Genomic DNA, 991681 nt, shown 5'->3' on the forward strand with positions numbered 1-991681 from the left:
ACACAGAGCTTCATGCTCTCTGTCCTTGCAATTGGGACATGTCACCCTCTTGGCACATCATCAATGTGTTCACCAACTAAGAAGCTCATCCAAGAAGCCCCAGCATCCAGAGATTCTATTAGGGTTTAATTCCATGAACCACTGGCCATGTACTTGAATTCAATCTCCAGCCCTCTTCCCCATTCTGGAATCCAGGAGTCAGGAAGCCATGGCTCAGAGCCCCAACCCTTTAATCACAGGGTTGGTATTTCTGGTGTGACTAGCCCCAATCCTAAGTCATCTCATTAGCATAAATTCAGGTGTGGTCCAGGAGCCCCCCATGAATAATGAAGACAAGTTTATCACTCAGGAATTTCCAAGGATTTAGAGGTTATCTCCCAGGAAGAGGAACAAAGATCAGACAAATTATTTATTCTACAAAAATCCCAAAGAACACCAGTTCTTCACATGATTCTCAGAACAAATTTCCCCCAAAAGCAAGAATTGTATGGATTTTCCCCCAAGGAAAAATAAATGAATTATTGGGAAGATAATGTTGGACTAAAGGTCAGTATGAAGAAAGGCAGTTAACAGAATAAAAAATAATGATGTTAATGAGAAGGAAAGATTACAACCACAAATCTGAAAAGAAATGATCAATTAAAAGGTGCAAGTCCTTGGGCGGGTGGCACCACAGACCATCTGCAAGAGTGCAGCCAAGTACAGTGTCATCTTTTATTGCTATTTAAAGACCTACAGGTTGGGATATCAATCTTGGTGGACCATCACTCCTTGAACCAAATGTTGGGCTTAGACTTACCAATGGATGGGGCACTCCACTTAGGAGAGAAGAAATCCACCTGACATCTACCAGGCAGCCACTATTATTGGTTGTAGGCTTGCATCAGACCTGGTGGTGCATTTCTGAAAGACTGAGAAAACAAGATGTGATGCGAGTCTTCTGAAATGCAGTCCCATGGGCAAAAGAAAGAATTAGAAGCTTGTTAAGAAACACATTACCATCTGGAAAGAAGTACCAGACATATATCTGTGAGAAATTGGTGTCTTCTGGGAAACACTGAGGTGCCAGCAGCTGACAGGGAAAGATAAAATAATGATCACTGTATTCTTCCTGCCAACTTGGGAGATCTTCTTGATGAAGAAAGATAAGAGGTAAAAATGTCAGGCATGCAGGCCTTCACTTTCTTCAAAGTGAGAAGTTTGTAAAATAACCCTGAGTACAAGTGAGTTTTTTCCATGCTCATTTCACAACAAGTATGTAAAATTCTACACAAAAAGGAATATATAATTTTCCTAAAGTCTGAGTTCTTGATTGTGTCTGCCTCATACATTCTTCACTAAATATTAATTGCTTCCAAATGTCTGGACATTTGGTATCTGTAGATAATTGTCTTTTTCAAAAAGAAATAAAAAACAGAAAACCTTCCTTTCTCTAAGGGAAGAGGAAAAACACTATTGTTAAAACGTTTAACAAATACATCAATATTTCATCCATTCTAAGATCCACATTTTCACAATTTTACGTCTCTGAAATTGGGTGCATCTTACAATTGGCAGCCTTTTTTTGTGACACATGAAAGAAGAGCGCATCTATAGTACCTTAAATTGAATGAAATGTGAGCAATTGCTTAAAATAATGTTGCTAGACAAAGTGTTTAAAGTTTAAAGAAACCCACTGTCCTGAAGAACTTAAGTACTCTTCAGGAATACGACAGGAATTAGGTATCCAAATTCTGGAATTGTTAGAGGACACTAAGAACTGCTTCAGTCATGTGAATCTATCACTTTGAGATATCATATGTTTCTCCTTCAATCTCTTAAAGTAGTAAATAATATTTATAGGGATTTCATTTTAACAGGAATCCATATTTGTATTCCTGGAATAAACTCAACGTAATCATGATGTATGGTTGATTTTACAGACTACTAGATTCAGTTTTTTCTAATAGTTTATATAGAAATGTTGAATTTCACAATAGAGATGTGTCTATAATTTTTAATAATTATATACATTTCTATAAATTCTATAAATTTCTATAAATTTGGAATTGCCTGATCACTAGATTTTGCTGAAACATTGGTTCTGCTATCTGGTTTTACTGCTTTGCTTTAGTTTTGTTTTGTCTGGAGGGGGAGAGAAAGAGTTTAACTACCAATTCACTGTCTCTCATAGTTCCAGGACTCTTTAGGTTATCTATTTCTTCCCAAGTCACTTTTGGTTATATATATAATATATATATATAAAAAATATACATTTTTATATATATATAATATACATATTATATACATATATATTCTCATATATAATATATATTATATATAGTCTCATATATATTATATATATTCTCATATATATAATATATATATACTCATATATTCCTATGTTTTATACACACACACATGAATTTGTATATTCTACCTTAGTTTTAAAAATCTATTGTCATAATATGCCAGACATGGTGGTTCATACCTGTAATCCTAGCACTTTGGGAGGCCGAGGCAGGAAATTGCTTGATCCCAGGAATTTGAGACCAGCCTGGACAACATGGTGAAAACCCACCTCTATAAAAAATAAAATCATTAGCTGGGCATGGTAGTGTGGGCCTGCAGTCCCAGCTAATTGGGAGGCTGAGGCAGGAGACTCGCTTAAGCCCAAGGGGTCCAGGCTGCAGTGAGCCATGATCATGCCACTGTGCTCCAGACTGGGCAACAGAGCTAGACCCTGTCTCAAAAAAAAATTATTGCCATAATATTTATAACATTCTTTCATTATACTTTTTATCTCTACTGCAACTGTAGTTATGACCATCTAATTTTGAACCATACTTTTTATCTTTTCTTTTTTTTCTTTAAAAATATTGTTAGATGGTTTTCAAAAAATTTTTATCTTTGTTGATCTACTTTAGGGTATCTTTGTTTTCTGTATTATTGCTTTCTGCTCTTATTAATATTAATTCTCTTTTCTTTCCTTTTTCTTTTTTTTTTTTTGAGATGGAGTTTCACTCTTGTTGCCCAGGCTGGAGTGCAATGGCCCGATCTCAGCTCACTGAAACCTCCGCCTCCTGGGTTCAAGCGACTCTCTTGCCTCAGCCTCCCAAGTAGCTGGGATTTACAGGCCTCAGCCACCATGCCCAGCTAATTGGCATTTTTAGTAGAGATGGGGTTTTACCATGTGGGTCAGGTTGGTCTCGAAATCCTGACCTGAAGTGATCCACCTGCCTCAGCCTCCAAAAGTGATGGGATTACAGGTGTGAGCCACCGCACCTGGCCAGTTCTTAATTAAAATTCCTATGTGTTTATTCTTTTATTCTTTTCTTAACTTCTTACATTTAATTAAAATGGATTCTCAGCTTGTTAATCCTCAGCTCCTTATCTTTTATAACCTATTTGAAGCTATAAAATTCTCCTAAGTACAGATCTGGTTATATTTCATGTCTTAATATAGATCCTTTTCATAATTATGCACATCTAATTGTTTTTTAATATCCTTACTCATTTATTCTCTGATCCATGAGCTATTGAAAGGTGCATTTTTCAAATGTCCAAATGTATGGAGTGATTTTAATTATCCTTTTAATACTAATTTCTACTGCAGGTGTGTTGTGGTAAGAGAACACATTCTGTGAGGATCTATTTTTTGAAATGTGTCATGACTTACTTCATGGTCTAGGATGTAATCAACATTCACAAATGTTTCATTTGCTTTTGAAAAGAACGTGGATTCTCTAACTGTTTGGTCCAGGTTTATAATATGTGGCCAAAGGTGTTGCTCAAATCTCTTTATCCTGACTGATTTTCTGTGCTTGACCATCAGCTACCAAAAAAGGTCTAGGAAACAGTCCTCGCCACCCTACTGTGGATGCATCCACCTCCCCTTATGGTTCTCAGCTCATTCTTGGACCAAGGAATGGAAAGCTGTTGGCCTCCAGGGATCAGTAGCTACATCTTGCGGTTTCCGGCCTCCTTTCCTTGAGAGGCTTCCCTACCTTTACACATAGAAAATGAAAACATACCACCAAAATCAAAATAAACAAAAACCAGAAAGCAACTCTTTAGAAAGACTCCAGTGGCCCTAATGTTGCCACTACCTGACAGTCAGCACGGATTAGCCGGCCTCATGAGAGATGATAAGGAATGGAGATTTTCTGAGTAAAAGGCTCGGAATTCAGATCAGAGTCAGAATAACAAATGAGCTTTTCAAAAGACAGCTGCCCAAACCAAACAAGGAATTTTTCACTTGTTTACAAAGTGTGGAGAGAAATATGGGCCTCCCATTGGTCTTTCCACGAGACAGTCACACACACATCACCTCCTCATCATCACCATCATTAGTATAATTTATAAAAATTGAAAAGACCGGAAATAAAATTGATCCTGGAGAAATAACAACCAACAGAATTCACTTTAAATGCAAAGGAGCAACAAAATTTATTGACTGAATTAAACACAACAGTAAAATGGCAGTGTTGTAGTTTCATTTTCAGATGTTTGAATGGAACAAGAAAAGTGCTATTAGCCCAAGCTTCTTACATTCATTAAAAGAGTGACTATCAAAAACAGCAACATGCACAATGGTACATATGCACAAAATGGAATTATATCAACAAATATACAAAATACCCAAAATAAAATATTTACAGGTTTAAAAATATAAACATTGATTCCTCTATCCCATTAAGCCATTGGAGTGGAGAAAGGAGGAAAGACCCTATTGCTATTTAGAATCCCTTTTTAAAACAAGTTTTTAAAACATAGAATTAGTTCTAGGAGACAATTTTTGATGTTTTTCAGGGGTTTAACATTCTATTATAAAAATAACATCTATAAACCTACTAATAGTTTTCCTCCTGTGCACAAAAATAATACTGCCAAAACCTGTCCTCAAAGACATGCCTGACTTTCAGGAAAGCTAATTATGGAAATGGAGTTTCTCGTTTGGGTTATCTTTGTTACTATTTTCAAATAACCAGCAACTCCCTATATTACACTGAGATACTTTATATAAATAACGTGGGCGAAACCTGAAGTTCACAATGAGCCTGCTAGGTAGCTGGTGTCAAGTACAAATGATAGGAATTGACTTTGCCAACAACATCAAAAGCATTTTCCCTGATATTCCTGATAGACCTACCACTATCAGATCCTCCATATTCAATAAGATTTATCCTGGAAGCAATGAAAATGTTAAATACTACTTTGCTAGAGTTTCTCCTCCTTTATTTAGAAATAAATGTGTAGTGGGGACCAATGGTTGTAATGTAGATATTTGAGAAGGTTCATTGATTCCTTCAGGCCACCTGGAGCCATTTCAAGGCAAGTGAACAAGCATTTTCTGCATGTCTACTCCATGCCCCTATGCTATTGAACCAGATATTTTTAGTATTTCTGCTTTAGTTTGTTAAATGATTCAGGTCTGAGAGTATCTGAGAAGGTATAGTATGTCTCAAGTAACCAGAAACCTAAGCCATATCTTATTTAAAACATATCTTCTCACATAGAGCAAAAGTTATTCTACTCGATTATTGAAGCATTTCCAAAATTACCCATTTTACCAATACCTACCTTACATGGTTCTTGTGAACAGTAAAGATAACAATGTAAAAAAAAGCACACAGCATCCTCTCTGGCAACATAGTAAACATACAGGATATGTTAGTAGAATTCAATATAAAATACTCATCTTCATGGTGGCTGACTTATTGAAGGTGTTCAATAGCTATTAGTTGAATGAGTTAATGAATCAGAAAATGTAGGACAGGATTCAGTGGTTGTAGACACAACATAGGACGGACAGCTTTTAAAGGAGCCAGGTGCTTATTTCTGAAGTTCAGAATTGCATGGAGGCAAGGGACAACTCATACAGCTGTCATTTAAACAAACACAGATAACAAGTTGGCAAAGATGTGGAGAAACTGGAACCCTTGTGCACCATTGGTAAGTATGTAAACAGATGCAACCACTGTGGAAAGCAGCACAGAAGTTTCTCAAAAAATTAAAAATAATTCTGTGTTTAATTAGAATTACCATATAAATGACCCAGTCATTCCACTTCTGGGTATTTATTCAAAAAAACTGAAATCAGGATCTTAAAGAGATATTTTCACTCCCTCGTTCGTTGTAGCATTACTCATAATAGCCAAGGTGTGGAAATAATCTAAACGTCTGTCAGTGGATGAAAGGGTTTTTAAAAATGCAGCATATACATATAAGGAAATATTATTCAGCCTGAAAAAAGAAGGAAATCCTGCCATAAGCAACAACATGGCTAAACTTGGGGGTCGTTATGCTCAATGAAATAAGCCAGTCACAGAAGGACAAATAGTGCGCATTTCCACTTCTATAAGGGATCTAAAATAGCCAGACTCACAGAAGCAGAGAGTAGAATGATGGCTGCCAGGGGCTGATGGGGGAAGAAATGAGGAGCTGCTGTTCAATGGGCACAGAGTTTCAGTTACGCAGGATGCATAGGTGAGAGAGATTTGCTGTACAACACTGTGGCTATAGTTAACAATACTGTATTGTGTACTTAAAAATTAAAGAAGGTAACCCGGGCGTGGTGGCTCATGCCTGTAATCCCAACACTTTGGAGGTAGAGGTGGGCAGATCACTTGAGGTCAGGAGTTTGAGACCAGCCTGGCCAACATGGTGAAACCCTGTCTCTACTAAAAATACAAAAACTAACGGGCATGGTGGTGCACGCCTGTAGTCTCAGCTACTTGGGAGGCTGAGGCAGGAGAATCATTTGAACCTGGGAGGTGGAGTTTATAGTGAGCCGAGATCAAGCCACTGCACTCCAGCCTGGGTGACAGAGTAAGACTCCATCTCAAAAAAAAAAAAAAATTAAACAGAGTAGATCTCATATTCAATATTCTTACTGCAATTAAAACACACACACCTATGCATAGATCACCCAGAACCCACCAAGATGGCTTAAGGTAGGAATAAAAACAAATGAAACAAATATGCTTTGAATGAATGATACCCTATCAGGGAGGAAGTATCGCCATGACAACAGAAGAGATTTCTGTCTGTACTTCCCACATTAATCCTAAGAGAAGAGGATCCTTCCAAGGGAAGGCCAATGTTTGCCTACTCAGCATAGCACAGTGGCAGGGTTCCCTGTATATGATTGTGAGCACCATCATCTCAGACACAAAACTAATTTTCAGCTGCGTGGACATGAGTTAGCTCTTTCTATTAGAAGTGAGCTGACAATGACACTAAGCAGTACTTAGCTCTCTATTACTGAAAATCACTAAAGAGTTTATATCCCTGTCCTAGAGACTAGGGGAAAAGAGAGAGAGACAGACAGACAGAGATGGAAAGGGATAGAAAAAAAAGGATGAATTAAAGCTGTCATACTGGGGAGATAATATTATCTACCCCATATGGCTGTTAAGAGGACTAAGTAATTATTTCTAAATCTCCTAGCGGTGCCTGACACATAGTAAGTATTCAACAAATGTTAACCATTGTTATATTTACTATTTTTTTAGAGGCATTTGTGTGGCTTAATTCATAGTGCCCTTCCTCAACTTCACACCACTTTGCTTCACCCCACAAACTATAAGCAACAAATGCAAATACCAAAAAAAAGTAAAATAACATTGTTTTGTGTTTTTAATGAATATTAAGAAAATCCAATTACAGCACAGCTTAGGTGTGAGCTCCAAACTGAATGGGTTTTATTAAGTATTAGATACAGTGTATGCCCCATAAATATGTGTTGCATTGAATTAAAGTAAATATCCATCCTAAAAAGGTGCCCAGTTTCAGTTCTGGAGGCTTCATGACTATTTTCATCTTTCCTTTTGCAGTTTGAGAAGGAACTCCTTTCCATAATCACGAAACTATCATTCTGAATCACCTCTTAAAAACATCATCTGCAGTGACATAATAACATTCTAGAAGTGGCTATTGTTGCAACAATCTGTCTCCTTAAACCTTATCACAGTGCAAGGCTTTTGAGAAGCAATGCATGACAGCCACCGGGAAATCTTCAGAGCAAGATGAGGTCTCACAATCAATGGCCGCCTGTGAGGAGCCACACTCACACGCTGCACTGACAATGTCACAGCTCGCTTCTGCCTGTGAACTACACCCTTGCCTTTTGCTTCCCCACACAGGCTCTGTAAGACACTCGTCTACCATACTACCCCTTTGGTCCCAAACTGCTTCATAAACATTTTTGTGTGTAATGAATTGAAATTTTCTAAGGCTGAGTTTACACAAATTAGAACTGTTCTTTTCCTTGCTCTGCCTGGAGGAGGGAAAAGGGAAACTGGGTTAGGTGAAGTATTTGGGGTTTTCCTCTTATTTCACTCAGATACTTTAAACCAGCTTTCCTCAGTGATGAGACGAGGCAATTGTGATGGTTTTTCCTTATGTTTAACAGCAAAAACTTCTTGAATTAATTTCTTAACAATGAAGGGGAGCAAAGCATATGTGAATGTACTGGAACAGGTCTCAGTAGAAGCCCAGCATCAGGGGAGCCAAATCCATATATTTGTAATTCAGGAGAAAAATTCAGATAACTAACAGCAGGGAATGCATTCCGCCATGCGGACGGAGCCAACATGCTAGCGTCATGTGAAGTGTCCCGTCACTGCTGTCTGAGGGCACTTAGGAGACATGAGCTGCCTGAGTGGATCTCTTCACACCAAGCTAACAGTCAAGAGTCGCCTTTAAAATTAATCTGACAAAGGCGTAAATAATGAAAACTCTTAGAAAATTCAAAGAAATCTCAACACCTGACATAGTCTTTTTACCCGGATAATTGTGTAAGCAAAGGGCTATTTGCATACTGTTTAACTGCAAATACTTGAAGACTACCTCTGAGATGAAGAAATAAATCCTTTAAACACGGTGAGTTATTACCTTCATAGATATTAAACCCTTTGTATTTAAATAAGCAGATAATTTGTGGAAAATGTATCTAAAGGAAGTCCTTTGTATTCTATATTCCATTGTTGTTATTAGATAAAATAAAATGTATCTAGAGGAAGTCCTTTGTATTCTATATTCTATTGTTGTTTTTAGATAAAATAATAAAAATCTATTTCCTCTTGTGATTATTTAAAATGCTGTAGTAAAATTTCTCCCAATTGGTGCTAATGGCAGGATAAATGCATCAACCACCATCTGTACTAAAGCAGAGTGTTTCAAATAACAGTGTATGTGTAATATAGACATTCAAGTCAGGCTGTCTTTGTGCAGAGCTATTAAACCAACAGATAAATTTTCGCCCAACAATTGATTTGACTTTTTCCTGTCTAATTTGGGCAGCTTTTCAACTAAAGGAAGTCAATCAACCAAGTATCTTAGAATATACATACATAGGAAAGATATAATTAGCCTCTATCCAATCCTTCCCTTAAAAAGTCAGCAAATATGGGCCTGAATAATCTTCACAAGGTCATTAGATATAATGTATTAATAAAAATTGGAATGTAAATCTAGGAAAATTCTTGAAAAAACAATCTCCATGAACACAAATGAGAGAAAGTAGCCCTTGGCACAAGAAAGCAACTATGATCCCTTTTCTATGGTTGGAAAAAGTTGAGAATCTACTCTTCCTGCCACTCCAGGGATTTCCCATCAAGCGATTGAGGCTGTTTAATTCATTGCCCAAATCCTTTATTTGATTGGTGTAGGTGCAATTCTTAAAAAATAAGGTAAAAAAAAAAGTGGAAAATATAAATTTAAAAAGAAAATATTTTATATCTTTTATAACTGGTTAATTGACAGGTCAGTGGAAACTAAGATAAACTTTGCTCACGTGTTCCTTTTCTTATAAAGAGGAGACACAGCATAACGGTGTAAATGGAGGACTAAGTCCTAAAATTATGAAAGCAAAAACTTTTCTTCTACTGCTTAAGAAATAGATTGCCTTTACTATTACAATATTCTCATAAGTTTTTCAGGTATTCTTAACTTTCCTGTACAATTGAACAAATGAACCAACATAACTTTGCCATGGATTCATGCAAAGGAGAATATAACCCTTGCAGGAAAATGTACAACAAGGAAATCAAGATCCTTTGTTTTACAGCTAGGAATAAAATTTATATTTTCTCCATTCACTAGGGGAAGATGAATGTATTTTGAGCCTAAATAGTACCAGCGGCATGAAATCAAATGTAAATCCCTTGTTTAATACAGAAATAATTTCAAAAATAATTTCCAGATCTAGAGTAGATGTCTTTTGTCTGTTAGTCTGTACACAGTTGAGTGCATGAGCACGTGAGTGTGAGATGCTTATATGAATTCTTGGTAGTGTGTTCAGAATGCTTAAGGCTATGACTGCATATAGGGCCTCATTTACACACATAAAGAAATTAAATATTAAAAGATTACTTTGAAATAACATCATGGATCTGAGACAATGCAATAAAAGCCAGTCATATGACTAATGAAGAAATTCAGCAAACCTCTCCTAATTGAATCACTGCAAATTTAAAATGGGGAATGGCCTACTTTCTGCTACTGGCTCAATTTGCTTTCCTTTGATGTCCATTTATTTTGTTACTTTCTTCATATTATTAAAATAGGTTTTCATATATTTAACTTGCCTTGTTCTTTCATTTATGAAACAGAAAACAAACTTAAAAAGCATGTAATAACAGTTCATTACTAATGCAATCTCTCTGGAAATGAGACTTATACAGAAGTGTTCATGGCATTTACATATGTGCAGTTTCACGTGAATATGCATAATCTTCCTGGTATGATGAATCACCTCCTAGTAGAAGCTCTGGTCTTTTGATTAAATACACTGAAGTGTATTTCAAAAAGGATATTAATTTCATCATTAGACACTAATAGCATTCTAGGAACTGCTTCAGTTTATCATTCAAACTAGGCATATAATAACCCTTTCTGAAATAAATGTTTCATCTGAAATATTAGAAAACATACATAGAAGCAAACCACTTTTCAAAAAAAACTTGGCATAAAGTGTTTACAATACATAAGCTTGCCAGTGTCATATTCTGAACACACTTGTCTTCGTCATAAGTCTATAAAGCAAAAGGCAAATGATGTGAAGAACTGTATCTTTCTATTGTTTTTCTTTATGTGTTCCTCATTTTGCACTCACTATATTGAGGAAAGGTTGGATCTGAAATTTTACAATCAAGGTAAAAAAAAAATCTGAAAACAGGGTTTGGGGTGAGAAACAGACTCTTACCCAAAACAAGGCAGAGCCATTCCTCTGGGACACCAGCACAATAGATTTTTTTTTTTTTTTGAGAACCAGAGAACCCACATAAAACAAAATCAGAATCGCTTCCCATTACAGTACATAACAGAACATCAATGGCTTGGGGACCGTCATCATGTCTAGCTATAAGACCAGATTTTATATTCTAGATATAGAATTATCTAGAATAATTCTATTGAATTGACTGAATACAAAATGTTAACAGCTGGATAAACGGTAAAATATGCATTATCTTCACATGAGAAGCATAAATGCTTAAATATTGTATCTATTGGCATTTAATAAAATCTTTCCCTGATCCTGATTTCTGCACTGGGTGGGGGAAGAAACAAACAAAAGCAAAAGCAAAAGCCTGCTCTCCTGAGCCTTTTATATCTCCCCAAACAAATGATTGAAACCAACCAAACCAAAACTCGCCTTTATTTTCCTAGTGTTAGATCCTTATCAATTTGCATATCTAACAACTGAACGTAGGGAAGTTTTCTGCCAATAAGTGGTCCCCTCTGCTCATCAGGTAAATACCTGGCTCTTTCAGCTTTGGAGGTATTTTCCACACAGTGATACAGCAAAGGGTTTTGTTTTTGTTTTTGTTTTTTTTTAACTGGAAAGGAAATAGGAAAGAAGGGAAGGAAGGAAATGTGTCTTGGAAGAGGAGATCTCCTCTGGTTCTTCAGCGGTTCCTTCAGGCCTCTGGACACTGGCTTATCCCAATATCCAGGCATGACTCTTACTTAGGTTTGGCTAAGTACTGTTTTCTGCAAAGGCAAGTAAAGGTGACTTCCAAGTGTTCAGTATATTAAAGAAAAAGGAAGAAAAACTTAAAGGTAAAAAAGAAAAAAGTGCTTGAAAATAATTCTCAGGGACTTATCTTGACAGGAGAATCCCCAGTGTAGCATCCCTCTTTCTGGTGTTATCCTGTCCCTGCTCAGGGCACAAAGACCTCCTGGGTCCACGCTCTGGAGCAGGGCGGGGGACGGGTGGTGTCCTAAAAGACTTTCTTTAGGAAAAGCAAAACTTACTTTAGTGGTTTCCAGGGAAAAGTTGTATTCCTTGACATGTGGCCCATCCACCTTGGCCTGGAAGACCTCACAACTTTTTGGCACTGTCGTGGCAGGCCGTTGCCCTGATGGTGGTCCCAGCCAAGCCCCGGTTGCTGACTCTGCGGACCAGCACTTTGGAAACCGGGATTTTTGTTCTGGGCATCTCACTCCTGGAGGGTTGCTGGTGCACCACGGGATGGCTAGATGGAAGGTTGGTCAGGTGCTTGATGCTAATAGGGATCTTAGAGTCCTTCAGCAAGCTGCCTGGTGTTCGCAGTGGACAGGTGATGGTGCCTGGAGATACGGGCTTTAACCGGGACAGGGAGGACGTCTCCTCGTTGTCCTTCCCTCCAGGAAGGGTTGCTGGACTTCCGTCCGGGTCAGCATAGAGATCATAGAGCGCGTCCCCGCTGTAGCTATCCCGGGGGATGCCCGCCTTCTTCCCGCTGCTCAAGCTGTCTTCCTCTGGGCCTGGCGTGGTGGAGTCCCAGTAGCCCTCGTCGCTGTTGGGGACGCCTTCCTGCTGCTCCTTCTCCGGGTGCTTGGGCTCCTCCTTAGGATGGGGCTCGATGGGAATCCGGTTGAGCCTCCTGCGTTTGACCAAGGACGCGTCCTTGGCCGCTTCCACACACCTGGTGTCTTTGGGAGTCTCGGGCACCACCTTGGTTTCCAGCGCAGCTGCCACCTTAGCCGCGCCCTCCTGGGGCTCGGGTCCCTGCTCCTCGGTCTGGGAGAGCATGTCCCAGAACTCCTGTAGATAGGTGTCATCCACCTCGTCCGGGCTGGCCATCTCTTCCCCGCCTCCTTGGTAGGCCACCACGCCGGGGTTCTTTTTAGACAGAGCCGGCTTGCCTGGCCCGGGGACATGCTTGTCACAGCTGGGACCTGCCTCTTCCTCTTGGTCTGCAATAATATCTCCACAGCCTGTAAGAGAGTCAAAGCTTTTCAGTGAAGTCACGTCAGAAAACATCAAACAAATACGATCTGCCGACGGGTCTGAGGGTGGATCGACAGAGGCAGGGTCTGGGGCGGCGGGCGCCCGGCCGCTGCCGCCTTCGGAGTCGACAAGGGGGACCGTCTTTACGGGAACGGCCCCCGTCCTGGAAGCGTCCTCTGCCGTGCGGACCTCCCCGGGCCCCGGCTCGGGGGGTGCCCGGGGCTTCTCGGCGCGCCGATGCCCCGCGGCGTCCTCTCCCCGGGCGCCGGTGTCGCCGGGGTGCGCGAGGCCCTCGGCCTCTCGGCAGCTCCGCGCTGGGGCGCGGTCGGCGGGGGCGGGCACCTCCTCTCCCCCTGCGGGCTCACCTGCTGGGTCTCGCGGGGCGTCCTGGCTGGGCTCCTCCGGCTCGCGCGCGGCTCTGGGCGTCTCCTCCTTGACGCACTCCAGGCTGGCGGTGAGCGAGCCGGGCAGGATCAGGCCGCCCCCGGGCGCGCGCCCCTCCGCGGCCTCCGCCTTGGCCCGCTTGTCTTTCCTGTGCCAGCGCATGCCGCTGAACAGCCCCCGCAGCCCCCGCTTTTGTTTGCCGGCGGCCTTGCTCGCGTCCGCAGGCTCTCCCTTGCCGTTTTCCGAGCGCCCGTTCTTCTTCAGCAGCGAGAAGAAGCTGTGCGACTTGGCCACCGAGCTGCTGGCGAGGGAGCCCCCGCCGGGCCCGGCGGCTCTGGGGGGCCCCAGGTTCGGCCGCCCCCCGCCGCCCCCGCCGCTGTCGCCCCCGCCGCGCGGCTCCTCCTTCCTGCCGCTCTCCAGCACCAGCACCTCGGCAAGTCCGTCGTGGGTCCTGCTCCTCACCAGCCCCGTCGGACCCGAGCTTTTCCCGTCCCCTTTGTTTTTGACCCCAAAAATGCTGGGCATGGTGCCACCCGATTTCCTCTTCTTGAATAATTTGAAGGCAGCTTTATTAATCTTCCCCGACGGCGGCTCGGCGGCCGGCGTTTCGGCGGCACAGTCACAATGCAAGTCCATGTCTGCCGCGAGGGTCCCGGCCCCGGCCTCCGCCTTCCTCCTGCAGACCCCCACGGACGCGCCAGCTCCGCCGCGCTCGCTGACAGCCCCACCGCCGCCGCGGCTCCGGCTCGTCTCCATGGAAACCGCGCGGGATAAGCCGCTTTCGTCAGCAGTGGGCTCGCGCCAGGCCACTGTCACCCGTATTCTAAATCAACCTGAGCCGCGCTCGCCGCCGCCGCTGCAAAAGAAACACACATAAAAGACCATCTTCCCTCCCGCAAGGGCTTATATAATACCCTAACCCACTTCCATCCGACTTGGCTCGGCGCTGCATGGCGTTTTTGTGGCAGGAGCAGGCAATACAGCCGCGAGCTGATTGCAGAAATTCGAGTCGTAATTATGGAATTCAAATTCCCTCAACTCTCACCCACCTTCCGATTCCTTCTCTAGACTCGCTCTTCACGGGAGCGCAACCATGGATCACGAAATGCCTCTAAAAACGACAACGCAATTCAACCCACCACAAAATGCTTGTTTTTCTTATCCTCTCTCCTAGACTCCATGCATCTTCATGCCTTTCCCAAGCCCTTCATGTCTGTCCTTAGCATTGGTGCACTAAGCCCAGCAGGCAGGAAGCATGTCTGCCTACATCCATGTCTTGTCCAGAGCTGAGCACACGCTAGGTCCATGCTGTGTGGCTGTCATTGTGGTTATGGTTCTTGTGACAAAAGTACACGCCACCACTCAATCAGTCTATCAGCAGCCCAGCAATGCAAGCACAACAGCTCCCCGGGGTGGAGTTTGCCTGCACCTTTGGGACAACCATGACTTTTATCCCAGACTCCAGCCACCACGGGATGAAGTCACAGATGCTGCGGCCCAGCCCACATCTGATAACAATAGACAAGCTGACCGAGAACACAGGCTGGGAATCTCAGACCCACTCCACAGGTGGGCCTTCGAGTCCGGGTTCTGCCCTCTCCTTTCCCACTCAGCAGGACAGTGGCATTATGCCTGTCACTGCTGTACCACTCCCCTCCCCCATACCACCAGGGCTGACTTGCAGTCCCCTTCCCCAATGTACAGAGCAGGAAAAGCTTGGCAGGGGTCCCTGTGTGTCCAGGGATCTCTGCAGACATTCCTACCTGCCTGGTCTGGGGAGAGGGAAAACCTTTTTTCTGGGAACAGCTCAGTCTAGGGATCTGTTCTGTGTTCTGATTTAAAAAGTGACTGCTAATATTCTAGTCTTGACATCTGATTTCATAATCCCAGCTGAGTGCTTTTTAGCAAAAAGAAGAAATTTGGAGAAGCATATACATATATTAATATAACATGTATATATAGTATATATTATTTAATCATTTGATTATTTATTAAATATCATTTAAGAATATATGTAATAATTACATATACACACAAACAGTAGTCTTTTCCGTACTCATTTTTTATATGCTCTTTGCATTATGCCAAGAAATTCCAATCCCCATCCACATAAGTTGGCGTTTTATAAATGACGTATGTTGGCCATTGCAGCTTCTGTTGTTATGAGATACAGCTGGTTTAAATTTAGACCTTGGAGTTATTAGTTGTATTATTTCCTTTTTTTGTTTATTTTTCTCAAGAACACTGTTTTGTAAAACGAAGAAATCAATGAGTTCAGGTTCAGGAGAGGTTGTCACTTCCAGACTCTAATCCCATCAACTCTTTCTTACTATTAATGAGCATCTCTCCTGGTACAGGAAGTAAGGTGAGGCCAGAGAGAGGCTTTCCCGGATTCTAATTGACTGCTTGAAGTGATGAATCAGTCCTCAGTGCTTTCTGGGGAGACCATGTGTAAGGAACTGTAAAGAGAAACCCATTTGTTACGTCTTTACAACCTTTTGAAGAACAATAGAAAGTCTCTCAATTTTACACACATACACACACACACACACAAACACACACACACCCATACAGTTGCTTAGATTTGTGGGTTACTATGTAGCTCTGTCAGTTTGGAAGAGTTTGTGACTGGGATCAAGGAAAAGTAAGTCGCCTATTAAAAAATCTCCCTTTCTCCATTGGGAGAAAGTGGTCTGCTTATTCACCCATCAGGACAGGTCAAATGTGACTCTAATTTACATGAGAATCTTTGGGCCTCCTGGGAGAAATCTGATAGAGGACTTTGGGATGGATATCATTCTTTTGGGACATCAGCACTAAACAAAGAGAAAGAGACAAAGTTGTCTTCAGCCTGCGGAAGGTGCCCTCACTGTGAGTTACTGGCCCTGAGATAGAAGAAAGCAGGGACCCCTGGGACAATCTGAAGGCACTGGGCATGGGAGCTGTAGAGGCTGCGGTGTGAGTGAGGATCCTCCAGCGTCCTACTCAAAGTCCTTGTTACAGAGACAGTGGGAAAAAAGAGGGTGAAGTCAGCTGAAAGGCCCCAAAAGCCAGACAGGTAAGGAGAGACTGTGTAGGGGAGAGAGATGAGGCGCAGGATGGTCCAATGGTTTGATGGTTAGAGCCAGGTTATGAATCATCACAAAGACTGAGCCATACCTTATATTAAACTTCACAGTCAAGAGTGGAGAAAGCAAAATGGTGATTTTTTTCCCCTGAAAGACAGAACATGACAGTGAAGATAATTTTACCGTAAGCACTCCCATTTTTGTTTATAGTTTCTTCTTTCATTCTTTTCCCCCATCCTGCCCCAGCTTGGGAGTGAACAGAAAATTAGAGTAGAAAGGAATAGAGAACAGGACCGAGGGGAAACATTTCAGGGAAAAGCCATTCCAAAACAATAAGACGTATCACAAATGCAAACAGCAAGTGGATTTTGCTGGAAGACATGTGTGGGCTTTTCTTTGTTGGCACCAGGAAGTATTTGTCGTTTTGTTGAGGCTTTGTTCTCTAGGTAGTGAGCTTCTCTGGAGGATGGTACTCAAAAGGAAAAAAAAAACAAGAGAAACACAAGAAGAACCATTTGAGAACTTAACGTCGTCATCATCATCATCACATCATCATCACATCATCATTTCCTTTTTTAGGGTGCCTTCAAAGCAGTCCAGCCCTTTGCCCAAAGCTTACTGGGTGGAATTTCTTTCTTTCTCTTTCTTTATTCTCTTTTCTTTTTCTTTCTTTCCTTTTCTTTCCTTTCTTTCTCTTTCTTTCTCCTCTCCTTTCCTTTCTCCTTTACTTTCCTTCCTCCTTTCCTTTCCTTCCTTTCCTTCCTTCCCTTCCTTCCCTTCTTCTCCCTCCCTCCCTCGCTCCCACCCTCCCTTCCTCCCTCCCTCCCTCCCTTCCTTCTCTTCCTTCCTTCCTTCCTTCCTTCCTTCCTTCCTTCTTTCTTTTTTCCCAGAGTCTTGCTGTGTCACCCAGACTGGAGTGCAGTGGCGTGATCTTGGGGCTCACTGCAGCCTCCGCCTGCCAGGCTTAAGCAATTCTCCTGCTTCTGCCTCGCCTGTAACTGGGATCACAGGTGTACGCCAACAAACCCAGCTAACTTTTTTTTTTTTTTAAGTAGAAACAGGGTTTCACCATGTTTGCCAAGCTGGTCTCAAATTCCTGACCTCAAGTGATCTGCCCGTCTCGGCCTCCTGAAGTGCTGGGATTACAAGCATAAGCCACCGCACCCAGCACTGGGTGGAATTTTCTATCCTAGGTGAGCCACTGAGGAGCTTCCCTTTGAGCTGCTGTGTGGCTGCTGCTAAGGGACTTCTCATATGTCATAGCATTTCTGCTTAAGGAGGTTGCTAGCTTTACCTTAAACTTGCTGTGGGTCTTTAAAGGGATAATGGTTCATCAATACGGTTTGGAAATAATACCTGAGCTGAGACTACCACCTCCCATCCGCAGACCACTTGGCCAGCTCCTGACCTCACCCCAGGCTGAAATGTCTACCTCCCTGCTCATGTCCATTCCCACCTGGGATTATCCTCCAAGGTGGACTTGAGAAGCTGTGCTGCCAGTGAGAACCCCCAAATGTCCAGCCCAAGTTCCTCTTTATAAGATGAACAGAAAAAAGCTCAGAGCCACTGGTCTTAAAGTCCCCTGCTGTCCACTCTCTTCCTGTATCTGAGGCCTGTCCTTGCCCTCCGTGGGCTTCATGGAAGCTGACACCACAATGTGAAGTGCACAGGTGCCAGGAGAGAAATGTGTGGACGCTCCTTGCAGAAAGCCTGGCCCCAGATGCAATGCTGCCGGCATGTTCCCGTGACCCCCTTGCCTGGGAAGCTGAGGCTGGAGGCTAGGATGAGCAGCATGAGGGCTACAGGTCTGAGAATACTAGGCCCTGAGCTAAATTGAAGTTCTTGTGTTTTCTTTAGCATATTTTGATTCCTGATTTCCCCAAACATCAGCTTTCACTATGAGTTAATAGCTGTTCTGGATATATGCTTATTAAGAGGATAAATTTATTTCTTATTAGTAATATGCGATCGAAAAGCCCACTGCAACTCATGATTTTCCACATTAACCCTGGTGCACAGTCAAGGCTGCTAGGAGAAAAAGCCCATCCCAGGAGGAGCTACAACCCCACGTAGCCTGCAGAGTAAAGGAGCAGCTCAGAGGGGAGGTGTTCCAAGTTCATAGGACATTACCTTTGCCCACCTCCCATGGGTTTGTACCTGGATTCTAGGCAAGGGGAGTGCCACAGAAGACCAAAAAAGGCAAAATGAGCTTTTCCCTGTAATGCTGGTAGGCACCAAGGGGGCACAGGCCATGTGGCAGCTGACAGCACTGGTATTTGGGCAGTTTCCATGTCCCCTCCCAGGCTTCCGGTTGTTTAATCTTTGGAATCCATTAGCTTCGAGACACATTTTTCCAATCTCTGCCTCGGTCTGAGGCAGAGATGTTATGTTCCCTCTGCGTGCCTGTCTGTGTCTCTTCACCTCTTCTTAGAGTGACACTAGTCACATTGATTAAAGGCCCACCCTACTCCAGTATGACCTCATCTTAACTTACACCTTGGTTACATTTGCAAAGACCCCATTTCCAAATAAGGTCACATTCACAGGGACCTGGGGTTACGACTCCAGCAGATCTTTTGGAAGACACAATTCAACCTACAACAAACGACATCACCAGCAACGGTGACAGCATCCGCCTCACCTTCAGTCCTTCAACGCAGCCGCCAGGACCCTTGGCACAGACAAGACTGTCCTTGGGCTCAGTCATGAGTGGGTTCAAACTGGGCATGAGCTTCTTCAGCAGGTGTAGGCCTTCAGCAGAGTTCGGGGTCACTGATGGCACTTCTGGGGTTGCCAGCAGTGTGGGACAGTACCACTGCCAGCCAGAGGAAGCAAGAAGGAAAACAGTGTTGACCAAGAAGGGTAGATCTTGGCGTACACACGTGACACCCTGGGGTCTCTCAGGATTTTCTAGGAGGAAACTAAGATGGGTATCAAAGTTCCCATGTAGTGGACAGGGTAGAACAAGAGGACTACTGTTGCTCTTCCTGTTCTCTAGTCCCTGCATGGAAGCCAGAATGGCCTGGGAAACATGTCACACCATAACTGCTCCTCCCAATAATTCCCTTTTCTCTGGCTCTGCCATTTAGCTAGAGCTACTCTTAGAAAACATTGTATCTCAGATTGCACAGGGGGTGGGATTTCTTCAGCTGTTGGCACCAAGGTGGGTGCAGCGCAGCCAAAAACAGGGCAGAATGAGGTCAGATAGCAGAGGGTGCATGGACTGGATGCCAGGGCTTTGGGCATGGATAGATGCCCTGTTAGAGAGCAGCCAAATAAACAGTGGGAATCATCTAACCAGCAGGGATGCAAACCAGAACCAGAGCCCAAGATGAGGGCCCTCTGTTGTTAATGAGGAGGCCAGGCTCAGAGATTCGAGACTGGGAAGCTGCAGGGGGGCTGCAGAAATGATCTGCACCACAGTGGGACACCGATAGGAAGCCCAAGTCCCTGCCCCTTGGGTGTACTTTTGCTCGTCTTAAAGAAACGCTACTCTGCATCTGCTTCTTGACACAAAGCTGGCCTCACACTCAGGCCTTGGTCCAGCCCACCCAGCACGTACACACAGCATGAACCACCCTGTGTAGCTAAGGTAGGCCTTCTGCCCGGGTTTCTCATTGCCCCCAATCTCCAGCCATATGAGCAAGCTGCTTTCTGCCATGGCATCCCCACATCACAACTGTGCGACCCTTCTGAATCATGGCCCCTTTTCCCAGCTACTTCCACTTCTATCAAAAAGACATGGGAACATTCTCTTGCTTTCTCATGCCGCTCCAGGTCTGCCCCTGCCCCTTATCTTAAGATCCCCTCCACTGGCCCTGCCATGGCAGCACTGAGGACATACACGAGCGTTTCAGAGAGTAGCAGGGTCCTCTCTACTCTCAGGTCCCTAAGCTCATGAGGGGAGGGGTGTCTTATCCCCACTCCTTAGGAGCTAATCTGGATGGAGGGTGCAGGGAGCAGAGCCCCTTCCTAAAGACCCTCAGCAGGCTGTTGCATTCTTTCTGTGGAGCAGTTTCACGGTGCACAGGTATCAATCCCAGGGGAGGACTCTAAACACTTCACCGGTAACTATGCACCAGTAGCAATCCACTTGCACAAGTGCAGTGAGACAGAGAACTCACACAGCAAGTTAAGTGAAGCAATCTTCCAAGGCTCAGTAGTTCTGCCCAGGCCCCTTGGAGCCCATTTGCATGTGCCCTATGTCGCACCACAGCTGAGGGACCGTGAAAGCACACTCTGCCTTAGGTTTTATGGCCAGGGGACCCAGGGATCGCTGGGATAAAGTATTGCAGGACATCCTGTTCTAGGGGTGATGGGAACAGAGCCCAGGCTATCCCAGCCAATTCCTCCTTTTCTCAGGATGTTGCATTCCCAGCACATTCTACAGTTATTCTGAGAACCACAGGCAAGTAATGGGGGAAGAGCTGGTTATCCAAGGCCATCTGGGGACTTGTCCTGCACTTTCCTCCAACTTCTTTTCTTCCATTTCCTAAAGTCTTGGGATCTTAACTCGTCTAGATAGCAGACAAAACCACATTCAGAGCAATTACATATTTGTTTAAACTTATCGCTTAGGTCAAGATCTCGGCTCCTGAAGTTCAAATGACCGTAGCTTTAGCAAACGAAAAAACCTTTTTTTCCCAAAGATATAATGGACTTCAAAAGCATATTTTGAACTCTGAAAGCTGAGTCTTACCATTTTTTCTGTATCTTTGCCTACCTATTCCAGTTTAATTGCTCAGCCCTGCCCCATCCCTAACCTCCTACAAACAATACACAAATATACTTGCTCTCGCAGTCTATGCTCCAACAATTTTGAGCATGTTTCCTGAATATGTTATTGTCCTCTTGCTTTTCTAAACATTGCAGCTATCATCTGAGATGCTGTTACCCCCTCTGTGCAGCTAATGAATTCCTATGCATTTCTCATGTAAGACTGGGACCCCAGATCCTCTGTTTCCATCAGAGGCCCAGCATATTCCCATGATACATCACAAAAATGCTCAGGCCAATTTCTATACAGTGTCAATCATCATGGTGCCCCAGGGCTGACTTCCCATAAGTTGGCTCTGACTTTTACCGAAAGAGGGCTATGATGAGAGTGAGAAGTACAGTTCTTCCCCTCTGTGACAGGCACATCAGCCAACCAGCAGAGCTGCACTTGAGTGGCTCAATCATCTCAATCAGAGGCGGATGACTCCTTTTCTTGGGTCATGACCTCCTTTCCCCCTTTGAGTCACATGGCAGGGTGGGTTACTTCCCTTGGTAGTCAAATATGCTACTTAAGATCGTGCTAGTTTGTGTAGCAAATAGATCCCAAAATAAAACAGGTCAACTCAATAGAGGTCTATTCTTACTCACTGTTTTAGTCCATTTGGGCATCCATAACAAAATACCATAGATTGAATGCCTTATAAAGAATAGAAATTTATTTCTCACTGTTCTGGAGGCTGAAAAGTCCAAGGTCAAGGGCACCAGCAAGTTAGCTATCTGGTGAGGGCTTGCTTTATGGTTCACAGATGGTGCCTTCTACCTGTGTCATCACATAGTAGAAGGGGGAATGAGCTCCCTTGGCCCTATTTTATAAAAGCACTAATCCCATTCATGAAGGCATCACCCTTGTGACTTAATCCTTTCCCCAAAAACCTCACCTCCTGATACCACCACCTGGGAGGTTAAGATTTCAACATATGAATTTGGGGAGGGCACAAACATTCAGATCATAGCACTCATCTATAAGTCAAATATTGAAACCGGAAGGGTGAGTCTCTTCCATGTGATCATTCAGGGCCCCAGGCTTCACTTCTCTGTGTCCTCACTGTGTGGTTGTTGCTATCTGCATTTAGCTGGAGGAAGGAGAAAGAGAGATCCCAGAAGAAGTACATCCATTTCTAAGAAGCTTGACTCCGACATGCAACAAATCACTTCCTCTCACTTCTGTGGGTGACATCTAGTCACATGGCCACATCTGGCTACTAGAGAGTGGGAAATATGGTCTAACCATGTGCCTGGCCACATTCCTATTACTACAGAAGGAGAGAACAGATTAGAGCAGGCAGCTGGCAGAATGTGCTACAAATCAACCTACTGAGTAGCTGTGCTGGGGAAAGGAAGCGTTCCGTCTCCCTAGTGGGTTCACTTTCCTCCACGCTTTCCCCTCCCGCAAGACAGTGCATTCCCTCTCAAGACCTCCCTGTACCAATCTCTATCGCCTGCTCCCAGCTCTCTCCCTACCCTTCAGCCCTCCCTTAGGGGAATGTATTTTTTGGTTAAAGCAAACACGTCTAGAAAATGTTTGAAATAAACTAGATTAAAAACCTGATTGTGGTTATTCCCACCTCCAGGGTAGCTTAGAAAGGACCCCCATGGTGTCCATTCCATTCCGTGAGCATTTATAGAGTCTGTCCCGTGTGCTGGGTGCTACCATGAATAAATCATAATGCCTGCCCTGCACGGTGACCAGGAGGCTCGTCAGTGTGAGACTTGGTTTGGTGTGAACTCTCCAGCTCATCAGGCCAACAGTACCATTGTTCCATCCCGGGTTGTAGGTCAGTGTGATCAGCAGCTTGGGTGTTAGTTTTTTCTTCTTCTTCTTTGAAAAAAAAAAAAAATCTATGTTTTCCTCCATGATGGTTAATCCTCAAATAGTCAGGCTTACTTCTGTCCCGGATCCTAACCACCTACCAGGTTTTCTTCGTGGGTTTTAGGTTAAGTCCCTGATCCGGTTTCATGAAGCTTTCATTGATGTTTCATTTGCTATCCACCACAGCAAGGTTACTTTTTTCAAAAGACAGAAATCTCAGCAGATGTATTCATTCTGGGATGTTTCCTGGACTCACACCAGTGAGCTCATTAGCCCAGGCTAACTATGGGCCTTTGGGGGCTTTTTCTGTTCTTTCCTTTTTTTTTTTTTTTTTTTCAGTTTGTAGCAAAAAGCAGGATCATGTGATTTGCGCATAGCAGCTCTCCTTCCTGTGTGTTCAGTGAGCAGTGACTGAAATTCCCCCCAAGAAGGAGGGCTGTGCTTTCTAAACATGCATCCTTCTTAGCAGTGTCTGCTTTTGTTTAGTGTAAGACTGAAGCTGAAACAGGAAATTTCTAGGTCAGCTATACTTCACTCTAATAAAAGAAAAGTCTAGCCAAAAAGAACAGCAAAACTATGGCCTGGGCTTTTTGGAGTGTCTTGTCTGATTACCCAATTATTACAGCTCAGATTAGGAAGGGATTAACCCCTGAGGTTGGACAGATGGAGAACACTATTAAAATACCCCATGTGGGGTTTCGGAGTGAGTAGCAAAGTAACCACCTGTCCCTGTTTCTTGGGTCAGTCTGCCCTCATTTAGAGTCTGAAGATCACTGTCTTTGATGTCCGAGTGTGGAGAAACTGAATAGCACAGGAAGCAAGCTGGGGCCCCACCCCTGTCTGGCCCAGAAGCACTGCTCTCCTGAGTCTCTGTCCCTATCTGGAGCCCTGCCCTAGACTGACCTGGTAAGAAATATTCAGCTGAATTACAAGTGATTTTAGGGTTGTTATTGCCCAGGGCCCTTGGGAACAGTCTGGGGACACTTTATGAGACTGTCACAGGCAGAAAGATTTCCATTTCAGACCTCCCTATTCCTTTGTGAACTATTGAAGAAATCGGTACCTCTCCTTTCTTGAACCTCTGCATTTCAGGGGCTACATTGGGGCTGTTTTGTTTTAAGTGTTCTCAGAAGCTGCAGAGGAGTGAAGTGAGATCTGTGTCTTTGTGCCTTTTCGCCCCTGCATTGGGGAGGTTGGGACAGTCCCTCTCTGGGAAGGGAGGCAGAGTGGCTTTGCCTCATGTTCCAGCTTTGAATTCGCAGGCAGGAAGGTAGTATAAGCAGTCCATTCAATAATTAATAAGCCACTTAGGTCTGCTTCAAGTCCTTTATCTTACAGATAAAGGATGTGTTCAGGAACATTAATGGTTGATGAGAAAACATTATGCCAAATAAAATATGCTGGGTAATCTTGAAATTGTCATGATTTAGCTGGGTGAGTACTTCTTTCTTATATATCTAACTTAAGTCAATTCGAGAAAAGCCTATTGAGCACATAGAATGCCTACCTCATCCCCAGCACCACGGAAACATAGAATCTCAAGGTCAGCAGGGTCCTCAATCCCAAAATTGTATAAGCAGCCAGCCAGTCACGATTGGAATGCTTCCAGGGAAAGCACTTCACTGCATCCAGAGGCAGTTTACTCCATGTCCTGACAATCCCACTAGAGTTTTCTCTTTAGAGCTGATTTTTTTTTTTAATCTTCACAGCTTCTTCCCTTAGTTCTAGTTATACTCCTGTATTGAGCAGCTTTTATAGGCCAGATGCAGTTTCAGGTGATTTTCATGCATTCAGTCATTTAACCCCACAGTCATCACATGAGGTGGGGTCTCCCATTTTACAGATCAGGCAACTGGCACAAAGAAATTAAGTGATTTGCTCAAGATCAGTAACTACTGAGTGGCAAAGCACTCTGTCTCCATTAGTATACCTTCTTCTTTTCTTTTTCTTTTTTTTTTTTTTTGAGATTGTGTCTCACTCTGTCGCCCCAGCTGGAGTGCAGTGGTGTGATCTCAGCTCACTGTAGCCTCTGCCTTCCAGGTTCAAGTGATTCTCATGCCTCGGCCTCCTGAGTAGCTGGGATTACACATGCATGTCACCACACCTTGCTAATTTTTTAATTTTTAGTAGAGATGGGGTTTCACCATATTGGCCAAGCTGGTCTTGAACTCCTGGCCTCAAGTGATCTGCACTCCTCAGCCTCCCAAAGTGCTGAGATTACAGGTGTGAGCCATTGCACCCAGCCTCATAATATATCTTCTTAATCACTGTTTTGATTGTCTACTACTGAGTAACATACTACTCCAAAACTTAATGGCTTTAAATGGTAATCATTTTATTTGCTCACAATTCTGTGGGTCAGATATTTTGTCAGGGCTAAGCTGGGCGAATCTTCTGCTCCACACGGCATCAACTGAGGTCTTTCATGGATTGCAGTATGATGGCCACTAGGACCAGGATGTCCAGGATGGTGTCACTCACACATCTGTCAAGGACAGTTGGGAGGTTCCATGTGGCTCACACCAAAGAACTAGCTTGGGCTTCTTTTCTTGAGAGTTGGACCCCCAAAAGCAAGCATTTTAATCAGAAAAGGTGAATACTGCATATCTGTTCAGACCTAGCCTCAGACGTTATACACATTACATTCACATATTTATTCTGTCAGTCAAAATAAGTCACAGAGCCAGACCAGATTCAAGCAGAGGGTAATTAAGTTCTGCCTCTTTATTGGAGAACAAAAAAGAGCATGTCAGGTGGCATATATTATTGCATCCATGTGCAGAAACTCCAAGAACCAGAAAATTCAACACCATACTGCCCCTCTAGAAAACTAATTCATGCATACACAAAATGACATCTCTCTAGGTATTTGAAACTAGCTATCAAGTATCTCCAAGTCTCCTGCTCTTCAAGCTGCTTCTTTCTTCAAGTGTTTCTTATAAAATGTGGAATGGTACTGTCCCTCTCTTCTGATGTGTTGCAGAACTAAATGTCATACTCCAAGGTATGTCTGGCCTGGTGAGAACAGAAGGCCCATCATCTCCTGTCTTTAAATATGGAGATTGAATCAACAGGAATTCTTGACCAACATATAGAAATTCTGTTACTTGAAACTCTGATGCCCCCCCACCCTGTAATTGTGCAATTGCTTTGAAAGACCAAAGTTAAATTATATTTTATGAAATTTGGCCTAGCAGTCTTACTCATTGATTTCATCTTCCACTGCAGTCATGGTCCACTCAGCTTTCAGTCAAACCTGCATTTGACTCATGACTTCTCTCCTCCTTCCACAACTTCTTCAAAGTCATCGATAAAACTATTGGCCTGTTCAGATACAAGAAGGAGCTCTGAGGAACATCATGGAAAACCTCTCTCCATATTAAAATCCAGACACTGATCTGCAACCTGTGCAAACTGATAAGGCAGAGTTGTTCAGATTATTCTGGATCCACCAACTTGTCTGGGCACACATTTTTACTTCTTGACTCAGGAGCCAAAAGAACCATCACCAGCACGGTGCTCACCCATGATCTTGGCAGCAAAAGAAATTAGGTCAGTCTGGATGTGTCTTGGTTTGTTTTAGAGACAGGGTCTCACTCTGTCACCCAGGCTGAAGTGCAATGGCAAGATCATAGTTCACTGCAGCCTTCAACTCCTGAAGTCAAGTGATCCTCCTGCCTCAGCTTCCCAGGTAGCAGGGACTATAGGCATGCAATACCATGCCTAGCTAATTTTTTAATTTGTGTTTTTGTACAGACAGAGTCTCGCTATGTTGCCCAGGCTGACCTCAAACTCCTGGGCTCAAGTCATCCTCCTGCCTCAGCCTCCCAAAGTGTTGGGATTACAGACGTGAGGCACTGTGTCTGGCCAGGATGTTCTTACTGAGGCCCTGCTGACTCCTGGCAATCACAGCTTCCCTTCTCAAATAATTTCTTTAACACTCCATGCTGGAATCTCACCCCACTTCATGCCCTTTCTGCTTCAACACTGTTCACCCATTTGCAGCTTTCTATTCTCCAGAGTTCTCCAGAGATAACCTCACTGATGCAGGCACCAAATCGGTTATAACAGCAGGATCTTAGAACCTGATCCTTTCATGAATCTGGGTCAGGAGACATGAAATCAGAGCAGCAAGGGCTGCTCACTCTTTAAGAAACATGGGCTTCTGCTCCCCTTCACTATTTATTTTACAATAAGCAAAAGAAAGCGTCAAGAGTCTACCTTCAAGCTGCTTACAGCATAGCTCAAGGAGGAGGTATACATGCTAATAGTCAGAATATGAAACAAAATAAAATCACTCACTGCCTGGGTGCAGGGAACATGAGACATTATAGGGTTTATAAGACACATTATTTACACTTGGGCAGGTCACAAAAGGCTTCATGGAGGCAGTGGCGTATGGAGTAGATTCTAAATAGCAGGTAGGTGATGGCGAAGATGCAGAGAAATGGCTCTCATACCACTGCCTGTAAATCTGGAAATTCATAGACATTCTTCAAAATGACCAGGTATTAATTTAAAATGCTTGTGCCTTTCAACCTTGTGATTTCAAAGTTCAAGTAAATAATCTGAACATAAACTTAGTCAAAGTGTTAGTTAAATGATATTGCTGTTTAATGGAACACAGAGCAACCACCAAGACTTTGTGAACATCAACCTGATGCCAGCTGAGGGACCAGAGGGGCCCTCCCTGTAGTCTCTCAGATGTCTGATTAATATGCCCTGATTCTCCCTTCCACAATTTATGAAATGCAAATCTTTCCCATTAACTTTGTAGATTACCAAGAGCTTATTTTCAAGTGCTTTTTTCTGGCTATGCCCTGCCCAGGGCTGCTTTAATTCAGCTCCTATTTTCCTCGAGTATTTCATGATTTGGGTGATTGGCCATGGTTGTGCGGCTCCTGGACGGGGCAGGGATTGCACAGTCCGGCTCTGTCTCTCACTCACTCTTGCTTCCTTTACGCCCTGGAGCAACTGACAAATGATTCCCCATGCTCCTCCTCAGAGCTTTTTTTCTTTAAAAAGGCAAGTTTTCCCCTAAAAGGAATTCTCATATCAGTTGCTAATAATATACATTTCCCCTCTCATTATTGTATGAAGAATTTTTTCATGACATGGGAAAATGCTTATGATAACATTTCTCCCCACTCCCTTCGGAGCAAGGAAAAAGCAACACACAATCTTGAAACTACACCCAGGATAGTGTCAACCATGTAAAACAATATGCAACAAGGGAAATTTAATCAACAGTAGCAGTGGCCAGCTCTGGATTAGGACGCTGGGTGATTTGTATTCTTCTATATGAATCTGCTGTCTTTACCAAGTCTTCAAAGATAACGCATATTTGGAGCCCAGGTGCCTGGGAAAATGGAAATTTTACTGTTCGGAAAAACTTAAAAAAATCAAAAAGCAGGGAGCAGCCAGTGTGGGAAAGACAGCTGCGGTTTCCTTTTCCCTCCAGGCGCAGGTGGCGCACCTGCCAATGGGTGCTCCTGCCCTCCCTACCCTGCGCTGGTAACTACCACCTCAAAGTGGAAACTGGACAGTTCAAACGTTTGTAAAAGGCAGATCTCGGCGTTCTGACTTCTCCTCGTCCTGTTGGTAGACTGCCTCTGTGACATGCCGGCAGGATTTCTATAAGGGCACAGAAGGCACCAGGAGGGTGGGTGAGGACTCTGTGGCCTGCGAGTGCGCACCTGGTGCACGTGCTGGTTTTGGGCCGCCCTACAGATTCCTAACTCACCTTCAGCAATGACCTGCACCGTGAACCACACTTTCCAATACAGATGGTTCCCCTTTTGGCAGACTAGCAAAACTCGGGGGGCTACCCACAGAAAGTGCTCATCTTGCTACCTCTGTTAAACATTTAGCTTCTGACTAATCAATCCGAAACCATCACCCCACTGCAGCCTTTCTGCAGCGGACACACGTGAATTCATGAAGACCGGGAAGGGCTCCTAATATTTCCATCTGAAGCGGTATCTCTGAAATTTCATAGACATGTGGTCACGCACACATCTTTCCAAGGTCTCAGAAGCACAACGGCTATTCACAGCTCCTCTGAGAACAGAGAAGGGGCTTGCAGGTGGGTTGTACTTGAATAAGCTTCTTTCTTCCCTTCCTCCCTCCAACAACATGAAGCACCAGAATAACTCCCTGTTACTAATGTGCGAGAAGTTTCTTGCAGGTGGTCCATGCGACACTATTCTTTCATTGCAATTCCTTCCTTCCTCCCTTCCTTCTTTCCTTCCTTCCTCCCTTCCTCCCTCCCTCCCTCTCTTTCTTTCTTTCTTTCTTTTTTTATTTTGGACAGAGTCTTGCTCTGTCGCCCAGGCTGGAGTGCAGTGGCACAATCTCGGCTCACTGCAAGCTACGCGTCCCGGGTTCACACCATTCTCCTGCCTCAGCCTCCCGAGTACCTGGGGCTACAGGCACCCACCATCACGCCTGACTAATTTTTTTTTTTGTATTTTTAGTAGAGATGGGGTTTCATTGTGTTAGCCAGGATGGTCTCGATCTCCTGACCTCATGATCCGCCTGCCTCAGACTCCCAAAGTCCTGGGATTACAGGCGTGAGCCACCGCGCCCGGCCCCCTCTTTTCTTTCTATCTCTCTCTTTCTTTTTTTTCTTTTTTTTTTTTAACTGGGTCTTGCTCTGTTGCCCAGACTGGAGTGCAATGGTGCGATCTCGTCTCACTGCAACCTCCGCCTCCTGAGTTCAAGCGGTTCTCCTGCCTCAGCCTCCCGAGTAGCTGGGATTACAGGCACCTGCCACCACACCCAGTTAATTTTTGTATTTTTAGTAGAGACGGGGTTTTGCCATGTTGGCCATGCTGGTCTCAAACTCTTGACCTCAGGCGATCGGCCTGCTTCGGCCTCCCAAAGTGCTGGGATTACAGGTGTGAGCCATGGCGCCTGGCCTGTATGCTGACAATTTCTTCTCACACCTGTGAAAATGATGTTTGTCATTCTAACTAAACAGAATTTTTCTCATGCCCTTGTGAAGCATTGTATTCACATTGAGTACAAGCCTCTGGTCCTCTCACTTCGTACACAGATGGCTGGAGACAACAGGCACCCCAGTGCATGTTTCCCTGTCTCCCACTCTCTGCTCTCAGGCAGGAACGAAGCCCGAGGAAACCAGGCAAGAATTCTCTGTCCTTAAAGAGACAGGAAAGTTCTGCTGGAAGGAAAGGGCCATGGCTCCATTTAGACCTGCAGCCTGCCCTGCGGGGGAGTGGGGAGAAGGCAGGACCGGAGAGTGTGGAAGGGATTAGTGGCTAGGGTGGAAGAGGGCGTGAGAGAAAGAACTGGCTGTCTAGTAGATTCCAAACCAAAGCAGGACCCAGACATGCAGGGATCCCCATCTCCTTTCTGATTCTTCCCACAGGAACACGCTCCAGCTGGAACCCAGGTACCAGCAGCTTAGGTGGTTTGGGAAATACTTGAGCTTCTCCACCAGCATCCCAAAGCAGCCCTGACTTTTATACCCTCTAAATGTATAATGACATTGTGCATTTGGTGTACAAATACAGCATCGAAACAATTCTTCTAGTTATCTTTTCTTATAAGGTTAGGACTCTGAGCCTTTTCTCTACAGAAATTCTAGAAGGTTCTAAACATGGGCTGGTGAGAACTAGCTTACGTTTGAAGAATCTCACCTGGCTGCCATGTGGAGATTGGATCTAGGGGCAAGGTGGCATGGGGAGGCCAATTAGGAAGGTTCCTGGTGGTTTGGGCTAAGGTGGTAGCAACAGAGACAGCAAGAGGTGGTGGTGGTGACGTGTGTTAACAGACCACATTCTCAGACATCATCGTCAGTGACATTAAACATGATGTTAACATTAAACACGATGTTGATAGAGCCACTTATATAGTTGGATGTGACAGCTGTGATAACTACATCTGCATCTAGTCAATCATATTCAAAGTTATTTACTGAGCTCAGGAAAGCAAAATAAGACACAAGCCCTATCCTCAAGTAGCTTACAGAATCTAGGACAGAAATTTTGCCTATGACCAGGTGAAACAAGTGCCATTTGAAAGGCACAATTCAGTGGGATTCAGACCCTCCAAACGAGGACAATGACTCCTGACAGGGGTAACCAGGGGTGCTTCCCTGGTGTGGGTGAGAAAATGTGGAGAGGAGGCCTTCCTAACATAGCAGAGGCCTATGGGGTGGGACAGGAATGGCTGGGGATAGGGAAGCATGCAGCGTCCTCAAAAGGTGTGAATGCTGATTCGAGCTGGAGGGTACAATTCACAAAGGAGTCGTTTTTGGGAGGGGAAGCTTGAAGGTAGATTAAGATTAGTTTAAGGAAGGCTGTAAATGCTAAATTAAAGGGTTTATTCTGTGGGCAGAGGGAAATATTGAAGTTTTGGGGCAGGTGGGAGTTTATCATCGTCTGTAGGCAGGCAGATTACAGGGGGCAAACCGGGACATGAGCATGGAGTTCAGTCGCCCATCTGCTGCTAGACAGGAAGAAAGAGTAAATTCTAGAAACATTGTGGGCACAGAGCCACATTGTAATTACCTGGCTGAATGTGAAGGGTGAACAGAGGAGAGAAAAGAGAACTGAAGGATGCTGAAGTTTAATGACTAGGGGAGTTGGGAGTTGCTGTTCATTTCTCTCAGATTGAATTTCAGGTACATCTGGCACAGGAGGGTCAAGGTGGCCAGCACGCACATGGAGATGCACAGCTAACACTGGGGAAAAGAAGACTGGAATAATTCTCTGAGCCTTCTCCTTAGAGGCAGTAGTCAAAGCAATGGGAGTGCATGCAATTGACGAGAAAAAATAATGAAGAACCAGAGAGGAGGAAAGGAAAGGGGATAAAGGAATCATCTTGTAGAAAACCCACAGCTAAGGGTCAAGAAGGAGAAGGTTAAGCAGGGGAGTGATCAAGAGGTTGGTTGATAGCTCTGCTCTGTAGACCTTTAATTTGTTTGGAACTTGGTGCCACCCTGATATCGTAGCTGGCTTGCTAACGTTCCAAATGACCTCCAGCTTGCTTATCTCTATTTTTCTGGACATTATGATGCCCCAGTAACAGAATACTGTTGCTGAGAAAGATCTTTTACAAAATCTCTGCTGTACAACTAGAGCTGTTCATTTTAGGTTTTTTTTTTTTTTTTTTTTAATCAGACCATAGTTCTGCATTGTGAGTCTTTCAGATCTCTATAAATAGTATTTGTCTTCCTGGCTGAGGATCTCAAAGACATTCAACAATATTTGAATCTTAGGCTGGAGGACATTTTGGTATTCTTTAGTCAGGAATAGCACACTTCCTTTCATGAATAGCAGCTTTTAGGGATTAATGTACCTCATTAATCATGAGGTACAAATAAAGAGGCCCTCACCTGGTAAATAATCCACCATGTATGCATTGTGTACAGAACACAATGACTCTTGACCTCAGCCTGGCTTCCTGTGTAGAAGAGTATGGTAGAATCTCAGAGGAGAGAGGGACGGAGAGAAAGAACCCCAGCTCAGATCATACGCATGATTCAGACTGCAAAGCAGGACGGCTTCATGGCATGTGGCATCAGTTGCGCCAGGCCCATGCTGGGCTAATGCCCCACTGGTGAGTTTTGAAATTCTTAATACTTTTTGAACAAGGAGCCCTGAATTTTTATTTTCACTGGGCACTGCATATGATCTAGTCAGTCCTGCTGCAGAGCTTAACATATGTCTGAATAATAACAGAAGAGGTCAATGGGGTCTCTCTTGGAAATAATGTTTGAAGTGGCTCTATAGGTCCTGCAAGCTGGGACTGCAGGATGTGGTCCCATGGGCTTCCCTGACGATGGCTAACTGAGGCCAGCCTGGGAGGAGCAAGTGCTCTGCAGACCACGGCGTTGGGAGCTCTACCTTTGAGGCTAGTGTCTGGGCAACAGCTGCTCACCCTGCATGGCCAAAGAATTTAGCTGCAAAAATCTAATTTGGAACTCCCTAATTAAACTAATGAAGTCAGAGCATTTTAATCTGTTCTTGGTGCAGCCCTATGTCTAATCCCAGAATAAATAGATAATTGTGACTTTGTGGCATATGTGTGCTGAGAAAAAATAATGTGTGCTGGTTGTTTTTTGTTTTTCTTTTTCTTTTCTTTTTTTTTTTTTTTTGGTGATATGTAAGCCAGGCAACATCTTTATAGCCTTTTTTAAAAGCTTGGGAAAGGAACTGATTTTCCTTAGCCAAATGCAATGTTTAAAATAAAGTGAAATTGTAGTGCTTTTACAATCAATCACACTTCTATTTCACCATCCTTTACTGACTGCCGTAAACAAGTCATGCCCAATAGTTCCTACCCTTGAAAGATCCTATTTGATCCTCAAATTTTTCTTGCTTTAAAGAACACTCATGAATAATAAATGCTACCACACAGATGTCGCCTAAAGAGGCTGAGGTTGGGGAAGTGCAGAGCGAGTCTTGTCTCCCTCCTTTAGCCTTGCATTCTACAAATGAGGAAACCTCACTGGTTAGCCTTCAAACTATATCATGTTATTTCCCTGAGACACATACATCTTCATAATGTTGGAAAAGCCTATAAAATCCAAAAGCTAAAGGGTCATTCTGTTTAATCCTTCCATTTTTCTTCCCATCAAGAGTGTTCTTTATTAAATACTTCTACTTCTTTTTCAAATAACTGAAATGAAGTCACTCTTACCCCCTTTGGAGTTTATTGATTTATTTACCAAATCTTTTACGTATTAATCCAACTATTAGGCTACTTTTTTTTTTTTTTTTGATGGAGTCTCGCTCTGTCGCCCAGCCTGGAGATTGTGCTCAATCTCTGCTCACTGCAACCTCCGCCCCCTAGGTTCAAGCAATTCTCATGCCTCACCCTCCCGAGTAGCTGGGTTACAGGCATGCACCACCATACCCGGCAGTTTTTTGCGATTTTAGTAGAGATGGGGTTTCACCACGTTGGCCAGGCTGGTCTTGAACTCCTGACCTCAAGTGATCCGCTGGCCTTGGCCTCTCAAAGTGCTGGGATTAGAGGTGTGAGCCACTGCACCCCGCCCTCAGATTCTTTTATGCAGGAGAAATCTCTGTCCTACAGCCTCTCACTTTACCTCTAGCTCAGCTAAGTACTAAATGCAAGGTTTTCATTTCAGAGCGACCACCGAGAGTGCATGGACAGTCAGCACACTCCACCTCTACTAGCGGAAAGGAGTAACTTCTCAAGTGAATGGTGAACACCTATTTATCATGCCCAAGGCTGGCTGCTCCAGCCAGGGGACACAAAAATCAGCAAAATACAGACCCTACTTAAAGAGGACATATGGACATTTTACAAATTTTCTTGAGAGTAAATTTGTAATTTACAAATTTTCTTGAGAGTAAATTTGTAATTTACAAATTTCCTTGATAAGATGTGACCAACCATCTCAATTTGCTGAAACGGAGGGATTTCCCAAGATATGGGACTTTCAGCTTCAAAATCAGGAAAGTTCTTGGCAAACCAGGAGGAGTTGGTTATTCTACTAATTAAAAAGTAAATAGCATTACTGTGTATGTGGAAAAGAAGATACAGTACACAGGGACAGGCATGGTGGCTCACACCTGTAATATCGGTGCTTTGGGAGGCTGAGGCAGGAGGGTCACTTGAGTGAGACTCTGTCTCTAAACAAAGAAAGAAAGAAAATACAGCACACACAGCCCTGTTTGTGGGGCCTCTGTCTGAGCAAACACGTGGCTTTTGTGGACTTTTCTATGTGCACCCCACGAACATGGAGGCAGAATGAGTTACATGGTTCGGTAACATGCTCAAGATGCATACCTTGAGCTCTGAGTCCCTAAGACTAGGGTGAATAAGGTGAATAAGGACCAACTCAGGGAAAGGTAGTCTCTGCAGGAGACCTTCCAGAAGCCCTGTGGGTGGGGAGGAGAAGAGAGCTGCCCACATGAGAGACAGTGCTTTGGGAGGACCCCCCCAGGAGCACCCTTTGACTCTTCTCCCTTCTCTCTCTTGCTGGACTCCCCACCACCATCCCGTAATACTTGACTCCCAAGCGTCACCCCACAACACTTGACTACCCCAACAGCAGGCAGCAGGGGCCACGGCTCTGCTTGGACCCCACTCCAGCCTCCCCTGCCACTCTGGGCTCCTCCTGCTGGTGATCCCAGCAGCAATGTCCTCCCTATACGCTGCTGTCTCTTGCCCGGGCCATTGGATAAAGCTCAACAGGACAGACATGCCGGAGAAAGCAAATTTTATCCCAAGACAAACACTACAGTCTCTCTTCAGAGAAGCCTTTGAAGGTGGAGAACATTATGGTGGTTGGAACTGGAGGTTTTCATGACCTGTGAAGAAATGCTGGGAAACTGGAAGAACAGAGAGACAAACAGCTCCTCTTTCCTTTTGTCTTTATTTTGATATTTGTTCTTGAACAGTCCCTTGTTTATTATCCTGTGGTGTGTATTCTGTCCCCATGATGATGCCTTCCGCAGAGCCAAAATGTGAAATGAGACTCATTGTCCACCGCAGATGTGCTGCTGGAGGCTGGCGGGGCAGTGGTGAGGCAGGGAGACGTGTCAGCTGAGCCCGTGACAAAGAGATGCTCTGTGTGTTGTTTACCACGACCTTCACGAGAGTCCAGATGGGGAGCTGTACACTCAAGGTCTGAAATCCACAACAAGGGAGATTCTAGGCAGAGAAGAGGAGAACGCAGTTGAGCTTGGAGAGATGAACTGGGTTGGAGTTCAAAGAGAGACATAGTACTTCACCGTGGGCAGGGTCATTTGCTGAGCTGAGAACAAGTGCTTGTTCTTGGGCAGTTAACACATAACAACGTCTTCTGGAGACAACAGATGCTTGAATCTTATTACTACTTGAGCTGATTTAAGATTTATATTAGCTTGGTTTAAGTGTGTCACTAGAATAACATTTTTTACTTCCATATTAATTTTGAGGTTGAACTGGGAACAATTGCGAAAACAAGCATGAAATTAATTTCTTTATAATCTCTCAGTAGTCATATGACATCAATATCAGTAGAGCTCATATTGAAGTACTATTTGACTCAAAAACAATTGTATGTCAGGCACTATGTTAATCTTAGAGAATTAACATAGGGATCTCCTAGTAAAATAAGCACTCTATTTAATTTTATTCCTTATTTAGTTGTCTGCATTCCTGACTCAGCTGAAAATTTCACAGGAATAGGGATCAAATCTGTCTGTATCCTTTATGCTTTGCACGGTGCCCAGCTAGCATATAGTAGCCACTCAATAAATACTTGTTCAATGTATGAATATATGAATGGACATAGTTCATATGAGGCATGATCTCTGCCTTTAAATTGTGCAATCTCATAAAGAAAACAAATATAATCTTTAAAAAATCCATACAAAACAGAGTGAATTAATTGACAAACAGATAACCACATTCATTCATTTATTCGGTCAACAAATATTTATAGCCAGGTGAGTTGGCTCACACCTGTAATCCCAGGACTTTGGGAGGCCGACATGGGCAGAGCGCTTGAGCTCAGGATTTCAAGACCAGCCTGGGAAACATGGCAAAACCCCATCTCTACAAAAACATACAAAAATTGGCCAGGCATGATGATGCACACCTGTAGTCCCAGCTACTCCACAGGCATATGAAAAGATACTCCACATCATATGTCATCAAGGAAATGCAAATTAAAACAATGGTGAGATGCCACTACATATTTATTAGAATGGCTAAAATCCAGAATACTGACAACACTAAATGCTGACAAGGATGTGGAGCAACAGGAACTCTCATTCATTGCTGTGGGAATGCAAAATGGTACAGCCAGGTTGGGAGACAATTGGACAGTTTCTTACAAGACTAAACATGTTCTTACCATGCAATCCAGCAATTGTAGTTCTTAGTATTTACCCAATGCATTAAAAGCAATACATTTATGTCCACACAAAAACTTGCACACAAATGTTTATGGAAGCTCTATTCATAACTGCTAAAACTTGGAAGCAACCAAGGTGTCCTTCAGTAAGTGAATGGACAAGTAAATTGTGGTCCCTCCAGATAATGGAATATTATTCAGGATTAAAAAGAAATGAACTAAACTATCAAGCCATGAAAAAACATGGAGGAACCTTAAATGCATATTACTAAGTGAAAGAAGCCAACCTGAAAAAGCTGCATAATGTATGATTTCCAACTATATGATACTTTGGAACAGTCACAACTATGAAAAAATAAAAAAATGGGAGGAGGAAGGAATGAATAGGTAGAGCCCAGGATTGGTAAGACAGTGAAACTACTCTGTATGGTACTATAATGGTGGGTACATGTCACTGTACATTTGTCCAGCCCCATAGAATGTTCAATACCAAGGGTGAACTAATGTCAACTATAGACTCTAGGGGATAATGATGTGTCCTTGTAGGCTCATCGGTGGTAACAAATGTACCATTTTCTTGTGGGATGTTGATAGTAAGGGGAGGTTTGTGGGGGTGGGGCGGCAGGAGGTATATGGGAACTCTCTGTACCTTCAACTCAATTTTGCTGGTGACCCTAAAGCTACTCTAAAAAAATAGTTTACTAAAAATGTATAATGAGGAAAGGAAAAGATTAATAAGTCTGATTATATAAAAATTAATAATTTATATTCAGTAAATATTACCATAAATGAAATGAAAAGTATAACACTTTAAAATACGTTTACATTTTAAACATTTAAAAATAGAAACACATTAAAACATAATATGTTGAAATTATAATATTATAACATTTATTTTCACTGTTCCAAATGTAATCTCCCTAATCCCACAACATTTGCTTCAACACAAACAACTTTTCCCCAAACCATCAACATCAACTGGTCTTTGTGTCCACATAGAGAGGGCTGCTAAGAAACTCAGCAGGATTCAGATCTCATTCATGTTGTTCTCTGGATCCTGAAGGAAGAGCACCTCTCCCCTGTGGTAGCCCGAGCATCCGTTGGTTTTCCTGTCCTGGCTGGAAGGGCCTGTTACAAAGTGCTTCCTTTGGTTATGGCATTAGTGAGCTTTCTGGGCATTTTTTCGTTTTTGATTCAGGGCAGGTATTGCTTCTCACTGTAGGCAGCTAATAACTTCACTTGTTTCCCACCTGCCTTCATCACTCTGAGTTTAACCTCTTACTGATGGGAAGAAAGTAGCCGGTCAGGAAGCCCAGGCTGCCCGTGAGGAGGGTACATCACTGGCTGTGGTTTCATGTGACTCTGACAATAACCAGACCTGGGTTTACTTTCCTCCTGTTTTTGTTTGTTTGTTTGTTTTTAAGATGGAATCTTGCTCTCTCTCCCAGGCTGGAGTGCAGTGGTGTGATCTCTGCAGATCACCACAACCTCCGCCTCCCAGGTTCAAGTGATTCTCCTAACTCAGCCTCCTGAGTAGCTGGGATTACAGGCGTGCGCCACCACACCCAGCTAATTTTTGTATTTTTAGTAGAGACGGGGTTTTGCCATGTTGGCCAGGCTGGTCTTGAACTCCTGACCTCAGGTGATCCACCTCGGCCTCCCAAAGTGCTGGGATTATAGGCGTGAGCCACCATGCCTTGCCCTGAGTTCTCTATACCTGGGCTCCAGGTTGCTAAAGTCATCACACTAGGAGCATGAAGTTCAATCAGAACACCTTTGTTTTCATCCTTTCCTAGTTCATCAAAACTTCCTGCTACCACTACTCGGAGGCCCACGAGGATCGAGGGGCTGGGCTCTCATTTCAGATGTTCTTCCAGGTTTCTACCAACGCCATTCCTCCAGGTTTCCACCAACACCATTCCTTCTGCATGCTCCCCGCGTGGTAAACTGTCCTCCATCAGAGCTCTGAGAGCCACAACTCCAGGGATGCCTTCCAAGCCCCAAGGCAGAAAAGTTATGGCCCAAAGTCTGCAGCCAGCTATGACTGCAGGGATTCTCTCCAGCACCCAGAAACTTTTGTGCCACCAAGTTGCTCTGTTTCTCTAATCATTAGACTCTTTTGCATTCTTTGCACAGTTCCCATCAAAGTAAGTCACGAGTGGGTCACTTCTTTGTATCAAATCTTGGTTTTCCTTTGTCTTCTGAGAGCAGAATGTTTTCCTGGATAAATTGTTTTCATCTTGCCACTCTATGTGTATGTGTTTCAGTGACCTATTGCTGAATAACAAATCACCGTGAAACAGTGACTCAAAATAACACTTCGTGATTTCCCATGGTTCTGTGACCTGCATGGGTGGCTCTTCCTGGGTGTCCCCATGCATTGCTCACACCAGTGTGTCTGTCTTGGGCCTGGGCTGGCCAGAAGGACCATGAAGGTGTCTCGCACATCTGAGGGCTGGGTGCTGGCTGTACACTGAAGATCGTGGGTTCGCTCCCCACCCCAGGTCCCACTGTCCCCGTGTAGTGTCTCATCTTCCAGGGTCCCCCATGTCGCTGCTGTCTCCAGGAGAACAGTCTGGGTTTCCTTACACCATGGCGGCTGGGTAACACGAGCACGAACGTGAAGCTTCCAGGCTTTCCCAAGAACTGGCACAGTGATTCTGCATTCTATCAGCCAAGTGAGTCACGAGGCCAGTGCAGATTCAAGGGGAGGGGAAGTCGCCTGTACCTCTCAGTGATAGAAGTGGCAAAGAATCCTTAATCCACCACAGTTCCGCCCTCAAACTCATTCACCCAAGGTGAAGAGTAAACAAAATGATCGCCTTTCTGGTGTCATGCGCTTCTTCACCAGATGTTCCTCGTGTCTCCTCAAGTGCTTGCATTCAGGCTGGGGGCAGCTTTCAGGAGCCCTGAGTGAAGTTCACCAAACAGACCTTTGCAGAGCCCAACACAGAAGCATGTTAGTTAGCAGTGAACAAACAACTCGACTTCTTCCTGCCTCCACTGCTTCTTCAGGTGACTGGCAATTCCCCCTGACTTAGGCACCAGGTTTGTTTCCAGCTCAGAATGTCTTTGAGTCAGAGAAGCACTGCTGCGGTGTTTGTCACCCGTGTTCCAGCTGCTTCAGTAGACCTGTGCGATGGAGATCAACTCTGTGGCTGCCTCCTCTCATGCTGAGGAAGGCCTTGGGATGGTGCATTTTATGTGTCAAGGTGGCCAGGCCACCGGATATTTAGTCAAACACCAGTTTTGATGTTGCTATGAAGGCATTTTTAGATGTGATTTACAGTTAATCAGTAGACTTGAGTAAAACAGATGCCCCTTCCCTAATGGGGTTGGGCCTCATTCAGTCTGTTAAAGGAGTAAAAAATGGAGGCCTCCTGAAGAAAAGGGAATGCTGCCTCCAGACTGCCCCTGGACTTGAGCTACATCAACTCTTGCCTGGGTCTCCTGCCCCATGAAATTTGGACTTCCCAATCCCCACAATCACATGAGCCAATTTCTTTTTATGTGGGTGGGGATGGGGGTTGTGGAAAAGGGTCTTGCTCTGTCTCCCAAGCTGGAATGCAGTGGCACAATCACAGCACACTGCAGCCTCCACCTCCCAGGTTCAAGCAACAATCCTCCCTCCTCAGCCTCCTGAGTAGCTGGGACTACAGATGCGTGCCACCACACCAGCGAATTTTTGCATTTTTTTCATAGAGACAGGGTTTTGTCATGTTTCCCAGGCTGGTCTCAAACTCCTGGGCTCAAGCAATCCACCTGCCTCAGCCTCTTGAAGTGCTGGAATTATAAGCGTGAGCCACTGCACCCAGCCCAATTTCTTAAAATATATCCCTCTCTCTATTTACACCCATCCTGTCAGTGTAGGGTGCTTCAGATATGTGTGGCTCTGTTTCTCTGGAGAACCCTAATTAATGCGGGCCTTGCAGTGCCCTCCAGGTGGGAGAACAGGGTGGGCAGGAGGCTCACGGAGCTGAAGTTGGAGACATGGCCCCAAGTGGTCCTCCCTAAGCTCCACCAGAGGCAGGAGTAAAAACAGACCTGGCAAGAAACAGCACCGATGTAGAGAAAGGTCCAATGCACATCCTGAGTGAGGGGCTGAGGGAGCTGGAGGGACAGAGGGCCTGGACCCTGCTGAGGTCCTGCCCTGAGCATGCACCCTCTGCCTCCCATCCAATGTGCTCAGAGGATCTGTTCAGCAGAGAAAAATTGTGTGAGTAGAGAGAGCATAGTTTGTTTGGCATCTAGGCTCTTTTTTTATTAATAATATTTATTCACCACGAAGTGCCAGGCGTTCTGAAAGACTACCATGTATCAGTGAGCTTCTGCTGCAGTAGTGATTCATAACCAACAACCCCAAATCTCAGTGGGCGGGAACCAAAAACAGTTCTCCCTCACAGACACACGTCTTCCCTCATGGCCATGCTCCTTTCTATTTCATTCTCTACATGGAAATATTCCTGGCTCTCATAACTACTTTGCATACCTGATGTGCTCTCCTAGGAAAGGCTGGGAATTTGGCTTCATCTTGTCATCTGAAGCCCTGTGTCTCCCCAGTTGTAGGTCACTTGACCAGCTATTTCAGCAGCAGCACATGAAGAAGTGGATAAAATCACCACCAAACCTCTGAGTGAGGCCAGACACGTGCCATTTCTCCTTTTTCTTTCATTGCCGGGTGCAATCATGTGTTCAGTATTCCAAAGAGTTGGCTGCTAACTCACACATTTTCAGCGCAATAGTAGCAGTTCCTATGCTGGGTTCATATGTGATTACTGCAATTACTATTAATAATAGCCCACACATCATCAGAATGCTTGACGTGCTCTCAGTATGACCCCCAGCCTGCAGTGTGGGGTATGCTGCTTCAGAGCAGTGTTTGTGCCCATGCATGTGTATCTACACATCCGCACATGTGCACAGTGAACCCTTGTTCAGCTGTGAGATGGCTTGTGCCAGTCCCCATCTGGCCATCCTTTTTGAACCCTCCATCCTCTGGGTAATTTCCGGTACCCAGGCATTCCCTGGTGTTCTGGCAGGGTGGGTCTCTGCTCTGGGCTTCAGAGATGACAACTATCACGACTACCACCGCTGGGTGAATATGTGTTAGACGAAGATCCTTACACGTGAACTCTCTTACTTCATTCTCATCATAGTCCACTGAGGTAGGTGTTGCTATTCCCATTTACAAATGAGAAAACCTGAGGCTAGAAATGGTGATTCACTTGCCCAGAGCTAGACGTGAGTTAGGGCAGGTCACAAGACTTTCATCAGCCTCAGAAAACAGAAGTCTTTCCATTCACTTTAGTACAGTCTCATTTCTGTAATTAAAAATGTCCAATTTCATGTTATAGTTGAATCTCCAACTTAATTTAAAGGGAAATGCTTCTCCAGACAGATTTGGTCTGTAAGTACCAATTTCCACTAAAAGAAACCAGGGCTCCTTGGAGAAATGATTGGTGTCAGAGTTGGAGCAGAAAATGTACGAGATGAGCCTAAGATTTCTTGATCCTGAAGGCAAGGACATAATTAGACCACATCTTCAAAACAACACAGGACCCAGCCTGAGGGTGCATCAGCTCACCAAAGAGGAAAATCTGACCACCATAAAAAGAAAGATGGTGGCAATCAAATATAGGAAAAACTCATGGGCTTATAGTAACACTAAATCAATCAAACAAGCAAAAATACCAAACTTAGCTCCCTTTGGAGGCTGCTGTGGCACCTACACATTATTCTGAAAATCGGTCTATAACGGAGAAGAATCCAGCATTATTCTGCTGTTTTGTTTGTTTGTTTGTTTTTGAGACAGTCTCGCTCTGTCGCCCAGGCTGGAGTGCAGTGGCACCATCTCAGCTCACTGCAACCTCTGCCTCCTGGGTTCAAGTGATTCTCCTGCCTCAGGCTCCTGAGCAGCTGGAACTACAGGCGCCTGCCACCACACCTGGCTGATTTTTGTATTTTTAGTAAAGACGGGGTTTCAACATATTGGCCAGGCTGATCTGGAACTCCTGACCTCAAGTGATCTGCCTGCCTCAGCCTCCCAAAGTGCTGGGATTCCATGTATGAACCACCACGCCCGGCCCTATTCTGCTTTTCATATACAGACTGCATTTCAGAGTAACCAAACAGTCAATAGGGGAAAATTCTGCTTAATAGAAGAACCCACCTAATTGATAGCAAAGTAATTACATTGTTAGAAAATCACAATTTTGCAACCCCCAAAAGAGATAGTGGAGCTTCGCGGCAATCATTAGTGGCTGCTAAAATCCATCAGGAGAAAAGCGAGGTGCTAAGAGGCCTATCCCATGAATGAAAGGCAAGGGTCCTGTTTAGACCCTGATTTGAAGAAACCTGCTGAAAAATTCATTTCTGAGTCCAGCAGGGAAATTGAACGTGGACTGCCTATTAGATATTAGATATTACAGGAATAGTATTAGTTCGGCTGGGTGTGATAATGTTATTGTGGTTATGTTTTTTTTTTAATATCTTTATCTGTTAGAGACATATACTGAAGTACATACCAGTAAAGTGATGCAATGTCTGGGATTTGCTTTAAAACACTCTAGGAAAAACAGTGTCAGGGCAGAATAGATAAAACGTAAAAGGCGGAATACTGATAATTGTTGAGAGTAGGGGATGAGTGAATGGGGGTTCATTCCTGTAGTCTTTTTGTATATATGTGAAAACCTTCATAATTTAAAAAACTTTTTATAATGTTAAAGCTTCTCACAGCTTGCTGCTTCTTTGGGCTGGAAGGTGTAGAGGGAAAAGAGGGGTTCCCATTTCTCCCTAAGCTTTCCATCTCTTCTTTGCCCAGTGTTCCAAAGGAAAAGTAAGGACAGGAACTTCCTCACCCAACAGGTGCCTTTGTGATCAAAGGTTGGTGTTTTCTGGGCCTGGGAGAGGTCATAGCTCCTTTTCCTTCAGGGTTGGGTGGATTTTACTTTATTTTGTGGAGACTCTCCTTTGTTGGGGCTCTCCCACCCACAGGTCTCTTAGCATGGGCATCAGCTCCTCTGGCTGGCCACTGGTTATCTCCCCCTCCCCACCCCACAGCCCCACGCATTTGGGTTTCCAGCCTGGCCTTCTCAGATGACGGCCATTTACAATGGCTTTGGGTGGGTTCCCTCTTCCATGGGGACCACACCTCATCCTAGCCCAATGGCTCAGCAATGGGATTGACTTCTGAGTCCCCTCATTTGTTTCCTTTCCAAATCATCTCCTGAGAGATACAAATAGGGACACTTGACTGGGGTGGCATCTGGGGTCAAAAGTGGGGACAACAGCAGATCCTGTCACCTTCTGGGGACTGGTGCCATTTCTTGGCTAAGGTTGTCAGTAGAGGAATCCATCCACCCTCCTATCCACCCTTCCTCTCAGTCTTGTGTGCAGCAGGCTTCCCCAGGCTAAATCCACCACTGTGGGCCTGTCCCAGGAGGTCCAGAGGTATGTTGGTGTCTGCTACATCAGTCAGGGAGCTTTTGGCAGCAAGTAACAGAACACGTGACTAAGAGTGGCTAAAGCAAGGGGGGTTGTTATTCCATATACTAAGTACAGAAGAAGACAGTTCCATATTGATCCAGTGATTTGATGGTATCCAGGCTCTGTGTCAGCTTCTCTGCTATCTCTGTATTTTTCCCTCTTGGTCACAAGATGGCTGCCACAGTTCCAAGCGTCACATCCTCACACGACAATATGCCAAGGCAGGAAGGAAAGGGTAAATCCTCTTCATGGAACTCTATTTTCAACAGAATGGAAAACCTTTCACCAAATTCCCCAACAGACTTTACATCTCATTGGCCAGAATGGGGCCCCATATCCCCACTCCCCACTGCTCCAACCCAATCCCTCTCTAAGGGGACTGGGATTCTCATGGTGGGTTTAGACTCATCATGATTTTTCCTGTGGAACTGCTTCCATCTTCCCTTAGTCAACCTATTCCAGAACAGAATTGGGAGTTTGTTAGGAAGGGAAAGGGGGGGACTGGCTGTTGGTGAGCCACCACACTGTCACCACAGGCACCAAAGACAAACACCACCTACTTCCACCTCGTAGCGCTGCCCAAGGCAAGTTCTAAGACCGCATTCACCAGTCTTTCTGAGTTGAAACCAGTCACGCACGTGATTGCGGTGACAGGAACGAAGCTGAGTTCTCCAGTGTGAGGAGGTTTGTTCTTGCCTCCTGTGCCCTCACGTGCCAAACAAGCTGAATGAAGAGTGGGAAACAGGCCCGGTGCTACTCCAGGACATGAGATCTGGAGCTGCAGGGTGGGGCTCCAGCAGTGCCCCCTCACTGGGCAACACTGCCAGCCTGGCTTTGCTTGTGCCTCAACTTCCCCAGATGGAAGCCTGGGTCTGCTGAGCCAGGGAGGCGGGAATGGATGGAGTCGGGGCAGGGGAAAGTGTAGGGGGTTGTGGCACTCAGCAAAGGACCAATATGGCTGTGACACAACAACAAAACACAAACAGCCTTTAGCGTACTTACAGGGAGCAGTGGGGAGGTAAGGTGAAAATCCACCAGAACAGTGCGAGCGAGGGGTGTAGGAGCCTACAGCACCTGCAGATGCGGCTGCCAGGAAGCCCTGAGGAGCGGACTCAGAGGGCAATGAGATGAGAGTTGAATCCAGAAGGAAGGGAGAGAAAATGGTGAGTGGAGGTAGAGAGGGTGGCGAGGGATGGCAGAATGGGGAGGGGAAAAGGGTCCTTTCCTCTGGGTTTGCAGGTTCAGTCTTAGAGGCTGGACTTGTCTTTGTTTTCTTCTGAAAGGAAGTTAGTTAGGGGGAGCTGATGTCCACGTTAAGAGGCCTGTGGTGGGAGAGCCCCAACGAAGGAGCGTCTCTAAACTAGTTGGTTTCTGACGATCACTGAAGCAGGTTATAGTGTGGCTTGTTTTCATTAGTTTGAATATCCATGCTCTGGGATCGGGGGTGAATTTAACTTTCACCACTGTCACACATGAATCAGATCCTCCTCTTGGGGAGTTTGAATGTGAAATACAGAGTTAGAAAATAGGGGCAGTAAAGTGGAAGGGAAGGCAGGAGCAGAGCCCTGGAGGCCCCGCAGCCTGGGAAAGCATCGAGGCGAAGAAGCAGCGGCCACAGGATCCCTGGAGAAATAAGTCATGCCCGGGTGGAGAGGGAGTGCCAGCACCAGAGAGGGGAGCGGCGCTGAGACACAGAAGGGACATCAGTGCTCCTGCTGCCCCGGGAACCACACAGCCCCGTCCCTAGAGCTGCTGTGCACTCAGAATGAGAAAGCTTCCCCTCTATCCTCCTGACCCCTGCCAGGTGACACATTCCTCATTTCTTTATTTCCTCACATGTCCCTTTAATAAACCCTCCTTACTTAAAGTAACCAGATAAGCACCTTTCTTTGGCTCTAAAAGAGCTCATTAAGATCATCATCCTGTACTTGCTTCTCCATTTTGATTCTGAATCAATAAGAACATTTTTCCCATGGTGAAATATATTCCAGCTTTCTATGCATGAATGTTGTAATTGCTGTGGCTTTGGTATGCATGGATAGTGCGTGTGTGTGGACAAAAAACAAATTCAGTAGTTTATTCACTCACCACACATGTTTTTAACATGCACACCAGGTGCCAGGTGATGAGGCTCCGGAGGTGAAGAAGATGGTATTAAAACGTTATGATTCTATCTAGAATATTTTACACCTCAGAAAAGAGTGTAGAAAAACTGAAACCAAGGACAAAGGAACTATGGAGGAAGAAAGATTTAAAAGACGTTCACTGGCTTAAGGAAGAAGAAAAGAGAAAGGACCACAAGCCTATCCATCTCTGCGGGGGACAGGAAAGCAATGAAGGTCCATCCATATGTGCACAGCACATGTCCCTCAGTGCCACTTGGTCCTCTCCATGGTGGTGGCTGTCCTCGGGGGCAATGTGAAAAGTCTCCTGCCAGCACCCCTGATGCAGAGCCCCCTCCACCCTGGTGCTTCCATCATCCGAGTCTCTGTCCACCTGGGGGTCTAAGGCAGCAGCCGCAAGTGCGGCACCGGCATCGGGGATGCTGCCTGCATGCTGGACAACAGCAGCTAGATGCGTGGCTTTTAAGATTGAAAAGATAGGCCAGGCGCGATGGCTCACACCTATAATTCCTGCACTTTGGGAGACTGAGGCAGGTGGTCAGGAGTTCAAGACCAGCCTGGCCAACATGATGAATCCCTGCCTCTACTAAAAATACAAAAATTAGTCGGATATGGTGGCATGCAGCTGTAATCCTCAGGAGGATGAGGAAGGAGAATCGCTTGAACCTGGGAGGTGGAGGTTGCAGTGAGCTGAGATTGCACCACTGCACTCCAGCCTGGACAACAAGAGTGAAACTCTGTCTCCACAAAAAAAAAAAAAAAAAATTGAGAAACAATAAAGGTGTATGTGTCCAAGTGTGACTATTAACAGCGCTGTAAATTATGTATCTGAAAGAGCCATATAGATATGTGTGCTTTTGCATGCCAGAGTTTCAGAGGTCATCCAAGGAAAGGAAAAGAATGAGACTTCTGTGTCAGACACCAGATCTGTGCTAGACGAGAGAGCACGGAAGCACCTGCGGCTTACATTTAGAACAACAGAGGAGTTGGGCAGGGGGGATGGTACAGCAGCTCATTGGCTGCCTGATTCAAGGCCAAAATCAAAGGCTGGATGCCTTTGCACTTCACTTGCATGGTTTTCTTTTTTAAAAGTGGCATCACGTGGAAATTTGTGCACTCTCTCAGAATCCTTCCAACCTGCTGTGAGAAATGTGTGCTAAGTGCACTTTTAAAAAGGAGTCAAGAATGATTTTTCTTACTGCAGTAGTTTGACTTCACACTCGAATAATGATTTTATGCTCACCTTGACTGTTTTCATGTCATCACTGCCTGGACTCACACACCGCATGGGAACTGCTCAAAGACAGTAGCAGCCACTGAGTAGTTTGGGAAATGCTTCATTCCACATCACCCTCAATGACCCTGCTCTTACTTAGTACAAGTGAGAACCATCACCGCTGGCTTGAACCCACCCATGAAGAAACACGGGCTCAGGAGGGGAAGCACCTGGTAAGAAACAGAGCCTTGACTTTCAACTAACAAGCCATGGGCCTTCAAAGAAATTAACCTAATAATCTGAATAAAATATATTAAAGCAAAAAAGTAAAGTTTTTGGATAAAGACTGTGGATTTTTTTGACTCTTCATACTAACACAATTCTCATCCCTCCGGCTGAGTTCACCTGACCCGAGACTGCATAGCTCTGCTTCACTTCTTCCAGGAGCGCACAACACCTGTGAGGCTGAGTGACTCAAGGAGTGACTAGGAGATTGGCCCAGTCCTGTTTGCTCATGTATGTTATGTATTGACACCGAGGACACTTCTTTCTGTCAGATGGAAAGAGTCGTTGATTTGCAGGAACAAGAGCCCCCTTCTCCTCCCTGGCCATGCTACCTCATGCCCATGAGTACTCCACAGTCTCCAGCCAGAGGCACGTCTCACTCGGGGGTTGTCCAGTTATCTGGATAGCAAATAGAGAAAAAAAAACCACCCATCACCCACAAAACAGATCTTCCAACTGCTGCTTTTAGAAAAGCTCTTTGGACCCTTTTCACAAGATAGCGCTGAGGGTGAAGAAGGAAGCTCCTGCCCCTCCTAAAGCCAAAGCAAAGGCTCTGAAGGCCAAGAAGGCAGTGCAGAAAGGCATCCACAGCCAGAAGAAGAAGGAGAAGGAGAAGAAGAACCATACACTGGTCCAAGACACTGCAACTCTGGAGGCAGCCAAAATATCCTTGGAAGAGCACCCCCAGGAGAAACAAGCTTGACTACTATGCCATCACCAAGTTTCTGCTGACCACTAAGTCCACCATGAAGATAGAAGACAACAATACACTGGTGTTCATTGTGGATGTTAAAGCCAACAAACACCAGATCAAATAGGCTGTGAAGAAGCTCTATGACATTGATGTGGCCAAGGTCAACACCCTGATTCGGCCTGATGGAGAGAAGAAGACATATGTTCCACTGGCTCCTGAGGACCATGCTTTGGATGGTCAACAAAATTTGGATCATCTCAACTGAGTCCTGCTGGCTAATTATATATATGTATATCTTTACACCAGAAAAAAAATTTTTTTTAAGAAAAATTTAAAAAATTTTTTAAAAAAGCTCTTACAGGCCAGCTGTGGTGGCTCACGCACTTTGGGAGGTCAAGGCGGGTGGATCACCTGAGATCAGGAGTTTGAGACCAGTCTCACTAACATGGTGAAACCCCATCTCTACTAAAAATACAAAGATTAGCCTGGTGTGATGGTGTGTGCCTGTAATCCCAGCTACTCCGGAGGCTGAGGCAGGAGAATCGCTTGAACCGGGGAATCAGAGGTTGCAGTGAGCCAAGATGGCACTGCCGCACTCCAGCCTGGGTGACAGAGTGTGACTCCATCTCAATTAATCAATCAATCAATCAATTAATAAATCAGCTCTTACATTTGCCTGGTTGAAGCTGTGGCTACATCACCACCTGCTATGCTTGGCACAGTTCTTGGCCCCCAGGAGGGACTCAGTAAGTGTTTGTTGAGTGAGCGATTCACACTGCATGGCCTCTGTCCTTCTGCACATGGTTGTCCCAGCTCACTTACCTGCACTGCCCCTCTAAGTGAGACCCCTTGTGCAGGACCCGTGCAGGATAGATGTCTCAGCACCTGGGGCCGGAATCGCAGGGAGCATGGAGGTCCTACAGGATGGGCCAAGCTTCCAGAGCTGGTGTGGATAGCAGGAGCTCTATAGAGACCACATCAGCATCTCCTCTTCTATTTCTACTTTTAGAATAAAGGAAGTCACTCTCCTGCTTAAAACCTTCCAGGAATTTCCCCTTTTTCTTAGGGTGATCAAATCTGAACTCCTTAACCCGGTCTACCTACCCCTGGCGACATGGCTCTTTTCGCTCTGTCCTAACTCACCTCCCGCCACTGTCCCCTTCGTCCACTGGGCTCTGGCCACCTGGCTCCCAAGTGCCACCTGCTCACTTGCTGCCTCAGGCTCAGCCTACTCCAGCTCTGCTCCCACCTCATCTGTCCTTCACAGCACTCTCTCCATTGGAAACAGATGCTCACTGATGTAAGCCTCTCCCTTCAGACCATGAGCTCCATGAGGCAGAACCTCATCCGTCTTGCTCATCATCATCCCTCTGAGAGGCAAAGCAGCAAAAGCCAAGCCAAGCTTGCTCATTCCAGCAGAATTTCACAAAGCCCCTGACTCTGTGACGACATACAGCAGCTCTCCGAAAAGATGCTTTGAAGACAAAACAGGATAGAGCACGTGGCTCCCTATGTCTCTTGCCAGAGTCACTATATTCCTTAAAAGATAAATGACCCTAGAGTCCTTGCCTTTTCCTACACAAAATGTCTGATGGGGTTAGGGATTATTCCTCTGTAATCTATAACCAGATGTGCTCTTATACCCAAACCTTGATGTGATTGTGTCAGTGTAACATCTGTGCAAGTTTGATGTGATTTTTGCACATGCAAAAAGTGAGCTGGGACCTGTATATAAGCTGTAGGCTGAAATATTGTGGTGGAGCAGTCTGACAGAACCTCTCTAAAGGGCTGCTTCTGGGCTCTAGGCTCCAGTCAGTAAGATTTTTTGGTGTATGTTGTTTTTTTTTAATATTTTGTAGAGGTGGGGTCTTGCTATGTTGCCCAGGCTAGTCTTGAACTCCTGGGCTCAAGTGATCCTCCTGCCTCAGCCTCCCAAAGTGCTGGGATTACAGATGTAAGCCACCATGCTTGGCCTAACACCTTTGTTTTTTGGTTTTGGGTTTTTTGGGGGGTGGTTTTGAGATAGGGTTTCACTCTGTCACCCAGGCTGGAGTGCAGTGGCACAATCACAGCTCACTGCACCCTTGAACTCCTGGGCTCAAGCAATCCTCCCACCTCGGCCTCCTGAGTAGCTGGGACTACAGGCATGCACCACCATGCCCAGATAATTTTTGTATTTTTTGTAGAGTTGCGGTTTCACCATATTGCCCAGGCTGATTTCAATCTCCTGGCCTCAAAGGATCCACCTGCTTTGGCCTCCCAAAGTGTTGGGATTACAGGCTTGAGCCACCACACCTGGCCTCAGCCTAAGATCTTTGAATAACACTAACTTTAATTCTTTAAAAGCTTGACTTTTTTTCATCAATTGGCCCCCAGTAACATTTCCTGTCACAGTGCAGATAAGCAATGAATACTGGAAGGAAGGGAAGGAAGAAGGTGGCGGGGTTGGGGGGCAAGGAAGGAGGGAAGAGGAGAAGGGATGGGAGGCAAAGACAGGGGGAGACGCTTCTCACTCTAAGAAGGCCCGTCCTTCCTACCCATGGACTTACAGGTTTCACAGGGAGAGGCAGGGAGGAATTAATGAATAGCCTCCAACAGACGATTCATTTCATTACATCCCATGCTCTGCAAAGAAACAGTCATTTTAGGAACTTTTCTCGCTAAATTATATTGGTTTTACAGTATTAACTGCATTTTAATATTAGTCTGTTTCATTAAAGATAAATGCTCTCAAAAGCTTCCCACGGGAAAAATACCCTGGCCCAGATAGCACTGTGTTAAGCCTCTTAAATAAGCCATTTCTATAAAATCACCAATTCCCTCATTCTGAGCATAATGATGTAGGCTTTCTGACAGAAATTAAAAATCAGGCCTGTTGTCACTGGGTTTTTCTAGGTTTCATTAAGAGGCCACCCCTCACATGGACTGGTAAGGGGCATTTTCCAAAACTCCTGGTTTCGCGGAGAAGGTAAAGTCTAACATCAGTGCTTAGTACTCAAGGAGCCCTCGCCCTGTGCCAGCACTGGGAGAAGCAGGGCATGACTGGGTGAAGCTCTGGTTTGATCCACGTTCTGTTGTCCAACGAGTGGCCTCAGGTGGGGACTTCCCTTCCTCTGTAAAGTGAGGACTATGATACTACCCATCTCAGGCAGTGACAAGGATTAAGGGTCAGGATGCATGCTGAGTGGCCCATGAAAAAGCCTCTGAAGGCCGGGCGTGGTGATTCACATCTGTAATCCCAGCACTCTGGGAGGCTGAGGTGGGCGGATCACTTGAGGTCAGGAGTTCGAGACCAGCCTGGCCAACAGGGTGAAACCCTGTCTCTAGCTAAAAAAAAAAAAAAAAAAAAAAAAAAAAAATACAAAAAATACAAAAAATTAGCTGTGTGTGGTGGCAGGTGCCTGTAATCCCAGATACTGGGGAGGCTGAGGCAGGAGAATCCCTTGAACCCGGGAGGTGGAGGTTGTAGTGAGCCAAGATCACGCCACTGCACTCCAGCCTGTGTGACAGAGCGAGACTCTGTCCCGGAAGAGAAAAAAAAAAAAGCGTTTGATACAAGTTGACTGTCATCATTCAACAAACCATCCAAGTGCATCCTCACAAGAAATGGACAATGGATGTGCAGGTGTGAGTGTCGTATGCACGTGTTTATTTGCTGCTGTACGATTCTCATTGTGCAGAGAAGGAGACTGAGGTTTAGGGGAGCAATGCTAAAAGACAACTGTGGGAAGTCATCTGACAATGTCAGGTCCTGGGACAAAGGCAGGATTTTCACCCATGGGCCCGTCCTTCCATCCCATGCTGTCCCTCAGGTCTGGGTCTGGAAGGAGAAGAGAAGACAGCCACAGCTGTGTGTCCCTGCACCAGGATTACCTTAACCCGTGCAGAGACAGGTGAGATGCCAGAAGCTGCCACCAGCCAGTCTCCCCCACGACCCAGCGGTGCTTTTCTCTCTCCAGAAACGGGCACCAGACAAGGCAGCGGGGTCCACATTTTTGCACTGGTTTGAGGGCTGTGCGACTTTGGGAATGTCCCCTCATCTTTTTCATCTTCAGATTCCTTAACTGCGAAATGAGAAAAACACATCCTGCTACACATAATCTAAAGGCTTATGGTGAAAATAGAATGGGATGATAAATGGTCCCCTTCTTTATACGTTTTGAAGGATTCCACACATTAAGTCTTTGGGCTTTGAGGTTTTTGGTCCAGCAGTCTCTCTGTGGTAACAGAAGCACAGGCAGCCCTGGCTGCTGTGTAGTGGCCCCAGGACCTTGGTCCAAGTCCTTGGAACCTCTCAGACTCTCCTTCCCCCTTTGTAACTGGACAGTAAGCACGCCCCCTCCCTGGGGTATTGCAAGGGTTAAATGAGAAGGATTGCGAGGACCTCTGTAAACTGTAAAACTCTACCCAAAGGTGAGATGTCATTACTCCCTCTTTAGGGGCAAGGTCTGTTTTTCTCCCCTGTATGGCACTGTCATTGCCTTACTGTGTGACCCTAGGGCAGGAGGGAAAAATTAGACCTATCCAAAGGTTTCATGTCATTTCCTTTCTTTTCTTTTTTTTTTTGTTTTTGTTTTTGTTTTTAGAGACAGGATCTGACCCTGTCTTTCAAGCTGGAGTGCAATGGCATGATTATAGCTCACCGTAGCCTTGAACTCCTGGGCTCAAGCAATCCTCCTGCCTCAGCCTCCCAATGTGCTGGGATTACAGGCCTGAGCCACAGCGCCCAGCCTCATGTTATTTTAAAATTCCATTTCAGACTCCCTCTCTTCCGTGCACAGTACTGATGCTGATGAATGCAGAGTGGAAGCTAGTGTTCCTGACCACAGCCGCTCCCAATAGAGCCCGCCCAGGGCTGCTCGTAGGCTTTCCGAATGCACGGGCACTTTGTGATCACAGTCACAGAGCTCTGACTTCCTGAGAGCAATTTCAGAAGGAAAATGTATGACTGATAAAATATTTCTGGAATACAGATTCTGCAAATCTTGATTAAAAATAATATTTAGGAAATATTCCAGGCTTTTGGTTGAAATTGAAACATGAGGGTCATAAATATCTCATCGAGCTCATTAGGCAGGCCGCGGTCCTCGTGCCGTAGGTCTCAAGCTCTGGGCTTCATTCATCACATGACTCTGTGATTATCCTGAAACCAGCAGTGAGTCCCTTTGTGGGAGTGATGATTAAAGAGACATTTATAACTAGGAAGTTTAAAAGCCCATCTATGCTGCTGACATGTGAAGAAATGCTGGGTGTGTGCAAACTTAGAAAGTGGTGTTTGGACTCCCCCAGTAGCTGTGGCACGGGGTAGAAACTATATTTGGAAAATGGACGGTGTTGTAGCAGGGTGGGTCCCACACTTACCCCTTCCCCCAAATAAGCAGAGAGACAGGCCTCCGCTTTCGCCACACCTGAGCTGCTGCTTCTGAAGAACCGTTCACACTGCAGGGAGAGAGGTGAGGGCAAAATTTACCTGTGTTCAGTGAATTCAGCCTGACAGAATCATGTCGGTGTCACCTTTAGGATACGCTCAGTCTTGTAAGGTAAAATGCTGGGTCTTTTGGAAACGTCTCCCCTCTTCCTGCTCTTCTCCGAGACGGAGGTTGATGGTGGCTGATGACAGCCTGTGGAGTTGGGGGACTCATCTCTCCTGGTGTCTTCCAGAGAGCCCCTGGTGGTGACTGCAGAGTGGCTGATTGATTGGGGCCAATCCCAGATTTGCTGAGGAACAATGGGGCCTATCTGGATTTGGGAGGGGAGAGAACGTGCCAGCACCCTCCACAGAGGCCTTGTTATGCCTCCGAACTAGGTTTCCGCCATCTGTGGGTTCTCCCCAGGTTATGAGTGCATGCTGGGTTCCCCGCACACCACCACCGAGGGACCAGCCCTGGAAAAGGAGCTGCCAGGCAGTAGCCTCACACCACACCATAAGGGATCACATTGGGACTATGGATAACTACAAAGATGCCTTCAAAGAAAATGCATCTGTTTCTCAGCAACCACCGTGGGGAGGCTGACATTAGAACAGGTGGCATCTATGGCAGTGCCACAGGGAGACAAGCAATGGGTGTGGGGTAGCCCTGGCCCTGACCCCTTTCACTCACAGAGGTGAGCAATGGATTTACTGTCAAAAGGACACACTGAAGTGAAGATCTCAGATCCCCGCTCCTAGTACTGTCAGCAGGCAGTGTGAAGACTCGTAACCTTCACTCAAGTCCTCACAGGGTCAGAGAGCCAGCGGCCAGCTCCTGCAGCAATTCCTGCAACAGGGACAGCAGCAGTCAAGGAAAGCTCATGCCTCCTCTGCCATACTTGCTGGCCACCTCCCTCCTAGCCTCTGGTCATCTCTTGCTGCATAATGACAAGGACTCCTTCCTTGACCAAACTTCAATCAGCTCCTCTGAGCCCTCTTTCATCTAGCCCTCACCCTGGGTCCCCGTCCTTGGCCTCTGAGCCTAGTTTCAGCAAAGAATCCTACCATGTTCCTCTTAGTAATTTTCTGTCTACCCTGCTGTTGGCTACAAATCCCCACTTGTCCCTGTTGTGTGTGGAGCCGAGTTCAATCTCCCTCCCCTACTGCAGTAGTCTTGACTCCTTGCTATAGTTTGGATGTTTGTCCCCCAAACTTCATGTTGCAATTTGATTCCCAATGTTGGAGGTGGGGCCTAATGAGAGGAGTCGGGGTCACGGGGACAGATCCCTCATGAACGTCTTGGTGCCGTCCTCAAGGTGATGAGTGAGTTCTCATTCTATTAGCTCCCACGAGAGCTGTTGTTTAAAAAAAGCCTGGCACCTCCCTCCCTCACCCCCTCCCTTGCCATGTGATCTCTGTACACACCACTGCCCTTCATCTTCCACCATGAGTGGAAGTCACCGAAGGCACTCAACAGATGCCCAATCTTCCAGCCAGCAGGACCACGGGCCAAAAAAAAAAAAAAACCTTTTTTTTTTTTTAAATAAATTACTCAGTCTCAGGTATTCCTTTATAGCAAGTTTGTCCAACCTGCAGCCTGCAGGCTGCATGAGGCCCAGGACAGCTTTGAATGTGACCCAACACAAATTTGTAAACTTTCTTAAAACATAATGAGATTTATGCACAGATTTATTTTTTTTTAGCTCATCAGCTATCGTTAGTGTTAGTGAATTTTATGTGTGGCCCAAGACAATTTTTCTTCTTCCAGTGTGGCCGAGGGAAAGCCAAAAGATTGGGCACCCCTGCTTTATAGCAACACAAAACAGACTGAGACACCCCTGTTCCAATAGTCTTGAATAAACTCTTCCTTGCCATTTTTAACAAGTTCAGAATAATTCCTCTTTAACAGTTCTAATACTACCCCAAAACTTCGTTGCTAGAAACCACCATTTGGTTTTGCTCACAGTGTGGGAGGGGCATGGGAGAAGTCTGTCTGGGACCCATGAGGAGTCAGCTGGGAGCTGGGGCTGAGCAGCCACTTCCACGATGGCATCTTCACTCCCATGTCTGGCACCTGGGGCCTTCCTGGCCTCTCCCTCTCTTCCTGGCAGCTCATCCTCCAGGGCTTCACAGTGTGGCCTCTCCAACCTGGTGAGTGCAGGCATTCCTGAGACATCTTGCATGGGGTGGCTGCTGACATTCCTGAGTGAGTGTCCTAGCAGGGCCTGGAGAAGCTGCAGAGCTGGAAATCCCACATGTCATTTCTGTCACATGCTAGTGGCCAACCAAGTCTCTGAGGATGGCTCAGAGTCGGGGGGAGGGAGGAACAGACTCCACCCCCAAAGGGGAGGTGGCTTGCATGTCCAGGGAGGGGAGGAATTGATGGTGGCTTCTTAGAGACAAGCTACCCATCTACTGTCACCTGCTCCGGGTTTCGCTGCTCTCAAAACAGGACACCCAGCTGGTCACGGTGGCTCACACCTGTAATCCCAGCACTTTGGGAGGCCAAGGTGAGGTGAGTTCAGGAGTTCAACACCAGCCTTGCCAATATGGTGAAACCCTGACTCTACTAAAAATACAAAAATTAGCCAGGCGTGGTGGCATGCACCTGTAGTCCCAGCTACTTGGGAGGTTGAGACAAGAGAATCGCTTGAACCCAAGAGGTGGAGGCTGCAGTGAGCCACAGATCATGCCACTGCACTCCAGCCTGGGTGACAGAATGAGACTCCTTTTCAAAATAAATAAATATTAAAATAAAATTAAAACAAGACACCCCGAGGAACTAACCCTGGGGCCACTGGCTTCTCTCTGACATTCCAAACTTCACAGTCACTTTATATTTTTTAATAGTAGATGAGTTTCCAACCTGAAATAGTTCCAGTGGTCAAAGCTCAAGCAATTTGAGCAACAAAGTAAATAACATCATATTCATTTATAATCCAAACTATAAAATAAAAATATGTGAGTTCTTATGAGGCAGGAGAATAGGGCATTCAAAAGCAAAAGAACAGCAGGCACAGCCAGTTCTAGGCAAGATTGGTCAGCATCCAGGCCACATCCTCACTCCTGGGATAACAAGACAGAAATTTCCACTTCAGCTTCTGATTGACCGTGGGTCATTTCCACTTCAGCCTCTGATTGGTTGCGGGCCAATCCTCCATAGGGTGTAACTGATTGGAGGCCTCCAAATGGCACCGAGGAGTGTTACCAAATTCTTTTAGCCTAATAAAAACCCTAAACATTGCAATTGGTGGGGGAGCTCTTGAGCTGCTTTCTCAAGCTCACTCCCACTCTGTGGAGTAAACTTTCCCTTCAATAAATCTGTGCTTTCACTACTCCGTTCTTTTGTTGCTTTGTTTGTGCTTTTTGTTCAATTCTTTGTTCAACACGCCAAGAACCTGGATGACTCACAGTCAAGACCTTCCATCTGGTAACAATGACAGATAAAATGAATAAACGAATAAGTGGAGGAGACGAGACAACCATCCCATATAAAAGAATTCCAAATAATGTATATGGATACTCCCCCATCAAAAAGTAGACTTTAAATCCCCACCCCCTTAAGTGTGGGCTGCACTTACTTTTGCTTCCAAAGACTAGAGGATGGAAGGAGGGAATAAGTAACTCAACAACAGAGAAACCTGACAAACACTATTCAGCCGGGTGATCAAGGTCAACAGCAACAGTGATATGTCATTTTGATAGTATGTGCCCTTGATAGGATGTGATGAGAATGGCACTTAACCTCTGTGGTCTTCCTGCCAAGAACACATAGCCCCAGTCCAATTGTGGGAAAACCATTAGACACATCCCAATAGAGGGACGGTCTACAAAATACCTGACCAGGACTCCCCAAAACTGTCAAGGTCATGAAAAACAAGGAAAACCTGAGAAATTGTCACAGACCAAAGGAAGTTAAGGAAACATGATGCCTGGATGGGATCCTGGAACAGAAAAAAATGGTAAGGAAAAACTGATGAAATCTGAATAAAGCACACAGTTTAGTCAATAAGAATGGACGAATATCAGGCCGGGCGCAGTGGCTCACACCTGTAATCCCAGAACTTTGGGAGGCCAAGGCGGGCAGATCACGAGGTCGGGAGATTGAGATCATCCTGGCCAACATGGTGAAACCCCATCTCTACTAAAAATACAAAAAATTAGCCGGGTGTGGTGGCAGGCGCCTGTAGTTCCAGCTACTCAGGAGGCTGAGGTAGGAGAATGGCGTGAACCTGGGAGGTGGAGCTTGCAGTGAGCAGAGATTGTGCCACTGCACTCCAGCCTGGGCAACAGAGCGAGACTCTGTCTCAAAAAAAAAAAAAAAAAAAAGAATGGACGAATATCAGTTCTTTAGTTGTGACAAATGTGCCATAGTAACAGCAGGGAAAACAGCATGGAGTACAGTCAGCCCTCTATATCCGCGGGTTCTGCATCCATGAGTTTAACCAGCTGCCAATCAAAACACTCTGAAAAAATTAAAAAGTAATGATATAACAACATAAAATAGTACAAAATTTTAAAAATACAGTAAAACAACTATTTACATAACACTTACATTGTATAAGATTTTATAAGTAATCCAGAGATGATTTAAAGTATATGGAAGGATGGCTCATGCCTGTAATCCTAGCCCTTTGGGAGGCCAAGGCGAGTGGATCACCTGAGGTCAAGAGTTTGAGACAAGCCTGACCAACATGGTGAAACCTCATTTCTACTAAAAAATACAAAAATTAGCTGCACGTGGTGGCACACGCCTGTAATCCCAGCTACTCAGGAAGCTGAGGCAGGAGAAGCGCTTGAACCCAGGAGGCAGAGGTTGCAGTGAGCCGAGATGGCGCCACTGCACTCCAGCCTGGGCAACAGAGCAAAAAAACCTGTCTCAAAATAATAATAATAATAAAATAAAATAAAGTACACAGAAGGATGTGTGTAGGTCATATGCAAGTTCTACGCCATTTTGTATCAGAGACTTGAGCATCCACAGATTTCATATTGGTTGGGTGTCCTGGAACCAGTCCCCTGTGGATACTGAGGGGTGATTGTATATGGAATTCTCTGAGCTACCTTTGCAACTCTTTTGTAAATCTAAGACTACTCTAAAACTAAAGAGCTCATCTAAAAAGTCAGATAAGTCTAAGTCAAAACAATCTTAAGTCATTAATATGAGACTAAGGAATAGAAAACCAGGGGAAAAAGGTCTAAGCCTCACAACACCTGGAGCCTTACTTAAAACAGCAGTTAAGAGGACACAAATGGAATCAAAAGAGATAATGACTGTACTAAATTGTAATTACCTCAGATTTGGGATTTAGAATTTTGAAATTATCAGTGACGGTAAATGGAGTCATTAATTATAAAAGATAAACTAGACTGTGATTCAATTTAAATTTGGAATTTCAAATTTTGCTCTCCTTTCTTCTGCGTCATCCCGATTGGATACATCTCTGAACTGTAAATTGCATTTTCAATGACAGCAAAGACGTTTGAGTCAGAATGTCCTCCTCCTAAGTGATGACTATATTCATGAAAGGGTGATGAGGCAATGCAGTCATCTCTGTGCATTCTAGCTGCCTGATGACGCTTAACCAACCACCAGAAGCAACTTCTAGGTGAGGGGAGGCCGCAGGGATTTAAAGTTTTAGAGTGTTAACTCCAAAAGTGCTGGTATGGATGCCAGTGACACCAGGGCAGCAGCAGCATTTTCCCACAGCTGTTTCTCAGTGGAGATGCTACTTGGACGCTCACTTGGCCATGGCAACGGGCTGTCAGCTTCCAATCAAGCTGCCATTTGAGTGGCAGCTCAGTGGGAAACCCAGATGAGCACAATGAGGCCCCGCTCCTCAAGGCCGACTCCCTAATAAACGTAGCTCTTTTCCCAGGCTAAGGGTGCTGTGAAAATGCCCCTTATTTCCTGCATCCCACTGTGTCAGTTCCCATCTCTGTCTTTTTCAATGAGCCAGCATTCATACATGAGAAGTGGTAATAGCATGGTTTTGAGAGTGCATTTGATTTTGTCTTCCTAAGAAAGGACTCACGCGGAGGACAAAGGCTCCCTTCGTCACATTCTAGTGAAGTGCTTGAGAGGGAGGCGGGCAGAGAGAAGGTTACATATGTGGTGAGGGGGTTCGATTTTATTCCAAGTGCACTGGGAAGGCATTGGAAGGTGCAACCATTCAAGGAAAGTGTGTTCTGGGGAATTTAAGAGATCTGCCTGGAACTGGGGGCAAGTTTAGTGGCTCTGCCATGACCCTCGTTCATTTTAATGACGTGGTAGAAAATTGGGATCGAAAGAAACAATTCCCTGAAGTTTCGGTCTCTTGAAAGGATTTCCCCTACAAGCAGCTGTTTTCAGGGGATCCCACAATAAGATGGAATCAGGTTTTAATTTGAAAAGGAGCTCCTGGAACCCTACGCCATCAGGTAGCATTTTTTAATTCATACACTAATGAATATTTCTTCACCACTAGCAATGTGCCAGGCACTGTCCTGGGTACCAGGATTCATAGTAAGCAAGACTTGGCCCCTGCCCTTAAGTCACGTACAGCTCAGGGCTAGAGAGAGGCAGTAAAGAGGAACTGGCCTAGGAAAGACCAGCTGTGGTTTCATCAGGCTTTCGTAAGTTTGCCCAACTCATGCCAAGTTTAAACATCTGAAAAAATGGTTCCCAGATTGTCTCTGGGATTGAGACCCAGCAGCTCTTTATGTTTGACGCCTCCTTCAATCATCTGTAAAGTGTGCGTGTGATTTAAGAACAACTTTTTCTGTTGACATTAATGAAATTACCAAGGTCAACAGTCATCCATTCAGATGCCTGAAAAGCCGGGACATTGACAAGGTTGAATTTGGGGGCCTCACATTCATCTTTCCATATCCTTCCCACTCTCCTTAGAATTCTAAAATCTTTTATTCTCTCTCCTCATTCCCTCCTCTCAGGAAAGAATCTAAAACTTACCCACATTGATATTTAAGGAATTGATGAAGCTCAAAGCATGTTTTAGGGGGACAAAGTTGCTTTCTTTGCTTTTAGCATAAGCTTCACTAAATTCCACTGTAGATGGTTACTATATGTTGAACAAAAGAATAAATGAATACAGTTAAGCAAAGAAATTAAAATAAAAAATAAAATAGGCTGGGCACAGTGGCTCATATCTGTAATCCCAGCACTTTCAGAGGCAGAGGCAGGAGGATCACTTGAGCCCAGGAGACCAGCCTGAACAACACAGTGAGACCTCGTCTCTACAAAACAAATTAAAAAATTAGCCAGACTTGGTGGCATACACCTATAGTCCTAGCTACCCAGGAAGCTGAGGCAGGAGGATCAGCTGGGTCCAGGAGGTCAAGGCTGTAGTGAGCTATAATCATGCCACTGCACTCCAGCCCAGGCAACAGAACAAGACCCTGTCTCACAAAAAAACAAAAAACAAACAAACAAATAAGATGTGTTGGCCAGAGCAAAAGGGGAAGTAGAGTTAGGCAGTAGCATTCCACTACGCCAAATGAATTCATTAAGCAATCAATAGCAAAAACAAAGAAAGGATACTATAATAGAAAAAAATGTAGAGATGACGTGCCCCCAGAAACAGGAATCATCTGCCCCAAGAGAAGATAGTTAGCAACCTGATCCCCACACACATGTACTCACTATACTGTCAACCCTTCACTCATTTTGCCAAGACTGGAAAAGGTGTATCATGACCTGAAGCCAGCAGCAGCCCTCAGGCTATCTGATGTCTAAAGCTACTGGGCCAGAAGCTGACCCCACTGACAGAAGCCCTCTCTTTTTAACTGGGAGGGATGGAAAGTGTGATGTGAAGCAACGGAATTTTGCATCCTATGTGTGTGTTGCTCCTTCCTGGGAAGCAGAGGCCTCTGATCTGCAAGGTCCACTACTGTAAAGGTAAGGACTATTAAACTCAGTCTCCCTGATAACTCTGCTCAGAGAGAGGGCGCTACCTCACTCCACTTTCTTCTTCCATTCCAATTCCACTGCCTCGTGTATGCGTTTCCTTCCAGTAATCAATAAATTGTTGATTTCTTTTTCTAAAAGGAACACTTAAAGGTCTTAAATTATTCAACTTGTACCAACTGATATCGACTCTGTAGGTAATTCTTTTCTCAAGCTACCCTTTAAACAGCATGAAGACTCTGTGTTGTATGTTTGTTATCCCTCTACACACACACACACACACACACACACCCCTACCTTATCTAAGTGACTCTTTTACCTTTAAGATGAATTTTAAGTGGAGTTGCTTCCTCAGCCCTCCCAACTTCTCTGTGTATTGTGTGATAAACCTTCCAGAGGAAGGAAGAAGACAAAACCACAATTTTTTCTTAATGAAGGAGGCTGTGATTACACTTCTGAATTATGACAGACTGTTTTAGACCAAGGAAAGAATGCAGCAGGTTGCTGGCTGGGACAGAAGCAAGCTAACAATTTTTAGGTATTTATCTTGCATTCAGGCCAGACACAGCGGCTCATGCCTGTAACCTCAGCACTTTGGGAAGCCAAGGCAGGTGGATCACCTGAGGTCAGGAGTTCAAGACCAGCCTGGCCAACGTGGTGAAAGTCCGTCTCTACTAAAAATTAGTCAAGTGTGGTGGTATGCCTATAATCCCAGCTACTCCGGAGGCTGAGGCAGGAGAATCCCTTGAACCCGGGAGGCAGAGGTTGCAGTGTGACGAGATTGCACCGCTGCACTCCAGCATGGGCAACGAGAGTGAAACTCCGTCCCAAAAAAAAAAACCAAAACTTGCATTCAGCCACTTTGCTGATTCTGTATCAAACGAAATGCTTTCCCAGTAGATTATCTGGTGCTTTTTAGGTAGACAACAATATTGCCTGTGACTTTTTTCTACTTTTAAATAATTAGACCTCTTATTTCCGTTTGATATCTAATTGCATTGCCCAGAAAATCCCGGAAATGATAAGTACTAATAGTGATGGCAGATATTCTTGGGTTTTCTTTTCAATTTTATAGGAAATGTTTCTGAGTTTCACCTTTATTACTTTAGATATTGTTTCATAAAGTCACATATTTTATCCCAAAAGTGCATCCTCATCATTCCTCATCATCACACACTTTCCTACTTATACTGTCAAAAATGTCTAAATGTAGAATTACACTCTAGATTTCTCTGCAGTACAGGAAGCCAGAAAACAGAGCAAATCAAGGCAAGGGAAATTTCCTAATCTTTCAGCATCTCTGTGAAATTAATAAACTATCCTACATGTGGTTCTGGACTTGAAAAGGTTTTCAAGTAAATTACTTCTTGTTCTTGGTCCCTTTAAGCCTCAATCCCAGTTTTCAAATGTGAAATGCCTTTCAAACATAAAAGGGCAAAAAGGGATAGTATAAAATGATATATTCAAGGAATAGTTTTTTTTTATTTTAATTTATTTGAGATAGGATCTCACTCTGTTACTCAGGCTGGAGTGCAGTGGCATGATCATAGCTCACTGTAGCCTCAAGTCCTGGATCCTCCTGCCACTGCCTCCTGAGTAGCTAAAACCGCAAGTGTGAGCCACCATGCCTGGCTTGTTTTTTTTTCTTTGTAGAGATGGGGGTCTCACTATATTGTCCGGGCTGGTCTCAAATTCCTGCTTTAAGCGATCCTCCCATCTCGGCCTCCCAAAGTGCTGGGATTACAGGTGTGAGCCACCACACCTGGCCACAAGGAACAAGTTTTAAAGAATTGGATGGCTTTATCACCTCACAGCAGACAGTTTGAAATGACAATTGCTAGGACTTCTGGTGCTATTAGCAGAATAGTAACTAAAACGTATATGTCATTTTTATTCCAGACAGGAAGCATTGAGGTAGTTACTAGTGAATGACAGTAAATTATACCAGATGCCAAGTAAATTTTAACAGCCTTGTAGCTGCACATCTCATATTCACATATTCATCAATATGTTAATCTTTAGCTATATAACTCAAGGTTTGAATACAACACCACATAAAAAGAAAATTACAAAGGTATCTGCAAAACAACATTTGGCTCTTGAGACAAAAATTCAGTTTGATCAATAAATTATTCTCTATCTACCCAAGAGAAATAAACCATATATCCACACAAATACTTGTATGTGAATGTTCACAGCAGCATTATTCATAACCCAAAACTAGAAATGATCCAAATGCACTTGACCTGGTGAATGGCTAAAATGTGGTCCATTCAGACAATGGAATATTATTCAGCAATAGAAAGAAATGAACTACTGATAGATGTACAACAAGGATGAATCTCAAAAATATGCCGAATAAGCCAGATGCAAAAGGTCACACTTCGCATTACCCTCCTTATATGAAATGTCTAGACAATAAAAATTTATTTATAGAGAAAACAGATCAGTGATTACCTGGAGCTGGGGCTGCTAGGAGGGAAAGACTGCAAAAGAGCATGAGGGATCTTTCTGGGGTGATGGATGGTAAGGCTCTGGGGGGGATTTTGGTGATGGTTGCACAACTTGTGGATTTGCTAAAAAACATTGAACTGTACACTTAAAATAAGTGAATTTTATAATATGTAAACAATAACTCAGCCAAGTATGGTGGCTCATACCTGTAATCTCAACACCTTGGGAAGCCAAGGTGGGAGGATCAGACATTTGAGCCCAAGAATTCGAGACCAGCCTGGGCAACATAGCAAGACCCCATCTCTACAGGAAACTTTAAAAAATTAATTAGTTGGGCATGGTGGCACATGCCTGTGGTAATTTGCTACTGTTTTATGTAAGACTTCACATCTATGTTAAAAGGTGAGTCTGGTCTACAGTTTTCTGTTTTGGAATTTTGTGGAAATAAATCTTTATTGAATTTTTAAAGTTTATTTTTATGGGTCTGTTCAAGTTCCTATTTTGTCCAGTTAATAAAGATTTTTCTATTTATAAGCACTTAAAAGCATTTACTATGAGATATAATCTTTTAAAACTGCATACTTAATGATCCCTTCCTTCATTCGACAAATGTTGATTGCTTGCATTTGACTTTATAGATTTAATTCGTAGTAAGGTGTCTGCCACATCACATTTTAAGGATTTAATCACTGTGGCTGGAGCTGATTTTGCTGCTGGTAACACAGTTGTGAACACGACTGGAAAAATCCTGGAAACCACAGATGAAGTCAACAAATGGATTACAGACGGTGGAGGTGGGCAGGTGTGGCTGCCTGGCATGAGCTGGTCAGAGACAGGGTCTCCAGGAAGACAAGGAGCTGCGATTTCAAGGGCGGGAGGCTTGCCAAGGCCAGGGGCCAGCATGCCTTGGCTGGGAGAGTAGCAAGTACAAGGCTCTGAAGCCAGAACAAGCTTGATAGGTTAAGGAACAGAAGCAAGGGCAGAAAGAAAAGGTAGGCAATGATAAAGGAGGCCAGAGAGGTAGGCACAGGTGAAATCAGAGGCCTCCAGGCCATCGTGAGGAGCTTGCATATACTCTAAGGGCAACGGCCATACACCGGAGGATTTTATGTGGACAGTGACATGATCCAGCGTATGCTATATGGTCAGTCGGGCTGTTACATGGAGTTGGGGCAGTGTCTTAGTCTGTTTTATTTTCACTGCTAAAAAATACCTTAGATTGGGTCATTGGTAAACAACAGAAATTTATTGTTTACGGTTCTGGAGGCTGAGAAATCAAAATCAAGGCACCAGGAGATTCAGGGTCTGGTGAGGGCTCATTCCTCCTAGATGGTGCCTTCTGGTCCTCACATGGGAAGGGGCAAGGGAGCGCCCCTCAGCCCCGTGGTGTTATGAGATGTATAGTGCAGAGTATATGTGTAGGCATTCCTCCACGGTTCCTCACTCCTAACTCCCAGAGCCTTTGTGTATTAGTCTGTTCTCCTGCTGCTAATAAAGATACCTGAGAGTGCGTAATTTATAAAGGAAAGAGGTTTAATGGACTCACAGTTCCACATGGATGGGGAGGCCTCACAATCATGGAGGAAGGCAAATGAGGAGCAAAGTCACATCTTAACGTGGCGGCAGGCAAGAGAACGTGTGCAGGAGAACTCCCATTTATAAAACCATCAGATCCGTAAGACCTATTCACTATCACGAGACCAGCAGGGAAAGACACCCATTCCATGATTCAATTATCTCCACCTGGCCCCACCCTTGACACATGGGGATTATTACAATTGAAGGTGAGATTTGGGTGGGGACACAACCAAACCATTATCACCTTGTTATAGTCTTTTGTAATAATGCTGGGCGTGTTGGGCCTCGGGACAGCCCTGATCTTCTCCTGCCCTCCTGTCGCCTGCCCCAAGGCAGAACACCAGTCTTCTCCTGCCTTTCTGATTGCAGGTTTTAAGACCTTCCCCCAAGTGGGTCCCATCTCATGTCCTCGGGGAAAGGAATGCTTTCATAAAAACCCAGTAGGACTGGGCTCAGGTGCTTCCAGATGACTGAAAACGTGGAGGTTGATGGAAGCTCGGAACCCCTTCCCCCATACCTTGCCCTATGCATCTCTTCATCTGTATCCTGTGTACTATCCTTTATAATAAACCAACAAGTAAGTGTTTCCCTGAGTCGTGTGAGCTGCTGCAGCAAATTAATCAAACCCAAACAGGGGGTTGTAGGAACCCTAACTTGAAGATGTCTGGTCAGAAGTTCTGGAGGTCCAGACTTGCAGCTGGTGTCAGGGCATATGAGGGGAATCTTGGGGACTGTGGGATCCAGTTCCCAATGCCAGGGAGCCCCCAGCCTGTGGGATCTGACACTGTTTCCGGGTAGTGTTGGAACTGAATTGGAGGACACCCAGCTGGTGTCTGCTGCTTCGTGTCAGGGGGAAAAAACCCACACATTTGGTCACAGAAGTCTTCTGCGTTGACTCTCGTGGTGATGGGAGAGTAGAGGAAAAATGCAGTCAGAGGGACTTTTTCCCTGAAACAAGCCTCTTATAAGTACCCTAATCCCATGCATTTGGGCGCAGCCCTCATGACTTAATTACTTCCCAAAGGCCTCACTACCATAGCAGGTATTAGTTTCCAAGATAGGAATTTAGGGGAAGAGCAACATTCAGGCTGGGAAGAAGAGTAGTTAGCAGCTGGGAGACTAGTTGGGGGTTCTGTGGATGCCCAGGAGAGAGTTGAAGGTGTTGCCACATTATTTTTCTCTTTTGTTTCATTTGTCTTTTTCATCCTTAAGTAGATATTCTGAAGGTCTGCCTACTTGATTACTTTTTGTCTAAGAAACCACTCTCAGGTTTACTGACCTTTTTGATGTTCTCTTTTTAATAATTCATTAACAGTGTTTTTTATCTTTGCTTTATTTTTTTGTTGTTGTTGTTTTTACTCATTTCTGCTTCTTAAGCTTAGTTCATCTGTTTGTTGCTTTCTTTAAAGACAAAAACAGGCTGGGCGTGGCACCTGTAATACCAGCACTTTGGGAGGCCGAGGCGGGCCAGGAGTTCGAGACTAGCCTGGCCAACATGGTGAAACCCCATCTCCATACACAAAAAATTAGCCGGGCATCATGGCACCTGCCTGTAATCCCAGCTACACAGGAGGCTGAGGCAGGAGAATTGCTTGAACCCAGGAATTGGAGGTTGCAGTGAGCCGAGATCGTGCCACTGCACTCCAGCCTGGGCAACAGAGTGAGACTCCATCTAAAAAAAGAAAACACACACACACACACATACACACACACACACATTTGTTGATTTCAATATATCCTATAAATCTGATAGGTAGCAAAACCTTAGTTTCACCAGACATTGCCGGTTTGGGCACTAATGGCCTTGCATCAGTGACCCAAATTTCACTGGGTCAAGGTCCCACATGGACAGCTGTCATCTTTTTTAACCCTCTTAAGTTTGAGGAACTCCCCACCATATACAGTGGAATCTACCTACCATATTTTAAATGAATAGCCCCGATACTTTTCCCAGCTCCTTTTGTGCTAAGACATGGGTCCTAGACCCTAAATTACAATCCAAGGACAGGAAGAGCTGGTGGCTGTGCAGAGCCCTCCTGGGATGCAGGTAGCCAGGGCCACAGCCACATACTATGATGGAGGAGCTTGTGGCATCTGGAAGCCAACAGCATAAAATGTTCCATGAAAGAGGGATGATCAAACACACATCAAATGTCTTAAATGAACCGGAGAAAGGGAGCAATGAAAACTGGCCACTGGCTGTGGAGACCATGGGGAGTGGAATCAGGGGCCGCACTTTCTGATGGTGTCTGTGTTCTCTGTGAGCAGGGAAGGAAGCGGCGCGAAGGGATGTTGGAGGCTGGAGGAGAGAAGGTGTGTGGGCATCCACAGAAGGGGATCAGTACTGAGTAAGGTTGGCACTTTTTTGAGATTTCTTGAACATATGCAAATTTCCAAACATTGAAAAATTTCTGTAGCAGCAAGTCCCCATAACGTGTGCACTTGTTTCAGAGGACGCAAGAGTAAAAGCCAGACCAACTGTACTCTAGAGCCAATGCTAGGGGTAGAACCTCCAGGCAGCTGGAAAGATGTATCAGGTCCCCAGAGTCTGTGGAGGGAATTACAGGATTGCTCCTGGAGACCCTGAGTGGGCAACAAGGGCTGAGTGGCTGGTGGCTCAGCGGGAACCTTGTGCTCCTCACAGTCCTAAGCCCTCTTCTATGTGGTCTTTCTTCCATGAGGAAAATTGGACTTAAAATGTTTGGATTTCACTGATGTAGATCTCCAATAAATGTTTTTTTTTTTCCACTTTAATAGATCCTGGTAATTGCAAAAATCTAGTGGAGGTTATTTCTTGCACTCACTCCTGCTTTGACTGAATAATATGTCTCCTTCCCCAGATGAGGACACGCTTTAAATGTGCTCCATCAGAGGCCTCTACTTTCCGCTGTGGTTTAAATGCTTATCTTTGAATGTGCTCCTAGTCTATGAGTGAATTGGAATAAGAATATAAATATTTGAAATGGCTAAAAGCAGACTTCCCCTGTCGAAACAACTGCAGTTTACCTCGAAAAGTGAATTCCACAGAACTTAAGGGGCTTCCCATTCAGGCTTACACCCCAGACAACACTTTGAGCCTAATCTTTGGGCTTTCTAATTACTGACTTCCTCTTGTTTTTTAATTTTAATTTAATTTTTTTTTAAATTTTTTTGAGATGTAGTCTCGCTCTGTCACTCAGGCTGGAGTGCAGTGGTGTGATTTCGGCTCACTGCAACCTCTGCCTCCCATTCTCAAGCAATTCTTGTGCTTCAGCCTTCTGAGTAGCTGGGATTACAGGCACACACCGCCACACCCGACTAATTTTTGTATTTTTTGTAGAAACGGGGTTTCACTGTGTTGCCCAAGCTGGTCTCAAACTCCTGAGCTCAAGCAGTCTGCCCGTCTTGGCCCAAAGTGCTGGGATTACAGGCATGAGCCATGACTTTCAATTTTAAAAGAGTAAGAGATTCTCCACATGTGTTCCCTACAATGTTAAGTCTCTGTGGCAGACAAGGAGTTGTAAATGGAACTTACAAAGATGCAATCAAAATTATAAATTGTAAATTTAATTATAAGTATACAATCTTATAAAATTATAAAACTAAATTATGCATTAAATTATAAATTGAGTCCATATATTGAATGCTACAAAATTATAAATTGAATGCCAAGTATTACAATCCTATATTAAAGGGTTTTTACCCTATTCCTATTTACAAAAGGATATTTGACTACCTGACTTTCACTTATTCTCATGCCAATGTTAAACATAAATCTTACACCTGTGAAGATATAGACACAAGGAGTCCATATTCTAAGAGTGAAATACTGATTTGATTGTGGATGTGACGCTACACCACCGAGCAAGGATGTTTTCACTGGCTGCAGTTAAACTCCGGAATAGGACCGTAAGAGAATCCTCTAAATAGCTCATTCCTATTTTCCGAGCACACTAGTAAAACCACTGTGGAGAACAACTGAACGTTCTATACATCAGCCTTTGACCATAAATAAATAGGAGATGATAGAAACAGATAAGAACAAAGTCCAAGGTTCTTTGGGTGCTTATTGTCTTTCACCACGTGTTGCATTTCGCATGACACATCCGCTGCTTTCCAAACCTTTCCCCTGATTACACTTTGAATGAGTGTAATCCCAAGGCAGGTGGCTCCAGGGGGCCGCCCAGGGTCAACACTCCCCGTCCCACCTGGTGGACGCTCATGAGCAACAGCTGCCAAGTTGGCAGGTTGTTTTCTCTGGTTGGAGGCCACTGAGTGACTGGCAGGTTGCTGGGCCTCGTGTGGCTGCAGGGAGGGGTCAGGAAGGGGATGGAGTGCCAGGGGAACACGGCCACAGAGTGACCTTCCACATTCCTCCACACGAACATGCTGACGCCACGGGAGGCCTCACTGAACGCAGGCCTGGGGGCCGAGTACTTGGTCCGGGCAGGGGGTTCCTGGCAGGGGCTCACACCTCCTCGCCCCCTCCTCAGCCAAGGTGGCTTGGGCCCAGAGAAGGGGGGGTTGGAGAGGAGCAGAAGGCCAGGCCTCAAGTTTTGTTTTTTTTGTTTGTTTTGTTTTTTGTTTTTGAAATGTAGTTTGACTCTTGTCACCCAGGCTGGAGTGCAGTGGCACGATCTCAGTGGCCTTCATACCTGGCTAATTTTTTGTATTTTTACTGGAGGTGGGTTTTTGCCATGTTGGCCAGGCTGGTCTTGACCTCCCGTCCTCAGGTGATCCACCCACCTCGGCCTCCCAAAATGGGATTACAGGCATGAGCCACCGCTCCCAACTTCATTCATTTTTACTTGAAAAACTCCGTTAAGCATTTTTTTAAGGTAGACCTAGTGGTCCTGAATGCCCTCAGCTTTGTTTGTCGAGGAAACACATTATTTTTTCTTTCTTTCTGAAGGACAGCTTTGTCAGACATAGTATTAGTTGCTGGCAGTTTTTTTCTTTCAGCACTTTGAATGTATTATTCGATTCTGTCCTGACCTGCAAAGTTTCTTTAACTTTTGACTATTTGATTATATTGTGACTTGGTGAGTATCTATTTGGTTTGAACCTCTTTAGGAATCTTTAAGCTTCGTGGATTTAGATGTCTAAATCTTTCCCATGATTTAGGCAGTTTTCAGCCATTCTTTAAATAAGCTTTCTTTTCCTTTCTCTACTTTCCTTCTCAAACTCCCATAACCTGACAATGGTTTGCCTAATGGTGTCTTGTTGGCTTTCTTTTCTCTGTCTCTTTTTTTTTCTTTTTTTTTTTTTTTGAGACAGAGTCGTGCTCTGTCACCCAGGCTGGAGTGCAATGTGTGGTCTCGGCTCACATTGCACTCCAACCTCCGCCTCCTGGGTTCAAGCGATTCTCCTGCCTCAGCCTCCCAAGTAGCTGGGACTACAGGTGTGTGCCACCACACCTGGCTAATTTTTGTATTTTTAGTAGAGATGGGGTTTTGTCATGTTGGCCAGGCTGGTCTTGAACTCCTGACCTCTTAATCTGCCTGCCTTGGCCTCCCAAAGTGTTGGGATTACAGGCTTGAGCCACCATGCCCAGCCTTCTTTTCTCTTTTTTATTCTTTTTTTCTTTGTCCTCTGACTGGATAATTTCAGAAGATCTATATTCAAGTTTACAGATTCTCTCTCCTGTTGAAGTTTACTATTGTGTTTTATCACCCAGTCTGGTCTTGAACTCCTGGGCTCAAGCGGTCCTCCCACCTTGGCCTCCCAAAGTGCTGAGTTTACAAGCATGAGCCACTGCATCCAGTCAGTCCCAGCACTTTGGGAAGCTGAGGTGGGAGGATCACTTGAGCTCAGGAGTTTGAGACCAGCCTGGGCAACATACTGAGAACTTGTCTCTATATTAAAAAAAAAAAAAAGTCTTTGGGAGGCCAAAGCGGGAGGATCACCTGAGGTCAGGAGTTCGAGACCAGCCTGGCCAACATGGCAAAACCCCATCTCTACTAAAAATACAAAAATTAGCCAGGTGTGGTGGCACACACCTGTAGTGGTGGTGCATGCCTGTAGTCCCAGGAAATAAAATTTTCTTTGCTTAGAAAAGCACAACCACTTATGTAGAAAACCTAAAGGAATCTATTAAAAAGCTACTAGAATGTATAGGTGAGTAAAGCTACTAGAATTTATTGGTATTTGAGAAAAGATGGGAAAAACTTGTGTTGGTAGAGGGGCTTCAAGATGGCTGACTAGATGCATCTGGTACTTGTCTCTTCTATGGAGGAGAAACGAAATAGCAAATAGGTAATCATAACTCAAACAGATTATTTAAGAGAGAACACTGGCATTCTACAGAGAAGTGCTGGGAAGCACTGAAAGCATGGAAGGAGAGGTCAGCCAGGTAGCCTGCTTAGCTGGGATTGGCTGGGGAAAGGGTAAGAGAGAGCCCTCAGTGGTCCAGATTCCTTTCACGGACTCCTACAATCCTTGCCACTGGAGAGTCCCTCTACCCTTGCAGGCCCTGAGATTAACATAGGGAGCTTCCTGGAAGCTGCAAATGACAATTCAATGAGAGAGCCCAGGCTGAGTCCCACAAATCCCTGAGTCCTGAGCAGCTGCAGCACGGTGCCTTTTTGAGAGCCCAGCTCTCATCAAGCTATGTTTTAACCTAGGGCCTCAAACCCCTGCATCTTCATATCCCTGGAGCCACATTGACATTCCCTTCCTGCAACTGCTGCCACCGGGGCTTAGGCGGGAGCCACTGGTTGTTATCCTGACTCCCCAGCTGAAGGGCAGCCATGCATTTTCATGTGCCCTGAGGACAAACTCCACTGCCTGCAGCAGCTGCCACTGTAGGCTACAGAGGGGCCGAAATATGAGCAAAGCATGCCCTGCCAGCTGCCTGCCTATAGCTGCTCCCACTGAAAACAATGCACCTCTCCTCAGTAGCAAGGCTGCAGCACACCCATTGCTGCTCCCACCAGAGCATTCTTCTGAAGGCCAGGGAATCACCCCACCTCTGCCTACCACAGCCAGCGCATGCACACATCACCAGGGGGCCTAAGGATGGGCCCACTCAGCCCAGCTCTGCCGCTGCCCTACACACAGTACAAGGGCATGCCATTTAGGCCTCTGAGAATTGCTCAGCCCAGTCCAACACTGTTGGCAACTGAACATTTTTCCAGGGTCTGAGGTCAGGCCCACCCAAACTACCACTACAACCACAGCTTGCACCCACCCACATGTGTCACCTGCAGGCCTGAGAATCGACCTGCCCAGCCTATTGCAGCCACTGACAACAACAGCACTGACAGCTTGGGTCCCAGAGCATTGTTCCACTACTGCAACTGCCATCACTCACACCATGCCTACTACTGAGGGCTCAAGAATCTACGCACCTGCCCACCCCATTGCTGCCATTTCTGGAACTCACACAGGCTATCTGGAGGCCCCAAAACTGACCTGCTTAGATCTGCTAAAACCAGTGTCAGTGTATGCCAACCTGGGACAGAAGGACAGGCATACTCAGCTCACTGATGCCGCCACTGGTGCCTCAAGACTAGACTTCGTGGCATCCCAAAACTTCGCCACAGCCTCCATTAACAACACCATCCTGAGCCACCAAGGAAATCACAGACACCACTGACACTATTTATAGCCAAAGAAATCATGCAGAGATTGCAATACTGCACACACCCAGAATATCACAGCCAAAGTGCCCTACCCATCCAATACCATAGGTACACCTTTAGGAAAAAATTCTCCCCTATAAAAGCAAATTCAGGCCGGGCATGGTGGCTCACGCCTATAATCCCAGCACTTTGGGAGGCCCAGGCGGGCGGATCACGAGGTCAGGAGATCAAGACCATCCTGGCTAACACAGTGAAACCCTGTCTCTACTGAAAATACAAAAAAATTACCTGGGCATGGTGGCGAGTGCCTATAGTCCCAGCACTCCAGCCTGGTCAACAGAGTGAGACTCCATCTCAAAAAAAAAAAAAAAAAAAGAAAAAAGAAATAGAAGAAGCAACTGTCACCACCAGAGGCATAGATATTAACATAAGGACATACAAAACATGAAAAAAAGCAAATATGACACCTCCAAAGGAACACATTAATTCTTCAGCAACAGATCCCAATCAAAAAAAATTTTTGAAATCCTGGTAAAATGACTCAAAATATTGATATTAAAGAAGCTCCAGTGAGATAGAAGAGAATACTGAAAAGAGATACCAAAAAAATCAGAAACACAATTATGTATATGAATGAGAAAGTAACCATTAAAAAGAACCAAATGGAAATTCTGGAACTAGAACTGAAGAATTTATTGAATGAAATACAAAATATATTTGAAATATTCAGCAATAGACTAGATGCAGCTGAAGGAAGAATCTTTGAACTTGAAGGTCTTTTGAAATAACCCAGTGAGACAAAAATAAAGTGAAAAGAATGGGCAAGCCTATATGACATATGGGACACCATAAAATGACCACATTTTTGAATTTTCAGTGTCCCTCCCAGAAGGTGAAGAGGAGACAAAGGGTTAGAAAACCTATTTAACAAAATAACAAATGAAAACTTCCCAAGTCCAGCAACAGGTTCAGACATCCAGATACAGGAACTTCGGAGATCCCCAGATAGATTTAATTTAAAAAAGATCTTCTCCATGGCGTATTATAGTCCAACTGTGAAAAGCCAAAGACAAAGAATTCTAAAACCAACAAGAGAAAAGTATCTAGTCATTTATAAAGGAACACCAATCAGACTAACAGAGATTTTCTCAGCAGAAACCTCATAGGCCAGGAGAGAATGGGATAATATATTCAAAGAGCTGAAGGAAAAAGAAAGTCAGCCAAGGATATTATATCTAGCAAAGTTATGTTTCATAAATAAAGAAGAAAAACAAGTATTTTCCACACAAGCAAAAACTGAAAGCATTCATCACCACTAGACCAGTCTTACAAGAAATGCTTAAGGGAGTCCTATGCTGGGAACCAAAAAATGATATCTACTCTCATGAAAACACAAAAATATAAAAACCACTGATTCAGCAAATACTTAAATAAGGAAAAGACTCAAATGTTACCACTACAGAAAACCACCAAAATGCAATGATAAGGAGTAAGAGAGAAAGAAAGGAGCAAAGGATATACACAACAACCAGAAATCAATTAATAAAATGATAAGAATAAGTCCTCACATATCAACAATAACATTGAATATAAACTTACCGCTTAAAAGATATAGACTGTGAGTGGATAAGGGAAAAAAGGCTCAACATAGAATAAACTAATCTCACCTATAAAGACACATAGACTGAAAGAAAAGGGATGAAAAAAGACATTCCATGAAAATGGAAATCAAAAGTGAGCAGGAGTAGCTATACTTATGTCAGAATAGAAGAAAGGCTTTAAGTCAAAAACAGTAAAAACAGACAAAGAAGGTCATTATATAATGATAAAGAAATTAATTCCGCAAGAGAACATAATAATTCTAAACATATATGCACCTAACACTAGAGCACCCAGATGTATAAAGCAAATATTATTAGATTTAATGGGAGAGACAGATTCCAATACAATAATTGGTGGGAAATTCAATACTCTAAGCATTAGACAGTTGATCTAGAATGTTAACAGAGGAACACTGTATTTAAACTGCACATAGGACCAAATGGACCTAACAGATATTTACAGAACATTTCATCTGACAGTTACGGAATAAACATTCTTCTCATCAGCACATGAAACATTCTCCAGAAGAGAGCATATGTTAGGACACAAAGCAAGTCTCAACAAATTAAAAAAATTGAAATCATATTGTTTCTTCTCAGACCACAATAAAATAAAACTAGAAATCAATAACAAGAGGAACTAGGGAAACTGTACAAATACACACAAATTAAACAACACACTCCTGGATAACCACTGGGCCAAGGAAGAAGTTAAGAATAAAAGCAAAAATTTTATGAGACAAATGAAAATGGAAACACAACATACTAAAATGTATGGCATACAGCAAAAGCAGTGCTAAGAGGGAACTCTATAGCAATAAATACCTACATAAAAAAACTAGAAATATTTCAAATAAACAATCTAACAATGCACCTCAAGGAACTAGAAAAGCAAGAACAAATGAAACCGAAAATTAGTAGAAGAAAATAAATAATAAAGAAAAGAAGAATTAAATGAAAGAGACTAAAAAATAATAGAAGGGATCAGCAAAATGAAAAGTTGATGTTTTAAAAGAGAAATAAAATTGATAAACTACTGAATAGATTAACCAAGAAAAAAGAGAAAAGATCCAAATAAACAAAATTAAAATGAAAAGGGAGACATTAAAATTGATCCCACAAAAATAAAAAATTTTATTGAATATCATTATGAACAAGTATACATTAACAAACATGAAAATTTAGGGAGAAGGGATAAATTCCTGGACACATAAACCTACCAAGTTTGAATCAGGAATAACTAGAAAACCTGAACAGATCAATAATGAGTAATGAAATAGAGTCAATAATAAAAACTCTCCCAAAAATGAAAGTCCATGAATGAATGGCTTTACTGCCAAATTCTATCAAACATCCAAAGAAGAGCTAACACCAGTTCTTTTCTATTCCAAAAATTGAAGAAATGTGACTTCTCCCTAAGTCATTCTGTGAAGCCAGCATTACTCTGATACCAAAACCAGACAAAAAAAAAAGGAACCCACAGACCAATATCCCTGATGAACATAGATGCGAAAATCCTCAACAAAATAGTAGCAAATTGAATCCAATATATCCCAAGAATAGAAGGGTGGTTCCACATATGCAATTCAATAAATGTAATACATCACATCAACAGAATGAAGGACAAAAACCATATGATCATCTCCACTGATGCTGAAAAAGCATCGATGTTGTATAGAATTCAACATCTATTCATAATAAAAACCCTCAACAGACTAGGCATAGAAGGAATATATCTCAATGTAATAAACGCCATATATGACAGACCCACAGCCAATATTATACTGAATCGGGAAAAGATGAAAGCCTTTCCTGTAAGACATATAACAAGGCAAGGGTGTCCACTTTTATCACTCTTATTTAACATTGTACTGGATGTCTTAGCCAGACCAATCAGGCGAGAGAAAGAAATAAAAGGCATCCAAATTGGAAAAGAGAAAGTCGATTGTCCCTCTTTGCTGATACCATATTATATCCAGAAAAACCTAAAAACTAAACCAAAATACTTTGATCTCATAAATAAATTCAGTATAGGCCGGGCATGGTGGTTCATGCCTGTAATCCCAGCACTTTGGGATCTGCCCGAGGCGGGCACATCACAAGGTCAGGAGTTCAAGACCAGCCTGGCTAACACGGTGAACCCCATTTCTACTAAAAATACAAAAAATTAGCCAGGCATGGTGGCGGGCTCCTGTAATCCCAACTACTCAGGAGGCTGAGGCAGGAGAATCGCTTGAACCCAGGAGGTGGGGGTTGGAGTGAGCTGAGATCACGCCATTGCACTCCAGCCTGGGCAACAAGAGTAAAAACAGTGTCTCAAAAAATTAAATAAATAAATAAATTCAGTATAGTTGCAGGATACAAAATCAATGTAAGAATATCAGTAGTGTTTGTATATACTAGTAACAAACTAGCTGAAAAAGAAATCCAGAGAACAATCCCATTTACAAGTGCTACCAAAAACAAAACAAAACAAAACAACAACAAAAAAACACAAAACAAAAAAACGTACCTAGGAATAAATTTAACCGAGAAGATGAAAGATTTCAGCAAAGAAAACTACAAGACACTGATGAATGAAATTTAAAAGGGAACAGACAAATGGAAATACATTCTACGTGCATGGATTACAAGAATTAATATCATTGAAATCACCATACTGCCTTAAGCAATCTACAAATTCAGTGCAATCTCTATCAAAATGCCAATGACATTTTTCACAAAAATAGAAAAAACTATCCTAAATATTGTATAAAACCAAAATAGAACTGAAATAGCTTTATTTAAGTAATCTTAAGTAAAGAGGGCAGGGCCAGGTGTGGTGGCTCACACTTGTAATCCCAGCACTTTTGGAGTCCGAGGCAGGCAGACCATGAGGTCAGCAGTTTCAGACCAGCCTGACTAACATGGTAAAACCCTGTCTCTACTAAAAACACAAAAATTAGCCAGGCATCGTGGCATGTGCCCGTAATCCCAGCTACTCTGGAGGGTGAGGCAGAATTGCTTAAACCCAGAGGCCGGAGGTTGCAGTGAGCTGAGATGGCACCACTACACTCCAGCCTGGGTGACAGAACAAGACTCTGTCTCAAAAAGAAAAAAATTAAAAGGAGGGCAAAGCTGGAAGCATCACACCACCTGACTTAAAAATATATTACAAGGCTATAGAAACCAAAAAAGCATGGTATTGGTATAAAAACAGACACATTGACCAATGGATAGAGAATAGAGAATCCAGAAATAAACCCATATATTTATAGACAACTGATTTTTGACAAAGGCACCAAGAATATACATTGGGGGTAAAAAGTCAACCTCTTCAATAAAAGGTGCTGGAAAAATTGGATATCTGCATAAACCTAGACCCTTAACTCTCACCATATATAAAAATAAACTTATCATGGATTAAAGACTTAAACATAAGACCTGAAACTATAAAATTACTAACAGAAAACATAGGGAAAACACTTCAGGATGTTGGCCTTGGCAAAGATATTATGGCTAAAATCTCAAAAGCAAAAACAAAAAAATTGATAAATACGACTACATTAAACTGAAAAGTTTCTGCAAATGAAACAATCAGCAGAATGAAGAGACAACATGTTGAGTTGGAGAAAATATTTCCAAACTATTCATCCACCAAAGGACAGATATCCAGAATACACAAAGAACTCAAACAACTCAACAGTAAAAATAACAAATAATCCCATTAAAAAGTGGGCAAAGGACATGGATAGACAGTTTTCAAAAGAAGACATACAAATGTCCACTAGGTTTATGAAAAAATGTTAAATTTCACTAATCATCAGGGAAATGCAAATCAAAACCACAATGAGATATCATCTTATCCAAGTTAGAATGACTATTATTAAAAAGACAAAAAAAAAAAGATACTGGCCGGGATGTATAGAAAAGGGAACTCTTATACACTGTTAGTGGTACATAAATTAATACAGGCACTATATAAAACAGTACAGAGATGTCTAAAAAAACTAAAAGTAGAACTACCATACAATCGAGTAATCCCACTACTGGGAATTTATTCAAAGGAAAATAAATCAGTATATCAAAGGAATACCTGAACCTTCATGTTTATTGCAGCACTATTCACAATAGCCACGGTATGGAATCACCCTAAGTACCCGTCAGTGAATGAACAGATAAAGAAAATGTGGTATATATACACAGTGGAATGCTATTCAACCATAAAAAGAATGAAATCTTGTCATTTACAGCAACATAAATGGCACTGAAAGTCATTTTGTTAAATGAAATAAGGTAGGCACAGAAAGACAAATATTACATGTTCTCACTCAGACATGGGAGTTTAAAAAATTGACCTTATGGAGCTAGAGAGCAAAACAATAAATACCAAATACCAAAGGCTGTGAAGGGTGTGTGGGTGGGAGCAGGGATAAAGAGAGGTTGAACAATGGGTACAAATACGTAGTTAGATAGAAGGTATAAGCTCTAATGTTCAATAGCAAAGTAGGGTGACTGTAGTTGTCAACAATGTATTTTGTATTTCAAAGTAGCTTGAAGAGAGAACTTGAAATGTTCCCAAAATAGAAATGATACATACTCAAGGTGATGGATACCCCAAATACCTTGAATGGATCATTACACATTTTAGGCATGCAACAAAGTATCACATGTACCCCATAACTATGTAAAATATTTTGTATCAATAAAAAAACTTGTACTGATAGTTATAAAACACTGCCAAAAGAAATTATAGGGGACCTAAATAAATGGCTAGATATACCAATCCTTCTCAATATATTAATTCTCCTGAAATTGATGTGTAGATTCAATGCAATCTGAAAAAAAATCCTAGCACACTTCTTCATATATATAGATAAGCTGATTCTAACATTAATGTGGATATGCAAAAGTTCTGGAAAAGCCAAAAAAATACTTCAAAGAGATAAAACAAAGTAGGGGACTAACACTACCTCATTTCAAGACTTAGTTTTTAAAAATGTGAACATAAAAATGTGTGATATTCTTGCAAAGATAGACAATTCAACCAATGGGACAGAAGAGTCCAGAAATAGACCCATAGATTTTTACAAAGGTGCAAATTGCAAGGTGCCAGGTGCAAGTTTTAAGTAGAAAAAAGGTCATTTTTAAAAACTAATTATGCTAAAACAGTTTGATATTTATACATAACAAAAATAGCTTTAATCTATTTGCACTAACAAAAATTACTCAAAATTGACTGTAGACCTAAATGTAATCTAAAAATGTAAAATTTTTTGAAGAGAACATAACAGGAAAATTTTGTGACCTTCATGTAGGCCAAGCTTTTTTAAATACACCATAAAAAAAGAAGTTGATAAATTGGCCTTAATCAAAATTAAAAACATCTGAATTTTGAAATCAACTTTTAAGAGAAAGAAAAGGCTAGCTACCAATCGAAAGAACACATTGCAAATCACATAGCTGAAACGGACTTGTATTCAGAATGTATAAAGAACCCCTGAAGTCAATAATAAAACAACAAAACAAAAAAAGTAAACATGGACAAAAGATGTGAATGGACACTTCAATGAAGAAAGTATATCGAAGGCAAAGTAAGCACATGTAAAGATACTCAACACTGTTAATTGCTTAAAAATGCAAAGTAAAACTAGAGTCAGTTATCTCTCGACGTTCCTAATCTACTGGCTAAAGTTGAAAAGTCTGATATCCCAAGAGTTGGCAAGGATGTAGAATAACTAGAACAGTGCTGATGAGAATATAAAATGGTACAACTTTGTAAAAAAAGAGTTGGGCTGTTTCTTAAATAGTCAAACATATATCTGGCATATTATTCATTCATTTTACTCCTAGATATTTACCCCAAAGTAATGAAAGCATATTGTATTAGTCTCCTATAGCTTCCATATCAAATCACCACAAACCTGGTGGCTTAAAGCAACAAACATTTATTCTTTCACAGTTCAGAGACTAGAAAATCAAGTTAAAGGTGTCAACAGGATGAGCTTCTTCTGAGGGCTGTGATGCACTGCTCTGTGCATCTCTCCTAGCTTTTGGTGGCTGCAGCATTTCTTGGCTTATAGATGCCTCACTCCAAACTCTGACTCTTATCTTCACATGGCCTTCTGCTCACTCAGACTGTGTCTTTCAAATCTTCCTCTCTTCTCTCTTATAAGAATATCAGTCTTTGGATTTATGGCCCACCCTAAATCCAGGATGATCTCTTCTCAAGATCCCTAACTTAATTACATCTGCGAAAATCCAATTTCCAAATAAGGTCACATTCACATTTGTTTGGAGGCTAATACTTAGATATATCTTTTTGGGGAACAATATTCACTCACCCCACTATACCTACGTTCCTACAAAAACTTTCACAAAAATATTCATAGCAACTTTATCTGCAATAGCCAAAACCTGATAAAACCCAACTGTTTATCATCAGGTGAGTGAATAAATAACTTCCATTCCTTATAATGAAATATTTCTCAGCAACAAAATAAAATGAACTATCTCTACACACAAGAACCTGTATGAATCTCAAAATAATTATGCTAAGTATAAGAAGGCAGACAAAAAGGAAAACGTACTGTACTGTTGATTCTACTTAAATAAAATTCTGAAAAATGTAAACTAGCCTTTAGTCATAGAAAACAGGTAGATCAGTGGTTTTCTGGGGATGAGAGTTGGAAACTATGGGAGGGAAGTTACAAAGGGACATTAGGAAACTTTTCCAGTGATAGAAATGTTCATTATCTTGATTGTGGTGATACTTTATGGATATATATGTATGCCAAAACTTATAAAATTGTTTACTTTGCATAAGTGCATTTTAATTATGCTTCAATAAAATTAAAAAACAACACTTCTTCATACATCTTATTATGCTCTTTTAATCATCAGTGATCGTTCCTGGAAATAATATTGAGTCACCCTTGCACTCCGCAATTTATTCCCTGCCTTTTTCTTCCCTTCTATGTGCCATGGGAGACTGTTATAGACTGCAACACCTGGAATCCCTTGCTCTCCGGTTTCCAATTTGTGTCAGCCAATGGCAGGTACCAGCAAGAGAATAAAGGACACATGGGTGGGGGCATAGTGGTCAGAACATTTATCATTCCATGTTTCTACATAGTTCTGGAAGTGCCTGTGTGCTTCTATGGCCACATATGATGTAAGGTACCCCTCTTGGAAATCTAGCTCTGACCAGGCTCCTGCAGACCATGTCCTTCCCTAATAAAGGGAAAAGAGTTTCCTGTTATTCCCAGATCTTATGTACTTCACCGTCACTTGATGGTCCTCTCAAATCTCCCCACACATCTCTGAACAGTGCCTTTATTTAACTGTCTGTAGTTAATTACTACTCTCTCTCTCACACACACACACACATACACACACACACACCTCCTAAGGTGAAACAAAATATTTTCAGTGATAATACTTATAATAATGAAAATATTATCTGCTCAGATTTTCCATGGAGATAGAATTTTAAATTATTAGGTAGATCTGTTTCAATTCTCCCTACTTTATATTCTTGTTTCTGGACCAGAAGTCAGCAAACTATGGCCCACAGGCCAAATGCTGGTGCACCACTCTTTTTCATAAGGAAAGTTTTATGGGAACATAAAGTTGTATTGGAATATAGCCACACCAATTTGTTTATGGCAGTTTTTGCACTAAATGGCAAAGGTGGGTAGTTACTACAGAGACCATATGGCTCATGAAAGCATAAAATACTATTTGGCCTTTTAGAGAAAAAGTCTGTTGATCTAGCTCAGTGGCTGCAAATGAGTAATGGATGAGGTCCATGATTGTACCTTTCCAAAGAACAGAGCTATTGCCATCTTTAGACAAATAACTGGTAGAAGCTTTGAAGTAAAAGTTTGTATTTACCTTCAATCAATTTCTTAGGCAGAATTATTTTCCACATTGTCACCATAAATAGAAAAGAAGTAATATAATTCTCTCACTTTGTTCAGATAAAACTCTCTGGAATCAGGTTGTTTCCTCATTTATTTCTTATTCTGTGCTACGTTATATCAAAAATGTGTGTTGGTTTCTTGTAAAAAGGCACAGTAGATTAAAGAGGCTCATAGTGTTTAAAACCTTGAACATAACCAACTATAAATATTTGGTTCCTATTTACACAAAATTAAGTGCCAACTGTTGTAGAAAGCATAGGAAGAACTAAGATGAAGAGTATTTTGGCTACAATGACATTTCTGTTTTGGAAAAATCTCTTTAATGAGTATGTCAATTCATATATTTAATACATTACTTTAATAAATCTTATACTAGTGATAAGCAAAAGCCTTTCAAAACCATTAATTTATATATACTGAGTTTTCATTACAAGTCAGTACATCATTATAATATATAGAAGTGCTTTGAAAACAAAACTATAAACCCAAATCCTATCATCAATAGGTTTGAGAAAAAGGGGAAAGAATCTGAATAATTCCAGTGTTCAAATTGTAACCTTTTCCTCTATGATCTAGTTTTTCCCTATAAAAACACCAAATACAGAAACATTACTCCTGTAACTGATAAGATTCCCTGTTTATCACTTAAGAGGGCATTAGTTTTACTGTCACATTCTTGGAAAAAACATTAACAAATTTCATTATTTCAGAGGTGTTACTTTTTAAAATATGTTTGCTAAAGGCTTTTTGTGATGAGGGCTACTTAAAAAAACAAATAACAACAAAATACGTACTTCCTTATTATACCTATAAGGTGTGAGCCACTGCATCTGGCCCTTGTTCCATCTTTATGGCTTCTAAAACATCTTCTGAACACTTAGAACTTGCAGCCCTTATTGTTACAGTGCTCTGAGTGTGTGTGTGTGTGTGTGTGTGTGTGTTTCCTACTTGGCTTCCAGAAACCCAGCTCCTAAAGAGAAGTCCCCCAGCCCCTTCTGCTGCCAGCTGTTCTCTGCTGCGGGCCTGTCTTCATCAGGTGTTCCATTGACAGATGCTGCTTTTCTCCTCTCAGACCACCAGGGATGGCTCTACTGTTGCATCCACTGGAGATCAGTTGAAGTTGGTCTGGATCTCACAAATGGAGTCCGTTTGCCACCGTGTCTATGAAGGATTCTGGCTGCTGCTTTCACCAGTTTTCAGCACCACTGAAACACTTTGTTTCCTAATTAAGCTGTTTCCAGGTCTTTCCTGTCTCACAATGGAAAATGACCTCTGGGCCATCCCTAGGAAAAAACATGTGTTACCACTGAGGTTTTTCCTGCATCAGACTGCATTAACCTCAAGAGCTCATGCTTGGATCATCATCCTTTTAAGGCAACTAAAATTCAAGTTCATTAACTATCCCATTCTATTCTGGCTCATTCTGCAGTTGGTCAACCTTGTTCTTTCTTAGAGCAGATACCCTCACCTCTTTCCTTGTGACCATGGGTATTGAGGGGAAGTTCTCTACAGATGGAATCTTTCTTTAGCATTATTTAGTGGGTTTGTATTCTCTTGTAAGTCTTTTTATCCCCTCTCCATTAAAAAGCAGCTTGAGCTATGTGTACGTGGTGAATTCATCACAGTGTTCTGGCAGGATTTCCAAATACAGGGAAAGGTGATTATAAAACAATTCATTATGTGATAAACTTGGATAGACCGCCCACAGACACATTTTTGATTGTCAATGCTAATTGGGACAAGAAAGAACATGGGTAATTGAAATTCTCTGCTATCCCACAAATGCTATTTTAGTTGCTCTGGTGGCTTTTTAATGTGTCAGTTTAGCTTGGTTGAATTACATTTCCCAAAATTACCTTTCCTATTGGTTTTTGGTTGGGATGGGCCACAAAACAGATTCTTCCAGGAGATTTGCGGGGAGCAAGGAAAGTTGCAGCCATTGTGTAGCTCACACACCTCGTCACTCATCTCCTGGCTCACCTTGTTCGCATGAGGCAGGGGTCAGGCCTGCAACTGCTCCACCCTCCCAAGCCTGCCTCAGCTTCTCCCACTCCTGGGTATGTGTTGAGCTCTTGGATGGTGTTGGTTACTGCAAGACGTTCAAGGTCACCATCAAGCTCAGATGCAGCAAGAACTGAAAAAGACTTCGGTCCATTTTTGTGGGCTCCAGCTCAGCTCCTGATTGTGGTTTCACGTTGCTCTTCCTCTTTTTTTTTTTTTTTTTTTTTTTTGAGACAGAGTCTTGCTCCGTCACCCAGGTGGGAGTGCAGTGGTGCTATCTCTGCTCACTGCAACCTCCGCCTCCCAGGTTCAAGTGATTCTCCTGCTTCAGCCTCCTGAGTAGCTGGGATTACAGGCATCTGCCACCATGCCCGGCTAATTTTTACATTTTTAGTAGAGATGGGTTTCACCATCTTGGCCAGGCTGGTCTTGAACACCTGACCTCATGATACACCTGCCTCAGCCTCCCAAAGTGCTGGGATTAGGCGTGAGCCACTGTGCCTGGCCTGCTCTCTTTTAATATCCATCTTTCCTTTCTGATATATTAATAGTTTGTATACTTGTCCCACCCAAATCTGATGTTGCATTGTAATCCCCAGTGTTAGAGGTAGGGCCCGGTGGGAGGTGACTGAATCATGGGGGTAGAATTCTCATGAATGGTTTAGCACCATCCCCTTGGTGCTGTTCTCACAGTAGTGAGTTCTTGCAAAATCTAGTTAAAAGTGTGTGGCACCTCCCCCCATCCTCTTGCTCCTACTTTCACCATGCAACATGCAAGCTCCTGCTTCGTCTGCCATGACTGTAAGCTTCCCGAGGCCTCCCCAGAAGCTGATACTGCAGCTATGTTTCCTGTACAGCCTACAGAAGCGTGAACCATTTAAACGTCTTTTCTTTATAAATTACCCAGTCTCAGGTATTTCTTTACAGCAATGCAAGAACAGCCTAACACACTTCTCAACTGCCCACCCTATAGACGTCAACTTCCCTCAGACACAAAAACAGCTTTTCAGAGATGACTTAACCAGCTCCCACAATTGCTTAAGGTTAAATACCTCTGTCAACCTAAATAACAGAGAGAAGCTCTCTAAAAGATATTTATTTGGGAATAAAGCACTGCAGTGGAAATATGCATGCAGCAGTAAACTATGTTGGTATTCAGGGCAGTTAAAGGAAGACAAAGATTTTTAAAGGAAAAAATAAGGAGGATTACATAATTATTTTTGAAATAATTATCCTGGGCTACAAAGAACAACAGCAAGGGTGATGCCAGTCCGAGAGTGTATAGGCAGTCGCTGGGCAGATGTCCTTGCAGGAGTATTTTTTATGTAAGGTTGTGACAGCCTTTGTGCTAAGTTGTAGTTTTTATTGCTTTTGGTGGTCGTTTCTGTTAGCAGGCATGTAAGCATGAGAATCCTCTTCATGTCTTTCCCTGGCTCTATTTGTCAAGGTTATCTTAACATAAGTGACTCCATTTCAATGCTGACAAATTACATACCTCCAACAAAACCCTGTATATATCTATTTCTATCTCTATTATCTCTGTCCCTACCATCTCTATCTCTATTTTCATTTCATCTCTATATTTCTTTTTCTATCTCTCATCTCTGTTTCTCTCGTCTATCATTTCTCTATCTCTAACACCTGTATCTATATCTCTATTTCTATCCTCTGTAAAATCTCCTAATGCTTCTGCTTCTGGTTGACCTTGACTGATACAGTTGCTATGGTCAAATGACTCCCAACCAAGTAAGAAGAAAGGTTTTGAGGAGGTGAAGCAAATGTCCATATTCTGGAGTCTCTGGAGAAGAGGAAGGGGCCTTGCTAGGTGGAGCAATGCTGACTCCACTTTCCTAAGCTTGGGCTGGACTTTCACTTCCTGGTTCACAGGCTGCTGGTAAGATTTGTCTCTTTTTTTTTTTTTTTTTTTTTTTTTGAGACAGTCTCCCTCTGTTGCCAGGCTGGAGTGCAGTGGTGCCTTCCGTGACGTGAAGGCTTCCGTGACGTCACAAGAGCGCGCCTTCCGTGACGTCACAAGGGCGCGCCTTCGCCGACACCATAGAGGTGGGCCTTTGGCGACGTCAGAGGCGCGGGTGTTCGGCTACGTCACTGGGGCGCTACGGTGCCTGGAGCTGGGCAGTCTTCTCGTCAGAGTGGGGACTGTTAAGAGCGACCTCCCCGCCTGGTCCTGTGTGTTGCCGGCTGAAGAAGGGTAGGTGAAAAATTCAGACCCAGCACAGTGTTTATGTTGGTCAAAAATAGAAAACTATGTCTGGCGCGGCCGAGGTGGGAGGACCCTTCAGGCCAAGAGCAGCCTAGCAACATGGCGCAACCCCATCTCTGTAGTCCTACCTCAGCCCCCCAGCTACTTGAACCCAAAGGTTCAAGGCTCCAGTGAGCTATGATCCCACCACAGCATTCCAGCCTGCGAGATTGAGGTAAACCCTGTCTAAAAAAATTAAAAAACTATGCAAGTGTGCAACAGGGAGGGACTGCTAAATAAAACATGAGGCTGGCTGGGCCCTACTGTAATCCCAGCACTTTGGGAGGCCGAGGCGGGAGGATGGATGGCTTGGGCTCAGGAGTTCGAGACCAGCCTGGGCAACATGACGAAACCCCGTCTCTACAAAAGATACAAAAATTAGCCGGGCGCGGTGTGCACCTGGCCTAATTTTTGTATTTTTTTTCTAGAGATGGGGTGGGGGGGGGGCCTCACTATGTTGCCCGGGCCAGTTTCGAACTCCTGAGTTGAAGCGATCTTCTCACCTTGGCCATCAGAGTTGTCGGAATTACAGGCATGAGGGACAGCGCCCCACCTGGGTTAGGCTACTTAATAACATAAGAAAGTGCTCCGCCAGGCTCAGTGGCTGACACCTGTAATCCCAACACTTTGGGAGGCCGAGGCGGGTGGATCACCTGAGGTCAGGAGTTGGAGACCAGCCTGGCCATGGTGAAACCCAGTCTCTACAAAAAATACAAAAATTAGCCGGCCGTGGTGGCGCATGCCTGTAGTCCCAGCTACTTGGGAGGCTGATAAAGGAGAATTACTTGAACCCGGGAGGCGGAGGTTGCATTGGGCCGAGATCGCACCACTGCACCCCAGCCTGGGCGACACAGCGACTCCAAAGTTTGACACCAGCCTGGGCAATGTAGTGACACCCTGTCTCTACAAAACAAACAAACAAAAACCCAGGCATAACTGTGTCCGCCTGTGGCCCTAGCTAGTTAGGAGGCTGAGGCAGGAGGATCACTTGAGGCCAGGAGCTCAAGGCTGCAGTGAGCTATGATAATCCCACTGCTTCCCATCCTGAGCAATAGAATGAAAGCATGTCTCTAGATAGCTAGCTAGCTAGCTAGATAATTGATACGTAGTTTTGTATCAACTTTTTTCCCTAGATTTGAGCATGTTTTTCTAAAGTAGCATTCAACACATCAGCATTTTACAGTGTTATTATTTGTTAATATGATTATGTTTTTCTGAAATACAGTGTCCTTTACAAAAGCAGTTTTGTCTTTCAAAGCACATAGATAAGGCCCTCAAGTGAATTTGTCTGATGTTGGCGACCTTGGTACCATTTTGTCCACTTGATTGGAAAAGCCAGTCAATAATCTCAGGTCACTGTTGGCCTTAGAAGAAGAGCCCAAAGGCAACAAGCAAAGGCGCTGGTGTCCAGTCGCCTTCTAGAAGCATTTTCACTTTCCCTTAAGGTTTCCCTTGATGAACATAGAAGTACTGTATGTAGAATTGACCCAGTGCTGCCCTGGCAACTTTGTATATTAGCCCAAATTTACATTTCTTACCTTTATGAGAGGCACCCTGGTAGGCTAGTGGAGTTACACACAAAGTCTGATCTCAGCTGTACTGTCCAGAGATGCAACACAGTCCAATAAAATAACATTCTCTGAGCCCGTTTCTTTAGCTGTGAAAGAAGAATAACATACCCATCTAAAAAGGCAGCTTATTGTATTTGATTGGTCTTTTATTTTCTGTGAAACTGTGTTTAACACAGTATTTTCATTTGTATGCTACATTTGTGTTGTGTTTTTGGTTTTAGTTTTGTTTTTGAAATGGAGTCTTTTTTTTAGTGGTTTTTTGTTTTGTTTTGTTTTGTTTTTGAGATGGAGTCTTTCTTTTGTCACCCAGGCTAGAGTGCAGTGGCGTGATCTCTGCTCACTGCAACCTCCACCTCCCAGGTTCAAGTGATTCTCCTGCCTCAGCCTCCTGAGAAGCTGGGATTACAGGTGCCCACCACCACGCCTAGCTAATTTTTAAAATATATTTTTAGTAGAGATGGGGTTACAACATGTTGCCCAGGCTGGTCTCAAACTACTGACGTCAAGTGATCCACCTGCCTTGGCTTCCCAAAGTGCTGGGATTATAGGCATGAGCCACAGCGCCTGGCTTATTTTAAAATAAGGGTTTCTTGGCTAGGCATGGTGGCTCACACCTGTAATCCCAGCACTTTGGGAGGCCAAGGTCAGTGGATCACCTGAGGTCAGGAGTTCGAGACCAGCTTGACCAATATGGAGAAACCCTGTCTCAACTGAAAATACAAAATTAGCCAGGCGTGGTGGTGCATGCCTGTAATCCCAGCTACTCAGGAGGCTGAGGAAGGAGAATTGCTTGAACCCAGGGAGCGGAGGTTGCAGTGAGCTGAGATCGCACCATTGCACTCCAGCCTGGGCAACAAGCAAAACTCTGTCTCAAAATAAAAAAAAGATTTCTTAAAATGTTATTTTCAGTATTTTATAGATGATGTGTAAGCAGCAATCTTAATAGGATGTTACCCGACACTTTGCGAGACTGGCAGCTGATTTGATCCAGATGTCTCTAATTCTTTTTTCTTTTTCTGTTTCTGTTTTTTTTTTTTTGACAGAGCCTTGCTCCGTCCCCCATAATGGAGTGCAGTGGCACGATCTTGGCTCACTGCAACCTCCACCTCCTGGGTTCAAGCGATTCTCCTGCCTCAGGCTCCCGAGTAGCTGGGATTACAGGCGCGCGCCACCATGCCCAGCTAATTTTTTGTATTTTTGGTAGAGACAGCGTTTCACCATGTTGGCCAGGCTGGTCTTGAACTCCTGACCTTAGGTGATCTGCCTGCCTCGGCTTCCCAAAGTGTTAGGATTACAGGCGTCAGCCACTGTGCCTGGCCCAGATGTCTCTAATTCTAACATGAGATGTATTGCAGGATCATAGCAGAGTGAGTTGCTGATGTATCCAGAAGGAAACGAGCATGGAACTCTCACGACAGCTGTCCTGAGAAGTGTGTGTGTGCTGTGCTTGAATATCTCACTGCTCATTTATACACAGGCTTTCTGGTGACTGAGTTAACAGTATCTGTTTCATAAATAATGTAGCCCTCTTTCTTTCTTTCTCTCTCTCTCTCTTTTTTTTTTTTTTTTTTTTTTTTGAGACAGGGTCTTGCTCTGCTACCCAGGCTGGAGTGCAATGGTGCAGTCTCGGCTCACCGCAACTTCAGCCTCCTGGGTTCAAGCAATTCTCCTGCCTCAGCCTCCCAAGTAGCTGGGATTACAGGCATGCACCACCACGCCTGGCTAATTTTTTCTTTTTTTTTTTTTTTTGAGACGGAGTTTCGCTGTTGTTGCCCAGGCTGGAGTGCAATGGCACAATCTCGGCTCACCACAATCTTTGCCTTTTGGGTTCAAGGGATTCTCCTGCCTCAGCCTCCCGAGTAGCTGGGATTATAGGCATGTGCCACCACACCCGGCTAATGTTGTAGTTTTAGTAGAGACGGGGTTTCTCTATGTTGGTTAGGCTGGTCTCAAACTCCTGACCTCAGGTGATCTACCCGCCTCGGCCTCTCAAAGTGCTGGGATCACAGGCATGAGCCATCACTCCTGGCCTAATTTTTGTATTTTTAGTAGAGAGAGGGTTTCACTCTGTTGGCCAGGCTGGTCTCGAATTCCTGACCTCAAGTTATCTGCCTGCCTCGGCCTCCCAAACTGTTGGAATTACAGGCGTGAACCACCATGCCTGGCCAGCTCTATTTCTTTAAGCCTACATGTTTTGCACTTGTTAAAAGTATTTGAACATACAATTACTCAGCTTCCCTTGTTTACATGTGAATTTTGTATAATCTTAAATATTTTTTCCAATCTAAGCTTCATTTTATCCCGTTTCTTCTATATTTGTATAACTTTAGGCGGCTATCTTCATTGAAAGTTTTTCCTCAAAAGCCTTAAGATAGAACATAGTTCTTGGCAGCAATTTGAAAGTTATTTGAGGAGAAGGGGAGACTTACAATGATGATTCAAATGAAGGAAACTAAAAAGTAATGAAGCAAGGCAGAGGAAAAAGCAGTATTCACTTGAGCACATCCCAAAAGAATAACATTTCAAATGTAACTAGAAAAAAGTATGCTGAAGTTCGCAATACAGAAATAATTATTAGTAAGATAGCTTTAAAGCCCTGCTCAGCTTTTGAATGTTGGGAATTGACCCAGAGGTGGCTGTAACCTAAGATGGTTCCTTCAGTAATGACCATTTTTTCTTTTTCAAGATGATGATTATTCCCCACCTTCTAAGAGACAAAGACCAACGAGCCACCACAGCCACCAATCCCAGAACCCGCCAATGCTGGGGAATGGAAAATGAGGGAGTTCAACTCTGGTAAGTTCTCAGCGAAATCCATGACCTTTTCCTTTATCTTCTGGACTCTCAATGTGACTGATGAAAGTTACCACATGCTCTGCAGGGGGAAATGGCTTAGCATGTGTTACTACATCTTAATCACATCTTTGTAAAGCCAGGAGCATTTTACAAGTCACGTTACAGACATCGTTTAAACATAGTCTGTATTTACCAAAGTGTAGGATGTTGTATCATCTCATATTAATTAGTTAGTTGGCTCAAAATTAGTGCTAATGACTTAGTAATTCAGTGATTTCTGTTAGCTTTAAAACCTTTATTTCAGAACTATTTCACCTCTTGGTTTTCATTTTTGCTGTGTGTCACTGCCTGCCGGCTGCTAATTTATTAACTCCCAGTGAATCATGTGTCCTGTGAAGGGACTGAATATTAGTGGCAATTTATGTTGATGATTTGTATTTTGAATAAATAGTTTGAATACATAGAACATTAAGCTTGTATACATTTTGAAAATAGTATTTTAATATTCTACTGTGTCATAGTTACAATGATTGGATATATATTGAATTTATATGTACTTTAAGTTGTTATATGTTTATGGTCTTTAGCATTCTAACGTGCAATTGTATATCTGTTAAGTCTTTTTTTTTTTCAAGATTAGACTGATTTATTGAGGCATCTGTTTGATGCCACATTAAGTGGCCCAGGCTTTGTGTAGAGGTTGAGGTTAAAGCAGGAAGAAGGGTGGTGAGAGGCGGGGTACCAGGATTAGGTTGGAATACCTGGGGGTGCTCTGAGGCTCCCCAAGTTTCCCTGGTCTTGGCCGGCTGTGCTGCTGGCCTGGGCATCTGATGGGCCTGCAAGGGTGGTCCAGGGGCTAGGGCAGGGACTTTGGAGTCACGCCGTTGGCTTTGAATCCAGACTCCTACACTTGGTAGCTGTGAACTCTCCATGCCTCAGGGACCTGCAGAACTGAGCTCTGTCTGAGCCAGGTTCCATCCAGGCACTGCGGATCCATCCAGAGGGGCACTGCCTCAGGTTGCTCGCTATTCACTGCCTTCTCAAGCAGACCCTTGTCTCCTTCTAGGCCCTCACAATCCAGTGGAGGAGACGAAACTCATCTGCCTCTGTCCCTCTGGGCACGCCTCATGCCAGGTGCATCTGTGGACAGGGGCCATGCTCCTGGGCTTCCAAAGTTGGAGAAAGCTGCCAGGCTCTGGTGGGTACATCACAGCAGCTGCTGCCCTCTGAACACAGTGACAAAAGAACACTCTGGGCCTGGAGCCCTGGTCTGGGGCATTGGACAAGGCTGTTGCACTTCTCTGATCCCATTTCCCCATCTGGAAAGTGCGCTGATTGTATCTCCCTGTGGGCACTGAGGGCTCAGTGTTAGTTTGAGAGCCAGCATCTGGGGTTTGGGCTGTAATTCCCCGTCAGCCCCATAGCTGCGGGGAACCAGGGACTTTGTTGGGATTATCCTAGGCATCAGTTTAGCTTCCTGCCCCTGGCTTGGGCTCAGCACCTGAAGTAGTCTAGGGGGTAGGTGGTCCTGGTGGGGGCTGGGGCTTTTACCCAGACCGAGGTCACACCCAGAGCCAGAAGTCTTGGTGCCTGCTCTGGGCAAAGGTGCAAGCCTGTGCGACAAGAGCGAAACTCTGTCTCCAAAACAAAAACAAAAAACCTTGCATGATTTCAAGGGGCTCACGCCTCCCTGAGGGCCTGGTAATTGGCTGGCTCTGGCCTGCATCTGGCCCCGAGGGTGTAGGTAACACCCCACCTTACCTGGTTTCTTCCTGCCAGGGCCAATCTTCAGACCTCAGGACTTTGCAGCCTATCCCACCTCCCCTCTGGCCAGCCTTGAGCCCTTGTGGGTCCAGCACTTTTTCCAGGCTGTCTCCTGGTTGTCCTTCTGCCTCGAGGCCTGGCTCATGCTGCTCCCCCTCCCACTCTCCAAGACCCACAAGGACCACTCCACACCCAGCTCAGCCCCATCCCCTCAGATAGTCCTTTCTCTTTCCTCAGGTGGCCAGGTGCATATCTTGGTGTGAGGACCTTCACTGTATCTGGGAATGCCTACTGGTTACCTTGATAACAGAGAACAAGGCATTTACCTGATATGAGTGTCTTGGTTCACTGTCTACATGGCTAGGGAGGGAGTCAATAATAGGCTTTTCACTTGCTGCAAGGGCCAGTTCTCCTAGCCCCATGGCTGTAGGGATGGAGGACGCTGCAGGAGATGCACCGCTCACTTCCCAGCTGAGGACTGTGGGTCATCTCAGGGCGATTTCACAGTCCCCACATGCCCCACCCCCTCAGCTCTGCAAATACCAAGCAGTGCAGCCTGCCTAGGGGATGATGGGCTCGAGAGTGCCCAGGTAGTGCCCAGAGTGCCCTTGGCAGGCCCCTCACCTAGCTGCTTCCACAGCTCTGTAGCAAGAGTTCTAACCTTTTTTGACCGTGAAGCCTGCTGAGAATAAGAGCTGTGGACTGTTTTCCCAGAAAGGCATGTACATGCTCTCCACACAAAACCTTTCATCGTGGCCAAGCACAGTGGCTCATGTAATCCCAGAACTTTGGGAGGCGGAGCCAGTCAGATCACCTGAGGTCAGGAGTTCAAGACCAGCCTGCCCAACATGGCGAAACCCTGTCTCTACTAAAAATACAAAAAATTAGCCAGGCGTGGTGGCAGCCACCTGTAATCCCAGCTACTCTGGAGGCTGAGGCAGGAGAATCACTTGAACCTGGGAGGCGCAGGTTGTAGTGTGGTGAGATCACGCCACTGCACTCCAGCCTGGGGGAACAGGAGCGAAACTCTGTCTCAAAAAACAAAACAAAACAAAACCTTGCATCCTTTCAGGGGGCTCACACCTCCCTAAGGGCCCAGTAATTAAACCCTTTGGGCCTGAGGGTGAGAAACTTTGTCTCAGTTCTTCCCCGAGTGATCAGCCCAGGGGTAAGGAAGGAGAAGCCAGAAAGCAGGACCCATGAGAAGGGCCCCCTCCTGGAGTTTGAGGCCCACTCCCTCCTGCCCCTGCCTCTCCTCTGTCCAGGACTCCTCCCTGCTCTGCCCCACTCCTGGGGCCATAACCATGGGGAGCTGTGGTTTTCTACAGGCCCCTGGGCACAAAGTGGGCAGGCTCACCTGGAGGCGATCAGAGTAACATGGCAGGAAGTGAGGGGGAAAGCCGCCCTGGAACTGCGCCTCTCTGCCCCCTGACGTCACTGGCGTGCACTCCTCCCTCCCCTCACTCAGGCAGTGGCATGAGTTCCATGTGAGCGCTGTCCTGCTCCCTCTGCTGCCTCTTTTTTTTCTTGGGGCTGCCATAACACTTTCCCTTCCCCAGCCGTGCCAACCTGGTGGGACATTGGGCTGCCCTCTCACAGGGTCCTGGGGACAGGCCCATCCTTTATCATACCCACAGAGAGACCCTTTTTTTCTTCAGGACCTGGGGAGCAGCCAGGTTCCATGAGTTAAATGCAGATCTGAACCAAGCTGGGATTGGGGTACACACTCTCCTCTACTGAAAAGTAGCTAGGGATTCCAACTAGGTGAGAAGGAGAGTGGGGCAGAGCCAGACCAGACAAGGACTGATCACCTGGAAAAAGCCTGCCATCAAAGGTCTTGGCAAATGCTGGGTGCAGTGGCTCACTCCTGTAATCCCAGCACTTTGCGGGGCTGAGACAGGTGGACTACTTGAGGCAAGGAGTTCGAGTCCAGCCTGGGCAACATGGCAAAACCCCATCTCTACTAGAAATACAAAAATTAGCTAGGCATGCTACACTCCTGTAATCCCAGCTACTCAGGAGACTGAGGCAGGAGAATCACTTGAACTGGGGAGGCAGAGGTCGAAGTGAGCCGAGATTGTGCCCCTGCACTCCAGTCTGGGAGACAGAGTGAAACTGGCCTCAAAAAAAAAAAGAATATGGCCTTGGCAGAGAGGGGCCAGCCCAGCAGTGCCTTCCCTTGGGTTTCTCCTGGGTAGGCCTCTGCCATGAGGAGGTGCTTCCTTCTGCCTGTCCATGGCCCACAGCAATGGAATGTCTGCTTCTGGGGGTTGGGTGGGAGACTGCTGGCAGAACTGGAAACCTTCAGGTGGGGTTTTTTTGTTTTGTTTTGTTTTCGAGATGGAGCGTCGCTCTGTCACCCAGGCTGGAGTGCAGTGGTGGAATCTCAGTTCACTGCAACCTCCGCCCCCCGGGGTTCAAACAATTCTCCTGTCTCAGCCTCCTGAGTAGCTGAGAATACAGGCATGTGCCACCATGCCCAGCTAGTTTTTGTATTTTTTGTATAGCTGGCATTTCACCATGTTGGCTGGGCTGGTCTTGAACTCCTGACCTCAAGTGATCCACCCACCTCGGCCTCCCAAAGTGCTGGGATTACAGGCATGAGCCACTGAGCCCAGCCCCTTCAGGGGGGTTTTGAGGCTTCACTACAGTACTAGTTTCCTGTGGCTGCTGCAACAAATTGCCACACACTTAGTGACTTAAAACAACCAAAATGTATTCCCTTACAGGTCTGAAGGCCAGAATTCTGCAGTAAGTCCTACTGAGTCAAGGTGGGAGCAGGGTCGGTGGCTTCCGAGGCTCTGCGGGAGAATCCGTTTCCTGGCCATAGAGGTGGCCTGCACTCCTCAGCTTGTGCTGCCCGTCTCGAATGACTGGAGTTTCCTGCTTCTGTCACTACACCTCCCACCCTCTCCATCACCTGCTCTGCTCTTACAAGCATCCGAGTGAGTACATCAACCCCAAAAGCCAAAGACCCTTAACTTCATTATATCTGCAAAGCCCCTTTTGCCATATAAGGTCATGTTCACCAGTTCCCGGGATTAGGATATGGGCATCTTGGGGGCATCAGCCTGCTACAGCTAGGCTGCAAAACTGTTACACCCTCCTGGTGTTTCAATGATTGGGAGAAAAAGGGTTGGCGTTTTTTGCTTGGGGGTCCCTCTTAAACTTGTATCTGTAAGGTCGGGGGTCCCTCTTAATCTTGTGTTTTTGTTTTTGTTTTTTTGAGGTGGAGTCTTGCTCTGTCATCTAGGCTGGCAGTGGCGTGATCTTGGCTCACTGCAATGTCTGCCTCCTGGGTTCAGGTGATTCTCCTGCCTCAGCCTCCTGAGTAGCTGGGACTACAGGCACCCGCCACCATGCCCTGCTGTTTTGTATTTTTGGTAGGGATGGGGTGGGGGTGGGGCTAGGGAGGGGGGTTTTGGCTATGTTGCCCTGAGCTCAAAGCAATCCGCCTGCCTCTGCTGCCAAAGTGCTGGGATTACAGGCCTGCACCACTGCACCCGGCTGCTGTAAAGTCTTATTTCACACAGGTGAGACATGTTTTAGGAAGTTTGCTAAAAGACCCCTGGAGGCCACCTCATTGTGACCTCCCTGTTATTGTGTTTAATTTGATTGAACTTTTCTGCCCTCCTGCTTTTCAGCTTCTCTAATAGTCTCCCATTAAACGTATTCTAAGAACCACCAAAAAGGGGAAATTTTTTCTTGAAAGCAGTAAAATGATATGGACTGTTAGAATGTAAAATATATGAAATAAGTCATTATACATTAGTGCTGCTCTGACATAGGGACGTATTATTGAGAAGCAACTTTTGCTTGATTTTCAGAGAAATGGAATAATCGTATCGCTGATCTACGTAAACAAATTGAAGAATTGTCTGAAAGAAAATATGGTATGTCTAAACTGGAAAAGTCCTGTAATCTTATGTTCATGGGCGTTTACACAATGGAGTTACTGTTCATCATGGGGGTACCGTGGACAAGCCCAGGGCTGCCGGCAAGTCATGCCATCTTTACACGTTTCTCCTTGTAAGGTGCTTTGTAGTGTCTACACACTTTGTTTCTAGATTGCTGCAAAGCTGAGGAAAAGTTGTATTTCTTTAGTTATTAGTTAGCATTTCTTTTAAACTTTCAGTATGGAGATTGGAAATTTATTTACATATTTGTTGCAAAGCCCTGGATCTTAGGGATTTCATTGAATTCTTTATTTATTTTTTTTGAGACGGAGCCTCACTCTGACACCCAGGCTGGAGTGCAGTGGCACGATCTCGGCTCACTGCAACCTCCGCCTCCCGGGTTCAAGCAGTTCTCTGCCTCAGCCTCCCGAGCAGCTAGGATTACAGGCACCAGCCACCACGCCTGGCTGATTTTTGTATTTTTAGTAGAGACGGGGTTTCATGATCTTGGCTAGGCTGGTCTTGAACTGCTGACCTCCTGATCCACTCACCTCAGCCTCCCAAAGTGCTGGGATTACAGGTGTGAGCCGCCATGCCTGGCCAAATATTATTTTTTTAAATGAATTGTTTCTCTTAGTCTGCTTTGTTAAATTTGGAATTCATCTGGGCGCGGTGGCTCATACCTGTAATCCCAGCACTTTGGGAGGCCAAGGCAGGCAGATATCTAGGTCGGGAGTTCGAGACCAGCCTGACCAACATGGAGAAACCCCGTCTCTACTAAAAATACAAAGTTAGACGGGTGTGGTGGCTCATGTCTGTAATCCCAGCTATTCGGGAGGCCAAGGCAGGAGAATCGCTTGAACCCAGGAGGCAGAGGTTGTGGTGAGCCGAGGTTGCACCATTGCACTCTAGCCTGGGCAAAAAGAGCAAAACTCCATCTCAAAATAAATAAATAAATAAAATGTTCAGTACTCACCAAGGTGCCCCTGTTGTCTCTACTTTTATCTTGATGCATCACTGAATTGATGTTAGATTTCAAATTCATCATTGCCCTTATACTATTCTATCCTGAAGCCACCTTTATATAGTGATGAAAGAAATTAGCGATCTGTTATTATCCTCTCTCTGTTGGTATACATCAAATGCTCACCTAAAAAGAGCAACAACCAGTGGAAAACACATGATGTTTTTATTTGGGTGACTATTTACTTGTAACCTACTAGCAAACTATAAAATTGTATGATATGCAGAATTTTAACTGAATTGCTTTAAGTGAACATTTAAACATGATAATATTGATGGTATTTATGTTAATATACTTAAAATGAACATTTTTCTTCATCATGAGTAATATAACCTACTCCTCAATGAAAACCTAGCATTAAATTTGCTAATGAATTCAATAACATTTCCATAATATTTTTAGTTACATGCTTCAGGTTCTCTTCGTGTTTCTCCCACTTTTTAATAGCTTATGCCTTTTTTGCCTTTGGTTTTTTTTGGTTCATTTTAAAGCAAAAATCTCACAACATGTGATATCTGGAAACACTGTAACCTAGTGGTAAGACCATAGGCCCTGGGGACACAGGCTGGCCACGTCTCTTCTCCTGTCTGAGCTTTAGTATCCTCTTTTGTGGTCATGAGAACTGAAGATCTGTCCCGAAGATTTGATAAGATAGTAAAGTGCTTCACATAATACCAGACATATAAATACACAGTAAATTCTTCCTCCTTATATTTTTATTGATTGAGTGATTGAGACAGAATCTTGCTCTCTTGCCCAGGCTGGAATGCAGTGGCGTGATCATGGTTTCTGCAACCTCCACCTCCTGGGTTCAGGCAATTCTCCTGCCTCAGCCTCCCGAGTAGCTGGGATTACAGGTGCCTGCCACCATGCCCAGCTAATTATTGTACTTTTAGTACAGACGGGGTTTTGCCATGTTGGCCAGGCTGGTCTCAAACTCCAGACTTCAGGTGATTTGCCTGCCTTAGCTTCCCAAAGTGCTGGGATTACAAGCATGAGCCACCATGCCCAGCCTGATGCCAGGAGTTTTAGACTAGCCTGGGCAACCTAGCAAGACCTTGTCTCTACAGAATATTTAAAAATTAGCCAAATGTGGTGGTGCCTGTGTATAGTCTCTCTCCCTCTCTCTTATTTTTTTCTTTCTAACTTTTTGTGACATGGTCTGGCTCTGTCACCCAGGCTGAAGTGCAGTGGTGTGATCATGGGTCACTGCAGCCTGAAACTCCTGGGATCAAGTGATCAATCCTCCCACCTCATCCTACCAAGTAGTAGGGACCACAGGTGTATGCCACCCAGGTCTTGCTATGTTGCCCAGGCTGGTCTTGAGCTCCTGTCCTCAAGCAATCCTCTCACCTTGGCCCCCCACAGTGCAAGGATTACAGGTATGAGCCAACATGCCTGGCCCCTACCCTGCCTATTGAGAACCAAAAGAAGGATCCAAATTCTCCTTAGCTCAACTCGAGCCATTTCCTGATTGCTTCATCAGCAAGGAGCTGGTTATTGGGCTGTTCAGGCCTCCCAAGCAGCACAGAAATGAGGTGAAGGAGTTTTCCTGCTGCTCCACTCTGTAAGGAGTTGGAGGGTGATGTTTACTCATTTGCAGAGAGAGATGCCTTGTAGGCACCTCAGGATGGAGAGGACCCTGATTCCAATGTCCTTTTTTTCTTTAGAAACAGGACCTTGCCCTGTCACTCAGGATGGAGTTCAGTGGTCCTATCATGGCTCATTATAGCCTCAAACTCCCAGGCTCAAGCAATCCTACCATGTCAGCCTTCCCAGTAGCTGGGACCTACAGGTAAGCATTGTGACACTCAGTGAATTTTGTTTTTTATTTTGTTGTAGAGATGGGACCTCAGTATGTTGCCACGGCTGACCTTGAACTCCTGCACTCAAGGGATTTTCCTGCCCTGGCCTCCCAAAGTATTGGTATTACAGGCATGAGCCATTGTGCCCACCGTCTCTGGTTCTTAACCTTCTGCCTCCCTCTTCCAGTTTTAAAGAATGCTTGTAATTACATGGGCTCTCCTAGATACTCCAGGATAATCTTGTTTTAAGGTCAGCTGATGAGCAACATTAATTTTATCTGCACTCTTAATTCCCCCTTCCTATGTAATTGTGCTGTGTAACATAGGACATGAGCAATTGGTGGCGGTGGGGGTTATTACTTTGGCCACCACAGTAACTATTTTATGCCAGGTACTCAGCTAAGCACTGGTGAATTAAGCATGAATAACACACACTCCCTAATCTCCATCCATTCATGGGAGGAGCACCTCACCTGCCATGCTCCTGAGAATCTCGGGAGTCAGAGAAGTCTTCTATGAGGAGGTGATGCCAAAGCGGACAAGTGACAGAGGAGTCAAAGCTAGCTAGGAAGAGAGTAGAGGTTTAAGGGGAAGCATATTATAAGCAGAGGATATTACCCACTTCAGAGACTCCCAGAGGAGAAAGAGTGTGCGTTGAAGGGGCAGATGAGGCTCAGTTGGACTCCATAGCAGATGAAACGGAGAGGGGCAAGCAGTGAGGCTGCCTTGCAAGGCAGGGCAGAGCAGGGGCTGTTAAGGAGTTTGGACTTAATCCCTGAGGCAAGGAGAAGTGATGTAAATGGGGGAGTAACATGATGAGATTCATTTACAGACATGGCTCAGGCTGCTGTAGAGAAGGCACCAGGGAGAGCAGATGGCTCAATGGGTGTGCAGGAGACCTCTCACTGAGTTTAGGGAGAGGTTTTTAAAACAGAAGAAGTTTGAGTAATTTAAATGATGATGGGAAGGAGCTAAAAGTGGGGGATAGGTTAAAGATACAGGAAAGTGGGAGGAAGAACTGACAAGTGAGGTTCCAGAGAGGGCAGGAGAAGAGGAGATTCCCATAGGGGGATTAACACTTTCTTTTCTTTTTTCTTTCTAAGACAGGGTCTCACTCTGTCGCCCAGGCTGGAGTGCAGTGGCACAATCTTGGCTCACTGTAGTGTAGACTTCCCAGGCTCAAGGGATTTCTCCCACCCCAGACTCCCAAGTAGCTGGAACTATGGGTGTGCACCACCACCACACCTGGCTAATGTTTCTTTTTTTGGTAGACACAGAGTCTCACTATTTAGCACTGATTGGTCTCCAACTCCTTGCCTCAAGCGATCCTCCTGCCTAGGCTTCCCAAATTGCTGGGATTACAGGCATGAGCCACAATGCCTGGCCTCTGCTAGTTCCGTATTCTCTAGAGTTGTCTTTACTTTGTGCTAGTGTGTCCCTCATTGTGCTGATCCTCTGTAAAAATTAATACCTTTTTTTTTTTCGAGATGGAGTTTCACTCTTGTTGCCCAGGCTGGAGTGCAATGGCGCTATCTCAGCTCAGCGCAACCTCCACCTGCCGGGTTCAGGCGATTCTCCTGCCTCAGCCTCCCGAGAAGTGGGGATTACAGGCATGTGCCACCATGCCCAGCTAATTTTGTATTTTTAGTAGAGATGGGGTTTCTCCATGCTGGTCAGGCTGGTCTCGAACTCCTGACCTCAGGTGATTTGTCTGCCTTGGCCTCCCAAAGTGCTGGGATTACAGGCATGAGCCATTGTGCCTGGCCAAAATTAATACTTTTTATATTAAATTTACATATATATATATATACGTTTTTTCTTTTTGATACCGGGTCTCACACTGTCACCCAGGCTGGAGTACAGTGGCACAACCTCTGCTCACTGCAGCCTCCACCTGCCAGGCTCAAGCAATTCTCCTGCCTCAGCCTCCCGAGTAGCTGGGATTACAGGTAAGTGCCACCACACCCAGCTGATTTTTGTGTTTTTTGTAGAGACGAGGTTTCACCATGTTTCTCAGGCTGTTCTCAAACTCCTGAGCTCAAAGCAGTCCGCCCACCTTGGCCTCCCAAAGTGCTGGGATTACAGGTGTGAGCCATCTTGCTCATTCTAGTTTAAACTTTTGAGTGGTTTTGTCTCCTGATTGGACTCCTACAAATACAGAATTGATGCTAGGAAGGGTACCAGGAGATAGACGCACACAGATGGGATTTGGGAATAGGTTTGGTTATCCAAGGAGCAGTGCTGAGCTCCTTGCTAATGGGATATGGGATGCTGGTGATTTCCAGGAAGTGACCTCACAATGACTCAAGCTACTACATACTGTTGATTGTGAAATGCCAGTTGAAGCATATGTCCTGCGAGCTTAGGGGTGCTACAAGTTGACCACTGCAGCAGTAAAGATGACTCTGAAGAATGGCATGGGATGGATCCTTTCAAATGCACTTGAGCAGCGGTCTCCAACCACAGGGCCACAGAGCTGGAGGTGAACAGCAGGCGAGTGAAGGGAAACTTCATCTGTATTTCTAGCCCCTCCCATCGTTTGCATGACCACCTGAGCTCCATGTCCTGTCAGATCAGCAGCAGCATTAGATTCTCATGGGAGCACAAACTCTGTTGTGAAGTGTGCATGCGAGGGATCTAGGTTGTGTACTCCTTATGAGAATCTAATGCCTGATATTCTGTTACTGTCTCCCATCACCCCAGATGGACAGTCTAGTTGCAGGAAAACAAGCTCAGAGATCCCACTGAGTCTACGTTATAGTGAGTTGTAGAATCATTTCATTATATATTACTATGTAGTGATAATAGAAATAAAGTGCACAATATATGTAATGCACTTGAATCATCCTGAAATTATTCCCTCACTCCCAGTCTGTGGAAAAATTGTCTTCCACACATTCACTCTGTTTTTTGGTAGAGGCAGGGTCTTAATATATTGCCCAGGCTGATCTCAAACTCCTGGCCTCAAGTAATATACCTCTCTCAGCCTCCCAAAGTGCTGAGATTACAGGCATAAGCCACCACCCTCAACCAAGACTTTCTTAAACCAAATAAAAATTAAGTGAGATTACTTGAGCCCAGGTGGTCAAGGCTGCAGTGAGCCTGATTGCACCACGACTCCAGCCTAGGTGACAGAATGAGACTGTCTCAAAAAATAAAATAAAATAAAATAAAATAAAATAAAATAAAATAAAATAAAATAAAATACAAATTAACCCTTTATGACATTCCCAGTAACTTTCCCTCCTAAGTGTTCCCCACAAGTCTTTGAATTCTGTTTAATTTTCACATAACATTTAAGACATTTAAGAACTTATGTCTGCCTGTGTCATCCCTTTATGTCAAAAGATGTCTTTTTGTCACTTCCAGCTGGATCTACCATGAAAGACTTCTGAATCCAGGAAGAGAGACTGACTGGGCAACATGTTATTCAGGTACAAAAAGATTTGGACTGTAACTTAAAAATGATCAAATAATAGTGCATGCATCAAGTGCAATGGGAAGCTCTTCTGGAGAATGAGAGAAGCTTCCAGTTAAGGTGACATTGAAGCCAAGTCCTGAAAGATGAGGAAGAGTTGTATGGGAGTGGGGAGGGAAGGAGGAGGTGGAGGGATGGGGAATGGGCTGGGATGGGATAGCGCAAACTGCCCGGGAAGGGAAACCAGCACTGTACAGATCTGAACAACGAAGATGGCATATTTTGTTCGGGGAATGGTGAATTAAGTGTGGCAGGAATGCTTTGTAGACACAGTAATTTGCTTGTATGGAATTTTGCCTGAGAGACCTCATTGCAGTTTCTGATTTCTTGATGTCATCATCCATCACTGTCCTTGTCAAATAGTTTAGAATAGGTATAATGATCACAATAACCCCAAGCGTAATATTTTGTTAATTCTCACAGAATCACAGGTAGGTGCCACAGTTATCCCCATTTTATGAATGGAGTGATGAAGCCTTAGGAATAATGAATGATTTGCCCAAGCTCACCTGGATATTAAGACTGAGTCAAATGTTGGGTTTGGTCTGACTTTAATGTTTGCTTTGTTCATGAGCACCACATATTGCCTCTCCTATGCAGTTAAGCAGGTAGGTGACAGAAAAGCCCATGTTTGTCTCTACTCACACACTTCCGACTGAATGTATGTATGGAGTTTCTACACCAAATTCTTCAGTGCTCTGGATATTAACTGGGTATCCCATGACTTTATTCTGACACTACCTGGAGTTAGCACAGACCCCACAAGTTAGGGGCTCAGTCACATGAGGCCATCCTCATCTCAGATGCCAATGGCAAGTCCTAAGTTGTCACCATACTTTTGACCAACCTGTTACCAATTGGGGGTTCCCATAACTGTCTTCTTGGGTTTAATAATTTGCTAGAACAGTTTACGGAACTCAGAAAAACAGTTTATTTTCTTTTTTTCTGAGAGAGAGGGTCTTCTTTTGTTGCCCAGGCTGGTGTGCAATGGTGTAGTCATAGGTCATTGGAGCCTTGATTGTCTGGGCTCCAGTGGTTCTCCCACCTCAGCCTCCCTAGTAGCTGAGACTACATGCCTGCACCACCACATCTGGCTAGTTTCTTTTATTTTTTGTATAGATGGGGTCTTGTTGTGTTGGCCAGGCTGGCCACAAATTCCTGGTCTCAAGTGATCCTCCCACCTCAGCCTCTGAAAGTGCTGGGATTACAGATGTGAGCCACCACATCTGGCCAGTTCATTTCTTATTACTGGTTCATTGTGAAGGATACATCTCAGAAACAGTCAATGAAAGAGACGTGCATGCTGGATGCAGTGGCTCATGCCTGTAATCTCAGCACTTTGGGAGGCCAAGGTGGGAGGATCACTTAAACTCAAGAGTTTGAGACCAGCCTGGGCAACATGGTGAAAACCTGTCTCTATAAAAAATTAAAAAATAATAATAATAACCGGTGTGGTGGTGTGCACCTAGAGTTCCTACTACTAGGGAAGCTGAGATGAGAGGATACCTTGAGCTGGGGACTGGGGAGGCTTAGGTTACAGTAAGCTGAGATTGTGCCACTGCACTCTAGCTTGGACAAAAGAGCCTGATCCTGTCTCAAACAAAAGAAAGATACCCAGGGCAAGTTAAGTTCGGAGGGGCACAGAGCTCCCATGCCCTCTGTTGAACATGCGACCCTCCCAGCATCTCCTGTGTCCAGCAACCCTGAAAGCTCTGCAAACCCCATTCAGGGTGTTTATGGAGGCTTTATTATGCAAGCATGATTGATAAAATCTTTGGCTGTTGGTGATTAAGTCAGTCTCCAGCCCCTCTTCCTCCTGGAGTTCAGTGCATGAGGCTGAAAGTTCCAAGCCTCTTATCATGTGGTTGCATGGTTATCAGCCCTCCTCTTGAAGAAATTTAGGAGCTTGCTGTCACCCAGTCATCTCAACAACATCCCCAAATGCATTCTTACCATGCTGGAGATCCCAAAGTTCTTAGAGGCTCTTGTGTTAGAAACCTGGGACCAAGACCAAATATTAAAACGAAAGATGTTCCTGTCACATCTATCACTGAGGTCTTTGTAAGAGCTTTAGAAGCTCTGTGCCACGAACCAGGGACAGAGATTAAATATATATTTCTTTTCTTTTTTTTGAGACAGAATCTCCTGTGTCATCCAGGCTGGAGTGCAGTGATGTGATCATAGCTCACTATAGCTTTGGCCTCCTGAGATCAAGCAATCCTCCCATCTCAACCTCCCAAGTAGCTAGGACTACACATGCATGTCACCCATGCCCAGCTCATTTTTGTAGAGTCAGAGTTTCGCCATGGTGGCCAGGTTGGCCATGTTGGCCAGATGGGGTCTTCTTTTGTTGCCCAGGCTGGCCACAAGTTCCTGGGCTCAAGTGATCCTCCCACCTCGTCCTTGTAGAGATGAGATTTAGTTATGTTGTCCAGGCTGATCTCAAACTCCTGGGCTAAATCGATTGTCTCACCTCAGCCTCTCAAGTAGCTGGGACTACAGGTGCATACCACCATGTCGGGCTAATATTTATTTTTATTTTTTTCTAGAGGTGGGATGTCTCACTGTGTTTTTCATGCTAGTTTCAAACTTCGGGCCTCAAGTGTTCCTCCTGCCTTGACCTCCCAAAGTGTTGGGATTCTGGGTGGGAGCCACCATGCCCAGCAATCACAAGGGTCTTTATAAAAGAAAGAGAGTAGGAGATTCAGAATTGGAGCAGGAGAGGTGGTGATGAAAGCAGAGGTAAGAGAGGGAGATTTGAAGATGCTTCACCTCTGGCTTTGAAGATGGAGTCAGGGGCCATGATCCAAGGAATGGGGGTGGCTTCTAGAAGCTGGAAAAGCCAAGGGAACATATTAGAGTCTCCAGAAGGAATGCAGCCCTGCTGACACCTTGACTTTAGCTTTAATAGACCTAGTTTGGGTTTCTGGCCCCTAGAACTGTAAGGTGGTAGATTTGTGGTGTTTTAAGCTACTAAATGTAGGAAACTGCAAACTATGTTGCAGCAGCAGGAAGAAATGAACATGAAGCCAGGCATGATGCCCTCGGGTGTTGAGTTACATCCCACACATGAAGGTCCCTGTCCTCGTGAAGCGTACGCTTGACTTTTGCTGTTTAAAAGTCTCTTTCTGCAGTAGTACTGAAATTGATGGGAACGGTGAGAAGGAGAGGGCACGCTGAAGCCAGTGTCTGCTCGGCCCACCTGGTCCTCGCCTAACTAGCAGCATCTGCTCTAGAGCCTTCCATCTGATGGCTGACCCTCATCGTTCCATCTTTGCCTCCTTAGTGAGGCTCCCCATTGCCACCCCAGGCACCCACAGCCTTCCCCTCCTCCTAAGCCCTATTGCCCTTACTGTTTCTCACAGCACACATAGGTTTGCACTGTACAATAGAAATCACTTCGACTGATGAGAGTTTATTGACTGTCTCTCCCTGGAAGCTTCCATAGAGACTCCTCAGTCTTCCTTGTCCTACCTCCATCTCATCTGTTCCCTTGGGTGTCATGCTCAGTTCTTTTCAGTAATGACTTAGTGCCTGCTATCGGTCAGACGCTGAGGATACAACGATGAGATAAGCCTTGGTCCCCATCCTCAGGGAGCTTATAATGTGTCAGAGGAGGCAGGCATGTAAGCATTTTCACGGCTCAGTCCTCTGCTATGAGCTATGTTCAAGAAGTATATGGGTTTACTTGAATTCCTAGGAGATCACAAGCAGACCACTCAGCCCTGACTTCAGCCTACAGAAGACCTCTTGTTGACCACAAATTCAAGGATTCATTGGCCTAAGATGATATTGAAGGATGAGTAAGAGGTTAGCTAAAAAGAGGGACAAGGGGTATAGTAGAACATGGGTTACAATGGCAGAGCCAGTCAACCCTCCCCACTCCCAGGTAGGTGTCCTCTTGACCCAAGCATATATGGTCCTTGGTGGCTGCACCTCTTGATGACTACCCAGAGCCCCTGGAACAAAACCCGAGCCCCTCACCTGCACACCTGCCCCTCCTTCCTGTGTGTCCTGCTCTCTGGGGTGATGGAGGCATTTCTGTCTTTACCATGAACGCTTTTCTCAGGAAGACAAAATTAAATAATAAAGCCATGATAATATGATTTGTAATGAGCAAATGTTCTAATGTTTAAAAGGGAAGAAGATGGTGATAGGCAACTAAACAGTGAGGCAGGGGAAAGAGGGGCACTGCCATGGCGCTCTCATTGCACCTGACTCTTTCCCAAAAGGTCTGGGAAAAGAGTTCCATGCAACTGACATGAGATAATATTTGTATTTTCATGAGTCACAAAACTGCCAGAAACAGACCTGTTTTCTGAGCTACAGACCCCTGAACCCAGCTTCCTACTAACCATCTCCCCCTGCCTTTCCACAGTGCCTTCAATCCTTCCGATGAAAAGCAGAACCCATAATCTCCCACACATATAACCGACCCCTGCAGCTTTATTTCTCAATTTGGTTAATGACACTGTGGTCCCAGCTGGCAATCCAAGAGATAGCAGAAATGCCTATTTCTGCTGCACCCTCACGTTGAACTGTTCCTCAAGACCTTTTGATTCTCCCCACTACAACTGTCCCTACTCCTTCCCCTACTTGACATCCCGGCATGCAGTGTTTGCTGTTTTATCACTGCCTGAGCAATTGCAAAAGCTTCATCATTGGAACCTGTTGTCTCATGCTGGATCCCCGCTCTCCTCCTTTCCCTAAAGCAGAGCTTTGCTAGAACCTGTGAGCAGGTAGCCGACCTGGGAACTACTCAAAGAGGCAGGAATGAAGGAGCCCAATGAATAATGGGAGGAGCAAAACCAACATAAACATGAATTACTGAGATCACCTCTGTAGGCAACTGGGGCTCGGTGCCACCACTTGGGCACATGCAGGTTGCTTCTCTGAATGGACCAGGAGAAGCATGTGGCCACTGGCTCCATCCCTCCCTGTGTGAGGGAATCCCCTGAAAGGGTTAAATCTCCTGCACTTTGGAGCTGGGTGGTTCTGAGCTGGGCACAACCTACCTGGAGTCAGCGGCTCTGGAGAATACCTAGAGCAGGGTGCAGAAGGTGTGAGGTGTACTCTTGGGAAAAAAGCTTTAGTGCCAGGTGCATCCAAGCCACAGGAAAGTGCTCACTGCCCCGAGTGAGGTGAGGGGGTGTGGCGCAAGGCTCCAGAGGCATCTGACACCCGATAACCCAAATCTGCCCTCATTCCAAAAGGTCTTTCTAAAGTATGTCTGATTATGTAACCTCCTGCTTAAAAACCTCCAGCTCCCAGAGGCTTACAGCGCAGCACCTGCTCCCAGTAGAATACAGTCTGCACCGTCTGGCCACCGCCACCTTCTGACCTTGTCTCCCATCTACCTATCCCCACCAACACATCAGAGCACCTGCAGCACCCTGGACTAGTCATGATTTTGTTGACTAGTTGAGATGTAGTCTTGCTCTTGTTGCCCAGGCTGGAGTGCTGTGGCGCGATCTCGGCTCACTGCAACCTCTGCCTCCTGGGTTTAAGTGATTCCCTGCCTCAGTCTCCCAGGTAGCTGGGACTACAGGTGCCCACCACCACACCCAGCTAATTTTTGTATTTTTAGTAGAGACGGGGGTTTCACCATATTGGCCAGGCTAGTCTTGAGCTCCTGACCTCTGGTGATCCACCCACCTTGGCCTCCCAAAGTGCTGGGATTACAGGCATGAGCCACAGCCTGGCCTCATTCCTTTGTTTTTGTTAATCTCTTTATCTTGAATGTTCCTCCTCTTCCACCTGGTGAATTCCTACTTATCACCTAAAACTCAACCCAACTACCATTTCTCCTGTAGAGCGCTCCTGACTCCTACCACATGCCCCTATCTGGTCTACAGAGAGGGAAAGCAAAAGCATCCCTCTCGTTCCTAAACCTGACATCACAGGCCATGTCACAGGTGGAATGGTGTAGCCGGTCTGTCCATTTTCTTGTATTACATGCTGCCTCTCTCCCCACTATCTTATGAGACCCTTCAGGGCAGAAACTCTTCTGTCTTATTTTCGCATTTTCAGTGCCTTAAACAATGTTTGACCCATAAGTCACTCACAAAATGTTTCTTGAAGAGCAACATGAATTAGTCACATATAATGAACTAGCCACTTTGCAAAGTATTTAATGCATGTGTCACTTAACCACATGGAGGAACCAAAAATTTGTCCTAATAAAGTACACCTGAAATACCAACACGTGGTTAGGCAAAGGGGTTAAACGAACAGAGTCAGATGTAAACAGCTGAGAGTTCCGTTCCTCTACCACTTACTCATCTTCACCATATGGAGAAGCTTCCTCTCTTTTATTTTTATATTTATCCTTTAAAATATAGTCCTGGGGCCAGGCACGGTGGCTCATGCCTGTAATCCCAGCACTTTGGGAGGCCAAGGTGGGCAGAACACGAGGTCAGGAGGTCGAGACCATCCTGGCTAACATGGTGAAACCCCGTCTCTACTAAAAATACAAAAAATTAGCCGGGCGTGGTGGTGGGCACCTGTGGTCCCAGCTACTTGGGAGGCTGAGGCAGGAGAATGGCGTGAACCCGGGAGGCAGAGCTTGCAGTGAGCCAAGATTGCGCCACTGCACTCCAGCCTGGGTGACAGAGCGAGACTCCATCTCAAAAAAATGAAATAAAATAAAGTCCTGGAAGAGCAACTGCTGTACATTTATTAGTTCAAGTCAAAATCCCCAGGGACTTGAAAATGGACACTAAATCAGAGGATCTGGAGTGAAATGCCTTGAGAAAGGGTAAGTGGAGAAATGAATGGCCCTTGCGGAGTGAGAAACCGAGTTAAAGCAGTGGGAACAGTCAGAGAAAACAGCCACAAACACTACATCTCCCAGAGACGAAAGCACTTCCCTAGTAGCTGCACAGGAAGGAGGAGCATGAAACATTTATTACTATTGCACTTTTTCAGAAAGCATTTGGCAAAGAGCCACCTGGCCTGACTCCTGGAGGTGCAGCCCTAGTCCCCCCATCCCAGCCCCACTGCCAGGAGGTGCTGCAGAGCACAGAGGCCCTCTAAGTGGGGTCTCTCCAGTGGCAGAAGGCTCTTAGCCATATTGGATGCATCCCATTATGATCTTGCATTCTATCTAGCATTAACGTTCAAATTGTAAAATCCTAACTCGCTTCTAACTCTGCAATGCACTCAAATATTTAGAATAAATCGAGGTGCTGCAGAGCACAGAGGCCCTCTAAGTGGGGTCTCTCCAGTGGCAGAAGGCTCTTAGCCATATTGGATGCATCCCATTATGATCTTGCATTCTATCTAGCATTAACGTTCAAATTGTAAAATCCTAACTCGCTTCTAACTCTGCAATGCACTCAAATATTTAGAATAAATATTTGCCTCACATTAGGAGAAAGGAAAGAGAAAGCCTATTAAAAGAAAAAAGGCCAGGTGCAGTGGCTCACACCTGTAATCCCAGCATTTTGGGAGGCAGAGGTAGGCGGATCACCTGAGGTCGGGAGTTCGAGACCAGCCCGGCCAGCATGGCAAAACCCCATCTGTACTAAAAATACAAAATTAGCCAGGCATATAATCCCAGCTACTTGGGAGGCTGAGGCAGGAGAATCGCTTGAACCCGGGAGGTGGAGGTTGCAGTTAGCCGAGATCGCACTACTGCACTCCAGCCTGGGCAACAAGAGTGAAACTCTGCTTCAAAATAAAATAAAGAAAAAGAAGAAAAAAAAAAGAGAAATTCTAGCAAATGGAAAAGTCACAGGCTATTTGAAATTTAAAAGTATAATTCTTGGTAGGTAGCAATATTTTAACATGGTTCCTTTAAATTTCTTCTCAACTCAATCCGAAATTTGAAAAAAATAACCCTCAAAAGTTTGGACCTGTATATCCATCCATCCACCCATCTATTCAATCAATAAGGATTTCCTGAGCACCAACGGGATGGCAAGCACTGTGCTTAAGTGTTGAGGATAAAAAGAGGACAACACTTTCTTGCCACTAAAAGAAAGCCTTATAGTCCAGAACAAGAAATGAGACATTTTTCCTTTTCCATGTCCAGTCCCTAGGATATCTTTAATATATTCTCTTTTTCCAATTCTTTTTTTTTTGGTTGGGGGGACAGGGTCTTGCTCTTTCACCCAGTCTGGAGTGCAGTGGAGAGATCATGGCTCACTGTAGCCTTGACCTCCTAGGCTCAAACGATCTTCCCAATTCAGCCTCCCGAGAAGCTGGGACTACAAATGCATGGCACCACACCTAAATTTTTGTAGAGATGGAATCTCATTATGTTGCTCAGGCTGGTGTTGAACTCCTGGGCTCAAGCAATCCTCCCACCTCAACTTCCCAAAGTGCTGGGATTACACTCTTGAGCCACCATGCCCAGCCCTACTTCAGTTATTTTATTAGAAAAGTTATAAAGATAAAAATGTAGTCTGCATTCATGGTCTCTACTTACTCATGTCCCCCGTTAAACTATAAAGCTTCTACTGCCTAATGTCGGCCTCTAATCCCTACTGAAACTGCTCTTGCTAAATGAAAATGACAGGGACAATTTCTACTCTTTAAATGACCTCTAGGTGGCACTGGACATAGTTAATAATTTTCTCAATCAAACTTCCTCCCTGGATCCTGTCTCTCTTTGGTTTTCCAGTGCTCTCTCTTTTGCTGTTTTTTCTTAAGGTCTGCCCAGTTTTGAGGGATTCCTTCTCAGATCTCTTATCTTATTCTAAGAACTGAAAAATTTTATGCATGCCCATGGCTTAATTCTGCACTATAATCTGGTGGCTTCCAGATTTCCCTCTCTAATTGACATCTCTTCCCTTAACACCAGCCCCATATTCCAATTTGTATAAATAGCTCCACTTGGATGTCTCAGAGACATCTCCATGTAATACCCCTAAAACCTAAGCCTCTTTCTCACATACCTGATTCTTCTATTCCCTTCCTAGATGAATGGCAGCCCCATCTATCCCAGTCAGCCTGTGAAAAACCTGGAAGTCACCACTGCTTTATATCCACGCTCATACCTAGGCCCTCTAAATTCAGTCTGACCTTGTATCACTCTTGCGTAAAACCAAAGCTCCAAACTGCCTCTCCATCTTCCTCAATATGACATCCAACACAGCTCTTACTACTGTCTAGTCACATTTTCATTATGATCATATTTTAAAATATGTTGCTCACCACCAAAAGCCATGATGTCCCTTATTTACCTCTCTATATATTCTAACTGGATAACTTTACCCTTCCTACCTGGCTAGAGCCTACACATTCATCCAAAGCCTACTCCTATATGCAAACAGGTCAAAAGGAAGTCTTTGATGACCCCTCCCCAAGCTAGACTTCTTTATGCTATAAGAGCAGTAATTTACAGCAGCAAAACTTGTAAACTTGCAGCAAAACTAAGTAAACTTGTTTACTTAGTAAACAAGTAATGTTTACTAAGGGCTAACCTGTCACACTGGTTCTTAAATGTGTATAAACATCCCCTGGGAGCCTATGAAAATACTGGTCTCCAGGGCCCAGTCTGATGCTCAGCTCATCTGATCTGGGACTGAGCTCAAGAGTCTACATTTTTAACAAGGTACTCTAAGTGATGCTGACACAGTTGGTCAGGGAACTAGATTCTGAGAAACACTGAACTACCGGCTCTCCTCTAATCCACTCACTATGTTGCTACCAAATTAATATTCATAAAATAGCTTTTGTATTAAAACATCAAGTACTTGGCAGCAAGCCTGATTGTGTGCTTCACACATACCTGTCAACTAACTTCAATTCAGTGAGGTTGATATTCTCTACAAAGAAACAGAAGATTACAGGGGTTAACTTGCTCAAACTCTCATTCCTATTGATAGGATTTAAACTTGAGCCTCATTTCAGCTTACCATACCTTGGGTCATTCTCTGTTATAAAAAATGAATGACCAAAAGTTTCACTGGTACCTCCCTGACAGTCGATGGACTCAAATCCTTGGGTTGGATTCGAAGGCCCTGAGTCTTCCCCTCCTTACTTAACTCCCCATACTCCCCACATGAATGCCTCTGATAATTTTCTTAGCAACACTCCCTTTCCTCTTATATTTTAAATCTCTCTTCTCCATTGCATCCCTCTCTAACTGCCAGATACTTGGATCTTCCTTAAATTAAATCACAACATCTTAGAACTGTAAAGGAACATGGCAAACAATGCCTTCATGTAACGGGTGAGGGAATGAGGCCCTGTGCGGAGGTGCCTTTCCCAGATCCCATTGCAGAGCTGGAACTAGGTCCTGGTTCTCCTGGTCCTTGGGCCAGCACTTTCTCCACAAAAAACACCACCTCCCTTCATTTATTCCAAAAACTACACCTTCCTCTTGTGTGAAGGAGCTTTATGGAGTGATGGAAATGTTCTAAAATGGGATTGAAGTGACAGCTGCAAAACTCTCTATTTACTAAAAATCACTGAATTGTACATTTAAAATGGGTGAATATTAAAGTATGTAAATTATATCTCAATAAAGCTGTTAGAAAATAAAATCTTGCCCTTGGAGAATGAACTACACAATTAGTCAGAAGCAGGCTCCAGCACACAGCAGACAGTGGTGCATCATAGTTATCAGCCTACTGCTTGTCCTCAAGTTAAGGTCCCTGTCCTTCCTTAATATTTTTTTGAGACGGAGTTTCGCTTTTGTTGCCCAGGCTGGAATGCAATGGTGCAATCTTGGCTCATGGCAACCTCCGCCTCCGCCTCCCAGATTAAGCCATTCTCCTGCCTCAACCTCCCAAGTAGCTGGGACTACAGACGCCCACCACCACGCCCGGCCAATTTTTGTATTTTTAGTAGAGATGGGGTTTCACCATGTTGGCCAGGCTGGTCTTGAACTCCTGGCCCCAGGTGATCCACCTACCTCAGCCTCCCAAAGTGCTGGGATTACAGGTGTGAGCTACCACGCCCGGCCCCTGTCCTTCCTTTCATAGCAGCCATCTTACCTGCTAACACTGGAAGGTAAGCTTCCCGGGGACACGGGCTTTTGTATTTGGTCCTCTTCTCTGTCCCCAGTTTCTATAATAATACCTGGCATGTGGTAGGCAAATCAAATATTTGTCAAGTGAATGAATTTAAAAACATGCAAACCTCTTTTTCATCACTCGACCACATCGAACCTGGCTTGTTTTTCGAGGGAGGGGATGGCCAACCTGTCCAAAGTTCACAGATGCTTGGGGCAGAGCAGGGACCGGCCAGGCTCCAGGGTCTGTGTTCTAACCACTGCCCTGTGCTGCCTCCCATGAGCATTGAACACACATTAGCTGGGAGTGCCAGCAAATCTGCAAGTAGTGAGATTACCTAGGTCCTAAGAGATGGCCACGTTGGTCAGTATCATTTCATTTAAGAGAGAGCTGGGTGAATTGTTTTTAATGAAGATTAAGAAGGGTTTTGGAATAGCAAGGCTAAGTGTGAATACAGATTGCTGGCTGCGTAATGTGAGCACGTTACCTAAGTGCTGAGTTGGCTTCTTCACAAAAATGAGGAAAAGACCACTGTCCTTGCAGGGTTACTGTGAATAGTATACCAAACAATGTCTGTAATGTACCCAGCACCCTACTTGGCATGCACTAGGCACTCAATAAATGCCAAATGACTGAAAGAAATTGGGGGGAGTTGGGGGCAACGTGGAAAAAGAATCATAGGAAAGGAGAGTAAGGAGATAATATGAGTAAGACAAGGTGGCTCATGCCTGTAATCCCAGCACTTTGGGAGGCTGAGGCGGGCGGATCATGAGGTCAGGAGATCGAGACCATCCTGGCTAACATGATGAAATCCCGTCTCTACTAAAAGTACAAAAAAATTAGCCAGGTGTGGTGACACACGCCTGTAGTCCCAGCTACGCAGGAGGCTGAGGCAGGAGAATCGCTTGAACCTGGAAGATGGAAGTTGCAGTGAGTCGAGATTGCACCACTGCACTCCAGCCTGGGCGACAGAGCGAGACTCCATCTCAAAACAAAACAAACAAACAAACACAAAAACAGAAGAGGCAGAAAGAGGGACTCAGTAACATCTATGTAAATTTTAAACACACACACACATACACACTTGCAGGACAAGCATCTCAATACATTAAATAGACGTTCTGCGGGGAGAGGAATTCGAGTGAGCTGAAGGGGAATACAGAACGAGGCCGGGGCTTGTATGAGCAGAGGTTGCTGATGCTGAGCCCTGAGACCTGAGATACCCAGTCCCACAGGCCTCTCTGTTTCTCTCTCTCACACACACACCTCCCCCAGACTTACGCAAGGACAAGCAAAGAAGGAAAAGGGCACCCTCTCTGCCCACTCAACTTTTGTTCCCAAACTCTCTGATGTTTTGTTTCGCTATCTACCAGCTGCTCAAAAAATCTACCTTCTGCTGGCTCCAGTGAGCCCCAAATCCTCCACGATTCCCCTAGGCCCTCCCTTGCCACAACGCCTTTGCCACCAGTCCTCCTTCCCCTCCTCAAATGCCAAGATTGCTTGTCAAGGCCTTATTTCTTGACAATCTGCCCAATGTCTGCTGTTTCTAGCGAATACATTATTAGATAAAGACTTTGGAATTTACATCTTCCTGGAGGAACTGTCTTGTATACAAGCATGCAGTTGGATCAGTTAAAAACAGGGCAGAGGAGCTGACAATTTCTTCTGTCAAGCTTTTGAAACTAAGTTGAGGAACAGCAACACCCTCTGATAATAATGTCTGGTGATCTGGTAATTTGAATAAGAGCTTCTCACTCACCCAGTTTCACACACATGTGTTCTATTCAACATCTCCAATTTCATTTCTTTTATGATATTCCATGTTTGCTTTCAGATAGCTTGGCTAGAGTGCACCTGAAATTTCTCATATATTGTATATGATCCTTGTGTGTTTAATTTTCATATTTTTGACAACCATATCAACAGAGCAATTTAAGATGAGCAAAAGGATGATGGTTCAGTTAATAAATCTGAGAAATGTTTTTCTTCCTTCTTCCTTGCCGAAGTGGTCAGCTTTTCATGATGGCCACCCTTCCTCTAGTTTACAAACCTATATTCTGCCAACGTTAAGGAATAGCTGAATGAAAGCCAGAAAAGACGTTTCAAGAAAAGAAGGATACTGATGCAAAAATCATCAACCAGAATACTAGCAAATTGAATTCAATAGCACATTAAAAGGATTATATACCATGACCAAGTGGGATTTATTCCTGAAATGCAAGAGTGGTTCACATATGAAAGTCAATCAGTGTAATACACCACATTAAAAGAAAGAAGGAAAAAGCCTCACGTGATCATCTTGGTGCAGAAAAAGCACATGACCAAATTCACACATTTTCACAGTAAAGTAACACTCAACAAACTAGGAATAGAAGAAAAGTACCTCAACATAACAGAGGCCATACGGCATATGAAAACCCCACAGCTAACACCATACTCAAGGGTGCAAGACTAAAACCTTTTCCTCTAAGATCAAGAAGAAGATAAGGATGCCAGCTTTCACCACTTTTATTCAATACAGTACTTGAAGTTCTAGTCAGAACAATTAGCCCAGGCACAATGGCTCATGCCTAGAATCCCAGGACTTTGGGAGGTCAAGGCAGGAGGGTTACTTGAGTCCAGGAGTTTGAGACCAGCCTGGGCAACATAGTGAGACAAATTAAAAAAAAAAAAAAGTAGCTGAGCATGGTGGCGCCTGCCTATAGTTCCAGCTACTCAGGAGGCTGAGGTGGGAGAATCACCTGAGCCCTGGAGGTCAAGGCTGCAGTGAGCTGAGGTCACGCCACTGCTCTCCTGCCTGGGCACTGGAGTGAAACTGTCTCAATAATAATAATAATTATTATTATTATTCCATTAAAATAGTATCAAAAGAATACTTATAAATAACCAATGAGACTAAACACTTGTACACTGAAAACTATAAAATATTGCTAAAAGAAATTAAAGATGGCACAAATAAATGAGACGGCATCCCATGTTCACAGACTGGAAGACAATATTGTTAATTTGTCAATACTACCCCAAGCAATTTACGGATTCCACATAATAACTATCAAAATCCCATGGTATTTTTTGCAGAAATAGAAAAACCTATGGAAGAATACATATTCATCATCTCATAGGACCGTGAATAGCCAAAACGATCTTGAAAAGGAATAAAATTAGAAGACTTACACTTTGATTTCAAAACTTACTACAAATCTACAATAATCAAACAGTGTCGGCTGGCAGGGTAAATCATGCCTGTAATCCCAGCACTTTGGGTAGCTGAGGCTGGAGGATTGCTTGAAACCAGGAGTTAGAGACCAGCCTTGGCAACATAGTGAGACCATGTCTCTACTAAATAAATAAATAAGCTTATTTATTTATTTAAATACAGTGTAGTACTGGCATAAGGGCAGACATACAGACCAATGGAATAACATAAAGAGCTCAGAAATAAACCCTCACATATGTGGTCAACTGAGTTTCAACAAAGGTGCCAAGACCATTCAATGGAGGAAAGGATGGTCTTTTCAACAAATGTCACCAGGAAAACTGGCTCTCTATATGCAAAAGAATAAAGTTTGACCCTTACCTAACACTGTATACAAAAATTAACTCAAAGTGAATCAAAGACCTAAATGTAAGACATAAAAATATAAAATTCTTAGAATACAGGGCAAAAGCTCTGCAAAATTGGATTTGATAGTGATTTCTTGAAATGACACCAAAAGCACATGCAACAAAAGAAAAAATAGGACTTTATCAAGAGTAAAAACTTCTGTGCATCAAGTGACACTGTAAATAGAGTGAAAAAACAACCCACAGACTGGGAGAAAATATTTGCGAGTCATATATCTAAAGGGATTAATGTCCAGAATATATAAAGTATTTCTATAACTCAACAAAAAGCCCAATTAAAAAATGAACAAAGGACTTGAGTAGACATTTCTCTAAAGAAGATATATACAGGCCGGGCATGGTGGCTCACGCCTGTAATCCCAACATTTTGGGAGGCTGAGGCAGATGGATCACCTGAGATCAGGAGTTCAGGACGTGCCTGGCCAACATGATGAAACCCTGTCTCTACTAAAAATACAAACATTAGCCAGGCATGGTGGTGTACATCTGTAATCCCAGCTACTCAGGAGGCTGAGGCAGGAGAATCACCTGAACCCAGGAGGTGGAGGTTGCAGTGATCCAAGATCGCATTGCTGCACTCCAGCCTGGGCAACAAGAGCAAGACTCCATCTCAAAAGAAAAAAACAAAGAAGATATATACAAATGGCCAATAAGCACATGAAAGGATGCTCAATGTCACTAATCATTACAGAAATGCAAATAACAATCACAATGAGATACCACTTCATACCCTAATAATCATTAGGATGGTTATCATAAAAATAAAGTGGAAAACAACAAGTGTTGGCAAGGATGTGAGAAACTGGAACCCTTTGGCATTGTTGGTAAGAATGTAAAACAGCCGCTATGGAAAAGTTTGTTCTTCAAAAAATTAAACATAGAATTATCATAGAATCTAGTAATTCACTTCTGAGTATATATCAAAAAGAATTAAAATTCTTATTCACTTCTTGTTGAGACTTGAAGACTTATACTCCAATGTTCCACACCGGTATTATTCACAATGGCTAAAAAGTAGAAATAATCCAAGTGTCCATTAACTGATGACAGGATAAACAAAACATGGTCTATACATAGAGTGGAATATTATTCAGCCAGAAAAAATGTATGAAATTTGGATACATGCTAATCCATGGATAAATCCTGAAAACATGCTAAGTGAAACACACCAGACAGAAATGGACATATACTGTATTCTACTTATATGAAGCAACTAGAATAGTCAAATTCATAGAGACAGACAGTGGAATGATGGTACCAGGGGCTGGATTGAGGGTGGGGTGATGAGGAATTACTGTTTCATGGGTACACAGTTTTTGTTTGGGATGATGAAAAGTGGATGAGGTAATAGTTGTACAACATCGTGAATGTACTTAATGCCACTGAATTAATTATACATTTAAAAATTGTTAAAGTGTTAAGTTGGTGTTATGTATATTTTACCACAATAGTAATGAACAAAAGAATACTTGAGGGGATTGGGTTCCCACAGGATAAGTGGCAGCTACCCAAATTAGAATTTCCACATCCACCAAAACAACCATACAGATCAACAGGGAGGACAAACTAGATTGCCCCTGGCATACACTTGCAACATTATTAAGAGTCAGAGAATTTTATAAATTTCAATTTAAATATGACTGCAGAAATAAAGGCCTGAGACCAGTAGATCCACCGTCTATACCAGAGTGGACAATCAGGTAAAGAATGCATAGAAGACAGTACAATGAGGTTTTGCTGGTGATGGATCAGTAAATGTCAACTAGAGCTCATTCCCAGAAGGAAAGGATCTCTCTCTCAGTAAAAACATTGACACCATGTCTGAAAACTGGGGAGTCAAAGGAAAGGGCAGTCTTGAGAAAACATTAGTTCTAAAAGGATATCTTTGAAAAGAATATCTTGGAAGGGTAGAGGTAACGGAAGAGAAGAAAACGGCTAAAGATAAACATCCTCCTGAGACAAGATGATATAAACAAGTTGAGACAGACAACAAAGGCACCCTTTATTAAGGACACTGTACTTCACTATAGCAATGAAAGAGGAAGCTCTTGAACTAAGAAAACTGTTAAGACATGCAAACTCTTCCATTCTTCTACATAGGATTGTCTGTTATCACTGGTCCAGGCAAATCCAACACAAATACTAATGAACAGAAAATGAAAAACAAACAAGCATTCATGTGAAGTTATTAATTAAAAAAATTATACATAAAACTTTTCAATAGATGAAACCCAAAAGAGAAAGATTACAGGCACAGGCAAATGGTAACAAAACTAAAAGATGGTTTAAAATATACGTAAAAATGCAAGTACTGATGAGATAAGCAACCACTTATCACAAATACAAAAACTCGAATAAAAATGGAGGAAAAAAGTGAAACAAGAACTACTGAACTTAAATAAGCTAAAGCAAAAGGAAAATATTTCAGAAATAAAAATTAAATTTTGTTTGCAAAGGGAAATATGAATAACTGAACATACAATAAGAAACATAAAGGAAAGAAATTAAAAGTGCCCAAAAATTAAATAGAAATTAACAAAAGATGGTAACAGGATCAGAAAGTAATACGTATAGAAGATAAACAAGATCTAATACGCATACAATTTGAGTTCCCAAAAAAGGAAAGAAAAACAGTGTTTAAAACTCATTCAAGAAAACTGCCTAAATACAAGCAGACTTGAATCTACATGATGGTATACCTGGAAAACTGACTTAGAGGAGTCAAGACATAATCTTGCAAAACTATTGACTTTAAAAAGAAAAAAAAAACCCACTGGACTTTAAGGCAAAAAACCAAGTCACTTACGAGGGAAAGAAATCAGGTTGGCTTCAGACTTCATGACAATATACAAAACAAGAAAATAATGGAACAACGTTTTCAGGAAAACCTAAGAAAGAAGTGTGAGCATGGTCATATGAAAATGGCTTTGTTCTTAGAGGACACACACTTTAAATATTTAAGGAACATAGGGCATCATATCATAGCATCTTACTCTCAGAGGGATTCAGGAAAAAATGTCCCTTCTGTACTTGCCAATTTTTCAGTGTGGCTGGATTGTTTCAAAATAAAAAGAATAGCAAAGAAAACCCTGAGAAAGAAGAGTGATGAGGCAGAGCTAGCTCTACCATGTAGCCTAGATAAATACAACTGGATGGGTTTGGCACATCAATACAGATACACACGCTGCAGAACAGAATCAAGAACTACATAAAAGTGACATCTGAAATCACTGACAAGATGAACTTACTAATAAATGATTCAAACAACCAGGTAGCCATTTGGGAAACAGATAAATTTGGATCCATACATCTTTCTATATATCAGAACGAATTCCAAATGGATCAATCAAATGTAAAAACATAGAACCCTTTAAATATTGAGAACATGAGTGAATCCTTTATAACCTAGTATTAGAGCAGTCTAATTATGATTCAAAACAAGAAGTAATATAAGACTAATACAATTCTACCTCCTAAATGTCAAACTCTTCTACAAGGCAAAAAACATAAGCAGCAAATGACAAACTGGGAGATTATTATTTGCAGGTCTGTTTTCCAATATCTCAGGCTCACCTTGTACTCTCCCTTCAGTTTTGGAATCAACCATTTGTCCAAGAAAACTTTTGTTCCTTTGCACATTATATCACAAAATATAAAAAGCTCCCTAAAATATAAAAAGCTCTTAATAACTACCTATTTTTTTAGAAAAAAATAGGCAAAAGACACGAATAATTCACAGAAAAAGTGCAAATGATCTTAACTACATGAAAAAAATGAAAAAAAAATTGATGCCTTGTCCATCGATGCTATCTTTACCATGCTCAAAACTTACAGACTATAATCCTATGTAGAAGAATGAAGAGTATGCATGTCTTTTTTTTTTTTTTCTTTTTTTTTTTTTATTATACTTTAAGTTTTAGGGTACATGTGCACATTGTGCAGGTTAGTTACATATGTATACATGTGCCATGCTGGTGCGCTGCACCCACTAACTCGTCATCTAGCATTAGGTATATCTCCCGATGCTATCCCTCCCCCCTCCCCCCACCCCACAACAGTCCCCAGAGTGTGATATTCCCCTTCCTGTGTCTATGTGATCCCATTGTTCAATTCCCACCTATGAGTGAGAATATGCGGTGTTTGGTTTTTTGTTCTTGCGATAGTTTACTGAGAATGATGGTTTCCAATTTCATCCATGTCCCTACAAAGGACATGAACTCATCATTTTTTATGGCTGCATAGTATTCCATGGTGTATATGTGCCACATTTTCTTAATCCAGTCTATCATTGTTGGACATTTGGGTTGGTTCCAAGTCTTTGCTATTGTGAATAATGCCGCAATAAACATACGTGTGCATGTGTCTTTATAGCAGCATGATTTATAGTCCTTTGGGTATATACCCAGTAATGGGATGGCTGGGTCAAATGGTATTTCTAGTTCTAGATCCCTGAGGAATCGCCACACTGACTTCCACAATGGTTGAACTAGTTTACAGTCCCACCAACAGTGTAAAAGTGTTCCTATTTCTCCACATCCTCTCCAGCACCTGTTGTTTCCTGACTTTTTAATGATTGCCATTCTAACTGGTGTGAGATGATGTCTCATAGTGGTTTTGATTTGCATTTCTCTGATGGCCAGTGATGATGAGCATTTTTTCATGTGTTTTTTGGCTGCATAAATGTCTTCTTTTGAGAAGTGTCTGTTCATGTCCTTTGCCCACTTTTTGATGGGGTTGTTTGTTTTTTTCTTGTAAATTTGTTTGAGTTCATTGTAGATTCTGGATATTAGCCCTTTGTCAGATGAGTAGGTTGCGAAAATTTTCTCCCATGTTGTAGGTTGCCTGTTCACTCTGATGGTAGTTTCTTTTGCTGTGCAGAAGCTGTTTAGTTTAATTAGATCCCATTTGTCAATTTTGTCTTTTGTTGCCATTGCTTTTGGTGTTTTGGACATGAAGTCCTTGCCCACGCCTACGTCCTGAATGGTAATGCCTAGGTTTTCTTCTAGGGTTTTTATGGTTTTAGGTCTAACGTTTAAATCTTTAATCCATCTTGAATTGATTTTTGTATAAGGTGTAAGGAAGGGATCCAGTTTCAGCTTTCTACATATGGCTAGCCAGTTTTCCCAGCACCATTTATTAAATAGGGAATCCTTTCCCCATTGCTTGTTTTTCTCAGGTTTGTCAAAGATGAGATAGTTGTAGGTATGTGGCGTTATTTCTGAGGGCTCTGTTCTGTTCCATTGATCTATATCTCTGTTTTGGTACCAGTACCATGCTGTTTTTGTTACTGTAGCCTTGTAGTATAGCTTGAAGTCAGGTAGTGTGATGCCTCCAGCTTTGTTCTTTTGGCTTAGGATTGACTTGGCAATGCGGGCTCTTTTTTGGTTCCATATGAACTTTAAAGTAGTTTTTTCCAATTCTGTGAAGAAAGTCATTGGTAGCTTGATGGGGATGGCATTGAATCTGTAAATTACCTTGGGCAGTATGGCCATTTTCACGATATTGATTCTTCCTACCCATGAGCATGGAATGTTCTTCCATTTGTTTGTATCCTCTTTTATTTCCTTGAGCAGTGGTTTGTAGTTCTCCTTGAAGAGGTCCTTCACATCCCTTGTAAGTTGGATTCCTAGGTATTTTATTCTCTTTGAAGCAATTGTGAATGGGAGTTCACTCATGATTTGGCTCTCTGTTTGTCTGTTGTTGGTGTATAAGAATGCTTGTGATTTTTGTACATTGATTTTGTATCCTGAGACTTTGCTGAAGTTGCTTATCAGCTTAAGGAGATTTTGGGCTGAGACAATGGGGTTTTCTAGATAAACAATCATGTCGTCTGCAAACAGGGACAATTTGACTTCCTCTTTTCCTAATTGAATACCCTTTATTTCCTTCTCCTGCCTGATTGCCCTGGCCAGAACTTCCAACACTATGTTGAATAGGAGCGGTGAGAGAGGGCATCCCTGTCTTGTGCCAGTTTTCAAAGGGAATGCTTCCAGTTTTTGCCCATTCAGTATGATATTGGCTGTGGGTTTGTCATAGATAGCTCTTATTATTTTGAAATACGTCCCATCAATACCTAATTTATTGAGAGTTTTTAGCATGAAGGGTTGTTGAATTTTGTCAAAGGCTTTTTCTGCATCTATTGAGATAATCATGTGGTTTTTGTCTTTGGCTCTGTTTATATGCTGGATTACATTTATTGATTTGTGTATATTGAACCAGCCTTGCATCCCAGGGATGAAGCCCACTTGATCATGGTGGATAAGCTTTTTGATGTGCTGCTGGATTCGGTTTGCCAGTATTTTATTGAGGATTTTTGCATCAATGTTCATCAAGGATATTGGTCTAAAATTCTCTTTTTTGGTTGTGTCTCTGCCCGGCTTTGGTATCAGAATGATGCTGGCCTCATAAAATGAGTTAGGGAGGATTCCCTCTTTTTCTATTGATTGGAATAGTTTCAGAAGGAATGGTACCAGTTCCTCCTTGTACCTCTGGTAGAATTCGGCTGTGAATCCATCTGGTCCTGGACTCTTTTTGGTTGGTAAACTATTGATTATTGCCACAATTTCAGCTCCTGTTATTGGTCTATTCAGAGATTCAACTTCTTCCTGGTTTAGTCTTGGGAGAGTGTATGTGTCGAGGAATGTATCCATTTCTTCTAGATTTTCTAGTTTATTTGCTTAGAGGTGTTCGTAGTATTCTCTGATGGTAGTTTGTATTTCTGTGGGATCGGTGGTGATATCCCCTTTATCATTTTTTATTGTGTCTATTTGATTCTTCTCTCTTTTTTTCTTTATTAGTCTTGCTAGCGGTCTATCAATTTTGTTGATCCTTTCAAAAAACCAGCTCCTGGATTCATTGATTTTTTGAAGGGTTTTTTGTGTCTCTATTTCCTTCAGTTTTGCTCTGATTTTAGTTATTTCTTGCCTTCTGCTAGCTTTTGAATGTGTTTGCTCTTGCTTTTCTAGTTCTTTTAATTGTGATGTTAGGGTGTCAATTTTGGATCTTTCCTGCTTTCTCTTGTGGGCATTTAGTGCTATAAATTTCCCTCTACACACTGCTTTGAATGCATCCCAGAGATTCTGGTATGTTGTGTCTTTGTTCTCGTTGGTTTCAAAGAACATCTTTATTTCTGCCTTCATTTCGTTATGTACCCAGTAGTCATTCAGGAGCAGGTTGTTCAGTTTCCATGTAGTTGAGCGGCTTTGAGTGAGATTTTTAATCCTGAGTTCTAGTTTGATTGCACTGTGGTCTGAGAGATAGTTTGTTATAATTTCTGTTCTTTTACATTTGCTGAGGAGAGCTTTACTTCCAAGTATGTGGTCAATTTTGGAATAGGTGTGGTGTGGTCCTGAAAAAAATGTATATTCTGTTGATTTGGGGTGGAGAGTTCTGTAGATGTCTATTAGGTCCGCTTGGTGCAGAGCTGAGTTCAATTCCTGGGTATCCTTGTTGACTTTCTGTCTCGTTGATCTGTCTAATGTTGACAGTGGGATGTTAAAGTCTCCCATTATTAATGTGTGGGAGTCTAAGTCTCTTTGTAGGTCACTCAGGACTTGCTTTATGAATCTGGGTGCTCCTGTATTGGGTGCATATATATTTAGGATAGTTAGCTCCTCTTGTTGAATTGATCCCTTTACCATTATGTAATGGCCTTCTTTGTCTCTTTTGATCTTTGTTGGTTTAAAGTCTGTTTTGTCAGAGACTAGGATTGCAACCCCTGCCTTTTTTTGTTTTCCATTTGCTTGGTAGATCTTCCTCCATCCTTTTATTTTGAGCCTATGTGTGTCTCTGCACGTGAGATGGGTTTCCTGAATACAGCACACTGATGGGTCTTGACTCTTTATCCAACTTGCCAGTCTGTGTCTTTTAATTGGAGAATTTAGTCCATTTACATTTAAAGTTAATATTGTTATGTGTGAATTTGATCCTGTCATTATGATGTTAGCTGGTGATTTTGCTCATTAGTTGATGCAGTTTCTTCCTAGTCTCGATGGTCTTTACATTTTGGCATGATTTTGCAGCGGCTGGTACCGGTTGTTCCTTTCCATGTTTAGCGCTTCCTTCAGGAGCTCTTTTAGGGCAGGCCTGGTGGTGACAAAATCTCTCAGCATTTGCTTGTCTGTAAAGTATTTTATTCCTCCTTCACTTATGAAGCTTAGTTTGGCTGGATATGAAATTCTGGGTTGAAAATTCTTTTCTTTAAGAATGTTGAATATTGGCCCCCACTCTCTTCTGGCTTGTAGGGTTTCTGCCGAGAAATCCGCTGTTAGTCTGATGGGCTTCCCTTTGAGGGTAACCCGACCTTTCTCTCTGGCTGCCCTTAACATTTTTTCCTTCATTTCAACTTTGGTGAATCTGACAATTATGTGTCTTGGAGTTGCTCTTCTCGAGGAGTATCTTTGTGGCGTTCTCTGTATTTCCTGAATCTGAATGTTGGCCTGCCTTGCTAGATTGGGGAAGTTCTCCTGGATAATATCCTGCAGTGTTTTCCAACTTGGTTCCATTCTCCGCATCACTTTCAGCTACACCAATCAGACGTAGATTTGGTCTTTTCACATAGTCCCATATTTCTTGGAGGCTTTGCTCATTTCTTTTTATTCTTTTTTCTCTAGACTTCCCTTCTCGCTTCATTTCATTCATTTCATCTTCCATTGCTGATACCCTTTCTTCCAGTTGATCGCATCGGCTCCTGAGACTTCTGCATTCTTCACGTAGTTCTCGAGCCTTGGTTTTCAGCTCCATCAGCTCCTTTAAGCACTTCTCTGTATTGGTTATTCTAGTTATACATTCGTCTAAATTTTTTTCAAAGTTTTCAACTTCTTTGCCTTTGGTTTGAATGTCCTCCCGTAGCTCAGAGTAATTTGATCGTCTGAAGCCTTCTTCTCTCAGCTCGTCAAAATCATTCTCCATCCAGCTTTGTTCCATTGCTGGTGAGGGACTGCGTTCCTTTGGAGGAGGAGAGGTGCTCTGCGTTTTAGAGTTTCCAGTTTTTCTGTTCTGTTTTTTCCCCATCTTTGTGGTTTTATCTACTTTTGGCCTTTGATGATGGTGATGTACAGATGGGTTTTCACTGTGGATGTCCTTTCTGTTTGTTAGTTTTCCTTCTAACAGACAGGACCCTCAGCTGCAGGTCTGTTGGAATACCCTGCTGTGTGAGGTGTCAGTGTGCCCCTGCTGGGGGGTGCCTCCCAGTTAGGCTGCTCGGGGGTCAGGGGTCAGGGACCCACTTGAGGAGGCAGTCTGCCCGTTCTCAGATCTCCAGCTGCGTGCTGGGAGAACCACTGCTCTCTTCAAAGCTGTCAGACAGGGACATTTAAGTCTGCAGAGGTTACTGCTGTCTTTTTGTTTGTCTGTGCCCTGCCCCCAGAGGTGGAGCCTACAGAGGCAGGCAAGCCTCCTTGAGCTGTGGTGGGCTCCACCCAGTTCGAGCTTCCCGGCTGCTTTGTTTACCTAAGCAAGCCTGGGCAATGGCGGGCGCCCCTCCCCCAGCCTCGCTGCCGCCTTGCAGTTTGATCTCAGACTGCTGTGCTAGCAATCAGCGAGATTCCGTGGGCGTAGGACCCTCCAAGTCAGGTGTGGGATATAGTCTCGTGGTGCGCCGTTTTTTAAGCCGGTCTGAAAAGCGCAATATTCGGGTGGGAGTGACCCGATTTTCCAGGTGCGTCCGTCACCCCTTTCTTTGACTCGGAAAGGGAACTCCCTGACCCCTTGCGCTTCCCAGGTGAGGCAATGCCTCGCCCTGCTTCGGCTCGCGCACGGTGCGCGCACCCACTGGCCTGCGCCCACTGTCTGGCACTCCCTAGTGAGATGAACCCGGTACCTCAGATGGAAATGCAGAAATCACCCGTCTTCTGCGTCGCTTACGCTGGGAGCTGTAGACCGGAGCTGTTCCTATTCGGCCATCTTGGCTCCTCCCCCCAAGAGTATGCGTGTCTTAACAGTTGTCTTAGTTCAAGAGTTTCCTCTTTCGTTGCTATAATGAAGTACAGTATCTTTAATAAAGGGTGCCTTTGTTGTCTGTCTCCTGACTTGTTTATACTGGCTTGTCTCAGGAGGGTGTTTACTTACATATGGTGGCTCATGCCTGTTATCCCAGCACTTTGGGAGGCTGAGGAGGGCAGATCACTTAAGGTCAGGAGTTCAAGACCAGCCTGGCCAACATGGTGAGATGAGACCTCATCTCTACAAAAAATACAAAAATCGCTGGGCATGCTGGTGTGTGTGTCCCTGTGGTCCCAGCTACTCAGGAGGCTGAGGCATGAATCGCTTGAAACCTGGAGGTGGGGATTGCAGTGAGCTGAGATTATGCCACTGCACTCCAGCCTGGGCAACAGAGTGAGACTCTATCAAGTAAATAAATAAGAATTCCCCACTTTGGGAGGCCGAGGCAGGCGGATCACTTGAGATTAGGAGTTCAAGACCAGCCTAATCAACACGGTGAAACCCTGTCTCTACTAAAAATATAAAAAATTAGCCAGGCGTGGTGGCAGGCGCCTGTAATCCCAGCTACTTGGGAGGCTGAGGCAGGAGAATCACTTGAACCAGGGAGGCAGAGGTTGCAGTGAGCCGAGATGGCACCACTGCACTCCAGCCTGGGTGATCCAGCGAGACTTGTCTCAAAAAATAAAAATAAAAATAAAAAATCCCTTCATCTTTACTCCATTCCCTGAGCTACTTCTACTCTGGCTGACCTGTTTAAAACATCCTCAACAAAAATACCCTCTTCTCAGCCAGTCATTTTCTTCCTCATATTTACAACCAGATCTGTCTTTGGAGAAACATTTCACCTCGAATGTTTGACTCACTGGACCCTGCTGTTTCTGGAGGTTGTTCCTTCTGGTGGGTTCCTGGTCTCGCTGACTTCATGAAGGAAGTCAACTTCGCAGTGAGTGTTACAGCTCTTAAAGGTGGCAGGAACCCAAAGAGTGAGCAGCAGCAAGATTTATTGTGAAGAGCAAAAGAACAAACCTTCCACAAGGTTGAAGGGAACCAGAGTGGGTTACTGCTACTGGCTGGGGGGGTTTGGGGTGGGGGGTGATCAGCTTTTAATCCCTAATTTGTCTGTGCCCATGTCCTGCTGACTGGCCCATTTTACAGAGTGCTGATTGGTCCATCTTACAGAGTGCTGATTGGCCCATTTTACAGAGTTCTGATTGGTGTGTTTTTACACAGCACTGATGGGTGCATTTTACAAACCTCTAGCTAGCTACAGAGTGCTAATTGGTGCGTTTTACAGTCCTCTTGGAGACAGAAAAGTTCTCCAAGTCCCCACTTGACCCAGAAGTCCAGCTGGCTTCACCTCTCACTGCTTTCCAGTGTATGTGTACTCACTGGACCCAGCACTTCTTTTAAAAATGCCAGCAAGGCCAGGCGTGGTGGCTCACACCTGTAATCCCAGCATGTTGGGAGGCTGAGGTAGGGGATCACGAGGTCAGGAGATTGAGACCATCCTGGCCAACATGATGGTGAAACCCCGTCTCTACTAAAATACAAAAAATTAGCCAGGCATGGTGGCACGTGCCTGTAGTCCTAGCTACTCAGGAGGCTGAGGCAGGGGAATTACTTGAACCCGGGAGGCAGAGGTTGCAGTGAGCCGAGATTGCGCCACTGCACTTCAGCCTGGCAACACAGCAAGACTCTGTCTCAAACAAACAAACAAACAAATGCAGGCAAGTAAGTGTAAAAAGTTAAAACAAAATTAGAGAATCAGCATTTTGTAACACCAAAGAAATAACTGATTTGGGCAAGTATAATTAATGGATAGGTTGTTAAGGAAAGGGATATTCAATTTGATGCCAAAATATCACCCCATAGAGCGTTTGCTGAGTTCAAAGGGAAAAAATGTATCTTTACAATGAAAAGATAACCAAGTGATTAAATTTAGCATCACTAACAATGGAACCACCTGGCATTATATCCTCCCGCAGTAATTCAATATTAAGTACACAGCATCTTTCCTGAAATGCTAACTCTGAATTTCATCTAGTACCTACTTGACAGCAGGTACAGTAGACAGAGGAACAAGTTAAATTACACCACGAAGAAACAATCAGACAAAAGCAGAAAGTGGGAAAACTACAACTGGTCTGGTGCAAAAGGTCAATGCAGAGGGGAAGAGGTGACCGGATGTTCAACACAGAGACTGATGAGCTATAACCAAATGCAATGCACAAACCTCAGCTGGATACTGACGCAAAATAGCAGGACAAAGGCCATTTGGGAACTAATGGAAAAACAGAACTTTGTACAAATGGTTTCATCCCTCAGGAGGGGCACGGTTACACCACAGTTAACAAAGAGCCCAAAATCTCAGTGGCTTAAAACAAAGGTTTATTTCTCACTCCCACTTGTATCACAATGTTTCAGAAGTGTGATGCTCCCTAGCCTGTTGCTCTTTCTACAAGAGTAATTCTGAGGTGGGGCGTGGTGGCTCACGCCTGTAATCCCAGCACTTTGGGAGGCCAAAGCCGGTGGATCACCTGAAGTCAGGAGTTTGAGACCACCCTAACATGGAGAAACCCCGTCTCTACTAAAACAACAAAATTAGCCTGGTGTGGTGGTGTATGCCTGTTATCCCAGCTACTCCGGAGGCTGAGGCAGGAGAATCACTTGAACCCAGAGGCGGAGGTTGTGGTGAGACAAGATTGTGCCACTTTAACTCTGTCCTGGGAAACAAGAGTGAAACTCCGTCTCAAAAAAAAAAAAAAATAATAATAATAATTCTGCATCCCTTTAAGAACAAACAAGATGTTTACTGACCATGATGGGTGGTTTACAGCAGTGTTTCTCAAAGTATGATTCCCCAACCATTTGCATCACAATATCCAAAATATTGCTGAGTGCAAACAATTTATTGGTATGCAAATGATTTTAACTCCAGAGTCCCAACCCCTAACTACTGAATCAGAAACCGAACACCAGGGCTATAGAGTCTACTACTAGCTTCTGAAAGTTCCTTTCAGTTATGCAGGCCACTTTTTATAAAAGTTGCCATTTAAATGGATATTTTACTTTCCTAGAAATAACTAGAGTAGCACAAATACTGTTTATTAAAATGTCAAGGTTTCATGTTTACATTTTCTTATATCAAGTACAATGGTATATATACTCTTTTTTTGAGATAATTATTCTAGATTCCAGGCTTTCTTCTAGATGTAAGTTCCTAAAGCTTATAGTTTACATTGATATCTAGACATATATCTTAAACAGTCTCCAAATTTTCTTTAATTAATCAAAGTATGTTAATGTCACTTGGAATTCTACATGGAAAAGCCAACAAAATAACTAAAACTTGACTAATGAAGATCAGCGTCACTAATAAAAGTCTGCAACTGTAGTATTAGGTTGGTGCAAAAGCAATTGCGGTTTTTGTCATCACTTTCAATGGCAAAAGCCCCAATTACTTTTGCAGCAACTATATAGTTTTATAAATGATCAGCATTTAATCCAACTTAGCATGTCAACTGGAAATTTTTCAATATTTTAAAGCTGACCTTCTGCAAAAAATGTTTCAAAACAGGCTTGACTGACACCACCTCCCTGCTCTGCTACCTGACCAAATAAATTGAATTTGTTTTAAAAGAGTTCCCTTCATCTTTACTCAAGATTCCCTGAGCTACTTCTAGCCTAGCTGACCTTTTCAAAACACCCTCAATAAAATTATCCTCTTGTCAGCCAGTTATTTTCTTCCTCATATTTATATCCAGATCTGCCTTTGGAGAGACATTTCACCTCGAATGTTTGTACTCAATGGACCCTGCCTTCCATCAAGTTGGCAAGGGCACAAAAAAATAGTGATTGTAACATAAGCAAGTGACAGGAACAAAATGAAAACTTAATGACATTATTACCTACATCTGATGGGCCTTTTAGCCCACTATACCTATTTTAAATATTCTGGAAATTATTTTTGTATGAAACAGGTATTATTTATCAACAAACTTTTGGAAAATAAACTCCTCAAACCTTATGCTGTGATGTTAATGTAATGGGCAAGTCTACTTGCCTAGGTGAGAAGAAAAAAACAACTACAACTTGATTCCATTTGTTTTATCCAGAAGAAAAACATTCAAAGTAAAATGTGAACATTTAATTACCTTTAAATAATATATGAAATAATTTACATGCTATACACTTCCAAACACACTGAACATAAATCCAACTTTATAAGACATATACACAGTCTGCTTTTGCCAACATATACCCTGTAGGTCACTTAAGATGTAACTGATTTCTCAGTCCACCTGTGAGCATATAAACACACAAATATATGTCTGAAGTTGAAGATTAAGATAATAAACCAGAGTTGAATACAAGAAGTCAGCCACAGAAGATTCTAAAACCACAATCAGTGACTGGAACACCAAGGCACAAAAACTTCCCTTTGTAGTCACAGAGATTAAGTTTCCATTCCCAGTGCTTAAACATGGAAGCAGGATTGGTTAATCACATACTATATTTTATAGTGCATTTCTGTTGCTGTTTAAAAAGGAATATTTTTTAAATTACATAATGTATTACAGAAAAGCATTGGAAAAATAAACAGGGTAAGATAAGCTCTCATACAATAAAGTTTTTTTTGGTCTGAAAAAGATGTTTATATTCAAAACTAATATAATAGAGGTGTAACAGAAAGTAGCATGAGGAACACTATGCAAATTGCCTAATACTCGAATTGTACTTCATGCCACCATGTTATTTAAATTTTCAATTTTAAAGCCAGTTGGGTGATATTGCTAATTCCAAGTGATAGTTTTGGGGTTTTTATGTTTTGTTTCTTGTTTTTTGGTAATTTAAAGATATGTACTAGTACACAGAATAAACAGTAAATATAACATGGCAAAATGAAATCTTTCCCAGAGTTTATGTTGCTTTTGTTAAACAGTAACTTTGTACTAGAATCTCTTTTTTTTCTATATTTAACAAGAAGAAAAATAATGCTCCACATAGAAATGACTTCAAAATTCATGCAACCATGCACAACCTAAACTATCTGTACTTCCCTTTTTTATTTACCCAAAAGTTTTTGAGTAAACTGAAAGTTAGATACTCCAGGAACAGCAACTCATTGAGCAATAAGGCAGTTTAAAAATACACATATACATGTACTATTCATTGTTTCTAAGAACAGTTTTAGAGCTTTAGCTCTTTAAACTTACACAGTTGTGAAAGAAATAAAGCCAACCACAAAATAAGAATCAATGGAATGCAGTAATCCATACATAAAAGACAGTCAAATGTGCTTATACGTATTCAAGAAATCAATATTGTCTAAGCTGTAAATAATAAATTATCAAATGTAGCACTAAACAAATTATGATCAGAATAAACCTTCAGTTTCATTAATTTTGAATACAAAAGTGGGGCAGGCTAAACGTGAACAGTGTACTTCTACAAGTGTTTATATAGAAGTATTGTAGCATGCAACCCCAGCAGTAATGAGAGCACAATTCTTTACAAACAAAACAAGGCTGACCAGAAGAAAAACAAAACAAAAAATCTTGTTGTAGGCTGTAAAACTTAAGGGTAAAGAATCCACTGGGAATTTAAGGCTTTCTTAGAAATATTTTTCATGGCACTTTAACATTAAATATCACTAAAAGGCAAAATATGTAAATATTCATAGTTACAAAGCTACATAATTGAAAGTACATGCCATATCATTTATTAAGAAACTATGTTGTCAAATTTTGTTTTCTTGAAGTTAAATTGTACTTAAGGAAGGTTATTTATGTTTGGCTGAATTAACATAAATCATAAATGTCAATTCACTAGTGTACAGTGCAAATTGTGTTTTGAGTAAATACATCAAATACCACTCATTTATTACAGAACTGAATGTCATTGCTTGCTGGAAATGCAATTAAAATGACTTATTTCTCTCACAAGGGCAGTTATTATCCTTCCTTCAACTATTAGCCTACTGTTAAACCCTAAAATTGTTATTAGACAAATTCCTTTTGGTTATGCTTACAGACAATCCTCACAATAATCCTTTTCTTGTACTGCAATCATTGCAGAAAAAACTCTATGAGTCTAACAAGTCATTCTTGCCACACCATACTCTAAGCTGACCACAGCAGGTTCTGATTTAGAAAACTCTTCTGCATATTCACTATAACGATTATCTGCCGGGCTGCTGCCCTCTATAGTTCGAAGAGCATCATTTACGGGTAGCAGAGTCTGCTCTTTAAAACACAGGGAAGTTTTGAGGTTAGGTGATTCCGGATGAACTGAATGTAACAATTCCTTGGTGAGGATGCCATCTGTTTGCTTATTTTTGCGTTGTTTAATTTTCTAGAACAAACACAAATTTGAAAAGAAAATTACTAATTGCATAAACCACAATATGTTACATGAAAAAAGAAAACATGCTTTTGCAAAATATGTTCTCTGTATGTATAATGCAAAACTAAATCTCAAAAAATTAGAAACATTTAATGCATATGACATGGTTGAAAATCCTAATTGTGTACAATTTTTTGCTGTGGAAAATTGTTAGTTTTTATATTTATTAAACAAACAATCCAGCAAGACTTGACTGCAGGCGATCACTAGGCTTCCACACTTAAAATGGACATATATTACCTAGAAAGCATAACAGGTAAACATTTATAATAAAAGAAATGTGTATGAAACATTCACCCTGAAAACACAACAAACAAACTTGTGTAGCTAAAGGGCTCACTGATTATAAAGAGTTTTTCTTACATGGTTTTCCTACAGTGGTTTGTTAGGTAAAAATAACAGACTTTAAACACAACAGAACTTTATTTTTTTAACAGAAGAGTTTTAAAGTGTCCTGTGGCAGAGTATCATGCTCTCCAAATTCTTGGACTGTCCCGATAATCTTGTATTACCTATTATCCTGGATTTGCCTCTCTTGACCATATCCTTCTACAATTTACTCAAGCAGTCATTACCTCTTTATCTAAAAGATGACTAAGGGAGACTCCTGCCTGAGAGGTAGATGAGACAGTCTTACTGTTATAACTGTCTAGGATTTAAAAAATATATATATACTTACTGATCCTTTTTGCTTATATAGGATGGCAGAAAAAAGATTATAGGAAAGTCTTAGGGTAGAGAGGGATTTGTTAAACAAGACACACACAGAAAGCATAAAACATTGACCAATTTGACATGAAAATTCAAAACATCTATATATAGCATACCATAAATAAAGTGGAAAAGACAATAGGCTGGACAAAACCATTTGTAATATATATAACTAACAAAGAATTAGTGCCTGGCATATAAACAACTCTTACAAATCAATAAGAAAAAGGCAAATATGCCAACAGAAAAATGAGCAAAGGTTTGAACAGTCCATTCACAGAAAAGGAAAACCAAATGGCCAACAAATATGGAAAGTCATTTAACTTCATTTGTAATCATGGAAGTCCAAAACTGAAAACAATTTAAATATTCATCCATAGCTGAATGGATAGACTGTGATATATTCATATAATATAAAGTTATATAGTAGTTACTAATAAAACGATGAATAAAAGCTACATGTATCAACATGGATAAATGTCAAAACACTGTTGAGCAAAATGAAGCACATAAACAGTATGGTAACTTTTATATAGTTTTAAAACATCAGTTTCTTAAGCAGAGTGAAGGGTATATTGGCCTATACATTGTCTGTTTCCCTTTACAACTCATACAAACATTATAGATAGTCTTTGGTATTTTTTCAATACACAATAAAAATATTTCAAGTCAAGAAAAACAGTATTATAAATTGTGATACATGGGTGAAGACTGGGTAAGAGTATAGAGGGTCTTCAAATAGATCTACGTTCTATTTCTTTTTTTTGTTTGTTTTTGTTTTGAGATGGAGTCTCGCTCTGACACCCAGGCTGGAGTGCAGTGGCATGATCTTGGCTCACTGCAACCTCCGCCTCCCAGGTTCAAGCAATTCTCCTGCTTCAGCCTCCCAAGTAGCTGGGATTACAGGCATGCGCCACCATGCCCGGATACTTTTTTGTTATTTTCTTAGTAGAGATGGGGTTTCACTGTGCTGACCAGGCTGGTCTCAAACTCTCCTGACCTGGTGATCCACCCGCCTCGGCCTCCCAAAGTGCTGGGATTACAGGCGTGAGCCACTGCGCCCGGCCTATGTTTTATTTCTTAAAACAAGAACAAGAAAGATCTGAGGCATATATAGTAAATGTTAAAATCCCACAAAAGCTAGCTGGTGGGTACACAGATAGTTATTGTGTTTATCTATACATTATGCTATATACTTCCGGTATTTTAATGTATTTTAATATACAAAGAAAGTGATTCGAACTAACGTATTCAATCAAAGTAGGGTTGACCTGATTTTGAAGAAACTGCTTACTTCAGAAGTTTATGTGCTGATTTACACCAACAATACAAATATTAGTCTAATCGTAAACTAATTTCACATTCCAAATATATTAGATACTTCAGAATACTTACAGATTCTAGGTCTTTAATATCTTTCTCTAATTGTTTATTTTGCTCATTCGTATTCATAATTATATTAAATACAGACTGCCTAGGATGCAGTGTTCGATCAAATTGATGGTACATGTTCCTCCAAAACCTTTATGACAAAAAAAAGTTTCAATAAATTGTGTTTGAGAAAATTCAAGTATAAATACTTCAATGATGTCAACTTACTTAAAATTGAAAGATACTGTATTTGGCTCCAAAACTGTAAATCTGTGAGATTCGGAACTGTAGAGAGGATTTAAGTACTTCTTTTGGTCTTCCAAAAGAAATGGCCACAGGGAATAAGTCTTCTCCTTCAACCTTAATGTAATGAGAAAAACACAGAGATCTTTCCTATAGATGCAAAGTAGTAATGGTAATATTCATTTTTATAAATCAGGTGATGGCTTCCGAAGCAGATTTAAATTTTAGTTTTTTCTTCTATTCACAGTCTAACCTTGTCTTAGAATTCTGTATTATCTCTATTCTCCTTTTTCATTCATAATTAGGTAATAAAGTCATGTTTCTTGAACACAACACAGGTATAACATTTTCTCTCACAACCATATATTTTAAGGGATTCCTCTGAACTCACACAATTTCAAAAACTTGGTCTCTGTTCCACCTACTTCAGATCACCACAAACATACACATAGAACAAGACACTAATGCATCTTTCTGTCTGGCCTTCTCTTAACCCCACGTCTGGGCTGTAGCGGTGAGTATCATAGGGCAGGAGCACACGTAAGTGTAAGTGGGTACAAAAAGGGAACAGGCAAAATCAGGATGTTATGCAAGAATTTTAAAAGCCAATTATTTTGCAAATCTAAGAGTAGCTGGGCAAAGGTAAGAATGGTTTTAGATTGGACATTTACCAAGTAAATATAATGTAGGTATCCAGGGGGAAAGTGGAAAATCTCCTGATTTTTCCATAACTCCTAAGATGACCCATAGGTGTGTCTTGGAGAAAAACTACTAGGAAATATCTACTTTTACTTCCATCTTTCCATTTTTGAGAATGTTTGGCACTAATTAAGAATAGTTTTTCCTAAAATAGCTCTGTACTCCAGGAAAAGAGTTACCTCTGTGCTCCAAATTATAATAAACTATTTTGAATCACTGTAACATACAGCTAAAGTCTCAATGTTCTTTGATTGTTCATCTCCACCATTCTCTATTCACTTTTTATTCCCTTTACGCATTTTTAGAATTTTCCACATGCTCTCAGTTCTGCTGTTAACTCTGTTGGGAGTGTGAGCATGTGGCTATCTTCAAATACTACCAGATTTAGCTTCCTTACTATGTCCCTTGGATGTTCAAAAGTCTGTTAAGTGCTCTTTATTGCCTACTGTAAGAGGCAATAAAGAAATCCAAACTCAGAAGCCCAACCTAAAACAATATACATAGGACCTCTAAGACCTACTCCAGAGATCTTCCTTACAACAAAATTTAGGCAAAAAACCCTATCCCCGAAGACTGGTCAGGAAATAACATGAACTAGGGTCAAGTAGTGTCTCAGGGCTTTTCTGAGACCCTACTCAAGGACGGACACGCTGCAGCCAACATAGCTAGATTTATTTTTCCCAAAGAACTGTCTGTTTAGAAATGTGGGGAGAGCTATAAGGCTCCATCCTATCTTAAAACAAACCAACAGTTTAAAATATTTTACACTTTAAAACTAGCGACTGATACATTCTGGGAAATTAAACAGCATAAGGATTTCTCTGTTCTAAAATATATAAATGCAGACTGACTAAAAAGAAGCATGAGGAGACTTTCCAGGGTGTTGACAACATTTCATATTCTGGGTGCTGGTTACATAGGTGTGTGAGTTTGGTAAGATTTACTGAGCTTCACACTTAACGCTGTATGTACTTTTCTGTATGTATGCTACACTTCAAAACACATTTTATAATGTGCTTTTACTATTAGCTGAAAGGTGGGGGAATATTAGAAGGGTACTCAGCTTTAGAAATACAAAAAATAAAATCTTTACAATAAACTTTCAAATTGTCAAGATATTTTATTAAGTTTCAAACATGATTTTTGTTAGACCTCGGCTAAGTAGGGGGAAAAGGAGACTCTTTTAATTGAATCATCTTACTTGAGCTCTTCTCTTTCCTTCTGACAATTTCCAAGGAAGTTTCCAAACTGGCATGAATGAATATGCTCATGGATCTGAAGAAGAAATGCTTCACTGAATTCAAAGGCTTGTGGAAACTGTTCGGTCAAATGCCACACACATTCCAAGAACTGAGTAAACACTGGTGAGACTTCCTTTGGGTCACCATCCAACTGGCCACACCTAACCCCACAGAAAGTACAAGCTTTTAAAAACACCTCTGAAAGAGTCCATTGTTCAGGTATTGTTAATCTTAAACATACAAAAATATTCCTAAAGCACTGTTACATTAGCACGCAAAACTAGAATTTTTATTGAAACCATTTATGAGTTTTTAAACCACAGCTTTAAAGGATCTGTTACCATCTCTAAATAAAATGCAGCCCAAAAGGAAGGTAATAAAGTCATGAAAATTAACAAGCGTACTAGAATTGAAAGAAATTACAGAAAAAAATTAAATGTCTTTACGTAAAATACAGTAAAAACCATGACACTCTTACCTCCCATCACGCATGTGAGTTCATAAGGAACAGAAACATTCTGGCATTCTAAACTTGGTTTACTAATTTTATAAAATATATGACTGTGTAACTGTGACTCACCTCTCTGAAAATTTATGTCCAAAAGAGATCCAATCCTTTTCTATTAAAACCTTAATGAGAAAAAGTAAAATTCACTTTCTGACTACTTTCAATTATTTTGTTTAGGCTGGATTAAATCTTATTAGTTTAAAAACAGTATTTACTGTACACGTTTAACTTATAAACAAAACAGCACAAAAAACCACAGGCAAAAGAATGCCAAAACCTTGATTCGAGGTGGGGTTAAAGAAGAATAAAAATGCATAAAAAGAAATAGAGTAGTTTCGTGACTTAAATTATTTCCGTTGAATTTATTACAAGTGAAAAGTACATGTTATAAAGCAGTATTACATTTAAGTTTTTGTATGTATGAAGATGATATATCATAGGAAAAAGGCTAGAAAAATGTAAACCAAAACTGCTAACAAAGGATAACTCTAGGTGGTAGACTGAGGTGGATATTTTAAAACTTTTGGCTTACTTGTACATTTTTTATATTATTTATATACTACTTTTTTGAAGAAAAAAAAACTAATGATAAAAACACCAATTATTGTAATCAAATCATCTTACTTGAGTTCATGTTCAAATCCAAGTGTTAACATCTATCCTCTTGAATGGACTGACTTTATGTTTTCCTTGCCACAGCTTCTCTACTTACCCACTCCACTGTAAACACATATTTTTCAGTCTAATCTAAACACATATCTGTAGTATTTAGTACACTTTATCACTTCACTATACAGTCACCAAGCACATTCTTTTCATAGTGTCAAAACTGCTGGTTTTAGCTTCTCTGATTTTGTCTCAAGCCTCTGCTTTCCGCAGAAGGCTATACACTGATGTGGCTCAGGATGTAGTCGCTGGAGCTCAGGCACAGGCTCCAATCCCAGCTTCACCACTTTGTGTGACCTTGGCCAAGTGACCTTTTGGCTGGAGCCACAGATTTTATTCTGGTCTCTCTGCCATTCTTCTACAAAACCATGTTTAAAGCATAACTCAATATCTTTCTCACTAAATGTATTCTTTGGCTTATCTCAGTGAAGAGCCAGAGAGCAGCACCATCCATCCTGGCACCTAATTCAGAAACTTGGAAATCATCCCAGAGGAAGACTCCTCTCTTCTATCCCACATCCAATCCATGATCAATTCTTCCTGACTCTACTTTCTTTTTTTTTGAGACAGAGTCTCACTCTGTTGCCCAGGCTGGAGTGCAGTGGCGCAATCTTGGCTCACTACAACCTCCGCCTCCTGGGTTCAAGTGATTCTTCTGCCTCAGCCTCCTGAGTAGCTGGGATTATAGGTGCACATCACCATGCCCGGCTAATTTTTGTATTTTTAGCAGAGACAGGGTATCACCATATTGGCCAGGCTAGTCTCGAATTCCTGACCTCATGATCCACCCACCTTGGCCTCCCAAAGTGCTGGGATTACAGGCGTGAGCCACTGTGCCCAGCCACTGACTACTCTCTAAACATCCCTGGAACCCATCACCTCCCCCTTCACTTGTGTGTTACTATTTTAGTTTGGTAAAATTAAAAACTTTTGTCTCATAAGTTATCATAATAGTGTCTACACTGGCCTCCTAGCCTCCATTCCCACTCCCTTTGGCCTTCAAGATACCAAGCCACCTTTTTAAAAAGCACATCTAATCAAGTTACTGTTTGCTTGTTTAAAACTCTTTAATAGCTCCCATTATCCAAAGAGGGGAAAGCCCCATTCCAGCCTTCTCTTTCTCAGGCCCTGACCCCACTCTATTCCTCTGCCTCCAAGCCCCCTATTCTAATACTCACTCTGAACTCCATCCATCACACATTACCTGCAGTCACCCAAAGAGGTTATGCTTTGGTTTACACTGTTCCTATTGCCTGGGAAGCTCTCACATCATCCCCATTTATTACATGATTTCATTTGGATGTCTAACAAATAATTAAAGCCAAACATGGCAAAGAAAATATTCCTTATCGTACACTCTCAAGGTAAGCTGAGCATTATTTTCTTATTAGCAGCACTCCCACTTGGCCTGTCCCAGAGTCAGTATGTTAGCAGCAAAAAATAGCGGTGCTGAAAAGGGACTGGTGATTTTAAATCTTCCTTTAAGATGGCACTGTATTTAATAATTCTAAACTAATGAAAATTTTCTAACATCTCTTCATTTAATTTACCATGAGTTAAGATGTAAATTTTGAAAACATAAGTTAATCTGCGCACACGTTTAAAAGCAAGCAAATAAAAATCTGATCATACCTTTAAAAGCAAAGAAACAAAAAAAAGGAACTAGGTCTTTATCTTCACAAAAGAGAAAATCTATTCAACTAGAAATTTTATCTTCAGATATAAAACATGCCTAATATGTTATTACACTTACTAATGCAGGTGTTTTAAATAGAAGGTTTCCTTCAGAATTTAATTTTAAGTACTCTTATTTGTGCATTATTACATTATTTACATTTGTTAGATAAAAATGAGGGAGAAAATACTGAATATTTCCATTGCAACATTTTAGGAAAAAAAATTATTTAAACCTAAAGCTTATTGTCAGTGTTAGCACAAATGGAAATAAGTCTAATTCAAGGTTTCTCAACCTCGACGATACTGACATTACAGGCCAGATCAGTCTTTGCTGTGAGGCTGACCCCCCAGCAAAAATTTTGTGCATTATAAAATGTTTAGTTAGCAATATCCCTGGCCACTCCCACGGATGCCAGTCTCATCATTTCCTTTAGTGCAAAACTGTCTCCAACATTGCCCAATGTCCTCTGGAGGAACATAAAATTACTCCTACTTAAGAACCATTGGTCTAACCAAATAAATCCTTACCATGAATCCTTTGATTGTCCTGTAGTAGGAATCCAATAAAAGAGAACCCAGGGAACAAACCTGGGAAGTCCTATCCCAACCATCGGAACAATGCACCAACACACTTGCATTTTCAACTGTTATTGCCTGAAAAGAAAGATCACATACATTCTAGCGTACTTTAAGGTAAACCAATAAGTTCTACTTGAAAACCATACTAGCAGGTATTGTGTTACAAGAAAGTGCTATGCCTGCAATGATAATGTCACAGCATAATTTCCAAAATACACAACAAAATACGGTAACAACAAAAACACAAGCAAACAAACAAAAAAACAAAGAAAAAATGCCGCTTCAAAGTATTTAGGTGCATCTTTTTAAGTTTCTACATTAAGTGCTACATGATATTTTTAAGGCTGAAAATAAAGTGAAGCTCATTAAAGAGGTAAAAAATAATAAAAGTTATCTGATGAATAGATACCAGCCCCCAACAGAATACATCTACTCCTTCCCAATCATTATAGACCCCAAGACCAAATATGAAAGATAAAGTATTACTTTGGCCAAGAAGATTGCAGCATCCATAACAGCTTTGATATGGCGAAGCCATCCCGAGCTCTCCAAACCAGAGTAGAAATCATTGACAGAAAGCCCTTTAGTGCCATTGACTAAAAGAGGTATAAAAATATTTCAATTAGAATATGGCTAGAGTTTCTGCATTTCTTTTTTCAAGATCTCCCTAGATAAGTGAATGAAGAAAGAAGACAAAATAAATAGGCAAGACTCTATAAATGAAAAGATACTATTAAAAGCTCAATAACTGATTCTTGGATATATTTTTCTATTATTCTTACAAAAATGTTCCAATCTGTTTAAAAACATTGTAGCACAAGCATCTAACTAAAAATAATCTTATATTTTAATTTTTTAAATTCTATACTATGACTGGAATATTTAAATGAACATTACTATAAATTAATATTTATTGTACTGACTACTCAAGAATATCTATCTAATAACAATTTTTTTGCAAAACCATTAGAATTGTACTAATACAGCAGCCACTAACCAAATACGGCTACTAAACATTTGAAATATGGCTTGTCCAAACTCAGATGTGTAGTAAGTGTAAAATACACGCCTGATTTCTAAGAGTTGATGAAAAGAAAAATATCTCATTACTGATTTTTTTATATTGACTACATGTTAAAATAATGTTTATAATATATTAAGTAAGGATATTATTAAAATTAATTTCACTTGTTTCTTTTTACTTTTTAAAATGTGACCACTGGAAAATTCTAAATTACATGTGACTAGCATTAGATTTCTTTTGGACAAGGGTGTCTAAAAAAGTAAGCAATAATATACCTTCCAATAATTTCTGAAGGCTGGACCTCATGACATGAATATTTTCAATTCCAACAAACTGAAATCTAATATTGGAATAGTTGTCTTCATTTTCATAACCTTTTCCAGCTGCTCTGTTGGCCATTGCATTCAGCTAAAATTAAAAGTTTTAGAAATTTAGAGACAAATTACTTTTTTAATTTACCAAAATGTCATGAAAATATTAAATAAGCAGTATTTTAGCTAGGAGGCAGTTTACAGGAACTCATCAAAATTGAATAAGCTACCATTCATCTTTTAGTAAGTAAAAATGCCACATTATTAAATAGTAATGAAGGAGATAATAAAGTAATACGATTGCTATATAATGGAAAGGTCAAAGTTCCCATAAGTTCATGAAACCAATTCATTTATGTTTTTAGTCAGTTTCCATATGTTTGTAATATTTTAAAATTAAAAAGAAAGAAATGTCTCCTATCTAATTTCTAAATGATTCAGTTGAGCAGAGCTGGCTGGGGGACTTTTCTTTTACAGAATGAACCTATGAGTTTACTTCAGAACAAGCCTAGAGCATTGATCATCTTGAGAGCCACAGGGACCTGAAAATCAGATCTGAAATATGCTTCAGATTACTTGAGGGAGATTATATGAGAGATTATTGGAGGCCCATACATCATATAATATGGCATATAATTGGCTATCCTGATACATCTCTGAGAATTGGGCCAAAAATAAACTGGTCTCCAGGAAAAAACAGATTGCTCATATGCCCATGGTCTTTAGCTATTAGATCAAAATGTTGTCAGCGGTCCCTTAGGATTTGTCATGCTTAATTCTTCCAGGCTAGGATGTCATATAGTATGTTAACACAATTTATTAAAAATTCTTATGAACGTGGATAAAACGAAGCCTAAATTAGAAGAAAAGGAGCTCTTCATTTTGTGGATTGGACCTCAGTTTGGTAACAAGTACAGTTAAATTGTATCCTACTGACTCACTAATTATTCGGTACCTAAAGTAAAATCTACAGTTAGATGTTTAAAAATGCTTCCACATTATTACTACTTGAGTTACATTTAACTAGTAAAACAATCAAAGAATGATATATTTTCTGTGAAGAAGATAATTATACAAATAAGAGCTATGAGGTCCTGAAAAACAAATCACTGTATCAGACCTCATCTTCAAAAAGTCTCATATTACAATCGCCTTTTATATCTAATATTATCAAAAAAGTGTTCCAGAATTTTTCTTATGAGATATCACCAACACTCTCAACTCCTAATAAAGTCTTTTATTTTTAATAAAAGATTATCAAGTTATCAATTTCTATTTTTAAATAATTATTATTATTTTTTTTTTGTCGCCCAGTCTGGAGTGCAATGGCACAATCTCGGCTCACTGCAACCTCTGCCTCCTGGGTTCAAGCAATTCTCCCGCCTCAGCCTCCCAAGTAGCTGGGATTACAGGTGCCTGCCATTGCACCCAGCTAATTTTTTGTATTTTTAGTAGAGACGGGGTTTTGCCATGTTGGCCAGGCTGGTCTCGAACTCCTGACCTCAGGTGATCCACCCACCTTAGCCTTCCAAAGTGCTGGGATTACAGGTGTGAGCCACCATGTCCAGCCAGATAATTCTTTTTTTTTTTTTTTTTTTTGAGACGGAGTTTCACTCTTGTTGCCCAGGCTGGAGTGCCATGGCGTGATCTCGGCTCACCACAACCTCCGCCTCCCAGGTTCAAGTGATTCTCCTGCCTCAGCCTCCCGAGTAGCTGGGATTACAGGCATTCACCACCATGCCCGGCTAATTATGTATTTTTAGTACAGAGTTTCTCCATGTTGGTCAGGCTGGTCTCAAACTCCTGACCTCAGGTGATCCACCCGCCGTGGCCTCCCAAAGTGCAATTTACTCAAATTAATCTCTTCTTCTGGTTTCTAAATTATCTTCTGTGAAATTGCATAATGATGAGAATCACTTCTAAAATAGTGACCATTCCTTTCACAAAGCTGCCTAAAAAACCACTTGTGTTCTATATTGCTCACTCGCTTTTTCTCATTGCTTTCTCTTATTTTCTCATCATTCCGGATTTTTGAAGAAATCCTCACTATAATTCTGCCAATGTCCTTTTGTGTAGCCCACCAGCTCTGCATGCGACGCTATAACAAAAATTAAAAGTAACGTTAGCTATTACCACTGAGGATTTTAATTATTTTAGTTTCAGGATCCTATATGAATTGGTTGTTTTAACTATGTTAATAAAAAGAAGAAGGGACTCTGAAATTTGTCCCAATGATAAAAATTTGGCCCCATAGCACACAAGATGCCTAAGATAACCCAAATTCCTGTTCACTATTTAAAATTCTCTAGTTCAATATTTCCTAAGTTAACTGTTTTCCTTATTTTCTTGAAAATTTCAAGCTAAAATCCATTATTTTAGCATAAAAATGTTTTGCCCATTGAAAATTCTTCAAAAAAGAATAATAAGAATTTAGGCTGGGCGCAGTGGCTCATGCCTGTAATCCCAACACTTTGGGAGGCCAACTGAGGTGGGTGGATCACTTGAGGCCTGGAGTTCAAGACCAGCCTGGTCAACATGGTGAAACCCCATCTCTACTAAAAATACAAAAAATTAGCCAGGCATGGTGGTACGTGCCTGTAATACCAGCTACTCAGGAGGCTGAAGCAGGAGAATTGCTTGAACTGGGAGGCAGAGGTTGCAGTGAGCCGAGATCACACCACTGCACTCCATGGTGACAGAGTGCAACTCTGTCTTAAAAAAAAAAAAAAGAATAGTAACAATTTATTTTTCATAACACACATTTTATTATTTCTTCACAATAACATAAGACTTATATACTAGCAAGAGTTCTCAATATACAATTCAGCTTTCCTGAATTTATATATATCAGAAGATATAAGAAATCACCATGAGTTACTCAGAAATTGGTTTTCTAAATTGGTATCCTTTAAATAAAGATTGATTTCCTTAGTATCATTAGCCTTAGTTAATTTAAAACTAGGATTCAGATATTTTAAATATGGGCAAGTTTATTAACTCTCATTAAGTAAAGTAATAAAAATAATTAAACTAGCAGACTGTACTGTATTTAAAATACATACTTTTGGCCTGGTATCCATGACGTACATATAGCGATTGACTGGATTGGCTTTACTAATGGCTTGAAGCAAATGTTCATCCTCCAGGCACCTGGCACTGAATCCAGAGAGTGGTTGACTACATCGACAAATGGCAGCCTATTTTTTAAAGGACAGAAAAGAGATTATGCAAAGATCTCTAAAATGTGTCTTTAAAAATGCTTACAAGAAAAAAAAAGCCAAAAGTGTTAAAATCAAATATGACAATTAGGAGGCATTAATTTTAAGATCCTCTTTGAATTAAATACTATTTCAATATTTTGACATTCCTAAGTTTTCCCAATATTCTCTTCTCATAAGAAAACTAAATACCTCCTTATCTAGTTTGATGAAGAAACCTGGGTCCTAAGAAATAACACCCAGTCAATTCTCTGTTAAGTAACCTACTGTTATCTTCATTCTGCGCTCCATTTAGATTACAGGATCCTTCCAACTGAAGTTCAAGTAAAAGATTAGTCAATAAAAATAGAACAAGAATTTTTAAGTAGCAACATTGGAACTTTTACTTTCTAAAGGCTTTAAGATCTCTAATTAGAAATCGGCAATCTTAATATAAAATGAGAAAAAAGACCTTCAATTCAAATTTGAGTTAAAATACAGTCAATCGAATAGAGCAAGAATTATCTATAAGTAGTGAGTGCTTGGATTCATTATTTACTGTTTTTTGTTTGGCTGGTTGGTTTTTGAGACAAGGTCTTGCTCTGTCGCCCAGATTGGAATGCAGTGGCGTGATCACAGCTCATTGCAGCCTTGACCTCCTGGGCTCAAGCAATCCTTCCAACTCAGCCTCCAGAGTAGCTGGGACTACAGGAACACACCACCACGCCTGACTAATTTTTGTATTTTTTGTTAAGATGGGTTTTTGCCATGTTGCCCAGGCTGGTTGTCAACTCCTGGGCTCAAGCGATCTGCCCACCTCACCTCCCAGCATGCTGGGATTATAGGCATAAGCCATCATGCCCAGCCTACTATTGTTTAAAGTCCTAAAAAAAGATTTAAAAGATTTAGATCCATATACTTTTTCTCCAATGGAAAACAAAAATATATGCAAATTCACACAATTGCATATTTTAAACTCACAAAATAAAACCACAAAAATATGATAAAACAGTAGAAAATGAACATTGCGTTATTAAATTCTTTTCAGACCTACTTTCTGATTTGTTAAGTTGTTCACAGAATAACTATTTTCAGCCCAACTTTCCAATAAACAATGTTTACAAATATGGCTGTGTCAAGAGAGGCAATAACCATTTAACCTCTCTGTGATTTAGTTGTGAAAAGCAGATTAGAAACTTCTGTCTAAACCCTTACCCCTTTGCCTCTGCTCCTTCCCAAAATCCAAGTCAGGTTCGAATAAAGAAAGTTAAAATGCATAAAACCACAGGGACAAAGAGAATAGGAAAAAAGACATAGAGATGTCAATAAAATTTGGGGAGATGATAGCTGACTAGCAAGTGATAACCAATTTTACAGGACAAAGAAAGCTGCTAACTCCCTTAAGTCAATAAGAAGCAAGGTATTTTGTGCAGCAAAATCTCAAAAGGCTCAAAACCTCTGAAGGCTTGAGCAGGTATTTAACTGAAAAAAAGGAGAACTGCTTGAATGCCTGTACGAGAACTAGCTAAGACCACCAGATTCTCCCTTACCTTGAAGACAAAGTTTATTCCATGATAAGGATGAACCTGAAGACTCTATAGACAATAGACACAGCTATGGGCAGGGGTGAAGCCCTATACTCACAAAGACTAGGAGCATTAAGTAAAGTCTACATAACAAAATGTGAAATCCTGACATCACTCTTCTCACCCTTGGATCATGGCCAGACTTACTATACACATTGGGACCAAAATTGGAGGTTTGTTCTTTAAGGAAACCAACTTATACAACAGAAAGAATCCCAAAGCCAGGCACGGTGGCTCACAATTGCAATCCCAGCACTTTGGGAGGCCGAGGCCCGGTGGATCACCTGAGGTCAGGAGTTCGAGACCATCCTGGCCAAATGGTGAAACCCAATCTCTACTAAAAATATAAAAATTAGCCAGGCATGGTGGCACATGCCTGTAATCCCAGCTACTCGGGAGTCTGAGGCAGGAGAATCACTGGAAGCCAGGAGGCGGAGGTTGCAGTGAGCCGAGATTGTGCCACTGCACTCCAGCCTGGGAAACGAAGCGAGACCTTGTCTCAAAAAAGAAAAAAGAAAACAAAGAAAGAATCCCAAGATACAAACCATTCCTGCATACAAACTTCAAAACAGCTTGAATATGAGAACTCAGCCAAGAAACAGGTATTTGAAAGACATGAAAGACAAAAACACTAAATAAACAGAAAAAAATGGAACTCTGAGCAAACAATAACTAATGTGGGAAGCATGAGAATTATTTTTTTAAATCTTTAACATCCTCAAAGAACTAAAACATCACATCCAAGAATAGAAAACTATCTTAAAAAATTTCAGAAAATAGGAAAAGCTCTCAGATATTAAAAACACCACAGCAAAAAAGGGATCTAAGACACAGACTGGAGATGAGGTTGAGGAAATCTTCCAGAAAATACAAAAAAAAATGAAAAATAAAGGAGAAAGTTTTTAAAAAAAAGTAGAAGTTTATTCTACAAAGCCCAATTGTCAACTAACAAATAAAAAGGACAAAGAAAATTAATAGAACAGAGGAAATTATCAAAGAAATAGAGAAGCAAATTCCCAAAATTGAGACCTGAGTTTCTGGATGAGATTTAAAAAGACATTACTGTGAAATTTCAGAACAAGCAGGGCGCAGTGGCTCATGCCTGTAATCTTAGCACTTTGGGAGGCCGAGGCGGGTGGATCACTTGACGTCAGGAGTTCAAGACCAGACTGGCCAACATGGTAAAACCCTGTCTCTACTAGAAATACAAAAATCGGCTGGGCGTGGTGGCAGGCGCCTGTAGTCCCAGCTACTCAGGAGGCTGGGGCAGGAGAATCGCTTGAACCCGGGAGGTGGAGGTTGCAGTGAGCCGAGATCACGCCATTGAACTCCAGCCTGGGCAACAAGAGAAACTCCATCTCAAAAAAAAAAAAAAGAAAAAGAAAAAGAAATTTCAGAACACTAGGGAAAAAGAAGATTCTAAAAGTTCTCAGAGAAAACAAAATCAGGTCCCAAAGGACTGGGAGTCAGAAATGGCATAGAATTCCTCAACTTACTTGCTGTGAGACAAGGAAGTAATTTACCCTCTTTGAACATCAGTTTCCCCACTTGAAAGTTACGGGTAATTAGTAAAGCCTACCTTACAAAGTTAGGAAGACATACATGTAAACCATTTAACATACAGTACCTCTTGGCCTTCTATTAGTAGGCTACAAAGGTAAGTTTTACTAATATAAGCAACCCTTATTACAGCATCTCACTATAAAGATGCATCCTCCACTGTTTCATGTTGCAAAATCCTTTTGATTTGAGCTTACTGTTAAAATGGGACCCTGAAATGCCCTTGGTTCTCTCCCTTGTCTCAGCGGTTGTCTTATCAAAACTATCTGGTTTTCCCAAATACAAGCAGAATCAAAAGAGAACCACAGGAAAGAAAGAGGATCCTATCTGTTAACTAATTCCATTATTTTCAAGTCACTGCTGGAAGGAAGGGAGGGTCAAGAAAAGATGACAAGAAGTATGAAAATTTCTGTATTTGAGTAGTTTTGTTTTAAATTTGCAAAAATGTAATTAAACAAAAAGCCAGTGCTTCTCCATTAGCAATCTTTTAATGTAAAAAATAGTGTTCTTGATCCAGGCACAGTGGCTCACACCTGTAATCCCAGTATTTTGGGGGGTTAAGGCAGGTGGATCACTTGAGGTCAGGAGTTCAAGACCAGCCTGGTCAACATGGCAAAACCTCGTCTCTACTAAAATTAGCCAGGCATGGTGGCACGCGCCTGCAGTCCCAGGTGCTCGGGAGGCTGAGGCACAAGAATTGCTTGAACTGAGAGGTGGAGGTTGCAGTGAACCAAGATGGTGCCACTGCACTCCAGCTTCGGCAACAGAGCAAGACCCTATCTCAAAAAAAAAAAAAGTGTTATTTTAGATACTTAAACCTGAAGATGAGTTATACTTTATTTCTAAAATCAAAAGAAAAGCATCCTACCTCCTTATCTTGATGATAGTAGGAAAGAACTGGGAATCTTCCCTTGCTCCGGAACTTGGAACTACCAACAATTATTGGTTTGCTTGCTATCCGGGGAACATAAAGTTCTCTGGGGTAAGTTTCACAAATCTGTAAATATCAAACAAAACATAACCATTGTACTCTTAGTTCAAAACCACTTTAAAAACCTTTAAACCTTATTAAATGCAAGAACAGCACATTTCAGTACACAGACAACTTGCTACGCTGACACTCTCTAACCCTCTGGTACTAACACTTTCTGAATTTCTCCAAAACGTTGTTAAGGTACCTTGTAGTCCCGGTTGGCATCAGACAACTGCCAGTGTGAATTTGGCACTCCCATCCTCTTATATTCCTCAGCGAGATCAATGAGCTGCCAGCCTTGTAGTCGTTCTGAGTCATTTTGTTTGGGATTATAAGAAAATGCATAGAGATCTTCATATTTTGCTATAGAATACAAAATTTTAAATGTTAACTGCAATTTATAAGACTTATACACTACAAATAAATGTAATTTTTCAGTTTTCTTCCTTCATTTTTCTCTTTACAATCTTCAAAGAGATCGCTAATACCTGAATACATTTGATGTTCAGTATGCAAATGATTATACCTAAAAAGCACACATATCAATCTGAGATTGGATTTGTCATCAACAAAAGTAAAGCTAATAAATACAGTTAGAATAGTTAGACTTACATGTTAAATCCTCTATTGCAGTATTTTTCTTAAAAGTAAAATTATAAAGACACTAATAGACATTTCTTACTAATCACTTTCCCAAATGAGATGTAAAATAGACTAATGTTATAATGAGAAGCTAGAGACAGATACAGAACATGAAACTGCATTATACATCCCTATAGGACACTGTTGACTAAAAATGGCAACTGTTGCACAGAGCTCTTGGGGTGCTTCAGAATCATCCTTACTATAAACTCTGGCTTAATTTGAGACAATAGGATGTTACAGGCTGATGTGCTCAGAGAGAAGAATGAACAAAGACCTGCTCTGAGACCACTCTTGGAGGCAGCAATCCAGATTGCTCAACCAAAATCCAGTCCGACATATAATTCAAGTCATGTTTGGGGAAGGAAGTCACCAGATCCACAGGGCATAAGTAGCGATAAGATTCTTCTTTAGTGGCTCATGCCTGCAATCCCAACACTTTGGGAGGCCGAGGACGGTGGATCACAAGGTCAGGAGTTCAAGACCAGCCTGGCCAAGATGGTGAAACCCCGTCTCTACTAAAAATACAAAAATTAGCCGGGTGTGGTGGTGGCTGCCTGTAATCCCAGCTACTCAGGAAGCTGAGGCAGGGAACTGTTTGAACCTGGGAGGCGGAGGTTGCAGTGAGCTGAGATTGTGCCACTGCACTCCAGTCTGGGTGAGAGAGTAAGATTCCATCTCAAAAAAAAAAAAAAAAAAGGTTCTTCTTTAGGACAGCTATCCCTCTCAACCTTACTTCTACTAAAATAAAATTCACCCTCTCTTGTTTCTCTGCTTATCTTCTGTATCTCCCACTCAAATCTATTAAATATTTTAGTCCCACTGCCACCAAAGGACCTTGACCTTCCTTTTATCATTCCATAATATCAACTTCCAAGTCATTCTCTTTGATTGTGAAATACCCACTTAAAAAATACGTTGTGCTACTTGCCATCAATAGACTTAAAAGATTAATATAAACCTGTGGTTTTATAAGTCTCTACTATAAATGCTTTACTTTTTCCTTACCATTACCCCTTCTGATTACACCATTCTTATATCAGATCAATAGTTTCTAATTACTTTCAGGCCAATATGGGGGAGATAGAGTACACAAGAACCTGACTGTCAGAGTAAAAAAGGATAAAATAACAATAATAAAACATTAAATAAAGTATCTTAGATAACCCATCTCAAATTGAGCATGTAAGCTTTGGTCTCTAAGAACAATACCTTGTTTTGACAGTTGTAGCAAAGAGTTGTAAATATCATGGCAATCTCTTTCTCTGGGAACAATGAAATGCACAGTTCTGAAGTTCTTGCACTGTATCACAAGGGGGCATCCAGAAGTAGTCAAAGCAAGTTTCTCTACTGAGGCAATATGGTGGTGTAATATCTACAGCATGAAAAAACATCCAGGTCATCAACATGGAAAGCACTAAATATTCTCTTCTAGAATGCATAAGTTTAAGAATGTCTTCCTCAAAAAAAGTTGCAAATGTTACATACTCACTCAAACTTCACGTTTTTAAAATGACTGAATGCCCAAGTCAGAAATATGGGTGTCACTCTGATCCCTCCTCCATCACTCCACATACTCAAGACATTATCAGACCTTGGGAACTGCATCTCCTACATGTTTCTGTAACCCATCCACTTCTCTCTATCTCTACTGTCACATCCGTAGTTGTAATGTCCCCACTGTTTCTCACCTGAACTACTATAAACAAACAGCCTCCTAAATGCTCTCTCCATACCTACCCTTGACCCTCTGATCCATTTTCCACAACACAGTAGGGAACACTGAAAAGCAGACTAAAAAAAGGAAGGGAATCTAGTCATTTCCAGTCCCTCTCCCGATCACTGACTATGTTCTAGTGACAACAGCCTTCTTTTGGCTCCTCAAATGCACCGAGCTCCTTTACACATGGTCAGATGCTCCATCTAAGAACTTCTAGACACATTTCTGATCTTTGCTCAAAACTCATAATATCACCAAAAGCGTAGCCTGACATGCCCCACAACACTTTCCAAGTAAGTTAGGCCCCCTCCCTTTTCTTCCTGCAGATCAAGCTATACTTTTCCTTCATAGTGATGGCCACTGCGAGGATGCCAGCTGCAGTGGGGGAGGTGCAGTCAGGGTTGCACGCTCTGCAGAGCAGGCAAGACCTGGGAACAGGTGATCCCAGTGGAAGCCCCATACCCTACCGAGTTGGCAGGGCAGGAGCCACACTCCCGGGCACAGCTGCAGCAGCCCAGCCATGGCTCTGGACCCAGGCATCCCTGTGCTCTTGGGGGCCTAGGAAACCCCCTCCCCTTGCAGGTTCAGAAGTGCCTGCTACCACTCCCTGGCCTCTCCCAAATCCCATTGCCTGTTCTGTGGTAGAGCAAAGTTGTGGACATGTCCCAACAGCCGAGCCCAGATACTGTCGTGATCTAGCTGGGTGTGCATGTGCTTGGGGCGGTACTGACACACCAGCCCCTAGCTGCCTTGGCCCCTCTGGAAACTGCTTCTGAGGCTGAAACTTTGGGTGCCCATGAGCACAGGAGGAGGCTGAGGACCTTGGGGGTGGCATAGTGCAGAGTTGATCAACATTACATCTCCAGCACCTAACACAGTACCTGGAACATTATAATTGCCCTCCTCAAATCAAAAAGCTTGCAAATGTTATATATCACACACTTCAACTTTAATTTTTTAAATGTGAATGCCCAAGCTAGAAATATGGATGTCATCCCTGATACCGCCTTTATCACAATAAGAGTTTACTAAATGAATGAATAAAAAGTCCTACTATAAACTCAATACTTGATGGTATTTTAAACATATGCTTATCGCTCTCACCTACTACCAATAATATTTTGTTTGCTACTAAAAATGCCTACTTTTTCTTAATACCACTCCTATTAAAATATTTATAGAAAACTTTTCTGGAGAATAAAAGATCATAGGCTCCTAATCATGCAAGAGATCCATTAATCCCAAATTAATCTAAAAATTCAACATAAATTTCAGTTTAAAAATTCCAATCTGCTTTGTTTTGTAGTGAGGGATGATTATTTATATAATACACATATATTATGTAATTATTACATTATATGTTAATATTAATTATACATCTTAAATCTAAAGTTCACCTGCAAAATTAAATGCATTTAAATAATCAAGAAAAGCTTGAAAAACAATGAGAGAAGCAGTTGTCAATGGAAATTAAAACTACATAGAGAACAAATAATTAACACACACACACACACACACACACACATATATATAGCCCTTACGGCTAAGATTTAGCACCATTATCACTTATATTAATGTGCCTGTGACAAGTTACTAAAAATGATCTAATAATAACATTTAAACAGAGAATAAGGAATCAAAGCTATCTGTAATATTACAAGTTGAGAACCCTTTATCCAAAATGTTTGGGACTAGAAGTATTTCAAATTTTGGATTTTTAAAGATTTTGGTATATTTGCATTATACTTATCAATTGACATCCCTAATCTGAAAATCTGAAATCTGAAATGCTCCAATGAGCATTTCCTTTGAACATCATGTCAGTGCTGAATTTTTGGATTGGGGATATTCAACCTGTACATCACTGTTCTGATTTTAATTATAAAAACCCAAAAGTATTTGCAGGAAGAAAATGATGAAGAAACCTGGTCCTACCACTAACTAGTTATGTGATTTTGAAAACATAATCAACTGTAAAGTGAGAAAAAGGATATAAGGTTGATACGGCCCCTTCTGGATGTAAAATGTTCATTTCTATGGCTCTAGTATATTCAACAAACTTCATTTAGGGCAAACATAAGGGAATATACTGATAAGAAAGCATTTAAAAGACAACAATAGGAGAGTAGAGAATAACACAGATATCTTTTTGTTGCCCCTCAAACTACATTCCCAGCAGCTGAGGGAATAGCTATACGGGAAGCCTTCATTTATATCTCTACGAGATGGATAACAGAGAAAATACTGAAGCAACTGGACAAAGGAGGGGTAGATGGAGTGGATGATAATATGACTAATTATTTCGGAAGGTACTGCTAGGTAAAATTCCTGGCAATTCTTGGACAAACACTGGATGAAGAAGGGATCCAGTGCCTCTAGGGAATACAACTTCTCCAAGATCAGTATCTCAAGTGAGTTTCCTTAACAGCTGATATAGAATCATATATAAATTGGTTAGCCTTCTTGGGGAAATCAGAAGAGTACAATCAAAGAGAGAAAGAGAAGAGAACAGTATGACAGTAATGTGCAGTACAGGGGTGTACCACAGAGCAACATGAATCTCTGGACTGGGAGGCATAATTGACCTCTAATCTTGATTCAACTGCTTAGAAAAATAGTATGAGCAGCTATGATTTACTGCCACTACTATGTTTTAGGCACAGATGTTTTTCATATTTTCTTTCATCTAAGACTCACAAAAGCCCTACATGATGACTGATGCTATATACCCATTTTATGTGGGTGCTATGCTCGAAAGTTACATACTTTTTGGCAGACACTGTTGGTCTGCCATTCCTCCCCACCTTCCTTACTTGCAACATCCTTTTCCCTCAAGAGATAAAAAATACTAGGATCTGCATTCTCTGCCTCCTTTTCAGGTAGGAGTAGCCAAGTGTCCGGATTTTCAAACAATCAGATGTTAGGGAAAGTTAGCTGGGGGCCTTCTGAGAGAGCTTCGCCTCCCTGATAAGCGATGGGGCTACTGAGGAAAGCCTACCCACCTCTCCTGCTTTGCAAGGTTTGGCACCATGTTCAGTCAGGTATTCATTTACTTACAGCCAAAAGCACCCTGACATAGTCACCCAAGCAGTGAACAGCAGAGCTGACATTTGAACCCAAAGCTACCTGACAACACAGCCTACATGAGCTCCTTTTACTACTCTACACTGCCTGTGTAACAATGAGTGAATTGCCACTTGCCTGAGCTTCAGCTTCTTCATCTATAAAGTGGAGGTTCTAAAAGTTGGCAGAGCTAGTGGCACAGAAACATGCCCAAGTCTCTTCCTCTCAGGCACAGAGACACAAGCCCCATATTCTAACCACCTTTCCTACTTCTTTTTCTGCTTAGCACTTATCACTATGTATTTTACTTATCTACCTATTTATTGGTGATGTTATCCATATCTCTCAGCACTAGAATGTTGGCTCCATGAGGATAGAATTTGTACCTGTTATTATTGGCTATTGTTTCCAAAATATCTAGAATAGTGATATGAAACACACTGTATATGCTCAATAAATGTGTGCTAAATGAATTCTAAAACAGAAAAGGAAGAACAGAGTCCAAAATAGCCATGGCAATTTTGAAGAACAAGTTGGGAGGGTATGCTCTACTTGATATCAAAATTTATTTAAAAGCTATAGTCAATAAAACAGTGTGGTACAGTGTAGTAAGTATACCAAACGAATAGAAAAGAAAACTCAAAAGCAGAGCCTCACATACATGGAAGATGTTTTTATGAGAGAGCTGGTACTAAAGACGAATGGAATGAAACAGTCAATAAATGGCGCCAATCGTCTATATGAAAAAATAAAAATGAATCCCTAGTCACATCATACACCAAAATATTTCCCAGATGTATTAACAACTTACAGGATCAAACTTAAGCTTTTAGAAGAAAATATAGAAGAACCTTTATGACTTTGACATAGGAAAGGATTTAAGTCACAACAGAGCACAAACAATAAAAGAAAAAAATGAAAAATCTATAACATTAAAAATATAAACTTTAACTGAAAGACATATAAAATAAAAGAGAAGACAAGCCACACACTGGGAAAAGCTATCTATGACACACACATCTGACAAAGCATTATAACCTAGAACTCTTTATTTCTTTTCTTGAATAATACTTTTTTTTTTAATTCAGTGGGTACATGTGCAGGTTTGTAATATGAATATACTGAATGATTCTGAGGTTTGAGCTTTGACTGAACCCATAGCCCAGATAGTGAACACAGTACCCAAGAGGTAGTTTTTCAACCCTTGTTCCTCTACTTCCCTCCCTCCCACCTCTATTAGTCTATTAATGTCTATTGTTCCCAACTTTGTGCTCGTATGTACCCAATGTTAAGCTCCCACTTATAAGTGAGAACATGCAGTATATGGTTTTTTGTTTGTGTTAATTCACTTAGAATAATGGCTTCCACCTGCATCTATGTTGCTGTAAAGGCCATGATTTTGTTCTCTTTTTATGGCTGTGGTGAATATGCACCACTTTTTCTTTATCCAATCCACTGCTAATGGGCACCTAGGTTGATTCCATGTCTTTGCTATTGTGAACAGTGCTGCAACAAACATGCAAATGCCCGCATCTTTTGGGTTTATTTATTTTCCTTTGAGTATATATCCAGTAAAAGGATTGCTGGGTTGAATGGTAATTCTATTTGTAGCCCAGAACTTTTATAAAATCAATAAAAGACAAACAACCCAATAAAAAAAGAAAAGGAAACTCTTTCCTTTTTCTTTATCTGAAAAGGGTAAATTCTTTACAATCAGCTCATTAACATTACAATTGGACATCTACTAGATAGGCAAAAAATTGTAAATTGACAATATCAGTGTTGTTGAGGATGTACAACATTGTGTAATACACTACTGAGAATAAATTGGAACAACAATTTTGAACAGGTGACATACTTAGTAAGGTTATATATGCACTTATTCAAGACCCAATAATTTTACTCCCAGACAAATATCCCAGAGAAACTCTGGCAAATATACAGAAAGAAACATATACATATGTCTCATATAAATACACAAAATGTTGTTTACATGTATATGTACATTGCAACATTTATACTAGCAAAAAAAATAAGTACCCTAATTAAAATTTGTATAAAAACACTGTGGAATATACCAAACAATCCATTTGATCTGTTAATGTGTACATATTTTTTAGATTTTTAAAAATTAAAAGGAACAATAGGTTTTTTGGTTTTTTTTTGAGACAGAGTCTCACACTGTCACCCAGGCTGGAGTGCAATGGCGTGATCTCGGCTCACTGCAACCTCCGCCTCTCAAGTTCAAGCAATTCTCCTGCCTCACCCTCCCAAGTAGCTGGGATTACAGGCACCCACCGCCATGCCCCGCTAATTTTTTGTATTTTTAGTAGAGATGGGGTTTCACTATGTTGGCCAGGCTGGTCTTGAACTGCTGACCTCGTGATCCACCCACCTCGGCCTCCCAAAGTGGTGGGATTACAGGCGTGAGCCACCGCATCCGGCCTAGGAACAGGTATTTCATAATTATTTATGGAGATAAGAGTGTGGTATTTTATAGAATTCCATGTTACATATTCTATAACTGACTTATTAGAAGGGAGGGCAGGAGTGATCTGGAGACCAAAAAATATTTTGGTTGAGATAGGTAACCAATGATTAAAAATTGTGTTATACACATTCAAAATAAAACATGACAGACCAAGTCCATTATTATTATGATAAATAGTACAGCTGCGGTCCTCCTTACCCAGGTTTCTTTTTGATGAGAGTCGATAAATAATAGATGCGTAGCTGTAAGATACAGTGTTCCTGTTAATGACTTGTTGCTGGTACTGAATCGGTCAAGTAATTTTACTTGTTCGACCTAAAAGAAAAAAAGATATTATTTCTCATTTCAAAAGTAGTATAAATTATTTTTCTGTTAGCCCAGGACTTACATGCACCATTCTCAATTTTTTCTTCCTCCTGTCGAAAATCATAAGATCTTATTTAATACTTACTGTTAAATTCCATATATCCTTTTGGGGAATGTATAAGCCACAAATAACATAGAGATTATTTACAGTTACAAATGTAACCAATAGAGAACCACATTGTAAAAAACAGTAACACTTATACTGAGGGTAGCAAGAAACAGGGGTACAGTACAAATAAGCAAAAAACATTTTTCATACCCAAGAGTCAACATTTTTATCTAAAGTTGGAAAATCAAAAAATAAATATATTATTATCTAGTTTTAGAGTAAACTACCAGAAAAATTAAATCAGGAAACATTTAAATGGTTGCCAACTCCAACTTAGTCTCTATATTCTCTTCACTATCCCACACCAGGGCAATGATTGTTTTTTGTCCACCTCTGGGCTTTTACTCACACTGTTCTCTGTTTCTGAAATGGTCTCTTCTGCTTAGCTAAGTGGCAAGCACTCTTCAAGACTCACTAACATCCTGCCTCCTAACATTAATCCTTATTAGAAAATCAGTTCATTACTTATGTTTTGGCTTTGTATTCCTCTGCAACTCTGAATTCCCTGGCATAGATTATGTCCTATGCTGCTTTGGCCTCCTCTAGTGCCTGAGCTGATAAGGCACATAGTATGTCTTTATGAATACTAGTAGACAGACAGACAGACACACACACACACACACACACACACACACACACACACACACACAAGATGTTGCTGCTGGCGTGGAGAGTGGGACTAGGGCTAACCAGGAATGAGCAGGAGGCTACTGCTGGGAATCTTTGTGTTATTCATCCTTATGTAAAAAAGTAAAATAACCACTACCAACCTAAAAAATGTTAATTTGGGCCAGGCACGGTGGCTCACGCCTGCAATCCCAGCACTTTGGGAGGCCAACACGGGTGCATCACCTAAGGGCAGGAGTTCAAGACCAGCCTGGCCAACATGATGAAACCTCTACTAAAAATATAAAAATCAGCTGGACATGGTGGCACATGTCTGTAATCCCAGCTACTTGGGAGGCTGAGGCAGGAGAAATGCTTGAACCCGGAAGGTGGAGGTTGCAGTGAGCCAAGATTGTGCCACTGCACTCCAGCCTGGGCAATAGAGTGAGATTCCATCTCAAAAAAACAAACAAACAAACAAACAAAAGTTAATTTATGTGTACCAGCAGGTTGCAGTTTTTTAAATTGTTTATATCTTCAAAATCATCTAGATAGCTAAACACTAGCTCATTAATTCTACAATTTTCTCCCATATATTAATATATTTCATTACCGCCGGGTGTGGTGGCTCACGCCTGTAATCCCAGCACTTTGGGAGGCTAAGGCAGGCGAATCATGAGGTCAGGAGTTCAAGACCAGCCTGCCCAACATGGTGAAACCCCGTCTCTATCAAAAATACAAAAAATTAGCTAGGTGTAGTGGCGGGCGCCTATAATCCTAGCTACTTGGGAGGCTGAGGCAGGAGAATCACTTGAATCTGGGGGTCAGAGGTTGCGGTGAGCCAAGATTGCACCACCGCACTCCCGCCTGGGCAACAAGAGCAAAACTCCGTCTCAAAAAAGAAGAAGGGAGGGGAGGGGAGAGGAGAGGAAGGCTTTCTACTTAAAAACCTGAATAAAGATTTCTCTTAGAGGTCAACATTTATTTCACTGTTTAGGACTATTTCTCCCTTAAATAAAAATCTAGCTTCATTTTACAACACACTGCAAATCCAAACTTAAACACCTTTTAAGACAAATGGGATCAACTACTGTTTACTCCTCTTCATTGTGCGTGACTTGGCTGGAAAGGGCACTGTGGCCAACCACCACTGAGCAATTATTGCAATATAGATCTCACCTGTCTTTTTGGGTGGAGACACAGAGCCAAACCATATCATTTCCTAAGCTATTAAAACAAAGTTTTTAAGGCTCTAACAAGAAGACAGTTGATGAATATATATGGAAATAAAGGTTACCATAAAGTATCAACACTGCTCAAGCAAATAATTTGTGTCCACATCATTCAGTAGTTTCAAATAGCTTCTCAGAAAAAATTAAAAAGTCTACTGGCAAGTAGTTTAAAAGTGGGGAGGGGCTGATTTTATTACTATTTAAATAGGAAGTTTGCTTTAAAAAGAAATCCATGTGAAATTTTAAATTTGTGGGGTTTTTGAAGATCATAAATATTCCTGGTTGTGCTCCAATTATAAACCTCAAATTGTAACTTCTCTATGAGGCACAAGTATCTACAAAGCTTCTATACATGCAAAACAATCACACCGCTTTTCATTTGGATTTTATTCCTCTTCTGTCCATCCCCTGTTCACTATTACTCTTCCTCAGGGGTCCATTCTCTATAGGAATCTTACCTACTGTCATTATGTTAGCCTACATGTTAATGACTCCCAAAACTGTATGTCCAGCTCTGCTGTCTCCTGAGTTCACACTGTCTGCTACACAGATAATATTTCCTGACATACTAGTGAGGTCTCACTATGTGCCTAGTGCTGTGATAAGTGCTTACCATACATTATTTCTTTTAATTTTCACAACTCCTGTGTAGTATGTACTAGTACTGTCCCCACAGAAACTGGGACTTGGTGAGGTTGGTTAGTCATCTCAAAGTCATACAGCTAGAAGCAGCTAGTGGTATAGCTTAGTCATAAACCTATGTGATCTGATTCCCAAGCCAAAACACCTTCCCACTATGCTATACTGCCTCCACTTAGATGTGTTTGAGCCATGTTATACATACTGAACACAAAACTGATTTCCCCTCTCACCCCTCACAAATACATTTCTAATTCTGTATTTTGGATGTGAGTTAATGTTACTCCTCCATCCTTATCAAGTCACCCACACTGGAAATCCGTGAATGATCCTATGACTTCTTCTCAACTCCCAACATTCAATCAATCACCAATTCCTACCATTTTTATCACCTAAATATTTTTCAATCTGCCCCTTTCACCACTATTAAAGTAATTCCTAAATTATAATGAAAGCCTCTGTTCATGTATCTGTCTTTTCCACTAAAGACTAACATAGCCCAGGGCAAAGACTGTCTTTCATTTATGCATGAATATCTCCTAACAGCTAGTAAAGTGTCTGACACAATAAATGTTTGTTGAACTAAGATGAACGGCCACAGAAAAATTATTCCCCCAGGTGAAAACCAGAAGGTGTGCCCAATTTACCAGTGATCCCTTTTGTTGAAATCATTTGATTTATTAAATAAGATTCTTCTTTATCCCATTATACTTTTCCTCATCTCTCTGTTATCTTTTCCCTACACAGTGGGTGAACAGTAGGTATTCATTCAGTAATTCTTGAATAAACCAGCAACAAACTAAAAGCGAATAGAAAACTACTAGTAGAACACATAGGTATAGTTCAGTTTTTGGTTTTGGGTTTTTTTTCTGTGTGTAGTACATGTCTGGACTTTCAATCCTCTAACCCCACTCCATCATTCAATTAGAATAAAATCACTCCTCTAGAACTGTATAGTTCTTTCTGGCTGGGTCTCTTATCAAGGTGGGAAATTTGTGGTGAAAACGCTCTTTCCAACACTCTAAGCCTATTTCCTGACTCCCCCTAGTTTTATATGCAAAATAATCTGAAATTCTCTTTGTTAGATCTTTAATTTTGGTCAGCTATACACAATTCAAATCCTAGCTGTTCATATGAATCACCTCTAAAACTTTGCAAAAGTACAAATCCAAAGCCTCACCCCAACTTCACTCAGTTATCTGAGGAGACGGAGACTAAGAATCCGTATTTTTCATAAGTTCACCTGCTTATCTTATGCAACTGACATTTCTTCTAACTTTAACTCCAAATTAATTCCTCTGACTCTTAACACACATGAGGCTAGCTTCCTTCTCCACCTTTAGGCTCTTTTGCCAAATATTTACAGCCTCAGCTTATCTATTTCTCCCACTTTTTAAAGGAGCTTATTACAACTTTGATCCTTTAAAATGCACAACTGCTACCGGGTGTGGTGGCTCACGCCTGTAATCTCAGCACTTTGGGAGGCAGAGGTAAGGCAATCACTCAAGCCCAAGAGTTTGAGACCAGCCTGGCCAACATGGCGAAACCCTGCTTTACTAAACATATAAAAATTAGCAGCCGGGCACAGCTTGCAATCCCAGCACTTTGGGAGGCCAAGGTGGGTGGATCACCTCAGGTCAGGAGTTCAAAACCAGCCTGGCCAACATGGTGAAACCCTGTCTCTACTAAAAATACAAAAATTAGCTGGGCAGGTACCTGTAATCCCAGCTACTCAGGAGGCTGAGGCAGGAGAATCGCTTGAACCCAGGAGGTGGAGGTTGCAGTGAGCCGAAATTGCATCACTGCACTCCAGCCTGGGCACAAGAGCAAGACTCTGTAAAAAAAAAAAAAAAAAAAAAAAAAAAAAATTAGCTGGGCATGGTGATGCACACCTGTAATCCCAGCTACTTAGGAGGCTGAGGCATGAGAATCACTTGAACCCTGGAGGCAGAGGTTGCACAGAGCAGAGCTGCACAGAGCAGAGGCTGAGTCATTGCACTCCAGCTTGAGTGACAGAGCGAGACTCTGTCATAAAATAAAATAAAACAGATGCACAACTCCATTACATGCACACACACACTCAAACACACATACATCTTTGAAGAACATGTAGATAAATATATACTATCAGGAAAGAGTTTACTAATTCACTCAATAAAAATGTACTGGCTATCAACTAAGGGCCAATCTATCTGTATCTCATTTCTTTATCTCTAAAATAAGGACAATAATCTCTTTTCAGAAAGCTACTGAAAGGTTGGATAATAAATGTCAGGTACTGATATGGTTTGGCTCTGTGTCCCCGTCCAAATTTCATCTTGGATTGTAATCCCCATGTGTGCAGGAAGTGACCTGGTGGGAAGTGATTGGATCATGGGGGTGGTTTCCCCCGTGCTGTTCTCTCTTCACAGTGAGTCCTCATGAATTCTAATGGTTTTAAAGTGGGACACTTTCCCCCTTTGCTCTCTCTCTCTCCTGCTACCATGAGAAGACGTGTCTTGCTTCCCTTCACCTTCCACCAAGATTGTAAGTTTCCTGAGGCCTCTCCAGCCATGTGGAACTTGAGTCAATTAAACCTCTTTCCTCTATAAATTACCCAGTCTTGAGTTGTTCTTTATAGCATTGTGAAAATGGACTAATACAGGTACTTTATTTGCCTAATAAATATAAGCAATAATATTTGTGCTCAAGTAAATATTTGCAAAACTACTGTAGTTAGTAATCTAGTCAAGTAGGTAGAGCCCTGACAGTCCTCTATGTCAAGCTACTGTCCAGATAAGTTCAAATGGAGAAAGGAAGAAGGATGCATATGGAGTTTAAAAGGCAAATTCCATATTTTAAGGTGCTCCATAGTTGGAAAAAACTACTGTAAATGATGAAAGCACAGATCAGCAAAATGTTCTTCACTAATGGGAATAGAGAAAATACAAAATTCTCAACAGAGGAAATATAACATTTATGTCTCAATAGCAGAGGCATAACATTTTATCTGATGAAAAAAAAAACCCATATGTTAAGGTACAAAATCTGTGCTGTAGATTTAAAAAGATACAGAGGTTTTTAAGCACAGTAGTCCATTAGGAAATATGGCTTGTAAGATCATTCCAGTGTGAATGTGGAGAAAATGCTGAGTTGATTAAGGGCAACCAGGAAAGAAGCTAATGAAGCCATCCAAGTGACTGGCTGATATAATTAGGGCCTGGAGTAAGCTGTGACAGAGAGGAAGTCCATCTTGAGATAATAACAAAACTGATAATGGAAGGAAGAGAGGAGGAAAAACAGAGATTCCTTAAGGGTTTTAAGCTTGTTACACTGGTTGCCATTCACTAAGATAAAGTAGTACGGAGAAGAAAATGTCTGAAAGAAAGGAATGTCTTTAATATAATAAACTGAGGACTATCTTAGCATATACCAACTTATATTCAAATCTATATAACAGAAAATCATTACATACAACTGCTTCAATAGGGTAATCTCCATATGAATGTGACAGATCGTGAAATTAATCTGAAATCATTCCACAACATTTATTTAGTATTTACACTATAGTTCTCAAGAAAATAAGAGAATTTCTGAGAAAATACACTGATTATTTTGCTCTTTGTGGCAAATCCCACCCCTCACCCCTAAGGAGGGGAAATCAAATGTTTTTCTTTGCTAAAATCATTGGCATACAAATTTCAAACCACAGACTTAGTCAACTTCTAAAAACCAACTGCTTCTTTATATTTCCCCCTTTCAGCAAGGAACTAAAAGTATTTTACAGATGTTGCTACAGATTTTCCCCAGTCTGTTCTTGGAAATGTGTTAAGTCAGATGTTTAGGAAGCAACTACAATTCTTTCCAGTCACTAACACTGAAGTACTAAGAAACTATTAGGATCCTTAAATTATAGGTATCATCACAGCCAAAAAGTAAATGAAAAAAAAAGAAAAAAAGACTTTGGGAAAAGAAAGAACAAACGAAAAACGAAAATGTGGCAAGGAGAAAGGAATTGGAAGATGTCACTTTGGTGAGGAATGGTAAATGCCAACACACATTACTTTAAGGACTATTTAGTTGAATTGTTGCCAACTATGGGCCTGCACTAAAAGGTACCCTAATGGTCCACGCAGAAAGTTCAAATTTCAGCCAATTATAAAATTAGAACTGGAAAACACAGAGAACCCCACACATACAGAATCACACTCAGAAAATGTGGGGGCCACTACAGGTGTAGTAGCTTACGCTTGTAATCCCAACACGTTGGGAGGCCGAGGCAGGAGGATTGCTTGAGACCAGGAGTCTGAGAACCAGTCTGAGCAACACAGTGACACCCTCATCTCTACAGAAAAAGAAAATTATTTTCTAATTAGCCAGGCATGGTGGCATGCTCCTGTAGACCCAGCTACTTGGGAGGTAAAGGCAGGAGGATCGTTTGAGCCCAGGAGGTAGAGGCTGCAATGAGTTATGATCATACCACTGCACTCCAGCCTAGGTGACAGAGCAAGATCTTGTTGGAAAGGAAAGGAGAAAGACAGGAGAAAGGACAAAGAAGAAAGGAGAAAGGAAAGGGGAAAGAGAAAAGAGGAAAGGAAAAGAAAAGGAAAAGGAAGGAAAGAAAGAGAAAAGAAAAAAAAGAAGAAAAGATTCCAAATGAAAAACACAGGGAGTCACACAAACAGAATCACATTCAGAAAATTCAGACACCTCTTTATCCCCGAGGAAAAAGTGGCCTCTGGGACAGGAAGGGACCAATGGCCTTCTTCAGACTTCTGTGACCAACAGTTGTACTTATTCTACAACTACATAACAATAGACACTGTGACTACTGAAGCAGAAAGTGCACCATCACTGTTCCTCTGGCTTGTCGCACTCCTTCCCTATAGCCAGGCACTCATCTAGGACTCTCAGAATCATTTCACACTGACATCCTGCCAAGAATTAGCTTTCAAAAAGAAAGCACATCAAGTTGTGTGCAGGAAGTGGAGGGCAGAGATTATGTTTTCTGTTCATGTACGCCAATTTCTAGAACAGTGTCTGGCTGCATAAATTATCAAATGAAACAGTCATGGACCTCAAGAGGGGAGACAGTAACCTCAGATCGTAAATCCAGTGGGCACTTTTCAGTTTTTTCTTACTTTGCTTATTCCATCAGTGGCTTCCTATCTCACTCAAAAAAAGCAAAGATTTTACAGTGGTCTTCAAGACTACAGTAACTTGCCCCTGTCCCCCAACTTTAACCTTCTACTGTGCTCTCCTTCACTCACCCTGCTCAAGCTGTCTTGCTCGTTCTTAGCAACCAGGCATGCCCTCAAAGGGTTTTTGCCCCTGTTGTTCCTTTTGTTGGGACTCTCCCCACCATCCCCCATGTGGGGATGGCTTACTCCCTCACCAGTTTCAGGTTTATACTCAAGAGTCACCTTCTCTGTAAGAGCTTCCCTAACCACTCAATTTAGAGCAGTCCTCCCTTAAGCCCCCTCCTCAACCCCCATACTCTTCAGAGCCCTGGCTTGCTTTATTTTTATCCATAGCATTTACCACCATCTAACATACTATACATTGAACTTAATTGTGTTTATTGTTACCTCTTCTCCAACTAGGTAAGTTATAAAGGCAGGAGTTTTTGTCTGAACCTAGAACAGTGCCTGGCCCAAGGAGGAGGAAGCAGCCAGAGGATGGAGCAGAGAAGGAAATTAGAACACAGAAGATTGTCCCCTTCCCATCTGTGCTTCACCTCTTCCAAATGCATCCGGCTTCTTCTCCTCTGCTTGCCCGCCCTCTTCTTTTTTCTTTCTTTTTTTTTTTTTTTTTTGAGACAGAGTGTTGCTCTGTGACCCAGGCTGGATGCCATGGTGTGATCTCAGCTCACTGCAATCTCCATCTCCTGGGTTCAAGTGATTATCATGCCTCAGTCACCCAAGTAGCTGGGATTACAGGTGCCCGCCACCATGCCCAGCTAATTTTTTGTATTTTTAGTAAGACAGGGTTTCACCATGTTGGCCAGGCTGGTCTCAAACTCCTGACCTCAAGTGATCCTCCTGCCTCGACCTCCCAAAATGCTAGGATTACAGGTGTGAACCACCATGCCCGGCCTGCTTGTCCCTTTTTAAGTGTTTAGACTTTTCTCCACAGAGTCTCAACATATTCTCCTTGCATAAACTCATTCACAATAGAAATTTCAATGATTTACCTAAACACAAACAACTCCCTCCCAAATCTACTCAAGGCCAGACCTTTTCCCTCAAACTAGATCCTCACGTTGAGCTAGCTACTAGAAAAAATCTGACCACCTAAGCTTCTTCTATCCACCCCTCCTCTCTGTTCTTACTCACACTGCCCCAACTGACTAATCAAATCTCTTGATTAGATTATCATTCTGTGAGGCAAGAGAGTGTGGTTAAGAGAATAGGCTTGCTATCAGAAAGACCTACATTCAAGTTCCCACCGCCACCTCTTCTTTGGTAGAACTAACTGTGTGAGCCAGGACAAGTTATTTTATTTATTCTCTCAGGGTTTCAGTTTCCTCACCTGTAAAATGGGATAGTATTAGTGAAAATCAAAACAGCACTTTACTTGGAAAAAAGCATTCAGGTGCTCCTCAAAACCTATTGGCTCTTATTTCAAAGACAATTTAAATAATATCAGTTTCTCCTTATTCTTGATCCATTCTTATTTTTATATCTCCTTTCTTCTTTCAGAGGGAAGGTATATTTGTATACATACATAGATGATCTCACATTCTAATGACAAAAAGAGGGAGCAAGCTAAAGAACAAGTTAGGCATAACTTTTGGAATAACTCAATTTGGGCCTTAGTAGGATCAGATTTTTATGGGACATTCCATTTGATTACAAACGCTAGCAATCAGTCTTTCATTTATAGCTTAAAAAAGGTTCTTCCATTCCATTCAGTAAAGTTCCATTCACAGGTAAGACAACATCATTTGACATCAATATATAATGTCAGCCAAAGTACTGGCAGGGAAAGGAGAAAGACTGCATAAAGAACTGTCTCTGCATATTTCTCATTGTTTCTTGGCAGGACTATGTCATTATGGCAAGATGAGAGCTCAAAGCGATAGGTAGTAGCTACATGATTCATAAGTGTACCTTGGAAATGCTCTTTCAGAAATCCAGATTCAGGGACTTGGCATCTTTGATGCTATACAGTTAGTAAACCAAATGTGACCAAAACAGAATGATATATATGTTCATTAGTATTCAGCTAAAATACTTAATCGGATAAATCTCTGGTTAGCAAGCAATAATGATCCTAAATATTATTTAAAAACAATACCGCATAAATATTATTTATTTATGACAAAAAGAGGTTTGGGGGGGAAGCTCTTAGAATTATCATCAGCATTTATTTCTGAATTAATACTAATGCACATTTAACAATTAGATTAAAACTAGAGAGGCACTGGAAAGAGCATACATAGTCTTTGGAGTTAAACACACCTTAGTTTAAATACTAATTCTATCTCTTGTGAGCTAATTGAGCAGCTTACTTAAATTCTCTAAGCCTATTTCCTCCTCACCTATAAATGGAGATAACACTACCCAACTGACAGGGTTATTTAAGAGATCAGTGATGATAATGTATAAATTAACATATTTATACAATTGTACATATTATAAAGTAATAATATTGTATAATTGGCTATATTGACATATAGTTGCTCAATAAATGGTAATTATTACTTTTCAAATAGAGCTGACTGAACAACAAAAATCACTAAATAGTCATAAAGGACACTCTACGGTCAATTTTGATCCTAATGACTAAACTACATAGAGGTCAAAACAGCTAATAAATCTAAAACAATCCACTTTTGGTTTTTAAATACTTACACTTATTTTTGCAGCAAACTAACTAAATCCAGGTGAAGGCTATGCATAATGGAAACAAAAGTTTGGCTATGTTCAAACCAATCTTTTAAAAGTAAGTTATTTTCCCAATACATTAATAATTTAATAAAATGTTACAGTCCCCACAACAATTAACAGAATGTACCCTGAGGTCCACCTCTATCTTGCTGTTATATACCCAGTGTCAATACAGTGTCTGGCACATACTAGGTACCTAGCAAATATTTACTTGCGGTCTACATACACTCACTTAATATTACTCCAGAGTAGTGATCCAATACTAGAAAAACAACCCAAAGTAATAAAGGAGCATATTTGAAAAGTAGTTTTAATAGAAAATTCATCAGAAATTTCTTAGTCTCTAAAAAGGCCTTATTAAACCACTAGCATGGGACCACTGTGTAAAGATAAGTCAAAATCAGAGCATTACTTGAAGAAAAGTTCATCAGTTGGTAGATAAGGAGGAATATCAGACAAAATGAAAGTCACCAGTGACAACTTTCAAAGAGCTAATAAGAGGGGCTACAACTCTACAAATAAAAACAAAGATATATATTCATAATAAATTGAATGAGGAAAGATTTAAAATAACCAAGGGATCCTAAATATTTTCCAAGTCTGTTCACTCTTATCATCCACCTAAGAATAGGATTTGCTCTAGTTGATCAGATTCAGTTTACTTTTACTGATTTTTTATTCTTTTCCGCCCCCCCCCCCCAATTATGTCACCCAGGCTGGAGTGCAATGGCGCAATCTTGGCTCACTGCGACCTCCACTTCGTGGGCTCAAGCCATCCTCCCATCTCAGCCTCCCGAGTAGCTGGGACTACAGGTACAGACCACCCCATCCGGCTTTTTTTTTTTTTTTTTTTGAGACTGAGTCTCGCTCTATTGCGCCCAGACTGGAGTGCAGTGGTGCCATCTTGGCTCACTGCAATCTCCACTTCCCCGGTTGAAGCAATTCTCCTGCCTCAGCCTCTGAGTAACTGGGATTACAGGCGCCTGCCACCATGCCCGGCTAATTTTTGTATTTTTGGTAGAGATGGGGTTTTGCCAGGTTGTCCAGGCTGGTCTCGAACTCCTTACCTCAAGTGATCCACCCACCTCGGCCTCCCAAAGTGCTGGGATTACAGGCGTGAGCCACCGTGCCCAGCCTTTTACTGGTTTTCGATTGTGTGCTATGCACCGTAGAAAGCATACGAAAAATAGAGGAGGTTCGAACTGATCCAGAAGGAAGTCACGTGCACTTAGCTACTACATAATACATATCTGGAACCAATACAAGAACCTGATCCAATGTCCACTCTAGTCCTCTTTTCCTCTGTGCACCTTCTACGAGTTTGGTTATAGACTTAAGCACCCTTCCATTTTCAAAATTTAAGTGCCCACAACTTGACTTCTCAAGTTATTTTATCTTTCTTCTCTTAAAAAAAAATGTTAAGGGGTTAGTTTTCAGCATCTTCAATTTTACTAGATACGGTATGCACAATGTTAAAGACAAGCTCCAATAAAAATTCATGTGTACCTTTAAAAGGTTTGTGAAACATTTAAAAAAATTTTAAAAACACAAATTCTTCTTGGAACAATGAAGATAACGAACATCTGTGGTTCCCTAAATGAGCCGTAATTTTAAGATGGGCAGCAACTAAAGGGCTTCAGCTTTGCCAAAACGTGAAGAGGCTGCCTTGCAGTGGGCTCGCAGTGATTTTAAAATGTTATTTTTCTCGTCTCGATTTATGTTTTTCTCCCTCAAAGTTAAACTTAAATGTCGTTGGAAACGTAATTTGGTAACATTCTGATGTCATTTCCTTCCGTTTTTAAATTTGTAACGAAATAAAAATATTTGTTCGTTCTCAAAATGAAGGTCTTCCACACACAAAAATTAAGCATGGAGTGCGATAAGGTCAATCGAATAAAGCTGCATCCGACCTTTTAAAATATGGAATAACATTTTTCCCTTCTCCAGAACTCCTGACTACTGACACAGGACAATGCCTGAAGTGTGAAGCACAGACACGGAAACACCGGATGCGAAAGACTGGAGACCGAGACAGCAAAGGGAGGTGGAGCGGAGTGCTGATCTCGGCTCCTCCAAAACTCGTATTGTGAATCTGTGACACGGGACAATGAAATGTGAGCAAGGACAAGCTTACACAGCATCATAATGTTAATTTGAAGACGGTTTTCCGGTTGATGAGGCAACGAAAGGCTGAAAGACTCCAAAGTTAAAGGAGCCCCAATTTTGCCCGAGAAAACGTAGAGCTAGGAGGGCGGTGACCAGTTTTCCCAGACTTATCCCTACGCACTCCGAGATGCTGAAAGTGGGACCCCTGCTCCTGTAGGTACAGGAGGCCTCTGCACCCCGCTTGGCCCAAGCTAACCCTGCCCTCCAAGACCAGGCCTGGCCAGACCCTCCCGCCCCGGGCCGGATCTCCGCCGGGCCGGCCCCCAGCCCCAGTCAGGCCAGCAGAGCCTTCGTCTCCTCCTGCCTCAGCCGGGTCAGAGCAGGGCCCCTGAAGACTGGCGATCCCGCGCCCGACTACCTTGGTCGTCCGGATATGCTCCATCGCAAGGAGACGTCAGCCGGCAGCCGGTCTCACAGGCGTACCATACGGCTAGAGAAACAGGGCGGTGACAGCGACAGAGAGCAAGCGGGAACTCCCTCCGCCAGCCAGCGCCGCGGGTCTGTCTGCCGGCCCCGGTAGCGTCAACGGCGCAGGCGCAGCCGGTGAGCGCCGTCTCCTAGAAACACTTCCCCAAACCCCGTGGCCTCCCAGGGGACTCGGGGCAGGCAGGCAGAGCGTCTGTGGACCGAGAGCGGCTTGCTGGTTCGTCCCGGACAGCGGCGGAGCCCACAGCGCCCCCTGCTGGAGGAGGCCGATACTGCTCACCACCCCACCCGAGGCGGCCTTTGTCATCCCGCCGAGCGGACGCGCGGGGCGGTCAGGGGAGGAAGACTGCGTGAGAATGGATCCCGAGTAAAGGGTTCTTGTGGGGTGAGGGCAACACTGGAGGATGTTCTGAAGTCCATCGCCATACCAATGGACAGCACCAAATTTAATTTGAGCTGCAGTTCTACTCATAAGAATGTATTCTAAGGAAATAATCAGATTTGGAGTTATTATTCTAAGGAAATAACCAAATAAGGAAACCAGCCTTATTTGAAACAATCAATTCTCCAATCCTACGGATTCCTTATTCGTACCTCAATTTCACACGATGTTAGCACCAGCATCCATTAAAACTCATCCTGTAGAGGGATATCACATAACGAAAATGTTAATGCTGCATTAATGAGTGAAGAAAAAACTGACTATGGAACAATAAGTTCAATGTAGCCGTGCTCTGTAATTTTTATTTATGTAAACAAAAAGTTTACATTTCTAGGTGAGGGTTACAGGTAATTTTTGTTAGAACACGTCTAATATGATACTTCTCAGCCTGGAGTGAGTTTTCTCCCCGGGGGACATTTGGTAACATCTGGAGATATTTTTGGTTGTCTCAAATGGTGGTGGTGGTGGTGGGGGTGGCGGCGGGGGGCAACTGGTGGGTGGAGGCCAAGTCGCAAGTCGGCTGCTGAACACCCTACTAGGCACCAGACCAACCCCCCAACTACAGGGAATTATCCGGCCCAGAGATGACAACAGTGCAGAAGTTGAGAAACCCTGCTCTATGCCAGGCGCGGTGGTTCACGCCTGTAATCCCAGCACTTTGGGAGGCTGAGGCGGGCGGATCACTTGAGGTCAGGAGTTCGAGTCCGAGAAACTCTGCTCTACGTTTTGTAAGTATTCTGTACTAAGCCGGTTAAGGTTTGTAATCTTCATCTTTCATACCGTGATTGGTGTTAGAAAAGCCTAACATCTAAATTTTCTTTTATAATTAAAAATTTTGTTTCACTTATTTGTTTCATTTTGTTCAAGTTGTCTTGGTTTGTTTTGTTTTGAGTACCTACGATGTTTCAGACAGATTGCCAAAGCAATGGAGATGGTTATTAAACACAACAGCCTTTGCGGTGGAGTTGCTGACTCCTCTAAGCTAAATATGTAATAAGAGTTACATTAAACCACCTAGAAACAAACCTTAGTACAGTATCACATCCACCCCCTTCCCCCGAAAAAAACCCCACAAATTCTGCTCAGAAAAAAAAAAATAATATATATATATATACATATATATATATATAGAGAGAGAGAAAAGTAATGTAGGTCTTTACTGAGGATTGCTTTTTGAGAAAACAGAAAGAGGTGAATTGTATAGCATACAGCAAGACTTTCTTAACAAAACTTTTTATATCATTTTCCTCCCAATTTACATCTTCCTCCTTCCCCATTCCCCTACAGATCATCCTCCCTCTTCTCATCTCCTCACTTCCTGTGTCCTCTCTTTACCAATTCTCACGGAGAGGCAATCATAATGATGTCAGGTGACCAAATGTACTGAGTGCTTTATGGGTATTCTGAGGAAAATGCTATTGCTTTCCTTATTTTAGAGATGAGACAAGCGAGACACAATGAAGTGAAGTAACTTGCCCAATATCACATAGCAGATAAAGCCAAGATCCATGTTATAAAGCCAGACAGGCTGACTTCAGAGTCTGTATTCTTAACAACTGTTTTACATTGATTTGCTTCTCAAAATCCATATTAAAGTTCTATTTATGTTAATATGATAGGCTAGAAAATTACCTAGCTTTACAGAAAGAAAGTAAAATAACAGACAAAATATTAAATGACGTTTCTTTGACTCTTGAGTTGAATACTCTTGCACTAGATAGAATATTCCTTACGGTTAAATCTGGCAGTTACTCAGTTCCATTATCTTTCCTGGAGACATCTCTTTAGAGGTCTCCAGATGCTTCTAGGAGCCTTTTCTCCTTTTGCTCCAGTTTGCACTTGTGTTCTCTGAGCCTACTGAATGGATATTATCCTGGGACTCTCCTCACCATGGGCCTGAGAAATGTGTTGGTTACTTGTGCTGAATTTTTAGATCCTGTGGTTTATCTTTCTTGATTTACTTACTTGCATTGTTTTATTTTGATGTAGTATATTCTGTATTAACTTCCTGAGAAAGGGTGAATGGAGCATAAATCCTTGATGGGAAGTTTGGCTAGGTCTAGAATTCTGTAATTTTGATTAGGATTTTGAAAGCTCCCAGAGACATATCCTGACTTTCAATGCAGTTGTTCAGAAATCCGATGGCATTCCGATTTCCCTTTAGGTGTCGCTTCTACTTTCTCAGGATGCTTTTTGGATCCCTTTATCTCCAATGATCTAAAATTTCAACATAATAAACCTTAGCTTTCTTGTTTATTTTTCTGCCCAGTGTTTTGAGCTCTGTAATCTGAAAACATAAGTCCTTCAATTCTGGGACATTTTCTTGTATTATTTCTGTAATAATTACTGTTTCGTTCTTTTTCCTTCTTCCTTTTTCTTTCTTCCCTTTAAAATTTTTTTTTATTCTTCTCACCTGTCTTCTCTCCCTCATCTTTCTTCTTTCCTATTTCCCTCCTGTCCTTTCTCCTTTCTTTTTATTTTGTTTTATTTTTATTTATTTATTTTTGAGACAGGGTCTCACTGTGTCACTGAGGTTGGAGTGCAGTGGCATGATCTCGGCTCACTACAGCCTCAACCTCTCAAGTTCAAGCAATCTTCCCACCTCAACCTCCTGAGTAACTGGGACTACAGGTGTGCACCACCAAGCCTGGCTAATTTTTGTATTTTTTGTAGAGATGGGTTTTTTCCATGTTGCCCATGCTGGTCTCAAACTCTCGGGCTCAAGTGATCTGCCTGCCTCAGCCTCCCAAAGTGCTGGAATTACAGATGTGAGCCACTGTGCCCAGCCCCTTTCTTTTTTCAGTAGAAATTCCTGGTCTGACTTCCTAATTTTACTATTCTTTCACTCCTATTTTTTTAAGAATTTACCTTTCTAATCTGCTCTCTAGGAAATTCTTAATACTTCATTGTTTCTAATATTTTTAGAATACTCCATTATTTCTAATATTTTTAATTGCTGCAATTATATATATGTATATGTGTGTATGTATGTGTATATATACACATATACATGCACATACATATATAATTGTAGACAAACCTTGTGCTCAGATCTTGGATTCTTCTTTTTTTTCCTTTTTTGTCTACTGAGCACAAGGTTTGCCTCCCAAAGTGCTGGGATTACAGGCATGAGCCACTGTGCCTGGCTTATATTTTTAATTTCTAAGTGTTTTCACTTTAAATAGACTTTATTTTTATTTATTTATTTTTTTTTTTAGAGATGAGGTCTCGCTATATTGCCCAGGCTGGAATGCAGTGGCTGTTCATAGGTGTGATCATAGTGCACTACAGCCTCAAACTCCTGGGCTCAAGCAACCTTCCTGTCTCAGCCTTCTGAGTAGCTGGGAATACAGGTATGCTATACCACAAGATGCTCCAGGCTCATCTTGCATCTTTCCGACCCCAGCCCTAGAATCATCCATTTCCCCAAGGAGCCCTGGTTCCTTTTATTGGAAAATGTTATTAGAATCCAAGATCTGTTCTGAACCCAAGATGACCTAACTGGAAAAAAAAAGAATCCAAAATCTGAGCACAAGGTTTGTCTACTAGAATGTTATTGTTTCTAAGTGAAGAGATCTTTTTGGTTACATACATTTTCCTATTTTTCTTTGTTTTTCAGTTTGTTCATGTATTTGTTTTCTAGCCTCCTGCTCTGATACATGTAAGAGCTCATCTCTCCTAGGTGAATAATAGTTTTCATTTATTTATATATTTCTTGTAATTTTTGCTTCCTGAACCCTATTCCTTTTAGGTTCTCTCTACGTTTGCTGTTTTGGTCTCTGACTTTGATGTCAGAAGCGATCCTCCAATATCTAATCATCTTTAATGGTCCTTTCCAGCAATAAAATGCTGATTGGAAACTTACTCTTTATAGGAGAATTTGCCTATTGTTAAGCTTCATTATTGAATGATGGGGTAGGGGCTTGGTACTTTTGTTGGGGGTCCCTACATCATTATTTGAAGACCCTGTGCATGTGAAGGGCACAGGGAGCTCTGGGAACAGATGTCCTGTTAGCAGCAGTAGCTGAGTAGAAGCCCCAGTCAGGTACCATATATAGGATCCAGACGATCCAGGCCATCTGCTTCTCTGTTGCCAGCTCTCCCCTTGGTGATTACTGCAAGGAACAAAGAGACCCATTTCCCCTCAATACAAGGGGTGGGAAATGAAGAGACATTGGAAAGAGAAGAGGTTCATTCACTAATATTTGTTTTATTGTTAGTAATATTTATAAAGCACACGATCCAGTTTCAGAGGATTCAATATGCACCTGTGTTCCTACATTCCTATCCTTCCCTTTAAAAATGTTGACATACAATAAAATTCATCAGATTAAGCATTTTCTGCTGCCTGATCTCATCAATTATGCCAAGAGCACACTTAATACTGTTACAATTCAACTGAGTAGTCCACTGCAACTTACAAACTCATCTGAAGGAAGATAATCAGGAAGAGATTTGTTTTTAGGGTTAGTTAGACTGGTGAATATCAAAATACCAGTGTAATCATTGACCACAAGAAAGCAGATGGGAATGAAAGTCAGCATGTTCTCTTCCTATAAAGCTTGGGCGGAGGTCACATTACAGTTGAGAAGATTGCTTAGTTAGCATGAATTCAGAGCAGGGGAAACTAGCTGCATGATAGGAGAGGCTGTTGCCATTCAGCAAAGGTCTTGATGCATCAGTCAGCCCATCAGGATGTACCAACCACAAGAAAAGGCAGGAGGGGCTCTGGGCCAGGCAGGCCTCTGGAGGCAGCCCTGAAGATTCATTATTTGAGGGAAATATTAGATTTCCCTAAACTAGGCCTCATTATTGAACAATCCTCCCTCTAAGGGCCCTATTCTGTCTTTAGATATGCCATTTCATCTGCTAGGTTCATATCAAGATGTGGTATAGAAGCTATGCTGTCTTTTTAAGGAGACATATCTGTAACTTAATTTTGTTTTAATGTATATATTTATAATTTCCTTTATCATCCAACTTCTAGGAGACATCAGGTTTTTTCTTACATGTGCCTACAAAAACAACTTAAAATAGTGACATGACTAATAATTGATGATTTTAATAAAATATCATTTTCTTAATTGACTTTGCAATTAAAGACGGAGTTTTTTTGCACAAAAAGTTGAAAGTTAAAATTCACAAAAAGCATCAAAGAAACTATTATTACGGTTTGAAATAATGAGGAATCAGATTTTTTTTTTTTTTTTTTGAGACAGAGTCTCACTCTGCTGCCCAGGCTGGAGTGCAGTGGCGCCATCTCAGCTCACTGTAAGCTCTGCCCCCTGGGTTCAAGCCTCAGTCTCCTGAGTAGCTGGGACTACAGGTGTGCGTTACCACACCCAACTAATTTTGTATTTTTTAGTGGAGACGGGGTTTCGCCATGTTGGCCGGGCTGGTCTCGTACTCCTGTACTCAAGTGATCTGCCCACCTCGGCCTCCCAAAGTGCTAGGATTACAGGCATGAGCCACCATGTAATCAGAGTTTTCTGCATTTGTTTCTCTGTAATGTTTAATGCTTATTTTTACACTACTAAAAAAAAAATGAAAAGTGCCCCTATAAAAGGCACAAGAGATATTTGATATTTTGGTTATTATGTAAGAAAATATTTTACATTTAACAATAAAATATTGGTACTTTTTTTGGGGGGGGGAGGCTTAAACAACAGAAATTTATTGTCTTGCAATTTTTTTTTTTTTTTACTTTAAGTTCTGGGATACATGTGCAGAATGTGCAGGTTTGTTACATATGTATTAATGTGGTATGGTGATTCGCTGTACCTATCAACTCATCATCTAGGTTGTTCTGTTGTTGTTGTTGTTGTTGTTGTTGTTGTTTTGAGATGGAGTCTTGCTCTGTTGCCCTGGCTGGAATGCAGTGCACGATGATCTCGACTCACTGCAACCTCTGCCTCCTGGGTTCAAGCGATTCTCCTGCCTCAGCCTCCTGAGTAGCTGGGACTACAGGCACGTGCCACCACGCCCAGCTAATTTTTTGTATTTTTAGTAGAGACGGGGTTTCACCTTGTTAGCCAGGATGGTCTTGATCTCCTGACCTCGTGACCCGCCTGCCTCGGCCTCCCAAAGTGCTGGGATTATAGGCGTGAGCCACCACACCCTGCCGGCCCATCTAGATTTTAAGCCTTGCATGCATTAGGTATTTGTTCTAATGCTCTCCCTCCCCTTGCCCCCTAACCCCTGACAGGCCCCAGTGTATGATGTTCCCCTCCCCGTGTCCATGTGTTCTCATTGTTCAACTCCCACTTATGAGTGAGAACATGTGGTATTTGTTTTGCGGCTCCTGTGTGTTTGCTGAGAATGATGGCTTCCAGCTTCATTCATGTCCCTGCAAAGGACATGAACTCATTCTTTTTTATGGCTGCATAGTATTCCATGGTGTATATGTGCCACATTTTCTTTATCCAGTCTATCATTGATGGGCATTTGGGTTGGTTCCAAGTCTTTTGCTATTGTAAATAGTGGATGCTTTTATAATTATGTTTACTGTTTACCAGCGAATGGAATATTATAAAAGCAATCACAATTCCTAATCTTGGTGCTTCTTAAGTAAGCATAAATTGTTAAAAGAGCAAGAATATTTCACTTGATTTCATTTCTTGGCTTTTATTTCTAGGAGTTTTATGGAAGAAGGTGAAGTCTATGATTAGAATTCTCTGTGAAATCAAAGATATCTGAATTCAGATCTCATTTCTGCCACTTTCTAGCTGTGAATTTAGTCAAATTATTTAACTTCTCTAACTCTTGATGTCCTTATCTGTAAATAGTGGTACTTATCATTATGTTATCCATTGAGTTATTTGTACAGGTTAATGAAATAATGAACAGAAGTACTTAGCATAGTAGCTGGCCTCGGTAAGTGCTCAATAGCTGGATATAGCGGCCTTTGCCTATAGTCCCAGCTACTCAGGAGGCTAAGGCAGGAGCAATCAGAGCTCACTCAGCTCACTTGAGCCCAGCAGTTCGAGGCTGCAGTGAGCTATGATTGCACTATTGCACTCCAGCCTAGGTGACAGAGGAAGACCCCCATCTCTAAAAATAATAATAATAAATAAATGCTCAATAAATAATAGTTGTGTGTATGTACATGTTAAGCAGAATAAATCCTAGAGTTCCCAGAAATATCTAGATACCTGTCGATCCTCATTCTAGATCTTCACCATGAAGTTCAGAAATGTGCTTGGATCAGGCTGTGTTCATTTGGGGAGACTGAACTTGTCTCAGGATGAAATTTGTCTGAATGCACTGTATACTGTATTCAAGTGATCACATTATGTATTCTGCACCTCTGCAATTGAGGAGGTACACCTGGCCCAAGGAAGTGCACATGTCCAGGTTATACTCATGCTGGGCTGGAGGAAGACATACTAGTATTATGTTTCCATAAGGTTGGTGTGATGCTTACTCTTTCAGGATCTAGTGGTTCAGAGACTTGCTCCTCATTCTGTCTTTAAAAAGGTTACTAGCCATTTTTTTTTCTAAGTGTCCTTCTCTCTAAATCCTTTAGATAAGTAAACCTTGATGATTTAGCCAAGTGGTATCTGAGTCTGTGTTTTTGCACTTGCTATTGACATTGGCTGACACAGTGGTTAGTCATGCTCTAGTCTACATGACCACTTTATTGAACACTGGGTTCTGTGGGGTGCGAGCAGACAGTATCTTTCTTTTGCTCCACCGCTACCCTTCAAGCCTGCTTTGTTGGCTGTCTCTTCACCTCTCCTCAATAGGAGCTTGAGCTGATCCTGGAGAAGTACCTGTTTCTCTCATATTTTAGAGTAACCTGACATATATACTTCAAAATGTATCCAGTTCAAAGCTTCTCCTTTTCCCTATACCACCCAGGTTTGATGACAGTGGGATGGAGGTGGGACGGGGTAGGAGAATCTGTTTTGACCGTCTTGGCCCACTTTCTTCCTCCTTGCTGTCTAGCTCCTATTTTGGCTCCCCGAGCATCAGGTCTTACTTGACAAAACCTTTTATAATCTGGCATCACTGATTTGTGTGCAGCAGATGCCTGAATGCCTCCTCTTTCTCCCTTGGACAACTCAGTCAATTACTTAACCCTTCATCCAACCTCTGGGGCTTGCAGAATGCCTTAATTCCCTGAAGTAGGTGCAGCTCTCTCTAGTTCATTTCTTACAAGCTGACTCTTGGTTTCTGATATACACAAGGCTTGGCTACTCCTGTTTTTCTGGATTCCCTTGAAACTTGTCTGTGTCTGTACAATAACTCTGTGTTCCCACACCTCCACCATATATGCACACACTAATGCTTGAACTACCTTGAGAGAGTTCCTATTCTTAGCAATAAAAGAGGTCTAATTAGATTATGGGGAAACTGCTCAGAGCAAAGGGAATTGGGCAGGCTTAGGGAACTTTTATCCATGAGATGGAAAAGACATGAATATACTCCTGCTTCATGGAGGTGAACATCTGTCTAGTGACCAGAATATGTGTATCCGTCAAGCACAATGACTTGTTTCCATGAAAGGTGGGAGCAATAAGTGCAGATATATTGTTCCTCTTTGGCTGCCATTTTTTTTGAGACTACATGTTGACCACTGACTTTCTGTTGGCGTGTTTCAAGGCAATTACATAATAGGTTGTTCGTGGCATTTTTATTGTTATATTCCAGCCCTATATATATTATTGACTTTTGTCAATCTTGGATATTTCCTAGGTTTCCTCAGTAACGCATGTAAAATTCATCTTTTGGGGTGAACTCCTACTAAAAAGGTATACTACATTTAGTTAAGAATAATAAAGATTCAGCTCTAATGGACTAAATAACATACAAATAGACTTTTCTCTCATTTAAAAGAAATCTGAAGGTAGGTAGTATAGGGCTGGCATGGTGCCTCTACAGTATACCATCACGGACCTAAGCTCATACTATTTTTTTGTGATACCCTCCTTTGCATATGACTTCCATTCTTAAAGTCACTCATGGACCAAGATGGCTATTGGAGATCCAGCCATTGTGTCTAAGTTCCAGGTAGTAGGAAGAAAGGAGAAGAAAGTCAAAACAGATGTATGCCAGCTATCTGTCCCCAAGAAAATGAGTGATTCTGGAAGTCTCATCTCATGTTTCCTACCCACCTCTACCTATAAAGGAAGCTGGAGACATATAGTTGTTTATCTGGTTAGTTTGCCATTTTGGAGAAAACTGAGGTTTTAAGGAAGAAGGAAGGAAAGAATAAATATTGGTGGCCAGATGATAGCGTCCATCATTTATCTTATGTTGACATTGCTTAGTTTCTCTTCTCAGCCTTCCTTATTCACTAAAGTTGTCAAGTCATAAAAGCAACTTTTTCAGGTCCCATCTCTGCCAATAGGAAGGGTGTATTTCAAAATAAATGACTATAGTTTGAATTACATACATTTAGCTTTATGGATAACTCCTTACATTTATTTTTCTCATTTATTGGGTGATGAGTGAAAAAATTCATCAGGAAATAGACAATTACTGTTCTGACCGGTGATTGGGAACGTTTGTTTTAGCTTTAAGCTTTTCCCCCTTAACTTTTTAGTTTGAAAATTTCAAACCTACAGAAAAGTTGTAAAATTATTACAATGAACACCCATATACCTTGTTTTGACAGTCATCCTATAATTTGCATTATTGATTTATCTCTCTATATACATTTGGTTGTTGTTGTTGTTGAATCACTTGAGAACTTAATGAATTTTTAAAGTGGAAGGACACTACTCAAATATTTAAAACCCTAAAATATTTAAGACCTTTTCTGAGAATAATTTTCAAGATAAAGACTGTGATTGAAGGCAAATGGTTACATGTAATTTCTAAAAGATAACCTCTCTTCTGGATATTTCAGAGGACCAGAACTGGAGATATTACAGACTCCTTTCAACAGACTTCAGATTCCCACTTCCTTTCTGTCTTAGAACCTCTGCTGAGAGAGGTTCTCAAATGGTTATCCTGATCTGAGCACCCCCACCAAAGCAAACCTATTTTAGATATATTAATGCAAACACAAATTAGAAGTTTTAGCCTGGGCAACACGGCGAAAACCCATCTTTACAAATAAACAAATTAGCCGGGCATGGTGGTGGACACCTTTATGTAGTCCGAGCTACGCGGGTGGCTGAGGTGGGAGGATCGCTTGAGCCAGACATGCAGAGGTTGCAGTGAGCCAAGATGGTGCCACTGCACTCCAGCCTGGGCACAGAGCCAGACCCTGTCTCAAAAAGGAAGAAAAAAAAAATTTTTTTTACAGTGCTATTTCTGTTTGGATAATTCAGTTTGATTATGACATTAACAATGTCATCATCCTGCTGACAAATCAGCAAAAGATGCAGTTCTCTAACAGAATGCTTACAATATAAGAAGCAAGGGAAGACAAAATGGCCTACTCTAGAATTTGGAATCTGAAGCACTTGCTTCATCCCTGGAAGCAGCAATTCACATAGAACTGACACATAGGTTCAAGTCCTCTAATGTTAAAAAGCGTAATATTTAGAAGATCCTTTGGGATAGGATTTGTTACTCTACTTAGACTAGGTCAGGAAGGTTAAGCCAGATTCCAGGGCTCCATGGTTCTGCTCGGTTGCAGATAGGATTCAGACTTATGTATGCGTAATGCTCAGTTACTGCTATTTTACTGTTTTCCATTCACTAACCAAACCATTGAGCTTATTGAAAACTGCTTTCTTTGGAGTTTCATTTCTGTAGAATGTAAGGATGTAATTTCTTTCTTCACTAATAGGACAAGCGGCACAAGGTATATGAGATGAGAAGGGGTCTCCGAGATCTAGTCTTATACTTAGTGCATCTAGTGGTAGATTGCAATACTGCTCAGCAAATATTCCAGATTTTGTCTCTGCAGTGCTCCTCCTTGAGTGATTTGGGGATTTATTACTGTAGTATAACTTAAAATATTCTGCCAGATACAAGGCAAGAAATGCTACACTAAAATTTTGATAAAACAAAGTTGAAAGGATAGTTTGCTTGTTAATTGGAATGGCTTCCCCCAAAACCCAAACTTTAATCTAAGTCAGATTTCCTTTATTTCTTTTATAAACGTTCAGCTTCAAAACAGTTATAGATGTGGCTGGGCACGGTGGCTTACGCCTGTAATCCCAGTACTTTGGGAGGCCGAGGCAGGCAGATCACAAGGTCAGGAGATTGAGACCATCCTGGCCAACATGGTGAAACTCCGTCTCTACTAAAAATACAAAAATTAGCTAGGCATGGTGGCGCATGCCTGTCGTCTCATCTACTTAGGAGGCTGAGGCAGAAGACTCGCTTGAACCAGGGAGTCGGAGGTTGCAGTGAGCCAGGATCTAGCCAGTGCACTCCAGCCTGGTGACAGAGTGAGACTCCATCCAAAAAAAAAAAAAAGTTACAGATTTACAGAATTATTATATTGTGTGCTCATATTCCTCACACCCAGTTTCCCCTATTAGGAAATTAGTCCCTATGATATTTTTACATGTTCTTTCTTTCCTGTGAATATTACAAGTCTTGTTCATTGTTATACATTTCTTAAGTGCCAGCCATTTTGCTATTACTAATCGTAGGTTGGTATTCTTCAATAGTTTTGGAAAGAAAACAAGAGAAAATAAAAAGACATAGGGAGTGCCTTTCTATCTTCCCATAAAAATCATGTGGATCTTTTTTCTTTTCAGTCAAAAGGAAGTCTCCTAGACTTTATGTGAACAATCCTCTTACTGACCACCCTATAGCCATCACTGAAAATAGCTTTCTCTATATCACCGAAGCTTTAAAACTCACAACAATCTTTTATTTTTGCCTCCTGTTCGATAACTATGAAGTTTTTATTTATATCTTAATCCAAATATATCCCTTTTTTCTTTTTTATCTTTCCCATTATGACCTCCATGACGTTTAAAATGTTATGGCCGGGCACGGTGGCTTACACCTGTAATCCCAGCACTTTGGGAGGCTGAGTTGGGCAGATCGCTTGAGGCCAGGAGTTCGAGACCAGCCTGGCCAACATGGTGAAAACCCATCTCTACTGAAAAATACAGAAATTAACCGGGCATGGTGGCGTGCGCCTGTGATCCCAGTTACTTGGGAGGCTGAGGAAGGAGAATCGCTTGAACTCAGGAGACGGAGGTTGCAGTGAGCCGAGATGGCGCCACTGTATTCCAGCCTGGGCAACAGAGCGAGACTCTGTCTCAAAATTAAGTAAAATATAAATTAAATTTAAAAAACAAAATAAAATGTACGTTTCTTTTTAATTATACAAACACAGAGGTGGTGTATTAGTCTGCTTGGCTGATATAACAAAATACCATAGACTGAGGTGGCTATAACAACAGACATTTACTTCTCTCAATTCTGGAGGCTAAGTCCCAGATAAAGATGGGGCAGTTTGGGTTCCAGGTGAAAGCCCCTTCTTGCTCTGTCCTCACATGGCACACAGAGGAGAACAAGCTCTTCGTTGTTTTTTCTCATAAGGGCACTAATCTCGCCATGGGGGACCCACCAAGGTGACCTCATCTAAATTGAATTACCTCCCAAAGGCTCCATCTCCAAATACCAACATATTGGGGTGGGGTAGGGCTTTAACATATGGATTGGGGGAGGAGGGAAATAGTTCAGTCCACAGCTGGTGGCAATGCCCAAGCTCAACGCAAGATTAAAGTACTGAATTAGGGAGAGCTGTGAGATGAGGTTAGAAAGACTAATCATACGGAGGTCATCAAGTGCCAAACTAAAGAGCCATTGGGCTTTTTAGATCAAAACTCCGGGGGTTGCTTATGGGATGGATTTTGTTAGAGATCACGAGTAGGAAAACCATTTGGGAGAGTAATATAACAATCCCTGAGGGAAAAATAAAAACTAACACTATGATGACAACCCTCGAATGCACCACCACCAGGAAGCCTTTCCTGATGCTTCGCCAGAGAGGTTCTCTTTAAACGCGAATTTTTCTTGAGTTACCCTAGAAATGTAAGTTACACCTCACATTTCGCCTTCTCTCGTACATGTTGTTGTGCCTTTCCTAATCCTTCCACTTTGTAGTTCCTCCAGCACCGGATGTGTCCGAGCGCCCTTCTGGCGGAGCCACACGCGCTCGGCCCAAGGTTCCGCCCTCCAGCATCAAGATGCACGGACAGTATTTGTGGACTTGACCGCATCCCAGGAAATCCAGCGGGCCTGGCCACTTCTGGGCGCCAGGACCACAGCCGGCCACCCCACGGACGCCTGGGACGCTCTTCTGGGCCCCCTTCGGGGCTGGGCGTCGGGCTCGCAACAACTGCGACCAACTGGCTCCGCGAGGCCTGGGGCGCAGGGGTGGGGCTCACGTCGTGGGACGGTTGCATGGATTATTTTCGATTGATTTCCGAACCTTCAGGAAGCAGACACGCTCCCCTTCCTTCTTAGGGATGGGGCGGCAGCCAACGAAAGCCCGAAGCCGCCTCCTTTTCTGTGTGGGGAGCTTGGAGATGCTCAGGAGGGACCTCCCCGATTCTGCGATTCTGAGCATCATTTTTGGCAGGAGGCTAGATAGAAGTAGTAATTGACATTCATCACCCTAAAGTGCGGATTATGTCAGTACAGATGCTACGACAGAAGAACTAAAAAATGACAGAAATGGTTTTATTGTTTTTAAACTCTGGGAGCCTACTCCTTTAAGAGATTAGGCTGTGCGCCGATTCCCGCCTGGTCCCAGCGTGCCTTGCGCGGCTTGCCGTCGCAGACTCACGTACCCGGGCTCCTTGCGCGACGGTTACACTTCCGGCGGGCTACGTGCGCGCGGCGAGCGCCGGGCGTACTTTTGCGTGGTTGCTCCACCCCCTCAGCCTTGCCTTCGCCGCCGTTGGGGCTGGAAGTTCCCGCCAGGTCCGTGCCGGGCGAGAGAGATGCTGCCCGGCCCGCCTCGGCTTTGAGGCGAGAGAAGTGTCCCAGACCCACTTCGCCTTGCTGACGGCGTCGAGCCCTGGCCAGACATGTCCACAGGGTTCTCCTTCGGGTCCGGGACTCTGGGCTCCACCACCGTGGCCGCCGGCGGGACCAGCACAGGCGGCGGTTTCTCCTTCGGAACGGGAGCGTCTAGGTAACCGCACTTTCTCGCCTTCCTGGGCCGGATTCACCCCCACCCCCACCCCCGCAAAGCCCCCTTGGTGTCCCCATCCTCTCTCTTCCCGCTGGCTTCCTTCCCAGTGGGGCTGGAGAGAAGCACTTAATCTAGCCGCCCGGCGTCGTAGGCCTCTCGCCGCGGTACCCGGGCCCAGCGCGGCCTGGTGAAGTGGAGGGCGGGATGGGTTCTGTGCTGTGAGGTTTCCAGAATCCATGTATAGTTCAGGCATTGTTTGGACCTAATGGGATCTTGACTGCGTGGAAGGGCCTTGGGGTCTACCCCGGAGCTTTAGCGATGTGTCAGTCTTAGGCATAGAATGAACATTGAATGAATGAATGAAATTACAGCATACTGTGGAGTTTTATGATAGATAATTCCGATTTCATTGCAGCATTTGCGGTTTTGGATATGACGGTGTTTTAATAACTTTGTGGTTTTTAACCAGCTTTTCAAGCTTTTGTGCCACATGGGACCTTATCTGTTTTTGTTAAAAAAAAAAAAAAAAAAACACTTTTTTACAGTGTTTATTAGTGGTAATTTTCTGCAGTATGTGCAGATTAGTATATCTGATGCAAGAATGTTGTGTTGTAATAACTCAATTTGTCTTTTACTTAAATTACAAAACGTAGGTGGCATGTTCCTTGTTTTTGTGCAACCCATTAGTTCAGGTGGCGACAAAAACATAACTATCCAGAAAGAAACAAAGTGGTGAGACATTTTAATGAGAGATTTAACCTTTAGAACTCAATTTTTTTTTTAAGATAAAGGTGGAGGGGTTCATAAAGTTAAGGAGTGTGCACACTATCAGCGAGATACTTCCTGAAGCTTAAAAGATGTGGCTGTAGATTTAAAAGGCAAATACTTAAGCATGACCTGCAGTTTAAAAAGGGAGGGAGGAGGAACCACGGACTACACAGTCAATTCAGAAATTTGAATTTTCACCCATACCTCCGTTATTCTTACTCTACTCGCTCAACAACAGGTCCTGATAATGTTACTTCTGCCATTTCTCTTTGTCTTTATTTCCAGTTCCACAACCCTGCTCAGGCTATTGTCATTCGTGGAACAAATATTTATTGGACAGATTCCCATGTGCAAGGCTCTGTTTTAGGTATTAAGAGTCTTGCTCTCTTGATCCTTACATTCTTATGAAGATAATTTTGATTCTTGTCAGATTTTTAACCAGCTGTCTTTCTTGTTTTAGATGAAAACTACTCCAATCAACTTCTTCAATCTGTTGTGCCACATTGTAGCCAGAGTAATTGAAAAACAAAATTCCCATTGCTCTCTCTTTAATCGTTACCCGCCATCGTTAGAATGAAGTTTAAAAAAGAAAAAAAAACTTAACCATAGTCTGCAAGGTCCACTTCTGCTGGAACCTCTGGGGACTCATCTTGAGTCCATCTTTTTATTTTAGCTATCCAGACCCACTGTTAAAAACAAACACACAACTACCACCCTAAATAACTGAAATAAAGTTTCAGAGAAAGATACCCTTACTTCATGGGATGCACTTTGATATTTTCTATTTCTTTTTTTTTTTTAATGTTGCTTATGACTTGATGAATTAATTTTTATATTTCTCTCATGGTCCTGATCTTAGAAAGCCTGTCCTAGCAACATGGCCTTTTGTCTTTTCAGGTGGGCTTTGCCAGCCCCTTCCTTGCAAATATCAAATGGTCTCTTCCCCAGAGAGGCCTTTTCTGACCTGTCAGTCTAGGGGAGATTTCCGTTCTCCTAGTACTCTTAGAGTGCTGATCACAATTGTAATCAGTTTGTTATATTTATTGTTAACTTGTTTGTTGTCAGATCTCAGCACTAGAATAATTAATATGTATGTCTCTCACTGACTAGAAACTGCCTGAGGGCAAGGTCTGAGTCTAATTTACCACCTCATTGTCAGTCCCAAGGACAGTGCCTGGCATAGAAAAAGGGCTTTAATAACAATTTGAATGACTGAGCAAATGAGTTATTGTAATAAGCTATAAAAAATTACCCAAGTTTTAGAGAGGCTTGGATAAATTAATGAAAGAGGAGACTGTCCGACATAAATTTGTTAGAGTGCTGGTTGGGAGGCCTGACAGCCCCTAGTGCCACCTAGTGATTTGATGTCTTGAGGTTGGTCATTTTAGGGGAGTTCTCACATCTGGAAAAGGAGTATAATATATTACCTGAGTTGATGAGTGAGATGAAGTATTTAAATATTTAGCATCAAGTCTGGCACTTGCTAAGTGCTCAGTAAATCTTAGCTATTATGTTAGCTACCAAGTCTGCATTAGGGCAAGCTGGGCAAGTTAAAATAACATTCCAGATGTGATTGAGTCAAGTTGGCTTTTCTACAGTACATCCTATCAAGTCCTTGGCAGATAACATTGGTTTGAGGCAATAATTGGTCAAGTCTAGGGTAGCTTTTGTTTTTCTTGAATTTAGTAAATTTCACTGCCACCAAAATTTCTCTCTTGCTTTTGTGGTAGAGAAAAATTTCATTTTGATGTGTTTCTTTGGCAGTATTTTCAACTTTCATTATGTAATACTTCATAATGTCTTCAGTTATGTTGTCAAGACATTGTGTATATATATATATATATATATATATATTTTTTTTTTTTTTTTTTTTTTTTTAAAGACAGTCTCACTCTTGTTACCCAGCCTGGAGTGCAATGGCGTGATCTTGGCTCATTGCAACCTCCACCTTACGGGTTCAAGCAATTCTCCTGCCTCAGCCTCCCAAATAGCTGGGATTACAGGCACGCTACCACACCCGGCTAAATTTTTTTTTTTTTTTTTTTTTTTTTTTTTTTTGTATTTTTAGTAGAGATGGGGTTTCACCATGTTGGCCAGGCTGGTCTCAAACTCCTGACTTCAGGTGATCCATCCACCTCGGCATCCCAAGGTGCTGGGATTACAGGCGTGAGCCACCACACCCAGCCACCAGTAATGTTTTAGTATCCCCCAAATACTCATTTACCCTACTCCACATTATACACACAACAGTGTCAAAATAACAATACGATCAGACTACTACCAGCTAAGCTAAATGTTTTGGCATATATGCCCCTTTTATGGTTGTACTACCTATGTTGTCTGGATATAGCCATTACATACTATATTCTTTTGCTTGTAGCGCTCACTTAGGTTTCTGTGTGTGTGATCTCACTTAGTTTTGATTGTAGCAATATGTTGTTAAAAATACCTTTTAAATTAAGACTAAATGTTTAAAGATCTGTGGGTTTTTTTTTTTTTTTTTTGAGACAGGGCCTCGCCCTGTCTCCCAGGCTGGAATGCAGTGGCGCAATCTCAGCCCGCTACAACCTCCACCTCCTGGGCTAAAGTGATCTTTCCACCTCAGCTTCCTGAGTAGCTGGGATTACGTTCAGGTGTGCATCGGCACGCCTGGCTAATTTTTGTTTTTTGGAAGTTTTTTGTTGTTGTTTTTTTGGTAGAGAGAGTTTCACCATGTGGCCCAGGCTGGGCTCAAGCTTCTGGGCTCAAGCAGTCTGCCTACCTCAACCTCCCAAAGTGCTGGCATTACAGGTGTGAGCCACCCGGCCTGGTCAAGATCTGTGTTTTAATTGTTAGCGAGAGCTTACCGCCCTGCTTTGTCTCCTGCCTCGCCTTCATATGCCCAAGGTGCACACAAACACATTTTAAAAATCAGTACTTCTCCTTTTACCTACTCAGTATGGATGGCACATCTCAAGTTCTACCCTTAATAAGCTCCTCCACCTCCATTCCCCTCACAGTGATTAGCTCTTTGCCTCAAACTTCTGCAGTATCTCTTTGCCATCGTTTGGTACTTGATTATAATCTGCCTTATAGTAATTCTAAACTTACTGAAGGTGTGTACATTTCTACTGCTTGAATTATCTCCTGCTTGAGTATTTCTTTTCCTCCTTGTCCCCCAGTGTTTGCAAAAATTTGAGTGGCTTCTTAAGCTGATTATGAAATTGAAGACACCCGGACCCAAGTAACTTGGAGAACTCTTCTGGCTTGGAGTACAGTTATTTGTGTTGTTTATCCCCCTGGTAAACGGCATGTTCCTTGACTAGGGGACATCTTTCTGCTCCCTTGCTATTCCTGGCATAACGCCTTGTACATAATATGTTTAGTTAAATTTATAAGTATCCCTAATGATAACAGTCATAACAACATTTATTGAAGTTAATTCATTCTGTGCTCTGAACCCTTATATTTAAAAAAAAATTTTGCTGGCCGGGTGCGGTGGCTCACGCCTGTAATCCCAGCACTTTGGGAGGCCGAGGCAGGTGGATCACGAGGTCAGGAGATTGAGACCATCCTGGCTAACATGGTGAAACCCTGTCTCTAGTAAAAATACAAAAAATTAGCTGGGTGTGGTAGCAGGCACCTATAGTCTTGAGCTACTCCGGAGGCTGAGGTAGGAGAATGGTGTGAACCCGGGAGGCGGAGCTTGCGGAGTGCCACTGCACTCCAGCCTGGGCAACAGAGTGAGACTCTGTCTCAAAAAAAAAAAAAAAAAAAAAATGCGAAGTGGGTACTGTTAATTCCTATTTTGCAGATGAGGAAATAGAGGCTCAGAAAGGTTAAGTAATGGCACACAAGTACCAGAACATGGGGGGATTGGTACTGGAACCCAGCCACACTACTGCTGCCACGGCTTTTGAGACTTTAAAAATGACATTGGGTTCTCCCACGGTGATTATTCTTTATGGAAGGGCAGCAAAGGAAATAATAAATATGTAGGATAAAGAGAATTCGCCATTATGCTGTATAGTCTCCCTTAAATCTCCTACATAATTTTTGAAGTGTCAACTTGTCAAAATTTGCTTATTTTCACAGTTTGTGTTCCCACCTTTTCATAGCAAATCTGAACCCCTGAGTCTTGATAAGAGTAGTTGAAAAGTTGTGAAGTTTGTTCACTTTCACTTGTTTTTATCAGCTGTTCTTTTTTTAAGCTTTGCAGCGTGCTCTGAAGAGTTTCTGTTAATGAATACATGATCCTGAGACAGGGTGATTTTGCTTTGCGTTTAACTTTTGCCAGGAAATGTCCCCACTAGTTTTTCTATGCTTTTTTTGGTGGTAAAATACCTAACTCTATGCTCTCCCCAACACCACATTGCCCCATGAATGTGGTAATGTAGCAATAAAAAGCTAGTGAAGATAACTTAAAATAACTTTTCTATGACCATTTAAAAATATGCTAGGTTTCAAAAATTGGTGAAAGCAGAATAATTGTGATCCCTACTTATGATTACCTTGAGATCTGGAATCCTTATTGCTGTAGACTGCTTTTCTTGAAATCTGGTATTGTATTTTTTTTTTTTTTTTTTTGAGAGGGAGTCTCGCTCTGTCACTCAAACTGGAGTGCAGTGACACTATCTCGGCTGACTGCGACCTGCCTCCCGGGTTCTAGCAATTCTCCTGCCTCAGCCTCCTGAGTAGCTGGAATTACAGGCGTGTGCCACCACCATGCCTGGCTAATTTTTGTATTTTTGGAAGAGACGAGGTTTCACCCTGTTGGTCAGGCTGGTCTCGAACTCCTGACCTTGTGATCCACCTGCCTCGGCCTCCCAAAGTGCTGGAATTACAGGCGTGAGCCACCACACCCAGCCTGAAATCTGGTATTGTATTTTTTAAGACTACTTTTACATGTGGATTTATTTTTAAGGAAGAACAGAAACATATTTGAACTTGGTGGGTTAAAGGTAAATTTATTTTTCTTTTTGGGTCCTATGACAATGTATTAGATATGTTACGTGAATGAAATTATCTTGAAGAGTTAATTTTTATTTTTCTTAAGTAAATATTGGCTCTAGTAGACTTCCTTTTGTGCATGTGATTTTTGTTTTGTTTTTGTTTCTTTAAATAAGCAACACTTCTGTGGGGCTCAATTTTGGAAATCTTGGAAGTACTTCAACTCCAGCAACTACATCTGCTCCTTCAAGTGGTTTTGGAACCGGGCTCTTTGGATCTAAACCTGCCACTGGGTTCACTCTAGGAGGAACAAATACAGGTGAGGAGGATCTGATCACATTGTCCGAGAGTAGGCTTGGGATATTCTTTCCTAAATTGTGTCCTGTATCTCTCTTTACAAGGATCATCACTGGTAGTAGACCTTAAAAAATGGTAAATGCTAAGATGAAAAGAAATGCAAGGAATTGGAATTAAGGGCTAGTGATAGGCCCAATCATTGACTGTCATCTACTCTGATATAAGGAAGGAAAACATACAAATATTAATTTAAATTTTTGGATTATATAATGTAGTGTTTTTCCTTAGTGGAGATTGTTGTTTAAGCCAGCTTTATCAATTTGGAACATTAACATACATGAGATAATCAGCACCCTTACTGTAACATAATTTCTATTTTTTTTCTTTTTTTAGATACACAGTCTTGCTCTGTTGTCTAGGCTGGAGTGCAGTGGCATGATCATGGCTCACTGTAGCCTCGCAGCCTCTCGGGCCCAAGTGATCCTCCCACCTCAGCCTCCTGAGTAGATGGGACCACACGTGTGTACCACCACGCCTGGCTAATTTTTTTTTTTTTTTTTTTTTTTACTTTTTTACTTTTTGTAGAGAAGAGGCCTCCTCCTGGTCTTAAATTCCTGAGGTCAGGTGATCCTCCTGCTTTGGCCTCTCAGAGTGCTGGGATTATAGGCCTGAGTTACCATGCCTGGTCTATAATTTACGTTCCTAAGAGATGTTTTACATTTTTGTATTATTAAAACAATAAGTGGGAAAAGGGCAATAGGTAAAGGACTTGAAGGTTTCAAAACAATAGAAAGTTTTTGTTTTTAGTACAGCTGGAAAAATAATGTTTCACTGGAGCTGACCATTTAAAAAGTTTGGTTCTTTATTTACCCCTTATTTTCTACCCTTAGAGCCTCTTGGTCATTCTTACTACTTTTTGCGTTGATCTTCCAGCTTTGAGTGCAGCACATTTCACAGCCACATCTAGAAAATGGAAGAACTACAGGAATAAATATGAGCAGATTAGTCAGTGAGCTGCTTGAGACAGCTCAGTATAGCATTTTGTTTGGAGTTGCTTTTTTTGGTCTTGCTTAATTTTGTTATAAGCAATAGTTATTTGCATTTTATAAATTTTATTCCTTAATCAAATTATGTATGGCTTATAATATGAAAACCAGTGCTATGGGAAAAATGCGTGATTAGTGGCAGATACTATGATATGTATTGTTCTAATTAGAAGTGTTGTCACTCCCTGAGGGTGATTTTAAGTCTTTCCCTTATGACAGGTAAACCTAAAGAATGTCATCTTCATTGATGATTAAATTTTATTTTTCTTTTTGTCCCCAGGAATAGCAACAACTATAACTACAGGATTAACTCTGGGTAAGAATTTTTGAGGAAAGATCCCAGCTCTGTGGTCTTCTAATAATTTTAATAAATTGAGTGATCTTTCTACTCTTTTCTCTTCTAATATTTCACAGAGCTGGGGTATAGAAAAAAGTGTGTATCACAGATGGTGACTTATCGGAGAACCTTTCAGTATTTGAGTAGTGAAAAAAAGGAATGACTTCGTAGAGTACTTTTATAATTCAGAAAAGTATTTTAAATGCAGAAATTGTTTTTAATGTGGAAGTTTATTTCATATTACTTTTTTAGTCATTTGACTCCAGTTAGTGGAAAAAACACCAAACTTTAAGCCAGAAATTTTGGAATTAAGCCTCTAAAATACTTGTGAGGCCTTAGGTAAGTTTGGGGGCTTTTAGTTATCTATAAAATTGAGGGTATTGAACTAATATCCAAAGACATAATACTTTCTGTAGTGTTAACGCTAAAGGGAATGTGAATAACTAGGGTTTCAGCCAGCTTTCAACCTGGATGGCAGTAAACAATGTGAAAGGAAAGGAAAAGGAAATGAAAGAACATTCAGAAGCTCTTAAATTGAATTTTAAGTTAAAGGAAAGGAAAAGGAAATGAAAGAACATTCAGAAGCTCTTAAATTGAGTTTTAAGTTAAGGATTGGCAGACTTTCTTCATTTGGATGCTACACCTGTTATTAACAGAAAACAACACATCTGTTTATCAGCAAAGTTTTGGACTGGATTAGCTGCAAAGACAAGCAAGTGAATCTTCTTGTTTTCTTTTTTGCTTTTTTTTCCCCCCATCAGACAGGTTCTTCCTCTGTTGCCCAGGCTGGAGTGCAGTGGCACCATCACAGCTCACTGCAACCTCAAACTCTTGGGCTCAAGCGATCTTCTCTGGGGTTCCCAAGTAGCTAGGACTACAGGCACATACCACAACCCTTGGCTAATTTTTTTTTTTTTTTTTTTTTTTTTTTTAGAGACGGAATTTTGCTCTTGTTGCCCAGGCTGGAGTGCAATGGTGCAATCTTGGTTCACCGCAACTTCCGCCTCCTGGGTTCAAGTGATTCTCCTGCCTCAGCTTCCTGAGTAGCTGGGATTACAGGCATGTGCCACCACGCCTGGCTAATTTTGTATTTTTAGTAGAGATGGGGTTTCTCCATGTTGGTCAGGCTGGTCTCGAACTCCCAACCTCAGGTGATCCACCCGCCTTGGCCTCCCGAAGTGCTGGGATTACAGGCGTGAGCCACTGTGCCTGGCCTTTTTTTTTTTTTTTTTTTTTTTTTTGGTAGAGACAAGGTCTCAGTATGTTGCCTAGGCTGGTCATGGACTCCTAGCCTCAAGCCATGTGCCCTCTTTGGCCTCACAAAGTGCTGGGATTACAGGCTTGAGCCACACCAAGCCTGAGTCTTGTTTTCTGAGGTTGTAACCCCGTACGTGATTTCAAAGCACTGCACTCTGGCAGGAACTTCTAGTTGTGATCAGGGCAATCCAGAAGCATAGTTTCTGGCTTCTTTTCTCTCAGTGATTTCAGGTTAAGTCATGCAGGTCATTCATACATTTCTTTATTTAATATTGTTTGAGCAGTTACTACTTCCTAACCATGCAGCCTTGTGTATACATAATGCCTTGAACATTGAATATTGTGGCACTGCTGGTGAGGATGGTCCTTGATGATGACATTGGGAACTGCTAAGGGTTGGAGCAAGACAGTCAGTCTGTTGTGAGGTGAAAGGGATAGGCAGGTATATTAACATGTTCTTGTATAATCTGATAAATATCCTAAAAGATGTGGAGGCACCATGAAAGGCAGAGGAAGAAAACAGTATGGTTTACTTTATGGGCAGGAAGCATTTCAGAGAGAGGAGTGGCAAGTGCAAAGGCCCAGTCATAAAAGCGTTCTGGGAAATATGAAGTATTTTGGTTTTGGAGCTTAGAAATCAGAGGTGGAAATGGTGGGCAGAGTTGAGAATTGAGGAGCAGGTTGGGACCAGATAGGAAAGGGAGGTATATGTCATGCGTTTAGACTCTATTTTAAAGACAATCTAGAGCTAATAGGAACCTTAAATTGGGCAGAATCACCAGGATATTTGTGGGGGTTTTTTGTTTGTGTTTTTTTTGTTTTTGTTTTTTATGAGACGGAGTTTTGGTCTTGTTGCACAGGCTGGAGTGCAATGGTGTGATCTCAGCTCACCACAACCTCTGCCTCCCAGGTTCAAACAATTCTCCTGTCTCAGCCTCCCGAGTAGCTGGGATTACAGGCATGCGCCACCATGCCCAGCTAATTTTGTATTTTTAGTAGAAACGGGGTTTCACCATGTTGGCCAGGCTTGTCTCGAACTCCTGACCTAAGGTGATCTGCCAACCTCGGCTTCCCAAAGTGCTGGGATTACAGACGTGAGCCACTGCACCTGGCTTTTTTTTTTTTTTTTTTTTTAAGGTAACCGAGATAATTTTAAGAACAGATTAGAGGTTAGAAGAGACTGATACCAGAGAAATAAATGCTGTTGTAGTAGTTCTTAAGAGAGATATGGCCTAAGCTAAGGTTTTTAAGGATGCTTGTAGTACAGGATATTTCTGAAGTAGGATCGACAGGATTTGTAACTAATGGAGTACAGGAGAAGGAAAGGATGTCAAGGATGACTGGTTTCTGGCTTGAGCAATTGAACTGAGCAAGGTTGGAGATATAGCAAAAAATGTTTGTGGTGAGATATGTAGTAGGCCAAAGGGACATCAAGATAGAACTAGACAATGAGGACTTAGGTGAATGTCAGTTTAGACTTAATCACCTGTAGGAGAAATGATGAAAGTGGGTGAGTCATTGAGGAAGTAAGGAGGTAGGAATGGAACTCTGGGAAGTGTCAGTTAAGACATGAACAGAGGAAAGAGAGCTACAGAAAAAAAGGACTGAAAAGGAATAGGGAGACAGCTGGGGGCTGACAGAGACACAAGGGCCAGAAGAAAGGAATAGAGAATGGTTATTGATAGAGTATTAGAGAGGAGGGACCATTTTTCTGCTGAGAGGGAAAGGAGGAGGATAAATGCTGCATTAGAGGTAAATCTAGGAGTAGAATAAAAATTGATATGTTACATCGATTGGATTTTCTTTTCTGTTTTTTTATTTTTTGAGACAGAGTCTCACTCTTGTCTCCCAGGCTGGAGTGCAGTGGCATGATTTCAGCTCACTGCAACCTCCCCCTCCCAGGTTCAAGTGACTCTCGTACCTCAGCCTCCCGAGTAGCTGGGGTTACAATTGTGCACCGCCACATTCAGCTAATTTTTGTATTTTAGCTGGAGGCAGGGTTTCACCATGTTGGCCAGGCTGGTCTTGAACTCCTGACCTCAAGCAATCTGCCCATCTTGGCCTCCCAAAGTTTTGGGATCACAGGCGTGAGCCACTGTACCTGGCCATTCTTTTGTTTTTCTTAAAGAGCCATCTTTTTTGTGTTCACCATGGTTTAGTCTCAACTTTTACATATTTTCTCTCACAGATACACCCTTCTTCTATTGGCAAAAGGTAGTATCATGAACTTTTAGGGATCCTTATTGAAACCAGTATAATAGAACACTTACAGGTAAAGTAGGATTTTTGTTTGTTTGTTTATTTATTTATTTATTTAAATAGGAACGCCAGCCACTACATCTGCAGCTACAACAGGCTTCAGTTTAGGATTCAATAAACCTGCAGCATCTGCCACACCATTTGCTCTACCTATTACCTCTACCTCAGCTAGCGGTCTGACTCTTTCGTCTGCTCTGACATCAACTCCAGCAGGTGAGGCAGAATGAAAAACCGTTGCATTTAATGGTTAAATTTCAATTTTGTCTGGTTAGAGAACATAGTCACCTTACTACAGAAATTATTGATTTATAAAGAAGAAAATTCAGCTTTGAGCATTGAAGCAGGAGAGGCTGTCTTGGGAGATAGTCCCTATTTAGAGAGCAAAGCAGGGGAGAGGGCTAGAGAGGTAAAATGTAAAGCTGTTAATATTGACTTTGTTTTCAAGGAGGCATTTAGTGACAGGGGAAGACAAAGACTTGGCATAAATCTTGCCTGGCTTATGATTCATTTAATATGAAGGTGAAGTTGGTGGCCTGGGTTGAAGACAATATTGCTATCTAGAATCAGTTACCTGGTACCATTCTAATACTCCTCAAAGCCCTTATTTCTGTCACAGATTTTTGCTTTGAAGCTGCTATTTCTCTTTGTTCTTAAGTATGTAATTTTTAGCAAGTAGTTCTTCCAAAGAGCCAATTTTATCATGGATGTCAGTTTTTAAAAACATCGTATTTGTATTTTTCTATGGTGCTGTTAAATAAGTTGCCTTTTGAAAGCTTACTATCTCTCTTTTTATAGCATCCACAGGATTTACTCTAAATAATTTGGGTGGGACAACAGCCACAACTACAACTGCATCAACAGGCCTCTCTTTAGGGGGAGCCTTAGCTGGTTTGGGAGGTTCACTTTTCCAGAGTGCAAACACAGGAACATCAGGTAATTGATGGTATTTATTCTCCAGAATAGTAAATATTTATATTTAAATGTACTTATTTTTATTTTAGTACTTTGAGCAGGTCACTTTTTAATCTGCATATTTTCCTTTAAATATGAAAACTAAATTATAAAATGATGGTTTTCATACATAATTGGATGTATTAGCCGTATTTTATTTATTTATTTATTTATTTTGAGATGGAGTCTTGCTCTGTCACCCAGGCTGGAGTGCAGTGGCGTGATCTTGGTTCACTGTAACCTCCACCTCCAGGGTTCAAGAGAGATTCTCCTGCCTCAGCCTCCTGAGTAGCTGGGATTACAGGTGTGTGCCAGCACACCTGGCTTATTTTTGTATTTTTAGTAGAGATGAGGGGGTTCACCATGTTGGCCAAGCTGGGCTCAAACTTCTGACCTCAAGTGATCCGGCTGCCTTGGCCTCCCAAAGTGCTGAGATTACAGGCGTAAGCCACCGCACCCAGCCTATTAGCCATATTTTAGAAATACATTTTCCTCTTTCTCAATATTGACTAACCAGATAAGGAAACAAAGAAGAGCCTGTTTAAGGAGTCAGTAAACTGATCTAGAGATAACATCTCTTCTAAAAAGAACAAAAATTGTATCAGCTCAGGAGTGCATGGTCTTATAGAAGTATAGATTTATTAGGCTGGACACGGTGGCTCACACCTGTAATCCCAGCACTTTGGGAGGCCAAGGCAGGTGGGTCATCTGAGGTCAGGAGTTCGAGACCAGCCTGACCAACATGGTGAAACCCCATCTCTACTAAAAATACAAAATTAGCTGGGCATGGTGATGCATGCCTGTAATCCAAGCTGTTTGGGAGGCTGAGGCAGGACAATCACTTGAACCTGGGAGGCAGAGGTTGCAGTGAGCCGAGATCATGCCGTTGCACTCCAGCCTGGGCAACAAGAGCGAAACTCCATCTCAAAAACAATAATAACAATAAAAAAGAAATACAGATTTATCAACACAAGATTCTTGAAATTTTGCGCTTGACTGACAAGTATACGTTAATGACTTATGATTAACCGTAGTCTGGTCCTTTTTATTCCTTTTGTCAGTGAGGGAAGATGTAAATAAACACATGAATTCTAATACTTTTTTTTAAGTTTTGTGAAACGAACTTGGGAGTATGAAATTATATTCAATACATGTTATATTCAAATCTTATAAATTCACACTAGATTATCTTAAAAGTATGTAGTTCCAAAGTGTGTTTGGAAGACAAGATGTATTCACCTGAAAATACACCAACTGAAACTGCTTTTGTAGAGAGGGTTTAAAAGCCCTCTGTAACAAAACCCCTTTATAACAAATAAAGATTGAGTGCCTACATACTGAATTGATATATGTTCTGGCCCTCGTAATAATGAAAAATCGCATCATCCAAACTGCATATACCATCGAATTCAAGAAAGGTTATCAGTCTTTGGCCAAAACATCTCCAGGCTTGTTTCTTGTTATTTGCCTAAATCAAATATGAAGAAAATCTAGGATCCAACTTTAAAAGCATTAGAGTCCTTTGATCAGTAAGGGGAAATTGTTGTAGCCTTTCGATGGAATTTATGAGTTATGTTTTATTTATAGGACTTGGACAGAATGCTTTAGGGTTGACTTTGGGAACTACAGCAGCTACTTCAACTGCAGGCAATGAAGGCCTTGGTGGTATAGATTTCAGTAGCTCCTCAGATAAAAAGAGTAAGTAATGCTGTTGTAACTATGTTTTAACAGTTCTGTTGAGGGAATGTCTAGGTTGCTCGAAATTCCTTTGTGTGGAAGATTAGCAGTTATATATTTAGTAGTAACAGTTTTTACTTTTAAATTTATTTGTATTAATATTTCACAAATTTTGTGTGTGTTGTTCATTTAAGGTTTTATTTTTGTAGATAACAGATTTGTATATGCATATGTCTTATGTAGCTATCTTAATGTGTATACGAATATGTATTTTTTAATAGGGATCATGATACATATGCAGTATTGTTTTGTAGTCTGTTCTTATCTAACATCAGAAGCATTTGTCTGTCAGTAACTCTTTTTAAATATTTTAATGCTGCTTAATATCAGTTTTATGGATGGATAAGTTAGTCAACCATTGTTCTCTTGTTAGATGTTTATTTCCAGATGTTTTACTCTGGGAAGTAAAACACTGGGCATTTATCTAAAAAGGCAACATAGTATAGTAATTTAAGAGTGTCTGCTCTGGAGTGGAATTGCCCGGGTTCAGATCCTGGCTCAACTGCTTATAAGCTCTCTGACCTTATTGAAGTTACTTATATTATGTGCTTTGGTTTTTCCTTATCTGTTAAATGGTTTGAGGGTTACTATTTGTAAAACCCTAGCAGAGCCGGACATGTAGGTGTCTCCTTTTATTATCAATGCTTGTTTATATTTTTGGTTATTTCTTAGGGAAAATACCTGGAAATTGGATCATTGGCTTAAAGAGAGGGATATTTTGGAGACTCTTAGTGTATAGTTTGTGAAATCGCTTTCCCAGAAAGAGTTTACCAGTTTACCCCCTAACCAGTATGAAAATACCTTTCTTGCTGTGCCCTTGCCACGTTGAATCTTGGTTTTAAAAATTTGCTAATCCAAATTCATTTTGAAAATGTTTTCATTGTTTTTTGTGTTACTTTGTTTTGCACCATCTCTTCTGCTTCTGATGAAAGCATGTTTCACTAGAATATATACCATATATACTAGGGTATATATATACATATTGAACTTCTCTGAAGAAAGATAAATGGATGAAGCTGTGAAATAGTATCTGTGTATCTATATGACTTTTTTTAAAAAACTGGACACAGGTTTTATTATAAGGAGATACTATTCTAGGGTGAATTACTATTTTAAAGTTGGTAAAACCTTTTTAAACTTTTACAAAGTTTAGATTTCTCTTTCAATGAAAATTGACAAATTTCTAAACAAAGTTTGTTTTTACTTAGTTTTCTCTGTAGCAACTCCATAATTAGGAAAGCAGCCTTAGCAGCTTATTTGTTTACTCAAGTGGAATAGCTTTGTACCACTTTTATTACTTTTATTTTAAGCATGAGAGTACTTCTCTATTATAATTGTTTTTAGGCTCAAAGAGCAGGCTAAGGCAGAAGAGTAAGATAAATAAATGTAAGAAATTAATCTCCCCTCCTCTGCCCCTCCCCACATCTTCCTGCTTTCATAGTGTACCTAAGATAGAGTTGAGCAAGGAGAATATATAGAATAAATGAAATAAATGTCTTAGATATGACATTAAATTTTATAAATATTTATGTACACACAAACATGTATATAAATAACTTGGGTATGTTTCTACTATGGATCTCTGATTACTACATCCCAGTTCCCTTTTATCTATTGCTTATATCAAGGGATTCTTTTTTTTTAATCCAAATGATTTGTGTGTTTCTAGTAGCTGTACCAGTTAGCTTGGGCCCTGCAGTACCAGTGTGGGATTTAACCAGATAGAGAGTAGCAATAAACAGCATTCAGTGAAGAGGGGACAGCGTCAAGTGAGACTAGAGATGAGAAGGACCTTGACCCTTTTGAGGAAATGATAGAAGGCCAGATTAGCCATAGAGCAGAAAGATGAGGTTCCAGAAGTCATGGAGTCCTTATTTGCCATGTTGAGTTTTGTCATTATATTAATACCTCAGGCAATTTGGGTCTATTAAAGGGATTTGATGAGATTTGTATTTTAAGGTTAAGAGCGTTCTGACAGCCATATGGAAAATAGCATTCAGGAAGGCAAGAATTGTCATGGAGAGCTGTTAGGAAGCTTTTGTAGAGCTCCACGTGTATTACTGAGGCAAAGCTAGGTAGATTAATTGGGGGTCCATGGTAATCAGGGATCCGTGGTAGAAACAGGCTCAAGTTTTTTTTATATACATGTTTGTGTGTACGTATTTACAAAATATAATAAAATGTCATATCAAAGAAATAATATGCTAGTCAATTTAAAAGTTGGTGAATTATTTGGAGAAACATAAAATTAAATCCTTATTTTTATTTCCATGTCTCATAAAATCTAGGACATCTATAGAAGATAGGTGGCAATTTTAGAGATACTAAATATGAAAGAAAAAAATCTTAATAAAATACAAAACATGGAAACATAAATTACAGTTGGATGAAAGAGGTAAAAAAGTAAAACCCCATGTGCAGAGGTAAAAGGTAAATGAGGAAAGTAAAATGCTTGATTTTTTTTTTTTTTTTTTTTTGGATACAGTGTCTTGCTGTGTCATGCAGGTTGGAATGCAGTGGTGTGATCTTACCTCACTGCAACCTCCACCTCCCTGGCTCAAGTGATTGTCCTACCTTAACCTCCTAAGTAGCTGGGACCACAAGTACGTAGCACCACTCCTAGCTAATTTTTAAAAAATTTTTTGGCCAGGCACGGTGGCTCACGCCTGTAATCCCAGCACTTTGGGAGGCCGGGGCAGGTGGATCATGAGGTCAGGAGATCAAGACCAGCCTGGCCAAGATGGTAAAACCCCGTCTCTACTAAAAATGCAAAAACTAGCCGGGCACGGTGGCAGGCACCTGTAATCCCAGCTACTTGGGAAGCTGAGGCAGGAGAATTGCTTGAACCTGGGCAGCAGAGGTTGCAGTGAGCTGAGATCACGCCACTGCACTCCAGCCTGGGCACTAGAGTGAGACTCCGTCTCAGAAATAAAAAAAAAATTTGTAGCCACAGGGTTTTGCCCTGTTGCCCAGGCTGGTGTCCAATTCCTGGGTTCAAGCAGTCTGCCCAAAATGCTTGATTTTTAGGTGCTTATTTTTTCACATTTTAACATCTCTGAAATGAGATACATCTTACAAGAGTCTAATATTAGAAATACATATGAAATTATGTAAATGAGACAAATAATATACTTAATGTTGAAATAGCTCTTAGAAATATATAAGAAAAATACCGTAAGAAAAGTGTGCAAATCACAAGTAAGCAGTTCATGAAAGGAGAAATATACTTGTGTCATGAGGATTTGAAGAAAATGGTTTTCTTCACCAAATATAAACTAAGAATTATTATGAAGTGGCATTTTTCACCTACATAACTGGCAAGGTTTTTTATAAAATATGTCCGTTGTTGTGAGGGTGTGATAAGGTATTCATGGCAGATGGGAAGATAAATTGTGATAGTTGTTTTAAGGGATTGTCAGATTGGAGAAGTTCAGGTAATCTGGCATAGTATTCTGTACTGATAGGGCCTTAAAAAGTGTCAGGTAAAGTTATCAGGAGTTAAACTGGTAGGCAACAACATAAGTTTTCCATACAGGATATTTTTCACGGAAGATGGTTGAGAAAGGGAAATTCTTGCCCTTGAAAGTATATGTACATCTGCCATATATCTGCTTATGTGTACAGATGTCTTCATAAAATGCTTTGCTTCTGAGTTCATGACGAGTCATGACATCACATGATGTTTATGAGGCAAGCAAAGAAATGCTTAACAGTTTATATTTATACTTTAATTTGTGTTAATTTAAAGCTTGTATTTGGAGTATGTTGTTCAATTACCAATTTTTTTTACGTGAAGCTTCTTGAATTTTCTAGGTGATAAAACGGGAACAAGACCAGAGTAAGTTTACAAATTTACCCTTAAGGCATTTTAATTGAAGAGTTTAACTTATTAAATTGTAGGCAGATGGTATAATTGAAAGTAAATATCATGTACATTTAGGAGAAAAAACTTTTTTTATAATGGTATTCGTTAAAAGTAAAATAATAGACGTATGTTCTGGTAAGATAATGAAAGGTCAAATCTTTAGTTTTTAGTCATTAAGAAAATTTAAAACTATTTCTGGAAAGGTGTTTGGTATTTCTCTAATATAAATAAATACAAATATGTGTGTTTATTTCTTTAGTCTGTTAAATATTGAACAACTCATGGAACTTTACTTTTGGAGCATTTAAAAAATATATGAATTATTGTGCCAGTCCCGTTTTATGTCCTGGTGTTTTCAGTGAAGAGAATAGCCTCCATATACATCATATATATGTTTGAAGATGGTCATTCTTCTTATTACCAATTGTATTTTCTCACATGATTTGTACTATATTAAATAAAGCATTCATAAATAAATGACAAATTCACTCCTTACAAACATCCTGTGTATATTTTAGCTTACTATTTAAATGAAGAAGATTAGAGAAACTAAGATCTGCATAAGGGTTATGAAATCTAACTCACGATTCCATTGTGGCATGCCAAATGTCACTTGTTGTTGTTCTCATTAAATATTTATTATTCCTGTAAGCTCTGCCTAGGTCTTATTTTTTCATTCTAATGCATGTTGAAGAACTAACTGAAGTTATTTTTCAAAAGTATTTTGAGCATCTCGTTGTGAGAAGTTTTGTAGACTTTCTTTAATGAATACATTAATATTTTGGAATGGAATAAATTGTCAGTCAGAATCTTTAAGCCAGAGGGAACTTAGTTTAACATCTCACCCAATTTGCAGTATTCTCTGATTTTTTTGTTAGACATTTAGTCAAATGCTTTTAAGTATGTTTTTAATAGATGCCAGTCTTCTTAGATAAGAAATCTTCATGTCAGATGAATTGTTAAAATTATTTTATAGATTATTTACAATAAATTTATGTTTTTTATAAAGAGCTTTGAAATCATCCAGAGAAGCCATACGTGCTTTTTTGCTATATTTTCTTGTGTCTTAATACTCTAATACTCTGTTAAAACTCAGCTGTCAACTTTTTAAAATCTCAATGACCTTAATACATGTTTTGCATTTTTCTTAGGGATAGTAAAGCTCTGAAGGATGAAAATCTACCTCCTGTCATCTGCCAGGATGTTGAAAATCTCCAGTAAGTGTCAAATATAATTAGATAAATAACACTTGAAGAATTCTAGAATACTTCTTAAGGGGAGCATCTCTTCCTCCTAAAATCGCATCCTAGAGGAGCATCTCTTAACTAGGGTTAAAATGTTAATGCTTTTAGAAATCAGAAAAAAAGCAGAACAACAGGAATTAAAATTGTATAACTTCCATTCTGTAAAAAAGTGTGAACTATAGATGAATTTTTAGTTTTGTATTTTAAAACACTTGGACTGTTTTAAGTATATATATATTTTTTGTAGGAAACCGAAGATACATTTTTTAAAACTCAGTTTTAAATATATTTTTTAGGAAATTTGTGAAGGAGCAGAAACAAGTTCAAGAAGAAATTAGTAGAATGTCTTCAAAAGCAATGCTTAAGGTACAAGAAGATATTAAAGCTCTGAAGCAGCTCCTGTCGTTGGCTGCCAATGGAATACAGAGAAACACTCTCAACATTGACAAATTGAAAATAGAAACTGCTCAGGTATACCAACTTATGGCCATTTTACCGTAGGGTTTTTTTGTTTTGTTTTTTCCAAAATGGAAATAAGGTGTTTTGTTTTGTTTTGTTTTTAATTATAAAATTTGATACATGCATACCGGTAGAAAACCAGATAACTCATATACTTTAATAATGAGTTTTTATTAAGCGTTGTCTGTATACAAGACAGTATCCTAAGCAATTTATATCTGTTAAAACCATTAAGTATTTCTGAAAAGACCCAACAAGGTAGGAATTATTATCCCCATTATATAAATAAGAAAAAAGCACAGAGCTTTGTTAGTAAGTTGAAGGGCCTGGATTCAGACCCTGGTAATCCAACTCCAGAGTTTATGCTGTTAACTAACTAGGTTTCATAAGTGTGGTTGCTGGCTAAATTGGCCTATTATATAAGAGGAAACATAGCTAGTCAGAAAATAATGTTTTTTAACTGTCGGTTTTTAAATAAAAATTATATCATGCTGTGTGGATATTAAATTTGATGACTTGCAAGTCGTGGTTAAATCTTAGTTAATAAAAATAGTAGGCCGGCCCTGGTGGCCCAATCCTATAATCCCAGCACTTTTGGAAGCCAGGGCAGGTAAATCACCTGATGTCAGGAGTTCGAGACCAGTCTGACCAACATGCTGAAATCCCGTCTCTACTAAAAATACAATAATTAGCCAGGCGTGGTGGCGCATGCCTGTAATCCCAGCTATTCCGGAGGCTGAGGCAGGAGAATCGCTTGAACCTGGGAGGCGGAGGTTGCAGTGAGCCAAGATTGCACCATTGTACTCCAGCCTGGGCAACAAGAGCAAAACTCCGTCTCAAAAAAATACAAATAAAAATAAATAGTAATGTGGCTAATGTTGTCTGTCACTAATGTCTACTTGTTTTTCCTCCTTATGGTGTAATATACAATACATATTAAATATATGTCGTTCTTTTCTACCTCAGTGGGAAAGGATGACGATAGGTGATTTATTTGTGTTGTAGTTATCATAATTACAGAATATACTTGATCTCATCATAGCAGTCTAGAAATCTTTCCGTGAAGTTGTCCCTGATCTGTTAATGAACTTCATGTGAGATACGCCTTTTTGCTGTGGATTTATCAGAGGGCTGTGATCTTCACAAACGAAGTGGTAGTATTTTAAGTAAAATTTTTAAAGGTGCTTTTGGGTCTTTAAGTCCACTATTGGAGAATATCTTGTAATCTTTTTAATAATGATGTGTTACTAAAAGAGCTGCTCTAAACTGTAATGGCTAAAGGGATTTCAAAGACTTTATTGTCTGTCCTCAGACTTCCTGGTCTCTTAACACATTTATTTGGTTAAATATGAATGTAATACAGGTTGAGCATCCCTAATCCAAAATCTGAAATGTTGCAAAATCCAACACTTTTTGAGTGCTAACATGATGCCACAGGTGGAAAATTCCACACCTGAACTCACGGGATAGGTTACAGTTAAAACTCATTTCATGTACAAAATTATTAAAATTGTATACAGTTACTTTCAGGCTATGTGTATAAGAAACACAAATGAATTTTGTGTTTAAATTTGGGTTCTATCCCCTATCCCCAAGGTGCCTGATTTTATGTATGCAGATATTCCAGAATCAGAAAAATTCTGAAATCCAAAACACTTCTGGTCCCAAGCTTTTTGAATATGGGATACTCAACCTGTATTGCCCCATGTTTCCTTTCCACTTACTCTTCCTAATCATCACCTATGTCCTTTCTAGGGAATAGAAGGAGTTAATTATGTTTTTATACTGGAGAATGTTTAGACTGTGATTAAACATCACATGAAATTATGTGAAATATTTGAAATTATATATAAGTTATTTAGAAAACATAATTAGAGCAAAATAATGGAGGAGGCAAACTCGAAAGAAAGAAGTGAATGCTGTAATGGGACCCATTTTAACTCGAAAACTGAATGATTGCATTCACCGCTGTTTGTGGAGTAGCTGTCATATAATGGGCACATTAATAGTCTTTTAGAGATAAAAAGACAACTCCAAAGGTACTAAAAGTCTAGTAGGGTGAATGAAATAATAAAAGATTGAGAAGAGCATAAAGGTGGCAAAGGAATAAGAGGTTGGGAGTCAAAGTTTCCTTAAGGAAGAATCATCTGAGCTGAATTTCAGGAATTTTATAGTTAATGCATGCTGGGCTTAATACCTAGGTGATGAGTTGATAGGTGCAGCAAACCACCATGGCACACGTTTACCTATGTAACAAACCTGCACATCTACCCTGGAACTTAAAAAATAAAATTAAACTTTAAAAAAAAGTTTTTTATTTCATGCTCACCAGGTCAAAGGGGAAGAAGAAAAAGAGAAAAAAAAATAAACATTTTTGAAGAAATTTGATCTAAGATTGCTCTAATGTCTAGTAGCTAGGAACTAATACTCTACTAAGAGTCTAGTGAATTACCAATTGAAAAAAATGTTCTGAATCCTCTATAAAGTATCAATCTTATTTAACCCTAAAACCTTTTCTTCAAAGAAAGCCTTTCTGGGAAATATAAGCAGTTCTGCAGTTAGAACTGATGCAGACCAGATTCTTACGGAAGACAAAGTCTTTTATATACTTCATTTTTAATAAGTAACTTGAGTTTAAATTAAAATAGGATGGTTCTTCTTTTGGGGTAAGTGGGGGCCGCATGGTTTATTGAAGTTAAATTACTGAGTTCAGCTCTCCAGTCATTCAACTAACATTTTTAAAAGATCTGTTATGTGCCAGGTGCTTCAGCAGGCATTAGGGATCAAGACTTAGACTAGGGAGAGAGTTAAATCCATCAGGTGATATGATCCAGGTACAAGGGTTTTGTAGGGGCACAGAGGCCTCAAGTGGGCATTTTTATCATCTGTCCAGTGTAGAATACCTTTACATTGAGTCTTGAAAAAGAGGAAAGTATCATGAACGAGGGTATGGGCATGTCTGAAGATCTACAAGCAGTTTAGTGTTAGGAGAGTCTGGGCCTGGCTAGAGTCAGTGCTTAGAGAGGTAGCAGGGGTCAGAGTCTTGAATCATCTACACATGTATTTGTACTGGAGTGGGGTGGGATGGAAGCCTGAGTTGAGTGAAAAGGATGTAGAAAAAACAGTCATCAGCTTAGCAGCTTGGCAGTTTAATGAGGAAGAGATGTTGCTACAGGGAATATAAAGTTAAAGTAACTCTTTGTGAAATAAAGAATACTTAAATAGAGGTCGAAAATATAGTGAAATGATAGGAATGTGGAATGTAAGGGGGTAAACAATACTAATCTTGAAAAAGCATTGGCTGGAATTGTAGAAAGCAATATAAGAATGGTTGAGTGTGTAAGCTTTAAAAGATCCAGTTCTTCGGTCTTCTAGCAGCATGATATTGGGCAAGTTACTTAATGGCTTTGTAAATCCATTTCTTCATCTATAAAAAGAGAAACATTCCCTACATTGTAATGTTGTCCTTGAGAAGTAACTTTTAGCATAGTGTTTGGTACATAGCAAGCACCCAAATGTTAATTGTGCCTGCCTCAGCCTCAACATTATTATTGCCACCTGCCTTTTTAAAAAAAAAAAAAAAGTATTTTCTGCGTTTATATTAATGATTTTAAGTAGTAGTATAATCTTTACGCTGTAAATGAATTCACTTCGTGAATCCTACAGAAATCTATAGTTTTAAAAATAGATCTACAGCTCTTTATAAGTTTGTTAAAACTGTAATTTGTCTGCTCTTGAAAGGTTTTAGCAACTTGTGAAGCAGCTTCATCCATAATATGTTCTTATAGCATGAACCTCCAAGGTATTGTTTGAAGTTTCAGTCCAGAGACTGAATATTTTTTTTCGTATGGTATTTTTAACATAACTCTTAACTGGCTTTTTTTTTAAATCCTCTGGTATATTAGGAGTTAAAGAATGCTGAAATAGCTTTAAGAACCCAGAAGACACCACCTGGACTTCAACATGAATATGCAGCTCCTGCTGAGTAAGTTGCTGGATTTTTAAAACAAATGTTTCTCACTTTCAGAAAGCAGAACAGTAATAATAGTATACAAACTAAATATTTTTAGTATACTATGTGGAAAGGCTGAGCCAATAAGCACTTTACATGGATTTTAAATTTCGTAATAACCCTAAAAAGGTTTATCTCCATTAACACCATTTGACTGCAGGGTAAGTGAAGGCTAAGATCTGAGCTTTTCACCACTATTATGCATTTATACTTCATATACATATTACTTACAGAGTCTACTCCATTTTATTAAATTTTACTGGTAATGGAAAATTACCATTATTCATTTAAATAGGTAATACGTGTTCTGGAAGAAAAATTAGAAAATATACATAAGTAGAAGAAAAAACCAACCTGTAATCACATCACTCAGCTTGTATATACATTTGGCTTTCATACATGTAAAATATATCTTGTCTGTTTATGTCCTTCCATGTTGATGAAGATAATAATAACTGATGTTTACCAAATGCTTACTATTTCCCATGCAGTGTGCTTAGGACTATACATGCTTTACCTTCATATTTCACAAGATCTCTGTAGCTGTTGTTATTCCAGTTTTAGCGATAAAGAGACTGAGGTATGCAAAAGTGAGTTGAGTGGTGCAGGTCTGTTTGATTCCTGGTCCCTCACAATTAATTAATTAACTTGTAGAGATGCCATTTCACAGTGTTGCCTAGGCTGGTCCTAGGCTAAAGTGATTCTCCTGCCTCAGACTCCTAAAGTGCTGGGATTACAGATGTGAGCCACCACGCCTGGCCCCTTACTTATTTTATTCTTTTAGTTTTTTATTATAATTTTGGTCTACAGAAAAGTTTCAAGATGAGAACTAAAAATTCCTGTATGCCTTTCATTCCAATTTCCTACATATTAACATTTTTACCATATTTTTGTTCCTCACATTCTATGTGTGTATATACATTTCTCCCCCAAACAGTTTGGGTTATTTGCAGAAATAATGTTCACTATGCTGAAGTACTTCAGTGGATATTTCTTAAAAATAAGGATATTCTTATACTTAACAGTTCTCAAAATCAGGAAATTCATAATGCCCATGATATTCGTCTTACTCAGATTGGCATGAGATGTGCTTCCTCACTGGACTTCCTCACTGGACTTCCTCTACTATTTTATCCCTCTGTCTTGTACTTAATACTGCCATCAGAGCTAATTTTGCAAAATGCATTCATGGTTGCCCATTTTTTACTGAAAGACATTCAGATTCCTTTGTATACTATTCAAGATACCTTCTTTTTTTTTTTTTTTATCTATCTAGCACTCTCTGTGGGTAAATTTATTAGAAAAGTAGCAATAATTACATGTGCTTTCTATAGTATACTATGGTGTTCTCAGATTATAAATTTCATTGATAAAATGACTATAAATTCTTAATTCTGAAATCTGGTTGGTAGACGTTTCTACTTTATTTTAAATTTATTTTAACCTTACAGAAAACTTCCAAAATAGTAGTACAGAGAATTTATTTATATCGCTTCCCTTGCTTCCCCTAATGTTAACTTATAACTATAGTATAATTACCAAGAGCAGGAAACTAAAATTGTTACAATATTATTAACTAAACTACTAAACTTACTGAAATTCAACCAGTTTTTCCACTAATGTACTTCTGTTTCAGCATCCTATTTGGGATTCACAGTGCATTTGTAATTTCTCCTTAATATCTTCCAGTCACAGTTATTCAGTCCTTCCTTTCCTTGGATAACCTTGATACTTTTGAAGACTATTAAATTATTGCAGAATATTCCTTAATTTGGATTTGTCACTCCAAATTAAAAAAAATTTGATCTGACTTTTTAAATATTTTTTAAAGCTACTTCAGAATCTTGGTTCAGCAATTTGAGGTACAGCTTCAGCAGTACAGGCAGCAGATTGAAGAACTAGAAAACCATCTTGCCACTCAAGCAAATAATTCACATATAACCCCTCAAGGTAACATGCTTACTGTGGTAATTTTTTTTGAACTTTTGTTTGTAGGAGATAGATGTGGTTATATAATAGGTATTTTGGATAACTACTGGTAGCCCCTTTAAGAAAATTTCCTTAAAAGTCATTTACTACTCCTTTATTCCCTATAAATATAATATGCTTTATTATATGAATTGTTACTGTGGTAACAAGGACAGAAATCTTAGGGCCTTCCCCCCAGATTTCTTTTGTAGACATTCTTCTCTCAGTCTGCTACTCTGTATGTTCTCTGGCCATGAGAACGTTGATAGAGTTTTTTTCTCCTACACGTTAACTGTGTCAAAAATTGGACTCAAATAGAAAAATAAAATGGATTGTGCTATATATATGTATATATTTGGGTGATAATGTAATTTTCTTTTATAGATTTGTCAATGGCTATGCAGAAAATTTATCAAACATTTGTAGCTTTGGCGGCACAACTTCAGTCTATTCATGAAAATGTAAAGGTAAGTTTTCATTGCCCATTTATCTACCTGGATATGTAGACCCAAGTATTTGTTCATCTGGGGACAAATGTGTCCATGCTTGATACAGAAATAGCTAAAATTACATATAAGTGAAAAGATGAAAACTACTCTAATCCATAACATACCCAGACATAACGATTGATAATACCTGTTCTTTTAAGAAAGATCCAAGTACCCTGTAGTCTGTTATTATAACTTTTTTTAAGCAGTGCATTGTGAATAACTTTCTATGTTAATACACATATTTCCTGAATATCATTTTTAATAGTTAACGTGGGAGTTTGTTGTATGGTTGTACATTGTTTAACCCATTTTCTGTTGGATATTTAGGTGGTTTCTATTTCTTTACTACTATAAATAGCACTATAGAAAATAGGCATTCTTAGTCAGGCACAGTGGCTTACACCTGTAATCCCAGCACTTTGGGAGGCCGAGGCAGGCGAATCACAAGGTCAGGAGTTCAAGACCAGCCTGGCCAATATGGTGAAACCCCGTCTCTACTAAAATTACAAAAATTAGCTGGGTATGGTGGCGGGCACTTGTAGTCCCAGCTACCTGGGAGGCTGAGGCAGGAGAATCGCTTGAACCCAGGAGGTGGAGGTTGCAGTGAGCCGAGATCACACCACTGCACTCCAGCCTGGGCAACAGAGCAAGATTCCATCTCAAAAAAAAAGAAAATAAGCATTCTTAGTAGCAAATGATTTTGTACTACCTTAATTTTATCTGTTTTAAGTGTTTATTGGCCACTGCATTAAAAACCGGCTTACAGCATTTCTCCCTTTTAAATACAGGGAACTGTTTGTGTTTATTAAATAATGTAAATAAAATGATTTATCACTGAATATTTAGACTGACTCTCGCTTTTTTTTTTTTTTTTTTTGAGACGGACTCTTGCTCTGTCGCCCAGGCTGGAGTTCAGTGGCATGATCTTGGTTCACTGCAACCTCCACCTCCTGGGTTCAAGTGATTCTCATGCCTCAGCCTCCTGAATAGCTGGGACTACAGGCACGTGTCACTACGCCTGGCTAATTTTTTGTATTTTTAGTAGAGACAGGGTTTTGCCATGTTGCAGGCTGGTCTCGAACTACTAAATTCAGGCAATCCTCCCTCCTCGGCCTCCCAAAGTGCTAGGATTTACGGGCATGAGCCACTGCACCCAGACTGAATAATTTGACTCTCATATAATAATGTTAGTTTTAAAAATGTATTTAAGTGAAATGTTCAAGGTAAGTACATCTTTTCTAACTAACTGAGCAAATGTAATTAAACTCTTTAATCTTGGAGTGTATGTGGTCCAAAATACCTTTAAAATTCAAGCGGCGAAACCTGAGTCTAGATAAATTATCAACTGTGTAGAATAGAGTTTAATTGGAATTATCAACATTTTCATTTTTATTTTGATTTCATGCATAGTAACAGAATTTTTTTAGGTAAACCATTTAAATTACACCATTTTTGAAATGGTAGTGCACTTTAGACCTTTTGCTTTAGTAGATTTAAAACTGTAACCCAAATCTTTAAATTTTGTTCTAAAGGAGGAATTTTATCAGATTTAAAAAAATTCTATTAGTCTATAATAAATGTTACTTTAATTTTTTAATAAAATTAATGTATGGCACTTTGAAGTCCGTTGCACAGAATTCTTTTCCTTAATTTTTATTATGAAATCTTTCAAATATACACAAAAGTAGGCTATCATTATACTGAATGCCCAGGTATGACTACCTAATTGCAACCATTATCAAAACCCTGCTGAACTTGTTTTATCAATGCTCCACAGAAGATGCTTTTTTCCCCCCCACGAAGTATTTCAGAGCAAATGCCAGGTGTAAACGTACATTTTTTTTAGCAGCACTGTCTCCTCTCTGGTTTGGAAAATATATCATTTTTGGTAATATGACCATAAAACAGTGAGACCAAGACCACATAAAACTGCCCTAGATCACGTCAAATAAACGTTGTAGACATGAAATTTTGACCTACTCTTTAAGCAACCCAAGAACGAAAGGATATTCCCAAGAACCAAAGAATATTTTATAATCAGATTTGGTATGTTGCCATTATTTTTAGCTTAGTTTAGTGAGCAAACTAAGCTCTAGGTTTCTTTATTTCTTGTAGAAATCTCACAAGACATTTTTTTGTTCGTTTTGTTTTTCATTAGGTAATCTGTTGAAACAGGCGTTAACTATTCTATCCAGCCAGGCCTCAGGAACATTAACACATTTGGAAGTTTTAGGAATTTGTTTTATAGATCATGGCTGATGTCAAGGTTTTTGTTTGTTTGTTTTATTATTTTGTTTTGTTTTGTTGAGACGGGCTTGCTCTGTTGCCGATGCTAGAGTGCAGTGGCGTAATCATGACTCATTGTAGTCTCAATCTCCTGGGCCCAAGCGATCCTCCCGCCTCAGGCTCAGCCTCTTGAGTAGCTAGGACTACAGGCATGCACCACCACACCTAGCTAATTTTTTAACTTTTTGTAGAGAGGGGCACTTGCTGTGTTGTCCAGGCTGATCTTAACTCCTGGCCTCAAGGAGTCCTCCTGCCTAGACCTCCCTAAGGGCTGGGATTATAGGTGGGAGCCACCGTGGCCAGGCTGTTTCTTTTAACTAATGGTCTTGGTCTTAAGTTTCTAAGGTGGATCATTATTTTCCATTATCTGAAGTAGAACTAAAATTTATGGGATACTGATGCTTGCCCAGGACAAGGAAGGGTGGATTTGCAAGAGATCGGTAGTGCTTGTTTTTCTTACATCATATGTCTTGATTCTGGCTTTGTATCTTCCCCAATATCCAGTTCTTGGCAGGCCCCCTTTTTTAATACATCATAAATGTAGCAAAGTTTGGAATTGGAACATCAAACACTGACATCCACACAAAAAGGGCGATGATAGCTTTTAAATACTATAAACAACAGTAAGATTTTTAAGTGCTGTATTTGTTATAATCAGAACCTAATGTTTACTAATTTCTGCTAAGAGATGTAAGAAATATGAAAAATCTGTGTCTCTTCAAAAAGTGGTTAAAAACCTATCTAAATTAGGCTAAATCTTCAATGAAAGCATAAAATAATTCTAAAGTGAAACAGAATTGTTGCTGTTGATGGCCTTAATCAAGGCAGATGCTGCATTGGGTAAAAGCAGCTCACTTTATGAACTTGGGAATTTTTCTTACTCTGGAGTTACAAACACTTTTTTTCTTTGAGGCGGGTGGTTGGGGTCATAACTTTAACATGAATCAAGTCTCATTGTACAATGGTCAAATAATAGCAATAAAGTAGAAGCCCTCATCATACCCTCCAACCACTGCTGAGGTGCAACACCTTATTTTAGCATGTGTTACCCAGGCCTTCTAAAAAATGTATTTAAAAGTATATATATTTAGTGCTGACTTTTTTTTCTTTCTTTTTTTTAAAAACTGTTTTAATCAAAAGGCTATGAAAAGGTTGGACATTTGAGGGGAAAGTTTCTTGAAAAACTGGAATATTTATTTTTAAATTCTTTTCATCCATCCATCTGTACATTGATGGAGTATTTAAATATTACTCTGTCTAAAAGCTTAGCTGATTTATTTTAAACAAGGCCTCACAAAGACAGTATTTTAGGAAGCATATTGTAAAGATAGGGAGTAAACTATTCAAGGGAGCAGTAGAACTCTTGAACTCATCACTTCCTACACCAAAGTGCATTATTAGCACTCTAATTTGCAGTTTGGATTGAATGTATAATATTAGGAGTGTCTTTGGTAACTTATGGTTATATTCATCCACGTATTAACCATAGTCAATGTGAAACTTCATTTAGCCGTTTTGTTTATTTTTTATTCTTTTAGGTTCTGAAAGAACAGTACCTTGGCTACAGGAAAATGTTCTTGGGAGATGCTGTTGATGTGTTTGAAACAAGGCGAGCAGAAGCCAAGAAGTGGCAGAACACACCCAGAGTTACTACTGGACCCACTCCTTTCAGCACCATGCCAAACGCAGCAGCCGTTGCCATGGCTGCAACACTTACACAGCAGCAACAGCCTGCTACAGGTCTGAACACATTCAAGTTATAGCTTCTTACTGTTCCAATGCAGAACATTTATGTGCGTTTTTATAAGTCTTCCATTTGTGTGAGCACTGAAGAAATTTCTATGAGTAGCTGTTCCAATACAATCTAAAATTGTGATGGACACAATTATAAACATACCTGATAAAAAAGGCAGGGTAGTCTTAGCAATAATTATACATCAATTAGATATTGAATATTGTGAATCTACTTAATGTTATTTGCTGTATTGCTATAAATGCCCTTTAGAACATGGTGTTTCACTAGTGAATTACATTTAAGAATAACATTAGATTCTGAAATCATGATTGTACCATTTATTGTTTTAAAGTCAGAGATCATCCATCCATTCTTTGAATTTTTCATATATGATACTGATAGATGGTGCATTCTCATTTTCCTCATACATAGTGATTACAAAGTACCCACATTCAGGATGAAGTATGCTTTTATTGACTGAAGGTATGTTGAAGATCTGTAGGCTTGTTTGTATGTATGTTGACTGTAAACAGAATACAAGCCCTCTAAACCAAATTTTGAAGACGATACATGCTAGAATTGTACCTTTCCAAGGTGAACAGAACAGCAAGAGCAGGAAAAAGATGTTTTGAGATGTGGATTGCACATTAAGGAGCAACTGGGAAGTTGAACAGATGAAAATAATTGGTGACATGGAAAGCAGATTGTTTTATTCCTTGGTTTAGTTACACTTCTAATTAGAGAAACATTTTTTGTGGTCATTCTACAGTGTTTTATTTGGTCCTGTGTCTTTTGGAGGTTAATAGTTATCTTAATCCTGCTATCCCTTTTGTCAGGTTTGAAGCTTGACATGGAAAAATAGTCTTAATTGATATTGATTTTTTTATTTTAATCATTCATAAATTTCTTAGTAATGCTTATTATTCAATAGCATGTGTCTTTCTGAGAGTTCCATATAGTCCAGTAGTACATTATAATACACACAAAAAAATTAATACATATTTAGATTGCATTCAAGCTACCTATACTAGGGAAGCATTCTCTGGTTTTCACTATTGGCAGTTTAAAAAATTGTTCTTCACATTTGGAGATGACAGAATTGACTTGCCATAAGTAAAGGATTGATGATAGATTTATGCCAAATCCTCCATATCCCGTGGCTGGACCCATGTGAATAGTGGCTCGCATGAGCACTGTCTGGTAGCTCTCTAGCTGGCTGGAGTATAGGATTGCATTGTTAAGTTATGGAGGGAAAAAGTCATTATGGGATTGATTCCTTTGAGGATTGATATTTCTTCTTAAAAGGACTCAATCCCATAATTATGACTATCAGCTCTCATGATTACTTAACCAGTTAATCAAACCAACCATAGTACTAGTTTACTTTTTAGAGCCAGTATTAATCTTAAAGTAGATAAGTGTAGATTTGGTTAAGTGTTCTTTAAACATAGTGAATTTCCATTCTATTAAATAGAACTTGAGAAATGTCAGTTATATAAAAAGTTATGTTGTACATGAATATATTCTATGATAAACACCTAAACTTGAAGCAAAATCTCCTGTCAAGGGTTTGTGTGTGTGTGTGTAACTTTCTTATCTATAGACTATTATTTTGAGAAATTCATAGGTTTTCACTTATACATTTTGAGCTCGTGGACATGGGGCGATGTGTGTTCATTCTCTAAATGAGTGCCTACTATGTGCTGGGCTCGAGGAATACAAAGGTAGACAATATAGATTTGGTCTTTGCCCTCTGTGGTGGTTGACAGTGTTAGCTTAATCTGGAGTATTCTTGAGGAGCCTTTTGCTCATAGGCTTTAATTTTGTCTGTGACTTTTGCCAGGCTTTGGGGAAATTGACTGCCTTCACTCTTCCCTGAAACTTTGAAGTCCACATAAGGGCTTTCTAATCAGATGGCAGAAATTATAATTTATTAACCTAAACAACCTTACAGTGTTTTCGCTTTGAATTGTATGAATTCTTAGAACTGAGAAGCTAAACAACAGTGATAACAATTTTACATTATCTTTTCTTTCTCCTTTTGTTTCTCTAAAGGTCTCCCAGGCCTTCCCAGTCAAAATTTTCGTTATTTTTAGTCATGTCACCATGATGTGAGATTTCTGAGCTCTGTTAGATACATTTAGAAATGTCCCTATTTATCGAATGGTGTTTTGTACCCCATAAGTTATCCCTTATGCCCTGTGACTTCTGTGAAATCTTTGTTTTTAAGTGCCAGTAACAAATTTTAGACCATCTAGATGAAGGTAGAGAGAGCTTATGCATTGTTTTTATACATCACTGTTGATCTCTACAAGATTTGAGTTATCAGAAGGGTTTTGCTTTTATTTGCATATGAAATTTTTATTAACATGAATATGGGCACAGAGCAAATAGCTTCTTAGACTGCTGCCTTCTGAAGGTGGCTTCTGTATCTTTCTCAGAGGAGGAGGAATAGACTTAAACGACTTCTTTGTCCTCCTTCCATTTTTTTTTTTAATGAAAAAGTATACTAGGGCTTAGGCATGTGTGATTTACAGTTATTTGTTCTGAAGGCTGCAGAGAATTGAAAATCCAGCAGGCTATTTGTGTATGAAATCATGAGCATCGATACGTGGATAACGTAGTTTCATGTTGGCAGAACTTGACACTTGTCTGTAAGTGCTTCCCAAGCCTCCTGAAAAACTGAAGACATTTACAGTAGGCTTTTCAGTATAATTTTAATTTAGGATAGGTTTTTTAGCAATGTACCTGGGATTGAGTTTTGCTATTGTGTTTTGACACTTTAAGAGTTCTTGATGTTTACATAATAAGACTTTCTTATGTGACTTAGCTGCTGTTTTAAGGAGAGCCAAGATGTTTTGTTAGGAATTCCTACTTTTTAGCTTAGTGTAGGTTTGGACATTTAAGGTGTAGTGTTAAATAGGAAACATTAAGTATTTCATCTTAGTTTCTTGTGGTTTTGTGATTTTGTTGTATTTAATAACCAAAGGAACATTCCCCATTAAATCAGTGAGAGTAAAATTTTTCAAACTGGGGAAAACGCATTTTAGGTTTTTTAAAGAAAAATTATTTTAAAATGTGACTTAGAAATAACCATACTAATTACATTAGGCATTTGGGGTGATCATGGAAAATTATAAAATATTTTTAGCACTTTAGTCCTTTTTCTGTTAATGCAGTTTTACTTTTAAGAAAGTAAAATTTATTCTGGAAAATATGAATTACAGTGCTAAACCTGGTTTTGTTGTGTGTGAATATATTATATGGTAACTTTTGTAAAATGTTACTCTACATGAAGATTTCACTTTGGCCAGTCATTGGTATATATCACTACAAACTTAATTTTATTTATGGAAATAACCTCTCATTGGATGACTATTCAAATTTCAAAGCAGACTTCTTGAATTGTTTACGTAACTTTTGCCTGAAGGATTTAGACTGCTTTCTAATAGTGAAACTAATATATATGGTGGCCAGAGTGTAATATATGCTAATACTTTGGCATGGGAGATATTTATCATGAGTTTTTACTATTAAAAATGTTATACATTTGCCTACGAGTTTTATAAATGATGTTGCCTTCAGAATTTGTGTGAAGGTACAAAACTAAAAATATCATGTATCTGATGTGCAATGGAAAGTCTTGTCATCATTAAATATGAGTTCTTGATTATATTCTGAATATTGATGATTAGAAAAATCTTATGTTCTGTTGCTCTTAACAACAGACCCACACACAACAAAAAGCATATTTGAGTAACTCTTATGACTTACAAGGCTGAGGGCTGTGGTGTGCATTATTCTTTAGGGTCTTCCACCAGCAGTGCCTCCTATTAACCTGTGACAAACAAGTCTCTCAATGTTAAAGAACTGGACGTGTGTTTTTTATGTTTTTTGTTAGGAATCAGAAAGTATAATAATATGCTTGGTTTCTTTTTCCTATAGTAACATTTTACAAAAGAGCTGCTAGGCAGGTATTTTATTCTCAAAGTGATCTCAAACTGGATGTAAAAATTTTAATTATTTTTTTAATAGTAGTATAAGAATTCTGGCTGCTATTAGTTATTGTTTGTTTTCTGGGTTAGAAGCTATTCGAAAAGTCCAGTTTCTGTCCCAGTGTAGCAAAATGTAGTTCCTCGGTTGTTTTTCTTTAAATGCTTTATAATTTTACACTACCTTTTTAATATACAAACCTCATTCTTCATTGGATAACTTGAAGGCTTTGATTTCTTTAAAAATTTAAATTTTAGTGTGTATATTACTTTGACAGTTCCCTCATCTTTGAGATGCACTGATCACTGTGCTTGAAAAAGACAATACTGAAGATTGTACTATGAAGTTTATTGAATAATTTTCATAAATTATTTATCCAAATGAGAGATTTTTAGATTTTGTATTCTGCTTAGTTTTAAAAAAAAATAGTAGTTTAAAAGAGAGGCTAGTAAGTTTGATGCTATTCTTGCCAAACAAACTCAGCCAAAATCTTTAAAGTAACAAGTGGGAAAAGGATGACTAATCGTTCTGCTTCTGAGTACATTTTCCAAAACGTTGGAAAGAAACTTCTGAATTGAAATCTTGAATGTATTGAATCTGTCAAGGTACACAGCGGTGCCTTTGTAAATGTTCATTACTTTATTTAATCAGGTGATAAGTGGTGTAATGTAGCAGAGCTTAAGAATAGAACTCAATTATCACTTTTTGTGAACAAGTTGGAATTGTCATGTTACTGTGTAATTGATTTGCTTTACAATGAACAATAAATTTAATAAAATAAAACATTGTCTTGTTTTTTATCTACTTATTGTATATATCATTTATATTTCATATGAGAAATCATGCCTAGTTTTTTGGGTACTTACTCTTATGAAATAACATGATAGTTTTGCCATGTTAGTGTCAGTCTCTCTTGATCAATTGAGACTTGACTCTAACACTAAGGAGCTCGATTAAAAAAAGTAAAAACCATTTACTGATTATACCAACTAGTTTTATCAGAAAACAAGTGAGGAGATCTAAAATAATTCTAGAAGTAAGTCTAAAGGAACGATAATTTATGATACATTAAAGATTTCAAATTATTTAGTAGATTAAACTAACGTCTTTCATTGCGGTAAGCCTCTTTTCATTGTCTAGTTCTGAACAGGTTAATTTTTTTAAAATCTTTTTTTAATTTTTAGATAGATAAATCAGTTTGGATAGATAAGTTAGACTCGAGAGACATCCTGAAAACTAAGTTTTAACAAATGGAATCAGTTAAAAGTAATCACTGTTCATTTTAAAAATAATTTCATAAAGAATCTTTAATCTTGAAAGAGTAAGGCAAATTTGTTTTTTTTCCCCCCCCCATTTTTTTTTTTTTTATACCAGGGCCACAGCCATCTCTGGGAGTTAGTTTTGGAACGCCATTCGGCTCAGGTATTGGCACTGGCTTGCAATCAAGTGGCTTAGGTTCTTCAAACCTTGGAGGTACACTTTAACTTTTCTAATATTTCATTGAACTATTATATATTTGAATTGATACTAGCCTGTAAAAAAAAATTTCTAAGAGAATCTCCTGCTATTTTGGAAGTTAAGGTTCCATCTGGCAAAAACGATTCTCAAACATAATTATTGCTTTCTAATATTAGATTTAGAACTTAAAGAATCATTCCATCTTCTGTGAATAGCAAATATAAAGTATTAAAATTAAGTGGTAGGCATGTTCATGTTTTCAAAGCAATATGCTGACACATGAACTTGAGAATTCTTTAGTTTTAATCATCTTAATTAAAAATCTTAAAATTAATAGTCTTAATGTTAGTTTGGAGTCTGAGCTACTTCTGGATGATATACATTCTCCTAATCAGTATCTTCTTTTTTCTGAAAATGAGTACTTAGGGAAATTATTATGAATTGAACAGCTCAACTCATGTCCATTTCTAAGCACATTTGGCAAATTTGCCTATATACATACTTGTTTACATAAGCAATTAAGCTTATTTTAATACTTTCATAAGGTTAGTAAGGTAAGTCCTCTGCAAAAACATCATGCTAAATACAAATGCATTCACAATTCTTTGATATGGATAACTGAAAGTTGGTTGTATTTTCACAGGCACATTATAATGTAATGAATAAGTTGCCCTTATTTCCACTAAAATATAAGACGGGAGACCTATAAGCTATTACGGTTGTTTAATATAGACTCTGTTCTAAATTAGGAATTATTAGAATCTGGCAGATAGCATAATTCCTATAATCTATAATTAATTTGCCATCACATTTCTTATTGTTACAGGCAATGATACTGTCACACTCAGTATTTTAGATAAGCTATTGCAAAATAACCGAAAAAGAATTTGAACTTTATTTGTAGAGCACCTGTCTCTTAGGAGAGTGGAAACTAGTCTTCAAGTACTTAGAATGTCATGAACTTTGTCTGATGAAAAATACTTCTTTTTTTAAATGATGAAGATAGTATTGTTAAGAGAAAAACCATGATCTTCTCACCACCAATTTTTCACTGTTAAACTGGCTGGTAGTATGGCAGGAATCTACTGTTACTGAGTAGATTTAAAGTGCTTGATTATGTAGTTATGCAGAGTTTTTCAGCGGTTCAGATTCTTAATTAAAAATGTTTTGGGAAAGAGCAGAGTAAAATAACCTTGTAGTATTTAGTGTTTACATTGTAGTGCATGTCATGCTTATTAATGTATTTAGTCCTTTTTTTGTGAAATGAAATACCCCTAAAGTGGAAATGGTTATAACTGACTAAAATCATACTTGAATGGTGGGTAAAATTTTCTAGCACATTTAGAAGAGAAAATACTAATTTCTTTTTTATGGCCTTGTTCTTTAAAAATTGATGGGTCACAAACAGTCTAAATAGATACAAACGTTTTATTTCAGAATTAGTCTAGTGCTTCTAAAAGTCTCATGCAAAGGAGTAAGCAGATTTCCTTAATAAGGCCATGTTTTTCAGCACTGTATCTGTTAGACCTCTGATGATTTTCGGTTGTACTTGTCCATATCCTTTAACCTGTGTTTTATGTGCCATTGTATATTTTTCTATTACCCTTCCACTAGGATTTGGAACTAGCTCTGGTTTTGGATGCAGCACCACAGGGGCCTCCACATTTGGATTTGGAACAACAAATAAACCCTCAGGAAGTCTTAGTGCAGGTTTGTGTGTTTCTGCCTGGATTTCAGGCAAATTTAAAGGTGTAAATTATTTAATTTAAAAGTATGTGTTGTTATTTCCAGTAACCCAAGAAGTTCCCTCCCTGATTCAGTTTTTACTCCCTGGATGAAGTGTGCAAGCCTAACTAATCATTTTACTTTATCTCTCTCATAAACTAAAGGGCAGGTTTGTAAAATACTTCTAACAAGACTTCTTAGTTTGATTTAATAATTAATTACATCTTCTAACTCAGAGATTCATTTGAACTCTAGTGACTAACTTCATGGTTAAATAATTTTCTTCATTATTACAAAAAGGAACCCATCATTGTGAAAGTTTAAGGTTTTTGTCATAATTCATCCTGGAGAATGATTTCTATTCCAGGGTCCCTCTGGTTTTAAGAATACCACAGTCTTACAAATGATTATTAATTTAGTTTCTTGTTCATTTTTGAAATAGGTATAATTTTTTGACTCTTCTTATGAAAAATTCCAAATTTCATCTACTTTTGCATTTATATTGGTAAATATGGCTTGTTTTAATGTGCAGTGCTTAGGGACAAATACCATATCTAATGTAATGACATAATACTGTGAAAGATGTGTTAAATTTAGAGAATTTGAAGGAATTAAGTAGCGTTTAAAATCAGCAGTTCCAGTGGAGGAAGATAATAATAGGATTCCATGTTATCAGGATTATAATTGAAATATTGTATTAGTTAACTAGGCAGTAGTAGTACTAGATCTTAATTTTGCAAAAGCTCTTATAAAATCAAAACAGTAAGTACTGCTCTTTTGTTTGTTCATTGTCTTGAACATTGTGGGTTGAAGCTTTCCTGGAGGACTTGGGATTGCAAGGGTAGGTCCAGATATGTGAATGTCTCTCTTCTACATGTTGATAAAATGTTTTTGGTGGGTCTAAGGAGGAAGGCACCTTGACATATTTAATTAACAGGAAAGTTTCTGGCAACTTGAAGTTTCTATAGATTTTAGTAATTTGTGCTAAGGTTTCTCTTTTGGCCTGCATCACTACACTCTCTTTCAGGGTGCCGCTTAAGTTGTTAGCTAAATTATTTTCCTGTTAAAATTTCATGTTAGAAATTTAGGGCTTTAATATATTTGCTATTCTTACAGATTATGTATTCTTTTAGATAGAAATTTACTGCTCCTCCCTGTTTTTATATTTGTTTTTGGAATTCAACTTCTGATATGAATATTTTTTTCCCTAAACATAAGGCTTTGGCAGCTCAAGTACATCTGGGTTTAACTTCAGCAATCCTGGCATCACGGCATCAGCTGGTTTGACTTTTGGGGTGTCCAATCCTGCCTCTGCAGGTTTTGGAACAGGAGGACAACTCCTTCAGTTGAAGAAACCTCCAGCTGGAAACAAAAGAGGAAAAAGATAAACATGGGTTGATGTGTTGAGAGAATCCATAGCAGCACCGTTCATTCTATGAGTCTATTTTTCTAATGATGCAGTAATTAAATTGCATCCCAGGAGATTTATAAAGTTTTGATATTTTTCCCTACTCTGGAATTTGAACTTTCTTCATGTTTGCCATACTGAACATCTTTTTTCTTGTGAATTTAAAGTCCAGTTGTGTTTTCTTTTTAATTTGATTCTCAGTGTAAGAAATGTTCTGATTACATCACTGATTGGTAATGGTTAGAAACCATTAACCTAAAACTTACTATTTAACCTAGTGTTTTTGTTGATGAGGTTTACATTATGTGAATACATGCACATTTGTTTCTTATACAGGTGGTTTGAACTCTAGGGCCTATACTAGAATCAATTTGTTCCTTGTTAAAGGCCTTTTGAATTATACTGCAGGGCATCTTGTGAATATGTATGTAAATATATACAGAATAATACACACAGTTGTGTGTGCATATAAAATACATATTTACGCCAGGCGTGGTGGCTCACGCCTGTAATCCCAGCACTTTGGGAGGCCGAGGCAGGCGGATCACCTGAGGTCAGGAGTTTGAGACCAGCCTGACATGGTGAAACCCCATCTCTACGAAAAATACAAAAATTAGCTGGGCATAGTGGCGGGTACCTATAATCCCAGCTACTCGGGAGGCTGAGGCACGAGAATCACTTGAAGCCGGGAGGTGGAGGTTGCAGTGAGCCGAGATCGCACCACTGCTCTCCAGCCTGGGCAACAAGAGCAAAACTCCGTCTCAAAAAAGATGAAAATAAAATAAAATATATATTTACAGGCCTACAACTTTTGCCTCAGACTGTTCCCCTTTTCTAAGGGTATTCAAGTTTTCACCTTTTAAGCTTCATATCCTCAGTGCTTGTAGAATGATGAGCTAGAGGTACCAGGTCATTGCAGTTGTTTGCTTAAAGACTTACAGAAATGGTTACTGGCGTAAATACTTGGCCAACTCAACTTTATTGCCCCTGGTCTTTTCCATTTTTGTTTCCACCTTAACCTATAGCAGCTCCTCCAAATGAGGAATGCTGTAAGACTCATCAAACAGATTTTAACCATTTTATTATCCTGTGTGTCCTTACATTGCTTCTGTGAGATGTTTTTTTCTTATCTGAGATGAACTTTCAGGAGCCTATTTGAACTCCAGACTGGTGTTCTGGGGCAAAGAGCTATTAGCCAAACTGATTCTATGCAGGTGAAGGATGCACTAAAGTTCTCACTTTAGTGAGAACTTTTCTAGCTATTCCAGTACAGAGTTCTTTCTTATAGGGCTATTGATATTGACACCAAATGGAGTGGCTTCTCAGCCTCTTAATGTCTTAGGTAAGTGCTTAATTTGGAATAGAGAAACCAGTATATTTTAAAAAAGAAAAATATTCTTTGTAGCAACTGTAAATTCTCCCATTATAACAGTGAACAGAGCTCCAGGTAATAACGCATAGGCATGTCAGGTTGCATCTGTATATTTGACTACATTAGTATTAGTGACATCAGGTGGATATAAAAGAAAACCCTTGGAAAGAGAACTGCCTTAGCCATGATTTCGTTAGTAGACCTATTTATGATTCAATTGCAGTTTTCAGATAGGATGTGAACATGGAATTTCATTGAAAATAGTTTAATTTTTTATATAAAAGGTTTTGTATATAATGTGTGTCAGTGACTATTTTCAAAATCATTTTCATCAAGACACCTTTTTTCTAAAATAGGCATTGCATACACATATGCACACGTATGTGCGTGTGCCACACATATTTTTTGTATAATGTTGGGTTTGATTATAAAAGTGTTGTCAAATGTTTTATTTATCTGCATATAGCAGTGGTTGGCTTTTTTGAATTGAAATTTTTGCGCATTGATGCATTGAAATAAGGAAAATTATTTATCTCTGAGCACTAAACTTATTTTTGCATATTTCTGTAATATTGCAGTTCCCAGATCCAGATCATGGGAAGTTAGGGAAAATGTGTGATTTTGTGTTTTGAATTACTGTCAGAATTACATACACAATTACAACAAACTTTTTTTAAAAGACATTTCATTGTACTGCAAAAATCTGAATATTTATATTTCTTGTTTTTTTCTTTATATATTTTGCATTTTAATATGTTGAGCCACTGGAAATTTGTAACAGATTAATTTGTTATAGGAGTTTAAATGTGTTGTCATTGTCTCCATTGTCTTTGTCCAGAGCCCATTATTATGGAAACAATAAAATTTATTGTGTCAGTTGCTTTGATTCTTTATAGGTGTCAGTAGCTGTTCTTAATATGTAATTTTTCTTATTATTGCTCTTTTAGTCTCCGGTTGGGTTTTAGTATATTCCCTTCATTGGTTTATACATCTTGCTCTTTTTTAAACAGAAGGGTGAACATAAGATAGTAAATTATTTCTCACTTGCTTTTGTCTTCTCAAAATGACAAAAACAGTGAACATTTTTAGTTATAAAGAATAATATTGAGTAAAAAAGGAAAAATCCCTTTGAACTTTTGGGCCCTAATTCCCTTCCATTTCCTAGTGTGCAGTCTAATGGTTTGATATGTATCCTTGTAGACCCTTTTAAATATGTCTTAAAAGAATATATAAATGTTACTTCTCTTTTCTTTTTCTTTTATATTCTCTCTGATTTTTTATCACATTTTATTCTCTTGGATCCCTCTTTACTTTTTTAACAAATAGGTTAAAAAGTTTGTGTTCTGGACTTGTTCTTTTTCCCTTCTATTGGTATATCATCAGCATCTTTCTGTGTCTATATAGATTTACTTTTTACATACTGTCCCATAGAATGGGTGTACAATGATCTGTTCCAACTATTGTATGGTTTTTTTAGGAAATGTAATTTTTAAAAATTTTTTTTATTTCCATAGATTATTGGTGAACAGGTGGTATTTGGTTGCATGAGTAAGTTCTTTAGTGGTAATTTGTGAGATTTTGGTACACCCATCACCTGAGCAGTATGCACTGACCCAGTTTGTAGCCTTTTATCCCTCACCCTCTTCCCACCCCTTCCCCTCTTAAGTTCCCATAGTCCATTGTATCATTCTTAATGCCTTTGTATCCTCATAGCTTAGCTCCCACTTAGAGAACATAGGATGTTTGGTTTTCCATTCCTGAGGTTTTTTTTAAAATTTTTATTTATTTATTTAAATTTATTATTATACTTTAAGTTTTAGGGTACATGTGCACAATGTGCAGGTTAGTTACATATGTATACATGTGCAGTTTCTTCTCAGAGTAATAGTCTCCAATCCCATCCAGGCTGCAAATGCCATTAATTCATTCCTTTTTTTTTTTTTGAGGTGGAGTTTCACTCTTGTCGCCCAGGCTGATGCCATCTCGGCTCACTGCAGCCTCTGCCTCCTGGGTTCAAGCAGTTCTCCCTCAGCCTCCCGAGTAGCTGGGATTGCAGGCATGATTACGCCTGGCTAATTTTTGTATTTTTAGTAGAGATTTTAGTAGAGATGTATTTTACCATGTTGGCCAGCCTGGTCTCAAACTCCTGACCTCAGGTGATCTGCCCGCCTCGGCCTCCCAAAGTGCTGAGATTATAGGCGTGAGCTACCATGCCCAGCCAATTCATCCATTCCTTTTTAGTGGCTGTGTAGTATTCCACATATATATTTTATATATACACACACAACACACACACACACACACCAACTATTCTCTGTTATGGATGGTTAGGTTCATTTGACTATTTCAGTTTCTTCGGGGTTGATTCTGGAAATAAATTGCTGAAAAGTCATATAAATTGTGTGTTTTAATGTCACATTGCCTTCCCAAAATGCTATACAAATATATACTCCTACCAGCATGTATATCCATTTCCTAGTATTCTTTGTGATCCCAGTTAATTGTAATCCTAATTGTAAGTCTTTGTGAGGTCAACCTTTTTAATATGTATCAGCTATTTGTATGTTAATGTAATTGCTTATTATATCCTTTGACAATTTTTATACCAAATTAGGGTTTTTTCTTAATGATTTGTAGGACCTCTGTGGATAATAGGTATTAATATTTTTCCTGAGAGATATGTCTAGTCAGCTGTGTTCAGAATCCCGCCTTGACCATGTGTGATCTTAAGCAAGTTATGTAACTTCTAGACTTCAGCTTCATCCTCCAGAAAATAAGGATGATATACATGGGTGGTTATATTAATAATATAATCTAAAGCATTTGGATAGTGTAACCCCTGACACCTAAGAAGCATTAGGTCTTCCTGCACCAATACCCCACTGCCTTAATCATTGTAGCCGGATGCTTTATTTTTATACCTGATAGGAAGCTGCTTTGTCTTAGCCTTTTTGTTTGTTTTTGTGTGGGGAGGCTATTCTAGGACACTTAGTCTTTAAGATGAACTTTAGTGTCTATTTTATTGAGTTTGATTTTTCTTTAAAAATTCTGAGATTTTTATTGGATTTACACAAAATATGTCCTGGGGGAAATTGACAACAATAAGCACAGCATGATATATGCATCTGTTGGGTCTTTTGTTCTTTTAGCAAAGTTTTTATTAGATTCTTGTTTGATTATTTTTACTAACCATCTTGATTTGAATTGAGTGCAAATTTTTATCCTGTAGTAGGTATGAGGTCATTAACATTATTACAACCAGTTATTTCCTGTCCTTTCTGATGATGATGTAGTAAATCTGAGTTAATGTCCTACCTTTTCTGTGAATAAGGCTGACTTTGCCACACTTTTTGAAGCACACACCAAGACAGGCTTATTCAGTCACAGGATTCTGGGCCTTGCTCACATGAGCCAGTGTCCTGGGAAGTCTGAGTTGGCATACCTAACTTAAATCTCATGCACAAAGTCCTCTTTGCCTCTTACATCACATCCCTATTTATTGGGTGCATGGTCTGTCCTGGGTACCACTCGGCATTTTATATACTTGACCATGTTTAGTCTGAATATTAACTGTGTAAAGCAGAAATACCCAATTTATAGATGAAGGAACTGAGGCTAAGGTTAAGCAACTTACTTGAGGTCGCATAGCTAAGTCATAGGGCTGGGTTTTAAACCCAGACCTGTTTAATTCCAAAGCACAATATTTTACTGCCTGTCTCTGATCAAGGATTAGCGTGCTGATTTTCATGACTAACTGAAAGGCACTGAAGGTAATGTGATTACACAGTTCATATGGGGGAAACTACAAGTATGTGATAGATTAGATCAGGGCAAAGTAAAGTAAGTACCTAGGTCTATGTGATTTAAAAGGAGAGGGAATACTATCTGTGGTGTAAAGAGCGTTATAAAGAAGCAAGAGCTGGACTTGTGCAGTCCATCTTTGACCTTTTCTTGCTGGTTCCCTATGAAGAGGTTTATGGAGAAAAGCATCATCCCAGCAACTGGATGATGGGGGCGGTGGGGGGGTCTGTCCACCTTGGAAAAGGTAAGCAGAGCCATTTTGACTATTTGAATTTTAGGAACTGTCAAAGAGAAGTTTAACAAGAAAACCCTTCCTGGAAGGCTTGTATGACTCCCCTGTGACTCAAAAGAGCACCACATGCTCAGACCAAGTGAGACTTGCTGGTACAGATCAACTGGCCCTTTAAAAAGCTCAAGAGAACCAGGGAGACAGGCAAGAATGAGAGGCCGCAACATACATAGGAGAGAGTAGGGATTAATGGAAAAATTGATTGTGGCCCAGAATGGTTTTTGCCTTTTTCCCATTCATTCAGTAGAATGCGTTTGTTTTTTCTACCTAGTCTATTGCGTTTGTTTTTTCTACCTAGTCTATTTGTCAGCTAATGGAAACAAAAAACCTACCAGGCTTACAAAGGTTTCATTGCTGACAAGTGTGCTGCAGAATTAACTTGGGGAGAACTCCTTTCTTGTCATCACCACCCCTCTTTTAATCCCCTGGGAAGCAAGTCAGTTTAATTCAGTAAACATTCCTTAATAATTTGTGTGATCCACTGCTGGGAATTTAGGAATATAAATACATATGGGTAGGATATTGTCTATACTCAGTAGCTAACAGTGCTAAGCAGGGGCCAGGATCTACTCTTATGAGCTGCCATACGTTAACTCATTTAGTCCTCAATCCTGTGAGCTGGGTAGTGTTGTTCCTTTTTTTTTACAGGTGAGAAAACAGGCACAGTGGTTAAATAATATCACCACTCAACTAGCAAGCGAATGGGCCAGAATTCAAACCCAGGCAGTCTATGTAGAGTCTATGTAGGCTTTTAACTTTACATAAATTAATGATATAAAGTGGGCTTTCTTAAGTTAAAGGGATACAAGAAGGCCAGGCGTGGTGCTCATGCCTGTAATCCCAGCACTTTGGGAGGCTGAGGTGGGCAGATCACCTGAGGTCGGGAGTTGAAGACCAACCTGACCAACATGGAGAAACCCTGTCTCTACTAAAAATACAAAAATTAGCCAGGTGTGGTGGCACATGCCTATAATCTCAGCTACTCGGGAGGCTGAGGCAGGAGAATCGCTTGAACCCAGGAGGCGGAGGTTGCAGTGAGCAGAGATTGCGCCATTGCACTCCAGCCTGGGCAACAAGAGCAAAACTCCATCTCAAAAAAAAAAAAAAAAAAAAGATACAAGAAAAATTCTCGAGTATATGAGATTAATTTGGCCTGAGGGAATCAAGAAAATAGGTGGCTTTGAGGAATAAATATGAATATGGTTTATATTTTATGAAGTGTTTACAAGTTTAAAGAACCATGTATTTAAAATGTTAAATTTGAACAACATAAAGGGGTTCAAAATAAAAAGCAACTAACACTTCACCCTCCAGAGGAGGTTTGTATGTATCCCTTATCTCAAATGCTTGGGACAAGAAGTATTTCAGATTTTAGAATATTTTCATATACATAATGACATCTTGGGGATGGGATCCAAGTTTAAACATGAAATTCATTTATGTTTTTTATACACATAGCATGAGGGTAATATTATACAATATTTTAAATAATTTTTTGTGTGAAATATAGTATTGACTGACCCTTCACATGAGGTCAGATGTGGAATTTTCCATTTGTGGCTTCATGTTGGCACTCAAGTTTCAGATTTTGAAGCATTTCAAGTTAGGGATTCTCAACCTGTATTTGCATTCCAGCTCATGGGCAGAAGGAATGAGTGAAGAGAATACCTTTCCTTTCAGGAGTATGAGCCAGCAGTTGCATACTTCTGCTTATACCACATTGGCCAGCACCTAGTCACATAGCTGCAAGTAGGTCTGGGGAATGTCTTTTGCTAGGTGTCCTGCACTCAGCTAAAACCAGCACTGGTAAGGAAGAAGGGGAGAATTTACCTGGGGTACAATAAGTAAATCTCCACAGGCTGCTGGGCCTCGGCTTGCCTCCTGAGCAGGGTTATAACCTCGATGTCTTTGTTAGCAACCACAAGTCTCAGTGCTCCAACATTTTCACACTTTCACTTCATTTTTGGCTTCCAAGGATTTACTTTTTGGCTAATTCAGCTATGCATCTAAAAGATGTTTTTAAAAATTGCCCTCATTATTTTCAGGTGTTTTGTAGTGGGGCTGTGTTTTAAGAGTCTACTCCATATACAGCTAACAGAAGGCCATAATGGAGCTTGTTTTTGTAGATGTTTTTATAGGTGCATTAATAAAAATTCTTTCAAATCATTGTTTACATCTTCTCAATTAGCCAAACAAGGATCGATCTAAAGAGCAATACTCTTGTTTTAGTAACTTAGCCAAAGGCAATAATGTGCTGAGCATTTACTCCTTCTGGTGTCGAGAATTTCTACTCCTCTATACCATGTTTTACTTGCAGTTGATTTAGAACGAGAAATTCTTCCTTTTTAAATCCTGATAATAAACATATTTTGTGGACATCTATTATAATCCAACAAGGGAGTGTCTGGCAAGTCGTTCTCCCTTGGTTGAGAAGCAGTGCAGTCTGCACTGTCCACAGTGGTAACCACTGGCCATGTGTGGTAGGTGTGATTGAGGAACTGAACTTTTAACTTTAATTTTTATCTATTTAAATTTAAAAACTGACACACCATTCAAATATTGGGCAACATTTAAGTGTGTTTGGAAAAACTTGAGTATATGAGTCTACATTGTCAATTGTAAAATTTATAAAATTTAAATGCAAATTAAATTTCAAAGGAAATTTAGCATTCAAATTGAAAATTCTTTAGGTATAAAATTCACACTGGATTTTGAACAGTATGAAAAATGCCAAATATTTTGTTAATGATTTTGTATTGATGACATGTTGAAATATATTAAGTCTATTTCAAAATGTTTGTTTCCTTGTTTTAATGTGGTTAGTATAAAATGTATTATTATTATTTTGAGATAGGAGGGTCTTGTTACATTGCCTAGGCTGGTCTTGAACTCCTGGGATAAGTAATCTTTCCACCTTAGCCTCCCAAGTAGCTAGGATTACAGGCACACACCATCACACCTGGCTAGTATAAAATTTAAAGTTATATATGTGGCTCGCATTATATTTCTGTTAGACTATGCTGCTTTAGACGGTGCAGACCGTGGTTCTGGGACCAAATATGGCTTATATGTCTAAAAGAGAAATAAATTACAGATAATTTAATTTGCTTCTTTTTGCCTCATATCAATTGTTAAAGCACTTTCCTACTTGGTATCCCTGCTTTCTTTGTCTACCCTTGTTCATCATCAGAGCTCCTACAGTTATCTTCACAAACAGGGTCATGTCAAGCCGATACTCATTGGTGCTCTTTATTTCAAACTCTTTCGTAACATACAAAGCCCCTCATAGTCTGGCCTCTACTTTTACCAGTCCCTTCTGACACTTTCCCACACCAAGACCATTCCCGAACGCTATGCTCTTTCACACCAGGGGCTGTTTCTTTTGTCTGGAGTAACTGTTAGCCCTTCAGCATCATCTTTCCTCATCCTTCTCTAACTCCCCCCGACAAAGTTAGTTTGTACCTCTTCACTCTGGTTAATACAGGCTTCTAATACAGGCTTACCAAGTTATATTTTTATTATTTGGTGGTATCTTTGTCTCCCATATTAGGCTGCATAATCCCAGGACAGGAGCCCTGTCTTAGTTTGGGTTTATTTTTGCTTACGGTCTAACCAGATTCTATTAATGTTTATTAATTAAATAATGCAGTGGGAAAAGGGTTACTTCAGTGACCCTCCCTGCTGATCTTTCTCCATATAGGCCTTGGAACCATGCTACTAGGGTTAGAATCTCAGCTTTATCACTTGGTAGCTCTAGTTAGGCAAGTTATTTAACATCTTTGTGCCTCATTAGTAAAATGAAGATAAGAATCCATCTTATAGGTTGACTGTGAAGATTAAAATGGGTTAGCTTATGTAAGGTGCTTAAATATATTCCTGGTGTAAGCTAAGATGCAATAAATATTAACTATTGTCATAATACAGTCTAAACAATTTTTCTCTTTCAGGCAACAAATCACAGGTTTTAACTGAATTTCGAAAACCCAGTGTTACAGAAACCAATGAAATAGGAAGAAAAATACAGTTCTGAGCAGTCCTTGAATCAACAAATATCTACCTTTAAGGAATTTCTAATTCTCATTTTGTAAATCCCATTATTCAAGAAAAGCACATTAAGCTTAGAGTAGGTTTGATCAAGATGTTTAGAATTAAGGAAATAAAACTTGCGTTTGGTGTTTAAGGACAATCTAATGGCTCATATACCAGATCCTCGGAGTATTTAGAGGAACTGGGAAGCAGACCACTAATTCAATGTATAGAAGGCACTGGTGGAAAACTCACAGAGTAGGAAAAGTCGGTGCAAAATAAAATTTACCAGGTATAGTGAATTAAATACTTCTAAGTTCCAATTATGCAACTCACTCTTTTTTTAAAAAAAAACCACATTTTATTGAGATATAATTCACATACCATTACAGTTCACCCATTTGAAGTAAAATTCAGTAGTTTTTAGTGTATTCACAAAGTTGTACAATATTATCACAATCTAGTTTTACTTAAAAAAAATTTTTTTTCGGATTGCCTGAGCTCAGAAGTTCGAAACCAGCCTGGGCAACATGGCAAAACCCCGACTCTACTAAAAATACAAAAATTCGCCAGGCATGGTGGCAGCACCTGTAATCCCAGGTACGCAGGAGGCTGAGGCACAAGAATCGCTTGAATTTGGCGGCGGAGGTTGCAGTGGGTCGAGACTGCACCGCTGCCTCGAGCTTGGGTGATAGAGCGAGACTGTCTCAAAAAAAAAAATTTTTTTTTAGAGATAGTCTCTGTCACCCAGGCTGGAGTGCAGTGGGGTGATTATAGCTCACTGCAGCCTGCATCTCCTGGGCTCAAGCAGTCCTTCTGCATCTGCCTCCCAAGTAGCTGGAACTATAGGCATGTGCCACCATACCTGGTTAATTTTTTTTTTTTTTTGAGATAGGGTCTCTCTGTGTTGCCCAGGCTGGTCTCGAACTCCTGGCCTCTAATGATCATCCCACTTTGGCCTCCCAAGGGGCTGGCATTACAGGCATGAGCCACTATGCCCAGCCACAGTCTAGTTTTAGAACATTTTTTTCACCACCCTCCCGACCCCCCAAAAAAAGAACCCATAAGGACATTTTCTCACTCCTTATTCCACCCTAAGTCCTAGGTAATCATTACTCTCTGCCTCTCTAGCCTGTTCTGGATTCGTTTATATAAATGTGACCTTCTTTCACTTCTTTTTTTCATCTTCTTTCACTTCACATAATGTTTTCAAGGGCCATCCATGTTGTAGCATATATGAATAGTACTTCATTCCTTTCTATTGTCAAATAATTTTGTTTTGTTTGGCTTTTTTTTTTGGAGATGGAGTCTCACTCTGTCACCCAGGCTGGAGCGCAACAGCATGATCTCGGCTCACTGCAATCTCCGCCTCATGGGTTCACGCCATTCTTCTGCCTCAGCCTCCCAAGTAGCTGGGACTACAGGTGCCTGCCACCACGCTTGGCTAATTTTTTGTATTTTAGTAGAGACAGGGTTTCACCTCATTGCGCAGGCTGGTCTCAAACTCCTGAGCTCAGGCAATCCACCCGCCTCAGCCTCCCAAAGTGCTAGGATTACAGGCATGAGCCACCACGCCTGTCAAATAATATTTGATTGTGTGGGTATAACACATTTTATTTATCCATGCAACAGCCGATGAACATCTGTTTCCATTTTTTGGCTATTGAGTATTACTGCTGTGAATATGCATGGACAGATTTTTGTGTCAATGCATGATTCCAATTATCTTGGGGTATATACCTAGAGGCAGAGCTGCTAAGTCATATGGTAACTCTATATTTAATATTTTGAGGAACTGCCAAACTTTTCCAAAGTTGCTGCACCATTTTACATTCTTACCCCCAATGTATGAGGGTTCCATATCCTTTATTGTCTGTCTTTTTTACTAATAGCCATCCCAGTGAGCATGAAGTAGTATCTCATTGTGCTTTTGATTTGCATTTCCCTAATGACTAATGTTGAACATCTTTATTCACATACTTATTGTCCATTTGCATCTTATGCAACTCATTCTTATGTATATACCATTTCTGTGTTCATCCAATTAGCCAACAAATATTTGTGAGCAACTATTATGTGTCACACATTTTTTAAAGTGTTGGAATAGGTAAGTGCACACATCAAACAAAAATTCCAGGCCAGGTGCAGTGGCTCACGCATGTAATCCCTGCACTTTGGGAGGCCCAGGCTGGAGGATCACTTGAACTCAGGAGTTCAAGACCAGCCTGGGCAACATGGTGAAAGCCTGTCTCTACAAAAAATATAAAAATAAGCCGGGAGTGTTGGCGCCCACCTGTAGTCCCAGCTACTCAGGAAGGTGATGTGGGAAGATCGCTTGAGTCTAGGAATTCGAGGCTGCAGTGAGTCAAGATCACACTCCTACACTTCAGCCTGGGTGACAAAGTGAGACCCTGTGTAAAACAAAACAAAACAAACAAACAAAATCCAGCCCTCTAGTTGGGGAACATTCAACTAGAACATATATTCTAGTTGGGGGACATAGGCAATATATAAGATAAATAAGTTAAATATGTAGGCTGTTAGGGGGTGATAGTACTATGGAAAGAAAAAAAGTAGAGAAGGATAGAGACTGCCGGGGGTGAAGCTTGAAATTTTAAATAAAGCAGCTAGAGAAAGTCTTGCTGAGAAAATGGTGACTGAGTAAAGACACATGGCCGTAAGGGAGGAAGCCATGCAGAGATAAGGAGAAAAGAGGCCCAGAAAATAGCACTTGAGAACAGAGAGATGAAATGTCATCAGATTGCATAGAGCCTTGTGGGCTTTGATAAGGACTTTGGCTTTCACTGTGAGATCCTGTTTTTGGAGGATTTGTATGGAGAGGTAACATCTGGCCCCATCTTAACAGGATGTTGGAGGTGCGTGTATGTGCATGTGTGTGAGGGGGTACTGGTTGCCACAATGACTGGGGACCAGGGATGCTAAACAGTTTGCAACAGAGAACGATCTTCCACAAACTGTGAATTTAGAAGCCAAGCTGGGAAACACCACAGCAAGAAAGAATGAGGACATGAGTTGAGAGGCTATTCCTGCAATTCAGGTGAGAAGTGAGGGTGATTTTGTTGCCAGAAAAGGGGTCTTGATCCAGACCCCAAGAAAGGATTCTTGGATCTCGTGCAGGAAAGAAGTCAAGGTGAGTTGCAGAGTGCAGTGAGAAGAGATAGTTTATTGAAAGCTACTCAGATACAGAGTAGGGTATCCTCAGAAGGCAAGAGGAGGAACGTGCCATCTTTGTATTAAACTTTTCTTATATAAGGGTCTTATCTATGTAAAAGCTAAGCTAAGTTATGTCTATGTGTGGGTGGACTGACAGCATGACAAAATTTATACTTTGTTGATTTAAAGAAAGTTATTTTTGGCATTTTAGTGCATGAGTACATCAATACATGGCTACATCTTAAAAGCATATATTGTTATGCGATATTGGGACATCTGGACATTCTGCTGTCATGGTCGTTTGTCCTTGCAGGCATTCCTAAATTGCTTCCTTAGCTGTAAACATCTTTTTTTTCTTTTTTTTTGAGACGGAGTCTTGCTCTGTCACCCAGGCTGGAGTGCAGTGGCATGATCTCAGCTCACTGCAACCTTTGCCTCCTGGGTTCAAGCAATTCTCTTGCCTCAGCCTCCTGAGCAACTGGGATTACAGGCACTTGCCACCATGCCCAGCTAGTTTTTATATTTTTAGTAGAGACAGGATTTCACCATGTTGGCCAGGCTGGTCTCAAACTCCTGACCTCCGGTGATCTACCTGCCTGGGCCTTCCAAAGTGCTGGGATTACAGGCGTGACCCACCGTGCCCAGCCTTTAGCTGTAAACATCTTATGATCATGGGTCGTCACTGGCAAAGGAGTGTGCCTTGCTGGCTTTAAGATGGAGTTGATTTCAAAATGGTGTCATCCTGGCTCTCCTATGCTCCTGTTTCCCTAACAATTTGGAGCAGGCTGGGGCAGTGTGGAGGATGACTGGATATATTCTGAAGTTGGAGTTGAGAGTACTAGCTGACAGATGGAATGTAGGGTGAGAATAAGAATCAGAGAAGACTTTGAGGATTTTGGTCTGAGTGTTGGGAAAAGTGGAGTTGGCATTAATTGAAAAGGGTAAGACTGGAGGAGGAATAGGTGGGGAAAGGGCTGCAGAATCACACGTGCAGTCTGAGACATTTGAAGTTTGAGATGTCTTTAGACATACAAGTGGGCATGAGGAGCAGACAGCTGGAAACACAAGTCCAGTTTAGAAGAGAGGCCTGAGGGGTGATATGAATGTGGGAATCTCATCAGGTCAGATGATCAACAGATGAGTGACTTAGAAAAGAGATAAGGTCTGGGGCTTCCCAACATGAAGAAGTCGGAGTAGTGAGCAGGAAGCAGCAGGGAGGCTCTGCATGTCCATGAGATAGGAGAAAGGAGTGAACTGTCAAGGATGGGAATCTCTGGTTGCCTTGAGAAGTGTGGGTGAGTGGAGCACTAAGGAGGACAGCCCGACTGGAGTGGGGTCCTAGGAGCGTGGGGGGAGTCCCGATCTGGCTATTATGGTCTATTCCTCCAGTAGGCAATCCTTTCTGCTGATTACAGATATATACTCTGGATAAAACACAAAAAAGCTACTTGAGGATTTTGAATAGTATGTAACAGAAGGCAGACTGTGGAAGGGAGTCAAAACTTAGAGAACTTCATGGGGCTATTTCCCATTATCTTTTTCTGTTCTTTGGGGTGTTTTTTTTTTTAATATTTTGTGTTTTATTTTTTGTTTTTGTTTTTTTCCCCCTCAATGCTTTGCCCCAGGGGCAGGCTTCAGTGGCTGATCAGTGCAATTCAGGTGGCTAAAACTCCAGTAGAAACTTCTCAGTCAGGGCCAGGCACGGTGGCTCACGGCTGTAATCCTAGCACTTTGCACTTTGGGAGGGTGAGGTGGGAGGATTGCTGGAGCCCAGGAGTCCAAGACCAGCTGGGCAAAATGGCGAAACCCTGTCTCTATAAAAAAATTAAAAATTAACTGGGCATGGTGGTGCATGCCTGTAGTCCCAGCTACTTGCAAGGTTGGGGTGAAAGGATTCCTTGAAACCAGGAGGTCAAGGCTGCAGTGAGCCATGATCGTGCCACTGCACACCAGCCTGGAAGACAGAGGGAGACCTTGCCTCACACACATGCACAAAATAAAATAAAATAAATTCAGTCTTTCTGACTACAGGAAGTCGGGCAAAAGAGCCCCTGTAGACTAGAGAGAGCGTATGTGTGGTAGGGGGGACTTGAGACAAGAAAAAGCCAGAGAAGGGAATTCCATAATCTCAGATAAACCCCAAACCACGCATGTGCAGGGCAGACCCAAACCAGGTGAGCAAATGCTTAAAGAACTGAACTGAGGCTTGAATCACTGAAGGCAAAACAGAACTTATGGTCTGAATTTAACCAGGGTGATTGTATGATAGAACAAAACATCAGCATTCTCTAAGGGATTAGAATAGAATCCAGAGTTTATATGACATAGCATGGACAGTGTTCCCAGGACGTAGTACAAAATTTACCACCTACAGAGAACCAAAAAAATGTGACCCATCCCCAAGACAAAAGACAACCCTGAGATGCTCAATGAATTGAGGAAAAAAAAACAAAAAACAAACCCCCCCCCCCCACACACACATGCACACAAAACCAACCCAGGAAATCTCAGTGGAGAAATAAAAACTACAATAAAGAACCAAATGAATATCTTAGAACTGAAAACTATGGTATCTGTAATAAAAATTTACTGTAGAGGCCAGGCACGGTGGCTCACACCTGTAATCCCAGCACTTGGGAGACTGAGGTGGGCGGATCACCTGAGGTCAGGAGTTCGAGACCAGCCTGGCCAACATGGTGAAACCCCGTCTCTACTAAAAATACAAAAATTAGCCGAGTGTGGTAGCGGGCACCTGTAATCCCAGCTACTCAGGAGGCTGAGGCAGGAGAATCGCTTGAAGCAGGGAGGTGGAGGTTGCAGTGAGCCAAGATCAAGCCATTGCACTCCAGGCTGGGTGACAAGAGCAAGACTCCATCTCAAAATAAATAAATAAATAATAAATAAAAATTACTGTAGAAATCAATAACAATGAAAATGATAGAAGAGTCAGTGAACTTGAAGATCGATTAAAATGATCAAATCTGAACTGAGAGAAAAATGATTGAAAGAATGAATATGAGCGCTCCTGCTGCAGAGCCAGCCGTGCCAAATAATGTCTCTATGATACTCGAGAACTTTCATTTTTTTCCAGGCTCGTTCGGATTTGGGGTGGTTTTTGGTTTTGTTCCCCTCCCCAACTCTTCCCCTCACCTTTTTTTTTTTAAATTTTTTTACTGGTGTTATATCTTCGATTCTCCTTCAGCCCTCCCCGTTCTCATTTTTCTTGATCAACATCTTTCTTTGCTTCTGTCCCCTTCTCTCACCATGTCTCTTAGCTCCCCTCCAACCTGGGGGGCAGTGGTGTGGAGAAGCCTCAGGCCTGAGATTCCATCTGCTCTCCTTCCTGGAGCCCAGAGTGGGGCAGGAGAAGGGGGTGGCATCTTCAGCTCCTCAGCACTGAGGAAGAATGAGGCTCTTCTCATTTCACCCCTCCCTTTCTCCCCTGCCCCCAGGACTGGGCCACTTCTGGGTGGGGCAGTGGGTAACGGATGGGCTCACACTGAAAATGTAAGAACTACAAACAAAATTTCTATTAAATCAAGTTTTGTGTCTCCAGAAAAAAAAAAAAAGAAAGAATGAATATAGTTTTAGGGACCTGTGGTATAATATCAAAAAAATTTAACATCTGTGTAATAAGAACACCAGTGTTAGAGTTAAAGAGTGGGCCAAAGACAACATTTAAAGACATACTAGCCAGAAACTGTCTAAATTTGGTGAAAGGCATACATGTACAGATTCAAAAGGATCACCAAACTCTAAGCAGAACAAGTTTAAAGACATCATGCCCAGACATAATCAAACTGTATAAGACCAAAGATAAAGAAAAATTCGAACTCACTGTAGAAAAATGACCAATTGCACGTGAAGGAAAACTATTTGAATAATCATGGATTTCACATTAGAAACCATGAAAGACAGTGGATCAACATCTTTAAAGTGCTAAAAGAAAAAAACTGTCAATCCAGGGTTCTATATCTAGTGAAAATATACTTTTAGGAATGAAAATGAATAGAAACATTGTCAGATAAAGGAAAACAAATCATTTGTCTCTAGGAGACCTCTATAAGAAATGCTAAAGGGGTTTCTTGAGGTTGAAAGAAAATGATACAAGATGGAAATTTGGATCCTATTAAGTTCTTTAAAACACATATGACTATTTAAAACCTAAATTATGACATTGTTAGGCAGGGTTTTCAAGGTACGTTGATACAATACTTATGATAACTCCTGACATAAAGAGTATTTGGCAGAGAGGAAAGGGACCTCCACAGTTGCAAGGTTTTAAAGGTTTATGAACCCTAAATAGATTTGAAAGTTTAAGTATGTATATTGTAATGCCTAGAGCAATTACCACCACCAATAAATATACAAAGAGAGACAGCCAAAAGGTCAATAGAGGCTGGGCATGGTGGCTCTCACCTGTAATACCAGCACTTTAGGAGGCCGAGGCGGGCGGATCACTTGAGGTCAGGAGTTTGAGATCAGCCTGGCCAACATGGTGAAACCCTGTCTCTTCTAAAAATACAAAATTAGCCCGACCTGTGGCACACACCTGTAATCCAGCTACTCAGGAGGCTGAGGCAGGAGAATCGCTTGAACCCAGGAGGCAGAGGTTGCAGTGAGCCAAGATTGTGCCACTGCACGCCAGCCTGGGCGACAGAGTGAGACTCTGTCTCAAAAAAAAAAAAAAAAAAAAAAAAAAGGGGACGAATCTGAAGAAAGAGCAGAGATGTAGTAACGAAAGTGCAGAGTTCATGGGCACAGATGCTAGAAGGTGGGAGATGGGCGGGTGGAAGCTTGTGAAAGCTAATAGTGGCGATGCAAGTGGAGATAAGGAAGTCTGAAGAGAGAGAAGACATAAAATAGTTACCCCGGCGCAGCAGTAGAGTGAAGAAGTTAGCTTGCCAAGCAATGCCCAGACGTGCTCTTGAGGTTGGCAGTCATGAATTCAATGAGCTGGGCTTTTTTTTTTTTTTTTTTTTTTTTGAGATGGAGTCTCATTCTGTTGCCCAGGCTGGAGTGCAGTGGCGCGATCTCAGCTCACTGCAAGCTCCACCTCCCGGGTTCACGCCATTCTCCTGCCTCAGCTTCCCAAGTAGCTGGGACTACAGGCGCCCACCACCACGCCCAGCTAATTTTGTATTTTTAGTAGAGACAGGGTTTCACCGTGTTAGCTAGGATGGTCTCGATCTCCTGACCTCGTGATCCGCCTGTCTCGCTCGGCCTCCCAAACTGCTGGGATTACAGACGTGAGTCACCGCGCCCGGCCGAGCTGGGCACTTTTCATCTCCACTTTGAGATGTGAAGATTTCAGCATGTAAATGGAAGAGACTCAGATTAAATCAGGTTTCAGTTTTTGCCAAACAGAAACAATGAAGCCGGTGAAGGACAAGTGTTTGGGAGATGATGGCATTCAAACTGGGTGAGGGGGGAAAATGCAGAATCGAAGGACAATGGACTAGTTGTAGAATCAGTGGGCTTTAGGTCTCATAGGGTTGGAAGGATCACTGGATTTGATATTAGAAAAAATGTGCTGGAAAGATAGAAGCTGTTAGTAGAACGTGATGATTAGTAGAGTGTAATGATTGAAAATGAGGTTGGGAGAGAGGCTTTCCAGTTACTGATCATGACAATGTCCAGAGCTGTGTTTTCCAAAACAATAGCCACTGGCCTTGTGTGGCTATTTGAATTTAGATTAATGAAAAGTAAATCAAATGAAAATTTCATTTCCTCAGTCACACTAGCCACATTTTTTGTTTGTTTTTTAGACGGAGTTTTGCTCTTGTTGCCCAGGTTGGAGTGCAATGGAGTGATCTCAGCTCACCAAAACCTCCTCCTCCCGGGTTCAAGTGATTCTCCTGCTTCAGCTTCCTGAGTATCTGGGATTACAGGCATGAGCCACCAAGCCCAGCTAATTTTTATATTTTTGGTAGAGATAGGGCTTCACCATGTTGGCCAGGCTGGTCTCGAACTCGTGACTTCAGGTGATCCACCTGCCCCAGCCTCCCAAAGTGCTGGGATTACAGGCGTGAGCCACTGCGCCTGGCATAGCTGTTCCTTTTACTGCATGCGTAGGAATCTCCCAGAAAGTTGATATTGCAGACATGAAGGGAATGGGTACTATTCTAAGAGGAAGATCCCACAAATGTTATCACAGCAAAACTGGAAAGAATCTAGAATGTGAAATACCATGCGGTGGAAATCGTTGGATCAAAGAAGGTATTTGTCAGGAGAATTAATGTGCAATTTAAGTATATTAAGTCCTGTAATTAACTGAGATAACTTCCAGGAAAGTGAAGAGAAACAATGGGGGAAAAAAAACGAAAGTGAAAAAACAGAAACAACAGGGTTCATCCTACTTCACCCCAGAAAAATCTGTTAATGAAGGCCCAAGGTAAAGAGTCTAAACTGCCAGAATTGACTCTATAAATTTATGTCGGACTGGTACAAAAGACATGAAGACTGTTCTATGAAAAAATATAAAATATCAGAGCATATCACATATAGTAAGAGCAAGTATTGTTTTGTTAAACTGATTTTACTTGTAAGCATGTTGGCACACTGGGTTGGGATATAAAATGTGTTTCTTATTATGGTGATGGTCAAAAGGTTTACAGACACTCCTTCAGAATATGTGAGTATGCAAATGTTCAAAGTCTTTTACGTTGTGAATTTACGCTCCCACCTGCAGCGTTTGAGAAGCCCCGTTCTACATCTCCACTAGCCTTAGTGAAGAGAAATTCCTTTATTTTTGCTAGTCTAATTGGTATTAAATGGAATCTCCCAGTGGTTTAAATTTTTAGCTCCTAAATGACTAATAAGGTTTAAGGAAGGAGACCACCCCTCATACTGTCTTATGCCCAATTTCTGCCTCCAAAGAAAGAAGAAGTAAAAACTAAAAGGCAGAAATGAAATCCACAAGCAGACAGCCCGGCACCACACCTGGGCCTGGTAGTTAAAGATCGACCCCTGACCTAATCGGTTATGTTATCTATAGATTACAGACATTGTATAGAAAAGCACTGCGAAAATCCCTGTCCTGTTCTGCTCCAATCTAATTACCAGTGCACGCAGCCCCCAGTCACGTTACCCCTTGCTTGCTCAATCGATCATGACCCTCTCATGCGGACCCCCTTAGAGTCCTGAGCCCTTAAAAGGGACAGGAATTGCTCACTCGGGGAGCTCTGTTGTTGGAGACATGAGTCTTGAGGAAGCTCCTGGCTGAATAAAGCCCTTCCTTCTTTAACTCGGTGTCTGAAGGGTTTTGTCTGAGGCTTGTCCTGCTACAGCTTGAGAATATTTTCATATGCTTATGGACCTGTTCACGTTTCTTTTCTGTTAAATATCTGTGATATGTTTTGCCCATTTTTTTATTGCATTATCTTTTTCTTATTAACTCAAAAATGTCAGCTGTTCATCCTTTGTTGGTTAACTATCTTACGCATATTTAATCCCAGTTTATGGCTTGTTTTTTCTATCTTTTGTGTCTTTTGATGAGCAGAAATTCTTAGTTTTAATGCTGTTGAACTTACTCATTTTTTCCTTTATGGCTTGTGTTATGTTTGTTTATTTTAAAAAATCTTTCTTTACTTAGAAGTTATAAAGGTATTATTCTCAAAAAAGAAAAAAGAAAGAAAATAAACAACCCAATTCTTGGGAGATGGGGAGCGAAACAAAAGTTATTTTCCATATTACACTATGATAGTTTTACTCTTTCCAACTGAAATTGACTCAGTTGGAAACTGACTCGTGTGTATGATGTGAGAAATCTGGTTTCATTTTTATTTATTTATTTATTTTTTGAGAGAGAGTTTCACTCTTGTTGCCCAGGCTGGAGTGCAATTGCATGATCTCGGCTCACTGCAACCTCTGCCTCCTGGGTTAGAGCGATTCTCCTGCCTCAGCCTCCCAAGTTGCTGGGCATACAGGCGTGGGCCACCATGCCTGGCTGATTTTGTATTTTTAGTAGAGATGGGGTTTCATCATGTTAGTCAGGCTGGTCTTGAACTCCTGACCTCAAGTGACCCACCCACCTCAGTCTCCCAAAGTGCTGGGATTACAGGTGCCAGCCACTGTGCCAGGCCAATTTTATTTTTTTTTCACATGGAAACTGAACACTATTTGTTGAAAAATCTGTTTTTTCCATACTGCTCTAAGTATGACCTGTGTTATAGACCAAGTTTCATGTATGTGTGCATCCTTTTCTGTCTATTCTGCTCTATTGGTCTGTTTCTCTCAGCATTGAAACCACACTTAATTACTATAGAGTCTTAATTACCAACTTCTCTAACTTTATAATGAATCTAGTAGGTTAAGTTCTTCTACTCTGTTCATTTTAAGAGTGTCTTGTCTATTCTTGGCCTTTGGCTTTGCTTTTCAAAGTTGAGAATTTGCTTTTTAAGTACATGGAAATTCCCATTAGTTTTCCATTTCATTATGTAATCCAAAAAGTGACTGAGGCAGATCTCAATTGATTAGAGGTTTATTTTGCAAAGGGTGACACCATGTCTGGGAGAAAGAAACGCAAGTTACAGTGGGATCTGAATGACCTGTGGTTTTTCCAAAGAGCATTTTGGGAACTTATTCCAGTCAATAGAAAAAGAGGGAACCCTCCCTAACTCATTTTGTGAGGCCAGCATCATCCTGATACCAAAGCCTGGCAGAGACACAACAAAAAAAAGAGAATTTTAGACCAATATCCCTGATGAACATCGATGCAAAAATCCTCAATAAAATACTGGCAAACCGAATCCAGCAGCACATCAAAAAGCTTATCTACCACGATCAAGTGGGCTTCATCCCTGGGATGCAAGGCTGGTTCAACATATGCAAATCAATAAATGTAATCCATCATATAAACAGAACCAATGACAAAAACAACATGATTCTCTCAATAGATGCAGGAAAGGCCTTTGACGAAATTCAACAGCCCTTCATGATAAAAACTTTCAATAAATTAGGTATTGATAGGACGTATCTCAAAATAATAAGAGCTATTTATGACAAAGCCACAGCCGATATCATACTGAATGGACAAAAACTGGAAGCATTGCCCTTGAAAACTGGCACAAGACAGGGATGCCCTCTCTCACCACTCCTATTCAACATAGTGTTGGAAGTTCTGGCCAGGGCAATCAGGCAGGAGAAAGAAATAAAGGGTATTCAATTAGGAAAAGAGGAAGTCAAATTGTCCCTGTTTGCAGATGACGTTATTGTATATTTAGAAAACCCCATCATCTCAGCCCAAAATCTCCTTAAGCTGATAAGCAACTTCAGCAAAGTCTCAGGATACAAAATCAATGTGCAAAAATCACAAGCATTCCTATACACCAATAACAGACAAACAGAGAGCCAAATCATGAGTGAACTCCCATTCGTAATTGCTTCAAAGAGAATAAAATACCTAGGAATCCAACTTACAAGGGATGTGAAGGACCTCTTCAAGGAGAACTACAAACCACTGCTCAAGGAAATAAAAGAGGATACAAATAAATGGAAGAACATTCCATGCTCATGGATAGGAAGAATCAATATGAAAATAGCCATATTGCCCAAGGTAATTTATAGATTCAATGCCATCCCCATCAAGCTACCAATGACTTTCTTTACAGAATTGGAAAAAACTACTTTAAAGTTCATATGGAACCAAAAAAGAGCCCACATTGCCAAGACAATCCTAAGCCAAAAGAACAAAGCTGGAGGCATCATGCTACCTGACTTCAAACTATACTACAAGGCTACAGTAACCAAAACAGCATGGTACTGGTACCAAAACAGAGATATAGACCAATGGAACAGAACAGAGCCCTCAGAAATAATACCACACTTATACAGCCATCTGATCTTTGACAAACCTGACAAAAACAAGAAATGGGGAAAAGATTCCCTATTTAATAAACGCTGCTGGGAAAACTGGCTAGCCATATGTAGAAAGCTGAAACTGGATTCCTTCCTTACACCTTATACAAAAATTAATTCAAGATGGATTAAAGACTTAAATGTTAGACCAAAAATCATAAAAATCCTAGAAGAAAACATAGGCATTACCATTCAGGACATAGGCATGGGCAAGGACTTCATGTCTAAAACACCAAAAGCAAAGGCAACAAAACCCAAAATTGACAAATGGGATCTAAGTAAACTAAAGAGCTTCTGCACAGCAAAAGAAACTATCATCAGAGTGAACAGGCAACCTACAGAATGGGAGAAAATTTTTGCAATCTACCCATCTGACAAAGGGCTAATATCCAGAATCTACAAAGAACTTAAACAAATTTATAAGAAAAACTCAAACAACCCCATCAAAAAGTGGGCAAAGGATATGAACACATACTTCTCAAAAGAAGACATTTATGCAGCCAACAGACACATGAAAAAATGCTCATCATCACTGGCCATCAGAGAAAGGCAAATCAAAACCACAATGAGATACCATCTCACACCAGTTAGAATGGCAATCATTAAAAAGTCAGGAAACAACAGGTGCTGGAGAGAATGTGGAGAAACAGGAACGCTTTTACACTGTTGGTGGGACTGTAAACTAGTTCAACCATGGTGGAAGTCAGTGTGGCGATTCCTCAAGGATCTAGAACTAGAAATACCATTTGACCCAGCAATCCCATTACTGGGTATATACCCAAAGGATTATAAATCATGCTGCTATAAAGACACATGCACACGTATGTTTATTGCGGCATATTCACAACAGCAAAGACTTGGAACCAACCCAAATGTCCAACAATGATAGACTGGATTAAGAAAATGTGGCACATATACACCATGGAATAGTATGCAGCCATAAAAAAGATGAGTTCATGTCCTTTGTAGGGACATGGATGAAGCTGGAAATCAGCATTCTCAGCAAACTATCAGTAGGTCAAAAAACCAAACACCGCATATTCTCACTCATAGGTGGGAATTGAACAATGAGAACACTTGGACACAGGGCAGGGAACATCACACACTGTGGCCTGTCATGGGATGGGGTGAGGGGGGAGGGATAGCATTAGGAGATATACCTAATGTAAATGACGAGTTAATGGGTGCAGCGCACCAACATGGCACATGTATACATATGTAACAAACCTGCACGTTGTGCACATGTACCCTTAACTTGAAGTACAATAAAACAAACAATAAAATAAAATAAAATAAAAAAGTTAAAACAAAAAACAAAAAAATTGAATAGAAACATAATTGAATTTCAGAATTTGTATTCAGTAATTTTGCTAAACCCTTATTAATTCTAATAATTTATCTCTATGTGTTTTATAGATTTGTCCTTTGACAATTATATCACTTGAAAATAACAAGTTTTGGGCCTCACATGGTGGCTCATGCCTGTAATCCCAGCACTTTGGGAGGCTGAGGCGGGCAGATCACGAGGTCAGGAGTTTGAGACCAGCCTAACCAACATGGTGAAACCCCATCTCTACTAAAAATACAAAAATTAGCTGTGCATGGCGGTGTGCACCTGTAATCCCAGCTACTTGAGGGACTGAGGTGGGAGCATTGCCTGAACCCAGGAGGCGGAGGTTGTGGTGAGCTGAGATTGTGCCATTGCACTCCAGCCTGGGCAATAAGAGCAAAACTCTGTCTCAAAAAAAAAAAAAAAAAAACAAAACCGGTTTTGTTTCTTCCTTTCTCAACCTTTTATCTTTTATTTGGTTTTATCCTCTTACTTTCCTGGCTGAGTGCTTTGGTACAATGTTGAATAGAAGTGGTAATAATAGCCCATGTCCTTGTCATTTTCCTGATCTTACAGGAAATACTCTCAGAATGTCACTAATAAGGGTTATATATATATATATATATACACACACACACACACACACACACATATACACATATATATATATATATAAATATATTTGTTGTTGTTGTTGTGGTTGGGATGGAGTCTTGCTCTGTTGCCAGGCTGGAGTGCAGTGGCATCATCTCAACTCACTGAAACCTCTACAGGCGTGCGCCACCATGCCCAGCTAAGTTTTTTTTTGTATTTTAGTAGAGACGGGGTTTCGCCATGTTGGCCAGGATGGTCTTGAACTCCTGACCTCGTGATCCGCCTGCCTCAGCCTCCTAAAGTGCTGGGATTACAGGCGTGAGCCACCACGCCTGGCCAGTAAGAGTTATATTTTTAAATATTCTCTTTATGTACTTGAGGCAGTTTTCTTGTATTCCTAGTTTGCCAAATACATTTTTTTTAAACATGAAAATGTTGTGACTTTCTTGCTTCTCAAGCAACCATTGAGATAAGTTTCTCCTTTATTCCATTAATGTGGTAAATTGCATGAATTTATTTTCTGTTAAACTACCCTTGCATTCTTAGGACAAGCCCAAATTGGTCATAATGTATTTCCTTTTTTATAAGCTACCTTCTTTCATTCTCTCTTTCTCCCCAGGTCCCACCAGCGTTTTATCTATTCTATTAGTCTTTTCAAATAGTAAACTTTAGACCTTGTTGATTCTCTGTATTGTGTCTTTTCTTCTTATTTCATTGATTTCTGTTCTCATATTTAGTATCTTCTGTCTGCTTTGGGTTTAATCTATTGCCCTTTTTCTAATTTCTAAGAATGCACATTTAGCTAATAATTGTATTAAATTTCTTTTTTCTAATATAAAGATGAGGTTTTAAAATTTACCTCCTTGTATCAATTGAGCATTAGGCCACAAGTTTGATATCTTATATTTATAAATGCTTACTTCTAAGTATTTCTTAATTTTTAGCCTGATTTTTTTGATTCATGAGTTATTTAGAAGGGGTTATTTAGAGTTATTTCCCAACCATGTTCTTTAAAATACATGTATTTATTTTGTTATTGGTTTCTTTCCCCCCCAAATCTCTTTTATTGGGGGGAACTCGGGCGTCCTCACTGCACGGCTTGTTCATTGGCACTGCTTCCCGAGTCCTGGGGCTTCATCACGTCGGGCAGCTCAGGCGGGCTGGAAAACGGCTCGATGCACAGGGTCTCAAAGCTGTCGTCTGCCCGGAAGGCCAGCCCCACTGTGGCTGGGGTCTGTGGCCGTGCTGTTTGGCTGGTGAAGCCACACTCACCCAGTGTCTTGCCATCATCCAAGAGTTGGTCGTCCTAGCACAGCCACTGCTCGTCAGGCAGCAGCTTGAGGATGGCCTCAACGATGCGCTTCAGCTCGAACACCGCGCTGGACTCCCTGGCGTCCGTGAAGATGCTGGTCTTGTGGCGCCAGATGGTGAGGAACACGTCCATCCCGGCGGCTGCCTCTCCCCTCGATGAGCTCGCGCGGCCGCGCTTGTTACTGATTTCTAACTTAAATTGTTCTAGAATATGTTTCAAATATTACTTTAATGTTTTTGAGGCTTATTTTATGATTTAGCACTTGTTCCTTTTTTTTTTATTTTTGAGACGGAGTCTTGCTCTGTCGCCCAGGCTGGAGTGCAGTGGTGCCATCTTGGCTCACTGTAACCTCCGCCTCCTGGTTTCAAGTGATTCTCTTGTCTCAGCCTCCCGAGTAACTGGGATTTTACAGGTGCCTGCCACCACACCTGGCTAATTTTTGTATTTTTAATAGAGACGGAGTTTTGCCGTGTTGGCCAGGCTGGTTTTGAACTTCTGACCTCAGGTGATCCACCTGCCTTGGCCTCCCAGAGTGCTAGGATTTCAGGCGTGAGCCACCTCGCCTGGCCTCCTTCTAGAAGCTTTAGGTGCTTAGCTTTTTACATTTAAGTTTATGATTGATTTTTAGTTAATTATGGTGTGTGGTTAAGGGATCAAAGCTTTTTTTTTTTCCTACATGGGTATAAACTGTTACGGCACCATTTATTGAAAAGGCTATCTTTTCTCTATTGAATGGCCTTAGTGCCTTTGTCAAAATTAGTTAACCATACATGTGTGGATCTATTTTTGGACTCTATTCTGTTTCAATGATCTATTTGTCTATTCATATGCCTACAACACTGTTTGATTGGTAATGGTATCATAGGAAGGCTTTAAATCAAGTAGCATTGAGTCCTTCAATGTTGTTCTTTGGGAATCCAAATGCCTTGTTTTCAGTGTGGAGGTCTTATACCTCTTTCATTAATTTTTCCATAAATAGTATGTGATTATGGTGCAATTATAAACAAATTTTATTAAAATTGAAATGCTCCTTGCCAGCTTTTTGATAAATCATATTTCTAGAAACGGCTACAATGTTTCCAGCTCTCACATTCTTCCAGAATCTTGTCATTGTCCCATCAAGAGATGGAGTCTATTTCCTTTCCCCTTGGCCTGACCAGGCCTTTGTGACGGCCTTAACAAACAAGTGGTGGGGGAGATGCTGCGTGATTTTCAAGGCTAGGTTAGACTATGTGATACAGCTTCCGCCTGGCACTGTCTCTTGGGATGTCCACCCTTGGGATGTGAGGCAGCCCAGGCAGAAAGGCCACAGGTAGGTATACCAGCTGACCACCTGACAGCCCCAGCTAAGGTTCCAGCTCTCAGCCAGCATCAAATGCCAGACATGATGTTAATGAATTAGTGAAATAATTTTGGGGGAGGGGGTCTGGGGCAACTGCCTCTTTTGTTGTTAGGAAGACAGAGATTCAGAGTTCTAAACAGTTCTTCCAAGTCTCGTTTGGGACATTGCTCTCTAAAAACAATGTGTAAAATGAGAAGAATTATGAGAAGAGTTAAGAGTCATCAAAATGGATTTACAGAATGCCTAATAAGAACCTCATAAAAGAATAAAGATTTCCGGCCAGGCTCAGTGGCTCATGCCTGTAATCCCAGCACTTTGGGAGGCCGAGGTGGGTGGATCACGAGGTCAAGAGATTGAGACCATCCTGGCCAACATGGTGAAACCCTGTCTCTGCTAAAAATACAAAAATTAGCCGGGCGTGGTGGCACGTGCCTGTAGTCCCAGCTACTCAGGGGGCTGAGGCAGGAGAATTGCTTGAACCCAGGAGGCGGAGATTGCAGTGAGCCGAGATCGCGCCACTGCACTCCAGCCTGGGTGACAGAGCGAGGCTCCATCTCAAAAAAAAAAGAAGACGAAGAAGAAAGATTTCCATTAAATCATCTCCCTTCCCGGATCCTTTGCCCAATGCTGTCAGGGTGTCTCTTTTAGTTGTTAGTTTTTAGATAATAATCAAGAGAGAGGAAAGAGATCCTATGAAGATACTGGTCTGCGGACAGAGGGAAAGGAAAGGGATTGGGGTGAGTACACAAGTGGCTTTCAACAGGCCTATACTGCTTTGTTTCCTAAACAGGGGAACAGGTACAAGGATGATTGGTACATGCTTATGTATAATTTTTAACATGCTACTTATATGCCATTTTCTTTTTAAAGTGTTTATGTAGACAGATGCGGTAGCTCATGTCTGTAATCCCAGCACTTGGGGAAGGTGAGGCAGGAGGATGGTTTGAGTTCAGGAATTTGAGACCAGCCTGGGCAACATGGTGAAATCCTCTCTCTACAAAAAATACAAAAAGTAGCTGGGTGTGGTGGCACGTGCCTGTGGTCCCAGCTATTTGGGAGGCTAATGGAGGAGAATTGCTTGAGCCTAGGAGGTTGAGGCTTCAGTGAGCCATGTTCACACCAGTATACTCCATCCTGGGCAAAAGGGTGAGACTCTGTCTCAAATAAAAAAGTGATAAAATGTTTACACATATATACATATATGTATACAGATATAAAAGATATAGACACACACATAAGCATTTTAAAAAGGAAATGGGACTTTTTTAGTTTGAGGAAAAGAAGGGCTTAAGAGATGGCTTGAAGTCTTCGTTTGTATAAAAGAACTTCTTGAGAAGGATGCCAACTGACTGTTTTCTAGGACCATGAAGACTAAAAAGGAAGGATAGGCTTAAGTTAAAATAGTAGAAATTTAAGATGTTCAGAGGACAAACTGCTTCAAAACACTAGTTCTTGAACACTGGAGTGGGCTGCCAAGAGAAGCGATCTGGCCTCCTTCCTTGGGAATCACCAGGAAAGGCAGAGGCAGCCTCTGTGCCGTCACAGCACTGGAGGGTCGGATCCTCTCCTGGGAGATCGGTCTGTCTTGGCTCAACTTATTGCATAAGGAGAGGGGCACACAGAATAATGAGAGGATGATGACAGCTGCCTTTCAGGGAAAGAAAAAGAATTCTCCCTTTCCCTTCACTTCCTCCTCCAGGAGGAAAGGGCTGCTCTGGCTTAGTTAAGTTCAATGACACTCATCGTCCCACAGTGCTAGGGACTTGGTGTGGCTCCTACTGGGGGCTGCAGGCTGCCTTTCTACCTGTCTTGTGAACGCGTAGGGTCGTGGCTCTAAGAATTGAGGCAAACTCTCTTTGTTGAGGAGTTCTTGCTTTCACAGACAGAGCACATTTCCCTGACTGTCCTGGTTGCGGTGCCTTTTGCATTTGCTGTTTCTCCTCACAGGCTTCTTTATCTCCTTTGGTTCTAATCTAGGCTGCCTCTGGCAAGGGTGAAAGGATGTCTCCAAGCCAAGCCTGGGTCACAGGGTGATCCACATCGGCACCGGATTCTAAGCATAATAATAAATACTGTCCATTTGCTAGCTTTTGTCCTTTGTGCCTATATTTCCCTTGAAGACCTCAGAGATGGGATTTAGGTCGGACTCTGGCCAATGCCAACCTACTAATCTCCCCAACATCCCAAGAGGCAGTCAGATCAAGGGAATTAACCAAGACATCAAGGAGACAACACAGGTTGCTGTGAAATATTCACCTACTGCTCCTTGCAGTCTATGTATGCTGTGATCTTCAAGGTGCGCCAACCAAGCTATATTTCACACACCTACAAAGTTGTCAGGGCAGTTTGGTTATTGGAAGATAAACATAGAAAGAGAAGCAATAACTCCGTTTCATGATGGGGCTGCACAAAGTCAGGGTGGGACATTTGGTCACTCTTCAGTGATCAAGGCAAATATTCTATATAAAACATACTCTGCTTCTTAAAAATTAAAAATAACCTTTATCTACTCTTTCTATTCCCACCTAAGTCAGAGCAAAAAAACCCAAAATGTTTTCTATTTATCTTGAAGTTTGGGGATTGAAAAAAAACACATTTTCCTTTTAAGTTCTTTTCAATTCTGGTTAGGTCCTCAAGGTGTTATCATAGACAGAAGATTTACTGAAGCATAGTGACAAGTTTTTGACAAATCCAGTCCTAGGATTAGCCCCAGCTTTAAGATTTATCCTCAGCAGCAATGAAGATCCACTGAGAAAACCTCTCCCACTCTGAAGCTTAGCTCAACAATTTAGAAAATTTTATTTTTCTTCATCTTCCTGATAAAGATTCATTTCTTATCAGAAAAATTTTTTGAGGGCCCAGAAGAGAAAGGTAAAGAATCCTACCTGAAGCTACATTTAGTGTAGATTCTTGCCAGCCTGCAGTTTTCAGTGTAAGTTGCCTGTCCCTTTTGGATGTTGTTTTTTGTTTTGTTTTGTTTTGTTTTTGGTGGAGTCTTACTCTGGCACCCAGGCTGGAGTGCAGTGGCATGATTTCCGCTCACTGCAACCTCCACCTCCTGGGTTCAAGCGATTCTCCTGCCTCAGCCTCCCGAGTAGCTGGGACCACAGGCGCCTGCCACCACACCCGGCGAATTTTTTTTGTATTTTTAGTAGAGACGGGGTTTCACCGCGTTAGCCAGGATGGTCTCCATCTCCTGACCTCATGATCTGACCGCCTTTGCCTCCCAAAGTGCTGGGATTACAGGCGTGAGCCACCGCGCGCGGCCTGGATGTTTGTTCTTAAGAAAATTAGAAGCAGAGGCCGGGGGTGGTGGCTCACGCTTGTAATCCCAGCACTTTGGGAGGCCGAGGCAGGTGGATCGCCTGAGGTCAGGAGTTTGAGACCAGCTTGGCCAACTTAGTGAAACCCCGTCTCTACTAAAAATACAAAAATTAGCTGGGCGTGGTGGCGGGCGCCTGTAATCCCAGCTACTCGGGAGGCTGAGACACAAGAATCACTTGAACCCGGGCGACGGAGGTTGCAGTGGGCCGAGATAGCGCCATTGCACTCCAGCCTGGGCAACAAGAGCAAAACTCTGTCAAAAAAAAAAAAAAAAAAAAAAAAAAGTAAAAGAAAATAAAATCAGACGCAGAGGCCAGGCAGGAGGAGCTCAGGCCGCATTGCTGTCTTTGCTAGCACAGATTCTTTTTGCTGAACTCTGTACTACTCCTTGTCAGTCCCTAATGTTAATTTAGGTTAAAAGAAATGTAATGATCGCATCAGTAAAAGCAAGGTCAGACTTTCACCTGAACAGTTTTATTTTTGTTTTGCTCCGTTTTTACTCCGAGGTCAGAATGTCATCAGGCACAATAAAGATAGCTTTTTATCTTCATGGGATTGTGCCCAGAAAGACCAAGCACAGTCTAAACGTTACGCGATAAGAAAAAACAAAAAATAGATCAAGTGACCTTGGAAAAGTCACCTTACCTCTCGATGGTTTTGTTTTATGAAAGAAGGTGTGTGTGTGTGTCGATGGGTCTGTGTGTGTGTGTGTGCGTGCGGGGGGTGGGGGGGTTGCTGCTAAGGTTCCCTAGGGCTACCTGCAGCTTTAATATGCGTAGTTAGAATGTCAGGCAGGTTGTGGAGAGTGGGGGGGCTGGAGACCCCCGACTTCTCTGAGTGCCAAGCCACACATCAGACACTTTGGAAATAACCCTTCCACGAAGTCGCTACACAGATCCCACCAGGCTGGGCACGGAAGAACAGAAACTGCGAAAAGAAAGGGACAGGATGAGTCCTGGGGGATCACAGCGCCTCCACTTGCACAGCACAAGTGACAGGCAGGTAAATAGGGAGCAGACAGGCAAATAGGTAGCAGACAGGCAGAGACTCCGAGTCCCCCAGGTGCACCCCTCTCCTGGAAGAGCCCCAGAAAGCACAGGCCCAATCTCCCACCCCGCCAAGCCCTCCCCATCGCCTTCCCCGACACCTAAAAGCCCCGGTCCTGCGTAATATTGCGGATCCCTCCCAGCCTCCCGTCCGCTCCTCCTCCCGCGGGGCTCCCTCCGCTCAGGGCCGGTCCCCCGCCCCCTCGCCGCAGCCCGGGCCAGCGGGGCCCGCCGCGGTGGCGTTCGCGGGTGCTGCCGCATTGGCCGCTGCGGCACGGACGGCGCAGCCTCGGGCGCGGCCCGGCACAGGCGCCGGCAGTCCCCGCCAGCTAGCAGCCCGGCGAGGCGCTGGCCCACCCATGGCCCTCGGGCCGCGGCCCCTGCGCCCAGCCCTGCGCGTAGCCTCCGTCTCTCGCCCGGGGCCGCCGAGCCCCCGACACGGGCGAGATGCTGAACGGCGCAGGCCTGGACAAAGCTCTTAAGATGTCCCTGCCGCGGAGGTCGAAGATCCGCTCGTCCGTGGGTGAGCTGGGAGGGGCGCGGCGAGGGAGGGTGGGCCCGGGGCGGGGGCGGCGCGGGGCGCGCCTGCGGTTATGCGACACTGCCCTGCCAGCGCCCCGCTCCCCTCCCTGGGCTCCCTGCGCTCTCTGGGCTGCAGGATCCGCCGACGCGGCGCGCTGGCCGCACGGGGCTGGGCGTCGCTGCACCTGCGGGGCCAAAAGGCCCCAGGCCCGGGCGAGGTGAGCGGCGGGCGTCAGAGACCCCCGGCTCGTCCCTGTACAGATGTGTGTGTGTGTGTGCGGGCGCGCGTGTGTGTGTGTGTGTGCGCGCGCCCTGTGCGCGTGCCCGTGCGCCCCTACGCGCGGATGCGGCTCAGGGATGCGACCTAGGCGGCAGTCCCCGCGGTGGTGGGCACGGTTTGGCGGCGCAGAGAAGATGCAGCCTTCCCTGCCGGCGGCCGGCACCGCGGTGCTGCAGAGCTCAAAAGCAGAGGGGGAAAAAGGCACCCGAAGGGTCCCTCGAGTGATTCTCACCACTTGGAGCCCCGGGTCCTCGCGCGCTCACAGCGGCGACGTACTGGCTCATAACCATCCGTGCATACAACCATCTGGAGACGAACACACACACGCACACGCGCGCGCACACACACAGGTACACACACACGTACACACGCACGCGTGCACACATACCCTGCCTCAGGCGCCTGGGTGTTGGAACTCGAAACCTAAAGCCAAAAACGCATGTACCATACCCGACCACTCACACTGTTAGAGGCCTGCGTTCTATGATTATAGAACACATTTAGAAACTATGATGTCGTGGAGCCGGATGTTATGTGGCTATGACACTTGATAGGGTTACCTAGACCATTAGTTAGTGCAGACGTAAAGAGGAGCCCCAAAAATGATTTCTTACCGTTTCAGGACTGCGGCAAGTTTGCAGGTAGATCTTTGACATGAGGAAGGTAGAGGGTGTACAGTTTGGAGCTGGGGTCACTTGTCTTCGTGCTTTTTTGTTTTGAGAAAATAGGCACATAAAAATAAGCGATTTTAGTATTTCTGTAGTTGAGTAACGTGAGAGGGAAGCAAGCTTATCAGGTAATTTAAGCCAATGTTTGTTAAACTTGGGTAAAGTCAGAACACTTTCACATTCATTTTGAGGAGAATCCCAGCCTGAAGGGGTCACGGGGTGCAGGGTCAAGACTAAATAGCAAGGAAGAGCTGTGGCAGAGAGACAGTGGGAGGGCGCAGTCATACAGGTGTGAGAATTTCCCAAGGTGGAGGCAGCCTGAGGAGACCTGGGGACACCCTCTGTACCTTTGCAGGTGGGGCCAAAGGCATTTGCTTATGATTTGGATGTGGGGCTTCAGTACAAGAAAAGAATCAAAGATGGCCCCAAGGGTTTTGGTCTGAGACACCGGAAGAATGCACCCCTTGCTGAGATGGGGAAACTGCGGAGGACCAGGGTTCTCTTTTGCGTTAAGGGAGGGTGTGAAGAATTTGGTCTGAAATGCCTACCATAGAGCCAAGAGGAGATGATTAGTAGAGAGCTGGATTTATGAGTCTGGGGCTCCGGGGAGTGTGCAAGGCCAGACATAGAGATTCAAGAGTCGTCGGCAGGACCGGGCTCCAAGAGTGTATGCCCTGCAGCTGCTCAGAGTCTGGCTCTTAGAAGAGTCAGCACTTGCTTGGATGTTCTGCCCAATGTTGCTGTCTTGAAAGTCTTAATTTTTGAACAAAGGGCCCCCCTTTGCATTTTACACGGGCCCCTAAGAATTATGTGATCAGCTGTCAATGTGTACAGATGTGACTTAGAAAAGAGAGGTCCTTGGATAGAGTCCTGGGCACTCTAACATTTTGAGGTTAGGGAGATGAGGGTCAACAGAAGGGGCCTGAGAGGATGGCCAGGGAGGTCCCCGGAAACCCGGAGGGGGTGCTCTGAAACTCAGTGTGGAGATGTTCAGGAAGGGGTGGGGTGTACCTGTGCCCAGTGCTGCTGAGCTCAATAAAGATGAGGCTGGAGAACTGTCATGTAAGTGGAGGTCAATGGTGATCTTGAAAAGAGCTGTTAACATATCATTATGGGGAAGAACGCCTAATAGAGCAGGTGTAAGAGTAACAGGACAGGAACTGGAAACAGCAAGTCCGGAAAACTCTTTTGAGTGAATATTGCAGAAAAGGCAGGGGGAGAAGCAGATCGAGTGGTAGCTGGAGGAAAATGTGAGTTCAAGAGAGGTCGCTTTGTTTTGAGACTGTCCTACAGTCTGACGGCATGAACATCAACGCAGGAAGCTTTTAGGGAGCAGGGGGGAAGGCAGTGATCTGAGAGTAACCATGAGAAGCAGGGTCCTCCTGGCAGAGCAGTTAAGGCAAGAAGTTTCAGGAATAGTCAGAGGGGTTGGGTTGTGAGGGATCTTGCTGATGATAGGCTGAAAGTTCCAGGAGACAGAGTGGAGGCTCTGAGATGGGGCCTGTTTAGGGTATTTGCATAATGTATGGAGAAGAAAGAGGATCTGCATAGTGTGGGCTCCTGGGGACACTGATGGAAACAGGGGCAGAGGGCCTGACACTCGTGTACTCCCATAAAAATACTAAACAAAGATGTGTGATTTTTAATGAAGTCTGCTACTTCTCATTTGTAAAAAATAAACTAATGATGAAAGGATTGCAGATCACAGTCAGCTTCAAGAGTATATGCTGAGCTGTATACTATTTTTAAAAATAATTCTGGAATATTTTCTTGTCTGAGCCATCTTTGACTCTTATCTTATTCTGCATATTCAATTGCACTTTGATCAGTTTTAGCTTTCCCCAAATATCTACTTGGTGCCAGTGTGTCTCATTTTACCAAATGATGAAAATCCAAAGATTTGTGACCATGGGGGGATCCTCTTGCCCGTATAGTGCTTACAGTCTGCTCAGGGTGGAGCCCCTTGGAATGGAAACAAAGTCAGTGACAAATATATATCAGTGCCTTCTATGTGCCCGGCATGGTTCTAGGTGCTAGAGACAGAGCAGGGAACACAGCAGTGTGTCTCACAGAGCTTATGGTCTAGGCAGTGACTACAGTGCACGTGGGAAGAGCTCTCAACTCTCTTCTCTCACCTTGACCCAGATGAGTAAGGAAATTAAGGGTGTGCATGTGAATATGGGTGTCGGGGGTTGTGGGAGGGGAGGAGTGGGGACAGAAAGGAAGGAAGTTGTTTTCTGTGGACGACAGCATCAGTGCTGTCTATGGCAGAAGCTCTTCCCTATCTTACCGCATTTCTGGACTTAGTGAAAGAACAGGCAGGCAGGAAGTGCACAGACCAAATGCAGAACCTAGAGGACTACAATTTTTTTTTTTTTTTTTTTTTTGAGCCTGTTGTCAGGCTGGAGTGCAGTGGTGTGATCTCGGCTCACTGCAACCTCCGCCTCCCGGGTTCAAGCAATTCTGCTGCCTCAGCCTCCCAAGTAGCTGGGATTACAGGCTCCCGCCACCACACCCAGCTAATTTTTGTATTTTTAGTAGAGACGGGGTTTCACCATGTTGGCCAGGATTGTCTCGATCTCTTGACCTCGTGATCCACCCACCTTGACCTCCCAAAGTGCTGGGATTACAGGCATGAGCCACCGTTTGGACCAGGACTACAAACCTTCTAGAAACTGCCCCTGGAGCCCTCCTCTAAATTCCACACCCAACTCACCCTGCCCTCTGCTGGTCATCAAAGGTATTTTTTAATGTGTGTTTTCTGTGTTTGCCAGAACAACCTGCCCCAAGTTTCAAGGAGGAGAATCAGGGCAGCTGAAAATACGAGCCGTGCTAATGTGAGAATGTAATAGCTGGAGATATCACAGAGATGGTCTGATCCCTTCACTTTACAAATGAAAAAAAAATTCGGAGAAATTCCTTACTTGCTGCTTAATTTCCGTCAGGACAAGCTAATTAGCAAGTCCAGTGTAGTTCTTATCATTGCCCACCTGCCTAGTTCAATATCAGATCTAAATGCAACAGAATATGCTCATTGATTCTATATGATTTTCTCTTCCTTGTTAAGAAATAAAGATAATAATCTAATTTCTCCTGCTTCCATTTCCTATACTACCCTTTGTGTGCTCAGTAATTACAGATTTTACCGAACTCTGTCATGGGTAGCTTTTGGACTTGGTCTAATGGTCTAGATTCTGTTTGGAAGTTTCTTAAGGACAGTATATCTAGGGGTTAAAACCCCAGAATTTCGGGTTAAAGAGAATTGAATTCAGGTTTTAACACTGTCATTTCTACCTATATGGCATTCAAAAGATTCATTTACTTCTGTTACAGATAAAGATAAAAATAAGAGTTTGCACTTCATGGGTGGTTGGTAGTGGCCTGTGGGTATGTGCATATAAGTGCATGCATTAACTGACACATTATCAAGATGATATCGACAACATGTTAGATTTCTCCCATGCTTTCCATCGTCATCTAAGGCAAAGTCCTCCATCTAGGTATTTATCCTATGTAATAGAAGAATTGGCAACAACTTTTGTTATTATTTTCCTTTCTAAATCTAATGATGGAGGCCTAACTAGGAGAGGACCGCATAGTCATCACAGGAGAATTTAAATGTTCTTTTAATGTCATTATCCAGGTCTAAATGGTTGCAGAAATAAGCACTTACTCACCAGGAGCTCTGATTCTGGACAGAGTGTTCATCCTGTAGTGGCTCTGAAGGTCATCACCTTCTGTTGAAAGGAGTCCTGACTACAAGGCCGTCTTCTACCCCACAGGTGGCCAATAAGCACCTCTGCGGATGCCTTCCGTTGTCCAATAATTGATTTTACATTTACAATGGATGTGTTATCTTAAACCCTCCTCAGAGGTGCCAGCTAGACAAATGGAATATTTTACAGTTATTTTCGAAAAAGTTTTTAAGCATTTATGAGACGAAGTGTATACAGTGCCTCTAAAGAAGGGTCTCTATTCTTCCTCCTTGGATCTTTACATTTACTAAATATAACTTCTGGTCAATACCACACTGGATACAAGATGTTATTTACATCCACTTAGGCTGGGAAAAGTGCTCAGCACAAATGTTAACAACCATTAAGAAGGGCTAAAAATAAAAGTGATCTCACTTCCATGCCTTGGGAGTTTCTCCCCATCATCATCAAGGGCAAACACAGAAACAGGACCTACTCCAGGACAGGAGAGAGCCCTTCCAGGAATAGAGTAAGGAGTGGGGACCTGTCACACCCCAGTGGCTGCCTGGGTCTGCCTGCATAGATCTGTCGTAAAAGTACCTGGATGGGCTGGGCACAGTGGCTCATGTCTGCAATCCCAGTACTTTGGGAGGCCGAGGCGAGATGGGTGGATCATATGAGGTCAGGAGTTCAAGACCAGCCTGGCCAACATAGTGAAACCCTAAAAGTACAAAAATTAATTAGCCAAGTGGTAGTGGTGCATGCCTGTAATCCCTGTAACTCGGCAGGCTGAGGCAGGAGAATGACTTGAGTCTGTGAGGGGGAGGTTGTGGTGAGCCAAGATTGCACCATTGCACTCCAGTCTGGGCAACAGAGTGAGACTCTCTCTCTCTAACAAAACAAAACAAAGCAAAACAAAACAAAACAGTACTTGAATGGCCAAGCCTGGTGGCTCACGTGTGTAATCTCAGCACTTTGGGAGGCCCAGGTGGGAGGTTCACTTGAGGCCAGGAGTTCGAGACCAGCCTGTACAACATAGTGAGACCCCATCTCTACAAAAAAATTATAAATAGCCAGGCATTGTGGCACATGCCTGTAGTCCCAGCTACTTGAGAGGCTGAGGCAGAAGGATTGCTTGAGCCCAGGAATTTGAGGCTGCAATGAGCTACTGCACCAGTGCATTCCAGCCTGGACAAAAGAGTGAGACCCTTCCTCTAAAGAAAAAAAAAAGAGCACATGAATGATGCTGGTCACTCCCCAGCTGTGGTGGGGGAGGGTTACTGGGCCCAATATTACCATAGATACATGTGTGCTTGTTTATGTGAATAGGTCTCTTGCTCTGACGGTTCATTTCTTCCCTCCCTTACTGCCCCTGTAAAGCTTATCATATAATATTTCATGCTAAAAAGTGATCTAATCCTCATTAACTCTGTTTTTTCCCCCAGAGTTTTGCATTTTTTTTTGTAATCATTAGTTTATAAATACTGCCCATTTTGCTTTCCATCACAATCATTCCCAGGTGAGTGTAGAAAAAGCTGCATTCAGGAATATGGTAAAATATTACAGGAAGATTTATGCCATTTTGATTGGTTTGTTTCAGGTTGCCTGAATTTTTAATACCCCTTTCTTGTCACAGAGAAGAGAACTTTGTTATTTTTGGCTTTCGCTGGAGTTCTCACTTCAGAGTTGGTTAGTATGAGTTTCTGCTTTCCAAGCTGACATGTTTTTTTCTTTTTAGCATCTGTTCCATATACAGGGTGAATAGCTACAGGGTTCCAAAACTGCGAGTGAAGCACCTCCTCCACATATTCTTCACTAGCCTGCATAACTGACAGCACTTGGCTGTCTCCGGCCCTGCTGTCCTAGCTACTCTGCAGCTCTGCCCACCTGATACTGCGCCACTGATGGCAGGCAGTGCTGTTGGGAAGAGAGCAAAGGAAGTGAGTCTGGTGGTGTGAGAATAAAGATAATAAAGGTAATTACTAATACGCCTTTAGTGTTTTTCGCATATTTTTCTTACTGATCCTCACACCATCCCTCTGAGAAATATATTATTATTGCCTCCCATTTAAAAATTCTATATACATATTTGTATACTTTTCTTTTTAAATAAAGGCAGGAGAGAAGAAATACTCCAGATAAGAGAAATATTTTTTTCTTTTCTCCTCTTTTGCAGAGAATGTTAAGGCAGGCTCATTAATTTTGATTCAGAGGTTTTGCATTCAGAAGTAAGTGTTCCTGTCTTGTGTAATCTTTTGCCAAATCATCAGCAATGTACATTTCACACATTGCAGGGAAGCATTTGGGTGCTCCTCCTCCCTTTTCTATCTCTAGAGATACTGTGTAAGCCAAATGCAGCACCGAGGATCCCAGGATTACTGTAAATATTTTAAGCACATTATGGAGACTGATTATATAGGAAACTAGGGTAAGCAAACTACTCCATGGAGTGAGTGAGTACTTCTCTATACTGACATTTGGAATCTCATTCCAGATATTTAGTTCAGACAGTTGCTTTTTTCCCGGTCATGATATGTTAATATCAGGGAGCAGTTCATTCATATTCAAAGGAGAGAACAGTGGCCTGGCTGATAATATATTTGGTTACTGCACCATGGGATCAGGCCTCTTATCAGCTATTTTTAGTCACATAATGATTATCCTTATTTAAGTCTCTTCCATTTTCTTTTTGTTGTCTTTATTCTAACGCATTGAGGAAACATAACGTTGGTTTTAAAACTGCAGAATTTTTGTTTTTAACCCTCAGTAGTTACTGTATATGCAGCAAACTAAGTGATCTTCTGGGACTCGGCGGAGCGGGCCCTGCTAAGCGTGTAAGATAGTGTGCCGTTTCTGCTACGTCCCCTGCCCCAGCGTGCCGTGTCCCCAGGTTACTCTGCTGTCCATTTGTGCTGGAGAGAATAATAGAAATAAACAGTCTTTCTGGGTCCACTCTAAGTTCATTTTCCTGTTGCCCCTTCCTGAAGCTTGGAAATACATTTATTCAACTCGATTGAACTCTTCTACTGTCTGATTTTCTGGTGTTAGAGTTTGGGCAAATTTTCTGGAAGGGAAGATGCCAGCGTGGGCAGGCAACTGAGAAGGGTTCTTGGGTAAGAATAAACTGGGCTGGATGCAAACACAGGGATGAGTGAAGATTGTAAATGAAATGCACAGTTAGGGGCTGTTCCAGTACTCCAGGTGTAAAATAATGAGGCCTGAACCCATGCAGCATCAGAGAGACGTGCAAGTGATGATGGAAAACAGCTGGGTTGCAATCAAGCCATACAAATGGAAACCAGGGAGATGAGAGATGAGGGAGGAGCTCTCCCTGGTCTTGGGCAAGTAGAATTGTTGAGCTTGTAGCTTGCTTGTCTAATATTTGTCCTTTAGAGAGCCCAAGATACTTTGTACAGAGTAGACAATACTTTGTAGAGTCAGATTATTGAAGTTGAAGGTGACTTTACAGATCTTTGCCGCGCAGTAGAGTGGCCACTAGCTGCATGTGGCTGAAGAAATGGTGAGTCATGATTGAGCTGGGCTGTAACGGCAAAATGTGCACTGGATTTCTGAGACTTAGTATGAAAAAGGAAAATAAAACAGTTCATTCATAATGTTTTCTGTTTATTATATATCGAAATAATATTTTGGATATGTGAGATTAAATAAAATATATTATGAAAATTATTTTATGTATCTCTTTGTACTTTTTTAGTGCAGCTGCTAGAAAGTTTAAAATTGTATATGTGGTCTGCATTATATTTCTATTGGTGAACAAATTATAGATCATCTAGTCCAAATATTTTAATTGATTATTTATGGAATTGCAGACTTGCAGAAATAAAATTATCTGACAGTCAACCCCCCCCATTGCTACACAGGGAAACCAAGGTCATGAAAAGTGAAGTTCCAGGGACTTGTCTGGTCTTCCAAGGGTAGTACCAGTGTGAAAGAACTAAAGCCACGTCTTTGGATTCCCCAAGTATTAAAAAAAATTTGTTTTTCTTCCCTGCCCCCTCCCTCCAGCATTTTTTTCAGGGTTATTTATCTTCCTCTTGAGTCAATATCTCCCTCGGGCACACTCTAAGATATCCACCTTCAGTTAATTTTGAAAATGAACTGGGTCATGGCACTAGGAAATATCATTATATTTCTTTGAACCTAATCTCTAATAGAATCTGGTTGCTTGCATCTTTTAGTATGGTCTGATATTATCAGTCAGTATTTATGGAGAGGATCTTCAACACACTCACGATTTATGATTAATCTCACTTTTGACTGCATGATAAATCTTAGTGTCCTACACAACAACCTTCTTGGAGACCAGTGGGCGTCTCAGCAGCAATGTTTTTCTTCTCAGAGACCAGTCATTGATAGGAGTCGAGCACCTTTTAAAGCAATACATTTAAAAATGTGTTTCTGCTACTGCACATTTTCTCCATAACACATTACTTTCTCAAATAAGCATGTCGGAAAAATGGAGGAAGTAAATACAAAAGAGAAGTCTGAATAGATAATGTTCAAATACCATTAGGTTGTGAGTGGCTCTGAGTCCTGCCAGGAAGACAAAGGTAGGTTTTATTACCAGGGGATGCTGCTGGACTTCTAAAATTGTTCAAGACTTTGAGTTTTTAGGCATTTCTTTTAAACTACATTGATGAAATTGTGGACTGTGGTAATAAACACAGTGATGGCAACCAAGATAATACTATATGATGATTAGTTGTCTGATAACTTGTATCAGTGTGTGGTTACTTTGATTTCACTCATAATTTGTGAGTCCATATGATGAGAGCTGTGTTGTCTGCAGTCTGTGATATTTTTCAGTGGAGATCTTGGCCTTCTACGCGTGGGTATAGAGTGTGGCTGAAGAGCCCCAGGGTAGGAGAGCTAGTCCAGAGTTCTGAGACCACCCGCCAGGCTCTTCTATGCAGGATGAGATGTTGACAAGATATTACAGGGCAATGTCGGCAGTGTTGTGCAGAGGAAGTGGGGATGCCGTCTGTGTAAACACTGTGATGATGTCTGTGTTAACACTATGAATTCAGCACCATAGTGTCACACCAGGATGTCACACTGTGTCACACCGTGACAGTGTATAATGGCATGTATCCCCCCCATTGTGGTATCATACAGAAGAGTTTCACTGCCCTAAAAATCCCCTGTGCTCCAGCTGTTCATCCCATCCTTCCTCTCTAACCTCCAGCAACCACTGATCTTTTTACTGTCTCCATAGTTAGTTTTGCTCTTTACACAATGTCATGTAGTTAGCATCATATAGCATGAAGCCTTTTCAGATTGGCTTCTTTTACTTAGCAATATGCATTTAACATTCCCCCATGTCATTTCATGGCTTGATAGCTCATTTCTTTTTATCCTTGAATAATACTCCATTGCCTATCTGTACCACAGTGTATCAATTCACCTACTGAAGAACATCTTGGGTGCTTTCACTTTTTTGAAATTATAAATAAAGCTGCTATAAATACTTCTGTGCAGGTTTTTGTGTGGACATAAGTTTTCACGTCTTTTGGGAAAATTCCAAGGAGTGTGATTGCTGGTTCGTATGCTAAGAGTATGTTTAGTTTTGGAAGAAATTGCCAGATTGTCTTCCAAAGTGGCTGTACCGTTTTGCAACCCCACCAGCAATGAATGAGAGTTCCTATTGCTCCACGTCCTCACCAGCATTTGGTGCTTTCAGTGTTTTGAATTTTAGCCATTTGATAGATGTGTAGTGGTGTCTCGTTATTTAAATTTGTGATTTTCTTATGACATGTGACGTTGAGCATCTTTCCATATGTAATTGCCATCTGTATATCTTCTTTGGTGAAACATCTGTTTAGATCTTTTGTCCTTTTTTTTTTTTGAGACAGAGTCTCGCTGTGTCGCCCAGGCTGGAGTGCAGTGGCACGATCTCAGCTCACTGCAAGCTCCGCCTCCCGGGTTCACGCCATTCTCCTGCCTCAGCCTCCTGAGTAGCTGGGACTACAGGTGCCCGCCACCATGCCCAGCTAATTTTTTGTATTTTTAGTAGAGACGGGGTTTCATCGTGTTAGCCAGGATGGTCTCAATCTCCTGACTTCGTGATCTGCCCACCTTGGCCTCCCAAAGTGCTGGGATTACGGGTGTGAGCCACCACACCCAGCCTTTTCTTTTTGAGACAGAGTCTCGCTTTGTTGCCAGGCTGGAGTTCAGTGGCACGATCTCAGCTCACTACAACCTCCTCCTCCCGGGTTCAAGAGATTCTCCTGCCTCAGCCTCCCAAGTAGCTGGGACTACAGGCGTGCACCACCATGCCCAGCTAATATTTGTATTTTTAGTAGAGACGGGGTTACACCATGTTGGCCAGGATGGTCTCAATCTCCTGACCTTGTGATCCACCCGCCTCGGCCTCCCAAAGTGCTGGGATTACAGGCGTGTGCCTTTTGTCCATTTTTTAATTGGGTTGTTTGTTTTCCTAGTTTTGAGTTTGAAGAGTTCTTTGTATATTTTGGATGCCAGTCCTTTATAAAAAAATCAGAAACATGTTTTCCAAATATCCTCTCCCAGTCCATGGCTTGTCTTTCATTCTCTTAACAGTGTCTTTTGCGGGGTGAAGTTTTAACTTTAGCAAAATCCAACTTATCAATATGTTCTTTCATGAATTATACTTCTGGCGTTTCAAGATTTTTTGATAATATTTTTGCTTACCTTTTTGAAATTATACATTTAAATTTATTCTTTTAGAGGGTATACTTAAATTATGAATATAGTATTTACTTACTTTGTCCCTAACAATGGCTAGAGTTAATTAGTATATATATCATTTTCCTCTCCATAGTGACCCTCTCCAAACAAAAAGAAGGCAAAAACTTTGGCACAGTTTTATTCCCTACCCCTGACTCTCCCCTATTTTCTTTCTTGTCACAGTCACCTGAGTTGGTTCCAGAGAGTAATTATTTTTCTCCAGGTAACAGGTATGTGTGACTTTCTTTACTCAGCTGTGCTTCCTTGGGTTTTATTCCTGTTGCTGGAGTAGATCCCCAGGGATCTTTTAGGGAGCATCTGTGAGTGGCCATCTGTCTTATTTTTTTCATGTCCCTAAAAATGCTTTCATGTCATCTTCACAAGTAAGTGACAGTTTTGCTGTCTAAGGAATTCTAGATTCAAAATTCTTTTTCTCTGGCACACTGCTTTATTATCTTGCTCCTACCCAGATTTGCTGATGAGCATAGACATCAGTCTGGTTCTTGTTCCTTTGCAGCTTAGCTATGTTTTTAGTTTTGATTAGTTTTTAATGATATCTCTATCTTTGATGTTCTGAAATTTCAATACGATGGTTTAAGTATTCCTTTTATTCCATTGGTTGTCTGGTCAACACTGGAAAGATCTTGCAATCTGACACTGGGTCTTTCTTTTTTGGGGAGAAGTCCTCTTGTCTCATGTCTTCAAGTGTGGCCTTCCGTGCATTCTCCCTTTTCTGGTGGCAACTCTAGAATTAGACTGCGCTTGCCACTTCTGTCTTTGCTCCCAGCTTTCTTAATTTTCCTTAAATCTCTTTGTGCCCCATTTTTGAAGAATTCTTGTCTTTGTCTTCTTGTTTGGTAATTCGCTCTTTGGCTTTGTTTGGCGTTGTTTTGTTTTTATCCTTTCCAGTTCATAGTATCTATCAAGTTTTTATTTCAACAATTATATTTTTTATTGGAAAGATCTCTAACTGACTCTTTTTTCATAACAGCCTAGTATTGCTTCATGTATTGAATATGCACCCATTTCCTGGAGGTTCTGAATTATACTTATTTAAAAATCTTTTTCTGATTGTTTTATTATTTAAGTTCTGTTTGCCTCCTCTTTTTCTTGGTGTTCATGAATCTTAAATGCCTTATGATTCCAGAGCCCCCATCCCAGTTTTTTGGCAGTTGGGAGCCCCAGGAGGAGGCAGTGAAAAGCTGCAGGGCTGTGTGACACTGCCTTGAGCAAGTGCAGGGATGGGTGGGACATGCCCCGGGTTGGGCTGCACCAGTGGCGGCTTTGCTGAGCTATATTGCTCAATGTTTCTTCCACATAAGCAGCTCCATGTTCCATAAACAGCGGGGAAGCCCTCTCCAAAGGGCTTTAGTTAGTCTTTTGATTTTCAGAGGGCCAGTGTTTTAGTGATTTAACCCTTAACCCAGTGTCGTTAGGGACCACATTAGCCATGCAAGGAGTTTATATTGCTCTTTCCTTTCTTTTGCTGAAATGCCTGCATGCTGGTGGAGGAGGGAAGCCAACTGAGCTGTGCTATTTCATGTGACTTGTGCTGCAGTTTATGCTGAATTCAGCACACTTTGTTTAGGCAAGGTTATAGTCCAGATGAGTCCAGTCAGACCTGCTTTTACATTTTGATCCTGGCACTTACTAGCTGGGTATCTTTGGGGAAGTTACCTAATTCACTCAGCCTCACTTTCCTCCTCTATAAAATGTCAGTAGTAATACCTCCTTCACTGAATTACTGAGACTTAAACAAGATAACATATATAAAGCACTTCACACTATCTGAAACTTACTAAGTATTACCTATTCATATAAAATTAATAATTAAAAAAGACATTGTTATTATTTTTAGAATAATATACCAGGGGCATAGAGAGCTGAACCTCTTCCATTTTATTTTGTCTATAACTGGATTGGTAACTTCTCTTCATATAATTCGAATTTCATGTGGATACAATGCCTTTGGACAGTTTAATGATCCCCCTGGTGGGCTTAAGTTTTTATGTTTTTATTTGAGATGAAGTCTTGCTCTGTTTCCAGGCTGGAGTGCAGTGGTGCAATCAGGGCTCACTGCAGCCTTGACATCCCAGGTTCAAGCAATCCTCTCACCTTAGCCTCCTGAGTAGCTGGGACTACAGGTACACACCACTATGCCCAGCTAATTTTTAAAATTTTTGGTAGAGATGAGGTCTCCCTGTGTTGCCCAGACTTGGGCTTAAATTTTTTTTTTTTTAATAGACAATTTTGCTCTGTTGCCCAGGCTGGAGTGCAGTGGTTTGACCTTAGCGGTACACTGCAACCTCTGCCTCCCGGGTTGTAGCGATTCTCCTGCCTCAGGCTCCCAAGTAGCTGGGATTACAGGCATGAGCCACCACGCCTGGCTAATTTTTGTATTTTTAGTAGAGATGGGGTTTCACCATGTTGGCCAGGCTGGTCTCGAACTCCTGGCCTTAAGTAATCCACCCACCTCGGCCTCCCAAAGTGCTGGGATTACAGGTGTGAGCCACCTCTCCTGGCCGGGCTTAATTTTCAAAGAGCATTATAAAAGTCTGCTCACATCAGTGAGTGCATGGGAGAATTCAGTTGTTCCTGAGAAACAAAACCAGTTTTCTTTGTGATGATGGTGCTTCGTTAAACTTAGAGGAACTCAGTCATTATGTAGAGTCCTATTAACCAACCTCTCCACCCCTACCCTGGTCACTGATGGGAATATCGACGCAGGCTGAGGTGGCACCCATTCAAACTTGCACTTCAGCGAACTATGCTAAGCCATGTGGTAGTCTGAAGATTAATAGTGATGAATGGTTCTTCCCTTGGAATCCAAATAGCCATTTCCTCTTCTCTCTAAGAATGAAAGCTATGACCCCCACATTAATTCCAGATTCTGAAACAATTTATTGGTGGCGTTTTTTTCTCTGCCTTGATTTCCCTACAGAACATATCTTCTGGGGACCTCTTGTCAGTGGATCCTGTCAATACAGGATTCTTGGTGTTCAACTACTTATTAAAAAAACACAGGCCGGGCGCGGTGGCTCACGCCTGTAATCCCAGCACCTCTGGGAGGCTGAGGTGGGCGGATCACAAGGTCAGGAGATCGAGACCAATCTGGCTAACACGGTGAAACCCCGTCTCTACTAAAAATACAAAAAAGTAGCCGGGTGTGGTGGCGGGCGCCTGTAGTCCCAGCTACTCGGGAGTCTGAGGCAGGAGAATGGCGTGAACCCGGGAGGCGGAGCTTGCAGTGAGACGAGATCGCGCCACGGCACTCCAGCCTGGGCGACAGAGCGAGACTCCATCTCAAAAAAAAAAAAAAAAACAAAAAAACTCTTTACTAGTGTTTTCAGTTATTTTATGGTGAGGGCTGTTTTGGTTGAGATATTGTTGTGTTACCTTATTTAGTGTCAGAATTAAGAAAGGAAAGGAGGGAAGGAGAGAAAGAAGGAGGAAGGAAAGAAGGAAGGGATAAAGGAAGTGAAAAGAAGAAAGCTGGCTCCTGGGGGACAAGTCAAGGACACTTCAGCACAGTTCCCAGTTCCTGTGGTCAGGAGAGCTTGTCTCGGTGTAGCAGGACAAGCCGCAGACAAAACCCCTCAGACACTGAGTTAAAGAAGGAAGGGCTTTATTCAGCCGGGAGCTTTGGCAAGACTCACGTCTCTAACAACCGAGCTCCCCAAGTGAGCAATTCCTGTCCCTTTTAAGGGCTCAGGACTCTAAGGGGGTCCGTGTGAGAGGACCGTGATCGATTGAGCAAGCAGGGAGTACATGACTGGGGGCTGCGTGCACTGGTAATTAGATTGGAGCAGAACAGGACAGGGATTTTCGCAGTGCTTCTCTATACAATGTCTGGAATCTATAGACAACATAACCGATTAGGTCAGGGGTCGATCTTTAACTACCAGGCCCAGGTGTGGCGCCGGGCTGTCTGCTTGTGGATTTCATTTCTGCCTTTTAGTTTTTACTTCTTTCTTTGGAGGCAGAAATTGGGCATAAGACAATGTGAGGAGTGGTCTCCTCCCTTATCAGGAGGGAGCTGAACACAGGAGCAGTGACACGGCCAGCAATGGGCAGGAGGAGAAGTTGGGGTGAGGGCAGGTGTGCATGAAACACAGGCTGAAGGAAATGATGTCTCCACCTGTTTGATGGAAAACAGATTCACCAGGGAAGAGAAAGCCAATGGGAATCCAATGAAAGGGTCTTGGGCCAAGCTCAGTGATGTGGAAGAAATGCAGCTCTGCAGCAGGGGGATTCAGTGAGCACAGGACCAACTGCCTGCACCCAATAGGAGACTCATCACAATTAAATTACCTGTTATAAGGCTGTGATAAGACAAACAAGAACTTGGTCAAGATGGTGGCACTCAGTGAAATTTGGGGGAAGCCAAGGCTGGAAGTAGCCACTGTTTTACTTCCAGGAATTGAAAATAGGCAAGTTTGGAAATAGGAAACCCTAGCATTTTAGATGTAAGGAGAATCAAATAGAAATTGTTGGGTTTTTGTAATATTAAAGTAGAACATGACTTTGTTGAATATAATAATTATTTCTGTCAAATTTTCCCCCGTAAAATACTGAAACTCTGGGCTTAATGAGGCCAGTAATTGTCAGCCAAGGAAATAAGACAACAGGCTGAAAAAAGGCAGCATCAGCACTGGCACAGTCCAAGCACTTTCTGGGAGGTGTGCTAAACTGGTCTAGGGTTACTTGGAAATCTTCAGCCTTTTCTGTTAGTCAGGGACAAATGAACTAGAGCACCGAGGGTGAAATATACGAGTGATTGACTTAGACACCCTGAGAGGCGTTGAGAAAAGTTGTGTTTGGTAATTAATGGAGAAATGCATTTGTGAGCCTGTTTATCAAATTCAACTTTGGATTGAAGAAGTACACCGAGTAGCTTCACTTAGCTGCTTTTTACTCAAATCAACAAATATTTGTTGAACATCTTTTGTGTCTAATGTGTCAGTCAGTGACCTGGATTCATAGTTGTGGATGAGGGATGCATAATACTCCATAGTTCCCGTTTCCAAGGCGTTTACCATCTGGCTGGGGAGAGAAGACCTGGACATGTAAAAAGGAAACAATGAAAAGTAAGCAATGTCCAAGGCAATACTAGAAGAGATGCTCACAAGGCATAATTAATTGCTAAAGGAGTTGTGAGGATAAATGAACACTTGAAGCAGAGAGTGGTCCTGGTCAATTTTTAAGAAGAGGACACAAGTTAGGTTTCAATTTTTTGCCTTTTGTTTTGTTTTGTTTTGAGACGGAGTCTTGCTCTGTCACCCAGGCTGTAGTGCAGTGGTGCGATCTCAGCTGACTGCAACTTCCACTTTCCAGGTTCAAACGATTCTCCTACCTCAGCCTTCTCAGTAGCTGGGATTACAGGCATGTGCCATAACGCCCAGCTAATTTTTGTATTTTTAGTACAGATGAGGTTTCACCATCTTGGCCAGGCTGGTCTTGAACTCCTGACCTCAAGTGATCCACCCACCTCGGCCTCCCAAAGTGCTGGGATTACAGGCATGAGCCACCGTGCCCAGCCCATTTTTTTGGCTTTTTAAAAGTCAAGGTTATTAAGATATAATTTACACACAGTGAAATGTGCCCTTTTGAGGTGTATAGTATGCATGGTGTATGGGTGTGTAATGTGGCTTGATGACTTTGACAAATACACAGCTGTGTACAGTCAAGATAGGGATTTTCCATCACCCCTAAAGTTCTCCCCTGTCCCTTTGTACTCAGTTCCCTTCCCCTCTCCCAGCCCCTATTAACCGCTGATCTGATTTCTGACTCTGTAGTTTTGTCTTTCCCAGAATGTAATACAAATGGAATCAAACAGTGTGCAGTCTTCTTTGTCTGGCTTCTTTCACTTACATACTGCTTTTAAGATTCATCTGGCCAGGTGCAGTGGCTCACGCCTGTAATCCCAGCATTTTGGGAGGCCAAGCTGGGTGGATCATTTGAGGTCAGGAGTTCGAGACCAGCCAGGCCATCATGGTGAAATCCTGTCTCTACTAAAAATACAAAACTTAGCTGGGTGTGGTGGTACACACCTGTAATCCCAGCTACTCAGGGAGACAGGAGAATAGCTTGAACCAGGGAGGCAGAGGTTGCAGTGAGCCGAGATCACGCCACTGCACTCCAGCCTGGGCAACAGAGCAAGACTCCGTCTCAAAAAAAAAAAAAAATTCATCTATGTTGCCACATGTCTCAGTGGTTTCATTCCTTAGGATTACTGAGTCGTGTTCTATTATTATAGGGATGGACTGCAGTTTGTTCATTAGTTCCCCTGCTTCTTTGAGCTAAGTTTCAAAGGACAGTAGATTTAAATGGTCAGGAGAGAGGGGAAATGGGATAATTGGAGGTAAAATGGCATAAGGCAGAACAGAATGAGTCACTGAGGTGTATCCTGCTTCTGGGAAGAATCAGTAAATCAGAGAAGACGACTCCTGGATATGAGGCTTCATCTGCATTTTTATTATAAATGAATCCAGCTCAAGCCTTATCTCCTCCTTCATACTTCAACCTGCAGTAATTTCTCCCTACTCTGAATTTCTATTCATGTGTCCATTCTTCACCCATCTATTCATCTGTCCATCCATCCATCATTGATCCACCCATTCTTTCATCATCTATTTTATTTGTCCTTCATTTAACGACCTTTGTTTCAGGTCACCAACGTGCCAGGCACTGACTCACGAACAGGTTAAACAAGTTAAAAATCATAATCCCTTTCCCCAAGAAATTCTTAGGAATCTACTGGGGGAAACAGCAAGAAAGGTGAAGCTAATAACAGTAACTGTATACTGCTTTACATCATTGTTTTACTCTCCATGTGTGTCCTTGGGGGCAGGAAGCTCACCTTGCCATCTACTTCAGTGCCTTGAATATCATAAGAGTTCAACAAGTACAAAAAATAGCTAAAGCTGCAGCATTGTAGCTTAGTTTTGGCCTTTGGAAAAGAAAGAAACTTACATGTATGGATGCTGACGTTTTTGCCCTTCCAGGAGGCCATACAGAGGCCGTACAGAAGGAAGGCCACAGTGGGAACTCTTGAACAGGCTGTCTTGAGTGGATGGAGGGTTCAGGGAAAATCTCAGCATGCAACAGTTACATTTTCCTCATCAAGAATATGCGGTTGAAAAAAATGATTTGGAAAATGCCAACAGGCATCTATCACACTTTGATATAAATGCATGCATATAAAAGTCAAACTATCAGATTCCATTGCACAGGTGGATGGGCAAAGGCAGCCAGTTTGTTGCTGGGTCTGCTTGTTTAGTGCTGAGCTGGAGCAATGTGATAGTGCAGTGAGCTCAGCCCACCCTGGTCAACAGAAGCTCTCCGGGGCTGACCTCACACGCAGCAATAGTGAGCACCACCCCTCAAGTGCCTGATACACTAGTCAGAAGAACTTTCTGTTTCTTTGGTGCATACTGTACCTTTCCTTTGCACATCAGCACATGTCTGTGAAAATAATTTAAAATCTAAGCTGTTGAAACTTTAAATTATTTTGAGCTTTAAGGGAATGTGATTATGGGACCCGAGTCATGTGACAGGCAGTTGTAACCTAGGAGCTGTAACCTTAGTTTCTCTGATCATAGATTGGCCTTCTTCCTTACCTATATTGTTTTGTAAAATGTTGTAAATGACTAAACAGTCCCATGGAAGACCTCTTCCCTCTCCACTGTTGATCTTCATTGTAAAATTAACTTCCCTCTTTGCTCCCTCACACAGATTTCATGAGTATCACACAGTCTAAGATGGAATGTTAAATATATTCTTTTAAATTAGAAAAGAAATAAAAAGCCTTTCAGAAAAGAAAACAAACTGTAACTAATTAAATTATTGTAACTCACAAACTAGCCTTTTATAAAAAAATTTTGTAATCCTGTTAAATTTCTTTGTTTTCTTCTTACAAAAACAAGACCTTAACTTTGAACTTCAGAGCAGTGACCCCATTTCTCTGGAGCATGTGTTTCTAGGATGCCAATTTACAACTTTTTGCTTGAATAAACTTTTAAAAACTGGATTCTAAGCTGGGCGTGGTGGCTCATACCTGTAGTTCCAGTGACTTGGGAGGCTGAGGCAGGAGGATTGTTTCAGGCCAGGAGTTTGAGACCAGACTGGGCAAAACAATGAAGCCTCATCTTTACAAAAAAAAAACAAAAAACAAAAATGAACTGGATTCTGATCCTTTTGATTATTTCAGGTTGACATGTCCCTCCAAACCCAAATGTCCCCTTTTCCCTGGGACCCTTCATGGCTGATAAAGATTGATAAGCTTTTCTTTCCCTGAGCCATATTGACACTTTATCTGTACCACTTTTTAGTTCATGGATACTTTTTTTTAGCCTTCTCAAATTTATTTACATACTTTTTTTTTTTTTTTAAGACAGAGTCTTGCTCTGTCACCCAGGCTGGAGTACAGTGGCATGATCATAACTCACTGCAGCCTCAACTTCCTAAGTTCAAAAAATCCTCTTGCTTCAGTCTCCTGAGTATCTGGGGCTACAGGCACGTGCCACCATGCTTGGCTAATTATCTTTTATTTTTTGTAGCGATGGATCTCACTATGTTGCCCAGGCTAATTTCAAACTCCTGGCTGAGTACTGGGATTACCGGTGTAAGCCACCTCACCCAACCTATTTACATACTTTTTTTGTTGTTGTTTTTTGAGACGGGGTCTCACTCTGTCACCCAGGCTGGAGTGCAGTGGTGCAATCTCAGCTCACTGCAACCTCTGCCTCCTGGGTTCAAGTGACTCTCCTGCCTCAGCCTCCAGAGTAGCTGGGATTACAGGCATGTACCACCATGCCCAGCTAACTTTTGTGTTTTTAGTAGAGATGGGGTTTCACCATGTTGGCCAGGCTGGTCTTGAACTCTTAACCTCAGGTGATCTGCCTGCCTTGGCCTCCTAAAGTGCTGGGATTACAGGCATGAGCCACTGTGCCCAGCCCCTATTTATATACTTTTTGACTCCTCTATATAACTTTCAGCATCTTAAGAATCTGAGGTTCATTTTATGTTGTGCATGCCTTGACTATAATACATGCTCAGTACACATTTATTGACAATCTGACATAAGACAGTGGGGTTAGCTGGGAAGGGTCCAGAGTTCTGCATCAAGTAGACTGAGGTTGAATCTTGAACATTGATCATGGGATCTTGGGAAAACTATGAAACTTATCCAAGACTCAGTGTAGTAACCTATAAAACAGGAATATTATCTTAGGATCAATGAGAGGAACTGCAAACTGCCTAGCTTTTGATAGTTATTCTATAAGTACTGTTTTATTGTCCTGGTTGTTTTAAAAAAATGAAGTGAATGATCACTGTAACTGTCATCACCTTGTAAGTGCATCTTTAAAGCAGGTTGTAAAGATTCTGATGGATGGTTTCAGTATTTTAGGTGGAGTTTACAGCCTGTAGATGAGCTTGGCTTGTTCTCTATAGTGTGATTAGACATGTCTGCCTGTTCTGGCCATTGGTAGGCTGAGAGTCTAGTGGAAGGAGAGCTCATTACTGGCTAGCGGTGATGCAGGGAAGTTGGATTCAGGCAGGCATCAACAAAGATGTTGCTCAGGATAATTCATTAAGACATAAACTTGCTTTGTGTAATTTTTGGTATCTGTGTTTTACTTAACAATAGAAAACAAAATAAAAGAAGCAAACTGAAAACCAAGACAAAATAAAACTCCAAGTCTAACTAGGATGTGGCAGGCTGAATCCAGGCTGTGCCCCTGAGCCTGAGGGGCAACCAATCAGAAGAGGAAGATAAAGACAAAGCAGGAGGCGGCAGAGACCAATTGCTGGCTGGGTTGATGACATAGGTCAGATCTAGGCTTGCCAGGCCTGTGAAGGGGACCATAATATGTCACCCTGAAATATGCCTTTTGGACTAAGGGTTATTTTGAGTTGAAGGCAATTAAGAAACATCAGATGCAGAAAGAAAAAAAAAAGGCTTACTGTCCTTCCCCTATCTGGCTAAAAACAGAACATAAATTTCCATTTGTAAAAGTGTCTCCCTCTCCCATACCAGAAAAAGCACAATAACTCTTCGTCACCTGAGATGACTAGAGTCTTATCAGCCCAGAGCACTGAGTGGAGCCTGCATGACAAGCCTTACTAAAGCAGCCTTATCTTCCATTAATTTCCCCACATATTTACCCTCCCACAATTTATTGCCCTTAGAAGCCTTCCCTTTTCCTTTGTCTTGTCACAGCTTCACAATTTATCATTCTTTGTTGAAGTAGTATGTAAGCTCTCTAGCCTATGTACTTCTTTGGGACTCTCTCTATATACATACAAAGACTCTATGTCTTCCTAAAACTATGACCGTCAAATAAAATTTGCATGTCTTTTCTTCTCTTCATTTGTCTTTTGTCAGTTTGATTAGCAGGGCCCTCGCTCCTGAACCTAGGATGGTAGAGGGGCAGGGTTTTCCACCCACTATTGGCATTCTTCTGGTCATCCCTCAGTAGGCTGCTGGTCCATCTGCAATGTGTACACTTAGTTACCAAAGCCAGAGATCTTGTCTTGGGCCTGAGGGGGCTTCTGTCTTTTTTAAAAAGGCCTTGAGACTCTGCTTGTCATCCTCACCTTCAGTTCTGTGGCTTGTAGGGGTCAAGGGAAAGCTTTCCCTTCGCCCTCTGAAAGTTTGCTGAAAAAATCTACTCAAAAAAGGCAGATTACTTGGAGAAAAGGCATACACATTTATTAACGTATACGTGGGAACCTTCAGAATAAAGACCAAAAGATAAAGGAAAATTGTCCATTTTTATGCTTAGGTTTAACAAAGCATGGACAGCCAGGAAGAGAGATGATCGGACAGAAAAGGTGCAATCATAGCTCACTGCAGCCTTGAACTCCTGGGCTCAAACGATCCTCCCAGCTCAGTCTATTGAGTAGCTAGAACTACAGGCATGTGCCACCATGCTTGGCTAATTTTTGAATTTTTTTGTAGAGATGGGGTCTTGCTATGTTGCTCAGGGGTGTCTCAAACCCCTGGCCTCAAGTGATCGCCCTGCCTCAGTCTTCAAAAGTGCTAGAATTACAGGCACGAGCCACTGTGTCTGGCTGATCCAATTTTTCTTTCTTTTTTTTTTTGACGGAGTCTCACTCTGTCCCCAGGCTGGAGTGCAGTGGCGCAATCTCAGCTCACTGCTACCTCCGTCTCCTGGGTTCAAGAGCTTTCCCTGCCTCAGCTTCCTGAGTAGCTGGGACTACAGGTATGCATCACCATGCCCAGCTAATTTTTTTATTTTTAGTAAAGAGGGGGTTTCACCATGTTGGCCAGGATGGTCTTGATCTCCTGACCTCGTGGTCCGCCCGCCTTGGCCTCCCAAAGTGCTGAGATTACAGGTGTGAGCCACCACGCCCAGCCCTGATCCAATGTTAATAGACTGAGTGGGGAAACCCAGCAAGGCCTGCCTGTCTGGATTCTTCTCCGCCTCTTGGAGCAGCCTATCTTCCTTCTTGGTGTGGAGTGGGATCCTCTCTGCAATGAGGAACTTAGGGCCTACAGTCAAACAAGGTAGGTCAGATAACTTTCTTATGGCCAGTTTTTACACAGAAAGAGGAAAAGTTAGAGTGCTTTTTTTAGGTTTTATGGCTGGCCTTGGGGAAAAGGGGTTCTAGTTTCTATGACCTGCCTTGAGGAAGAGGGATTCTAGTTTTTATGGCTAGCCTGGGGGATAATGGGACTGAGATACAATAGGGCAAAAGAAGGTCAGAGAGAAACTTCTGCTTCTGAGGCCTTGATTTTAGGGTATTGTTTTCTCAGTCCCAGCCGGCTTCTGTCCTGGCTCTTACCTCTAGGAACATGGCCTAATTTGCCCTTGACCCCGGGTAGCCTGCAATCATGAGGGTGCTCTTGGGTGCATTATTATCTTCATGTTCCCAATCTTTGCTCTCACGAACTCTATTTTGGGGCTGGAAATTTCATGTTTTTAACACTGACTCTTAGTTGTGGGCGAGCGCCTGCCACTAGCAAGTATGCATTTCCTTTCCTTTCTACTTTCAGGCTTTTCAGACACATCTATTGCGGGGAGGACTCTAAAAACTTTGCCAATATATGCAATGTTATCAATCCACTGGCATGACTGTGGTGAGATAGAACACTCACACAGCAAGCTTTCAGCAAAGCAGCTTTATTACTCACAGATAGGCAGCAAGAGATGGTAGAAGCCTGGGCCCATGGCGGGCCAGTCCCTCACGGTTCAGGAAAGCTGCCCAAGGCAGATGGAGTCTTGTCTTTGACACCAAAGGCGTGCCGCTTGGTGGGGGTGGGGGTGGCTGGTTTTGCTGGGTTAAATAAAGCCTTGCTGGACATCCTGTTCTAGGAAGATGGGAACAGAGCGTAGGCTGTTCTGGTCAGTGCCTCCTTATCGCAGGTTGTTGCATTCCCAGCACATTCTCCAGTTGTCCTTAGGAACTACCAGTGAGGAGGGGAAGAGCTGGGTCTCCAAGGCCATCCAGACAGTTGTCCTATAGCACCTTAGAAAAAGGCTTGTCTCCTTCTTATAGGACCTGGTGAAAGTCCACATGAATTATCAAAACCATCAATATACTGATAGTTTTCTATCAAGTCATAAAACACCAGCCTCTATGAACAAGTGGTTGAAATCCTGTGACGCTCAGGTCCCTTTCAGCCCGCCTACTCTGCTGCTGCTGGCCCATGACCGCAACTTCCTAATAAGGCGTGGAGGGGTCCTCTCTGCTCCTCACCCACCTTGACTCAGTGCACAGTCACACTCCAGGATGGGCCGCTTGCAATATGGGTCCATTTCTGGGGACCCATTTTTCTCTTCATTGGGAAACCCTGAGAATTTTCCTTTATTATTAGTCGTTATGCTTTGTTGAGGAAAAAAGCCAGACTCTGTAAAATATTTGAAAAGGTTTATTCTGAGCCAAATGTGAGGATCATGACCTGTGACAGCCTCATCAGGTCCTGAGAATATGTGCCCAAGGTGGCTGGGTTACTGCTTGATTTTATGCATTTTAGGGAGCTAGAAGTTATAGGCAAAGGCATAAACCAATACATATAAGGTGTACATTGGTTTGGCCAAGAAAACTGGGACATCTCAAAGTGGGGGCTTCCAAGTCATAGGTGGATTCAAAGATTTCCTGATTGGCAATTGGTTGAAAGAGTTAAGCTTCGCCTGAATTGTTGAAGGCAGCAGGAAGAAATGCATGGGTTAAGATAAGGGGGATTGTGGAAGCCAAGGTCCTGTTATGTAGATGAAGCCTCCAGGTAGCAGCCTTAGGGAGAATAGATGGTAAATGTCTCTTATCAGAACTTAAAATGTGTCAGACTCTTAGTTAATCTCTTGGATCAGGAAAAGACCTGGAAATGGAAGGAGATTCCTTACAGAATGTAAATTTTCCCCACATGAGATGACTTTGCAGGGCCATTCCAAAATATGTCAAAAAAATATATTTTGGGGTAAATACTTTGATTACCTTTAGAGCCTGTTATCTGTCATGTGATGCTACAGCAGAGCAGACTGGAGTTGGGGTCTTATTGCTACAAAGAGTCTATTTTTTCAGTCTTCAGATCTCTACTTTAATGTTAATGATGGTCAATTGTGCCTAAACATCAAAAGAGAGAATGTATAATGAGGTATGTCTGACCCCGTCCTTCCTATCATGGCCTGAGCTAGTTTTTCAGTACTTCGTTGGAATCCCCTTGGCTGGGAGGGGATCCATTCAGTCGGTTGGGGAGCTTATAATTTTATTTTGGGGTTACAGCTTTCATATGTTCAATTACCCAGTTGTGATCACTGTGGGCCATCTGGTGCATGGGGACAGCCGTTGCTCCCTCTGGCTCACTGCTGTGTCCCTAGTGCTAGATATACAGTAGATGTTAATAAACATTGTTGACTACATGCCCTGTACTAAAACTTCTGGAAACACAAATTTGAATGAGACTTAGTCCCTGTCCTTGAGGAACTCGGGAGGGGAGGAAGGTGTCTGCAGAATTATTTCCAATACAACATGATAAGCTCTGTTAAGAGCTATCAGTGAGGTTGAGAAGTGGCAGGAAAGAGAAGAGCATCCTTCTCACCAGGTATGAGGGTGACCAAGAAAGACTTCATGAGAGAAAAGAGTGCTGTCTGCCGTAAAATGTTCATCCATAACTGAAGTAATGCATATGAAAAAAAAATACAGGTGGCAGACATTATAAATTTCAGGCTCTGTACATATGTATAATAAGATATTTTTACTACTATTACCCTTTTCCTCTACTTGAAAATTTGTGGCAGTTTACAACAGTGATCACGAAATGCCAATCTGTGGACTGGCAGAGGCACGATCCCAGAAGGCAGGACTGGGTATCTAATCTGCATGTGTAACCAGCTCTCAGGAGGATGTGATATACCACCCAGTGTGGGGACTGCTAGGTATGGCAGTGGTTCTTACACTGAAGCATGCACTGGAGTCACTTGGAGGCTTATTAACATGCAGGTGGCTGTTTCCCACCCTCAGAAGTTCTGATTCAGGAAGTCTGGGATGGGACCAAGAATTCGCATTTCTCACAAATTCTCAGGGGATGCTGCTGCTACTGTTGCTGGTCTGTGGCACACTTTGAGAATCACTGGTGTATAATAAGATCCTGATTTCTTAGTGGTTCTTCTTTTTCTTCTCCTTCCTCTTCCTCCTTCTCCTCTTCTTCCTCCTCCTCTTCTGCTTCCTCTTCTTCTTCTTTCTTCTTCTCCTTCCTACTCTTCCTCTTCTTCTCTTTCTTCCCCCTCCTCCTCCATCTTCTTCCTCTTCCTCTTCCTCCTCCTCCTCCCCTTATTCTTCTCCTCCTTCTTCTTCTCCTCCTTTTTCTTCTTCCTTTTCTCCTTCTCTTTCTCCTTTTTCCTTTTCTGCTTTCTTCTTCCTTTTTTGAGACAGGATCTTGCTCTTTCAGCCAGGCTGGAGTGCAGTGGTGCCATCAGAGCTCACTGCAGCCTTGAACTCTTGAGCTTAAGCCATCCTCCCACCTCAGCCTCCCAAGTAGCTGGGTCTACAGGCACACACTGCCACGCCCAGCTAATTTTTAATTTTTCTGTAGAGATAGGGTCTTCCTATGTTGCCCAGGATAGTGTGTGAACTCCTGGGCTCAAGAGATCCTCCCACATCAGCCTCCCAAAGTGGCTGGGATGAGAGGTGTGAGCCACCACACCTGGTTTCTTGGTGCTTCTGAGGAACACAGCATTCCACATAAATGACTTATCTGGATAACTAAAGTTTATCTCTCCAAATGCCAAATCTTTGTTTCTGTAGGTCATATTAAAAGAACATTTACTGAAATAAATTTTCCACTTCTTTGCTTTCTTTTTTTCTTTTATTGATACATAATATTTTACATATTTATGGGGTACATGCGAGTGTTTGTTACCTGCGTAGAATGTGTGATGATCAAGTCAGGGCATTTGGGTTCTTCAACACCTTGAATGTTTGTCATTTCTATGTGTTAGTATCATTTCAAGTCCTCTCTAGTTATATTGTTGCTAACACTTCTTTGCTTTCTTAACCAGAGGATTCTGAACACCATTGAATCCTTTCCTGATGACTCCGGATTATTCTAATGCACATCCATTATGGTTCTGCACATTAATACATAGGGTGGGTATTTAAACCATTTGACACCAGACAGCATGAGGTCACACCAGTGAACACAGACTCTTGCTGTAACGGTGCAGAAAGGTTCTTGGGCCTCCTATTCTGTGGCAGTTACTGGCTTACGGGAAGGCCTTGAGGGTTGTGGGAAAGGGTCTGAGAAGGCCGGCATTGTGGGACCACAGAAGGCCTTGGGACAGTGGCTATTTATCACTATGTGGAAGCATTTTGATATTTCAGCAACAGGAAGGATGTATTATGCATGTCAGCCCTGAATACACATTTGTTCTGTGACTGCCCACTTAACAGGAAGTTTTTGTCTAGTGTTTCTTTATTACCAAGTCCTGGGGAATCATTTATAGCTAACTTCTTCTCTTCATTCATAGAATAACTGCCAGGCACTCTGGGTTTAGAGGAAAATGAACCAGATGTGTAGTGAGTGTGCGGCACAGCTCGGAAGTGAGACACGGTCCTTAACTCCTCCGAGACGCAGCACTCTCAGTAAAATTTGAATACGTTCTTTTCCTTCCAGTATTGCAGAATAGTGAGGATAAAAGTGAAAGAGGATGCAAAAGCCCTTTAAAATGTGCCATTTAAAATGAGTATTGGGCAAATGAAAAGGATTGTTATGATTTTTACTGAAAGTGTTAAAAAGAAGTGGCATTTCTTAAATATTTTCAAACTGAAATAGTATACTGTAACAAATGCTGATATCAATCGAGTTATAAATTGAATCTGAAAAAAGAGCTAGCAGCAAGATTACTAATAAATGTTTGTTCTCGGGCTGTGGTAAGAAGGCTCTTGTTTCCTTTAAGTGGCAGCCAAAAGCTTTTTTTCTCTGAAAATAACCATTTTTCATTATTATTCTCCTGCTTCAAGCTGTTCTTTTTTTTAGCAATGAATACAATCAGGCTAGGTTGTGAGTGACAGAAATAAGTGCTTGTTGGTTCAGGAGGGAAAAAGCAGTAGATGTGTCCAGTATTCATGGGGTGCACATTCCAAGACACCCAGTAGGTACCGGAAACCTCGGATGGTACCGAAATCTATAAACACTATGCTTTTTCCTGCACATACATACCTATGATAAAGTTTAATTTATAAATTAGGCACAGTAAGAGATTAATAACAACAATAATAAAATAGAACAATGATAATAATATACCAACATCACTACTGTTGTGCTTTGGGGCTATTATTATTTAGAGAAAAGGTTTCACTCTGTTGCCCAGGCTGGAGTGCAGTGGCATGATCATAGCTCTCTATAGCCTTGAACTCCTGGGCCCAAACGATCCTCCCTCCTCAGCCTCCCAAAATACAGAATATGGACATGAGCCACTGCACCCAGCCTGGGGCCATTAGTAAGACAAATAAGGGCTACTTGAATCCTAGCACTGTGATACCACGACAGTCAATCCGCCAAGAAGACTCCTAAGTGACTAAATGGGCTGGCTGGGAGCATCCTTATCGTGAATTCGCTGGATAAGGGGATGATTCACACCCTAGGTGGGAAGGAGCAGGATGGTGTGAGATTTCATCATGCCACTCAGAACAGCATGCAGTTTAAAACGTATGAGTTGTTTATTTCTGGAATTTTTCATTTAATATTTTCAGGCCATGGTTGACTGCAAGGAACTGAAACTGCAGAAAGCAAAACGGTGGGTCAAGGCGGCTCTTGTATATGAGAGCAAGGTGTCAGACACAAACAGGCTTCATGGACACCTGGCCCTGCGTGTGTTAGGGTATGAGTGTCTTTCTGCATGGATGAAAGGACAGGATGATTTTAAAGGTCCTTTAAAAATAGCATCGTTTCTTTTCTTCTGTGCTGGTGTGCCCTGGCACTGGCTCCTGGGTCAGCACCAAATCAAACATATGATTTATTGGTTCAATCTAATTCTTTCTTTGCCTGTTCAGCAGGGTATAGCTGAGTCAGACTGGGCTCCAGTGAAAAAGCCCCTCATGGAAATATGGTTGCTATAGTTTGAATGTTTGTGTCCCCAGTGCAACAGTATTAAGAGGTGGGGTATTTAGGAGATAGATTTGGCCCTGAGGGCTCCGCCTTTGAGAATGGGATTAATGCCCTTATGAAAGGGCTGAGGAAGCAAGTTTGTCCTGTCTTAGTCTGGTTGGGCTGCTATAATGAAATACCTTAGACTAAGTAATTCATAAGTAATAGAAATTTATTTCCCACAGTTCTGGAGGCTAGGAAGTCCCAGATCAAGGCACAGCCAGATTCAGTTTCCAATGAGGTCCCTGTGTCTGCTTCAAAGATGGTTCCTCCTTGCCATGTCATCACATGCAAGAGACAGAAAGGAAAATAGGATGGACTCATTCCCTGAATCCCTTTTATAAGGGCACCAGTCCTCTCCATGAGAACAGAGACCTCATGACCTAACCATCTCCTATAGGCCCCACCTTTTAATACTGCTGCATTGGGGATTACATTTCAATACGAATTGTGGAGGGGACACAAACATTCCAACCACAGCACCTCTTTTTGCCTTTCCACCATGAGAGGACACGGCAAACAAGGCACCATCTTGGAAGCAGAGAGCAGCCCTCACCAGACACTGAATCTGCAGGTGCCTTGATCTTGATCTTCCCTGCCTCCATTACTGTGAGACCTAGGTTTCTATTTATAAATTACCCAGCCTGTGGTATTTTGTTACAGCGGGAGGAAGAGACTAAGACAAAGGTCCCAGATGGGTTTGCCTGGGAAAATGGTTGTTCCCAGGCCAGTCCAGCTTAGTTTATAATATTGAGTTAAATCAGGCTTGGAAAGTACAGCAATGTACTGTGCTAGAGAAAAGTACAGAAAATTCTTTAAAAAGAGAATTCAAGTTGAGTTGTGGATCCTATCTCCAGCTTCACTGGGACCTCACTGAATGACCTCGAATACATTTTCAATTCCTCTGCATCCAGACTTTTCATTCTAGGACAGCTTTCTAGATCAGGAGATTAGGTGGTTGCCTCTATCTGTGTGGCAGCCATACTTCTTCCAGAACACAATAGGAACATATGGTCTTGAAATATTTTTTCTAACATATATTTATTTTGAATGGAATGTTGCCTGGCCTGCCAACTTAATTCCTTTGTCCCTCATTGCAGCTATGGCACTTGGAGATCAGTGGTTTAAAAGAGTAGATGACTCGAAGTTGGGACTGTCCATGAAAATCCAATGCAGATAGTTGCTATAATCAATACAAAAATTATCGGTTTGCTTTATTTATCCCAGGTAAGATAAATCCTAGAAGTATGAAGGAGGGAGGGGGCTGCAGGAAGGGATCCATGCATTCATTCACTCATCCATCCATTTGAATGTTTATTGAATACCTGTTCTATGCCAGACACCGTGTTAAGTGCTGAGGATGTACTGGTGCATTAGGTATAATCCTTGCTCTCATGGAACTTATGGCTCAGTGGGAGACATGGGCTGATTGGTAAGTGCTTCAGCAGGGAAAGTAGAGGAAGCACATAGGAAAATCACCCAGACACGGAGGCCAGAGCAGGCTTCCTGAGGGGAGTGGTCTTAAGACTGAAGCCTCAGTTATGCAGATAAGGAAGCTGGGGGTGGCAAGCATGACCAAAGCCAAGGTGACCAGAAGCCTGGAGATGTGTGAGAGCTAGGAGGAGAGCTGGAAGCATCCACCTGGCTGGCATTTGTGGAGCGAGGCAGAATTGACTAAAAGCTCAGCCTGGTTAAAGGATTTGAACTTCACCTGCAGGGTGGTGAAGATCCTTTGGAGGATATGACCGTGCCACAGTGAGATTCACACTTGAGGATTTTGGCCCTGGTTCACTGTGGAGAGTGGCTTGGAGAGTGGTCATAGTGAGGAAAGCATTCGAGGAGAGGAATAAGTGGGGGAACACCCAGGGGAGTGGCAGTGAGGGTGGTGGGCAGTGGATGTGCATCTGAGAAACTTGATCCATGTGGAAAGGAGGGAGAAAGAGGAGGCGAGCGTGCTGCTCAGATTTCTGGTTTGCGCAACTGGGTGGGTGCAGAACGCGGGAGGAAGAGCAGGGTTGTGTAGGGATAATCATTTTTCTTTTTTGGCTGTGCTGATTGAGGTGTCTGTGTGGGGGAGGGCAGGTGTCCAGCAGGCAGCTGGATCTGAGGGTGTGGTGCTGGAAGGTGAGAGACTGGAGAGTCATCAATGGGCACTTGTGGGAACTGATGTTCTAGTGATGGAGGAGTAGCCCTGGGAACAGGGGAGGCGAGGAAAATGTGCCCTGACCAGAATTCGGTGAAACCTCAACATCTAAGGGACAAGCAGAGAGAGGAAGAGAAAGCTAGAAATGCCACTGAGAAGTGGCCAGAGCGCTGGGGGAAAGCAGAAGAGGGTGGTCTCTCGGAAGCACAGGGATGGCCGAATTTCAAGTCGAGTGTGCTCAGCAGGGCCAAACGCTGCCGGGCTGGTCAGATGAAGGCTGGCAAAGGGTGTTTGGGTTCAGCAGCAAGAGGCTGTTGGAGACCTTGATGAGAGTAGCTCCCTGGAAGGCTCAGGACAGAGGCCTGATTACAGTGCAGAAGGAGAAGAGGAGGGAAGGCGCAGATGCGAAAGTGTAGACAGCACTTTCCAAAAGCTCAGCTTCAAGGGGAGGGATGGGAAGAGGCTGCTGAAAAGTTGATCCGAGTCCAGCAAATGGAGTCCTGAAGAGAAATGGGATCTACCGCATATGATGAGTCATGGATGCCCTTATGTATCCAGTTAAATTAGAATGCACAGACATTTAGCATTAAAGCCCATCTCCCTTCATTCATTTTTTTCTGGGAGTCCCCCAGGTCTTCTTTCTGAGTATGGCCCACGTATCTCAGCCTCCCAGCAGGTGTATCCTCCCTTGCTTCGGACCTCTCTCCTTGGGGCACTCCCAGCGTGCTCTCTTGAGACCCTAAAGAGCTTATGCAGGACCGGCTCCCTGGGCAGCGAGGTACTGCCCAAACTTGTAACCTGCCTCTCCAGGAGAGTTTGACAAACCAACAAATAAAGCTCATTCAGGGCCACACCTTCTGGATCATGAGTTTTGAAAAAATGGACAAAATCCTAGATATCACGTATTAGAAACAAAGTGTTAAGATATAGCATTATATACACTATTGTGCTATGTTTTTAGGCTAGACAGTGCCTTGCACTTCAAAGTGCACGTCCTAGGCAGGAACATTCTGGGGGAAATGGAAAAAGCGAGTTATCCGTAGGCACACAGCCTTCTCTGCTTCCCCTTTAACTCTTTTTTTATTCTCCCACTCCTGTCTTCTCTCAACCTAGCTTCTGGCATGTTGAGTCATTCATCCATTCACTCATTCATTTATTCATTCATCAAAAATATTTTGAGGACTCACCTTCCAGGACATGATTGGCACTAAGAACTCAAAGATGGGTAAATCAAGAGTTTTGCCTGATAGGGGCAATATGACCTGTTCCAGTGGTCAGGTCTATGCAAACTTACCCCCAGATTCTGAGGAAGCAGAGACGCTGAAGAAAGAGGTTGACGTATACAGTTTCTCAGAAAGAAACATTTAATAGGGACTTACGAACAGGAGCCATGCCTCTGTTTCAGGTGGCAGAGAGATGGTGGAATCCCGGTGCTATTATCCTTCAAATCCAGGGCTTACAGACTATAGGGGACTGGTGGTTCAGAAGGGAGGTGTAGACAATTGAAGTATGATAACATAAGGTTGCTTTGACCTAAGGGCAAGATTTATGGTAAGTACCTGCTCTTACAGCAGAAACAATAGGTAAACTGGAAATCTTAGAGGCCTTCCCTGAACAGGAGTTAATCAAAAGCCAACATGGTAGGTTAGCTCCCAAGGTGGAGGTGGAGTTGCTTTTGCTTCCACATGGCCAATGCTCTCATAGGACTGTGCATACACTACAGTGAGAGCCCAACAGAGGGCACTCATATATCTGCCTGGGAATGCAGAAAGGACAAGGAAGGCTCACAGAGGAGGTGACATCTGAGTCTAGCCTGGAGTTGGCTTTCTCCAGGTGGCTGGCATGGAGACCATGTTTGGGGTTGGAATCTCCTGCCTCATCTCCCTCCTGGGGATCCACCTCACTTCCGGAAGGCCAGCTCTTGAGTAGGGATTGCTGAACCAGTTTTGTTACTCTTCCCAGAAAATATGTTATCTCTTCCAGGTCAGATACTTATATTTCACAAACCGTTGTATAGCTAATGCCTCAGCTCAAGCGGTGGCTTTCATGTGGGCCACTTTCTTAGGCTGGCAGATGGCCATGTCTCTCAGATCGTCAGGCCACCAAGGTAGCGTCCCCTCTCCATTGGCTCCAGCCTGTTACCACTGCTTCCAGATTCTGGAGACAGCAACAGCATTGCTGAGAAAGGACACTTACCTGGCAGTGGTGATTTTAAGGGCCACTTAAAGATACCATGATTGGGTTGAATTAAGAACCGCAGAAGAGACTGCCTAGATCTCAGATGTTGTGATGATATTCTCAGGGTCCACCCAAGGTTTCATGAAAGAAAAGATTCTATCATTAAATCTAATCAAACTAGGAAAACTGCTGATAAGTACCAAGGCCTGCAAGCCAAGGAGGAAAGCTGTGCAGTTTGGGGGAGGCAAGACAGACGAATTCTTAAAGCTTCATCATTTGGCTTCTTTCCCAGCCTGTACCCAGAATCTTGAGGAAGAAAAAGGCTAATTGAATTTTTGCTCCTTATGAAGACCCTTCCTCACTAGTAAAAGTTAAAACCCAGCACACAAGGAAGCAATTTTAAAAAACCAAACTCTTCCAACTGTATGTATTTTGGAAAGTGCAATTTGCATCAGTTGTGGTAATACTGAAACATAATCTAAATGAGAAACTCATATCCCAAATATTCAGTGAAGTCAGTAAAGAGTAAGAAAAAATGCTATCTTCCCACTACCTATAATTTCCCTCCATATTGAGGCCTAGGGAAGTGGTTATGAGCTTGACAAGTAGGGATTATTTGATTTTGAGGAGGATTATAAAAGAGCTTTATGAGGAAAATGATGAGCAGCTATTAAGAGACTGCACATGAGGAAACAATGGAAAGACCTAGAAGAAAGTGGATTAAGACTGAAGAGGATATTTGAGGGGTTAAGAAAGACTTCCTCCCTGGGTTTTGCTGGGGAGATCTACATGGGTTTCCAAAGGCGATTGCAGTCTGTCTTTCTGTAAGTTGAATAAATCAGCAAACATGCCTTGGTTGGCATCACATCAGTTCTGTGGGAGATACCAGGGAGCATAAGACATGAACTCCCACCTACGGGAGGCAAGGGGAGGGACAGCATTAGGACAAATACATAATGCATGCGGGGCTTAAAACCTAGATGACGGGTTGGTCAGTGCAGCAAACCACCATGGCACATGTATACCTATGTAACAAACCTGCACATTCTGCACATGTATCCTGGAACTTAAAGTAAAAAAATATATATATATATTTGACATTTAAAAAAAAAATGTGGCTGGGTGTGGTGGCTCATGCCTGTAATCCCAGCACTTTGGGAGGCCAAGGCAGGCAGATGACGAGGTCAGGAGACCAAGACAATCCTGGCCAACGTGGTGAAACCCTGTCTCTACTAAAATACAGAAAATTAACCGGGCATGGTGGCTCACGCCTGTAGTCCTAGCTACTTGGGAGGCTGAGGCAGGGGGTTTGCTTGAACCCAGGAGGCGGAGGTTGCAGGGAGCCGAGATTGTGCCACTGCACTCCAGCCTGGTGACAGAGCAAGACTCCGTCTCAAAAAAAAAAAAGCTTGTGCAGGATCCCAGGTGAGTTGGCCCTGCCCTTCTGGGTTCCCACAGACAGGATGTGAGCAGTGAAGACTCGTACGCAGTTCACTATGGCAGGCTCATGCACACTGATGTGTTAATCTTGTTGAAAGATACTTTTCTTCTGTCTTCTGTCAGTGGATGTTTATTCGGTAACTAGGTTTTAATATAATGAGGTAAAAATTTGCAAAGTATTGTAGTAATGTCTTATTAATGAGTTCTATTTATAGGTGATCTACACTAAGCCCTTACCTTAAACTCTACTTTCCCAAAATAATCTTGGCCTTATTTTAAAAGACTGTTTATAGTTAGAGACTCCTCAGATCTCTAATGCTTTGGGACCACTTTCTTGGTTCCTTGCTCAGCTAGTTCAAGGAAACTAATTTTACATCCAATAATTTTAATTTCTGATTGTAGATGCAGAACAATGTTATGATCCTCTTGGAATGCTGCAAAAGGAGCAACTTAAATACGCAAATAATGAGCTTTCTGCAAACATGCAAAGAATTATAATAATACTTAGAGAAATAAAGCATTGTTGTGATGCTTGATTTTAGTACCTTCAATTATAGTTTGCAAATTCATAGGTCATTTCATGGAATTGTTATTTGAATATCTTTCTTCTTTATTTTTCTGTGCTAGTATGCCCTTTTCTATTTTGATCTTTCTGTAAAGCCCTCTTTTTTTGCAAACAACAATTTCTGAAAATAACACTATTGGCGAGACCAGCAGGCCTGCTTTCATCTCTTCTCAGCCCTGGTACATGCTGTCTACTGAAGTATTGACTTAAAGTCTGCAGGCTCAGTAATAATGTCTATTGTGTCTATTTACGGAAAATGAATTTTCTAGGCCTCATTTCCTTTCAGGGAGAAAGGGAATAATTATGGACATTTATATATCACCCTAAGCATAATTGTGTTGAAGCAGGAAAAATAGAAAACAAAAAGACAAGATCCTGGACATCCAGGGCTCAAGATCTAAGATGTAATATTCCAAATATCATAGCAAATAGCCAAGCCAAAATATGAAAGACATGGCAAAACAGGTAACTTGGAAGAGTACATGGCAAAAGTGATTCAAAAGAATGATAATATCTTCTTTCACATTCTTGTATGGATTCATCATGAGCTTCAGACAGAGCAAAAACACTGTATCAGGCACCATGAAGCTTAGTCAAGTGTGGTACCTCCCCAGAGAGGATAACTAGGGAAAATATTGAGAATTTTTAAAAAGTTGATGTACATCAATGAAACAGGAGATACAGCCTTGCAATCAGGAAGGATCACCTGCCTTTCAAGTTTTGCCAGTAGAGGTAATAGAATTTTTGTATTGCAATGACACCTAATTTTGTACTGCAATGACACCATAATTACTTTTATGGCAGGTAGTCGTGGTTAGGGTATAGTCTGACTCCCATCAGCCGTTAGAAAAATGTAGATATCAGAAATGAGATGAAATGATATTAACTCTCCAATGACATTGCACTCACAGTTATGTGTGCTGCCTTCCAGTATTGGCTGCTTTTTAATGTGTGTATGTGTATATAAATATGTATGTGTATGTATTTGTATACACAAATATACATATTTTTGTATGTGATGTATTCAGAAAATAATTCTCCTAATGGTTTCAGCCATTAGGAGAATGATTTTCTGAATACATGACATACAACGTGTGCTCAGCCTTCTGCACAGCTCTTGCTGTAGTGGTTTGGTTTACCACATAAACCCCATTAGCGTCTCCCATCAGCCATGGCACTTACAAGTGTAAAAGAATTTATGTAGACAGTCCGTAGTGGTTTTTATTCCCCTTATGGTAAAGTGTTCTCCCTCCAGTTTCTGATTATTGAATTCATGTTTGTCTTCAAGACCTTCGTCAAATGCTGTTTGTTCTGGGAAGCTTTTCACCTTTTGTTCTGTCAGAATGAATTTAACATTTCCTCAAAGCCCCAGTGGCATCTATTCCTACACAGAAGTTAATTCACTTGCTTCTGCTGTCATTACATACCTGCTTCTCCCACTGGATTTTAAGTTATTTGAACTCAATGACCATATCTTATTCTTATTTGTAATCTCAGTGCACAACACTGTGTATGGTGCATGTCAATTCATTCTAAACAAAGTAAAAGGATTAGTACCTTGTACAGCAGATCTTATTAAATCAACACAGTTTTTCAGTACTCCTGTGAGCAAGGCCCTGCATAAGGGTCAGGTGTTCTGCTAAGCTTTGCAGTAAGGGCTGGAAGAACGTGCACAGAAGGCTTCCTCATCCATAAATGGGATGGTCTGAAGATCAAGTCACTTGTATGTTCAGTGTCCAATGTGAGATAGGTGCTCAGTCTACAGTAACCATAGCTGTCACTTGGGAATTTCTCTGTTGGCTGTTGACTGAGCCAACATCATCCCTGGAATTTCACTTTGAGAGTTTCTCTGAACTGATTCTACTCCCTTCTAGGCCTGCAGCCTGCTTCCAAGTTTTCACAACCACTCCTTTAACCATTTTCCTTTGTTCTTGCTATCAAAACCTTCATATAACCAATCCTGTTATGTTCATCCGGTTTTTCTGCTCTGTTTTTAACATCTCTGTTCCCCTACTGACTGTACTCCAGGAGTTCTGGGCTCTTAATCTCTCAGGTAGATCCTTCCCTTTTCCTTTCTCCTGGAAGCAATTCATTATGACAATATTAGCAAAAGATGATGGTTTATTTATAATGTTGTCAAACTTATAAAATTTTTACAATCTTCTTTTAAAACTAGCTCTATACTAGGGATATACCATACTATTCATAAGTTTTAAGGAGGGTGATCTCTTTTGCAAAGACTAAAGGTTTTTCCCCTGCTGCAGCTCCTGCTTTGTCCTACTCAGCCAGAAGGAGAATATCAGGTGTGTTTCCACATGGTTGCTGGTTCCTGAGAGGTGGCTAGTACTGTGAGAGGAGACCTGGATGAAGAGGGAGAATCTAATGTTTGCTTCGTGGCTCCCAACTTATCAGGTTACATGAGTTTTCACAAATCACTTAGCTTTCTCAGAGCCTTAATTTTCTAATACATAAAGCAGGAATAATAGTCCCTGCCAATCTCAGAGAGTTGTCTATCTTGTCAGCAAAAATGTTTTATATTGTTGTTAGGAGACTGAGCAGACTGGCTTAACAAATTAAGCATAGCCATATAATGAGGTGCCATAGCTCTGTAGTTCACTGCTCTGGGAAGATGCTCAGAATGTATTGTTTTAAAAAAATACTGCATAATTCCATTTTATGTTAAAAAGTGCATGTTTATTTGTGTACACATATATACACATACATATTTATATATACATACATGCATTAAAAAGTGGCTGATACTGGAAGGCAGCACACATAACTGTGAGTGCAATGTGATTGGAGAGTTAATATCATTTCATCTCATTTCTGATATCTACATTTCTCTAAGTGGTAGGATTCTGGGTGACTTTTACCTTTTCTTTTGCAGTATTGAAAATAAATTAATAAAAATAACTTTAAATCTTCCTGCCCAAACTCTTCTCCTCCTAAAACTATCTAAATAAAAATGCAGTTTTTGTCTGCCTGTAATTCTGTCTCTTCCTGCGTCAGACCCGTACAGATTTCTTTTTAGCTGTAAAGATTTGTAGGGAATGTTGACAATAGTCTGGATGAAAATACAGACTACTTTGTAAACAGAAAGTTCCTTTGGCAGGGGGTGGTGGGTCCCCCTCTCAGAGACAGGCAGACATCCTCCAGGAGGGGGACAGGTATAGGCTGGGTTGAGCTGCTTGGATCATGTAAATGAACAACTCTATATAGGGATGCTTCAGTGGCAGAAGTACCAGGGAGTTATTTAATGATGGGCAGCAGTTTATCTAATGATTCCTGCAGGATACCTAGGATGCCATAAAGCAGTATTCAAGAGTGAGAAGTTGCTTATTCTATAAGGTCTACAGCTTAAGCCACCATATTTGGGGACTGGAGGCTAAAGGGATTTATCTTCCAAGCAATAACTTTGTTTCTGATGGAGGGCACGCATCTGATTGTTTGGAGATCATCTGTCTTCTATAGCCACAGGCTATGCTCAAACTATATTAGATGCTAAAGTAATCCAGTTAAGGAAAGCAGAGCTCAAAACACCTACTATCCACAGAACCACTGGCCAGGTGGCTGCCGAAGGACTTATAAGAAGGGCCTTCAGGCTTCTTGGAAGACTTCTTTGGGAGCAAAAGGTGGAGAACATCTCCCCTTAGGCCTCGTGCATCTAGTTATAATGGTAAGAAGGAGGTAGGGGCCTAGGAAATGGGGGAATCATAGATTCATCACAGAGCAGCAAAGCCAACTGGTCACCCACCAGCCTGTTCCTTCTCTGACCCCACAGTGTCCAGGTAGGACCTACATGAGCATACCCCAGTAATACCAAATGGATCAATTTTTTTTTTTTGGGATGGAGTCTTGCTCTGTTGTCCAGGCTGGAGTGCAGTGGCACGATCTTGGCTCACTGCAACCTCTGCCTCCCAGGTTCAAGCAATTCTGCCTCAGCCTCCTGAGTAGCTGGGAATACAGGTGTGCGCCACCACACCTGGATAATTTTTGTATTTTTAGTGGAGACGGGGTTTCACCATATTGGCCAGGCTGGTCTTGAACTTCTTACCTCAAGTGATCCACCCACCTCGATCTCCCAAAGTGCTGGGATTACAGGCGTGAGCCACCGTGCTGGCCCTAAAGGGATCAGTTTGTAAACTCAGTAAACCAAAACAAAAATCTAGCTTTGTGCTTGATTTTTTGGTGCAGTACTGCAATAGAAGTAATTCTTCTAGTAGTTTTGGTGAGACTATCTTTTATACTTGTAGTCAGGCTTTTTTTTTTTTTTTTACTTTTTCTTTGTTTGTTTTTTTTTTTTTTTTTTGAGATGGAGTTTCACTCCTGTCACCTTGGCTGGAGTGCATTGGCACGGTCTTGACTCACTGCAACCTCCACCTCCCAGGTTCAAGCGATTCTCCTGCCTCAGCCTCCCGGGTAGCTGGGATTACAGGCGCCCACCCCCACACCTAGCTAATTGTTGTATTTCTAGTAGAGATGGGGTTTTGCCATGTTGGCCAGGCTGGTCTTGAACTCCTGGCCTCAGGTGATCTGCCCGCCTTGGCCTCCCAAAGTGTTATTTTTCCAAAGACTTACAACCTTAGTTGATAATGTGATAATCTAAGTTAAAATCTAAGTGAGCTTAGTTGCTATTTCTGATTCTGATTCATCGTTAAGTGTAGTGTGGAGTTCAAGCCATTCTGTTTTTTCCTTTTTAATGGGAATCTAGAGGCCAGAAGGGTAAGTTACCAGCGATTTAGAGGCCAAGGAGGTGCAGGACAAAGGTCTTCTTCCCTGGAGTCTGTCTTCCATCGCTGGCCAAAGACCTTGTCATCATTTCAGGAGGACTCTTTATTCCCTTAAAAACTGGTCTATTTTATTCTTTAACAATCCCCTGTTTTTTTATTTCTTTGATGACTGAGGAGGTTTATCATTTTTCCATGGATTGACTGAAAATCTTTAATAGTTGGTGGCTCTTTTCCTGCCTTCATGAAGGCAGCAGAGTGAGCATGAGGCGTGGTCAGTATCTGCCATGTGGGGTGATGATGATCAGAGAGTAGAACCATGGAGGAACCTTGGTGATCACTAAGCCTGACTTTCACTCCCAGATTACGAAACCGGGACCCACAGAGACCAGATGACTTGTCAATAACTAGAACTGTGATTACAACCTGGCACTTGACTCCGTGACTATCTTATCACAAGGGCTGCGGTGTTTTTTTTTTGTTTGTTTGTTTGTTTTGTTTTTTTTTTGAGTTGGAGTCTCACTCTGTCGCCCAGGCTGGAGTGCAATGATGCAATCTCAGCTCACTGCGATCTCTGCCTCCCGGGTTCAAGCGATTTTCCTGCCCCAGCCTCCCGAGCAGCCGGGATTACAAGCATGTGCCACCACACTTGGCTAATTTTTTGTATTTTTAGTAGAGATAGGGTTTCACCATATTGACCAGGCTGGTCTTGAACTCCTGACCTCAGGTGATACTCCCTCCTTGGCCTCCCAATGTGCCGGGATTACAGGTCTGAGCCACTGCGCCCAGCCCGGCTGTGTTTCTTAAACAGAAGTACCCATCATAATAAACTATATAAGTAAAAGTAAATTTTAGGAGATTAAATTGGCTGTTCTCAACTACAGGACCTGGTCTGGAACATCATACTAACCAGTCCCTGGAAGTACTTTATGTGTATGTCACTTTCCCACAAGTTGAGTGCCTTCATCTATTCAACTAAGGCTTCTTAAATATTAATAATCCCACTCATAGTATTAATTCCAAACTGCAAAGTCTCAGAAGCACACATGATGCTGAATTTCATTGCCCAAGTTGTGGTTAATTACCTAATGTATACTTCATTCTGAGAGAATTGCCCTTCATTGCTATTTGCTTATTTTCCCTTCTTTTGTGCTCACCCCATAACCCAGCTATTATTCATCTCTTCATTAGTTCCTGTCCCATGCTTGTGGCACGGGGTCATGCAGAGCAGGTGCTGGGTAAATACTTTACCAGGGGAGCACACACATTGCCCATTTGCCAGAGAAGAAGCAAAAGAGCATGGTGCTTTTGCTCAGGGAGATGGTATAGAGAGATGGTTTTGGAGAAAAGTGGCGCTGAAAGCCAACTGAGACTGTGACAGCTATGAGAGTTTCTAAGCTTTTGCGTTAGAATAACATTTTCACCACTACAGATCCAATAGCACAGAATGTTATTCACTGTCACGTTTGCCTATGAACATGGTTGGATGTCTTGTGGGTGTATTACAGTTAGCATATCCTCCTCCCCATGTACTCTCCATGCATGCAGTATGTGGCCCCAAATCTTGGGGCAATGCTTGACTGCCCTTTCTCTCACCTAGTTTTTCAGCAAATCCTGCTGCCTCTGCCTTTGAAACAGGTCCCCAGTAGAACCACTTCCCACCATCTGTACAACTAAGGCCCTGTGCCAAGCCACTGTCATCACTCAACTGGAGTCTGCACTGATCCTCTACCCTGCTCTCTTCCTCAACCGTTTATTCTCTAGCCTACAGCAGATTGAGCCTTTGAAGATTTCATCAGATCAAATGACACTCCCACTTGAATCGCAAAGTGGCTTTTTTAGTTTTATGTAGACATAAACCAGAGCTCAACAGGGTAAATGCTCTATGTGGTCCAGCTCTTGAGCCCTAACTGACATCCTGAGTCTCTTCCTCTTGACTTGCACACGCGCACACTGGCTTCCTGCTGTTCTTCAAAAGCAGTGAGCACATCCCTGTCTCGGTTCTGTCATTGGGTTTGTTTCCTCATCTCAATCAACTATCCGATCAAATGTCACCTCTTCAGAAATGCCTACTTGGCCTCCACATCTAAAGGTGGTCTCCTTAGTCACTTGGTCCCTCTCTATCCGCCTATCTTTTTTTTTCTGAGACAGGATCTTGCTCTGCCACCCAGGCTGGAGTGTAGAGGCCAATTGTAGCTCACTGCAGCCTCAAACTCCTGGGCTCAAGGGATCCTCCTGCTTCAGCCTCTCAAGTAGTTGAGACCACAGGTGTTCACCACCACTCTGGCTATTTTTAAAATTTTTTGTAGAGATGGGGTCTCACTATGTTGCCTGGGCTCGTCTCAAACTTCCAGCCTCAAGAAGTCCTCCTGCCTTGGACTCCCAAAGTGTTGGGATAGCAGGCATGAGCCACTACACCTGGCCTCTTTTTCTTTGTTGAATACGTTATGCATTCATTCATTTATCATGTGCCCACCTCCACCCACCCCCTAGACTGCAGCCTCCATGAGACAGGCGTTGGGTTTGGTTCACTGTTTCTACTATAGAAAATAAACATTTGTTGAATGAATTACTGAGATTATCTGAGAACTGTATTTCAGTGATTAAAATTCCTGTTAAAACCCATAAAACTGAAAGGGCATTGGCAGCCTGCTGATGGCAAGACACTAGGGCTTGTCCTGTCATTGCCATTGGACTTGTTTGTGTTGCTGTTCCCCTGCTCCCACCCCTACCCTCATTTAAAATAAAATGTTATCAATAGATTTCACTTGAAAGTCTCTTGGAAGACTCCAGGATTAGTCCTGGCACCAGGTTAGAAGATGAGAGCCCTAGATTATGTGTTTTCAGAGCAAGTGCAGACAGTTTGCATTGATTCTGGACAGCATTAATGTCTGCATATTTATCTCCTTTACACAGATTCAAGAACCCGTATTACTCTCCCACCCAGTCCTCTCAAAATGGAAAAATTCCAAAGCCCTCAGGAAACATTAGCTGTAATTTGTTGTGTCACATGACTTACAAATTGCCCAGGAGAAGCATAAATTGTCAATACTACTTCCAGAAGGATTAACTTTATTAATATTTATGATTAGCCTCTGAATGGTATCGTTCAGCTTTTTGACTTTCTTTTATTCATGGGAGATACACAAAGCAACTTCTTTTCAGGTTGAAAATACTGAGGCATATACAAAGTAAAGATATTTGAATGGAGCAATAAGCCAAGCCATATTTTGTGCTTATGATTTGTGTTTCTTCATGAGTGATGTACAGTCTTGAGCACTTTTGCTGCTTGGAATTGCCATGTGGTTGAAAACCTGGGCTATCTCGGAGGGTGGTTTAGAACGCTGGATTCCAGATCAAGTAAAGCCATTTATCAGAACTTTAATTATGAAGTATTGAGGTATTGAGTTTCTTTCACTTGCTTGTCATCTTTGCATCCTGAGACCTTCTTTTGTCCCCAGTTTCCCATTAATTCTTGGCCATTTATGGAGACAGGTGTGGTTTAGTTTCCCCCAGTTTAGGCTGAGCCAGGTGTTTCATTCCTCTTCAGCCTGTTGGTGTAACTGAGTCCCCACCTTCTACAAAGAAGGATCCTAACTACCCAGGAATGTTTGCTCTTATTTGACTTCATTTCTCCCATTTCCCCAAATGCCTGGCTTCTAAGTCCTGCCTTTTTGGTCTGGGCTTGACACCGGCCAGTTTCTTTACCATTTTGGCTTCCGTCTTCTTCATCCATAGATGAGATAGTTGTATTGGACAACCTGTAAGTCTATTCATTTATGAGCTGATATTTATGGACTGTCGTCTCAGATGCTGGATAAGTTTTCATCGATTCATGGACCCATACTCTAATTTGTTTCAGAAAGAATTTAAGACAGCTGGATAATCTTTTACTTCATTAGCTTACAAAGCACTTTAGCATGTATTACACCATTTGATTATCCTAATAGTCCTGTGAGGCAGGTGAAAGTCTGGTATTATTAACTTCATGGTACAGATGGGATTAAAGCCTCTTTAACACTCCAAATTTGATAATTCTGTAGCCCAATTGTTCAATTTAGACTTGTTAGGATAATTATTCTAGCTCAGTGATTCTGAAACTTCGGTGCGTAGGACTGGAAGTTTGTTTACAGTAGAGATTTCTGACTCACTGTATTTGGGGTGGAGCCCAGGAATCTGCATTTCTCATAAGCAATAGCACAATTCTGATCAGGAGGCTGCTGGCTGTGCCTCTGTGCTTACACAGTGCCTGCCTCAGCAGGGATGTTCACCAAATGTTCATTGATTTAACTTATGCATAGCAAATCTCAAGTCAGTATTAAAACCTTTAAGCATAAACAGATGTACAGTGGACACAATATGCAGTCAGTTTTACTGTGGAATCAGTTGATTGGCACTCAAGTGTCTGAAAGTAAAATTAACTGGTGCTCTGTGTACCATGATCCCAGGACTCCTTGTTAATGCCGTAAGCTTCAGATTTTACCTCTTACATTTCTCATACCCATATGTCCAATAAACTCTCATTTCCCCCTGTTAACAGACTCTCTCAACCCGCCTTTTCCTTCAGTGGCTTGCTTCAGGAAGCCCATTAATTCTTGCGTTAGCAATTAGGGAACCAAGGTCTCCCTGACCAGGACATAGCTCCCAATGAATACATACCCTCAGATGCGGAATAATGGGACTCTGTATCAAAAGATCCCCACTGTCCTGTAATAATGCCCTTAACATTTGCGTGGAACTAGGAAAGGCTCTGTGTTAAAGCAGCATCAGCTGATGTTTTCTTGCAGTCTTTTAAAGTCTATGGATAAATGGCAGTACCCTATAGAAGGTAACAAATAGGGTTTTAAGTCTTGCAGTGCCAGACCTTCACTGAGAAACTGTGGTCTCCTTGGGGACAAGGCTACTCTGCCTCCTCTAGATCTAGTACCGTACCATGTTAAAGGATATTTTTTTTTTCCAAAAAGTTAAATCATAACTCTCATAGACATAGCGTTAAAGAGAGAACTGGGAAGATGTTACAATTGATTCCAGGCAGAATGCAAAAAGCAGATGCATTTGTAGATCAAAAAGAATGAAATGAATGTGCAAATAGAGGCCGAACTGGCATCTTCCACAGTATGGTGGGAGCAATGAGCTGAGCTCCCACCTGACAGCATTTCCATGTCTACAGACAAGGATGATTTTGTATCACCTTCCGAGATCCACAATTCGCAGAGCTCAGACAATGAAATGCTAGAATCAAATATCGCAGAAGGGTGTGAGTTCAACAGTTCATCATTTTCTATTGAAGCACCAATTTTCCTTGCCTTGACTGTATGTACTTGTGTTTAACAGTCAGTTTGTAAGAGGGAATTCATCCTAAGTTGGGCTGCTCTGAGATTTCTCATCTGGGTCTTTGTGTCAAAAACAGAACCACATCCTCTAATGAAGGGATTCTTAAGGTAGTGTGCTGGAAGAGTGGAAAAAAAGGAAGAGAAGGGAGGGGGAAGAAGGATGTGTCAGAATCATCTTAGAACCAGGGCCATGTGTGTGCATGTGTGTGTGTGTCTGCGTGCATGTGTGTGCACACATGTGTTTAGGAAAAGCTCCACATACCCTTGCTGAGATATGTGACTGCTCTGAAGTTTTAGGTTCCCATCGTCATCATTTAGTGCAGTGACTCCAGGCACTTGGCCCTGGAAACTTTAGTTCTAGTCTTGGTCAGTGACTTGCACCCTTGGGGCTTTGGTCCAATCACTTAACTCCAAATACCCTCACCTAAAACATGGAGAAATACTGATGTTGCTATTGTAGGGGAGTAGAATCTACTTTCTTTTCCTCCCCCATCACTAGGCTCATGGCTGAGGCCCCCAACTGTTACAAAAGGCAGATTAATAAGAGAAAAGCATACACGTTTCATGTAAGTTTTCTGTGACCTGGGAACTTTCAGGAGTGAAGACCCAAAGAAACAAGGAAATATATTTTTATGCTGTTTTAGCATTTTTTATGCTATTTTTAGGCCATTTTGACTAACGCCCAACGCACTTACTCACTGGGCAGCTGGAGTTTCCAGGAACAGAAGAAGTGCCATGATGCAAACAGGGAAGAGCCCCTGAAAACCAGCAGTGAGGTTTTTATTTGTTCTCATCAACCGTAATGTTTTAGTACGAGTGTTGATTCTGTGCAGGTGTCTAAAGAATTGATATAATATCTTGCTTCAGGGAATTTATATCAAATTGGAAATATAAGATTAACGATTAGGAAACAGCAAGTGTGAGAGTGAAATATAATCAAGGGCTATGAAGTGGTGCAATGTGAATAGATGATCATCGCTTTAGGTGGTCAGGAAAGAGCGCTCTGCAAAGAACCCTGGCCCTTAATTTATATTTTCTGACAATGCACATGCAGGCAGTTGTGGCTCTGATTCTGCTGACAATGGAAAGGAACAGAGAATTGAGGCAGGTGGATGAATAGTTCTAGAAAGGAATACGATACATACTTCAAGGAAAAATGTATATACTGATGGTGGGTACATTATCTTCCCAGAGCTCCAGGCGCTTTTATTGAAGGGTTTCTGTGTAAAATCAGTCACAGACTCAGCGTTCAGACTTAATATTGGGAGCATCTCAGATTTTGATTTCATTTTGAAAGATAGGGAGAGGGCCCAAAGGGAGTCCTCCTTGTCCTTTCAGGCTTCTTTCTTTCTGTAATTTACAAATTCTTCATTTGTATTTTTTTTAAAAACCACTTGAAAAGAACCATTTTAGAATGAATTGGCCAGAAGAAGGTTGATACAGACAGGAAGGTGGCACAGCGGGGCTCCGTGGCCATCAAAGACAAGGATGAAGTGGGACCAGGTGGCCAGGAGTAGTTTTGGCTAGAGCAGACTCAAGGCTTTGGAAGAGGCTGTGCCTCCCTGGTTAGCATTTTAAAAACTGTTCTCTGGGAAATGTGACATCCTTGAGCTTATTACATTGAACAATAGACAGGCTTTTAGATGCAATTTGGTGACTACAAAATAAAATTTTTGGTGATAATTGAAATGAGCTTCATATTTGATTTGTAAAGTTCAATGCTCTCAATAGCTAATGCATGCAGGGCTTAATACCTAGGTGATCGGCTGATCTGTGCAGCAAAACATCATGGCATATGTTTACCTATGTAACAAGCCTGCACATCCTGCACATGTGTCACAGAACTTAAAAAAGAAAAGAGTTCAATGCTCTCATTCGCATGGTCACAGATAGTTACCTATAAATATTTCCGGAATATTGATGGTAGGAATCGATATCCATGCAGGCAACTTGAACACAAGAAGCTCAGTTTCATTTGAAGACTCTGTTCTGTTCTTAGTAAGCTCAAGCATTAAATGACAAATTTAAGGTTTAACTGGTGTGGCTATAAACAGCTCTGTACAAACCTCTACCTACTTTAAAAAATTACTTCCATGGGATGTCTTCCTGAGGTTATTTTACTTCAACCATGCCTTCCCTTTATTTCTAAAGCTTTGATTGAGGTTCTAAGACTGCACATGAAATACTTAGGATTTTGTGTGTTGTGTAAAGTGTGATATAATTCTAGATCAACAGAGAGCTCACATTCTTTAGAAATATTACTAATCACTTTGACATAGAAAGCACAGATTAAAAATCATTTCGCATAGAGGATTCCCATAGTGGTCCTAGCATTGCAGTGGATAACCAGATACTTACTTAGGAGTACATTTTGTTTTCTACGTCCTTCCAGAGCTCCATTCTTTACTATGTGTGAGACACAGAAACTGTCCTTTTCACATTTTTAAATGTGTTTCTCTAAAACTTGTAGTCTCTCCTCTTTTAAATTTTTTTTAGAGTCAGGTTCTCTCTCTGTTGCCCAGGCTCAAGTGCAGTGGCATGATCATAGCTCACTGTAGCCTCAAACTTCTGGACTTAAATCATCCTCCCACCTCAGCCCCCCAAGTAGCTAGGACTACAGGCCCGTGCCACTGCACCTGGGTATTTTTAAAATTTTTTGTAGAGACAGGGTCTCATTGTGTTGCCCAGGCTGATCTTGAGCTCCAGGGCTCAAGTGATTCTCCTGCCTCAGCCTCCCAAGGACTGGGATTACAGGGGTGAACCACCGTGCCTGGCCCTTTTCTCCTTTTAAAAGAGAAGTAAACTATATGGAAACTTGAAAATTACACAAGCAACTATTAGTTTTTACTTGTACAGGACTGGAAGTAGACACTAGAGAAAAGAAAACAAGCATGGAGTTTGATCTGTATAGCCTGCAGTGGCTCTACGTGGTGCCAAGCAAATTGCTGCAGATGAAGCAACCGTGTGTATGTATTTGATGCCAAATTCCGTGGCTTGGCAGGACTGATAAAGGCAACATCAGATGAAAGTTCCCTTTGAGGATGTTTCCATTTCTTTCCTTTTTTTGCTTCTCTTAAATTCATCAGCATTTTTCCATATCATGCAGTACCTAGAACAGATCTGCTCGTTACATCCTCCCTACCTCAGTCCCACCAGTTATGAAATGGTGATAAGAAACAATGCTTGAAAGTGATGAAAAGAGGTGTAGGGCTCAAACCCTGAGCTCTGGTTTTCAGAAAAGACAAAGCAGTATCATTGCCCCCTCTTTTTTTTCTGGCTTGTTCCTATAGTATTGTTTAAACAGACAAAAACACTTATGAATCGAGAGTAATAATATAAATAATTTCTTAAGGACTTAGTAAATACATACAGAGGCATTTTTGAAAGCAAGTATGATTGATCTTAGTAATATATTTTGGCACAAGCATTTGCTTAATAGACTAAGAAGTGTTTATTTTTAAAGCATTGACCTGTTTGTAAGGCTTCATGTCAGGCCAAATGTGAGGTTTGAGAGCACACACTTGGAAGGCTCCACTGGCTCTATTTAGAGATTTTTAAAAGGTCCCCATTAGACCAATGAGTTAAAATCCCCGTTGTCATTGTAGTCTTCTGTCAATAAACATCCTTGCCTTCCCTGTTTTGCTCTTAGTACAGCCTTTTAAAAAATTACCAAAAGATACTTGCATATATTGTCATAAGAAACTCCCATTACTATTCATGCTTTTAATAAAACAATGAACTTGACCTTCACACGAGTCAACCTACATAACACACACAGAGAGGCTCTTTACAAGGAAGGATGTTTATTTGGAAATAGGCATTGCAATGGGAATGTACATGCCATAGTGAAAACTGTGGCGTATTCAGAGAGGTAAAGGGAAACCAAAGTTTTTAAAGGAAAAAATGAGGAGGATTACATAATTGTTTGAAATAGTTATCCTTGGCTACAAAGATCAGTAACAAGAGTGCTACCTGTCTGAGGTTGCACAGGCTGTTGCTGGGGCAAATGTCCTTACAAAAGTATTATTTTGTGTCAGGTTTTGATAGCTTTGTGCATGGTTGTGGTTTTTGCAGTTTTTGGTAATCGTTTTTGTTATCAGGCATACATGAATGACAGCCCTCTCTTCATGGCCTTCCTTGGCTCTATTTGTCAGGATTATCTTAACATTAGTGACTCCATTTTGGTTCTGACAACTTTCACGTGTCTTCTTTCACTGCTCCACCCCCACCATGGCATCATGACGGAAGGCATCAACTTCCACCCTCTGACTCTTGGACAGATGGGCACTGGCATCACTTGAGCTTCACTTTCAGTGTTCTTTGTAGGCCTTTTTACCCACACATAGCCTTCCTTCCTTTTTTAAAAAAATTAATTAGATCAGATTAAACATTATTAGCAACTTTCTTTTTCTCTTAATGTATCTTTGATAGCTTTCCTTATTTGTATATGTCTACCCTATCTTAAAGCAGTATAATATATCTCATAGTGTGTGTGTACCAAGGCAATGACATGAATCTGCATTAATAAACTTTTAGGATGTCTGGCTTTTACAAAGCTTGCTGAGTGATCCTTGGCCATGTGCATTTTTGTGTACATTTTCGAATATTTTTGTATGATAGAATTCTAAGGGTGGAATCGGGTTTTGAATTTTGTAGTACACTTCCATGTGATTTTTTTCTAAAAGCTGTACCAGTCTATATTTATATGACAATCTACGAGAGTACCCATTTCCACTTAGACAAAGCAGCAATGAATATCATCAGTCTTTTTAGGTTGTGCAATCTAAAGGATGTCAAATGAGTTTTTAATTCTTATAATTTGTGTATTACGGACTACTATTAAGTTGAGCATCTTTTTATAAGTTCTTGGTCAATTTTATTAGTTGGAGATCAGATGTTTGGCATAGATCTTTCCTTACAACAATATAATTTAAGGTCTACCAGGGACTAGTAAGCGCTTGGGATTTAGAGATTAAGGAGGTTAAATGTCTCCCTTTAAGGAATCTACAAGCCAGTGAACAGCAGTGAGGTGTGTACAAATAATTCTAACAATGTGAGTTGTGTCCACTGACAGCGTGGGCAAAGTTTAAAGAGGGATGTGAGGATGAGGGTTTCAGAGGGTCAGGTTTGAGCCAGGTTGGAAGATTTCTCCAGGTGGCAGATGGGGAGGGCCATCAACAATGTGAAATTGTCGGCACACGGTGTCTTAGAAAGGCAAGTTGTCCTGCAGGGCTTGGTGTGGGAAATGGAGCTGGGAAGGGGATCGTGGACCTTCTGTGACATGCTCAGGAGAAGAAACCTCTTCTGTGGGCCCAGCAGAGGGTCTGGGAATCCTGTTCTCACTGCATAAACTGCTTATTATTATCTGTTATAAATATGTGTTGACTGAAGGTAATGATTCCATGTTTCCACTCACCTGCTTGGCCCAATATCCATTCTTCCCGTTCTTGTGTCCTTTCTTCTATGGCAGATCATTCTAACACATGGCAATGTTGTTTCAGCCTTAGATTCTCTGTAATCACATCATCAACACAGGTGGGTTGGCGTTCCAGCCACCTTCCAATATAGGAGGAAGTTAATTGGTGATTCCCTTCTTCTCTCCTCTGAGTACTGCTCATGATCTCTGCAGGGACCTCTGAGCAGGATGTCTCGGTCATAGGCATATATTTAAGTCTAACTGCTGTTACGCTTAATAGAAAGTGGCTTGTAAAACACATTAAAATATTTACAGGGTTCCTTTGAAACATAGTGATAAAACACTCCGCCAAACTTCTTTTTGGAAACAAGTTCACTTAAGCCATTCAATAAAGATGGCTTGGCCAGGCGCGGTGGCTCATGCCTATAATCCCAGCATTTTGGGAAGCCCAGGTGGGCAGATCACCTGAGGTCAGGAGTTCAAGACCAGCCTGGCCAACATGGTAAAACCCCATCTCTACTAAAAATACAAAAATTAGCCAGGCGTGGTGGTGGGCGCCTGTAGTTCCAGCTACTTGGGAGGGTGAGGCAGGAGAACTGCTTGAACCCAGGAGGCAGAGGTTGTAGTGAGCCAAGATTACACCATTACACTCCAGCCTGGGTGACAAGAGCAAAACTTGGTCTCAAATAAATAAATATGGCTTGATTTATGTCATTAAAGATGTTTCCTGCAAGTTTTCCTGATAGATCATGTGCATTTCAGTGATGACAGTGGAGATTCATTTTGTTTTCTAGCTACTAGTGGTTTTTAAAGAGGTAACGACATGGCACATCACTTAAAAATGAAGAAATTGGCTGAAGTACACACCCTGAAATATATACTCTGTGTGTAAGTCTCAGCAGATAGGCTACCCTCTTTTCTTATACTATCATTAGAGCACTTGGGTTCCGTTACTGCTGTGTTTTGTATATACATTTTGCTTTTTACAGTGCCTCCAACTACTGCTCAAGATCAATTTGCTCCTATTTTTAATGCTAGAAGCTCCCCCAGGAACCCCCAATACCTGAAAAAAATTAACTAGGAAACACATCAGCTTCTAGTACTGGATCTCTAGTACTTGCAAGATGTCATAAATTTGAAATCATACAGTATGCAGCCTTTTCAGATTGGCTTCTTTCTTTTTTTTTTTTTTTTTTTTTTTGAGATGGAGTCTCTCTGTGTCACCCAGGCTGGAGTGCAGTGGCACAATCTCGGCTCACTGCAACCTCCACCTCCTGAGTTCGCACCATTCTCCTGCCTCAGTCTCCCAAGTAGCTGGGACTACAGGTGCCCACCACCACGCCCGGCTAATTTTTTGTATGTTTTTAGTAGAGACGGGGTTTCACTGTGTTAGCCAGGATGGTCTCGATCTCCTGACCTTGTGATCCACCCGCCTCCGCCTCCCAGAGTGCTGGGATTACAAGCGTGAGCCACTGCGCCCGGCCAGATTGGCTTCTTTCCCTTAGCACTATGCATTTAAGGATCCTCTGTGTCTTTTCATAGCTTGATAGCTCGGTCTTTTTACTGTGGACTAGTACTTCTTTGTCTGAATGGATGACAGTTTGTTTATCCACTCACCTACTGGAGGATATCTTGCAAGAAGCAACACCATGAAGACTGTAGAAAGATCATTGGTTGCCAGGGGTTGGGGGAGGGAGAGATGAATGAGTGGAGCATTGTGTTAGGCTATTCTGGTGTTGCTATAAAGAAACACCTGAGACTGGGTAATTTATAGATAGAAGAGGTTTAACTGGCTCACAGATCCGCACACAGTACTGGAAGCATGGTGCCAGCATCTGCTTCTGGTGAGGCCTCAGGGAGCTGTGACTTATGGCAGAAGGAGGAGCAGGAGCTTGCCCATCACATGACAAGAGTAGGAGCAAGAGACAGAGTGGTGGGGGAGGTGCCACACACTTTTAAACAACTAGTTTCACATGAACTCACTCATTAGCATGAGGGCAGCACCAAGCTTTGAGGGAGCCGCACCCCTAGACCCAAATACTTCCCACCAGGCCCCACCTCCAACACTGGGGATTGTATTTCAACATGAGATTTGAGGGGACAAATATCCAAACTATATGAAGCATGGAGGATTTTGAGAGCAGTAGAACTACTCTGTGTGATACCATTATGGTGGCTACAAGTCATTATACACTTGTCCAGACCATAGCCTGTACAACACAGAGTGAACCCTAATGCCAACTGTGGACTTTAGTTAATAATGTATCAGGGCCGGGCATGGTGGCTCATGCCTGTAATCCCAGTACTTTGGGAGGCTGACACGGGTGGATCACCTGAGGTCAGGAGTTTGAGACCAGTCTGGTCAATATGGTGAAGCCCTGTCTCTACCAAAAATATAAAAAAAATTAGCTGGGCACGATAACACATGCCTGTAATCCCAGCTACTCGGGAGGCTGAGAGAGGAGAATCGACTGAATCTGGGAGGCAGAGGTTTCAATGAGCTGAGATCACTCCACTGCACTCCAGCCTGGGTGACAGAGTCAGACTCCCTCTAGGAAAATAATAATAATAACAATAATAATATATCAGTATCAGTTCATCACTTGTAACAAATGTAAAACACCAGCGCAAGATGTTAATAAAGGGGGAAAGCCAGAGGGGGTGTGAGGGAGTATTTGGGAACTCTCTACACCAGGGGTTCCCCCAACATAGGAACCAGGCTGCAGAGCAGGAGGTGAGCAGTGGGCGAGCTAGCAAGTGAAGCCTTATCTGTATTTACAGCCGCTCCCCATAGCTCCCCATTACTGCCTGAGCTCCGCCTCCTGTCAGATCAGCGGCAGCATTAGACTGTGCATGTGAGGGATCTAGGTTGTGTGCACCTTATGAAAATCTAATGCCTGATGATCTGTCACTGTCTCCCATCACCCCCAGATGGGACCATCTAGTTGCAGGAAAACAAGCTCAAGGCTCCCACTGATTCTACATTACGGTTATTTGCATAATTAATTCATTATATATCACAATGTAATAATAATAGAATAAGGTGCACAATAACTGTAATGTGCTTGAATCATCCTGAAACTATCCCTCCATCCCCGGGTCATGGGAAAATTGTCCCATGAAACTGGTCCCTGGTGCCAAAAAGGTTGGCAACCACTCTACATTAACTGCTCATTTTCCTGGGAGCCTAAAACTTCTCTAAAAAAAACAAACAAACGGCTGAGTGCAGTGGCATGCCTGTAATCCCAGAACTTTGGGAGGCCGAGGCAGGTGGAACATGAGGTCAAGAGATCGAGACCATGTTGGCCAACATGGTGAAACCCCATCTCTGCTAAAAATAGGAAAATTAGTTGGGCGTGGTGATGGGCACCTGTAGTCCCAGCAACTTGGGAGACTGAGGCAGGAGAATTGTTTGAACCTGAGAGGCAGAGGTTGCAGTGAGCCGAGATCGAGCCACTGCACTCCAGCCTGGTGACAGAGTGAGTCTCTGTCTCAGAAAAAAAAGAAAAAGCAAGTTGGCCGGGTGCGGTGGCTCATGCCTGTAATCCCAGCACTTGAGGGGTGGAGGAGAGCAGATCACTTCAGCCTAGTCCTTGGCAGCATGGCAAAACCCCATCTCTACAAAAATTACAAAAATTAGCCAGGCATGGTGATGTGCGCCTGTAGTCCCAGCTACTCAGCAGGCTTAGGTGGAAGGATCGCTTGAACCTGGGAGGTTGAGCCTGCAGTCAGCTGTGATGGTACCACTGCACTTCAGCCTGGGTGACAGAGTAAGACCCTGTCTCAAAAAAAAAAGTCTGTTAATTAACAAAATTAAAACTTAAAAAAAAGAAGTGGGCACATTTAACTGGTCCTGTGACAAAAATATTTATGAAGCATGCCTCAGTTTCCAATCTTCACCTCCTACAGAGTTCTGCACACTTGGTGCCACCATTACAACACCGACCACTACTTCTTGGTGTTAACTTGTTCTTTCAGTAAATGCGAATGGAGCACCGAATGCTAGATGTGCTGGGTTCGAGGATGAGCCATAGTGTCTACTCCCTGAGATCTTAGTCTATTGTGGGAAACAGACTTATGAACAGATGAATGGCACTTAAACCCCTGGGTGTGATATTTAAAGATATGAACAAAGTGCTGTGGGACCACAGGGAACACCGTCTCACCCTCCCTGCAGGAGTCAAGAGGAGCCTCTGAGAGGAGGACATGTCTGACCTAGGTGTGTTTTAAGTGTGAGGAGGTGGCAAGGTGTGTGTTTGTTGGGGCAATGCTCGCAAGTATAACAAACCCCCAAATATATAATGGCTCAAACACGTCAGCCTTACATGTTGCTCATAGAATGGCTCAGCAGGCAGCCCCCTCGCAAGCAGGATTTGGGACCCCAGGGTCCTTCCAATGTTGCCTCATTTCTATGCATCAGCTGGAGAAAAAGGGAGAGAAGTGGAGGCAGCACAGAGGCGTGATGGCCTCTGTCCAGCCTGGACATGTGTCACTTCTGCTCAAGTCCCCTTAGCAAGAGCTCACAGCACGACCCCAGAATAGGTCTGGGAAATGCCCCCAGCTAGGCAGCTGGTGACACTGCTGTAAGCCATGGAAAGGGAGGCTGAAGGTTTTTAAGAGACAGTGAGTGCTCCCTGCCATACCAGGGGAAGTAGGGAGTTAAGTCTAAGGAAATAATCTGGTGGCCGGGCACCGTGGCTCATGCCTGTAATCCCAGCACTTTGGGAGGCCGAGGCGGTTGGATCACCTGAGGTCACGTGTTCGAGACCAGGCTGGCCAACATAGTGAAACCTCGTCTCTACTAAAAATACAAAAAAATTAGCCCGGTGTGGTGGCGGGTATCTGCAATCTTAGCAACTCGGGAGGCTGAGGCAGGAGAATTGCTGGAACCTGGGAGGTGGAGGTTGCAGTGTGCAGAGATTGAGCCATTGCACTCCAGCCTGGGCCCATAACAGTGTGACTCCGTCTTAAAAAAAAAAAGAAAAAAAAAGAAGTAATCTTGCATGTTCACTCTTTGGAAGGACCCTCCCAATTCTGGGCGATTTACCCCATTCTCCCCAAGAAGGAAAATGGTCAGCTGGATGACTGGGTGGGTGGTGTGGGATAGTTCTTCATGCTGCAGTCATTTGTACCCTTGAATGTTTCCCTTTCAAGTTTACTAATTATTAAAGAAATGAGTCACCTTAATAGACTGCCACATAACGTGTGGGAAACCCGGTGGTTCCGCAGGCACTGGGTACCAGTGGGGAGATACACATTCCTCACAAGCTTGGGTGAAATTGTTATTTCAGGAGGCAGGAGATGCCCCTTTGAGCCTGGCTGCGAAAGGCCTTGTCTGATGCGCTGAGGCATTTAGGCTTCCTCGTGTGGGCCAGGAGGAGGCTACAGCATTGGGCAGGGAGCACTCTCCAGGGCTTGGAGCCAGGGGTAAGGCATTGGTGACAGGGAAGTGGCCTGGGCAGGAGTCAGCAGGGTGCAGTGGTCCAGGCTGGGAGGATGAGGTTCTGGAGGAGAGGGATGGCTGTGGGGATTTTGAGGAGGGGTTGGGCTTTTAGACAGTTTGGCAGTGAAACAAGGAAGGTTTACGAGCCAGTTATCACAGAGGGAGAAAATCAGTCATGGCTCTGATGTTTGGGTTTTGAGCCCTTAGATAAATAGTGGATTTTCAGAAAGGTAAACAATTCCATTCCAGTTTTAGAGAGCTGGAGAAGCAGTCAGGACCTCCAGGTGGAGGTGTCTAGTAAGCAGCTATAAATGTGGGCTCGGGTCCATGAGAGAGGTCCAGGCCCCAGCCTACCTCAGAAAAGGAGGCTGTGACCTTGGGCGGATGTGCAGCCTGACACGGGGGCTGAAATGCAACTGTGGGGGGGTCTCCGGTAAGGGATGGACATGGGGGGGCCCGTGTGGAGGGGCAGGAAGGAAACAACCACAGTGTGAATTCCTAGAAGCCCAAATAGGGATTGCTGCAAGAATGGGGGATGCCAAATGCTGCAGGAGTTTTGTAGGAGCGGGAGTGGTTGTGCACGGCTGGATTTGGCAAAGACTTGTCATTGACCTCGGCAGAGCAATTTCAGAAGATGGTAGCAGAAGGCCACTGTAGTCGACTGAGGAGTGAATAATGATCAGACTAGAGGACAGTTTGAGATGTTTTGAGACGCAAATGAGGGGATAGGTTTTTGTTGTTGTTGTTTGTTTTTGTTTTTGTTTTTTGAGACATAGTCTCGCTCTGTTGCCCAGACTGGAGTGAAGTGGCGAAATCTCGGCTCACTGTAGCCTCCGCCTCCCAGGTTCAAGTGATTTTCCTACCTCAGCCTCCTGAGTAGCTGGGATTACAGGCGCCCACCACCATGCCCAGCAAATTTTTGTATTTTTAGTAGAGACAGGGTTTCACCATGTTGGTAAGGCTGGTCTCAAACTCCTGACCTTAGACGATCCACCCGCCTCGGCCTCCCAAAGTGCTGGGATTATAGGCATGTGCCACCACACCCTGCCAAGGTAGTTTATAGTGGTCTCTTAAGCATGATTATAACTCAAGGGAAGAAACTGGTTAATATTGTCACTCCTTGTTTAAGTGGCTATTCCTTCCTAAAACACACACACGCACACACACACACACACATATATATACACACACACACATAATGAGTGTGTGTATATGGTCTGTCTTCTGGTTATTTTGATAACGTAGCCTTTGAATGGATTAGAAAAACTCAACATTGTTAAGTACACATTTCTCTAAACAGATTTTATTTTATTTATTTATTTATTTTTTTGAGACTGAGTTTCACTTTTGTTGCCCAGGCTAGAGTGCAATGGCGTGATCTCGGCTCACCGCAACCTCCGCCTCCCAGATTCAAGTGATTCTCCTGCCTCAGCCTCCCGAGTAGCTGGGATTAGAGGCATGCGCCACCATGCCTGGCTAATTTTATATTTTTTAGTAGAGACGGGGTTTCTCCATGTTGGTCAGGCTGGTCTCGAACTCCCGACCTCAAGTGGTCCACTCGCCTCAGTCTCCCAAAGTGCTGGGATTACAGGCGTGAGCCACCACACCCGGCTTCTCTAAACAGATTTTAATTGATGAATTCTAATAGTAACTTTTACTTCGGCGGCGTGGGGGAATCTCATACAATTATGATGGAATGGGAATTGATTTTCTTTCCCCCGAGCTCTGGAAAACAATTTGAGATTATCCAATTCTAGCACTAGCTTGATTTCTTCTAACTAAGCAACCTTATTTTTTAATGTGAAAAAATTAATACAAGTTGCTTCTTTGTAAAGTGTGGGCTTGTATTATTTTTTAAAGCTTACCTCTTGATTAAAATATAAGCTACATACAGAAAATTATAGGAATTAATTTTTTTGTTTACTGAGCTATAAATTACATACATTAAATTCATTTTAGTATATTCACAAAGTTGTGCAGCCATCACAATTATCTAATTCCAGAACATTTTCCTCACCCCTCAAAATAACCCCATACCTGTTAACAGTCACTCCCTTTCTCCCTGTCTCCCAGCTCCTAAAAATCACTAATCAACTCTCTGTCTCTAAGGATTTACCTATTCTGGGTATCTCCTTTAAATTGAGTCATATGGTGTGTGGCCTTTGTGTTTGGTTTCTTTTACTTAGTACAATATTTTCAGGGTCATCTGTGTAGTAGCTTGAATTAGAACCTTATTCTTTTATTTACTGCTGAATAATATTCCATTTTACAGATATCCCACATTTTGTTTATCCATGCATCAATTAATGACCATAATTGCTTTTTAATGTTTTCATTTTAAAGATCTGGGGCTTGATTTGTGCATGAAGAACGCTATGGTAGCCAGTATGAGCCCACCTCGCTCAGCATAGGAGCCAGGGCAGAGACAGCACTGGGGAGTTTGCCAGTTTACCTCGGAGGTCCTTGTGTGTCCACGTGTTTGGGTGCTCATGGCCAGAAGACAACTTTTGTGCCTCATCTACAGTGCTCCCCTAGGGAATAGGATGTCTCTGGGGACCCTGGCATAGAACAGAAACCCCAGCCACTGCATGTCAGGTGACATTCTTTCCTTGGGGATCTTTAGATTTGCATAAACACAGAGTGAGCGTTTTCTTCTGGTGTGAACCCTGACTTCTTTAGTTTGGGGGCTTTGATGGTTTCTACCAAAATCCTAGGGATGTGCTTGTGGGCTGGTGAGAGGGCTCAGAGCTCCTAGGCAGGGGCACCCCAGTTTTATGATGTTCCATGAATTGCTGCAAGCCTCTAGCCTGCTCATTTTCTTCCTGTCATTTTTTTTTTCTGCAGATGATACAACCATGTTTACAACTATGTTTACACTTCTCAAAGGCAAGCTGTCCCAGAAAAAACTCCCTTAGGATGCATAACTAGGTGAACTCCTGGATGTTTACATGTTCTTAAGTGGTAGATGTTCTTTCACGGAGCCTGGCTGTTTTTTTTCAATGTATGCGTTTTATTTCTACTAGAACAGAGTTCATGAGAGGGTCAGTTTGTGACCTGTGCTTTCTGGCACATGTGTTGTCTAAAGAGACACAGCCACACATGGGGTTTTCTTGGCTCTGTGTGGAATGGGGAGTAGTTAGCTTCAGTGAGGCTCCTTATGTACTTTTCCACAGTTTGGAGAAATCTGAGTTAGTCTGCAGAATGGCTTCTATTTCTTTTAAATCTGATCTGTGGGAGCTGAGTTGTTGCAAGGTCTGTCTGCATTCCTAAGCCTTGGCACTCTGTCTTTCCAGGATCACAGGTCAAAGGCATTTTCCCATAGGTTTCTTCCTGGATGAGTAGGGGATGGGAAAGGAGAGAAGGAAGTGTTATGGACTGTCTCTGAAAATCGCAGTTGTGTCCTGAAATTCATTTCAGGTCTGTTCTTCTTTTCCTTTTGTTTCGTTTTGTTTTTGAGACGGGCTTTCTTTCTGTCTCCCAGGCTGGAGTGCAGTGGTGTGATCATAGCTCACTGCAGCCTTGAATTCCTGGGCTCAACTGATCTTCTCACCTCAGCTTCCCAAGTAGCTAGGACTACAGGCGTGTGCCACCACTCATGGCTAATTTCTGTATTTTCTGTAGAGATGGGGGTCTTGCTTTGTTGCTGAGGCTGGTCTTGAACTTCTGGGCTCAAGCAATCCTCCTGCCTGAGCCTCCCAAAGTGTTGGGATTGCAGGTGTGAGTCATGGATCCTGACCTCAGGTCTGTTTTTCAAGTGCTGTTTGTATACATGGAAGTGAGTGCACATACTTCATTCTTGTGTTTCAGATGAAATGCTTAGTTCCGCACACAACTGTCCTGCATTAGAAATCACATGCTTCTGTTCACAGTAGCAAAGTCATAGAACCAACCTAAGTGCCCATCAACGGTTGACTGGAAAAGGAAATGTGGTATTTATACACCATGGAATACTATACAGCCATAAAACAGAATGAAATCATGTCCTTTGCAGCAACATGGATGGAGCTGGAAACCATTATCCTAAGCAAACTAACTCAGAAACAGAAAATATTGCGTGTTCTCACTGACAAGCGGGAGCTGAACGGTGGGTACACATGGACATAAAGATGGAAATAATAGATTCTGGGGGCTCCAAAAGCGTGGGAGTGCTGAGGCTTGAGAGATTACCTGTCAAGTACAATGTTTACTATTTGGGTAATGGGTATACTAGAAACCCAGTCCCCACCAGGATGCAATATACCCATGTAACAGACAAGCACATGTACCCGAATGTAAAAAAGAAGAAATCTCGCGCTTGTTGGGAGCAGAAGGGGAATATTGGTCATCCCCTCTGTGGTGCAAGGAATTCTTCAGAGATGGTTAGCACTGAGGCTCTTGGTGCCTGTAGGTTGCATTCAGGACACTGACCCACAGTTTGTCATTTATTCAGGACTCATACCTGGGCTCCCTGCCTAAGGTGTGATGAGAAGCATGAGCCTCTTTTTCTTATCCACTTTTTTTCTTTTCTTTCTTTCTTTTTTTTTTTTTTTGAGACAATGTCTCTCTGTGTTGCACAGGTTGGAGTGCAAAGGTGTTATCTTGGCTCACTGCAACCTCTGCCTCCTGGGTTCAAGTGTTTCTCGTGCCTCAGCCATCCGAGTAGCTGGGATTACAGGCGTGTGTCACCACACCTGGCTAATTTTTGTATTTTTAGTAGAGGTAGGGTTTTGCCATGTTGGCCAGTCTGGTCTCGAACTCCTGGCCTCAAGTGATCCACCTGCTTCGGCCTTCCAAAGTGCTGGGATTACAGGCATGAGCCACTGTGCCTGGCCCCACTTTCTTTTCAAGCACAGTAGCTGCCCCATCACAGAATTAAAATACGATTCTTTTTTATTTTCCCCTGTGTTCCTCAGCACCCAGCCCCATGCATTCTATTGATGACTTGTCTCTCACTCTTTTTTCATTTTTGCACCACATGCTATAAGAGGTATGAAGTGCAAATAGGCTTGCTGCATACTTGGTATTTTCTCCAGCATGCACGTGTTCTATTGGTATGGACATATCACTGCATTACTGACGCAAGTAAGGCTTGTGTAGCATTTCACATCTCATCTTGTCTCATCCCTGGATGATGATGGCGTTAATGAGAAAGAAACCACGGAAGTGCTTCTTGCCCTCTGCTCTTCTTGGGATCTATGCATCCGTTCTGTGCTGGGGCACCTTGAGTTCTTATGTGTTCATCTGCTGGAGACTGATAGAAAACAGCAGAAGCCTTCGGAACTCTAGGAGTTCCTGGGCATAGGAAATCTTTTTTTTTTTTTTTTGAGATGGAATTTTGCTTTTTTGCCCAGGCCGGCGGGCAGTGGCATGATCTCGGCTCACTGCAACCTCCACCTCCCGGTTTCAAGCGATTCTCCTGCCTCAACCTCCCAAGTAGCTGGGATTACAGGCACCCACCACCATACCTGGCTAATTTTTGTATTTTTAGTAGAGACAGGGTTTCACCATGTTGGTCAGGCTGGTCTCGAACTCCTAACTTCGTGATCCGCCTGCCTCAGCCTCCCAAAGTCCTGAGATTACAGGCGTGAGCCACCGCGCCCGGCTGGAAATCTTTAATTATACAATCAATTAAATGATGTGGGCTATATCTGCAGGGAGAGAAAGCCAGTAAAGCTTAAGTTTTGTTTTTATCAACATAATCTTCGTAGGTTCTTTCTTCTGGAATCATCTAGCCTCAAGCGCAGTGTAGTACTTGTCAGGTGTAAATGTCACTGGAATTGATGGCATAAGTTACTTCTTGTTTTTTTGTTGGGTTTTACCTGTTGTTCTTTTTCTTTTCTTTCTTTTTTTTTTTTTTTGCCTTATTTGCACAGTTAATGGATCTTGTGGTTTTTTTCTCCACTGAGATATACACTTATTGTATTATATTGATTTATGTCCCTGCTCTTCTTCAAGAGGCCTGCATAAGGAAAATATAATGTAGACTATTAATTTTAGAAGCAATCATGGAACAAGAATCTTATTTATGCTTCCGCTAAATTTTATTTTAAACTGTAGACTAAAATGATCTTATGAAAAATGTTGCACAGTTAAGAAAAAGCAGCATGTGTGTGTGTGTGTGAGTGTGTGTGTGTGTGAGTGTGTGTATGTGTGTGTGTCTTTCAGACTAAATTTAAGCCACCGACAATCTTTTTATTGGGTTATAGCCATAAAGCTTCATCTTTTTTTTTTTGGCTTGTTAATAGATTTTACTTTTATTTTTTATTTTAAAAAATAATTTCAACTTTTATTTTAGACTCAGGGGGTACATGTGCAGGTCTGTCACATGGGAACAGTGTGTGAAGCTGAGGTTTGGGGTATGAATGATCCTGTTACCCAGACAGTGAGCACAGCACCCAGTAGACAGTCCCTCAGCCCCTACCCCATCCCCCGTCCCCCATCCAGCAGTCCCAGTATCCATTGCTCCCATCTTTATGTCCACGTGTACTCAATGTTTAGCTCTCCCTTATAAATGAGGAGGTATGGTAATTGGTTTTCTGTTCCTGGTTAATTCACTTCAGATAAGAGCCTCCAGCTGCATCCATGCTGCTGTAAAGGACATTATCTCATTCTTTTTTATGGCTATGTAGTATTCCATGGTGTATATGTATCACATTTTCTTTATCCAGGCCACCATTGATGGGCATTTAGGTTGATTCCATGTCTTTGCTGTTGTAAATAGTACTGTGATGAACATAAGCGTGTGTCTGTTTGGTAGAATGATTTATTTTCCTTGGGGTATATACTCACTAATGGGATCGTTGAGTTGAATGGTAGTTCTGTTTTAAGCTCTTTGAGAAATCTCCAAACTGCTTTCCATAGTGGCTGAACTAATTTACATTCCCACCAGCAGTGTGTAAGCAACCCCCTTTTTCTGTAGCCTTGCCAACGTCTGTTGTTTTACGACTTTTTTTTTTTTTTAAACAGAGTCTCACTCCGTCACCTAGGCTGGAGTCCAGTGGCACAATCACAGTTCCACTGCAGCCTTGGCCTCCCAGGGTTAGGTGATCTTCCCACCTCAGCCTCCTGAGTAGCTGGGACTACAGGTGCCCACCACCATGCCCAGCTAATTTTTGTATTTTTTGTAGAGATGAGGTTTCACCATGTTGCCCAGGCTGGTCTTTAATTCCTAAGCTCAAGTGACCCACCAGCCTCAGCTTCCCAAAGTACTGGAATTATAGGAGTGAGCCACCATGCCCAGCTGTTTTTTGACTCTTTAGTAATAGCCATTCTGACTGGTGTAAGATGGTATCTTATTGTGGTTTTGATTTGCATTTATCTGATGATTAGTGATAATGAGCATTTTTTCATATGCTTGTTGGCTGCTTATATGTCTTCTTTTGAGAAGTTTCTGATCATGTTCTTTGCCCACTTTTTAATGAGGTTATTTGGAATACTTCATCTTAGCACCAGAGCTTTCAAAGATGCCTTAAGTCAAATTCCAAGATGACTTGGAAAGTGTGCCCATAACCTTCTCAATCAGATTCAGAATTAATCAATTGATGGATTCGGAACAAGGTTTTCATGGTCTTGACATTGCTACTTTAATAGAAACCCTAATGTTTACATATTTTGCTCCCTCCTCCTCCAGGGATATGTTCTTGCTAGGAAATCTGATGACTTTTCAACAGATCAAAGCTCTTATATAAAGTCAGTTTTCAAAGCTTTTGAAGTTGTGTTAGGTTCAGGAAATCAGTGTAAATAAAATCAATACGACTATTTTAAAATAAAGCTTTTCCGTGTATTGCTGGAGATTGTATTTAGCATTTCTAAAAGATTCCTGATGGTAGCACCTTACCATCAAACAGAATTAAAGAGTCATGTATCTTTTAGAGTCAGTATTACAAATGGATTTTAAAGAAAATATGTTAAGGGAAGCTCCTGCTTTATCTGAAGTCTAAAGAATAGGTAGGGAGAAAGGGTGAGAGCATGTATACGCTGCTTTGAGAAGGAGTCAGACAAGTTTTAAACAAATTGATATCCTGGAATCTTTATAATACCCAAAAGGATTCTTTGCCACTGGACAACCTCCAATTTAGATATAATACTATATGTTGATGATTAGATAAGGCAGCCTTATTTATTAAGGCTTTAGAAAACAACCTTTAGAAAACAACCCTTTCCCTTTTAGTCTTTTTCTAATTACAAACTATGTTCATAATTATTTTTATTGTGTTTGTATTGTTTTAAAGTCTTAAATCAGTGAATGTCCTTAGGGCATTCTGTGACCTTTAGTAGATTTTTAATTGTGAGATAGTTCAACCATGAGGGCAGATGAGAAATGAGGAAGGGTCTAGGTAGGAGGTTGACAAGCCAGAGATGTCCAGTGAATGTCAGAGAGGAGCCTACCTCTAAAAACCGCCTTCTCTTATTTTCAAAAAAGCTTTAAAATATATTATCAACCATTCATGATGATTTCCATAGAAAGATTTTCACTTTCTACAAATGATCAAAGACAGTAAGAGATGAATTAGAAAATGTAATCTCTGCTGGGCACCATGGCTCACTCTTGCAATCCCAGCACTTTGAGAGGCCAAGGAGGGAGGATTGCTTGAGGCCAGGAGTTTAGATGAGCCTCAGCAACAGAGACCTGCATTTCTACAAAAAAATACAAAAATTAGCTTGGCATGGTGGTGTGCACCTGTAGTCCTAGCTACTCTGGAGGCTGAGGTGGGCGGTTCACTTGAGCCCAGGATTTGGAGGCTACAACGAGCTATGGTTGCACCAGTGCACCCCAGCTTGGGCAACAGAGCAAGATCCTGTCTCCAAAAGAAAAGAAAAGAAAAGAAAAAAAAGAGAGAGATAAGAAAAGAAGAAAAGAAAAGAGAAAGAAAAGAACATACAATCCCCATCTCCCAGCTTTGAACAAAGTTTCTTAGTAAATTCAGCCTAGTTGGCTGGGTTTTTATTTCTATGTTACTTGTTTTATTTCATTTCACTTTAGACCTTTTTATGGAAGAATTTTTTACCCCATATGCCTATGTGACACAGTATGTCATAAATGAAAATAAATGAGAACACAAAGGATAAGAGAAAATAGGAGTAAAGGACAGGAAGACAAAATCAGAGGTCAGAGAGAATATATTTGGCTCAGACCCTTTAAGAATTCAAGGTGGAAAGGAGGCATGATCCCTCACGAGAATTAGTGTCCATTAGAGGAGATGAATTCTGCTCCAGTGACATCGAGCTATTTCTGATACTGAGCCCAGTATTGAACTTCTCCCTTAGGAATCCAAAAAGGTGCTGTGATACAGGACCACATCCCCCACAACATCCCTGAAGAAAACCTAGTGACAGCCTGCCTGGGGTGTGCCACAGGACCTGGCAAGGGCAGTTCGGGGTAATTCCTACCAGTGTTTCAACTCAGGGGCTGTCAGCCAGGCTGGTGGCCTTGGTGCCTGCAGGGTGTCCCTAATAGGGAAGCACCTGAAATCTTCCCGGGAGGCAGGAAATCCTTCAGGATCAAAAAAAGGACATCATGGAGCTTTGCTCACCCTCCTGTAGATCTCCATAAATGTCTTTCTATGAGGGCTCCAGACTCTATTAGGGCATTTTAAATGAAAAAAAAAGTCTGTTATATTGCCATCATGTTCAAGGATAATGTATGTCGTTGCCTTTGCACACTTGCTTGCTGCTTGTCAGACTTTTAAAGCTTTCTACCACTTGTTTTGTTGGTTTTAACTAGACACATTTGCCACATATGGTTTTGTTAATCATACTGAGTTGGGGGACTTATATATGTTTTCTATGTAAATGTTAACCAAGGCCAGGCACAGCGGCTCATGCCTGTAATCCCAGTGCTCTGAGAGGCCAAGGGCAGGAGGATCACTTGAACCCAGAAGTTTGAGATCAGCCTGGGAAACATTGTGAGACTTTGTCTAATTTTTTCAAAAATTAGCCGGTCATGATGGTGTGCACCTGTAGTCCCCAGCTACTTGGGACACTGAGGCAGGAGGATTGCTTGGGCCCAGGAGTTTGTGGTTATGGTAAGCTATGATTGTGCCACTGCACTCCAGCCTGGGCAGTAGAGCAAAACCCTGTCTATAAAAAAAAATTAAAAGTTAACCAAAAGTTATCATATTGAGAGGTCATTGCAGTCTATGGAGTTTGAGTATTAAAATCCAAAGGTCATTTTATGAGAGAAGGTTAACAAGGGAGAAGTTCTGTGGGGTGCATGTGCCATCCATCTGTCCTTCTTCTTATGTGATCTGGAGGGGGTGCTAGTGTTGGCGTAACTTAATTCTGCATGAAGATGCAGGTCAGCAGAAAGAGCTCTACACAGATGCTGGGGAAGCCTGGCTCTCGGAGGTGGTTCTCCCCAGTAATTTTCTCACAGGCTCTAGGAATGAATCATCTGGTGTTACTGGGAAAGTAAGCAAGCCAAGGAGAGGTCCCATTAGTTTAGAAATTGTGCTGTCAGGATATAACACTGAGTGTTTCTTCCTTCCCCTTTCTTCCTTCCCCTTTTTCCTTTGCTAATTTGGTAGGTGAAAGTCCCTCCCTGCCATTAGACATTGCTCCCCCTCGTCCTGTATAACTCTCTACCATCCATCCTACGTTACTTGTACTCAAGAACTATGCCAGGTGAACTAGAACAGGACAGTCGCAGGGCATAACATAATTCCCCCAGATTATCACAGGATCAGCCTTCAGATCTCTTAATACTTAGAAACGTCACTGCTGCTTTGTCTTCATGTAAAGGGTGTAAAGGACCGAACACCATGCCTCTCACCCACGGCTGGAGAAGATATTGCTCCATAGGTAATAGACACGTCCGCAAAGTTTTATAAAATGTATAGATGCAGTCTACACAAGGCATGGGTGAAAGAGGACAATATGGCAAGCAGTGATTTTTTTGAGCAGATGGTTACCTATAGCTAACAATTTTTCAATCCGATGCCTTCTAGGTATGGATTATAGGTCATATAGCTTAGAATAAAGCAAAAACAGCCTAGATGATTATTTATGGAGTTCTTTTTCAGTTTGTAAATGTTAGCCAGATATATTTTTCAATACGTTGAGACCCTTGACGTAGCTTTTTGCATTCAAATTATTTAGATGAATACTTAAAAGGATTAAATGATATGTAGATAGCAGGAAATCCAGCAATTATATGTGAAAATGGTCTAATAGTATTCTGTGGTCTTGGAATAGGTTCTCTGCCTCAGGAGTCATCAAAAGGAAAACTATAAACTCCTGATTGGGGATCAGGATGTTTCTGTTACTTTAAAATTATTTTTCTCTCCCCTAGTTTGTTTTCTGGCTATTTATTTCAGTTTAAATACCACGCTTAATTTTTGTTAGGTATTTAATTTGCTCTTACAGCTTAGAACAGTGATGAAATGGCTGCTAAAGTATAGAAATCCAAAGAACATAAATGGAATTCTGAATTTCTGGACAACTTCTTGTACTTGGTGAAAGTCATAACTGATGAAAATTCTAGTTAGGAGAAAACTCTAAAGCACTGTGTGTCAAGAGGTATTGCTTTTGGCAATTGAATGCTTTTGTCCCAACCTTACCATAGGAACAACAATGTCACAGACTTGAGCACAGAAGAACTGACAGTGATTTATATCAAATCCATGTCATGAGAGGAAGGTTTGAGGAAGTCAGTGCGGCGTGGACTGTGAAATACTTGACCGTTCTGGGCTTCTCCTGGCCTCTCAATTCATTCATTTATCAACCTACCTATAACTTAAGGCTCAGGTTTTTGCACTCTAGATACAAATTATGATTCTTTTAGATATACTTTTTATAAACATTGTTGTATTTCCAGGAAAATTGCCATAGTAAACAAACACCCAACCCTACAACATCCTGCTTGGCATATGTACTTTTACAATTACACTGTTTGCCTTTTCCTCAAATTTTTATTGCAGTAAAATACACATAACATAGAATTTACTATCTCATCATTTTTAGGTATACAGTTCAGTGGGCTGAAGTACATTCCCATTGTTGTGTAACTATCACCACCATCCACCTCCAGGACTTTTTTCATCTGTAAAACTAAAACTCTGTGCCCATTTAACACCAGCTCTCCATTCCTGTCTTCTCCCAGCCCTTGCCAACCAGAATTCCACTTTCTGTCTCTAAGATTTTGACTATTGTAAGTACCTCTTATAAGTGGAATCACTTTTTGCTTATTTCACTTAGCACGATGTCCTCCAGCTTCATCCATGTGGAAGCACGTGTCAGAATTTCCTTTCCTTTAAGGCTGAATAATGTTTCATTGTATGTATAGACCACATTTTGCTTATCCATTTATCCACGGATAAGCAAACCAACTTGGGTTGCTTCCACGTTGTAGCTGCTGTGAATAGTGCTGCTATAAACATGGGTGTACAAATATATCTTTGAACCCTGCTTTCAATTCTTTTGGGTACATATATACTCAGAAGTGAAATTGCTGGATCAGATGGTAACTCTACTTTTAATTTTTTAAGGAACTGCCATACTGTTTTCCGTAGCAGCTGCACCGTTTTATATTCCCACCAACAGTGCTCAAAGGTTCCACTCTTACCACATCCTCCACAACACTTGTTATTTTCTGTTTGTTTTTCTTTTTGACAGAGTCTTGCTCTGTCACCCACGTTGAAGTGCAGTGGTGCAATTATAGCTCGCTGCAGCCTCAAACTCCTGGGCTCATGTGATCTACCTGCCTCAGCCTCCTGAGTAGCTGGGACTATGGGTGCACACCACCATGCCTGCCTAATTAAAATAATTTTTTTGTAGAGATAAGAGGAGTCTTGCTATGTTGTCCAGGCTGTTCTTGAACTTCTAGGCTCAAGTGATCCTCCAGCCTCAGCGTCCCAAAGTGCTGCGGGTGTGAGGTGGTATCTCATTGTACTTTTGATTTGCATTTCCCTGATTATTAGTTCATGTTGAGCATCTTTTCATGTGCTTTTTGGCCATTTACTTGCATATCTTCTTTGGAAAAATGTCTATGCAAGTCCTTTGGCCATTTTAAAATCTACTGTGAAATATTTGACCATTCAAGTATTGTGACAGAGCAAGACTCTGTCAATTTGTTGTTGTTGTTATTACTTTTTAGGAGTTCTCTGTATAGTCTAGATACTAATCCTTTATCAGATGTGGGATTTGCAAATATTTTCTCTCATTCTGTGGTTGCCTTTTTCCTCTGTTTATAGTATTAATAGATGCACAATTTTTTGAACTTTGATGAAGTCCAATTTGTCTATTTTTCTTTTGTTGACTGTGCCTTTTGTATCATATCTAAGAAATCATTGCCAAATTCAATAGACTGTTTTTTTACGGTTTAATTTCATCCTTATAACTGTGAGATGGATTATTTTTCTTGTTGTGCCATTATATATAGCAAATGAAACCTACCGAATAAAAGTTGAGTTTGAAGTGATAGCAACCTATAGTGATTAATCTTAACTTCAGATGGAATTTTCTATTTACTTTAACATGAAAAGTTTCCTAGGAAGAAGTATTGCCATCTCCTTGAGATATGGTGAAGGGTAAACGTGAGCTTTGTTGGATTTTCCTCCCTTGAGTGCTTCATAAATAATAGAAACTCTGTCTGACAAAGTAAAAAAGAAAGAAGGATAGTAAGTTAATTTTAGATGAAGGTAATATGGAAGGTGAGACAACTGCTGTTCTAAGTATGTAATGTGAGTGGATCATACTTCACAATGATCAAATAGAAATGCAATTTTAAAAAACAAACTACACATGGAATGTGTTATACACGCCTATCATGATTCAAGTTAAACAGCCATTTACATGGGCAATGCTGAGATTGTAGTCTACATTCCCTATCCCCATTCCCTTTTGGGATTTTTTGTTCTTTACTTTTCTCTTTATAAAATACTGCATAAATTATTTGTTTATTTTGTTTATTGTCTCTCTTTCCTCCCTAAAACATAGGCTACATGAGGGCACGGAATTATATCTGTTTTGTTCCTTGTTGTAGCTCTCATGCCTAGAAGGGTGCCTGGCACCCAGTAGGTGATCAGCAAATATCCATTGAGTGATAGAATATTATAAGTAAAATAAGCCACTTAAATGATAAATGCATTTGGCATATTTTATTTTTAAATATCTTTTATTTTTGAGATTTAGCATAAAGTATATAAATATAAGGTATATACCTGAATGAATTTTTATATACCTGTGACTAACACCCAAATAAAAATATAGCCTAGTTCCATTTACCCCTTCTAGGTTAGATCTTCTAGATCTCTCTTGCTCCTTCCCAGACAATCCCCTTCCTGCCAAGTGCAATCACTGTTCTGATTTTTCTCATCCATAGATTAGTTTGCCTTTGAATGTCATATAAATGGAATTGTACAATATGCACTTTTTTGGTCTGACTTCTTTTGGTCGGCAGATTCAGTCTGTGAGATCAGTGGTGTGTGGTATTCTGCTGTGTGATTGATCCCCACCTGTTTATCCATTCCCCTGCTGATGGACATGTAGGTTGCTTCCTTTTTTTTTCTGCTAATGTGAATAAAGTTCTTGTATGAATTTTTGTGGACGTAACTTTTAATTTACCTTGGATAAAATACCTAGAAGTAGAATTAACTCAATCATAAGGTAGATGTATACTTAACTCTTAGAAACTGCCAAAAGAGTTTTCTAAAGTGGCTGAACTAATTTACATTCTCTCCAGCATCTGTTGCACATTCTGGAGAATGTGAGGAGTTGCTCTTCTTTTTAAGCCATACTTATGGGTATGCAGTGATATCTCCTTATAGTTTCAATTTGCATTCCTCTAATGAGTAATGATATCAAGCATCTTTTTTTTTTTTTTTTTTTTTTTTTTTTGAGACAGAGTCTCACTATGTCGCCCAGGCTGGAGTGCAATGGTGTGATCTCAGCTCACTGCAACATCTGCCTCCTGGGTTCAAGCAATTCTCCTGTCTCAGCCTCCAGAATAGCTTGGATTACAGGCACCTGCCACCAGAACTGGCTAATTTTTGTATTTTTAGTAAAGATGGGGTTTCACCATATTGGTCAGGCTGGTCTCAAACTCAGATGATCCACCTGCCTCGGCCTCCCAAAGTGCTGGGATTATAGGTGTGAGCCACCACACCCGGCCCTGAGCATCTTTTCATGTGTTTATTGGCCATTTGGGTATCTTCTTGTGAATAACATGTTGAAGCCTTTTGCACATTTGCTTTTCACATTCTTTATTGTTTTACATGCGTTCTTTATTTTGGATGCAAGCATCAGATACATGTATTGCAAATATCTTTTTCCAGCCTGTGATTTCCCTATTCCTCTTACTAATACCTTTCAATAAACAGAAGTTTTTGATTTTAATGAAGTCAAATGTATCAAATTTTCTTTCTTTATTGCTTTTGCATTGTGTTTAAGAAAACTTTGCCTCCCTTGGAATGATTTCAAAGGCATTAATACAGTTAGCTCAATTAAAATAGGTTGAATTAGATGCTTTTATTTGAAAGAATAAAAGCATTAAGTTTAAACAACTTTGAAATCTAAACCCCTCCTGTGGTACCTAAGCTCCTGGTAGCACCTGGCGTTCTCTTTGGAAATTACTTGCAGCCTTGTCTCCTTTATCCCTGCCCTGGAGGATCGGTGAAGGACAGCAGCTGTCTCATTCATCTTTGTTTTCAGGCACTACAATATTCCTAGCACAAAGTAGCCAGTGGTTTTATTGACTGCATTCAGGAATGCTGACTTTACTCAAATATTGATTTTTTTAAAAAATTTTAGCCAAAATATACCTCTTTATGTCCTGATGTAAACTCTTACTATGCTTCTTAAATAGAGACTATGTGAGAAAAATACCATTTGAATTTTACAGAGGAGGACTCATTGGCGTCAAATAATGATTAAGATTCCTGTAGACGGTGGCTGGGTGTGGGGAGGAGACTTTGGGCAGAATAGGAGTAAATGCATGCACGGGCTTGGTGGATTAGCGAAGACCAAGAAGTGTGATGGGGTGAGATTGATGCCTGCAGATGAGAACCCAGTGGTGGTCATCCAATGAGGGTACAAGACAGGCAGTGATGAGGAGCTTGAAGGCTGACTTCCTTCCCAGCGCTACTACTTACTGGGAACCTGGACCGGTTGATCAACTAATCAGATTCCTACCTAGGAAATGAAGTTTATGTGTACACCATGGGATTGCTGTAAATGATAGCATGCGTGGAGTGCGCCTGAGAGAAACAGAGAGACAGAGAGAGATATGGGATGTGGAATTATCTATAGAGTGCCGTAAGTGCTCTGAATGTCAGTGATGGTCTTCCTGAGACTTCAGTTTCACCCTTGGGCTGTCCTATCAGTCTCTGCTCCCCTGGCTGTCCGTCCAGGCCTGCCATCATTGTCTCCTGCCCACCGCCAATTCAGAGAAAGACCAGCTGTGCTATTTCTGAATGCATGGCTCATAACTCTAATGGTGCTTGGAATGCCACAGAGAATGTATATTTATGTATACCACTTATCTTTCACCTAGCCCCCTCTTCCCCAAATGAGCGCAGAATTTGTTTTAAATCTCTTCATGTATCTGCTCCTCATACTGCTGCCTGCCCCTCCCTCACCCTCAAATGAGAAGATTAGTTTACTGTCATAGGCATTCAAATATGCTGAGTAAGTTAATTTATAACTTGTGTAACTGATCAGGACAAATGCTTCTGCCTAGGGTTCCAAAGCCTGGAACCACGCCCGCAGTACATTGAGTTTTTTGTTCATTCCATTATCTTTTTTGGAACTAAATCACTTTGCCAACCCCAGATCTTCTTCTAATGAGACTGCGGTACTGAATCATTTGGTATTTTTATGAAGTTTCTCGTTGAATGAAATATTTATTGTGAGAAGAACATTACAAATCCAAAGTTTATCTAAAATAAATCTGGCTACAGCTGAACAAAATATTTTTTGCTAAGCAGAAAAGAATAATAAAAATTTCCCCTAAATGTCATACAGAAGCCTTAGAGGTTTATATAAGAGAACTTTGATTTTTATAAACCTAGGATTTTGTTTTGTTTTGTTTTGTTGAGGCAAGGTCTTGCTCTGTCATCCAGGCTGGAGTGCAATGGCGCAACCATGGCTCACTGCACCGTTGACCTCCCATGCTCAAGCAATCCTCCCACCTCAGCCTCCCAAAGTGTTGGGATTACAGGCGTGAACCACCACACCTGGCCTTAAACCTAGTTCTAAAGAACAATAAAACAATTAGAACATTCCTAATTGTGTTAAATGTTAACTTCAAATTGCTTTTTAGACTAAGCAAACAAACTAAAATTTTCATCTTTGTTCTAAATAATATCTTTCCTTCTCAGTAAAATAGCAGAGATATTTAGGTTTTGACAAATAAATAATTTTTGGGGGGTTAACCTGGAGTTTGCACACTAGATCATCTCGCCTTAATTGTTAAGTAAAAACTTTTTTCTTTTTTTAATCGATACATAATTGTACATATTTATGGGGTACATGTTATTTTGATATATGCACACAATGGGTAATGAACAAATCAGGGTAATTAACATATCTATCACCTCAAACATTTATCATTTCTCTGTGTTGGTGAGATGGGAGAGTTCCCTTGACCCCCTTGTGGGACTTGTGATGGGGGTGGCTCATTTACTTGGCTGCCATGCTGAAGCCCCTTGTGGAATGGGAAGCTCACAGGGAGCAGGTGCAGGAGCTGGGGTGAGTGCCTTTGGGCACCAGTAGGAACAAATCCAGTACCAGCCATGGCAGTGTCTAGGGGTTGTCTGCAACCTCTGGAGCACCAGAGGGCGTGTGTTACAATCAGTGCTCTTTTAGCATTTGCTGTCCACAGATGGCTAAGTGTTAAATCAGCTCAGTGGAGGGTCAGGGTGACAGCCTTATACCCTGCCATTTCAGTACATGGGTCCTTGTCCAGTGTCCAGGAAGAATCAGGTCACATGGACTCGAAGGATGGTGAATGCAGAGATTTTACTGAGCAGTGGAAGTGGCTTTCAGTGGGATGGGGAGCTGGAGAGGGGATGGAGTGGGAAGATAATTTTCCCCTGGAGAGGGAAGAAGTCCTCTCAGACTATCCCTAGCCAAACATCTCTCCAACCATAGTCTTTGATGTCCAGCTGCCTCTCAATGTTCAGATGCTTCTTTTCTTGCCTTCTCTGCCATGCTGTTTTGTTCCTCTACCAGTGGATCTTGGGGACTTTATGGGTACAGGATGGGGCATGGTGTGCCAAAAGGTGACATTTGGGCTGGAAAACGGGGATGTGAAGCCCTCATTTAGGGCCATGGGTCCAGGCTTGAGGGTGGAACCCTTGCCAGGGACTCTGTCCTTTTCTACCTAGTATTCCCCTGCTTCCTGTCCATATTATTGGGAACCTTCAAAATATGCTCTTCTAGCTATTTTGAAATATACAATAAATTATTGTTAACTATAGTCACCCTATTGTGCTGTCAAACACTAGAGCTCATTTTAATGGAACATTTCAGAGGGAAACTTAAAGCTTAGTTTTTGTTTGAAGAGTTTTGACTAATATTTAGAGTAAAATTAATTTTGTAATTTAAAAATACACATAAAGTCAACAGAAAAAAACTGAGGGAGATACACTTAAGGAAAATAAATCACTCTGAATAAGCCTAGATCATTCTGATATTTAACCTGCCCAAATAACCTTTTTGTAAAAGTGGGGGAAATGGTGTCATATTTTATAACATGTTTTATTTGTCTATGGTCTCATGAATATTTTCCAAGTTTATTACATATTCTTTTGTAACATTGTAAATAGCTGCATAGTAGTCTCATGAAGACAGAGGATAATTTAATAAGGTTCTTTTTATTTTATTTATTTTTTTGAGACAGAGTCTCACTCTGTTACCCAGGCTGGAGTGCAGTGGCATGATCTTGGCTCACTGCCACCTCTGCCTCCCAGGTTCAAGTGACTGTCCTTTCTCAGCCTCCTGAGTAGCTGGGAATACAGGCACCTGCCACCAGCCCTGGCTAATTTTTGTATTTTTTTAATGTTTATTTTTAGTAGAGAAGGGATTTCACCATGTTAGTCAGGCTGGTCTCAAATTCCTGACCTCAGGTGATCCACCTGCTTCGGCCTCCCAAAGTGCTGAGATTACAGGCGTGAGCCACCGTGCCCAGCCAATAAAGTTCTTAAAGTTCTTAGTAATTTCTGACTTTTTGCTATTATAAAAAATACTGCCAAAAAAAATCCTCATGATTTCCCTAAGATAAATCTATTTAGAAAGATCTTTTCAAAGAACCAATTCTGACTTTAATTTTCTTGTTTGCTCCTTTTCTTATTGGCTTCCCTTCTCATCTTTCTGTCTTTTTGCTCTCCTTTGAGTTTATAATTTGTTCTTCTTTTTCTAGTTTTTGAAGAAAGCATCTTTATTTTAGACCTTTCTATTTTTCTAATGTAAGCATTTAAGCTATAGATTTCTAAGTTATATCACACAAATTTTGATATTTATTTTTATTCAGTTCGAAATATTTCCTGATTTTTAAAAATCCTCTTTGTTTACCCTACAGTTTAGAAATGTGTTGTTTAGTTTTCAAAGTACGGAGATTCCCCAGAGAGCTTTCTACTATTGATTTGTGATTGTGGTTAGAGGCCATATGTTATTTCAATTCCTTTAAATGTGCTGAGACTTGTTGTACGCTATAGATTGTGGTGCATTTTGTGGAGGGGTCCATGTGCATCTTCACTTGTGGGATGGAGTGTTCCCTAAGTGTCAGCTGTGTCCAGGGGCTTCAGAGTCTTGCTCACATCTTGTGTATCACTATTTATTTTCTTTCTCCGTGTTGTATCAATTACTGAGAGAGAAGTATTGACGTCTCCAAGTATAATTGCGGGTTTTTCTATTTCAACTTGCAGATCTATTAGTTTTCCATTATATATCTGTTATTAAATAAATAAATGCTTAGGATTATCAATTCCTATGGGTGAGTTGACCCCTTTATCATGATGAAATGTGCTTTTTTGCCCTTGTAATATTTCTGTTTTTTTAAACTTTTATTTTAAATTCAGGGGTACAAGTGCAGGTTTGCTACATAGGTAAACTTGTGTTATGGGAGTTTGTTGTACAAATTATTTTATCACCCAGGTATTAAGCCTAGTACCCATCAGCTATTTTTCCTGATCCTGTCTCTCCTCCCACCCTCCACCCTCCTAAAGGCCCCAGTGTGTGCTGTTCCTCTCTGTGTCCATGTGTTCTCATCATTTAGCTCCCACTTATAAGTGAGAACATGCGGTATTTGGTTTTCTGTTCCTGTGTTAGTTTGCTAAGGATAATGGCCTCAAGCTCTATCCATGTTCCTGCAAAAGACATGATCTAATTTTTTTGTGGTGCATAGTATTTCATGGTATATATGTACCACATTTTCTTTATCCATTCTACTATTGATTAACATTTAGGTTGATTCCATATCTTTACTATTGTGAACAGTGCTGCAATGAACATGCGTGCATGTGTCTTTATAATAAAATGATATAAATTCCTTTGGGTATATACCCAGTAATGGGATTTCTGGGTTGAATGGTATTTCTGTCTTTAGATCTTTGAGGAATCACCACACTGGCTTCCACAATGGCTGAACTAATTTACACTTCAACCAGAAGTGTATAAGTGTTCCTTTTTCTCCACAACTTCGCAAGGATCTGTTATTTTTTTACTTTTTACCAAGAGCCATTCTGACTGGTCTTTGTGTGTGTGTGTGTGTGTGTGTGTGTGTGTGACAGAGTCTCGCTCTGTTGCCCAGGCTGGAGTGCAGTGGCATGATCTCGGCTCACTGCAAGCTCCGCCTCCCGGGTTCATGCCATTCTCCTGCCTCAGCCTCCCGAGTAGCTGGGACTACAGGCGCCCACCACCATGCCTGGCTAATTTTTTGTATTTTTAATAGACACGGGTTTTCACCGTGTTAGCCAGGATGGTCTCAATCTCCTGACCTCGTAATCTGCCCACCTTGGCCTCCCAAAGTGCTAGGATTACAGGCTTGAGCCACCGCTCCCAGCCCTGACTGGTCTTAAACCCCTGGGCTCAAGTGATCCTCCTGCCTCAGCCTCCCAAAGTGCTGAGATTATAGGTTTGAGCCACTGTGCTGGGCCTTGATGTGTTTTTTAAAAATATTTTGTTTGGTGATCATTGAGCTTCTGGACCTTTGACTTTATGGTTTTCAGCAAATTTGGAAATATTTTTCTGCATTGCTTCTCAGATATTTATGTCCTTTTCCTCTCTAACCCCTTTTTCCCTTGGGACTCCAATTATGTAATGCATGAGACCCCCATGAGGTTGTCTCATAGGTCACCGATGCTCTGTTACTGTTTTTCTTCTTGTGCTTCTTTTTGGAGAGTTTCTATTGCTGTCTTCAAATTCATGCATCCTCCCCTTTGCAGTGCCTAATCTGCTATTAATCCCACCTAGTGTCGTTTTCATTTCAGGTGCTCTAGTTTCCATTACAAATTCAATTCAGCAAGACTGCAAGGTTTTTGTTTGAGTTCCCTTCTCACTGTACTTTGGCTCAGAAATCATTTTCAGCTAGAAAGAGAGTGCGATCCTAGCGCTCATTTTGTATGTTTCTCTTCTCTTGGGGATTGCTTTTCTATCCTGCCTATTGTTTGATATCAGAAAATAGTTGTTTCCTATCCCTTTTCCTGTTTTCTAGTTGTTAGAGTGGAATGGCTAGTCTATACCTCCTTACACCCTCATGGTCAGAAACAGAAATCTAATTAGTATTTACTTTGTCGATTTGTGTGGTAAGATCATGTCATTTTAATTTCTATTTCCTTGGTAATTGATTTGCAATTTTTTTTGTCTTTTAAGTTAGCTTAGACTTCGTAGGTTCACCACAGTACGGGTTGAGGGAGTCAGTTGCTTGGATGTCACCTAACATGGAGTTTTGTTTTGTTTTGTTTTACAATAGTGAAAAGTCACCCCAGACCAAAACCACAGGTGTCCCACTGGGTTCAGTTTTCAGAATCTCAATGTAGAGTTTAAAAGGGGAAAAGGTATCCTTTCCTAAAAGCAAATATACATTCATGGTTTTTTTTTTCTTTTTTTGAGACAGAGTCTCACTCTTTTGCCCAGGCTGGAGTGCAGTGGCGCGATCTCGGCTCACTGCAACCTCCGCCTCCTGGGTTCACGCCATTCTCCTGCCTCAGCCTCCCAAGTAGCTGGGATTACAGGCGCCTGCCACCACACCTGGTTATTTTTTGTATTTTTAGTAGAGACGGGGTTTTACCATGTTAGCCAGGATGGTCTCAATCTCCTGACCTCGTGATCCACCCGCCTCAGCCTCCCAAAGTGCTGGGATTACAGGTGTGAGCCACCGTGCCTGGCCTAACCTTCATGAGTTTAAAAAAGTCCACAGGTTTGAGTGAGAGAACTTGGAGAGCGGGAAGGTCACAACCCAGCTCAGATGGTGGACGCAGGGAATGGAAAAGTGGGTGACCACCCACATTCCCCTCTGGCATCGTCCCACCACCACGGGCCGAGCGCACACCGAGCGGAGGTCATGTCCTATTCCTTAGGTGCAACAGGGTTGAAGGATTCTCAGTCTCTTCTTCACCAAAATACTTCTTTTTGTATTTAGATGCTTTCCTCTCCTTGTAACATTATGACTGTTTTTTATTTCCACTTGACTGTGATATTTTTGTGTAAGTCAAATATCAATATAGTTTTCTTGAGAAAAGCGCTATTAAAGATTGATACCCCATTTCAGGCTGTTTTAAGTATACATTAGTAATTCACTGGCTATAAAAGCACTTATAGACACAGATGTATTTAAGATACATCATTGTATGTTATATTAGACATTTTATATTTCTGGGAAGATCTCAAATATTTAAAACAGTAAATATATTTTTTAGCTTCATCAATAGGTACTGAATTAAGTAGGTAAGGTTGAGGCTTGAAAATGCAACTTTAAACTTTTGAAATTAAATGTTTAACTTTTAAAAACATAATAGGAAACTTTTGAATTAAAAATAACTTAGGGTAGGCTGGGAGGATTGCTCACATCTGTAATCCCAGCACTTTGGGAGGCTGAGGCAGGAGGATCACTTGAGGCCAGGTGTTTGAGACCAGCCTGGGCAACATGGGGAAACCTTGTCTCTACTAAAAATACAAAAATTAGCCGTGCATGGTGGTGGGCGCCGGTAATTCCAGCTACTCGGGAGGCTGAGGCAGGAGAATCGCTTGAACCCAGGAGGTGGAGGTTGCAGTAGCAGAGATCACGCCACTGCACTCCAGCCTGGGTGACAGAGTGAGACTCTGTCCTTAAAAAACAAAAAATAGTGTTATATGAACGTTTCTTTTCTTTTTGAAACGGAGTTTTCGCTCTTGTTGACCAGGCTGGAGTGCAATGGTATGATCTCGGCTCACTGCAACCTCCACCTCCTGGGTTCAAATGATTCTCCTGCCTCAGCCTCCCGAGTAGCTGGGATTACAGGCGCCTGCCACCACGCCCAGCTCATTTTTGTATTTTTAGTAAAGAGGGGTTTCCTTACGTTGGCCAGACTGGTCTCGAACTCCTGACCTCAAGTGATCCATCTGCCTCAGCCTCCCAAAGTACTGGGAGAACTTTTCTTAATGACTCAAGATGGTAAGTGTGAATGCCAGGGATTACATTGTGTCTAAGCAGGGCTATCTTCATGGCTGGGGTTTTAGGGCTTATGGCTTTGGGATTTGGTTGTGCGCTTTTATTCTTCTGTGCTAGTTCTTGCCTGAGTTGTCATTTCTGACTAGTGACTAGTGTGCCTGCCTGTAGCCATTTATTTTCCTCTATTTGTCCCTAATCCGAGGTGGGGTTGTATCTAGCCTATTAATCTTATTAGAAACAAATGTAAACTAAATATGTGCTTTGCTTCTAAAGAAAGACTAAAGTTCTATAAGAAAAGTGTTTTGATTTTGTGAAGAACTTTCTGAAATGAACTAAATTTCTTGACAGGGTTTTTGATTCCTAAGTCCCAGGAGGTTGGGAAAAGTTTGCCAGAGGGCTAAGAAATAGGCAGGTGAGGTGTTAATACTTAGCTTTAGGGTACAGTGAATTTGGGTACAGATCTGTGTTTTTTGATAGATTTTCCTGAAGCTGGTATTGAAATTCTGTTTCCTTGTTTAGATACAAGCTATGGGTTTCACTGATGAATGGGGAGGGCTGTGGCGGGAGGAAAGGAACTGGTTTGGTAGTTGGCAGCAAAGAAATAGATGAGCGGTAGGATGGTTAGTCATAATGAGGTTGCGACTGCTAAACTGGCACTGTGGAATGTGTCACTCTGGAGTGAACTGCATGGTCTCTTGGCACTGTGGAGCATGTCACTCAGGGGTGAACTGCGTGGTCTCTTTGCGTTTGGCTCCCTGTGTTGTTTGTGGCTGGGCTGTCTCTTGGCAGATGTGATGTGTACTTTACTTGCTTTGCCATCGGCATGCCTGTCATCAACCCACCATCTAGCAGTTGCTCAAGTGCTGTTGTCATTATTCAAATCAAACTAGAAACTGTCTTTTCATGAGTGTGAACATGTCAGCTGGAGCTAGAGGAGAAGCATCAACTCAGGTCCTCTGCCGAGCAGACAGAGATGGAGTTAGGAGTAAGAGAGGTTTACTGGGGACAACCTCTCTGAACAAGGAAGATGGGGAGGGGGTGGGATTGGGGCCAGAAAGCCTTCATGTGGTGATGTTGATCGGATGGCTATGACAGAAACGAGAGAAGCAAGCAGAGCTGGGCAGGGCAGGTCTCAGACCGCACTGCCCATCCGATGGGACCCTTGCATACTGGGTTGGCAGTGTAGAGCCAGTGGCCCAGTTGCCTTCTTAACAATGGCTTTGGCCGGGCGCGGTGGCTCACGCCTGTAATCCCAGCACTTTGGGAGGCCGAGGTGGGTGAATCACGAGGTCATGAGATCGAGACCAGCCTGACCAACGTGGTGAAACCCTGTCTCTACTAAAAATACAAAAATTAGCCAGGCGTGGTGGCACACACCTGTAATCCCAGCTACTCGGGAGGCTGAGGCAGGAGAATCGCTTGAACCCAGGAGGCGGAGGTTGCAGTGAGCCGAGATCACGCCACTGTACTCCAGCCTGGCCGACAGAGTGAGACTCCGTCTCAAAAAACAAAAACAAACAAAACAATGGCTTTAACTACTTGTAGAATTTTAAGAGATACTCTGGTCTTAGGAGCATCACATTTACTGATCTTCTGTTAGAATGGCTGGTGTTTCGCATTTTATGAGTAAATCCATTTTGTCTGTTGTTTGCATGGAGTTCCGTTTCAGAGGGTGTTCCTAAACTCTGGAGGGATATAATCCCTTGATTACTGCTTCTCCCCCTCGCTGTCCCCCACAGCAATGTCTCCTGATACAGGGGTGTGGCCCAGCCTCTGACTGTCAGCACAGAAAAAGGGAGCTCTGGACCTAATACGAGATTCCTTGATTGTGGCCCTCCTTGCTGCTAGTGCGTTGGCAGTGTATGTAGAGTCGAGTGTGCCATAGACACTCAGCTATGATTCAAGATTGTGTGTCAGACATTAGTGAGAGCTTGGCACCGTTCCATCAGGGTTCTGTAATACTTGGCTCATTTGTAAGTAGTGCCTTTGGCAGAATGGTGAGCTCTGCCCAGGAGCAGCACAATGCTTTTACTACTTAGGCCTATAATACCTTATCTTCATGGAATTGTGGATCATAAGGATATCATACTGTACAGGTAGTATATTTGGTTGTATTAACTTATACATTTCATTTCGTAGCTCATTGATATTAAAAGCCTTTCATTCAAGGGGGGAGCTAATAATTTATATAGCTAGAAATTCAATCAATTCAGGAAGAGTGCCAAGAATGCCAGGCCTCTTGTCTTTCCTATCCCTGCCAAGCAGTCACCTGCCAGACTCCGTTCGTTCATTCCTTTAATCTGCTTTTGAGGTCAGTTGCTGCCCCCTTGGCATCCCAGACCCTCTGACTTACAATTAGAGACCCTTCCTTTGTGGGAACACCTTACCTGATTTGTATCTGTTATAACACATCTTATTCTACTTTCTTGTAATTTTGTACAAGTTTCCACTACTAGATCATTTTGGCTTGTTATAGTTGGTCTATCAAAATAGTTTTTCCATTCTCTACTCTTTGCCCCCCTCTTCAGAGAAGTGTCGTGCAGGGAAGCAGAGCTAGGAAGGTTTTTCTTTCTTGTGTGTCTATCTGGCTATGGGGTGGAGGAGAGCACAAACTCAAAGGAGGGGGCACTCTGGGAAGTCCAGACCATAGCTGTTCATGTTGCAGCATATGTGCTCATGGCTTTGTCTAACTGCACGGGATGTTCTTCTCCATCTTTACCCTTTGCTTTGGAAGCTTTTAGATGAATCCCAGTTGCTGACTTTACAGTAAAAGGCATCTTAAATCTCTCCAACCAATCACCCTTTTCCCCAGCTGGAAGTACTCGTCTTTCTCTTAGACTCTGAACGTCCATAGCTCTCACTGTCTCCGCTTCTTCCACTCTCACAGGTGCTAATAATGGTAATATCAGTAGGGCACAGTCCACACTTACACAAGTGGACATCTTGTTAACTGGGAAGGCAGACACATAAGCAGAATAATTCTAATGTGGAAAATGCACAGACTGGACCGCTGCACATGGTTACACTGGTCGTGTGAGACTGAGAAATGTGCTTTCTGGAATTGCTGTCTGCCCACCTGTGCCTGGGGGCCCTATGCATAGAGGAGGGGAATCTAACCCAACCCAAGAGTGTGTGACGAGGGAAGACATCTCAGAGGAGAGAAAGCCTGGGCTGTGTCCTAAGGGGTGAGTAGTAGGCAGGCAGAGAACCAGCGGAGAGGAAGGAAGTCCAGGTGAAAGGAAACACTCCACATTCGAAGCTGTCTTAGTTATTTCCACATTGGTCTGTTTCCTCTCCAGACTACAAGTGCTTTGAAGGCAGGGAGAGGGTTTTTTAACTTCTGCGTTATGCACACAGAATGCCCAGAATTTATGGTGATGGAATGACTTCCTGTCTGCTTTAGCCTTTTTGCCTGCCTCCTTGACTTACTGAATTCTTATACATGTTCCTATCTTAAACACGGGTGCCCAATCTTTTGGCTTCCCTGGGCCACATTGGAAGGAGAAGGACTGTCTTGGGCCACCCATAAAATACACTAACACTAACGGCAGCTGATGAGCTAAAAAAAGAAAACAATCCCCCAAAAACTCATCATGTTTTAAGAAAGTTTACAAATTTGTGTAGGGCCACGTTCAAAGCCGTTCTGGGCTGCATGTGGCTTGTGGGCCACAAGTTGGACAAGCTTGCTGTAGAATACGTTAATCTTTAGTATTTGGGACTTGGCCTTTCCTGGCTTAAGGACCCAGTACCATCACTGCTACCACCGCTAAAGCCTGTGAGTCTGGAATGGCTACTGGGATTTCTTTTTAATGCATAGACTCTAGGAGTATACTTTTATTTTTAACAACTCCACAAAACCTAATAAAGATAAAAGATTCAGTTAGTCAACAGATATTTTATTGTCTATTTCAGGAAACTCTTTGAAATGCCACTCTCATTTATATAAAGGTCAGATAGATGATTTATGTAGGTAAAAGGTCGTATCGATGATCATATAGATAAGGATCATATTAATGATTCTTATAGTAACAAACAAAAAAAATGCACCTGTGGGCATTTAGCTGGTTGCTTAATTACTCCTTGCCCCATTTTTATTATCTCTAAAAAATTATCTCTAAAAATAAGCATGCTCCTCACATGATTGTTATGAGGATTGGATGGATTTACACATACAGAATGCTTAGAACAGTGGTAGGCTCAACAATAGTTGTGCTTTTTATCACACTCGTCTATGGCACCTTAGTGACATGGCAAAGACAACAAATCGACCTGGCAACCCTGAGTCGGTTGTGGAGGCCTTGGATTCAGATGATTGCATATGCATCTCTTTGGCAGTGCTCTTGCTTTTTAAAGATTTTCTCATATTTTAAACTTTGTCACTTCTGTGTCTGAGAAGAAAACGTGATACACAAAATGTCAACTCAACAAGAGAGTCGGGAAAAGCCATCCTACTGGGGAAGTCTATTTTGTGTCAGTGGAGTTGGGAACCAAACTGAGTGAGCTGGCCTCTGTAGTGACTTGCTCAAATCTGACTGCATGTATTTAGTGGGTTAAGACTGCTGATGGAAGTAGAGCATTGGGTTCATATGACCAGTGATTGTAAGCAAACAGGACAGGCTGATCGGCATGAGAAACTGGGGCAATAGTTGAAGCAAATGAATGTGTTTTTCCCTTGTACTTGACTGTTGACTTCCGTCTGCTTGGAGCCTCCACCTCCCCAAGAAAGATTAGAAGGAATGTCAAGAGAAACATCAAGACGTGTTCATCGTATGTCTTTCAAAAATAGCAGGATTAGGCAAGCCAGCCTTTTGTTTACGAGGAGACTTTGTAGACTAATTCTTCTTTGTAATACATACAATACTTAATTGTATATATTAATCTGCATTATATAGTTATATTATAAATATCTCACACTTACAAGAGTTGGATGGCTTGACTCTCAACATTTTCCACATTAAAGAAGAGATACCTAAGCAGGTTTTTTGTTTTTGAGATGAGGGTCTTGCTGTGTTGCCCATGCTGGCCTTAAACTCTTGGGCTCAAGCAGTCCTCCTGCCTCAGCGTCCTGAGTAGCTGGAATTTACAGGTGCACTCGCCATGCCCTGCAGAAGCCGCATGTGTTGGGGCGCACCTGCAATTCCAGCCACTGTAATTTTAAGGAGTGTTTGGAATCCAGAAGAATGGCATGAGGGAAGTGCATTAAAACACTTGCCTGTTTTTGATTTCCAGAAGGTGGAGTGGAAGGCAGGAGGAGGAAAGAAAGCAATGTAATGAGATACACCTTGATGTTTCTCTCCCTGGGGAAAGTTTTCCCAGTCGGAGAGATGAGGTGTGTGGGATCAGTGAGGATAATACTGAGGAGCAACAGGGAGGTCCCGTTTTCTTGAACTGCCTACTTGTGCTTCCCATGTGGTCTGGGAGCTAATCTGAAAGCTCCTGGGGCCTCTCTGGGACCTGGCTTGGTAGGGTTGTGGAATGAGGCTGACAGAAGGTGGCAGAGAGAGCACAGCAGGTGCTGTAGTCTCTGCAGAGGGAGCCCAGGTGAGGCAGAGCCATCTAGGGAACACAGATGCCCTTTGACAAAGCCAAGCCAGACCAGTCACAGACATAATCCAAATGCCAGCAAGGGGACCAGGGATGTCATTCTGCAGTCCAGAGGAGGCAGAAGGCATTTATGTGTAAGGATCCCAACTATTCCCCACGCCCCCATCTCTACCCTCCATGGATCCAGCACCATTTTCAAGAGAGAAGCCAGAGGAGGATGAAGTGATTTGGGAGCTAAAGCGTCCTTATTCAAGGAAGACTGAATACCACTTACTTAAACTTTTCACATTGGACTGAGCTACCAACAAAACTGGACATATCCATTTTTTCCCAGCTTTCTATACAGGATGATGCCTTAGGAGGTGGGTCAGATTAGTTGCAGACTAAATTTAAAGAATTGCATTTTTCTCTGTCCACTTAAGACAGAATGCGAAATTTTGTGTTCACTTGATTCACTCGTCAAACATGTTTACTGAATGCCTTCTGCATCCTATTTCCTGGGGATGCAGGTGATGAAGATGAGCATGGGCCTTGCCCTCCTGGAGCTCCTAGAGAATGTTGGAAGACAGAAAATGAACACACACATTTTATGGAGTGGTATGTGCCATGCAAGAAATAATGTGTGGTGTTAGGGAATAAGTGAGAAGGGGAATGCTGTAGCTAGGGCATGGTCACAAAGTGCTTCTGTGGGGAAGTGACATTTAAGCTGATGCCTGAGTGACAGGAAGAAGTTAGTTAGCAAAGACTAGGGAATGACATTCTAGGTGAAGGAAAAGCAAGTACCAGGTCTCTGGAGAAGGAACAGAGCTGATGTCTTGAGGAAAGAAGGTCATCATGGGTGGGGTTCAGGAGCAGCAGGAGAGGGGTCACTGATGTCACTGGGGAGGTAGGCTGGCTATGGGGTTGGTTAGGGTGAAGCCATGAGCCTTTGGCCAAGCTGTGTGGGTCTTCAAAATGCTTAGGACAAGGTTGGATGCAGTGGCTCACGCCTGTAATCCCAGCACTTTGGGAGGTCGAGGTGGGCGGATCACCTGAGGTCAGGAGTTCAATACTAGTCTGGCCAATACGGTGAAACCCCGTCTCTACAAAAATACAAAAATTAGCCGGGCATGATGGTGGGTGCCTATAATCCCAGCTACTTGGGAGGCTGAGGTGGGAGAACTGCTTGAATCTGGGAGGCAGAGGTTGCAGTGAGCCGAGATTGCGCCATTGCACTCCAGCCTGGGCAACAGGGTGAGACTCCGTCTCAAACAAACAAAAACAAACAAACAAGCAAACAAAATATGCTTAGGCAAACCACAGCTTCAAAGAAAACCGCCCCTCTCCTAGGTTAGCTGTTCAAAGATGGTGTTCATGCATATTGAATCAGCAATGAGATTTTAAAGCTGGTGTCCCTAACTTGGGCCAGTGTTGGGGTCCTAGGAGCAATGGAGAATGTCTATCCTAGCAACAGAGGAAGTTGCTAAGGAGAAGTAACTGGACTTGTATTTTTAAAACTCAACCAATCCAACCCATATGAAAAATTACTCTGAGTTGAGTGTTTGAAACATAGCTTTTCTTTTTTGTTGTTGTTTTTGGTTTTAGATATGAAATACATTTCCTTAAAAGCACATTTGTCTTCATTTAATTTACAGGATAAATTTAATACATCTAAGGTATAAAATGGGTTTTGAGGAACAGAAGCCCAGTGTATATTGCTGTACTTATTGGAAACAAGGCTTCAAATTACAGTGGCTCAACTTTCACCCACTGTGCTGGAGCCAACTAGGTTGTAAATAAAGTATCACCAGCACGTGTCCCTGCTCACATGCAATTACACCTGCAATGCTCTGCTTTTTCTCTGCACAGCCAAATCATAATCATTCTTATAAGCCTATTTCAAATGGCTTCCTGAATGAAATCGCCCTGTTTCTTTGGCCCCCATTGAGACTGGCAGCCATCTTTGTGCTTTGAATTTCCACATTTCTTGCTCTCTGTTGCTGTAAAAATGGAAGCTTATGCCCCTCTCCCTACCCACTACTTCACAAAATGCCTTCTATCTAGGAGGTGCTCAATAACTGAATGCATTCCACACCCAACAATATTTTAAATCATAAAGAATCCATGGCCTGTTACTTCTCTTTTCATCTTCTCTGATCTGAAACAAAGAAAGAAACCAACAAGTATTTGCAGTAGTAAGAAATCCTGACCCATCAGTGTCGCTTTCCCTTTGTGTTTATTTCTTTTGAATTCTTGGGTAGAAGTGGATTGCAGATGCTAAATTTGGAGAGATGCGGTTTGTGCAAAGGAGGGTCTTGAAAAGGCCTTCGAAATGTGTCTGCCAAGGCTAAAATAATCACATTTTGCATTTGCACAGCATTTTCATTGTGTCTGTTTGATTAGGAGAAATAATCAGCCCAGTGCTTCCCCAGTGGCTGAACTGCTTTTGATGTGCCTGTGTTCTGAGGGATTATAAAACATCTTTGTAAATATGGGGTAGAGGCCATAGTTGAACTTGAAACTCTTTTGAGGAGCGGAATGTATGTGTATATGCATGCACACGTGCCTCATGTTACGAAGGCTTTGTAATGACTGCACTATTTTCCTAGAGATTTTTCTGGGGGCAAAGAGAAAACTACCCTTACATACTTTTCAAGTACCTAGAACATTAGAAAAAAGACATAACCAACTTCTTAACTCATGTAATAACAGTTTGAATACCTATGTTTACCAGGAAATTTCAGCTAATAGAAATTTAAGTGATTATTTCCTTGAGATGGGAGTTGGGATATAATCAGGTTGTGAATTGCAAAAGAACTTCATTTATATAAGGGCTCAGCAAACCATGGCCTGTAAAGTAAGACTGGTTTTTACGTTTTTAAAGATGTGTGAGGAAGAAGAAGAAGGAGAAGAAGAAGAAGCAGGAAGAGAAGGAGGAGGAAGAAGGAGACTATGAGATAGAGACCATATGTGGCCACAAAGCCTAAAATATTCACCAACTGACACTTTACAGAAAAATTTGCCAACCCTTGATTTATGTAATCGATTTCTATTTTGCAGATGAGGAAACCAAGGCTCAGATGGTAGCCTGCTTACCTAAGCTCACAAGAAGCAGCCTGTTCTATTAAAGGAGAATCGGATTCAAGTTTCTGCAGATCTGGCTTCTAATCATATCTTTCATTTGAGCTAATATGGTTTTGTGACTGATAATAAGGTTTCCCTTTTGGCTCTATCATTCTAGAGTTCACAGAGAAATGTGTGCAATGCAGTTCTAACACCAACTACCTGGAGTGAGGTCAGACTTTACAGGTTAAGGGCACAGTCCTCTAGATGATTGTCCATGCTTCAACGACCAGCTGCAGGCTGTGGGCTTCCCAGACCACTTGCACATCTGACCAACTGGCTACACATTCAGGGTTTCCTACTACTCCTCAAAGAACTCAGAAAAAATGCTACACTTATGGTTACAGTTTTATTACAAAGGGTACAAGTCAGGACCAGCCAATTAGAGACGCAGAGGTTGAGATCCGGGAGGGTCCTGAACATGAAGCTTCTGTGTCTTCAAGATGTGTCACTTCCTGGCATATTGATGTGAATCACCAACCTGGGAGGCTCCCCTGAGTTTCAGTGTCCACAAGTTTTTATTGGGGTTTCATTATGTGGGATTATTAATTGGATCATTGGTCACATGAATTCAACCTCCATCCCCCTTTCCCCTCCCCAGAGGTTAGAAGGTCAGGCTGAATCACCCGGCTGAAACCCCCAACCCTCTAACCACATGATTGGCCTTTCTGGGATGGCTGGACCCCATTCTTAAACCATCTAGCAACCCACCATGAGTCATCATCTTAGCAGGAACTCAGGTGTGCACAGAGGGGCCCACCATGAATAGCAAAGATACTCCTATCACTGCGAAATTCCAGGGATTTAGAGGCTCCCTTACAGGAACTGAAGACAAAGACCAGACATATTATTGCACAACAGTGTCCAAGCCGGGTCTGACTCCACCTTGACTTTTCATTCTGTGCGTAAGGAGCACAGTTACAGACTGACTGACGTGGGACGGCCTGTGTGACTGGCGTTGGGAGGAAGACGAGGGTGGCCTGTGTGACTGGCGTTGGGAGGATGATGAGGGTGGCCTGTGTGACTGGCGTTGGGAGGATGATGAGGGTGGCCTGTGTGACTGGCGTTGGGAGGATGATGAGGGTGGCCTGTGTGGCTGGTGTAGGAAGGAAGATGAAGGTATTTCTTTCTGAAGTTTTTTTTTTTTTTTTTTGAGATAATGAAACTTTTTTGCCAGGGAAATAACCTAGACATGTCTCAAGCACCTTTTGGAGTTTTAAACATTTTGAATTAAGTTAGGGTGAAAATACTGCAGTTTGGAGTGAAGGATTTTGTTTCTGTGTTACTTAAGGCAATGAAACAGTAATAATTTGCCCTTATGCTAACTCTTCTTTCATGTTTAATCCCTTATTTGAAGTTCTTAACTCCCTGACCTATTTAGTTTATGCTTTTATGTATGTTACATAAAAGTTATCATAAATAAACTAATATATACATACATATTATTATAATATTTAATATATTGGAACAAATTTCAAAAACCTGTCAGCATTTTTCATTTTCTTCCTCAAAACCATCTCCGTGGAATTTGTTTATGTAATGGATAGAAATTAGGTGTTGTCCTCACTTTTACCTGCTCACCTGACAATGTAAGGTCCATCATTGTCCTTGCTTCCTCGCCAGTGACTTCCACATTCTTATTGCCACACACACATTCCAAGTAAGTGAAACGATGAGGAATTTGAGTCATTCAATAAAATGAAAAACATGACCAATCATGTGGTTAGAGGGTTGAAAATATGAAAATATATGTTTTGTACAATGAAGTGAACAAAGTGCATGGAGGAGACATCAACCAGAGAGCTAGAGCTGGTGGAAGGTGAGCTGCTGAGTGAGTGTCCCTCCCCTTCCACCCCCTCATGCTTCTGTGGGTCACTGGTGTATCTACTGTAACTGATCTGCTCTCCTCTGCCCTTCCCTGTTCTTCATCTGTCCTCTTATTGCTGGTCTCTGGTGGGCATTCTCTACCATCTCTCTTGATTTCCTAACATTCTGTTCTTTCTCCAACCCCGGGCAGAAACTCTGAAGGCAGGAGGAGGAGGACAGGGGTGCTTATCTCATTAGTCTTGCACTTCCCACCCACTTTGGGGCTTCATCAAAACCTACTGGCCCAGATGTTGCTGTGAAGACTTTCCTCTGCCAGATTCAGCCTCCTGGGTCTGGCTTGTAGCATTTAACAGCATCTGTGCTAGATTATCTAAAATCCTGGGCACCTGGTGGTGATCTACAGGTGAATAGGAATTTGTCCCTCCTCTTTAACCCTTCTTGCTTTTCCATCTTATAGGGAAAAACAGGTTCTCTGCATACTGCTTTACCACACTAGTTAAGATACGTGGTTATGAGAAGTTTATAGAATGATCAAGTGGTGGCTCATGGAACCCAAACCCCCTAATGCAGCTGGGATCTCGGAGAGGACTGGACCTAGGACCGAAAAAACTGCTGCCTCATCTCTATCTAAAAAAAAAAAAAAAAAAAAAAAAAAAAAATTCCTTTCTCTGTCTCCTGGTCCACTCAGAGGGTAGAAGACGGCCATCTAGAGACCTGGTGTGTATATGTTAATAGGTCAGCCATATGCAGAAATGGTCCCTACTAGTTCCCATGTCAAAGTTCCCAGAAGAGAGACCCTTGGTGGCCCAATTTGGACCAAGTAACCATCCCTGGTCCAAAGAGCTGTAACAAGTAGATGGTATTGCACGGTATGACCCAGCTGATGGGCTCCCTGGCTTGTATGAGGAAAGAGGTCTGGTTCAAGGGAGACAGAGAAGGGAGCAGCTGGTTCAGCAGCTGGGCAGGTACCTAAAAGTCATCTACTACATTAGCCTCTTATGTATTCATTTGACATATTCTTTCAGACTGTCTACTGTGCTAGGCATGATCCAGGGCACTCTATCCAGGGATAGAGCTATGAACAAGATGAAGTCTCTGCCCTCACGGCCTTGACCTTCCACTCTCTTGTCTGCATTTCCACTTTGCAGGGTGCGGGCAAATTTAGTGCTTTTCTCTTTGCTTACTCTTGTTCTCTCAGTTCTTTCCCTTCCCTTTGGTTTCTTTCTCAACTAATAGATATTTATTGAACTCCCACTCTCTGCTGACACAGCACCTGTTTAAATGGTGGAGGTGTAAGCATATACTCATTTTATGTGGTAGTATTTGCAAAATGCATTAACTCAGAATTATCTCATGAAACCTTAGTCATAATGTGCTTTGCTGTAGATGGTATAATGTTTCCTTAGGCAATATGTTTTCCACAAATTTTTTTTTGAAAATTTTTTTTTCTAATACAGGATGAGGTTGAGATGAGGCCACTGAGGTAGAAAAAATTTATCTGAATCTTAGGGACAGGTGCGGGGTGGTATAACTATTTCTACCTAGGAAAAAATCCCAAGGTTTTCCCTGTTGTGGTATAGAAAGCTGTGTTGGCCTGAAGCATGCTAGGTAGGTAAGTGGGAGATATTATTCCACTTCATTCTGTCATCACTATTTACTCGTGTCAATAATTTTTTTCACTCCAATATTTGTTATCCAACATCTAAATTCTTGTTTGGAAAAGTTATTGTTCCTGTTATTTATCAGTGATTTTTTTTTTTTTGTCCCAGTCTTCTTCAAACCTCAGTGGTCTCATGTTTCTTCGTTTCCTGGTGCACACATTTAAACCTCACCTCCCCAGAAATCTTGCAGAGTTTTCTTTCTTTCTTTCTTTCTTTTTTTGGTAGAGATGAGGTCTTGCTATGTTGCCTAGGCTGGACTCGAACTCCTGGGCTCAAGGCATCCTCCCAACTTGGCCTCCCAAAGTGTTGGGATTACAGGCATGAGCCACCGTGCCCAGCTCAGGGTTTTCTTTTCAGATGTTTCTCATGTCCATCCTTTTATCCCAACCTCCATTTAATTCATGCTTTTATCATCTTGCTTCTAGATTGTAGAATTAATTTCCTACCTGGTCCACTTATCTAAAAATTCTCCTTTTCTGCTGTTCCCCCTTTGCCATCACTGCCAGATGCTCTTCTCTCTTGCTCAGAAACTTCCTGTGGCCTCCTGTGACCTTCAGGATGAAGTTCAAGCTTCTTTGCTTGGCATTGAGTCATCCACAGTCTGGTCACAGGCTATTTTTTTGGTGAACTTTTTTTCTACTTTTTCCCAATTTGGACCCTCAGGGTTGATTTGTTTTTTTTAGTTGGCCCTGATACAATTTTGTCTGCTTGGGCCTTTGCTTAAGCTCTTCTTGCCCTTGCCCACAATGCCCTTCCCTTTCCTACAATGCCCTTCCCTTTCCTAATCCACACCTCACCCACATTGCCAGGCTCTTCTGTCTGTACTCAGAATCTATTCCACCACCTGCCCTCCCAGCACAAAGAGGCTGCTGACCTCTGAGCCTCCTTAGCACCTTTGGGCCCACTCTTAGTCACACACTGGTAAGTAACCATGGTTACACCTTCATGCCTTAATTGAGGGAACATTTTCAAGGGCAGGAACCTGATCTTTTGTTTTTGTGTTCTCAGCGGCATCTAACAAGTGATCCTGACTGGGTGCTCATCAGCATCACTTAGTGAGCTTTAGAAACAAAACACAGTAACCACAGAATCTGAGAGGGCAGGGCCCGGGAACTAATACATTGTGAAAGCTGCATTGGTAATACTAATGCACAGGGGAACTGAGAGCCGCTAGGTGAGCAATGAACCACTCTGACCACGCACTGTTCAGTGAACCCAGCCTGTCCCTACTGTCCTGGAGCTTGGGCTCCTGGGTGCAGTGAGACAGAGCATCCATAAATAAAATCAGGTAATGATGATATCTGGTACTGTGGAGGGTTACCAGTACCTCCACTAAGGCAGGGTTAGTGGGCAGAGAGAAAAGCAGTACTTCCATATAGGCTAGCTTCAAAAATATTCTCCATCTGTCTTACATCAGCAAATGCTCCAACACCTGGCCTTCCCTGATTGAAGTCCGGGAGCCCCAGCTGGTGGGCCAGACAGTCTGGAAGAAGGGATTCTTGCTCTCTGCTGCCGCTTGTTGATGAGTAGACGACCAAGCAGTGTCCCATGGAGCCAGAAAGACCCCAGAGAGTGGGAGGTTGGAGGGAAGGAGATGAGGGATCCTGTCTGAGTGAGGAATAGCCAGGGTGCTGTGGGCACACGCAAAAAGCAAGAGGAAAACTGGAGTGTGCCTGGCCTGTGACCAGGGACCTGGCTTGAGCCCCGGAGCCTGCACCCACTAGGCGTCCCCATCTAGGTGAAGGGAGAAGCCTTAGCCCACTTCAGACTTAACTCTTACTTAATATTCGGAATAATACGTCAGCTTTCAGTAAACGAGTTTACATTTCGCTTGTCCCTTTCTTAGGATAAGGATTATCATCCTTCTAATCACTTTAAAAAGATGATGTAGCCAAAACTTTCTCTTTAAAAGTGTTTCTCTATGACAGTGAAAAGTATTCTTTGTAACAGGGAAGTGAAGGTTTACTTGCGTAAGATGTCAGTTTTTTTTTTTTTTTTTTTTTTTTTGAGACGAGTCTCGCCGTCGCCCAGGCTGGAGTGCAGTGGTGCGATCTCAGCTCACTGCAGGCTCCGCCCCCCGGGCTTCACGCCATTTTCCTGCCTCAGCCTCCCGCGTAGCTGGGCCTACAGGCGCTCCACCTTGCCCGGCTACTTTTTTGTATTTTTAGTAGAGACGGGGTTTCACCGTGTTAGCGGGATGGTCTCGATCTCCTGACCTCGTGATCTGCCCGCTTCGGCCTCCCAAAGTGCTGGGATTACAGGCGTGAGCCACCGTGCCCGGCCAAGATGTCAGTTTTTTAATGGTGTGCAACGTCCGTTTCTTTGATAGTTGGAAAGCATGGCAGGTATTAGATGGCGAATGTATATTTAAGAAAGACAAGATAAGTCTTCATCTGTAGAGTATTAATTTTTCTGTGATCCTTTATCTCAGACGCCTCTCCTCTGAAGGTCACTTCTCAAGCTGGGCAGCCCCTTCTAACAAGGGATGCTGCCTTGGAGTTGGAGATGAGGTTAAGATCTATGTGCGGGTACCAGTTTCAGTAATAACTGGATCCTTCTCTAGGTCTAGGCTGGAACGTCTCAAGTGAAGGTTATTGGGGGGCAGGGGTTTGGGTCCACCCAAAAAGGCTTGACCCATAGGACTGAAATCAAATCTTGAGCTAGGCTGGCTTGCCACGTAACCACAGAAACAGTAATTTAAGCAATAAAATGAAAGCTCGCGCGCTGGTCCAGAGCTGGGGTTGGGACAGCTACTGCACTCAGGTCTCCAGGTGCATGTAGGGAGAAGAGCAGCGGATCCCTTGCAGACAATGGTGGGAGCGAGCTCTTCACCCTGGGGTCTGGGAAGCCCATTTTTAGCGTCCAGAGGTGTGCTTTCGCCATCTCCTTCTGCGGTGGCTGCTTGCAGGGCGCATTCCCATTGCTGCTGTCTCTCTTCCTAAGGAAGATCAAAGGATCCCAGAAAACCCAGTTCCAGAGCTCAGTTCCCGGGACTAGAGGGTACGCTCGGCCAGATGGCTGGGAGTGCCGCTGGCCTTGGCGCCCCCGCCGTCCCCGCGCAGTCGCCCTCCCCGGCCCGGCAAGCAGCTTGGGCGTCCAGCCCGGCCCGGTCCCTGCAGGGAGGGAGCGCAGGAACTGGGGGCGGCTCTCCCGGGGCGGGGCTCGCTCCACAAGCGCCGGGGGCCGCGCGGGGCGTGGGCGTGGGCGTGGGCGGGGCCGGGGGCGGGGCCGGCCGTGGCTGCGGCGGCAGAGGCGGCGGCGTCTCCAGGGGGAGCCAAGGTACATAGGCGGCGCCCGCCTCACCCGAGCATCCTTCCCCGCCGGTGGCCGCCCGCCCGCGGCCCGCGCTCGCAGCCTCCCGCCTGGCGGTTGACTTCTTTGTGTCGTATTCTCTGCCTGCGCCCTGTCTCTGCAGGACCTGTTCGTTCTTCTTTGGGCTATAAGAAGGCAGAGGATGAGATGTCCCGGGCCACGTCTGTTGGAGACCAGCTGGAGGCACCCGCCCGCACCATTTACCTCAACCAACCGCATCTCAACAAATTCCGCGACAACCAGATCAGGTAGGAGAAGGCGGCCGGCTCGCGCGGAAGGCGGTGGAGTCACAGCTGGGAAGGGGCTCGTCCTCCTGCGCGGGGCTTGGCCGCGCACCTGGCCGGCCCCCATCCATCTCCCCCAGAGCCTTCCCCCGCCCCCTCCCCACCCCACTAGCCCGCGGTGCAGCCCCGCGCTTCCAGTAGGGTCATGCGAATGCAGCCCTCACCGTCGTCTCCTGCGCATCCGTTCTGCGCCCAGCCTGCCTCTGAGCCCTGAGAAGTTTTCACTCTAATGTCACCGACAAAAATGAGGTCTCTGCTCTTTTCATCCCTGGGCTTCCTTCCCGGAACCCCCTTCTAGCCTTGTTTTAAGCCAGTTGATAGCCCACTTTAGCAATTTTTAGACCATACTATGGACGTGCTTCATAAGGGAATCCCACAAGTCACAAGGACTCACATTCAGTTCTCAGTGGTCCATGACAATTGTTAAGAGGTCTTCATTTGCTGGGAAACTTTGCCCAGAGTTACCAGAAAGATGGACAGAAGCTAGCGTTTAAATGTCTACTTTTGCTGGCCGCTATGTCACACACCCTGGCTATAGCAGCTTAGTGAATCTTCATAACCTCTTGAAGCAGGCCAGGAGACTGGAATATAAAGATGCTAAATAATGTACCTATAGTCATACAGCTCCTAAATGGCAGGGCTGGAAATTGAACCCAGCCCATCTGACTACTAAGGATAAATTTTTTTCTGCTGTGCAAAGCTAGTTCTTTATCACGGGTGTTCGTACATTTTCAAATTTCATTAAACTTTCAGGCTTAAACAACTTTGTATCTGGGAGAGACTTCAGAGGATGTAGTTCTGTGAGCTGCTCAGAACACCATGCTTGGGTGTAGAGAAGTTCAGTGATTTATCAGGTTACACATAGATTATTGACAAACCTGAGTTCCAATCCAGTGTTCTTTTTTGGAAGACAAAAACTTTGTTGTTATATGTTTAAGTATTCCACTACTGCACTAACACTTGTACAAATGACTTAGCCTGACATCTTTATTTAGAAAGGTCAGGCAGTTGGACATTATTGGGGTAGAATAATGGTGCATATTATATGGAGGTGGAATTTTCACTTATTAAAGGAGTGTTAGATTATGCAGCTTTATTTTGGGTTTTAAGAATGACAGTTGGGCATATTTTATACTTAAAAGTGTAACTTAGAAGAATAGCTGAGTCCCCATTTCAGAATGTGTGGGCTTCGTTTAAGATACAGAGCATCAGTCACAGTGAGTTACCACTTCACAAACTAGGGTGGCTCCAATCAAAAAGACAAATTACAAGTACTGGCAATGATTTAGAGAACTTGGTATCCTCATGCATTGCTGATGGGGATGAAAAACGATGGAGCTGCTTTGGAAAACAGTAAAAATGATGGAGCTGCTTTGGAAAACAGTTTGGTAGTTCTTCAAAAGGTTCAATGTAAAGTTACCATATGACCTAGCCATTCTACTCCTGGGTATATCTGCCTGAGAGAAATGAAAACCTACGTCCACACAAAAACTCGTACACATATATTTCACAGCAGCATTATTGTGAATAGCCCAAAAGTAGAAATAATCTAAATGTCCATCAGCTGATGGATGAATAAATAAGATGAAGTATATCCATACAGTGGAATATTATTGGGCCATAAAAAGGAATGAAATATTGACACATTGTACAACATGGATGAGACTTGAAAGCATTATGCTAAGTGGAAGAAGCCAGTCACAAAAGGCCTCATAGTACATGATTCCATTTATATGAAGTATCCAGAAGAGGCAAATTTATAGAGTTATGAGGTAAATTAGTGGTTCCTGGGGCTGGGGAAGAGAGAAAAGGTTGGGGGGAAATGGGGAATGACTGTGAATGTGGATGGGGTTTCATTTTGGGGTGATGGTTGCACAACTCTGTGAATTTACCTAAACCATTTGGAATCCTGCACTGCTCATGTAGTTCCATTTCTTCACACCTTCTCATATGTGTTTCTATTGAATTGCTTTCAAAAAGATGATTTTCTAAAAGATATATACTGTATAAGGATATGGGATTTGAAGAGCTACTTTTCTTTTTAAACTTTAGTGTGTTTTCAAGTTGTATTTTTGCTTAATTTCTATTAATTCCTTTAATTTTGTTATCCATTTGTGCATGCTTAAGGCTGGGAGAAAAAAAAATAGAGGCCTTTGTTTTTCTCTAAATTCTTTTGTTTTAATGGAAGGTAAAGTTTTTTTTTTTTTTTGGAGACGGAGTCTTGCTCTGTCCCCCAGGCTGGAGTGCAGTGGTATGATCTTGGCTCACTGCAACCTCCGCCTCCTGGGTTCAAGTGATTCTCCTGCTTCAGCCTCCCAGGTAGCTGGGATTACAGGCGCCTGCCCAGCTAATTTTTGTATTTTTAGTAGAGACGGGGCTTCGCCATGTTGGCCAGGCTGGTCTTAAACTACTGACCTCAGAGGATCCACCTGCCTCAGCCTCCCAAAGTGCTGGAATTACAGGCGTGAGCCACCACGCCCAGCTGGAAGGTAAAGATTTTTAAGAGCACTGATAATGGAGCTTCACTACCTGTTCTGTAATCAAGACTGAAAGCTGACCCAGACTGATTGTATTATTAGTCAGAGGGATTCCGAGTAGCTGCCTGCTGTGCAGTTTCATCTGTACTGTTTCGAGAGAGGCAGAGTAAGTTGGGGATGTACAGTGGGTTGGTGAGGAATAAAGTAGGCAGTTACCAACTATTGTATTTAAAGCTTTATGTAAGTATATAATTGAATTAGTTGAAATATATTAAAATTCATATAATTTCTGAGTTCATGGCTTATACTGTGAGCGTAAGTTTCCGCATGCACTGGATAGGGTCTAAGAAATTAAAATGTGGTCCTTGATGTTCTTTAAAATGGCCTTTGAGTATTTGGTTCGCCTTGACTCTGTGTTTAAATAGGAATTACTAATGGTTATCAGTGACTTGTAGTTCATTAAAAAATTGGTTATAGGCCAGATGCAGTGGCTAACACCTGTAATCCCAGCACTTTGGGAGGCCAAGGTGGGTGGATCACTTGAAGCCAGGAGTTTGAGACCAGCCTGGCCAACATGGCAAAACCCCATCTCTACCAAAAATACAAAAATTAGCCAGGCGTGGTGGTGCTTGCCTGTAGTCCCAGCTACTCGAGAGACTGAGGCACAAGAATCGCTTGAATCCAGGAGGCAGAGATTGCAATGAGCCCAAATCACACCACTGCACTCTAGCCTGGGTGACAGAGCAAGACTCCGTCTCAAAGAAAAAAAAAAATTGATTATAAAGCTTCTTAGCATTATGGTTTAAGGATTTTAGAAAACGTCGAGCCATGTTATTTTAGCACTTTAATGTTACTGAACTCAAGTTTTATGATAATATTGATTTTTAAAAATAAGGCCTTTTATCTTGGCCATGAATGTTTGCTAAAAGTTAGTGAAGCTATTCAAAGGAATATTTTTATAAAAGGATAAATAATTTGTTTTTTAATATAATTTTTCTGGAGAAAAGGTTAATGGTTTTCTTAGAGGCAGGGCATAGAGAGTTTATCCCAGTTCCTTTGCCCCTAAATTGAGCTTTTTGAAAAGAAGGGACCACATGGGATAGATGAGGCTCAGGCCTGTCTGCTGACTCAGGGCTAACTTACCTTGTTGTACTCCTTGGCAGGCCTGTCCTCTCTGGAACAGAGTTCTCTCCCCTACTTTCCTCAACCCTAAGCCGGTTTTGGTTTGAAACCCTCTGGATCATAGCAGTTGCTCTGCGCTTGCCTTTCTGGGAAGCTGGCGTTTGACTAGGAATTGGAGTTTGATACAGAGGAAGGGAGGGCAGCAAGGGGCGGCATGCTGTCATTCAGGACAGGAATTCTATGGGCCAAGGTTACTGGAATGGAATTGATGTGACTGAAGAAAGAGGGTGGGTCTGGGGAAATGCCTAGAAAGCAGGAGTGAGGTCCCCTCTGAGGTCCATTGTGGCCTCAGCACCCGCAGGGGTATGCACTACATGAGAACTCCAAATTCTGGCCAATTCCTTGAATTTTTGGGAGGGACTGTGCTATGTATATAGATGTCTCGCCAAACCTTGTTCTCATTCTTGGCACTGAAAATACCACCAGTGTTTGATCTGAAATCTGTGGTAGGTTTATTAAGTTTTTCATTATTGAAGCCAGTGCATTCAGATTATCATAATGATGGATAATTATGAAGTAGTCTTTTTCTACTAGGGATTGATTTTCTAGGACCTTAACTATGAGAACAATAACTTTCTTCATCCTCTAGAAATGAATAGTAATTAATGGGATTCAATGTTTATATACATATGTAAGATTATGTATGTGTCCACCTAACAAGATCTCCTTTTTCTGAAGTGTACAATCATATCTCCTTTCAAATGTTTTAAAGGTTTTAGTGCACAATTCAGCCATCTGAAGTATACAATTCAGTGATTTTTAATATATTCATAGAGTTGTGCAATTATCATCACAGTCAATTTTGGAATATTTTCATCACCTCCAAAAGAAATGTTATACTCTAGCTATCATCTCCCATCCCTTCCTCCCCCCACACCTAAGGAACCACAAATTTACTTTATATTTCTGTAGATTTCCCTGTACTGGACATTTTGTATAAATAGCCTCATATCCTTTTAAGTTAAATATTAAATGCTTACAAAAGCTCACTATTTAGAGGAAACTGGTGGTGAATTTTTAATTTTATATATCTAAATTTTCAAGAATGTTTAAAGTTAAAATGTTTTTTTCCCCCAGAAAAATCTTGAAATAATGTGCTGATCAAAGGAATGAGCAATACTTACGTCATCACTATCAGACATATGTAATCTTTCTATGTGATTATCAGCATGCCATTTGAAATAGTGAATTTCAAAGCCATAAGGCAGTTTTCTTCAATATTTGAAATGAGGTCTTCAAAGCTAGTTAGGAATGTTTATAGTTACTCAGTTTTGAATGACTCATTCATTTCAGGTGGGCGTTTTAGCTAGCAAAAACTTCATTACAGTGGTAACTCGAGCTTTGTCAAGTTACTGCATTTCTTCAGGTTGGTTTGCCTTAAAGGAAAATTACTTCATATAAATTTTTGGTAAATTTTTGTTGGCTTTGCCAAGGTTAATTTTAAATAGAATATTACTTTTACAGGGCCAGGCGCAGTGGCTCACGCCTATAATCCCAGCACTTTGGGAGGCCGAGGTGGGCAGATCACGAGGTCAGGAGATTGAGACCATCCTGGCTAACATGGTGAAACCCCGTCTCTACTAAAAATACAAAAAAATTAGCTGGGCGTGGTGGTGGGTGCCTGTAGTCCCAGCTACTTGGGAGGCTGAGGCAGGAGAATGGTGTGAACCTGGGAGGCAGAGCTTGTAGTGAGCAGAGATCACACCACTGCACTCCAGCCTGGGCGACAGAGCGAGACTCTGTCTCAAAAAAAAAAAAAAAAAGAATATTACCTTTACAGAAAAAGGAATTGAGCACTGTATGCTAGGTTGGTACAGTATCATTGTTTATAATATTAATGCTGAGATCCTAATTTTTTTTTTAAACTTGTTTTTTGGTTGTTTTGTTTTAACTTATATTTTAGGTTCGGGATATGTGTGCAGGTTTGTTATATAGGTAAACTCATGTCATAGGGGTTTGTTGTACAGATTATTTCATCACCCAGATACTAAGCCTAGTACTCAGTAGTTATTATTATTATTATCATCTGAGACGGAATCTCATTCTGTCGCCCAGGCTGGAGTGCAGTGGTGCAATCTCGGCTCACTGCAACCTCTGCCTCCTGGGTTCGAGCCTCAGCCTCCTGAGTAGCTAGGATTACAAGCATGTGCCACCATGCCTGGCTAATTTTTGTATTTTTAGTAGAGATGGAGTTTCACCATGTTTGTCAGGCTGGTCTCAAACTCCTGACCTCAGGTGATCCACCCGCCTTGGCCTCCCAAAGTGCTGGGATTACAGGTGTGAGCCACTGTGCCCGGCCTCAATAGTTATTTTTTCTGCACCTCCTCCTTCTCCCACCCTCCACCCTCAAGTAGGCCTCAGTGTCTGTTGTTTCCTTCTTTGTGTCCATGAGTTCTCATCATTTAGCTCCCTCTTGTAAGTGAGAATATGCGGTATTTGATTTTCTGTTCCTGTGTTAGTATGCTATGGATAATGGTCTCCCCCTTATTCCACATTCCTGCCAAAGACATGATCTCATTCTTTTTTATGGCTGCATAGTGTTCCATAGTGTATATGTACATTTTCTTTATCCAGTCAGTTGTTGATGGACATTTAGGTTGATTCCATGTCATTGCTATTGTGAATAGTGCTTCAGTGAGCATTCGAGTCCACGTGCCTTTATGGTAGTAGGACTTATGTTCCTCTTGGTGTATACCCAGTAATGGGATTGCTGAGTTGAATGGTAGTTCGGTTATTAGCTCTTTGAAAAACTTCCAAACTGCTTTTCACAATAGTTGAACTAATTTACACTTTCACCAACAGTGTATAAGCGTTCCCTTTTCTCTGCAACCTCACCAGCGTATGTTATATTTTGGCTTTTTAAATAGCCATTCTGGTGGTGTGAGATGGTACTCATTGTGGTTTTGATTTGCGTTTCTCTAATGATCGGTGATAGTGAGCATTTTTTTCATATGTTTGTTGGTGGCATGTGTGTCTTCTTTAGAAAAGTGTCTGTTCATATCTTTTGTCCACTTTTTAATGCGGTTGTTAGTATTTTGTTCTTATAAATTTGTTTCAGTTCCTTATAGGTGCTGGATATTAGACCTTTGTCAGATGCATAGTTTGCATATATTTTCTCCCATTCTGCAGGTTGTCTGTTCACTCTGTTGATAGTTTATTTTGCTGTGCAGAAGCCCTTAAGTTTAATTAGATGGGATCATAATTCTAAAAGAATATTTTTGTCTTAAGGAGTAAAAAGAACAAAATAATCTTCAGTAACCAATTTGTCCATGAATAGTGGGGAGAGATTATATATGTGGTACTAGATCCAATGTCATTGAGTACTGTGAGGATGAAGAATTCTCCTCTAAATGTTTTAATGCTACAGAATTTATGTAGGATCTGGTCTTAATGCACAAGCTGCTTACAATTTAGCAAAGAAGCAATACCAGCATCCTAGTTAGAATCATAACTTTTTTTTTTTTGAGATGGAGTCTCACTCTATTGGCCAGGCTAGAGTGCAGTGGCGCGAACTCCACTCATTGCAAACCTCTTCCTCCTGGGTTCAAGCGATTCTCCTGCCCCTCAGACTCTCAAGTAGCTGCGATTACAGGCACCCGCCACCACAGCCAGCTAATTTTTGAATTTTTGGTAGAGAACGGGGTTTCACCACGTGGGCCAGGCTGGTCTTGAACTCCTGAACTCAAGTGATCCATCTGCCCTGGCCTCCCAAAGTGCTGGGATTACAGGCATGAGCCATGACGCCTGGCAGAATCATAACTTTTTTGGTTTATGTAAAGATCATTATCTTAAAAACCAAGGTTATGTAATCTCTGATTTGAGACTGCTGTCTTTATAAAGTTTGGCAAAGGTAAAAGTATTCCTTATCAAGAGTAATTGCTGATGTTGAAAACAGTCTCAAGATTTTCCTTCTGGGTATGCTGCTTTTTGTTTAGAAGCGGATAGACTTGGTTTATTTCCAAGCCAGGGACTGTATTTTCTGAACGTGAATGGCACAACAATCCTGAGTTCTTATTTTCGATGTACCAGCAGCAATTAATGCCATAGAAGAGTCTTGTAATGAGAACTGTTATCAGCTTTACACCCCTGGACAAGTCTTTTGAGGAATCCTGCAGACGAAAATATTGGAACTGGGGGAGCTTTGGCATAGTACATTCCAGGTAACCATTGAATGTGTGAGCTTTCTTGAAGAGTATTTTTAGAAACAGAAAAGCCTGTCAGCATTGGGCCAGTTTTATATTTGGTGTTTCTAAGGAAACAGCAAATGTCTAAGAGGACAGACTTTCATGGTGATTTCTTTATCAAGTTGACCCCTGTGTGGGTGGATAATGGAGCCCAGTTTGAATTTGACCAAAAAAAATCTGTGCCATTCCCACTGTTTAAAATAGGTAAAAGCATTTGCTTTGAGAATTTTGGTCAGTAATTTATTTCCCCTCTCTCCTCTTCCCAAATTCTGTTAACTCTTATTGTCTGCTGTGAACTTGGAAGCATTTATGATTCTTTGATTAAAAAGAATTAAGCATCAGGATTTGTGAGACAAATTAAAATTCAACCAGAATTGGAAGAGACCCAAGACGTGACAAGTAAGTACTGTGTGGGTCTCTGAATTGGATTCTGGAACAGAAAAGATACATTGGTGGAAAAACTGGTGAATCTTGAATAAAGTCTGTAATTGGATTAGCATTGTGCCAGTGTTACTTTCTTAGTTTTGATAATTGTGCTACGGTGATGTAAGATGCTAACATTGTGGGGAAACTGGACGAAGGATAGATGTCAACTCTATTATTTTTGCAACTCTTCTATAAGTATACAATTTTCAGCCAGGTGTGGTGGCTCACACCTGTAATCCCAGCACTTTGGGAGGCAGAGCCAGGCAGATCACCTGAGGTCAGGAGTTCAAGACCAGCCTGGTGAACATGGTGAAACCCCGTCTCTACTAAAAATACAAAAATTAGCCAGGCGCGGTGGCGGGTGCCTATAATTCCATCTACTCAGGAGGCTGAGGCTGGAGAATCGCTTGAACCCAGGAGGTAGAGGTTGCAGTCAGCAGAGATCGCACCATTGCACTCCAGCCTGGGTGATGAGAGTTAAACTCTGTCTCAAAAAAGAAAAAAGTATACTATTTTCTCAAAATTAAACAAATCTTAAAATCAACTAGAAGTATCTGAGAGAATAGGAACGAAATGCTAAACTCTTGTTTTTCTGTTGAATATTTTAGTAAATGTTTGGATCTTTAATTGGAAACATACATGATTTTGAAGGGAGGATGGTCAGAAGAAAAAAGGACCAATATCTTCATATGTTTGTTGTGATGAGTAGATGGGAAAACCCTTGCTCTCGGGGCATCAAAGAACATTCCCTATGCTCACAAACAGCACCAAGGGTTTGTTTGCATAATGTCTGATCTAGTTGCTTAAGTTGAAAAAGTAGGTAGCAAAGTAGACTGCTCTGTTTCTGCTCAGTTTAGTCATGTGATCTTCTGTGTCGTTATCCAGAAAGTTGCATCTAAGTGTTTGTTCTACTACTTATAGCTGAGTCACTCAACAGACAGCAAAAGCTTACTCAGAAATGCTAATCAGCAACCCTTTCAAGAGGGACAATGCTTAGACAGAACAAAAGGAGAGGTCTGACCATTGTGGGGATGTAGGGATGTTTAACAAAGAAATTTCCTGAAATCCATGAGGTTGGGTTTGGTCATTCAAATGCTGACCCATTCTTTTCTCTTAAATGAAAGCCAGCTTTTCAAAACTGAAATCATAGGTTTTTAGCCTTTACTATTTTATATTAGATGTCATTAAAAATGATTTGGGGTTGAGTTTGGGATGGTGTTAGTCACTCTGATGGATTATTCTATGTATCTTCAGTCTACGTATAACATATACCATACGAAAGGCTTTTGGAGAGTGTTGGCAGGTTTCAGCTTAGAAAAGACTTCAGCTTGAGAGTGGACCTAACTCTCATGTAAGTTCTCTGTCTATATCAGTGGTCTCCAAAACTTTTTCATTGGATGTCCCATTTGTAACACTTTTTTTTTTTTTCTTTTTGGAGTCTTGCTGTGTCACCAGGCTGGAGGGCAGTGGCGTGATCTCGGCTCACTGCAACCTCCGCCTCCTGGGTTCAAGTGATTCCTCTGCCTCAGCCTCCCAAGTAGCTGGGACTACAGGCGCGTGCCACCATGCCTGGCTAATTTTTTGTATTTTAGTAGAGACGGGGTTTCACCATTTTGGCCAGGATGGTATCGATCTCCTGACCCCATGATCTGCCCTCCTCGGCCTCCCAAAGTGCTGGGATTACAGGCATGAGCCACCACACCCGGCCCATAAAATTTTTTAGCATGAACCTTTGATATGTATATTTAAAACATTGGTATACATGTGCTATCATTGTTAGTTATTATCTGAAGACCCAGTACGTATTTACCAAGATTCTCCGTTAAGGATTATGGATGTAAGTACATATTGTTCACAGTCTTCTCTATTATTTTGAATGCTTTTGGCCGATTTGTGAGATTTGATTAAATTACCCTAATGTTTAACCTAGTAAAATGGTTTTAAAGAGCTTTTACTAGGAATGTAAGTGTCAATTCTGCTGCTTTTTATTTTCTTGTAATTGCATTATTAATAAGTATAATTTCCAATTTGTGGTTTTGTTGTATGATTCTTAAACCATTTGTTCTTTTGGGAGGGTTAATTTAGTTTAAATTGGATAAAGTGATCCATGACTCCACCTAGCTGAGACCTGGAAATTGAAATGTGTAGTGGTTAGGAGAGAGACAGACAGGGAGGGTACCACTGTTATCCCTGTATTAGCTCAGGCTGCCATAGCAAAATACACAGACTGGGGGGCGTAAGCAGGTGTTCGTCTTCTTATAGTTCTAGAGGCTGGAAGTCCAAGATCAGGGTGCCAGCATGATCTGGTTCTGGTGCGGGCTCTCTCCTGGGTTGCAGATAGCTGCCTTCTTGCCATGTCCTCCCAGAACAGAGAGAGTGAGCAAGAGCAAGAGCGAGAGTGAGGGAGAGACAGAGTGAGAGCTCTCTGTCTCTAATAAGGGCACTAATCCCATCTTGAGGGTCCCACCCTCATGACCTCATCTAATCCTAATTATCTCCAAAAGGGCCCAACAGTAGCATCCCATCACATTGGGGGTTAGGGCTTCAACATGAATTTTAGGAAGGACACAGTTCAGTCCATAGCACCGCCCACCCTTCCCATTAAGGAGGTTCCTCTCCAGCCACATTACATAGAATTACGTTGGGACACCAGTGTCAGTGCATTTAATAAATGTTCCTGAAGCTTATTTTTTGGAGGTATATATAAATATAAGCTCTGATAGCATCTTCCCAAACCCCAGTTGGAAGCCACCTGCTTTAGATTCAGTTGATTAGGGCCCGCCTTAGAGGAAAACCATCTGGTCAGACCCAGTCTGACTTTTACTTTAGGCCCCAGGAACTCTGAGACTGATCATAAGTCTTGTTCCTTAAGTACCATTCATAATCCTACATTTGGTATATGTGAGGTAAGCATTGCAGTCCCTCTCTGTCAAGAACTGGGGGTGCATGGTTAGTGGCAGCACTGCAGGGGTGGGAAAGTAGAAGGACGGGGCAAAGCTGCTAGTAGAGACCAATGAGCTGGGCCTGAAAGATGAGTACGAGTCAGCCTGGAAACTTGGGTGGGGCTTGGTGGGGAGGGCAGGCCAGACATGGGGAACCCCATGTACAGAGGTGCAGAAGAGTGTAACGGCCAGGTGTGTGTCTTTCCAGAAAATATGTGGAAGAAGAAGGTGATGTGGTTTGGCTCTGGGTCCCTACCCAAATCTCATCTTGAATTGTAGCTCCCATAATTCCCATATGTTGTGGGAGGGACCTGGCGGGAAATGATTGAATCATGGGGGCGGTTTCCCCCACACTGTTCTCATGGTAGTGAATAAATCTTATGAGAGCTGATGGTTTTATCAGGGGTTTCCACTTTTGCATCTTCCTCATTCTCTCTTTGCCTGCTGCCGTCCATATAAGACGGGACTTGCTCCTCCTTGCCTTCCACCATGATTGTGAGGCTTCCCCAGCCATGTGGAACTGTAATTCCAATTAAACCTCTTTCTTTTGTAAATTGCCCAGTGTGGGGCATGTCTTCATCAGCAGCGTGAAAACGGACTAATACAGAAGGGATGATGGAGAAAGTGCTGTGAAAGGCCAGGCTACTGGAGACAGGCTGCTATAGCCAAGAAAAGCTTTTATGAGCCAAGTGACAAAGTGATAGATAGTACTTGGGTTTGATGTGCACAGCCACCTGCTCTGCATTTAGAATAAGCACATGAGGCTGCTGTCATTGCCCAGGAAGAGATGCAGGGCTATACTGCTGCAGGAGAAGAGAAGCACTTGGGATAGTTAGCAGTGGGGCCGTAAGTGGACAGAGCACTAGGCAAGTGTGATTTCCAGGTTCCAGTGTTAGTGACGGAGAAGGTGTTGATGCTGTTTCTTGTGTTTCTGAGTTTTGTTTTGAACTATTTTGAACTGTGGATTGGGGCAAGGTGATTGACCTCAGAATAGCAGAAAGCCCCTTTCACCCCAGTATAAGACCACCCCAGGGGAGCAGAGATACACATGTAGGGGGTGATCTCTGTTGGTTGCGTCATGAAGGAGCTCCTTCTTCCGGCAAGGTGGGGGCAGCACTGGCTCTCTTGGAGAGACACCAAACTTTTGACAGATCTTTCCCTACCTCTAGATCTGTTTGGTTTCAAGATACTCCAATTAATAAACTGGAAGTAGAATAATGTCATAGCTTATAGCATGATGAGAATTAGATGAGAACAGCTGGGCACAGTGGCTCATGCCTGTAATCCCAGCACTTTGGGAGGCCAAGGCAGGAAGATTGTTTGAGGCCAGGAGTTTGAAACCAGCCTGGGCAACATAGTGAGACCCTGTGTCTACAAGAAAAAAATAATTAGATGAGAATGTACCTGTTTGAGGCTGCACTGTGTAAGAGCTCACAGACTCACACAGAGTTGCTCATTGACACCAGTTATCTGGTTATTATGAATGTTGTTCTTCTTTGCCACTCATTTTGCTCTCTAATTCTTTGATAACCAAAACAATCAATTATAAGCTGTAACTCGGGGAAAAAGGAAGTGGACTTGCGTATTACTCTGCCCAAGAGTTACACATTGCCAAGGGGAGAAATATGCAGGCTGAAGAATCACAAGGTAGGTTTTGGGCATTAGGGTCTTTTGTACATATATGTTTTCTAGCCTGTAACTGCTAGGAACAAGCAGGCTGGACTGCGAGCATAAGATGAGTCTAAAATGTGTTTGAGAGTGTGCATGTGTGGATTGGTGTTAAATCAAGAAACTGGCTTCTCCTTTTGGTGTCGTGAAAGAACACAGTTGCATATAAATTCACATTAAATTCACTGACACCTCGTCCTGCAAACAAACACCAAGATTCTTTATGATAGAATGGTTAAAACCTTAAACTTGGTCCACATGTATGACTAGAGTTGTATTGAATTGTGACTATAAAGTCTGCATCTGTATCTTTCTACCCTCCCTCCTTTTTTCCCTTCCATCTTGTTTGGGACCATCAACTTTTTGGCTCTGTGGGGCTCTGCTTTGAATATCTCTGAGGAACTTGGCACTGTGCATAATATGGAAACTGAATACTTAACTGTAGATTCAATGATATAAAGGAATATTATTTATTAATTTTTTTAAAAAAATTTTTTCTTTTTTTGAGACAGAGTCTCGCTGTTGCCCAGGCTGGAGTGCAGTGGCGTGATCTTGGCTTACTGCAACATCCCACTCCCGGATTCAGGTGATTCTCCTGCCTCAGCTTCCTGTGTAGCTGGGACTACAGGCGTTCACCAGCAGGCCCGGCTAATTTTTTTGTATTTTTAGTAGAGATGGAATTTCACTATGTTGGCCAGGCTAGCCTCGAACTCCTGACCTCAAGTGATCCGCCTGCCTCAGCCTCCCAAATTGTTGGTATTACAGGCGTGAGCGACCGCAACCGGCAGGAATATTCTTTAAATTATTGAATAAAAAATATGACACTTTTGTTTTTATTCCAGTGAAAGGTGGAAGTTTTGAAAGTATTGCTGTCTAGCATATGAAACATGTTACCAAGCTCTGACAGTTTAAAAATAGAGCTCTTTATTTTAAAACAGTAAGGCCATTTGCTGAATAGTATCACAATTATTTCTCTAGTACTCAGCTTTGTTAAAACTGCCTCGTAGTCATTTTTTTTTTTTTTTGAGACGGAGTCTCGCTCTGTCGCCCAGGCTGGAGTGCAGTGGTGTGATCTCGGCTCACTGCAAGCTCCGCCTCCCGGGTTCACGCCATTCTCCTGCCTCAGCCTCCCGAGTAGCTGGGACTACAGGCGCCTGCCACTGCGCCCGGCTAATTTTTTGTATTTTTAGTAGAGATGGGGTTTCACCGTGGTCTCGATCTCCTGACCTCGTGATCCGCCCACCTCGGCCTCCCAAAGTGCTGGGATTACAGGCGTGAGCCACCGCGCCCGGCCTCGTAGTCATTTTTTAATGTTACCTTTACAAATTAGAATTCATTAACCATTCTAACATTGATGTACCAGAGTAAATTGAATAATTTCACATAATGACGATGCCGTGGTAAGGCAGAAACATGAACTTCTCTCAGTATCACTGTTTTGACTGTCAGCTGTCATGCAGTTTCAACACTACACCTATTTCAACAAAGTTTTGTTCACTGTATAAGATTAGACATAGCAGAGGAAGTAATTTTAAGCACAGGATAGTGCGTGTGTGTGTGTATGTTGGGGAGGTACCACCATTATTCTCTGTACATGGGTCAGTCATATTTGTAAGCCAAACAATGTGGACATTGGAAAGTCAAAAAACTCCAAGACAGAAAACAACATAAGGGAAGATTTCTTTTCATACTTTTACCAACCTCCTTCCACTGCTTTATCTAAATGTGTACACACATAGGCACATGCCATATCTTTTAACGCTTATAATTCACTGGGCCTACACATGAACATCTGTCTTCCTGGGGGACACACCATTTCACCTGGAAAACCATTCTAGTCCACAGTGAGCTGGTGTTGAAAGTTCTTCCTCTGCATCGAGGCTTCCTGTGAGTCCCAGATGATGGTTCTAGACTGTGGCTGATACACAAGTGGCAGTCGACCCATAACAACTGCAAACATGTTTAATTACTATAACAAAACGTTAATTCTCACATTATATTTGAGTTAGTATTGGACTGTCAGGAATTTAGTAGTTCTCTTAATGTTTAGTTTGATAGTCACAGACCCATTTATAGAGATTCAGGGCTGTCCCAGGGAGCATATGTGGCCTCTTCATATGTTGTTGGGTGTTCTATCACATCGTTGGGAAAGAGTGAGTTTTCTTATTTCACCAATTGACAACATTGCTCCTATACTCAACAAAAATTTAAATGAGGGTTGGAAAAGCTTTCAATTTTTTGCCCCTAAAATTGTACCCCCAAACTCCAATACTCCATATTAGTATGTATGAACTCTGAGGCAACGCTGAGAAAGCTGGAGACTATCTGTTACTTGCTGACAGTCTTTTCCTGTGTCTAGTTCACTTTCTGAGGTCCTTCTGTGTCTAGTTTTATGGTCCCTTTGCTAGTATTTTGTATGGATGGTTGATGGGTGCAATGTGCAATGCAGTATTCCAAATATTTTTTTTATCATGTGTCATGCACTTAAGTAGACAAGAAGCTATTTTCAATTCAGTGCTGGTGTTTGCCATAGAGTTAAATATGTTTTTTATAGAAATCAACCTGTGATATTTATAAAGATTTTAGAAGAGTAGATTATAAGAAAGTTAACTGACTTGGATTTTAAGCCATAGTACTTTTTATATAAATAGTTTAAAGATATTGATTTAGCATTCTTCACAGCCAAGTATGTTTTCTTATATATCCTGAAGATAAATTTATTATGTGCCATTTTTTTGAACTATTGTGTTAAGGGACATGATGAATTTTGATATTTTGAGATACTACCATTAGAAAAAAATGAAGGGCGTCTGAATATGTAGCCCTTTAAAAGAAACTTATGTGCTGCTTACTGTTTGAAATACATTGAATATTTTAAAATTAGGACAGCATCAACATGGCTCCACATATACCCGTGGAACAATTGTTACAACAAATAGAGGCTGGACATGGTAGCTCACACCTGTAATCCCAGCACTTTGGGAGGCCGAGGCAGGTGCTTCGCCTGAGCTCAGGAGTTTGAGACCAGCGTGGGGCAACATGGCGAAACCCCATCTCTATCAAAAGTACAAAAAATTAGCTGAGCATGGTGATGCACGCCTGTGGTCCCAGCTACTTGGGAAGCTGAGGTGGAGGATCGCTTGAGCCTGGGGGGTGGAGGTTAAAGTGAGCTGAGATTGCAGCACTGCACTCCAGCCTGGGTGACGGAGCAAAACCCTGTCTCAATTAAAAATATTAATAGTAATAATATAACAAATAGAGCTGTGGTTGAGTTCTGCAGAAGTGATGAGCTAAGATGTATTATCTGCTTAGTAAGTCTTGAAAGACAGTCTGTAAAAAGGTGAATTGTTTGTAAAACCTTTTTGCCAAGGTTTATGTTCTCCATAAAATTCTCAAATACAGTTTTGCAGAGTCTTTGCAGAATGATGTCAGTGCTAGTATTTACTTTTGCTTTCCAGTTCTCGTTCGTGGCATTTTTGTATTCCACAGGCTGTCATGTACCTCTCATTTCCTGTTTTGTGCATATAAAGGTAACTTGGTTGGCGAATCCATGATATATAGATCAGGTATTTTATTTTTAGCCTTACATTGCATAAGAAAAATCTAGGTTCATTTCGTCTGGGGCAGGCTCTGATTTCTGTTTGTAGCCAGCACTCCCGGTGATTTTGCTGAAGGTGGTCCTCATTTGTTGTCACCCTCATGCAACAATGTATAGTTCATAGGAATTTTTTGAAGATTAAATGAGTTAATATGCATGAGGCACTTTAAACAGCACCTCACTGAGTGCTTTATATATTTTGCTGTTGCTGTAGTTGCATTTTAGATAGTGTGTTTGACAATAACTCTCCCATCAATTTTGGAATGTACCACTTGGGTTTTACAAAAAAAACCAGGTTTTGACTTGCATTAGTAGAGATTAAAAGGTAAGGTGCATATCGAATAGGATGAATGTGTTTCAGGAACAAACTAGAAATGTTTTCTTTTTGCACTAACCTGATTTTGAAGATTAATTCTAGTTTGCCTGAGGTTATCGTGGAGAACTTTAAATTATTAAACATGTAATGGAAAAAACTTGCAGTGTAATCTTTCTGTCTTTCTTTTTTTTTTTTTTGTAATAGCCTGAGTGGGAGGGTAATTAGCTATAGTATAAGGAACAAAACATAACAAGTACATGAGTCTTGGCTCTACCAGGGACCAACTGAATGACCTTAGGTCAAGTCCATGATTTCGCTGAGCCTGACTTTCCTTGTTTGTTTGATGGAAACACACTTCCCTAGAAAGCATGTTGGGAAGCTAAATGAGATTTCAGATGCAAAAATGCCTAGGACACAGTACAGTGGCCGTGGATATCGTATATCCCTTCCTGTTTGACAGGTTGGGTAGGCTTGTTGCTCTTTTTTCTTTCTTTTTTCTCTTTATTGTGGTAAAATACACATAACATGAAATTTATCTTCTTTATTATATTTAAGTATATGATTCAGTAGTGTTAAGGATAGTCACACTGGTGTGCAACCAATCTCCAGAAAGCTTTTCATCTTGCAAAACTGAAACTCTGTCCCTGTTAAACAACTCCCTGTTCTTCCTCCCCGTGCCCCTGGCAGTCACCATTCTACTTTCTGTCCCTGTGTATTTGACTTCTCCAGGTCCCTCATGTAATAGTCTTATTGCTCGTTGATATAGTAATTACAACTTTACCATTACAAGGAGTCTTGCCTGGGCATGGTGGCTCATGCCTGTAATCCCAGCACTTTGGGAAGCTGAGGTGGGAGGATTGCTTGAGCTCAGGAGTTTGAGACCAGGGCAACATGGCAAAACCCTTTTTTATGAAAAATACAAAAATTAGCCAGGTGTGGTGGCATGCGCCTGTAGTCCCAGCTACTTGGGAGGTGGAGGTTGCAGTGAGCCAAAATCATGCCACTGCACTCCAGCCTGGGCATCAGAGCCATACCCGTCTCAAGAAGAAGAAGAAAACCAAAAGCAGTCTTAGTACTCTATCACACGGTCATTTTTGGTGGTGTTTTTGTCCTTTTTCTATGCTTTATCTCATGTCTTGCTGTGTACCACAGTAAGCACCACTTTTTAAAAAATAGGTATAAACGATTAAAGGAAATTCAGATGACTCCTCCACCCCCCACCCCCCATTTTTGCTGTCTGGTTGACTTTACCATTTGCATCTTTCCCTGACAACCCTGGCTAGGTTGGGATACACCAGGACCAGGGTACAGAGTCACAGTGCCCAGGAGGATGCTTGGTGGGGTGGGTATAGATTTTAAACCAGATCTGCTTTTTTGTTGAGTGGATCATTTTCATGGCACTGGTGCTGATTCAGTCTCTCGTGTCTCCACCTGTGACAGAGTTTCCCTTTCACCTTCCCGATTGCTGGTGGTTATCATTCTAAAACAGCCAAGGCACGGTGATTCTCCCTGTTGAGGGACCATCGCTGCTTCTCTTTTGTCTCCAGTAAGATACACAAGGCCACTCTCGTTCTATTCCCGGCTTACCGCACCATCTCCCCAGGCTCCTCTTCCTGTGTCTGGCTGCAGCCTTTAATCACGGCACTTTCCCTGGAACACTGTCTCCTAACCTACTCAAGTTAGTCCTCCTGGAGGGCCCTGTTTTTCAGGCTCAGGTCGCATTTCTGTAAGCAAGCATTTTCTTCCTCGTCCTGCATCTCCATCGTTTGCAGGCGGAGGCAGCCCCTCTGTGCCGCAGCGTTTCTCAGACTCTTTTGCTCTGGAACTTAGCATGCTGCACCGCATCTATTTTTATCCATCTCTGACTCTCCTGCTCTGCTGTGTCATCCTTGATGACAAAGTCTGTCTGTTTCCCCTCGCATCCTCCCCAGCACGACGCACAGTTCCTGCCAATGGGAAGTGGAAAACCTTTGCTGAAGGACTGCGCTCTGCAAGCGAAGGTCAGAATTGAACAGAAAATGAGAATTGGCTTAATGTGTTGTTCTCAGATATCCCTTCACACTTAATTGCTTATTGAACAAAGTAGAACCCCCATGGTGATGTGCAGTTACTTATGCCTCGGAAATTGATGTATTGTGTAGTGTTGATGTTGTACTTTCATATATAAACTACTCCTAAAAGGGGGCTGCCGAGGTAAATGCTTTTAATGCCAATTTCTTCAGACTTGGCAGATGGATGTCTACCCTCAAATGGAGGTACATTTGGGATTTAATGTGACAGCTGGCATCCTTAGTCATTTATGTTGGTCAAGGTTTAAAATTTGTGTGTTCAACAATTTTTTTTCTGGTAGCCGGTGTATACTGTCTTGGTGCTTGGTGTTGCAGCGCATTGGTGGAAAATCGAGGGCTCTGCCTGCAAGGTTACTCCTTAGCTTTTCGGGTATATTTGAGTAAGGGAAGTGTAGTAGAGAACACACATGTTGAATGATCCATTTCCATGGCTAAGTTCGTGGCGCCTTTTTCCTCCCTGCTCTCTGGCTCATGCCCTTAGCCTCTTAAAGAAGAGTTACGGGAGAGAAACTCCGAGCAGCCTCCTGGCCTGTTTTTCCTGAGCCGTAAGGTGGGTGCTTCACTCTTCACAGGGCTAGCCCCGTATAGCTTTAATTCCCACAGCACTTTCCTTAGAAGCTCTCCTCGTGGAGCACAGCACGGACGGGCCAGGAGCCGGGGCTCCCCCGCCTGAGGCTGCAGTCCTCTAGGAGCCTCAGATGTGAGGCAGAGCCAGTCCCAGCTGGCATCTCCATGGCACAGATGAGGAAACACACCAGAAAGAGTTACATAACTTGCCTGAGTTCCTACAGTCGGTGAGCATCACAGGCTGTGTGGGATGCATTAGGGAGTGATCTGCCTGAGGTGCAGACAATAAGAAGGTCCACACAATAAAACCCACTAAAAGTCCATCTGCTTTTAATCTTCCCCATGTACCAGCAGTAACATTCTCCTCCCTGCAAAAGCCTTCTTTTGGACTAAATTCTAAATAATTGCCGTGACTACTAATTAGTTTTTTTGTTTTGTTTTTTGTTTGTTTGTTTGTTTGTTTTTTTGGAGAGGAGGTCTTACTCTGTGGGCCAGGCTGGAGTGCAGTGGTACAATCATACTTCATTACAGCCTCAAATTCTGCCACCTCAACCTCGCAAGTAGCTGGGAATATAGGCACACATCACCATGCGTGACTAATTAAAGAAAAAATTTAGAGGGTCTTGATGAGTTGCTGTGTTGCCCAGGCTGGTCTCAAACTCCTGCCCCTAAGTGATCCTCCCACCTCAGCCTCCCAAGTTGCTGGGATTACAGTCACAAGCCTGGCTACTTTTAAAGATGTCACATATGTATATAGCAGATATAGTGTGTATATATATAAAATATACACACATATATTCTTCAATGTAGCACATATTTATTTTATTTACTTTTTCTTTTTTTTGAAGTGCTGTTGGACTTGATTTATTTCTTTTAAGTAACCATTACATTCTACATGGAAATTCATTAGGAGCATTCCCAGTTAACTCTCTGTCTCCAGTGCCCACAACCAACTGAACAGTACGTGTGCATTTTGAGAGCAAGGTCCTAAGAGTTAGGACAGGTCTGGAGTTCCCTTTGGACGCAGTGCTCTCCAGGAGCCCCATGGTGCTACATATTCTGGAGTTAGTTAGTTTATGTACTTATTTATGATTATTTTGTAGAGATGGGGGTCTTGCTATGTTGCCCAGGCTGGTCTTGAACTCCTGGCCTCAAGTGATCCTTCCAGCAGAGACTCTCAAAGTGCCGGGATTACAAGTGTGAGTCACCATGCCCGATGCCTGAGTTTACATAGTAGCTATGAAATAGTGACAGTACAGCATTTATAAACACTAAGAAAGTAGAACTTGATTTACTTCGATTCTGTCATTTTATGTGACCACGTGGGGGTTTTTACATCTAACATTTAAGATAGCAAAACAGAATATGAACTGCAGGGTATGATATTTTGTTTGGTAAGCTCACATTTTAGTTTGGTAAATTTTTCCTAGATTCTTACAATTGAAATTCATTCGTAATTATTCATTGTTTTAAAATTGAAGACCAAGTCAAGAAAAGAAAATGTGACATTAGTGGTGTGATTTAGTAGGTGTTTATACCTTTGATAGAACATTGGTTTTGTTAAATTTCACTTATTAGTTACTTGCCAATTAATGACATAAATATTGTATCAGTCTGTAACCAAAGGATCAAAATTCAAGTTGTTACATAGATAGAAATAAAAACCATTGAATAAATACTTGTGCTTTTTTCTCTTTTTTTGGACTATAAAAATTTTTATTATTTTATTTACTGGCATGATTAGATGCAGTTTTATTTTTTTTTGTTTTTGAGACGGAGTCTCACTCTGTTGTCCAGGCTGGAGTGTCATGGTGTGATTTCGGCTCACTACAACCTTTGTCTCCTGGGTTCAAGCGATTCTCCTGCCTCAGCCTCCCAAGTAACTGGGTTTACAGGCACCTGCCACCATGCCCGGCTAATTTTTGTATTTTTGTAGAGATGGGGTTTCACCATGTTGGCCAGGCTGGTCTTGAACTCCTGACTTCAGGTGATCCACCCACGTCAGCCTCCCAGAGTGCTGGGATTACAGGCATGAGTCACCGTGCCTGGCCTAGATGCAAGTTTAATAAAGACTATTTTTGCTGTTTGTTTCTTTTTTGGTCAATTTTATGTTCTTTATGGTTATCACTGAAAGAAATTTTGCCACATAGAGAAGGGGGCTGCTTACAAAAAAAATTCTCTTGGTGTGAAACACACTGAGGACATCACCACCCTCAGCCATCATCACAAGATGCCCAGCCTTGACCCAGTCTGGACCCTCCCACTGTTTCTAACCTTTGAGTGCAGCTCCTCCCACCCCGTGTAGTCGTGTTTCTGTAGATGTAGCACTGCGTCTTACAAGCCCTCAGTTTCCTACTGTGTGAAGGGAAGGGCTTTAATGAGAGTTTTCAAGGTTTCCCTCAGTTCTGAAATCCTGTGGTTGAACGGACCCTAAGCTGTGCTCTGATCGTGGTGGGGAAAGTGTTTCCATTACCTGTTGGCTCGTTATTACAGTGACTGCAGCCCCTGCCGTTTGGAGTGTCTGAGGCAGGTGGGGCCCAGTTTCCTTTGGCAAAAGAAGAAACTGGCAAGACATGGAGGTGGTCCAAGGATGTGGGGTCCGTTCCCTGTTGCTTTAGTGCCTGCACGAGGAGTGAGGGACCTATTCCAGGTTTCCCTTTGTGCTTGGAAGGAAGATGTATTCTCCATAGGCTCCAAAATTCATTTGTTTAGACATTTTAATTACATTTTTTGAATCTGTATTTTTAGCCTGTCCAATTAGTCAGTTTGATAATAGCATCAATCTCCTGTTACAGCTTTCTTGGTCCATTTGCTTGTGAATTTTGTTTTACATGTTTTCATGTAAAACATAATTTACATTTTGAGTAAAATTTAATTTTATGTAAAATAAAGTGTACCACACTGGTGGTAATGTGGCTGTAATTTTTACTCTGGCCTTATGCTCATTAATTATTTCTGTCTTAAACTTGGTGATGATGTTACTATTTTAGCCTTTCCTTTCTTTTTGCTCATGTTTGTGTTATATGACTACTCATAACTTTGTTTTTAATTTTTTGAAGTTACATAAGAAAATCCCCACAGAGATCCTTTTTCATTTGATGGGGGCGCTTAAACCATTTGTTGGTGTAACTTTTTGGTAGGGCATTTTTTGTTTTATGCTTTTTATTTTTGCTTCCTTGGTGTTTTCTCAACTCTTTGGCTTGGTTGAGAAAGCTCATTGTGGGATTACTAAACATATGCGGGAACCAGAAGTGAAGACATCAGTTGTCATCACGTTGATCTTGCAGAGTCTGTGGACGTTCAGGTAGGTGTATCCAGAGAAGTTAAATATGCTGGTCTAGACAGAGCTTGTGGTAGACATCCAAGCTGGGGGTGAATTTGATAACCATTTGATGAGTACGCTGGTGCTAATTTCAGCCATACATGGAAAAGATGGTTCAGTGCATTGAATAAAGACCAAAGGCAGAAAACCTCAGGGATGATCTCTGTTTCAGGGTCAGGAAAAGGAGTGTGGAGGGGAGGTGGCACAGGAGCCCTGGGAGGTGTAGGGGCTAACCAGGAAAGGAGGGCTGCCAGTAGGTGAGCTCAGGTGCAATGTTTATTGATTTGGGCAAGAAGAAGAGAGACTTCTTTATCAATAGGGTGGAAAGAGCTTTGGGAGTCGGTTTGTGTGTGTGGGTGTCAAGGTGAATCACGTCCACTCTAAAGCTTCAGTTTACTCCATGAAATGGGGAGGAGGCAGAGTGCTCAAAGTGAAGGGGCTGGGGTAGGGTGGAGAGTTTGAGGAGAGAGGACCGTTGGAACAGCCAGGGTGGTGCATGGGGCAGGGAGCTGTCCAAGGTCTGTGGCACCGAGAACCTAGGTGACATCAGAAAACACATGTGGGTCAATGTCTGTTAAGGGACCCACTTAGAATTGCTGTGTTGAATAATGTACTTCCGTTTCTTAATCCTTTGGTGATTAAAAAAATTACAAGGAAAAGATCAGTCTGGGTCTGCTGCATTTAATTGTGTGTATAGTAGATGTAATCTCCAAGGCGGGCGGTGGGGGTAGTTGGAGGGATCGCTTTGACCTTTCTGCCACTGCAGAGACTCCTGCTGCCAATATTGAAACAATCATAAATATCTTATTAGGTTTCCTGGGAACAAAGCCATGCTGCAAAGGGTATGAAAGCCTGTTTGGCAGGGATGAAGGTAGGAAGGATTATATGAAAAGAGAGGAGACTGTGGGGACACAGCCCGCTTTTCTGTTTGTTTGCCTGCTTGTTTGTTTTTATGAGGGGCAGGCTCTGTGGTATCTGCATCTATATTTTAGAAGCGCTTTGCTGTTGTTCTGATATTCACAGGGCCTTCATCTGTGTTTAAAAAACTGAAAACATAAGGATAAAAACTGATTTGAAGCTTCTGACATTTTTATAATTGTTTTCAAACACAGTTAACAGCATCTTCCCTTTTACTGTTTTGGACACCTTCTGTCTGAATCCTTCTAGCTGTGAGCGAATTCGACTTTGTAATGATTTCTTTTTTCACGGTGATGTCAGCAAAATCACACAGACCTAGGGGTCTAGCCCGGAGCTTTGCAATGTCCTTCTAGTTGCCTAGAGGCCCTCTGCTGGCTAGCAGCCCTTGGGTGACAGCTTGCTTTCTTTTCACATCTCTTGCCTCTCAAATCTGTTTAAGATTCTGCTTCTTAAACTGTCTGAATTAGGTGTCTCCGCAGATTTCCCTGTGGCCAGCTACCTCCCAAACCAAACACCTATGTAAGCCCACCTTGGTTGTTGTTCCTGAGCACGTTGAGGACATTTGGGCAAACACAACAAGAACAGGAAGTCGACAACGTTCCAGTTATAACCTCCTGCTGCTGCCCTTCCAGGGTGGGGCTGGGCTTCTTCCAACCCACTTTACCACCTGTCTTTGTTCAGGAAAGGCCAGAGTGTGCCATTGCCTTGGAAATGGCCTGTGTAAGAGGCTGAGAAGGGGTTTGAATGAGTCCAAGAAGCAGCAGGATTGGATCTGGAAGGGTTGATGAGGACTGGGTGAGGTGTTGTGGGGTTGTGAGTCTTGTGTGGAGGAGAGCTGGAAAGCACAGATGGAGGTGGAAGGACACTTCCTTACCTTTTCTCTGCTCTCTCTTCCCACCTATCTGGTTTTTTGGTTGTATTTTTGCTTTTTAAGAGACAGAGTCTTGTTCTGTTACCCAGGCTGGAGTGCAGTGGCGCGATCATAGCTCATTGCAGGCTCCAACTCCTGGCTTCAAGCCCTCCTCCTGCTTCAGCCTCCCAAGAAGCTGGGACCACAGGCATGCACCATGCATGCCTTCCTTTTTTTTTTTTTTTTTTTTTAAGAGATGGGGTCTCACTATGTTGCTCAGTCTGGTCTCGAACTCCTGACTTCAGGAGATCCTCTTGCCTTGGCCTCTGAAAGTGCTGGGATTACAGACATGAGCCACTGCTCTAGACCCCTGTCTGTTTTTATAGCTTAAAGTCACTTTTGTACTTCCCATGGCTGTGTTCTGACAGTTTCATACTGTGTATACCTTGATCTGAGCTGTACACCTCAAGCTGCTTGGTTTGAATATATTTCATCTTTCTGGATTAAAACCCTTTGAACAAAGAGAACAGGATTCTTGCTCATCTTTATACAGGCAGCACTAACTGAGCAGTTTGTCCACCAGAACTCTCATCACCGGGGCTCATGCACATTCAGGCTGTGTGCTCCAACACTAGATGTTCCCCGTGAAACACCCGAGGGTAACCTGGCTGTATTGTCTGACTTCTTTGAAAGGTGCTGTCCTGTGGAAGGAGTGAGGGTGTGGGCTTTCTTTGCTTGACTATTTTATCAAGTTTAATTGTAGGAAGCCATTCCTACAATTGATGACTTTATGTAATTATGTAATTAAAATGAATCATTGTTGAAGAGGAGACTGAGTGGGTAAAAAAGGATTGGGAGCATCTTGGCACATGGAAGCAGCTCTGGGGAAACTGAGAGTCTCACACCCCTGGCTCATGTGCCACCTCCAGCTTGGATGTTAGACCACCTGATCATTTTCCTATTGCATCTGGCTTATTTTGAACCCCTGCATGAAATCTACATTGAAGAGGAGAGAATACTTTTTTTCTTTTCACATTATAGTTAATTGCTGAAAGAAACAGTTTAGGAAATCTGAAAAAAATAAATAGTGACTTAATCTAAATGGACCTCGATTTCCTCACTGGCAAAAAGGAGTGGATATTTGAAGGCTAAATAAATGATGCAAAAAAACAAAATACATGTGAACAAACACATGATGAGCATGGTGCCCAGAACACTTCGGGTTTTCAGGAAATGTTGTTTTCCTTATCATCAGTAAATTGGAAGGTAACAGAGCTTGATGATTATCAGGTGCTCTGATCTCTAATAGCCCAGGATTTTAAAAAAAAGTCCTATTTACTTAGAGGAACAATTTGTTTTCTTAGAGAGGCACAGGTGGAGTTGACCTTTGTATGCAGGTCACATTTTGGATTAATGCATTGCTGTGCTTTTGTACTAGAGTATTTAATATTCTTATTAAAATATCAGGAGGAAATGGGAAATCTCAGTATTATAATCTGCTTGCATGGGTTGATGTGTTAATTCAGCGCTTTGGATGTAAAGCTGCTCTGGGCACGGCTTATGTTTGGCTGGCACAGTGCTGAAGTGTTGAGACCACCGTGCTAATGAGACCAAGGTGCAGGATGTGACTCCCTCGGCAGGTTGCGGGGCCCTCAGAGGACCAGTCACCTCCTGCAGGTGTGTGTTCTTCATGTGAGCAGGTGGCGGGGTGTCCACAATACGTGATGTATCATGATCAACACAGGTTAATCACCTGATTTGAGAAATTCTTTGAAGTTTGAGGTGGGCCATTAGTAGTATCAAAAACAGAAGGAATATTATGTGTGATTGAAGTCGTGAAAGGAGCTATTGTTTCTGTGAAATTTGTAGGCTTCATATTTTACTCTAACACATTTTAGACTGAGTTAAACACAGAGTAGTTTTTAGGTTTAATTTAACCATTCAAAAGAATGGTTAGTTTTAGGACTGATTGCCTATTAAATTCCTGACGATTAAGGGAAATCAAAAGTTTAATAGCTGAATGAAAATTGAGTTTGCACTATCTAATTTGGTTTAGATAATACTTTTTCAGATTTCAGGGGAAAATAAAGGTTGTTTTAATGTACGAATGCACATGAATGTTTATTTGATTCTGCAGTGTTAGTTTATTTTTCCATTAATGGGAGAATTTGAAGGTGTGTTAAGCCAACCTAAGCAAATATCTATCATTTAGACCACTGCTTTTTCCTAGTCTATCTCCCCTCTTGAAAATAACTATTTAAAAATAGGATTTTCAGCTGGGCGCGGTGGCTCACGCCTGTAATCCCAGCCAGCACTTTGGGAGGCCGAGGCGGGCGGATCACGAGGTCAGGAGATCGAGACCATCTGGCTAACACGGTGAAACCCTGTCTCTACTAAAAATAAAAAATAAAAAAAAAAATTAGCCGGGTGTGGGGGCGGGCACCTGTAGTCCCAGCTACTTGGGAGGCTGAGGCAGGAGAATGGCATGAACCCGGGAGGCAGAGGTTGCAGTGAGCCGAGATCGCGCCACTGCACTCCAGCCTGGGCAACCGAGAGAGATTCCGTCTCAAAAAAAAAAAAAAAATAATAATAATAAAAGCAAGATTTTCATTGTCTGGTACTTGCTCATTATAATTGTTGCCTGTTTCACCTGATCCATATGCTGTATACCCATACATGTGGACACACGTGCTCCGGATATGAGTTGAAAATTTTGGGCACCCAATACGGGGCAGGTGTCATGCTCATTGTTAGGATTTAATGGTCAATAGGGTGAGACTTGCAGTGCTGGAGAGATAAACAGGTGCTCATACTATGAATGATGCATATTTGTGAGGAAAACATCAGTATCAAGGCAGCAAATACAGCAGCAATATTTGTGTGCCTGCTTGGATTTTCAGATAGTGGACTCTCACTAATAGAATTTGATATTTCACCTTTAAAATTTCTCATCATAGAAATAAATCAGTAAGCTCTGCCTTATAAAGGGACTCGAGTCCTTCCATGATCACCCATTCTACAGAATGCTTGTTTACATATGCACATCTATTTCTGGTTATCATTAATTCTCCAATGATACTGCAGATTCAGTCTCTCAGACATGGAGTCTACCTTTGTCTTGTTACTGATGATGTGCTTAACAGGTAAGCTGATCTTTTTGGTCATAGAATTGGCCAATGTGGATAATCCTGTTAATACCCTACCTCAGCCAAGCTCAGAGGATGATATTAGATAGCATGAATCTAGTCTGAAAAGTTTTTCTAACACCCTGCAGATGTGTTCAAGTCAAAATTGAAGATAGGGGTTTAAATAATATTAGGAAGAGCTAACATTTGTTGAGAACATACTATATCCCCGATGCCATTATAAACATTTTATTTCTGTTAACTCAGTGTTTGACTTCCATTTTGCAGATGATGAAAGTGAGGCATGGACTGATTAAATAACAAGCCTGTGGCTCATGGCAGACCCAGGAGTGCAGTGGCAGAGCTCATGCTTTTAGCCACTGTGCTTCACCTTCGGTGGCAGGATACTGAGTCCTGTACCCAGAGACTGTTTATATACAGAGTAGTGCTAATGTGTTGTTCTAATCAGTACATAGGAGGAAATGGACACTTTGGTTAAGGAAAGTAAAACTGAGATTCCTTATATTTGACAATAAAATAGAATCTCCATGTGGCAGGGGATAACTGCCCCCAAGATCCATTCTCTATCCTGCGCCAATTGTTGCCCTGTATTCTGGCCTAATTACCTGTTAGTACTCCCTCAGGCCAACTATGGGCCCAGACCCTAGTGTATAGTAACCCTCACTAAATTGAGTGCGGCATTTAAGGAAGACTTGGCAAAGGTGAATGTGTTACTCACAGAAACAAACCTAGAGGGAGATGAGTCTTGAGTGTGACTTGCAGGTGGAGCTATATATAAGACCCTACTTCACAAATAATGCCTAGTTCTGAATCTGTATCCGGTGGAATGTTTCAGAACATGAGACTTGGAGCCAGACACACTTGGCCCTGATAACACAGACACCTTGGTGAACCATGTGTTGTCATGTTTGGGGGGTTGAATCTTGGTTTAGCTATTGCCTAGCTATGTGAGCCTGGGCCAATCAGCACCTTCTTTGAGAGCGTTTCCACCTCTGTAAGTTGGTGCTCATCCAGCAGATTTGTTTAAAGGTCAATTGCCTGACATATATTAATTACCAGGTTGGATGCCAATAATTTCTCGTTGGGGACATCATATTCTATTCATTCAGGAATGGTATGGCTATTATTTCAAACTCTGCCAAAGACACGTACTGGTTCTCCTCTCCAGTGTACTATTTTATTTAATATTTGTGGAGTACTTACCTGAGCTGGTTCAGTTAGGAAAACAGACAGTAAACACAAGAACTAGATAACTTCAGATTATAATAAGGGCTGTTAAAATAAACAGGAGACATAAGGAAAAGTTGGGATAGGGTGGGGGAAGACCAACGGGCAACTCACTGTGGAAGTGATGATTGTGTTAAGGTGTGAGAAACGGGAGGTAGAGCAGAGTGGGAGGAAGATACCAGGCAGAGAAGACAGCAAGGGCAGAGGACAGCTATGCTACCCTCTAGTCCTAGGGTAGCACAGCTGAAACTCCCCAAACATGACAACCCCATGGTTCACCAAGGCGTGTGTGTCATGGGGGAAGAGTAGATTATTTCCTCATAAATCTTTCATTTTATAGTTATCAAAGTGCCCTCCATAAATGTATTGCCTGCTCCCTTCTTATCTTGAAGTATGGTACAGATCACTAAGATTCCTGTTTCCCTGGACTTGGAAGGAAGGCACAATAGGGTGGGCGAGGTGCCACACAAGTTATTAGAAACTGCTGGGGAGAGAGGGCTCTTGTTTGCCCTAGAGAATTCAAGTGAACTCAATTATGTTATTGTAGAGCTTTTCTGAAGGTGTAATTGAAATATTCAGGTGTAACATCATAGGATATGCAGGTAAGATTTGTCTCATTAAAATAACACCTTTAAACTTACTAAAGGTTTTAAATGTCTTAGTCAATTAAAACAATGCATTGGTGTTACACTGCAGACAGGGATTATCTCCCTAATATTGTGTGGAGTGCTCATACAGTGTTAGAGAAATGAACTAAAGTGAAATGAAATTAAAGCAGAATATAAAGACCATGAGAGTAATAACAGTGGTAACTTGAGGCCCAATATATAATTTTTTCTTTTGAGACAGGGTCTCACTCTGTTGCCCAGTCTGGAGTGCAGTGGTGCGATCTTGGCTTACCGCAACCTCCACGGCTCAGGTGATCCTCCCACCTCAGCCTCCTGAGTAGCTGGGACCACAGGCATGCATCACCACACTTGACTAACTTTTTTTGTCCTTTTTGTAGAGGTGGGGTTTTGCCACATTGCACCAGCTGTTCTCAAACTCCTGGACTCAAGTGATCCACCTGCCCTAGCCTCTCGAAGTGCTGGGATTACAGGTGTGAGCCACCTGGCACCAATATATATAATTTTAAGTTAAAACTTTTTTGTGTATTTTTACATTTTTGAGGCATGTAAATATATTCCCTGTGCATTTTTTTATTTTTACGCCTTATGTATTTTTTCACTTTTGAAAAACTAAACTTGAATGCCTATCTTCTTCAACCCATGTTTGTATTTCTTTGACATACTTGACTCCTACTCGATGATGTGATACTATTTTAGAAGTATGGTTGGGCAGAAAGGGGGAGGCATGAAAGAGATGCAGAAGTCATGTCTTTAAAAATGTACCTGGGATTCGTTTTAATCGAGTATGGTAAGACCTGCAGACACAGAAAGGAGCATCATCAAGAAGTTTGTACTCACAGTTCCCTAGAAACAGGAGGCTGGCACACCACCCAGGGCTGCACATAGAAGCTCCAGGTGGCTTAGGAAGCATGGACAGTGGCCTTCCCTGTGGTTTCCATGAGAAGGGCAAGGCGGGATGAGCAGGTTTAGAATTGGCTGGTATGGATAATTTCAGTGAGCTCTGGACATAAGGGCTGCTCTGGTTGTCTGGCATCTGGTTCTGGAATGGTCAGGGCAGGCTTGATGAGTGAGAGTTTCTTAAGGGAGGCAGCTGGGAGGCACAGCACAGACTGGATTGTTTGATTTGCATGTGAAAGACATATTCCCTGGCAAGTTGTTTGCTATTTCTAGGAATTAGCCCTAGAAGGGGCAATCCCCTCCCAGGGTCAGTGAAGCCCCAGGGGCCAGAGCGTTAGGGTACAGAAAATAAGAAAACATAGTTATTACACTATAATATGTTATGGGAAGTCTTCTGTTATTTATAATCAAATGGAGACAAGACACACATCCATGGTTAACTTGTAATGGAAGGTAGCATAAAGCTCAATGCTGAAGGGCGAGGTCATTTTCCCAGACTTCAGGGAAGGGAGCGTTTGTCCCCTGGGGCTCTGAGGAGATGTCTTAGTGGATGGTAGAACAGTCCAGATTTTCCAGAAAAGAGTAGGACTAGAAGAAAGGAGGGTGAGTTCAGGACACAGAAAGACATGCGTGTCTGAAGCAGAGGTTTGCACTGGAGGGGGAGCAACCATTGGAAAGACATGCGTGGAAGCAAATGTTGAACCCTTTAATTACAGGCTGGGGAGCTCAAGAGAGGCATTGTGAATTTATTAACAATGCAAGTTCAGATCCCATACCATGGCTTCGCTTCCTAACTCTGTTAGTTAGAAAGCAACCCTCTGAAGTAGTGTCAAGTGCCTCAAAAATAAATTCTCAAATGCTGGCTATGATTTGGATCACGGGGTGTTTTTAAACATTCTGTGTGGCATGTCAGACAGCAGTCATGTGTCATTGTGGATAGATTCAGGCAATTAGGAGGTGTGATGTGGTGAGGATTTCCAATAAGCCATGATGGCACTGGCAATGAAAAAGGAGAAATAAACGGGAGCTATTTGGCTACATAGTTTAATTCAGATAAATCCTCATTGAGCCTCATTATAACCTCATCATCATGTCATTGGGAAAATGAATTTACTGTCAAGTATTGAAGCTTAGAATGCTGCCAGTGGGTGTGTGTTCGTTTTTCTGTGGAGGGTGTCCCTTATTGTCATCTAATTCCCACAGGGGACTAGAACCCAATGAAAGTGATTCAGAGTCTGGGGTAGGGCAGACAGGAGTGTGAAGCATGCCTCTGTCACTTGCTTTTTGGGTGATACAGGGCAAGTTCACTTTTTAAGCTGCTAATAGTAAGCTACAAATAGTAACTGCTATGATAATATTCAGAAGAACAGTGGTAGCGGGTGGATCCTCTACCTAGAACGATGAATTCACTCCTACTTGTCCTTTGGACTCAGATGTGACTGTGTGTGCGTGTCGTATCACCTGCTTGTTATGGCTGTCGTACTTGGCACTGCACGATGTCGTGGCCTGTGTGCCATGCTCTAGACTCACACACCTGGAGGCTGGCATTGTGTGGGTTCTGGTTTCTAGTACAATCGTGTGTAGGTATAGTGGGTGTTTCATGGATGTTGTTTTGCTATGCATTTTAAGAGGCATCGTCAAACCTGAGTGGTGGTTTTGTTTATTAGCTTGAGAAGAGACCAGTTGGGGAAGACTTGACCGAACTTTTGCGCATTGAGAGCTGTCCAGGGGAGAGTGCTGTCATGGAGGTGTCCAAGCGGGGGCAGAATGTCCAGGACTAGGCGGGTGGGATCAGTGTGCTGCCTGGGTGGAAACGCCTCTCTGATATTGGGTCTAGAAGAGACACGAGCTGCCACCTGGCTTCACGCCTCACCCCTCACTGTATAGTTCAAACAGGGACTTACACAAAGTTGTGTGATGAGTTGGTGACTGCTGGTTGCCCTGTGCAGCATCGAGACCGAGTCCAAGGCTCCTTCTGTGGAAATGGGTACTGGTTGAGAAGAAATCAATGACATGCGCAAACAGAGTAGCCTATTAGAGAGCCGAATGAAAAGGGAAGTAACCCTACTGTTCGTGAGGTTGGAAAGGGTGGTCGGCATGCTGACAAGTAATGACGCCATGAAGCAGTGTTCATACAGAACTTTCCAGCTGCAGGAGTTGTGCTGAGATGGGAATTTGCGTTCTAGGTGAGACGCTTGGCACTGGTGCTACCCTTGGGCATTTGGAGGATCCAAATCCACAAGAACTCAGCCTCCATTTGCACATGGGGCCAGGACAAGACCTTATGTGCTCAGTAGAAAGAAATAACTCCCTCTTGGAAGGAGTAAGATGTTGGAAAAATAATTAAACACTCTGTATATTTTCTCTTGTGGATCTTTCAGAGTTTGATTAGGTGCCATACACTCTGATGCTGAAAAGGATAGTCATACAGCCAATTGTGAAGAAAATTAAGGTCCTCGGGTTAAAAAAACAAGCCACAGGATAAAGCCTGAATCCTTAGTGGCAAGTTTGGTGTGGCATGTGATTCTGAGCCTGTTGCCGGCATTTGGTAGGTAGAGGCATAAAGATGTGTGTGCGCACACACTGGGTGCAAGATAGCAGCTCAGAGCCAAACAAGGTGTGTAGATCTTTAAAAAAAACTTCTCTAGTAGGATTTGGAGATTGTCCTTTGCTAATTGTTATCCAAATGTTTACAAGCACTGTGAAGTAACATTCTATGTCTGAACTCCTCGAGCTGCAAGAGATGATTCTGTCATGCACACGGGTATGCAATGCACTGGAGAGCATGTTGGAAGGAATCCAGTGGGGGATTGCAGTCCACTACCCTCTGCCTCATTCCAGTGGAAAGTTGCTCTTTGGTATTTTTGTGCTCCACTACCCTGCTACCTCAGTCCGGTTTTGCATTGAATACCGTCAGTATTCAGTATTGTCTGTATAAATGGTATGAGGATTAGATATTATATTGGTAGAATTATTTGTGGATTGGTAATTGGTATAGGATTTTGAAGAGATAGAACTGATTGGTATTCTATTATTTTAAAATCCTTTTTCATCTAACATCTATTTCGTATGTTTTTTTCAGAAGTTGTGGTTAGAAGATTATTTATTGAGAATAATTTTTAAAAATCTTTCCTTTCCTTTTTTTTTTTTTTTAAAGTATACAGTGCTCAGACAGAGTCACTTTATAGTGTGATGGGAAAGGTCACATGTAATGATCTATGGTCCTTTTGCTAGTAAGTGCATGCCCCTAAACCAGGCTATTGTTCTCATTACTTCTAAATCTTTGCTTGGGTCAGCGGGCTTGAGGCCATCGGACGCTATTAACTTCGGTTTGTATTCTCAGAATTATATTTTTTTAGTGAGAATTTACAGTTATTGTTTAGTTGTTGTGGAAATTACTGCTCTTACCCATCTTCCTCTTTCTTATGTGAGATATCTTGATAGCAATCACTTTACCAAAAATAGTGTATGTGTTGGTTTTAGAATTATTGGATTGAATGGGTCTGAAATTGCTTTGACTCCAGTCTCAAGTTTGCTGATGATAAAACTTCTATTAGATTTGTTAAGTAGGATTTGTTTTTTCGGGGGGTGGGGTGGTGGTCACAACTCATTGGAAATGCCTGTTAATCAGTCTCTCTCTCTCTCTCTCTCTCTCAAGAGATCTATTGACATATACCCTTTATTCTTCCAGTGTCTTTTCTCAAAACCACATAAACCCCCTTGATTTATTTTTCCTTTTATAAGACCATTATTTTCTTTCTTGCTTTTCATATAACCTTAATGTCTGATACTAGTTTTAAAGTCTGATTAGTAAAATCATTTTGTGTTTTACAACTGTTATACGTGTTAAAGTCACCTTCACACGTATAATTTAACCTCATAGACTTCTTAAAACACAACCTGATGTAAGTGCCTTCACTTTTTACCACATCCTCAGCCCTTTATATTTTTTGTTCTCAGTGTATCTGACCTAGAGACTCTATCTCTCTAGAGATATTATAGTTCCGAATCTGTATCCAGAAAGACGTACACATCCCTGTTTCGCTCCGCAGGTCTGGACATTACCAGCAGAGCCTGCTCACTTATTTCCCTTTCAAAACTGTTGCCAGCTGGCTAGCATGTTGATGGCTCTACATGACTTAACAATAATACAATAATAATTGTATATTATTATTATATACAATATATGCTATATCATATTCTATGATAATATCAAATATCATTAACAAGGTAATATTAATATCCTACATATTCTTGCCTTCCTTTATATTCTCCTATACAGGCATTCTTTCTTCCTCTAGAATTATAAATTAACTGCAACTTCACAAGACCCGCGATAGAGAAAGGAAAGTGATGGCCTCCACTGCAGAGTGTAGAGCTAGAGGTGTGGAAAGGTCAAGCAGCTTCTCCAAGCTAATGCTGGGATTACAAACCAGCTTTCTGTGTCCCCGACCAGGCTTTGGTTATTCTGAGGAAATTGGATCTAACAAGTGTTTGGTTACAGCTTCCTATAAAGGACAGTTACGTTTAGCTTTGTTGAAAATCCAATTTTATATTTCTCCTAGATAATACCGAATGATGAGAGAGCTCTTCCGCTCTCCATGCTGAAAGTTGTTGATTTTCTAATTGAGCAGGGCTCATTTGAGGGGAGCTGACAGATTTTTAGCTCCTGATTCTAGGTCATTCATTTCTATGGATGCTATAATGGGTACATGCTTTTTTTGTCATGCCTCAGACACAAACCATTAATATTTCTGCTCTTTCCTATTTATGTAAGGTATAGAATAGTCCCAGTTTGACTCCCTTACAAGGGTGGATTGGGGCCAAATGTACCATCTGGCCGATCTCCCGTATGGAAACCAGGAGGCCATGTCTTGGACATTTGCGTATTTCAGAAAAAGTCATCAAGGCAGATATTGCCCACCAATTTTGTTCCAGATGTACCCAGTTGGAAACCCTTGAAACCAGAAACATTCATGAGATAGAGTTCTGGCCAATGAGACGGGAGCTGAGGGCATCTGATGAAGCCCCACTTCCCGGATCGAGGTGCCCACTTCTCTGTTTCTCCTCATGTGGAACACGGCTGTGGATCTGAAGGGGAGCAGCATCTGTGACACTGTGACACTATAATCCCAAAGTGCTGGGATTATAGGTGTGAGCCACCATGCCTGGCCTGAAGGTTATTTTACACAATATTTTAAATAATTTTGTACCTGAAACAAAGTTTGTGTACACTGAACCATCAGAAAGCAGAGGTGTCATGTCAGTGCTCAAAAAGGTTTGGATTTTAGAGCATTTCAAATTTCAGATTTTCGGATTAGGGATATTTAAACTGTGTGTGTATATATATACAGTACAGTATATATATATATATCTCTTATTTTACATATAAAACTTATAAATAGGAAACTAAATATGTGTGTGTATATCTGTATATCTGTGTATCTCTATATAAATTTTGGTAAGGGATAATACTGTGTAGAGGGAGATATTACCTTACCAAGAGTCAGAACATGTATAAAACTACTGTAAATCAATTGGTTGGGAATTGACATAGAACTAAATACATGCCAATATACTGAAGAGTGATATCTCAGTGAAGTGGAGTGGGTAATTGTGCTGGTACCATTCTTCGTGTGTGTGTGTGTGTGTGTGTGTGTGTGTGTGTGTGTTTTGTTGTTGTTGTTTTGAGAAGGAGTTTTGTTCTGTCACCCAGGCTGGAGTGTAGTGGTGCGATCTTGGCTCACTGCAGCCTCTGCCTCCCAGGTTCTAGCGATTCTCCTGCTCCAGCCTCCTGGGTAGCTGGGATTACAGGCATGTGCCACCATGCCTGGCTAATTTTTGTATTTTTAGTAGAGACAGGGTTTCACCATGTTGGCCAGGCTGGTCACGAACTCCTGACCTCAGGTGATCCTCCCTCCTTGGCCTCCCAAAGTGCTAGGATTACAGGTGTCAGCCACTGCGCCTGGCTGTGCTGGTACCATTTTTAAATAAGTGGCTATGTGTCAGGATGAAGACAGAACTGAACTCTATCCTTTATCATATGTGAAAATAAATTCTGATTGCAGAAATTAAAGACTGACATAAAAAAGTCAGTAAAGACAATCTTAGCCATTACATATATAATGAGGTTGGTGAAGAACTTCTTAATACTAAACCAAGGTGCTATAAATATTTTGGAACATTTCCAATGTCCAGTACCTCTTTGTATGTCAAAGGTGCCATTAAAAACTTGATATACAAATGAGTAGTCTAGAAAACTACTAAATGTAAACTACATAATATAAAATAGAGTTAACAGACAATTCCAAGAGGCTTTGCAAAGGGACACTGGAAAGATCAACAAACCAGTAGGAAAATGGGCAAAGTATATGAGGAGATGATATGGCTCACAAATGTATGAAAATATATTTAACTTGATTAACAGTCAAGGAAATGCAAATTAATGTGACAGTGATGTCTTACTTGACATAAGACAGTACTGTAAAAAAAAAACTGTTAATATGTGTTGCTGGCAGGAATATGCATGCAAATAATACACCAACACATTGCTGGTAGGAATGTGAAGTTTGAAAATCCTTTTAGCATGTTGTCTACTATATATTAAAATTTATGCTCCTCTAGGAACAGAAACAAGACATTAGGTAGGAACTTAGGAAATCTGAATGCAGTGCGGACTTTAGTTTAATTTTTAACAACCACGTGACCCTTAGACTCATTAATTCCACTTCAGGCAATCGACCTCCTAGAATTAAACTCACCAGTATTCATGGACATATGAACATGGGTCTTTATTGTGACGTGTCTCATAGCGTACAAAGCCTGGAAATAAAGTAAATGCTCATCATAAAAGAATGGCTGAATAAATTATGGAATATTATATCACCATTAAAAAGGATGAATTAGAATTATACAATTGACTTGCAAGGATTTTGCAATATTATTGAGAAAGAAAAAAATTCAGAAAATGGCATAATGTCTCATACTTGTGGAACTTTGGCAACCCTCTGATTGTGTGTGAATATGTGTGTTGAGACATCTATGTAAGATTGTATAAACTTGGAGAAAAGATGGAAACGTATATAGGTTGTTATTAAAATAACCATGTGTAAATCACTTACATATTTGTATTAGATGATGCATATATCCACAGAAGCAGATTTTCTGGGAGCTAATGGTATTTACGCTTCAGAATGTCTGCCCCAGGGCCCCAGGGGGGACCTTACCAATGTAGACATGGCCAATTATTTTTGCATAATTTAATAGACTTGAGCCTCGCTTGGGGTAAGAACACAGTGTCTTTTCACCCAAACTTCCCCCTTCTCATCCTTCTTCTGTTAGGAGGCATGTTTTGGGGACCTGGGTAAGGGAAAGTTGAGTTACAAATAACATTTCATTGGGTTTAGAGTTGTATTTACATGGTGTGCAGTCACTTTTGTGAACAGGTAAATTTTTAGCTCTGCCAGCATAGAAATAAGGACCAGAAATATTCTTCCTGGCCACCTCTGCATCTGAGGTTATGATATGGTGTAGCATTTCTAGAAGTATCAAAATATCAGTGTGGCATATTATGCTTGAAGTATGTGAGTCATATTGGAGAGACAGTGTTTGAAATGTGTGGAGCCAGAAGCTAGATTTTAAGTTTCACTTACAAAGGAAATTTCATGGCAATTCCTCTAAATTTGACAACCATCATAAAAATTTACATGACATATATTGATAAGTTGTGGAGCTGAAAGAAGCTTTACCAAAAGATCAATTAAAAATAATTGATCAATTATTGCTAGAGGAAAAATGAATTATCTGTTCTTTCTATACAAACTATTTACAAAATTTTCTAAGAAACTACCCACACAAATAAAATTAAAAATATGGAGGGGAAAGCATTATGGACTATTAATATTAATATTATAGTATTTAATAAAAATAGTATGTTTTCTGGATAACGTGATGTATTTTTCAGCCTTCATGAGTGTGTAATATGTTGTTTTTTTCATTATAAGTAAACTTCACTTCTGTGCCCAATTTTGTTTTCGTAATACTGTATTTTTCTTAAAGCAAGATTCCCAAATTGTATACATGTTGTGAACAAATTGCATCCAGTCCCCATAAAATTTAATATTCTCCTTCTGTGATTTCTGGGTAAACTAATGAGTAAATTAAATGAAAAGCTGACTAAACATTTTAGAATTACTTAGGAATGAATACCAGTACTTTGTGTTTTTATTTTAAATGGATATAAGTGAATATGCAAGAACCAAATGCAATAAGGCTATTACAGTTCTTCCTTAAACATCGGTTCTCTGAGGATTCTTATTAGATAATTGATGAAGAACTTGAACTTCATCTGGCGCACGCCCCAAATGTTGTTTACTTTGCAGAAAACACTGCTATGCTGGCTGGCCAGTAGAGGGCACTGTGCTGTTGGTCTGAGTTGTACAATGAGCGTTCAACCTGCAAGGCGTGGAGAGGTGGTTAAGATAATAAATATTTTATGTGACCAGCCTAGAGCTCACAGTACAAGACAAGAAATTTCTTTCTCTCTCTGACTCCCTGCCTTTGTCTGTTCCCGTCTCTCTGTCTCTAACACACACACACACACACACACACACACACACACAGAGTGTTGAAATAAATGGATGGATTACAGATTGTACACTTTGGGTAGACATGAATAGAGAAAATCTTGTTAGAGAAGATGACCCCTTGGGCTATTGGCTCAGAAAAGGAGAAGGATGTGGTTTGATGAAAAGAAGAAAGAAAGATGTTCTAGGAATTTGGCAGAGGATGAAAGGAAGCAAGAGAACTTAATAAGAGCAAATACGTGTTAGAATAAAGTGATTTCCATTTAAAGGGGAAGAACTGGACTCTTCGATTTCCCTGTGGGGTGAGTTTTAGGGTAAAGACTCCTGTGCTGAAAGCCAGGCTGCTCATCTCAAAGGAGTACATACAAATGTTGCACTCTGAGTGCTGTACTCATGTTTGTTTCTTGTTAGACTCTTATGGGGCAGATGACAGTTTCCCCTTCTTTTATCCATGATCTAGGTGTCAACTGCTGCTGGCAAAAGGAAGTGATAGTGGGGAGTGATATCAGATATGAGTAGTTACTAGCTCTTTCGTGGTGGAAGCAGTATAGAAACAAACTGGGTCTTTAGTCTGATTTCATGTTCTAAAAAAAAGCTCCTTATGTATGACCAGTCCTAAACTTAGCTAAAATAATCAGCTGTCCCTTGACAGTTATATCTGGATACTACTTTTTTATATTAAAGTATTATTAAAACAACACATGTAGGTAGTTAAAAGTTGAAAGAGTTTAGAAGTGCTTATCATGAAAATCAATAATCTCCTGCCCTCTCTCCCATCCCAGTCCTGTTCCACCAAAGGCAACCACTTTGAACTCTTTGTGTTTTTAATTCTTTGGAGGTTTCTACCATATTTCAAAATTAAGTTTAGAAATGTGGTTTTCTCTACATTGTGAAATACAGTTTAGAAATGATCTCTCTGAACTCTCTTATAGATGCAGATTTCAGTTAATTACCTCAGGTCCAAGTAGTGAGGCAGTGTATCATGTTTGCCTCTTTTCTAGTATAACTTGCTTTTCCTGCCTTGTTCTTCTCCTTAAACAATTTTTTTTGCATTTTAATTTTTATCTTTTCCATCAGATCAATACACATTTATATTATATAACCTCTCTATATATTTTGAAATAAATATCCCAGAATAATCTCTTGGTTTTACCCCTTCCCCTCCACACCTCGCCATCTTCTTGCCAGATAAACTGGCTGCCCTGTAGATGTGTTGCTGTAAAGTGGTCATCCCAGAGCTTTCTCACTGCTTTCTTGAGTTGTATTCCCTGATATTTAGACACTGTCAGGGAGTGGGGTGGGGGGTTGCTTTCTTGATTACTGTTTTGTATTGTTGAAGAACATCTTGCAGTAAGAGGCTTCCTAGAAAAGCTTATGTGAAAAGTAGATTTGAGTGTCTGATAGCTTGGCTGGGTATAGAAATCTAAAGTGTCAGTTTAGTGGTCTGTGTTGCTATTAAGAGGCTCAATTTCATCTTGATTTTTTTTCTCTTTGTAAATAGGCTCTTTTTAATATCTTTATGGTTTAGAAATAGCATTCTATAATGAAAAATATTTAGTATTCTATAATGAAAAATTTTGGTATGTGTCTCATTGTTTTGGGTACTTCGTGTACCCTTTCAATCAGAAATCTTTGTTCTTAGAGTTCCAGCAACTTCTTCTGTATAACTTGTTAATATTATCTTTCTCTGGTTTCTGTGGAACTCTTAATAGTTGGATGTTGGTCTTTTATTTGTACTATTAAGTCTCTTTTATTTTGCATCTTTTTTTTGGTTTTACTTTTTGGAAAATTTGCTTAGCTTTATTTTTCACTTCCTTTTTTGCAATATTTTAGTTAGGCTAGCATACTTCCAATTGCCAATAGCCATTTTATTCTGTTTCCTTTTTAGAAATACCATCTTATTCTTGTTTCATGTGAATGTGTTATCATCTTATGACTCTGAGGATATTAGAATTAGCATTACTCCAAACTCTAAAATATTCTTTTAAAGTTTGCTGTACTGTTTCCTTAGGTCTCCCCTTTCTTCTGTATTCATTTAAAATCTCTTTTTCGTGGTGGAGGCTTTCTACACATATTTGGTAATTTTTCAAAGAGGAAGCGTAGCAGGATGATGGGGTGCTCTGTGAGTGCAGGCCAGATAGCAAGACTCACTTTTCGGTGAAGGACTTTTAGACATGAGTGTATGAGGTTTGTATGGGTGCCCTGGGAATACTCCTGGCTGTGGGTGTAGCAGCCTGGCTGTGTAAGACTTTGGTGTAACCAGAAGAAGGGGGCTTGTGAGAGAGGAACCATGTTTCTTTTATGAAGTCTTTTGCTTTGAACTCTTTATAGTTTATCTTGTGGGGTTCCTCCAGATTCCTAGCCCTGATTTCCTGTGTGAGCTCCTCTGTGTATGGACTTCAAATACCTCCCTTTGCTTTCTATGCTTGCCACAGACCCTTTTCCATCATTGGTGTCTCATGAGTCTCCTGAGCTCTGCAGGCTGAAACTGTTCCCCTCCTGTCCACAGGCTCCCCTGTCTCCAATGCACTGGGCTTGTGCCTGCCTCTGCCCTGCCTAATATATGATTGTGATAGTAAAGTTAATGTGTCAACTCGACAGGGCTATGGGGTACCCAGGCATCCGGTTGAACGTTATTCTGAGTGTCTGCGAGGGGATTTCTGGATGAGGTTAGCATCTGTATCAGTAGAGTGAGGAAAGCAGGTGGCCTCCCTAGTGTGGGCAGCCCCATCAAACAGTTGAAGCCCTGACCAGAACAACCCTCTGCCAAGTAAGAGGGAGCTCCTCCTGCCTGACAATCTTCAAACTGGCACGTTAGCTTTTCCTGCCTTCAGAGCTACTGAAACAATGGTTATTCCTGAGTTTCCAACCCGCCGGCCTTTGGACTGGAACCATACCATTGGCCCTCTTGCCCATTCCCACTGCTGGTGTTGGGGTTTGCCAGACTCCATAGTTGTGTGAGCCAATTCCTTATCATAAATCTCTATATGTCACCTAGTGGCTCTGTTTCTTTGACACAATGACACTCTTATTACAACTGCATTATTATTTTAAAAATGGATTGACATATTTTCTGAGATACCATTTGTGAAGCTAGAGCCCGTTCTTCCTGCCTCGCAGGCCAGGGCCCTTGCTTAGGCGGCAGCCCCTCTTGTGGGCTTCTCTCTCCCTGCAGCTCATACTCAGAAGGCGTCTTGGAGGCATGTTCAACTTGTCTGGCGAAAGCAGAAAGAAGTCTATTTTAGAAAAAAGACAACCCCACATCTTAGCTAATGATTCCATTCCTAGTTGTGTGTGTGTGTTTTAAACTGACTGCATATTTTTACATTCCTTTCTAGTATGGTAGTGGTGTCCCTGTAGGCAGAAGTGGTAAATGTGTTTCCATTTTACAATTGTCAGTCTGAAGCTAGGCAGCCTTTAGATCGGGTCTTTACTGCTGTTAGAATCCTGCACATAACAGACCTATTTAACTCATGTCTCTATGTTGGATTTCAGTTAGACACCTGCAGGGATGGGTCCACTTTATGAAACTGTGAGCTGTACACTTTGGTTTTGTGCACTTTGCTATATATGCATGATAAACATAGAAATGTCAGTTAGAATTAAACACTTGAATAAAGTTTGACAATTATGTGAGAAATCCAGAAAGATAGAATAATATAGCTTGCCCCAGATTTTTAACTCTACAACATGAGGGACGGATAGATATGGCTTTCTACCCAGACCTAAATTAAACATTTGTGTTTTCCATACTAGAAATCTCTGTGTACCAATCATCTCAGCTCCCGATGTTCTCCCAGCTTGACCACTTCGGTTTAGCTTTCCATCCAGATCTTGTTTGATGTTGTAGTTCCTGAACCCTGTCTCCTTGGGAAGTGTCTTTTCTGACACGGTATGTCCTCCCCGAGATCCAGTGCCCCCTTGACTGAGGGCAAAGGCGTTTGGGACCTGAAAAGGATGGGTTTAGGCCCTTGCATTTGGATAACTCGATCTCAGAGTGGCTGCTGCTCCTTACTTGGTTCGTAGCATGCCAACACTTAGGACAGCCTTAAATCTTTCCTTGTAGTAGGGATTATTTCCCTCTGTTTGGAAAGAATATACTGAATTCTGAATGAAAGACCAAATGTGGTATACTTAAATGCAATATGTTTTAGTGTTAGAGTTTCACACACTGACCTCTTGCGTTTCTTTTGGGGCAGTGGCTGCATGGGGCCTGAATTGTAATGATTCCTGTACTTGTTGAGGCCAGATATTTTTATAACAAATAGTTGTTGTTTCTTTTAATTGAAAATTGAGAAGAATCTCATTAAAAATGATCCTTCCCTTGCAGTGCAAAATTAAATAAATCTCACAACTCATTTTTTTTTTGTTTTTATACCATGAAGTTCACATTTTTTCTTTCTTTCTTTCTTTTTTTTTTTGAGACGGAGTTTCACTCTCTCACCCAGGCTGGAGTGCAGTGGAGCAATCTCAGCTCACTGCAACCTCCACTTTCTGGGTTCAAGCGATTCTCCTGCCTCAGCCTTCCAGGTAGCTGGGATTACAGGTGCCTGCCACCATGCTTGGCTAATTTTTGTATTTTTAATAGAGACAGGGTTTCACCATGTTGGTCAGGCTGGCCTCGAACTCCTGACCTCAAGCAATCCACCCACCTCGCCCTCCCAAAGTGCTGGGATTACAGGCATGAGCCACCGTGGCTGGTCACATTTTTTTTTTTTTTTTTAATATAAAGCACCTGGTCATGCTCACTTTGGCAGCACATAGACTACACTTGGAATGATACAGAGAAGGTTAAGATGATCCCTGCACAAGGATGACACACACATTCATGAAGTGTTCTATGTTTTTAAAGCTAAAAAAAAAAGAAAGAATAAATCACTTGGGTAAAACCTGCTTTTCAATATTGTCACTTTTAATGATATTAGCCATAAATATCTGATGTCTTGCATTTGGAATTGGTTATCTAAGAGCTGCTCTCACTAGAAGATCTTCCTGGCAGCATGCTCAGTGGTCAAAATGTTATCTTCTTCTCAGCTCATGTTTCCATGCAGGTGTTGAGATAAAGTGTTTCATGTCCATAGTTATTTGTTGAATAATGCATTGAGTAATAGAACAGATTTGGAAATCTGATAGGAGCAGGACAGTCACACTATTTAATAGGAATTATAGGTAGACTCTAATTTATGAACTTACCTTCAAAGGTGTATTGTAAATTGATTGGTCAGCAGTCAACTTCCATTTCACTCCTTGGATGTGTTTTGTGACAGATAGTCTAAAAGAGCCTCTGTGAGCCGTAATAAAGGACTATACAGAGTTATAGCACTAATACCTCTCCTGGTCCAATTACTGCATTCTGGGAACAGGCTATGAGATAAAGCAGTATCTGACACCCCTTTTTCCTGCTGTAGACTAAGAATTAGGAACGTGTTGAAAATATAAATGGCAGTGTTTTAAAATGAACTTAATGACCTTTTATTTGTAACCGGTGAGATTTCAGTAGTTTAGCATTAATAAAATGAAGTGAAAATTTCTTGTAAGGTGCTCATATGTTACCATTGACAGGCTCTATTTATCAGTGGGAATTCTTGGATTTAAGGTTATTTCCAGAATACAATTTGGGAGGGATGGTGGCAAAGCCTACGGAATTGATGCCAGATGTGGAAGGCGATGGGCTTTGCCATCCATTGGAATGTCCTCTGGGGTGGCTCCCAGGTATGCAGTGATGTCCATCAAGAGAAGTGGCAGAGGGTCACTGGGAAGGGCTTTTGCATTTGGTGGTGTTGCTCTTGTTCTTTCCCTTGATTGGTTGAATGCACTGCTAAGGAATCATTGAATTAAACTGCTTAATGTTTAGTGTTATCATCTTCTCCTCAACTACCAATCGTCTAGAACTCCTTGCTGAGTGACCATTTGGGAGGAGGAAGGTGAATGATATCCTATCGGGAGCCTGCTAGGATGGAAGGCTTCCAGGACATGGTCATGGAATGCTGGCCCTGTTCACAAAGTCAGCTTCTGGTGGGGACGCTTAAAGCCTCCTTTATTCTTTCAGTAAATATTGAACGCTTACTGTATGTTGGGAAGATATAAGAAATTTGTTTTTCCATGGAATGCAGTAGAATAAGGCAATTGTTTTTGACTGTCTTTACACCTTAACATGGATTGACTGTTTCCATTTTGGTGATGCGTGTTAAGCTTTAGCTTAATTTCTGTGTTTCTGGAGGCTTGCTTGAAGGGGAAGTTACACTTTGAGCAGCTACTGAACTTTGCGTCTTTTAGATCGGTCTCTGGAGGACAGCTGTCAACTTCAGTTTTTCTCGTAGCTGGAAAATCAGACTCTGGTATTGTCTGTGGGTTCTTGCTTTCTGCTGCATTTCTGGAGGTCAGACTCCTGTGGTGCCTTGTGATTTGTGAGGATCAGGTAGACCCAGACCCATATTTTGCCAGACCCTATTTTCTAATGGATTCTTTCCTGTATGCACCTAATTATGAGTTATGGAGTGAAGCGTGTCCAACATACATGTAACAAGATCCACCCCATGAGTCGGGCTCCTCAGAGCAGGGTTTGCGGATAGATATTATTGTCAGGTTTTGTCCTCTCCTGGGAAGCCTCCAGATCTTCCCATCTCCCAAAAGGAAAAAGGCCAGTGTGTCAACATGAGTGACAAGGCCAATGCGTTGGCCCTTTGCCATGTTCATTTCAGTTCTCTTCATACTTCTCTACCTCCGTTTGCCCAAATTGGGCTCTTTACTGTCCCTCCTACAGGTGGAGCAATGGGAGCTCTCCCACCTTGGCGTTTCTGCACTTGCTGACCCCTCCCTCTGCAAAGCTCTTCCCCTGTGTGTCCATGAGACTTGCTCCTGCTCCTTCACCTCCTTCAGGGCCTAGTTCACAGGTCACCTTCTCAGTGAAACCTTCCCTCGCCACTCTGTTGAAAATAATCCTTCTCCCATCCCCAGCCAGTGTACCCTTCTGTATCCTCCTTCCCTGATCTGTTTTCCCCTGCAGTATTCATCACCATCTATGCTGGTATGTGTTCTATTTTTTTTTTAATCTCGTTTCTCCTCTAGAGTGCAATTTCCTTGAGGGTGTGCGTTTTTGACCACTTGGTTCCCTTCAGTATCTCCAGGGGCTGGCACACTGCCCTAGTACATAATTAGGGCTGAGGAAGTATCTATTGCACATGATGGATGGATGGATTTTTGATAAATCCCGGTCATCTTCATGTCACCCAGTTTCAGGAAACACTGGCCTCATGTTTTTAGGGAGACTGAGTGAATCATAGAGAAATATTCCTGTTTGCTCCTGGTCACTTTTCTCCAGCACCCAAACTCTAAGGTCTTGGGTTTCCATGCAGCTAAAGCCCCTCCTTGCTGTGACTAGCCAGGAGGACAGTGATGCTGGCACATGCATTTCGTCACACGAGTAGGAATGTCTTTAGGGGAGGGGTGGCTTATTTACTTGGGTGAATAAACTATCCTGTTGGGAAGTTCTGTCATTCACCCATTTACCCCTGGAGATGTTTTTCCCCTGGCAGAGTGAATGGTAAAACATCTCCCATCTTATTACATTTTTTAAAAGTTGCTACATAATAGTTGTATTAACACATATTTTAAAGGTACATGTAATAATTTGATACATTCATATAATGTGTAAAGATCAAATCAAGGTAATTGGGATATCCAATGCCTTAAATCTCTTCTAGATATTTTGACGTGTACAACAGATTATTGTAAACTATAGTCACCCTGCTGATCTTTAAAATACCAGCTCTTATTTTCTCTACCTAACTGTGTATTTGTACCCATTAATCAACCTCTCTTCACCTCTTCCTCCGTGCTACCCCTCCTAGCCTCTGGTAACCACCAGTCTGCCCTCTCTCTTCATGAGATCCACTTTTCTGGCTCTCACATGTGAGTGAGAACATGTGATATTTGTCTTTTTATGCCTGGCTTATTTCACTTAATATAATGACCTCCAGTTCCATTTATGTTGCTGCAAATGACAGGATCTCATTCATTTTTTGTGGCTGAATAAGTACTCCATTGTGTATATATGTCACATTTTCTTTATCCATTCATTCACTGATGGCCACTTAGGTTGATTCTATATTTTGGCTACTGTAAATATTCTGAATAGTGCTGCAATAAATATGACAGTGCAGACAGATATCTCTTTGACATATTGATTTTCTTTCTTTTGGCTCTATAGCCAGCAGTGAAATTGCTGGATTATATGGCATTCCTATTTTGATTTTTTTTTCTTTTTGAGACGGAGTCTTGCTCTGTCTCCCAGGTTGGAGTGCAGTGGCACGATCTCGGCTCACTGCAAGCTCTGCTTCTCAGGTTCCACACCATTCTCCTGCCTCAGCCTCCCAAATAGCTGGGACTACAGGTGCCCGCCACCACACCCGGCTAATTTTTTGTATATATATATATATTTTTAGTAGAGAGGAGGTTTCACCATGTTAGCCAGGATGGTCTCGATCTCCTGACCTCGTGATCTGCCCGCCTCGGCCTCCCAAAGTGTTGGGATTAACTGTGCCGGCCCTATTTTTAATTTTTTGAGGAACCTCCATGCTGTTTTCTATACTGGCTGTACCAATTTACTTTCCCACCATCAGTGTACAAGGGTTCTGCTTTTTGCATATCCTTGCCAGCATTCAATCTTCCCTGTCTTTTTTATAATAGCCATTTACACTGCAGTGAGATGATATCTCATTATGGTTTTGATTTGCATTTTTCTGAGAATTAGTTATGTTGAGCATTTTCCTGTTGGCCATTTGTATGTCTCTTCTGTGAAATGTCTATTCAGATCTTTTATGCATTTTTAAAACATATTATTTTATCTATTTATTTATTTTCGCTGTTGAGTTGTTTGAGCTCCTTATTATATTCTGGTTATATTCTCCTTATATATCCCTTGTCAGATGGATAGCTTGTAAGTATTTTCTCCCATTCTCTGGGTTGTCTCTTTATTGATGTTTTCTTCATTCTGCAGGAGGTTTTTAGCTTGATGTAACCTTATTTGTCTATTCTTGCTTTGGTTGCCTATGCTTTTGAGGTCTTATACAAAAAAATCTTTGTCTAGACCAATGTCCTGGAGTATTTCCCCAATGTTTTTTTTTAGTAATTCTCAGTTTCAGGTCTTAGATTTGAGCCTTTAATCTATTTTTATTTGATTTTTGTATAATGAGAGATAGGGGTCTAGATTTCTTCTTTGATATGTAATTACCAGTTTTCCCAGCATCATTTATTGAAGAAACTGTCCTTTCCCCACTGTATGTTCTTAGTGCCTTTGTTAAAATGAATTGACTATAAATGCATGGCTTTATATCTGGGTTCTCTCTATTTCTCTTTTTTTAAGAGATGGGGTCTCACAATGTTGCTGGTCTCAAACTCCAGGCTTCGAGTGGTTCTCCCACCTTGGCCTCCCAATGGCTTCTCTGTTCTGTTCCATTGGTCTATGTGTCTATTTTTATGCCAGTACCATGCTGATTTGGTTACTACAGCTTTGTAGTATGTTTTGAAGTCAGGTAGTGTAATGCCTCCAGCTTTGTTCTTTTTGCTCTGGATTGCTTTGGCTATTCAAGATTTGTGGTTCCATATAAACTTTAGAATTGTGTTATTCTGTTTCTGTGAAGAATATCATTGGTATTTTTATAGGGATTATATTGAATCTGTCATTTGCTTTGGGTAGTGTTGTCACTTGAATAATATTCTAATCCATGAGCATGGAATATCTTTCCATTCTTTGGTGTCCTCTTCAATTTATTTCATCAGTGTATTAATAGTTTTTCTTATATAGATCTTTCACTTCTCTGGTGAAATTGATTCCTAGGTATTTTATGTTCTTTGTAGCTATTGTAAATGAGATTGTTTTCTTGATTTCTTTTTTCAGATTGTTTGCTGTTGGCATATAGAAATGCTACTGATTTTTGTATGTTGATTTTGTATCCTGCAACTCACAATCATGTCCTTTGTGAACAAGGCTAATTTGACTTTTTCCTTTCCAGTTTGGATGCCCTTTATTTATTTCTCTTGCCTAATTTCTCTGTCCAGGACTTCCAATACTATGTTTAATAACAGTGGTGAAAGTGGGCATCCTTATCATGTTCCAGATCTTAGAGGAAAGGCTTTCAATTTTTCCCAGTTGAGTATGATGTTGGTTGTGGGTTTCTCATGTATGGCCATTATTATTTTGAAGTATGTTCCTTCTATATCTAGTTTGTTGAGGATCTTTATCATAAAGAGATACTGAATTTTGTCAAATACTTTTTTCAGCATCTACTAAAATGATCACATGGTTTTTGTTCTTGGTTCTGTTAATGTCATATATCACATTTATAGATTTGCATATGTTGAACCATCCTTACATCCCTGAGAAGAATTCCACTTGATCATGGTGAATGATGTTTTTAATATGTTGGTGAATTCATTTTGCTAGTATTTGGTTAAGAATTTTTGCATCTACTGGCCGGGCATGGTGGCTCATGCCTGTAATCCCAGCACTTTGGGAGGCCAAGTTGGGTGAATCACTTGAGGTTAGGAGTTCAAGACCAGCTTGGCCAACATGGTGAAACCCCATCTCTACTAAAAATACAAAGAGATAGCCAGGCGTAGTGGCACATGCCTGTAATCCCAGTTACTCTGGAGGCTGAGGCTACCTTGAACCCAGGAGGCGCAGGTTGTGGTGAGCTGAGATCACACTACTGCCGTCCAGCCTGGGCAACAGGGCTAGACTCTGTCTCAAAAAAAAAAAAAAAAAAAGAATTTTTTCATCTATGTTCATCAGTGATATTGGCCTATAATTTTCTTGCCTGGTTTTATTATCAGGGTAATGCTGGCCTCATAGAATGAGTTTGGAAGTATTCCATGATCTTCAATTTTTTTTCAAGGCTTTAGGATAACTTTTTTTTTTTTTTTGAGTCAGAGTTTCACTCTCATTGCCCAGGCTGGAGTGCAGTGCCGCAATCTTGGCTCACTGCAACCTTGACTTCTGGGGCTTAGATCCTCCCACCTCAGCGACGTCCTGAGTAGCTAAGACTTCAGGCACACACCACCTTGCCTGGCTAGGTATTAGTTCTTCTTTAAATGTTTCATAGAAATCAGCAGTGAAACCATCTGGTCCTGGACTCTTCTTTAATGGGAGGCTTCTTATTATGGCTTTGATTTAGTTACTTGTTATTGATTGGTTGAGGTTTTCTGTCTCTTTATGGTTCAGTCTTGGTAGGTTTTATGTGCCCGAGAATTTATTCATCTCTTCTTGGTTTCCGATTTGTTGGTGCATAATTGTTCATAGTAGTCTCTAATGATTTTTTTGTGTGTGTGTATTTCTGTGGTCTCAGTTTTTATGTTGCGTTTTCATTTCTGGTTTTATTTGAGTCTTCTCTTTTCTTCCTAGTCTAGCTAAGGGTTTGTCAATTTTGCTTATCTTTTCAAAAATTCAAGTTTTTGTTTCATTGATCTTTTGTACTTTTTTTAGTCTCAATTTTATTTCTGCTCTTACCTTTATTATTTCTTCTACTAATTTTGGGTTTCATTTGTTCTTGTTTTTCTAATCTCAAGGTACTTTATTAAGTTGTTTATTTGAAGTCTTTCTCCTTTTTTGATGTAGGTGTTTATTACTGCAAACTTCCCCTCTTACCATTGCTTTTGCTGTATCCCATAGATTTTAGTATGTTATATTTCCATATCCATTTGTTTCAAGAAATTTAAAATTTTCCTTCTTAATTTCTTCATTGACCTATCAGTTGTTGAGGAACATGTTATTTAATTTCCATGGGTTTGTGTAGTTTCCAGGGTTCTTATTGTTATTGATTTCTAGTTTATTTCATTGTGGTCAGAAAAAAATAGTTGATATGATTTCTAACTTTTTGAATGTGCTGGGACTTGATTTATAGCCTAAGATATGGTCTATTCTAAAGAATGTTCTGTGTACCAATGAAAAGAAAATGCATTCTGCAGCAGTTGGGTGAAATATTCTGTAAATGTGAGTTAGTCTTGTTTTGTCTAGTATACAATTTAACTCCAGTGTTCCTTTGCTGATTTTCTGTCTAGATGATCTGTCCATTACTGACAGTGGGAAGCTGAGGTCCCCTACTACTATTGTATTGCAGTCTATCTCTTGCTTTAGATATATTAATGTTTGCTTTATATTTTTGGGTGCTCTGGTGTTGAGTGCATAGATATTTATAATTGCCTTTATCATTATAAAAATGACCTTCTTTGTCTTTGACTTGTAGTCCGTTTTGTGTAGTATAAGAACAGGTAATCCTACTATTTTTTGGTTTTCACTTGCATGGAATATCTTTTTCCATCTCTTTCATTCTATGTGTGTCTATATAGGTAGTATCGGTTTCTTGTAGGCAGCATATAGCTGAGTCTTGTTTCTTTATCCATTCAGCTATATATATCTTTTAATTAGAGAATTAAGTTCATTTACATGCAGTGTTATCATTGATAAGTAAGGACTTACTACTGCCATTTTTCTGCTTGTTTTCTCATTGTTTGATAACTTCCTTCCTTCCTTCCTTCCTTCCTTCCTTCCTTCCTTCCTTCCTTCCTTCCTTCCTTCTTTCAGTCCTTCTTTTCTTTTTTCCATCTTCCTTTGTGGTTAAGTGATTTTCTCAGGTAATAGGTTTTAATTTGTTGCTTTTTATTTTTAGTGTATCTATTATAGGTTTTTGCACTGTGGTCATCACAAGGCTTGCAGAAACATCTTGTAGTTATAACAAGTTATTTTTAAAGAGATGACAACTTAACTTAGATCACAGAAAGGAACAAAAACAATAAACTAAAAAAACCTCTGTGTTTTAACTCCATCTCCCCTACATATTGATTTTTTTGTTACCTCAATTTGGATATATTTATACTGCCTATTTCTTAGCAGGTTGCTGTATGTGTTTTCTTTTTTGATAGATTTGTCTTTTGGGCTTCATACTAGAGTTATGAGTGGATTGCACACCACAATTACAGTATTAGAGTATTCTGGGTATGTCTATATGCTTAATTTTACTAGTGGGTTTTATACCTTCAAATGTTTTCTATTTGCATGTTAGTGTTTTTTTTTCTTTCAAATTGAAGAACCTCCTTTAGTATATCTTGTAAGATGGATCTGGTGATGGTAAATTCTCTCAGCTTTTGTTTTTCTGGGAAAGCCTTTATTTCTCCTTCATAGTTGAGGGACAGCTTTGCTGGATACAGTATTCTTGGATGGAAATTTTTTTTCTTTTAGCACTTTGAAAATTTTGTTCCACTCCCTTCTGGCCTGTTTGGTTTCCATTGATAAGTCTGTTGCCAGATGAATTGGAGGTTCTTTATACGTTATTTGCTTCTTTTCTGTTGCTACTTTTAAGATCCTCTTTGTCCTTGATCTTTCAGAATGTGATTATTACATGCCTTGGGGAAGTCTTATTTGGGTCAGATCTGTTTGTTGTTCTCTGACATTCCTGTACCTGGATGTTTATCTCTTTCTCAAGTTTTGGAAAGTTTTCTGTTATTTTTTTGAGTAAGCTTTTTACTCCTTGCTCTTGTTTAACTCCCTCTTAAACACCAGTGATTCTTAGACTTTGTCTTTTGAGGTAATTTCCTTTATCTTGTTGACAATCTTTGTTCCTTTTTATTCTTTTTTCTTCTCTGTGTATTTTCAAATTGCCTGTCTTTGAGCTCATTTATTCTTACTTCTGCTTGATTCATTCTCCTACTGACAGCCTCTAATGAGTTTTTCAGTTCCTCAAATACATTTCTCAGTTTGAAGATTTCCGTTTGTTTTTATTATTATTTCAATCTCTTCATGAAATTTCTCTGATACATTTTTGAGTTGCTTTTCTGTGTTATCTTGAAAATCACCGAGTTCCCTTAAAACTGCTATTTTGAATTCTTGTTCAGAGAGCTCACATATCACCATCTTGTTAGGGTTAGTCACTGGATCCTTGCTTCGTTTGTTCAGGGAAGTCATGGTTTCCTGTTTGCTGCTGTCACTTGTGAATGTATGTGTATATGTTTGCATTGGAGAATTAGTTAGTTATTCCAGTCTTCTCTGTCTGGATTCTTTTGCTTTTTATTGGATATATTTGCTTAAGAGATTCATTGTAATTTACCTGTTGAATTTCTTTCTTTTCCCATTAGGTCACTGCCTCATTTTCAGCATTAGATAGTGCCTTAAGCCCAGGTTTGTCTCCACTCTAATAAACAATTGGAGCACTGCCCATCCCAAATGGAAATGGTGCCAAAGGGGATAGCCTAGCAGTGTGGGAAGGTGAATTAGGGGTTTGTGCTCAGGGGACCTGTGGGATGAACCTCCTACAGCAAGGTGCTGCTAAGCAGACACTCCAATTTGGTATCTCGTTGGCCAACTTATAGAGCAAAGTTTCCAGAGTTGGGGATAGTAGTCCTGCCTCCTTACTTTGTCTCTGGCTGTCCCCAGGGATATTTCTTCCTTCAAGCACTCCCCATGCTTCCTGTGAGTTGAGGTAGGAACAGGTATCCTGCCAGGGAACTCAAGATGATGGGGAAGCTGCCCGTCACCTTGATTTTCCTTTTTCCAGTGTTAAACTGAGAGTTGGGGGAGATTTTCCACATGCTTGGTGCTGGCAGATTGGGGAGAGGGATGTCTTGGCTGTGGATGTCCCCTTCTCTTACCATCTACTTGGAGCTTTTTTACTTCTCTGTGGCACTGAGAACTGTCTCATCCTCATATTCTAGTTTTGGGATATTTGTGGTGATAACCTCAGTGCTGTAAATTTGGTTTTTGTTTTCTGTGTGGGGAATGAAGCCAGCTTGCTTCCATGCCACCATTTTGGAACCAGAAACCTCATTGTATTACACCTTATAGTGCTCTGCTGAATTAAATTCAAATAGGAAGTTTGAACAAATTTACCTCCTCAGCAATTATCCTAAATCCCTGCTACTCAAAGTGTGGTCATTGTACCAGTAGCATTGAACTCACCTGGGAACTTGTTAGAAATGTGGAATCTCAGGCCCACCCCAGACCTACTGAATCAGAATCTGCATTTTAATAAGCTCTCCAGGAGACTGGTGTGTTCGAGAAGTACTGTCCTGCAATATTCTGGTAGACTCATTTTGATAGGTGCTGCCTTTAGCTGTTTGTAGTGTTATATCTTTAATTCTGTAACATGACAGCTAATGGCTATATTTTTTGGCAATTATTTTAATGCCACACAATAACCTTTTCCTGGATGAATGTTAATTTCTCTGAATTATTGATCATGCTTACTCTATCTCAGGATGCAAGCATTTGGGCTCGTTTTTCTAGTTCTAGTAGAGTAAAAGTCAGTATGCATTTCCCTCTCCACTTCTACCCTCTTATATTTCATTTCTTGCCACAAGCAAGATTCCTTTCCTCCTCAACTCTCCATCTTTATGGTTCTCAGGGATATGTAGGTCCTTAAGCACAGTCAGCATTTTGCTCAAGTGGAAAATATTCATATATAGCTGGGGTAATGTGCCAACTGTGTGCATGTGTATCTGGTTTATACAGATGGAATCTCAGGTTCAAATGTTATAATCAAGCTATCTTGCAAGATAGTTTCTACACTCTTATTTTACAGTATGTGAACTTTCTTTTTGTTTTTTTGCTGACAGATGTTGATTGCTTTATTTCAGTGGTCAGGATTGCTGTAGAGGTATGCATGATATGCCATTTGATTTTGTCCACTAAGCCATAGTTAAGAAGACTTTGTATTGTGAGCTATCACATACATGAGTTTTGTGTATTTCCCTACTTTTTAATGAGCTTAATGTCAGCTGTTGATTCTGGCCAAATTTCACAGTGACATCCTGTTATGCCACAGGGCCACTTAAACAAGGAGGAGATCCATGTCAGCAAATTTCTAGCTAATTCAGGAATAGTCTTTCAAGTTACATATTGTTTAAGTTTTGACTCTTTAAAAAGTGGTCTTCATATAACATCACATACATTTTTAGCACATTAGGTAGAAGTTGCTAAAAATGATTTTGTCTTTAAGGATAACTCTGATCACTGTATTGTGAAATGCGAGGCCATTGTACCATGGGGCATGATTTTCTCTGAGGCAGTGGCAGATGGGACTATTGGCAGTGGGACTATTTCTTGTTCCATCAAATGACCTCTGGCTGCTATATTTTTGAGTAGTCCACTTTGGTTTTACTCTGTTGTTCCAGGCTTGGTTGCTGTCCAGTCTTACAGTAGTGTACCTTGCTTCTGGTGTATTCTGTCTCCTGAGCCCTTCGCCCTTCTATTGGGGTGCTTCTAATTTGTTGTAAATTAAAAACCTGCTAGATAATCTTTTTTTTATTTATTATACTTTAAGTTCTAGGGTACATGTGCACAATGTGCAGGTTTGTTACATATGCATACATGTGCCATGTTGGTGTGCTGCACCCATTAACTCATCATTTATATTAGGTGTATCTCCTAATGCTATCCATCCCCCCTTCCCCCCACCCCACAATAGGCCCCAGTGTGTGATGTTCCCCTTCCTGTGTCCATGTGTTCTCATTGTTCAATTCCCTCCTATGAGTGAGAACATGTGGTGTTTGGTTTTCTGTCCTTGTGATAGTTTGCTCAGAATGATGAAAACCTGCTGGATAATCTTGCTAGAATATATTATAATTAAGAATAGGCTCAGAGTGATGTCTTCAGAGGGTGAGCTAGGAATCATTTAGGTACTTTTATGGTGCAAACTTGAATAAAATGTGTGAGCAGCCACAGCTGGTTTGGTTCATTTTGCCTTTGGGTTATTTCACTGTTCACTCACTATCTGCTATGTGCTAGAAACATATGGAATTGAAGTAAACATTCTTGTCGTTCCCATAATCTGTTCTGAGGATAGATAAAATACTAAGCAAAGCATTATGCCTATATGATACAGGTGTAAACACTGTACTGTAGGCTTGCATGAGGAGTGTCATTATAAATTTGACCAGACTTACTGAAAGATGTAAGATTGGGTGGAAGGAAGGATACTTTGGTCATGGAGAGACAGGTAGGGTGTAAGGGAGAGGATGTCCTAGGTGGAAGCAAAAGTGTGAGCAAACATGATCAAATAAAGGGTGTGTGGAAGGAATGGAATTTATTTGGGTGTGGTTGAAGCATGAAACATCTGTGGTGGTTACCCAGAGGGGAACATCGAATTGTTATTCACACGCCTGCTGTTCATAGCATATAGCTCCTAGAAGGTGGGTAGATGTCTCTGCTTATGTTGTGTGAAAATTAAAGAGGCACATGTATATCTTCCAGTGTAGAAAACAAAGACCACATTGGAAGATTTTCTCATCAGGGGCACCATTTTACAAACTAAAGCTCTTTAGGAGAAGATACACAGCAATTTCCTTGTCTTGAGTTCTGAAACACTTTTTTTAAACCATTTGTAAAACTTTCTAAACTTCTTGTCCTGTTCTTGTGTTTTAGAGTTTACATCTATAACTGATAGTATTATTTTTCTTTGCACTTACAGTACGGCCAAGTACAGCGTGTTGACATTTCTACCTCGATTCTTGTATGAGCAGATTAGAAGAGCTGCTAATGCCTTCTTTCTCTTCATTGCCTTATTACAGGTAATGGTTTTTTAACAGTTCCTTGGAATTCACTTAATTACATGTAAAATGAGATTTTGCTAAAGGTTCCTTAACTGCTAAAGTGTTATAATCTTGGAATATAGTTTGTTTCCCTCCTCCAGTCATTGTTTGATAAAGTGAACAAGCCTGACTTTGTATACAGGGAGATTTCTTTTGGTATGGCCTTAAGGATGATTGCAGTGACTGAAAGAGGCATTGAAAAGTGGCCTTAGGGCCATACTTTTAAGCCTTTTTCTGTTCCAAACACATAACCAATGTTGGATAAAATTTTAAAAAATATGTAAAATACATAGCTAGTTTTTAAAGTAAGGTAATTATTTTTGAGTAACAGAAATGGAACAGAACTGCAAAAGTGTGAAACGTGCGTGACTGCCATAATTTTCTGTTCATGGAGAGGATTTTTAATGTGCCAACTTCCTACTTGTGGTCTCTTATCTTCCAGCAAATTCCAGATGTATCTCCAACAGGAAGATATACCACCCTGGTGCCATTGATCATTATTTTAACAATTGCAGGCATCAAAGAGATTGTAGAAGATTTTGTAAGTTTTTGCTTTTGGATAATAAAATCATTGTAGGCAGTAGATAATAACTTATGTGTTGCCTCGGGTGATATATTTAAGGCAGGAAATTGGGCTATAGCTTAACCAGCCTCTTTAGACACCTGATGGTATTTTTAGGGGGAGGTAATGTATACTCAGAGTGTCCTAAATACCTGTACAGTGACACTAAACAGTTCAAACTTTGTTTTCAAATATTAGGTCTCTGGAGCCCCATTGATTTTTGTCACTGATGTTCCTTATAGCCTGCTTTAGAGCTTGCTAATTTGGGCAGCAAATGAAGGATTGCTGTGTTGTCTAGGATGGCAGCATTGTCTCGCTCTGCCTGAGGCAATTTTACAAGAATCTTCTCCCCTCACAATCATCCTAGTGTACCTCCAAGTTCATTGGCTGCAGCAACTATATTCCTTTTCCCTCTCTTTCTTGCTCTGTCTCCCCCTATATATTTGTGTGTGTGTGTGTGTGTGTATATATATGTATATGTGTATGTATATATATATATATATGTTTGCATGTGCTGTCTCTCTGTCTCTGGATCTTCCTCTCCTTCCTTACATACACACACACCTTGCTTTCACAAACATATATGCATCTTTCTGGGAATAGGTATGTAAATAAATATAATACAGGTTAAGCATCCCTAAATCCAAAAACCCCAAATCTGAAATGCTTCAAAATCCAAAACTTTTGCATGCCGACATGATGCCACAAGTGGAAAACTCCACACCTGACCTCATGTGATGGCTGCACAAAATTATTATAAACACTGTATGAAGTTACCTTCAGGTTATGTGCATAAAGTGAATATGAAACATAAATAAATTTCATGTTTAGACTTGGGTCCCATCCCGGAGACACATCATTGGGTATACGCAAATACTCCAGGATCCAAAACAATCTGAAATATGAAACACTTCTGGTCCCGAGCATGTCAGATAGGGGATCTTCAACCTGTACACATCGAAGCAAAGTTACTTTATCAATAAAATGAAGTTGGCTGTTTGTTGCTGGGTTTATCACACTGAATAATCATTTCAGTCTGATCTAAAGCAAGGAGTGAAAAGTTTTGTACTTCCAAGTGCTAGAACCAAAATAAAATAATTGAAACTAGAGGAGACCACTTCTAAACTTAGGGAGTGCTGATAGATCACAAAATTGTCTAACTGAATTTTACAGCATGAGCATTATTGGCATTTAGTTTCCTTGTCCCCTGTAATTTCCTGATTGTTTTGTTTGCTATTTCAATTATTCATGTGGAACTTTTGAATGTTAGAACTATTTTTTTTCTTTCTGTAACAGAAGCGACACAAGGCAGACAATGCAGTTAACAAAAAGAAAACAATAGGTAAGATCCCAGGCTGAAGGACTTTTTCCACTGGAAAACTTAAGAATAAGGCCTGCATTTAAGGAATTTTAAATAAGTAGTTAATGGTATTGAGATAAATTGGGAAGGTGATCTATAAAATACTTTAAAGAAATAGTAAAATAACAAACAAACTGAACATAATTTTAGTCCTGATAATTAAGTTTAAACAGCATTTGTGTATTTTAGAATGTTAGAAAAGGTTGTAATTTTCAGGAACTAGACAGTTTTTATGTCCATAAAAAGTCTAAGCGTTCATGTCCTTCATTTATAATCTCTCCTTACTTCCCTCTTCTACTTTTTATTGTTTTATTTCTACAACATCAATTTTTTGTTTGTTTGTTTCATTTTTTGAGACAGGGTCTCACTCCTGTTGCCCAGGCTGGACTACAGTGGCATGATCATGGCTCACTGTAGCTTTGACCTCCCAGGCTCAGGTGATCCTCCCACCTCAGCCTCTTGAGTAGCTGGGACTACAGGCAAGCACCACCACCCCCGACTAATTTTTGTATTTTTGGTAGAGATGGGTTTCACCCTGTTGCCCAGGCTAGTCTCAAACTTCTGGGCTCAAGCAATCTGCCTGCCTTGGCTTCCTAAAGTGTTAGGATTACAGGTATGAGCCACTGCGCCCAGCTGTTCAGTTTTTTTTAAATTGTGGAACAGCAGGCTTTTTTTTTTCTTCTGGGCTGAAAATAAGTAGATTTAACTTACATACATACATAAACATTTATGTGTATGCATTAGTGTATATATGTTACAGAGGTACATGCCATACGTTGGTGTTCCATTTTGAGGGTGGGGGTGCTGATGTTATGCCATCATGGCTAAAGATAGGGTATGTTAGAATTAATAAATGGAATTCTAAAAGAAAGCTTTTGGATTTTAGGAAGCTGATTCAATTTAACACCAGTATTAACCAATATTTTATTTTTCTCTTTTTCAGTGTTAAGAAATGGTATGTGGCATACCATTATGTGGAAAGAGGTAAAAACTAATTTTAAAGATGTACCAGTACTATTGGTTTGAAGACGTGTAATGAATTGCTGGTCTTGACTGCAGTATAAAGTTTGTGTTAGACATAGTAGAGTTTTCCATGAGGTCTGCTGAGACCCGATGCATGTTTACTCTGTCCCTTGCACCTTCTAGTAAGGGCCCAATGTGTCACTTCAAGCTATGAACTTCATCACTCCTGAGTGACATTTCTGAAATCTCAAAGTATTTTCTAGTTTCTAAATCCAACTTGAGAAATATTTTCCCTGGTCCTCTGTTGTCTTAACCTAAGTTAAAGTTTATTTTTGTTTTTAGCATTTGTGATTCTCACTTTAAACATTTTTGGGTGGAAAGGTCATTAACTACAGAGTGGTGGAAAGGGGGCAAGAAACCACCCCGTTTCTGTTCTAGCACAGCAGTTAGCTGTTCTTAATAATAGCAAGGAAAGCTTTGCTTCCACGTCCCTGGAAGTATGAGGTTTAGAGGGTTGAAGAATGGTGTGGTTTTTTGGTTGTTTATGGTGATGAGTAGAAAATTTAGAAGAAATCTGCCATACCATCTAGGTATTTTATATCTGATAAAATTAGCTTTTTAAATGAGTGTTTTAGCTGGACCTTCTTAATGGACACAAGATGTGTTGGGGGATGACTCTCATTAGTCCAGCATTCAAAGCCGATTAACATGATTTCAAAAGAAAACAGCTTTTTAGAAGGGTAACTTGAAGTGGTTCTTCTTGCTAAATAAACATTTAGTAAACAATGTTTTTAAATGCCTCTTACAGTCTTTTATATCTGAAAAATGCCCGTGATATGGTAACTGCAGCATTTGCTTTAGTTTTCATTTTACTTTACTTTGTTTTAGGAGAATCCGCCACCCTTTAAAGAAATTTATCCTTTATAGTGTTTTACAGTAACACCTTAACCTGTGCTGCAATCTTGAAGTCGTATGCTGCAAACATTCATCAACCTCACGTTTGGAAAGGTCATGGTTCTTGGTCAGGAGGTTGGGAATTCTTGACTCAAAGTGGGAGAGATGCTCCCAATGCTGAAGGAATTCAAGGGTTCTCCCAGCACTGGGAAATTGCCCCTCTATTTCTCTAGGGTTCCTCTTGTTACTCCCTCCCCAGAAAGGTATCAGTATCAGCTAGAGTGAAGAATGATTTGGATTCAGAGGGCCTGACATTACTTGAAACAGCAGAAAATGGAGTGATGGTCTCTGATTGATGGTCTTCTGTGGTCCAGGAGCTGACGGCTTTGCAGACTCCTAAAACTCATGACTGTTTCCATTGTTCATTTGGGAGAAAAACAACCATAACAAAGAAACACCAGTTACGTACTGTACCACATGCAGTTTTATTTCCATTTAAAATGTATTTACTTGGTTTATTTCAGTGGAGCTCCTGGCATGTGCCAGAGATTGTACTAGGCATGGGAAGAATGAAGCTCAGCGCTTCCCTTAAGGAGTTTCAAACTTCAGTGGGCATCCCAGTCACTGTCCACAGGGCTGCTGGAACCCAGATGGCTGGGCCCACTCCCAGGCTATCTGATTCACTGGGTCTCGGGTGGGGCCCTAGAATTTGCACATTTAAACAAATTACTAGTTGAGGCTGATGCCGATGGTGTAGGGAGCACACTCAAGAACCACCGGTGTCCTGGGAGACAGAGGCAACTAACCTAACGCAGTGCAGTTGCTGAGCTCTGTGTAGGAGAAAGCTTCCACTTTGGGAAGAGCTGGGAGGGGCCACCTACCTAGACCCAGTGGTTCAGATCAGGAAAGTCTGCCCTCCAGAGATGCTCTAGTGCGCTCTTGAAGGGTGAATCAGGGGTAACTAGCTGCAGAACTGTGAGTAGTTCAATGTGAGGATGAGAATACAGGAGAGGGCAGAGGTGTCAGGCAAGGGGAAGCTGGCTATCCTTAAGGTCCCCAAAATGATAATAATCTAATCTGAAGTGCTGAAGCTCAGATCTGCTGTCCCCTGGGCTGTAGCTGAGTCACTGGTGAGCGCCAAGAGGCAGCTCTCAGGTGGATCTCAGTGGCTTTGATTGACTTCGAGAGGGTCTTTCAGCTACTTCCTCAAAATTAAGAGACTTGAGGAACTCTCTGAGGCTAGAGTGGATTCAGGGATCTGGAGGGTTTCTGTTGCCAGTGTACTAATTCTTTGAGGGAGTATTGCACACACAAGGAACAGTCATGTAAGAACATTAAAACCATTTCCAGGCTGGGCATGCTCACGCCTGCAATCCCAGCACTTTGGGAGGCTGAGGTGGCTGGATCACTTTAGCTCAGGAGCTCAAGATCAGCCTGGGCAACATGGTCAAACCCTATCTCTACAAAAAAATACAAAAATCAGCTGGGCATGGTGGTGCGTGTCTGTAATCCCAGCTACTCAGGAGGATGAGGTGGGGGGATCACTTGAGCATGGGAGGTGGAGGTTGCAGTGAGCCTTGATCGCGCCACTGCACTCTAGCCTGGGTGACAGAGCGAGACCCTGTCTCAAAAACAGAAAACAAACAAGCAAAAAAAATATTTTTTTTCAAGCAAAATCCAAGTAAGTCATTTCTTATGTACACAAAACTTCTTAGTACTTGGTTACTGGGATATGAATGTTTCTTTATTTAGAGAGTAAAGATGAGAGAAAGCCATAATTTCTCTTGTCCTCCCACTTTGAATTTAAAAAAATCCACTGCCTTTTTCCATTTGAAAACATGACAAATTTTCTTGTCTAGTGGTTTTTTCTTTACTAATTACTTCTTCTGATTTTTATATGTAATTAAACTATTCATATGAAATAGTTTTAATTTAATTTTATTCTTTTTAGACGGAGTCTCGCTCTGTTGCTCAGGCTGGAGTGCAGTGGTGCCATCTTGGCTCACTGCAACCTCTGCCTCCTGGGTTCAAGCGATTCTCCTGCCTCAGCCTCCCAAGTAGCTGGGACTACAGGTGCCCACCACCATGCCCGTTTAATTTTTTTTTTTTTTTTAGTGAGATGGGGGTTTCACCATGTTAGCCAGGCTGGTCTTAAACTTCTGACCTCAAGTGATCTGCCTGCTTCGGCCTCCCAAATTGTTGGGATTATAGGCGTGAGCCACTGTGCCTGGCCAAAATATTTTTTACTTTTAAAAAACACTTTCAATTCACATAACATCCATTGCTTTTGTACTGGTGGTTGTTAAAACAGCTTTGTGGCATTTTCCCCAGACACTTTAATAAACAACTTAAAGCACCAATAGGATACCTTTCAGTAAATTTGCCTTTTTCCCAACAGAAAATTAAACATGGGCACCTGCTAGCTTGTAAGATCTGGCAGTTTTTCACAAGTATCGTTATCACTTGAAATTCCTGGTTTCTAAGAGAATAGTAACATGGCTAGAATAGGAAATAGAAAGCATAAATGCCCACTTTGAGCTTTGCAATTATTACTGTACTAGTAATGCTCTTCTGGTATCGTCAGAGAATTCTAATGTCCTTGACCTTCACACTCATGATGTCCTTTCAGTTATGCTCCCACTGATGGAGACTGACATTTATATGGACCTGTTTTATGCCAGGTGCCGTGTATACTTCCTTAGTCACTGCATTCACCTTACAAGGCCGGTGGCACTGTTTTCCTGTTTCAGACATGACACGCTGGGGCGCTGGGAGGCGAAGCAGCTTGCGGAGATCACAAAGCTAGCACACGGCTATAAAGCTAGGATTGGAGTTAGGCTTGCCTGATTTGAAAGCCCCCGTTCTCTCCACCCTAGTGCTTTCTGCGATGTTACTGAAAGGATTTGTAGACACTTCGCCATGGTACCATTTTGGAGACTACAGCCCTTTTCCTTGGCTTGAGATCTTCTGTCTAGTGGAGTCTGTTCCCCAAGGTGGTCTCTGACTTTGGCCGTGATCCTTTTTCTGGGAATTTCTTGAGGCTGTACAAATCTTCTCCATTTTATGTGGTATATTTCCAGGGGGACTTTCAGGTGCACTTTTCATGGGTGAATTTACTGTTGCCTTTTAATCAGAGCATTGGCCTTCCGTGCAGCTTGCCCAGTTTTGAATCCTGGTTCTAACACTCAGTGGCTGTATTACTGTGATCAAGTTATTTTGTTTTCTGCACCTCAATTTGTAAAACAGAGAAAAATTTATGTGTGTTAACTTAGTTGATCCTTGTAGTCACTCTATGAAATATGTGCCTTTATCCTCATTATATAGATGAGGAAACTGAGGCACACAGAGTTTACATAACTTGTTCATCGTTACACAGCTTGTCAGGGGTGCAGTGGGGATTGAGCCCAGGCTTTAGGCTGGCTCTGGTGGTGTGTGCGTGACCGTTCTACCCTACTGTGTACAGCTATGGAAATGCTCAAGTATTTGTAAATGGATGCATAATTGTAAGAAAACGAGATCTTTATAGCTGTTCTGACTTAGCCCTTTTCTCCCTCTCCGTTTCCTTTTTTATTAAACATCATTGCAAAAAAAGGCAACATTACCAGTGTCTGCATGGAAACACTTTCCTTTTGTTCTTGTCAAGGAAAATAATTTGGGCTTCTCCATCTTTAACTTCATGGCTTAGTTATATAATAATTTTTTCTTCAAATATTTAACCACCTTTCTCACCATGTGTGTTTTGTTTCTTTTCTTTCATGCCGCTCTGTCCTCATCCCTGTCTCTCTAGGTGGCAGTGGGAGACATTGTGAAGGTCGTCAATGGGCAGTATCTTCCAGCAGATGTGGTCCTGCTGTCGTCCAGGTTAGCTGTGCTAGTAGGCACCTTTTTTGCAATAAATGTTAAGAACAATAAAATATTAAGCAGCGCCTGGGGCAGTCTTGAGCAGCCTGTTCCCTTCTACCATCCTCTCTCTGTCCCCTTCTTCCATTTCTTGTCATTTCCCTTCTCCTGCCGTGACCCTTGGTTTCTTTCTCACATTCATTCCTTTGTGCTTTTTCTGAACTCTTTTATGTGTGTTGACTCCACTTAGTCTCCTGGCTATTTTGGGATTTTTTCTTATTTATAGGGGCACTGAGTCAAGAGCAGTGGAGTGGTCCATTCATTAATGTCAGGTTGCAGCATATCTGAGATTTCAGAATCTGTTTCCTGATGGGCCCTGCCAGCAGTCTGTCCTGCAGAACCCAGTGCTGCACACTGATAGCTGTTCAAGAACCATGGGTGTTTTCTCAGCGTAATCATGACCAGCAGATGGTGTTTGCTCTTCATCCATCCATGTTTTGCCCCTTTTCTGTCCAAGTATCATTTTCATATTCTCTAGGTAGTTTTATTCTAGGGAGGAATCATCACTCAGTGCAGTTCTTGACTTTTTTTGGGCTTGGTGCATGAAAGTACATAGCTAGGAAAGAAAGCCAAAATTAGGGCAAGAATTGACATCTATTCTTGAATTCAAGATTAAATTGTGTGACGTTAGGACTATAACTTCCTATATTTATACACTGTTGGGAATCATAGATACGCATGCTGTTTGCATTTTCTTTGATTGCAGACAGCGTTTCTTGTATTGAAGTTAGTCACTCATTGGATTTTAAGCCTAAGCATTAATTTTCTGCTTGAGATAATAGATTTAAAAATAGGACTCCAGGCCTATGGAGGGGGAAAAAGAACCAATAACACAGGGCAGGATTTATGTTTGTCCATATTGATTGACAACAAAGAAACCCTTAGAAATATTAAAATATTGATCACTTGATAGTTCGGGCTTTAAGTCTTTAAGTCTTGGCTGTGACCCTAGAAAATTTAGTGTGTGTGTGTGTGTGTGTGTGTGTGTGTGTGTGTGTGTGTGTGTTTTGTTTTGTTTTGGAGACAAGGTCTTACTCTGTCACCCAGGCTGGAGTGCAGTGGCTCAATCATAGCTCACTGTAAGTTCAAACTCCTGGGCTCAAATGATCCTCCCATCTCAGCCTCCTGAGTAGCTGGGACCACAGGTGCATGCCACCGTGCCTGGCTAATTTTTAAAAATTTTTTTGTAGAGGATAATTTTAAAAAATTGTTTGTAGATGTTGCCCAAGCTTGTTCTGGAACTCCTGCCTCAAGCAATCCTCCCGCCTTGGCATCTCAAAGTGCTGGGGTTACAAGCATGAGCCACAGTGCCCAGCCAGTTTTTTTTTTTTTAAACTTGGTCTTAATACCAGATTGCTTTAGCTGACATCATGTTTCCAGCATGCTCATTATTAGTGTTTGAGTGTGTGCTGTGTGCCGAACAACCTGTTGAAGAGGTTGTCCCACTTAATCTTCCCAATAACCCTGGATAGCCTTCTTTTGTACATGACAAGATTGAGATACGGAGAGACTAAACAATTTGCCAAGGCTATATAGCCCATAAAGGTAGTGCTAGGGGATTTTTACCTTAACTAGTGGTTTTTTAATTGGAAGAGTCAAGGGGTGGTTAATCGCTAACTGTGTGAACCTAGCTAAACTCAAAGATTAGAAATAGGATTATAATATCTGTTATGCTTATTTTTATTCTTCGAGTTTCCTGTCTTTAATGCTAGGTGTTTTGATTAAAAAGTTGGCCTTGAGACTGTAAAAATGGCAGAGAATTAAAGCCTTGCCAAGCCTGTGCCTCGATCCTTCAACTCCTCTGGCTGTTGTTTTCTTCAAAAAATGTGTGTTTCTACTGGCCATGCCTTGGGCAGCCTTTTTGGTCAGGCCCAGCCCCAGACTTGAAGGATTGCCTGAACCCAGTGGTTGGGTCTGAGTGGGGACATCACATGTTTCCCTTTCTCTTTCATCTTCAGTTCATTCCTGTCTTCTTGAGGCTCAGCAGTCATTATGTGGGGCTTACAAAGGCAGATCATCTGGGCAAATGACTCTCTACTGGTACTGAGTCCCAAAGATGAGTGTGTGTTTCCTTTTTCATGCATTACTCCTACTATCGTGGTTATTTATAACAATTTATTTTGAAGGGCCAATCAGCAGACACAGATTCCATAATAGAGATTTTCTAAACTGTGAATTTGTGGAAAGGACCTTATGAAACTTGGCTCTTTTTTTCTCTCTCCTTAGTGAACCTCAGGCAATGTGTTATGTTGAAACAGCTAATCTGGATGGGGAGACGAACCTTAAAATACGTCAGGTAAAGTCACCTCTGATGACTTGTGTTGTTATGGTAGACACAACTGCAAATGTGGTCCCCACATATCTTTTTCTAGAGAAATAAAATATTCAGCCACAAAGGGTTATGCCTTATCCATAATGGAATCTATGGGAAGAATATGCCATTTATGATGAGGGAGAATGTGTCTCGAAAAAGTAGGCTGCATCAAACTCTAGGTCATGCAGGGTGCCAGGCCTTCATATAGCGTCTTATTGAGCTCTCTGCCTGTGATGCTGGAGAGAGGGGACATCTCGGTGAAGCTGAGTGGCTGGGAAGGACACAGCTTAGTGGACAAATGGAGCAGAAAAGCTCCAGGTACCCCAGTTTACATCATTGTTGTAATAAAGATTCTAATCCTAGAGGGTGATATAATTAGATACAAAACTTCCATGCCTTAAAGAAAACTATTCTTACCATATATTTTAATTCTAGGATGAAGAATAGTCTTTTTTGGTTCTTTTTTTTTTTGAGATGGAGCCTTGCTCTGTTGCCCAGGCTGGAGTGCAGTGATGCGACCTCGGCTTACTACAACCTCTGCCTCCCGGGTTCAAGCGATTCTCCCACCTTAGCCTCCTGAGTAGCTGGGACTACAGGTGCATGCTACTACACCTGGCTTAATTTTTATATTTTTTTAGTAGAGATGGGGTTTCACCATGTTGGCCAGGCTGGTCTTGAACTCCTGAACTCAAGTGATCTGCTTGCTTTGGCCTCCCAAAGTGCTGGGATTACAGGCGTGAGATACTGCACCCAGCCAAGAATGAAGAATGGTCTTTAACATATAAAAATTTTAAGCACTTTGAAGCTTAAAAAACTTTTGCTGCTTAAAGTTGAATTCAGCAATTCTATCCATATATCTTTCTTTTCTACTGTAGATATTTGCTTTAGACTTTTTTTTTTCCATTTAAAGAACAGTTACAGCCTGGGCAACATAGCAAGACCCTATCTCTACAAAAAACTTAAAAAACAGCTGGGCATGATGGCACATACCTGTAGTCCCAGCTACTTAGGAGGCTGAGGTGGGAGGATCACTTGAGCTCAGGATTTTGAGCCTTCAGTGAACCATGATTGCACCACTGCCCTCCAGCCTGGAGGACAGAGTGAGACCCTGTCTCTTAAAGAAAAAGTGAAGAGTGCTAGATAATGTAAAATATTGGAGGGCTACTCTATTCTATCTTTATGACCAGTGTTAGAGTACAGCTAGTAGATTATGCTTGCTGTAAGGTGCTGGGGTATGTTAATTATTACTTATGCACGGATGTTTCTAGTACAGTGGTGGAATCTTAACTTTCAGCTTCATTACATTCTTTTGCCACTTTCGCATTAGATCGTTGTGGCAAAAGCTACTGGAAAAGTCTGCCTTGAGGGGCTGACAGTTTGACTTGTTAGCCCCCCAAATTATTGCACTGGAGATGCCTTATTTTTGCTTTTGATTAACCATAGGGATGCTGAATGGTGTCCCTAAGCACAGAAGATTGTGTTTGACTTCCTCTTTTGGTTTAATCTTTTAGGGTTTGAGTCACACTGCTGACATGCAAACACGTGAAGTTCTGATGAAGTTATCTGGAACTATAGAGTGTGAAGGGCCCAACCGCCACCTCTATGACTTCACTGGAAACTTGAACTTAGATGGGAAAAGGTATTATATGCCTTTTCTTCATTGTCTTTTAAACTATGTGACTAAGAATTACTGGAGCTTTGGAAAATATGTTTGTTTCCTAGTTTTGTAATATTTTAAAACAGTGAGATTTCATACCCTTTCAATTAATTTAAAGCCTTCCTTAGATTTAAGAAAAAAACCCTGAGCCCAAGGGCCTCAGATGAGGCTCAAAGCATGTGGCATATTCTTTCTGTGCCTACTCTCTGCCAGGCAGGAGAAATGGTTTTAGCTGCATAAAATTGTCCAGAAAAGCAGAGGAGAGTTATCTGAGGGGTATACAAGCTAATACACTTGTTACAGAAATGTGTGTGTGTGTATTTTTTTTTTTTTTTTTTTGCTAACCACCTTCTAAGGAGCATTCATTTGTTTTTAAAAAGTTCAGTGAAATGAACACTTATTCTTCCTTTAGAATATTCAGTGCCCTTCTGTCTATATTCTGTTATCTTTGTTCTTCTGGCATTTGTCATGTTGTTCTGGAGTTGTCTTTTGTTCTGATGTTGGAGAGCAGTTTCTACCTTCTGGCCATGTTTGTCTTGAGCCTCTTGCCAATGCCCCTTCCAACCCTGTAACCCAGCCTCTTGCAACGTCCTTTATATTTTGACGACCCAAGGCTTGGAAGGACCCATAGGAATCAACCCAAATTATTATAAATATGACAACTAAGTGTGACTGCTTCTTGGTTTCATTTAGCATGCATAGCTATACTATGGGCTCCCCATTTTGAGTTTCTAAATTGTCACTCAGGTCTTTATTTACTCATTAAGTCATCCTTAAAAAAATTGATATGATAGGTTGCTGCTTTTTAAAATTTTACTCCTTCCTAATAGTCTGTAAAATACACTAGATTTATTTTACAAATAACAATAATAATAATACTTCCAATAATAATACTTAACTACAAATGAGTAAGCTTCGGTTGTTATTTTAGCAACTTCCTTTCTGGGTATTGAGTTTCATAACAGGATCATGAGAGATATAATTACCTGCAACATTTTATAGAAAAAGCATTTTTTTTCTGTAGTGATGAATGTAAAATAAAGCTTTCTGTGGGTCCTTTTGGGGTAGATTAAGCCAATGGTAACCTTTGTTGTCTGTGTTTCTCAGTGAAGGAGTTCAAATTGGAGGAAAGGGAACATTTGATTTATTGTGGGTTCATGTTTAAGGGAAAAACTCATGCTTATTTTCCAGACTATCATTAAATATCATTGTTGTTTTTTATTTTTAGCCTTGTTGCCCTTGGGCCTGACCAGATCTTATTAAGAGGTACACAGCTTAGAAATACTCAGTGGGTCTTTGGCATAGTTGTTTATACTGGACACGACACCAAACTCATGCAGGTAAAACATTTCTATGCTGATTTCAGTCTTTTTTTTCTTTCTACTTTTATTGACTAGAAGGTGGAAAATGCAGATGTTGCATTTAGGAAGTTCAAGTTTGTCTATGAACCTAAATTTGGAAAGAACTGCCTTTATTTTAGTTTCTTAGGTAGCTTTTTCTAGATTTCTGTTCTCTTATCTGATATTTGTTACCGTATGCCTGAACTACAAATGGTCTTTGTTTTCTGGATTAGGGGAACAATCAATTCTAACTTATTTTATCTTCTGGACTTAAGCGGGAATTAGTTCTAACTTTTAAATTTCTCTTTCTACTTCTCCTCTTTATCCCATTAATTAGGATTTTATAGCAAATTGTCTTATTTAACTGAACTTTAGAGACTTTAAAATCAGTTATTTTTGAACCGTTTAGTTTTCATAGACCGAAGAAAAAAATGAAGTTAAAATGATTTTGCTCTTTTTCCCTGTTAATGTTTTTTAAAAAACTGTTTGTGAATTTATAGGTCACATTGCTATTATGATGTATTTTGCCAGACAGCTTTTGAAATTCTACAGAAATCAGTGTCCCTGTATGTCATTTCTTACATTTGTTTGGTATCACTTGGCATCTTTTTTTTGCTAATGGTGGCTATTAATGAGAATTGGCTTTTCAGCTTGTCTGTTCTTTTGTATAACTTCTAAAATGCACATTTGGCTGTATTTCTTGATTTAAAAATATTTAGTGACCACATACCAAGTCTAGTGCTAGACCATATGGGTGCAATAGTGAAAGGCCCAGGCTTATCCTCGGGGAGCCAGTTGGGCTAAGGAGTAATATAGAATGACAAAGTAGAGAGAGAGATACTGGAATGTGTGTCATTACTAAGTGCTGTCAGTGTGTATAGGAGGGTCATTCAACCTAGGCTGGAAGCCAGTGGACTACATGCTAAGAATGATTCCCGTGGCAGAAGCACATTTTAGATATTGAGCTAGGGAAGGGAGACTGTTGTGTTGGTCTCCTCTTTGAGGTCAAATGATAGTCAGATGAAAGAGGTAAGTATTAGAGGAGATGAAGCAGTAGACGTTGGTGGCCACCCCAGCTAGTAAACACATTGGAGACAGGGAGGAGAGATGGGATTAGAAGGGTTGAGAGACTCCCTGAAGTTGAAGAGGATTATTGGAGTTGCTGAGTGACAGGCTGATCAGTGGGTAGAATCTTGTCTTTGTATTTCTGGGGTAGAGAGTTTCTAGCATGGGAGACCTGGGAGTGACTCGTGTGAGTAGGAAGACAAAGGCAGAGCTGTTGAAGGCCATTCAATGTTGACAAGTAAGGAACTGAGAGACTAAGGCATTTGATGGGCCAGCGCTGTGATTTTGAAGATGTGATAATGGTGAAGCTGGGCCAGAAAGGAATGCCATGAGCCAGTTGTCAAGTCTTCTGTGAGTGACAGGGAGCAACTGAGAGGTCAGTGGCCTGGCTACGGGGGAGGGGCAGAAGGTAGTGTAGCCAAATGGTGTAAATTTTATGAGTGAGTTTTTGTTTGTTTGTTTGTTTGTTTTTTAACATGGCATCCAAGGAATAAAGGTCCAGAAGTATTACCAGGTCTTGAATATGCATCCAGTAATGCTACCTTCAGAGGACAAAGGATGCAGATGTCTACTGGCGCACCGTCTGCTTGGGGGTACTCAAGGGAGGCGTGTCTTTGACTGTGTGAGGCAAGGAGGAGAGAGCTCTTGAGGGAGTGGGAGTACAGAGGGAAGTTCAGGAGCTGGAAGGGTAGGGACCCAGGTGCAGTGGCCTGTTGCAGAGCTTGTGTGTTGAAGCAAGGCGGGAGGGCTCCACGGCAGCTAGAAAAATGAAGAGTTGGTGAATGCTGAGAGGCAGCTCTTGGGTGGATCAGGATTATTTAGTGTATCTGAGGTGTGCCTGATCCATCCCCACTGCTAGGTCCTTATCCATTCACAAGGGCTGACTGGAATGCTTTAAGTTTATTGTTTCTGAGCGGCCTGCATATGAAGACTTGATGAATAGTTTAGTGCTGTAGCCATGCAAGAACTCAGGAGGCTGAGATGGGTGGCTCATTGGGACCAGGAGTTTGAGACCAGCCTGGGTGACATAGTGAGACCCCATTTCAAAAAAAAAATAGTTTAATACCCTGCCACCTAGAAAGTATCCTTTAACTCCCATAGTGCAGTGTCAGTAACCCTTGCTGAATGCTTTGGGAGCTCCACTAACCACAAATCAGTACTTCTGGCTTTTGTTTGTTTGTTTGTTTTTTGAGACAGGGTCTGGCTTTGCCACCTAGGCTGGAGTGTGGTGGTGCGATCTTGGCTCACTGCAACCTCGGCCTCCCAGGCTCAAGCCATCCTCCCACCTCAGCCTCCTGAGTAGCTGGGACTGTAGGCACACACCACCATGCCCGGCTAATTTTTGTATTTTTTGTAGAGACGGGATTTCACCATGTTGCCCAGGCTGGTCTTGAACTTCTGAACTGAAGCGATCCACCCACCTTGGCTTCCCAAAGTGTTGAGATTACAGGCATAAGCCACAGTTCCCAGCCTACTTCTGTTTTTTATGATGAAGTGGCAGACAGATCATGGGTAGCTAGCTCACATTTGGTCAAGGCCCCAAAGCTAGTTTTAATATTGTGCATATTATAAATTTAAGCACTTTCCAATATTTCTTATACACTGGGTGTTTTTTTTTTTTTTTTTACAGATTGTAATATTGGTTTTCTAGAGCATACATTGGTAATACAGCTTTTGCTCTAGAAAACCAATATTATATGAGTTAATTAAACTATCTTTTAAAACACTCCAGTCTTCTCTTCAGTGAGTAAGGCATGCACTGAGTTTGCATTTTGTGAGTGTGAGAGGCACTTTTCCTTGCCCCTAGGTGTGAGAAACCTCTTTGCAAGGCTTCTTGCATGTTGACTGCTCATGTATAGAATGATGGAAAACCCCAGAAACATCTGTGCTAGACCTGCTGTGCCTTTAGGGCTGAAACAACAGGTAAAAATAATGAGCTTTCAAAAGGAATATAACACACATAGCTGGAAGCCATCCTGTTTGTGAAATAACATTGTTTGTCTGTGCTTGTGCTACTTGACCACAGAGAGGAAACTCAATTGCTGTCGGGTTCTTCTACCTTTTTTTTTTTTTTTTGAAGTCTCTCACCTCAATGCCTTTTGCCCTTCAAGTTTCCTTCAGTTCATGTTTAGTTTACTTACATGTAGAAATATTTATGTCTATAATTTCTATTAGTTGATTTAATGGGAAAAAGAGCGATTATCACACTAATTACAGCGAACATAATTACAACAAATCATGCACTATTTTGAGTGATGCACATATATCAACTCATTTATTTCTCACAATGGCTAGGCAGTATGTGCTCATTTTACAGATGAGGAGGCTTGCAGCATAGAGTCTCCTAGTAACCCAAGCTTACAAAACTAGTAGGATTCAAACACAGGCAGTCTGGCCGGGTGCAGTGGCTCATGCCTGCAATCCCAGCACTTTGGGAGGCCGAGGCGGGTGGATCACTTGAGGTCAGGAGTTCGAGACCAGCCTGGCCAACATGGTGAAACCCCATCTCTACTAAAAATACAAAAATTAGCTGGGCATGGTGGTGCATGCCTGTAATCCCAGCTACTCAGGAGGCTGAGGGAGGAGAATTGCCTGAACCCAGGAGGCAGAGGTTGCAGCGAGCCAAGATTGTGCTGCTGCCCTCCAGCCTGGGTGACAGAGCCAGGCTCCATCTCAAAATAAATAAATAAATAAATAAATAAAAATAAAAAATAAACAAAATAAACAAAACACAAGCAGTCAAACTCCAGAGTCAATGTAACCCAGGGGTCCCCAAGCCCCAAGCCACAGACTGGTACCAGTCTGTGGCTGTGAAGAACCAGGCCCTACAGCAGGAGGAGAGTGGCAAGCAAGCTAGTGAAGCTTCATCTGTATTTACAACAGCTCCCCATCCCTCACATTACTGCCTGAGCTCTGCCTCCTGTCAATCAGCGGTGGCATTAGATTCTCATAGGAGCGTGAACTCTGTTGTGAACTATGCATACAAGGGATCTAGGTTGCTCATTCCTTATGAGAATCTAATGCCCAGTGATCTGTCACTGTCTCCCATCACCCGCAGATGGGACTGTCTAGTTGCAGGAAGACAAGCTCAGGGCTCCCACTGATTCTACATTATGGTGAGTTGTATAGTTATTTCACTACACACTACAATGTAAGAGTAATAGAATTAAAGTGCACAATAAATGTAATGCACTTGAGTCACCCCAAAACCATCCCCACCCAAGTCTGTGGAAAAATTGTCTTCCACGAAACCGGTACCTGGTGCCAAAAAGGTTGGGGACAGCTTTTCTAACTAGAATTCAATGGCCTGTTTTCTCAGGAGGGAATAAAATATCTAAGATACAGGTCTGATTTCAGCTTTTCAAAATCTGACATTTTGACCTGTTTCTATTTATAAGTCCGTTACACTGAAGTAGCTGGGTTCTTTAAGAATTTTATGGAAGAATTTATAATACTTGTAGGAATTTATCATTAAAAGCTCATCATTGGGCCAGGTGTGGTGGCTCACACCTGTAATCCTAGCACATTGGGAGGCGGAGGTGGGCAGATTGCCTGACCTCAGGAGTTCAAGACCACCCTGGGCAACATGGTGAGACTCCTGTCTCTGCTAAAAATACAAAAAATTAGCTGGGCGTGGTGGTGTGCACCTGTGGTTCCAGCTACTGTGGAGGCTGAGGCACAAGAATCGCTTGAACCTGGGAGGCGGAGGTTGCAGTGAGCCATGATCACGCCACTGCACTCCAGCCCAGGTGACAGAGTGAGACTCTGTCTCCAAAAAACAAACAAACAAACAAACAAAACAAAAGAAAACTCATCATTGATCATTGCAAGTAAAAATGTTCAGGGGGTGGGAGTCAGTAGGCCAAGGTTGGCTTTCCACAAAGTGCACATGTTGAAGCTTCAAGTTTTGGGATTGTTCCTCTTCTGTTAGATGAAAGATAAAGTTTTCTAATCCTCCTAAGTGGCCAGAATTCAGCCACTGAAAAAGATAAGAAGTCAATAATAAATGGGGTATAGAAATGAGGTTTATGATCATTTTTTTCCTGCCTGTACATTTAGTGAATATTTATTAAGAATGATGAGATCATGCTTAGTTTTTAAGAGTTAGGATGACCAGTCCGGGACCTGGCCTGCTGGCCCTTACGATGAGGCCAGACCTGGATTTGTCGTCTCAGTTGACCTTGATACAGTATTTGATTGATGATAAGTTGGCCTTTACTAATGGATTTCCATTTAGACTCCTGAGGATTTTTAAGTCCGTAAAGGATGAATAATTTAGACAAATAAAGTAAAAGGGAAAAAAATAGAAATAAAGGAAAAAGCTGCTGTGTTGTTTAGATATTTAAAGGACTTAGCTTTTCAAAATCACCAGTATAATCCCCCAACTCCTCTGCCCCCAAAGAAAACTGTGGTGAGATAGTATTTTTGGTTTGCCAATAGAATTCAAATAACAATTTCAGTGATGTGGTATAAATTTTTCTTGGAGCTTAGGAGTGAATTGCCTCATGTTTTCATCTCAGTTTTATTTTCACATTGTGACTTTATTTGTATTCTTATCTTTGGAGACATTTTCATCTTAGCTCATTTAATGATCAGATCAATGGAGACTAGTGAAGGAGAATGCTGACTTAAGTTTGGCACAAGGTACCATTTTTATGGTTAGTGCCTTACAAACTCTCAGATTATCCAAACTTGGCAAATCGGTGTTGTCTCTTAAAAGTCCGGGCCCGGCCGGGCACGGTGGCTCATGCCTGTAATCCCACCACTTTGGGAGGCCAAGACGGGCAGATGACGAGGTCAGGAGATTGAGACCATCCTGGCTAACATGGTGAAACCCCATTTCTACTAAAAATACAAAAAAATTAGTCGGGCATGGTGGCTCACACTTGTAATCCCAGCTACTCGGGAGGTTGAGGCAGGAGAATCACTTGAACCGGGGAGGCAGAGGTTGCAGTGAGCCGAGATTGCGCCACTGCACTCCAGCCTGGGCAACACGGTGAGACTCTGTCTCAAAAAAAAAAAAAAAAAAAAAAAAAAAAGCCTGGGCCCATGATTCATGGAAGGAGACCTGCAGGCTGACACTCCTGTGCGAGCCTCTCCCTGTCCAATTCCTGACTTCTGATTTAAGTCAGGAATTATTTCACCTCCAGGAATGGATTATAAATAAGTCCCCTGTGGCTTTCCTCTCTTCAGTGTCTTCTTCCCCAACCTGCTGTTATTACGGTACTGGTTTCCTCTGGCTGCTGTGACAGATTTCCACAGTTTTAGTGACTTAAAAAAACATGAGTTATTGTGCTGCAGTTCTATAGGTGAGAAGTCTACTATGAGTAGTAGACTCCCTATGCTAAAACCCGAGTTGTTGGCTGCTCTTTTCTGCAGGCTTCAGAGGGGACTCTCTCTGATCATTTCTCTGTCTCCACCTCTCCCTCTGAGCACAATTTGGAAAGGTTCTCCCTTTTGATGACCCTTGTGGTTAGATTGGGTCCACTTGGGTAATCCAGAATAATCTCTCCCTGTCTCACAGTTGTTAATTTAATTTAATCCCATCCACAAAGTCCCTTTTGCTGTATAAAATAGCACACTCAGGTCAGGCATGGTGGCTCACGCCTGTAATCCCAGCACTTTGGGAGGCCGAGGAGGGTGGATCACCTGAGGTCAGGAGTTCGAGACCAGCCTGGCCAACATGGTGAAACCCCATCTCTACTAAAAACACAAAAAATTAGCTGGGCGTGATGGTGGGCACCTGTAGTCCCAGCTACTTGGGAGGTGAGGCACAAGAATTGCTTGAACCCGGGAGGCGGAGGTTGCAGTGAGCTGAGGTCACACCACTGGACTCCAGCCTGGGTGAGAGAGTGAGACTCCATCTCAAAAAATAAAATAAAATAACATACTCACAGTGCCCCACAAGTAGGATGTGGGCATTACTGGTGGAGGGGGGGGTGGTCATTAGTTTGCCCACCATAAGTACCTTCAGATATTTTTTAATAAAATGACTTCAGGTGCATAACTGTCTTGCTCAAACAGTTGTGTTGACTTTCCCATGGCTGAGAGGATCTAGTCCCAAATGTTCCACCTGAACTGGAGTGATTCTTGAATCTAGCTTTAATGAATCTTTCTATACTCTCCTGCCAACACTGGCCTCAGCTCCACCTGGGCTGGTTTCCCCCCAGCGGTGAGAAGGCAGGTGCTAAGCCTGTGATAAGGTTGCCGTTCTCCTTCCGTTTCTCCTTTGCTGTCTCCATGATTCAGGATGCCACTCAGCTTTCTCTTGCCCAGGCCCTTCCTGACTCTTCTTGGTCCTGCTTCTTGTTCACAGTTCTCTAAGTGAACTTTTTGTCCATCCACTTATTTTGAAACCCATTGATGTTCTGTTTTGCATTATTGATATGTATGTGTTCGTGTATGTCTCTTTTATTCCTCAAATTCTGAGCTCCGGGAGGAAAAATATGTGCTTTAGAAATATCTCTGTGTATTTATTGCAGAGCTGTGCTATTATCGTGAAGGTCTTCTCTAGATTTTTATGGTATGGAATGTCTAAGTTTCTCTTGAATTACTAGTGTTCTGATTTCTTTGAAACTGGACTATATTTAGAACCTGTTGTGTTCTAAGATAAGGAAAGTGACAATTATATGCTAAGATATAATCATAAGAAGTACAGAATGAATCATGTAATGTTGGAATGTGTTCTTTAAACTGGTAGAGTATGTTGTCTTTCTTCATTACTTAAAACTAGCTATTGATTCAGGAGCATGGTACACTTTTGAGTTGCATTGATTATTTGGCAAAAAAATAGTCTTTTACTTGTTGGTTGTTAAATATGGTTGTTTTACCTCCTTTCCCCCAACCCCTTGCCCCAAATCTGTTCTGTGACCCTTACTGACTTTCAATGCTGTTGTGTAGAATTCAACCAAAGCGCCTCTCAAGAGATCAAATGTTGAGAAGGTGACTAACGTGCAGATCCTGGTGTTGTTTGGCATCCTCTTGGTCATGGCCTTGGTGAGCTCAGCGGGGGCCCTGTACTGGAACAGGTCTCATGGTGAAAAGAACTGGTACATCAAGAAGATGGGTAAGTGTCGGGGTGGGTTGCTTGTTCCAGTGGAAGAAAACCATTTTTGAGATGTTCTTGCAGCCATGGTTGAAGTGTGGTGTCCCTGCCGTCCTTCTGTTTCCTTTGGTTACTGTACATAATGCCAGCCTTTCAAGGAGAATTGAGATTAGGATCATGTGATGAAACGAAGATGGGCACATTTGGGAATTGTTTTATACTCAAATGGTTATTTTTAAATTCTGTGTTAAAGTATTTTCTTAGTGGTTGCCCTAGGAATTACAATGTATTTCCCAATGTATCCAAATCTACTTTTGATTAATACTAACAATTCTAGTCAAACACAGAAATGTCACTCCAGCGTACCTCCATTTCCTCTCCTGCTTGGTGCTGTCATTGTTATATTCCATTTATCTGTGTTGTCAACTCCAAAATACAGTGTTATAATAATTTGTGTCTCTTAAAGAAGCTAAAGGAAAAAAGAAAAAAAGTATATTGATAGTGTTTTTTTGTTGTTGTTGTTGTTGTTGTTGTTGTTGTTGTTGTTTTGAGACGGAGTCTTGCTCTGTCGCCCAGGCTGGAGTGCAGTGGTGTGATCTCGGCTCACTGCACCCTCCACCTCCTGGGTTCAAGCAATTCTCCTGCCTCAGCCTCCTGAGTAGCTGGGACTACAGGTATGTGCTAACATGCCTGGCTAATTTTTGTATATTTAGTAGAGATGGGGTTTCACCATGTTGGACAGGCTAGCCTCGAACTCCTGACCTCAGGCAATCTACCCGCCTTGGCCTCCCGAAGTGCTGGGATTACAGGCGTGAGTCACCACGCCCGGCCAGTGTTGTTTTATATTAACATATTTACTTACCATTTCCAGGTCTCGCTCTTCATTTCTTCCTTTGGATTTAACAGCTGGTGTCATTTCTTTGCTTCATGTATCTTCATTCGCTCCTCACTCCTTTGCACTGTCATATATATTACATCTGTATATAAGTTCAACGATGCAATTTTATGATGCTTTTAGCAATTGCTTTTTTAAAATTGAGAATATATAATTATACTATCTTTTATAAATCCTATAGAATTATCATTACTAATGTCCTTCGTTTATGTGGATTTTAATTACTGTCTGGTATTTCTTTCATCCTGGAGAACTTCTTTAGCATTTCTTGTATTTGTAATTGTCAGGTAGATATTTGTTTATACCTTAGGGATATTTGTAACTATTGGAACTTAGAGATCCTATTTAGAAACTCCTTAATTCTACAGGAGAACAGGAGAGCAAAGTAATATGTCAGGAAGAAAAGCAACCAGCAGGAAAAGTGGAAGGGTTGGTAGTGAGTAGGAAGTGAAGCGATTGTGGAAAGGTAAAATTACTGGCCAGCATATGCCTGCTCCCCCTGTGCCTTCCCAGCTCCTTGTCTTTCCATCACAGCCACGCTTCAAAACTCTAAATCGGAATCAGACTACCACCATTTGATGTAATTTCCTGGGAAAAAACCTAATAACTATCGTTTGGAGCCGTTACAAATTCTCAGTCTCCCTCCAATCCTAGCCTTCTGCTATCTTTATTCTCATTCTAGTTCCCTTCACAGCTTTAATATCAGTTAAACCCTGTTGCAGCCTTCTCCTTAAGCCTCTTGATAAGTTAAGAAGATCTCACTTCTTTACCCTTCAAGCAGAAGATCATGGCTGTCAAGGAAAGAACTTTCCCTTTGATACCCCCAGACCTTGTCCCCCTCTCCCTCCCCCATCCTCTGTTCCTCCTGGAGCTGATGCTGCCTCTGCTGTGGACTCCATCCCCTAGGGTCCTGTTCCATCCTTAAGGAACTTGTTCCCTCCAGATATCCCTTCTCTTATCTTTAGTTGGGCTCAAGCCTTCTCTCTCTTTGTCTGCTTCTCTTGTTTACACTTTTGTCCATCTTTCCAGCTCTTTGGAGTATCCCCAATATACATGTACCTTAGTGAGCTTGTAGGTGTTCCTTACAACCATTTCAAAGGCCTGTCTTCTTTTCTACATTCTTTCAAGTTTGCTTCTTTTCTCTGTTCTTCAAAACTTGAAACTAGCATTTCTTCTTCTGGATGGCCTTCAGTGACCATGCCTTCCCATTAGAAAGCCTTCTGTGTTGGTTCCCGCTACGTCCTGTGAGCCTCTCTTTAGCGGATGCATCCTGCTGTGCAGTTGCATTGTGGGGCCTGTGTGTCTCCTACAGAAAGCAGCCTTTGAACTCATGGTTCCTGACATGCAGGAGGTGCTCAATAACTATTTTAACATGAATCTCTAAATGAGCCAATAGACTTTGGTTGTGAACACCTTTCAGATACTCTGGTTTCCTTCCACAGACACCACCTCAGATAATTTTGGATACAACCTGCTGACGTTCATCATCTTATACAACAATCTTATTCCCATCAGTCTGTTGGTGACTCTTGAGGTTGTGAAGTATACTCAAGCCCTTTTCATAAACTGGGTGAGTATTAAAGCAGAGTTGAATCACTATTTTCCAATGCTATTTCAGAGCCTTTGGCATTTAATTGAGCGCTCAAAAAAGAAGAACTATATTCATTTACCATTAGGTCCAGGGGCTTAAACTGGCCATACAAAGAACTGGCCAGGGATCACCAGTGTGGGTGTTTTTGGGGAATGGAAGGGCAGTGGTACCTATTCAAGGGGTTGTTGTGAGGATTGGTCAGAGAATGGGGTGGAATGCTGAGCCAGTGCCTGTCATCTGGCTGCACCTGCTATTCACGCTTTTAACATCTAATTAGGGCTGAAGAAGAGGCCTCTTGGGTGTGTTTACTATAGTGGTCACTCGCATATCAAAATTCACTGTGATAGTCAACTTGGATTTGATTGTAAGGGTGGAGATAAGATATTTAAAGGACTGCCATGGCTCTTAAGCAGTGGACTTCAGCAGCCGGTATTTGTAGACCAGGGACTTTGATGTGCATTTTTATATGATCTTCACAGCAATCCCGTCAGCAAGGTCAGAATCGTGAGTTAGTCTAGGTTGTGAAATGATTATTTTGAAATCAAATCATATCTATATAAATATAAATCATATGTGTGTGTGTGTGTGTGTGTGTGTGTATGTATATGTTTCTTTTTTAGATGAAGTCTTGTGCTGTCGCCCAGGCTGGAGTAAAGTGGTGTGATCTCAGCTCACTGCAACTTCCATCTCTTGGGTTCAAGAGATTCTCATGCGTCAGCCTCCCTGAGTAGCTGGGATTACAGACATGCACCACCATGCCTGGCTAATTTTTGTATTTTGAGTAAAGACAGGGTTTCACCATGTTGGCCAGGCTGGTCTCGAACTCCTGACTTCAAGTGATCTGGCCACTTCGGCCTCCCAAAGTGGTGGGATTACGGGCGTGAGCCACTGCGCCAAGCCAAAATCAGCATTTCTATTAAAATAAAAGGGTTTTAAATTACCCATTCTTAGCTTCTTTTCTGTGTTAATCTGAATGAAGAATTAATGGTATATATTTTCTGAAATCCTGTCTCTTGTTCTCTCTCTCTCTCAGGACACAGATATGTATTATATAGGAAATGACACCCCTGCCATGGCCAGGACATCAAACCTTAATGAAGAGCTTGGGCAGGTGAAAAAGCCTCTGGGAACTTTAGGAATGGTGACATGAGCATGAGGGAACATGAGTGTTAGCAGAAGAACCATGGAAAGATTTTGCAAAAATACTTCTCCATGAACATGGCTAGAACATCTGAAGAGCTATATAATACTTTTGAATGTGCCAGTAAATATAAGCATTACTCAGTTTTGTCTTGCTTTTTGAGACACAGCTATGTCGTATCACCCAGAAGTAACCAGAAAAAAAAAAGAAGTAATATAAAAATGCAGTGCAACATCATTTGGGACCCTTAAAAAAGTATTATCAGAAGCAAATGACAGGGAAAACGATGGCTAAGATACTTAGATATTGAGTAACCCTACAAAACGTGTGGGGGCCAATTTAAAGGACATGCATTTCTCACATGTTCCGAATTTTGTCTCTGGAATATTCTAGGGAACAGTATCTTTTCCACCTTTACCCCTGAACTCCTCTTGCCTTTACTAAGTTGGGCTTTGCATTATGTCTGTGTCTGACATTGACATTCCTGTAAGGAATAACCTCTTTTTAAATGTTTAATTTAATTTAATTTAATTTTTCAACATTTATTTTAGATTCAGGGGGTACACGTGCAGGTCTGTTATGTGGGTATATTATGTGGTGCTGAGGTTTGGAGTATGAACGATCCCATCACTCATGTACCTGAGCATAGTACCCAACAGTTCTTCAACGCTTTTCCCCAACCCCATCTAGTAGTCCCCAGTGTCTCTTGTTCCCATATTTATGTCCTTGAGTATGCAATGTTTAGCTCCCACTTAATAAGTGAGAATATGCGGTATTTGGCTTTCTGTTCTTGCATTAATTGTCTTAAGATAATGGCCTCCAGCTCCATGCATGTTGCTGCAAAGAACATGATTTCATTTTTTTTCTGGCTGTGTATTCCATGGTGTATATGTACCACATTTTCTTTATCCAATCCACTGTTGATGGGCATCTAGGTTGAGTCCATGTCTTTGCTATTGTGAATAGTGCTGTGATAAAGATGCTGCATGTCTTTTTGTTAGAACCATTTGTGTTCTTTTGGATATATACCCAGTAATGGGATTGCTAGGTCAAATGGTAGTTCTGTATTAAGTTCTTTGAGAAATCTTCATACTGCTTTCCACAGTGGCTGAACTAATTTATACTCCCACCAATAGTGGATAAGTGTTCCCTTTTCTGTGCAGCATTGCCAGCATCTGTTGTTTTTTGACTTTTTAATGATAACCATTCTGACTGGTGTGAGATGGTATCTCATTGTGGTTTTGATTTGCACTCCTCTGATGATTAGTGATGTGGAGCATTGTTTCATATGCTTTTTGGCCACTTGCATGTTTCTTTGGAGAATGTCTGTTCATGTCTTTTGCTAATTTTTTTAATGGGGTTGTTTGGTTTTTGCTTGTTCAGTTGTTTAAGTTGCTTATAGATTCTGGATATTAGACCTTTGTCGGATGTATAATTTGCAAATATTTTCTCCCATTTTGTAGGTTGTCTGTTTACTCTGTTGGTAGTTTCTTTTGTTGTCCAGAAGCTCTTTAGTTTAATTAGGTCCTACTTGTGGATTTTTGAGGACTAACCTCTTTTGAATGCCTTTTGCCATTAAAGATTTTGATATCATTTCATACACCCTATTCAAACCCACCAGGAACCCTAAGGGGAGGGTGCTGTATCTTCATTTTATAGAGAAGGAAAGGAGTAACTTATCGAAGGACACCTGGTTATTCAGTGTCAGATTGGGGACTTCGGGTTGTCTGTCGAGATCTGGCCGTCCCAAGCTTCCCTGCCTGGTGAAGGAATGTTACCATGTTGCATCTCCCCTGCTCCTCATTATCCCTCTGTGAAAATGCAGGTGACACGGCTCATTGATCTGAGGGTTAGAATAACTCCCTTATGGAGGTAGGCTTGCTTTCTTCGTTTTTCTTTCCTCGAGGATAGAGTGAATTCTGTGATGGTTTGTGTATCATTTTTGAGTTTATTGCCAGAAAACTGAGGTTCGAATTTGTAGACTAAAATAGACCTTTGTAGACAAAAAAAAGCAAGTGATTGTGTTTCTTTGACATAATTTTCCAAACCTACTTAGAGTTAATTTTTGTCTTTATCTTTCCTTAAATTGTGTATATTCATGTAAGTGCTCTAAATTCTTAGTATAACAGGATGGATTGTTATTACAGAGAATGTCCTTGGCACAGAGCACAAATCCTCCCATTGCCTTTGGGGCTCTGGTCACAAAGGGCTGAATACAGCACCCAGAGCAGGCCTTGGACCTTGGGCTGTCAATCCTCATTTTTTTTTTCTTTTTTTTTGGCTTATGTTCTCTCATTCTAGAATGGCTTTGTCATTTCCTTTATCTGTTGGTAAAATCCTTCTCCTGTAAGAATCAGTGAGCTCTTGGTGCATATCAGGCTAAATTTGCCTTCTCGTTGAACTCTTCTCCAGTTTTCCGGGCTTGGTTAGTCTGTCTTCTTTGTTCCCATAACAGTCTTCCAAACATAAATACAGTAAAATAAGGGGTATGAGTGATGTAGTGTCCATTTCTCTCTGGAGACTTTGTGAGGGCGCGGGTGTGCCCTATACAGGTCTTTGGTTGCCTTTGTTAGTTTAGCACAGTGTGCAGTATATAATTGCTTGCAGCTGTCATTGAACTGGACCTGAATAATTTAAGGATTGAAAGTGTTCCAGAAGTACCCATGGATGCTTCAATAGTTCATCCTAATTGAGGATATGGGGAAAGTTTGCATGGGGAAGAAATTTTGAGTTGGAACTTTAAGGATAAGTTAAAATTTAGTAGGCAAAGTGATAGCAAATCTTAATAAGCCCTTATTATAAAATGTTCATTAAAAAAATTTTTTTTTGAGATGAAGTTTCACTCTTGTCACTCAGGCTGGATTGCAATGGTGCGATCTCGGCTCACTGCAACCTCTGCCTCCTGGGTTCAAGCGATTCTTCTGCCTCAACCTCCTGAGTAGCTGGGATTGCAGGCACCTGCCACCATGCCTGGCTAATTTGTTTTGTATTTTTAGTTGATGTTTTGCCATGTTGGCCAGGCTGGTCTCAAACTCCTGACCTCAGGTGATCCACCCGCCTTGGCCTTCCAAAGTGCTGGGATTACAGGTGTGAGCCTCTACACCTGGCCTTTAGTTTTTTTATATGATATTTTAATTTTCTTAAAAATGCAGAAAGAATCCTGCTTACTTAAAGGCAGATTCTACTAAATTTTCCATACCCCTAGACTTACTGCGTGTAAAAACTTGTTTAAAGTATAAATTAGCCCTAGGGTACGAATATTATGTTTAGATGTAGTATTTGACTTCTTTAGGAGCTTTAATAACTTGAAGTCCCTTTGATTGTTTTCAAAAAACTTCCCAGTGTATGTTTATATTGTATCATTAAGAAAAATTACTGAGTAAGCAATTCATGTAATCAGTCCCTCTTCTATACAACAGTAAAACACTGCTTCCCTAGACCAGTTCTCTGGGATATCTGGAAGGTATCTAGCACTCAGCAAGTCCTGACGCCTTTTTGGAAGACCACTGAGAAACTGGAGTTTCCTCTGGAGGCAATTCTGTTAATTACTCTCCCTCACTAATCCATGACATAATTTCTCAAATGTTACGTGTAGAATGATGGTGCATATCATTCAGTAGCACATCATTCAGTCAGAGCTCTTATTGCAACTCCCTCTGCATATTTCGGTACACTTTGATTATATAATTAGTTATGGAAGAAGGTTTGTAAGGGGTCTAAACATTAAAATATTAATATATTTTTTGTTACTAATTTGCTTGCTTTAGGGAAATCTACCCGTTTCATACAGGTTTTGAAAAATATAGAAGGAAAGACTTCATTTGTTGATCTTTGCATCTCAATACTTCCTGATGTATATTTCTTTTATTCTTTGATTTAGGTGAAATATCTCTTTTCTGACAAGACTGGAACGCTTACATGCAATATCATGAACTTTAAGAAGTGCAGCATTGCCGGAGTAACCTATGGGTCAGTGTGTTTATCATTTACTGAAAATTTACTTGTATTCTTTCAAGAAAATAAGTTTATTTTTAGCTACTTAGTCAAATATCTTGACTTTCTGATGTTTTGAAAGGATAAAGTAGTTACTATGGAATGTGTTTATAACTGAATGGATCCCAAATTAAACTCTGAACAGTTAAAACATGGTTTATTTCTGACTGGGCGCAGTGGCTCACACCTGTAATCCCAGCACTTTGGGAGGCTGAGGCAGGTGGATTGCCTCAGGTTGGGAGTTGGAGATCAGCCTGGCTAACATGATGAAACCCTGTCACTACTAAAAATACAAAATTAGCTGGGCATTGTGGCATGTGCCTGTAATCCCAGCTACTCAGGAGGCTGAGGCAGGAGAATCGCTTGAACTTGGGAGGCAGAGGTTGCAGTGAGCCGGAATTGCCCCACTGCACTCCAGCCTGGGTGACAGAGTGAGACTGTCTCAAAAACAAAAACAAAAACAAAAAAACAGCAACAAAAAAAGTGGTTTATTTCTGCAAATATTAACTTGGTAAGAAGTCCCTGAGAATCTGTAAGTTTGTATATCTAATCTAAGAATTAGATCAGTTTTGATCAGAATGTCTGTCTTTTGATCACAGTTTTGTGACCACTCTGTTTTCCATTTCTCTGGCAGTCACTTCCCAGAATTGGCAAGAGAGCCGTCTTCAGATGACTTCTGGTAAGTAGACTCTAGCACTTCTTGACACTTTAGTGGAAAAGCTTTTGGAGTAATTATTTATTATTATTTATTTACGTTTTTAGAGACAGCCTCACTGTATTGCACAGGATTGAGTGCAGTGATACAGTCATAGCTCACTGTAGTCACGAACTCCTGGATTCAAGTGATCCTCCTGCCTCAGCCTTCTGAGTAACTAAAACTACAGGCATGCAGCACCATGCCTGACTAATTTTTTAATTTTTTGTAGAGATGAGGTCTCACTATGTTGCCCAGGCTGGTCTCAAACTCCTAGCCTCAAGCTATCCTCCCGCTGTGTCTTCCCAATGTGCCAGGATTACAGGTGTGAGAAACCAGGCTCGCCCTGGAGTAATTTTATTAGCATTTCTCACCTGCCTATTTTTGTATGTAAATAAAAGTTGCATATATGTTGTTTTGAAAGAAAACCAGATAAAATTTAAGGATGAACATGGCTTTAAAAGTCCAGGGATACTATAGGACTTTTAACAAAAAAATTGATTGCCCTTGGTTCAGTGTTTCCCACTCACTCCCTATTCCCTGGAGGCAGCCAACCTCAGCGCTTTTGCTTTTTTAAAAATTTTATTTTTATATTTCAAAATAATGTTTATATTAGTTTTTAAGTTAAAAACATTTAGGCCAGGTGTGGTGGCTCACACTTGTAATCCCAGCACTTTGGGAGGCCAAGGCAGGCAGATCACTGGATGTCAGGAGTTCGAGACCAGCCTGGCCAACATGGTGAAACCCTGTCTCTACTAAAAATACAAAAATTAGCTGGGTGTGGTGGCGGGCGCCTGTAATCTCAGCTACTCGGGAGGCTGAGGCAGGAGAATCAGTTGAACCCAGGGGGCAGAGGTTGCAGTGAGCCGAGATGGCGCCACTGCATTCCAGCCTGAGTGACAGAGTGAGACTCTGTCTCAAAAAAAAAAAAAAAAAGACGAAGAAATTAAAAACATTTAGACATTGTTTGACTTTTTACCATGGAAGGTGAGAGTTTATCTCCTACTCTTGCTCCACCCCCTTTGGAAGCATTTCAGATTTTCTGTACCTCCTTAGGCATATGTCATTTCAACCATGAAGCTTCGGGCAGGTTTTTAAATTTTTTCCTTTTTTTTTTTTTTTGAGACGGAGTCTTGCTCTGTTGCCCAGGCTGGTGTGCAGTGGCGTCATCTTGGCTCACTGCAAGCTCTGCCTCCCGGGTTCATACCACTCTCCTGCCTCAGCCTCCCGAGTAGTTGGGACTACAGGCGCCCACCACCACACCCAGCTAATTTTTTGTATTTTTAGTAGAGTGGGGTTTCACCGTGTTAGCCAGGATGGTCTTGATCTCCTGACCTCGTGATCTGCCTGTCTCGGCCTCCCAAAGTGAATTTTTTCCATTGTTTTGGACATTCAGTGGACCACCAGTGGGCCATTTCTGTCTCTGAATTTCCTCTTCTTGATTCTCAGAAGTGTCTTTGTATTATTTCTGTGATAATTTTCCTCCTCTCCAGCTTCCCTGTTCCCTCTGCATCTCTTGATAGTCAGATATTGAATCTCTTGGGTTGATCCTCCAATTTTGTTATCGTTCTGTCTCATTTTCCATAGATTTTTTTGTTTTACTTCCTGGTATTTTTTTTCATCTTGATCTTCTATCCTTTGTCATGAGTTTTCTGTATGATCTCACTTTCAGTTTTTGAAAGCATTCCCCTAACTTTGCTTTTGCATTCCGTGTTTTCTCTGCCCTCCTCTCCCACCCTCCCTACTGCCCACCCCTGGTGTTTTGATTTATTTTCTATAGGCTTTCTTCAAAAACCTGGTGATCATTAGCTGTGTGCTCATATATTTTCATTTATTTTTGTGTAAAATATGTGTAACATAATATTTATCATTTGACTCTTTTAAATGTACAATTCAGTTGCACTAAATAGATTCATAATGTTTTGCAGCCATCTGCACCATTCATTTCTAGAACTTTTTCATCTGAAACCCTATCTATTAAACAAAAATTCTTCATTGCTGCCTGCCTCCAGACCCTAGTAACCACCATTCTGTTTTCTGTCTCTATGATTTTGCCTGTTCTAGGTACCTCATGCAAGTGAAATTGTACAGTATTTGTGTTTTTGTGTTTGGCGTATTTCCCTTAGCATGTCTTCAGGGTTCATCCATGTTGTAGAATGTGTCAGAATCGTCTCCCTTTGGAAGGCTGAGTAATATGCGATTGCATGTATATGCCACATTTTGTTTATCCCATCATCTGTTCATGGGCATTTGTGTTGCTTCCACCTTTTGGCTACTGTGAATAACACTGCTGTGAACATCGACATACAGGTATCTGTTTCAGTCTCCGCTTTCCATTCTTGGGGGTATATTCCTAAATATGGAATTACTGGGTCGTATGGTAATTCTGTGTTTGACTTTTTGAGGAAAAACCGTGCTATTTTCCATAGCAGAGCCACCATTTGACATTCCTGCCAGCAATGCACAAGGGTTTCACTTTCTCCACGTCCTTGCCAACACTTGTGATTTTTCAGGTTTTGTTTGTTTTATAATAGCCATCCTAACGGGTATGAAGTGGTACCTTATCATAGTTTTGATTTCTGTTTCCCTTATAAATGGTGATGCTGTCTGTCTGCACGTGTTTTAAAGCTTATACACAAGAAACGTGACTGCTAGGGCTGTGTGTGGAGTGGGACCACTGTGGTTGATGACTGATTACCTGCCTGGAGAATGGTCAGCCAGGACCCACTATTGTATTAAGGGATCCCTAGATGTCAGTGTCTATGGGTCTTTCTTGTCAGCTGTTCAGCTTTCTTTTCATAAAAAGAACTTTCTAGTTTTCTGCCAAGGGCTATAAATTTGGTCCAACTGTTTTGGAAGCTGTGTGGAGGCAGTGGGCCAGTGATTGTACCTTTCAGCTTATATAGAATTTCACTTAAAACCCTGTTTTGGGAGGATGCCCTAGCCTATCCACATGTGTGCCTGTGTGCCCGGTGTGCCTGGGCTCAGGACTACTCTGGTTTAATTTCTGTAAAAGATAAGCATTTTTTTTTTCTGGCTGTGGAAGTTTCAGTTGTCTGGCTGCATGGGATGTGAGGATTCTTGAAGGCTGAATGTTCCTCAAGTGGATGTGGAAGCTGTGCTGTCTTCCTCCTTCCCTGTACCTCACAGGTGCCTTGTGCTGCCATTTGTTCCACCTTCCCAGCACACTGTTGAGGGCATCAGCTTGCATTTTAGGTGCTCCCCCTTGCAAGCTGTTGGTTACTGTTTTCTGTGCTGATACGTATTTCAAGTTAAGACTAACATACACTCTGCTGTCATGTCTTCTTTCATTGTCTTTGTCTTGACAACGTTGAAGTTTCAAGAGGAGGCCAGGTGCGGTGGCTCACGCCTGTAATCCCAGCACTTTGGGAGGCCAAGGCAGGTGGATCACCTGAGGTCAGGAGTTTGAGACCAGCCTGACCGACATGGCAAAACCCTGTCTCTACTAAAAATACAAAATTAGCCAGGTGTGATGGTAGCCATCTGTAATCCCAGCTACTTGGGAGGCTGAGGCAGGAGGATTGCTTGAACATGCGAGGCGGAGGTTGCAGTGAGCCGAGATCACACCATTGCACTCCAGCCTGGGCAACAAGGGTGAAATTTCATCTCAAAAAAAAAAAAAAATTTCAGGAGGGAGTGGAGATAAATGAATATATAGTTGATTCTTCACATTTTCTTCAGTGTGATAGCTCACAGCCATCATATTGTTTCCTTTCTTGTAATTATTTGTTGTCTTCCCTCTCCTACATATGAGCTCTGGCCACAAATGATTGCATGTATACAGTGCAATATTTACTCTTGTTTTATTTGCTGTGAGCAGACAGTCTTGGAAGTTTTCTCTGGTGGAAGTGACTCAGGGGCCAACTGAAATGACAGCCATAGTCTTGATCCCTGGCTTCTGTTTCTTCTCCTTGTAACTATTGTTCCTTGTAACTGTTGTTCTTTACAATAACTTGTAAAGTATTTTATTTATAGTAAACTCCAGGATTAATTGTTTTGAGGTTTAAAATAATAATACAGAATTCCAAGTCTTTAAAAGTTTAATGTGAATCCCTACAGGACTTTAGGTATGGTTCTTCTTGAAGGCAGATTCTTTCCAGGTTTGGGTTAGCTTAACAGAAACTTTTAAATTGAATAAATTTTCTCTGTTCTCTCTTACAGTCGGTTGCCTCCTCCCTGTAGTGATTCCTGTGACTTTGATGACCCCAGGCTGTTGAAGAACATTGAGGATCGCCATGTAAGTGCTCTGTTTTACTTCGAAGACAGCAAACAGCTTATGGTACAACTTTCTTTTATATATGCATGTAGTATTTTGCAAGTTGCAGTTTTAGAGCATGGGAAAGGTCTCGACTTGATGATGTGAGTCCTTCTGAGAAGTGATCTTAGACAAATGCTTTGTGGTGAACGCTATGCATAAATTAGTGTATTTAAATACTTGGTGATTTTGTAAAGTAGCACACCAAGATCAAGACGAGTTTTACCACATAATTCTGTAACAGTTCCAATTGCTGTTGCTTTGTAAGATTTCTGCAGTACTATTTTGTCACAGTTGTGAATCTAAGAGGCCAAGTGTAATTGCATATCCTTTGACTAGGATACTTTAGGAAACAAAAGTAAGATATATATAATAACAGGTGGCATTTATTGCATTCTACTGTGTGCCAGGCAACTAACATATATTTCTTTCAACACTTTAGTCAACATTTCAATCACATCTGGGAGGTGACAAGGAAGTTAAATAAAAGATTAAATTGGCGAGTAGTTACCTAGCGCATAAATGTAGAAATGAGCCTTAAACCTCAGTCTGTTAGATTTTTAACTATGACATCACACCACTTCAAATCAGTATTAACTGCAGAATGACATCAATTCACTGTTATTTTATTCGTTATTTATTTATTTTTAATTTTTCTATAAGGGAAAAATTGTATTGAGGAACAGGTGGTATTTGGTTACATGAGTAAGTTCTTTAGTGGTGATTTGTGAGATTTTGTGAGATTGTGGTGCACCCATCACCTGAGCAGTATACACTGCACCATATTTGTAGTATTTTATCCCTTGCCTCCCTCCCACCCTTCCCCCAAAGTCCCCAAAGTCCATTGTATCATTCTTATGCCTTTGCGTCCTCATAGTTTAGCTCCCACATTTCAGTGAGAACATACGATGTTTGGTTTTCCATTCCTGAGTTACTTCACTTAGAATAATAGTCTCCAATCTCATCCAGGTCATTGCAAATGCTGTTAATTCATTCATTTTTATGGCCACGTGGTATTCCATCATCTCTCTCTTTATATGTATGTATATGTGTATATATTATATATGTATATATTACAGTTTCTTTATCCACTCATTGATTGATGGGCATTTGGGTTGGTTCCACAATTCACAGTTGTGAATTGTACTGCTATAAACATGTGTGTGCAAGTATTTTTTCCTCTGGGTAGATACCTAGTAGTGGGATTGCTGGATCAAATGGTAGTTCTACTTTTAGTTCTGTAAAGAATCTCTGCACGGTTTTCCATAGTGGCTGTTCTAGTTTACACTCCCACCAGCAGTGTAGAAGTGTTTCCTGATCACCGCATCCATGCCAACATCTACTGTTTTTGATTTTTTGGTTATGGCCATTCTTGCAGGAATAAGGTGGTATTGCATTGTGGTTTTGATTCGCATTTCCCTGATCATCAGTGATGTTGAGCATTTTGTCATATGTTTGTTGGCCATTTGTATATCTTCTTTTAAGAATTGTCTATTCACTTTCTTAGCCCACTTTTTGATGAGATTGTTTGTTTTTTTCTTACTGATTTGTTTGAGTTCGTTGTAGTTTCTGCATATTAGTCCTTTGTCAGATGCATAGATTGTGAAGATTTTCTCCCACTCTGTGGGTTGTCTGTTTACTCTGCTGACTGTTCCTTTTGCTGTGCAAAAGCTCTTTAGTTTAATTAGGTCCCAGCTGTTTATCTTTGTTTTTATTGCATTATTTTTTGTTGCATTTGCTTTTGGGTTCTTGGTCATGAAATCCTTGCCTAAGCCAATGTCTAGAAGGGTAATTCACTGTTATTTTAAAGGCTACTCTGAAAAATGCCAACTTAGAAAATTATTCAATGATCAAAGCATTTCACAACTAGTTAAGTCAGTATAAATTAGATGTAATATGATTAATTATTTTTCTTTTTTTTTTTTTTTTTTGAGACGGAGTCTCGCTCTGTCGCCCAGGCTGGAGTGCAGTGGCGCGATCTCGGCTCACTGCAAGCTCCGCCTCCTGGGTTCTCGCCATTCTCCTGCCTCAGCCTCCCGAGTAGCTGGGACTACAGGCGCCCGCCACCACGCCCGGCTAATTTTTAGTATTTTTAGTAGAGACGGGGTTTCACCGTGTTAGCCAGGATGGTCTCGATCTCCTGACCTCGTGATCCACCCGCCTCGGCCTCCCAAAGTGCTGGGATTACAGGCGTGAGCCACCGTGCCCAGCCGATTAATTTTTTTTCTGAAAAAATTTCTAGATTTAAAATTAAGTCAACATGAGCAAAATTAAAACTTTATCTTTCAAAATTTCCAAAATTTTAAGAGACAGATATATTTAAAACTTTTTCTAAGTTTTCATGAGGAAATCTTACTTTTCTCTATTGAAGTTAGTGCCCATTTGTTGCTAGCGCTTCTGAAATGTGAGTGTATAAGGCTCGCATACCCACGGGCTGTGATGCTGCTATTCCGACTCAGTTCTTGGTGATGCTGATGAAGTGGTCCAAGCCCACAGAGGATGCTGCTGGAGTCTGTGTTCTGTTTCAGTCACAGACAGCTACAGAATCCTTTCTTGGATTCTGATTTTAGAGGTAGATCCAGCTACTAGGCTAAAGGTTCTCCAAGCAGAAAAGTGGCGCCTCTGAAGAATCATCTCTGCAGGAAGGTGGTTTTAATCAAAGATGTCAAAGAAACAAGTGTACTTTGAGCACTCGAGAGGAAAGAAGTGTTTTCAAATAGTATTCAGGTTGAGGGTAACCACAAAGGTGGGCAACTGAATATGTCTGTTCAAGTTAGGATGGTGAATGGAAAAGGAGAAAGTGGCAGGGTGACATAGGAGCTCCGGAGACTGCTCTTGGTCCAGTTTCACGAGCTTGCTTTCCTAGATCAATGAGGAGAAAGTAGCAAAGGAAATAAGATGAGCACCGTGTATGGAACATCACAGAATTCCAGTAATGGGCTAGGAATAGCAGCAAACTATTGGATCCCCATTTACATCAGAGACTCATTTATTTATTCACTCATTTCGCAATCTATTTAAGGACATCATTTATATGAAATACCTTGCTCTTGGTACTAGGGGAAGAGATGAATAAAAAACACTCAAAGGATTCCTGTTCACTGGGGAAGCAGACATGTGAAATTCTTAGAAGCCAGTGTATGCTTTTGCAGGACAGGTAAGGTGCAACTCCCTGAGGAGGTGATTTTGGTTTGTGTAGACAGAGAGGAATCCCATTCTCTTTGGTGACTGTCATGGCTACCATAACTGTTGACATGTGAGCAGTGTATTTGCACTGACATAAAGGTGGGATGCCATAGAAACCCAGTGGCCTGGGGCAAATCCTTACTTGGAGAAGAGCTTCTCTGGGGACCCCCTACATGCTACTGGGATCCTAGTGTTTGAAAGATTTCAAAGCTTTGTTCAGTTCATTTCTGACTCTCACAGGTGTTCTTTCCAAAGCTGGCTCGGGACTGGTGTTTGGGGTCCCTGTGATGTTTTGGGGTTTTGACTGTTCATCCCACACTCTTCTTGAGCCTGTCCTCTGTTGATGTTTGAATGGAGATCTGAGCACAGCTGATACCTCTCCCATTGCCTTCCCCTACCCACTGCTTTTTCCTGACTCCTCCTTGGTGGCCATGGTGAATGGAAAGAACTTTAGGAAAAAATCCCACTGTTTATATAAGTTAGTGATCTTTCTTCTTCTTTCCTTTCCCCCTCATCGTCTGCCCTCCTGAGCCAAATTTCTTTTTAGTTTAGTGGGAAAGCCATTCAGAGTAGGGACAGGTGCAACCCCTGTGAAAAGGAAGCCCTGCTGCGGGGACATTGTGATGACCATCCAAACACAGAGACTTCAAGGGCATTTTAATCTGGATACTCATAGTTTCAGTACAAGCATAATGAGGAATTGATCGATTGGTTCGAGAATTTATTTTCTAATTTTTAGTAAAAGCCTCCTAGCCTATGTGTACCATTTTTAAGCTTTCTTGGATCCTTGAGGCCTTCTGAGGTACTCTTCATCTTAGCTACTATGTTAACTAAACTCTTCGACATTTAACATCTAGCTGCACTACAATAATGAAGACCATAGAATAGGCTCCAATATTTTTCTTTGGGGAGATGTGGGATTGAATTAAATGTACCCATTGGAGGTTTTTAAGCAGTTTAAACACAGGGCCTATTAGATTACTTGTTCATTTTGCCAAAATGTGTTTGTGGAGAGGGAAGAAGTATTTGAGGATTTGCGGCTGCGCATGCCCCACATTCTCATCTAAATTGTCTTGGGACTATTGACTAAAATTAAAGCATTTGGTCCAAGAAAGCCCTTACTTTCCTCCCAAGGGAATACTTCCATTTGCTACAGAATTTTCTTTTTTTCCTATGTCATCATTTCAAATTTTCTGGTTCCTTTAGGACTGTGTTAAGCTTTGTGTGGGCTGATAGCCAAGATGGAATTTGGCTCTTAGAGAATCAACCTATGAGAAATTTCGGAGGACAATTTATGCAACCCCCTGCTTACATTGCTAACCAGTGTGTGGGATAAATTTTCAAAGGTTCACCAAGGAAGAAGATATAACTTTCTGTTGAATCATTATGCCTAAGATTTCTGAGCTTGAGTCTTCAAGAAGAAATCACTTATATATGTATATGATTTGGATAATTTGTAGCTGCAATTTTGCTTGCAAAACAATTTTAAACATGTATCATTTTCTGCTATTTTAAATTCACCGAATAAATAGAAAGTATTCATTTCTAGATATATGGCATTTTGTACATATTGTAAGCTGTTAACAAGGAAAAATATAGTATCATTCTGTTTCTATGAGGTACATACAATAGGCAAATTCATAGATACAGAAAACAAAATAGAGGTTACTGGGGGATAGAGAGAAGAGAGAATGGAGAGTTATTGTTTAATGGGTATAGAGTTTCTGCTGGGGAAGATGAAGTTTTGTGTATAGATAGTGGTGATGGCTGTGTAGCATTGTTGAATGTATTTAAAATGCCACAGAATTTTATACTTACAAATGGTTAAATGATAGATATTACATGTATAGTTTACCACAATACAAATTTTTAACATCTAAGAAGATACACACACACATATATACACACGTGAATATAAGCATCCATAGGCTTCAGATTAATTTTGTCTCTTCTCCCTAATTTATTATAGAATGCAATAGGAAGAAAACCAATGATAGGTTAATTTTATTTTAGGATTTAAAAAAATCTTCATGGATTTTGTCTGGCTTACCATTTGAGGTAGAAGGCTCTATTTGTGTGTGCAATTCTTTATAACTCTTAGAAAATATCTCACTACTAGGTTTACTTATTTGTAAAATCTAAGACACTTTTTATGTTGTTTCATTACGGGACAAGGTTATGTTCAGGATTGGAAAGTTCTCAGGTACAGGGGAAGGCAATCTTGAATTGAGGCTAAATTCTCACATAAAGTACTTTTGGGGAAAATTTCTTACCATTTTTGCAATGCAGGCCTTGAGGAATGTGTAAATTCCTTAAGCTCATGACTTTACTGAACTATAATTTAAGGTGCCTTTTCTCTTCATGATAAGAAGTAGCCATGTGAATAGCTGTGATTTGCTTCCATAAAATTCTGCTTAAGTCACATTCACAAGACAGAGAAGAAACTAAAAATATTCTTGTGGAAGTCGTCATTCATTTATGACTAAAAAAACAGAAAACTCCATAAAAAGAGGAAACACATAGCTGCTTCCTTCACATGAAGATATAAATGTATCTCAATTTTATAGCCAGTTGCCTATTTAAAAGGGATGCAGTAGAACACTGACATTAAAATAACCCCAGGACAAGGAAGCTTGCTTATCACCCCTGCCTTGAATGTAATTCTGGAAGTGCTAGCTCCTGCAGACAGGTGAACATTGAAAGTTTATATATTGGGAGGAAAAGGGAAAACTTCTCATTTGTGGGTGATATAATTGTCTGCTTTGAAAACCTAGGATAGTCAACTGCAATTCAGAGAACTAGTAGGAGCTCAGTGACAATTGGATATTAACTTACAAAAATCAATGTTTCTACTTACATCCCAACAAGAAACTACTGTAAAATGTAATGGAAATAAGATTCCATTCATAATATAAAAGGCAATAGATAAAATGCCTTACACAGTACTTCATGTATAGTGGTCACTGAAATAATTTTTGAGCAAATAAAATAATTAATAGACATGTGCCAGGTCTTATATTTAGAATATTTAGAAGCTTTTAATACATAGGAAGACACACTTTTCTTAGATGGGAAGACAGCATTATTTTCCCACTAGTTATAAATGTGCTGTAATCCCAATAAAAAATTATATATTTTTTTCCCAGAGAGAATAAGAGAATTTTATTAAATACATATCCAGGGCAATTCTGGTTTTCGTTGCTGTTTAATATTAATGAGCAAGGGATGCACTGCTTTACAGGTGTTGAGAGATTATAAACTTAAAGAATAGACACTGTATAGAACAGATGTCGGGGCGGGGAATGGGAGCCTGGAGATGGGAGCATCTTCTGTTTATGGGGCCTGAGGTACAGCAGTGAGGGAGGCAGAACACACGCTTCCGGAGGATCTTGCGAGAGTGAGGCAGCAGCACGTGGGTGAAACAGAAGCACGGGGAGGCGGAAGCAGAGGGGCAAGTGGAAGCACGTGGTGAAGTGCAAGCATGTGGGGAGGCGGAAGCACGTGGGCAAATGGAAGCATGTGGTCAAGGCCGAGGCTCCTGGGGAGGCAGGGTGTGCGGAGGTACAGGAAGGCTCTTTGGTCTTTTCTCTCCCCATCTCTTGAGCTAAAGCGCAGGAGCTGCATTCCAAGAGAAACCCAGGGATTAGTGCGCGTCAGGAGAACCGGCTTGGGGACTCCAGACCAGAGCGGTAGGAGGGGGATCCGAGGTCCATATTAAGGACCTCTACCCTGTCCTACAGGGAGCAGTAGTATGACTGGATGTTAGTTGGGGATCTGCTTGTATGAGCCCTGGTGCCTGTTGAAGGTGTTGTATCTGACACTAATCCCGCCTCACGTTTGCAGCCCACAGCCCCTTGCATTCAGGAGTTCCTCACCCTTCTGGCCGTGTGCCACACGGTTGTTCCTGAGAAGGATGGAGATAACATCATCTACCAGGCCTCTTCCCCAGGTGAGGGCTCTGGCCGGATGCGCCCTGCTGGCCCCTTCTCAGGAGACCTGGGTGTTGCAGTTATTCTTGGAGGTGTTGCCGTGTAGTCCGTCCCACAGACCCGGCTGTCTGCTGTTGGCCTCACCCTGTGGCCAGGCTGTGGCTACAGGTGCAAAGCCGTAAAGAGCCCGGAATGGGCTCTCCTGACTCTCGTAACTCTTTTTTAACAGCAAAGGGAGGACCCCGGTTATGTTGCATCTCCCAGCAGAGGTGATTGGGCTTGACAGAGCTCTGAAGAAAGAACAGAGCTGGCTTCTTCTTCATCCTCCCCACCTCATAGATTTTCCGCCTGCTGGGGAAGCTGTGCATGGGGGTACTCTTTACCCACTTCCTGAGGCTTGGGAATCCCACAGCACAACTAAAATACTGCCTTGCTCAGAGGAGATGTTTGGTGGGAGTCATGGGACTATTACTTAGGTTCATTGGAGAGAACTTGATCCCAAGCGAGAATAGCAGGAATAGAAATCATTCTTGTCCTGGTGAATTAGCATAGATCCAAGCCTCCCATCTAACAGGAGTGCTCATTTCAGAACCCTGGTGGTAGGAAAAGCAAGTGCTTCTCTATCCCGAGTCTTTACTATTGTGCAGATAACACCAGGCCTCCTTCAGTAGAGTGGATTTTGTTAATGTGAAAAGTGACACTAAACAGAATTCTGTCACTACCAGTGATATGTCAATGTTTCACCAACTCCCACTTGACAGATGAAGCTGCTTTGGTGAAAGGAGCTAAAAAGCTGGGCTTTGTCTTCACAGCCAGAACACCATTCTCAGTCATCATAGAAGCGGTGAGTAACATGCGTGTGCACATTTCAGGTCACCTGCTTTTGTGAAGATTGTGCGTGTGAAATGGCATGTCTATTGTAAATATGATAGCTAAATTTCTCTTTCGGTGAAAAATTAAGACTCGTGAAAAACTGGAGTTAATGTGATTATATTAGCTTGTTCGAGTTGTTTTGCATTGCAGTATTGTTTTGCCCTTAAAGATGCTTTTCCACATGTCTTTCATACACTGATGTGAAATTATTTGTAGCAAAGAACTTCACAAATCTACTCTTTGTTCTATAATAATTGGGAAAATAACTTAGCGGCCCACTTGTCTTTGAGGGCAGGTTCCACATCTCTTTGTAGCCTCAGAGCCTAAGAGTTCTTACTCAGTGAAGCCTCACAGTCCACTGGGCTTCAGTCTCTTCAGCTGGGAGAGGAGTCAGCGTTAAGATCTCTCTCTCTCTCTCTCTTTTTTTTTGAGACAAGGTCTCACTCTGTTGCCCAGGCTAGAGTGCAGTGGTGCAATCTCGGCTCACTGCAACCTCTGCTTCCCAGGTTCCTGCCTCAGCCTCCGGAGTAGCTGGGACTGACTACAGGCACGTGCCACCACGCCTGACTAATTTTTGTATTTTTAGTAGAGACGAGGTTTTGCCATGTTGGCCAGGCTGATCTCAAATTCCTGACCTCAAGTGGTCCACCCGCCTTGGCCTCCCAAAGTGCTGGGATTACAGGCGTGAGCCACTGTGCCCGGCTTTGATCTCTTTTATCTATATGAGGGATCCCCCCTGCAACTGGAGTCAAGGGGTTTACATGTTTTCTGATTTTTTTCTGAGTTTCCTTACCTACAGGCCAAAGGGAGAAATTTAGTGATAGGAAAATAATTATATCAAATAGGAGGTCAAATACAGACCCTTGGAATGACCAACAGGGGAAAATGATGGTTATGACTGGTGAGGCAGTGGTGTTTTTCATGATGACCAGTTAGAAGGGCTGTTTTATTGTTGTCTGCATTGATGATAAGGGTCTGGGGCTAGTCCCTGCCATCCCTTGCCTTTCCCTACTCCTCCATTTGGGGAAGACACAGGGATTATAGTTTTTGGCTTTATGGATGCATCCTTAAATCCATAGACCTTTAATGCATTTGAAATTCACTTCCAAATGGTATAATAACTTCATATGATTCCTGACTTGGGAGTACTATAGTAAGTTTTTTCTTTTAGTTATATGCAAAACCTATAAAATATCTTATCTTATACAAAGTACCCATTTATTGGCATCTTCAGTTTCTTATGGAGTACAGAGATGAGATCATGTGATCATATTGACTTTTACTATGCTTATTTTAGTCAACAAAGGGAATTTAGCTTAGGGAAATGTACGATCATTAAAAGTGGAATGAAGTACTGATTGAATATAGAATTTCCCGTACAGAAGCTTTTTTAAAAATGAGGTCTTTTTCCCCCCTTCAGTTGGAGGAGAATTTTAATCTGAACTATAGGATTTTCAGTTGTGTGGGTGCCGCCGCATGTCTCTGCATTGCAAAAATGGAGGTTGGGGGTTGGGGGGCTTGGATCATAGGTGAGAGAGACAGAAGAGAACAGGCGCTTCCACTTCACTCACAATACTAGATAAATGTGGAACCTAGAGAGCCTATTGGTGTCGTCCTCCTGGTGTTATATGCTGCATTGACACCTCTTTGTTACCTCATTAAAGTTTTAAGGTCATATTTCTGGGGGTCACAAAAGACTGCCTGATTAGTTAGGACTCGTAGATAACAATAATTAAAAGAATCCTATTCAACCATTCATCAAACCACCAATTCTCAAATTATAGGTTTTGTATATAAGTAAAAGAAAAAACTTACTGCAGTACTACCAAGTCAGGAACAAATTCTCAAATTCCTACATATTTACATGAAGTGTCCTCGCCAATAGTCAGAACAGCCACATCCATGGGCTGCATGTGGACGTGGTTGGTATAACTGTGAGAGAGGGGGTGGCTCCTGGGAGTGGCAGCCCTGGTGCTGGGTGGCGGTAGTAGCACTGGGTGTCTTCTGGATGGGGATATGATGGAAAGTTAGGACAGGCTGTAGAGAAAGGGAACTCGGAACTCGTGGATCCAGAGAGGTGAATAAAGATTGATGAAGGCTGGATGAAGTGGATCATTAGTTGTTTTGTAGGATGCAAAGAGAAGGAGTGGAGAGTTGTGGGTGTGAATGAAGATAATGATTCCGTCATATACTTGGTAATTTGAATGTGTTACTTCATTGATTACTTCTCTGAGCCCTAAGAGACGAGTGCTTTTGCCATGCATAAGAAAGTCACACACTTAGAGGCAGAAACTGGATTCAAACGCACATGTATTGGGTGCCAAAGGCCACGTTCTTTCCACTGTGAAGTGTTGGGGAAATGGAAAGATTAGATTAAAAACCTGAAAATAGCATGCGCACCATCTGGAATTTTTAGTTGGAAAGAATTGTGAATATTGACATTCTAACTTGAAAGAACCCAAAGAAAAAGAGCGTTTGATTGATTGCTCTGAGACCAGGTACAGATTCACCATCTCTTATCTGCAAATTCGAAACCCAAATGCCTTTGAATTCCAAAAGATTTTTCCTAAATTTGGTGAATAGTTATTTGGCAGCAAAACCTAATCAGAACTGACATGAAGCTGTTTATGATCTTTATGAATCTCATTTCCTGATATGCATACATTTTGCTGTAGAAAGCGGATGTGTTGTGTACCAGCATGTTACCCCAGACCCTGCTGGGGACATTATGATAGATGGTCTAGAATATGTCTATATAATTTGTAAAATCCTGAATTCGGAAGCATAACTGGGCCAAAGGTTTCTGACGGACCTGTGCAGCTGGTGTCCTCTATCTCCATCTCTTGGAAGTGCCTGCACCAGCCAACTGTTAGCACTGAAGAAACATGAGAAGCTTCCACCAGAAGAGGGAGCTCTGACCCCACCAGACTTGTGAGAAAACAGTACATGTTGCAAAGGGCTAGAAGGTGGGAAGAGAGAGAGAGAGCATATGTCTGTTTATGCTTGGGAGACGATTGCTTTGAGATTTTAATGCTTTGCACCTCGGTTAAGAGCCTATTTTTCTTCCTTTAGATGGGACAGGAACAAACATTCGGAATCCTTAATGTCCTGGAATTTTCTAGGTATGTTTCTCTTTCATACGTTTGAAATAAAATAATTATATTTATTTACCAAGTTCATCAGAGTGTTTACATGATTGTATGGTATGATTCAATATATTACTTAAGTATTAAATATAATAAATGTATCTCCATAAACTCTTTTCTTCTTGGAATTTGTGACTTTCATTAAAGAAAGTGAAGTAGGTTATTTTTCTTTGTTTTATTCAAGAGAAATGCTCTACTTCCATGTCCTCCTTTTTCTTTAGATTTCCAGAGCCTGATGTTCTTGCATCAGCAGCTGCAGACATGTCTGAATAGTTTGGAGCATGTGATGGGGGCATTATTTTCATTGGCGTTTCCCAAGTCCCATGAGGTCATTCCTCTTGCTCCATTTGAGCACTCCTCTGGAGATCTGAGAAACTGACAGATGATGACAGATGAGATCAGTTCATCCCATTAGAGGCTGGGTCCACGTAGGGAAGTTTTCCTGGACTTATTCGGAAGCATTCTTCCCCAGTACAATTTTAAAAAGTTAGACCCAGGAATATTTGTTGGACTTTTTTGTTCACGTAGAACATTCATAGTTGGTTATAAGGAAACATATCTTAATTTTTTGTTTCTTTGCCTCTTTTTAACATGGAATTGTCAGTACTAAAGCAAAGTTCTGTTGCTATCTCAAAGGCATCTTTTCCTATTATTAAAGTTAGGTGGATTTTTGAATAACCTTTGTTAAACAGTGTTATAAAGCTCTGTCTGCTTTATAAACTATTTTTAATAAGGATTAGTTTTTTATCTTTGTGAAGGAAATACTTTCCAGCCCTAGTCTTTAGTTTTAGGATTGCAGGCATCGACTTGGAACCATGGGGAGGGGAGGAGGGATGGCTGATTACGGTGGTGGCTCATGTAGGAAGTGGTGGCAGTGTTCCTGCGTGTGGAGGTGAGCAACATGCTAGGCATCTCTCCAAACTGTGTGCTTCATCTTTTATTGGAAACTGTGCAGTGCCCCGTGATTACATTAACTGGGACCAGCAGTTATTGGACAGGCAAGGAGGAGGAGAAAAGGGAGTTAGATAAAAACAGGTGAATATGGATAGAGACACAAGGATGTATTAAAATGTATATATGGGAGAATAAGAAAGAACAGAAAGATAATTTGTGTTTACAGTGGTGAGTCTATTTCTTTTTCATGGACTCATCTCTTTCCCAGTGCCACTTAATCTTGATAATACTCCCTCGAAGTAGTTGCTTTACACATTGAGAAACTGAAACACGGGTTTCAAGAACTGCTAGGAGTGCCCACCTCTAAGATAGTTGAGAGAGAATGCAAATCCAGGTCAGCTAGAGCACTATAGGTTAGGATGTGGGAATTTACCCAGAGCTGAAGAGAGACTCTCCCCCACTCTTAGAGACTTATAGTCCATTGGGAACCACCACACTGAAAGGCCACAGAGATGGGTGGTCTAGGGCCCTCTGTAGTTGGAGTGTGCTTCAGGAGGATGAAATGTTGGCAAAGGAGGATCAGAATGTGTAGAAGAGGAGAATGGTGAGTCCCGTGTGTGCTCGAAGCCTGGTGGTGGTGCATGGGAGGGTTGGTGGGAGATGAGGTGAGGCTGCACAGGTGGACGGAGAGCAGTAAGAAGAATTCATAGGTGGTGGAGACTCACTGAGGGCTTGGTGGGTGAGGATGGGCCATGAGGAAAGACGTGTGAGGAAGTGTAGATGCTGCGGTGAGGGGAGAGAGAGTTCCTTGGTGCTAAATCGGGAGTGTTCTGTGGGTTCGTGATTTCTTTCTACTCCATTTAAAAGATGACACAGGGAGGAATTTCTGAGTTAAGTGGATCTATACTGAGTCTCCCACTTTCCTACCTACTGGGCAAGTTACTTGATAGCTTAGAGGTGGAAAATAAAGAATATTTTTAGAGAGTAGAGTCAGAAGTCAATCAGATGTGGACTGTCAGTGCTGGAATTCTCCTTTTCTGTTTTTCCTACTGCAAATAGCGGTCCTAGTCTATTTTCATGGCAGGGAAAGAAATAGGCTTATGTTCATTAGATGTAAATAAAAAGAGTAGGAGATACACAGTTAGGTCCTACTTTGAAGAAAAAGGCAGGGAAAGATAGACCTTGTTCATTTTTAGGAACCCCCGACCCCCTTTTGTTTTGATTGGTGTTCAGCTGTGGGATATGCATCCTGTAAACAGACCAATGATGACTTTTTTTTTTCACTCTCCCAGTGACAGAAAAAGAATGTCTGTAATTGTTCGAACTCCTTCAGGACGACTTCGGCTTTACTGTAAAGGGGCTGTAAGTACCGGAGAAGCGTTGTGCGTAGCGGAGTTCTTGGCAGCTTTGTTAATCTGCCGCTTTTCCTAACTGCTTTCCTCATCATTCCCTGATTGTTTGTCCAGAGTTGAAAGACTGTTTCAGGTAGGCTGTGAAGTTGACTTAGTAGTAAAAGCCCACTGAAGATAATGGTGGTTCAGGGCAGTGTGGCAAAGATGGTCAGTGAAAAGCTTACTGAAATCGTTGGTTTCAGAAACAGTGACTCCATGTGTCATGCAAAATCCTTGAATGTGAATTCTTATTCCAGTTTTACCAGCATTGTGCTTTGACTTTGGGAAGATAAAGTAATTTGTGTTGACCTATGATAATCTTGAGTATTCTGATATATATTGGTTCTCTAGCACCTCTTCTTCTCAATTGTTATGTTTTTTTTTTCATACATTATAGAGAGACGTGTTTTAGGTACAAAGGCAATGTCCATGTGTAGCTGCATTATTACTGCCCCTTTTAGTCAGTTTCCTAGGTCAGGCTTTTTGTCCTGTATACCTTCTAGTAACCAAATCTAAATGGTTTATCTCAAAGGAAAGATGTTATTGCTTATGAGTCTTACTTATAGAACTAGATCCTGTTAAATTGTAGTCTTATGTATCGAGGGAAAGAATTATTAAACTTATTTTATTTGACTATGTCAAGAATACAGAGCTCACCTAGGATTAATTAGTGGTTGACAGTATTACTAATCTTTACCAGTTGTGGCAAGAAGGGTGGTTTTATTTGAGTACACGATGACTAGAGCTTTTTACAAATGAAGGAATGCATGGGAATTCTAAAGGCATTATATTTGGACTCGCTAAAGAATTCTGTGTTTATGGTAAAATGACTTGAATTAAGCTCATCTAGGTTTTGTTCTCATATGATATATTTTTAAAACTTTTTGTTTATTCATTTGCCATTGTGTTCTAAGTACCACATCGAGTACAACAGGTGTCAGTGTGAGGTGGTAGAGAGAGGAGGGCTGTCAGTATAGAAGAGGTACATACGAAAATGTTGCAAAGGTGTATTGTATTTTTATAGGATTTAATTCTCTCCAAAACCAAACTCAGTTTAAAAAAATTTTTGTAATAGCCTAGAACTATGCAATTTGTAATACATTTGATGGATTATCTGTGGGATCTGGTCCCCCAACCCTTCTTGTCAGTCATGGAAATAGTCATAGGCAGATGAGCTGTGCACCTGTGTGTTTCTTGGCAGAACTGAGTTCAGCTCCCAGTGGGTTGTGCCCTCTGTGCTTAGGAGCTCCTCCCGTATTGGGAGGCAGGGTTGTACTTGAGTAATTTGGGATGTGCATTTTACCCTTTCCCCTTCTGCACAAACGCCTGATAAACTTTGGGATATGAGTTTTGCAAATTTTGGTGAATATAGGCCCCCATGTATTCCAATGATTCTCCTGTATTTCTGGTTCTCCCTAGCATATTTTTGTTTGGCTTTTAAGATAACAGATTTTGGTTTTGTTGGACACATTCATACCCAATTTGTTTTCCAGAGCTCATGCCTGAGCCCAGCCAAATGCTAAATTCCTACTTACCCACTCGGGTATTCTCATGCATGTTAGATAAACAGAAACAAAGCCGTGCTTAGTATGCTGGCTGGAAGGTTTAGTGAAGGCTTTGCCAGTCACAATGTTTCCCTATTTTATAGGATAATGTGATTTTTGAGAGACTTTCAAAAGACTCAAAATATATGGAGGAAACATTATGCCATCTGGAATACTTTGCCACGGAAGGTAAGTGGAATTTGGAAATGCTGTTTTTGGCCATTGGAGCTGTACTTTCAAGCATGTTGTCTTGATTTCCAGGAGCACATTCTTCCAGTGCCTGCCCCATCCCCTCCTGTGCCCATGGCAGTGACAAGATGCATAGCCAAATCCAACCTCATTTACCTGTGGATGCCTCTGTCACTCATCAGCAGTGGTGCAGAGGGAGAGGCAGGCCAACGCACAACGTGTAGAATCACCTTTAGTTACTAGTCCCTTTCTCAGAAGACTCATATGGTTATTTTCCTGTCCCTCTCTTGGTGTCCTTATGTCACTGGCTTATCCATGACTTAAGGAAATAATAATTCATGGAACCCATAGTGAGCAGGAGAGGAGTTCTCTGGAAGGCTATAAACAACACTGATGTCAGGTGTTCCTGCTAGCGAATGTCATGATAGCTGGAGCCACACTCAAGTGCTAACTGCTGCTTTCTGGCCTCTGGCTCTGCGTGAGCACACGCTCACACACACGCATGGGTGTGGCTGCCTGAAAGCCTGGATCTTTCATGGGATAGCATGTGGGGCCTTTCCTTGCTGTCTTGAAACACACTTCCCACCTCCTCTGCTTGCTGAAACCTGTCTACTGCACGTGGATCATGCACAGCTCTCGAACCTCTCTGCCATGGAGAATTCACTCTTCTGACTTCTCGCGCACTCTCAGCCTTACGGAAGAGGTAGTTTATGTTAGAATACAGGAGAGCTGTTTTTAAAGGGCCCTTGGTAGATGTGGGAGTGTTGAATTAGAGTGACCTAAAGCACAGAGTCTCTTCAATTTTTGGGGGCATGCTGATGGAAAAGGGAGCGCAGGCTGTCCCCTAGGAGGTCACGCGTTCTGCCTGCCTCCATTCACCAGTGGCTGTCTTGCAGGCTTGCGGACTCTCTGTGTGGCTTATGCTGATCTCTCTGAGAATGAGTATGAGGAGTGGCTGAAAGTCTATCAGGAAGCCAGCACCATATTGAAGGACAGAGCTCAACGGTTGGAAGAGTGTTACGAGATCATTGAGAAGGTAACCGCACACAATACAGTCTTTTCAGCTCCATGAAGGACTTAACCACCTATTTCACAAAGTCTTTGAACAGGAATCTTTTTACTATGTAGGGATGTTCTCTTTTCTTGTGTCTTAATGAACCGTTAGCTCTGAATCATTTTCTTTGCTTTAAGAAGCACTTAATTTTCGTGGTCTTTCTGAAAGCTCTAGCCACCCTCAGCTAAACATTAATGATAGCTTAAGAAATATCAGGTCAAAAACAGCATCAGCGACTTTCTGGGTTTGCTTAAGATTAGGCTTAATGAGATTAACTCACGCTGTTGAGTTACAGGAGCAATCAGAATGCTGTGGAGGCTGGTTAGATGTTGTACATGCTAAGCTTTCTCACACTAACTTATTCTAATGATATTTAAACTTTGCCGTTGCTACTCCACATTGCCTACTTTGATTTTGTTGTTGTTGTTATTCTTTTCAGTTTATCCTAAGGCTTTAGCTCACTTTCAATTTATTGGTTTCCTTCAAGTGTGGGAGCTGGGTTTCAGCTTTTTCTGTCTCATGTTGGCAGCCATAGGGCCATCCAATTTCCAGTTTCTATAACTTTTTCTTTTTAAATATAGAGACAGGGTTTCCGTCTGTTACCCAGGACCCAGGCCAGAATGTAATGGTGCAGCCATAGGTCACTGCAGCCTCAAACTCCTGGGTTCAAGCTAACCTCCTACTTCAGCCTTCTGAGTAGCTGGGACTACAGTTTCATGCTACCATGACTGGCTAAGTTTCATATTTTTTGTAGAGATGAGGTCTTGCTATGTTTCCCAGGCTGGTCTCAAACTCCTGGGCTCAAGCAGTCCTCATGCCTTGGCCTCCCAAATCCCAAAGTACTGGGATTACAGGTGTGAGCCACCATGTCTGGCCCAGTTTCCATAACTTTGAAACCATCACTTATTTACTGTTTTCATTCCTTTGTTGGTTTAAAAAAATTCTCCTCTGCTTTTTTATACTCAGTTTTTTTGTTTAAGTTTTATATTCAGTTATTTATATTCAGTCATTTTAATGTACTGAATTAAAATGAACTGAATAAAACTGAATTCAGGTGTTTATTTCCCCTGTTTTACTGGAAATAGCCAAAATTATTTTTAGAATTAGAAAAAGGTGATTAAATAGGTGATGTGCCTGTGGTGGATGCTCAAGAGTTGGATCTTCCCACAGTCTGTGACCAAGTAGAGGTACTATGTCCTGGAGAGACTTGGGATGTGAGTACATGGAGCAGGCCGTTTGTACAGTCTCTGGAATTTGCCCGACCAGCAGGCACAGCGTGGGCAGCTGGAGGGAACCAAACATCCACACCCATCCTCAGCGTGAGCTGATCTGCCCTGGGCCTTTAAGAGGACCAAAAGGGGCAACATTTTATAGCTACCCTCAATCTTAAGATGCTTGGATTTTTTTTCTCTCATTGTTAAATCCTTAGCACCACAGGTCTCTTACTCCTATTTTGCCAGGTAAGCGTATTATCTAGAATTAGTTCTCCTCCTTTGTTAAATGTGACATAATATGCTACTCATTAGTGGACTGAGAGGAAGGGCTCAGGTACTGTCAGTGTCCTCGGGATAACCTGCCCATCTGCTCTGCTGCCAGATGGCTTCTATTCTAACAAGCCCCTGTATCAAGAAATCAGTGATGAGTACTGGGCTGCCTGTGTGTGTAGAGTGAGTCCACCATTGCAAGGCATTTGGAAATGCCATCCATCCAGATGCCATCTGTAGACACAAGTATAAAATAGAGGAAATAGAACAACTGTCTCAGAACCGTTTGATTGCCTTTCTTTGTCAGAATTTGTTAGTGCTGTTCTTAAGTATGTGCCAATCTTTAACTGAGGATATTTTTTCAATCTAGAATTTGCTGCTACTTGGAGCCACAGCCATAGAAGATCGCCTTCAAGCAGGAGTTCCAGAAACCATCGCAACTCTGTTGAAGGCAGAAATTAAAATATGGGTGTTGACAGGAGACAAACAAGAAACTGCGATTAATATAGGTAATGATTTTTACAAATAATTTCCTGATGCTGGGTTTTGTATTTGTTTTTCAAGTATCTTGTAAATGTGTCTAAATGTTTCTCAAATTCATTGACAGATGATGTTTTATAGGAATCTTCATTCACAAGGCTAAGGAAAATTGACCCAAATCAAATGAAGATGCCTTCATGCCTGTTACAAACATTAAAACTATCATAGTTCCTGGAAAAGAATTAGACACACTTACATAGGGCATAGAATTCAAGATTTGACAGCTTTGATTTTCTTATTGCTTTCTTCACAAAATTTTAGTCTGAGACTAAGAGAGCATGTTTTTACTAGGTTTAAATATGCGTTATTATTTTATGTAATTATAACCATTTTAATGGTTTTGCCCATTAATGGGCTTTTCTAAGAGCCTTGCGTCTTTCCCTTCCCAGCTTGTTGACAACTTCCTTGACTGCAGAGCATCACAGAGATGAAAACTGAAGAAAAGGAATTTAAGTCAGGATAACTCTGCCGTTGTTAAAGGAGCACGTTTTAAGTTTGAAAAGGAGTTGAAGCTACTCATTTTTAAAAAATCTGATCTTGATTATTTGAAATATTTAAACACTATCTGGTACTTTGATCAGCATTATGGTGTAACAAGACCTGGTGCATATGTGGTAAAATGAACACATAAGGACTGCATAACTTAGAATAGCTTGCTAGAAGTAGACTCTTTCTATATCTGTTTCTATGTCAGTGCTCTGTGTTTTAGGAAGAAACCTGCTAGAGCCTTTGTGTTTAAGTGACTGTAGTCCTCTTCAGAGTAGTATTCTTGGAATATTCTCAACATAATCCAGGGGTGTCCCTTTCCTGAAAACCTTATCTTTGAATCAGCTTTGTCTCTCATGTAACCTCAGTTGTAAATAATACCTGCCTTCTTGGATAAATTTGATTTAAAAAAATAGACAAAAGCCATGTAATCATTTCTTGTCAGGGATATAGCTAATTAAATGGAAGTTGGGCTCCCAAACAACTGAAGTTAAGCTCACAAGAGAGTGACATAGGATTCATAAACAGTCCCTGAAGAATCAGCCATAGACTTTGTCCCTGGATTTGTGCTGGTTGTCATTCAGATGCATGGTTTTGGAGAACAGTAGGATGGTATTTGAGTGCAGAATCATCACTGCTACTAGAAAATACAAACCCAAGCTTACAGCCCTTTGATGATGTGTCAGTAGCACTTTTACAAATGAAGAATAACACATTTGCTTTTTGTATACTATATTTCTGTATAAGTATATACATTGACCCTTTATGTGTTATTTTTCATATAAGTTTGGCCTAAAACACCTGCTATGGATCTGCGGCCCCTGTTGTTTGCATGCTAAGTTGACTGTTACCCTGAAATACTTACCTAAAATTTAGGTGATATGTTTTCCACCATATTAGAGCAATGTGAAAAAAGTGGATAACCCCTCAAGTTAAAATTGAGCTGTAAAGTGGTAACCTTTCTTAGTTTTCCAGATCTTGAGCGTTCCCGCTGGCCTAATAACCTATGCGTGTCACTGGCCCTAGACTGAACTACCTTCAGTGTGTTCTTGGATGTGCCCTGGCTGGAAAAGCACCACAGCTCCCTCTCACTGCCTCTCATTCACACCGCCCCACCCCTGGGAGCACACGCAGCCCTTTTTTGTGTGTGTTCATTTTATTATACCTGAGCCTATCTAGCTAAGTTTGGGATAAACACAAGAGAAAGCAAAGTGCTGAAAATCAACCCAGAAAACACAAATGGATTATTACTCAAAAATGAAAGTTTTACTTGTATGCGATGAGGCTGCTCTGAGCCTTATGAGATAATTGATACCTGTCCGAACAATTTTTTAAAAATAACGATTGTATTATTTTGTGCTTTTTTTCTAAGTGGGTGTAGTAACGTGTAGTGCTCATGCCAGAACCGCTCACATCATTTGCTATCTCTTATTTGATCTTTCTTAGCAAGTACTGTCCAAGACCGCTAGAAGATGATACTTTATAAGCTGAGGACTTTTTGTCAAAGTCTTATGTTTATCTTGGAGGCTTTCTCTACTCACATTTTATCTAGTGTATCAGTCAGATTCAAACACATCTTGGGTGTTACTTAAGTAAGCTTCTAACAGCTAGAGAATTGATTTCTTTGAGAGAGCTATGTCTAAATTGTTTCTTCACTTCACCTTTGGAACTGAAGCTTGTAGCCTTGGGTGACGCCGAGAATTTAAATGTCGTCTTATGATTTAAATTATCTGTCAAGCCTACAAATGATGCAGAAGGCTCAGGAAAGCATATACATCCGGACATTTTATTAGACTTATCAGTGTCAGACCGCAGGCGGCAGCTGTCAGCAGCATGAGGTCATGCTCTAGATACAGAGTGGGTTTCTAAGCCTGTTTTCTAGTCATATAGCCCTCATACCCCCGGTAGTATGAACCATTATGGACCTGTCTCCCATAATACTTTACATTTTCATGCATCCTGTGTGGATTTTAAGGTATCCAGAGGATATTTGGGAAGATCAAGTATCTAGCAGTTCTCCTTCTAGATGAAAAAAGGGAAACAGAGCAAGTAAATGGAGTGTCTGGCAAGTGCCAGGCACTATACTAGGAGTGTTTTCTGAAAACTCTTTTTTTAATATTTACATATGAACATTCTTATAGCTCGAGGAGGAAATTCTACATTTCCCAGGGCCATACCCTACTTAATGACCAAACTGGTACTAGGTCTCAGGGCTCTTGACTTCTGGTGTGGGGCTTATTTAGAGGGATTCACATAGCTTTTGCAAAAAATGCTTTCTGAAATTTGATTTAGGAGACCACGGAGAATGGTACTACATTTCATCCATTCTAAGGTGCACATTGTTTTTACATTTTAATGTCTCTGAAATGGGGATGTCTTATAGTTGTTGACTCTTAGCTTTTAATTGTCAGCATTATCTTAGTGGTATGTACCATAAGAGTTCATCTTTAGATTTGGTGACATTAATTATCTTTGGTGTTTGGGGGTGTTGGCTCTTTTTAGAGTTTGGTTTTTTAAAATATATATATCTATCTCGTAGTTTGAGAATTTATTTTTAAAGTTTAACTTTTTATTCATACCTTAGAAAAAAAATACACAGTCAAATCAAGTTCCAAGACATATGTGTCTCCTGTGAGCCAGTGAATTTTATGTAGATAGACAGTCATCTTGTGTATAGGTTTTAGTAGTTTGAAATTGGCATGTTGCCAGAATCCTGCAACACTGTGCTTGAATTTATGCTAACTAGCTGTGTTTTGAGGAGTTGGCGATTTTCTCTTTTAGCTTAAAAATTTGGCATCAGCTGGTCTAAAGTGAAATTTCAGACGTAGCCCTTGTGAATTTCGTAGTGGTCATTTCCTTATTACCACCGGATAAAACATCTATTAAATAGTTATGCAATAGATGTGGAGTTTTCGCAGTCTGTAATTTTTTTTTAATGGATGTAGGATGAGTGAGAACAAAATCCTAGTGTGTATTCCATTTTAAAGTAATTAAGTTGGCATTAGCTTTCCTCTTAAACCATTTCTGAATCGAAATTTAAAGTCTTTCCCCCACCCTCCCTGCACTTTGTTACCCATCATTTGATACTTTTACAACCATTTCTTATGGTCTTAGAGGTTTATTTTTTAAATTTTAATACATTTTATTGTGTATAAGGTAAACGATATGATGTTATGAGATACATATAGATTATCTTTGAAGTTTAATTTTAGGAAGTGACTCAATATGTCACTTGCCTCTCCTGTAATTGCCTGTACATTTTCTTGTTCATTAAAAGGAAGACGAGTTGCCATTCTCAGGTGAAGCTGGGCTGTGAGGGTGACAACACTGGTGATGTTCTCAATCTTATGGCTGTTTTTCACGGAAGACTCAGTCCTGTATTTCTTGATTACCTGCAGCTAACATTGCCAGGTGCTCCACTATAAGCTTGGGCAACTTACATTCCACACTTGGGGCATGAGTTAATTATGAGACAAATCAGAGAATGAAACAGATGAGGAAGTACCAATTGTGCAGTGTAGATGTTAATCATGACTGGCTTTTGTGATAGTTACTAGCAAATGTTATCTATTATGTGCCAGATACTGCACTAAGTCCTTTACAGATGTTTTATATTTAATTCCCTTGGAGAATTTAAAAGGCGTTATCCCCTTTTAAAGATAAAACTGAGGCACAGAGAGATGAAGTAACTTAGCCTAGGTCACACAGATGTGAGAAAGCTGAAAATCTGAGCACTTAACCACAACACACAGTGTTCATTTCTCAGAAGGAACAATATGAGTTGTAAAGGACCAGGGAAGTCTTCCTGGATGAGAGGAGTTTAAAACTTGAGCCTTCAGAGTTTGTTTAAAACAAAAATGACTGAGAATAGAATGGGTCAGGATGTCCCAACTTGGGGAGAAGCCGTGAGGTGAGGTTGAGGGAGCATGTTCTTCTGTGTGGCGAGGGTTCCTGAGAAGGGCCTGAAGGGTCTCAAGGGAGAGGTGCCCAGGCGTGTGCTCCACGGACAAGGCCTCAGCTCCCTGGTTCTTTGGATGATGAGGGGCTCTGGACGGGCTCTCTTTGATCCCACCTGGGATAGCCTAAAAGACCGTCTTTTGTCATGCATTCTTGTTGTCTGCCAGTGTTTTTCATACAGGCAAACACTGACTGCCCAGATTCTCTGTAAAGCTATTGAGAACCGGTAACATGCTCACTGCGGGTTGGTACCATGTTGAATCCTGTGATGGGTAGCTTGGTGGATGTGATCTCAGGATATATGGTGTGGAAGGATACATTGTTCCTGACTTTTTCAAAAATGTCTCCAGAGAAATCTGGATTTGATATCAAAACCAGTGTTCTCCTTTTTTAAGGAGGAAACAGGTTGAGAGAGCTGAGAGATTTGGTTTAGTAATATTTTCTAGTGTGAAGCATTATCTTGTATTAAAATCAAGTCCTGGCGTAAGTACCATAGACTATATAATATTTTGATTTCTTTGAATGTTGATTATATTCAGGTAGTAGAAAGACTAAACCCTTTTGTAGTATACTGTTAATTTCAACTATAGTAAAAAATGAAATCCCAGAGGTTCTCCTCTCAGTCATTTTATGGCCGTCTTGTTAGATTGCGAGATTAAAGAAGTAGACCTCAATTTACAAGTGTGGATTGACATTCTATACCTGGCTCTTCTCCAAGAGTTGATCTCATTTTATCCAAAAACATTAGAAATCAAGCACACCAAATGTGGATTGACACAATTTAATTTGCTACATTAGTTAAGCCACAATTAACTGGGTTAAACTTCCCTGGTCTGTCTAGTGCGAGTGCTCCAACTGATAATTCTCTAAACAAAATCTCACTTCCGTATCCAAACTAAAAACAGCAACAACAAAACCCTTAACCTGTTTCTTCTCAGAAGCCTTTAGTTTTGTATATTTAAATTCATGAAAGTGTCAGTAGTTTTTTTTTTTGTCTCCCCCTGCCATGGCTAGAAAAAAAAAGACTGAGTTTTTCCATAATATCTTTGTGTAGCTTCAGTTGTCAAATGGCATTTTGCTTAAATTTTAAAATATAAAATAAAGCAGCAAGCGAGGGCTTAAAAATTACAGCCAGCTTCTGCAGCTGTTGTTGAAGTAAAAAACTACCAGTAAATCCTTTTGCATTAGTTACACTAAATTTGTAACAGTCTATATTGCATGAAGTTGCTGGAAGTCTCTGGGGATGAAGAAAGAATAAATCTAACATAGAGGGAAATGATTAAAGTTGCAATATCCCTCTTTGCAAGTGAAAAGAAAATGTAGACCTCCCTTCTGGACCTAATCTAAGGACTTATAGGAAGGAAGAATGCATTTGTAAAATTTTAATGGGAAACAAAGAGTTTGATTATTCTAGTCCTACCAGGCAGAGCTTTTAATGGCATTTTGAGAGGGTCTCACTTTTATCCATCACTGTTGTTAAAATACAGACTTGAACTAGTTTATAAATGTATAGAAAATTGCTTCTTGTTCCCCCCTCCTTTTTTTTGTTTTAGAGATGTAACAGGTATTTGCCCATGTGGTATTGTGATTTAAAATTATTCAGTTTGTTTTGGCTTTAAAAACAATATGAGTTTGTTTTAACAAGAGAAATAATCTGATTCCCTTGAGATAACTGTTGTTAACAGCCTTGCCTATGTCTTTTTCATATTGCCTTAAAAAATTAACATTTGGATGAAAAGCCATAATTTTGCACTTTAAAATTTGATCTTGGAGGTGCTTTACAAAATGTTCTACATGGCGGTCCTTAGGAAGGATGTACTTTCTGAAATACACAAACGAATTTTTTTTACTGTTTCCTTCAACCCCTTCATTCCCCCAAAAACCCACAACATGGTTTTTCTTGGTCTTAATTTTTGTCTATCTTGAATTTCATTTTGTACCTGTTAGGAGGATTTCTCAGGGATGAAAAGGGAACCTGCTAGTAGGTCTGAGCATATAAATGCAGCAGTTCTGCTCCTTGTCCCTTAGGTAAATGCCGTCTTCTTTGCTAGCCACGTGTAGCATCTGTGAGAAGGATGTCTTCTTCCCTGTCCTGTGAGGAGAATCCTTACTCCTCCCCCTGGCTGTAGGAACAGTACTGGCCAAGCCCTCCCTTGAGATTGTCACCTGCTTAGTTGAAGGCTGTTGATTGATTTCCCTTTTCTATAATCCTTAATCCATTATCTTAAGGTGCTGAGACAAAACTAGTTGTGGGGGCCAATTTTCTGTGGAGAAGGATTTTTTTCTTGCCTTTTCTCAATGAGAGAGATTGAGTTGGGCGTTGTTGGAAAGCACAAGTCGTCGCTAACCCCCCAAGGCACTGAGAGGATGGCAAGGTGATCTGAGAGACAGGCCAGTGCCCTGGCGGACACCTCTGGTCTTGGAGTTGCGAGAGCCCTCTCCTTGCCACCGAGGGTGTGGATTGGAGGGGAGGCATCCTGAGAGGCGCTCGGCTTGGTCCATGACTGCTCACCCAGGGCGAAGTATGAGTAGGAAACAGCCCAGGGCTTCCTAGAAAATAGTTCTCCTGCTGAGAGGGAAAGAGAAAATACTATCTCGCTTAACCCATAGAGATAACTTTACTGAAAAATGAGAAGGAAATTGTTAAGAACTAGGAGTACTTTCGTTCCAAATAAGCCTTTAAAAAAAAAAAAAGCCTTTTTAAAATAACATCCAAAGACAGATTTTTTTGAAATGTGGATTACTTTAAATTTTTCACAGGAAAAGTGACTCCCTCAGTGTATTCCTTTGAAACCTGTTGTGAGAATCAGCTGCTGTCTTAAAGGAAGGGAGGGAGCTAGCTATCCCAGTGGGTGTGTGTGTGCTGATTTAGGGGCACCATTGGGGTCCACTGCCTTGCTGAAGTGTTCACTGTTACTTTAGACAATCCAAGGCTTATCTTAGTGTTATACAAGGATAACAGAGATAAAGAAAAATCCACTAAAAATTGGGAAGTATTTATTTTAGCCTTTAGTTATAAAGACGTTCCCAACTAGTTCTATTCAATCTGTCTACAAGAATCAAAATCAACTTACTTTTCCTACTCCTCACTGTTACCCTATTCCTCTGTGCGAGCCAATAGGCTTAAAGTGGCAGATATAACCAAGGAGGTTGAATTTAAGGAGCTCACAGAAGGAAAGAGAAATTCACATGTTGTCTCTTCCTCCACTTCAGGGTATTCCTGCCGATTGGTATCGCAGAATATGGCCCTTATCCTATTGAAGGAGGACTCTTTGGATGTAAGTAGTTTTTCAAAGTTGTATTTGCTTTGCTATAACAGTATTAAACTCTTTGTTTCTACTATCATTGATAATCGGGGATCATGTTTTGCTAAAAAACAGTTATGAAAAAACTGTGTTTATTTTCTGTTTATATTTATATTTAAGAATGGATGTCAGAAAGCCTTATCTTTAAACATCAGAACAGTAAGCTTAGAATATTGCCTCATGATAATACTTTTATTCATCTAGAATTGTGCATTTAAAATGGGATAGTTTTAATCTGATTTAGCTTTAATCATTAAGTATGAAATATTAGTGGAACCTATTATGACCTACATTAAATGGTGATGGTTAATTTCACTATAAGTTACTAAGGAGACATGTATGATTTTCTTTCTAGCACAAACGTTAGAATAAAACTAATATTCAAGTGTTAAGCATTGTTTAAATTTATATAGTGAGGCCAGGTGCAGTGGCTCATGCCTGTAATCCCAGCATTTTGGGAGGCGGAGGCAGAAGGATCGCTTTAACCAAGGAGTTCCAGACCAGCCTAAGCAACACAGCAGGACCTCATCTCTACAAAAAATGGAAAAATGGGCCAGGCGTGGTGGCATATGCCTGTAGTCCCAGCTGCTTGGGAGGCTGAGGCTGGAGAATTGATTGAGCCTGGGATGTGGATGCTGCAGTGAGCCATGATCGTGCCACTGCTTTCCAACCTGGGTGACAGAGTGAGACTCTGTCTTGAAATAATAATAATACATTCATATAGTAATAGGTTACATGTATACTTAATTCTCTGATGTCCCAATGCTGCCGCATGAACCCACCCCATCATGGCATAAAGCCACTGAACAGACCAGCAGTGGGAGCTGATTTGAGGGTCACCAGCAACCTGTGAAGTGGTTTGATATGAAAATATGAGCTGAACAATGAGATTCCACTTGTCAGAACTTTTAACAAGGGCTTTGTTACTGGCAGGCACCCATAGCACCCTTTCAGGCAGTATATTTAATATTTATATTTAGCCAATGCCGGGGCAGATGGCACGGTTAAGTACTCTTTTAAAGGGAGGCAATAAAGTACAGAGGTTTCTATACTTGCAAATTGAGAGGGCCATAACTCCTATCGTGAACACCAGGATACTCTCTACCCCTTCATGAGACCAAGGGCAGGAGGCAGGGGGAGAGTCCGTAGTTCTGTATGTTTCCAAGGCACCACTGGCAAGAGACCACCCTCTGGCGTGAGTGCTTCAGAATTCATCTCGGTACACCTCCTATCCTTGTTCATGTTAGTGCCTGCAGGCAGCCCAGAGTCCCAGGTCATACCTCATCTCCTGGAGTCTAATTCTCACATGCTCTGAGGAAATCTCTCCTCTACCCAAGTGTTTCAGTGTTCCCCCTCTCACACGTCTTTATTTTTCTCCATGGAACCTCTCATCATTGGAAATACTATGTGTGTGTGTGTGTGTGTGTAAATTGTTGTGAAATACATCATTTAAGTGTACAGTTCAGTGGCATTAAGTATATTCATATTGTTGTGTAACCATCACCACTATCCATCCACAGAACTCTTTTCATCTTCCCAAATCAAAATTCTGTGCCCCTTTAAACAACTACTCTCCATTCCCACACCTACCTCATCCCCTGGCAATCATTCTACTTTGTGTCTCTATGAATTTCACAGCTGTAAGTACCTCGTATAAGTTCAATCATATAGTATTTGTGATTTTTATGACTAGCTCATTTCATGTAACATAATGTCTTCAAGGTTCATCCATATCGTACCATGTGTCAGAATTTCGCTCCTTTTTAAGGCTGATTAATATTCCATTGCATGCCTATACTACATTTTGTTGATTCATTAATCCATCAGTGGACAGTTGAGTAGCTTATAACTTTTTTTTTTTTTTTTTTTTGAGACGAAGTCTCACTCTGTTGCCAGGTTGGAGTGCTGTGCCAAATTAGGCTCACCGCAACCACCAATTCCTTGGTTCAAGCGATTCACCTGCCTCAGCCTCCTGAGTAGCTGGGATTACAGGCATGCGCCACCATGCCTGGCTAATTTTTGTATTTTTAGTAGAGACGGAGTTTCACCATGTTGGCCAGGATGGTCTCAATCCAACTTTTGACTATTGTGAATAGTGCTGCTATAAATGTGGATATACAAATATCTTTTTGGGATCCTGCTTCTAATTTTTGGGGACATATACCCAGAAGTGGAGTTGCTGAATCATATGGTAATTTTACATTTCACTTTTTGAGGAACAGCCATACTGTTTTTTCACAGCAGCTGCATCATTTTATATGGTTTGTGATTTTTCCATATTCTTGCCAACACTGGTTTTTTTTTTTTTAATAGTAGCCGCTCTAATGGGTTTGAGAGTGGTATCTCGTTGGAGTTTTGATTTGTATTTCCCTAATTATTAGTGACAATGGACATCTTTACATGTGCCTTTTGGTCATTTGTATATCTTCTATGGAGAAATGTCTATTCAATCCTTTGCCCATTTTTTAATCAGGTTTTTTTTTCAGTGTTATGACATAATTTGTATTTTTTTCTACCTCCCTTTAGTCCCTTAGACTGTAAGGTCCATGGTTAAAAACCTGATTAAAAAAACTGGGCATCTCCACCTTCAAGACCTTGCTTTGCACATATTATGCACTCAGTAAATGTTTGAATGAATGAACAAGCTTAAGATAATTTTCTAGTCATCAATAAGAATTTCTACTTAAAAGTCATGCTGATGAGATAGTGGCTACAGTAGCCATGAGGGGCTGAGTACAAGTTGATGTTACTAAGAAATAGAAAATGAGTAAGCCAAAACAGCACATCGGTGGACAGGAGAGCAGAGTGCTCCTGCAGAAAGGCTCCTAGAACCCTTGGATGTGTGCACATACCTTATGAACACACCCACAGTGTCTGTACTTGAGGCTTCCTTTTTTTCTGATGATTTTCTGGTTCAAAGGTATCTCTAACCTTGAAAAAAGCCTCCTTTTTCTGGAGGTAACTCAGAAATGAGCCTCTGTTTTCCCCTTATATCAGATGTTTTCTGGAGTCCAAGAGATGGACTTTAACTCTACATACACATTGAGACTTCTGGTTTACCTAGACCAAAGAGTGGTTTGTGACACCAAACTGAGAAGGGTTTTATGGGTGTTTTCCTGACTTGCCTTGGTTTAACCTCCTAAGAATGATTCTTTCTTAACTAATTTTGAACTTCATCTTTTAGTATAATGACTGTAATGTATTCAGTATCTACTGAGCAGAGGTGCACTTTCTATGTACTGTTTTTGTTCATTATTCAAAAGGACACTCCATATTTCTGACTAGTGTCTACTGAGGAAGATTCTACTCCTTCCTTGCCTTCTCCTCCCTCTCATGCTTTAGTTGGGTTAAAACCATTCCTCTTCTCATTAAAATCGTATTTGGTGGTGGGGAGGGGGATAAAAGCAGCATCCTAGCGCAATAAATTAGATATACAGTAGAGCTTTGGTGGAGCTCCCAGGTTGAGTTTTTAAGTCTCAGGGCTCTAATAATAATGCAGACAGGACAGGGACACAGAAGATGGCCCAACAATTAGAAGCATTTGGCCTGGCTTCTCTTTATTTCATCTGTCATGTAAGTGTGAGGGGATCCACACCTGGCCCCCATCAGTTTCATCAGACCAGTAAGTATGGCCAGGTTCGGACTCCAAATGCTGTAAACAATTAGGATTTATCTCTGTGTTTTGAGTTTGTCATATGCTGCCAAAATAACTTCTAAGCTCCATAATATAGATGAGATCAGTGGTCTTTGAACAAGGCGGAGTGATGGTGTGCACCCCAGGGGGACACTAGATGATATATTAAAATGCTGGAAAAAAAGTTGTGATTTCCTATTTTTTCAGTTAAAAAAGTACTGAGAGATTAGCTTTATTGATAATACATAAGGATTGCCACTGGCATCCTCAATTTTTTTTCCTGGCACACTGACCAGAAATCGGTCTGAGAGGAATGGGTAGGAGGAGGGAGGCATGGCGTTTCAAGTGAGAAAGGTTGTTACTGAGACTCTCACTCTTTGATTTGCTTTTAGCCAATTGTGAAATATTGCCATTCATGTGTATTGGTTAAATGGACTTGTGGACTAGAGTTAGTTTTCATTAAAATGACTCTCACAGATGCTGACTTAATAGAATTCCTGTTTGAAAAAAAAGTGAATTGAGGATAACAGCATTGTAAGCAGAAGCTGCAATAATTTGCTTTGCTCAATGTATGTGCTAGTTCCAGCTCTTCTCAGCTACTTTATAGTTAAAACAGTGATCTGATCTGACAGACACAGCAAATTTCAAAATTATTCACAAGATTATTATAATTAACCATAAACTTTGTCCTAAATGTATGTGGTATCTTGAAATATTAGCTGTGGTAACATGAAATTGTAGGAATTAATGAGATTTCATAAACTAAGAATCTTGAGTAAGAGAATAAAAATCTACAACTTTACCAGCAATTTATTTTTTAAAGAATGTAGTAATCTAATCATTTACTCTAAAATTTCACAAAATCTACTGCAAATTCGTGAATGATAAATGTCTTTGATATTTGTTAGTAAAGGACAAAAAGTGCTGAGTTACTTGGAGAGCATTTGGTTTTCCTGCTGCAATAATATAGAGAATGCAGTGTAGCAATAATTAAGTTGAATATGGGTGGAAGACCTATACAAAACCTTGCCAGGATTTATATGTGTGTGTGTGTATTTAAAAAATTTTTTATTTCTATAGGTTATTGGTGAACAGGTGGTATTTGGTTTACATGAGTCAGTTCTTTAGCGGTGACTTGTGAGATTTTGGTGCACCCATCACCCAAGCAGTATATACTGAACCCGATTTGTAGCCTTTTATCCCTTCCCACCCTTTCCCCCAAGTCCCCAAAGTCCATCGTGTCATTCTTATGCCTTTGCATCCTCCTAGCTTAGCTCTCACATATGAGTGAGCACATACGATGTTTGGTTTTCCATTCCTGAGTTACTTCACTTGGAATAATAGCTCCAATCTCATCCAGGTCACTGTGGGAATGTAAACTAGTACAACCACTATGGAAAACAGTGTGGAGTGTCCTTAAAGAACTAAAAGTAGAACTACCATTTGATCCAGGAATCCCAGTACTGGGTATCTACCCAGAGGAAAAGGAGTCATTATACAAAAAAGATACTTGCACACACATGTTTATAGCAGCACAATTCACAGCTGCAAAAACCTGGAACCAACCCAAATGCCCATCAAACAACGAGTAGATAAAGAAACTGTGGTGTGTGCGTGTATATATATATACATGTATGTGTATATATATATATATATATAAAATGGAATACTACTCAGCCATAAAAAGGAATGAATTAATGGCATTTGCCAAGGTTTCTAAGAAACAAGTAATTAAACAAATTATGAAACCTAAGAGATTTACTACATATTTGGATAAAAGTGTAGTTTCTAACGTGTTTCAACTTATGGAATAAACCAAAGGTTATTGTTTTTGAGAGGCCATCAAAAGAAAGATGTACTGGCAAAGATGTGTTTGCTCAGAGCAAAGCATTAATTCTTTAACACAAAAGGTTTTATGAAATAAGTGTGTATAGTCACTGATGGAATGGCTACTGTGGAATGAAAATGGAATCAGATAAAATTCATTAATGATGCCTGCGGCAGAGGCTACATTTTCCAGCCTCTCTGTGGATGGGTGTGGCCATAAGATTAAATTCTCACTGGTGGAATGTGAGCAGAAGTGAGGTGTGACCTTGTGCATTACCCATCGAGAAGGAAATCTCTTGCCCTGGTTCCTCAGCCCTTCCCATTTTGCTGGCTGGAAATGGTATAAGGCTGGAGCTACTCTGGGGGCTGTTTATTGGCAACATCAGAGTTGCTCCCCTCAATTGGGCCCCTGGATGACTTTGGGAAACAGAATCTGCAGATTCCCTCTGGAATGTTTTTCTGAGAAAAGGTTATATATTTTGAACTGTTGCATAGGTGGTAGTCTCTTTGTTTATCCTCACCCTACTAATCGTACAGAACCTGATATTAAAAGTAGGGTCAATACATGGTGCTCCAGCATGACACAGTGCAGGGCTGTCCTCAGAGAGAGAGGAGGAGGGTCTGATGCTGCTGGCCAAGGAGAGCTAACAGGATTTGAAGGTCAAGGGATTTGGATTCATTCAAACCAATACATGTGTCCTCATTCAGGTTCTTAAGGTCCCACTCTTTCCCATCAGTGCCCTAACTTTCATGAAAGAGACCTGGTTAGTCTATGACTACAACGTTCATTGAATTCTACAACCCACAGAATTAACTTTTTAGGCTGCATATGTCGGGCTGCTATGAGAGAAGAGGTTCTCTTAGTCTGTCATAGAGACTCTCTTGTCTTCTGACTTTGTCTTGACCTCTGATTTTGCAATTTTCATTCTTTAAGCTTCCCAGTGCAGTGAGAAGTGGCTGACCTATCCTTAATCTTGTATTATTTCTGCTCTAATGGTATATTTCAGTAGCTGCTTGATCTGCCACAGACTTGGCTTTAATAGGCAGTTGTTACAAATTGATCACAGGTAATGATTTTAAATCGGCTCTATTGAGATATAGTTTACATACCTACAATTAAATGTACCAATTTTAAGTGTACATGGTGATATATTTTGACAAATGTATATAAGCATGTAATCACCACCCGATTTAAAATATTGAGCATTTACATGATCTCAAAAAGTTCCAGCCCTCCATATCCCCAGGCAACCACGCGGACCTTCTTTCTGACACAATGGATTTATTGTGCTTGCTTAGAATTTCATATGAAGACTGTCTTTTTGTCTGGCTTCTTTCATTCAACACAATTATTTTGATATTCATCCATGTTGCTGTGTGTATCATCTGTTCATTCCTTTTTTTGCTGGGTATTTCATTTTATGGATATTCCACAATTTGTTTATTCGTTCACCTGTTACAGGACATTTTCATTATTTTCAGTTTGAGGTTATTATGAATAAAGCTGCTATAAGGGTTTTGTTCTGTGCAAGTTTTGGTGAACATCTGTTTTTGTTATTCCTGGGTAAATACCTAGGAGTAAAATTCTTAGATTAGAGGGAAGATATATGTTTAGCTTTATAAGAAATTGCCAAACAATTTCCATTTTACACTCCTGCTAGTATTACCTGCGAGTTTTCATTTTTGCATATCTTCACCAGTATTTGGTACTGTCAGTCATTTTAATTTTAGCCATTCTAGTGGGTGTGTATTATTGACAATATCTCATTGTGACTTTAAGTTATATTTCCCTGATGACTAATCATGTTGGTTTTCTTGTGCTTATTGGTCATTTAAAAATCTTCCTTTGTTGAAGTCTCTGTCAAACTTTTGCCCATTTAAAAAAACATGTTATATGCTTTTTAAAATTACTGAATTCTAAGAGTTTTCTGAATATATAATTTGGATATAAACCCTGTTTCATAGATGTCTGTTGCAAATTTTTTTTACCAATCTTTGTCTTGCCTATCCATTTTCTTACCAGTGTTAGGGAAAATAGACCCTAGGCTGGCCTCCAATAATTCCTGCCTCCTGGTGTCTACACCTTTGCCTAATTCCCTCCCCTTGAGTGTGTGTGGAACCTGTGACTTGATTTTAACCAGTAGAGTATGGCCAAGGTAATGGAATGTCACTCCCTTGCATGATATAAGAGTCCATCTCAGCAGATTGGAGTGAGAGACTTTTCTCCATTGATGGCTTTAATAAGTAAGTGGCTATGTTGTGAGAAGGCCTATGGAGAGGGCCATGTGGCAAGAAATTGCAGACAGCCTCTAGTAGCTGAGAGTGGCCAAGCCTACAGCCAGCAAGAAAATGGAGACCTCAGTCCGACAATCACAAAGAGATGAATCCTGCCAACAACCTGAGGAAGGCTGGAAACAGGCACTTCTCCAGTCAGGCCTTGAGGTGAGACACCAGCTTAGCCAACACCTTGATTACAGCCTCATGAGGTCCTAAGCAGCAGATTTAGCTAAGCTGTGCATGGATTTCTTATGAGAAATTGAGATGATAAATGTGTGTGGTATTCTACGTTGCTAAATTTCTGTTAATATGTTTCATAACAATAGAAAAGCAGTATAAACACCTTTTGAAGAGCCAGAAGTTTTTTTTTTTTTTTTTTAATTTTGTTGAAGTCAAAATTTCTTTCTCATTTTCTTCTTCTTTTGCTATGATTAGAGCTTTGGTGCTCTCTAAGAAATATGTACTTACTCTAGGACTGGGAAGAGTGCCTCCTGTGTTTACTTCCAGGAGTTTTGTAGTTTTAGCTTGTAAGTTTAAGTCTGTGATCCATTATTGTGCATGGTATGAGGTAAGGATTGAGGTCCAGTTTATATCCCGTATAGATATCTAGTGTTTACAGCATCATTTGTGAAAAATACTATTACTTCGTCATTGAAATACCTGTGCTTTTGTTGGAAACCGATTGAGCATATATGTGACTCTTTTCCTCGACCCTCTAATTTATTGCGTTTGTGTATGTATCCCTCTTTGTGCCCAATTCCACATTGTCTTCAATATGATAACTTTATAACAAGTCTTGAGATCCTCAAACTTCATTTTTTTTAAAGACTGTTTTGGTCGTTTCAGGACCTTTGCATTTCTGTATACACTTTAGAAATCAGGCTGTAGATTCCTCCAGAAAGCCTATTGGGATTTTTATGGAGATTTCCCCACAATTTGTGTGTGGATTTAATGCAGTTTGACACTTTAATGGGATTGATATTTGCATTCTATGAACGTGGGATATCTCTCATTTACTTAGGTCTTTAAAATTACTCTCAGCAGTATTTTGTAGTTTTCAGTGTACAGGACTTGTGCATGTCAAATTTGCTTTTTCTGATTATAGTGGCTCCTTTTGATTCTTCCATTTCTCTTCATTATATTTATGCATTCCTTTTAATCCTTTAATATTGTTATGATAGCTCATTTAAATTCCTCCTCTGCTAATTCCACTTCTTTGTCATTTATGGGTCTGTTTCTATTTGCTTACTTCTTTTGTTTGTTATAGGTCATATTTTTCTGTTATTTTGCATGTCTAGTAATTTTTTTATTGTATGATGGTTATTGTTAATATTTTGTGATTCAGTGTCTAGATTCTGTTGTTTTCTTTTAAAGAATATTGTGTTTTGGCAGGCAGTTACTTGTGAGTTTATAGTTTACTCTAGAACTACTGCAGCTTTCCTACCAAGTTACAACCCATTGGTGCTGCTGCCTAAGACCCCAGGTGTTCCCTGTGGTTTTTCCACTGTCAGTGCTGGAACTTAAGTATCTTCCAATCATGCATGAGCCCTGGGAATTTTTTTTTTTTATCTTACAGCACTGATAGTTGTTCTTTTTTCATATATATGAGAAAAAATATATGTATCTATTTTAGGGTTTTCTTTCCCCAAATTTCATGTCATGTCCCTGTACATGTGCATAAATTAGCATTTGCTTAAACAGCCAAGGGGACCCTTACAGATGCTTGAGCTCTTTCTCTGTGCAGTTCCTTCTCTCCCGTATGCTGCTTTGCAGCTCCTAGCCACCCAGCATTCTCTAACATTCTTTGTCTCCTCATAGCAGTGAGAACATCATCCTCTGGGTTCCTCTTCCCTGAATCACAATTTGGGAAGTACCTCTGGTTAGAAAGCTTCAGCTGTCATCGGCTCACCTGATGAACTTCTCTTCTTCTGAGGATTGTCTTCCTGTGTTGCCTGTTATCCAGTGTCTGAAAACAGTGCGTTTCATACACTTTCCCAGTTTTCTGGCTGTTTATAAATCTTGTATACTAGTTACTTTATCACGCCTAGAGGCAAAATGTAAGTAATCACTCTGCCTCTGTCTTTGATAAATATTAATTTCCAGTTTAAAGACCTGTATCACTTGGGTTTTTCTTTTGTAATAATTTGTTGCCCCTAGTGTGTGGCCAGTTATCTCTGATTTTGAGAATTCCAGAGAAACTTAGCTGGATCAGGAGAAAAGACCAGAATAGTGCATCTGTTTCACCTCTGGGTTCCAGGGACGAGGCAGGATGATGACTGCAATGGCAAGGAAAGCCATTGAATGATCATTTCAGTAGCTATTTTGGTCCTACTTGCCATGGACAGCTAATATCTTTTTTCCACTGATGATTAGGTCATCAGTGCCTTCAAACCCAAGCAAAAGAAATAATTAATGCCAGTTTTTCACCTTTGGAATATTTCTTAGAACCACTTCTGATACCAACTATAGGAACAGTCAGAGTTCCATGCAGGAAATGGTGACCGTCAAGTTCTGCTCAGGAGATAAAAAACCACATCTGGTCTCTGAACAGAGTGGTTTCAATGTTAAGAATTGTTAATTAAGTTATGGAGTTTGCTAACTAGGTAACTAAGAGTACAGTAAGAAAACTCTAGGGCAGGGATTGGCAAAGTACAACCCTCAGGAGAAATCTGACCCAACATCTCTTCCGCAAATAAAGTTTCATTGAACACAGACATCCCCAAGGCTAGGTTAAAGAAGTGATTGTCAAGGGAATTGTGAGCAGACAAGAGGCAAACAAGAAGGAGCACATTTCTTTCTTTGTCTCCAGCTTTGGAGTCTCTCATTCCTTCTCTGCCCGTCTCCTACTGGCAGGGCCTAGAGCCACCTGTGAGTGAGGAGTATGGTTGGTAGTTCCTATTCCAGTAGCATAGGCTGAACACAGAAGGGAGCCTGGACAGTGAGAGATGTTAACAGCTGGCACAGAAATGAATTTCAAGTGTAAAGACTTAAAATAGGAAATTAGGTGCTTGTGAAATTATTGGGAAAGCGGAAGGAACAGAAGCCAGCGAGCCCTAGAGAGGCTTCAGGTCCATGCCCCTGCAGCTTTGTTCCCGGAGTCAGAGCACTGTTGCTTGTACCCAGGAGACCTCAGGGAGCCACTGCCGACGTCCCGGCATCCTTACACCCATGAAGCCAGGTCGAGATGGTAGAATGTGGTCTCTTCATGCTCTGTCTCCTCTCTGTCTTCCCAATCTTAAGCAAATGCATCTTGTTGATAGAATTCATGCAGCATCTTGGTAAGAAAGGAGTCTAAGAAATATGGCTTTAAGCCTTCCAGTCTCTGAAATACAGGGAAGAACATGGAAGAAGACAGAAATAAATACTGAAGCCAGCAAATAATATCTAGCACCAGCTCACCTGTAGGCAGGAAGTAGGCATCAGGAGGACACGGGATACCACAAGATTGCACAGATGTGGTCTATTCCATAAAAGTCAGACCTTTAACATTCAGTCGATTCTTTATGGTACTTTGCAGTGACAGGTAGAGTGACCATGAACATCTCGTGGACCACACAGAAGTTGACTATTTTGTTTCTGTTGTTATTCTCATGACAAAGAACAGTTGTCCAGGTTAAAGGTGATGAAGGATGGCATAAGGGTCAAGACAACATCTGGGGCGCTAACAGGGTGAAACTCCTGCTTTCTGTACTTAGAAAAGTCTTTGCCCCATGGTAAATTCTCATAGTAAGTCATAGTTAACTATTTTCAACTTTTCTTTTAGAAAAGTCCAGTTTTCCAATTTGATCTTTTCTCTGATGACAGGTGGTTCGTGGTAAGCGATCTACACGTGTATAATATGCACAGGCATAATGTCATCATTTGTTGCTTTAAGATGAATATGATGTTTTCATGTGGGATATGATGAAGGTTTTTTTGGGTTTAGAGAGACCACTTTGAAAAGATATGTTTAGAAATAATTAAATTGTTTGTTTTGTTTTGTTTTGTTGTTTGTGTTGTTTTTTGAGATGGAGTCTCATTCTGTCGCCCATGCTGGCGCCATCTCAGCTCACTACAACCTCCGCCTCCTGGGTTCAAGTGATTCTCCTGCCTCAGCCTCTCAAGTAGGTGGGACTACAGGCACGCTACAGGCACGCACCACCAGGCCCGGCTAATTTTTGTGTTTTTAGTAGAGACAGGGTTTCACCATGTTGGCCAGTTGCTGTCAAACTGAACTCAAGTGATCCACCCACCTTGGCCTCCCAAAGTGCTAGGATTACAGGCGTGAGCCACTGCGCCCGGCCAGAAATGCTTGTATTGTTAACGTGATTTTTTATTACACAAAATGTGGGTCACATATTTTAACCAGAATACTAAGCAGCCTCTCCAGTAACAAAAGCTCATGGTCCGTTGAGTGCTTTTTCATGAGTGCCTAGCACTTTATATAAATTATCTCTCTTAACCCTCTTAGCAACTCTGTAAGATCATGAAATATTCTTTTTTCAAAGTTATTGCTAAAATTTTTGATAGAAACTTTCTATTTTTTTTTCCTACCATCTACTAAAAAATTCCTGATACTCTTGCCTACTTGGTAAGATTACTTTGTAATTAAACTTGCTTATCAACATTTTTTGTGTGTGTGAAGGTAGTAAGATTGTGGTATACTAGAAATGTTGCTTGAACAATTTTTTTCTAATTTGTTTTTAGGTATGTCCAATTAATAATTCTTTTAATCCTTTGAAGGCACTTGCATTTTAAGGTCAGAGAGACAATTATAAAACATTCTTTCTTAGGGTTCTGTAGTAAGTGTTATTGAGGAACGTCAGCAGGATGAGGAAACAGGGCTGGCCGGGAGGGGAGAAGCTGCTGTGTTGTGTAGGTGGTTAAGGAAATGCTCTCTAATGAGATGACTTTGGAGCCGACTTGCTGGGAGGGAACCATGGGGCTGTCTGGACAGGAGATGGCACCTCCCACTTTGCCTGGAGCAGTCTCAATTTGCACCTGTTTTCCTGGCATAGATTTAAGACTCCCCTTTTTACTCCCAAAGTGCCTTGGTTTGGAGGGTAAAATTGTATGATCACCCTGTATCTGGAGGAATTGTGCTTCAGGCAGATGGTCCAGCAAATGCAGAGGCAAAGGCCGATGCTCCCCATTGCATTTGAGCAGTGTGTGGCTGGAGGGGAGAGTGAAGAGGGAGCCAGAGAGACAGCATGAACTCATCCTGTAGCAGTGTAGAGCATTGTTAGGAGATTCTGAGTGAAATGGGTGTCATTGGAATCTGAGAAGAGTGACATGATCTGATTTACCTTTTAAAAGGATATCTGGGCCAGGCACAGTGTCTTACGCCTGTAATCCCAGCACTTTGGGAGGCAGAGGTGGACAGATCATGAGGTCAGGAGTTCAAGACCAGCCTGGCCAATATGGTGAAACCCCGTCTCAACTAAAAATACAAAAGAATTAGCCAGGCATGGCGTGGTGTGCCTGTAGTCCCAACTACTTGGGAGGCTGAGGCAAAAGAATTGCTTGAACATGGGAGGTGAAGGTTGCCATGAGCCGAGATCGTGCCACTGCACTCCAGCCTGGGCAACAGAGTGAGACTCCATCTCTAAATAAATAAATAAATAAGTAAAAGGGTATCTGTTCTTCTTTGTGTCTCTGTGTATTTGACTCCTCTAGGTCCCTCATGTAATAGTCTTATTGCTCTTTGACTTAGTAATGAATACTCTACCATGAAAAGGAGTCTTGGCCAGGCACAGTGGCTCACACCTGTAATCCCAGCAGTTTGGGAGGCCAGAGTGGTTGGGTCGCTTGAGCCCAGGAGTTCAAGACCAGCTTGGGCAACATGGTGAAACCCTGTATCTACAAAAAATACAAAAAAAATTTAGCCGGTATGGTGGTGCTTGCCTGTAGTCTCAGCTACTTGGGAGGCTGAGGTGGGAGGATGGCTTTAGCCCAGATGGCAGAGGCTGCAGTGAGTCCAGCCTGGGTGACAGAATGAGACTCTGTCTCAAAAAAATAAAATAAAATAAAATAAAAAAATTTAAAAAAGAGTATCTGGCTGCTGGAGTGAACAGAGACTAAAGCTGAAGGGAGGCAAAGGCATGGAGGCAGGAGCCCACCTAGTAGCTGGGGATGCTGATCCAGGCAGAAGATGATGGGGGTGTTGGAGTGGAGGTTGTGGTATTGGTGATGGGAGGTGGTGAGATTCTGGGCATATAGTATTTTGAGAGTAAAGCTGACAGGGTTTGCTGATGTATTGGATGTGGGATAGAAGAAGGATAAGACCCGAGGGGTTTGGATCTGAGCAATTGGAAGGATCAGGTTGCCATTTCTGAGAAGAGGAAGACCATAGGAGAAGCAGGTATGGTGGGGGAATAAGGAATCTTTTTTGGGCATTTTAAGGTTGAGATAACTCTTAGATATCCTTAGGGCAGTTGAATATGTGTGTCTGGGAAATCAGGGGAAAGGTCTGTTATGGAGAAAAATACTGAGTAGTAGTCTGTGTAGTGCTTTCAATTCTGTGAGGCTGAATCAGGTCACCAGGATTGATAAGAGATAGCAAATCTCAAGAATTCAGCTCTTGTGGGTGGTGGGGTGGGGGGTACTTCATTGTTTAAAAGTTTGAGAGAGGAGAGGCAGCAAAGGAGATCAAGAAAATATGGCCATTGAGGTAAGTAGAGAAGCAAGAGGGTTTGGCATTTTGGAAACCAACTAGAACAAAGTCTTTCAAGAAGAAGGGAAGGAACTGCTGTATTAAATGCTGCTAATGGGTTCAGTGAAATGAGGTCTGAGAAATAATTATCGGATTTAGCAGTGTGGAGGTCATGGGTGACCTTGTCAGGAGCTGTCTGGTGCATTATGGAGATGAATGCTTGATTGGAGTGAGTGCAAGGAATTGGATGGAGAACAACTGGAGAAAACAAAAGAAGTTTACAGTGAGTTTTGCTGAAACGTCTTGTAGGTCTTAGGTTAGCATGGTAATGGATTTCCCTATCATGATGAGCAAATTAATGGGTAACTTTATTTTTCCTAAATGTGTAGTAAACTATGATTTTTAAAGTAATTCAACCAATAAAATGAATATTCTTTCTTTTAACATTTCCTCTGTTTAATTGAAAGTGGTAGATATTTGTATTAATGGTCTTGAAATAGTTATTTGAATCAGTCAGAACTTTAAACTTAATGTACCAAGCTCTTTATAATCTAAGAATCTTACTTTTGTTTATGCTTTTCACAAAACAAAGGTGGATAGTATTAGTATTCCTGTATTCTACTGTAGCTACCTAACAAATCATTCCCATCCAATGGGTTTGTTTTTGATAGATAGTCCATGTTTGTGAAATCTAGCTTTTGGAAGGGGTGGAACTCAAAAGTCCTTGTCCGTCTTTTGTGCTAATGGTACTCTTGAAAGCCCCAACTCACAGAGAGAGACAGGCATGCATCATCTGTCAGGGAGCCTGACAACTCTTGACTTACCACTGTTGGCTTTCTAAGTGAAGAAAATCAGTAATTACATGGTGCGTCATAAAGGTATATCATGAAAAATGTTTAATGTCAACAGCGATGATGGTTCTTAGGCTGAGATAACAACCTACTTTGTTGTGACAATGGAGTCTCAGGGTATTGTAAGAGAAAAATTATTATATGAAAGGCTAACATCTGTCAAGTTCCTTCATCAGTGAACTTTATTCTGTGGTCAAATTTCTAAGCATTGTTCTTCCTATATAAGGTAACTTATGTAGACCTGGACATGTTTTATTTGGAATGACTTCCATGATGTGTCTAAGACAGAACCTTTGATGTAGTTCACTTGATTAACGGGATTATAGCCATCAAGCTTTGTTCTGAGGATAATTTAGGTTTTCTGGCAATCTAAAAGTTTTAAACCTCATTTGCCCACATTTAAAGTTACCCAATTCATTTAATGTTGAAAAATATATATTAATGAGGAAAAAGAAAAATGAAAAATGTTCTCTGGGTAGACTTCCATTACCCAGAGAACTGTAATAAGTAGAAGTATATAGTTTATATAAATTTTTGTCTCTTTTAATTCACTAATAATACAATAACCTTGTGTGTATGTAGTGTATATACATATATGCCTGTGTGTATATTGGTAGCCATTTTTTAAAAAATGCAACTACTCACAATAGATATTCATGTTAACCTAGTTTTTTCTCTCGTAGCTGAGATTGTATCTCTAGATCAACTAATATGTGGCTGCAGCCCGGTTTTAGAGAACTATGTAGATAACATTTTGTATATTTCTGTGATTTATTTAACCCTTCTCTTACTTTTGGACATTGAGGTTGTTTCTAACCTTTAATGTCTAGGAAAAGATCTCATGTTGTTTTCTACTGTTCATTTTGTTAGAATAAATTCCTAGAAGGCTCCTAGGTCAAGAGAAATATGCCTTCTTGAGTGGAGGTAATCTATATTCACACACACTTAACACACGTATGTACATATAAATCCATATACTCCTTCTTGCCCTCCAAGTAAATTCTGCCAGTTTAATTGTAATTTATTTACTAGGGAATGAAAAGAGCTTACCACAGTTCTGTACGGGTAATATAAATGTTGGAAATGTTGGTATTTTCTCAGTGTTGTTTGTGGAATTAAAATCCTCTGAAATGAGGTTGCATTTAATATGTTCTAAATTTGAGGCTATCATAGCAAAAATGATATCTTAATAGATGGCTGCATAGCTCATAACCTGAAACACTGATGAACTTTCCATTTACATAGCTGTCTCCTGCCTTTCCTATTTGATGTGCCATAGGAGGTGAACCATGAAAGGTAGTAGCTGTTGCTGACACTGCTTCTGTTTGAATGATTATTTTCTTTTAAATTTTCCAATCTTAATTGTACAATTTAAGAACATGTTGAAGAATGATTCATTGGCAGGTAAAAACTAAAGCCTACTCTATAAGTTGGAACATGGTTATTATTTCTTAGAGATTAGCTCTCTACTCTGCTTTCAATAGGGAAGTTCTTGACTTATTAAATTGCCAGTCTCCTTCATCCAGCTGAATGGTCTAGTTCTTCTACTTAAATTTAAATTATAAGCCTACTGGAAAGTATTTTTGTCCAACTGAGCATATTCATTTCGTTATTCAGGTACTTTTGCCCCTTATTACCAGGAAATTAAATGTAAAAATAGTGTGAAACAAAATGATTGGTATACTTAAACACCCCCAGACACCCATCCACCCACACATTTTCTATAGAGGGTTAATGAGAAGTGAAAATGTTTTTCTGTACTATCCATTGTAATAGTTGCTAGTCACATGTGGTTATTAATCACTTGAAACATAACTAGTTTGGTTGAGGAACTATCAATTTTAAGTAATTTAAATTTTAATAGCCACATGTGACTAGTGGCTACTGTACAAGGCAGCAGAGTGTAGATAATTTTCAAGGGTCCCCGACCCCCAGGGCACGAAACAGTACTGGTCCATGGCCTGTTAGGAACTGGGCCACACAGCAGGAGGTGAGTGGCCGGGGAGCTCCCATTTACCACGTGAGCTCCACCTCCTGTCAGATCAGCAGTGGCATTAGATTCTCACAGGAATGGGAACCCTATTGTAAACTGGGCATGTGAGGGATCTAGGTTACATGCTCCTTATGAAAATTTAACTGATGCCCGATGATGATCTGAGGTGGAACAGTTTCATCTTGAAACCATCCCCCACAACCTGTGTTAAAATTATCTTCCACAAAACCGGTCCCTGGTGCCAAAACAGTTGGGGACTGCTGCCCTAGGACAAGGGCTGGCCAGCTCTGGCGAGTGCGACAAATCCAGCTCACCACTTGTTTTTATATATAAAGTTTTACTGAAACACAGCCATGCACACTGATGTACTGTCAATGATCACTTTAATGCTACAAAGGCAGAGTTGAGTACAGATGCCCCTCGACTCATATTGGGTTTACTTCTGGGTAAACCCATTGTAAGTTATAAGTCGAAAATAACATTTAATACTCTGATAAACCGATTGTTAAGTCAAAAAATCATAAGTTAAACCATCAAAGTCAGTGACCATCTGTAGTTGCAACACAAACCGCATGGCCCACAAATCGTAGCATATTTACTATCTGGTTCTTTACCAAAAGTTTAGTGACTCCCTGCCCTGTGTAATCAGATGGAAACTGACTCAATTCCAGTTCCATTGTCTGCTGTAGCTATATTTCTGAAACAGTGTTTTTAAAAATGTTAACAAGCATTTTTGGGAGAATTGGATCTATGGCTAATTTGAGAAGATGCAGAGTTGTAAATAATGAAGTAGATTCATCTACTACACTTTTTACACAATCTTTAATCCTCTTTTTTCACTATAAATCATGCAGAGGTTTATTATATAGAATATTTTGTTAACCAAATTTATTTGACCAGTGATTTTCTTTTTTGGTAACTCTTGTTATAAGGGACACAGACGTAGAAATTGTGCTTTTTAAAAATAGTGAGTTTTCCTCTTAATAGATGATAGTAAAATAAGAAGTATGTGAAAGAGAATCCTCAGAGTAGGACAAAGGAGAAATGGATTGAATTAGTCTATTTTGTGTTGCTATAAAGGGAATACCTGTGCTTGGGTAATTTATAAGCCAAAGAGGCTTGTTTGGCTTATGGTTCTGGGACTATACAAGAAGCATGGCACCAGCATCAACTTGGCTTTTGGTGAAGGCTTTTGTGCTGTGTAAAAACCTGTAGATAAGGTCAAAGAGGGAACAGGTATGCCAAGAGTGCCTGAACCCCACAATGGGGAGCAAATCTCCACATGAGATTTGGGGTGACAAAGCATATCCAAACCATAGCGTGCATATTTAATTTCTGGGTTTCATTAAAGCAACAGATATTTGAGTACTTTTAATAGGTCAGGCAGTTTGCCCAGGTTGTAGACATAGGATTACATGACAGTATGTTCTCTACTCTCAAGTTTCTGTTTGTGCTGTTAGAAATTTGAGCAGTCATCATTAAATCTCAGCTATACATTTAAGTTCTGTTTGTGACAGTTGCCACAAAGGAAACGTCTAAGGTGCTAAGTATATATGGTTAGGAAAAAGCTTGCAAACTTTTTCTGTAAAGGACTAGATAGTAAATATTTTAGGCTTTGCGTGCCATATGCTGTAGGTGTCACCTATTCAATTCTCCTGTTGTAATTAGTAAAGCAGCTGCAGATGACACATAAACACACATCACACAGACAAATATGTCAGTGTGATTATGCCATACATACATCTATATCTGTCTGCATCTGCATACTTCTCAAGCACTTTTCCAGAATGACCATACAAATCATAAAGTGTTAACAGAATTTTGGAGAACTGATTTTCATGCAGCTCATGTTCTGTGAGTGCTATGCCCTTGCCCAAGACCTTCAAAAAGGTCATCATACAAATCTTATATTCTTGGAAAATTAAAAACCTATACTTACAAATCCGGTGTCAAAGAGGAAATCACATTGGAAATTAGGAAATACTTAGAACTGAATGATTAAAAAATACTTTTGCATCAAATTCATGGGATATGAATATCCCAAAGAGAGAAATTTTTGTAGCCTTACTGATTAGAATACAAAATAAAAAAGACTTAAAATGAACAAGCTATACATGCAATTTAAAATGTTAATAAAAGAGCAAGAGAAGATCAACAAAACCAATAGTAAGATTCTTCAAAAAAAACTAATGAGATAGGCAACAAGCAAGTTGATGAAGGAAAAAAAGCAAAAAGATAAAAATAAACAATTTTAGGAATGAGGAAAGAGAAGTCACAGGTAGAGCAGTGAGTAGAATAACATGAGAGTACAATGAAGAACTAATTTGAAGCCTAGATGGAATGGCCAATTACCTAGGAAAAATCCATTGTATTCAAAATCAGGCTTGAATAAATAGAAAATGTGAATAGATTTGCAACTATTAAAGGAGTGGCCTCATTACGTACAATTTCTCTTAAAGAGAGAACACCAAATACCCATGTGATGCCTAGAGTGTAGTTTTGACAAGCATTAAAAGAATAAAGGATTCCAAATATATATATATTTGGGATTCAAATATATATATATATAGGATTCAAATATATATATATATATTTGGATTCAAATATATATATATATATTTGGATTCAAATATATATATATATATTTGGATTCAAATATATATATATATATTTATATTTATATTTGAATAATGACTTATTTTCCTCTGGGTAGATACCCAGTAGTGGGATTACTGGATCAAATGGTAGATCTCCTTTTAGTTCTTTAAGGAATCTCCACACCATTTTCCATAGTGGTTGTACTAGTTTACATTCTCGCCAGCAGTGTAAAAGTGTTCTCTTCACTGCATCCACACCAACACCTATTTTTTTTTTTATTATGGCCATTCTTGCAGGAGTAAGGTGGTATCCCATTGTGGTTTTGATTTGCATTTCTCTGATCATTAGTGATATTGAGCATTTTTTCATGTTTGTTGGCCGTTTGTATTTCTTCTTTTGAGAATTGTCTATCCATGTCCTTAGCCCACTTTTTGATAGGATTGTTTTCTTATTGCTGATTTGTTTGAGTTCCTTGCAGATTCTGGATATTAGTCCTTTATTGGATGTATAGATTGCAAAGATTTTCTCCCATTCTGTGGGTTATGTGTTTACTCTGCTAATTGTTTCTTCTGCTGTGCAGAAGCTTTTTTGTGTAATTGAATCCCATCTATTTATCTTTGTTTTTGTTGCATTTGCTTTTGGGTTCTTGGTTACGAAGTCTTTGCCTAAGGCAGTGTCTACAGGGGTTTTTCCAATGTTATCTTCTGGAATTTTTATGGTTTCAGGTCTTACATTTAAGTCTTTGATCCATCTTGAGTTGATTTTTGTATAAGGTGACAGATAAGGATCTGGTTTCATTCTTCTACATGTGGCTTGCCAATTATCCCAGCATCATTTGTTGCAAAGGGTGTCCATTTCCCACTTTATGTTTTTCTTTGCTTTGTCGAGGATCAGTTGGCTGTAAGTATTTGGCTTTATTTCTGGGTTCTGTATTCTGTTTCATTGGTCTATGTGCCTATTTTTATATCAGTACCATGCTGTTTTGGTGACTATAGCCTTATAGTATAGTTTGAAGTCAGGTAATGTGATGCCTCCAGATTTGCTGTTTTTGCTTAGTCTTGCTTTGGCTATGCGGGCTCTATTTTGGTTCCATGTGAATTTTAGGACTTTTTTTTTCTAGTCCTGTAAGGAATGATGGTGCATTTTTATGGGAATTGCATTGAATTTGTAGATTGCTTTGGCAGGGTGGTCATTTCCATTCGTGGGATGTATTTCCGTTTGTGTTGTTTACGATTTCTTTCAGCAGTGTTTTGTATTTGGGATGTATTTCCATTTGTTTGTGTTGTTTATAATTTCTTTTAGCAGTGTTTATATTTTTCCTTGTAGAGGTCTTTCACTTCCTTGGTTAGGTATATTCCTTTTTTTGTTTTGTTTTTTTTGCAGCTATTGTAGAAGGGGTTGAGTTCTTGATTTGATTCTCACCTTAGTCACTGTTGGTGTATAGAAGAACTACTGATTTCTGTACATTAATTTTGTATCCTGAAACTTTGCTGAAATCATTTGTCAGTTCTAGGGGCTTTTTTGGATGAGTCTTTAGGGTTTTCTAGGTATATGATCATATCATCAGCAAACAGTGACAGTTTGACTTCCTCTTTACTGATTTGGATGCCCTTTACTTCTTTCTCTTGTCTGATTGCTCTGGCTAGGACTTCCAGTACTATGTTGAATAGAAGTGGTGAAAGTGGGCATTCTTGTCTTGTTCCAGTTCTCAGGGGGAATGCTTTCAACTTTTCTCCATTTGGTATAATATTTTTGACTGTGGGTTTGTCACAGATGACTTTACATTGAGGTATGTCCCTTGTATGCCGATTTTGCTGAGGGTTTTAATCATAAAGGGATGGTGGATTTTGTCAAAGACTTTTTCTGCATCTATTTAGATGATCATGTGATTTTTGTTTTTAATTCTGTTTATGTGGTGTATCACATTTATTAACTTCCATATGTAAAATCATCCCTGCGTTCCTGGTATGAAACCCACTTGATAAAGGTGTGTTAACTTTTTAATATGCTGTTGGATTTGGTTAGCTAGCATTTTGTTAAGGATGTTTGCATCTATGTTCATCAGGGATATTGTTCCGTAGTTTTCTCTTTTTGTTATGTCCTTTCCTCATTTTGGTATTAGGGTGACACTGGCTTTATAGAATGATTTAGGGAGGATTCTCTATCTTGTGGAATTGTGTCAATAGGATTGGTACCAATGCTTTGAATGTCTAATAGAATTCAGCTGTGAATATATCTGGTCCTGGGCTTATTTTTTGTTGGCAATTTTTAAAATTACCATTTTAATGTCACTGCTTGTTATTGGTCTTTTCACGGTTTCTATTTATTCCTGGTTTAATCTAGGAGGGTTGGATTTTTCCAGTAATTTATCCATCTCCTCTAAGTTTTCCAGTTTATACATGTAAAGGTGTTCATAGTAGCCTTGAATGATCTTTTGTATTTCTGTGGTATCAGTTGTAATAACTCCCGTTTCATTTCTAATTGAACTTATTTGGAAATTCTCTCTTCTTTTCTTGGTTAGTCTTGAGAATGGTCTATCAATTTTATTTATCTTTTCAAAGAACCAGGTTTTCATTTCATTTATCTTTTTTTTTTTAATTATACTTTAAGTTTTAGGGTACATGTGCACATTGTGCAGGTTAGTTACATATGTATACATGTGCCATGCTGGTGCGCTGCACCCACTAACTCGTCGTCTAGCATTAGGTATATCTCCCGATGCTATCCCTTCCCCCTCCCCCCACCCCACAACAGTCCCCAGAGTGTGATATTCCCCTTCCTGTGTCCATGTGATCTCATTGTTCAATTCCCACCTATGAGTGAGAATATGCGGTGTTTGGTTTTTTGTTCTTGCGATAGTTTACTGGGAATGATGATTTCCAATTTCGTCCATGTCCCTACAAAGGACATGAACTCATCATTTTTTATGGCTGCATAGTATTCCATGGTGTATATGTGCCACATTTTCTTAATCCAGTCTATCATTGTTGGACATTTGGGTTGGTTCCAAGTCTTTGCTATTGTGAATAATGCCGCAATAAACATATGTGTGCATGTGTCCATTTCATTTATCTTTTCTATTTTTTGTTTCAATTTTATTTAGTTATGCTCTGATCTTGGTTATTTCTTTTTTTCTGCTGGGTTTGGGTTTGGTTTGTTCTTGTTTCTCTGGTTCCTTGGGTTGTGAGCTTAGATGGTCTATTTGTGCTCTTTCAGACGTTTTGATGTAGGCATTTAATGCTATGAACTTTCCTCTTAGCACTGCCTTTGTTGTATCCCAGAGGTTTTGATAGGTTGTACCACTGTTATTATTCAGTTCAAATAATTTTTAAATTTTTCTCTTGATTTCATTGTTGACCCAATGATCATTCAGTAGCAGGTTATTTAATTTCCTTATATTTGTTTGGTTTTGAGGGTTCCTTTTGAAGTTGACTTCCAATTTTATTCCAGTGTGGTCTGAGAGAGTACTTGATATAGTTTCAGTTTTCTTAAATTTACTGATACTTGTTTTGTGGCCTATCATATGGTCTAGCTTGGAGAATGTTCCAAGTGCTGATGAATAGAATTTATATCCTGCAGTTGTTGGGTAGAATGTTTTGTAAATAAGTGTTAAGTCCATTTGTTCTGGGGTATAGTTTAAGTACATTGTTTCTTTGTTGAATTTCTGTCTTGATGATCTGTCTAATGCTGTCAGTGGAGTATTGAAGTCCCCACTATTATTGTGTTGCCATCTATCTCATTTCTTAGGTCTAGTAGTAATTGTTTTATAAATTTGGGAGCTCCAGTGTTAGGTGCATATATATTTAGGATTGTGATATTTTCCTGTTGGACAATCCCTTTTATCATTATATAATGTTCCTCTTTGTCTTTTTAAACTGCGATTGCTTTAAAGTTTGTTTGGTCTGATGTAAGAATAGCTACTTCTGCATGCTTTTGGTGTCTGTTTTTTTCCACCCCTTTACCTTAAGTTCATGTGAGTCCTTGCATGTTAGGGGAGTCTCTTAAAGACAGCAGATACTTGGTTGGTGAATTCTTATCCATTCTGCCATTCTGTTTATTTTAGGTGGAGCATATATGCCATTTACATTCAACGTTAGCATTGAGATGTAAGGTACTATTCTATTCATCATGCTATTTGTTACCTGAATACCTTATTTTATTGTGTTACTGTTTAATAGGTCCTATGAGATTCAGGCTTTAAGGAGGTTCTATTTTGTTGTATTTTGAGGATTTGTTTTAAGATTTAGAGCTTCTTTTAGAAGTTCTTGGCTGGGCATGGTGGCTCACTCCTGTAATCCCAGCACTTTGGAAGACCAAGGCGGGCAGATCACGAGGTCAAGAGATCAAGACCATCCTGGCCAACATGGTGAAACCTTGTCTCTACTAAAAATACAAAAATTAGCTTGGTGTGGTGGTGTGCACCTGTAGTCCCAGCTACTTGGGAGGCTGAGGCAGGAAAATTGCTTGAACCTGGGAGGCGGAGGTTGCCGTGAGCCGAGATTGTGCCACTGTACTCCAGCCTGGAGACAGAGCAAGACTCCATCTCAAAAAAACAAAACAAAAAAACAAACAAACACCAAAAAAGAAGTTCTTGTAGTGCTGGATTGGTAGTGGCAAATTCTCTCAGCATTTTTTTGTCTGAAAAAGACTATCTTTCCTTCATTTATGAAGCTTAGTTTCTCTGGATACAAAATTATTGACTGATAATTGTCTTGTTTAAGGAGCTAAAGATAGGACCCCAATCTCTTTTAGAGATTGAAGTTCTTTTGTCTACTTGTTCAATTCTGTTGCTGAGACATTCCAGTGTGTTTTGTATTTCTTTAAGTGTGTCTTTCATTTCCAGAGGTTGTGATTGTAGAGTTTCTGCTGAGAAATCTGCTGTTAATCTGATAGGGTTTCCTTCATAGGTTACCTGATGCTTTTGCCTCACAGCTCTTAAGATTATTTTCTTTGTCTTGACTTTAGATAACCTGATGACTGTGTACCTAGGCGATGATCTTTTTCAGTGAATTTCCCAGGTGTTCATTGAGCTTCCTGTAGTCTAGATCTCTAGCAAGGCCGGAGAAGTTTTCCTCAATTATTCCCTCAAATACGTTTTCTAAAGTTTCAGATTTTTCTTCTTCTTTGGGTACACCGATTATTCTTAGGTTTGGTCGTTTAACATAATACAAAACTTCCTGGAGGCTTTGTTCATTTTTTTGTATTGTTGGATTGTGTTAATTTGAAAGCTTTGTCTTCAAGCTCTGAAGTTCTTTTGTCTACTTGTTCAATTTTGTTGCTGAGATGTTCCAGTGTATTTTGTATTTCTTTAAGTGTGTCCTTCATTTTTAGAGGTTGTGATTTTTTTTATTTATGTTGTCTATTTCTCTGGGGATTTTTCTGTCCATATCCTGTAACATTTTCAAAATTTCTTTAAGTTGGTATTCACCTTTCTCTGGTGCCTCCTTGAGTAGCTTAATAAGCAACCTTCTGAAGGTTGAGAGATTTTTTTCTTGGTTTGGATCCATTGCTATGAGCTAGTGTGATCTTTTGGAGGTGTTAAAGGACATAGTTTTGTCATATTACCTGAACTGTTTTTCTGGTTCCTTCTCATGTGGGCACATTATGTCAGAGGGAAGATCTGGGGCTCAAGGGCTGCTGTTCAGATTCTTTTGTCCCATGGGGTGTTCTCTTGATGTGGTGCTCTCCTCCTTTTCCTAGGCATGGGGCTTCCTGAGACCTGAACTGCAGTTATTGTTATTTCTCTTCTGGATCTAGCCACCCAGCAGAGCGGCCTGGCTCCAGGCTGCCACTGGGGAATGTCTACAAAGAGTCCTGTGATGTGGACCGTCTACAGGTCTCTCAGCCATGGATACCAGCACCTGCTTTGTTGGAGGTAGCAAAGGAGTGAAGTGGACTCTGTGAGGGTACTTGGTTGTATTTTTGTTTAGTGCACTTGTTGGCCTCCAGCCAGGAGGTGGCACTTTCAAGAGACCATCGGCTTTGGTAGTATAGGAGGATACAAGCTTGCCCTAGGGTCACCTGGATAAGTATGGGGGTTTCTCAGGCAGTGGGCAGGGCCATAGAGCTCCGAAGAGATTATGTCCTTTGTCTTCGAGCTCCGAAGAGATTATGTCCTTTGTCTTCGGCTACCAGGGTGGGTAGAGAAAGACCATCAGGTGAGGGCAGGGTTAGGTGTGTCTGAGCTCAGACTGTCCTTGGGCAGGGCTTGCTTTGGCTGCTGTGGTGGATGGAGATGTGGTTTCCAGGCCAGTGGAGTTATCTTCCCAGGGGGATTATGGCTGCCTCTGCTATGTCATGCAGGTCACCAGGGAAGTTGGGGAATGCTGGCAGTTACAGGCTTCACCTAGCTCAGCTCCCATGAAGCCCGAAAGGCTGGTCTCATTCCTACCATATGTCCCCCAAATGGCACTAAGTTTATTTCCAGGCAGTGGGTGAGCAGGGCTGAGAACTTGCCCCAGGCCACCAGCCTATCGCTGAGAGGATTTTCAGGTTCCACACTTTCCCACCTGCCATGGCTTCTGTGCTCCTGTCTGCACTCCTGATTCAACCCTTCCTCCGGGTTCTGTCCAGGAAACTTCAGGTTCACTTGAAATTATTACAAATTCAGCTGGAGGTCTTTTCCCTGTGGTCTTTCCCTGATTCCACTGGTAGCCCTCCCCAAGGATTCCTGAGACAAAACCAGAAATGTGTTCTCTGGGGACTGAGAGATCCTACAGGACTCTTCCCACTTCTTCTTGTACCTGTGTTTTTCGCTCAGCTCTCTAAATTTGTCTCAGCTCCAGGTAAGGTCAAATCCTCTTCTCATAATCTGGACCTTCAGGTTCCCCTGTGGTTCAGGGGCAGACAATTCCCCTTTCACATTTTCACACTTTGGGCACTCACAGTTTTTTAGCTGTCTCCTGAAGCTCACAGCAGTAATCCACTCTCTTCCAAGGGTCTGTGGATTCTCTCGACTCTCCTGGTATATTCCTGTGGTAGTTCTTGGAGCAAAAGTTCACAATATGAGTCTCCACATGCTGCTTTGTTTGTCCAAGTGGGAACTGCAAGTTAGTCCTGCCTCCTGTCTGTGATTTTCTCCTATACCCCAGTTATCTTATTAGATGCAGACCAAAAAACCCCCAAATAATTAGCATTCGTTTATCATTGACCACCCCCAACAACACACTTTCAATGCTGGAATTGAACTTTCTGAAACTGATAAGGTACATCTACCAAACCCATGCCACCCAACATTCTTCCAGTCCTTCTTCCTAGATGCATGAACACGAATCTTTTCCTTATTTCTATCCTTTAGTGACCACTTAATTTTCTTTTCTTTTCTTTATTTCTTTTTTTTTTTTTTTTTTTTTTTTTTGAGACAGAGTGTTGCTGTTGTCACCCAGTCTGGAGTGCAGTGGCACCATCTCGGCTCACTGCAACCTCCGCCTCCTGGGTTCAAGTGATTTTCCTGCCTCAGCCTCCCAAGTAACTGGGATTACAGGCACCCGCCACCATGCACAGATAATTTTGTTATTTTTAGTAGAAATGGGGTTTCACCATGTTGGCCAGGCTAGTCTCGAACTCCTGACCTCAGGCAATCCACCCGCCTCGGCCTCCCAAAGTGCTGGGATTATAGGCGTGAACCATGACCACTTAATTTTCAAGAGTAATATGTGGTACCGCTTAGCTCATCAGATTCTCCAAGTCCCTAATAATTTCCTATTTGGGAGCTGGAGAGGAGATGATACTTCTAGGATGCTTGAATTTCAGGAACATTCATTTTCTTTTTCTGAGTCATGAGCACCAGGGTTCACCCTAAAATATTAGCCAGATCTCATAGGCTGAATTAGGTCACAGGGTACAAAGTGTTGTGCAGACTGGTGCATGTGGCTCCCACTGAATATAATAACAGCCCTTTGACACATGTGGCAGCTGCTGCCAGAGCCTCCAGCCAGGATCTGGGCTAGAGGGTGGTACATGTATAATTTAAGTAATAACATAAAGATTAAATATGTAATTGGAAATGATTTCATAGAATAAAACTGAAGCCTGGTTTATCTTGAAAAGGAAATTATTGCAGACATGTAAATAGCTTACTGTAAAGTTTAATTACAGTTTTAGTAGCAGACAAGACTCAATTGATAAATCTCCACAAGGAGAGTCAAGTAGGACTGAAAATCTCACTGCACTTGCATGAAAACAACAAAAGCTAAAATGCCAAACCGAATGCAAGCTTTGTTCATTTCCTCAAAGTTAATTGTTTTGACTATAATCATACAGTTATTATTTAATGGCCATACACAATTTCTTTATCATTTTCTAAGAGATTAATTTGAAGGTCTTTTTCTTGTTATTTATGTGGAATTTACAGGAAAGTCAGATATTAGATTGTAGTTTTAGGGGGTGATTATTTTTATAACTCAATTTATTTAAATGTTAGGTTTTGTCATGTCGTTGAATCCATGAGTTATCATCAGTATTCATTATTTCAGTTCCCTCTGAGAAACGAGAGGATAGTTTTGTGAGTAGAAAATGATTTGAAGAGTTTGGCAGAATAAAACTGAAAACTGATTCATCTGACAAAACTCTTTTAAGTTCGGTACAGAAACAAGGACTAGATACTTGCCTCACTAACTCCATTCTTAGTGTTCCCTTGACTTTGCTGTTTATTGTGTTTTTTTGTTAGAATTTCTTGAATTTATTAATTTTTGTTACAGTTCCATCATGAAACTTACTGAATTATGTAGATTTAAATTGTTTTCCATGGTATTTCTTTATTAATGTAGAATTTGAAAAATTCACGCAGTTCTGGGGAGACTATTTTAACTTATACCCTCTCCTCCTTCCTTTTTCATCTGAGCTTCCTCTCATCAATCTTAATATTTACACCTAAAATCTTATGAGTTGAGACAATATAGAAATTAATTATTGATCTGTAAATTATGTGAAAGTTCCCAGCATAGAAGCATTTTATATATATTAAATCAGTGTTAGAATTCATGGCTAGGTACCCGTAGTGTAAAATTGTATTTAGGAGCTGAAAGACCGTGAGTGTGAATGGATGTTTAGGTGGCAATTGGAAAGATTTCCCAGTATTCTGAAGAACATAAGCTATTTGACCTATTTGACATAAGTCTTATGCTTCCTTTTACTTAGATTTCTGGTTTTGCTTTCTTTTGGTACATGTTATACCTGATACTGTTCTACAGCGGTCTTCAGTAATTTTTTAAATCTTGAAATAGAATGGAAAGATTGAGAGTGACCTGCTGAGGTAACTGGACCAGAACAGGTTAGGAGCACGTGTTTATAAACGCGAGGGAGGGTCTGAGTAGGAGGACCTGAGGAATATATAGGGCAGCGTGGAAAGGGAAGACATGGAAATGATATTGATACAGCTGGTTGTTCATGCCGGGTGTTGTCACTGCCCCGAGACTGCCTCATTGCCATGAGGAAAGATTTGTCATTTTTGGGAAGAAGGTGTGGAGCGGCTGGGAGGCAGCACACAATAGCCCTCCTGTGGGTAGGATGTTGGCTAGCCTTGGGTTTACCTCAGTGAAGACCCATGTTTAGGATGCTTGAAAACATCTTATTAGCAACTTTGTCTGTTTTAAGCTCTGGAGCAGTGAAGAATTCTATCAATGGCAGTAAACTTTTTTTTTTTTTTTTAAGAAGGAAACCCAATTATGTCCCTCCATTAAAGTTCTAATAGTTAGACTTTTTTTTTTTTTTTTTTTTCCCAGCAAGATCCCTATGTAGCGTAGGGAGATTTCATGCTACTGGGAGCAAGATGATGCTTAGTAGTAGTTGATGCCTTAAGACTTTGCAGGGTCACATAGAATAGCATAGTCCTGGGCTACATCCAACATGCATTTCAATCAGTTCTTGGATGGTGGAAAAGGGCTTGCTCAATCCGCTTCTTAGCATTGAAATGAAAGAACTCCCAATTCTCAGACTGGCAATGATGTGATTAAAAACTTGAACTTGGGTTTCTGTTTTCCAGTCGTGGTAGGCTACGTTACCCTGACCACTTCTCCTGCTGAAACTAAGTAAGATTGTTGAATAAAATAGTTAAAAATACATTTTTTTTTCTAGCATTGAAGAAAGGAGAGTAAGGGATTCTCGGTAAACTGAAGGAGAGCAGGAACTCAGAGAGGCGAGAAGGGCCTTGGATGCAGAAGCACCTTGTGTGGAGGCTTTTCAGGGAGCAGAGGACAGGGTCTATAGTTTAGGGAGCTTCCTCCCATTAAGCTGGGGGCCTTGCAGGGGCACACCTGCAGGGTAAGGTGACAGAAGACAGCCAGGTTTCCTGAGGATTTGAATTCTGGGTTCTCCTTACTCATATGGTCTCAGGACCCTCAGACTCTACATTTCTCAAAAGCCAGTGCAGCTCCTCTTCATAGGAGGGCACTTTTATTCTGTATGCTGTTAATTCACTTTCAAAAAATCATAAAGCACAAGAAAGAAGACATCTCCAGCTATTAGCACGAAAAGACACTATAAATAAACTACAAAAATTGAAGATATTCGAATAACCAGATATAGAATATAAAACAACCATGCTATGTTAAAAAAACAGACAGTAACCCTAGGGATATCTGTGGAGACCAGCAAACTATAAAGTGTAGCACAGCAGATGTGAGAAATGAGTACATAGAACTTCTGGAGATGAAAAATATCACAACAAATTAAAAATTCTAAAGAAAGTTTGAATAGTATATTAGGTAATACTCTAAGAAGAATTAGGGAAGTAGTAGGTAAATAAGAAATTATCTAGAACAGAGGTCAACAAACCTTTTTCTGTAAAGGATCTGCTAGTGAATATTTTTGGTTTTGTGGACCACATATGGTCTTTATTGCATAGCCTTTCCTATTTTAATTTTGTTTTTACAGACCTTTAAAGATGTGAAAACCGTTCTTAGATTACAGGCCATGGGATATATTTGGCCCACGGGCCGTAGTTTACTGACCTCAATCTATATATACAAAGAAGAGAGGAGTCACGAGAAAACCCAGAAGGGCAGTTGAGGCATACAGAGTAGAATGAGGAAGTTTACCGAGCTTGATCAGCCTAAAGGCAAGAGAAAAAATAGGGCAGAGTAAATATTTGAGGAAATAATAGCTAGGGATTTTCTGAAGGTGCTAAAAAGATACTAATCTATAGATTCAGAAAGTCCAGTAAGTCCTAACAAGGATCAGTAAATACATTCTCTCCACGATTCATCATAGTGAAACTTCAGGACAGCAGACACTAAGAGAAGGTGGGGAGTTGGGGATGGGTACAGCATTGCTTCCTCAGAGAGAGAGGTGACCTCTCACCAGCAACAGAGGGGCCAGAACACAGCTGAATGCCATTTTCAATGCTGAAAGAAAATACCTGCCAACCCAGAGCTTTATAGGCAGAAAAATCTTTGAAGAATGGGGTTAAAATCAAAACACTCACAAAAGTTAAGAGCTGAGAGTTTGCTACCAGCCAACCCATACTAAAGGAAATTTTAAAGGTTGCATGTTGTACGGAAAAAAATATTCTTGGGTGGAAGATCTAAGCTGTTCAAAGTATAAAAAGCAAAGAAAGTGGGAAATCAGTGATAAAACTTAGATTAGTATTGAATATATGGAACAGCATCTTGAGGGGTTTTAAAAATATTGACTTGAAATATAATACAATTGCCTGTGTAAATTGAGAAGAGTGTGAAATAGATATGTTTAAAAATCCTCATGTTACCTTGGAAAATAATTTTCAAGCACAGTTTTATAGTTGATAGAAATATGAAATTAAGACAAAATTCTTTACATTTTAAGTCGAATAATTGAACAAAATGTTAGAAATAGGCACAATGCAGCTTGCTGCTTGATTCCTGTAATCAAGGGGAAGTGGAGATCAATGAACTAATGGTGACATTTCACTGCTTTTTAGTAAAATTGTATGAAGCCACAGAGAAAGGGAAGGAGAGACTTAAATAATAAGAAAAACCTCAACAGATATGTGATGCTTATGATGGGAAGTTCTTTTGAGAGAAGTGGAGTAGTGGGTGGTTGGGCCTAGGAGTGGGAGTGGAAGGATTATTGATGTTGTCGTTGGGCCTCCATGGTATCACTCCCATGCTGTTGGATTTATTGGTCTAAGTGTCTTCCTCACTAGACTCTGCGTTCCCAGGGAAGTCATCTTATCCTAGGTACCTTTGTGTCTGGCTCTTCACCAGTGCAGAAGAAGGTACCTTGAAATGTGTTAAAAAATGTTAAAAAATGTTTACTTAGTAACTAGGAAAGATGCTCCTAATGTAACTTGTTTTGTGAACAAATACGTATGAAATCTACATAAGTGTGTTAAGTGTCAGATTTCATCATCTCTGGGCTGAGTGTTGGTGGAAACATTAGAGGATAAATTAGCTATGAGATATGTTCTGTTTCTGATTTAATCTTTTCGTTTTTCTCTTTTTGTTTTTCTCAACCTTTTCTGCTACTTAGTGCTTTCTTGCCTCTGTCTCAGATTTTTATGAGCCAAATATTCTTATATTCTATAATCTGTGTTCTTCCCAACCAGAGGTGTTATCTGCAGAGACTTTTTTTTATCAGACTGAAATCTGTCCTGCCTTTTTAGAATGAGCTCATTTTTCTTCACTCCAGCTAATGCTGACATTGACCAAATCCAGTCCTGATTAAGTAAGCTTCCATCACCAAGAAAACTGGAAAAAAGGTAGGAATCATAAGACAGCGGATTCCCATCCAGTGCTTGTAGCTCTGTTATCCTCTTTAGAAGTATCTGAGGGTTAACAAAATTGGAAATTGTAGAGGAAACAAATTTGCACTGAATTTAGACCTAATTTACCTGAAAATGGGATTCCTTTAAAATCCACAGTGAGCCCACAGTTTTGTCCTGTGACTGAGATTCAGTCACACTTTGACCATGTGTTTATTTCATAAATTAAGCCTTCAGGCCAGGCATGGTGGCTCACACCTGTAGTCCCAGCACTTTGGGAAGCTGAGGTGGGTGGATCACCTGAGGTCAGGAGTTTGAGACCAGCCTGGCCAACATGGTGAAACCCCATCTCTACTAAAAAACAGACAGTACTAAAAAACATCTCTGCTAAAAACATAAAACACTACCTGGGCATGGTGGTGCGCACCTGTAATCCCAGCTACTTGGGAGGCTGAGGCAGGAGAATTGCTTGAACCCGGGAGGTGGAGGTTGCAGTGAGCCGAGATGGCACCATTGCACTCCAGCTTAGGCAACAGAGCAAGACTCTGTCTCAAAAAAAAAAAAAAAAAAAAAAAATTAAGCCTTCAAGGAATGTATATGCCAAGTTGGAGATGTGTCAATAGAGCTAAGCAGATTTTTGGTAACTGCCAAATTAGTTTCTTATGGAGAGGGGAAACAAAGAAATGGAAATAGTAACAATAAGATAAGCAACAGTGAGAGGAATGATGAGGAGCAGAAGGAAGGAGAAGGCTACCACCTGAAAGTGGGAAAGTTGAGATCTGAAATTATTATATTTTGAAACCTAGAAAAGTAATGAATCTCATTCTGTCCTCTCTTCTCTGCCCTCCCATACTTTGGGAAATGGTGAAATAATCTGAAACAGAAATGTTTATACAGGGTGAGCATCCCCAATCCAAAAATCCAAAATCCGAAATGCCCCAAAACCTGAAACTTTTTAAGTGCTGACAGGAGGCCACAAATAGAAAATTCCACATCTGACCTCATGTGACAGGTCACAGTCAAAATGCAGGCACACAACACACAGTTTCTTCAGCATCTCCAGGGGAATAAAAGACCCTCTTAGCTCCCTTTAGCTGATACTTGGGTCCCATATCCAATATATCTCATAATGTATATGCAAATATTCCAAAATTCAGAAAAATCCCAAATCTGCAACCCTCTGGTCCCAAGCATTTCAGATAAGGGATACTCAACATGTAGTACTTATTGTAGGGTTATTTCAGATGTGCTGTCATATTAGTTAAAGTGAAAAATTGATTTGCAAAGTTCTGATCATTTTAGAATTGGTGTTTAAGTCCAGTAGAAATCTTCATAGTTAAATATATTTAATATTTTGTTATAAATTAAGTAATGAGCAACTGAATTTTAAAGAATATATTCTTAGAGGCACCCTCACTTCAAAAGAAATTGAATTTCAACAAAATGCCAGGACTGGCCAGGCACAGTAGCTCATGCCTGTAATCTCAGCACTTTGGGAGGCCAAGGTGGGAGGATTGCTTGAGGCCAGGAGTTCAAGACCACCTGGGCAACATAGGGAGACTTTGTCATTACTAAAAATAAAATAAAAATTTTAAAAAACTAGCTGGGTATGGTGATGTGAGCCTGTAGTACCAGCTACTTGGGAGACTGAGGTGGAAGGATCACTTGAGCCCAGGAGTTTGAGGTTGTAGTGAGCTATGATCATGCCATGCATTCCAGCCTGGGCAACAGAGTGAGACTTAGTCTCTACACTAGCAACAACAAAAAGCCAGGACTATGATTTTTTTTTTTTCAAAAGTTCTTCTCAGTGTCAGCTCAGAAGTGATAAAAGTTTCCCCACCTTTCTTTGTGTGTTTTTTATTAAGAAGAAAAGATTTGAAAGGTAAATAGAAAAATTTTGTAAATTCACCAAATCACCAAATACGTGTTTTGCAACATAGTAGTTTTTCTAATTTATCAGTCTCATTTTCTAATTCTATCCTTATGACCAATATCTCTGCCTTTGCTCTGGATTTATCACCTTCATGGACTTTTGGACATGGGAGAATTTTATCCTGATGGAAGTAAAACTGCACGGACTTCTCTTGTGTTATAGAAATATGTGTGTGTGTGTGTGTGTATATGTGTATATATACACATGCATATAGAGATATATATGCATATCTAGATATGCATAAATGCATAAATTATGCATGGATTATAAATGCATAAATTATGCATAGATATATGCATATACCTATATATATGCATATATCTATAATGCATGTATGTATGTGTGTGCATATATATACATGCATAAATATAAATATACATATATCTATATTGTGTGTGTGTGTGTGAGAATGGAGTGCCATCCTTCCCCTTCCTGGGCTGTAAGCTTGTTTGTTAGTTAAGACTTTGTGGTAGAAACTGGTGTATTCATCTTTAAAATATTTTGCACATTGGTGGTGCTTAAACGGCTTACTGAATTGGACTCTCCAAGAGGGGTATTTCTTAATAGAAAACTGTCTTGCTTTATTTGTTTTCGTTTACACTTAACTAGTTGACATAACCCTCAGGACAAGGACTGTGGGCATTTCTTTCCTTGCTGGTCTTACAAGCTACTGATATATGGCATTTATGACTTTGGAAGAGACGGTGGGTTAAATCAAGGGGCCAGGGTTCCTTCATCACCTAAGGACTTGTGGTTTATAAATACAGAAGAGGAAAAGGAGACAAATGAAATTACAGAAATGGCCTCAGCTTGATTGAGTTATAACCTTCACTGTCTAATTTTTATAACTCTAGGCAAGTACTCTACCTTTTTTATTTCACTTCAATGTAATTGATATTTTGCTAAGTTGTTAGGTGGCCCAGTTAACCTTAACAAGATACTTAATGTTAACTAGTTTTCTGAATATTTTCAATGGTGCCTCTATTAGAGAGTATTGTATGTAGGTGAACAATGTACTTCCCAAGCACAAATTACAGTATTTCCTCAAATTATATGTTCTAAAGGCAATTGAGGTATGTATGTAATTATGTGTTAATCAAGTTAGTGATTTGCTATTAATTGGGTAAGTACAAGTTGTGTGAATTACACTTGCACAGGGGTGGTCTTGTCTCTGAGCTGCTTTCAGAAAAATAGTTCACCCAAGTAAAGTGATTAGTACAATTTTCCTGATGACCAATCCTCTTAAGTTTTTCATTTCTATTTCAGCTCCTGTAAGTTTAACAAGATTATCATTTTAAAAGAAATTCCTTCCATCTGCAGATGTGTGTTGCTTCTGATATATTTGAATCAGCTGAAATCTAAAAGTTTTTTACATAGGAATTATCTCTGAAGATATAAAATGGTCTTATTTTTCCTTAATGGTGTTAGGAAAACCTAATAGCAACAATGGATTGTGCATGATCAATTTTATGTAGTCACATTTTGGGGGAGCTTTAAGCAAGAATAGGCAACAAGAAAATGTGCATTTAGTGTTGGAAGGGATGAGAGATTAGTTGTGGATCTGAGGATTATTCTTGCCTCAACAAGTGGAGAATTGGAGATACTCTTCATGAGGAGTGACACTCAAGTTTGAGCCCCATAATCAAGAGACAGGAGAAATGTTAATAAGAGAAAACCTTTTATTTTGTCAGATCCCTTTTCGAGGAAGAACAAATGCAGTTTTTGAAAACATTAAGCATTTAGAAAAGGGTGCAGAAATGTAGTAGGACAAAATGTGCCTTAAAACATACAGCCTCTTTATGTCCAAAGCTTCCACACAACGTGAAGTAATTGTCTGAAATTACAAGTGCTACTATAGTGATTGAACTCTAGCTGCTAACTGAGCCTTCAGGTTTAAAAATACACAGGCCTCAGCAATTCAAAGATTATTAAATTACACCTTCTTGTGGGAACCAACATCAATGTGTTTGAGCAGTGAGTAGTGAAGGTCTTTGGGGAGGCAGGGGCAGAGGGTGTCTCATTACAGCGTTTGCCACTGCAGATCTCTTGAGGGTTGTTGCTTTTTCTCAAGACGAAAGATTTTGCTAACACTTCATTCCACAGAATGTTGAAAAAAGTGGAGCTCTCTTGCATCACATGACTGTTACTGCAAGTTTTGTGTTGATCTCTGAATAACTAGAAATTTCAAAAATTTACTTATGGACCAAAAGGCATAATTGGTGTATAACTCAATTATTTTTATTTAATCCTCACAACAGCCTATGATGTGAATGGCTGTGTTCCCATTTTATGGATGAATATGTTAGGCTCAGAAGTGACCTGTCAAAGGTCACACAACTAAGTAGAATTGCTGAGACTGCATCTACTGGCTCTGAAGTTTGTTTGTTTTTTTAAACTGTGTCTTAGCCATCTGATGTTTCTAAGGTTATACAGTCAAAATTGAATCAATGTGACTGTAATGTACCTTTCCAAAAAAGAAGATGAATACTGGATACTCACTGAACACAAGTGGTTTATTCTTTCGTTCAGCAAATTTATTGTGCACCTTTTGGGTGCTAACCACAATTTTAGGCAGCTGGGAATACACGATTAGAAAGGATTTAGAAGATTCCTTGCTGTCTTGGTCAATTTTCTGTTGCTATAACAAAATGCCACAGATTGGGGTAACTTACAAAGAAAAGTTTATTTAGCTAATGGTTCTGGAGGCTGGGAAGTCCAAGAGCATGGTGCTGACATCTAGTGAGGGCCTTCTTGCTGCATCATAACACAGGAGAGGGCACCATATTGCAAGAGCACAAGAGCATGTGTGTCAGCTCAGGTTTCTGTACATCTTCTTTTAAAGTCACCAGTACCATTGTAGGGGTCCCACCCTGATGGCCTTGTCTAATCCTAATTACCTCCTGAAGGCTCCATGTCCAATCAGCATATGAATTTGGGGGTTAAGTTTTAAATGAATGAAATTTGGGGAACATATTTACATGATAGAAGTTCCTTAAATAGAACTCAGAGCTCAACTGTGGGAAGGTAGACGAATGAATAAGATAGCATAAGTACATTGAAAGATAAGTAAGAGGATGATGTGTTAAGGAGTGGTTTGGGGAGTAAAGAAGTCACCCTTAGTGTATTAGTCTGTTTTCACACTGCGGATAAAGACATACCTGAGACTCGGTAATTTATAAAGAAAAAGAGGTTTAATGGACTCACAGTCCCATATGGCTGGGGAGGCTTCACAGTCAAGGCAGAGGGTGAAGGAAGAACAAAGGCATGTCTTACATGGCAGCAGGCAAAGAGAGAATGAGAGCCAAGCAAAAGGGGTCTCCCCTTAGAAAACCATCAGATCTCGTGATACTTATTCACTACCACAAAAGCAGTATGGGGGAAACTGCCCCTATGGTTTAATTATCTCCCACCAGTCCCTCCCACAACACATGGGAATTATGGGAGCCACAGTTCAAGATGAGAGCTCGGTGGGAATACAGCCGAACCATATCACTTAGATAGGGTGGTAAAGAGAGTCCTCAGTGAGGAGCTATTTCTGGCCTGAGACTCCAGGAGAATGAGATGGGACCAGGGGTGGATATGCCAGACAGAGGAAATAGCAAATGCAAATCCGCCAAGGTGGTACAGTGGCAGAATACATAGGAGGTGGTGTGGCAGAGCCTCAGGAGCAAAATGAGCCCAGTGAGGTCAAGAAGCAGACAAGGAAAGACCATGCCATGCAGGGCCCTGTAGAACATGGAAGGAAGCAGGATTATTCTAGATGCAATGTGACCCCATTGACAGGGCTGTGGATTGAATTATGTTCCCCCAAAATTTATATGTTGAAGCGCTAACCCCCAGTGTGGCTGTATTTGGAGTAAGGAAGCAATTATGGTTAAATGAAATCATAAGGGTAGAGCCCTAATCTGATAAGATTAGTGTCCTTAGAAGAGAAACACCCGATCTCTCTCTCCACCATCTCAACGCCATGTGAGAACACGGTGAGAAGGTGGCTGTCTGTGAGCCAGGAGGAGAGCTTTTATCAGTAACAGAATTGGCTGACACCTTGATCTTTGACTTCTAGCCGCCATAACTTTGAGAAATAAATGCCTGTTGTTTAAGCCACCCAGTCTGTGGCATTTTGTTATGGCAGCCTGAGCAGACCGAGATGGAACTGAAAGTATTGTCATTAACTGAGATGGAGCTATCTGGAGGAAATGCATCATTTGGTGAGGCCACTCTGGCTGGATATTAGTCCTCAGTGTTCTGAAACACATTCTTCCCTGTTGGATTCTGACATAAATGTAGTTGATGATGCCAACTCTCACCATCAAGGCTCATAAGTGCTATGAGCCAGATGCAAGGGTTTTACTTAGCAATGAAAATTTTACCTGTCAGGTGAACTGAGTCTATGGCTTGGGCTGACATAAAGAAGCCATGATCACATTGCGAAGCCATGTTATCCATATTGCATGGTGAACTGGGACTCCAGATAGAAGGGCACTTCATTCTCCCACTTTACTGTTTAATGGTGTCAGATGTGTGGCTATCGTTCCACAAAGCCTGACTGGACACTCCTAGGCCACCCTCCCTCTTGCTGACTTAGAAACCCATGCTGTCTGCCTCTAACCATCTTTATAGTCTTTCATTTTAGACCTTTTTCTGACCCACATTAATTCCTTCAGTCAAGTTACAGTTGAGGTCCATTGGGTCTGGGAGCCATTCATTCTCTTTAAGATAACATCACACAGCTTTGCTTTACCCTTTATGTTAATTAATCCTGCTGTATGTCCCGATTGTGGAATGTCTCTCCAAGCCCACAGCCATTACTCTGAGCTTCTCTTTCTGTAGTCCACACCTGTAAATGCACTTACGTTTTCATACTTCCTTGCCTTTTATTCATTCTCATCTCTTTGCCTGAGTATTCTTTCCTCTCTTCTTAACTCAGGACAACACTGCCTGTATTAGTCTTCTAGGCTGCTATGACAAAATACCACAAACTGGGTAGTTTAAATAGCAGAAACTTGTCATCTCACAGTCTGGAGGCTCAAAGTCCAAAATCAAGGTTTCTGCAGGATCAGTCTCCTCTGATGGTTGAGGGGAGTCTGCTCCAGGCTTCTCCTCCAGCTTCTGAGTGCTCAGGCGTCACCTTCCCTCTGTATATGACTGTGTACACATTGTCGCTTTATAGGACACCAGTCATGATAGATTAGGGCCCACACTGAAGATTTCATCTTAACTTGATTACCTGTGCAAAGACTCTGTCTTCAGGTAAGGTCACAGGCTGAGAGTACTGGGGGTTAGGACTCCAACATACGTTTTATTGTGGGACATTATTTAACCCATAACATTGACCCTTCTTTCCTCCATGAGGGGGAACATCACATCACCAGCATCCTAAGCCCTTGTTTGATAACTTGGTGATCATCACTCTTCCAGGGGAGCATAATTGGTCACCTATGAGACTAATAGGTCTGTTGGCCACTGTCCTTGTAACTCTTCTGTCATGTTTATTCTCTGACTTGCCTGTCACCCTCACTAGACCATAGTCTCCTTGAGGACAGGGATCAAACCAGCATTGTACCCTGCTCCTGGGCACATAGAAAGTATTCGTAGACAGAACACACGGGCAGTCTCAAGTAAACATATTGGCTGTTGATTGTTGTAACCTCTTCAGTCTAAGAATAATTTGGCTCAATAAAAAAATTTTTAGAAGAAGCAATAGAATAGCAAATCATATCATTGAAAAGCATAGAGGTTTAAAATATTTTTAAAATTAAGACTAGTTAACACACTATAATGAAGGCACAGTTACATTAAGTCTATTTTCTTGGTATGAAAGATGAAAAAATTAATGATTTTCCTTTTAATCAGCCGTTTAATCTTGTAGATCGTCTTCATAAATTTCTTCCAATCACCATTAGTAATACTCTTTCCTTTTTGAAATAATAGCTCAAAATATAAATTTCTTTATTTTATTTGCTATTTAAAGAGCTGCCAAGTATTTGCATTAGGTGAGATGGTGCATATGATCTGCAGCAGTTTGCTGTAGCTTTCGGGAGGCTATTTGAAGGAATAGCTTAAGCTATGTGGCAAGGCCCATCAGAATGTCATCTTTCATTCTTTCTCTTTGCTCTGTGGTCACCCGCGCTCTTCCACCCTCTGCCTTTTTACTGTGTTAGATCAGCGTCGCTTCTGTTTTCCAGCATGAAACCCCTGACCTCAAGTGAAGAAATACTGGTTTAACATATACGGTGTAAATTGTTCTGCTTTCTATAAACTTTATACTAATATTTTTATTATTTTGATATTTGAGAGGGAAAGAGTAATATAATATTGCAGTTCATATGGCAGCCACAGTTTAATTTTATGGCAAAGTCAACGACTTTAGAGTTGCTGAAGTATTTATAGTACTGAAAGCTTTGTGTTGGCAATTTCTTTCAAAGGAAGCAATTCTTATTATTATATCATAGACATGCACACCACTCTCATGCTGTTTAAGACACCTTCCCCCCCCCACCCCCCCACCACCACCACCAAACAGGGAACTGGGAGGGAAAACCAGGCCTCAAATTTTGTGTGCTTGCTTCTAATGTTTTATTTCTAAGTGAATTGAGACCATATGGTCACATAAACCCAAAGCTAGGTGGTACAGGGATTTAAGTTTGTGGCCTTGAAGTGATTCTAGTTTTGCTTTCAATTAGTGGAAAATAATGCATTCATAGAACAATTTATAACTCACACAGACCCATTCGTGAAAAGCCCACTCCAGATACTGTTGCGTGTGTCCAGAAGTGGCAGCGTTGATCTCCATAGAGATGACTAATCAGTTGAGACTGAGCCCTTTCCCTTTTCCATGCGACAGCATTTATTTGTTGTGACACTAATTTCATCATGTCAGTTTTCCCTGCCAGTGTGCCCCAGCCCTAATCCTCATTTCACATGCATCACTGTTCTCCCCTCATTGAAACTTGGCTTGAGGCTAACAATATTAAGTGGCGGAACTGTGGTTTGCTAAACACAGCTAGCTGATGCTCATGTACTCCTATGAATAGAAAGATCTTCCGAATATTTCCTTGAGGGAATGGTTCTACAGGAAATCTTGAGACAGCCCTTATGTTGATACATGTAAAATATGCTTCTCAATAATACATGTTGGTGATAATCAGATAAATGGAGTGTTGACTGCGAACCTGAGCAATGTGCCTGGCTAATGAATAAGATGTTTATTTTCTGTTACTACTCTGGACATACCAAAGGCAACTGCATCATCTATTGAAAAAAAAAATCCTTAGGGTCCGCTTTCTCATCCTTCATTTTAATTTACAAGAGCAGTAACTACTTCTGGGACTGACTGGAGTATTTTCTGGGGATTAAGTCTGGTTCAAAGGCCTTTGGCTGTGCCGGAGGCCATAGGTTTCAGAGTGAAATAACTGCCTGGGTGTCTGTATTGTCATAGCTTAATTACAGTATTTGCATCTTGAGTTGTTGACTGTGGGTTTTCTAAGACTTTGAGAGTGCTAAGTGTGATTTGCTTTTCAGTTTCTGACCCAGCAAGCAAATCCCAGGCAATGTTAAATAAGAAAAAACATACCTGTGGTTTTTGCAGGGAGAAAAACTCATCTTCAAAATTGACAGCATCACTGTCCAACAGGACTTTCTGCAGTGATGGTGAGGCTCATCTGTGCTCTGTTCAGCACCTCCACTCACGTGTGGCTAGTGCAACCGAGGAAATGAATTTTAAATTTTATTTCATTTTAATTTATATGTAATTAGGCACATGCAGCCAGTAGCTACCATATTGGATGGTGTAGATGGAGAATATCTTTGAAGACCAAATACAGTTCTTCCTGATGATTTATAGTAAATTTAATGTACTTAGTTCTACTCCAGATATTTTTGATATTTTTGGTCTTAAGTTGATTTGAGGATTTTTTGAAGTCATGTAAACTTTATGAAACATCATTTTGTCAAGTGCTGGATAATGATTATATTTACTCTAAAAGAAGATGCTTGCTGCTTATGTGTGAAGAGAGTAATTTGGTGACCTCCTACTTCATTCACAAGCTGGAGGGGACAAATACTCTACCTATACTAGGCACTGTACTTTCTCAGTGGGTTGCTCATATACCTTTAGTGACCCATGGAATATCATTACAATGTTTTGCAGGGGTATTTTCAAAATGCCACCACCACCAACATATAGGCATGGTGCCCTCCATTTCTTGCAGCTTTACATAGACTGAGATACAGGAAAAGCTAAAGTGTTTTGCGTAGTCTCACTGAGTACAATACTTCTGACACCAGAAATGTGGGGAGTTTTCCCAACATACCAAACCAAGCAGTTTTCTAGCAGCAAACACCAACTGGGTGTCCTACAATTTAACTCAGTTGGAGTTGGATCCCACAGATTAAGGGCTCAGCCCCACAAGGCTCTCCCCCACCTTAGAATCCAATCGCAAGCCCCACCCCCTGACACCCCCTCATGGTTGGATTAATTTACTAGAGTAGCTCACAAAACTCAGGGAAACACTTTACTTACATTTTCATATTTATCATAAAGGATGTTATGGATGAACAGCCAGATAGAGAGATGCATAGGTCAAGTATGGGAAGAGGCTCAGAGCCTCCCTGCCCTCCTCAGGAACCTGCATGTGTTCAGCAACCTGAAAGCTCCTGAATGCTGATTTTTGGGGCTTTTATGGAGGCTTTACCACGTAGGCATGACTGATTAACTCACTGGCCATTGGTGATTCACTCAGCCTTCAGCCCCTCCCCTCCCTGGAGGCTGAGGGGTGGGGCTGGAAGTCCCAACTCTCTAATCCTGCCTCGGTCTTTCCTGTTTCACCCTGAAGCTACCTAGGGAAACCAAGGGGGTAGGGTGACCTAGGGGTCACTGGTAGCCATTTCATTAACATGCGAAAGACATCACTCTTGAGATTCCAAAGGTGTTTGGGACTCTGTGCCAGGTAACAGGGATGAAGAGCAAATACATATTTCACAATATCACACACATTACAGACCCCCCTGACTTTTGCTCTAATGTTTCTATCCTTCACCTCATGCTACCTTTCACCTGATTGGCTTCCGCTGGCCTTGCGTTAAATCCCTGCAGGTGTAGCTCACTGGGTAGGATGGGCCTTAGGTAAAGACAGAATCCTGAGCTGCTCTGTGGGCCAGTCCCCTGGGAGTACCTTTAATTTGGTAGAGATTCAGAGGAAGATTGACAGTCTGCGTCTTCTGTGATGAGGGTGCCTTTTACTCCTCCAGCTTAGCTGGGAAGCTGCCCTCTTCCGTGGGAGAAGTTGTGCTCTGCTCACCCCTCTGAGCTTTTCCTCACTTTCCCAGCAAGGAGATTCTAGAAGTTACTCTCAGAGTCACAGTCTGTTTGCCACCGATAGTTTGGCTATGCTTTTATGCCTAAGTGACAAACTGTAAGTTTTTACTTTTAAGTAAAACTCCTGAGTCACGGAAGCATGTTTAGTATCTAAGAATGTTTGATTCTCAAAGTATTGAAAAGAAGATTCTGCTCACTTGTTCAGCCTCTACTTGATCCCTATTAGCAAAGAAAGATGCAGTTAGATTTCTCTTGAGCTTGGCGATATCCTTTATAATAACCTTTAGAGATCCGTTCTATTAATGAGGCATGATATTGTTACTCCAATTGTGCACACCAGCTGGGGGACCTCCCTTTCAGAATGGCATGTAAAGAAATTCCTTCCCTCCTGGAGGCTTCATTATATACTCTACACGCAGTGCTCGGCAGTCTGCTTTTAGGTGAGTCACTGTATAGTATGATTTCTCAGACTTCAAGGGCAGATAATACACATCACGAGCCTCAGAACAGCTTACTTTTCAGCCTTACCTTCCTTTACAGAGAGAGAGATAAAGAGAGCAAGAGAGTGCATGGGAATACGAGCGAGATCACCTCTTTGTCTTTTTAGAAATCCTGTACGTGGGCATTAAAATTAATTTAGAGTTTCTTATTATGTCCTTTCAATAATAGCAACAAAATAATTATAATGACAACAATGAAGTAGCCACCTTGTGTCATTTTGTCTTTGGCTAAGTCTTGAATTCCAGTAATTTAGGTGTGAGATAAGTTGGATGTAAATAACATTATTTAAATCAAGATCATAGGGAGGCTGGACGTGGTCGCTCACGCTTGTAATCCTAGCACTTTGAGAGTCTGAGGTGGGTGGATCACTCGAGCCCAGGAGTTCAAGACCAGCCTGGGAAACATGGTGAAACCTTGTCTCTGCAAACATTGTGAAAATTAGCCAGGCATAGTGGAATGTGCCTGTAGTTTCAGATACTCTGGAGGCTAAGGTGGGAGAATGGCTTGAGCCTGGAAGGTTGAGGCTGCAGTGAGGCAAGATCGTGACACTGTACTCCAGCCTGAGCAACGGAGTGAGACCCTGTCTCAAAAAAAAAAGATCATACGGAAATCAGACTGCTTCACAAACATTCTTTTGTTGTTGATGGAAAAACCAATTGACTATTAAGAGTGATAGAGACAAACAAACTTTAATGCTGTATCTAAATATCTGAAAACTTCATCAGGAAATGTATGAATTTAAAGCAGATAAACTCAGTCAAGCTTGACACAGACACTAGCAGTCTCTACTTCCGGTTAACAGCTCTTTCAGGAGACAGCATCTCAAAATGAGTTGTCAGAAAATCTGCCTGATTTTCTCGAGGGACCGAAGCTGCAATTGGGAATTGAGCTCCTGATGGAGTAGGCATCAAATAAATTGGACCCATGAATATCAATAATTTCTTAAAAGTAAATACTCAGTAATTCTAAATACTAGCCTTTAAAATGGTGACATTATGCTCTAACTGCAGTAAGTCCTGTTAGGGCGCTGTTATTAGTCCCATAAAGTGCTCATTCAGAAATAAAATTCTAACATGTCAAAAATTGAACCCAAAACTAAGCTATAAAAAATTTTTAAGTGTAATGAGTAACAGTTTGTCTTAAGCCTTTTAAATTATGACTTACATGATCTCCTAAGGCCCCCTTGGAAGTTTGAACTGATGAAGTTTTCTTATAAATGGATCTTCACCAAAGAGTGGAATTGAAAATAAGTCCATGTATCTTCGTTTGGCTCTGCCATTGTCTCATGCAGTTGTGTTTTGTTTATTTTAGTTTTTGAAATTAAAAATGACTGAAAGACCTGTACCAAGCATTTCTTTCACTTGCCTTCTCTAAATCTGTTCAAGTTTATTCAGAATTATAATTTTAACTCTTTGATATCTGATCAAGCAGAGGACTCCCACATTAGGGAGTTAACGACTGTGAAGGCTTAAACTTATGGACACTTACCATAGTGTTTAGCAATTGTTTAGAAACCGTAAGAACAATTACTAGATCATTAGCAAGCACTTTTTTTTTGGATGGGGGAGAAGCTGCAAAATATCTCCTGAAATTGCTCTTAGGGATGTTCCCTCTAATTTTAAAAAGTAAAGGGGAAAAATGAATTTGCATTCACTGGTGTGTGCTGTTTCAGTGTCAGCACCATGAGTTAGGATTGTATTGTGTGTCAGAACTTTGCTCTGTGCTGGGGATGTAAAACCAAAATCACCATGCTCATGGCTTCTGTCTCATGAAGCATGACCCGTGTAACATTTTAAAAGAGACAATTCATAAACACACTTAGAGAGCATTGTAGAAATAAAGGAGAATGTGAGAAGGAGTGTGCTAAGATTGGGGAAGGTTAAACTTGAACAGTGACTTGGGGAGAAAGCACTTGGGGAAAACGAGGTATGTGAAGCCATTCCTTAACAGAAATAGCCATAGTTTGGGGAGTGTTCTACTAAATATTTGTACTGCAGGCTGTGTAAATGAATGTCCCATGTGAAGAGGTAATTGTGGCGGAGATCGAGGATGTGACGTCTCGAGACTCCCCTTTTGGAGATTCTCAAATCTCAGAACCATATTAACATCTCTGAGACATCCTTCTGCCAGGAAACCTGTTTAAATCCGTTTATTGCAGGATTTTCCAAACTCAATTGAGCATGGAGTCCTTGTAATACTTCATGGAATGATTTCTGTTAAATGGTTCAGGAAATGCTGTCTGTTGGAGGCATCAGACAGACTGGAAAGCCTGGCTGAGGTCAGGCGTAGGAGGCCCTATAGGCCATGCTCAAGTTTTGAAGATTTCCTCTGTGCAAAAATTTTAGTGTCCTCACATCCCCTATCAGAAATGGAACTGCTATAATTATACTGAGCCTCTCTGCTTTGGAAAGACATAAAAGGAAAAGCTGGACCTTTGTCCTCAAGGGGCTCAGAGATTAATGAGAAGACAGAAATGCAAACTATTGTGATACATAGCATAATTATTTTAAATGGAGCTTTTGCAAAATGCTTTCTACAAGGACAGTGCACCCCCTCCTGTTCTGCGGGGATTCACTAAAGCTTCAAGTCCAGATTTGCATGCCTGGAGGATGGACAAGGAAAGATGGATGAGTATGGGGGGAAGAGGTGGGGGACGTAGTGGTGCCAGGATCAAGGACTGATGGAAGTCCACAGTGAAGGCCGTGGGAGTTGGTGAGAAAGAGGTAGAAGGTGAAACTGGCAGGATTTGGGGAGTGGATTTTGAGGATAGGAAGGAATATCTCAGAATTATGAAAGCTTTTGTCTCAAACAACTTAGTGTCAAATACATTCCCTGTAGCAGGGCCTTTTTTTCTAACCCCCTGCTGTGTTTCTGTCTAGACTCTTGCTCAGCACAGTAGACATTAAGAAATATGAGTTGACAGATTGTTATATTTTATAATGTACAAAATCCTATGCTACTAAGTTTTAACAGCTACTTTTAGTTAAGTGTTCTATATGCATGGGGTATCCTCGAGATAGAATCCTAATCCTGTGATGAGGATTGTCATTGATTCCATCAAATCACATATAGGTTTGTAAATTCTTGCTTTAGGAATTGCTGTCTTTAATCTGCCCTGCGTTCTTAGTATTCCTGAAAATATCATCTTATTATTATTATTTTCTAAATCTAATATCAATGGGCACAAAACAGATATGACAATCCATGAAGCATAAACAAACATGAACCTGACATCCAGCTAGGAGATTCCTTTTTGTTCCACCTGATCTTCCCCTACCACAATCTTGCCTTCACTCCTGTTCTGAATTTTGTGTTTATTATTCCCTAGTTTTTAGAAGCAGTTTCTCCCATATGTGTATGGGAGAAAAACATATGTGTATGTTTTTCTAAACAACTTTTGGTTTAGTTTTGCTTGTTTTTGAACTTTAAAGAATATTGTGGCTGGGTGCGGTACCTCATGCCTGTGATCCCAATACTTTGGGAGACCAAGGCAGGATGATTGCTGGAGCCCAGGAGTTTGAGACCAGCCTGGGCAACATAGTGAGTCATCATCTCTATGAAAAATAAATGTAGCCAGACACAGTGGTGCATACCTGTAGTCTCAGCTACTCAAGAGGTTGAGGCTGGAGGATTGCTTAAGATTGGGAGGTTGACACTGCAATGAGTTGAGATTGCACCACTATTGCACTCTGGCCTGGGTGACAGAGCAAGACCCTGTCTCAAAAAAAAAAAAAAAAAAAAAGATTCAAAACAAATGGCTGCACTTGAAAGCACAGATTGAGTCTATAGCTTCCAGCGTGAGCGATGCAGAAGATGGGTGATATCTGCATTTCCAACTGAGGTACTGGGTTCATCTCACTGGGGCTAGTTGGACAGTGGGTGCAGGACAGTGGGTACAGCCCAACGAGCATGAGCTGAAGCAGGGCAAGGCATCACCTCACCCAGGAAGCACAAGGGGTCAGGGAATTCCCTTTCCTAGCCAAGGGAAGCTGTAACAGATGGCACCTGGAAAATTGGGTCACTCCCATCCTAATACTGCACTTTTCCAATGGTCTTAGCAAATGGCACACAAGGAGATTATATCCCATGCCTGGCTCAGAGGGTCCCACGCCCACGGAGCCTCGCTCATTGCTAGCACAGCAGTCTGAGATCGAATTGCAAGACGGCAGCAAGCTTGGGGTAGGGCGCCTGCCATTGACGAGGCTTGAGTAGGTAAACAAAGCGGCTGGGAAGCTCGAACTGTGTGGAGCCTATCGCAGCACAAGGAGGCCTGGCTGCCTCTGTAGACGCCAACTCTGGGGGCAGGGCATAGCCAAACAAAAGGCAGCGGAAACCTCTGCAGACTTAAATGTCCCTCTCTGACAGCTTTGAAGAAAGTAGTGGTTCTCCAGGCATGGAGTTTGAGATCTGAGAATGGACAGACTACCTCTTCAAGTGGGTCCTTGACCCCCGAGTAGCCTAACTGGGAGGCACCCCCCAGTAGGGGCAGACTGACACCTCACACGGCCGGGTACCCCTCTGAGATGAAGCTTCCAGAGGAATGATCAGACAGCAACATTTGCTGTTCAGCAGTATTCACTGTTCTACAGCCTCTGCTGCCAATACCCAGGCAAACATGGTCTGGAGTGGACCTCCAGCAAACTCCAACAGACGTGCAGCTGAGGGTCCTGACTGTTAGAAGGAAAACTAACAAACAGAAAGGACATCCACACCAAAACCCCATCTGTATGTCACCATCATCAAAGACCAAAGATAGATAAAACCACAAAGATGGGAAAAAAACAGAGCAGAAAAGCTGAAAATTCTAAAAATCAGAGCGCCTCTCCCCCTCCAAAGGAACGCAGCTCCTCGCCAGCAACGGAACAAAGCTGGATGGAGAATGACTTTGACGAGTTGAGAGAAGAAGGCTTCAGACGATCAAACTTCGCCAAGCTAAAGGAGGAAGTTTGAACCCATTGCAAAGAAGCTAAAAACCTTGAAAAAAGATTAGATGAATGGCTAAGTAGAATAACCAGTGTAGAGAAGTCCTTAAATGACCTGATAGAGCTGAAAACTATGGCACGAGAACTATGTGACGAATGCACAAGCTTCAGTAGCCGATTTGATCAACTGGAAGAAAGGGTCTCAGTGATTGAAGATCAAATGAATGAAATGAAGAGAGAAGAGAAGTTTAGAGAAAAATGAGTAAAAAGAAACTATCAGAGCTTCCAAGAAATATGGGACTATGTGAAAAGACCAAATCTACATTGATTGGTGTACCTGAAAGTGATGGGGAGAATGGAACCAAGTTGGAAAACACTCTGCAGGATGTTATCCTGGAAAACTTCCCCAACCTAGCAAGGCAGGCCAACATTCAAATTCAGGAAATACAGAGAATCCCACAAAGATACTCCTCCAGAAGAGCAACCCCAAGACACATAATTGTCAGATTCACCAAAGCTGAAATGAAGGAAAAAATGTTAAGGGCAGCCAGAGAGAATGGTCGGGTTACCCACAAAGGGAAACCCATCAGACTAACAGCGGATCTCTTGGCAGAAACTCTACAAACCAGAAGAGAGTGGGGGCCAATATTCAACATTCTTAAAGAAAAGAATTTTCAACCCAGAATTTCATATCCAGCCAAACCAACCTTCATAAGTGAAGGAGAAATAAAATCCTTTACACACAAGCAAATGCTGAGAGATTTTGTCACCACCAAGCCTGCCCTACAAGAGCTCCTGAAGGAAGCACTAAACATGGAAAGGAACAACCAGTACTAGCCACTGCAAAAACATGCCAAATTGTAAAGACCATCGATGCTAGGAAGAAACTGCATCAACTGGCAAGCAAAATAACCAGCTAACATTATAATGACAGGATCAAATTCACACATAACAATATTAACCTTAAATGTAAATGGGCTAAATGCTCCAATTAAAAGACACAGACTGGCAAATTGGATTAAGAGTCAAGACCCATCAGTGTGCTGTATTCAGGAGACCCATATCACATGCAGAGACACAGCTAGGCTCAAAATAAAGGGATAGAGGAAGATCTACCAAGTGAATGGAAAACAAGAAAAGGCAGGGGTTGCAATCCTAGTCTCTCATAAAACAGACTTTAAATCAACGAAGATCAAAAGAGACAAAGAAGGCCATTACATAATGGGAAAGGGATCAATTCAACAAGAAGAGCTAACTATCCTAAATATATATGCACCCAATATAGGAGCACCCAGATTCATAAAGCAAGTCCTTAGAGAACTACAAAGAGACTCAGACTCCCACACAATAATAGTGGGAGACTTTAATACCCCACTGTCAACATTAGACAGATCAATGAGACAGAAAGTTAACAAGGATATCCAGGAATTGAACTCAGCTGTGCACCAAGTGGACCTAATAGACATCTACAGAACTCTCCACCCCAAATCAACAGAATATACATTATTCTTAGCACCACATTACACTTATTCCAAAATTGACCACATAGTTGGAAGTAAAGCACTCCTCAGCAAATATAAAAGAACAGAAATTATAACAAACTCTCTCTCAGACCACAGTGCAATCAAACTAGAACTCAGGATTAGGAAACTCATTCAAAACTGCTAAACTACATGGAAACTGAACAACCTGCTTCTGAATGACTACTGGGTGCATAATGAAATGAAGGCAGGAATAAAGATGTTCTTTGAAACCAATGAGAACAAAGACAAAACATACCAGAACCTCTGGGACACATTTAAAGCAGTGTGTAGAGGGAAATTTATAGCACTAAATGCCCACAAGAGAAAGCAGGAAAGATCTAAAATTGACACCCTAACATCACAATTAAAAGAACTAGAGAAACAAGAGCAAACACATTCAAAAGCTAGCATAAGGCAAGAAATAACTAAGATCAGAGCTAAACTGAAGGAAATAGAGACACAAAAAACCCTTCAAAAAATCAGTGAATCCAGGAGCTGGTTTTTTGAAAAGATCAACAAAATTGATAGACTGCTAGCAAGACTAATAAAGAAGAAAAGAGAGAAGAATCAAATAGACACAATAAAAAATGATAAAGGGGATATCACCACCAATCCCACAGAAATACAAACTACCATCAGAGAATACTATAAACACCTCTATGAAAATAAACTAGAAAGTCTAGAAGAAATGGATAAATTCCTCGACACATACACCCTCCGAAGACTAAACCAGGAAGAAGTTGAATCCCTGAATAGACCAATAACAGGCTCTGAAATTGAGGCAATAATTAATAGCCTACTAACCAAAAAAAGTCCAGGACCAGATGGATTCACAGCCGAATTCTACCAGAGGTACAAGGAGGATCTGGTACCATTCCTTCTGAAATGATTCCAATCAATGGAAAAAGGGGGAATCCTCCCTAATTCATTTTATGAGGCCAGCATCATCCTGATACCAAAGCCTGGCAGAGACACAACAAAAAAAGAATTTTAGACCAATATCTCTGATGAACATCAATGCAAAAATCCTCAATAAAATACTGGCAAACCAAATTTAGCAGCACCTGAAAAAGCTTATCCACCATGATCAAGTGGGCTTCATCCCTGGGATGCAAGGCTGGTTCAACATATGCAAATCAATAAATGTAATCCAGCATATAAACAGAACCAAAGACAAAAACCACATGATGATCTCAACAGATGCAGAAAAAGTTGACAAAAGTCAGCAACCCTTGTTGCTAACAACTCTCAATAAATTAGGTATTGATGGGATGTATCTCAAAATAGTAAGAGCTGTTTATGACAAACCCACAGCCAATATCATACTGAATGGGCAAAAACTGGAAGCATTCCCTTTGAAAACTGGCACAAGACAGGGATGCCCTCTCTCAGCACTCCTATTCAACATAGTGTTGGAAGTTCTGGCCAGGGCAGTCAGTCAGGAGAAAGAAATAAAGGATATTTAATTAGGAAAAGAGGAAGTCAAATTTCCCCTGTTTGCAGATGACGTGATTGTATATTTAGAAAACCCCATCATTTCAGCCCAAAATCTCCTTAAGCTGATAAGCAACTTCAGTAAAGTCTCAGGATACAAAATCAATGTGCAAAAATCACAAGCATTCTTATAAACCAATAACAGACGAACAGAGAGCCAAATCATGAGTGAACTCCCATTCACAATTGGTTCAAAGAGAATAAAATACCTAGGAATCCAAGTTAAGGGATATGAAGGACCTCTTCAAGGAGAACTACAAACCACTGCTCAATGAAGTAAAAGAGGATACAAACAAATGGAAGAACATTCCATGCTCATGGATAGGAAGAATCAATATCGTGAAAATGGCCATATTGCCCAAGGTAATCTATAGATTCAATGCCATCCTCATCAAGCTACCAATGACTTTCTTCACAGAATTGGAAAAAACTACTTTAAAGTTCATATGGAACCAAAAAAGAGCCTGCATTGCCAAGTCAATCCTAAGCCAAAAGAACAAAGCTGGAGGCGTCACGCTACCTGACTTCAAACTATACTACAGGGCTACAGTAACCAAAACAGCATGGTACTGGTACCAAAACAGAGATATAGACCAATGGAACAGAACAGAGCCCTGAGAAATAATACCACACCTCTACAACCATCTGATCTTTGACAAACCTGACAGAAACAAGAAATGGGGAAAGGATTCCCTATTTAATAAATGGTGCTGGGAAAACTGGCTAGCCATATGTGGAAAGCTGAAACTGGATCCTTTCCTTACACCTTATAGAAAAATTAATTCAAGATGGATTAAAGACTTAAATGTTAGACCTAAAACCATAAAAACCCTAGAAGAAAACCTAGGCAATACCATTCAGGACATAGGCATGGGCAAGGACTTCATGTCTAAAACACCAAAAGCAATGGCAACAAAAGCCAAAATTGACTAATGGGATCTAATTAAACTAAAGAGCTTCTGCCAGCAAAAGAAACTACCATCAGAGTGAACAGGCAACCTACAGAATGGGAGAAAATTTTTGCAATCTACTCATCTGACGAAGAGCTAATATCCAGAATCTACAAAGAACTCAAACAAATTTACAAGAAAAAAACCCCATCACAAAGTGGGCGAAGGCTATGAACAGACACTTCTCGAAAGAAGACCTTTATGCAGCCAACAGACACATAAAAAATGCTCATAATCACTGGCCATCAGAGAAATGCAAATCAAAACCACAATGAGATACCATCTCACACCAGTTAGAATGGTGATTGTTAAAAAGTCAGGAAACAGCAGGTGCTGGACAGGATGTGGAGAAATAGGAAGACTTTTACACTGTTGTTGGTACTGTAAACTAGTTCAACCGTTGTGGAAGACCATTTGACTATTTGACTCAGCCATCCCATTACTGGGTATATACCCAAAGGATTTTAAATCCTGCTGCTATAAAAACACATGCACATGTATGTTTATTGCGGCACTATTCACAATAGCAAATACTTGGGACCAGTCAAAATGTCCATCAGTGATAGACTGGATTAAGAAAATGTGGCACATGCACACCATGGAATACTATGCAGCCATAAAAAAGGGTGAGTTCATGTCCTTTGTAGGGACATGGATGAAGCTGGAAACCATTATTCTCAGCAAACTATCGCAAGGACAAAAAACCAAACACTGCATGTACTCACTCATAGGTGGGAATTGAACAATGAGAACACTTGGACACAGGAAGGGGAACATCACACACCGGGGCCTGCTGTGGGATGGAGGGAGGGGAGAGGGATAGCATTAGGAGATATACCTAATGTAAATGACGAGTTAATGGGCGCAGCACACCAACATGGGACATGTATACATATGTAACAAACCTGCATGTTGTGCACATGTACCCTAGAACTTAAAGTATAATAATAATTAAAAAAAGAATATTGTGATCCTCTGGTTTTTCCTGAAAAAATGTATCCATGTTTTAATACAGGTATAGTTCCTCTTCACTGCTGTGTATTGTTACATCATAGCATCATGTTTTCGTCCTTTCTTCTGTTGATGGACATTTGGGTTGCTTGCAGTTTTTTGTTGTTATGACAGTGTCTTTGTGAACATTCTTGTATATAACCCCTGCTGTGTGAAGCTTTTTCTACCATTTATATATGGTAAGAGATAGGGTCCAGTTTCATCCTTCTGTGTATGGACATCCAGTTTTCACAGCACTGTTTATTAAAGAGACTGTCCTTTTCCCTATGTGTATTCTTGGCACTAGCATTGAAATCAATTGACCGTATATGTGAGTTCATTTTTGGGCCTTCTATTGGTGAGTCTTTTTTTGTGTGAGTATCATGTTGTTTTAATTACTATCACTTTATAGTATCGTTTGAAGTTAGGTAGTGTGATACCTCCCACTGTGTTCTTTTTCTTCATGATTGCTTTTGTTTTATTTTGTTTTGTTTTGTTTCAGTTCCAGATGAATTTTAGGATTGTTTTTTCTATTTTCATGAAAAATGACATTGAAATCTTGATAGGTATTATATTGACTCTTTAGCATGCCTTGTGTAGCATGGACAATTTAACAATATTAATTCTTCCTGTCTATGTACATTGTTTTTTTCATTTATTTGCATCTTTTTCCATTTCTTTCTTTAACATTTTATAGTTTTCAGTGTACATGTCTTTCACCTCCTTAGTTCAATTTATTCCTATTTTATTTTATTTGTAGCTATTGTAAATGGGATTTTTCTCTTGATTTCTTTTTCAGAATGTTCATTGTTAGTGTATAGAAATCTTCCTGATTTTTGTTAGTTGACTTTAGATTTTGCAACTTTGTTGTATTTATTAGTTCTGAGTTTTTTGGTGGAATCTTTAGGGTTTTCTCTATATAAGATCATGTTGTCAGCAGTGATTGTTTCATTTTGTACTTTCCAATTTGGATGCCTTTTATTTCTTTCTCTTGCAGAATTGCTCTGGCAAGGACTTCCAATGCTGTATTCAATAGACATGTTGGATTTTTGTCAGATGCTTTTCCTGCATCTAATGAGATCATATAGTTTTTGTCCTTCATTCTGTTAATATAGTGTATCACATTTATTGATTTCCATATGTTGAACTATCCTTGCATCCCAGGGATAAATGCCACTTCATCATGGTGAATGATTCTTTTGATGTGGTGGCAAATTCAATTTGCTATTTTATTGAGGATTTTTGCGTCTGTGTTCATCAAGGATATTGGCTTGCAGTATTTTTTTTCTTGTGATGTCCATGTTTGGTTTTTGCATCAGAGTAATACTGGCTTCATAAAAGGATCCCTTCCTCTTTTATTTTTTTTGAAGGAGTGTCTAAAAAATTCGTGTCAGTTCTTCATTACAGCGTTTGGTACAATTAAACAATGGAGCCATCTAGCCTTGGGATTTTCTTTAATAGAAGACTTCTTATTACTGATTCAATCTCCTCACTTGTTAGTGGTCTATTTAGATTTTCTATTTTTCATGATTCAGTCCTAATAAGTTGTATATATGTAGAAATTTATCCACTTATTCTAGGTTATCCATTTTTGGGGAATATAATTTGTTCATAATGTTCTCTTATGGTCCTTTGGATTTCTGTGCTGTTAGTTGTAATATTGCCTCTTTCATTGCTGATTTTATTTATTTTGAGTCGTATTTTGGGTTATCTCTCTAGTCTAGCTAAAGGTTTGTCAATTTTGTTTGTCTTTTAAAAAATCCAACTCTTAGTTTTGTTGATCTTTTGTACTATTTTTCTAGTCTTTATTTTATTTATTTCTGCTCTGTATTAGTCCGTTTTCATGCTGTTGATAAAGCACACCCAAGATTGGGAAGTAAAAGAGGCTTATTTGGACTTACAGTTCCTCATGGCTGGGGAGGCCTCAGAACCATTGTGCGATGTGAAAGGCATTTCTTACATGGCTGCAGCAAGAAAAAAATGAAGAAGAAGCAAAAGCAGAAATCCCCGGTAAATGCATCAGATCTTGTGAGACTATTCAGTATCACCAGAATAGCACAGGAAAGACTGGCCCCCGTGATTCAATTACCTCCCCCTGGGTCCCTCCCACAACATGTGGGAATCCTGGGAGATACAATTCAAGATGAGATTTGGGTGGGGACACAACCAAACCATATCATGCTCTGATCTTTATTATTTCTTTCCTTTCACTCACAGTGAGCTTAGTTTGTTCTTCTTTTTCTGTTTCCTTGAGGCATAATATTAAGTTGTTTCTCTGAGATCATTCTTCTTTCTTAGCATAGGCATTTATTGCTGTAAACTTTCCTCTTGCAACTGTTTTTGCTGCATCCCATGAGCTTTGGTATGTTGTGTTTCCTTTTTTCTTTGTTTCAATATATTTTTAAATTTTCCTGTAATTTATTTATTGATCCGTTGGTTGTTCCGAAGGATGTTTAATTTTTATGTATTTGTGAATTTTTGTTTTGAAATTTCTCCTGTTACTGAATTCTAGTTTCATACCATTGTAGTCAGAAAAGGTGCTTGGTATGATTTCAGTTTTATTAAGTTTTCTAAGACTTGTCTTGTGGCCTTTCATATGATCTGTCTTGGTGAATGCTTCATATGTGCTTGAGAAGAATGTGTACTCTGTTGTTGTTGGATGGAATGTTCCATATCTGTCTGTTAAGTCCATTAGGTTTAAAGTGTTGTTTAAGTCCAGTGTTCCCTTATTAATTTCCTGTCTTGATGACCTATTATTGAAAGTGGAGTATTGAAGTCCCCTGCTGTTATTGTATTGGAATCTATCTCTCACTTCAGATTCTTTAATATTTGCATTATATATTTAGGGGCTCCAATGCTGGGTGCGTGTATATTTACAATTGATATATCCTCTTGATGAATTGAACCCATTGTTACTATATAATGTCCTTCTTTGTCTCTTTTTCTAGTTTTTTACTTATAAAGTCTGTTTTGTCTGATTTAAGTATAGCTACCTCTGCTCTTCTTTGCTTTCCATTTGAGTGAAATATCTTTTTCTATCTCTTCACTTTCAGTCTATATGCACCCTTGAAAATGAGATGAATGTTGTGTAGGCATTATATAGTTTAGCCTTTAAAAAAAGCATTTAGAGCTGGGCAAGGTGGCTCACGCCTGTAATCCCAGCACTTTGGAAGGCCGAGGCAGGTGGATCACCAGGCGAGGTCAGGAGTTCAAGATGAGCCTGGCCAAGATGGTGAAACCCCATCTCTACTAAAAATACAAAAAAATTAGCCAGGTGTGATGGTGGGCGCCTGTAATCCCAGCTACTTGGGAGGCTGAGGCAGAGAATTGCTTGAACCCGGAAGGTGGAGGTTGCAGTGAGCCAAGATCGTGCCTCTGTACTCCAGCCTGGGCAACAGAGTGAGACTCCATCTCAAAAAAAAAAAAAAAAAAAACCACACAAAAGAATCATTTAGTCACTCTGTCTTTTTATTAGGGAATTTAATCAATTTACTGAATGTAATTATTGATAGATAGGCAAGGACTTAGTATTTTGTCAGTTTTATTCTGGTTGTTTTAAGATACTTTGTTCCTTTTTTCCATTCTTGCAGCCTTCCTCTGTGGTTTGATCGTTTTCTGTAATGACGTGCTTTGAATCCTTTCTATTTTTCTTTGTCTACTATAGATTTTTGCTTTGTAGTTACTATAAGCTTCACATGGAGCATATTATACTTCTGTCAGTCTATTTCAAGCTGATAAAAACTCAATTTTGATTACATGCAACAACACTACACTTCTCTTTCCCCCATTTTATGTTTTTAATGTCAAAATTTGTCATTTTGTAATATGTATTCCTTCATAATTTATTTTAGCTATAGTTGTTATTAATAGTTTTGTCTTTTAACCCTTGTACAAGGAATAAAGTTGCCTTATGCACTGCCATTACAGTCTTAGAGTATTCTGAATATAGCTCTGTATTACTTATACCATTAACTATTATGTTATTAATTCACAGCCTTTTGTTTCAGCTTAAAAAATTCCCTTTAGCAATTTCTGTAAAGCAGACCTAATGATGATAAACTTCCTTAGTTTTTGTTTGTCTGGAAAAGTTTCTGTTTCTGCCTCATTTTGGAAAGACAGCTTTGCTATGTAAAATATCTTTGGTTGGCAGGTTTTTTCCCCCTTCACTTTGAATATATCATCCCACTCTTAGTCTGCTGGATTTCTGCTAATAAATTTGCCAAGATAGTCATATTGGGACCCCTTTGTATGTAATGTATTTCTTATCTCTTGCTGTTCTTAGAATTTCTTCTTTGTCTTTGATTTAGATAGTTTGATTATTATGTGTGTTAGTGAATGCCTCTTTGGGTTGAAGTTGATTAGAAACCTCTCTGTTTCCTGTACTTGGATATTGGCACTTTCCCCCCAGTAAGAAAAGTTTTCAGCCATTCTTTCTTTTTTAGATGGAGTTTCACTCTTGTTGCCCAGGCTGGAGTGCAATGGCGTGGTCTCGGCTGACTGCAACCTCTGCCTTCTGGGTTCAAGTGATTCTCCTGCCTCAGCCTCCCAAGTAGCTGGGATTACAGGTGCCCACCACCATGCCCAGCTAAATTTTTTTGTATTTTTAGTAGAGATGGGGTTTCACCATGTTGGCCAGGCTGGTCTAAAACTCCTGACCTCAGGTGGTTTGCCCACCTTGGCCTCCCAAAGTGCTGGGATTACAGACATGAGCCACTGCACCCGGCCCATTATTTCTTTAAATATGCTTTCTGGCCCTTTTTCTCTTTCTTCTCCTTTTGACTTGCTATTATGCGTAGGCCAGGTCTCTCGATGATATCCCATAATTTTCATAGTCTTTCTTTATTCTTTTTTCTTTTTATTTCTCTAATTGGATAATTTCAAAGTTCTGTCTTTGAGCTCATTTATTCTTTTCTCAGATTAATTGAGCCTGGTGTTGAAACTTTCTATTGCATTTTCCAGTTCAGATATTGCTTCTTCATTTCTGTGATTTCTTTCTTTTACAAAAAATTGTTTCCATTTCTTTGTCAGTCTTGCCATTTGGATTGATTCCAGGACCCTCCTCTCCCCCATGTATACCAAAATCTGCAGATGCTTAAGTCTCTTCTATAAAATGGTGTAGTAGGCTGGGTGTGGTGACTCATGCCAGTGATCCTAGAACTTTGGGAGGTCGAGGCAGGTGGATCACAAGGTCAAGAGATCGAGACTATCCTGGCCAACATAGTGAAACCCTGTCTTTACTAAAAATACAAAGATTAGCTGGGTGTGGTGGTGTGCACCTGTAGTCTCAACTACTTGGGAGGCTGAGGCAAGAGAATTGCTTGGACCTGGGAGGCAGAGGTTGCAGTGAGCCTAGATCACGTCACTGCACTCCAGCCTGGCAACAGAGTGATATTCCATCTCAAAACCAAAACAAAACAAAACAAAAATGGAATAGTTTTTGTATAAAGCCTATGCACATCCTCCCATAGACTTTAAATAATCTCTAGATTACATGTAATACGTAATGCAATGAAAATGCTATGTAAATACTTGTTATATTGTATTTTTAAGTTTGTATCATTTTTTATTGTTGTGGGTTTTGTATTGTTTCTTTCTGAATATTCTTGATCTGCTGTTGGTTGAATCCACAGATGTGGAACCCATGAATATGGCGGGCTGACTATTATGACTGTATTCTTGCAGTTCATGGAATTTCTTTAAGAGGATTTTTCTAAATTTTTTGTCATCATTTTATTGATCTCCCTTTCATTAGGGTCAATTTTTGGAGCTTTGTCAGTTTCTTTTGGAGATGTCATGATTTCTTCCTGAGTCCATGTAATCCTTGTGTCCTTGCATTGGTGTTTGTGTATTTGAGATAACAACCTTTTCCAGCTTTCACAGGCATTCTTTGGAACAGACCTTTATTATGTAGTCTAACCTGCAATTCTGGTTGGGCTAGCTGGTAACAGCCTTGGGCAGGCAGAGCTTATTTTGGAGCTCTCTAAATGTCTGGGGTGCTGCCTTTACCTTGAATTCACATGGGGCAGCTGGCTGGACTGAGCTTCACAATCAGGCTGAGCTGCTGGATGGGCACTACAGTAGCCTCAGATCAGGCCAGGGTGTGTTCTCTGCTCAAGTGGTACCACTATTTGAGTTCTGCAGTTGGCCAGGGTTGTGGGAGGGGCCTCAAAGTTAAGTGGAGACACTGAGATGGACAAGACCAGATGCTATGCACAATAGAAATGCATGGTTGAAGTTTTCCTTCCTGCCTATATGGGGCCTTAGGGTGAGTTAAGTGTTGAGGTTAAGTGCTGTGTAAACTTTCCCTCTGCTGTCCCTGCTCTTCAATGAAGTTTGCTGCATTGGTTGTCTCCCTGCCTGGCTAGGGTCTTGGGGTAAGCTTTGAGGTCACACCAGGTGTTGTTAGACTCCCAGGTGTGGCACAACTAGCTTTCCATTTTGCTGCAATTCCCTGTGGTGGTGGTTGTCCTCCATGGGCAGGGCCCTCAGGTAGAGTCCAAGGCTGGTCCTGGATTGTGCCTGTCTAGGAATTCAAGCCAGGTAGCACTTTCCACCTCTTCCAGGAGTGATCAGCTCAGCTTTGCCTGTGAGCTACCTGTTAGCTGGTACCTCTAATCAGGTACCTCTGCTGCCAGGTACACAAAGCTACCACCCAGATCTGTACACTCATTGCTTTGTTTCCACCTGACCCCAGGTGGTCTAGTTGTGCTGTATTCCGCTGTGTTCCCTTTGAGGTGAGACCAGAGTGGACTTCCTAAGAAGCATCTTGGAATGCTAGGGAAGCTGGATATTTGCTTTTGGGTTGTCTTTTCCCTCTGTAGAAACCATGGTTTTTGGGAAATCCCGTCTGTGTGGCCCTGGGCCAACTTGAGGGATGGGGTGGGGCAATGTTGTCAAAGTGAGATAGTTTCTCTCACCCTTTCCATGCGGCTTTTATTCCATGCTGTGGACCACACAAGTGACTCTGACTTATTCCTAACTTGGGGCGTTTTCACCAAGGCGTTCTTGTCTGTAGATAGTTGCTAGTTGAACTTTTTGTGGGGTAGGGGGCTAGTGAAACCTGTGACCTCCTATCCCACCATCTTGCTGATGTCTGAATTCTCTTTGTACATTAGTTTTGTAATCTAGGAACTCTGAACTCTCTTATTAATTCTAATATGTAGATTATTCTGGATTTTTAAATGTAAACAAAAATACCACTTCTGAATAACAGTTTTGATATACCCTTCCAGTTTTTATGGTCTATTTCTTTTTCTCGACCTATCTAGCTTACTAGAACCTCCACTGCAAAATAGAAGTAGTGTCGGGGCCAAATAGAAGTAGCGTTAAGGGTACTTTAGCTTTTTTTCCAGTTTGAATTCTACTAATGTTTTACATTTAAGGATGATGCTTATTGTAGACTTTCTGTAAGTACTGTTTATCAGGTTATTATGAACATCGTTTCGAATGTATCAACTAATTTTCCTGTATTTATTGACATGATCTTATGGTTTTTCTTTTTTAATCTTTTGATTTGTGAACTACATTCAATAATTTCCCAATGTGAAACTAATCTAGCTTTCCTGGAAATAGCCAACTTGGTCATGATGTGTTACTTTTTAAAATACATTATTTGATTTTGTTTTAGGTATTTGTTTAAAATTTTATATCCATATTTGAATGTAATTTGCCTATAGTGTTCATTTTTCTGCATTGTCCTTATTGGATTATGGTACCATAGTTACATTATCCATAATAATGAGTTAGGGAAGCTTTCCCTCTTTATCTCCTTTGACTTAGTTTATGTAAAGCTGAAATTATTTCTTCCTTGAATGCTTGATAGAACTCACTTGAAATTTTCTTTGTGAGAAAATTTAAACTACTAAGTCAACTTCTTTAATTATTATAAGATTATTCGGCCAGGCGTGGTTGCTCAAACCTGTAATCCCAGCATTTTGGGAGGCCAAAATGGGTGGATCATGAGGTCAAGAGATCGAGACCATCCTGGCCAACATGGTGAAAACCCATCTCTACTAAAAATACAAAAATTAGCTGGTTGTGGTGGCGTATGCCTGTAGTCCCAGCTACTCGGGAGGCTGAGGAAGGAGAATCACTTGAACTCGGGAGGCAGAGATTGCAGTGAATCAAGATCACGCCACTGCACTCCAGCCTGGCGACAGAGTGAGACTGTTTCAAAAAAAAAAAAATTATTCATACATTCTCATTTCTTAGAAGTCAGGTTGTTATAGTAAGCTTTTTTTTCTGCAGATTTATTTTATTAAATTTTCAAATTTATTGGCCTAAAGTTGTTCACACCTATCATCTTTTTTATTTGTGACTATAGCATCTCTCAGTTTTATTCAAGTTATATATTTCAGATTTTATTTATTAGAGAAATGTGATCAGGGGAGTTTATTAGATTTTTCAAAGGACAACCTTTTGGCTTTGTTCAACAGACATTTTAGGTCTGTGAATTATACCTGTTAATTTTGCTCTTATCTATTGTGGTATTAGTATTTTTCTTGTCAGTGTCTTCTAAAGTATGTCTTTATATATTTAAGGTATTCATTATTTAACTGATATCCTGGTTATAAATAATTATCTCTGTTTTTCTTTAATTTTGATTTTAGTCAATTTTTTGTTTATAATTTTATTACTTTTGTACTTAGAATCATCCTTTATTTAGAAATGAAAGATTAAAAAAATTTTTTTAACATTAGTTTTATTTGTATCTCTAACTGTAATCAAACTATGTCTCTGATCTGGAATTTTATTCCGACCTATGATGTTAAGACTTCAAATCTATGGTTGAAAATTCCAGCTTTATGATAGAATCACCTGAAGTTCTTTTTAGAGACATTTGCCCAGTTCCCTTCAGTTCCCTTCCGCACTCACTAAATGTAGGGGTGGGATGGGGTGGTAAAATCTCAGAATATTTAAAAAATATATATCACAGACAGTTCTTGATGCACAATCAGGTTTGGAAACCACTGATTTAAATATATTTATTTTCCAAATAGCTACCTGATTGTTCCAGCGCCATTCATTGAGCAAGCTTTTTCCTTATTACTGGTTTGGGATTCCTCCTTTACCGTGTGTGTTAAACTCCGGAGTATGCTGGGGGTTGTTCTGTGGCTCATTGGTTCTATTAGCAGTCTTGTACCAGCATCACAGACTTAGTGATTCAAACTTTATGACATATTTTAATGTTTATTAATGCTAGACCTCCCTCTTCCTTATTCTTATTTTTTAAAACGTATCTCATCTTTCTCCTCAAAAAATTTAGGATATTTTTCATTTAAACATGTTATTCAGAACAAGGTTGGTTGTATGTGATCATCTTTTCCATGTCATTTCCACTGCTTTGTTGTTAAGATTATTTCTTCTGTGTGTAAACTTGTGTTGTTACATAATTATTTTCTTTGAGTTTGTGAGAAATACGTAATTTCCTTGATTTTCTAACTGGCTATTATTGGTGCATAGGAAAGTTCCTGATTTTCTTTCAGTAGAGTTTTCAAAGCGCACTCTGCCTTTTGGCTCTGCCGAGATTCTTTCAGTTCCTGGATTGTGTCTCTTGTCCTTGCACTGGCTGTGCCATTCTTCTTTTTATTTGGAATGTTCTCCATCACTGCCCACACTTCCACCTGTACCTAATGATTTCTTAAGCTTTAGATTTCTGCTGAATCATCCCTTCCCCAGGATGTTCCTTCAGACTTTTCACTAGGTCATGGCCTCCTGCTGTGTACTTCATCACAATCTACATCTTCTGTTACAGTGCTCTGTTTCAGTGCAATCACTCTTCCCTGCTGGATTGTAAACGTCTTCAGGTCCAGGAAGGTTTTTTGTTTTGTTTAAGTCTTTAAACCATCTGAGTTAATTTTTGTATATGGTGTAAGGAAGGGATCCAGTTTCAATCTTTTGCATATGGCTAGCCAGTTATCCCAGCACCGTTTATTGAATAGGGAGTCCTTTCCAGACTGGATAAAGGTGGTACATATACACCATGGGATACTATGCAGTCATAAAAAAGAATGAGACCATGTCCTTCGCAGGAACATGGGTGGAGCCGGAGTCATTAGCCTTAGCAAACTAATGTAGGAACAGAAAACCAAATACCACATGTTCTCATTTATAAGGAGGAGATAAAGGATGAGAACACATGGACACATAGAGGGGAACAACAGACACTGGGGCTTATTGGAGGGTGGAGAGTGAGAGGAAGGACAGGATCAGAAAATATAACTAATGGGTACTAGGCTTAACACCTAGGTGATTAAATAATATGTATAAGAAACCCCCATGACTCAAGTTTACCTATATATATCAAACCTGCCCATGTAATCCTGAACTTTAAAATAAAAGTTAAATTAAAAACAAGATTTTTGTTTTTGTTTTTGCTGTTGTCTCCTTAATCAGGAGAGCAGACCGCACACAATGGGTATTTAATAAATTGCTTAAATGAATGCATGAATGCTTACTTCAGCAACATAACTTTGGCAATGTGGAGATTGTGGTGGAATAGGAGAGAAGATGTAGAGAAGCCAAATGAAATCTGTTCCAACTTTTCAGGCAGAGGAGGATAAGCGTATGAGCTAAGGTAGACTTACTCAGGATAGAGGGTAAGGGTTAGCTTTCAGAGTGAAGAGGTGTGATTGGCATCAATTAGGTGCTGACTGGATGCTGGCGAGAGAGAGAGAACCAGGTGAATGGGATACCTCTGGAGGAGCTGGCCTTGGGAAGAAAGGTGAGGGAAAGGTGGGGACATTTGCTTTCCTCCCTGTACACCGTGAAGGTAAGGCATGAGGGAGAATGCCCCTCCGAAACTGTTGTTTTGCCTCAAAATCCAACAAAGTTCTTTTTAGGTTTGAAAAGAAAGCAGTTCTTTTTTGCTCATTCATAGAATACCTTTCAGTGAGTTGCTTCTAAGGACGGTAGCAGAGTTTTTGTTGTCATTGTTTTGTTTTATTTTTTGGTTTTTAGACAGGGTCTCACTCTGTTACCCAGGCTGGAGTGCAGTGGCACGATAAGGGCTCAGTGCAGCCTAGACTTCCTGGGCTCAGGTGATCCTTCCACCTCAGCCTCCCGAGTGGCTGGGACCACAGATGTGTGCCATATGCCTGACTAATATTTGTAATTTTTATGGAGATGGGATTTCATCGTGTTGCCCAGATAGTTTTAAACTCCTGGGCTCAAATGATCTGCCCGCCTTGGCCTCCTCCCAAAGTGCTAGGATTACAGACGTGAGCCACTGTGCCCTGCCCTTGGTAGAGTTTTGAAGACAGTTGTTATGATGTTAAGTCATTGCACTGAGTCACTAGGCCATCCTTTGGCTTTACAGGACATAAAATATGGGAGTTTCATCACCAGACAGTGGGCGGTACTGGGTTTCCTATTGGGTGGACAGTCCTGCTAGTGGGAGAGTTCTGTCCTTAGTCTGTGCCCTTGGACTGTAGATATAGACATAGAAGCTCATCTCCCTTTATTTCGCCTTTCTGCCTTCATTGTCACTGGGGAGACAGTCCCCCCAAGTCTTACTGTGTGTGACACTGTGCAGGTGGTACATAGAAATGCCCATCAGTGATACTTGTTTTGATGCTGCTGTGATCCTGAGAATTTTCCCACTTATAGGTGCTCTCTTTGGGATATCTGTTGGCATTCAACTGTTTTCAACAGAAGTCTCCAAAATTGGTACTCATCCAGGGTTATGTTAACTGCCCAGTGTACCAAAGGGTGATGTGGACAGGTGGAAAAAGACTGGGTTAATCTCTTAGTGAGACTAAGTGTTTTTTACAAGTGGTTGGTTGTCTGAGGGTTAGAAGACTTAGAAGAGTTTTACATTCTACATTGAGGAAGTAGGCACTCACTCATGGTGGGTGGTCTGATGTCCTTGTTTCTTCAGTGGAGTTCTTTTTTCTTTTTTTTTTTTTTCAAGACAGAGTCTCACTCTGTCACCCAGGCTGAGTGCAATGGCACAATGTCAGCTCACTGCAACCTCCGCCTCCTGGGTTCAAGCAATCCTCCTGCCTTAGCTTCTCAAGTAGCTGGGATTACAGGCATCCGCCACCATGCCTGGCTAATTTTTGTATTTTTAGTAGAGACGGGGTTTTGCCATGTTGGCCAGGCTGGTCTCGAACTCTGACCTCAGGTGATCCACCCACCTCGGCCTCCCAAAGTTTTGGGATTACAGGCGTGAGCCACCACACCCAGCCATCAGTGGAGCTCTTAATGTCATTTAGAACATTATTATTGTTGCAGTTGAACTTGAGATGGTAGGAAATAGTGAAGTTCTGCAGTTGTTGAAACAAGATGCTCCCTCAACTGTGCTGTTCCCCACAGTAGAGAGGTAAGACACTCCAGAGGAGTTGATGGTCGAGCAGCTATCCGATGCCTCTAACCGGGAATAGTCTCACAGATTCCTTACTGACCTTAAGCATCAGTAGTTTGCTTCCCAAGCTTGTGGCCCCAAACTAAATCTCTTTAAAAAAAAAAAAAAGCAAAAAACCCCAAAGTACATGATTAGATCTTGCAATACAATTATTGACAATGTATTTTCTGTAGTTTAAATGAACCACTTATAAAACTTTAGTGAATGGGATACATACCTTATGTGGTTTTAGAAATATTCGTGTGCAAATGGGCAGAATGAATTGGAGTTCAGGTCACTTTGCCAACTTGTGAGATGTCACTAGATTTCAATGTATGTAAATAAACAAGCTTGTCTTTCCAAATACAACTGCACTTGTTATTTCCAAGAGTCTTTCAACAAATGGTTTAGGAATTCACAGGCAGGGTCCCAGTGCCTGGTTGAATCTGACTCCTCCTGTGTAACCTTGGACCCATCGCTGAAACCCTATGCCTTCGTGTCCTTTTTGTAAAATATGGACACCATCAGTACTCAGGAACACCATGAGGACCAAATAGGTTTACACATGTAAATGCATGGAGAACAGTAGCTGACAGTGCTCAAGTGCTCACATTAGCAAAATTAAGTGATTCCCTAGTGAATCACACTATTACTTAAAGTTGGATTTTTTTTTTTTTTTGAAATGGAGTCTTACTCTGTTGCCCAGGCTGGAGTGCAGTGGCATGATCTCAGCTCACTGCAACCTCCGCCTCCTGGGTTCAAGTGATTCTTCTGCCTCAGCCTCCCAAGTAGCTGGGATTACAGGCGTGTGCCACGATGCCTGGCTAATTTTTGTATTTTTAATAGAGACAAAGTTTGACCATGTTGGCCAGGCTGGTCTTGAACTCCTGACCTCAGATCTGCCCACCTCGGCCTCCCAAAGTGCTGGGATTACAGGCATGAGCCACCACACCCAGCCTAAGTTTGATTTTTTAAAAACTTAAAAGTCCCAATGGATTCAGATCATTGAGATTTGTAACCTATTATTAAGATATATTTTCTGGCTGGGCATGGGAGGCAGAGGTTGCAGTGAGCTGAGATCGTGCCACTGCACTCCAGCCTGAGCAACAGAGTGAGACTCTGTCTCAAAAAAAAAAAAAAAAAAAGATATATTTTCTTCAGCTGGGTGTGGTGGCTCACACCTGTAATTCCAGCATTTTGGGAGTCCGAGGTGGGTGGATCACTTGAGGCCAGGAGTTCAAAACTAGCCTGGGTAACATGGTGAAACCCTGTCTGTACTAAAATTACAAAAATTAGCTGGGCATGGTGGTGCATGTCTGTAATCCTAGCTACTCCAGAGGCTGAGGAAGGACAATCGCTTGAACCCAGGAGATGAAGGTTGCCGTGAGCCAAGATTGCACCACTGCACTCCAGCCTGGGTGACAGATCGAAACTCTGTCTCAAAAAAAAAAAAAAAAAAAGACAGATAGTTTTCTTCATTAATTCGGGATATATATTGTCCAGGGGAGTTGGGAAAAAGCCTAGACTTAAGACCTAACACACTGGCTTTATAACTCCAGAAAGCCACATGAAATGAGTTTGGTCTTCAGGTCAGGAAACCAAAGTGCAAAATAAGAGGAGGAGCTGTCTGTATCCTCTTATGCCTTGTCTAGAGGTGTGTAGGAGGCTGAGAATGGTTTAGTGAGCACATTGCTATACATCAGTGATCTCTTCCCTCCTGTCTCAGATACTGACTCTGTGCCCCGGGGTCCCTCTCCGTGAAGCCGGAGTTACACGCTCAGATGCCTGGAGGGGTGAGACAGCAACATAAATGTCTTTCATGGGCCAGATGGGAACCGTCACCAGCAGCAGAGCACGTTCAGCCACTACTCATTGCCAAGCAGTTGTTTCCTGTAGGAATTCAGGCCCAGTGTTCCAGAACTCCTGATTTTTCAAGAAGAGACAGAAATCTGTACTACGTAGCCCAAATAAATCTTGGATTAGATGCTGGCTGCAACCACACTAGTTTGCAATTTTTGTAATGGGAAGAAAATATTTATGATCTATGTAACACACAAATGTTGGTGTTAAACAGATACTTTTATCTAGAATCTTTGGGTAAAATGAAGTCTGATGACCTTGTTAAAACATATTATGTAATGCTTGACTTTGGTCATTCAGGAAATACCTACTGTGTGCGTTAACACGTAATTTAGTACGTATTTTCTCTTTAAAATGAGCAGTTGCTACAAATGAAACCTGGCCGAGAAGTAGCAGATTGTCATTCTGCAAAATATTTGGGAGACCTGTCTTTTGCCTTTTAGGTTTTGTTAGTTTGATGGAGGTAACGTTACTTTTGGTTCTTCCATTGTATTTAATTGACAGTATCATCTTCTAAAGAATTTCAGTTTTACAGATTGGAGTAGTGAACTCAGGGAAGCATTAAAAACTAGTAGAAAGATTTGAGTAGATTGGGCAACTTGGCACCAAGGCCACTGGTAGGGACGTGCACACTCTTTTCTTAATAACTTAGAGGTGATGAACTCCTGAATGATTGCCTCAGCTAACAGTTATTTGGCTGTCACTAAAAATTATCTAAGTTGTATTACTTGAAAACTTAGAATTTAAAAGTGTTACCATAGAGGCAGATGTGCCTCTAGAATTACCTGTGTCCAGACCACCAAAAATGACCAGACATTCCCCTTGCTTCATATGAGTGACTGCTACTTCTTGACTTTTTAAAGAGTTAGCTTTGGCCAGGCACGGTGGCTCACACCGGTAATCCCAGCACTTTGGGAGGTCGAGGCAGGCAGATCACCTGAGATCAGGAGTTCGAGACCAGCCTGGCCAATATGGTGAAACCCCCGTCTCTACTAAAAATACAAAAATTAGCCGAGGGTGGTGGTGTGCACCTGTAATCCCAGCTACTTGGGAGGCTGAGGCAGGAGAATCACTTGAACCTGAGAGGCAGAGGTTGCAGTGAGCAGAGATCACACCATTGCACTCCAGCCTGGATGACAAGAGTGAAACTCCGTCTCAAAAAATAATAAAAGAGTTAGCTTCACTTTGTTTGCTTTTCCTATCTTCCAGATAAAATTATCAAGAGATTCAGTCACAGATTTGCCTCTGCTTTCAGACACTGCAAAATCCAGAGCAAAACCATACTTCTCTGAACTTTCCCCAAAATCATCTAACAAGTGCCCAAATTCCCTCCTACAGCTCTTTTGCTCAGAGCCACCCCATAGTTTCCCACCTGCTGGCTCCCTGATTACAAAGAGTCAATAAACTCAACCTGGTACTACTGTAGTCTGCTCCTGGTGAGCTGTGGATGAAGGGTATTGCTACCTAGGTAAGATTTGATGATATTATTACACCATTATTTACTTGTTGGCATTTGTGAAATATTAAAGGTAGCAGGGCCTATCATAGGAGGAAAGGAAGGTTGATGGTAAAAATGGAATGATCTATTTCAGCGAAAGCTGCCTAACAAATCATCTCCCTCAGAAGGTTATGTATGTGCAAGCTCTTCACTCCCTGGAAGAGCCAGTGAGTCACTCCAGGCAGTCTTGCAGACGGTCGTTTGATTCGAGTTACAGATAGTAGGAGGTGACCCTTTGAAACCTATTTAGAAAAAGTTCCCTCTAAAAGCTATCGATTGTGCTGATTATGATCATAGCAGGTTTCAACCTGCTGTCCAAGTCTGGAATTTTAGACAAGTTAAGATCAACAAGCACTCTGCGATCGAGTTTCATTTAATTAGAGTTTGCTGCCAAGTCAGGTTTTGAGGCCAACTGCATGCCAGGCGCCTTTCAATGGTTGTCTGTCTGAGCTGGGGGAACCTTGGAGGATGCTCTGCCCTTTCTCCAGTATTAACCTTAGACCAAATCCCAGGGGCTTGCCCTGAGATAAGCTATCTCTACACCACTGGAAAGAGAATGCTTTGCTGCTAATGCATGAAGGCAGAGCAAAGACGTAAGGCAAATAAGTGGGAAATCCAGTTCGGTAGGCTTTTCCCAAAAGCTAGAGAAAAGCGTTCGTAGTCCTTTATCAGGATGGTGGGGGAAAAAGAAAAAGTAAGCTGACTTTTATTTTTTCAAGTCACTTTCCTAAGAAACTTGTAAGGACCTCTCTAAGGCACTGCTATCTGTCTTTGTAGGGCAAGCATGAAGCTTTCCCTTGCCAGCTTTATGATGTCATTGAATTAATAATACTGTAAAGGCTAGATCAGAAGTCAATTTGGCAGCTGTGCCTTTAGGGAAATTTTTGGGAGAGTGACCTTCCATTTCTAATAAGTGTGTTATTACATTTAGAATTAAATTACTAAGAGCCAAGCTACCCTCTTGAATTTGCTATTAGCCATTTTTTCCCTTTTATTTTTAATGAACTAGAACAAGTTGAAGCCAGTTGTTTCTATTAGTAATAGTACACAGTAAGAAAGGAACAAAAAATCTTTTACTATCAGGCCCTTTATGTTGGACAAGTTTAGCTCTTCTAAATGTCAGAATTTGTGAAAGACTTCTACAAAGTCTATTTCTTTTTTCTTAATTTGGGTAGAGTGGGAGAAGCCAGTGGGTTCCTTTCACCAATTTTATATTTGAATGCCTCCTCATGTGTGAGTTTTCTTCCTTGAAGTGAGAAAGATCATCTTCATTTAAACGTTTGTGTGATTCTGAAATTCATGTGGAATATAAATGGGCCCCAAAGTCCAATGGTATATTCTGTAACAATGCACCTACAGAGTATTTAACCCATCAACCACTAGAGCCCAATTTAAAACACCAGTCCTTAAGGCAGGGTGGTACCAGGGCTGATGTAAATGAATAGACACCCAGAGGGCAGTTGAGAAATAGCTAGCAAGCAAGTTGAATCAATTTTAATATCAAATCACACTCTCAAATAAGACAGAAGAACTTTTTACGAATGATGTTGGCAGAGAGAGATGGCAGTTTGGAGCCAAAATTTAAATCCCACACTGTAAACCTAAAACAAACATAAAAGGGTGCTCCAGGTTAACTAAAGATGACAAATTATTGAATTGTGGAAAACATAGAAGGAAAAAAAAAAGAGAGTATGTTCAGATATGAAGCAATAAACCAAGTCACAAAGCTGGAAATACTCCCTCATTAAACAAGACCTCTTTAAGAGCAGGGGCTGTCACAACAACTTGGTAATATTCCACACATTTGCTAAGGTAAATTCAACAATACTATACGTGGAAATGCTGCTACTGGGGATCCCGGTTACCCCAAAAGGGACTCTTTCCTGTTTGGCTTCATGACGACAATACATAAAACCAAAAGTGAGTGCCAAGCAGTGCAGACTTTATTCAATGGTCATGGAATGGAGAAGTGGGTGCGTAGCTTGCATATCAACATCTCAGCTCTTGAGAACTGGGAAGTTACAGATATAGGGGATTCTTCATTTTAATAAGCCTGTAATGATGGCCCATTTGTGTCTGTGTTCACACGTGGGTCTCTGAGAGACAGAGACAGAGTTCACTACATGTGGGTATGGTATTTAGATTCCTCTACTGGAATGCAGGTTCCTTGAAGCTCAAGGATATTGTGATGCACAGGTGCTCTGACCCAGGAACACAGCCTGGCCTGCCTATCAGATACGGACCACAGGAACCATCTGTTCTACTACTCTTCCACACCCAAAAATCTGCCACTGCCTAGGCTACCCCTACCAAGTCTAGGTGTGTACATTAGCTTAAAATAATTCGTGGTATTATTAAAGGTCAAAATTATTTTTCTCTTTGTACCTTTATTGATTCTGCTGATATTCATCCATTTGCTTATTGACTGGTGTTTTCACTGTGGTAGAGCCACACAATTTTTGTTTTTGATTGTCATTGCTTATATAGATTTTTGAGAGGAACCTAAGATTGTTTTTTTCTTTCTTGCTCATTAACTTGTAATATCTCAAATATATACTTAATAAAGTAAAAATTGACTTAAGTAAAGGGTGAGAAAAAGATTATGAACTTAAGAAGGATTAAAACCAATTTGCATAGCTCTGGAGAGACTGTCTTTCCTTGTATTACTTGGGGAAAGCAAAAATTAAAAGAGATGAGATCTATTATCTGAATCATGGATAGTGTGACCTACCCACAGTACCTACTTTTTAACCTTCCAGTGGGCGTTGAAATCTGATTCAGCACATTCTTGGAGAGTGATGAGTAAATTTGTTGTTATATAAAGATTTTTCAAAAATAAGCATCAGATTCAAACATGAGAAAAAAGGATGAGATGTTAATTTAAGTGATTATGGGAAGCTGTGATTTATACACATGAAATCATTCATTTGGAGATGGGTAGTAAGAACAATGAGGATCTTAGGGACTGAGTATCTGTTTCCTAGGACACTAGAGGCAGCATTAGGTAGTGATTAACTTAAGAATTCTGAAATGTGATTGCCTAGATTTGAATCCTGGTTCTAGTCCTTTCTAGCTCTCTGACCAGGAGCAAATTACCTAAGCTGTCTCTGCCTGGACCTTCCCATCTGTAAAATGGTGTTAATAATAACATCTACCTCATAGCATTATTGTGAGGATAAAAGTGAGTTAATATATGCAGATTTCTAGAAGAGTACATAGCATATGGTAAGCGCTGTTATACACATTTACTCTCATTACTTGCCATGATGAGTGTGCAGAGGTTAACCAGGAGACAAAGGAAGCTCACACCCCAGTTGTTTTGGGGGCTACATTCTTGGCGATGTTTTATCATTGCCCCTGATAGTTTCCCCATTTTTAAGAAAAAAGAATTCATAGGCTTAGCATGTGGTTGATTTAAGCCTAACTTTTGACTGATTCTATATGGGATTCTGACTCTCTGATTAACTTTGATGTTCTAACTTTACCTAGCGAATATTTTTTTTCTTTATTTTATCAAACAGGGAAGAGGTCTTTTGATTTTTGGATTATTTGGTATAATGTTATATTCTTGAAATCATCCTGTGACTGTCAAAAACCTGACAGTAAATGAACAGTGAGCCACTGCAGACAGAAACAATTATTCAGGGAAACATAAATTCATAATCACTGGGCCTAAAATGAATTAGTGAGTAATCCAATCTGGGGGTGAGAAATGAGCCCTTGGCAACATTGTCTTTGGGCTACAGATGGTCCTTGAAACACTATTAGCCGGTGGATCTGAGCACCTGAAAGGTTTAAGGAAGCCTGGGTCTGTGCTGAAGGTGTCTTTGGGTAAACTGTCATATTTGCATGCAGCATCCTTTTAGAATATCAATAAGATCTTTATATGCATGTATTATCTCATTTCCAAGCACCCTGTCAGTAAATGGATGGGTGGCATCAGCCCGAATGCAAAGGAAAGGGGTTCATCTGGAGCTGAAATAGCAGAAAGGGAGCAGGAGATGGATATTTGATGGCTGCCCTTCCCTGTGCATTGTGTGAATGCCACTAGGTGATCATCTCAGGGCACCTGCACAGGCATCTGAAATGCAGTGTAGAGGCTCTGCTTGGCAGATTTGAGGACATTAAGGCTCAGATAAGATGACTATCTTGGCCAAGATCACATACGTGGGACATGGCAGAGCCAGGATTCAAATTCAATTTTGAATATTGCCAAAGCCAATGCAGCACCTGAATGCATAGGTTTAATAAAATTCAGCCTAATCCTTCTGAAAGTTAATTCAATGCAGGAGTGACTTTAGCATCAATATTAATTTAATTTTCTTTCTTATAAGTTATTTCAAGTTTGCTGTTTCCCTACAGTTTGAATTGAACTTTTTCTTCGATTGCTGGGCAAATCTCATTTATGAGTTTGCAGATGGGAGAGGTATTCTTTGAGTCAGTTTTGCAATTAAAATGAACTAGAGTACAAATGTCTCAATTTAACCTTGACACCTGATGTAATATTCACACGGCCTCATCATCTATCATCTTTTGTGTGCCACTGAGGTGCATTGGGCCACTGGCTTTTATCCCATGATCTGTAGAGTTGCATCCGACATTATCTGTTTCAAGGATCGCAGGCCAGCTACTTTTTCTGAACTAGAATTCTCTTTGTTCTAGACCTGTTATTTGGGTGATATATAGAGATGAAGCAATCTTCGACCTGATTACTGTCTGGCTATAGAACTTTATTGTATCCCATAGTATACAGGACTGCTTTGAGTTTTGCCTCTATTCTAGCCATTTGCTGAGAAGAAAGACATTTGTGGAGGTCTCCTCAATAGGAATTTTTATTAACCATAAGTGATTTAAAACCATTGTCAAACCTGTAACTTTTAAGAGTTACTGTGACAGAATGAGGGGAAAATATTCTGAAGTTTAATTAGAAACTATAGAAATTAGACGGCCAGGCACGGTGGCTCACGCCTGTAATCCCAGCACTTTGGGAGGCCGAGGTGGGGGGATTGCTTGAACTCAGTAGTTTGAGACCAGCCTGGGCAACATGATGGAACCCCGTCTCTACAAAAAATACAAAAATTAGGCTAGTGTGGTGGCAGGCGCCTGTAATCCCAGCTCCTCGGGAGCCTGAGGTGGGAGGATGGCCTGAGTCTAGGAGGGCAACAGAGCCAGACCTTGTCTCACAAAAACAAACAAACAAAAACTGAAGAAATTAGAAGATGAATAATGGCTGTGGTAATTTACTTTCTTGTAAGTAAAGGTCTTTACCTACTTTACAAGAAAGATCTTTACTTACAATAAAATAAGTTACCTGTAAATGGCCTTAAATATTGATTAGGTTGTAAGAGAGAATATGAAATTAGATAAAATGTAGCAATATTTGATGTCATCATTTCCTTCCTCACCCACGCCTCTTCTGGAGTGGGCAGTTGGTCACATGATCTTGCCCCTCTTCAGCGATTGCACTGTGGCTGTTACTGTCAGGAGATGCCCGTTTGTAGGTCTGCTGGTAGAAGTCTGAGATAGACTGGCTCAGAGACAAGCTGTACCAGTAAGAACGCCCTAAGAAACTGTTCAAGCCAGAGAGAGCAGTTGCCAGCGGGCAGTGGTTACTGGAGCTGGAATGCCAGATGAAGTCTGATGGGTTTGGCTCTGATGGGTCTTGTGCATCCAAAACCAGGTAGCCAGAAGGAGCCAGTTGATCAAGCAGATATAGAAAGATCCCCAGAGAGAAGCAGAGGTATCATCCAAGAGATGTGAAAGATTTTTCCACATCCCAATTGCTACCTGGATTCCTGAGACTTGGTTTTCATTTTCTTCTGTGAATCTAGGGACCATATACCTTTTTCCTTGCGGTAACATGGGACATAACTGATTTTCTTGAATGCGAGAGAGCTTTAACTAACAGAAGATTGACACTTAAGACAAAATGAAATATTGCAAATAGTCAAGAAGATCTACACTTGGGTCCAGAATGTTATAGAATTAAGAAAATAATTTTCTGTGGCATCAGAGATTGAAAAAAAAAGCCGTCGAGACCAGGAGCAGTGTGGCTGTGAATCCTTCCGGAGCCCAGATGTACAAGGCAGCAGAAGCAACAAAGGCTGTGGCCAGCAACAAAGGCAGAGTCCCCGGTAGGCGGAGGTCCCCGTGCACAGTGTGGTGCAGCAGTGAACCCGAGGTTTTCCTTCACAGGGCAGGGGAACTATTTCCTAATAAGCATTGGCATTCAGGTTAGTAACCAGTTGATAGGATTATATCAACCTGTCTCTAAGTCAAAACAGATTATTCAGCTTTTTTGAGTGATATTTTAGAATACATAGGTCAAAGGTGGGCATGGTGGCACACACCTGTAGTCCCAGCTACTTGGGAGGCTGAGGAGGGAGGCGTGCTTGAGCTCAGGAGTTCAAGTCAGCCTGGGTAACATAGGGAGATCCTGTCTCTAAAAATAAATATCAAAAAAGAACATGTAGATCAGAATTTGGATGACTTTTTTTTCCTCAGGTGCAGAGATGGTAGGGGCATACTTTCAATTGCTGGTACATGACTTTCTTTCTGGTCTCCTTAGCAATATGTGTGAAATGTGGCCAAGGATATGGGACTTGTGTGGAAGAGTACTAATATGTGTTTGTACAGTTGTGCCTGTGCCATATAAGAGCCTCATCCAAATAAGTCTGTACCTCTGTCTTAAATTCCAGAAACCATGGATGCATGTAACAAGCATATTGGATAGGTTCTGTAACCCAGAGCTTATTTGTTTTTATTATTATTATTATTTTAGAGATGGGGGTCTTACTATGTTGCTCAGGCTGGACTTGAACTCCTGGGCAAAAGGAATCCTCCTGCCTCAGCCTCCTGGGTAGCTGGGACTACAGATGCACACCACCACTCCTGTCTCAGAGCTTGATTTTTAAGCCTTATATATATTTATAATAAAATATGTTCATAATATATTTTATAAAATGAATATATAAATATATATTTATAAAATATATATAAGGCTTAAAATTTTAACGTTAAGAATGCTGTTTCTCTTTTTTAGTTTCTACTGGCCAATGGAAAGAACATCAACGGATTGCAGGCCAAATTTATAAAATGTTTACCCAGGACAATGCTGGTTTACTTTCATGTATTCAAGTATTGTCATTGTATAATTTAGGTATTTATACTCCCTGGGAAGGTGTTTCTTGGAACATTTTAATTATTGAATCTTAAGAATATTAGTTTTTATTAATTCATCATTTATTTGTTTATTTTTGTTTTTTATTTTTTTGAGACCTAGTCTTGCTCTGTCACCCAGGCTGGATTGCAGTGGCACAATCTTGGCTCACTGCAACCTATACTTCCCAGTTCAAGTGATTCTTCTGCCTCAGCCTCCCAAGTAGCTGGGACTACAGGCACCTGCCACAATGCCCGGCTAATTTTTTTTTGTGTGTATGTGTATGTATGTGTATATATATATATATATTAGTAGAGATGATGTTTCACCAAGTTGGCCAGGCTGGTCTTAAACTCCTGACCTCAGGTGATCCACCCACCTCAGGCTCCCAAAGTGCTGGGATAACAGGCGTGAGTCACCACGCCCGGCCAGAATATTAGTTTTTAAATGAATGATTCCAAGCTAAGTTTTGCTATTGGAAATATAGGAGTTAATTATGACAATTATCATTTGATGTTGTGGGGGCTAAATGTGGGTATTTTTGGTGTTTTTCATTTTTTTGTTACATATGTTAAACTCTGAGTCTTTTGACAACACCAAAAGGCATTATGACAACTGTATATACATTTAACTTTGCTTTCAGGGAGACTAGTTCAAGGTAGTAAAACCTCAAAATGGATTTGCAACTGAATTAAGATTTTCTGAGTAGAGATAAGGCTGAGATAGCCAAAACTACTTCTGCTATCTCTTTAGAAAAAGTACTTTTATTCAGTCTGTTCTTAAAAGAAATAAGTGTGGTTGTTTTCTTTTTTACCATAAGCAGAATGAAAACAAAATTAGAAGTCATTACTTTTTTTTCCCCCAGCTTACTTTTTGTTATGGAGGTAAAAATTACGTAACATAAAACTAACCATTAAAAGTGAACAATTCAGTATATTTAGTACATTCATGTTTTGCAACCACCACCTCTATCTAGTTCCAAAACATTTTCATTACCCCCAAATTAAAATCCTGTACCCATTAAACAGTAACTCAACTCTTTCTCCTCAAAATCACCAGTCTGTTTTCTGTCTCTATGGATTTACCCACTCTGATTATTTCATGTAAATGGAATCATACAGTGTGTGCTGTGGTTTAGATATGGTTTGTTTGCCTCCACTGACACACATGTTGAAATTTGATCCCCAGCATGGCAGTATTGGGAAGTGGAGCCTACTGGAAGGTGTTTGGGTTACGGGAGTGGATCCTTCATGAATGTCTTGGTACTGTTCTCCCAGTAGTGAGTGAGTTCTCATTTTTAGGAGAATGGATTAATTTTCATGAGAAAGGATTAGTTCTCACAGGAGTCAGTTGTTAACTCCCTTAAGACATCCTTTGCATTTCCCTCTTTTTGCACATATCTGTTTCCACTTTGACCTTCTTTCCCACTCTCCATCTCATGTTGTGATGCAGCATGAAAGCCCTTGTCAGATGCCAGGGACATGTCCTTGAACTCCTCAGTCTGCGAAACTGTGGCCTAGATAAGCCTCTTTTTTTTTTTTTTTTTAATAAATTACCCAGTCTTAGATATTCTTTAATAGCGATACAAAATGGACTGAGACAATATATGTAACCTTTTATGCCTGGCTGCTTTCACTTAACATCTAATACTGCTTTCTTTTGTGTTTGATTTTTTTTTCTAGTGTACCTTTTTGATTCCCTTCTCACTGCTTTTTCTGTATACTTTTTAGTTATTTTCTTACTGATTTACCATGAGTATTACAATTAATATTGTAAGTTTATAGCATTCTAGTTTGAAATGGTGCCAGTGTAGCTTCAATAGCATATAAGAACTGTGCTGCTGTATAGCTCTGTTCCCCCTTTATGTTATTTTTACTAATTTTATCTTTGTATATTGTATTAATATAGATTTATAGTTATTGTTTTGTGCACGAGTCTTTTAAATCACCTGGGAAAAAGAAGTGGTACAACCCCAAAATACGTAAATAATGAATTTTATGTTTACCTATGGTTACCTTTACCTGTGATTGTTATTTCTTCATATAGCTTTGAGTTCCTATGAAATGTCCTTTCCTCTCAGCCTGAAGTATTTCTCTTTAGCATGTCTTATAGGGCAGGCCTAGCTCCTTTAGCTACTGTATATCTAGGAATGTCTTCATTTCTCCTTTATTTTAGTAATTTTGCCAAGCATAGAATTTTTGGTTAAGTTTTTTTTTCTTTCAGCTTTTTAAATATTTTACCCCATTGTGTTCTGGGCTCCATGGTTTCTGATGAGAAATTGGCAGTTGATTTTATTAAGGATTGCTTGTATATAATAAGTTGCCTCTTTCTTACTGTTTTCAAGATTCTCTCTTTTGTTATTGGCTTTTGACGATTTGAGTATAGTATGTCTCAACATAGATCTCTTTGAGTTTATCCTACTTGGAGTTTGTTGAGCTTTGTGGATATGTAGATTCATGTCTTTCATCAAATTTGGGAGTTTTCAGTTATAATTTATTCAGATATTCTTTCTGCCTCTTTATCTCTCTGTTTTTCTTTTGGAACTCCCATTTGCATGTGTTGGTATGCTTGATAGTATACCACAGGTCTCTAAGGCTCTGCTTGTTTTTCTTCTTTTTTCTTTCTACTTCTCAGTATAATTTAACAGTATATAAAATATGCATAGGAGTATCTTCACATTTGCTGAGTCTTTCTTCTGCCTGCTCACTTCTGCTATTGAACCCCTTTAGTGAATTTTTTACTTCAGTTAAACTTTTCTATTTAAGAATTTCTGTTTGATTCCTTTTTATAATTTCTATCTCTTTACTGATATTAGCTATTTGCTTATACATTGCTTTCTTTATTTCCTCTACTTTTTTTGTCCATGTTTCCATTTCCATTTAAGGCAGTTAATTTAAAGTCGTTGTCTAGTAAGCCCAGTGTTTGAGCTTCTTGGGGAATAGTTTCTGTCAATTTATTTTTTTCCTATGAATGGGACATACTTTTTTGTTTTTTGGTATGCCTTGTAATTTTTTTTTTTTTGAAAACTAGTTGTTTTGAATATGGTATCCCTGGAAATCAGATTCTCTCCCCTAACCAGGGTCTATTATTGTTGACTCTTGAGGGCTGCCATCTGTTTAGTGATTTTTCCAAAGGTTGCATTCTTTACTGTGTATCATTACTGAAGCGTCTGTTCTGTTGACATATGGTTACTGATATTTCCATTTTGTTATCTCACTGGTCAGACAGTTACGTGACAGAGGATTTCCTTAAATGTCTGGAACCAAAAAGAAAAGACAAAAACAAAACACCAAACATTTTTCTAGTCTTTGCAGCTTAGTTCTGACCTAAGTCATTCCCTCAATGCTAAACCAGGTCACCCATGACTCTGCCTTAGCCTTCACCTCCTGCTGTGCAGAACCCACAGATCCACTAGTGGGGCAAACCTATGGTCCTCTCAGGTCTTCTCCAAGCATGTGGCAGTCCTAGGCATGGATTTTTCACCCTAGCTTCCACAGCATATACATTTTTTATTCCCTCTAGAAACTTCCTTCTTAGCCTCTGCCTTCCCTGCTTTTTGATCTGTCCCTTACTAGTTTTTATTCCCTCTAGAAACTTCCTTCTTAGCCTCCACCTTCCCTGCTTTTTGGTCTGTCTGTTGCTTCCCCATCCATTGTCCCAGGCATAGGTAGTGTGTGTCTTTACATCTTTCAACAGATGCCAATGCTGCCTGAAATGCCACTGCAGCCCAAGGGAGCAGGAATGAAACAAGTGTCAGCCTCTGTGCAGCCCCTCGGGGAACCGCCAGGCAGGTCAAAATACATACCTGCAGTATTTTAAGAATAGGGTTTACTTTAGCTCCCTGATACCAGCAAGCCACACTAGGAGGGCAGGCCACCATCCCCATGGCTGCCCCATGGTGCTGGGGTTAGAGCATGGTGGGCAAGTGAGAGAAAAGACCCCAGTGCTTTCTTACTCAAATCCAGCTGCCTTTTTCTTCATTCGGCATATTCCTTACTATCATAGGTTTTTAATTAACTCCTAGAGTTCTGAAAAAGCTGGTTGTGTTAGTATTTGTTAGCTTACTCATTATTTTAGTTCAGGGACCACTTGTTTAAGTGCCCTACTCCACCATTTTGTATGATGTGATTTGGTAGTTCCTTCTGAAGGAAGATAGTCCCACTGCATAGAAATCTAAGTATGAATATTTTCAATGAAACATGCTGTTATTCAGGCAGCCTTTTCTGCCTGAGGTTATTGAATCAGACGTTCTGCAGTCTCTTGCCCTGGTGTTGAGCCCTGGGAGCTGGATGGAGTCTGAGGTGGGTTGTTCTCATCCTCTTCCCTCTTGCTGCAGGTTCCCTCTCTGAATTTCCTGGCACAATGCCCTGCTGTCTTAAATGTTTACCAATATTTGCTAAAAAATTGATTATTTCAGTTTAGCTATATAAGGTGAAAATGGTTTCCCATTTTCAGAAGACTGGTTTACCACCTTTTGGCTGGCACACCTGTATAGCTAACATAAATGTGATTTAAAATTTAAATGAATTTGCAGAGCCTGAAAGAGCCTCTTCTTTGACTACCCAGGAGAAAAACAGGTAGCAACACTTTATGTCTTAGATGATGTTCCTCCTGATGCCTTAATTAGAAACTTGTAGATTTACTTGCAGTCCAGCTATGTGCTCATTTGCACAGTTTAGTCTAAAGGCTTTACCTAGATTCACAACTTGATTGTTGTCCAACTCACACTGGGCCACTAACACTGCAAGCTTGACCTATATGTGAAATCATGGAGCTGGTTCCTCATCAATTTCATGACTGAAAAGTTTGTTTACTTCCTTTCTTCTTGTTGGCAGTTCTGTTAAGTGTCTTGCTTCAGCTGTGTCTGCAGCCTCTGGACAGGTATAGTGGAGCAGTGTTGCGGGAAGTCAGGGACCCCAAACGGAGGGACCGGCTGAAGCCATGGCAGAAGAACATGGATTGTGAAAATTTCATGGACATTTATTAGTTCCCGAAATTAATACTTTTATAGTTTCTTATGCCTGTCTTTATTGCGATCTCTAAACATAAATTGTTAAGATTTCATGGACACTTACCACTTCCCCAATCAATACCCTTGTGATTTCCTATGCCTGTCTTTACTTTAATCTCTCAATCCTGTCAGCTGAGGAGGATGTATGTCACCTCAGGACCCTGTAATAATTGCATTAACTGCACAAATTGTACAGCATGTGTGTTTGAGCAGTATGAAATGTGGGCACCTTAAAAAAAAGAACAGGATAATAGCAATTGTTCAGGGAATAAGAGAGATAACCTTAAACTCTGACTGCTGGTGAGCTGGGCGGAACAGAGCCATATTTCTCTTCTTTCAAAAGCAAATGGGAGAAATATCGCTGAATTCTTTTTCTCAGCATGGAACATCCCTGAGAAAGAGAATGCGCACCTGGAGGTAGGTCTCTAAACTGGCTCCCCTGGGTGTGGTCATCTCTTATGGTCGAGACTGCAGAGGTGAGATAGACTCCAGTCTCCCATAGCGCTCCCAGGCGTATTAGGAAGAGGAAATTCCCACCTAATAAATTTTGGTCAGACCGGTTGATCTCAAAACCTGTCTCCTGATAAGATGTTATCAATGACAATGGTGGCCAAAACTTCATTAGCAATTTTAATTTTGCCTCGGTCCTGTGGTCCTGTGATCTCGCCCTGCCTCCACTTGCCTTGTGATATTCTATTACCTTGTAAAGTACTTGATGTCTGTGACCCACACCTATTCGCACACTCCCTCCCCTTTTGAAACTTCCTAATAAAAACTTGCTGGTTTTTGCAGCTTGTGGGGTATCGCGGGACCTACCGACATGTGATGTCTCCCCCGGATGCCCGGCTTTAAAGTTTCTTTCTTTTGTACTCTGTCCCTTTATTTCTCAAGCTGGCCAACACTTAAGGAAAATAGAAAAGAACCTACGTGAATATTGGGGCAGGTTCCCCGATAGAGCAGCATACTATTTTGCTCAGTGGGGGACACTGTAGGCCATAGAGTCCATCTTGGATGGGTATCAACTTGAAGTTAGTGTCTGCCTGCCTGCCTGTCTCTCATATGTTTGTTTGGGGGGCCTATCTGTATATACTTTTGTCTTATTTGAAGATTCCAGTTTTTTTCATAGAGAGGCAGTAAAAGATGTCCAAGGATGTTCTGACTCCCTTTCAACTTATCCTTGTAAGGCACCATAGAGAAGGTATCTTAGGTCTTTTGTTTTTTCAGACTGTGGTATCATCAGCTTTTCTCCAAAGTGCTGGCTGCCTCTCACAACATCACTGCAGTGTGTTGTCTTGCTGGCAGAGTCTTTCCATTTCTCTTTGGGGTGGGAATGGAGGAAGGAAGATATTCTTTTCTAGCACATTTGGCAAGGGGAGTTCAATTCAAAACTCTAAGGAACTGGTTTTTCAAATCTGTGCCACCTTTGTTCTTTTTTTAAAAAAAGGACATTTAATATTTCTCAAGTGCAAACTTCTCATTCTGGCTGCTATTTATTTTCTTCATTCTCTAAATTTATTCTGTCAGCGTTTCTGAAGCTGCCTCTGCTGGTTGCCAGGCAGTGGCTTTACTCCTTTTGGAGTAAAGATGAATCTGACCCCAGGGTAGGATCAAAATCTGTACCAGTAGGCCCCAGTTCTGGCTTTCTGAGCTAATATAGTCAATCTAATTTCCCTTGCATGTGATAGCTATTAAAACATTTTAAGACTGTGAACATGCTTATTTGAGACCGGAAGAGACTGGGTCACAGAGGAAGAAGGAGGCAATTACAGAGTGGGAGTGGGCAGGCTTCGGTGGTTTGGAGACTTTGGGAGACATGAATAATATAAGGGATTGGTGGAAAAGAGGGAGGGAGCAGGGTAGAGACAAGAACCTTTGGTCAGCTTGTATTTTTTAGGGTCAGTATTCTCTGGCAATAATCTCTCCAGCTTCTTTGGAACGAAAACATGAATAGTGTATTAGATTAAAAATCACAGGACTCCCAGGCCAGCATTGATTCTCCATTCAACCCTGCCTCTTTCCTACCATGATGGACAAGGCAAGGAGATGAGGGACAGAATGCTTTCTCCTCCGCCTCTCACTGTTCCTGTGATTTTCAGATTGTACTATTAGCAGAGTTCTGCAGACACTATAACAGCGAATACTGATGATCTTCTATAAATGTATGTGGAATTCTATTTGATGATTCTTGTTTAACCCCACAGAGATTATGGATAGGATACAAGAAGATTACCCATGATGTGGCAAATGAGACCAGTTGGGATAGCTACAAAGCAGAGACTGTATACTGCACAGGAAATTGATTCTCCTAACTCTCCTCCTGTCATGTATGATACCAATGTAATTATAGAAATAGAAGTCAAACATATTTTAACAAATGTGGTACTGGAAAATCATACAGCCCTACTGGCTAATTTTCCTTGATTTCATGATGTTTTACAAATTGGTATTTATTGCTCCCTGTCTACGCTGACTCGTTTCTCTACTAAGCTTGCTTTTTCCTACCCCAGACACAGATCTGATCATAATCTTCCATATATCCCACCCAAACAGCTATTGGTGAGTAGGAAAAATGGTTTAGGCTGATAAAGAATGATTCACGGCAATGGAAAGAAAGCCAGCCACTGAAGTAACTTATAAAATGAGTCCAGTAATTCAGATGTATTTATAATTTTATTTGCCTGTGTGGTCCTAGTTAGACTTGGCTCTGCACAGGGAAAGGAGGGGAAAAAGAAACAGTTTTAGGGGAAAAAGTGAAAGATGGTACAAAAATTTGGTGAAAATTACATAGTCCATATGCCGCTTTGTCATCATTAAGCTAATGTTTTCAACAAGCTGTTTTTTGTGGTTCAGCAGAGGAAACTCGGCAGTGTGATTGCAGTCATGGAATCCTACCTGGCTTTGATTCCAACATGGCTACATCCTGCCATAAACGGAGACTTCGGGAAGGTCTAGGAAATATTGTGGTGTTAGTGTCTTTAATTAAAAGCCAACCACTCAAGGTTGTCTGGCCCAAAGTAACGTTTCCACACTTAGAGAAGCCACCCAACCTCTGTCCCTGTTTAGGCTAGTGTGAACAAATTCACCCTGGCCATGTTGTCTTCCCAGAACTCGTATGAGGGTCCAGATGTGTCCCCCCCGAAAACTAAATCTATAAGGACCTTTGGCTCTTTTAGCTGCTTTATTTTTTGTTTTCAACCATGTATGAAAGTGAGTGTGCAAAATAGGCTTTTCAATAAATTATGCATCCTTAAATAATATATCGTTTCCATTCCAGTTAGCTTTAGGCCCCCAAACCAGATCATTAGGTCTCTGGAATTGGCTGAGGCAAGCTGGCTTTTATGTCTCTGATGCCTCTTGGCCCATCCTTTTCACCAAGAGAGTATTAGAATGGATTCACTGCAAGGGCTGCAGGGAAGTGGTGTATTTAGTGCTTTGCAGTGCCTGCCACAGACTTGAGTGTCAAATTCCTCCTTTCTCTAAAGAGCATAAAATTCCCATCAGACTTGGAGAGCTAAATGCAATTGAAACATTGAGGGGAAGAGTGTTCCTTGGCACATTTTTCCCACCCGGAGATCCTCAACAGTACATTTCCTCCTGTGTAGTGACTATTAGGAGTGCAAAACCTGAATACTTTCTCAAAATTAGAATGACCACAATAGTAAATAGGACAGAATGGGAGTGGTATTGAAGTAAGAATTTGCTTATAGGATTAAACCAAATCCAAATTATTTCTCACTCGCCTTCAAAAGATAATTTTGAGCTTTTGAAGATACCAGATTTGCTGGTTGTGCTACTGAGTAGTTTGAAAGCAAATTTCAGTCACCAAAAGGACGTAAGTCTAGAAGGACCCTTTACTTCTTTCTATTGTCTGTTTTAATGGGTGCATTCTGGAACCAAATGCGAGTCATCCTGTTTTATCTTTTTCCCTTTGCCCCTAAGTTTCAGTTGCTTGTCTGAGTGTACAGCTAGATTGTTTGCCTTTTGTAAAGGTGAGCATATGAAGCAGACATGGTGGAGCCTTGGGGCCCTAGTAGTGCAGAATTTTTGGAATGGCAGCAATGTTACCTCTATAGTGTCAGCTTTGTTCTTTGGATTTGCATTGCATGACCCGTAATACCAGGTGGAGGAAACCATGTTGAATTTCTCTGGGGGCCACTGCTCAGCAGTTGTCAATCTTTAAGTGCTTAAAAATGTCTAGCATTCTTCCTTTCCAGAGGGCATCCTGTGTTTACACATTTACGCCGTCAAAATCAAGCCTAGTGGATAGAGGAGTTGTAGAACAGGGCAGACAGAATCAAATCAGGCCTGGTGTAGTGGTGTACCTTGGGAAATACCTCCAGTTGTTTTCAGACACTTGCAAATATGTGTAAATAATAAGTTTTATCAGATAGCTTTTTATTTTAATATTTTGGGAAATGGGATAACACAACCTTTTCTTGTGAATATCTTTTGTTCTTTTAATAGAATGTGAAATGATTACACTCTAAGTAGCAAGACAAGAATATCACGTAAACATGTTCTGGAAGATCTGGGCTTTAATTTTGTTGTGATTAGTGTATTTCAGAGAGTGAACATGTTTGGAAGAGTATTGAAAATACTCTCCTGGGTTGTGCCGGTGTTCATGGGTTGGACAAGCTCACCTTTGACAGGCAGGCTTGGATGCTGCTGATGGAGTTACAGAGAGGGCTTTGCATGTGAAAAAAATGACATTTTAAGTTGAAATGCCATAATTAATCATTTCCCCCTTTGATTCATGTTATAGAAACCAAATTAACATAATTAAATTATGTATATTTTTACAATCATATATTAATAGAAATGAAAAATACTCAAGGTGTTGGAGACCCCAAATATCCTGACTTGATCATTATTCTATACATGTCAAAAATACTTACATGTAACCCATAAGTGTGTAAAATATTGTATCTTAATAAAAGAAAAAAAATTGTATATGTATATTTTAAGAATCAGTAGTGCCTTGAAGGATAAATATTCTAATAGGTAGGCAGTGGTTAACTGCAAATGATCTGATTGGTGGTCTGCATCCGAAAATTGGAATTTCAAATTAGAGAATATGTTTCTGACTTGACATCATAAGCATAGATGTCTTTAAAATGCTTTTAATATTCACAGGCATTTGGGGAAGAATGAGCTAGATTCGTTTTTCCCTCATCTAGCTTAGATATTTCTACATTTGCTATCCTCAGTACATCATATCTCAGTAGCTCTTCCCCCGGCTTGAGTTGTCCTGGAAAGGTGCAGACCTCGTGAGAGGTGGAGGATGGCAGGGAAATAACCAGGTCATCTCAGGGGTCTGCAGAAGGGTAACATCTAATTGAGTTCTGAGACCACATGTGAACTCTGCCTCAGGACATTGCAGCCCTTGTCCTGGCCACACACTTTATTGCATGTGAGTGCCCCACACTACCCAACCAGCTCAACCAGCTTCACCCTGCCTCATGAGAAAGCTCTTATTTTACCTGTGCCAAAGTAAAAAAGGTTGAAGTTTGCCAAGTGGAAAGGAAAAGACAGACAACATATTAAGTGATTTTTTAAAAAAAATTTTTATATATTCCTTCTGGAAACTGTTTTTGTGTTTGACTTGATGAAAGTATACATGTATACTTGTATACATGTTGTAGAAAACTATAACAGAGAATACAGGCCAGTATTCTCTGTAGTCGATTAAAATCTCTTATTGGCAGAGTTATTCAATAGGGAACTCCCAATTTGACAAGTTAAAACTCCTAAACAAAAAGGTGTCTTATGTTTTGTAGTCTTGTTCTTTTGAAGGGATTTAGGAAACCTCTAACTTCTTTTTTTTGTTTTTCTTTTCCTAGTGCCTTTGTTATTGGGAAGAGGAATTTTTATTTTCTTTTCCAGAGGAAGGGAAATCTCTGGGCCAGATCATTGCCTGGGACAGGATTCTCTTGCTAAATGCCCTGCACACCATCTTCCATCCTACTGCAGCAGACTCACCTTTTAAAAACTCTTCTATTGTGGCATCAGCTTAGTCCAGAAGTCTGCTGCCCACTATGGTCTCTGCTAGCCACATGGGGCTGTTTAAACTCAAATTAATTAATGTTAAATAAAATCAAGCTTTTAGTTCCTCAGATGCACTCACCACATTTCAAGTGTTCAGTAGGCACCTGTGGACAGTCCAGAACATTTCGAGCATCATAGAAAGTTTTATTGGACAACACTGATTAGACCCATAATGGTTTTCAATTTCTTTAAGACTTTAAATGTGAACTCTTTAGCCTGGCCTGTAAACCTGCCCAAATTTTGCCATCTGTACAGATTGAATATAATTTACCAGAGGGAGAATGCAGAAGGTAGTCAAGAAAATCCACGTTGGTATAACTCATGTGAGACCCGGGTGGTGGTGGAGAGACATTTCATTCCCTTCTGAAGAAGGCATGGCACTTGGACAGACAGGAGGTAGTCCAGGTAGCTCTGGGATAATGTGTGAACATGAAGATTAATTTGAGGAGTATAGAAGATCTTGATCTTGGTGAAGGGTCAGGTGAATAGAGGACAACAGGAGAGAGATAGGTGGCCTGTATTCTCTGTTATAGTTTTCTATAGGGGACTGTCTTCTCATGGTCTTCAGCCTGTGTTTGAATTCAAACATTTCAGTCTCCTTTGTCCTCAAAAAGAACATGCAGGAGTGGATTCACTCATGGCAAAGCAGATGGGAACAGGGGTGTTAGTGAATAGTGTGGACTTTGGACTTTAAGGAATGATGATGAGAGTTAGTGGTCCACAGATTCTGGAAGGAGCACTGTGGTGATCTGGTGCGAATGAGAGGGGGTGGGGGATATTACAGAGGGTTATGGGGCAAGTAATACCTTTACAGAAAGTCAAATTTTAATGATGGAAAGAATGCAGGAATATAAGAACTTTAAGATGAACAGAACATGACTCATGATAGCTCAGACGACCCAGAAGATAGAGTGGATAAGTAATAGAGTTGCAGGTGGTTCTTGATGACAAGAACTTGGCCTTCAACTCTGTGTCCCTAGCACCTGTCAAGGCACTTGATGATTAATGGATTCTGTTAAACACTTGTTGCCTCTGTGGGGAAGGCTGGGCTCACCAAGCTAGTAGTTGTGGAGTATGGGGGAAAACAGAGTTCTGTGTCTCAGGCGGTAGTTTCAGCAACAAGTGAAGAAGGCAGATGATAGGCTGGGGAGAAGGGTAGAGGCATTTAGTGACAGGCTGGCAGCAGGTGGAGGATGTGGCCGGGAGTACTGCTGAGTTTATAGGATTAAAAGGCCCCACTGGAGAGCTGCTGAGTTGATTGAATTCCCTAGACCCCAGATGCCAAGGTAAATGCCACTGGGGCAGCTCTGGCACTTTTCAATAGTGCTGCCTGTGGCCCTGAGAGTGTGCCAGCAGGTGGGGTTCTTCTGAGGCAGGAGGGCAGGACTGGTGGAGTCAAGCAGAGGGAGCCAGCTCTGCAACACAGCTCCTGGGTGGCAGCTTGCCTTCCAGCACACGTGTTATGCAGCAGAGACCTGGTAAAGCCTTGTTGTTTGGAAAGACAACTTTGGCAGCAGGATAGCTGGAAAGCCCTACCTTGGAAATTAGTCCTGGGGTTGAATTGTAGCTGTGCCACTCACTTGCTCCGTGACCTTGGGCAAGTCAGTTCACCTCTAAGGCTGTTGGCTTCCTCATAAAATGAGGAGAATAATTCTTAATCTCCCTATCACTGGAGGCTGCTTTGTGGAGGGAAGTGATGTATGTGAAAGCATGCAGTAAGCTGTAACATGCTACAAAAATGCAAATTATTTATAAGTTGGGTTTCAGGGGCAAAGAAAGACAACTCAGTGAAGATGTCTTTACAGTAATCACTGTGAGTTAATGACAACGTGAATCAAGAATATGATAATGGAAAAATTAGGGAGACAACAGAAATAAAGGCTTCTAGTAAGAATTTTAAAATTACACTTGGAAACCAGGTAAGCAATGGGAGGAAGGCAATAGGATGAAGGAGAATGAAGGCTAGTAAAAGATAGTAGGATTCTGGGTTTGAATGGTTGAGAGAATGGTGGCAGCATTAACCTAGAGGCAGAAAGAGGGAAATACTGGAAATCAAGATGATAGGCTTTGTTTTGGACTTATTAAATTCTCTGTACTACTGGAACATCCTGATAAAAAATGGTAACAGGACATTCTGGTTGTAAGCACAGAGAAAAAATTGAGACTTGAGTTTGGAATCCAGCCACCAGAAGCAGTGTTTGAGGTTTTGCAACAGAATGTTATCACCCAGGCAGCCATGTAGCATTAGAAGAAGGCCAGGGATAAACTTTGGGGCAGATAATGCGATTTGACTTCCTTGGGTGTTAGTTAGGTCTTCCTCAAGGTAAGCGTAGTTTTCTTACTGCTTGTATGGTGGCCATGACACTTATGACTGTCAGCACTACATGTTTATGTGTTCATATTTTTCACATACTTTCAATTCTTGGAGTTTAGGGATTGTATTAATCTTGTATACCATAGACACCTGAACATAAGCTAAATGTCTACTAGCACACAGTAAAGATTTGAATATGTTATTTTGAAATAATGAATCAGTGCCCTGAAACAAAGGTGGTCATTGTTAAGGATGATCTGGAGAGGCCTGGGTGAAGGATACCACCCTGGGCCCATTCCAGCTTAGTGACATGAAGAGACCAGTTGATATTGTCAGTGTCTTTCTCCTTTGATGCTCTGTAGATTGAGTTGAGGACATAGATTGTTGATTGCAGATTAGGAAAAATAGGAGGTCAAGGGGATTAAGACAGCATCAGTTTTCATGAAGTTCAAGGTGGTTGGAGAGGGGGGTTAAGCTGAGGAATACCAGTCTAGAGTGATTCACAGTAGCTTCTAGAACAAAACACTTTTGCAAAACAAGACGGGTGGAATTAAAGTGGGGGCAGAAATTGAGCAGGAGAGAAATTTCATGCTCTACGTTCTTGGGTGTGACTGTGCTAATTGTGTGGCTTTTGTGGGTTGGATCACATCCTTGAAAAGATACGTTGAGTTGTTGAGTCCTAAACCCCCCTGCACAGTATCTTAGAATGTGACCTGATTTGGAAATGGAATCATGGCAGATTAGTTAAGATGAGTTCATAAGTTGAGGCTTTCATGCAATGATTGATGTTCTTCTGAAAGAAGAGATGCACACATATAGGGAGATCACCATGCGATGATGGAAGCTGAGATGGAAGTTAGCTGCAGCTGTGTACTAAGGAATTGGCAGCCAGTCACCAGAAGTGGGGAAGAGACTAGGAAAAGATCCTTCCTACAGGTTTCAGAGGGAGTGTGGCTACCTTGAATTCAGATTTCTAGCCCCAGGAGCTGTGAGAGAGTACTTTTCTGTTGTTTTAAGCCACCCAGTTCATGGTACTTGGTTGTTGCAGCCCTGGGAAACTGACACCATGGCTCAAGGGAAGCAGAAACGAAGGTCATGGAGACCAGGGTGGTAGAATCATGGATGCAATGCTGAAAATTTGGAGAACAACATGGAGAGATAGAGTGAAGAAAACAGAAGGGGAATGTTCTGGAGTGTTCTGTAGCCTTCATAGCTAACTGCTCTTGTCATCCTAAGGCTCCTTGTACATCAGTCTCTTTGAAAGCAAAGTGAGAGACTTTTGCCATTGCCATCAAGGTGCCCTCTACAACCATGTTTGTATTTATCTCAGCGGCCCAGGCTTGTCAGTTCCTGGCATTTGGGTTTAGGTTGTACTTGGTGTGGGCGCTTGGTTTCTTTTAGAGATATTGTAAAAGGGACACTGTATATTTAAATAGCATGGAAGACTTCAGGTTGAATTGGGTCAAGGTGCTTCCCACTCCCTGCACAAAAGAATTCTAATTGCAGACAACTCAATCAAACAATACAACTCAGTATATTTTTCTGAAGAGAGGGAAACAATTGGAATTGAAGTGACTAATTCCTTTTGCAAGGTCCTCTAGGAAAACTAGAAATTCCAGAATGGCTTTCTGGAGAAAAGTCTTTGAAGGGTTTGGGGAACTGTTTAGAAAAAAGAAAGCAAAGAAAAATCTGGGTTCAAGGAAACAGACTTGACAATATTGAGGTTGTAGGGAGTGTCCAGATACCCGGCATGCTTGACTGTCTCTCCCTCTCCCATGACTCCAGTTTGGATATGATGAAAATGAATGTTTTTAATTTGTTAGCCTGGAGCTTCTCCTGCATTGGAAAGTGATTTTGGGATTAATGCTAACGTTTTAGGAGATTTTTCCCATATTGAGTGTAAAATTAAATGTTTGCGTACCCCATAGTGTTTACTTTAATTTTTCCACACTCTTCAGGAGTTGGCAGGTATATAATTCTGGGTGATAGCATGTGCTGTGTGTACTCTCCAGTCCTGACGCTGCAGGGTTAGGGCATTGGTGCCTTTTGTTCAGTCCATGCAGGGAAACGTGCAGGCAGGGAGCTGGTCCGAGACGTCTCCAGGCAGATTACAGGAATGGCTGCTCCCACAATAACAAAAAATGGCTCCTGGTGGAAAAAGAAAAATAGAGGTAGTGTGAACTTGTGGACAGGTTTGTTTCCTCCTTCTTAGATATGAGTATTTAATTTTTCTCTTTTTAGCTCCCTCTCTCTACCAAAACAAAACAGACAACTCTTTGAAAACACCTCCAAATGATTTATGTGCCAAAGATGTGTGAAAATGATCATCTTAAATGTTGTTGGGGGTGGGAAACAACCCTCAGTGGTTTGTTCCATTCTTATCTGTCCTTGAAAATAGTTGAGAACAAACGAAGACTTGGGACTGACTGCCTTGGATGTGGTCTGGTTTGCCCTGTAACTGACAAGAGTGATGGGTCCCCGTCGAGTGACGGCATTGGACTAGAACCCAGGCTGAGAGAGCACCATGGTCCTTGGCTGATGCACTGAAGAAAAACGCGTCAGATAGAAACAAAATTACTGTGTATCCATTTCTGTGCATAACTATAGTGGAAGAAAAGCAAAATTAAAAAAAAAAAACAAAACACCAAAAACCCCGTGATCACCATTCTCTGTAATTCAGACTCTTTTTTGTAGTAAGAAGTGCCATGCAGCTTTCATGAAGTTGCTGGTATCTGTTAGCCGCACTCCATTGCCATGGCCCATCTTCTCGACCTTCCACTCTTATTGTGGGTTTCCCTGTTAATCGGATCGTGCCTCCCCCCTCCTCTGCAAACACCTTATAGTTTTGAGAGATGATAATCAGGCACAAAATCCTTCCCCTGAGTCTGAGTCTGGGACTCCAGTCACCTTCCAGCCTGAGAGGCTGGAGCAGCCTGGCACGCTCCCCGGCAGCTGTTTTTCTTAGTTGGTGCATTGCTTTAATTGGCCACAGTTCTCCTCATCTGTCATGAAGACTCTTAAAGCTCATACGAGAGTAATTTTCTCCACCTCCTTTATTGCGAGTTTTCTCTTGACGGGGCACACCACTGACTCTCTGGAAGGCTTCTCTGCTCGCTTTCTCCAGAAAGCCGTTATTTGCTGAGTTTCTGCAGGCTGGCCGATTGAGTTACAGCCCGAAGAATGTTGAACCTGGTTCTCAGCTGCAGGATGTCTTTCCCCAAAGTTCTTGTACTGCTAGGCCTACCCTGAGGATTCACATATGTGTATTGGTTTACAACATTAAAGCATCCCCTGAAATCCCCACCCCGCCTGCCCCAGGTGGGTAGATTACTTTTAGGACTATGAAGTAGTGCTCTCACAGGGGTTGGAGCTCAGGGTTGGCCTGCAGTATAAGCCAGTTCCCTTCTGGCTGGTTTCACATACATTTATGGCCTTCTTTTACACCTAATAGGCTTGCTTTGGGTTTTCAGGAAAAAATTCTTCATGCAATTAGGGAGAGATTCTGTGATCATTTACTATAAAAGGTTGAAAGCTTTAATAATGTAAAACATAAAACAACCCCGGAAAGTAAGCATTAATTGGATCTCTAAGTATTGCATTTGATAAGATATACATAGAGAGTGAAAGATCATAAACAGAAAAATGACTTGCTGATATTACAATTTGAGGTTATTTTAGTAATGGTGTATAGGATGAAATAGACCAGGAAACAACTTGGAAGGAGGGGCCTCACATTAGCACATTGCCCTTAGACATTAAGCCTGTCGCAGCTGCAACATCCAAGGTGAGGTGGTGGTTGAGACTGTAGTGAGCGATTTGTATGCAGTTCCTACATCACCACTGTCCCTGTGGACTGCAATTGGTCCTCTTGCTTGTTAGTGTTCTAGACACATAAGTTTCTTAAAATGCGTGATTTCATAGCAGAGTCTTATAATTCTACTAGATTTTGTGTGTAGTTTTATATGTGTGGACTAATACTTCTGTGGGTTTCAGTCTACACATTTATATTTTATTCTTGTCATTAGAGTTCTGAAATGATGGTTGGCATGAATGAATTCTCATCTCAACTGAAGTGCCAGGATGCCCTTGCTTTCCTCTAACCAGTAGGGAGAGGTAGGAGCCATGTGGAATTACAAATGGTGGCTTCTGTGAAAGCCTGTTCAAGTGTTGTTCAGAGTTTCAACAACAACAAGAAAATGCTATCCAAACCATCATTTCCTTTTTTTTTTTTTATTATGAGTCTCTAGTCATTCTTGATTTTGTGGCAAATTGATGGTCAAGAAGGCCAAGTTTAGCCTGCAGTGGTGTTTTGTTTGGACTGCACTGTGAATATCGTTAGGTGGGGGCAGGCACTTTCCAGTTGGCCACAGTCCTCACTATTCCTAATGTCCTGGCATATCTTTTTTACCTGCCTGGTGCCCTTGGGTCATTTATTTGCATGGTACAGAAACACAAAGTACATTTTCATATTTCTTCCTTAAAGAGAATCAAATAGTAAAGCAGATTTCTATTCGATTTCTATTTTTATTTGTTTCTCCAACTGTCTTAAGACTGTGATATAAAATGAACAATGAGATGCTTAAAAGGTTTGAGAGGAAACAAAATTTCTAACGAATAAGATATAATAAAAAGGCTTCAGCCCATGATAATATTATTAACCAGCCAGTTAGCCCCTGAGTGTGTGACATTGATCTTATTGACTGCGCTTAGCAGAGTGGGAAGTTTGTATGTTTCAGGTTTACTGTGTGAACAGTCCTAGTAGTGAATGATTCTGGTTTAACCTTTTTCAGTCTTACTGGAAATATTTTTGCTCCTGCGTTTCGTTTATTCCTCAAACGTTGCTAAATTAACTCAGGCCTTGGAAAGCCCTGAATAGTCATCTCCATTTCACATACTTCTCTTATTTTTTCAATTGGAAGTGTTGATCTCAAGACAAGCTGAAGGCTGAGCCTGGTTGCATCGATCTGATTGATTCTGCCGTGTGCTCTGCTCGGCCTCCATGGAAAGACCATATCGAGTTCGTCCACTGTTGTGAATGAAAATAATCAGTTGGTGAAAGCACAAAATTAGAAACCTCTTGGTATATTTATTTCTGTGTCTCAAGAATTCTGATTTAAAGCAGACTTTATTCCAAGTAATGTGAACAGTAGGTCGTTCAGGAGTCTCGGATGAATCAATGTTTTCTTCCCTCCTCTCCAAGAAAATCTATTTAAAGCAAAGGTCAAATCTGTGCTGGATTTAGAACCTATTAAATGTAAGTCTGGAAAACAGAGCCACTTCTCTTTTTTGTGTTCTCCACATAGTTTCAAGCACTGGGGACACTCTGGTCTTCTGCAAATCATCATTTCCCACGTATTCCTGGTGTTTGTAACTTTCCTTTTGTTCCAGAGGATGGAGTGTAACCTGTAGTGTATATACTGAGTGAATTTGAGCTCTTTTGAGTCTTGGGCTTATTACATTTAGAAATAATTTAAACCTTGAAAGTTGTCTTGGAAGAGTTTATTAGGCTTTGAATTATACCTGAGAAGAATGTATTAATGTATAGATTAATCAACTCATTTAAATAACCTGCTTAAAAATTGACTCCTCCTGCTTGTGGTCCCTCCCCAACCCCTCCTATCCTGTCACCCTCTGGCCTCCTCCATCTCTATGAAGGCTGATAAGCCATAGTTGGATGTGACAGCCTTAGACACAGCCGCTGCCCAGGCCTCACACTCAGTTACCGAGCCCAGTCCCCTTTGCTTCTGTAAAGGCTTCAGTCCTGCTGCTCCCTCCGTCCAGGCCGATTAGATATATGGGTGTTGGCATAGTCTCTGAACTGGACTCCCTGTTTCCCATCTTTACCTTTTTTATGTCATTCTTCCATTCGGTGAAGATTTGAATATACTCTGCAAGCCAGGCTGTGCCCTCGGCCCTGAATATACAACTGTGAAAGAGTCAGCCAGGAAATCCTGGCCCCTGCAGCTGATTCTCTAGTGGGGAGGGTGGACAGTGAGCAAAATGTGTCAGTAAAAGATGTAGAAGACGGACATGGTACATGCCCCAAGGGAAATAAAGGAGGAACGGGAAATAAGGAGTTTGCATGGGGAAGTGTAATTTTAAATGGGGGCATTCAGGAGGGCCTCCCTAAGAAGCCACATTGAGGTGGGGTGAGCTGCATGGAAATCTGGGAGAATGGATGCAAGGGAGCAGCAGGTCAGCCTATTAGAAGAAAAGCAGAAAGCTAGTTGGGGCTCTGGCACCAGATGAGGTCAGAGGGGTGCTGGGCCTCGCTGGCCATCAGAAGGCACTTGGTTCTTATTCAGATGGAGACCAGAAGCTTTGGAGGACTTTGAATGCAGTGACAGGACCTGCCTTCCATGGTAACAGGGTTTCTTTGCTGGGTGGAGGCCCAGGGACAGTTCAGGAGGCTGCTCTGATGGTCCAGGTGAGGGAGGGTGACCCTAGCAGTGGCCAGGTGAGATATGGTCAGGGTCTAGATGCATTTCAGAGGCACAGGTGGCATTGTTTGCTGATTGACTGAATATATGGGGTATGACAGAAAGGAAGAAGAATGATTCTGATATTCTTGGTGTGAGTACCTGGAAGCATGGAGCTGTCCTGGACTGAAAGAGAAAGAAGTGATCACTGCTGTGTTTCTCTGGGTGGTGTTCCATAACTATTCCATGCAGGGCCATGCAGGCTTGGGAGGGAGGGGACCAGGAACTCAGTTTGGGGCATGCTATATTTGGGATGCCTGATTGGACTACTGTTTGGGATGAGTTTTGTCCTGTTGGAAATCACAGAGAATAGGGCTCACGAGGAGCGGATGCGTCACGGGCCTGTGGGGCAGGAACATGATGCAGTGCTCCAAGGAGACCTCTGTCTCCAAACCAGAAACTTATAGCTGCCTTGGTCATCTTTATTCCGACTTTTAGTGGGGAGGTGGGTCCAGAGGAAAAAAACAAGCGGTACATGCTCAATGACAGTGACACTCAGTATCCCAGTATCAGGGAGGCAGTAGACACTGGGAAGCACCTGGCCAAGAGCATGTGTGTTTATTTCTCAGGGGTAACAAGTTCAGTGGGAACATGGGCTCAGAACTCCCAGACGCTGTAATGTTTCAAGAGAAGCTAGATAACAGAGTTTTCTTGTGGAATCTCTTGGCTTTTAAATTTTGGCTTAAAAATATTTCCTTTAATGGGATTAACAGTTAACCTCTTGTCAACCTACTGGTTGTATTTCCTGGCCACTCAAATTCACCATCAGGACCTTTTGTGCACTGAAGTACAAACTGGTCTACTTCCACCCTCAGGTAAGTCTCAGTCTTCTTGACTGCAGCTCTGAATGCCCAGGATTCTGATGGAATCCTGCTTCCTAAACCCTGCTTGGTTTTCATCCACGGCTCTTAACAGCTCATGACACCATGTTCTGTTTTTATTTGTGTAGTGTCTGTCCCCTCACTAATGTGTAAGCCCATTGAGAGCTGGGCCTTTGGAGTTTTGTGCACAGCTGTGTTCCTATAGTCGATGTTTCATGACTGCTTACTGACTGTATGAATGGCCCACCAAGCTAACGTCTCAAATACTTTCCAAAATGTCATCAGAAGGCCCTTGTCACGGCCCCAAAGAAGAAGGGAGTCGTGGAGCAGAGGAGAGCACATGGCCCACAGCGGCCGTGAGCAGAGTGCTCTGGCCGGGGTCAGGAGTTCAGGAGGCAGCAGATAGTCCCCAAACAAGGGGTGGCAAGCATTTCTTCAGCACCTGCTGTTTGCTAGGTGATTGGTTTGTTTGCTTTTTTCACCCAGGGGGAGCGGTAAGGAAATGACCCAGGTGATCTCTTTTTCCATTCTTCAGCCAACATTGATTGAAAGGTTATATGATCCACAAAGAGCAAGTGACAGCTGCCGGATGTTCATTTGAAATTTACAGATGCTAATGGGGGCATAGTGGTGGAAGTGCCTCTCATCAGGCTGTCCAGGCACAGCAGTGTCCCTAGAGAGCAGCTCTCGGTGTTCCAGGGCCTAGAGAAGCTTCCTGATCCCCCACCATCCCAACAGGCCTTCCCACTGCCATCGAGGGGAGCAGTAGGCAGCTCTTAAACCAAAGAGCCAGCTCTCTCTCCATGGCGTTGATATTCAGCGACTTCTGATCTGCGGTCACTTGGTCCCCACCCCTCCCCAGTTCCTTGCTTGTTGCTTTCTTAGAGATTGGCTCCTTTTTCTGCTGGCCACATGCCTATTACTTATTCCCATTTCCTCTCTGGTCCTCTCACCATTCACCGAGCACTGTTTATTCTTTTTAGTAAATACACTTCTTGGTTTTGTCTGTTATCACAGGCAGAGGTGATACCACAGGCAGAGGTTAGGCTCCCAGCATTCTAAGCCTCCTTAACTGGCTGGGTCCTTGTTCCAATCCATCTTCCATACTGTTGGTGGGTGATCTACAAATAAAAATTCAAGTATGTTATTTCTATCCATACAAACCTTCACAAGCTCCCTGTAGACTCTGGGATGAAGTCCAAGTGCTTCCTCCCAGCCTGCCAGAGTCCCCACCCTCCAACACCTTCCTGACGCGAGACTGTGGCTCACCATACTTTACAGGCCTGGGATACTCACTGCCCCAACAGCCAGACATGCGGTGATCTTTGGCTGTTTTCATGCTGTTGTGTGGCTGTTCCGTGCTGTTGTGTCGCTGTTTCATTCTGAAACTCTTGGGCCTCTAGGATCCTGTGCACATTATAGGCCTTTCCTGCCTAAGAGTTAATTACAGGATTTTGTTTCTTGCTCTATATGTCAGTGTTAACATCTGTCTCCATGACCTTCCCTCCTTGCCAGTCTGTGTAAAATAAAGAATGGTGAGGAGAGCCCCAACCTGCCCCAAAGCCCACCCTCATGCACCCTAGTTGGTTACGGGTTCTACACAGCTGGAAGCCTTTCGGCCAGGTGTGTGTGTCAGGGAGAAGATGAGACTTCTTCCTCACTGTATCTGCAGTGCTGAGGCCACCGTGGAAATGACATGTTTTCTACATTTTTTGCTTATTTTTTTCATTTACTGATTTTTAAAGTTTATGTATAACAGAGTGCGCCACTGCCATTACCAACTGGAGACTCTCATGTAGAAAGTATTTCCAATTTTAAATGTGGTAACGGTGTCCTATGTGAGCATGAGATATTTTCCTGATATAGCAGAGGATTTGTAGACAGCTGTTCTTTTCTCTCATATAACTCTCTCTGTACTCCCCAGCGCCTGCTGATTCAGGGAGCCCTAAGAAGGTGCTACTGGCAGGGCTTTCAAGAACCACGCCCTGTGGGCTAACCTGCAGCCTGGGAGCCTGTGGGGGACAGCCCAGCTTCAGCCCTTTCTGTCTGGTGCCTTTGCTGCAGCAGGTTCCAAATGTGAGCCTGTGCTCCCATTTTCGTCCTGTGGCTATGATCTTCACTGCCAGTTTGCACAGCCTGCAGCTGCCACACATGCATTTAGAATATTTTTAAATGATCTTCCTTCACTATTTCTCTTTCAGAAATTTGTCACTGTTTTCATTTGCTGTTTGCACAAGACTAAATACAGCCTGGGCACATTATAATTTTTCTAAGAGTCAAAGGGTCTTTAGAGACAGTAAGTGCGGTGGCTGTGTCTTCAAAATATTGAAGTTTTAAGTTTAAATCTCCAAGAGTCAGGAAGTTAAATAATTAAGTTGAGATTACCATGTTCATTTTCTTATACAGTGTCTGTGAGGTTTGCTTTAAAAGTTTTAGCACGTCTTTTAAGAAACTGGTTTTGTCTTAAAGCAGATAAGTAGTTCAAAAATTGTAATGACTGTACCGCTTATGTGCTGCTTATGCTGACAGAACATATATTAACATTTGTCACTGTAAGCCAAATAAAGATCTTAATGAGATTAATAACCCTTTATCTTCCTTTGGTAAAATTTACCTGATATACTTAATCACATAGTTCATTAAAAACGCTCTCTGTAAACTTAAGTTGTCTAGAAAATAATTTATCCGGTAGTTTCATTTTTCATTTGTAAATGTAATCTCCATTGTGCTCAGTTTGGGCCCTTTATAATTTTTCCAGTTATCAAGGGGACTTTAGAAATAGTAAGCAGAATAGCTATATCATTATTTGTTAAAGTTAAAAATGTTAATCCCCAAAGGTCGGGCAATGAAGCTAAGGTTATTATGTTCATAGTAAAACTATTCCTAGTTGGAGTGATGATATTAAATGTGGCATTGATTCATTGTGTCCCTCAAGTACACAGTTACTTCTAGAGATCCACTCTAGGCAAATGGTGTGACAAGCAACTGTTCCGTGGGATTATGGAGGTCATTTTATACATAGCTGAGTGGTGGCTTGCAAATGCTGATTTCACATTCTTCTTGTAGGAAGATCACACTTTGAAATAATTTTCTTTTAGGAAAAAGAAACATCTATTTTGAGGAGAATTCCATGTTTTAAAAAATTACAAAAAGAATCCACAGTCAAGTAGTAAATGCTTCTTAAAACATATACATTATTTTTGAGAGATTTAACAGCATTCAAGAATCTGTTTGTTTAGCATATAAAAGGATTCCTGGTACTACAATAAAAATCTAGTTTGGGGGAAAAATAAATTAAGCGTATTAGGATTGCTATTTAATATCTTTTGAGAAATGAAAACAGTAAATATTTTCAGAGTTTTTTTTTTTTAACCTCAATGATTTGAGCCCTGTCACAACTGTTAGTCAAATTTTCTTTCGGTAAATAGTAGTAATTAATAGTGTTCAAACTTTCTGGGCTCTGGAGCCTGAGTGCATAAATAGTCTCTTTCTTACAAATGATACTTGATCATTAACAGCATGGCCAGTTTTCTCTTATGCATCTCACTTCCTAAATTTGTCCTCTAACACTGCATGGGATGCTTTCTCAGGAAAACGTGGGTTTTTAAGAAATTTGTGACTTTTTTTTTTTTGAAAGGAAGAAACTAAAATTAGAGTATCTCAGCTACCCTACAAGAGAGCTTCTTAGACAAGGCAAGCCCATGCACACAGTGTGTCCCTGGTGTTCTTGAATGATCCCACGGTGTGTGTCTTGAAATCTCAGCAAACAGAAATTCAGTTCATTCATTAAGCATTAAAAGGTCTTCAACACACCATTGGTTATTTGGGAAATGCAAATTAAAACTACTAAATCTAATACTACGCACCCACTGGAAGGCTAAAATTAAGGAGACTGAGCATGCAGGTGTTTGTGAGCATGAAGAATAGTGGCAGAGCTCACCTGTGAGCTCACCTGGGAACCCACAGTGACTCAGGCACTTTGGAAAACAGTCTTACAGTTTCTGGAAGGTTAAACATGCACTTGCTCTGTGTGTGCCTGTATGTGTGGTATGACTGGGTGACTCCAATCTTGGGTTTCTACCCAAGAGAAATATAAATGTAAGTCTACACAGAGACCAGTCACACAGATTCATAGAAGAATTATTCATAATATCCTCAAAGTGGAAACAATCCAAATGTCCAATAATGGGTGAACACCTAAACAAATTGTGCTGTGTTCATACATTGGAATACTGCTTGGCAACAGAAATAATAAACTATTGACATGTGCATTAATATTAGATGAATCTGAAAGCATCAGGCTAAGTGAATAGGCCAAACAGAAGAGACTGCAAACTATGATTCTGTTTATATAACATTCTAGAAGAGGCCAAACTGTAGTAAAAAGAGGTAGATGAAAGGTCAGCAGGGCCTGGAGTGAGGGAAGGGACTTGTCTGCAGCATGGAAGGAGGGAACTTTGGGGATGATGAAAGTGTTCTGTATCTTGATTGTGGCCGGGGTTACCTGACTCTGTACCTTTGGCAAAACTTGTTGAATCGTATGCTTAAAATGGGTCAGCTTTATTGTATGTCATTTAATAAAGCTGATTAACAAAAGAGTATTTCTGTAGAGGCTTACATGCTAGTGTGAATGTGTGAATTCAATAAATTGGGTTGGCTTATTCTGAGAAGGATAAAAGTTTTTTGTTTTTCATTTTTTGGAAATAGAAACATTTTGTGGGAGGTAGGGATGGCCAGTGTAGAGAAATATGTCATGGGGTGAATGGGAAAAGATAACCTGAGGGTACCAGACTGGCACCTGGGTGCTTGCAGGTGAGAAGCCAAACATCTCTTGAAAATGTTTGCTTAATGCCTGTGAGATATCATCCTGTCTTCCTCTGAATTATTAGTATTATAGGTAGTCCTTGAAATGTTATATATTTAACAGAAATTTCTCTTATCTACTTATGGACTTTAAATTTAGGGATATTCCTAGATTGGAACAAAGCAATATTCAGAGCAAAAAGGTACAAGCTTTACCTGCCGCCAGCAGCTGCCAGAGTGCAGGCCTTATGTAATTACTTCAGCTTCAGCCTTGGCAGCTTTTGTTAGCCCAAAGTGGATTTGCTATATTTGTGCTTTGAATTTTACCGTTTACACTCATTAAGTTCTATAAATACAAAAGCATGGAGAGCGTTAGTGCTGTCAAGAAAGAGGTGTGATTATGTTGGAAATGAACATGATAGTAAAAAGAATATGAAAGTGGCAGGGAAATGGTGACTGCAGCTGCACTGGGTGTGGGAGGCTGGGCAGGGAACGATCTGAAGAATGGGGGAGGGCGATGGTGAGAAAAGACCCAGCTGATGGTCGACAGGGGACAGGAGAAAGAGATTCATGGAGGGGAAGAAAAAGCATTGAATGTGTGGGATAAAGAAAGAGCATTGTCATTAGCTACTCACTAGCCCAATTAATGCAGGAGAAGGGAGTCTGCTCTGGAACTCGAAGGCTAAGCATGGTGTGGTTGAAGTGCTGCTAGTGAAACCTGAACCATCTGCTTTGGGCATGGTCAGCTCTGAGCCCACTGGAATTTGCAGGACATCAAAGTGAGGGCTGCAGCAGCTGCTGCTCCATGGCATCTAGGAAATCCCTCGTGACCCTGCCGAGCTGACGAAGGAAGAGGGCTCCTGCCTGTGCAGATTTCAGTGGTGCTGGAACCATTCAGTTTTGAAGAGAGACTCGTGCCATCTGCAAATTGGTAGAAATGTATCCAGGTTCTAGAAGTTTTCATCTCTCCTGGCTTGTTTATTAACTCCAAAGTGATTAACAGTGGAACCACCTTTTGGATCCTGTGTACTCCTAGGTTGAGCAGGGCTGCACTTCCACTGTCTTTCAGGGTTCACCAGATGAACCTCTGAGGATCCTCTATGAATCGGCAGATACACAACATCTCCTGAGATTATAAGGTGGTACTGTCTGTGGTGATTACATAATTTTAATTTATAAACTGGGAATGCAAAGGCCATGCTGACCTTGCTAAGAAACATGAAGTTCACAGGAGAACAAAACTGGGAAAAAAGGTAGGGGACAGTCGTCAGTAGCAGTCACTCACTTTCGACATTAAATTATGTGTTTGTTTAATTGTGAAGGAAAATACAATTGTAGAACATGCACCAAAAGCTAGAAATATACAGTTTAATATTAACACCTAAAAGCAAAATACTAATTAAAGATTTTGGAATATTTTTTATCTTTCTGGGTATGAAACCTCCAGCCCTGACTTTTGATGCCCCTTATAACAGCTAAGTCCATTGTAACTTTCAGTAATTGGCTTTTTATTAAAATAAGAGACTGTAGTATAAATTTTAGCAAGTGGACTAAATAGGCATTAACAGGCCCTGGGATCCAACCATAATTTGTAACATCGTTCCTCTGGGAAAATGGATTCTAAGTGCCCAATAACTACCTTACAAATAGACTCTCGAATCATAGTCCATTTGAGAATAAGGAACTGTTTGTGATAGTAATACCTTCGATTGGCTCGCTTGAGAACTGCACAGAAGGGACCTATATTCCACCACATGTGTGTGGTGAACCCAGCTCGTCTGGGTTTGATCAAAGATTATTGCCGAGTGGGCATGGAAAGTGCAGGAATTAAACTCAAAGTAGAGGCTGGAGACACGTCCAGGGTGGCGTTAGAAGGATGGACCTGGAGAGCTCTTAGTGGTAGGAAAAGGATTTCAATCCCAGAGGCAAAGGAGTGTATCTGAGCAGATGAAGGGCAGGGAGAAGAGAATGGAAGAGTAAGGAGGATTGAGATTGAGAACCAGCCATTTTCAAGCAAAATATAACTCAAAGTGTACCAGTAAGGCTGAATAGCCCACCAAGAGGTCAGAGAGAGACATCCCTCAGATCTCTCTGTCTCTCTCTCTCTCTGTCTTTTATTTATTTATTTTTATTTTATTTATTTATTTTGTCTGTCACCCAGGTTGGAGTGCAGTGGCACGATCTTGGCTCACTGCAACCTCTGCCTCCCAGGTACAAGTGATTCTCCCACCTCAGCCTCCCAAGTAGTTGGAAATACAAGGGTGTGCCACCATACTTTTCTAATTTTGGGGTTTTTGTTGTTGTTGTTTGGAGATGGAATCTTGCTCTGTTGCCCAGTTGGAATGCAGTGGCACGATCTTGACTCACTGCAACCTCCACCTCCTGGGTTCAAGTAATTCTCCTGCCTCAGCCTCCCAAGTGGCTGGGATTAGAGACGTGCACCACCACGCACATCTAATTTTTTTGTATTTTTTGTATTTTTAGTAGAGACTGGGTTTTACCACATTGGCCAAGCTAGTCCCTCTCCTCCTCCTGCCGAGGAAGAAGAACCATGTATTGGCATCCAGTCTATCCTCATGTGTGCTGCAGAAATAACCCTAACTGGAGAAAGCTGCCTTCCTAAGATGAGCATCTATGTCTCCATTTATGCTGTGCCCTCTTACAAAAAGCCACAGGCAATGGGCTCCACATTTCAGAGATTTTTATTCATCACTCTTTCCCTCCTTGGATCCATGCATAAGTCCAGTGGGGAGGCCCATGGAACTTGGCACTGAGCTAGACTGGGCCTCTACTGTAGCATCTGGATGCTCTCCCTGGGCCAAATCTGTGTACCTTGTTTCATCTCTTTGGTGATGTGCTTCTCAAGAGGTTTTTCTGTCCTTCATACACTGACCCCCGGCAGGCACCCCTCTAGAATTTCCCAGACTTACCTGAATTTCCTGGTGAACACACCCAGGCTGCCAAGCTGGCATTTCCCCAGGTCAGGGTAATTTTTTTCTCTCTACCCAAATTCTAAAGGGCAGGCTGTTGTTTTAGATAAGGAAGGCATAGATGTTTTCAGGATGCTTGTTTGAGATTCAGAATTACAAAGCTAATTGACAATAAAAAGTATAAAGTTTATTTATTTTAGAGACAGGCTGTTGCTGGACTGCAGTGGCATGATTATAGCTCACCAAAGCCTCCAGTTCCTGGGTTCAAGCGATCTTTGCACCTCACCCTTCTGAGTAGCTGGGACTACAGGCATGCACCATCATGCCTGGCCAATTTTGTGCCTATATGTCCCTTTTTTTCTAGTAACAGAGTCTCACTCTGTTGTTTAGGCTGGTCTTGAACTCCTGGCCTCAGGTGATCCTCCCTCTTTGGCAAAAGTGCTGGGATTACAGGCATGAGTCGCCATGCCTGGCTTCTTTGTTTTTAATAAAAGTCCATTTAACTTTTATGCATAGAACATTATTCTATTAATGTTTCATCTATTGCAGGCATACCTCAGAGATATTGCAGATTTGGGACCAGTCCATAGCAATAGAGCAAATACTGTAATAAAGCAAGTCACACTATCTTTTTTTTTTTGTTTGGTTTTCCAGTGCGTGTAAAAGTTATGTTTACACTGTACTGTAGTCTATTAAGTGTGCAACAGCATCACGTCTTTTAAAAACCCAATGTGTGTGCCTTAATTTAAAAATACTTTTTACTAAAATATGCTAACAATCGCCTAAGCCTTCAGCAAGTCATAATCTTTTTGTTGGTGGAGGGTCTTGCCATGACATTGATGGCTGCTGGCTGATCAAGGTGTTGGTTGCTGAAGGTTGGGGTGGTTTTGGCAATTTCTCAAAATAAGACAACAATAAAGTTTGCTGCATCTGTTGACTCTACTTTTCACAAAAGATTTATCCATGGCATGTGATGCTGTTTGATAGCATTTACCCACAGTAGAACTTCCTTCAAAATTGGAATCAATTATCCCAGACACTGCTGCTGCTTTATCAACTAAGTTTATGTCATGTTCTAAATCCTTTGTTGTCATTTCAAGAATGTTCATGGCATGTTCACCAGGAGTAGATTCCACCTCAAGAAACCACTTTCTTTGCCCATCCATAAGAAGCAACTCCTCGTTTATTCAAGTTTGATCATGAGATTGCAGCACATTGTCGCATCTTCAGGCTTCACTTCTAATTCTAGTTCTCCCGTTGCTTCTACCACATTTTCAGTTACTTCCTCCACTGAAGTCTCAAACTTTTCAAAGTTATGCATGAGGGTTGAAATCAACTTCTTCCAAACTCCTCTTCATGTTGATCTTTTGACCTCCTCCCATGAATCATAGGTGTTCTTCGTGACATCTAAAATGGTGAATCCTTGCTGAGAGGTTTTCAATTTACTTTGCCCAGACCCATCAGAGGAATTACTATCTATGGTAGTATGAAATCTATTTCTTAAATAATAAGACTTAAACTCTAAGTGACTCCTTGATCCATGGGCTGCAGAATGGATATTAGATAAACATGCATGAAAACAACATTCATTCATCAACGATGTCTCCATCAGAGCTTTGGGTGGCCCAGTGCATTGTTAGTGAGCAGTAATATTTTGAAAGGAGTCTTTTGTTCTGAGCAGTAGGTCTTAACAGTGGGCTTAATGTTTGGTAAACCATTCTATAAACAGATGTGGTGTTAGCCAGGCTTTGTTTTTCCATTTCTGAGAATTGATTTAGCATAAATTTTCAGAAAGGTAAATGAGCATTGGCTTCAACTTCAAGTCACCAACTTCATTAGCCTCTAACAAGAGTCAGCCTATCCTTTGACACTTTAAAGCTTGGGATTGACTTCTCCTCTCTAGCTATGAAAATCCTAGATGGCATCTTCTTCTAATAGAAGGCTATTTCATCTACATTGAAAATCTGTTATTCAGTGAAGCCACCTTCATCAATTATCTTAGCTAGACCTTCTGGCGAACTTGCTGCAGCTTCCTTGTCAGCGCTTACTGCCTCACCTGGCACTTTTATGTTATGGAGACAGCTCCTTTTTTAAACCTCATAAACCAATCTCTGCTAAGCCTCAGACTTAACACAGCTTCCTCACCTCTCTCAGCCTTCACAGAATTGAAAAGAGTTAGGGTCTTGCTCTGGATTAGGCTTTGATTTAAGGGAATGTTGTGGTTCCAGACCACTTTCTCCATATCAGCAATAAGGCTGTTTTGCTTTCTTATCATTTGTGTGTTCACTGGAGTAGCTCTTTTAATTTCCTTCAAGAACTTTTCCTATGCATTCACAACTTGGCTAACTGGTGCAAGAGGCCTAGCTTTTGGCCTATCTTCTTTTGACATGGTGTACCAAAACAATTTCAACAGTAACATCAAAAGTCACTGATGACAGATTACTGTAACAGATACAATCATGAGAAAGAAGTTTAAAATATTGCAAGAATTACCAAAATGTGACACAGAGGCACGAAGTGAGCCTATGCTGTTGGATAAATGGTGCTGATCGACTTGCTTGACTCAGGGTTGCTACGAATCTTCAATTTGTAAGAAATGCAATTGTCTTTGAAGCACAATAAATTGAAGCACAATAAAATGAGGTGTGCCTGTATTACATCAACAAAGAAGGCATTGCTAATGATGGCATGTATTCACTGCCTGAACTAGAAGAGATGTGTATTTTCCTTGATAGGGAAAATTCTTTTGTTGTTGTTGTTGTTGTTGTTTTTGAGACGGAGCGTCACTCTGTCACCCAAGCTGGAATGCAGTGGTGCAATCTCGGCTCACTGCGACCTCCACCTCCCAGGTTCAATCGATTCTCCTGCCTCAGACTCCTGAGTAGCTGGGATTACAGGTGCGTGCCACCACAGCCCGAATAATTTTTGTATTTTTAGTACAGATGGGTTTTCGTCGTGTTTGCCAGGCTAGTCTTGAATTCTTGACCTCAAGTGATCCACCTGCCTCGGCCTCCCAGAGTGCTGGGATTATAGGCGTGAGCCACTGCACCTGGCCCAGATAGGGGAAATTCTTGATGAATAAATAGTAAGAGGAAGAAGAATGGGTTTTACTGAGTGTTTGCTGTATGCCAAGCCCCGTGCCAAATAATTTACATTGATCAGTTTATTTGTTCATAAGAAAAGTGCTATGAAGTTTTTAGCTCCTTTTTACACATGAGAAAATGGCAATTTAAAGAGGCTAAGTGTCTTGCTGAAGGTCACAGAGGTAACAAGTAGAGAGCTTGGACTAGAACCCAGGTCATCTGACCACAATGCAGGGCTCTAGACTACATCTTTCTTAAATAAATCTTTATGAAATTGTCAAAAGTCACTTGTTGAGAATAAACACTGAACAATAAGACAGTTTTCTGGAACCTGTTTCTCACTTTTTAATAGTAGCTGATCCTCAATTTTACTAGAGGTAGAAGGATTCTTGTTAATTAAACATATTTCTTTAAGATTGCAATTTACCTTATCATATAATAAATTACATATGAATGTTACTTAATAGTCATCTTCCAGACAGAATAATTTCAGCAGAATTCTGTGCTTCCTGATTAACTTAAACCATATTTTTTATGAGCCCAAAATTACATTCTTATATTTGAGTGAGATATCCTGTTCGTAGTCATAAATTCACTGTGAAAACAAGAACGTCTGGTTTTTTTTTAAAGAAACAGGGTCTCACTGTGTTGTCCAGTCTGGAGTGGTGTGTTCAGTGTTCACTACAGCCTCAACTTTCCAGGATCAAGTGATCCTCCCACCTCAGCCTCCAGAGTAGCTGGGACTACAGACATGCAGCAGACATGCACCACCATGCCTGGATAATTTTTTAATTTTCTTGTAAAGATGGGATTTCTCTGTGTTACTGAGGCTGGTCTTGAGCTCCTGGGTTCAAGCAGTCCCTCCTGTCTCGGCCTCCTAAAGTGCTGGGATTACAGGCATGAACCACCGTGCCCAGCCCACTTTTTTTTTTTAAATCTAAAAAATGTTATTGTGCTTTAATTCCATGTGATAATGGACATTACACCAAGATGCTTTTAAGGCTGGTAGTAGTGTTTTGGTAGGTGTTGGCAGTTTAACTTGATTAGATACTTTCTATAACATGGGAAAAATGATCAGCTTATTTCTTATGCTGGCAATGCATGGAGAGAATGGTTTAATCTGGAGATCTCAGCAGGATTCAAAATTAATATTTTGTCATATTTTTATATCTCTCGATATCTTTTGGATGCTTTACAGATTATCTTATGCAAACTGAGAAATGTTAGTGTTTGCCATTCAAGTTCCAATAATGCTATCTTTCCCCAAAAAGCACATTTGTTTATATGGAGTTTTCTATTCTAGGGGCACCAAGAATAATGTGTATGTAGTGTAAAGAAGTGGATTATTGTAAATTTCTAACAGATCTCACTATGAAGATGTTTGCACCCATAAAACAGACCCAGAGGGCATTCCATTGAAATTTTAATGTATAAATGTGCAAAGCTGAACTGTTAGTATATTTATATTCGAATGGGTGTGTTCTCATTTCAAGAAACTTAATTTTGAATTCTATTTTGTTTTTGATATTAAACACACAAAAAAATGTGATTTTCCCCTATACTCTTGTTTCAGGCCACAAGGGCAGCCATTACTCAGCACTGCACTGACCTTGGGAATTTGCTGGGCAAGGAAAATGATGTGGCCCTCATCATCGATGGCCACACCCTGAAGTACGCGCTCTCCTTCGAAGTCCGGAGGAGTTTCCTGGATTTGGCACTCTCGTGCAAAGCGGTCATATGCTGCAGGTAGGAATGTGCAGGCTGTGCACAGTTCGCACTCTGCTGTGTCTGTATCCCGTGTTTATACAAAAGAAAGGGATGCATGGGAATTCTAGGTTTAAAGTTTTGTATCTAAAAAAGGCAAAACAAAAATACAAATTTATTTTTAACTGTTGGTGCACAGATTTTGCAGAGGCAGTTAGTGGTTTTTACATTTTCGTTTTGTTTATTGTCTTCTGAGAAGTTAAAAAGAGTAAGAACCAGGGCTTCCAGTCACATTCACCATGGGGGATAAATTGGAAAAACACTGCCTCAAGCCCCTTTGAGAAATTACTGGGGTCTAACCTACTGCACATGTCTGAGCTCAACTTCCAAGATGTGTGGGGCTTTGATGCTTCTTTTCTGGCGTTTGTTGGGGTATTTCTTTTCAGTTAAGGAGGAGCTTTGGTCGGGTTCATGTGATAGCAATTTTTGTGGTAAAATCTAACCAGAAATCTTTGTAGGTTCTTCCCTTCCTGGGAAGGTTTTTTTTTTTCAGTTGGCAGTGGTGGGGGATTGTTATATTCCATTGGCTGCTGGCTATGTGGAGGTCTAGTTCTGATAGAAATTTGAAAGTCAGACAGAATTATAAAGACAATAAACCACTAGAAAGATGAGTGGTCACCAAAGGTCACAGAGAGCTGGAGGGGCCGGCTAGTGGAGCATCAGCAGTGGAAAGGCATGTCAGTTTTATGCCTATGGTCACAGGATATTCAGGGACCATGGGGATGAGGACAAATTCAAATGTGTTTGAAACAATGAGTGACAAGTCTGTTGTACCTTTAAGTCAGGAAACCTGGTGCAGCTGTGGGGGACCTGGTGCAGGGAGCAGTGGCCAGAGCACCTTGAAATACACTGCTTCTGGGTTTTATGATGGCCTCCTTCTCTTTTCCTCGAATAGCTTGATTGTGATACAATTCACGTACTATACAGTTCACCTATTGAAAGCAATTCATTGCCTTTGAGTATGTTCACAAAATTATGTAACCATCATCACAACCAATTTTAGAATATTTTCATCACCCCGTAAAGAAACTCCTGTATCCATTATCAGTTAATCCCATCTTCCTGCACGCCTTCACCCCCATCCCAAACAACCAATCATCTACTCACTTGTCTCTCTAATTAGCCTGTTCTTTTTCTGACTTCTCTCCATCCCTGTTGTTGCATGTGTCAGTACTTCCTTCTTTTTATGGCTGAGTAATATTCCATTGTTTAGATGTACCACGTTTATCCATTTCTCAATGTATGAGAATTTGGGTTTTTTACACTTTTTGACTGTATTGTGTAATGCTACTGTGAAGATTGATGTACAAGCTTCTGTTTGGACATAGGTTTTCGATTCCCCTAGGTACGTACCTAGAAATGGAGTTGCTGGGTCATGCAGTAACTCCATGTTTAACCTTTTGAGGAACTGCGAGATGGTTTTCCAAAGTGGCTGCACCATTTCTGTTCCCACTGGCAATGTGTGATTGTTTCAGTTTCTCCATATCCATGCTAACACTTGTCGCTAGCTATCTTTTTGATTAGTTAGGATGTGAAGTGGTATCGCATTGTTGTTTTGGTTTGAATTTTTCTGTTGATTAATGATGTTGATCGTTTCTTCATGTGTTTATTGGCCATCTGTATATCTTCTTTGGAGAAATGTCTATTCAAATCCTTTGCCCATTTTTAAGTTGGATTATCTTTTTATTATTGAGGTATAAGGGTTCTTTAGCTACTCTGGATACAAGTATCTCATCAGATAGATGATTTGCAGTTTTTCCCCTTTTAGGTTACCTTTTCACTTTCCTGATAGTATTACTTGCAGCAAAATTATTTTGACAAAGTCCAGTTTATCTATCTTTTTCTTTTGTGCTTTTGGTGTCATAGCTAATGAGCTCTCTTTTTAAAGTAGCTGATCCTGTGCTTTCTTTCCTGGGTTCTATTTGAGCAGTTTAGATTAGGGCTATGCAAATGGAAAGCAGAATGGAAAGAATGGTGGGGAAATACTTTTATTCATAAATTTCCCTTTGTTTCTACATTGTAAAGCTGCTGAGTAGGTGGGTACCTGATTTTATGAATTTCTCCACACTGGAGGTTGTTACTGCTCTACCTCAGAGCTGTGAGTCATGGGAGTCAGCCACTTCTGCCTGCCACTGCCCTGTTGATCAAGGGGTCATCCCCCTGACTCGCTGGTGGACAAAAACAAGTAACAACGTGGAAAAGTCTGGTAAACTGTAACCCAGTGCAAACACACTAAAACCTTATAAGTTTTTAAGAGGGAAATCAAAATGAGTCCGTTGGATTCTCAGGGGAGATCCAGGAATGCCTATAAGGGTTTACAGGAACATGTTCTTTTCTTGCCAGGTGCTTGATACTAAAACACACACACACACACACACACACACACACACACACACACACTTTTTTCTCCTTCTTGCTGTGACTGCTTCACAGTGCTTTGTGTGTCTCATAGGCCATATACTTGAAGACTTCTCAGGGGAGTTCAAACTGGAATTGGCACAGAAAGAGGAAATTTCAAATTAAATACTGTTACAGTCTACAAAATGGAAGCATTAATTGAAAAAGGGAATTTAGGATAGTGCTTCATTTTCCTGCTCTTGGAGACATTTCTTGGCTGATCTCATACTTAAGATTTTAAAAAAATCAACATGTACTTAAAAAAAAGAAAAAAGCACTTGTACACTTCAGATGTACTTACTATTCACTGAAAATTTAAACTTAAGCTAAATTTAATATGTGGCTTCAAACATAAAGTTGACCTTAATTTTCACTTTTCATCTTCAAAATGTAATAGTTGTGAGAGTTACCTATTTCTCTAATAATGAAAAAAGGAATTTTTTTCAGAAAATAACTGTTCTATGAAATCATGAAGCATGTTCCTATCAATATTGATTCAGAGATTGGTGATGTTGTATAGAAATAAATACCTTTAAACTAAAACAGTATTTTAGGCAGCAAAAAGAAGGGAATGCAAGAATTTATTAAATATTTTGCTGAAATTAGAATCAAACAATTTGCTAATTATGCATTTCTGTACCCAAATATTTTCCATATGGTTAAAATCCTAGAGAGGGCATATATAGTCAGTACTCCAGTACAGTTTACTTTGTATCTGGCAGGGGTGTTGCCATGTAATTAGTTGAAGTGTAAACTGGTCCAGTCCAAGGTTTTTATTGTGGGCTTGCAAGTATTGTGACATTTACATTGCAAATTCCTAGTGTCATGGATGAATGAGAGGAGACATGGCCTTTGGTGTATAAGTGCAAATAGTGAATAAGAGACTACGTTATTGTATTTGCCTCTATTCCTTTGCATCTCACATACATCCCAATTCCTTGAAACCCAGCCCTTAGTGAAGAAAGCATAGCTGGGTCTCCATCTGGCCACATGCAGCAGACTCCCTTTTGTTCTTGATTTTCAGATCCTTTCAGCATCTGGTGTTGCGGGCTCTTCCCTTGAGGGGTTCTCTTTTTCTTCTGTGGCACCTTTCTGTTCTCCTTAAGTTATCTGTCTCCTTTATGGGCTTTCTGGCTGCCTGTGAAGTGTTGTTTTCCCAAGGTTTTACCTCTGGTCCTATCGTATTCCCACTCCACATCTCCCGGTGTGCCTTCCATTTAATGTGTCGGATGGCCTCATTCATCTTATACATTAGTGACTTCTCACAACACCAGCTTCATATGGAATCATCTGGAGAACTTTTTTGTTGTTGTTTTTGTTTGTTTGTTTTGAGACAGAGACTCTCTCTGTCGCCAGGCTGGAGTGCAGTGGCGCTATCTCAGCCCACTGCAACCTCTACCTCCCAGGTTCAAGCAATTCTTCTGCCTCGGCCTCCCGAATAGCTGGGACTACAGGCGCACACCACTACGCCCAGCTAATTTTTGTGTTTTTAGTAGAGACAGGATTTCACCATGTTGGCCAGGATGGTCTCGATCTCTTGACCTTGTGATCTGCCCACCTCGGCCTCCCAAAGTGCTGGGATTACAGGCATGAGCCACTGCACCCAGCTGAGAACTTTTTAAAAACATATTTTCCTCGAAAAGCTAAATCTGGAAAGTACCATATGACCCAGAAATTGCACTCTTAGGTAGGTATACACCCAAAAGAATTAAAAACAGGCACTCAGACAAATATTTGTATGTGCATGTCCATAATGTTCATAGCAGCACTGCCCACAGTAGCCTCAAATTAAGAAACAACCCACATGTGAATCCATACGGTGGAATATTATTGAGCCATAAAAAAATAAAGTAGTGACATGTGCTACAATGTGGATGCAGCTTGAAAACAGGCTGAATGAAAGAAGCCAGTCACAAAAGACCACATATTATATGATTTCATTCCTATAATATACTCAGAATAGGCAAATCTACAGAGCCAGGAAGCAGGCCAGTGGTTGCCAGCGGTTGGGAGGAGGAAGAATGGCCAGTGACTGCTCAGTGGGCATGGGATTTCCTTTTGAGGATGATGAAGTGTTTTGGAACAGGCTACAGGGGACAATTGTACAACATTGTGACCATACTAAATTCCACTCAATTGAAAATGGTCAATTTTATCTTATGTGATTTCTACCTCAGTAAAATATAAATAAATGAATAAAAGAATTCATCCATTTAAATGAAATGTTTGTTGAATTAAAAAACTGATATGTTTGAATGAAAGTTCACTCATTTAAATGAAATGTTTGTTGATTATAAAAAATGAATCCTTTGAGCAGAAGTTTTGTTAGTTTAAATGAAATGTTTGTGGAAAGAAAAACAAAGAGTCTGATTCCCAGGCCCTTCTTCAGAGCAATAAAATCAGAACTCTAGAAATTCTACAAACTCCCCGTGGCACCTGTCTTCTCCTTAGTTACCTGTTGATTCTAAACAGCAGTCAGGGTTGAGAAGACAACTTCTGCCATCTGCTTGTCCAGCATGGCCCCTCACTTCAGCTCCAGATTCTGTACATCCAACCGCATCTAGGACTTTTTTTTTTTTTTTTTTTTTTTTTGAGGCAGTCTTGCTTTGTCACCTAGTCTGGAGTACAGTGCCATGAACACAAACACAGCTCACTGCAGCCTTGACCTCCTGGGTTCAAGCGATCCTCCTGTTCAGTCTCCCAAATAGCTGGGACTAGCATGCCACTATGCCTGGCTAATTTTAAAAAATTTTTTATAGAGATGGAGGCTTGCTATGTTGCCCAGGCTGCTCTCAAACTCCTGGGCTCAAGTGATCCTCCTGCTTCCTCCTCCCAAAGTGCTGAGATTACAGGCATGAGCCACAGTGCCAGGGCCTTTTGACAGCATTAGCAAGCATGGTTTTATATCTAGGGGACCTTTAGAGAGATTAAACCATATAAGCACATTATTAAATTGAGGTCAGACATTAAAATCTCTTAATTTGTTTATCCTTTTCAGTATTGCATTTAGTTTTATAAATAAGGAAATAAAGGCCTCAGAAAAATTATATCATGTTGTCTGTGGTCTCAGCTAGGAGTGGAAGAGATAGCATTTTTTGTTCTATCTGAATAATATCAGGGCCTATGCTCTTAAGTCACACAGTTGGCTGTGTCAGCTAATTCATTGTCACACGTTTATTACTGATAATGCAGTTTTGCACGAAAGTTTTGCTTTTCACATATTTTTCAACTGTCTTTTATGTTTAGACTTATTCAAGAAATCAACATAAAGTCTTGTAGGATTTGTCATTCTCCAAAGGGGTAAAAGTTATGTGGAAAATGTGTAAACCATTTTCAATATGTTCAAGAAAGAGTTATCTGTTCTTTCTTCCCCCTTTCTCATTTTCCCTTTTTCTTTGAAGGTCTTTATTTTTGTCCAAATGGAGATAAATTCTCTAGCACAGACTACCAGGGCAGAGGACTTTGACCTCTTGAGAACACTCAGAAATCTTTAAAGTGACTGTCTCGTCAGGAAAAGAGTCATGAAAGAATCATCAGTGACCCCCTGTGAGGACGTTAGTGATGGCCCCATCAGAGTCCCCAGCAAATACAGGTGACATGGGGGCTGCTGGGCACTGCCTCATTAGCAGATGTGATTTACAGCTTCACGTCTCTGGGCATGAGATGGAGTGGAAGGAAAACACCGCGGCAGGGATTTCCACGGGATGTGCAAATTAAGGGTTTCCAAAGGCATCATTTATTTTCTCTGATATGTTTAGACTTCTGTCTTTCAGGATAGATTCAGAGATAAACATGTATAAGCCTGCTGTGATATCATAGATTTGAAAACAGGAGAGAGAAAAAGGCCAAGTGGACGCACTGAATGTTTAAAAAGACTTCTTGGGTTTATTTTTCTAACTGTAAGAGTGATTTATATTTTTTGTAAAAAAATTAGAAAATACAGACAAACAAGAAGAAAGAAAATGGCATTCACAATCCCCCCAACTAGGGATTAGCACTGTTGACCATTGGTTGTGAAGTCTTGATCTCCTTCTGTGAAAACACTTTTCATTGGACGAAGGGTTACACCTTTTACAATATGCAAAGTTAAAGGTTATACACAGTTTCTATGTCAAATTTGTTTTTTAAAAGCATAATGGTGTTCTGTTATATGAAAACACAGCAATTAATTTATTCCTAATTGATGGATAGTCAGGTTAACAATGTTTTTTACATGAATAGTTGCAAAGACACTTGATGTCCATAAAACAATAATGGATTCAAGGATAAGCAACATAGAAACTTGCAAAAGGGCTTGTAGCCTTAGACTCAGAAAGTAAGATGAATTGGCTTAGAGTCAGAGAGAGATGACTAGTAGCTTAGTCCCTGCTGGGACAAACATATTCTCCTCTGTTTAGTAAGCATAATATGGATTCCAAGCCCCAGTTTGGGGTTTGTTAGCCTCACTAAGAAAAGGGAGCAGTTTAGAGGTTATTTTGTGAAAGTATATATATGTATACATGTATATATATACTGTCCAACATTTTAACACACTGGCAGTGTATCATTCCCAATGTCAGGTCAGTCTTCCAGCCTATCCTAAGCTTATCACTCACTTAGCCTGCATTAAAAAACCTGGTGGACATCTGTCTTAACTTTAGACTACTTAATGTAGAAAATAACTGGCTCTTCTGATTTGGTTCCTTCCCCAGCTTAGTTTTACCTTAATGAGGCATGATGGATAATAGGAAATCAGAACATTATGCATTTTGTGTGTGGTATCCTTCAGCCTGTGAACTACACACAGAATTATGTCAAAACAGAGTTCAGATGCAGTAATTAGAATTGTACCACCAATTGTGTTTTAGTTGGCCTCCATATTGGTAGGGATCCAATTGTACACTTGCACAAATAAAACTTTTCTTTAGTTTCATTCATGATGTGATTTCTCAGCATCATGAACGTTTAGTTATAAGCCAGCTTCCTACTTTGACATCCTATTCCAGAGAGCATTATTAACCTGTCGAGGCTGTAAGTCTATCCTTGGGCTGTTTGACTGTGGCTTAGTATATATTTGCCCATTTGTTGATTGCATGCAATTAAGGTAGAATTCACTTTTAGACAGGTTTTTTTAAATTTAGCTCTAACATGAATGCTATTATTTGAATGATTACAGCAATTTTATTTGGTTCTAAATGGCTTCATTGTTATTTTATTAAGGGTGAGAGCGCTCAGATGCAGTAGTTCTTCAGCACCATCTTGGAAAAAAAATTTCTCAAAGCCCAAAGCTTAAACACTGTTTTTCCACCCACAGATCTTACCATAATTTCTCTAGAATAAAACTAGACTGATGCAGATTTTGTAGTATATTAAAAATAGCTCACGTGAATCATTGTAGAGGCCAGAATATGTAGAGATTTGAGTATTAATCTAAAGTAGGAAAAGGAAACCATTTCTAAATAATTATTTACAGCTTAGAAAAAAAACAAGCTTTTTGAAATTAAAGCTAATTTTGATGATAGCACATTTAGAAATGGAAGGCAATTCTCATCTTAAATACCTATTGCAGCAAATAATTTATATGAATTACTCTATAAGATCAACTTCTAACTGTTAAGGATTTCTGACATTTTGATTCCCCTCTAACTGAAAGTTGTATATCATCACTATCTGGGTGTTACTATTTCAGGTGAGAAATTTTTTAAAAAGTAGCGTATCAACTTTGTTTCTTATGTCCTGGACTAATAAAACAATTTGGTGGGGAGCAATATAGTACATGTGATAAAAATGTGGACAGATATTTAGTATAAGATTGAAAATACAGGAAGCTCTTCTGTATGTCAGCTATGAGCAACTGAGTGAATAGACATGGATAACATGTTGAGAATACTTGCCAAGGGGCATTTAATAATGAGGGTTGATCTATAATAATATGCTGTGTAATTGGGAACACGTCTCTTCGGAGATTTTTTTTGGCTTATAAAATTATTACCATATCATTTTGCTTATATAATAGACCTACTTTTCCTAATGGTTCTGAAACCTGATTTACATGGCACAAGTTCCCCTCCACTGAGTACCTTCACACTAGTGTTTGTTTGCAGAAGCTCAGATGCAAACTGAACAGTGGGAGTAATGAAGCCCTTTCCTCTTTTGGCAGTAGTCTAAGAATTATGGTGATAGGGTCTGTGTGATCTCCCATCCATCCGCTCTGCAGCTTTCAACACATGGGGACCCTTGTGAGACATCAGAAGAGCTCACAGACACATGACTTTTCAAGACTTTTCCTGTGTTTCTTTTTTTCCTTTCCCCTTTTTCATGAATGATTACTTCATCAGTGCATGTCATTTTTGACAATACTGCTTGCCAAATGAAACAGGGTGATACGAGGTCACACTGTGGCCTAAAATTCTGAAGTAGAAGCTCATAATATTTGGCATCTTTCCTACTAGAAAAACAAACCAGAAAAAAAAATCAAGAACAGAGCTTAATTAAACATGTGGAATATGTCATGAATATTTATGTCCCCAAGTCTTGCCTTGTGATGGTATTTGTACTTAAAGTGCTTTTTCTCCTCTTTCCTGTGAAATCGTTCAGAATGTGTTTCATTAATACAAGAACGTGTCATGTTAACTTTCATTAGGAAAAAATTTCACTTCTGACAACACTGACACCTTTCTTATTGAAAGTATGCAAAATAGCTCTTATGTTAATTGGTCCCAAAGAAAATTATGTTATCCATTTTCCTGTCTATACATCTGACACTTTCCCTCGTCTATCACCTCCTGAATTATCAATGCTTTCCCTTGCCTGATTTTGACAGCCAGTATTCTGCTTATGACTTTAAAAACCATAAAAAAACTCCATCCTGGGAGCTTTACTGTCCTCCAGTTTGAATAGGAAGCACCAAGATTACAGTCAGCAAGGTGTAGCCACATCTACTACTACGCCACATCTAGACTGCAGTTTCTCTATTTTAAGCCTCTCCCATTGTTTCTTACTCTTTGAACTTTAGAGACGAAACAAATGACAGAGGAATGTTTATACTTTTTTAGTATTTAGCCTTATTTAGGGTCACAAGTAAATTTTGTCAGCAGGAGCTAGGTCAGACTGACAGAGCTAACTAAAGTTGCCAAATTTTGGGAGCCTGTGCTTGGTTTGAGTTTTATGATTGGTGCTGTCTGCGCCTTATGACCATTGTCATCTGCAGAGCTTCGCTGGGTCAGCAGAGTCTGAGAGGGTCTGTTGAATGATTTGGTTTCTGTTGTTTCTTGTTAACCAGTTAACTGAGCTCTGTGAGAGTCCCAGGGCTGAATTGTCGCCGGTGGTTTAGTTTCTGACAGGCCTGTAAGTGAGAGAGGCAGACAGACAGAGAGACAGACAGACACCGCCTCCCCAACCGTCCCATCAAATTCTTGACACCTGGGTCATCTGAGCAAAACAGAGCATGCATTTTTTTCTCTTACTAAGTAAGTATTCATAGTGGCGTCCTTTCACCACTTGGACACACCAATCATTAAAGACCAAAGTAAATACACCAAGTTGAAGATAATCCTTTCACAAATATACAAGTGCCAAGTTAAAACTGCCTGTCAATCATTTGTGCATTTTTCCTTACTCTTGTTTGTTTTAATGGATGGGTGTTGTATGAAGATATTAGAGCTTGAGAAATTAGGATTCTTGTGTTATCACAATTATTTTGCCTCTTTACAGATAATTGAACCTTAAGTTCTTAATTTCTCTATATAAAATCATGATGAATAGATACTGATTTTTTTTTCTGAAACAGAATAACAATAGTAGGGAATATATGTTTCTATGTAGATACATGAACACATGACTATACATTTAAGCTCAATGTTTTCAAACCATGATGCTTCACATTGAGAAATGAATTTTGAATTATCAAATATGGGAACAAGTTTAACAATAATACAGAAGCAGATTAAGTCTTTTTTTAAGGGAAAAAAGTAAATGTTGAATGATATTAGTTTAATGACACTTAGATCTGAATTTATAATCCTGTGTACCTATAACTGTAGTATCAGCCTATGCCAATATAAACCTAGTTATAATACTTAAAAATAATGAATAATGAATGCAATTAAGGGCTGATACCAACATTTCATGAAGTTTTGAAATAATTATAATTAGAGATGTTAAAGAAATAAAGTAGGATCTTTCTGTGGTCATATTTGTGTTTCCTTTATTTGAAATCTGCTGCCAAGAGTCTTCAGGATAACTCATCGCTGGGTGTCTTGCATTTCTACATTTCTACTTCAGAATGTCTCAAGCTCAAGATTTCTTTGGTTTAGTTTCATATGTGTTTAGATAATGTTGTGGAGAAGGAGGAGACTTTTATTTTTTTTAATTTTTAATTTTAAAGTATGGATAAGTACTAATTGTACATATTTATGGGATAAATGTGATGTTTTGATACAGGCATACAATATGTAATGATCAGATCAGGGTAATTGGGGCGTTATCACCTCAAGCATTTATCTTTTCTTGAGTGTTAGGAACATTCCAACTCCACTGTTTTAATTATTTTGAAATATACAATAAATTATTGTTAACTATAGGTGTCCTGTTGTGCTACTGAGCATCAGATCTTATTCCTTTTATCTTACTGTATGTTTGTACCCATTAGCCAACCCCTCTGTATCTCCCCTCCTCACCACTGTTCCCAACCTCTGGTACCCAGCATTCTACTTAGGAGAGGACTTTTAGACATCTTATAGGTCTCTGTAAGATCTATTTTGTATTTGATCCTAATATTTTTTCGAAACAGGCTTTTATTAGTGTGGTTGAACAGGTAACCACACTTCTTGTCAGGCCAGCTCCCAGGACGGGCCAGGCTGTTCACTGTGACCCAACTTGAGGGAGTACCTATTGTTTAAGGTTGTTGGGTGAACACAAATGGCACAACCTTTGCCTGCCTAGAGGGCTCAATCTGGTGGGAAGGCCAGTCTGGTTATGACAAATGGTAACACAGTCACAGCATGAGGTGCTATGAAAGCTGAATCTTGGGAGATGACACAGCCTAGTAAACTCCAAGGGATGAGTGTGTGGTGGGAAATCCTAATGCCATCAAGATGCTAGCACTCGAGCTATCGTGATGTCCAGACCCTCTGCAAACACTAGCATCTACTACTCCTGAGAATCCTGAAAATGAAGAGGAAAGTTATTGCTCTTATTTTATAGGTTAGCGAACTGAGGCATAGACTAACAAAGATATATCCTGAGGTCCTCTAGGTATTTCTTTGTTTTCTGAGTCAGAGTCTCACTCTGTCGCCCAGGCTGGAGTGCTGTGGTGCGAACTCAGCTCACTGCAACCTCCACCTCCCAGGTCAAGTAATTCTCCTGCCTCAGCCTCCCTAGTAGCTGGGATTACAGGGGCATGCCACCACACCCAGCTAATTTTTGTATATTTAGTAGAGACAGGGTTTCACCATGTTGATGAGGCTGGTCACGAACTCCTGACCTCAAGATACCAGCCCTCCTCGGCCTCCCAGAGTGCTGGGATTACAGGCATGAGCTACCGCGCCTGGTCAGTCCTGTAGGTATTAATGAATAGTTTCAGGGTTTGAACTCTGGAGTCCATGCTGAGAGACTATTCTAAAGATAATGGTGTGGAATTAAAGTATTTTGAGCAGAGTAACAGAGCTAGATCACAGGCTGGGCATGGTGACTCATTTCTGTAATCCCAGCATTTTGGGAGGATGAGGTGAAAAAGTTGTGTGAGGCCAGGAATTCTAAACCAGCCTGGGCAACACAGTGAGACCACATCTCTATATTTAAAAAAACAAATTTTTTTTTAAAGCAAACAGAGCCTTAGGAGAACGCAACACTATGGAGGTCAAGTTAGAGTTCATATGCAAGGTAGAGGCCTGTGTAATACTTCAATTTAGCACACGTTAGACTTCCACTAGGGTCGCAAGTCTCTGGCACATAGTAGGTGTTAGAAAGAAAAGTTGGACTGAATTTCCAGATTCTCTGGAATGGACTATGATCCAGATTTATATTCATTTAAGAGTTAGAATCTGTAATTCTTAGTGACTGACTGAATGAATGTACTTGGGGATGGTGAGATGGGGTAGAGATGAAGCACTGCTGTAAGAGAGCCCATTTCAGAGGGGGTCCTGGAGGAGGAGTTCATTTCCAGCATTGTGAGATGTTTAGAATTACCACCAGCTGCTGGGTGTTCAGTTCTGGTGCAGGTAGGATTCTGCCAAGCCCATATTCTCCCAGTTACAGGCTATCAATCTATCTGAAGCTAGAAAAAAAATGCCTCCTTATTTATTTATTTTGTATCTAGCATTTACAGAATGCCCATTTCTGGTTAGTCACCATAGTGTACAGGGCTATAGGATGAAAAGGAGAGAGAAACTATGAGTCAAGGATACAGTCTCACTCCTGTATCAAGTTACTTTGCTTCAACCAGATGTATTTATTAGACTGCTCTTTGACTTTCGGCTTAATGAGTCAGGGGTGTCCACAGAGTTCCCCGTTAGAAAGGAATTCTTCTACCTATCTCTCAGTCTGCACAGGACCATGAGGGTCTTCATCTTCCAGGTGTGGAGGTGGCTTATGTCAGTTTAGTGCTGCTGCCCACTAGCAACCCTGGAGCCTGGAAGATGAGCCTTGTAGGAAATACCTCTTTCTAGGTGCACACTCAGGACTACGAGAAATGTTGAGGAAGGTGAAGGATTCTCCCATAACTCAGTCCTCCTGGGCAGGTGACTGGCGGGGCCAGACTTTGAGCATCCTTGCTGAATAATAATCCTGTTCGGTATGAAATCCATGTGCTACTGAGAGCAGGGTAATCCTGTGGATTTGCTGAAACCATAAGGGACTACATGATACATAAAAAGGATATCAGTGATTCCACGAGTGTGTAACACGAGACAAAAGACGTAATAAAAGCCAACCTAATACTAAGCTTAGATTTCCGTACTGCTCAGGCTATGTATTAAAAATTCTTACTGTAGAATTTTTAATCAACTGAAGTTTTCTAGTAAACTGAATTTGTGTATGTTAAAAGGGTCGGAAAGTCGGGTAGGGATGATGGGTGGGGAGAATTGCTTGAGTAAGAGATAGTAGCCTTAAGAATATTTCCTTGCAAAATATACCTGGGAATTCTTCATGTTTAAAACTATGTGATTCCAGCAAAGATAAGTTATTTCATTTGATAAAAGCAAAAGTAAGAATTATCCTCATGGAACTAAAACCCTGTTATATTTAGTTTACTATACCATGTCTTCCATTAAAACTATCCTGAAATTAACTTGATTTATCTTGTCTCAGTTTAAGTTTAGCAATTTAATCCTTAAAAATGTAGATAGTGCTCATTGTATAGAATTCTCCCCTTTCCCAAAATGATGTATGCTTCTCTTTTACTAAATTCTCAACTTTGTTAGCCCACTCCATATTTCAGTCTTGCTGTAAGTTTTAGAAAGCAGAAATCGCATCTTCTATTTCTAACTTGAAAGGCATTTTTTACAATTCTGTGTAACAAATGTCATCGTTCCCACTACCTCTGTTTTTTTCTGATAGGGCTAAGAGGCAAGTTTTATTGATTTAGAATTTTTCACCAGTTTATATGCATTATACTCTTCAAACTTGCTTTTATGTGTGCATGAAAGGATATTGATTTAGAACAAATTTATATTAGCCCACTTTTCAAAACCCTGCAGCTAATCAGCATTATTTTTGGTGCTACAGCTTTCATGTAAACGTTCTGCAGGAAAAAACCAGAAAGCTCTCATTGCCATGTACCGAGATTCTCAGTCAGGAGTCTAGAAAAGTCTGTCTTGAATCTAGTAGTTAGTGATTCATAAGTTTTTGTTGTTTATAACTTAGTACTTTTTTCTGAGGCGATTCCAGCCAATTCACAAGTCTCCTAAGGATTATTTCAAATGCAGGTCACTTTGTGTTCTTGCGATGACTTTGAAATCCATCTGTGTGTGTGCTGAATGAATATTGAGCATATGTGTCACAAATATGTTTCCTGACAAACAACGTGCCATGTTCTGGGTCCTGGGGAGCTAGCAGCTACCGTGGTGGACAAGATCAGCACAGCCCAGCACAACCCCTGCCTCTGTGAGACTCAGGGCCTGGGAGAAGAGCTGGCCAGTAAAAATTACGTAGACTGTACAGTTATGAATTAGATGCTTGGTCTCTTGTATTTCAGCAATTAGATGCCTGTGATCTTAGGTACGTTGAATTCTTAAATTTAATAGCTTCTCTAATGCTGTAGGCTGATATAGATTTCTGTGGCTATCCTTAAATATCAGCTTTGATTAACCCAGAGTTTGGTGTTCAAAAAGAAGCTGTATCCCTCTGCTAAAAGAAAGAAAGGAAGGAAGGAAGAAAACCTTCTGGTGACCTCTCAGAATTAAATTTAAAAACCTAGTGGGATGCTGCTTCTCCCTTGCTTTCTGTGTCCCGGCCACATTGGACTCCTTTCTGTTCCTTTGGCTCTCGAAGCAGGCTTTGCCCCAGGACTATAACAGGATTTTGCCCCAGTGACACATGGCAATCTCACCTGATTCAGGTCTTTGCTCAAATGTCACCCTCTCAGCTCAAGGCACGGTACCTTGAGTACTCTGGCTCTGTTAGTGCCACTTTCCATAGCTTTATTTTGCTTGATAGCATTTACTACTACCTGACATACTATTATACTTTTGCCTAATTATTGATAATCTGTCTCCACCCAACAGAATGTTTGTTTCATTAGAGCAGAGATTGTGTCTCTTTAGCCTTCTCTTCCATCCTCAGCACTGGAAATGACACGAGACACGTAATGAACACTCAATAAATATTGGTGAATGAATGAATGATGTGATAGGCTAACCAAACCTTCACTTTCTTGGAGGCAGCCTACTTCCTTCTCATGACAGTTGCTGAAGTTATGCTGAGAACAGTGGTGATTGTAACTATGGAAAATGTTTAGGATGTCAGGGTCAACTTTTTTCTCCTTTGGTTATTTGTCCAATGCAGGGCACCTGCTTAGCTACTTTTATCTCCATGTTGTTGGCTATCTACTTGTAGGAAATTGACACCCATGTAAGAGAATGCAAAAGTCTCTTGGAGGAACCAAGGAGCCTTATGTATCCAAGTTAGTGTGTACTGAGTGCAGGGTGCTCTTAAGATCTCTGCTTGGACACTAGAAATAGAAAAAAATATGTATGAAGAAGTTTGGATAAATGCTTCATTTGAAAGTTATATACCTTAGTATTTGCTTTCCCATTCTCATGCCACTTATGACGGGTGAAGCTGGCTTCATTGACAGCTAATACTGTTGAAGTCTATTGTAAAATCAGTTCATTAGGTTAGTGTCTATTGAGCAACTACTATGTGTATGTGTTGTGTTGGGAGTAGTGCAAGATGAGGCTGGAGGAGAAAACTGGGGCCGAATCACCCAGGTCTGCAAGTCTCATTGGAACTTGGACTTGCTCCTCAGTGCAATGTGAAACCTTTGAAAAATTTTAGCAAAGGAATGATGTGGTCAGATTTGTATTTTTAAAATAACAGCTTTATTGAAATATTAGCATACCATGTAATTCACACATTTGAAGTATACAATTCAATCAAATTAGTATACTCATACAGCAGTATAACTATCACTACTACATTCCATTTTAGAACATTTCATCATCCCCAAAAAGAAACCCTGTACCAATTAGTCATTCCCAATGTCTCTCCAGTTCCCCAGCCCAAGGCAACCACTTATTTACTTTCTGTCCTATGGATTTACCTGTTCTGGACATTGCTTTGCAACTGGCTTTTCCCACTTACTGTCAAGTCTTCAAAGGGTCATTCATGTCGTAGCATTTCAATTCTTTTTATTGCCAAAAAATATTTCATTGTATAGATATATCACATGTAGTTTATTCATCACTTGGTGGATAGTTAGGTTGTTTTTACTTCTTGGCTACTATGAATTATACTTCTATAAACATTCATCTACAAGTTTTTGTGTGGACATATGTTTTCATTTCTCTTGGGTATATACCTAGGAGTGGAATTGCCGGGGTATATGGTCACTCTATGGTTAACCTTCTAAAACAGAACTGCCAGACTGTTTTTCAAAGTGGCTACACCACTTTACATTTCATACATTACACCCCATACATTTCCACTAGCAATGTGTGAGGGTCCCAGTTCCACCACGTCCTTGCCAAAACTTACCTTTTTTAAGTCATAGCCATCCTAGTGGGTATAAAGTGGTATTTCACTGTGGTTTTGATTTGCATTTCCCTGATGATTAAAGATGTTGAACAACTTTTCATGTGTTTGTTAGCTACAAATAACCAGAATATCTTCCTTGGGAAATATCTGTTCAAATCCTTTGCCCGTTTTTAAATTGGGTTGCTTGTCTTTTATCACTGAGTTGTAGCAATTCTTTATATAGTCTTAATGTCAGTATCTTATCAGATACATGATTTGCAAGAAATTTTTTCTAATTCATTGGGCTGTCTTTTCACTTGATGGTATTGTTTGTAGCACAAAAATTTTAAATTTTGATGAAGCCCAGTTTATCTACTCTTTTTTGTTGTTGCTTATGGGGTCATATCTAAGAAGCCATTGTCTAATCTGAGGTCATGAAGATTTACTCCTATGTTTTCCCTTACAAGTTTTATAGCTTGGCTCTTACCTGTAGTCTTTCATCTCCTTTTAGTTAGTTTTTGTGTATGTTACAAGGTAAAGGTCCAGTTTCATGCTTTTGCACATGGATATTCAGTTTTTCCAGCACCATTTGTTGAAAAGACAGTCCTTTCCTTTTTGAGTGGTCTTGGCCAGATGTATATTTTTAAAAGATCACTGTCAGCAGGGTGTGAAGGGTTTAAAGGAGGAGCGATGAGAATAGAAGTGGGGAGATCAATTTGAAAAATATTTATGTAGCTCTTATTACGTGTTAAACATTGTTCCAGGCACTGGAACTATGATCATAAACAAGTCAGACATAGCCCTGGCCTCATGGAGCTTACATTCTGGCACTGAGGATGAGGGATACAAACCTAACAGGAAAGAGGAAAAAAAAGCAAATGCAGTGATGACAAGTTGTGAGAGAAGAAACAGTGATGTGCAGTGTATAAGTTATAGGACTATTGAATATATAAAGCATGAATTGCTTATTTAGTTTTTTCCTTTAATTTCACAGGGCCAAACATGCCGACTCAGAGGCAGGTTGGCTAGAGTGGAGTTAGGAAAATACTCTTTCTGGAAAGAGAGGCGACTTTAATCATTGCTGCCTATACATGCCACTATCACCAGTGAGTCTTCACTTAATGTGCATATCCACCTGCTGGCAGCATTGCCAGAGTGGCTGTCTGAAAGAATGGCTGCTCGTTCATTCGTTCATTCATTCATCAGATTGTGGTAGCATGGATTACAGAGGTGAAGAGAAATGAAGAGACTGAGGGTGGTCTAGATGTAAAATTGGGAGGATTTGTAGTCACATATGAAAGGTAATAGTGAGGAAGAAGGAGCTATTGAGAATGGGATCAGGGATTTGGGATTTTGGTAGTTATGATAGCCATTGAGTGCTGAGAATGGGTTAGGCTCTCTATTGAGCTCTGTCCAGGCATTATTCCATATGATCCTGAAAAAATTAAAAAAAAAACAAAACACCAAGGTAGGCACTACCACTACCAGCAGCAGCAGACAAAACCAAAGCTTAGGGGAGGTCAAGTCACTTACCCTAGATCACAAAACTATGAAACTGGATAAGTGGTGGTGCCATGTGCTACTTTAATGTACTACTTTTACTTTGTTGAGCTCTTCTTTTCAAAAAGCATCTAAAGACTGAATGAAGAAATATACAACAATTCTAACTAAATGTTTAATGAAGAAATTTTGAAGGGAAAAAATAGACCAAAACCACTTTCTTATAATCTCACCGACTGTGTATAATGAATGGCTGTCCTTTGGTGGATATGTTTCCTTTTCGAGAGATCAACCCTCATCTGAATGCCTCCCTCAGTATAGCTGCTGCTGGTCTTGTAGTATGTGCTTGGCTGTGCAATTCCTGTGGTCTGGCATGTACCTAATGCACACAGATTGGATTGAAGATTGAAGTTAACCTCGCTTATCGATGGCATTTTAATTTCCTTCCTCTTACTATATTATGTGTTTTTTATGATAGTTCTTTAAAGTCCAGGCTTATAAGGAAAAGGAAACAATCTCCTATGCAAGTCCCCAGGGTTTCGGTGAAGCAGATGGCAGGAAGGGTCTGGGCATGGTGTGTGTTGCCTGTTTCTAAATTATGTCCCGTGCACCCCAGCATTTATTCCCTTGATGTTGGCACTGGGCAGGTGATCAGATTTTAATTTGTGTGGCATGGTGGCCTTTTAGAGTAGGATAATAACATTGGGAAAATTGGGTTAAGATCAATTTGTCATTTATTTTGTCGTAATAAAATAGAGTAAATCTTTCAAAACAGATTTACATAAGTTCCTTGAATTGGAGGAAGCCTCAAATCTAAAACTTCATTAAGCAACATCTTAATATCACAGAGACTCGGGGTCAGAAAAAATTTAAATGACATATAAATTAGTAGAGTTTTTCGTTTGCTATTCATTTTTTTTCCCTTTTTATTGCCCTGGTATTCTGAGTCTCTTGGTTCATTCTTACGTGTGTATCATTTTGGTTTGGGTTATGAGTGCTCACTGGCATACTGGTATACAACACTGAGAGCCAGTAGGCTGTTATTTTGCTGCCATTCTATTGTGTCTAGAGAAATATCCAGGGAGAGGGTTGTTTGTTTTTACTTGATGAGGTGCAGAAGTTGGGACTGTACTGAAAAACAGAATGCTAAAGAGCCAGCTCCAATCTAGGAAACATCCGCCAAGAGCACCCCCTGAGACAGAGTGAATCACAGAAAGGAAATTAGATTTTTTTAGCCCCAAATAAGAAAGATTAAAACACCAGTAAATTGTTTTACATTGATTTTACTAAGGTTAGTTAGAAGTAAAGGCTTACAAACATGTACTGTTTATTTAGTGACAGATGAAACTTAGAGGCGTTTCTTCTGTTGTAATTGGTTGGCTCTTTGCATTGATTAGAGCTAGGTAGACAAGTTGGTACAAAAATGGCAGGAGTGGAAGGGAATGGGCCCCTGTTGATGTGTAAGAACATACGTGTGCATGTGGGGACACCAGTGGCGTTTTCTGCATGTTTCAGGGTTTCAGAAGACTTACCTTGTTGTGCCCCTCTAAATTAGACCTACTGTGAAAAACTTACAGGTCAGTTTCTGGGAGTGCTTTTCTTCCTGGACTTTCCCAGGTGAGCACTTAGATCCTGTGAATCCATCTCCGTGTCGGAAACTTCCGTGATCCGGCTCTATGCTTTAATTTTGAATGTCTTGCTATTTCATTTCTTTGAAAATAAAGCAGTTCCACAACATTACAGCCCTGTGCTGTCTACTCATTCTCCTTTGGGGATTGCTTGTTTTAATTGATTGATTCACAGAGGAGAAAGAAAAATAAACAATTTGTTGCTTTGGCAAGATTGGTTTTTCTAAAGATGCTACAGTCTTGCTGGGTCTATGTGGCAGTTAGTAAGAGAAGCTGGCTTAGCAGTTCTGAGGCTGACATGAACATTGCTTCTTAAATTGAAAGGTTGGGTGAGTGGATGGGTGGATGGGTGGATGGATGGATGGATGGATGGATGGATGATGGAGATAGATAAGATAGATAGATACTTGCAGCAAGCATTCCCAGAACATTTGTTACTTACCTCACTAAAATTAAGCTGTTGTTATTTTGAGATGATATGGCAGATAAGGTAGATTCAATCATTTAACATCCATTCCAATCTCCAGTCTGTGTCTTTTCCTGTCCTGCTGACACTAGAAAGCTGAAAAATCATCCCCTGGCAGCAAGGGTTCTGAAAATGACTAGCCTGTCAGAGTCACTTATGTAAGACTTGAACACAGAGCAGAACTAAGGGTAGAAGGATGGTGTGGTCCAGACATCAGCTTGCTGGCCTGACTGGCAGGCGAGCTGTGCCTAGAGCTGGCATCGCTGTGGGGCCCCCATGGTGGCCCCTGTAGCCCATGCTTGGAGGCAATGTAAGGATGGGGCTCTGGTGGGGCCTCTGGTGGCTCTTGTGTCCTGTGCTTGGAGACAGTGGTATGAGGACAGGTTTCCTCATGTAGCATCCCCTCTGTGCTGGTGTCTGGGTCTTGGGGGTCATCCTGGAGGCACAGCTCAGAGGCTATTCTTCTAGCCTCTCTCCTGATTTTATAAGCTCCGAATTCTTGTATAAAGTTACCTTCTAGTTAAAATACCCAGCATGATTTCTGTTATCTGCACATGACCTCCGATAAATGTATACTTTTTTTTTTTTTTTTTTTGAGAAGGAATCTCACTCTGTCGCCCAGGCTGGACTGCAGTGGTGCAATCTCGGCTCACTGCAAGCTCCGCCTCCCAGGTTCATGCCATTCTCCTGCCTCAGCCTGTAGCTGAGACTACAGGTGCCCACCACCATGCCAGGCTAATTTTTTATATTTTTAGTAGAGACGGGGTTTCGCCATGTTCACCAGGATGGTCTCGATCTCCTGACCTTGTGATCCGCCTGCCTTGGCCTCCCAAAGTGCTGGGATTACAGGCATGAGCCACCACGCCTCGCCACATGACCTCTGATAAATGTATACTTCTATGGGACAAGTTTTCAGAGTTGGCAAAGAAAATAGGTTCATCTTTATGGACCTTGGGATCTCCGTGTGAAACTCTCACCTTCCCTCAGGTCATCCACTCATCTCACACGTGGCCTCTTCCCTTACACAGGAAGGCAACTCTGGGACATTTGCTGATGATGGCTCATCGTGCCCACCCCTCAGGTGTGAAACCTCAGAACCATGTGCATTTCTCCTCCTCCTCGTCCCCTTTAACCATTCTCCAGTACTTACTTCCTGATGCTTGCTTCTTTTGAGTCTAACTTTTCATTCAGCCTTCAGCAATCCCTGTGCTACGACAGCCTCTGCTAAGAACTTCATGCAACTTGTCTTATTATAGCCTCATAAAAACCCTGTGGGAGGAAGGTTAGATGCCATGTCCCAAGGCTGAACGTAGTGCTGGACTGGGCAGAGAGGCCCCAGCTCTGACTGGTCTGAGCTGTGGGAGCTTTAGTTTTGTTTTTGTTTTTGTTTTTTGTTTTTTCTGAGATAGAATCTTACTCTGTCATCCAGGCTGGAGTGCAGTGATGCAATCTGTGCCTTGAACTCCTAGGCTCAAGCGATCCTCCCACCTCAGCCTCCCGAATAGCTGGGGCTGCAGGCTCGTGCCACCACAAATGGCTCATTATTATTATTATTATTATTATTATTATTATTATTATTTGGTAGGGATAGGGGTCTTGCTGTGTTTCTCAGGTTGGTCTCAAACTCCTGACTTCAAATGAGCTTTTTTTTTTTTTCAATAACAGTTTTGTTGAGTTACAGTCCATATACTAAATAACTCAGCCACTTAGATGTACAGTTCAGTGGTTTTTAATATAGTTACAGATATGAACAGCCATCATCACACTAAATTAAGGAACATTTTCATCACCTGTAGGAGAAAGCTTGTGTTTGTCTGTTTTTGCTTTGGTTGCCTGACTCTAAGGTCTTACTCAAAAATCTTTGCCCAGACCAGTGTCCTCAAGCATTTCCCCAATGTTTTCTTCCAGCAGTTTCACAGCTTCAGGTTTAACATTTACATCTTTAATCCATTTTGACTTGAATGCTGAGAGATAGGCCCAAGTATGTACAGCTGTTATGTATCAGGTTTTTAAAACAGGTAACCTGGTACACTTGAACAGCCCTAGCCCCCTGCCCTAAGCAGCCACTTACCTACTTCCCATTTCTATAGATTTGCTTATTCTTCCCATTTCATGTAAAAGGAATCATACATCATGCAGTCTTGCGTGTGTCTGTCTTCTTCCACTTACGACAGTGTTTTCAAGGTTCATCCACATCCATGTATGTGTGCTTCATTCCGTTGTATGACTGAATAATATTCCATTGTATGGATATACCACATTTTGTTTATCCATTCATCAGTTGATGGACATTTAGGCTATTTTCACCTTTTATTGGCTATGATAAATAATGCTGCTATGAACATGCATGTACAAGTTTTTGCAAGGATATGTGTTTTCATTTTTTCCTGGGTATATGCCCAGGAGTGAAATTGCTGGCTGAATGGTAACTGTATGTTTAACCTCTTGAGGAACCATGAAACTGTTTTCCCCAGTGGCTGCCTTATTTTACACTCTCACCAGCAGTGTGGAAAGGTTCTAATTCCTCTACATCCTTGCCGATGCTGGTATGTGACTTTTTGATATTATGTGATGTCATGTGACTTCTCGCTTATAGCCATCCTAGTGGGTATGCAGTGGTATCTCAGTGTGGGAGCCATGGCTCTGAACCCCCTTGCAGTAATACCCTCTGCTCCTTAGTAGCCTCCTCAGTTCAATTTCCCCTTCTTCCTTGATGGCAGTAGCTGATCCCTTTTGTTTCCAGGGCCTTCGTCAATAGATTGCTACCAAAGAGGGTTACTAAAGTACTGTTTGGTCCCAAGACTTCCTTGAACAAGGCCATCAGGAGGTTCCCCATTCCCTGTAGGGTGCTGCCTGCATTTTGCTGGGGTTACAGGTACCCCATTATTGGCCTCAGCCTTGCATTCTGCTTTTCTCTCAGGCAGACTTTCTGACCAATGAGACTGGTATATGTTTTGCATCCTGTACATGCTATGTATTTTGACACTTCTCTTTCTTGATCCCCTTTCTACCCATATCATCCAGAAGGGACTTTGGTGCTGCTACAGAATTTATTATTAGTAACACACACTTGGCACTAATTCATTGCTGTATGTTAGTTAATTGTCTATTTTGACTTTTGTCTGTATGTACCAAAAATGCATATAACTTATAAAAGCCACAATAAAATAAGTATTTTTTTCTTATTCCCTGGCTAAGACACTCAGTCTTTTCAAGATCCCCATGTACCTAAGATCATATCCTCCTTTCTGTCCCACAAAGGTAACTAATTTTATTAATTTTATCATTCACTTGCGTTTCTTCATAGTTTCTATAATGAATCAAATTGCTTATTTGCTCCATAATCAAATATATGAAATTTGAATGGAATTGTTGTCTATTATTTTCTGCATGATGGGTTATTTTGTTCAAGGTTACTTGAGTTTACTCCGTGTTAATTCCTGTAGCTGGAGTGTATTCATTCTCCCTGCTACATAAAGTTCCATTGTATGAATTTTACCTCAACTTACTTTATTATTCTCCTGGTGATAGACATTTGGCTTCTTGCCAGATTTCGACTGTTACATATGATGTGGCTACAAAAATAGTAAATGCCTTGGGCAAATTTGTTTTTGGACATAATACTTGGGAGTAGAATTGCTTAGTAGTGGGGAGTGTGCATTTTTAACTTCACTAAATAATGCAAACTTATATTCTTAAGTGAATTACCAGGAGTTTATAAAAGTTTCCTTAGATCTACATTCTTGCCAAGACTTGTATTTTCAATTTATTTTAATCTTTACCAGCCTCGTGAATATTAAATGCTATCTCCTTTCTCTAACTTTATACTTTTCTTCTTGTTAAGGAGATGACATTCCTTATCTTTAGCAATGTGTTTTTGCCTTAGAGGCTCTTACTTGATATTCAGTTGGCTACAGTGAGTTTCTTGTAGTTAGAATTTGCCTGGCAGATCTTTTACATCCTTTTACTTTTGGTTTTTCTGTATCGATTTTAAACATCATCTGGCCGGCTTTTGTTTGTTTTCTGTTTTTAACTGCATTGAAGCTGGATAATTCAGTTCATTTGCACAGAGGCTGTAGCGATGGTTAGCTGTTGTTTGGGGTAGGTGAAAAATGGGAGAGAGGAGTTTGCTTGCAGCCATTGTTCTGGGCAGCATTCCAGTCCAAGATGGCGCCAGGATTTCTCACCCTCTGGGGCACTCCCTCCACGTAACCCCCGAGACTGCAACTGGAATGAGTTTTACTTCCATGACAAGCTGACTTTAGGAAAGGGAGATTATCTGAGCAGGCCTGACCTATCACATGAGCCGTTTAAATCTGGGTGGAGAGAACAGAGATAGGGGAAGTCAGGGAGATTTCAAATAGGAGTAGGATTTGATGGGCCGTGGCTGGTTTGAAGATGGAGGAGAATGCGTGGCCAGGAAGTAGGTAACCTCTAGGTGCTGGGAGTGGCCCCCAAATGGCATCTAGCATGAAAATGGGGCCCTCAGTCCTACAGCTCTAAGGAACTGAATTCTGTCACAGCCATGTGAGTTTGGAAGAGGATCTCGAGCTCCAGATGAGAACACAGCCTGGCTGATACCTTGATTTTACACTTGGGAGACCCTGAGAAGAAAACCAGTTATAATTTGTCATGCAGCAATAGAAAACTAATGCATTCATGTGGCATCTGGGAGGGCTCTGTGCCCATGATCAGGAACTTCCAGAAGGTAATTGGGCATAAATACCCAGCACTCCAGAGAAAGATTCAGCCTGGGGATGGATTCACCATAGCTGTCACTAACAAGCGGTAGAAATGGGATGTGTGGGTGAGGTCAGTCAGAGAGAGTGAACAGGCAGGGAGAGGCTGAACAGGGAAGCCTGGACAACATTTCCCAATGTTGAATTGTGAATGATAGCCTGAGGGCCTGAAAATTGATAGCTGAAGGCACTGTGAGTTATAAAAACTGTAAGTTTTATCTCCTTGATGAGTTATAACTCCCTTATGAGCTGAGAGCCCATTATATACTGACTGTTTTCAAAAATACCCAGTGGCCTCATCTGATATTATTTCTCCATTTTAAAAATTCACATTGACTTCTTTGGGCTCCACAGCACGTGCAGGCTGCTGTCTAGTCCTTGGGTCATTTCCTGGGAGTAAGGAAGAGAAATAAATCCCTTCCAGTAGGAATATCTTATGGTAGGCATGGAAAAGTAGAAGAAAATGAGGTATCTGTTTTTATGATGTCCTAGGCCCATTGACCACAGCTTGGGCCCACAAAGGGTGTAGACAATTGAGTGAGAACAATCAGTATAAAGTCTAGATTAATTTTATCCTATACCAGTTCAGGAAACCATTGCCTCTTCTGGTTTCTAGGTGTCTTCAATAAAAAAGAGTTCTCAGAGTAAACAAGTGATTGAAATACTATGTGTCAGACCTTCTGCTAGGACCTGTAGAGTAAATGTCACCCTAGATAGGCAGATTTCCTGTCCTCCCAGAGTCTGTCATCTTTCAGGAAGTGTAGCCTTTAAACAAGCACTCTGAAGAAGCTGTGATAAATGCTGGGTTCTCCATTATTGTCATCTCTGAAGGCCATTGGTAACCTGGAGGAATATTCTCCCACTAACAGGAGAAAGCACAGGATCAAAAAGAAAAACTTCCCTTTATTCTTCCAGTTTCTCTTAATCATTTTGCCTTTTACTTCCTGTCCTCTGTGAGCACGTGTCTGTACTGTTAAGTACAAATGGACCCAGAGGTTTCAGGCAAAGCCTGAGTGAGGCGCTGCATGCCTGTCTTGCAGGTCAGGGCTAGGAATGGTGACAGGGCTAGGAACTGACCATTGCTCCATTAAAGTGGACCAAAATGGAATCTGAGTCCTTTTCAGCCCCTAGGTTCAGTCTGTGCTGACTCTGACCCTCTGAGATGACTATTCCCAAACCTGAGGGACTGAAGATCAGCATCAAGGACAACAGACAGGGGTGCTGGGGTGCAGATGTAAGTGAGCTGGGTCTTCTGGAGCGCTGGTCACTGCATGCTGTGGGTATAAAATGGCTGTCTAGTGGAGGCAGCCAGGCTGCTGGGAATGACTCCAGGTAGACCAGACACATGATTCTCCTGTGCCTTCAACCCGATGCTGTCGAGTGGCGTGCCTTAGCTGTGGACATTCTGACCCTGCCTTGTTGAATGCTTTTTGTATTTTTGCTCAGAGAGAGAAATCAGAGTGATTTCTTTTTTGTCTAGTAGATCAGTCTTGTAGCTTTTAAGGCAGCTCTCCATAAGGAACACAAAAGATCAGTCTGATAGCTAGATGTCACATGCTGTGGCAAAACACTCCTACCAGCATACACTCATTCTGTACTAGGAACTATAGTAGGAGTTTTATTTGTGTTATTTATTTCATTCACATGGCAACACCATTTTCCTGGTAAGATGACTGAAGCTCAGAAAGGATAGGTAACTCAAATACCATTGCTAAATATGTTTACCTTTAGTATGTAGATAGACACGCATTCAGAAGAAAACGAAGGTGAAATGTTTTGGACCTGTTTGTTTCTAATGCATCAGTGGTGTTTATTATTTAAAGAAATTCTTTAAAGAGAATGATTTTGTAAAGAGGATAATTTTCTAATTTGTGTCAAGCAGGTTGTAATGTTTTGTACAAGTACCTGAACTAGGGTACCCTTGCTGAGAAGGTAGTAAAGTGTGGCTATAGCTACATGTAAATGTAACTCAATGTGTCAGGTGTCCCTGTAACTAAAGGCGCAAAAGTGTGAAAAGAATGGCGGGTGAAGGGCACCTGGACGGTGGGCATGTTCGTTTCCTGTTGCCACTGCAACAGATTACCACAAAGGTAGTGGCTTAAAACAACAGTAAGTTATTCTCTTAGGTTCTGTGGGCTCCGGGGAGAATGTGTCCTTGCCTTTTCAGCTCCTAGTAGATGCTGGATTCTGATGGCTTTTTAAAAATGATAAATTCCTCGGCTTGTGGCCCCTTCTCTCATTTTCAAAATGTATCTCTTCATTCTCTGCTTCTGTTGTCACATTGCTTTCTCCAATCCTGCAGTGAAATCTCTCTCTCTCTGTGGACACTTGGAATTCCATTTAGCACCCACCCAATCTCAGATCGTCTCCCCACTTCAAGATCCTTTACTATACCTGCACATTTCCTTTTTGCCACCTAAAGTAACATTTATAGGTTTCAGGGATTGGGGTGTGGACATCTTTGGGGGCTGTTATTCAGCCTACTACAGTTGCCTTGAAAGGATATAGGAATTATCAATTCCAGGGAGTCCTTTTCATAGCAAGAGTGCTAGATTTTTGAGGGTCTGGAGGTAAAAGACCCTGCAATAGGGCAGGAATACTGGGAGGAAGCCTCCACGGGGAAAAGAGAACCACCCCAAGGAGAAGGAGGTGCAGTGGGCAGTTACATACATGTGTACATTTCAGCCTCATTTTTCGTTGTCTTGATTTTCCGTGTAGTACCTGGTGTCTTTAATATCATATCCCCGTCCTTCTCCATCAGGGGTACATGCATGCACGTGATGTAGAGCTGGGGTAAGCAAGCCGCAGAGCAAACCTGGCACATCTCAGGGTGTGTTTTTTCTCAGATCTCAGAAAATAGCATTTATATGTAAATTAACCTAACTATGGTGTGATGGAGAAACCATGAAACGATAAATAATCAAGCTTAACCTTTATGTGACAAACTTTGGTAGTCTTGGAAATATTTTTGAATATATTGGAACATTACAGAAGAAGTTTAGAGCGTTTTTTGGGGGTGTTTGGTTTCACAAAACATTAGGTACCACAAAATGCTGTGGCCAACCAGGAAAGTGATTTTGGCAACGTTACTATTTGTGTTCTCTTTTGTCAACGCCAAGGGAGCCGCCCCATGCCAGAGCTGTATTTGCATTACTGAAAAGCAAATATCTCAGGCCTTTGGACAACACGATACACTCTCACATGCCCTGGAGACTCTGCTTGTGAGATGATTGGAAATGCTCATGGCTGAAGTCAGCCATTATCCGGAATAAACTTTCCCAGAGGGAGTTTTTCAGAAACACACCAGGGACCAGTAATAAAACATAAACTATAAAATGTCCTCTAGCAACCAAAACACATGGGATGTTTTTCTATATAATATTTCACATTAAACGTAATTGTAGATTAACTTTTATAGAGAAAATATTTTTTCAAGCCAGATATGCTTAAATCCTTTCATTTCCTCAAGTGTGACAAAGCACTGGGAATATACTCCCCTTTGTAATTTCCTACCGATTTGCCCTAGTTATGAATGGAACATTAACTCTGCGAAATCTACATATGGAAAACGACCCCAGATGAAAATCTTAAACTGGCCATATCCCTAACTCTGGAGTCCAAGCCCTGTGCTCTGGTCCTGGCACTGTGGCTCACCAGGTAGTCACGTGACCCTACTCACCTGTGCAAATGCCCCCACGCTTCTCAGATCCCAAGCTCAAGGGGGCGTTGAGGATCAGGTCACCCACAAGTTCCCTTCCTGCCCTCAGCTTGCACGTGGCTCATCTGTCAAGGAACCACATACTGTGTCAGATTTTGTTAAAGTAAAAACTGGTTTTTATAGTCTTTATAAAATGTAAAAACTTGGAATAAATGTAACAATATCTAAATTCCTGGTGTGAATGAACAGCAGCTGTAGTGACAAAGGGAACAGGTCTTGAAGTGAAACCTGCCTTGAAGTGGACTTCTGCCTCTGCCACTTACCAGCTTTAGTCCTTGATGAAGAAATTGGCTGGAATCAGGAGTTTTCTCATGGGTGAAGTGAGGATACCTCATGGAGAAGTCTGTGCAAAAGTAAGGTTCTCAGCACAATACCCGGCTAATAATATTACCTGCTTAGAGAGTGGGGGTAACAGCAGCTGCAATGTCATGTCTGCTGTTTTAGCTACACCAAGCTCCATCCACATCTTGAGTTGATGCCGTGAATAAAGGTCATATTACTTTTCAGTATTACTGGGGATATTTGATCCATGTGATGGGCAGATAAAATGTCTCTGTCTTAGAGAAAAAATGGACTTTTTAGGTAGCCAGCATTGCAGTGTACTATTGTTAGCAAACATTTGAGATGGCTTCTAAAAACCGTGCAAGTGAAACACCCCAGGTTTTGAGAAGGGGGGAGCACCGTGTCCCAGGTCACAGGGCTGTCTGTGAACAGAATTCACCTGTATCCCCTATCTCATTCTGTTTTACCCCTGCAGACTTTTGATTAGACATCTTCATTGCATCCTGAGTGACGGGAAAATTTGTAATTAGCAAATGCATCTGCATATAGAAGTGTGTGCCTGAAACTGCTGTGCTTTTAGTTCTCATATGCGTGCTCCTTGGAAAGTGACTGTTAGTAACATTAACTCTGAAAACCCTGTTTTTCAGATTGCAGACGTAACTTCTTTCCAGGTCCTATTAAATGGAGATTTTCCTCTTGCATTCTTAAAAACTCAGAGCTAACCTTGGAGTGGTGTCTCTTTCTCTCCGCCTCTCTCTCCCTTTTTCCTTCTCTCCTTCCTCCTCCACTGTTTTTTTCCCACCCTCCCCCTCTCTCCTTTCTTGTGCAAGATTTCAGTCAGTTTACTGAATTGCCTTTACATGGCTATGACCTTGAATTGCTTCTGTTAGTTCCCCTGTGCTCTTCCACATTTTTTCATTTTAGGACTACAGGCTAAGCATACTTAGTTATTACCTTGTAATACACAATCAAGATAACCTGGCCTTGGTTTCTGTGACTGTATCTCAGCCTCCCTGTCCTCTGTCTCGCAGAGAACTAGGGAAGGATGGAAAGTGACTAAAGGTATGGAATGCCTGAGGCATGGCCAGGCCAGGTACTGTGGCAGATACTTTTGTATGTTGTCTCATTTAACCCTGATTCATACCTTTTAGGACAGGTCATGATATTCCCATTTAACTGCGCTTTAAAGAAGTTGAATGTCCACTGGGTCACACTTGGAGGGTTTAAGATCTGGATTTGGGTCTGAGTCCAACCACGATGTCATTTATATGGACTGTGTCGCGACACGCGTGTCTTTTTCCTGGTTTGGTGTTGTTATTCCCCTGGCAAGGTGTGCATGAAGTCAGTCCTGCCCTACACCTGTTGGCTTGTTTTGTTTGACTTTTGTTTACACTCCTTTTTAAGATGACTTTGTTAAACTGAAAAAAAAAAAGCTGAAGTGTTGATCAGGTAGCAGATTTGCAGGAGACCTAGGTACTCATCACTCTAGCACTTCCTAAACTGTAGTTAAAGAAACATTGTTCAGGATGCTAAGGGTAACGTGGGGGAAAAAAATAGCTCTCTGTGCAAATAAATTTGTATAATTGTTAAATGGGATTGCTTTCCCTCTGAGTCTTTAATCTGATAATGTGCATTCTGCCAGAAGGGAACGTAGTATACTGCACCTCCCCAGCTTGTTTTTGTTCACATCTAACTTAATTTATTAGAAAGCAGCCTGGCGCAGTTGTGCGTGCCTGTAATCACAGGACTTTGGAGGCCGAGGTGGGCAGATTGCTTGAACCCAGGAGTTTGAGACCAGCGTGAACAATATGGTGTAACCCCATCTCTACAAAAAATACAAAAAATTAACCGGGCGTGGTGCTGTGTGCCTGTGGTTCCAGCTACTCTGGAGGCTGAGTTGGGAGGATTGCCTGAACTCAGGTGGTTGAGGCTGCAAGTGAGCCGTGATCATGCCACTGCACTCCCACCTGAGTGACAGAGTGAGACCCTGTCTCAACAACAACAACAACAAAATTATTAGAAAGCAAAAGTCTCTTTAAGACAGGTATGTCTTCAACTCTATCAAGTTGGCTTTTGTTTTGAAGAACAAAAGGGAATCATGGCTTGGCAGTTTCAGCTATGTGTGGGGACTACCTTCTATTACACTGGTCCTGCTTTTACCTCTGGTGTCTAAAATGTAATAAATATGTGAACTAGGGCTCATAGGGTAGCTTCAACTCTGCTTAGAGTTTATAGCTTCAAGTGGCATGATATCTGTCACACTCACAAGTAGTATCCATTGCTGATTTCTCTTTGTGGTTGAGCTTCTTTATTTTATTCTATATTCTTACTTTATAATTTTTCATGTATAATAGGCCAAATGTGATTGCCATAAAGAAGGCCAAATGTAGAATCCATGCCCAGTTAGCTTATTCTGGAAAAGCTTACTATGTAAGCTGGGATTTGAGGAGTTCTTAGATTTTTATTATTGTTTGATTTTTTTAAAGGAAGGAATAGGCCAGGCATGAGTGGCTCACACCTGTAATCCCAGCACTTTGGGAGGCCAAGGCAGGAGAATTACTTGAGACCAGGAGTTGGAGACCAGCCTGGGAAACAAAGTGAGACCTGTCTCTACAAAAACTCAAAAAATTAGCCAGGTTGGCGGCGCATACCTGTGGTCCCAGCCGCACGAGAGACTGAGACAGGAGGATCACTTGAACCTGGGTTGTCGAAGCTGTAGTGAGCCATGTTCCTCCCACTACACTCCAGCCAGGTTGCAAAAAAGAAAGAGAGGGGAAGAAAAGAAAAGAAAGGAGAAAGAAAGAGAGAGAGAGGGAAAGGGAAAAGAAAAGAGAGAGAGAGAGAGAAATAAAAGAAAGAAGGAAGGAAAGAAAGAAAAGACCGGAAGGAGAGAGAAAGAGAAAGAAGAAAGAAGGAAAGAGAGAGAGAGAGAGAGGAAGGAAGGAAGGAAGCGGGAGGAAGAAAAAGAAAGAAAGAGAGAGAGAAAGAAAGAAAAGACCGGAAGGAGAGAGAAAGAGAGAAGGGGAAAGAAGAAAGAAGGAAAGAGAGAGAGAAAGGAAGGAAGGAAGAGGGAGGAAGAAAAAGGAAGAAAGAGAAAGAAAGAAAGAGAGGTGGGAATAAAGATAAGGATTAAAGCCATAACAATTAAAATATTGACCAATTGAACTCTCATGCCTGCTATTTTTTCAAGTCTCTTCCCAAACACTTTTGGCCAAAGAATGCTTTTTATTTGGGGTAAATGTTGTCCAGCCTTAAATTCTCATTTTTCTGGGTAAGGGTACTAAATCCTAGAGTGCTGATATACGATATTTAGGCCTCACCCCATTGGTAAGTGGAATGTGCCTGTTGATGTAATCAAATTCACAGAATGTGGAATATAACACCCTCTTGGTTAAAACAATAAGCAGAGGGATTTCTGGCAGAATCCAACGAACACTCGCAGAAATGAAGCACATGAGGTGACGAATACAAATGGGTCACTTAGAACTGGGAAAATCCATTGTAACAGGGCACAGAACTTGTTCTTTTTAAGCAAGAGTCTTGTGAACATCCACATTTATTTCATTCATATTGAAGGTCTTCGAAAGCTTAAGCTCTGAAAATGGAAGTGGTTGATTTGAAGATGATAAATGGAAACTGGGAAATTAGACTGCTTCCATAGGTGGGCAGTGTGTCCTCTTTTTCAGGACTCTGGGGTCCCTGAATTGCGAGTTTTCCCTCACAGCCTCTCCACATTCTCTTGTGCTGTTCACCTCCCACCCACTGCTCTGTCTTCCCTGTGTTAGTGAAAAATCAAGCTTTTCCCTCCCTAGCCCAGAGAGCTGAGCTTTTCCCTACTTTACTACTGTGTTTAGGAAAAGGAGGCAGCTTTTTCCTAAAAAGCAGTGTTTAGAAGTTGGAGGCACGTATGATGCTTTCTGGGCTGTTATCTCCAATATCCTTGCTAGATGAGCAGCCTCGCATGTTGGGAAAGAATCTGTACCAGAATTCGGAATATGGGGCTTGTGGCCACATAGCAATGAGGTCACTGACCAGCTACAATCCCTGGAGCAAACCATTCACACTGCAGGCCTCTGTTTCCTGCTGGTGAAATTCGAGGAAGGGGCCATGTGAGCTCCAAGCTATGATTTGTTGTTGTTCTGAAATTCTATGTATTATTTAAATTATAAGACCTCAGATAAATAAATGAAACATCTCCTGAATTTATTTTTAATATGTAATTCATGGCCAAGAATATTAACTGATGAAGTGAATCATTTGAAGAAGGAGTTTGTAATTTTTCTGTGGGATTGTATTTCACCAGAAGTGCTTCAGTTCCATTGAGTCCTGTGTGATGTACTTCAGCTTGTCTGTGAGCTGAGCTGGTCTAACACACTAAGTGATAACAGAATGGATTCTGTGTTTTATGAGTCAATCAGCCAGATCTCAAAGGGATAACAATTATGAAAAAAATATATAATTTATCCCAGTAAAAGAACTAGCCTATTGCTGAAAAAAAGTTGTACCCTGTATTATTGCTTTTTTTTTTTTGTCCCACAGGTGTGAATAAACCTGGAAAGCATAAACATTTGGAAGTTATTGAAATTTATTGAAAATATAGTACAAAACTCCCACCCTTCCTTTGTTTCCACCCAAAATGTAGAATTATTATAGTTGGCTGCAGTTTTTCTTATATCTCAGTGGTGTAATTTTCCCACAAGTAAGAAAACTGAATGGGTAGTATCTAAGAATAAGAAGCTATTAAATAGCAATTTTACATGCCTTTATGATGAAATACTACAGAAGATGGGAACTGTGTGTCGTGAAGTCATGGAAGTCTTCAGTGACTAATAAGGAAATAATCTGGCTGACAGCAGGTGTTCTGATTAACAGAGAAGTTATTTCATAGCATAATAAAGAATGGCATGAAGAATTATATTGTCAAAAAAACCTAACCAGATTTTTTTTGAGCAAAGAGGGGTATTTCCACCCCCGACCGCCCACTGTAAGAATAAGGGACGCTTATTGTAGGATTGGAAAACAGTGAAGGAAATAGAAACCGCTAATGGTATCACTCTCCTAAGGGGACTACTGTTATTTCCTCTTAGGCACTTTGTGTTCGCATATACATACGCAGGCATGCCCATACCTGTGTGTGCATGCGTGCTTCGTTTTTCATGGTGTGCTCTGTGTACATTTTTTGCAAGGTCCAATAGGGCATAAATGACAAAAAGATACTGGGAACCTCTGTCATTAGCACTCTAAAGTTGTATTCTTTCCACCAAGAACCTTTGCCTTTTAATTTTAGTCATTTATAATTTATTCTGCTCTTCATGCTTTGTCGGCCCTCTCACATACTGGATTTTAATAGTTTTTCCAAAGCAGATGGTATACAGAAGTTGAAAACATTGTATCACTTAATCTATTTTATACATGGGCCCATATTAAAAAGCAAAAAAAGTCATTCATGGTCTCAAGAAGTATCTTGAGAATTCATCAGTTCCATCTCCTTTCCTCAAATACAACTGCTCAGATCCTCTTAAACTAAGGACCTCCTGAACACAAAATTTTAAACCACAAATAGTGTTTAACACCCTTTGATGTCAGCAACTTTTTTCTTCTGCCTAACTTCAGTACCTTATGGCACAGCTTAACCCCATTTCCTTTTGATTTTTGTTCATTGGCGATGAGGAACAGCTGGTTACCTCTTTTGTAAAAATGACCTTTTCCCAATATACAAACAAGATCAAATTACCCTTTAACTTTCTCTTCATGTTACATTTCTTCTTTTCATCCTTCTCTTTTACCATGAAAAGCTTGCTATGCCCACCACATAGTGCCCAGCATATGGTCTGCATTCAATAAATGCCTATTCGACTGAATAAACTTCAGTATTCATTGTTAATTGCTGTGTAAACGAAGCATCACCCTCCTTCCTAATTACCTTCTCCCATTCCACCCGCATTCCTGTACTGGTCAGTGCTACTGGGAAAGGCCCTGTGTCCAGCTGGGAGTAGGAGCTAGGCCATTGCTGAGACAGCACTTGCAAAGGCCATTTGCAAGAACTTGATCACATCCTTACTTTTCCCATCTTCAGTTTATGTCTGGAGGATAGGAAGTAAGTAGTGAACTGAACACAGAACAGTAGGTAACAGGTTTATCTCTTTTCAACTGATATAGTACTTTATAGTTTACAGTGCCTTTAATGTCTTAGCAAGCAAGCATTTATTGAGTGCCTACTGTGTGCTACCCAGTGGGCAAGTGCTAGAGCTTCAAGGTTGCTTAAAGCAACGCTTGCCTTTAGGGAGCAACAGCCTAGTAGAGGGCCTGGAATGTAACAAAAAATCATGACACATTGTGATAAGGTTTCCTTTCTTTTTGAGATGGAGTTTCACTCTTGTTGCCTAGGCTGGAGTGCAGTGGTGCAATTTCAGCTCACTGCAACCCCCGGCCCCCAGATTCAAGTGATTCTCCTGCCTCAGCCTCCTAAGTAGCTGAGATTACAGGTGCACATCACCACACCTGGCTAATTTTTATATTTTTAGTAGAGACGGGGTTTCACCATGTTGGTCAGGCTGGTCTTGAACTCCTGACCTCGAGTGATCCACCTGCCTCGGCCTCCCAAAGTGCTGGGATTACAGGCGTGAGCTACCATGCCTGGCCGTGATAAGGTGTCTAATAGAGGTGAGACCAAGGCACAATGGTGGCAGAAAGGAACAAGCGATCAGTTCTATCTGATGGTCAGGTGAAACTCCAGAAAAGGTGGTTGACTTGGTCTGTAGCACGGTACCTGAAATGTAATTTATTTAATATGGTTCCATTCCCCTGTCTTGAAGGTGGATACTGGTCTTCTGTTTTGGAAATCTTATTGCAGGTTGCTGGCTGGCTAAAGTATTGAATGGCAAGGAAGAAATGATTTTAGATGTAGCTGAAGAGCTAGAGGTCATATCTTCGAGGACACTGAAGGAGAAATAAGGGTTGGAAGTTTTTTGTTTTTGTTTTGAGACAGGGTCTTGCTTTGTTACCCAGGCTGGAATGCAGTGGTATGATCATAGCTCACTGCAGCCTTGACCTCCTGGGCTCGTGCGATTGTTCCACTTCAGCCTCTCAATTAGATGGGACCACAGGAGAGCACCACCACGCCTGGCTAATTTTTTAAACTTTTTGTAGAGACAAGGTCTCACCATGTTGCCCAGACTGGTCTCGAACTCATGGGCTCAAGTGATCTTCCTACCTCCGCCTCCCAAATTGCTGGGATTATAGGCATGAACCTCCACACCGGCAAGGGTTGGAAATTCTTATGTTAGAAAAAAAAAACTGACAGCAGGAGGAGGATGAATGAGAGGAAGGTAAGTCAGGAGGATAAGGGAAACAGGAGGCTTTTTGTATAGTCGTGCACCATATGATGACATTTTGGTCAATAACAGAACATATCAACCATGGTGGTCCCATACGATTATAATGGAGCTGGAAAATTCCTTTCACTTGGTGACGTCGTAGCTGTTGTAATGTCGTAGTGCAAATACTTTATTTTTCATAAATTTAGGGTAGCCTAAGTGTATAGTATTTATAAAGTCTACAGTAGGTACAGTAATATCCTAGGTCTTCAGATTCACTCACTACTCACTGACTCACCCAGAGCAACGTCTAGTCCTGCAAGCTCTGTTTATGGTAAGTGCTCTATACGCGACTACTATTTTTATCTTTTATATCATATTTTTACCATACATTTTCTATGTTGAAATGTGCTTAGATACACAAATACTTATCATTGTGTTACAATTGCCTACCATATTCAGTACAGTAGCATGTTGTACACATTTGTAGCCTAGGAGCAATAGGCTGTACCATATAGCCTAGGTGTGTAGGAGGTTATACCATCTGGCTTTGTGTAAGTGCATTTTATGACGTTTGCACAATGACAGATTTCTCAGATTGCATCCCCTTCATTACGTGATGCATGACTACATTCCAAGGGTGAAAAGATGGCAGCTCGAGAAAAGGCCGGAGAGGCAGTGGGTTAAGATAAGGAAAAATTTAGAAAGTAGGAGGAAGATTGAACTTACTTTGTTACAAATTTATGTGGTCACAGAAGGCACTGCTGCAATGAACCCTGTGTTCCTGGGTAGGAATCATGTATTAACTGAACGCGACATGAGGTTGAAATGATTATTTGTAAACTGTTGACTGTCAGATGTTTCAGAGGGGCCTGTGAGGTATAGAGGTTGGCATGATTCGTTGGAGACATAAATACAAGTGTGACTTTGGACACAAGTCTGAATGAAGGGTCAGTGTAACTTTTCTGTAAAGGATCATTTCATAAATATTTTAGGCTTTGTGGTCTCTCTGCATCTGAATTCTGCTATTGCTGCACAGAAGTTCCCATGGACAGTACATGAATGAATGAATGTGGCTGTGTTCCAATAAAACTTTATTTACAGAAATGGGCTGGATTTGACCCGGGGCAATAGTTTTTTGATCCCTGGTCTAGATGATTATCAACAGGCGGGCTCTAGTTGATCATGGGAGTGTGTGAGGGGGTGTCCTGTGCGAATATGTCCAGACAGGCACCCCAGGGAATATAACCAGCGATTGTAGAGTACAACAAACCAGCAAAGAAAAATGAGATAACTATCGATTGGGGAAAGACTAAAGTGGGAGAGTTTTCAGTGTTAGGGAGGGTGCATGTGTTGAAGTCAACTGTCACAGACATAACCTGAGTGCAGAGATGATAACCCACAGTGCTTGTGGGATTTGTGTGTTAGGAGGCGAGTTTTAGTGGAGGGTGGGGCAGAAGGAATTTTAAGAGTGAACAAGAGGCAAGAAGTGAAGACAGGCGTTCTAGGCCGTGTTTCCTGTGTGTTGTCCCATTCAGAGATCATAACTCTGCAAGGGAAGAAGGCAGCTATATTTACTCCACTTTTAAATATGAGGAAACGGGTCCTCAGGAAGTTAAGTGAATAGCTCAAGCCTGAGCCAAAACTCACACTCAGGTGTTTGCACCTTATGTTTGTGTTATTTTATTTTATTTTTTACTTTAGCCACCTGGACCCCAGTTAATTCTCTTGGTGATTCTATAAAATTTCAAGTTAAGCAAACCCTTTCTGGTTTGACCAAGAAGAGTCACCTGTTGGTTTACTGATCCCCAGTTGAGTTCACAGGTAAAAGCCACCCTTATAGAAGAATCCAAAACAGACTCTGTTTTTGCAAATTATCGCTTTCTTTTCTGTGTGTGTGAGACAGGGTCACACTCTATCACCCAGGCTGGAGTGCAGTGGCACGATCATGGCTCACTGGAGCCTTGACTTCCAGGCTCAAGCAGTCCTCCTACCTCAGCCTTCCGAGTAGCTGGGACCACAGGCAAATGCCACCACACCTGGCTTTTTTATTTTTATTTTATTATTTTATTTTATGTTTTTGAGACGGAGTCTTGCTCTGTCGCCCAGGCTGGAGTGCAGTGGCGCGATCTCAGTTCACTGCAAGCTCCACCTCCCGGGTTCATCCCATTCTTCTGCCTCAGCCTCCCGAGTAGCTGGGACTTCAGGCACCTGGCCACCATGCCTGACTAATTTTTTTGTATTTTTAGCAGAGACGGGGTTTCACCGTGTTAGCCAGGATGGTCTGGATCTCCTGACCTCGTGATCCGCCCCTCTCGGCCTCCCAAAGTGCTGGGATTACAGGCGTGAGCCATCACGCCCAGCCAAACTATCACTTTCAGTTACAGAGATCAGACAACATTTTGTGTAAATATGATGCCTCTTTCTGAGTCTGAAGACTGTGTCGTACATTAGGCACACGGCTTGGTTAATCTCTGCCTCACTTCCTGGTTGCAGAAGTGCTATTTTCATCTTATCAGTGAGAAACTCCTTTCAGAGTGCAAGATGCTGTCCAGAGTAAGTAGGGGGCTGGGATTTAAACTCCAATGTCCCAGAGGCTTCTCACAGGTAGAGTAACTGTAACATAAACTGATGGCAAATTCTGGAACGCAGATATGACACTCCCTCTTGTCTCTTGTTTTGATCACATTGTCTCTGCTTTTTTTCTTTTTGTGCCCCCCTCCTCCCCACACACACACTTCTGGTAGTTGCTGTAGTTGAATCTTTAAGAAGGTTGCAGGGGTGTGGAATTTTGTTACATCCTGTCTTCTCATTCTGAGGTCTACCACCATGGCTGGGCATGTGAACCCAGCCAGTGGTAAATGATAAAAATATGCTGTGATTGGAAGGAGGTGGAGAGCGAGCAGGGAACACAGGAAGCAGAGAGGGATTTGTGGTGAAGGGTGGGAAGGGGCCTGGGCCTGGAGGGCCCCACCAATGTGTCTGTGTACCCTAAACACTTCTGTTTTCAGCTGGCTTGCTTCTGCTCACAGTTTCTCAATTTACATATGTAAGAACTGCAGGCAAAATGACTGGAATCAAGGGCACATGCCACTTGGATCCTTGCCAGCTTTTATTTCAGGCTGACAACTCTTTGGATGTAATACAAGATTTATAGTTGTTTGTTTCTTCTAATGAGGTGGCAAGGTAAATCTGCATCTGTTACAGCTGTTTGGCACAGGATATATTGATTTATTTTCTAAAAGAAACATGAAAACATAAAAATTTCAAGGTCTAAAAATAGTGTACATTATTGTGATGGTAACTGAACTTATCAGAAGTCAACTTATCCTTGTTGACTTACCCTTGTTACGTAAGTCCAACTTATCTTGTTGATGAGTGTGGGTGGGAGGCACGACTGAGAGATACATTGACAGTGAAGTTGAGTAAAAGCTCTTCCATTTCTCTTGAACTTCTGGAGCAGGAGAGTCACATCATGGGATTTGAGCAGGGGAAGAAAATCTTCTGGTGTTTCTCTCAAGTGTCTGTACAACCCGACCTCATCCAGAGCCTGAACTGGAGTGTCAGCCTTCCATGGCACTTGCTAACGCAGGGCCCAGGGCACCTTGGCGATGCCTTTAGGGAGGTTCCAGGAGGAGCTGCTGTCTGCTCATCAGGGGCTTTGAGTGTATCTCACGTATCATAAGTGGAGCTTGTTCACCTCATGCTCTTCTTTGAATGGGAAATTCTGTTCTCTATCATTAAACTATGCGGAATAGAAACAGTGTGGAGCAGAAAGGTTTAAAGAGGGAAACCTATGGATTTTTAACTTGCTTATGTATAACTAAGTCAACTGAGAGAAGAGAGCAGTCTTAATATAACGTAGAGGGAGGTTTTCTCTTTTTATTTTTTTAGCAGAAATTTTTTAGCCTGTTCTATTGCAAAATAAATTCAACTTGTCTTGGAGAAGAGCCACACAGATGGAAAATAGTGGAAAGACAGTTAAAAAAAAGCTTAACATAAATGGCAAGGTAACCACTTGTAGCTTTATGTTATGAGGATTAGTATGATGTATCCTATTTTATTTAAAGAGGAATAAACTTAAACTTCATGTTGATGAAGTTGGCAGGTGATCCTGAATCAGGGGAGATATCAAAAATCTGGAAGGACAGAAATATTATAATTATGCCTTCAGGAGATTAAAAGTATAGGCAGGAAATAACAAAATGAGATACAGCTTGGAAAATGCACACTAATGCAGCTGGGAAAAAATAATGTAAAATGCAGAACCTAAGTGAACAGAAGAAATGTGCACCAAAATGCCAAAGGCAAGCAATATTTGGACGTATACATTGCACTACAGTCCACCACAGTGGGCTGACCATTAGGGGCCACCTACATTGCTCATCCTCAATAGAGAAAGAGAAAGAGGGCTGGGCGCGGTGGCTCACGCCTGTAATCCCAGCACTTTGGGAGGCTGAGACGGGCGGATCACGAGGTCAGGAGATCGAGACCATCCTGGTTAACACGGTGAAACCCCATCTCTATTCCAAATACAAAAAATTAGCCAGGCGTGGTGGCGGGCGCCTGTAGTCCCAGCTTCTCGGGAGGCTGAGGCAGAAGAATGGCATGAACCCGGGAGGTGGAGCTTGCAGTGAACTGAGATCGCGCCACTGCACTCTAGCCTGGGCGACAGAGCAAGACTCTAGCTCAAAAAAAAAAAAGAGAGAGAAAGAGGTGATTATTTTTGCAGAAGGATGAACAGCAGTGTTTATTTTTCATTTCCAAAATTTCACCATTTAAGAGATAAGGAGATGGTAAGTCAGTCATTGGCAGAAAGCGACATAACAACAGGGAGTGTGGGACTCTATGACAGTAGGAATGATGAATGTCTGAACTGAGACAATGTAGCAGGGTAAGTGGAAATAGTGGACTGAAATGAAATTTAGGAGGGAAAATCAACAGAGTGAAGATCCAACAAGGAGGAAGGAGAAGTTGAAGATGATTCTATGTAGCTTCATGGCTTTATGGAGTGCATGGCCATTGTCACTACCCACGAGAGGGATTATAGGTGGAAATGCAGATTTGGCATGAAAGATAATGAATTCCATATTGGTTGAGTTGCTTAAATTGGTTGGAGCTTAAAGGATGTTCAGCTGTAGGAGTTCCTAGCATGTAAATAAATATTAAGGTCTGACTGGGTTAGTGTGTCAGCTAATTTGAAGTGTTGATGAGTGATAGGAAATTTCACATAATTATGTTGTGGAGACCTTTAGCGTGTTATCTCAAAAGGCTGAAAAATGTGAGAACCTCAGACAACTTGGTGAGCCAATGGAAGCCAATCATTTAAACAGGCGTCTTTACATAAGACTCTGCTTATTCAACTTTCTTAAATATGGCTACGGTATTATAGATAAAGCTATGTGAGTAACCAGACATTTAAAAACACATATTGTTTTTAAGAACTACATAAGAAAATAAGTATTTTTCAGAAAGTGTATGAGTTCTCAAATTTAGTTTTATCGGAAAAATCTTTGTTTGAGAAAATTAATTTAAAAATCATCACCAATTCTCAAAAATCATGGAAATTTTGATGAGCACTGGATATAAGTCCTGCATTCTAAGGAAGCTAAGTTGGAAGTCAGATTGTTGCCTCATTTCTTAAGACATCGGGACTGATGATCTCCCTGGATAGTAATTAGCTGTTAATGAGCACAGTACCCAGACTAGAAGTGTCCCTAAAATAGCTGAAACATACACTCAAGCAAAATTTTAGTTGTTTGTTTGTTTGTGTTTACACAGGGTCTTGCTCTGCTGCCCAGGCTGCAGTGCAATGGCATGATTATGGCTCACTGCAGCCCCAACCTCCCTGGGCTCAAGTAACCCTCCCACCTCAGCCTCCTGAATAGCTGGGTATATAGGTGCACACCACCACATCCAGCTAATTTTTAGTTTTTTTTTTGTAGAGGCAGGGTCTCACTGTGTTGTCCAGGCTGATCTGGACAAGCAGTCCTCCCACCTCAGCCTCCCAAGGTGCTGAGATTACAGGCATGAGCCACCGTATCTGGCCAACATTTTAGATCTTAATTGAAAACTTAGGAAAGTTGAATTATTGATCTTCAACTAAAACACAACCTTCACAAAATGAGGGCTCAACATCACAGAATTTGGGGGAAGGGTGCTGGACCCAGAAAATTGGGTTCTGGGGCAGTATCTGCCCCTTTTAGATGCATGAGCTTTACAAGGCTCTTGAGATACCTGAGCCTGAGTCTATAATGCCTGAGGGCAGGTGCCACTCCTCCCTTTGACATCTTCGTTGTAGAGTTTCAGGAGGTGCAAATGTTCGTTGATGAAAATTCCAGCAACCTTCCTTACAGGTACAGTCATGCATTACTTAATGATGGGGATACATTCTGAGATATTCGTCATCAGGCAATTTTATCATTGTGTGAACATCATAGAGCATACACACACAAACCTAGATGAGATAGCCTACTACACACCTGGACTGTACGGAATAGCCTGTTGCTCCTAGGCTACAAACCTATACCACGTTACTGTTCTGAATACTGTAGGTGATTGCAACACAGTGGTAAGTATTTGTGTACTAAACACATCCTAAACATAGAAAAGGCACAGTAAAAATACAGCATTATAATCTTATAGGGCCACTGTCGTATATGCAAAAACATCGTTATGGGGCACATGACTGTATTTGTAAAAGTCAAATGCCTTCATGTGCATATGAGGCATATGAGATAATATACATATATAAAGTAAATTGTTAATGTAGGCAAAGACCATGTGTCTCAGACAACAAATGAGGGGTACACATGTGTTTCATCATAAAGAAGTTTTACTACAAGTTAGGGGCTAACTAGAAACTGAGGCTGTGTGCTTCTCAAAATGTTTTCTACTTCCTCCCCCTCATTATTAAAGTGTCTCAGTTATTGTCATTGTTTGTATTTAATTTTCAGAAGGGAGATAAATAGTATTCAGTCATTCCTAAACATATTTGACTTAATTAATCCCCCCCACACACCCCACTCCACTTTTCTCTCTCTCTCTGTCTTTTTTTTTTTTATGGTAAATCTTTTGGATCACTTGTTCTGAAGGATATGAGCTGGGAACTCATGACCAGAGATTCTAGAAAAGATGGAGGAAGCAGTGTTTGGGAAATGACCTTTGGCAGTGTAAGAGAAGTTTGTCACCCCTTCGAGTCTGGAGCATATGGGATGTGGGAGGGTGTATAGAACAGACAAGTTTGGTGGAGGTGCTCTTATAGCACAGCCCTTTCTGGGGGAGCCAGCTTCCAATTTGGAAGGGAGGGGATTTATTGAAGAGGTGAAAGGTATATGGGTGTTATAAGTTGTATTGTGTCCGCCCAAAATTCTTATGTCGAAGTCCTAACCTACGAGTACCTCAGCATGTGAGCTTGTTTAAAACTACGGTCATTTCAGATGTATCGAGATGAGGTCATTAGGGTGGACCTCATCTTAATACACCTTTATAAGGACTGGTGTGTCCTTATAAAGAGGAGAAATTTGGACACAGGCACACAGGAAGAACGTCATGTGAAGATGAAGGCAGAGGTTGTGCGGTGCTTCTGCCAAGGAACGCCATGGAATGCTGAAGATGGCAGCAACCACCAGAGGCCGAAAGATGTCTGGAGCAGATTCTTTTTCTCAGACTTCAGAAGGAGTCTACTCTGCCAACGCCTTGATCTACACCTCCGGCTTTCAGAGCTGTGACAATAAATTTCTGGTGTGGAAGCCATCCAGTTTATGGTGCTTGGTTACAGAAGCCCCAGGAAACTAATACAAGGGGAGATGTTAGCATGGAGAATTCCAGCAGAATTCTAGCAGAGGGGTGGATGGTCTAGTAAAGAGAAAGCGAGGAAATCGTGAGAATTGTTCCGTTTGTGGGTGGTCGCAAAAGTATGGGAGCAGAGCTGCACTTCTGCATGTGGATTTGCCGGCCACATGTTTCATTTGTAATGGTAGATGTAGCATCAGGTTCTGGCATGTGTGGGACAGGAAACGCCTGAAGAAATTTTAGACAAATGTGTCCTGAGATGTCCAGCAGCACCACTGAAAGAGTACCACAGTGATTTGTTCTAGAGCTTTCAACAAGTTGATCAGTTTCATCCACTTCACCTGTTGCTGGGTTTTTCTTAACCTTAGCAAGAACACTAATTAGTTATGAAAACCTATATTGATGAATGAGGTGAAGGCGGTGAGGAACATGCATACTCTCCGTTAGCCATTGATTCATTCATTAGTGGACTGCTCTGGGAAAGAGTATTTCAGATTATAAGAAAAGCTCCAAAATGTTGTAGGATGTCAGTTAATCCTATGACTACATCTACTACTTATGAAAGAAGTATGTACTGTCATTTGGAACAGTATAAATGTTTAAAGTCATTAACTATCTTATATTGTGGGTCTGGTTTAGTAATTTTTACAAACTGACATCTTCCAGTGTGTGCCTTGATCTTGTAGGAGGGAAGATATTGAAATTCAGCGTGAATTTTCTTAGGCAATTGCCCGATTCTTTTTCATTTTTCTGTTTATAAACCAATTTGAGTGCAGTGGATTTTACTTACTTAAACCTGAAACTGTATGCAGCATATCTTTTCTTCTTTGGCGGCTGCTTCACTGCTGTTGAAATCAGCTCTCGTGCCTGCACATGGCATCTGGCTCACTCACCACCCCCCCGTGTGTATGTGCGCCCCTCTCTGTGAGCCGGTGGCTCAGCCGCCCACAAATGCAAGTCTGTGGGTCAGAGATGGTACTGAGAAATGGAAAACTGCGTGTGTTTGCACATTTCATTTAGACTGTACTTCCCTCAGTCCTTTCAAAAGAACTAAAACGGGGGGAGGGGAGAACTTAATTTTTATACAGATTGTTCTGTATTTTCACAATGAGATCATTTCAGTTACATCAGTGATAAAAATAATTAGGAAGTAATAGTGGGCTGATAATTAGATTGGGAGCAACAAGATGGTGTTATTGATCCTAGCCCAGCTGTGTCCTTATTATGAGATGTTGGTTAGAATTCTCAATAGCCACTGGGGTGATAGGAACCTGCCTCAGACAGTGTTTGTAATAAAAACTTGCTACAAGGCATGTTGTGAAATTAAAATGCATTCATCTAGAGAGAAATCCTGGAGTTTCTTATTGTTGCTAATTAGAAACAGGTTGTATTTTCAGAGGAAAGGACCTTAAATGTATTTTCCGAGAATGTTTTTACGGTTGCATGACATGACTTGGGGAGTACATAGGGGAGCACTAGAGCAGGGGCCCAGTTTTTCTTTTCTTTTCTTTTCTTTTTTGAGATGGAGTCTCTTGCTCTGTCACCCAGGCTGGAGTGCAGTGGCGCCATCTTGGCTCACTACAACCTCCGCCTCCCAGGTTCAAGCCATTCTCCTGCTTCAGCCTCCTGAGTAGCTGGGACTACAGGCGCCTGCCACCACGCCCAGCTAATTTTTTTGTATTTTTAGTAGAGACGGGGTTTTGCCCTGTTGGCCAGGCTAGTCTCAAACTCCTGACCTCAAGTGATCCGCCCGCCTCGGCCTCCCAAAGTACTGGGATTACAGGTGTGAGCCACTGTGTGGGGCCTGGCTTTTCTGACTCGGCTTAGGAATTTGGAGGATGTGGCTGGGGTGCTCATGGCATAGAACTCAGCTTGCTACTTGTTTTCCTGAAGCTGACATGACAAGCCCCATGCGTTATGCCGTGAGCGTTTGATGTCAATGGGAAGTGGCGTGCTCAGTGACAGGAGCCAGCCTAGACTATAAAGTCAACTTACAATGAACTTATCTTTATTTATGTCCTGTTTTGGTTCCAACGACTGGACATGGACATTTGATTTGGCATCATTTTCAGTATTATCTCATTAGGACTCTTGGAATATTTCATTTGCTTGGTCTACATCTATCTAGGCTCTGGACTATGTATCCACTCTGTGATCAAACTTGGAATTTTCCTGATGCCTGGGGATGGGCTGGAGTGTTTACAAGTGGAGTAAATATGAATTCAGCCAAGATATAATTGATACAAAGAGAGGGTAGTATTTAAGGATTGAGATGACACTTGTATGAATGAAATAAAGGCCAGGATTGGTTTCTAATGCCAATAGAACTTTGATTGCTTATTCTTTAAGTAAGATTACCTTTAAGCAAGCAAACAAAAACCACCTGAGTTTTTTGAATCATCCTCTAGTTCAGTTTCTTAGGAATGCAGTGCCAAAAATGGTATTTCAGTAAAAGAGAAACTGTGTCAGGATACATCACTCTGAATGTGACAGCATGCTAGGCAGGAGGCTGACTACATCCTATCATGTTGATGGTTTGTATTGTTTTCACCACACTCCAGATGCCTGGAGCTGTGGGCTGACTTCTCGTTGATCTGCAGTGAGCCTCTGTAAAAATGTTCTTTAATACCCAAGAGATACCCTGTTGCAAATAATACTTTTCAGAAAAGTCTTTAAAATTCAGGTAAAGGCAATTCATTCATATGAGTTGTTTCTCCAGCTGAAATTGGCATTCTCAATGATGTTCTCAATGAACTGATGATAAAGCCAACTCAAGACCTCCCACCCCCAAAAACTCCCAAACGCCCAAAACTGTCGTGAAAAGAAGGAAGTCTTGTTCATGGCTCTCAGGATGTCTGTAGGAATTTGCACACTGACATGAACTTAAAGCAGGACAGATGGATGGCAAGGGCTGTGCATCTCATTGGATATTTAACTTGGGAAATGAGAACAGTGAGTCTAGCACGTAGGCAAATAAAGTTCTGCAGAATGAAGCTGATTAAAGAATTTGAATTTGAACCTGGAAGGACTTCTGTGGTCCTTTCTATGTATGTAATGGTGTTTTTGTAGGTAAATATTTGAGGTTACTCTGTATAGTAGGTTCAAATGTTTGTGAAATTGCCTTAGAGTTAGAAAACAATTAACCCAGGTTGAGTCTATTATGTTTCCTGCTCATTTGTGGGAAAGCTGGTGATCCCACACTGAAAGGAAACTGGACCAGCACCTTCTCTTCCCTGGACGGACGTTATTCATGCCCCAGCAGCAATAACAATGCCTCGTCTCAAGAGCTAAAAATCTGTTGATTCCAGCTGAAGTGTTTAGAGAAAAGTGCATTGAAGACTGAACCATATAAACAGGTCAGAGTGAAAGCCAATTTTTATAACCAGAGTCAAAATCAGTGTGGAATAATTCATAGGTCATTCTTAATTTTATGTTAAACATTGTGGTAGATTATCTCCATCTTTTTGGCCCGTGCTTTCAAAATATCCCCATGATCAAAGCTTCTTAGATAGGATATGTTTCCCTCCATTGTGGGGAAACACAGAGCCTATGGTCGTTCTGTCCTGCGAGCCTCTGCTTCCTCTGCAAAGTGAGAGCTCCTTTTCCTTGTGTTTCCTGACCTCATCCAAGGGTTTTTAAATTATTTTCTAAGGGAGGGTGTCACTGTCTTTGGAAAGATCTAAAATAGCAAATTTTTGTTTTCCTGTATACATATAAGAAAACTGGAAGGAGGGATCAGTAGAAACTTAGGTCTACCTCAGCTACAATTCATTTATTTATTCAGTAGCAATAATAGAGGATTCGTGCCTGTTAGAGCCATAGCGCTTGAGCAGGCAAACAGGCCTCATCTGCCGTGCTCCTTGGGCTCTCATCTTCATAAGGAGGACAGTATTGTGGGAAGGTTAGTAGAGAAGTCAGTTTTCAGTGTCGCATTTCCAAATTTTTGTGGTCTTTCCACATAAGAGTTTGAAAATATAAAGGGCTTCAATTCGAACTGTTTGGCAGATGTAGCAAAAGGTATCCTGTGGGTCCTTTTATTCATGTTTGTTTCATGTCTTCCACATACCTGATAACTCTTGCAGAACAGTACGTGCTGGAGTGGAGGAGGTAAGCTCAGTCAAGGAGGAGGAGTTAGACACGTGGAGGTGTGCTAAGTAGACCAAAAGCTCTGCAAGGGGTTTAGCATCGCCTGGGGATACAATGCGTGGGGAGGGGTTTGTTTAGGGAAGAATTTCAGGATGTCAGGATGTGTGCTTTATAGATACAATTTCATTTAATCTTTAAAATCCCCCAAAATATGGATGAGCTCCATTTTACAGATTAGGACAGAGTTGCAGTGAGTAGCCCAAAGACATGCGAACACATTGACTAAAGTAACATTGAATTACCAAGAAATGTTCTTCAGGGATATAAAATGCACCAAGTTTGACTTTCCTAAGCTGACGTTTTTAGCTGGCTTTGTTCAGATATTTTTCTACAAGTATATAAGTTTTGTTTTATTACAAAGACATTTATTGGGTTTTAAAAAATTCATTCAACCAATCATTCAGAAAATCTATAAGGGTTAACTACTGACATTTGTAGTTCATTCTGATTTAGGAATCACAGTATGGTTTAAATTCCAATTTGAGAAAAAAATTACTAAGTAGAGATATATTTGTATCATCATATTTGTTTAAGCTCTGGGTTTCCAAAACAGTGTATATAGGTAGTATTGGACATTGTGAATGGGCTAGTTTAAATTAAGAACAATTTCACTCATAGCAGAAAAATTATTATTCGATGAAAGGAGATGATAGGATTTTTCCCCCATGCTGTTTCATGTTGAAGATATTTCAGCAAATTGGTCAGAGTTCTGCCAAAGTATTTTGAATGTTCTTTAGAAGTGTTTGGAATGACCTGATTTTTCTCCTCAGGACACATCTGAATTTTCTTAGGCTTTTGGAACTCTTTTTTTGTTTTAAATGTTACATAAGCTCTTTGGTTCGAGCATTGAATGAAATGTTATGACATTTAAGGGGAAAAAATTTTATAAGCATTAATCAATGTAAGATATTTGTTGCTTTTTCATTCGACCCCATCCAGCTTTCATCCTGACGTACACCATACTGGAGGCACGGCTCCTTGTTTAGTTGTTTAGTGCAGAACGCGGTTTGATCTCTTTCTTGTGCTTTCAGTACTGGTAAATTAATCAAAAGAAGTTACTGCTCTGCTGGGCATTAGCATGGGTTTAGATGTTTCTGCTTCAGGGCCTGTTCATCAACTAAAATGCTTTTAAGCCCCAAATGGAGAGTAAACAGCGTTGCTGCGGCCACTTTGAGGTGAGCCATTACTTGTGACCCGCTTACATTTGGGAAGGGGCCTGTTTGTATTAGCAGTTATTCTGGTTTGGGTTATAGCATTTTCAAAATGTTTTTTCTCCTTTTTATTTTAGTGTTTTTAGTATTTGTAAAGAGTGCCCCCCATCACCACCATGTATATACACATCGGCATTTCAATAACAGTATGTGGAGATTAAAATCAGTGGACATTTCTATGAAGTTTGAAAGGTGAAATGTGTATCTTCACCATGGCTTGTAGTGAGAGGACAGTGAAATTATAATGCCAATTGAGATAGCAGATAGCAGAATAGTTTTGACTAACATGAAATTGTGGATCCTTAGGTTGTTTTTCTGTCTTCTGTGAAATAAAAGTTGACACTTTCTAACTCTTGGCAGCAGGTGGGCCAGGCATTTGGGAGGCACTGCAGACGCTGAAGAGAACAGACCTTTGCCTTGCAGGAATCAGTCCTTCCAGGAAGACAGGCCTGGAAATGGTGATTTCTGGGCATGGGCTGAGTATTCTGATGGGAAGAGAGTGGAGGAGGGGGAAGTGAAGCTGGCAGAGGGGAAGGAGGGCCTGACGGAGATGGGAGAAGCATCAGAGGACCCCGCCAGGAAGGAGACGACACTGGAGGTGGTCTTCAGGATAGAGCTGAAGTTAGCTGAGGGGAGTCCAGATGCGAGGGAGTTTGCGGTGCAGGTTTTGTCTGGAGAAAAGCAGAGCAGTGGGAATGTGGGTGAGGAGGGGGTGTAGGCAGCAGGGAATCATGACGCAGGCATTGTCACATCGATGTCAGAGCAGGAGGCTGTGCTAGGTGGGGGCAGTCAGGAAGCCCCTTGAGTGAGCAGCTACAGAGCTTAGGCTGTTCCTGGGGCAAGGGAGATGGGAGAAATTTAAGAAAGAGTGGGACAGCTTTGCCTTAGGAGCAGACCAAGGCTGCGGTGTAGACAGGCAGCAGCCAACTCATGTTCCTTCCGATTTTCTTTAAAACTGGAAAGGAAGTTAAAATGGGACATTCTGGTCACTATAGAGTAGAATGAATGACTGATGATAACTGTCACATTGTCTCTTTAGTTTCTAATTGTTGACATCTAAGTTTGTTTTTAAAATAATTATTTGCCAGGCATGGTGGCACGTACCACTAGTCCTGGCTACTTAGGAGGCTGAGATGGGGGATTGCTTCAGCCCAGGGGTTTGAGTCCAGCCTGGGCAACATAGCAAGACCACATCTCTAAAAAATAAAACAAAACAAAACAAAAAAATGAAGAAGAAGAATTATTTGCATGTATGTGAGCTCCTGTTTGTATATGAAACAACCAAGTTCATCTTTAGAAATCATCTGATTGTCTCAATATTTATTTACTCATTTGTGTCCCTCTAAAGCCACAGTAAGGAGAACTTTGGTGAAGTCCTCCCTGAAGGGTCACTGGTCCAGTTCGTGTGGAAGACAGGCCGGTGTCCAGAAAGCAGCTCCTGACCCAGGCAGAGCAGGCTGCATTTCTCAGAGTAGTCGCTAGACTTTTCAGGAGACCAAATAAAATAGTACACACCTGTGTGTAGAGTTACCAAAGCCAGGAACATGGGCCCTAACTGTGGGCAGTTTCCCTCTGCTAGTGCCCCCTCTTCCTTGGTTACTCTCATCTGTCTCTAGTTTTGGGCCATACACTGTGCCCACCCCCACACTGAAGCAGCCTCCCTCCCCACAGCTTTCCCCCCGATTCTGACTCCCACCTGCTTCCATGTTGCTCTGCCCGGCTCCCATTCCGAAGGCCGGTGGTTTCAGCCCACCTTTGGGAGCACCGTAGATACTTTCAGTTCAGCAGGGCCCTTCTCCCCACCACGTGATGGGATTCTAGAAATGAGTGTGTTCGAGTAATAGGGAGGAAGTGTGGGGAGCCTGGGGGCCCTGTCGGCAGGTACCTCATATGTGTAGTTTTGGCATCGAGTTTATACGAGCACATGGACATCAAAAAGCTTGCGAAGAAAAGTCTTCTTCTGCTTGATGTATACAAAACTTCTGTTTTGAAAGAGTTGCTTGGGGAAAAAAAAAGAAATCTTTTTGGAATTACACGTATAGTTCACTAAAGTATTCCTAGTGACAACATAGCCATGTTTAAAGCCTGAGATTGTGTTGTTCTCTGTCCAGGGTCCAACAGGGAACTGAAATCTTGGAGGTTTTCAGCACCACAGTGTATCAGAGCACTCACAGAGAGCTTGGGAGCCTCAACGACAAAGGCGCCCATGGGCTCACAGCTAGTACTGCTGTCTTTGGTGGACAAAGGCTCCATTTTCCTGATAAAATTTAGCTTACTGTGCAAACGTGATTTATTTGGTGGGTTTCCTGATTCTCCTACAAGGAGATTCTCTGTGGTTATTTGAAAGTAACTAAGTCAGCCTCCCATACCTTGGCTTACTTTGAATTCAACCTTGTCAACAGATGCCCTGAGGGCCCCAGACTGTAATAAGCAGCTCTGCTACAGTGCCTACCAGAAGGGTAAAGGCACAGTGCAAAGAAATGGCAACATCTTGTTTTCTAGGACTTCTTCAAATACCTTGTACTTGGAAAGTTATGACGGAAATATCCTGTAATGTAGCATCACTGAAATGGCTTCATTTTAGGCAAGGATTGTAAAGCTTTAAAATTGAGTGAAACCTTGAAGTGTTTTTATTATTTATTTATTTTATTTTATGATTTTTTTTTTCTTTTAAGAGACAGGGTCTCACTCTATCACCCGAGCACAGTCATGGCTCACTACAGCCTCCAACTCCTGGATTCAAGCGATCTTCCTGCCTCAGCCTCCTGAGTAGCTGGGACTACAGGCGTGATTGCCATGACTGGCTGATTTTAAAATTTTCTGTAGAGACAAGTTCTCGCTATGTTGCCCAGGCTGGTCTGAACTTTTGGGCTCAAGCAGTCCTCCCATCTAAGCCCAGGAGTTTGGCCTCCCAACGTGCTGGGATTAAGCCTGGCCTGAATTGTATTTACACTGCTTTTAGTAACTTATTTGCTTTTTCTTTAGAAAAGTAATCTATGTTAATGATATAAGCAGAAATAATAAAATGAAGGAATAATACACCCAAATCAGAGATAACCACTTTCTAAATCATTTTCTCCTGAAGTTTTATCATTGCATGTATATGTATGTATACATCTAGTATGTGTCTAAAATTGGATGCTACTGTTACATGTACTGTTGTAATTTGCTTTCTTCATTCAACAATAGGTAGTGAGGGCCAGGCGCAGTGGCTCAGGCTCATGCCTATAATCCCAGCACTTTGGGGGGCCAAGGCAGGAGAGTACCAATGGTCATATATATTGGTGCAGTCCTACGTAAAGGCAATCTGAATACAAATTTTACATGTGCATAACTTCTGAATAGGCAGCTTGGCTATTTATCCTAAGAAATTTATCCTAAGAGGCCAGGCGCAGTGGCTCATGCCTGTAATCCGAACACTTTGGGAGGCTGTGGCAGGTGGATCACTTGGGGTCAGGAGTTCAAGACCAGCCTGGCCAATGTGGTGAAACCCCATCTCTACTACAAATACAAAAATTAGCCAGGAGTGGTGGCATGCCCCTGTAGTCCTAGCTACTTGGGGGACTGAGGCAGGAGAATCGCTTGAACCCGGGAAAAGGCTGCAGTGAGCCGAGATCATACTCTTGCACTCCAGCCAGGGCGACAGAGTGAGACTCTAAAAAAAAAGAAAGAAATTTATCTTAAGAAAGTAAATGGATAAATAGACAAGGTCATAGGCACAGTCACTTGCTTATTGTTCATCAGCAGGTCCTTGAGAGTGCAGTAGATGTAAAATGTATTGTTCTGGAAGAGTGGACATATGCTGACTGCATGGTTTTTTGTTTTGTTTTGTGTTTAGAGACAGGGTCTCACTATGTTGCCCAGGCTGGAGTGCAGTGGCGGTGCAAGCATAGCTCAATGCAGCCTCTAACTCCTGGCCAGTGCTTGTTTGCCCACACATCAGCATTATGTGATATTAGTCTACTTTGTTGTTGCCAAACTCTGTTCAAAGTGTTTCCTCTACCTCAGATTCTTTTTGGCTGGTTTTAGTTCAGCATCTCTATCCACGGTCTCAGAACTAGCTCAGGGCAAGGCTCCTCTGATTTTTCTTTCTAACTCTCCTCCTTCCCTTTCCTTGCCACCCTCTAGCGTGTCTTTGAGCTATGTGTGATAGCAGGTTTTACTGGGGTGATTTATAAATAGGTCATCTCTCCCCTCTTGGAGTGTGGAGTACTGGGGGGCACCACCAGCGCTGGCTGCTGTGGGGTCTTTGTGCCTTCCCTCGGTCTCCTTCAGCAAGCTGGGCCCTTAAGCTCTTGTGCCAAGAGAAGGGACAGACAGGGCAGAGTGGAGGAGTGGGCATGGGGTGCTGCTGATCAGAGAAAGGGTAGCCTGGTGGCCAACAGCACGTCCAAGAACACTGTATGAGCAAAAGTGGCAGAGAAATCCGGGAAGTGGGAGCTCACAAACCAAGTGCTAACACTTACAGGGTGTGGTTCCACAGCTGCCCTTTGGCTCGACCCACAATCCTTTATACAGCCATTTCTAGCTTATTTCCAGCCCCCAGCTCAGTGCTGACTCATGTAATGTTGGCCAGACGCTCTGGCTTGTGTGGTTATTGGCGTCCTCTCCCTTTGTTTCATACAGTCCTCTGTTTGCCTTTCTACAGAGTACAGCAATGCATAGCTGCAAATTTGAGAATCTCATTCTAGTGAGGTAGGTCAGTCCACAAATACTCTCTGAGTGCCAGCTCCATGCCAGCTATTGAGATGAACACCACCAGGGCTATGCTGGGAAAACAGCAAACATGGTGCTGGTATTGCAGGGAGATCACAGAGGGAAAATTATCCTCAACCTGGAGGGATGGCTTCTTAGCTCAATGATGTCCTTTCCCAGCTTCTCTCTTGGAGATATTTTGTCTTTGGAACTGGCAGCCACATGACAGCCATGTGTTACTCCCTGACTGTGGAAGAGTCTCAGTATCCTGAGTGCTTGGGGTGCACCAAAAAGACAAACACCACTTATGTCAAAACGCAGCCCCCAGAGTTAAGGAAAAGTCTGTTTCTATCACTAACATAGCATCTGGAAGAAATAGAAAATGGCTATTTCCTAATTACTGTTAAAGTGTATTAAGCCAACATCCATGTATGCTTTTCTTCTCCTTCATTCACTGAAGGACTTTCAAAGAAATTGCACCCCTTGCACTTAGCATGGTGTCTGTGTGACTTAGTCAATGAGCCGTTAGGCACTGCAGATACCGTTTGTTCAGTCAAGATGGATAGCCCTGCCTTATCACTGCGTAACGCCTTGGAGGCCATAGGCTATCTCTGCACATCTCCCTTAATTGCCTGGTGTATTTATGTGGGTTGACTAGTTTGTTGCCATCTGCATAGCTGGGTTGTTTAATATATTTTTCTTTGTTCTGCTAATGACCTGAGCTTCATTACATGCTGATAAAGAATCCTAAAATGTACATAGAAAACTGACAAAGAATGAACTGGCCCTGGCCCTGAACAGAACAGGCATGCCACTATGCCGGCTGCCCAGACTCAGCAGTTGTCGTTACAGGAAGGAATGGCTTTCTGTTTGCATTTTAGGAAAACTTCACCTTTTAAACATTTTAAATGGAAAAAAAAGTATGTGATTTTTTTTTTTTTTTGAGGTTTTACTGATATGAGCTACAAATAGCTTCTTGGAAGCCAGTCAGAACTCTCTTTTCAATAATGTTGAAACATTTTCCTTTGACTGGAAATTAATACCTTCAACTTAGAAGAACTCTAGTTAGAAGTTTATAGCACAAATATAGCCCCATGTAACTAAGGGAATCTTGGAGAATTTTCTGATGTCAAAAAACAGAGCGGTGTTAGCTCATTTTAAAAAATTGTTCTAGTCAAATATAAAGCAAAAAATCCCATTTTTAATTTAATTTTTATAATATTTAAGAATCATTTCAGAGATAAAGTACTTCTGTTTTTTAATATAGCAAAAGACAGATTATTGTGATAGAGAATAATTATATAAATTAGGATTTTAGGCTAAGAAAAATGGTCTTCTGTTGGAGTGGATGGTTGTGGTTTTCACTTGTTAGTTGTCTGGTGTTATTTTACATAGGCTTTTTCAAAATTTGTTTTATGTCAATTTCTGTCAATTTTCTTAGTGAAACACTGTTTCTAGACTTCCACTTATACTAATTGCACCTTGATTGGATTATTTGCTGATTTGGTTTTTGGGCTTTTTGTTGTTGTTGGAGATAAGAGTAAGAGGAAAAAGTACTTCCAGCACGTGAATGGAAAAGAATCACTTTGCTGTGTTTGACGTTGCTTGAGGAGACAATGTTTGTGACAGTTGCACGTATTCGTATGTTTGTAATTTATTCTTCTGAACAGCTGATACTGTTTTAGGGCATCAGGTCAGGTTGAGCTAAATGTACAGTTCTAATCAGTCAAGACAAATGATGGTACTATCACAATTCCATCTCCGGAGGCAGGCCCTCTCCACTGTAGCTCTCAGCTTCACCCAGGGACAAAGCTACAGAAAGGGAGGCATACTGACCCTGCCAAAGTTCCTTCTTCATTCCTGATTCATTCCATCTCCAAACCCACCTGTGTCCTGTGGCCCTCCTACTGCTTATCAAAACTCTTCCCATTATTGCTGCAATCTGATTCACATAGGCAAAATTGGCAGTAGCCATTGTGTGCAAAGCATTCTGTTGAATGTAGGGGCAATTTAAAAATGAAGACATAATCTTTTCCCTGTAGGAACTTACAATCTTATTTGTGTTATTCATATTCAGTGAGTAATAATTTTAGTGTGAATATGTAATATAATATAATAGGTTGATATATAAAGAAACCCCAGGCCGAGCACGGTGGCTCATGCCTGTAATCCCAGCACTTTGAGAGGCTGAGGTGGGCAAATCATGAGGTCAGGAGTTTGAGACCAGCCTGGCCAACATGGTGAAACCCCCTCTCTACTAAAAATACAAAAAAATTAGCTGGGCGTGGTGGCGGGCGCATATAATCCCAGCTACTTGGGAGGCTGAGGTAGGAGAATCGATTGAACCTGGGAGGTGGAGGTTGCAGGCAGCTGAGATCACGCCACTGCACTCCAACCCCAGATGACAGTGCAAGACCCTGTCTCAAAAAAATACCCATATAGAATTTGACACATAGACAGTGGACTTGAAGGGAAGCGAGATAAATTCAAACAGGGACACGTCAGCCAAGACTTTCTTCTCTTCTTGTTTCTCTTCCCACCTCTGTCCTGAAGACCTTGAGAGGCCTTAAAGCCAGGAGCTGAGAGGGGAAGGGCACTCCCAGCCAGGACTAGCTCTCAGCCTGGATGGTGTCCTCACAGAGGCAGGGGATGGTGCTCCAGGATAGCATGCAGCAGCAGCACCTACTCCAGGTGTAGCAGCCAGGATAGGTTTTTTCACCTTTCATCCATCTTTATCATTTATTCGGTTTTCATGGTTATCTTGTGAAGCAGATGGCAATGGCGGTGTCCCCATATTATAAGCAGAAAACTGTGAATTGGAGGATTAGGTAACTGTTGGATTCTTTTTTTTTTTTTTTTTTTTTTGAGACAGGTTCTTGCTCTTTCGTCCAGGCTGGAGTGAAGTGGTGTGGTTGTAGCTCCTCTGCTGGATTCTTACAGTGTTGGGAGTGGAAGCTGTGGTACCTGTGTTCTGTCTCCCACCCACGGCCCAGTTGCTCAGCAGAATTATGTGAAAGCTTCCAAATGTGTCTTTTGAAGAAATCAAAGAATGTAACAGAGTGGGTGAGGGTGTGGAGCCTGGAGCAAGAAGACACTTGCTTGTGTTTAGTCTTGTCTTGGCCACTTGTTAGGTTGTGACCTCGGGTATACTGTGTCAATCTTTCTGAGCTGGGTTTTCTCACCTGTAAAATGGAGAGAATAACAGCACCAATTTTGCAGAGTTGTGCTTAGGATTAAAGCAGCCAGTGCGTGGAAAGCACTTAGCCCAGTTACTGATGATCAAATGGTATGTGCCAAATCAGCACTTGCTGCTGCCCTATCATTATTGTTACTGAATCCCATATTTTTATTTTCAACTTAAAAGCATAGGCTTTGGCTTAAGGAACATTAGAAATCCTCCTCATTGGTCTCTTCACAGAGGAGGAAAAAGAGGACCAGGGAGGGGGTCTGTCTGGTTAAGAAGAGGCAGGGAGCCCCTGTACAGCCCATCCCTTGAATCCTGCTCACTCAGTGCATTCGTTCCCCACCCTTCCCCCTCATTAATTTGTTCACACATTGCCAACGCCTGAGTTCTTTTCTCCTTCCCCACAGCATACACTAAACCTCTAGGGAGACAATACACCTACTCTCCAGGAGATGGAGTGGTGGGAGGAGGGAGGAATTTTCCAAATAGCCCACAGGATCATAAAGGCTTTTCCTCACATGTTGGTTTTTATCACCTCGGACCATTGGTCACAGAATCTGGTCTGGACCTTGTGCCACCGTGGGAGGATGGCCATAGGAGAAAAGGAAAAAGCATCGCTCCCTGTGGCTCCAGTGGACACACGCGTGCTTTCCTCACCTTTCTATCACCAGAGCCCCAAGACCTAGCATGCACTTGCCACTGTGCCCTGGAAGCTGAGTCACTCTCATCTAAGTGGATGGCAGGTCGTTTTGTTACATGGTTTGGGGAAAAGATTACAACACCAAAGTTGTCACTACTTTAAATTCTATCCATGTGCCAGTTCAGTGTAACAATATACTGTGTGTGTGTGTGTGTGTGTGCACACGCACTTAGAAGAGAGGGTGTTCTCCACCAGGCTGCTTGCTACTCCACTGCCTTAACCTCTCTCTCTGTCACACTCAGTCGCAGTTGGGTTGATGACTCCCATATTCGGCTGAGAAGTGAGTGTAATTGTAAGGCACAGGCATGATATTTCAAGACTTTTACAGCATGAGAAGCCAAATCCTTTTCTCAGTTAGCTGAGAGCCCCTGTTATATGTGTTCCTGACCCCCAAACCCCTCATTTCTCAAGTTTCATGGCTGGAACTTTCTTCATTCTCAACTCTCCCTTTGGTACCCTCCCAATCCAGGCGGTTGTGTGTCTGGCTCACTCTGGCCTTTATCTCCTTTCTGAGCTCAGTGACTAGCTCTGTTCTGAAGGCACAGGGTCCTGCTGGCTCCATGCTGCAGCTTCCAGCCCAGGTGAGTGAGGCAGGTGTTGGAGGTATTGACCCCACCCATGAAGCCACCACAATGCCATACTTGATGTTTAGGTTGCCACTGTTAACCTCCAAAATGAGGTAACCTGATAAACATGGCTGTCCTCATGTTAATTTACTCTTTACTGAATAGCTTACCAGGTGGAGTCAAAAGTTGGGATTTGGCTTCTCTGAACAGGGGATGTAATAAACTCATAGCCTTAATCTTTCACCCCTTTTGATCAAAAACTGCAAGATGATCATTACATTTCATATGATAAGTGTGTCCTTGAACATGAAATGGAAACAATTGAGGAGGAGAAAGAAAAAAGAGCTGTGTTTTAAGGCCAAAAAACCATTGCAGAAACATGGGCAATTAAACAAATATTTGTTTGTTACCTATTGTGTGTGATGCTAAAGGTCTAAAGAGGAGTAAAACAAGTCCCTAACACCAAGTAGCTTGTAGCCTAATTATGGAGACAGAAGCACATAGCCAACCACATTTCAGATCAGACTTTGTCCAAGGAAGTGCTATTATGATGGTATTAATCAATTAGAAAAGCAAGTTGCAAAATAACCTTTACATTAGATTATGTCAACTACTATTATAATTAGTTACAAAAATGTGTTTCTTCTATGGATACACAATGTCTTGGGGCTCATGTCCTCTCTATAGGCAGGCCCCCATGTACCTATATTCATCCACCTGCCACCACCACCACATCTATCTGAAATCCGTTTGTCCATCTTTTCTCTGCCATTCACCAGGACATTAGCAGACATATAGAATCACTGGAAGTTGTTTTCATGTTCCATTTTTGGAATGGTAGAATGCCACTCCTGTTTTTTTAAAACAGTTTTACACATATAACCATGAAAAAGTAAAGCATTATTATTTCCCGCTATTGAGATCTAGAATAAGTGGCTTGTTAAACAGTCTTTGGGTTTTAGAAGGTGTGTATGCTACTTGGAAGAAAGAGCTTTGTGTAAATTACCTCCTTTCCCACCCAAGAAATTCCACTTCCAAATTAAGAAAGAGAGAGAAAGAGAGAGAGAAAGGAAAGAAGGAAGGGGGGAGAGAAAGAGAAAGAGGAAGAGAGAGGTATTAATCTGCAAACTACCTGCCTGAGTGTGAAGCACACATGGTGTTGGCCATTGCTGTCCCTGTGGCTCTGGGGTCTCTTAATTGCTTGGATTAGGACTGAGGTGAAGGTCAGAACTGGATAGCCTACCCACTATTTCCAGAGTGCAGGAAGTTACAGTTTGGTGTAGATATGGGATTGGTAATCAGATCACCTTTTGTTCTGTGCACAGGTGATGGGTGAAGGGCAGACCTAATTAAAACCATCCAATATATTAAGCATCTCCGTTGTCATTAATTTTCAGCTGTGCATGAGCTCGCGATGCCTCGTCCTGCAGGAGTTACAAGTTTCCTCTGAAATGTCAAAACTCAAACACTTCTCAGCTTTCCTCTCAGTTCTGATTCCTATTCCCACCTTCCCCACAGCAGAGGTCAGGCACACTATTTTGAAATACTAGTAAAATGTGCAGTGGGGAACAATACATGTATGTTAACTTTGAGGAAGCCAGACGCTCCTGAGAGGGTCTTGGGGGCCTTAATAAAGCATTTCAAGGAAGCAGAGTATCAAATTAATGCTTTTTGTGCTAAAAACATTAAGGTATTTAGATGTGTTATTCTAATCCCTGTTTCAGCATGGGAACAGAAGGATCTAATATCTTTTATTTAAATCCCAGCCTTCCTAGACTGCTCCATTCTTTTCAGTCTAGTACAGGAAGAGACAGACTATAACCGGTTGATTTCAGTGACTATAAAACTGTATATAATTCACAACATACAACCCATTCAACTTTTACATGAAATGCGCTTGCCCAGATCTTAATACATTCCACATCATTTAGTAGAGATGTCAGGTTTTCAGAAGCTAGACTCCTGTCAGAATGCCACTTTAATTGTTCTGTTTTTGTGGACATGTGATAAAATTGTCACAGACGCAAGTACCGATGCATAAATTCTGAACCCCCAAGCAAAGTATCCTTATTTCAAAGTGAGCCCTTTCTCAGTTGTGGAGTAAACCGATCTTGAGCAGACAGGGTGTCCTCCTGTTTTTCTGAGAGCCCCTCTGCAATTCTCAGCTGCAGAGGCAGCATTTATGGCTCGAGTACAGGATCGAGTTTTAAGGGTTTTGTTCAGTTAATAAAGAATATCAAGTTGCCCTCACCACTAACAACTGTAGGATAGCTGATCTGTAACTCCTGTTTCAAAGAAGACGATGCTCATAGGACGTTGAAGCAGTCACAAGTCATCATGTAGTAATTAAGATCAGTAAAATATATGTAGAGAGAGATGGCCATATATATGCCTCATGTCTAAATCAATTGTTACGGCTTCTTCCCTTTAAAAATTTTTGGTTTTCAAGGACATTATTAGAGCCTGAAATCAGAATTTAGATGCCATATAAAGGTATCTTCAGGTAAACAGAATAGCTAGTCTTAAAATTCTTTATATTTCAGGACTTAACATCCAACGTAAGAGGTGCAGTACACTTTAAGACACTAGCAAGATTTTTTTCAAGGTCTTTTAAAAGGACTTGTAGAAGAACCAGGACTATATTTTGTGTGTATATGTTGGGAGGTGCATATAACACTGAAATAATTAAAATTAAACTTCCTATCATTATTAAATATTGAAAATGAGTTAAATGAACCCTTTACACAACAAGGAAATTATTAGTAAACGTTAATGTATTTTTGCAGTAGCATATTAACATACATAATATTTTCTAAAAGCTCTCTCTTTATTTGTGGAGTGTGAAGAAGAGCTCAAATTCTGTTTTTGAAAGTTGAGTTATAAAGAATCTCTTTTGGAATATGGAAACATTTAACCTTAGTATTTTTGAAAAATGATACTTATACCCTGTTAAATAATTTTTGTACTTATACAATGCTGTGGAAATTTCAAGCTTTCCACAATTTAATATATGCTCAAATATATGTGTTAAATTCCTAAAATTACCATGGAATTGCAGCACTAAGATAAAAAGCAAGATGCTTGCACAGCTGCCTGCCTCTCCCCTCGCCTTTGCAGAGACTCCTGGTGTTGTGACCTTAGCACCTGTTCAATTGCAGTGTCACTGAAAGGAAAGGACCTATGCCTGGTATTGCCAAAATATGGTGGATGTTATCAAAACATGCATGTTTCAGCCATACCAAAATAATACCGTCAGTACATCTGGGCTCTTACATTACTTGTTCAACAAATCCTGGAGCGTGTTGACCTGTATTTCTCAAGAGTGGCTGGATAGCATCAGGGTTCGTCATTATGTCATGCATGTTTTATCACCAATAATGAGATATACGTTTGTCATATTAGTCAGTCAGCGAGTTAAATCCTTATTCTACTGGGCACTGTGTTAAATAGTCATTTGTAGTGCAAAGATATTACAGAGGCAATCTATTGTGGTGGAATCTGATTCTAGGCTTAAATCATTGCACAAAGAGCAAATAGGTGGTTGAGCTAAGCTGGACAAAGTGATGCACACCTGTGGCCTCAGCTGCTTGGGAGGCTGAGGCAGGAGGATCGCTTGAGACCAGGAGTTCAAGACCAGCATGGGCAACATAAGGAGATCCTGTCTCAAAAAAAGTATATATATATAAAATATAATATATATTAGCACAGTATATATATATACACACACATATGATAAGGTATATATACCTTACATATTATTTATTAAATATAAATAATTTATTTGGATGATTTGTATCATGCAGCACCAAGACTACTTGTAAACGTCTGGTAAGCTGGTATTTATTAGGCCCTCAAAGTGCTTTTGTGAGGTGTTATGCAGGGGCTGGGGGTGAGCTTTTAATAGTTGAAGCATTATGATCTAAAGAGGCCAGGAAAAAAAACTAAGCTTAGGTGTTAGCTTTTCCCAGGAGAGCCCTTTGTAAGGACAAAGATTGTTCTCAGCCATGTGTCATTAAAAGCTGTCACAAGGCTGGGTGTGGTGGCTCATGCCTGTAATCTCAGCACTTTGGGAGGTCGAGGCAGGCGGATCACCTGAGGTCAGAAGTTCAAGACCAGACTGGCCAACATGGCAAAACTCTGTCTCTATGAAAAATACAAAAGAAAAAAATTAGCTGGGTGTGGAGGTGCATGCATGTAATCCCAGCTACTTGGGAGGCTGAGGCAAGAGAATTGCTTGAACCTGGGAGGCGGAGGTTGCAGTGAGCCAAGATCGTTCCATTGCACTCCAGCCTGGGTGATGGAGTGAGACTCTGTCTCAAAAAAAAAAAAAAAAAAAAAAAAAAAAAAAAGCTGTCCCAGAAGGCCTGGAATGTTCTTAAGGATATTTGTAGAAAATAGAATCAAGACCACTAGCATGTTGGTCAGGAAGTTTGCAAACGATATCTGTCTCTTGAATCACAGGACAAGTGGGCTGTTTTTATCTGCTTTCCATGAGTGATGCATTTAGATCTCACAGAGGTGGCCAGTCATTTATGTATTCCTTTCATCCTCTCCATCTGTGAGTAGGCTTTCAGAACTGCACACTAATAGCCTGCTCCTAGGTCTGTTGTTTATATGAAAGTTAAGATAGTTTTGTTTAAATAGAACTGTATTTTTTTTCTATTACACTTAATTATGGGTGGAGATGTAACTAGTCTTGGAATCATGATTTTGGTAGTTAGTCACCATTTATTGAATGTCTGCTGTACAAATCTTAAATTAGACATTTGGAGAAGGGTGAGGAAAGGGAGGGATAGAAAAGAAATGAAAGATGTCATCTCTGTCCTTGTGAAGGTTAGAGAGAAAAACATATTCCCCCAGGATGGATATAACGAATTATGTTGAATAGTTTATGGAAAGAAATGTACTGATTAAATAATTTTTTAAAAAGTCAATTCTTAAAACTTTTATGTCACCTGTCTGCTCTTTCATGATGCAGCTGATGGCGTTAGGGAAAGAATGTTAACTCAAGTCACATGACATTTTGTAGGAAATCCCCTCTTTTATATTCAGATGTGGTTTTGAAATGTTTAAGGATTCCGAGAAATGCTTCCATGGGAGGGGCTCCATAACACCTTCATCTCTAGAGGAAATACTGGCATAGGATTTCCAGAATTTTTTGCTGCAAAAGCAACCAAAGCTAGAAACGCTCATCCCTGAAAGTCTGTGCCTGTGGCTCATTTAACAATGGGGTGCACGTAGTCACTCTGAAACCCATTCGCTCATGGATTGTTCTTTTCTCTGTCAGCACTCACCTTGCTTTTCAAAATACGTCCCACCTTAGACCCAACCCTTGTGAGGCTGCCTCTTGGTCAAACACTGCATTCTTTGAAATAAAAACTGAACTGCTCTCACCTTTCTTTCGTTGTTGCATCTCTCTAAGGCACACTCTCTTGCAGCTTCCTCAGTTACAGCTCCTCACCATGTGTAAGTTTTTATAGTGAGGGAGCTTTTATAGTGAGGGAGCACTTACATCTACCTTAGAACTATTGAGTGATTGAGTTGAAATTTTCTTTCTTTGTGCCTCTAGATAAGCTAACCCACAGGTACCTATTGGGCTCGCCTGAATGCACCGCCATTCCTGCCACTATCCTTTCCCACTACTGCCCTCCCAACCCCAAATTCTATATCTGCCACTGTGCTCCAGGGGCCATTCCAAGCTGCCCAAATTATCTACTTTTAGAATTTGGGGCTACAATGAAATACACCAAAATCTGGGGCCATGAGATTAAGTTTTGAGGGAGCTGCACAGTTTGGGTCCGAGCACAGATGTTCCAGAAGGGAACGACTGTCCAGAAGGCCTGGACACCTGGGTTGTGTCCAGCACAAATGTACTAAATGCATCTGAAGAAAGAACACAGTAGACAGAAGGGATGTGGTCAGCCATGGAGGCATTTAATAGATAGGATTGGTTAATTAATTTTAGGTTTTAGACTCAAATATCACATGTTTGTATATCTATCTAATTAAGCTATGAGATTTTTAAAGGTACTGAAGTTTTTGACTGACTGCCATGAAAAAGAAGATGTTATATTTTATTTAAATAACTATTTCAATAAGAAAATCCTTTTCATAGGATAGTATTTTCAACAGGAAAATGAACACTTTTCCAAATGAAATCTTCTGATATATTGGAGCGCTTTATTTTATAGTTAAATATTATGTATTTTAGGCTTGGTATTGATAAGTTGGTTTCTGTGTCATTACAAAAAACAACTTATGAAGTCTTGTATGCTGTATTTCAGTTAGTTTTTGCCCCTACCACCTTCTTATTTGAGACACTCAGATTAAAAGAATATTTTTAATGAAATACCAATAAAATGTATACTTTCTGGGTTTCTGTTTAAAAGCAAAGAAGAAAAACCTACATATGCAAAACTTTAAGAAAGGGGATAAGATTCAGTGTTTCTTGTAATTGTTAACTGTCACTACGGAAATTTTGTATATATCTTATGCTATGGAAATTCAAGCTTAGCTAGAAAACATTTTTACTAGAAAGAACTTGTGGTATTGTCTAGGCCAGTGCTGGTGACTTGAGTATGGTCCAGAGACAAGCAGCAGCAGCAGCAGCCGGGAGCTTGTTAGAAATGCACATTCACAGGCCCAGCCCAGGCTTTCTGATCAGAGGCTGTACCTTGGCAATCCCTCTGGGTGATTCTGATGCTCACTTAAAGTTGGAAACTCATTGATCTAGGACAGTAGTTTTCGAACTTCCTTTTAGTCATAAGGACTGCTACATGTAATAAAGATGTTTTCAAATCCAGATAGTGAAAGAATTTTGTGAGTCTGGTTAATTAATAAGTGTTTTGGGTCTCTAGGGGGTTCCTGGGTGGAGTTCCTCGTAACCCCTCTGGCTCAAGTAAGCTCAGTGTACAAATCTACAATCGAGATCCAGCCCCTCTTTGACAACCAGGCAGGTAAGGTCAGAGGAGGTAAAGAATCTGCTTAGGTTTGTTCAGATGATATTGCAAGATCAGAATCAGAAACTCTGAGAGCAGGGTTTATGTATATCAGATAAATTAGTGTATGATCACTAGTTCTATAAAAGCAGTTAGCCAAGGTTTCACTAAAGTGTTATATTTGAAATAACGTTAGAGAGCTAGTTTTTAAATTTCAGGGACATGTGTCCCATAAAATGAGATACTCCAGGAACTGATTTTTGTAAGTCTCAAAAGAAAAACTTATTTTTCATTTTAGAATCTATTATGTTATCCAAAAAAGCAGATAGAATACTTCTCCAGTCAACTGAATGCTTTTGGTTTATATTTCTATTCATAATACACCAAAATAGGATTAAAGAAGTGCCCCCAAGCACCTAGCTTGGCTCAGCTGTGGTCTGGAGTTTTTATTTTATAGGTTGAATTATTATATGTTGGGAATACTTATTAAGTGTGGCATGTGATTCCAGGTCACAAGTTAAGATTAAGAAACAGCCAGCTTGTGCTTCCTGGCAACTTGGTATACTAAAATACTGCATATGGCTAAAGTGGAGTGGTGCCTCTTCATTTCTGTAGAAATTAGCTGTTGGACATCTGTTTTGAACCCCTAGTGTGTGCTAGAATTATGTTTTCTCAAGGCATTACAGCTGAGGGCATAATACATCCTTGATGAGAATTTCATGCTCCTAAAATACTACCGTATGACTTGCTTTATATACCCTGGTCAGGTTTTCTCCTTATTTTTGCTTTTTGGGAAAGGCAGCTGTTGGATGTTCATAGATTGTACTTTAAGCCATTGGAATCCTCACTTGACTTACTTGAGATCAAATCCCAGAGTGGCAAGCCCAGTGAGTCTATTTGACTTGCTCCTCATTTCCCATTGGTTGGCCTATCGCTAACCTCCCTAACAAAAAACCAACAACTTTAACCTCAAAGAAAACCCGGGTCTGTTTAGGTCCTTTCCTGTTCCACTCCTGAGATTTTCCGACCCCTGCAGTGTGAAGTGGCCAAGCCTTTGCCTGTGGGCTTCCTTTCTCTCCAGACCACCTTGAATTTGCTGATGAAGAGGCCAGCTTTCTTGATCAGTTGGGTGACATATGGACTTAAGGAGGAGTCGCAGCCTCAGGCCTGCTGAGTCCTGTTTCAGTTCCTGTTTTACGCTGTCTTGTGATACTTTCATGGATGCATAAGAGGAGTTGCAGATTAAGTGATGGCCTCCTTAGTGAGGTTCCACCTCAGTGAATGAATGACTTTAATTAAAGAGTGATTAATATAATCATAAGAATCCAGACTCTAGATCCACTATGTCCTCAGTGTCTCAGCAATTCCTTTGCACAGCCCTTAGACCAAAAGGAAAACTTAAGTTTCTAATTATTAAGTAGGTAAAGTCAAATAATTTAAGAAGTATTTATGACCCAACAACTTAGCAGACATTTGAAACAATAATGTCATTGAAAGACATACATTGAAAGAAATAGTCCTTATTTCCTCCATCGTTAAATAATCATTACTGTTGACAATGGCATGTGGTGATGTGCCTGTTTGCCTGTTGAGCGCTGCACGACTTCTCGAACTTTAGGGTAAGCATAGCTGCTGCCTTGCTCATTTCCTATTCCACATTGATTTTCACAAGGCATTTGCTTTTTATCATCACCGCCACGAGAGCTCAGCTTCACAAAGACATATCATGAAAAGGGATGCAGTGTGATTTATTGTTGAAACTGTGAGCTACTTCCAGCGAGTATTTTGCACTGTTACCTGAGAGACATTGCTATATTTCCCTCAAAAATTAAAAAAATTTCTGCTGCAGCAGCCCCAGGGCACCTGCACACCCAGATGGGAACCACAAGTCTGATGGCATGCATTTCTCAGAGGTGTCCAGTCTTGTTTTGTTTTTCCAACAGTTAAGATGTTTCACATAATCCTATGCTAGGTGGAGTATGAGATGCAATTGTTTTGTACTTGCTAGTCAACACAGTGGTTTCACATTAATACATCACAACCATCCCATGAGGTGGCTGGTTCTCATTTTCCTGATCCCACTCATGAAAAGCAGGGGCTCATGGACTTCCTTTCCCTGCTTAAATGGTCAATGTGTGGTGCACAGGAAAATGTCATACTCAGGCCTTTAACTGTGGCTCCCAGGTTGTTTTCTCCAACTATATTTGATCTGTGGTTCTGTGGAGTTTCAAAACAAAATGGGAAGTCACTTTTGTGTAGCCAATTGCAGTTGTGGACTGCCTCTGCCAAAAAGATCAGCCCTTGACTTTAAGTAGCAGTTGCACAAACTAGGCGGGAATAGATACAGCTTAATATCCCTTCATGTTAAAATTGCTTATGTGGAGTTGACTAGAGGCTTCATTGATAAGCAGTGTTAAAGCTCCAGTAACTTTCTTTTAGGCCACATTAAAGTGAATCTGGCATCTGCTACAAGGGAGATGGTGATTCTGTTCTATTCTGCTCTCAGTTGCCTAAAAGATTATACTTGGAGGCTATCTTTTAAGTTGTGAAGCATGCCTATTAAATAATGGTTGAAGAACCTGAGAATATTTAGCAAGCAGCAACAGAGCTTTGGGAGGAAGGATGTGATAGCTGTTTTTATATTTCAGCCTTCCATATATTTGTAAGAGAAGTTAGACTTTTCCTATTTAGCCCCAAATGACAGAGTTAGTACTCTTAAGTATGCTCAGTAACAACAAAAAAGTAATAATAATTTGCAGTGGTCGCACCTACTCCAGGAGGCATCGAATTGCTGCCATTGCAAACCCTTGTGAAAATGCTAAAAGGGATATCAGATTGTGCAACCCAGCTCCTAAAGTCCTTTCATTATGTTTTTCTAACTTTCTAATTTTTATCTTTGTCACTGAGCAAAGGCTTTTTACATGGTTCTACATTCAGTTTGCTGTCTCGCCAAATGCATTTCTTTCTCAAGTTGGTAGAATGAGATGTCAGGTAGCACTTCAATTTTCTGTTTGGAACAGGTATCTTTGTGGGTAGAGACCATCTAGGAGCTGCTGAAGTTCTTACTGGGCAAATCTTTGAGTGTCCATTCTAGCTGATGCGTGAAGTCCATATGTGGGCGTGGCCAGTAGACTTCTGTGAAATCCAGAAAAATCTTTTACTTTGTGTTTATTCTGTGTGTGTGGCGGCGTGGCGGGCGGGGGGGGGTGGGGGGGGGGGTGGGCAAGTGCTGTTTAAGTGATCCAAAAGCTTACCTGTAAATTCCGCAAATCAAGCATCAGCTTACCAATTCAGAATGTAGAGTCACTCAGTCCTGAGATGCTAGTCTTTGCTTCGTGTTGCTGTGTTTTGTGGTCTACACTCTGAATAAGCACTTCATTATCATGAATACCCCTCTGCTTTAGACCCCACAGATTTATACTGGCTCCTCTTCCCAGACGACTTGAGGACTTAGGAAAGCTTGGCCGCCATCTTGGATTCCTTGTGGAAAGAACCCTTCCTATGCAGGGGCTGATCTTCTCGCCCCCTTTAGGGCTGTGCTTCTGCACGGCTCAACAAGGGGAGACTTCCACTCCCTGACTCCCATCCTAGATCCTCTGCCTTGGCTGCCCTTCAAACACAGCTTCATTTTCTGGGGCGGATGTAGAGAAGTCTTTTTTCTTTGCTCTTACCCTAGCCTTCTTTCTGCACTTTATCATGCCCTGCCGATTTCCTTTCCCTTCTTTAAAAGCAGATTTTACAGAAAATTCCCTTGCCAGCCCTAGGTTGTATATGATGTACCATAAAGCAAAAGGAGGTCTGTGCTGGTTTTCTGATGTATTGGAAAGACATTTCCGAAGACCCCTGTAACTAGACTGACTTCCTTTATCATTCAGCAGGGCACACGTACCCCCGAGGAGTTTGTGCAGATGCCTCCCACTGAGCAGAGTGATTACAAATAGGCTGTGTTTTAAGTTAGTTTTCTGTTGTATATTTCATCTGAGAAGTTGGCAAATACTTGAAAGCCACAAGCTACTGTTTTCTGAAAGCTTCTTTGCACATGAGCATAAAATGGATGTATTGAATTTGGAGATCGTCCAGTAACTGTCCTTTTAATGCAGCGGAATGTAGATTACAGCTGTTTCCTCTGGAAAGACATGCATAGTTCTGATTTCCCTCTCTTTTCTCACAGAGTGTCTCCTCTGCAGAAGTCTGAGATAGTGGATGTGGTGAAGAAGCGGGTGAAGGCCATCACCCTCGCCATCGGAGACGGCGCCAACGATGTCGGGATGATCCAGACAGCCCACGTGGGTGTGGGAATCAGTGGGAATGAAGGCATGCAGGCCACCAACAACTCGGATTACGCCATCGCACAGGTCAGCAGCTTGGGCGTCCAGCTGCCCTGTCCTGTTGAGAGATGATAGCTGGGCATGAGGACCTGGCGTTTAACCTTCAGTGCAGCCCCAAACCTCTGCCACCCCTCTTGAGGTTGCTGTCTAGATGAAACCCCGGGGATATTTGGAATTCTCTGTAGTTGTGATCTTGTGCAGTTTGGAGGCCCTGTCCTGCTGATTGGATTTCTCTGGCCAGCTATGGGGTTGGCCAAGCTGCTCTGTGATCCAGGCAAGGTGCTGCTCCTGGCAGATAGGTCTCTGATCTTGCTAATAATAACCTCTCACCCTCAGCTTCTGCATCTGCTGCGTTGCTTTTTCTGCTGCATTGCCTGCTGAAGCACAGCTGTGCTCATGACAGCCTTTCTCTATAATCCTGTTCCAGTCTCACTCCTCCCAAAGGTGCTGGGACACCCCCTGGCTAGGCGCTTAAGGTCATTGCCTTCTCTGTAGTTATGAGAGGGGTGCTGTCCAGGACCACCCCTGTGAGGTGAATTGCCAAGAGCACAAGCTGGGTTTGGGCCATAATGACCCCATGGTCAGTAGCAAACAGCCTCCTGCAGTTAGGCCAAGTTCAGTCCAGCAGAGGCTGATCTGAGCCTCGCATGCCAGGGCTCCTGATGTGCTGTACTGCACTGGTGGCCTGAGGGTGAAAGAAAGGTCCACTCCGTAATGACAGCCCAAAGGTGAAGGAAGAGAGCCAATTTCCTAACCCGTAGGGGGCATATCTGAGACCACCTTTGCAAAATTATGACTGAGACAGTGGAAGAGATCTAACTTAACCGACTCCATCTTGCTTCTAACCTCCAAGCTGTCCTTGTTCATTTCTGGGCGTAAGCTGAACTAACTTTGAGAGAAACTCAGTTTATAGTTTATAGTTTAAACAAAGACGGTAACAGCCCTTTCCCAAAGCAGACCTCCTTGCCTGGGGACTAGACTAACATTAGCCACAAGATTTGAAATATGGCTTAGGAGTCATGCAGCTGGAGGCTACAAGATTCTGACCCTCTTAAACTGCTCCTGAGATCAGTGCTTGAGATATTTTGCAGACCCTGCACTTGATGGATCAGCTGGCACCACTCAGATCAAACTGGCTCATCTAATCTTGTGGCTCCCCACCACCCAGGAACTGACTGAGCTCAAGAAGACAGCTTTGACTCCCTGTGATTTCTTCCCTGACTAATCAGCATTCCTGGCTCACTGGCTACCCCCACCCACCAAGTTATCCTTAAAAACTCTGCTCCCCAAATGCTTGGGGAGACTGATTTGAGTAATAATAAAACTCCAGTCTCCCTCACAGCCGGCTCTGCATGAATTACTCTTTTTCTATTGCAGTTCTTCTGTCTTGATGAATCGGCTCTGTCTAGGCAGCGGGCAAGGTGAACCCCTTGGGCGGTTACATATCTAGATGATTTGGCCTGCTGGATCACCCAGAAAACCTAGACATCACAGCGAATGCAGGGCCCGTCCCTCTGTCTCCAGATTGCGATACATCATGAATAGATGCCTGCTCATCGGCTGGGTAGCAGGAATTCCCTTGTGTTTCTACGGTGTTGAGGTGTTTGAAGAATGTGTTCACCTTAATCACGTGAACACAAGGAAAAATGGCTATACACCCCTTCAACCTGAAATCAGGGGCTGCATATAAAATGTGAAGGAGCTTCCTATAGCCCCAGGGCTTCAGGCCAGTCCTTTGCAGTTCTGGGGCTCCACCTCTCCAAAGCGGGGGCTCTGTGTTAGATCACCTCTCAGGTTTCTTCTCAGCTCACAGTTCTGCAGATGCAGGGAGGAATTACAAAATTCTCCTGGCTCTGAAAAGTGCATGCAATCAATCTTCTTCCTTTGCTGATTTCAAATAAATCCTCAAAATAATTTCTGAAGTAGGTAAGAGAAGGAATCTTGACTTTATAGGTGGGAAAACTGGGGTTCCTTCGTATCAGGTGACTTACATCAGGTCCAAGCAAGCAAGCATCTTGGGGTCAGAAAACAACGGACCTGAGTGTGAACTTGGGGGCCGGCCCCACACACACCTGCCTGTTTACTTTCCTGAGTCAAATGCTTTGAGGCCTGTGGGACTCGCACTTCCTGTAGTCTGTCAGCAACTATAGATGTTATATACCCCAGCATTATTAAATACTTCAGTTATAACATCATATGGCTGGAAGGGATCTTAAGAGGTTTCCTAGGAGTTCCAGGCAAATATTTGTCTGTCTTTTTCTTTAAAATGTCTAGGGAAGGGAGATCCCATGACCTGCTTTATTGGAACTGCATAGGAATAGGATGTGTTATCCAGAGCAATTGCTCTCTTCAAATTAAAAGTGTCAAAGAAGGGTGGAGCAGGGAGTGAGGCTTTAAAACGCCATTGGGGGTTTTCTTGCCCCTCCAGCATCATAGTCACCTCTGCCAAAGGAACTGATGCAGCCCACATGTTTCTGTGCACCCTCATTTCTCCTGTCCATGGTCCTATTGCCGATTAGGTGGGGATGCTGTTACTTCAGCGCAGGTTCCTGCTAACCTCATAACCTTTGCACCAACCAACATGCTGCCTCTACCTTAATCACCATGCCAGAAAAGCCACAGCTTGATGAATTTCTTTGCCTCTCTTGAAATGGTAAACATCTCTGGTTGTTTATCACCTTGGGCTTTATCTGTTCATTTTAATGTGGATGCATTTTTTTTATTACGCTTCGGAGGAAGTACCCTCAGGGTTATTATACTCAGAAAGAAAAAAATGTTAGCTCAAAGACTTACCTTGGGAAAGTTACGAAGCGGGCAAAGCTCTGGTTCTATTTCTTCCCTGCCTACCTCGTGCTTTTATGCACATGGGCAGCCCAAGACCGAGCGCCGTCCTTTTTCAGCTGCCTTGTCCTGAGCAACCTTGCTGCCGTCGCTGCGTCATGGTGCTCCCCTAGCCCTTGGCTTTCCATTCTCCGCGGGAGAATCATTCCTGCCCCCTGCCTTCCTAATGTTTTCAGAACGACCTCATGACGACAGCATTTTGATTTAGAATATACATTTTTTTTTCCTGAAAACAAATCACTGTAGTGCTCAAGTTGAGGCATTCAGGATGACTCAAGCAGATGTTTTCTCTGCCCATTGAAGTTTAACATCAGGGCGTCCCGGTCAAATACAAACTTCCTTTTTATTTGTTTAGCTAGTTATTTTATGATTTCCCATTCCCCTTTGGAATCCTTAATGAGCCTTTATGGGGAGTTTTATTTTTCCAGTGCACCTACTTCTGCCACTTCGAAGCGATGATTTAGATTCCAAATGCGTGGTGAGCCCCGCGCTTTCTCCTCACCTCCTGGAAGAACACGCTGAGCTGGGACTCCACCTAGGATGGAGTCCTTTCTTTAGTGCTAATGGAGATTATTATGCAGTTTCCTCCTGAAAATTTTTTGTTTAAGTATTGTGTTTTCAGTCTGGTCATTTCTTTTCTATTGAGAGTTACATTTAATTAATTAATTAATTAATTAATTAATTTTTTATTCAGAGTTTCACTCTTGTTGCCCAGGATGGAGTGCAGTGGCTGGATCTCGGCTCACTGCAGCCTCCGCCTCCGCCTCCTGGGTTCAAGTGATTGTCCTGCCTCAGCCTCCTGAGTAGCTGGGATTACACGCACCCAACACCACGTCTGACTACTTTTTGGATTTTTAGCAGAGACGGCGTTTCACCACGTTGGCCAGACTGGTCTTGAACTCCTGGCCTCAGGTGATCTGCCCGCCTTGGCCTCCCAAAGTGCTGGGATTATAGGTGTGAGCCACTGTGCCCAGCCGAGAGTTACATTTAATTTCCAAAGTCATCTGAAATTAATAAGAAGTATATAACTGCAAAAGAATTTCTAATGTTCTGGGGCATTCTCAATACAGCCTGCTTGTCTCTCCTAGTAGTGTAATAGGGTTCAAGCTTGTGGACTTACTGACACTCTGACTTAGAACAGGAGGCATTAAGGTTTTCATGCAAGGGAACCAAGAGGGAACTCGAATCCAGTGTAAGGCATATCAAATGTGTAGAAACGTGATGTAAACAGGGTTGCAGCTGACAGCACATTTATGCCAGAGCAGGACACCACGCACCAGACCAGAGAAACTCGTTTCCCTCCCTCCAGTGCAAGGTTTACACTTTTTGGGACCTTTATGAAATGGCACACAGAAGGCAAAGCCAGGCTAAGGGGTGGCTGAGGAGATACGATCTGAGTGGTGTCCAGAGACCCCCTCCCCCAGTGAGGATTCCTGAATGTTACTGGATTATCTATGGCTCCAACTCAAACCACAGGAGCCATCACATCACTCCCAGCTTGGGACCCACCAGCAGCCCCTGACTGCATAGCACTCTGGCCAGAGGGGCTCTGTACTGGTTGGAGGCAAAAAAGGAGAAGACAAAATGGGTCAAGAAGTGGAGGCAAAGTGTGTGTGTGTCTTAGTATATCTATGTGTACATGTGTATTTGTATGAGTATCTATGTATGTGTGTCTGTGTGTATGTGTGTCTCTGTGTATCTCTGTCCTGTGTGCCACTATCTCTGTGTCTAGGTGTGTGTGTCTGCCTGTATGTGTCTGTTTATCTGTGCCTGTTATGTGTCTCTGTGTATCTATGTGTGTACATCCGTGTGTGTCTATATGTGTGTGTAACTTTTTAACCTACGCAGTTGTTAGTGGAAGTAGTGTATGTGCACCCGTGTGTACCTTTCTTTTAAACAAGACTGTATTGTGTGAGTGTCCCTGTCCCTTGCTCTTTTTGTCACTGAAAAAATCTGTGTTTACTTAGAGATATCTGACTTCCACTGTACTTTTCTTTCAGTTTAGTAGCTCACCTTTGTTTAATAATTAATCCCTATTGCAGCACTATTCATAATAGCAAAGACATGGAATCAACCCAAATGTCCATCCGTGCTAGACTGGATAAAGAAAATGCAATACACATACACCATGGAATACTATGCAGCCATAAAAAGGAATGAGATCATGTCCTTTGCAGAGACTTGGATGGAGCTGGAAACCATTATCCTCAGCAAACTAACACAGGAACAGAAAACCAAACACCACATGTCCTCACTTATAAGTGGGAGGTGAACAATGAGAACACATGGACACAGGGAGGGGAACACCACACACTGGGGCCTGTTGGGGAGGCAGGGGGAGGGAGGGCATCAGATTAAATACTAATGCATCCAGACCTTGAAACCTAGGTGACGGGTTGATAACTGCAGCAAACCATCATGGCAAATGTTTACCTATGTAATCAACCTGCACATCCTGCGCATGTATCCTGGAACTTAAAATTCAGTTACAAAAAAGCATTTGTTTAAATAGAATTTCATAAGAATAACAATTAGGAGTCCAGCAGTATGTTTAGGGAAAATAATAATAATGTAGTTTCAAGAAGGATTTTACTTGTTCTCACTGGGCCTGAAAGCTCTGTCTTCAGAGAATGGTTTTCTGAGATTCCTGCGGAATCTGGTTTCCTCTACCTACATTATCTGACTTCTGTTCATAAGGACATTCTGTTTGTGACTTTTATTCCTCAGTGATGGGCTCTTCTGAACTTTGTAATTTTCCTTTTTCAGTTTTCCTACTTAGAGAAGCTTCTGTTGGTTCATGGAGCCTGGAGCTACAACCGGGTGACCAAGTGCATCTTGTACTGCTTCTATAAGAACGTGGTCCTGTATATTATTGAGGTAAGAAGGGGTATTTTTTTTCCTTGAAGAGAAAGTTCTTTTAGAGGATATCTTGAGGTATTTAAAGTCATTTCAAGGCAGGATTTTGTTCATGTAAAATTAAAAGATGCTGCTGTGACTTTCTACAGCCTGGGTCACATGTAAGCTCCCGTGAAGCTGGGCTCGCCATTCTGGTCTAGATCCTCATGCTGGATGACCAAAGCGGGCTTCTGCAGCCTTTCTTACCTACCCGGACATGCCTTCCTCCTAGCTCTCCTCCTGTGTTCCTCTTTGCCGTGCCTCTTCTTCTGTGTCCTTGGCTGGGGTAGAATCTTGCTAATACTCACAGCCCTTCCACAGGGGTCAGATCCTATCAGCAGAGGCCTACACCTTGCCAGGTGATCGCTGAGGTGTTGCTGGAATGAACAAGGGGGCCTGATTTCTGCCTTATTTCTCACAGACTCTGCAAGTTTCCTAGCATCCATTCACTGCTTCTGGGATACTTGGACACTGGTACTTACGTGGGAAGGGTGTGGGAGTGAGGGGATAGTGGGGAGTAAAACAGCAAGGTCATTGACAATATTGCAGTGAGTTCATATTCTGTTGTCAGACAATTTTCCAAGATGCTGATTCAGTTACCAGTAAAACAAACGTGCTTGCTAGAGGGGTGGGCCCAGGAAGAAATGGAAAAGTCACTTCATGTTTGCTATTAGTGGGATTACAGCCCTGCTATAAAGGGGGTGGCTTTTGAGGCCATCATGACTAATCGTTTCCAACTATGTTTGTATATGGAGGAAGGCAATGTTAATTATGGTGTTTTAATGCTTCATTCTACTATGGGTTATTTTATATCTGATTTCTTGACTCTTAGTAAAAATAATAAGCAAGGAAGAAATTAACTTTTTCTGATGTAAGCTCTGACAATACTGGGTTCAAATAACTATTAATAACAAGTGCCTTGCTAAGGTAGCTGTAACTAACTACTTCTTTACCCGGTTGTCCAATCTTTCCTACTCAATCATTCAGGTCAAACATATAAGTTCATGTCACACATCTGGTAACTAAACTACTAAAGAGTGATTTCCCCAAGTTGTGCAGGTTGTTCACGGCCCAAGACAACCGGGCCAAAAGAGTAAATGAAGCAGAAACATAACCTGTGCTACTTCATTCATCTCTTCAGCTGCCCGGAGCCCAACTGGAAACAGCAATGCATTTTTCTAAGTTGCACAAGGGCCAGCCTATTCGCCAAGACATGTGCATTTGCAGAGAGGATGCCTCTTCTAGTTCACACAAAAGCCCCTTGTGGGCTGGGGAGCAGCCCTGATTCTTAAGGAATGTTCCAAGCAATCAAAAGGGATCTGGTTAAAGTCCTGAAACTGACCCGTTCTTCCTAATTTGAATCTTCTGTGGGAGGTGCCCTGTCTGCTTAAGTGTATTTCCCTAGGAAGAAAATACACAGCAGAGGCTTGAGAGATTTGGTGATATAATTGACGTTTTATTCAGTATAGTGAGGTTAAAGTCAATAATTTAAAAAATTATTCACCATTTGTCTGCTGGTCTTGTGCTGTAATATTCAACTCAGTTCACTCTGGGTGAGAACTTGTAGATATTGGTGTAAGAACTTTAGTGGTTTCTCTCTTCTCTTATTTTTACAATTCCCTTTTGGCACTTAAAGGTGCTTGTCCCCCTCCTGCTCCTACATTTTTCTGTGTCTGTGGTAGGAGTCACTCCTCAACGTCACTCAAGGTCATGGACGATAGTGTAAAGAGGTATCGTAGGGTCATGGACCATCGTGTAAAGGGGTATTAGAATCTCCGTTTCTTCGTGCTACCCCAGGCTTCCCAGCATTTTGTGCTCCTGTAGCTGCTGGCTTTCACGGTTTCTTAATAATCTCGTTTTCTTCACAATCAGCAAATTAGAGATAGTCTAGACTTCTTATCAAGACATTCTGCGTGGAGCTCCCAATCTTTCACTTTTCAGATCGTCCCCTAGGGCCCCTTCTTAGTCATTTACACCTACTATCTTGCTGGTGTTTTTTTTTTACTTCAAGTGGGCTGAGTCTGAGAAGAGTGCGATTTTAGTCTGCCTGAAAAATTCTATTTGGAAGGAGGCCCTGAAAGTGCCACATGCGTGCCTCAAATTAATATATTTCAATTGTAGCTGAGCAGCAGTTGTTAAATGGTCTTTTGTAAACAGTCTTTTAAACATTCTTTATAAAGTTAAAGAAAATGTTAAAGTCTCCACCACTCCATGCCCAATTTTCTATTTAGTATTTCTCGGGGATATTAATTTGAAAACCAAGAAAGCAAAATCCTTGACCGAGCCCATATGGTTAGAGCACTGACTCAGGCAGAGCCTACCTACCACTGCCAAATTACTTCTTTGGCATCAACATGCACTTCAAATATAGTTTTAAAAATAGGAAAGTACTACTTACTTGCATGCAATTTTAGTGTGTTGTGAACTGTAAGATCAAAGATTATTGTAAGTTGATTTGCTTATTTGCAAAGAATGCTTTTTTTGTTCTAAAGGTAACCCTTATAATTAATTACTTAAGTAAGAATAAATTAAATACATTACTTATTTATCTTAAATGGTTTTCTTGTAACTCAAGGAGCGATTCTTTACAATAGCCAATATGTTGTCATCTCAGATGCCCTCTAAGATACATAACTACTAATCACTTAAAAATGTAGTCTAAAGGCAATTTGGCAAATTAAAAAAAAATACACATGTGTGCATGCACACACACATTTTATGGCCTTAGCCATTATTATGAGGATCATTATAGGACTTGAATTGCCCATAAAGATTGTAGGGAAGAACTGTAAGCCTGTGATGTAATGCAGTCTACTCACTTGGCATACTAACCTATAAAAGTGGATTTTTCTGTATAAGGAACACATGGATGTATTCATGTTGCTATATGGAACACTAACTGAAAGTTCCCTCCACTCTCGCCCCCAAACCTCCTTCCATATTATCTGTCCTGACCTTTTTCTCTGTAGGTATGGAGATATTTATGTATACAAACAAATCAAGGATTTTAGATAAATGTCATCATGCTGTGCAGAGCCTTCTGCAACTCATTTCACCTGACAGTGCATTCTGGAGACCATTCCCAGTTACTATGTATAGACCCAGGGCATGCCATTTCACAGGGGGGTTTCCTGCAATCTATTCAGCCATTCCCTGCACTGATAAACATTCCACTTCTCTCCAGTTTCAACCCCCAAAAGCCTTGTGGAATAACAGCTTTCTCCCTAGCTCATAAATATTCCACCCAAATGATATTGATCTAATTAGACCATTTTTACCACAGTTCCTTGAACATAACACATGCTTACGTATTTTTATTTATACAACAATAAGTTATTTGTTGCTGACAAATCTTAATTAATGCTTGTTGAGTGTGCCACATAAAATTCAAGCCAAAATAACTATTGGTTTGAGGGATTTAAAAAATAGGAACAAAATTATGTAATACATGGTTTCATGTTAGCCCTATTAATAGGTAAAACTGAAAATACTACAACCTGTGCCTCCATCCTCCCTGCAGCTGCCTTAATTTAGTACTGTTTTCCTGGTTGATTACAAAAACCGCTAGTTTCACTTCCTTGACCATCTCCACTGTAGCTAGGATACGATTTCTGAAACATACGTCTGATCAATTCCAGTGTCTGGCACAATGTCTGGAATGGAGGTGCTTGAAAATGCTGGCAATGAAAGAGTGATGAATGCTGCTGCTTCCTGCAGCCCCTTCCCAGGCTCCCTTTGCCTTCTGATGAAATGCCCATCTCAGTCCCGTCACCTGCCCCTCTGCGATCTGGGTTCCAACTGTCACCAGCCTCCTCTGCCACTGTATCCTCCTTACTTTATTTGTAATCAGTGTTACTCAAGTATGATTGATGTACAGCAAGATACACACTTTTTAAGTGTTCCGTTCTATGAATTAAAACTGGGTTTTCATCATTAGAAACACACTGAGGATTTTGTGTGTCTCCCATAGACGGTGACCAGAATGTCTCAGAGAGCTCTGGAGACAGACAGATGGTGGTGATGGTTGCACAAGGCTGGGCACTGGAACTGCAGTGCAAGTGTGAACATGGGACCATACACTTAAAAATGGCTACGGTGGCAGACTTTGTTATCTATATTGTACAACCATTTTAAGATGCTAAAAAAAAAAGAGAAAAATGTCACAAACACTTGGCTGCTTTCATCGCCTTGAGAGAGACAAAAATGTATAAGGACAGATTGTATGCTTTGGCGAGCTTGTTGAAGGTTTGAAAAACAAATTTTACCCGTAGTTTTGTTTTGCATTAAACTAATTAAATGCTATGTTTCATGGTCGTGGCCAGATGGACCATATTTCTCAGAAGGTAAAATCCTGTTGTTGTCTAGAATGCTCAGAGCTTCAGAGCCTTGCAGGGCAGCCAGCTGGGAGTGGGGTTGCGGTGGGCGGGGCAGGGGGGCGGTGTGTATTCCCTGTGTGTCTGCACTGGGGGTGGGAATGGGATGAAATTAGCAAAAGCAAGGAGATAGAGCAGGGTAAAGATATGTGAGTGACCAGGGAAGGGCATCTGAATGGCTCAGTCGGAGTAGTATTGCCATTAGAAGCTGGGATTCCTTTTTTTTTCTTCTCTTTTTGCAATAGTCAAATTACATAGTAAATGTGATTTAGGAAAATTTGTCTATCAATATGTAGGGCAGATGGCAAGCAGAGAACTTACATGTAATTTTGTAGTTTTAAGCCTGGGGCATAAATCATGCCATTATGTAACTATCTCTCCATGTAATTTATAAGCAGAAAGCAGAGACTGATTTTTAAAACTCTTTGATGTTGACAATGGGAGGAATTTGCCTTAAATGTAAAGATTAGGGGTAAAGAGGTTAGGAAAGGATTCCTATAAATTTTTGAAGTCTTGACTGACCTCTGTGTGGTATCTCTTAAGGAGAGGGATTGAGTAAGTTCTTTAAAGCTCCTACACTATTTAACAAACTATGAGTTAGTTGTTCAGGGTTTTCTTAATAGAGTACAGTTTCAAAGCACAGCAGCATCAGCATTTTAAGCATGTATTAGGTGGCATATGCATTTGTTTGTGGACTTTCTGAACCTCTGGGAAAAGGTTATTTGGAATAGATAACATTTTTAGTGGCCATAAAATTCAAATAGAAAAATAATAGGGACATTACTTGAACTTAACCTATATTTCGAAAAATTATCATAGGGATCTCTTGTAAACTTTGGTATAACATAAGGAAGATATGCCAAATTATTTTTGAAATAGAGATGAGTCTGAAATCATAATGGTGATTAGTTGGTGGTTCCTAATACAAAGAATAACCATAACATATGTATATTGATGTGAAAAAGTGGATATTATATACAGCTTGGAGTCTACTTATTTTTGGCAACACATACAAGAAATTTTAGTGTTTTCTTGGGGGTGATTAAACTGATAGGGGATAAAGGCCAGGAAATGAGATGCATATTTAGCATGAAGGTCTGGAAATACTATCACTGAAATAGAAATAGATATTCTAAGACCACAGCAATTTGGGGACCAAATGAAACTGAACCGCAGAATTTAGTTGACAGCTGTTTAAAAATTTGTCAATATCTGACAAGCCTAAAACAAGCAAACAAACCTTTATTATACTGCAGCAGAGGTTCTCAACCTTTCTGGCACCAGACACTGGTTTCAGGGAAGACAATTTTTCCACAGAGGGCATGGCTTTGGGATGATTCAAGCACAATACATTTATCATTAGATCCTCATAAGGAGCGTGCAAACTAGATCCCTTGCATGCGCGTTTTACAATAGGGTTCATACTCCTGTGAGAATCTAATGCTGCCACTGATCTGGCAGGAGGTGGAGCTTAGGCAGTAATGCCCGCTAGCCCTCCGCTCACCTCCTGCTATGTGGTCGGGTTTGCAACAGCCACCGACCAGCACCAGTGCCGTCTGTGGCCCAGGGGTTGGGGACCCCTGTACTACAGGATATGAGAAAAGGCCTTACTGGTATTTTGTTTTCTGTGTCTTCGAATTCTCACGCCTGTAATCCCAGTACTTTGGGAGGCCGAGGTGGGTGGATCACGAGGTCAGGAGATCGAGACCATCCTGGCTAACATGGTGAAACCCTGTCTCTACTAAAAAAATACAAAAAATTAGCTGGGCATGGTGGCAGGCGCCTGTAGTCCCAGCTACTCGGGAGGCTGAGGCAGGAGAATGACGTGAACCTGGGAGGCGGAACTTGCAGTGAGCGGAAGCCGAGATCGTGCCACTGCACTCCAGCCTGGGTGACAGAGCGAGACTGCGTCTCAAAAAAAAAAAAAAAAAAGTGAAATGAATTATGGTTCATGTATAAATTGCCATTCTAATCCAAAACGTTTTCAGTAGATGAATACTTTGATTTTTTAAAATTGTTTTGCAAACATATATTTCCTTTTGCTGTTTTACAGGTTTATTTTTTTCTGTTGGACCTGTGAGAGATTTTGTTTTATCATCAATTTTTTATTATTGTTTGAAAATAATCATTATTTTTCAAACTTTTTTTGGTTTGTTTTTTGAGATGGAGTCTCACTCTGTCACCCAGGCTGGAATGCAGTAGTGCAGTGTTGGCTCACTGCAACCTCCGCCTTCCAGGTTCAAGCGATTCTCCTACCTCAGCCTCCCAAGTAACTGGGATTACAGGAGTGCACCACCACACTCAGCTAATATTTTTGTATTTTTAGTAGAGACAAGTTTTCACCGTGTTGGACAGGCTGGTCTCAAACTCCTGACCTCAAATGATCCACCCGCCTCGGCCTCCTGAGCTGTTGAGATTACAGGCGTGACCCCTTTGCCCGACCTTCAAACATTGTTAGAAAAAAATCATATCTAAATTGCCCCTTCTTTCCATTATTATGTCATTAGCTTCTTGTTTGGGGAGCCTTAATTAAATATGTTAATGCACGGAGATGCTATGCACTTGGTCAACCCTATTACAAATTGGTATCTATGACCTACTAGTAACCCATGCTTCATTATAAATGATAAAAGAAGTCACTGGCTTTGGGCTGGATTTCATTTTAAATGTTAGAATCAACAGAGAGTAGATGTTTTAAACCATGATCAAAATTTCATCCAGTGACTTTTCCCCTCTTGCATATAATGCATGACTTAACTATACCTCAAAACAATGTGTTTCATTTGGGGGACACAAGAAATTTCATTACACGGTAAAAGATAAAATCCTAATAGCTAACCTTTCCTCTTCTGTCCTGTGCATCTGCCTTGGCAGAGGTAGCTTTATGTTTCCTGTTACAGCTTTTATTTGAAGGAATAGATTGGCAGCTATGAGTGCGGTGTTAAAATGTTAATAAGTAAAAGGCAAATTTAAAAATATCATTGACATATGGACCTTTCTGTAAAGGCTGTGGCTTCATCAAGTATGGAACCATCCATTTTCTATTAAAAGCTTTAATAAGTGTTGACCACCTACTCCAAGGCAGGCAGAATGCTGAGACTGAGGTACTGGGACATGCTGCACAGAGTTCCCCATCTAGTACGGGTTGGGGAAGAGGTGAGTACAGTCATCCCTTAGTATCCACAGGGTGCTGGTTCCAGGATACACCCTCCCCACCTTCAGATGCCAAAATTTGTGGATACTCAAGTCCCTTATATAAAATAGTGTAGTATTTGCATATAATCTATGCACATCCTCTTGTATACTTTACATCATCTATAAATTACTTAAATACCTAATGCATTGTAAATGCTGTGTAAATAGTTGTTACACTGTATCAGTTTTGTTTTGTTTTGTTTTGTTTTTTTGAGATGGAGTTTCACTCTTGTTGCCAGGCTGGAGTGCAATGGCGCGATCTCGACTCACTGCAAGCTCCGCCTCCCGGGTTCACTTGATTCTCTTGCCTCAGCCTCCCGAGTAGCTGGGATTACAGGCACGTGCCACCACACCTGGCTAATTTTTTGTATTTTTAGGAGAGACGGGGTTTCACCATGTTGGCCAGGCTGGTCTCGAACTCCTGACCTCAGGTGATCCACATGCCTTAGCCTCCCAAAGTGCTGGGATTACAGGCGTTAGCCACCTCGCCTGGCCCAGTTTTTAAATGTGTACTATTTTTTATTCTTGTATTGATATTTTTACTGTTTTTCTTTCCTGAATATTTTTTTTTCTGTGGTTGGTTGAATCTGTGGAGACGGAGAGCCTGGCTGTACAGCGTAAGTGCTCTGATGGCTGTGTGCACAAAGACCTCTGCATGCACAGGCCTGGTGCCAACCCCATCCCAAGAGCATCTGGGCTTACAGTCCGTGATTACCTGGGTGGTCCCTATCTTGTGCTGATAATTGTTGAGTAATAACTGCAACTGTAATATGTTGGTGGGAAAACTACTTAGAGAAGTTTCCCATTGGACAGTTGAAAAATGGGAATTAACTAGAAATGTAAACATTCTGAATTCTGCTTTCCTTGCCTCATGCATGCTCATTCTCCAAGTCAAGAACTCTTGGGTCATGGGGACAAGAGGAACAGGACAGTCCCTCCTCTTGGAATCAAATAGAGAATGCAGATAAGAATTCCCACAATTATAATATGGCGTGGTGGGGCTGGCTTAGAGGAAGACAGCTTGCAATGAGAACTGTTAGAAGTGGTGCTTTACAGGCGTGGTAGGGTAAGGGCCTCAGGATCCCAGGATGAAACGAGTTAAGACCTGAAGGATGAGTAGCAGCTGATCAGGTGAAGGGGTGGGAGGAGAGGGTCAGGGAATGTGCTAAAGAGAGCCCAGCACCTGCCTTTCCCATCCATGTTCTCTGTCTGTTCCAGCTCTGTGATAAATGTCAGCAATTAGCCCAGCCCTTAGTACCTAACAGAGAAGAAATGCATTATGCTGCGGTTTTATATTTCAGTCGGAAGATGGCTGGAGAACTAGTTAAACACGTGCCTAGGAATGTTCTCTGAAAGGCCAGCTGGTTGCTGCTGGTTGACAGAGCTGGGAGTTTATTGGCAAAAGGTGGAGAGGGGGTGAGAGGACAGGGAGGAGGTAGGTGTTAAGCCAGAGAAATACTAGCAGTCTGGAGGGATTCCCTACAAGATACACAATCACTTTGAACTTTATAAAAATAGACTCTTACTGCCCTTTCCATGTGACAATCTATGCTTTTTTAATGATGTTTTTGCAGCTGCCCTACCTAAAAGGATCGTTATAAAGATCCAGCACTAAAAAAATGTTTTTAGGCATTGATGGTTTAAAAATGGAGTCTTTGGAACTCTATAAAATGTTTTAATCTCCTTGGAATAAAAAAAAAAATGCAAGTCCAGAAACAGAGCCCATGCAAAGAACTTCCAGGGCTCACGTGAACTTTGAGAGGTCAGCCCTGTGCTGGAGCTGTGCTTCATAGCCCGGATGCACTCTCCCACCCTACCAGTTACTGTGGCAGAAGTGATGAGAATCCAGCCCACTTCACCTCACGAATTCCAATTTGCTTCCCTTCCTTAAAGGCCTCTTGCATTCAGAGACAGCACCCACATAGTTTAGTACTGATTGCAGGCAAGGGGTGAATGTTACTTTTATTTTTCCAAATTGGTTATGACTTCCCTAAGGGCAAATAGTCCATTGCCTACATTTCAGTAGAGGCACACACGTAAGAATCTTTTGGACATTTTGGTTTTTGGGTTTTGTTTGGTTTTTTAGAATATAAGAGAAGATTACCTAAGTAGCATACTATTTGTATTTCCTTTTAGGAAATGCTTTTCTTATCCAACTGAAATCTTTCCCGGTATAATTTTCATGCAGAGAACTATACCCTTCAAGTACTAGAAGATACATTTCTTTTTTTTTTTCTTTTGTTTGAGAAGGAGTCTCGCTCTGTCACCCAGGCTGGAGTGCAATGGCGTGATCTCAGCTCACTGCAACCTCTGCCTCCTGGGTTCAAGCGATTCTCCTGCCTCAGCCTCCTGAGTGGCTGGGATTACAGGTGCATGCCACCACGCCCGGCTAATTTTTGTTTTTTAGTAGAGATGGGGTTTCACCATGTTGGTCAGGCTGGTCTCAAACTCCTAGCCTCATGATCTGCCTGCCTCGGCCTCCCAAAGTGCTGGGATTACAGGCATGAGCCACATGTGGCCTACATTTCTATTATATTGTGTTTAACCCTATCTTTTGAAAGAATAAAGAATAATTTTGGCTGGGTGTGGTGGCTCATGCCTGTAATCCCAGCACTTTGGGAGGCTGAGGTGGGCAGATCACCTGAGGTCAGGAGTTCAAGACCAGCCTGGCCAACATGGTGAAACCCTGTCTGTACTAAAAATACAAAAAGTTAACCGGACAAGGGGGCACACACCTGTAATCTCAGCTACTCGGGAGGCTGAGGCAGGAGAATCACTTGAACCCATGAGGCAGAGGCTGCAATAAGCTGAGAGTGAGACTCCTTCTCAAAAAAAAAAAATAATAATAATTTTGATTGAATTCTTGAAACACATTTCTACCTTAATAGAACTTCTATTTTGGCTGAAATTCTCAAAGAGACTTTCATTCTTATGTAGTTGACTTTACCAATTAGGTTTTTCCTTGCTAAGTTTTCTTTCCGTTTTAGTTTGTGTTGCTCTCATTTTTTTCTTTCTGTTCTTTCTTTTGCCAGTAGAGACATGGTTGTCTAAAACTTTTGAAATCAGATTTCGTTTAAGTTTTAGAACTACTTCTGTGACAATGTCTGAGCACAGAACCACTGATCGTGCCTTTCTATTCATTTTTCTCTCTGTATACCCAAATAGCACCATTCTAACTGGATTTCAGTAATAACTGCTTTAGGGTGATAGAAAGCCCAAGATCAAGAATGGAGACTTCATGTATAGGCTGTAGAAAAATCAGTGGGCCAACAGAAAGAGCACCTTCTGTAGCAAATGAGGGAGAAGATAAAGGAAGGCGGTCACGGGAATTCATGACGTATCACTGCCATGATGGAAAATGATCCTCATGTTTGACAATCATACATTTGCTTGTAGAGGATCAAGAGCAGGATATGTTCCCTTCTGCTCCTTTTCTCTAAGCTGGTCAGCCTTAGGTGTGAGATGTAGATTTTGACCCTCGGTTTTAAAACACCCTTATGTATGCAAGTAAAATGTAATTATTTATGAGAATGCAATTCGTCATTCTTTTTCTTGGACTTGGGAGTTTGTTGCCTTTTACCTTTAGTTGAAATAGCTTCTATTTAAAAGTATCACATCAGGAAACTCATCTCTCTTCTGGTAAATGTCTGTACTTTTAGGTGGTAAATAATCTCCATTGCGTTCTAACGATACATCTGAGCTGCGATATTGGTTTTCCAGCAGATGTCCTAAGAGTTTAGAATGCCCTTCACTTCTCAGTTCCAATGTCCTGGCAGATCAAGTGGACTATTTAAAGATGGATCAAGAATAGGAGTGATATACACACCTTCTTGCCTGGTTTTTCAAACAGAGAGAAGGCAAAGTAGATTCATCCTATTAAATACTACATGTGCCTCAAGAGCATGTCAGTGAAATATTGATCAAAATATTGTCCTCTTTTACCCAGGAATTATAGGATGAAGTTTATTTTTATTCGTTTGATTAAACTGCATGTTGTTTTAATAATCTTTTTTGTCAGTCCCTTGCCCATTTGAAAGTTGCTTTTCTTAACGTAAACTGTTAACTAGAAGCTTTTACTTCCCTGTTAGTTCCACCTTAGAGGTTGCCTTTATTCTACTGAAAGTGCTTATTAGTATAGTATATTATTTTATTTTTTAAAAATAAGGTATAATTTACATGGAGTAAAATTAACCCTTTTTAATGCACAACTCTATGATTTTTTTTTTTTTTTTTTTTTTTTGAGACAGAGTTTCACTCTGGTTGCCCAGGCTGGAGTGCAGTGATGGATCTCAGCTCACTGCAACCTCTGCCTCCTGGGTTGAAGCGATTCTCCTGCCTCAGCCTCCCCAATAGCTGGGATTACAGGTGTCCACCACCATACCCGGCTAATTTTTTAAAAAATTATCTTTAGTAGAAACGGGGTTTTGCCGTTTTGGCTAGGCTTGTCTCAAACTCTTGGCCTCAAGTGATCCACCTGCCTTGGCCTCCCAAAGTGCTGGGATTACAGGCATGAGCCACCGTCCCCAGCCATAGTACTATGACTCCTGACAAACACATAAACCAGTGCCATCACCAGGAAGTGGGCTTGCTTCCTACTACACCCGGATAAGAACAGTATGACACTGGCTCCAAAAATTCCCCAGTCTCCTCTGTAGTTAACCCCTGTCCGCCTCAGGAGACTCAGTTCCTGGCAATAGCTGGTCTGTTTTCTGACCTATAGTTTTGCATTTCTCAGAATGCTGTATGAATGGAATTGTACAGTATTATGACCCTCTGATTCCAATTTCTTCTACTCAGTATAATGCATCTGAGATTCATCCATGTCGTTGGATCAGTAATTTATTGCTTTTATTGCTGAGTGGTATTCCATTGCGTCGGTGTTTCACAGTTTATTCATTCACCTGTTGAAGGACATTTGGGCCGTTTCCTAATTTTGGTGATTATGAATAATGCCTCTGTACACACTCATTTTAGGTTTTAGTGTAAAGGTAGTTTCCATTTTACTTGGCAAATACCTTAAAAAATGGGGATCAGTTTCATTTCCTTATTCAGCGTTGCTGCATGGACTTATTTGCCTCTCCTCCTCACTTTGGTTACATGTGGGAAAAGTCAAGCAAAAACTTGGCCCAGGGGCCTCTGGTTCCATAACACCATTGGCCGGGCCTCTCTGCCTCAGGGCCTCTCCGGCATAGGTTTCCCATGGTTGGGGAGTCCTGGAAGTCCAGCTTTGGGGTCTGGGAACCTGGGAACCAGGGAACCAGGGATCAGGAAGTCTCTGGACTCCAGGGACTATATCATAGTTTAAAGAAGGGCTTGAGTAAAATGTGACCAGAATAGCATTGACAGTAATCAAGCAAGACGACGGTAGAAGATGGAGGAGTTGGCCTGGTGACCAATGCCTGCCAGCCCTTTCTGCGCAGAAGAAATGCCAGGACCCACAGACATGGCTTTCCCTGAAACCACTCCTCTGTTGGTGGTCTCACTGGTGCCTGCCGCTAGCAGAGAGCAGCATGGTTACAGGTGAGTCCCTGCACCCAGGCCAGCTGTGGGACAGAGTTTCCAGCTCAAGCCGTGCAAACTTGGCTGCACCTCCTGACCCATCTCAGCCTCATTATCCTTTTCTGTAAAGTGAGGAAAATAGAAGTACATACATCAAAAAGTTTATGAGGGCGAAGTAAAATCATACAGGACAACCTTTAGCAAAGTGCCGACCACAGAGTGAGCCTTCCTCTTTGCCATTTGCAGTATTTTAAGGTATTTAACATCGATAGACCATACAATTATGGCATTGTTAAGAGCTGGAAGCTCTTCTAGTCTGTTGTCCCCCAACCACAGGGTTTTCCTATATGAGTTTACTTCATCCCCACAAACCTTCTGATGCATGTCCTTCTGTTTTCCTCACTTTATAGAAGAGGACACTGAGGCCGAGAGGGGTTAGAAGGTGTGCCCACGTTTGCATGGCTTGAGCTAGAAGCCCTGTCTTCCAGGTGGCCTGGCTGCAACCCTCCTAATCCAGAATCTTCCCCACAACAGCATGGCAGTCACTGATGCTCTCCTGGAAACCTTCTGGGGAAGGGGCTAAGTCTTCCCTTGCTCTACCTTAAAGACAGCTCTACCTTAAACATGGCTCTTATATATTGCATGAGCTAGAAGCCCTGTCTTCCAGGTGGCCTGGCTGCAACCCTCCTAATCCAGAATCTTCCCCACAACAGCATGGCAGTCACTGATGCTCTCCTGGAAACCTTCTGGGGAAGGGGCTAAGTCTTCCCTTGCTCTACCTTAAAGACAGCTCTACCTTAAACATGGCTCTTATATATTGCAACTATATATCATTACCATAGAGCAAAATCACCATGATTACATCTGTTAGATTAACTCTTGAGTGGGCTTGCTTCCTGTTTGTGCATTCAGAATAATTGGTGCGCTAAGAATCAATTGTATTTCAGCAGTGTGGTCACCAGTTTACAACTGAGAAATCATTCTCTGCACATCATCTGTGGCCTCATCTTCTCCCCTGACCCAAATTGGTATTTATAGATTTCATTAATTAGCCTAGAATCCCAGAAGCTCAGATGCTTTGCTTGAGTTACATGAAGAGCAGGTAAATAAAACATGAAAACTGATGTACTTGTTTCTTTAAAACTCATGCCCCAAGGTGTTGAGAAACTCAGATTCTAAACAGAAATAGTGAACGCTGGTTGAATTGAGAATGGATGTGTGTTCCATGGTATTTCAAAATCATGGACATATAGATCTTTTAAATGACAATAATGTTAACTGTGTCAATGCTTGGAAATAATGGAATTATGCTTGGAATTAAGTTAAAATTCAGTATAAAATAATAGCATATGCAATCACTACAATTTGTAAAATATTAAGGATCAGAAGACAAAACACAATAATGTAATTAACTTGTTTCGAATTTTGTAAAATGATTTTATTGCAAAGTTAGTTAAAAATAAATCTCTAGTGTTTAAACAAAACAAAACCAAAAAACCCCACTACTGATAAACAACCTCAGCAAAGTCTCAGGATATAAATTCATTGTACAAAAATCACTAGCATTCCTATACACCAACAACAGTCAAGTCAAGAGTCAAATCAGGAAAACAATGTCATTCACAAATGCCACAAAAAGAATTAAGTACTTAGGTAACTAGGAGGTGAAAGGCCTCTACAGTGAGAAATACAAAACGCTGCTCAAAAAAATCAGAGATGACACAAACAAATGGAAAAACATTCCATGTTCATGGATAGGAAGAATCAGTAAAATGGCCATAGTGCCCAAAGCAATTTATAGATTCTATGCTATTCCTGTCAAACAACAAGTGACATTCTTCATAGTACTAGAAAAAACTTTTAAAATTCATAGGAAACAAAAAGAAATGAGCCCCAATAGCCAAGGCAATCCTAAGCAAAAAGAGCGAAGCTGGATGCATCAGTGTTACCTGACTTCAAACTATGCTGCAGGGGTACAGTAACCCAAACAGCATGGTACTGGTACAAAAACAGGCACAAAGACCAAGGGAAGAGAATAGAGAGCCCAGAAATAGGACCACGTACCTACAACCATCTGATCTTCAACAAAGCTGGCAAAAGAAATGGGGAAAGGACTCACTATTCTATAAATGGTGCTGGGATAACTGGTTAGTCATATGCAGAAGATTGAAACTGTACCATTCCTTACATCATATACAAAAATCAACTCAAGATGGATTAAAGATTTAAATGTAAAACCCAAAGCTATAAAAACCCTGAAAGATAACCCAGGCAATACCATTCTGGACATAGGAATGGGTAAAGATTTCATGATGAAGATGGCAAAAGCAATTGCAACAAAAGCAAAAATTGACAAATGGGATCTAACTAAACTAAAGACCTCTGCACAGCAAAAGAACCTATCTACAGAGTAAATAGACAACCTACGGAACAGGAAAAAATGTTTGCAAACTATATAGCTCCAAAGGTCTAATATCCAGCATCTATAAGGAACTTAGACAAATTTACAGGAAAAAAAGGACAACCCCATTAAAAAGTGGGTAGGCTGGGCGCAGTGGCTCATGCTTGTAATTCCAGCACTTTGGGAGGCAGGCAGATTGCTTGAGCCCAGGAGTTTGAGATCAGCCTGGGAAACGTGGCAAAACCCTGTCTCTATAGAAAAAAAAAAAGTACAAAAATTAGCTGGGCATGGTGGTGCATGCCCATAGTCCCAGCTACTTGGGAGGCTGAGGTGGGAGGATCGCTTGAGCCTGAGAGGTTGAGGTGTGGTGAGCTGTGATTGCAACATTGTACTCCAGCCTGGGCAACAAAGTGAGACCTTGTCTCAAAAAAAAAAAAAAAAAGTAAGCAAAGAACATAAACAGACACTTTTCAAAAGAAGACATACACAGTGGCCAACAAGCATACAAAATAAAGCTCAACATCACAGATCATTAGAGAAATGAAAAATCAAAATGACAGTGAAGTACCATCTGACACCAGTCAGAATGGCTATTATTAAAAAGTCAAAAAATAACAGGTGTTGATGAGGTGGTGGAGAAAAAGGAATGCTTATACACTGTTGGTGGGAGTGTAATTAGTTCAACCATTGTGGAAAAAGAGTGTGATGATTTCCCAAAGACCTAAAAACAGAGCCACCATTTGGCCAACCAATCCCATTACTGGGTATATACCCAAAGGAATATAAATCATTCTGTTATAAAGACATATGCATGCATATGTTCATTGCAGCATAATTCACAATAGCAAAGGCATGGAATCAACCCAAATGCCCATCAATGATAGACTGGATAAAGAAAATGTGGTACATATACACCATGGGATACTATGCAGCCATAAAGAGAACGAGATCATGTCCTTTGCAAGACCATGGATGGAGCTGGAGGCCATTATCGTTGGCAAACTAACATAGGAACAGAAAACCAAATACCACATGTTCTCAGTTAGTGGGAGCTAAATGATAAGAACATACAGACACAAAGAAGGGAATAACACACACTGGGGCCTATTGGAGGGTGGAGGATGGGAGTAGGGAGAGGATCAGGAAAAATAACTAATGGGTTCTAGGCTTAATACCTGGGTGATGACATAATCTGTACAACAAACCACCATGACACAAGTTTACCTACGTAACAAACCTGCACATGTACCCCTGCACTTAAACACACACACACACACACACACACACACACACACACACACACACACACACACAAACTCCAGCTACTCCTACTAAGCAGTCCACTCTGCCTGGAAGTTGCTGGAAGGACTCCATGTGAAAGTGGTTTCTCTCCTCCCAGAACATGATTTTGCTGGTTTCTTTCAAAGCCTATTCATCATCCTCCCTTCAGGACACTCTTAAAATTTGCCTTCTGTGGAGCTCTTTACCATAAGAACAAGCAACAGTGACATATTCCAGCCCATTAGTGTTAATATTTGTTGATCCGAAGATGGAAAATACATTTTACTAGACCCTTGTTTTCTTCTTGTTGCTGAGTATATTTTCAATCTATAAAGCTTAGATAAATTTTGTATATGCTCACCTTTTTTGTGGGAGACTTGCAAGAGAAACCTACCCTAAAAGCTAACCTAGCCACCTTCTATTTGCAGAAATAAAGCAAAAATCATTTTAGTGTTGATTTTGATGTACCAGAACCTAAATTGCTTAAATTAAAAACTTTTTAGAGCAGTGCGTAGAATTCTATTTGTGTCCGTGAGTATGGCTAATAACTCCATTTTAAGAACCAGAAAAGGAAATAAAATAAGTTAACCATCTCCCTTGAGCTGCAAGAGTTGCTAATCAAAAACTTCATGTAAACAATGTACCAATATCAGACTCTGGTTATGATCTGTATACATTTAGTGTGCAATTCAAGTATAAAGGCTTTCATTTTTTGGCAGCCCAGATGCAAACAGTAAAATAATCCTGCTTATTTCCTCTCAGCAGCAGGTTTTGTCATCCATATGTAACTGACCGAACAGTGTTTAGCCACAAACAGAAAACACTTTCTACAGGTGGTTAGTTGTCTTTAATATGTCTCATCAAGCCTATCTGTGTGCTTCTGTGTGGGCTGCTGTGTTCTTCGAGGCCTAGGTCAAGTGCCTTGGCCAGTTAGTGGTTAGATAATTAATAGAGACTCACTAAGTATGTATTATTTACTGACTACCACTTTCCTGATTGCTTTGAAACTAATGAAATGAACAAAAAATGTAATTATGGTCCTTGAGGGAATTTATGATCTAGTTAGAAGGATTAGGAAATACTTTGGGCCCAGACACAGTGGCTCACACCTGTAATCCCAGCTCTTTGAGAGGCTGAGGCAGGAGGATTGCTTCAGCCTAGGAGTTCAAGCGCAGTGTTGGCAACAAAGTGAGACCTCATCTCTACAAAAACTAAAAGAAAGAAAAAAAATAGCCGGGGGTGGTGGTATGGGCATGTAGTCCTAGCTAGCTCCTTGGGAGGCTGAGGCAGGAGGATTGATTAAGCTCGTGAGGTCGATGCTGCAGTGAGCTATGATCACACCACAACAATGAGACCCTGTCTCAGAAAAAACAAAAGAAAAAGAGAGAGAGAGAGAGAAAGAAGAAAGGAAGGAAAGAAGGAAGGAAGGAGACGGGAGGAGAGGAGAGGAGAGGAGAGATAGGGGAGAGAGGGGAGGGCAGGAGAGAAGAGAGGAGAAGAGAGGAAAAGAGAGGAGAAGAGAAGAGAAGAGCAAAACTTTGGAATTGTTTCATAGGAGTGGTACCTTTTCCCACACTGACTGTAAAAAGTTCAGAGAAACAAAGGGATTTTCACAGCAGTGCCTGCAACTCCAACATCTGCCTTGTGACTTTCAATTTTGAGTTAATATTTGAAACTGTCTTCATTGCCTGCATAAAGTGATCAAGTGACCATCAGTACAAAGACTTTTTCACATACCCGTTTTAATTGCTCTGGAGAATGCCTGATTCTCTGAGTTATTCCCTAGAGGTTTTCAGAGTAAATTACAAGATTACTACATAGACTTTATATTAAGTCGGGTCACCCCAAATATTTTATGAAAACCTGCCCAGCCATTTCTACATGACATGGTAACAAGCATAGAGATGAAAATTTTATTTATCTAGATTAGGCAAAATTCTTCTATATGCTATGTTTAATGCCATGGGTTGTCTGTATGTTATCTTTATATTGTGCAAATGTGTGTATGTGTATTATACACACATGAATGTAGAAGTACATATGTGTGCACATATATGTATATAATTGTATGTACACAAGTACATACATACAAATACTACATGTACTATCAGGCTTTCTCAGGAGAGACTTAGTGTTTTTTTTATCTTTACTGGAAAAAACTTGTTGCTAATAGCAAAGACATTTTGTGTTAGCCATTAACGAGATAGCAGAAAAATCCTTTGCTATCTAATATGTCATGGTGAAGGCCACTGGTATGAGCTTATGTTGAAATTCAGGATTTTTCTGATGTCATGAGTGTACTCAAGTGACCACATTTTGAATCTTTTTACTTTTAAAAACAATTCCCCACCCCAGTTCTTTAGCTGAGATTGTCATTTGAAGACGTGTGCCCTGTTCATCCAGTTGCACATGACCAGAAGGCCCTGGAGAAAGGTTTAAGCCATTTTGAAGAGCACAGACATGGGGGAGAAGGAGGTAATCGTCATCAATACATCATCCCTACCTCTTTCAAACTTCTGTATATATTTCGTACTTGGTTGGTTTGTTTTTGAGATGGGGAGAAGACAGAGGGAGGACAGAGGCTCTCAAGGAGTTTGTGAGTTTAGAGCTGGCCTGATGGCCATGAGCAGCATGTTTTCCATCTTGAAGAAAGAAGAGGTGGGAATTCAGAATGGTGCAGCTGCCTTGGTAAAACCTCACGGTGGCTTTATTTCTACTTACCAAATACTAGAAACAACCTATATGTCCCTTGACTGAGAAGTGGATAACTGTGCAGTACACCTATGCAGTGGAATATTACTCAGCAACAAAAAGGAGCAATACACAGAATACAGTGCTTTGCTGTGCAAATGCATTGTGCTACATGAAAGAACCCAGACTCAAAAATGACACCCTTTCGTATGATTTTGTATAAATGCATGATTCCACTTATTTGACATTCTGAAAAAGACAAAAACTGTGGGGACCAAAATTAGATCTGTGGTTTCCAGGGTCTTTGGGTGGAGGAAAAGGGTGGCTACAAAGGAGCACAAAGGGTTTGGGAGAGTGGCAGAAATACTCGGTGTCTTGATTATGGTGGTTACACAAGGGTGCACAGTTATCAAAACTCACAACTGTACATTAAAAAGGATGAATAATTATTGTATGCAAACTATATCTAAAAATAAATAAGAAACAGATATATATATTCCAGTAATTGCTTCTTGGTATTTGAATCAGGCCAAGGATAACATCTATCAGAAAGGTCTTTTATTGATATTGAAATTCTGCCCCAACGCATTCCCTCTCCTACACACACACACACACACACACACACACACACACACCTTCTCTCTCTCTCTCTCTGCCTGCCCCCACCATCTCATATTTTCTTGTAATCATTTTTATGGGATTTATAGGATGTCCAGCTCATGCACAAGTGTCAGCCTCTTGTTTGTAATCTCGGTAGCTCAGCCTCCCGAGAGTGATCCATCCATCCATGACTGAGTTTTGATTCAAGAAACAGGACTGTGATCAAGATATTGATTCTATACCTTATAAACCAGGGAACAGTTGAAAAAAAACTAAATCTTAGTCTCCTTTAAGACTGGAAAAGTTGTACTTTATATATGCATATGTGAATAGTAGCAGGGAATTTTCTTGCATTCAATTTTCTCATTCCTGAGAGGTTAGATGGTTCAAATGTGCTGGGGCAGGGAGGGATTTTCACTGGGCTGTCAGAGCTTCATATCCCTCACTATTTTTGAGTTTTAAGAAGATATTTAAAATGCTTATATTTCTATACATTACATTAACTTTTAAATATGAATATTATAGTAAATAATAAATCGTAATTCACAAATGCAAAGACCTTCTGTGCCCATGTTTAGCATATTTGGTCGATTTCTTTTCCATGGCACTCAATGACAGCTGAAGAAATTTCTTTAGGATGACAGATTGTCAGCACATTGACATAGATTGTTTTAGATGTATATTTTTAGTGGGAATGAATGAAATTTAAGTGAGCTTTTCTCAGAAATATAGTAATAAGGAGAAGAGTTGCTATTTCATGTGTCAAGCTTACAGGACTTTTTTCCCCCTCTTTGGGTTATAGTCAACCTAATTAGCAATTATTAACAAGTATCTTACAAAATAAAAAGAAAATTTGGAATTTGCTGAAAGCATCCTAACATCCACTAGAATAGCGCTATTGATAAGTAGTAAAGAAATTTATCTCAAATCTCCCTTGCCCAAGATAGAGAAAAATTAATTAAGAATACTCTAGAATTTTTTTCTGGTCCTTTATTGCACTTCATTACTTAATTAGTCCTTAGAGAGAAGAACCATCAAAACTTGGTAGGTGGTGACAGCATTTTTTTACATTTATCTGTGAGATGGAACTAGAATATGGAGTTCACAGGACAGCATTTCACTAACATATCTTTTTTTTTTTTTTTTTTTAAAGACAGAGTCTTGCTCTGTCACCCAGGCTGGAGTGCAGTGGCATGATCTCGGCTCACTGCAACCTCCACCTCCCAGGTTCAAGCAATTCTCCTGCCTCTGCCTCCCTAGTAGCTGAGATTACAAGCACCTGCCACCATACCCAGCTAATTTTTGTATTTATAGTAGAGACAGGGTTTCTTCATGTTGGCCAAGCTGGTCTCAAACTCTGACCTCAGGTGATCTGCCTACTTTGGCCTCCGAAAGTGCTGGGATTACAGGCACGAGCCACCGCGCCCGGCCCATAACTAGTTTTAAAACTATGATCACTTCATAGAATCCTGGTTTCTTCAGAAAACTACTTTATCAGGATGAAGGGCTAATTGTGTGGTTATGACCTAGTTACTGCTGGAAGTGCTGGAAATCATTCAATAAGAAGGCAGGTGTGTGTTGTTTACTACCTCCAAACATTTGGGACCCTCTCTTCACTGCATAGGGGCCGTGAGTACTGGAGTTCCGAAAGGAGAGTGGGACACACATGAAACCCGTTTTAATGAAGGAATGTCCAAGCTGGTTCCCCAGATGCTGAAATTAGATGGGGACCTACTGGGGAAGAGCCATTTCCAAACAGGAGAGAACAGGCCTAGCTTCCTAAAGGACTGTCTCAGATCTTCAGCACTAGCCCAGAGGGAAGTATTTCTCCACACTCACTTGAAATGGCCACTGTGCTACACAGAGCCCTTATCTGGATTCCTTTTAAACTGCAAAGATTTTAAAGGAGAGATCTTTATGCTTTTTTAAATTCCAGGTGTATTACTCATTAAATATGGACATTGTAGCCAAGAACAGTGTAGTTCCCATGGTAGTGGACCATATTATATTTTATTTAGTTCTTCTATATTACTTGGTTTTTTTTAAATCTGTGTTTGGCTATTTAAAAGTTTATACTTTGATCAAATGAATAATATCTAGTATTTGATAGCACAACCAGGTGACTATAGTCAACAGTAATTTATTGTACATTTAAAAATAACTAAAACAGCCAGGCGCCATGGCTCATGCCTATAATCCCAACACTTTGGGAGGCCGAGGCGGACAGATCACCTGAGGTCAGGAGTTTGAGACCAGCCTGGCCAACATGGTGAAACCCCATCTCTACTAAAAATACAAAAATTAGCTGGGCATGGTGGCACACACCTGTAATCCCAGCTGCTCAGGAGGCTGAGGCAGGAGAATCGCTTGAACCCAGGAGACAGAGGTTGCAGTGAGCCAAGATCGCACCATTGCACTCCAGCCCGGGTGACAAGAGCAAAACTCCATCTCAAAAAATAAATAAATAACTAAAACAGTAGAATTGGGTTGTGTATAACACAAAGAAAGGATAAATTCTTGAGGTGATGGATACACTATTTACCCTGAGGTAAAATACCTATTTCAAAATATCTCATGTACCCCATAAATATATACACCTAATATGTATCCACGAAAACTAAAAATTTAAAATTTTATTAAAAAGTAAAATAATAATTTACATTTTGGTAATTGGTTATAGTACGTTCTTAAGAGAAACAAATAAAACTTTACATTAACTATTTGGACTTGAAGGAAACGATTTCATCTGCAGCTATATAGACTGTTAAGGCCCGTGTTCCCACTTTTTTAGGAATTTGATGGAGAGGTTGTCTTACTACCATAGGTTTTATTTGGTTTAGGTTTTCTTTTCTATAGTATTTTTACATTTTAAAGGGCCCATATTGTTCATTTAATGGGATGACTGTTAATGGGTGGAGTCTCCCAGGGCCGATTAGCTGTTTGAATGCAAGTTTATTACTCATAATGGCACTTTTTTTAAGTGTTAAAGTTTTGGTAAACATTTCATCTGAATTCATAAAATTAAAAGTGTTGATATTTCATTATAACTGAAGGGAGAAATTGTATAGAATTAGCAGTTGATTCCGTTTGGACTGTGAATAATTATCTATGGGAAGGGTATCCTGATTAAATCTGACCTATTTAAGAGATAAGTGAATCTTAAATGCTTAATTTACAAAAGTTTGATCTATATCCAATGGGAATGAATCTCTTTTTGTATTCCATGATTAATTTTTTTTCAAGAATTCCTTAACTCCCATGTTATTTTCCCTGTTTAATTTTGCAGAGGCTATGACTTCCTCAATGCAAGGTTCCTTCACCCTTGAGAATCTCCTGGTTACTAATGGCCACCATGTGTCACATAATGAGCTTCCAGACTGAAATCAGACCAAGTTTGTTTCATTTGCACTATAAGAAATGGTAGTTATTCTTCTGTGAAGACATATATAGAATGAGCAGTGATGCATATAACTGAAAATCCCTCAGGGAAGCATTTGTTATTTGTGAAAAGTGTCATCTGGTTCTCTAAGAACTTCCTCAGCTTTTTCTGTTTGTTTAGGGGAGGGCACAGGAACATGATGGCATGGTGTTACATTTGGTGATTTGGTGCACACAACTGTCTGTGGTCATGCACTTTGATGTAACTCTTGTCCAACTGGCCTATCCAAAGTACAGATGTATCTTCTTATAGATGGCTTTTAAAAAAAAGTAAAAAGCCCATCCTCAATAGATAAAAGCTATTGCAAACAATTTTAAATGCTTAATAAGAAAATAATTTCAAATTGCTGTGCATTGACAGTATTTGAAGGAGGTGGGGGTGTTATAAGGGATAGTTTTTAGAAAGAAAGAGCTGAGAGACATGAATTTTGCAGTGCAGAGAACATGAGCTTTAGATTCAAGCTCCAGTTGAATGATCTTTCTGTACTTCAGAGCCATAATTATAAAATAAGATTTAGTTGACCTCTCCAGGTAGTAGTGGCAGTTAAATGATGCAGGGGGGGCAAAGCTTTACCTCTATCCTCTTAGGTTCCTGGCTGGGCCTGAGAATTAAATGGACATGACAAATTAAGCCAGGCACAGTAAACCCAGCTACTAGGGAGGCTGAGGCAGGAGGATTGCTTGAGGCCAGGAGTTTGAGACCAGCCTGGGCAACATAGTGAGACCCCCATCTCTAAGAAAAAAAAAATTGACAGAACAAATTAACAGGAGAAAAGCATACCAATTTATTTAATATAAGTTTTATGTGGCACGGGAGCCCTCAAAGGAAAATAAATATTAAAAAAAAAACACAGAGTCAGTTATTTTTATATATTGAATTGGACAAACAAAGATAAGTTGTAAAATGCGATAAGGCCAGCAGGCTTGGCCTAGGGTAGGTAATTATTGGAGAAGGAACTAGGATGATAAGGGTTAGTTAACAACCTTTGTGCAGATTTCCCTTGGATTCAACCTTCTATCCTTGATGATAAGAATGCTACTTTCCTTTTGGGGTAGGAAGGACGTCTTTCACATGGGAGTTTCACCTCCTGCCTTTAAGAAACAGAACGAGGGTCACAGTGATCTTCTTGTGCCTGCTGTTTTTTAAGTTCCCTTAAATCAAAACAGTCAATATGCCAGAACATCATATTTTTAACTCCTTTGGTGGCATGAATATGGAGCTCCTACCTGAGTCTAAACACATGCAGCCGCTTCCCAGACACGGAGTCATTGCCATAGATGATTATGTGGGATCTGACAGAAGTTTGTCACTTGAAAATAATTTCACACAAGTCTTCCACGTTGGAGGGCAGCTGTGGGCTGCAGAAGAGCCTGGAGAGAGTAGTCCCTGTGGCCTTGCCTCCGTCCCTGAGTGTATTTAGATAAACAAGGACCTTTCCCCTGAACATTTGTCTGCATGGATTTTTAAGGACTCCCTTCTCTGGAAGCTGCCCTCAAAGCATTTCAAGTGCTCTTGCTGATGGCAGATGAAGCTGCCGTAAAGCAGGGGGATGTGATTGAGCAAAAAATCTTTTCTCTTTCAACCCAGGAGAGCAAAATAGTAACTCTACTTCATGAAAACAAAATTGGCTCTTTCCAATAGAGCACTCAGATCTTCAGGAAAATGTAGCATATTTCCTAACGAAGGTTAAAGGTGAATGAAATCTTTGCTGGGGGCTCCATATATTCTACCATAATCATAATAACAACAGCAGCTCACATTTATTGGGCCTTTTAATGTACCATCCATTGCTTTAAGTGTTTTACACATACTGTATTCACTTATTTAATGTCCACCAACTCCTAAGTCCCTCTTAGATGATCTTCATTTTACGTGAGGAAGCCAAGGCACCCAGAGGTGCGATGTAACTTGTCCACACTCAAACAGCAGCAAAGCTGGCATTTAAACCAGACATGCTGATTTTGGAACACTAACGGCATATGCTGCATCTATAATGAGTAAAAATCTATAACAGGTAAAAATGTACAATGGAGAATGGTGGGAACCAGTACCAGGAACCTGTGCAGACCTGGTCAGAGCAGGAAAGGAAATAAACAGTTACATGATTATAAAACAACAAATTGGATAATAAGATCAGTCCTGAAAAGTCAACCAAAAGATGCTCACGCCAGACATTATTGCACAGTATCTTGAATCAGGCCCAGATATCTAAAATAAGCCTCTTTCCAGTGATTTTTCAAGAATCTTGCATATTATATAGGGTGCAGCAACTCATTTTGACTTTAAAGGAGTTGTGTGGCAGGCTCCTGGACACCTGGAGGCACTATATGAATTTCTGCCTAAAAATTCATCCATAGGAAGGAGATTTGCTGAACTGAGAAAGTGAACATTTCACAAGAAGTACATATGTCTCCATGCTAAGAAGTAACTCCCTGGCCGATCGCTGTCATGCTGAGTGTTTCCATCTCCAAGCCCTGCTGCAGCCTGCCTCCTTGTCTCCACCCATGCCTGGAAAACCTAACCCTCATAAAAGTCTCATTAAACAACAGTGAGAATAACTGTAAGGTGTTACTGGAGAGATGGTTTTGGCAGCCAAAAAGGGCTTGAGATCCTAAGATCCACCTTAAAAGTGTTCTGTTGCCCAGTTCTGTATTAATTCTGAGCAGAGGCAGCAGAAAGCATCTTTCAGGGTCGAGAATTTCTGAGATCTTGACCGTCAGGAAAGCGATGCTTCCAGGCAGCCATGGAAACTGAAATCCGAGCCCTAATCTTGCTCAGAGCTGCTGAGGTCTGTTTGTAGGAAAACATCGGGTTATTGTCTGAATAACATACATCCAAGTTACAACGGGAAAAGAAATCTGCCTTATGGAAAGAGAATGAACATTTGCTGGGTAGAGTTTATGCCTGCCTAGATGCTCCACCTCCAGGCTCTGGGTACTCTACTAGGGAGTGCAGTCTGCACTCCCTCTTCTGGGATGGCTGCAGAGCCCAGGGCATCTCTCTCTAAGGCTTTCAACAAGTCTTATGGGCTGTCTAGACTTGCTGTCTTGGAATGAGTTAGTGCTCTGACCTGAGGAAAATTCCCCATGTTTCTCAGTGTCAAGCCAAAATCTCTAGGGCTTCAGTATTGCCCCACAGTTCTGGCCCGCTGGCCAAACACATAACTCTTTTTGCAGCTCATACAGGTAAACGTGAGCCGGTGCTGCTCTTACAACCTGCCTCCCACATCCCTGTCTGTGGGTGGCTCTCTCCTGAAGATGGTACTTCTCCAGAAGTTTCCAAATGATCAGAGAGGAACTGCTTCTGGGTACTCCTCGTTCTCCTTCTTCTTCTTGCCAGAGGCCTTGAATTTGCTATTGAGAGATTTGGCAATATACTTTGAAACGTGAAGATAATGAAGTTGTTGGGTGTGAACAAAAGTTACTTGACTATTTAAATATTAAAAATATGATATACATGGTGTATTAGTCCATTCTCACACTGCGAATAAAGAACTGCCTGAGACTGGGTAACTTATAAAGGAAAGAGGTTTAATTGACTCATGGTTCTGCATGGCTGGGGAGGCCTCAGGAAACTTACAGTCATGGTGGAAGGGGAAGCATACATGTCCTTCTTCACATGGCAGCATCAAGGAGAAGTGCAGAGCAAAGTGGGGGCAGAAAGCCACTTATAAAACCATCAGATCTCGTGAGAACTCTCTCATTATCACGAGAATAGCATGTAGGTATCTGCCCCCATGATTCAATTACCTCCCACGGGGTCCCTCCCATGACACGTGAGGATTATGGGAACTACAATTCAAGATGAGATTTGGGTGAGGACACAGCCAAACCATATCACATGGTAACCTATGTTAGAGATTCGTTGTATGAATAGCAGAACTTTAAAAAGTTTTGCCTTGCAGAAAACAGTTCCTATTATTGTTGCAAATAAGTATACATCATCTTAGAACTTGTCTTTACAAATATGAACAATGAGTAATGGCAGGGAAACAAGTGGTTAAGATTCAGTGATTGAGGCTCAGTTTCTATACTGGCAACTCCATGGAGAGCTTGAAGACCAGCAGCTACATTCCCTGTCTTGATCATCCGGGGGTAGGAAAAGCATTGAAAGATGGGATGACTAATGCCTGCTAAATGCTGGCCAACTTTAAAAAAAATTGACTTTAGTATTATGAGATATGAATGGTATGTTTTAATTAGGAAATACAGTAATCCTAGGTGAGCTTCATTTCTTACACAAAATATAGGAAGATGATACATGTTCATTGTGCTTGAGAACTTTTTCTCAAATTCAATGCAGAAAGGCAGTCTGTGAGGCAGTAGGAAATGCAGCTGCTGGAATTCTGTTATCAGTATGTGTATCAGTTCTGATTGAGTTGTAAAATAGAAGCCTGATGTGCTGGATATTAATTTAGCAATAGATAAGTCTGAAAATAGACTTACCTTCAATTTCACCATAAAAGTCAACCTCCCACCTAACACATTGAAACTCCTGTGGTTGTGAAAGAAGAAAAAGGAAGTTCCACTTCCCTTTCATTCCATGAGCCCCTTCAGTGGTTACTGCCTCACTAGAGGTGCAAGTTACTAGAACCGCAGAATATAAACTGTTACATAAAATGATGAAATATGCGCACAGAAAATGAGGGAGCTTTTTAAAATAAAAACTAATTTGTATGCTTTGGAAAGACTCAAAGGTGAGTTTGTTTTTTTTTTAAGCTAATTAGATATGGGTAAGACAACTGTGAAAAACTGGAGAATTTTTTTTTAAAGGCGTGAAGGATGTACACTCAAATTGCCTTATAATTTTTCCTTTACTTAAAACCCTGAAACCGGACATTTTCTAACTGAAATCACATTGACACTCTGTAGTATCTATGTGTGATGGAGAATATGGAGCCAGGAGAGCAGTTCTTGGATACAGAACCACATTTTGGTTGAATGACTTTATATTTATGTATTCGTAGTTAAATGCAATATGTATGTGGTCAGGTTTCATGGCTTTTTCAAGTGACTGACTACAGGTCTTAAGTAAGTCGGATGACAGGATTGTACCAGATGTGAAAAACGAGTTTAATATAAACTCATCAATTTGTTGAAACTGAATATCAAAATGAGAACCTCAGTGTTTGGGGAACAGTTAAATCTACAACATAGTAATTTAGTAGAGGTTCATGGAGTCAATTTAAGGAATATCCCATGATATATAAAAATATATACGTATATTATTAAATTGTATATTTGTAAAGATGTGGCCCAGATATAAACTTTATTTACCTCCAGCCATATAATAAGTAAATATCACACAGATTAGTTGTGCAATCCAACTCTTGTGCGTGTGCACAGATCAGCCTCTGGACCAAAATGCCACATCCCTCTTCCCCATATGTTAGTATTGAAGTTCTGCCAATCCTTCAAAAACTGACTCAGATGTTACCATTACCTGAAGGCTTTCCTAAGTTCTCCACATCAAACTGTGGTTCACTTAGCCAAACCTGTTTGTTGTTAATACGTTGGAATATTACCTGCCGTTTCCTGTAGCTAGAAGTGGTGCTTAGTACTATGGTTTTCGGAATCACAGTACTGAAGAGGCATCTGAGAACTGTGTACGTGTTTGCACACAGTGCTCAATCTCTAGCTTTTCTAAAACGCCATCTCTGGCACATTTGCTTAACTTATTTTAAAGAGTGCACACTGAAGTAGTATGACAAGCAGCACAAGACCTTCTGTTTTCTGTGTCGGAAGAAATAACAAGTGATTATACACAGCAAGGACAAAGAGATGAGTTTTTAGAGAAAAAAGCACATTAGCAATAATATTCCACTGGCGAAGTCACTACCTATGCATATCATATATTGTATACATTGGCAAAGCATTTTGTTTCAACTTTGCCTTTTCGTTTTTTCCAGTATGTATAAAATGCTTGTCTTAATTAATAGTCATTTTCTGCTGGGGATGGGGTAAGGAATGGCCGTTTTAATGATATTAATGTACAGTGGATTCTTGGCTGTGAAGGAGTGTTACCAAATATTACAGCTTGTATTAAAAGTGTAAAGATAGAAATAAGTGGTGCCTGTTTAAAAAGCTATAAGATTTAGAAGCCTCTCCGCTCTGACAGGGATGGTAAAGCTAATTTTAATTCTGAAATGCAACTTCCATGTGTTTTACAGTTTAATTTTCTATAATTTTAACCAATTTTGTATAATGAGTTTTGTAGCTTTATAAGTATATTAATCTATCAATTAAATAGAGAAAAACAATTGTTTCTACACGTATAGGACTAGAATGTGTGGCTAGTTTCTCTCTTATTGGTACCTCCACACAGTGGAGCTTTCTGTAAACACATTCTAAATATAGAAGTGTCTTTAAAGATGAGCTTTTCCTCTTTTTCTGTTAAGACAGAGCTTCCTTTGGGCTGGCATTTTGTTTACTCTGAAGGGGCTCCTCCAGGAGAGACACTCTGAACCCCGTGCATTCTGGGTGCCAAGCTGCCGCAGGCTGGTTTGGGGACTTCTCAACTTAGTGCGCAGAAAAATGAATTCTGTGAACTTAAAATCAGAGTCTCTGCCCAAGGGGACTTCTAGCATCAAGAAAAGGTAGAAGCTAGCTGAGGTTTAAGAGGTTTGTGTAGGAGAAAAATGAGGCGTTAAACGGTTAAACACTGCCAGCAGATTTTTAGCATTGTTTAATAGTTTGAAATTATAGAGGTCTTAGGTCCAAAATGTAACAGTTATCCAACTCACTGACATTAAAAATTCAGTTGCCAGCTTCTGTTTTCTTGGTCATTAATTTTCAGTCTATGTATTTTAGGTGCTTTGCTAAGGGTTTTGTTAAAATAACTTTTCTTGTTTGCATTCTCATTTCCTACAAATTCAGACTTTGCTTTAGAATCCAACAGATGGATACTTGGAGTTAGCTTATTTTTTCCTTCTACCCTTATTTTTTTCCTTCTACCTTTTATTTAATGAGGAGGCCAGGTGTGGTGGCTCACATCTGTAACCCCAGCACTTTGGGAGGCTGGGGTGGACATATCACTTGAGCCTAGGAGTTCGATATCAGCCTGCGCAACATGGCAAAAATCTATCTCTATAAAAAAATACAAAAATACAAAATTAGCCAGGCATGGTGGTGCACACCTGTATTCCTAGCTACTTGGGAAGCTAAGATCAGAGGATCACCTGAGCCCAGGGTGATCAAGGCTACTGTGAGCCAAGATCATGCCACTGTACTCCAGCCTGGGCAACAGTGTAAGACCCTCTCAAAAAAAAAGAAAAAGAGTAACAAGGTAAGATATCTTTTGTCTGGTTACAATAAAAGCTGTAGTATGTATAATTTACTCAAAAGCAGAGCTTGCTTTGGAAATCTCTACATGCTTGAAATTTAAAGCAGTGCATATATAGTCTCCATATGTATTCCATACTGTAAACCATGATGATGTTCCAGGGTTTGAGTCTGAGTGTTTATAAAATGGCACATGGCACTTAATTTTGAAACTGTGGAAATATTTAAATTACTGACTTGATGAAGGCTATAGATCAATGTAAGAACTTATTAGTTCTCACATTGATTTGGATGCATTCAAAGATGCTAAATGATTGCCAATATAGCTTTTTTTTTCTGGACTGTTTAATTCATGGTAGGTATATCCAGTATGTATAAGAAAGTAAAAAAAATGCAAACACTTTAATCTCAAATAACAGTATATGCAGTGCTCTAATATAATATCTTCTACTCTGAAGGGCAGGTCATAAGAGCAGGCTCCTGGTGATGAGATGGGAGATCTTTCTTCATTTGTTGGAAGATCAACTTTATTTCATGCCCTAGAAATGCTTGCTTTACAAAGAAACATACGTAGGGCAGCATGTATCCTGAGGTTTCCAAAAGAGAAAAGATTTGTTCACAGGGGTACGTTGAGGAGGCGGGAGAACAGCTCTCAAATCCACCTCCCTGCCGATAAGACTTAGGAATATTTTTGGGTTAGGAAGTAACAGGTTCATTTGTGCAAGCGTATTTGGGGTTCTTGGCACTTCATATGACATATATACAGAAGATGGCAGCTTTAGCATGATCTGTGGGTGGAGTTTTTTGGCCCTCTGGCTTCAAAAGGCCACCTCTCAGGCATTTGCGCAGGCCCACTTGAAGGGTTGGTGGTCTCAGCTGGTTTGAACTGAACAGCAGCTGGCCCAAGTTGCTGAAAAACAGCTGAAGCCAACATTACCAGGAATGTCATCTGTAATGCAGCCAGTAATGGTTAAGTTTCAGTGTTCTGTGGCAAGGCCTTCAACTTCATGGAAAAGGGACAAAAATAACATAAAGCAAGTGGCCAAAAGCAAGCAGAGCAGGCAGCTGTGATCAGATTAACCTCTTGGTTTCACTGCTATGAACATCTGTATACAGGTTTTTTGTATAGAAATAGGTATTCAGTTCTCTTCAATACCTAGAAGTGGAATTGGTGAGTCATAATGATAACGCTATCTTTAACATTTTGGGGAACTGTTGAACTGTTTTCTGAAGTGGCTTCATCATTTTACATTCTTACCAGCAATGTGCTAGGTTCCAGTTTCTCCATATCCTCACCAGCACTTGTATTGTCTGTCTTTTTTTACTATAACCATTCTGATGGGTTTGAAGTGGTATGCCATTGTGGTTTTGGTTTCCATTTCCATGATGAGTAAGGATGTTAAACATCTTTTCATGTGGTTATTAGCCGTTTATATATCATCTTTGGAGCAATGTCTATTCAGACTCTTTGCCCATTTTTGGATTGGGTTGTCTTTTTATTGTTGGGCTATAAGTGTTCTTTATGTAATCTATATACAAATGCCAAATCCTATATGAGATATATGATTTGTAAATATTTTATCCCATTCTGTAGGTTGTCTTTTCACCTTCTTTATAGTTTTTTTTTTTTTGCAGCACAAATGTTTGTAATTTTGATAAAGTCTAATTTATCTGTTTTTTCTTTTGTCCCTTATGCTTTTGGTGTCTTATCTAAAAAAATACTGCCTAGCCCAAGGTCAAAAAACTTTACTCCATTTTCTTGTAGGAATTCTATAGGTTCAGCTCTTAAACTTACGACTGTTATTTATTTTGAGTTATTGTTTGTTAATGGTGTGAGGTAGTTGTCCAACTTCATTCTTTTGCATGTTGATATATAGTTGTACCAGTACCATTTACTGAAAAGACTATTCTTTTTCCTATTGAATTGTCTTGGTAACTTGTTGAAAATCAATTGACTAAAACAGAGAGGATTTATTCCTGGACTCTCAGTTCTATCCCATTTATTTATACGTCTATCTGCAAAATTATTTTAATAAAAACAAATAGTGAGCACATTAATCCAGTGTGAGTAATTCATGGATCCATTACTAAATCTTTGTGAAAAATAGAGAATGGAAAAGTATCTTTAATCCTGTTACTGTAAATGTTTTGCTGTATTTCCCTTGAGTGAGACTTAGACCATTTAACTCCTTTACAACAGCTATTCCTACCTGTTTCTTTTTTTAACTCACTCTGCTCATGTTACTTCTTTTCCTGTGCACTCGAGAAGCCAGAAGTAACACCGCAAAGCACAATAACCCCTAAAATCACTTGTCTGTCTCACACACACAGGAAGAAAGGAATAAAGGGTAAATTTCCTTTTAATATTTTATGTTTTATTGTTCTCTTTTTCTACAGTAAGCTACTCATTTACTGCATCTGATACTGAGGCTCTACAGCAGCCATGCACTTTAGTCTGTCTCTTAAGACACTTTTAGAGATATTTTCATCAGTGGTTTAAATCACAAGTTGCCTTAATTTAAAGACAAGAAAGAGAGCATTCTGAACAAAACATAAACATTTTTTAGCCCAAGTTCAAACTGGCTTTTTTGCTCCACAGGACTTTTTTTTTTTTTTGGGACAGGGTCTTGCTGTGTCACCCAGGCTGGATTGCAGTGCCACAGTCATAGCTCACTGAAGCTTTGACCTCTTGGGCTCAAGTGATTCTCCCACTTCAACTTTCTAGGTAGCTGGGACTACAGGCATGCACTACCATGTCCAACTAAATGTTTAAATTTTTTGTAGAGGCCAGGCATGGTGGCTCACTCTTGTAATCCCAGCACTTTGGGAGGCCGAGGAAGGCAGATCACTTGAGGTCAGGAGTCTGAGACCAGCCTGGGCAACGTGGTGAAATCCCATCTCTACTAAAAATACAAAAATTTGCTGGGCAATGGTGGTGCATGCCTGTAATCCCAACTATTCGGGAGGCTGAGGCAGGAGAATCACTTGAACTGGGGCGGCAGAGGTTGCAGTGAGCCGATATCATGCCACTGCACTCCAGCCTGGGTGACAGAGCAAGACTCCATCTCAAAAAAAAAAAAAATTTTTTTTTGTAGAGTTGTCTCACTATGTCACCCAAGCTGTTCTCAAACTCCTGGGCTCAACCTCCCACCTCAGTCTCCCAAAGTGCTGGGATTACAGGCTTGAGGTACTGTGCCTGGCCCCCACAAAGACTTTTTATACCTGAACTACCTATTTAAAGTATATTTCTTCTTAAAATTTTTTTTAATCTTTCAGATACACTTTAATACCCATGTCTTAACTTTTACAAACCACTGTAACTTTATAAACAGAGATTACTTGAGAAGCAAACTGGCAATCCATATTTTCAGAGAGCTGAGAGGTTTTCCACAGAGCTGAAAGAGAACTAAGGAATACAAATCTCAGAAGGAAGAATTGTGTCCTACCTAAGAGGTAGGCATGAAGAACACATGCACTTTTTGCAAACTGTGCTGTTGAAATTTACATGCTACATCTTCAGTTGTCTGACTTGGACAATGACACTGCTTGTATATGAAATAATATTAGCTTAAAATTATTAAACAGTGAAATACTGCTTTTAAAAATGAGGTGTCTTCAAAGATGGGAACAACAGACACAGGGGCCTCTGAAATGGGAGAGGGAGAGGCCGCAGGTTAGAAAAACTACCTATTAGGTACTTGTGTTCACTATTTGGGTGACATGATCAATGGAAGCCCAAACCTCAGCATCTTGCAGTATACCCATGTAGCAAACCTGTACATGTACCCCCTGAATCTGAAATAAAACAAAGAATAAAAATGAAGTGTCTTATCTAAAATGAAAATCTATATTGCTTTGCCCTTTCAAACTTAACATGTCCAAAAGAGAGCTGTTGATTCTTTCATCTCAACACTCGTTCTTCCTGCTTTGTCTTCCCCTGCCCTGTCCTTTCCCCTCCCTTTGTGATCCTCCCCTGCCCTGTCCTTTCCCCTCCCGTTGTGATCCACCCCTGCTGAGCTTCCCACCTTTTGGCACCACGCTCATAATTCCTTATTATGCTCCAGCTGTATTGCCCTCTTTACTGATCTGAACAGGTGACACTTTTCTTCCTCTAGCTGCTTTGCTCCCAAATGTTCTGTTCCCTTTTGAAAGATTGGTGGGTCTCTCCTCTAGCTCACAACACCCTGTGTTCTTCAGAGCTCTGATGTTCTTATTTGTATGTTTCCTTCTGTATTACTTGTGTCCTCACTGGTCCATAGGTGCCTTGGAGACAAGGATCCTATCTGTCTTTCCCCCTCAATCTCCAGCTCCTGGAGTAGAGCCTAGTCCATAGTTGGTGCTCCATAAATATGCGTTCAATAAATGATCAAGCAGGAGTGAGTTATAACCAGAGGTCAAAACCCTGGGGCATCAGAGAAGACATGCATATGTGTCAAGCCATAATTAATGTGTTGCCCCAGAGAGGACCATGTCAACTGTCTACTTCCTGGGGAGCTGGCTTCTGGCAGCTTCAACCATCTAAATGCAGTCAAGGAGAAAGTTGCATCAGTTCCATTTGTTTTTGTTTTTCCATTGGATTTTGAACCCCAGGAGAACAGTTGCCATAACAGCTTTCCTTCAGCTTTTGGTAGTCTCTAACCTCCATTCAATATTGACTACTGTGGGAAAAGCACTCTCTCTGAACGAGGCTTCTTACTGTTTCTGAATTTACCCATACTTCTAATCTTATTGCTAACTAATTTGTACAGAAGTCTGTTTCTTTAGATAGTAAGTTAAAGATGAGAATTTGAATGGAGACTGCTGATCTCGCTATAGGCCCGTGCAGCCAGCTCCTGGCCACCTCTCAAGGCTCAGCTGAAGTGGCCTTTCCTCGGGGAACCCTCCTTCAGGTCCTTGGCGCATTTTACTGTCTTTAATAAATAGCACTGACTCCATTTGGGATGAAAAAAGCAAATATGCAGTCTGTTATTGGGCTCAGCCCCAATTTAAACATCTTGAGGGCAGAGAACATCTGTCTTTTTTTTTTAAGAAAAAAAAAAAAAACTACTCTATCTCCAAAACCTGATATATACTCAATATTTAATAAAAATAAATTGAATTAATTAATCCTTTCCAAACTTACAGATATTTCTGATTGATAGATCCATTGTCCAGCAACAATAATATATGACTATGTCTATCTTAGTAAATAAATTTCTAAAAAGCTCAAATACTGGGACATGAATGGCTCACTGAGAGCAATAGGGTGTGGAGAAAGAGAGAGAGGGAGCGAGCAGAGGGAGCTGGATGTACACTGCAGTTGCAATCAGTCACTTGTGTCCTGAGTAGACTATTTGAGTTTTTGAACGGTTATTGGTGTAATTATGTCTATCCCATCAAATTGTTGATGAACTTTCCGGTTTTTTTTGGAAAATAAATATTAAAGGCTACAATTCTGATTATGTTTATATTTCGTTTCATTTTGTTTTCAGCTTACCCTGTGAATTTCGTCCATGATGTTATGGTATCTTAAGGGATGAATCTAATACAGAATTATGCACAATTTTTGTCATTTGCCTCCCTTAAAAGAAAAAAAAATTGTCCATGACTATACTAAAAGATCCTGTCATCTTAACTAAGAGGCAGCTGTTTCCCTGGAGTTTTTTCCCTCTTAACTATATCAGCTATACTGAGTGGGATGTAATCACATGATTTAAAATTGATAATTAGTGTGTGAAAGGCACTTGGCAATGAAATACATAGCAATATCAGTGACATAATTTTGGCAGCAGAAAAATGCTAAATATAATCCAAATGTCAATGTAGAAATGAAAACAGTACTAGCTAGTCAATGATTTATATAATGTCTTGGGAAAATGAAGTCAATTGCATCAAATTTTAAATCAAAATAAATTATACTTTATTTAAAATTATAGAAGCTGGAGGCGTAGTATACTTGTGTGTTATGTGTATGTATATACAGTGTATGGATATATTTAATATCATTAAAAATGATTATTCTTGCCCCGGTTGTACTTCTCTTCTAGTCATAAACCCTAAAGAGAAGCTCTTTAGATTTTTCTTCTAGGGCAAGGCGCAATGGCTCACACGTTTAATCACAGCACTTTGGGAGGCTTGAAGTGGGTGGATTGTCTGAGCCCAGGAATTTGAGACAAGCCTAGGAACATGATGCAACTCCATCTTTACAAAACAAAACAAAACACACAAAAATTAGCCAGGCGTGGTGGCATGTTCCTATAGTCCCAGCTACTCAGATAGCTGAAGCAGGAGGATCACTTGAGCCCAGGAAGTTGAAGTTGCAGTAAGCAATGATTGTGCCACTGCACTCCAGCCTGGGTGACAGAGCAAGACCCTATCTCAAAGAAAACCCAATTGTTTCTTCTGGAAGTTGTCTTCATATCTCTGAATATGTGTGCCTATTTTGCAATATGCTAAATTTGGTTCATTTTAGACATTATCTTTTGACTTCCTGTTTCAACAGGTGAGGATTTCCCTCTCTACATTACAGCTTTGCCTCCTCTCCTTCTCCCTTCCCACATAGTTACATCTCTAATTTTAATTAATTCAGGGATCCATGATAACCTCTTTAAATTATGTAAATAATGTTCATTGTAGGGCTAAAAAGTATGATTATTTTTTCTTTCTTGTTCAGGTTTCAGTTTTCTCTGTAGTTTCTAGTGGCCTTTCTTTTTGTCTTTTACCCTAACTGCATCCTACATTTGTTTAATACTCTCCAGATGTTCCATTATAGTATGTTTGTCTGAGTCTCTTGTCCCCCTTCCCCTTCCTTCTGAAGCACCCTCTCCTCCAGTCCCTATCTGGACTTCTTGCTCTCTAGGCTCTGCTTGCTGCTGGACTTCACTTCTCTTTGATGCTCTCCAGGAGGGCACCATTTCCTGGATTCCTTGTTTTCCTTATTCTTAGTTTCCTCACTCACATTCCTGAAGTATATGTATCAATAGATTCTTACTGTTACATCAGCAGTATATTTCTGAGACATTGGATAGCCACAATATCTTTATTCTTTGATTATATTTGATTGGTAGATTAGCTGGGTATAAAATTCTAGGCTGAAATTCTTTTTCTGTCAGAATGCTATGTGTTGTTTAGCTTACTTCTGGTTGATTGGAAACTCAATGCAATTTTGATTCTCCATCTTTGGCATTTAGATTCTATTTTCTCTTTATGTTTAGTGTTCTGAAATTTACAAAGATATGTGTTTTTGTGGATATCCTTTTCTTAATGCGCTTTCAATCTAAAGACTGGTTTCCTTTAGTCTGGGAAATTTTCTTCTATTATTTTTTGGTAATATCCTCCTTTGCATTTTCTACATTCTGTCTCTCTACAACTTAGTCATATATTTAACCTTCTGGGTTTACATTCTAATCTTATCCTTTTACTGTCTTGGATATTTCCGTGACTTATCTTCTAGGTCCTCTATTGAGGATTGGGTTTTTATACTCTCTTTTTAATTTTCAAGTGCTTTTTTATGTCTTTTTTTCCCTACAAGCATTCTGATCTTAGTTTACAGATGTAATATCTTCTCCTATCTCTTTGAGGATATGAAATAAAATTTATTTAATGTTTTGTTTTGTTCTCTCATTCATCTCTGTTTTCTCTGTGTTCTTTCTTGTGAAAACTTCTCTTAAAAGCCCCAATGGGTGTGTTCAGTCTTTCTTTAATTAGCTCTTTTATTTCTTAATTACATCATTTAACATCCATCTAGTAATGCAAATATTGAAATACTGAATGGCTAATACATTTCAGATGCTAGTAAAAGTAACATATGTTCACAGTAATTTGACCCTGTGATAAAATGTGAGAGTTTTTTTCATGGCTCATCTCTTTTATTTTCCTTTCCTGGAAGAATTTCCAGAAAACAATAGAATTTCTGTTGTTATGGAAACAGTAGAGAACAAACTTGTTAGCAAATGTAGATAATGAAAAGCACTATCCATCTCCTTTAAATTCTGTTGTGGAAAGGGATTTTACACTGTGCAAATACAAAGAATATTGTATTTTAACTATATATTTATTCATACTTGGATGATAATTAAGAGGACCTTCCATGGAATTAGCTGTGGATTTCTTTTCCAGGTGTTCATGATTGTGTCATATATTCAGGTTAAATCAGACATTAGCCTATTTAGTGAAATTCTAATGTATACAAGCATCTGCAGCAATAAAATATATTTTGAGGATTTTACTCCTCATAAAACACATTCCATGCTGTAATTATTTCCTTCAGCAGTTGCTGATTCCCTATCTATATTAGTATTCTTAGGCTTTCCAGCAGGATTGAAAAATATTTCTGCTGATTGTTCAGCTACTGTTCTGAAGTCATAAAAGTACACTTACAATAGACAACTTGCTATATCAATGCCTTAAAATTATTTTCAATAAATTATGGTATTTTCTGAATATTAATAATGCCATAATTAAGCATAAACAATAAAATGACCATGATAGTAGCTTGATTGCTAGGAATTTTTTAAGGCAATATTGCTTGTTCCTTCTGAAAATAAAAGCTGAGAGCAAAGAGAAAGGGGAAGGAGAAAGGAACAAGTATTCAAGAATGGTTTTCCACGTGAAACTGTGAGCTGAACGCACCAGCATCATCCACCTGCAGCTTTCTGGGGCCTGGGAGGGACACATGGTGCTGACTGAGAGGTGGGGCTCCTGGTGCTGTCTCCCATTTCTGTCCTTGCAGGGGTCTTAGTGCTAAGCCTTTTGCAGCAGCTCCTAGTGTGGGCCCTTGAGGAAGCTGCCACTTCTGAGTGCCAGAAACTGATAGCCGGGATTGTGGGGTCTAACAGCTGGGATGAAGGGCCAAGGAGGAGAGTGCTTTTACCATGGGCGGCACAGGTTGGGCTTTGTTTGTCTCATGTCATTTTTGATCTGTTGGACAGACAGGGCTATTGAGCCAGCTTGACCTCTTCTGTAACCTCTTCCCCACTGCCATTCTCAGCAGTGGCTCTGGAGGAGGTCATGCTTCCTGATTGTGGCCAGTCATGTCTGATGAAGTCTCTGTCCCAGAATAAATACTTACTTAGGGTTAAAATACAGGAGCCATAAACTTTAGGTACCACTTATGAAATGTATTTCAAAGTCCCTTTTCTTTGCTTCTGTCCTTGCCCTTGACCTTTAAGTGTTGCTGTCGCCCAGAGGCCCACCATGGATTTCCTCTTGCCTCCTTACATAAGTTCCCTTGCTGGAGACTTCTACTGCTGTGGTTATAGCATATTTGCCAATGTTACAAACATTTTTCTTATCAGAAACTCTCCCCTGAGCATCAGCCTTGTGCTGTGGATTTTTTCCTGGAGAGCCCACAGGTACTGCGCCTTAACCATGCCCCCAAAATACATTCTTCTACCACTTGGCGCTCTCCCTCCCGAGCTTCACCTTTGGTTGTGTTTGTTGCCATCTCTCCTGTCTCCTATCAGAAAATGCCTGGAGTCATTCTTTGCTGCCACCCTATATCAGGTCCATCAACCGGGACCTCTCAGGATCTTTCTTCAAGACTAATCCCAACTGGTCTCAAACTCCTGGCCTCAAGTGATCCTCTTGTCTCAGCCTCCCAAGTAGCTGGGATTAAAGGCATGTGCCACTGTTCCTGGCCCATCTGGGATTCCTGCCTCTCCTGACACTCCAGCCTGCTCCTAAACATTTCTGTTTAGGTAATTAACAATTACCTAACAAGTAATTAACAAATACTTTCACAAGTCAGTGGTTAGGTTAGACTTACAAAAACTGTCAGTGAATCATGCTACCCCCCACCCCACTACCTTGATGTAGTTGCCCTGTGTTCCCAGTTGCTTTGAGAAAGCAGATTCAAGAGCAGAAAGCATTCCTAAGGACAGATGAACTTTCCACGAGAGTCCATTCGTAGTGGTCCACTTCCGTGGTACTCTGGGCCCTCCCTCCCCACCTCCCTCTCCAGAGCCCACATTTCCCAGTTTACAAAAGGAAGGAATACATCTCACCTCTTCAAGTCTTACTGTGGTGTATGCATCATGATACAAAAAAATCTTAGGGATACAAACCAATGAGACAACATTTAGTGGAAAAAAAAAGAAAAGACTGCCTATGTTTATTACACCTGGACCCTGACAGGACATTTATCTTCTGTCATGGAGTTGAGACAGTATCTATTCAGCTGTACAACCCACCCTCCCACCGTACACAATGGTCAGCGATACCTTGCTCCTGAGCAAAAGTCCAAAGAAACTGCCAGTGAGAAACATGGGAGGCAGCTGCCTCTGATATCGTGGAGACACCAAGGTCATGGCCAGACTGTTCATCAGATCCATCTGTGTCTATGAGTGGAAGCTCAGAAGCAAAAGAGTCATCATGGCATGTTTATTAACATGTGCATTGTAGTTGAAATATGAAATCAGAGTCTTTTTTTCTGATTTAACTGATTGGTTAGAAAGTGAAGACAGAGGTGTTGTCAGAGTGTGGCAAAAATTTTCCAAAACTTGAATGAGCTAAATCTGCAACTGTAGGGTTTGAAAGAGCACTTAAGGCATGTGACACAGTGACTGTGATATGTTGGAGAGAACCTTTTTCACAAAGAATACAATGTGAGCAAGCTTAGCCCTGTGTGATAAGAGAAAACTATTTTATCAAATGGCAATGAGGTAGCAAGAGGCTATTGCAAATGAAACAATTTTACTTTCCTCAAACTTTGCTGAGTGTATTGAGTGAAAAAAGATAAATCTAAATGAGACCATAGCAGGGATAATTCAAGGTCATTTGAAACTTCTTGATATACCTCTAGATATACTTCTCAGAAGTTAAGAAAGTAAATGATTCTTGTGACTAATTAACAACTATTTTCACCAGTCAGTGGTTTCTGTTTCTTTGCTTTTTAGAAAATTTAGAAAATGACCTAATCACGATGTCAGCAGATAGAAGATTTCAAATAACTTTGCAATACAGCACCATATTACTTTTGGCATATGGTTCAGAAGAAATCTAAAGTATTGATGGCTCTTGCTGTAATGAAGCTTTACATTCTTTTTAATGTGTGAACTATTAATAGATTTCTCAGGACTGAGATCTATAGAAATGAGCAATAGGAATAGAAATTAAAACAAAATTAAGTAAGATTTCCATTTACCATTTCTGTGAAGTATAACAAGTGATCAATAAAATAAACAAAACTACATTAAATTATGGTAAAACTATGTGTCAAGTAGAATGGAAAACGAGTTCAAGGTAGAAGGAATGATACAAAATTTTTGACTGTTCAAGAAATGCTTGTTTCTATTCACACTAGCAAAGACACGGAATCAACCCAAATGCCCATCAATGATAGAATGCTAAAGAAAATGTGGTACATATACACCATAGAATACTGTGCAGCCATAGAAAGGAATGCGATCATGTCCTTTGCAGGGACATGGGTGGAGCTGGAAGCCATTACCCTCAGCAAACTAACGCAGAAACAGAAGACCAAACACCGCATGGGGAGCAGAACAATGTGAACACGTAGACACAGGGAGGGGAACACCACACACTGGGGCCTGTGGGGGTTGGGGAGGGAGAGCATCAGGAAAAATAGCTAAGGCACGCTGGACTTAATGCCTAGGTAATGGGTTGACAGGTGCAGCAAACCACCATAGCACATGTTTACCTATGTAACAAACCTGCACATCCTGCACATGTACCCCAGAACTTAAAATAAAATTTAAAAAAAAAGAAAGTTGCCTAAGTATACAGCTAAGAGTAGGAGAGCCAGGATGTTAGCCAGTTGGTCTGACTCCAGAGTAAGGTCTTAAGGGCACTGCAAAGACATCAAGGAGTTCACAGTCCAGTGGGAGAGACAGGCAAGCCAGCCAGGATGATGATATATGATATGATATGATATGATATATGATGGTATGATATGATATGAGGTGATATGATGTGATATGATATGGTGATATGATCTGATGATATGATATATGATATGGTATGATATATGATATGGTATGATATAAGATGATACCGTATATGATAGGATATGATGATACGATATAATATGGCCTGTGATGAGGCTGTGGGAACAGAGAAAGGACACTGAATGGAATCTTGTGGAGGTGGGGAGATCATAGAAGCATTTCCAGAATTGAGGTTCTAGCCATGTGTCCCCCAGTACCCTGTGATGGTTAATGTTATATGAACTTTACTGAGCCATTGGATGCCCAGGTATTTGGTCAACATTATTCTGGGTGTTTCTGTGAGGATGCTTTTGGATGAGCTTAACATCTAAATAGGGAGACTGAGGACAGCGGATTTCCCTCCCTAATGTGGGTGGGCCTCATCCCATCAGCTGAGGGCCTGAAGAGAGCAGAAGACTGACCCTCCTGTGAGTAAAAGTCCTCCTGCCTGGCTGCCTTCAAACTGGTACATCAGCTTTTTTTCCCTGCCTTCAGACTGGAACTGAAACATCAGCTTTTCCTGGGTCTCCAGCTTATAGACCCCCTCTGCAGATCTTGGGACCTGCCCACCTTTCTAATTGTGTGAATCAATTCCTTATAATGAATCTCTTCATGTGCTCACACACACACACACACACACACACACACTCATTAAGTGCTTGTTAATGTCTTTTTAAAAGTGGGTTGTGATGAATATCTGTGGTATTTAGAATCCATTAGCCACATTAAAAAGTGATGTAAATTTATTTTATAGTTTTAATATTTATAATATGCCAGAAATTATATCTTTTACAACTATTTATCCTTATCATTAAAAATTTTAGATGTTACCTAAACGCAAATATGTAGAGATTGCATTGAGTCTGTAGACTCAAAATCCCAGTGACATTTTTTGCAAAAACAGGAAAACCTATTCTAAGCTTCATATGGAAGCCCAGTGGATCCCCAAATAGCCAGAACAATCTGTTTGGAGGACTCAACATTTCCTGATTTCAGAACTTACTACAGAGCTACAGTAGTCAAAACAGTGTGTGTTACCATAAAGACAGATACGTAGACCCAATGGAATAGAATAGACAGCCCAGAAGTAAACCCTGGAATATATAATTAAATGATTTTCAACAAGAGTGCCGAGAGCATTCAATTAAAAAAAAAAAAAAGTCCTTTCAACAAATGAGGCTAGGAAAACTGGATATCCAGATGCAAAATAATGAAGTTGGACCCCTTACTTAACACCATATGAAAAAGATAATTCAGGACAGACGCAGTGGCTCACACCTGTAATTCCAGCACTTTGGGAGGCCAGGGCAGGTGGATCACTTGAGCCAAGGAATTTGCGACCAGCCTGGGCAACGTGGTGAAATCCCATCTCTACCAAATAAAAATACAAAAATTAGCCAGTTGTAGTGGGGCATTCCTGTAGTCCCAGCTACTCATGGGGATGACGGGGGTGCTGAGGTGGGAGGATCACCTGAGTCCTGGGGAGGCTGAGGCTGCAGTGGGCCGTGATTACACCACTGCATTCCAGCCTGGGCGGCAGAGTGAGACCTTGTTTCAAAAAAATAAATAAATAAATAACTCCAAATGAATCAAAGACCTAAACGTAAGACCTAAAACAATAAAACTCTTAGAAGAAGACATAAGGGGACAGTTTCATGACATTGAATTTGGCAATGTTTACTTGAACACCAAAAATATAGGCAACAACAACAAAAAATAGATAAATTGGACTTCATCAAAATTAAACATTTTTGCCCTTCAGAAGATTCTATCAACAGAGTGAAAAGGCAGCCTATGGAATGGGAGAAAATATTTGCAAATCATATATCCGATAAGAGATTAATATCCAAAATATCTGAAGAACTCCTAAACACAACAGCAAAAAACCAATTCAAAAATGGGCAAAAGACTTGAGTAGACATTTCTCCAAAGAAGATATGCAAATATCCAATAAGCAATGAAAAGGTGCTCAACATCACTGATGATTAAGGAAATGTAATTCAATGCTACACTGAGATACCACTTCATACCCATTAGGATGTCTATTATCAATAGAAAACAAAAAAGAGTTACAGAGTATGTAGATAAGTTGAAACTCTTGTGCATTGCTGCTGGGAAAGTAAAATGGTTTAGCCACTTGAAAGATAGTATTGCTGTACCTCCAAGATATTAAACATAGAATTACTATATGATCCAGCAATTCTACTTCTGGGTATATATCCCAAAGAATTGAAAGCAAGGACTGAACACATGTTTTTATACCACTGTTCATAGCAGCATTATTCACAGTAGCCAAAAAGTGGAAACAACCCAAATGTCCATGTATGGGTGAATGAATAAACAAAGTATGCTATATACATACAATGGCATATTATTTAGCCTTAAAAAGAATGAAGTCCTCATACATGCTACAACATGGATGAATAAAACTTTATGTTAAGAAATATAAGCTACACAGACAAGGACAAATATTGCATGATTTCATAGAGGCAAAACAGGGACTGTGGGAAGAGGAGAGTTGCTTAATACTCATTAATATAGAGTTTAATGGTTTAATTAATACCATTAATACAGAATTTCAGTTTGGAGTGATGAAAAAGTCCTGGAGATGGATGATGGTGATGGGTACACATCAAGGTAAATGTTTTTAATACCACTGAACTGCACACTTGAAAATGGTTAAAATGGTAAATTTTATGTTCTGTATATTTTACCATACCAAAAAGGACGTAAAACATACTGAGATAGTTTTTGAGATTTGTAGATACATGGATCTTTAGATTTCTCTTAGGGAATGTGTGCACAGCTGCTCATGTATTTGGAGAATTCATGTCTAGTGTCCTTCACGGTCTGAATCCAGCCCTCTTCTCTCACTTCATTTTCCTTGTTCCAGCCACCTGGCAGCTCACACCTGCTAGGCTTTTGTACAAGTTGTTCTCTCTACTTTCACTGCCCCTTCTCCCCACACCCAGTTGCTGAATGGAATCTGATACTTCAAGACCCAGCCCAAGTGGCCACCACATTTGGAAAAGTTGTGCTCACTCCTCCAGACGGAACCTGTTTCTTTCTCTCCTGTGTTCCCAAAGAACTTTTCTGCACCTCAGATACGTCCCATGCCTGTCCCCAAACAGAGTGAATTGTTGGACAGAGATGGTGTCTCACCTTTGCAACTCCTACCCATAGCACAGAGCAAAACTTGAAGCAGGGCCTTAGTAAACAGTTCAGTAACTGAATTTTTAAAATATATATATGTGATTCTTTCCTTATAACCCTCCGCTGGGAGAGTAGACAGACCTTTCGCTCTACTTTCCAAAACCAGAAAATGAGACACAAAGCAAGTTCACATCTTGCCCAGGCCACAGGCTCACTGTGGCTGATGGGAATAGAGGGATAGCATCAGAATTCTCTTCTGATGATCCTAGTCTGTGCAGCCAGGCACTAAATCTTACTGTCAATAAGTTAAGGGTGTGACTTTATTGGTTATAAAACACATGTTCTCAAATATTTTCCATAGATCCTGTCCATAAATGAAGTGATCTTATACATATTTATGCTACCCCTTCCATAATAAACCCCCTGCCACTGTTCCAACACCAGGAGGTTGGAAACAGCTGTGTCATTAATGAACGACAGCAGATCCTAACCAGTGACCTCCAGATGAAAGGCTCATTATTTCCTTACTGGTCTCAAGAGCTATTCAGTCCCCTAGCAAGCCAGCTCAGAATTTGGACTGAACAGTCTAAGCCTTGAACTATAAAAAAAATTTACAAAGTCCTTGACACAATTTGGAGCGATTATGTTCTATTGTGCCAAGAATTTCTTATTAAAAATCAATTTAATTGTGCATACCCCATCTGGTCGGTATTACGGTCTTTTATGGGGGGGAAACATGATTTTGTGTTTACCTGATGTTCCATAGAGTAAGCATGTAGTTTTGCAGAAACAGAGACATTTTATAACGCTGAGAAATGAGTAATTAAAGAAAATTTTTAAATGTTTACCAGACTTCTTTTTACTAACTTTTGTGACTTTGAGCTATAAGATTCAACTTTCTTGCATTAGTTGGGATTTTAACGGAAAAGAAAATGCCAAAGTAAAAAATGTATGTGTGTACATCATCTGCTACATTTATTTCCATGTAATAATTTCTTTTTTTTTTTTTTTTTTTGAGACGGAGTCTGGCTCTGTCGCCCAGGCTGGAGTGCAGTGGCGCAATCTCAGCTCACTGCAAGCTCCGCCTCCCAGGTTCACGCCATTCTCCTGCCTCAGCCTCCCGAGTAGCTGGGACTACAGGCGCCCGCCACCACGCCCGGCTAATTTTTTGTATTTTTAGTAGAGACGGGGTTTCACCATGTTAGCCAGGATGGTCTCGATCTCCTGACCTCGTGATCCGCCCGCCTCGGCCTCCCAAAGTGCTGGGATTACAGGCGTGAGCCACCGCGCCCGGCCTCCATGTAATAATTTCTGTTTTATACTCTCGAGATTAAAATTCAAGTCCTTTTATTCTTTTTTCTTTTTCTTTTTTTTTGTTTTGTTTTTTGTTTTTGGGATATGATGTCATGGAGTCTGTGCACGATCATGGCTCACTGCAGCCTCAACCTCTCTGGCTCAAGCAACCTTCCCACCTCAGGCTCCTAGGTAACTGGGACTACAGGCATGTGCCACCATGTCCAGCTAATTTTTGAAAAAATTTTTGTAGAGACAGGGTCTCACTCTGTTGCCCAGGCTGATCTCAAACTCCTGGGCTCAAGCAGTCCTGCTGCCTCAGCCTCCCAAAGTGCTGGGATTATAGGCAGGAGCCACTGTACCCAGCCTCAAGTCCTTTTAAACATAACCTAGATTTCCCATTAGTATTTAATTTGTGTTATTTTTATTCAAGGAATTTGGATAATGAAAGATGAGAAGATTACTTCTGATTGTCTGCTAGGTCAGTCTCAACCATATTAGCAAAAGATTGCAATATTTTCACTCAAAATATTGCCAGATAATATTTTAAACTGGAGTGGTTGCATTTTGTTGTACAAAATGGGGAAGATTTTTAAAGCTTGCTTTTCAAACAGCTTATACCCTAATCTTAAAAGGATCCCTTGGCACTCAAGGAAAAAGATCTGGATAATTCATAAATTTTTTGGTGTGCTTATGTGCTTATAGTTGTTAAGTGTTTTGTTCAAGTGACAATCTTAAAGTATCAGTAATATAATAAGTTAGTAGCCATAAATACTGATTTGATTCTGAATTGCCTTAACTTAAATGTTTTAAAAATTACTTTTAAATAAGTAGGATTGACTGCTAGTCACTGCAGTCTACTAAACACCTATTTGATATGAGCCATAATATCTTTCATCTTCTCTGTGCCCCGATTTCCTCATTTGTGAAATGGAATAACACCTTTTGTTAGGATTGTTGAGATATTTAAATTAGATAATTCATCTAGAGTATTGCAAGGTTCTTGGAACTGAGTAAGCAATAAATACACTTTAGCCTGTATCATCATCAAAAATAACAGAAATGACAGTTCTGCAGTGTGTGGTTTTCTCATTTAAAATGCTCTTTTAGTGAGCTTTCCTCTTTAACATCAAGTATTAATATTCTGCGTATATCCATTTATTGAGCACCTACTGTGTGCCCACCTGTGTGCTAGATCCTAGGTGTACGATATTGAGTGGAATCAATATAATCTCTGAGCACATGGGGTAGCCAGATAACAATACAATAAAAATTACAGAATGTGGCAAGCTCGAAGAGAAAAATGAGTGTGGTGTGGTGATAAAGACAAGCAAGTTCTCTTCTTCTACGTGATTCTTTGAAGTTGAAGTGATGCTTGTTTGTTACACTGATAATAAAAATGTATAAGGAAAAAATAACTTGCCCTCTTCTGGCTCCATGTCTGCTCAGGAATCAATAGAAACAGTTTGGTCAACCTTTCATACTTTTCTTTGCACTCATGCAAATGTATGTAAACATACAGCATTTTTGTTGTGGTTTTTACAAAAAAAAAAATGGATTCTGTGCATTGCTCTGTAACTTTGTTGGTTTGCCTTGAAAAGTCCTTAGAAGTGTTATTAGTATGTGATGTTTGCTGCTGGCATTTTACCTGCCCAAGACTCAGTCAGCAATAGAAAACTCTCCAAAGATTTTATAGATGAGGCCCTGTCATTATCACGGTATCCTCTCTGGTCTCCATTTAATTCTGGCCACTCCTTCCCATAATTTATTGAACAGAAAAAGATTCTCTAGGGTGTCTTACTACTACTACTGTTATTATTATTCCTGTCAACCTTTGCTCTATAATAGCATTTCTGATCTTTTTCCCTTGATTTCCTGCCTACTTACCTATTTATTTATTTTGCCTTTTCCTTTGTCAATCTCATGCTGTTTCTTGGGCATTATTTCATTTCCATACTTATAAATTTAACATTTTTAAAAGATAGGTGTTTCTAATTCATAGATTTGCTGCAATCACCCCCTACTAAAGAACTTCAGGGTTTTTTTTTTTTTTTTTTTTGTCTGTGCTTTCTAGTTTGTTTTCTGCTACCAACAATACTGCAAAACAAGATGGGTTTTTATATACTGGTGCTTTCATTTATGAGAAGTGGATTTCCAGAAATAGAATTTCTAGACAAAGTATATGTTTATATTTTATCTTACTACATATGGCCAGATCAAATTTCAAAAAAAACCTGAAGCATTTTGACATTTAAACAGATATCTTTGGTGCCAGTTTATCAGCCCAGACCTGATATGCAAATTAGTAGATCGTGATGTTATTGCCACTTCAGTAAGAAACCATATGTTAATTTACCTCATTATTCTCCATAGGGTACTTTTTCACTTCAATCCTCTACCAGGGATCCTGAAAGAGCAGAGTAAATAGAAGAACAGGTCATCCCTTTTCCACATTAAGTATTCGTCTGTTAAGTGTCGGCTGTTAGCTGAAAGCCTGAGAGTGGCGGCAGGTACAACCCGCCGAGGTTGGACGATGGCAGCGGGACGTCCAGACAGGAGCCTGTGCAATTAGCCAAGACGGTTACTGTGTTTTTGGCAGTCAGGCAGCAGTTAAAGCAAAGAAGGGTCTTTTTTTCCAAGAAGGAAAAGCCATTTAATAAGTTTGGGTCAGTTTGCTCATAACAACACTACATTTGAGGACCAAAAACCCCAGGAGCTTGGCAAGCCAGCAGTGCTTGGCAAGTCTTCCTACCAGCTCACCAAGTCTGAGGCCATCCTTCAGGGATCTGGCTCTCTGGGCTTTGACTGTATTCATTTAACAGCATTCCTAGTTAACAAGAAACTAAAGGCAGAGGAATCTTTTTCCCATTAATCCAAGAGTAAAATGTAGTGGCTATAAGCAAGCCACCATCCAAGTAACTGCACGTCAAATGGGGGACGGACAGTCTGTTTGTATTGAAGGCTCTGCGTTTAGTGTACACAGCTGGGAACTTGTGGCCCACCAAAAATGACATTTATGTTTAGGAATTGGGTGGTGCTGTCTTTTTGGTGTATGAATTAACATTTGTATATGACTTACTAGTGTGAAAGTCTGATTTTATAATGTGTCAGAGAGCCATCGTTTACCTGTCTCATGAATAAATAAAATAAAAACTAAGTACATTTGTATAAATATTTAAAAATACACACCTTCTCATAATTTTCCCATTTCACCTATGGAAACCTTGCCAAAATGAAATCAAATTTGAGCGTTTCAATGTAAGAGAAAACCAGCTCATGGATTTTAAAATTAAGAAGTGGATTTTTTTTGTTTGTTTTGTTTATGTTGGCTTTGGGTTTTTTTTTTCTCTACCAAGTAAATAGTTTCGATGAAATAAACAGGTCCAATCATCTAATGATGGATTATTTGAATGCAGATTGAAATTGAATTGAAAATGTTGAGAATGAGCTTGTTTATGCTTCTCAAAAAGCTGCAGCACCTGCAACTGATAAAAAGTAGTACAAACATATCAAAAGTCTTTGAAGAAACATGTGGCCAATCCAGTGCCAACTTGGACAGAATCAGAACACTGGCTGCTTAGAGGAAATATCCCAACATTCAGCTAATCAACAATGTTAAATGAAATGAAGAATGAAACTTTTTACATGACTCAGTATTGCTTGGAACAATGTTAATGTCAACAAGGTCAGTTCATGGAAGGAGATGCTAGATTTCTTAAGATTTTTACCCCCTCGTATGTTTTCAACAGCTTGTGTGTCTTGATTATACCGAATTCACTCAGTCTTTGAAATAATTTCTCATTAATAATTTATAAAGTTATGTGTTTGTTTTCAGGATCCAAATTTGTGAAGGTAGCAGATTCATATCCAGTTATATGAATCTGTTATTCCTTTTTATTCGAAAAAGAGTAAAGCTTTCTAAACCCAAGCCCCCATACATATAAGCAGAATCATGGCTTCATGCAACCAGCCACGTTATTATTTTGTTTGTAACAAACATCTGTTAGAAACAAGATTTCTAAGTTTTGTATCAGGTTGACCAAATAAACTTATTTCTTTAGTCTAGGGTTTCTCAACAGTGGCATTATTGACATTTTGGACTATATGATTTTTTGCTGTAGAGAGCTCTTCTGGGCCTTGTAGGATGTTTAGCAGCAGCATCTTTGGCCCACTCAATGCCAGTAGGCTCCTCCCCCAAGGTGTGACAATAAAAAAAATTTCCAGATACTGTCAAATGTCTCCTCAGAGGCAAAATCACCCCTAGCTGAGAATTACTGCTAGAAACAGCTATATAAATAAAACATGAATGTGTTAAACAAGTCTCCCTCTTTCCCCCAGAGAACACTTCTACCACCTAAAGATGATGAATATTAATGATCTCTTATGTTTCCCAGAAAGTTGCCATGCATATATGAGTATGTACATCTGTTCTGCACAGTCATGGCTATTCAATACTATCCTTATTTTTTCATTTTTAATGTATCTGTGAGATTCTTATATTGCAGCGCATGGGGACTTATATTTAAAATTAAATCTTTTTAAAATTACTTAGAGTTCATTACAGGATGAGCCATAATTTCTTTAACCAGCTATCAATATACATGCAGGCTCTAGTTCTTTGTTTTCCATATATAAGGGTGTGGCATTGTTTTCCAAATAATGCCATACCATTATATTTTTGTGTTGAATATTATGTGATTAGAGCTATAAGGTATAATTTAGAGTATGTCCCTACAGGTGGAATCACTTGTTCAAACGAAAACTAAATTAAACATATTTATAGACAATGCTATCTCACCAGCTGGGTATTACAGTGTTGTTTCCCCAGTTTACCAAACTTTTATATTTTTACCCATCTGATAAGAAAAAAAGTTATATCCATTTGTGTACATGTTTAATAAAAATGAGATTTCCCGTGTTTCTAAGCCTTTTCTTCCCCCTGTGATCACACTCCATATACTCTTTGCCCATTTTTCTAGCAGCTTGTAGGGTGTTTTCTGTCTGATTTGTAAGAACTTTTTATATATTGAAGAAATTGGGCCTTTGTTTTCATAGATATTCCAAATATGTGTGTACTATTTATTTAATATCAGTTTTCTTTCAACTTTGTTAATATTTGTATTTATAGAAATTAGTTAGTTTCAAATTTGTCCCTCATTTCTAAGTTTAATGTCTTACAGGAGTCATGTTTCACATAGAGCAAAATAATGGTTTTCATGTTTTCTTCCAATGCTTTCAGAGTTTTGTTTTTTGTGCTTAAATATTCAAGGCATCTGAAATTCATTTGAGTATATAGAGACTGAAATACTACATATTCTTTTCCAAATACTATGGTAATTTATCATGTGATAAGGGATATTTCAAACAAGTGGGATAAAGATGACTTATTAAACAAATGCTGTTGACATAATTGCTGATATTTAGGTGCAAAATAATAAAGCTGGGTCCGTACTTGGTGCCTGCAAGGAACCAACAGAAGGCCACTGTGGCTGACTGGAGGAGATGCAGTGTTGTCAGAAAGATAGGTGGGGGCCTGATTGTGTTGGGCTTTGTAAATCCAAGCTAAGAATTTGATCTTTTTTGAATAGAGTGTCTTTTTCATGTTCATTTGGCATGTTTCTCTTATATGTAGCATGTATTTTGGATTTTATTTTTTTATCCATCTGAACTTTTATTGTATGTTGGGCTTTGTAAATCCAAGCTAAGGAACTGATCTTTTTTGAATAGTGTCTTTTTCATGTTCATTTGACATGTTTCTCTTATATGTAGCATACATTTTGGATTTTATCTTTTTACCCACCTGAGCTTGTATTTTTTATTATTAATATAACACACGTGTTTAATATTACATCTGTCATCACATTTTGTGTTACTTTTCAGCTTTTGATGTTTCCTTGGTTTCTATCTTTTACTAAAATTCCTATCACACTTTATTTCCCTAAGGACTTGTAAACATCTTTTACTCTCTTTTGGTATTGTGTACTGCTAGAGAGAAGTAGGAAGACTTCTTGATTTTTTTCTCTTTGTTACTTTTTCTGTCTGAATATACTGAAGAATTGATCCTATAAAATCTTAAAACTCATTAATTTCTATAGCAGGACATGTGTGGGTATTGATCTTTCTGTGTCTGTTGCTTGTTTTGTTTCCTAGGATGAAGGATCCCCTCTCTACTGGCTGGTTAGGGTACTTCAGAAAATTTTCTTCTGTTATATCTTTGAACATTTTTTTAACTTCTATTTTCCTCTTTTTTTAAAATACATCTTTTTGGGAATTTTTTCTTATCTTTAAAGTCTTCTGACCTTTGCTGAGAATTGTTTTCTCAAGCTTTACTACCTATCTCTACGTGTGGTTTCAGCAGTGTCAGTTCTTTTTTTTGAGGCAGAGTCTCGCTCTGTCACCCAGGCTGGGGTGCAGTGGTGCAATCTTGGCTCTATGCAACCTCCACCTCCCAGGTTCAAGTGATTCTTCTGCCTCAGCCTTTTGAGGAGCTGGGATTACAGGTGTGCACCACCACGCCTGGCTAATGTTTGTATTTTTAGTAGAGATGGGTTTTCACCATGTTGGACCAGGCTGGTCTCAAACTCCTGACCTTAGGTGATCCACCCTCCTTGGCCTCCCAAAGTGCTGGGATTACAGACATGAGTCACTGCGCCCTGCTAGCAGTGTCAATTCTGGCTTTCGTTTCTCTTTAGGGTAGCTTCAGTTTGTAACATTGACCTCTTCCTATTTGTCTCTTTCTTTGCTATATTAGACATCTTATTGTAACTTTCGTTGCAAAGAAAATTCACTTTTTCATTAGCTCTCTTAGTCTCACCAAGAATGTTTGAGATTTTCTTCTGCCGTGTGGCTTGTTCTCCTGGAAAGATTATTTCATGTGCGTTTGTCATATCCTCTTATTTTTTTCTATAATATTTTTGGAAGATGTCTAGGGGAAAGGGGATTCCAAGTTGTCTTGGAGCACTTCCTGCTCTGGTCTCCTATCACTTTGCAATCATAAGCACCTCCCTTGCTGTTGTTTCTTTCCCTTAGGAGAGGAGGCCTGTATGCCCTAGAGAAAATTTCTGTGTGTTATAGGTTTCTCTTGGATGATTCTGCGTTTTTTTTCTTTTCAGTTCACCTTGAAACTTACTTGATCAGTGTCTGCCAAGTTGATTGTCATTTATATTTTCTATACTGCCCTGCTGTCTTCCCTGCTTGATTCCTGAAAAAAAGGAGGGAAAAAAGCATATTGCCCTTCAGCTTTAATTTGCCTGCTGTGTTGAATCCATCCAGGATTCAACCTCTGCCTCTGCTTGCCCTGACCTCTATATTTTATCTATTTTATCCTCTAAATTAGAGTTGGTTTGGCTATTTCTTCCGTTGTTTCACCTATTTCTTTGAAAACTTTTTTTACTTGGTTTAATCTGTAGATTCGGTCTGCTGTGGGCATTCTCTCTTGATTTGGTCTAATCTGATCATATTTGTTTGCATCTATTGTATATCATTTGTAGTTTTAATTAAAGCTACTCATAGTTTCATTGTGTATGTGTTTGCTTTTTTTTTTTTTTTTTTTTTTGAGACAGGGTCTCACTCCACAGCCCAGGTTGGAGTGCAGTCGCATGGTCAGAGCTCACTGCTGCTGCCCACCTTTTAGGCTCAAGGAATCCTCCTGCCTTAGCCTCCCGAGTAGCTGGGACTACAGAGGTGTGCATCACCACACCCAGCTAACTTTTTATTTTTTGTAGAGATGGGGTCTCACTATGTTGCCCAGGCTGGTCATGAACTCCTGGACTCAAGCAGTTCTCTCCCCCTGGCCTCCCAAAGTGCTTGGATTACAGGCATAAGTCACTATGCCCAGGCTCTTTTCTATTTTTATTTGTTTTTTCTATTTTTAGTTGATAACAAGACAACATGTTAACTGGATTTTGCAATAAAATAAAATACCCACTAGATATCTTTTTGGTCAATTGTTTGAATAGGAGAACTCAGAATTATGGCACAGTCTTGGGAAAATTAACTTAAAACCCTTGAAACAGTTTACTAATGTGTTTGAATCTGATGTGGATCCAGGCTGTCATTGCACTAAAAGTGTGGTTGAAGTATTGACTGCCAAGACCTCCAGTGGTAGGGAGAGAGTGGGGTTGAAATTGTGGTTTTAGGGATGGCTATTATTTTAATAAATGTTGTAGGAATTTTCCAAGCACAGAACACAGCTTGAATCTCTGGTTCTTAGTTCTTCACCAATATTTCTTCACCGAGAATAGCCAGACCTCTTGGAAGGGTAGTTGAAATTGAGTGACTAGGAGAGAGAGCATCAGATTCTACAAAGAATGGTGATAACAGAGGATGGAGGGAATTGGGGTGATGGTCAAAGGGTACAAAGTCTCGGACAGGAGGAATAAGTTGTTTGGGGTTTTTTGAGATCTATTGTGCAGTGTGGTGAATATAATTAATAGTGCATTGTACATTTCAAAGTTGCTAAGAGTAAATTTCAAATATTCTCACCCCCTCAAAATAAGTATTTGAGGTGATAGATATGTTAGTTAGAATGACTTAATTATTCTACACTGAACTTGGAAACTTTAATATCACTTTGTACCCCATAAATACATACAGTTATAAAGGGTCAATTTACAATAAAATAAAAAGTTTTAAAGGAAAAAGAAATTAAGAGTGAATAGAAGTGTGGAAGGATTTTTGAAAGTCAGCAAGTTTATCTTGGATTTAGGAGGGAGCCCTAGTAGTTTTTTGAACAGGGTAATGACAAGGTGAAAGCTGTATTTAAGGAAAACTTCATCTAGCACTTGATTTGGCATTTAATTTGATCTCACGGGGACTTGGTGAGTACCTGTTTGTACCAAGTATCATACTGGATACAATAGTGCACAGAGCAGCATGGGGAACAATTCCTGCTTCAAGAAACGTAGTCTGGTGGAGTCAAGAAACTGATTTTGAAAAATCTGCCTCAGTAAAATTTCAGTACCAGAGTTGACCTCAACTCTGGTTGTCATGGTGTCTGTTCTATGTTGCCAGTTAGGTTCTACCACAGCAGTGGTCTCTGTCTGTGATGATGTGACACAGATAACGTTGATTCTATGATTTGTATGGGACACTCTAAAGTCTGCCCTCAATCATTGGAATCACATCTCATATAAATGTAGCTGAATATTCAGCAGCAACTTTTTGAATTCCATATTTTCATGTTTGCTTCCTTCTAAGTCAGGTTTCTGTCCTCCCGGTGGCTCAGCCCTCTTCTACCCCAGTCCTGCTGCCTCCGTGTATTCAGATTACATCTGGATGATCTTTCCTTTTCTGACAGTGTTTTTTGTTTTTTTTTGTTTGTTTGTTTGGTTTGGTTTTTATTTTCTTGAGATGAAATCTTGCTCTTGTCGCCCAGGCTGGAGTGCAGTGGCACTATCTTGGCTCACTGCAACCTCCACCTCCCAGGTTCAAGCGATTCTCCTGCCTCAGACCCCCCCGAGTAGCTGGGATTACAGGCGCGTGCCACCACACCCCGCTAATTTTTGTATTTTCAGTAGAGATGGGGTTTCACCACGTTGGCCAGGCTGGTCTCAAACTCCTGTCCTCAGGTGATCCGCCAACCTCGGCTTCCCAGAGTGCTGGGATTACAGGCATGAGCCACCACGCCCGGTCTCTGACAGTGTTTTATCCCTTGTCATGTACACTAATTATATCCTGGCACTTGGCTCTGTAGTTGTTTTTATATCAGTCTTGCCTAATCGGTTAGAATCATAGACTACTTGAAGGCATGAATAGCAGTCCACATTTTATCTATTTATTTATACATCTCTCATTACTTCAAAAAACGATTTGAGCATGTTTCTTTTATATGATTGTGTTTTGACCTTGGTCAAGGTGGTAGACATCTGATTAAGGAGGGTCAATAATTTATGAACTCAGAACACACAGAACAGAGGACTTTTTGTTGTTGTTTTTAATTTATGATTTATATCTCTTTGAAAGTCCGGCAAAGACACATCGTATTTCTCAAATCAACTTTAGAGAAAAACAAGAATGTGAAGCTGAGACTCCTTCAGTCAATGAGAAAGTTTTGATACCAAACCTATTAAATGCAAATTAAATCTATTTTTCTATGAACATGTGCATATTATCTCTGAAAGTAGATGTATGCCTTAAATATAAATTTTCCTTACAATATGGATTTCTGTGATATCGGGAATCTATGTTTTATAAGGAACAACTGCTGCAGTCCCTGTGGCTCATGATTCCTTAGCAGCTGTGTCCAGCTGGTGGTCCACATTCCCGCTACTTCTTCAGTGAATGGAAACATTTAGGTCAATATTGATATAAAACTTCATGAGCTTTCTTCTCTTTCAGCTTTGGTTCGCCTTTGTTAATGGATTTTCTGGGCAGATTTTATTTGAACGTTGGTGCATCGGCCTGTACAATGTGGTAAGCATTCTTCATCTCTATCTGATAGCATGCAGAACTTAGAACTTCAGTGACATTCCTTCACTGTTTATGTCTGGGAAGTGTATCTGAGTCAATCATCTGTATACTTAGCAGGCAGCACAAATACATCTTTGGGCCCTTTGTTGCTGTGAAACATCCTGCAGAAGCCCAAACTCTCCACACATGGTTTCAATCATAGCAGATCATTCTTGAATAACCCCATGAAATTATTAACCCATATATCTTGATAATAGACCCTTGTTACCCCCTTACTACATGCCTGTGCAACACTTTCGTGTTTTTAGCTCAAGTACAAATTTCTGAACTACATCTAAACTCATTCCACTTCATTATTTTTGTTCTGAATTCTTAAACATAGATACAAATATACAGTGTGTGATCTGGTGTCCATTCTGTCCTTCCTGAAAGGGTATCTGTCCTTGTGGAAGAACATTTTCTTCTGCAGTTAGAGCTAAAATAATGAATTCTGACTTCCAGCTACTGTGGAGGATGGTAATCAGCTCATCTGGTATTTTTTATGATTTTCAAGTTCCTTTTTTATTACTTTTTATAACTATGATGAATTCAGAAGCTAGAAATAAACATAAACTGTAGCTAAAATGGCTCAGTAGCTGCTTAGCTTTCTTGCTTTTTGTTTCACTGGCAGGAAGAACTAAGGGGCTTGTAGAGCACTCTAGAGACCCTAGAATGGCCCATTTTTTGAGTTGTTCTCTCACTTGCCTTCAATCCTAACTCTGCTCTGTGGGAATTTACATTCTGAAGCAGCCATCATAAATAAATGTAGATGGAAGTTACCAGACATACAATAATAAAACCTATGGTGCTATAAATCCACTGGTGGCTAGGTATTTAAGTCTTCCATGCTTTCACCCCCCTTTATTGAATAACCTCAGTGCTGGGTGCTGATGTAAAATGCTGAATGCAGTAGTTTGCCCTGGCCCTGTGTAGCTTGCAGGTTAAGAGGGTCAAATGTGTGGATTCAGACACCTCCAAGGAGGACTGGGTCCAGATCTTGAGTTGAAATTGTGTTGGTGAGTCAGTAACTGTGTTAACTTGCTGCAAAGTACACTAGCGCATTTCCTCCTGATACTGATGCCCTAAAAGACAAAGATTAGGAGTGGTAAGAACAGGACAGAATTGATGTCCATTCCGCTCCTGTGCTAAAAAAGCTACTCTGACTACCTACCCATGGATGGGGGCTCCAGGGCCTCCCCTTTGTGTACTAAGGGGAGATCACAGATTGCTAACTCTGTACCTCCTGAAACTATTTTGAGTAGGTTAAAGCTATGCAACCATTTGGGGGAAATATGCAGAATGCTCCACGATTATTCAGTGCTTGAAAGGGTCAGGTATCAATGGAGCTGACACTTCACACAAACACATGCCACATCCCTATTTTAGAAACAAAATGCTGAGACCTAGGAGAGATTTTGTTGTAGAGCCAAGGACAGGTGTGTATATATATATATATATATATATATATATATATATATATCTCACCTGCTTGTAGTATGAGTGGATTTTAGCCTGATTTCTATGCTCAGGGCACGAGGGCTGGATTCTTTTCTTAGCTCCATGCAGTCTTGGCCAATTCAAATTAATCCAACAGATTTTATTGAGTGCCTACTACAGATAAGATGCTGACAGGCTAGAGGGCAGTGTTGGTCAAAATAAGGCCCACAGACCATTTGCAGGAGAATAACTAGGGTTTATTTGAAAAATGCAGATTCCTGAGCCCCACCCCAGATTAACAAAGAGTATCTCAGACATATTGCAGTTTTTGCCAATTTTTTTTTTTTTGAGACTGGGTCTTGTTCTGTCACCCAGGCTGGAGTGCAGTGGTGCCATCACTACTCACTGTATCCTTGACCTCCCTGGCTCAAGCAATCCTCCCACCTCAGCCTCCTTAGTAGCTGGGACCATGGGCAAATGCCACCACAGCCAGCTAATTAAAAAAAAATTTTTTGTGGAAACGGGGTCTCGCTATGTTGCCCAGATTGGTCTCAAACTCCTGGGCTCAAGCAATCCTCCCACCTCGGCCTCCCAAAGTGGTAGGATTATAGTCATGAGCCGCAAACTTTTCTAGTTATTGTTATGCACGACCCTAGGGTTGAGATTATATTTTATGCAGTTTTTCTGTCCCCTAAACTATAGAGAGAGTACACTGTGATAGAAAAGTGTATTTCAAGGTGAAAGGGCCTAGGTTACCACAGAGTCCACAGTGCAGGCATTGAAGTGGGCTGCCAGTGAGTGCTGGCAGTCAGGATGGAATGGTCAAGGATCTGCCAAGTGAACTCCAATGTGCCACTGGGCTCTGGACTTGCTCATACTGGAGGGGCCAAACCTTTTGGGAACATGGAGATTTGCCCCCATGAAAATTGTTTTGGTGACATTTGTATAAAATAAATAGAAATTTAGAGAAAATTTACAAAAAAGGTACAAAGAAGTACTATTTACCCTTCACCCAAATTGAACAGTAATTAGCATTTCCCCCAGTTGCATTCTCTTTCTCCATACTTGTACGTATGCACACGTGCCTACACTCATGCACACACTAGTGAATGCATTTATTTCTGACCCAGTGGAGTATTACAAACATCATGTCCCTTTCCTGCTTGACACTTTAGTCAATAGTAGCAAGAGCTTCCTCTTATACAACCAAAGTATAATGATCAAATCTGAAACATTTAACATGGATTTAATACTATTATCTAATTCATCTTAATCCATATTCCAGTTTTGCTATTCTTGCTCCAATAATGCCCTATTTAGCATTTTTTCCAGTCCAGGATCATTCTAGAGACTGCCTGTAAGAGAACATTTGTGATGCGGAAGGCATTTGCTAGTGATCCTCCTCCTCTGGGCTGGGTTCTCCCCTGTCATTTTCTTCATGCAGTATTTCTCTCCTGCTTTTTCTTCTAAATGTACTCTTTGTTTGATTCCGCAAGTCAGCTAAAGTAGCAAGTTGTTGTTCCTCAAACTAATTTTCTTTTCTTTTTTTTTTTTTTTTTTTAAGATGGAGTCTAGCTCTGTTGCCCAGGCTGGAGTGCAGTGGTGCAATCTCAGCTCACTGCAAGCTCCACCTCCCGGGTTCATGCCATTCTTCTGCCTCAGCCTCCCAAGTATCTGGGACTACAGTCGCCCGCCACCGCGCCTGGCTAATTTTTTGTATTTTTAGTAGAGATGAGGTTTCACTGTGTTAGCCAGGATGGTCTCAATCTCCTGACCTCGTGTTCCACCCACCTTGGCCTCCCAAAGTGCTGGGATTACAGGCATGAGCCACCACACTCAGCCTCTCAAACTAATTTTCATAACAAGTTAATAGCATTAAAACAGACTTGAGGCCGGGCGTGTTGGCTCACACCTATAATCCCAGCACTTTGGGAGGCCGAAGCAGGTGGATCACCTGAGGTCAAGAGTTTGAGAACAGCCTGGCCAACATGGTGAAACCTCATCCCTACTAAAAGTACAAACATTAGCTGGGCGTGACGGTGTGCACCTGTAATCCCAGCTACTTGGGAGGCTGAGACAGGAGAATTGCTTGAACCCAGGAGGCGGAGGTTGCAGTAAGCTGAGATCACACCACTGCACTCTAGCCTGGGCAACAGAGCAAGACTCTGTCTCAAAAACAACAATAACAACAAGAAACAGGCTTTTCCTAAGTAATGAATGAATGCTGTCCCAGAAGATTTTCATTATATCCATAGTCAAATTTCTTTCTTTCTTTCTTTCTTTTTTTTTTTTTGAGACAGAGTTTCACTCCTGTTGCCCAGGCTGGAGTGCAATGGTGCAATCTTGGCTCACTGCAACCTCTGCCTCCCAGGTTCAAGTGATTCTCCTGCCTCAGCCTCCCGAGTAGCCAGGATTACAGGCGCGCACCACCACACCTGCCAAATTTTTTGTATTTTTAATAGAGACGGGGTTTCACCATGACCAGGCTGGTCTTGAACTCCTGACCTCAGGTGATCTGCCTGCCTCGGCCTCCCAGAGTGCTGGGATTACAGGTGTGAGCCACTGTGCCTGACTCATTTTGTTTTGTGGGTAGAATGAGACTAAAAATACCACGAAGGACCAATGCTGCTAGGATCAAATGGATTTCAGCTAAATTTTATGTCTTTTATAATGCAGAGAGCACTCTAGTATTATTTGACCTCTTGCAGAAAATGAATCCTGTTGTCAAGCCAGCATCGTTTGAGGAAGAAAACTGTAGGCCAGTCTCATTTATAAACATACATACAAAAATTCTACATAAAATATTGGCAAATGGAGTCCAATAATATATTAAAAGAAAAAGTATGTGACAAAGTAAGATTTATTTTAGGGATACAGGAGGCTTGAAATTAAATATCTTTCTAAATATCACTATATCAATAAAATAAGAAAAACATGATCCCATCAGCAGATGCTACAAAAAATGTTTGAAGCAATTCAGCTGCCATTCCCAAAATAAGAACTCTAAATAAAATAGAAATAGAAAAAAGCCATTTAACCAGAATTCAGACCATTTACAGAAACCAGTAGCGTTCTGCCCAAAATGGTAAAATTCTGAAATGGTTTCATTTAAAATAAGAAATTAATCAAGATGCCTGCCATCACTGTATAATTCATTGTTTTCATATTTTCGGCAACTGCAAAGAAGATTACAAATATTGGGAAAACAGTGAACAATTTCTGTACTTATACACATATGCTCACAGAAATATGGTAATGTAAATATGTTCATATATGATTGTATATCTAGAAAACAAAAAAAAACCAGTAGATAAATACTCGAATTATAAGAGAATTTGATAAAGTGACCAGATAAATGATAAATATATTTTTAAAATCAATAGCCTTTTTCTAGCCTAGCAATAAACAGCTTTTTTTTTTCTCTAGCAGTGGACACCTAGAAATGGAAAGGAAGTACAAATTCTTTCAAAAAAGCAATTAAAATTATACATTGCATAGGAAAAATGTTTACAGTACCTACATTTTTAAAAGTCTTATTGAACAAATGGAAAAGCATACTATTTTCTTGTATGGGAAGACTTAGTATCATAAAAGTTTCAACTCTTCTAAAATTAATATAAATATATATGATTCCACATAGACTCAATCCCAACAGGTGAATGTTTTAGGAGGAAAGGGGGAAGTTGTATAAAGTTATATTAAAATATAGATGGAATTTACACATATCTGAGAATAAATATGTAAAGCATGCTCAAAAAAAGATCATAAAAGTAGACTTATTTTTACTAAATATCAGACTATACTATGAAGCCACCATAACCAAATCACTGTTATTGACAAATAAGTTGGAGATTCTAGAACTACATTCCCATTCTAGAGTCTAGATGTGTAATACATGAAAATTTGATTAGCCTTAAAGGTGATCTTTCAATGTAGTGGGGAAAGTTTGGCCTCATTAATTATGTTATCACAATTGGCTCTTTATCTGGAAAAAAATGGACTCCTATATAGAAAAATTAATTCCAGATATATTAAAGACTTAAATGTGGAAAATAAAATAGTAAAATCCTACAAGACACTCCTGGAAACATGTACTTTTCATGGAAGAGTAACTTCTGTAGCCACAATTGGACATGCAGAAGCATTTCTTGGCCATTTAAATATTAAAAGCTTTTATATGGCAAAAGAACCCATTTAAAAAACCAATAGACAAAGAGTGCATTTGCATGAAATTTCATAATATAAAGACAGGGTTGATATCTGTTCTACTCAAAGAACTCTTTAAAAAGAGGATAAGCCATGGATAGAAAGTAGACAAAAGACATGAGTAGACATTTCACAGAACTGCAAATGCAGATAGCCAGCAAATGTATGAAAACATGCTCAAACTCACTGGTAGTTGGGGAAATGCAGCTTTTTAAAGTAAGAAGTAGACAAAAGACATGAGTAGACATTTCACAGAACTGCAAATCCAGATAACCAACAATTGTATGAAAACGTGCTCAAACTCACTGGTAGTTGGGGAAATGCAGCTTTTTAAAGTAAGAAGTAACATGTTTAATTTTTAAGACTGGAGAACATTAAAAGACCAATGTAACAACCATTGCTGATATGGAAATAGCGAAAAATCTATGATTTTCTTTTGCAATGGGAGAGGAAAATGCTTTCAAAATCCTTTGAAAGGCAGAATCTAGTAAAATTAAAAATGCATGTATCCTTTTAACTCTCCTGCTGGGCCTTCTTCCCATAGAGATAAAAGAAAAAGCCTGTATGTTATAATATAGTATAGATATGTATCACATAATGTTTGTGGTAACAAAGAACTGGAAAGAAAATGAATGTCTGTCAGTGGGTGAATGGCTAAAAAAAATGGCACATCCATACTATGAATTATTATGTGACCATTAAAAGACTGCATTAGCATCAAACCCAAGGGACTTGGGGGGCTTTCTGTAATGTATTGTTTAGCAAGAAAAGCATGATGAAGAAAAATGTGTATAAAGTATAATGTCTACTTTTTTGGTTGGCAGGAGACGGGGTCTCACTCTGTGGCCCAGGCTGGAATGCAGTGGTGCAATCATAGCTCACTGCAGCCTCAACCTCCTGGGCCGGAGCAGCCCTTTCACCTCAGCTTCCCAAGTAGCTGGGACTACAGGCACACACTCTCTTGGTGTGTTCTGTGAAATTGAGACAGGGTCTTGGTGTGTTGCACAAGCTGGTCTCGAACTCCTGTCTTGGCCTCCCAAAGTGCTAGGATTGCAGGCAGGAGCTACATGACTGGCCAGTGTCAACGTTTTATGAAACAAATTATGATCCCTAACGTGTGTATGTGTGTGTGTAGTATGGTTTAGGCAGAGTGGAAAATATGTAGGCATGCTGGGCTTCATTATAGCATGGTGATGAAGGGCAGGGGAGAATCTGAAGATGGGTAGAAGGAGAAGCTCAAGTTTAAAAAAAGAAAAAGACTGCCACATAAACAGCAGGCGTGACATCACATGTACACATGGATGCAGAGCAATGGAGGTGAGAGTATGTACTAAGAAAGTGTGCATGGCTCCTGGCTTCTGGTAGAAGCTCTGTCCAGCTATAAAACGACAATTTTTGTTGTTGTGAGGAAAGTGAGTGCGACAAGTCCCCTGTGGATTTCTCCTTGAAGTCTTTGTAGCACATTGAAATCCCAGGGCTGCTTTCCATTCTGCTGTGGACTGAAGGAAGAGTGTGAGAGTTTTACTGACTCTACTCACCACACATCTGATTGCCTGCTCCCAATAGACTTGGGAACAGCTTCCTCTGGCCATATACTCCATCTCCAAATAGCTAGTGTGAGTTCAGAATTCTCGTACAGACACACGTCCAATTCCCACAGGCCTGAGAGCTTGCTGGGTTTGTGGGTGGGGATTTGAGGGACGCTCAGCAGCAAGTGACCCAGGCTCTGTGAACCATTCCCAGAACCAAGCAGGAGAAGGACCCTCAGGGCCAACATGTCCTGAGTTAAAATGACATGTTTCTTCCAAGCACCTTCTTCAGCTCCTGCTTGATTTTTCTAATATACAAATGTGAGTACAGGTGAAAGTCACACGTCTTGCAAGGCACCATCTGCCCAAGAACTCATTGTCACTGGAGATTGTTTGGTCTGGTCTCCTTCCTATCCTTGCCTTACACCACACCCTCAGCCAGCCACCATCCTGTGTATCTTAGAAGGTTCCTCGTCCAAAGACAAAATTACAACAATTTAAAGATCGAATTGGCTTTTATTAGCCATTCTGGAATTGGGTAACATCTCATTCCATGAAACAGAATGAGTGCTCCGATGAGCTGAGCAGAGGAGGCCAGCTTTATAGGCAGAAAGGGGCTAAGGAAACAGAAGTAGAACAAAAAGTGATTGGTTGTTTCAAAGTGGCTTTCTTTACAGAGTTCAAACAGGGGACTTCCGTATCATGCTGCCTCAGGTAAACTGGGCCCTTTCTGGTGCCCAGGTAAACTGGTTGCTGTGAATCTCCTGTTTTTTGTTTGTTTGTTTGTTTGTTTGTTTTTGGAAAACTGGCCTGTTTCAAAGTTTAGTTTGATGACACAGCTCTTAGCACAAGTAACTCCATTTTGGTTTGGTCAGGTCTGCTGGGGCTGAGTGCAGGAGCTCAGTCCAAACAGTGGCCTCCTATAAACGTTGTTCAACACCTCCAAACAGGCATGCTGATGTCTCAGAGCTTTGTAAGGGGTGCATCTCTCATGGGACTCCTTCCTCGCCCACATCCCTGTCATCTTGCCAAATCGTGTTGGTCTAATACCTTGCAGGTCAGATACTCTTTGGTGCAAGAATCCTTTGGTGACTCTCCCTTCTCCTTCTGCGTCCTCCCCTAACAGGTATTAATAGTTTTGCAGAGCTCTGCGTTTTGTATATTTATCTCTATACCTGTTGCCCCACTGCCCTCCCCCACTTTTGCAGTAGATGGCGTTCCTGGAGGTCCTAATTCCTTTCCTTCTTTCTTCTGTTTGTAAGTCTCTCCATTCCTGGTGCTTACCACAGTATCTAGCCCATAATTCATTTATAGTAAACGTCTGTTGAATGAATAAATGGATGAAGTACATTATGCTTCCTGAAATTTGAGTATAATGTCAGGGTGGAAAGTTGTAAATTTTACGTCAGCTAGCGTGAGCAGAAAACAAAGCAACACTTCAGACAGCTAAATGTGGCATGATTCCACATCAGTCTTCGTTTTACAAAGGAAGGTAGTTGCTAATTTAACAAGAAATCTTGGCTAATCAGATAATGTATGATGTTTTTAGTGTTCAGTGTATTCATTTGATAGTGATTAACGTAAAAATGGTCTTTCATTTATTTCCTTTGTTTGGAGGGTGTCTGGGGATCTGTGACTCATGGAGTCTCAGGTTTGGACTTGACTGGAAGTGAAGTCATCATTTGGTAGAAGGGAACAATGAAGCCGTGTGGATCGGAAGGGCTGCTTTTAATGGCTCATTGTTCTCCCTGCAGATTTTCACCGCTTTGCCGCCCTTCACTCTGGGAATCTTCGAGAGGTCTTGCACTCAGGAGAGCATGCTCAGGTTTCCCCAGCTCTACAAAATCACCCAGAATGGCGAAGGCTTCAACACAAAGGTAAACAGAGTGTGATCTCAGAACTGTCACCTCAGAAAGGCGTGGCTGTTTGATTCTAGTCATCTGCCTGGGAGATAGTTGAAGCTTGAGAAAGAACATTTGAGAAGTGCTGAGAACATGATCCACTCACCCCACCACCACACACACACACACACACACACACACACACACACACACGCCACAAGCCCAGTGAATTCAAGACGCCTTCTCAGGCGACAGGTCCATGCTGTGTGGGCTGCAACCTCCAGTCCCAACTTGCTGACTCCTTCCCGCTTCTCCCCGTCAGCCCCTGACATCAGTGTGGGCAGCAGCTCCCACAGCCCAGGTTCAGGATCCGCTGTCAGAGATCCCCCTTGCGCAGTCCTGCAGCCCCATGTGGATGCCTGACGGCAGCTTACCTAGCTGTTGCTGGGTTTGTCATTTGAAATAAAATGTGTCTTTAGCTAGTGGGTGAAATTGACTAGATATGAACTCAGGGATCACATGAGTTGCGGGGGATTTGGTTTTGTTTTTCTGGACCAGAGAATCAGAAAGGAACCAAAAAAAAAAAAAAAGAAAGAAAGATATAGGTGATCCTGACAAACCCACGCCAAAGCTGGGTGGGGTGTTAAAGGAGTCGTGCCGTCTCAGACAGCAGAGGGGTCTGCCACACAGATGCCATTTGCGGCTGAACATGGCAGAGTGCTTGGGTGACCCCATCCAAAGAAAAGAGAGATGTGTGCCTGGGCACAGAGGGGCGAGATGTGAGCATGGCTGCACAGCCTTGTTTCTGCCTCTGGTCTTTGCGCAGGGGGGATTCAGAAGTTTAGACAGAGGTCTGTTGCACAGTTCACCTCCTGTGCTGTGTGCTGGTGGCGGTCATGATTTGCGTGCATGGTTCCTGGGCCGTCAGTGAGAAGGACACAGGGAGTCACCTCTCCAGGCCTCAAGGAGAGAACAGTCTCCCAGGGCCTTTCTTCTGAGCCAGTTGTTCCTGACGTCCCTTACGGCTGCTTTTTTCTGGGGAGGCTCACTAGTTACATCCGAGGCAGGGAAGAAACAGAAGGGCTCCTTATTGGTTCTACTGTCTCCCACATCCAAAGAGACCCGAGGGACTCATTTTACCAATCCTTGTTGACTGTGATTCCGTTAATGGGAAAATATGACCCATTTTCACTGCATTATTTACATAAATCCATTTTCTACAGAATTTGAATTCAAAGGCCATTTGAGGTGGGAAGTAAGTAAGAGCTGAGAATGCACGGAAACTTATCTGCAGGCACTTTGAAGAATTTTTTCTTTTTCTTTTTTTTTTTTTAGGTAGAGAGGTCAGAGATGGTGCAAAATGAACATTTAAAGCCGGGGAAAATTCCATTGTCTTATAATAACATTTTTCACTATTTTCTGTTGTCTTACCACTACTTAGGCTCAAACTATATGATAATTTCCAGGGACAACTTGTAGATGTTTAAATAAATTTAATCTGGCTTTAATAGTTAATAACTCGAGGGGGGCAGCCAAGATGGCCGAATAGGAATAGCTCCGGTCTACAGCTCCCAGCATGAGCAACGCAGAAGACGGGTGATTTCTAATAGTTAATAACTCTGTCATCACGGTGGTTAAAACAATGACTGCGATGTATTAGTGAAACTAAAGTTTAGAATAAACTAAACCTTGTGTTCTTTTTTCTGACCTTTAAACATTAAAATAAAGAGAATTTTCAAATATGCATATTATCTAAAATCCCAAAAATAAAAGAAGTTGAGTGAGAGGGATTTGAAGTAGTAAAACAAAAGAGTGAGAATGCCATGTAAAAAGTTACAAGTGGAATGTTTTCGGTGCTTTTAAGACATCTCATCTGCCCCGACACAGTTTAATTGTTAAGAAGAGACACAGTTTTAGTCTCTTCTTAACAATTTTGACCTAGTACCCTTTTTCTGGATGTTTGTAAAATGGTGTTGTCTCTCTTACAATGCTAAAGAAAACTGATCAGAGTGAATTTTTCGCATGTGGGTAGATTGTGTTGGTCTGCATACATGTGAGTAGATATTTAGGTCTTTGTAACTAAAGTAATATGATCTGGTGATAATCCAGTCATTTGTATGTGAAAATTAAATAATCGATTTGGGTGGGTTTTGTTTTTTTTCCAATTCAAGAATAATATGCTACTCCTGGAACCGTGCAGCGCGTGGCCAGGATCCTTCACAATGTGGCGTTTGTTGAGAGTTTCACAGAGGTCAAGCGTTTTGGGCAGCTCCTGACTCCCTTGGTTTGTTTTTCCTTAGGTTTTCTGGGGTCACTGCATCAACGCCTTGGTCCACTCCCTCATCCTCTTCTGGTTTCCCATGAAAGCTCTGGAGCATGGTAAGGGCTGTGTGATTTCACCTGTCAGCAAGGAGCTTTGCAGCCGCTCTGCTGCCTGTGTGTTCACAATTTTTTTTTTCCAGTTCTGCGGAACGAGAGATCACAGGAACACATTTTAGAGGAAAAACATACCTAAAGCATAATGAGAGCTAGTCCCAGGTTTATAGCTGTTAGGTTTCAGCAGTTCTGGCCTTGAGAACCCATTTTCTTTCCAGTTGACTGGATAGTTTGAGTACTAGGAATACTCAACTCAGTTTTAAAAACTATTTGAGTCAGAGATCTTCAAGGAAAGCCCTGTACTGCAATGAAATGTTGATGCTTTTTGTCCGTGGTTTGAAATTCTCTGTTAATTACTTTGACTTTTATTTCTGAGCCTCCCCTACCCATATGCAGAATAACTCAAATCTTATAAGATTTGAATCTTATTCCTAGCTTTCTGAAAGAGTGTCCTGTCCTTGATGTACGCCTTTTGAAATTAGAGTTTGAGAACTAATTCTCCAGATTGGTGTTTGTCTTTACAGCTAGAAGAGGATGTCTGAGAACTGTGGCAGACTCGGTGTTTTTTCACACTTCTTAATACATCCAGAACGTGGCCTCCTAAAGAGACATATTTTTATTCTCAGAAAATAAAAATGTATCATGAGAATGCTACTCTTTCATCCCTCTCAAATAGTAATAATCCCCCTGGGAAAAATTACTCCAAATGTTGACTAGACAAGGCCCTTTATTGTTCAAAGAACCAAAGAATATAAAGTTTCCAAGCGTCTTTGTTTCTGTGTCAGTGAGTTTTATGCTTCAAACAGGAATGATTCATCCTCACTGATATTCTTTAACCTATTAAATACTGACAGAGAAAATGCATGCACTGCCATTTTCTTATGCCACGTGATATAGTCTTTCAATTTTATCAGAACTCCTTTTCCTTCGAGGGTTCCTAAGTCTTTAACTCAGAGAATACAATTTTATGCTTTCTAGCCCCACCCCAAAAAAGAGCATTCTAGTGAAATCATTTTCTTTTAACTTGAAACCCTTCTTGTGATTCATCTTTACTCAGTGGATTTAATTTATTTTAAAATGGTTTTGTAAATAACAGTGTGTACGTATAAGAGTTTGGGATGTGATTTTGTTTCAGAGGCTGTGATATTTTGGTGACAGACTCAGCCATCATTGTAGTAGGAAGGATTAGTGATGGGAAATGGTATGTCTGATGAGCATAAGAGAAATGTGAGCAATTATCCTCCATACCTGAGCCCAGGCTTTGGTACTTAAGAAGAGTCTGCAAATAGCATGAACTAGCCACAAGTACTTTCTGAAGACCCCTTACCACTTCTTATCTAGACATCTTCCTATGTTCCTAACTGAGAATTGCTTGCCTTTTGACTCTCAGAAGCTTTACAAGATGGTCATTTACTTACCTGCTTCAAAAGGAACTAATGTGGCCGTTCTGCAGTGGAGACAATGGTTTTCTAATCCTGGAATTATGATCATATACTTTCAGTTGGTGCCTTGTGGTTTGTGGTGAAATTGCTATCGTTTACCCAGATTCCATTATGTAAGTCCGTTCATTCACCTAACATGGTCAGTGTTTAAAAGAATGTAGACTCCCAGCAGTTGCTAACTTACCTAAGAGACAGCACCAAATGAATTTTAAATTAGTTTTGCTATCCTTATCTAATTCCTCCAAATTTGGCAAATTACCTGGCAGCCAGCCAATAGGATGCTTTTTTCCTCTTTTTATTATCACCATTATCATCAATGTCATTATTTCATTGTATTTATTGAGCCTTCGGCATAGGGGTTTTCTTTGAGTTGTGCTGCAAACGATAATCTATTGAGTGAAACTGTGTAAAGTGAAGTAAATTGCAAATATTATGTGTATCAGAACAACAGAGGGACATTGGTGTTCTTGGTCATTAGTTGACTTCCCCTAACAAATTGAATATTTTAGAATTAATTTCTAAATTCTAACTGTTAGTACAGAGAAAAAAATCATTATATTATTGCTCATTAACCTTATTCCTGTTATGTTCAAGACACTGTGGTAGATTCTAAGGGTGACAGTAGAGATATCAATGTCAGTCTCACCTTCAAAGAGTTTGTAGTATGGAAAGGGAGATTAGATTTTGTCTTAGTCCATTTTGTGCTGCTATAAGAGTACCATAGACTGGGTAATTTATAGTGAACAGAAGTGTATTTGGCTCATGATTCTGGAGGCTGGGAAGTCCCAGGTCAGGGAGCTGGCTTCTTGTTAGGACCTACTTGATGTGTCATCCCATGGTGGAAGGATATGGGGTAGAGAGAGAAGGAAGGAACCCATGCCAGTGACAACAGCATTAATGCATTCATGAGGGTGACGCCCCCATGACCCAAACACCTCCTATCAGGCCACAGCTCCCAGCACCACTGCATTGGAGATCAAACTTTCAACACATGAGCTTTGCGGGCTGCATTCAAACCAGAGCAGATTTGCAAATGAATAACTCCAGTACAAGGTAAAAAATAGCTGTTTCAAGTAAACCATAGACAAAATGCTATTAGATATCAGAGGACTGAGAGATGCCTTTCATTTGGAGTTATTAATAGCTTCCTAGGGGAGGTAATATTTAAGTTTAGCCATGAAATCCAGCAGAAGGAAGAATCAAGCAAAGTGGGGAAATCAGGACAGGAGTGGAAAACTGAGCAGCTGAAGGGTGAAAGATGGGGAAATTTAGGAAGGCAGATAAAAGCTGAATTACAGAGGGCTTTGAATATGAGGTTAAGAAACTGGGATGTGGCTGGGCGTGGTGTCTCACGCCTATAATCCCAAAACTTTGGGAGGCAGAGGTGGGTGGATCACCTGACATCAGTTCGAGACCAGCCTGGCCAACATGGTAAAACCCCGTCTCTACTAAAAGTACTAAAATTAGCTGGGTGTGGTGGCAGGCACCTATAATCCCAGCTACATGGGAGGCTGAGGCAGCAGAATCGCTTGAACCCGGGAGGTGGAGGTTGCAGTGAGCCAAGATCGCGCCACTGCACTCCAGCCTGGGCAAAAAAGCAAAACTCTGTCAAAAAAAAAAAAAAGAAAGAAAGAAAAAGAAAAGAAAAGGAAAGAAGGAAGGAAGGAAGGGAGGGAAAGGAGGGAGGAAGGAAGGAAGGGAGGAAGGAAGGTTGAAAGGAAAGAAGGAGGGAAGGAGAAGAAAGAAGGAAAGAAACTGGGACTTAACTGTTTAGGCATTGAAGGGTCAGTGTAGAATTTAGATCTAGAATTTTATGATCAGGGCAATTTGGGAAAATAAACCTGTCATGTCTTGTAAGGTGAGCGGTAGAAAGAAAACTACTGGCAGAGATTTCAGGGGACAGCTCAGGGAGGGTTAAACCCAGGAATGGGATAGTGTTTGGAGAGGGTGTTTTGAAAGGAGCTTCTTTGTTTGCTGAGATTGTGGTGTATCTACAAGGTAAGAGGCTCTCTGAGGGCACAGTGAATATAGATATCAGCAAGCCAGGCACTGCCTCTCCTGCCCTCTGGAGGCTTCTCTCTTGAAAGAGGAGTAGGGGGTGGTCACGTGGGACAAGGGAGATGTGGGGCATGGTTGGGAGAAGGAACATTCCTGGCCAGGACCTTGCAGGTGCGCAGGACCTGAGCTGCTGAGGCCATGGGAAGTGTTTTAGTGGGACTGGGGGTGCCTGGACTCTGAACTCTGTCAGCCTCTGGTGAGAGGCTCGGGACACTGGGCATTCCTGCCCCGGACTGGAAAAAACAGTAACCTCCTACTGTAATCTGACTGCTCATACCCCGCCCCCCCCAATTCATATGTCAAAACCTCAAACTGTAAGGTGATGGTATACAGCATAGGGCCTCTGGGAGGTGATTAGGTCATGAGGGCGGATCTCTCAAGAATGGGATTAGTGTACCTATAAAAAGGACCCTAGAGAGCTCATTTGCCCCTTCCACTATGTGGGAATGTAGCTAGAAGACATCACCTATGAGGAATGGACCCTCACCTGACACCGCAACTGCCACTTCCTTGATCTTGGACTTCGCAGGCTCCAGAACTATAAGAAATGAATTTCCAGGGGCTATAATCCATGCAGTTTATAGTATTTTGTTATAGTCAGCCGAAAGAACTAAGACACTGCCTCTCCTCCTTTCCCTATCCTTCTGGAAGTATCAATCAAAACACATCTCTACATATTTCTAGCATCCCCCTTGCAGTGGACAATCACACCTAGTCAAGACGACTACAGCATAGAGAGGAGGTAGGGGCTGGAAAAGGGAACAAATACTTGAGAGAGGATCTGATCACTAACACCTGGCGGCGGGAGGGGGGTACTTTTTCTCAGGGCAGGGTTGGAGGTAGGAGAGTTTTGTGATGAGATTTGCCTGTAAAGAAGATTAAGACTGCTCAGTAGAGAAACACATAGGATCTGGCAAGAGTATGCCAGAACCATGCGGTTGCACAGGACCTGAGCCACTGAGGCCATGGGAATTATTTTAGTGGGACTGGGGATGGCAGGGATTTTTTTGGTAGGGATGGGAGTGGCAGGGATAAAGACTGTAAGCACCAGAGGACCAGGATATATCAGCTGACTGGAGGACTTGTTTATGTGTGCTGATTTGCTGTCCTGAGTACAAGTGAATTCTTATTACACTTTTTTTTTTGAGACAGAGTCTCATTCCGTCTCCCAGGCTGGAGTGCAGGGGCGCGATCTCGGCTCACTGAAATCTCCACCTCCCATGTTCAAGTGATTCTCCTGCCTCAGCCTCCTGAGTAGCTGGAATTACAGGCTCATGCCACCACGCCCGGCTAATTTTTGTATTTTTAGTAGAGATGGGGTTTCACCCTGTTGGCCAGGCTGGTCTCGAACTCCTGACCTCATGATCTGCCCACCTCAGCTTCCCAAAGTGCTGGGATTACAGGCGTGAGCCAATGCGCCTGGCCTTATTACACTCTTAATTGTCATTTAGGAGAATGTATATCCTCCCCACCCCCAAAGAGGCATAGGAACATGGCACCAATTTGAGACAAACTAGGGCACTGTCAAAGCTGGGGGCCCTTGGTCTAACAGAGGGGTGTCTTCAGGCCTCTTCCCTCCCCCAAGAGCTGCCTGAAGCCATCCCTCAGATGGCCACCCACACCCAGAGCCCCAGAGGAGTTTTGTTTGACCGGGGGCTGAAGTCCCTAGAGTAGTTTCATTTCCCACTTGATACCGTATGGATGATGTCACAAAGACAGGAGGTTTTACTAGAAAATTCTGCCTCCACCATCTATGGAGAGAACCTCAGGTATATATCAACAGTGTTCACTTTGGGCAAGGCAACAGAAGCACACTTCTTCTTGGGAAGAAATATTTTGAGAAGGTATATCGTTCATTCCCTAGAATGCCTCCAAGAATTTTGCTTTGCTTATTTTCATGTGGTTTTGGAGAGACTTTTCAAAGCACTCCTTTGCTGATGGAGTTTGTGATGATTCATTTCAAATTTCAAAATAAATTTTTCCACTCAAGCAATTCAGTAAATCAGATTTCTTCCAACCATCACAGCCATACACTTACTGCCATGGTCTGCCTGCAGCTCCTCGCCTTTGATCTGGAAAGCGATGCTAGGTTAGACCTAGGATGTCACCTTCACAGGGACCCAAGTCCATCAGGAGCCCTGGTGTCAGCCCACACCCGGGTTTCCTGTTGGCATGTCCAGTCGGCAGAGTTGAGCAACCCTCCTTGAAGTGTAATGTGGTTATTGGCAAAATAATACAAAATCGGTCTTGATTTTAAAAAAGGAAGTATTCAGATGTTTCTTGATGAAATTTAAGAGGGAGGTGATGGGAAAGAGACTATGCTTAACAAAAGAAAAGAGCTCCTAAAAACTTTTGTTCTTGATTCCCCAGAGTCCACACCGTAGAAACTGCTCCCTCACCGTTTAAGGAGAATACCATACGGATTCTTATGTATGGGTACTAATTAAGCAACTGGGCCTTTCGACATTTTTGGAGAAGTCTATTTTATAATTTTTAATAAATTTGCTCCTGTAAGATCAGCCATGTTTTGTATACTGAAATAGTAGTGCACGTGTATAAAATAAAAGTGTGACTCTCTTTGCCCCTGGCATTGTTGGGTCATATTAGTTTAAACTATTTCTGACCCTTACTTTATTACTGAAAACTTGAGTGTTTCATACCATATAAATCCTGAGGCTTGCGTTGTTTCACATGAAGCTAAATTTGGGCAAGATTGCCAGTGTTCTCTGAGACTGCAACTTCTTAAACTCAATTATTCACTCATTTTTGTAAAAAGATAAAAGAGTGGCTGGGCACGGTGGCTCATGCCTGTAATCCCAGCACTTTGGGAGGCCGAGGCAGGCAGATCACCTGAGGTCAGGAGTTCAAGACCAGCCTGACCAACATGATGAAACCCCATCTCTACTAAAAATACAAAAATTGGCCGGGCTTGGTGGTGCATGCCTGTAACCCCAGCTACTTGGGAGGCTGAGGCAGGAGAATTGCTTGAACTGGGAGGCAGAGGTTGCAGTGAGCCGAGATCGTGCCATTGCACTCCAGCCTGGCTGACAAGAGCGAAACTCAGTCCCAAAACAAACAAAAAAAAAGATAAAAGAATATGTTCTCTATGCCAGGCTCCTCCTGTGTTCTGGGGACACAGTAGTGCGTATAATAGAGGAGTTCCCGCCCTCATGGAACTGACACCTAGAGAAGGCAGGATTTGAACAGGAAATGTTAGCAAAGCAGAAGGTCAAGTTCAGATGGGATGTCTTCCAGGGAAAACTAACCTGGGCTGAGCTTTAGGGACTGCTTCCTGGAGGATGTGGCAGCAGAGTTGAAGGATGAGTCGGAATGAGGTAGGAGAAGAGGAGAGAGGAAAGAGTTTCAGGTTGCGGGAATAGAATAGTTTCAAGAGAAAGATGACATGAAGCAGTTGGGGGGAGATATTGCGGGGCAGATTGTGAGACACAGATTGCCTTGGGATGGTGAGAGTGGAGATAGAGAAGTCAGACCTTTCCAGGCCTTTTGGAATAAATGAGCCTTTTGGAGTATAAGTGTAATAAGGCCATTGGCAGGTTTTAAGCAGGGAGCTGTGCAGTCTGATTTATTGTAATGTAACCACACAGGCCAGGATAATGATTGGAGTCCTGTTCCTGGGCTGTTGCTGATCTAATGTAGCAATCATGGCACTTGAGAAAAGTGGATGATGGGTTGGAGGCAAAGCTAGAAGGACTCAGTATTGCATTAATTAATAATCCCCTTCTCCACCTTGTTGCACAATGTCCTAAACCCGCCAGGAGAATGTGCTAATGCAGTCATGAAGGGCAACAAAATACTATATTTTACAGTAAGGTATGTGAAACAATACACTGACATTTTGTTCCCCCATAAAAGTCACCAACAGTGCTATGTGCAGCATGGAAACGATCTAAAATAAATTTAAAAGATTCAGAGACAAGCATTAAATGCTAAATGGGAGAGGAAAAGAGGGTAGTAACTCCATGTGGCCTCTGCCATCTGGGAAGACCTGCAGGGAGGACAGAGTGTGGTGGAAGTTCATAAAATCCTGAAGTTAGTGGAACTTGCTCCCTAAGACCTAGAAACACAGAACATTCTGGGAGTCTTTCAGATTTGTACAAATGAAACTACAGCTCATAAATCTGCATAACTGGTTACTAACCCGATCATAGTACATTGAAAATATAAACAGGTTTCCAAATTCAAATGCAAGATTTTTGTTTCTGTTTTGTTTTAAACCGCAGTTATGAACTGCGGTAAAGCTCTGACTTTAGCTGTTTTCCTGTATTGTGACAGTGCACCTCACACATCCTGAAACCCAGAATTGGGCTGGAAGGGCCATTGTTTTCATTCAGTTAAATATTTCTTATGTTTCAATGTCTCTTTTAATAAACTCTGTGTTGCGCGTATTTTAGACAGTTGAATTTGGTGTAATGTTGTAAGAAGTGTGAGCCAGAGTTCCTAGATTTCACCCTTAGCAGGAAGTTGAATCAAGATGGATTAGCCAGGGAATCTCAGGGGCTTAACCCAGTAAAGAGTTATTTCTCACCCATGTCCCTATCCAGTGGAGAAGTGCATTGTTCGTGGGTGTGTTGAGTATGTTTTTCTTATTTTCCATATTCCCGATGCACTGGCATTAGGGACCTTGATTCCGGAGACACTGTCCTCCCAGGGCTAGCTAATTCCTGAAGATAGCAAATGCCTCCCCTGCCTGCATGCCTTTGACATACAAATCAACCAAGCCCGAGCCCACACCCCCAGCCACCTCCTTTATCAAACTCTCACCCACTGAGCAGGTGTTCCCTTTGCTCAACAGCACCCCGGGGCCAGGTACCCAGCAACTAGGGACCATCCTTACAGCCCCGAGCCTGCCAGAATTACTCCCATTATACAATCCTAAGTGTCCTCAGTCAGCATACCTACCCTGCCTCACCTGTTCCTCCCTGTAATAACCCCAGTAGAGGCCTGGGCCATGCTCAGCGTCTCTCCAACCTCCTGAGCTCCGTGGCGCTACCTGGCGTGGCCTTGCCAGGCATGCTGTGCCTCCTGCTTCTAGCATCTGTGAGTATGAACTTCTGCCTCCATGACAATCATTCCATGTCTGCCTGTCTTACCGTATCTGTTAAAACTAAGCCCGCTTCATTTCAACACAGTGAGGCTCCATGGAGTACACCCTCAGCCTCAACACTGGGAGGGGAGAGGCAAGATGGTTTGCAGGGCAAGGATCATTTGCTCTTACCCACATCTGGCAGGAAGAGATCCATCAGTTCTGCCCATATCTGATTGGCAAGAACTAGTCACAGGGCCTAGCACGGCATGGGGTGCTGGGGGATATCACTTAGTTGTGTACCCAGGAGTAAGAAACACGTGTGGCCTCACTGGGTGACTGCCTGGGCCTTGGCAATCAAGTTTACTTTGCGTCATTTTTACTTCCTTTTTCAGATTTATTTTTAGTAAACAAAAGTGAAAAAAGAGAAAGATTGAAATTTGAGTTTCACGTCCTTAACTTTATCCAGCAGAAATGGCAATAGAGGAGAAAATCCAGCAATAGGCTTATATAACCAGGAGCTTCACCCGGCAGCGCTGGTTGTGAATGTAATTGTAATCACTAACACTTGTATAAACCCTGCTTTTTATAAAGCAACCTCCGATACTTTATACTACGTTTTACGGGGAGGAAAAAATAAATTTTCTCTTCATGAATTCATAGTGTCGGAGGCAGAAAGCATAATTTTAATTCTAGTTCAGGCACTATAGGCATAGCAGGTTAACTTCTGAAAGTTTGTAATTTAGCGTCCTGGAAGTTGGAATATATCTTCACTCTTGATGTAAATCTAGAAGTTGCTAGTTGGGATGGGGTGTGCTTCCTCTGAGCCACTGGAGTCTTGAGAGGCCCAGAGAGTAAGGTGGGGGCGGGGGCTGGCCCAGTTAATGTTCTGGAATCCCGGCTGCTTTGAAACAGTGCTGCTGGAAGCTCCTGAAGGGAAAGGAGGAGAGAGGAAAAGCAGGAGAAACTTGGTGTCTGCTCTTGGACAAAAATGTGTTGGCAGATGTCTTGGTGTTGAGGGAATGGTGCCACCTCTACCTCAGTTCTCCCTCCTGAGCCCTGCGTGAGTGTGATGCCTGCATTGTTCAGTTCAGGTGTTCCACTGATTCTGACTAAATCAAAAGTATACATGTAAATCCAGCCCATCTGTTTTCATGATTGTTAAACGCCATCTCTTCTGACCACTATGTTATAACATTGTCTTGAAATTTTGCCTTTGTCAGAGCCATTTCTGAATACATTTTGTGGTTTAGCTGGATGATGATGTAATGTTTTTAATGAGCATTTAATTGAAATGGTATCTTTATAAAATGGCATCAACCTAGCTCTTTGGAATATTCTGAAATAAGTTCCTTGATCATTTTGTCTGTTTAGAAAATGAGACATGCTTTTCTTATAAATTGTGGCTTTTCCCACAAATATTTTCTTTTTTTTTTTTTTTTTTTTTTTTGAGAGGGAGTCTCGCTCTTCCGCCCAGGCTGGACTGCAGTGGCACTATCTCGGCTCACTGCAAGCTCCGCCTCCCGGGTTCACGCCATTCTCCTGCCTCAGCCTCCGAGTAGCTGGGACTACAGGCGCCCGCCACCACGCCCGGCTAATTTTTTCTATTTTTAGTAGAGACGGGGTTTCACCGTGTCAGCCAGGATGGTCTGGATCTCCCCCACAAATATTTTCAAAGAGATTTTTGCAGACAACATTTTCGGGCCGTTACTACTAATGTTGGAGAGCTCATGTGGTTTTGTCCCAGATGTTCACAGTAGGCTGGTTTAGTGACTATGTTTCCAGACCTAATTTGGCTAATCTTATGTTGGTTATGTCTGTTCCTGAACCCCAACCAGATTTGATGACTGATAGGAGTCTGGAAGAACAGGCTCACCTGCTGCCTTGGGTCAGGGGATCCTGGAGCCACACATAACACTGAATTGTCTCTAAGAGAGCATCTGGGACTGTGTTTCTGTCTCTCTCATTTTATGACACTTTTCATGCATGCCATAAGCACCATCATTATATTAGGTTTGTATCACATGCAATCACAGATCATTCTAAATGTGACTTCGTATTTTATCAAACCAAGCACATGGAGAACTTGTGTTACCTTTTCTGTTGTTGTTGTTGTTTACCCTGTAGAAATTGTCCTCTGGATTTCTGAGATGGGTAATGCCCTCCTCTCTCATCTCAGCCCTCACCAATGGTGGACCTGATCCTGAATTTGCAAAAGGCAAACTGATCTCAGTCTAGTGCCAGTAAATGCCAGCCCCACTGATGCGATGGGGAGGCGGAGCCTTCTTAGCTTTCTCCTTGCCCTTTAGGCCTTTGTGTACCAATGATGGGTGTCTGCGAAGAAGAGCTTGGCTCTTGGAGAACACAGGTTTGGTGAGATCACATCTCTCCATATGCACTTTGGATGAATTTCTTTATTTATAGAGACTTTTTTGGAGCCTATACATTTGACCCCTGCTGACCTCACCGCTGTAGCCCCACCCCCACCTCATCAGCTCCCCTTTCCACCTCCGCGCCCAATACAGGCTGGTTTTCTTTTTGCCTGAAATGTTCTTCCCCCTCTCAACTGACCCCCACCCCAAATATCCATCTCTGCCCCCCATACTACTTTCTCTGAAATTATGCTCTTACCATGGTTTGCACAGACGGTGGATAAATACTGTTCCAAAGGCTGGCTTGGGGAACCCAACTATTCCAGGTTTGGGGTTTTGTCCCCCTTTGAAAAAATTCACTTGAGATTTTAAATATCTGACTAAAATGAAAACAGGAAAGACTCTCAGAGTGGTAGAATTGTAACAGAGCTGTTAAGATTTCACTCAGTGGGAAGGAATATTTTGTCAGCAACTTGCTTTAGGAATAAACTGGACAATCGAATGGGGCTTTTCCAGCCTGCATTAACAGCAAGCTGTAGCTTGGAAACACCTGCATGACAAACACTTTCTTAGGACTTCTTTTCTCCAGGAGTAGCTTATTGGCAGGTTTTAACAAGAAACGACACCCACAGGTGTTTGCCTCTAAAACAGTTGAAACAGAACCATCTAGTCCCCAGGGTTTCCCTACAGGGTGTGCAGGGTGATGACTGTGACTTGTTTGAAGGATACTATCTTTTCAGAGGCTCTTGGCAAGTCCCAGAATCTCACCTTGGTTTGGGAGTTTCTCCTCCAAGGGAATAAACTATTTCCAGATGGTGTTAGCTTTGCCTAGGGAAGGAAGTACTCTTTCCTAGGCTGAAAACTAAAATGTAATGCTGAGTTACCTCTCCAAAACAAGGAACTGAAATATTAGGCTTAGCCCATCTTCATTAAAGTTTAATGCTCAAATTACCTTATGTGTTAACATTTTATTGAATGCCAGTAGCATTCACTATCATGACAAGTTAGAAATTAATGCGTTGTCGGCCGGATGCCCTGGCTCACGCCTGTAATCCCAGCACTTTGGGAGGCCAAGGCGGGCAGATCACCTGAGGTCAAGACTTCAAGACCAGCCTGGCCAACTTGGTGAAACCCCCGTCTCTGCTAAAAATACAAAAGTTAGCCAGGCATGGTTGTGGGCACCTGTAATCCCAGCTACCCGGGAGGCTGAGGCAGGAGAATCGCTTGAACCCAGGAGGCAGAGTTTGCAGCAAGCTGAGATCGCGCCACTGCACTCCAGCCTGGGTGACAGAGTGTGACTCTGTCTCAAAAAAAAAAAAAAAAAAAATTCATTGTCAAACTCTAGAAGCTACATTTAGAAAACATCCTTTAGATTTCTCTGTTTCTGCTGTTATGCCAAATTGCCAGCCTCTGGTACATAGTCTTAAGGGTTCCCCTCCATGCAGGTGTTCTCTTCATAGGTTAACATTCAGTCCTGAATGATCCAAGAGTTTGTCTCATGTAAAGGCCATCCAGCTTCATGAATTGCATTGCTCTGTGCGAATGCCTCATGCTATTTATTTTATTTTCTTTTAAAAATGTTTTTTCTTTTTTAGAGACAAGGTCTCACTCTGTCACCCAGGCTGGAGTGCAGTGGCACAATCATAACCTCAAACTCTTGGGCTCAAGCAACCGTCCTGCCTCAGTTTCCTGAGTAGCTGGGATAACAGGCACACACCACCATGCCTGGCTTCTTCATATTGGTTCTCTCTCCTGATTGCGTAGAGGACTGTATCTGACCCCATTGTCTCCTCCTCAGTCTGACGGGAGAGATAAGAACTCTCTCTGTTAGACATTCTGTCTTCAGTGTATGTTCTCTGTATTTACTCCACCTCCTCCTTTTTCTTCCCTCTGAGGCAGTGGTTCTCAACCAGGATTGATTTTTGCCTCCCAGGGGACATTTGGCAATGTCTGCAGTTATATTTGGTTGTCACAACTAGGATGGGTGCTACTGGCATCTAGCGGGTGGAAGCCAGAGATGCTACCAAGCAGTCTGCGATGCACAGGTCAGCCCCTAGACAAAGAATTATATGGCCCAAAATGTCCGTAGTGCCAAATTTAATAAACTCTGGGCTAATGAAATGTCCACACCAACTCAGAATAAAAGGTCAGATCTCCAGGCGTTCCTGGCACTCCCGGAGTTGTTCACTTTCTGTGCTTCCTTATGTGGTGTAAAATTTGTGTCATATGAGTCTAATTTTCTGTCCACCGCAGTTCTCTACTGGATATTTCCTTTCCATTAGGTGTCAGTATTTCAAATGAGTACTTCTTAGTCTAATTATTTTTTTCTTTGAAATTATCTCCTGTCATTCTTAGGAGTCCATTTTTCTAACTCAGTTAATTAGTACAAACTCTCGTTTACAAAATTTACAGTTTCTTGGCCGGGTGCAGTGGTGCGTGCCTGTAATCCCAGCACTTTGGGAGGCCGAGGCAGGTGGATCACCTGAGGTCAGGAGTTCGCGGCCAGCCTGACTCACATGGTAAAGGCTGAGACAGGAGAATTGCTTGTACCTGGGAGGCAGAGGTTGCAGTGAGCCAAGATCATGCTATTGCACTCCAGCCTGGGCAACAAGAGAGAAACTCAGTCTCAGAAAAAAAAAAATTTACAGTTTCTTACTAACCATGTTACCTTGAACATATTTGACTTCTCTTTGCTGCACCAAGTTCCTCATGTGAAATATGCACGTAATTATACTATTTCATGTAGTTGCTAAAGTATTAAAGGAGCTAATATGTGTAAAGTGCTTAGAACTGTGCCTGTCATACAGTAAAGTGCTTATATAAGATATTTTTTAAACATAGAATTTCTTGGTCAGGTGCGGTGGCTGTAATTCCAGCACTTTGGGGGGCTGAGACAGGTGGATCACTTGAGGTCAGGAGTTCGAGACCAGCCTGGCCAATATGGTGAAACCCCGCCTCTACTAAAAATACCTCAAAAATTAACCGGGTATAGTGATGCACACCTGTAGTCCCAGCTACTCGGGAGGCTGAGGAAGGAGAATTGCTTGAACTCAGAAGGTGGAGGCTGCAGTGAGCTGAGATTGTGCCACTGCACTCCAGCCTGGTGACAGAGCAAGACTCTATCTAAAAAAAAAAAAAAAAAAATATATATATATATATATATATATATAAAATTTCTTATAATGTCTAAATTTTTGTTTATTGTGTGTATATCCATAAAATATGAAACATGTTCTATGTCCTCCCTGTTAAACAAATACTTTGTATGTTTTAGTCCCTGACTCAACCAGATTGGAAATATTGGTATTAGAAGAAAATTCAAAAAGTTGTCAAACCATAGCTACAAATTTTGATTTTCAGCTTAGTCTCCCATGCCTGCTAACCCTTTTGTCTGGTCAGAGTTTTCTCTAGGGCCCCTTAGGGCTAATGTAGGTGGGACTTCAAGCACATAGATCATTGCTCTTCTCAATTCAGATGGATTCATGAGCAGGTGGGTTGAGATGGAGATGAGGAAAGACATCCTAAGCTATGTTGAGGAGGGAGAAGATCTGAGACTCAAGTTTCTGCTGTTAAATCCATGGGGCTGATTTAGCAGCTAAGAATACAGGCCTTAGCCTTTTAGAGTTCCCTATCTGATAGAAGCCTTAGAGATAACTCAGTTGTCATCATTTGCATCTGGTATAAAAATCTCCATTTTATGGGTGGAGAATTGAGACTCAAAACCTAAACTTTTAAAAAATGAAATAATGGCAGAGCTGGAACAGAGAGCAGGGCTGTTATTGGGTTTTATAACTCTCATTACTGGGACTGTCTCCACTAACCCTAGTTCCCTTCTCTCCACCTCATGTTTTCTTTGTTTTGTAATATGGTCATGTTTCATTGCTGTCTGTTCTTCCTCTTGTGAACTTAAAATATGAATCATTTGGTACCAAGTTTTCATATGTCTTCCGGTATTCATATGACCAGAACCAGTCTTCTCCATCCCAAACACCGCTGTTTACCTACATACTCCAGCCAAAAACTTTCTTGATTCCTCACATTATTTTCTACCCTACATCCAAATCATAAGAAAATTTTGTTTGTTTGTTTTTATAAGAGACAGGGTCTTGCTCTGTCACCCAGGCTGGAGTGCAGTGGTGTGATCATAGCTCACTGCAGCTTCAACTTCCTGGGCTTAAGGAATCCTCCCACACAGCTGGAACTACAGGCATGCACCAGCATACCTGGCTAGTTTTAAAAAAATTTGTTCATAGAGATAGGGTTACCCAGGCTGGTCTCAAACTCCTGGGCTCAAGCAGTCCTCCTGCCTCAGCCTCCTAAGTGCTGGGATTGCAGGTGTGGGCCACTGTGCCTGGCCAAATGCTGTCATTTCCACCTTCAAAATATTTCCAAGTGGCTTCTGTCCAAGCCACTCTGGGCCTGCATTGTTCAATAGCACTTTCTGTGAGGATGGAAATGTTCTGTATCTGTACTGCCCAATACAGTAGCCATTAGCCGCATGTGGCTATTGTGAATTTAAAATGACCGAGGAACTGAAGTTTTTATAGCAGCTTTATTGAGCTATAACTTATATACCATCTAATTCATTGAAAGTATGCAATTCTATGGTTTTTAACATATTCACAGAGTTGTACAGCCATCATCACAATACATTATAGAACACTTTTGTCACCCCCAAAAGAAACCCTATATTCATTAAGAATCACTCCTGGCCGGGCATGGTGGCTCACGCCTGTAATCCCAGCACTTTGGGAGGCTAAGGCAGGTGGTCACCTGAGGTCAGGAGTTCGAGACCAGCCTGACCAACATGGTGAAACCCCGTCTCGACTAAAAATACAAAAATCAGCTGGGTGTGGTGGCGCATGCCTGTAATCGCAGCTACTTGGGAGGCTGAAGCAAGAGAATCGCTTGAACCCAGGAGGCAGAGATTGCAGTGAGCAGAGATCAAGCCATTGCACTCCAGCCTGGGCGACAGAGTGAGACTCCATCTCAAAAAAAAAAAAAAAAAGAGTCACTCCCCATTTCTCCCAAGCACCTCCAGTACCTGGAAACCACTGATCTACTGTCTGTCTCTGTAGATGTGCCGATTTCTGGACATTCCATAGAGATGGAATATGTGGCCTTTGGTGTCTGGCTTCTTCACTTAGCATAAGGTTTTCAAGGTTCATCCATGTTGTAGCATGTATCAGTACTTCATTCCTTTTTATTGCCTAATAATGGTGTTCTATCATATCGATATACCACATTTTACCATTTCACAGTGGATGGACATTTGGGTTATAAATAGGCTATTGTGAATAATGAATAATGCTATTCATTATTTTAAGCTATTATGAATAATTATAATAATGGTGCTATAGCTTTTAAGTACAAGGCTTTGTGGGTTTCATTCATATGTTTTCATTTCTCTTAGATATGTACCTAGGAGTACAATGGCTAGGTCACATGGTAACTGTACATAACGCTCTGAGGAACTGCCTCACAGTTTTCCAGGGTTTGCACCGTTTTACTTTCCCACCAGCAGTGTATGAAAGATCTAATTTCTCCACATCTTGTTATTGTCTGTTTTTTTGTAGGCACCCCGGTGGGTGTTAAGTGGTATCTCATTGCAGTTTTGATTTTATATTTCTTTGATGGCTAATGATGTCGTGCTGTTCTTCATGCACTTACTGGCCATTTTGATATCTTCTTTGCAAAACTGTCTATTCAGATCCTTTGCCTATTTTTAAATTTTTTGGGTGGCCTTTTTACTGTTGAGTTGTAAGAGCTCTTTGTGCATTTTGGATACAGGTTTCAGATACATAATTTGCAAGTACTTTTTTCCATTTTTCAGGTTGTCTTTTTACTTTCCTAGTGTTGTCCTTTGAAGCACAAGAGTTTCTAATTTTGAAGAAGTCCAGTTCGTCTACATTTTTCTTTCCTCACTGTGCTTTTGGTACCATATCTAAGAAACCATTGCCAGATCCAAGGTCATAAAGATTCATCGCTATGTTTTATCATAAGAGTTTTATAGTTTTACAACTCAAAAACAAAAAGTCAAATACTGCATGGTCTCACTTATAAGTGGTAGCTAAGTAACGTGTACACATGGACATGGAGTGTGGCATGATAGACACTGGAGACTCAGAAGGGTGAGAGGGTGGGAAGGGAAAGGGTGTTGAGAAATTCTTTAATAGATACAATGCACATTGTTCAGGTGATGGAGACACTAAAAGCCTAGACTTCACTCCCATATATTCATGTAACAAAATTGCACTTGCACCCCTTAAATTTACATCAATTAAAAATGATTTTATAGTTTTGTTTCTATGATCCATTTTTAAAATTTTTTATTATGTTAAAAACATCATCTTTTCCATTTTAACATTTTAAGCATACAATTCAGAGACATTAATTACAGAATGTTATGTAACCATCACCACTATGTTTTTCCAAAAATTTTCATCACCCCAAACTGAAACTCTGTGCTCATTAAGCAAAATAACTCCTCCTTCTCCCCTTCCTCCCCAGCCCCAGGTAGGAATGAAGTTTGTATTGTATTTTATTTTAATTAATTTAAATGTAAACAACTAAATGTAGTTGGTGATTACCATATTGGGCTGCACAGTTATAACACGACTAGTATCATCCTCTTAGATAGACTGCTACAATCATTTCTAAGCTGGCTTTGCATTTATTATTATCCCATTTATGGTTATCTATGGTCCATTCTCCCATAAAAGCTGGACTATTCCTTTAAGAATGTAACTTATTCCATTTCATTCCCGGCTCTGAATCTTCCAGTGGTTACCTATTACAATTAACAAAGAAATCCAAGCTCTTTGCTGTGGTCCACATTTGTCTGCCCCTCTGACTGTCTGCATTCTCCTTTTCCTTCTCCCAGTGCCTGCAGCCCCACTGGTCTTTGTAATGATCCTTGAGCTCATCAAGTGCTGTCTGCATTCAGACTCTGCACAGTTTCTCTCCTCTGTCTGGAACACTCACCCTGTAGATCCTCATTTAACTCTCTCCCTCGTACCATTCAGATCTGCTCAAATGTCACCTCCTCAGAAAGATTGTTCCAGAGATCCCTATCTAAAATAGCAATGCTATTACTCTACCTTATAGCTCCTGTGTTTTATTCTTATTTTTTATTAAGACAGGGTCTTACACTGTCACCCAGGCTGGAGTGCACTGTTGCAGTCATGGCTCACTGCAGCCTCAAACTCCGGAGCTCAAGCAATCCTCCCACCGCAAGCCTCCCAAGTAGCTGGGACCACAGGCGAGCACCACCACACTTGGCTAATATGTTTCTTTTCTTTTCTTTTTTTTTCTTTTTTTTTTCTTTTTTTTTTTTTGAGGCAGAGTCTTGCTCTGTTGCCCAGGCTGGAGTGCAGTGGCATGATCACTCACTGCAACCTTCACCTCCCAGGTTCAAGTGATTCTCCTGCCTCAGCCTCCTGAGTACCTGGCAATTCAGGCAGGTGCCACCACGCCCAGTTAATTTTTGTATTTTTAGTAGAGACAGGGTTTCACCACATTGGCCAGGCTGGTCTTGAACTCCTGACCTCAGGTGATCCACCCGCCTCGGCCTTCCAAAGTGCTGGGATTACAGGTGTGAGCCACCGCACCCATCAGCTAATGTATTTCTTCATAGCACTTATTACACCTGACATTTTATCGTGTATCTGTTTAAGGTTTTATGTCCTGTCTCCTCACTAGACCGCAAGCTGTATAAAAACAGGGACCTTCTCTTCCCAGTTTTCATAATAGTGCCTGGCATAAAATAGGCTGTGAGTAAATATTTGTTGAGTACATAAAAGAAGAATCGTATTCATTTCAAGGCTATAATCTATGTTAGAATCAAAGAGATGGTCTCCATACTAAACTGAAGTATTTCTTCATTGAGGCAGGCATTTAAAAGTGTTGCACCTGTTAGTAAAACAGTCTTAAGGCCAGTTCCTGAAAAGTGAACTCCTACAGTTTTGAGTAACTATTTGCTAATACATCAGCATGTTGCCTTCTTGGGATTAATTCAGCCTTTCTTTTACTCTTTTAACTTGCTCCCTTCCTTCCCTTTTAATGAAGTCATGCCTAAGCTCCAGTCTGTCCTTGTCCCCTCTCCCCTAAGCTTTGAGACCGTTCCTTTTTAAGTCAGTGGCCATGTCTCGCCCCGTTCTCCTGATATAACTCTTACTTTACCCAGCAGCAGGGCCTCCGTTTAGTGCAGCCCGTGATGTTGCTTTCCTGGTTCATCTTCCCTTATCCACAGATTTACCTGGCTGGAATCAGGAGACTGTGTGTGCCCAGGGGCTGGATTCAGAGACCCATGCTTCCGCAATTCCACTTATGACTCCATCATTATGCTGTTTTAGGAAAATAAATAGATATTGATTCTCTAATAAGAGTGGGATTGTTCAACAAGCATTGGGGAAATCTGCGAGCCCAGATATGTATGTATAGCAGCTACTGGTTGGAAATTTGAACACAAGCATCCTTATCTACCCAGCCTGCGGGCCACAGACCAGAACTGAGTATAAAAGAAGAATAAAACCAAATGCCACATGTTGTCTCTTATAAGTCAGAACTCAACATTGAGTACACATGAACATAAAGAAGAGGACAATAGATGCCGGAGAACTTGACAAGAGAGGGAGAGAGGAAAGGCTTGAAAAACTACCCATTGCGATGCCAGGCACGGTGGCTCACGCCTGTAATCCCAGCACTTTGGGAGGCTGAGGCGGGTGGATCATGAGGTCAGGAGTTCGAGACCAGCCTGGTTAAGATGGTAAAACCCTGTCTCTACTAAAAATACAAAAATTAGCCAGGCATGGTGGCGGGCACCTGTAATCCCAGCTACTTGGGAGGCTGAGGCAGAGAATTGCTTGAATCCAGGAGGCGGAGGTTGCAGTGACCCGAGATTGTACCACTGCATTCCAGCCTGGGCAACAGACCGAGACTCTGTCTCAAAAACAAAACAAAACAAAACAAAAACAAAAAAAACACTACCCATTGGGTACTATGCTTACTACCTGGGTGTCAGAGTCATTTGTACTCCAGACCTCAGCATCACACAGTATACCTTTGTAACAAACCTGCGCGTGTACCCCAAAATCTAAAACAAAAGTTGGGAGAAGTTGAAAGAAATAAGAATAAAGGAAGGTTGGCAGTGTCATCCAAGGAAACTAAGCCTGATATTAAAATAGGCTCTGACCACTCAGGATAAAAAACAGACTTCTCTGTGCAGGTGTAGCGGAGATGATGAAACAACTCTATTAGCATTCTGCCATAGTGGTTGTTATAGACATTGTCATAGCCATCCTTGAAAAGAAAAAAAAAAAGGAAAATATAGGAAAACTGAGGCTTAAAATCCATCTTGTATTTTCTGAACTTCTGTCATTGGAGTGCTTGCATTCCCCCAGGTGATAGACTCCGGAAGCTCATACAGTTGCAAATGAGAACATGAGTAATAAATACCCCCAAAATTCTTTCCAAGTTCAGTCATTATTAATTGATTTAATATGCATGTAGTTATTTTTTTATTGGTCCATAATTCCAATTTAGCAAAATGTAAAGATGAATCATAAAGAACACCTGGAAAAAGCCCCAACATTGATGGCACTTAATAAAGATAGATGAGTATGTTCTTATTCCTTTTTTTAAAACAAACTGGACAAAGATAAATTTTAATGTTTACAAAAATGTAAATTTCAGTGCAGATCAAGCGTTTGGTTGGTTGGTTGGTTGGAAGCTTGACTTTATTTGCTTCATTTGGAGAGAATATAAGATGAAAAAGTTCATCATTAGAAAGAGAAGTAAGCATTAGAGTCACAGGATGGGATTTTGAAATACTCTGTGAGTTGATTGATGTTCCTAAAGTTCCCTGTTTAATGCTCTGAGTTAAATAGGTGGCCATGCTCAGCTCCTTGGATGTTAATAGTAACTTCTTTGCTTTTCAGATACTGTGTTGACAAGTGGTCATGCTACCGACTATTTATTTGTTGGAAATATTGTTTACACAGTAAGTTTATCTCTGTTTATTAAGCCATTCTTAAACAGCTTATGTGTGGCTTGTACTTCTCTAAACCCTTAAAAAGGGCCTTCCTCATTATTATTATTTATTTCAAATCTTCAAAATGTATTTTATGTATCCTTCAAAGTTCAGAATGGTTGTGAAATGCTTACATCATCGTTTCTGAAGGTTATGCCGAGTCAAGGTTTCTGGGCAGGTGGTTAACAGATTTCCCCATTCTTCAAATAACCATTTTACACCTACCTGCAAAGGAAAACAACACTCAGGAAGGTGGTATCTCCCAGGCTAAGAAAAGGGCAAAACTATTATTTATGAGAAAGACTGTTACTAGAATGAAAGCTCTTCTGGAAGTGAATCTGCCTGTATGTCCCCTGAAAATAACCCTTAGAGAATTAGCTACTGACATGGCTGGTGCTTTCAAACCGGAGCTGCCCTGGGGAAGCTAGTTCTGGAGTGGAGAGATGGGATTTCTCACGGAAAGTGAAAATAACTCATTGAGAATAATGTGTTTCCAAACTGTTTTTTATTTTCACAGTATGTTGTTGTTACTGTTTGTCTGAAAGCTGGTTTGGAGACCACAGCTTGGACTAAAGTAAGTTTTCTCTAGAATTGTTTCTCTGTTCAGTATAGATATTTTTCATGCTAGGATTTCTTTTTAAGCGTTGGGGAAACAATAAGCAATATCTGGCTATCTTCTTTCAGATTTTCTGTGTAAAAATTGTGGTTTGATCTTGATCAGGGTAAATTTGCAATCCAAAGTCTCTTGGTGATTCATTTGCTTGGCACATAATACAGCTCTAAGCTATTAACAGTCATCTCACTTCAAATGTGTTTGCTCATTGTAAAAACAAAAACCATATTATACACACACATATATGGAAAATATAGAAGGACAAAAAACATTTAATGTCCATAATTTTACCACCAAGAGACAGTCACTGTTAATGCTTTCCTGTGGAACCTTTCAGACTTCATTCTATGTCTGCATGTGTGTGTATTTTTTAATAAGATGATGCATTATAAAACATAGGACTTTGTAATCCCTTTTAATTTAAATATATATTAGGCACATTTTCTGTGACTTAAAATACAAGTCAACAAAGTTATTGTTCTTGATTAAAGAGTATTATGTTTTACAGATGTCCCACCATTTACTTCATCACTCTCTTATTTTAGACATTTTGGTTATTTCCAGCATTTAAAGATTATAACTAAAGCTTCATGTGTATGTCTCATAGTGTCATGACCTGGCTGCTGTTTAAATGCTCTGCTAAGAAAAATGGGGATGGGGTGGAAGGTCAGTGAGGAATCAGGGAATCCCCTAAGAGACAGTGGCAATTAATCCGGGTCAGAGGTGATGACGACTTCGCTTACAATGTTAGAGGAGGAGGTAGTGAGAAGTGGTCGGAGTCTGGATTCATTTTATCTTTCTAAAAGCTAACAGAGCTTGCACATGGATTAGATTGTGGGGTGTGAAGAGAGAAAGAAGTCAAGGATCATCACATTAAGAGGACAAAGAAGAAAAAATGAACAACTCAGTAGATGCCTAAAGGGGCATTGTTAAGAGGCAATATCCATTTCAGATTTAAAAATAAAAAACTCTTGGCTAAAGATGGAACAATCAAAGTCTTGAAATGATAAATAAAAACTTCTTATTTATTTTGTCTGTTCAGCCACTCTGTTACCAGATTAATGAGTCCTTGTTGTATACAGCCGCAGGTTGGAGCAAACACTTGCTATGAACTGAGAGGGGCCCGCTGTTACTATGGGAGAAATCTTAGAGTAAGGTCACCTGTGACAGCAAAAGCACCTTCACCTTCAGGGTACTTTGGGGCCATTCATTACTTGAATTCATTGTTAAAAATTCTGAGACACGGGAATTAGAAAGATTGAACTTCCCATTAACTGGTGAGTCATCAAAGGCTTTCCATAAGGAAAGGTAGCTTGGATGCAAGGATTCTGCAGCAAGTGGAGTTGGGGTGAATCTGCCAGGCTGGTCGAGAAACCTGTCTGAGTGTCTGTTTCCCTCTGCAGTTCAGTCATCTGGCTGTCTGGGGAAGCATGCTGATCTGGCTGGTGTTTTTTGGCATCTACTCAACCATCTGGCCCACCATTCCCATTGCTCCAGATATGAGAGGACAGGTAAGTACTCCTGATTGGGAGTGTGTCTTCTGTGTCTTGTGACAGCAATGTTTCTCCATGGGCGGGTGAGCAGGCACTGCATGTCTTACAACCACGATGAGCTTCAGGAGAGGCTGGTCCTACCTGCTTCCATCAGAATCTATCAGGAGATAAACCAAACCAAAGCACCTGGAAGAGGTCATCCAGTCCACAGAAAAGGCATTTGAAGTTTCAAGTATTATGAAAACTGTCAACTTAAATCCTCCGGCTTATTGGCATGCCCACATTTCCATAATAAATTATGTGTTAATTACACACAGTACCAATATGTACAGTTGGAAAACTGGAGCTATTTTGAATGGTTCCTAATCCATTGATTATGTCGATTACAGTTTTGATGTTGTACTCTGGTTTGTTGTTATACTCTGCTGGGTCACCTGTGACAGATGAATCTAACAGCTCTATGAACCAGATCATTGATAAACCAGAATCTCTCATTGTTCATCTCTTTGAACTAGAGAGGCTGAGATTAAAGACCTTTACACTCATTTGAATGTTTTTTATTTTTTCCTTCATATTATCTTTGTCCGGTGCATAAGATTGAGCCATCAACAGTGACAAACTGTATCCTAGAATCCCACAGTATCGGGTGTGGAGAGGAATGAGCTGACAGTCCTCTGGTACACACCTCCTCAGTTTACCAAGGAAGCTGTGCAGGCCCAGGTCTCCAAGCCCACCCCACAGACCCCACCCTGGGGTTGCCCACATCCAGCACTGCCCTTAAACCCCAAGAGGCTGCTGGGCCCTGCACTTTAAGGACCTCTGCTCTGGCCTTCTGTGGCTGGGTGTGTTCCTCGGCAAGGAGTGAAAAGCTATGATGCACAGAGTCCATCTTCCCACTTGTAATCTATTCTCTGGGCTCCCAGGACCCCTTGTTTCCTTCCCAAACAGCCAAAAGCCTCCTGCCCAGGCCTGCCTGGTCCTCTCTCCATATCCAGGCCAGTGTGCACACTGGGCCAAAGGGGCAGCTGTTTGCAAGGGTGTGCACTGAGTAGATGATGTTTGCACCGATGTTCCCGCCCACATTTGCAGGATGCTTGTGCAGGGGCACAGAACCCAGGGTGGGATGGGAACTGTGGGTTAGGCTTTCATTGGTGTTCCTGCCCCAGGATACATACTTTAGGGACAGGCCTGTTCATGGCACACCTGGCTGCTATCTCTGCCTTACTTACTCTGTAGAAATGAACAAAACCTCCTGGGTCTATCCAAGTCTGGACCATGTCTAGCAGCTGTTTCTCGTGAGATAGCCCAGGGTAGCATTACTTGCCATTTCACCTGATAGCTCTGTCAGCTAATAGCCCAGGTCATCTGAGACCTCCACTGAGTGTGGGTGCTGAGCAGGACGGACCTGTCCTATAGGAGTGGGCTTGCATGTCCTCTCGTGCATCTTTGCTTTCTGTAAGGAAAGAGGACAAACATATAACATGCTTTTCAGTTTTTTTCCAAATCCAGACAGTAGAGGAAATTAGAGGGCGTTCAGTGAACCCAGAAGATTGTTGTGTAGCAAAATCAGCATTTTCCAACAAAGATATTTTGTGTTTAAATAAATCAGTTCTATTTTAAAGCAATGTGATTGATCCCCACGAAAAGCAAACCAAGAAAAGTATCCACTACAAGACAACGATCCATTGGTAAGGCATTGGTGCTTGGAATATCTGCTTTGTGTTCTCTTCCTTCTGGTTCAGGATGGATCTGCTGTGATGAATATTTCATTTGGGGAATTTTGTGGTGATGGACAATAGATGGGGCCTCAGCCAATGGCCATAGACAGTGTTCTAAATTAGAGAGTGACAGCTGACAGGACGGGGTCGCTTGGCATGTGACTGACAGACAAAGCCCATTCCTTTGAAAGCCCCTTCTGAGTCCTAGACAGAGAGCTGTGCCAGGGAACCACATGTACTTCAGTAACTCCAAATGTGCGTGAATTAGGCTGCTTGCCAACTCTCACTCCCATCGAGATACCGACTTTCCAACTGCAGAAGGACCAGGCTGATCATGCAGCTACTAAGGTGCCGACATTTTCACTGTACCAGTCACATAAGCATGATGGTCTGTATGGTTATAAGGCTCAGATTAATGGTGACATTCACATATTTAAGGACTCTTCCAGCAGAAATTTAGTGAGTTGTTTCTACCATCTGAAAGCAAAGAAGTGATCATATTCAACCACATTGCATTTTTCTGTAAAAGCTTATTTTTCTTTAAAACATGTCATTTTAATCACTTTATTGGTTGGTTCCCATGAAGCAGATGATAATGATGTAAAATAGATGATAGCTGGGTGAAACTGAGGTTTTCATTAAGCAGTACATGAGAGGATTAATGTGGTTCTCTAGTGGCCGGACTTCCGAGTAGGTACTCTGCTGTCTGAGTCTAAAGAACTGTGTATCATCTCTAGTCTTCCTCCAGGGCAGGGGGCTCCTGAGTGGGTAAAGGGGGCCAGGAAATGTGTAACTTTAGTGTCACAGCCAACTTTTACACTGTTTCACCTGCAGTCTGCCTCTCTGTATTTTGACTCAGCGCTTTGTTCATTCTTTGAAAAACGGCAGGGAAGTATTACAAAACATTTTTTTAAACACTTTTGAAGGATTGCTTGGGTGGATAGTGGCTTACACTAGCCTGAAGTCTCAGAAAGCCTTCCTCCTGGCTCAGGAGGACTTATATGCTGTCATAAAAAAGGGGAACTGGGTTCAGGTGTAGTCAGTAAAAGGAATTGGCTCTTTTGGGGAATTACTAAAAACATGCCCACACCCTGTTCATTCCTGGGGGTTTAGGTTGGTAACTGCTTAGGAGTAAAGGGTATTCTAGGAAAAGGCCACTTTTTAAAATGACTGTTTGCAAAATGCTTCTAGTGATTTTTATAAACCACTTTTTATAGTTCACTAAACAGTAGGTTTTTGGCAAGTGAACCTGGTTATGTGAAGTTCTAGAATTAAACTAGTGCCTAATAGCAAACGGCATTTCTCACTCAGAAGCCAGAAAGACATTTGACACACAAAACATTCTGTCTATTCATAACATCTTCAGCCATTGAAAAGATGCATTGTTTCTGCCGGGGGTTTCCTAAACTAATTTGATTAAATATTTCTTTGTCTTGTCCATTATGTTTGGAGTTTTTCTCACGGGGGAGAATATGGGTTTTCCCTTGAGGGCAAACGAAAGGAAGGGCTATAGAATTGAATTATTCTACACTATCAAAGAGTCTTTATCTTCCCTAAATCACCTCATGATATGGTGTGTGAAACCCAGCCAGACAACATGTCAGGAAGTCCCAGTGGAAGTTTCTGAAATCAAAGAAGTCATCTGCATCCTTCCCCTCCTGAAAATACGCCACATTTGTGGGATTTTAAGGGGCATCCTGTTTTTCCGTTTTTCTCTTTTGAAGCTTGGATTTATAGTAATAAAAACTTAGGTTGTGTCTATCCTGGGGAATGCGAGTCCTCAGCTATGGAAAATACGTGATGATGTTTTTTTCCGTGGGGGATCAGGTGTTTTTCTTTTCCCCAGTAGAATAACCATGAGATAGAATGGGTCCCCAAAGCAAATACTTGAAAATGGAAAATGACAAAATCCCTTAGCTCACCACCTTCCCCAAAGTTGCCTGCTGAAGTAGAACTTTGCATTGGAAAGAGGAGGGAAACTTGATCCTAGACCAGGTCAGGAAATGTGTTTCTGTTTTCTTCATGCATTTCCCAGCACTTCTGACTTTAGTAGTGCTGGAGGGAATGCCATCTTACTTGACCTCTGTTCAAAAGTCCGGAGACGGCTCTGTTCATGCCCCAGCTATGATAGTTACGTAACCATTGGCAAATCATTTTACTTGCATTAATCTCCTAATCAGCAAAGTCAGAATAATGCCACCCACCCTAATTACTTTAGAGGATTGTGATGAAGATATAATAGGCTAACCTGTGGGAAATCTAAAACATGGATGCTCTTCTTTTTCCTGGAGTGATGAATTGTTTTTGAACCTTCATCAATAAGAATATTGCTGTGATTTAAACTCCAAATTCTTTTAGCTGAAGAATTTGAACATTTTGTAGGTTCTAAATGGGATGTTTTTCAGTAAGGTCTATTGACCACCTGCATCCAAATCATCTGGGTTGCTTGTCAAAATGACAACCCCCACCCCCCAAAAATATGTGCAGGCAATCACATACACACACAGAGACACACAATGCACACACACACAGAGACACACACACAGACACACATATACACAGACACACATAGTGAATTACAAACTCTGGGTGTGGAGCCCCAGCATGTGAGCTTCAGTAAATCTCCAGGTGATTCTTCCTTTTAAAGTGTGAGAACCACTGCTTTAAAATACCTAAAATATGACTCTATTAGAATGTTTTAGCTCCTGCTGGGTGTTACAGGAGAAGATGGTACACTGAAGATACAGCTGAGTGATTGCTCATGTTAAGTGGTTATGTAGGACGCCAGCTGGTGACGGTGACTGCCGTAAGGGCAGCTAGCTTTCAAAGTAGGGAATTACACCACAAGACATGAAATTGTTAACCATGGAAAAATTCTCCTCACTAACTTTTGCTGCTTTTCCTTTAAAGTTCTTTTCATTGCTAGTAAGAGAAGGGAGAAAACCTTTTGACTTCAAAGCATACAATCTGCAACTCTGCCTGCAGTGACAAGCTCCTGACTCCAGCCAGTTTCTGGACTGGGACAGGCTTTTTTTTTTTTTTTCATTCTAAATACAGGAATGGGTTTCCTCTTGAGTTTTATGTACACACTTGTGTACACACAATGCAAATCCCAGTAGACTGTAAGTAAACAGAGGGAGGAATGGTTCTGTCATCAGTGAATCAGTGATTAATTCCTCATCTTCTCCAATCCCCTGGATTTGTAGCAGGCCTAGGTATGTTCCATGTGAAATTTGCAAAGACTGATGTTTGTTTCCCAGTTGTATGTGCTCTAGGAGGTAAGCTGAGAAGTTGGGGTGATGTCAAGTAGGTGGCCATCTTTGCTCAGCTACCATTCCAGGATGTCTGTGGAGGATGGGAGCTTGACGGTAGGAACCCACCGGAGGGTCAGGAGAGGACTTATTTTCAGGTTAAGGTCTGTGGTGTGGGGCATGTTTGGTTGTCCCACATCCATCCTCCTTCACCCTTTCCTAAGGGTGCCTAGTGTGTATTCACTGATGTGCTGTGACTTCCACCCCTAAGTCCAGGTGAAAGCTTCATCCCATCCCCCCTGCCACAGTGAGCAGGTCAGGAAGGCTGAAGGAGACACAGGGAGACACTTGCTGGGGGCTTCCAGGATAGCAGTGAGTTTGCTCCTAAAACAAATCCATGAAAGAGCTGGCTTTCCCATCTGAACCATGTGGGTGCTGCTGTGATGCTGGGAATGGGTCAGCCACAGGAGGAAAACCACCCTCAGAATCCTACTATAGCCTGAAAGATAGACTAGGAAGACAAAAAGACAAACAAAAACAAAAGTGTCTTTTTTTTATTGTTTTATTATTTTTTATTTGACAAGTAAAGGACTCCAAAAGTCTCTATGCGATTGTTGAGACACTGTATGAAGCCAGCCTCGAAGCCCATCCCAGGTGGGGTGCTCAGTGAGAATTTCCTGTGTGCTGCCCGGCCTTGTGGGTAGCCCCGGCCAAGGAATCCTCTCTTCACCCAAGTGCGGGTGTTGGGATGTTCCCTTAGCTTCCTCAGCCAAGGAAATAAACGCTTGTTAAAAAAAAAGCTTAGGACTTTAGCATATTTAAACTGTTTTATTATACTCAAAGTTACAGATTGGTTTAAGGAGCTGGTAAAAATTACTTTAGCATTGCAATTATTAGTTTTTTAGATAACATTCCAGAAAACACTGAATGAGCATATCTTAAGGTTACTGGAATTAATCTTTAATGCAATATTGAATAGACTCGGTCCAGTTTTCCTCAAGTATCGTATTTTAGAAACCCGTGGCATGGCTGGTGAGGAGCGGTCAGCCTCGTCAAGGAGGAAGTCCTATCAGCAGAGACTCGCCTTTCCGTTTGGAATAACATCGTGACATCTTTTTGTACAGTTTTCTTGAGTATTGAAATTGGCCCAATTATTCATTGAAGTCCAATTCACATTCTGGCTTTTCAACTCATACATTTTGTGGAATAGTGAGACTCGTTTGCAAGAAGTAACACACTGTGTTTCTGGATGACATTCTCATCTGAATGCAAAGCACAATGAGCAAAGTTAAGACAGTACCGACTTCCTGGCTTCTGCTGCACCTGTGACTGTTGTCGCCTGCACCCCAGGGTCCCCCGTCCGTGTGCATTTCCTTCCTAGAAGGCTCCCAACACCAGTCCCTTTCTGAGGCAATCCCTAGAACCAAAAACAAAACTATAGAAACAACAACAAAAGCACTTTGGGAGGCCCGGGTGGGCGGATCACAAGTTCAGGAGATAGAGACCACCCTGGCTAACACAGTGAAACCCCATCTCTACTACAAATAGAAAAAATTAGCCGGGCATGGTGGCAGGCGCCTGTAGTCCCAGCTACTCGGGAGGCTGAGGCAGGAGAATGGCGTGAACCCAGGAGGCGGAGCTTGCAGTGAGCCGAGATCGCACCACTGCACTCCAGCCTGGGCGACACAGCGAGACTCTGTCTCAAAAAAAAAAAAAAAAAAAAAAAAAAAAAAAAACCTTTTAATTGGTAATAAAAAAAATCAGAAACATTCAGTTGAGCAGTGCTAGCTAAGTGAGTTCTCACAGCCTGTAAATATTTGGGTTCTAAAATCAGAAAACTCAGGCGTCCATCAGACAACAGTTCTGTCAGAATTGGCTTTTGTCATGGTTACACATAATGCCAACTTGTTTTTGTTTTTCTCCTCCTGGTTAAAAACAAAGGAGAAAGTATTTTTTTTTTTTAAGTTGGAAGCTCCTTAAAGTGGTTTCAGATTCTTTCTACAGGCGGTGATGGGAACAGAACTCCCATTATCCTAATTGCCTCTGGATTCTCTGGAATCCTCCTGGATTAAAGTGACCCGAATCCGATTTCTTTCCTATTTAGTGCAAATTGTAACTGTGAAAGTAGGATTTGAACTAAATTAAGCTAATGCCTAAGACATTTATGAAGCTAATTCTATTGTCTGTAATATCCATACTTGGCGTTATTTCTGAGCTTGTTTTTCAGGTATATGAAGGAGATAATATCTATCTTAGGATTTAATAGGGAAATTAAGGAAAATAAGACATGTCAGTAACAGTAGGTAATGTTTATTGAACAATTGAAATGAGAAAAGTTCTCTTGTCCCCCTGGCAGGGCGTGTGAGAGGGGTGTGGCTCGCTTCTTCAGCGCCCCGCTGCTCAAACCTCTAGGGGAGCATACAGATGGGCAGGCTATGGGGTTCTGACCCCACGGCAGTGTCTAGGGGTGAATGTTTACAGCTCCTGAACCCCGGTGGGCATGTGTTACAGGGTACTCTTTCAGTTTAGCTGTCCGTAGGCAGCTTGTGTAAACCAGCTGAATTAGACCCTCTACTTTGTCACAAGGACAGAGGGCTTTGTGTATCCCGGGTTCTTGCCTTGGTGTACCGGAAGAATCGGATCACACGTGGGCTTGGAGAATGAGTGCAAGGTGTTATTGAGTGGAAGTAGCTCTCAGCAGATGGGGGAGCCAGAAGAGAGATGACTTTTCCCTGGAGTTGAGCCACTTGACAGCCCGGCTGTCCTCCAATTGTTCCGGCCAAACTCTGTGTCATTCTGGCGATAGGTGGCCTGACGGCGCGCGGGTGCCTGTCCTCTAGACATCTGGCTTCCCAGTGTTCCTCTGCTGATGTGTTCCTCTCAACGTCCAGCCACCTCTGCGTCTGCTGGCTAGGGTCTCGATTTTTTTATAGGCACAGGATAGGGGCGTGGCAGGTCAGGGTGGTCTTGGGAAATGCAACATTTGGGCAGGAAAATACAAATGCCTGTCTTCACCTAGGTCCCTGGACACAGGCCTGGGGGTGGAGCCCTAGCCAGGGACCATGCCCTTCCCCCATTCTGTATCATTTAAAGGGACCACTCCCTTCCCTTCCCAGCACTTCCCTTCCATATCACAATTACTACATATCAGACAAAACATATTCATGAAAATATGTTTAATATATGCAGTTACATGTGTAATGAAGTAAGCATCAGCTCATTCAGTAATCTGCAACCACATGAGGAAACTGAGGCTTAGAGAGAAAGGATCAGTCTCTTGACCAGGCAGGGAGTGGAGTGGCTGGGATTCTTCTGGAGTCGGTTGGACTCCAGGCTGGGTCTTCTCACTTTGTGACTATGGAAAGCAGCTACAGTGATGATGAACCAGGTGTTTGAGAAATATTGCTCAATTCTCCTTAACGTTTTGCTTTTAATAAATTTTATCTGAAGTGACTTACCCTGCAATGCAATAGAATTTTTAAAATATGAATGTTGAGTTAGAAGGAATAAGCAGACTTTGTGTTTGAGCTGCAATCTTCTGTCCACGAGCCCAATCTTTTTTAAAGTAAAGCAGGTTTCAAACAACAGGATTTATTTTTTACGTTCATTATAGAAAGCCCTCATTTTTTTAGTCCTTGTCCTCCCTTCCCCCGTATACAATTTCCTCCATTTTGGCAGTTTATTTTCTTTTTGGCCTCTCATTTCAAGGATGCTGTGTGTTAATTAGAGGCCCCGCGGCTTTGATTGTGAGTGGGTTTTTTTTTTTTTCTTCAGAGGTTTTGTTGTGGTGTTGGCATTTGTCATTCATTCTGATGTTAATTTTTAAAATATCTGTCAGCAAATTAAAGTACACATTACATGCTGATTTTGTTTGTTTGTAATATTTATGCTCAGTGGTCACAGTGTACGTCTGATGTGGTTTTGAACTTTTCCTTTCTTGAAACATGTGGAAGTGTGTATGTGGGCCACTCTTATTAAGAGTCTGCACAGGGGTTTTCTTCTCCAACATCTGCAGAGGGAGGTGGCCTTGTCTGATGACTGGAGATTATCATCATTACAGTTCCCCCACCCAGAGATGGCAGGGATCTTCAGGTTTATCCTATTTAAAAGGTATAAAAGTGCCAGAGAAAGGCCACCAAGTCTGGTTATGCAAGAAAACATGACCACGGTAGGTTAGAGAAGAGAGAAAAGAGAAGCATAGCATGCTATTAGGCATGTACCAAGAAGTTTCTGTTTCATATAAATGATGATGCAAAAGCTATTGTGGACAGCATCTGAGAGGCCCAAAATACTGAACAGACTTAAAGTAGGGGAGATTTTCAGTGACTATTGCTTACATCATCAGTATAACATATCGAAGCATCCACTGAGTAAATTGGATGCTTTCTGAACTTTGATTAGCCAGCTGTCATAAGTGTTGGCATTCCTTTGGCTAAAGACAGGAAAGAGAAATCTAGGTCGCTTATGTCTGTGCTTGTATGTATACTTCGATTTGCAATACTTTTTTATTGATTGAAACCTGATTTCAATGCAGGATGGAAACTGAAAGACAGGCATATTTAAATGTGCACAGTGCTTTCTACTGTGCTCTGAAGACAAACCCTATCCACTTTGCTCAGCAGGAGCAAAGACATCTCTCATGCAGGGTACAGTGACATATTGCCATCTTCCGCCTGCCCTGCGTCCATTCCCCTCACCCCTCGCCCTCTTTCGGAATGCGCATTCAAATGGTGCTGCTTCTGCCTCTTTGCCACCTCTAGGGTCTGGATCTGTGACCCAAACTGGTCAGCCGGGTCCTCTGCCTCACTGACCATGGCAGTTGATTCAGGAATGCACATGGTGCCCCAGGCTGGAGTATCACTTAGAGACAGTTCAAGGATTTTTTACAGAAACTAATTGGGGGATGGAGCTCTTTTGCTGCTGGGTCTCTTATAGGAGGATGGTGTCAGCCTGGAGCGGCTAGGACCCCCTGCAGAAGGTGGCTGGCTGAGGATGAATTGAGCACAGAAGAAGGGTGCACTGAGAGCCATCAGCATTGAGCACACCCCTGGATCCAGCTGTGCCTGAAGCTAGAGCCATCTCTGACCTGTTAGATATTGTCGTTCTATAGCAGAAGCACAGTTGGTTCCATTTTCCTACCATGCATCTACCAAGTTGGAGTAGGAAGGGACTTTGTCTACTTTTTGTAGACTTCAGTATGTCCTTCCCCCAGCTTCTTTGCCCAAGGAAAAGAAGACAGCGTTGGGTAGAAGCGAATTGTTTGAAATAGAGAGGGAAGGAAATAGGAGCTTTTCTAAGCGAGGCCTCTTTCTCTTGGCAGCCAACAATTCTAACTGGCTTAGAGTCCAATAGTCCTGAGCAGTGCTGTCCAATAGAAATATAATGGGAGACTTATGTATAATTTTACATTTTCTAGTGGCCCCATTAAAAGACCAAAAAGAAATTCATTTTATTGATATATTTTATTTAGCTCAACATTTCCAAAATATTATCACTTTGAGATGTAGCCAACATAAAAAGAAGTTGTTAGTGAAATAGTTTGTGTTCCTTTTTCTTTTTTGTGCTAAATCTCTGAAGTCCAGTGTGTGTGTTGTAACTACTGCACTTCTTAAGCCAGGCTAGACGTATTTCAAGTACTCAGTAGCATCTGGCCAGTGGCTGCTGTGTTGGACAGCACAGCTCTTGACCAACACAGATCTGGAAATGCAGATTCACTCCCCAAAGCTAAATTTAGTGCAGGCAAGATCAAGATGTAGGAAACTCAGCCTCAGCCCAGATCCTCCAGGTTCCTCCCACACACTTGGGGTGTGCACTGCCTGACTTCTATTTTAGTCACTCATCATTGAAAGGGTTTTGGCTCTTAGACAAGACTTTCCCTAAAAATAAAACTTGAGGACAACTGAGCTCTTAATCTATGGGCGTATTAATTGCTTTAAGTGGAGTTTATAAATCAAGATTTATAAAGTGTGGATCTGACTCAAGTCATTTTTCCACAGTGTTGGCTAATCATTTTCTCCTGAATGTTGGAAGGAAGAGGTCACGACCCAGGACTTGGGTCATATTTATGTCACACTGCAACCAGCTGAGCAAAAAGAATCTGTGCCACTGAAAATAGGTTAGGTCTGTTTCTTCTAAATGGTTCCTTTATTGTGTAAGTGACAATTTCTAAGCAAGATTATTATTTAATGTCTAAGATTGTGGGAACCTCTCACCTTTGTGTCCTTTTTGAGTTTCAGTCCTCTCCCCTCTTATTATGATGAATCCAGGCTCTGTTACTTTTACCCCCTAAGTATCTCTTTTTTTTTTTTTTTTTTTTTTTGAGATGGAGTCTCGCTCTGTCACCCAGGCTGGAGTGCAGTGGCGCAGTCTCAGCTCACTGCAAGCTCCGCCTCCCAGGTTCACACCATTCTCCTGCCTCAGCTTCCCGAGTAGCTGGGACTACAGGCGCCCACCACCATGCCTGGCCAATTTTTTGTATATTTAGTTTCACCGTGTTAGCCAGGATGGTCTTGATCTCCTGACCTCATGATCCACCCCCATTGGCCTCCCAAAGCGCTGGGATTACAGGCGTGAGCCACTGCACCCAGCCATTACCCCATAAGTATCTCTTAAATATATCTGTTTCCACCCAGTTTCATCCCATCCAGTTAGTTTGCGCAGCATCATTTCTTGTGTGGACAATTGCAGTAGCCTCATGACTAGTTCTTAGCATCTGATCTGCCTGGACCCATTCCTCTACCGGAGCCAGAGTGATCTTGCCAAATGTAAGTCTGATGTCATTGTTCCCTGGCTTCCTGTTGCCCTCAGGATAAAGCCTGGGGACATTTACCTGGCCCCTGAGGCCCTGTGAGGCCTACCACTGCTCCTTTTATGCTCTCCCTCACCTCATCCACACTGGTGGCTTCCCACTTCCTGGTGTGAGGAGCGAGCTCCTACAGGGCGTTTGTGCCTGCTCCTCTCACTTCCTGACTGCACTGGTCTCTGCCTCCTACCAAGTTAATGCTTACACGATGTTTAGATCTCAGATGCTTGATCACTTCCCAGGGGAAGCCTTTCCTCACATCCTGGACCTGCGTGCTCCTATTGTATGTTCTCTTAACACAGTTTACCTTTCGCTTGTTGTATAATACTCACCACAACTAAAACTCTACATACTAATGTATGAGGTGTCATCTCACACCCATTGGGATGGCCACTCTTAGAAACACAAGAACAGAAAACAGAAAATAAGTAGTTGGTGAGGACGTGGAGAGATCGAAACGCTTGTGACCTGTCGATGGGAGTGCAAAATGGTGCAGCTAATATGGAAAACAGCACGGAGGTGGCTCAAGAAATTAAAAATAGAACTACCATATAATTTGGTTACCCCACTTCTGGGTGTATACCCAAAAGAATTGAAAACATGGCCTCAAAAAGATAATTGCACACTCATATTTATAACAGCGTTATTCAGAACAGGAGGTAGACACAATTCAAATGCCCGGTAGAAGATAAATGGATGAACAAAATACAATATATACACACAATGGGATGTTATTCAACCTCACAAAAGAAGGAAATCCTGTCACCATTCTACAACATGGTTAAAGTTGAGGACATTATGTAAAGTGAAATATTCTAACATGGTTAATTAAGAATTGAGGACATTATGCAAAGTGAATAAGCCAGTCACAAAAGGCAAATACTCTATGGTTCCACTTCTATACAGTGAGTACTCGTAGAGACAGGAAGTGCCATGGCAGTTGCCGGGGCTGGGGGAGGGGAAATGAAGAGCTGCTGTTTAATAGACACAGAGTTGCAGTTTTGCCACATGAAAACGTTTTAGAGAGCCGTTGCACAACAGTGTGACTTCAGTTAACCATGCTGAACTTTCTTTAAAATGGCTAAGATAGTAAATCTTACGTTTTTATCACAATTTTAAAAATATACGTTTGTGTGATTTACTGATTCATATCAGCTTCTCTCTGTAAACTGGAAGCTCTGTGAGTGAAGTGAATATTCTCAAATATATCCTTAGTACCTAGTACCCATCTTTTTTTGGTATTCAGTAAATATTTAAATGAAGGAATTCATAACATTGAACAACCTCTCGTGTACAATTGGGGGGGTCTGTAGTTGGCTCTGTGCAGTTAGTGCCTGGTATCTGTTTGCTGCATTAACACAAACAGATGCCAAATATTTCAGCATTTATACAATTATAATTGTATAAATTACACACAGGATCTGCACCTAAGAAGTGATTAATAGATTAATGAATTTAGCATTTTTCTTAAGAGAAGTGTGTGCAAAAAGTCAGTACCACAAACCATATTTTTTTTTCACCCAAAGAATGATAGACACTTCCATTTAAAATTTCAGCCCAACTGTTTTAGCCACATGGGTGATGTCTGTGGCATGATATTCATTGATATTGGCGTTTGGAAACAGTTAATAGTCACGCTTAATTACTTCATGGAAAATGTTTTGGAGATGATATTAAAGGAGAGGCATAAATGAAATTAAGATGGCTATTTTTGAGCACCTAATTCCAGGAAGTACTATGCTAATCATTCTCCAATCGTTTTATGATAAGAGATTAAAACTGAGGAAGACAGTGGGCCACAGATGGCACTAGCAGAAGTTTATGTACCCTAAACCAACACATGGTTGGGCAGCATTGTCATTATGATGTTCAAGGGACTGCCATTTCCAAAGTCATAAATATAAGTGTGTAGTTGGAGACAGGTTTTGGTTGAGAAAAATGTAATGCATAGATAGCAGCCAGCCTCCAACAAATCTGGGATGATTTCACGGAAGAAATGGAACTTCTCTGGGGCGTTGTTCCTCAGCAGATTGGGGGGTGGGTGCTCCAAGGCCTGCTGCCTTGGAAGAGGCTGAAAGGGAAGGGTGGATCTGGCCCTGCCAGCTCAGTTGAGGCGTAGGATTTCAGTGGCAAGTAAAGCTGTATTACAAGAGAAGAAAAAGTTTAGGATTTGGAAAGTCTATCCCCAGCACAGCATCTTAATTAAAGGAAAGAGTAAGGAAAAGCAGAGAGTAAAGTGGCTGTGAGTGCAGTAAAGAAGCAGAACCGGGGAAAGGAGAGCGAGGGAGAAAACAGTGATTGATAATGGGAGGACGAGGAGCCTGACTGTGATGGGGAAGGCCAGGTGGAGCCATGAAACCTGGAAGGAGAAGCTTTAAAAATTTCACCGCAGGAAATTACAGGCCTGTTGAGAAACTTTACTACGTATGGCATCAAAACAGAGTAAGACTGACCATGAAAAAAGATCCTTTAACATAGTAACTTGGAATTTTGCCTTTTTACGATTAATGTGGGAAAAGTAATTCTTAGAAATAAAAGGAAATGGAGGGAATATCAACATATGAATTTTATTTTGTGCTCTTTTTCTGAATGCTAAATCGTTTAAAATGAATCCTTAATAAGAAAAAGGAAAAAGCCTTTGTCTGGAATGTAAAGAAAGAAAGAATTTTTCCACTATTCAAATAGAATTAAATATTGCATTGGGGCATTATAATAGTTTTCTATAATATAAACTAATTGATTCTAAGTGAGATTTTAAAATCTAAGATGAGCATGATTTTGGAAAATAGCTCATTATTGCTGAAATTGTTTCGAACAGGAAATATAAAATCAAGAAGCAACTTTAAATAATTAACAAACTTGTCTACTTGGGGATTTATTTTTATTTTAAAAAAAAAAACTAATCCTTTTTTCCCCTCAATGTTTTCAGTGGTTCAAACTTAGTGGAATAAACCTAATGAAGTAACATTCTCATACATGATATGAAAGTAAATTTGATTCAAGCTTTTATGTAGTTCTTCTGACATAGGTCATCTTAGTGACAGATTGCCACCTACCAGATGCCATTTTAGGCCACTTTCTCCCCCAAAAACTTTTTTTAAAAAGGAAAGTAATTGTCTTTATTCTTCAGTATCACTATGCTAGAGTTAGGAGTTGTCCAGAAAGTTACAGTTTGGGTCCAGATGGTCTACAGAGCTCACCTCTTCGTTTTTAAAAATTCGATAGGGTGAAATGAGCTTCCAACACTTAAAGCTCCAATCATGGAACATCTGACTCATAAAGCGATGTTTGAAGCTGTATTTTTTGTGACTTCTCCATGTTGTTTTACTTTGTTTCATTGAGTTGTTTATATTCATTCGTGTTGTATGTCTCTTGCCTTCTTTAAGTTAGTTCTTAGTTGTCTTTCCTTTTGATGTCCTTGGCACTGACCTGGTCCTCCCCCCGACCCCGCAATTCTGTTTCCAGTTCAGTAGTAGTTACTTAAGGGTGTCTCCTCCCATGTTCCTTACAGCAAGTGCCTTTCTAAACTTTCATACTAGCCATGTGGCATAAGTGTCTGTTTAGTTTATCTTTCCCAATTTTTGCCTAGAGACTCCTCTTAAGCTGTTTACTGCCAAAATCACCATTGCAGTTAATTCTAAAGCCATTGTATAAGCCCCCAAGCCCTTCAGACATGTCAAGGAAAGTAGCTGTGTTCATTAAGGACAATACTTAGTGCTTTCAATTGCTGACAAAGGGAAAATGCTGCATTTCCAGCGACTTCCTAACAGCGTCACCTGTGTATACAGAGAACCCTCAAAGACCTGATATGTGTATGTCAGACTCAGAAGATTGCCCAAGAAAATAACTAGTTTGCTAAATGGATTGTAAACAAAATGTTATCACTTTAACCACTCACTTCCACTCAGCTCTGGAGAAGAATGGGGGTTCACTTACGCCCTTTAGATGAGAAACTTTTTGAGGACAGCATATTCTGTAGCGTGAAGAGGACAACTCGGGAAATGTCTAAGGAATGGACGACAAGAAGGAGGGGAGGGCCAGAAGAGAAACCACAGGAGCTCCCTTCTCAGTCACCGCCAGTTAGGCTCCTTCAGACAACCCTGTGACTTGCTGTATAAGGTATATTGAAACAAATGAACCTAAATCATTTTGAGTAATTCCATGTCATCCACACACATTGGCCTCCCAGTGTTACAGGAAAGAGGTCCCGATCCAGACCCAAGAGAGGGTTCTTGGATCTTGCACAAGAAGGAATTCAGGGCGAGTCCATAGAGTAAAGTGAAAGCAAGTTTTTTAAGAAAGTAGAGGAATAAAAGAATGACTATTCCATAGGCAGAGCAGCCCCAAGGGCTGCTGGTTGCCCATTTTTATGGTTATTTCTTGAGTATATGCTAAACAAGGGGTGGATTATTCATGCCTCCCCTTTTTAGACCACATAGAGTAACTTCCTGACGTTGCCATGGCATTTGTAAACTATCGTGCTGGTGGGAGTGTAGCAGTGAGAATGAACAGAGGTCGCACCTGTCACCATCTTGGTTTGGTGGGTTTTGGCTGGCTTCTTTATTGCAACCTGTTTTATCAGCAAGGTCTTTATGACCTGTATTTTGTGCCAACCTTGTATCTCATGCTGTGACTTAGAATGCCTTAATTGTCTGGGAATGCAAGCCCAGTAGGTCTCAGCTTCATTTTACCCAGCCCCTATTCAAGATGGAGTTGCTGTGGTTCAAACGCCTCTGACAACCAGTACCTCAGGCTCTCAACTGTCTGAAGCACAGTTCCTGCCTTCCCATCGCCCCAGCACCTTCCACTCACTCTGTCTCCACTCACGTCCATCATCACTTCCCCAGGCACAGGAGCTTAAAACCATCAGCCGCCTTCCCACTCTCTCTCCTTCATCCCTCACATCCAGAGCAGGGTCATGAGTGTTCACTCCTGCAGCTGTGTCGTTTGTGTGTCCCAGCATTTATAGTATCCTACCACCGGTCTCCTTGCAGATCACCATGCGATTTGCTCCCAGAGGGCACAAGCCATGTGCACACATACTTAGTCTATGGGGCATGTGGACGGGGCAGGAGAGCAGAGGGCATTTGGCTCTGAGGACAAGAATTTAAGTCAACTCAAAGAATCAGGACTTTGGGTATCTTCTTTTGTTGTGGTTTATTCCCACAAAAGCATATCTTAAACTCTCATTCTCTGCTAGTGTCTCTTTTTGAGAAATGCTTTATCGAGCACCTGGGACAATATCTCCAGTGGTGTCACTAATTGAAGGTGGCTACTGAGAGGGAGAGCAGGAGGCTCTCTTGGCCACTGGCCTTGACCTTATAAGTTCAGGGCTGTAACCTAAACATGCTAAACTTTATTAAATATGCCAGCCAGGATCTTTGGTTACAATGAAGGAAAAAAATGGACTTTACTTAATAAACAGAAAAAGAATGCATAGACGGTTATCATGCAATCCATAGAATATATGAAAAAGCTGAAGAACCAGGCTCAGAAAGCTGGTAGAAGCCAAGGAGGCTACTTCGGACCACCTGATCAAGACCCAACCCTAGCACTGCCACCACTGGATGTGCCCCTCTGCTGGCGATGGATTCTGGACTCCACCCTCCAAGTAATCTTTGAGGTGCCCAGTGCTGGCAGGTGCATCTGATGGACAAGCCCAGGTCTCCCACTGTGCACCAGCTGTTTCCTTTCTGCAGTGGTTCTTCAAGCAGATTTATGCAAACAGCCCCAAATGTGTTTTAGGACGGTCCTGGCGATACCCAAATTCTCCTGCAAATAATAGGAGGAAAATGTCTTTTTCATTTGGCTTCCATAGGGAAAGAGTTAGGAGGAAAATCCTAGACTTTTTCTTGAATATCTTCTCCCAGTGAGAAGACACATTTGCCTAACTCAACAGATAATTGATTAAGTTTAAGAAATTAAACTTTTTAAAAAATTCAGTAATGCACACAGACAAAGCAAGAGTTTTCCCCGTGAGAAAACTTAAATAAGGCAGACCTGAGCTTGATACACTTTAAAAAGGTAGGTGGTGAAGAAGAGGTGGCCTCCTAGACAAAACCACAGCGGCGTAGGCCTGTCCATGGAGTGGCCTGTCCATGGGGTACTGTTTTGGGCACAGTGACAGCAAGGAATAATCAGTTATCAGATAATCCTAAAATCAGAAATTGACTACATGTAATCATACATAATTCGTCAGTGTCTAAAGCAATTTGAATAACAATTTTCCTTTCCCTCACGCTTCCAAGAAAATCCAACGGCTAATCCATAGATGGCTATCTCTTGGCAAACTTTGCTTTTTGTGAAGTAGCCACATGTCCCATCAGATTAAAAAGTGTAATTTCTTTGTTTTCACAGGATACTGTCCAGTCAGGAACAACAAAAAAAAAAAAAAAAAGGAAGAGGGGAAAAATGTGATTAGTGTTATGTCATTTTATTAATGAAGGCACTGGTAGTTTCACACTTAAGTAAATCAATTATTACAAGCAAGGAAAGTTGCTCTCCAGCCATAATCCTGACCGGCCTCAGGGGTATTGAAAGGTTCCAGATGACTTTTGTTTTTGCAGCAGAATTTAGGCATTGTGAGCTTCTTTCTAGAACACAGGTCAGTTCATATAAATCTGCGGGAAGAACCTTTACAATAAGGAAATGGTATTGATAAGCTACCATTTTTCCATTCCCAGGAGCTACTATTTATTGTTACAAGTTATGTTCCCCTAAATGAAAAAGGCAACCTCACCTATCCCTTCATGCCCCCAAAGCTATTCAGCATAAGTTAATCTTTTCAACAGAAGCAGCCAACTTTTCTAGCAAAGGAATTTACAGTCTTTGTGGTTTGGGTAAAAAGGTGGCTCATTTTACCAGTTTCTTGATGAAATATGTTTCATGATAAATTCAATCTTTCCTCAGAAAAATTCCCCAAATCTACTTTTCTGTGCAAAATTCAGCATGAAAGCCTTTCTGTGTTGAAGCAGCCAAAGATTGAGTTTGTGTAGACCTGGGCAAACAGTTTCGGGTCCAAGGTTAAGGATATTTATTGCTGGAGGTATTACATGTATTCGTATCCAGGAAGAACAAAATTCAACACCTTGACACTGGTTTTCAGATATATTAATTTACTTTCTTTTGTTTGGGGGGCATTTTTTTTTCTCCCTGCCCTCTTTTTAATCCTTTTCCACACTTGGTAGAATGTGGAAGGATTTTTGCCAGGGGTAACTAGCAAAGCTATACAATGTGTTAATACACAGGAGATCTGCTGGTTTCTTGTACAGACTTCAGAGAAAGCTGCTTGCACTCTGACTTTGGCATAACATGCAGGAAATTCCTCATTGGTCTGCCCAATGCAATAAACAGACCTCCTGCATCTAACCACATCCATGCTGAAGTTTCTCATGTGGGGTTGCTTTTGCTTTTTCTGTAAAAGTTAAGGGTCCCAGCATTCCCATTCCACACTTTCTTTAGCTCCTTGGCTTTGGAATTTCTGTAGGACTGTGCTTGAGGGTTAATAGGACTTGTGGTTTTATTTTTTAATGTTCTTTATGTATACAAAAAGGATAGACTAGGTAAACACATCCTCCATGGAGAGAGAGAGAGAGAAAGAGAGAGAGAGAGAATAGATGTTCTTGATATACCTTACAGCTTGATCAGAAAGCCAGAAGTCACCATTTGCCTGTGGGTACTCTTTAGGGACATTGCTTGCTCTATTCACTGCAGGTGTTTCCCTCAGTAACCCCTGCTACTCAAAGTGTGGTCCCCAAGGCAGCAACATCAGCCTCATCAGAGGGCTTGTAGAAATGCTGAGTCTCAGGCCCCAGCCCAGAACTACTGGACTAGAGTCTACATTTTAACTAAGCCCCAGGTAATTCAAAGAACCTAAAAGGCAGAGAGGTCCTGGGTGATACGCCATGCCATCAGAGTGCCTGAGTCCATTTCAGTAAGGACGCCATGGGAGGGTGTGAGGGGAAAGCAGGCTGACCACTGGGGCAAAGAGAAAAAAGAGCCTGGAAGGACTCGCCTGAGTTAAATTATGCTCATTAATTCAATTTGAGGCAGGAATGTGTGTAAATAAACGCTGGCAGCTGCAGCAGCTCTGTTTCCTGCAGGGCTCAGGCAGGAATGCAGGGGCCATTGGACGTAAAAACCTGACTCGGCATTGGGTGGATATATCTGCAACCACGAGATAATGACGGAAAAGATGGTATTATCATTATCGTATTAGGAAAGTCTTAATGCAGAGTTAAGTGCCAAACCAAGTGGAACTGGAGAGGCTGTGTTAGCATAGATAAAATCTTCATTATTTGAAAAGATTAAGCTTACTTGACTGCTCCCTCTTCTATTTTTTTAAGTCAATACAGATCGGATTTCCAGGGGGTTACAATGAGTAGGACAGCGCCATGGTCAGATGCAGCCTGTCAGTGTTTCCAAGTAAATAACCTGTTCGCATCCACTTTTTCTCATACAAAAAAGACTAAGTTCGTGAGAAACAGGAAAGAGAAAATTGAATTATGTAGATTAAGAACAACTCCATTGTACCATAAACCTGTGATATGTTTATTGTTTAATTTTTGGCTCACTGTGTGTTCATTCATTGTTTTGAGGGCTAGGCAGTGATCACCAGTTAGCCAATTAATGTTTGTTAAACCCCATGCGGCATGCTGGGCAAAGACACTCGCTCACTTAACCGTTGGAAGATGGCTCTTGTTTGTACTGTCATTTTTAGAAGCTCATTGAATATTATGAATTCTAAAGAGATGTCTGTTTTGCAGCTTAAAAATTAGCCACAAATCCCAAGTGTCTACTCACTGATGGAGTGGTGCTATAAATGAAGAGAGTTGTGTTCTTCTTAAACTGGGCATGTTGTCCTTAAAGCCCCTGTGCGTGAGATGATGATGATGATGATGATGGTGATGGTGATGATGGTGATGGTGATGATGATGGCAGCAGCTACCCACAAGCTGGGCACTTTATTCAAGCTATATATATTTAATTCACACTGTACCTATTCTCTGTGAGAAACCGAAACCAAGTCCTAGTGAAGTTAACAGCCCTGCTTAAGATCACACAGCCAGGAGTGGGGCTGGGCTCTGACCTCAGGCTGTCTCCAGGGCTTCTAACAGCAGCCATTCACCCTCAGCTCCCCTGCTGTCTTACTCTCTAGCTCTCCCTCTCCAGTGTGTGGCATGCTTTCTCTGCACTCTCAGAGCTTGCTGCATACTCTTATGAAAAAATACAAATTAGCCGGGTGTGGTGGTGGGTGCCTATAATTCCAGTACTCAGGAGGCTGAGGCAGGAGAATTGCTTGAACCCAGGAGGCGGAGGTTGCACTGAACCGAAATTGCACCTTGCACTCCAGCCTGGGCAACAAGAGTGAAACTCCATCTCAAAAAAAAGAAAAAAAGGAGAAAATACTTGTGTTATGATTACAAACTGAGGTGTGTGCAAGTCTCTCACCCACTGGACTGTCAGGAGTTTTAGAGACGGGACTGGCATGGAATAAGCCCTAGGTTCACAGCAATTCCTTCCTCCTTCATGCGGACAGGCCCGTGTCTTCACTCCTGTGCCTTGCACTGGTCCTGTGAGATGACTAGAGAGACAGTCTGGCATTGCCAACATGTAGTGGACATCTGGAGAAGAGTGGAGAACGCTTGTCCCCTGGCTTCTCCCAGCTTCTTCTCACAGCCAGAGAAAGCCCTCCCCTATCAGCCACTGCAGGTAAAACCAGAGAAAACCTCACCAGCTCCCAGTCTGCTGCACTGCCTGAAGCATGTGTGGATGTTGATGTGGCCTGCGTGTGCAAGTCAGGGTCATGCAGAAAAACCTTGCAAGTTCCTGAGACCTTGAGCGACCTTCTTGGTGGAGACACTGCTTTTACCTTAGGAGAGGTGATTTAAAATCTGGCTGAGAATGACAGGAAGCAGAGCAAGGAGTATGGGTCTCTGGTTATTTTATCCCTTTTGTGCACATGGCCTTTTCCCTTCAGGAGAAATGGAGTTCAGGGGGCCAGAAAGATGAGAAATGGGGTTCTTCAGACTTATCTGTCTAGGCCACCCTCAGTGTTACTCCCTTGTACCGACATGGTGGGAGAATGGTTAATGGAAGGACAGTGGGGCCTTTCACTCCTGCCTCCTGAACCTCCACCTTCGGGAGGGTCAGTGGCCCTTAGCAAACCAGGACAAGTTGAAGTTACATGGGTCTCTGTTCCCTTCTCCATCACAGCAGCTTTGGGAAGGATTCAACAAGTTTATGTCAGTCCTTGGGGATTGGGGATGGTGGCTGCACAGTGTTGGAGGAAGGAAATCATGTCGGGACCTCATTCCCTGCCACTCACCACCCACACGCCCCACTCCCAAATATTCAAGGGCCAATTTATTTGTGGATAAAGCAGATCCCCCGCTTCTGCTCCCACTTCTTGCGGGTGCCTTCTAGCTTCCTTTGCTCATTAGCAGGCTCTTAGAAGGCAGGCTGCAGAAGGAGGCAAGAGATCACTCCAAAATCAGAAATGCTTTGGCTGGCACTTCCCAGCAGCTTCCTTGGGAAGATAGAGGATGTTGTGATCGCCTGGGCTGGGACAGTGATGAGCTTTCTCTCTCCTGATCCTCTGTCAGATGCAGGCAGTCCCCGCTGCTCTGAGCTCTTCAACTGTTACTCTAACCTTGGCCTGAGACTCTCCTAAGCATACTTTGAAAAGTAAAATTCGTAAGAATGGGGCCCAAACATGAGAGCACCCGGGTGAACAGAATTTGATTTCATTGCCCCTGCGGCTTCTCCTGCCCCACTCAGGCGCTTGCCTTCCTCCCACGAGCCATCCCAGATCCCTGGGGCCCTTCTGCATCACCTCTGACGAGTCCACTCTTGTCCCCTCTCCTGGCCTCTGCCGACTGTTGACTCTGCAGGGAACACAGGAACTCTCTACAGAGATGTAAGGGGCTTGATGCTGTGCCCTTGCCTGCATGGCCTTCCTGTTACTTTGTGGCGGGGCCCACTATCCTGAGCTGGCCTCCATGTCCTGGTCTGCCCAGGGCTTGCTTCCTCTCTCCAGCCTGAGAGTCAGTCTCCTTTCTCTGCTTGCTTTTTTTTTTGAGATGGAGTCTTGCTCTTGTCACCCAGGCTGGAGTGCAGCGATGCGATCTTATCTCACTGCAACCTCCGCCTCCTGGGTTCAAGCAATTCTCTTGCCTCAGCACCCCAAGTAGCTGGGACTACAGGTGCCCACCAGCATGCCCGGCTAATTTTTGTATCATTAGTAGACATGGCGTTTCACCATGTTGGCCAGGCTGGTCTCGAACTCCTGACCTCAGGTGATCCACCTGCCTCGGCCTCCCAAAGTGCTGGGATTACAGGCATGAGCCACCGCGCCAAGCCCGCTTGCCTCTTTTCTCTGATGTCTCCTTTCCTGACCCTGGCCCTCTCTCCTTCTGTTGGGGTGGCTGGCATGCTTCTTACAGAGGCCATCGTAAAGGCTGGGGAGGAGGGCTGGAGCCTGCTGGGGTAATAGTGCCTGTCCTGCCCAGCTCATCTGCAGAGCCCCCAGGGTTGGAGACTGCAGCAGTCTCAGCACATCAGTCCCGAACCAGAGAAATCGCAGTGTCCTGCTGTTTCTCATTATGCTGTTTTCTTCCTATTTATTCTATGGTCTTGTTTCTCTTAGAATTAAACAATCAGAAACTGATATGAGGGGAATTCAATCAGAGCAGGGTATTTGTGGAGCCGGGGCATTTCTCCTCTTTGACACAGCCACATGGCTTGTTTTCATGCATTACTCCTTAATAATGTGTTTATTTATCTAGACTCACACGATTCTCTCTTGCCCTGGGTAATCCACTATTAACCGTTAATAACCAGGATCCCTAGTGAAGGAAGGGATTTTTCAAAGAAAAGCAAAGGGAATTGCAGGTTTGAAATTCTAGAGAGAATTTCAGTGGGGGTGAGAATACACCCTCACTGAAGAGAATGTGGGAAAATAACTGAGAGTGGTCTTCAAGAGGCAGATGTTGTACTTCTGCTGATGCTCCACTGTATTCAAGTTGCATTTTGTTTGAAAGAAGCTTTTCCTCCAAGAATATTACAGTAGTTAGTTCTGAAATTGACAAGCAATGTTATATCACGTCTTGGATAAAGTATATATATTTATGTATCTGTAACTAATCAATACTGACATTAAGCTTTCCAAATTACTTAATAGGGCACCTGTCCCTCCCAAAAGAAAAGTTGGAATGTCGGGGTGGCGATGGTGGAATAGCGTATTTGTTGCTGGGATGAGGTCATAAAGCTAACTTAGCTCTTGTTCTGAAAGAGTCTCAGTGTGGAAACGGTGGCACTTGCCCTGGCTGGGTTTGACTGTGTGAGTTTTGTGTTTTGTAATTAGAAGGGAGGTGTGCCTCTGCTTTATGGACAATGCCTGGCAAATGCTGCCCTCCCTATTTTTGTCGCATCTGCAAGTGTGGTATGCATCTTGTAAACAGGTCACTAATTCCAGGCTAGGGGCTGGAAGGCAGCTATAATCTCACTCACGTGGTTTCACCCGCTCCATGTGCGCTGGATGCCGACAGCACGAGGGGAAGCCTCTGAGAGCGCGGCTTCCTGGGGCAGAGCATCTCCCAGGCCCACTCCATGGAAATCTCTTTCAAGTGGCAGCCCAGAGCCTCTTTGTGCCATCTGATAGCTGTTCCATAGCGTATAGGAAAAACAGCTGAGACTCAGGGCCTTCTCCAGAGGGAGCGCCAGAGATTACTGCCAGGAGAGTGGGAAATGGTGAGAAAAACATGAGGTGGCTTCCAATCTGCAAGCCCTGAGTACTACATAGGCTTTATTTACATGGTATTGCTGGTTGCTCATTGTAGGGTCAAATTTATGAAGAAAGGGGTAATCAGCTCAGGCACATTGACAACAGCTGGTCTGCTAGCCGACCCAGAACACTTTTCCATATACCAGCCAACGATGCATAATGTCTAAGTAGGCTCTATAAACATCCATGCTGTGTGACTCATTTGTGTAAAGTTCCAGAGCTTGCAAAACTAATTTATGGTGTTGGAGGTCAGGAGCGTGGGTATGCCTGGGTGGAACAGAGGATGAGTAAGAAATGGAAGAGGTGTGAGGAGGCTTCTGCTAAGTGTCTGGGGTTTTTTCAAATCTAAGTTCTGTCCATGGGTATTCATTTTGTGAAAATGGAAAGTCACTTGAGATGCACACATGTGATCTGTGCACTTTATGTATGAATATTCTACTTCTATAAAAAGTTTACACTAAAGGTATGACATCAGATCATAAGGAAAAACTTCCTTCCTCAGTCCAACTCTTTTTTTTTTTTTAAGACAGAGTTTTGCTGTTGTTGCCCAGACTGAAGTGCAGTGGCGCGATCTTGGCTCACTGAAACCTCTGCCCCCTGGGTTCAAGCAATTCTCTTGCCTCAGCCTTTCAAGTAGCTGGGATTACAGGCGTCGGCCACCATGCCCGGCTAATTTTTGTATTTTTAGTAGAGACGGGTTTCACCATCTTGGCCAGGCTGGTCTTGAACTCCTGACCTCGTGATCTTCCCGCCTCGGCCTCCCAAAGTGCTGGGATTACAGGCGTGAGCCACAGCGCCAGGCCCCTCAGTCCAACTTTTATTATTAATAAATTCAGACAAGAGAGGAAAGGAAGACAACAAATGTTAATACTATGTGTCTTCTACATGCAGGCCCTGAGCCAGGAGCTTTCTTTACATCCACCCTGTGAGCCGTGTAGCTTTTAATCACTTCTTATTAAGTTTTGATTTGTCTATTGAGGATTCTCAGTTTGTTTGTGTGTTTTTTTTTAGCTTGATTCTTTTAACAGACCAATGATCATATCAATATGTTTTTGAATCTCAATGGAATACTTTTGAATAAATGCTTCTGTGGGCTGCTTATCCAATGAATAATCTAGAAATTTATTTCAGCACACTAACATGGATATCACCACCATTTGAGTGACTTTTGAGGTCGTGGAAGTTGATGGCACTGCCCATGGAGAGTAGGCAAGGAGGCAGAAAGGAAAGAACCCAGACCTCCCCCCTCCCCGCCCCCAGAGAACACTGGCATTTGCAGGACGAATAAACAGCCTTCTGTTTAACAAGGGTAGCACAGCACAGGCCAGCTAGACAGAGGTTCATGATTGCTCTGTAAGGATGCTTGGATAATTCAATCTTGTTTTCACTTTATAAAAGTGAAATAGCTTTGGGCTGTTGTGAAATTCTCTGTCTGAAATTTTAGGTTAGGACCCAAACAATAACCTGATGTGAATTTAGTAGCACTGCACTTGTCCTCCTTAAACAACTTTATCTAAAAGATGCCTATAAATATTTTGTATAAAACTTCCGGAATTGGCTGATAAGGGGACTTTCCTTTTTCTTCTGCGTCAAGTTCAGAAAAAGCTAAGAGCAAAAAAGGAAGCAACCAAATATGGGCAGTATGCAGTAACTAATGAAGTGAGTGATGTGGCTTGGAATATACAATGTGCTAAAATGTTTTACCGCTGGGTTCAACCCAGTTAGTATATAGAAGTTTGTAGAGTTCAGCCGGGTGTGGTGGCTCACACCTGTAATCCCAGCATTTTGGGAGGCCAAGGTGGGCTGTCAACTGAGGTCAGGAGTTAGAGACCAGACTGACCAACATGGAGAAACCCCATCTCTACTAAAAATTCAAAATTAGCCAAGCGTGGTGGCGCATGCCTGTAATTCCAGCTACTCAGGAGGCTGAGGCGGGAGAATCGTTTGAACCTGGGAGGCGGAGGTTGTGATGAGTCAAGATCGCACCATTGCACTCCAGCCTGGGCGACAAGATGGAAACTCTTGTCTCAAGAAATAAAACTGTAGAGTTCATGGGGTCATTTGTATAGAAGGAAATTTTATTGAAATCACTAGTTTTTTTTCTTTTATGTATGTGAAAATACTATTTCTGAAGTTCTCTTCGTCACCTAAATATGGCATTTTTTTCCTACAATCTGTCAACGACTATGCCAAGAAGCAAACAATGTGAGTTCTACTACATAAGAGAAACTTCCTTTATACATTCTCCACAAAAGATTTCAATGTTATTTCGTATACCATCTTCAGACAGTAATTTATTTGTTTTACTGTTTTTGCTGTTGTTGCTTCAGGCCTGATCATTTTCCCCATTTCCTAATAGGAACCAATTTCCTGTTAATTGCTATTAAATTTGTTTGCTCATCCTTTGTCATATATATATATATATATATATATATATATATAATTTAAATGATTTTTAAAAAATAATATATGGTCAAAAATCCTTGTATTGAAAGGATTGAAAATCCCCTAGGTGAAGGATTGTATTAATACTTTTTGTCTAAATCACCTTCTTTTTTATCTATTTCTGAGCTATAGAACTCTTGAAGAAATAATTTCACTGTTCTTAAGAAAAACTCAGAGATGTGGTTTGGTCATAACCCTATTCACACTCGCTTGAGGCCCATTGGTGGATTAATGCTCTCCTTAAGAAGCATGATTATCTGAGGCTTGGTATAGGTTTTCAGGCACCTTAGCTCTTTTCCTGTTAGATGTCAGTATCATGGATGCATCCTCCTTCCCCAGTGCATGACCACTCCTTGGCCTTCACGGTGGTCAGTCTCCAGCAGCACTTACCTCCTGCCCATTTGTTCCTTCTAGAAATTCTTTCTGTTTTTTGCTTCTGAAGCATAATTCCTTCCTAGCTCCCTTGACTGTGACTTTGCCACTATTTCATTGCTTCATTCTCCTCCATGGCCCATTCCTTAAATGTAATTGATCTGAAGGTTTTTTTTCCTCAGATACTTTTTTAAATTTTTTAACACTTTTTAAACTTTAAAAACAAATTTGGCTGGGCGCGGTGGTTCACGCCTGTAATCCCAGCACTTTGGAAGGCCAACGCAGGCAGATCACGAGGTTAGGAGATCGAGACCATCCTGACATGGTGAAACCCTGTCTCTAATAAAAATACAAAAAATTAGCCAGGCGTGGTGGCACGTGCCTGTAATCCCAGCTGCTCGGGAGGCTGAGGTAGGAGAATCACTTGAACCTGGGAGGCGGAGGTTGCAGTGAGCCGAGATCGCTCCACTGCCCTCCAGCCTGGGTGACAGTGCGAGACTCTGTCTCAAAAAAAAAAGAAAAGAAAAAAATGTTTATCTTCTCTCTAGGTTACGTTATATATACCAAGGTTTCAATTCCAGCTGAAAACTAACAGCTTCCAAATATATATCTTTAGCACAACACTTTATAGTTGCTTACAACTCAGTTTCCTTTGAAAGTGGAGACAGATCTTTTTCATCTTTTGTATCTCTTTAAATACCTAACAGAATGCCTGGTACACAAATATTAGATAGAAGAAAAATGTACATCAGTTAAAAGTTCTTAACTTCTATATCAATTTTAGAATTGTATTCTAATGAAATATATTGTACTAGAAGATGTACTGGAAGCATGAATGTGGATATTTCCTTCCCTGATACGTATTTGTACTTCTGTCTTCATGACCAGCAGACCAGCCTCACAATTGGTCCATTTGTAACTAAAGTCTCTATCAGACAGAAGTGCATACTGGGGTTTTAGATGACATTTTACACAATAATTGTTTTCTTCATTTTTCTGGGACAGACTGATTTTGAGCATAAGTCTGTGTAGTAGAAATACGAAAATATTTGGGAATTCTTTTTTCTTTAGTGGGAGCCTTTTATTGCTAGAAATGAATATCCCATAGAGCTAAAGAAAGACCTATGAAATTTAGCTTTTAAAAACAAAGCTGTGTTTAAGTTCTTTGGAAACAGAAGGTATTGCTTAAAAATGACAAGGCAGATGTTATGAAATTTATTTTAAAGCATTACTCTCAGGTTAAGTCATGTTTGCCAAGTTACAACCTAGAACACGTTTTTACAACTCAGCAGTGCTCTGAAATTGAGGGTCTGTGATGATAAAAGGGTACTCATGTTGTGCAGTGGACCACGAGTGCTCTGTCAAGCTGTGGGTGAGGAAATGAACCTCACATCACCTTAGAAGAGTCCAGCACCTCTTCCTGAGTTGACTGAGTGAAGCCAAAGTAAAGTTGAAAATGCAAGCTACATTGTCCCTAAGATTTACTTTTGTTTTAATAGATGCTGTGTGTTGCTCTCACTCAGTTTTGGAGTTATCTGTGGGTTTTCTTCAGTGTGTATTTGATGTTTCTTTAGGGCAAAGTTACGCCACTCGAAAACGATCGTGTTGAAAGTGTGTCATATTCAGAATGGGATAGAAATCAGGTTGCTTGTTAGACCTGAGCCTTTTGTTTTGTTTTGTTTTGTTTTGTTTTGTTTTGTTTTGTTTTGTTTTGTTTTGTTTTGTTTGAGACAGAGTCTCGCTCTGTCGCCCAGGCTGGAGTGCAATGGTGCGATCTCGGCTCACTGCAACCTCCACCTCCCAGGTTCAAGCAATTCTCCCACCTCAGCCTCCCAAGCAGCTGGGATTACAGGCACCCACCATCAGGCCCGCCTGATTTTTGTATTTTTGGTGGAGACGGGGTTTCGCCAGGTTGACCAGGTCTCGAACTCCCTGACCTCAGGTGATCTGCCTACCTTGGCCTCCCAAAGTGCTGGGATTACAGGTGCGAGCCACTGTGCCGAGCCAGATCTGAGCCATTTGATCCCTGCCTTCATCCCTATTAATTGATAATTTATCTATTCATTAGAGGGCTCTGTGAGGTGGGTTCTGACTGATGTTGGAGGGGATGCACTATAATTCCTGCCTCTGCATTTAAGCATATGAGCGTTTCACCAGGGATGTCCAAACTGTCCCACTTTGGCTAAAGGACAAAAAGCAGGCCAAACAAGATTTTCTTTTGTCTGACACAATTAAAAAAAATATTGCAAGGTAAAATATTTAACAGAATGATTGTACTGGGCTGGTAGTGTGTGTGTGTGTGTGTGTGGTTTGCTTGATTTTGAGGCTTCATGGTCTTTTAAAAAGATGGAGATGTATGACCTTCAAAGCCTTTTTCTCATTTTTTTTTTTTTTTTTTTTTTTGGTGATGGAGTCTGGCTCTGTTGCCCAGACTGGAGTGCAGGGGCGCCATCTTGGCTCACTGCAAGCTCCACCTCCCATTCTCCTGCCTCAGCCTCTCGAGTAGCTGGGACTACAGGCGCCTGGCCACCACACCTGGCTAATCTTTTGTACTTTTTTAGTAGAGGTGGGGTTTCACTGTGTTAGCCAGGATGGTCTCGATCTCCTGACCTCATGATCCGCCCGCCTCAGCCTCCAAAATGCTGGGATTACAGGCGTGAGCCACTGCGCCTGGCACCTTTTTCTCATTTTTATTAGTAGGTAGTGTCAGCTTGGGTTCTTACTGTGCACAGCCTATCTTGGCACAGGGTGGCATCTCTTTAGTTATGAGACATTCAATTTGGCTTTGTGGGTGGAATTTACTTGATGCCTATGAAAAAGGCAATGGAAACAACAAATGGAAACATTTCTCTCTCTCTCTGTCTCTCTGTCTCTCTTTCTCTGTCTCTGTCTCTCTCTCTCTCTCTCTCTCTCCTTCCACCTGTGTTATACAGATGTACTGGGAATGAAAAATAAGTCAAAAGGCAATGGAAACAACAAATGGAAACACCTCTCTCTCTCTCTCTCTCTCTCCTTCCACCTGTGTTATACAGATGTACTGGGAATGAAAAATAAGTCAAAAGGCAATGGAAACAACAAATGGAAACACCTCTCTCTCTCTCTCTCTCTCTCTCTCTCTCTCTCTCTCTCTCTCTCTCTCTCTCTCTCTCTCTCTCCCTCTCCCTCCCTCCCTCTCTCCTTCCCCTTTCTTCCACCTGTGTCACGCAGGTGTACTGGGACACAGCATACAGTGCAATGCTCTCCTTTGTGCCTGGGAGATGCTCCCTCCATCCCCCTCCTCTGCCATAGCCTATTTGATGATGTCTGTGACTGTGTGGGGCCACAGTTTGGGTCTCAACTTTGTGTGAAGCACAGACTTTTTTTTTAGTCTGTTTTTATTTTTTCGCATCAAAATGAGGACCAAATATTTGATGACTCCTGATAGAAAATATTCTTCAAAGAATACCCAGGGCTGAAAACATTAAAAGTTAGCACAAAGTGTTAAGTGGTTGGTAATATTAGTATTAGATAGGCTCAGGTTTGGGACTGTTTCTATCAAACATAGGACATATCAATCAAATGTTGTTGTAGCGTAAGTCCAGAGAAGTTTTTTTTTCTTTTAGAAAATTTTCTTTTTTTAATTATTATTATACTTTTAAGTTTTAGGGTACATATGCACAACGTGCAGGTTTGTTACATATGTATACATGTGCCATGTTGGTGTGCTGCACCCATTAACTTGTCATTTAGCATTAGGTATATCTCCTAATGCTATCCCTCCCCCCTCCCCCCACCCCACAACAGTCCCCAGAGTGTGATGTTCCCCTTCCTGTGTCCATGTGTTCTCATTGTTCAATTCCCACCTATGAGTGAGAACATGCGGTGTTTGGTTTTTTGTCCTTGTGGTAGTTTGCTGAGAATGATGGTTTCCAGCTTCATCCATGTCCCCACAAAGGACATGAACTCATCATTTTTTATGGCTGCATAGTATTCCATGGTGTATATGTGCCACATTTTCTTAATCCAGTCTATCATTGTGGGACATTTGGGTTGGTTCCAAGTCTTTGCTATTGTGAATAGTGCCGCAATAAACATACGTGTGCATGTGTCTTTATAGCAGCATGGTTTATAATCCTTTGGGTATATACCCAGTAATGGGATGGCTGGGTCAAATGGTATTTCTAGTTCTAGATCCCTGAGGAATCGCCACACCAACTTCCACAATGGTTGAACTAGTTTACGGTCCCACCAACAGTGTAAAAGCGTTCCTATTTCTCCATATCCTCTCCAGCACCTGTTGTTTCCTGACTTTTGAATGATCGCCATTCTAACTGGGGTGAGATGGTATCTCATTGTGGTTTTGATTTGCATTTCTCTGATGGCCAGTGCTGATGAGCATTTTTTCATGTGTTTTTTGGCTGCATAAATGTCTTCTTTTGAGAAGTGTCTGTTCATATCCTTTGCCCACTTTTTGATGGGGTTGTTTGTTTTTTTCTTGTAAATTTGTTTGAGTTCATTGTAGATTCTGGATGAGTATGTTGCAAAAAGTTTCTCCCATTCTGTAGGATGCCTGTTCACTCTGATGGTGGTTTCTTTTGCTGTGCAGAAGCTCTTTAGTTTAATTAGATCCCATTTGTCAATTTTGGCTTTTGTTGCCATTGCTTTTGGTGTTTTAGACATGAAGTCCTTGCCCATGCCTATGTCCTGAATGGTAATGCCTAGGTTTTCTTCTAGGGTTTTTATGGTTTTAGGTCTAACATGTAAGTCTTTAATCCATCTTGAATTAATTTTTGTATAAGTGTAATGAAGGGATCCAGTTTCAGCTTTCTACATATGGCTAGCCAGTTTTCCCAGCACCATTTATTAAATAGGGAATCCTTTCCCCATTTCTTCTTTTTGTCAGGTTTGTCAAAGATCAGACAGTTGTAGATATGTGGCATTATTTCTGAGGGCTCTGTTCTGTTCCATTGGTCTATATTTCTGTTTTGGTACCAGTACCATTGCTGTTTTGGTTACTGTAGCCTTGTAGTATAGTTTGAAGTCAGGTAGCATGATGCCTCTAGCTTTGTTCTTTTGGCTTAGGATTGACTTGGCAATATGGGCTCTTTTTTGGTTCCATATGAACTTTAAAGTAGTTTTTTCCAATTATGTGAAGAAAGTCATGGTAGCTTGATGGGGATGACATTGAATCTATAAATTACCTTGGGTAGTATGGCCATTTTCACGATACTGATTCTTCCTACCCATGAGCATGGAATGTTCTTCCATTTCTTTGTATCCTCTTTTATTTCCTTGAGCAGTGGTTTGTAGTTCTCCTTGAAGAGGTCCTTCACATCCCTTGTAAGTTGGATTCCTAGGTATTTTATTCTCTTTGAAGCAATTATGAATGGGAGTTCACTCATGATTTGGCTCTCTGTTTGTCTGTTATTGGTGTATAAGAATGCTTGTGATTTTTGCACATTGATTTTGTATCCTGAGACTTTGCTGAAGTTGCTTATCAGCTTAAGGAGATTTTGGGCTGAGACGATGGGGTTTTCTAGATACACAATCATGTCATCTGCAAACAGGGAGAATTTGACTTCCTCTTTTCCTAATTGAATGCCCTTTATTCCCTTCTCCTGCCTGATTGCCCTGGCCAGAACTTCCAACACTATGTTGAATAGGAGTGGTGAGAGACGGCATCCCTGTCTTGTGCCAGTTTTCAAAAAGAATGCTTCCAGTTCTTGTCCATTCAGTATGATATTGGCTGGGGGTTTGTCATAGATAGCTCTTATTATTTTGAGATACGTCCCATCAATACCTAATTTATTGAGAGTTTTTAGCATGAAGGTTGTTGAATTTTGTCAAAGGCCTTTTCTGCATCTATTGAGATAATCATGTGGTTTTTGTCTTTGGTTCTGTTTATATGCTGGATTATGTTTATTGATTTTTGTATGTTGAACCAGCCTTGCATCCCAGGAATGAAGCCCACTTGATCATGGTGGATAAGCTTTTTGATGTGTTGCTGGATTCAGTTTGCCAGTATTTTATTGAGGATTTTTGCATCAATGTTCATCAAGGATATTGGTCTAAAATTCTCTTTTTTGGTTGTGTCTCTGCCCGGCTTTGGTATCAGGATGATGCTGGCCTCATAAAATGAGTTAGGGAGGATTCCCTCTTTTTCTATTGATTGGAATAGTTTCAGAAGGAATGGTACCAGCTCCTCCTTGTACCTCTGGTAGAATTCGGCTGTGAATCCATCTGGTACTGGACTTTTTTTGGTTGGTAAGCTGTTAATTATTGCCTCAATTTCAGAGCCTGTTATTGGTCTATTCAGAGATTCAACTTCTTCCTGGTTTAGTCTTGGGAGAGTGTATGTGTCAAGGAATTTATCCATTTCTTCTAGATTTTCTAGTTTATTTGCATAGAGGTGTTTATAGTATTCTCTGATGGTAGTTTGTATTTCTGTGGGATCGGTGGTGATATCCCCTTTGTCATTTTTTATTGCATCTATTTGATTCTTCTCTCTCTTCTTTATTAGTCTAGCTAGCGGTCTATTAATTTTCTTGATCTTTTCAAAAAACCAGCTCCTGGATTCATTAATTTTTTGAAGGGTTTTTTGTGTGTCTATTTCCTTCAGTTCTGCTCTGATCTTAGTTATTTCTTGCCTTCTGCTAGCTTTTGAATGTGTTTGCCTTGCTTCTCTAGTTCTTTTAATTGTGATGTTAGGGTGTCAATTTTAGATCTTTCCTGCTTTCTCTTGTGGGCATTTAGTGCTATAAATTTCCCTCTACACACTACTTTGAATGTGTCCCAGAGATTCTGGTATGCTGTGTCTTTGTTCTCGTTGGTTTCAAAGAACATCTTTATTTCTGCCTTCATTTCGTTATGCACCCAGTAGTCATTCAGGAGCAGGTTGTTCAGTTTCCATGTAGTTGAGCGGTTTTGAGTGAGTTTCTTAATACTGAGTTCTAGTTTGATTGCACTGTGGTCTGAGAGACAGTTTGTTATAATTTCTGTTCTTTTACATTTGCTGAGGAGTGCTTTACTTCCAACTATGTGTTCAATTTTGGAATAAGTGTAATGTGGTGCTGAGAATAATGTATATTCTGTTGATTTGGGGTGGAGAGTTCTGTAGATGTCTATTAGGTCCGCTTGGTGCAGAGCTGAGTTCAATTCCTGGATATCCTTGTTAACTTTCTGTCTCGTTGATCTGTCTAATGTTGACAGTGGGGTGTTAAAGTCTCCCATTATTATTGTGTGGGAGTCTAAGTCTCTTTGTATGTCACTAAGGACTTGCTTTATGAATCTGGGTGCTCCTGTATTGGGTGCATATATATTTAGGATAGTTATTTCTTCTGGTTGAATTGATCCCTTTACCCTTATGTAATGGCCTTCTTTGTCTCTTTTGATCTTTGTTGGTTTAAAGTCTGTTTTATCACAGACTAGGATTGCAACCTCTGCCTTTTTTTGTTTTCCATTTGCTTGGTAGATCTTTATCCATCCCTTTATTTTGAGCCTATGTGTGTCTCTGCACGTGAGATGGATTTCCTGAATACAGCGCACTGATGGGTCTTGACTCTTTATCCAATTTGCCAGTCTGTGCCTTTTAATTGGAGCATTTAGCCCATTTACATTTAAGGTTAGTATTGTTATGTGTGAATTTGATCCTGTCATTATGATGTTAGCTGCTTATTTTGCTCGTTAGTTGATGCAGTTTCTTCCTAGCCTTGATGGTCTTTACAGTTTGGTATGTTTTTGCAGTGGCTGGTACTGGTTGTTCCTTTCCATGTTTAGTGCTTCCTTCAGGAGCTCTTTTAGGGCAGGCCTGGTGTAACAAAAATCTCTCAGCATTTGCTTGTCTGTAAAGTATTTTATTTCTCCTTCACTTACGAAGCTTAGTTTGGCTGGATATGAAATTCTGGGTTGAAAATTCTTTTCTTTAAGAATGTTGAATATTGGCCCCCACTCTCTTCTGGCTTGTAGAGTTTCTGCCGAGAGATCAGCTGTTAGCCTGATGGGCTTCCCTTTGTGGGTAACCTGACCTTTCTCCCTGGCTGCCCTTAACATTTTTTCCTTCATTTCAACTTTGGTGAATGTGACAATTATGTGTCTTGAAGTTGCTCTTCTCAAGGAGTATCTTTGTTGTGTTCTCTGTATTTCCTGAATTTGAATGTTGGCCTGCCTTGCTAGATTTGGGGAAGTTCTCCTGGATAATATCCTGCAGAGTGTTTTCCAACTTGGTGCCATTCTCCCCGTCACTTTCAGGTACACCAATTAGACGTAGATTTGGTCTTTTCACATAGTCCCATATTTCTTGGAGGCTTTGTTCGTTTCTTTTTATTCTTTTTTCTCTAAACTTCTCTTCACGCTTCATTTCGTTCATTTCATCTTCCATTGCTGATACCCTTTCCTCCAGTTGATCGCATCGGTTACTGAGGCTTGTGCATTTGTCGCGTAGTTTTTGTGCCATGGTTTTCAGCTCCATCAGCTCCTTCAAGGACTTCTCTGCATTGATTATTTTAGTTATCCATTCGTCTAATTTTTTTTCAAAGTTTTTAACTTCTTTGCCATTGGTTCGAACTTCCTCCTTTAGCTCGGAGAAGTTTGATCTTCTGAAGCCTTCCTCTCTCAACTCGTCAAAGTCATTCTCTGTCCAGTTTTGTTCTGTTGCTGGTGAGGAGCTGCATTCCTTTGGAGGAGGAGAGGTGCTCTGATTTTTAGAGTTTCCAGTTTTTCTGCTCTGTTTTTTCCCCATCTTTTGGTTTTATCTACCTTTGGTCTTTGATGATGGTGACGTACAGATGGGTTTTTGGTGTGGATATCCTTTCTGTTTGTTAGTTTTCCTTCTAACAGTCAGGATCCTCAGCTGCAGGTCTGTTGGAATTTACTGGAGGTCCACTCCAGACCCTGTTTGCCTAGGTATCAGCAGTGGTGGCTGCAGAACAGTGGATATTGGTGAACTGCTAATGCTGCTGTCTGATCGTTCTTCTGGAAGTTTTGTCTCAGAGGAGTACCCAGCCGTGTGAGGTGTCAGTCCGCCCCTACTGGGGGGTGCCTCTCAGTTAGGCTACTCAGGGGTCAGGGACCCACTTGAGGAGGTGGTCTGCCTGTTCTCAGATCTCAAGCTGCGTGCTCGGAGAACCACTCCTCTCTTCAAAGCTGTCAGACGGGGACATTTAAGTCTGCAGAGGTTATTGCTGTCTTTTGTTTGTCTGTGCCCTGCCCCCAGAGGTGGAGCCTACAGAGGCAGGCAGGCCTCCTTGAGCTCTGGTGGGCTCCACCCAGTTCCAACTTCCCAGCTGGCCACTTTGTTTACCTACTCAAGCCTGAGCAATGGTGGGCGCCCCTCCGCCAGCCTCACTGCCACCTTGCAGTTTGATCTCAGACTGCTGTACTAGCAATGAACGAGGCTCCGTGGGCATAGGACCCTCCAAGCTAGGTGCCGGATATAATCTCCTGGTGTGCCATTTGTGAAGCCCATTGGAAAAGCGCAGTATTAGGGTGGGAGTGACCCGATTTTCCAGGTGCTGTTTGTCACCCCTTTCTTTGACTAGGAAAGGGAATTCCCTGACCCCTTGTGCTTTCCGGGTGAGGTGATGCTTTGCCCTGCTTCAGCTCACGCATGGTGCACTGCACCCACTGTCTTGCACCCACTGTCCAGCAGTCCCCTGTGGGATGAACCCGGTACCTCAGTTGGAAATGCAGAAATCACCCGTCTTCTGTGTCACTCACTCTGGGAACTGTAGACTGGAGCTGTTCCTATTCAGCCATCTTGGCTGCACCCCAAGTCCAGAGAAGCTTATTGCTGGCGAGCATGGAAACATGCATGCATGGGTTCCTGTCTGAGTGCTGGAGCTCTGTAGAGCAAGGGCAGCTTGGGATGGCCTGCCAGTATGCCCTGGCAATTCTGTGTTACAGGTGCTGTCCTTTCTGCTCCCTGTGGTGTGACATGCCACAACTCATTTAACCCCCTGCCTGGGTATGTCTGACAAATTGAGAATATAGAACCTGATTTATCTAGAGTTTTGCCAGATAATGCATACAGATGTCTGGTATACTCTCCTGAAAATATACTATGGTTATACAGAGAATTACAATAGCAAGTGACTGGGTACTTCCTGCAGATGGCGGGGATAATGGAGGCCTCCCAGGAGGGCCACTGTCTTGACTGAGATTGAGATCTGAGTGAGGAGCAGAGCCAGTGGTGTCCGAACCAGGGGAGGCAAAGCTGAGCCGAGGACACAGAGCATGGTGTGTTCTGAGGACAGGGCCAAAGTCAGACAGGCAGGAAGGAAGGGGTTGGTGCAGGGGAGGGTGCAGGAAGAAGAGCAGAGGGGAGCATGGTAGCCAGACCACGGAGGTCTTTGTAAAGGACAGAGCAAGAAACTTGATTTTCCTGCAGATGGGATGGAGAGTCTTTGGAGAGCTTTAACAGGAAAATGACATGCTCTGATGTCTATTTCCAAAGCTGACCCTGCCTCTCTATGGGGAAAAAATAGATGGTACAGGGGAAAGAGTGGAGGCAGGGAGTCCAGCTGGGTGATGGGGACTTGGAGTTGGGAGTCAGGTGGACATGAGGCACACAGGTGTGTTTGAGGATGCTGGGACCTGCCCAGGGACTGGAGTAGAAGCTGTCAACTGAAGAATAACCAGGATCATGCATTTGGAAGAGCTTTATTTCTCATAAAGGGTTATAGCCTGCAGGCTGGCCATTCCTCCTGCTGGGAGGCAGAGCTGAGAGGGAGGGAGGATAAGACAGGAATTTATGCTGAAATTTCTGGGTGGCTGGAAATACATATTTAATGAGCTATAGGAGGAGTCATGAATATTTATGAGAGGAGAAACATGTACAGGCACAATTGAGTTCCATGCCTCTTCATGGATCACATGTTAAAAAAATGGCAGTGTTAGCATGATCTGAGGTGGAGTTTTCAGCCCTCTGACATGAAAAGGTGCAGTGGAGGACACCAGAACCTCACTGCATCCTCCGAGAGTTGGCCAAAACGTGTCCCAAGGTGGTGGTCAGTGTTTACGAAGGGATGTGTTGTGAGACTGGTGAGCTGTCACGTGGAAGAAGTGAAGAGGGAGGGGCATCTGGTCGCAGCTTCAGATGATTGGCTAAGGTGATAAAGGAATGAGTTGTCCATTTCTCGTTTTCCAGAGCTGATTTCTGCTTACTCCTTAGAAAGAGTTTTGGCTAAAGGTTAATAAGGAAGGGGCACACTGAGGCGTGTTCAACCTTATGTCTGATGTGGTCAAAAACTCCGTTTTTAAGGTTTCTCCAAGGTCTCCTTGGCCAAGAGGGGGTCTGTTCAGTTGCTTGGGGGCTTAAGATTTTATTTTTATTTCTCAAAGGCCTGGGAGAGAGAAGTGTCCAAGGCACCTGCTAGAGTTTTACCTAAGCAAGGGGGTGGGAAGGTATTAGAGCTGTTGACTAAGATGGAAAACACTGGGAGAGGAGGGGCTTGTGGAGAAACCACACCTCCATTCTAGCCATGTCCATTGCGAATGCAGGTGACACATGGAAGCAGCAGGAACACCCCTGAGCATCTTCATGGAGTTTGGATCGAGATGGAAGAAAAGCCCATGCGTTGTCTAAGGCTGCCTCATCTCAGAAGCCAATGGGCGGTGTAATTAGTGCTGAAAGGTGGGCTGGGGGATGACTGCATTGCTCTAGCGAGGAAGGAGGAGCAGGGAGCTGAAGGGAGACAGGTGGAGGAGGCCAAGCAACTGGCTAAGCCCATGAGGGCTAAGGGAGGCCTAAAATGTGGGACATTGGAGAGGAAATGTTCTGGAAGCTTCTACAGGCAAACTGCATTGTACTGGAAGGGGCCGATGAATAGTGCTGGGTCAAGGGTTTTTAAGTGGAATTGAGAGTAAGGGAAGCAGAAAGGTGGTTTGAAGAGGCGAAAAAAGGAAAATGGACTGAACCGAAAGGGCCTTGAGAGTGTTATGGGATTGGAGAACTTTTCTTAAATAATTTAGGAGCTCCAATAGAATTTATGTTTATGTGAAAGAAAAAAAAACACACATGTTACTTAGAATTGGGAAGATTTATGCACCCATGTCTAGGAATTAAATTTTATATGAATTCATATATTATATATTATATATACGTAATTTAAATTGTGATTTTTAAGAAGAAATCAAATCAACTAGTAAGGGCAAAATAAAAATTTTAATTATCTATTTATTTTTCCATTATTTTTATACACAAATCTTAGAAGCAGGAACAGAGTAGTTTCAAAGGCCAGTTTCTGAAAGGAGTAAATAGACATGCTTAAAATTGGCGCTGATAACACAGAAACTACTATGAATGGCTGAGGTTTCAAAGTTAGATTAGATTTCACTCTAGATCGTATTTGCTAAGCTAGTAAAGCCGTGTAGGCTTGTTCTAGCCTGTTGGCTGGGAAACTATCTCTAAACAGGATATGGTGATTATTTGTGAATGATTATTACTCATTCTGACAATAGATCTTCACTGCATGCCCAAGGGGACATCCCCTTTTAAACATGCGTATAAAGATGACTCAAGTAAGAATATCATATGTACAGCGTATCAATATTAGCTGACCTACCAAATCTGAAAATGCTTAAGTAAAGATAATACACAATAATTTAGTTATATTAAGCTATATTTGGGATCCATTAAGTAGCCTCATAGTTATAGAAAAGGATAACAAAAAATTTTTTTTGGCAATCTAGTGGAATAGGGGTATGGGGTTTAAAAAGGACAATGAAAAAGTTCACTGAGCAGGAAAGGAATGGAAGATTGCTCAACAGATCTACAGGAAACCATTCCCCCGCCATCACCTCTGCATTTCAAAAAGCAAATGCAATTCCGGTCAGAAGACATTATCTGACTTCGGAGTGATATGCTTATAATCTATCTGTGTGTGTTTTTTTAACTCTCACAGTGAAGCTTCAATTATATCTTCTTAACCCCTTCCCAAAGCCTTGGGAAACACTGGACATTTTTCTATATAAGCAGATTGGGTTATTTGTTCAAATGACGGGTGTTTTTGAACTAGGACATCTAGCCTCTATCCATAGGAAACCCCATATCTGGTGGGCAAAGAATAGAGTATAAATATTATGTATCTGATATTTACACTTTGGGCCATGAGTGTTTGAAACAGTTATATCTATTCATGTGAAATTTCTGTCCACATTATAGCAACAACATCAGTTTAAAAAAAAAAACAAAAAAGAATTCCCCAAGACTGTCCACTCTGCATGTGTGTATGCACGTGTGTGTGCATGTGCAGGCATTTTGCACCATGCTGCAAAACAGCTCCTCTTCCTACATTTGCCCTTGACTGTTGATCTCCCAAGACTCAGGTCTTCATTCTCCTCTGCACGTTCCTGTGCTTTCAACCCCTGTCTTATAGTGACCCCAATTCTATGTGTTCAGCCCAGACCTCTTCCTGAACCTCAGGCCCACGCTGGTTGAGTGAATTTCCAGTTTTCAGTAGGACATTTCCTCCTAAATGTCTGTGGTCTTTCGGTCCCTGAAAATCAACTGTCAAACTATTAACTGACTTTATACATCCTCAGCATGCACACACACACACACACACACACATACGTAAATGCACATGGCAGGGGTTGGGGCACAAAGTAGATAAAAACTCCTGTCTCGAATCACTTGAACCCGGGAGGCGGAGGTTGCAGTGAGCCGAGACCGTGCCATTGCACTCTAGCCTCGGCAAGAAGAACGAAACTCCGTCTCAAAAACAAAACAAAACGAAACAAAACAAAAAAAATTCCGGTCTCCTGCCATAGCTGCTGTCTTGGTTTCAGGTTACTCATACCAGGAACGCAGAGACTTATTCTTGACTTTTCTCTCTCCCACAGTCTCCATATGCAAACAGCCCCCAGATATGGCTGCTTTAACCCTGCCATTGCATTTGAATCTTTCCTTTCCTTCCTGCTGCCCCTCCACCACAGATCCTGCTAGGTCTGACTGCCATGGCTCTCTTCCTTCCCTTCACCTCAATCTCACATGTCACTTCCCACTAACCCCACCTGGTCTCCCATCCTCCATCCTGTCCCCTCTAAGTCTGTTCTTCATTGGAATGATCCTTTCAGAACCTGAATCACTCATGTCATTCATTCCTCTGTTCAGAAACTTGCAGTGTGTTCTGGCCTCATTAAGAGAGTAAGTCTAAGTGCTTGCAATGATCCAGACCATTGATGATTATCCCTGCCACTGCTGTCCTCGCTCATTGCTCTCTGCCACAGTGGTCTCGTTATTCAACATCCCTGGGTAGATTTTGTCTTTAGGTTCTGAACTTGCTGTTCCCTTTGCCCTCAGCCCTCTCGAGGGGTCACTCAGATCCTCAGCACTGCCCTCCTCAGTGGACCGACATCGACACCTTACCCTGTTTCCAAGTCACTTTTCACCTCCGGACACACTGTGGGATTTACTTATTTCTTTGGCTTGTTTTCCCACACACATTCACACAATGTATAAGCTCTATGAGGCTGCAGTTTTTGTCTGTTCTGCAGTTGATTTCTCAGCTTCTAACAGGAAGTAAATAAGTAGTTTTTAAGTAAATGAAAGTGAATCTTCTGGGGAGCATTTAAAAAAAAACACTGTTGTACAAACTCTGCAGATTGAGGATCCCTTATCCACAATACTTGGAATCAGAGGTGTTTCGGATTTTGATTTTTTTAGATTTTTGAATATTTGCATTGGACTTACCAGTTGATCATCCCTGGTCTGAAAACCTGAGATCCAAAGTGCTCTAGCACGCATTTCCTCTGAGCGTCATAGGACACTCAAAAAGTTTTGGGTTTTGAAGCATTTCAGATTTCACATTTTTGGATTCGTGATGCTCAACCTATACCTTGGACCTGTCAAATCAGAAACCTTGGGGAGTTTGATCCAAGAGATGATACTTTTTCAAGGCTCCCCGGTAATCCACTGCCCAGCTCAGGCTGAGCGCCATTGCTGCCAGACAGATTTCCTAAACCGTGGACATCATCCCACCTTCATGCCCTTCGACATTCTCCGTTTCCTCGTAGAATCATGGCCAGACTCAAAGTGACAGTCACAAACCCGCACCCGTTGCCCCAGGGGCCTTTTGGCCTCGTGTCCTGCCACTCACCATGCGCCTCTTCCTGCCTGCCGGAAGCGCCGTTGTCTTCCCTTGGGTGTGATGCTGCCTTGTGCCCTCCCTTGCCTTTGCCTGTGCTGTTGCTCTGCTGAAAATACTTTCTTTCCATTCTCTGATGGGTGAGTTGCTCAAGGACAAAGTTTGGATTCAAATGTCAGTGTTATAGTTTTCCCTAATGCTCTCTCTTTTTCCTCACACCTCCCCCCGGTAATTAATGGTTGCTTATATAACACATTGTGTGTCATATCCATATCCTACACCATTGGAGTTCCTCATTCTCTCATCAGACTCTAAGCACCTGAAGGATAAGAACATTTCATTGATTTATCCTCAACATTCAGCGAATTATCACATATAGTTCTTTTACCCTCAGTGTCTGCCAAATTTCCAAATATCATTGTTTAGTGTGCCAAAACAAAAGTTCTGTTATTGATGTGAGGTATCTCTTTATCAAGTCTTCCTGAGTATTCAGTAGTCAGATACCTGCATGCGCATGGCTGTAAGCATGTGTACGCCCCCCCTACCCACCGCCCCGAGGAGAAGAGTGTGTGCCCAGCCTGGGCCCTTGGTCCTGAAGGGAGAGCACGTCACCCATCGTCATGTTATTATCCATTAACGTGACATTGTATCTTCTCTCTACCCAGAGACATCACCCATCTTCTCCTCATTCCTGAAGACCTAACTTTAGCCTCTACTACTCTCTCTTTCCGCAGATAACCTCCTTAGGTACTTTACTTAAAAAAAAATTTTTTTAAGGGAGGCTTTCTAAGTGACATCTCTTATACACTCATTTCTAAAACGATAAGTTTTTCTCTTCCTCTCCGAATTTAGCTTCCTATTATCCTGATCTATCACTTCTTAACGGACACTGATTCTGCTCTAAGCCTCTTTCACTTATTTTTATATGCTCTCTCTCTCTCTCTCTCTCTTACTTCCCTGTTGGTCTTTCAATTTTCTGGTTTCTCCTAGCATTAAATAAAAACAAGAGCAGTAGCCGCCCTGCCTTGTATCCCGTGCTATCCCTGTGCTCCCTCCTCCACAGTTTCGCCATCAGCGGTTGGTGCGTGTTGAGTTTCTGTTCACACCTCCGGCCCCTCTCCATGCCCTCCGCAGGCTGCTGCCATCTGGGTTTCTCTGGAAGTGCAGAGGCCACAGGTTGCAATCTACACTCCAGCCTCGGTGCCTGTCTCTGCCCTGGTTCTCCTCTGCCAGCTGACCTCTTGCCTTCTGATTCCCAGAAGGACAGGGCATTGGTTCCTGTGATTTTCCACTCTCCTGGGGCCCCTTCCTGCCTCTAGAGTGGCCATGCCCATCTCAGCCCTTCCTCGCCCTGAGGGCTATCAAACCATAAATGAGAGAACTTGCCAGAAAGCCTGAGGCCACGGAAACATTCCACACACTGTGTTTTCCTTCCCAAGTCTTGGTTATTTCCTCTTTGTTCTTTGTCTATACTCCTCAAGCAAACCTCTTTCTTGAAATATTACACTTCTCCCAACTCTCTCTGCAGTTTTTATTCTAGCACCAGTCTATATTTGCCTGCGTGATGAGGCCTTACCTTAAACTTTACATGTCTAAAACACATCTTTTGTCTTCCTCATCCTTTTTAAAATAAGTCCTTCCAGATTTCTCTCTTTTTGTCATTCATCTTCTGACTCTAGTGCCCCAAGTCTCTGATCATCTCTGTATTCCTCCCCCTTTATTTGCCCTTCATGGCCAGCCAGTCTTTGCATCCTTTCACTACCCGGCCCCCCCACCCCACCCAATCCTAGCATAAACTTTCATATCCTGTATTACTTCCTGTCTTCAATCTCTTCTTTTGTATTACAGCTACAAACTTGACCTTTCTGAAAGCCTGTTTTCATTGTGTCACTCTGCTCAGAATCTGCAGTGATGCCGTTATTTCTCTTCCAGGATTACGTAACTCTACCCAGTCTTCAAGGGTTTCCACAGCATGCCCCACCTTAGCAATTCCCAGCACCCCGAGGCCTGAGCAGCGGTGGGGTCTCCTGTCTCCTCTCCTCTCTGCCTTTTGATGAATTCTCTTGTTCTTCCTGTATGAAATGCTCCCCCACCTTCTCTCTCCCCCTCTTGCCATATATCCCCTTTCTTCCTCTTCTTGTTCTTCTGTGAGTACATCTGTCACAGGCCCTTGGTTTTCTGTCACTGCTTCTACTTAACTATTGAGATGACAGAATGAGAGCCTTCAGATGGGAAATCCTGGTTTCCAATGTTGCTTAAAGTCTTACCACTTTATTAAGCAAGCCTAAAGCTCAGTGGCAGAGTCCCTGAGTAAGCCATGTCTTCGTCTCTTTCTCCCTGGTGATCAACTCTGTACTTGGAGCATGGATCCTTAATAAGTATGTTTTGTTAATGAACAGTCAAACAGATAGAAAAGATTCACGAAACTGTTTATTGTATTCCAACAAATGATAGCTTTGAAAAGGAGCTAACCTGGCCAGGCACGGTAGCTCATGCCTGTAATCCCAGCACTTTGGGAGGCTGAGGCGGGCGGATCACTTGAGGTCAGGAGTTTGAGACCAGCCTGGTCAACATGGTGAAACCCCGTCTCTACCAAAAATGCAAAAAACTAGCCGGCGTGGTAGTGCACACCTGTAGTCCCAGCTACTCCGGAGGCTGAGGCAGCAGAATCACTTGAACCTGGGAGGCAGAGGCTGCGGTGAGTAACCACTGTGCTACCCTTGTGGAGATGGCGCCACTGCACTCCAGCCTGGGCGACAGAGCGAGACTCCATGTGGAGATCACGCCACTGCACTCCAGCTTGGGCAACAAAGCAAGACTCCATGTGGAGATCATGCCAATGCACTCCAGCCTGGCAGGAGAGCGAGACTCCATCTCAAAAATAAATAATAAAATAAAATAAAATAAAATAAAAGGAGCTAAGTTAAAGTTGAATGCTCAGTTGGATAATCATTTACTAATAATTGATAGGAGCTTGGCCTCTGGTGAGTTTCTAGATGACAGTGGTCTTAGACCTGTCTCTATCCCTTGCTGTTTTCATTCATACAGTAAAGAGGTTTATTGACTGAGCCACTCAACAACCATTTCGTAATATCTACGATGGGGATACGTTGATCTTTAAGGGTCCTTTCAACTGTAAAACAGCGTTGATGACATTTTCTGAAGACAAACAAACACTCAAAAACCTTACTTCTTAACAGGCCTGTTGAAGATTTTCTTTTTCCCATCTTTGCCATCACAGGCTTTCTTTACACTCCCTCCACTCCACCCCTGCTTTTTCTTGTCCTAACTTTATGTCTACACGAAGGCTAGGCCCTTGTGCTTTTAGCTGCCAAACACCGTATACTCTTAAATAAAAACAGTAGAATTTGAGTAAAAAGAGATTTTCTTAGAGTTCTGTGATGGACCAAAGCATGAAATGATAGAGCCAACTCTACGAGGAAATAGGAAATAGGACCTTGAAGGTTCTTTTCAGAGTTAAACTGTCCTGTTGGATTGCTTGTTCATTTTAAGACTTTGACTTATTTCAGATATTTTTTTCAGATAAAAGTTTGGTGATGACAAATGAACTCTACAGTCTGGCATCTACCCTAGCAGACTATCAAAATTAAAATAATTAATATAACATTCGTCATTTGAGATAAATACCTTAGAAATCTCATTTAAAGATAGTCATGTAACGCCCCATGGTTTTCTACCTAGGCGTGCTTTCTTTGCTCCTATGTCTGTGGGGCAGTTTTCTAATGCAGTGGTGTCAGTAGTTACTGTAAGTCAGCAGTCATTGTGTGCAGCTCTAGTCGGAGCACTTTAGGTCTGTGATAACAGTGACTTAGGTGTGTTGAACATAGTTTCACCCTTCAAGTTGTCTTGTCCAGCTGGGATTACAGAGGAAATGAGAATTTCCTAATTAGTCAGTTAGACTGATCTTGGATACTTTCATCTTTGCAACGTCTTGTCTTACAAGAAAGTAATGAAGCCGAGATTGTTCTTCCTATTTAGAATAGACCAGGGTGTCCACAAGGCCTCAGGTCCTTCCAAGGTGTCTTGTAACTGCATTCCACAACAGCTGTTCTGTTTTAAGGCTCAGTGCACTCCACAAATTCCAGACGCCCCATGGCTGCTACAGTTGCTGAATGGTGACTTCAAGCTTCACTTGGTTCAAGCCTCAAGGGGGCTGAGCCAAAGCTGGCATGACTTACTCTTCAGCAACAAATTCCAAATAGAGAAAACATTTCAAATACCAACTGACTGCTGCTTTCTTCAAAAGAAACTGCCTTCAGAGGAGAAGCTCTTCCCTGTGCTCATGATCCTGGTCCATGACTTCCACAGCATTTTCATTTCCCAGCCCTTCTGTGGTGGGGACAGTTGATCTAGTGATTGTGAATAATTTTAGTGTGCAATGCTTAACTTTTACAAAACAAGCCAACAAAGCTGAAAATATTATTTGGATGATAAGAGGAGCAAACAACCTTAAGGAATATTTTTAAAGTGTGGATTTAAATTGAATCGTAATATTAAATTTTTAGGTTTGGTACCATGTACCTTGAACTTCAAGGATTGTTATTTACCAGTAATATCTACATATTAAATCTTTATTTAAACCTGATATCAGGAGGAGGAGGGTGGGGAGAGGATGGTCAATGGGTACAGAATTCCAATTAGAAAGGAACAGTAAATGCTGGTGTTCTATTGCAAAGTAGAGTGACATACTAGTCCCCCAAAATGATCTTAGTACCTGCTACTCTAGTCAACAAGGTATTATATATCTCAAAATACCTAGAGGAAAGGATTTTGTACGTTCCCACCTCAAATAAATGATAAAATATTTGCAGTGATGAATGTGCTCATTAGACTTATTTGATAACTACACAATGTAAATATGTATCAAAACATCACATCGTACCCCATAAATATGTATAATTATGTTTCAATTAAAAATAACTTTTTAAAAAGCTGATATATTTTAGCTGAGTGTGAAAGCTCTGCAAATACAGTAGAGTTGTTGATTAATTTTTCGTATTATTATGCATTTTAGGTTGGTGCAAAAGTCAACCGCAATTACTTTTATACCAACCTAAAATACATAATACAATATTTACTTCCTTGAAAAGGAAATCCTTAATGCACATTTAAATTATGAGTTCCCAGAATAATGTGGCTGGTAAAATAATACATTTTAACCATTTTTAAGTGTACAATTCAATGGCATTAAGAACATTTATAATGTTTTGCAACCATCACCACCATCCATTTCCAGAACCTTTTCATCTTCCCAAACAGATCCCATTACACAGTAATTCCCCACAGGAATTCCCGCCGCCCTCCCCCAACTCAGATGGTTATATCCACTGTTCTACTTCCTGTCTCTATGAATTTACCTATTCTAGGAACCCCATACAGGTGCAATCATACAATATTTTCCTTTGTGTCTGGCTCATTTCACTGACTGTGTTTTCTAGGTTCATTATGTTGTAGCAGGTGTGCAATTTCCATTCCTTTTTCAAGCTGAATAATGCTCCGTCTTGTATTGGCCTATTTTGCCTGTCCCGTCATCTGCTGCGGGATGGTGGTGGTGTTCGCGCCTGTGGCTTTTGTGAAGAATACCACAGTGAAAAGGGATGCACAAGTTTCTGTTTTTGCATTGATTCATTTTGAAATGTGCCTCACTCTTTTTCCTATAATAGGTAATACTTTTTGACAAGAAATATTAAATATTTTTCCAAAAGTGGTGCAGAATTGGCATTTTTGCTGTTTTCATAATGGAATAATACTTGAATGGGTATAGGCCCTTATTGGAAGTTCTGGGTTCTAGGTTGGCTGGTTACAGATTTGTGTAAGTCCTCATGCCTCACTGTAAATACCATCTTCCCACAGTAGTGAGCCCATTCACGGCACCTGTAAATGATTAAGTCAATGTAAAGAGAAGACTCATTATCCCTCTTTAGATAAGGCCAGGAGATTTGTGACAGAGGTTTTTGCAAGTTCTGTGCAGAACTGCAGTATGGTCGAAGCTGAGCTGTTACCTTATCAGCCGTGTGTGTGAGCCCTGCAGGTGTTACGTGGACAGCAGTAGAGAGAAGTCAACAGATTGGATTTTTTTTCTTAATTTCTGTATTGGAAAAACATGGGACAACGGGTGTCTCCTATATTTAATTTGTGCTTAGATGTCTACTAGAACCTGATGAAAGTGTTTTTTGTTTTCCAGTTAGGAAAACACGCTGTTTCGCTCACAAGGTTGAATGAAGATGGTGGTCTTTGCGCAATATCCATGTATTAATACATTAATAACAATTGAGCTTATAATAAAGAATTGTGCCCTTTCAAATTATCTGAACTGTCTGCTGTATGTCACATTTTACCTTTTTAGAGAAGTGCTAATTCATGTTAAGTCCGCCTGAGAGATTTGTTTAATGAGCAGATTAAATGGATGATTATCCCTCTCTTAATTTTTTTTTTTTTTTTTTTAAGGAAGGGCTTCTTGTGATGCTCCTCTGTTATTTGGCGCAGGAACACAGAGGGGTCTTTTTAAAATTACCCCTGCAGGGTCACCAGGACCCAAGCTGTTTGCTTCATTAAACCCTGGTGGCTTCTTTAGAGCCAGCCCCTCCAAACAGCCCTGACACAATTGTATCTAAATTAGCATCTGACTGACCCCCTTTCTCTCCTCTTTTCAAGCCCCTGCTGACAGGGATTGGCAAAAGATGTTAATTGGTTGGGCCTGGCTTGGAACAATAGACTTGCCAAGATGACAAAAGAACTAATGTTTCTTTCAATATGCATCCAGATTCACATAAGTACCTCTTTTAATTCCTGGGAATTATTGTAATGCCTGGTCAATGGGATAATTGACCCTCAGCAGCTAGCTCTTACTCCATAATACAGCATGGCACAGGCCTATCAGAGTAGCAGGTACTAGGGTGATTTGCGGGGGACTAAAAAGAGATTTTCTCAGCCAGCGTTCTGTGATGTACCAAGGCAGCCCAGTGGGAGTCCCAGAGAGGGGACTAATTTGAGCTTAACAGGGGGAAAATGTGCTAAGAGCCACTAAAACTTACCCTCAGAATCATAAAGGAGTTGCATAAAGGAATGAGTTAGGAGTTTGAAAGAAGTGAGTTAGTAGCTTGGCAGCTTTGAACTCATATGGTCAAGGATAGGACATGGGTCCAACAACTCTAGACAGGTAGAGACATTGCAAAATGTTGACTTCCACACATGAAAACACAAGGTTTATTTCCAGCACATACCTTTGCTGCTCGTTTTATAGAAGAGGCATTTCCAGTTCAGATGTTAGGCTAAATGAGCCCCCAAACCTTTTCTTATCTCACTCTTTACTATCCCAACTTGCTAGAAATCTTACAGGTTGTTTTGCCTGGTACTGAGGCTCTAGAATTTGTTTTAAAAAATTAACTGTGGAGAAAAGGGAACCCCTGTACACTGTAATTTGGAATGTGAATTAATACAACCATTATGGAAAACTATATGGAGGTTCCTTAAAAAAAATAACTAGAATTGTCATATGATCCAACAATCCCACTTCTGGGCATTTACCCAAAAGATTTCAAATCAGTATGTCAAAAAGATGTTTACACTCCCAAATTAATTGCAGCACTATTCACAATAGCAGAGTTATGGAATCAACCTAAGTGTCAATCAATGGATGAATGGATAAAGAAAATGTGAGACACACACACACACACACACACACACACACACACACACACACACATTGGAATACTCTTCAGCCTTAAAAAAGAGATTTTGTCATTTGCAAAAATATGGTTGGAATTGGAAAACATTATGCTAAGTGAAATAAGCCAAGTACAGAAAGACAGGTGCTGCATGTTGTCACTTACATGTGAAATCTAAAACAATCAAACTGAAAGATGCAGGGAGTAGAATGGAGGTTATCAGAGGCTGGGGATGGGGGATGGAGAGATGATGGTCAGAGGGTACAGAGCCTCAGTGAGACAGGAGGAATATGTTTTTTTCTTTGAGATATATTATACAGAGTAGTGAATATAGCAAATAATAATGTATCATACACTTAAAAATCACTAAAAGTAAATTTCAAAAGTTCTCTCCACAAAAAGATACATATTTGATGTGAGGGATATATTAATTTGCTTGATTTAATTATTCCACATTGTATTCGTGAGTCATGGCATCACTTTGCACCCAAAAATACATGTAACTTGAATCTGTGAATTTACAACCTAAATTTTTTTTTAATTAACTGTGTAAGTATGGTATGGTATGCACTACAGAGTAGTCTTACTTTGAGGTTTGGGTTGTAATTCCAATCAAGGTTAATGTTTAAAACTAGCTGTCTCCGACCTCCATTACGGTAACAATTGGCACTACGTGGTGCTGAGTGGGAGCTTCATTTTGTGGTTATGACAGCCCAATCTGAGAAGGAGGTGTTTGTGGAAGCACTAAATGCAGCAGTGCGTTGGTCAACTGAGTAGCCTTTGAGGTCAGATAGCCCTGCGTCTCCCTCCCAACTTGTCACCTCTGTGACTTTTAGCAAGTTACTATGATCCCTACATGTAGGTTCCTGCTTTCAAAAAGGGATAAAGAGTTAAAAATAGCAATTTTCTAAAGAATCGCAGAGCAAAGTGAGCTGATCTCATGTTATTCCATACAGTGCCAGATATATAGTAGTACTGGATAGGCCATCTGTTGTCATCATTGCCCCAAGATCGCATAGCCAGGAAGGAATAGAGAGGCAATTCACACAGACCGCTGTTTGACTCTGAAGCCTACACTGTTTCAGGATGCTGCGTTGGCAGTTCATTCCTAAAATTTAAGGGAAAATATCCAAACACCTCAAAAATGGTGAAAAAATAGAAATGCTTGTTTCCATCTTTTAAAAGAGCAAGTGAGAAAAAAATATATCCATTAAATATAACAAAATTCAGATACATCATTCTGACCTTCTTTGCCAGAAAATTATTTTCCTTTCATAAAACTATAATATACTTTTTTCTAGTGAATGTCTGCCATGGAAGGAGAGCATTTAAGCAAGATATTGATTGTTAGTTCTCAAGTTTATTAGTTTCTCACAAAGAAAAAGGTCTGATTTATACACCAGAGCGTGGGGTGCATGCCACTGCCTGAAGCTGGTGTAGAGCATCCTTTAGGCTTCAAGTGTCTCAATCAGAAATCATGTTGTGTTTGTTCAGATGCTTGATCTGGCGAATAAGTTCAGTCTTTAGAAATTAAGTTATCTTAGGTTAATGTGAATCAAATTTAAAAAATGGTGAAAAGCAGCATTTTTTGAGGTGATTTGAGTTAGGAAATTAATGTAGTGTACAAAGTCTTTCTGAGCTTCTCTGTGAGCAGCTCTGGTTTTTATCCCAGAAAGTGGATCCTTTAGCAGGAGGGCTTCTAGCTGACCACGGAAGTCAAAGTTCTAGTCCAGCTTCATTACTAAGCAGCTCTGAGCCCGTGGGTGGTTTTGTCCATCACTCCAGGATGTTTGTACCCTGAGCAGTAAAATGAAGGGACAGAACCAGGTGACCTCATATGACTCCTCAGCATTAGACCAAAAGACACTCTCGTCATCATCTCACTTGATGTTTGTGCCATTAGATACTTACGGCTACCTCTGCTTCCTGAAACTCTTCTTTGTGGACATCCAAATTATTTCTTGCCTAGTTCCCTCTTATCCATCTCTTTCCGTCTCATTTGCCAGTTCTTCCTTCCCTGGCTTCCATTTAAGTGTGTTTTTCCTTAGAGTTCAGCCCTTCCTGGATTTCCTGTGTTTTCCTATGGTATCACTTCCATTCCCATGACAATCTGCAATGTGTATGTGTGTATTAAATATTAATATAAATATCAAATATAAATATCCAGCCCTTACCTCTTTCTTAAGTGCCAGACTTGGCTTTTCTAGGAACCTCTCCCACTTTACACCTGTGTGTTTACTTGGCCACCTAAACATCAACATACTTGAAAATAAAATCTATTTTCTACAACCTGTGTACTGATGAGCACCCTTATCCATCTCAATGCTCAGAAGTGGAATGTGGAAGGTTTTTTTATGCTCTTACTATTCCCTAACCTACACATCCATCTGTTTCCATCCCTCCTCTCCCTCACCAGTATGTCTTCAAATCCACATTCTCAGTGCTGATGTACTGGTGTGGCCCTGTCATCGTCTGCTCAACTACAGCAGTTACTCCAAACCATAATCCCCTTCACGCCATGCTTTACCTTATGGTACACCCCTGTCACTGCACAGACACTTGTTAAGGGTCACAGCTACCTACAGAGCAAACCCCAGTCTCCTTAGAGGGGCTTCGCAGTGCTCCCCCATGGGGCTTCTGTCTGCCCACCTCAGCCACCCTTTCTTTAACTCCACCTCTTGACTCCAAGGCTGGAACCAAGCCATGGCTTACACATGCCGCGCATCCCTTTGTGGAACGCCCTTCTTCCCCCTTCCCGACCTGTTAGGATTTGGCTCACCTTTCAAGCACCAAACTCTCATCATATGTTAAGGTTTTGCCATGAAAGGTGTTACTGCCTGTGTGGAATCTTCTCCAAACTTCCCAGCAGAATTCATCTCTTTCTGTGCCGACCCACAGCTCTTAAGCATTTCTGTTCTAAAGTGCTTCTGTTCTAAAATTATGTTGCACTCTACCAGTGCATTGGTCCATTTATCATAATGTTGAAACAAAAACATGAAACATTTCTGTGAAATTCTTCTTTATAGAAATCATAGAATTTGTGTAATTATGTACTTAAACCCACGCTAGTGGAGCATCTGTCATACCGTGTTACCATCAACGGGTTGTGTATCAGTCAGGGTGTAACTGGGGACAGAGAAGCCAGGCTAATTATTTAAAAGATTGTCATTTAATTAAAGGAATTCATTGCAGATGTCATAGAGGGGGCTGAGAGAGAACCTGGGGGTGAACAACAGCAGAAAATTGCCACCACCCTGTGATGAAAGGACCAAGACAAGAAGCAATAAATATACCAAAGCTCAGTAGCTGGGTTGCTGTGCTCATTAGCTCAGGAGCTGGAGCCCTAGTGGGCCGGTCCAGCAGGGGCGGGAGCAATAAGTGAATCATGGCCAATTTTGGAAACCTCCAGGCACAGGGGGAGAAGTCCTGGCTTCTCCCTTCTTCTCTAATCTCTTGCCAGCGCTTCCCACTGGGAGGACCCAGTTGGAAGGTGCTAGAAAATGCAGCCTGCATGAGTTGGCCCCTGCAGGGGTGAGGCAGAACTGACTCCAGTCCTAGAGACCCAGCACAGACCCAGGCTGTATCTGTCTCCCTCATGTGTTTTCTTAAACACAAGAACCTCATCTTACTTGCTTTTGCAACTGCAGTGCCTAGCACCAAGTAAGGTTTAATAAGTATTTAGTGAATTGCAATGAACTCTAAGGTTTCCTTCCAAGACTAAAATTATGTTGTTCTCTACCAGTGCGTTGGTCCATTTATCATAATGTTGAAACAAAAACATGATACATTTACCAAGAAATTTTTCTTTTTTTCTATCGTAGAGTTTGTGTAATTATTTACTTAAACCCATGCGTTAGTTCAGTCTCAATCCTATTCCTTTATTAACATGAAGCCAGTGCTATTTATCAGCTCTTGGTTGGTTCTGAAAACACTTTCCACCAACTGTGCGTCAGATTAAATACAGGGAGGGAAATGGAGACATTGATTTAATAAACACTAACAATGTGACAGAAAGGGAAAAAATTATGTTGCAGACAATTTTCACATAACTCATCCTAAATATGCCTTTGAACAGGCTCCTGCTGGTCTGTGGCCAGGCCCTCTGCGCCACTCAGCACAAACCTTCTGCAGTACAGCCCACAAGGCCGTGGGCACAGCACACCGGGTCTGAGCCAGAGAACTGTGTCGACGGTACCAGCCTTCCTTTTTAAACTGTCTTGCATTCCCTTGGTGGGGACATTCCAAAGAAGACAGACAGTCCCCGCAGCAGGTGCATGTGGTGCTGGTGTTCAGCTGCGTGCATTTTCACAGGTTGCTGTCTTGCAGGCGAGTCAACCTTTAGCCTCACCCTTCTGTCACCAGCCTGCTGCAGAATCCTGTCGATTGCACTGATCAGACATAAAGTTATCACGTCGGCTGTGCCATGGGATCCAATGTTTGATGTACGTGGTCCAGCGAGGTTGGAGGAAATCTTAGAAAACACCCCAAGTTCTTTGTTTCCAAATGAGGAAATCGAAGCCCAGAAAAGGGTGACTTTTTGTAGCTTTTGGCCTGTAATTCATGTCACTCCTAACTCATCATCATTTTTGTTTTGCTGCACAAGCTCTGGAAGTTGTTTTAAACCTTAACTCTGAACAGAGTATTACACTGTGGTTGTTGTATTTGTGAATCAGTTTGCTTCTCTTCTTTCTGCCTCGTCTTATCTCTATTTGTTTTTTTCTATATACCTCTTCTTATTACCTTGAGACTTGAACTCAAAAATCACATGTTGGGCACTTGCTGAGTCCTAGATAATATCCAGGGTCCATATAACTTGGGGTTTTCTTCTGGCACCAACATCCTTATCATCAGTCCAATTGCTCTCACTTCAAAGTCCTTAAATCTTGCACTTATTTTCACTTCTTAGTGCATTAACAGATTGTACACAACTCAGAAGGATTGTCTCTAGCCGCCCATGCCTGGTAGTAACCTTTGTTCATGTCAGTAGAATTTTAGAGTCTTTGTCTTTGAAGTCATCCTACAATCCAGCTCCTGGCCAGGGCAGGGGTCTCTTCTGTCCTAGATATCTTCATGGATACAGTTAGCAAAGTTGATGCCAAATGTTAAGCATAATGAGATTAGCCTGGTTTTCTTCCTTCCCTTGTCTTCCCTTCCCTTCCTTCTTTTTCTCCCCCCATTTAAAGACTTTCTAAATCGGCAGAGAACCAGTTTTAACTTACTCTGCAGCTGAAATTACCAGATGCAAAGTCAAGGCAAATATACAGTAGTAGTTGTTTTGCATTGATTATATCTGCTCCTCATAGTAACCCTGAAGGGGTTTTTATAGTCTGCATCTTACGAAGAAATTGAGAAAGAGAGAGAAGAGGTAATCTACCCAGTGTCACAGAGATGTTAAGCTGCAAAGCCAGGCTATAGTCTTGGGCCTCATGGATTTCGTACCTGCCCATTACAGTGTGTAACTCACTCTACTGCGTTAGGAAGTACAGCATCAGCTGGTGGCTATAACAATTACAATTCATACAAATAAGTGTAATTTCAAGACCAATCACTCATTAATGTTGACATAAATAATTTACTAGAAAATTCTATTTTGGTGAAGTTTTAAAATAGCATGGCTTTCACTGTGCTAATAAATATTTAAAGAAAGATGTATTTGTTTTTTCCCAGCAAGTATAAGAATAATTTCTTCAAAATTCGATGTATTATTTTAAAAGTTAATAGATGTATCACAGCCATGGACTGCAGAAGTTGTAAAACCTTATTTAATTCTAAAATTTCTTAAATATCGGAGAATACATTTTTGTTCTTTGAATATTGGAAGCCCCAAAAGATAGTTGACCATGAAGAAGAAGATGAGGGAAATATGAGAAGGCAGATGTTTGAAGAGAATAATTATCTGTAGAGGGACATATGTTTTTAGATTCAATGAATTCATCACTTGTAAAGTGGAAATCCTGGCCAAACCACATAAATGGATTTGAGCTGACTGCCAGATAAGGAGCATTTCAGAAATAAAAGGGCAATGGTGCATCTTGAAGGATAGGCTTCCAAAAGCATTCTGATAAAAATAAAATGCCTCGAGATGCTCAAGGTTCCTGGGTGATAGATAGGAGCTTTTCCTGGGAAAAGCATCAGTTATTAAAATAGGAAGGAGGGAAATTTGTAACAAGAAATGAAGAGGCCAAAGTGTGATAGTTGTTGATTGGGCTGCATATGCTTTCAACTATGTGATAGTCCAGTTACAAGGTTACTTGTTGATGGTGGCTCCGTTGTTGCCCAAAGAGCCAGATCCATGATTAAACAAGAAAAAAGCCAACATTGTATATTAACATCCAACAGTGAAAAACCAATATCTGTTACCCAGGACACCAAAGGGAACCCCTCAGTCCAAAGGGGCTCTTAATTTGGAAGGGAATAAGCAGCAGTTTATGTTATAATATATTATAATTGCTTATGTTAAAGATAATTTGTCCTAGTTTGTGAAAGCCCCCCCCCCCCACAACAATAAATTTTCTATGAATTGCACAGGTCAACACATAGAAAATTTGGATGCAGTGAAACCAAGGATAAGATGATTTGGTGTTTGATTGGCACTTGTCTCCCATCCCTCCCAGCAGCCGATCCTGGTTATTTCATTTAATTTTGGACCCCACTTGTAACATGATGTTAGAGGACTGCTGTATTGGTTACTGTGATTATTTTAAATAACTTATTATGTATTCCTCATAAAAATTATTAAAGGATGCAAATTGCACCCTGGGGGTTGGTATTCAAATGGGAGCTAAACAGCAAGAAAAGGTAGTTTAAAATACTATTCCTCATAGGCAGAGATACAACACATATGATCCCCAAAAGTAGATATGAGCAACTGTGTTGCATGAAAACCATAGATAATGAATTCTCTTTTTTAAACCTGAACTAAGTAATACCTGGAAAGTAAGTGAAATTCACATGTAAAGGAATGTATATTTTTCCAGATATGAAGCTACCCACCCTTTAATATGTTCTTTTCCAAAAGTATACATTGTCCTTTTTACTCAAAATGTTCAGGTAAGCCCACAGTTAAGACTCAGACCTGAGGGAAGACAACATCAGTTCATCTGGGGAAAATATAGACAAGGCCTCCGCTAAAGCATCCAGCATATGGCAGATGTCAGCCAGGGATAGCCACTTACAACATTTAGGATTGGTGTGATTCTTATCTGAGCGTACCCTCTCCTTTATAACTGTATTCAGATCTCCACATCTGAGAGATTGGAGGGATTTGGGTTTTGCATTTTTGGTTTCGGGATGTGAAAGAATGTATATCTTTCTGCTGAGGAGGGCTGTCTGAGCTCTGAGTTTGTAGAAGGTGCTGCGAGGTGGGCTGCGGGAGCCTCAGGATTCTCTACCCCTCCTCCAGCTCCTGCCCTAAGAGACTACAGTGTCACTTTAAGGGAAGTTTACCCTCCCTCAACCCACTTCCCTGCTTCCAGGTCAGCCCTTACCTGTCAGAGCCCATCACTGCCCCTCATACTCTGAAACTAGTCTCACCTGAGTCGGCAGCTGGCTTTTAATTCCAATTCCAAAGATTTTCTGTATCTTTCTTATAGACCTCTCTGTACTTTTGTCAGTTTTGGGAGATTTTCTTGAGACAGAGTCTTTCTCTGTTGCTCAGGCTGGAGTGCAGTGGTGCTGTCATAGCTCACTATAACCTCGATCATAGCTCCCATAACCTTGAACTCCCACGCTCAGGCAATGCCCCCACCTCAGCCTCCCAAGTAGCTGGGACCACAGACATGTACTACAAGGCCTGGCTAATTTTTCAACTGTTTATACAAACAGGGGTCTCGCTATGTCGCCCAGGCTGGTCTCGAACTTCTGGGCTCAAGCAATCCTCCCACCTCAGCCTCCCAAAGTGCCAGGACTACAGGTGTGAACCACTGCGACCAGCCTTGTTTTGTCTTGAACTCACTTCCTTTGGTTCTTTAAAACCCTTCTTCAGATTCTTTTTGTGCTCCAGCTAGCCCAACTCCTTCTCGGCCTTTTCCCTCTTCTGTAACTTACAGGTTTGGGTTCTACACCTCAGCATTGAGCCCGTAGATACTGGCTCATTCTTCCTGAATGGTCCTTGTACTCTTCTGGCTTCCATTCAGACCTGCATGTGTATGACATCCAAATCTAAATCTCTGAAAAGTTAGGTCACCCTTCCTAGTGCTGGACTCAGTGACCCAGTGCCCTCCAGATGTATCAATCTACACACATTATTAACACACACACACACACATCCTAAGCTCGGCACTTGTGAAAAAGATGTCTTTGTGTTCCCCTGCCCACTTCCTCCTCTGTCTATGTTTCTGCCTTAGTAAATGGCTCCACCATCCACCAGCTCACAGAGCCAAAAGCCAAAGTCCTCCCTCTTACCAGACTCATCAGTCACCAGGCCTGGTAATTTGCCAAGTCTGCTTGCAGGCTACCCTGCCCAGCCTCACAAGAACCTCACGGTCTCTGGCCAGAATGCCCATGGAGGCCCATCCTGCAGCTTCTGGTGCTCTTAGGCTCCCATGCCCTTCCTCTGCCTTTGACAGACTCCTTTTCCTAAATACTGTCAACATTTCTTTATTTTGCTTTTACTTATTTATGATCTGAGAAAAACTGCTCGCATCCAGAGGGCAGGCTGGGCCTGCCTGTAATCCCAGCACTTGGGAGGCTGAGGCAGGTGAATCGCTTGAGCCCAGGAGTTCGAGACCAGCCTGGTGAAAACCTGTCTCTACTAAAAATACAAAAAAATTAGCCAGGTGTGGTGGTGCTCGCCTATAGTTCTGGCTACTCGGGAGGCTGAGGTGGGAGAATCTCCTGAGCCTGGGAGGTCAAGGCTGCAGTGAGCCAAGATCATGCCACTGCACTCCAGCTTGGGCAACAGGGTGAGATTCTGTCTCAAAACATAAACCACAAAACAAAACAAAAGCAGAGGGCAGAAACTGTATCTTCCTTCCTTGTAGCCTGAGAAGCCATACAGTCCTCTTTTCCTCACTCCCATTGCGTTGTAAAAGCAATGACTCAGGAATGAGATCTTAGCAAAATTTAACAGCGAGGCTAAAAGACTTTTCCTACAAAACAGTATGCTAATATTAGAGTACATATCATGGACTCTTTTTCCTCAAATTATCTGAAAAATTATCAGACATCAGAAAAACTGAGTTGAGGCCAGGCACGGTGGCTCACACCTGTAATCCCAGCAATTCGGGAGGCTGAGGCGGGTGGATCACGAGGTCAGAAGTTCAAGACCAGCCTGGCCAGGTTGGTGAAACCCTGTCTCTGCTAAAAATACAAAAAAAAAAAAAAAAAAATAGCCAGGTGTGGTGGCGGGCACCTGTAGTCCTAGATACTTGGGAGGGTGAGGCAGGAAAATTGCTTGAACCTGGGAGGCGGAGGTTGCAGTGAGCCAAGATTGCGCCATTGCACTCCAGCCTGGCAACAGAGCTAGACTCTGTCTCAAAAAAAAAAAAAAGAAAAAAAAAACTGAGTTGAAGTTCATATTTTGTTCTACGTGTAATTTGTTTACTTGTGAAATCTTGTACTGGCATGAAAGACGTAGGTCTAAAGCTGCATATGCTATTTTGATTGATTAGGTGATATGTTGTAGAACCGTATAATATTTATGGTTTGAAGTATAGTTTATGGTATTTATTTGATTGAATGTGTATTAAAGTGAAAAGTATATTGAAATATTAATATAGTTCTAAACCAGATTAAGTAAATAACGTATTGAGGTAGTGAATCTTTTTCGTTCTATAGTTTATTTGTTAGATTTTTGTAAAACCATTGTTAGATTTTGTAAAACCATTTGTTAGATCTTGTAAAACCATTGGCACTTCTGTGAAGTTTGGGAAATAAGAATTAACTACATTTTTGGGGTTTTAGAATAGAGCAGGAAAATTCTGGTGTTAATGACTGCCTATAACCTCAATATAGAAGAATAAGGACGTGGAATTGTACCACATCATCAATAAAAGTTCTCCTTACCCTAAAATTCTACAGGTGGGCCCATCATCCTAATCAGTAACACGCAATTTCAAAAAATCTCTGTGGTCAGTTTATTATGCTTGTTAAGAGTTTTTCTTCTAAAGTAACATACAGAATTTGGACGATATGAGTGAGTCTGAGCAGGGCCCCAGGTGGATTTATAGGTGTTTAGAATAAAAGGATGCTTTTACATAAATCAGTACAATTAGTTTTATTATTGCAACCTTGTTTTAGGCATTTATGTTAGCTGGTGACAAGATGATGAAATCTTCAGATCCTGATGTTTCAGTGAACCACAAATAGAAGGAAGTTGACAACTATCACACTATGGAATTGCAACAATTTGCAGAGATGACAGAAAGGGACATCTGTTTCCAGTCAGTGGGCAGGGAGTTGGTTTCCCATAGGCAGCTGCCTGCACCTTCTGTAGAAGGCCACCAAGTGCTCAGAGGTTATACATACGCATTCCCGGAGCTCTTTGGAGAGCACAAGGCAGGAGGGTCAGTGACGTTCTCGCATTCTTTTTCTGGCCGGCCATTAGAATTAGTGGGCCACATCTAATACGTCCACACGGGTCCAGATATCCTACACAGGGGTGTGGGTTCCCAAAGAAGGGGGTATCAGTAGGCCCTACACATTTGTTGCTCATCTGTTTGCATCTCAGGCAACTGTGAGCTGGCTGGGCTTCCTGACTGTGACAGACAGAAATTCTAATCCTCGTAGCCTCATTCCTGCAATTGTACCCAGACCCTTGCCTGCTAGGAAGCCCAGGAGATGCCTTCTCTTACAGGGAACCAGTCTTGGTCCCTGCGCCATGTTGATCCAGACCTGATGTGGACTCTTTTCCGTTGATTTTCAATGTGAAGGGAAAGGGACAAGTGGGGTTAAATAGAACCCCACAGGGTGGCCAGCACCCTGTTTACTTTAGAAAGCAAAGGAACAACCTAGAAACACATGTCTTAGTAGGAACACAAATTAAGAAATAGTGGCCCTCCTCACACCAGAAAAGGATTGCAATTATCATATTTAGCCTAACAATACCAGTCAAGTTTCCCATTCCCAGATCCACCAGTGTAGCCCTGCCAAGAGCAGCAGCAATTTACTTGCCAGTTCATGAAGTCTTTCTAAAATTGTATTTTATTAAAGTCTTTTATTTCACTTTCAGCGAACATTTATTATTTGCCTCCTACAAGCCAGCACACCGCAAGACATTTGGGACAGAAAGGGTAAGCTGCAGTCCACAGCTGTAGAGGGCCAGGCTAAGTGCTAAGAGCCTGAAACGCACAAGTTGTGAAATCCTTATCTGCTTTTTCCTACCACCTTTTTCAACTTAAGAAAAATGACGCTATTAATATTGATGTCCAGCAGGCCAACATTTCTTTTTGTAAATTGTCAAGACTGAAGTTAACAGTGAACAAGTCCAGATCCCATCCTGCCATGTAGATCCAGTGTAGCCTGGGGATAATTCAACCCTTAGCCTCCATTTTTTTTTTTCTGTAAAATAGGCATGATCATAAGTCCCTCTGTCCCCTAGAAGACATCAAAATAATAAAAAAATGGACATGAAAGATGTCCATTATTCTCATAAAAGATGCTACCTAGATCCAGGGTAGGAATATTTTATGATGGCTTTGATCTTCATCTTTCTGTAGACATGGGGTTTAACAATTTAAATTCTTTCTGGCTTTATTTTTCTAAGATTGCCACATAGGTAGATTATGTAATCCTAGCATCTTCTGTGTGGTTGTTCTCTGGCTGTATAAAACATTGCAGGAAAATGATAGTATAGTTACAGTGTCTGGTTTGTTAAATGATGGACTTTCATCATTATCAAAGGATAATTCTTTTCCAAATAGCTGAGATGGATGGGGAAACCAGTACTAGCCAGGAAGCTACCCTTCAGCCTGCTTCCCCCGTCTGCGAAAGAACCGAATGGATGGATGATGTCCTACAGCACAGTCCCTCCTCCTTCCACGTTGTCTGCTGTGCCTCTCCCACTCAGAACAGAGTCACTAAAGGCTTAACAAGAACAATTAATGCGGTGGACACAGACCTGACCTCCTGTAGATATCTGGATTCATTTCCTAGGGCTGTTGGTAGAAAATGCCACAGACCGGGCTGCTTTAACCATAGAAATGATTGCCTTGCATTTCTGGAGGCTGGAAGTCGAAGATCAAGGTGTTGACAGGGTTGGTTCTCTCTCAGAGCAGTGAGAGAAAATCTGTTCCAGGTCTCTCCTAACTTCTGTTTTTTTGGCAATCTTCTGCATTCCTTGGCTTATAGAAGCATCACCCTGATTTTTCCTTTCCTCTTCACGTGCGGGCCTTCCTGTATGTGTGTCTGTGTCCAAATTTGCCCTTTTTATAAGGACATGAGTCATACTGGATTAGGGCTCACCCTATTTACCTCATTTCAACCTAATTGTATCTGCAATGACCCTATTTCCAAATAAGGTCATATTCAGAGATACTAAGGGCTAGGGCTTCAACATTTGATTGGGGGGGGGGAATACTTAATGTATAATGATATTTTTTTCATTGAGGTATGATATGGTTTGGCTGTGTCCCCACCCAAATCTCATCTTGAATTGTAGTTCCCATAATCCCCATATGTCATGGGAGGACCCGGTGGGAGGTAATTGAATCATGGGGGTAGGTTTTTCCCATGCTGTTCTCATAATAGTGAATAAGTCTCACAATATCTGATGGTTTTAAAAAGGGCAGCTCCCCTGCACACATTGTCTTGCCTGCTGCCATGTAAGACATGCCTTTGCTCCTCCTTTGCCTTCTGCCATGATTGTGAGGCTCCTCAGCCATGTATAACTGTGAGTCCGTTAAACCTCTTTTTCTTTATAGATTAACCAGTCTCAGATACGTCTTTATTAGCAGCATGAGAACAGACTAATGCTGGGTGTTCTGGGTTCCTTCTGTATAAAATTCTCAGTAATAACTAACCAGATAAAAGACTGAATTGCCTTTTTCTTTTTTTTAATTAGTGATGTGGTACTTTTATTCCCTGAAAAAAATCCTCTCTCAGCTGAGTTTGTGAAGTCACAATGACTTTCAGGTGCTTACTGTTTTTATTCAGACTAAAAAAATTATTAGGTGGGGGCTGGGCGCTGTGGCTCAATGCCTGTAATCCCAGCACTTTGGGAGGCCAAGGCAGGCAGATCACAAGGTCAGGAGATCGAGACCATCCTGGCTAACATGGTGAAACCCCGTCTCTACTAAAAATACAAAAAAGTAGCCGGGTGTGGTGGCAGGCGCCTGTAGTCCCAGCTACTCAGGAGGCTGAGGCAGGAGAATGGCGTGAGCTCTGGAAGGCAGAGCTTGCAGTGAGTTGAGATCGCGCCACTACACTCCAGCCTGGGCGACAGAGTGAGTCTCTGTCTCAAAAAAAAAAAAAAAAAAACAAAATTGTAGATGGGTCTCCTTCTTGACAGGCATTGAACTAGTTGCTGAGAATGTAATGAAATGCTTGGCCATTGTCCTCAAAGAACTAGTAAAGGGAACAAACATGTAAAATATGTTTTATGTAATGATTGAAATATATACACAGAACAAAAAAATTAACTTGGCTAAAGTTGTCAATCTTTTTTTTTTTTTTTTGAGATGGAGTTTGCTCTTGTTGCCCAGGCAGGAGTGCAATGGCATGATCTTGGCTAACTGCAACCTCCACCTCTCAGGTTCAAGCATTTCTCCTGTCTCAGCCTCCCAAGTAGCTGGGACTACAGGTGCGCCACCATGCCTGGCTAATTTTTGTATTTTTAGTAGAGACGAGGTTTCTCCATATTGGCCAGGCTGGTCTTGAACTCCTGACCTCAGGTGATTCACCTGCCTCGGCCTCCCAAAGTGCCAGGATTACAGGCATGAGCCACTGCACCCAGTCAGTTCTCAATTTTCATAGTAAATTTCCATAATTAAATTGTCTTAAATGTGGATCTGAGTGTATTTTTATGCTGTTTAAAACCCTTCAATAAGCTTCAACTTGACATTATGAAATAGTCCATGATTCCTAACAAGACTTAAAGACTCTCCTCAATCTAACTCGTTTCCATGGCAACTTTCCCTTGTACTCTGTGCTCCACCATGGTAGCTCCTGGAATGTTCCTGGCCCTCTCCAGCATCTGGGGCCTTGCCTATACCTAGAGCAGGGTCATCTATTTTTCCCATTCCATGGCCCCTCCCCTGTCACCAAATCGACTCCTACACATCTTTCAGGCATCCAGGGTCTTTCCTGATCACTCTCCACTCCTCCCCTACCTACCATCAACTCCCAGAGCACTGACTGTAACTTTTATCCCATTTATCATTCATTTAATATCTTTGTTTTCCAATACATGGACGGGGACTCTGGGGAGCAGGAACTGGGTCTTCCTTATAGTCCATGGTATCTGCTGCATGGAATACTGTGTCTGGCATGTAATAGGTGTTCAATGGCTGTTTTGCTAAATGAATGAATGAAACATGCAACAGATCATGGGGATTTGGGGATCATGTCCCCAAAATAAGCTTAAAATTTGAAAATAAAAATAAATGATTTATTACCAGTCACAAAAAACTTAAATTTTAAATTATCGTAGGCTAGGCATAGTGATTCACGCCTGTAATCTCAGCACTTTGGGAGGCCAAGGCTGGAGGATCATGTGAGGCCAGGAGTTTGAGACCAGCCTGGGCAATATAGCAAGAGCCCATCTCTACAGAAATTCTACAATTTTTTAAAATTTTAAATTATTGCAGAGCTCTCAGAAATGTTTGAAAGCATGAACAAATGGATTGAAAATGACTTGGTAGTGACTTCTATTGGTGCCCAGAGAGCCCTGAGAGGGCCACAGGCAGATAAGCAAGGCACTTTCCCTGCATCCTGCTGTGCCTCCCGCTCCTTCTCCTTGCCACTCTCTCCCGTGTGATTGTTTTGTGTTTGATTTCCCTCCTACCCAGTCTTCATTCATTCACCTTCTTCCCTTTCCTGTAGCTCACATGCATGGTTTGTCCTGATACGAGCACACAAACACTAGCTGGATATTGCCCTCCGTGCTGCACGGCAGGTCCCTGTGCCCCGGAGCCCCACTCCTCCTCGGCTGCTCCACACACTGGAAACTGCGTCTGACAGAAAGATTAAACATCTGCATTTTATCACCTTTGTTGAACAAAAGTCCATGGCTTCTTCATTTCAGGAGTGAGTTCAGTGTTTGGTTTTTTTCTTTGAAAATAAATCAGGTTTGACTTTTGGGGGCCCCCAAATGATTCCCAATCTCAAAATAGGCTGGTAGCTGCCTGTGTCAGAATTCTGAGCTTTTCTGGGTCATAATGCCAGTTAGCATTTCTCAAACCATGGCACTGCTTTTGGGCCAGCAGAGTCCGAAAAGAAATAATAGGATGTATGTTGTAGTTAGATGAGTTCATGCTGAGAAATACGTGTCTCCACACACAGAGATTTAAAAGGCCTGAATATTCATACGGTCTTATCAAAGCTACTCACTGGTTATTAGTTCTTCATAGCAAGTGAAAGATATGTAAATCCTCAGAGGTTCATGGTATATCCAGGCTGAATAAATCTGAACCTTAAAAAAGAATTGGCGCATTGAATTTTTCGTAGATGTTCATCCATCTCTGCTGTTCACTCTTATAACAAGGTGTTTCTTTCTCAGGCTGCTGTCCTGCCTAGAGTATGGCAAAAGCCCAGATGAAATTGCGATTGCTTTGTCTCCAAACTGTATTTGATTTAGCTTTATGTTGATACCATTTATCTTCTTTTGCTTCAAACATTTTACATTGCCGAAGATGGCTTTGAAAGCAGAACACCCACATTTGGTATCACTGCATTCATTTCTCTTATGTTTTGGCTTCAATTCAGTGCTTTTAATATTCATGAAGGTTGAAAAAATAAACATCCTAGACTATTTCCTCTGAATGGAAATGCTATGGTTTCAAACCCTAGAGAAAACAACTGGTAAGTTCTACAAACCCACATCTTCTCCCCGTCAGTTGGAAAGTGGCCCCAGCTTGGCAGAAGTCACAGCCCCCTTGACACTCTGGGGCTTTCCAGAGCAGATGGCCAGGGGGCCTGTGTTAGGGAAGAGGAGAGAGTCAGCAGACATGAATATTTAAAGACTCCCTTTGGAATCATAGATACTAGAACCTTTTCAGTTGATTCAGAATTATATTATTTCTGTCACGAAGAATATAGAGGAATCATTTATTCTGTTGACTTCTCTGTGTTCAAATGAACATCATTGAAATTTTTTCTTAGTCCTCTCTCCTTCATTTACATTGAGCCTGTATTGATTTTCATCCTCTCTAAAATTAGCTCAGCCGGTCCCTTCTATATAGAGAAGAATTCCTATGGAATATCAGAGCAGGGAATAGAGAGCAAGAACTCCACGCAAATTCGAAAGCCAACCTTTAAAGAGAAAGAAAATGATTACTCTAAATAATTAAAAGAAAACTGATACTCAGAAGTGGTGTTTCAATAATAGAACAGTTGTAGGATTCCTGTGCCGTGGTAACTCCGTGGATTACCCATCTTGTTGACATTCCGTCACTATTGTCCAAGATGACATTCCCAGACTCACCAGCTCTGTTCTTCCCTCCCTTGCGTTCAGAGGGTGGTCCCATGCCTCAGGCTGATGGCTGCACTGTTTCATAAGTGGCAGTGAAAGTTCTCCCTTGTTCTTGCACAGTACAAGGTGAGCCTCCCTAATGTGAAAATCCCAAATCTGAAGTGCCCCCAAATTGGAAACGTTCTGAGACCCAACAGGATGCCACGGGTGGACAATTCGACCCCTGAGCTCATGTGCTGAGTCGCAGTCAAAACACAGATGCCTCTCTTTTTCAAAACTTCTCTGTATCATCTATCTTCTCTGTCTTTTTTGGGAATCCCTGCAATTTTTCTATGTGCTTAAGGCTAACAACCTCTTCCCGAGGTTATGTTCTGCATCTCTGTGGCTGACTCACAAGCCGCTAACAACCTCTTTCATTCCTACCACTTCCCACTGAGGATGCTGAAGAGACAAATATGGGCATCCCCAGCCTCCATCGTAAATGTGCGTGGCCATGTGAGCCAGAGTGGGCCGGAGAGCACCAGGGAAGTCACCGGGCGTCCAGCACGCAGGCAGAGCTGGTGGGGGCTGCCTTCTCTCCCTTCCCTGAAGGCAGATGGGATGCCCGTTGCCATAGTGACCATCCTGGAATGGTGAGGCTGCAAGCAAGAGGAAAGGTGGCCCACATGAGGGTGGCAGTGCTAAAGCACTGAAAGGCCTGGGCACTTGAGAGCACCAAGAAGGCAGATACATCCTTCAGAATTACATTGGGTCACAAATCAACCACTGTTTGTTTGAGCCACTGTTTGCCGAATTTTTAGTTACGTACAAACACAACCTGATGCTCCCCTCCATACTACCCCTGAACAAAATGAAGATTTTAAAAAAACGTTGCCAGGGGCCGGGCTCAGTGGCTCATGCCAGTAATCCCAGTGCTTTGGGAGGCCAAGATGGGAGGATCCCTTGAGCCCAGGAATTTGAGACCAGCCTGGCAACACAGTGAGATCTTGTCTCTACAAAAAATAAAAAATTAGATGTGGTGGCGCTGTACCTCGACAATGGCTGGAGCCCATGAGTTTGAGGTTGCAGTGAGCTGTGATCATGCCAGTGCACTCAAACCTGGGCAACAGAGCGAGACCCTGTCTCTAAAAAAACCCCAAAATCCAAACCTTGCCTAATCCTGTGACTACTTGTACATTTTTAATTCCCCTATCCCCATGGGCTTTTCCCTAATGTCACTGAACTTCCCTAACGTGAACTCCCAAAATGCTTTAAATGACTGTGCTCTGTTGCTCCACGGTTCTCTCCAGCTTGGAGGTAGGGCAGCCCCATGTGCTCCTGTGCCACCCCACGTGCCTTTGCTCCTTGCACAACACGGGGCTTTTCTCTCATGGGTCATGAGGGTCTTTCTAGTCTCTGAGACCCATAGGTCTCTGCCAGTCTGCCTCTTAGCCTGCCTGCAGCATTTAATGCCGTTCTCCTCTCCCTCCACACTGACACTCTCCCCTCACTTCTGCACTGCACCTGGAATGATCTTTTAACAACGTGAATCAAACCGTGTTCCTTCTCTCTTTCAAACCCTTTAATGATGTAGAATTATACTTAGAACGCAGATACCTGCTAACAAGTCCCAGTCTGGCCTGGCCCTGTCCTGTTAGCTTCCCCGTAAAGCACTGTCTGCCCACCTCTGCCCCCATCCCCCACCCCGCCCAGTTCCTCCTGTGCATTAGGCCTTGCACTCAGGGCCTTTGTGTGGGCTATTGCCTCTGTGTGCAGCTCCCCAAACTCTCTTGCCAATTTCTGCACCTTTTGGGGGACTCAGCTCAAATACTACCTCTTGAGGGAATCCCTAAGCCCTCTCTGCAATGGCACCAAAATGCTTTCTTTCATTGCCATTTGTGACAAGAATGTTAATTGTGTTATTTGTTTCATGTTAACATGTTTCCCCTTCCCCAGAATGTGAGCATCTTCAGATGAGGAACCTTATGTGGTTTTTTTTTCGTCATTGTGTGCCCAGAAACTGGCTCAGTGTCTCACACATAACATGGGCTCAAAAGTATTTTTTGGTTGGATAACAAATGAAGGCTCAGTGCCATCTCACTGTCTGTCAGATAGAATCTCAGCCACCCAGCTGCCGTGCATGGGCCTTAGGGTCTGGCTGCAGCCGACCTGTCACGCCTCCTCCGCATCCCCCACATGGGAGGAACTACTCAGCCTTGCCACCGGCGTTCCTTTCGTCCTGCTGGTCCTGCATCTCCAGCTCCCTCCTGTTGCCATTTTAATATGAAAACTGCACCCACTTTGACAAGACCAGTTCATGACACATTTTGGATTTGTCCCCAACCAGAAGTGACCTCTGCCTCCCTTGTTCTTCCACAGTACAGGGTGAGCCTCCCTAATGTGAAAATCCAAAATCTGAAGTGCCCCCAGATCAGAAACTTTCTGAGACCTGACAGGACACCACAGGTGGACAATTCCACACCTGGGCTGATGTGCTGAGTCGCAGCCAAAACACAGATGCATAGAACACGGTTCATTCAACCTCCCTCAGGGAAAAAGAAAATCACCTTCGGATTATGTCTGTGAGGTATATATGAAATGTCAATGAATTTCGTGTTTAGATCTGGGTCCTATCTCCAGGATACCTCATGATGTATATGCAATTATTCCAAAATTCAAGAAAATCTGAGCTCCAAAATACTTCTGGCCCCAAGCTTTTCGATTAAGGGATATTCAACCTGTATATTGCTTTATCTTCATTATGGCTCCTGTCCTATGCTAAGCAGTTCGAATGTAAGATGCCACAGAAGTGACTGTTCCCCATGGGCTCTGGTGTCATCCCCCACCCCCCTCGACTGATGAGTGCAGAACCTTGTTTGACAGGCACGCTGGATAAGCAGTGGGCTGTGTTGGTGGGTGCTCTGCCCGTTGTGAGGCTGAGAGCACTGAACAGTCTGCAATACCTGAACCAAATGGAAGTAAATTAGAAGCAGCTTGAGTTGGGGGAAGAATCTTGAAGCCCGTGGACAACCTTGAAGAGAGCCTTCATCACAGTGTGAAGTGGCATCCAAGACAGGGAAAAGCCAGGGCCGGGTGCGGTGGCTCACACCTGTAATCCCAGCACTTTGGGAGGCCGAGGTGGGCGTTTCACCTGAAGTCAGGAGTTCGAGACCAGCCTGGCCACCATGGAGAAACCCCGTCTCTACTAAAAATACAAAAATTAACTGGGTGTGGTGGCGGGTGCCTGTAATCTCAGCTACTTGGGAGGCTGAGGCAGGAGAATCACTTGAACCAGGGAGGTGTAGGTTGCAGTGAGCCGAGATCACGCCATTGGACTCCAGCCTGGGTGACAAGAGTGAAACTCCATCTCAAAAAAAAAAAAAAAAAAAAAAAAAAAAAAAAAAAAAAGAAAGAAAGAAAGGGGAAAGCTGGAGAGTTGAGGTTTAGGGACCTGTTATAAACTTACCCACACAGTGATGGATGCTCCCCGTACAGTAGAAAAAACGTAGCACGGAAGCACGTCAGCTTAGCTGGCTGAGCAGATGTTGTGCTGAATGTGGGTCTCAGAGGGGAACAGAAAGGAAAAAGGCCTCTGGTGTGGTCCTCAGAAAACAGCGCCTACCTCCAGTCTCGGGATTGGCCAGAGAAGAAATGCCAGGGAGCATTTTGCTTGGGGATTCCTTGGTGTCTGTTTCGTCGCAGCTTCCCGCAAGAAAGAACCCTTTTCATCACTTGAGTAACCATTGCCCCCTCCCCACAAAGGAAAATAAACAGGAAAATTTCCCTCTGGGATGGCTCTCGAGCATCAGCTGTAGCTGCTGTAGCAAAAGATCAAACCCAAATACTTGCACCTTGTGGTCATTGGCATCAAAGGCTGCAGGTTTTCTTTCCACCTAATTTTAATATGCTTGTGAGCCTTGGGAGGCTTAATTAAAACTGCAGGGGAGCCAAAGTAAGCACACAAAGGAACTGTTTTGATGCTTCAAAAACCCAAGCAAACAGAATCTGGATTATTCAATTAGGTATGCTTATGGGATTTGTCCTGGGTGTTTTGATTGCTCAAAGCCTGCTGGGGAAGTCAGTTATGAGTTTTAGACCTGAAAGGAACCATAGTTAATGCCCCCCAAATTTCACTTTTCATCTTCTTAGTTAGGCTTCCCGTTACCAGTGCATTGTTGTGAGCTGTGCATGAACTTTTTTTTTTTTTTTTTTTTGAGACGGAGTCTCACTCTGTCACCCAGGCTGGGGTGCAGTGGCATGATCTCGGCTCACTGCAACCTCCGCCTCCCAGGTTCAAGTGATTCTCCCACCTCAGCCTCCCCAGTAGCTGGGAGTACAGGTGCATGCCACCACACCTCGCTAATTTTTGTATATTTTGGTAGGGACAGGGCTTTGCCATGTTGGCCAGGCTGGTCTCAAACTCCTGATCTCAGGTGATCCGTCCACCTTGGCCTCCCAAAGTAATCCCCAAAGGGATTACAGGCATGAGCCACTGCACCTGCCCTGTGTGTGGATTTTTACTCCAACTTCTGTTTCCTCAGCTGCTTCTTCTACAGATGCCAGATAACATGGCAGGGCCAGCCCAGTTTCCCATCTTAATTTTCTGCCTTGCTTGGCAGGGATGTTCTTGGATTCCCTTCCTATTTTCCCTGATGGTTTTGGCTATGCAGGATAGCCTGGCAGTTCTGAGCACAGGATCTCTAAGCTAGACCGCTTCTGTCTGCTTGGCCCCAGACATATCACCTAATCTCTTTATGCCTCTTAATACCATCTGCAAAATGAAATTCAAGATCACAGGGTTTCCTCTGTTAATTCAGTTTCTTTTTTTTCTTTTTAAATTCATGTTAAAGTGCTTAGCACAATGCCTGGCTCAGGATGAGTGTTGAGTAAATGACAGCAGTGATCATGATTACACTGGGACGTAGGTAGGTGCCTATCAGTCAGGTGTAGCCAGTGGATATGGGAAGACTGGGAGGGTGCACACCTAGGCCTTCCCAAGGGCATGGGGGTAGACCCAGCTTCAATGCTGCACTCAAGCCCAGTCTAAGGCAGCCTCAAAGGCCACGTGACAGATACTCACACAAGCTGAAGTTGGTGGAGTGTCTGTCCACGGGACTGGCTTACCCAGAGTACATTTCAAGTGACAAGGACTCTTGCAGTGAGCTTGGCTGCAGCTAGTTTGTCATTACATCATGAAACTCTCCCTCTGAAAATGGAACTCAGAGTCCAACCCACAGAGGAATTTATTGCCAAGATCACAGCCACAGCAAGACCTGGAGGCAGGCAGCTCTGTCTCTTGGGGCTGAGTCAGTCTGGGCTGATGGTGAGTAGTACCATGCAGGCCCCTCCTAGAATGTATACTTGTAGCTAACCAGCTCCAAATAAACTCATATGCAAAGGCCTAGGAGGAAAACTACCCAAGAGAAAAGGTTTACCTGATGCTAACTTAAGAATCCAAATGAAAATACTCAGTGTCAGTTGCTAACAGTTTATGAAGTGGTGTTACCTGTGCTGGGCCTTAACTTCTTTTCCAGATGTTTCTACCCCAACAAAGCAGCCTGTATAGGATTTCTAGTATGTACGGGTAGGCTGTGTAGAAAACAGCTTCCCTTTCATTGTCTCTAGTGAATCCATTAGGTAAGTGTCTGCCTGTGACAGAGCAGCCACTGAGAATACAGGGATGTAGAGAACGTGTACCTCACACTAGGAGGCTGTCAGTCTAGTGACGAAGTGAGTACACATAGGCATGGCATTGAGCTGATACAGATCACAAGGCACAGTGGCAGGAACATGCTCTGCAGGGTCTGCAGCCTTGATTCCAATGGTGGCTTTTACCTCCGGTCAGCAGTGTGACCTTAGGAAGATTATTTGACATTTCTAAACAAACCATCCTCATCTACCAAATGAAGGATAACGCTCTTGTGGTAAGGCCACCGTATGTATTAAATGAAGGGAAGGCCAGTGACCAGCACAGTGCCTGACAAATGGTCATCATACAACAAATGGTGGCTATAGAACTGTTACCATCATAGAGGAACACGGGAGGGAGCAGACCGTTCTACCTGGAGAAGCTCAGGCAATGTTCTTTCAGCTGTGTCTTGAAGGAGGAAGAGGAATTCTAAAGGCCAGAACAGTGGTGGAGGGGCACTGCCAGCTGAGTGAAGACGGGAAAAGACAAAGAAAAAAAGAACGTTGAGGATTTGAAGAAATTCATACAGTTCGGTGTGGCTGAAGTGCAGGCTGCTGGTGACTAAGGGCTAGGAGCTGGGTCCTGAATGAAGGGGCAAGACCAGGAGTGGACTCAGATACCATTCTGGAGAGTTCGATTTGCCAACTTTAGCAAGAATGTGCCAAAAATCCCAGCTACTGTTACTAAGTGCTAAGGATGCTACTAAGCTAAGCTATATATATATGTAAAACATTGGATGTCCAGCAAACACCCTACAAGGATGACACTCTGTTTTACAAATGAGTAAACTCAGGCTTATGGAAATTAAGTTACTTAATCATTAAACTCACCCTATTAAATTATGGTGGATTGGGCAGCTGCCTCCCTGAAGGATATGTTGTCTGAGTTGATATTTCATGTAAATTCTGTTGTCTTGTTTTTCGGATTCATAATCACTCATTGTTATTCTACCTTGGTACAGCAAGCAAATAAACTCTCCACCATTGTCAGACTTGAATGAGTTTAGTCAACTTCCCCTGCTGGGTAGTTGATTAGATAGAAGGAGAAGTGGCTCACTATTATAGTGTAATTTTCTGATACAAAGATTCATTTTTACTTGGTGTCAGTCCATTTGCATTGCTGTAAAGGAATACCTGAGGCTGGATAGTTTATAAAGAAAAGAGGTATTTTGGCTCACAGTTGTGCACTCTGAACAAGAAGCATGGTACCAGCATCTGCTCCTGGTGAGGGCCTCAGAAAGCTTCCAGTAATGGTTGAAGGCAAAGGGGGAGCTGGTATATCACATGCAAGAGAGAGAACAAGGGGTAGGGGAAGCGTCACACTCTTTTAAGCAACGAGATCTCATGCAAACTCCTTACCATGGAGAGGGCACCAAGCCATTAGTGAGGGATCTGCCCCCACGGTCCAAACACCTCCCATGAGGCCCCACCTTCAACGTGGGGGATCACATCTCAACATGAGATATGGCGGAGGCAAACATCCAAACTATATCACTCCCCAAATAAATCAAGCATTATATTAAAAACTGCACACTATATTTTAATTTTTCATGATAGATATTAGGCTTGAGTTGCAGGTAAAATGAGACATTTGGTGGAGGTTAAGCCTAAGGATTTCATAAAATTTTGAATGTCACCATAAACAAGATTCAAACTAACTTTAGATGAATCATCCTCAGTCAAAAGATGGGAAAGTAGGTGTTAGCATCAGCCTTAGAAATGGGGTATGTCATACATCAAGTACCCAGAGTCCTATAATCTGAATTCCTGCTGTCACTCCCACCCCTCAAAGTACCCAACTCACATTGATTTGGGATGAGTTCTAAATAGGTGTTTCCTCTGTGTTGCAAATAGTTTGAACTGGAGCCTCGCATACGTCTGGCATGTTCATCCAGACCCAGCTGATGCTCATGAGCGTGTTTGCTCATCTGACGGCCAGTCCTTGCTGATTCCCACGTTGGTCAGCACTGGACACAGAACAGATGTTGGGGATTATAGGGAAGGATTCGGGAGGCCATGGGCCTGAGTGTCTGCGGAAGTCATTCATTGTGGAGATGCAGACAGGCCCTGCAGAGTCTTCAGTGAGAAGTTCGATTAAATAAGCCTCAGTGGGCCTGCGTATCAGGACGCAAAACAAATGTTTTCCAGGTATCCCTTAATTGAAAGAAAAATAATAAATCATCATCTTCAAGTCAGGCTGAATGAGGAACGGAAATAATCCCAATCCCACAAGTTTTCATCTGACTTCTAATCTAGGAGTTCATTAGTGGGATCATGGCACATAAGCATCCGAGTAGAATCCTCTGATTAATTAATTCCATGAGGAATCATCGGAAGACAGTTTGCAGAGCAGAGGGAGGCTGACTGCCCCCGTGGGAAAACTCTTTTAAGGTTGGGCCTAATTTTCCCCAATACGACACAGGACTCTTTCTTCCTGGTCTGTTCTGGTTGTCCTGGAGTTTCTTTGTCAAGCTCCTCCACTGATGGTATTGTCTACACCTCAGCTCACCGTCCAAGACACTCTCAGAGGTCTGAGGCGTGGAACTCTGTGGGCTATGACAGGGTTTTACTTTTTGCTGAACCACCCACCTACAGCCCTCCGCTTATTGAAGCAGCAGAAAGCTCACCAGAGGTGGCTTCTTGTTTCCTTCAGTGTTTCCAAGTTACTCTGTAGACTTAGTGAACCTAAGCTTTGCACTCCTCATAGCTGTGTATGAGTCTTTTTCTGTGATAAGCATAGAAATGTTTCATCTCAGGAGAAAGCAAGTTGGTAATAAGGAAAACAAAGCAACTGACAATAGTTGATTAATATTTTTTAAAGAAAAGGGGGTAAAGGACACATACAACTGTATGTCATTGACATTAAATGCCATACAAAAACGCAAGTAAAACTATAAGGGAAAACAAAATGTACCCTTGTAGTAAATATTCTGTGAACCAAAATCTCAAGTGCAGTCATAGAAGTCATTCACTCAACTTGTGTGGCATTTTATTTTTTTTGCTTTGTCTTTCTATTCTTTCTTTCCTTTTTTTTTTTTTTTTTGAACAGCCCAAAGTAACTCCATTGGTTGTGTTTTTGGAAAAATGAAAGAAAAGGCTAATTATTGTCCTTTGCTTTTCTTGCTCTGAAAAACAGCTTCCATTCTCCACAATTAATGGAGAAATATAGGAAGACAGTTCTATATAAGCAAAAGAAATACCTCGGGGCCTTTAACAATTAAAAGGAACAAAGACAGCCGGGAGCGGTGGCTCACACCTGTAATCCCAGCACTTTGGGAGGCTGAGGCTGGCGGATCACGAGGTCAGGAAATCAAGACCATCCTGGCTAACACGGTGAAACCCTGTCTCTACTAAAAATACAAAAAATTAGCCAGGCATGGTGGCAGGCGCCTGTAGTCCTAGCTACTTGGGAGGCTGAGGCAGGAGAATGGCATGAACCCGGGAGGCGGAGCTTGTAGTGAGCCGAGATGGCACCACTGCACTCCAGCCTGGGGGACAGAGCGAGACTCCGTCTCAAAAAAAAAAAAAAAAAAGAACAAAGACATAGGAAAGGAGGTCTAGATGATTTTTATGAAGAGTATATATCAAATATTATTTATATATTAATCCAGCTTTAAGATGGGAAAATGCCATAAACGTAGGAAGTTCTCCATAGAAGAATCAGTCAAAAGTATTCCTGTTTGCTCAAGTCTAAGAATTCTGAAACTAGGGAAACTGTATTGAAAAGGTAAATTGAAATATATTGGAATGGGAAATGTAGCTGAAGTGTTTCCATTAGGGTACAATGAGAAAAACTGGATCTGTTTTAATGTAAATTTTCAACAGTGACCTGGTTAAAAAAAAAAAAAGTTGAAGTACATTAATTAAATTTACAGAGCCAGAAAAGGTGAAGGCCCAGGAGGTTAAACATAGAAAATACAGATGGACTGAAAGAGATGAGAGGAAACGGACAGACTTTTACAGCATGATATTCAGCTTGGAAATATGCAGGAGAATACGACGGGGAATACCAGCCAAAAGTCAGATAGCTAGTTTAAAGAAAAAGTTAATAAAACGTTGAAGTCTGAAAAACTGTACAGACCAAAGCCAGGAAATTACAAAGTTATGGATCCCGCAGTAACTGTAAATTAACCCCATTGCACATATGTAGTATTTCACATTACTGTCTGTGGTGTTAACTTTCACGCCTAAACATGCATGTGTGTGTTTGTTTCACCTGAATTATGGTTGTAAAGGGAACAAAGGTGCTAACAGGACACGGAATGCATTGCCAGCTCCTTTCATGGGTCACCCAGGAGCCTCTAGGCCCAAGCTGCTCATCCACCGTGGAATAGAGCAAGCAGGGAGACATGCTTTGATTCAAAGAGTGTTCTCCAGAGGGGCTAGGAAGAGACACCTGTTTCTTGACAATTATTAAGGAAGTTGTGAGTGTCGTGGGTAGATGGAAGGATGTCTGCAACACGTTCCAGAGACAATGCATTGGATTTCTATCATCCCTTCTCCTTTCCTTTTTTTTTTTTTTTTTGAAATGAAGTCTCACTCTATCCCCCAGGCTGGAGTGCAAAAGCTTGATCTTGGCTCACTGCAACCTCTGCCTGCCTGGTTCAAGCGATTCTCTTGCCTCAGCCTCCCTAGTAGCTGGGATTGCAGGCACGCACCACCACGCCCGGCTAATTTTTGTATTTTTAGTAGAGATGTGGTTTCGCCATGTTGGCCAAGCTGGTCTTGAACTCCTGACCTCAGGTGATCCATCCGCCTTGGCCTCCCAAAGTGCTGGGATTGTAGGCGTGAGCCACCACGCCAGGCCTTCTCCTTTCCTTTGATTGCCTCATGGGAACTACTCTCTCTTTCACCAGCGTGCTCCTTTTACCCCCATTTTTTGCCTCCATACCACAGTTTGTCCTCTACATACCCCTTTGTCTTGGAGGGCTCATTCCAGGTGCTAAGAGGCAGTGCTTTCCTTTTAGAGCTTCCAATCTGTGGATCTGGTTATTTGCCCGTTTTGGTTGATTTTTGTAAACATTTTTTAGTCAACTTACATGGTGTGCTTTCCAACACATCTCTCACTTCAGGCACAGGACCAGGACGGAGGAGTCCGCAGCCTCCGTGAATCATTGCTCAGGCCTCTCTTCTGGTTCATGTGTCTGCTTCTAGCGTCTTCCACCTTTTCTCATCACAGCAATGTGGTGGTTTGCCACTCTTCTTCCTGACTTTCGCCATATTGGGGATGTTTGTGCCAATGTGGAGACTCCTCTGTTACCATGTCTTCATACTCTTTTGACTTCCCTGGCTCCTGGGAGGTCCATGTCCACAATTCGTTCCCATCCCTTGGCAGGGCTGCCCCTCCACAACCTGGAATCTGTGTCACCCTCAAGATCTTAGCATCTGATTCCCTGACTCACAGCCATCCCTGGTTCGGCTGCCTCCTGCCACTGTCCCCACTGAAACTGCTCTGAACTTTCACTGCCATTGCCAACCTCTCTGCCTTGCAGTTGACGTCCACTCCTACCAGTTCTCCCAGCCTTCGCCTTTCTTCTTCCAGTGGGGCTCCAAAACCACTTATGTAGGTGGGACATTTCTTCTTGTCCTTAACTCCCCTGCCCTTCTTGGTTCTGGGTTTCTGCCCTGTCGTCCCCACCATCTGCTTGACTCCTTGCGCTCAGGCTGCTCCACGTTTGGCGAAACGTGAAAGGATGTGGATCCTGCCCTCAGTCCTCGAGTGGCGCTGGCAGGCGGGCTGTCCTTTGCTGACTTCCCGTGCCTGTCACAGCAGCTTCCAGGGGCTGGACTCCCCTGCTCTTCACGCCGAACTTGACTCCGCCTTCTGCTCACCACAGAGAGTGAGGCCCCTTCCCGGCAGCTCTTCAGCGTCCTCCTCGCCACCCTGGAAGCCTCTTCCCAGAGTCCTCTGCTGATGCTGATGCCTCCCACCTCCGAGTTAAGACCTGGCCTTGGCCTTCAGAGCTGCCGCTTTCAACTCCACTCCTGAAGCCGTTCCTCTCCTCATCCCGGGGCCTCCCTGCACCACTTTCCCTCTTGAGGTTTTACATTTCAAGACTTTCTCCCTCCTGCCCACTTCCTGCTGCCTTCCCGTCCTCTGGGCAGGCCCCACCGGCCTTTCCTCCACACTGACTCATGCATATTACCGCCCCCGGTTCCCCTCCCTCACTGTCCTCCCAGAATTTCCTTCACCTTCACAGCACAGGTCCCACTGATGAGGACCTCATGGAGGGCTGGCTGTTCTTCTTCCTCCACCTCCTAGCATAGCTGTCACCCAGGTTCTGGTCACAAGCCTTTGCCCACCGTGTGCTCCTTTCCTCTGTGATCACATGCATCTCCATGGGTTCACCCCTCAGCAGGTGCAGGCGGCCCCGCCCCACAGAGGACTAGCCTGACCTCTGAGACAGGCTGAGAGCTTGGGCTCTAGGGCCTTGTTGGATGCTGGCTCTGCCACGATCCTGGCCAAGCTCCGTGACCCATCGTGCCTGAGTGACCTCACCTGTGAGAGGAGAATCAACAGCAACGTGGGTTGTCAGGAGGGTGAGCTGAGCTGATTCACAGAGAGGGCTGGGCACGGGCCATGGTGTGCGGTAGCAGAGTCCACGTGGCTCTTTCCTCGCTGTCACAGCCGCCCTCCTCCGGCCACATGGATCCATCTTTGTGGGGCAGTCCACACCCACAATTCCTCAGCCTTTCTCCAGATCGAGAACTTTCTGACTCCTCCAGGAAGGGAGATCCACGGAGCCTCAGAGCCGCTAGTTCCACCTCCCCCGAGTACTGCTCCTGCTTCTCCGGGGGACACTTCCCCCTCCCATCTGGCTCTTGCTTGACTTGTCCCCTCCACTACTTCAGGGGCCTCCTCCTATGCCTCCCAGATCCTGTCTGCCCTTCAGTTGCTCTCATAGCTGGTGCCTTGGTGACTGTTCCCTGTTTGAAATGATCCCATGGCTTTCTGTTGTGTCCTGAAGGAAATCTGAGCTCCTCAGTTCAGCAGCCCTCTTTCCTCACAGGCTTCCCTCCCCCCGTGCATGCCCTAAACCCAAGCACACTGTTCTCCTGCAGGAAGCACTTCTGTAGGAGGCAGGGTGTCTGGCCGTCTTCTGGCTGCAATGCTCTTCTTACCTGCGCTGAAATGGATCCTCAATGAACCCCACACAGGCGTCTCTTCCAGAACCCGTGTGACTCTGCTCTGCCCTAGAAGTATCTCCTCACCCGTCCCATCCTGACCAATTGCTGCTTGAGGACAACCACTGTCCCTCTTGTTCCCCATACAGTCCTGGCAGCAGCACACACTGAATCCAACTGTGGTGACTTCATGCCTGTGTCCATTCTTTAAACCAGCATCTCAGGCCTCACACCAAGCACCAGGGCAGAGAGTGGAATGTATCAAAATTGTGGCAAATTTTGCACCAAGAGACAAAAGTCCAGGAATTAAATAAGTGGCCTATTCAAATATTAACATGCCATTTGCTTCATATCTTTTTGAAAATAAATAAAATGCTGACCACATTATATGAGTCTCCTTCGTTGTCCTCCCAGTCTCACTCCCCTTGAGATAGAAATGCTCTCATTACTTTACTGTTGACTGTTTTCATGCATGTATTCTGCGTGCATAAACCTATAGAAAATATTAACAATACACAGTGCTAATCATGCAGGGTTTTGAAACTTTAAATAGATTGTATTACATGAACTCTTCCTCAACACTGGGTTTAAAAAAGAACAACTGTTTTTGAAGTTTATCATAGTGATATAATTGTAGAACATTCCTTTTAATGCTGTTTTCCATTATATAAATTTGCCAAATTTTTTTTATTCTCCCATTGATAAACATTTGAGTTTCCTTTTTTTCCCTACAGTTGCCAGAAATGCTATAGTGAACACTCCTGAACATATCTATTTGTGGACATGAATGAATTTCCCAAGAGGGCATAATCTGGAATGGAATGCACATTGCAAATTTCTCAGTCTGTGGCTTTTCTTTAACTTTGTTTATGGTGTCTTTTAGTACAAAAGTTTTCCATTGTTAATGTAGGCAAGCTTATCGATTTTCTTTTTTTTTTTTTTTTTTTTGAGATGAAGTCTCGCTCTTGTACCCTAGGCTGGAGTGCAGTGGCATGATCTTGGCTCACTGCCACATCTGCCTCCCGGGCTCAAGCGATTCTCCTGCCTCAGCCTCTCGAGTAGCTGGGATTACAGGTGCATACCACCACACCCAGCTAATTTTTTGTGTTTTAAGTGCAGATGGGGTTTCACCATGTTGGCCAGGCTGGTCTCAAATCCCTGTCCTCGGGTGATCCACGCACCTCGGCCTCCCGAAGTGCTGGGATTACAGGCGTGAGCCACCGTGCCCAGCCAACTTATCGATTTTCTTTCATGGTTTCTGCTGTTTGTATGTTCTCTAAAAACTAATCAAGGTCATAAAGATGTTCTCCTATGTTTTCTTCTAAAAATGTTGGATGCTTTTCACTGTGAGCTCTGTGCTGTACCTGGAAGTAACATCTGCCTGTGGTACAAAGTAGGTCCTGATGTTTTCCATTTGGACGAGTAGTATTGCCTTTTTGCCAGAACTCCCTCCCCTGTCCATGGACAGGGCATTTGCTAGATTTCAAGCATTGTACAGTGAGGTTTTTCATGTCTCCGCTGAGAGTCTTGGGTATTGCACAGAAGGGAGGGGTCTGAGCTGGAGCCCTTGTGCTGCTCTGTGTGCTCCATTAGAGGAACGAGAGCATGCGCCTCCAGGGTTTGAACCTAGGGAGCATCTGAGATGGTCCAGAGTGGGCCATCTGGAGAGGCATCCTCTCTCCAGAGACTCTCAGAACAATAATAATACCTCCAGGATAGTTCAGCCGTTGCAAGCTTGAAATCCCTGGAGAACTGCTATGCTGTCAACTGGAGGCTTCCTCTCCTCACTCAAATTACTTCCCTTTTATAAAAATGATTCTAGTCATGCACGATGTAACAACGTTTCAGTCAACAGCAGACCACACATATGACCAGGATGGTCCCCTAAGATGATAATGCCATATTTATACTGTACCTTTTATATGTTTAGATGCACAGATACTTAGCATTGTATTACAGTTGCCTACAAAATTCAGTACAGGAACATGCTGTACAGCTTGTAGTCTACAAGCAACGGGCTATAAAAGATAGCCTAGGTGTCTAGTGTGCAATCCCATCTAGGTTTGTGTCAGTACACTCCAGGATGCTCCCACAACAACGCACTCACCTAACTATGCATTTCCCAAAATGTATCTCTATTGTTAAGCAATATGCATCTGTATTTTGTAACCTGTCGATCTCTGCCTGTATGATTTGAAGACTAATGTTATTTTCACTTCATAGATCCCAACTTTAATTGGACTTGTACTACTAAGGAATAGTGAAGAACCATGAAATCCAATCAAACCTGGCTGCCTGTGTAGACTCCCAGCCTTCTATTCATGGATAAGCTGCATGTTGCTTATTAACTGAGCACCAAGACGTAGCAGCTTTGCTTTATTGTGTAATGATGCATGACTGCTTGCTCAGTTAGCACAACTGCTGTGTGCTGGAGGAATAGAGAAATCCTGTGCAAACAGTCCAGTTATTACGTTTATCGTTTTAAACTGTTACATTTTAAGCAAAATAGAAAAAGACAAGGGTCAGAAATATAGTAAAAGAACTAATTTATGTATGGTAAAGTCAGACTAGGGTTACTGGGCTAAAAATTGAAGCTGGACTATACAAATTTAAAGGCTTGCAATTGATTAAAATGAAAGTTATTTAAATGCTAGCAAATCATGATATAGAAAATATTAGTAAATGATGAAGTATTCAGTAAAGCCATTGTCTGTTAGGCATATAGGCCTGTAAGAGCTGGGCGGGTGGCTCACGCCCATAATCCCAGCACTTTGGGAGGCTGAGGTGGGCGGATCACCTGAGGTCAGGAGTTTGAGACCAGCCAGGCCAACATGGTGAAACCCCGTCTCTACTAAAAATACAAAACATAGCCAGATGTGGTGGCATATGCCTGTAATCCCAGCTACTTGGGAAGCTGAGGCAGGAGAATCGCTTGAAACCGGGAGGCAGAAGTTGCAGTGAGCCGAGACTGCACCACTGCACTCCAGCCTGGGCAACATTCATCTCAAAAAAAAAGAAAAGAATACAGGCCTGTAGAAGGATTGCTTAAGCCCAGGAGTTCTGTAGTGTGTCATACCAGTAGGGTATCTGCACTAATTTGGCATCAATATGGTGACCTCCTGGGAGCAGGGGACCACCAGGTTGCCTAAGGAGTGATGAACAAGCCCAGGTCAGAAACAGATCAGGTCAAAACTACTGTGCTGATCAGTAGTGGACTCACAACTGTGAATAGCCACTACCCTCCAGCCTGGGCAGCATAACGAGAGTGTATTTATCGCTAATAAAAAAATTATTTAAAAAATATGTATCTCTGACACCATGGGACAGGCACTGACTCTTGAATTGGAGAGACCTGGATTCAAATCCTGAGGTGGTCTCTTACTGTATGACCTTGGACTGTCCATTCAACTCCTGAGCTTTATTTCCTTTATCTGTAAAATGGGAATAATTATTATCTCCCCTACAAGGGTTTTTGAAATAATGTATATAGGCATACCCAGGAAAGAAGGGTTTGATAGAAGAGAGAGGAGCCTGAAACCAAGACCTGCCTCTCACTTATGCCTGAGGCCAGTGTGTCATTGATGAAAACAGGAAATACTAGGGACGGGGGGAGGAAGTGAGGGTTGGTTTTAGGCAAAACATATACATATTTATGATTTGAGATAACCTTGTTGGAAGTCGGAATGATTGCAGGGTGTGCTGGTGAATCTGCCTGTGCCCCCAGCAGTGTGTATGTATGTGTGTGAATCGTTAGCCTGCAATGTGCACCTCATTCTGTCAAATGCGTGGCTGCTTATTGATGAGGTCTGGGGGAGTGTGCTTTCTTCATCTTTGTGTCTCTCAGAAGTAATCAAATAAGTTCTCAAAAACTGCTGGCAGAAGGAAGGCACGTTAATGGTGGATGTAACATTATTCATTTCATGAAAGAAAGAAATCAACATTAAAATTAGAAAGCATTATTTTAATTTCTGAATTGGGTACTTGGAATGGACATTCTTCACAATTTTCACTGGGTTATCATAAAATCTTTATTAATTCAAGCCTTTTCTCCCCCAAGAACATTTTTCTATTAAAAAATAACAACCACCACCATGAACTTTGGTGTGGAGGGGCAATGAAAAGAGTAATAGTGAGAGGGAGAGAGAGAGAAAGAAGAATCCCTGTGGGGGTGCGACAAGCTGCTGCTAAATTTCAGTTGCAGTTGTCAGAGTTAAAGAAAACATTGGAGAAAATGTCTCATCAAGGGGTCCCCGGATTTTTCTGCTCCGGGAAGGCTGCCTGAGGGATGGATCGCGGCCAGCTGGCAGGGGCTCAGACGCCTGGTACCGTGCTGCAGCCACTGAGCTCATTGGCTCCACCTAAGTCATTTTACAGTCAGAGCTGTTTCAAGATCAGCACAAGGCACTGTACAGATGTTTGGGGTCGGGGAGGAGTAGAATTTGTGGAAGGAAGAAGTATATGCTTAGTTTTAAAGGTTTCATTCTAGGACCTCTCAGGGTTCTGGTGAAATGGATCGTGTGAGAGTGGGAGCACAGCTGACCAGGCTAGGCAGGACAGCCCTGTGAGGCAGTCTTGATTTTACAGAGGAGGAAAATGAGGCACAGAGAGGTTAATTAACCTTTTGAGTGTCGCAGTCTAAGGCTCAGAGGCACAGTTCCATCCCAGGTCCGTCTGAATCCCGAGTCCTCACTCCCGATTCACCACCTTACTCCACTGCTGAGACCATCCCTGTGAGTCCGGCCACTCAGTGAGTTTAGGAGGCCAATGGCCATGTCCCCACGGGGACATCTCTCTCCTCCTGAAAGTCTCTCTCATACATCTCAATCAAATCTGAGATACAGATTGAGAAGCACCCCAGGAAATCCACTGCATGGAAGGCAAAACAACCTTGAGCCACAGCAGTGACCACAAGCAAGAGAAGCCTGGCTATGAGCACAGTCATGATGTAGTTCAAGGTTGGGGAATTCAAGGCCTCCATGTCCATCCCAGCATCTTCAGCTCCTCCTCACGTCACCAGTGGATGTCCTCTGCAAGCTGATATAAATTATTTTCAAACCGAGATATACATTCCTGACTTAATTCCACTCTCCTCAAACTCGCCCATGGAATGCCTCTAACAGAGGAGAGCGAGGGCACACCCTGGGAGGCCCGAGTATGTATCCTGTGGCATTACATCTCAAAAATGATATTTACTCAAAGATGCTAGTTTTAGGTGAAAACAAATTATTCAAATGTATTGTGAAAATGTTATTGGTTTTTTGTTTGTTTGTTTTGTTTTTTTGAGACAGAGTCTTACTCTGTTGCCCAGGCTGGAGGGCAGTGGCATGATCTTGGCTCACTGCAATCTCTGCCTGCTGGGTTGGAGCAATTCTCCTGCCTCAGCCTCCCGAGTAGCTGGGATTACAGCCATGCACCACCACGCCCGGCCAGTTTTTGTATTTTTAGTAGAGACGGGGTTTCGCCATGCTGGCCAGGCTGGTCTTGAACTTCTGACCTCAGGTGATCCACCCACCTCGGCCTCCTAGATTGCTGGGATTACATGCGTGAGCCACCGCCCCCGGCCATGTTATTGGTTTTAATATGAAAGGATCTGTTTTCCAAATCTTTGGGTGAGATTGAAGATCCAGGAGGATATATCTTGTTGATCATGTGGCTTGACATAACTACCCACGCAGTACTCTGATTTAGGATCCAGGGGTCTTCCAGGTCGAATTAGCATTTTCAGGGGTATTCTGAATGCCCAAAGGAGTGACTGACAGGGACTTTTCGGTAAAATGAAATATCTCATATTCAGGGTATGTTCGTGCATATACGCTTTCTGTTATGTGATTTCCATTGTCTACATCTTCATTAATTCTAAGTAGGAAAATAGAGGCTGGGGACCATGTCCTTCCTGGCGTCACTGTTGTCAGGCCCTGTGGGTGACTGCTTGCCTTTAGCACCGGTGAGGCCCGCTGTGGGGTGGGAGAAGTCTTTACCGTCATCAGTGACAACTATCAGAGTCTTCAGTGTATGATTCCTGCCATCTGGGAGTCTCCATAAAAGCCTCAAGGCCAAGAGGGTCTCCAGGACTTCCAGCTCGGAAGTCCCCTTTCATTCAGTGATAAGGATAAGATAAAGATAAACATGTGGCCTGGGCAGTTTCACTCTGTGTGATGGAGGCAGCTTCACTCCTTCCCCATCCCTGTGGAAGCAGCTGAGGCTCTGGAGCACAACTTGGGCTGAGAATCACCCTCTTCTTCCTGGGGCCGTGACTCAAGCAGACACCCTGGTCAGCCTTTTGATGTGCAGCTACGTAGACAACACTTTTCCTGCGCAATCATCCCCTCTTTTCTCATCTGTTTGGGCACAGAATTATTGGTGAACATCCTTCATCATCAAAGAGCGACATCTGAGTGCGTCTTCAGTGGTGTTCTCTGGAGATAAGAGCAGATAAGAGAACATCATGCTTGCCACTGCCTGATGAGGGGATGTTCACCCGCACCTATTAATTAAAATAGAAGACACCCAATGGGCATTGGGCACCAGAGGCTGATGTTTGTATTGGAGTATAAAAAAGAGACTTAGCTTTCTCTTGGCACCAGCGTCACTATTAACACTTACTGTCTGTCACCAATCAGCAACCTATTCCCAGTATAGTCTGGGACTTCTATAGCACAGCTCAACCCTTCCACCTCTCTGAGAGGAGTGGTGGGGTAGCCCTTCTCCTGACAGCAGGAGCAGATCGTACTCCCTGGGACCCAGTTCCCCCTCAAAACTCATTCAGGAATCATCACACATCATCGCTGGCCACATCTAAGATGTCTGAATAAGAATTGTGGTTATAATTAATAGTGTAAAAAATCATTAGTTATAGGTAACATGTATGGCATTTACCATGTGCCAAGCACCTTTTATAGTACTTTACACTTAGTAATTCACTTAAGCCTCACAGTAGCCCTACAAGGTACATTTTCCTCATTTCACAGAGGACAAAACTGAGCCACAGTAGTTAAGTAACGAGTCAATGGCAGAGCTGGGATTGGAGCCCCGGCAGCCTGCTCGTGCTTGCTATGGACTGAATGTGTCTTGCTTCAAATCCCAGAGTTGCAGCCCTAACCTCCAATGTGATGGCTGCATCATGGGGCCTTGAGCAGATAACTAGGGTTAGCTGTGGTCAGGAGGGTGGAGCTCTTGTGTTGGGATTAGTGCCCTTCTAAGGGACAGCAGAGAGCTTGATCACACTCTCTATTCATACACAAAAAGGAGCACATAGTGAGATGGGAGGTCTCTGCAAGCCAGGACGAGGTGCTTGCCAGAACCCAACGATGCTGGCTCCCTGATCACAGACTTCCAACCTCCAGGACTGCAAGCAGATACATAGCTGTGGTTTAAGTCACCCGGTCTGTGGTGTTTTGTTATGGCAGCCCAAGGGGATGCAGATGATGCTTTTCAAGACTGTGCAGCCCCTCCTGGAAGCTTCAGCTCCTTGGCCTTGCAAGAAACACTTGCTGGTCACTGTCTTTGGTCCTTTCAGAGGCCCTTCCTCAGCAGTGCCTCCACCAGGCTCCTGACTTCATCCCCCTCTGTGGGAGGAGGGGTGAGCAAAGTACCTTCTCCCTCTGCTGTGGGAAGCATGAGTAACTCACAGATGGTGTCAGAGGGCGTGTGTTCAGGTAGTGCAGCCAGCAGTGAGTGAATGAAATGAAATGGTGTCCGTCTGTTCCAAGGCTGGGCTCTGCAGGGGCAGGAGAACAGCTTTAGTCTCTGCATCCCTGCACCTTCCACCTGCAGATGCCAGCGGGCCATTGCAGGTGGGAGGGGACCCATCTCAGGGCTCCTCATTCAGATGGTGACAAGGTGAGGTGGCCGTCCACCCTATCTTTATCAGTATCTGTCCTAAATACTGCGCTTTGACATTGACCCTAATAGTCTGAATTATCAGGGGTTTGGCAATCGTCAGGCATCCAATTTTTCTCTTCTGGACGGGCATACCTTTGCTATGTCAGCACAGTGCCTCTCTTGGCTTTCTATGTAACCACAGGAAGATTGCAATCTAGAAATAGTGATTGTTAAAATTGCCTATAAGCACACAATATAAACAATATGCCAGAGACACACAGGACTCCAGCATAATCCCTGGAAGCTGCACTCTCACCTCTGCCAGAGAAGAGCCCCAGCAAGGATTGAGGCTGGGCATCCAGGTGCCTCTGCAGCCCTTCCCGTGGCTCCAGCTGGACAATTGCCCCTGAGACACGGAAGATAGAGACTGCACGTGTGTCTTCAGTGAACGTTGCTTTATTTATGTTGTTCTTAAAAGAGTACAGACTGCCTTTTTTTTCTGAGACAGGGTCTCGCTCTGTCACCCAGGCTGGAGTGCAGTGGCAAGATCATAGTTCATTGCCGCCTCCGCCTCCCAGAATCAAGCAATTCTCCTACCTCAGCCCCCCAGATAGCTGAGACTATAGGCACACACCACCACGCCTGGCTAATTTTTGTACTTTTGGTAGGGACAGGGTTTCACCATGTTGGCCAGGCTGATCTCGAACTCTTGACCTCAGGTGATCCACCTGCCTCTGCCTCCCAAAGTGCAGGGATTACAGGTGTGAGCCACCACTCCCAGCCCAGACTGCTTATTTTTAAACCACACAGTACTCGTTTTAAACCTGTCCCATTTTTACCTTGGAAATAAAAGTCGCGTATCTCAGGGGCGATATACTGTCTTTCTGCCTGGTTTCCCACATCACGCCCTGTGGAGAATGGCCTAGGAACCACCTGTCTTTACATCCAGATAACAGCTTCAGGAAGATACAGCAGAGTAGGACAGGGGTCGTTCTTGGTGATGTAAAGTAGCTATTTGGTTAAACCAACATTTTGGTCTCTAAAATTTGGTCCTAAGGAGAAAAATAGGAAATTAAAATGATCACTACCTGAAAAAGAAAAATCAGCTAATAATTTGAGGGAGTCAAGGGCCTCACCTTTCTCTCAAATTAAGTAGGCAAAGAACAGTAACAGCACTCCCCCTCCTCACACCCTGTTTGGGAAAATTGGGAAATGTCTTCTTCTCACTGCCTGCCTGTTTATTTAACAATGAACAAGAGTTTAAATGTTACCACCAATTCAAACCAAACACACCCCATTCTCTATGTCCTGAATGGAGAGGGAGTCTAGAGTTCTTGTTTGCTTCAGGGTTTCCTTTCTGGAGCTTTATTTATTTATTTTTTATTTTGTTTAACTAGTCAAGGGCAAGGGCAGTAGTGAGAAGTGGGGAAAGAGAAGAAGGGGCAGTTGGATCTGTACCTGACTGTGAATAAACAGTGGAGGTAACTCGCTGCCTCCAGACCAGCCTCCTCTCTAGAGCTTGTAACCTTGGGCCACTCCAAATCAGTGGAGAGCAGTTGCTTCGGTCCTGAATAGCTCACAGGGTGGTGGGAAGGTTTGCCAGAGTTGTCCCACCTCATGCACACTCCCTTTCCCCCATGAGCCACTGGAGTGGAAACAGACACCATACCAAGTGCTGCTGAGGATGTGGAGCAACCGGAATGCACCTGCACTTGCTTTATTCAGACAGCCACTTTGGAGATCTCTTTGGCTGTGTCTAATAAAGCTAATCACACTCTTCCTGTATGATAGAGCAACCCCACTCCCAGGTGTTGACCCAAAAGTACTGGAAACATATGTCCACACACACAAAAAGACTTGTAGAAGCTTGTAAATAGCAGCCTTATTCTTAATAATAGGCCCAAACTGGAAATAACCCAAACATCGATCAGCAAGAGACCGGATAAACAAATTGTGATCTATTCGTGCAATGGAATACGATTCCAAAACTAAAAAGAATGAATTACAGATATGTGCAAGAGCATGGATCCATCTCAGAGACATCATGTTGAGTGAAAGAAGCCAGATTCAACAGAAATGTACTCTGTCATTTCATTCATATGAAGTTTGAGAACAGGCAAAACTTAGCTATAGTGATAGCAGGCAGGGCAGGAACTGCCTATTGAGGGTGGAGATTGAATGAAAAAGGCACGGGAGGACTTTCTGGGATAATGGAAATGTTCTATATTTTGTTTTGCATGGTAGATAGACAGGTGTAGACAGTTGTGTTAATTGCTGGAGATCTGTGCATTTTAGCATATTTAAATTATAACCCCCAGGAAGCATTGCCTCATCTTCCTGGGGGGTGTATATGCTTGTTAAGAGCATACTGGGGGTGCTTTTGAGAACCCCTTACCATGTTATTATGTTAATGAACCACCACTAATTTTTGTGGTTTCAAAATAGCAAGGTTCATTGATAAAACTCCCTTGTGCCTTGGTGACAAAAAACACTGATACCGCCCACTGTCAAAGTAAGTGTGTTTGTTATTTTTGTTTTTAACGACACTAAATTTGTAGGAATGATATTTTTAGGTGGTTGCTCAATCTCACCCGCCATCAGTTGCAGGTGACAGGGAAGTTAAGTTGGCAGATTTTTGTGCTAGAAGCTGTAGGTTTACATCTCCTTTGTGCAGGTGTCCTAGACATACCAGTGGCTTGTTATTTAAACATAGGGATCAGATGTGTGGGTGGTTTTTAAGTTATAGTAGGGATGCAGGTGCTGTGGGATCGCTTCATTGTTTAACAATTCCTTTGCATTCACACAGGGCTTCTGAAATGAGTGCTAGTAGAATCATCTTCAGAGGATGTCCCAATATATTGAACTGAGATACCTTCCTGTTTGCTGTGAAATTAAGCTTAAAATTGACACCAAGCTCTAGGCATTTCATACAGGGAGAGAGTGGGCATGAATGATTTCGGGAAATGAAGAACTAGATTTCAGCCTGGAATTTGCTTCCTCCCTCCTGTGGCAAATTAGCGTGGGCTCACTAAGCACTTCATCTGGCCATGGTATTTTTTTATTTTTTTTTTTTGCTCCCAGATAGGGTCACTCTGTCACCTAAACTGGAGTGCAGTGGCACAATCATAGCTCACTTCAACCTTGAACTCTTGAGCCCAAGCGATCGCCCCACCTTAGCCTCCCAAATTTCTGGGACTACAAGCCACTACCACACCCAGCTATTTTTATTTTTTGTAGAAACAGGGTCTCACGATGTTGTCCTGGCTGATCTCAAACTCCTGACCTCAAACCGTCCTTCACCTCAGCATCCCAAAGCGCTGGAATGACACGCATGAGCCACCACGCCTAGCCAGTTTTCTTTTCTGTTGCATTGCAGAGTTAGGGCCAATTTCATTCATCCTGCACTGATATTTGCCTTCCCAGCAGATGATGGGTGAGCTCAGCACACCTGCATCTCAGCCAAGCCTTTAGAGGGGAGCACAGCTCTTTATTGTGTCAGCGCCACACAGCCACCCTGAGCAAATAGGTTTGGAATGTACATTGCCATCCTTCCTAAAAAGGTTCATAGTAAAAAGAGAAGGAGATTTACCTTTTGACATGCACACTCATGAAAACCAAGGTTTTCAGAAAGCCAAACCTCAAAAACAATACAAAGAAGCTCCCTTAACGTTTGAATGGAACGAAATTTTAGGAGGCAACATTGGGGGGCAAGGAGGGCTGAGAAGAGAAGGTGGCAATGGCAACTGCAAGGATTCTTCCAAATCTGATTGTCCTGACAGGTTTTGTTTTATTTTGTTGTTGTGTTGTTGATGCTGGGTGGGGATGGATTGGAAAAATTGTCCCCTCCTGTGTTTCTTTTTGTCTTGTAACTTTACAAGTGCTCCTCATTTTCTTTTACTTACAATTTGAAGTTGGCACTGGTGTTTCTGGGCCAACCAGCATCTTGAGGACTCAACTGTCTGGCTGCAGGTGCTGTGGGGAAGGGGCAGGCTTAAATTTTCTTCTGTAAAATGGGGACGGGGGGATTAAATAAGATGCTTTATGGGAAGTTCTGGCACAGAGTGATGCACAAAGAAATTTGAGCTTCCTTCTCCTCACAGGTGAACTGTTGCTGCTCCACCTTTATTACATCTTTTCAAATCCACGCCACATTGGGGAACACAAGCTGACCTTATGTAGCCCTGGTTACTCCAGCCTTTAAAAAAAAAAAAACAAGGGAAATAGGCAAGAGGGCCAAATAGGAACAGCTCCAGTCTGTAGCTCCCAGGGAGATCAAGGCAGACAGCGAGTGATTTCTGCATTTCCAGCTGAGGAACCTGGTTCATCTCACTGGGACTGGTTGGATAGTGGGTGCAGCCCATGGAGGGCAAGCCGAAGCAGGGTGGGGCGTTGCCTCACCTGGGAAGCGCAGGGGATTGAGGAACTCCCTCCCCTAGCCAAGGGAAGCCGTGAGGGACTGTGCTGTAAGGAACCATGCATTCCATCCCAGATACTATGCTTTTCCCATGGTCTTCGCAAACCGCAGACCAGGAGATTCCCTCTGGTGCCTACATCACCAGGGCCCTGGGTTTCAAGCACAAAACTGCATGGCTGTTTCGGCAGACACTGAGCTAGCTGCAGGAGTTTTTTTTTTCATACCCCAGTGGCACCTGGAATGCCAGCAAGACAGAACCGTTCACTTCTCTGGAAAGGGGGCTGAAGCCAGGGAGCCAAGTAGTCTAGCTCAGTGGATCCCACCCCCACGGAGCCCAACAAGCTAAGATCCACTGGCTTGAAATTCTCGCTGCCAGCACAGCTGTCTGAAGTTGACCTGGGACACTCGAGCTTGCTTAGGGGAGGTGCGTCCACCATTACTAAGGCTTGAGTAGGTGGTTTTCCCCTCACAGTGTAAACAAAGCCACCAGGAAGTTTGAACTGGGTGGAGCCCACTGCAGCTCTGCAAAGCCACAGTAGCCAGACTGCCTCTCTAGATTCCCCCTCTCTGGGCAGGGCATCTCTGAAAGAAAGGCAGCAGCCCCAGTCAGGGTCTTATAGATAAAACTCCCATCTCCCTGGGACAGAGCACCTGGGGGAAGGGGCAGCTGTGAGCACAGCTTCAGCAGACTTAAACGTTCCTGCCTGCCGGCTCTGAACAGAGCAGCGGACCTCCCAGCAGAGCACTAGAGCTCTGCTAAGGGACAGACTGCCTCCTCAAGTGGATTCCTAACCCCTATGCCTCCTGACTGGGAGATACCATCTCTCAACAGGGGTTGACAGGCACCTCATACAAGAGAGCTCTGACTGGCATCTGGCGGGTGCCCCTCTGGGATGAAGCTTCCGGAGGAAGGAACAGCCAGCAATTCTTGCTGTTTTGCAGCCCCTGCTGTTGATACCCAGACAAACACCTCCAGCAAACTCCAGCAGACCTGCAGCAGAGAGACCTGACTGTTAGTAGGAAAACTAACAAACAGAAAGGAATTTCATCAACATCAACAAAAAGGATGTCCACTCAAAAACCCCATCTGAAAGTCACCAACATCAAAGACCAAAGGTAGATAAATCCACAAAGATGAGGAAAAAACAGCACAAAAAGGCTGAAAATTCCAAAAACCAGAACGCCTCTTCTCCTCCAAAGGATCACAATTCCTCACCAGCAAGGGAACAAAATTGGATAGAGAATGAGTTTGACGAATGGACAGAAGTAGGTTTCAGAAGGTGGTTAATAACAAACTCTTCCGAGCTAAAGGAGCATGTTCTAACCCAATGCAAGGAAGCTAAGAACCTTGAAAAAAGGTTAGAGGAATTTCTAACTGGAATAACCAGTTTGGAGAACAACATAAAGCAGGAAAGATCCAAAATCGACACCCAAACATCACAATAAAAGATTATATTAAAAGATCTAGAGAAGCAAGAGCAAACAAATTCAAATACTAGGAGAAGAGAAAAAATAAGTAAGATCAGAGCAGAACTGAAGGAAATAGAGACATGAAAAACCCTTCAAAAAATCAATTAATCCAGGAGCTGGTTTTTTGAAAAGATTAACAAAATAAATAGACTGCTAGCCAGACTATTAAAGAAGAAAAGAGAGAAGAATCAAATAGACACAATGAAAAATGATCAAGGGGATATCACCACTGATCCCACAGAAATACAAACTACCATCAGAGAATACTATAAACACCTCTATGCAAATAAACTAGAAAATCTAGAAGAAATGGATAAATTCCTGGACACATACACCCTCCCAAGACTAAACCAGGAAGAAGTCAAATCCTGAATAGGCCAATAACAAGTTCTGAAATTGAGGCAATAGTTAATAGCCTACCAGCCAAAAAAAAGCCCAGGACCAGACGGATTCACAGCCGAATTCCACCAGAGGTACACAGAGGAGCTGGTACCATTCCTTCTGGAACTATTCCAAACAATAGAAAAAGAGGGACACCTCCCTAAATCATTTTATGAGGCCAGCATCATCCTGATACCAAAACCTGGCAGAGACACAACAAAACAAAAAATTTCAGGCCAATACCCCTGATGAACATCAGTGCGAAAATCCTCAGTAAAATACTGGCAAACCGAATCCAGCAGCACATCAAAAAACTTATCTATTACCATCAAGTCAGCTTCATCCCTGGATGCAAGGCTGGTTCAACATACGCAAATCAATGAATATAATCCATCACATAACTAGAACCAATGACAAAAACTACATGATTATCTCACTAGATGCAGAAAGGGCCTTCAATAAAATTCAACACCCCTTCTTGCTAAAAACTCTCAATAAACTAGGTATTGATGGAACGTATCTCAATAAGGGCTATTTATGACAATCCCACAGCCAATATCATACTGAATGGGCAAAAGCTGGAAGCATTCCCTTTGAAAACCGGCACAAGACAAGGATGCCCTCTCTCACCACTCCTATTCGACATAGTATTGGAAGTTCTGGCCAGGGCAATCAGGCAAGAGAAAGAAATAAAGGGTATTCAAATAGGAAGAGAAGTCAAATCATCTCTGTTTGCACATGACATGGTTGTATATTCAGAAAACCCCATCATCTCAGCCCAAAATCTCCTTAAGCTGATAAGCAACTTCAGCAAAGTCTCAGGATACAAAATCAATGTGCAAAAATCACAAGCATTCCTATACACCAATAACAGACAAACAGAGAGCCAAATCATAAGCGAACTTCCATTCACAATTGCTACAAAGAGAATAAAATACCTAGGAATACAACTTACAAGGGACGTGAAGGACCTCTTCAAGAAGAACTACAAACCACTGCTCAAGGAAAAAAGAGAGGACACAAACAAATGGAAAAACATTCCATGCTCATGGATAGGAAGAATCAATATCGTGAAAATGGCCATACTGCCCAAAGTAATTTATAGATTCAATGCTATCTCCATCAAGCTACCATTGACTTTCTTCACAGAATTAGAAAAAACTACTTTAAATTTCATATGGAATCAAAAAAGAGCCCATATAGCCAAGACAATCCTAAGCAAAAAGAACAAAGCTGGAGGCATCACACTAGCTGACTTCAAACTATTCTACAAGGCTACAGTAACCAAAACAGCATGGTACTGGTACCAAAACAGATGTATAGACTGATGGAACAGAACAGAGGCCTCACAAATAATGCCACACATCTACAACTGTCTGGTCTTTGACAAACCTGACAAAAGCAGGTAATGTGGAAAGGATTCCCTATTTAATAAATGGTGTTGGGAAAACTGGCTAGCCATATGCAGAAAACTGAAACTGGACCCCTTCCTCACACCTTATACAAAAAATTAACTTAAGATGGATTAAAGACTTAAACATAAGACCTAAAATCATAAAAACCCTAGAAGAAAACCTAGGCAATGCCATTCAAGCATAGACATGGGTAAAGACTTTATGACTAAAACACCAAAAGGAATGGCAACAAAAGCCAAAATTGACAAATGGATCTAATTAAACTAAAGAGCACCAGCAAAAGAAACTGTCATCAGAGTAAACAGGCGACCTACAGAATGGGAGAAAATTTTTGCAATCTATCCATCTGACAAAGGACCAATATCCAGTATCTACAAGGAACTTAAACAAATTTACAAGGAAAAAACAACCCCATCGAAAAGTGGCTGAAGGATATGAACAAACATTTCTCAAAAGAAGACATTTATGTGGCCAACAAACATATGAAACAAAGTTTCTCATCATCACTGGTCATTAGAGAAATGCAAGTCAAAACCACCATGAGATACCATTTGACGCCAGTTAGAATTGTGATTATTAAAAACTCAGGAAACAAAAGATGCTGGAGAGGATGTGGAGAAATAGGAACGCTTTTACACTGTTGGTGGGAGTGTAAATGAGTTCAGCCATTGTGAAAGACAGTGTGGTGATTCCTCAAGGATCTAGAACCAGAAATACCATATGACCCAGCAATCCCATTCCTGGGTATATACCCAAAGGATTATAAATCATTCTACTATAAAGACACATGTGCACGCTTGTTTATTGCAGCACTATTCACAATAGCAAAGACTTGTAACCAACCCAAATGCCCATCAATGATAGACTGGATAAAGAAAATGTGGCACATATAAACCATGGAATACTATGCAGCCATAAAAAAGGATGAGTTCATGTCCTTTGCAGGGACATGGTTGAAGCTGGAAACCATCATTCTCAGGAATGATGGTTAGTTAGCAAACTAACACAGGAATAGAAAACCAAACACCGCATGTTCTCACTCATGAGTGAGAGTTGAACAATGAGAACACATGGACACAGGGAGGGGAACATCACACACCAGGACCTGTTGTGGGGTGGGGGGCTAGGGGAGGGACAGCATTAGGAGAAATACCTAATGTAGGTGATGGGTTGATGGGTGCAGCAAACCACCATGGCACGTGTATACCTATATAACAAACCTGCATATGTTCTGCACATGTATCCCAGAACTTAAGGTATAATTAAAAAAAAAAAGTAACCTTTTCTAGTTTGTCACTACATTCGTGGACAGCTGGTCCTGGGGCACTGGGGTGCATATGATTAGTGGCATGGCTGAAGCTAATGCATTCACAAATCCTGATCCGCAGGTGCATGGGTGTCCCTTGTTAATGCGCCTAGTCTGACCCAGGGCAGTGCTGCACAGCTCATTGGCTTTACAGTCAGACAAACCTCCAATCCTGTGTCTGGCTCTCACCAGCTTGTGTCCTAATGAATCAATAATTCTACCCACCTGACGCTCACTTTCCTGTAATTTACTGCAGTGAGTTCCTAGGCATATGGCATGTAAGTGGTCAGTAGATCACCTTAGAAGGATTTCAGGCTCTGGGTCTCAGTCCATCTGTGAAAATTAGGATGGTAGGAACCTTTCTGAGATACACCTTTAAAATTAGTTATGTGTGTCACATTCACAGCTCCTAGTTTTGAAGACCAGCAACAGAACAATAGTTTCAAGTCTTCATATAACCTTTATTAGTTTAGGACAGGCTTCATATTTTCAACAAGAGAATTCAAAGTTCATTTTCCTTTTTTCCCTCAGCAACTAAAGTTCTGAGTTTCATAATCTGTTTCTTATTGATACATAATATTTTACATATTTACAGGGTACATTTGAGTTACAATCTATTTTAAATGATACATTATGTAAAGTCACTGTGTTCTTAAATAAATACACATAGTGAATGATCCTGCATGTATCCCCACAAGTACAGCTTGAACAAGTCCATCTTCCAGGGGCCGAGCACCACCTCAGGCATCTGTAGCATGAGCAAAACCCAAGGTCCCCTCTGGAGACCCTGTTTACCCTGCAGGCAGGACAACAGGAGCTGGAAGGAGCAGGCTAATCCAATCCCTTTCTTGTGGTTTTCTTGGTTGGGGAGAGAGAGTTGAGTTTTGCCAAAATACATGTGTTCTGTAGAAGAAACAGGAAATGGAGATACACAAAGAGATATGACAATACAAATCACCAGTTGGGCCACCCAGATCCTGGTTTCCATATACCGTTCCATGCATTGTTCCTGAGCATGTAAGCATGCCCACACTTGAAGGAGGCACTCTCAAGTCCATCGGGGCCTGGGACACCCCACTGTTTTTGAAGTCCTGGAATGTTTTTGTAAAGGTAAGGAAATACCAAAACGAGACTACAAAAATGATGGTATCTATTGATATGTATTGACAAATGTGTAATAAAGATGTGTACGTGTGGGCATACCTCATCTAGGGGGGACACCTTCAAGTTTAATTTTGAAGCTTGGGCCAGTGGTGCTTCCTTTCCCACAACCGCCATGATAGGTCCTCTATGAGATATTACAGAACCCATGTTTCTCAGTGGCAGTAGAATACGACATCTCTGTCAACAAATATAATTCTACATTACTTTAATTGCTTGCATGGAAATCCGTTGTATGTAAGTGCCATGGTACATTTAATAGATCTTGTCCTGGGACATCTACTTCTGGTGTCTTTGATAGAATAGCACTCTTGTGAATATCATTGTACTTGCTTCTTTGCATGTTTTCTTCCTTCCTTAGGATGAATTCTGAGAGATGTAATTGATGGGGCAAAATGTACTCACACATTTTTAAGGGTTGTAAACTTTTCTGTCAAAAGCTGGTACTCTTGGTTGTTTGAAAAGCAAAGCAAGTCCTCCCATTCCAGGGTTGGATTTCGACTCTTTTCCTGTAAACCTCACTGCTTTTTGGTTTGTCATAAAATGCCAAGCACCACCAACAGGGCTATGGGAAGGGGCCCAGAGGCAGGAGGGCTGTGGTTAGGCATGGCTTTGGCTAGATGGGGAAGCTGGGTGCTTGGGATCAGGGTAAGCGGGTGGGGATGCTGTGAGTATAGACGCTGGGCAGGGAAGCCCTGCACGGCAGAGGGAGCGGCAGGGCTGCAGCGCATTTGGCCGTCCAGCTGGAGCAGAGGATGGAAACCGAAGAGTGGGTTGACTCTTGGATGCCAGGCTTGAGTCAGGTGAATCCTGCCCTCATTTTACTGTATAAAGGGAGCTACTCCAGGCCTCCAGGATTCTTAGACCCTCCCAGTCCCTGTGGGAGTCCCACAGGTGGTTAATTGTGCCTCAGGTCCTCTGCTCTCCCTCCCTCTGTAAGTCTCACTCTCCTTTGCAGTGAGCTCTAGCGAAACTTCTATTCCAGTAGGACCAAATGTTTGAGGCCTCCAGAAAAGAAATCCGGTGAACACGAAGGGTTTGTCACACTAACTTGAGTCCCTTTCTCAGGTGGGCCACCCTTGTAGGCCAGCCTCCCAATTCCTAGCCAGCTCCAGGCTCCAGGATTTTGCTCATTCAAAACCAAAATTGAAGGCATCTGCCCTACTCAGGCCCCCATCTCTGTTCAGAGTAAACTCCTCCCTCCCTCTGCTTTTGCCCTAAGTTCTCTTTTCAACTCACCTAACATCTAACTTGGCCCTGCAGCTCTGATCCCCAAAACCCTCTCTACCTGTTCCCTCCCAAGCTATCCCTGACCAGCATGCCAGGAACAAGGAAGTCTTGAAAGCTGCACTCCTTGCTGCTCTCCCCTGTCCTTCATCCTTCCACTTGGAATCTCTGTCCTTCTACCCATCTCTAGCTACTGAAATCCTGTTCATGTTTCCAGGCGCATCTCATACTCTGTCATCTTTAAGAAGTCTTCCCAGAAACCCCATCGGATATATTCGTGATATATACCATATTCCACTGTGTAATGTAGATTGCACCAGAGGGTATTTAATCCCCTGAAGGCAAGGACTATAACCTATTCATCTTCCTTTCCTGGGTGGGGAGAACCACCATGCCTTGTACCAAGTAGCGATGACATGGGTCCTGGCTCCGTGAATGAACGGGCATTGAGAGAAAAGGAGCTGATGATGAGTGAATGGAGGAGCCTAGTGAGGCAACGTTTACTCCTCAGTGAAGCAGTGTTGGTGACTCCAACAGCTCTCTTTAGGAAGGATTTAAGACAACATCCTGTTCGGAAGGGGCTTGAAGCACTTTATAAAAGAGAGGCAAGGACACACGTCAAACTAGAAGAATGAAAGTGAGAAGAGAGAAGGCTGCAGAGAGGAGCAAGCCCCATCCGTCCCCCTGATGGTCCTGCCAGTGCATGGGTTACCTCTCATTGCATTTAGTGCGGTCTGTTGTTTTTGTGTTGTGAAATATTATCCTTGATTACATTATGTTGCTCTGTTTTTGAAAGAGAAAGTATTCAAGCAAGTGTCACTTCTATTTCTTGCAGGCAACTATGGTCCTGAGCTCTGCACACTTCTGGTTGGGATTATTTCTGGTTCCTACTGCCTGTTTGATTGAAGATGTGGCATGGAGAGCGTAAGTTTAACAGTGAAGCGGGGACCCTAAGTCTGGCTCATCTGTTCCTGGAATTGTCTTTCTCATGAGTCCTGCTACAGGGTATGAGAATGACAGGAATTCGGAAGAAATGGGTCTCCTGCCACCTGCCAGAAATGAAAAAAAAATTTTTTAGTTTAACTTGTGCTTCATCTTGATGTGAAAATATAGACAACCATAGCAATAGAAAAATCAGCTGGACATGGCAGTGGATAGCTCTAGTCTCAGCTACTTAGGAGGCCAAGGTGGGAAGATCACTCGAGCCCAGGTGTTTGAGGCTGTAGTGAGCTATGGTCATGCCACTATACTCCAGCCTGGGCCAACAGAGCAAGACCCTGTCTTTAAATAAAAAGAAACAAAAAGAAAAGAAAAAATACAGACACAAAGGAGCCCTGAGAGAAACTATGAAGATCAATAGGAATGTTGCCTTATAAGGCAGAGTTTCTGAGTACACACCCATTCCATCAAATTGAGAAAGTATAACTCAAAACTCATCTCTCTCTATATCATAAACTCAGTGCTAAGTGGTCACGGATATGGCCTGGCTTCACTTCCCATGCTTAGAGGGAAGCTATGTATAGGTAAGTCATTTAAAATTACAAGAATGAAGTACTCTTCATTTTTCCAAACAACTCAGAGTAGGAACACTTTCAATAAAATTCTTCTAGAGGATTAGTTCACAGGTCTATGAGAAAACCAGTCACGAAGATGACATTATCATGTAGGTTAAATAGGAAATCATTCATATTCAATTTTGCTTTTATGTTTTAACATATATCATTTTCAAGATACCTTGTTACAATATAAAAGAAGCGACTAAGTTCCAAGGTCATGTAAATTTTAATTTTATCCATGAGCAAAAGGAGGGGCTGCTCCAAATAAAATATGACTGATTTTTGTTTTGGGTCGACCCAATTTCTCCTACAAATAGGTGCCAACTTCTCTGAAAATTGAGACTCCGAGCTCGGCTTTACTTTGGGCAAAACACAATTATTTTGGGGCTCTGAGACAGAGAAGTGAGACTTTAATCCAAACCTTCCAGGAAAAGACATCAGATTTCATTTTTAGCCCTCCGTTCCTCCCACACTCAGTGAGAATTTTTCTTGCCTGACCGTTACGGATGTCTTTTGAAAAAGTCCTCATTTTGGCATTATCTTGACAACCGATCATACCTCATGCAAATCTAGATAGAGGGGGAAAGAATATTATAACATGGATTTTCTTTTTTTTTTTTCATGTTCACTAAGTTTTTTAACTGTTAAAAAATTAAATAATTCTCATTTCTTAAATTCTTTGATTTACCATTACTTCCATTTTATTTGGTAAAACCATGCTCTGCAAATAACAGAATCAGAATCCTTGGAAATGAAAAAGATTACAGCCAGAAAAAAATATTTTCTTAATCTAATAGATGTACCATAAGAACATATTAGTTCTGGCCAGGCGCAGTGGCTCACACCTGTAATCCCAACACTTTGGGAGGCCAAGGTGGGTGGATCACAAGGTCAAGCAGTCGAGACCATCCTGGCCAACACTGAGAAACTCCGTCTCTATTAAAAATACAAAAATTAGCTGGGCATGGTGGCGGGCACCTGTAATCCCAGCTACTTGGGAGACTGAGGCAGGAGAATCGCTTGAACCTGGGAGGCAGAGGTTGCAGTGAGCTGAGATCGTGCCATTGCACTCCAGCCTGGGCAACAAAGCAAGACTCCATCTCAAAAAAAAAAAAAAAAAATAGAAAAGAAAAGAAAAAGAAAAAGAAAAGAAAGAAAATATTCGTTCTGTTATTTGCTCTTTCAGCCAATAGGCCCAATTGTGACACAATCTAGTCCCTTAATGAATTTGTTCAAAATCTTTGTTTTGCAAAGATAAGTCAGTTTTAGATAAATAGGCCACATCAGCTGGCCTTTTCTATTTATAGTGACTGAAAGCTAGTAACATGATTATAAATTAGTTTATTTTAATTCAGCTATCTCAAATTAGTGTCATTAAAACAATTCTATTGAGACTGTATATTTGCAGAAGACTTTAGCAATAGTCTCTTTCTTCCATCTGAAAGAGAATGTTTATAGATTACGAAGTGTCTGTGCCTCTTTGTCCATTTTCTGGCTCTTTTCCAGTGCGTTCTGAGTAATCATTCCCTGTCATCACAAAGCAAATTATCTATTCCCTCAAACAGGACTTGTTTTTGGTTTCCCCTGGCACTATAAAATTAGCACCATTTACATTTTAACAAGGATAAATCAAATGACACTACTCCCAGCTTCACCACATGGAAAGAGTAAAAGTCACTTCCTTTCCAAGGAGCTTGCCAACTGGGTCAGAGCATAAACCCGGGCTCTGCAGCGGAGGTGCCTGCAGGGCAAGCAAGGAAGGCTGAGGGTCGTCACTCTGCAGCAGGAGCACTCGGCCATCCAGCACCTGGCACCACGGGCCCAGAACTCAGCTTTTCCCGGGAGCCAACAGCATCTCAGCTCTGGGCTGAGCCAGAAAGGCCCCTGCTGAATTCCAGAGGTGCTTTCTAAAATGGATTTTTGTCTTGTTTTATTTAGAGGAGCAGGGAAAATAGCGTATATTGGCTGTCAGCTGGAATATTTGTCCAAAGCACATATATGCTCAATTTGTAATATCTATTTAATATCTAAACTACCCTCACCCCTCTCCTCAAAAACAAGACACTTTTCAGTTTATTGGCGCATTTTCCCTTTGATCGTGAGGCCCATATTATGTCTCATATTATACTCCAAACCCGAAGTATTTGTTTTTGAGGCAAGTAAATTCAGAGGCTTCTCGCAAAAAGAGAAGGCCTGTTGTGAATCAGTTACCTCTGAGAAGCTACAGTGCTTCACTGAGATTTCTCTTTCTGAACTGCAGCTTTAGAAAACGCTGTTGGCTTCTTCTTCCCATGCACTGAACAAAAATATTAATCCTGCTTGTCCCCAACCACCCATCATTGGATTTGAGTTGTCAAGTATCTACTGAGGCACGATATCTGTTATGCACCTTGGGGTTCCCAGAAGGGGTGTGCATTCGAGAGTGGGCACAGGGGCAGCTGAAGACCCTGCCCTGCGATGGCAGCATGTGGTGATGCCGGGAGAGCTTCCACAGGGGTGCTGCGGGCCTCTCATCTTGCCTTGGGCCCATCTTAAGGATGTTTTGTTTTGTTCTGAACTTTGGTGGTTATCACTCTCTTTTGAAAGGGCTTTTAGACCAGGCACAGTGGCTCACACCTATAATCCCGGCACTTTGGGAGGCCGAGGTGGGCGGATCACCTGGGGTCAGGAGTTCAAGATCAGCCCGGCCAACATGGTGAAACCCTGTCTCTATAAAAATACAAAAATTAGTTGGGCATGATGGCGAGTGCCTGTAATCCCAGCTACTCAGGAGGCTGAAGTGGGAGAATGGCTTGAACCCAGGAGGCGGAGGTTGCAGTGAGCCGAGATCGCGCCAATTGCACTCCAGCCTGGGCGACAGAGTGGAGACTCCATCTCAAAGAAAAAAAGGCTTTTAAATTCCAGATCAAGGCAGGCCTGCCTTTTCAAGTGTATTTCTGTGAGCACTGAAGAAAGTGAGTTGCTCCATCTTTCTACATTTTCCCCATTTCTTTGCCCAGTTTCTCGCTTCCATTTCAGGACCTGAGCTGTTAAGAGTAAGAAAAGAGAACCAGAATGAGGTAATTCAATCACTTTTTCCATGAAGTCTGTCAGCTTTCTGGATGAAGATCCATTATTAGACTATCTTAAGTCAGATTTGGCACGCCATAAAATGCCTACGCTATTATCCTGCTAACCAAAATTTTCATATGGGACAAAACGAAGCTACCTTTTATTAAAATAATTGATTGATTATATGTGATACCTGGCTAATGAGTAATTTTGTTAGATGCATGAAGTTTAAATTGCCCAGAACTATTTTAATATCCCTGCGCTTATATTCATCCAAAATGTTTACTGATGACAGCATGCTTAGGTAAGCTGCCACATACTCACTTTCATCTAGGTGAAATTTGTTAGTATTGCTTTATAAAAATAATACAAGCTCAAGGCCACTGAACACAGAGGAACCCATTTGCTTTTATCTAGCTGTATCTCCTGTATTTTACTGTACATCAACAATACAGTCCCCGATTCCAGAATGACTTCATTTCCTTATTATAATCCCAGATAGGCAGTTAAATGGAAAGAAGAGGTAATGAGCAATTTCTATACACAAATGGACCTTGATTTCTTTTAACTTTCTAACTAAACTAATTTCTTTTGCAGCACGTTATATTTACACTTCCATCCAGGTTTAGAATTATACGTTTCCTTTTGACTTGCTGTTCTTGCATACAAAAGAAGAGTCCAGGGAAAGAGTTTCAGAAAAAAAAAAAAAAAAAGGATGGAAAGTTCAAGATCCTTAAACAGTCTATTTCTTTTAAAAGTCTCTGAGAACCTGGAGACACCCTTAGGTATATCTGAAGACTCACAGACAACTCTCACACTCATGAGTCAGTAGCCAGCACCCCAACTCTGTCCCTTCTGTGGTCATCCAGCTTCTCGATGTGGGGTTAGATGAAGCAAGCCCTGGACCACTGGGCAATAAGCCATTTACAGATAAGGGACTTACTCTGTCAAAGCTGTGACTCAGAACATGCCAAACCCCAGCTCCTGGTAAGACCTAAGTGACATGCCAGTGGCTAATGCTTAACAACTGACTTTATAACCTATAAATATTAATTTTAGACCACTCACATGTAGCCTTTAGACAGGGGAGATTTTAGAATCAGTTTTTCTAATTCAGGCATTATTAGAGAAAGGTGCTTGGGAACAGGGTTTTAAATTGCCAGCCTCCCTTTACTCAGGTGCTGTTAAATACATGCAGAAAGAGAAGTTGAATCATCCCCAGCATTACAATTCAGTGTTTTCCAATAGCAACAAAGTTCCCAGGCTAGCTCACAGGGGCTAAACTAGTGGAAATAGTGTCAAATTGCTGAGTAACTCTTGAATATGGGCGCAGTTTCATCCCCTGAGAGCAAGCACAATGCCTGGGAGCACTGACATGCTCAGACCGTTGCCCTCTGAGGCCATGTTGTGATTGAGTAAAAACCAGCAGCTTCCACAGTGGGTTGGATTCTGACCTAAGCTGTAGGTTCCCAGTGGCCAACCTTCCTATTCCAGCCTCCCACTTAGGAACCCCCTTTCCTCCCAGCCCGGGAAATAACAATGGGGTCTGTTCTACCCCTGTGCAGGGGAAAAGGGAGAGGGAGAGAGAGGGAGGGTGATGGTGGAGAGAGGGATCCTGGAAGAACCAGCGATGCTGCTCATCCTTCAGGAGTAGCCAGGCTGTTCTAGGACCTGTGCAAGCCCGTGGCTCAGGGCAGGCGGGGCAGGCACTCGGTGGCCTTGTTGTCAGTCTAACCCCAGAAGCCCAGGAGATAAAAGACCACTTTTGGGGCCCCACATGTTACATAATAATGAACAGGGTACATTTTAACATCGTTTTTGACTCTCCTTTCCAGCAAACTGTTAGATATTTGCTCATTTATTGTTTAAATTAAAATTCCACAGGCTCTGCTTTGAACTGCAGTATTTTATCAATCCTGAGTCTCAGGACACTGTTTGATGGAATTAAGTAAGGTATTATGTGTTAAAGCCTGTGTGGCTTTCCCTTGTTTACTTTGGGGGAAAGAATGACAGGGGCGTATACAGTGTCTCAGTGCTAATACTCCATTATAGATTAACTCGGAGTGTCGGGAGATGGCTCACATTATCTTAACAGGCTTTCTTTCCTTGAAGGTGGAGGGTGGGTGAGGTGGTACAGGATTCTGCAGGAAGAGCCCACATCTTCAGAATGTTCCCATGACACCGTTTTCATTTCTGGGCAAAGGTGCTCAGTTTTTGTTCTCATTCTGTCTTTGGGTCCTGGTACCTAGCAGGATCCTCACATGTATTTATATTTAAATTAAACTGATGCAAAGCTTTTCTGTCTGGTATGTTACTAATTTATGAGCCTTTTCCCTTTACAGTTTTTTTCTCTTATATAACCTATATCTGGTTAAATGTCTTTTCACCTAGACTGTTTCCAACTAGTAGCTAGATTGTTTCCAACTGGTAGCTCACTTTTAGCTTAGTTTAGTTTCCATTTTATAAAGACTCTGAGATCAGCCAATTATTTGAGCATTGTGAGGTATTCATCTTAGTGTCCTCGGTAAAAGGGTAGAGGGAACTCTTCCTACCATTCAAGAAGAGTGAGCTGTCCAGGCTGCGGGTTATTTCATAAGTTGTATTAATGTCACTGAGGCCTGCGTGTGTGGACTCCAATGGTGAGTTGTTGCCAGAGGAAGATGGGAAACCTGCACTCTGGATTTATGTTGACTCCACGTTTCAAGCTGATGGTTTTGCATCCAGACCATGCACTCTAGCATCCTAAGCCCCGTGGCTGCTGTGGCAGTGGCTGTTTTCATGCTAAAGAGGGAGGGAGGAAACTTGCTAACCCCTGGGCTCTCTGACTGCAGTTGGGGTCCTTGGACCAGGGAACCAGTGCCTGTTCACTAAGGTGAGGGTTTAAAGTGTCTTCTTGGTTTTCAGTTCCTGACAAGAAATGCTTTAGAGGCAGACCCTGGGTCTTCGTGAACCCCACCCAGTCTTTGAGTGACTGGGCTCCTCAGCCGACTTCCGGTTCCTTGCGGGGTGGGGGTGACTCTTGACATGCATGATCCGGGTCTGGTCTGCAGCACTCAGGATGCTTCCTGGCTGTGGAGATGGAACCTGGGTCATGCATGGAGACTGTGAAAGCTCCACCACTTCCCGAGCCTCGGCCTCCACCAAAGGGCATTTGGCTGTGGCCTGAGGGGAGTGGCCTGTCTTTCCCAGCTGTGTCAAGTCTCTATGCCATGTTCTTTTTGTCTTTTCCTCATAACACAGAGCCAAGCACACCTGCAAAAAGACATTGCTGGAGGAGGTGCAGGAGCTGGAAACCAAGTCTCGAGTCCTGGGAAAAGCGGTGCTGCGGGATAGCAATGGAAAGAGGTGGGGAACTCCGTCCCAGTCCGCACAGAACACAGGTTCTCCCGGCCCTTTTCCCTTATTCCTTCCTGTATTTCTTTTTCTCATCTTGGTTTTCGATGGGAGCACAGTATGCTCAGGCTTAAGAATTTTGGTTATTCTCAGATTTAAATCACACTCTCAGTGACTACATGAAACCTAAATCTCTGGAAGTCTCCAGGTAAGACTGGGGGTTTTATTGGGTTTAGAAGTGAGCAAAACAACTCATGTGCAGAAAATCGATGTTGTGTCAATATTATCTTAAGGTGGAAGAGTCCAGAGTTAGCAGTATTACCACAGAGGAGTTAAAGCTAGGCCTTTGAATTTCAAACCCAAGTACTGTACCCAAGGATGAGTATCTACAGTGAAGGTTTGCATGTGAAATAATGCATGTTGTTATTCATGTAAACCTGTTACATTCCACTTCAGCATATCTAAATGGGGGAGTAGTTTTTAATGCTAACATTTTCTGCTGGGAGTGAAAGGAATCGTGTGAACTCCTGGAACAGACACTGCCGCTTGCTCTCCTAATTCCTCCTGAACATGAGCCTGCCCTTCCCCACAAGGAACAGCTGGGTCTGTGTGCAGTTTTTGTTTTATCACACAAGATGTTAAAATGTTGTTAGAGTGCATTCTGTTAACATCTATGTACCATCAAGGGAAATTTCTTTGGGCCTGAGAACAATTTGCAGGGTACTAGAAAGCCATTGCTCTATTAAGGACATGGAATATCTATAATATTCTGAGTACAACTCTCCTATAAATGCTTAGAAGGAAATCAGTAACCAACTGCTAATGAGACAAACATCAAGAAATCAAATACTTATAGAGGTCCCCACTTTGTGTTTTGCTTTATATTGTGTTTATTTGTACCATCTTTTAAAGCAATGAAGACAAAGCAATTTTTTTGTTAAAGAAAGAGAATGCAAACATTTTGAGAGGCTTTCAAAATACAATTTCAAACAGATTTTAGAAAAGGGATGATGGCATAGAGTTGAAGTTGTGGTTTTGTATTTATGAGTTTTTTTTTTAGTAAGTTTATTAAGCATTCATTTTATAACAGCTATGCTAGTCACTGTAAAAAATCATCAGTCAACAAGACAAAAAGCACTGTCTTCCATAAGCTTAAGTTTGTGAATACATGGGGATGGGGGCTGATTTTACCGCAGATGTACATATAACCACTACACGTGGCTGAGGCTTGTTCAGGGCTGTTCTATCCATCAGACAGCTGAGGCATAGGGCTCAGGACCTGTTAGAGTTTCAGGGACCTACCATGCTCTTTGAGACCTGAAAAAAAACATATTCATAAGCTCCAAAAATTAGGGAGCAGGAAACCTCTGCATAATGAAATTAATAAATGTTTAAAACCCTATAAAATGCATATCACTCTTAACCGTTAAGTTTAGTAAGGACAATAAGTTTATTATACTTAGAAACAACTTACAGGCTCTCTTATATCTCAAGTATACACAATGATTGCTGAGGGGGCATAAGTAATTTCTAAGTAAAATGAGAATTTCAGAGCAAAATTCTCAAACTCCTGTCAAACATTTTACAGGACAACATCACATATAATGTGGTGTGAGAATGTGCTTTAGCATGTTTGTTCTGATGTGGGGAGGGATCATCTGGCTTGAGCAATCAAGAAAGGCTTCATGTTGGAGATGGATGAACAACAGGTTTTTGAGGATGGGAGGGTCTTGAATGGACAGAACTGCTGAGAGTCTGATTTGGGCAGAGGGAGTGGCACATGCCAAGGCTCAGGTCCAACACCGTGTGCAGGGACCAACCACCCAGTTTGGAGGGCCACATGCATTTTGCAGAGATACAGAACCTGCGTTTGAATTCAGGCTTTGCAACCTACCGGTGAGGCCTTGTGCAGGATATTTCATATGATCAGATTGTCTCTTCATCTGTCATAGAAGAAGGCTAATATTTTCTTTGGGGGATTAGGGTTCGTGAAATATGTACAACGCAGCGTATTGCCTGACCCATCTCGGGTGTGTAAAAGGTCAACTGCTCATCTTCACTTTGGCAGGAAAGTCATGAGCTGTCGGCCTTGAATTGTGTTGAAGGAAGTCGTGGGCTGTCAGCCTTGAAAGAGTGTGTGAGCCCATTTTTGCTTGTTGTTGATAAATGAATGTTATTTTTAAAATTCACTTATCCTGTTCAAACTTCATTTTTAAATGTTCAAATAGATATCAGAAAATAAGAGCTTAAATGCGGTTTCCTACCGTCTACATTTGAAAGTCTTATTTTCTGGTTCCTTGTAAATTTCACTTTGTAGTTCATATGATGGGGGGTGTGTGTGTGTGTGTTTCTGTGCACGTGTGTGCGCACACATGCACGGGTGGGCCTGCATACTCCCATTTGGTTGCACCATTTTCCTTTTCTTCTAGTCCCAGCATCTTGCTTCACTTTGGAATTCCTAGCCAGAACACAGTTTGGGGGCTCTGCCGCTCATCCTCCTCAGTGACCCCCTCCCATTTGTTTTTCTCACTCCTAATTACTCACAGATTTTCTGGGTGGTCCATCTGCAAACTGGATAATGGTGGCGTGCTGCTCTCTGCACAGAAACTATGCTGTCCTGCTTGGCCTCCTGAGCTGCCTCACAATTGTTCTTTTACAACCTTTGTTTTCTTCTTTCACACCTGCTTAGATTCCTGAGGGGTGGAGGGTAGAGACTAAGAAGTCTGTCTTCAGCTCTGTCCTCCCTTCTAAAGATCTTATAGACCCCCACCTCTTTGAGGGGTCCTGAGTGTTTTTGTCTCTTCTCACCCCTCCCTGTTCCTTCTTTCCTACCCTCATCTGATCTTTCAGCTGATTTGTCTATCTCTCTAGCTGTTAACCGCACAGGAAACTCTGTCAATATTTGCTGGCTGACTGACTGGCAATACCAAAGTCTAGTGAGGTGGTAGTGAGGAAAGGACGGTGACTTCAGTGCCAGATGAGCTGACACACTGGTGCCTGTGTGTCAGCTCGTGTGTCGGATGTGCACAAAGTGGCCACAGAGAGATGCTGACAGTCACCGGGCCTCCAGGGAGGGGGCAGTTTATCTCATTGCTTGAGAGTACAGCTAACATAGACTCACACATGGAGAGGCATTTGTGATGTAAGATTAGCAAATCTTACCCTTGCAAAGATGCACAGGCCAGGAGCCCATCCTCCCTGAAGCCCACTCCCTCTCCTGCCTTCCTGTGCCAGCCAAGCCAGGGCACCCCCAGGGGTCCTCAGCATCCCTAACCCCAGGGGCTTACTCAGCTCAGTCCTGACAGCATTGCTTAGGGCCCCTTAAAGGACATTCTGCCAGGTCATAAAACCCAGGTCCAAGTCAATGGCAAATATTCTAGCAGTTTTTCTTAGGAATGTAATCACAGGAAGTAGAACAAAAAAAAATCTGTATGCATTAATCTTTTTGGAAAACCCTCTTGTACCAAATTTACAATTACAATTTTGAAATGGTAGCCAGGGATTCTAAGTTTCTCTCTGTGCCTTTTATTCATTCAATAAAATATTTTCATCTAACATTTTATTGAACTTGTCTAAGCCCCATACTTTTATACTATTTTGATAAAGTTAAATTTTCATGAACATGCTTCTGCACTTTCTCATTAGTAGATCTTTTCTTCCAAAATCAACCTGTGGAATTGATACTTTAATAAGCCTGTTCTCATGAAGAAGCAGATAATGAGAAAGGGTGAGATCAGGGAATTAGATATCCAGAAAGCAAAGTGAAGAAAGTGCTTTAGGGAGTGAATAAAAATGTTTGTCTTGATTTTAGTTTGTTCTTCTTGAAGGAGTGTTTTTCACGATGTGGTGTTTGTGCGCCTTATAGACACTGGACACGTGTGACTGTTTGGGTTGATCAGAATACCTTTTCCCAAACTGTCTTCCCAGTAATCCCTACCCGGGGAAGCAGGAACCCCCCTGCACCGCACATGAAATAGTCTACCCTGCATGTCGTTATTTTGAGTGTCTAAACAATGAGGAGCTAAATGGAAGAAAATTCTTTGTTTTTTAATGTCTTGGTAATATCTTTCCCTTCTTTATTCCTGAAGTGTAAGCCATGCAAATTTCTTTCCTGGTGAAAGAAAATCTATCTGTGGCCACTCACTTTTACAGATACAATATGAACCGATGACGGCGTGTAAGATGACAAACTTTTGTTCTTTAACTTTTTTTGGAATGAGATAAGTGGTTGCCCTGTAATATTTTAGGTACAATGGCAAGCAAGAAAAAAAAGGGGGAATATATTTGTTGAAAACATCTAGTTTTTGAGTTATGCACAGCCTGAATAAACAAGGAGAGCTTGTTCTATTTCTACATCACCTTTCACTCTGTTCATCCCAGTTGGTGGGAGTGGGGTGGGGCGGGGTGAGCCCAGGGCTGATTTTCTCCATTGTCAAGGGCAGACAGACCCGGTTGCTGCCCCTGCCTTTGCCAGGAAGGCAGTGGATTATCTTCCCCTTAAGTGCTTTCCCTGGGTGTAGCTTACGCTGTGACTTTGGTGAAGGTAGCTGTGTGGCTGGTCTTAAGCCTTCTGGCGAGCCGTCGCCTCGTCTCCCTTCGGTTTTGTGTTCTGTGAACATCTGTGCGTGGCCCTGTGACCCGGGGTAATCTGGACGGCCCATCACCGCCAGGGAATTCAGGAGGGAAACCTGACTCTTTCTTGCTCTGAGGCTTCCATTTCATCCAGGCTGCCTCTAAACAGGCAGGGCCCTGGTCACAGCCTTGGACAGGTGGCCTGGGATCCTAATGGAGCTCTCTCTGCCGAAAAATAGGAACAGAGCCTGAACCACAGCAGCAAGATTTCAGACAAACCAAAGATTGTTCCTCCACTCCAGGCAGGGCTCTCGAGTGCTCCTTTGAAAACCAGTCGTATTAAAAAAATGAAACAACACAAACTCCCCAATGCATTCTGAGTGAGTACTCAACTCAAAAATACCTGTCATGCTTTGATCTTTAACGGAAATCCTTTGATCTTTAAAACAGTGTTGAAAAAGCTGTCTAGTATCATCACACCTCTAAGTCAAAATCAGTCCCACTGCCAGGCTGAGCGTGTCGCTGAGCCAGCCTGAGGCAGGAGGGATGCAGGCCTTTTGCACCGGACTCCAACAATGACTGTGTCACTTCAGGAAATCGGTTTTTTCACAGTACTGGCCGTTGGCAGTGCACATGTGGTGCATCTCCCTTTTGCTTTCGTCCCACCTCTCCCACACTTTCCTCCTCAAATACCTATTATTGGCTTTTTTTCCAGCCAAAAGGATAGGAAATTAGGGCATCCTTTCAGCAAACCTCTCCAGGCCAGGTGGCAAATGTCTGCTTCCAGCACCTGGTTGAGATTTATTTTCCTTCCAGCTGCAATTTTTTCCACAGCTCTGTCATGAAGCAGAGAAACGAGTGCAGATGGCGGAGACAGATGACCTGAGCTGGGCTCTAGCTTAGCTGTGTGGCCTTGGCTGGGTTATTAACTTCTCTGAACTTCAGTTTTCTCATCATACATTCGCTTTGAGGTTTAAATAAATAATGCAGATTAAATCTATAGCCTATGTAGATGTTGAGGAAGCGTCCCCTAACTGAAAAGCTGCATAACAAGTACATTTCACTGGCCGTGTTTACCATCTAACATGTAAGCCTGGGGAAGATGTGAATGCAGCAGGCTCTCCGAGTTGCATCGTCGGGGTGTGCCCCCTAGTCTGAGGTAAAAGGGAGAAATCTAACAGAATCCCAGGGACATGGGAGTGGTGTGGACGAACGGCCGTAGTGAATGTTGGATGGGGGTGTGGTGGGGACTGTAGTGAGTTCTGAATCTTGGCGGTCTCCTCCAGAGAGCCTTTGGATTACGGCTTCAAGGAGCTCCTCTTTGTGAAGAGGACAGTGTACCCAGTCCAGGCTGTCCCTCCTGCCCCAGGATCTCTCGCCAGCTTGCCCCATCCATCTGAGCTGCAGTCTGTCTGTAACGTCTATGCTGGTCCTTGCCACTCCTCCCCAGAACCAGCCCTTCCTTCGGAGTCTCCTGCTCCATCGGGATGAATTTTTCCCACACTGCAGACTCGCTCTCAGTGTCCACACTGTCCCCTCATGTCCTGCGCATCCCTGGGTGCCAGGTCTCGGCGTCTTCCCAGCATCTGCACAGTCATCCCCCCTGGTCCCTTGGGGTGGTGCCTGTCCCTCTTCACCCACCATCCCACAGCTGAAGACATCCCTTTGTGAAGCGCAGCCTCATCATGCCACCTTCTGCCCTCAGCCCACCACCTGCTGAGCCAGTGCAGACCAGAACCACAGCGATTTCCGCCTCTGCTTCTCTTCTCACGTGTGCGACCCTCAGCCTCCACCTCCCCTGTCCTCCCCACGCTGTGCCCTTCTGTGGTTGATGCTACCCTTGGCCCTTCTTGATTGACTGGTTTTATATGATGGTGTTGCACTGTGTCCCAAGCACTGGGCCACGCGTGGGCTACTCAGGGGCAGCAGGACAGGCCTTGTCCTGAGAACAAATGCTGTCCACCTCAGGACACACTCTCTGATGTCACCAACTTCCCTGCTGTGCTGATGGCAGCCTGAGCTTCCCTTAAAACACTCATTTTAAAAGTTTTATTTTCGGCCAGGTGTGGTGGCTCAGACCTGTAATCCCAGCACTTTGGGAGGCCAAGGCGGGCAGGTCATGAGGTCAGGAGATCGAGACCATCCTGGCTAACACAGTGAAACCCCGTCTCTACTAAAAATACAAAAAAAAAAATTAGCCGGGTGTGGTGGCGGGCACCTGTAGTCCCAGCTACTCGGGAGGCTGAGGCAGGAGAATGGCGTGAACCCGAGAGGCGGAGCTTGCAGTGAGCCGAGATCGCGCCACTGCACTCCAGCCTGGGGGACAGAGTGAGACTCCATCTCAAAAAAAAAAAAAAAAAAGAAGTTTTATTTTCATTATTCAAGTATTCAAGCATACATAGTAGTAGGGAGATGAGCACAATAAGCTCTTATGAAATCATTGCCCAGGTCCAATCATTATCAAGATTCGGCCAGAACTGCTTCTTCTCACCCCTTCTGCTCAGAGTCTTTCTTTCCTGAAACATAAAGCAAATCCCAGGCATCACGACAGTCCACCTATGCTTTAGGAGGCATCTCTAAATATTCCACGAGACTTTATAACATCTGTGATACACAGCATGCTTGCTTATGTTATTAAATGTAGAACTCCAGTCCCCATGATCACATCTAACAAGTTAATAATAATTCCTTGGTATCAGTCAAACACCCAGTCCATAAAAAGACTCTCTGGATGCCTCAGCCCTGCCTTTTAGGATTGATTGATTTGTGTTAGGATCTGGGCAAGGTTCACACATAGCATTTGGTTTCTGTGTTCCTCAAGTTCCTCTGAATCTGGAGAACTTTCTCTTGTTTTTTTGTTTTGTTTTGTTTTTAAGATACACAGTCCCATTATGTTGCCCAAGCTGGGCTTGACTTCCTGGGCTCACTCCATCTTCCTGCCTCAGCCTCCCAAGTAGCTGGGATTACAGGGATGTGCCGCCATGCTGAGACCTGTCTTCCTGGTTTTTAATGCCGTGGACTTATTCATTATGCTCCACTTTATTTTTTTATCATAACACTGATCCCCACATGCAGCAAATGAAAGTTTCCTCATGCGCAGAAAAGGCGATGAGGCCTCAGAGAGATGGAGTCGCGTCTGCTCAGTGTCACCCAACTAAAGAGAGGCAAACCTGCATCTTCTTATTTCAGGCCTCTTTCCACCAAGCCAAGATGTGGAGAGCCACCCAAATGCTTGCATTTGCAATTACATCTTTATTAGAGAGACTGGAAAGCCACGGAGCCCCCAGAGAGACCAGGAGGGGTGCTTACCTTCTAGCATGGTCTGATGAAAAGGGTCACAGTCTGCTGTCTGGTGAAGCTGCGTGCAAAATCCAAGGAAGCTAGAGAATTGTAGTTGCATGTTGTTGTCTTTTAGATCCCTACATGTAGGAAGAACTTGGACCAAGCAGAGAAATCATACCCTCCCCCCAAGAAATGCTGAAGCCAAACCAGCGGACAAATTCAGAGCAAATAAAGGGAAAAGAGTGTGTGAAAGCGGCTCATTTTGTTTGTTTGTTTGTTTGTTTTTTGAGACAGAATCTTGCTCTATCGCCCAGGCTGGAGTGCAGTGGTACGATCTCAGCTCGCTGCAACCTCTGCCTCCCAGGTTCAAGCAATTCTCTGCCTCAGCCTCCTGAGTAGCTGGGATTACAGGCGCCCGCCACCATGCCCGGCAAATTTTTGTATTTTTAGTAGAGACGGGGTTTCACCATCTTGGCCAGGTTGGTTTTGAACTCCTGACCTTGTGATCCACCGCCCCGCCCCCGCCCCCGCCCCGCCCCCGCCCCGCCCCGCCCCGCCCTCGGCCTCGGCCTCCTAAAGTGCTAGGATTACAGGCATGAATCACCATGCCCAGCCGCAGCTCACGTTTTGATATGGCTCAGGAAAGAGAAGCCTTGCTAAAGAGGCCAATTTCCACCCACAGTCATCTTCATGGAGCCTAGTATGGTCTATGAAAAAATTAATTGAATGCATTTAATCTTGTAGAGCAAAGAACCTTGGGCAAAGCCTAATGCCGGCAAACATTTTAGTTGAGACAATGGGGAGAGTTCTTAGGAGAACAGCTGGAGAGCCAACGACGCTCCCAGGCAAGGCCAGTTAAAGCTCTCGCCTTGCTGACAAATACTCGCGACAGGTGAGGAAATGCATTAGTGGAACAAAGGGAGTGAATGTGGCAGGAAATTACCGAAAGGCTGCCCGCATGACCCAGCCGGGCTTCTGGGGACTGTTTGCATCCCGGGCACAGGAAGGAGAGGAGGAGGAAAATAAACTCTTCAGGAAGTAAAACACCTCATTAGCATTTAGTTAATGCCTAAGCTGCCTGTGTCAACTAAAAATAATTGATTCTCTGTTATTTTAGGAATGTTGAATTCCAAGAGCCTGTTGTTGTTGTTGTTGTTATTGTTCTTATGGACCGATGTTTAATAATTAGAAAATTTTTAAATTAAATACCAGATGTCATTTATTATTAAGCATCTTGTTCACCTTTAAAACGGTGCTGTAGCTGTATCAGAAATCTAATCAGGAGCTTAGCTACTTGCCCAGTGCTGTGATGAAGAAGTGCAGCATCTTTAGAAAATGCCTGGAGAGAAAATGGGAAGAAGTGTCCTCTTGATGGAGGGAGGTAAGTGTGGAGAGACCATCAGTGTTAGCGGTTTGCTAGTAACATGGCCTCAGGCTGTATTTCCAGGATGACTTGAGTACATTTCCTTTTTTGAATTATGACTTAAATTAGTTCCATGTCAACTTTCTCTATTTGCCAACAAGACTTTTTTTCAAGAACCATTTTTACTGATGAATTTATTCTCAGTTCCAAACAAAACTAGTGTGGACAGCTAGCTCACTGTATCCCTTTTTAAGTAGTGATGAAATATTTTAATCCTTTTTTGGGGAGGATAGTTTTATTTAACCCACTTGAGCAGCAATAGAAACATTTAAAGGTAGATTTGCCAAAAAAAAAATTGCCATTGTATAGGTCACATAATTTGAATAGTGATATTATACATTCCAGGCGGGGATTAGTTCTTCAGGAGGTTCTGGGATCTCTTTGCTAATCGCTTTTCTGCTGCGTTATCAGTGAGTTGTTTGCTTTTCCCTTCGGCTTCCCGTTTTGCCTACCTCCAACTGTGACTGATCTCTGAGAGCAAGACATTCCAGCCTGAAAACAAACAGGCAGGTACACCCATCCTGAAATTGAGTTACAATTTAGATGTTATCTGGGAATAACCGGATTCTGTTCATTTCTCAATGAGCCTCTCCCTAAGTTCTTACAAAGGCGTAGAGAAGAAGTGTAGACTCCCAGGCCCCCCAGCATTCAGGGTTAAAGTGACTTTGTGGTGCATCTGAGAGAACTGCTGGATCCCTGGGACGTCCTGGACTGTTACAGGCAAAAAGAAGACTCAGGAGAGGCCGGGCGCGGTGGCTCACGCCTGTAATCCCAGCATTTTGGGAGGCTGAGGCGGGCGGATCACGAGGTCAGGAATTCGAGACCATCCTGGCAAACACGTTAAAACCCGTCTCTACTAAAAATACAAAAAAATTAGCCGGGCTTGGTGGCGGGCGCCTGTAGTCCCAGCTACTTGAGAGGCTGAGGCAGGAGAATGGCGTGAACCTGGGAGGCGGAGCTTGCAGTGAGCCGAGATCGCACCACTGCACTCCAGCCAGGGCGACAGAGCGAGACTCCGGCTCAAAAAAAAAAAAGCCTCAGGAGAAATGCTGGATGTTTTTTATTCATATTTGATGGCTGCTTTTGCACACTACAGCACAGAGCATGTCCTCCCAGGCCCCTGACGTGGTCTCTGTCGTAAGGTACACTAGTTCTGTATCTATAGCCAGCACTTGGAAAGCCAGTCAAGGTCCAGTTAGGTCACGGGTGAATGACATCATTGGCCTTGTGGTTGAGAGGAACTCGGAGAATATGTAAAAGTTATCACCAAGAGATGGTCATTGTAGCAGGAATCACTGCATTTAGCAATAGATTTATTGGATTTTTGGAAACATTTCTCTATTAACAGGAGCAGAAAAAAAAATTATTCTTGGGTTTAAAAAAACCTGGCATGGATCTCATGCTGGTATATCTAAGAGTAAATTCTTCTGTAGAGCAGGACACGTGAATGACTGTCACAGAGCCTGGATTGTTAGTGATTCAGTGAGTCCCAGTTAAGTCTTCCTTTTCTAATAGGGCAGTGATAATATGATTATTCAGTGTTTATTCTCTTTCTCTGGCAATTAGGATTGGCTCAAGGCCCCTTAGGTGGTGGTAATTGGGACTTCACAGTTACTAATGAGTAAACATGTTGGCCTCACAGCAAATAGAACCAGTGATTGGCCTAATGTGGGGGGGAGTCATTTATGTATCCATGCAACAGACATTTATTAAAAACGGAGGAAGTGCCAGGCCAGACTCCGGCCTAGAATAAGAGAGGGAATTCCTATTGCGTTAGAGCTTGCCTGGTAGTGGGAGACAGTGAGTGGTGGCTCCTAGGAGGAAAATGAACCAGAGGACATAATGGGGAGTGAATGGCTGGGCTGGAGCAGTCAGGGAAGCCTCCTAAGATGACACTGTCGGGGAAGAAAAAAGTCATGTCTTTTCCTCATCCATTACAAGGCTCATGGCTGACACTCCTGTAACAACAGTCAGAGTAATCAGAGAAAAGCGTAACAGACTTATTTGTCAAAGTTTTATGTGACATGGGAGCCTTCAGAAATGAAGATCCAAAGACCCAGGGAAAACCGTATGTATTTTTATGCCAATGAAGAACGGACAGTCATGCAAAAATGTGATTGGAAAAAAAGGGGGTAATTTATCAAGCATGGGGAATTCAGCAAGACCTGTCTGTTGTGACTCTGGGCCTCTCTGTGCAGCCTTCCTTCCCGCTGGGTGTGGGGCAGGACCACTGTGGAACGCAGGTCTTACGGCCTCCTCTCAGGGAAGGAAGGTCAGTGAGCACCTTCATGACTGTGCTTCCCACTGAAAGGTAGGGAGGATCAGAGCAACCCTCTTGCTTCTGAGGCCTTCTCAGTCTCCTTCAGTTCACAGTGCTCAGGGTCATATTTTCTGAGCCATGACAACATTTAAACTGAGACCTAAACAGGCAGTCAACCAAGAGGAGATCTGGAGAAGGAACGTTCCAGGCGCCAGAATTTGATAGGAAGGCCTGCATGGGGAGTGGGAGGGATGCTCGGTGTGACCAGTGCCTGGGAAATGCATGACAAAGTCATCTAAGAGATCTAAGAGGCAGCAGGAGCCAGATCACACAGGCCTTTGTGAGCAGGGTCCTAGGGCATTGGATTGTAGCCACCAGGAAACATTTCCGTGGGAGGAGTTTAAGCAAGGGACATACATGACACAAATTTTTAGAATGTGTGATTACCATACTACTTAAAAGCCATAGAATCCCATTCTCAAAGTAAAAAATTGAGTAAAATCTCTAGCCAGGCACGGTGGCATGCACCTGTATTCCCAGCTACTCAAGAGGCTGAGGCAGGAGGATCACCTGAGTCCAGGAGGTTGAGGCTGCAGTGAGCCGTGATTACAGCGTGTGAACAGACACTGCACTCCAGCCTGGGCAACATAGCAAGACCTAGTTTCTAAAAATAAAGAAAAAGTGAAGTAAAACCTCAATACTGTATATAAAAATACACAAAATATTTATTAGTATGAATTTATGGTATGTGTTCAAATTAAGACATTTATTGTTCTGAAGTCAATTGGCGTTAGCAATGAGGTGATTTTTCAAAATGACAAAAATTAGAAGTGAGTGTTATGGAAGACAGTTTGCTTTATATCATCTCTATATCTAGTTTACTTTTGTTTCGTTTTGGGTTGTGTTGAGAAAAGCCTTGAGGGATAAAGATTAGTTGCCAAGTTTGTGTTTTCATAGTTTGCCTTGTGACCTCAGACTTTCTCATTTTTGTTCTTGATTATATTTAACTGTTGCTTAAGTATACAAGTCATATAAAGAAGGAACCAACAGTTTGTGTACACACTGTCTCTGAAATCAAAATAGCATCATGTGATAGTTGATCTCTTGTTAATGTGACTGACATAACATAACAGTCACATGTTCCACGCAGACAGGAACATGGATCAGGTAATGCACTTTGTGAGAATAGGCTAGTTGCCAGTATTACTTTATGTGAATGGACACGTAAGAATGCTTGTTTGAAAAATAGTAATATGTAATTACAATTACTAATTACTAATCAGTGACCCATTTGTAAGATCAAAAATAAGAACTTTTATTTAATCTGAGATCCTGACAGAAGCAAGTTAACTTGAAAACATCTCTGGATTTCAATATATTAAGATTTTATATGTATTATATGAAACAATTCATATGTTCTTATACTAATTAAATATTTTTAAAAAATATTCAATGTATAAAAAATGCAATTTAAAAACGAGTGGCTGAAAGAATAGTAAACAGCACTGTAATCCTAAAAGCTTGTATTAACTTTACATTTCAATTTAGTCACAAAATCCAGATGGATACATTCCTGAAAAAATGTGAAGTCTTTAGTAAGAATAGAGATTTTTGAGAGAGTAAGGCACATTTAATTATTTAATATTATACATTTAGTTTAGGAACATAAAATGAATAATTTAAAATTTTAATGATTTTAAAGGTATAATTTAAGAGTTGTACATGTGCTCACTGAATTTACTGATAAATACAACTTTTCATTACTAGTGGAATCAAAAATTTTTAGTTCTCCCATATCTATTTTTTTGGCCAGTTCATCAGAAATACTCAAAGATTTTAGATGGGAGAAATTTTAGATTCTTAAGCTATTTCTAGAATGATGGTGGTTTTGTTTCTCAAAGCATTGATCTGTTGCCCAGACCTTTTGCCCTTCGTGCTCTGTCTCACCTATTCAGAAAGCACTTGCTCTTTAAAAAAGAACTGAGGACAGGAACTGGCTGAATACACTTTTGTCATATGGAACTTTGGGCTTATTGTCTAAGCTATCATCTTTTCACCATCCTCACAAATCTGTTGAAAACTGAAGACTCGTCCAAGTTATCAGAGGCTGGAGACAAATTCCTTTTGCATGTTCCCAATTTATGCACAGTGCCTTTCACATGACGCAGAAGATTGCAGACACGAAAGCACTCAAAAGCAAAGAGACACCGGGGCTGGGTGGGGCACAAGCTTGCTGCCATGTTGCCGGACAAATTGGTTGTATTCTGTGATCAAACATCTAAAGATATTCTGTACACTGGAGCATTTGAGACACAGTGACATTTCAAAGTGAAATCCAAGTGAGCTTTTTTATTTGATAACCCAGAGAAATGCAGTGGCCACACATTTCTGCTCCATTTTGGCCTCTGCTTCTTGGACCCATAAACTATGTGATTGCAATGCAGCCAGCTGGAGATAACATTTCTGCTGTGGCGTCAAGGTTTTTCACTTTAGTTTCTTTGGTATTTGGAAATGAAAATACACCTATGCCCTCAAAAACAATTTATTAATCTTTGTAACTGTACTGTTTTGCAAAGAATGTCTACAAAGTGCACCGTTTGATTCCAGATAAATAAATTTCTTTATATGGATCTTCAGGCAATTCTTCCATTAGGCATAGCAGACATCCTCATCTATGTGCCTCAGATTCTCTGTTCTTTTTGTTCCATATAGGATGTCTTTTTCTTCTTCCTTTTTATGTAATATTCTCAAAGGATATAACATCATTCCATCAAGTGTACTTCATGGTTTGTGTCAATGCATTATTCTTGCATTTGCTTCTTTCTGGAACACAACAGTTTATACCATGTGTAGGTTTCATGTTTTCTGACTTTTGTTCTTTCATAGCTCTGTTGGAGTGAGTCCAACTTATGACATCATTAGCAATGTTGTGTAGGCTCTGGGATGCACCTTCTGTGTGTCTGCTTTGATTTTCTGTGCTGCCTTCATGATAGTGTCCACAGAAAATAATTTTACATTCCTAAAAACTGATATATATTCAGCAACATTTTTCATTTACTTACACCATGAAGAACAACAACAAAAGAAAATGAAGTAACAACAGCAAGTGAAAAATCAGATAATAGAGCTAGCAGTAAAGTCTGTAATTTGTTCTCCCAAAACTTTGTTCACCCAACTGAGAGCAGCACGGAACATAATGCACCTGGTTTTGTCTTCTACAAACCATTAACCATTGACATTCTAATCCTTAAAAAAAAAATTGCACATAATACCTGCTGAGCAAGTAGCATTATAAGTTTTTAAAAATGCCTGTGAGTAGGCATATCCTGTTGTAGAGAATTATGTTCTAAAAGTAGATTTCCTTTATAGAACCTTGGTGAGTTTTCTCCCTAATCTTCAGGGGTCAACTTGGATAAAACTAGGGCTTCTGAGAACTTTCCAGGCGTGGTTCCTCTCTTGTAGTTGTGAACTTAAAGGTGTAAATATTGTCATCCTTTATGGAGATGTGAATCCAGGCAAAAGCATGTATCAGACCCTTGCGATTTGCCAGAGGTCAAGCTGAGCAGTGAAGAAACAGAGAAACAGTAAGGTAATGATGACAAATAGTAGACAGAGAATGGGAACACAATGTGAAAAACATTTTAATAAAGTGATGAGTGACATTCCAGAGTGCCCAAGGAAAATTAGAATTCCCAAGCAGGTAGTGAAGCAGGGGATAAGAATGACACAGCTGATATAAAAAGTTATCTGGAGCCTGGGTGCAGTGGCTCACACCTGTCATCCAAGCACTTTGGGAGGCCGAGGCAGGAGAAAGACTTGAGGCCAGGAGTTCAAGACCAGCCTAGGCAACATAACGAGACCCCCATCACTACAAAACTTTTAAAAAAATCAGCCAGGTGTGGTGGTGCGTGCATGTGGTCCCAGCTACTTAAGAGGCTGAGGCATGGGGATCGTTTGAGCCCAGGAGTTCCAGGCTGCAGTGAGCTGTGATCGCACCACTGCACTCCAGCCTGGGTGACAGAGCAAGAAACCGTCTCAAAAAAAAAATAGTTATCCAGGAATAATGAAAAGTTTGGTGTGATGGGGGCTGAGAGTCCAGAAAGGTGCTAAGAGGGTAGGTTGGAGCTGGGCCCAGTGGCTCATGCCTGTAATCCCAGCACTTTGGGAGATGAAGGCAGGTGGATCACTTGAGGTCAGGAGTTCGAGACCAGCCTGGCCAACAAGGTGAAACCCCACCTCTACTAAAAATACAAAAATTAGCCAAGTGTGGTGGTGCACACCTGTAATCCCAGCTACTTGGGAGGCTAAGGCACGAGAATCACTTGATCCCGGGAGGTAGAGGTTGCAGTAAGCCAAGATTGTGCCACTGTACTCCAGCCTTGCCGACAGAGTGAGACTTTGTCTCAAAAAAAAAAAAAAAAAAAAAAAAGAAACAAAACAAAAAAACAAAGAGTTTAGGTTGGATAAGTAAGTGAAGGCCAAATCATAAGACCTGTGATGAAGTTGGGGCTGTATTCTGTAAGCCACGAAGAGTCATCAAAAGCCTCACTTGTGAGAACTGGTTATTGAATGAGATCCTGTGAGTAGAGAATTTATCAATATCTCGGCAGCATGACCACGCAGAAACAAACAGAAACAAAGGAATGTGTCACCAGGATTCCTCTCTCATGCAGGGCTGTGTTAGGACACACATACTTCATTTGAGATTGTTTGGAAAGTCACCTCTCACCCCCACTCTAGAACAACTTACATTAGAGAAACGTTTTCTTACAGTGGCCTCACACACACCCTTTTGAGGAGAAATGAAAAGCTGTAGTTTAACAACTGCCTTACGCGTAAGAACGAAGGAACCAAATGTGCAAATTTAGAATGACATTGCATTGGGCTGACCATAAAGTACCCTCCATCCCCAGGGCACTGCTAATGCGGAGAACGTGGTTTGTCATACAAGACCTACTGGGTAGCTGTTTATTTAGTAGAAATAGTGTATGCTGGTTACAAGAATGGAAAAGAGAATAGAACTAAAATTACTATTATCAACTACATCCAAAAAGCACACAAAAAAAAACCACTAGGTGTATATCTCAAGGTCAGAAGGCCAAAATTAAATAGCCAAGTTTTTTCTTTCTTCTTCATATCCTTTCAGTTCATTCTCTCTGCTGTCACCCCACGCATATACTCATGGTTCCTTAAAGTCTTTCCTTGGGCCAGTGGTTCTTAAAGAACTCTTATGTCAGTAGAAGATGCTTTCAGTTGCCAATACCAGAGACCTCACTTCAAACTGATCTTCAGGATTAGAGAAGCACCTAGCTTGTTTAATTTGAACGTCCCACTGGGGGGCAGTCATGGTCGATCAATCCCCAGCCAGAATGTCATCAGAGACCCACCAGTCTCTTTCCATCTTTTCACTTTGCCCCCAGTGCTTTATACTGAGTCGGGCCCATGGCCCCTGTGGAAATAACAGGCAGGTGACCCAAAGTAATGGGGACTATGGGCATCCTTGTTCACCAGTGGAGAGGGTGTGTTTGCCCTTGACAACCAATTGACCGAAGTTACTGTTCGCCATGCCGGGACCACCCTGAGCCAATCCCTACAGTCCAGGAAATACCATGGTGGGTTGGTTTAGACTTGGATTACCAAAACCTGTCCATGTAGGAAGATTGGGGTGGGGGTATCACTGTGACTATACATGCTCTTCAACAGTGAGGGAAGAAATGGATGTTGGAGAGAATATTCACATGTCTCCTTCAGGCCTCTGAGAATTTCATGAAAGCCACGTGCTATATCCCTGTGTGTTAACTTTGCATTCAGTTTTTGGAGGATTCACTAACCCACTGAGGACTGTCATTCTTTTTTTTTCTCTTCAGCTTCATTGAGGTATAATTGACAAATAAAAATTGTATGTATTCACGGTGTACAACAGATGGTTTGATATATGTATAGATTGGGAGATGATTGCCACAATCAAGCTAAATAACATATCCATCACTTCACAGTTATCCTTGTGTGTGTGGTGAGAACACTGAAGATCTACTCTCAGCACATTTCAAGTATACAATACATTATTATTAACTATAATCATCATGCTGTACATTAGCTCTCCAGAACTTACTCATCTTAAAACTGAAAGGTTATACCTTTGGCTAACTTCTTACTATTTTTCTCATTTCTTGACCCCTGGTAACCACCCTTCTTCTCTTTGTTTCTGAGTTTGACTTTTTATGGATTTCACATACAAGTCAGATCATGCAGTGTTTGTCTTTCTGTGCCTGGCTTATTTCACCTAATGTGAAGTCTTCCAGGTTCGTCCATGTTGTCACCAATGCCAAGATTTCCTGTTTTATGGCTGAATAGTATTCCATTGTATATATGTACCACATTTTCTTTATTCATTCCTCCATTGATGGACACATAGGTTGATTCCATATCTTGGTTATTGTAAATAATGCTGCAGTGAACATGGCAATGCAGATGTCTCTTCAACATACTGATGTTGTCCCCTCTGGATGTATATACCCGGGATTGGGATTGCTGAGTCATATGATCATTCTCTATTTTCGAATTTTTTGAGGAACCTCCATACTGTTTTCCATAATGGCTACACCATTTTACATTTCCACCAATACTGTAAAGAATAAGGACCATTCTTTACCTTAGAAAAATAACATTGCTTCCCAGAGGCAGAAGTGCACCTTATTCCTAGATTTCAGCACTCTCCTGTACTGTTTATCTATTCAGGAGGAACTACAGTGATCAAACACTGGAGATAAATAGTGGTTTTAAGCTTTTATTTCATAATTTTTACAGATCATCTAGAGATAGGCCAAGTAATAATAAGTAAATAATTAAGTTTAAACATTCAGCTCATTCTTTAAAAAACTCATAGCCCAAATGTTTGTTGGTTGTTTTTTCCCACTGGGAAAGGACAGGGAAATGTAGTTTCCCACTCCTGCGCCCTGTATGTTGTTATATTTTACCATGTCTTTCATAGCAGCCTCCCATCATTGGTTGCCGTAAATCTTTTCACTGACTGTGAGGTACCAAGAGTAAGGTAATTTAGCCAAATTAGTCAGGACAGCCTCACTTTGTGGAGCCCAGGTGAGGCTTTTCAATAAGAGCTGTTCTTCCAACTGGAAAATGCCAACAAGCAACAATGCAGCCAGTCATCTTATTTTGAAGTTTTAAAAGAAAGGGTTTGCCAGAAATACTGGGCAGGTTTAGCAGCTGTTCCACCTGGAAGATGGCAAGGTTCTTGACCTGTGAAGGACCATTTAGCATTGTCTGTCCATGTGCTGATCAGTTTTAAGTAAACCCTGCACTGAAGCAATGAAGAAAGACACTGGCAAAGTCAGCGTGCTGTTGCCTCACTCCCCATCACCACTGTGAAGCTTCCTCTTTTAACATAAGGCCCAGAGAGGATCCAAGATGTTGCCAAGACCACCTGTAGCCACCAGCCACGCAGGGGTGGGGTCATGTTTCTTAACCCACAGCAACACAGGTGATAGGCCTGGTTCTTGATCTGGACAGCCTTCGCATAACACCAGATAACTGAATGCTAATTTTCCTTTCCATTTACCTTAAATCTTAACAGTAACACAACTAACAATAAAAAAGGCACCATGGGATGTGTCCTGCTTGTTCCACAAAGAACTTTTTCCCGGGTGTGGCCTCCCTTGAAAAATGGCTGCACCCTTGGATTTCTTCGTGTGGCTGATTTGCAGATCCATTAGTTACATTCACCTTTGGCTAAAGGCTATGGGATAGTTGATTTACTTTGGATGATGCAGGATTTTTCAAGAGAAGTTTTCATATATTTAGCCCAACTGCTTTGCCACAAGAAACAAAGTCGTAAGTATCTATACAGGATTACAGAAAATGAAATTTTAGCTCCAGCTACAAAGCGGCTCAGCCAGTTCATGGAGACTTGTCACAGGTTGGTGACTGAGAAGGGTCCACCTGAAACACTTGCATGTCCAGGTCCAGCTGAGCATGTATGCCAGCCTCAGCCGCTGGGGTCCCTGCCTGGTCCTGCAGCATCACGTGGCTCAGATGGCATCTTTGCTGTGAGTGTGAAGACGCTGGGCATCAGCACCTGCACAGGCAGATGGTGAAAGGCCCCAACTCTCTGGTAATGAGGATGGCAGCCATATGCTTTCTCATGCTTCCAGCTCAGCCTCCAACCTACAATGCCATAATGATGACATGTGGGAAAGTCTAGGTCCCATGCCACATCCCAGTTAAATGCATGCACTGGAAAAGGGAGGGGAACTCAGCTGCACACACATTACTTTTTTTCTATGGCCTTTTCTGCATCTACCCAGGACTTAATTGCTAATACTGCCTCTCTCCATGTGGGATGAAGTGGGAGAAGGATCACAGGAAAATACTTCCACCTGTTTGCTGTGGCAGGGCTAGACTCCAAAGTGCCCAGGACTGCTAATTCATTCACCCCTTCGTGACAGCTTATTTACCCACACCCCACCTTATTTCCAAAAGGACTCCAAGTAGCTCAAGAAAGGAATAAAGAGCTATAGTTAAAAAATAATTTCTCAAAGTCCTCTGCCTGTCTCCATGGGCTGGGCTGAACTTTGAGTGACTCACCCACGGTCTGAAGTCCAAGAAACAAATACCCTAGGCTGAGATCTGGAGATTGTTCTATTTGCAATTCTTATGGAGGGAGTTATTGTATTCTCCACTGATTGGGCAGTGTGTTTTCCCAGAGAGACAGCATGAAGCAGGCACCTGCATCCACTTTATTCTTTTCCTCTTTGTGAGTCTTACACGGGCCGTCAGCCTGTTTGTGAACTCTGGCAGGACATGGAGGTCAGCCTGTGCCAAGCACCTTGAACCCTCATTATCTTTAATTAGTGTTTAGGAGGTTAATCGGTGGTGAAGCTCATCTTTCTTTAATTACTTCAACAATTCAGTCAGGGGGTCCCTGCAGCCAGCTTTGAATTATTCTGTTTGTTTGGATGCTTATTTGAATTTGTAAAGTTGGATGTTTATTGTCCAGACCTAGACCCTGTGTGCATTGAAGAAAGTGTTAGGAAAAGAGGAGAGACCAGTATGGGGAAGGTTATTTTTATTGCAATTAATTTGCAGCTGAATGAGCCCAGAAAGTTTGCAGTTTTAAAAGTGCATCACAGTCATATCAGAGATATCAATGATTCAAACTGGATCCAAATCTTCCTAAGCTCCAATTAGCACATTTATTTTATTTTTCATACAAGGATGAGTTCACATTCAAATAATTAGTTAATTAAAACATATTATTAGGTCTCTACTCCATGTCTTGACATCTTAGGTGCTTTGTCCAGTCACATTTAATTTTCAGTGTTGTACGTGATAAAGCTACCAACCTTGGGAAATTATATTCCAGCCCAAAGCCTTTCTTCAGAAACTCTCCTTAATGCCTGGCTGACATTTCCTTTTCTTTTTTTCTAGCACCTTATGCTCATTCTCTCCTCTATTTATTTTCAGTGACCACCAGACACTTTAAAGATGATCTGTATTTACCTTTTTATAAGGATCCTTCCCACCCTCCATTTCTTTCCTTCCTCCTCACTTCCACCTACTTGTTCCTTCAACGCGGCCATTGTTCTCATGTTTCCCGGAAGGGTGAACTTTGGCTAAAGTCATGATTTCCACTCAACAGGACAGTAACTCTCAACCACATTGTGCCTCTGTCTGCAAAGTATCCACTGTTCTTTGGCAAAGTTAGGATGTAGCCTTGGTAATCCTTTGGCCCTGGAGATTGTGTTTTTAACAAAGCACCTCCCTTAGAGCGGGTTTTAGAAAGTCAGCAGGCCAGCACCTCCCTTCCCCTTCCAGGAAGAAGCAGAATCTCAGACATGGTTTCAGGGAGGTGCTCCCAGGAGCCTCTGGCAGGAGAAAGGCCTTGTGGCCTTGCCATTTCCATCTTTGTCTTTGCGTTTGTACGTTGGCCCAGCCTACATTGACTCTTTCATCGCTTCACTTCTTCAGTCCTTCAACAAATAGTTTTTGAGCATCCACTGTGCACCAGGCACTGTTTTGGGTGCCAAGCATGTAACTGTAAAAAAAAAAAAAAAAAAAAGCAAAATTCCTGCCCTCATAGAACTTACATTCTAATGAGGAACACAGACAGTACACACAAACTATGTCGTGAAAAGTGTGGCATGGAAAACCAAGCTAGATGTGGGTGCAGACAGTGATGAGGGGAGGGTTTCTGGGAAGCTGGTCTGGGAAGTCTGGTCTGAGTGAACTGAGGGAGAGAGACTTGTCCACGGGAAGAACATCCCAGGCCAAGGGAAAGCATATGCAAAGGCCCTGAGGCGGGAAACCGGAGTGATCCAGGAACTTGCAAGGATGGCCATGTGGCTGGGGCAGAGGGAGGGAGGGAAGCACAGTAGGAAATAGCGTTGAGAGGAAGCCAGGGTCCTTGCGTTTATTGTATGATTCTGAGTAGGTAAGCAGCATGGTCCTGTTTGTGGATGTAGAATTTTAACAGAACTTTCTGCTTATAAAGCTGCATCTTTGTGATTAACTTAGTGCTTCACTGCTATGGTATGTTTTCTCCATTTCCGAAATGCCCCTATTTGTAAATGCACAGAGCCTAGACTATTCTTCACTTGCTTGGTGACACCCAGGCCTTTTCAACCCGTGGCACGGCATTTTGCTTGGGGCCTCTCCAGGTCAGCCAGGTGCCCTGCTAATTTATCTGTTCCTAGCAGCCCCGTGACTCCAACCTGACCTTTTCATAGGCTTGCCGACAGGACCACGGAGCTCAGCCTTGCAAGTCGTGGAATGAGGTAATGGTTTCCATATGTGCTGGGGCTGTCATTCAGATTCTTTGCCTGCTCAGCTAATGAGGTCAGAATGGCTCTGCCCAAGGTGGACAGCCTCTCCCTTGGGTAGTGTGCCTGCAGGAGATGCAGGAGGAAGTCTCCCCACCCGCTTTAAAGGAAGCTTGGCGAGATAGCATTGCTTAGCTCTGCTCACAAAAGGATAACTGCAGAAAAACATGAAATAAAAGGGAATAGAAGGGAAGAGACAGACTGACTTTTTTAATTTAAACTTTTTATTTGGAGATAATTGTGGCTTCATAGGCAGTTGTAAAAAATAATAGAAAGCTCGCATATACCCTTTACTCAGTTTCCTTAAATGGTAACATCTTACAAAACTGTAGTACAGTATCGCAACCAGGAAACTGACACTGACACAGTCAACACAAAACATACCCATCACCACAAGGACCGCTTCCTCCCTACCCTTTCCACCCCGCCATTGTGCTTTTATAGGTACCCCTACTTTCTACTCATTCCTTAACTCCTGGCAACCATTAATCTGTTCTCCATTTCTATGATTTTGTCATTTCAAGAATGGCATATACATGGAATCATATAACGTGTAACCTTTTGTTAGTGACATTTTCTTTCAGCATAATTCTCTGGAGCTTCATCCAGGTTGTTGCATGTGTCCATAGTTTCTTCCTGTTTACTGCTGAGTAATATTCCACCCAATGCATGTACCACGCATTGCTTAACCATTCATCCGTTGAAGGAGATCTGGATTTCCAGTTTTTGCTCTTATACATAAAACTCTTACAAACATTTGTTTACTGGCTTTTATGTCAATATTAGGTCTTAATTTTTCTGGGATAAATGTCCAGGAGTGGAATAGCTGGGTTTATAGTAGATGCATATTTAGTTTTACTTATAGGTTTTTTTTTTTTTTCAATAACAACCATGTATTTAGCTCATGATTCTGTGGGTTGACAGTTTGGGCTGCACATTAGTGGAGGGTTACCTGATTTGTGTGTGTGGGAGACATAATTCTAACACATAAACTTCACCATTTTAAAATGTATAATTCAGTGGTTTTTAGTATTTTCACAAGGTTGTGGTATGTTTGGTTTTTAAACAAACTGCCAAGCTGTTTTTCAGAGTGGGCATACCATTTTACATTTTCATCATGATGCATGAGTGATCTAGTTTTTCTATATCCTTGCCAGCATTCAGTGCTGTCCTTTTTTTTTTTTTAATTTTAGCCATAGGGATTGCTGTTTAGTGATCTCTCTTTGTGGTTTTAGTCTGTGTTTTCCTAATAATTAATGATGTGAACATCTTTTCATGTGTTTATTTGCCAGCTATAGTCTCTCTGGTGAAACGTCTTTTCATGGCCTTTGACCATTTTCTAATGGGATTCTTTGTTTTGTTTTATATTGAGTTTTGAGAGTTATTTATATGTTCTAGATGTTAGTTCTTTGTGAGACATATGGCTTACAAATATTTTCTCCCATTCTGTACCATGTTCTTTCAGCCTCCTAATAGGGTCTTTCATAGAAGAAAAGTTAATTTTAGTGAAGTCCAAATATCAGTTTTTCTTTGTGAATTATGCTTTTGGTGTCAAGTCTAAGAGAACTCTGCTTAGCCCTAGATTTCAAAGATACTCTCCTATTTTTTTTCCTAAAAGTTGTATAGTTTTATATTTTACTTTCAAATATGTATGCTGAGTTAATTTTTGTGTAAGGTATGAGATTTAGATCAAAGTTCTTTTTTTCTGTGCATATATAGTTGCTCCAGCACCATTTGTCAAAAAGGCTTTCTTCCACTGAATTGCTTTTGCACCTTTGTCAAAAATCAGATGGGTATGTTTATGTGAGCCTGTTTCTGGGTTCTGTCTTCTAGTCTATTCATCTGTTTATTTCTTTATGAATGCCACACTGTCTTGATTGTTATAATTATATCATAAGTCTTGAAATCAGATACACTGATTTCTTCCATTTCATTCTTCTTTTCCAAAATTTTAACAATTGTTCTTTAACCTTTCCGTATATACTTTTTGGAATGGTCTCATCTGTAATGACAAAAAATGGTCGAGATTTTGACAGGAATTGCTTTAAATCTGTATATCAATTTGGAGAATTAACGTCTTTACTATGCTGTGTTTTCCAATCCATGAAGATGGTACGTCTCTCCATTTGTTTAGATTTTCTTTGATTTCTTTCATCAGCATTGTGTAGCTTTTAGCACACAAGTTTTGTAAATGTTTTGCTCTGTTTACGCCTCAGTATTTCATATATTTTTGAACAATCCCAAATTGCATTGTATTTTAAATTTTAGCATCTGTGTGTTCATTGATAATACATAGAAATACAACTGATTTTTGTATGTTGATCTTACATCATGTACTTTGATGAACTGACTTATTAGTACTAGGAGTTTTATATCTATACATAAATATATATATATATATACATATTTATGTGTGCATATATATGTATTTCTTGGGATTTTCCAGACAATTATGTCATCTGCAAATAGCTACAATTTTATTACTTCCTTTCTGGTCCCTGTATTTTTTATTTCCCTTTCTTGTGTTATTGCACTAGCTAGAACTTCTAGCACAGTGTTGAATAAAAGTGGTGAAAATGGTCATCCTTGCCTTGTTCCCAATATTTGGGAGAAAGCATTCAACTTTTTATCATAAAGTGTGGCGCTAGCTGCAGGTGTTTTTGGAGATGCTCTTTGTCAAGTTGGGGGAGTTCTTTTCTTAATTTGCTAAGAGATTTTTTGTTTGTTTTTAACTCATGAATGGTGTTGAATTTTGTAAAATGCTTTATCTGCATGAACTGATATGATTGTGTTTTTTTTCTCTTTAGCCTGTTAACATGGTAGATTACATTGATTTCTGAATATTGAACCATCCTTGTATCTCTGTAATCTCCACTTGATTGTGTTGTGTAATTCTTGTTATATGTTGATGAATTGCACTTACTAATGTCAGGTTTTTTTGCATCTATGTTTGTAAGGTACATTGGACTGGGGCTTTCTTTTTTTGTAATGTCTTTGTATGGACTGGTATAGTGTAATAGTAGCTTCATAAATAAATTGGGAAGTGTCTTTTCCTTTTCTGTTTTCTGGAAGAGATTTTGTAGAACTGGTGGTAAGTCTTCTTTAAACTTTTGGTAAAATTCTCCAGTGAGGCCATATAAATTCAATTTCCTTAATATTTAGAGAGCTATTAAAATTATTTCAAATTGTGTGAATTTTGGTAGTCTTTGTTTTTCAAGGAATTGGTCCATTTCATCTGGTTTGTTAAACACATGTGTAGAATTGTTTCTGGTATCCTACAATTATCTTTTTGATATTTGCAAGGTTTGAGTAATAGCTCACTTAATTCCTAATATTGGTAATGTGTGTCTTCTCTTTTTTTTTCTTTGTAAGTATTGCTAGAAGTTTGTTAATTTTATTGTTCTTTTCAAATAAGAAGCTCAATAAAGAGCTTTTTTATTGTTTCTCTGTTTTTAACCTATCAGTTTTTATTCTTAATGATTTCCTTCCTTCTGCTTGCTTTGGGTTTATTTTGCTCTTCTTTTCTAGTTTCTTCATGTGAGAACTTGGAATTTTTAAATTTTTTTTAATATATAGATTAACTGCTATGAATTTCCCTCACAGCACTGTTTTAACCGCATACCACAAATTGTAATGTATTTTCTTTTTCATTTAATTCAGTAATTTTTTATTTGTCTTAAGGCTTTTTCTTTATCCTTTGTTATTTGGAAGTGTGTTATTAATTTCCAAGTGTTTGAAGATTTTTCTGTTATCTTTTTTATTTATTTCTAGTTTGATTCCATTGTGTTTGTAGCATGTATTGTGTATAACTTTTAAGTGTGTTGAAGTTTGTTTTATGGCCCAGAATATTCTATTTCTTGTTATATATTCCATGTGCACATGGAAAGAATGTGCATTCTGTTGTTATTAGGTAGAGTGTGGCATTAACATATCCTGTTGGTTGATGGCGTTTGGCAGTTCTTTAAATTTTATTGATGATTTTCCATTTGTACTATCCATTGTTGAATGAGGGATATTGAAAAATTCAACTATAATTGTGAATTTGTCTATTTCTTCCTTCAGTTCTATCAGTTTTAGCTTCACATATTTTGCAGCTCTGTTACTTGGTGCGTAGACATTCAGGATTGCTATGTATTCTGAATGGATTGATCCTTTTGTCATTACATAATGTCCTTCATTTTCTCCAGTAAGTTACTTTGCTCTAAAGACCACTTTATCTAATATTAATATAGTTACTTAGGTTTTATTTTGATTAATGTTTGCATGATGTATCTTTTCCATCATTTTCTATCTGCCTATATCATTATATTTGAAGCTAGCTTCTAAAAGGCAGTATGTAATTGGCTCATGTTTTTAAATTCACCATGTCATTCTGTATCTTTTAATTGGCATATTTATACCATTTATATTTAATTTATTGCTGATATGTTGGGGCATAAGTCTGCCATTTTACCTTTTTGAGCCATCACATCTAGCTGTACATACATTTAAAACCATATCAGACCATGTATAATTTTTGCTTTAACTCATCAAACATAATTTGGAGAAATCAAGAGCAAAAGAAAAGCTTCTTATATTTACTCATATTTTTGCTTACTATATTCTTTCTTTTTTATGTTCCAAGATTTCTTCTTTTATCATTTCCTTTTTATTTATAGAACCTTCTTCTTATTATTTTTTATTTTTTGAGATGGAGTCTTACTCTGTTGCCCAGGCTAGAGTGTGGCGGTGTGATCTCGGCTCACTGCAACCTCTGCACTCTGGCGTTCAAGCGATTCTCCTGCCTCAGCCTCCTAAGTAGCTGGTATTACAGGTGTGTGCCACCATGCCTGGCTAATTTTTTTTTGAGGCGGAGTCTCACTCTGTTGCCCAGGCTGGAGTGCAGTGGCGCAATCTCGGCTCACCGCAACCTCTACCTCCTGGGTTCAAGCATTTCTTCCGCCTCAGCCTCCCAAGTAGCTGGGATTATAGGCACCTGCCAACACACCTGGCTAATTTTTGTATTTTTAGTAGAGACAAGGTTTCACCACATTAGCCAGGCTGGTCTCGAACTGCTGACCTCAGATGATCCTCCCACCTCGGCCTCCCAAAGTGCTGGGATTACAGGCGTGAGCCACCATGCCCAGCCCATCTTTGTATTTTTAGTAGAGACAGGGTTTCACCATGTCGGCCAGACTGTTCTTGAACTCTTGACCTCAAGTGATCCTCCTGCCTTGGCCTCCCAAAGTGCTGGGATTACAGGTGTGAGCCACCGTGCCCCACCTTATAGAACTTTCTTTAGCTATTCTTGTAAGATCGTTCTGGTGGTGACAAATTTTCTTAGTTTTCCTTCCATTCAAGAGATTTCTTTTTCATTCCTGAAAGATATTTTCACTGGGTTGACAGTTCTGTTCTTTCAGCACCTGAAAAATGCTGTGCCAGTTGCTCTGGCCTCAGTGGTTTCTGATGAGAAATCCACTGTCAACCTACGCGGTTTTCCTCTATTGGTGTCATTTCTCTTTGGCTGCCTTTGGAATCTTTGTCGTTAGTTTTTGGCAGTGTAATTAAAATCTGTCTTGGTGTGGATTTCTTTGAGTTTATCCTCTTTAGAATTGCTCTTTAAGTTGATCTTGTTCATCAACATTGGGACATTTTCAGACATTATTTCTGAGTGCTCTTTTAGCCCTGCCGTATTTCTCCTCTTTTTCTGAGACTCTGAAGACATGAATGTTAGATCTTCTATTATATTCTTACAGGTTCCCAAGGCTCTGTTAATTTTCATAGTCTATTTTGTCTCTATTACTCAGACTGGGTAATTTCTACTGTTCTGTTTTTCAGTTCACTAACGATTTCCTCTGTCCCCTGCATTCTGCTGTTGAGCCCATCCACTGAGGTTTTTATCTCAGTTGTTATATTTTTCCGTTCTGAAATTTCATATTTGTTCTTTTAAGTCTTATATTTCTTGGCTGCGGCTTTCTATTTTTTTTCTTTTAAGTGTGTTCATAATACTTATTGAAGCATTTTTACCATGGATACTTTAAAATCTTTGTCAGACAATTCCACTGTTTCTGACATCTTGGTGTTAGCATCTATTGATCATTTTTATTTTTCTCCCTGTTTGAGATCTTCCTGGTTTATGGTAAAATAAGTGATTTTCAAATGAAACCTGGACATTTTGGCTACTATGCTATGGACTCTGGATTTCATGGCAGCCTGGCTCCTGCCAGGTAGAGGTAATCCAGATTCACTAATGGCCTCTGTTTATGTCTTCAGGGTAGGGATGGGAGCTCCTGCTCTCCAGGTGCAGGGGTCCTGATTCTCCATAAGACCTTTTCTGACATCACCCAGTGAGGAGGGAAAAGGATGCCTTCACATTTCACTGGGTTGGGGATGGAAGTCTAGTCATCCAAAGTGATCTCTGCTGACATCCCAGGAGGGAGGGGTCCTTATTGGCTGGCAGGGATGGAAGTCCAGCATCCCTGCTTGGTCTTCTTTGTCACCTCCCCATAAGGGTGTTGGAGAGCCTCATAACAGTCTCCTAAGGGAAGAAGTCTAAGAGCACCACTAGGTCTTTGCTGGCATGGGTGGGGGGGAGGGGGCCACCCTTTTCTCTGGGGTATCTGGCTGCAGATGAGTAGTTCAGGCCTGAAAGTTTTCTGTCTTGCTAGGCTGCCCCTTTCCTGTTCCTTTGTCTGGAGAGAAAAGGCATTTGCTAGGTAGGCTTCTTTATTCATGCCTGTGGACATCCAGAATCGTCCCCTGCCTCTACTGGGAAAACCTTGTCTGGGACAGAGGAAATCAAGCACTGTGCTGCTACAAGCCTCTCTTCTCTCCAGTGCCCAATTTTTATTATTAGAGGAAAGTTGGGTCCAGGGAGGACTGGAGGAATCTGTTGTTTATTTTTGGAACGGAATTTGTATTAGGGTTAGTTAACCTTGAACCCTATGGTGTCTTCAGCCAGAATGTCCCCCAAACTGTTCCATGTAACCTGAATTCTTAAAAAATTACAATGTTTCATCTCTATAAATCCACAAACACTGCTCACAATATCCTCTGGAATTTGGAGTGAGCTTTTCTCTCTGGAAGAGAATAGGGACAATGTCCATATTCTGGCATTTTAAAAGAATAATACAGAGGAATTTACCTTGGCCACTATTGGAAAACCTACTGTGTCCTGAGCTCAATGCTGGGCGTTATGGGTAGACACGAGACAAATGGTGAAGGATTGAGTTGTGGAGACACAACATAAGAAGAAAGTCGCACCACAAATCAGTTAATACAAAGCACACATGGCAATTTTACATATTGAACCGTGTCCTCTGTTTTCAGCCCAGGATAGGTACTGTGAAAAACATACAAAAAGTGTAAGACTTGGTTCCGGCTGAATGAACCCTCTAGTTGAACACGCAGATGGTGTGCTGGTGTTTTCCAGGGATCACTAGGCACAGTGCTGCTTCTCAGTCTACCAGCTCTCCATGGGTTTCTACAAGCTGAGTCCAAAGTTGCATCTCAGCTTTGACCTCTCTCTGGTCCCCTGTCTTCTGAACACCTCAGAGGCGCTCACAGGCCCCACATCTGAAACTGGATTCATTGCTGTTCCTGCTGAACCTTTTTCTCCTCCTGTGTTTGCATCTGGATGGTCAGCAAAGGGCCATCCATTGTTCAGGACCCAGCTTAGTGCTGATTCTCTCTGCCCTGCTCCAAGTTCTTCACTCCTCCATGTCACCTCTCCTGAGCCTAGCACAATCTCTGTAAGGGCATCATTACCTTATAGCATGGTAAGTGTCTGCACGCCGAGGTCACCTTAAGGACTGTGAGTTCGTGAGGGCAGAGGCTGTGTCTTGGGTAACTTTGTTTCCAGCATTGGGTCTCACACACAGTAGGCGCAGTACAAATGCTGAATTAATGGGAGGTCAAGAGGTCATGTTTTTAAAAAGAAGATGCATATGGATTGGCAGAAAGGGGAAAGGAGAATCATCTACTACCATCTAACAGAATGGAATTTCTGGAGGGCTCCTAGTTCCGTGGTATATAAAATAAATATAACTCTTATTGAAGTTTTAGGCTGGAAAACCATTTTGTTTTTGTTTTATTCTTGTGATTTTCCTTCATTACGTAAGTGTTTTTAACTAAGGTAAAGTTTTAGATAAAACAAAGGCCTAGGTAGGTCTGGAATACACTTGAGCCCCGAAAGTTTTCATTTCCTAATGATAATGAGTAAAATAAGTTGCCAGTTGAGGCTATGAAATATCATTCTCTAATAAAACAGGTTAGAATGTTAACAGCCTGGTGGATTGGTAGATGTTTGGCCTTCCCTGAAGGACAGGGAACTGGGGACCAGCTTTTTTTCTTGAGGGCCTGTCACATCTGTGTTTTGCAGACTGCCCAGCAGCTAATTTAAAAATAAGTTTCTAAAATTACCTACTTGTTTTTGGCTTTGTTGTAGTGTCAGCTGTGATTCCGATCAGTTGTAACTATTGACAAGATCTAAAATTCAGATTTGGAGTTATTTGCTGTGTACTCCACACTCCCGCTCTTTGGCAGTTATGCATGTGTGATTTTTGCAGGAATAGCTTTCTAACAGAAATGTGGACACAAGAGTTTATTTTTCTCCATCATAACTCAGCTCTCCACTTCTTCCTGAGACTGATCATTTTTCGAGGCAGGAGCATAACACCTTCTCTAGGATTTGTCAGCTTCTAAAAAGAGCCTTTTGTAAGGACTTGTATGAGCTTGGGTTTCACCATCATTACTGGGGAGGCACCAAGACTGCACATATCTCTGGGTGAAGTAATGTCTACACAACACCTTTCATAGCAATAGTTCCCAGCTAGCATACCTGCTTCTGCCAGTACAGAGCCAAAAAAAAAAAATTAAGTACTTTAATGCCAATACCCCCACCATGGGAAAAATAAACTGTAAAAATGGCATCATTACCAACAGCTCATGTGATAGGAGGGAACTGACCTTGATTTGGGACCCAATCCACCTTTTTTTAATTCAATTTTCTTTCTCAAAAAAATGTGATAAAATGCACATAGCATAACATTTACTATTTTATAGTTTGCCATACATGGCAGTTGGTAGATTCACAGTGTTGTATAACCATTACCACTATCTAGTTCCAGAATATTTTCATCTCCCCAAAAGGGAACCCCATATGTGTGAAGCAGTCCTTCCCACTTCCTTTCCCCCATCTCCCTGCCCTACAGCCCCTGGCAAACACTAGCCTGTTTTCAGTCTTTACATATTTGCCTATTTTGGACATTTCATATGATCATGTAATACACAGCCTTTGAGGTTGGGCTTCTTTCACTTAGCATAATATTTTCAGTCTTTATCCCTGAAGTATGTATCCCTGAAGTATGTATCTGTACCATATTTCTTTATATGGCTGAATAATTCTCCATTGTATGCATAGACCACATTTGCTTACACCTTTGTCAGTTGGTGGACATTTGGGTTGTTTCTACGTTTGGCTTTTGTGAATAACGCAGCTATGGATATTGTACTGGTATCTGTCTGAGTCCATTTTCCATTCATTTGGGTATATTCTTAGGAGTGGAATTGGTGGGTGATGAGATAATTCTGTGTCTAACTTACCAAGGAACAGTGGCTGCACCATTTTACATCTCACCAAGTAGTGTGCAAGAGTTCCAGTTTCTCCATATCCTCTCCAACACTTATTTTCTGAGTTATTTTGGTTTTGGGGTTTTTTAAATAACCATCCTAGTATGTGTGAAGTGCTATCTCATGGTAGTTTTGATTTAGATTTCCCTAATGACTAATGATACTGATTATCTTCATGTGCTTTTTGGCTATTGTGTATTTTCTTTGAATAAGGGTCTATTGAAGTCCTTTGCCCATTTTTTAATCAAGTTGTTTGTTTTTTTGCGTTTGAGTTGTAGGTGTTCTTTATATATTCTGGATACTAGACCTTTATCAGATATGATTTGCAAATATTTTCTCCCATTTTGTAGTTATCTTTTCATTTCCTTGATAATGACCTTTGATGCACAAAAGTTTTTAATTTCCATGAAGTCCCATTTATCTGTCTTTTATTTTGTTACTCGCATTTGGCCATTGCCAAAGCCAAGGTCATAAAGATTTGCCCCTGTATTTTCCTCTAAGATTTATATTGTTCTAGCTCTTATATTTATGCTTTTTATTAATATTAATTAACAAACTGTAATTTATAAGCCTCGGGTACAAAGTTATGTTTTGATACAGCTATACAATGTGAAATGATTAAATCAAGCTAATTAACATTGTCATCACCTCACCAACTTATCATTTTTTGTGATGAGACATTTGAAATTTACTCTTAGTTATTCTGAAGTATATAACACATTATTATTGACTATAGTTACCCTGTTGTGCAATAGATCTTAAAACTTACTCCTTTTGATGAGTTCATGTCCTTCGTAGCAACATGGATGAAGCTGGAAACCATCATTCTGAGCAAACTATCGCAAGGACAGAAAACCAAACACCACATGTTCTCACTCATAGGTGGGAACTGAACAGTGAGAACACTTGGACACGGTGGGGGGAACATCACACACCAGGGCCTGTCGTGGGGTGGGGGGACGGGGGAGGGATAGCATCAGGAAAAATACCTAATGTAAATGACAAGTAAATGGGTGCAGCAAACCAACACAGCACATGTATACATATGTAACAAACCTGCAGCATGTGCACATGTACCCTAGAACTTAAAGTATTTTAAAAAAAAAAAACTTAACTCCTTTTGTCTAATTGAAATTTTGTACCCTTTGACCAACAGCTCCTCATTCCCTCACTCCTCCACTCTCAACCCCAGCCTCTGGTAACCATCATTGTACTTTCTACTTCTATGAGTTCAACTTTTTAAGATTCCATATATAAATGAGATCATGCAGCACTTGTCTTACTGTGCCCGGTTTAGTTCATTTAGCATAGTGTCCTCTTGGTTTATCCATGTTATAGCAAATGATATGATGTCCTTTTTAAGGCTGAATAGTATTCCATTGTGTGTGTGTGTGTGTGTGTGTGTGTGTGTGTATATATATATATATGTACCACAGTACCACAGTTTCTTCATCCACCCATTCATTGATGGACACCTAGGTTGATTTCCTATCATGGCTATTATGAATAATGCTGGAGTGAACAGAGGAGTGCAGATATCCCTTCAGCATACTGATTTCCACTCCTTTGGATTATATACCCAGAAGTGAGATTGCTGGATCATATGATAGTTCTATTTTTAATTTTTTGGAGGAACTTCCACTGTTTTCCGTAGTAGCTATACTAATTTGTATTCCCATCAGCAGTGTACAGGGGTTCCTTTTTCTCTGCATTCTCACCAATACTTGTTAGCTTTCTTTTTTTTTTTTAATAATAGCCATTCTAACAGATGTGAGGTAATATCTCATTGTGATTTTAATTGGCCTTTCTCTGATGGTTAGTTGTTTGATCATTCTTCATATACCTGTTGGTCATTTGTATGTCGTCTTTTAAGAAATGTCTATTCAGGTCCTTTGTTCTTTTTTTTTAATTGAGTTATGCTTTCTTGATATTGTTTGAGTTCCTTGTGTGTTTTGGATATTAACCTCTTATCAGATGTATAGCTTGCAAATATTTTCTCTCACTCTTTAGGTTGTCTCTTCACTCTGTTGATTGTTTCCTTTGCTGTGCAGAAGCTCTATTGTTTGATGTCATCCCATTTGTCTATTTTTTGCTTTTGCTGCCTGTGCTTTCAGAGTTATATTCAAAAAATTACTGTCCAGACCAGTGTCATAGACCTTTCCCCATCTTCCTCCAGTAGTTTTAGTTTCAACTCGTATATATAAGTTTTTAATTCATTTTGAGTTGTTTTTGTATATGGTATGAGATAAGGGTCAAGTTTCATTCTTCTGCATGTGAATATCCAGTTTGCCAACACCATTTATTAAAGATGCTGCTTTTTCTTCATTGTGTGTTATTAGCACCTTTGTTGAAAATCAGTTGACCATAAATGTATGGGTTTATTTCTGGCAGTCTAGCCTGTTCCGTTGGTCAATGCATCTGTTTTTATGCCAGTACCATGCCATTTTATTTGCAATAGCTTTATAACATATTTTGAATACAGGGAATGTGATGCCTTCAGCCTTTTTCTTAGTGCTCAAGATTGTTTTGGCTATTGAGGGTCTTTTGTGGTTCCATATAATCTTAAGGATTATTTTTTTCTCTTTTTGTGAAAAATGACATTGCCATTTTGATAGGGATTGCATTGAATCTGTAGATCACTTTGTGTAGTATGATTATTTTAACAATAGTGTTGTTTTACAGTTCATGAGCATAGCATCCCATTTACTTGTATTTTCTTCAATTATTTCATCAGTGTTTTGTAGTTTTCTCTATATAGGTCTTTTACCCCTTGATTAAATTTACACTTAAGTATTTTGTGTTGTTGTTGTGCTTGTAAATGGAATTGCTTTCTTAATTTCATTTTTGGATAGTTCATTATTAATATATAAAAACACTACTCATTTCTGTTTGTTGATCTTGTATCCTGCAACCTTACTAAATTTATTAGTTCTAAACAGTTTTTTGGTGGAGTCTTTAGGATTTTCTATACATAACATTATGTGTACCAACAAACAGAGATAATTTTGCTTTTTTCTTTCCTATCAGGATACCTTGTATTACCCTCTTGCCTAATGGCTCTGGCTGGGACTTTCAGTTCTATGTTGAAAAGAATTGGCAAGAGTGGGCATCCTTGTCTTGTTTCTAATCTTAGAGGAAAAGCTTTCAACTTCTCACCATTGAGTATGATGTTGGCTATGGGTTTGTCATATATTCTTTATTGTGTTGAGATATATTCCCTCTATAACTAATCTGTTGAGTTTTATCATGAAGAGGTGTTGAATGGCTTTTCTGCATCTATTGAGATGATCACATGGTTTTTATATTTCATTTTGTTAATGTAGTGTGTTTATATATTTGTGTATATTGAACCATCCTTGTATCCCAGGCACAAATCCCACATGACCATGGTGAATGATTCTTTCAATGTGTTGTTAAGTTCAGTTTGCTAATATTTTGTTGAGGATTTTTGTATATATAGTCATCAGGGATATTAGCCTGTAATTTTTTTTTCTTGTGATTCCTTGTCTGGCTTTGGTATCAGGGTAATGCTGACTTTGTAAAATGGGTTTGGAAGTATCCCTTCCACTTCAGTATTTTGGAAAAGTTTGAGAATTGGTATTAGTTCTTTAAGTGTTTGGTAGAATTCAGAAGAGCAGCCATCAGGTCTTGGCCTTTTCTTTGATGGGAGATTTTTCACTAGAGATCCAATCTCCTTCCTTGTTATTGGTCAGTTGTGATAGGTTGTAAGTGTCTAGGAACTTATCATTTCTTCTAGATTATCCAGTTTGTTGCCATATGATTGTTTGTAGTAATATCTAATGACACTTTACGTTTCTGTGATATCTGTTATAGTGTCTCAACTTTCAATTCTCACTTTATTTGAGTCTCTCCTTTTTTTCCTAGTCAGTCTAGCTAGGAGTTTGTAGATTTTTATCTTTGGAAAAAAACAACTTTTAGTTTCACTGATATTTTTCCATTGTTTTGTAGTCTCTGTTTCATTTATTTCTGCTCTGATCTTTTTTGTTTCCTTCCTTCTGCCAACTTTAGGCTTAGTTTGTTCTTCCTTTTGTAGTTCCTCAAAGTGTAACATTAGGTTGTTTATTTCTTCTCTTTTGATATAGACATTTATTTCTATAAATTCCCTTCTTAAGATTGCTTTTGCTGCAACCCATAAGTTTAGATATGCTGTGTTTCCATTTTCATTTGTTTCAAATATATTTATATCTTTGATCCATTTTAAGTTAATTTTTGTATGTGGTGGGAAGGGCCCAATTCCATTGTTTGGCATGTAGAAATCCAGTTTTCCCAGCACCATTTGCTGGAGAGATTATTCTTTTATTATTGAATGGTCTTTACATCCAAGTCAAAAATTAAGTGACCATTGATGTATGGGTTTATTTCTGGACTCTCAATTATATTCTCTTGATTTGTAAGTCTATGTCAGTACCATGCTATTTTTATTACTGTAGTTTAGTAATAAGTTTTGAAATAGGTATGTGTGAGTTCTATGACTTTGTTCTTTTTTCAAGATTATTTTGGTTATTTTGGGTCCCTTATAATTCCATGTAAATCTTAAGATCAGCTTTTCTATCTTTGCAAGCAAACAAACAAAAAAAACCATTGGGATTTTGATAGGAGTTACACCGAATCTGTAAAACACTTTGACTAGTATTGCTATCTTAACAGTATCATCTTTCAATCTGTTTTTCAATTTATTTGGGATGTCTTTAATGTTTTCAGCAGTGTTTTATAGTTTTTTTATGTATAAGTGTGGCACCTCTTTGGTTAAAATTATTCCCGAGTATTTTATTCCTTTTGATTATAAATTGGATTGTTTTCTTAATTTTCTTATCAGATTGTACATTGCTATTATATTTGTATACTACTGATTTTTATTGGTTCACCTGGTATCCTGCAACTTTACTGAGTTTATTAACTCCTGTAATTTGAATGTGTGTGTTTGTGTATATTCTTCATCATGTAAGATCATGTCATGTACAAATAGAGATAGTTTTACTTCTTTCTTTCATATTTGGATGTATTTTATTTCTTTTTCTTGCCAAACTGCTTTGGTTAGAACTTCAGTAAGTTTGTTGAATAGAAGTGCTGAAAGTTGGTATCCTTGTCTTCTTCCTGAACATGGAAAGATGGCTTTCAGTCTTTTACCATTAAGTATGATGTTAGCTTTGGGTTTTTTTAAATTAATGCTCTTTTCATGATAAGGAATTTCCCTTATATCTTTAGCATTTTCCACAATAAAAATATCATGAAAGAGTACTGAATTTTGTCAGGTGCTTTTTCTGCATCAATTGAAATGATCGTGTGATATTTTTTCCTTCATTCTATTAATGCGGTATATTATATTGCTTGATTTTTATATGTTGAACCACCCTTGCATTCCAGGGATAAATCTCATTTGGTCATAGTATATGATTTTTTAAATATACTAAACTTAGTTTGCTAGTATTTTGTTAATTTAGTATTCATATACTGAATTTAGTTCGCTAGAATTTAGTATTTTAAAGAGATTCTTTCTTTAAAAAAAGGAAAACATAGATCTAAATTGTTTTTTCTGTGCCAATCTGTACTCCTCTTTTCTTCTCATTATTTCAGAATTAACCAAAGTAAATATTTTTTTGTGTTTTGTTCACCTTTTTTACTTTGTTTTTGTGAACAGATAGCTTCCAAACCATATATAGATGATATAATATTGTAAATGGTAAATGTTATCCTTTCTTACCCATTTCAATCTTGAGCTTTTCCAACGTTATTGTTCATGAGAAATTTTAGTTACAACTATTCACAATGGTCTCCTTTCCTCCAAAGAAGAGAAGGGTAAATTGGAAAAATAATGTTCCTTGACATTTCAACATTGGAGTGCATGGAGAAATCAGTGCTTCCTACACCTCCAGTAGAGTGTTTTTATAAGCTCTGATTCCTGTTTTATGACCTCTAAAGCTTTGTCACATATTTGCTGTTTTAAAAGTTTCAGAAAAGGTTGTTCCTAAGGATAGCAAGACTCTGCAAAGAATAGTTCTGTGATCTTGTTCTGTAGACATGGTGTTTTCCAGTAGTTGGTTCAGTGAAATAACAGATTATTTATAGAAACCAGGTAGAGTCAATATGATGGACTGAGCTAACTCAAAAAAGATCCTTCCAAACACACATACATGTTAGGTGAAATATAAACAAAGGCAGGCTCTCAAAACGTAACTAAGCTCAAAAGAACGAGAAGTAAATCCAGATACCAAAAACAGAGGCATCAAAGCCAGCAGTGTTAGAGGAGGTGAAGCCAAGGAGGCTGCATGGGAGTATCAGACCATGCAAAGGGCTCAGAGGCAGAGGTTTCATGGGTTAATGCAGGGAGAGAACAGCTTAGTCCCATGTGAGATATAACAGAACCCTATGCATAAAGTTGCAAATTTTGTAGGGATGCCATTTTAGTGGAACAGAAACTAGAAAAAATTTTCTCCTTAGATTGACAGAGAAGCAATGAGTCATCCTGTGTGCCCAGGGAAATAGATGAAAGAAAGAATTACCCACTAGAAACTGGAAGCCCATGCTTATATGAGAGGTCCAATTTCAGGCTTGCCAATGCTACATACTAATATATTAATATACAAATTGATGTAACCCATAGGACCCTAGCAGAGACAAAAGAAAACTCATTCTGAAGAACTAGAGCACACACAGGAAATGAACCACAATGAAGGAGAGAGTCCTTCTGTACTAAGGATAGGAAAATTAGCTTCCCAATAGCTGGAATTGCAAGGAAAGTCTGAAAGATTCTATAAAATAGTGATGAAAGAAGACACAGATATCAAAAAGCAAGAGAAGGGTAGTATGTAAGAACAGGTGGATTTGGAAGAAAAATAAAACATATAGACATGAAAAGTCCAGCGATTTCAATTAAAACATATTAGAAAATTTTAAAGTAGTTTAGATAAAGCTGAAGGGAGAAGGGGAATGAAAAACATGGGAGAGATTGAGGGATGTGGAAGATAGAATGTGGGAGATACTGTAGATAGAAGCTCCAGGAGAAGGTAAAATAGAGAACAGAGGGGAGGCAGGAATCTCAGTGTTTTCTGTAAGTGAAGATCCACAAACGTTCAAGCTGTTGTAGCTTTCCAGACCTGAGCAGCTGAACAGGATATAAAAACAAACCTATAACCAGTCATACTAAATATTGTCATGAAACTACAGCCCATCAAAGACAAAGGGAATTATTGTAAAAGCAACCAGAAGGAAAAGACAGATTCCCTGCAAAAAATGGCAAACTGTGTAGGCTTCAGTGCTGAAGACAAGAAGAGATGGGAAAATCAGAGTTGTGTGTTCTGAAGTGTTTGCATTATTCAAGAAGGGGGTTAAATTATTTTCTAACTTTTGACCTTGTCAAATATGAAGGCTAGAAATGTAAGGGGTGACCACTGAAATAAATAATAAAGTATTCCTCTAAACCAAAAAATAAAAGCAAAAAACATGATAAACAGGAAGCATAAAATAAATGACACCATTTATATGTATTTTTAAATATAATTGGATATTAATTACCCATACATATCTATGAAGCAACAGTATGAAATATAGACTGGAAAGCTGTTTCTTTTTTATGGAAGGGAGAAGAATGGCGAGTATAAGGAATTTATATTTAAGACTTTATTATTTTATTAAAATCTGAAGTAATCATAGTTAGGCCTGGTCCTGACATTTGCAGGACTTGGTATAAGAGTACCAATGGAGACCTTGAACCACACATAAATATGTGAAAGTTACAAATCAAGCTAGCAAAGAATTCTGTCCCTTCATGATGACACCTTCATAAAGCCTGGTACACTTCCTGATTCCTGGCTTATTTGAAGGCCTTAGCCGGAGCAAGGCAGCGTGGGAAAGAGCTCACTCCCTGGACACCCTCTCTATGCTTCAGAACCCTAGCTCTGCCCTGCACTGAGGGCATCTGCACACGTGTGGCGTGGTGAACATCCCAGCCCACACATCCAGGTTCTGTTCACATCCCCATGCAAAAAGCACCCCTTGGCCACCCCCACAGACCTGGGGTGTGCACATTGGCTATATGGTCTACTTTTAGGGGGATGGAGCTCAGGATGGAGTCAAGTTAGCCTTGGATGGAGGGCTGGGTGGTCATTGAGCAGGGACTTCTAGGGTCCCAAATAACTGAGGTGGTGGATGGCAGGCCTGGGCCATGGGAGGGTGTACCTCCTTGGCTGTGGACCCCTCACAGTGGGTGGAGGAAGGGCTGTGGCACAGAGTGGGTCCCTCTGAAGCAAGAAGTCACATTTTTAAATAATATCTCATTATAGGCTGAGCACAGTGGCTCATGCCTGTAATCCCAGCACTTTCGGAGGCTGAAGTGGGTGGATCACCTGAGGTCAGGAGTTCAAGACCGGTCTGGCCAACATGGCAAAACCCCATCTCTACTAAAAATACAAAAATTAGCCAGGCATGGTGGCAAGTGCCTGTAATCCCAGCTACTCAGGAGGCTGAGGCAGGAGAATCGCTTGAACCTGGTAGGCAGAGGCTGCAGTGAGCCGAGATTGCGCCACTGCACTCCAGCCTGGGCAACAAGCAAGACTCTGTCTCAAAAACAAAAAGAAAAAAATTAATTATAAAAAAAGAAGACAGAGAAAAGCGTTCACCACTCTAGGCGGCATCTAGGCAGCATCTGCCAGCACAGGAGCCCTGCCAGCGAAGCCCCATCTGACCTTTGTCAAGTTATTTGACACAGCTGAGTCTGTTTTCTCACCTGCCTGGTGAGAGGCCAACATGTATAATTGCAATGATCCCTCCCATTTCCGAGGATCTGTGACATTCTCATAAGCCCCATCATGAGGAGGAGCTTCTGGGATGGCCAGGGTGGTTCAGGAGGCATGTCCCTGTGGTCCAGGGGCATGGGGGCAGAGCCTAGTCCTGCATGGTCTCCAGCTTCTGAGAAAATAATGTGTCAGTTGCCCATTATGTCCCCATGTGGGGCCTGGCTGGTGAGGCTACCCTGGGGCCAGGCAGGGTGAGGGGCCCCCTCGGCACACAGTGCCCTTTATTCTGTGCAGGAGTCATGGCCAGTGCTGGGCACGTGTTGGACAGGGAGGACAGGCCCTTCTTTATACCTGCCACATTCTGAAACCAGGCAGCACAGGGAGCTGTGGACAGTCGGTGATGGCAGCTACACAGAGGGACAGGTGCCACGGGCTCACTCCTCCTGTGTTTGCACATCCATGCCTTCCAGGGCAATTGCTCAGCCAGATCCGGTGAGATTAATTTGGCCCATGGAAGAAAGAGGAGACGGGAGGGAGGACCAGTGTGAAAGGATGGAGAAAGTATTTTTCTTCCTCAGCCATGAGATGTTTTGCCAAGCTTAGCTAGCTGAGGCTCACCCTTAATTGGTAATGAATTAAACATTGTTATTTCAACCAAGGCACTCAGAAATGCCCTCTCCTGGAAATTCAAAATGAACTTCAGCTCAAAGAACTGTGAAGAAGAGCCAGGGCCCCACTCCTCTTTCGATGGCCCTGAGGGAGCTAGGTGGGTCTGCAGTCATAGGAGGGGCCTCCTCAGGCTCCAGGCTCACTGATCGATCGGGGGCGGGGTACATGGGATTCAAGCACCTGCAGCTTCTTCTACAACTCCGTATCCCCTCACGTTCCCACAAACGTGAGGGGGGCTGTATTTGTCTGCCTGGGCTGCCACAATAAAGTGCCATAGGCTGTGTGGCTTAAACAGCAGAAATTGAGTTTGTCACAGTCTGGAGGCTGGAAGTCCATACTCGAGCTATCTACAGATTGGTTTCTCATGCGAGCACTCTCCTTGGCTTACAGGTGGCTGTGTGCTCTGTGGTCTTCCCTCCGTGTATGCCTGTGTCCTCATCTCCTCTTCTTATTAGGACAGCAGCCATGCTGGATTAGGGCCCGCCCTGATGACCTCATTTCACCTTAATTACCACTTTAAAGGCCCTGTTTCCAAATACAGTCCCATTCTGAGGTACTAGGGGTAAGGACTTCAACATGTGAATTTAGAGGGGACACCATTCAGCCCATAATCTATTATGCCTCTAGGTCACTGGCAAACTCCTGTAATGACAAGTGAAATGAGAGCCTGATAGTAAAAATCAAAGCACTTTGACCTGCCTGGGCAGTTTTCAAGCAGTCCCTTTGGGTTTATAGAAATAAACAGACTGGGCATGGTGGCTCACACCTGTAATCCTAGCACTTTGGGAGGCCGAGGCAGGAGGATCACTTGAAGCCAGGAGTTTGAGACCAGCTTGGGCAGCAAAGCAAGGCCCTGTCTCTGCAAAAAATGTTTAAAATTAGCCAGGTGTGGTGATGCACACCTGGAGTCCCAGCTACTCAGGAGGCTGAGGTGGGAGAATTGCTTGAGCCCAGGAGTTTGAGGCTGCAGTGAGCTATGATTGTGCCACTGCACTCCAGTCTGGATGACAGTGAGACCCCATTTTTTAAAAAAATAAAATAGTATAGAAATAGCCAAGCTCCAGAACAGTTCCACATGTCTTCACAGCAGTGGCAACCTTGAAGGGAATAGGTTCAGGAAAGGCAGAGACTGCTCCTTAGCCGTCTGTTTTAGAAGAAAACTCGCCTTGATTTTCATTGGGGTTCAAAATAATCAAGTTCTGCAGAACGAAGCTGGGCTGTGGCTGGGGTCCTGAGGCCTCCGCGGGGCTCTCACCCCGTGCAGGCAGGGGGCTGCAGGCAGGAGTGAGGCGCGGAGACGTTTACCCGGAAACAGGCCTCTCCTTGCAGAAGTGTCCTGGAAAGCCCACGGTCCCGCGGGTATGGACCGGGCACATGCACACTTCAGCGAGGAGGAGGCGCTGGCTAAGGGAGGGACTGGAAACGGCGTTTTCCACAACAGGGAGCCAGCACTGAGGCGCCCAGATGGCATCTGCTGGAAATCACGGGCAGCTGGTGAAGCACCACGCCTTACCCGACGTGGGGAGGTGATCCCCCACCTCACCCCACCCCCTTCTGTCTGTCTCCTTGTGCAACCCGAGTGTTCAGGTGACAAGAGACTGACGCGCTTGCTTTAACCGCAGGCTGAACGAGCGCGACCGCCTGATCAAGAGGCTGGGCCGGAAGACGCCCCCGACGCTGTTCCGGGGCAGCTCCCTGCAGCAGGGCGTCCCGCGTGAGTACCGCGGGCGGGGGCTGATGGAGGAGTGGGTGTCGGTGGGGGGCGGGGGTTGATGAGTTGGGGGAGCGGGCGCTGATGGGGGGCCGGGTGAGTGCTGACGGGGGGTGGGGGCGGGGCGTGCGTTTGGAAGTGGAACTGCAAAATGTGTATTTGGCCCCAGGAACGTGCAGCTTGAGTGTAGGCAATTCCCTGGGACCACAAAATCTGTAAACTTAAAATCCTGATGTGGTTATGATCCTTCCGTCAGCCTCCCAAGAGGACTTTTTTAAGGTTGAAGCAGTATGACCTTTAAACTGTTGCCCCTAAAGATAGCAATATGAACTGTTTTGTGTAGTATTGCCATATTGATTGAAACAATGACCATCATTGGGGAAAAACATCATGCTTCTCCCAGGAAGGCTGCCCCACGTCTAAGCCTGGCGTCCCCCCGCCACCCCCGCCCCCACCTCCAGATTCCAAAGGAGAGTGGGAGGCTGTGAAACATCCCCTCTCCCCTGCCCCCGGCTTTGGAGCTCAGGGGGAGCTCATGGGCTTGTTTTTAGCAATCCAGTCATCAGATCCCAGCTGAGGCAGATCCAGGCCACCTTCCCCAGGGCCAAGGCCAACCCAGCCCTGCCTCTCTGTGTCCTGCGGCCTTCCCCAGCCCCCTCTCCACCCCCATCACGTGCACACGCCAGCTTTTCCTCCCATGCCTACTCCCTGCCTCCCTTTCCCTTCCGGAGGAGTTTAGAGGGAAACGACTGGTAGAAAGAGATGAGTTGGGCTGGACGCGATGGCTCACGCCTGTAATCCTAGCACTTTCGGAGGCTGAGGTGAGTGGATCACTTGAGGTCAGGGGTTGGAGACCAGGCTGACCAACATGGTGAAACCTCGTCTCTACTAAAAATACAAAATTAGCCGGGCGTGACGGCACATGCCTGTAATCCCAGCTACTTGGGAGGCTGAGGCAGGAGAATCACTTGAACCTAGGAAGCGGAGGTTGCGGCTAGCCGAGATCATACCATTGCACTCCAGCCTGGGCAACAAGAGCGAAACTCGGTCTCAAAAAAAAAAAAAAGAAAGAAAGAGACAGATTTATGAACGTGAAGAATCATTGTTCACACAGTACAGGCAGTGAAGGATCTGTGTTCTGTTGAGCTCTGCCTGTCAACAGGTATTTGCAGACTTTCTCAATGGAGAGAGAAGGAGGGAGACAGAATATCATTGCTTTTCAGTAATCTACCCCCTGTCCTCACTTTCCCATGTGGAATATCGTATGAGAAGAAGGGGACTGTCCTTTAATGCTCCACTGCCCTGGGAGGTAGGTAATGCCACCCCAAGGACACAAAGCAGAGGCTCAGGTCAGAAAGTGGCTGGCCCAGCATTGCTCAGTGGCATGCCATGAGGTCTGGGTTGCAGCCTCAGACTCTGGCCCAAAAGAGAGGTCAAGTCAAGAGGTTTGATGGGACAGGAGTGCTAACTGTAGGGCAGCCCTCTGGAGATGGGCTGCCTGGATTCCTGTCCCTGCTCCCCTGCTTTTTCGTGACCTTGGGCATGTTACTTAATGTCTGCTTCTGCATCTGTAAAGTTGGGTAATATGAGAACTTACTGGATGCCAGAGGTTCAGTGTAGGTCCTGCCACCCACAGCTGCACAGAAAGCCAATCGCTGAAACAACAATTATAGCCAAGGAAGAAGGCTTTATCTGGTGCTATAGCCAAGGAGGTGGCAGATTAGTCTCAAATCCATATCCTTGACTGACTAAAATTAGGGGTTTATATAGCAGGGAAGAAATGTTAACAATGTGTAAGAAAACAGGAATCAGTAGGGGTAAGGAAGCAATCAAGATGAATGAGGGGCTTAGCATCTCATTGTCTGGATGAGATCATTGGGTGAGTTTCAGATCTTTGCTACTTTTCGAGAGGCCTGTGGGTCCCTACCTAAGGAAGGAACTCAGATAAAACAAATACAAATGTCAAGCTTTAAGACCAGAAGGGTCATTTCTATGTTAAAAAAACAAAAAAACAAAAACAAAACTGTCTATGGGACTATTGGGTTGGTTTCAATTAGGAGGATTAAATGAGATCATAAAGATAAAGTGTCTACATAGGCAATATAGGGTCCAATAAATGTTGGGTATTGTTATTCTGCCATTAGCTGAATAATTTTGGGAAACTTAATTTCTCTAAATTTTTATTTTCTCCTATGGAGAAAAAAGAATTTCAGTGATATACATCTTACACAGTCCTGTGAGTCTTCATGACAGCATGTGTAAAGCACCTTCTGTATGCCAGACACAGAGAAAACACATACAGGTTCCCAGAACTCTACAGGGTCTGTTCTATTGAGCCGTGTTGCCTCTCTGATGAATGTTTCAAAATAACCATAGACAGAATATACACGATATATATGTTGTGATCAAAGACCGAATGAGAATTTTTATGGGAGAGTCATAAATGTCTTAAAGACAACTGCTAAATGCTTTTCTTAAGTCAATATTTTGAAGGCCAAAAAAAAATCTACTGAATAAATATAAGAAATAAGAAGGCTTCTAAAATCACACCACATTTTTTAAACACTCAGTGACTAATACCAGAACCTGATGGATAATTTAGGACGTTTCTGTCACTAACAGCCAGAGAAGATCGTCGGGTGGTCAGAGCTGGTCCTGGGGTGCAGGACGGGCATATAGCAGGTCTCAGCCTTTGATGTTCCGCCTGGGTCTGTCCAGGAAACTGGCAGGAAAAACTCTAATCTTGGTAGTATTTTAGTTCCTGTGAGCCACCAACATACAATATTTGTAATCAGCATTTCCTACAGAGTCTGATTTCCTCTTTGTCCCCATGGTCTTCTCATTTCTATGGCTATTAGGAATCTTTCCAGACAGGAAACTGCTATTTTCATTAAGATGCAATCAGAGCACAGATTCAAAGGAATGCTACTTAAGGGGAGTTTTATTCCAAAATAATGAAAAAAAAAAGACATAATTTTATGGATTTCACCAAATGTTCTACCCGGAGAAGACAAAACAACTAAGAAATCCGTCTATCCTCCCACCTCCTTTCACCTACACGATTCTGTTCTCCATTCTGGCTGTGGCTATTTAAGAAAGCAGATGCTTTAGGAAGCCAGCCAGGGAAAGTTCAGTTAGTTGGGTCCACGAGAGCTCCCTCCAGGCCCCCATCAGGACTTTTCTGGCTGTTAGGACTTCCTGAAACATGAGTGAAAGTAGGGAGTGCAAACAGCTGGAGGCTTCCTCCGAGCTCCCCGTTTGGATGCAAATGACAGTTAAAGGTTCATTAGGCAGAGCTGGGGAGCAGGTCTGTATCTTCTTCCGGTGGGACAGAGGCTGGGCAGGCAGGACTGGTTGAGGGGTGATGGTGTCTGGTTTTCCAGTAAAACTCCTCCCATGACAGCTCTAACTCCCGCCAGGCCTGGTTTCTAAGAGGAAAATGTTCAATCTGAAATTTTATCTGAACATGGGAGGACTCCCTCTCCCAAGATAAACCTATCAGGCCATTCTCCTTTTACTCTTGAATTGTGGAGTCCACTTTCATTCTCGGTTAAGGTTAAGAAAGTCTTAGCATACAACATGCTGGAAATGTGGTGGTAGGTGCAGCCAATGGGAACTAGGGAGGATGGTGGGAGACATTTAGCACAGACCTCAGGTTGCTCTACTTACCCTGGGAGGTTTACAACAGGAGGGGGAACTCTTCTCTGCCTGTCTCTTCAGAGGGAAACCTCGAAACCCTTCCCATCCCAGAGGGGCCAAATTATCCCGCTGCAATCCCGTGGGAGGCCCTTGTGGCCATGGCACTAATGCACACAGAAGAAGTGACAGAGTTATGAGCTGAAGAAACCCCTGGAGTTGGGTTTCCAGTAGACACAGGCGTGTTATGGAAAACAAGATAAATAAAAGAAAAGGCTTTTGCACCTTCCATTTGAACAGGGAGTAGACTATTCCAAAGGCTAAGATACCTTTCCCGAAAGGACACTCGCTAATTTATTTTTATGTCTCCATGAGTTCCCCCCAACCAGGAGAAAAAAGCAGGCCAAAAGAGATATAATAGGTAGTTAATTGTTCTTTTTGGATGGACTGTTGACACCGACCCTTTCTTTCCTGGCGTGGATGCAGAGGCCTCCGTGTTGGTGCAGTGTGAACTAGCACTGACAGAGGGAGAGAATCCTGCAGCCTGGGTGTGACGGGCCATGAACATGTCCTGGAGCCCATAGAGAGGACTGGAGGTTGAGAGAACTTGGGCCTTGCCTGGTCCAGGCCATTTAATTTACAGAAAAGTACATCAAGACCCAGGGAGCTTAAAGAGCCCAAAGTCACATGGACAAGTAGCAGCAAGCAAGGACTAGAGCCACCCTTTGTTTCCTGGCCACCACCCCGACCCCATGCTGCAGCCACTTGGGGCCACCAGAATCTAAGATGAAAACAAGCGAGTGGAGAAAGACATCTTCAGGGTGGAGAGCTCAGTAGTCCTCAGCTTGCCACCGGAAGAGTTTATAAAGAGTATGTCCCATTCTTTGGGGTGACTGTTCTTTACTCAGAACCACTTCTGTAGGACTGAGGAGCAGCCCCCGGGAGTGGTGCAGCAGCTGTGGAGCCAGTGACGACCCTGCCATTGCAGCTGCCGTTCTGCCAGGCCCCCTCGGGAAGACTTCAGATGTGGACTAGAAACGTTCCTTGTTAAAGAACTGGAGAATGGAAATTGTCCAAGTTGACCACAGTACATAGCCTTGTTACTGGAGCAGACGAGGCAGTGTTATTTGCTAGATTTTGCTTTGAAACATCCCAAGGAAAGACGTCTCCTCTTGGACTGCAGTAAAAATGCTTCATAAAGGGCAGCTTGTACAGGATTGGGGATGAGAGTATGTGTGCCACACGGTGCCAGAGGGAGGCAGGAGGCTGGGGCAGCTCCTCCAAAGCTGGGCAACGGAGGTTTCCTTGTCCCTGCTGCTAATCTCTGATTAAGCAACTTGGTGAAAATCCAAAAGCTCTTAGGAGAACAGGAGTGGTGGCATTTGCTCTTCGGTGCTTGGAAGCAGATCATGTGAAAACTCTAAAGCCCTGAGAATCAAAGCACAGCCACCTACCTGGGCAGGAAGCTCAAGTGCACTAGGTGTGGGCCCAAGACTGGCACAAGCATATCCGCCCCCAAGTGAGCTCCCCTCCAGGCTGATGCTGCCTTCAGGCTCAGACACCCACCTGCTCCTGTACCCAGCTGTCTGAGGGCTCACAATGGTCTGGGAGCTGCTTCACTGTGGCTACCATGTGGTGGGAATTTTTGGTTTGTAGGTTTTGTTTTGCTAGAAATGGAGGTGAACAAGTAGACAAAAGCCCCCTGTGGAAGATTCCTCTCTGTTCTGTTCACCCTGGCTCAGCTTGCATCACCTTCTCTCCCGCCCACTGTCTCTTCCTCCCGTGGCCTCACTGGTCTGGGCCCTCCTCCCTGCTGCTCAGCCCATGTCCTCAGTCAACTCTCAGGCCACCTCTGCAGACAAGCCCTTGCCTCCCCCGATAACCCCCCTGAGCCTTTGGAATTCTCAGGCTGTGGCCAGAAGGCATGCTCTCTGGAAGAGCTGGGAAGCCAGCCCAGGACCGGGACTCTCAGTTATGGGAACACACAGAGTAAGAAAACAGCCTGAGTGTCTTCTTTTAAAGTCTCCTCCTCTTCTCCATCCCACGAGGACTCTTCTCTCTTGTCACTGTATGTCTTGATACTCTAGAAATTTCCTTTTTAAGCCAGATGCCTCAGGAAATTAACAGGCAGTCCAGGAACTGATTCATGGGCACACTTTTCGACTTCTTTTCTCCTTTTAAAGAGTATGACAGTGAACTCACAGCTCCCCTGATAAGTTGTACGCATGCATGGATGGAATTCAAGGTTGTCAGGTTTTTTTATTGTGTTGTCTTTTGGCCAGAATGTCTAATTGAGCTGTGGGACTTTTCCAGACCCCTGACACAGAAGGGTTAGCCAATGGAGAGCAGGCCTTATAAATGTCTTTCTGTGGGAAGGGCCAGTTGGAAGAAAAGCCCCACTCTGGGCTTGTGAACACTAAAGCTGTTTCTCAGCTCTAGAGTGTGGACCCTGGGTTTGCTTCCCAGCTCTGCCACTCACGAGGTCTGTGACCTTGGGCAGGTCACAAAAATCTCTGTGCCTCAGTTTTCTCATCTGTGAAGTGGGAGGAGTATAATCCCCTATCTCATAGGGTTTCTGGGAGGATTAAATGAGCTTTATTTTATAGCACAGTGTCTTAGACACATGGCATTTAATGAGTCTTGGCTATTATTTATTTTATTAATAGTATATGAACTGATTGTGTAAGAACAGTCTTTGTGTGGCCACAGGTCCAATCAATCACTAAATTCCTTTTGAGTTTATTGTGTGACCTTTTTCTTTATTTACATGGAAACAACCCTACTTTGATTACTTATTACCAGTCCAGATCAGTCTGATTTAAAAACAGGGCTGGGTGTGGTGGCTCATGCCTGTAATCCCAGCACTTTGGGAGGCCAAGGTGGACAGATTGCTTGAGGTCAGGAGTTTGAGACCAGCCTGGCCAACATGGTGAAACCCTGTCTCTACTAAAAATACAAAAAAAAAATAGCTGGGCGTGGTGGTGCATGCCTGTAGCCCTAGCTACTCAAGAGGCTGAAGCAGGAGAATTGCTTGAACCCTGGAGGTGGAAGTTGCAATGAGCTGGGATCGCGCCACTGCACTCCAGCCTAGGCGGCAGAGCAAGACTCTGTCTCAAATAAATAAACAGGAAGGCTCCAGGCATCACGTGCATTTTGCCAGCTTGCACTATTAGTGTTGTGTGTGTGTTTCCCTGGCATGTTTACAGCTTCATAAATTAGCTGGCTGTCCTACAGCATCAGGCAGACAGGAGTGTTTTTTCTTAATTGGCAGTGGGAAAGTGGAGTCGGGGACCAGTGACCCACTGTGTGTGATTCCCACACTGAGCTCAGCCGCAGCCCCCTAGAAATAGGAAACCTACCCTCAGAGCCTTTCCCTTCCCAGCATCAGCAGCTAGAACCATGGGACCCCAGTTAGCCTGCACATGGCCGCCACGGCCCCTCTATGGCCACAGGTTTCTTCATCTCAAGCCTCCACCTATCCAAGGCTAAGGAGGCCAGATGTCGCACTCACCCGCATGCTGCCAAAAAAAGCAGCTTATTTTAAACCTAGTGTGTTCCCCCAATTCTCCTGTTAACCAGTTTCTCCTGTGTGCTTCACTTTCAGATGGGTATGCTTTTTCTCAAGAAGAACACGGAGCTGTTAGTCAGGAAGAAGTCATCCGTGCTTATGACACCACCAAAAAGAAATCCAGGAAGAAATAAGACATGAATTTTCCTGACTGATCTTAGGAAAGAGATTCAGTTTGTTGCACCCAGTGTTAACATATCTTTGTCAGAAAAGACTGGCGTCAGCAGCCAAAACACCAGGAAACACATTTCTGTGGCCTTAGCCAAGCAGTTTGTTAGTTACATATTCCTTCGCAAACCTGGAGTGCAGACCGCAGGGGAAGCTATCTTTGCCCTCCCAACTCGTCTGCAGTGCTTAGCCTAACTTTTGTTTATGTCGTTATGAAGCATTCAACTGTGCTCTGTGAGGTGTGAAATTAAAAACATTATGTTTCACCAATATTTAAACATCAGTACTAGTTGTCCTGGGAGAAAGGGAAAGGAGTTTTATGTTGCGTGAGAGGCCCATCCTGTGTAATTGGAGCAGGGCACACTTGCTTCCTGTTTAGTTAACTCACAGATTAAGTCCAATGGGCCACATGCAGACTTCACGGTAGGCAGGTTGCTCTCCTGCTTTGATTCCTGTTTTGTGTGTAAAATTGGCATAAACTTCTTGATTGCAGTGAAATCACAAAATTCTATATTGGGGTGGTCAACCTGAGAACGTTTATTTGAACCTCTTAGCCACATTTCCAGCAGGGCAAACCAACTGATGCCCTGGCAGAGTCTTCCGCACCCTCTCCAGGTTCACTCGGCCCAGTCCTGCCGCCGTGTCCAGGCGCCCCTCACCCCCACACCTGCTGCATGGCTGGCCACACCACTCAGTGCATGGCGGCTGATGGGCAGCCAACCCAAACCCGCGCCTTTCCTTGTTCCACTGCAGACTCAGATACAGATGCGAAAAATTCCTTCTTCCACAGCCCTTCTCGTTCTGTAAAGAAAGAAAAGAAACATAGCCTTTCTGCATATATTCTAAACGTCTCTCTGCCTCTGTCTGACATGGGGCCACCCCACAGGTCAGAGTGGTGGTAGAACCCCTTCAGGACTCCCAGCCGTGGTCAGGCTCTGAATACTCCCTTCCCAACATCCAGACTGCTGGGCCTTTGGCATCCACTTACATTAGAACCCACGTTTGTTTCAGAGCACATTTTGGACTTTCACTGTTGGGAAATGAATGAATTTATAACATGCCTGCACAGCGAAGGAACACACCTGTTGCTCTTAGCTCTAGAGTCAGAGGATGAGTAAACCCAGATGCAAGAGTATAGGACATTGAGTGGGGAGAACAAGACGACCACAGAAGTCCTCAGAAGGAGAAGGAAGGACACGGAGACACTGAGAGGAGGACACAGAGGAATCGCCACCAGATCTTTGCAGTAGAAACTCTGAAATAAGCCTTGAGACCCAGACAATTGTCATGATCAGCCCAGTGTGTATGAGAGCTTTAACGAGACCTTCACACACAGTTCTAATTGAAAAGAATTCCAAACATTTCAGGGAAACACCTTTTTAAAAAATATACTGACATGGTTTCCTTTCTGTATCCCATCAGTGTTAGACACAGGTACCTATCAGAATACGGCATATCCTGAATTATCTAAGACAAGGAAGCGAAGAGCGGAATCACTGACTTTCCCAACTGCAGAGTCCCACACTTAAATCTCAACAGAACCTAGATGTCTTCAGGCATGAATGTGAGCACCTGGAGCCCTTACTAAACAACCTGCCTGGAGCTGTGTTCTCTGCTCTGGTTGCCAAACCAGATTTTTGGATGGCCTAAATACTTGTGGGCAGCTGTTACTGGTGAAAAATGGGAGTTGAGAGCATGTTTTGGATTTTCACTGTGGGGAAATGAATGAATTTATCACATGACTGTGCAGCGAAGGAGCACACCTGTCACTCTTAGCTCTAGAGTCAGAGGATGAGTCAACCCTGTAGGGATGATTGTGCTCAATTAGGAAATAACACTTTAGTGCACTTTGCTTCCTAACCCTTTTTTGTCAGAAATCTATAACTTACTGGGCATGGAAATAATTTAAAATATGATTTGCATTGACTAAGAAAACTCATCCTCACTTATGAGGTGACCAGGATGCAGAGAGGGCCTGAGGGGCAGCAGAACAATGCAATTCACAGGTGAGGCTCCAAAAAGGGCCATTTCTTTCTCCCCAAGGTGCATAGAACATTTTTAAATATCAGAGTACCCAGCAAGACGGAAGGACTGTCATGCAGGAACTATAACACAAAATGTGCCTATGACTAACACGACAAACCAAGGTGTATGGTTTCTTTGCATACCCAGAAAGGTGATGGCCAAAATACAGAGGAGAAACGAAAACTGGAATTGAATGTGCATTAGGCATCTTAACTATTCATATTTTGTTTCATTTGGGAACTAAGCCTATTTGGAAAGAGTGGATTAGAAATTGAATTCTTTGTCAAACAGTTAGCTCTGTCTTGAACTTGAAGCCTTCCAAATCAGAATTATGTATTTAAGTGTGTGTTTGTGTTTGTTTGGGGTTTTTGTTTCTTACATTAGAGTTCATATTTTCTGGGATTTAAGGATACAGGTGTATTTTCCTATTCTCTTGAGAAGTAGACTAAACAATCTTTGCAATGATGACAGATGCACACAGAAGAAAACATTAGAAGAGATGCCTTTCTATCCTCTCGTGTGGTTGAGCATTCTTACAGCCAAATGACTAAATTGGGTTTCTAGGAGGAGCAGCTGTCACTACGTGTGATGTATAATATTTAGCCAGGGCCAACTCAGGGGCTGTGTCATTTGTCCTATCTTTAAATTGAGGTCAGAGTGTCACACACAACCCTTCCCCTGGGGCAGGGTGGACTGGACTGGGTTGCATACGCTGGCTGTCAGCTCAGCAAAAATGCCACATGGGGCTTGTCACTCTGCCAGACACTCACTGACTCACGGGCTGGCAGGTCACGCTCGGTTAGCGCTCCAGGGCCTGACTCTGGATTGAGCTAAACTGGCAGAATCCACTCAGGCCAACCCTTGGTCTACTGCTGTACACAGACAGCCCAGTCCTGTGTTGAGTCTCTCTTTTCCTGGATGACCCTGCAAAAGGAAGAGACCAGTTATACTGTGGGCTTAGTTCTGGATTTCCACTGCACACTGACACATGCCAGCAAGGGTAGCTGTGGAAAACACGTATCAGGAGAGCAGAGTAGTCTGGATTAATACTCTGTGCTGATCAGAACGGGCTCGGTCATAATTTAGGAGTGGAGCTGATGTATCTGTCCTGCCTCAATGCAGAATATTCCAGGCTTCTTGACCAGGGTTATGTTCACCCATCTCCCAACACACACATGCACACATGAAAACAAAAACATGGTAACTCTTTTGGTTCGGCACACCATACAAAACGTGCTTTGGAGCGAGGAGTGCTGTTTCTTTTAACACTTTTAGAGGAATATCCTGAGAAGAGAACCTGGGCTTTGGGAGAGCTCAGCTGAGAATTCTGTTGACATTTTCTTTCCCTTGACAAGGCTTCAGGTTTGTCTCACTATAGGGAGCTGGCTGTGAAAATCAGTTATAACTTGTCAAGAAGCAGTGAAAAATGGAGGGAAAAGAGTCTAGGTAACTAATGTCATAATGCATATGTATGTAAATATTACAGGCTTTAAGGTTGAATTTTTTAAAAAGAAAGTTATAGTCTATAATTTCCATTTGTTATAATAATGACCTTTAATCTTGTCATTTGGAACCATAAAGCATTTTTATCAGGTACCTCTGTTCCAAGGGATTTATGTCTTAGACCATAGCTGAATTGAATGTTTGCAAAACACTGCTATAGGATAAGGTGGTCTTTAGTTTTGAACGTGTGAAAGGACTGCACACTTTTCAACCAGGGTTTGAGTTACTGCCCAGGGTCATCGTCTCAAAGTAATTCAAGGAGTGATTTAACTTCAGCATTTGAAATGTAGTCTTCATCTCCTGGGATCCATAAAAAAAATGTGAACAGGGAAATGGTGGCTAAGCAGAGTCTGAAATAATAACTTGGCAAAGAAATGAGTTTATCAGGTCGAGTCAAAACATGGCATCCCCTGTTACACTCAAGAAATGCTTTCTTCATGTAAATGTTTATACGGGCATATATAATCACGATGGGAACAGTTAAAACCCCCTCCCTTCAAAAAAAGAAAATCTACGTCAGTTGGGTTTGTTTTTGGTTCTTCATTGGCTCAAGGCAGTTAACTGTCTCAGTATAGCCTTGGGGGAGATTTAACCTCATTCTAGCCATTTTTCCATCCTGAAGGCCAAGAAGGACTATTAGAAGGGTTTTTGAGGGGTTTCGGAGGTGAGGGCCTAAGACCCCCATAATGACATCATTAGGTATTCTTGAAAGGTGTTAACAGACCAGCACGCTCGATGTGTTGTACCCTTCATTTATTTTTTTTTCTCAGCATCCCAAGTTGTCCATCAGTACATTCCCCTTCACCTTACCTGATCTTCATTTAATGCCCAGTCTGTAACTAATGTTCTGTTTAAAGCTCTCTTAATTTGTTGGCTATGAGTGATTTGTGAATCTGGGATGTAACCCTGAGTGAGGAGAAAAGGGCATTGAGCCAGCATAAATCTTAATGGGCAGAAGCCACAAACAAATGGGAGCAGAAAAGAAGGGCGAGCTCCCCCGCGCCGCACCCCGTGTATAATCCAGTGTTAACCTCTGAGGAACACCTTGGCTCTCCCAACTGAGGAGAGACAAAAGAGGGATTCTTTTTACACCCAGGCTGGCGCATTTTCAAGTGACAATCTCGGGCTCTAGTTGCCTTTGAGATATCCACTCTGCTCTTTCTCCCAGGCCTCAGACCAAGAAAAACATGCTCTCAAGATTAGCCCATAGGCAGTTCTTGTGACCTGGCTGAAGAAAGAAAGGAGACCTGTTTGTTTTAAAAGTCGGGTGCAAAGTGTCAGGTGGCTTTGATTTATGACAGAAAGAGGAAGAAGAAAGTTGGAGTAATAGCACTATCCAAATAACCCTGCCCAGGAAACTTGGGGGTCAAGAGAGCTTATCAAGAGCCTTTTATAGGTAAGCTCTTCCGTGTGAAAGAGAAAAGGCCGGAAAGAGGGAGAGAGCCCAGAGAGCAGGCTGCGAACTCACTTCTAATGGGATTGGAGTCTGTTGTATTCTTAAGAGATAGCCTGATATGTGGTTTATAGGTGAATCAATAAACACCAACAACAACAAAAAAAAAGAAAAGAAAGAAAAGAAAAAAAGGAAACCAGCCCTGTCATGGAGTTTCTCTCCTTCCCTGCACAGTAAATACTTTTGGGTTTTCATGGATAAAATCAATGTCAGTACCGAAACTCCTACTCTCCCCTCCCACTCCACTCTCCTCCGTTGCCCGAGATGGCCAAGTTCAGGCCTGTGCAATGCCGCTTCCCTCTGAGCCTCCCTCTCAAGGGCCACGCAGGCAGCTGCAGCAGGGCCAGCTGCAGGATGGGGCTGCCGGTCACTGAATTGTCGTTCAAATGCATCATCTTTGTGGCGTCTTTCTCATGCGAGCAAAGCCATGTGCTCTCCTGTCTGCTGTCACATCTGTGCCTGGATTGCTTACATATTGTTTGCGATGGGGAGGTTTTAATCTGGTGATGTAGAGGGAAGCAGGGCTGTGGGGGCACGTTTAATTGGCTCCCAGCAGAGTGGTGAGCGCTTCTATGGTGTGTGGGGTTTTTTGTTGCCTCCCTCTAGAAGTGTTACCGTTTTCACGTCCTATTAATGTCCTCTGGTTGTTAAATTACAGCAGCACATTATAGTGCACTGGGTTCCCTCCTGGAGTGAATACAAATGAAGGGCATCTACTTGTATTTTTAGAAGTTTTGGGAGAATTTAGTGATTTGTGGCTTTGATCAATCCTGTTGACTGGTGTATGTCTGCGCAAACCTGTTTCAAATAAATCTTTTGTTAAAGTAAGTGATTGGACTGTTTTATTTTGGAATTTTCTTGTCCACTAATCAGCATTTACTGCCACAGGGACTGCAGCCTGTAACACAGGGGTTTGTCAGCATGTGCAGGCTCAAGGACACATACACTGCCTGGAGAGTCGAGGCCCAGGCAACAGTGTTCACTGGCAGGAGCGCGGGAGAGTCTGAGTTCCAGATGAACACATGTTCCTTGCTCTGAGGCAAGGCCCCATTTTCTAGAAGAGAGTCCAGGGGGCCACACAGAGTTTGGATTCAGTCACTCAAAGGAAAGAATGGTGCTTACAAGACCTCCTTCCTCCATTACTTCCCTCCCTCTAGTTCATCTCATTTGGCTACAAACTGAGAAGGAGGCAGCTCAAATTCAACTGGAAAGCAGGAAGTCATGACATTGTTACTTTAAAAAGAGGAAAGACACCCCTGCCCTTTCTCTCTAGGTACAAGGAGTTGCATTCAGGCAAGCATCCATTGCCTCCAGGTTCTCTGTGATGCCTCAGCCCAGGCAGACTCCTCGCACCTGGGGTAAGGTGGGAGGAAGCTGGGGGGCCCAGATGTTGGCCCCTTGCCTGGCTTTGTTTGGGTAGCTCTCTACTTCCCCAGCAGGGTGTGAGCTGGGGAAGAAAGACAGCCTGTTAGATGACAGTTCTCTGTTGAGGCTTGAGCCTGGATCCCAAAAGACTTCTTAATTGCACTCTGAATTTATTGCAATTTTCCATAGCAGACTTTGATTCCTCCCAGATGGTCCAGTTCCTATCAGACCTGGATTTGACCAGCCCAAGGCAGTCCTGACCTCAGTGACTGTGTCTCAGGCATGGCAAGGACACGGGAGGCCTCACTTGCAAGCAGAGAGTTCTACAGTTTAGAGCTCACCAGGGAAGGGCTTTCATCTCCTGCTCTACATTGGCCAGGCCTTTTCTTCTCCAATGGTGAGAAAATAAAATGATTTAATACAATCAACAGCGAAGTGTTAAATTCCAACCTTTGCCATTTCTTGTTCATATCTTTACAAAATCTGCCTTTGCCGCTGCAATGGTTTTCTTGAAATGTCATTCTTCACTGATGCTCAGCAGAATAAACTCGAACCATTGAGAGGCTCTTATTAGCTGAAAACAGTGTGCAGACCCTAACCTCTCTGCCTAAAGCAGTGTTCTTTGTAATGATGTCCTCCGGAAAAGTCTCAGGATACTTTGAAAAATCATTCAGCTTCTGCTACTATTTTCAAAATGTTTATTATGGAAGAGACATATGTAATGTGAGGGGTTAAAGTGTATAGCAAACTTGTCCAACCTGCAGCCAAGGACAGCTTTGAATGCAGTCCAACACAAATTCATAAACTTTTTAAAAATATTATGAGTTTTTTTTTTGACACGGAGTTTCACTCTTGTCGCCCAGGCTGGAGTGCAGTGGCATGATCTTGGCTCACTGCAACCTCTGCCTCTCGGGTTCAAGTGATTCTCCTGCCTCAGCCTCCCGAGTAGCTGGGATTACAGGCGCCCGCCACAACACCTGGCTAATTTTTTGTATTTTAGTAAAGACAGGATTTCACCATGTTGGCCAGGCTGGTCTTGAACTCCTGGCCTCAAGTAATCCAACCACCTCAGCCTCCCAAAGTGCTGGGATTATAGGCGCGAGCCACCACACCTGGCCAGTGTTACTGTATTTGATGTGTAGCCCACGACAATTCTTCCAGTGTGGCCCAGGGAAGCCAGAAGATCAGACACCCCTGGGTGTATGGCAGAGCAACAGGGCATGTGACGTGGGGCTCCTCTGCCTCTGATATCTTCCACCTCATTCTGTCCCACATGTGAGTCTTTTGAGGGAACACTCTAGCTCTGGTTGGAATGCCAAGGAGTTAATGTCAACTGGGGCTATAGATGAGGCTCTGGGACTTGATTACCAGAGGGGGACAAAAATAAAACCCTTCCACCTACTAAAGCTACAAGCACCAAACACAACCAGTCCAGCTCAAAAGCATTAAGCTTTCATTTATTAAAAGTAGGCCATGCACGTAAATAAGATGATTTAAAATTCTTGAGGGTTGGTCTCAAAGCTCCATCTTCAATCTTCAGCTGTTTGTCCCTCTCTACAATGAACTGTTGTTGACTTAAGATTCCAGAGCAATGGATATTTGAAGAAAGGGTGCGCAGGTGATCGCTAAAGCAACAGCGTTGGCCTGAACCTTGGATTTGAATTGTCTGCCCCAGGAGTTTCTATATCACTGTCACTAGATAGTTGTCAAAATTTAATGCTACAGGTACTCTCTCCTCTACTCTAAAAAAATGGGTTTTGATTTGAAATATTCTAAATTGCTGAGAAACGCTTCCTGATTTTCCCCCCAATTTTTTGTTGTTGTTGTTGTTGAGATGGAGTCTCACTCTGTCACCCAGGCTGGAGTGCAGTGGCGCCATCTCTGCTCACTGCAGCCTCTGCCTCTTGAGTTCAAGTGATTCTCCTGCCTCAGCCTCCTGAGTAGCTGTGACTACAGGCACCACCACTGCGCCCAGCTAATTTTTGTATATTTAGTAGAGACAGGGTTTCACCATGTTGGCCAGGCTGGTCTCTAACTTCTGACCTCGTGATCTGCCCGCCTTGGCCTCCCAAACTGCTGGGATTATAGGCATGAGCCACTGCACCCGACCTTCCCCCAACTTTTAAAACTGTGGTGTATGATTAAAAGCTCTTATGCCTGGCAGGGCGCAGTGGCTCACACCTGTAATCCCAGCACTTTGGGAGGTCAAGGCAGGCAGATCACAAGGTCAGGAGTTTGAGACCAACCTGGCCAATATGGTGAAACCCCATCTCTACTAAAAATACAAAAATTAGCCTGGTGTGGTAGCACATACTTGTAGTCCCAGCTACTCAGGAGGCTGAGGCAGAAGAATCGCTTGAACCCAGGAGGTGGAGGTTGCAGTGAGCTGAGATCGCGCCACTGCACTGCAGCCTGAGCGACAGAGCAAGACTCCATCTCAAAAAAAAAAAAAAAAAGGATGGGGGGGAGGCTCTTATGCCAACCTAACACATCTTGCCCTGTAGCTGGGAGGCCAGATGGTTGTTGCTTGTCGTTGTTGCTTCCCGAGTGGCCTTAAATGGAGGGTATGACTAGCTATTAGGAGCTGAAAGAGAACAGCCCACTAGCCACAAAGAAAGCTGTTAAGCTCACTTTTTTTCCCTTCCCAGTGTCCTTAAGAGGAGCTGCCTGCAAATTACTCACAAAGATGGCTGCAGGAAAAGCCCTTGAATTTGTTTCAGTATTACATATAAATTGCATGTGGTTGCAGAGAATGAGATTGGGAGGCCCTTATTCAAGAAACTGCCTCCAAGCAATGTTTTTAATACTTTAGCTGGAAAATGTCTTCATTCAATCCCACTTCCCGATTTATATGATGAAAAACCCCCCTGTAATGCACAGCGGAGAGCTAAGGGGTGCTCCACAGGAGCACCTGTCCTTGTGAGTGAGGGAAAACTATTCAGACAGGATGCTTTTGCATTTGTGTGCATGAGTACACACATGCATACGTACCTAATAGTTCTATGGGAAAAAATGAAGTTAACAACTGTACAGAAATGCAAAAGAAAAAAATTCACTTTTAACTTTGAGAATTTGGCAAAGCAGCTCCGACAGTGCCACGGAAGGTATGTAAGGGCTTAACCCAAGTCTTGTTTTAGGAGACAAGAGATAACCCATTCTCTGGAAACTGTGTGTGCTAAAGGGAAAATGTTTTGGGCCCTTTCGGTCCCAGCTGAACAGCCAGCTGGATGTTTGTCTGAGAACCAGGGGGCTTTCTTCTAAAATTGCTGAGGCTCCTGCTCCCAAGGAGAGGCCTCAACTGTTGGGCAGAGGCAGGGGAGCACGGGGCCTTGCAGTTGCAGCATGGGAGGCCGGACTTGCTAGCAATCCGGAATCTCACCATCCGAGGGAGCTTCAGCTTTGGGGCCTCTGCCATGCTCTTACGTGCTGCTCTTGTGAATACAAGCTGACTTCCAGACACTGGAGAGGTAGTGGCCAACCAACCAAAGTCCCTTTCCTCATGGAGCTTACATTCTAGTGGGGGAGACAGACAGTAAAGGAAAATGTAATGTGATATCATGTCCTACAGTGTAGGTGGTAATGTAAGCACAGGGCTAGATCCTGTGGCTCCCAGTGGATAGTTTAGTCTTAACAAATGCCATCATCTTTTTCTTTTCAAAAGAACCTCTTAAAACTCTGACTTGACTTGTACCTGCTTGCCACACACATAAGTGCCTGAGAGGGAGAGCAGTATAGTGTGTCCTCTGTTCTTTCCCACCTAACGGCAATCTCTCTGCCCACCAAAGAGAACGTCTGCCTCAGCCAGATCCCAGGGTCTATTAATGTCTCAAGCTTATCCTCCTCACTTAAACTCTGCTGCTGACTCTTCCTTCTCCTCCCTCATGGCTTAAATCCTTCCTTTTGTTCTCATCAACCTCCTCCATGAACCCGTCTCAAACAACAGTGCTCCCTTCTCTCCTGACAGATAGCTTTTCCTGCAGTATCTGGGCACCCAGTCTTGTAGTTTTTTCTATTATGCATCTTACACGTGTCAGCCTTATGTCTCCAAAAAGATTATAAACTTTCCCACAAGGACCTGTTTCCACAAGTACATGATGTCGTTTGTGTAGCAAGATGAACATTGGACTTGGAATTGGAATGCTTGTGTTCAAGTATTTATTTGCCCAGTTATTAGCCTCATGACCTTGAAGAAATCATTACACTTCTCTGCACTTCATTTTCCTCACCTGCAGGACTGGGACGCTACCTTCCTACCTCCTCACAACGTGATATAAACAGGGCTGACCTGCTGCATCTACACTGCCTGGTACTATTACTGTTTGATCAATAGCCATTTCTCTTGTCAGTTAAGTAGTTGGGGCACCCACCACTACCTCTGGACCTTCCCACAGTCCAGCAATGAAGAGGTAATGCTGGCCATGGGGGCCTCCTTACCATATAACACTCTTACTCTAGGTCCTGTTGCTGTCCACACAGGAAGCTAGTCGCTGAGACAAGTACTGCCAGGGAGGGCTGCAGCGAGGAGAATGGGAGATGAGTCTCAAATCCATTTCCTCTATAACTGAAATGGAGGAAATTAGCAAGGAGGAAATATAACTATGTGTGGGAAAACAGGAATTAGGGAGAGGTAAGGAAGGGGAGCTGGTCAACAGGTGGTCTTAGGCAATCATGACAGTGAGCGGTCTCGCATCTTATTGTCCAGATGCAGCGATCCGATAAATTTCAGTTCCTTGCTCCTGTCTGGGAGAACTGATGGTCAGTTTCCTGAGAAAGGAACTCAGATACGACAACTATAAGTTTCTCAAATGTTAAGACTTAGGGGATCCATTTCTATGTTTATTCAAAAGAACCATAAACTTCGTTCTGTGGAGAAATTAGGCCAGTTTTAGCATGATGGTCCTTGTCCATTATGACTGGTCAGTGCCTACTGCCCTCCAGATTGAAAAGTGCTTTTTTTGAGGCAGAGTTTTGCTCTTGTTGCCCTGGCTGGAGTGCAATGATGCAGTCTCAGCTCACTACAACCTCCACCTCCCAGGTTCAAGCGATTCTCCTGCCTCATCCTCCCAAGTAGCTGGGATTACAGGCGCCAACCACCACACGTGGCTAATTTTTATTAGAAACGGGGTTTCGCCATGTTGGCCAGGCTGGTCTCGAACTCCTGAGCTCAGGTGATCCACCCACCTTGGCCTCCCAAAGTGCTGGGATTACAGGCTTGAGTCACTGCACCCAGCCTGAAAAGTGTTTTTATAATAACATCCCTGGTTGTGACGTGTCCGGAGTTTGTTTGTTCCAGCGGGTTTGTGATCTCGCTGACTTCAAGAATGAAGCTGCGGATCTTCGTGGTGAGTGTTACAGCCCTTAAAGATGGCACGGACCCAAAGAGTGAGCAGTAGCAAGGTCTATTGTGAAGTGCAAAAGAACAAAGCTTCCACAGCATAGAAGGGGACCTGAGCAGGTCGCCGCTGCTGGCTGGGTCAGCCAGCTTTTATTCCCTTACTGGCCCCTTCCATGTTCCATTTCTGTCCTATCAGAGTGCCCTTTTTTCAATTTTCCTTGCGATTGGCTACTTTTAGGATCCTGCTGATTGGTGCATTTTATAATCCTCTTGCTAGCTACAGATCGTTGATTGGTGCATTTTTACAATCCTCTTGTAAGACAGAAAAGTTCTCGAAGTCCTCACTTGGCCCAGGAAGTCCAGCTGGCTTCAACTCTCAGTGAGACTCTACGTTCACTCCTCTCATGACTATGCCATTTCATAACCATTCCAGGCACTCTGCGCTATGCTAATGATACAGAGAAATAAGGCACCCAAAGACCTCAGCCCAGGAGGGGAGACAGACATGTAAGTATACAGGGTACAGCCAAAAAGTTATCTATTGTTAGGCAACAAACCACCTCAGCACTTAGTGGCTTAAAATAACAACAGGTTCTTTTAAAAATTGAATAGCTGGGTATAATGGCAGGCACCTGTAGTCCTAGCTACTCAGGAGGCTGAGACAGGAAGGTCGCTGTAGTCTGGGAGTTCAAGACCAGCCTGGGCAACATGGTGAGACCCCATCTCAAAAAAAAAAAAAAAAAACCAACCAACAAAATTAAACATAAAATTATCACACGATCCAGCGGTCACACTTCCGGGTATATACCCAAAAGAATTAAAACCAGGATCTTAAAGAGATATGTGTACACCCACACACAGCAGCAGTCTTCACAATGGCCAGATGAAAACAACCCAAATGCACATCGATGCATGAATGGGTAAACAAAGTGTGGTCTATAGAGACAATGGAATATTAGCCTCTCAAAGGAATGAAATTCTGACACTTGCTATAACAAGTGTATGAATAAACCTTGGATGAACCTTGAAGACATTATGCTAAGTGAAATAAACAAGACACAAAAAGAGAAGTATTATACGTTTCCACCTATACAAGATGCCTAGAGTAGTCAAATTCATAGAGATAGAAAGTAGAATGGGGCTTGGGGGAGGGAGAATTGGAAGTTCGTGTGTAACCAGTACAGTTTCAGTTTGGGAAGCTGAAAGAGTGCTGGAGGTGGTGGTGGCGGTGGTTGCCCAGCGCTGTGAAGGTTCTTCAGTGGACTGAACTGTCTGTCCACTTCAAAATGGTTAAAATTTTGTTATGCACACGTTACCACAATTTTTACAAAATCAAACTTTTTTTTTTCTAATCTGCAATTTGGAGAGTGCCCAGCAGGAATGACCTGTCTCTGATCCATGAGGTTTGGGAGCTCAATTGGGATGATTGAAATGGCTGGGGCTGTGCTGTGAGCTGAATGTTCTGTCCCTCCACCCGGATTCATATGTTAAAACCCTAACCCTCAAGATGATATTAGGAGGTGGGGCCTTTGGGAGGTGATTAGGGTGACGCCCTTGTGATGGGATTAGTGCCCTGAGAAGAAGAGAGTAGCCAGCCATCTACAAACCAGCCATCTACAAGCCAGCCATCTACAAACCAGGAAGAGGGTTCTCACAAACCCCAACCACGCTGGCACTCTGATCTCAGACTTCCAGCCTTTAAAACTGTGAGAAAGAAATGCTTGCTATTTAAGGTCCCCAGTCTGTAGAACTCTGTTATAGTAGCTGGAACAGACCAAAGTAGGCTGTCTGGGCATCTCCATCTCTTTCTGACATCTCAGGGCCTCTCCCCATGGCCTCCCCATGTGGTTTCTCCACTATGATAGCCTCAGAATAGTCAGACTTCTTATGCAGTAGCTCAGGGCTCCAAGACCGAATGTCCCAGGAGCCAGGAAATAGAAGCTGCCAGGCTCCAAGGCCTGGACCAGGAGACAGGCTTAGCATCCCTTCGTGAAATTCTTTTGGTACAGAGCCACAGTACCCACCCAGGTTCAAGGGGAGGGGCTTGCACTCCCACTTCTCCATGGAAGGAGTTTGAAAGAATCTGTGGTCATTTCTGTTGTACCAAAATGTGATAAGTGAAGTGCATTCAAGGTACCAAGACAGTATGGAGACATGATAGCTCTGGGGATTCAGAGAGACTAATAGGGTAAGGGAGAAGATTGCCTCTAGGATGAGTTCATTCATGTGAAAAGATCTTGTAAAGTTAAACCATAAAATGTTCCACTGATGCATTATCAATGATGGCTACAGTAAATACTAAGACAAGGTTTTACAGCTGTTTCCCAATCAATAAGATGTAAGATGTAATAAAACATAGACCTGACCTGCACTCCCATTAAATTCATGAAAGACACTCTGTGCTACTGATCTGGCAGTGCCTGCAGCAGGCCCACCAAACAGAAATATGTGCGTACTTCAGGAACTGAGCAGCCTGTGGGTGATGTCCAACTAGAGCCTCTCACTCTGAATTCCTCTCTCTGGCAAATCAAGGCCACAAGCAGGCATTGAACACTATATGCCATGTGTACTGTAAGGTGAACTGTGGTCATACCAACATAGCCAATTCATTTTCTGTTAATCATAGAGATGCATATGGGCTCAAAGGCCATCTGTCAAGCACAGTTCTTCTTAATAACCACATTGCGAAAATGTCACTGAATCAAATCAGGCTCTTTAATGTTTCTTTCTTTTTTCTTTTTCTTTTTTCTTTTTTTTTTTTTTTTTTTGAGATAGAGTTTCGCTCTTTTTGCCCGGGCTGGAGTGTGGTGGAGTGATCTTGGCTCACTGCAACCTCTGCCTCCCAGGTTCAAGCAATTCTCCTGTCTCAGCCTCCCACTTGCAGCTCAGCTCAGCACCTGCAGCTGGGATTACAGGTGCACACCACCACACCCAGCTAATTTTTGTATTTTCAGTAGAGACGGGGTTTCACCACATTGGTCAGGCTGGTCTCGAACTCCTGACCTCAGGTGATCCATCCACCTCGGCCCCCCAAAGTGTTGGGATTACAGGCATGAGCCACTGCACCCAGCCTCTTTTATATTTCAATAAATGGTTGTTGGATGAATACTGATCCTTAGACAAAGTCTTTCTGTTCCAATGAGCCTTTCATTAGATACAAAGTTTCTTAAAACTAAAACTAATATAGAAATATTACCATGGTCAAAAAATGAAAATTCATTAAGAATAGAAGCTAGAAAAAAACCACTCTGGGTCATACTTAGCTTTACAATTTACTAGTGAAAGAAATTGTTTTAGGATAGCTCTGGTGATTTTAAACCTTTGCCATCCTCACTTGGTTCTGTTAGACCAAATGTTTGTTGCTAAACAGCAACTAAAATCTAGAAAGAAGCAGCAAGTATCATCTGCACAAACAAAAGGTCCTGGAACAAAGGAAAAGGGACTTATGTTCCTATTCTATCTCAGGCATTGTGAACTCACTGGCTACTTAAAAATTTTTGTAATCAAAGAAAAGCCCGTAGCTAGTCCATATAACACCTAGTTATATAGTCCATATAATGCTTAGTTTAAAAATAAATATGGTATTGTCTCAGCCTAAGGCTATCTCTTGACTTCCTTTTGAAATACTTAAAATCTTTATGTACACATTTTTTTTTACCTCTACAAATACTAATTTAAAATGTGCAGATGCTTTTCAAGTTACAATGTGGCTACATCCTAATAAACCCACAGCAAGTTGAAAATGTTAGAAATTGAAAATGCATTTAATACACCTAAACTGTGGAACACCTTAAATGTGCTCAGAGCATTTACATTAGCCTGAAATTTGGAAAAACCATTTAGCACAGAACCTATTTTATAATAAAGTGTCAAAATCTCATGTAATTTATTGATTACTATATGAACATGAAAAACAGAATGGTCATATGGGTTCTTGAAGTGCGGTTTCCACTAAGTATGTATTGCTTTGACACCATTGCAAAGTTGAAAAATAAGTCAAGCCATCGTAAGTCAAGGACTCTTTTACTGTGTGCAGGCATTGTACTAGCAAGGACTATTTTCCTGTGTGCAGGCATTGTACTAGGTGCTGAGGAGCCCTCTATAGATGAAGAAATCTTGGTTTCTACCATCAGGAACTCACCATCTAAGGGGACATGTACACATTTAGATGCGGTGCCAGGCAGAATGAAATCAGAATACAGCAGGTGCTACGGAAATGAGGAATAAAGAGGAACTAACTATACCAAGTGTATGTGAGAGGAGCGGACAGCAGGACAATCTTCTACCCATTGCTACTGCTTTTTGTTCCTGTCACCTGATTTCTAAGGATTGTGGGATAACATGAAAACAGAGGAACTATAAAAGGACCCAGGCCGGGTGTGGTGGCTCACGTCTGTAATCCCAGCACTTTGGGAGGCCGAGGTGGGTGGATCGCTTGAGGTCAGGAGTTCGAGACCAGCCTGGCCAACATGGCAAAATTCTGTCTCTACTAAAAATACAAAATTAGCCGGATGTGGTGGTGCATGCTTGTAATCCCAGCTACTTGGGAGGCCGAGGCAGGAGAATCACTTGGACCACGAGGCGGAGGTTGCAGTTAGCCAAGATCATGCCATTGAACGCCAGCCTAGGAAACAAAAGCGACGCTCCATCTAAAAAAAAAAAAAAAAAAAAAAAAAAAGGATCGAATTAGAATGTGGCTAGGTGAGGTTTTAAAGATGGTTTAAAATTTAACCAAGGAAACCCCACCACTTACCTAAAACCAGAGCTCTTGCCTACAAAAGCAATACCATGTTAGGAGAAAGCTGTGGTGGTAGGCACTGTTGTATTGTCTCACTTAATCCATGCAACTTCCCTGTGAGTAGTCACTTCCCTGTGACTGTGAATTCCATTTCAACCAGCCAAAGCTCAGAGAGGTCTCCTGATTGTCACACACTTGTCAGAGGTGAAATAGGGACCTAAATCTAACTCTCATGTCCTCCAGCACCTGTGCTTCAGCTCAACAGAGTGACTTCTAGGCTAGGCACAGCAGCTCACACCTGTAATCCCAGCACTTTGGGAAGCTGAGGCCAAAGGATTACTTGAGCCCAGGAATTTGAGACCAGCCTGAGCAGTACAGGGAAGCTCCGTCTCTAAAAAAAAAAAAAATTAATTAGCTAGGTGTGGTGGCAGTCCACTGAGTAGCCTGCAGTCCCAGCTACTCAGGAGGTTTAGGTGGGAGGATCGCTTGAGCCCGAGTTCAAAGCTGCAGTGAGCCATGCTCATTCCACTGCATTCAAGCCCAGGCAACAAAGTTGAGATCCTGTCTCAGAAAACAAAAAACAATGTCCATCCACAAACAGGCCCTGAAAAAGATGCCTGCAAAATTCTCAGCAATACAACTGCCCAGGGAATGCTATTAAACTCAGTTTTAATGGAGTATCCAATTTTTATTTTTGCATTAAAATGAGATGTATGAATATTTTAAGTATCACTGACTTTATAAATGCTTATAATAAGTAGATTAATACAATTGCAATACTCACATCAGAAAGATGAGGAATGTCATAAGAACTACTCATATCGCAAGGCATAGTCTCTCCTTGAGGTGTGCCAGTTACTGACTTCCAACCTGATCCTTCCCTACATACGAGGCTCTGCCATGCAGGAGCCTGGACTCTGCAAAGTTGGTGTGCTAGGCTCTGCCAATAGGGGGCAGTAGAGGTAGACTGCAAGCCTGAAGGAGAGAGAGGGGCTGGCTTTCCCTCTGTCCTGCTAGTGTCTTCTGTAGTCTCAGCCTTCACCCTGGCAGCAGCTGGTACCAGTCTCCAGAGTTTTCTCTGCACTGTCAGAACCAGCCTCACTGTGTCCCCGTGGGGCACCAGGACCAGCTGCCCTCTGGCATGGCAGGGACTCTCCTTCAAGCTTTTAGATTCCAATACCCTCAATTTCTTCCTTTGTGCCCTCAGCCCTAGGAGTGTTAACAGCTTCTGCCATTCACTATTTCTGTTCATCTCAGCATTGCCTCTTTCTATTTCAGTTCTCCAACATCTGTTTAACCAATTCCTTATACAAATTTTCTCTGTTAAAATAATTGGTATGACTGTGGCCATATCTACACAAGCAAATACACATATATCCTGTGACACAGCCAACTCCACCCCTGGGAGCCCACGGAGAGAACTGAGTGCTGATGTTATGATTTTATTTTATTTTATTATTAATATTATTATTATGTGAGATGGAATTTCACTCTTTTTGCCCAGGCTGGAATGCAGTGGTGTGATCCTGGCTCACTGCAACCTCTGCCTCCCAGGTTCAAGCAATTCTCCTGTCTCAGCCTCCCAAGTTGCTGGGATTACAGGTGCATGCCACCACGCCCAGCTAATTTTTGTATTTTCAGTAGAGACAGGGTTTCACCATGTTGGCTAGGCTGGTCTTGAACTTCTGACCTCAGGTGATCCATCCACCTTGGTCTCCCAAAATGCTGGGATTACAGGTGTAAGCCACTGCGCCCAGGCTGATGTTTAAATGTTTTTAACTGTTCCTGCCAGCATTCTTCCTAATAGCACAAAACTGAAAAGAACCTAAATGTTAATCAATAGTAGAGTGGATGTAAAAATTATGGTACAGTCACAGAATGGAATACTAGACAGCAATAGAAAGGAACGACAACAAGCCAGACACTAAAGAGTACTTACGGTGTGATTCCATTTATATGATGTTCAAAGCCAGGAGGAGCTCATCCATGGAGATGGGGATCAGAGGAGCATTTGTCTTTGAAGGGGGCTATTAACTGGATTCTTTCTGTCTCCTGATCTGGGTGATGGCTTACTGAGCTATACATTTAAGATTTGTATACTTCACTGTGTGTAGGTTATAAAGAATTCAGTAGAAAATTAAAATAGGTCAACATGGGTAGATCACCTGAGGTCAGGAGTTCAAGACCAGCCTGGCCAACATGGCGAAACCCCGTCTCTACTAAAAATACAAAAATTAGCTGGGTGTGGAGGTGAGCGCCTGTAATCCCATCTACTCTGGAGGCCGAGTTTGCAGTGAACTGAGATTGTGCCATTGCACTCTAGCCTGGGTGCCAGAGCGAGACTCAGCCTCAAAAAAAATAAGAAGAAGAAAAATAAAATAAAATAGACCCGGCTCAGTGGTTCATGCCTATAATCCCAGCACTCTGAGAGGCCACGGCCAGCTGATTGCTTGAGCCCAGGAGTTCAAGAGCAGCCTAGGCAATGTTGAAAGACTCTGTCTCTACAAAAAATAAAATAATTAGCCAGGTGTGGTGGTGACCCTGTAGCTACTTAGGAGACTGAGGCAGGAGGATTGCTTGAGCCTGGGAGGTCGAGGCTGCAGTGAGCCATGATCGCACCACTACACTCCCGCCTGGGGGAGAGCGAGACCCTATCTCAAAATAAATAAATAGATAATAAATAATTGTAAAATAAAATGATTCAGTCTATATTCCTGACTGAACCTTGATCGGTTCGGAGAGATGCCAAGAGGCAGGCTAGAAAGGCTCACAGGGAGGAGCCAAGCCCAGCAGAGATAGAAGAATGAGATGCAACAGTGCAGAGAAGTAAGACAAGACCACTTAGGGCATTCCAAAGCGTAGTATTGACTCAAGGGACACAGAAAGTCAACTCTGTACAAGTCGCTTAGTCAATCTAAAAATACAATAAATTTAGGCCTTCCTTGGTAAAATACTATTGATTTGTTACTGGAACCAAAATACGAAAAATATCTTAAACTGGTGGTTCTAAGGATCTATATCTATTTGACATATTTTGTCAATATAAATGTATATATTTTTCTATATTGGAAAGATTTAAAATGTCTGGAAAGAAGTTAAATTATATGCTTATTACAAAAATCTATTGGATACCACTAGCACGGTGCAATACTATATGCTTCTGTCCCCACACCAATCCCCTTTTAAAGAGAACGCTCCAAGGTTCAGAGACATAAAGTGCACACGAAAGGCCACAGCACAATTGGTAGAACTAGGTTCTAACTCAGGTCCATCCCATTCCAGAGGAGGTTTGATAGAATCAACTACAGCTGAGACAAGCAGAGCTGAGCACTGTAAACTCCTCTTTTAAAAATCAGCCAAGAATTGAGAACAGAGTCTTGGATAAGATAGCCTCATATAATAAGTTCTTTCTGTTTCAAATTTTCCTATGAGCCTTCTGTACACATGTGTATACAGACATGTGGCAATTTTATATACATGTTACGGATGGCAATCAGTCTTCTCCAGCTGTGAAGTCTGCTGAGTAAATAATGTATTGTGTAACCTATGATTTTTCTAAATGGAAAGACCTACATTTCAAGATGGTTAAAATTAAGATGCAAGTTGTCATGCTTAAAATTCATCTTAAGGCTGCCATTATCAACTTTTTTTTACTCTTTTATTATTTCTAATTTAGAAGTTTTAAAAAGCATTAATTTTAAACTTCTTGTTTTTGATTTGCATCTAGGACCTTCAATTCTCAGTATAAATGGTGAAGATATTATGAAGATTTAACTGGTAACGGCAAAATGACCCTCACAGCCAAATCTCCATTCAAAGCTGTAATTTTATCTCCAAGTTATTCTGTCATGGTGACGCGGGGTTATAGTTGATATCCAAAAATACCTAACATCTTTGACAAGAGTAACCGAGTGTTTTCCTAGGGTTTTATTTTTCCATTTTTCACTGATAAATGATGCTATACAGAAAAAAAAAAAAAGAGAGAGCAAAGGAGAGAAAATGCAAATTAGTGCCCTAAAAAACATATCTATCTAGTACACTGCAGTGATTTTCAAGGAGAAGGGTTAGTAGTTTCCTTTTTCTTTTTTTTCTTTTTCTTTTCTTTTTTTTTTTTTTTTTTTTGAGACAGAGTCTCCCTCTGTTGCCCAGGCTGGAGTGCACTGGCACAATCTTGGCTCACTGCAACCTCCACCACCCGGGTCCAAGCGATTCTCTTGCCTCAGCCTCCCGACTAGCTGGGATTACAGGCGCCCACCACCATGCCCAGCTAATTTTTGTATTTTTAGTAGAGTTGTGGTTTCACCATGTTGGCCAGGCTGGTCTTGAACTCCTGACCTCAGGTGATCCACCCACCTCAGTCTCCCAAAGTGCTGGGATTACAGGCGTGAGCCACCACGCCCGGCCAGAGTTAGTAATTTCTAATTCTTTGTCATCTCTCCCTTAATCTCTGATAGGCACTTGAATCACAATAACATTAGTGTTTTCAGTTAAGAAAACACTTCGGAAGGCAAAGAAATATTTGATATAGGTATTTTTGAATGAATGGGCTGAATGAAAATAGCTGATCTCCAGCTCTGAGACAGACAGAGAGAGAGAGAGAGAGAAACATGTCCTCAAAGCTTTACCATCTAAGCAAGTAGAATAGAAGGAGGATTAAGGTTGAGTGATGAGGAAGGGTGTTCTCTTTTGTATGCATGCTTCATTCCTCATTGCAATATTTCAGCTGCCCCCTTTTAAACATAAAAGATGCACAAAACTTGAGCACAAAAGGTGTGGCTTCCTTAGTGGCCAGGCCCAGGCCCAGACCCAGACCCAGGTCTTCCCCGCCCCTCTCTGGCAGGCCGCAGGGAGTCGACATACTTTCTGGTGAGTTTAAGGCCTCGATACTCCCCATCTCATGCCTTGAGATTGCTCTGTTTGAGAGCAGTGCCACTGTAAGATCATGCAGCTTCCTCAGAGGGTTTGGTTGTTCTCTTAAGAGGCAAGAGAAATAAGCAAAATGGGAAGTGACCACATTTTTTAAAATCCTAGAAAGTTCATTGAGCCATTACTGCTGATGCATTATTTACTTAGCAGTAACTCAGTCCAGTAGGGCTGGCAAGTGCCTGGGATGCTTATTTTCTATCCTGACGACTGACAGGGTCAGTCTGGTCTCTCTGTCTGCCCAGCATCACCTCTCTCCCCAGATTCCCACGAGCTCCCCCCAACTTTTATGAGTGGAAGTCAGCCCCAGACATGGGTGAAGTGCACACTGCGTATTTTCATGAGACCATTCTGATTGACGGGAGGAAGGCCAGGCTAAGTGAATGAGAAGTCTCCATTCTGAAATACACTAAAAAGAAACAAACTTACTCCCTTTAAGCATTTAGGAAGCTCAAGCAACTAAAAGCAAGCTTGCTGTTTATTAATTTCAACTGCTGACCCACTTGAAAAAATCATTGAGAATATGTATGGTAGGGAACTTGCACTTTTAGCAAAAGACCACTGTGAGTTTGCAGGAAACAGAGACAAAGCCCCTGAGAGAAAAAAGGACTAGTCTTGACCGCTACTACAAGGTAAGGGCCAAACAGAAGAGAATGTGTTTTTCTAAACTCTTCACGATCTCAACTTTTAGCACCATTCAAACTTTCTCTCTGGGATTCAGTCCATTTCTGAACATTTGCCCTGACTTTCATCACCAACTTTGTTCTAACCTTCATGGTTTCTTCAGGCAAGGCTTCTGAAAGGAACTTAAATCTTCATTTGTCATTTTGGGAGGCCAAGGCAGGAGGATCCCTAGAGCCCAGGAGTTCAAGACTGTGGTGAGCTATGATGGTACCACTGCACTCTAGCCTGGGTGACACAATGAGACCCTGTCTCAAAAAAAAAAAAAAAAAAAAAATCAGCATTTATAACAAAACAAGGAGAAAATATGGGTTACAGAGCTCGTGAAATAAAACTGTGCAATCTTAAAAGAATGAGCTCAAGGTCAATTTAATAGATGAAATATTTCATTAGTCATAGAATGTAATCAGAAATGGAAGGCGACATGAAAGTGCGTGTTGCAGAGGAAATACACGAAACCAAAACACACTTTTCTTAATGGTATTTTTGCCACTTTGGATGTTGATCTTATTGCTAAATCTTAACTTCTCCAGTGGCAGCAGAAATGACAGATGCATAGTTTTCACGCTCTTCATAGACACAATGAGGTAATTTTTTCTTCTTTGCAGTCAGAGTCTGATTCTCTGTCCTATAAGCAGGATATGGAATCCCCTAGAGCTATCATAAACCGACACTAGAGGTTTAGATATAGCAGAAAATGTACAGCAGCAAACTATTTTTCTATCTGCAAATGACAGAATTTGGAATATTTCTACAAGGTGCAAATTACCCTTTATAGGTTCTGATTTATATTTCATGATAAGGAAGGTGTCCTTAAACCAGGTAGTTGAACATGTTTGCTTTGTCAGCTAAATTTTTCCAGCTCTTACCAAAACTGAAAAGATCTGAGGTTGCTTCTAATAACGTTATACTTTTGGAAAACCAAGTAGCAGTCACTAAATGAAAAATTCATTCATTGAGGTGTATTTTTGTTTGCTTTAATCATGGTATTTAATTACCACATAGAAGAACTATACAATCTCATGCTAAGAAAAGCAAGCATTTTCCATCCCTCTGTTTAAAAAAGAGTGCCAAAAATGTCCACAGAGGTGACTCCTGCATAGGGGAAGGGAGGATTAGATGAGGGACTGACAAACTATAGCCTGCCAGGGAAATCCTGCTCACTGCCTGCTTTTGTACAGCACTGGAGCTTACAATTACATTTTGAAATATTTTCGGGAAAAAATTGAAGATTATTTTGTGACATGTCAAAATCATGCGAAATTTGAATTTCAGTGCATATAAAGAAGGTTTTGGCCAGGCGTGGTGGCTCATGCCTATAATCCCAGCACTTTGGGAGGCCGAGGCGGGCGATTCGCGAGGTCAGGAGATCGAGACCATCCTAGCTAACGCGGTGAAACTCCGTCTCTACTAAAAATACAAAAAATTAGCCGGGCGTGGTGGCGGGTGCCTGTGGTCCCAGCTACTCAGGAGGCTGAGTGAGGCAGGAGAATGGCGTGAACCCGGGAGGCGGAGCTTGCAGTGAGCCGAGATCGCACCACTGCACTCCAGCCTGGACGACAGAGTGAGACTCCGTCTCAAAAAAAAAAAAAAAGGTCTTATGAGCATACAAGACTTGCTCATTTGTTTATGTATATCTATGTATGGCTGCTTTTGTGCTGCTACTGCAGAGCTGAATGGCTGCTAGATACCATATGGCTGGCAAAACCTAAAATATTTACTCTCAGGATCTTTTTTTCTTATTTTTTTGGAGACAGGTCTTCACTCTGTCACTCAGGCTGGAATGTAGTAGTGAAATCATAGCTCACTGCTGCCTCAAACTCCTGAGCTTGCAAGTGAACCTCATGCCTCAACCTCCCAAATCACTGATACTACCAAGTACGCCACCACACCCAGCTAATTTTTATTTATTCTTTTTTTGTAGAGATGTGGTCTTGCTATGTTGCCCAGGCTTGTCTGGAATTCCTGGTCTCCAGCGATCTTCCCTCCTTGGCCTCCCAAATTGGTGCCATTACAGGGGTGAGCCACTGAGCCCAGCCAGTCTCTGGATTTTTACTGAAAAAAAAAAGCTTGCCAGTCTTTAGGCTGGGTGACATCTGAGATCCCTTTAAATTCCAAAGTTCTAGGAATTCCACTTCCAGAGGTAAGCAGGAATCTGCCATCAAAGACAATACAGGGAACACCCATTAGCCTCATAATACAATGATTCCAAAAGAACTGTTTCTTTTGTGTTGTCAACATAATATAATGATTCCAAAAGAACTGTTTCTTTTGTGTTGTCAACATGTCAACCTGTAAAATAATACTCACTGACTCATAGAACATTCACGTAAGTTTCCCAGATATTACTTTGAAAAGTAGGCTCTTGGTTCTAGAAAGCGATATTCATAATTTTTAGAAATGTTATTCTATTAACAGGGTTGACTAAACCATCTGAAAAATTACCAAGTACGATGAAAATGAAAAAAGAAACCCAACTCCGCTAGGAATTCACATCATAAAATATTTATTAATAAGTAAAATGATTTTCCTCTGCCTTTGGTTATTAAAAAATGAGTATCATTGATGATACCAATTGCCAACAATGGTTTTACATTATTCAGTCATGAAACAGAATAGAAAGATGATCGATAGCTATCTATAGATATAAATGTGTAGAAGACCATACCATACAACGATTTGTTTAATTACAAAATACTGGTTGTACTAGCAATTGGAAATGTACTTGCACATCCTTAAAGTTATCTTTTTCTTATAAGTAAAGAACACACAAATAAATTCACTTGAATTTGATAATTTGGAACATTGGCAATGAATACAGCGCCTGTTGAGGCCTGAGAGAGAGAGGAAATCAAGAACAGTGTGGGAGAAGAAAGGCAATCCTTCGTTGAAAAGCTTTTCTCTTAACAGTCCCTAGTGCCTGAAAAATAAGCCATTTTGATAACAAGAGTATAAAAAGCCTTATGATCTGCAAAGTAAATATCTGGTTTAAATTTCATCTCAAGTCTCAGGTTATGGCTGAGGAGCTATACTAAGTATCTTTGTAACACATTTCTTTGAATTTTTATAACTAAGACAAGAAAATGTTTTATCAGATCTAGGCAGAAATACTGATCTTCATTTACAAGTATAGTAATTACTTGCACTCAGGACTATATAGACATGGGGCTCTGAAAACCAAACAGAAGGAAACGCCAAACCATAACCACAAGGCAAAATTAAAAGTAACTCAGAGAAGCAGCAGGTGATAGTTTATGATTTCAATATAAAAAAGAATGCATTACCTCTCAGATGTCACCTTAAAGCCAGAAAATTAAGATACAATCAAGAAGGGGATGAATGGTTTTATGACTATACCACCTACTACTTCAAGATTAAAATCATTCCAGAGTTCTGAAATGTCTTCATTAGTTAAGTAACTATACAATTTATTTCAGTCTCTTTTTAATGTAGAAAATCACTTTGTAATAAGATCTCTACATAAGGTAAAAAAGCACAAAATAGGCCCCCAAAAGAACAAAAGTAGACAAAATATATATATCTTTTTACAATGAAATCAAGGTGTGCCTGTGGAATACTGAGACTGATGACTGATCTCACAGAGTTCCAACAGGTTTCCTTTTAGAATAGTCCTGTTATTTGCGTCTTCCCCTTAACCTTGGATGCATTAGAAAAAAAAAAAAAAAAGGCTCAGGCTGGGTGTGGTGGCTCACGCCTGTGATCCCAGCACTTTGGGAGGCTGAGACAGGCAGATTGCTTGAGGTCAGGAGAGTGAGACCAGCCTAGCCAACATGGTGAAACCCCATCTCTACAAAAAATACAAAAAATTAGCCATGGGGGCAGGCACCTGTAATCCCAGCCACTTGGGAGGCTGAGACAGGAGTGTTGCCTGAATCCAGGAGGCTGAAGTTGCAGTGAGCCGAGATCGCACCACTGCACTCCAGCCTGGGCAACAGAGCAAGACTCTGTCTGATTAAAAAAAAAAAAAAAAAGTCCCAGGTAAAAGGGAGGTAACAGGCATTTTGATCTTGTGCAGTCAACAACAAAAAAAATAATAATAAAAACATAATAAAAATCCTTAATTTATCAGTTTATAAAATTCTTTCGCCAACCATATCTCAAGGGCACTTCGGACTCAAGCATTTGTTATACACCCATCAGCAACATCACAGTCATCTCCAGCTGAGGCCAGTTTTCCATCATAAATCAATGATACCCTGGATGAAACATATCCAGAAATGCTAATTCGGAGATGTTTTCATACAGTCTGGGGGCAAATGAAGCCTTCCAAAGGAATCATGCCATAAATACCACCGACATGTGCGGACTTCCACCTCGAGAATCCACCCCCTGCTTTCGTCTCCCTCCAGTAAAGGAACCCACCAGTGACTCTCGGTTATACAGTCACCGCTGGGTACATCTTCTGTTCACTGTTGGTGTGAGGGAAGGGGGACTGAATCTGCCTGTAGCCAGGCTGCAGGCCGTCCATGAAAGGTGGCACAGCTGTCATGGGCACAGAGTCATGCTGCACCGTGTACCCCACGTATGGGGGATGCAGATACTGCCCTTGATGTGGCACAATCTGGGTGGCCTGCTGACAGTTCAGCACAGAGAAATTCGTGGGCATGTTGACATACACGTTGTTCATGGTCCCTTCCGGCAAGCAACAGTTGGTCTGTGACCTTGTTGGGGGCGCCCGGGCCCCTGAGTTGGCGCTGGAGCTGGAACTGGCAGCTGTGCTGGACTGGCGTGAGGATGACCCCCGGGAGGTGCTGGCACTGGGGATCATGGGGATGGTCTCCATCAAGCGGTTACCCCCTGGGGCTCGGCTCTGCTGGGGATCCTGCTTAGGCCGGAGACATCTGCAGCAACAGGCTGCCACCAGGGACCCCAAGATGATAAAGGCAACAAATACGGAGCCAACAATGAGGAACGGCACGTAGATGGGCACTGAAGCAAAGGACAGAAACACAACATTATGATTTACTCTAGGAACACAGTACCAATCGCCAACTGGCAATGGCAATGAATGAATGAGCAACACTGATACCCACAGCTGAAGGACCTATACTGGGCTAATTTGTTCACATATTAGGAGTCCATAAGATGCACCATTCTTTATCAAGTGCTTAGAAAGGTCCTAAGACCCTACAGGCATGGCAGGTCAGCCCCTAGAAGCGAACTGTTAATATTTAGTTCAACTTGTCAACTGCAAGACTGACTGAGCCAGATATCCGATTTAGCAAAAGTATGGGTTTAATAGGTTAAGGCGGTTATGGTTCTAAACTTCCTACCATAATCAAACTGTCCAAACTTAAGTCTGCCCTACCATATTGTTGTAGGATCTTCATAGTAATAATGACTTCAACTTATTTAAAAGTCTTTTTTCCCCCAGAAAGTTATTTAAGTTCCTTGCAAATTTCTTTTTACCATTCTTTAGCAAGTTCTTTTTTCATAAGCAGTTAAGTCAAAAATTTAGGCCAGACTCTAAGTCACTACCATTTCCAAAAGGCAGATGCACAAGAGGTAAGGCACAAAAGGGTCAAGGAGGGGTTTAAAAAAGACCCTCTTCACTCTTCCCTAGCAAAAGCCAGGGTCCTTGGGTGGCATTGGGTCCAGGTGATGGGGTCTGTGTGGAGGTGGAGGGAAGTTATTCCAGGCATTGGGCCATCCTGAAACAAAGTCCAAGAGCAAACATCAGGAGCAACAAGACATGTTCCAGGAAGAAGAGTCACCCACAGCAAGCCAAGAAGGCAAGAGTGCACAGGGAAAGCCCTCAGAGCATAAAGCAACGGCCATCACACTTCACGCGGGAAGCTGATTTTAAAATAGAAAACCATAAAAAGTAAAAATAAAAACCTTTTGATAAAACCACTAGCAAACTCCATTTTAAAATTAGTTTCTGGCGGGGCACGGTGGCTCACGCCTGTAATCCGAGCACTTTGGGAGGCCAAGGTGGGTGGATCACCTGAGGTCAGGAGTTCAAGACCAGCCTGGCCAACATGGTGAAACCCTGTCTCTATTAAAACCAAACCACAAAATTTAGCTGGGTGTGGTGACGTGCACCTATAATCCCAGCTACTCTGGAGGCTGAGGCAGGAGAATCGCTTGAACCCAGGAGGCAGAAGTTGCAGTAAGCCGAGACTGTGCCACTGTACTCCAGCCTGGGCAACAGATTGAGATTCCATCTCAAATAAATAAATAAATAAAATTAGTTTCTTAAAAAAAATCTTTTAGGAGCCATAGAGATGGCACTACAAGGCTTTAGAAACTAGACGCAGGTTGATAGGGACAGAATCAGATGGGAGGTGCCTGCAGAATGCCTCTGAGCCACTTTTGTGGAATTCTACCCTATGTTACCAAGAGCCTGCATTTTCTGATGTGTTCTTGCCCCATCCTCCTGGCTATATTTTTGGGAAATACACAAGCACAGGGGTGGATTGGGTCTTGCTGGTCTTGGCAAAGCATAATGCCAGCCCAGAGTAAGATGGGGCAGCATTTTAGGAAGGAGACCACGCCTTTGAGGTCAGCTCTATGAATACCCTTTCATCATCCATTAGAGCAGCCAGGCTTTCTAATTTTGCTCCTTTTCACTGTTCTGGTATTGCTGGAGTCAGTGTTTTTAAAGTATAATACCAGGTGGAATTATGGAGAAATAATGCCCTGTAAGTAAAACAATACTTTATAGGTATTTAACCAAAGGCTGACTGTGGAATATTTCCTGGAGTTTCAATGCTGAACAGAGCAATTTCTATATATAGCGCCCCTTTAGCAGGTAGAAACACTTGCTACAGTGTCTGCAGCACAGCTGGTGCCCAGCAGTAGAACTGTTCTAATTACACTATCACTTCAGGCTAACTATGGATCACTGGAGAAGTGGATGCAGGCTTTTTCCTTGGCGTGTTATAAATATTTCATTCTCTAAATTAAGACACCAGCCCTAAATATGTTATCAAAAAATAAATTAATAGTAGTAAAGCAGGAAAAAAATGTACCCCAATCATAGCAGAAACTAGCTGAAACCAGCCTCAGTCCACATAATGAGTTTTGGGGAGAAATAACTGTTCTCTTTCCAGGATTTTTAATTGGAAATGTAAATAACTACACAAGGATAAGGAATGTAACGCTACTGTAAGTCCCCCGGCAGGCTTAATCAGGCATGTTGCCCTTCACTGCAGAAGAGAAGTGAAAGAAATACAATTTTTAGGAAAAAAACGTTTAAAAGTAGCATGAAGAAGGCATCCACGCACAACACAGGGCGTCATGAGAAGTCTCGTCCTGAGAAGTCCCGACTAATCCAAAGCCATCCCAACTTTTTGGAGACCATTAATGAGCCCAATTTAGCAGACATCTCACTGTAGCAGTTCGGGGTCTGGCTCCCTTCTCTGGGCTTTCTTCCATGGCCACACAGTCTGCGAGACTGAGCTTGCGTTTTAAGACTGCGCTGGTTCTGGAATTACGCTCTCTTCAGATTCAAGACAGCAGAACAATAGGAGTAGCATGCTAATAAAATGCTTGACTGCGAAAGGGAACGGCACTGAAAAGAGCTGTCTCTCACGAGGTCCTGGGAGGCAGCTCTATAAACACAAACTACGCTGTGCTAAAGCTCAGGCAGCCCGATCCCAGGCTCAGGGTGCTAGCGAAAAGCCTCCCAGGTAAACACAACGGGCCCACAAAAAGGAGGAGCCGCCCCCTCGGGGACACGTTTGCCATTTTACCTCTACCCCTCCCCTCCCCGGAACTAAATAACACACACACACACACACACACACACACACACACACACACGGAGTGACTGGTGTAGACACCCCAGGGAGGCATTCCGGAAGGTTTCTGAAGAGTGAAGTGCAACCTACCAAATTCTTTCACGGGTTTACTTTCCAACTCTGGCTTTGGCAATTTGAAAGAAAAAAAAAATCAAAGCCACAAAGAGCAAGGCTGGGCACTGCTCCGATGTTACACCTACTAAGTCTGACGTGGTAAGGAAAACAGTCCAGAAGCCCCACAGGCGGGCCGCTGCAGGGGAGAGGGGCCGCCGCGTGGAGAAGATGGGAATCCGCGGCGTCTGGCACGGGGCAGCAGCCCCGGGAAAGCCCTGAGGAGCTGCCTTCCTTTCGCGGAGCCTTCAGGGGAGCACCCCTGCCAGGCCCTCACGGGCGGGGGCGCACCCTCGCTGTCTCCTTGGGTACCCCTAAGACATGATGCCCTATGGAGACAGGAGACGCCAGAGGGGCCCGGAGGACCATGGTCAGAAGGAATATGGGGGCTGTCTGTGGCCCACACTGCCTTAGGAGTGTGATTTTGTTCGGAAAATTAACTCTAAGCCACCCTTTGGCTGACAGATGGAGAAACTGAGGCCCGTGAGGGTGAATTAGAGACCCACACCGACCAAATAATAAGCCAGAAGGCAGACTCCGCCTCCTGGTCCTAGGCCCTTTCCTGACTCTCCCCCCTCCAAACTCCCAGGTCCCTGACGTCCAGGCAACGCCAACCGTTCTCCCTTTCGCGCTGGGCGCAGGCCGCCCTACCTGCCGAGCCGTCGGGGCCGTCTTTGTCCGCCCGGCCAGGCTCGCCAGCGCCCTGCTGGCGGTCGTTGTCGCAGCCGCCCTGGTCCAGGCGCGCCTCGGCGCTGGAGCAGCAGTAGCGCAACGCGCAGCTGCCGCAGCAGATGGTGGCGTCGCCGCCGTCGAAGCGCTCGGGACACTGGAAGCCGATGCGCCAGACGCCCTGCGCGTCCAGCCAGCCGTGGCAGTACTCGCCGCTGGCCCTCGCCCCCGCCGCCAGCAGCGCGGCCAGCAGCAGCTGCAGGAGCGAAGCGGCGTTCCGGGATGAGGAGACGGACGAGCGGCGAGCGCCCCACATGGCACCACCCTGGGCGCGGACGGCGCGTCTCCAGAGAGCGCAGGACGGTCTCCGAGAAGTCGTGGCCCCGGGGACCCCCGGGCCTCGTCACTGACTGTCCCGCGGCGCTTTCCGCGCGGGCCACTCCCCTCTGCCGCGACGCCCAGGAGGCGACGACGCCGGGCCCTAGGTCTAGGAGCTCCTAAGCCATCCCCGTCCTCAGCCGGTGGCCCGGTCCCCTTAGGGACTGCCTTATGAGTTGCACTCGCTGATGGAAATCTCGGGATGCAGTCAGAAGGCCCCCGGGGCTGTCGTCCGGAAGCCCCTGGAGGTTTCACTGGCAACCAGACCCTCCCTGAGCATCCCCGAAGGGATGCTCACTCGAGCCGGATGACCGCTGGGCGCGCCGCCGCGGACCTGGATCCTGGGCTCTGCGCAGGGTTTAAGCCTCAGGGTCCCGCGCGCGAATCGGGGCCCGTCTCCCCTCCTTTATTCCCTCCTCGGGCGGGTAGAAGGGGCGAAGGCGGGCAGTGCACGCAAGGCTCTGGGCAGCAAGTGACGCAGCCGGCCGCGCTCAGCCTCCTCTGCCCCGAACTTGGTCCGCATGGCTCTGGCCGGGCCGCCCGGGCAGCCCACGGGGGTGCAGCCCCGACGCTCCACTCGGCGGGGCCGACGGCCAATCTTCCCAGCACGTCGCCGAGGGAGCGCTCCTGACCCCGGGAACGTCCAGGACGCAGGCGAGGGTCCTGCGCGCCCCCAGCCGCAGTCCCGGGAGCCTGCCCGGCTGGCGGCGGCCGCGGCTGCTGCTGGGCGCGGATCCAGGCGGGCGGCTTGCCCCGGTTCCCCTTCTCCGCCTCCCCGGCTGCAGCGCGGTCCCACAGGAGCCCGGCAGCCTCCGGCCGGCTCTCCCTCTCCCGGTCGCTGCTTCGCCCTCGGGAGGTGCGCACCGATGGAAGCCTCCCACGGAAGTTTCGTTCCTCCGGGCTACGGGAGAAGCCGAGCGCTGCGCAGCCGCCCGCAGCCTCGCCTCGCCCGGCGCCAGCTCCGACTCCGCTCGCTGCCGCGCTGAGCCGCGCTCTTATAGAGGCCGGCGGCTCCCCGGCGCGCATGCGCGCTGCGCGGCTCCCCCCCCCGCCCCCCACCTCAGGGACGCCCGCGGGCGCCGGGCAGCCCCTCACTTTCCTACCCGGGGCAAGGAGAAAGGTGTGGCCAAGGGCGGGGTCTGCCTGCTGGAATAGGCTTGGGAGGAAACCCAACCTAAGCAATCCAGGCCTCGCTAACACAAATAACAATAATAATGGAAGAAACTCAACTTGCTTTGTGAAGATCTTTGGCATTCAACATTCGGTTCGATTCTGCAAACTTCTCAAGGGATTATGATTACTTTCCACTCTGCAGATCATAAAATCGCCACTCAGATGAACTCTCTCGGCTTCCAGCAGCTGATGTCCTGGCCACGGTTGGTCCCAGGCCCTGTGCAGGAAGAGCACCGATGTTTGTGGCAGGGTTCACACGCCTAGGGCTGTGTCTGGTGGACTGGAGGCCTCCACCACAAGGTGGAACGGAGAGAGTTCAGCAAAGATGTCACACATTCGGCCACGGTCTGGATGATCTGTGTCCCTTTTTCTTTCTATATTTGGGTGTGGTGATTTATCGGATTCCAGCAGGAAAGTGCCTCCGTCCAACATGTGGCCTTAGTGGTTTAGACAGCTGCAGTCAGGAAGAAAACAAGGTTCAGACAGACCAGAAATTCAGCTTTGATGAAGGAGAAATTAATAGCTTCTCTCTTGCAGAAGCTGGAACAACAGGTGCTGATGTTATTAAAGCAGCAGTGCTTATTTTTAAAGGAACGAATGCCCCTTCCCACACCGTCTGGGAGTCAGCAGACCTGAATTCTAGACCCAGCCCTACTAGCAGGGAATCACTGTGTTTTTCTGGTCTCAGTTTCTTCATCTATAAAGTGGAGCATAGGATGTGACGATCACTAAGGTCCCTTCCAAGTCCATGACTTCAGAACACGGGCAGTTTTATTCACAGCAAAGACACTCAGGTTCAAGCAGCCATTGGATGCTTGTGTATGCCTGGTTAATGTGAAGATTCAGACATTGTTGATTATTCTTCCACTTGCCCGAACAATGTCAAATCCAAGAAAAAAAATCCTACCCTATGTCCCCGCTCCCCAACACACACCTTATTCTTTTCACTAAACCTCTCTCCAAGCATTGCACTTTGTTTTCTTGCAGTTTTTTGGTTGTGTATCGTTTTAAGCTACACAAAATTATATACTTTAAATGCACTATTCACCAAATGTCTTAAGCTAGTAAGCTAAAAAAAATTTCAATGTCAAGAAATCATTCATTCAAGAAATACACGCCATGCACTTACAGTGTACTGTGTTCTGTGCTGGGTACTGGGACTCATCAAGAAGCCAGACAGCATGGCCATTTCCTTCAAATAGGGCCTAAAGTCTCCAGGGTAAAACACAGAAATCAGACAAAAAGACAAAGAACTGAATAAGCAAAGAGAATGCAAGTATGATCAAAGCTCTTACCCACAATGAGAACAGCATCAATTTAAGCACATAATCTAGGTTAGGGTGGGGAAGGAGGTCAGAAAAATCATCAAAGGAGTAACACTTAAAAAGAGACCAGAAGAAGCCAAGGGAAGATTGAGTTTTTCAGAATGAGTCATTTTCTTAGAAGACACCATTAGCCAACATTTATTGAGAGCTTACTATGTGCTAGGCACCACCCTAAGAATTTCATGTGCATGGTTTCATTTAATCCTCACATTAGCCCTATAAATAAGACAGTATTACTATCCTCATTTTACTGGTGAGGATACTTGCTCAATCCCTAAAGATAGAGAGTGTCGGTTTGCCTGGACTGCACCCAATTCTTCCTGACTCCAAACCCCACTCACCACACTGCTGATCACCACAGCCTCCACTACAGAAAGCCCAGGATTGATTAACTGGGAGTCCTGTACAGATCATGAGATGCTCCTACGGCAGCACGAGTTGATTTGGGTGGTGTTCAGAGGGTGAATACTTTCAATTTTGCCATTTGGAAAAACAATTAATGCGAGAGAATTGTACTTATTGTACTATTTAGAATTATATTATTTCAGACAGTACCTATGCCTATAACCTCCTTCCAGGATCCACTTATCCTACTCACCAAAACATCCACAATTTGTCAGAGTTTATTTATGAAGAAAAAAATTGTTTAACATTTCATATTGGAATTGATTTGGTGACTGGATAGTGCCACCTTTAAAACACAATGTTTTTGCCAAATAGTCTACAATTTAATCTATAATTGGTGAACTTAGAAGTATGGCGCTCTGAGCAAATTCGTCTTTTTTTTTTTTTTTTTTTTTTTTTTTAGTTACTGTGTTTCTTTTCTTCCTTAAAAGTTAAGGAGAGGCCCTTTCATAGTTACTTTACGTAGTGGTTGACTGTCTTCAATGCTGAAAGGTCCTTTATGTCACTTTGTCTCTCTTGTATTATCGTTTCTTTGTGTATCTGGAATGTTGAACTGAAATTTTATAAAATAACTTGCCAAGTATTTAGTGAGGTTCTGCATGGGAGGTGCCACTGGGAGATATTAAAATAGTCTTGTTCCTTCCATAGGAAATAAAAAGAAATTCCCTCACTGGTCTTAACAGACAACCAAAACTATTTCACTCGTTTCTTCTGAGAAGCTATAACTAGTAATTACAACATATAGGTAGTAGTAATCATAATTTATGATAATCAAAACGAAATGTTAGGCAGTCTGCCAAAATATATTGAAAAACATATGAAAGAGTGCAGCCCCCTTTTTAAAAAAGTTGAATTCTATAGTCACTAACTGAAAAAGTATATTTTCAAGTTATTTTGCCTTTCAGTATGTGCCTGTGCATATATATATAAATATATATATGAATAAAATCCAATTGATTTAAAAGCAAACTTCTGACATATCTTCACTAGTACAAATAGCAAGTCATATAACTAAAGAAATGATTACTTACAACTTTACTAACTGGAGTTGATACAAATCAGATGGAGGTAATCATATTTCATTTGGCTGGCAGTTCTAAAAGCTGCAAGATCTACAGTGTTTTTCTGCAAGTTTCAGCAAGAGCAGAAGGTTCTTACCATCTGCACACCCATCAGCAGTCTGTTTAGGGAGAATGGCTTTCACTGGGTTCATTCATTTTTTTTTCTCCTCTTCTCTCGTAAATAGAAATAGTACTGAAAATTGGCATTTGGTTTACCAAAAGTTCTTTTGAGTGTTTTTGTGAAAACCCAAACAAATATATTAATTTACATTTATTTTAATTTTGTCTTCTGTTTACCTAATCTTATGTTCAAAAATGTTCATAAATTTATGAAAAAAAATTGTTCTTGCTTTAAAATCTTTAATTTTTCACCCTCCTTATTTTTATTGTAATTGACATACTGACTTCCAGAAAAGTAATTTCCATATTTTCAATTATATTTCTTCTCATTTGTCATTATAAACTATTGACATAGTTCTTTCTCATCCCCCCTCTTTACTCCATTGTTTTACTGAACCCCCTTTAATTTTGATTTTGATGTTTACTATGGATATATTTTCATTTTGGAGATATGGAGTTTCATGGAGGGCTTATTTCACTAATGCCTTCATATCTAAAAGAATGGCATAAACAAAAGCAAAATGTGCGAAGATTTGCAAATCATATATACGAAAAGAGTCTAGTATCCAGAATATAAGAGAACTCTTACAAACCAGAACAAAAAGACAACCCAACCAAAAAACTGGCTTGAATAAACATTTCTCCAAATAAGATCTACAAAAGGCCAATAAGCACATGAAAACACCTTCAACATCATTAGATGTTAGAGAAATGCAAATCAAAACCACAAGATACCACTTGACTTTCACTAGGGTGACAATAATAGTAATGATAATGATAATGGGAAATAATGTTGGTAAGGTTGTGGGGAAATCACATCCCTTGAATGCCGTCATTGATGGGAATGTAGAATGGTTCAGCCACTGTGCAAAACAGCTTGACAGTTCCTCAAAAAGTCAGACATGGAATAACCATATGACCCTGCAGGTCCACTCCTAGGTAACCCCAAAGAGATGAAAACATATGTAGATACAAAAACTTCTATATAAATGTTCATAGCAGCGCACTTACAATAGCCAAAGGGTGGAAACAACTAAAATATCTGCTAACTAATGAATGGATATGCAACATGTGTTATATTCATACAACTGGAATATTATTTGGACATAAAAAGAAATGAAGTATGAATACATGCTACAACACAGACGAACTTTGAAAACATTGGGCAAGTGAAAGAAACCAGACACAAAAGGCACATATTGTATGAGTTCATTTATATAAAATGTCCAGAATAGGCAAATCCATAGGGACAGAAAGTAGATCAGAGCTGGGCCTGGTGGCTCACACCTGTCATCCTAACACTTTGTAGGAGTTGAGGCAGGTGGATCGCTTCAGCCCAGGAATTTAAGACTGGTCTGGGTAACATAGTGAGACCCTGTCTCTACAAATTTTTTCTTTCAAAGTAGATCAGAGCCTGTCAGGGGCTGGGAGAAAGGAAGAAGGGGAAGTGACTGCTTAATGGGTACAGGGTTTCCTTTTGGGGTGAAAATGTTCTGGAACCAGACAGTGGTGATGGTTGCACATATTACGAATATAATAAATGTCACTAATGGTATTTTCATGTTGTGTGTATTTCACCATAATAAAAAAGAATCTAGAACAAATAAATAAATAAAAGTCTGCAGCTGTGAAAGTAGTTATCTGCCCATGATGTCACTTGAAGGTTCTGAAGCAGGTGCACCAATTTTGAGAGGATCTATTCTTTTAACAGTGAATGGCCCAGAAAGAGAATCATTTAGGAAGTCTGAAACACAGCCAGATACCTCTGAGCATAATTCCAAGTCCCTAAGCTAAATGTTGCAAACCTTGTTACGGACTGAACTGTATCTCCCCAAAATTCACATGTTAAAGCCCCTAATCCCCAACGTGACTTTACTAGGAAATAGTGCCTCTAAAGAGGTAATTAAGGTTAAATCAGTAGGGTCCTAATCCAAAAGGACTGGTGTCTTTTTGAGAAGAAGAGACACCAGCCATATGCCGGCACAGAGCAAAGGAGGTGGCCTCATACAGTGAGAAGGCAGCTGTCTGAAAGCCAAGGAGAGAGGTCTCAGGAGAAACCCAAACTTGCAGGCAACTTGATCTTAAACTTCCAGCCTCCAGAACTGTGAGAAATAAATGTCGTCTGTTTAAGCGCCAGTCTGTGGCATTTATTATGGCAGCCCAAGTTGACCAATAGACCCTCCCTCCCCTTTCTCCTCTCCACTAACATCAGGAATGCCATGAGATGCAAGCATGAGGTCTTCCTTCACCATGGTCCTCAAATATAAGGCAGCTTGGGCCTTAGCTCTATCTATGGAACATACAGGGATGACTTGAAGTGACAGGAGCTATGTATGCCCTAGAAACAGTTTGAGAAAACTAGATCTCAGTCTAGAATAAGAGACAGTAAATTTGTGCTGATGTGAAATGGGTGGAGAATGGAGTGAGGCCAACTGGCTGCTAAGATTTGAATATTGTACATATCCAGGTTCAATTTCCTCCAGAACATTTTATTCTGGTCCCTATGGAATTATGATTTCTTTTATTCCCTTGACTCTTCTTCCAGACGATCAACTCCTTGAAGGCGGAAACTAAACCTTGCTCATTGTTTTTTGCTGTTGTTTTTTGTTTGTTTGTTTTGAGACAAGATCTCACTGTCACACAGGCTGGAGTGAAGTAGTGCAATCACGGTTCACTGCAGTCTCGACCTTCTGGGCTCAAAAGATCCTCCTGCCTCAGCCTCAGCTGGGTCTACGTGTGCTACCATGCCTGGCTAATTTTTTATTTTTGTGGGGATGGGGTCTTGCTATGTTGCCCAGGCTGCTCTTGAACTCCTAGGCTCAAGCAATCCTCCCATCTTGACCTCCCAAAGTGCTGGAATCACAGATGTGAGTCACTACACCCAGCCCTTGCTTATCTCTGAGTCCTCTGAGTGCTGGACATACAGTAGGCTCAGTTTATCCATTCAATAAATATTTAAGTGTGTACTATATGCCAGGCACAAAAATCCTCAGTATTGACTTATTAGTTTCACGGAATCTGAAATCAATGAAATTACCTAAATGTGAAAAACATTCTGAGTACTGTACAGCAGCTCAGATATAGGCTATCTGATAAGACTAGGGGGAAAAAAAATAACCAGTGCTTGGTTGCACCCAGTGGCTCACGCCTGTAATCCCAGCATTTTGGGAGGCCAAGGCGGGGGGATCACTTGAGTTCAGGAACCAGCCTGGCCAATATGGTGAAACCCTGTCTCTACTAAAGATACAAAAACTAGCCAGGTGTGGTGGTGCACACCTGTAATCCCAGCTACTAGGGAGGCTGAGGGATGAGAATCACCTGAACCCGGGAGGTGGATGTTGCAGTGAGCTGAAATTGTGCCACTGCACTCCAGCCTGGACGACAGAGCTAGATTCCATCTCAAAAATAAATAAATAAAAATAACTGATGTTTGGGAATAAATCCTTGGACAGTGGTTTCAGAGGGGAAGGTGATTACTAGTACATAGCCTCCTATGGTCCTGCCCCCACAGATTTAAGGCTTAAAATAAGAGTTTGGCAATGAAAGAAGATGCAAAAAAGGAACAAGTTGTTTCCTCTCCATTACCATGTGAAAGAAAAATGTAAGCTATCCACAGATGGACGGTAGGACGTGGCAGCTATGTGCTGTCATTAGCGGTCTTCACTTTGGTTGTAGCTGCTTCATGTTCAGTATTGGTGGACAGTGGCAGTACCAGTGCCTTCAGCAGACACTAGCTGTATCTCCCAGACTTCTGCTCTCAGAATAGAAGGCATGGCTGAAAGCTAGAGGAGGGATGAGGAAACTGTGCCCACTTCCTGCTTACCAGGAATATGAGTTCGAGAAGCACCTGGAGACACTTTTCAGGGATTCACACAGTGGAGAAACGTTTCTGAGTGGGATGGAGCAAGAGGAGGTAGAGAAATGTTTTGTATGAAATTATATTGTTTTACATTCAGGCTGAGAAACTAGATTGCTTGAATATAATTTCATATTTTTAATTAAAATAATTCAGAAGGCATTTTTGGATTATAGTTTCCTTGAGATTTCTCATTATTAAAATCATTGTTTTTATATGATCAGGTCATAGGGAAAAAAGTCCCATTGATCCTGGGGGTTTAGATTTGGTATAAATAGGAACTCCCTTTATCAAAGCTGCCTTAGCAGCCTCTTGGTAAAAACATAAAAAGATAAAAGAGTGATTGTGCTGCTTATTTTAACAGAAGCAGAATTACTGCCTTCACAGCACAGCCTCACAGTGCTCGTAATTATCCCTGTCCAAATACGTTAACTTTTTCAAACCAAGCCCTCCCTCGTTCTATGGTTTCAACCTCATTTTTGTACCTTTTGGATTAGTAAGAGATTTTCTTTGGCTTTTGGAAGAAGTCAACCTCTCAGGAAACAATTGAATTAAACTTCATGTTTGTTTAAAGAGTCCTTGAATAGTACCCCACATCTGCCTTTCCTCAAAATGTCTCCGATGAAAGAATAAACAGAGAATGTTCTGCATTGTGTGGTATCCAAAAGGGCAGGAAAATGTTTAACAAGTTCCATATTCTGAAAATGTTATCGTCCCAGCAACACCTTAAGACTCGTTAAGTATTTCAGACCATTTCACAGCTTTACAGCATTCAGTACACTTCTGGCTTCATATTGTTGATTCTTATATAACAGTTATCGGGAGAGTCTCCAACTAACTAACCTTCATTACCGAATTAGAAGGAAGGGTTTTTTTTTGTTTGTTTTTTAATGTTTTTACGTTAGAAAATGTACTTGAACAGGTGAAGTTCCATCAGCTAATAGCCACTATTTATTGAGCATCTGGTATGTACCAGGCATTGTGCTAAATTTTTTGACATCATTATAGTGTCTGGTCTAATAAATACATTATTAAGTAAGGTAAAAAAAAAAAAAAGGTTTCGCTTCATCCGTTTTTCTAAAATTTCCTAAAAAGAAATTTCCAGCCTATGCACAATGTTATCCAAGTATTTTAACACAAAGCCTTTTCCAGTTTTTGTTTTCAATGAACTGTTTTCTAATGTTACACAAATGAGATGCAATGTCTTATGAGAAAAAAATCCACAAAGCACTGGCATTCTTAATTTCTATTACTAATTTCCTTTTTGGTGCACAGCGGTTTGGTTTTATTAGGTGTACATATTTTTAGTTACTTTATTCCTGGAAGTGGAACAATTTATTTTGGAGACATGAGGCCCAGAAGAAAATATTAGAAAAATGCAAAGCAGAAAGTATAGAAAAGTTTAAGACGATTATTATTATGCACAAAGAAAGTAAAGGGGGAAGTTGCTCCAGAACTATCTTCAACAACTTGAAGGAATATTTTAGGAGGGCCCTGGGTACAGAGAAGACAGACGAGAGGAAGCGGAGTTGAATTACAGAAAAGTGATATTTAAAGAACACTCTCCAAGCAGCATAGATGCAGAAGCAGTCATGCAGATGACTCGAGAGGTCAGGAGATCTCCCAAACCCTCTGTTTCTTAAAGACTCGTGAAATCACCTCTAGCTTTAAAAGGAGAGGGGGAGTCTTAGGATATTACCATGCCAGTGGAGAGGGCCAGCACTGGTTAAAATCCTGGAGACTTCTTACTAGGATTTCTTTCTACCTTACTATACAGTGAAACATTTTTAGGCTTGTCATAAAGAAAACAGCAAACATGGTTGATATTTGTTCTTTTGACATGGGTCAAGCTTCCTGACTTCCTCAAACAAATAAAAAGATGATGATGATGATGATTTGAGACAGTCTCGCTCTGTCACCCAGGCTGGAGTGCAGTGGTGAGGTCTCGGCTCACTGAAACCTCTGCCTCCCAGATTCAAGCAATTCTGCCTCAGCCCTCCGAGTAGCTGGGATTACAGGCATGTGCCACCACACCTGGCTAATTTTTGTATTTTTAGTAGAGACGGGGTTTCACCGTGTTGGCCAGGTTAGTCTCGAGCTCCTGACCTCAGGTGATCCACTTGCCTCCGCCTCCCAAAGTGCTGGGATTACAGGCGTGAGCCACCGTGCCCGGCCTAAAAAGATTTTTAAACAAGACAAAATTGTTACTGCTATTAAATGTATCTGGTAACTGATTCCAATAGTATTTCAATTAATGCTTTGGAACAATATGCATTTTTAGTGCTTTTGCAAGTGTGAAGAGAGTGGAAAGTGACTTGCCACAAGGCTGCTGCCTGGAGACCCAGTGATCTGTGGGAGTAACACAGTTCCGACTTCTGCACTCTGGAAAGCAGGAGTCAGTTTCAGATGGAGGCAATTTACATTTATAGACCAGGTCAAGCAAATTGGACAGTTTAAGTGAGCACTGAATGAATGGGAACATAAATATGTTGGGGCCTATAAATGGTCATATTTATGGAGTGCAGTAAAATCCGTATCTCTCCCCACTTGGAGAAATCTTGCCAACTGGATTGAAAGCAGTGGTCATGATACTGAGTGCTGAAACCACAGGAGAGGCAAACTCTGCTCTTGATATTGAACTTCCAACGTCTGTTGTACTATTTCAGATGCACCTGAATATTCACTATCCCATGGTAGAGAATGGGTAATAGGTGCTAAGAAACGTCAAAAACAACAAAACACAAATAAACAAAGAAACAAAATGCCCCAAACCAAAAAGCAAACCACTTCCTTTTGAACTCATTCATAAATCTCCAAAATCTGTACCAGACTGCCAAACTCAGCCTAAGTTTTGAGAAAATATACTCCATATGTCATTTGATAGGAAGAGAAAGATTAAGCCAACTCCAAGTAATAAAAAATGGGTAACCAGTCCCACAGCACAGCACTCACTACTGTTTTATTCATTACGGTGGGTCCTGTTTGGTAGTCTTAGAAGCGAAACTGAAGATTGGAGCTTGGTTTACTTTACAATCCAAGTGTTGGAATAGATTTAGCCTTCCAATTACAGGAAGCACAGTCCTCCAGTTGTTGAACTCTAGTGTGAGCTAGCATTGTGGTGTCTGAGTCATGAGTAGGGAGCAAGCTCACTAAGCCAGAAGTCTTTCTAAAAGATGACTAGAGAAATCCAAGAGCAGATCATCTCCGCCTGTTTGTGTGTCATGGTAAGAAAACACTACCTCCCTATGGAAATATTCTGACATTGTTGCTTTGTCTCCAACTCACTGGAGATTCCAAGATTCCAAGAATAAAGAAAATTTGGGATTCTGATCATTGATGTGTATCAAATTTTCACACTCCCTTAATTAATTTCGCCATGAGCTATTGATCTCAGCAAACTTCAACATTGATTGTTTTCCCCCCACTAAGAAGTAGGTTAAGGGCAGTTTAAGTGCTCTAGTTTTTACTGAGTGATAAAATCATGCTATGCCTAATTGACTAAAATGAATTAGAAACTCTGTTTTTTGTTTGTTTTTACTTTTTATATGCAAGTAATTTCAAAATAGAGAAAAAAGTTGCAAAAATTAAGAACAGTACGAAAGAACCACTGATTGTTAAGATTCTGGGCGATCCATTTTATGTCCACATGGTGACTCAAAAAATTGAATTAACCCTGCTCCTTCTGATTTGGGGCTATCTGTCATATAGACTTGTAGACAAAACACCATGATTACTAGTTTTACATTGTTTGGTATGACAGAACCCAAACCATTCTCTTGCACTGGTCATTGATTTTTCCCTGTTTTCAACAAATTATTAAATCTAAATCCTATGCTTAGTGAAATACTATTTGGGTAGCCCACTGCTAGCAGCTTGGCTAACTTCACACATATTATGAGGCTGAACTTTGGGCCTAAGTGCTAAACTGAATACAATTCTAGGTCTTTCCATTCAGAGAAAAATACATGAACACCATAACGGGCCTAAGATTTCCTGGCTTTGGCTCTTGTACTCCATCTTCTGGCCAAAAGTTGGTCTTGAGATGTTTAAACTGAATACACCAATTGTTACAATCAGTTACATAACATAGAGCCTTTGGAGCATTAGATTGATTTCAGCAAAAGAAATGCATGAATGTTATACCCATGAAAATGTACTACCTCCATAGAAAAAAGCAATTTACAGGATCAGAAGGAAGATGACTACAAAGCGAAAATGACGTCCTGTGCTTTCCTGGAATGCCGATCTGTGATGCCCACATCAGGAGTATGCAGGCCAAGGTTTTATGGCCAGGTGACACAGGCAGAGAAGAAAGAGGTGGGGGGAACACTGGGGGGCGGGTGGGGGTGGGGTTAGGCACAGAGAGCCATGGTCTGATTATTGCGATTTTACTTTACATTTTAGGTAACTTTTCTCCAAGACACCAGCTCTGAGATCTACACTCCTTGAAGACAAGAACTGAGTTCAGTTCATCTTCGTATCATCCACAGACCACACAGTTTCTTGTTGAATGACTGAATTAAGAACGAGCCACTAATGTATTCACTTTAAAAAAAAAATGTGCAGCCATGCTATTTAAACTAATCTGACACACAAATATTAAATTTAGAAATGTATCTAGAAATACGTCTATGTATTCACATTTTTCTATTTGCTCCTGAGATGGAACCTATTTGTGGAAACAAATGATCTATTTAGAGTTCTAATTATTCTAGACCTGGAGGGGGCTATAATGAGTACATAGTTTACATCCAAAATTAACAGTTATCTTTTTAGTTTTTAAAAATCATCATAAACAATTCTACAGATCCTATCTATAGATTCCATATACTTTGGCCTCTTCTGGGTTTAACAATATTTGCAACATACTCTTAAAAGAGGTGAAATAATTGTCATGATGCCATGGTAGTGACTGTCTCAACAGTGAGAAACATGAAGGTTTTGGATAACTGAAGCAACAAGGCATGGAGACAGGTTTCTACACAACACCAAGTTTAAATCTCCCAGGGACTAGGATCCTTTTTGCATAGCTATTCCCTGTCCTTAACCTCATCTATACTTCGACTCAAGAAGCTTTGCTGATAAGTTTCACTGAGGGTTAAAATACAATGCAGGGCCAGGCATGGGGCTCACACCTGTAATCCCAGTGCTTTGGGAGGTGGGCTCTTGATCTCAGGAGTTTGAGGCCAGCCTGGCCAACATGGTGAAACCCCATCTCTACTAAAAATACAAAAATTAGCTGGGTATGGTGGCTTATGCCTGTAATCCTAGCTACTTGGGAGGCTGAGGCAGGAGAGTCACTTGAACCTGGGAGGCAGAGGTTGCTGTGAGTGGAGATCGTGCCACTGGACTCCAGCCTGGGCAACAGAGCGAGACTCCATCTCAAAAAAAGAAAAAAAAAATACAGTGCAGTGTTATAACTAATTCTGACCAAAGGGAAAAATAGTGAAAAAGAAGACCTGCCATTTATCAAAGACCTACTATGCACCCAATATTCTCTACATACATTGCTCATTTCATCTTCTAAGCACCATTTGGGGTCACAGAGACACCCAGAGCTCAGCTTTGGCCTCGTGTTCAGCTGAAATCCTGCTGTCTGCCTTTGCTTCCTCTCTAGAAGCCTGCTTTATGTCACCCCTGAACTTGCATCAGATCAATGGTCATCTACTTGCATAGGTTACCATTGTATCTAATCATTATAAGAACATCAGTGATACAAAGATGGTGTGACATTTTAATTTGTTGTTAATATTATAATACAGTTTTCACTTTTAAATATAGATAAACATTCAACATGAAACTTGGGGTGAAAAACCTCCTGTAAGTGTTTAGAGATTGGAATTCTATCGGTCAAAGTATGAATTCATACTTCTTCTTCTTCTCATTATTATTATTATTATTATTATTATTATTATTATTATTATTATTATTATTTTGAGACAGAGTCTCACCCTGTCGCCCAGGCTGGAGTGCGTTGGTGTGATCTCAGCTCACTGCAACCTCCGCCTCCCGGGTTCAAGCCATTGTCCTGCCTCAGCCTCCCGAGGAGCTGGAATTACAGGTGCCCACCACCACGCCCGGCTAATTTTTTGTATTTTTAGCAGAGATGAGATTTCGCCATGTTGGCCAGGCTGATCTTGAGCTCCCGACCTCAGGTGATGCACCTGCCTCGGCCTCCCAAAGTGCTGTGATTACAGGCTTGAGCCACCGCGCCTGGACAATACAGTGTTCACTTTTAAATATAGGTGAACATTCTACATGAAACTTGGAATGAAAAACCTCCGTTAAGTGTTTAGAGATTGGAATTCTATCAGTCCAAGTATGAATTCATACTTTTTTTTTTTGAGGCAGACTCTCGCTCTGTCGCCCAGGCTGGAGTGCAGTGGCGCGATCTCAGCTCACTGCAAGCTCCACCTCCTGAGTTCACGCCATTCTCCTGCCTCAGCCTTCCGAGTAGCTGGGACTACCGGCACCCGCCACCACGCCCGGCTAATTTTTTGTATTTTTAGTGGAGACAGGATTTCACCGTATTAGCCAGGATGGTCTCCATCTCCTGACCTCCTGATCTGCCCGCCTGGGCTTCCCAAAGTGCTGGGATTACAGGCGTGAGCTACCGCGCCCGGCCGAATTCATACTTCTTATTGCAAGACTGTGGTGAGCGCAAAAGTCGTTAATCTTATGTAAAAGAATGCATGTTTTAGGATACATATTCTTTTTTGGGTCCACAAACATACATAGAAATTTAGATGATAATACATGGCAGAATAAAAAAGATTAATAGGCCGGGTATGGTGGCTCACGCCTGTAATCCCAGCACTTTGGGAGGCCAAGACAGGAGGATCACTTGAAGCCAGGAGTTCGAGACCAGCCTGGGCAACACAGTAAGACCACTGTCTCTACAAAAAAAATAATGTAGCTAGGTGTGGTGGTATGAGCCTGTAGTCGTAGCTACTAGGGGAGCTGAAGAAGGAGGATCACTTGAGTTTAGGAGGTTGAGGCTTCAGTGAGCTGTGATTGCACCACCACACTCCAGCCTCTGTGACAATGTGAGATTCTGTCTCAAAAAAGAAAAAATCACAAGGAGGAAAAACTCCCAAATCATTCTACGACAAGGTATGTTATACATCATCTTTGATTCAGATATAATAAAGACTAAAGGGAGAAACATAGAATATTTATATTAAAATGAGCCACTCAAACATCTTGTTTCTCCAACAATCACAGGTGAAAGTGGGCTTTATTTATATGTTCATTAGGCAGCTGACAGAGAAGAAATCTTACTGATAGTGAAGAAATTATTGTATCTTCCCCGTCATGTCAAACTTATAACATTTAACTGATACAACTTTAATCATAAAAACATGTTAATGTGGCAGGTTGAATGCAAGAATGGCTCGAATTCTCTACCCCTGCACATATTCAGACTCTTGAAATGTGACTTTGGAGCCCCTCCCACCGAGAAGTGGAGTCTATTTCCTCACACTTAGAATCTGGGCAGCGTTGTGATTTACTTTACCTAACAGAATGCAGCAGAAGTGACCGTTCTGAATTCAGTTCTCAGGAGGCCTTGCAAGCTTCCATTCCCACCCTTAGAACCCTCTCATGTCATGAGGGCAAGCGCAGTTCTCTACTGGAAGATGAGAGACCGCGTAGAGCAGAGACATGTGGCAGGCAGCCCTCCACCCACCTGGCAAGTGGCTGCAGCCATAAGAGCTGAGTCAGCCCGGCTGAGACCCTACAGGTCTGGCCCAGGTCAGTAGAACCACCCAACTAACCAACAGAATGGTGAAGAATAGATGTTTATTGTTAAATACAACTGAAGTTTTATGGTTACTGGTTACATAGCGTTGTTATGACAAAAATAATGATATAGTTAATGATTACTTTTTTTTTTTTTGAGATGGAATTTCACTCTTGTTGCCCAGGCTGGAGTGCAATGGCGTGGTCTCGGCTCACTGCAACCTCTGTCTTCCAGGTTCAAGTGATTCTTCTGCCTCAGCCTCCCAAGTAGCTGGGATTACAGGTGCCCGACACCACACCCGGCTAATTTTTGTATTTTTAGTAGAGACTGGGTTTTACCTTGTTGGTCAGGCTAGTCTCGAACTCCTGACCTTAGGTGGCCCACCAGTCTTGGCCTCTCAAAGTGCTGGGATTACAGGTGTGAGCCACCATGCCCAGCAAAGTATTACATTTTAATAAGAATATCAGGTTTATTCTTTTATTCCAGAAATCCATGTTATGATGGTAATATTTGGCTTTGTCCTCAGTAACTTTTACACTTAGCCATTTAGAATTCAGCCACAGTATGGATTTGGTGCATCTCTAAGAGGTAATAATTGTTATTTTCAACTTAAAAATAATTTTTAAAAAGCACACTTACAACCGAGGCTCATGAGGGTTTCTCAGACCCAAGTTCTAGTCTATCTCACTCCAGAGCTGTGTTCTTAACCACTAAGGTACATCCTTCTGAGGCAGCTCACACCTGTAATCCCAGCACTTTAAGAGGCTGAAAAGGGAGGATCACTTGAACCCAGGAGTTCAAGACCAGCCTGGGCAACATAGTGAGGCCTGGTCTCTACAGAAAATTTAAAAATTGGCCAGGCAGGGTTTTGCATACTTGTAGTCCCAGCTACTCAGGAGGCTAAGGTGGGAGGATCACTTGAGCCCAGGAGTTTGAGGTTGCAGTGAGCTGTGATCACGCTATGCACTTCAGCCTGGATGACAGAGCAAGATGCTATCTTTAAACAAACAAACAAAACAACTCCAGCTATATCAGGAATGAGCTCCAGCAAGAATGGAGAAGTCATTCTGTGGCATGATAGATGATTTATTCTGGGTAGAAAATGAAGAAAGCTGCTTCCATTTGAAAACTGATACCTGTGTACACTATCAAAAATAACTTGGGCCAGGCGCGATGGTTCGTGCCTGTAATCCCATCACTTTGGGAGGCCAAAATGGGTGGATCACTTGATGTGAGGAGCTTGAGACCAGCGTGGCCAACATGGTAAAACCCCGTCTCTACTAAAAATACAAAAATCAGCTGGGTGTGGTGGCTCACACCTGTAATCCCAGCTACCCAGGAGGCTGACGCAGGAGAATCACTTGAACCTGGGAAGCAGAGGTTGCAGTGAGCCAAGATCATGCCACTGTACTCCAGCCTGGGCAACAGAGTGAGACTCCATCTCAAAAAAATAGTATTAATTTGATGATTTTCTGGGAAAAGGGTCTGATAGCAGAAGTATTATAATCCCATCACGTACTGGCACACAGACACTCAATAAAAGCTTATTGAATTGATGAAACATGTTTCAGTGAAAAATATTTTGCAGCTTAAAGAAAAATCTCTTACTTTTTCTTTTTTTTGAGACAGAGACTTGCTCTGTCACCCTGAGTGGAGTGCAGTGGCACAATCATGGCTCACTGCAACCTTGAACTCCTAAATTCAAGTGATTTTCCCACCTCAGCCTCCCAAGTAGCTGGGACTACAGGTGTGAGCCACCACACCCAGCTGATTTTTATTTATTTATTTATTTATTTATTTATTTATTTATTTTGTAGAGACAGGATCTTGTTATGTTGCCCAGGTTGGTCTGGGACTCCTGGGCTCAAGTGATTCTCCCTTGGCCTTCCGAAGTGCTGGGATTACAGGCGTGAGCCACTATGCCCAGCCTCTTAAAATTATGATTTTACAATACAGTCCTTTCTGTTACTCTTCTGTCGTAGTTACTCTAAAATTAGAGCAATAATGTGACCACATGAGTCTAAGTGTGCACCCTCCTCAGATTGAACTGAACTGCCATTTGAGGGGAAGTTGTTGGGGAATCAAGCAGTGTGTTGTAAGATTGGCACAAAGGAAGCCAAGTAGCCTGTGAGTAAGGATGCCAGTGATAGAAAGCAAACAGATGAGGTAGGTAAGATCAGTGGTTCCCAAGGTCATTTTAGGACCAGCAACATCAGCATCACCTGGGAACTTGTTAAAGGCAGATTCTCGGGCCTTGCTCTGGCCTGTGGAATCAGAACTTGAGTCAGGCTCAGCTATCTGGGCTCTAACACACAGATTTTTGTTTTTTGTTTTTTTGAGACACAGCCTTGCTCTGTTGCCCAGGATGGAGTGCAGTGATGTGATCTCGGCTCACTGCAGCCTCCACCTCCTGGGCTCAAGTGATCTTCCCGCCTCAGCCTCCTGAGTAGCTAGGACTACAGGGGCACGCTTCCACACCCAGCTAATTTTTGTATTTTTTGTAGAGACGAGGTATCGCCGTGTTGCCCAGGCTGATCTTGAACCCCTGAGCTCAAGTGATCTGCCCACTTTTGCCTTTCAAAGTGCTGGGATTATAGGCATGAGCCACCACGTCCAGCCTCTAACACACCCTCTCTGATTCTGATCCTGCTGAAGCCTGAGCACCACCAGGCGAGAGAACAGTGTCATCCCAAAGGAGGGTTTCCTTCCTCCTACGCTTTAAGTTTGTGTCTTACTGTCAGTCCAGAAAGGTGGAACCAGGTAGCTCTTACCTTCCTAGTTCTCTCCTCCCAGAGGTTCCTGCAGAAGTTGGAATTTCCTTGTTCTGTGGCTCAGTTTGTTAAAAATGAAAGTGTGTGGGAGAAAAAGGTTAGCAGAAGGTAGCTAGTGATTGGCCGTGGCCTCCTGCCGCCACCTCACTTTCCTCTGGTTTCCAGGGTGGGTCAGCAGCCTCCCCTCTCCTTCAGCGGAATCCTCTGGCTGCTCTGAGGAGGTCGAAGCACCTTGTATGTCATGTGAAAAATATTTCCAAGCAAAGTGCTTTGCCTCCAGCTGCAAAATTGATTAGTGGCTTAAAATCCCCAAAGAGTGTCTACCATCAGCTGGAGTTGCTATTTTAAACCTGGACCAAAAAGAGTGTGTGAGAAGGGAAGGGATTGTGTATTATGTACAGGAAAAAAAAAACAGTTTTAAAATATTCTTTTCCTCCGAATTGGGAAATGGCACACACAGGGGAAGAAATGTATGAGGAAATGCAATATTATTTTACTTCCTATATTAGAATTTTTTGATCCAATGGCTTAAAATTTAGTTAATTGTAATAAAACTCCTTCTGAAATTGGAATCAAGAAATTTAGCTTTTGGGGATTTAAGGGATTGTGGAATTAGATGAAAAAGAAGCTGAAATGCAGACTCTGGGGAAGGTGCATTCCTTGTTGACCGCTTGCCTAGGTGAACTGTCTGGTTACATTCAGAAACGCTCCATGCAATACCGCATGGAAATCAAAAGTGCCTTTTACCACAGACACGGCAGATTCAAATTATTCCTCAGATTGGGATTTTTTTCCCCTCCAAGTTCATTGTTCTCCATAAAAATGAGTTTCAAATGTCCAGTTAAAACCTGCCAATCATTCACTGCCTGAGGACACTAAGCCTGCAGAAAAGTTTGTCCATGGATCATCCCATTAATGTTGCCATAACTTGTATTTTTTATTGATACCTAATATACATATTTATGGGGTATGTGTGATGTTTTGATATATACATACAATGTGTAGAGCAAATCAGGGCAATTGGGGTATCCATCACCTCAAACATTTATCATTTCTTTGTTTTTTGTTTGTTTGTTTTTTGAGATGGAGTCTCGCTCTGTCACCCAGGCTGGAGTGCAGTGGTGTTATCTGGGCTCACCGCAACCTCTGTCTCCCAGGTTCAAGCGATTCTCCTACTTCAGCCTCCCGAGTAGCTGAGACTACAGGCACTTGCCACCATGCCTAGCTAATTTTTGTATTTTTAGTGGAGACGGGGTTTCACCATGTTGGCCAGGCTGGTCTCGAACTCCTGACCTCGTGATCTGCCCGCTTCAGCCTCCCACAGTGCTGGGATTACAGGCATGAGCCACCACACCCGGCCTACTCATCATTTATTTGTGTTGAGAACATTCCAAATCTTCTCTTCTAGCTATTTTGAAATACGCAATATTGATAACTATAGTCATCCTACTGTACTAACAAACACTAGATCTTATTTCCTCTAACTGTATGTTTGAACCCATTAACCAACTTCGCTTCATCCCTCCTCTCCTCCTACCCTTCCCAGCCCCTGGTAACCATCACTCTAACTTCATAGCCCTATGAGATCAATGTTTTTAGCTCCCCAATATGAGTGAGAACATGCAATATTTGTCTGTGCCTGGCTTATTTCACTTCACACAATGACCTCCAGCTCCATTCACATTGCTGCAAATGACATGATTTCCTTCTTTTTATGGCTGACTAGTATTCCACTATGTATATATCTCACATTTTCTTTATCTATTCATTCATTGATGGATACTTACATTGGTTCCACATTTTGGCTGTGGTGAATAGGACTGCGATAAACATGGGAGTGCAGATATCTTGATAAACTTATTGCTTTTGGGGGGTATATATGGTTAGAAGTAGGATTACTGGATCAAATTAGCCATAATTTTATTTACTCTGCAAACATTTATTGGGCACTTACTAGGTGGTAAACTAACACAGAATATAAAAGTAAGAAGATACTTAACCTATAGGAAGGAAACAAATGTGATAAATAATGAATTAAATAAGATGTAGTGAGTGCTTTGGTGAATCTTGTTCAACCTGGGCATAGAGGAGGGGACAGTGAAGAAACCCCCCCGAAGAGGAGACTCCCAAGCTAGGTGAAGAAGAGGGAGACGGGGTTTAAAGCAAGAGGAGGGGACTCTGCAAAGACAGATCAGTCTGAAAATCCAAAGGACTGAGAAGTCCTCCTGACTGGCAGGCCACACCTGGAGAGCAGCTGCAGAATGGAGCTGGGAAGAGCATTCAGCTGTTGCTAACATCGTCTGCCAAGGTCAAACTCTAGAAGATAACTCTATTGGGAGTTTGCAGATGGCCTGGATAGGTTGGATGGAGGGCAGACAGACCAGACAGAGACTACAGGAGAAGCAAACTGAATATTTTCATTTGTCTCCAATTAGTTACATCATAAACTCTCATCTTCCCAAACCACAGCTGACACTTCCCCAACCAAAATAGGCCAGAATTCCTGCAGGATAAAATTCACTGTTATAAGATCAGTGACTATTTGCAAAATGCAACAAACAAATCAACAAAAGACTTCTTTTGAAATTTCCAATATTATTAAAGGAAAAACAGAAATAATGTTTTAAGTTGTCACGTGTGTTTAAAAAATGTTAAAAAGGTTAAAAATGTTATATGTTATATATGTTTTTAAAATGTTGAATGCTACTGAAGCACCTTTTCAACGCGCCCTAATATTCTGAAGTAGAAGGATGCTCGGCCACTGTTTTGGGAGCAAGTTATGTGGAACAGAAAACTACTAGTTTTTTGGCCCAGATGTTTTATTATCGGCTAATGCATAGATTCTTACACAGTGCAGGGGGAAAAAATCAAGGTTTGTGATAGAAAAATACATAAAATTGAAAAAAACACAGATGTCATGGGTGGAAAAGCTGCAAGGATCGCATTGGAAGCAAGTGTGCGCTGCCTTCACAAGCTCGGGGACAGGCCTGAGAACGGGAGAAATGTCTCTCATGCCCCCTGCTGTCTACTGGCCTGACCTGCAGCATCCAAAGATTTTTCAGTCGTTTTAGAGAAAATCCTGTCGATTTTTCCTTAACCCAGAACAATTTACATCACAGTGAATTTTAATTCATCACCCTTATTTATGAAAGCTTCCTCCTCCTTTTTCATTATTATAACAATAAATATTTAAGCGCGGTAGGCAGAGGCCTGGTGCTTGCTGATGGCTGTGTGCATGGAATTCACTCTGGCTGCAATATGGGGCTAATTGAGGATGCCAAGAGGAGCTCCAGGACGTGATGAGGTGCCTGCTACCCGTGAATAAACGTGGGAGGTCCTCTGAAATAATTACTGAGAGGACAGGGACCAAGGCTGCGTGCCTATAAACTGCAGTAGAGTGTGGGAAAGTGAAGAACAGTGCTGAGCAGAGACCATGGCCAAAGAGGAAAACCGTGAGGACAGGAGGAGAACCAGAGGCGGGCACTTGGCGGGAAGCCCTTGTGTACACTGGACCGTGCGAGGAAGAAGAACCTGACTGGACCCGGAATTCAGCGTTGCTCCATCTAGGTTAGATGTAAGACACACAGTAGAGTAAGTATCTCTCAGTAAACAAACGAGAGGCCATTAAGAAAAGAAAAGAAATCCCATTTTAGAGAAGCAATCAAATAATGTGGTCAAACTAGTGAAGAAAATGGGTTACCTATATCTGCTCTTCCAGTTTACCAGAAGCTGCTAAAATTTGATGTTCAAAATTCTTTTAAATCTAAGAACGTGAACAAAATTAAAACCCACACCACAGACTTTGAGGAAATATGTTTCCCGCATGTGGTTTTGGTGGGAAGAGGAAATAGAACCACCACAACTCAATGAATCTATTTATTCACCTGTTCCTTGGAAGCCCAATCTCCTCCACCTCCTTAGCCTTGAGACCAAGCCCCCAGCACCGTGCCCACTGCACATGAGATCCCAGTAAATGTTTGTTTATAGGATTTGAAGCGACCAAGGTAAAATGACGCAAGGAGGTCTCACAGACCCACAACAATGACCACTATTGTATCATGAAATACTCCACAACTCATTTGTCAGTAGGTTGGATATTTTTGTGAAGTAACTTCTCATGTGCTGATATTTACCCACCCTTCTATATTTCCTCAAGAGTACCTTATCGTCAGTCTCCACTGACTCCCTCTTGCCCTCAGTGAAAAAGTATTCCTGGGCCGGGTGCAGTTGCTCACGATTGTAATCCTAGCACTTTGAGAGGCTGAAGTGGGTAGATCACCTGAAGTCAGGAGTTCAAGACCAGCCTGGTCAACATAGTGAAGCCTCATCTCTACTAAAAATACAAAAATTAGTCGGGTATGGTGCTGCACGCCTGTAGTCCCAGCTACTCAGGAGGCTGAGGCAGGAGAATCTCTTGAACCTGGGAGGCAGAGGTTGCAGTGAGCCGAGATTGCACTACTGCACTTCAGCCTGGGGGAAGAGTGAAACTCCATCTAAAAAAAAAATAAGAATAAATAAATAAATATTATTTCCATCAGAAAGCCACCTGTTCATTCTTTCCTACACTGAATTATTATAATCACAAAGCACACTTTTCAGAGCACAATTAGTGTGGCTGCTCAAAAACATCATAAGGCATAACAGCTAACAAAACTTATCTTACTAATAAAATTGCAAGATAATTCAATTGTATTCAAAGGAAATAGAAACACTTTTTATTGACTAACACCCCTGGTTTGACTTAAGTGAAGTGGGAAGAATGCAAGAAGTGGGAAGAATGGAAGCAGGTTTTAGTCCACAGCTTCCCGTGCTTCATGCTTTCACGGTCCAGGGATAATATTTTCAAAACACAGTGTCTCTGCCCTTTTGAGATGCAGCAGATGAACATGACAGTCACGCCTTACTTTCTCCCAAGAATTAAAAGAATGTGAACTATGCCTGGTAAAACAATCTTCGGCTATATCCACTGAATGAACCCAGGAACACGGTGTCATCGGGAGAGGGCAGCACACTCCTCCTGGCTACGTCCAGAAGCTGGTTTCCCTTTGAGTTGGCTGAAAAGCATCCCAAGTCCTCACTCTGCCCTAAAAAACCCAGAGTTACCAGCGTGGGCGGCCGTGAACTGTAACCGGGTGACTTCCCAAAAATCAAGGCTGACTCCTCATGAAAATTTCAGGACCACCCTGGATATTAAAACAAACAAACAAACAAAAACCGTATAGCGAGTTCTCTTTTCTGGGACCTGGAGTGGTCCTGGCTCCCACCCGCATAGAAAAGATGATTCCTTGGTTTGAAAACGCCATGAGGCTTTAGGGGCAGGTGGCTTTCTTGGTTCTGCAGAAGTAAAATCCTTGAGAAGTGACTTATCCAGGGGTATCTTAATTTTTGTTTTTATTTTTCTAAGTATTAGATGTGGCTGGTCTTTCTGGGCGTAGTTCCATAAACGTCATCTTTAGGGTAACTTGACAAATCCTGACTTGGGCAGGGGCGGTGCACACACCTACAGTCCCAGCTATTCAGTAGGCAGGAGGCTGAGGCAGAATAGTTCTTAAGCGTGGGGTTTGAAACAGCCTGGGCAACATAGTGACACCTCATCTGAGATTAATTAATTAAAAAAATACTGACGTGAGGGGTAAAAAGCCACATTCAGGAAAAGCCTGATCTTGTAGTTGGTGTGTAATCGCGTATTTCCTAGTGAAGATGCATTTTATTCTACCTAAGCTGGGGATCAGCAGTGGAGCATGTGCAGAAGTCAGCAGAGTGGAGGAAACACCCGAAGCCGCATGTGGCCGGTGGCTGGCCTGTATTGAGAGGAAAATGACGGACTACGGGTTCCATCTAGTGTCCTTGGTTTTCTTGGGAAAACCAAAGAGCAAACAGAAAGTCTGAGCAAATAGCTTTGAGAAATGTAGGTGGGCAAGAGACTGCAGACACATTACCTTTAGAAAGTTCCATCCCAAGAGGGAGCCTTAAAAAATAAAAGTCTTCCTGAGCAGAAAAGAGACTTTAGCAGGGAGTTTTGGAGCAGGAAGTTTTCCCAAATGATTTACCTAGGGTGGTCCATAGTCGGGTTAGTTTTTGTTAGTTTTAGGAAATCTTTTCTCAAGGAGCCTCCTGGCTGGGGACAGGGAATTTTTCTGGGAATTGACAAGACTCTGTAAAAACAAATTATGTATCTATTCTCTGACCTGACTGTAAACTATATGAGCTCAGACAACAGGTTTTTGTTTCCTGCTGTCACCCCAGGGCCCAGCAAAATGTGTGGCAGAGTGACTGCACAGGAAATATTTATTACAATACACATGCAGATTAAAGTATTGACGAATCATATCATACACCTGACATGACTGAAAATTGCTCAAGTGAGCCACGTGTCAGCTGAAGGCATTATATGTGCTGACATTAAATTCACATTAACTGGCCAGGCACAGTGGCTCACCTCACACCTGTAATCCCAGCACTTTGGGAGGCTGAGGTGGGCAGATCACTTGAGCTCAAGAGTTCAAGACCAGCTTGGCCAGCATGATGAACACCCCCAAAAAATTGCCAAGTGTGGTGGCCTGTGCCTGTAGTCCCAGCTACTTGGGAGGCTGGAGAATCACTTGAACCTGGGAGGCAGAGGCTGCAGTGAGCCAAGATCTTGCCGCTGCACTCCACCCTGGGCCACAGAGCAAAACTCCGTCTCAAAAAATATATATATATATTAATTCAACCGCCTCCCATTCTCCCACTCCCCACACATCCTGCTGGGAGCTCAGCTCTTTTAGAGATTTCAGTGAATTGCTCTTGGTGACCCTGCAGACATTCCCTTTTCACTTAGAGTCATTCTGTGTGTGCTGAACCCAGAATAGAACCCAGGCATTTTCCCCAGATTTCCCAAACACTATTAAGGTGGCAGTGTGTTTTAGACATTAACTGAAGACTTGGGGGTTAATATTGGGGTTGTGTTATCATACAAATAGCAAGTATCCTAAGACCCCTGGAGATTCAGGCCTTGGTTTCCTTCTCTTCTTTCTCTCAACTCTCGAGCCAGCTCATGCAGCCTCCTGTAGACCAATGACTGAGAGCTCTGCCTGCAGCCCCTTCTCTGGCTCTCCATCTGTGCGCTCAGCTGCTCCCCTTACATCTCCATGTGGATGTTGCACAGGCTCCTCAGTCTTACTTACTTGACAAAACCTGAAACAGTAGAAAGGAAGCTCCTGCTGCAACGTGCTCAGACCCCAGCAGGCTGCTGCACTGCATGATGTTGCGATAGGACTAGGATTTTACTAAGCAGTGATGAGGGGCGACTCTCTTTTCAATGTATTCTGTCATTTCTTGGCTTCCGCTTGGTTCACTTCATATACGTCATTTCACAGCATCTCCCAAGCATATTTCTCTACTGCCAAGCTATTCTTCTCTGAACTTACAGAGGGGTGATAATGTTGGTTAGATTTCTTGTTGTCTTTGTTAATACGTAAACACAAGTCACGTACTGGAGAAGCTGCCAATAATGATCATGGCCACTAGTGCATGGGACACCTTCTCCTTAAGCTGCAGATAATTCTTGTGCTGGGTACACCGGCATGGTGGGCCCTTGAGGGTTCTGTATTCTCTTCCAGGCTTTCCCTCTCTATTTTTGTCATGCAATTTTATGATGCTCTGTACACATTTCAAGTGCATCTTAGGCACCTTTTGAGAGTGTTACCACCTCCTGCCCCTTTCTCTAAGAGAGGCAACTACTCTGCCACTGACAGCCATTTATCACATGATCTGGAGTTCTCCAGAAGTGTTTAAACATGTGATGTGAACTAGAGTAACTACGTATTATCCGGTTCATATTACCAATGGCTTATGTGTTCATGTTAGAATTAGGTCTTGGGTAAAAACTAGAAATAAATTGTAAAAACGCACTGCTCAGATGTTTTTTATAGTGCCAGTGTAGATCAACCTGTGATCTTTCAAAATATGAACTGACTTAAAGAACTGCCTAACATTGATAGGGTGAAATTACTTCTCCCTCAGAGTTTAGGTGGTTTTCTGTTTGTATGTTTGCTTTTTGCATGCTCTAATGTTTAAGGTTTATGAGGGCAAAAGTTTTAAAGGTTTGAAAATGATAAATGCTAGTATTTCAAATATGGTAATCTGGTACTATTTTTAAAGTAATTTATGTTAGGTAAATTGGGATGACTTCAGCTGCAATAACAGAAGCCCCTGACTTAAGTGGCTTAAATAATAAGACAACTTATTATTAAGGGTGGCCCAATTGCTGATTGAGACAGCCGCTCAAATATATCACTGCAGGGACCCAGTTTTTCCCCACCGCTCTGTTTCACCATTCTGAGCGCTGGCCTTGCCTCCACCCAGGCTGGCTCCTTTTGTGTTTACGTGATTGCTGCAGCGGTTCCAGGTATCACATCTAGGTTCAGAAACATCCAGAAGCAGAAAGAGGCCACCGCTCCTGGTCTCCTTCATAGGAAAACAATCTCTCCTATAAGGTTTTCTGCAGGACTCCCCTCTAATCTCATTGGCCAGAATGAAGTCACGTGCCCACTTCTAAGCTAATCACAGATGCAGAAAGAGAACCGTCATAATTGGCTTAAACCAAAAAAGGGACTTACTTTGAGTTGACTAATGTGAAGAAAGTATGGCTACCTGAACCGTCTTTCTGTTAACAAGCAAGTAGAGAAGAATTGTTGGTAGTGAACCAACAATGCTTGCCATGTTACAGAAATATATTAAATATACAGTAATATATTAAATATATTACTGTAATGTAATATGTTAAAAACAGTAATATATTAAATATACTGTAATGTAATGTGTTACAATACAGTTATATATATATATAACCATGTATGTCATGAAATAAGCATTGCAACACTGATGGAATATATTAAATAATTTTTAAATAATGTTTGTTTTCCTTCATGTTATCTGATTAATAATTTCCTGAGCTTCAAGTTTAAGTGCTTTAAAATTTATTGTTGGCTTGGTGCAGTGGCTCATGCCTGTAATCCCAGCACTGTGGGAGGCCGAGGTGGGTGGGTCTTTTGAGGTCAGGAATTTGTGACCGACTTGGACAACATGGCGAAACCCCGTCTCTACTAAAAATACAAAAATTAGCCTGGCATGGTAGCGTGCGCCTATAATCCTAGCTACTCGGGAGGCTGAGACAGGAGAATCGTTTGAACCCAGGAGGCAGAGGTTGCAGTGAGCTGAGATCCTGCCAGGCTGGTCTGGAACTCCTGACCTCAGGTGATCCACCTGCCTCAGCCTTTCAAACTGCTGGGATTACAGGCCCGAGCCATGGCGCCCAGCAGAAAACAATCTTATCATTAAGATACTTCAATTTGGGATTATACAAGGATGTACTTAAAGGATGTTCAAAGTAGTATTGCTTTGGTAAAGATCTTCACTGTAAACAAGCTGAGTGCCCAAGACATGGGGTTGGGTTAATAAATTGTGATATATCCATACTGTGAAATAGTATGCACGGCCTTTTCTTCTGAATTACACCCACATGCTTATAGTTTTCATTTACATAATTAGGAAAAGCACGTAGAGATTCCCACGTTAAACTACTTACCTTAGGATCAACATAACAATAGCCGTGAGCCTACCTAGAAAAGTAAGGTGAGGTCAGTTTGTGAAAGACCTTGAACACCACCTGCAAGAGACTTACTTAGCATTTCTGGGGAAGAGAGGAGGACATGATACATTTACTACCATCGTCGAAATGCAGCAAAGGGAGGTATAGGTAAACATGTCTTTTAACTACATCAGACTGTGTCAACAGGGCAGATGAGGAGAATGCATGTAGGGTAGACCAATGACAGTCTCTACCACACCCAGATCTGAGGAAGAGTGTGACATTGGTCACAAGTGTGAGAAAAGTAAATCAAAATTTAGGTCTACAAGTGATAGTTATTTTTATTAGGATCTTTTGCTGTGTAACAATTTATTCCAAATATTAGACTTCAAAGCTCCAAATATTTCTTATCTCACAGATTCTCTGGGGAAGGAATCCAACTGTGTCCTAGCCGGGCCCTCTGAATCAGGGTGTCTCACAGACTGGGATCAAGGTGGGAGCTGGCCAGGGCTGCAGTCCCATCCGCAGGCTCAGTGGGAGCAGGGTCTGGCTCCAAGCTCACTCAAGTGGTTGCCATCAGGATTCAGTTCCTCACAAGCCCTTGGTCTAAGGGCCTTAGTTCCTTGCTGGCAGTTGGCTGGAGGACTCCCTCCATTTCTTTCCATGTGATCTTTTTCATGCAGTAGCTCATGACATAGCATCTGCGCTTAGTCACAGCAGGCAAGTGAGAGAGCCAGAAAGATGGCAAGATGGAATCCTGGGTCTTTTTATAACTTCATCTCACAAGTGACATCCCATCCCTTTGATCCTGTTCTGTTCATTAGGAGCAAGTTGCTAGATGCAACCTGCACTCAGGGAATGAGATTACACAGGGTTACGAATCCCAGGAAGCGGGGTCATGGGGTGCCATCTTAGAAGCTACTTACCACAATGTCAGTCACAAATTGTGCTATTTCTGGGATGAGTGGTTCCATCTCCTTACAGAGTTCAGAGGGAGTTGCCCAAGAGTAAGGACAGTTTGGGCTCATCTTTCCTAATGCATTCCCTTCTGCCTTGCTTGAGTTATGTAATTCTTTCGAAAACATACAGACACACACACACATAGCACACTTTCTTGTCTCAATATTGATAATTGTATTGTTTTTAACTTTTCTCTGTTACCTTCCTAACTTTAAAATATTTTTAAACCTCTATTTTTGTTTCCTCAACTTTACTCTTGCCCCTCGCTATATAAAATGAAATCTTACTTTCCTCCTTCTGTACCTCCTCTCCTATTAACTTTATGTTTCCAAGGCTGTCAATGTTTTTATTATGAGTCTCGTGCTTTCTCATGAGTTGAATCCACACATTGATAATCAATGAATGATATTTACATGATTTTTATCGTATGTGTTCCCTGCAGAGCAAACTAGTATCTGAAAATTACATTGTCTTGTCTACAGTTTCCTATGTTCAATTTTATCGAGTTTTGTCTTCCTTAGTCAAACTACAGTAGACTTGGGGAACAAATGTATCACCTCTCTCTCTTTCTCCCCCCTCTCTCCATACCATGAATATCATAAAACTTTTTATTTTCTGCTAATTCAGAACACAATTTTCTACTCCAGTTTTTGGGGTTTTCCTGTCATTTCTAACTGAATGAAATTTATGCCTTTTTCACATCTTTAACGTATTCCCAAGTCTCAATCATGTTATCTACTGTAGGTCATCTTCTTCATTCTTTAAGACATTATTTTCAGAACATTAAGACCTTCTGTTCAATCTGGATCATTTTCTGTGGAAAAGCCAAAGTTGTATGTTCACCAAACTGCTTAAGTTTTTCCTTGGCACACACAAAGATTGTCTCTCCCAGATCATTTAGGCAATGTCATGTGGTTAATTTTGGCCAGTGGAATGCAGTCAGATGCGACGCCCACCACTCTCATCTCTAGTCTATGAGAAATCTCCCACACACAATCTCCACTATCACCCCTTTCATAACAGTCTTGGGCTGATGATGTTGATCAACATCAACATCTGTGTAGATGATAGCGTTGATGATGGTGGCATCACAGTATAGAAGACATCTCTATATTTGAGAAACCACTTGGTGAAAAGCCACCCAGGATCATGTATTTTAGACTGTGTGGGTAAAAATGAATGTTATGGTTTTGGGAAGTTTTTGGATTCAGCAGTTAGCAAATTCTGATTAGTTCAGAAATTAGTGCTGCACATAGTGCCACAAACTCTCACATGCAGCACTGGCTCAGTGGTCAAGTGGTGAGCAGCAAGAAAATTGATATCAGACTATAAAAAAATAAAGGTCCATGTTATACATGTCTGACAAAAGTGTCACCCGCAATAACTTTGCAAACATCACTTGCTCAATGACCAGTGGATCTAGAATACCACTGTTAGTGACTCTATTTAGCAAGTGATTGCAAGAAAAAGAAGAGCTCAGGGAGAATTGGCTGATTTGCAAGCAAAAAGGCAAGAGAAGAGAGAATCCAAAGATTCTAAGTCTTAAAGGACTGAAAATACTAACTTCAAGTGGTGAGAAATGGGATTTAAAAGGGTTTGATGGAATGGCTTAGTGAGATGTCTTGGTTGTATGGCATGATTGAGCCTTGTGGCCAAGATCAGATTAACAGTGTGGTTTTCCCACTTAAACAGATAACTTCAGGTTAGCTGTCATTAAGAGAGGCATGTCCAGCACTTCGGGAGGCCGAAGTGGGTGGATCACTTGAGGTCAGGAGTTCAAGACCAACCTAGCCAACATGGTGAAACCCCATCTCTACTAAAAATACAAAAAATTAGCTGAGTGTGATGGCACGTGCCTGTAATTCCAGCTACTTGAGAGGCTGAGGCAGGAGAATCACTTGAACTCAGAAGGTGGAGGTTGCAGCGAGCCGAAATCGCACCAGTGCACTCCAGCCTGGGCTACGGGAGTGAAACTCTGTCAAAAAAAAAAAAAAAAAAAAAAAGGAAGAAGAAGAGAGTCATGAGGGCTAGGATGAAAAAAACTGAAGCCAACTTGAGAACTATCTCTGGGATGAAAAAATTGGGGTGTTTTTCAAAAACTTGAAGCAAAAGAGAAATTGCAAAATAAAATGTGAAGAATTTTTAGTTTGTGCAGCATTCTGAGAAGTAGCATGAAAGGGGCCTAAGGAAAATAAGACAGCTGGGTTAGAAACAAGACATGAGAGAGAAAGTGGGCTGAGTTTGCTGTTAGAAGGCTGGAACACAGGCGGAGAGCTAAATGGAAGCTTCTGTTGGCAGGAAAAGCCAAAGAACTTATAACAAAAAAAAAGTACCATTCTATTTTATTTTTATTTATTTACCTATTTATTTTGAGATAGGATCTCACTTTGTTGTCCAGGCTGGAGTGCAATGGTGCAATCACAGCTCACTGTGGCCTTGATCTCCCAGGCTCAAGAGATCCTCCCACCTCAGCCTCCCCAGTAGCTGGGACTACAGGTGAACACCACCGTGCCTGGCTAATTTTTGAATTTTTTGTAGAGATGGGGTTTCACTATGTTGCCCAGGCTCTTCTCAAACTCCTGAGCCCAAGCAATCCTTCTGACTCAGCCTCCCAAAAGTGCTAGGATTACAGGCATGAGCCACTGTGCCTGGCCTCTATTTTAAATGTTTTGTGTTTGCTGGGTGTAATATTGGCTGTGAAGTCAAGTCCAGCTGACCTGGAATTGACTTGAGTAGTTTTACTAAAGTACTTGCAGGGCACTCACCCCTGGTCAAGGCATGAAAGATACTAACTCCTGGTGTTTCTTTTTAACAGTGGGTCTGACAATTTTGTATGAGTCTGTCAGGATTGTTTATTGATAATAGCGAGAAGAATGGTTCAAACCTTGTCTCAGTGAGACTCTCCCCAGAGTGCTCTGCCATTGGGCTTGGTTAAGTAACAAGAAGATGCCTATGTGACCAGTGGGGTGTGGGAAACAGCTGAGATTACATTTTGGACTCCTGGGTTCTAAGGTGTTCCATGCACCAGCCAGTGGCTCCTGATCTGAGAGAGAAAGTGTGTCTATGCAGCCCATACAGAGGGAGCACTACTGGAGTTTGAGGCAGCCCTTGGCCATGAAGTGCAACCTTACTTTAATGCAGTTGCTATAGTGTATTCCTTTCCTGCAATAAACTAAATTTGTGGCCATTGTCATTTTGAGTCCTGTGTCTCTTGGGCAATTGAACTCTAATTGCTGCCTTTAGTGAAGATGGCCAACTCATCCCAGTTTGTCCACTACCTTCCTGATTTTAGCACTGAAAGTCCCGCATCTCAAGAATACCATCAGTTCTAGGCAAATTGGGACAGGTGGTCATCCTACTGTTAGTGCAAATATAATTCCCCTTCATCTTACTTCCCCATTACTTTCAAATATTCAGTAGAAGTCTACTACTATTAATATAATGGTTTTGTGTTGGTAGTGTTTAAGGAAACCTAAGACAAAAAGGGCCAGGCACAGTGACTCTGGCCTGTGATTCCAACAATTTGGGAGGCTGAGGTGTGAGGATTGATTGAGACCAGGGGTTCAAGACCAGCCTGGGCAGCATAACAAGACCCTATCTCTACAAAAAAAATACAAAAATTAGCCGGGTGTGGTGGCACACATTTGTAGTGCCAGCTACTCAGGAGGCTGAGGTGGGAGGATCGATCACTTGAGCCTGGGAGGCTACAGTGAGCTGTGATCACACCATTGCACTCCAGCCTGGGCAACAGATCAAGACCTTGTCTCAGAAAAAGAAAAAAAGGTGGTGTTCCCAGTTTAGGTTGAGGGAGAATAGAGAAAAGAAAATAGCTGTAAAAGATGAGATGAAAAAGAAATCAATGATTTGCTTAAGGTAGGAAATTGGAGCCAAGATGAATAGGAGAAACAGAATATCTAAGAATCCTGAAAATAAGTGCAGAAAGAGGCTGGATTTCCCATGGTATTTTGGCTGTGGGTTCTAACACTTTTTATCGAATATCAGAGGAGGAAATGATCTGAGCAGCTGGAGGAGATAGGAACACCCAGGATCACAGCTGGGAGCAGTGAGGATAAGGAAATGCAGCACAGCCCTTTGTTCCTGCAACACTCTCAGGTCCAAGTGTAAAATACACTCATGGCCAAGGCCACAGATGTGCGGGCCTCCAGTGAGCAGAAGTTGCTGTATGAGGGGCTTTCCCCTTGGGAGGAATCGCAGACGCTGGGCATCACACAGACCCTGCTGCATGTGTCCAGGACAGGTTCAGAAGGGCAGGACCAGGAAAACTGGCATCTGGGGTGGCTTCACTGTCCGGTTTCATGTGAGGGTTATATTCCAGTTGTTTGTCTTTAATGAGAAACATCACAAATCTTTAAATATAAATGACATGTACAGAAGGGGAAAGACTAATTTTTCTAAGAAGATTCGGGTATAGTTTTACTTAAAGGCAAACAAACGAACAAAAATAGGGATTGAGTTGACTTTTCAAGGTCCTTTCTGGGTCTAAGTTTCTGATTCTATTCTAGAGACATAAACTGGTTGGGGTGTGATTCGTCTTATTTTCAATTTGAAAATCCAGTAAATTGTGCTGTCCATGATGGACCAATTATAAACACTCAAATAACTGGAAACTCCTTAATGCTGATCTTTTATTCAATATGTTTTGACTAAAGTAATCAGCTATTTTTCAAAAGTGATTTGCAGAAATAGAAAATGGACTGACAATTAATTAATTAATTTATTTATTTATTTATTTATTTTGAGACAGAGTCTCACTCTGCCGCCCAGGCTGGAGTGCAGTGACGTGATCTTGGTTCACTGCAATCTCCGCCTCCTGGGTTCACGCCATTCTCCTGCCTCAGCCTCCCGAGTAGCTGGGACTACAGGTGCCCACCACCACGCCCGGCTAATTTTTTGTATTTTTAGTAGAGACGGGGTTTCACCATGTTGGCCAGGATGGTCTCGATCTCCTGAACTCGTGAACCACCCGCCTCGGCCTCCCAAAGTGCTGGGATTACAGGCATGAGCCACCGCGCCCGGCCTGGACTGACAATTAAACAAAGCTGCTATTAATATAAAAATAACACAAGTCAAGATGGTGAACATGATAGTTGAGCATTCCTTAGAATGACCACTACTTAAAATACCATTTGACACGATGTCATGTAATGTACGGTGGGTGGAGAGCAAATACTCCACTCCCAAAAACAATTTTTTTTCCATTAAAAATAACCCATCTGGGTACACTGCACTCTTTCTTGGCTGTTCTTTAGATCAACTTGTGACAATTTACACTGAGGTCCTAGAATGGAAGCATCATTTATGCCTCTCAGAATAGTTTTCAATAGCAGAAAATATTACAGTCTACAGATGTTTTGGTGGCTGGCAAAAGTTTCAACTTGAACTTCAAAAGGGAATTGCAGGTCAGAACAAACACCTAATATTGAAATGCCCATTCTCAAGCATCTTAGCAATGTGGCAAATCATATTTAACAGGTAGGAAATATGAACAGTAGAAAACATTGCTTGAATTTTCATCATCCCAAGATAATCATTGTTAACATTTCAGGACATAGGATTCTGGTCTTGTCTGATGTGCATAGGTACCACACACACAGAAACAGAATCATACAACACATGCTATTTTGAAGCCCGTTTTCTTCTCCCATTTTATAAAATCTGAACATTTTCTCACGCTGATAAATCCTTTTATAGCAAGATTTTAAATGGCTTTTGGATATTTAAAAAGATGTATATAACATAAAATATTTAACCAGTGACCTACTATAGGACATTTCGATCTTTCTCCAATTTTTGCTTCTTTACAGTATTTTCAACTGAACCTTCTTGTACTTAGATCTTTACCTGCAATTTTGATTATATGCTTAAAGTAAACTTCTAAAATCAAACTGTGTTCGGGTAAAAGGGAGGCACATTTATGAAACTTTTGGCACACTTTGACATTTTGCCCAACAGAATGAGAGGGTTTAGTTTACCGTACTCTCATAAATGCTGGCTTTATTTGTCAAGCATTTCCAGTAAGGCAAAATGTGGTGGCTCACTGTGTTTTTCACTAATTTTACTACTGATTACAAGTGAAATTAATTTTCTAATTTTTAAAGGTCACTTGTATTCACCTGTATCTGTAAATTGTTTATTCTCTTTGCCTTCTTTTAAAAAAATCTACTGAGATATTGCTTTTTCTAATTATTCATCATAGCTGTCATAAATCCTGTACCCAACTTTTAACTTGTATTTTAACTTAATCTGTGGTCTCCCAGAAATTTGTTTTTATTTTGAATAAATAGGAAACAGAACCCAGTCAAAAAAGAAAACTAAATCAGTCAAATAATGTGGAGGAAAAACCTGCACAAAATCAGCTTCTAGATTATCTTTGAGCCAAATGACTTTGTGGAATTCCATCACAGTGAGAACTGGATCTCACCCTAACAGGTGGCTATAAATCCCTGAAAATAAGAAAGGAAAAAAGGAAATGTGGTAAGGAGTATAAAAAGTCTGATTTATGGGTTTATCTTGATCAGAATCAAGTTCAGGAACTAGCTTAGCATTTCAAAAAGAATTGAATTTTGGCTCATTCTTCAAATGAGTTAGATTCACAAGTGAAATAAAATATTCACAATGTTAAAGTTATTTTAAATGTTGGCTTTTAAGATCTTTGTTACAATTTGCTTTCTCCTGCAAATATCCTCATATGTGGGTCCAGAATATGGATACAAACATACACCTTGATTTGTGGTTGACTATAAATACATTTATTGTAATTTTGCTGTGAGACTACTGCAGATTTTCCTAAACGATCAGCACTTTGCTGAACCTAACTGGCATTGAAATTTTAGCATTAAAACTAACCAAAGGAACAAACTCTCTCTTTTCTAGGATAGGGTGAAAAGGAGGTAAAATTTCTTTAATCTTACTCATCAGTTTCATTTCTTTACTTTCCTTTAGTCTCTTTTCAAATCCAATACCTCTGATCAGCTAAAATTTATTTTCCTTGGTAAGTACAAATATTATTATAATCATGGGTCCTTCCTTCCTCCTTAAAATTTCTCCTAGAAATTTTATAGCATCAGCTGTTACCTTTAGGCCTATCATCCCCTTCAAATTGATTTTTCATATGGTGTGAGGTAGAGGTTGAAGTTCAATTTTAAAAACATATATGCATTATTCCAGCATAGTTATTCAGTTATTCCAGCATGGTTTGTTGAAAAAAGATGATCATTTCTTGAATTAAGTTACCTCTGATCTTTTGTAAAGTATCAATTGACCATATACATGTATGCTTTCTATTCCATTCCATTAATATACATGTCTTACCATACACACTATCTTGAGTACTATACCTGGCCTTATAATAAATCTTAGAATTAGAAAATATATGTTCTCCAAATTTAACCTTTCTCCCCCCGAATTATTTTGGCTATCCTTGGTCTTTGATATCTCAATAAGTTTTAGATCCAGCCATCAACTTCTACCAAAAAAAAAAGCCTGCTAAGGTATTATTTAGAATTACTTTGAATCTGAAGATAAATTTGGAAAGAACTGGTATCTTATCAATTTTTAGTCAGAATTACCCAATTCATGAATATGACATGTATCTTCATTTATTTGGATCATCCTTAATTTCTCTCAGCAATATTTTGAAATGTTCAGTGTTCGGTAATATTTTGTTAAATTTATCACTAAGTGTAAATCCTATTATAAATGGTATTGTTATTTATTATTTTAATTAAGACTATGTTGATTAGGATTGTGGAGAACTGACATCTTAACAATAATAAGTCTTCCAATCCATGGTATATCTCTCCATTTATTAAGTCTTCCTAATTCTTTTGAACAGTGTTTATTATTTTTTAGTTCACATATCTTGCAGATACATATATATTTTAGACTTATTCTTCCTTCCTATCTTTTTGTACTATTGCAAATGTTATCTTAAATTTCATTTTCCAATAATTGCTAGGACATAGAAATGCAAACGTTTTTGCATTTGATTTTTTATATGGATCTCATAGCTTCAGATTTTCTGAATTCACTTAATAATTCTAGTAGGTTTTTAAAAATGTAACAGCTTTAATGAGATGTAATTCACACATCACAAAATTTACCCTTCTAAAGTATACATTTCAATGCATTTTAATTGGTTAGAACTGTGTAACTATCACCACTCTCTAAATTTAGGACATTTTCATCATCTTTAAAAGAAACACTAAATCTGTTAGCAGTGTCACCTCGTCATTCCCCAACCCTTCCCCCTCCAGACTCCAGCAACCACAAACCTACCTTATGTCTCTGTGGATTTGCCTATTCCAGATATTTCATATAAGTGGAATCATAAAAGATGTGGCTTTTTCTGTCTGGCTTCTTTTACTTACCCTGACATTTTCAAAGTTAATCCATGTTGTGGCATATATCAATATTGCATTCTTTTTTTGGTCTAGTAGCTTTTTGTAAGACACTTTAGGAGTTTATCAATAAACTAAAATTATCTGAAAATAAAAAGTTTTATTTCCTCTTCAATCTGTATTTTTTTTTCCTCTTATGGCACTTGCTAGAACATTCAAAACAATGTTGGTTAGAAGTTGTGAGAGCAGACATTTTTGTTTTGTTGCTGATCTTAAGGGAAAAAAATTCTGTTTTTCCCTATTTAATGTTAGCTGTGGGATTTTTATAGATGCCCTTAATTAGTTTTTTATTTTTTTGAGACAGAGTCTCACTCTTTTGCCCAGGCTAGAGTGCAGTGGTGCAAGCTCCACCTCCCGGGTTCAAGTGATTCTCCTGCCACAGCCTCCCAAGTAGTTGGGGCTACAGGTGCATGCCACCACACCTGGCTAATTTTTTGTATTTTTAGTAGAGAAGGGGTTTCACTGTGTTAGCCAGGATGGTCTCCATCTCCTGACCTTGTGATCTGCCTGCCTCAGCCTCCCAAAGTGCTGGGATTACAGGTGTGAGCCACTGCTCCCAGCCAATGCCCTTAATTAGTTTGAGAAGTTTCTTTCTTTTGCCTGTTTGCTGAGAGTTTTTGCCATTAATAGTTGTTGAATTTTGTCAAATGCCTTTTCTGCATTTGTAGATATGATTATACAGTTTTTCTCCTTCATTCTGTTAAAATGGTCAATTACATTGATAAATTTTCAAATGCTACACCAATTTTCCTTCCTGGATTGAATTACAATTGGTTATTATGTGTTAACCCTTTTATATATTTTTGAATTCAATATGTAAATATTTTATTAAGAATGTTTATATTTATGATCATGAAGAGTATTAGTATATAGTTTTATTTTCTTGCAAGGTCTTTGTGTGGTTTTGGTATCAGGTAAACACTATCCTCATAAAATAAGTTGGGAGGTGTTCCTTTCTATTTTTTGGAAGGATTTGTATGGAACTGATATTGTTTCTCTCTAAAATATTTGAACTATTTCATCAATAAAACTATTTGGATCTGGAGTTTTCTTTAAGGGAAGTTTTCAAACTAAAAATTCATTTTCTTTAATAGATAAAAGACTATTTGGATTTTTAATTTTTTTATGTGTGAGTTTTGGTAATGTTTCACTCGCAGAATTTGTCCTTTTCATCTAGGTTTCAAATTTACCAGAATAATATTGTTCATAATATTCCTTTATTATAATTGTAAAGTTTGTAATATCTCTGTGGATGTTCCCCTTTTTATTCCTGATATTGATCATTAGTGTCTTATCTCTTTTCTTGATTAATCAATCTAGTTGAGGCTTATCAATTTAATTGATGCTTTCAAGGATCGCTTTTTTAGTTTCTTTTATTTTTTTCAATTGGTTTCCCATTTTTATTTAATTAAATTAAATGTTCCATTTTTTATTTAAATTTAAATTTAAATTTAATTTTGCTCTTCTTCTTCTTCTAGAAAGCTTAGTTCATTGTTTTGGGTTTTTCTCCTTTTCTAATATAACATTTAAAGCTATACATTTCCTTCTAAGCACTACCTTGCAGCATCCTACAAAATTTTGATATGTTATCTTTTTACTACCATTCAGTTAAGAATATTAAGTATTTTTTCTCTTTATTTTTTATTTAAGTCATAAGTTCGTTATATTTGTGTTTTTTAAGTTCCAAATATCTAGGGGTTTTTGAGCCAGCTTGTTACCTTTAAACTGTAGTTGTTAATTTAATTTTATTATGGTCAGAGAATATAGTCTATAGGATTTCAAGCTTTTAAATTTATCAAACCTATATTTTACATTGATGAATGCTCCATATGCACTTGAAAAAAAAATGTGTATCCTGTTGTTGGTGTGAGTAATGCATTATAAATATTAATTCAATTAACTTAGTCAATAGTATTGTTGTTCAAATCCTCTATGCACTTACTGATTTTCTACTTGTTCTATCAATTACTAAGAGAGGAATTTTGAAGCTTCCAACTATAATTGTGAATTTGTCTGTTTCTCCTTTAAGTTCTATAATTTTTTTACTTTATGTGTTTTGAAGGCTTGTAATTGTGTGCATATACTCTTAGGATTTTTATATATTATTGATTAAAATGGTCCTTTTATCATTATAAAATGTACCTTGTTATCTCTAGTAATATTAGTTAACCTGAACTCTACTTTTTCTGATATTGCTATCTCTAGTAATATTAGTTGACCTGAACTCTACTTTTTCTGATATTAATATAGGCAACCCACCTTTAGTGTTTTCATGAATTATCTGCTTTTCCATCCTTTTGAAATTAACTACATATTTAAATATTTTTAATGTGGTAAAAATCACATGGCATTAAATTTACCATTTAGCCATATTTAAGTGTACATTTCAGTAGTGTTAAGTATATTTACTTGGTTGTGCAATAGATCGCTAAAACTTTTAAATCTTATGTATTTATATTTAAAGTTTATTTCTTGTCACTACCACATACTTGCATCTTGCTTTTTTTCAGTCTGTCTCTGACTTTTGAGTATTTAAGCCATTTACATTTAGTGTACTTATCAGTATAGCTGGGTTTAAATCTACCAGGTTTCTATTTATGTATTTATATTTTGAGACAGAGCCTCTCTCTGTGTCACCCATGCTGCAGTGCAGTGGTGAGATTTTGGCTCCCTGCAACCTCTGCCTCCCAGGTTCAAGTGATTCTCTTGCCTCAGCCTCCTGAGTAGCTGAGATTATAGGTGTGCTTCACCATGCTCAGCTACTTTTTGTACTTTTAGTAGACACAGTGTTTCACCATATTGGCCAGGCTGGTCTTGAACTCCTGGCATCAAGTGATTAGCCAGCCTCAGCTTCCCAAAGTGCTGGGATTACAGGCATGAGCCACTGTGCCTGGCCAACTTTCTATTTATTTTTAATTTGTTCATTTTCTGTCTTTTTCTCTTTTCCTGCCTGCTTTTTAATTATTTTGTGGTATTGCATTTTGTCTCATCTACAGGTTTATTAGGCAGAAAGGTTTTATTGGTTGATCTAAGATTTACAGTGTATATCTTTAATTATAACAGCTTACTTTTAAATAATATACCATATAATGTAAAGTGTAAAGACTGTATGATGGTATACTTTCATTTTCTCCCTCCCTTCCTTCATGCTGTTGTTAATATATATTTTCACTTCCAGATGTTATAAACTTCACAACACATTTTTGTTTTGCTTTAAATATAAATAAGATATTTATTCAAATGAGAACATAAGATTATTTTATATTTGTACTAGAGTTACTATTTCTGGAGCTCTTTATTCCTTTGTGTAGATCAGATTATCCATCTCTTATGCTCCTTCTGCCTCAACAATTTCCTTTACCATTTCTTTTAGTTCAGATTCATTAATGAAAAAATTTTTATGTTCATCTGAAAATACTTTTTCTTTCCTCTTCATTCTGGAGAACATTTTAATAGCTACACAATTTAGGATGACCATTATTTTTCTTTCAGCAAATTGTCTTTTGGCTTTTCTGAGAAGTCAAGGTTGTCCTCTATTTGGTTTCTCTTTGATAACTTTATAACATGTTTTTCACTTTTAGCTGATTTCAATATTTTTGTTTTTATTCTTGAAATTCAGCCAATTGATTATGTTGTATTTTGAGGGTGTGTGTGCTTTGTGTGTGTGTGCATGCACACCTGTGTATGTGTGTGTGTGTTTAGCCTGCTTTCAGTTGGTTATGCTTCTTGGATCTTGATGTTTGGAAAATGTTCTGCCTTTATTTATTCAACCACTTTTTCTGTTCCTTTCTCTATTTACAACTCCAAAGCAACTTATAATGCATGTAAGACTGCTTGATATTGTCTCATAGGTAACTGAGGCTGTCTTCATTTTTTTGTTCAACCTTCTTTCTCTTTGTGCTTCAGTTTGGATAGTTTCCATTACTATGTCTTCTTTTTATTTTTCATTCTGCAGTGTCTAATTTAATCTACTGCTAAGCTTATTCAGTGAAGTGTTCAGTTTATGTATTGGACGATTAAGCTCCAGAAGTTTTATTTGGTTCTTTTACTATGGTTTCTATTTCTCTCCCTATCATACTATCCTTAAGACCTTAAACATGTTTTCAATAGCTGTTTTAAAGTTCTCACATGCTAATTCCATCATCCCTGTCATTTCTCGGTCTGTTTCTATTGACTTACTTTTATCCTGATTATGGATCATAGTTTCCTGTTCTGAACAGCATTTTGGACTGGATGTTGGACATTGTGATTATTACATTCTTAAGTGTCTCGATTGTGTTTTCCATTACTTTTTGTTTTGTTTTGGTTTTTTTGCAGGCAGTTATATTAGTTATGGAGCCTCTTGATGCTTTAGAGGCTTGTTTTTTTAAGATTTAAGGTAAGCTTTGTTAAAATAAGATTAAAAGTCTGGAATAATTCTTGCTTTAGTGCTAGGAGTTCGAGATGAGCCTGGCCAACATGGTGAAACTCTGTCTTTACTAAAAATGCAAAAATTAGCTGGGTGTGGTGTCACGTGCCTGTAATCCCAGCTACTCAGGAGTCTGAGGCAGGAGAATCACTTGAAGCTGGGAAGTGGAAGTTGCAGAGAGTTGAGATCGCACCACTGCACTCCACCTGGGTGACAGAGCGAGACTCTGTCTCAAAAAAAAAGATTAGTATAATGTTTTCAAGGTTAATCATGTTGGAGCATGTATCAGTACTTTTTTCCTTTTTATGGCTGACTAATATTCCATTGTGTGGATATACAACATATTGATAATCCATTCATGGATAACTTTTTGAAAATTTAATTGGGTTTTACTTCCAATATTTTCCTTTTTGCCTTATCTTCTTTCAAACTGGTATCATGATTTTTGGTTCATTTCCTCAGAGGTGTCATTTTTGGCAAGACAGAAAATAGAAGTAGCCTTCAAGATTTCTGGCCTTTGTTTCTAAGAACCCTGCTAAATAGAATAGGGTCTGAAAAACGGGGGGTTGTCCCTGGACTAGAGGAGAGAGTTGAAAGGCATCTCTTTGTTCCTGGGAAAAGCCGCAGGAAGACAATGTGCTCCAGGAGTGGCATATGGGGGTTTTCCTGGGGATGGGAGGCATGGGTATGGGGGTTTCCAACTTCCCCGAAGGTTCCAGCTCCCCACACCTGGCACAGAAGCCTCATCGAGCTGCCAGACCAAAAAGGACCATGTGTCTTGCTGGTAACTGTGTGGGCAGATGATAGAAGAATGAAATGTTCCAATGCTTTGCACTAAGACCCTGGAAAGTTGGTACTTCTTGAAGCAAAGCCGCAAGAATGATTGAGTCAAAATTCCTACTAGTCCTGTTGGATGGGAAAATCAGAATGGAAATTAAACTGACTTATAGAAAATAATGAGATATATTCATTCTTGTACACCTGACTTTAAGGCCTGAGATGATACTATGTGAGTTCATTGAAATCAAGAATATGTTATAAATTTCATACAAACAAAAGGTGATTCAAAGTGACAGAACATCCTGCTTAGAAGAGTGTTTCCTGTACTGCCTCTTGCCTTTAATTTGTGAGTTTTCTTCATGACCTCTTTCCTGTTAGGCAAGATAGCTTTATTATGCAACATGACATCTTTTATCATGCTTCACAAAACAACTTGAACCAAAGTTTAAATTTTGGTGAAACATAATGCTTTTAATTTTATACTTTAGGCTGAGCTGATGAACAAATCATTTTACAGACAAAGAAAAAGAAATACATTTGGTAAAACATTGAAGACAAATTAAAAAAGAGCAAATCGTGGTCCCCCGTTATTTATACCCAAGAATCTTGAGTGTTTGGGAGTGCCAGTGCATTCTACCAGTCTCAGTGAAGGGCATGAGTACACACTACAGTAATCAGAATCTTAGTCTTAGGTGAAATTAGGAAAAGCAACTCTTCTTGCATTTATTTTCAGTAGTGTTGTAAGAACAAACTAGTTCTTCCTGCGTAGCCACGCATGCTTCTGTTTGAGAAAATGCGTACCCACCTGGAAGAGCAAAGTACAGGGAAATATGTTAGGAGCACTAACACCCAGTGAACATTCTGGTGACAGAGATGGAGACTCCAGCTGGACTGAATATGTTGGATACATCAGCTAGGAAGGCAACTTGGGTGGGGAAAATGGCAGATATGATGAGGGTGTGGTAATGGAGTGGTCTGCAAACCCAGCCATATTAGAACTACTTAGGGATACAATTAAATATATCCATTTCGGGGTCCACAGTTGCTTTGTGGGGAGCTGGATGTCAGTATGTGCTTTTAAAAGCTCTCCCAAGGATCCTAAGGTACATGATGTCCTACATAGAAAACTGCTATCCTACAGATGTAGCCTGGCCAGGGCTATGTCAGTCTTGCTGTTTTGACCATCTTGGGCGCTTGCTGAGACTGTGAGGGGGCAACTGCTCCTGTCTTTGTGGCCGAGCAGTGGCCCCATGGGCCCCTGGCTTCCTTTGCTCATCAGCATTGGAGAGGAGCAGCTCTGGAGATGTCTTGAAACTAACACTTGTAATTGGAACCCAGAAAAGTAATTTACAAAGCTGAAAATTTGCTGGGGGATGACACATAATATTAAATTTGGTAAAGAATCCATCATGCTGGAAACATTCCTGTCTTAAAACCTGAATGATTTAAATAGGTTTTCAAAGTGGTTTATGCACGTTTAAATCAATAATAAGACATTCCCAGAGTCATCAATTCATTGATAAGCACAGTGCCCTCTGGAGGAGCAATCTTATAATCATTTCTGAAAGTAGTTCAGGCACTCAGTGTAACTCACTACAGAGAGCTAGCAAGTGTTCCTGTCCTCTAACTCTTGATCTTGATAAGTTGAACAATAGAGTGGCCACCCTTTAATAATACATTCTCATTAAAACACAACACATCAAGCTAAACAAACACTATTTCCACCCACATGTATCTAAGGTTTATAGCTTGGCTCATTAATGACAATGGATTTACTAGTAAGCCGTTAATGCTCTTTGAAAGAAGAAAAATAAATTATACGTGGAACTTGTATCCACATGTTATCTACCACATTATTAATTAAATGAAATGTTTTTGTGTGGAAGGAAGGCTGAGTGGTCCTCAACCTTCTCTGTACATTAGAATCCCCTGAGGATTTAGAAAAACTCGGAGTAATCTGCCCAAGCAACTCCTCACCTCTGAGTGAGCACCAGGAATTCACCTGGTGATGGCCGGGCCCCAGCTCGAGTTTCTGAGTTAGTGAGTTGGAGGGTGGCCCAACAACTGGCATTTCTAACAACTTCCCAGGTGATGCATCTGTCAGAGCTGTTCGAACCAGAGCGACTCCATCTTGAATAGGGGCTGGGAAAATAGGGCAGAGACCTACTGGGCTGCATTCCCAGGAGGTTAGGCATTCTAAGTGACGGGATGAGATAGAAGGTCGGCACAGGACGCAGGTCATAAAGACCTTGCTGACAAAACAGGTTGCAGTAAAGAAGCCGCTAAAACCCACCAAAACCAAGATGTCAACGAAAGTGGTCTCTGGTTGTTCTCACTGCTCATTATACGCTAATCGTAATGCACTAGCATGCTACAAGACACTCCCATCAGCACCAGGACAGTTTATAGATGCCATGGCAACGTCAGGAAGTCGCCCTATGTGATCTAAAAGGGGAGGAACCCTCAGTTCCAGGAATTACCCACCCCTTTACAAGAAAACTCATGAATAATCCACCCCTTGTTTAGCATATGAACAAGAAATAGCTATAAGTATCCTTAGTTGAGTAGCCCAAGCTGCTGCTCTGCCTATGGAGTAGTCATTCTTTATTCCTTACTTGCTTTCACTTTACGAATTCGCCTCTAATTCCTTCTTGCACGAGAGCCAAGAACCCTCTCTTGGGGACTGGATTGGGACCTCTTTCAGGTAACACATTTGCTGCTGCCTAGGACTGTGCATGGAGAGCCACTGTTTTAGGTCACGGTCATCACAGTCTCTGGATGGACGCTGGTATCAGTATTTCCCAACCCTTTGGGATTTCCTCCCTTCCCTCTTCCTTCTCTTCCTCCTTCCTTCCCACTTCAGGAACATTTCACTTAGAATCTCAAGGTGGAAATTTAGAGTTTTATAAAAGCACTCAGGTGTTTCTTGGAATAGCCATGGATGAATGACCAATGGTTCGGAGGCAGCACGAAGGAGGAGGAGGGAATGCCCCTGGGGAGAGGGGATTTCTTGGGGGAGAGGGGATGGCACACTTCCTGGGTGTGGCGGGAAACCCATGAGGAAGGTGCCCTGAGCTCCCCATGTAAGGAGGGGCCCACGCTAAGTCAGCTATGCAAACAATCACAGTGGGAAAAGGCCTCTCCCTATATTTAATTTAATTTAGCTAATTAATTAATTACTTTTTTTTTTTAAGACAGAGTCTTGCTCTGTTGCCCAGGCTGGAGTGCAGTGGTGCAATCTGGGCTCACTGCAACCTCCGCCTCCTGGGTTCAAGAGATTCTTCTGCCTGAGCCTCCCGAGTAGCTGGGATTACAGGCGCCCGCCATCACACCCGGCTAATTTTTGTATTTTTAGTAGAGACAGGGTTTCACCATGTTGGTCAGGCTGGTCTCGAACTCCTGACCTAAAGTGATCAACCCACCTCGACTTCTCAAAGTGGTGGGACTACAGGCATGAGCCACTCGCCAGGCCCCCTTCTATTTTATTTTTAATGTTCTAATCATAAAAACATTTAGGACTATAAAAATGAGCAGATAAAAAATATTCCCACTCCCTCTTAATGGAAGATGTGTTCACATTTTAAAAAGTCTCTTCCCCAAAGGAAGAAACCAAAGTTCTCTTTTTGCCAGGCCCATTGCCCTGCTTTTCATTCTTGACCTAATACCTGCAGGGAGCAGGATGGCCGGATTTGGGCTGGAGGGAATGTTTCTCCTCCTTGCGCACCAAGACGCATGCGCACAGCGGGCTTTCCGGAGCTCATAGTTTCCACTGCATCACCCCATCCAAGGCTCTGGGCGATGTTTTGGAATTTGTCAACTTTTATACATTAGTGAAATATGACGATTTCTTTCTCATTCTAAGTAAATATTTGCTTTTGAACCTAATTTTGCATTTGCAGTTTTGTATTATTTTCCTAAAGAGGGTCCCCCAACTGTATAAAGTTTTGGCCTCACAAAACCTGGTTCTGACGTTTATTCAGAGGCAATATATTATCACTTGGAAAACTGAGCTGTTTTTCCTTTTCACAGTCTCCCAGGGAAGAAAAGTGAGAGCTGAAGTTAAGTGGGAGAACAGAAATCCAGGCCACCAGCCTCCATGGCACCTGATGAGGATGCAGACCTGCTCCCAGCTCTGCCTACTGAACCTTTAACTGCCGTTTGCATCCAAACAGGGAGCTCAGAGGAAGCCTCCAGCTCTTTGCATTCCCCACTTTCATTCATCTTCCAGGAAGTCCTAACAGACACAGAGTCCCGATGGGGGCCTGGAGGGAGCCCTCCATGGACCCAACAACTGTGAACTTTTCCCTGGCTGGCTTCCTAACGAATCTGCTTCCTCAATACTCAGCCACAGCCAAGAATGTGAGAAAGAACCGGCATCTTGAAATTAACAGAGAATTTTCCCCTTTTGTTTCTTATCTGAATTGCTTAGAGTGCTTTACAAATTAAAGTCAATATCGTGGTATACAACAGAAACACATACAGGATCTAAAAAGCTACAAACTGGCTGAGGGTCTTCCTCTCCAGAAATGAGGAAGAATGTGAGGAGAAAAAACACCTTAGAACTTTGATTCAATAAAATGTCTAACCATCCAATAGTATTTCCTATTATAATATTAAAAATAGTAAGTCATGAAAATAATTTCTTTCTACAAAATGAATAACTTTAAAAAAGTAATTCAAATACTTTTTTTATTTCTCATATCCATTCAATGCTATTCTGAGGTCATTCACACTCTCCATATTACATTGGTTTTAGGATGTTATGATTCTTGCAGAAAGCACTTAGTCCTCTATTTGAATCCAGATACATAAGGCCTTTTACACTTCACACTGCCTATAATGATGCCAACAGCAGGAAATCCCAAAAGAGTAGAGACGCTGGAGCTTAGAGGTGATAACTAACTTCTCTAATGCCCTGTAGCTGGTTAATCGGCAGAACTGGGATGCCCATCTATCTGATTTCCATGTCTCTGCTCTGGAACTGAACAATATAACACTTTGGAGTGAGGCAGAGTGAAGTTCCAGTCTGGGCTCCACCAGTTAGTAGCTATATAATCGAAGGCAAGTGACTTAACCTTGCTAGGCCACCATTTCCTTCTCTGTAAATGGGGATCCATTCAGTTATTCTTTCATTCAACAAGTATCTATTCACTATCTCCACATGGTGTCTCTAAAGATTTAGTGCAATAAAGGAGCTCAAATGTTTAACAGAGGACCAAGCTCACAGTATGTCCTCAATAAGTATCAATTCCATTTTGCCCATATTTATAGTTTATGTTGGAGAGATGGAAGAAAGAATGGGTATCTGTTCATACGTATAATTCAGCATGGAGTGTTAACTAATAAATTAGTTCACTCATCCAACAAACTTTTTGTTGAGTGCATACTATATACTGGGCATTCTTCTATATGCTTGAAATAAATCAATGAAGAAAACAAAAAATGCTATCATGGAGCTTACAGTCTAGCAATGAAGACAGATAATAAGCAAGGGCATAATAAAAAGCTAATCATGTAGTAGCCAAGAGCTTAATAAAGAGCTACAAAGGAAAGAAAACATAAACTGGAGATAGAGGGTGGGAGTTGTGTAGAGCAGCGAGGGTGGGCTACACTGAAAAGGTGATATTTGGGCAAAGACATCAAGGAAGTGAAGAGGTGAGCCAAACCAGATATGAGAGGTTAGCAATCTAGGCAGAGGGTAGATCCAGTGCGAAGGCTCTAGCATTCCTGGTAGATTACGAGAAAAGCAGAGGCTGGAATGGAATGAGGGAAGAACAAGAAGAGTGGGAAATCACACCGGGGAGGTGATGGAGCCCAGATCAAGCAAGTCCTTGCTGGTCATTGTAAGGACTTTGACTTTACTTTGAGTGTGATGGATAGCCACTGGCTAGCAGAGTTTTGAGCCAAAAACTGATCTGCTTGCTCAAATGGATTACTTTGGCTGCTGCATGGAGCTGGGGTGGAAGCAAGAAGACTTGTTAGGAGGCTGTTGTAGTGCAGACAGAGATGATGGTGGTTCAGACCACAGTGAAGTGAGCAAGAAGCAGTTGGGGTCTGAATACAATGTAATGGCAGAGCCAATGCAGTGGCCTAATGTGTGACTCAAGGATTTTGGCCTGAGCCAAACTGAACTGGAAATATGGAGTTGTCATCAACTGAGAGGGCCAAGGCTGTGGACGGTGCAGGCTTGGTGGAAAGGAAAACCTAGAGTTTGGTTTTGGATATGTGAAGTCTAAAATATCTAGTAGACAACCAAATGGGGATGCTAAATGGGTAGTTAGATGTTTGAATTTGGGATTTGAGAGGGAGGTGTGGGTAGGCTGCACATATAAATTTGGGGATTATCAACTTAGGGTTGATATTTAAAACCATGAGACTAGATGAGATTATCAGCGGAGTGAGTATAGACAGAGAAAAGAAAAAAAATTCGAATGGATCCGTGGGACATTCAAATATTAAGAGATTGGAGAGAAAAGGAGGAAGTCAGTCAAAATTTTAGAAGAGTGACTTGTGAGATAGGAGGAAACTCAGAATGTGGTACCCTGGAAACCAGGTAAAGAAATGTCCCAAGGGGGAGGAAGCCACCTACAATGCCACCTGCTGCTGGTAGATCAACTGGGATGAGGAGCAAGAAGGGACCAGTAGATTTTAGCAACATGAAGGTCATGGGTGACCGACATCAATTGAATGGTGAGAGTGAAAGCCTGAATGTAGTGGATTTAAGAGAGGATGGGAGAAGAGGAACTGGAGGCAATGGGTACAGATGCTTTTATCAAGAACTCCTACTGCAAGGGAGTGTAATGACATGAAGTGAAATCTAATGGGTAACATGTGGTCAAGAGAAAGTTCCACTTTTTAGGACAGCCTGTTGTGTGTGCTGGTGTGAATGATCCTGCAGAGAGTGCAAAATGGATGATGTAGGGAATAAGAGAGAATTGCTGGAGTGGTGTTCTTGAGTAAGCAAGAGTGGATGGATTCGATGGTGCAAATCAGATGGACTTTAGACAGGTGTGAACAGCAAAGCTGTGGGAAGGCAGAACATGTGGGTGGGTATTGCTGGAAGGAGATGTGTGGTGAGAGCACAGGGGAGGTCATTTCTTGTTCCACTTTCTCAGGGAAGTAGAAATCAAGGTCACAGTTGGGAATGAGGATGGGAGAGATGTAACTTAAATCCCTAAGATACGTGCTCTGCCTGATGTGTTCCTGTCCTGGTTCATTTTTCACCTTTTTTTTTTTTTTTTTTTTTTTTTTTGAGACGGAGTCTTGCTCTGTCACCCAGGCTGGAGTGCAGTGGTGCGATCTCGGCTCGCTGCAAGCTCCGCCTCCCGGGTTCACGCCATTCTCCTGCCTCAGCCTCCCGAGTAGCTGGGACTACAGGCGCCCGCCACTACGCCCGGCTAACTTTTTGTATTTTTAGTAGAGACGGGGTTTCACCTTGGTCTCGATCTCCTGACCTCGTGATCCGCCCGCCTCGGCCTCCCAAAGTGCTGGGATTACAGGCGTGAGCCACCGCGCCCGGCCATTTTTCACCTTTTGTTACCGTGCAGCTGTTTCTTCCTAAATGTCTCTAGCGAGTTGGGAAAAGTGAAGTACTGGGCGTAGGGTAGGCTGCAAGAGCAGTGTGTGTATGTGTTTCCGCTTGTGTGCAACAGAGACATAGTGATCCATCCAAAGAGGCCTAAATCTCAGTAATACAAAAGAAAAATCAACAATAAGATAACTTAGAATTTTAAAATTCTACAGCTTTCAATGAACACCTTGGTCACAAAAAAGAGGAGGAGAAAGGAGTTCTCATTTCCAACAAATACCAGCTGTTCCTTTATTGCTACCACCTTTTTGTTTGACTTTTCTCTTTCCCAGTACAGTATTCAGCATTCATATTACCTAACTCAGCTTACATAGGGCCTCTGTGCCTTCCATTGAGGCACTTTTTATATGTATTGCTTATTAAAGGCGGGGGAATGGGGAAAATGAAATAACCTTAAAAGGTTTTCACGCCTAACTGGGCTATATTAACTCTATACCAAAAAAGTATATGCAAATTTTTTTTGGTAAAAATTATTTGGAGTCAAACACCACTTTTACCTTTAAAATGGCATATTGAGAATCTGTTAAAGAATCTTGAAAACATCAGGATTTTACATTTAAAAGTTTTATGATTTAGGGATGAGAGACCAGGAATGACCTTCTTCCAAATTGCACTTACTTTAGGACAAGTACACAAATTTCTCAAATCTAATTGAGCTCTCCTTCTCTATGAGAACTACCTTACTTAAATAAAAAAGATAATAATTCAGGTAGTTTTCATTTATTTTTTATATTTGTGTAAAATACACATAACAACATTTTCCATCTTAACTATTTTTAAGTGTACAGTTCACTGGCATTAACTACATTCACATTGTGTGAAACCATCCCCACCATCCATGTCTGGAGTGCTTTTCATCTTTTCATCTTGCAGACCAATCTCTTCATTCCTCTCTCCTCCCAACCCCTGGCAACCGCCCATCTACTTTCTGTCTCTGTGAATTTGACTACCATAGCTTTCTCCCACACATGGAATCATGCATATTTGTCCTTTTGTGTCTTGCTTATTTCACGTAGTGTGATATCCTCCAGCAGAACGACCTTTTAATTACTGATTCTTCTCATGAGTAGATGGGGTTTCAATGTCATGGGCCACTTTACAGTGCATTACTTACGTGGGACATTTAGACCAAGAGAGCTGTTCATGAGGACATTGTTGGAGGGTGACTTAGGTGATTGGGGAGTTATTCTCTTCACCCTGGGAATAAATCAATCAGCCTGGCTTTAGTTCTTTGGAACAGATCTCAAAGGAGTTTATTGGAAAAAATCAACTTGCAAAGTGAAAGTAAAAAACTGTAGTCACGTTTTGGAAAATGTTCATGTATTTAAAATAAGATAGGCTGGGTGCGGTGGCTCACACCTGTAATCCCAATACTTTGGGAGTCTGAGGCAGGTGGATCACTTGAGGTCAAGAGTTTGAGACCAGACTGTCCAACATGATGAAACCCCGTCTCTACTAAAAATACAAAAATTAGCTGGGCGTGGTGGCACAAGCCTGTAATCCCAGCTACTAAAGAGGCTGAGACATGAGAATCGCTTGAACCTAGGGGGCAGAGGTTGCAATGAGCCCAGATTGCACCACTGCACTCCAGCATGGGTGACAGAACAAGACTCCATCTCAAAACAAAACAAAAATATTCCCGGGCAAGATGGTCAAACAGGAGCAACTCTGGTCTGCAGCTCCCAGGGAGACCAATGCAGAAGGTGGCTGATTTCTGCATTTCCAACTGAGATACCTGGCTCATCTCACTGGGACTGGATAGAGAGTGGGTGAAGTCCATGGAGGGCAAGCAGAAGCAGGATGGGGCATTGTCTCACCCAGGAAGTGCAAGGGGTCGGGGAACTCCCTCCCCTAGCCAAGGGAAGCCTTGAAGGACCGTGCCATGAGAAACCGTGCATTCCAGCCCAGATACTATGCTTTTCCCATGGTCTTCGCAACCCACAGACCAAGAGATTCCCTTGGGTGCCTATGCCACCAGGGCCCTGGGTTTCAAGCACAAAACTGAGCAGCTGTTTGGGTAGACACCGAGCTAGCTGCAGGAGTTTTTTGTTGTCTTTTTTTCATACCCCAGTGGCACCTGGAACGCCAGTGAGACAGAACCGTTCACTCTCCTGGAAAGGGGGCTGAAGCCAGGGAGCCAAGTGGTCTAGCTCAGCAGATCCCACCCCCACGGAGCCCAGCAAGCTAAGATCCACTGGCTTGAAATTCTCACTGCCAGCACAGCAGTCTGAAATCGATCTGGAATGTTTGGTTGGGGGAGGGGCATCCACCATTACTGAGGCTTGAGTAGGCAGTGTAATCAGTGTACACGAAGCCCTCGGGAAGTTCAAACTGGGTGGAGCCCGCTTCAGTGCCACAAAGCCACAGTAGCCAGATTGCCTCTCTAGATTCCTCCTCTTTGGGCAGGGCATCTCTGAAAGAAAGGCAGTAGCCCCAGTCGGGGGCTTATAGGTAAACTCCCATCTTCCTGGGACAGAGCTCCTGGGGAAGGGGCGGCTATGGGCACAGCTTCAGCAGACTTAAAAAATTCCTGCATGCTGGCTCTGAAGAGAGCAGTGGATCTCCCAGCACAGTGTTCAAGCTCTGCTAAGGGACAAACTGCCTCCTTAAGTGGGTCCCTGACCCCCGAGCCTCCTGACAGAGAGACACCTCCCAGCAGGAATTGACAGGAATCATACAGGAGAGCTCCAGATGGCATCTGGCAGGTATCCCTCTGGGACAAAGCTTCCAGAGGAAGGAAGAAGCAGCAATCCTTGCTGTTCTGCTGGAGACACCCAGGCAAACAGGGTCTGGAGTGGACCCCCAGCAAACTCCAACAGACCTGCAGAAGAGGGGCCTGACTGTTAGAAGGAAAACTAACACACTGAAAGCAATAGTATCAATATCAAAAAAAAAGGATGACCAAACAAAAACTGCATCTGAAGGTCACCAACAGATGACCAAAGGTAGATAAATCCACGAAGATAAGGAAAAACCAGTGAAAAAAGGCTGAAAATGCCAAAAACCAGAATGCCTCTTCTCCTCCAAAGGATCACAATTCCTCGCCAGCAAGAGAACAAAACTGGATGGAGAATGAGTTTGACAAATTGACGGAAGTAGGCTTCAGAAGGTGGGTAATAAGAAACTCCTCTGAGCTAAAGGAGCATGTTCTAACCCAAGGCAAGGAAGCTAAGAACCTTGATAAAAGGTTAGAGGAATTGATAACTAGAATAACCAATTTACAGAAGAACATAAATGACCCGATGGAGCTGAAAAACACAGCACGAGAACTTCGTGAAGCATACACAAGTATCCGTAGCTGAATCAATCAAGCAGAAGAAAGGATATCAGAGACTAAAGATCAACTTAATGAAATAAAGCATGAAGACAAGATTAGAGAAAAAAGAGTGAAAAGGAAGGAACAACGCCTCCAAGAAATATGGGACTATGTGAAAAGACCAAACTGATGTTTGATTGGTGTACCTGATGAGTGACGGGGAAAATGGAAACAAGTTGGAAAACATTCTTCAGGATATTATCCAGGAGAACTTCCCCAACCTAGCAAGACAGGACAATATTCAAATTCAGGAAATACAGAGAACACCACAAAGATACTCCTCAAGAAGAGCAACCCCAAGACACATAATCATCAGATTCACCAAGGTTGAAATGAAGGAAAAAATGTTAAGGGCAGCCAGAAAGGTCGGGTCACCCACAAAGGGAAGTCCATCAGACTAACAGTGGATCTCTCTGCAGAAACCCTACAAGCCAGAAGAGCGTAGGGGCCAATATTCAACATTCTTAAAGAAAAGAATTTTTAACCCAGAATTTCTTATCCAGTGAAACTAAGCTTCATAAGTGAAGGATAAATAAAATCCTTGACGGACAAGCAAATGCTGAGAGATTTTGTCACCACCAGGCCTGCCTTACAAGAGCTCCTGAAGGAAGCACTAAATATGGAAAGGAAAAACTGGTACCAGCCACTGCAAAAACATACCAAATTGTAAAGACCATCGACACTACGAAGAAACGCATTAACTAATGGGCAAAATAACCAGCTAGCATCATAATGACAGGATCAAATTCACACATAGTAATATTAACCTTAAATGTAAATGGGCTAAATGCCTCAATACAAAGACACAGACTGGCAAATTGAATAGAGTCAAGACCCATCGGTGTGCTGTATTCAGGAGACCCATCTCACGTGCAAAGACACACATAAGCTCAAAATAAAGGGATTGAGGAATATTTACCAAGCAAATGGAAAGCAAAAAAAAAAAAAAAAAAAAGCAGGGGTTGCAATCCTAGTCTCTGATAAAACAGACTTTAAACCAACAAAGATCAAAAGAGACAAAGAAGAGCATTATATAATGGTAAAGGGATCAATTCAACAAGAAGAGCTAACTATCCTAAACATATATGCACCCAATACAGGAGCACCCAGATTCATAAAGCAAGTTCTTAGAGACCTACAAAGAGACTTAGACTCCTACACAGTAATAGTTGGAGACTTTAACACCCCACTGTCAATATTAAACAGATCAATGAGACAGACAATTAATAAGGATATTTAGGACTTGAACTCAGCTCTGGACCAAGTGGACCTAATAGACATCTACAGAGCTCTCCACCCGAAGTCAACAGAATATACATTCTTCTCAGCACCACATTGCACTTATTCTAAAATTGACCACATAATTGGAAGTAAAACACTCCTCAGCAAATGCAAAAGAATGGAAATCATAACAAACAGTCTCTCCGACCACAGTGCAATCAAATTAGAACTCAGGGTTAAGAAACTCACTCAAAACCATGTTGGCCAGGCTGGTCTCGAACTCCTTACCTCAGGTGATCTGCCCGCCTCAGCCTCCCAAAGTGCTGGAATTACCGGCGTGAGCCACCATGCCCAGCCAGCATGTTTCTTTAATTGCTGTTCTTCACTTATTTTTCTTCACCACATCCCCTAAACTTGGCTTCTATTATAAATCCCCACATCTTTCTACTACTACTGTTTCTTGGTTACTATCCTTTTCTTCCATGGAAATTTACTAGCACAACTATATGTAATATATATTATAGTATTGTATATATAATACATGATTATTATAAAGAACAATCATATGGCAACAGCAGATAAACATTATTATATATTATACACATATATACATTATACACATGATTATCATATATATGTATATATGTATATGTATATATGTAATATATATCATACATTATATATCATAATAGAATCACTTTAAAAAACTAGTGAGGAAAGAAGAAAGCTGCCCTGACCTCTGTGTATTTTTAAGTCCTCACAACATTTCTATCAAGTAGGCTTCCTGTCCCTATTTTGCCGTACAAAGATGTTAAATAAACTGCTTGCTTGGTAGATCCCAGAGAGTTTTTAATGTATAGTTCTGCCTTAAAGTCCTCTGGATTTTTTTCTTCTGGTTACTACTGTAGACAGAATTTAAGCTCATTCCTATTATTCCTGATTTAGCAGTCCAAATAGGCTTGAAGATCTCTCCTCTCTACCTTAATCCCACACTCTTGTCAAAGCAAACTGCCCGAGACAGTGCTTCTTTCTCATCAGGTGACTTCCCTACTCTCAACCACGGATGGCTCTGTATGTCCTATAGAGATATTTCAAGAGACTTCTATAAATAAACTTCAAATCCCCACGACTTCTTAGCTCCTCCTCAAATCCCACACCCATACGTCTTACACAATCAGAGATTCAATCACACCAGGACATCCTTTACTCCCCAAATAGCTTATGTTCCCCTCTGTGATCACTGCCTCCATATCCTCTTCCTAAGGTATGTGTGCTGCTCCCAACTCCCATATCTACCTGTTAAAATCGTACCTGTCCTTCCACAAAGATACAACCTTCTCCACAAAGCCTTCCAAAAACTCTTCAATCAGAAATAACCTCTTCTATGTTTACCGAGAACGTAATATGCTCATCTGCTTAGGTCTGTCTTGTACAATTTTTTTTTTTTCGCAGATAACTGTGACTTCAAATGGACTGTGAGCTCCTCTGGGCCAGGGCAATGCATTCATCTTCACACAAATCTCCACTCCTTAGCACAGTTCTTAATACAAGGTAAATACTTACATGTGCTATGAAATGATTGGTAAAAAGAACAACTTCTTCAATAGCAAGAATGTCTCCCTTAATAGCAAGAACTTCTCCCAGTGAAAAGTTTTATACACAACTTTCAAATATGGTGGAACACAGAGGTACGCAGGTAAATAAAAGATATATTAAATTCTAAACTGCATTAGAATTGCTAATCTTAAACTTAGTAATTTAACATTCTCTTTTGAAAGTAAATCTACAAAGTGACTTAAATAGATACCATGCCTTCTCCTTTTTCCTAACGTGCTTTAGAAAAAGACTTAAAGGAGTGAAAACTAGAAGTAAAAAGTTAGATAATTACATGATTACACCTAAGTGGCCAGTTGGCAAATGAATAAAAATTTTACAAATTTAAGAATGAAAAGATCTTCTGTTCTTTAATATGTGGTAATATGTTCTTTACTTTAATATGTGGTAGCGGTACAGCAAGTAAAAATGGAATAAATACACCTGCAAAGTGGTGATGTAAGCCAAGAGCAGTGGCTCATACATATAATCCCAGCACTTTGGGAGGCTGAGGTGAGAGCATCACTTGAGGACAGAGTTTTGAGAAAATGGTGATCTCTTTAAAACACAAATCGGAGAACACGGCCC

General features: G+C 41.6%; 6 protein-coding genes, 2 long non-coding RNA genes, 1 other non-coding gene and 1 pseudogene across 26 annotated transcripts; 5 read left to right on the forward strand and 5 right to left on the reverse strand.

Annotated features, from left to right (window-relative positions):
* Window positions 1-4398: 4398 nt before the first annotated feature.
* AMER2 (APC membrane recruitment protein 2) lies at window positions 4399-15049 on the reverse strand. 3 transcript variants are annotated; one of them, XM_031001426.3, is made up of 3 exons: window positions 14632-15039; window positions 13564-14438; window positions 4399-13185 (listed from the first exon to the last, which is right to left on the reverse strand). In XM_031001426.3, exons 2-3 carry the CDS (start codon window positions 14336-14338, stop codon window positions 12308-12310), a joined length of 1653 nt encoding a protein of 550 aa, XP_030857286.1. In that variant the 5' UTR covers window positions 14339-14438; window positions 14632-15039; the 3' UTR covers window positions 4399-12307. The 3 variants fall into 3 exon arrangements, with proteins under 3 accessions (XP_030857286.1, XP_030857284.3, XP_030857285.3); XM_031001424.3 differs by having other exon boundaries at window positions 4399-14438; window positions 14632-15049; XM_031001425.3 differs by having other exon boundaries at window positions 4399-14438; window positions 14722-15048.
* Window positions 15050-15539: 490 nt separating this feature from the next.
* Window positions 15540-23151, reverse strand: LOC129526177 (uncharacterized). The gene is made up of 4 exons (XR_008670794.2): window positions 22992-23151; window positions 19292-19465; window positions 16742-16797; window positions 15540-16041 (listed from the first exon to the last, which is right to left on the reverse strand). It is a non-coding gene; the product is annotated as an uncharacterized lncRNA (long non-coding RNA).
* Window positions 23152-23941: 790 nt separating this feature from the next.
* On the forward strand, window positions 23942-33297 carry LOC109029354 (uncharacterized). Its single transcript, XR_002008414.3, has 3 exons — window positions 23942-24142; window positions 29146-29321; window positions 31884-33297. It is a non-coding gene; the product is annotated as an uncharacterized lncRNA (long non-coding RNA).
* Window positions 33298-87347: 54050 nt separating this feature from the next.
* Window positions 87348-131969, forward strand: LOC129526178 (uncharacterized protein C9orf85-like). 9 transcript variants are annotated; one of them, XR_010130509.1, is made up of 6 exons: window positions 96955-97069; window positions 97514-97579; window positions 100277-100401; window positions 102263-102893; window positions 103781-103845; window positions 106029-108010. XR_010130509.1 is itself a non-coding variant. In XM_055359708.2 (5 exons), exons 2-5 carry the CDS (start codon window positions 91813-91815, stop codon window positions 97524-97526), a joined length of 471 nt encoding a protein of 156 aa, XP_055215683.2. In that variant the 5' UTR covers window positions 87348-87504; the 3' UTR covers window positions 97527-98892. The 9 variants fall into 9 exon arrangements, 3 of the variants coding, with proteins under 3 accessions (XP_055215683.2, XP_063553280.1, XP_063553281.1); XR_010130508.1 differs by having other exon boundaries at window positions 102263-102360; window positions 102697-102893; window positions 103781-108010; XR_010130510.1 differs by having other exon boundaries at window positions 102263-102360; window positions 102752-102893; window positions 103781-108010.
* Window positions 131970-132511: 542 nt separating this feature from the next.
* On the reverse strand, window positions 132512-172670 carry MTMR6 (myotubularin related protein 6). Of its 2 annotated transcripts, XM_031001309.3 has the most exons (15): window positions 172434-172571; window positions 159285-159401; window positions 153025-153187; window positions 151376-151533; window positions 151066-151194; window positions 146917-147051; window positions 145839-145952; window positions 143819-143951; window positions 143006-143115; window positions 142469-142594; window positions 139670-139719; window positions 139050-139250; window positions 137135-137266; window positions 136931-137057; window positions 132512-134773 (listed from the first exon to the last, which is right to left on the reverse strand). In XM_031001309.3, exons 1-15 carry the CDS (start codon window positions 172455-172457, stop codon window positions 134513-134515), a joined length of 1980 nt encoding a protein of 659 aa, XP_030857169.3. In that variant the 5' UTR covers window positions 172458-172571; the 3' UTR covers window positions 132512-134512. The 2 variants fall into 2 exon arrangements, with proteins under 2 accessions (XP_030857169.3, XP_030857170.1); XM_031001310.3 differs by lacking the exon at window positions 145839-145952 and having other exon boundaries at window positions 172434-172670.
* Window positions 172671-185972: 13302 nt separating this feature from the next.
* NUP58 (nucleoporin 58) lies at window positions 185973-235044 on the forward strand. Of its 3 annotated transcripts, none has more exons than XM_004054276.5 (16): window positions 185973-187008; window positions 192882-193024; window positions 194329-194364; window positions 197965-198114; window positions 198697-198834; window positions 200440-200550; window positions 204403-204427; window positions 205606-205671; window positions 205995-206169; window positions 210063-210142; window positions 212001-212119; window positions 212522-212604; window positions 216453-216654; window positions 222017-222115; window positions 223715-223810; window positions 225044-227496. In XM_004054276.5, exons 1-16 carry the CDS (start codon window positions 186902-186904, stop codon window positions 225211-225213), a joined length of 1800 nt encoding a protein of 599 aa, XP_004054324.3. In that variant the 5' UTR covers window positions 185973-186901; the 3' UTR covers window positions 225214-227496. The 3 variants fall into 3 exon arrangements, with proteins under 3 accessions (XP_004054324.3, XP_004054325.3, XP_018895372.3); XM_019039827.4 differs by lacking the exon at window positions 225044-227496 and adding an exon at window positions 234643-235044 and having other exon boundaries at window positions 186631-187008; XM_004054277.5 differs by lacking the exon at window positions 194329-194364 and having other exon boundaries at window positions 185995-187008.
* Window positions 235045-250759: 15715 nt separating this feature from the next.
* On the reverse strand, window positions 250760-251121 carry LOC101148980 (elongin-B-like; annotated as a pseudogene).
* Window positions 251122-256929: 5808 nt separating this feature from the next.
* Window positions 256930-909646, forward strand: ATP8A2 (ATPase phospholipid transporting 8A2). Of its 5 annotated transcripts, none has more exons than XM_031001328.3 (37): window positions 256930-257224; window positions 352564-352708; window positions 409204-409303; window positions 409767-409865; window positions 411183-411228; window positions 412190-412230; window positions 416891-416964; window positions 419230-419299; window positions 420829-420956; window positions 422203-422314; window positions 430280-430445; window positions 432762-432889; window positions 433944-434021; window positions 437932-438020; window positions 438679-438723; window positions 442921-442996; window positions 450044-450149; window positions 450891-450973; window positions 454075-454124; window positions 456335-456404; window positions 458082-458166; window positions 459063-459202; window positions 461075-461213; window positions 468901-468965; window positions 579031-579203; window positions 648824-649007; window positions 654588-654698; window positions 712184-712258; window positions 721221-721343; window positions 723608-723686; window positions 744538-744599; window positions 745147-745203; window positions 746646-746753; window positions 846247-846335; window positions 853259-853363; window positions 896377-896468; window positions 903706-909646. In XM_031001328.3, the coding sequence occupies exons 1-37, from the start codon at window positions 257149-257151 to the stop codon at window positions 903801-903803; spliced, it is 3567 nt and encodes a 1188-aa protein (XP_030857188.2). In that variant the 5' UTR covers window positions 256930-257148; the 3' UTR covers window positions 903804-909646. The 5 variants fall into 5 exon arrangements, with proteins under 5 accessions (XP_030857188.2, XP_055215685.2, XP_055215686.2 ...); XM_031001329.3 differs by lacking the exon at window positions 256930-257224 and adding an exon at window positions 352366-352427; XM_055359710.2 differs by lacking the exon at window positions 712184-712258 and having other exon boundaries at window positions 256947-257224.
* On the forward strand, window positions 396489-396595 carry LOC115930516 (U6 spliceosomal RNA). Its single transcript, XR_004067147.1, has one exon. It is a non-coding gene; the product is annotated as a U6 spliceosomal RNA (small nuclear RNA).
* A 19885-nt stretch (window positions 909647-929531) lies between the features above and the next one.
* SHISA2 (shisa family member 2) lies at window positions 929532-935155 on the reverse strand. Its single transcript, XM_031001333.3, has 2 exons — window positions 934389-935155; window positions 929532-930810 (listed from the first exon to the last, which is right to left on the reverse strand). Exons 1-2 carry the CDS (start codon window positions 934720-934722, stop codon window positions 930257-930259), a joined length of 888 nt encoding a protein of 295 aa, XP_030857193.3. The 5' UTR covers window positions 934723-935155; the 3' UTR covers window positions 929532-930256.
* Between the last annotated feature and the right edge of the window lie 56526 nt (window positions 935156-991681).

This window comes from Gorilla gorilla, chromosome 14, assembly GCF_029281585.2.
Source record: "Gorilla gorilla gorilla isolate KB3781 chromosome 14, NHGRI_mGorGor1-v2.1_pri, whole genome shotgun sequence".
Classification (NCBI taxonomy): domain Eukaryota; kingdom Metazoa; phylum Chordata; class Mammalia; order Primates; family Hominidae; genus Gorilla; species Gorilla gorilla.

What these genes read in the sequence shown, in the direction of transcription:
- ATP8A2 (XM_031001328.3), top strand. Translation starts at nt 257,149, where the DNA reads ATGCTGAACGGCGCAGGCCTGGACAAAGCTCTTAAGATGTCCCTGCCG. An exon ending in CCGTCTTCAGATGACTTCTG is followed by an intron (nt 438,724 to 442,920) that starts GTAAGTAGACTC and finishes TCTCTCTTACAG; the next exon opens with TCGGTTGCCTCCTCCCTGTA. An exon ending in CGGATTACGCCATCGCACAG is followed by an intron (nt 649,008 to 654,587) that starts GTCAGCAGCTTG and finishes TTCCTTTTTCAG; the next exon opens with TTTTCCTACTTAGAGAAGCT.
- AMER2 (XM_031001424.3), bottom strand. Translation starts at nt 14,338, where the DNA reads ATGGAGACGAGCCGGAGCCGCGGCGGCGGTGGGGCTGTCAGCGAGCGC.
- LOC129526178 (XM_055359708.2), top strand. Translation starts at nt 91,813, where the DNA reads ATGATGATTATTCCCCACCTTCTAAGAGACAAAGACCAACGAGCCACC. An exon ending in AATGAGGGAGTTCAACTCTG is followed by an intron (nt 91,923 to 92,988) that starts GTAAGTTCTCAG and finishes GTCTCCTTCTAG; the next exon opens with GCCCTCACAATCCAGTGGAG. An exon ending in GAGAAAGCTGCCAGGCTCTG is followed by an intron (nt 93,121 to 96,415) that starts GTGGGTACATCA and finishes ATTCCCTTACAG; the next exon opens with GTCTGAAGGCCAGAATTCTG.
- SHISA2 (XM_031001333.3), bottom strand. Translation starts at nt 934,722, where the DNA reads ATGTGGGGCGCTCGCCGCTCGTCCGTCTCCTCATCCCGGAACGCCGCT. An exon ending in CGGCCCCGACGGCTCGGCAG is followed by an intron (nt 930,811 to 934,388) that starts GTAGGGCGGCCT and finishes CCTTTGCTTCAG; the next exon opens with TGCCCATCTACGTGCCGTTC.
- NUP58 (XM_004054276.5), top strand. Translation starts at nt 186,902, where the DNA reads ATGTCCACAGGGTTCTCCTTCGGGTCCGGGACTCTGGGCTCCACCACC. An exon ending in TCTGACATCAACTCCAGCAG is followed by an intron (nt 198,115 to 198,696) that starts GTGAGGCAGAAT and finishes CTCTTTTTATAG; the next exon opens with CATCCACAGGATTTACTCTA. An exon ending in AGGTTCTTCAAACCTTGGAG is followed by an intron (nt 222,116 to 223,714) that starts GTACACTTTAAC and finishes CCCTTCCACTAG; the next exon opens with GATTTGGAACTAGCTCTGGT.
- MTMR6 (XM_031001309.3), bottom strand. Translation starts at nt 172,457, where the DNA reads ATGGAGCATATCCGGACGACCAAG. An exon ending in GGACATAAATTTTCAGAGAG is followed by an intron (nt 139,251 to 139,669) that starts GTGAGTCACAGT and finishes CTGTGGGGTTAG; the next exon opens with GTGTGGCCAGTTGGATGGTG. An exon ending in AAGGAAAGAGAAGAGCTCAA is followed by an intron (nt 137,267 to 139,049) that starts GTAAGATGATTC and finishes CATTACATTAAG; the next exon opens with GTTGAAGGAGAAGACTTATT.